We start from the raw sequence: 1153433 nt of genomic DNA, 5'->3' as shown, positions 1-1153433 counted from the left end.
TGTTGAAGGAGAAAGGATCACTGGGCTCTGGTACCTACAAAACCTATAATAGGACAGTGCAATCCAAACCCAAGTTCCCCCAGGAGGAGAGTTTGCGTTCAGCAGATCTTGGGTTTTACTAGCTGAGCTGGGGCTAGGCCAGCATTAAGTCCTTCACCTTGGCTCAGCTGGGGCTCAGGTAGCAGACGCGCCGAATCGCAATCTGTGCATGAGTTGCGGACATGCATCCTGCACAGATCACGTTCGCAACCCGAGCGTCCATTGTAATGCTGTATGTTTTCCTGGTTCAAGCTTCCTCACTGGGGCATAATTTTGAACCTAGATTTTCATGTGCCAGGTAACATCCCTAGCCGCAAAGAGCATGCAGAACCATGGGCATTTTGCCTGATGGAGCTGTGATTTTGTGATATTGTGCTCCCGAGTCCACTGGTTCCATCTAGGCCAGTACTGTCTACACTGGCTGTCAGCACCTCTCCAGAGCTGCAGACAGAGGGCCTCCAATATGACGACGCTGAATACTGAACCTGAGCCTCAGCCCTTCAAATTACAAGAAAGAAGATTCCAATGAAACATCAGGAAGAACTTTCTGACAGTAAGAGCTGTTCGACATCGGAATGGACTCCCTCGGGAGGTGGTGGGCTCTCCTTCCTTGGGGGTTTTTAAGCAGAGGTTGGGTGGTCATCTGTCATGGATGCTTTAGCTGAGATTCCGGCATTGCAGGGGGTTGGGCTGGATGACCCTCGGGTCCCTTCCACCTCTACAGTTCTATGATTCTATTATTCTTGTTGCTGAAAAGGAGTGCTTCCATCATGACACATTTGAATGTCCGGGGGAAAGAGGGGCAGCAATAGTAAGAAATTATTTTTCTCTCTGACTTGGCTCTTTCCACCAATCCCATGATGTCTTCACACAATAACATAAACATTATTCGTAGCATGTGCTCAAAGCTCTTGTGATACTGGCACCGAGTAAATACCTACCTATTTACCTAGGCATTGTCGAGGACTTAGGGCTAAATGGTGACTGATACCCTGGCTCAGTGGTTTTAGCTGCTCCTATTGTCCCAAATGAGCTCTTATTGTGTTTAACAGGATTGTATGTATTTTGTATCCTGCCCCACAATCCCTCAAGTTGAAGGGTGGATTAGGAGAATAAGATGTCTTAATGAGGTAAATAATTCACATCAATCGCAGTTGTAAGAACGTGAACACATGGCGCCTGCAACAAAAAGTTGCAGCATGCACAGATAAGGTAAAGGTAAAAGACTGCTGGGCGGTTAAGTCCAGTCAAAGGCAACTATGGGGTGTGGCGCTCCTCTCGCTTCAAGCCAAAGGAGCCAGTGTTTGTCCGCAGACAGCTTTCCGGGTCATGTGGCCAGCATGACTAAACCACTTCTGGTGCAACCGGACACCGTGACGGAAGCCAAAGCGCACAGAAATGCCATTTACCTTCCAGCCACAGCGGTACCTATTTATCTACTTGCACTGGTATGCTTTCAACCTGCTAGGTTGGCAGGAGCTGGGACAGAGCAAGAGAAGCTCACCCCGTTGTGGGGATTCGAACCTCTGACCTACTGATCAGCAAGCCCAAGAGGTTCAGTGATTTAGACCACAGCACCACCCCCTGGGTTCCAGTCTGCCAGCTGTACAGATTCGATATTCCATCATCACTGCCAACAGACTCCCAGCAGTCAGTACCCATGGAGCATGCTTATCCTCACTGGGGGAATGCCTCCCCACAGAAATGTCCAAGGTGCCTAACGAAGTGAATAAAACAGTATCAACAGGGAGGAACTAACTGCCAAGAAAATGTTCCAGAGCCCCACTCAGCAGAAAAATACAGGACGGTCCCCGAATGCAAGAGGGATAGCTTGCTACGTTTTTAAGTGAAGTAAATCACATTACCATTTAAAGAATCCAAAGCAACTCCTCCACCCTCACAACACGAACATTAAATTCAGAGTCTAAAATTAATTAACTGCACTACTATCAATCTTTGAAAACAAGGAAAGGTTCCGTAGTTCCTCCTCCCCGCCCCCCACTCCACAACCCACAACTGACACAAAGTTGAAAGATATGTAAAATAGGCACACAGATATGCCTATTTAATTGGCATCGTCTATACAGCCCTCCACTATTGAGGGCATAGAATCTAGCTTTGCTCCGTATAGAATTTTAATTATTTTAGTGCCCATGACATGCAACCCCTAGTTGTGACTTCCGACACATTTTGAAAACGTAGACAGCAAAAACACTCAGGAGAGAGGCAGGGTTCTAGTTAAGCTTTTTTATGAGGTAAATAGTCTGTAATAAGCCAGACTTGTGTTGAATCAGACAAAAAAGTCCATGTCCAACCCCAGATATTAGCCCCTCAACACGGAACTGCAAGCATGCAAAGCAGGTGCCTGTCATCTCCTGAGACTGATCACATGATGTGGTCAGCTTTTTTGCTGCATGCCCAAAACAGATTGCAGAATTCGTTTCCAATTCCAAAATCCACTCATGAGCGGTGTTTAAATCCATTTGGTACTTCCAAGTTGTTCTGCTTATCTAGAGCTGAAAACCATCACTTGTCACAGGCTGAGATAGTAATTTAAGACGAGTCCGGAAGCATCACTGATTGATTTCGGTGGAACTGCTTCTATGTTAACTGCGCTTAGGAAAACAGACAAAAGTGATATACCATCTGCCAGAGATAGAAAAGTCAAAGGTTGTAGGCTTTTCAGTAAGATGCATTGGTGTCAACATATCTTAAGAGCGCTCCAGCGTCCTCATGTCGTTGCCATGACAGTCTCTACCAATTAATAAGAACAATATATGATTATAGATGATCAGTTTGAGTGAATGTTAAGTCTGCAAACATCTAGAAGCACAAATTAAGCCAACAAGCCGGGGTGGGGAGAAGTTAGATCTGGGTCTGTTGATAGATCTCTGGGCGACTTGCAATAGACCGGTAAGGTTTTCTGTCTCCCAGTTGTTTAACAATAGCTGCAAAAAAGGACATCCCTAAATTACATGAAGAAAGGAAAAAAAGATGAGGTGTTGTGGAAGGACTCTGAGCTCTGTTCAGTTCTTGCACTCAGATTCCTGGTCCGTTGCTTGCTTTGGATGGAATTGTATGTCCCCTGAAGAAACAGGTTAACAGCGTTACCTCAGGTTAAGAACTTAATTCGTTTTGGAGGTCTGTTCTTAACCTGAAAATGTTCTTAACCTGAGGTACCACTTTAGCTAATGGGGCCTCCCGCTGCCGCCGCACAATTTCTGTTCTCATCCTGAAGCAAAGTTCTTAACCAGAGGTACTATTTCTGGGTTAGTGGAGTCTGTAACCTGAAGCGTCTGTAACCTGAGGTACCACTGTATAGCCTTATCCTCCACGAATTTCCCCTCTTCTACAGCCATCCAAGATGGTGGCGATCACTGCCTCATGTGCGAAAGAGTTCCATAGTTTAATGATGCACAGTGTGAAGAAATACTTTTTAAAAAGCTGTCCTGAATCTTCCGACATTCGTTGAATGTCCACGAGTACGAACATTACGAGGAAGAAAACCTTTCCTCCATCCGCTTTATAAACTTCTACGGTGTCGCCTCTAAGTCACTTTTTCTTGAAACTAAGCGCCCTCAAACACTGCAACCTTTCCCTCAGAGGGGGGTCTCTCTAAACCCGTTGATCATCTTTTCTCCCCTTTTCTGATGCATTTCCAATCTACAATCTCCGTTTTTTTGAAGCGCAGCAAAGGTTTTTACTGGGAAATCACTCGAGATATTTTATGGGAAGCAATTCGTTAACGGAATTGAATAATATAAAAGTAATAAAATAGAGTTCTTCAATTCTTTTGCATCAGGTTTCAAATTGTGGATTTAGGGGCAACCAAAGTTGAGCCACCAAGCTTAGAGTCAGTCTAGCCCTACTGCAGTCCTGCCATGTGCCTTGCACATAAATCTCCTTGGGTATCCAAAACAGCTTTTTGCCTCCTTAAATTTAGGAGCCCCTGGCACAGGAAAAGCCTGCTCTGTAGTTTGGAGCTGTCACAACAAAATTAGGCCAACAGCAGCTAATATAAAACTGAGAACTTGGCAGAAATCACATAGTCAGAGTGGCTGCAGAGGGAAGGGACATACTGTCAAGCATCCATCATCTTAAAAGCTACCTCCCTATATATCTCCCAGAGAGGCAAGCTATTTCTGGGTTTGTCTGTCTGTTTCCAAACCTCAGGCTCCCATTATCTCCTCCCCTCAAGTACTGCAATTCAATTCTTTTCCTCATTTCCTAGGTTGCTCAAACCATAGTTGCCCTTACATCCAACCAAGGAAAACAATGCTTTCCAGAAACTTGAGGTGTCCCACCAGACAGAGGACAGTCCTCTATTTTTGAAGGGCTGTCTGGTCCAAGACCAGTTAAAATACATTTAATATGCATCTACACACAAATATCAGCGCATACAAAGTTTATGCAAATGTGTAACATCTTTCCTTACTCTTTTTTTGGTGATGTGTTTTCTCTCTTTTTCTGGCTGTTAATAACTGACCGTGCTACATGAACCATGTAGTTTTCCCAGTATAGATATAACAGCAAACTGTGATTTGATCAAATCAGGAAGTGAGATGGGGAACCAGAATGTCTGAGTATGGGCATTCACTTCCCAATTTAGTTCCCAGCTCATAAGCCCAAAATGGGGTATAAATGTTTGGCTGCAACATGTGAACCAAGCTGCTGTGGGCTACCTGACCAATTTTCAGCACTATGCCCGACTTTACTGTAAACGATGCAGCCTTCTTAGAAAAGCTCTATGTCGACAGAGCTTGGGTTGCCATTTTCTAAAGCAGCTCTCAACTGCGGCGCCATTTTGATAATATTCTATTCTATTGTCATGCATTTGACACTTAACTTTCCTGAGCAGAGACAAGTTCCAGGGCACTGGCAGAATAATTTCCTCTGGGTGAGAGAGCTCTGAAGGTGTCTATGTACCAAATGTTCTATTTACAAATACAAGAACAGAGCGGGGGGGGGGGGGGACAGGCTCTAAACTCTTTATGTCTGCATGCCCTCTTGTGCCAAATACAAGCCACATAGTTTGCTCCCTAGCATACTGGGAATCTAGTGTGATGAAGGCTCTCTGAATTCCACAGAAAAGGAGGTAGAAATGCAAATGGTACAGAAACAGTACAGTCATACCTTGGGTTAAATATGCTTCAGGTTGAGCATTTTCAAGTTACGCTCTGCGGCCACCCGGAAGTAACAGAACGCGTTACTTCTGGGTTTCGGCGCACGCGCATGCGCGGATGCTCAAAATGACATCACACACATGCACGGAAGCGGCAAAACACGACCCGTGCAGATGCACAGTCGTGTGTTATGTTCTACTCAGGATGCGAACGGGACTCTGGAACAGATCCCGTTCGTATCCAGAGGTACCACTGTAATTTAGTGTCCCAGCTCTGCCTCTGCCCTAGTAATTCAGCAGGGCTTTCAGTGGGGCTGCCCCTTTCCTGGTGGATAGTACTGCTGTTGAGATACTCTCTGCACTTTCCAGAAACAACTGAAGGCATTTTCATTCTCAAAGGCTTTTCCAGCTAGATTGGGCCTCTGCCATTGGTGCCTATTTCATTATATTAAAAAAATAAGTATCGGCTGTCGGGGTTTTCTTTGTGGTTAACCGATTTCCGCCATTTTTATCGCACATCACCCTCAAAGGCTTGCGTAGAAGTGATGTGACAACAATAACAAAGGCAGCCCCACAGTGAAGATGAGGGCAGCTAGCCACCATCACACCAAAGCCCAGCATCAGTTCAGGTGAGATTTCGTTAACATCAAAGGTTTGTGCAGGTAATGGAATAAACCCACGGTTGGGGCTGTTTTAAACATGCCTCCCTTTATATGGTTTCTGTGCTCGCATTTGCTACTAAAAACAACAACATCCCCCTTTTGTTTTACAGCAATCCAACTCGTGTGCGTGCGCCCGGGACTTGGAATTCATCCTGCACTGTCTCGAAATGTCATCCTCTCCTTGTGGTTAACTCGCTTCAATTCATGAAACACTGGGCTGCCACGAGTAGTTATGCAGAGGAGCTCTGCTGCCTGCGTCGCGGACAGAAAAATTGTAAAGCAAGCGCTCCCAGGCACTGGAGCACTAACGTGTCCACCAAGAGGAAGCTGACCCATTTCCACAAATAGATATCTGCTGGCAGAAAAAGTAGCATTGTCTCCGAGAATCTGTCTTCGCGCTGCTTACTGAGTTGTGAAGCATAGGAGAAGGTTAGCTCCATCTCCCAAATTAAAGGCTGCGTGAACACGTCCCTCTCCACAGAAACAGGAGTGCTGCTTCTTTGTGAAAGTCACTGCATGGTTGAAGCAAAAGCCAAGAAGGGCAACGGCTCATTTTACTTACACGCCCACCCACAAACACCCACCCTAACGAGCACTCTCATTTAATGAATTGGGACGTGAGACTTAAAACACACACACAGGGAGAGTTTGTCTTTCTGAGAATCTCGCAGCCCAAGGTTTTGCAGGACACGTGTCATGCTTAGCACGTGGGGCCTGCAACAAAATGTTGCAGAAGGCAGTGTTCTTGTTCACTGTTCTAATCAGCCACGCCCGCCGCCCGGAAACTCCATTCCATTTCCATGTGCATCAACAGTCTCCAGCTTTCAGAGGCCACTGAGCATGCTCCGTCACCGTTGGCCTATTTTAGGGAGTCCCCGCAATGTTTCCCCGTGGAATATTTTTTACGTCTACAACCCTTAAGAGTTCCCCCAAATCTGTCAATGCCCTAATATGTATGTGGGTGGCGATGGTTCAGCTGCATAAGCAAAACCACTCACAAATGAGCATTGGAAATAGAGAGAATACACACTGCAAGACCAGTCAGGATTAAGACCACTGAGCCAATTTGTGGCAGAGAGACAAGATCAGAACCCAGGAGCTTCCCTTTTTATCTCTCAGCCTGCGACCTGTGGTTACAGGGCAGTATATAAATTTAAATTTTCCCCAAGCAAAATCCTAATCTCAAACCACTCTCTAAACTGCCCTTTGATCTTTGGATATACATTTAATAAGTAATAACAACAATAACAGCAAACTGCTTTCCCACTTGTATTGGGGTGGGGATAAAATATAAAATAAATTTATATATATACACACACACACACACACACACACACACACACACACATATATAAAATATTTATTGTTGAACCTTCTCCCATCCCCACCGCATGTGTTAAGTTAGTGCCGAGAAGTGATTCAAGCAGGGGAAAATAGAACACAGGGAAATACCGTATTTTTCCGCGTACAAGACACCCCCATGTATAAGATGCCCCTACTTTTGGGGGCCCCAAATTTTAAAAATGGTCATATGCACTATCCATGTATAAGACCCCCAGATTTTTAACCTTATTTTAAAGTAAAAAAAAACCCTAGTCTTATACACATAAAAGTACGGTAATTAAGCACCCCTTTCTCTCCCAATGCTCCTCCTTCACTCAAATTTGCAGCCTCCCAAAGCAGATAGCTCAGTCACTAGAGAATATGACTCTTAATCTCAGGGTTGTGCGTTTGAGCCCCACATTTTGCAAAAGATTCGCGCCCTGCAGGGGGTTGGACTAAATGACCTTTGAGGTCCCTTCCAACTCTGCAATTTTACGATTCTATTGCTTTTCAGTTAAGGAGACAGTTGTGCCTGTCTACCCTGAAACGTGTGGTTTATCCTTCAGCGTCGATTTTTTCTGAAATTGGCTGCAACCCCCCAACACACGTTCGTGAAAGAATGCTTGGGGGAACTGTAGGCAGTTCTTCCTGAAGGCTCTACAAGAAAGAGGAGCCGCAGGGAGGAATTCCACTGCTCCTCAGGAGGAGTTTTCCCCGTAACTTGTAGCAACGATCCGAACAGCTCTCCCTCCTTGCGCTAAATCTATATGAGCTTCATCCCACGGACAGCCAGTTGATTGCCAGCGTAAGCACTCCAAGTCCCACCCATGCAGAGAGGCCTGGAGCAAACAGCAGAAGTCAGAGTACAAGATTATGGTTGTCATGGTTTGTTTGTTTGCTTTTCCCTTCCTGGCAGGACTCCTGTACCTTTGACAGCTCTGAGCAATTCAGCACTTGAACTCTTTCCCACCCCCACCCCCTTCCCCCTGCACGGTAACACAAGAATGAGAAAGGCTTGTGCATGCATTTGAAATACCGTACGCACTTCTGGCCACCTCCAAAAGGATATTGTTGGGTTGGGGAAAGGTTCGCAAAAGAACCTTTCTGTTATCAGTCAGATGGGTTCGAGGAAAATTAAGGTCAGCTGAAGAAACATGGCAGGTCTTCTCCGGATAAATATCATACTATTTGGTTGGAACAATACCTCTGAGAGGTTATTTGTTCAGCCTTTTTTTAAGAAAAAGAGCAAGCTGTTATTTCAAGGTTCCTCATAAAGCATGGTTTCCAAACCCTTGATCATCTTGGTTGCCGTCCTCTGCACATGGTCCAGCTTGTGAACATCCTTCTTAAACTGAGGTGCCCAGAATTGGACACACTATTCCAGATGTGGTCAGACCAAGGCAGAATAGAGTGGGACCATTACTTCCCTTGATCTGCACTATATACATCTGTTGATGCAGCCGAGAATAGCGTTAGCCATCTTTGCTGCTGCATCACACTGCTGATTCATGTTTAGTTGAAATCTCCCTCCCCCTTTTTTTGTAATTTGGACCCACTGGTTTGGATACTACCCTCTGGTCCTATAGAAAAGAAATTTGCTCCACCCTCTTTGTGACAGCTATTAAATTGCATATATATCATATTGTATGTAAAAGAATAGGCTTCCCGAAAGCTGTTTACCATGAGAACTCTATTGAGCTTCCACTCTGAGGGGCAAAACACATCTGAATACCATAGATTGGTTACCAACAAGAGGTTAAAGTTCTGCTCATGTTGTTCTTGACAGGTCACTGTGCTGCTGTTCCGAACCAGCAAATATATTCTTATCAACCAACCAATCCTGGAATTAATACACAGGGGTTCTCTTTTTATGCCTGGGCCAACACTGAATAAACACTTCAAGTAGGAATTCTGGTATCAGATGTTGTTGTTGTTTAGTCGTTTAGTCGTGTCCGACTCTTCGTGACCCCATGGACCAGAGAACGCCAGGCACCTCTGTCCTCCACTGCCTCCCGCAGTTTGGTCAAACTCATGCTGGTAACCTCGAAAACACTATCCAACCATCTCGTCCTCTGCCGTCCCCTTCTCCTTGTGCCCTCCATCTTTCCCAACATCAGGGTCTTCTCCAGGGAGTCTTCTCTTCTCATGAGGTGGCCAAAGTACTGGAGCCTCAGCTTCACAATCTGTCCTTCCAGTGAGCACTCAGGGTTGATTTCCTTCAGTATGGACAGGTTTGATCTTCTTGCAGTCCATGGGACTCTCAAGAGTCTCCTCCAGCACCATAATTCAAAAGCATCAATTCTTCGGCGATCAGCCTTCTTTATGGTCCAGCTCTCACTTCCATACATCACTACTGGGAAAACCATAGCTTTAACTATACGAACCTTTGTTGGCAATGTGATGTCTCTACTTCTCAAGATGCTGTCTAGGCCTGTCATTGCCCTTCTCCCAAGAAGCAGGCGTCTTTTAATTTCGTGGCTGCTGTCACCATCTGCAGTGATCATTGAGCCCAAGAAAGTAAAATCTCTCACTACCTCCATTTCTTCCCCTTCTATTTGCCAGGAGGTGATGGGACCAGTGGCCATGATCTTCGTTTTTTTGATGTTGAGCTTCAGACCATATTTTGCGCTCTCCTCTTTCACCCTCATTAAAAGGTTCTTTAATTCCTCCTCACTTTCTGCCATCAAGGTAGTGTCATCTGCATATCTGAGGTTGTTGATATTTCTTCCGGCAATCTTAATTCCGGCTAGGGATTCATCCAGCCCAGCCTTTCGCATGATGAATTCTGCATATAAGTTAAATAAGCAGGGAGACAAAATACAGCCTTGTCGTACTCCTTTCCCAATTTTGAACCAATCAGTTGTTCCATATCCAGTTCTAACTGTAGCTTCTTGTCCCACATAGAGATTTCTCAGGAGACAGATGAGGTGATCTGGCACTCCCATTTCTTTAAGAACTTGCCATAGTTTGCCGTGGTCGATACAGTCAAAGGCTTTTGCATAGTCAATGAAGCAGAAGTAGGTGTCTTTCTGGAACTCTCTAGCTTTCTCCATAATCCAGCGCATGTTTGCAATTTGGTCTCTGGTTCCTCTGCCTCTTCTAAATCCAGCTTGCACTTCTGGGAGTTCTCGGTCCACATACTGCTTGAGCCTTCCTTGTAGAATTTTAAGCATAACCTTGCTAGCGTGTGAAATGAGTGCAATTGTGCGGTAGTTGGAGCATTCTTTGGCACTGCCGTTCTTTGGGATTGGGATGTAGACTGATCTTCTCCAATCTTCTGGCCACTGCTGAGTTTTCCAAACTTGCTGGCATATTGAGTGTAGCACCTTAACAGCATCATCTTTTAAAATTTTAAATAGTTCAGCTGGAATACCATCACTTCCACTGGCCTTGTTATTTGCAGTGCTTTCTAAGGCCCATTTGACTTCACTTTCCAGGATGTCTGGCTCAAGGTCAGCAACCACACTACCTGGGGTATACGAGACATCCATTTCTTTCTGGTATAATTCCTCTGTGTATTCTTGCCACCTCTTCTTGATGTCTTCTGCTTCTGTTAGGTCCTTTCCACTTTTCTCCTTTATTATGGAAATCTTTGTACGAAATGTTCCTTTCATATCTCCAATTTTCTTGAACAGATCTCTGGTTCTTCCCATTCTATTGCTTTCCTCTATTTCTTTGCATTGCTCGTTTAAGAAGGTCTTCTTGTCTCTCCTTGCTGTTCTTTGGAAATCTGCATTCAATTTCCTGTATCTTTCACCATCTCCCTCGCATTTTGCTTGCCTTCTCTCCCCCGCTATTTGTAAGGCCTCATTGGACAGCCACTTTGCTTTCTTGCATTTCCTTTTCATTGGGATGGTTTTCGTTGCTGCCTCCTGTATAATGTTACGAGCCTCCATCCATAGTTCTTCAGGCACTCTGTCCACCAAATCTAAATCCTTAAACCTGTTCCTCACTTCCACTGTGTATTCATAAGGGATTTTACTTAGATTGTATCTTACCGGCCCAGTGGTTTTTCCTACTTTCTTCAGTTTAAGCTTGAATTTTGCTATAAGAAGCTGATGATCTGAGCCACAGTCAGCTCCAGGTCTTGTTTTTGCTGACTGTATAGAGCTTCTCCATCTTTGGCTGCAGAGAATATAATCAATCTGATTTCGATGCTGCCCATCTGGTGATGTCCATGTGTAGAGTCGTCTCTTGTGTTGTTGGAAAAGCGTGTTTGTGATGACCAGCTTGTTCTCTTGACAGAACTCTATTAGCCTTTGCCCTGCTTCGTTTTGATCTCCAAGGCCAAACTTGCCAGTTGTTCCTTTTATCTCTTGACTCCCTACTTTAGCATTCCAATCCCCTATAATGAGAAGAACATCCTTCTTTGGTGTCACTTCTATAAGGTCTTGTAAGTCTTCATAGAATTGGTCAATTTCAGTTTCTTCAGCACACGTAGTTGGTGCATAAACTTGGATTACTGTGATGTTAAAAGGTCTGCCTTGGATTCGTATCGAGATCATTCTATCATTTTTGAGATTGCATCCCAGTACAGCTTTCGCCACTCTTTTGTTGACTATGAGGGCCACTCCATTTCTTTTGCGGGTTTCTTGCCCACAGTAGTAGATATGATGGTCATCCGAACTGAATTCACCCATTCCCATCCATTTTAGTTCACTGATGCCCAGGATGTCAATATTTATTCTTGCCATCTCATTTTTGACCACCTCCAACTTACCCAGGTTCATGGTTCTTACATTCCAGGTTCCTATGCAATATTTTTCTTTACAGCATTGGACTTTCCTTTCGCTTCCAGGCATATCCGCAACTGAGCGTCCTTTCGGCTTTGGCCCAGCCGCTTCATCAGCTCTGGATCTACTTGTACTTGCCCTCCGCTCTTCCCCAGTAGCATGTTGGACGCCTTCCGACCTGAGGGGCTCATCTTCCAGCGTCATAACTTTTGTATGCCTGTTGTCTTTGTCCATGGAGTTTTCTTGGCAGGGATACTGGAGTGGCTTGCCGTTTCCTCCTCCAGGTGGATCACGTTTGGTCAAAACTCTCCACTATGACCTGTCCATCTTGGGTGGCCCTGCACGGCATAGCTCATAGCTTCTCTGAGTTATTCAAGCCCCTTCGCCACGGCAAGGCAGTGATCCATGAAGGGGTGGTATCAGATACTTTCTGCCAATATTACACTTCCTGTTTAAATATAACAGGTCTCGAGGGATGGTTTCTTCTTCTGGACAAGTTCCCCATGACTGTGTTTTTAAAACCAAACTATATTATTTACTGCCTCTCAGATTGCTCCTATGCTAAATGATTCAGGACCTTCACTCTCCCAAATTCCCCAGCCAGTCTTCACCTAAACGCAGCACTCTAACTTAGCAGGCCCACGGCTTAAATTAATTTGATCCTTTGTAATCATGTACCGCGGGAAGGAACCAGATATTTGACATTACTCAGTTTCCGTTCCATTATTTAATTGCCTCGGACAGGTATGAGACCATAATTGCATCAACGGCCCAAGGGCTCTTGATTGATTTTCTCTCGCAATCCATAAGGGGTCTTTATTCTGAAGTTTTTTAGCTAGGACATACCAAAACCGAGAGGAAACCGGGAAACGGCAGTGGAAGAGGTGGCGGTCAGAGAAAGAGAGAAGGGGAAAGATTTGAGGCAAAAGTAACAAATACTAAATTATATAAGCAAGGGAACACAAACACCTTTGGGGCAGCTGAACTCTCAAGAACTATCAGGTTTAACTGATGTAAGCGCTAGGCAATAGTCCATTTCAAATGTGGGTGCATTTCAACTGATGTACAAATAAGAGTCTGGGCAAGAGAACAAATCTATAGGCAGCATCAGCAAGAGATGGTTGCGTTGCACATGAAAGTCTCTCAGACCAAAGCTGTCAAACCAGACCAACCAGCTCTCTGGGAGCATCTCCCTCTTGCTGTTGGTATGTGGCTGCTTGGACCTGGGAGCCTTGGTGAGGCAGGTGTGGCCCCAGAACCACAAGCTGTTCACCCCACATTCTTGACAATATAATCGGTATCCTAGGAAGGAACATGGTACAGGGCAGCTTCCTGAGTCAGAGAACTGGCTTGCCCACCTCAGTATTGTCTGACTGCAGCTCTCCAAGATTCTGGGCAGGTGTCTTTGCCTACCCCACCAGGAGACACTGTGCCACAGATGCTCTGCCACCAATCTAAGGCCGTCACACAGGTCTTCAAGGGCATTCTTGGCAGCAGCCCCTCAAGGCTTGAACTCCCCCTTTCCTGGAGATTGGCTGACACTTGTGCTTTGTGCAGAACTTGGTTTTTGTATTTGCACTGGCAACCTAGAATAGCATTAGCTTTGTTTGCTGCGGCATCACACTGCTGACTCGTGTTAAGCCTGCAATCTAAGAAAACCCCTAGATCCTTTTCACATGTACTGCTAGTAAGCCAGGCGTCCCCTGTCGTATATTTGTGCATCTGGTTCTTCCCGCCCAGTTGCAGAACCTTACATTTGTCCCTATTGAAATTCATTTTGTTAGCTGCTCAGAGCGGCTGGGGCAACCCCATCAGATGGGTGGGTTATAAATAATAAAATTATTATTAATAATATTATTAATATGGAATAGGATATTGCTATTTTCATTGGAGAAATATTGGAAGGTATGTACACCGAGAGAGAGACAGTGAGATCTTTGGAATTGGGAAATTTAAAACAAACAAGTAATGCACGTTTCTCTGTTCTTTATTTATCATTTCGAAACTTTTTTTTACATCCAGGATGGCCTTTGGCAGTTGTTTGGAAATCCCAATGGTCTAGCCCCGTTTCCTGCCTCCGCCCCCTGTTGCTCTTTCTGGCCTCATTAATTTATCCCAGCAAACATGCACATTGATTGTCAATACCTTAATGAAAACAGAAGGTTCTCTGGCCTACAGGGCTGGCAGGGAGGCAAGGAAGAGGGAAGTATATATTGTGCCTTAATGGCCACACGCATGGATCAGTTCCCACCCCCACCCCCAGGCAACAGCCACTTCCTTTCAAATAATGCTTCCATACCTCTGCTTTACTGCAATACATTGTGCCCCCTAAGTGAGCATTTACAAGTGGGGATCAATAGTACTAGTGGCCATCTTTCCACGCTCCTAACCCCCGAGACAGCAATCCTTCTTCGGAAAACCACATAGCCATGGTGGGCTATTACTGCAGACACATCAGTCAGCAACGTAATTGGCCAAAAAGATAAATATCTCAGCGGGTTTCCTTCCATACGCCTGTGCTTTACTCACTAAGGGTAAAGAATCTGTACCCTGCTTGACTAGAGCCAGCCAAGGAAAAGAGCTAGACAAGGTCACCCATAATATGGACAGATTCAGGCGGAAAGGCAAGAGGGCAAACTGAGGCAAGGTGGTGGTTTCTTGGCAAAGTGCCTTGTCTTGAATGCTCCAATAATACATTGATCATAGAACTTCAGAGTTGGAAGGGCCCACGAGGGGCTTCCAGTCGAACCCGCTGCAATGCGGGAAGCATTTGCCCAACGTGGAGCTCGGACCGTCGACCCCGAGTCTAAGAGTCTCATGCTCTACTGACTTAGCTATTCAAGCAGCAATGGACATGTTTCTGGGAACCACATGGGGTCTCAAACCGGAACAATCTGAGCCACCTCATGGATAGCAAGTCTATATATGTGTGACAAAACTGAACATGATGTAACAGTAGAAATAAATAAAAAATTGTCCAGTAGCACCTTAGAGATTAACTAAGTTTGTTCTGGGTATAAGCTGTCATGTGCATTGCACACTTCACGATAGTGTATACCTAGAACAAACTTAGCTGGTTTCTAAGTTGCTCCTCAACATCAAATAAACTTAGATCATGACCACTGGGCCCATCACCTCCTGGCAAATAGAAGGGGAAGAAATGGAGGCAGTGAGAGATTTTACTTTATTGGGCTTCATGATCACTGCAGATGGTGACAGCAGTCACAAAATTAAAAGACGCCTGCTTCTTGGGAGAAAAGCAATGACAAACCTAGACAACATCTTAAAAAGCAGAGACATCACCTTGCTGACAAAGGTCCATATAGTTAAAGCTATGGTTTTCCCGGTAGTGATGTATGGATGTGAGAGCTGGACCATAAAGAAGGCTGATTGCCGAAGAATTGATGCTGGAGGTGAATTATGGTGCTGGAGGAGACTCTTGAGAGTCCCATGGACTGCAAGAAGATCAAACCTATCCATTCTTAAGGAAATCAGCCCTGAGTGCTCACTGGAAGGACAGATCCTGAAGCTGAGGCTCCAATACTTTGGCCACCTCATGAGAAGAGAAGACTCCCTGGAAAAGACTCTGATGTTGGGAAAGATGGAGGGTACAAGGAGAAGGGGACGACAGAGGACGAGATGGTTGGACAGTGTTGTGAAAGCTACCAGCATGAGTTTGACCAAACTGCGGGAGGCAGTGGAAGACAGGAGTGCCTGGCGTGCTCTGGTCCATGGGGTCACGAAGAGTTGGACACGACTAAACAACAACAAAAGTTGCTACTGGACAATTTTTTACTTTTTAAATTTATTTCGACTGCATCAGACCAACACGGCTACCTACCTAAATCTAGAATGATGTAGCAGGTGAGTCACATCAATGGCGCACCACACATTCCAAGGTTATGAGGCTCACATAATTAGGAACCAGCTGAGGATCTGGAGAATTTCCTAACGTTGGAAGCTGCCTCATATTAAGTCAGACCACTGGTGCAGTTGCAAGGGGTGGGACTAGATGTCCCTTGTGGTCCCTTCCAACACTACAATGATTCTATTAGCCCAACTAGATCAATAATACCTATACTTACTAGCAGCAGTTCTGTGGGGTTCCTGGCAGGGTTCTCTCCAGGCCATACCTGAGATGCCACCACCTAAACCTAGGACCTTCTGCATGCAAATAATAATAATTTTATTTAATTTTATTATTCATGCCCACCCATCTGGCTCACCCATTGAGCTGTGGCTCTTTTCCTAAAAGTTATCAGATAGCTAGATAGCTAATAGATAGGCAGATAGGCAGACAGACATAGACAGACAGACAGATTTATTGTTTCAGTGAATTAGTTTAATTAACAAAATGTATACAGCACTTGAGTGCAATAAAACGTCTAAGCAGTTTGCTAGCAACATTAAAATTATCAGCAAACACCCTTAAAAATAATTAAAATTAGCAATAAAAAGATAAAAACACACAAACATCTATGTGTCTGGACAGGCTTTAGGTTTTAACTGTTTTTACGTATGTAATGCTTTTTAATTGCTTTTATATGTGTAATTGTTCTGCATAAAGGTTATGTTGTATTGTGAAATCACTTTCAGATGCTTCGTAGGGAATACGCTAAACAATTTTATTTTTAAAAAAATCAAGGACCAGATTAGCAGAGGCCCACGTTCGTTCTAGGACACGCACCAAACAGCAATGCAAAAACATATTTATATGAAATATAAAGCACATGGAAACTTCATTGCTTCATTTTCCTCACAAAATTTACTGCCACGCCATGATTAAAATGTTGTGGGGCCAGAAGGGGTTGGGGCAAGCCTGCAGTCTGCCACCCAGCCATATTTATTTTGATATGTCACGAAGAAGTGGGGAGATTATAGCTCTTCGCATCCTGCCTCTTGCCACACTTCAGAGAAATTCCAGGAAATGGCAACACCTGAGCCACTTACCTGCCACACCTAGCCAGCCACAAGAATGGCCACCGCAGCCATCTAAGATGCCAGCCATTGGGTGTGGCATTTGGACACCTCAAACTTCACTGGAAGTAGGACGGGAAAAGAAACTGGCCCAAATTGCCAGTTTGGAACCACACCCATGTTTTGTCCTCCCCCAGATCAAACTAAAGAACTTGGAAAGAGCAGGTGACCAGGTGTAACAGGAAGAGAGGGCTCCGATACATTGGAGATTTCAGCAAAATGCAACTTTTCATCACTTGTGCAGAAGAGCCTGTAACCTGCCAGAGTTTTCTTTTCTCTGGTACCCTCTGCATCTGAGGCTTTATCAAACCAACTGTAGTTTCTTAAGGGCACTGAGGAGAATTGTTAGGGAGCTCCTGTTCCCCCCACCAAGCTGCAGTTCTTAGAGTGGTTGAAATATTTGTCCCTTTTCCCAGGGAAATTTAGGAAATGAAACTCCATGGGTGAGTGGGTGGGTGGGAAACAGGGGTCTCCTAACAATGTTTGGTGCCCTTAACACACTACTGTTCCCAGGATCCTTTGGGAGGAGCAATGACAGCTTAAAATAATAATAATAATAATAATAATAATAATAATAATAATAATAATAATAATAATAATAATAATTTATACCCTGCCCATCTGGCTGGGCTTCCCCAGCCACTCTGAGTGGCTTCCAACACAATATTAAACTACAGTAATACATCAAACATTAAAAGCTTCCCTAAACAGGGCTGCCTTCAGATGTCTTCTAAAAGTCTGGTAGTTGTTGTTCTCTTTGACATCTGGTGGGAGGGCATTCCACAGGGCGGGTGCCACCACTGAGAAGGCCCTCTGCCTGGTTCCCTGTAACTTGGCTTCTCACAGTGAGGGAACTGCCAGAAGGCCCTCGGCACTGGACCTCAGTGTCTGGGCAGAATGATGGGGGTGGAGATGCTCCTTCAGGTATACTGGTAAAGCTCCTTCAGATACGCAGATAAAGTGGTATATATACAACTGCTTCAAATGTATAGCGCATAGGAGACCTGCCCTCCACAGTCGGTCACCTTATTGACTGGAAGTAACAGGAGGGTGAGGAAGAGAGGAACCGGGAGCTTCCTTTTCCTCCCACAAGGTTTGGTCGCCACTCACTTCAATCAGGCCAGAGCCCTTTTCCCATCATAATGTCTGGCAAAAGACGCCACGCACCAGTTTCCTCCCTGCCTCAGGCAGGCTGTGCATCAGATAAACGAAATCACAGGCTGCAATCGCACATGACAATCTGTCTGGAACATCTGGGGGTGCGGGGTTCTGGCTCTGTGCTGCGAGCTGGCCTAGATCTCTGGTGTCCAAGTGACCCGTAACTGGGTCATGAGTTGATCTGATGGGAATCACAGTGTTCCCACTGCTGTAGTTTTCTTTTTTTAAAAAAAGTGGGTCGGGGTGGTAGAAGATCTACACAGTAAAGCACTTCAATGGGTCCCATGTTTGAGGTTGGGCTTAAATGGTCTGAAGAGGCCCAATGTTATCACTCTTACCTGTGAAGGTAAGCAGGTTCTGAGCTGAGCCAGATCCTGGAAGGGAAAGTCCTTAGAAACACAGCAGTAAACACAAGTTGCTACCTCATTAAACAAATAAAAAAAGGTTGGCATTTGGATCCTATTCAGCCTTACCACTCTGTCTTTTGGGATCTAAAAGGGAAACAAGCATTGCCCTCTGTGGGATCAATGTCAAATTTCAAAAGGCCTTGTCTGATCAAAATCTAAGGAAGGTTCCAACCATAAGAACATCGAGTCATGGAAACACATCCCGGAAAGAAAGACTGTTGGGGAGAGAGTCATTTAGGGGACAAGCTAATGTTTAAGCTTGCTTTTGAGCAGAATATTCACATGCAATCAATATGCATTCCTACATTGCAGCGTATTCTGGGTTTGTTCCTTACCAAATCTTTTAGCAAAGTATCATGACCTCAATGCCAGATTTGTTTTTTTCCTAAAAGAGCTTTTACTGTGTTAACGTTTTGTGCATGTTTTTTAAAAAATAAAAATCCAAGACTCTGATTGAAATGTTTGGGTGAATTTCTATTGGGCACCTTCATCATTTTTAAAACAGAGAACTGCAACCAAACTCTGAACCACCTCTCCCCACAAGGGGGATGGTACACACAGAAACACACCACTTCTAAACTATTTTTAAAAACCACTACCATAGGACAAACCTTGGCTACAGGTCATCACGGTTATAGAAGAGAACGCTTACCACATGGCTTTGGGTTTGGACAACATGCTAAGCCAAAGCTTGGTTTATTGGCTGTGCCACACTGACCTAAAGAGCCTAGGAAGGAGCAAACGGGTGCAGTTGCCTCCTCAGGAGCCTGTGCATTCATGATACGCCATAGTATGGCTGAGCATGATGTGCCAACATGCCCTGTGATTTGAAATGGGGATTTCCAGGTTCTGAGCTCCCAAGCTTAGCTACAATGCTAAGTGTAGCAATAAAGAAGAAGAAAATGGTTAATAAAACACCTCACATACTAGGAGCTGTTCAATGAAAAGGAGTGGAACCTTTCGTATTTATATTTCTCATGTCCTTGGGGAAAGGAGGGAGCAGATGCCAGTTGCTGCTTCTTCAAGAACTCTCAGGATTGTTTGGGGGGAGATGCCTCACAGATTTTGACCTTGAACGCTGCTATCAGGTTCTTTCTCAAAACATGTTTACACTCTCAAAACACGTCTATTCTTTTTCTAAGAGGATGTCAACCTGCAGCCTGGGCACTTTGTATTTTTCTAAAAGCACAGCAGAAAAGAAAAGCAGAGAAAAGAGGGAGTCAGAAAGGTCTAACACCAAGGCACCTGCAGTGCTGAGCTACAAAATGAACAAGGAAGCTGCCACATACAGGACGCAGACCATTAGCTCACCTGGTTCTGCATTATCTATATATACTAGAAGTGGCTCTGTAGGGTCCCAGGCAGGGACTATTCCCAGCCCCTATTTGGAGAAGAACAGGCGATTGAATCTTCTGCATGCAAGGTCCTTGAGCTTCACTTTCTAACAAAAAAATAAACACTTGCTTTCTGCGATGTCTACTGGACAACCCTTTCAATACACGTTAAGAAGGTGGCATGTGAAAACATGCCAGCTTAAAACATGAAAGTAAAACTGGGCCTGCCCACCCCTGATTTGTAACAGTTGGCCTTGACACCAGACTTCTGGGTGGGGTCAAAATTGTAGAGTTTTTGGAGGGTTTCTTTTAGCTCCAAACTCAGAGTTTACTCTCCCACCAGCAATGGTATGACAGTCCTAATGGAACTGCTACACACTGCTTTTGCTACAGCAGACTTTTCAGCTTCAGTACAAACAGTGCGGATAAGAGGCACACATTTACATATGTGAAGGCTTTTGCAAAAGGCACTTAGGATGGACTACATAGAATACTGATGCTTATCTGAGCCATTGAAGTTCTTAACATCCGTACTCAGAGAAAGATCAGGTTTAGAAGGAAACCCAGGAAAGATGCTGAAGAAAGAATATGAAGATAGCTGTCTCAACTCTCAGCAAATGAAACCCATATCCAGGACTTATCACCAAATTGAACGCCAACACCAGCCACCTTTGGGTGTCTGAAGCTGGATGATTGGAAAACAGAGGCCTCCGTACCCAGGGGGTGGGGGGTGGGGAGAAAATGTTGGCTTGCAGCCAGAGAGTTCCTTCCCACACAGGCAGCCAAGAAGTGGGAGGAACTGTGCTCACACACATGAGCAGATTATAACAAAGCTCAGGGAATCTATTGTTCGCAGGGCAAGTTATTCCAACAGCGTACCCAAATGGAGAGCCGATTCACAAAACACTTTTCAGTGGGGAGAGCTCGATTTGCATTCCAGCCAGCTAGTAATGTGTCTGCACTACTGCTTCGCCATGCAGCAAACTGCAGGTTTTGCCATTCACAACATTTCACCAAGGAAAATGCGAGCTTGGGGCCAACTGCAGCATCTTAAAAGTGGCACAAACATGGCACACCTGTTTTACGTGCCACAGGGTACAAAAGCAGGCTTCAGACTTAAGTCACTTTTATACAAACGCAAGGGCTTGAACAAGGCCACAACAGCGCCACCCTTTTCATTTTTGCTGGCAAGCAAAATTTCTATTCGGTACAGGGTATACAGGCATAATTATGCACCCTTGTACATCCTGGTTAATTCCGAAAGAATGTTCCACACATACTTGAGGAGGCAGAATTTATAGAGCAGTCTGAAGATGATAATGATAATAAAATAATAATAATAATAATAATTATCATCATCATTATTTGCACCCCGCCCATCTGAGTGAGTTGCCCCAGATAGTCTGGGCAGCTTCCAACAAATGTAAAAGCATAATAAAACACCAAACATTAAACATTTCCCTATATATTTTTTAAATAGATATTTATTAAAGTTTCAAAAAAAATTTAAAAACAATACAAAACAACGATACAAACAAACACAAACAAAAAACAAGTATAATTTCATTCCCTTATTTTCTTATACCTGACTTCCCCGACTTCCTCATACCTCCCCTTTCTGTATTCCAATTTCTACTTATTAATTCAGCAAATCCTCTCCCTTATTTTCCATTTAGTTTTTAACCTTTCTTTTCTATTTACTTAAACCATTACCGCTGGAAACCAAATAATTTCTAAAGCAACGTCATTCTAACATTCACATTAAACATTTCCCTATACAGGACTGCTTTCAGATGTCTTCTAAAGGTTGTACAGTCATACTTTGGATCCCGAATGCCCTGGAACTCGGACGTTTTGACTCTCTAATGCCACAAAAGTGATTTGCAAACTGGTTTGCAAACGTTCTTTTGGAACTTGATAGTACCTGACCCCCACTATGAATACATATGGAATTAGCTTATCCCCCAGTCAGTCCATAGATCCCTTCTACTCAGTATTGTCTACAATAATGGGCAGTGGATCTCCAGGTAGGGATCCTTCTGGACCTACCTAGAGATGTTGGGGTTGAACTTTGAACTTTTCATATGCAAAACATGTGCCCAGACACTGAGCTATGGATATTCCATTGTTCTCAAGATGTCTCCCATTTAGGCGCTTACCAGAGTTTAAACTAAAGGTTGGTAAATAAATGAAGTAAAATACTCCTCCACGTTACGGCCATAATATGGATGATTCAGGATAGGGCACCTTTCCTGCAGCAGCAGCCAGCAACAGCCCAACAAGAGATTCAACCTATGAACAGACCATCGCTTTCTGCATTTTTACCTCTCCCAAAAGCCGCACATGCGCTTAGTGGAGGAAGTACCCAAAGAAAACTGCCTCAGCAGCAATTTGCCTTCCCCGTGCCAGACTTATTCGTCTCTCCCGTCTCTGTATTCCAAGGCAAAGGAATTCAAAGGAGCGAAATTGCCAAGTGATTTCTCAACCCCCAGAACCCTACAACATAAGGGAGGGTGGGGTGGGTGGCTTGATAGCCTAGAGGGGAAGCTTAGGCAAGTTACCACACATGTTTCTGTTGACGTCAGTGCTTCCCTGGAACCGGCAGCGAAGTGCCAGTGCTCCCAGCTTGGCAGAACAGGGGGAATTCAGAGGGCTTATGGATCCACCACAAGACTGCTTCTCTAGAGTCTCCTTATGAAGATGAGACGGACACTCGGGCCTTGTGCCAGGGGACCCATCCACTGGGAGGTTACGCCCCCTGCCTCTGAAGGAATAATATTTATTTTTACTTCATTCGCAAATCACTCCACCGGAGACATCCCAAAGCAACCAACATTTCAAAGCATCAAGGATAAAAAACATAATTTCAAGCCAGATCCAAACCGTGATAAAAATCTCCAGGAGAGATTGCCAACATGTAGGTGCCACCACACTAAAGGACCTGTTCTTACACTTCTTGATGAAATTTATATCTACAGGAGGTCCTCTCTCCTGCAGACCGCAGCAGTCAGTTATATAGAGAGGGAAAGGCAATTGGAGCAAGGAGACATTCAGCCTGGCCTCATCAATCAGCCAGAGAAGGACCAGCTACAAGGAGCTGGCTTCCTTTCTCCCTGCCAGAAATAACACTCAGCTCCAGCTGCCATTTGCCCTGGCATTGCAGAGCCAGAGGGAAGCATATTTGGGCGCCATCTACCAGCCGGGGAGCTATGGATTGCTGGACCGTGGCTGTGTCCAGTTTTGGGGTCTCAATCCCCACTATATTCTTATGTCACCTTGAGAATCATTCAGCTTGATTGAGTACTCACAGCTTGCAAAATTGTCTGGGAGATTAAGAGGCAATACCACACAAAGGGTCAATAAAGATTGGTCAATATTCAATGATTATCTCAAAATTTATATAGAAAACACAAATCTCCTGACAGATGTATAAATAAATCTAATGAACAGAGAAATTAGACAAGTGAAAAGGCGTAATTATTACAAAAGATAAACAAAATAAATAATATGAATTGCGCATAGATTTAATGAGTGACAAAATTACACAATGAGACTGGTTGGAAGTTAATAATCACGTGATAGGTAGAAGGGGTGGTGAAGGTGAGATATATGTTGTATGTTTTGTATGTAACATATGTATGTAACATATGTATTAAGTGTATATTGTTTTGTAATGTATTGAAATTTATAATAAAATTAAATTACCATTAAAAAAGAGAATCATTCAACTGAAAGGCAGGGTATGGATACTCAAAATTAGAACAAAACGTAGATTATGAGGACTGAGGGCTGAACTAGATTGCAAGAAGAATTTTATGGAGATCACAAGCCAGCACAGCAGCATCCAAATTCAATCATCAAGTCTTGCTGAGCTTGCGCAAAACCTCTATCTCCATCAGGGTGGAGGGCCCTGTGAATCCATTATTCAGGCACAGCCATACCGCACACACTTAAAACTGGTTTGATTGAAAGAGGCTTAGCACCGCTCATCCCAAAGTGGGACTGGAGAAACCTTTTTACCGCAATCTGTCAGAGGCGGCATGCCAACTAGTGCAGAGTCTGCAGTTTTTCTAAGACAGAACTCCTAGAGAACTGGAGAGTGCTGGGAACTGTAGTTTCCTCTTTGAGCTCTTTCTTTTTTTTTTAAGTAATATTTATTAAATTTTCCAATAAAAATATACAAGTACAAAACAACTACAATGAAAACAAACACAAACAAAAAACAACAAGTATAATTTCAAAACTTATTTTCTCAACCTTATTTCCCCGACTTCCTCATACCTCACCGTTTTGTATTCTAGTTTCATTATCCCATCAGCAACTCCATTCCCTTATTTCCCAAAGGTTTTTTACTAATTCCATTCCTTTTCTTACTCTAATGTCTCTGAAAACCAATATTTTTAAGTCCATGTCAATCTAACATTCTTTAATCTTGTAATATTTATTAAGATAGTCCTTAAATTTCTTCCAATCTTCTTCCACTGTCTCTTTCTCCTGGTCTCGGATTCTGCCCGTCATCTCTGCAAGTCCCATGTAGTCTGTCATCTTCATCTGCCATTCTTCCAAAGTGGGTAGATCTGATGTCTTCCAATACTTTGCGATAAGGATCCTTGCTGCTGTTGTGGCATACAAAAACAAAGTTCTGTCCTTCTTTAACACCACATGGCTGACCATACCCAGGAGAAAGGCCTCTGGTTTCTTCAGGAAAGTGTATTTAAACATCTTTTTCATTTCATTATATATCATTTCCCAGAAAGCCTTAATCCTTGGGCATGTCCACCAGAGGTGAAAGAATGAGCCTTCATTTTCTTTACACTTCCAACATTTGTTGTCTGACAAGTGGTAAATTTTTGCCAGCTTGACTGGGGTCATGTACCACCTATATATCATTTTCATAATATTTTCTCTCAAGGCGTTACACGCCGTAAATTTCATGCCGGTGGTCCACAACCTTTCCCAGTCAGCAAACATAATGTTATGACCAATATCTTGCGCCCACTTAATCATAACTGATTTAACTATTTCATCCTGCGTATTCCATTTCAACAGCAAGTTATACATTTTTGATAAATTTTTAGTATTGGATTCTAACAATTCTGTTTCCAATTTCGATTTCTCCACCTGGAAACCAATTTTCTTATCCATCTTATAAACCTCCATTATTTGATAATAGTGGAGCCAATCTCTCACTTTGTCCTTTAATTTCTCAAAACTCTGCAGTTTGAAGTTACTACCCTCCTGTTCTAAAATTTCCCAATATTTCGGCCATATACACTCCATATTGAGTTTTTTCACAGCTTTTGCCTCCATTGGCGAAAGCCACCTTGGAGTTTTACTCTCCAGTAGGTCTTTATATCTGATCCAAACATTGTACAATGCTTTCCTGACAATATGATTTTTAAAACCTTTATGAACCTTAACTTTGCCATACCACAAGTATGCATGCCACCCAAAAAAATTGTTGAAACCTTCCAGATCTAAAATGTCTGTGTTCTTAAGGAGCAGCCAATCCTTCAACCAGCAAAAAGCTGCTGATTCATAGTAAAGTTTCAAATCTGGCAGGGCAAATCCCCCCCTTTCCTTTGCATCAGTTAAAATCTTAAATTTTATTCTGGGCTTTTTGCCCTGCCAGATAAATTTAGAAATATCTCGCTGCCATCCCTTAAAACACTCCATCTTATCAACAATTTGCAATGTTTGAAACAAAAATAACATTCTAGGCAGTACATTCATCTTAATAGCTGCTATTCGACCAGACAAAGAAAGCTTCAAGTTTGACCAAATTTCTAAATCTTTTTTCACTTGGTTCCAACATTTCTCATAACTGTATTTAAATAAGTTCATATTTTTAGCTGTCATATTAATCCCCAAATATTTTACACTCTTAACTACTGTTAAACCTGTTTCATTCTGAAACCTCTCCTTCTCTCTTATTGTTAGATTTTTCTCTAATACCTTAGTCTTTGATTTATTTAATTTAAATCCTGCCACTCCTCTTTGAGCTCTTTCGCAGAACTACAACACGGTTGATTGGGCGGTACATAAAATGCCAAAAATAAACAAACTACCATTTCCTTTGACAGGTTAGCAGAGGGTAGTTTTAAATAGGTGCTTTAACGCCATCTTGTAGAAGTACTGCTATCAATTCCTACTGGCAGTGTTTAGTCAGCCAAGTCTCCCGGGTTTTGTTAGGTGTTCTTGCAAGTAACATTGGGAAGGGTTTAACAAACCAGCAGTGCCCAAATGCCAGTGGCTGTTAAGGACAGTAGCATTGTGGGTAATTGTTGACTCCTGTAAGAGACCTGCTACAGCAGAGGGCCATTCCTTTAGCATTGCATAATACAGTGTATTCTCCCATTTCCTGATCAGGAACTTTTTCCAGTAGAGGGGTCATATCTCCTTCTCAGCAATCTTCTGGGGGCCGCATGCCAGTGGTGGGTTGAACCAGAGGCAAAAGGAGGCAGGGCAATCGTGCGATTTCTACCTCTGTACAAGCAGTCCTGCCTTTGCCCGCCTGCACAAACCCACCTCTATCGTGGCAAGTAAAAAGCATAATCTGAGTTCAAGAACACATTCCAGCCAGGCAAAAAACACTTATGGAATCATAGAACTGTAGAGTAAAAAGGGACCCCAACGACCATCTAGTCCAACCCCCTGCAATGCAAGAATCTCAACTGAAGCATCCATGAAAAAACCTCCCATGAAGGAGAGTCCACCACCAGAGTCCGAGGGAATCTGTTCAACTGTCGAACAGTTATTACTGCCAGAAAGTTCTTCCTGATGTTTCTTGCAACTTGAAGCCATTGGTTCAGGGCCTACCCTCCTAACTTGAGGAGGGTGCAAAACACAACGGGTGAGGGGTTTGGCTTAGGAGGGCCTGTGGCCTAGAGTGAGTCCCAAGGGCCAGACAGAGAGGCCATATTTCCCTACTGAACAGGATTGTGATTATCCATCCCTTCCACTCCATCCCTCCTTTTTTTACCTCAAATATTCCAGCCACCTTCTCTTATCACACCTCAGTTCCCTCACAACTCCACTGCAAATTATCCACCTGCCCCATCACTCAAACACCAAGCGCATTCTCAGCTTCAGCATGAACACCACGCACTCATCTAATCCACGGTCAGACCTCCTCCCCAGTTTTCTGCCCTTATTTCTCAGTCATTTGCACCTGGACCGTCAGTTGTTCAGGAATCCCATTCTTACATGCCCAAAGGCCTATTAAATTATTCTGCCCAGTTTTGTTCTTGATTTCCATTGCCTTGATTCAAGGAGTTCCTTGGGATGCAATTGTGGTGTTATGCTCCTTCTTCAGTCAAAGTGTTTATGTAGAACTAACTTTTCCATTAAAAACCCTTATTTAAATTTTGTCTGGAGAGTATGGTTTGGATTAAATCCAAGTACATTAATCAGTGGTGTACTGGTAAATAATTGAAGCACAGGAACTCTTCATAACTATGGATTCCCTTAGGTTTTCAGCAAGATTGAAGGCAATAACATGTTTGAGGCAGGAGAGAAGGTCTTTTCAGCTCCAGAGGCCAAATCTGACAGGTGTATTACTACAAAGGTTGGCTACATGAATGTGAGAGAGAAAGTTTCTAGGCCACTTCTTGTCATCTTAGCCACAATATCCACTACTTATCAATTCACACAGCATTATTCTTAACAAAACTGAATTGCTTTTGAGAAGATGCCTTCTGAGCACACTTACCTATCTAAGCACACTTGTTTGGAAGTCAAGCCCCAATGAAATCAATAGCCTATTTCACATACAACACTAAGCCATGATTTAACATTGAAAGGAGGACCCACAGGAAATCTGGGCTGGCACGCTCCTCCATCCCTAGCATGGCTGTAAGAAGATTGGAAACTTCTACTTCTATTTTAAATTAAGCACTGTTTAGCGTTATGTCCAGACCCTAAACTGTGGTTAATCCAATCTACAGACAGAGAAACAAGCTAGCTTTGTAAAACATGTTTTGAAGCTGTCTTGTTTCCACTAAACATAGCAAAGTCTAACCACAGTTTGTCAGGGTTTGGACACTACAGCAAACTGCGGTTAGTCTGAAAAAGAACGGGAAGTTTCCAAATTCCTCCTTGGGGCAGCACTGGAGGAGCACAGCAAACACAAGGGCTTCTGTGGCTCATTCTCTTAATGATATCCCATAAGGCAGAGGTAACCAATGAGATACCCTCCGGACAGCGGTGGACTCTGGTGATATGGCACCCTCAGCGATGACAAAATTTGGTGCCCCCTCCCAATATTTATTATATTCATGCTCTCATCCCTCTTGCATTCTGTTCTGCAAATGCTCTCAAGTGAACTGGGTCATAGTTGCAGCAACTCAATCGCCCATCTGACCAAGGCCTCATGTTGAGTAAGGTAAAGATAAGGGGACCCCTGACCATTAGGTCTAGTCGTGGTCGACTCTGGGGTTGCAGTGCTCATCCCGCTTTATTGGCTGAGGGAACCGACGTACAGCTTCTGGGTCATGTGGCCAGCATGACTAAGCCGCTTCTGACGAACCAGAGCAGCACACGGAAACGCCGTTTACCTTCCCACCAGAGCGGTACCTATTTATCTACTTGCACTTTTGGTGTGCTTTCGAACTGCTAGGTTGGCAGGAGCAGGGACCGAGCAACGGAAGCTCACCCCGTCGTAGGGATTCGAACCGCCATCCTTCTGATCGGCAAGTCCTAGGCTCTGTGGTTTAACTCACAGCACCACCCGAATCCCCTAATGTTGAGTAGGTACCTGTGTAAATATAGGTGTTGTTGTTGTTGTTGTTTGGCAGTCCCTCAGCTCAGCACCCTGTGCAGGGGAGCATCCTACACCATTATAAATCCTGTGCCACTCCAGATGTCACTCATCAGCCCCAGCCAGCACGACCAATGTTCGACACAAAAGCAGTAGCACAAGCCTAACACAGCTGGTGAGACTTACTTCCAAATATAAAAGGTTAGACATCAGTCTGCTAAGATTAGAAGGGTATTTGCACATGCATTAACTATAGTGCTCAGTGCCCAATGCCCTGCATAACAAATTGAAAGGTTTGTTCAAGTGAGGACCCCAAAATCCACCTCTCATCCGACAATACCCATGGCTTTTCTGTTTGTATAAAGTCCAGATAGCATATGGCCAGACTGAGCGGCTGCCGCATCTCCATCAACTTCTCATTCCTTGGCTACTCTCAAAGTCTGAACACCTTTCAGAGATGATATGCTAAGTTTTATCTGAACCAAATTTGGCGGCTGCAGGCAAGGCGATAAGGAGGATAGTTTTTCACTTGGCAATCTGATGCGTGTAACATTACAAAGGCACGTGCGCACACACATTTCGTCCTACTGTCAGCATGCTAACCAAGTTCCCGTACTCTGCTAAGCCCTCGAGACAGAATGAGCTCAACATGTAGGCAGATATATAAAATAAGTATGAGATCACATCAGCTTTGTATCAGGGTTTAGCAGAAGTGACTCAGAATATTTATATGGATCCAATCACTGAAGAACAGCAAATTAAGCGCGCGCGCGCACACACACACACACACACACACACACACAAAACTACACATACACTAACCAATATTTTTGGCACAGATATTGCTCAGCGAGGGAGAAAATTGCAAAGACCTAAGAATCAGCATTTTCATCACCACCTTACAGATGAGGACTACTGTCATCGCTATCCCTGCTATGCTTTCTGTGGTGCTCAAACTATCAAACAGGAGAAAACTAAACATTAAAGGCTGAAGGGGAAAACTTTTTATTTCATTTCACTAAACACTGTTTAATTTAGAAACTCCACACAATCCATTTATTTAGCCTTATAATGGAGCAGGAGGGAGAATTACAACTTCCACTTCAGTGGCCCAGCTAGCGAACATATTGCAATGATGCATTAGTATCAGCAGCAAAACTGTTCTGCACTCAACCAGCCATAAAAGAAACTGGGTTTTTTTTAAAAAAACAATCAGATCCTCAATACAGTACATTTGGGACCTGGCATTTCAGCTACCATTGCCTGACCTGCCCTCATCCAGATCTCCTATGCATCCCTGTGACATCTTCGGTCCCAAAGCGCTTTTCTTACATGCTAATGAACTGAACCTGGCAAAAACCCTGGAGACAAGGGAGCTGTGTCTGTCTATTTGTTTGTTTGTTTTGCTGCAGATGGTGAAGCCTAGACAATAGGAGGCCAGAGCCTTCACTCCTGCCCAGGAGACTCTGTGGAGAAGCAAGAGCACATCATAGCCAAGCTTTCTGTTAGCACAGGAGCCAAGAAGCAGGAATTCCTAAATGACAGGCTGGTACCATGAACAGAACAGCTCGTGCTGCTGAGTACTGGGGGGGGGGGGGAGAGGGTCACAAGAGACGCAGGTAACACAATGACTGCACCTCTGTGCTAACTGAGCACAGACACCTGGTTCCATACTTATAACTATTTTTTCCTGAGCTATACTCTCCCAAAAAATATGCGTTGAAAAATGTGGGGTGGGGGGGTTTTCCTTAACCACCCAGACTGCTAGCATGGCTGGGCTGTTATTATGGGTTAACTTTAACCTACGTAGCGTGACTTCTCTTAAGCGAGTTGCAAGTCAAGAGGACAAGTGTCAGGTTGCAAGACAGGATCAACAGGCCTCAAACAAAGCCAAAATCCCACAGGTGGGTTCCCCCTTGGACTGATCTCTAAGCTTCTTGCTATTTCCAATTCAGAGAGAGATAAGTGGATTTAAAGAAAACTTACCATTCAGTCCATTAGGGATGCTCCGGTGGTGAAGTGGTGCAGAAAGGTCATCCATCGACCTCCGGATAGCTCCGGCCTTGTTCTCAACAGGCTTGTGATGGTGAAGATGGTGGTGATGGTCTGGGCTCCCTGCACTGCCAGTGCTGGAGGTACTGCTCCCATCTCCAACATCCCTGGTTCCAGAGCCCCCGTTCAGGTTGGTGAGGCTGGCTTGGCTGTCTATCGAACTCCGAGAGCCCGCTCCGTTCCTCTCCTCGTCCAACATCAGGACAATCTCCTTCAGCTCCATGTTCTCCCTCATGAGGGAGTCCTGCTTGGCTTCCAGCTCCTTCAGCTTCTGCTGGTACATCCCCACCTCCTTCCACATCACGCCGGCCGTGTGCCTCCCGAACCTCTGCCATTCCCTGGACAGCTTTTTCCCCTTCTGCCGGTCGTCGTCCAGGAAGCAGCAGAGCTCCCTCAGTTCATGGTTGTCGTCCTGGAGCTTCTGGTTCACTTCCTTCAGCCCCCTGATCTCGTGCAAGTGAATCTGGAGCCTCTGGTTCACGTCCTTGATCAAGTTGCCGTGTTCCACCATCAAGTTCATCTTTTCGCTCTCCAGTTTCTTCAGCCTCTTCACCAGCTCTTCCTTGCTGCACCTCAACATGTCCTCTTCCGTCACTTTGCTCAGGTCTTCCTTGGACCCTTCCACAGAATTCTTTGCCATGTTTGTACAGAGCCACTTCTACTTTTACTCCTTTAAGAAAACTGCCCTTCACAAAAATTAAATAAAATTGTTTTTAATTTTTTTTTTAATCCTTCAGGTCAAAATGTTTTTTTAATGCAACATCTTGGAGGGTTTCTTTTTTAAAAAAACAACAGCAACACAAACACACACAAAAACCCCCAGTTCACTATAATTCTTCAGGGAAGAGCACAAGGAAGAAGAGCAAATCCACTCATTTCTGAAAATCGCATTCTCCTGCCTACAACTCCCATGCCTTAAAATTCGACGCCAAAAAAATAATAAAAAAGCCACACAACCCAAATTAAAAAAGGATCAGCTCCGAAAGCTCTGTAGCTATTTTTTTTCTCTCCAAGTGAAGCAATCAACTTACCAGAGGTTAATCAAAACCACAGCAAGCCGCGCAGGAGCGGGGGGGGGGGGGCAGTTGTTGGCTTGTAGATCAACCTGCTTTAGGTCTTTGCCCGTTTCACTTGCTCCAACATCGCTGCCACCTCGATCCCCCGCTGCAAAATAGAACAAAAAAATCTTGCGCTAGGGGCACTGAGCGCGCACCCTCGGCGAGCCAGCCAGCAGCTTGGAGAGTTATAACAAAACGAAACAATAATGGTTAAAAATTGAGAAGCAGATCCCTTCGCCTTCGTTTTCTTCGCTTTCAGTTCCGAGGCAGGATGATGTCAGTCCCTTCTTCTGTCTCTCTCTCTCTCTTTTTTTTTTTGGGGGGGGGGGCGTCAAAACTGTATTTAAATTTCACGGCGAGAAGGTGATGGCGAGATGGGGCGGAGGGGAGAGCATTCCTGTAATGGAACAGGAGAGCCAGGGGGAGAGGGAGAAAGAGAGCTTGAAACGAGGCGCCGCCTCCTCGAGGGGAGGAGAAAAGGAGGTGGGAGGCTCCGGGAGGAGGAAAACCTGGAATGCTGCTGGAGAAGAAGCGAGAAATAGGAAAGCGAGTGTGGCGGAGATCGAGAGAAAAAGAGAGATCTGCAGCCGCGCAGACGCCCCTCTCCCCTTGCAGCGCCCTGCTCTCGGCAGCCGCCGAGCCCTGCACGGTTTTGCAGGCGGGCAGATGACGGAGCCAAGCTCCTCCCGCTGCCACGCGAAGGCCCAATCCAGAGGACCCTGGGCAAAGGCGGCTTCTCCTCCCTGCCCCTAAGTCCGTTCAGGTTGCCTTCCCTTTCCGCCCCGGGGTCAGGTTACCGGGGAGAAGCGGCGCTGCTGGCGCGCCGCAGCCAATGAGGCGGCGGCGAGGGCGCAGTTCGAAAGAGCCAGGTGCGCAAAAGGGAAAGGTAGACGCGCGGCGCGCCTCGCTTAAAGGGGCCGCGCGCGCCCCTCTCTCCCCCCCCCCCCACGCAGCAACCGGGAGCATCAGCAGACAAAAGGAGGCTTCCCGCCCCGCTCCTGATCCGTCTTCCTCTCTTATTCTTTTCTCCTAAAAGTCACCTCTAATCCGCGCCTTCGAACCCAGAGCAGGGAAAGGATCGCAGGCAACCGTGCGCAACGGAGCACAACTTGGGAAATCCTCGATTTGTTGTGGCCGCAGCCTCATTTTATTTTCTCATTTCGTGTTTATCGGCTCGGGAATTTCTTTGGTCTGTGCAAGCGGGGAAGATGGGGTGGGGGGCCTCCGTTTTGAGGACGACGGCGAATGGAACGGTTAAGTTTGTAGGGTGGGAATATTTCTGGGTTCAGATCGGGTGGGAGAAACAGCCGAGCAGGCAGAAATTGGGAGCAGTGTGCGGCTAAGTACCCGCGGACGACCATGGTGGGGGAGTTGTAACGTGAGGGAAAGGGGCGCGCACCCGCATCCCAGAGGATAAAAAAACACCCATCGCAGGGGTGTCGGAAATGTGTCTCCTTTCGTGGACTTTCATTCAACGTCAATCTCCCAAGCCAAGAAGCAAAGCCAATAGATGTTTTTATTTTAAAAAAATCACCCATAGATGTGTTCTGGAGCTTTTGTCTGGGTTTTTTTTTAGATTAAAATAAATTTCCTTACATATTTCCCTTTTTCTTCTAACCAGACCCAAGTAAAGGTTTAAATACAACAGGAAGGTACTGTGATCCTGCTGGGGTTCCTCCTTTAAAATAAATAGGCTTGGCCTGGCTGACATCCCACCCTATAAATTCTGTGCCTGATCTAACAGGTAAACAAGACAGAGAGGGAGATCAGCCAGCGTGAGCTGGAGGTACTCTACTATCTCCCTGGTAGAGTAGATACTTCCTATAAACATCACAGGTTCAATCCTAGGTTATAGTAAGCTTGTGACTTGAAAAGTTGAAATCTGGCCAGAGCTCAGTAGGGTATGTTAAGCAAACGATTATTGGCTTATAGGGGTCCTGGGAAAAGTAAGAAACAGCCCTGGTCTGCCTTACAGGGCCATTGTAAGGAGGGTGAATGTATATGAAATGCTTTGAACACTAGAAATGAGCTCGGTGTGACTCTAGTCAGCAAAACCTTTCTTACAGGAAGTAGGCAGCATTCTGCGTTGTCCCTGAATTGCTTGACCTTGGGCTGTTTTCAGAACATTTGCACAGCATGGTCACAAGATCTGTCGTTTTATAACCTCGGAGCTGGTGCATTGGCTAAGAATGTGAGATGTGAACCAGGAACCCCATAGCTGCAATTCTACTTCAGTAGCTCATTAAGGCAAGTCACTGTGTCTCAGTCCCTGCTGAGGACATTCGCTCTCACCTGCCTCAAGGGGTGTTGTAAAGGTTGCAAGGCAAAATTTAAATAAAACGAGAAAATGTGGCTTGCACAACACCTAGATCTTGGGGCACTTTATAAATTGTCGCTATATATTAGCTTTCTCCCAATCTAGGTACTGTGCAAAACATTGTTTTATTATCTTGCCTTCCAAGTATAACGTCTCCAAGGTAGATGTTGTTGCAGTTTTGCGATCTTAGCAACTTGTACGCTGCAATAAATACTATGCTGTCTTATTTGGGTGTTGGTCCCAGTCATATAAGAACCTTGTGTCAGGCTACCATCCCAAAACACAAAGACAGCAGCTGTCACTTGAGTGTAAGGAAGATTATCTTTGTTCAGGCTAACAGCGATAGAGGCTCAGCGGCAAGCACAAGGTCCAGAAGTCAAGATTCCAAGCTACTTGAGCAAAGCAAGAGGGTCATAACCAAATGGAAGCTATGAAGATGTCAGCTGACTCACCTCTCCCACCAAGCTTTTTAAAGACAAGGCGGGGCAAGCTCGCATACAATCTTCTCTTGCTCTACAGGCTGCAAGCACACACATGTGCTCAGTCTGGGCAGGCAGGTGCACCTGGTCAGACATGAAGGCAATGGCTGGATCTCGCCAGCAAGGCTGGGCCCTGCTCTGGGACAACTTGGTTCTCTTGTCATCTCTGATCAAACAGCTTATACAGGGGGTTCTGAGTCCTACAAAAATAAATGCAAATCCCATGAAGGGAGACAATGGTGGGATGGATGTACACACCACAGGCAACTCTGCCTCTGTCTTACCCAAAGAAGCCTCCACCCCGCCCCCCCCCCTTTCCCTTTGGATCATAAAATTGTAGAGTTGGAAGGGACCTCAAGGGTCAACTCGTCCAACCGCTTGCAATGCAGGAATCTCAACATCCCATTGGAAACCAGGACCTTACTTCTTCTTCTTTGGCAATCACTCGTAGCTGAGTGAGATTGTCTTCCATAAACACAGTTTTAACTATGAGTCCGTAAGTGACTGTGGAGGCCAGTTCTGGATCCACACGTCCTTCCACAGTGAGGACACTGGTTTCCGGATTAGAGTTGATCACGGTGTGGATTTGCCAAGCATGCCTTCCTCTTAGCACGTTTCTCCCTTGCATTCTGAGTTTGAGTGTCTTCAAAGCCCATGACACCTTTGGCAAAGGCTGTTCTCCAAATGGAGCGCTTGCAGGCCAGTGTTTCCCAATTGTTGGTGTTTATACTACATTTTTTAAAAATTGCCTTGAGAGAGTCTTTGAACCACTTTTGTTGACCACCAGCATTACGCTTTCCATTTTTAAGTTCAGAATAGAGTAGTTGCTTTGGAAGATGATAATCAGGCATCTGCACAACATGGCCAGTCCAACCATGTTGATGTTGAAGAACCATTGCTTCAACACTGGTGATCTTTGCTTCTTCCAGTACACTGGTATTAGTTCGCCTGTCTTCCCATGTGTAAAATTTTTTTCAGAGACACCATTGATGGAATCTTTCGAGGAGTTGGAGATGGCGTTTATAAGTGGCCCATGTTTCACAAGCACACAGTAAGGTTGGTCTTAATGCCACTAGTCAGAGTAAATTGGGGCACATCGCTAAAGCACAGCCTGGACACTATATGGCATGTTGGAGACAACAGAATGATTATGATTGTGATGCATGCTTATGATAAAATACATACATCCTGTTTCCACCTTTCTAAATCAGGGCTTATCTATTGTAGACAGCAAGCTAACAAAGCCAATTCCTGTCTCTGTCTCGCAGGAAATTGCATTTTTTTTAAAAAATAAAAATATTATGTGTGCTAATTTGTGACAGGGAAATAAGGGCTGTTAATAAACAATAGACCAAACACTCACATTTGGCCGGGGGACCTTCATCAAGCTCCAAATGAAAGGGATTTTTAATGTGCATGCCACACTAAGCTTTTTATGCCCATGTAATGCAGCATCAAAGCCTATCACATTCACTGCTCTGAAGAGGACAATTTTTCTCCCCTCTGTTAATCAGGGATAGGTTTACTGAGCAACACTTAATATGACAAGAACGGAAGAAAGCTCATAGGGCTAGATTTCCCCTTTAGCATGTTTCTTTGGAATTTATGGGAGTGAATTCAGCCATGATTGGTCTCTCTGTGGCAAGAGGCCGTATTCTGCGCATTTCATTTTATACAGAAATGAAGGATTACAATTAAATGAAATACCAAATTAAACATGCATACCAAAAAAGGGCACAATTTTGGGTCATTTCACTCACAATCCCTGGGGGATAGAACTATTGTTACTGCAGGATAGTAACATTTCCTTTTTAAATATTTGTTTTGTTTGTACCAGGATGCTGTCCTCAGGGTCTTATGATATACTCACTTGATGCTGAAGAGTTACTAAGAATTCCAAATGGCATATTTTACTGAAGGCACTGCTGTCATAATTTACGTACAATATAAATGTTTGCCACGTGGCTGAAAACAAATCTTTGTCCTCTACTACACCTTAATGTTTTTGTTAATTTTTTTAGCACTAGCTGTGCAGATTTGACTGTACCATAAATATTTCCTTTTTTATTTTATTTTTTACTTTAACCACCCTGGCAGCTAACAATAAATATAGAATCAATTCTTTACCCTACTCGTCTTCATTTGGCCTATCCTGTATCCCCAATAACTAGAGAAGGGGTTGGGATGTTATATTCTGATTTTATGCTGTGAACAACCCTGAGATCCTTGGGTATAGGTAAAGGTAAAGGGACCCCTGACCATTAGGTTCAGTCGTGACCGACTCTGGGGTTGTGGCGCTCATCACGCTTTATTGGCCGAGGGAGCTGGCGTACAGCTTCCAGGTCATGTGGCCAGCATGACTAAGCCGCTTCTGGCGAACCAGAGCAGCACACGGAAACACCGTTCACCTTCCCGCCGGAGTGGTACCTATTTATCTACTTGCACTTTGACGTGCTTATGAACTGCTAGGTTGGCAGGAGCAGGGACTGAGCAACGGGAGCTCACCCCGTCACGGGGATTCGAACCGCCAAACTTCTGATCGGCAAGTCCTAGGCTCTGTGGTTTAACCCACAGCGCCACCCGCATCCCATTGGGTATAATTTATTTAAATTAAATAAATAATAATAAAATAATAATAATTGGAATCACTTTAAGTACGGTATAAGGTAGATGTAAAAACATAACAAAACCAGGGACTTTCCATATAAGGTGTTTCCAAAAAGCAGGACAGTGTTTGTTCTGTGTTTGTTTCTGTGTTTTGCATAAGGCAAAGGAATTGCATAGTTGTAGCTGGTGGCAATGACAAAATCCTATTGCACCAGCACTATTATCTTTGAACATTAATGCCATTCTTTATGCGGCAGGCACAACAAAACATCAGTGCAACCTAATATTATCTTAATTTTTATTTCTATTTTTAATTCAGATATGGTTCATGGGATAGCAAGCTAACATTGGATTAATGAAGCCAAAGCTCGTGTCCCAGTTCTGCCACAACCTCAATGGAATTCTTTGTACATAATACTACACCGTGGTTTGGTGCTATGTTTAGCGCACAAAGTGGGACTAGCCCAACTGAGATTTAAGCTTGCGCACTCCTTCTTGCTCCTCCCAACCTACCAGAAGGAGGACTCCAGCAGCGTTCAGTTTCATTGTCACAGATTCTACATTCATCCTTTCATAAGAGTGGATGACCGTGGTTTAAAAGAAACTGATCAGTTTCAAAACAAGCCAGCTTTAAATCATGGCTTGTGAAACTAAGATGTTGAACTTATCATTTATTTTACAGTCATACCTCGGGTTGAAGTAGCTTCGGGTTAAGCATTTTCAGGCTGCATTCCACAGCGACCCGGAAGTAACAGAGTGTGTTACTTCCAGGTTTTGCCGCTTGCGCATGCGCAGATGCTCAAAATGATGTCGCGCACATGTGCAGAAGCGGCAAATCGCAACCCATATACGCGCAGATGCAGGTTGCGTTTGCTTCAGGATGTGAACAGGGCCCCGGAATGGATCCTGTTCACATCCAGAGGTACCACTGTATTTTATTTTTTGACCCAATCTCTTGTTGGTATGATATAAGTCAGAACTCTGTAAAAGTGCTGAACTTCTCCGGTGGGCTGTGCATGCAGCAGAAGGAGAAAGAATGAAAGAGCATGGAAGCTCAAGTCTCACTCAGGCTCACGCCACATGATGCCAAGCCATGGTTTAGTGTTACATGCAAACCATCCCTCATGACATCCCTCATTAAACTGAAAGCATTTAAAAGATGTAGGGCGTCACCCTTTCCATCTCTGACCTTGTGTCATTCAGTGGCAAAAGCTGAAGGGGGTTTGTGAACATGTTCACCTGATGGCGCTTATGAGCCTCCCTGTGATTGGGAACCCACAATCAGTGTTTTCCATTACAGGAAGGTTTGTAAGCCTGTTTAACTAAGCAGGTTTAGAAGCTCCCTTCAGACCTTGCCTGTGGGATGTGATCCATGAGAGGCAGTCAAGTACAACATTCCTAGTAATGCTAGAGAAGGCATGCAAGGGAATGTTTGGTCCAGCTAGTCAAAACTTCCTGTTCCTCCTGGCTTTGCATGTGAAAGAAGGTGGACGTGACCGAACCTGTCCAGGTAACAAAAGGATGAGTCATGCAGCACTCTCTTTTTTTTTTACTTCCTTCGTCGTTTGACTAGCTTTTAGCTAGGACTGCTCTGCTAGCTTTCAGCTAGGAGAAGCACTGGGATTATTCCCCCATATGGGGTAGATCCACATGTACATATTTATAACTAAATCTGCCTTCAGGGATCCAACTGTGAACTGATGTAAGTAAACTTCTTGTATTGACTTTGAATAAGATTGTGGTGTCTTTATTCTTTTAAGAGGGATTCAAGGGAACTTACCAGGGTTGTACAGAGACAGACTGAATTGTATAATAGTGAGAGGCTCAAACGAGCCTGCAACCAGCTATCTGCTGTGCATGTAAAAAGGGGAATGTAAACTCTGCTACGTAAAGGAACTTGCTAGTGCAAATTAGGAAGGATATTAATAAACAATATATCCTCTCCTGCCACCCTGAACATTCCCACATTGCCACTAAACACAGCAAGATCAAGGATGAAGGGCGCAGCACACACAGCCCCACGCCTCCTACATGTTTTCGGTTTAATAATGTCTAATAATGGAATCTGCCACCCTTTCATTTCCAATTCCCCATTTGTAAAACAGAGTAATATTGTAACCCACTGTTGTTGTGACAGCAAATGCAACAAAGGCCAAAAAGAAACATTTGCAAATCAAAAGTGCTATACGAGTAATCAGGACTAGCCTTGGTCATTACTGAAAACATTATTAACTGGTGCAATCAAATAAAATTAATTAAGGTTTCAACTGCATTTGTCCAAGACCCTTTGCAAAGGGAGCACAGAGCACTGAGGGCGTTGTTGCAAAGCATGTTTACATCCCTCTTGATTCAGGCTTTGTTGCTTTATTCAAAGAACAGATAGCTCATTATCTCCATTAAATAACCACAAAAGTGTCACCTCACTTACTAGAGCATTTATGGTGCGGCATCAATCACTTTAATAATTTGTGTTCATTGGTTAGTCAAGGCAATCAAAAGGTTTTTCAGCACGACCCCATTAACTCGGTCACATTGAGTTAAATAGGGCTTACTTCCCTGTAAGTGCGGATAGGATGGGAGCCTTACACTGCGCTCCTATGCATGTCTATGCAGAAATAAATCCCACTGAGTAAAATAGAATTTACTCCCCAATTAGTATCCGCTTTCCCTCATAGGGTAGAGATCAGATTGCATTTTGTATCCCTGTTCCTGAACCTCCTTTGGAACTGGTTAAACACACCCCTTAAAGCAAGCTGTATCGTCATCAGCAGAACAAATCCCAGCAAATATTTTTTTAGGTTTCAAGAATGATAATGTCAGCATTTAGAGTAATTGTGCGCACACACAATAAGACGAAAGCAACTGTGGAAAGCCTTTATAGGCTAAGAACTGGGGTTTTCTCAAAATAAAATAAAATAATGTATTAGCAGGTGTTTTTTAAACAATGTTTCACATCAATTAAGATTTAGAATTCCAAGCTGCACCTTAACAGGACCAAATTCTTACCAAAACATTCCCTCTGCAGGACCAAATGAGTATTGCAAACATGCAAACTCTTCCAAGATTAATGCTCTTAAGTTACCGGTATTTATCTGTTCAGTTATTTATTTATTTTATAGAGCAGGAAGATTGGTGGTGTTATATCCAGGCCTCTCTTCTCTATTTGATGGAGTGTGTCAGCTTCCAGACTCCACCGCTTTCAGCACACCAAAAACATGCTAAGCCCCACAGTCTCTTGTTCTTATATTTATTTATTTATCTATAATTTATTCATTATACAAAAAAAATTCCTTCCAGTAGCACCTTAAAGACCAACTAAGTCAGTTCTTGGTATGAGCTTTCGTGTGCATGCACACTTCTTCAGATACACAGCACCTTAAAGACCAACTAAGTCAGTTCTTGGTATGAGCACACGAAAGCTCATACCAAGAACTGACTTAGTTGGTCTTTAAGGTGCTACTGGAAGGATTTTTTTTTGTTTTGACTATGGCAGACCAACACGGCTACCTATCTGTAACCGGAACTATTCATTATACATTTATCATATTATATGTTGAAGAAAAATCACAGCACATTGGGTTTCATCCAGGCGCTAGATAAATTAGCTTCACGATGTAACGACACCTGTGCATTACGTACCTTCTTAATATTTGTAGTGTTACAATTTTTTTTAAAAAAAAGTTTATACCCTAAACCTGAAAAGGAAGAAGTGTGTGTGTTTAGTAATATTTTTTATTGAGGTTTTCAGTATTGCAATTGTCAGAGCTGCCCCTAGGTCCCAGCTCACAGAGGACCAACGCCAGGCTGTCGTTATGTACAAAAGTCTTTATTGAAGTTCAGTTTCCATTTCAAAGCCGCAGCGCGCAGCTCTACGTCTTAAACCCTAGACCGGCGAAGCTCCGTCTGAATCTCCTCCCCTCTGACACCAGTTTAAGATCCTAGCCCTGCTCCACCTCTTCCTCTCCTCTCTCCTCCTCTGGGTCCTCCTGCCCGCTGGGGCATTCACCATTCTGGACTCTTCTGACGCTGAGTCGCCTGACTCCTCCCCCTGCCTCCTGCGGGCTTTAGGACCTGGTTCCCAATCCTCGTTCTCTGCTGTCCCGCGCTCCTGTACATTTGAACTTGGCTTTCGCGCCAACCCCGTGATCCTCCTCCTGACCGTTACACTGCTTCTATCACTGCTTCCTTCCTCCTGGAAGCTGGCTGGACGTGACCTCCCCTCCATTGCCTGACTCTCCGATGTAGGCGTGGTCAACCCTGACTCATCTTCTCTCCCTGGTGGTGAATACGCTGGCCCCGATACCTGGGACTCCTCCCCCCCACTACGCTCTGGTGGGGAAGCTGGTCCTGATCTCCAACTGCTGCTCTGGGAGTCCCCGCTGGCCCCTTGTTTCTGGAGTGTCCCCCTTGGGGCCCCCCTTGCCCTGGCCACCGGCGCCCCCTTCTGTGAATCTTCCGATTCGCTGGAGAGGCTCATGGAATCTCTCGGGCTACTGTCATCTTCTCCTACGCTGCCCTCGGATTGCTCCCCCTCGCTCTCCATCTCCTCCCTTCCCTGTGCTCCCGCTCTTGAGTCCCTGACAGCAATAAAATATATAAAAAAGAAAACCACATACAAAGTAAGACAAAACAAACAAACAAATATCTCTTTAGTGATCACTATGTGATCACTTAGCTACGGCTAAGTAAGTTTGTCTTCCATAAACACGGTTTCAACAATGAGTCCCTAAGTAACTGTGGAGGCCAATTCTGGATCTGCACGTCCTTCCACAGTGAGGACATTGGTTTCCGGGCAGGAGTTGATCACAGTGTGGATTTGCCAAGCGTGCCTTCCTCCTAGCACGTTTCTCCCTTGTGTCCTGAGTTCAAGTGTCTTCAAAGCCATGACACCTTTGGTAAAGGCTGTTCTCAAATTGGAGCGCTTGCAGGCAAGTGTTTCCCAGTTGTCAGTGTTTTGTAGATTTGCCTTGAGTCAGTCGTTAAACCTCTTTTGTTGACCACCAGCATTACGCTTTCCATTTTTAAGTTCGGAATAGAGTAGTTGCTTTAGAAAACGATCATCAGACATCCGCACAACATGACCAGTCCAATGAAGCTGATGTTGAAGAATCATTGCTTGAACACTGGTGATCTTTGCTTCTTTCAGTACACTCATATTAGTTCGCCTGTCTTCCCAAGTGATGTGTAAAATTTTTTGGAGACACCGTTGATGGAATCTTTATGTCCAGCTGCAGACATACACCTAGATATCATTTAGATATTATCCTCTCTTTACCCACATAGAAATGTGTGAAACAGGAAACCAAGACGGTGCCCTGCTGATGGTTTGGACCATAAGTTCCATGAGCCTCTGCCAGCATGACCCAATGTCAAGCATGGAGAGAGCTGTCCTCTGCTGGGCACCTAGCTGACTACCCCTTAATCTCTAAAATTCAGGTCAATGGAGCAATATCCTGCTATGCCACTGCATCCAAACGCAGACTGTGATAACCACATTCCTAATCTAACCCAGACTCACTCGCTGGATCATCACCTTGTCATGGTGAGTGGGCTTGCACGTTCCTATGACTCTTGTGAGCAAAGCCATCAGGAGTCTCGTACTCCCAGCAGTCACCCAAGGCGGTAAGGTCAAAGGGGAGGAGCTAGACAAAGAATGATCCAAGACAGGCACCCCCAAACTCAGCCCCCAGATGTTTTGGGACTACAACTCCCATCATCCCTAGCTAACAGGACCAGTGGTCAGGGGTGATGGGAATTATAGTCCCAAAACATCTGGAGGGCTGAGTTTGGGGGTGCCTGATCCAAGAAGTCCTCAATGGCAGAACAGGCGGAAGACAACAAGCGGTATGTTACAACGGCTGTGAAGGCAGATGAAGGCTGCAGCCGATAAGAATCTACCGGTCATTGTGGTACTCATGCTATCAGAATAGAGCCTTACTGCAAAGACTGTGCATTGGTCACCGTGCACTGATCTCCGCACATAAAACACATTCACACACAGGTGTCTTCCACAAACCCATCCCAAATCCAAACCCCAAAAGTCCCATGGCAACCAGCAAATTGTAACGGGGGCAGGACCATAAAATCTGGACGCACCTGGTCATAAAAATGGGCAGTCATCCACATGGGCGGTGGATACAGATTCAGTCACTCTGACTCAAAGAATGAGGCAGTTGAACAGCTTGGCAGCTGTATCCATGACTGAGCAGCCCTATTTAGGATCCACTCTGCTAACCCCGAAAAGGGGGAGGGGCTAGAAAAGGTGCCCTAAACATAGCCTGTCTCCCCTTTCCTCTGACTGGATCACCACGGCCAGTGGAGTCACCACCCAGCGGTTGTAAACCCTCACTGTGATCAACTCCTGCCCGGAAACCTATGTCCCCCACTGTGGAAGGATGTGTGGATCCAGAATTGGCCTCCACAGTCACTTACAGACTCACTGTTAAAACCGTGTTCATGGAAGACAATCTTACTCAGCTATGAGTGATTGCCAAAGAAGAAGAAGAATCTACCCAGAAGAGATTGATACCATTGCTTCAAGCCTGATTAAACCAGTGGTGGAGAGGCTCAGGGTCCATGTGTAGCCCTCCAGGCCTCTCTACCAAGCTCTCAGTCTCTTCTAAGGACACCCTCCCTTTCTATGTGTTACCCCTCACTGGCCCTGCCAACGAGTACTTGAACTGTGATAATACGTCTTGCAGCCTGCTAAATCTTATGTGCACAGGAATATCAGAACGTAGATAGGTAATAATCAGTGTAGATGCAGCTAAGGTTAGATTGTTTATTGGTCCAAAATGTAAACATGAACGGGCATTTACATTTGGAGCAATACAGAACTCCTTATCACATGCTGATATTTGCTGCAAATAATTAAACTTTTGTACCTCCTTATGTCTTGTATTCAAGCTCTAGTGATCTGTGAACCATCCAGGGAATAGAAGCTTTGAGAATGCCAGCATATTGTCTGATGAGGAAACCAGACAGAGACAGTATGACAGGCGTGCATTCAAACCAAAACAGAACCAGCAGGTCTTCTTTTTAGGTCCTGCATCAAGTACTTTCCCGTATGAATGTATAAAATTACTCAGCTCTGCCTAAAATGATATAAGGCTAGTAGGCATAGCAATAAATTATTTTCATCCAATAGTGCTAAATGTCAGGAATGCATACAGAGCGCTGAAGAGCTCTGAGAAAGAACTGGATACTGTTCCACATAACGTTATGAAAAGAATCTCTATCCCCCCCGCCCCCGCCCCCCCAAAATCCCAATTCTTTACAAAGCAAGAAGAATACTTACTACAAAAACAGGCTATCACCAATGGCAACTCACAGGTGAAGCAATCCTACTAAGACAAATAACTCCAATGTGAAATGGTACTTACAGAAGATTATAGACAAATAGATAGATATAGATAGATAGATAGATGATAGATGATAGATGATAGATGATAGATGATAGATAGATAGATAGATAGATAGATAGATGATAGATAGATAGATAGATAGATAGATAGATAGATAGATAGATAGATAGATGATAGATAGATAGATAGATAGATAGATAGATAGAGATAGATAGATAGATAGATAGATATAGATAGATAGATAGATAGATAGATAGATAGATAGATGATAGATAGATAGATGATAGATAGATGATAGATAGATCCCCAAGCAGCACTACAATCTCTTCCTTTTTTTCCAGGGTTCATTGAATTGGTCATGTTGTGCGGATGCCTGATTAGCGTCTTCCAAAGAGACTACTCTATTCTGAATTTAACAATGGAAAGTGTAATGCTGGTGGTCAACAAAAGAGGTTTAAACACTGACAACTGGGAAACACTGGCCTGTGAGCGCTCCAGTTGGAAAACAGCCTTTACCAAAGGTGTCATGGGCTTTGAAGACACTTAAACTCAGTACAAAAGGGAGAAACATGCTTAGAGGAACCCTCACTGTGATCAACTCCCACCCGGAAACCTATGTCCCCACTATGGAAGGACATGTGGATCCAGAATTGGCCTCCACAGTCACTTACGGACTCACTGTTAAAACAGTGTTCATGGAAGACAATCTTACTCGGCTATGAGTGATCACCAAAGAAGAAGCCAGCATAAATATTGAGATCTGCAAGAAAGACTCTTCTCATGGTCTTACTACCAGGATAAGGCTTCATCCCCACCCCTGATGTAGTTGGGGAGTATAGCTCCAGGACTTGCTCTAGAGGGGGAAGAATGGCGCCATCTTCTGCAGCAGCAGCAGGGAGCCATCTTGCTCTGGGTGATAATGATGCTTTCAAGTTTTCTTATTGTTGTGCTAGTTGAGCATAAAGGAAGTCAAAGGAAAAATACTCTGGCAGAGCCTAGATACTTCTCTCCTTTGTATGGGTTCTTTCTTCACACAAGCAGTTTAAACAGTACCACTTCTTTATAAGAATGTGTGCATTTCTAATTAAAAGCTAAAGGTTGCATATTTTGTTAAAGCTCAAGGCTTTTTACAAGCTGAATTTATTCTGTAAGCATCTATTCTATGACTGCTGGTTGATCCTAAGAAACTAGGTATTATGTTATGTAGTGTTGCTTGAGGAAGAGTTTACGTCCAGGTGGCGTCGAAAGAACTTCACTTTAAATCAGTGCAACGCACTCATGGCTAAATTTATTTAAAACACCACATATTCATGTCTTCTTTAGACGTTGGCTCGCATCTTTTTGCTACTAACACACCAGACATCTGCTGCTGAGGGGAAACTGCACCTCTCAAGGGACCAGTGTAATGATGACATACGAGTCTTTCATTTCGAAGCTCCTGGTTCAAATCCAGGCAAACCTGGCAGTGACTGAATACTCTTATCATCTGACAGCTGTTAACTAGCCAAATGAAATGAGTTAGTGCTTTCAGTCCATGGGGGACAGATGTCGGCACCAGAATAACCTCTACCGACACCATGAGAAATTCAATTAGCAGGCTCATCCAGAGAGTGCACAAACCTGGCAAATGGTGGCATGTATTTTGCCTGACCTCTCTGCTGGAGTGGGGCTGCTCCCTGTTCATGTTTATGAATTGTTTCTATTTCAGGAGATAACTGCCCATAACAGAAAATTAAGGATGGAGTTGTGTTTCCTTTTCTGTGTGCAAAGGCAGAAATGCATCTCTAAACAAGCGTCAGTTGGCTATACATTCAGTTTCAAAACAATACAGTAGTACCTTGGGTTACATACGCTTCAGGTTACATATGCTTCAGGTTACAGACTCCTCTAACCCAGAAATAGTGCTTCAGGTTAAGAACTTTGCTTCAGGATAAGAACAGAAATCAGTGCGGCGGCAGCAGGAGGCCCCATTAGCTAAAGTGGTCTTCAGGTTAAGAACAGTTTCAGGTTAAGAACAGACCTCCGGAACGAATTAAGTACGCAAGGTACCACTGTATGGGAATTTGAGAAAAGGGGACTTGTGAATTATTCCATGAAGGCAGCAAAGAATGACAGTGGCTCTGCTCTGAAAAGAAAATGAGAGGCCCCCATGCAGCTGGACTCTGAATGTGCTGCTATGATTGTTGTTGTCCTTGTAATTTTCCCTCCTGGTTGTTGGGGTTTTCGTTTGTTGTTTGACCTGCAGTTGTCTTATTCCAATTATAGTTATGCGTGGTTTTTTTTATTGCTGATTGCAGTATTGTTAGCCACCTTGGAGGCCTTCAGGCAGAAAGATGGCCTGCATATTAAATGAACAAAATAAACACTGCTCCCCTGACCGGGCAAGCGAGAAAAGCCAGACTCTTCGAATGCATGCCAGGGCTGGTCAGTGCTGAGGCTTCAGTTCAGTTCAGTTGATTATCAGTTTCAATGCTGGACTCATAAAAAAGCTCTCTGGTCCTTGAGCCCTTGCAATCTATAGTAGCTCCGTAGGATAAACCTCAACTTCCCAGCCCTGGAGTCCCTGACAATATGACTGGTGGTCAAAACACAGCCATGTTTGAAACAAAAGCCCACTAGATGGAGCCCAAACAAATCCTCTCCACTCTTTTGAAGTCTTACTTTCTTCTCAGCGAAGGCAGAGCTTTCCTATGGTGAAATGTAGGTCAGGGGTATTCTTTTCTGGGCAGAGCACGCCACAGGAAATTAATACTAGGAATATTTGGACAGCTAATGAATATGTTAATTTCGCTTCAGTCTTTAGCCTCCCGCTTGTTAATTTATTGGCACAGCCAGCCTTTAAACCTGTCTTCTTTGGCCAGTGGATATCAATGTTTTCCTTTCCCCCTCCCACAACTTCCCGGCATATACCTCTGAATAATTGCTGAAAACAATGTCTCTGAGGGAGCATACAAGGTTTGATGGATGGTATTTAAGAGCTGGCTTGCCCTGTGCTGGATGAAAGCAATTCATGATATAAGGGCTGACATCAGATCTCTCACACGCACACAGCTGTGGAAGAGATATCTCCTATTTGTCACAAGAATAATGTCAAAGAGCTCAAAGGCAACTCTTAAATCACCAAGCGCTGGAAAACAAGGAGAGACAGCTAGGCCTTTCCACAGAAAGATCAAAGAGCCATGGAGACACAGTGGTCATTTATAGAGGGCCCCACTTTCATCCACTTTTGTGTGTGACTAACGTTATGATCTTTGTCCCTGAGGAGGAGTTCAAATGTGAAGCAGGATAAGTAGATCAAGTCAACAGGTTAGTCCAAATAGGGCAAGGTAGGTGAAATATAGTCCAAATGCTGGCATCACTGCACAAAGTGAAAGAGGTCTCTGGCTGAATCATTGGTGTAATCAGGTTTCGTAGGCTGGATAAGGCCTTTGATGACATTTTTTCTTGCAGATTGCACCATCTCTGAGTTAGGGAGCAGTTTGTTCCTCCATAGGATGCTGAAGACCTTTAATCTGGGAATAACCTGCTCAAATGGGACGTGGGTGGCGCTGTGGGTTAAACCACAGAGCCTAGGTCTTGCCGATCAGAAGGTCGGCGGTTCGAATCCCCGCAACGGGGTGAGCTCCCATTGCTCCCCCCTAGCTCCTGCCAACCTAGCAGTTCGAAAACATGTCAAAGTGCAAATAGATAAATAGGTACCGCTCCAGTGGGAAGGTAAACGGCGTTTCCGTGCGCTGCTCAGAAGCGGCTTAGTCATGCTGGCCACATGACCCGGAAGCTGTACGCCAACTCCCTCGGCCAATAAAACGAGATGAGCGCCACAACCCCAGAGTCGGTCACAACTGGACCTAATGGTCAGGGGTCCCTTTACCTTTACCTTAACCTGCTCAAATGTTCTTCCCTGCAAACCCCATTGATGTGGATGAATGCATTGCAAGAGCACAGCATATGGGGCTTGAGAAGAATAATTTCCCGGTGGACTGTGTCCATTGCTGTTTCCTTCCACTGTTTTTAGTTGCACTTGGATGTCGTCTGAAGGAAGCTGGGGCAGAGATGCAGAGAAGTGGTAGACAGAAAGGCCGCCAAATAGGTGGGAAGGTAAACTGCTTTGAGGTTTTGCAATCAAGCAGTGTATAAATTTTACGAAATAAAAAGACATAGTCCTGAGAATCAGACAGATAAGTTTCACTCAATGAAGGAACTAAGAGGGGATCTTGGAAATCAAGTCCAGCTGCCTGCTCAATGCAAAATATCCAATGGCAAATGAATACTCACCGTCTTCTTAAATTCACCCAGAAAGCCCAAAGCACACTAGCTGCTTATGCAGTTTGCACAACTTCTGGTGGGGTGCATGTCATGATTCTTCTGGGGTAGTTTGTCCACTTTTGGTCCCCACCCTGCACTCAGCTCTCACCTGTGGCTGCTAGCTGTCAGTATGTGACAGTGGCCACACTCCAGAATGCCTTCGACTGGACAGGTGAGGGTAGAGCCGCCAATGGATCTCAAATGCTCAATGAGTTAGGGACTTCCCCTGCAAGCTCCGGCAGATAGAGCGGAAGAGACCAGTAGTGGGTCCACTGGCCAAGAAGAGGGTTTCTGCACACGCTGTATGGAAGTGAGGAGCAGATGGGGATTGTCAACCTGGGAAGGTAGCCCATCCAGGAGAAGGAAAACCTCTTGCCTTGTGGGATAGCTTCAGGAGAAGAAAAGGCTAAGGCTTGGGTAGGCAAACCAAGGCCAGGGGGCCGGATCCGGCCCAACTGCCTTCTAAATCTGGCCTGCAGACGGTCCAGGAATCAGCGTGTTTTTACATGAGTAGAATGTGTCCTTTTATTTAAAATGCATTTCTGGGTTATTCGTGGGGCATAGGAATTCATTCATTATTATTTTCTTCAAAATATAGTCCACACCCCCCCCCCCGAGGGACAGTAGACCGGCCCCCTGCTGAAAAGGTTTGCTGACCCCTGGGCTAAGGAATAAGCCCTACACAAATCTGGAGTGGAGTCCTCTTGGAAACTGCTGCAGCCAAACTGGTGCCAAACGTAATTCTCTGCTTTCCTTTGGACCATATCAGCGAAGGTGAGTGGGGAGTCTTCTCATGTGGGCAGCCCAGGACCTCCATACACACAGCCCAGGCTTGTGCACTTAGGTGCTGCTAATGTGGCGGTTTGACTTCACACCCGGAGGCACACTCCATTGTCTCTTAAGACAGACAGATGCAAACCACTGCCACCGGGGCCAAACTCACCCTCTAAACTTTTGAAAGCTCTCCCCTCATGTTCTGCATGTAGCTGTCAGGAGAGCTGTATTGAATTCAACCAAGCTGCAAAATTAAGTACGGTGAATGACTTCTTCCCCAGTTAGCTCAATGAATACATCTGAAAAGTTCTTGTTATGCAATAGGTCTCATAAAGCATTTCCCCTCCTTCCCAGTGCACCTAACACTTAGTTTGTCCAGTGTTATAGATTTCCCATATTTCACCCACATGGAATTCCCACCATGGGACATTGTTCTAAGACAGTGATATAAATGATCACTGAATAAAAGTTTCACCAGGGAGGTTTCTAGATAGTTCTGTGCTTTATTTACTGCCAGGATATAAAGGTAAAGAGACCCCTGACCGCTAGGTCCAGTTGCGGATGACTCTGGGATTGCGGCTCTCATCTTGCTTTAGTGGCTGAGGGAGCCAGCGTACAGCTTCCAGGTCATGTGACCAGCATGACTAAGCTGCTTCTGGCAAACCAGAGCAGTGCATGGAAACGCTGTTTACCTTCCCGCTGGAGCGGTACCTATTTATCTACTTGCACTTTGACATGCGTTTGAACTGCTAGGTTGGCAGGAGCAGGGGCCGAGCAACAGGAGGTCACCCTATCGCAGGGATTCAAACCGCCAACCTTCAGATCGGCAAGCCCTAGGCTCTGTGGTTTAGACCACAGCATCACCCATGTCCCAGGACATGTGTATCAATAAAAGCTCAAGGCCAAGATGCTTAGCCAGCTGCTTCCTAACAGTTTCCAAAAACCTAAAACCTAAATTCAATATACCTTAGTGATGATGACATAGACTTATGGAGAGGTCTATGCCAGCAGTTGGATGTTTACTTTAGGCTGTCACTGCATCAGAAATTTTAAACCAGTTTCCAGAACCTCCAGGAAAGGAACATTCTTGGCAATGCATGCACACACTCCTTTGAAAACAGCTCTGAATGTCCAATAAAGCATCTTCTGCGGGAGGAGGGGTGGGAGTCCAAATCCACTCTGATGAATGATTCATAGTGGGATTCTTTGTAACTGCTCAGCACAGCTAAGCTACAAGGAAGCATTCCAAAATCTGTGAAGGACTCCATTTGGCTCCAGTGTACTCACAGATGCTGTGACAAAGATACAATCTGTTTAATGTCAGGGCTGATTCTGGTGGTACTTTTCTTGCAGATTACTGACGTTATTCCGATTGCTGTATTCAGAGGAAAGCTGTTTTTGCTGGTAACCTTCAGAATTCTGTAGGATGACTTTAGGAGCTGTCTGTGGAATAGCCACAGGTTATTACTTTTTACAGGTATACCAGTTCACGTGTACATCTACTTTCCAATGGGGGGGGGGTCGGAGCTTTACAATGTGGCCATGCAACCATTCTTCCCTCATTTCTCTGAGATTCTTAGGATTCAGCTATACAGCTGCAAATAAAACGTTTTAAGTGTGTTGTAAAGGGCATTATACAAAGGTGACACTAGATGGCGATGGTGAGCTTTGGAAAATTCAATATATTTTTCAAAACTTTTTTTTTAAAAAAACATTTTCACAACATTAGTCTGCAAAAAAAAAAACCACACACGAACTTCTAATTTTTAAAAATGGAACACTAGTGCTATCTGCACAGGTGTAGGATAACCTTAGCATTACTCTTTCATCTCCTTGCTGTTTTGGAGCCATTGTTGGGTCTATAACCCTCAAAGACAGTATTGGCTTTGCAGAGGTTAGAAGAATTTCAGGCAACCAAAACGGTGGTGGGCAATAATACTACTATGTGCCACAAGGCATCCTTGCCCCACAACCCCCCCCCCCGAGCTGGCCAGGTGCCCAGCCAAAAAGCACAGGGGGTAGTAGTGGAATGGTGACTGGTCTAAGAAGATTGACAGCAGGCAGGAGAAGAATGGGGAGGCAACACCAAGGACAAGTGGTTAGGGCAGGGGGAGCTACCTTGCCTGGCAGTACCTCTGATTGATTCTTTCATTGAGTTTCTGCAGTTCACCTCCTCTCCATCTCCTCTGAAGGAGACTCCCCTGCAACTGTGTCTGCTTCCTTAGAGCAGTAGTTCCTTGTGGGCTCTTTCCTTTGTCTGCTTGAGACGAACGGCTGCTCAAGAGCCAATTAGGAAGTGCTACTTGAAGAAGATAGACGCAGCTGCTGAGGAGGACAGATTGGAAAAGGCAGAAGAAGCTTATTCTGTTGTTCCCTGACCTGGTTGGCTGCTCTAAATAGAAGGAAGTGTCCCTTTTACTAAGAATTTGAAGAAGTCACAAGATGCCCAGTCACACACTCCATTTGTGGTCCCAGCATATGATTCTGAAGGCATATGAGGCCACCACCATGGTAAAAATAAGCAGCTCTAAGTCTGGTCAATGAAATAAATAAGAAAATAAACAAACTGTGATTTCAAGATTGGATTACTGCAAAGCACTCTAGCTGGGGCTTCCCTTGTTGTGCCTGACCTGGAAGCTGCAGTTAGTGCATGGTTGCTGGCAGGAGTGAGACCCCATGAACATGCCACACCTCTGGTCAGAGATCTTCACTGGTTGCAGATTTGTTACTAGGCCACTTAAGGTGTGTATAAAGTATTTAACGGCTTGGGACCAGTTTTCTTGTGGGATCAATTTATTTCACATGTGTTCCCTCAACCGCTTCAGTCTGTGGCCTTGCCAGAACAGATTGGCTTCCGGAAGTCAGCATCAACCATGGACCACTGTCTAACTCTTTATCACCTTGCCAGTAAATACACTGCACCAAGGCAAGGCCACCTGTTTGCCACTTTCATGGACCTGGAGGCCGCCTTTGATTCCATTCCTAGGCAAAGATTATGGTCCAAATTTGCCCATCTGGGAATTGATCCGCACCTCCTCTCCCTAATTATTTCCCTTTATTCAAACACCACAGCTCGCGTTCGAACTGATCCCAACGGCTCCCTTACCACTCCATTCCCAACGGCCAGGGGCGTCCGACAAGGTTGTCTCTTGGCTCCCTTACTGTTTAATCTTTATCTTCATGATGCTCTTTCCCCTTTGAAGCTAGCAACTAAGTATCCTCCTCACCTAGCAGGCCACCCCGTTGCTTCCCTTTTCTATGCAGATGATGCCGTCATCTTATCCAGAACAGCTGCGGACCTAGCAAATGCAGTTAATGCATTTATCGCCTATTGTAAGGCGGAAGCTCTTAATATTAATTATAAAAAATCGAAAGTCCTCCACTTCACTCGTTCCCGCAAACTCAAGCTGGAGCCGCTTAAGATCACAGGTGGCTACTTAGAAAAGGTAAAAGCCTTTAAATATCTAGGCTTAATATTTACTTATAATCTCTCCTGGACCACCCATCTACAATCTGCTTCTCTTGCTGCAACCACGACCTCTAATGCCATTGTCCGATTTTATCACCAGAAGGGCGGCAAACACCTTCCAGCAGCAATTCAAATATTTAATGCCAAAGTTGTCCCTAAATTATTATATGGCTGCGAAGTATGGACTACAGCAATATCAGGTAACTTGGATCGCCCACTTCACATGTTTCTGAGATCTCTTTCCGGCGTCCCGAGACGTGTCTCAGGTGCAGCCCTATGACTTGAGTTCATCCAGCCCTCAATTGTAAAACGAGCATGGAGTCGAGCCATTTCCTATAGCTCCCACCTACTAGCATCGGATGCTCGAATTAGAGGTGGTTTCTCCACTCTGATCTTAAGAGATATTCATAATTCTCCTTGGAAAACTACAATTAATCTCAAATTCCGCTCTCTTCTCAATTTGAACCGTAAAACTGTTTTTAACTTAGAGTGTATTAGCCCGGCGGCCCTACCTCCAATCAAAAAGAAGCTACAGCAACTTGACTTCTCTAACACAGCTTCCCATGCAAGAGGGCCGTGTTCAGGCTTAGCCCTAGCTATTCCACCCCCTGAAGGGATCCCTCTATACTGCTTCACAATTCCTTCGGAGGCCAAGCGAAGGGCCTTTACCTGTGCCCGTCTCAACTGTTTTCCTACAGCAGTTCTGTCGGGTCGTTACTCCAGAGTTTCCATCGCAAATAGAACATGCACCTGCAATGACACGGCTCTGGAGACTATGGAACATGTAATGCTCTTCTGTCCCAACTGGACAGATGAAAGATCTCGGTTTCTAACTCCTCTCGTGAACAAGCTTCATCTCCCAATCCAGCCTTGGATAGTGCCCCTTCTTCTGCAGGATTCTGACTGTTGGATTACCGAGATGACAGCTAATTTCCTGCTTAGTGTGATGAAGAGGAAAGCGGCACCAACTTCTTCTTTAATACCACAGATGTAGTCGATACGCCGCACAATCGAACCTGTTTTTGTACCCTCAGTCACTCGATGTTTTAAATCCCCCATTACTTTTGTTATCCCCATTTTTTCAAAGTATTCGCCCTGGACGACATCCACTTTTATCTCCCCACCCCCATTTTATGTTGTTATTTCTATGTATATTATGCTATGGCCACATGGCTAATGCAATAAAAAATCGATGATACTGTACTCACTCCATAGCTGTAAGAAATTGGTCTTCTCGTGTGGCAGCACTGATTTTGTTAAATAAATAAAATTAAGCAAACAGCGGGAGGCGCTGTGGTCTAAACCACTGAGCCTAGGGCTAGCCGATCAGAAGGTCAGTGGTTCGAATCCCCGCAACAGGGTGAGCTCCCGTTGCTCGGTCCCTGCTCCTGCCAACCTAGCAGTTCAAAAGTACGTCAAAGTGCAAGTAGATAAATAGGTACCGCTCTGGCGGGAAGGTAAATGGCGTTTCCGTGTGCTGCTCTGGTTCGCCAGAAGCAGCTTAGTCATGCTGGCCACATGACTCGGAAGCTGTACGCCAGCTCCCTCAGCCAATAAAGTGAGATGAGCACGGCAAACCCAGAGTTGTCCGCGACTGGACCTAGCGGTCAGGGGTCCCTTTACCTTTACATCTTATTAATCGGAGCTTTCCCCTGTAATGTGCTATGGCACATTTCACACACACAGGGAATAATACATGGATACAGCTATCTGAAATTCTGCAGAAGATAGGGGATTCACTCCTAGGGCAGCATAGGATGGAGTCATAGGAAAGCACAAATATTCTGTTCTAATAACTACTGCCTGCCCTTGTGTGTGTGTATATATATATATATATATATATATATATATATATATATATGCTTTCGTAGATTTTCACGGGTACAGGAATGCAGGTTTTGGTGTCCTCGGGTGTCTTCCCGTGTAAAAGTTGGGGTGTCTAGGCGACGTTTCGACGAGGTCTCACTCGTCATCTTCAGCCTGAAGATGACGAGTGAGACCTCGTCGAAACGTCGCCTAGACACCCCAACTTTTACACGGGAAGACACCCGAGGACACCAAAACCTGCATATATATATATATATATATATATATATATAAAATATTTATTAAAATTTTTAAATACAAATGCAAAAATAATAAACAATATAACATATATCATAACATAGTTTCATAACTTCTTTGGACTCCCTCACGTCTCCCGCTCCCACTTACATCAGTATAGATTTTTACCAGCAATTTATCATCTTGTTTGCGTTCTTATGTCCCGCTCTTTTAAGTATAATATAATAAATCTCCAAAAGTTTTATATTTTCCTCAATCTCACTTATCATCCTAATTCCATCTAATTTAGTGGTGCTCAATTATTTATGATCTAGCATCCTTCTTAACATTCAACCAAATTACAATATTTTTGTAAATAAATCTTAAATTTCTTCCAGTCTTCTTCAACCTTCTCCTCTCCCAGGTTGCCTGCCCTTGTATACAGACCTGTATGAACACTTAGATCATCAGGGAATATTCAACTTCTTTCCACCATACGTGAAGCAGTAATATTCAGTTGCATCAGGCTGAAGACTTCTTCTTTTTTTTTTGCCCAGGTTTTCCCAGCCCATAAGATAGTGCTTGAATCTCCTGAATTCCTGTTTTATTTGTTTTAATATATGTATAAATATATTACTGTTGCATTGGTTTTATGTTGATTTCCCCCCTAATTATATTCTTTGTCTCAGTATTATATAACCACTTAAGAGATTTTTAAAATATTGAACAATTTATAAATGCTTTTAAATAAATAAGGTGAGAAATGGCCCTCTTAGGCTCATTTTTAAGTCCTCCGCTTTGCAGAAAATGGAGAAAGCAGAAGAGTGGCTCACTTGTCCTTTTGCATTCTCCATTTTCATACAGTGAACAGCTTTTCCACTTGCAAAACAACTTTACTGAATCCATGAACAAGTGGGATAATCTTGGCTTAAGCCCATTTAGTCTCACCTTCTTCCAACAGGACTGAATCAGCTTTTCCAAATACTTTGTCTTAACAGGTTTGTGGACTCGGGTATTTGCTGGCTACAATAAAGTCGCTCACCTTTTTTGGAGAACTGTTGTCAAGCCAAAAAGCATGCACCGAATCCAAATTTTTCAAAGGCCTCTGTGTTTTTAATTGAGCCATAAGTGCAATTCCAGTTATGGCACTTTCCATCTATGGTTATATACTTTAGGGGAGGCTTTGTGCAGGTTTTGGCTTGTTTTTATTAGCCACATTTTTCATTTTGCAACGACTGAAATAGCTAAAAGGGGGCCATAATGGAAATGCCTGTTGTAACACGATTTGTTCCATGCCACTGTGGTTCTTAATGTCAAGACTCCCAGAAACATAAAAAATAGAGATGACAGACATATAATTCTACAAATTATTTAAGTTTTCTTGTTTTTTTTAAAAAAGTATATGGAAGCCACACTAGATTCACTACTGGCAGAGGAAACAAAAGAGAGACCAAAAGGCTTTGGAACAGCCTTCACCAACGTCGTACCATCTAGAAGTTTTGAACTAAAAACCCCATCAGCCCCAACTAGCACAAGAAGTGCAGCTGCAGCACAGATTCAATAAAGGAAGGAGATGGACCTGGTGCAACCTGCCTTCCAAAGCTTTTGACAGCTGCCCTAACACCGTCCCACCACCCACAAGTTGTTGTTTAGTCATTTAGTCATGTCTGACTCTTCGTGACCCCATGGACCAGAGCATGCCAGGCACTCCTGTCTTCCACTGCCTCCCACAGTTTGGTCAAGCTCATGCTGGTAGCTTCGGGACCACTGTCCAACCATCTCATCCTCTGTCATCCCCTTCTCCTTGTGCCCTCCATCTTTCCCAACATCAGGGTCTTTTCTAGGGAGTCTTCTCTTCTCATGAGGTGGCCATAGTATTGGAGCCTCAGCTTCACGATCTGTCCTTCTAGTGAGCACTCAGGGCTGATTTCCTTCAGAATGGATCGGTTTGACCTTCTTGCAGTCCATGGGACTCTCAAGAGTCTCTTCCAGCACCATAATTCAAAACCATCAATTCTTCGGTGATCAGCTTTCTTTATGGTCCAGCTCTCACTTCCATACATCACTACTGGGAAGACCATAACTTTAACTATACGGACCTTTGTTGGCAAGGTGATGTCTCTGCTTTTTAAGATGCTGCTGTTTGTAGAACGCCATAAAAGAAAAGTAGTTCCCAAAGGTGCACTCAGTAGGGCCTCAAATTTCAAGAGTGTTGTGTGCAACTCCAAAATCTGGTGCCCTTTGCCTCTTGCACTCCATGCTAAATCGTAGTTGTGGTGTCCCTGAGGCTCTGCGCCCAGTGCACCTGAACTGGTCGCACTCCCCTAAATCCACTTCTGGCACACTCTTCCATTGTCTCCCAAGACAAACAGATGCCAACCAGAACCAGAGGAGTCTTTTTCTGAAGGCCCTCCTCCAACAGCAGCAATTTAAGCAAGTACTTGCGTCACTTAAGGAGGGGGGGGGGGACACATGGGAAAAGGTCAAAGCTGTAGAAATTACAGCAGAAATTCCAGAATTTCAGAGTTCAAAGAACTGCCTGCAGAAAACTTCAGTTTGCTTTAGATTTCCTGAGTGGCTTGGCAAGAACACGCACGTGTCTTCAACTGGCCCTTGGTAGAGAAATAATCTGCTTGCTTAGGCATTATTATCCCTTCCCACATTCCACGAATGATTCCTGCACTGATTTGTTTAGGGATGTGCAGAGGGAAAGCACCAGAAAAAGAAGAAAAAATGACACAAAAGGGGCCAACTGAAGTTCAGGAAGGGGTTGGGATTTATATGCTACGATTTATTTATTTTATTTATTAAATCATTTCTATACCATTGCTCCTAAACAATATCGCAGTGCATTGGAACAATCACCCATTAAACTATACAATAAAAACATATTAGAATTAAATTAATTTCAAATCGCCCAACCATTGTGAAGTTTTTTTAATGGCCTGCATAATAAGCCAGGCAGAACAGAAAGGTTTTCAGCATAATATAATGTGCTATACTACAGCATATTTAAGCAGAGGTTGGGTGGGAATCTGTCATGGGTGCTTTAGCTGAGATTCCTGCATTGACCCTTTGGAGTCCCTTTCCAGCTCCACAATTCTATGGTTCTATGAATACGGTATGTAATAAGCACCTATGAACTGCCCTGCTGGATCAGGCCAATGGCCCATATACTAACAACATCCTTTTCTCACAATAGCCAACCAGATGCCCATGGGAAGTCTGCAAGCAGGACTTGAGTTCAAGAACCCTCTTCATGTATCTGTGGGGTTGTTATTTTTTTGTCTGTTTGTAAGTTGCTCTGGATTCCCCTGGGCAAGATAAGGTGACTGACAAATTCAATAATCAACAACAATAATTCACTCCTGCAGTTTCCAGAACTTGGAATTTAGAAGCATACTGCCTCAGACAGTGGAGACAGAGCATAGACCTTGTGGCTGGTAGGATAGCCCCATCATCTTGAATTTGTGCATCACGGTTTCTGGTGAGACCAAGAACAGCATATAATTTGGCATTCCTGCTGGGTTTAAGGAGGTGCAGATGGTTCCTCCGCACAGGGCGCCGAGCCAAGAGGACGCAAAATAATAACAAGAAGAAGACTTATATTTATACAGGTGCCTATTGAGAAGATATATTTTTTTTCAAAAAATTGTACCAAGAGCAGTTATTGTGAAAATCAGAACTATTTAGGAAAGGGGCGCCATATTTTGACGCCCTATAATCCCAGTCTGTCCCTGTTGCCCTATCTAATATATATAGAGAGAGTTCTTAAGGGGGGGGGGGGATACATTGGGGATGGGAGGATGCTTGGCTTGGTGCCCTTTATTCCAAGCCTGGTGCCTACTAGTGCCGAGGCTGCGGCCGGCCTTGGTCTCCTCCGCGCCGCTCGCTCCTCCAGGCACGTGTCTCCTTCTCCTTGGCGCTCCGCGAGCTCGGCGGGCGCCGCTCCAGCGACTATTTACCCGCCCCGAGCGGGGAGAAGGCGGCGCCTCCGCCCTCCTCCTCAGCTTCTTCTTTTTGGGTCTGAGGCGCTTCTGCGAGCGAAGGGGCGGCCGAGCGAGCCCTTTGCCCCCTCTGCCCTCGGCGCTGCGTCCGAGTCGTCCTCCGAGCGCGTTGAGGGCTCGTCCTCTCCCTTCCCTGCCCAACCCGAGAAGGCGGCTGCTGCCTCTCGCCTTCCCCGTCTCTCCCTCGGCTAAGGGGCCCTCAGGGCACGGCGGCGGGAGCTGCCGAAGCGCCAAGGCGCACCGCGACGCGCGCGCTTCGCCAGACCCTCGCAGCGCACGGCTGCGAGAGCCCGCGTGAGCCCTCACCGCCCGCCCGCCCGCCCGCCGAGGGCCATGGCCGGGCGCGAGCCCCGGAGCTGCCGCCGCCGCTTCCTCGCCGCCAGGAGCCCGCGCCTGTCCTGAGCGCAGCAGCGCCGAGGAAGGGAAGCATGGCGCGGGCTCCTCCGCTCCTCCTCGCGCTGCTCCACGCGCTGCCGGGGCTGCTGTGGGGCCACCCGCAGTGCCTGGACTTCAAGCCGCCCTTCAAGCCGCCGCGCCCGCTCCACTTCTGCGTGCAGTACTCGGACTTCGGCTGCTGCGACGCCGAGCGCGACGCTTCCCTGCTGGAGCGCTATTACCGAGTGGCCGAGAACTTCGACCAGGCCGCCTACGCCGCCTGCGCCAGCCACCTGCAGAACCTCTTGTGTCAGGTGAGCCCGGCGGGGCCACGCGGCCCGCCCCTTTCCTCCCACCCGCACCCCCCCCCCCAAGTCCTAGTGAGCGGGGCCTAGTGTGGGACCTGGGAGTCCAGGGTTCAAATCCGCACTCAGCCCTGAAGCTTTATTGGGTGACTTCGGGCCAATCGCTCCCTTTCAGCCTGACCTACCTCACAGGGATGTTGTGAGGATAAAATGGAGCAGGGGGAGAGAAGGATGTACTCCTTGCAGGGCAGCTGGGATATAAACGCAAGGAATAATGTGCCAAGCGTCGTCCCCTGTTATCACCTAGAGCAGTCACGCTGGGATAAATAAATGGACAGCGCTGCCCTGTCTTGTTGGCACTGCAGCCTAAGCTGCAGCTGGAGTCTTCCATTAGGGTTTCTCAAACTTGGGTCTCCAGCTGTATTTGGACTACAATTCCCACCATACCTGACTTTAGGCCATGCTGATGGGAGTTGCAGTCTATCCATGTCTGCAGGGTCAGTGGTTCCCCATCCGTAGAGTTGATGGACAAGGCAGCTTCCTATAATCCTTTCATCCACTGCCAGTCCACTGTAAGGGTATGCAAGGGCTGTCCTGCTTTGTGAAATAGCACTTCCATTAGATACTCTTCCTCACAAACAGATAGGCCCATCTTTCAACATTCTGCATATTTAGGTAGATGGGATAGATGCTCCACTTTCCCATATGTGTTTGCACCCAGTTCATCTTTATGAAGTATAACCTACACTCTGCTTTTACCCTAGAGGCGAATGTCAAAGTTATCTTCATTGCAACCAGCTGTGGTCCTCCTTACAGGATTTTGCTAGGCTGGTGAAGGACACACACAGATGATGCTGTTTCCCTACTGTTAGACATCATATCCCTCTCTGTCCATGCACCTTCTCCAACAAAGTGAATGATCTGAGGGTCTGTCTGCCCCCCCCCCCCGTGAGTTAGCCCTCCTTTCAAAATCTTCTAGGCAAAATAAGAAGCTCTTTGCAAAGTAAGAAGCTCTTTGCTCTTCATAATACCATGCAGCCTCCTTGTCTTGCTTGCAAAACTTGCTGGACCAAACACATGCTGGTAACATAGATTAATATCAGGACTCTGTGTGTTCTTAAGCCATGAGCTTTCCTCCAGCACCAGGTGCATTGGACAGGTCTCAATGAACGGGCTGTATAATTCTCATTTCTACAGGATATGCTTTGCCAAGCGATTCTCTTTGCTTGCTTTGTCCATTCTGTGCTCAGTCCATGTTCCAGGGGATGGTAACAACACCTGAAAACCCCAATACATGAAAGGCATTGCAGAGATTTGCTTGATTGTCAATACTTTTCTGAAGCTATTCCTGTACTCTTCCCATAGTAGAATGTGTACTAGGTAAGTGTCTGCCAAAAAGAGGAGAGAATACTGGCCTTGTATATTTTCATTCTATGAATCTTTTGGCAAAATGCCACGAGTGGACTTCAAATGTGTTAGCTTCTTTTCATATCTGCAACATGACAACTGGTATTGTCCTATTGAGTCACAGAGCTGCATAGTGGAAAGGGACCTAAAGGCTATTTAGAATCATAGAATTGTAGAGATGGAAGGGAGCCTGAGAATCATCTAGACCAATCCCCTAGAATGCAGGAATATGCAACTATCCCATCAAACTTGCAACCTTGGTGTTATCAGCACCATGCTTTAACCAACTGAGCTAATTGAACTCTTAGTTTATCCTAGGCAGGAACAAATGATTCAGAAGACATTGTTAAATGTTTATATTAATTCATCATATTTTATTATTTCGTAATGAAACAGGAGGAATTTTCTCCAAAGAAAACACAGGCATGTTGGCATATGATTCTGTGTTGGGCACTGGATCTCTCCCTCGTCATTTAGAGAAAGCTAACATGTTGTCTGCACTGGCCATGAAAGTTGCATAACTTAGGGCATTTCCAGGCTGTCACTAGTTTTAAGCGGTATTCAGATCACTGGCAAATTCAGGCCGTGCAATTTGTAGTTGTTTGGGAGGTCTTGCCCAACACATTCACTTCCCTAAAAGTTTGAACTGTTTGCGATAAGGAAAGTGATGGGAAAATGCATCAAGTGAGATAACCTTTACTTGATGCAATATCTAACCTTTCCAGAAATAAATAAGTATGCATGCTCACTAAATATCATTTAACCTCCCATCATAGGTTACGGCCATTGTTTTGTTCCTTATCTTGTGTGTCAAAAAACTGCATCGTCCACAGCTCTTAAATCCCATACACGCCACTTGTTTTTATGCTATAGCAGATGAATAATTTACAGGAATCCATTAGACTGATTTAGGCCCTGCTTCTCAGACACACAGATGGTAATTTTCCTCAAAATGTATTCATTAGTCACATTATTTTGACAAGTGTCTCTGTGTATGAAAGTGAATACTCCAAATTCCAGCTCTTCCTATATTTAGTTGTGGTTTATTATATGACATTGTTTCTCTTCCGGGAATAGAATGAAATGTTGATCGCATTGCCATATCTATTCCATCTGCAATAGCCGAAAGGAACAGTCTATCTGCACCGCTGGCAATAGCCCTCAAATAGACTGTCAAAGCCTTATGTTTTTGCACCTGTGATATTTTACGTTCCTGGAAAGATGGGGAAAATGAACCTCCTAAAGGGAGTTAAAGGGATTACACTGGTACAAAAAGATCTCTGACCCTCCTAGGTTGCAAGCTTATCTTGCTTTACTAAAGAGTAGAATCATAGAGTTGGAAGATACCCCGAGGATAATCTAGTCCAGGCATAGGCAAATTTGGCCCTCCAGATGTTTTGAGACTACAATTCCTATCATCCCTGACCACTGGTCCTGTTAGCTAGGGATTATGGGAGTTGTTGTCCCAAAACATCTGGAGGACCGAGTTTGCCTATGCCTGATTTAGTCCAACCCTGCTGCAATGCAGGAATCTCAGCCGAAGCATCCATGACAGATGACCAGCCAACCTCTGCCTAAAAACCTCCAAGGTAGGAGAGTCCACAACCTCCTGATGGAGCAAGTCCCAATGAACTCAGTGGAATGCACTAGATGTCATGGTTAATCCAGTAAATATCTCAGGGCACTGGTTCACATGTGCATGTTCGTCGCCTAGATTGATGACCTGCATGTCTGAATGCCACAGCTATAGAAGTTTCACATCATTTCAGCCATGTTGCTTTTTCAGTGGAGGCTGTTGATAAATTCATCTGTGAGTTTATTTTTTTATTTAAGACATTTATATGCCTCTTAATTGTTTGCGTTTCTAAGCAGCGTACGTAAGAACAACCCACAGAAAACTGGACAATAAAACAAATAAAGGTTTATAATAAAACTGAACGCTACCTTAAAATGCTTGCTGGAACAAGAAAGTCTTAGTCAAGTTCCTGAAGTTCAGCAAGTAAGGGTGCCTTTCTGATCTCAGTTGTGTACACGCATGTGTGGATCAGCCTTTTCTTAAAACAAGCTTGCACATTAAGGAAATAAACCCTTATCCATGGAAAATAATGTTAACATTTGTTACTGCTTACTGGTTATTTTTCCTTGATGCTTTCAACTGGTCCAGGGCAAAATCAGATACATCCTTATTTTATCCTTACAGAAACCAGCACCCACCTCCAAATGCCCTTAATTCCCAAGTGGGAGGGTAATACCTAAGTCATATTCAAAGTAGTTCCACTGAAATAAATGGGTCTACTCTAAATGTGACTAATGTTGACTATCACCCAGAGTAAAGATTTCATTTGTTACATAAAGTGTTGATGGCCATGAAACCTCTCCTGGGCTGCAGTCCTGAGCACAGTGAGTTCTTCCTACACTGGCTAAATAAAAAGTCCTACAATGCTCTTGTTCTGTTCCCATCCATTCATTGAGACTTATGGAATAACACGTTCTGATGGATTGATTTCTTATTCATGTTCATGACCCTTCAGCTCAGTTAATCTTGAGTGCAGGATTGCAGCCTTGGGAAGCAATCAAGGCATTGTCGAAGAGTGGCAAGGGATGGCAAGAAACACAGAAGGGTCTGCTTGATGAAAGCTTATTTATGATACACAGAGAAAAGGCTTTGATTTAAGGAATAAGTGCCAGAATGGAGAACATGTATTTATGTGCAAGCACGCTGAAATGAGGTCTATTGTTCTGCAAAGATGGGATGATTCAGAGAGAATTGTGTGTGGAGCTGTGTGTATCAGATGACTCAGCTACATTCCCCACTTCCTAACGTTCTTCTTTTCTAAAGGTCAAGTGGTGGAGAATGATGGTTACTAGCGGTAGAGTTTACTTAAGAGCTGGTAGGGACCCTGAGGGTCAACTTGTCCAACCCCCCCTGCAGTGTAGGAATCTCAACTAAAGCACTCACAGCAGATGGCCATTCAACCTCTGCTTAACTCTATAAAGGAAAGTCCAGCACCTTCTGAGGGAGTCCATTGTTGAACAGCTCTTACTGTCAGAAATTTTGAAAACAAATATATATGACAGAGGAACATTGTTGTTGTTTAGTCGTGTCCGACTCTTCGTGACCCCATGGACCAGAGCATGCCGGGCACTCCTGTCTTCCACTGCCTCCCGCAGTTTGGTCAAACTCATGCTGGTAGCTTCGAGAACACTGTTCAGCCATCTCGTCCTCTGTCGTCCCCTTCTCCTTGTGCCCTCAATCTTTCCCAACATCAGGGTCTTTTCCAGGGAGTCTTCTCTTCTCATGAGGTGGCCAAAGTATTGGAGTCTCAGCTTCACGATCTGTCCTTCCAGTGAGCACTCAGGGCTGATTTCCTTAAGAATGGATCGGTTTGTTCTTCTTGCAGTCCATGGGACTCTCAAGAGTCTCCTCCAGCACCATAATTCAAAAGCATCAATTCTTCGGGGATCAGCCTTCTTTATGGTCCAGCTCTCACTTCCATACATCACTACTGGGAAAACCATAACTTTAACTTTACGGACCTTTGTTGGCAGACAGAGGAACATGGGAGGCTGCTTTACATCAACATCTACATGTTGAGTTACATCTTACGCAGCTTTGTGTTTAACTCAGCATTGTTTTTGCTGACTTTGCATCAGGGTTTCAGGCAGGGAACCTTCCCAGCCCCACCTGGGGACCAAACTGATAGATGACATATTTCGGTTACAAATCCCAATGGATCCATTTCCCCCAATTTAATGAATTATGTAAAGGGAAGTACTGCAACTACATATTGGACCCAAATGGTATATATTCCACAAGCAGCCAGAATTTTATATTGGGGATGGGGTGGGGATCACTGTATACCGAAACATTTTGTTGCAGGATTCCTTTGTGCTCAACAAAATGCAACTTTCCCTGCATGCGTTATGTACCAATATGGTTAAACTATTAGCAAAGAAGACGGAGATTATTGTTTGGATTTCCCATAGTACTGTAGTTTGCAGATGGGGACTGATAGTAATAGTACTCATATAAAAAGAAATTACAGCAGTTTTCTAAGAAGTTTTGCTGGAGCTGCCAAGCTGATATCATAGATAAACAAATCACACTACAACAAGAGCAAGCAGTTCCTTGAATCCAGCTGGTTCGGTTAATTTCTTAAGGGAAAATAAAATCTGAGACAGATCACAGCTGCTTAAATGCATAGAACATTTTAGCCAACGAGGCGAACGTTTTACATCACAGTGAATCACATTTCCTAATCCTAATCACAGTGTGGGGTCTCTTGACCCATGTCGATCCAGGCAGCGGGGCTCTTAATTTATTTAAGTGAATCAAACCCTGTTAGTTCTATGAGTTGGGGTTTTTTAACTACTTTTTTTTTGTATGTAAGGGAATTTTACATCTTGTCCTCAGCTGGCCCAGCTGCATGTGAAATTCAGCCAACAATATGACTAAGAGCACCAAATTAAAGTCAGCAAACCAGATGCAATTCTTCAATTGGTTGATTGTAAGGACAGATGTTCCACAGCAGGCACTGCATGCATTTATTTTTTTTTACTTTAGGGTTCAGTATTCAGATGATGGCTTTGCAATTGTGAATACTTGAGTAAAGCAATTACTTCATCAAGGCAAAAAAAAAAGAAAAAGCATGTGATTTAATATTGTGTGCAAATTTCAGCATCTACCTTCTTTTAAAAAAGTTTTAAACTCTGTTGCCTGTTAGAATAGGCTTTAACTGATGTTGGAGATATCCAGTGAAAGCTCAGCAGGGCTTTTTATATTCAGAAATCAGTTTTTCAGAAGTTACTATTTCAGAATAGCTTCTTACAGCTTCTCAAGTGTAATGAAAACAGAATAAATGACTGAAAATAGGCAGGCAGATGTAAATTTGCATGCTGCATACAAATTGCAGAATTTCTGCTTTACGTAGTGAGGAATGTGCTATGTATAATAATAATAATAATAATAATAATAATAATAATAATAATAATAAATTTATACCCCGCTCATCTCTCAGTGTGTGTGTGCCCTGCTTTGCACACAGCACTAATCCAAACCATGGTTTAGCACAGACAAACCATAAGCTGTAACCAGCGACTAACTTACAGTCTATAGTTTGTCAAGGACAGCTAAACCATGAGTGCAAAACTACCGGGGAGGAAGGAAGTGGCCATTGTCTCCTCTCAGGAGTCTACACATTTGCTCATTTATGCTAAGCCATGGTTTGGTTTAGTGTTATGTGTGAACAAGGGCAGTGTGGTGTGTACGTGCAGCAGATACATCACCCCAGCTAAGAATGCTGGTTTTGAAAGTAATAGGACATATGCAATGCCTCTTACCTTGGTTCAGCTTGGCATGGTAATGCCTTGCATATTTTTTTAAGCTGTCTTCTTGAACCATGTCTGTAGGTCCTTTTTCTTTTGAGGATTTGCTGTTTGTGTTCCACACATACTCTAAAACATTACCCCTGGTGTAAGATCTAAGTTGCATTGTGGACTCAGGATCCTCTTAAGCAGGCTTCCTCAAACTTGGCCCTCTAGATGTTTTGAGACTACAATTCCCATCATCCCTGACCACTGGTCCTGCTAGCTAGGGATCATGGGAGTTGTAGGCCAAAAAACATCTAGAGGGTCGAGTTTGAGGAAGTCTGCTCTTAAGGTTGTTTTGTATCTTATAGTCCTGTCTTAAAGCAAAACCAACAAGGTTCCTGTGCAGACCTACCATTGGATCTGAATAAGTTCAGACAATACGTTATGCACATTCCTGGGTACCAGAAGCAAGAGTTTTCCTCTGGCTGCAAGGAGATCTTGTGGGAACTGGCAATTATCAAACTCCCCGGTGCAGACAGTTTGGAGTTGCTGGCTGAATTGCAACTGAATAAATAAGAGATTTAAGGACATGCTATCTTAGGTTTTTCCTCATAGGAGAAAGTGAAATCAATACAGCTGTTGCCTTAAAACCCAGATCAGCTCTGTCCTGAAACCAATTGCAAGAAAATACTAGATTATCCCCACATGGCATGGAGATATTCCACTGAATCTTGGTGTATGGTAAAGCAATCATTGAGTCAGTTTCTCTCTAAATGCCTTCTGTTTGTCTCTTTGTGGCGAGACAGATGACTAACATTCTCACATTTTGCTGTGTGCTAAACTCCCCAAGTTTCAGCTGCAGTTGCAGAAAAATAAAAGCAGCTTAATGCCCACATCTATATCTTTTTGCTTCTCAGTGCAGAAATATGAGTTGATGTGCAACAAGCCATTCTCTTCCTGAAGTTGCAGCACACTAATAAGACCTTTTGGTTCTTGTTCAACATACTAAAATGTTATAAAATCAACATAGCTGCAGCTTTAGAACATTTAAAGTATCTTGAACTTTGGGATCTTAACAATATTTAAATAACGGCTTTACTCGTGATCAGTAAACTGGTCTCCAGACATCCAAAGTGCAGAGCTAATCTTGACATATGAAGCTGTCCTGTACCATTTTGAATCATCTAACCCAGTATTATTTCCAGAAAACATCCCCAATAGCTTCAGGAGAGAAGCTTTAAATTGATGCCAATCAAAGCCCCCTCCCCCCCCCCCGGTGTCAATAGCAGCTTGCAGTGGGGAGCAATTTCCTTTGGGATCACACTGGGAGTGGCGGGGGGAGAGATAGTTAAAACCCCACTTTCCTATGGTTTTGATTGCTTCCCTGCATGGCTGTTAGTTGTGGGGGTGGGGACTCTAGACATGTTAAGGTTGGGTTTCCCCAAACTTGAGTCTGCAGCTGTTTTTGGACTACAGTTCCCATCATCCCTGACCACTGGTCCTGCTAGCTAGGGATGATGGGAATTGTAGTCCCAAAACAACTGGAGACACAAATTTGGGAAACCCTGTGTTAATGCATTCATGCATTTAATATCACATCTAGTTTGGCCTTTAGTGAGCCAAAGCAGAGTGTCCTATTTGGGCTAGTGATACAATGAATAGAAACAACTGACACGGGCTTCTCCCTTTACCTGCAGGAATGCTCCCCCTATGCTGCTCACCTATATGATGCTGAGGACCCTTCCACTCCAGAGAGAACTGTGCCAGGACTATGCAAAGATTACTGCGTACAAGTGTGGCAAACCTGCAGGGCCATGTTCCGTTACCTTACCCCAGATGAAGAGTTACTGTCCCTGGAAGACAACATGGCAAAGTTCTGTCGTTATTTGTCCCTCGACGACACCGACTACTGCTTCCCCCACCTCCTGGTCAATAACAATCTCAATCAAAACCTTGGGGTAGTGGTTGCTGATTCAGAAGGATGCCTACAGCTGTGCCTAGCTGAGGTTGCCAACGGGCTTAGGAATCCAGTGGCCATGGTGCATGCAAACGACGGAACGCACAGGTTCTTCATTGCTGAGCAAGTTGGCTTAGTCTGGACCTACCTCCCAGATCGGTCACGGCTTGAAAAACCATTTCTGAACATCAGTGAAGCTGTACTGACCTCACCTTGGGAAGGAGATGAGAGAGGTTTTCTAGGTATAGTCTTCCATCCTAAATTCAAATTTAATGGTAAAGTGTATGTCTACTATTCACTTGAAGTGCAGTATGAAGAGAGAATCCGAATCAGTGAGTTCAGAATTTCTCCTGATGACATGAACTCTGTGGACCATGGTTCTGAAAGGTATTGTATGCACCTTTATCTGTCACATTTATTTAAGATGCTGGAGGGCAAACATGCACATCTAAGGATTGTTGGCTGTGTATACATTAGCGGCTTAAAACACAGCAAGTGCTATCCCACCCCATCCCTGCGTGCTGTGTTTCAAGTCACATGTACATGTTGCTGTACATGCTAGGGAGGAAACAGGGATGTATTCACTCAATGTACAGTAAAGTGGTACCTCGGTTTAAGAACAGTCCAGTTTAAGAACAATTTGGTTTACAAACTCCGCAAAACCGGAAATAGTGTCCCGGTTTGAGAACTTTACCTTGGTCTAAGAACGGAATCTGAACGGTGGAAGGTCACCGGCGGTGGGAGGCCACATTAGGGAAAGCGTGCCTTGGTTTAAGAATGGTTTTGGTTTAAGAATGGACTTCCGGAATGGATTAAGTTCATAAACCGAGGTACCACCTAACATGTTTGGTTTCCCCAGTCCTGCAACCCCCCATAACTCCTATTCATGAAGCTGTCATCTGGGCATGAGCGATGGCTGTTTCAAATGTACACATCTCAGATTAACCGCAGTTTCCGTTTTCAAATCAGATGGAAACTGGTTACAGGGAAAATGCATTTACAAAGCAGTCGTTTTCAAGAAAATGCAGGCTAGATACGGATTTCAAGTGAACATGGCTTTGAACGCCAGTCGTGGGAGCACATTGGAGTTGGAGCAAATGGCAATGTGCACACAGTCTAATAGCAACACATTCTGTTACCTGCATCTTAGCATGCTTCCATTGCAGACAGAAAGCTGAAGTCTGATGCATGGGTAGACCAAGCCACTCAGAGTAGGGAAGTGCGAAAAAGTGTCATATAGACAAAATGCAGCTTGTGTCTTTGATGCTTCCTGGCTGCTTCTGGAATACACTGCTCCCCCAGTCTGAGGAAGCCCACAAACTTAAAAAGGTAAAATGGTTTTTCCGAAGATCCCTTCATTGGCCATCACCACAACTGAAGATGGGCATTGGCTAAGATTGACATGAGTCAGAGGGCCAAGAAAATGTAGTGGCTAAATAGATTCTACTCTACTAAACTCCATACTAGAGTCTGTAAATGAGTGTTCCCTCCTGAGAATTTTCATTTTCTGCAGCATGTGGTTCATCTGGCTTGGTTTCAGACATCTGGGCGTGTTTACTAAACTGTTCTGTGTCTACAGACACCTATGGCTCCAGTGCCTTTTGCTTTTGGCACGCAATGCTTTGGATAATGACTGTTTAGCTGCAGAAGAATTAGTACGGAGCGGCTCAGTGGCTTTGTCCTAGATCAGAGATAGGGAACCTGTGACCCTCCAGCTGTTCAACTGCTCTATCAGCCCCAGAAAGCATGGCCTGTGGTCAAGGGTGATGGGAACTGTAGTCCATCATCTGGAGGGCAACAGGCCACCCATCCCTGGTCAAGATGACTTTCATTCCCTTTATAGCCTTAAGATTGCATGAACAGTGCTTTAAGTGTTCTCAAGGGGCCGAAAAGTTTTGCAGAGCTGTCCATAGGAAATAATATTTAGAATTCAGATAAATCCCCTTCAGTTTTAGCCACCAGCTGAAAGATGTTCTTGTTGCGTTGCACATTGGCATGTATATATCCCTGTGCTTCTCATTTCCCTTCTTCACTGCACATTTGCACTGAAATTTGCTGCAATTCCCGCTTAGTTTGTGAAGAGCAAAGTTGCTGCTCAAAAGGCAGGGGTGATAGCATTGTGATGTATGTGTGAGAACTCAGGTATGTTTTATTCCCTCCCATGACTTTGCTGCCAGGACTCGAGCCCACTGTGGTGATTGACTCCAGTGACCTGGCGGCGTTAGGTCTGTTCTGTCTGTGCTTCATGACTCTGCCTGCCTGATGGAAGGGACTGCAAGGGAAGCCATCCACAACACCCAAGGGCGCCTCTTTTCACCAGTAGGACAGGACAGTTGACAATCTCTACTCTCCTAAAATCTTCCTGGTCTGGTTTGCTCACCAATATGAGATTCTCTTGTGCGTTTAGGGCTACCTTTGTCAGATGAAAATAGGGAGGCAAGCCCCCTCCTCCCGCTAGGGCTGCATGGTGAATATATTGGCTTGGGTGCTAAGATAAGTTAATAAAGTTCATGCAATGAAATATTCCCACAACGTATTTCCCCCTGTAACTACCTGAGCCCTGCAAAAGCCTCTTGGTTTGTAGGGTGGGGGCAGGGTTTTTATTTGGCCAGAACTAAGAAGTTCTGGCACTTCTTAGGTGGACGCCAATGCCATTCTAAGAGAATGAGCGAGGTGTTCATGGTGAGTTCCAGGACCTCTTTTTCTGGGAAAAATAGCACTGGTGGGGAGGTGTCTACCTGGGGGAGGTAAAGGTAAAAGGTGGCGCTGTGGTCTAAACCACTGAGCCTCTTGGGCTTGCCGGTCAGAAGGTCGGTGGTTCGATTCCCTGCGACAGGGTGAGCTCCTGTTGCTCTGTCCCAGCTCCTGCCAGCCTAGCAGTTCAAAAGCACACCACTGCAAGTAGATAAATAGGTACTGCTGCAGCAGGAAGGTAAATGGCACTTCCGTGTGCTCTGGTTTCTGTCACGATGTTCCATTAAGCCAGAAGTGGCTTAGTCATGCTGGCCACATGACCCGGAAAGCTGTCTGTGGACAAACACCGGCTTCCTCATCCTGAAAGCAAGATGAGTACCACAACCCCATAGTTGCCTTTAACTGGACTTAACCATCCAGGGGTCCTTTACCTTTACCTTTTTTTACCTGAGGGAGGTATGGAAGAGTTGCTCGTCAAGGTTGGAACTGCCAAAAATCAGGTGATTTCTGTAGTGGCAGAAAGGACATTTTCCTTTCTAGTGGATAGGGCAGTGGGACTTAAGAGCCTTATGCTCTTAAGGCCAAACACTAGGGCCCTCAGCAGAAAACAGGAGAAGTTGGATAATGGGGTCAGTTGGCCTGGAGCCAAGGTGTGGCATAGCTAGGTGAGTAGCAACAGACCAGGTTTCCTTAGGTTGAACAGGAAACAGCGATTCAAATGGCAAAGCTAGTTGTGCAAAGCAGGTTGATGCAAATAGATGTGCAACTGTGGCCGTTTATTAGCATGTCTTTGGAAAGCAAGTAGGAAAAGATAACGTCAGGTGGCCTTCATTTTGTTTTTCATTGAACTGTCTGGGCTCTTGGAACACAGGAGAACAGTTCCAGCTGGACTGCCTTTTGTTTGGTTGTACTTTGGGCGTCTCCAGACATTTAGCTCGACGTGAGGTCATCATGACAAAACAGCAGTGAGGAAGGGTGGAAAGCAACACCAGCCCACTTTAATCAGTGCAGGTAGAAGTGGGTCTTTAAGTGGATTTGTGCCTTGGCCAGCAAATATTTTTGTGTGTGTGTGTGTGTGTGCGTGCCTGTGGGTGGGTGGACAGAATGAGAGGGGACACGATAACAAAATATTAAGATGGCACATGGAATGGAGAAACTGGAGAGAGATAAGAACTCAGGGCCATCCAGTGAGGCTGACTGTTGGGAAGATTCAGAACAGAGAAAGGAAGCACTTCTTCAATCAGTGCATAGTTAAATTATGATTCTATGGATGGCTTTAAAAGAGGATTCGACAGTTTTCATGGAGGAGAAGGCTATCAGTAGCTACTACCCATGAGGACTGTGTTCATCCTCTGCTATCAGAGGCAGTTCGTCTCTTTTGAGTACTGGCTTTTGGGTACCATAAGCAAGGAGAGTATTGCTTAGGTCCGGATTGTGGGCTTCCAAGAATGCATCTGGTCAGCCACAGTTGAGAACAGGATATTGGACTAGATGGGCTTTTGGCCTGATCCAGCAAGATTCTTCTTATGTCCTTAAAGACCACAATGGTTGCTCTCACTCTCAATGTTAGCAGAAGTATTGTGTCCAGATCAAGGGAAGTAATAGTGCTGCTCTATTCTGCCTTGGTCAGACCACACCTGGAGTACTTTGTTTTAAGAAGGATATGAACAAGCTGGAATGTGTTCAGAGGAAGGTGACCAAGGGTCTGGAAACCAGGCCTTATGAGGAACTGTTGAAGGAACTGGGTATGTTTAGCCTGGAAAACAGGAGACTGAGAGGAGATATGATAGCTATTTTAAATATCACAAGGGCTGTCACAGGGAGAGGGAACAAGCTTGTTTTCTCCTGCTCTGAAGGGTAGGACACAAACCAGTGGGCTTCAAATTACAAGAAAGGAGATTCCAACTAAACAGAAGAACTTTCTGACAGTAAAAGCATTTCAGCAGTGGAACAGACTCACTCAGGAGGTTGTGGACTCTCCTTCCTTGGAGGTTTTTAAGCAGAGGTTGGATGGCCATCTGTAATGGATGCTTTAGTTGAGATTTCTGTATTGCAGGGGGTTGGAGGAGATGACCCTCAGGGATCTCTTACAACTCTACAATGCTATGACTCTAAGACCTGTTTCTAGTGCTAATTGAATGTGGTTATCTACCCCTTTTATGTATGTCCTTCAGATAGGAACTACAGGCTTATCCTGAAAGCATGGCTCACTGTGTGTTTTGCCTTTACTTTAAAATTCAGACAGCATTTCCTTCGGATTCCCTACTAAGCATTTATTCATCTTGCTCCATTATATATATAAAACCACTTCGGAGATTTGTGAGGCATATTGTATACAGTGTTGTATTCTTGCTAAGGCATCTCTGTGGTGTGTGTGTGTGTGTGCTGGTTCAACTCAAGAGCTGAAATGCTTTGAAGATGAAGAACGTCTGGGGGAAGGGTGGGAACAAAAGGATCTTGGCTTTATCTTCATAAATTCAAGTGTTAACACTTTGCCTCATGCAGTTTTGCTTTTGTGGTTTGTGGAATACAGTTTCCATACTTTTACGTTCTGCCTTAAAAAAAAAAGTAAACCTTTTTCATGGAACACAAATTGATTCATGAACTTAAGATGGGGAAAGTGGGAAACAGAAAGCAACCAAAATGGACAGATTCACCCATCCTTAACATATTAAATGAATCCAAGCCAATCTAACCAACAGTTATAATGCCTTACAAATGCTATACTCTGGTTTGAACAAAGTAAAAAAGAAAAAAAGCCACCTTCTTTTGATAGGATCTGTAAGGAATTGCGACGTTGTCAAGGATGGTCTGGCTGTGTCCTTCAGGTGCTCATGGACTCCAGCTCCAATCAGCTCCAGCCATCATGGTTGGTGGTCAAGGGTGATGTGAGTCGCTGTCCAACAGCAGCTGGAGAGTCAAGGTTCCCCAGTCCTGCTTTGTGTCTTCAGTCAAAGCAAAACCAAACACCTTTGCACTTTTTATTGACAAGTTCAAAAGATGAGTTGGACGGCACATATATGCATTCAGTTCATTAACATTTTATTCAGAGTTTCACACAGCCATGTGCCTATTTATTGATACATATTCATAGATATGTGGGACGCAGGTGGCGCTGTGGGTTAAACCACAGAGCCTAGGACTTGCCGATCAGAAGGTCGGTGGTTCAAATCCCCGTGACAGGGTGAGCTCCCGTTGCTCAGTCCCTGCTCCTGCCAACCTAGCAGCTCGAAAGCACATCAAAGTGCAAGTAGATAAATAGGTACTGCTCCTGCAGGAAGGTAAACGGCGTTTCCGTGTGCTGCTCTGGTTTGCCAGAAGCGGCTTAGTCATGCTGGCCACATGACTCGGAAGCTCCCTCGGCCAATAAAGCGAGATGAGTGCTGCAACCCTAGGTCCAGTCACAACTGGACCTAATGGTCAGGGGTCCCTTTACCATTACCTTATTCATAGATATGCAAAAAATACACACCCATTACAAAGTATCTTTTTATAATATGCTAAGATAAAACAGCTACTTAGTCTTGAAAAGAACAAAGTCAGAAAGAAGAAAAGACAAGAAAAAGAGAGACTCAAAAAAAGAGAAAGGGGAAAGAAGCGGGGGTGGGGGGACTACAGAAAGATAGAAAAGAGTAAAACGACTTTTGGCTCACTGTCTTGCAACTACATATAATATTCATTCCTTAAAATCCAACCATTATATCTTCTATAAACCAGTATTTTTTTCCAATCTTCAAATCCTGATATTACAAGTCCATTTTCTGTTTCACACACACACAAAAAGTCCATAACAAGTTTCCAATCCTTAACAAATGTCAACAGACTGCATTTTGTTGTAGCGTTCGTCTGTATTGCTAATGTTTTGCTGCTATGATTATTTCTCTCTCTTTTCTCTGCAGGGTAATTCTCGAGATAGATGAACCTGCTTCCAATCATAATGGAGGCGAGTTGTTGTTTGGAGATGATGGTTATCTTTACATCTTCACTGGAGATGGGGGAATGGCCGGTGATCCTTTTGGATTGTTTGGAAATGCTCAAAACAAGTAGGAGTCCGTCAGACATGATATTATTTGGGAATGGGGCAGGCAGGCAGCACTCTGTTGATTTTATGTAGAAGTCAGATTAGTTTCAGCAGTAGTGCATACTCTTATTGCTTTTCTTGTGCTCAGGTTGCATGCTGGGGCTACTCAGTGCAATAATGCAACCTTCCCCAACCTGATGCCCTCTGGATGGTCTGGACTACAACTCCTATCATCCCTGACCATTGGCTATGCAGACTGGGACTGATGGGACTTGTAGTCCAGAACATCCAGAGGGCATCAGCTTGGAGAAGGCTGGCATGATGGCATGCTCTTATGGAGCAGATTTTGTGTATTTTGTGATCTGACAAATTTCTGCCTAATTTGCCAACTTTTGTATAATTAGTGCAAAAAAAAAAGAAAGAGGTACCCTTGGTTCCAAATGCAAAAGGGCTAGCTCTTTGCCAGTATTTGTCACCAGCAACCTAATGTTGTACAGAGCATATTGTCCACCATAAGTTTCAGAGCTTTGAATATGGCACATTAAATATGACTGATTCAGGCACAAGTCTATTCCTCACCTGTAAGGAATCAGTATTTCAGCGTGGCAGCACCTGCCTTCCAGAACTCCTGCTAACTTTTTAAAATGTTTACAGTGCTTCTTCAGATAATCTACAAAAAGAGCCCATTCTTTTTAAAATTTATTTTCCTCTTGGTGTCTGATCTTCCCAGTCATTCTCGCCATTTTGGCATAGTCCATTAATTTCCTCATCCATCCTTCTTTCGATGGGGTTCTTCCTTCCTTCCAGCCCTGGGCATTTAACATTGCGTGGACAGGCGGAGCCCTCAGATCCCGCGCGGTCCCCCCATCATGTGGAATAATGACTCAAGACAACGTGCTATGGGATTAAATTGGCCACAACTTTATTAAATTTCAAATGTGGGTAGACCTTGGCTCAGGCATTGGGCATTCTCCCTCCCCAGTCCCCAGCCGGGGACCTAGGGAGCATCAGGGTTATCCAGTGTGTGTGAGGGGGATGGGCCGGCTCTGGAGAACATATGTTCAAGCAGAGATAGCCGCCCCCGTAACGCCGCCGCCGCAGGGGAGAACAATGACGACCTTTCGGCGTACGGTCAAAGCCTCCCTTCAGAAAACCCCTTTAACGGGGAACCCTGGTATCGCCGCCGCAAAGAGGAAGATGGACAAAAGGATTCCGCCCAGCAGCGCCCGCATACCTGTGAAGAAAAGTTAACCTGCAAAACCTGTGAGGAAAAATTAACCTGCAAAATAATACATTAACTGAGGGTGGGTAGGGTGGGAGAAGCTCGAGCCAAGTGAGAATTCCCAGGTAAGATCCTCCCTCCTTTGTGTGGGCAGGTAATCCCTCCCCTACCTGGCCTGATCTCCTTGGCAACTCTTCCCCCAGGTGGGATTGGACAACTGACTGAGGTAGGCGGAGACCTCCAGGTATCCCACCTGAGGGAAGGCAAAGCCAAGCCTATGCTGTTGGAGCCGCTCCAGATCTAGGGGCTACACGCGTCCACGCAAAGGGCGCCCCCCGTTTTAAGCGGGGAGCGGTCATTATCGCCGCTGTCATCACATACATAAATAGGACCTTTTTCTCTTTTGGAATTTCTTCTCCTCTTATGCCTAATAAAAAAAGCCTCTGGTTTTTTAATACAGGTTATTTTAAACATTTTTTAAGAATTCATTGTATATCATTTCCCAATATGATTTTGCTAATTTACAGGTCCACCACATATGGAAAAATGTACCTTCATTATTTTTACATTTCCAACACAAATTTGACATTTTTGGTACATTTTTGCAAGTCTTGTAGGAGTTAAATACCATCTATACATCATTTTCATATATTTCTCCTTTAGTGAACAGCATGCGGTAAATAAATCCTAAATCAACCTTCCATAACTTTCCCCATGCCCTAAATTGTATATTATGCCCCACATCTTTTGCCCAATGTATCATTACCGATTTCACTTCTTCATCTTTTGTCTCCCACTCCAACAACATTTTATATACTTTTGACAGAACCTTTTCATTACTTTCCAACAGACCTTTTTGTAATGGAGCAAATCAGTAAACAAATGTTTTATATTTTCTTCAGTTTCAACTGATTTTCCTCCTCTATCTTCCACTTTCTATAAGTTAACCAACCTCTTTCCATATTTAATTTTTTGACCGCTAACACTTCTAGTGGTGAAATCCACCATGGGGTCTTATTTTCCAGTAAATTCTTCTATTTGTCCCATATATGATATAATGATTTTCTTACAATATGATTCAAAAAGCTGAATTTGCTGTTTTCCAAAACTGAGCTTGCTTTTCTGGTAGCTTGATACCCACTTCAGTCAGCAGCCAAGGAAGATTTTAAAGAAATCATTAAAGCCACTAGTTTAAATATGTCACACGGATGACCGCAGAAGGGCATATCCTTGGGAAGCATTCTCAATAGCCCCTTTGAAATAAGATGGTCTTGCTCCAAGTTCTGGTGTGTGAATGTCCAGAATAAACAGTCTCAGCTTGGTAGTCTCACTAGAAAGCCCAGTGATGGCACAGGCAGTCCGCTGAGCAAAATGAATGTTGCCCTTTTGCCAGTCATTTCCCCAATTTTTAGGGTTTCTGCGAGGAAGAATGCATTCCAAACCACCTATTATTTACATAAGTAGAAGGGTTTAACAATATCTTCTCACCTGGTATGGCTTGTGAGGAAGAAAGACATGCATGCTTATTAATTCACCTTTCCAGTGAATTTAGTAGAAAACTTGGGTGAGTAGCAGAACACATTAAAATACATTCAGGAAGCACACAATTCAAATGGGATCAAAACAGACAAAAACACAGTCAGCTGAAAATACATTTGCACACATTACCCAGCCCATCTCAGAGACCAGCCATTGCTTAATGAAACGCTTAATTCATTTACCAAATCACTTCTGGTTATTTAATATGCCGTAGCACTTCCGTGCAAAATCTTCAAAAACATCTGTTTGAACTCCTAATAAAATTTATATGCGCTGTTAGCCTCCCTGCTTATGGAAACCTTGCTGCTGCGTTCATGTATTGCAATAATCTAATGGAAGGGGAAGTTTTAACAGAATGTTATTTTGGTGTTTTGCCCTTTGACAGGTCAACGCTGTTAGGCAAAGTTCTCCGGATCAATGTGGACAACAACGACCATGGGCCTCTTTACAGAATCCCACCGGACAATCCTTTCATTAACGAGCCGAAAGCCCGGCCAGAAGTCTATGCTTATGGGGCGAGGAATATGTGGCGCTGCTCTTTCGACAGAGGTGACCCCTACACAAAGGAAGGGAAAGGCCGGCTTTTCTGCGGCGACGTGGGGCAGAATAAATTCGAAGAAATCGACATAGTTGAGAAAGGGAAAAATTACGGCTGGAGAGCAAGAGAAGGGTTTAGCTGCTACGACAAAAAACTGTGCACCAATTCCTCATTAGGTGAGTATGGCTTCTGAGTAATTGAATTGGACAGTAAATTGCTTTGGTGATTTTGGCAATTTGGATTGCCCAATTGGAAGCACGCATTTTGGGCTCATGACTCATCAGGCTTCATGCAGCTAGATCACTAGCTATATATATATATTGGGAGGGATGCTCCTGGGACATCAAGAGGATGGATATGTCACAAACCTTTGGTATTATTATTATTTCAATTTATATACTGCCCTTTATCAAAAGATCCCAGGGCGGTGAACAACACTAAAAACACATTTTAGAACATCAATGTTAAAAACATAATAAAAAGCATACTGGCAGACAGCCTTATAATAAAATAGTCAGTATAATAACAGTCCTTTCCCCCACACTTTCACAGGCCTTAGACTAATTAATAGCCATAGACCTGGGTAAAGAGGAATGGTTTTGCCTGCCGCCTAAAGGCATGTAATGATCGTGCCAAGACAGTCTCATGGGGAGAGCAGTTCACAATCAGGGAGCCACCACAGGAAAGGCCGTTCGCTTGTTGCCACCCTTCAAACCTCTCTGGGATGGGAAACAGACAGAAGGAAACAAAGAGAAACATCGTTCTACCCATTGTTCTACCCAGACACTGAGGTCCAGCTCCAAGGGCCTTCTGGCGGTTCCCTCACTCCGAGAAGCCAAGTTACAGGGAACCAGGCAGAGGGCCTTCTCGGTAGTGACGTCCTCCCACCAGATGTCAAAGAGAACAACAACAACTACCAGACTTTTAGAAGACATCTTGTCAGGGAACTGACATCAGAGCGAGAGGCGGAGGCAGGGCTCCAGAGCGATGCCGGAGAGGGGACCAGCAGGGGGGAAGGAATTCAGCGCAACACCAGTAGAGAAGGGAGGGAGATGGAGGAATTGGAGACTGGTCTCCAAGACCCTGCATCAGAGACTAGTGGAGAGAGCGCTGGCACACCCCTGCCTTCCCCTTACTTGCGCAGACGAGTTCCGCGCAGGGAAAGTAGGAGGAGACTTAGCATCAAACAGCTCTTATGCTGGAAAAGGTTCAAGAAACGCCCACTGACAGATTCTGCAAGCGACTGACCGGCCACGGAGTGTGTGCTGTCAGCCAAGGCATGGTGACCCAGGCAGTCGGACACAACTAGCAGGCAACTTACGCACAAGTAACCCCTTACCACCATTACACATCTGAAGGCAGCCCTGTTTAGGAAAGCTTTTAATGTTTGATGTATTACGGTATTTTAATAATTTGTTGGAAGCCGCCCAGAATGGCTGGGGAAGCCCAGCCAGATGGGCGGGGTATAGTAATAAATTATTATTATTATTATAAGGGCGTCAGATGGCAAGCACAGGGACCAGGTCAGTTCTTATGGGAAGAGGCAGACCTTAAGGAATTGAGGCACTGAGCTGTTTAAGGCTTTATAGGTCAAAACCAAGCATTTATATTGGGCCTGGAAACTAACCGAAAGCCAGTGCAGTTGTGCCAGGATTGATGTTGATATGCTCAAACTGTCTTGTTCTGGTGAGCAATCTGGCCACTGGTAGGCTCTGTTCAGGCTTGAAGAGTCACAAGCCGCAGACCTAGCTTCAGACTTTCCAGTCACAATTTCAAGCCAGGAGGATAGGAACTGAATTGCAGAATGTGCTGAAGCAGGCTTGCTGCTCTTCAGATTATACAGCGAGTGAGAAGTGGAAAAGGAATCTGAGCTGCAGTTCCGTTTCTGCTGTTCCGCTTCTTAGCCAGCTATGTTGCTAATGATGCCCTAGTGTGCCAGATTTTCAGAGTGGTTGCATTAGGGACTCGACAAATATGTGGAAAAGACAAATTTAGCTTTGCTGTCCAGACTATTACTTAATGAAAATCCCACAGAGGCATACATGTTACCGGCTTCTGTGTTCTGTTTTTCCCCTAGGAAATGCATTTATTTATTTTTTACCATAAGGGATAAATATGCAGGAGTCCCAAGCCTAAACCTATGTATTTGGAAGTAAGCCTCGTTGATTTCACTGGAACTTGATTCCAGAATGCTTACAATCACAGTCTAGTTAGAGCAATAAAAACCTAGTTTCTAAACTCTTAATCCAATGCACAGATTAGTCATTCTGTTTGTTGTTTTTAAAAAGCTACCTTGTCCTTTATAAAATTCCATCACTGCTGCTTAGAAAACAAGCTAGCTTCTTAAATTTTGAGCCAGGTCAGTAGAGAAGGGTTGTGAAATCTAGACTTCAGATCAGTTGGCCAGCATGCAAGTCTAGACTTCAGACTAGAGTGTCATCTGAACTAAATTGGCTAACTGGATCTGAGCAAAAGGGATGAATGTCAGCACGGGTCTGTATCCCGATGACTGACACTCATAAGCAGTATTGCAGTTTGTTTCTCCTTTTAATTGTCATCAGATTGAAATAATAAATCAGATGATGCAATAAGTGAAGAAGCCATTATGAGCTCAGACATCATGTGCAATTAGGCTGGTATTCTTTCATCAGGTTATCCTCCCCTTCTTGTTGGAGGAAGCAGAATGATCCAACATGGTGCCCTTCCCCTGTGAAAAATTGTTTGTAGACGCTCCTGTGACTTATTTATGGAAGCCAAGAGGCCTGGGGCAGACTTCAAATTTGTGTGTGTATCAGTTTATAATACAGGGAACTCCCGGTTAGGATCGTCTGGACGCCACGTGATTGTGCACATGCGCATAGTGCTGAATCTGGAAGTAGACACCAAAATGTCATAAAGATGTCATGGAAAGTGGCGGGCTTACACATGCTCCGCTGATGCATGGGGGGAAGGGGTCTGGAACAGAAGTCCCACACAAAACAAGGATTGGCTGTAGTTCATAAATGTTGCTATGATGTATTATACATTCATAAAGGTTGCAGCAGAGCCTCAAAACCAGCTCCCACGCACTGCCTTAGAAATGTTTGTGGCTTGTGCCAGGACTGTAGCTCAGTGGCAAAGATCCCAGGTTCAGTCCCCTAGTGTCTGAAGATAAGGCTGGGACTTTTCTCTGCTTCCAGTCTGTGTATATTGAACTAGATGGACTTACTCTGATTCAGAATATGGCAGGTTCCTATGTTCCTGCTCATGCTAGGAACATCCAGAGCTACAATAAGCAGACAATGCAACATTAATTAGGGGGACTTTTAAGTGCTAAAATAAACTGGATTTTGAATTAAACCATGTTGTATTTGGGGAATAAAACCCTGATATATCTTCTGGAAGAGGAGCCCTGTAAATTCTGCTGTCTTTGGAAGAAGGTTCTGTAAAATATACCTTCTTGTTTCTACTCAGTGTTCGAAATGCCCATTGTTCTAGGCTCATTTTGTGACAGGGAATTTCATTATCGCGAGCTGTTTCTGAGCTCTGGGAACAGTACTGCGCCTAAGATTTCATATTTAAAACTGCAGATTGGATGGAAAGAGGACCTTTTTCTGCCTCCCCACTTCCAGCTACTTTCTGAAGACTGGAGAAAAGACCCTCTTAAGAATATTGGGGGGGTGGACAGGGGAAGGACTGTTGTTGTTGTTGTTTAGTCGTTTAGTCGTGTCCGACTCTTCGTGACCCCATGGACCAGAGAACGCCAGGCACCTCTGTCCTCCACTGCCTCCCGCAGTTTGGTCAAACTCATGCTGGTAACCTCGAAAACACTATCCAATCATCTCGTCCTCTGTCGCCCCCTTCTCCTTGTGCCCTCCATCTTTCCCAACATCAGGGTCTTTTCCAGGGAGTCTTCTCTTCTCATGAGGTGGCCAAAGTACTGGAGCCTCAGCTTCACAATCTGTCCTTCCAGTGAGCACTCAGGGCTGATTTCCTTCAGAATGGAGAGGTTTGATCTTCTTGCAGTCCATGGGACTCTCAAGAGTCTCCTCCAGCACCATAATTCAAAAAGGGGAAGGACTAGTCCATGTGAAAAATGAACATAATATTTTAGCTGCAGTTCCTTCATTTTCAGCTTTGTATTCTTGTTATGTTAAAAAAGTGAGCCTAGATATTCCATTGTTGTGCCCATAACCTAAGTTTAAGGTGCCATTGAGCTCCTAGCTTTCACATCTCAGTTTCTAACACTGTTTCTACTCTATGGGGGTCTAAAACAAAGCAAGCTATAGAATAAAAAACAGAATTCAGTGTAACGCTTTCCAGCATTCAGTGAACCGTGATATATGAATGATTATAAAATGGCCGATTTGCATCCTCCAGGCATGATAATTCTCTTTTCCCCACTCTGCAGATGATGTTCTCCCCATATATGCTTATCCACACAAAATGGGGAAGTCAGTGACAGGAGGCTATGTCTATCGGGGTTGTGAGTCTCCAAACTTGAATGGGGTGTACATATTTGGAGATTTTATGAGCGGGTAAGTGACAGGCAGAGCGGCCATTAGGTGAGCAACAAACAACTCCAGCTGGAGTCGGGGATGAGAGGATTTGTTAATTTCATATCTCCCAGTTTCCTCATTTTACCCCCATCTTAAATTCAGTTCTCTACATTTTGCAGCAATTTTATTTTACTTATATTTTTTAAAGAACATCCTCATGAAAATCCATCTGCATTTAATGTGAAATTCTCCTAATAAGCACATTTTAATGCACACTTTCCCTTAATATGTGCATTTTTTTGTAAACATTGTTGGCTGGAGAAATGCATTTGGAAATTCAGATCAGCATGAACTTTGAAGGATAACTCTGTTTTTGCTTTACATTATTGTTTCAGAAAGTGCCAATTATATATATCTTGTGGCTTTAAATGCATACTGAATGAAATTCCTCCTGTCAGAATTTTCAAGTATGAGATGCAAAAACCTATCGCGCTGTAAACACTGAACAATCTGCCAATGATTGCTTAGCGTTCAGCCACTAATACGTTATCACAACTGACTCGTGTATCCCATTAGCCTATTTCTTTATATTCGTACGAATGTTCAAGTCAATGAAGGTAACAGTAGGATTAGGGAAAACAAAAAAAATTCCTTCCAGTAGCACCTTAAAGACCAACTAAGTCAGTTCTTGGTATGAGCTTTCATGTGCATGCACACTTCTTCAGATACACTGAAACAGAAGTTTCCAAACCCTTCTATATAGTGAGAAGGTGGGGAGGGTTATTACTCAGAAGGGTGGTGGGAATGGGTGATAGGCAGATAGCTGTGATGAGCCTGTTGACGACTCTTAACGACTGCAATAGGTCTTACAGGAAAAAGCAAGGGGTGAAAAGGTGAAAAATGGCTTTGTCATGTATAATGAGATAAGAATCCAAGGTCTTTGTTCAGACCAGGTTTCTCCATGGTTTTAAGTTTGGTGATAAGTTGTAATTCAGCAGCTTCTCTTTCCAGTCTATTTCTGAAATTCCTTTGTAGTAAAACAGCTACTTTGAGATCTTGTATAGAATGTCCTGGGAGATTGAAGTGTTCTCCTACTGGTTTCTCTGTCTTGTGATTCCTGATGTCCGATTTATGTCCGTTTATTCTTTGGCGTAAGCTCTGGCCTGTTTGTCCAATATAGAGAGCTGAAGGACACTGTTGGCATTTGATGGCATACACAATGTTAGACGAATCTGAAGAATTCTGATTCTGAAGAAGTGTGCATGCATACGAAAGCTCATACCAAGAACTGACTTAGTTGGTCTTTAAGGTGCTACTGGAAGGAATTTTTTTTGTTTTGACTATGGCAGACCAACACGGCTACCTATCTGTAGTAGGATTAGGGGTTAATGTTGCTGTTCTATGTGTAAACATGCTTTGCATGCAGTCAAAATTATATTTAACTTAAGTCCAGAGGAATCTGAATATTTTGCCCTGCCATAAACGTTTTCAAAAAATTGTCTTTAGTTAAAATAGTGTTTGACAGCTTGATATATTCTCAGTGCTTAATACTTTGCTTCCAATTACAGGTGGCCTTTCTAGCCTTCATGGTTTTAAAGCTCACGAGTGTCCTGACTTTAATAGACCAGTTATATGCCAATGTTTAACTGGAGTTAGCAATATATATTCCATGGGTTTCATGTGCAAGTTCCCATGCCTTATGTGCTCCAAGGAATCCAACCTTTGCCTGTTTAAAAAAAAAAGGTATCTAGTCCTCATGATTAAGATGGCAATAGGGTTTAGGTACTGGAAATAAGGAGACAATTTAAAAGGTAAAAAAATTGTTATGTTCTTATCCTTGTAGAACAAAGACTGACCTTCAGCTATAGCTTGACACCTCCCCTGTTCAATATGCAAATGATGTTCATCATTCGCGGTCAGAGCTGCAAATTAATTTGGCTCAGGAGTGCACTTCAGCTGTGCCAAAAAGGCAGGCAGTCCTTATGTGCATCTTCAGTTCCCATTTGCTGTTGAAGGCACCCAGTATTCTGGAGAGAGGGAGGAAACACATTTAATCATCTTGATTGGAGCAGGCGTAAACAAAGTTCTCTCTCAAATTGTTTTATGCAAGTTAATAAGCACCTGCCCCACCCCGGGCTCCTCATTTGCTTTTTATCTTACAGGCGCCTCATGTCCTTGAGAGAGAATCGAGCAACTGGAGATTGGCAGTACAATGAAATATGCATGGGAACAGGGCAAACCTGCATGTTTCCTGGACTTATCAATAACTACTATCAGTATATCATCTCTTTTGCTGAAGACGAGGCCGGTAAGCACTAAATTGCTAAACAATATGTGTGGCTAACCCTCTCAGAGAGCCAGTGTGGTGTAGTGGTTAAGAGCGGTAGTCTCGTAATCTGGTGAACCGGGTTCACTTCCCCGCTCCTCCACATGCAGCTGCTGGGTGACCTTGGGCTAGTCACACTTCTCTGAAGTCTCTCAGCCCCACTCACCTCACAGAGTGTTTGTTGTGGGGGAGGAAGGGAAAGGAGAATGTTAGCTGCTTTGAGACTCCTTTGGGTAGTGATAAAGCGGGATATCAAATCCAAACTCTTCTTCTTCTCTTTGGGCAAACGTAATTCTTCATTCCTCGGTTGCCAGATTCTTTGCTCCAAAGCCTTCTTCCTCAGCCCACCTTAGGTCCGCTGCAACTCTGTGCTATTGATCCGTCAAGCTGTTATTCCCCCCACTCCATCGCCTTTCCCCTGGAAAACGTATTCACTGCTAAGACAGTTTGGCCACACACCATTATGATCTGGGCAGGGACCACAGCTGAGTTGCAGAGCACATGCTTTGTCCAGGTTTAGTCCTTACCTGTCATTCTCCAGGTAAGGCTTGGAAAGGTTCCTTCTGATACCCCTGGAGAGCTTCTGCCATGTCAGATGTTCTGTGCCAAGTCAGCTGCCTGTGCTTCTCCTCCATCCTGTTCATTTGGATGGTGTTTTCTTCTACAGTTCTTTTTGCAGGTTTCCCACCCACCCCAGGATGACATATTTTTTTCCCATTGGAGTAGTGACAGTGAAGTAGTAATCGCAGCAGAGGTTTCTCTACCCCACAACACGGTTGCTTGTATCTCTGGATCTCTCCCTCTGCCTCCTTTTCTTCAGTTGGAGGGGAAGAACTTCCCTGTCCTTTGGCCCCTGGGATGCCCTAAGTCATGAAAGTTCCATTTCGGCTCATCCTAGCTAGCGCCTGTTTCTATTCTCCATGAATCTATCTAATCATTGTGGGTTTTCTTTTTCTTTTCTTTTTTTAAAAAAGTCTATCAGCACATCTTGCAATAATGAATTCCATAAATTACTTGTGCATTTCATGAAGAAGCGTGATCCCAAATCAACCCTCAATCAGTTTCATTGGTTAAGGCTAACTCTTGAAAAAGATAAGCTTTCAGTTGTCGAAATTGGAAACTAATGATAATAGCCACCGTCGGAGTTTCTATATGACAAAACCCAGGGTGCTCAGTTATGTGGATGATTCCTTGGTCTATGGATTTGGAGACTTCAGGGACGAGAGGAAGGACCTTTGAGATAGTGACGCTCCCTTGGGCAGTTCTGTTGATTAGATCTGCAGCATGATTTGCTCAAGACGGGTTTATAAGAGAAAATTCATTTTACAATCCATAGCACATGCGGGCAAAAGCGTCACCCCGTCAGTGTTGAGCATTGTTGCTAAGCAGCAGCATCCACAATTTTGCAGTTTATGAGTTTTGGCCCCCAGCAATTGTAAACCAAAGTTTCTTGACGTCTGCAATTGTGACTTTTTGCCAAGATCCCTGAGCTATACTGAGGGCTGGTGGTGGTTCTGGACACTCAAATAGATGGCACTTGCTGCAAACAGAGATGATGGATAACAACTAGATGGACCATTCGTTTTAAAAAAGGGGGTTGCACTGAAATAGCCAATAAATGGATGTCGTTTTAAGGAATGAGAGTCTCAAGGTAGAGAGTTGGATCTTAGGAGCTGTATGAGGTATGCGATACAATAATAGACATGAAACCACCCGTTTGGTATCAGTTTGGAAGCAAAACAATGGGACGTGGATGCCTTGCCAATCAGAAGGATGACGGTTCGAATCCCCGTGACAGGGTGAGCTCCATTGCTCGGTCCCAGCTTCTGCCAACCTAGCAGTTCGAAAGCATGTCAAAGTGCAAGTAGATAAATAGGTACCGCTCCAGCGGGAAGGTACATGGCATTTCTGTGTGCTGCTCTGGTTCGCCATAAGTGGCTTAGTCATGCTGCCCACATGACCCGGAAGCTGTACGCCGGCTCCCTTGGCCAGTAAAGCGAGATGAGTGCTGCAACCCCAAAGTTGTCAACGACTGGACCTAATGGTCAGGGGTCCCTTTACCTTTACCTTTACCTATACCTGGAAGCAAAACAAGGCTATCTGAAAATAAGGTAGTAGTTTCAACATACATGAAGGGGAACTCCCTTGCTATGCTGAACTGAATAGGTTAAAAAAATCCAGTAAAGTGGAGCAGGGGGGCGGGTCTCACACTTCCCTCCCTTGGGACAGAATTCCACAGATATGAGGCCACCACCGAAAAGGTCTCTAGTTCCCAGATCACACCACAAGTCTTCATTTACTTAAATCGATTTGACGATCTGGAGAATGCATAAGAATCCCCCAATCATTGGTTTTGGAGTTTGCTGCTGACAAACTTCATTGTGCTACTTAGCTTTGTGATAGTAAAGCACTCGGTGGAGCCCCCAGGATACATGTGAAAGATTCATGCCTTCTTTTGTTTTTGTTTTTTTTTCCATGAAGGAGAACTTTATTTCATGTCAACTGGAGTCCCGAGTGCCACCGCTCCCAATGGTGTAGTTTACAAAATGGTTGACACGTCACGGTATGGCTCAGAAATGTTTATTCTCTGATATGAAGGAGAAAACTCAAGTCGTAGTGCTTCAATTTTTGTTCTGTAGTCTTTATTCTTCTCACAACCATTAACATTTCATTGGGGGATGAGGGGGAGGAGGGCTAGACTTCATTATAATAATCTCTTTTTTGTTTCCTATTTTTTTCAGGAGAGCACCGCCTGGGAAATGCCGCGTTGAGCCTCTACCAGTGAAAGTGAAAGGCAAGCTCACAAAGTTTGTTCCAAAGGAAAGTGAGTGCCGCATATATTTTATTTATGAATATTCACATTGGGGATTTCTGAGGGGCAAAGTTCTGGTTCGCACAAGAATTTTTAATGAACGCTTCTGGTTTCAGGGGGGTGGGGGCTGATGGAGGCTACAAGCCAAGAAACTGGATGCAGAGTTCAGAACATAAAACACAAAGAAATTCGATTTCATTCAAGCTTGTAGCTTCAAGTAGGAAGCAGGCATGGCTGCATGCAAGAAAACTGACTGTTAAAATGGCAAGTTGAGCTCCATTCTCACAAATAAAATTGGCTGCCTTGGCCCTCTTTGCTGGTGTTTGAATTTTGTTTGCTCATTCTGCATTTGTAGTGCAAACGAAACAATGAATGTCCTTCCAAAACTTCCTAGGGTGGGTTGCCGACGTTTTCATTTATTGCAAGCCTTCCAAGGTCAAAATCTCTTTCATTTGCAAAAAGTGATGCCTTTGCACTAAAATGTTTTATTTATATTTATATTTATTTATATTCACAATATAATTACCACTGAAAATTTTACAGCCATAATTTAAAACATACAGGAAGTTTTACTCTGAAGCTGCATCAAGCTTCTTGTGAGGTGCTAGTCTCAACAAGGCAAAAGGCGATTTATAGAAGAATTGCACAGGCATTTTCATGTTGTGGATAAAATACTCATCCATGTTATGACCGGTAAAAAGTTCTTCAGTCTACATATTCTGTAGCACGAAGCAGAAGTGGGTCTTTTCTCTTAGAGGAAACATCACTCTAATAGTTGTGAAAGTCATGTAAAAAATATGCTGCTCGAATCAAGGAGATTCCCATAGGCTCTTTGCAACTGTGGCATGAACACTGAACACCCTTTGAAGACTATTTCTTTAGATCTTGAGGTTGATGAATGGGGGGGAAATAGCAGGGAGAAAACAGCTCAGTCGCTTTTGGAACCTGTGATGGTAAAAGGAAATAGGTCTTCTTCCTGCTGCCTTTCTCATTAAGAACTGAAAAGGGAAAGGTTCGTTGTCGTCCCCTTGTGCAGAATGTGTCATGGGTTGCCCTTAGCAACTCTTCTCCCTTTATTCACATTCCAATTACGGAAGAGAATAGGCTCTGAATGCTCGATATTTTCAGCCACCAGTGGATGAGCGTATCTGGCATATTAGGCAAGCTGGCTCTCCCACAGGCTGTAACGAGCCAATCTGAAGTAGTAATGAAGGGTACAGCAAAAAGAAAAAGAAAGGAACAATGCGTTTGAGATGCTTTCTGAAGAGCGGGTAGATGGCAGGCGGTGTACTGAACCGGTTCACGATGAAATCTTGAGAGAGAAATATCCCAGCCCACAGAAACATGTGCCTGCATTTCCGCTTGCGGAGTTGGCGTAATAATGCCATCGCCACATCTTCCAAGGAAGCCATGTGGGTTTTATTGCGGCAAGCATGGCAGTTCAGTAAAGGGGAGAGGTTGCAGCCTAGCAAATACGACCCCATTAGAAGCTGGCTCCAGGCTCCATAGAACCGGTTGGGCCCCTGCTCCTGTGCCATTGCAGGCCACCCCAGCTCTCCTGCAGTGTTGTTCCACGCCTTTATCCAATAAGAACCCAATTTCTGTGAATGGGTGTAGGCTTTAAAGATCAGTACCAACACTTGGAATTGTGCTCGAAAACGTACCGGGAGGCAGTGAAGATCCTTTAGGACTGGTGTTATATTGTCCTGGCAGCCCCTGAATACATAAAATACCACAGAACACACAAAACCATGTAAAATTGGGATGAACGCTCAATATTCAGAAGATCTGGATCTTCTGGAGGGGTCCTGGGTCCTGAATCTTCCAGGCAACTCCTGGCTTGTTGCTAGCAGTGATGCAGGGTCTTCAGGGGTCTGTTTAAAATGCTGACCCACGTCTCTGTTTTTGCACTCTAGAGCTTATAATTAAAAAGCCAACACAGCGCCCTAAGCTAAGAGCCACGACTAGAGCTCCAACCAGGAGCAGAGCAACTGCAGGACCTCCTCGAGCGACAACTCCAGATTGGCTGGAGCAACTCTTGACCCTCATGAGAAACCAGAACAGAGTGCAGATGACGACGGCAGCACCGAGAACAAGAGCCCCAAAGCCCAGGAAGGGAGGAAGGGCCGGTGGAAGAAGAGGCCAGAGGAGGAGGAAGAAGCCCACCAGTGCTCCCCTGGAGCCACGGAATGGTGCAGTCCGGATAATGGACGGCAATGCGAAGGGGAAAGATCGGGGGAGGGTTGAGATTTTTATCAATGGAGAATGGGGCACCGTGTGCGACGACTTGTGGAACTCAAAGGCAGCCGCGGTCGTGTGCCGCCAGCTGGGCTTTGCCTTTGTGATCCGGGCAACTAAGAAAGCAGCGTTCGGGGAGGGTCACTCGCTTCCCATTCTCCTTGATGACGTCCAGTGCACAGGGCGTGAGAAGACACTCCTGGAATGCTCCCACGCAAACATTGGGAGGCACAATTGCTCCCACAAAGAAGACGCGGGAGTGATATGTAGTCACGAAGATGTTTTCGAGACTGAACAGTAGGGAGAATGGAATCACGGGATGGTACCAAGTCTTGTCCTGTCAAATAAACAAGCAAACCCACACCCTTAATGAGTAATTAACACACCTTGGTTTAGAAATCCTAATGACTAGATCCAGACTTCGGGCCCCATCCGCACTAGATGTTTAAATCAGTGTCGTAGCACTTTGGACATCATGGCTTCTTGCATAGAATCGTGGGGACTGAGTGCTGCAAGGAGACCTCTGTTCCTTACAGAGAGCTGCATTCCCCAGAACTCTCTGGGAACAGGGATTGCTCGTTAAAAACACTCTGCAAAATGTAGCTCTGCAAGATGAAAAGTGTTCTCCAATTGCTCTCGGCACCCTTAACACAGAAGGCTCTCCCCCCCCCTAAAAAAAGCTCAACAGTTTTGGCTGCCTCTACCCTAACAAAAATCTGACACCATATCCCTATCTCTTTCAGATTAGTGTTTATCATGGGGTGGGTGTTTCTAAGACATGAAAGTTTTTTTCCACACTATGTCATTGGCCTCAAAATGCCAGTCCACCTTTCCTTTGCATTCAGTCTGGATTACCCTTTTAGTGAAAAAATATGATAAATTTGGGGCAGGGGAGGGGGGAACTGATGCCAGAAAACTGAGCACTACCTGAACCACATGTTTACAGTATTAAGCCCCCATCTGGAAGCAGTTCTCTCTGACTTCACCTAATAGAGCTTCATATTCCCCAGCTATCAGTTTTCCATTCACTCTCCGCTTACATTTGCATAGAGTAGACTCATTGAAGTCAACGAGATTTAAGTTAGGCACCACCCATTGATTTCAACCGCTTAATCATGAATAAAGTCTGGATCTAGCCAATTATTTGTGTATACCAGATGTACAAAAGCAGTACACTGTCTCTAAACTGACCACATCTGTGGTCACTGAAAGCTTGCCATTTTACAAATGGGAGTAATATATAACTAGCCAGCATTCCAGTTACAGATAGGTAGCCGTGTTGGTCTGCCATAGTCAAAACAAAAAAATTCCTTCCAGTAGCACCTTAAAGACCAACTAAGTCAGTTCTTGGTATGAGCTTTCGTGTGCATGCACACTTCTTCTGTGTATCTGAAGAAGTGTGCATGCACATGAAAGCTCATACCAAGAACTGACTTAGTTGGTCTTTAAGGTGCTACTGGAAGGAATTTTTTTGTTTAGCCAGCATTCGTTTCCCTTTTTTATTTTTTAAAAGGTTTCCATTGTAAATAAGAGAACGATTGTGTTGGAAAGCTGGATTAAAAATAAGATCACGTGGCAAACATCTCATGGTGATTTAATATTATTCTTTGATGTAAGGATTTATATTCTGTGGTCCACATTTTACAAAGAAATAACTGAAACATTATGGAGAATATCCCACCCAAGCTCAGAAATTCTTAAGTGCTTAAAAGATACATGACTGTTAATGTGGATCCAAGGGCCTAGGTCTTATAACCCAAGGTAACTGATGGGAAACATTATAAACAGCAGGGTGGCGCTGTGGGTTAAACCACAGAGCCTAGGGCTTGTCAATTAGAAGGTCGGCGGTTCAAATCCCCACGACGGGTGAGCTCCCGTTGCTCAGTCCCTGCTCCTGCCAACCTAGCAGTTCGAAAGCACGTCAAAGTGCAAGTAGATAAATAGGTAAAGTAATAAATGGGAAGGTAAATGGCGTTTCCGTGCGCTGCTCTGGTTCGACAGAAGCAGCTTAGTCATGCTGGCCACATGACCCAGAAGCTGTACGCCGGCTCCCTCAGCCAATAAAGCAAGATAAGCGCTGCAACACCAGAGTCGTCCATGACTGGACCTAATGATCAGGGGACCCTTTACCTTTAGCTAATATGCAAGAAGCCATAGCATTGCTTCTGATGAACAGTTACACTTCACCAGCTGAGGTTTCCAGGTAGCTGGTATGAAGAAAATTGTATTCCTCTGTGTTTTTGTTTTCCTCTCTCAAAATTGCAATTCAGAAAATCTGGAGGTGGTCTTTTAATATTTACAATTGTCGCTTATTTTTTAAAAAGTGTGTGCCTGTTTAATTATTATTATTATTGGCCTTTGAAAAGTTGCCTACGCAATTTAAAGATTATCTCAACAGCTATGAGAAACTTTTCATATAAATGAAAGGTGGGACAATGTCTTATACACACTTACCTGAGAATAATGCCCACTGAAGTCATAAGGGACACGGGTGGTGCTGTGGGTTAAACCACAGAGCCTAGGACTTGCCGATCAGAAGGTCGGCGGTTCGAATCCCCATGACGGGGTGAGCTCCTGTTGCTCAGTCCCTGCTTCTGCCAACCTAGCAGTTCGGAAGCACACCAAAGTGCAAATAGATAAATAGGTACCGCTCCAGCGGGAAGGTAAACGGCGTTTCCGTGAGCTGCTCTGGTTCGCCAGAAGCAGCTTAGTCATGCTGGCCACATGACCTGGAAGCTGTACGCTGGCTCCCTTGGCCAATAAAGCGAGATGAGCGCCACAACCCCAGAGTTGGTCACGACTGGACCTAATGGTCAGGGGTCCCTTTACCTTTAGAAATGCATAGCAGGAGTTAGGAATCTTTTGGGGCCACGCCCCATGGGCCGACTTTAACAGCTGGACGGGACCACCCACCTGTCAGTCATCTGACAATGATGTGATGGGGTGATTGGCAAGTGGGTTCCACCACCCCACTGCCAAAGGTTGGCCTGTACTGGTGAGGGGAGATGGTGATCAAGCAAGATGGAGGTCCCTATTACTTCTGCTTTCTGCAGGGACTGCCTACCTGACCACCTCCCCCTCGGGTAGTTCTGTTATGGGGGGAAATGTGTGGTTTGGGGGGAAACAGCCTCACAAGAAAAATGGGGGAGGCCTAGCGCACCAGATTTGGCCCATGGACCAGACAGGATTGCAGCAGCACGCAATGTGACAACAGTTTTAATCATGCCTACTCCAAAGTGACTGCTATTGAAGGTGCTTCTATGTAAGAGAAATGGCAATTGCAGCACCAATAACTGGCGTTTATTGCATTTGCTGAGCATGTTTGTACGTAATCATAGCCAGGGCCCCAGATTTAGGCTTGATGAGGCCCTAAGCCACTGAAGGTAATGGGGCTCCTTATGGGGTCTAGCTGTCCTTTGTCAACAACAAATTGTTGCTGAATAGATGCTATATGGTAATTTATGGACCTAATAGGTATCTAAAGCCATTTGCACATAACAAATAGGAGCCCACAAAACACTGGTGCTATATGTAGGTTTTATTTTATTTGTTTTTTTATCTCATATTTTGGAAATGTACATCCAGTTTTTCCCCCTTTACATTTTTTGGGGGGCCCCAAGAGAGTGGGGCCCTAAGCTATAGCTTGTTTAGCTTATACGTAAATCCGGTACTGATCATAGCCACACATACCTTACTGGCCCAGTTCTGTTTAGCAAGTTGCTTAGCAGGCTTCCAGCTGTGCTGCTCTCTTTATAATTACCGGTATATATACCTGACTAATAATAAGAATAAGAATAAGAATAATTTATTATTTATACCCCGCCCATCTTGTTGGGTTTCCCCAGCCACTCTGGGCAGCTTCCAACAGAATATTAAAATACAATAACCTATTAAACATTAAAAGCTTCCCTAAGCAGGGCTGCCTTCAGATGCCTTCAGATGTCTGACTTCGCAAGTAATGCAACACCTTGATTCATAGGTGTGTCTACTGCAGCAACTGTCGTGCCCTCACCGTGCAAGAAACCATCTGGATGTGTTCTCTTCTCCTTTCAGATTTTGCATCCTCCAATTCCAGCAACCTGTTAATAAGTTAAAAACCTGTTTGAGCCCATCACATTCTGGTTGTTTTAGAAGTTGGTGCTTTTTAAATTGAGTGATGTAGCAGCAGAGGCACTGTGAGGCCTGGAAGCCCCTTGGCATGGGGGAGCTGGGCTGGGACAGTAATCAAATCTGGGGCAGCCTGACTTTCCCCCTGGTAAACCTGAATCCGTGCATCCCAAACACATTCAGTCTTTCATCCGATCATTTTTATTGCGCTGTTAACTAGAAAACTGAAAGACCACGAGTCTCAGGGAAGTAGGTAAAGAACCCACAAGACATGACTCAGTCTGAGAAAACCGTCAGGAAATCCAGACTAAGGACTGTCAAGGCCAATATGTTTTTAATGCATCATGCAGAGGAAGGAAACCAGGACGTCAAAACATCGAGTCAAGGCCAGGTTGGCCTAAAGCTTCACATTTCCTGGATTGTATAGACCCAGAAGTAATATGATTAAAGGTAATGATGTTTGTGCCATTTTCTGCTGCGTTGAATGTTGGGAGAAGAAGAAAAAAAGGCTTTATGCAAGGATCAAAATATTTTCCTTTCCTTTCCCAGGGTTGTAGAATTCCCCTCCCAATACGCAGTGTCTGAAAGGATCGTTTCCCCTATGTGGCAAAATGATGGCTCCCCTTCGGCTATGATTCAGGTGGACACTTCCTTTGCAGTGCACTTCTATACATTTCTACTCAAAAGCAAGTTGCACTGCGCTCAAGAGAACTTTTTTCGTCCTCTGTGTATTTAGTGTTGCAATCTTAAGACTGTGCACACACATAATTGAAACAAATCCTTGTACTAATTAGTAACAGAAAAGTTATTTTCTGAACCTTTTTGCAACTTGACAATATTATTTTTGAGGTGGGGGTGGACCAGAACATGACTTTCCCTTTCTGAAAGGAGCTCTGAGGCAATATGTGTCTAAATGCCTCCAGATCAGAAACCCTCCGTGAGGAAGGAGCAGCCTCTGGCTTGAGAAGAGTCATTAATTTGTCCTCAGAACCTGAACACCATTTGTTGGTTTGGAGCAATGGGACAAGGACACATTTGGAAAGACAGCCCTCCAGTGCCCCATTTCTGTGTCGGAACCTGCGTTCGACCGAGCTCCTCCGAGCTCCTTCAGAATTGCCTCCGATGTGATTAACGACCTGAGCCTCTGATAAGGTTCCAGGCACATTCCCCATTACGCAGAGTTTCAAAGCAGCATGCGGAAGGATGAGCTACATGGCTAAAGGGTTTTATTACTAAGCTACGCAGACAGAAAAGAAATACATCCTCTCTCTGAAAGCAGAGGGCAACTGAACACAAAGGAAAAGGAAACCAGTAAACATCACATCCGTCTCCCGTGAGACTTCCAACAGTCTGGAATGTGTGGAACGCAAAACAGAGTCTTGTGACTCCAAAGCACTGCACAGTGGCAAACAGAAACTAACATCCTGCTCATACATTATGGGCTGGCTGGAAGCAGGCGAGTGGTGGGAGGCACAAGCTGGTGAACTCCCAAAGGAAGGTAGCTCAGAGCCCAGGGAATGGTGGTGGGACGATGATGAGTGGTCAGAGGGCGCAGACCGGGAGAAGGTGATGTCAGAATGTGAAGAGGCAACAGGGTTTAGTGAGCAGGAAGAGGCTGGGGCAGAGAGCAGCCCAGAATCACAGGCAGAAGTGGAAGCTGGAGAAGGGAGGCCAAGAGGCAGAGTTGCTGAAGAAGCCAGGGAGTCTCCCCCTCCTGCTGCAACCAGCCTCCCTCTCCCCAGGTCTTCCAGAATCCAAAGAGGTATGAAGAGGGCCAAGCAGAGACAGGCAAGATGACACAGTCTCAGGTTGCTTGAGAAGGAACCAGAGGATGAGCCTTAGGGGGCTGTGGGAAGACAGGGACCTTCAGCCCCCACAACTGCTTCATAGGGGCAAGTTCCATTGGGAAGAGATGATGTGCTCACTAGGCCTGGTCTCCTGGGCTGTCTTTTTTTTTTTTGAAGAGAGTTAAATTCACTGAAGCTGTGCGAATTATTGCTGACCTGCTCCTGGCACCCACTCCTTAATGACCTCAATAATGTATTTTAAAGATCGGAGAAAGCATTGTCTCCCCGCCTCCTGTGAAATTCTACTAGCCTTTGCCTCACAGATAACCAGCACAGTGCCTGTCAGATGTTACTGGTCAACAACTCCTTGACCGCTGGCCATGGGAACTGGAGTCCAGCAACATTTGGCGAGTACCAGGTTGGCTACCCCTGATTTGGTTTTATAAATACAGTGGTACCTCAGGTTACAGACGCTTCAGGTTACAGACTCCGCTAACCCAGAAATAGTACCTCGGGTTAAGAACTTTGCTTCAGGATGAGAACAGAAATTGGGCGGCGGCGGCAGCAGTGGAAGACCCTATTAGCTAAAGTGGTACCTCACATTAAGAACAGTTTCAGGTTAAGAACGGACCTCCAGAACGAATTAAGTTCTTAACCTGAGGTACCACTGTAATGAGTGTGTTCAAGGTTCCTTTATTTCTTTAGTTAGTTAGTTAGTTAGTTAGTTAGTTAGTTAGTGAGAAGTTTCACCTCACCAAATATGTGAAAAGTATTGTTAACATCTGCCCAAACCCCACCTTCCTTCTCAAAGCATCTTTTCCTCCAGGGTTCCTTTATAAACATTTTCACTGAAACTATGAGATACTTCCATGTCGCTTTGAGACCCTAAAAAAATAAATAAATCCAGACAACCACTAGATGGCAAACCAGTATTACTGTGCTTAATGTCAGCCAAGCAATTCTGGAAACCTGTTGCTGCAAAAACCAACCAAGTTTCCTGCATAATATTAAAAGCTCAGGTCACAGGCATACCATGCATTTAGGGTGCACAGCTTCCCCCACAGAATCCTGGGAATTGTAGTTTGTTAAGGGTGCCTGGAATTGTAGTTTTGTGAGGGATAAACTATAGTCCCTGGGATTCTTTGGGAGAAGCCATGTGTTTTAAAGGTATGGTGTAGTTGTGACCTAACATTAGACTACCAAAAAAGTTTCGTGTTTACAGTTTTTCACACATTTCACATTTTGAAAGGATATGTTGTTCTTCTGAATAGCAAGTTCTTTGAGCAAAAGTCTCTGGATCCAGCCTGGTATATTGACTGCTTTCTCAGCTTATATATCAGTATTTTTCTCCATTTCATATAATTTCAACTACTTATTAAACCTCCTTTCAGCTTCCCTTCTTTTAAATCCACCACTTCTTTCAGATCCATTTTTTAATCTTTATTCTTTTCAGCTCCACTTCCTCAGTCTCACTCTTTCCTCAACTCAAATTCCACTTCTTTTCAAAATTTGCACATCAGTTCTTTCAAATCAACTTGCGCAAACTCTGTTTTCACTGCATTTCCGTGGCTGCCTTTCTTTTGAAAGCCTAACTTTGAGCCTCCATTTCCTTTTTATACCATTTACGCAATCGCCAAAAACGAATTACACCATCTCTTGCTCTCTGCACTCTTCTTGAAGCACTGAACCCTTTTCAAACCCTTTGAATACAATTTGTTGAAAACCTTGCGAAGTTCTTTATTTATGCTTCCACAGATTCTACATCTTTCGAACCCAGCGCTATCTTTTTTAGTCCGCTTAAATCTGCTAAGCCCAAAAATCAATGTACACAGCCTCATTTAGACTTTTATTACACTAAGAATCATTTATTATACTAAGTTCAATATACAATTCAATGCAACCCACGCTGCTTCTGAACTGAATGAGTGACTCGGTTCAAATATTTGGGGTTCATCCACACTTATCGCCCTTCTGTTTCCCTCCGCCCCTCAGAGAAAACACCCTTTAAAACTCCATTACAGCAAAACAGCAATTTGAATCAGAAAATCATAGAGTTGGCAGGGACCACAAGGGTCATCTAGTCCAACCCCCCTGCAGCGTAGGAATATTTTGGCCAACAAGGGGCTCAAACACACAACCCTGAGATTCAGAGTCTTGTGTTCTACTGCCTGAGCTATCCCAGCTCAGCTCAGATTCCACCCCCCCCCCCCGATTGTCATTTGTTCCAATCTATCACTAAAGAGTGGGTTTTTTCCCCTTGCAAAGGAGTGGGGGCAAGGAGGGAATTTCTCAGACCTTTGTCTAGAAAGCCAGGATGAAACAGAAAACCACTCCATTCCATGCTTTCTAAGCACTGAATGAATGAATCTTTATTTGCATCAGCCACCGGCCATAGCAGTAAAACAACCATACAATATACAAAGAATAAAGATTTAAAAAGTCAATTATATAGAATACATCTTAGGGTTTTGAATAGTCAAATAGTGGATCTTATTCTAATTGCCCCAGCTGAAAACCTTGCAACCCTTGCTGTCACCTGCTCATCTTGATCTGCCAAGAGAAAGGACACTGTGGCAGTAGTTGGGCAACCTGGAACGGACAATAAAAGAGGGGCGATAACCTCATTCCTCAAGTCTTTTTAGTGCAAGCCAAGAGGCCATGCACCACTGATTTGGTGCTGCCATCTCCCACAGGGACATAAGCGTTTTTCATGTGGGACTTGTTGGAATCCTCCCTCAAGTACAGCCAAAGGCAGTATATTCAATCTTGCAAGGGTAAAAGCACATCTATATTTTAGAATTGCATGGAAGAAGCATGGCCGAGTCCTCAGCTGTCCATCTGGGAATAGAAAGTAGTGCCAAGAGATTGCAGGACACACAAACCTGGAAATTGAAGGAAGAAACATTCAGAACCCCGTGGAGATTAGAAAGTGTTTTCAGAAATATTTCAAAAAATTATACACTCAAGGGCCACAGGATGAGGTTGAGATTAAACAATTTTTGGAAAAAAATGGACTTAAAAAACTGTCACAAGAAAATAGATCACTCCTGAACAGCAAAATAACACGACAAGAGATCGAACAAGCCATTCAGAACATGAAATTGGGCAAATCTCCAGGGCCAGACGGCCTGACCTCCAAGTATTATAAGACATTAAGAGATTATTTGATACAACCATTGATGGAGGTCAGTAATGAAATTATGGAGGGAAAGAAGGCACCGGAATCGTGGAAGGAAGCTTTCATCACATTGATACCAAAATCGGAAATTGAGAAGACACAACTCAAGAACTATCGTCCCATCTCCCTTTTAAATGTGGATTATAAAATATTTGCAGATATTTTGGCAAGCAGACTTAAAAGAGTTTTAAATGAAGTAATTCATAAAGACCAGGCAGGCTTTCTCCCAGGTAGACATATGTTTGCTAACACAAGGAACATCATTGACATTTTGGAACTTTTGCAAACAAACATAAATACAAAAGCAGTGTTAATTTTTATAGATGCGGAGAAGGCCTTTGATAATATTTCTTGGAAATTTATGAAGGGAAATTTAAAAGAAATGGGAGTGGGACGGGGTTTTGAGAATGGGATTGATGCAATATATTCAGAACAGAAGGCAAAACTGATAGTTAACAATGTGGTTACAGAAGAGTTTAAAATTGAAAAAGGTACACGACAAGGCTGCCCGATTTCCCCTCTGTTATTTATCTCGGTTCTGGAGGTGCTCTTGAATAGGATTAGAGGGGACCGGTTGGTGCAAGGGATTCAGGTCGGAGCGAAACAATATAAACTTAAAGCTTTTGCAGATGACCTAGTTTTGACTCTGCAGGAGCCAGAATCTAGTACAAAAAGAGTATTACAACTGATTCAAGACTTTGGTCGGGTGGCGGGATTTAAACTAAATAAACAGAAAACTAAGGTGTTGGGGGAAAACTTGACAGATACAGAGTCAGAACGGTTTCAGAGAGAAACAGAACTAACTGTGGTTAAAAAAGTAAAGTACCTAGGGGTAAATATAACAGCAAAAAATCTGAGTCTATTTAAGGATAACTATGAAAAATGTTGGTCTGAAATTAAGAGAGACTTGGACAGTTGGACAAAATTGAAGCTTTCTTTGTTAGGCCGAATTGCTGCTATTAAGATGAATGTATTGCCAAAGATGTTGTTTTTGTTTCAAACATTGTAAATTGTGGACAAGACGGAGTGTTTCCGGAAGTGGCAGAGAGATATTTCTAAATTTGTCTGGCAGGGCAAAAAGCCCAGAATTAAGTTTAAGATATTAACTGATGCGAAAGAAAGAGGGGGCTTTGCCCTGCCAGACTTAAAGCTGTACTATGAAGCCGCAGCTTTCTGCTGGCTAAAAGACTGGCTACTTCTCAAAGACACTGATGTACTGGATTTGGAAGGTTTTAACAACGCTTTTGGTTGGCATGCATACTTATGGTATGACAAAGTAAAGATCAATAAGGCCTTTAAGAACCATATTGTCAGGAAAGCAGTATTCAATGTCTGGACCGAATACAAAGACTTATTGGAAAATAAAACTCCAAGGTGGCTCTCGCCTCTGGAGGCTAAGGCCCGAAAAAGACCCAATATGGAGGCCAAATGGCCAAAGTATTGGGAAATACTAGAAAAAGATGGAGACAATTGGAAATTGCAGAGTTCGAGAAAATGAAGGATAAAGTGCGAGACTGGTTACATTACGCTCAGATTAAAGAAGTATTTAAAAATGACAAAAAGCTAGGGTTCCAGGTGGAGAAATCGAAGTTGGAAACAGAACTGTTAGAACCTAAGACTAAGGTACTTTCAAGAATGTATAACTTGCTGTTGAAATGGAACACACAAGACGAAATGGTTAAATCGGCCATCATAAAATGGGCACAGGATATTGGGCATAACATTATGTTTGAGGACTGGGAAAGGTTGTGGACCACTGGGCTGAACTTCACTGCATGTAATGCTCTGAAGGAAAATGTAATGAAAATGATATATAGATGGTACATGACCCCAGTTAAACTTGCCAAAATATACCATGTGTCTGATAATAAATGTTGGAAATGTAAAGGAAATGAAGGAACATTCTTTCACCTCTGGTGGACTTGCCCTAAAGTGAAGGCCTTCTGGGAAATGATATATAACGAGTTGAAAAAGGTATTTAAGTATACCTTCACTAAGAAAGCAGAGGCCTTCCTCCTGGGTATTGTCGGCCAGAAGGTGTTAAAGAAGGACCGAACATTCTTTATGTATGCAACAACGGCAGCAAGGATACTCATTGCCAAGAATTGGAAAACTCAAGATCTACCCACACTGGAAGAATGGCAGATGCAGCTGATAGACTATATGCAACTGGCGGAGATGACTGGCAGAATCCGAGACCTGGGAGAAGAAAGGATTGAAGAAGATTGGAAGAAATTTAAGATTTATTTACAAAAATATTGTAATCTGGTTGAATGTTAAGAAGGATGCTTGATCATAAATAATTGGCCACCACTAAATTAGATTGGAATCTGATGATAAGTGAGATCAAGGAAAATACAAACCTTTTGGAGAATTGTTAGACTATACTTAAATGAGTGGATATAAGATTGTAAACAAGATGATAATTTGCTTGGAAAAAGCTTCTCAACAATGTAAGTGGGAGCAGGAGACGTGAGGAAGTCTAAACAAGTTATGAAATTTTGTTATGATATAAGCAATGTTGTTTATTATTTATGCATTTTCTTTACAAAAAATCTTAATAAATATTTATAGGAAAAAAAAAAGATTGCAGGACAGTGGCATTTTCTTGGAAGCAAAGTAGAACAAGATATAATAATAAAAAATTATTTATATCCCGCCCTCCCCAGCCGAAGCAGGGCTCAGAGCGGCTAACAACAGTAAAAGTAAAAGTTTACATAAAATCACAATCAATTAATTAAAATACATTCTAAAATCAAATCATTCTAAAATCAATTCAGAATCAAATTAATGGCAACCATTGGCTAGAATTCTATGAGGATTACCAAGGAGGGGGTCAGACTGTGCCTTGGCCAAAGGCCTGGTGGAACAGCTCTGTCTTGCAGGCCCTGCGGAAAGATGTCAAGTCCCACAGGGCCCTAGCCTCTTGTGACAGAGCATTCCACCAGATCAGGGCCACAGCTGAAAAAGCCCTGGTTGAGGCCAGCCTGACCTCCCTGTGGCCCGGGACCTCCAAGATGTTTTGGTTTGAAGACCGTAAGGTCCTCCGTGGGGCATACCAGGAGAGGCAGTCCTGTAGGTACGAGGGTCCTAGGCTGTATAGGCCATATATATGCAAAACACATTGGCATAATCACACTGGTCCACTGTATTCAGTAGTAGAAACAATTTCTCTCAGTGTTAGGGAGACTCACAGGCTGCAAGAACAGTTTCCAAACTTTTTTAGTGCATTTGTGGCTAGCCTGAGCTCCTCCAGATGTTGTTGTGGACTCCGACTGCCATCAGCCCCGGCTGGCATGGCCAGTAGGCAGGGATGATGGGAGCCTGGAGTCCAAGAAGAATCAGGTGAGCCAAAGGGTGTCCATCCCTGATTTACTGGGAAAGGACTAGTCCGCTAGTGGCTTGGTCTCACTGCTTGCTCCCTTTTCTCAGATGGGAAACAGATGGATATTGTAAAACCTGGTTACAGCGTCCCATTTAACAAACCAGAATCACCAAATCACGTGGATGGGGGTTGGTTAACCGATTAAATTTTGCATAGGAGAAAAAATGGAGGAAATGAAACGCTTGCGCCATCTGTGCAACGCTCCATCTGTGCAAGCATTTTAGCTTGGCACATGGAGTACTCCTCCCTATTCTTGGGGTTCGCCCCAGACACCTGCAGAACCAAATTGGGGGCACCCATTTTCTTAAGTGCATGTCCTTGTGAAGGGCTTCTCCTGATGGAGCTTGTTAGGGGAATCCATGTTGAGAATTCCATTCCTCCCGAGCTGCAGGTATGTGTGTGGGATTGTTACATGTCACATGTCTGTTTACATTCCAGCACTGATTTTGGGAGTCTTGTGAGAGGAAATTGAGATACGCTGTTTCCGCTCTGTATTGCTTTTGCTTTTGCAGTTCTCTCTCCAAGGAAGAAGGGACGCGGGTGGCGCTGAGGGTTAAACCACAGAGCCTAGGACTTGCCGATCAGAAGGTCAGTGGTTTGAATCCCGTGACGGGGTGAGCTCCCGTTGCTCGGTCCCTGCTCCTGCCAACCTAGCAGTTCAAAAGCACGTCAAAGTGCAAATAGATAAATAGGTACCGCTGTGGCGGGAAGGTAAACAGTGTTTCCATGCGCTGCTCTGGTTCGCCAGAAGCGGCTTAGTCATCCTGGCCACATGACCCAGAAGCTGTACGCCCAATAAAGCGAGATGAGCTCCGCAACCCCAGAGTCGGTCACAACTGGACCTAATGGTCAGGGGTCCCTTTGCCTTTACCTCCGAGCAAGAGACAGAGAGGCCATGTTTTCTTTGTTCTGTTCTGTTTGATTTAATTTGCAATACATTAGGCTTAGATGTTACTCCTCATGGCTGAGGAGTTTTGAACTCTGCTCATCGTGTACTCATGTCTCTGGATATGGGCCACATCAGCGTGACAGGAGACCGGAGTGAAGAATGAATATATGAATTATATGAATACAAAAAAGTGCAAAAATGACTAGGAAGCTGGCTGCAGCTTGCAAAGTGCTCTGCAACAGTTATTGTGGTGTCTTACACTGTTTTGTTAGAGTTTTAGAGATGAGGGGGTCCAAGCAGATCATTGGCATCTACAAAGCTTTGTGCTCTTGGCAAGCACCAGCTCACTGATTGGCGGCACTTGCAAAGCCCCACACCTCTGATTTCAAACCATGTGAACCCATGATACTGCTTTACATAAAAGCATATTGTGAATGACTGGAGGGCAGCCTGACCCACAGGGGTTGGGGGGATGTCTGTTCTCGATACGATACAATAATCTTTATTGTCATTTCCAGGGTGTGCACTATCCTGCACTATCCCTGCAGCTTTCTTATGACACCTGATTTGATCCAAGGTGGGAAGAGTGCGCCCAGTTATTCTCTCCATGTATAAAGTGCACTTTTAAACACGTTCTAATAAGTATTTCCATCCCCGCCCATCTGACGGCGTGGCTTCAGCCGACACACCACACCATCCGATGGCATCAGTGTTCCTGTGTCCTGAATCTTAAAGCTCTGAGGCGGGACCAGCTGGAATTCAAACCGCTGCAGGAACTTGGCCATCACCACTTTAGCCTCCATCTGTTATAAGCAAACAAAACCAAAATAGAATAGTGAGCTCGGTGTGTTTAATTTTATTGCATTTTCATCCTGTCCTTCCAAGTGACTCTGTGTGACATTCATGGGGTCCCTTCACACGCCCTTCTCCCCAGCTTACCAGCTATACTGACTGCCACCACCTACTGAGAGCAGCAAGACTCCCCCCCCCCCTGCTCAAATTAGTGCTCAAATATATCTATACAGTGGTACCTTGGGTTAAGTACTTAATTCGTTCCGGAGGTCCATTCTTAACCTGAAACTGTTCTTAACCTGAAGCACCACTTTAGCTAATGGGGCCTCCTGCTGCCGCCAGAGCACGATTTCTGTTCTCATCCTGAAGCAAAGTTCTTCACCTGAAGAACTATTTCTGGGTTAGTGGAGTGTAACTTGAAGTGTATGTAACCTGGGGTACCACTGTATATTCTCTGGACACATGGGGTATGAGAACACTTGCCTTGGAATCCTTCTGGACCACAATACAGAGAGTTAAACCTGAAATCAGCATGCAACCGGCAGCCCCAATCCAGTATAGTGGTACCTTGGTTCTCAAACGCCTTGGTTCCCAAACGCCAAAAACCTGGAAGTAAGTGTTCTGGTTTTCAAATGTTTATTGGAAGTCAAACATCAAATGTGGCTGCCGGGTATTGTTTCCGTGGCGCCTGCACCAATCAGAAGCTGTGCCTTGGTTTTTGAACATTTTGGAAGTCAAACGGACTTCCAGAACTGATTAGGTTTGGTGCTTTTTTTTTTTTTTTGAGGCTTTTTCGGTTGATTTGTTTTTGTGCCTGTGTGGAACCCACTTCACCTACTGACTGATTGATTGAATGACTGCGGAAATGGATAAAAAAAACCCCCACCCCCTAAATCCAAACAGTAACTATCATCAGTGCAGGTAAGAAAAAATAATCATTTTTATTTCTATCATCTACAATACTGTCTTATTTATTTTATAGTTCAGTACATTGATTATTGCTTTCATTTTATGGATCAATGGTCTCATTAGTAAAATTCATGTTAAATTGCTGTTTTAGAGCTTGTTTTTAAAAGTCTGGAACAGATTAATCCATTTTGCATTACTTTCTATGGGAAAACGCACCTTGGTTTTGGAATGCTTTGGTTTTGGAATGGACTTCCAGAACGGATTAGGTTTGAGAACCAAGGTACTCTCTGCACTTCTGACAGGTGGGTACTTGTTGACCGTCTGATGTCATGTGATGCCTAACAATTCAACTTCAGAAAGGAAGGACCAGGAACACGCTCTAAGTACACTCTGAATTCTTTCTTTACAATGCCAGCTGGATTCCTTAATACCTTATATCTCTTTCCCCATCTCTGAGATTTTCAGGACAGTCTCTGTTAGTGGTTTCCCATGGCTCAGATGCAAAGCTTGTATCCAGTGTGCAGTCAGTGTTGTGGGCCCTACATCCTAAGCTGAGATCAGACATGCCTCCTCCTTCTCCTCCTTCTCAGTGGGTGTTTTAAGCAAGGTGTCCCATGTCGACTTACTGAATGTGTTTTTAACCTGTGATTTTTGTTTTGAACACTTGTGTTATTTTGATGGATTGATAGTTTTATTGTTGGTAGTGGAAAACCACTTTGTGACCATTTGTGGTGAAAAGCAGTGTACAGTGGTACCTCGGGTTACAAACACCTCGGGTTACAAACACTTCGGGTTACAGACTCCGCTAACCCGGAAGTAGTACCTCGGGTTAAGAACTTTACCTCAGGGTGAGAACAGAATTATGCAGCGGCAGCGCGGTGGCAGTGGGAGGTCCCTTTAGCTACAGTGGTACCTCAGGTTAAGAACGGTTTCAGGTTAAGAACGGACCTCCGGAACGAATTAAGTTCGTAACCAGAGGTAAAGGTAAAGGTAAAGGGTCCCCTGACCATTAGATCCAGTCATGACTGACTCTGGGGTTGCGGCACTCATCTCGCTTTATTGGCCAAGGCAGTTGGCGTACAGCTTCCGGGTCATGTGGCCAGCATGACTAAGCCGCTTCTGGCGAAACAGAGCAGCGCACGGAAACGCCGTTTACCTTCCCGCCGGAGCGGTACCTATTTATCTACTTGCACTTTGGTGTGCTTTCGAACTGCTAGGTTGGCGGGAGCTGGGACCGAGCAACGGGAGCTCACTCCGTCACAGGGATTCGAACCGCTGACCTTCTGATCGGCAAGTCCTAGGCTCAATGGTTTAACCCACAGCGCCACCCGCATCCCACTGTATAAATAAATTGGAAATAAGTTTTTTAAAAATGCATTTGAATTAAAGCTGTGGTTGCAAAGATTACTGAAAAAAATGGAGTGTGAATTTAGTGGAAATTCTACCTGATTCTAAGCGTTCTGGAGAACATGAAACCATGCCACTATTTTGTGACATTTTTGTTGATCCTAATAAAGGTATTGACCACTTTTACTTATGGACCAGCATGGCTATTGTTGCTTTTTAAAATGGCATTCTTCATATCGTCTCAACTTGAAAAAGCACTCACTTTCTGTGGAATCTTAACCCTACCATTTCTTGTTTTCATTTAACATTGTATACTTGTTATTGATGGTTTAAACATTAAATATCCCACATCTTTAGCACATAAGTGCTTGCAGGACCTTCTAAAAATAAAAAGCAAACCTAATATGGTTTGCTCAAATGCGGGGGGGGGGGGGATGGTAACTGCACAATTAACACGTCTGATTTGTCTCTGTTATCATTCCCCCAAAATTGCCAACTTTAGGTGTATAATCACCACAAGGTCGTCCTTATAACAAAACCTACCAATACCCAATTATGCGCTAAGACAATTTCCCACAAAGTAAGATGTCACTGTATTATTATTATTATTATTATTATTATTATTATTATTGCTTCCCACAACTGTAGCATGTTTAATTAATAATGTATTTTGCAACCCAAATTAAATGGGAGCCTTCCTAGAGCATATTTCAAGAGCTTCTTCAATTTACACAATTTTGTACCCAGTTTCTGGTGGCCTTGTTTTAAGAAATCCTTAGATCCCTACATTGCTCACACCCATTTCCCAGTATATTGCTATTTCCTCACTGGTTACACCCTGATTGCACAAATCCCAAACCACAGTGACTACGAAGTTCCTAGACTGAGTACATTGCTCCCAGAGCACATGCCAGATTGGGGAGACACCTCGCTCTTAAAAACTACGTGCAAGTCAGCCACCAGCCACTTGTTCAGACTTGAAAATGGTGAAAAGACAATTTTAAATCTGTGTAACCAAAATTCCTTGGTTGAAAGTGCACTCAGAGGTGACAGATATCACTGGTCAGGTGTCACCTTCAATTACCTTAACTGAGTACCTTTGAAGCCCCAAACCAAGGGGTTTTTGTTTGTTTTTTGGATTAAAAAAAAGTTATATTTTTGATTGTTGCAGCACATTTTATTCCAAGGACGTAATTCCTTTTTGGTTAACTTTTAAGGGGGTGCTAGCTTTGTAAGGGGTCAGGGCCAGAGGAAAGAGGTGGGTTGAGCAAGAGTTAGGACTCTCACAGTATTCTACGTTCCAGCCATGTTTCCGGATGCACCTTTGACACCCATTTTCATCCTCTATTTGGGCAAGCAAGATGCATGACCACAGTTCAGTGACCAATTCTAGCCAATCCAAAGCATTTGAGGGTGGTGAGTAGCAACGCCAGAGAGTGGTTTCACCTGGGTAGCCTTCAAGGGTTAGATAGAAGGGCTTGATGGGCTGCATTCAGCTCTTGGGCCTGAGGTCTAAGTAAGCCTTGAACTCACATGCTCCCTTCTCTTCTCCATCAGTTTGGAAGCTTCCCATTCTGATTTCCAATAACCACAGTTTAGCAGAAGAAGAGGGGATGCAATTCAAACAAAGGGACCTATCTTCTGCATCACTTGACCAGCGGACTGCTTTACTTACCAGTGCAAATATCTGCCCAATACAGGAACGAGGTCCCAGGGAAAATGGGAAATAGCAAAAGGACGGCCTAAACCATCACAAAAACAAGACAGACAATGATAAGATGGTTTTGAAAACACCAGAAAGGCTTCCTTCTAAGCAACAGCATATATTATAGCTGCTAATGAACATAGGAACACAGTAAGGTGCTTTATACAGAGTCAGATATTGGTCCATCTAGCTCAATATTGTCTACACTGGCTGGCAGCAGCTCTTCAGGGGTCAGGCAGGGAGTATTTCCCAGCCCTACATGGAAATACTGAGGACTAAACCTGGGCCTTGCTTTATGACTGAGCCTTCCCATTTAGGTGTTGTATTGAATAGCAGGTTGATAATAGTCATAGTCACTTCCTGATCTCTGCTTACGCCCAAAAAAGTTCTGTTGATTAATTTCTACAGATCAAGTTGCTGTTAAAAAGCACAGAAAGAAGCCAAGTCTGTTTTTATCCCTGGTCATGTAGCAACCCTAAATAAGTGAAATAATTTTCTGAATGTTGCCATTTACTGGAAACTCTTAAGTTTTTATCAGAAGTAAGGGGAAAGGTCTAAAAAGTCTGACATGTGGCAGAAAATGTTATAGTCTGCTGGTACAGTCGCAGGACAATTTGATGTTTGCTTATTCATTCCACATGCCAAATGGAAATCAATCCAGCAAATACAATCAATATTCACTGTTGCTTTCAGCCTGCAAGTGGTATGCAATCGATTATGATTGGTTCTCTGTGTGCATTGCATTTCCTTTGCACCGAAATGAATGGGATGGAATAACGTAATTAACAACGTGAAATTCCACCGCAGCAGAGAGCGAGGTGAATAATGTAAGTTGTTTAATCAGATGACAAACTGCAGCAGAATGGAGACAGCACTGCACACAACGAAAATGGATTGCAATAGAAATGGATGCCTTCTTACACCCCCTACACTTCCAAAACCTGTCCTAATGTCGTGTTTGGCATTCAAAAATTTCTGATATTTTCTTCAAGCCCTCTGAAAATCTTAAGAATTAGTAGTATGTCTCAATGACAGTCACCACGTATTTTTGAGGTCCAGTGCCGAGGCCCTTCTGGCGGTTCCCTCGCTGTGAGAAGCCAAGTTACAGGGAACCAGGCAGAGGGCCTTCTCGGTAGTGGCACCTGCCCTGTGGAACGCCCTCCCACCAGATGTCAAAAAGAACAATTACCAGACTTTTAGAAGACATCTGAAGGCAGCCCTGTTTAGGGAAGCTTTTAATGTTTAATAGACTATTGTATTTTAATATTCTGTTGGAAGCCACCCAGAGTGGCTGGGGAAACCCAGCCAGATGGGCAGGGTATAAATAAATTATTATTGTTGTTATTATTATTATTATTAGTTAGAACAAATAACAAAGGGACTCACCTTGGCTGGTCTTTGCTAAATCGCTCAGGATCAAAGACCAGCGCATCCTTGAAAAACCTTTCCATACGTCCCATGACATAGGTGCTGAACTGCCAAGGGAACAGAACAGTTTACATTTGTATATATGATTCTTCAAAAACATTGGTTGTTCAAAGTTAGAGGCAAATGCATACAGTATTTTAATTAAGTCCTGGTTCCTTTCTCCGATTAGTCCTGCACAGAACATGCATCGCCTTATTCCTAAAGGGCTCAAGGCAACTTAAAAGCATTTAATAATAACTATAAGTGATCACACTGAACAGCCCCACTAAGTACACATTTCCTAGCATACAATTATCAGTAAGTGTGTCTCTCCCGATCCGCTTTTTAATATTTCATTGCTTCGTTATAGCTTAATGTTGTTTTGTTAAACTATTGTGTTATTTTAGACATTAAAAGCTGCTTTGCCTGGTAAAGTGGGGTACATAACCAATCATTCTGTGATTAAAAGAAGAAGAAAAATTCTGCAACAATCCAAAAACCCAATACTGCAACCTGTATCAATTATGAAATGAATATTGTAATCCTATATGCCATATGTAATCTCCTCTACTTGACAGGGTAGGCAGGTATAGGATTGCGAGGTACGTTAATTTGCATGTCATCCTGCATTTCACATAATTTACAGCTTCCACAATTTAATTCAGCTTCTGCTAGTCATTCTAAGGAGGAGATTTGCACAACTTTTTTTTTTTAACTTAGTCATGCATGGTAGACTGGTTTTTGGGTGTAAAAATGATGTCAGTGGGGGGGAGCAGCTTAAAGTCACTCGGTGGCAGGAGGTTTCCCCCCAAAAAGCTAAACAACTTTGTGGGTGTCAGGAATTTTACTTTTAGAAATATGGCAATCCTAATGCATGGCCCTATTGAGCAATTATTACTATTCATTGCAGAGAGATGTAATCCCAGAGAGATGCAAGGAACCAAGAAATTATTCAGTACAGTCTTTGAGATATTACTATGTCTCTTGCCTAGGTTTGCCACAGTAAGGATAATAAACAACAACAACAACTTATTTATACTCCGCCCATCTGGCTGGGTTTCCCCAGCCACTCTGGGCTGCTTCCAACAAAATATTAAAAATACAACAAAACACCAGACATTAAAAACTTCCCTAAACAGGGCTGGCTTCAGATGTCTTCTAAAAGTCAGATAGTTGTTTATTTCCTTGACATCTGATGGGAGGGCATTCCACAGGGCGGGCGCCAATACTGAGAAGGGGAAGTTTGGTGTTGAATTCCAATGTGTTAGATAACAGCACATGGCGTTCAAACAAGACTCACCATTAAAGTGGTTTCTGCTGGAATTTTGATTCCTTCAACGACACATTCCTTTTCAGTCCAGCGGACAGTTCCTGGAGCCGGTGGATATAACCGCAGGGATTCTTTGAGAACCTAAGAGGGTGAAAAGGTAAAAAGAGCCATTTCTTTTCACCAACTAGTATGATTTGTTAAATGGTAGGGTTGGGTTTTCATCTGGAATTCTTCCCATAAAAAGTCAGTTCAGTCACAAGTTTATTGGGGCTATTTGAACTAATAATTTGTTCTCAGCCTTAATTCCCCTGTAAGTTTCCTACTTCGGATTTTTCCTGCAGAAGGGGAATAAAAAAAGAAATCTACAGCATAAGGCGACACATGCCTACTCAGAAGTACGTCTGAATGAACTGCTTTGGTAGCAATGGCAAACCATGGTTTAGTGTTACAATAATTATCTCTCTGGGTTTGACTGCTCCCTCTTTTCTTCAAACACATCCATGAGCAGTTAAAGTTTCACAAGATTAAACAGCACAGTCGTACCTTGGAAGTCAAACGAAATCCGTTCTGGAAGTCTGTTCTACTTCCAAAATGTTTGGAAACCAAAGTGTGACTTCTGATTGGCTGAAGGAAACTCCTGCAGCCAATCAGAAGCCGCGGAAGCCCCGTCGGATGTTCGGCTTCCAAAAGAATGTTCAAAAACCAGAACACTCACTCCTGGGTTTTGATCGGTTGGGAGCCAAAGCGTTCGAGAACTAGGCTGTTTGAAAACCACGGTACAACTGTATTTAGTGTTCTGACGATGCACTGAATTGTGGTTCATCTAAACCAGAAATGGAAGTTTCTGATGTTCTTGTTACCATACCAGAAGAGAGGGAAGGGAAAAGTGCAAGAACTCAGAGGGGAAGCTAGGCTTGCTCTCTGAGTGCTATGCTGTGGCCAAATGCAGCCCCTGTGTTCAGTGGGGCTGACTCCCAGATAAGCACTCATCAGGGATGCAAACCAAGATTGTTCATTTTGCAGACCCAGAAAAAGTGAGCCTCATCTACCGTTTCATTGTTGTAGGAGTATCCTACTAGCAGCAATAGTTTGTTATATAGTCCCCAGGAGAGACTGCCAGTTCTCCTAGCTCTTTAAAAACTGAAAATTAGAAAACAGGGCAAACACAGCAAAAACTGGCATGCTGTAAAAGGGAAAGGATTGCAGCCCCCCCCCCAATCAAAACAATGTTCTCTGAGTGCTCAGAAAATGCAATGGTAACAGAATATAGAACAGAACAGTTTATAGAATTTATGGTGGAACCTTGGTTCTTGAACGGCTTAGTTGATGAACAAATCGGCTCCTGAAGACCAAAAACCCGGAAGTAAGTGTTCTGGTTTTCAAATGTTTTTCGGAAGCTGAACATCCGACGCGGCCTCCGCTTGTGTGCAGGAAGCTCCTGCAGCCAATGAGAAGCCACGCCTTGGTTTTTAAACAGTTTGAGAGTCAAACGGACTTCCAGAATGGATTATGTTCGAGAAGCAAGGTACCACTGCATAAAGGAAGCATAACCTAATAAGAACTGTGTACAAGAAATGGGTAACAGAGGCATATTTATTCCATCATGCCCGAATGAAGGGACCACATAGTAATGTGCTGTAAGGAAGCGATAGTTAATGGAGTGCCCTCCCACCATCCCTAACCACTGGCTGGTGACCTGTAATCCATAACATCTGGAGAGTACCATCTTGGCTGCTCCTGCACTAAGGGATTTTCTGCTTGCACTAGTTGAACTTCCCTACTGCTACAGGGATGGACCAGGAAGAATTAAAGTCATTGCATATCCAGTGTTTGAACAGTTAAAAAGGTATCACACTTATTCTTCTGGAGGGTAAGATTTCTTTGCACAGTCAGAAATCCTTACGAGAAACTGAGATTTATTTTTTTTCTCACGGTGTTAATATTACAGCTAAAGAGCTTTGAGATATTCTTTGCTCTAAAACGAGGCCTCAAGTTTCATCTTAAAACCAATGTCTTACTCTTAATGGCTGGGCATGTAGGAGCTTTTCAGAGCATTCTCCAAGTGTACCTGTGATAAGTATTTAAGCTCTGCGAGATTTTCATAGGCAACATCTCTCTTCACCCCAACGACCTCGTCCACTTCAGCCTGAAGTCTTAAGAAGGAAATGCAGGAGAAATTTTACTCAAATGTACGTGGATTGTTTATTATGCTAAAAGGCAGACATCTACCTTTGAAAGTATCTGTATTTACCATATTTTTCGCTCTATAAGACGCACCAGACCATAAGATGCACCTAGTTTTGGGAGGAGGAAAACAAGAAAAAAAATATTCTGAATCCCAGAAGCCAGAGCAGCCTTCATCCTGCTGCCCTGAAGAGGCTTCGTAGACCTAAGCCAAAAGCTAGCGATCCCTCTTGCTGTTCTAGCTTCTGGGATAGCTGAACAGCCTTCATTCGCTCCATAAGACGCACACACATTTCCCCTTACTTTTTAGGAGGGAAAAAGTGTGTCTTATAGAGCGAAAAATACGGTACCTTCCTAGGAATAAGCAGCACCATAATTCACTCACACAGTCAAAATGCATATTGGTTTGGTTCGTCCAAAGATAATAAATAATTGCTCCCAAATCATAGCCAGTTTAGGTGCCCTGGGTGGTTATAATCCAGAACACAGTTCAACACATATAGAGAGAAGGGAGATGCAACCCGTATAATGGTTGGAGTGTTGGACTAAAACCTGGCAGACCAAGCTTCAGATCCTCACTCAGCCGTGAAGCTCACTAGGTGCTCATGGGCCAGTCACTCTCTCTCAGCCTAGCCTACCTCACAGGGCTGTTGTGAAGATAAAATGAGGAGGAAGAGAACTCTGTGCACCACCTTGAGCTCCTTTTCCTTTCTCCAGTTTCTGGATATAACATTAGACATACACAGAGCGCATAAAATTACTCAACGGGCCATCAATGGGTAGGAGGGACCTGCTAAAAAATAAAAACACATATAAACGAAGAATAAAAGGGAATGGTGAACTTCACCCACTTCTTCAATATGTCAGGTTGCCGTCCCAGTTCCAATATGGTAAAAGACAACAGGTTGGCAGTGGTCTCGTGACCTGCGGGACAGGAAATCTAATTACTTTACTATTACGATTTATTAAATTTCTATACCACCTTTCTTCTGAAGGTCACAGGTCAGTTTACAACCATACATACCATACAAAAATGTTTACAAAAATACATACCATAACGACAAAGAAAAACAATACCACCACTACAACCCAGTTTAAAAGGCCACAGATTGTTTAATTAGCCAAAGGTCTGGTTGAAGAGGGACACTTCAGCCTGGTGCCTGGAGATATATAATGAAGGCGCCAGTCGAACCTCCCTGGGAAGAGCATTCCACAAGTGGGGAGCCACCACAGAAAAGGCCTTGGTCTCATGTTGCCACCCTCCAGATCTCTCAAGGAGGAGGCCCATGAAGAAGGGCCTCAAAGGATGATCGCAGGGTCTGGGTCAATTCATAATTAAAGGATGGAAGGGAAAATGGAATATAGATCTACCAACCTGCAATGAAGAAAGTGACAAAATTGTCCAGGAGAATTTCAGCATCGCAGTCCCCTTCCTCAGCTGTCAAGACAGGAAACCAAGAGTGAGGCTGACCTCCCTGCCCAAAAGGAAGCCTCTATGACAGATGCCATCCAACCTCTGCTTAAAACCTCCCAAGAAGAGAGTCCACAACATCCCAAGGGAGACTCTTCCACTGTCAAACTCTTACTGTCAGAAACCTCTTATTGTCCTAGTTGCCCTCCTCTGCACAAGTTCCAGCTTGTCAACATCCTTCTTTAATTGTGGCACCCAGAACTGGACACAGTATTCCAGGTGTGGTCTGTCCAAGGCAGAATAGAGTGGTACTATTACTTCCCTTGATCTGGACTCTACACTTCTGTTGATGCAGCCTAAAATAGCATTCACTTTTTTTGCTGCTGCATCACACTGTTGACTCATGTTCAGCTCATGGTCCATCAAGATCCCTAGATCCTTTTCACATGTACTGCTAGCGAGCCACGTGTTCCCCATCCTATATTTGGTCCTTTCCAATTCTATGATTCCTTCAAAAGGAGTCTCCTACCCATGCATCATACTCAGTGTTGTGAGACTGTGGAACGAGAACTTAAAATTTACAGCATGTACCATCTTAAAAGAAAATGCAATGAAAATGATGTACCCATGTTACTTGCCACCTGTGAAATTGGCAAAAATGTTTAGGATGAGTAGTCAATTACGCAGGAAGTGTAAAGATAAGGATGGTGACTTTTACCACATGTGGTGGTCATGTGAGAAAACAAAATCGTTTTGGGAAATGATTTACAACAAAGTGAAAAAGATGTTTAAATATACCTTTCCCAAAAAGCCAGAAGCTTTTTTGCTGGGCTTGATGTGAGAGGAAATTGAAAAACTGGTTCGAGGGTTATTTATGTTTGCCCAAAAATGGAAAGTACAAGAATTGCCATTCATGGAGCAGTGGCAGATGACGATGCTGGAATATGCGTGTAATGGTTCTAGGGGTTGCTCGTGCGTAAATCGGCACCACACCTGGCTTGGTTACCTGGGTGAACTCTTTCTGTCCGGACAGCCACTCACCCGTGGCTGTCTCAATCGCTGGCAGAATCCATCAGTGGGTGTTTCTTGAACTTCTTCCAGCAAAGAAGCTCTTTTACGCCTAGTCTCCGCCTACTCTCCCTGCGCGGAAGCCTTCTGCGCAGGGAGGGTGTGGGCAGCAGAGGACCCGTGCTCTCCCCGCTGGTCTCCGGCAAGGAGTCATGGAGCCACCTCGCCGATTCCCCCATCTGCCCCCCTTCTCCACTGCTGCTACGCTGATTTCCTTCCCCAGAAGATGGGCTGCTTCTCTCCCTCCAGAGACGCTCTCCGGAATCCCTCTGGAGCCCTCCCTCTCCCTCTGGCTCAGATGGCAGTTCCCTGACAATGCGGAACTAGCAAAACTGACCTGCAGGATCCAAAACCAGAATGAAGCAAAATTCCAAAGAGATTGGAGTAAATTTATGGATTATATAAATAATAACTGTAGGAACCTGAAGACACTAGCAAGACTGAAATAAATCTTAAGGCGTGGACTGGGAAAATAAGAAGAGACTGCGGGAAGTAGATTGAAAAAGGAAAACTGGTTGGAGGGAGGGAGGGAAGTCATGGCTCAGCAGAGCGGCAGATAAGGAAATGAGTGGACGATGGATGAAATTTATTGTATTTATTTGTGTAAACCAGAAAATTAATAAAAAGCATATTAAAAAAGGAGTCTCCTACCTGCACTCTTCAGTATCTGAGTCAGAATATCCAATGGGATCTCCTCCCCATTCTGGATGGCTTTGCGTCTCTGTTCGATACACTGGCTGCCAAAACGGCGCAGCAGCAGCAGGCTCTCCTGAACCTCTTTCACTTCTTTCCTGTACTTTGGCAGATACTGGACAGATAACAGATACTATCATGAGGAGCAGAGCAGAGCAGAGCAAAACCAAGAACATATTACTGGACGGCGTAGCTGTCAACAAAAGCCACCTGCTAAGACAGAAGATAGCTGTGGCCCACTGGCGGTTCATGATCCCTTAGACAAGCATCCTTTGTGACCAGCAGGTGTTGAATGGTCCATTCCCACATATCAGAGATTGCTGATTGATCAGCATTAAAACAACTATGCAAAATCTATGCGGGTCCTGCAGTTGTAACAAGACAGTCTGGAAACAGGTAGGAAGAACAGGGCAAGCCCAAGCAAAAATGTTCAAGGCATATCTAGTGGCACAGGAATGCTGGGGTGCAAAAGAACTAAGTGATAACATCACTTGCCAGTTTCCCAAAAGGATTTCTCCGAGACTCTTGGAATGAGCTTGACAAGCAATAATGTATGTTTCAGAGAGGGTCAGAGTTCCACGAGAAATGCCTGCACTGACCTTAAATGATGGATTGCGTGACTGACCCAGTCCTTTCATGATCACGGACATCGCATGCGGAAAAGGCGTGCTCTCATCATGCAGGGTGTTCAGTTCAAGGCCAAAGGCTACCTGATAATGTGAAGAAAGGGGATCTAAAACATCTTTGCATTCTGCCATCCTCCTTTGCAATTCAAGCTTGATCTCTGTTTCTCAAGCCTTTTAAACACCAAAGAGGAGGAAATGTTTTGGTACATTATACCTGTGGGGTTCATCTTGTTTCAAGTTCACAAAAGTGTTACAGGAACATTAAAAAGCCCTTGGCTTCTTGGTCAGAAATACAACAGGCTGTGTATGCCTGTGTACATTTTGTTATATATTTACTTAACATATATATAGCCTGCCTTTCACCTGAAGGTCCTGGCACAGAAATATACAAAAATGAAACCACAATTAAACACTATTAAAGCCAGCCAACATGAATTCCATACAATTAAAACAGCAACAGCAATTAAAAAAATAGTTACAACACATTGTTATTATTCTAATGTCAGCTTTGCATGTCTTATGAAGCTGGGTGAAAGTTGAGCTGGTGAACTGCAGCATTCCTCTGGATACTTGACAGAAATTATTTCTTTGTGCTGTGGCTCTATTCAACAGACATGCAATGTAAGATTTCCTTTCCCTATGTGTTAGCCCAAAAGGGTGAGGGCTTCCCAAAACCCTTTTCTCCCATATTAAACTTGTCCTTTGTGCTGCCATTTGACTCAATTTGACTCAGAATGAGAGGCATCCCCTGCTCCTTAATGGAAACAGGAAATTCATCTGGTGAGTACCTTTGCAATGATGTCGAGCGTCACGCGTTTCAGCAGGCTCATCACATCCACTGCAGTTTCTCCATCGGCTTTTTCATCCAGCACCCTCATAAGCTCTTCTGTTTGCTCATTAAAGGGCCCCATCAAGCCCATCAGGTAACTGTAAAATTAATAAAAGCAAGAAAAGGCAGGACTTTGTGGTCAAACTGGAAGCTGTCTAAGGTGTGGAAATGAATATAAGAGCTAACTGGATCAGGCCCATGGCCCATGCAGTACAGCATTCCGTTCTCACAGTGGCCAAGCAAGCAAGACCCAAGCACAAGGTTATTCTCGCCTTCTGTGGCTTCCAGCAACACACAGAGAATTATTTCTGCCTCCAATATGGAGGTGAAACACAGCACAGCTACTTGGACTATAGCTTAGCATGAACGTGCTGGTTCTCAAGAGAGGAGATTGTGGCTACTTTGCTCCTCTACACATCTGGTCCTCCTGCTGCTGTGAGCTAAGCTGTGATTTGTCTTAGTTTATTGCCCAAACCGACACTCATGATTTGTCTTGCGCCAAACTGCAACCAAGGTTTGTCCTTGCCTTTTACCAGTGGCATAGCGTGGGGGTGCAGGGGGGCCGGCCGCACCGGGCGCAACATCTGGGGGGGGGGCGCGCTCGCACTCACAGCTCTCTGCCCCTACCTGGCTCACTCACTCTCTCTTACTGCAGTGCTGGCTGTGCGAATCCGATCCGAGCAGCCGGGTCGCCGCCCACTGTGGAGGGGGTGGGTGCCAAGCGTGCGGTGAGAGAGCGAGGGACTATCTGGGGGAGGGACAGTGCAGCGGCCGCCCAGCGCAGCGCTGAGCGCGGGAGAGAACCACGCCAGACCAGGCAGCAGCAAGAAGAAGCTGGCAGCGACAGCAGGTTAGGGGTTAGGGGGCGCAAATTACTTGCCTTGCCCCAGGTTAGGGGGCGCAAATTACTTGCCTTGCCCCGGGTCTGACAACCCACGCTACGCCACTGGGTTTTACACAGCCTATGGTTTGTCTGGAGGGAGACAAACCATGAATCCTGCTAACCCAAATCATGGATTAGCTCACAGCAGCAACAAGAGGAGAAGTAAAACAGTCACCATTGCCTCTCCAGAAGCCTGCACATTCATACATTCATGCTGTTTGGGTTAGTGCTATCTGCAAATTGAGCCATAAGCTCATTTAGAGATAGGTGGTTAGGTTATCAACATGAACCGAAATGCGCAGCATCACTTAAGAAAAGACATTCAGTTAATATCTACTTGCGACTGAAGGCCGGGTCCATAATTTTCCGCTGCTTGTGCCAGTGGTCATAATCACGATCAGTCACCAAGCCATTTCCTAAAAATCTGAAAAACGATGGAGAATTTTAATTACTATTTCAGGACCAGTTTTGAAATCATGTTCTGAACCACTGTAATAATGGAATACTGAATGGTATAGTTTATGTAAAATATGCAGGGATTTAAGTTATGCAAAATGAACCATGGAAAGAGAAGAAGGGAAGTCACTGATATTTTAAGATTGTTTAAATGAATATTCTAAAATGTAAAACAGAAAATTTCATTACAGGAGGGAGAAAACCCAAAATGCATAATAAAAGCAAGCACAAAAACATAACAATACCCCCCCAGCAACACATTTAAAAGGGTATTGGATGTTAATCAGCCCAAGACTGAGTTGAAGAAGAACTGACCTCTTCTCTAATTGACAGGGCTTCCAGAACTCCCTCCAGTGTCAGTTCCAGAAAGTGGCAATAGGATATTCTTGGGTCAATACCTTAGACTTTTGAGTTTATCTTGTCCCCTATGCTGCTCCAATATCTGTATGAAACCGCTTAGAAATGCCATCTGGCACTTGGGGGTCTGTTGTCACCAATTCATAGGTTCGACACCTCGATCGCACAGCATTTCCTGCACTTTTTATTTATTTGTTTATTTTAAAAAATGTGTATACTGCCCACTCATAGAAAATATCAAGGTGGTGTACAAAATAATCATTTAAAATGACAGGCTCATCTGGGGGGGGGGGGGAATGAGAGCTGAATAGACCTGTCCACATAAAGTAGGTCTCCCAAGAGTTAGCTGTAAGGATGACTGCCAAATCTCTGCTGTGAGGGTGGTCCATAGCCTGGACCTAAAAGGTAAAGGTAAAGGTACCCCTGACCATTAGGTCCAGTCGTGACCGACTCTGGGGTTGCGGTGCTCATCTCGCTTTATTGGCCGACTTTGGAGAACCAAAGCAGCGCATAGAAATGCCGTTTACCTTCCCGCCAGAGCGGTACCTATTTATCTATTTGCACTTTGACTTGCTTTTGAACTGCTAGTTTGGCAGGAGCAAGGACCGAGCAACGGGAGCTCACCCCGTCACGGGGATTCGAACCGCCAACCTTCTGATCGGCAAGTCCTAGGTTCTGTGGTTTAACCCACAGCGTCATCCACATCCTTTAGCCTGGGACTAGCAAAGCAAAATACTCAACTTCCAGCTGAAGCCAGTCAGCGCTCTGTTAAGATGGGGGGGCAATGAACAGTGCTCCTCAGGATATTCTCAGTGACTGGGCTGGGATATAAAGGCTCAGGCGGTCCTTAAGGAATCCTGAACCCAAGTTATTCAGTGCTATCCATTTCTGAATATAACAAAGCCTGAAGAAATTCACCTGCCTGGTGGCATTAAAGATCACAACCTTTTTCTGAATCAATGGAATTTTCTCATCCCACACGCCACATACCAGTACATCTTAGCTATGTACATCTTACCTACCGTACACCGAATAAATTAAAAAGACGTCCATATGAAACTGGATCCTTTGGGTATTGTGGTAACATCAGGAACTCCTAAAATTAAATCATTTCGTCAGTCCGTATTCACATATACCGTATTTTTCCATGTATAACATGCACCCACCCCATGTATAAGATGCCCCCTATTTTGGGGGACTCAAAATTAAGAATATGCACTATCCATGTATAACATGATCCCTTATTTTAAACTTCAAAAAATTAGGAAAAAATATAGTCTTATGCAGGAAAAATATGGTTATTCATGTGGTCACAATGAATACCCTCCTCTAAAATTGTGAAGAGGGAATAAGATATAGAGGGCTCCCTCCATCCCACCAGTGTTTAGAGTGTGGGATTTGGGGTATTTAAATTTGGGGCGGGCTGGGAGGTCTTTACCTTTCTGCCTTGAGAGGGTTCAATGTGTTCACCCAAAAAGTGGTGTCAGAGTATTTCCCCAAAAAAGTTTTAAATGCCTTTTTGTAAGACACATTCTGGAGGTCCGTGGAGAATCAACAAATGCTGTTTCAGAGAAACCTCAGATATGTATAACTGGGTGTGGGGGAAATTGTGGGAAGTTGATATAAAATTCACAGGTTGCATACTGTTAAGAGAGAATTACATGAAAATGATGTATATATGGTATGTCACACCAGTAAAAATGGCAAAGATGTTTAGGAAAGAAAATAACAGATGTTGGAGATGTAAGGAAAAGGAAGGAACATTTTATCATATGTGGTGGAAATGCAAATGCATTAAAATATAGGGAAATGATATACAATGAATTGAAAAAAATGTTTAAAATGAATTTTGTTAAACACCCTAAAGTCTTTTTGTTAGATATCTCAAATCAAGAGCTGCCAAAAGAAAAATGGACATTATTTATGTATGCTATAACAGCAGCAAGAATCTTGATTGCACAATATTGGAAGATGGAAGAAATACCATCAAAGAAACAATGTTAAGAAAAGCTGGTGAACTACGCAGAATTGGCTAAGCTAACAGATAAACTACGAGAGAAGGACAAAAAGGACTTCAAAAGAGTCTGGGAACCATTTACAGTTTTTTTGCAGAAACAACAGAATGGACTGGATTCACTGGCAGGATTTGAATAAACTCTCACAATTTCATTTGAGTAACAGATATTTCAAGGAAATGATAAGGGGTTTTATTTTTGTGTAGGAAAATCAGGATACAATAAATAAAACTAAATAACTCAGCAGAGGGTGAGTTGAGGGAAGTCCAGAGGAGGGGAGGGAGAATAATTGTAAATAACATTATGAATGAGATTTGTATCATTATTTGTTATAAAATTCAATAAATATTCCAAAAAGAGAGAGATATGTTTAACTGGGTGTGAGGCTGCCACTCAGACAAGATGGACTTAGCAGGGAAGTTTGCTATTAGAACGTCAAAGGGAAACCTACAGTTTACCCAGTAGTGGGTCCACTATACAGGCAAAAATGTACCTCTTTAACCAGGCCTTTGTCTGACTGACATTCAATGCCCTTTTAAAATGTGGGGTTGGTGGATTATTGGGTTGCTCTTGTTTTTATTTTGATGATGTATTGCAGGCATAGGCAAACTCCGGCCCTCCAGATGTTTGGGACTACAATTCCCATCATCCCATAAATAAATTATTATTATTATTATTATTATTATTATTATTATTATTATTATTATTATCATCATCATCATCTCTGACCACTGGTCCTGTTAGCTAGGGATGATGGGAACTGTAGTCCCAAACATCTGGAGGACCAGAGTTTGTCCATGCCTGAAGTATTGTGTTTTTATATCGTGATTTTATCCTGTGAACCTCCCTGAGACCTGCGGGCATATGGCATGATACAAATTTAATTATTATTAATAATAATAATTCTAAACATGTTTAATTGGTATTGAACTCAGGGAACTTTACTTCCTAAAAAGTGCACTGAGGAGCACAGCAATCACCGAGTAAAAATTTATGATTGCTTTTCATGGCAAATTTGAAAGCACCACAAGGCAATTGCTGTGAATTGAACTTTTTGTTATCGGTCTATTTATGAATGCAGGCTCTCTGAATGAATTATATCCCTCATATCCATCTCCTTCCATTTCCTTAGTAATTCTAATTCCTGCATCCCTGCTATATTTAATCCAAATGTACGGATCTCTTCTACTGGGAAAACAAATGGTTTGAACCATAGGGATTAAATCAAAGATGCTGGGAAGTGTGTGATTCAGCAGTCTTCCTGAGCTACTTGTAATGTGGCGAAGTTGGAGGGTGGGGATAATTTAGTCCTCTTATAGACCACTTAAAGGTAAAGGTAAAGAGACCACTGACCATTAGGTCCAGTCAAACGACTCTGAGGTTGTGGCGTTCACCTCGCTTTACTGGCCGAGGGATAGTATAGCTTCCAGGTCATGCAGTCAGCATGACTAAGCCGCTTCTGGTGAACCAGAGCAGCGCACGGAAACACAGTTCACCTTCCCACTGGAGTGGTACCTATTTCTCTACCGGTACTTGCACTTTGATGTGCTTTCAAACTACTAGGTTGGCAGAAGCTGGGACCGAGAAACGGGAGCTCACCCTGTTGCGGGGATTCAAACTGCCGACCTTCTGACTGGCAAGCCCTAGGCTCTGTGGTTTAGACCACAGTACCACCCGTGTCAATAGACCACTTACTATATATTTAAAAATGTACTCAAGTGGTTTGTAATAAGGAGTCAAAGACTCTAAAACAACAAAGAGTCAAGATCTCTATCAGTCATGGCTTCTCCCAAAGAATCCTGGGAGTTGTAGTTTGATCAATGTGCTGGGAGTTGTTAGGAGTTACCTACTGTCTTCGCAAAGCTACAACTCCTAGAGTTCCCTGGAAGAGGGATTGATACACTAAATACTGGAATTTTGAAAAATCACTTTCATTTTCATGCTCAGAGGGGAAAACCGCAAAATATACCTTTACTCCTTCAGGACTTAATACCAATACTACGACTCTGTGAAAGGCATTAAAACGCAAGATGGGTCCATATTCATTAGCCCTGTGAAGGAAGATATTTGAACAGTAGTAAAAAATGACGATACAATCAAGTTAATGACCATATTTATCTATCAAACAAGGTGTAAGAAATGCTGCTGCCATACTAAGCACATACAGTCATACCTCGGCTTAAATACGCTTGAGGTTGAGCGTTTCCAGGTTGCGTTCCGCGGCGACCCGGAAGTAACAGAACCGGTTACTTCCGGGTTTCACCACTCGCGCAGACGCTCAAAATTACGTCATGCGAATGCTCAGAAGTGGTGAATCGCAACCCGCGCACGTGCAGACGTGAGTTGCATTCTGCTCAGGATGTGAATGGGGTTCTAGAACAGATCCCGTTCGCATCCAGAGGTACCACTGTACTAGAACAAGAGACATCATATTTTTCTTTCTTTCTAAGGTCATTGCTGTGTAAAGACTTGAAAGGGAATTCCTGAACATGGGCTCGCTTTAAAAAAAAAAAAAAGCTGTATCTTTAGTGTCAGGGATATGAGAATATGTTCCCCAGCATATAGGGACAGCTGGAGTATATATAAGATATTCAAGAGAGAGATGAACTGCCCATAGTACTCCATTGCTCCTGTAACGTCCAGATGGGATGACTGCAATGTATTCTACAGGGAGATTCCCTTGAAGATGACTCAGAACCTTCAACTGGTCCAAAACACAGCGGCCAGATTATTTGCTGGGGTTTCCTTTAGAAGGCCTGTTCTAAAACAGCTGCATTGGCTGCTGGTTCCTTTATGAGCCCAACATCTGCTCACACTAGCCTTTAAAGCCCTAAATGACTTGTGCCTCAAATAACTGACAGACTGCCCCCTACACACCCCTTGAGGTGTTATGTTCAGCAGTGGAAATTCCACCTCCCTCAGAAGTTCAGAGGTGGCGGCGGCCCCAAAGAAGGCATTCCCTGTCGCAGATATTAAATATTGTGCAGTCTGAAGCGACTGGAAGCATAAGAACCGACTCCTTTGGAAATGAAACATTGCCGAGGCCCACGGAAATATTATTCGAACTTTTACTGGCAAAACTTTATTTACAACAGAATTAAAACATCAAAAACATCCATACAATGTCTTGTGCTGTGCAGCACAGGCTTGGCACCTTACAAAATATATAATGTTAAGCAATATTATCACTTGTCAGGGTCAGAGAGGGACTAACAGCCACCACCCTTTCCAAATGGCAAATTTGCAACTCAGTAGCTTCATCACATGATCAAAGGTTCACTCTCAGTACCCAGGCAAACAAAGCAAATTTCTACATTGGCTAATCAGCTTTCAACACCACAAACACAAAATTATATCACACCCAAGTATCTGCTTCTTCAGCGAGGCTAACATTTGGATTTTTCACACTTCTTCTGAACCGGATGAGAACTAGTTATCATATTATTTTATTATTGACGAAGTATGTACAATTAGTAGGTGCCACACAAAATTTCAAAAAGAACAGCTTCTGTCTGCAGACATGCATTTAAAGAGTTAAAAAAAAATCCAAGACACCATATAGACTGCTGGCAATGCAATTCATTATCTCATATTTTAAACTACTTGATTATTATTTTTTTACATACCATTGCAAGAAGAGCTGATGAGCACATTCATTATTTTTCAGCATTCCCCATAGCATTGGCAGGTGGCCCAAGAAAAAGCTGCAAAAAAATGGTAAAGGCAGAATTTAAGGCATGTAAGACACACACATACATGGAAGATGCAGTCAGGTGAAAAGGAGGACATGGATCCTGCCCCTTTAATCATTGTCAAGGCTGGCTCCACGGCCAGAAAAATGATGATGATGATGATATTTATTATTTATATCCTGCCCATCTGGCTGAGTTTCCCCAGCTACTCTGGGTGACTCACAATCAAGTGTTACAAACAATACAGCACTAAATATTTCAAACTTCCCTAAACAGGGCTGCCTTCAGATGTCTTCTAAAAGTCTGGTAGTTGATTTTCTCTTTAACATCTGGTCAAAGATGCCTGGTTCCCTGTAACTTGGTTTCTTGCAGCGAGGGAACCACCAGAAGGCCCTTGGCACTGGACCTCAGTGTATGGGCAGAACGATGGGGGTGGAGATGCTCCTTCAGGTATACTGGACCGAGGCCGTTTAGGGCTTTAAAGGTCAGCACCTACACTTTGAATTCTGCTTGGAAACGTACTGGGAGCCAATGCTGATCTCTCAGGACCAGTGTTATGTGGTTCCGACGGCCACTCAAAGTCACCAGTCTAGCTGCCACATTCTGAATTAATTGCAGTTTCCGAGTCACCTTCAAAGGTGGCCCCATGTAAAGTGCATTGCAGTAGTCCAAGCGGGAGATAAGGAGAGCGTGCACCACTCTGGCGAGACAGTCCACAGGCAGATAGGGTCTCAGCCTGTGTACCAGGTGGAGCTGGTAGACAGCTACCCTGGATACAGAATTGACCTGCACCTCCATGGACAGCTGTGAGTCCAAAATGACTTCCAAGGCTGCACAACTGGTCCTTCAGAGGCACAGTTACCCCATTCAGGACCAGGGAGTTGGAGTAAGGTAAAGGACCCCGACAGTTAAATCTAGTCTCAAACGACTCTGCGGTTGCAGCACTCATCTCGCTTTACTGGCCGAGGGAGCCGACGTTTGTCCACAGACAGTTTTTCCGGGTCATGTGGCCAGCATGACTAAGCCGCTTCTGGAGAACGAGAGCAGCGCACGGAAATGCCGTTTACCTTCCCGCCGGAGCGGTACCTATTTACCTACTTCCACTTGGACGTGCTTTTGAACTGCTAGGTTGGCGTGATTTGACATACAATACACAAATTCTGTCACCAGCCAATGACTCCTCTCCAGAGTCTTGCTAATTTTATGGGTGGAATGAGAACAGTACATAGACTATGGCAGTTCCTCCCGCCCCCCAATTATCTGCCAGCTGAACAGGGCAAACTTGTGGATCCCGTCTTGCAGAAGAGGCACGTCTGGAAAATTCCAGCGTGTTAAGAACCACTTACAACATCAAGACTCAGAAGAGTACCCAGCTGTTGGACTTGACTTTGATAGAGCTGCCTGTGGAAATCCCTTGCTACCCCCTGCCCAGACCACACCTAGACCTTTCCTTCTCTCAAATACTGGGGTTCACAGGAATTCTTCTTGGGGCAGCAAATAATTCCAAAGGGAGGGTAAAACACCAAGAGATGAGTAGGTGAGAGCCAGTGTGGTGTAGTGGCTAAGAGCGGTAGATTCGTAATCTGGGGAACCGGGTTCGCGTCTCCGCTCCTCCACATGCAGCTGCTGGGTGACCTTGGGCCAGTCACACTTCTCTGAAGTCTCTCAGCCCCACTCACCTCACAGAGTATTTGTTGTGGGGGAGGAAGGGAAAGGAGAATGTTAGCCGCTTTGAGACTTCTTCGGGTAGTGATAAAGCGGGATATCAAATCCAAACTCTTCTTCTTCTAGGGGAAAAAATGAGAATGTTGGCCTTGCCTCCCTGCCAAGCTTGGCAGTCCCTGATTTATCACCATTCTATGTCCCTTTAAATGTGTTTGTGGGAGGAGGGTTATTGGTTTGCCTTCTATTTTTAATGTGCATTTCATGCTCTCGTTTTGTATTTTTATGTTGTGAATCGCCCTGTGATCTTCAGATGAAGGGCACTATACCAATTTAATAATTAATAACAGCTATAGTAGTAATATCCCAAGGAGCTCAAAATGGCCTGCATGTTTTCTCTCTTCTCCATTTTAACCGCACGGCAACCCAGAGATGAAGGTTAGGCTGAGAGAGTGTGTGACTTGCCCAGTTCCACCTAGAGAGCTTCAGTCTAATACTCTAACCACTGCACCACACTGCCCACTGCCCAAGAAACAAAAGACAGTTGCCAGCTGTGGTGTCTATGCTCATTCTAACCCAGCTCTTGCTTCATATGTAAGGTTTAAAAACAATCTTGAGTTCTTATTAATATCTAGAAGTGTGGGTCTAACTGCAAGGGGCGTGGACAAATTGCCTGGACTTCCACAAGCTGGGAAGGAATTTTAGTTTTTCAGCATTCTGCAGGGTGTTTTGCTTTGGGGGTCTAGGACAGCCTTGGCCCCCCCTACCTGGTACATCAACAGTTGACTGCATTGCAAGATTGTCATAAACTCCTCTCTGCTGCAGTGTGGTCCCCTCCACAGTAGACTGTACTTGTATGGGGGGGGCGGGATTTAAAACATTATTTAAAGCTCCACATTGTTCATGCAATAAGATCTAAATCTGAAACAGCAGGAGTCTCTTGGCACAGCTCTTGCTTCTATCCCAGAAGTGAGATGTGGAATACTACCAGACTGCCACTAATTTCCGACACGATTCAAACACAGACTAACAAATGCAAGTTCCACAATTCAAGCTGATTTGCTGCTGCTGCTGTTGCGTAACAAACAAACAAATAAACAAACAAACCGGACGACTTTTTTTTTTAGTGTTCCTCGAAATTTATTTGCACAAAGTTTGCAAAAAGCTTGGACAACACCTGCTATTTATTGAGTATTCACTACAAACTGATTGCGGGGAGGTTGTAGATGTTGCAAACAATCCAGTCCATTTCCCACATGGCCTTCCTTATCGATGAAAAAAAACGGGGGGGTCTGATTTGGGGAGGGGGTTCTTTGAGCAAGTAGAACACCAAACCAACTTCAACTGTGCGACATGAATTTCCTCCAGCCTGGATCTTTTCCAAAAGCAAAGAAGCGAAAGGAAAATGAACTGGATAGCGCCTGACCAAGATGCGTCATAAACAGGTTGCTTGGAAGGAGTGGGGGAGGTTGAACCTCCAAATCCTAAACCCGCCACTTACGAGAGAGTAAACCCCATTGAAGTTTGCTTACTTTTGAGCAAACATAGGCATGCGCGGAAAGTCCCCCGGAACATAACAGGGGGCTTCTTTCTGCGTAAAAACGCCCGGATTGTACTGGGAAGAAACTACCCTCGGAAGCTTACTACCCTCCAGATATTTGGGGCTAAAAGTCACATTAACTCCAGCCAGCATCGGGGGTGGGGGGTGGGATCCAGGCCGCTGAATGCTGCTCTGTAGTTTATCCTGCTTTCCTGGATAGAATCGGGAAAGGAAACTTGCCGACGCTCCCGCTTCTTACCTCACCCTCGGGGCGCTGGGGATGTAATCGTATTTCATATGGATAGATTTTAGGTAGCAGCAGTAGAGGCCAAACGCCAGGAGGGACACGGCCAGCAAGAGGCGCAGCAAGCCCCAGATCACCTCCAGCGCCTCCATGGCGGCGGAGAGCTCAGCTTCGGCAGGAGCGAAGCCAACGTCCGCCTCTGTCAGGCAAGGAAAGGCCTTTAGGTTGGGAGGAGCCAGCGCGCAAAAAGCCGTTCCCTTTAAAGATACAGCCCGCGCGCAATTGCTAACTCAGCTGGAGAGGCACATTCCCAAGCATCCATAACGGTTTCCCCTAGGAAAGAAATAAAAACCCGGTCCGTTTTGTGCAAGTGGTGCTCACATCGGAATGAACTGGGACTGAGAGTCAATAATAATAATAATAATAATAATAATAATAATAATAATAATAATTAATACCCCGCCCATCTAGCTGGGTTCCCTAAACAGGGCTGCCTGGTGGGAGGGCGTTCCACAGGGCAGGTGCCAAGGTGGAAGGAAGGATGCGCATCCAGCCGCGCGCCCCAGGAAACTGCTGAATGGAGAATTCGGTCCTGCAATTCGTTTAGGATTTCCTCTCGTGATTTAGGGCGGCCTCTTTACGCAAACGCCCCTCCTGCTCCAGCGTGCGCCCTCCCACATCGAAAGGGCTCTTCTCCTTGCCAGAGCAAAAGAGGAGCGAGGGCATCAGGCGGCTGCTCTCGGAACTGCCCGGCTGCCATGGGGGCTCTAGCGGCGACCTGGAGCTTGCTGCACCCTCTGCTCGTGGCCCTCCTCGCTGTCTTTGTGTTTTATTGCTGCTACATCAAATCAGTCCACATGAAATACGACCACATCCCCGGCCCCCCCAGGGCGAGGTAAGTGACCGGCAGGAGGAGGTGCTCGGTGGGAGGAGAGAGGGCGCATTGTGGGGATGGGCTGCTTAGAGGAGTCCCCCAATTGGGATCCGTGGGCTTCCTTCAGGTGGTCTGCAGTTGTGTGGCTGCGTTAAAATGACCATACCGGTTTCTACCTGTGCTTTTAGGGCTCCTTTTTATTTCTCGTGTTGGGTCACAATTTCATTTCAAATTGCAATGCGATAAAATGAGCGGTAAAAAGAAGCAAGAAAAGTAGAATTGAAAGTTGCACAACTTCCAGAAACAGTGCGTTTAAATGGGCAGAAAATTAATATATAAAAAAACCCACCAATGAGTGTTTCCTAAACAATTTCCAATTTTCATGTTATTGGACATTGGCTGCTGTCAGTCCCAACCATCGTGGCAATGGTCAACAAGAGTGCCCTTATTTAGGGTTCCTCAGGTAGACAATTCCACTCTCCCCACCCCTCATTTTCCTCCTTTGCCAGCTGACACATCTGGCTACAGAACATGATGGGTTTTCATTAGGCTAGTTGTGTGTGTATTGGTTGAAAGGGGTCTATTTAGGTTGGCTTTCCCACCTCCAGGATTGTGGCCACATCCACACAATGCATTTAAAGCAATGTTCCTTTCCCTAAAGAATCATGGGAACTAGTTTGTTAAGGATTCTGGGAATTGCAGCTGTGCATTCCCAGAATTCTTTGGGGGAAGCCATGTGCTTTCAACATGTGCTCAACACATGGTGTGGACTGTGACCCTAACGTTAGGGCCGGCCCTGTTTCCCTGTCTACAGTCACTAGTGAAGCATAGTGATTTACGGTGTGAACTACAAGCTGGGAAGTTCTGGCGCCATACACTCTCATGGCGCCTTTGGGCCAGTCACTAGTCTGTCAGGCTCAGCCCCATTTTTGCAACAAAAAAATAAGAGTCCTGGCCTATCATACTGGTTTGTTGCAAGGATTACTGACACAGAACTTCTCCAGCCCATGCATGAATGACCCCAGCAATACACAGGAGGGGAAAAACCCCACCATTCCTCCTCCTCATGCTCTGTGTGCATGCAATTTTTAAAAATAGTTTAACTATTATTTTTAAAAATAGTTTTTATTGTTCAACATAACAATTTATCAAAAACATATCATCCTCATCCCCCCCTGCCCTGTGTGCATGCATTTTAAGTCTCTGATAGTTTCTCGGGATACATGTTCTTTTGTGGATGTTTTGATGGCCCCTGGTGATACATATCTTTACTGTGGCTTTCTCAGTGTGTATATAGCTTCCCTTGGGTCATTATGTTCCTTGTTATAAGACATGCATTGTATTGTGAAATTGGTTGTTGAGGTTGCATAGGAATTCCTGCTTACTTTGACCTTGGTGTTCGACTCCTGTAAGGAGCCCCGAAGGTTTTCATCAAGTCATGCTTGACTTATCTTAACGTTGCAGCTTTTTCTTCGGTCACCTGCCACTCGTTTGGGGAATGATTAAAAAGCAGGAAAATTATTACGATCTCTTTAAGCAGTGGTAAGTTATTTTGCGTATTCAGACAGCTCGAAACGAGAAGCTGTGCACTGCATTTACTAGACCAATGTAGTTAAGACTGCTGGCTGATTTATTTTTCCAGTCCCTCTTTTTAGTTTCCAATTTCCTGTTTGCTTTTGGGGGTGCTTTTAAAAGATGCACTAGAGTTGCTATTCAGGGTCCTCCCCTGAGCCTTTAGTTAAAAGCTAAACCTCTCATTAGTGCTTGCGGGTCTGCATCTTGGCTGTGCACAGATACGTAAGTACATGGTAAACCATATAAGACACCATGTAGCACACAGTCTGACAACTTACACGCTCAGGGGTGGACCACGGACTGTTCAGTTTTGCTGTCTGAGGTGAAAGGGGAAGGCATGAGCCCAATGTCCACATTCCCTTGTTGCCCCAGCCAAAGCCTCTCTTACTGGCATTGCACAACTGAGGCTCCTGGGTTCTTCCTAGAAGCCTCTGTTGCACAATCTCGCTAGAACCTGGAAGCCGCAGCAGCTGCTTCTCCTTTCTCCTCTGGTGGTGACGGCAGCAGGAGCGCATCCCTGGGCTCTTATTCAATGGTCACTTTTTGTCTTCATAGGGCTGAGGAATATGGACCAGTCCTGCGTTTAAATGCCTTTCACAAAGTTGCATTATTAGTATCAGCCCCTGAAGGAGTAAAGGTACGCTATGAAACATTATCTCTCCCAAGACTGAAAGTGAACATAATATAAAAAGAGAAACGGCAGGTGTGCAAAAGAGCAAATCAAATGCTATTTTGGGTATTGGAATTGTCCGTTCCTCACAAGCTTCAGTCAGGCTGTCCACTATTTTTTCAAAAAGGCAAAAAAAAAAAAAGTTTTTAAAGCACAGCACGAATATTTATGCATTCTTCCCTTTTAATTGTGTTTTCATTTTTTTAAGTAACATTTTTATCCAATTCAAAATTATTCTAGTGGTGGCTGGCTCTTTTGAGTGGAGTGGGGGGACATCAGCTAGTCAGAACTGTGTACAATTTCTGCTTTAAACTTGTAGAACAATCTACAAGTGCGTCTCCACAGGAGAGGAATAGGTATGTTTTGACTAAGTTCAGAGAAAGTGCTTCCAGTTTAGGCCCTCACTATCCTAAAAATAACTACAATATTTTGTATTTTAATTAAATGCAATCTTTTGCGATCACTCGTAAGATTGTCTTCCATAAACACGATTTTAACAATGAGTCCGTAAGTGACTGTGGAGGCCAATTCTGGATCCACACGTCCTTCCACAGCGGGGACATTGGGTTCCAGGTGGGAGTTGATTACGGTGAGGGTTTGCCAAGTGTGCCTTCCTCTTAGTGCGTTTCTCCCTTGCATCCTGAATTCAAGTGTCTTCAAAGCCCATGATACCTTTGGTAAAGGCTGTTCTCCAATCGGAGCGCTTGCAGGCAAGTGTTTCCCAATGCAATACAAGCAAATCCCCTATTTCCGCGGGGGTTGTGTTCCAGGTCAAAGTGTGCATTGGCCAAACACACAGAAGCCTGTCTCATTCTGTCCCCATTCCTCCCTCTTCCAGGTCCAAAAGGACCCATTCATAACGGTTGCATGCCAGTTGCCCATGCCTAAAATGGTTGCTACCTGTACAATACAATAATATTGCATGTAACCTAAATAGGAAGTGTATTCCTCTCTCTGAAATGGTAGTATCTGAGAAAACAATGCCATGCTGGCTGGCGCTAATGGGAACTGGAGTCCAACAAGCTCTGGAGAGCCATAGCTTGGCCATTTTAAAGCTAATCTAGATGGGATTGCATCAACCCTTTCCCAAACTGAAGCTAAACCAAAGGCTAGCATTCTTGACACTAATTGTTTGTTTTTTAAAATATCCCCTTGAAAAGCTTTATATCTTTTCCCATTGTTTTTTTGTCTGTGTGATAGTACTTTATATAACATTAAAGGTACGTACTGGAACACTGACTGAACAGATTTCATCTTAGGTGTACTTGACATCACCAGAATATCCAAAGGACCCCATGGTATACCGTGGTCTTCATGATATGTATGGCGTAAGGTAAGTAACATATGGGGTAAAGGTAAAGGGACCCCTGACCATTAGGTCCAGTCCTGACCAACTCTGGGGTTGCGGCACTCATCTCGCTTTATTGGCCGAGGGAGCCTGCGTGCAGCTTCCGGATCATGTGGCCAGCATGACTAAGCCGCTTCTGGTGAACCAGAGCAGCACACGGAAATGCCGTTTACCTTCCCGCCGGAGCAGTACTTATTTATCCACTTGCACTTTGACATGCTTTTGAACTGCTAGGTTGGAAGGAGCAGGGACCGAGCAACGGGAGCTCACCCCGTCGCGGGGATTTGAACTGCCGACCTTCTGATCAGCAAGTCCTAGGCTCTGTGGTTTAATCCACAGCGCCTTAGCATATGGGGTAAAACAATGCAATAATCAGGCAAGGCTATCTGTTTTCAAAAAGTGAGTCAAAGCTACTAGCACGAGGTTAACATGAAACACTCTTGCTTAATTCAGATACTGTATCAGGCTGCAATAAAAATTACTAGGAATTGGGAAGGCTAGCCAGCATGAGCCTGTGGCATGTTTATCATCCTCATACACACCTTGAATAGCTATCAGAACCAAGTTTAAAAAAAGACCCAGCAAAGGAAGAATGGGTACAAAAACTTATGGAATATGCAGAAATGGCAAAACTTACCGGAAGAATAAGAAATCAAGATAACAAACTTTTTATAAAAGAATGGAAATGGTTTATTGAATATTTACAGATAAATTGCAAACAAAGTCTTCGGCAGGTTTATTGCAATAACATGCAGTTTCATAAGAGTATGTATTTGAAGAAGATGAATGAATGAGCAAATTCAGTTACAGTGGTACCTCGGGTTACATACGCTTCAGGTTACAGACGCTTCAGGTTTCAGACTCCGCTAACCCAGAAATAGTACCTTGGGTTAAGAACTTTGCCCCAGGATGAGAACAGAAATCGTGCCGTCACGGCGCAGCGGCAGCAGGAGACCCCATTAGCTAAATTGGTGCTTCAGGTTAAGAACAGTTTCAAGTTAAGAACGGACCTCCGGAATGAATTAAGTACTTAACCCGAGGTACCACTGTAATTTGGATCTGCAGCAGATATCAAAAATTTAAGGAACCGCAGAAAGAGGGGGAAGGAAGTCAAGTTTTGAAATGTCGAAATGACTGTATCAGTGAAATGTATAAAAAAAAAGTTTTAAAAAAGAACCAAGTTAAACAAACAAACAAACAAACAACCCCATGGCCTTTAGAAGCAAACTAGAGCATTCCTAGAGGGGGAGAGGACCATGACCTCTGAACCAGGCATAAAATAATGCTATTTTTCTGTTGCTGCCTTTTTCAGATTTCTAGGGCAGGGCTTGTCAGCTGTTCCTGACTACAACCATTGGCACAACCAGAGGAGAATCATGGACCCGGCCTTCAAGCCAACGTGAGGCAAAAACAATTCTTTGAAATAGGCTGCCTGTTTCTCTTCAGGAGATTCCGTTGGCCTCAGTCTGTCTTGCTAAACGTACAGCCCATTCTGAACGGGTTTACTGTGAGAAGCAAATCTTCCCTTCGGTTCAGTGTTCCTTTGTTCCTTGTGACAATGTCCAGAGACTTTTTTTGTTACATCCTTGTAATTATGCTGATTGGGATCCAAACCCAGCGCAGGGTGGGCCAGTTCTGAGGGCGAAAGCAGCAGGTGGTCACGGTGGCACTCCAAAAACTGTGTTTGTTGACTTGTGTAAAATAAGGGTAGAATGTACTATGTGGATCAGGATTAATTTCATTCTAAAGTTGGTGTAACTGAAAGCCCCAGGGCTATCTATCGCAAGTGACTGTCAGGGGGAAAAACAGCCCCAATGCATGTTTTCCAGTGATAAATCATTTCAGTTGATGCTGTGTCATGCTAATGTGCAAGAGTTATAGCACAGTTTTATGAAAGAGCAGCCTCTTAGCCATAGCTGTCAACTTTTCCCTTTTCTTTTCCCTTTCCCTTTTCTTGCAAGGAATCCTATTCAGAATAAGGGAATTTCCCTTAAAAAATGGGAAACGTTGACAGCTATTCTCTTGGCAGGGTGGTTCCCTGGAACATTCTCCCCTCAAAAGCTTTATTTATTTCATTCCATTTACAAATTGTGTCCTAAGAAACATTTCAAAGCAAATTAACCATAAAAAAATTACAACAATTCAATGTATAAAAGCAGTTAAAACTCTTTTATACGGTAAAGCTATTTCATTATTAAGAACTGCACTGTGAGGGGGAAAATATCACATTAAAATGCCCTTTTAGCCCATATGGGCAGCACCGGTCTAATCCGTAACGGAATGGAGTTCCAAAATGTACACTGTAATAAAGTACCCTCTGTGTCCATGCCTCTATGTGTTGATAGTGCCGTCATAATTCTTCTGAAAGTGCTGAGGGCCCTCTAAACTCTTTAGACGTTATGGATTGTGCCGTTCTGTTTGCAGCCTTTGTGTCTCTGCTTGATCGTCTCTCTGTTTGTTTCCATGTATGAAGCTTGAACCCGGAAGGCTTGTCTCAGGACCACTGCACAGTCCCTGTCTGAAACACTTCTTAAAATTAAGTGACCATAATTCCCCATAATGCCAAACACAGATGGACTCATAGCTATAGTCTGGAAGCGAGAGGGCCAACCTAAACAAAGGTAGCACATTCTGCATGTACATGAGACTCCCTTGATAATTCAGGAATATATTACTTTGTTAACTGAGAAACAAATAAAACCAAGAAATGGCTTATTAAGTACCAGTGAGTTGCTAGGAACAATTAAATGCATTTCCTGCATTGCAGGGGGTTGACTAGATGACTCCAACTCTACAATTCCACAATTCTGTGAAATGTATTGAGCGCTGATTGGTGAAAAAGGAGGAGGGAATTGAGTTGCCTGAGCACCCCTCAGTTTATTATGTCTGGGGGAGATATTAGAGGTTCTCTTTCCCCCTGCTATATTGAGAAGTTTCAGGCAAGAGGAAAGAATTAGGATACAATTTCGCTTTCTGGCTTACCAGACCTTCTCTCCTTTCCCTGCCCCTAAACCTCTCAAGTGCTCAGATTTACTAGTATCAGTGTCAGGATCGTTAGCAATTAATTGCACGGTGTAGGATGGTTTCAGGACAATGGAGGAGTGTCATTTTTTTTTCCTTCCCACCCCCCTTGTGAAAAACTCTATGAGCTACAAATCAATGGCAGGGAAAAGGCTCAGTAATGTGTGTTTCGGTCAGGGCCGGATTTAGGTTTGATGAGGCCCTAAGCTACTGGAGGTAATGGGGCCCTTTATATGTCCAGCTGTCCTTTGTCAACAACAAATTGTCGCTGTTTTTTTGTGTTGAATATATGCGATATGGTAATTTATGGACCTAATAAGTATCCAAAGCCATTTGCAAATAACAAAATAGAAACCTACACAACACAAAACACTGTTGCTGTATGTAGGTTTTATTTTATTTGTTTTTTATCTTATATTTTGGAAATGTACATCTAGTTTTTTCCCCTTTAAATTTTTTTGGGGCCCCCAAGAGAGTGAGGTCCTAAGTTATAGCTTGTTTAACTTATACGTAAATTGGGCACTGCTCTCGATATATACACAGTGGTACCTCGGGTTACATACACTTCAGGTTACAGACTCCACTAACCCAGAAATAGTGTTTCAGGTTAAGAACTTTGCTTCAGGATGAGAACAGACATCGTGCTCTGGTGGCGCGGCAGCAGCAGGAGGCCCCATTAGCTAAAGTGGTGCTTCAGGTTAAGAATAGTTTCTGGTTAAGAACAGAACTCCAGAACAAATTAAGTACTTAACCCGAGGTACCACTGTATTCTCCTGCTCTGAAGGGTAAGACCTTAACCAATGGCTTTAAGTTACAAGAAAGACGATTCCAACTAAACATCAGGAAGAACTTTCTAACAGTAAGACCTGTTAATCAGTGGAACAGACTCCCTCGGGAGGTGGTGGACTCTCCTTCCTTGGGCGTTTTTAAGCAGAGTTTGGATGGCCATCTGTCATGGATGCTTTAGCTGAGATTCCTGCCTTGCAGGTGGTCGGACTAGATGGCCCTTTGGCCCCCTTCTATGGGTTCTATGGGAGGGTGGGAGGGCTAAGGGATATCCTTCTTCTCATTGCCTTCACCAGATCTGTTTTGTACAGAATGCACAGTGTGTTAACATGTGTGTGCTTGTACTCCTGAGTGTCATACGTGTGTATATGTGTGTAGGAAGGTATGTGGGTGTGCATACTTGGGGGAAACTTGTGCATGCATTTTGTTCACAATGGATGGCTCCAGCCTGCAATTATATTTTTGTTTCATTGACATTTGTATCACTTTTTTGATTGCCCAGTTACTTGATGGGGTTGATGGGAACTTTTAATGAAGTAGCAGAAGAGCTTATGGAGGTGTTGGAGAAAAAAGGCACTGGAGCAAATGGAGTGGATGTGATGAGCCTGCTGAGACGCGTGACGTTGGACATCATTGCAAAGGTACTCGCCGGATGAATTTCTCATTTCCATTAATGAGCAGGGGACGCCTCTTAACACAGATGCCAACACACTGGGCCACAGCCAAACACAAAGTGCAAAGCGTAAGTTTAATAAAGGAATGCAAGAGGAAAGGGCTGAGAATCCTTCGGATATCCTGGCCCCAGATTGTTTAGGTTATTAATGATCAAAACCTGAACTTTGGAGGCCCTCCTCTTAGCAAATGGAACCACCTGTCTCTTCTGCAAAATCAGGGAATGTAACGGCCTCAGTTGGCATGAAAGAGAACTGACAGCTCTAAGTAACACTCAGAACTTTGACAAATCTTCTATTTTTTCTTAATGTTCATCAGGTGGCTTTTGGCCTAGAATTGAAGAGCTTGCATGATGACCAGACTCCTTTCCCTCATGCTATACTTATGGTTACAAAAGGACTGAGCACTTCCCGCATTCCTTTTTTTGAGGTCAGTGCAGGCTTTTCTCAAACACTCTCCCTGTCCGATGCTGAAGTTATTGCCTCCCAAGCTAATTCAGAATGGGGGGGGGAGGGGGTAATGTGAAATTCTGAGATTGGACTTCTTTTGCAGGAGTGGTTGTAAGTTCCAGGAGTCTCAAAATGGGAACCGTGACATTGGGACCCTAGTATCTTGGACGATATCACTATGAAACCTTCCTTTTGCTTCTTAATTTTTCAGTTCACTTTTAATTTGTAAAGCCCCTTTCTATATTGCTATACACAAGGCAGTTTACAAGCTGAAAAGGCAACAAAATATTCAACAGAGATCACACACCATCTAACAAGCTGATTCAATACAAAGAAGTCATAATAAAAATAAGCAACTTATATCAAATAAAGTAATATTCAATAATCCCATAATAGTAAACAACGAAATTGAACACCAGCAAATAATAATTAACCAGAAATTCAATCTTAACACTTACAATAAATCATTACTAAACTATAATCAAGGCATCATTACTAAACTATAATGCAAGGCATCATGCATAAAATGCCAAAATACATACAAAACCATGTAATTTATTTTTCTATTAATGTAAATAAAATCCCTGAACTCTTCCTGTGCTGCGTTTATGTTTTATGCTGGCATTCTCATGACAATGCCTATTATTTGTGCAGTATTTGCCGTGGAACAGGAAAGTAGTTAAAGAGATTCAGGAAAGCGTAAGGTTGCTGCGAAATACTGGAAAGGAGTGCATTGACCAGAGGCAGAAGGCTATGAAGAATGGAGAAGAGATCCCATTGGATATTCTCACTCAGATACTGAAAATGCAAGGTAATATACACAATGTAAGATAGTCTTAAGCAGTTCCAATTATGAAATGCTCTGGGGTTGCTTTGCTGTAGCCCCTAGGGTATTGGGATCCAGATTTTTTTTGTTTGTTGTTTAGTCGTGTCCGACTTTTCATGACCCCATGGACAGGATCATGCCTGGCACTCCTGTCTTCCACTGCCTCCTGCAGTTTGGTCAAACTCATGCTGGTAGCTTCGAGACCACTATCCAACCATCTTGTCCTCTGTTGTCCCCTTCTCCTTGTGCCCTCCATCTTTCCCAACATCAGGGTCTTTTCCAGGGAGTCTTCTCTTCCCATGAGGTGGCCAAAGTATTGGAGCCTCAGCTTCAGGATCTGTCCTTCCAGTGAGCACTCAGGGCTGATTTCCTTCAGAATGGATAGGCTTGATCTTCGATATACTGGTTCTTAATAAGCAGCACTATTTATTGCATAATTCTGGTATTTCTGATGAGGTTGTTGTTGTTGTTTTAGGTGTGTTTTTTTGGTTCCTGTGACGTTTGCTTGACTATTGAGGTCACATCTCCCCATCTACATAATATCTATATTGTATTTTTGGAATGTCTTGGAATTTGCCCACCTTCAAAGAGGTGTCTCAACCTTGTGCTTTACTGTCTGTCTTGACAGATCAGGAAGGGAACTATGACGAAGAAAATTTGCTGGACAATTTTGTCAACTTCTTCTTTGCAGGTTGGTAGATGTTTTGATTTTTGAAATGAAATATACAATCACCCCCCCCCCATGGACCGAGGAGGTTCTGCAGGCAGAAATGGGCTTTTTACATGTCCAACCAATGTATATGCCCATTAGTTGCCTTTTCATCTGCGGTGTGGGCCCTCTATTTGTGGGCTGCGTTTTCAGACAGATCACACACAAAGCAGTTCATAAAACATTCACTTGGGTCCAATTGAACTAGCTGGATTATATTGAGCAGCTACTTTCCCTAGATGGGGGAACCTTCAGTCTACAGGCCAATATTGACACACCAAGTGGTCTAATTTGGCCTGTGCAGCCATTTTGCCCAGACAGCGCCCATCTCTCCATGAGTTGTCCTAACTAGTGACATAACCTGATGGCTGGGAGGACAGAGTTATTACATCCTGCATTGGTTGTGCACCTTGTTCCTAGCAAGGAACAGGATCATGCAGGCAAGGCAGCAGGGTTTAATCCCTGCTCATCAACTGATGAGCAGGAATCAAAACTCTTTGCATTTACTTGCTAAGTGAACATGTGCGCCCATGGTGGGAAGGGTCGTGGCCACAGCTGGAGAGCCACCCCCACGATCAATGCTGCAGCCTACCTTATTGCTTAAATGAAAAGCAGAGCTGTTTCAAAGAGTGCACTGAGCTCTTAAGAAAAGAGTAGCATTTTATTCCAACTACAACATAGCCAGAAGATAGCTGACTTGAGAGGTAAATAGCGAGGAACACTTCCACACCAAACTACTCAAGTTTCTGAAATTGTGATGTTTGGTTTTATTCTCCCTGCCCTAACTAATTAGATTCTCTATCCTGCAGGTCATGAAACCACTGCTAATCTGTTGTCATTCACCATAATGGAGTTGGGACGGCACCCTGAGATTGTTGCAAAGTAGGTAAACAGCCTTGTCCGCTTCGTCTCCTTTTCATTGTTTCCTTAATGTGTCTGTGATTATAGTTTTAGCAGATTGCAATGTCTTGTTTTTATTTTTTTTATTTTTTTAAAGGTTTCTGACTTGTGGGGCTGTGCAGAGGAGAATAGTTCACACCATGTTGTTGTTGTTGTTTTGTACATAGGAATAGTCCTGGCTATGTTTAAATACTTGTTCATATGGACACCTGGAATGTATGGACCAGGTCATGGTTATCGTCATCTGCAATTAATCACAGTAATACCTTTTCCCAGCCTCTATACATTACAGTCTTGAGAATGGCTATTGACTTTGCATCTGGGATTGCTTTGTTTTATCCATGCTAACTTTTATCCATATGAGCAAGTACCAAAAGATGGTTGGGACCATTTGTACAAAAATGACCCCTAAGACCTTGCATACTCAAAACAGTACAATCACCATCCCCAGCTACTCTGGGCTGCTTCCAGCAAAATATAAAAATAATATGTCAAACATTAAAAACTTCCCGATGCAGGGCTGCCTTCAGATGTCTTCTAAAAGTTGCGTAGTTCTTTATCTTTTAAAGCACAGTTACCATTTGCCCATCTGATTCCCGTGATTATATGAATGTTTATTGCCTCCAGATAGCTATTTTCCTTGTAAGAAAGGAACAGCTGCTGATAATATCAATTGCAAGAAAATATGAGTAGTCTCTTTTAAAAGATATAGCCGATATTATGCAGCAGTCCAGTTCATTTTTAGACTACTGTTATCTGTCTGTCTGTCTATCTGGCGACCATTCTTTCCCCAGTTAAACTCTTGCAAGCGGGGAGTGAAACGTATGTTTTTACTGAATCTGCTAAGGGCTCTTCCAAAATGATTCTACTACTCTACAAATGTAAGCCGTGTCTTCACCTTAAGTGTAGTCCCTTGGACCTCAGTCCATCAGTCCATTCACAGTGGAACCATTGACCATTTTGCCAATGTAAGGACAATAAATCCTGATCTTTTCAAATACAGAAATCTTACCTTTTAGCAGAAATGATCAGTGGTCATTATTTGACTAAAGATTTTCCTGTTTTTCCTTCTTAGGCTTCAGGAGGAAGTAGACAAGGTCATTGGAATGAACAGAGATGTTGTCTATGAAGATCTTGGGAATCTCAAATACTTATCACAGGTACAAGTGAATAACAAAGCCACAGATAACCTAGAGCTCTTCCGCATAGTCCTTGCTATGCCTTAGGGCAGCTGGAAAGAATAGCACATTGGTTTCCAAATGAAACTTAAAGCCTAGTTCTTGGTATCTTTCTAAGCAAAAGATATCTCAGATCCACCTAAACATTAGGAAGAACTTCCTGACAGTAAGAGCTGTTCGACAGTGGAATTTGCTGCCAAGGAGTGTGGTGGAGTCTCCTTCTTTGGAGGTCTTTAAGCAGAGGCTTGACAGCCATATGTCAGGAGTGCTCTGGTGGTGTTTCCTGCTTGGCAGGGGGTTGGACTCGATGGCCCTTGTGGTCTCTTCCAACTCTATGATTCTATGATTCTATGATATGGTAAGGAAGATGTTCCAGGATTCTTGCAGAGAAATCTTATATGAACTTGTAACTGTTGTGTGAAATCTAAGCAGCAATGTTAACACAATGTGATACCTCTTATTACTCAAAATTTTCAGCGTGGCTATGTGGGGCTTCCCTTGAGGCTAGCCTGGGAACTGGTGCAGAATTGAGCAGTTAGGTTGCTGAATGGAGTGGCCTATCACAAGCATGTTACACCTTTGTTCAAGGAGCTACACTGGTTGCCTATTTGCTACCAAGCCACATTCAAGGTGTGACTGAGATGGAAAGTTGAGGTACATATATTGTTCCACACCACTCCTAGCTTGGTTATCAGTGTGAGATTCCAAGGGTTGCAGGCGCTCTTTGACCCAGTGTCTATGTTTCCTTTTGGACAATGAGGCACAGCACAAACTGTGGCGTCATTATGATATATGGTTTATTTACACAAATATACAACCTGAGTCTACCATGGAGGGATTTCCAGCATTACATTCCAAGAGATTCTGGCTTCTGCCCTAGCCACAACATTGGATTCAAAATGGACATCAGCATGCTGATTTGACTCTCTCACCAGCACACTGCTTATGAACTCTGCTCCTTTACTCCTTACTGCCATTCTAAACTCTAACTTTCCCTAAAATACTGGCATTGTCTTTTAAACTACCGGTAAACCCTACATTGAGGGAGAGACCAAACCCACACACCTGGAAATGAGATTTGCCCTTTCATCCTTTGTGTCACCTAAATGGCCCATCCCCAGGCTAACACTCAAAAGGAAATTACCTGCTTTTACGCTTGGCTTAATTAAATGATTAACAAAGTCTAGCACATGGTTTAAATCACAGTTTCCCAAACTTGGGTCTCCAGCTGTTTTTGGATTACAACTCCCATCATCCCTTGCTAGCAGAACCAGTGGTTAGAGATGATGGAAACTGTAGTTCAAAAACAGCTGGAAACCCAAGTTTGGCAAACCCTGGTAAATACACACTGGGTCTGGACACCAGATAATTAAGAAAAATTGTTCCATAGTAGTCATCTGGTAATCCGTGTTAATTTTTGAATTTTTATTATTTTAAGTTTTGTGAACCACTTCCAAACAAAACAAAACAAAATGGCGGTCAACAAGTATGTCTTATAAATATATAAATCAATTTTCATCCTCTCAGGTTCTCAAAGAAGTCTTGCGGTTGTATCCGCCGGCTGCAGCCACTCTGCGCTTGTCGGGAAAGGAAAACGTCATTGAAGGAATCAGAATTCCAGAAAACACCTCCCTGATTGTGAGTCTGCTGAATGGATATAGCCATGAGTGGTTATCTCGAATGCAATGGACTTCAATACCAAACCTGTCTAATGGCATCACTGATACTTTCTCTGTATTAATAGAACAACACTGGTTGTTCCATTTTATTCTTAGGATATATGCATGTCATATCTCGGTAGAAAGGTGATGGTCAGACAACAACAGTTACGGGAGTACAGTGGTACCTTGGGTTACATACGCTTCAGGTTACATACACTTCAGGTTACAGACTCCGCTAACCCAGAAATAGTGCTTCAGGTTAAGAACTTTGCTTCAGGATAAGAACAGAAATCGTGCTCCGGCGGCAAGGCAGCAGCAGGAGGTCCCATTAGCTAAAGGGGTGCTTCAGGTTAAGAACAGTTTCAGGTTAAGAACGGACCTCCAGAACAAATTAAGTACTTAACCTGAGGTACCACTGTATTGCACTTGTTGGGTGTTGAACTGTAGTTACTGTGGTCTGCTGGAAAGCTTTGCCTGCAAGTTAGAGCATAGGGCTCTTAATCTCATAGTCATGGGTTTTAACCCCACATTGGGCAAAAGATTCCTACATCACAGTGGGTTTGGACTGGATGACCCTCATTGTCTCTCCCAACTCTATAATACTATGACGTTTCAAAGATCTCAGAAACCTGTTCCACAGTAACTCAGAGCAGGCCTTTCCCTGTGGCTACCCTTGTTTTGTGGAATAGCGTTCCTGTCGTGATACAACAAACACCCACTACCTGCACTTTCAGGAAACAATTGATGACATTTTTGCTCCGGTGGGCTTTCCCAGCTGCATGAATGGGTCTTTGCCAGGATTCAACAAAGATAAAACACATTCAGCAAATGCCATGGATGTGATTTGAGCAGTATGGGCTTGCGTAAAAGATGAATGCCTGGGGAAATATGTCTGGATGTAATGAAAGCATTGCAATCAGCTATGCATTTGCCTCTTTTTGAAGTGTGCCTCTCCTCTTTGCAGTTCTGCACCTATGTCATGGGACGTCTGGGGAAATTTTTCCATGATCCACTTGTCTTTGACCCTGACCGTTTTAACAGAGACCAGCCAAGGTGAATGTGCTATATTGTTTATTTTTACCATGGTGTGTTTACTACTAAGAAAACCAGATTTAAAGCAATGGTTTGTTGTTGGCTTACAAATCTTAATTTGTTTTAACTGCTTTGTTTTAACCCACTTTACATACTTACCAAGCTACAAAGGTTCAAGGCAAGAACAACTGGAAGACTAACCAAACCAAGGTTTGTTTGTCTGCAGAACAACTCATGATTTGTTAAACAAACCATGGCTTAGTATTATATGAGAGCTAGGCTAGCAGCAGCCAGCCCAGTCTTTGAGATCTGCAAGGAGGGCTTACTGATCACTGTACAGAAGCCTTACATCATGAACATTTCTGACATTTCCTACAAGGCCTCCTAAAACCCTAAGAATTAGCTTTTTTGGAGATTTTTTTGTTTGCTTTAATGTTATCTGCATTGCAAATTGCCCTGTGGGTTTGGCAAAGAGCCGTCTATTAATATATTCAATAAATGATAATGCATTTCATTGTAAATACTGGGATCCTGGTGAATGCTGGCATTTACTGGTAATTCTTAGGATTTTAGGAGGCCTGGTAGAAAATGTCAGAAATGTTCATGACCTAAGGCTTCTTTAAATGACCTGTACTTGTATGGCATGTGTGCATTTATTGACAGTACCTCATTGGCTTTAATATGTAGATTTAAATGTCAGATGTTTCTGACATCTCCATGAGTTTCACAATATCTTAAGAGATACCAGTTAGTGCAACTCTTATTAAAGTTGCAAAGTGAACAGATATAAAAAGTTGAGGTTTCTCTGAAGTCTTCAACAGCACCTAGATCTGGAGAACTTAGCACAAGGAACACTTTATAGCATACAAATAAGTATTTTTCTGTCCTAATCTCTGCAGACCAAGCTGCTATTAAAGACGCAGGAATCCCAACAACTACGCAGGACATGTCAACAAAACCACTTTAAGCCACTTTCTTTTTTTGTTATTATTATTATTTTAGGCATTACTATTGCTATTTCCCATTTTCCTTGGGTCCTCGTTCCTGTATCGGACAGAAATTTGCAATGGTAAGCAAGACAATTACTCTTAAAGGGGCATTTAAGGCATTTGATGCAATCTGTCCAGTGTCTGCAGCATAACAGAAATGGTAGGGTATGATAAAACAAGGGTTTATAGCAGCAGATTTTCTAACTGCACAGAGTTCAAGACATCCCAGGGACGGATCTATATTCATGGTTTTTAACGTTAAGGAAGGGGTATGCAATAATAATAATAATTTATTATTTATACCCCACCCATCTGGCTGGGTTTCCCCAGCCACTCTGGGTGGCTTCCAACAAAATATTAAAATACAATAGTCTATTAAACATTAAAAGCTTCCCTAAACAGGGCTGCCTTTATTTTTTTATTATTATTATTTTAAAGATATTTATTAAAGATTTTCTTAATACAATAAAAAAAGAAAAACAAAAAACATAACATATAATTTTACAATGACCATACTTTCTTCACTTCTTTGGACTTCCTCGCATCTCTCGTTCCTGCGTTCCAAATTATCGATCTTTACCCAGCAATTTATCACCTTGATTCAATTCTTATATTATAATTTTCCAATATTATCCCTAATTTTAGATAGTATAACCCCCAGCTTGTAAGCTTAATTTTAACATAATATTTATCCAAAATTTATCTTTTCTTATATTTTCATTTATCTTCATACTCCTTTTAACTAGCTTTTTTGGTGCCATATTGTTAATAATCTTACATCTTTCTTAACATTCATACAATTTACAATATTTTTGTAAGTAATCTTTGAATTTCTTCCAGTCCTCCTCCACAGCCTCTTCTCCCAGGTCTCGGATTCTGCCAGTCATTTCTGCTAACTCCATATAGTCTATCAGTTGCATCTGCCATTCTTCCAGCGTGGGCAAATCTTGGGTTTTCCAGTGCTTGGCGACAAGTATCCTTGCTGCTGTTGTTGCAAACTCTAAACAGGGCTGCCTTTAGACCACAGCACCACCCACATCCCTTTAAGGTTCATAATGTGTTATTTAAATGTGACAGCAGAGGGTGATGCAGAGCAACCAGCAACAGGGAGACAGCGTTTTGACAGGTGGGTGGGTGGGGACAAACAAGGTAAAAATACTTTAATGAAAAATGATTTTCCAGAACGACATATCTAATATTGTTCTAATAACGTTAAACAGGTCATTGTAGATCCAGCCCAGGATTGGTTTTCTGTGTGTTACAGCAGTCACTCGTGTGGAGTATCGGCACCTGCTTTTTCTGTTGCCTATGGCAGCCATTTTGTGCTGGCACCCACCAACCACACTATCAATATACTAGCTGGAGTACGTGCCCATTTTCTGCAGCTGGCGCTCTTATGTCCTCTTTGTCCATATGCTTAGTATCCACTCACCGTTTTGTTTTTGTAACAGATGGAAGCCAAAGTAGTCATGGCCAAATTTCTGCAGAGATTTGAATTCCAGCTGGTTCAGCCACAGAGCTTCAGGGTTCGGGATGCTGGCACCCTGAGGCCTTACGATGGTATAGACTGCAGACTGAAACTACGCCATCAGTATGACTGAATGTGCTACATAGAGAAATGCGTTTCAGAATTTCTGTGGGGACGCATTGAAAGTGTGTTTGTGTGTGTGAAATTACTTTTAATCTCGATATATACCGATAGCAAAAGGAAAAATAATAAAAGAGTTCTGAAATCTATAGGCTTTATTTCACCCAGGTCAAAGACCCAGTTTGGCGCCCACAAACCCATGTGCATTTCCATGCACACAGGCTGGGAGCCTCACTGCCAGGGGTCAGCAAACTTTTTCAGCAGGAGGCCGGTCCACTGTCGCTCAGACCTTGGGGGGGGTGTGTGGACTATTTTTTTGGGGGGGGGGAATGAACAAATTCCTATGCCCCACAAATAACCCAGAGATGCATTTTAAATAAAAGGACATATTCTACTCATGTAAAAACATGTTGATTCCCGGACTGTCCACGGGCTGGATTTAGAAGGCGATTGGGCCGGATCCGGCCCCCAGGCCTTAGTTTGCCTACCCATGCTCAATGCCATGCCTCTGGAGCCTTCACCCGGGGCAAAAAACCTGGCTTGCCCCCCCAATAGCTATGGCACTGACCTCCTCTTTGACATATATGAAGCAGCCACCATCACTTGTTTCAGATGTCTTGTAAAGATTTACCTTTTTGCCCACGCTTTCCTTTACCCATAAAAGTGGACTCTGTCTATGTGGTTTTTTGTTTTGTCTTGTTTTTATTTGCTGTTACTGGTTTTTATATATTGCTATTTTATTGGGGTTTAGGTAGTATTTTTGTTGGTTTGTTAATACTGTATACTGTATCGCATAGTGATTTTTAAAATGTTATGCAGTTACTTTTTATTAAATGAAAAATAAAGAAAATGAAAACAATGGATAACAGCATGGTGTTGGGTACTCTTTAAAAAGCAGTGAATGAAACGCAAAAGAAAGAAAGAAAGGCAACTGTGGAAACACCCAGATCTAGAATATTGGGCTGCATCCAACATTCTCTGTCCGCTAGCGCAAAGGGGCATTTGCAGTGCTGTGGAGGGCAGGGGAGGGCACTGGGAGAAATCAAGGGGTACATATGTCAGTGTTCTCCCTTCTCACAGTACTCAAACGTCTCCCTCTTCCATTCCTCAGCTGCCTTAGGTGAGAGAGATAAAAGATGTGCAGCCCTCAAATAGTTCATGGTAACTTCACGCAATGCATTTCACTTCTGGTGCCTTGTGTTGTCCTCAACATGAAGTTCCCCGATTCAATAAAGTAATTTAGAACAAATATTTCAAATGATAAGTGAATACCCATATTGGTACAACTTCCATCAACAGAACCTTCTTTAACTGAACAAGCTAAGTGACCGGTTCTTTCTTAGGATTCTATTCATCTTTGTTTGTTGTAGACATCCATCTGTCTCAAGAAGTCACTGAAGTGACCTCCCTGGGGTGCAGCCTTGGCAGTGTGTGCGGAGTTCCTGGGCTGCTCAGATGACCTCCCTCTTGGCCTCACTGATGTGGTCCAAAGGGAAGCAGAGCAATACGCTTAGCACCAGCTTGGCTGCAGGAGTTGCCAGGAAGGAGGTGTACAAGGTGCCACCCAACTGTCGTAAAGACTCCACTCTGGATTTGTGTTGGCTTTACTCCCTAGCCCTCTTCTCTCCTGAAGATATCCTGCAACACAGCAGAGGTTTGAGACCAGAGTTTTCCTTCTTCTAGATAGGCCACCTTCCCAGGTTGCCAAGCCCCATCTGCCCCTTATTTCCCTCTACAGCATGTGCAGAAACCACCTTCTTAACTGTTGGACCCACTGTTGGTCTCATCCTCTCGATCTGCCAGAGCTTCTCTTCACATGCAGGGGAAGTCCCTAACTCACCAAGGGTTTAAGGCCTATTGGCTACGCTCACCTGCTTAGCTGTCCAGTTTAAGCTGTTCTGGAGTGTGGTTGCTGTCACATGCTGACAGCTTCTAGAAGCCACAGGTGAGAGCCAGGTGGAGACCAAAGGTGGACAAACTACCTCAGAAGGAGCACAATGTGTCCCCCATCAGAGGTACTGTCCCTCCCTTAAAACACCATATACCCCCAATGCATCTTAAAAAGCAGAGACATCACCTTGCCGACAAAACTCCGTATAAGTTAAAGCTATGGTTTTCCCAGTAGTGATGTATGGAAGTGAGAGCTGGATCATAAAGAAGGCTGATTGCCGAAGAATTGATGCTTTTGAATTATGGTGCTGGAGGAGAAGTAAATCATACTTTATCCTGGAATCTGCAGTGAGTGCCCGGTGCTGCTCAGGAATTTGTAGAAATCAAAACATATTTTGATTTTTAAAATAGATAGTATAAATTGTGAGTTTGGGCCCTTCAGGCCCACTTTCCATAATAAACAGTAGATAAAAGTAACAACCATAGTAATACTGAACAAGTACGTCTGGGCTTAGCAATTCTACACTGTGACTTCCCATCTTTTTTTAAAGGCTGAGTCCTTTTTGCTATTACTTTCAGCTGTGTTAAAAGAAGACTTGAAAGGGAACACCATATTGAATCACGAGAGTTTTCTTCATCCGTGTTAGACAGCACACACCTATCTTTGTAGCTGTATTCTATTGCAAACTTAGGAGATGGGAAGAATTACTTTTATGCTCGACCTTTGAGCTGTATTGTTCTAATTCTCAATTACCATGATTGCCTTCCGTTGAGGTTGTATTGCACCTGGTTAATAATTTCTTAGTGACCCACCTTTGGACAGGAAAAGGGAATGAAGAAAACATAAGCGTTTTTATGGCATGGGGTAGTAACAGCCATCAACGTGCATTGCTTTAAATGAGGACTAGGCAATATCATGGAGGATAAGGTCATCAGTGGCTGCTAGCCATTATGGCTATGTCCTACTTTTACTGTTGGAAGCATTATGCCAGTTGCTGAGAGCCCTAGTTGGGAAGAGAGCTGTTGTGGTCAGATCCCATGGGCATCTGGTTGGCTCCTGCAAGACAGGATACTGGACTAGACATGGATACTCAGTCCTCATTGGCTTGGTTGACACATTTTTCAACTTCAGCTTTCTTTCTTTCTTGCTTTCTTTCTTTCTTTCTTTCTTTCTTTCTTTCCCCCCAGGGGGAAGAGGGTGGTGGTGCAGACTCCCCCCCCTTTAAAATTCTTCTTCTTCTAGCAGGGAAAGAAAGGGAGATTCCTGGTTGAGGATTTTCCCTCTTGCCTTGGGAGGTTGGGCTGGGGAGATAAGTTCTTTTGGACCTGCTCCCAAGCAAGGCGGGCACTCAGGGCTGCTCTCACCCTTTCCCCACTGTCCTCCACACTCCCCTCCTCCTCCTCAGTTGGGGCTACTGCACATGGGGAGGCAGGGAAGGTGACCTAGATGATCAGAGGTCTGGAAGCCAAGCCTTATGAGGAACGGTTGAAGGAGCTGGGTATGTTTAGCCTGGATAAGAGCAGACTGATAGGAGATACGATTGCCATCTTCAAATATCTCAAGGGCTGTCACATGGAAGAGGGGAAAAGCTTCTTTTCTCCTGCACTGAAGTAGGGTTGCCATGTCTTGAAGAGCAAGAAAGGGAACAGCCTGAGCTGCTGCCAGCCCGAGCTGGGGAAAGAGGCTCTGAGATTCTGACTCAACATTCAGAAAAACTTTGTGACAGTAAGAGCTGTTCGGCAGTGGAACAGTCTCCCTCCTTGGAGGTTTCTAAGCAGTGATTGGAGGGCCATCTGTCATGGATACTTTAGCTGAGATTCCTGCATTGAAGTGGGGTTCCTTCCTATTCTATGATTCTATGTTCCGACTGGGTGCTTTGGCATTGTACCAACTCCTAAAATTAAATCCTTTGGTCTTCCGAATGGACCATCATTTGGTCCTTCTGACTCAATCTGATTGCAGGGACTGTATGTTTAAGTAAAGGTTCCTCCTACTGCATCCCAGCCTGGCTCCTCCCAAACTCAAAAGGGATTTATTGCCAAAGCAACAACTCCAGGACTCCAATCTCCAAGGCAGAATCATTCAAACTTTGGAGGCTTGGCATTGCAGCTTTGTGGCTTGAGCTCCTGGCTGTCATGGATGCGCCAGAGGTGATCTGGGGCTTGCTGCGCATTTTGCTCGCGGTGGCCCTTCTGGCTTTTGGCCTTTATTGCTGCTACATAAAATCAATCCACATGAAGTATGATCATATCCCTGGCGCCCCAAGGGTGAGGTAAGAGGCTGGCGGGGTTGTGATACTTAATGGGATATGCCACAGGGAGGGGGCTGCTAATTCTCTTGGACCTCCGAATCGTAATGTACAAATGTGTGTCTTGTGTGTCTTGTGGACAGACTTTGACAGGAGGAGGGGGCAGGGTTGGCAGGGCATTCCTGCACAGGAGGAAGGAGGTGGTGGTGGGCTTTTTGCCTCAGGTGGCAGAACATCCTGACCCTGGTGTTCCTGGTTGTAGTATCTGGAATAATAATTTAAAAAATGAACAGGCATGCAAGTTTACGATGTCCCCTTTGTCGCAGTGGGATGGGTCATGGGCTGTTATTTCTGGGATGGGTAATGCATGTTCCTTGGAGATTGGTTTGAATGAATGAACTTTATTACAGTCACAGACCAGGATAAAAAACAACAACATATAAATAAAATATCAGTTAGGATTTTTTTAAACTGATAATAAGGACAAAGAAACAAGCATAGGATAAAACATCTGAATAAAATACAAGATTAAACATGGATAATGGATGGATAAAAACTGATAATTAAAACAGATAAGAACTAAAAACAAATAAAAACATGCAGTTAAAACAACTATAAGAGCGTAAGAACTAAAAGACTCGCAGTTAAAACAACTATAAGAGGCTGCAGAGTAGAAGCTTCTGAAATAGAGGACACTCAACATTAGAGTGCAAATATGGTTAAAACAGGCAATTAAAACAATGTACAACAATAAATTTAGAAACAATGTACAACAATAAACTATCCCGGGAGTTGACTCAGAGTCACCCATGGAACCGAGTTTGGGGATTTTCATGCCGGACTAATTTGAGTTGGGCGATGGTCTGCGCCTACAGATCTGTACACAGAATCTAGCGACCATCCAGGTCTTCTTCTTATCTTTCCTTAACAGCAAAAGGTCAAATTTTTGCTTTTGCGGGAGGTCAGCGAGCCCCGCCAGTAGGGGATCAATGAACTTACTGCGTGCCTCTTCGTAAAAGGGACATGTAAAGAACAAGTGTTCTGGACTTCCTGTCCCTCCCAATGGACAGGTGCAAAGTCTCTGGGCATAGGGGACTTTACTAAAGGCTCCATCCAGGACCGGTGAGGGAAGAGCCACTCTTCTGGTGAGTGTAAAGGCCCTTCTTGCATTTCTAGATATGAGAAAGAAGAGGTATGCTGCCTCAATTTCTCCAATTTTACAGTCGGGGCACCTTGCACAGTCCTGTTGTCTCTCTCTTTGCCTGACCGTGGCTTTTGCCTGGCCCAAGCCCAGGCTTAGAAGGGCTTGAGGGGCAAAACCCAGTTTCTAGAGGGTGTTCAGAACTGCTGTCTGCCAGCCTGACTGGAATTGATCACAGAGGATCAGTGGGGCTATTCCTCGAGGGGAGCAGATTCAGTGTCAGCCATTTGTAAATTGATGTTAATCAAATGCTAGCCTCCACTCTCATCATGCCCGTTTCCAATCACACCCATGCATTTGAGACACATCTGGGGACTTGGAGGAGAGCTCTAAGAAGTCTAGCTTGAACTTTCTCAAGGGGGGAGAAAGCAGAGGAAGGCGGACCCAAAAAGGAACCATACAGGAGCAGTGGCGTAGCGTGGGTTGTCAGCACCCGGGGCAAGGCAAGTAATTTGCGCCCCCTAACCCGTGGGTTTTAGCACTCGAGTGCGAGCGCGCCCCTCCCCCCAAGATGTTGCGCCCGGCCCCCCTGCACCCCCACGCTACGCCACTGCTTCAGGCCCCCCAATAAAACATTTGAGGGGGCCAGTCCCCCAGTTGATGGGCATTGCCAATGTAGTAAACAATGTAGGGCGGGGCTTACCTGCCTCCCCCCCCCAAATATCATACTGTATTCACGTTGGCACCCCTGATGAACTCAGCGGGGCTAACTTCTGCCCCGCAAGCCTTTGCACCTCCGCGTTTCCTTTCCGCTCTATATGTAAGAGAGTGAAGGTCAGGCTGGCAGCGCGAATAAGGGCCCCGCTGCTGAAGGCCTCGCCCGCCATGACCTCCACAGGCAGGGCAAGAAAGTGCCTTTTCCTTGGGGGGGGGGAGTCTTAAATTTCAAACCATTATTATTATTATTATTATTATTATTATTATTATTATGAATATCAAATGTGTGTGGTTTCTCCACCGACGACTCGCCACGTGCGAGGAGGAAGGTGGGCTCCCTTCACCTCCCCGTCTCCTTAAGGGAAAGGGAAAACGATGTGAGGAAAAGCGACGCAGGACAGTGAGCGAGGTTCTCCTCAGAGCCTTTTCCCGCCGCCCCCTCGCAAGACAGCCCTGAAACCGAGCGCAGAGTGAGGGGCGGGGCCCCCGGCGGAGTCTCGCTGCCCCCCAACGCCTCTCGAGGGGGCATGAGGGGCGCCATGTCAAGGGCACCCGCGGGCACAACGGCGGCTCCTGTCAGGGCACGAGGCGGGCGGGTGTCCCTCGCGCAGCGGCAGCCGCCGCCGGCTGGCCCCGCCTCACCCGGCGCCTCTCCCCCACTCACCCCATCCGCCCACCCATATCCCGCTCAGGAGGGGCCGGTGGGCTGCCGAGCGCCTCACTGCAGCAGCACCAGAGAGGGAAAGAAGTCCGCCTCCTGCCGCCGCCGCCTCTTCATCCCCAGCAGCAACTTCCTTGCCCAGCTCCCCGCCGCCGCCTCCTTCTTTCCCTGCTTTGCAGTAGCAGCAGCCACCGCCGCTCCTCCTCTCCTCCCGGGGACGATGCTCTGACTCCTCAGCGGCAGCTCCCGAGCCGTGTCCCCGCGGCACCTCTGCTCCGCCGGGCTCCCCTTCGCCGCCTGGCTCCTGCTGCACCACCTGGGGGCAGCGCCCATGGCTGGGGCTTCCTCCTTCCCGAGACATGCGGCTCTGCTACAGCCTGCGCTGTAGCGACTCCGGAGGCGGCGACTCCGGAGGCGGCGAGTGCGCCCCCCCAGATGTTGCGCCCGGTGCGGCCGGCACCCCCTGCACCCCCCACGCTACGCCACTGTACAGGAGTTGAGCCAAAGTTTTGGCCTTGTATAATTTTAGAGCTGCGGGGACGAAGAAGCCCCCTTGTGCTCTGAAGAATTTAAGAATACAATTTGCGGTTTTTTCTGCTGAGCTCCCGATGGAGTTTATGTGTAGTTTGTTGGTTCCTGAGGCCTGTACCACCATTCCTAGATACTTGTAGTTTGTTACTTGTTCTAATTTATGGCCTTGGAGTTCCCAGCTTCTAAGCTTTGGTTTTCCCCCAAAAGTGAGTATCTTGGTCTTTTGATAGTTGATTTTGAGACATTCAGTTTGACAGTATGCTGCGAGCTTTCTTAGTACTCTTTTGAGACCAATGAGGGTTCTAGATAGAATTACCGCATCATCAGCATATAGCAGGACCAAAATATGCCGATTTGCAAGCTTCGGCGGGTGGAGTTCTGAGTCATTGAGTGCAGATACTAAGTTACTTAGATAGAAATTAAATAGTAGAGGGGCCAATAGGCACCCTTGCCTGACTCCTTTGAAGGTTTTAATAGGGTCCGTTAGGTGTCCTAGGCGGCTGCACCTGACTCTAAGGGCTGTGTTTGCATGCAGTGCCTGAATTAAGAGCAGGAGCCTTCTATCTATATTGGTACCCTGTTGTCTGTCCCAGAGTTTGGTTCTGGAGACTGTATCAAAGGCTGCTTTTAGGTCAACGAAGGCAGCGTATAGTGAGGCCTGCTCTCCTGATTTGTATTTGCCGATGAGATGTTGTAGCGTTAGGCAGTGATCTGTCATGGACCTTCCAGGTCTGAAGCCCGCTTGTTCTATTGCAGGGATATCTTCATTCTCTAGCCATTCTGTAAACTTATTAAGGAGGTGCTTTGTGTAGAGTTTACGGATCACACTTAATAGGCTAATCCAGTGTTTCCCAACCGGTGTTCCGCGGCACACTAGTGTGCCGCGAGACGCCGCCTGGTGTGCCGTGGGAGGGAGGCGGGCGAGTCGGGCGGCGAGAGGCCGGGCGGCGGCGGCGAGCACACGGGGGCGGCGAGCTCCCTCCCTCCCACATCCCATCGCCGCTCGCTTCGGCCGGCTGCCCCATGCTCCGCGCTTGTGTCGGCAAGCCTTGCGCACCCGGGGGACGTCCCCACGAGAGCGCAAGGCTTGTGGGCGGCAGCTGGCAGCGCGGAGCACGGGGCGCCCTTCGGAGGACGCCCCGTGTTCCGCGCTGGTGTCGGCCAGCCTTGCGCACCGGGGGATCTCCCCCCAGGAGCGCAAGGCTTGCCGACTGCAGCCGGCAGCACGGAGCACGGGGCGCCCTTCGGAGGACGCCCCGTGTTCCGCGCTGGTGTCGGCCAGCCTTGCGCACCCGGGGGATCTCCCCCCAGGAGCGCAAGGCTTGCCGGCGGCAGCACGGAGCACGGGGCGCCCTTCGGAGGACGCCCCGTGTTCCACGCTGGTGTCGGCCAGCCTTGCGCACCCGGGGGATCTCCCCCCAGGAGCGCAAGGCTTGCCGGCGGCAGCACGGAGCAAGAGGCGCCCTTCGGAGGACGCCCCGTGTTCCACGCTGGTGTCGGCCAGCCTTGCGCACCCGGGGGATCTCCCCCCAGGAGCGCAAGGCTTGCCGGCGGCAGCCGGCAGCACGGAGCACGAGGCGCCCTTCGGAGGACGCCCCGTGTTCCACGCTGGTGTCGGCCAGCCTTGCGCACCCGGGGGATCTCCCCCCAGGAGCGCAAGGCTTGCCGACTGCAGCCGGCAGCACGGAGCACGGGGCGCCCTTCGGAGGACGCCCCGTGTTCCGCGCTGGTGTCGGCCAGCCTTGCGCACCCGGGGGATCTCCCCCTTCGGAGGACGCCCCGTGTTCCACGCTGGTGTCGGCCAGCCTTGCGCACCCGGAGGATCTCCCCCCAGGAGCGCAAGGCTTGCAGGCGGCAGCCGGCAGCACGGAGCACGGGGCGCCCTTCGGAGGACGCCCCGTGTTCCGCGCTGGTGTCGGCCAGCCTTGCGCACCCGGGGGATCTCCCCCCAGGAGCGTAAGGCTTGCGGGCGGCAGCTGGCAGCACGGAGCACGGGGCGCCCTTTGGAGGCCATTCCGTGCTCCGTGCTGGTGTTGGCAAGTCTTGCGCACCGGGGGATCTCCCCCCCCCCGGAGCGCAAGGCTTGCGGGCGGCAGCTGGCAGCGCGGGCGCCCTTCGGAGGACACCCCGTGCTCCGCGCTGGTGTTAGCCAGCCTTGCGCACCTGGGGGGCACGTGGGGCGCCCTGAAACAGAGGGTTCCCCATGCTGCGGACTGTAGCCTGCCGCCCGACGCACGGGACGCCCTGAAGCAGAGCGCCCCTCGCGCCAGGCAGACATGGGCCAGCCCCACAAGCTCTGGGGACAGCGGGGAGGCGCAGCACCGCCATCCCACTGTTCCCCGACCTGGTTTTGGGGGGGGGGGAAATAAAGGAAAAATACGGTACTTACTATTTCATAATAAAGTAATTATAAAATACTTTCTTTGTGTTTATTTGATGCCTATTAACGAGAGTTACTTTATATATAGTCAATATAGGCACAGAGTTAATTTTTTAAACATTTTCTAATGGTGGTGTGCCTCGAGATTTTTTTCATGAAACAAGTGTGCCTTTGCCCAAAAAAGGTTGGGAAACACTGGGCTAATCGGCCCATAATTCGCTGGGTCCCCTCTGTTGCCCTTTTTATAGATTGGAACTATTATGGCTGTTCCCCATTCCCTTGGGATGCTGCCAGTGTCATCTATGTAGGTGAAGAGGGTGGCTAAGAAAGGTGCCCACCAATCCGCCTGTGCTTTTATCATTTCTGGCGGAATGCCGTCTGAGTCTGGGGCTTTGGCCGTTTTCAGTTGGTTTATATATGATTTCACTTCAGTTACTGAAACAGGCGGCCATTTAGCCAGTTATTCTATATTATAATTCCGTAGTGGAGGTTCAGCGTCCTCGTACAAAGATTGGAAGAATGAGACCCACAGGCTAGGGGGAATTTGTGAGGTTAAGGGGGAAATAGCTTTATGGGTGCCAGAAGTTACCAGTATCCAGAATAGTGTCTGATCTTTTGCCGCACTAATTAATTCTAGCCAACATTTTCTGGTATAGGCATTCTTTTGGTGGAATATTAGGTCTTTATACTCTTTTTTTAGGGCACGGACAGCAAGATAGGCCTGATGTCTAACAGAATTTTCGGCTGTCAGGGCAGCTTTGTAAGCATTTTGCAGGGCTTTCTTTGCCTCAAAGCAGGTGTAATCAAACCAGGGTTTATTTGATGTTATTGGTTTAGCTGACCTTTTCTCTGTGGTATTAAAAAGATAGGGTTTTAATTGTTGGAGCAGGCTCTCATACTTGGAAACTGGGTCCTGAGGCCTAGGATTATTCCCAAAGTTAAAATGGTACGGAGTTTTTCAGAGGTTAGATTCAGTTTGGAATCAAGTGCAGGGGTCCATTTGACTCGGCAACCAGGTCGCTCTAATGTGGTGATCTCTGCAGGGTATACTGTTCTCAGGAAGGGTGACTCCTTTAATGGAGACACCTGGAGGTGAAAAGGGAAATGGTCCCGCTCTATGAATGGGAGCACTTTTAAATTCACTATTTTTGTTAGCAATTCGCTGTCCACCAACATATAATCAATTGTGCTGGATCTTATCCCAGACATGAATGTATATTCCCCGGGGGATGTCACCCCTGGTGCAACCATTTAGGATATGAAGACTTAGCTGCCTAGAGAGTTTGAGGAGGCAGGCTCCAGCAAAATTTGAATGTCGATCCTTTGACTGCCTTGGTAGTTGTAAAGCCTCCGGGCCAAAGTTGTCAGGGTACCCTATTTTTTGCCTGTATTTGGTTTCTAAACTGATGTCATCAGGACCTAACCTTGAGTTTAGGTCACCCACCAGCAGGACCTTTGCTCCCGGATAGTTTGTTATCACTAACCTAACGTAAGAGTCCAGTCTATTCCAGATGCCCTCCATATCGGGGTTTTTTTGCTTGTTGGGGGGATATAAGCATTGATAATTAGTAAACCGCAGTTTCCCCAGGATATGAGAAGGACCATTGCTAGGTGGTCTAGGGGGGACAGTTCATTACAGGTGGCGTTTAGGCAGAGTGAGATTAGGATGCATAATCCCCCCTTGAGCCTCCCTGGTCCTCTGCCTGCAACTGCTCCCACTGCATATGTATAGTATGTTTCCAATGATGGGTTTTCAGCCGCCCACGTCTCTTGGAGAGCGATGATGTTAAAGTTTTGATGCTAGAAGGGAATGTCTGTAGAGTGGGAGAGGCATCTGGACCAGCCTGCAACATTCCAGGAGATGATGTTTAGGGCAGCAGTTGATTCTTGGGTTTTTAGATTCCAGGCACTCATAGCTGTTTTCTGCTGCTGATTCCTCAGGTCCTTTGAATTTGGCTTGATTGAGCCGCAATGCGGAGGAATGGGGAAGCCTTTTGAGGGAAAGACTAACTTGGGGGGGTATTAATTTGACCTTATTTCATTCCTCTGTATGAATAGCTTCTAGGATTCCCAGGCAGTCCATGAAGATTGAGCCAATTCCCGGTGCTGGCACCACTAGTTCGACTTCTTGCGTTTTGGATTGGGCTATTGGAGGGGGTGCAGGAGAGCCTGTTTCTTCTGGAGACAGATATCGACAAGTTGTCCATTCCTCGTTGGTTAAAGGCTTTGATTTGCAATTGATGTGATTAAATTCCATGGGAGGAGGCGGGGCTAGAGGTGGCAGGGACTTCCTTATGGTCGAAAGTCTTTCAATTAGTGCATCCTGGGAAAGTAGGATCTGCTCGAGGTAGGGTGTTAGGAGCTGTTCATCCTTTGAGGAGAAATCCTTTTCTAGCTTATTTGGTGAGGGCAAGATTTTGTACAGCCTGCCAGATTGTTTAAGATTGCCAGCCTCTGGGTAGAGCAGCTTACCGTTTCCGGCGCTGTTGTGCTGGTTTTGGTTTTTGTTCTGGCTGGCCTATGTGCTCCTAGAAGTGGTAAAGGGTCTTCGATGTTTTCGAAGAAATGGTGCACAAGCAAGCCAGCCCTCAGGAAATTGTCTTTATTTGAAAGGGTCTGTTTAGTTGAGAGCCCGTCCTTAAAAGTCACTATAGCCCTATTTTGGGCCGTATCATGAGCGAGGAATTTTACCTTGATGATATTTTCTGCTGTCACGAGGCCCCTGGTGACTATTCCGATTTTTTTCGGGAATATTTACTTTTCTTTGAGCATATGATGGGTGTCCTCTATTTGTGGGAAGTATTGTGATTATTTAATGTTCGCTTCCAACAAGTCTGCGTTGTTTTATCTTGATCCTTTTTTGTTATATTAGGGCACACAGGATTTATTTGCAATGTCAAGAGAAGGGTTGGTTGCTTGGGAGCTGAAATTTCCTTTGGTTTTCCTATTTCCCCACCAGAGGGCGGTGTGTGATCTGCTGGGCCGTGGGGCTTTTCCTCAGACTGCTTTGTTGGCATGCATGAGTTTGTGATTTTCTTTTGGGTTGTAGCAGCAGAGTTCTTTGTTGTTATATTCTCCAGCATCTAAAAGAACTTCTGAAAATTCATTTTTTTAGTCTGGCAGGTCGGCGCTCCTTTTTGGCCTCTCAATTTGATGTTTTTGGTCTTCTTCATTTTTTGTGTTGAGCATTTTCTCTTTAAGGTCGGTTTCTTGGGAGCAACGGACCCTCCCTCCTGCACTGAATTGTTTCTGTTTGGTTTTTTTTGTAATCGAGTCGTCCCGGCTTAGTTTCACCTCCATTAGTCCTAGTCCCAGTTGTCATGTGAGGGAAAGCAACCTCATGGTTCTTAATCAATTCAGTTAGGGTGGTAAGCAGGTTCAAGCTTTCCGAAAGGAAATTTTTAATTGGCTCAAGTTCTTTGCTTATCTGTGTGAAATGAGTTTTGAGTAACTCTTCGAACATCCCTGGCAAGTAGAAGATAAGGTTGTCCGGGTACTGTACCCTTAAGCTGTTGGCCATTTGTCTGTCTCAGTCAGCTCAGTCGGGGAAGGGCACCTTAAATTCTCTCCTGATAGGGAGGTTAGGGGAGGCTCGTTTGACATGGCTTCTAGGTTTTCGAGGAATAGCTCCTGTTCTAAACTTGCTTCAGGTCCCTTTTTGGCTAGCTCAGCTTGTTTTAGTTCTGTTGCCAGGTCCACTCCCTCACCTCCGACGTTAGTTTTTTCCTCCCTTCCAGTCCCGGTGTGGTCAATAGACCACTTATGAGAATGGAGGTTTCCTGGATTATTTGCTTCATCAGCCTTGGGATGGAAGTAGGTTGAAATTTTGGCCTGTTTTTTCTTTGTGGGATTTGTTACAGGTTGTAAAGGTGAAATCCCCAGTTCTTTGCAACATCGTCTTGTAAGTACCATCTTCGTACTCAGAAATAAATGGGGCTATTTTATCCAACCCACAGCTTTATGGGCTTTTCAAGGGAGGTGGTTCAAAGTTGATTTAAGTAGCTTTAAAAGGGAGGGGAGGTTTAAAAGTCCACCTGACAGCTCCTGGAGTCTTTTACTGATAAAATTTGGCAGATATTTTCATAGGTTGAGCCTTTTTATCAGGGTAATTTGATCATTAGAGCTCCTACTCACGCAGCAGAGACTCAGTTGAGGCTTGATCCGGCGCCATCTTCCCCCCACCAATTGGTGTGTGAAAACACATAGGCACTCCTGAATTTATTTCAATGCAAAATACTGTATGATGTTCTTCATATGGTTTCATATCCTGTTTCTTTTTTTAAAAAAAAATGCAGCTTTTTTCTTGGACATGGGCCACTCATTTGGAAAATGGTTAAAAACCAGGAGCCATTAGGTGATCTCTTTCTGCAGTGGTAAGTTACTTTCAATTTTTCAGAGAGCTTGGTATAAGAGGCTATGTACAGCAACCTTTTTCAGCCGTGGGCCAGACTATATTTTGAAAAAAAATTATGAACGAATTCCTATGCCCCACAATTAACCCAGAGATGCATTTTAAATAAAAGCACACATTCTACTCATGTAAAAGCACGCTGATTCCCAGACCGTTCATGGGCTGGATTGAGAAGGCGAGTGGACTGCATCTGGCCCTGGGCCTTAGGTTGCCTACCCCTGGGCTATGAGCTTCAATGCAAATTCAGACCAACAATCTATGTAGCCAAGAACCTTTTCCCCAGCTGGGCATGTTAGGGGAAACATAAGTCACTACTTGCAGAATGGGAAAGTGAATAGGAAATGTCAGTGCTGTAGTCCCAGTTTGTGCAAAAAAAGGTTTTCCTAGAGTGCCCTATGGTTTGCCATAAAATTGGAAGGATGGGGAATTAAGAAAGGAATGTGAAGCCATCTACACAACTCTTATGTAGCACGAACCCAACCCAATATGTACATTTCCATTAACTCTCTTCAGTAAAAGGGAAGGTGGGGTATAAAATCTAGAAATCATCACCTATGTCCTTGAAAGTTTATTTTGCTTGTTAGTAATTTACAAGAGTTTCCTACAGCAAGGGCAAAGTTGAAAATTTCTACTTCCAGTCCATGAATGACTTCAGATATGAAATATTTTCCATATACAGTGGTACATCTGGATGCGAACGGGATCTGTTCCAGAGCCCCGTTCTCACCCAGAAGCAAACGCAACCCGCATCCGTGCATGCACAGGTCGTGATTCGCAACATTCCATATAACTTGCTGGTTGTTTATCTCTGGCAAGCGTTCCCTTTCCTTTTTAAATACTTTGGGTGACTTTCTCTTCATAGGGCTGAAGAATATGGACCAGTCGTGCGTTTTAATGTACTTCACAAAGCTGTGGTCTTAGTATTAAGCCCCGACGGAGTGAAGGTACTGTCACAATTCTACAACTTCAGAGGTGCAATAGTTTATCTAGGGCTTTTATTCCCTTTGAATGGTTACTGGAGATTCACTTGAATTTTGAGACCTATGGTTTATTTGTGCACATGTGTAGGCTGACCACAGGTGAGGAAGTTCCAAAGCGTAAGCTGCTCTGATAGACACTACATCACTGCTAGGCTTCTAATACCTTTGGCACTTCCAATCCCATTGCTCTCACTTTTTCCTTAGACCCTCTGAAATGGCCTTCCCCAGCTTTGTGTCCTCCAAATGTTTTGGACTACAGTTCCCATCAGCCCCAGCCAGCATGTCCTGAACATCTGGAAGACACCAAGGTCAAGCACAGAAAACTCGTCCAGGTCCCAACATAATCCATGATAAGGTCATGGAACAGCCTATAGTCACAGGGAGTTCAACAAGGTCATAAAGGAGGTGGTTGCCTTCCACCACCACCATTAGGCCTAAGGAACCAGAGACTTGTCTTGTTTCCAGCAACTGGAAGGCTCAAGAGGAAGGGCTTATCCATACTGGTCTTCTAACCACAGATGCTGGTCCTGAAGGAGTTCCAGGGATAGCTTCATCATGACAACTCTGGGTTCATGCATGTATACTATGTTATTGCTCTCGGACCTGGACCTTTTTTGGCACCGGGGTTCTCAAGGACAAGCAGTGGTGGTGACTCCACCTTCTTCTCTAACAGCCCTAGAGGTTCTTCAGCAGGTCCCAGATGGTCCCTCCAGTGGATCCTAAGGATTGGCTTCAGGGGACCCTGCCTGCTCCTCAAGGTCCTTGACCTGTGGGGTGTCTTGTTTGTCCTCTGTGGGTTCCGTGTCGGGTACCAGATCAAGCATGTCTCTAAGTTGCTTCCCCTACCATGTGGGGCTGAACCACCTGCCAAGCAAAGTCCTGTGCAAAAGATCCGCCAAATTTAAGCAAAGTATTCTGAAATAACTACCCTCAATTGGACCCCCTGTTTTTAAAGGCAGAAGGAAGGTACCCACCTGCCCCATCCTCAAATTTGAGCCCAGCACACTGATGTTAGAAATCAGTTCTCCTAAACTTAGCGCTTGATATTCTTAGTAATGAGATTAACCGAATTTCAAAAACTGACCAAAGGATTTAATTTTAGGAGTGCCTGTTGTCACCACAGTACCCCAAAGACCAAGAATATGAACGTACTTGTAATATATTTGGAGAAAGGTGAGTTAATATAAAAGTAAGTTATAATCAATAAGTATGACAAAATGACAGCCAATTTCCAGCAAATTTGTTAGGTTCTACTGGACAGATGTATAAATTTATGGAAGACAAAGATATGAATGGCTGTTGACCATGAGAGCTGTGTTCTTCCTCCGGTGTCTGAAGAAACACACCTCTGAACACCAGTTGCTAGAAGTCACAAATGGGGAGAGAGCTGCTGCATTCAGGTCATTCTTGCTGATTTTTCAGCAGTATTTGGTTGTGAAAACATAATATTGGACCAGTTGGGCCTTTAGTCTTATCCAGCACCATTCTTCTTATGCTCTTTTGAAATAAACGTATTTTATACATATATGGAATCAGTATAGTATAAGAACCAGAGTGCAACCCAGGTAATAATAATAATAATAATAATAATAATAATAATAATAATAATTCTGGCTGGATTTCCACAGTCACTCTGGGCAGCTCCCAACAGAATGTTAAAAACACAATAAAACATCAAAGATTAAAAACTTCCCTAAACAGGGCTGCCTTCAGATGTCTTCTAAAAGTCAGATAGTTGTTTATTTCCTTGACATCTAATGGGAGGGTGTTCCACAGGGCGGGCGCCACTGCCAAAAAGGCCCTCTGCCTGGTTCCCTGTAACATCACTTCTCACAGTGAGGGAACTGCCAGAAGGCCTTCGGCACTGGACCTCAGTGTCTGAGCTGAACAATAGGGGTGGAAATGCTCCTTCAGGCCCTTTGAGGCTTTCAAGGTCAGCACCAACACTTTGAATTCTGCTCGGACACATACTGGGAGTCAGTCTAGGTCTTTCAGGACTGATTGTTATGTGGTTTTGGTGGCCACTCCCAATCACCAGTCTAGTTGCCGCATTCTGGATTAATTGCAGTTTCCAGGTCATCTACAAAGGTAGCCCCACGTAGAGTGCATTGCAGTAGTCCAAGCGGGAGATAAGCAGAGCATGCACCACTCTGGTGAGACAGTCCGCAGGCAGGTAGGGTCTCAGCCTGTGTACCAGGTGGAGCTGGTAGACAGCTGCCCTGGATACAAAATTGACCTGCGCCTCCATGGAACAGCTGTGAGTCCAAAATGACTCCCAGGCTGTGCACTTGGTCCTTCAGGGGCACAATTACCCCATTCAGGACCAGGTAGTCCTCCACACATAACTAGCTTTTTTTCTTTCTTTTTTTTACGATGCCTCTCCTGGCTTAGAAGCCATGATTTTCTGTTGCTACTGTCCAAACTTTTCCATATAGGAAAGCCTTGAAAATTAAACTCTGTATTTCACAAGTGAAGTTTAAATTCCATTTCAGGGTTCCATATATACTGAATGATCCCCTGGACAGACACAAACACATTCATCCTAGATAGCTGTGGAGCATACAGTGCTAGGACCAGCATGCTGTCATCTGGCAGTGCAGACTGAAAAGAAGACTCTGGGTTACAAGCTCACAAGTTTGGAAGTGCTATTCATGCAGTAGACATGGGCACCCTGAAGAATGCCTATAGCCTTTTACCTAGTTAGCCATGGAAGTCTTCCTGAATACTCTATGCAATCCATAGCATAAGGAAGAAGAGTCCCAAAGCGGTTCAGAACAGAAATGGTTTATTAGGTACGCCAGTAAATCCACAATGTGGCTCAAAGGTTAACAGCCGGCAAATATTTATGCTCCAGTTTAAGGGTGGATACATAAACTTTCCCCCACCTGCCTGGCTTCTGGTAACCTGTGATTCCAGAGAGGTGACTTTTGCAGCTGGGTAAAAAGTGGGTGGAGAATCCACTGCCTCTTTCCTCCCCTGCAGACGGTGACTTTTAAAGGTGTTCCATGGAGACTGTTTGCAGACCTAGCTGCCCACTGTTCATAAGACCAGCCTCAATTTGTGACCCACTAAATTATATGTAGCCCAAGAGCTTTCTATGGGGGTCTGCCAGAGCCTTGATAAACTCCCTTTTCTTTTTGACTGCCTGGAGGCTGCATAAAGTAAGGATGTCTGGCACCTTGCATGTCAAAATCAGTGTTTGGGTGGGACGCATTTGGTTGCAGCCTTTCTCAAACGTGGGTCCCCAGATGTTGTTTTACTACAACCCCCATCATCCCTAGCTACCAGGACCAGTGGTCAGGGATGATGGGAGTTGTAGTACAACAACATCTGGGGACTCAAGATTGAGAAAGGCTGGGTTGTGCATGTCTGGCAAAGATGTGGACAGACTTGGACTTACAGTGGTACCTCGGTTTTCATGTGTCTCTGTTGCTGAACATTTCGGTTTTCGAACGCCGAAAACCCGGAAGTAAATGCTTCCGTTTTCAAACACGCTTTGGACGTCGAACAGCTTCCGCTGTGTGTATCTGTTGTTTTTCAGTTTCCTCTATTGAATTGGCAGACCGCCCTTTGCACCTTGGTTTTTGAACATTTTGGAAGTCAAACGGTCTTCCGGAACCGATTACCTTTGAAAACCGAGGTTCCACTGTATTTTGGATCCCTGTCTGGAGAACCATGAGGTTAGGAGGAATATTTAGCAATGAAAACTTAGTGGGTAGCATTTATTTAAAATGCCAAATTGTACCATATTAAGAAAAGGCAGACATGTGAAAATTAAAGAGGGGGAGTTGACAAAAGAAGAGTTTATGTTCACACATCTAAGGCTCAGTTCTGGTAATCCTTCAAAACAAGGTTTGAAATATTGGAAACATGCTGTTAGAATCATGTCCTCCCTTCTTTCTTCCTTCATGTACGCCAATCTCTTCCTTTTTCTGGTTTCTTCTAACCACTTTTTACCACGACTTCTGAATAAGGCAAACAACGACCAGAATTTATTCCAAAGCCTGGTTTTGCAAAACCAGTTTCAAACGCATTAGTGTGTATTTTGTCAAGTTCCAACATCATGGCAAACAAAGGTGGAAAACAAAAAATGAAGAAAGAACTCCATGGAAGTCTGTGGCACATTCCTGATTCTCCACACTAGATTAGAATATGACATCTGACATATGCATCTGACATATGACATATACAGGGTATAATGTTTTTCTCCATTTTCCGCAGATTTTTAGGGAATGGCTTAGTAAGTGACCTCAACCATGCCCGCTGGTACAAACAGCGGAGAATTATGGATGTGGCTTTCAGTCGAAGGTAAGGCAGAGAACATAGGCAGCTGCCTGATGCTATGACCAGTGGTCCATCTTGCTCAGCATTCATCTACAATGGCTTGCCACGGATCTCCAGTGCTTCAGATAGGAATCCTTCCCACCCTCCCAAGAGGAACCAGAGACTGAATTTGGGGCCTTCTTCATCTACTTTGTGCACAGAAGGTCCTGGATTCAGTCTCTCCAGGTAGGGCTGGAAAAGACTCCCTTGGGACTCAGCTACACAGCTGCAAAACACAGCTGTTCTAAATGTGTTGTGAAGTGCAATATACAAATGTGACGCTAGATGGCGAAAGTGAGCTATGCCAAATACAACGTATTTTTCAAAATGTTTTTAGAAATCACATTTTCACAGCGTTTTATTATATGTGTGTAGATTCTAGCACTGAGAGTCACTGCCATTCGGTGTAGACAGTGCTGAGCCATATGGACCAGAGGTATGACTGGATAAAATAGCTTCAAATGTTCCTATGGATTTTCTAAAAGAAATTCTTAATTAGAGGTGCAAGAAACTGCTCTGAAGGATTATTGTGCATGATCTTATATCTCATTAATATAAGAAATTCAGGTTAGGGACAGCCTCCCAGCACAAAAAAACTGGATTGTTGTTGGTGATGGTGGTGTGTTGGGAAAGTCCTAGATGTCTCATTCTGGCAAGCAGCAGCCACTGCCTTAATTGCAGCTCTGTGAACACTTTCCAAAGCTGCACAACTGTTAGACTTGTGAATTGATCTGCAGATTCATCAGCTTTTCTTTTTTTAAAAAAAATCAAACTGTATTATGAACAAATATAGCAAATTTAAATCCTTTTTCAGAGCAGCTTTCCTCTATTTGCTGTGAGTGTGTGTGTGTGTATCCATGGAATAAAAAAATGAGTTTAGTCCATGAAAGGCTCGACATATCGTGCTGTGCAGTTTCCAACCTCACTCTCCATCAGTGAAATATATTGGCAGAAAAAGAGAAGTATACCATGTAATAATTCCATGGGATGCCATTCTGCATGGTGAGTGTGAGGTGTAGCCTTAGCAAACCATCGCCAAGGCAGCAGGTTCCTTTGCATTGATATTAGTGCATGGATAGCCAACACACCTGGACATTGGAAGGCTGCCCGCCCCTCAAGTCTAATTGCACCAGGGTCACCACTGAGGGGTAACTCTTCCTTCCTCATCTGCAGTTGGCTTCAAAAACCTGGAATTGTTGCTTCAAGCCTACTGTATTTTTCGCTCTATAGGATGCACCAGATGATTGGACGCACCTAGTTTGGGGGGGAGGAAATAAGGGGGGGGATTCTGAATCCCAGAAGCCAGAACAGCAAGAGGGATCTGGCTTCTGGGATAGCCTCTTGCTGTTCTGGCTTCTGGGATAGCCGCTGGGATAGGTGGTCTAGCTTTGCGCAAATCCTCTGCAGGGCACGGGGAGCTTTCATCCTCTACTTTGGGATGAAGGCTGTGCAGCGCTATGTCTCGCTGTTCTGGCTTCTGGAACAGCCTGTGAAGCCTCCGCAGGGCAGCGTGGTGCCTTCATCCTGCTGCCCTGCGGAGGCTTTGCGCAGCTAAGCCAGAAGCTAGAGCAGCAAGACGGAGCGCTGCACAGCGCTCCCTCTCCCTGTTCTGGCTTCTGGCTTTGCCGCGCAGCATGCATTCGCTCCATAAGACGCACACACATTTCCCCTTACTTTTCAGAAGGGAAAAAGTGCGTGTTATAAAGTGAAAAATATAGTAATTGTTGCTGTTTGTGTGTGAGCGAGAGAGAGATTGCAGCTTGGTAGAAAAGGTTTGTCGTATGCTGAAGAAATATGCATTGACCCTGGCCTTTGAAACTTGAGATGTATATTTTAGGACCCACAATTATTATTGTGATTGTAGTTTGTTTTTGAATGTTTTTAATGGATGCTCAATTGTTGTGACCTGCCCTGGGACCTTCAGGTGAAGGGTGGATAAGTAGTAGTAATAATAATAATAATAATAATAATAATAATAATAATAATAATAATAATAAATTGTCAGAACATGCCTGGGAGAGCAAACGCTCTCTCTGGGCGTCTTCCTGATGAAGCGCAGCCCGGGATGTTCATAAATCTTCAGTCCTGGTGCGCATCAGTGACACATATCTTGAGATATGTGCACACTCAATCAGCAGAGTATAGCAGAAACGATGTGGAGCCTAGGTGTGTGCATTCCAAGTAATTTATTAAGCAATATATACAGGACAAAGCAATCATGGCATCCCCTCACATCTTCTCCAAGAGAGAGAGAGAAAAGTAAAGTACAAAAGTACAATACAGCGGAAGAGATAAGACTGACTTCCGTTCTCACACTTTCCAATAATAATAACAACAATAATAATTTGGACAGTTACCTCACTCGCTTGATGGGAACCTTCAACGACCAAGCCGACAAGCTTATGGAGCAGCTGGAGGGAAAAGCTGATGGAAAAACTGAAGTCGATATGCTGAGCCTGCTGAGTCGAGTGACCCTGGACATCATTGCAAAGGTACATGCTAGATTAATTTCCTGTTCTTGGACTCCAACTCCCATCATCCCTGATTTTGCTCTGCTGGCTGGGGCAAATGGGAGTTGGAGTCCAACAACATCGACCGGGCCACAGATTTCCCCATCTTTTTTAAATGTTATGGCTGCTGAGTTCAGCTCCACCACAGAGAATTCCTCTTTATTTCCCATTTTTCTTTTTATTGTTAAAGCACAGATCATGACAAAAAATTATCAGGTTTTGTCAAATTAAAGTACAATACTAACGTCATACAGATTATTATTAAACCCTTTGTAAATAAAATAACTTAAACTACTTACCAAACACATAACAACCGTTGTGTATTTTTGAAATTGCCATGTTCATCTTACCATAATTACAAAAAAACCAGACTAGTTCATGGTTCTTTTAATTTATTTTATTAATTCAAAATGTCTTACGTGCTCTTCATTGCAACAATCCCAGAACAAAGTACATAAGGAGTTTTAAAATATAACACACAAAACAAAACACAAAAATACACAATTGCCACATCCACACCGTACATTCTTGGGAACTGTAATTTGTTACGGATTCTAGGAATTCCAGCTACTCTCAGGACTCACTTGACAAAGGAAACCACTACTGTTACAGCAGTATAACAGTGTCTTAATTAAATTGTATGTGTAGTAACTGTGGTAATTTGAAGGAATTTCCTTGCAGGAGACATTGGGATAGGAGTTTGGAGAAAATCCCTGGAGAATGGTGTGAGGGAGTGGAAGGTGGCTAGCTGAGAGGGCTCCTCTAGCAGAAAACTAGTGTTTGTTGCAATTGCTACTTAATAAAACAACCATGTTAACTATGGTCTCAAGTTATTGAACCCAAAGATATTTGTGGACATGGCCAATCTTAACAAACAGTAAAACAATAGTTAAACAAACTTGCTCCGGCCTGAAAGCTCGATAAACACCCGAACAAACAAGCATAGTTGGTACTGAAAACTAATTAAGGTTGGCAGCAGCTGCACTGCAAAGAGGAGGGAGTTCCCTAACTGGGGTGCCACCACCGAGAAGGCCCTCTCAAGGGTTGCTGCATAACATGTTACAGACAGCTGCGGCACCGCTTTGTAAGCCCCCAAACGGGAACGGAAATGATTCATGCAAATGGCTCCCAAGGAAGAAGTTCAAGCAAGGTAGGGAACTGTATCCAATCAGTGGGCAGGATCCATAACTGTCAGTCACCTGACGTTTAGGGAAGTTTTTAAGGTTTGATGTTTTATTCTGTTTTTAATCTGTTGGGAGTCATCCAGAGTGGCTGGGGAAACTCAGCCAAATGGGCAGGGTTTAAATAATAATAATTTGTTGTTGTTGTCGTCATGTAAGTGGCAGCGCCCCCAAAGTCACAAGGGTGACTATAAAGCACTCTCACTGCACCAGCCACTCCTGTGCATTAACATGGCAACAGAAGGGTTTCTACAGCAGCTCCTTCCCAGACCCTCAGACTTTAGACCAACCTTCTCATTTTTCTGAATGTTATCAGGTGGCTTTTGGCTTAGAACTGAACACTGTCTATGATGACCAGACGCCTTTTCCACGTGCCATATACATGGCCCTACAAGGACTATCCAAATCCCACATTCCTTTTTTCGAGGTGAGTGCAGACATTTATTTATTTCCGTGTGAACTTGCCCTATGCAAAGATTTTGCTTGTAAAGCTTATTCAGGAGGGTCTCCAAAATCCTAGAATGTTCGTAACTGGGACTGTCTTGTCTTCAGAGAGCAGGGACGAGAATTTGGATTCAGACTATTCGTTGCCCGGGGAAGGAATTTTTAAGACTGGAGAGTAGGATGCTTGGTGGGTGATAATGTGATATTGAGCTCTCCTGTTGAGGGACTGGGCCAAGGGGCAGGGGGCTTTGCAAGCCTGTATATTCAGTGCAGCACCCCTTGTGAGGGGAGAGAGACTTTCTGTTCTTCATCAGGCAAGGACACTTCCACCTGCCATACCTCAACTAGCCTCTCCCAGACTTTGACTTTGAGAACAGCAGCTGGGAGGAGAGGAGTTCAGGGATATTTTTAAAAAATAGTTTTACAAGTTGTGCTTCTTTGTTTCTCAGTTTGATCCCTTTACATGGTTTTGTGGCATTTTATGCATTGTGATTTGCTGTTACTTCTGTTGATTATAGATTCCTAATTCTTTATTGTGGTCGAACTGTTTGATTATTATCTGCTGGTGTTTAATTTTACTGTTTACTATTAGATTCAGATGGATTGTTGAATGTTGCTTTGTTTGATGTAAGTTGTTTATTTTAAAGTTATTATGACTTTTATATTGGATCAGATGGTTACTATTAATATCTGATGTTTTATTATGCTTTTATGTATTGGAAGCCGCAAAGAGTGGCTTGGGCAACCCAGCTAGATGGGCGGGGTATAAATGAAATATTGTTGTTTTTGTTGGAGGGACAAGGATGTGGTGTGGCAGTGGTCCACAAATATTCCATCATTCTCACCAGGTGGCCAGTGCTTCTGGCAATTGGATGTGAGGTTTGTATTTGGCAGAGGTCAGCAACCTTATCTGAGGATGGGCCGGTCGACGCTACGTCCGTCGGATGGGCCGGAGCGTGTGTGCATGTGCACTCTTCCGAATCAGAGGAGCACCTGTGCACATGTGCACACTATTTCCTGCGCGCCTCCTACCCACATGTGCAGTGGAAATAGGGTGTGCGCATGCGCGTTTCTCCGTCCCGCACGCGTGCGCACACACTATTTCCAGCGCACATCTGGGTCAGAGGAGTGCCCGTGCACATGCGCACAGGCCCCATCAACCCAGATGTTGGTCCCCGCACTGCACCATGCCAGTAAGAGCAGGTGGCGGGGGCAGCAGGGGTCACCATGGGCCGGTTAGACAAGCCCTGTGGGCCGATACCGGCCCATGGGCCTTAGGTTGCTGACCCCTGGTATTTGGTGTTGGGAGGCAGAGACAGAATAGGGATCTTGCTGGTATACAATCCACCCCACAGCCCAACCATCTCCCTGACTGAGATGGCAAACACATTCACTGGTGCAGTATTGCAGATTCCAAGGACATTATTTCTGGGGCTCTGCGCATTTTGTGCAGCCATTTCGCTGCAGTCAGAATCAGAGGAGCCTGGAGTGTATAGAAATAGTGTATAGAACAGCCTATAATGTAGGGTTATGCATATTCTTGCTAACTAGCATGAGAAGGGTTTAAGTCCACAGAGCTGTATTGCTGATAGGCAGTGTTCAGACCATACAAATACTGTTGGTAGAGAGGACTCTGTGTGATGTCATTTCCTCTCCTCTCCTGGAGAGGAAGGAGCATATATTACTTCCTGCCCCCCCCTTCCACCATCACTGGATGCAGACATGTCTCTGCCTCTCTGCAGTTTAATATATATATATATATCCAATTTTTCTGAAATATTTTGACATAAATACAGTCCAATATTTTCCAACAAATAGATGCTTGTGAAGCTGGTTATACTGCTAAATATAAGTATTTTAGCTGCATAGCTGCCTTTGCTGTGAACCAATGCATGATTATAAAGCAAGTAAATCTTATTTTTAAACTTACTGTACAAATTGTTGCCTGATTCTTTCTTAAGTGGGGTAAGAAGGGGGAAGCCAGCTGACTTCATAGCTGGACTTGCTCAAAACAAGGTTTTACATTCTGATTCCTATGCTTTTCATTTTGCCGCCAAGGATGGGATTCTGAAACTCTGTTTAACCCACACACGTGGGTGCCTGGAGGGATAAATTGCAATCAATATATATCCTCTCCTACCCAAAGGAGTTTGAGCAGTATACAAATTCTGGGCTTCTTTTCAGCCAAGCCAGTCCTCAAGGAAGCTTGCAAAGAGAAAAACCAAATACCCCACTATTATTAAGCCAGCAAATATATAATGGGCAATTCAAACCTGTTGTCTGTTTTACAGTACATGCCATGGAACAGAAAAGAAGTGAAAAGTGTTCAGGAGAGCATAAGGCTGCTACGTCGTACTGGGAAGGAGTGTATTGAACAGAGGCGTAAGGACATGCAGGATGTAGAAGAGATCCCGTTGGATATTCTCACTCAGATACTGAAGGGTGCAGGTAGACTATGATCTTTTGTACTTACCACACATGACTGTCTCCATGTGGATCCCACAAGGTCATCTTTAGCCGCACAAAGTGGTTTACAGCCCTTCGTTTCAGCCGAACATGCTAGTTGCAAAAACATCTTAATTAGTCACTATTACTACTACTACTGTGGGACGCAGGTGGCGCTGGGGGTTAAACCACAGAGCCTAGGACTTGCCGATCAGAAGGTCAGCTGTTCGAATCCCTGCAATGGGATGAGCTCCCGTTGCTCGGTCCCTGCTCCTGCCAACCTAGCAGTTTGAAAGCATGTCAAAGTGCAAGTAGATAAATAGGTACCCCTCTGGTGGGAACGTAAACGGTGTTTCTGTGCGCTGCTCTGGTTTGCCAGAAGCGGTTTAGTCATGCTGGCCACATGACCCGGAAGCTGTACGCCGGTTCCCTCGGCCAATAAAGCGAGATGAGAGCCGCAACCCCAGAGTCGGCCACAACTGGACCTAATGGTCAGGGGTCCCTTTACCTTACTACTACAGTCATACCCCAGGGTAAATGTGCTTCAAGTTAAGTATTTTTGGGTTGCGCTCCACGGCGACCCAGAAGTAACGGAGCGTGTTACCTCTGTGTTTCGCCATGTGCGCATGCGCAGACAGTCAAAATGACGTCACGCGCATGTGCGAAAGAGGCGAAACACGACCCGCGCACGCGCAGGTTGTGTTCGCTTCAGGTTGCGAATGGGACTCCGGAACAGATCCCGTTCGCATCCTGAGGTACCACTGTACTACTAGTAACTGAGTATGCAGCCTTCTTTGGAATTTCCCTTAGACATTCCTAAGCAAAAGGGGGGTATTTTCTCCCCATCTGTACTGCAGCTAGTAGTACAAGAAGCAATGACGTTTAATTCTAAAGAACAGAGTTTGGCTTGCTTGTTAGGGAAACCACCATAAACAGATAACATCAAAATGTGTTGGAGAAGGTGATCATCTGGCTGCATAATGCAATAAGCTAACTTGGACTTAACTAGCTATGAAAAACCAGGTCCAATACCTTCCCGCCAAGTTCTTGCTATTGTTAGAACAGTTCAGAATTTACACTTCTGTCCAGAAAGTTATGTCAGATTTTGCTCTTTGTTTTCCATTACAGCACAGGAAGAGGGCTGCAATGATGAACTGATGTTGGACAATTTTGTCACCTTCTTCGTTGCAGGTTTGTAGGTCTTTTGTTCTTTAGATAGATCAGCCACCCAGAACAGACTTCTGGCGTGTTTAGCCAACACAGATAAAAATAGTATTGAGATTAATATCCACACACAGAATTTTTTGACGTGAATAATAATAATAACAATAATACCTATTTCTATCCAGGGTCCGTAGCTGTAGTGCCTGACAAGTTTGTAAGAAGCACCTTTGAAACTTTGCATTGCTTCCAACCTTGGCGAACTGCATTCATGTGTCGAGGGCTGTGCTGCTTTCAAATTCACCTCTCACTCAAGTTTAGCTTTTTACCAGATGGACTGAAAGTCGGTTTTATTAGCTGGTGGAGGAAGCTAACCAGCATTGGAGATGTGCTGGTGCAGAGATGCTTATCTAACCTCCAACCAGGTGAGTCGTTGCTGCTTACTGGGGGGGGGGGGTGAGGTGGCGACAAGGTCAGCAAGCTGCAAAAGCACCAGTGGAGCCAATATGGTCTCCTGTTGGTGGATTTGCACTGTGTTGCTCTGTCCAGTGCCTTGCCCCGTCTCTTCCAGGTAAGAAGCAACAGCTCACCTGCCAGGAGGTCAGGTAAACATCTTCACTCCACCACCCCTGAGCTGCACACACAGCAGCACGCTAAACTATCACTCGGATTCCACCAGGAGACACTGTTCCATCTCCAGAAATCAGCTTTTGGAAAAAGAAAATATATTTCCTAATCTCATATTTTGCTGCTTGTTTCTGTTGGAAATTAAATTTCTGCCATTATGCACGAGCCACGTTAATCAGGGCTTCTATCTTTTATCAGAAGACTAATTCCAATCTATAGTTTGATTCCTAACCACACTCTGTCATGTTCTGTGGTGTAGAGCCAGTGTGGTGTAGTGGGTAAGAGCGGTAGACTTGTAATCTGGTGAACCGGGTTCGCTTCCCCGCTCCTCCACATGCAGCTGCTGGGTGACCTTGGGGCTAGTCACACTTCTCTGAAGTCTCTCAGCCCCACTCACCTCACAGAGTGTTTGCTGTGGGGGAGGAAGGGAAAAGGAGATTGTTTTGCTTTGAGACTCCTTAGGGTAGTGATAAAGCAGGATATCAAATCCAAATTCTTCTTCTTCTTTATCCTGCAGGTCACGACACCACTACTACCCAGTTAAGTTTCACCATAATGGAGCTGTCACGAAACCCTGAGGTAGTTGCAAAGTAGGTGAACTGTTTGTCTCTCCACTTGTCCATGCTGGTAGTTTTAGGAAGTTGTAGCTTTTCACTTTTTAGAATATTTGAGACTTTGGAGGCCAGTTCACACAATTTTTCCATTCAGACTGCACATGAACAAATGTAATGTGAGGAAACCGTGGATATAGAGTTGTGGATGTAGAGGTGAAGTACTTAATATCTACTAAAAATCTGGGGATCTTGACAATATTGGCAAGTACCCAAGTTCAGATGCATAAGATGTGTGGGTAAAGATATGGTCCTAAGGCATAGCCATAAGGTGTTACATAGTCTATGTACGAATTTGTACGAATGCCCCATGTAGGCCAGCAGTTGCCAATGAAATCTTCTGATTTGTAGACTTCAGGCTGAAGTGGATGACGTCATTGGTGTGAAGAGAGACATCGCCTATGAAGATCTTGGGAAGCTCCAGTACTTATCTCAGGTACACTTGGAGAACAAATGCGATGAAAAATGGTATTTAAAAAAGAAAAGGAAGAAAGAGCAACGGCACAGGTAACCCAACGCTGCTCTCAACCCTTTTGGCTCAGCAGTCACTGGTGAGATTAAGGACTCCTTCTGACGATCTGCTTATTCAGCATTTATCCAGATTTGTCTGAACAAAGCTTATGGGGCAGTTCGGTTTTTATTGAGCATTCGTTCCAATTTGTTTACTGGGTGGTTCTGTGCCAGTGAGCATTCAAACTGAATTGCTTGCAGGGTGTATACCTGTCTTCCTGTTAATCATTCATTCCAGACTTTCAATACATTTGTCTGTAACTTTCCAAACCAGAGGTGAGTTCCTGGTCAAAGGCAACAAGCCCACAGCTGGGCTGTCACATGGCCTCCCTGAGGAGGAGGAGGAGCTTGAGGGTCAGTGCCCTGGAGGCTCTAACTTGCACTGACCTCTCTCCATCCTCAGCCTCCCATCCCATCCGTTTCTCCTTTCCTGCCCTGGCAACTGGCAGCAGAAGGAGCAGGGCAGTGTCAGGAAGCCAGCCCGCCACGGCACCCACCACCTGAGAGGTGCTGGAGCTATGCTCCGGCTGAAAAAAAACAAACCCTGGTTTGCAATGCAGATGAGCAACCCTGGCTGTGGTCGTGCAAAAGGCATTTCTTCCATTTCTCAAGAATTATAAGAGGCTTTTCTTACTGGTGGGGAACTAAGGCTAAGGGAAATATATTTGCTGAAAACCATCAAGCAGGTTTGAGCATGAGCTGGAGACAAAACTCAAAAGTGTTTGTTTTCCAGCTGAAAGCCCACCATTCCTATCTCTCAAATCACCGTGGCTGTTAAGTAAAGAAGTCCCTTTACCAGCATTGTGGAATTGTGGCTCAAGCTGTTGTTATTATCCCAGGTTTTCAAGGAAGCCTTGCGCTTATATTCCCCGGTTCCCACTGTTCCTCGCTGGACATTGAAGGAAACCGTCTTTGAAGGAGTCAGAATTCCAGCAAACACAAGTCTGATGGTGAGTCTGTCAAATGGACTGCAGTGAATGGTTCTCTCAAAATATTGGCCTTCAGCACCAAACCTCCCAGATCCCCTGATGACATGTCTGCGTTAGTTTTTGTTTAAGTAAATCTGGGGCAGCGTGATGTGCCATAGTTATGTGGTAAGAACGCAAGGAAGCTGCAGACATCTAGTAGAAGCAGTCACAAAATTTAGCATGCTCATAATCTCAGCTTGAACTCCTCCCCCCCCTTTATGCCTAAAAAAAAAGCAACTTCTAAGCCCTTACGATGGCAAAGATATGCTTAAAACTATGTGGTCCAGTGGAAATCACAGAAACCAGAGCGGGTGGCTGAGGTGACTAAGAATTCCAGGCGCCAGAAAGCAAGTTTAAGTCTGGGTGCTCTGGGTAGTCTTCTGTCCTTGCCCACATGCCTACCAAATCCAGAATTTTTTCGGTTGGCATTCGTCTGTCTCGAGAGTCAATGGAGTGCGCCTCGAGGGGTGAAGCCAAACCGCTGTGTTAGTAGCACCAAAATGGCGTCCCCGGGGCCAAAGCCAGGGCAGTGTGCATGGAGGTCCTGGGCTGCCCAGACAAGAAGACTCCCCTCTCAGCCTCACTGATGTGCTGCAAAGGATAGCAGAGAAATATGTTTAGCATCAGCTTAGCTGCAGGAGTTGCCGGAAGGAGGTGCACAAGAGAGACAGCGTGGTGTAGTGGTTAAGAGCGGCAGTCTTGTAATCTGGGGAACCAGGTTCGCGTCTCTGCTCCTCCACATGCAGCTGCTGGGTGACCTTGGCCAGTCACACTTCTCTGAAGTCTCTCAGCCCCACTCACCTCACAGAGTGTTTGTTGTGGGGGAGGAAGGGAAAGGAGATTGTTAACCGCTTTGAGACTCCTTAAAGGGAGTGAAAGGCGGGATATCAAATCCAATCTCTTCTTCTACAAGGCACCAGCCAACCGCCTTAGGGACTCCACTCCAGATTTGTGTAGGGTTTTAATCTTTAGCCTTTTCTTCTCCCTCAGATATCCCACAAGGCAGTGGAAGTTTAGGAGCAGAGTTTTCCTTCTCCTAGATGGGTTACCTTCCCAGGTTGACAAGCCGCATCTGCTCCTAACTTCCCTCTACAGCAGAAATTATTATATGTGGAATCAAACCAAATGATTATACAGTGATACCTCTGGTTATATACTTAATTCGTTCCGGAGGTCCGTTCTTAACCTGAAATTGTTCTTAACCTGAAGCACCACTTTAGCTAATGGGGCCTCCCGCTGCCGCCGCACAGTTTCTGTTCTCATCCTGAAGCAAAGTTCTTAACCCGAGATACTATTTCTGGGTTAGCGGAGTCTGTAACCTGAAGCGCCTGTAACCTGAAGCGTATGTAACCCGAAATACCACTGTAATGTATGTCGGCTACACCAGTAAGATGAAACAATAACTGGCTGTATTTCTTAGTTTCTGTTATGAAGTTTTCACTCCAGCATCCGTCTTGGAACCATTCCTAAAAAATAAAAATAACAGGCCTTAAGCATCTACATTACAAATTTTATAAAGAAACACTTTTGCCTTTGGGCCGCTAGGTGGCAACCACATAAACATATCTTTATAATAATAAATTTGGTCTCAAATCCTCACCAAACCTTTCGTTCCGAAAAGTAATATAAAAACCCCCACTCATTTTCAATAAGCTTGTTCTCAAACAAGATGCTTTTCCTTGATTGGGTATAATATGTTGACTAATAAATTATGGCACGTCCCATATTCTAAAAACAACAACCCTATTCAGATAGAAGATGTGAGGATTCTTTCCCCCAGTAAACAGGTGTTGACATATCAGCTGAAATCCAAAGAACAAGGATCATTTCTATATCCACATTGTCAACATACGTTTTCAACAAAATTAAAAGTATATTTATCAGATTCATTCCTAATTCGTAACTTGCGATTTCTTTAATGCATTCCACCACTGACCACCGGGCATTTTGGATTTTACGGTATTTTCAAAAAATATGTAAATGTTTTTACTTAATTAATTAATACACTGCCCCTCATCTAAAGATCACAGGGTGGTTTACAACATAAAAATACAAAATGAAAACACAAAATACATAAATAGTCTTGCATGTGGGTGCTTTAGTTTAGAGGTGCTCAGATGCCATTGGAGGATGGATGCAAGATCTAAGTAATTCTCTTTCAGATTCATAGATATCAGTGTTTTGTTTTATCTGCAAACATTTGCTTTCTGCTTTCTCCAACACACACCTGTGACTGTTTCAGCCATATGTCAAACAGCCTAACAGCACCATGAGTTCAATTTTATATTAGGGATTGAATTAAATTTAAAAACATTTCCAGCTAATGCTGATATAAATGTAGTAGATGTGACTTCAGGGCATGTGGAGGAACGGCCAGGAAGTGATAACATCATTTCATTAAATGAGGTTGTGATGTGCAGCTGCCTCTTGCTGTGAATGACAAATGTTTTTGCAGCTTGCTTTGCATTTACAAGTGCAAATGACTGTCTCCTCTCTTGCCAGTTTAGTCAATATGTCATGGGACGCATGAAAAGGTTTTTCAAAGACCCGTTTATCTTCAGTCCTGACCGGTTTAGCAAAGACCAAACAATGTAAGTTTCTGTTGCTGCATTTTTAGGGAAATTGTGCTAAACGTTCTTTCATTTGTTTGCTCTGGGCTGTATCCAACAGATGTATCCTGTCAGTTCAAGGAATTTCACTTTTTTGCAGTGGGACTAGGTTTAGTGGATGCACAGAGGGAGAAGAAGCAGGGAAAGCTGGTTGGTACAATTAGAAATCCTTGTTTTGAGAGGGCACAGTATTTAATGCTATGCTGGATACAACTCTCTAATACAATGCATATTGTCTAGTCAATGTTAGAAACTTGGTAAATGTTGACATTTACTGGTAATTCTTAGGATTTTAGGAGACAAGCTGGAAAATGTAAAAACAAATTGTAACATGAAGCTCATTTGAATGGCCTGTATGGATAACATATTAGGAATACAAATGACTTTGGAACATGCAGTTGAAGTGGCCAGTTGGCATTAAATTTACTCCTAAATTGAAAGGTATCTTTTGACATTTCCTCCTGGATATATTAATAGAGGATTACCAGCAAACGTCAATATTCACACAATTCTGATGCTATGATAACTTGGTTCCTAGAAGAAAAATTGACTGCTTTTATACTTTAATGGTAGCTTGGTCTGCAGAAATTAACATGTGGAGCTTTTCACAACATACCGTAGGTCTCTGTGTTAAGCTACTTTTGAGCACACAGGAGCCCAAGACGCTGCCTGGGCAAGACATATAATGTAGGAATACAAGTGAATAGTAAAGAAAACCTGCACAAGCGACGCTGACACAAAACCCCACACATACACTAAGTAGAATACAGTGGTACGTCGGGTTAAGAACTTAATTCGTTCTGGATGTCCGTTCTTAACCTAAAACTGTTCTTAACCTGAAGCACCACTTTAGCTAATGGGGCCTCCTGCTGTTGCCGTGCCACTGCTGCGCAATTTCTGTTCTCATCCTGAAGCAAAGTTCTTAACCCGAGGTACTATTTCTGGGTTAGCGGAGTCTGTAACCTGAAGCATCTGTAACCTGAAGCGTATGTAACCCGAGGTACCACTGTAGAAGCATTGCCACCTCACTCACCATCCCCCCTCCACCTCTTTCCCCCTTTTCTTCCTAATGTAACACTAATGTGTCAACAAATGAAACTGATCTGTAGAAAGTGTAACTTGAAGAAAGAGACATTGCACATACTTTTGTAAACCAAGACATCTTTAATAAAAAATGTGTTAAAAAAGGAAAAAGGGGGGGGGGGCGAAGAAATCGAAAAAGGAAGCTATAAAAATGATTACAGTGGTACCTCGGGATGCGAACGGGATCTGTTCTGGAGCCCTGTTCGCATCCTGAATAGAACGTAAGACGCGACGGCACGTCTGTGGGTCGCGTTTTGCCACTTCCGCGCGTGACGTCATTTTCGAGCGTCCGCGCATGCGCGAGCGGCGAAACCCGGAAGTAACGGGGCTCCATTACTTCTGGGTTGCCACGGAGCACAACCCGAAAGCGCTCAACCTGAAGCACATTCAACCCGAGGTATGACTGTGCCATTGTTGTACCGAAAGAGTGGATCAGGTACACTCCTAAGCAGGTGGAGTGAGTTCAAGGTTGCAACGGAGCCATTGCTAAGGAGTCTGTCTATGCAAAGCCATTTCAATAACTCTTATCTTGAGATTCCTGCATTGCCATTCTATGATTTTCTCTCTCTCTATTATTTTTTTAGACCATACTTTACCTACTTCCCATTTTCCCTTGGAGGTCATACCTGTATCGGGCAGCTATTTTCACAGGTAAGGCAGTGCCCATTAGGATTTCCAAGTCCCCTCTTAAGTGGCACCTGTCCTTTTAAAAAGCCCATCTTGGAGGTCTCTAAGCAGAGGTTAGATGGCCATCTGTCATGGATGCTTTAGCACTGCAGGGGGGCTGGACTAGATGACCCTCGGGGTCCCTTCCAACTCTACAATATTCTGTGATTCTACCTTGCTGCTCCAGGAGCCTGGGCAAAAGGACTGGTGGAACAGCAGGGTAGGGTATGTAATAGCTTCAGAGATTGTGCCCCATAGCCCAGCCTTTCCCAGCTGTGGGTTCCCCAATATTTTATTTATTTAAAATATATAGATCTCGCGGTCAGGCTCTGGGCCTCAGCACGGCAGAACTCAGGCTTCATTCAGAGTGAGGTTTAGGCCATGTTCACATCACACAATTAAAGTGCTATGATATCACTGTAAACATGAACGGCTTCCCTCAAAGAAACTATAATTAGTTAAGAGTTCCTTGCCAAGAGGACTTGATTGTTAGACTATAGTTCTTTGTTATAGTTCTGTAGACTATAGTTCTTTGTGAGGGCCATAAAGTTCTCAGCAGCAGAATGATGGTTGGAAATTATATATAGATTTTTTTTAAAAGTCTGTATCACTTATGGACCTGTAATTTTTATTTTTAGATGAGTCAAATAAAAACAAATCCAAACTATTAATTTTTTTCAGCGCTCTCGATTTCTTAGACCGCTAGATTTTTATTTCTTTATTTAATGGCTGAATCTAATCCTGTAGTTTGAACAAGCCTAGAATAAGCATTTGCACTTATCTGGAGATAGTGTTCAACTGTGTCAAAATGGCAAGAGCCAGTTTATCATTCATTCATTCATTCATTCATTCATTCATTCATTGTTTTTATCACAGATGGAGGCTAAAGTGGTGATGGCCAAATTTCTCCAGAGGTTTGAATTCCAGCTGGTCCCACCTCAGAGCTTTAAAATTATGGAGACAACATCGCTGAAGCCATTAGATGGCTTAGTATGCAGAATGAGACCACGGCGCCACCTTCGCTGTGAAGAGGATTAAATAATCAGCAGTAGGACATTGTCATTTGCAGCTTGAATTCCTACTGGAACCCGCTTAAAAGTTCCATTTCCCGGCGGGTTGGAGGAGGAGAGAGCTCATTTTGGAGTTGGGGCCATTTTGCAATCATAGTTGATGGGTTTTTTTAAAAATTATTTAATCATTTTTTCAATACAAACAACCACAAAAGACACTACAACAAATACCATAATAACAATAACACAATTTGACAGTTCAGATTTAAATACACTGATATACCTATGACTGCACCTTTTTAACAATATTTTCCCACCTCTCTCCCCTCCCCCCACTTCCCACCACTATCATAGTTGATTTGTGTTTACGTGTGTTTGCCTAAAGCAGGCTTCCTTAACCTTCGGCCCTCCAGATGTTTTGGACTACAATTCCCATCATCCCTGACCACTGGTGCTGTTAGCTAGGGATCATGGGAGTTGTAGGCCAAAACATCTGGAGGGCCGCAGGTTGGGGATGACTGCCCTAAAGGGTTATCCATTGGGGGCTTTGCGGTGTTTGTCATCATAATTGACTTGTACAGGTTTGCCTATTAAGAGGTCTATGATTGTAGGGAGATATTTGCGTGTCAATACCCCTCCCCCATAAGAAATAAAGACACAGGACACGTTGTTTAAGTTTTAATTGGGCATGAAAAGGCCACAACTTTATTGATTAGAGAATTGAAGGTATTGGCCTTAGGCATTGGCTCCTATCCACTACCCGGCATGGTTGAAGTACATCAACTAGGATCCCACGGGTGTCACCACTCGGGGGCGTGCCGGAGGCCCTTACCTTCCAAGGTTTCAGACAAGACAACGCCCCCCGGAGTCCTCTACCGGACTACCCCTTTTCTTGGGGAAGGTGAAGACGTACCTTCCCCCCCATCCATTTGCATAACAATTGAACCCCAGCCATGCCTAACCGCCACCCGAGCGGAGCTCGCCGCCAATACCTTCAAACCTGCAACCAACTCCTAATCCCTGATATAATGTCCTCCAACCAAATGTCGTTTCCAGCATCAGAAAGATGCACACCATCCCTTCTGTAGAGGGCCTCGTTGCTGAACTGAATGCTTGGGTGCCCTATGACGCACCCGCCCAGAGCTGCCACTCTACGTCCAACTGCCCGCTCTAAAACTTTCCTTGCCTTGTTGACCCCCACTGGGCTCACACAATCCTGCCATGTCCTCCTCTCAAGCAACGAGGACCATAAAATTGTGATGTTTGGATATGTCGCCACCAGCTCGGACAGATCGTCAAAAATGTTCCATCTCAAATCGATGGCTTTACGGTAAGCCAGATCATTTTCACCCAATTGAATCACTAGGGCATCGGGCGGCCCTTCGGCCGCAGCCCTCGCCATCACCGCTGGTTTGAATTCACTCCAGCGCATCCCTCTACGTGCTATCCAAACCAGTTCCACGTTGGCAGGTAATCTCAAGTTGCCACCCAGTCCAGCACTCATGGCACGATTCTTGGCCCAATGAACAATACTGTGGCCCACCAACCAAATGCGCACACACCTGGATTCTGAAAAGTAAATAGACAGGGGAACCAAGGTCAGGGGTAGCAGTCCTAGTCATACGTTGTTTCTGACATAAGCTTTGTACGCATTAGATTTCCACCTCCCCAATTCTTTTATCCTCTCAGTAGAAAGCCCCATGTGGTGGCCGCTCCAATACGGAAGGAGTGAGCTGCAAATTCGGATGCAGGTAAACCACATGCCGACAAAGCCGACCTCATCACCCTAGTGAATTGGTGCCTAGCCAGGCGGGATCCGTCCGCATGTATCAGAAACGGGCCGGGGCCTTTAGGCCGCAGGTAAAGAAAACGCCTCATGTCCCTAACCGGACAGGGGCCTTTACTGTGGGCTGCCGGCAGCCGTAGCAGGGTTGAGTTCCGCACCTGGGTTGAGTTCCGCACCTGGGTTGAGTTCTGCAGGGTTGAGTTCCGCACCTGGACAATGAGGGCGGACCCTGGGCGTGCCTGGCCTTAAGTATGCGAGGCCACGCCCCCTCCAGCCCGCCGATTGGCGGACGGGTGGAAAGCACGCCCAGGGATTCCCCCAGTTCTCGCGGGGGGGGGGGCAAAAGGCCAGCCCCCGCGCTTGGGGGGAGGGGCAAGACCGCAACCCCCTCTCCAATCCAAGGGTCAGAAATGGCTTTGTAAGACGTAAGGTAAGGTCCAGTACACAGCAGCAGTGAGAGAGGGCTGGGACGATGGGGTGTGTCCCGTGCTGATTAATAATAATAATAATAATAATAATAATAATAATAATAATAATAATATTTTTATTATTTATATGCCGCCTATCTGACTGGGTTGCCCCAGCCACCCTGAGCGGCTCCCAAGAAAATATTAAAAACACAATGCAACATCAACCATTAAAAACTTCCCTAAACAGGGCTGCCTTCAGATGTTTCCTAAAAGTCAAATAGTTGTTTGTCTGTTTGGCATCTGATGGGAGGGCGTTCTGCAGGTACGGTGCCACTGCCAAGAAGGCCCTCTGTCTGGTTCCCTGTAGCTTCACTTTTCGCAGTGAGGGAACCGCCAGAAGGACCTTGAAGTGGACCTCAGTGTCCGCGCTGAATGATGGCCAGCACCAGGACTTTGGATTGCGCTTGGAAATGTACTGGGAGCCAATGTAGATCCTTTAGGACCAGTGATTGGCTGAGGGTGAAGTGTGACAGAACAGGTGGGGGGCAGGAAAAGGGGGGGCGGAGGAATAGAGTTATAAACCACAAAATATCCAAGCACTGTTATGGAAAGCAAAACATGTAAGAATGTGTCATAATCAGCTTTTTACTATAATAATAAAGTTTTGTTTGTTCAAACCATGTCTCATATTTGGCCAAAGTATTCATGTCTATATGGTGGCAGCAAAATACCGATACGTAGTTAGAAGATGGATGAAGGTATTAAAGCCTAGAGCAGGCTTCCTCAACCTTGGCCCTCCAGATGTTTTTGGCCTACAAATCCCATGATCCCTAGCTAGCTGGACCAGTGCTTAGGGATTATGGGAATTGTAATCTCAAAGCATCTGGAGGGCCAACTTTGAGGAAGACTGGCCTAGAGCTTAGAACTCCATAAGGCAAATTGGAACCCAGGGCAGGAGATCAGAGAACCTTTACCAAGGAAAAGTGATTTTTGATTTAAAGTATCTTCTTACTCCTAAATGGTAGGCTTGGACAGGGGAGTGAACATCAGGCTTCCTGATGATAGTGGCGCCGTGCAATGCCACATCTAAAAATTGACAACGCATGTGGATTATTATTATTATTATTACAGTGGACGCTCGGGTTGCGAACATGATCCATGCAGAAGGCACGTTTGCAACCTGCAGCATTCGCAACCCGCAGTGCTGCGTCTGCGCATGCGAGGGTTGTGATTCGGCATTCTGCGCATGCGCAAAGCGCGATTTAGCACTTCTGCACATGTGCAGCCGCCGAAACCCGGAAGTAACCCGTTCCGGTACTTCCGGGTTTCAGCGGGTCCATAACCCAAAAAAACACAACCTGAAGCATCTTTAACCCAATGTATGACTGTATTAATGGGACGCAGGTGGCGCTGTGGGTTAAAGCCTCAGCACCTAGGACTTGCCGATCGAAAGGTCGGTGGTTCGAATCCCTGCGGCGGGGTGCGCTCCCGCTGCTCGGTCCCAGCGCCTGCCAACCTAGCAGTTCGAAAGCACCTCCGGGTGCAAGTAGATAAATAGGGACCGCTTACCAGCGGGAAGGTAAACGGCGTTTCCGTGTGCGGCTCTGGCTCGCCAGAGCAGCGATGTCACGCTGGCCACGTGACCCGGAAGTGTCTCCGGACAGCGCTGGCCCCTGGCCTCTTAAGTGAGATGGGCGCACAACCCCAGAGTCTGTCAAGACTGGCCCGTACGGGCAGGGGTACCTTTACCTTTACCTATGACTGTATTGCAAATTCATGTGGAAATGTTGAGAACTGAATCCCCCCAATTTTTTGTTTGTTTGTGATTTTCCAGATTTCTCACACAGAAATTTAAGGTCAGAATCATGGGGCAAGAAATATAATTATGGCATGCTAATCACAGTGGCTTTTACATTTTTATGCGCCTAACGGAACTCCTGGAACTTTCCACTGCAGATACTTTTACTGCTGAAGATACAATCTGCTCTCTCTCTTTGCCATGTGGCCAAAGCTTGCGAGAAACCTTTCTCAGTTTTCAGCTAGACCTCAGAAAGCATCCAGAAAAGCAGCCCAGACCACAGTTTAAGAATTTACCCTAGTGATTCCATGCTTCCGAACGCAACAGTTTCTTTCCGTGGTTAACTATACAGTGGTACCTCTGGTTATATACACTTCAGGTTACATACGCTTCAGGTTACAGACTCCGCTAACCCAGAAGTAGTACCTCAGGTTAAGAACTTTGCTTCAGGATGAGAACAAAAAATCACACGGTGGCAGCAGGAGGCCCCATTAGCTAAAGTGGTACTTCAGGTTAAGAACGGAACCCCGGAACGAATTAAGTACTTAACCTGAGGTACCACTGTATATTGTGAATGAATCATTCAGCTCCATTTTTCTTCTTCTGTGCACGTGCGGCTTGTCCTATGAAGGAAAGCACTAGCATATTGGGCTCTGCATTGGCAGGGTTTCATACAGGAGACATTCCCAGCCCGACGTAGAGACCCCTGGAATCGAACCCAGGAACCTGCATATAAGCAGATACTAAACTACTAAACCCAAATTCTGATGCCTGGCTAGGAAGTTAGCTTGGTTAGAGCGTGATGCTGTTAACGCCCAGGGATGAGGTTCGATCCCCCCGCCTATTCCTGTGTTGCAGCGGGGTTGGACTACATGATGCTCAGGGGTCCCTTCCAACTCTACCATTCTAGGAGAATCCCTCTGTTTTCTTCGCCTCCCGATTGGAGGAATGAGGCTCTCCAGGGGAGCTAGGCGGCGGCTTGCTGCAGCAGACACGCCTCTGGGGAGGAACCTGACCCGGTTTCCCACGCGGGGCAGAATCGAAACGCGGCACTGGACGCTCGCCTGTTCCGAGGTTGGGTCATGCGCTGCTGCCCGGGCTCCGCTCTGCCGGCGCCGTCCGGGGCGCTCCTCGCGCTCCTGGCCGCCCCTGCGCTGCTCGCTTTGGCCCTCCTTGTCTGGGGCCCTTGGCGGCTGCTGGAGTCCCCAATGCCCCCGAGCCTGATGCGGGAGCTGGAGCAGCGGGAGGCGGATCTGCGGCGCTTGGCTGCGTCCGCCCGGGCTGCTTGCGCCTTTTCTCCCGCCGCGGGCGCGTTGGGTTGCGCGGAGCTGAGCGGCGCGACGGGCGTGCGCTTGGTGGGCTCCGGGATCACCAAGCTGGTGCAGAGGGCTGTCCTGCCCCGCGGAGGAGGCCACGAGGTCGCCCTGAAGTCCGTGCACGCGGCCGGCCGCGACGTGAGCCGCTGCGCGCAACGCTACGCGCACCCGAGCGGCTGCTACCGCCTGGCCTCTTACAAGCTGCTCAAGGAGATGGTTCTGCTGCAGAGCTTGGAGCATCCCGGCGTCGTCAAGGCACGTAGCACCGGACTTGGGCAGGCAGGGGAAGGCCGACCTCATCGGGAACTCCGCAGGATTGAATAATCTGGGGGAGTAGTCCGGTGCGCGCCTTCGTGGTGCGATCCTATCTTGTTAGGATTGCAACCCGCATCGCAGGGGGTTGGACTAGTTGACCCTCGGGGTCCCTTCCAATTTATGATTCTATGCTATGAAGCTTCACTGAAATCAGTTTGCGCTGGGATTAAGGCTGCTTTCCTGTGCGCACTTTCCTGCGAGGAAGCCCCACCGAGCAGAATGGAAACTGCTTCTGAGGAAGCGTATAGTAGACTGTGGCAGGGGCCGGGCTTAACCCTACGTGGAAATCGTACTTTAAACTCCCCACCGCCGTAATATCACTTGTGGGGAGTGACCTGTGATAACTCACTGGGAAGGAAACGTCAGTCTGTGCATGCTTAACTTTACTGAGCTTTTCATTATTGATATTATTATTATCCACGTGGCCCAGGACTTGAACCGCCGCACTAAGAAATGTTATGGGGTTGGGTACTGTTCTGGCCTCAAACTTCACTGCACAATCGTTGGCATGTTTACTCGGACGCAATTGCCATTCTGTTCAATGGGGCTTACTTGCAAATTTACATGGCAGCAAATCTCAAATTTTGTGCATCTTACTTCCAAGGATTGTAGCTTGAATACATGTGTTCAATCATATTTTGCTGCAATGCGTTGCACTATTTCTGCATTTATTTCTGCAAATATTTCATTCATACACCACCTTTGTCTCCCAAGGGTCTCAATGTGCTGTACATGACTCTCCTCGACATTTCATGTCATCCTCACAACAATCCTATGAGGTAGGTTAGGTCAGTGTTTCCCAACCTTGGGTCCCCAGCTGTTTTTTTGGACTACAATTCCCATCAGCCCTACCTAGCAAGACCAGCGGTCATGGATGATGGGAAGTGTAGTCCGGAAACAGCTGGAGACCAAAGTTTGGGAAATACTGGGTTAGGCTAAGAGTTGGTGAACCGGCTCAAGATCACCCAGTGAGCTTCATGGCTTGAGTGGCAATTCAAACCCTGCTTCTCCCAGGTCCGAGTCCAACACTCTTTGACCATTACGCCTTTAAATTAATTGCAACTGGATCCTAAATAGTTTTATCTTATATAGAATGAAGCATATTTTAAAAATGTGTTTAATTAGAAGAAGTGTTTTTTTTTTTTTTTGCTTTCCTCTAAGCCAGGCATGGCCAAACTTGGCTCTCCAGCTGTCTTGGGACTACAACTCCCATCATCCCTAGCTAACAGGACCAGGGGTCAGGGATGATGGGAACTGTAGTCGCAAAGTGGCTGGAGGGCCAGGTTTAGCCACCACTGCTCTAAGCAAAAGCGATTGCGATCGCAGTCTAAGCTGATGTAATTCCAAGTATTTCTGCCGGCTGAGTTTTGGTGTTGTTAAGTAGTGTTTCTCCCATCAAAGCACCTATACTGGCTTCAGCTGCTGTTGAAGGGTGTGTTCTCTCTCTTAGGTGAGATAAGCCTGTGATAATTGCTTATGGAGGTTATGAAGACTATGTTGCCTCCTGTGATCTGCCGCTTCCCTTGTTCCTCCTTAGTGCTCCACTTCCTGGTTGTTTCTTCGCCAATTTGTACTTTATTAAAGAGGAACAAACCTTCCCATGAATTACTGTCTTGAAATGTCTAGACTTAGATTGCCTTTCTTCTGGGCCACTTTCCTATTTCTCCCGGGGTAAGTAGAAGGCAGATCTGGATCTGCAACAGATCTCTGTGTGCATTGGAGTAGATCACCAAAGCTACCTGTCTCCTAATAATTGAACAATAATGTTGTTCAACTGCACGCTTAATGGCTGCTCTTGGATTTGCAGGAGTTGACAGAGGGAAAATCCTTCTGAAACAGTGGTTCCCAAACCACCACCAACACCGCTTGAAAATTGGCGGACCTTTTAATGGGTTTTCTGCCTGTTATAATGACAACTGGTAATGCGTTTTGTTAGGTGCAGCATGATTTTGAATGGCATTTCCCACTATTTTTATTTTCTTGTGTTCCAATTCTGTAGAAAATCAAACACAACAAGAAATAATGAAATGCAATATGAGAAGTTAAAAGAAGCAATGGAAACACAATTAAAAATCAAGAGGAATATTTAATGTGCTGCACCCACCATTCGTAGCGGCTGCTGTTCTTCACAGACACACCATTGACCACACCACCAAATGACGCTCACCACACGTGGTCCATGGACCACAGTTTGGGAACACCTGTTTTATACTCTTCAAACCTTAGTACTAATAGCCAACTTATGGAACTCAGTTGGTGATGATCACTAGCTACAATCCTAAACCCATTTACCTGGGAATAAGCCCCACTGACTTGGTTAGGCTTGCAGCCTTAAATGCAGCCTTGGTTAGGCTTGCAGCCTTAAATGGCATTGTGTATTCCTCCACCCTCCACCCAAAGAGATATTTGCCTAAAAGAAAGGGTAGAGACAGCGAACCTCTGCAGGCTTGTGGGGAAATGGGAAATGTTTAATCACAAACATACCTTAGATAAATGAAGCTCTTAAATCTGCATCCTGTAAACTCTATCTTGGTTCAATGATTGTTAATGACCTGACAGAGCTCATTAGGGGGCGGGAAGGGAAAAGCCATAGAAAAGGTACCTCTCTGGAATTGAAATTACTCTTGGCTAGGTTAATGGTAAATAAACATCAATGGGAATGCACTGTTCTTTGGGCAGTATAAACATTCAACTTCAAAATGCAGACTAATTAATGTTATGGTTTCCTATCCGGTAGTATCAGCATGCCACAATCACATAGGAATATTCCCACTGTGGAATCTCTTAAGACCTGTTGAGGGTGTCCCTCCACCCCACTGCAAAGATCTGAATTCCCCAGTTCTGCAAAACACACACAGATCTTATCTTTCATCCAGCTGATTCCAGCATTTACATCTATAGTAACACAGCAATCTGTGCATATCCTCTTTTGACAGTTGCGTGGTCAGTGCTATGATCCTAGCTTAGTTCCTGAAATGAAGGTGGTCACCGTTTTGGAGTTGGGTGTTCCCCTGGAGATGATTCAACTTCTGCAGACCCCCTGGGAGGAGAGATTTAAAGTAAGAAAACAAAAACAAAGAGAGCTCATTTCACTCAAAGACCTTAGGACTCTGGCTGAGGGCAGATGGGACAGATACTGATCATCTTCTTCTCTGTTTGCTGATGAAAAGTCTTTTGAATAAACTTGCTCTGGTTTTGTTCTTTTTAAATTGCAATTCACCTATATCCCACATCACTGATGATGGTCTTAAAAAGTCTCAAATAGTTTGATAAAATGAACCTGGGAACGGCTGTTTGACCTTAAACTATAATCCAAAAAAATGACCTTCACCCAGGTTTGCTATAAAACCAACCCTCCCCTCACTGACCAGAGTAAAAGTGTCCTTTTACTCCTTATAGGAAGCTGCAGTGTGTGGACTATTTGTCCATTTAGCTTCAGTATTACCTACTCTGACTGGCAACATCTCTCCAGGATCTTGGGCAGAGACATTATACAGAATAAGGTGGGGGAAGAAGGAGAGGGGGAGAGGGGGTTGGGGTGGTAATATTTAATATGTTTGTGAGGTTTTATGCCAGTGTCACTTGAGTACGTTCTCTGTTCATTTATGTTATATGTATATGTATATGTATATACACACATACATAATAATAATAACAACAACAACAATAAATTTTATTTATACCCCGCCCTCCCCGACCAGAGCTGGGCTATAGGCGACTGATACCAATAAAATCACAGTAAAAACATAATTGGGGGGGGGCAATTTAAAATACAGGTTAAAATGCAGTTTAAAATGCAGCATCATTTTAAAAGTAGCAGATAGATCAAGACCATAAGGGGAGGGAAACATAAGGGTCAGACTGAGTCCAAACCAAAGGCCAGGCAGAACAGCTCTGCTTGTAGGCCCTGCAGAAAGATGTCAAGTCCCGCAGGGCCCTAGTCTCTTGTGACGGAGTGTTCCACCAAGTCGGGGCCAGTACTGAAAAGGCCCTGGCCCTAGTTGAGACCAATCTAACCCCTTGCAACCTGGGACCTCCAAAATGTTGTCATTTGTGGACCTTAAGGTCCTCCGCGGGGCATACCAGGAGAGGTATGCATACATCTTTCTTGGTAGTGAGAAAGGTTGGGGGGATGGGCGTGGTTGGATATCTTTAGTTGGCTGCAGTGTTTGTGGGGTCTGGTGTCATGACCATCAGGCCATCTGCGAAGAGCCCTGATTTATAGGTTTTGCCTTTTATTACCACTCCCTTGAAGTCAGGGGCTGCCCGGATTCAGATTGCTAGGGGTTCAAGGGCCAGGATGAATAGAAAGGAAGAATAGTGGGCACCTTTTGTGCCTCTTCGGATTGCTATGGTATTCGAGTCCATACCATTGACCCTACATTTTGCTGAAGCTTGGGAGTAAATTTGTTTAAGGGTTTGTAGGAGGTTGGGGCCAAATTCCATGTTGGTTAATACTGTTAAGAGGAATTCCCATTCTAAACAATCAAAGGCTTTAAGGGTGTCCAGGGACATAATCATCAGTGGGAGTTTGGTTGTTTTTGCTGTGTTCGATCAGGACTTAGTGATTTCCTGATGTGGCCAGGGAGATAAAGGTAAAGGGACCCCTGACCATTAGGTCCAGTCGTGACCGACTCTGGGGTTGCAGCACTCATCTCACTTTATTGCTCAAGGGAGCCGGCGTGCAGCTTCCAGGTCATGTGCCCAGCATGACGAAGCTGCTTCTGGCGAATCAGAGCAGCGCATGGAAATGCCGTTTACCTTCCCGCCAGAGTGGTACCTATTTATCTACTTGCACTTTGACGTCCTTCGAACTGCTAGGTTGGCAGGAGCAGGGAACGAGCAACGGGAGCTCACCCCGTCGCAGGGATTCAAACTGCCGACCTTCTGATTGGCAAGTCCTAGGCTCTGGGGTTTAACCCACAGCGCCACCCACGTCCCTAAGGAGATAGATTTTATGAAATAAATAATGTTAGCCATCCCTTTCCCATTTATTCGGATGCTCCCAACCAATAAAAGTGTATTCGCCTTCTCTTTCAGCTTTGTCTGGAGCTGGCTGAGCTGCTCCATTACTTGGCCAAGTCTCCTCTGGGTTCCCTGGCCCTCCTGGATTTCCAGCCCAGGCAGTTTGTCCTGGTGAATGGGGTCCTCAAAGTCGCAGACCTGGATGACGTGAGCACTGAGGAGTTGTCCTGCGAAGGGGATGGGGACTGCACCCTGGAATTCCCCACCAAAAGCTTCTCTCTCAGGTGTTCTGCGCAGGGGAAGTGTGAAGGAATAAATGAGAAAAGGAACCTCTTCAATGCTTACCGGTACCTGGGGTGATTTTATTTTATTTTTAAATGCCCCCCAAAACCAGCATCCTGAATTTCACAGTGGTGCTATGTTTTAATGATTGTGTGATTTGTGCCTTCTTTTTATTGAGAATCTACTTTGGACAATTCCTTTTTGGAGGCAAAAAGTTAGGGTTAATAGCATCTAATTGCATGTGTAATATAATTATTTAACCGCTAAAGCATGACTCGAACAAAAGAGCTGTATCCACATGTACCAAAGTTTCCATGTGCTCATCAAGGCATCCCCCAACTTCCCACCCAATTGCAAACAAATTTGTGTGGGGAACTCCTAGGGGACTTCACAACCTCTTTTCTCCCATGACTGCCTTTACCAGGAAGCAACATGCAGAGGTTGCATCAGGCAGAGGAGTCTAGAAATGCCACTTTCATTCATAAGAATGAGTGAGACAAAAGAGCATAAAAGGCTACACTCCCAATAAGGCCTGCTTCCGAGTTTAAAGTAGGTGGAGCTCAGCACACAAAGGAAGGCTTCGGAGCTCCATTCTTCTGGGACTGGATTTAACCAGGAATCAGTGCAAAGCAAAAAATTATACAGTGGTACCTTGGGTTACAGAGGCTTCAGGTTACAGACTCCGCTAACCCGGAAGTAGTACCTCGGGTTAAGAACTTTGCTTCAGGATGAGAACAGAAATCGTGCTCCGGCAGCAGCAGGAGGTCCCATTAGCTAAAGTGGTGCTTCAGGTTAAGAACAGTTTCAGGTTAAGAACGGACCTCCAGAATGAATTAAGTACTTAACCTGAGGTACCACTGTATGGTCATTTGTGGGTCATTTATTTTTCCATGAGAGGCAGAGGCTGAGCCCCAAACTACCCAACGCAGTGAATGACTGAGGCAGATTAAGATAAATGTACCAGTTACACTAAAGCCATCTATTGTAGTGCACAAATGTCCAGTAATAATAAATTAATAATTTTTATTTATACCCCGCCCTCCCCGGCCAGAGTCAGGCTCAGGGCTGCTCACACCAGTAAAATTACAATAAAAAACATAATAGGGGTGGGAGAAAGCAATTTAAAACACGGCTTAAAATACAATTTAAAATGCAGCCTCATTTTAATAGTAGGCCATAGATCATAACCATAAGGGGAGGGAAACATAAGGGTCAGACTGAGGCCCTGCGGAAAGATGTCAAGTCCCGCAGGGCCCTAGTCTCTTGTGACAGAGCGTTCCACCAAGTCGGGGCCAGTACTGAAAAGGCCCTGGCCCTAGTTGAGACCAATCTAACCCCTTGCGACTTGGGACCTCCAAAGTGTTGTCATTTGTGGACCTTAAGGTCCTCCGTGGGGCATACCAGGAGAGGTGGTCCTGTAGGTACGTGGGTCCTAGGCCGCAGTAATCAGGGTCTGGATGCTTCCCTCTGCTCAGGGACTCAAGGCTTTCCAAGCCAGCAGGCACCAGCTGCTGACCATCACTTGAGCACCAGCATTTGCAAAAACCACTTTTGGTAAGGAGTCGTGCTTGCATCTGCCCCACAAGTAACATCATACGTGATGTTGGTTGTTGGACAGATGGTGTCAGGGATTGGCTAGATGACAAGGAACGGTGGGAGGTACCAGCTAGGGAAGCCACAGAGGAGGAAGGCTCAGAGCCCAGGGGTTGTTGGTGGGACTCTAAGGAGAGGTCAAGGGGAGAAGCGGGAGAGGAATGGTTGAATGGTGAAGCGACAGGCTTTAGTGAGCATGGGGAGCCTGTGACAGGCAGCAGCTTAGACTCAGAGGCTGAAGGGGGGGGGGCAAAGAGGCTGCAGGAAAATCCCAGGAGATTGCCTGTCCTACTGCAACAAGCTCCCCTCCCAAGGACACACAGGGCGATGTGTAGGGCAAAACAGAGACTACAGGTACCCTGATGTCATTTGAGGCTGCTTGGGAAACCTAGAGGAAGTAGAAGACAGGGACAATCACTCCTGGCAACAGCTCTAGAGGAGCAAGTCCAGTCAGGAGGTATTGATGAGTTTCACGATGCCAAACTCTGCACCTCGTGTGCTGACCTGCCTCTGAGCCAGCTTTGATAGGTGGGCATGACTTGGCCAAAAACAGCCTCAAAGGCCACATGGGGAAGCCTATGTTGGCATGCACCCAAGGAAACGGGGGGGGGGGCAATTAGCAGGCCCCCAGCTGGCTCCAGCCCACCGGCCGCTGCGCCAGACGAACTCTGGTCCTTGGTCCAGCATAAATCTGCAGCCCAGGCTTTAGAAGACTGAGCACGCTATTCAGCACAGAAAACGCCGCGCAAACAGAAGTGGCACGAGAGGCTGTGTGAGCATATTTACAAGCAGGTTTATTCAGCGTAGATCAGGACAAAAGGAAACATGTCTGATCTCCTTTGTATCCAAAGCAAAACAGCAAAGCTATACACAAACGGAAATTCCCAGCATACTGTGCTGGAATGTAAACAGACATGGGACATGCAACAATTCCACACATCTGTCTGTCCCTTAAGGCGGAACGGAATTCTCAACAGCCTAGTGGACCTAATAGAAGTTCCCTATGCCTGCCATAGCACTTCCGTGTTACTACACTGTGTATCTGCCTCCATCTCCCCAGACAGGGTACAATTGGAAGAGGCTAATTTTGTCTAATGCTGCTGGAAGAGGTCATGTGCTAGTCAGAAGCTCCATATGGCCAGCACCTGAGAAAGAGTGTAAATCTGAAGAGCAGATTTCAGCAGATTCGAAAGGAAGGTGAACCTTAAGTCAAGGACTAAATTTGAACAGTTAGGCAACCTGATTCTGATCTGCCAGAGGCTAGTTCGTGTCCCACTACAGTAACCAGATGCAGGAGAGGATTGTGGTCCTGCACCTTCAATGGTTTCCATGCAAGCTGTATCTGCTGTAATTGCTTCTTCAGTGCAGCTATTATATTTGCAGGGGCCTCACCCTCTGCAATTATTAGAGGTACATCTGGCCAGCCTAGGAATTTTTTTGCTTGCTTTCAGATCATAAACCAAGCCTTCAACATTGGGAGACATGAGATTCAAAACGTGTAGGAATTTAACAACACATGACTCTTAATTGCCTTGTGCTGTAGAAATATGGAAGATCTTTGACACAGAATTTTAAGATTTTAAAATAGATGTATTTATCTGCAGGTATTTCTTCACTTATCTCCTGCCACATACTGCACCCTTCACTTTGCAACCCATTCTGAAGGATATCCTAAATGCCACAGGTACATTCTAATGGGAATTGGGGTTTTTTTTTTAAAAAAAAAGTTTTAAGTAAGAGCTGCTCTTAATCACCTTCCTTCTTTAAATCATTCCCCTCTCTCCTCTTCTGTAATTGTAGGTGATTTGCGATACGGAACAAATGAAACCCTGAGAGCTTTTCAGAGAGTTTTGCATTTATACAAGTCTGGACTTTATCTGCAGAAAAAGCCTTCTCAATTGAAAGGTACATTATTTCACACAATATACTCTTACGGGCTTTACATAATGGTTGGATCTCAGTGGGGGAACAGCAGTTCAGTGGGGTGCCAGCACAACTCACATTCCTTGCCTGTGGGGTGGGGTGGAGTCGCTTGGTGATTGGCATTGTCCTCTAAGAGAAGGACAGTATGTTCTGGGCTGCCTTTTTGTTGAGATGAGATTCACAGCTGATCTGCTAGGGAAGAGCACTAAGAAAGGCACCGTTTCCTGTTTCTCCTGCTGACTGCCAAATCCGAAATATCTCTCTTGTTTCCAGCTGCGTGCATAATTGTATCATCTTGTCTCTTCCCCTTTCCAAGACTACATTGCCTTAAAGGGCTTCCACAGCAGGGATACCGAGGACTACAAGTGCTGGCCATCCTTTCGCCACTTGGGGTGCATGCTCTCTGTTCACAACGAAGAGGAAGGTGCCGCCATTTGCAATTCCCATCCTCAGTGCCAACATTTCTTTATCACTCTGCAGACCACGTGGACAGGTGAGGGGAAGTGACATAATATTGCTAACAAGCGCCAATCATCTCCCCCCCATCCCCACCCCAACTCCTCCTTCTTTTTAAAAAAGAATAAAAAGAAAAACGCCGTAGTTATTCTAGAACACAGGATCCAGTAACCTGTTCTAGGTGACACGTTCAAGATTCACTTAAAATACAGGTAAGCGTCCTTGCAGTTCCCTTTAAGTTATCTGTTATACCTTCCTCGGTGTTCGTGCAGTTGTTTAAATTAAAGCTCTGCCAGTCAGTCCTCGTTGTTTTATTTATTTTCTAAATTTGCAGGCTGCTTTTCCGTGTGAATATGATGAAAGCAGCTCACAGCAGAACAGCAATGCTGTGCGGTGGATCATTACAGCAGCAATAAAATACTAAATAATTTAGAAACATAAAGGGGTGACTCTGCAGATAACTCCATGTTAAAGCTTATATTAGACTAATTTTTCCTTCTCGTACTTCCAATCCAGAGTTGCATCTCTTTCCATTTGTTGTCGTAATTATTTTTGATCTGGATTTTCATTGTTAAACAGCTTCTATATCTTCCAGCCAGTGACAGGGCGAAGTAATCTTGTCTGAATGCCTCGGGGGTATTTCAAGATGAAAGAGCACTGCTCTTTTAATTACAACAATGATATTTAGGATATTCTTTTTATCTACCTATATCCCCAGACCAACAAACTTTCCCAAATGCCCTGTAATTAGCACTGATTATAGCCTTTCATTGAAGGCAGCCAGTGGGTGCGTGTGCAACCAGGCAGATATATCTTATACCATCAATTATCCTGTTTTAGCTGACACTTCTGCAGCCATCTAAGCTATTACCCTTAATGTGAATAATGAAGGATGCAGATTGAAGCAAACTAGCCATTTCAGTTAAGGATAGAGGGGGGAACAGCTACTGTTTGCAAGTCTCCGAAGTGTGGAATGCCCCACTCCCAATTTTACGTGCCCCTACTTCTTGTTGTTGTTTAGTCATTTAGTCGTGTCCAACTCTTCATGACCCCATGGACCAGAGCACGCCAGGCACTCCTGTCTTCCACTGCCTCCCACAGTTTGGTCAAACTCATGCTGGTAGCTTCAAGAACACTGTCCAACCATCTCTCCCTCTGTTGTCCCCTTCTCCTTGTGCCCTCCATCTTTCCCAACATCAGGGTCTTTTCCAGGGAGTCTTTTCTTCTCATGAGGTGGCCAAAGTATTGGAGCCTCAGCTTCACGATCTGTCCTTCCAGTGAGCACTCAGGGCTGATTTCCTTAAGAATGGATCGGTTTGTTCTTCTTGCAGTCCATGGGACTCTCAAGAGTCTCCTCCAGCACCATAATTCAAAAGCATCAATTCTTCGGCAATGAATCTTCCCTACTAGCTCTTCCTTTTGGATCCCTCTCCATGCATACAGCACAAATAGCCATGGGCAAGGAGTTCGCACAATCAGGGCTTTGGATCTTATGGAAGTATTTGCATAGAATCAGAGTTGAATGGGACCGCAAGGGTCATCTAGTCCAACCCTCTGCAATGCAGGAATCTCGGCTCAAGCAATCCATGGCCACCCAACCTCTGCTTACAAACCTCCAAGAAAAGAGAGTCTACCACCTACCAAGAGAGACAATTCCATTTCTGAACAGCTGTTACTGTCTGAAAAATTTTCCAAATGTTTAGTTGGAATCTCCTTTCTTGTAATTTGAAGCCATTGGTTGGGGTTCTAGCCTCCAGAGCAGGAGGGGGGGGGGGAAGCTTGCTCCATCTTCCATGTTAAGATATTTACCTCTTTTCCAGGCTAAGCGTACCCAGCTCCTTCAACCATTCCTCATAAGGCCTGGTTTCCAGACCCTTGATCATCTTGGTTGCGCTCCTCTGCACACGTTCCATGCACATCCTTCCCTGCAGTTGTTCACCCTGTGCATGAACGCTAGGAGATGGAGAACACAGCACAGCCCTGCTCACCTGTTGGGTATTACCTGGGAGTGGAATACCTGAGTATATTGATTGATTCAATTTATATCCAGCCCTTCCTCCCCCAAGGAGCCCAAGGCAACCAATATATACAATTTAAAAGCAGAAATGGAGCCAAAAAAAAAAAAGGCATTCTAAAGCAAATCCACTATAAAAAAAATGCTTTCACCCAATGATCTTGAGGTTGCCAGTAACAGTATTCTTCAGCCACCAAATGCCTGGGAAAACAAGAATGTTTTCAAACTCCTCTTGAAAGTTAATAATGATAGAGACAGTGTATTTCATCATGGTGGGCATTCCACAACTAGGGAAACACCGCAGCGAAGTCTTTCAGCACCACCAAGAAGACCATGCCTGCTGAATGTAGGGTCTGAGATGGTTGGGCTTGCTGATCGGAAGGTCGGCAGTTCGAATCCCCGTGACGGGGTGAGCTCCCATTGTTCAGTCCCAGCTCCTGCCCACCTAGCAGTTCGAAAGCACGTCAAAGCACAAATAGATAAATAGGTACCGCTCCGGCATTTCCATGCGCTGCTCTGGTTTGCCAGAAGCAGCTTAGTTTAGTCATGCTGGCCACATGACCCAGAAGCTGTCTGCAGACAAACACCGACTCCCTTGGCCTATAGAGCGGGATGAGCGCCGCAACCCCAGAGTTGTCCACCCTGGACCTAATGGTCAGGGGTACCTTTACCTTTATATACCTTTATGTTAGTACTTATACCTTTAATTGGTCCCAATAGTTCACTGACAGCCAGTTCAGTGCTTTCAGAGCTATAGTCCTATCAGGGTGCCCCACTCAACAAGCTAACAGGTGCATTCTATGCTAACTATAGATAGCTGCCACTTTGAGATTTGTCACTGATGGTTGTGATCTATACAGTCAATATAGAGCACACTTTGGTGAGGACAGGTTCCAGTCACCATGGGAGAGGATTGCAGCGAATGCAACATGGACATTGGCTTGTAATAGTAGAGGCTGCGGGAGATGTTGCAGGAATTCCTTACATATTAGATTGGACATCATGTTTTCTCTTTCTGCAGTGCTTTTACATTTCCAGTGTTATCATTTTACCTCAGCCTGTGTTGCAACTTTTACAGATCTTGATTTGTTCTCCCACCCACCCCCACCCCCTCTCAAAATTATTTTCTCCTTCAGGTAGGCCACTTGCTTTGTTTCGAAGCAACTTGACCGAATTAATTCCAGGCGGCGACAGAGTGGTTTATGTTAAACGATCTGCAGCGTCAAAGACAAGCCTCTTACAAGGAGACTGGGAGAATATGGAGTTCTCAGACAAGGAATAATCACTGGGACTAACTTCATCCACTCAAGAGTTGATGATGTGCTTCAGTTCTGCTTCGCGATCTTTCTCTGGGACTTCTCAAGTTAATGGGTGGTGTTTGAATGATCAAAGCAAACCTTCCTTTTTCATAAGATGGAATAACCTGGACAAGTTGTTTACATGATCCCAGGCACAATGGTCAGAAATGTGCACAACTTGATTTAAAGCACCACTAAAGCCTTATAATGGATTGTCAGCAGCTGTGTCAGCCAAGCAGTAGTTGTTACCATGAAAATATCTTGTTGTGCCAGCTCTATGTGGTTGCATCAGTCCAGCTGGGAACAGGCATAGATGGAAGCAGGCTATTATGCACACAGTTCCTGTCCCAGATAACAGTTTTTGTTCCCAACCGACCTGCAAGTAGGTAAATCCGTCCTCATGGTCCCCTCTGAAATGCCTGATCAGCACTGTTAAGCTCTTTTAGGTTTCCTGGCTGCCATCTTCTTTTGGATGCAGGGATCATTGCAGACTCAGGGTGTGTCCAAGTGTCTTAAAGTTTATTAATAAGTATATAGGTCCACCTAGGCTCACACTCCCAGCAGCAAATTCTACTGTTTCACAACAGATCTCATTAGAGAAAGCTCAACTCCCAGTGCTTTCCAGAACTCAAAAGTCTGCAAAATTCTCCCTGTCTTCCTCTCCATCTGAAATTCCTAAATCTAGTGTGTCCTTTTTCGCGGACACACATATTCAGATCTAGATTACATCAAGGGTAGGTATGCCTTCTGCCAAGATGTCTGTACCCTGACATTCTTGACTAGTTATGAGCTATTGATCTCTTAATTTCCCTGACATGAAATGCTTGTCTTAAAGGAACATTACAGTAGCCTTTGTGACTCCATTAACTTCCCAACACCCCTTTCTTAAATACAACAATATATCTGACAAATGATCGTTTTACTATAGCCAGTAAAGAGGAAAGAAAAAGGGACATGTATTTCATTTTTGGATACAGAGTCTCTGCTGGTGGTTTTGGTTTGATGTACAGCTTTTATTTTTAAGTATCAACCTTGGAGGTTTTCTCAGTGTTACTTTCAGTGAAAGAAATCCTGCTGAGCAAAATGTTCAAACTAATTATGTATAAAAAGTGTGTTTTATATAAAGGGATTGCTTTTTTCTTCCCTCTGAAAACAGATTACAGTTCATTTTCTTTTTTAATGGTTATCATATCTTATGTTAAAAAGCTACTACGAAGTGTTAGCCAAAAGCCTATCCTCACAAGTTATTGGCTGACTTGCCATGATGTCATGGAATGTCCATAAACATTCTGACTTCTTAAGAAAGAAATCAGGTCTGTTTCACTTGTTAGTGTCTCAAGTCAGGGATTTGTACATACTATGTATCTACACACCAAGGATGGAATGAAGGTAGATCAGGATCATTTGGTAGAACACTAGTCTTAATTTCCCTTGGCTGGTGAAGAGCAGTCTAAAATGTGTCATGGCTGCCAGAGAGCCCCGCCCCGCCAGGTGGCCCAAATCCTTGACCTGTGTGAGTCTTCGCAGGAGGTAAGCAATAATTTTGGACTCTCTGAGCAGTTTAACAATGCCATCAACAAAATGAGTCTCTATCTTAAGTAATACTACTGAAAAATGAAGAAAACTCGGGGTAGCTGGAAAAGGATCATAAGCCCTATTCAGTTCTGGGACATGAAACAATTCCTATTCTCAGATTTCTTTAATTCTAAACCCGTCCCTTTTGCACAACGTTCTAGTAAAATAAAATTTTTAAAGCCTGAAGTGTATCCACTCCCTGCTGAAGTCAAAGGGACCTCCCTCTGAGTGAACAGAAATAGGCTTATACTGTAAGGAAAGCAATGTGCTTAGCTGTTGTCGGCATTGAAAGCAGCCTGAAATGTTTGTGGCCATATTACAGTGGTTGCTATGCTTTCACATGCAGAATGGTTCCTTGCAATACCTGCCAAGTGTAGCGGTGTCCATGTAGCCTTTGTAAGGTAGGTGAGACATCAAGATTCTTGCTTGGAATGAGGGGAAACTTGAACACATAGCCATCTTCTAACCGTCCCATTTTTCAGGCAAAAAGAACACTGGCAACATAGCATAAAAACACAATCAAACCATATGCGATAATGCCGGCAGCTTGTTTGGAGGTTCTAGCAGGGGAGCGCAGCTATCGTATACCCTTGACCAAAGAACGGTACACTCCTCCTATCTGGGATGGTCGTCCTCTTCCACTGAGCGCGCAGCTTCGGGAGGAACGCAGATGGAGCGGTGAGGGAGGAAGGGGACACCCACCTAGCCAGCCAGATCAGCCGAATCAACCCGGGCGATCAATGGGGTGACAGATGTCGCAGCCAGATCGCCCTCACATCCGATAATGCCGGCAATGAACTACTTCATGAGAGTTTAAAGCTAAATTATAATATTACTGGAGCACACACATACACACTACAAAATGCAGAGAACAGGAATATAATTATCCTCCACAACATGGTCCCACACCCAATAATATTGGCCTTGGAGCAATACTTATAAGTCATACAGAGTAGACCCATTGAAATCAATGGGCTTGAATGTTATGGCCAGCTTAAGACTTTAGCTTTCAGTGGGTCTAATGTAAGCAACGGGCTTGAGCCGCATTTCAACCATACATTTAAAGCACTATGACACAGCTTTAAACCATCATGGCTTCCCTCAGTGAATTCTGAGAGCTATAGTTTTATTAAGGGAGCTGAGTGTCGCAGAGCTACAGTTCCTAATGTGGTTTAACGATCAGTCCCTCTTCATAGAGGAATTGCATAAGGGAATCTGTGAGAGGGAATAGGGGGTCTCCTAGCAACCTAAAGCTCCCAGAATTCTGTGGGGGAAGCCATGACTGTGGTGCCATAGTGCTTAAATGTATGGTATGAATGTGGGCTTAGCTACAGATTTTAGCGTTTACATTGTTCTTTCAGAGCAGCGCAAGTATTTGGAGGTTTGGGGCTGAATATACACCTTACATGCCCCAATGTTCTCATCTCCACTCTGTGGTGGTGAGAATGTACAGGTGTTCTTACCCAAATGGGTGAAAAAAATCAGCTGGGGGTGATTTTGATAAGCAATAACAGCACCTGCTCAAACCTGCTTTCTCTTAGGCCCAAAATGAAACGAAACAACCCAGATGTTGTTGTTTAGTCATTTAGTCATGTCTGACTCTTTGTTACCCTATGGACCAGAGCACGCCAGGCACTCCTGTCTTCCACTGCCTTCCGCAGTTTGGTCAAACTTATGCTGGTAGCTTCAAGAACGCTGTCCAACCATCTTGTCCTCTGTCGTCCCCTTCTCCTTGTGCCCTCCATCTTTCCCAACATCAGGGTCTTTTCCAGGGAGTCTTCTCTTCTCATGAGGTGGCCAAAGTATTGGAGTCTCAGCTTCAGGATCTGTCATTCCAGTGAGCACTCAGGGCTGATTTCCTTCAGAATGGAGAGGTTTGATGATCTTGCAGTCCATGGGACTCTCAAGAGTCTCCTCCAGCACCATAATTCAAAAGCTTCCATTATTTGGCGATCAGCCTTCTTTATGGTCCAGCTCTCACTTCCATACATCCCTACTGGGAAAACCATAGCTTTAACTATACAGACCTTTGTTGGCAAGGTGATGTCTCTGCTTTAACCCAGATGTAGGTGGCAGTTACACAATTGTGCTGTTGCAATGTCTTAATTTGGAAACCCAGAGGCAACCCCATGTGACTTCATGGCTAAGGCAAACTTTGAACCAAGAACTTTGCAGCTCACAGTTAAGAAAGGCCCACCTACGCTCTTTTCACAGTGGCCAGCCACTTTTAACCCCAGATGCTGTGTTGACCTGTCCGCATGACTATAGGAGTAGGGAAAACTTTTTCAAGAAATTCCTCTGGAAAGTTCTTAAGATGGCATCCTGTGGAGTTACATAGCTATGAAGGTTTCAGCAATGCCTTGTTTGGACAGAGCGCTTAAATATTTGCCACTGTGCTGATGGCTAATGCAGCTGAGAGAACTTTTGTTGATAAGGCCTCATTAACACTCGGCCCGGGGGTCTTATCCCTTGCCATTGTTATGCAGTTGGCCTCAACTCAAATGCACAGCAGAAACCACTTTTCCTGGAGAAGAATCCATTAATGGCTATAGCCTATTTAGCACAAGGATGGTCCTTAGATGGAAGAGGAGAGATTCTACCAGGGCTCAGCGCCTTTTGGCCTTTGTGATTCTGGCTACTGCAGGTTATGAAGAGATAATGAATTATCTTCCACACCTTTCAGTCCTGGGAGATAAAAGAACAACAGGCTTATCAAAAGAAAAAGAGAAAATGGAAGGTCAGTTCCTGGCTTCTTATCAGTCAAACTGAGGAGATGAAGCCTAACCTAAGTCCTAAGCAAGTTTGTGAAGTAATATGTTCCACAGATTTCAGGAAATATTCCTCCATGTAAATATGTCCTGAAGGCCTCTGTTTTCAAAGCTCAGTTTTGTGGTTGTTTTGCATTCAAAGGTGAAACTTAACAATGTTTTCTAGACCTAACTTCATCATCACCACCACTTTTAATTTGTATATTGTCTTTCTATCTTACAATACTCAAGGCGGTTTACAAGCTGAAGAAACAAAGAGTGTACACCTTAAACAATCTAATGCAATACAAAAATGTAATAATAAAACATAGCTTTAAAATAAACAACCTACATGAAATCAAGTAACATTTAACAATCATTAGAATAATATAGAATAATAATATCAGCATATAAAAATTAAACAGAAATCCACTCTTAACAATTACAACAAACAATTTCTAAACTACAATCAACAAAACAACGGCAAGGCACAGTGCATAAAATCAAAATATCTATTAGCTATTTCTTTCTTTTTTTTAAGTAAGATGTGTTGGTGCATGAGAAAACTCTTACAACCATGTTAGGTTTTTCTTTCGGCCAACCAAAATGTCACAGAACAGCATTCAAGCTTTTGAGTCCTGTAGATTATTCATTAAAAAAAAAATCTATCCCTTTTCTCCTTCTCCCATCTTCTCTGTCCCATCTCTTTCCAACTTCTCCCCTACTCTGTTTTGCACAGCCTCTCATTGTTAAAACAGGGGAACAAACTTGTGGCCCTGTAGATAGATGTTGTGACTTCAAGTCCCATCAACTCCAGCTAGCATAGCCAATGGTCATGGGCATGATGGGATCTGCAGTCCACCAACATTGGGAGGGCTGCAGGTTCTCCGCCATTGTCTTAAAAACAACAGCCCCTAAAGAAAGACAGTGAAAAGGGTAATGGTGGTAACCAGTGGAGTGAGCCAGTTTATGTTGGGGTACCGGCAAGCTGTGGGTCCCACACTATCAAACTAATGGTGTAGGGAACATAGTTATTTTACGTATCACAATTAAGAAGCTAGTGGTGGTTTTGTCTTTTAAATAACCTTGTTGCTTGGCTCCAACATGACACAACGGCTGGAGTCAGTTTTCTCTCCATGCTATCAGCTTATCAGCTGTCCCAAGAGACACCTTTGGAGATGAGTTTAGCATGGTGTTTGGAAACCACAGGGGACCAGCTGCAATGGAAATCATGTGTGGCTGGAAGAACAGTATTTCTATACAAAGTGCATCTTTGGAAAGATGTTGCTAGTAGAAGAAAAAGAACTGAGGGCTTTTAGGCAGCGGGGGCGGGGGGACGACATGTTATTAAAACCAGTTTCCAAAAAAAAATTAGTTCCAGATTACAGCAACAGAGATAAAGCAACACCAGCAAACAAAATACTGTGTGCTCTAAAACCCACAGAACTCAAACGGACAAGAACAGATTAAAAAGTATTTACGCTCTGGGGTCACAGAGATAAGTAAAATCAAGGTATTTAGAGACTAGGTCCTCTATTACTGATTGATTGATTGATTGATTGATTGATTGTCCTGTTCAGCTTTACTGGAGAGTGTGGAGGATCAGCCAACCCCGAAACCAGGCTGCTGACCAATCTCATGAACACACAGCCACTAGCAGTGCCATTACATAATTTTGGACTCTGGATTTTTACAAACACACACACATCCTCTTTAGTCTTTCGATCAGGCGTGATGAACCTTAGGCCCTCCAGATGTTTCCCAATGCCAACTCCCATTGGCCCCAGCAAGCATGGCCAGTAGCAAGGAATGTTGGGAATTTGAGTTCAGCAACATCTGGAGGGCCAGAGGTTCCCCTCACCTGCTTCAGATGAGCATTACTGTACTTGCTTCGAAATGTGGCAAGCCAGGCTTCCTGCGCATTTTGCTGAATGGGTCCCAGGACCTCTGCCCAAGAGTTTTGGCCTCCTAGCAGTCACTCACTATTCTCCCCCTCCTCCACATCTCTTGGGAGTAGCTATGCCTGCACAGTTACCAAAGCTCAGTTGCTCAGTGCCAGCACTGCCATTCTGGGCCCCCAATCTCTACATAAGAGCCAGGCCTACCAGGTCAATTGACAAACTGGATACCGGGTCAACTGGCAATGAGACAGCTTCTGATTTGAGATTCAGTGGCTGGGGCCCAGTGGATCAGGGTGGAGCCCTAGGATAGACCCACTAGCACCTGGTAGATCAGGAGAAGAGCCAAACTGGCCTGGTGAAAACGGGAGCAGAGTGTAAAACAAAAGTTCTCATCTGAGCAGAGAATCACCACCACCCACAGTTCCGACTGCTCACTCTGAAATTGCACTTCTTTTCTTGGAGATGTTGAAAGGATGCTGGAACTCTTAAGGCCTGGTATAATGTTTGTTGGAAGCAAGCCTCCTTATTTCTTACCCGAAGTACTAGGTGCGCAGCTTGGGAGTCATTTTGGACTCACAGCTGTCCATGGAGGCACAGGTCAATTCTGTATCCAGGGCAGCTGTCCACCAACTCCACCTGGTACGCAGGCTGAAACCGTACCTGTCCATGGACTGTCTTGTCAGAGTGGTGCATGCTCTAGTTATCTCGCGCTTGGACTACTGCAATGCGCTCTACGTGGGGCTACCTTTGAAGGTGACCCGGAAACTACAACTAATCCAGAATGCGGCAGCTAGAGTGGTGACTGGGGGCGGCCACCGAGACCACATAACACTGGTCTTGAAAGACCTACATTGGCTCCCAGTACGTTTCTGAGCACAATTCAAAATGTTGGTGTTGACCTTTAAAGCCCTAAACGGCCTCGGTCCTGTATACCTGAAGGAGCGTCTCCACCCCCATTGTTCTGCCCGGACGCTGAGGTCCAGCGCTAAGGGCCTTCTGGCGGTTCCCTCATTGCGAGAAATGAGGTTACAGGGAAGCAGGCAGAGGGCCTTCTCAGTAGTGGCGCCTGCCCTGTGGAACGCCCTCCCATCAGATGTCAAAGCGATAAACAACTACCTGACATTCAGAAGATATCTTAAGGCAGCCCTGTTCAGGGAAGTTTTTGATGTGTGACATTTTAGTGTATTTTTGGTCTCTGTGGAAGCCGCCCAGAGTGGCTGGGGAAACCCAGCCAGATGGGCGGGGTACAAATAATAAATTATTATTATTATTATTATTATTATTATTATTATTATTATTACCTCTCTGGGTCCTGCACTGACAAAAAGTGAGCTTTAGTCCCCATGAAAGCACAATTAAGTACTTATTCCCAATAATGTATTCCCAATAATTCCATTACTAATGTCATATAATGTTCTTACGGAGCAATTCATGTGCCCCATTCTTTTCTACTCCTCCATGGCTGTGGCCCAGCTTCCTCCCACCCTTAGATAGGGCAACATTTTGGATTATAGTCTTAAATCTGCAGAACTCCCCCTCCTGCCCACTGTAAGGCAGTTAAAAATGACCCTAATTGCTTTTTCTTTCTCTTCACCCTCCCTTTTGCTTAGCGTGTAGTCAAGCTGGAGAGCTTGGAGAAACTTGTTCACCACTTTGAGATGTTTTGGTTGGTCCAAGAAAGTTATTACACTGCTGTGATTTAAAAGTCTGTACAAAATAATAATAATAATAACAAAATCAACTTTTACTTAGTGTTTAATAAAATAAAAAAATTGCTCCTGTCAAGTATACAGTGGTACCTCAGGTTACATATGCTTCAGGTTACATACGCTTCAGGTTACAGACTCCGCTAACCCAGAAATATTGCTTCAGGTTGAGAACTTTGCTTCAGGATGAGAACAGAAATCGTGCTCTGGCGGTGCGGCAGCAGCAGGAGGCCCCATTAGCTAAAGTGGTGCTTCAGGTTAAGAACAGTTTCAGGTTAAGAACAGATCTCTGGAAGGAATAAAGTACTTAACCTGAGGTACCACTGTACAAGCTTTTGAAGGTATTTCTACTCATTTCTTTCTCCCTTTCAGTACAGAAGTCAATGAAACATAATCACAACCCCACTCTCCCTTATGCTGCATTTGCCATGGTTATGCTATTCTAGTTTTCGTCCATCCTTTTTTAGATCTGTGCCTGCCTTTAACCAAAACCTGTAGTCTGGGACCCAATATCCCATATAACCATAATGTATAATCGTTTTCGATCTTTCCCCTCCCATCCTACTCTGAAGCCACTGAGCCAAACAATAAACAACAAAAATAAGTGATCGTTCCAATTAGTGTGACCTGCCTTAGGTCATCATGACCCAACAGTGAACAAGCAATGCATAAGCCAATTATTGCTCTGTGGGAGGACAGATGTAGTCACTTCGCATCTCTGAATCATCCAAACATCCCCTTTGATACCAGTTTCTTCGGGATGTTTTGATCTACTGCCAGAGCCCTCTCCAGGGGCACCATTTTAGGAGCTGAAACATGGCTGCTCTCCTCCCTGGTCCAAACTAGCTCTTCAGAACTTTCAACCTTTCTGGGGGTTAACAACTTTGGTGCTGGGTGTACAGTAGAAACTTTGAGGTCCTCCCTCCCTCCCACCCCCCCCCCCCGGGCAATGATGTTCAGACAGAGAAAACAAAGCTCCTTCCTTTTCTTCTTTGAAGATCAGAGAGAAAGTTTAGGAGCAGCCTGGAGATGGTTTATGGAGTTCAAAGTACAGTACCTAGTTATTAAAATGTGATTAAAGCTTTTCTGTCTCTTTAAATGCATAAATATGCAGATGAAAGGAGGCACGTGGTTTGGCAGGTAACAATCCTCTCTGTAGCCTCCCCCCCCCCAGCTTAATTATACCTTGTCAGAGCGGCTGCTTTCATAGCAATGAAAATGATTTAAGAGTTAGGGAAAAGCAGAGAAAGTGTGGTGTGGACTATGTCTTAGAAGGGGCTTTCTGCTGCCTTATAAACTGCCTGTCAGCCTGGCCTGGCCTGGCTGTGAATCTGCCCATAAAAGCTGGAGAGAAAGTGGATATGTTTTTCCAGCCATAGGCCTTGCATGCATCACGGGTAAAGTCTCTTTCTTCGGCCCCCACTCCCCAACCCCATCCGCTTACTAGAAATTATGCCACAAGGTATTTTGCCAAGGCAAGCTAACCTACTTCCTAGAACAAACTAATCATGGAATTGTAGAGTTGGAAGGGACTAAGAGGATCATGCTGGGAACACCACACTTTCCAAATGTACTGGATACGTGCAGGATTCATAAATTTAGGGGGGGGGGGCTACAGGCCATGCGGTCCAGCAATTTGGCTTGATGTAGGAAATCTAGATCTCAAGCATGCTCAACAAATATCTGTCCATACTCAGCGGTTCAGCTGTTGCTTAAAGACCCCCATTGTTCAACCACTCTTCCTAGAAAGATTTTCCTAATGTTCATAAGACTACAGCCTGCTGGATCAGAATACCAGTTGCTGCAAACACTAGAACTTGTGGACATCCAATGAATCTGAAAATATTGGAAGATTAAGGATAAAGGTAAAGGTAAAGGGACCATTAGGTCCAGTCGTGGCCGACTCTGGAGTTGCGACGCTCATCTCGCTTTATTGGCCGAGGGAGTCGGCCTACAGCTTCCGAGTCATGTGGCCAGCATGACTAAGCCGCTTCTGGCGAACCACAGCAGCACACGGAAACGTCGTTTACCTTCCTGCCGGAGCGGTACCTATTTATCTACTTGCACTTTAACGTGCTTTCAAACTGCTAGGTTGGCAGGAGCAGGGACCAAGTAACGGGAGCTCACCCCGTCGTGGGGATTTGAACCGCTGACCTTCTGATCGGCAAGTCCTAGGCTCTGTGGTTTAACCCACAGCGCCATCCGCATCCCTAAGATTAAGGATAGATGAAAGCAAATACTTCACACAGCGCACAGTTAAACTACAGAATTCACACTTGAGTTTCATCCATGCTGCACCAGAGAGATGGTTAATACCAGTAACCTCCCTCCCTGAAACCACGGCAGTTCGTGGATCAAAAGCTTTAGTTTGATTTTTCCCCCATCTATGATTGGTGTGGGACTCCTCCTTTTTGTGCGATAATACCAAGCTCGTTTCGTAACGTTGATTGATGTTACGCTAGGGAGTTGTCAAGGCATGCCTGAACTGACTTTTTTCAGAAATGGGGTTGAAAGAACAGAGGCAAATAATCAGGATAAGGGATGAAGATCTTAGCATTACCAAGCTTACTAAAAACCAACAAATTGCTGGGTCCAGATGGCATCCTTAAAAAAACCTCAGATCTGAAATTGCTGAAGTTCCTTGGACCCTTCAGTCTTCATCTAAGCTTCTTCACCAGATCCCTCTTCCAAGGAAATATTTGGAGGGTAGCAACAAGGGTCAGGATCAGCCCCAGTCAGCATGGTGATTAAGCCTGGATGAGGGGAGATAAGGTCCGGAAATACCTAGTGAACACCACGTTGGCTAACTTTGCCCTATGCTGTCCTATTTTTCTAGTTACAATGCAGCCTTGCATTGCTCCACAGTGACATCCAAGCAGGTGCAAGGCAAATATTGTGGCAATGAGAATGAAGGGTGGGACATGGTTGACAACATGCTCTGGTTATCTCCAGCTTGGATTACTATAACACACTCTATGTGAGGCTACCTTTGAAGGTGACTTGAAAACTACAACTAATCCAAAACGTGGCAGCTAGACTGGTGACTGGGAGTGACCACCGAGACCATATAACACCAGTCCTAAAGGATCTTCACTGGCTCCCAATGCATTTCCAAGCACAATTCAAAGTGTTGGTATGGATCTTTAAAGTCCTAAATGGCCTCAGCCCAGTGTATCTGAAGGGGTGTCTCCACCTCCATCATTCAGCCTGGACCCTGAGGTCCAGCTCCGAGGGTCTTCTGGTGGTTTCCTCCCTATGATAAGTAAAGTTACAGGGAACCAGGCAGAGGGCCTTCTCGGCAGTGGCACCGCCCCCTGTGGAATACCCTCCCATCAGATGTCAGGGAGATAATTACACAACTTTTAGAAAACATCTGAAGGCAGCCCTGTTCAGGGAAGTTTTTAATGTCTGACATTTTACTATTTTTTATATTTTGCTGTAAGCTGCCCAGAGTGGCTAGGGAAACCCAGCCAGATGGGTGGGGTATAAACAATAAAACAACAACAGCAACATTTTATTTTAGTTTCTTGGGATCATTGAACCATTCATCATTTATCATGAGGCTGGCAGCTTATTAGTTAATAAGGTGATGGGCTCTGTATAGATGTGTAAACTTAAACAAATGAAAAACTGCATCTGAGAAGGGATGGCCTCCTGTCTGCAAATGACATGTATCATTAACACTGCTTGAGGAGGGACTCTTTCTGACTGATTCGCTTTCCCCAAGATCAGTCTTTAGCTCTGCAGCTTGTGCACCAGTGATGTGATCAAACAGCATTATCTGGGACTAAATTAAAGTGCTGCACTGCCTTCATTAATCCAAATTAACTGGGTTTGATCAGCCTGTCACTGCTTAATTTGTGAGAGAGACTTGGGAATGTACAGCTGCCCGTAACATAGGCTACATTATTAAAAGAGGGCAAACACAAACCAATAATAATAATAATAATAATAATAATAATAATAACAATAATAATAATAATAATTTATTTATACCCTGCCCCTCTGGCCGGGTTTCCGCAGCCACTCTGGGCGTCTCCCAACGAAATATTAAAATACAATAGTTTGTTAAACATTAAAAGCTTCCCAAAACAGGGCTGCCTTCAGATGTCTTCTAAAAGTCAGATAGTTGCTGTTCTCTTTGACATCTGGTGGGAGGGCATTCCACAGGGTGGGTGCCACTACCGAGAAGGCCCTCTGCCTGGTTCCCTGTAACTTGGCTTCTCACAGTGAGGGATCCGCCAGAAGGCCCTCAGCGCTGGACTTCAGTGTCCGGGCAGAACGATGGGGGTGGAGATGCTCCTTCAGGTAACTAAAGGGTGAATGTCCTCCTCTGCATGTGGCGGGCTGGCGATGCTGGTTGTGGGACAGGCCAGGGGGAGTCATTGGTGTTCCTACCTGTTAAATAGTGGGTAGACATAGCAGACGACGCAGCGATTTCTCCTAAACAGCTCTTTATTTGTAAGCTGGAACAGAACTGAACAGCAAACAGCTCAGCCGGCCTGCTTTTATAGGCAGCCGGCTGTCAACACTGTAGCAACAACAACCCAGGGTTTCCCGCCTAAAGTAACTGACGTGGACCTGAGTGAAAACTATATACATGATACTCCTGGTGACCAGGGTGAGAACTTCAATACATAACACTACCTAAAGGGGTGATCCTACCTAAAGCCTGTGTGTGCATGTTACAGATAGGTAGCCGTGTTGGTCTGCCATAGTCAAAACAAAAAAATTCCTTCCAGTAGCACCTTAAAGACCAACTAAGTCAGTTCTTGGTATGAGCTTTCGTGTGCATGCACACTTCTTCAGATACACTGAAACAGAAGTTTCCAGACCCTTCTATATAGTGAGAAGGTGGGGAGGGGTATTACTCAGAAGGGTGGTGGGAATGGGTGATTGGCAGATAGCTGTGATGAGCCTGTTGACGACTCTTAACGACTGCAATAGGTCTTACAGGAAAAAGCAAGGGGTGAAAAGGTGAAAAATGGCTTTGTCATGTATAATGAGATAAGAATCCAAGGTCTTTGTTCAGACCAGGTCTCTCCATGGTTTTAAGTTTGGTGATAAGTTGCAATTCAGCAGCTTCTCTTTCCAGTCTATTTCTGAAATTCCTTTGTAGTAAAACAGCTACTTTGAGATCTTGTATAGAATGTCCTGGGAGATTGAAGTGTTCTCCTACTGGTTTCTCTGTCTTGTGATTCCTGATGTCCGATTTATGTCCGTTTATTCTTTGGCGTAAGGTCTGGCCTGTTTGTCCAATATAGAGAGCTGAAGGACACTGTTGGCATTTGATGGCATACACAATGTTAGACGATGAGCAATTAAAAAGCCATTTTTCACCTTTTCACCCCTTGCTTTTTCCTGTAAGACCTATTGCAGTCGTTAAGAGTCGTCAACAGGCTCATCACAGCTATCTGCCAATCACCCATTCCCACCACCCTTCTGAGTAATACCCCTCCCCACCTTCTCACTATATAGAAGGGTCTGGAAACTTCTGTTTCAGTGTATCTGAAGAAATGTGCATGCACACGAAAGCTCATACCAAGAACTGACTTAGTTGGTCTTTAAGGTGCTACTGGAAGGAATTTTTTTGTTTTGTGTGTGCATGGTTTGTGAACTGAATTTTCCTTGTAAACAAAGACCAGTTTATAATTGTGAAACCCAGCCAATGCTACGCTCCAAACAAACCATGCAAAACCTACCTACCTATTAATTTAATTCCATTTATACCCCACCTTTCTTCCAACATGGAACCCAAGGCTGCATACATTATTATTATACAGTCACCCATCCAGGGACTGACCTGATCCAGACCTGCTTAGCTTTGAAAAAGCAATGGTCTCGCATGCCTTCAGACCATACATTGCTACTTCTTTGACTATACAGGTTGCTGCTGTTTTTGCTCCAGTGTTCCAGTTTAAACTGATTTCAATGTGATCTGAAGCTTGCTTCCTTTCCCACTCACAAATGGGAGCTGTTTCCCCATGTTTTTATTTCACTTGGCAGAAATGCGTGCTAAGGAGTTACTGCTAATGAAATCGCTGATCCTTGAGCAGAGTAGAGATGATTTTGCTATCCACCACAAAAACAAGTGACAAAGCTTTACTGCAGAACAGTCTTTAAAAAGTTACAAATAAACGTTACAAAATACATATACACATTGCTCTTAAACAAACTAGCAATGCTGCCCAGTCTTCCTTTTAAGTACTTAATACAGTCCCAGAACCTTTCCTCTCTTTGGTCCCAGAGAGCAAAATCCTACTTGTTTATCATTGCAACTCAGGTTTCCAGGTTTCCATATATCTTATAAATGCAATGCAGCCTGCCTAGTTGCACCTAAGTTTCACCCAAAGTGTATGGGATGTGGATAAAATGAGTAATATGGGAAGTAGAATGCTTTTTTAAAAAAGCAACAAAATATAGACTCTCCCCCTCCATTACATGAGTTATTTTTATTTCAGATGCTGCAGCAAAGGAACATTGTTTCTGGCTCCCAGCTGCATGAGGACAGTTTTGGAGTGACACACTATGCTGAACAATAACAATAACAATAACAATAACAATAACAATAACAATAATAATAATAATAATAATAATAATAATAATAATAATTTTTTATTATCTATACCCTGCCCATCTGATTTCCCCAGCCACTGGGCAGTTTCCAACAAAATATAATAAACATACTGCTGAACATATGTAAAGTCTTGATTCATAGCCAATTGGTACATGATTTTGATTTATCCTTTTTCCATACTGTATCTTTTGTTATTCTGTAAAGAAAATAAAATTATATATATATTTTTATCTATATTAAGGGGAATGCTTATGCGAGAATAAATTTGTTAGTAATTCTAGAGGTGACAAGATTATTCACTGCTGCAAACAGACTAATCTGAGCATTCAAAGTGGTCCTGCATTTCTTCCAAGGAAGTTTCAAAACTGATTTTAGCTAATACAGTACGTAGTCTGGTTAGCCTTGCTGAGAAAAGAAGCTATTTCCTCTACTGCCACCTGGTGTATTTAGGGGGAACTTCCTCACCAGAAAATAAGAATGTACTGCACAGTGGTACCTCGGGTTACATACGCTTCAGATTACAGACTCCGCTAACCCAGAAATAGTACCTCGGGTTAAGAACTTTGCTTCAGGAGGAGAACAGAAATCGTGCAATGGTGGCACAGCGGCAGCAGGAGGCCCCATTAGCTAAAGTGGTGCTTCAGGTTAAGAACCATTTCAGGTTAAGAGCAGACCTCCAGAACGAATTAAGTACTTAACCCGAGGTACCACTGTAGTTTGTTTGTTTTGATGCAACACATTAAAGGGAGCAGTTTTGTTTTGTTTTCATTTTTTAAATGTGATTGAGCTTCTAAAGAAAACTTCAAGGATTTGGCAAAGGCTGCACAGTGTTCCATAATCTGCTGTGGTTTCAGTTCCAGGTTTTCATGTGAGGTAGCTTGTTCCCTATACAAACAGGGATGTAGCTCAATGATTAGGGTTGCTATACGTCCAGGATCTCAAAGGCAGAGTTGACATCAATTGAAAAATTGTGGCTTTTTGGCATTTTTAGGTTTTCCTTTAAAAAAAGTTCAACAACCTTTGGGGTGTCCTGGTTTTGAAATATGGGAACCCTATCAGTGATACAGAGACGCGGGTGGCGCTGTGGGTTAAACCACAGAGCCTGGGACTTGCTGATCAGAAGGTCGGCGGTTCAAATCCCTGCGACAGGGTGAGCTCCCGTTGTTCTGTCCCAGCTCCTGCCAACCTAGCAGTTTGAAAGCACGCCAAAAAAGTGCAAGTAGATAAATAGGTACTGCTCCGGCGGGAAGGTAAATGGTGTTTATGTGCGCTGCTCTGGTTCGCCAGAAGCGGCTTAGTCATGCTGGCCACATAAAGCGAGATGAGCGCCGCAACCCCAGAATCGGTCACAACTGGTCCTAATGGTCAGGGGTCCCTTTACCTTTACCTTTTTAGAAACGTCCTTGCTTAGATGAGTGTACCCAGATGCTTAGAAAGTTGAGGTAATTTTAATCTGCTTTAATATTTTAACTTTTGTACGTTTTAAAATTTGTTTTCAAATTTTTCTTGATTTTCATCTTTATGTAATCCGCTTTGAGGTGTTTGGTGTGTTTTTTTTTACAATCAAGCAATGTATAAATTTCATGAAATAAATGAATAAATAAATAAAAACTGGACCCTTTCATCCCCCCACTGTCACCTGTTATTTTGTTTTTTGTACTGCTTCAAATTTAAACGCTTTCCTGAGCCTAATGATAATTCCCTTTTGGACACAGGTGATCATTTTGACTGCTGGACAACTGGCACTTGCAGAAATGAATGTGCTATTAGGATGATGATGATTACAGTAACTTATCCCAATATTTTACAAACAGAAAAACCCCCGAATTAGATAGAAGGAATTCGGTGCCCTTTTTGGACCATCTTTGCGATATAAAATATTCATGTTTTTTTGCCACAGGATATGCAAATACTTGCCTTGAGGGAACAGGGTATTCCTACCAATAATTTAACACCACAAATTAACTGCTTCACTTTCCTGATGTATCTCCCCCCCCCCCCCCGTCTCCCCAGACTCAATTTGTTCCACAACCTCTGATACCCTACCAAGATCTATATTCCTGCGCATTTTGGGGAGACTCCTTGTGTATCCTGAAGCGTGATCTTTAATTATCCACATCACCATGCCATTCTGGAAATGTTATGCATGAGGGGAAAGGCAAGGCCTCTCTAGGAATAGGAATATTCATTTCATTGTAGGACAGTGTAATTATTCTTGCCATCAAAGGAGGGAGAGACTAATAAGAAGCTGGAGGGGTGATTCATCTCCCCTCCATTCCGTGGCTTCAAAGGCAACTTTTCAAAAGCATAATTAAACAGCTTGAGCGCTAAACCCGCCTTTTGGTTTTTAGTTTTTATTTTATATAAAAAAGCTAATTTCTTTCTAATAGGGAGACATAAAGTGGACGGTAATCTCCCAGCACAGCCATACATACTTTCCTGTAATGAGCTAATGGAACATAGCTTCAATCTCCTCTTAAAACTGCATCCACTTTCCTTTTGGCAAATCAGTGGTTGATTTGTTTGTGCGTTAATGATGTCTTCCTTTTAATTGCAGCAGTGGTTCAGACCACTGTCTTTGCACAGGACGGTTCATTACCGATGAAGAGGTTTGGCTTGAGAAGCGTGTAAATGAAAACTTACCCAGAACTGCAGCTGCAGTTTCATTTTGGGTCCTAACAGCTGTGCACTGATGCAACAAATGGCTGCTTCTAGCCAGCGATGCTTATTAGCACCCCTGTTGTAATAAAAGCCTTTCTAGGTGGTTTCTCGCAGGAGTGTGCAACAAAGGGCAGGAATTGTCAAAGGAGCACATAATCGCAACCCAAAAGCACTCAAACCAGTTTAAAACAGTTGAAATCATTCTCTATCTGCCTTGAAATGATTCAGTCATGAAGAGCTGTATTGAATGATCACATAAATCCATCACATGCGGTGCCAGATTTACATATAAGCTAAACAAGCTGTAGCTTTGGGCCCCACTTTCTTGGGGGCCCCCAAAAAAATTAAAGGGAAAAAAACCCTGGATGTACATTTCCAAAATATAAGATAAAAAACAAATAAAATAAAACCAACAGACAGCAACAGTGTTTTGTGTTGTGTAGGCTCCTATGATGTAAGTAATGGGCCCCGCCTGCTAGCCTGCTCCCTAAAATATCACTGGTTTGCTTATTTCTATATATAGGATGCCTACATTCTGCATGTGCAAATGGCTTTAGATACCCATTAGGTCCATAAATTACCATATAGCATATATTCAACACAAAACACATATATGCAACACAAGACAATTTGTTGTTGACAAAGGACAGCTGGACATATAAAGGGCCCCATTACCTTCAGTAGCTTAGGGCCTCATCAAACCTAAATCTGGCCCTAGTCAGATGGTGCCAGAAGTGCTGGATGAAGAATGTGACACTCCACTGGGCCAGCCCTACCATTAGGTCAAGTGCAGTAGCTGCCTTCAGCAGCAGATGCTGAGTGGCAGGAAGCGGAAGCAAAGTATCGGGAGGACAGAGCATGTGTTTCCCGTGGGTCCTGCCCTATACCCGCTATTGCCTACCAGCTGACACTGCCCTGTTGGCAGTGCTGAAGTAAGATCCAGCTGCTAGTTCTGTATGTGAAATGAAGGTGGCACCATCTTGTCCTTCACCTCAGGAGGCAACATACTGTATCTTGAGTGTCAACTCTGCAGGGAAACAACAGCTTGTAAAGTTCTCAGAATGGAAGAACCCCACTCCTCAATTGAATCAAAGTTATTCCAGAATAAGAACGGAGAGGAAATAGAGAGTCTGTGTTTGCCTTTATAAAGAAACAGCCTCTGGAAGAACACTGAGGGGATTTTGGGGGCTGAGACATTAAAGGGGTAGAGGCTTTGAAAAATATGAATGTTAACAGCTTTCTGGTTACTTTCAGGTGTGAAGTTCTTGGCTGCTTTTACTTGAAAATCTTTGGGGGTTTTTAAAAAAATGCTATGTTGTAGTTATATTTTGGGTCGGATTCAACTAAATACTGTAACTGTCCTAGCAGGAGCCAGGGCAAAATGGCTAGACCCATTTTGCTCCTGCTGCCACAGGAGGAGGGAGGAGGGGGAGGGAGATTGGGAGAATAGAAAGGGGGGTACTGTATCATCTTTGCTTCCCCACCGTAGCTCCTCAGGCTGCATCACAAACTGTTTTTGAGGGTTACCGATATTTTCAGACATAGTTTGTCATGTCGCAGAAGGGCAGATGGGCTGCTCTGCTACAAAAATAAAATAAAATCCACTGGGCATGCAGACTTATTCACGCAGTCCTCTGAACTGCGGCTTAGGCTTGCAAATGTAACAGTGCGCAGGGAGGGTAAATCAAATGAGTGCCTTTATGATGAAGCGCATGTCTTCTTCTCCTTACACGAGAGACTCATTATCCCAGTTAGACGTTTTCCTTCTGCAGTCAGAACTAGGCCAGCTAATTTTGATCGCGCTGCTATACCCTGCCTTTGGACAAAAAAGGCAGCTCTGGGGACCTGCGTGTTGAAGATGTGGAACACAAGCATACTTATATAGAATAAGAAGCAAAGGGATTCTTTAAAGCTCCGGCCTCAGTCAGTACTCTGCAGCAGAGGTCCTTGAAACATCACTCTAATATCAATTAGATTCTTCACCGTTGGGCCTTTGGGCACTCCAGAGAGAGAGAGAGAGAGAGAGAGAGAGAGAGAGAGAGAGAGATGAAGGAAGGGAAGGAGCTCTTCTTCCAATAGCCAGTAGAAGAAGAAGAAGAAGAGTTTGGATTTGATATCCTGCCTTTCACTCCCCTTCAGGAGTCTCCAAGCGGCTAACATTCTCCTTTCCCTTCCTCCCCCACAACAAACACTCTGTGAGGTGAGCAAGGCTGAGAGACTTCAGAGAAGTGTGACTGGCCCAAGGTCACCCAGCAGCTGCATGTGGAGGAGCGGAGATGCGAACCCGGTTCCCCAGATTACGAGACTACCGCTCTTAACCACTACACCACACTGGCTCTCCTAGTAGGCAACTAGGCAGCTCAGGACTAGCTCACTTCAGAGACCACCTTACCAGTCGTAGCTGGGTGCTGTGATCTTTGGGGAAGTTTCTCCTGCAAGTTCCAAAGAGTGCAGAAGCCCAGCTCCTCCAAATGTTCCTATTTTCCAGGGACAATCCTGGATATACAGAAGCTGTCCCAGTTTCTGATTTGATTCTGGAATGTCCCGCTTTTCCTCATCAGAGAAATGTTGGGGGGTACGGAGTTATGTCACCTATGACCCAAGGAGATGCAACCTTTAGAAGGCAGCCCTTCTAAAGGAAAGTTTTTCTTACATTTAATGTTTTATATACAGTATGTTGGAAACTGCCCAGAGTGGCTGAGGCAACCCAGTCAGATGAGCAACATATAATAAATTTTTAAAAATGTTGTTGTTGTTGTTGTTGTTGTTGTTGTTATGGAATAGGATGTCCCTGTTTTCATCAGAGAAATGCTGGAGGGTGTAGAAGCCTTATCTGCAGTAACTCAAAGCTCCAGCGCTCTCTGGCTTTTTTTTTATTTTTAAAGCACTGATTGCATGTGCCATCTAATTTAAACCCATATTGTGTATGAGTTCAGGGTTCGAATTCTGCATATTCCTAGATCAACTAGATGACCCTCAGGGTCTCTTCCATCTCTATGATTCTTTTACAGTGGTACCTTGGGTTACAGACACTTTAGGTTACAGACTCCGTTAACCCAGAAATAGTACCTCAGGTTAAGAACTTTGCTTCAGGATGAGAACAGAAATCGCATGACGGCGGTGCGGTGGCAGAGGGAGGCCCCATTAGCCTGGTACCTCAGGTTAAGAACAGTTTCAGGTTAAGAACGGACCTCCAGAACAAATTAAGTTCTTAACCTGAGGTACCACTGTACCATTTACTCAAGGGTGTTCAGTTTTGGAAAAAGAAAATAGAGGCAGTTACCTGCATAGTCCAACAGAGGGCAGTAACATATACTTGTGTGCACACAATAAATATACTAGACTTTTATAATAACCCTTAAGAAACAGAGAAGGGGGAAGATTGAGGATTTTTAAAACATATGGAAATCTGTAAGGATTGGCCTTACAGGTCTCAAGGCTATTTGTATAACTGCCTAGGGAGCTGGTGTCTGCTCCAGGGATGTACATGCTCCAAAAATAGAAATATAAAAAGCTCCCTTTTGCAGCACAAGAAAACTATTGGTCCATCTCTACCAGGCAGAGGCTCTCCAGGGTCTCAAATAGGATTATTTACTAGGCCTCTCTTGAGATGAGGCCTGTCCCTGCTAAAATACTGTGACTATTATTGTATGCTGTGGCAGTGGCTAGAACCCTGATTGCGAAAAATTGGGGGAAAAGAAATAATCCCAATATATAAGAATGGCAAGATAAATTATTTAGTTATGTTGAACTGGCAAGATTGACAGATGCGATCAGAGGTTATAGCAAACAAAAATTTCAAAAAGATTGGAAGAAATATAGTAATTACCAGAAAAAAAGCAATGCCCGCAAATTACTACTTGGACTTGTTTTAATTATCTTTTGCAAATGGATTTATGGTCAGAATAAAATATTTAAATAGAAATATAAAAAGAGTTAGTAAGAAGATAAAAGGAAGCTGATTATTATGGTTGATAACAGACCCGTGTAGAGGATGAAGGAAGTCATCAAAGAAAATGGATCTGAAATTTGGTTAAAATACAGTGGTACTTTGAGTTACATATGCTTCAGGTTACATGCGCTTCATGTTACAGACGCTTCAGGTTACAGACTCCGCTAACCCAGAAATAGTACCTTGGGTTAAGAACTTTGCTTCAGGATGAGAACAGAAATCGTGCAGCAGCAACGCAGCGGCAGCAGGAGGCCTCATTAGCTAAAGTGGTACCTCAGGTTAAGAACGGTTTCAGGTTAAGAACAGACCTCCAGAACGAATTAAGTAGTTAACCCGAGGTACCACTGTATACCGTCCATTAGAGAATTTGTTAGGTATGCTTTTATTTTTGTTATGGTTCTTTTTTGTTAATATTGTTATTTCTTTTCTGTTTTGCCTTTTTTCTATTTCTTTTTTCATTTTTATTTGATATAAAATGTATGTCTCTGTGTTATGTTTGTTTGTCTGCACATTAATTAAATAAATAAATAAATAAATAAATACCTTGACTATTTTGCTACTATTTTTTTCCCTGTTGGAGAGGTGCTGGGGCAAGCATTTTGGCTTGCTAGACAGAATTAATCTCCCCTCTCCTCCCCTTTCATGTGCTGTCCTGGGGGTTCTCCCATTACCCCCCTAAAGCCAGTTTCAAGGGCATGGGGCACATGGTGGGGGGAGACTATTGCACAAACAATAGTCCTTGCACAGGGTTTCTGCCAACAGAACCACGTAGTTGAATAGTCTCCTAAAGATTGTTTGGTCATACCTAGGGACGCAGGTGGCGCTGTGGGTTAAACCACAGAGCCTAGGACTTGCCAATCAGAAGGTCAGTGGTTCGAATCCCCGTGACAGGGTGAGTTCCCATCGCTCTGTCCCTGCTCGTGCCAACCTAGCAGTTCGAAAGCATGTCAAAGTGCAAGTAGATAAATAGGTACCGCTCTGGCAGGAAGGTAAACGGTGTTTCCGTGCACTGCTCTGGTTCACCAGAAGCGGCTTAGTCATGCTGGCCACATGACCCGGAAGCTGTACGCTGGCTCCCTCGGCCAATGAAGCGAGATGAGCGCCGCAACCCCAGAGTTGGTCACGACTGGACCTAATGGTCAGGGGTCCCCTTTACCCTTTTACCTAGGAGTGCCCCTGAGGAAGATGTCCAAAATGTGTTTTTCTCAATAAACAAAGTCCTGGAGAGCCAGTGTGGTGTAGTGGTTAAGAGTGGTAGTCTTGTAATCTGGTGAACCGGGTTCGATTCCCCGCTCCTCCACATGCAGCTGCTGGGTGACCTTGGGCCAGTCACACTTCTCTGAAGTCTCTCAGCCTCACTCACCTCACAGAGTGTTTGTTGTGGGGGAGGAAGAGAAAGGAGAATGTTAGCCACTTTGAGACTCCTTAGGGTGGTGAGAAAGCAGGATATCAAATCCAAACTCTCTCTCTCTCTCTGTGCCCCTAAAAACTTCACCACCACTCTTCTCCACATCCCGCAACCGCCCCTGCTGTGCTAATACTATTGTACTTATTTATTTACGTTTGTATACCGCTGACAAATTATCTCTGGCCGATGACACGTATAATGTAAAAGCCACAAAAGGTTTTTAAAGCAAGCAAAATGCCACAACCACAACTGCAACCATACATATATGCTAGCCGGGTTTACGGTTGAGCAACAATCTCTGGTGTTGGCTCCTGCCTGAGAGAGGATTTCTCCTTCTTGTGATCCGAGATGAGCATCTTCCCAGAGGTTTGAATTAGCCACAGTTGAGCATTACAAGGCAAAGCTAAGGGAGCCTTTGCTTGTGAGTCTCCATCAGACTCACAGTATAAATTTCTCTGGGTTGTATTAATGTAATTTTCATGTAACATCTCCCCTATCTGCTACACACACACACACACACACACACACACACACACACACACCTTTTTAGCAGCACTTAGGATAATGTGGAAGTTTTGTTATTGTACTGTAAGGTGAAAGTCAACACAAATATTAATCGCAGGCCCATTTAACAGATTTGCATTGAACCAAGCAGTCATCCAGCTTCATTCCTCCCTGACTCAAATGAAAAATGAATTAACACAACAAGAAAGGCCATTTAAAAGAAATGCTTTCAATCTTGACTCCCTATGGAATCAGCTGCTTGTTATCCTTTAATTGCGCTGTTGTTATTATTATTATTATTGCACCCACCTACCCACACAACTGATACAAGCGCATCATAGTGAGGCATCCATATAAGAAAACATGAGATCTGCCATGAAGACTTAGACAAATGGTCCATTCAGATCTGCATCTTGTCACTGAGGGATTAACTATGCTATTCTGTGCATGCTAATGGCCAATGGCATTCTTAAGGGAAAGCACTTACATTGTAGGAGAGAGGGTTTAAAAGTGAACTAGCAGTGGATGGTCCATGCGGTCACAAAGAGTTGGACACAACTAAACAACAACAAGCAGTGGATGGAGGGGATGCTGAATCCTTTCCCTGCCTTCTGTGTTTCCTCTCAAAATCTTCCTACTGGCTTTTCTCCTTCTTTTCCTGGAGAGCTTCAGACAGATGCTTTGCCCTCTAAATGTGGGTGCAGATTTATTTATTTATTTGCAGATTTATAAACTGCCCCACAACCAAAATCTACTGTACACAGAAAAGCAGCTTGCTTATGCTAGCTTTGTGGCAGGTGGATCACTGTTGCTTGCTGCCTTTAAATATAAAAGCTGAAAGTGAGATCTGTACTTGCTGGAGTCCAGAGGATGCACAGAAGAGCCTTGAAGGGGTATTGGAAGACACAAGATTTACCCACCCGGGAAGAATGGCAGATGAAGTTGATGGACTATATGGAACTGGCGGAAATGACTGGCAGAATCCGAGACCAGGGAGAAGAGTCGGTGGAAGAAGATTGGAAAAAGTTTAAAGACTATTTACAGAAATATTGTAAAATTAATGAATGTTAGAAAAATGTGGGAATGAAGTTATATGGCTTTCGTAGAAATGTTATAAGGAATTAAGTATAAATACATTATATTAGAGTATTAAAAGAAAAAATAAGGTTAGAATATGTTAAGATAATTATAGGATAGAAAACAGAGGAAGATGGAAAGGAATTGCTGAAACAATTAGCAGAAGTGGAATACGAAAAGGGAGGTGTGAGGAGGTCGTTGAAATAAGTGAATGAAGGATAGGATGCTGAAATTGTATGATGTGTTTTAAACTGTCTTTATTTTGTTGTGTTAGTCTAATGTGTTAGTGTTGTGTGGTGTTTTTGTATTGTATTGTATTGTCCATTTTGTTTTGTAGTGTTTAAATTGTTGGAAAATTAATAAATATTATTTTTTTAAAAAACAAAAAACAACAACAGAAGAGCCTTGAAGGGCTATGCGTGACTTCTAAGCTGCATCTTCCCAGGTTTGTTTACAGAGTGAAGCGCAGCAACAGCAGGAAGAATGGGAGGAAGGAAATTGCCTTAATATAAAGGAAACCCTGGCCTTCTAAAAAGATCAGCTCTTTGTATTCCTTTATTAGCAGGATGCCCCATTTCGAATCCCTCTTACCATTTGCTTTATTTCTGAGACAGACCATCTCAGAAAAGGTTTAATCTCAATATGGTGTGATGGTTAAAGTGTTGTCTTAAGACCCAGGAGACCAGGGTTCACATCTCTTCTCCCTCTTTAATCCCTGCTCAGTCTCGAAGATGCTCTTAAAAGAGGTAGACAGATTCATGGAGAGTAAGGCTGGCCTGGTCCAGAAGGCTCTCCTTATGCTCTCTGGATGATATTGGGCCAGTCATTTCTTTTAAATAATTTTTTATTAGTTTTTCGACATATCATTTTCAACAGTAATTAAACATACTTTAACACCAGTGTGTTAACACCAGTGTGTTTACTTTAACACCAGTGTGGTGTAGTGGTTAAGAGCGGTGGACTCGTAATCTGGTGAACCGGGTTCGCGTCTCCGCTCCTCCACATGCAGCTGCTGGGTGACCTTGGGCTAGTCACACTTCTTTGAAGTCTCTCAGCCCCACTCACCTCACAGAGTGTTTGTTGTGGGGGAGGAAGGGAAAGGAGAATGTTAGCCGCTTTGAGACTCCTTCAGGTAGTGATAAAGCAGGATATCAAATCCAAACTCTTCTTCTTCTACAACTTTCATATCTGTCAGGACTGCCTCTAGGTCCCAGCTCACAGAGGACCAACGCCCGGTTGATGTAATGTACAAAAGTCTTTATTGAAGTTTAGTTTCCATTTCAAACCCCAGAGCGCGCAGCCCTACGTCTTGACTCTAGATCGGCGAAGTCCCCTCTGAGTCACTATCCCTTCCGCACCAGTTCAAGATCCTAGCCCGGCTCCACCTCCTGCGCTGTTCCTTCCTCCTCTGGGTCCTTCTGCCCCCTGGGGTTTCCTCCTTCCTGGACTCTTCTGACGCTGACCCCCCTGAGTCTTGCCCTTCCTTCCGGCGGGCTTTAGGACCTGGCTCCCTATCCGGGCTCCCTGCTGTGCCGCTCGCCTGTACATTTGAACTTGGCGCGCGCGCCCAGCCGGTAACCTTCCTCCTGACCGTTTCCCCGCTCTCCGATGTGGGCGTGGTCAAACCTGACTCATCTCCTCTCGCTGGTGGTGAGAACACTGGTCCCGATTCCTGGGACTCCCCCTCCCTACTGCGCTCTGGTGGGGAAGCTGGTCCTGATTTCCAACTGCTGCTCAGGGAGTCCCCACTGGCCCCTTCCTCCTGGGGTTTTCCCCCTGGAGCCCCCCTTGCCCTGGCCATCGGCGCTCCCTTCTGTGAATCTTCCGATTCGCTGGAGAGGCTCGTGGAATGACTCTGGCCATTGTCACTGCCTCCACCCCACTCGGATTCCTGCTCCTCACTCTCCATTTGCTCCCCCTCCTGTGTCTCTGCTCCTGAACCCCTGACAATATCTTATACCATTTTTTTGACTTCCATCAATCACATCTGAAAATTTTCCAATCTATTCACTAAATATACATTTCTTACTTCCACAATTACATCTAACTCATAACTGATATCTCTATTCTTTCTCTACTTTGCCATGTTTCATCCATTTCTCCTTACAAAACTTCTTGTAGTCCTACTAGCGTAATTTGTTGATTACAGTTGCTCTTCAAATAATTCGTATATTTCTTCCAATCTTCTGTGAATCTCTGGTCCCGCAGGTTTTGAATCCTTCCTGTCATTTTATCTAATTCTGTGTAATCCATTAATTTTGTTTGCCATTCTTCTTTCGTCAGAATTTCTTCTTGCTCCTGGAGCTGGAAAGGGGTTCGTTTTACCTCCGGTTTGCTAGTAAAACTGAATTACTGTGTCGCGAAATGATGCAAAACTGAATTACTGTGCCGCGTAATGATGCATATCTAAAAAGTGTGCCACCAACATGACAAGTCTGGAAAGCTCTGCCCTAGAATGTTAGTACAGTGGTACCTCAGTTTTTGAGTGTCTCGGAAGCCGAATGTTTCGGTTTTTGAACACCGAAAACCCAGAAATAAATGCTTCCGTTTTTGAACAAGCTTCAGAAGTTGAATGGCTTCCGCTGTGTTTCCCCCCCCCCCCAATTTTCTCCACTGACTTTGCTGACTGCCCTTTGCATCTCGGTTGTTGAACATTTCAGAAGTAGAACGGTCTTCCGGAACAGATTGCATTCGACAACCAAGGTAAAGGTAAAGGGACCACTGACCATTAGGTCCAGTCGTGACTGACTCTGGAGTTGCGGCGCTCATCTCGCTTTACTGGCCGAGGGAGCCGGCGTACAGCTTCCGGGTCCTGTGGCCAGCATGACTAAGCCACTTCTGGCGAACCAGAGCAGTGCATGGAAATGCCTTTTACCTTCCCACTGGAGTGGTACCTATTTATCTACTTGCACTTTGACATGCTTTCGAACTGCTAGGTTGGCAGGAGCAGGGACCGAGCAACGGGAGCTCACCCCGTTGCGGGGATTTGAACCGCCAACCTTCTGATCAGCAAGTCCTAGGCTCTGTGGTTTAACCCACAGTGCCACTCGCGAGGTACCACTGTATAAAAACTCTGATGCAAGCCTGATATCTTGGGACTTGGAACTCTTGCAAGCAATGTTTCTTTCTTTCTTTCTTTCTTTCTTTCTTTCTTTCTTTCTTTCTTTCTTTCTTTCTTTCTTTCTTTCTTTTTTCTTTCTTTCTTTCTTTCTTTCTTTCTTTCTTCCTTCCTTCCTTCCTTCCTTCCTTCCTTCCTTCCTTCCTTCCTTCTTTCTCCAACTTTCAATCTAACTGGTAATATCTTCCAGGATGTGATCGTCAGCCCAATCCTCCCTGCCTCCTGTTGTCCCTCTAAAGGTTTAACAAAAGCAGGGACAGGAGACAGGCTCCGAGCAAAATAAGTAATAATAATAATGAGGACAGACTGTTTGGTGCCAATGGGGTAATGTGCAGGATAATTAAGAGGCATAGTGGCTTTCCAGGCTGTTAAGAGGCAGGTAGCCACTTCGCAACAGTGAGCTTGATTAATAATGCCCATTTGACCTTTTCCTCCATTGTGGGTTTTTACAGTTGCCATCAGTTAATTGTATTGAAAGCTCACTGCTGGGACCCCACATGAAATGGATTCTAAATTCATTCAGCTTTACTCAGGCTGTCACTTCATTAGAGACTGGGCAGTTTTAGGACTTTTTTTAAAGCAGAAATGTGGAGGGGGGATGGGTAAAGGCTTAGGTTAAATTAGCATTGGGTACCTTACAGGGTTTTATTATTCCTGTACATTAAAAAAACACAAAAAACCTTGTGATTATTGCAATTCAGTATCAACCCATTGAAGAATGTGGGGGGGGTGTTCTTTGTTATTTGGGAGCATAAAGCTAATTTGCTGAATAAATCTGCTTTTTTTTTTAAAAAAAAAAATGACAATAGCATGAAGTTCAGTGGGTTGTATATTGACTTGTTTGATTTGGTGCCCTAGATCATTGTTCTAATTCAGTGGACCACTGCTGCCTCCCCTGAGAGGAATTACTCCAAGGTGTGCTGTGTTCCTATTAGTAATACAAATTTTAATTTCTCAGCTTTGAGCCCATAATGCATGGGTGCTGCATCTTGCCTCCTTTCTATTACAGAATGGAAATCCTCACTCAATCATCAGCAATTAGCTCCTGAAACACTCATGGTCTATAGCCAACAGCTATGGCTTAAGACAGCTGAAAGCATAACACTGCCTTTCCTTAATTCCTCTAGGGAATCGCTTGCTCTTGAGCCCTTCATCAGTTAACCTTGCAGATCCAAGCCATCTTGGGAGGTTATTGATTCTTTTCCTGGCCTCAGCTCCCTGCCCACTCAGGCTGCTTTGCGGAACATTTGGGAAAGGTGAGCAAGACACCCTGCAGAGTTGCAGTGGGGGCTGGCATCTATAGGCAGGGCAGAAGGCAAGGGGCACCATCCTTGGTGGAGCCCAACGACATCCAGAGCCAGAGCCAATGATGTTGTTGTTGTTTAGTCATTTAGTCGTGTCCGACTCTTCGTGACCCCATGGACCAGAGCACGCCAGGCACTCCTGTCTTCCGCTGCCTCCCGCATTTTGGTCAAACTCATGTTTGTAGCTTTGAGAACACTGTCCAACCATCTTGTTCTCTGTCATCCCCTTCTCCTTGTGCCCTCCATCTTTCCCAACATTAGGGTCTTTTCCAGGGAGTCTTCTCTTCTCATGAGGTGGCCAAAGTATTGGAGTCTCAGCTTCAGGATCTGTCCTTCCAGTGAGCACTCAGGGATGATTTCCTTAAGAATGGATAGGTTTGATCTTCTTGCAGTCCATGGGACTCTCAAGAGTCTCCTCCAGCACCGTAATTCAAAAGCATCAATTCTTCGGCGATCAGCCTTCTTTATGGTCCAGCTCTCACTTCCATACATCACTACTGGGAAAACCATAGCTTTAACTATACGGACCTTTGTTGGCAAGGTGATGTCTCTGCTTTTTAAGATGCTGTCTAGGTTTGTCATTGGTTTTCTCCCAAGAAGCAGACGTCTTTTAATTTCGTGGCTGCTGTCACCAATGCTAGGATTAGTTGCCTTGAGCCAATGATAGGTTGAGGCAACTAATCCTAGCATTTCCCCCATGCTACTCGTTGCTGAGTTCTGCAAGAGCAACGCTGAGACCAAGGAGGAGGGTGCTGATGGGCAGTGCTGTACAAGTAAATGGGCAAGTGGGGGCTGACTGACCATAGATTGAGCTTGGTGGGGGCAGTGCCCCATTCGCCCCAATGGGCCAGTCTCAACTGCAGACCTTGTTCCCATTGGGAATTTGTGATCTTGCATGAAGCATCTGTTGGAGTGCCTGATGTTGTTGCTGTTTTGGGGTGAGGGACTGTAGCTGCCTCCGTGGAACCATCTCCTTGCTCAGCCAGGACTAAAAGATATTCACTGCTATATTCGCTGCTTACCATAACAGACATATTGCAGAATATGTCCATCCGGACAAGGAGGGCAGATAAATGGGACAATCTATCTGAAGGTGGTTAAATATTATACATCATAGCAGATGCACTAAAAACCCCTGGGCACTCATGACACTGATTAATTTTGAAGCCTTTGACTGCCTTGAATGGCCTCACCTGATGAGCCTGCTTGTGGACACGCTACTAAGTCCTATTTCTAAATTAAATAGCCCTATGAAGGCAGGGGTTTGGGTCAATTGTGTTCATTCTGACTCTTTTTTTCTCTGATGGGGCACAAAGCAGGGTTTTGCCATTGCCCCTATTTTATTTGTCGTCTCCCTTGAACCCATGTTATTTGCTATGTGCAACAGTCTGAAATATACTCGGAGTCGAGTGTGGATTTCATGCTCTTTATTCAGCTCATAGTAGTGAGGAATGAAATTCCCCCCCAAATATCTGCTTTATATACATTATTTACACAATGGGCTGCACGTGATTGGCTAATTTTGGGATTCTCCCATGGGCCAATCAGGTTGCGGATTCACTTCCACCTGGAGCTGGATTGGGTGGCTCCTGCGGACTATTCATACTGCTGCATTGTTCTAGGACCAATCAGACTGCTGCATTCTGAATCCTATTGTTCTAGGACCAATCAGACTGCTGCATTTTGCATCCTATTCAGCTCAGTACATAACACAGTCTGTTTTTACAATGTTATTTTTTATTTATTTTTTGGCAAGCAGCACACTAATAACAGAACAACATAATCTCAGTCTATCAAAAGCCTGGGGGGAAAGATACATCTTCCCCTGGTGCTGAAAGTGCCAGGCAGGCCTTGCTGGGGAGCACATTCCACAAATGGGGAGCCACTACTGAAACGTCCTGCTCCCTTGTTATTGCCAGCTAAGCCTCCTTCAGAGAGGGGACCAGGAGAAGGGTCTCAGGTGATGATCTAAGGGGACAGGTATGTTCATATAGGGAGAGGCGTTCCAGAAGATATTGGGGTCATGAGCTGTAAAGTACTGCATATGTCAAAACCAGCAGTGATCCAGCTGTGGTTATGGGGAACACACATGGTAGAAGCCTGGTGGACAAAGAAACAGAAAACAAAGAAAACACAATGGTTGTGTGAATTGTTCACTGATGGTTTTTAATTTGGGCCACCCACCACTGTGCCTTATGCTTAACGAAGTTCAAAAGAACAGGTCCTTGTCCCAATCCGTGGATCAGTTTTAATTGTATAAGGAAATCTGGCATACTAGTCCCTTGCTCAATGGATCTATTTTTGTTGTATGAAAGTCAAATAACATAGGTGAGCTTTCACTCAGCAGCAAACAATTAGCATCATTCAACTCATATGTGGGAGCAGCAGTTATAATCGCTAAAAAAAGCCTCGCTTCAATGGGAAAGTAAACTCCCCTTTTGAAGTCCAGCCTGCATTGATGCTTCTGTCTGTATGATGTAATTCCACATCAGACAGAACAATGAACCGTAGATAAATAAATAAATGCCCCCACACCTCTCAGCTGATTCACTTGTTCCTTTTCAAAAGAAAAACCCACTTCTAAGCCTTAGATCTTAGTTTATTTCGCAGCATATCAACCCACTTAGAAAAGCATGAAACATTTTATTTGTGATCCAGCCATATGACTGGTGAGATATAGCCATTCCTCGAGGTGGCTAGGATTTCTCCTGTTCCTTCCTTTGAACTGGCACAGTTAAACCCCGCACTACTGAATTGTTGTCATGGGGGCGGGGGTAGAGATGAAATATTATCTTCCCTTAAGCAGGAGACATCAGAGGAATGGATGCAAAATAGTCCCATGTCTTATTCTTAAGCTATGAGCTTGGTCCTGAAAAGCAAAACAGAGAATGTGCCCCCACCCCACCCTAGCCCCTCTAGCATATCTAATGCCCTGATTTTGCAGTAGCAAAACAACAGTCAGCTCCCTTTATGCTTCTGGTGGGATATTTGTTATGCTTTCAGATTCTTAAGACAACAGTTCAAAATTAAAGTGAGGGCACGATCCCCTAAGCACAGCCCCTACCCCAAGCAACCTTCCTTTTATGTTGGTGGATAGAAACAGTATTCAGCAAGTAAATGATATTTTTTCTCCATTTACAATCTTTCTAGTTCGTAGCAGGAAAGAGAATTTGCACCAGCTTGCCTTGTGTCTTTTTAGACTGGTAGCAAACTCAAGGGCATGGAAAGGAGGGATACAGGCGTTTAAACTGATGAATCAAATGTCACAGGAATGATCTATTGGATCAGACCAAATTTTGCACTTCTTGCAGGTCATTAAATACAGGCACCCCCCAAACCCCACTTACATGTGATCGACTCACGTGTGACTGTGATTCAAATCTGGAGGAGACCCTCCCTGGAGCCTGAAGAGGACATCATTGAGGGCAGAGCAAGCCCCAAAGAGACCAGAAGTGCAGCAGGGCTTTGTTTAGGTCGGGGCGAACGAAGGCGTCGTGACACCCGGGGCAGGGCGTCGCTACATAGGGCACATGTGCGGTGTTGCTACGTACGATGCATGCGCTGTACATAGCGCCACCACACATGTGCTGTACATAGCGGTTTGCCAGCAGTGCAGTGCTGTACGGACGGTGCCGGGATCCTTTGCTCGCAGCTGCAGCTGCGAACGGAGGATCCCCCACATGCGGCTGCTGCGGCACCTTCTTGTCACCCCCCCAGATGTGGAACCCGGGCGCACCCCCGCCCCCGTTCCCCCGTTGCGACGCCAATGGTTTAGGCTGCTCAGCTTCCCCACCCAGATTGCGGGGTAGTGCAGCAGCAGCTTTCCTGCATGTCCTTCAGCCTCCTGCCAGCCCCACAATTCTAGTTGTGGATATTTTTGGATACAGTATTATAGGTCTAGATTGGAGAGTGTGTTTAAAGGATGCATAGGCGCCGACTCCATGGGGCCTGAGGGGGCCCGAGCCCCCTCAAAAATTCGTTTGGGGGGGCTCCGCCCCCCAATAATTTAAGAGCGCAGGGGCAAAAATAGGCAAAAATCAGGCAAAAATAAGATCGGGCGGTCGGGCGGAGGGAAGGCGGAAGCTGCTGCTTTCCTGCATTCTGCCTCAGGGTCTTACTGCCCACCCGCTTCTGTTGCTGCGTTTGCTCAAACTCAACAAAGAGCAGGGAATCCCCTGCCCTCCTGGCAAGCAGAGGGTTAAGGAAAGGATCGAGTCCTTCCTTCTAATTCTTTCCTAGTCACACTGCGTGCAGGCTCCAGCCCACCACCTCCTCCTCTCCGTGCTCTAGGGATGCAGGTGGGAGAGAGAGAGAAAGGGCTGGCTTGGGGGGGGGACTTTTGCCTTCCTTTCCTCCCCCCACCCCGTTAAACTCCTCCCCTGCATTCTTAGCCAGCTGCTTCTCCGCACATCCCTCTTGTGCTTCTTGTCCCTTCTGTGTTTTTCCTTCCCTCCCCATTTAAAACGTGGTGACAAAGCATGGATCCACATGGATCCTCAGGATTTTTGCATTGGGTCACCCCAAATTCACCATCAGATCACATAGCATGTTCATGGCTACATCTTGCACCAAAAAAATCACGCACCCACTGTTGCCTAGGGTCACAGTGGTGCAAAAACGTGGTTACAAAGCACGGATCCACATGGATCCTCAGGATTTTTGCATTGGGTCACCCCAAATTCACCATCAGATCACATAGCATGTCCATGGCTACATCTTGCACCAAAAAAATCACGCACCCACTGTTGCCTAGGGTTACAGTGGTACAAAAACGTGGTTACAAAGCATGGATCCACATGGATCCTCAGGATTTTTGCATTGGGTCACCCCAAATTCACCATCAGATCACATAGCATGTCCATGGCTACATCTTGCACCAAAAAAATCACGCACCCACTGTTGCCTAGGGTCACAGTGGTGCAAAAACGTGGTTACAAAGCACGGATCCACATGGATCCTCAGGATTTTTGCATTGGGCTACTCCAAACTCACTGTCAGATATTAAAAATCTTTATAAAATAGAGAATTAAATACATACAGAATGTTAAATTTTCAGTTTCGAAATATTACTACTAGTTTAGTACTGTATTTCTATATTACTATAGTACTATATTAGTTATTTTCAAATACTTAAATATTTTTAGGGTGTAAGACCCAATTAAAGCCCGTTATTTACATACAGTATTACAGTATTTACATACAGTATTAGGCATACTGTATTAACTTTATTAACTGTATTAAAGCATTAACTTTAAGATATTATATTTATTTAATGAACCCTCAGCCTTATTCAAAGTAAGCTTAAATTAGCTATTTCACTTCTTAATCAAAGTGCTATTACTGTGCGACAGCAATATTTTATGTTTTATTCTTTTAATGATAATTTAGGATTTATTTAAATATCTTTTCAGTCTTTTCAGAGCTATATATTCACTGCTCTGTAATAGTCTATAAGCATAATTGTTACTGTAAATTAAATTAGCTTTTTACGAAAATACCGTGCGTGTTTTTGTTTTGTTTCTTTTTTCAAAGCCAAAAAGTGTTTCAGGCTTGTCGAGTTTCCCGGAGTGTGGAGTTATAGAGAGTCGAGTTTTCGGGGTTCTAATGTTGATCATATGACTCTAAAATACTTTTAAAAAACTTTAAAACTCACTAATTTTCATCTAAAATTTAGAAAACTTCCTGGGGCAGGACCCCGGTATGGGCCCCCCCAATATTTTTTATACGTCGGCGCCCCTGAAAGGATGATTAGAAGGTGTTCCCCACTTAAGCGATTTTCACGTATGCATGTGGGGCACCGCAACGTAACCACCATGTAAGTGGGGTGATGTAAGAATGAAAGGACTTTAAGAGGTAAGGGAAATGGGTGCTTTGCTTAGAGCAGAGCTTTCCAAACTTTGGTGACACACTTTTTAGACATGCATCATTAGTAAACCGGAGGTTAAACTAACCCCTTTCCAGCCCCAGGAGGAGCGTGGGGAGCGTCCATGCAACACACGGACACACTGCAGCCAACACACTGGAAAGTTCTGCTTAGAGAGCAAGCTATTTGGTGCACATGCTTTTACATATACAGTGGTACCTCGGGTTAAGAACTTAATTTGTTCCAGAGGTCCGTTCTTAACCTGAAATGGTTCTTAACATGAGGTGTGCTTTCGCTAATGGGGCTTCCTGCTGCCGCTGTGCCACTGGCATGCAATTTCCGTTCTTATCCTGGGGCAAAGTTCTTAACCTGAAGCAACCACTACCTGGTTAGCAGAGTTTGTAACCCGAAGCGTCTGTAACCTGAAGCTTCTGTAACCCGAGGTACCACTGTATTAACAACCGCCTAGGAATGGTATACTCTTGTTCTTTATATCTCTGAGCGCTCTTTATAGTAAAGTAAAGGTAAAGGGACCCCTGACCATTAGGTCCAGTCGTGACCAACTCTGGGGTTGCGGTGCTCATCTCACTTTATTGGCCGAGGGAGCCGGCGTACAGCTCCCGGGTCATGTGGCCAGCATGACTAAGCCGCTTCTGGCGGACCAGAGCAGCACACGGAAACGCTGTTTACCTTCCTGCCAGAGTGGTACCTATTTATCTACTTGCACTTTGACGTGCTTTTGAACTGCTAGGTTGGCAGGAGCTGGGACCGAGCAATGGGAGCTCACCCCATCGCGGGGATTCGAACCGCCGACCTTCTGATCAGCAAGCCCTAGGCTCAGTGGTTTAACTCACAGCGCCACCCAAGTCCCTTATAAGCTCATATAAATAGAAAAAGACCCAAGCACATGCCATCTTTTATTTCCCTCTCCACTTTCTTTTGATTTGCTATCTGGTCTAGCGACTCCCAGCAGAGCTAACATCTTCTTCTCCCTTGACCTGGGAAAGAAGTAGCAGTGGGGGGGGGCAGGGGAAGTGGGGGAGCAACTGAACTTGCATAAATCAGAAAGGATATATATATATATAAATATCATTTTAAGCATGTGGTGTTTCTGATTGGGCCAGATAGTGGCTCCTACAGAGCTGCACATTTGAGCGCATACTTCAATCAAACAGAAAATTACACACACCATAATCAGGCAAGACTTCATTAACAAAAGCAATCACTCTGGGTGCCCTCTGTTGGGAAAGATAAATGCAGGCTGAGCGAGAACAATTCATCCCTCGTTCTAGGTCAGTGAAGTACGATTACTCCCAGGCACAATATTACTCCAGCTTTCAAATGAGAGCCAAGGATGTGGTGAAGTCCATCAGTGGAAATCTTGCATCGAACTTGCATTAGTATAATTGCTTTATGCAGCTCTGTTACCTTAGGCAGAGCGGAAAGAAAGGACCACGTTATGGTATGTAATGATGATACTGCCGCTATACCCCTGGCTCCTTTTCTTTAAACCAGGAACCCCCCAGACTTTTACAAGAAAGGAAATTCCGACTATAAACATCAGGAAGAACTTGTTTCCTGTTTGGCAGTGGAACGGACTCCCTTGGGAAGTTGTGGACTCTCCTTCCTTGGAGGTTTTTAAGCAGAGGTTGGATAGCCACCCGTCATGGATGCTTTCGCTGAGATTCCTTCATTGCAGGGGGTTGGATGAGATTATAATAATAATAATTTATTATTTATACCCCGCCCATCTGGCTGGGTTTCCCCAGCCACTCTGGGCGGCTTCCAACAGAATATTAAAATAACAACAATCTATTAAACATTAAAAGCTTCCCTAAACAGGGCTGCCTTCAGATGTCTTCTAAAAGTCTGGTAGTTGTTTTTCTCTTTGACATCTGATGGGAGGGCATTCCACAGGGTGGGTGCCACCACCAAGAAGGCCTGGTTCCATGTAACCTCACTTCTCACAGTGAGGGAACCGCCAGAAGGCCCTCAGCACTGGACCTCAGTGTCCGGGCTGAATGATGGGGGTTGAGACGCTCCTTCAGTGGTACCTTCAGGTTACATATGCTTCAGGTTACAGACTCCGCTAACCCAGAAATAGTGCTTCAGGTTAAGAACTTTGCTTCAGGATGAGAACAAAAATTGTGCTCTGGCAGCGCGGCGGCAGCAGGAGGCCCCATTAGCTAAAGTGGTGCTTCAGGTTAAGAACAGTTTCAGGTTAAATACGGACCTCCGGAACGAATTAAGTACTTAACCCGAGGTACCACTGTACTGGACCGAGGCCGTTTAGGGCTTTAAAGGTCAGCACCAACACTTGGACACTTGGGGTCCCTTACAACACTATGACTCTATGATTCTTTGAAAGTTATGTCCACACATATTGAGACCTGTTTACCCCGTGCAGTGAAGGGTTTTGGAACGATATCCTATGTCTGGTGGGTCTTCTGCCATAAAGATGCCGCAATGACAATTTACTCATGAGTAGCCCGCTGACCTGGATGGCTTATCTGGACTGTTTGACAGTGTGTCTTCCACAGTCCCTGCCGCTTTGGAAGGTTCCATGTGAATCTCATTTTCAGCTGCAAGGTGGAGCTGGTAGCCTGAAGGTGGCTCTTCTCCATCACTTCATGTCACCAGTGTAGCCAATTTAGCAACAGACGGCATGCTTCTCTACACCACATTTAACTAGCTTAAGGGATCTGATGCCGCAAAATTCAGTGGTGATCACTGGCTTAGATAACTTTAAAGGGAAATCAAACTAATTCATGGAGCACTTGTTGCTGTATTTTTTTTAGCCAGGATAGCTAAATGGAACCTACATATTCAGAGGCAGAGTATTTCTGAATACTAGTTACTGGGGTTGGAGTTTGGCAATTGCCTCCATGTTCTGCTTGTATGCTTCCCAAAAATAATCTGCCTGGCCCTTAGCTGACAAGGTTTTCCCACACCTATGAACACTGAAGTGGGGGAGGGGGAGGAGAGAGACCTGCTTTCAGTTTCTCTCAAGTACATGAATATTAGTCACATGTTATGCAACAAGGAATGCCCTGGAAACAAGACCCAGTTACAAGCTTCTCCACATCATAATTATTTCAGTGGGCATTTGAGCCTGGATTCCCAGTGTAGTTCTTAAAAGCCTTTTTCATAAATATTCCATGGCCTTTTCGAGCCTGTAATGTGCCACAGTGACATTAAAGAGGAAGCTGTTCGAAGGGGAGGGATGTCAACAAATTTATCCACCAATAGCGTGCTCTTTTGGCACAAAAGCACATTCTTATCTTCACATCCCATAATGAGAAGGCAGAGCCAGAACTGGTTGCTGTGTAAACTCCTTGGGTACAGTTGAGAAGAAGAGAGAGAGAGAAAGAACTATTTCTCTTTGGCTAACATTTCTTCTACTTGCCCTGACGGAGGAACGAGTTCTGCATTGGTGCTATTACCGTATTTTTCCCTGCGGTTTTTTTCCCTGAGAAGCATTAAAGGAAACTTCTTTTCACATGATGTCAGACTGCGAAGGGATAGCTGTGGGTAAGTGCCAGAATTATATTTACCACACTGTCCTGAAGTCTAGTTCACAGCCTCGGCTTTCAAAGGAGGCGGAGGAGAAAAGCAGAACAATTCTAAGCCAAATGTTCAGTCCTGTCAGTTCAGGCACAGCAAGGCTGCAAACAGTCAGAGTGTTTTAGTCTGATTTCCCCCTCCAAAACCAGCCAGGTTCTTGCATAGTTGTTGTTGGACATTTGCTGCAGAGGTTATGTGGGGTTTTAAAAATGTTTTTCTTTGCTTGAAGCTTTGAATAATAGATCTATTAAGGTTCTTATCTGACGTATTTTTAAAAATCTAACTTTGTGCTTCTGGGGGAGGAATGCTATTAATAATTATATATGTATGAAAGGATATTGGGTGACAAACTGGTGAGAGCATGCAAAGTGACTAATTCTGTCAAAATGGCAGTGTCCAAATCTGTCCTTTAGAGCACTTGGAGAGGAATGTCTGGGAATGGGACCAGAAATAAGCATCCTCTTGTAACTTACTTGTGTCACTTCCTAACTGCAAAAGGGCGACAGAAACAGAGGTGGGAAGCAATAAATATTAATCCAATGTTGGGGCAGGAGACATAACTTCTCTTCAATTTCAAAACAAGCATAGCAAAGCTAAGCCCATTCCCTTGCCGCACTCCAGATCCAACAGTACAAGTTTTTATCCTTTTCCACGTAGCATAGTTTAAAGCCATCACGGAACCGTTTTGTTTTGTGGACATGTCATGGAGCAATGCCCACTTTTGGAATACCAATTTGGGAGGCTAAGGAAGAGCGACTTTTCCCAGGCCACCCTGGCAATTTCCTCCATGGCTTAGCAGAGATTTGAACCAAGACCTGCCAAACACTTTGGTCCCCTGCACCATGAATATCCTCCAACATTTCTCTGATGAAATTAGGGATGTCTCATTCCATAATGATCATTTTACTTTTTATACCCCACACATCTTACTGGGTTGCCCTGGCTACTCTGGGCAGCTTCCAACATATGTAAAAACATAATAAAACATTTAAAAAACCTTCCCTATACAGGATTGCCTTCAGAAGGCTTGGGGGTCAGATAACCCCATACCCTCCAACATGTCCCCAATGAAAATAGGGATGTCATAAGTAAAAGCAAAACATCTATGTCCCCTTCACAATCCTCAGCCATGGCTGAAGAGGGCTAGTTCTGAATGAACTGAAAGCAGAGTTCTCACAGCTAGTAACTACAGAGGTTTCAAAAACTACAACTTGTGCTTAAGGCAAGTGGTGTTGGGGCTTGGTTTTTTTGCCACCAGTTTTTTTATTTTGTAGGTAAATTGACCAAACAGTTTGATTTGCTTGTTTTTATGACTGTGTGCCTTAATATGGTATCTTGTCCACTGCTCTGCAAATGTAAACAAGATGATCAAGAGCTCTCTTTGCAAATAAATGTGTGGCTGCAGAAACTGACTTAATGTGAGAACAAGTTATTCTGTGCTCTGAACGTGTATTTCTGTATTGTAGAATCCACCTGGTTTCGTCTTATATGTATGGTGTCAGCAATCCTTTGCATTAGGAAGGAAGGGCGGAGAGGGGTATTTTTGCTTGCCTTATCAAAAAGCATGCTGTGCTGCTAGTAACCAGAGCAGGTTGCTTGGCCAGCAGAACAGGCCTCAGTTTTAGAATCTGGAAACGTGTTTGCTTGCTAAGCATAGTGAGTCATATCAAGGAAGTGGGAGAGGACAGGGACACGCGATTCAGATGACAGAGACAATATTTAAAGGTAAAGGTAAAGGTACCCCTGCCCGTACGGGCCAGTCTTGACAGACTCTGGGGTTGTGCGCCCATCTCACTTAAGAGGCCAGGGGCCAGCGCTGTCCGGAGACACTTCCGGGTCACGTGGCCAGCGTGACAAAGCTGCATCTGGCGAGCCAGAGCCGCACACGGAAACGCCGTTTACCTTCCCGCTGGTAAGCGGTCCCTATTTATCTACTTGCACCCGGAGGTGCTTTCGAACTGCTAGGTTGGCAGGCGCTGGGACCAAGCAGCGGGAGCGCACCCCGCCGCAGGGATTCGAACCGCCGACCTTTCGATCGGCAAGTCCTAGGTGCTGAGGCTTTAACCCACAGCGCCACCTGCGTCCCGAGACAATATTTAATGCACACCTAATATGAATGAATCTACAGTGATGGCTGTTCATTAAGTTATATTCCCCCGTTACAAAAGAAAATGGCTTTGAATGTAATTTCTTGCAGACAGAATGTGATATGACTGTTTTACTGCAGCATCACAATCTGGTTTAACCACTGACTATTCAGTTGATGCCAATCACATCTTGCTTCCTGGGGCCAATATCTTTGAGTGGGCCAATTTTCATCATGGTCATGACTGGACGAAAGGGTAAAATATTCTCTCCCTGTGTGCCACAGGTGCGAATCCCACCCACCATCCCCACACAGTGGCTATTTAAAATTTCAAAGTAAGTGTGCCAACTGTTTTCATGTGTTTACCGTTAATATCAAGTTTGACTGTCAGTATGGTGCTTCCCCTTCCTCTTCCTCTTTCCTTTGCACATGGAGGGAGGAAATCAGTAGCTTCCATTTGCAATCTGAAACAAACCACAGTTTGCTGTTCTATCTGAAAATGGTAAACTGCGGCTTGTGCAAACCATTGCTCACAAACCAGGATATTAATCCAAAACAAACACAGTAAAATCTGGAGGAGCTGAGTGCCGATATTTAAAGCATAGTCATTATTACATTCATATGTCACTGTGTGAGATGTACCAGTTCCTTGGAGCAAATGGGAATTCGGGTTTTCTGTAGATTGGTGTTTGCTCCGATTCAGCAGTAAAGAGCAGGTTTCTGCAGGGAAAGCAATGAGTGTGTGGCTGCTGTGAGTGCTGGAAGGAAGACTGCTCCTTGCTGCAAGACCCATTTCCACGTGGCCTAGGGAGCAGGGCCCACACTCGCATTGAACAACCAAAAGAGGCTCTGGGAGGCCAGAGGGACTTGCTGGAACAACTCCTGTGTTGGGGCAACTTGCTAAAATGTTTCAAAATGTTTTAAACAGTTTTAATTTTGGTTTCTCCGTTTTGCTTTTGTTGAGTTGGAGTTGGTTAAATGTTTAGCTTGGGTTGGCATTTCTTTTAATTTGGGTATAATTGTAAATTGTGTTTGTTGTTGGTGTTGTTAGTTTCTATTGACTTATTAGTTTACAGTGGTGCCTCGCTAGACGAAAAGAATTCGTTCCGCGATTCTCTTCGTCTAGCGTTTTTTTCGTCTTGCGAAGCAAGCCCATGGACAGCTTAGCGGATTAGCGCTACAGATGTCAAGCGGCTTCCAGCGATCAGCTGTTAAGCGGCTTATCAGCGGAACAGCTGATAAGCGGCTTAGCGGCTTAAGAAAAGGGCGGAAAAAAGCGGAAAAAACCCGCGGGGGGATGCAAGATTTTTTTCGTCTTGCGAAGCAAGCCCATAGGGAAATTCGTTTTGCGAAGCGCCTCCAAAACGGAAAACCCTTTCGTCTAGCGGGTTTTTCGTCTTGCGAGGCGTTCGTCTTGCGGGGCACCACTGTAGTCTGTATAAGATATTTTATTTTTTAATGTTTGATGTGTTATTATTAATTTTTTATAAGCTGTAAGCCACCCAGAGTGCCATGGGAAACCCAGTCAGATGGGTTGGATATAAATGATAAAATTATGATTATGATTATTTGTTTTTCTTGGGACAGACCTGTGCCTAGAAAGCGAGGGCAAAAGGTATGGATAAGCCTGTAGAATAAGCAGACACCATCATTTCTGTGCTGTGTGCTGCCTACACAAGTATGCAGTCTGGGAACAGCTGCATAATTGTTCTTGCTAGATTGGGTAGGAGGGAAATGAAGGCAGGATAGGGGGAGTTCTTCTGCCTATGACCTCCTCTTGAGTTACAGTAGCTAGATGTAAATTGGCCACAAGAAGCCTTAATTATACACAGCTCTTCAGATCTTAGCAGGCAACCTCACCAGTTTGAAAATGCTGGGCTTGTCCTCCTTCCTTTCAATGGAAAATTAAATGTGTTGGGGGATGAGATGACAAGAGCAGAAAATAAAGGGGGCAGAGAAGTGCATGCTGGGACTTAAAAAAACAAGCACCAGGGGGAGGCATATAATTATCATTAAATGCAATGCAAAAATTGTACCTAAATAATTTTAAAAACACATAAACAAAGTCACCAAATGCAAATCAGGAAACCAGTCGCGTTAAATATAGGGAATCCATGTGCTCAAAATGAATACTCTTAGCCAGTGCTTTTTTCCCCTAAAAAATGTTTAGGGGTACTGATTGATTGATTGTATTTCTATGCCCCTTTTCATTCAAATGAATCTCAAAGCGGCTTACAACCAATAAATAACCATAACATAATAAAACATAATAGCACATCGTGAATGCAGCATACATTGTATACAATAATTAACAGATTATCAATAAAACAGTTGCAGTAAAAAAATTATTTAGAAAAACTTAAGAAAACAGCAACTAAAAATAAGCTAAACCTCAGTTACAGCAAGTCACATGATTAACAAATCAATGAGGCATATAGAATCTATATAATATTAAAAACATTAACAAAATAGCAGCTAAAAATATAAGCCAAGCACTAAGTTCATTCACACAATCTCTGCACCCCCCATGACTCATACTCTCTCCCCTTTAAAACAAAATAAAACTATACAGCAAATCAACAAGACAATAAATTGAAATAATAAGAATTACATTTATACAAAAACTAAAGTAATCCCCAGCCCTAACAAATGTCCATCCCGCCCACAACAACGCACAAAACAAGAAAAACATTTAAAACACCATAGATCACGGGTCAGCAAACGTTTTCAGCAGGGGGCCGGTCCACTGTCCCTCAGACCTTGTGGGGGGCGGGAGTATTTTTTTTTGGGGGGGGAATGATGCAAGAGCCCTACAAGCCCCACTGGCTGCTTACCTGTGTCTTGCTAGCGGCAGGGGCTGGCGGCGGTGGAGGGACGATGAGCGGCACATGAAGGGGCTCCGGAGAGGGGCTGCTTAAAATGGCGGTCACTTGAGTGCTGCTGCTGCTGCTGCTGGCACCAACAAAGCCCAGCCCCCTTCCTCCTCTAGGCAGGGCGGGGAGAAGCCAGGAGGAGGGAGGGAGGAGGCGCTGCCAGCACCGCCGTGTGAGGGAGAGGGAAAGAATGTGCGTGCTTGCGATCCACGCGGCAAGTCCCAGACCGCCTACGGGCAGGATCCAGAAGGCAATTGGGCATGATTCGGCCCATGGGTCTTAGTTTGCCAACCCATGCCATAGATTAACAAGTATTTTAAACATTTAAAAACATTTTTGATGTGCTCAGAGTAAGTGTGGGCCCCACCCCCTAGGCCAGGTGGCAATAGGCCTTGAAGCAGGGAACAGCTTTCCCTCCACCTTGACCAGCTGTCCGTCTTCATTCAGCTGCTGCTTATGAATGTCAGGTTGCTGGAACATCATCAATCTGCCATTTAATTCAGAAAGAATCTGTGGCTGCCAACCTGGCTATTATTTCTGAGACCCGGCTGGATGAAGCTGAGAATCCTGAATCCACCCAGCTGGCTCCAGTCAGGTGTTTAGCTTTGAACCAGCCTATGGAGGAAATCAGGCCTGTGCACAAAAGATGTAGCATTTATTTTTATTTTTTTAATATTTTTATTAAGGATTTTCTTGTTTTACAGAAGTGTAGTGCCTCGTATTTTTTTCTTCTTCTTCTTCCATGTAACGTTTTTACAAATCCGTTTCATTTGTTGAGGCATTAGGGGGAGAAGAAAACAGAAAGAAAAAAGAAAGGGGGGGTGGGGAGAGGGAGGATGGATGGGGGTGGGGTCGGGTGGCGGTGTTTCTATTATGTTTAATGTATGTAGAGTTTGGTGTCAGCGTTGCTTGTGTTGTTCACTTGTGTTCCTTTGGTGGTGAGAGAGGTTGGGGTTGGCTTAGGGTGTGATTGTTTGCTTGCGATTGGCTGTGGTGATCTTTGTTTTCGTGTGTGAGTGAGGTGGGTGGGTGTTTTGAATCAGGTTAGCCATATTGATTTGTATGCTGTTGGTGGATTATTGTCATTGTCCTGTTGGGCTGTGTATGTGATAAAGGGGAGCCATACCGGGGTGAAGGCGTCTTCTTCTATTTGTCCCCGTGTCAGTTTCAGTTTATTAGTTAATTTTTCTAGTAGGGCTGTTTCCCATACTATTTGGTACCATTGGTCCATGCTTACTCCTGACAGGTCTCTCCAGTGTCTGGTTATGATGTTTCTGGTTGCTGAGAGCAGGTGGGTTATAAGTTCTTTGTGGTGTAAATGGGCATTGTTGTCTTGGAAGATGTTTAGTAGGGCCAATTCTGGGGTGATGTCTATTACTTGCTTAGTTATTTTACATATTTCTTGTATGGCTGTTGTCCAGAATAGTTGAATTTTGGGACACTCCCACCACATGTGGAGGTATGTGCCTGAGGAGGTGCACCCTCTCCAGCATTTTGGTGAGGTTCCTGGGTGTATTAGCGCTAGTTTCCTTGGTGTTAGGTACCACCTGTAGGTGAGGTTCAGTGTGAGTTCTTTTCTTTTTGTTGATATGGATTTAAAGGGGGGTTTAGACCACATTCTGGTCCATTGAGTGGGGTTAATCTCATAGCCTATGTCATTCTCCCATTGTTTTTTGATTGCGTCTAGGGGATTTGCGGGATTTTGGAGTAGTATTTTGTATATTGCGGATACCGTCCCTTTACCATTTCCCTTTGTTGTTAGGAGGAGGTTTTCGAAGGTTGTCAGGGGCCTAGTTGCTGCTGATTTTACTGTTGGGTTGTTTAAGAAGGCATGTAGTTGGTGTTGTGTTAACCAGGTCATTTGGGTGTCTTCTAGTTTGTCTTGTATTTCTTGTGTTGACAAGGGTTTGTTATTTTTATAAAAGTCTATTAGGCGATATAAGCCTTTGGTTCGCCAGGTTTTTGTCTGGAGGTTTTGTGCTGCATGGTAGAATAATGGGTGGTACGCCAGGGGGATTAGTGGGGATGGGGTTGGGGATAGTTTGCCTATTTGTGTTTTCCATGCTTTGAGCATGGTCTGTGTGTACCTGTTAAGTGTTGTGGGAATTTTCTTTAGTTTGTTTGGGAGGAGTGGGTATGTTGTGGTGCAGGTGTTTTCAATTGTGTCCCTCTCTAGGTGTACCCATTGTTTTGTCTCATCTTCTAGTATATATGGGATTATATGGCGTATTTGGTTGGCATTGTAATATGCTTCTATGTTGGGGATTCCCCATCCTCCTTCAGAGGTGGGGAGGTGCAGGTATTTGGGGCTTATTCTTGGTTTTTTATGTGAGAAGATGAAAGAGTGTAGTTTTCTCTGCCAACTGCGAAGTTGGGTTGAGGGGATCCAGATTGGGAGGGTTTGGAATAGGTAGGTTAGTTTTGGGAGTGTGATCATTTTGATCATGGCTATTTTGTCTGAGAGAGTGAAATTCGTGTTATTCCATCTCTTTAGGTCTTTGTTAATTTGTCGCCACAGGGGCTTGTAGTTGTGGAGGTACAGTTTATTGAGGTTTCTGGTTATTTGTACCCCTAGGTATCTGAACTTGGTGTGGCAAAGTTTTATTTTGGTGACCTTCGTGAGTTCTTTTTGGGTGTGAGGAGGGGTGTTGAAGCACATTGCTTCTGACTTTGTAAAATTTACCTGTAGGCCCGACACCATTGCAAATGTGTTGAGTTCTCTGATTAGGGAGGTTGCTGTGCTTATGGGGTCTGGTGTTGTGACCATTAGGTCATCTGCAAAGAGCCCTAATTTATAGGTTCTGCCTTTCCACTCCCTTGATGTCTGTGGCTGCTCGGATGCGGATTGCTAAGGGTTCCAGAGCCAGGATAAATAAGAAGGGAGACAGTGGGCATCCTTGTTTCGTGCCTCTTTGGATAGCTATAGTATTAGAATCCATATTGTTAGTTCTGCATTTTGCTGAGGCTTGGGAGTATATTTGTTTGAGGATTTGTAGGAAGTTGGGGCCAAATTTCATGTTAGTTAGTACTGCTAATATGTATTTCCACTCCAAGCAATCAAAGGCTTTGAGGATGTCTAGGGACATAATTGTCAACGGGAGTTTGGTTCCCTTGCTGTGTTCGATCAGGTTCAGTAGTTTCCTGATGGGGTCTGTTATATTGCGGCCAGGGACAAAACCAGTCTGGTCTGGGGCTATTAACTTGTGTAGGAAGATTTTTAGGCGGTTGGCCAAGATTGATGTGAATATCTTGTAGTCTTGGTTTATTAATGAGATTGGGCGGTGTGATTCTACTTTGAGGCTGTCTTTTAGTGGTTTTGGGATGGAGACTATTTTGGAGTGGGTCCAGGTTTTGGGGATGGGGGCCCCTTTTATGATGTCGTTGAATAGGCGGGTCATGTAGGGCATCAAGGGTTCTTTGAATTTCCTATAGAATTCTGCTGTGAAGCCATCTGGGCCTGGGGCTTTGTGTGGTTTCAGGTTTTTGAGGACCGCATCTATTTCCTCTGGGGTGATAGGGCTGTCCATGAATTCCTGTTCCTCATCAGTTAGGGTAGGCATGGTCAGTCCTGCTAGAAATGTTCTGATTTCCTTCTCTGGTGGGTTATGGGAGGTGTATAGGTTGGAGTAGAATTCTGCAAATTCTGAGGTTATTTCTTCGGGGGAGAATGTTATGTTGCCGTCTTTTTTGGTGATGCAGTGTATTCTTGTTTTGAGTGCTTTTTTCCTACATCTATTTGCTAGTAATCTGGAGTTTTTCCCTCCATATTCGTAGAAACTTTGTTTAGAGTATAGAATGTTGATCATTGTTTTGCTAATTTCTAGGGAGTCTAGTTCTCTCCTTTTTTGTTCTATAAGTTTGAGGAGTTTTTTAGATCCTGTTTGTAGCGTGATGAGAGGGCTGTGATGTCTTGTTCTATTTTGCTAATTTTTGAGGAGGTTTGTTTTTTAAGGAATGTTTTCTCTTTTATGCAAGCTCCTCTGGTGACCGCTTTCATTGCGTCCCATAGGAGGGGGGTTGTTATATTGTTTACATTGTTTTCCTTGAAGTAGTTTTGGAGGGTTTTTGTGAGGCTCTCTCTAATTTGTTTGTTTGTAGTTAGGATGGGACTGAAGGACCATGATGGGGTGGTTTGTGTTCCTTCTCCTATTTTAACGATGACTTCTACTGGGGCGTGATCTGTGATTTTAATGTTACCTATGTTTGTTGATTCCACTGAGGGGATCAGACCCTGTGTGAGTAGAATGCTGTCCAGTCTGGACACTGTATCATGGCGTCCTGATTGGAATGTATGGCTGATGTCTCCCGGGTTTTGCTCACCCCAAATGTCGTAGAGACCCCTGTTTTTTAGCATTTTTAGTAACTTGTAAGAGTTCCTAGTTGTTGGGGGTTTCCTTCGGAGGAAGGTTGCCCATGGGGTTGTGGGGTGGATATCTTTCAGGGATAAACCTTTCATATTTAGATTGAGGTCCCCTCCTAGGATTGCTTCCCCTTCAGAGAAGGAGAGGAATTTGTTTAGTGTCTTCTGGAAGAATTCTAATTGTTTCGTGTTTGGGGCATATATGGAGCCGATTGTCAGTTTGATTTTGCCATCTAGTGTCCCTTTAGCGAAAATGAATCTGCCTTTTTTGTCCTTGAGGACTGTTGTGGCAGTGAAGTTCAGGTCTCTACTGAGTATTATGGCTACACCACGAGCTTTCCCTGAGCCTTGTGCGACCCACTGTTGACCGAAGCGGGGGTCGCTCAGGAGTTTGCTGCCTTTGGGTGGGTTGTGTATTTCTTGTAGGAAGGTGATGTGTGGTTTCATGGTGTTTATGTATGAGGTGATGCGTTTTCTTTTGATGGGGTTTCCCAGCCCCCTCACATTTAATGTAATTGCTTTTAGGTTAGCCATCTTGCTTATCTATTATGTGGGGCGATTCCCTGCCAACCCGTTCGGGTTGTCTTGTGTCTCTCTCTTCGTGTTGTTTAAAGAACCAGTGGGGTTGCGCTGACCTAGGGTGTGGTGGGTGGGGGGCTAGTGGGAGTAGAGTGAGATTTGGGTTAAAGAGTAGGGGGTAAGTTGTAGGGAGTTTCCTATATGTAGTCATATAGGTGTTTGTTTGGGGTATTTTGGGCCATCTGGCATTTAGCCGGTTGGTCCTAGGTCTCAGCTGGTGTGGAAGGCCATGTTCAAGGACAGGCCATCCCCCCTGTTGTCTGCGATAGGGGGTGATCAGCGAGACAGTGTGAAGTGACTTTGTAATGTCGCTGTCAGGTATAAGGTTCGTAAGCAATGTTGCCAATGTTATAAGCAACATTGTTGGTGTGTTGGGGTGGGGATGTGGGTGCTGGTACGCTCTGGTGCCACCATATTGCTGGTTGGGTATCAGATTTTAGCCTGATTGTGGGTTGTGTTATTAAGGTTGGAGTTGTTTTTCCTTAGTATGGAGTATGAGGATGTTGAAGGTGTGGGTGATGGGGAATGTGGTTGAGGTCGTCTGGACTGGTGTTGGGGTGGGGGTTTCTGTGGGGGTGCGGGGCTGGGGGGGATGTTGATGGTGTTAACTAAATCTATGTTTTGGGGGGGGGGAGAGGGGGAAAGGGGGGGAGAAATCACCAGTCCTTCGGTTTGTGGGTTTTTTTTCCTGGTTGCTTCATTCAGCTGCAGTTGTTGTTGTTGTTGTTGTTGTTGTTGTTGTAGGGTTGTCCATCTGCGATGAATTGGTTTGGTTAATCTTGGTCTGGTTTCTTGTGTCGTATGGCCGGCGGGACGGTTCTGAGCGTTGTGCTTGCCTGTATTGGTTTGCGTTGTTCTGCCGCTTCTGTTGTTTCTTTTTGCTCTGTACCGTCGTCCAGTTGCTTGCTGTTGTTTCCTCGTGGTTGGGGCTGTCACTTGGTGGGTTTGTCGGTTGCCATTCCGGTGGGAGGTCGAGTTCAAGGTTCTTTAGTAGTTGCAGGGCCTCAGGTATGTTGGTAACCATGTGTTGTGTTGTATTGGTTGTTACAATGAGACGGAAGGGGAAGCCCCATCGGTATTTGATCCCTGCTTGTTGGAGACGCTGGGTGCATGGGCGCAGGCTTTTCCTCCGGTTTAGAGTATCCTGAGATAGGTCCTGTAGGGCCAGAATGGGGGTTTCTCCATATCGAAGGTTGGTTGAGTTTCTGAGGTTGTTCCATACCTCTTCCTTCTTTTTGTAGCGCGTGAAGCATACAATGATGTCTCTTGGGGGGGGCGCTGAGTTTTGGCATAGGTTTTAGGGCTCTGTGAGCCCTCTCCAAGTCATCTGCCTCAAGTTTCAGGCCTGGGATTGTGTTTTTCAGCCAGCGTATAATTAGGTCTGTTGGGCTTTTCTCCTCTGCTTTTTCAGGAAAGTTGCGGAAGCGGATGTTACAGCGTCTATTGCGATCTTCAAGGTCGGCTTGCTTAATTTTCATCTCTCTGTGTTCTGCTTCCATTTGGTTTACCAGTTCGTCCAGTTTCTTGTTCACACGTGCGTTCTCCTCCCGGTATTGCTCTATTATTTTTTCTTGCATTTGGTTTTTGTTCTCTAGAGCTTCCACTTTGGAGGTTAGATTGTTGATTAGTACCTGCATGGGAGCCATTGTGGCCTTCAGTGTTTCTTCTAATCTTGCTTCCATTTCCCTCAGATCTCGTTTCGTTATTGGGTGGTCATCATCTTGAAGGGGAGTGGCCATCTTAGCATTGTTTGCCATCTCCCTGGTTGGTGTCATCTCAGTCTCCCTGATAGTTTTGGTTTGAGGTTGGCTTGGCGTCCACTTGGGGTAGGGCGTGTGGTGGTTAGGAGTTGTGCCAGTGGTGATTCCTGGGTATTGTTGGGTTGTTGAGCTGATCAGGCTTTGTTGGCTGGTGGCTTTTACAGAGCGTTTGGATTAGGCGGTCATTTGTGTCACTTCTAGCCTGTGTTTTAAGAACTTCTCTTGGGTTTTCTGTAGTTGCCTCAGCGGTGCCACCAAGGCTGGGGGGGAGGGCAGGTAAGCAGAGGTGGGTAGACTAACGGACAGACAGTTCATATAAAGGGAGGGGGGTTAGCAGGTAGAGATGCAAGAGATTAGAGGGGTGGGGCCAGGGGGAATATGTGTTTAGGAGGGGGTTGTATATACCCAAAAGGGGTACTGGGGTCCAGTTAAGGTAGAAATTGGGGTTGGGAGTGCGCTTAGAAACAGAGACAGACAAATAGGCTATATGTAAAGGGTGGAGGGAGAAAAGGGAAGAAGAAGAAGAAGAAGAAAGAGAGAAGAAGGGGGGAGGCGGGGGGAGGGGAGATTGGAGTAAGAGAGAAGAGAGAGAGATAGACAAAAAGAGTTGAAAGAGAAGAGAGATGGTACAGTAATATCAGAGGTATTAGATTGCAGCAGTAGTTTTAGCTATAGTATGAGGGGGCAAATTATGATAGGGTGATATGAATGTGTGTATGTGTTTCCTTTAGGGGAAGGGGGGGATAGAGAGAGGGTGGAGGGAGAGAGAATGAGAGGAGGAGGGGGAAGGGTGGGGGAGGGAAGGAGAAGAAAAGAGAGGGGGAGAGGGGAGGAGGGAGGGAGGGTGAGCTGCTGCAATGGTATGGGGGAAAGTCTTATTTTAAAAGAGGGGGTGGGGGGAAAGGGCTCCCCTCTCAAAAACAAACTGACGGACAGGCTAAAAAAGGGGGGGGTTGATTTTAAAAAATAAAAGGGATAGAGAAAAAAAAATTGGGGATGGAAAATGAAAGGTGGGATAAGGGGAAAAAATGAGGAGGGGTGAAGAGAGAGGGGGGAGAGCAAAAAGGGAGAGAAAAATAAAAGGGGGGAGTTGAGGGGGAGAGTATCAGTAACAATAGCAGTGATCTAGAGGAAATTTTTGTTTTAAAAGAGAGTGGTGGTCGTAGCTGGGGGCGAAAGATTCCCCCCTCAAGAACAAGCCAACAAATAGACAAGAACGGGCTTTAAAAAGAGAGAGGGGAAAAATGTGTGGGTTTTTTTTAAAAAAATAAAATAAAAATAAAATAGATAATAATATTTCCTCCTAATTATTGTTATTATTTTTTATTTGTAAAAAAGTAATTAAAAATGTACAGGTAAAAGATAAAAATGAGAATTAAAGGTAAAAAAAAGGGGGGGTTGTCTTTAGATAGATAGATAGAGCTTTTTATTTAAAAAAGAAAATAAAAATGAGTAAAGTATAGGTAAAAGAGGATAGGTAAAAGAGAGTGGAAAGTCTGGGGCGAAGTGGCAGTCCCAGGAAATGGCCTGTGATGGTTCAGGGCTGTTTTCTGGGTACTGCCATTTTAATTCTTAAGAGGGGAGTTTGAGGTGAAAATAAAATGAGGTTTAAATTGAGGGTGTGTGTGTGTGGAAAAGTGTGTCTTTAAATAGTGTGTAGAAAAGATAGAAATAAAAATAAAGATTCAAATAAAGGGTGGCTGCAGCAGCAGTGGCCCCTCTTTTAAAAAGAAAAATGATAAAAGTAGGTATATGGGGGAGGGGAATAAAAAAGAATTTCTTTTTAAAAAAGGGGGAGAGGGGTAGGAAGGGGTTAAAAAAGGGTTTTGTTTGTTGGTTGTTGTTTTTTATAGAAAAAAGGAGAAAAGAAGGGGGTAGTTTCTTCCTTTCTGTGATCTCCTTTGTCATGCGGCTTTGCATGGAGGGGTAGGCTCCGGTCGGCTCAGCCACGTGTTTTTTCGCAGCGTCCTTTGCCTTCCCGTGTTCACCTACCTCCCCTCTTCCTTGTCGGCAAAGCTAGGGCTCCTCTTTCTTTCTTTCTTTCCTTCTTTCTTTCTTTCTTTCTTTCTTTCTTTCTTTCTTTTTTTCCCTTCTTCCTTCCCCCTTCTCTTTTTCTCCCTCTCTGCGTTAGCTCCACTGTCTTCCTGGATTTGGAGCTCCTCTCGGCTGTTGGGGGGGGGGGTCGGGTGCCTTTCCGGCTCAATCAAGGTCGTGGGGGGGTGTTTTGGCTCCCTTGAAAGACGCCCCGGGCACCCCCGATTCCTCTCCGTTGGCAGTGTTGGCAGCAGCAGACCTGGGAGCCCGGGAATCGGCCAGACAGAGCCTTTCACTCTGGCTGGCTTCAGGAGCTCTTTTCTGCTGCTGCAGCCGCCATGCTGCCTCGCTGCCTTTTTCAAAGATGTAGCATTTAGTATTTTCTCCCCTGGTCTCATGGAGCCATGATTCTCTCTGATAGGTGGTGTTTTGGAAGAAGTGTTTCCTCTGGTTTCTGAAGGAGGATCTTCACGGTCCAAGCTGTCCTTCAAATCTACTTGTTCATCGCCGAGAAGCTCTTCCAAATCACAACTCTGCTGCTTGAGGGTCAATATTCACTACTGGCTGTTCTTTCTTTTTTTTGGCCCTATCAGAATAGCGAAGGGTATTCAAAGTATCTTTGAAGTTCGAAGCTGCTGGGCTCACACATGCAAACATCAAGGTGTGGTTATTGCCTCCCAAGGAGTCTTGCAAAAGGCATGTTAACTTGCAGCCCCTATCATTGCCCTTATTGATTTCCTCCTCAAGAGCGCTGATGACATTCCCCAGGCATAGGAATGCTTCCTTGATGCTAATCCCTTCCCGCAGTCCGACTGCTTTGGTCTTGCTTTGCCTTTCTGAACCAGCAAGGTCTACGAAGTGCAGCTTGGAATGCAAAATGGCGTTTACTACTCCTCATTTTCTGCTCAATGGTCACGGTGAAGATGGTGCGGGAGCGTGATGACAGGGTGTTCATGGCCGTGGGGCAGCCACCGTAACCCCTGCTCCGGGCGCTGGGTGATTTCTTTAGCAGGATTCACCACGTACTCAGCCCCACAACCTTAATAAATAAAATAATAATAATAATAATAATAATAATAATAATGGGACGCAGGTGGCGCTGTGGGTTAAAGCCTCAGCGCCTAGGACTTGCCGATCGAAAGGTCGGCGGTTCGAATCCCTGCGGCGGGGTGCGCTCCCGCTGCTCGGTCCCAGCGCCTGCCAACCTAGCAGTTCGAAAGCACCTCCGGGTGCAAGTAGATAAATAGGGACCGCTTACCAGCGGGAAGGTAAACGGCGTTTCCGTGTGCGGCTCTGGCTCGCCAGATGCAGCTTGTCACGCTGGCCACGTGACCCGGAATTGTCTCCGGACAGCGCTGGCCCCTGGCCTCTTGAGTGAGATGGGCGCACAACCCCAGAGTCTGTCAAGACTGGCCCGTACGGGCAGGGGTACCTTTACCTTTACCTTTAATAATAATAATAATAATAATAATAATAAAATATATTATATATACCCCACCCATCTAGCTGGATTTCCCCAGCTACTCTCATCATCATCATCATCATCATCATCATCATCATTTTATTTGTATTCCGCCTTTCCACAGTTAAAACAATGCTCAAGGCAGTTTACAATATGAAAAGATTTACATAATTACAAACATAGCAAAGTAGTCATAAAAATAAATAAAACACATCAAAAACAACATAACCAAACCGAACAATTTCCACATAAAAATAAAGATACAAAATCAGCAACAGCAGATTAAAATCAGATTAAAAAATTAAAATAAAGATTAAAATCAGCAACAGCAGCAACTCCCAGTAAAACTTTTCCCCAAATACCCCAGTCCTCCTAGGCAGCAGCAGCTGTTAAGATCCTGTCAGGCCTCGCCCTAGGCCAGGCTTCCTCAACCTTGGCCCTCCAGATGTTTTGAGACTACAATTCCCATCATCCATGACCGCTGGTCCTGCTAGCTAGGGATCATGGGGGTTATAAGCCAAAAACATCTGGAGGGCCGAGGTTGAGGAAGCCTGCCCTAGGCCAGGTGGAGAGAGGCAGGAGCGGGGCTCTCAGGCACTCAAGCAGGCGAGTCTTCCTGGGTGGCAGCAGCAGTCCTTATGAGGCCCATCAGGCCCTGCCCTTGGCCAGGAGGAGGGAGGCAGGATGTCTCCCCTGGGATCTTCATAGATGCTGACTGAAGTTGTCTTTTGTGTTGGTGCCAAGAGGTCTAAGATGAGATGACCCTGGCTTCTTCCTTTGACATTTTATAATGTTATATTCAATTACTCCTCCAGGTACTCTCATTTTCCTACTCATATTGAAATACTGCCCCTCAACGAGGCCAAACTTAGTTTCACAAAATGTTTAGGTGTATGCGTCCCCCCAGAAAAAAACGCACTGCTCTTATCCATACAGCAGGCTTCACCAGCCTGGTATCTTCCAGGTGTTTGGGAACCATAACTCCCACCAACCCCAGCCAGCATGCCAAGGCTGCCAGAGAGAGAGAAAATACAGTCGTACTTGGGTTTTCGAACAGCTTTGTTCTCGAATGTTTTGGCTCCTGAACGCTGCAAACCCGGAAGCGACTGTTCCGGTTTGCTAACTATTTTTGGGAGCCAAACGTCCGATGGGGCTTCCGCGGCTTCTGATTGGCTGCAGGAGCAATTGGGGAGGTGCCTGTATTATTAACTCTTGTCGCTTTGCTCATGGAAGTGACCCAAACTGACTTACAACAGAAACACTAAAACCAAACACAACAAACATATCCTCTACCAATAGGTGCTCTATCAACGATCTGCAACAAGCCTTGAATATTACAAGGGACTGAAACTATCCAGGGTCTGTGATCTTCCCGAGTTTCCAAAACGGCACACAACTGCACACTCTGGCACTTTCGCAGGCAGGCAACTTAAAGAAAGCAGAGCAAGCGTAATGTGATCGTAGCTGCGTAAAGCGACCGGACAAAAACATGCTGCAGTGCTCTGAATCAGCTGTGAGCGAGAGGGAAATGCTGTGCTACTGGGCATATCTCAGATGTCCTCATTACCTCGATGAGGCACTGTGACAAGGTCAACCCACAGCAGACATGGATGCAGCTTGGTCTTTTAGCCCCAAGTCACTGACTCCAGTAATGAAAGTAGATTATATGGCTTTTTGAACTGCCCTAGAGTTGTACCAGTACTCTGAGCTGAGCGAGGCATGCGGATGAGAAGTTTGGCCGGCGATGCATTATGTTTCCCCTGCATTCTGTATGTATCCTGATTTTGGGATCATTTTCCCCAGCTGGTTTCCAATTGGTGATCCCACCCAGGGGTTCTGTGGCACATACCCATCAACTGTCCAGGAAATCCCCATTCCGGGGGCCATGTGCTCAAAAACACATGAGATCATGGCAGGATGCGTGTGTTGCATGAGATCGCAGCACCCAAAAATGTGTGGTTTGGGGCACCATGGTTTTGTACAGGTCACCTGACTCTCGCAGGTTCATATTTGGGCAAGCCATTTCCCTTCATATAATGCATTGTTGTATGTTGTTTCCCCTAATATGTTTATTTATTTATTTCATAACATTCATACACCGCTTGATTTATATTTTTAAAAAACAACACCACCTCAAAGCGGTTTACAAAAAAAGATAAAACAACAAAATCAAGAAAAAAATACAGCCCTACTTTAAAACAGAGAAAACTTAGAACACTAAAACAGATTGAAATTGCCTCAGCTTTTATATGCACATGTTAACATGTGTGGGTTTTTTGTACACATTCTTTGACTGGAGTTCACTGCACTGCAAAATGCAGCAAAACACGCCTTTTGCAGGACGGCTGCGTTTCGATTCGCTTATTGTTTCAGAAAATGTGAATTATGTAGCTTCTCCTTTAAATGCAAACTGAACTGAGCATCTTCCCCATCCGTATCTGTGGGTAAAGAGAACTCTAAAGTCCATTTCCCAAGAGACACCTGTACCAACAGATTTTAAGTGCAAAAGACATTTCCGTCTCTTTGAGAGGACTGGGGTTTGCTTTGGCTTCTTTCCACAGTAGCAATTATATCGACATACAGTACTTGCGCTATCCATTAGCAGAAAGTACATGGATGTTCCGCCATCCCTACATGTAGATAAAAGCAAAACACTTCAATTATCTAAGTCAGGGGTCTGCAACCTTTAAGACAAAAAGAGCCACTTGGACCCGTTTCCGAAGAAAAAACAACAACTGGGAGCCGCAAAACCATTGCGACATTTAAAACAAATATAACACTGCATACATTGTTTCTTAGCCCAATGTTATCCTCGTCATTATAAAAATAACTTTTTTGACACTTTTTAATTATTTTTTGTTTGACCCCTCAGAATTACTCCTCCTCATAGAAATAAACGTTATATTAACAAGTTACCTTTTTTTGAGTGTGTGTTCTTCACTCCCCTTCAAAACAGTAGCTGCAAATTGCAAAGCAATAGCAGCAAATCAGCCAGCAACAAAGACATGCTATATACCGTATTTTTCGCTCCATAGGACACACTTTTCCCCTCCAAAAATGAAGGGGAAATCTGTGTGCGTCCTATGGTGCGAATGCAGGCTTTCGCTGAAGCCTGGAGAGCAAGAGGCATAGGTGCGCACCGACCCCTCTCGCTCTCCAGGCTTCAGGAAGCTATCCGCAAGCCTTGCAAGCCCGGCGGGAGTTCCCACAGGCTCACAAGGCTTGCGGGCAGCAGCCTGCAGCCCCAGCGAGTGTCCGCAAGCCTTGCGCGCCTGGCGGGAGCTCCCGCCAGGCGCGCGAGGCTTGGGGCGGCAGCCTGTTGCCCGAAGCACAGGGAGCCCTCCGGAGGGCTCCCCGTGCTTCGGGCGAGTGTCTGCAAGCCTTGCGCGCCCGGCAGGAGCTCCCGTCGGGCGCGCGAGGCTTGGGGCGGCAGCCTGTTGCCCGAAGCACAGGGAGCCCTCCGGAGGGCTCCCCGTGCTTCGGGCGAGTGTCTGCAAGCCTTGCGCACCCTGCAGGAGCTCCCGTCGGGCGCGCGAGGCTTGGGGCGGCAGCCTGCCGCCCGAAGCACGCGGAGCCCTCCGGAGGGCTCCCCGTGCTTCGGGCGAGTGTCTGCAAGCCTTGCGCGCCTGGCAGGAGCTCCCGTCGGGCGCGCGAGGCTTGGGGCGGCAGCCTGCCGCCCGAAGCACAGGGAGCCCTCCGGAGGGCTCCCCGTGCTTCGGGCGAGTGTCTGCAAGCCTTGCGCGCCCGGCAGGAGCTCCTGTCGGGCGCGCGAGGCTTGGGGCGGCAGCCTGCCGCCCGAAGCACAGGGAGCCCTCCGGAGGGCTCCCCGTGCTTCGGGCGAGTGTCTGCAAGCCTTGCGCGCCCGGCAGGAGCTCCCGTCGGGCGCGCGAGGCTTGGGGCGGCAGCCTGTTGCCCGAAGCACAGGGAGCCCTCCGGAGGGCTCCCCGTGCTTCGGGCGAGTGTCTGCAAGCCTTGCGCACCCTGCAGGAGCTCCCGCCGGGAGCTGCTGCTGCTGGGAGCCCCCACAACCCCCGAAAGAGGACTCGCTCCAGAGATCCTGGCGGCTCCCAACCCGGGGTCGCTTCACCGCGCGGGGCAACAATGAGTGAAAGGAGGCGCACTAAAAACAATGGCTCACGGGGAAGGCGGGCGCGTGCCGCTCGGCCCTTGGGGAGCCTTCCTGCTGCCGCTGCCCTGCGCCCAACTCACGAGGAGAGTGGCGCTGCCTTCTGCTCTCCGCCGCCGCCTCACAGATGACAGCGACTGCACGGGAACAAAGGAAAATGCGCCTCCTCCCCTCGCCTCCACCCCGGAGCCGCGGCAAAGGCGTTAAAGAGCCGCATGCGGCTCCGGAGCCGCAGGTTGCCGACCCCTGATCTAAGTGCTTTCCCTAGTGTGTATTATTTCCCTTTTGTAAAGCAGTGGCACTCAGTCCCTATAGGGGCTTAGCTGATTTTGACGCATTCAGCATTTTGATTAGAAAACGTGCTCCCAGTGTAATCACCCTGATTCTTACTTACAGCCCCTTTGACTCCGGAATAAATCTGTGAAGTTGAGCAAAGGATCTTCCTTCCTGTCCTTCTCAAACCACCTGGTGCCCTAAAAATGCTGGAGACTACAGTTCCCATCAACTACTGGGACTGATGGGAGTTGTGGTCTGGAGGGCACCTTGTTGGCACTAGGCATGCTTACGGAATTCAGTCTTTGGGAACGTTGTTGTGAACTGAGCCAAGCTGCAGCCACACACAAACTATAGCTCCCAGGATTCTTTGGTGGAAGCCATGACTGTTTAAAGCAGAATCATAGTGCTTTAAATGTAGGATGTGAATGTGGCCTGCATTTCTCAGACTAAAGTGGGGATCAAAACTCAATGTGCAGATTTGAATTTTTTTATTTTTATTTTTATTTTTTTATTAAAGATTTTCTTGATTTACACAAGTGTGTGCAATGTCTCTCTCTTGTATTTTTACCCCCGCGTAACATTTTTACAAATCAGTTTAATTTGTTGAGACATTAGGAAGAAAAGGGGGAAAGGGGGGGAGATGGGTGGGGGTGGGGGTGGGGTCTTGTGGCGATGTTTCTGTTTTACTTACTGTATGTAGGGTTTGGTGTCAGCGTTGTTTGTGTAGTTTCTTTGCCGTTTACTTGTGTTCCTTTGCTGGTAAGAGAGGTTGGGGTTGGCCTAGGGTGTGGTTGTTCATTTGTGATTGGCTGTGGTGGTCATTGTTTTCATGTGTGAGTGGGGTGGGTGGGTTTTTTTGGATCAGGTTAGCTGGAACTTTTTATTTAGAGATAAAATTGTATTTAAAAACACATAATTGTGGATATTTTTTTTAAAAAAAGAATGCAGATCATTGCAGAAATGAGATTGAATGACATATGGGAAAGTGGCACGTACTGAAGTAAATCATTGTTCATCTGTACACGACACACATAAAGAGCCAAGAAAATGAATGATGAAGAGAACCTTTGCGTGGCATGTTGCTGAATGCTTGTTTGTGAATGGTGCCTTTTTCTTTCTTTCTTTTTTGCTGTGGTATTGATGAATTCAGATGTGACGAGATTAATATTGCTGGAGAGGGCCCTGCAGTTGAGCTACGGGAATGTCTCTACATTCATTTAATGGCCTTTTGCTGAGAAACGGAATTGCCTTTTCTAGCTCTGATGCAAGTAGAGCATAGATCTTAGGGCGGTTTACAACATAAAAACATAATAGAAAAAAAACACAAAATACATAATAAGGGCACCTGATGTTTAGCCCTATATTAAGCAAGATTTAAATGATTTGCAAATTTAATAAACCAGAGCCACCACCTATTGTTAGAAGAAAAGGTTGTACAGTGGTACCTCTGGTTAAGTACTTAATTCGTTCTGGAGGTCTGTTCTTAACCTGAAACTGTTCTTAACCTGAAGCACCACTTTAGCTAACGGGGCCTCCTGCTGCCGCCGCGCCACCAAAGCACGATTTCTGTTCGAATCCTGAAGCAAAGTTCTTAACCTGAAGCACTATTTCTGGGTTAGAGAAGTCTGTAACCTGAAGAGTCTGTAACCTGAAGTATATGTAACCTGAGGTACCACTGTATATAATGTTGACTTTTCATTTCTATTTTAGTAACACCACAGAGCCAAAATTATCTTAAAGAACTAGAAGGAGGTCTTTAATCTCACCTCTTACTGATTAAAATTTGCCATCATCAATAAGCAGTAGGTCCAGCTGAGCAGTTTAAGTTGATTAGTTGATTCCAAAGCTGTAGTTGATTTAATCTGCTCATCGAAGTGATTAACCCTTGCACCCCACAATAGCTTCATGAACATTATTCCAAGTCATACAAAGATCTTTTATTACAAGTCAAGGGACATGATAAACCTCATTCTCATTTTCAAAAAAGGACTGTCGGAAATTCTTAGCTCTCACCATGTTCCAGAGATGTTATCCATTTATTCACAGCAACATTTCAAATATGCTCAGTCTGGTCTATAGAGGTGACCCCCGTCCTCATAGGTCAATTCCTCTATGTGCTGCATATTAAACCATCATTTAGCACAACAGGGGAGGAAGTGTGAAGAAGCTGTTTGTATCAGCCTCCTAGGTTTAAAACAAAACTACAGGTTCTATATCTTGCATCAACCTCACCACTAGTAAGTACCTGTGTTACAGATGATTCATTGGATCCCAGTTTGACTATCATAAGCGAGGTGGCAGGATAGCAACTGAATACTATTAAAAGCATAGATCAGGCTTTCCCAAACCTCTGAGCTCATTGACCCTCTAATGAGCTTATCAAGCTATCATCAACCCCACCCAACCCAATTCTTGGGAATGTGAGTCAACAATCATCAATGTATAATCAACATTTCTCAAGCAACAATCCTTGGAGGTTTTCCAAAAGGCAGCTTGTTTTGATATCTTTGCATCTTTGGAAGAGAGAAAGAGGAGTGTTAGCATTATTCTTTGGCATAGTAGGAAGTAATTGTTCTAAAAAGCAAGATGCGCCCTTTATTTCCGAGGCACATAGTTCTCAGTTGAATTTTTTGTGTGATGCCTTATAAGCTTCTTTCCCTTCACCTGGCCCTTTTCAAAAACTCTCTTTTGACCCCTAGGTCTTTATTCATCTCCTGCACAGTCCCATCTACCCCACAGGGGAGGGGCACTACCAACCGCTTTGGCAAACAGATGTTTAATATATACTAAATCACTTCCTTCCCTTGCCACACCTCAGCAAATCCTGCGAATCAAAGGCAGTCCAAAGTGGTGCGTTAAATTAGCAGGAATTTGATGTGACAACAACCCCCTAGGCAGCAGGCCTGAAGATGATGAAAAGCAGGTAAGAGTCCCTGGCAAAAGAATGTGGATGTGTAGGAATAATATTATCCAAATGGGCTCACAAGCGATGCAAGAGAGTGCTCCTGCTGAGACACATGAATGAGAGCATGTCAGAAGTGTCCCCTTGCTGCACACAAAACATTTTCAAGAGCACCCCCGCGATCCATGGACGTTGCAAGCAACAATAGATCACAAAGCGCCTGGATTCGTGGAATGCACCCTACATCTGCGGCAGGAGGCCATTAGAGTAAAGTAAAGAAAAGAAAAAGATAGACGCCTCCTCCCCATAAGTAAAACATTTCCATGTTTCAGCCTGATTGAAGATTTTCAAGCCCTGGGTGCTCAAAGAGATAACGCTGCGGGAACTCTCTCTCTCTCTCTTAAAGGGGGGGAATCTTCACTCTGTCTGAGATCTTACGTTAGAACAAGGGAGCTTTTTGTCAGACCGAGATCTGAGCCGAGCTACTTGATAAATTAAATTACCCTGTCCTGAGAATGGAGAGGGAATATGGGGCTAGAATCTGCTGGAGCATTTTGCCATAGAAGACTGAGATGGTACGCTTTGTACCGGCTCTGCTGCTACTGTGGTTAAGTCAGATCCAGGCGAATGTGTTGGTCCTCTGAAATCACACCCAGAGGGGCGGTAAAAACAGTATTTATTAGGATGATAGGAACAGTAAAGCAGCACTCATTGGGATCATACTGTGTATAATGTTTGTAGTAAAGGTAAAGGGACGCCTGACCATTGGGTCCAGTCGTGGATGACTCTGGGGTTGCGGCGCTCATCTCGCTTTATTGGCCGAGGGAGCCGGCGTACAGCTTCCGGGTCATGTGGCCAGCATGAGTAAGCCGCTTCTGGCAAACCAGAGCAGCGCACAGAAACGCCGTTTACCTTCCAACCAGAGTGGTGCCTATTTATCTACTTGCACTTTGACGTGCTTTCGAACTTCTAGGTTGGCAGGAGCAGGGACCGAGCAACGGGAGCTCACCCTGTCGCAGGGATTCGAACCGCCGACCTTCTGATCACTAGATATAAGATGGGACAGAAAATAAATAAATAACAGGCTCTGAGCCAAGATTGGTCTGAATAGAGATATTGTTTTACTCTTCTTGTGAATTCTGCCTCATCTCCGTGGGTGTTTCTGCTGACTCTTTGGCTGTTAAATAGGTTGGGCGTTTGCTCTGGGCAAGTGGAGTAGGAGAGGATGGTAGGAGGAATGATCACATGAGACCTTTTGGCTGCATTGCCGCTGAGTTTAGGAGACACAACTGCAGTTGCATTTGATGGTCTTATGTAAACGTACAGTCAAACCTCGGTTCCCAAACACCTGCGTTTTGGAACGCTTTGGCTCCCGAATGCCGAAAACCCAGAAGTAAGTGTTCTGATTTTTGAACGTTTTTCGGAAGCCGAACGTCAGACACAGCTTCCACTTGAGTGCAGGAAGCTCCTGCAACCAATCAGAAGCCGCACCTCGGTTGTCGGAACATTCCGGAACGGGCTTTCAGAACAATACATTTTGACTATTAATGTAAAAATGTGGCTATGGACCCTTCGGCAGTGAAGGAGGGTGCCCGTGTAAAGAGAGCTTTAGCAAGAATAATCTTAAAATAAAACTGGTTAGCAAATAGGAAGGACAGGGTAGGAATCTGTTTAATGAATGTGGCAATTTATTTAATGAATGAATTTATTTAATGAATTACTTGTGATCATGGGTGAAATCCAACGATGTCCCTCCACCTGTGAAATAGACTCTGTTGGCAGTAACAGATTCCCTCAGCATCCCCAAGTTTGGCCCAGGAGAACAACCAGAGTCTATGCGCCTGAACCCCTCAAGGAACTGAAGCTACCACTCCCCATTGCAAGTACAATACAGGCAACCACAATGCCTTCAGGACCACTTCTCCCCATATAAACTGTCCTGGACTCTGTGTTCATCTTCTGAGGCCCTTCTTTGTGTGCCTCCTCCTTGAGAGGTCCAGAGGGTGGCAACATAAGAACAGGGCCTTTTCTGCAGTGGCTCCCTGTTTGTGAAATGCTCTCCCCAGGGAGGTTCGCCAGGCCAGGCACCTTCTTAATATACCTTTAGACACCAGGAGAAAATGTCCCTCTTTAACTAGGCCTTTGGCTGATTAATATTCTACAGCCTTTGTATTTTATTCTGTGAACTCTTTTCTTCTTTCTCCTCTTACAGTCATACCTCGGGTTGAATACGCTACGTGTTGAGCACGTTTGAGTTGCGCTCCGCAGCAACCCGGAAGTAACACAGCATGTTACTTCCGGGTTTCGCCGCTTGCGCATGCGCAGACGCTCAGAATGAAAAACAACAAAGATACATTTAAAAATGAAAATATACCCAAAAAAGCAATATATGACATTCCCATACATTCTTTTATAAATTGGTATAGTGTTATTGTCCTAGCGCTTATATAAATGCTAATGGCCTACTACATTTTGTATAAACTCATTCCAAATGTTATCGTATTTTCCCAACAGAATTTGCGCCTGTAAGCAGTGATCTCATATTGTCAGTCCATTGATTGAAGGCTTATCGTATCTTTAATTTTCCAATTCCTCAACATCAAATCTCTTGGCCACCATTAGCACATGGAAAATCCATTTCCGTTGTCCCGTTGATAACTTCCATACTGCAGATATATACAGTTCAATAAAATATTTTCCGCTGAAAGATTTAACCTTTTCTGCACAGTCATAGTTACACAGTCCAGCACTTTCTCCCCAAACCTGTTAAGTAAAGAACTCTGTACAGACATGTGTTTCAGAGAGACATTGTCCTTGCCACATCTCCAACACTGAGCTATCTTAGGTAACCCTTAGCTAATCCTGCCTCCACTCCATGGCTGTTTCTGCTGACTCATTTGCTATTAAATAGGTTGGACACATGCTTCCTGAATTTACGGCGGTTTGTCCATGCTCTAAACACATCATTATACATATCCATCCACTCCTATTTCATTTCAGCTTATCTCCAGAGAAGCCTGCCTCAAATTCACATAGACTTGAGTCTAAACAGGACTCTGTCTGAGTACTAATGTTTGCTTCTTCTTCTTTTTAAAAGGGAATCTTTTTGAGTTGCCAACATCAGAACTAATCCATCATGGGCAGTGGCCCATAATAATGAATAGAGGCAAGATCAGTACATCTGTCAATTCCAAGGGTTCCCCAAGTAAGCTCTTTTTGCTATTAATAGCAGACCAGCAAATACATTTGTGCACATATAGCTTTAACAATCAGGTTTGGAATATGATCTTCGGAAATATACAACTGTCAGGGGTTCAGAAGGAGAGACACAGGAGGGGGAGCAAATGGAGAGTGAGGAGGAGGAGTACGAGGGGGGCGCAGGCAGTGACAGTGGCCAGAGTTATTCCACAAGTCTCTCTAACGAATCGGAGGACTCACAGAAGGGAGCGCCGGTGGCCAGAGCGAGGGGGGCTCCAGGGGGGAAGCCCCAGGAGGAAGGGGCTAGCGGGGAGTCCCTGAGCAGCAGTTGGAAATCAGGACCAGCTTCTCCACCAGAGCGCAGTGGGGAGGAGGAGTCCCAGGAGTCGGGACCAGTGTCCTCACCACCAGAGGGAGGAGAGGAGTCAGGTTTGGCAACGCCCACATCAGGAAGCGGGGAAACGGTCAGAAGGAAAGTCACCGGCTGGGCGCGCGCGCCAAGTTCAAATGTACAGGAGCGGGGAGCCCGGGAAGGGAGCCAGGTCCTAAAGCCCGCCGGAGGGAGGGGCAAGGCTCAGGAGGTTCAGCGTCAGAGGAGTCCAGGAAGGAGGAAACCCCAGAGGGCAGAAGGACCCAGCGAAGGAAAGAACAGCGTAAGAGGTGGAGCCGGGCTAGAATCTTAAACTGGTGTGGGTGGAGCAGTGAGTCAGAGGGGACTTAGCCGGTCTAGTGTCAAGACGTGGGTCTGCGCGCCCAGAGCTTGGAAATGGAAACTAAACTTTAATAAAGACTTTTGTATATAACATCCACTGGGCGTTGGTCCTGTGTGAGCTGGGACCTAGCGGCAGTCCTGACAACAACAGTATATACTGGCACTATTTAATAACCCCACAGGGTATTTATTTATTTATTTATTTATTTATTTCATTCACTTATCAGAAAGCGCCCCAAAGTGAGCTCACAATGAAAAACATCAACAATAGATACATATATAAAAACAATTTAAAGTCCAATACAGATGAAGGGTTGCATAAAAAAAATCTCCAATTTAATTGGCGTATTGGAAAAGGAAGAACTTAAGATAGGCACCAAAACGATAATAGAGATGGTGCCAGTTTGATTTGTAATGGAAGGGAGTTCCAGTGGGTTTGTGCCACCATACTAAAGGCCCAATTCCTAAATTGAACAGAATGGACTTCCTGGTATGACGCTGTTTTCAGGAAGCCCTCTTCTGCAGTATGCAGTGATTGGCTACAAACCCGACAACTGTCCCAGAAAAAAACAGGACATCCCATTTTTTCCTGTGAGAGCATGGCAGCCATTTTGGACAGCTTGCTCTCACACAATTTTGGATTGAGATCTCACCCCAGAAAAACATTTCCCCTCCAGATCCATGATCTTCACACTGTGCCCTAAAATGTGCATTTTTGGCGTGCTGTTCCTGAAAAAGCACTTTTTCTAGGTCTGCGATCTTGCGTGTGTCATGTGACTCGCACGGGATTGTAGACCTGGAAGATGACATCCTGGATTTGGGCCGTGAAATATACTCAGAGTCAAGTGTGAATTTCATGCTCTTTATTCAGCTCATAGTAGCAATGAATGAAACTTTCCCCAAAATGTCTAGGAATATATACATGATTTACACAATGGGCCCTGTGTGATTGGCTAATTCCAGGCTGCTCCTGTAGGCTAATCAGGTTGTAGATTCACCTCCTCCAGAAGCCTGAATGGCTGCTCCTTTAGGCCAATCAGGTTGCTGATTCACTTCATCCAGGAGCCTGATTGGCTGCTCCTGCAGGCCAATCAGGTCGCTGATTCACTTCCACCTGGAGCTGGATTGGGTGGCTCCTGCAGACTAATCAGACTTCTGCATTCTGGATCCTATTGTTCTAGGATTCAGCTCAGTACATAACAGGTCGCCATTGTGTTGGACGGTATGTGGTTCAGGAGCAAGATGATATTTAGAGGGCCCATTGGTCAGATACATCATGGTGGCTCATGGCTCTTTATATCTCTCCATAGCTGGTACTTGTGTGCTTTATTCGGCCACTAGATGTCTCTGCATGTTACATGGAGCCTCAAATCGGGGTTAGGTGAGATCTCTGATGAACGATGGAGATCTAGATATGTGGCAAACAGCTGAATGCTTGTTCTTCATACTGTTGTTGCGTTTCAGCAAGCAATGTTTCGTTTCTCAGTTGCACGGGCATTCCGCATAGCAGTCTGTCAATTTATACCGAAGATGAGCCATTATTCATGGTTCATCCTCGTCTCTTTATGGTTTTTTAGCTCATCAAGCCATAACGTTCTGTAATGCAATACAAGTTATGAATGGATAAAACGTACAGTGGTATGTCTTTGTACACGGAAGCTTAATAGTAATGCTGCTGATTGTGGAAGCCAGACTGAGCTGTCTGAACATTCATGTGGAGTGAGCAGGAAAAAAATAGCTTTGAGCTGTGAGTGAATACGATAGGAAATATTTCTACTCATTATAGTCCTTCTCGACTATTAACTCAGCTACTAAAAGAGCTCATGTTTCGCTAACTGTATATTCTAAACCTATAATCCCACCAAGGGATCTGGTGACAACTGAGAAAAAACAACACCAACACCAAACCACAATTGTGAAATGAAAGTGGGTTCTTTATTTCACTAGTATATCCCAAGAGGGAAATAGAGTCCTCTAATTATGCTCATTTATTGTATTTAATTTTATGGGGAGGAGAACTCTCATTCGGTCTAATTTCCAAGCTCTGTCAGAGATGGGTTCAAAGGTCCACCAGGAACTTTATATCAGAACAGGCTTCGTACAAAAATGACAAGGGAAACACTATAATAAGGGCACATTTGGAGCAACTTGCCTAAATAGAGAGGCAGAGAAGTAATGAAGCAGATTTCTGTCATGTTTGAACTCAGTTCCTTCTCTGTGGAAGGTTGTGTGCCCACTGCTCCTTTAAAGCACATTTGAAACACATTCTTTTCCACAAAGAATTGTGGCCCTGCATTTTAGCCCTCACAGAATTATAATTCCCAGCAATGCTTAACAAACTAGTGCTCAGAATTCTCCAAGCCGTCCTTTTAAGTGGTTTCTGTGAAATGAGAGTGGTGTGGTTATCTTGTATATTTTTCACATTATTGTGCAATATCTGTTATCAGGTACCAACAGCATCAGTGTGTCTATGTGCGTAATCTCCATAATCAGGACCAGCAAGATATGGCAAGCATCAGGTCATCAGAGATGGCTGTGTCTCCAGTTTTGTGTTATGCCATGATGCCCCACAGCAGCCATTTTGTGTAATACCACGCCCCCCCCTCCCCGGGGCCACCATTTTATGACTGGCAGTGAAGTGTAGGTGGGTTCAGGCATGACCCACGACCGAGATTCAGGACTATTGGAACACCAGGAACAAGAATGACAAACAGGGGCAATTGGCTCAGTATATATAGCTTAAGCCAGCCCAGGCAAATCACACGCCGCCTGTGATAGGTCACCTTAATATTGCAATTAGCGAATCACAACACTGGCCCTAGCTCAGCAGGGATTGGCTGCCTGCCAGCAACTAACAATGTCATTGGAGGGTTTAAGAATTCTCTCAGTCTTTTGTGATGCAGGTGAAGTTCCTGAGCTCCAGGAGGCCTGAAGGCCTGGGACTGCACTGCATGTATGCAGCCATGCTTTGGCCTACAATGCCTGCATACATAACAGGAGGACCCAGCACTCTCCCAAAATTCAAAATGTGCCCACTAGTGCGAAATTTTTGGTGACTCCAGTGCGGTGTGTACACTACCAAAGTAATTGCAAATGGTCTTGCTATTCCATAAGTTTCCATTTTACGGAGATATAGCCCAATACACAAAGTATCTGTGGTTTTCAAACCTGGCTCTCATTGGTACACTTTGGAGCCTTTGCTAAAAACAAAGATCTGACAAGCTGGAAGCCAGTCCACCACTGATGTAGATGTCCAAAATAAAAACCCCATTCATATGTTACTAATGGTGGTGGTCTTCACATAATGAAAGAAATAGATGGCTGTCCTTTCTCTCTTCTCCACATGCACTTCAACAACATGTGAACTGGACTCTCAAATGTACAGAGAGCCCATTCATGTAATGTATCTCTCCCACCCCCCACCTTTTTGAGAATAAGACATCTCTTTAACAAATTGGGTATTTGCGCTGCACAAGCATCAAAGGGAAGATGTTCTTTGAAGTGAAAGGCATGTTGCCTTAAGTCTCAGTGAACTGACTGTGCACTGTCCCATTAAACAGTAAACCACTTCAAGCGGTATTAGGGTTGCCATACATCCACAATTTCCCAGACATAGCCAGGATTCGGCCATCGGAAACCGTGTCCGGGCGGGAATCACTGAGATGTCCAGGTTCAGGAGAATCTATACGTATGGCAAGCCACGTCGGAAGTGTAGATTTTGCCAAAAGCTCAACAACTTTTGTGTCGGATTTCCACCTTTCGAAATATGGCAACCCGAATATACATTTTGTTAAATTAATCCCAGTCTCCAGAACCCCACCACCACCATGTATTCCCATGAGCTATGAGAAATCCTGCTTCAGGCCTGTATTAGGGGCCGTGCCAGAAATCTGTCTAAAGGTAAAGGTAAAGGTACCCCTGCCCGTACGGGCCAGTCTTGACAGACTCTGGGGTTGTGCGCCCATCTCACTTAAGAGGCCAGGGGCCAGCGCTGTGCGGAGACACTTCCGGGTCACGTGGCCAGTGTGACATCGCTGCTCTGGCGAGCCAGAGCCGCACACGGAAACGCCGTTTACCTTCCCGCTGGTAAGCGGTCCCTATTTATCTACTTGCACCCGGAGGTGCTTTCGAACTGCTAGGTTGGCAGGCGCTGGGACCGAGCAGCGGGAGTGCACCCCGCCGCAGGGATTCGAACCGCCGTCCTTTCGATCGGCAAGTCCTAGGCGCTGAGGCTTTAACCCACAGCGCCACCTGCGTCCCCTGAAATCTGTCTAGAAGGCTGTTAATAAGCCTGTCATTTTACTACCAGCATCTGAGTAGTTTCTCAGCCAGTAGCCAAGGTTTGGCAGAGAACAAAGAGAGGAGCGATGTGTGTGTGTCTCATTCTCCCCCATGTGGGACTCACTGCCTTGCCAAAGGCCACAAAACGATGGCTGATTTAGAGGAAATGATGGTTGGGTTCAGTGCCTCCAAATAGCCATTTTCCTTGTAGAAATGCCAATCAACCACATCACATGGGAGGACCACTGCTCTGTTTCTCAACAGGACTGCATCACTTGTTCCTAACCTGGTCTCCAATTCATATGTATGCAACATTTGCACATGCAAAGGAAGTGCTCTGCCTCTGTTCTATGGCCTTTCCCTTTGCTTTAACATCTTGGCACCTACCAATGGGGTTCCGATATGGATCTTAACCCCCAACTTGCTGACTGCTCTTTTTAAAAATAATAATAATAATTGTATTTGTTTTTGCTTGTTCAATGTATTTTATTTTATTAGGCTTTCAAATTGTATTCAGCATCCACGGTTAATGCAGTTAATACTTTTTTTTATCTTAAACAAATCTGCTTCTAAAGCGTTTTGACAAGCAGAACTTTCAGAGAATTGTGAGGATGCCAAACATTTCAGATAGAATGTCTGGGAATGGCAACCTTCAATTAAAAGTCTGTGTTGGAGAGACATGCCCTAAGATGGATATAACAGAGGGATGCAGATTCCTGGTCACTTTGAAATAGCTACTGACCTAAATTGAGTTAGGAATCTGTTGTTGTTTTTTTAAAGAAATCTCACCAGAATGAGTCATGAAAATTCATATTGGTTTTCGTAAGGATTTCAGTTGTATTGTGATATTATTCAGGACATGTCCCTTTGTATCCTGACAGCGTCCTTTTAATCCCCTCTTTATAAGCCTGTTACAAGCTTCTGAGTATTACCAGACTGATTACAATTAGGAACATAGGATACTGCCCTATACTAATAGCTCAGTATTGTCCACACTGACTGGGAGCAGCTGGCCAGGGTTTTAGACTGAGGTCTCTCCCAATCCTGTCTAGAGGTTCCAAAGATTGAACCTTCTGCATGTGTGTGTGCACCTTCCTTTGCCCACTCCCAATTAACTTCCGTCTCCAGGACATTCCAGATAAACATCAGGAAGAACTTTCTGATGGTAAGAGCTGTTCAACAGTGGAACCGACTCCCTCGGAGGTTGTGGACTCTCCTTCACTGGAGGTTGTTACGCAGAGATTGGATGGCTATCTGTCATGGATGATAGATAGATAGATGATAGATGATTTATTACGGTCAAAGACCAGCTTGCACAACACAATAAAAACAGCATTCATAAAGATAAAATATACAATCAGAGCAGACTGCAGCAATAGTTCATGTGTCAAAATTGAGATATATACATACACCCGTACAACTGAGATTTGGGCTACCATAAAAATTTACCCTGTGGCGCCCCAAAGGGTGACTTCAGCATTTCCCTAGTAAGCTGTTGTATTCTAGAGGATGATCTGTGCCTACAAATCTGGGCACAGAATCTGGCTACCAGCTAGGTCTTCTTGTGATCTTTGCCTAAGAGGAGAGAATTAAGTTTAAAATTAAGTCTGAAAGATCAGCGAGCCTCTTCAGCAAAGGATCAATGGTGTCTCTACGAATCTCAACATGAAAAGGACATTTAAAAAATATATGTTTGGGGCTTCCTATTTCCCCTAATGGCAGGTGCAAAGTCTCTGTGCGTATGGGACTCTTCTATAGGAGCCTTCCAGAACCGGTGAGGGCAAGGCGGACCTTCTAGCAAGAGTGAAAGCCCTTCTTGCATTTCTGGATGCGAGGAAATAGAGATATGTTGCTGGAGCGATGGATGCTTTAGTTGGGATTCCTGCATTGCAGGGGGTTGGACTAGATGATCTAGGACTTGTGGAGTTCCCATTGTAACTGAAGCTCCACTTGCAGTATCAAATGTCACTTCAGGAGGAACCTTCCGACACACTCATTCTGAACCAGCTTTTCAGGGAACAGTTCAATGGGCTTTTATATGTGGGAAGCTAAGGTGAAAACCAGGGGCTTGGAAGCCCCAGAGCAAATGCCATAAGCTTCTTTGCACCTATCCCATGGATTTCTCTATATTTAAAAGCAAGAAGAAAAGGAATTTCTTTACAGAAGGACAAAATAATTCTTTGTGTGAACCTTCCCTTGACAAAACCCCTCTCCACATAGATAACGAAAGGTGTTGACCAGGATTTAATTTGCAGCTCTGCAAATTACTGTAAAGTAGGATAAAATGAAATTGGTCCCATTTCTGACATCCTTGTCATGCCAGACACTGTATATAAATTAGCAGTGTTCATTTCTTGATGCACATTACAGGTGTCTCTCAAGGAAGATGGATTCTATTTCATTTTCCTTTCATTAGCCCTCACAATAGCCGTGGCACCATTTTTCATCACTAGGACATTTCTGCAGTCTGGATGGCAGAAAAGGACATGAAAATATTGTTTTCCTGCTGCAGTGGGCACACAGCGCATGAGAATAACCCAGGTTTTCCTTTTAATGGCTGGTTACTATACATTAAAGATAGGGATATGCAAATAGTTCAGTAATGAAGGCCAGCTACATGGGCATCCTTTAAACCAGGAGTGGCAAACCTGTAGCCCTCCAGATAACAACAACAAGAACAACTTTATTTTTTATACCCTGCCCATCTGGCTGGGTTTACCCAGCCACTCTGGGCGGCTTCGAACTCATCTAAAAACATAATATAACAACAAACATTAAAAACTTCGTGATACAGGACTGCCTTCAGATGTCCTTCAAAAGTTGTGTAGCGCTTTTATCTCCTTTCCATCTGACAGGTGAGCGTTCCACAGGGCAGGTGCCACTACCGAGAAGTCCTTCTGCCTGGTTCCCTGTAACTTCACTTCTTGCAGTGAGGGAACCACCAGAAGGCCCTTGGAGCTGGACCTCAGTGTCTGGGCTGGACGATGGGGGTGATGCTCCTTCAGGTATACAGGGCTGAAGTCGTTTAGGGCTTTAACGGTCAGCACCAGCACTTTGAATTGTGCTCGGTAACGTACTGGAAGCCAAGGTAGATCCTTTAGGACTATACTTCCCATCATCCCTGGCAGCTGGCCACCCTGACTAAGGCTGATGGGAGTGGGAGTCCACAACAGCCAGCGATTTAGGCTGGTTTTCACAAGGCCACACACACCAGGAGGGCTGACATTTTGCAGTAAGTGAAGTCATACACTTTACCATCCAAACAAGCCCCACTGCACAAAGTTAATCCCAGAGTCTAAAGTCACCTAACCGTACAATTAGCTATAACATTTGTCCTTTAGGATTGCCAACTTTTCAACTGGCCACTGTGACTATGCCTTTAGAAGAGTAAGTCAGTGCAGTATTATTATTATTATTATTATTATTATTATTATTACTACTACTACTACTACTATTATTATTACTATTACTATAATATATTTGTATACTGCCCTATACCCATAGATATAAGTGGACAACCATACTTTTATTGATCAGTGGGCATACTTTTAATCTAGCCCTTCAAAAAAGTCGTAACTAAGCATAGCTACCCACTTTGAATGCAGCAATTCCCCCATCCTTGTACTGACCTTTCGCTTGTATGTAGTGAGAACAAGAGCAATACATAGAGGGATTCCAAAGGTGAAAACCCTGGCACTGGCGTTCATTGTTGGTGCCACTGGCTTTTACATCAAGGTGCCAGGATACACCATCACTGTGAACAGGTATGTAGTGTAAAATAAAAGACCCCATTGTGAAACTTCCCTCTGCACTGGTGAACATGATACCACTCTTTCAAAGTACCTCTCCTCAAATTACCAGCCCCACTATTATAGATTGTAGAGGCTTAATCACCCACCGTTATAGAGGGACAAAGCTTCCTTTCTTAAAGCTTTTTATCCACATGAAATGTTCTGACTCACATCACCTCATGAGGTTCTGATTGCTCAGGGGGAAAACCAGCCCACCGTCTTTCTCTCCTCCCTCACCCTGTTCTCATCTCTACTTTCAGCCAAAGGATATGCAAGGCATTACTCATTCCAGCTGACTCCATTTAGGCTGAAGTCACATCAGCTTAAGATTTACTCGGTGCTAATTTTGCTAAATGTGCCTTTACTGAAAGATCATAGAGATAATGCTCACATGGTCAGAATTAACCACAGAAACCCCCCACACTTAAAGCAGACATTTGCAGTTCATACTGGCAAACCTGAACATCTGCAACAGTTGTTGCTTGAGTTCCCTGCCCCACCTTGTGTTTTAGCTAAATTCACAGTTAGATTATGATTCACACACCCCCAAACTTCCCTTAGGGCATCAGGCTCATCCCCTACTGGATAACATGCAGTTGCACCAGGGCTGGCCCAAGGCATTTTGGCACCTGAGGCAAACCGCAACATGGCACCCACTGTCCCCACCAGGGAAGAAGGAGTGAGTGAAGATCTACATCAGGAACAAGGGGGCAATAAATATCTACATCCAGATCTGCTGCCCTTGTGGATCCTGCCACCCAAGGCAATCACCTCACCTTACCTCATGGGTGGGCCGGCCCAGAGTTGCACCTTGGTAAATGCCTCCCCTCTCCAGGAAGATTCAGAGCTCTTCTGAATGGGTTTATTGAAAGAGATCAATTGCCTGTACCTGAGGACACTTCAAAAATGTCACTGTTATAGTAGAATCTTCGAGTTGGAAGGGACCCCAAGAGTCATCTAGTCCAACCTCCTGCAAGACAGGAATCTCAACTAAAGCATCCATAACAGGTGACTATCCAACCTCTGCTTAAAAACCTCCAAGGAAGGAGAGTCCACAAACTCCTGAAGGAGACTGTTCCATTGTCAAAGAGCTCTTACTGTCAGAAAGTTCTTTCTGATGTTTATCTGGAATGTCCTGGAGACGGAAGTTATTTGGGAGTGGGCAAAGGAAGGTGCACACACACACATGCAGAAGGTTCAGTCTCTGGTCCAGGTCCTACCCTCCAGAGCAGGAGAAATCAGACTTGCTCCATCTTCCATTTGACAGCCCTTTAGATAATTGAAAGTGGCTATCATATCTCCTCTCAGTCTCACCTTATCCAGGCTAAGCATACCCAACTCCCACTACTGATTATCATCTTGGGCTTCCTCCACTACACACATTCCAGCATGTCAATATCCTTCTTAAATTGTGGGGACGCAAACTGGACACAGCACTCCAAGTGTGGGTCTGTGTCTGGCTCTGGGTGCCACAGGATATTGACAGGTAGGGTTCAGGTGGGATTCAGCCACATACTGTCAAATTCAGGTTGTGCAGTTAATGCTGAACTGGTGCTCTTGGACAACAAACCATTTCACTGCAAATCATACTTTTCACGATAAGAAAGTGATAGGGAAAATGCACTTGAAAGTGTGAGATGACGCCCGATGCACAATTGTGTAAGCTCCCCGCAAACAAATAGGAATGAATACTCCATAAATAGCCAACGTCATCTAAGGTCCCTGCAAACTTTGCGCGAACAAATCAGGATGAATGCTCACCAAACAGGTCATCCGGAAGCGACTTGCATCACCATTGCTGAAGAACTGCTGAAGAAGAAAAAGAAAAAGAAAATAAGGTGTAGGAGGAAGAAGGAATTTTAATTTAAATGCATTCAAAGATTTTACCGTTGTGGGTTTTTCCCCCTGGGTAAATAGAAAAATGAATGCAGCATTTCTGTGTTCCTGAAATATTAGGGGCCACATTATGGGTTTTGATCAGACTTGGTTATGCACGCAACTTTCTAAAAGATAAGCCTGATAATTAGATCTGGGAATCCAGCCTTTGCTCCTGTGATCACAGTTGAGCAACTTCCAACAAAATGCACATGAAACCTTCCAAAAAGCTCTTTCCGATAGCACACTGAGCACAGTCATTCCATTGCAACTGGCTGGCCCTCAAAAAATGATATAATTCCTCTTGCATTGTAAACATTACTTACACCCCCTCATGCTGGACGGAACACAGTTCCCTCTTGTAAAAAAAAATGGCAATGACTAAGATCTTACTCATCTGTTATAATAACTGGCCATTTTTGTGTGTAACCAGTTCGCTTTAATGGCCTAGTGATATAAACAATGTCAATGTAAGAGGAGGTAACGTGGAAGAATAACGTAGAAGCAACTTCTGTGGACGCAGAATATCCCTCCTGCTCGCAGTTGTTACTTCTGTGCTGTTCTATAGGTTCTCTCCCACAAAGACATGCTACTCACACAGACCACTTGCATGATTTACCTTGTTATAATGCACAGTAATGCTACTGCAATGTGCTTTATGTGGGGCTGCCCTTGAAGATAGTCTGGAGAACCGTAGGCTAGCACAAAGTGCCTTTGCTAGGTTCGTGAGTGAGGCAGCCCAATGGAATGTGCTGAAAAGTGTTGCACTGTCTGCTAGTGAGCTCCCAGGCAATTCAAGTTATTAGCACTTGTCCACAAAGCCCTAAGCAGCTTGACACCCAAGTACCTAAAAGAGCACCTCTCCTAGTATCTCTTTCCCCCATAAGGTTTTATTAAAGCTGCTTCTTAATACAATAAGATAAAAGAAGCTAATCTAAACAAAAAGCAGGGAATGCAAGAGAAGAGAAAACGCAGTCTCCTCTCTCCAAGGTTCACCATTGTTTCACAGAGAAAGTGGTAGACCTTCCCAGCTCTTCTCACTTGGGAGCTTTCCTTTCTACTCCCAGTCTTTCACCCTGGGAAGTCTTCTCTTCCCTGCTTCTCACTCAGGGTCCTTCCATCCCGGTGGGTGGTGCTGTGGGCTAAACCACCAAGCCTCTTGAGCTTGCCAATCAGAAGGTTGGTGGTTTGAAGCCCCACGACGGTGGTGAGCTCCCGTTGCTTTGTCCAGCTGCTGCCAACCTAGCAGTTCGAAAGCACACCAGTGCAAGTAGATGAATGTGGCGGGAAGCTAAACGGTGTTTCCATGTGCTCTGGTTTCCGTCACAGTGTTCTGTTGCTCCATATGCCGTTTAGTCATGCTGGCCACATGACCTGGAAAGCTGTCTGGACAAACACTGGCTCCCTCAGCCTGAAAGCGAGATGAGCGCCGCACCCCATAGTCACCTTTGACTAGACATAACCATCCAGGGGTCCTTTACCTTTACAATGTAATCCTTGGACCCCAATAATGGCCCAGAGGAAAGGAAAGGGAAAAAGGGAAAGGGAAATAAAACAAAAAGGACTTCAAATTTCTGTCTGTCAAGGACTTTACCCAGTATCAAACATCATGGGCCTTATGATCATCAGAGGATGCATTGTTGGTGTTGCTGCCACTGGTTTTGTGAAAGGGAAGATTTAACTCTTCCATGTGCACTGGTTCTTAATCCTGATCCACCCCCTAAAGCTACTGTTTACTCCTCCGAGGGAAAACATACAGTGAAATACTTAAAGGCCTGTCTACACAAAAAAGGTCTTCAAGAGATGTCTGAAAGTTAGAAGCAAGGATGCCTCTTGAATCTCTGCTGGAAGAGCACGCCTGACATCTGGGTTGGAGCCAGCTGGGTTTCTGATGCATGATGGAAAACTGACAGCACTCCTTTGGATGATCCCAGAGATCAATCTTGGATGTCAGGTATCCGGGACTCACATTTTTCAGGGCACCCTGAACCTGGGCTGGTAGGATATGGGCAGCCAGTGCTTGCCGTTTGATAATAAAGTCCTGGGATGACACAGGAAAAGTGGCATTGCAAAACTGTTCCCCCAAAAGCATTTATAAATTGACCCTCATCTGAGTAAGCAAGCAACAGCGTAACTTAATCCATTTGGAGTGTTAGGCACCTGCTACCTGCTGCTTTCGCTCTCTCTTTTTTTTAGTCACCTGGATGGTCTAAAGTGGCAGCTTTGGAAGGGTGGGAATGGAAAAACCTGACCTTGCTCATTTGTTTTCATACATCAAACTATATGCAAAGTCAAAACCACTGTTGCCTAAAAATAAAATTAAAACCCAAGGTGTGGCAGGTAACCCAGCCTGTGTTAACATGAGCTGGAATTCAGTTTTATGCTAGGCGTTGTAGAACACAAACATATTGGCTCAACGTTTTAGATGTCTGTGACAACCGAGGGTCTTCCCACATTGCAAATCTGTGTTGTGCTGTGTCCTGCTGGCGTTGGGGTGGTGGAAATGCTCTGCGGCAGGGGGGAATGGGGGTGGTTGAGGAGGGTCAGTTGGGGGTGTGGAGTGAGAATGTCTCTATTTTGTCTGAGGAATGTTGTAGAGTATGGTATAGATATGCCCAGGAATCAGTCCTTGGTGAGTGCTGGTGAGATCTGCGAAATCTAATGTACGCTGCATTGTACTCTGCTAAATGAGTATCTTTGAACGCCTGGAAAGGTTATGCCGTTTGAAGCTTTTAAGTTCAGGGAAAAGACAAGTAAGGTGGACACATGACAGAGGTGTATAAAATTGCACACAGGCTGTAGAAAAGAGAGTAGACAGAAAAACTCCTGCACAAGGCTAGATCTTGGAGTCATCAGGTGAAGATCAGGACAGACGAAAGGAAGCTAAGGTCACATCTATACCATTCATTTCAAGCACATTTAATGCACAGGACTCCCCCCGTCCCCGTCATGGAAATGTAGTTTAACCCTCACTGAGCTACAATTCCCAGCACACTGAGCAAACTACAGTTCCCAGGATTTTTTGGTGGGAAGCCATGTGCTTTAAATGTGCTTCAAATGCATGGTGTTGTTGTGTCCTAGCGCTTCACACTGTGCATTGCAAAACTATGTAATTCTCTACCCTAAGACATGGCCCCAGCCACCTAGTTAGGCAGCTTTGAAAGAGGATTAGGCAAACCATACCTATTTGCACTGATAGGCAAAGCTGTGCATCTTTCCAGTCAGTACCACAGCAGTTTCCAAAGTTTTCACGTAGGCGGGAGGCAGCCAACGAAACGTCCTTCAGCCTGCAAATTGGTTTACTGCAGGCCTGGAATGCGTAGGGGAACTCTCCCTTTCCAATGACCTTGGCATGGTAAGCCGCTTCTTACGACATCACCTTAATGCCATGGCTTAAAGGAGGCTCAGTTAATTTAGAGAAAGAGTGTGTGTGTGTTTTCAGCCCCACTATCATTGCAACCTTTACATAAGTATAAAGCAGGAAAACGAGCCGGTCATCTCTCATGCAAAGTTCTTTGAATACTGGGCACCCGCTGCCCCCAGCCTCTGAAGCGTTGGGGACGAACATGAAATCTATTCCAGAAGAGCCATTGCAGATGGATCACATTGGACCTTCTGACAGCTTGGCAGGTCTCTTCTTCTTTCTCTTAGTTATTCTGTATTGCATCTCTTCGTGGATTTGTTGCTAAGTCTGTTCATTTTGGGCTGGATGTTGGTTAAGGGGACTTTGGTCACTGGGCTAGGGATATTACATTGCAAGTTCATTTCCATTTCCTTGTTTCCACTGTTGGAATACAAAGTGGGAAAGAGAGAGAGGAAGGATCCATTCCAAGTTAATATTATGTACTGCAGGAATGCATTTCGGACCCCCTGCCCACCGCAATGCATGAAAATATTTTGTCAGAATGGGTCACCCGTGCAAATTAACCCAAGGATGATTTCATGAACTGGGACTATTTTGGACTTCCAATGTGGCACATAGGGTTATCCCCAAGATAGCTATGTGAACAAAAACTTTATTTGAAATCACTTGATATGCAAGCATCCAAAATAACCCTCCCCTTGGCAGCAAAATCATTACATCAGAAGAGCAGGCAGGGTGGGAAAGGGAATCAGAAAGAGGAGAGGCAGATATTTAGTAAAGTTGGTTTAATCTTTGCCATTGTGTTGAGGCGACAAAGCCGTTTCTCTTAAGTATTATCGTTTCAGAAGAAGGAACCCTTTTTTAGCTTGTACTGAAGGCAAGAAGAAGCTTTTCTGCTCCTTCAGGATAATTAGAAAAGCTGGACAGGTGGCTGTAGGGAAAAAAAGGCTGTAAATCCGAGCCAAGCTGTAATGGCATTAATGGCTTAATTCTGCCTAATAAGAAGGGTTTGCTTCAGCCACTGGCAGGGCTGTAAACAGCTGTACTTTCGAGTGGTAATGAGAAAAACAAAGCATTGGTTGTAGCTTTTTATTTTATTTTTAATGTGTCTCATTTCTGTTTATTGTATTAAGAGTGCAAAGCAAGAAACGCACGCGTGTGTGTGGTTTCAGCAGCTAGTGAAGGAAATCTAATCTAGAGTCTTAGCCTCATTGAAAGGCCATAAAGGCTGGGTTTCGTGCTGTGACTAATCCATGCAAATTAAATAGCTCCATTGTCTTTCCCCATAAACTTATACTTGGAAAGGTAAAGCCTGACGATGAATTCTATATATAGAAGCAGATTTAGGAGGAGATGTGCACATGTTATCTGGCTGCCTTGCTGTTGATATGTATGAAATGCTAGCCGGGCTGTCCTTTCAAATACTGAGGGGAGCTGACTCTGACATTATTATCTAGTGCTATTAATTTAGATTAATTCCCCCAAAGGTTTAGAGTGGGTGATATTTCTGTATCTCATTTATCCCACCGGGGCATCCGCTACTGAATGGCTATAGCCACGGCGGCTCTGCTCTCCATCCAAGTGGAATGTCTCTGAATACCAGCTGCTGAGAATCAGAAGCATAAAAGGTAAAGGCAAAAGGACCCTTTACCTTTTTACATTAATTGCTGTGACAATAGGATGTGCCTGAGTGAAAACTTCTTGGCAGGTTCAGGCCCAACCACCGTCTCTCAAACCAAGGAGATGCAAGGCATCCAGAGAGATCATAGAAATATGACTTCTATTGAGGGCTCAGCCGGACTTCCTTTTGCACTACACTTTCCAGGTTCCGTGTTCAAGCAGCGTTCTCTTTTTTTGATCTGGAAACTGTGCCTGGAATGTCTGGTGCAAAAGGAAGTCTGGACAAAGCCAGAGTCAGAGCCCAGAATCCCAGCCCTACCTGGAGATGCCAGGCATTGAATTTGGGACCTTCTGCATGCCAAGCAGGTGTTCTACCACTGACCTATGACCCTTCAGGGGATTCCGCACCAAGTCCTGAAAATTGCACGAATGCTTTTTGTGTGTGTATGTTGTGTGTCTCAAGGCCATGATGTATTTTGCTGCTGTGGAATTACATCTCCCTTACATGTCCCCAATAAAGGTAAAGGGATCCCTGACCATTAGGTCCAGTCGTGACCGACTCTGGGGTTGCGGCACTCATCTTGCTTTATTGGCCGAGGGAGTCGGCGTACAGCTTCCGGGTCATGTGACCAGCATGACTAAGCCGCTTCTGGCGAACCAGAGCAGCGCACAGAAACGCCGTTTACCTTCCCGCCGGAGCGGTACCTATTTATCTACTTGCACTTTGACTGCTTTCGAACTGCTAGGTTGGCAGGAGCAGGGACCGAGCAACAGGAACTCACCGCATCGCGGGGATTCGAACCGCCAACCTTCTGATCGGCAAGTCCTAGGCTCTGTGGTTTAACTCACAGCGCTACCCGTGTCCCACATGTCCCCAATACTGCCTGGTAAAAGAAATGCATGGCATGTTATACCCAACATTTCTCCAAACCTTGCAAGTGATGGCCAATGAACTGGAGTGGGAATGGTGGAAATGATGAGCAGAATGATTTCACAGGGCATGTTTCTTTTACAAGACATTACCAGGGAGGCGCGAAGGGGACATGTTGGTTGGCAGTAGCTGTTCGGTTGGGCCCTTGCACAGCCTGAAATTAGTGCTTGACTCTGAGATACACATAAAAATAAACATAGTCACTGATTTCCACTTTGCATTTGTTCTGCATTTGTTAAATATAAGGAGAAAAACTGAAATGATCGAAGAACAATGTTTCCAGGTCTGGGCTGTAATGGGATTTTCCAGAAAATCACGATTCCCAGAAGGTTTCCATTTGTTCTGTTTTTCAACATATGGCCAGGGCTAATTTTTAATAACAGTCACAGCTGTAAGCAGATCCTTAGCAGGCAGCGGGTTGGATATTACTGTGTGCGCATGTGTATATTGAATGCTATCAAATTCCTCTCAATGCTATCATCATCTAGCACATCAATATTTTCACCACCCATACTTCTAAACATTAGCCCTCAACAGTGCTATCTCTCAACATCCTTGCCAAGCAGTGATTATTATGAATATGCATAAATCTCTTTCCTCATGCATTATTCACAAGGCATTCAAATATTTTAAGAAGTAGGCCAACCCACTGTGAATGCGAAATACAGAGGGAGGGTGGCAAGTGCGGAAAACCAGCTTTTCAGAGGGGAGTTTATCTAAATCTACACCCCCTCTCTTCAGTGCAATAATTGCTCACATGAAAAGCATTGCCTGTTTCTTCCTCCTCTTCTTCTGCAAATGGACCTCTCTGATCCCTAGGATGCAGATCTTCCCAGTACAGGACTAATTTTTCACACACCGCGCTTTGGCTCTTTGAATATCAGTTGCTATGTTGTTTCTACAACAAGCAGTAATTGCAAAGGGTGAGATAAGCTACCTGAGTACAACCACTACCCTTGGTTATAACAGAGATGTGAGCTTGAATTGTCTTCCATTAATTGGCACCTTTGTGCCTAGAGTATTGTGCTCCAGGCATTCTACCAGTGCTAGAAAGTGTATGCATGTACATGGCTGCCAGTAGCTACCTGATTTCCCAATTCAACACAAATAATAAAGCAAAGCCATTTTCATTTGCCAGGGAAAAAAAGTTCAGCGACAACACAGCACAGTCCTAACCATGCCTACTCAGAAGTAAGTCCTAATTAAATCAATGGGGCTTACTTCGAGGTAAGTGGGGTTGTTGTTGTTTAGTCGTGTCTGACTCTTCGTGACCCCATGGACCAGAGCATGCAAGGCACTCCTGTCTTCCACTGCCTCCCGTAGTTTGGTCAAACTCATGCTGGTAGCTTCAAGAACACTGTCCAACCATCTCGTCCTCTGCCGTCCCCTTCTCCTTGTGCCCTCAATCTTTCCCAACATCAGGGTCTTTTCCAGGGAGTCGTCTCTTCTCATGAGGTGGCCAAAGTATTGGAGCCTCAGCTTCAGGATCTGCCCTTACAGTGAGCACTGTAGAGGTTTGATCTTCTTGCAGTCCATGGGACTCTCAAGAGTCTCCTCCAGCACCATAATTTAAAAGCATCAGTTCTTCTGCAATCAGCCTTCTGGGGTTAGGTTTGCAGCTTTAAAAACAATGGGACAGCCCTGGATTCCACCAGAACTTTATTTACCGTGAATATGGTAATTCAGATGAATGAAAATGAGCTTTCTTGTGACAATTACATTCTCCAGCTAATTGACTCCAAGAGATTGCCTGGGAATATATAGAGGGGGGGCGGGGGGAAGGAAAAGTCTGCTATTTCGCATTCTGCATTGTGAGATTATCTGGATCCTAAAATACGTTGGGGGCATTTGTGGAAACTTGATTCACAGGGTGCAGTGATCCAACGGAGGCATCTCAGTTTAAATGAAAGAATGCTGTCTTTGAAAATTAAACTTATCATAAATATCAGCATTAATTTGAGAGAAGGAATAGGGAGAGAATCCTGTTGACCTGGACACTTTTTCTGTGGTGTACTTATTTCTCTGAATGATTTATACCGTGGCATGGATTCTTTGGGTTAATCCACAGAGGCTGGCAGGAGGAAAGCCTGGCCTTAGGCAGGGAGTGGCATTTGGTTATATTTGACCCATTCCCAACATAGGGGAACTCCTACCAATTTATTATGAAATGTTTGAAATAAAAATAAAGCACAACTGCCCTTCATCGGACTGAAAACAGTTCACACATGATATGAATACATGTTTAATATTCTCCCTCAAACCAATACCACCCTTAAGAACAAAAGAAAAGGCAAGCCAAAAACATAAAATTGAGGAAGAGTGGAAGCCGTTCCCACTAAAATTCCATCTATTATTTTGTTTACTTATAATTAATTGTATGAACATGAAGAGAGATGTCTAACCCCCCTAAAAAAAAGAAAGACAGAATTATAGGCAAAAACAACAGCAAAGCCACTGATGGTTTTTTTATATTCAGAATATTGTAAATCCATAATCTATATTTGGGACTTATTTCCTGATCCTGTTACGCTGAACAAAGTTTTATCCATTTCCTCATAAATATGTTCTCTCTCTCTCTCCTTGTCTACTTCTCATATAATAAGCTGTTTTTGCCATTGTAGCAAATTCCCAGACCTTCTCCTACCATTCTCTGATAGGAGGCAAATACCCGCTTGCCTCCACGTTTTTCTTTTTTGCATATATTATCCCAGCAGCTGTTACCCATACAGGATGCTAACTCTCTATGCTCTCTCCTAAATTCCATCTAAAATTGTCATGCTGTTTTTTTTAATGGGCTTACTTTATCACACATTTTTCATTGCGCATGTTTATTTTTATAGCATTTGAAGGAACAGTTTCATTGTCTGCTTTAATCATGGGTGTTTGTATGTATTTTTGTCATTGGATTTTACACTTGTAAACTGCTTAGAATCCACTTTGGCAACTGAGTTGTATACTAGATAGATAGACAGATAGATAAATAGATAGATAGATGATAGATAGATAGATTAGATAGAGATAGATAGATAGATAGATGATAGATAGATATAGATAGATATAGATAGATAGATAGATAGATAGATAGATAGATAGATAGATATAGATAGATGATGATAGATAGATAGATAGATAGATAGATAGATAGATAGATAGATGATAGATATAGATAGATAGATGATAGATGATAGATAGATGATAGATAGATAGATAGATAGATAGATAGATGATAGATGATAGATAGATAGATAGATAGATAGATAGATAGATAGATATAGACAGATGATGATAGATAGATAGATAGATAGATAGATAGATGATAGATAGATAGATGATAGATAGATATAGATAGATAGATAGATGATAGATAGATAGATAGATAGATAGATGATAGATAGATAGATAGATAGATAGATAGATAGATGATAGATAGATAGATAGATAGATAGATAGATAGATAGATATAGATAGATAGATAGATAGATAGATAGATAGATAGATAGATAGATAGAGATAGATGATAGATAGATAGATGATAGATAGAGATAGATAGATAGATAGATAGATAGATAGATAGATAGATAGATATAGATAGATATAGATAGATAGATAGATAGATAGATGATAGATAGATAGATAGATAGATAGATAGATAGATGATAGATAGATAGATAGATAGATAGATAGATAGATAGATGATAGATAGATAGATATAGATGATAGATAGATAGATAGATAGATAGATAGATGATAGATAGATAGATAGATAGATGATAGATGATAGATATAGATAGATAGATAGATAGATAGATAGATAGATAGATGATAGATAGATAGATAGATGATAGATAGATATAGATAGATAGATGGCATGTGCAAAAATAGCATAGAATGCTGAATTGAATGTTTCTCCTTGGGGAGAAATTCTTCAGCTAGGATCTTAAACTAGGAAAGGATTGATCCTGGTTTGAGATCCTAGTTAGTAAACCACAATTAAATCACACTTTCCCATTTTGGATATAAAAAGGAGCCATGGCTTATTATAACGGAAATTGCTGCACTGAAATGAAGCACATAACCATCCTGGCTTGCTAAACAATGGTTTAGGAAGGTGTGAATGAGCTTTGGGTCACGTCCAACAGTGGGCGTTGCGTTCAATTAAACATTGTTATTGGTGGGGATGTATTCTTATAGACACTGCTACATCTAAATTAATTATTTTAATTTTAAGTGGGACTCTTAAGTACTGTTCTGATAGAACCCTAAGGTTCAATAGAAACAGTGCTGTGAACACGAGCCTAATGAACCATTAGCTAAATAGCCTCCAAGGTAGACCCCGGGAAACTGTGGTTACAGGACAATATGAGAGTGTGTCTCTATCCCTTTCCCCTTTTCCTATCACCCTATTGCCGTGAATGTAAATTATTGTAAGAAATCGAATAAATCTTAATTGTAAACTTGAAACTATTTTAATCCTCTGCCCCTGCACAACTGAGAACATGGTAGCTATTTCTGTTTCGGCATGAAAGTGGAAGCACTGGTTACATTCTTATCAGGAGAGAAATTGTAACCTGTGCAGCAAGCAGAACAAATCCACTGTTTATTTTGTGATGGGTGGTACAATTTAAAATAGCCCCCCCAACAATAGGTAACTTGACTGCATGATTTAGTGAAGGAAGAGCGGTTATCTTCACGATGTAACCTCAAAACACCCCCTCTGTGGTTTGAACACGCAACCACAATCCATGTATTGAACAGAATACGGTTCAAAGCAAAAATCAAGTAAAAATCAGGGTTGGTTTTTGGTTTCGGGTGGGCTATAATGACTTGCTTCCTGTTGAGATGCCAATGGGCACATTGCAAGGATGCCCCCAAATCAGCATCCATTATTTATGAGTCGGCAAGGCAAAATACAGTATTTTAAAAGATTAATGAAGCTCCCAGTTTGCACTAGAGTTTCGTGTTGCCGGGCAACAGTCCTGACGGCTGGTCATTTTGAGTTGGAGGAATACTTGTATAATCATATTGATGCCAAAGGGGCTCCGTTGTACCTTCTGCCACCAAACCCCATGGGAGGTGGGATCAGACAGCTTCCCTTGGCGACAGGCTCATGAAAAGGCCACACCAGGGAGTGCAGAACTTAAGCTGGAAAAGCAGGGGGGGGGGAGTACGACTCAGCCTCACCCATGGGATATGAACCAAAAAAAGAGAAGAGACAGTTGCGCCATTCCAGTGCAGGAAGTGTTTCTTGGGTGAGAGAGGAGGCCAAACACAAAGATAAAGCATGGTTTTGATTGTAGGTTTTGATTGTACTTTGTTGTTGTTGTTGTTTAGTCGTTTTAGTCATGTCCGACTCTTTGTGACCCCATGGACCAGAGCACGCCAGGCACTCCTGTCTTCCACTGCCTCCCGCAGTTTGGTCAAACTCATGTTAGTAGCTTTGAGAACACTGTCCAACCATCTCGTCCTCTGTCATCCCTTTCTCCTTGTGCCCTCCATCTTTCCCAACATCAGGGTCTTTTCCAGGGAGTCTTCTCTTCTCATGAGGTGGCCAAAGTATTGGAGCCTCAGCTTCAGGATCTGTCCTTCCAGTGAGCACTCAGGGCTGATTTCCTTCAGAATGGATAGGTTTGACCTTCTTGCAGTCCATGGGACTCTCAAGAGTCTTCTCCAGCACCATAATTCAAAAGCATCAATTCTTCGGCGATCAGCCTTCTTTATGGTCCTTCTTTATTGTACTTAAAGAAGTACAAAAACGATGCAGAGATCGATTAAAGGTGAACCTAGACAGTGCTCATATGAGCAACCTTTTCATTGCAGTTTGCATATCCTCTGTCATGGAAACCAGAAAGTGGTACTTAATTAAATGGATACACCAAAGTTGAGAAACCTTCTCGATGTCGTTCTCGTCATTCCTGGCCATTGGCCATTCTAGTTGCATTGGAGACCAGCAACATTTGGAGGTTCCCCACTTCTGACATGCCCCTTTATCTAAAGTGCCAGACCTACAGCACACAGACTTGTGTGTAAGATCCATAGGGCTGGCTCCAGAAAAACACGTGACCAAAACTGTTGCTTGGGGAGCATGGGTGTGGAATGAATGGAGTAATGGGCAATATATTGGGGGACGGGTTAATTCTGGGAGTCCCATTGAACACTTTTGATTATAGGTGCACAGAACTGGGAAGCACGTTTTCAGGGTTCAACTGAAGTTGCTAGAGAATGAGAAGAACGGGCCTGCGCTCGAATCTCTCTACCTTCCTTCTGTCTGTGCCCTTTGTAACACACACATGACACCACAGAAAGAATAACGGGTTATTTGGTTTATTAGCCGTTTCCTGCAAAGAAGTTTCTGTGTCATGGGGAAAGGCTAAGAGCCAAAAGGGCATTGCAGGATGTCAAAGTGCTTGTTCAGCGATGGAGACTCGTCCGCCAAGTCCACAAGCCCAACCAATCTGCTATTCCCCACCTGCCTGCCTTCTGTCTTACAAGCAGTGAGTGTGTGGCTATTCCTGCCATTAGCAGTGATGAGATTCTTTCAACCCTCTGGATAGTTTTCAGCTGGGTTATATGCCTGCTTTTCCTGCTCTTGTTATATTTGTGTATGTTCTAATTGTTGGTTTTAGCTGTTTGGGTGTGGGGTTCCTCCCCCCCTCCTTTGCTTCCTAAGTTGCCTTGAGTGCCTTGGGACTGGGTGATTGTTATTTTCTAAGCAGATCACTTTCTACTATCGGGTCTCCCCGAGTTTAGCTTCCAGCACCCCCAGTTAAAAGGATCTCAGGGGGGTCTCAGGACTGGGAAACACCTCTTCCTGAGACCTTGCAGAATCACTGCCAGTCAGAGAGGAGACAGTCCTAAACCAGAACAGCTATTGGACTGATTTAATATAAGACAGTGTGGTAAGGGTGCCAAGAGTGTTGGACTAGGACCAGGTGAGTTGTTGTTGTTTAGTCGTTTAGTTATGTCCGACTCTTCGTGACCCCATGGACCAGAGCACGCCAGGCATTCCTGTCTTCCACTGCCTCCCGCAGTTTGGTCAAACTCATGTTAGTAGCTTTGAGAACACTGTCCAACCATCTCGTCCTCTGTCGTCCTTCTCCTTCTGCCCTCAATCTTTCCCAACACCAGGGTCTTTTCCAGGGAGTCTTCTCTTCTCATGAGGTGGCCAAAGTATTGGAGCCTCAGCTTCAGGATCTGTCCTTCCAGTGAGCACTCAGGGCTGATTTCCTTCAGAATGGATACGTTTGATCTTCTTGCAGTCCATGGGACTCTCAAGAGTCTCCTCCAGCACCATAATTCAAAAGCATCAATTCTTTGGCGATCAGCCTTCTTTATGGTCCAGCTCTCACTTCCATACATCACTAAGAAAACCATAGCTTTAACTATATGGATTTTTGTCGGCAAAGTGATGTCTCTGCTTTTTAAGATGCTGTCTAGGTTTGTCATCGCTTTTCTCCCAAGAAGCAGGTGTCTTTTAATTTCGTGACTGCAGTGATCATGGAGCCCAAGAAGGTAAAATCTCTACCTGCCTCCATTTCTTTCCCTTCTATTTGCCAGGATGCGATGGGACCAGTGGCCATGATCTTAGTTTTATTGATGTTGAGCTTCAGACCATATTTTGAGCCCTCCTCTTTCACCCTCATTAAGAGGTCCTTTAATTCCTCCTCACTTTCTGCCATCAAAGTTTTGTCATCTAGGACCAGGGAGATCAGGGTTCAAATCCTTGTTCAGCCATTAAACTCATTGGGTGACCTTGGGCCAGTCACTCAATCTCAGCTTAATCTACTTTACAGGGTTGTTGTCGTTGGGAGGAGGAGACTATGCATGCCACCTTGAGCTCCTTAGAACAGTGTTTCCCAACCTTGGGCCTCCAGCTGTTTTTGGACTACAACTCCCATCATCCCTAGCTAGCAAGACCAGTGGTCAGGGATGATGGGAATTGTAGTTCAAAAACAGCTGGAGGCCCAAGGTTGGGAAACACTGCCTTAGAAGAAAGGCGGTATAAAAATGGAATAGAATAAATAAATGAAATAAAAGGCAGCTGGACTAGGATATCGAACGTCTCTGAATTTGTGCATTGCTGTTGAAACATGCTGGTGTACAATTTGCCCAATGAGACTTTGAATGCTCTTTCTGTTCTTTCTGAATCATAGCCTCTTAATTCCTATACATCACAATATTTCCCCATTGCCATAGTGACTGCTTGGTAGAAAGGCAAAAAACTTTGAGTTGTGGCAGGGTTTCAGCGCACCCAAGACCACCCCCCTCCCAAAGGCTGAAGCTTGGCTCCCATTATTTGTTTACATCATCAAGCTATTTATTGCTCCCATCACCTTCCTCAATGAGATCATTTAGTTAAGATGATGTTCTTTATTGGAGTAGCCTCAGCAAATTACAGAAGCATCTGTTTCTTTGGGGGAGGGGGGATTTCTCTTAGTTGCTGGAACAAAACTAGACAAAGAAAATTTTGTCACCCGAGGAAATAACCTTGCTTCAATAAACTGCATTTAATAATTATTATTATTTTGCATTATGGTTTTCCCTCTTCTCCCTTGTCCTTTTCTTAAAAACAACAACTCCACAGACAAATAATGAAGGTGATGTATGCAGCTAAATATACAGAAATGAGAAAACAATATTAACAGATAGCAGGAATGAAGCAATATGATGGTGCACGATCACACTGTTTTTCTTGTATTTATGAGTTTTGGCTGGCTTGATCACTGTGAATGTGTGGTCAGGGAGAAAACTAAAATGTTAATTTTCACCTGCAGGTGGTAGGATCTGAAACAAATTATCTGCAAGGGAGGGGGGGCATGTGAAACACAGCAGTTTGGGGTTTGAATGGACAAATAGAACAGGAGAACTGAGAGTTATAGCTGGACTAGGCAGAAACCGAAGGTGCAGACTTGCATATGTCTCTGGAAATCTATCTGCTGCCTTTTTCCCTTTCTTTTTAAAAAGCAAACTGGTTTATTGCAATAGGCTCTCCTCGTTTATATTTGCAAATGTAGCAAATACTTCAAAGGCACCGTAAGTCCCCAGTGTTTTCATCCTGAAGAAACTAAAGAACAATTAATTAATATATTATATAATAATAATTATTATTCATTATCATCATCACTGAGTCGTTAATCATCTCAGGGGAGCACGTGAAAAACAGCAGTTTGGGCTTTGAATGGACAGAGAAAGATAGAACAGAACTGAACTTGCATCTAGATTTAGTGGAAACTGAAGGTGCAGATTTCTGGGCTGTTTGTCTGCTTTCCTTATTTGAAAGGAAACTGGTTTATTCCAATAGGCTCTGCTCGTTTATATTGGTAAACCTAGCAAATGCTTTAAAGCAACTTTAAGTCTCCAGTGTTTTCATCCTAAAGAAATTATTATTATTATTGCACACAACACTTAAATAAATAATAATAATAATAATAATAATAATAATAATAATAATAATTCATTGTTGTCATCATTTATTTATTAGTAACTTTGTATACAAGAGGGACATGGGTGGCACTGTGGGTTAAACCACAGAGACTAGGACTTGCCGATCAGAAGGTCGGCGGTTCGAATCCCTGCAACGGGGTGAGCTCCCGTTGCTCGGTCCCAGCTCCTGCCAACCTAGCAGTTCGAAAGCAGTCAAAGTGCAAGTAGATAAATAGGTACCGCTCCAGCGGGAAGGTAAACGGCGGTTCTGTGTGCTGCTCTGGTTCGCCAGAAGCGGCTTAGTCATGCTGGCCACATGACCCGGAAGCTATACGCCGGTTCCCTCGGCCAATAAAGCGAGATGAGCGCCGCAACCCCAGAGTCGGTCACGACTGGACCTAATGGTCAGGGGCCCCTTTACCTTTAACTTTCTATACAACTGCCTTAAGGGTGATGTAGGTAAAGGTAGGGAGGAAAGACTGGGTGAAATCTGAATTGTTTCCCAAAGGGGTTCAGTTTTTGCAAGTGTTCCAAGTATTCACCACCCCCTCCCCCAAGGCCCAAAACAATTCAAGATGGCAACAGTGGCTGATCCCAGAATCAAGCCCAAGAATCCCTGGCAGGAAACTGATGTAATGCACATCATTTTCACAGAGGGGAAAGTGTCCTGGGGCAGGGGAAAGTACAGATGGAGCCAGAGCCCTACACAATCGAGACAAGCACAATGTTGCTAGCAGTCTACCTTGATCCTGCTCACAAGCATTCGGGCAGGCGTGCTCATACCTGCCAACGTCCCTCTTTGAATGCTTACAATGATGTCATTATACATAATTGCTCGGAAATAGCTGCTTGTATCCTCATCTTTGACTTTACCTGTTCCAAGGCTTCCTTTGAAGCGATAATCATTTTCATGCCTGACGGCTTCATATTATCTTCAGGCTTTTTTTTTTTTTGCTTCAGCGGCTGCTTGTTTTACGTGCCCTCCCACCTCCTCAACCTGGGTTCTTGGCATTTCTGCCACTGCCGTCTAGGAATTTAATGCACAGTCTCTGCTCTCTCACTCTCTCCCTCCCTCCCTCTGGTTTGCTTGCCGATTTGTATTTATAATGCTTGCATTCATACTTCTCTGGAATCAATTCCAAGGGATCACACCTTCCCGACACCTGTTTGCAGATGATTATCCGCACTTGTGAAACATAGATGAGCAGGATATTTTCGGTAAGCTTCCTAATTTGGCTGCAGCCAAAGAGACAAGCGAAAGGTAGATGAGCTTGTTCTGTCGCCCAACTCCACCTAATTGTATCTTTTCCCCACAACGTCACACACTGTGACAATTGCAAATTGCGACTCACATTGGCCCTTTGTAATCATATTTATTCCTCAGTCTTGGATGGCAGCCAAGGGAAATGTAAAGCAGCAGAACTGTGAAACATGCCATTCACTGGAGTCTTCTGATGGGTGACCTCTTTGATACCCAGTGGTTGGCGAGCTGGGATGAGTGTCAAATTGGCACCATCCCCTCGTCTGAAAAAAAGGGGGGGGGCTCTGCTTATTAAGCTGCTGATTTATGCTTCTGTTCATTGATGCACTGTTTGTTTGGTGCTAATTGTGTCGAGGCTAAGAAAACAATGGCCATTCTTCTGTGTTTGAAAATAGCATATGAAGGAACAAGAGACACTAGGAATGGGTCTGGGGCAGAAGTAAAATTCAGGTCATTGGGAGCCCTTACTGCTTGTTCCAGGCTCACACCAGTTTTGTGTGTGAGAAAGATGGAACGCCAGGAGAACACAGGAATAAACGACCCGCGTATTAGGGGTCAAATGAAAAGGAAATATGTCATACAGGGGTTTTGTGCAGTGTTTTTTAAAAAACCTGACTGAAGTTTAGTTCATTATTTAAAATGCCTCCTTACTAAGAATAACGCCCGCTGTGACAGAAGCGTTTGCAAATTCCCCACTGTCTCGCTACGTTAATTCTGCTACCACCACCCCAGTTTACAAAGCAAATCCCTGATTATGCAGCAAGCAATATCCCAAATAATGCAAATGTTTATTGTTAGCAAACACAAAAAGACAACTGTTCTTCTTTCTGCTTCAGTGGTTGTCAGGCAGATATCAGAAAGTCGGACACTTGCAGTATTCAGAATTGTCGTCATCATAGCAGAATTGTCGTCATAGACCTGAGAAGTTGTATACAGGCATACCTTGTTTTATTATGCTTGGCTTTATTGCACTTCACAGGTATTGCTCCTTACGAGGATGCGGGTGCAACTGCAGGCAGGCAGCCACTTCCAAGGGAAGGAAGCGCCCCACAAGTGACGCCCCTCTTCTGGCCATGGGAGAGCAGCTGGCTAGGGCTGGAGCTGGGTTTTCCCCCTCCTGCCCCTGCAGGCAGGGGGACCTGGCTTAATCGATGCAGGGTTTCCCAAACTGGGGTCTCCAGCTGTTTTGGGGCTGCAATTCCCATCATCCCTGACCACTGGTCCTGCTAGCTAGGGATGGAGACCCTGGACTACAGTGCAGTGTACACATAACTTTTATATGCACTAGGAAACAACAACAACAACATGTGATTTACTTTATTGCAATATTTGTTTTATTGTGGTGGTGTGGAACCGAACCCAAATATCTCCAAGGTCTGCCTGTATACCCTTCTCTGCCTTCTGCTCTGCCTACCTCCCAGTTTAACTAGGAAATTTTCCAGAACTAATTTCAGAATGGGAGCATATGCTGTTCACTGTAGTTTTCAGTTTGCGTCCTTTCCTCCACCCTCAGAGGTTCTCACCGGAAGGAGCATGTATAATGCAATCTGAACTGTGTCTACTCACAAGTAAGTCCTGTTGAATTCAGTGGGGTTAGGACAGCAGCCTTAGGTGCATCGCTAATAAACATCCAGACAAAAATGAATCCTGATAGGATTTCAGGAGCTGATTCTTTGTGTGTGTGTTGTTTTAATTAATGCACCTGTGTTTCCACGTGTAAGAAATCTGTATGGAAGATCATTGCATATATTTCTGGCAGCTCAACTATTACAGCCCATAATCGCCCCCTCATCTTACTTAATCAGAGATTTCCAGCTTGGAGGAGGGAGGATGGCCACCTCCTTGCAACCCATCACCATAGCTGGAACCAGATGAAAGGAAGAAAGTGAGGAATCCATGGAGTGTTTCAGGGCTCAAGCTGGGGGAATAGATTTGGCTTTGAGCCAAGTCATTTCTCTCTTATTCTTATTTCGGAAGCCACTCAGCTTATTTCCAAGCCAACCTGTCAGAAACCAGGGTTCAGACTCACTGGACCAAATCCGATGATTTTTTAAAAAGTGGACAAACGAAAACTTATATTAAGAAGCCTGAAACCGGGAGGGATGGAAGTCAATAGGTGTACAAAGGAACGATTTAAGTATTTAAAGATATAAAGAGATAAATGAGAAGACAAAGAATTGTAATGGGAAATGGTCGCTATTTTTCTGTTATGCTCAGAAATTTACTTAATTTCCTTTTTGTGTTTTTGTGTTATATGTAATGGTTGTAACTGTTTTTTCGTTTTTCGTTTTTCTTTTTGGTTATTTAAGCGAAAATCAATAAAAAGAATTTTTTTTTAAAAAGGGAAGGCAAATTAGGATGGGAGAAACTTTCTTAGTCATGTTTGAAATTTTTGTTAATTCTCTAGTAGAAGATGGAACGGCTTCATTTCATACTTTGAATCCAGGTTCCTTGATTGGAATTCGGTATCCGTAGGTGGAAAAGCTCATCATACCATTAAAATAAAAGAGCAAAAAGCAGTGTGGTGGTATATGCATGGATCACAAGAGCACATGCGGCTGAAGCTTTCTTTGTTGATGGTGACACAGCAGTCCCCACCGCTGAAACAAACTGCTGCTCAATTCCCGAACGCCTCTTTGGCAGCAAAACCAGCTGTGGGACCAACATGAAATGAAGCTTTGGCTTGTGTGCGCATATTGCTTGGATTTTGGCCAAATTTGAGAAGACAGAGCACCCCTTTGCCACATGTTAACCAACCTGGCTGCGCAAACAAAAGGCGGACAGAAATACATGAGAGGGTTAACTAATCCACATTAATTCACCCTGTGAATGCATCCTGATGTGCGGAAGACTAATCGTAAGCCATGCTTATAATTGCAAAGGTATAAAAGAAGATGGTGGGCTTTGTGGCACTGTTAATTGCAAATAAGTGAATCCTTAAGGTGGGGCGCTTCAGCGGCTGTACCAGCACAACCCTAGAAAAGATGGCATGATGCAAGGAGGACAGGTAGGTTTCCCCAGCTTCCCAGGCGGGTACAAAGTGGCACAAATATCTAGGGTTCAAATGCTAGTGAGGAGAGGGAACTCGGTAAAAAATTTCAGGTGAAAATGATTAAAATCAAGGAAGGCAAAAAGCTGCTTCACACTGAGCTATACCATTGATTCACTCAGCTCAGTACTGTATTGTTTACACCAAGGTGAGGAACTTTTTGTCAGTTTGCATTACTTAGTACAGTGGTACCTTGGGTTACGTTCTTAATTCGTTCTGGAGGTCCGTTCTGAACCTGAAACTGTTCTTAACCTGAAGCACCACTTTAGCTAATGGGGTCTCCCACTGCTGCACAATTTCTGTTCTCATCCTGAAGCAAAGTTCTTAACCCGAGGTACTATTTCTGGGTTAGCAGAGTCTGTAACCTGAAACGTATGTAACCCAAGGTACCACTGTACAGAAAGTATTGATCTGATGTGTAGAGATCTTTTCTATTCCAATTAATTCAAGAGGGTTCTGGAAGCTTCTCTGTGAAGGAAACAAGCAGAAGGTTCATGATGTTTGGGTTATTCCTTCAGAGAAGCTGATTACAGCTGGTTTAAGCTGGTTCTGTTATCTCTTCAGTCAAGGTCATGGTGACTATAAAAGTAGGGCCAGAAGGAGCCTGGGTTTCACTCACTTCCCTCCTTCCTTTCTTCCTTCCTTCCTTCCTTCCTTCCTTCCTTCCTTCCTTCCTTCCGGTGTGGTGTTCTGCAAACAGTATGCTTAGTGTTAAGGTTTTGTTTTATTTTATTATAAGTACCGTAATTGTAAGTTTAAGTTAAGTCTGCTGCAACTGCATTTCCTATGGACAGTGCCAATCCTGAACATATTGGATTTGTGACCATTATGCTCATTTGCCTTCAGTAGCAGTAAAGCTCTGCTGGATGAAATACAATTGCCTCAGGTCTATTTTTGGGGAATCCTGCAACGTGTTTAAGTTTTTACTCTGCTAACTATATGTCGGAGTTCTGCTCTGGATCATATTGAGTAGAATTCCATGACACTTTTTGCAACCCAAGGACTTCATTCCCTCATGGGCAAGCATCCAAGGCCCACATGCAATGAGTGGGCGGAGCCAGAGTCACATCTGTTCCCTTAAAAGCAAGCAGCATGGCCTTGGACACTGTCTCCATTCCATACCCAAAGTGTCATACATTGTGTCAGAACACTGGTCTCAAGTCTCCATTCTGAGTGTAGGTATGACCTGTATTCCATCAACATCAACTGCTCCATAAATTTCAACTTACCACAAATGCCCGACAGGAGGGAACCAGCAGTAAATCACCCTGAGCAAGTTGGAGTTAACTCTTTCCTAGCAAAAACAGGATCAGCACAGGACTGTTAGGCCTAAGGAGCACAGCAACTCATCTCCAGTAGGTCTTGCCCCCATGAAGCAGTTGCTGAGACCGAAGGCCCCTGTCTCCTGACAGTTGCTTAATTCACTCCACCCTAGGGCTTTCCCGAAGCAATCTGAGACTGTGTCTTCATGAAGTTAACTTCTCCTCCACCTGCCCTCTTCATCCCTCTCCTGATTCTGGGAGAGCAGCAGGGAGGGGAGCTTGTTGCAGCAGCAGGAGGAGACACTTGTGACTCTTCACCAGCCAGACCCATATCTGCCTCTTGGCCTCTCTCCTCTCCAGCCTCCGCTTCTGCCTATGATTCTGGATGTCTCTCTGCCACAGATTTCCTCAGCTTACTAAACCCTGTTACCTCTTCAGCTTCCGACACCTCCTCTTCCCAATCTTCTCCCTCTGACTACTCATCGTTCTCCCACCACCAGTCCCCTGGTGGCTCTGAGCCTTTTTCCCTTGGGAGTTCCCCATCTGGTTCCTCCCACCATTCCTCTGCATCCAACCAGTCCAAAGAGATGGCCCTTTCTTCACTTATACAACAGAATGTGCATTGCTTTGAGGGTGAGCCATGATGAAGGCAGCTAGCTCTACCCTTGTTGTAGGCAAAAGGTAAAGGACCTCTGGATGGTTAAGTTCAGTCAAAGGTGACTATGGGGTTGCGGTGCTCATCTTACTTTCAGGCCAAGGGAACCGGCGTTGGTCCACAGACAGCTTTCTGGGTCATGTGGCCAGCATGACCAAACAGCTTCTGGCACAACGGAACACCGTGCTGGAAACAAGAGTGCATGGAAATGCCATTTACCTTCCCGCTGCAGCGGTACCTATTTATCTACTTGCACTTTTGTGCTTTCGAACTGATAGGCTGGCAGGAGCTGGGACAGAGCAAGGGGAGCTCACCCCATCGTGGGGATTCAAACCGCCAACCTTCTGATCAGCAAGCCCAAGAGGCTCAGTGGTTTAGACCACAGCGCCACCCGTGTCTCTCACCCCTGTTGTGTACTATTCTAAGCTCTCTAGAGGGAAAATATATATATATAAATAATATTTAAATTGTGAATATGATGAAATGATGCTCAAATTATTTTTTAAAAAGTGCTCACACTGTTGCATTTCCTCACAGCTAAAAATATTGGTTTCTTTCCTTCTTGCTTTGACAGTGCCTCTGCTTCATTCGGTTCAGCTTGCTTTTTCTTTGCTTTAACCACAAGCCACGGAAATGTCGAACCAAAGTTGCCACATTAAATAATGCATAAATCCAAGCAATTATGGAGAAGAATCGTAAGCAGCAACTTTTAAATGCACATAGCAACGGATTTAAAAGGAAGAACATTCTTTTAGAGGCTGTACCTCAATTATAATCCACTACCGTACATGCAAGTCATAATGGATTTACTGTTGTTTCACAATTGCCTCGGCAAAAATTGCCTCAGCTGTGTCCATGGGAAGTTTTACCTGCAGGCAAAGAGAAGCGGAACAGCTAATAGCAGAAAGGAAGGCATCTCGTTGACACCAAGGGAATAGAAAGATAAGGCCTCAAGGTCCATTTACCTTGTCGTGTTTTCTGTGTGGCACAACAGCCGTGATTCATTTTGTGGTACAAGGCTGACATCATCCATTTCCCTGTGGTTGCTCTTGAGACATTCCTTAATCCTGTGACAATGTTGTGGGTTGCCTTGATGGATGTTTCTGCCCACAGAAAGAGTCTCAAATATTCTGATTTCTCCAGTGTAGCTGGGAGCAGTTTAGAAGTTCTCCAACATGCTTTGATGAAGTATCTGTACAATTCTTGTTAAGTGCTTGTACATTTCCAAGCACAATTCAAAGTCTTGGTGCTGACCTTTATAGCCCTAAATGGCCTCAGCCCAGTATACCTGAATGAGCATCTCCACCCCCATCATTCTGCCTGGACACTGAGGTCCAGTGCTGAGGGCCTTCTGGCGGTTCCCTCACAGTGAGAAGTGAGATTACAGGGAACCAAGCAGAGGGCCTTCTTGGTAGTGGCGCCCGCCCTGTGGAATGCCCTCCCACCAGATATCAAGGAAATAAACAACTATCTGACTTTTAGAAGACATCTGAAGGCAGCCCTGTTTAGGGAAGTTTTTAATGTTTGATGCTTTATCACTTTATTATTATTATTATTATTAACAATAATATTCTGTTGGGAGCCCCCCAGAGTGGCTGGGGAAACCCAGCCAGATGGGCAGGGTATAAATAATAAATTATTATTATATTATTATTATTACTAAGCAAAAACAGACATGCAAAAATCCGGATCTCTTTCTCAGGGGTGGGGAACCAATGGCTCTCCAGATGTTGTTGCACTCCCCAATGCCGATTGGCCCCAGCTAGCCAGACCAGTGGTCAGAGAAGATGGGAGATGCAATCCAAGAACATCAGGAGTGTTATAGGGTCCCCGTCCTTAGCCGATGTTCATTGACTATGGTTAGCCCTGGTGCATTGCAAGTAAACACAATTCTGAATTCTAAGTTTCCGTGAGAAAATAACCCTCATACTACAATACCAACGGTCCCTCATTCTTCAACACAAATGATAGCTTGCTCTTACCGGGTGGATAATTTACAGCATATAAATGTATCCACGCGGTATTATTTATTGGCACTGATTGCTAATTTAACCAAACGTGCAGCTGTTCCCCGGAGATGGCCCTATTTACCTTAATTGCATTGTGCCCTAATGAGAAAATTATTTTACAATAACCTCAGGAAGCTGCAAAGTGGCACACGCTGGCTAGTCATAACCCTTTATATTGAGCTTGCGGGGCCTGCTTGCCAGGTGGGCAGAGAAATCCTGTGCTCATATTAGTCATAGGGGTAGAGATATTGGGAACGCCAAAGTGTGATCAGCCCTAGAAGGGGATGGGGGGGGAAACACCCCACCAGCAGCAGAAGATATTAGCAAAGTGCTATAAAAACAACACGCACACCGTAAGAATCTCTGGAAACGCAGTCAGGGACTGTAATGGCACCCACTTGCTGCCCTCACACAGAGGGAAGCCTCTCTATTAAAAATGCCCAAAGTGGAGAACAACATTTAAAAAATGGATGCAATGAAAGAGAAACTGCAGAACCAGACAAAAAGAGCCAGATCTCCCCAAATATGGTGTTAACTGATGACTCCCCCCAAAGAATACTGGGAAGTGTAGTTTGTTAAGGGTGCTGGGGAAAGTAGTTCTATTAAGGTAAACTACATTTCCCAGGATTATTGGGGGGATAATGTGGTTTAAATGTATGGCATGTATACAGCCTAACTAAAATGAATACATATTCACACTGCTACATCTGGTTCCCTCACCTTCCTGTGTTGTCTCCGTGCTTGGTTTTAGACCAGGCATAGGCAAACTCAGCCCTCCAGATGTTTTGGGACTACAGTTCCCATCGTCCCTGACCATTGTTAGCTAGGGATGATGGGAGTTGTAGTCCCAAAACATCTGGAGGGCTGAGTTTGCCTATGCCTGTTTTAGACTATAAATTTCACAGGGTGGGGACCTGTTCTTTCATACTTTGGCGTCACGCCTGTTGATGGTGCCAGCTTCCGTATGCTTACTTGTCGCTGGTGAGACTCTTCCATAATTGTGGCACTGCCGCCATCAAATCCTTACTGTGCATTTTGAATGGGTGGCACTCAGAACAGCACCTCCTTGGCTGATCTCCGAGTCCAGCTACATGACTATTTACAAACCAAAGCAGGAGCAGCTTTGAGTTAACTTGCTGTCAAGAGTTCATAAAGAAGCCTGGCTTGAATACATTAAAATATATATTTTGCAGTTCCCACAGGTCCTCCCTTATTTACAGGAATGGTTGCATTTTATCAGATAGGCAGTGGAGCACCAGGTATGTGTAGATATATTGCCATATGCCTTTGTATCTAATTTGTTTCGGAGTAGCTATGGTAATAATGAAAGATATGAATCTAACTCGGAATGAATTACTTTGAAAACGCTGAATAACAGTACAGCTCATCTGAGGCACTTGATCTAGACAGATTGTTTTTAAGTTGAATGCTCAAGGAAATGCTTGCTGAACCTAGTTGTTTTTACTCTGAAGTAAGTCCAGTGTTCAAGTAAGTGTGGACAGGAGCGCAGCAATTTGACGTCCCCTTACTCAACTCTCTTTGAACTCAGTGGAACTAATTTCTGTGTAAACATGTGTAGGGCTGGGTGGGTTCGGTCTGTTTCTCATGCTGCTAAAGGCTAGCGATGAAATTTACGGCTAGGGATGGATGTGAAATTTCATTTAAAAGGAAACCTACCTAATTCAAAAGGCTGATTTTGATTCATTGAAAAGATAACACTATGGCATAGAACATATGATAACCCTTGCAACATACGAACGGATTGCTTTTAGATGCAGATCGTGTATGGATAAATAGAACAATATTTGGTATGCATTTATAAAAAATATAATGACTTGTTAATTATTTCATACTTCTCAAAATAATAATATTGCTCATATACCCATATTTCGTATTGTAGCACAGTTTTAGGCACTTTTTTGTATTTGTTTTTAATTTTGCATTTCCTTCACTTTATTTCTATACTGAAAAATTTCAAATATATATATATATATATATATATATATATATATATATATATATATATGAATATTTTAAAAACCCCATCCAATTCACACTGTCCAAAACACAATGCAAACTTAAACATGTGCATCCTTTGGCGTCTGAAGCTCTCCAAATTCTGGATTGCAGTTCTGCAATCAAGTAAGGTGTACAAAAATGCACGTACAAAAATGTGTGCATATAATGTATCTATAAATAAAAATAACATCCTTTGCAAAAATGCAGTACAGTGGTACCTCTGGTTACAGACTTAATTCGTTCCAGAGGTCCATTCTTAAGCTGAAACCATTCTTATCCTGAGGCGCACTTTCGCTAATGGGACCTCCCGCTGTGCGCGCACCTATGGCGCATGATTTCCATTCGTATCCTGGGGCAAAGTTTGCAACCAGGAGCAGCTACTTCTGGGTTAGCAGAGCTCATAATCTGAAGCGCTTGTAACCAGAAGCGTTCGTAACCAGAGGTACGACTGTATATTAAGGGAAACCAGCACTAAAATGCTGATAAATTTCCATGAGGACTTGAAAAAGAAAACTTGTTTGATTGTGGAGAACTAAAAGATCGAAAGGAGGAGAAATTGTGAGAAACTGAGATTGACAGATTAATCCATCTCCATTTGAGATTAGCCCAGCTCAAAAGGTAGTGATTCGTAATCAATTCTGGATTTGAGCTGCAAACTTCATAAAGTTTACTACTGTGTAGATAGGTCCATGTGGGACGCGGGTGGCGCTGTGGGTAAAAGCCTCAGTGCCTAGGACTTGCCGATTGAAAGGTCGGCGGTTCGAATCCCTGCGGCGGGGTGTGCTCCTGTTGCTCGGTCCCAGCGCCTGCCAACCTAGCAGTTCGAAAGCACCCCCGGGTGCAAGTAGATAAATAGGGACCGCTTACCAGCGGGAAGGTAAACGGCGTTTCCGTGTGCTGCGCTGGCTCGCCAGATGCAGCTTTGTCACACTGGCCACGTGACCCGGAAGTGTCTCCGGACAGTGCTGGCCCCCGGCCTCTTAAGTGAGATGGGCGCACAACCCTAGAGTCGGACACGACTGGCCCGTACGGGCAGGGGTACCTTTACCTTTACCCTTTAGATAGGTCCATAAGGCCTCCACTTCCTGCATGTCTTCCTCCCCACCCCTTACAAATGGACCTTGAGCTGCTTTGGAGGCCCTAGCAGGAAAGCATAGCTATCATAAACTGTAGTTTCTTTCTACCTTTCTACCTGGGACGCTCAAGCTCTTCAGGACGGAGTGAAGTGGGAAAGACTTGCCATGCCAACCAGTTCAACTGAATCGAACCTGGAAATCCATGTGATAACAGGTACCGTAGCCAAACAGTAGTTCTTGGATACAGTATATCTTCTCCCATTGAGCTAAGAGTAGCTTTTAGGGGGTGATTTATATTGGGGAAATAGCACACCGGGGAAGATTCATCCTGCACTGCAGTCCTGAGCCAATCCTCCCCAGCTCCTACTGCTTTTATCTTTTGGAATCCAGCCTGCCTTGAGGGACTTCTTTCCTTCTTGTGTCTCAGCCTGGCTTCCAACCTGGGTATGCATATAAATTTTCACAAACCGCATTTTCATCTAAAATATTGCAAGGCAGCACACAACTTTAAAAAAACCCAGTCAAAAACATACTTTAAAAACCAAGAATGTCAGATACATCCGTAAAAGCCAATGGGCAAGGAATCTCAGGTTTGAAAGGCCTGTCTGAATAATAGTTCCCAGAAGATGTCAAATGCGAGCGGGAGCAGCTCCTGCTGAACCTCTATTGGCAAGGAGTTCCACAGGACAGGACCTGCTACGCTGGTGAAGGCCAGATGAACTTCGGGGGCATGTGGGATCGCCACAAGTGCCCCCCATCACTGAGAATGCTTCAGTGCAGGGTTGGGGAGCCTGAAAACGTTCTTGGATTACTGCTGCCATCGTCCTTGACCACTGGTCATGCTGGCTGGGGCTGATGGGAGTTGGAGTCCAACAACATCTGGAGGGCCACAGATTCCACACACCTGCTTTAGTGGTCAGGTTGGGTGTTCTTTATAAGTCAGCAGGACCACCCCCCTCCTCCCCGTTGATTCTTTTAGTCTTCTCGATGGCTACGTCATGCGCCCTGCCCAGTGATATAATTGATTTGTTGTTGTTGTTTAGTCGTTTAGTCGTGTCCGAGTCTTTGTGACCCTATGGACCAGAGCACGCCAGGCACTTCTGTCTTCCACTGCCTCCTGCAGTTTGGCCAAACTCATGCTGGTAGCTTCGTGAACACTATCCAACCATCTCGTCCTCTGTCGTCCCCTTCTCCATCTTTCCCAGCATCAGGGTCTTTTCCAGGGAGTCTTCTCTTCTCATGAGGTGGCCAAAGTATTGGAGCCTCAGCTTCAGGATCTGTCCTTCCAGTGAGCACTCAGGGCTGATTTCCTTAAGAATGGATAGGTTTGATCTTCTTGCAGTCCATGGGACTCTCAAGAGTCTCCTCCAGCACCATAATTCAAAAGCATCAATTCTTCGGCGATCAGCCTTCTTTATGGTCCAGCTTTCACACTGATAATTTTAGCAGCTGCCAAAATTGGTGGGAGAATTGAATTTTAAAACAAAACACAAAACAACACCATACCTAAATGCAGGCATATGAGCCACCCAGACTTGTTTGATTTTTGGTTTCAAATGGATTTTGTTGCGGGAAACTTGTTATGAATGACATGATGAAGATGTTTGTTGCATTGACTTCCAGGTATTTAAGCATTTTAAAAGATGTAATTTGCACTTGCAGCTTCGTAACGGCGCACAATGGAACTCCTTGCTCTTGAACTAAAATTACATATTTGTCGCAATTTCGTGTTACAATGCCTGTGGGGGATCCCAGAGATATGAATTACCATGCTTTTGATGTGGAAATGCTAAAGTGTATCTTTTGATACGCAGTACATAGTAGTTTTGTTAATCAGTCATCTTGCAACAAGGTTAGGGATAATGAGGGAATATGGGGAACAGCACACTCTATATCCAAATGCTCTTAACACCGAATTATGAAGGGGGTGGGGTGGGAGAAAAAACCCCTTTGCCTTAAAATCAGAATCTATTATGCGCTCGCACTAAGCTATGGAGACAATTCTTAATCATATTGTACCAGACTTTGCAGAAGATCTTTGAATGGAGAGAGAGGGCCTGGGCATTGTTTGCATTCTGATCCTTCGCGCTGAAAAGGTTTTAAGCTATGACATTTAACCACTTATGTGTATACCTCAGAGGTTTCGACAAGACATGTTCATATTGCTCTATTCATAAGGCTTTCAACATACCATAGTTACAAAGCAGAGTTTCTCAGAATGGTTTTCCTCAGAGATACAGTGGTACCTCGGGTTAAGAACTTAATTCATTCTGGAGGTCCGTTCTGAACCTGAAACTGTTCTTAACCTGAGGTACCACTTTAGCTAATGGGGCCTCCCACTGCCGCTGCGCCACCCCCGTGCGATTTCTGTTCTCATCCTGAAGCAAAGTTCTTAACCTGAGGTACTATTTCTGGGTTAGCAGAGTCCGTAACCTGAAGCGCCTGTAACCTGAAGCGCCTGTAACCCAAGGTACCACTGTAATGTCACATTTTCTATAATTCCAAGGCATATGTTTACAGTCAGGTGGCTTCCAATTCTCTCTACCTCCTCACCCCCACTTAACTAATTTGGGCTTGTACAAATCTATCAGCTATGTCATTTACTGAACAATGGGTTACCCAAGGCTGTTTCAGTGATCTTTCCCTAGTTCTGAAAGATCCATTAAAGATGCTTTCAAATCTATCATACTGCTGTGCGCACTTGTGAGCAAATCATTTCTTCTTCTTCTTCTTCTTCTTCTTCTTCTTCTTCTTCTTCTTCTTCTTCTTCTTCTTTTCATTTTGTGCTTCACTAGCCTAACAAGATTGTAATGCATCAAGAAATTCATGCAATGCAATTATCCGACTGTTTCCCCTTTCTCTAGCCTTTGGTCCCTGAATATAATAGTATCATGGAACTGCATTCAGAGACTTAAACCTAAATCATCCTGGCCCAAACCATGGCACTGATTTGCACAATGCACAGAAGTTCTCCTCTATGGAAGATTTCTGAAATAATTGGCTAAATCCCCACCACTACACACACATTGGCCAATGGTATAAGCCTTTAAGTAAACACTGTTATTCCGTAGTTGTTGTTTTTAAGGTGGCCAGCTGAAAGTCCACAGGCCAAATTTGACCCCGGAGACAATTCTATCTGGTCTCTGGTGACCTTATCAAATTTGAATCAAGGTACAGTGAAAGAAAAAAGACTCGTGGAAAACAGAAAAAAAAGGTTTCAAAAGTTCTAAGCAATAGAGGTTCTCCCCATTTACAGTGCAATTCTTTACATTTCTACTTTGCCTCTCATTGAGTTCAATGTGATTTACTCCCCGGTAAGTGTGTAAAGGATTGCAACCTTAATGTCACCATTTCATTTTGCATGCAACTTCTCCTATATGAGTCTTTTTTTAACCTTTGGCTCTCAGATGTTCCAGGACTACAACTCCCATAATCTGGAGTCAGTTTAGCCAATGATCAGGGAAGATGGGCAGAGTAGCCCAGCAACATCTGAGGACCTGAAGAACAAATAAGTGTGCACACTTATTTGCACATAATACTATGTTGTGGTACATTTAATCCTATTAAATGCATTTATATCCCCACTTCCCCTGAGCTCAAAGTTGCCTATCCATTAATATACTTATCAGACGTGAATTTGTTAGCTTCTGCAAGGAAGTTGCATCATGTGCCTTCAAACCGCTCACTGGGCCCACATGAAAGCCAAACATTTGTGAGATACCACCCAGTTCTAGTTCCAAACCTGTTCTGGTGTACAGATTATTAGCCCTTGAGAATACAGGTCAGCTACATCTTCTCCTCCAGTCTGAGCTGATCCTGTGTTGCACCATTCTGCCTCTCCTACTTTTCAGAATATGATGGGAAAAGCCTGTTTATTAGCAAAACTGCTGTAAACCTGGAATTCTCCTGTGTTTGATCTCGGCAAGAGGGCATCTTTTACTAAAATGGTAATGTTTCTCGATGCAATGATTCATTAACCTCTCGCTGCAGTAGGATCTCCACTGGTACACACAGAAATTGTTTTGTCATCAAAATCAGACATGATAATGAGATTTTCATGGATTTATACAAAAAGTGTTTGACATCTTAATGAAGTATAGATTACACGTGCATTGACATCTCACCAAGAGTGCTGTAATTATATTAAATCTTACTCTACTTAGTGGGAAATTATCCTACTTAACCATTTTGCAAGCGATAGAAAAATATCACCCCAATTCAGCTCTAGCAGTTTTAAAAAGATTTGTGTACATCGTACCAGGATGTGAACAGGGATGTGTGTTCAGATGTGCATTCCATTGAAATAAATTAAGTGAAGGCATCCACGTTCAGAAGCACATTCAATTTGCACCTGTGGTTTCAGAGCCAGCCAGGAAGGCAGCTTTTGCACAGATACCTCCTTAGCTGCACTGGGGAGATATTTAAAACCAGAAGGCCAAAATGAGCAGCTTTGTTTTCCATTAAGAGATTGATGTAAAGGTAAAGGTAAAGGTACCCCTGCCCGTACGGGCCAGTCTTGACAGACTCTGGGGTTGTGCGCCCATCTCACTTAAGAGGCCAGGGGCCAGCGCTGTCCGGAGACACTTCCGGGTCACGTGGCCAGCGTGACATCGCTGCTCTGGCGAGCCAGAGCCGCACACGGAAACGCCGTTTACCTTCCCGCTGGTAAGCGGTCCCTATTTATCTACTTGCACCCGGAGGTGCTTTCGAACTGCTAGGTTGGCAGGCGCTGGGACCGAGCAGCGGGAGCGCACCCCGCCGCAGGGATTCGAACCGCCGACCTTTCGATCGGCAAGTCCTAGGCGCTGGACTTTAACCCACAGCGCCACCTGCGTCCCTTCAAGAGATTGATGACTGTATATTAAAAGCAACCGAAGAAATTACAGCCCCTAACATCCTTGCAGTATGTATCATTTTATAACTACCCTGTCATACTTTAGCTTTTGTCATCTATGGCCAGCATCCAAACCATGCCACTGAGCAAATCTGCAGAACTGTGAATTATGCGTTTTTGTTAAGATGACATTGCTTTGACAAAAAGTTGTATGAACGACTTTTATTGGATTGTCAAATGAACGCTGGGGAAATTGGGGAGCACTTGTTTGTTCTTGCAAGTACTGCAGTCTGCAAAGCTCAGAAAGCTGGACTGAATAAGCAGAGATTTAAAATACAGTAAATATCACATTCACTTGTACACTTTCTGTCCTAATCCTGAATATTTGTGCCAGCAAATCTTCCAGCATCTCTGGCATAATGTTTTAGCAGTGCCAAGGCAACATCTCATTTTGCAAAAACATCCTGGCACTGTTTCGTTGTAGCAGTTCACTCTAAAAACATATTTGCTGAAGTTAGGGTTGCAAGCTCTGGTGTGCGGGGTCAAGGAGCAGAGTCACTGCAAAGCTGAGAAGGGAAGCTGGGGGTCCAGGGGGTGGAGCTGGACCTAATAGGATGGGCTGTTGCTGGAGCACAACCTGGAGGGTCAGGGAAAAGCCAGTATGAGTGTGAGAGTTTATTGCAGGCGCAGGAGGAACTTTGACCCTCTCTTCTGCTATTAAAGCCACATATGACTATTGTTAATGCAGGCTGGAATGCACAAATAAATCTAATGCACATTGTCACCTATGTTTGTTTTGCATTCATGTTACAGATAAAGTGAAAGGCTCAAAACAGCTTATGGGTGAAAATGCTCAGAGTCTTGAGACGAAGGGTTTCACTTCCAGGGTAATCGCCACTGCCTCTCTGTTGTTGTCATGCTTGCGCAAGATGGAATTTCTTCTATAAATCAGCCAGCTGGTTTGTTTCCCAAATGACCTACCTTCCTCCTCTGAGAAACTAGGGTATTGCTTGCTTCCCTGCTTCACCAGGTGTCTTTCAGGACAAATAGTTCACAAACTGCCATAATAATAAAGTGATGATACATTTTTGAGCGCTTTGGACTTTTAGGAGTTGGAAGGCAAAGCTGTGAGCTCCTGAGAGGCATCACACTTCACTGTATTCATAGATTATTTCTGAGTAGCTATGGTTAAGATTGCATGTGCATTGCCCCTACATGTGCAACTGCTTTGGTTTTTGCCTAGTCGTAGTCTGTTTGTAACATAGGGAGGAACTTTTTATTATTATAAAGAAACCCAGACCTTATGCCAGTGCTTTTACATGAGATCTCAGTAGTCTCTGTAGTTGTATTTAGACATTTCCAAGAACAAATCTAGCCTGCTCCCGGTCTTGCATGTTTCCCCCTTCCCTCTCCAATGTAGCAGTGAGACAGGAAGTTTCCAGTTTAGACTAACAGTAGTTTAGCATGCCATCAAAGCCCTAAACTGTGGCTAATTTTAACTACAGCTAGTAAGAACAAGCTACCGTCATAACCTAAGGTTTGATGTTGGCATCTCTACTAACTGTAGTTAAGATTAATCACAGTTAGTCTGAGTTCAGATAAAATGGTTATAAAAAATAGAAGTGACTTCTTGCAAGTTTTCTGCACCCAAATTCTGTGTATGTCAGTAACAGCCCAAAAGCTATTTGAACAGAAACTAGTTTCCTACTAGCACAAATTATCCAGGGCATAATAGACTACAGATATATTATGTTTGTTAATCAGCTTCCTGTGCTACTACTGTATAGTCTTGTTTGGGAGTTCATATAACATGATGCCTATTGCATTAGGGAATCCCTGCACGGAGATTCCCTGCATAATTTAGAACTCTGCACAGTCAGGAGGATCCAGAGGAGGAGATTGACGGGGCCAAATGACCCTGCTCTTCCTTTTATGCAATAGGAATTGTGTGAGCTACAAGCACCTGAACAGGGCATGTTTTCATGGGAAATGTGAAGGAAGAAAAGCTGTTTCTGCATTTCACATATAAAGGCACAAGGGTTTTCTCACCCACAGTTATGTTTGATATTTTGGAGATCCTAATGAGGCTCTTGCTTTAAAGAAGAAATGCCGTACTTTGCTTACAGTTACAGATAGGTAGCCGTGTTGGTCTGCCATAGTCAAAACAAAAAAAAATTCCTTCCAGTAGCACCTTAAAGACCAACTAAGTCAGTTCTTGGTATGAGCTTTCGTGTGCATGCACACTTCTTCAGATACACTGAAACAGAAGTTTCCAGACCCTTCTATATAGTGAGAAGGTGGGGAGGGGTATTACTCAGAAGGGTGGTGGGAATGGGTGGTTGGCAGATAGCTGTGATGAGCCTGTTGACGACTCTTAACGACTGCAATAGGTCTTACAGGGAGAAGCAAGGGGTGAAAAGGTGAAAAATGGCTTTGTCATGTATAATGAGATAAGAATCCAAGGTCTTTGTTCAGGCCAGGTTTCTCCATGGTTTTAAGTTTGGTGATAAGTTGTAATTTGCTTGTACAGCTCCAAGTCTCTCATCTAAATTGAAGCAAGCATTCTTGGCTGCATCGTCTGTTTCATTAAAAACATTGCCTGAAGGCTGTAATCCAACCCTGGGACTAAGCTCAGTTTTAGGTCACTTATGCTGGCCTAAGTGCGTTGTTGATTCAGCACCACAGTGCCTTCCAAGTATGGTGACTGCACGGTATCTTCTGATGAGATAAAACTAAGACAAAGTCAGTAGTTCATTTTGTCATATACTAGAGACATGAGGACTCAAGCTGTACCCTCTGATGCAGAACCTTGACCTTGAACCTTAGGGACGTTGGCGCCCATTAAGTTACGCTAAAGGGACCCCTGACCATTAGGTCCAGTTGTGACCGACTCTGGGGTTGCGGCGCTCATCTTGCTTTATTGGCCGAGGGAGCCGGCGTACAGCTTCCGGGTCATGTGGCCAGCATGACTAAGCCGCTTCTAGCGAACCAGAGCAGCGCATGGAAACCCCTATTTATCTACTTGCACTTTGATGTGCTTTAAAACTGCTAGGTTGGCAGGAGCAGGGACCGAGCAACGGGAGCTCACCCCATCGCGGGGATTCGAACCACCAACCTGCTGATAAGCAAATCCTAGGCTCTGTGGTTTAACCCACAGCGCCACCTGTGTCCCGCCCATTAGTAAAAGGAAAAGGTTTAGCACGTGCTCAAAAGCTATCTTTCTTACGCCGTATGTTCCAGGACTGATATGTATCATTCAAAACAGGGCATGGCGTTTGCTGTGCCTAAGCTATATAGCTCATCTGAACTTCATAACAGAACCACACCTTTCTGCTTTACATTACTGTGGAATTAAACTTCCATCCTTTCGTTTCTCTGTCCACATTCTTTTGGACTAGAACCCGCACTCCACAGACCTGTTGTACATTGAAAGAGTAAAATAGCTTCACCGGTTTAACTACCACTCTTGCATCAAAAGGTGTGGTTCAAGTGTGTGTCCTGATATCGAATAAAGCTTAAGGCTGAGATGCAATACTGCACACACTTACCTGGGAGGAAGCCCCACTGAATTACATGGGTTTATTGCTGGATAAATGTACCACACATGTGCTTAAACTGTGTACACGTTGCTGGCTTAAAACGCTGTTATGTCATTCTTTTCCTTACTTCGGATAGCAGCTGGTAATAGGGGAAAGCACATTAAAAAGCAGTATTTTCTAAGAAATGACATGTTAGATACAGGACAGGTATGTATTATGGCTGATATGTACACCTCTTCGCAAACCACAAATGGGATCTCACTGGATGCAGAATAAACAGGCTTTTGCACACTGACCGAAGCTATGCAGCCCAATCTTATGCATACTGCTTAATTACCGGTAGGCTTATTGCAATTTTTTAGAGATCCTCTTTCCCCCTTTCCCCTTGTAATAGGCAGAATCAAACTTTGGAAGGGGAAAAAAACTCATCAGCAGTACTTTCATCTTTATCCATGGTACAATAAATAAATTGCAGCATTCTTTTCTAAGTGAATAGGCAGTTTTATATTGTCTTGCAAATAAATAACCGACTCCGTTTTTGCTCCCTTTTCTTCAGCCTCACGCCCCTCAGACCACTCCCCTCAGTAGCTGCAGATGTCATTCCCAATATCAACTAAGGCTGTTTGTTAGTCCTAGGCACGCCTACTCGGGAGTAAGGCCCATTGAACTCAGCAGGGCTAACTTGCAAATAAGCACACTTGAGGTTGGATTGTATATCTGCAACCCTAGACGCGTTTACTTTGGAGGAAGACTCACTGTCTCAGCTGAGGTTTACTTAAGAGTAAATACGCAAGTAATTGATCTCCACCGGCTGAATAGCGTTTTTAAAATCCATGCCAGCCAAGCACCCCTCAACTCCACCCATTCCTCAGATCTATTTGTTCGGCTCTTCCTTCGGCAAATCTCTTTCCTCCTTTCACTTTCCTTCCTAATGTACTTCGCTCGGCCCTTCGGCGCCTCCCCATCCTCTCGCCCCCTTCTTCGCTCCAGAGCCTCCCTCAAATGCCTGTATCTTGAAAGCGGGGTTGCAAATCACTCGCCCCGCGCGGCTGGCGGGGTCGAAGGGAGGAGCCGCTCGGCTGAGGCTGAGCTCGATCGGGCCAAGGAGGGCGCGGCCAAAAAATGGGCTGTTCCTATTTCCTATAAGGAGGCCAGGATTTCTTTGCCAGGGAAGTCCGTGTTGGAACCTACGTTTGCCGTTCTGGAAGTGCTACTCCTCGACGACATAAGAAGTGCGCGTGTGATGATGGTGCGAAAAGGCACTCTGCGCATGCTTGGGAGCGCGGTTTTCATTTTTCAGCGCGATTTCACGCCCAGCCGCCTCAGAGCAATTAGCGCAGGCTGCAAAGCTGAGTCTAATCCACACGCAGTCAGTACTCGTGGGATAATCGCGCGTCGTCCCTTGCTCTTGGCAGCCCAGGCTGGATCGTGACCCGTCTGCACAGCTGCGTAGGCTTCCCGGGTAATTCGTGGAAGCCGGGCCCGTTCACGCGAGCCCAAGACACGACACGTGTCTTGGGCTCGTGTGAACGGGCCTGGCTTCCCCCGCCCTTAATCCCTGAGATAGAAAGCTGCCAACCTATTACGACTCCCATCGTCGGTTTCATCCCCGGCGACTTTTACGGGGCAGAGGAAAAGAAAAACGGAGAAAACCTCCTTGCCCAGCCACGCATGCATTTCTCCCCACCAGCCTCCAAAAAACACCGCCTTTTGGCCATTACCGGCCTTACCAATGCCCCCCCCCCCCATAACCATTGTTTGGAGGGAAGCCCTCCTCCTCCTCCACGCGCGCTCGGGGCTCCCTTTCCTTCGGCGTCATTCCAGAGTGATGAATGGGTCGCACGAGCGAGGCAGCGTCTTCCTCTCCCCAGCGGCCCCATGGCATGCTCACCCCAAACACCACCTCCCCAAAGGATGCGACCCCAAACCACAACAGGGGCGCACCCCCCCAATCAATAAAAATACATAGCAAACAGGTTTTGCGCCTCCCCCCCCCCCCCAAAAAAAATCCTGGCTACGCCCTTGCCTCCAAAAAAAAAAAAAAAAAGAATTCCCCCGTCCACCTTTTATTTTAGGTGGTCCCAAATTTCGGAAAGCAGCGAGGAGGCTAAAAGCTCACTAGACTGGAGAGAGAAAAAGCGCGTTCTTAAATATATACATATTAAAATTTCAGAGGAAAGCCGGCCGCCTGCCCCATCCTCTCTCCCCTCGCAGTGGAGGAGGAGGAGGAGAAGCGGCGGCGGCCCAAGCCACGGTGGAGTGACTGCGTTGCCGTGGCAACCGGCGGAGGCAGGCGGGCAGGCCCCAGCCGCCTCGGCTTCTCCTCGGCGCGGGGTGTGTGTGTTGTGTATGTGTGGGCGAGCGAGCGAGCTAGAGGCAGGGAGCGGGAGAGGCGGCAGCGAGAGGCAGGGAGAGCGAGAGAGGAGCCGGGAGAAAAGGAGAAGGGAGGCCGGGGGCTGGGGGGCGACGACCCCTAAGTGGGGGGAAGACAAGGAGGGAGGAGGCGGCGGCTGAGCTGGCTTCAGGATGATGGAGGACGGCTTCTCCAGTTACAGCAGCCTCTATGACACCTCCTCGCTCCTGCAGTTCTGCAACGGTAAGAAGAACGGTGGAAAGGGGGGGGGGAGAGAAGTGGGGTTTCTCTCTCAGATGCACACACGCCCAAGGATTTTTTTTGGGGGGGGGGGTATGTGTGGCAAAGAAGCCCCCGCCGTCCTGGCTCCGGTATGTTGCCTTGCATGTAAAGTCCTGCTGCTGCTGCCTCCGCCGCCTACTTCTGGCCAAGTAAGGTGGATTGTGTGGGGCGAGAGGAAGACGCTGCCCAGGGGAGGAACCCACAAGCTACCCCACCAGCTTCCCAGTTATCCCAACCCGGGTGAAGCGCGGCGGGGCCTTTGCTCGGCTCGCCTATTTCCCCCCCCCCCTCCACGAAACGGGGGGACACGGGAAAAGAGGAAGGGAAGGAAGGACTTGGCTCCTCCAGAGCCACAACCCTGTTTTTGCTTGACAGCACAGCAGAGAAATAGTTTTCTGTTCTTGTGTGTGTGTGTGTGTGTGTGTGTATGCATGCATATATATATATATATATATATATATATCTTTGCATGCTTGGGAGAAAGCTCATGTCTGCTGTGCAGAACTCCCCCCCCCCCTTTCTGCTTTGCAGGAATGTGTAGACGTGTGTAGTGGAAGATGCAATACAGAGTTGGAAAAGAAAGTGAAAACTCCCCATGTTGTGTGTTTGGAAAGGGATTCGTTTCCGCTTCTTCTGGGGTTGACTTGTAGGGACCACCGCTTTGTGAACCGAAAGGCTTGTCTGGGGCGACCTCTTTTTTGGTTTTTTGCAGACCTTTTGGTTTTGAATGAGTGAGGGAAAAGCCTTCCAAAACCTCTGAGGAATGTGTATTTGCCAAACCATATTTTTCATATGAATCGTTGACGTTTTGTGTAATTCTGGTGATGGGTTCAGTTTGTTTCGAAGGCAGCACAGTGTGGAAGAGGTGTCATTCCTAGTGAGGCTTTTTCAAAGTACTGTAAACAGAAGTCAGCTTTGAGATGGAAGAATGCCTGTTTCTAAGTTCTGTAGATTTTGGCATGTTTCTTTGGGATTATGTTAAGTCAGCTAAATTTACAGTAAACTTTTGCAGTAAAAATTTACAAGGCAGGGAGAGTCACTTCCATTGGAGGAATTAATGTTCAGTAACTGGCTCTATATTATTTATGTGGATTGCCACTTAGACAACATCAGTGGGGTCATTATTTTTTAAAAAGTACTCATCCTAATAAAATATTCTTACATTGAAGGAAAGCCTCTCTGAACTCAGTGGCACTTGCTGCTGAATAGTCCTGGCACTGTTAATTGCAGAGAGCTCTGGACTTGTGACTTTAGAGTTTGTTTCTCTCCCCCCACCCTAAACCATGATCACTAAACAGCAGCAGGTATCTTATAACTCTTAGTAAAATGTAGGCAATTTTTTATTGCTATATATAATTGTGTGCCTGCTGTCTGGAAAGAAGATATGTGAAATACTGCATTTGTATAGTACATTATTAGATTCTGTATTTTTCTCAGTATTAGAAAACAGGAGAAGCAGATCTTCTAAGTCAGAGACAAAGGATGAGATTCCATAAATCAAGGTACAGGCAAGACAGCTCCCTGTATCAATAGCATGGAAGCCCTGTTGCAGAATAAAAATTCTGGAATACATCTCTGTAGATGTGCTTCATGAAGTCTGCTGTTTTCTAAAAACACATTAGCTAATTAGCATTTTTTGATGGATCATTCTCCATGCCTATGGTTTTCCTCTCTCGCAGAGAGCACAAATAGTCTGATTCATCCATGCCTTCCTCATGTGCGTTTGGTTACAACAGGATTAGCTTGTATGATAAGATGTTGCAGAACTGGACCCACAGGCCCTACCCTGAAGAGATTGGATGATAGTGGTACACAAGAGTCTGGTCCCTGACAAAACAAATCAGAGGTAATTTGTTACAGGGCTAGTTTAGAAGGAAAGTGGTTGACAGTCAGGTGGGAACTTTGGGAAGGTGTTCTAAGTATAGAGAATTGTGTGAAGGACAGTAGAAAGTTGTGAATGCAGAGTTAGGGATTATCCACAAAGCCTCTTGTCCCATTCCATCCCCGCCCTGGAAAATCACACTTTTGAGCAAACAGCAATTTGGGTTTTCTCCAGATTGATGTTTGTTCCGATATAGAGCAAAAGAGCAGGTTTTCCCTGGGAAAAATGTGGGGCAAAGGGGAAACTGCTCAGTGGGAGTGTGGACAAGCCCTTAGCTTCAGAGAGTTTTGTTATTTAGTATGAGGAAACAAGGGATGCTGGTGGCGCTGTGGGTTAAACCACAGAGCCTAGGACTTGCCGATCAGAAGGTCGATGGTTTGAATCCCCGCGACGGGGTGAGCTCCTGTTGATCGGTCCCTGCTTCTGCCAACCTAGCAGTTCGAAAGCACGTCAAAGTGCAAGTAGATAAATAGGTACCACTCCAGCGGGAAGGTAAACAGCGTTTCCGTGCGCTGCTCTGGTTCGCCAGAAGCAGTTTAGTCATGCTGGCCACATGACCTGGAAGCTGTATGCCGGCTCCCTCGGCCAATAAAGCAAGATGAGCGCTGCAACCCCAGAGTCGGTCACATCTGGACCTAATGGTCAGGGGACCCTTTACCTTTATGAGGAAACAAATCTGAGTGAAGCTTTTGCAGAGAATGATAACGTTTTTAGAAGCTGATGGAAAACAGCTGAAGGAGAATTCAGAAGGAAGTGAAGCTGAAGGCTTAGTTCAGACATCTCAGTTCAATAAACCATGGTTTATTGGACTAAGAACTATGGTAGCTTTGTGTCCAGGTCCCAGGCTTGTGATTTGTTTAAGCACAGCTTCCTGTAGTATCTGAACTAGGAAACTATGCATTAAGCACTACTTGTAAACCAGTATATGTGGGGTTATGTGGCAGGAAGAGGAAGGTCAATGAGTGGGTGCACAGGCTATAGTTTATCAGACAAAGTTCCTTATATCTGAACTGGTTGTCTGTGGATCAACAGTAGGACACAGAGAGATGTCAGCAAGTTTTTGTGTTGTGAACAAAAAAGGGAATATGCTTGAACAATTCAGACTGAGGGAAAGAAAGCCGTTAATACGTTTTGATTGAGGATATTTTAATAGCGAGAATTATGAGAAAATGGAGAGAAATTGGCTTTAAATCTTTAATGTTCAACAATAAATTTTCTTCCGTGTAGTGGGGTAATGTAATTGCATTCTTAGTATCATATGTGGCCTATCTTCATGAGGTGTTTCCCCTAACATCTCAGTCCTGTCTGGCAGGTTTACAAAATACTGTACTTCATTCTACAAACCGTCCAGGATGGCAAAGCAAGCCTTTGTTTGTTTGCATTGAGTTCTAAAACGAAGACTCTTGGGAGTGTGTGTATGTGTCAGGAGGCACAGTTTCCTACCCCCTCTGGGTTTTCTGTTGCTTTACAATTTTTCATTTGTCACTTAAGTAATCATTGTTCACTGTAGCTTTATAAGTAAGTTTATATGACACTACTGTGACTACTCAGCTCTCATATTTTGGGAGGGAGGGGGATAGGAAGACTTATTTTAAACCACACCAGCTTAATATTATGAATATTAGGGTGAATGTGGGTGATTCCTAATTGAATGTGCAGGTGAAAAATTACAAAGAGATTTATTGCAAAACAAAAATCCAAGTGGAAAATCAGATATATACTTTAGTCGCCAAATGGCTCCTTAAACAAGGGTTACAGTTGCCAAAGTGGAAGGCCTAGTTGCCATTTTTGGGCCAAATGGCTCAAAAGCCGTATTTTTCAATACAGTACTACTTTTTGGTTCCTCAGATCATTCTGATTGTGCAGATAAAATATATCGGATAGAATTTCTGCTCTCCCACCTTAAACTAGTAAATCTTGCGTTGTAAATAGACCATCCCTGTTCTTTTGAGAGAGGCACAGGAATGCTGCTGCACATGTATGTTTGCTTGCCTGCCTTCGCCTGAGAATGCAACAGGTCCTCTGTGTGTCAGCTTTACTTTATAGTACCAGTACTGTGCAGGTGCTTTGCTGATAGTGACAGAGTGTAGCACTGAATGTCAAGAATGCTGGCCAGAATTTCCACTGGTCATCAGTAATATGCTGTTCCGCTCATTGTGGAAGGAACAACTGGTTGGGTCTCCTTCAGTAAGAGGGCCCTCTCTTCTTTTGGTTGTGAGTCGAGGCCCCGTCCCCCGCTTTATGATGAAATAAGACACATGGACACAATCATTTTAGGTTAATGGGCTAAAAAAGGCCACAACTTTATTGGTTACAGAATTTGAGTGGTATTGGCTTAGGCATTGGATCTGAACCGACTATACTTGACTCCTGCCCACTCTGCAGGAAGTCACACAAGGGTTAACAACCTATAGGGGGAGCTTGTTGATGCAAATGGCCCTAGCCACCACCTGGGCTTCAGACAGGAACCACGACTACCAGATTCCTGTAAGATACCCTTCAAGGGGAGGAGTAGGTGATGGCCACAACCTCTCCTCCAACACACAACACATTTTCCAATGCCTAACTGCCAAACCTTACAAAGTTGTGACGATTTGCTACGAGGTAGGCGAAAAACCAAGTGGCTGGTGCCAATCTGCCAAGTGGAAGAACTTTCTACCAGGCCCTTTCAACATGCGACCAACTGAGGTCCATAGCAAGGTCAGGTGTTGAATGCACAAGAATAGAGGGAGGGAGGGAGATCTGTGTGTGCAGGAAACAAACAGGCTGAGCCACAGTGCCGCGCTTGCTTAAGAGCGGCAAACCATGCCCCCCCCCCAGCCAGCCATGTAGGCTGGCTGTGGGCATGATGCAGGCCAGGGACTCTCAGTGATGCAGGGGGCTTGTGTGCCAGCCATGCCCCCCTGCGAAGCGCGGGAAGCAAGACTCGCTCACAACCCCTCCCCTTGGGGAAGAGGAGAGACTTTGTCTTTTCAACCTGTGCACAATGGCATGGCTGTGGCAATGAGTGGAAAGCTGCTGGGTAATTTTTTTAAAGTATCAACATTTTGGATCTTGAGGAACTGTCTTCCTCTCTGTACAAGGCAAGAAGATCCAAGGTTCGGCATTCATTAAGGGATCATCCACACTTCCGCTTGCCCCAATGTTTCTGTCCAGGAAAACCTGCTGTTTACCGCTGAATCAGAGCAAAAGTCAATTTGTTTGGTGTTTACTCTGATTTACAGTGGTACCTCGGGTTACAAACACCTCATGTTACAATCACTTCGAGATACAGACTCCGCTAACCCGGAAGTAGTACCACGGGCAAAGAACTTTACCTCAGGATGAGAACAAAAATCGTGCGCCGGTGGTAGCGGGAGGCCCCATTCGCTAAAGTGGTACCTCAGGTTAAGAACGGTCTTAGGTTAAGAACGGATCTCCGGAACGAATTAAGTTCGTAACCAGTACAGTGGTACCTCGTGTTATGGACAGGATCCGTTCCGTAGGCCCGTCCGTAACGTGAAATGCCCGCAACTCGAAGCATTGTGTCTGCGCAGGCGTGTGACGCGATTTGGCACTTCTGCACATGCGCGATTTAGTGCTTCTGCGCATACACGAGCGGCGAAATGTGGAAGTAACCCTTTCCGGTACTTCCGGGTTACAGCGGGATGTAACGCAAAAAGACGCAACATGAAGCAGACGGAGCACGAGTTATGACTGTAGTTCTAAAGAGTAGGTTTTCTGGGGGAAAGCAATGGGACAAGTGTAAGTGTGGACGAGTCCCTAGTTACCTCAGTGTTTGCTTCTGATGGCTGTATTGAAATAGCAGTGTTAAGCGTGCTTCCAGATGGGAATTTAATTTGCAACTAGGCCGTTGAGATACTGCAACAGAATCAGCAAGGCTTTTTCCCCTTTTTACTTATCGGATTTTTCTTGCAAAAGGTCAGCTGAAGTTGGGGAATAATGGGCAGGCATTTTGATGCCAACAACATTGTATGAACACTGTGAAAAACTAGCGTGAGGAGCACTGATCCCACAGTAAACACCCATCTGGAAGCACTCTTGTGTGTTGGCGTGCATAAACAATGCAGAGCTGTACATGGGAAAGAGGAAAACTGGAGAGAGAAGTGAAGATAAGTTGGTTGTTGCTGTAGTCAAGCCGTGAAAATGAAGAACGTGAGCACAGAGGAGCATTACACCATTTTTTGTAATGACCTATATTTAGTTACTTATTAAAACATTTATGTGCTAGATTTTCTACCCTTCACCTGGAGTCAATCCATGTATTCTTTACATAGCAAATGGTAAAGAAATATGTTCTTAACCAGAGGAGATGAATACAATCACTGACCAGCAATGCCACATGCAACAAATTCAGAAGTTACCAGAGTCAAATGTATAACTGCAGTACATGTGACAGTGGAACATTGATTAAATACTAAAAAGTGTCCAGGAAACCCAAGTTTTCCAAACGCTCCAAAATAAATGCAACTCTGGAAAACGGATACGGTAGCAAGCAACGGTAGCAAGTACTTGAAGGCTTTTTTCTGGAATGACTCTTGTCAGGACTAGGCTGGAGATACTTGAATCTAGACCTGGAGCCTGTGGAGAAGCTGGAAGCAGCAGAAAACTGGAAACATCTGGAGTCTGAAGGTCAGCTAGCATTCCTCTGATGAACAAGTAAGGGCAGAAATCCACACTCCTAATATAGGAGATCTTCTCAATCCAGAGCTCTTGGTCTGCTTGCCAGGCACAGGGGCTGATGTTGCGCATTTTCTGTAGACTCTTTCTGTACTGGAAGAGATCTCAGGTTTGAGTGCACAGCCTCACTTAATTAGAACAGCCTCTAACCAAGAGGTATCTTGTTTAAGCTCCATAGTCCTTGACAGTCCTTGACACAATGAATGGCTGAACACATCGTTTATTTGATAAGGCAAAACCCTCATATGAAGATGCCCCATATGGAAGCAAGAAGTGTGGCCTGGGAACATGCCAGGTATATGCAGAATGGGGTCATGAAAGACAAGACCTGACTCTTGTTTCAAAATAGAAACCACGCAGAGGCAGAGGCACATTTAAACTATTGGAAAGGTTTTGGACACTTCCGGTACCAGGCCTGTGGGAGACATTCTGATATCACACCAGGCAAATACATTGGTAAAATTTTGCATTTTTCTGTTGACATTCCTATCCCTTTTCCAAAACATGAATGTTATATAGCCTAAGGGTTGTATTCAGCATAGCACTAAGAAGATGGTGCTGTCAGCGCAACCATTTCTGCTTGACCCAACAGAACAATCGTCCCTCTTCTGCCCCTGCCCGCTGTTTTGGGGGTTCTCCCTATCCTCCAGAGGAGATTTGGGGAGAAGGGGAAGTCCCCTTGTGCTACTGGGAATTGTCGTGATGGCTTCTCCTAGCATAACAGTTTAACTGAATGTAGCCCTAACAGCTTTTTCTTTAAAGTAACCATCCATCATCGACTATCAGGTTCCACATAGGCAAGTGTGTATGTGTTTAAAAAAGTCAGTTTGTCTTGTGAAAGATTAGATATTTAGATCATTTTGGACTTTGGCTTGGAGACATTTCCTAAAGCTAGTATAACTTAAAATTATTATATACTGCATAGTATATATTCAGTTAACTGCCAGCGTTGCTGAATTATTTAGCGCAGTGGGGATCCAGAAGCTTCTCTCAGCATATAAAGTGGAGTGGAAGACGTGTCTTTATTGTTGGCTGCCAAAAAACTTGTAATTCAGCTTTTTCAGCAAATGTTGGTTTTGATATGGGAGGGGAGGTCTACCGCCCAAGTTGACCAAACACAAGAAATATCTATTATCGTTGCCTGCTAGATTGTTGTCAGGCATTGCCAGGTTTCTTTTGTTTTTATATGGAAAGATTTCCTTAGTAGGAATCACAAACAGCATATTCTCTCTAAATGTTTACATTTTAGGGCCAAACTAGAGGCAATGCTAAATGCATCACTTGAATTTGCATATTTGGTTGTTTGCGAATTATTATTTTTTTACAGTTAGTAGCAGTTACAGGATATGGGATCATAGTGAAAATATTGACCTCTTTCTCCCCCATTGAAGTCTGAGGAATTCTTCAGTGTTGTGGTGGAAGAGGACAGGGATAACCAAACCAACCCTGTACACCACAACCCTGATAAAAATCATGTCCTCCCAAGGCTGCTATTAAGTATGAAAAACAAAAGCAAAAAACAAAGATGGAACTTCCAAGTGATGCATTTAGCGTTTGTCTGGTTTGGTCTTAAGAACAGAATTCCACATACACGATTAAACCAAAGTAAAGTACTTTAATAGACTTGTTGCTTATATGGGGTGTGTGTGCTAAAAGCAGGTGCTTAACTCTTCTCTTGAAACTCATAGAAAGATGCTTAAGTCTGGCTACATCACATGTGAGAATAATGCTGCATGGTGCCCTAATCTCTAAACTGTACAAGATTCCAGGCACTTACCCAGACTTACCCAGGCTCCGTGTTTCCTTTTGGAAATGACGCACAGCGGAGACCGTGGTATCCTTAATATACATGGTTTATTTACACATATATGCAATATACCGTATATATTTACAGAGAGAGAGAGACTTTGATAATATGTCGCCCTGAGCAAGGACAAAATCTAGCCCTCCTTTCTTATTTTCAAGTTCTCCTCCTCCTTCTTGCCTTATGTTTTGGACTCCATGGGCTTGTCGCCCTGTGCAGGGAAACCGCCTGCATTGCCCTAATTCTGGCATTGGCTGCAGCCTTGGATTCAATCAGAAATCAAACAGAAATCAGACTCTCTGGCTTTCCAGCTTGCTGCTTTTTGCATCTAGCTTCTTACACCCTTAACTCCCAGCTCTTCGTTTATCTTCCAATTAACTCTGAATTGAAGGAGCCCCAAACATTTGTAATCTCTCACAGAGCCCCCTTTCCTTAATGGCCCATCAGTTAGGTGATCCTCTGAACACAGGAAAGTAGCCTGGCTTAAATTGCCTTTAACATGCACTGGAATCAGAGATTTAGAGGGATTTGGCACCCTCAAACTCTTAACAACATTTTGTGTATTTATATACATGTGTGAGTGTGTTTTCACTTGTGAGTATATTTTGTATAGTTAACTAAAACCCTTATACAGAAAACCCCAATATTTGATGACATACAAATAATTAAATGTTGGGGAGTAGAGGAAACAAGCCCCCCACAGCTAGTGAAATTCATTCATGTCTGTTAAATACTGCAGAAGAAATGTATGTAATGAAGGAATGCTACTACTACTCTAACTCATTCCTACATATTGATTACATTGCATTTAGAGTTCACTGCAGGTTTTTAAGAACAAACATGCTTTTGAGTGCTGTAGGCTAATATCATGCATCAACATGTGTGGGAATTTAATACTTAAGCTATCCTTCCCTCAGAAAACTAGTAGGAAAAAGATAAGCATTTTAGTTATGAATAAAGCAACATTCAGAATTCTAAATTAAACCATTGGATCTTCACTAGGAAATCATACTTTTGGCTGCTATTCAAGGGGCTCTTTAAATATTAATTGTACTTCATTATGACGGTGGCGCTGTGGGTTAAAGCCTCAGCGCCTAGGACTTGCCGATCGAAAGGTCGGCGGTTCGAATCCCTGCGGCGGGGTGCGCTCCCGCTGCTCGGTCCCAGCGCCTGCCAACCTAGCAGTTCGAAAGCACCTCCGGGTGCAAGTAGATAAATAGGGACCGCTTACCAGCGGGAAGGTAAACGGCGTTTCCGTGTGCGGCTCTGGCTCGCCAGATGCAGCTTGTCACGCTGGCCACATGACCCGGAAGTGTCTCCGGACAGCGCTGGCCCCTGGCCTCTTAAGTGAGATGGGCGCACAACCCCAGAGTCTGTCAAGACTGGCCCGTACGGGCAGGGGTACCTTTACCTTTTTACCTTTATGACGGTAAGATATTTGTTACTTTCTAATTAAGTATGCCATGCTTCTGCCCCCTTCTCTTTTAAATAGTTTACAAAAAATCATATAAGCTCCACAGTTCACCATTTCTATAGATTTAAATTTAATAGGGTTTTGTAGTTCTATTTTGATGTAGTCGGTATTTCTTAAGAGTGTGGCATGGGTTACTCTCAGGAAAGGTATAAACTACCTTGCATGTCTTATTGGGAGAAGGCCTTTCAAGAGCCAGGGCTTAAGGTTCCCCAAAATGCAAGTTGTGCCACCTTGGGAGTAGGAGTAGGTGACAAATTATGCAGCAGCAGGATGTGTAGAAGCTGGTTGGAGGGGGAGAATTAGCATAGTGGTTTTAGATGCGGCATTCAGTTTCTGAGTTGAGAGTTGGGGCATCTGATTTTGAAATGTTTGGGAAACAGTGGGCCAGGTGATATATCTTAAGTTTGATGTTGGCTTATGCACAAAGGTGTGCATGTGTATGTATTGCTTTGCTTTTTGGAGGAATAAACAGCAGTGTCTATTCAGAACTACATTTTTGCAAGCGGAAGTAACTAAAATCGTAACTAAAATTGTGTGTGTGTGTGTGTGTGTGTGTGTGTGTGTGTGTGTGTTTGTACTCCTAACTGCTCTGTAGTCCTCCGAACACTGAAATACTTTCCTAAACAGTGGAATTCTTTGGCTCCCAAGGTGGCTTACAGCATTAGATGCGTATCTCAATATGACAAAAACCAAGCCCAGCAATTAAAAATAATACATTAAGCCTGCATTTCAATGAGGTCTTTTAACAAACAATTTAAAAGCTGTTAAAGGTTTGGTGGCATAAAAAGACATTTGCTGCCCATCTAAAACCATCAAAGACAGTGTTAGTTGATCTTTCCTTGAAAGAAACCTCTCTAGCTTGGGTGCTGCCATAAAAAAACCCCCACATATGTTTCTTGCCTAGTGGGCCTCTCTTGGCAGCAGAACACACAGCAGGGCTTCTTCTGATTTCCACAACTATTGGGCTGGTTCATATAAGAGGAGGTGGTCCTTCAAGTACCCAGGTCCTAAGCCATTTAGGGTTTCATAGCACCTTGAATTGGGCCTGGACCTAAACATGAAGCCCATGCAGATGGAAGAGGGTGGATGTAATGTGGTCTGAATAGTGAGCATCCAAAGACATTCTTCCCTTTTAAAGGCCTTCTTAATGTGTAAATGAGTAAAACCAGCCAAATAGCTGCTCTGTGTGGTGAAAAGCAGCTTCAAGAGAGGCTTAGAGCAGAGCCACAGTAGGGGTGTATGTGTGAACAGAACAAAATGTTTGGATCCAACCCTTTGTATCTATACTATTTATCACTTTCAGCAGTGTGAACTTTGGGTGAAACTAAGCATTATGAGATACACTGCACTACAGCTGAAAATGTCAGCCCTAAAGTAAACTCCCTTCTCTCTAGCATCAGGATAGTAACACTGGATTTCCCTTCCCCCGTGAGTAGAAGTCACTGATGTGAAATGGGCGGTTAAAACATATCTGCCTACTAACTGATTCCAGAAAGCTGCAGCAGCAACACTAAAGACCCGGAGGAGTGCATTTCATGAGCGCTTAAAAACAGGGGCTGCAGACAATATTAGGAGAGACCTCCCCTGCAGAAAAACACCAGGCACCCTTGTTTAGAGAACCATTTTGTCCACACAGTCCATTGTGCCTACTTTCAGTGGTAACTGTTGGCTTCAGTGAGTCGTGGTAGCAGCAGTGGGGAACCTATTGCCTTCTAGATGTTGATAGACTCCAGCTCTCATCAAATGCCAACTGTTCCGTAACCCTTGAGTCGTAGGATGATACTGAGTTTCCTACAAAAAGCCAGAGTTTCCACAGATGCCATAGTTCAGTCTCCTCTGTCTGCCTGTTATTGGGCCCGTGTAGCCATGAGACCCGTTTTTGAAATGAGGCATCTTGGAATACTGTAAATATTCCACAGGTTTAGCTACTGCAGATATTAGTTTCCCGATGGCTGCTCAAAAAGTTTTCTCACACTTGTGTTCTTTCTGCCTGCGCTGAACAGCACCGTATGCAGTTAAAATTTATCTTCCTGCTCAAGTAACAGTGGAAGATATTTCTTCTAAACTACCTTTCTTGGAAAGCCTTGATTTTATCTCCATTATATATAAGCTGGGCGTGCTTGTTGAGAGCACAGCCTTTGTTAGTATCACATTTCTGATACATCTTCATGCCCTGCTCAAGCGACAAGATGGCTTAAAATTGGAAGGTACTGTGGGGATGGAATAATCACCCTGTATTGTCCTGAAGAGAGTCATGCGGAATCTTTCCAGTGAGATCATGGATTAATTAGCAGGGAAAGAAAAGGAGCAGCATGATGAGCATTCCCATTTATACAGAACACTCTTTTGGGAACATATGGTCTTCAGCGATGAGCTAAATGTTAAGAGCGTGTGCTTTATGTCTGTGAAACAAAAGCCAGGAAATACTATTTTTTTAAAAATTGTCTAGGCAGTATTTAAATTGAAAAACTTTTTTTTTTTAATGAAGACATTCTACAGCTATTGACAGCTTATATGGTGTATCCAGAGATATCTGGCACACCTCTCTAGTGGGTTTTTAAATAAACATGTGTCATTCTCAAACATTATTTGAAGAATATTTCTTGCTATATTATTTATTGTTTACTAACTTATGAATTGCCTGCCACTTAGATCTCCCAAGGCAATTTACAGACATACATCATATGACTCTTATCGTTCAGGCTTCAGTCCCAGACATATGTGCCGTTGAACACAGTTGGAATTCATTCCAAGGAAATACATTGAATTCCTCCCAACTTTGCTTGGAAATTGTCTTCTGGGGCTCTTAAAAACCTTTCTCCGAAGGAGAGCTTGACTCTTTGTTGTTGTTTAGTCATTTAGTCGTGTCCGACTCTTCGTGACCCCATGGACCAGAGAACGCCAGGCACCTCTGTCCTCCACTGCCTCCCGCAGTTTGGTCAAACTCATGCTGGTAACCTCGAAAACACTATCCAACCATTTCGTCCTCTGTCGCCCCCTTCTCCTTGTGCCCTCCATCTTTCCCAACATCAGGGTCTTTTCCAGGGAGTCTTCTCTTCCCATGAGGTGGCGAAAGTATTAGAGTCTCAGCTTCAGGATCTGTCCTTCCAGTGAGCACTCAGGGCTGATTTCCTTCAGAATGGATCGGTTTGATCTTCTTGTAGTCCATGGGACTCTCAAGAGTCTTCTCCAGCACCATAATTCAAAAGCATCAATTCTTCGGCGATCAGCCTTCTTTATGGTCCAGCTCTCACTTCCATACATCACTACAGCTTGACTCTAGGACCCATTAATTTTTTAATTTTTTTTTAATTTTTAATTTAAAAAAATTAATTTAATTAATTTTTTTCCCATTTTGGATTATGATCAGAGGATGCTTCCCTACCCATCTGCCATATCTGATCCCCAAAACAACCCTCCTCTTTTCCTGGAGTGGTGTGTGCAAAAAGTGGGGAGGATGTTCTTTCCCCCTGAACATCCTAGTGACTCACTTGTAGCAGTGCAACAGTGTGTCTGGACTTGGTGGCTCATTGGAAACATAGTTCCCTCAAAGGTTCCTGCAGTAGAATAATAATAATAATAATAATAATAATAATAATAATAATAATAATAATAAAATTTATACCCCGCCCATATTTGGCTTCCAACCGAATATGAAAAACAGCATTAAACATTCAAAACTTCCATAAACAGGGCTGCCTTCAGATGTCTCTTAAAAGTAAGATAGTTTTTTATTTCCTTGACATCTGATGGGAGGGCGTTCCACAGGGCGGGTGGCACTACCGAGAAGGCCCTCTGCCTGGTTCCCTGTAACCTCACTTCTCACAGCAAGGGAACCGCCAGAAGACCATCAGCGCTGGACCTCAGTGTCCGGGCTGAACGATGGGGGTGGAGACGCTCCCAAAGTATAGTTCTTCGGGGGAGGATTCCTAATGCATGCAAATCTAGGAGGAACGATGCACAAAGGTGAAACTTATGAAGATAAGTACAAGAACAGAAGGGAGGAGAAGGGATAGCGTTAAAATGTATTGGACAGGACTCAGACATAACCTGTATTGCTGTCTCATTGTTTTCAGTAGCTGCTGTCTGGCTTCAGTTCTTATAATAAATTTATTTCTCATTGTAGACCTGCATTTGCGCTGAACCGCCCTTAAAAACGTTATATGTCTGCTGAGCCACCACCATAGCTTAACTTCACACTGGCACAACTTCTGTTCTGGGAATGAAAAATGTTGGATGTATGTGAGCTTCAGGCCCACCCAAATATTTAGTATAAAGGGTTGACCTAGCACAAAGTACCGCCCCCCCCCCCCCCGTGTTGTATTTTACCCCAGCCATTTTTGCAGAGGCTGTTGGTGTCAAGGAATTAGGGAAGGGGGCTAAATTGACAATACTGATGTATTTCATTTTGAAGTAAATTTTGAATCTAACCCATGCTTGTGTCTGTATTTTTGCTGTGTACAAGGAGAAGGCTGTGAAAGATGCATTAGGAAGAGTCAAGTGCATAGGGACCACTGTTGATGGAATTGCTGAAGTGGGGGGGGGGGCAAATTCCAGTCAAACTCATTGACTGGAACTATGTAAAGTCATATTGAATTTAGAAGGATGCTTGCTAAGTTGAGTTTGTTTTATGATGTTTTACATCCAGTCTGTGATGGGGTTGTCTGTCCAATATGCTAATTCTTGTTACTTCCAGCTGAGTTAAAGTACAAGCTTATTAGATCAGTGTAGACCTTATGTCTCTTCAAGGCATGCTTCATGTCTGTGGAATCTTATATGAATGCCAAAGTGCCTGTTAAATCTTAATTTTGGGATTAATACCTCATACAGCTATATTGCAAAATGATCTGCTGCTGAGCCCCATGGCGGTTTCTAAATGCAATTAGCTTTGGCTGAGGAATTTTCTTTTACTTCACATTTCAATCATTGGGGCCTGTTTTAGTATCAAACCCTGATGACTAACTGGTGGTCAGTAAGGTTGCTCCATAATCTTACTATAACTGTTCCTATATAAAAATAGCCATGTTTTAATGTTTTGTTTGCATTTGTATTGAGCTCTTGAACATGTACTGTGTTGACTTTTGACCAAGGTGAAAAATACCTTGCTGTAAAGTTTTTCATTTCATTTTGTCATTTCATGTCATGCCGTAGATTTCCTGCTTTTATACCTTAAAAGAAAGAGAAGTGATGCTGGATTGACTTCTTTGTTACAATCTAGTTCTCCTTTGAAAATAAAAGTTCTGCATAGCAAAGTACGATACAATGAACAAAACTCTGAAGGCTTCTAACAACTTGCTGCAATTGAATCCTAACATTGATAATAATGGGGAAATAGTTTGTATGGTTAGTAAAAGTTCTCAGATGACGATGTTTCCTTATACCTCATGACAAATTTCCAAAATAAAACCCCATCTTTCTTAAATATTCTTTTTAGATGACAGTGCCTCTGCCGCTAGCAGCATGGAGGTGACAGACCGCATTGCTTCACTGGAGCAACGTGTTCAGATGCAGGAAGATGACATCCAGCTGCTCAAGTCTGCTCTGGCAGATGTTGTTAGGCGCTTGAACATTACTGAGGAGCAACAGGCCATGCAGAACAAGAAAGGACCTACCAAAGGTATTGATTTCAAACACTCCCTCTCAAATCCATTTCTTACACCTGAGCAAATGTTGCAATAATTTTGATATTTTTCGGGCCAGTCAAGTATATTGAATCCTTGGAATTAACTGACAGCAGTTTGTGGTCTGAACTTTTCGTGGTATACAGTTGATCAAACTTGCAGTTTGATTTTGAAGTGTTTAGTCTATCTGAAGCATGCTCTGGCTAGGAAAGTGTTCCTTTTCCTAAGGTGCCCGACAGTGTCCTGCATGGTATATGAAGAAAGCTTGTTCAGCATTCCATATATGGAAAGACCTATGTATTTGAGGCTGCAACACTCTTGTAGGTTGACCACATCATTTTTCTTCTTTTCTGATGTCTCAGAAGGTGAGGCATGAAATACTGATAATCTAGTATATATCCTTGTACATGCTTTGAAAAATGAATTATTTTCTGGATGAGTCAGATCTATGAATGACAGTTCATTTAACAACATTTTATTAGGTAAACTGTTCATTATTACTTTCTGAGGAACATCTTTGGGAGAAGAAACAACTAAGGAGTAAACCTTACACAAATCTTGTACACCTCCTTCTGGCAACTTTTGCCGCTAAGCAGATGTATTGCTCTGCTTTCCTTTGGACCACAACAGCGAGGCCGAAAGGGGTATGTTGTTGTCTCCATACATACTGCCCAGGCTTGTGCCCCAGAGATTTTCAGTAGGAAAAGTCAGGCAGTTGCTTGAGAAATGAGCTGATGTCATGTACGAGGCTGGGACTGAAGGGGGCATGGCTGCTGCGTCCTTCTCATGCCATCCTGCCAGCCCTGAACCACTTTATGAGGCTGGGATGATCCAAGGACCGCATTGACAAGCCCAGGCTTCACCCTGCTAGGGCGGGTAGATGGCACAGTACAGCCCTGCTTGGTTCCAATCAGGGTGGTGCTCTGGCAGCAGTGAGGGTTGGGTTGGTGTGGTAGGCTTTGTTCACCCTCTGCTCCCCACCCGCCCTGGCGTGCATGTGCACCTGCCTGCCCCGGAATCTGGCAAACCATGCTATTCCACCTTCTAGAGCTAAGGTCTCCTGTGCAGCCCCCAGTGAAGACCCACTCCACCTCCTGCTTTCTGTGCACAGAGCATGTAGGATTACAGTTTAAAATTTAGGAAGCAATTTCTAAGGCTGCTGACTTGCACCCTGATTGTAGACTGAAATAATCCTTATTTCTCATAATGCGGGAGAAGTGTCATAGCCCAGTGGTAAAGGTTCTGCTTTGCATGCATAGGGTCCAAGGTTCAGTTGGCAGGTAGGGCTGGGAGAAACCTCTTGGCTGAAACCCTTGAGAGCTGCTGTCAGTTTCTGTAGACAGTACTGGGCTCGATAAACCAGTGTTCTGACTCAGTGTGGGCAGCTTCAACTATGAAGACACACAGAAACATTTGCAAACTCTTTATTTTTTTCATCAGACAGACTGTATACTTGTAATCCTCTATTTGATCATCTCTTTTTCTTTTTTTAACAGCAAGACCCCTTGTACAAACACTGCCTTTAAAGACTACTGTTAATAATGGAACTGTTCTACCAAAGAAACCCAGTGGCTCTCTACCTTCTCCATCAGGAACCAGAAAAGAAATTGTGTCACCAGCAGCAAAAAGGTATTCAATATCTATCTATCTGGTGTATGTATACTACTGCCTGCCTTCAGCATCTCAAACTGCTCCTCTGAGTATTTTTTGCTCTCTGGGTGAAACTTTCGAGATAAATTTCTAGATAATTAAGCCAAATTACAATTGGAAACCTTGTAGAAATATCTTCAACTTTATTCATGCTAGATTAATTAATCAGGATTAATGTTGTTGCAAGAATTCTAAAGGAGCGCATAATTAGGCTGTTATTTTCTTTCCTCTGTAATTTGAGGTTAAGAGCAGGAAATGTCTACTTAGGGATTTTGTAATTTATTCTGAAAATGAGTGCCTTTGTTTCTTTACCGAACCAACAAGAGTAGCAAATACGCTTGATAGGTAGCTCCTCCAGTAGTTTTCTTTCCACTGCCAAATTGTATAAAATTACGGTTCCTGTTCTTCCATTACTTTTATTTTCTGAAGTTTGCTTATTTTTATCCATGACAAGCAGTCAGCGAAGTCCCTCGAAAGCATAGTGAGATCAAAATCCCAATCCTTTCTTCCCACTGTTCACATGTGTAAGGGTACTTTTTCAAGACCCTTTTGCAATTTCCAAAAGCACATATACTAAATTGGCACGTTGCTTGACTAGCCTCTGCCCAATATTTTAATCTGGAAATGTATATATATTTTTAAATAATGAATGATTTCTTTGAGTGGCAAGTGACTGTAATGTTCTTTGGTTCTTGTGCCAAGCCACTTGGCAATGTGGTCGTGTTTTGAGCAGGGCTTCTTTTGGAATGACAGTAAGATATTCATAGATGAAGGATTCTCTGTGGTGGGGGGTGAGGTTAGGGTCTGGTATATTAACCAGAAAGTGAGCCTGCAATGTGCTGTAACAATTGCCCTGATGTAAAACGGGTGTGTGTGATTCACAGGATTCAAGTTTCTTGCCAGCAAAAAGGAACATGCATATGCATGTTGGTGCTTCCTTCTCTAATATGGCAGGAAATGGGAGGCAGATTCATAAGGCATGTTGTGTCTGTAAAAGCAGGTGTAGTGTTAACATACTGGACCCTCCCATCCAGTCTAACTTACCATGGGCAACGAAGTCAGATCGAAAACTCATCAGCGTAGTCATCGTGCACCTGCCATACTATGATAGATCATGTTGCAAAGTCCACGTGAGCATTGATACTCCACAAATGATGAAATAATTTTGGTAACTAATGCAGGCGCAGGCAATGCTTACACTTTCAAATCCACCTGAATCCATTAGGAGTGAGTCTCTCTGTAACCTTACCATCATCACTTGTTTGGTACATTTTTTTTCTGAGGCTCAGAACACTTTGTTAAAGAGGCAGATATAAGTGTATGCTAAGAACTTTAGAGATGCGGGTGGCACTGTGGGTTAAACCACAGAGCCTAGGACTTGCCGATCAGAAGGTCGGTGGTTCGAATCCCCGCGACGGAGTGAGCTCCCATTGCTCGGACCCTGCTCCTGCCAACCTAGCAGTTTGAAAGCACGTCAAAGTGCAAGTAGATAAATAGGTACCACTCTAGCGGGAAGCTAAACGGCGTTTCCATGCGCTTCACTGGTTCGCCAGAAGCGGCTTAGTCATGCTGGCCACATGACCCAGAAGCTGTACGCCGGCTCCCTTGGCCAATAAAGCGAGATGAGTGCCGCAACCCCAGAGTCGGTCACGACTGGACCTAATGGTCAGGGGTCCCTTTACTTTTACCTTAAGAACTTTAGTTTACAGTAGACTGTAAAATGGTGCCTTCCCATCAGCCCCAGCCAGGAAGAACACCAGTTAAGAAAGGTTGGTTTAGAGCAGGGGTCAGCAAACTTTTTCAGCAGGGGGCCGGTCCACTGTCCCTCAGACCATGGGGAGGCAGACTATATTTCTTTGGGGGGTATGAATGAATTCCTATGCCCCACAAATAACCCAGAGATACATTTTAAATAAAAGGGCACATTCTACTCATGTAAAAACATGCTGATTCCTGGACCGCCCGCGGGCCGGATTTAGAAAGCAGTTGAGCTGGATCTGGCCCCCGGGCCTTAGTTTGCCTACCCATGGTTTAGAGGAATGATAGTAGAATATACAAATGCAAAACATGCATTTCAGAAAACAACAACTTATTTTTAACTTCAGTTTTATTTATGAAGTTGTGTGTTAGCCAATACACTATTCATAATATTTTGTGTGCGCGCAGTGGGATAGGAAATAACTTCAAATGGTAATAGTAAAACAGAATTATTGACACTAACCTGGACAAATTCCTATCAATATCTATATCCATAAATAGCCTTTTTATATCTTAAATACAAAGATTGGAAGGAAGAGTATGTTCACCTTGCTCTGACTCTCTGAGCAACAGCAAATGTCGTTTCCTCCTAAAATCTCTTTAAGAGTCAGGGAAGCTTCAGAGACTGCAGATTCAGCCATGGGGTGCAGAGCCAAAGCTAACAGCAACTCCCTGCAGCTTGTACAGATGGTGAAATAAACAAATGCATCCACTTTGCACATTATAGGGCACACCAAGGGTAAATGCTCTGTGCCTGTTAATTTGTAATATATTACATGGTCCTCCAGAATTAAGACAGCCAAACGCCTTGTGAAAATGTCCTCCACAGTTGACGCTTTGCTATAGATTGTAACATTGAGAATACTTCCATGTTTTCAATCTTGTCTATCACAAGATTTGGAGATGAGCTCAGTGGTAGAGTACCTTGCTTTGAATACAAAAGGTTCCAGGTTCAGTTTTCCCCTGGGAAATACTTCTGGCTAAGGTGATGTTCACACAGAAATTTAAAGCGTATTTGTGCATATGTGCTTATTTTTTTGCATTGCTCACACAATGTTGTCCTCATCCAAGTGGCAACCTGTTCTTCTCCCCCCCCCCCCCAATTTAATGTGATAAAGGGGAGGGGAGTACATCATAAACTTGCATGCTACTCAATCGAAGCACATTGGGTGGCAAGCTTCTTCTTTTTTCATATGTGGTGACATTTTGCTGAGTGCCATCTGTCACCGCACCCCCTCCTTCCGCTGGCAAGGTGCTCCTTGGTTGGCTACTGTTGGTCCTGGCACACACTACTTATGCTTTTTAATCAGCTGTTTTGTACAAGTCTGGCACATATATGTGTCTCTGTGTGTAGGGACGCAGGTGGCGCTGTGGGTTAAAGCCTCAGTGCCTAGGACTTGCCGATCGAAAGGTCGGCGGTTCGAATCCCTGCGGCGGGGTGCGCTCCCGCTGCTCGGTCCCAGCGCCTGCCAACCTAGCAGTTCGAAAGCACCTCCGGGTGCAAGTAGATAAATAGGGACCGCTTTCTAGCGGGAAGGTAAACGGCGTTTCCGTGTGCGGCTCTGGCTCGCCAGAGCAGCGATGTCACGCTGGCCACGTGACCCGGAAGTGTCTCCGGACAGCGCTGGCCCCTGGCCTCTTGAGTGAGGTGGGCGCACAACCCCAGAGTCTGTCAAGACTGGCCCGTACGGGCAGGGGTACCTTTACCTTTACCTTACCTTTGTACAAGTCTGGCACATATATGTGTCTCTGTGTGTAGTAAAATATATATATAAACCTTGCATTAAAAACAGCACTGTACACAGGTCCGTGTGCTTGCCTACAATGGACCTCCGGTTTCTGGAATTCAGGGAGGGCGGAAGAGCAATACAGTGGTACCTCTGGTTGCGAATGGGATCCGTTCCAGAGCCCTGTTCGCAACATGAGCAGAACGCAGCCTGCGCGTGCGTGGGCCGCAATTCGCCGCTTCTGCTCATGTGTGTGACGTCTGCGCATCTGCGCATGCGCGAGCGGCAAAACGCAGAAGTAACCCTTTCTGGTACTTCCGGGTCACCGCGGGACGCAACCTGAAAAGATTTAACCTGAAGCAAACGTAACAAGAGGTATGACTGTAATTGAGAAGCAGGGACAACAGCACACCTTGCAAATGTATCCCATCAAGCGCACATTAAGGCAGAGTTCAGCTGAAAGCACTTGTGTGGTCAGGCACGCACAAAAGAGCACACAGAAAAATCAGATAGGTGCAACCCAAATGTGCGCTAACAGTCTGGGAGTGTTAATGTTCCAAAACCCTGGAGTGTGGCTGATAGTACTTGTGTATACTGCTGCTGATATAGTAGTAAATAATAGTGAGGTAAACGGATCAACGGTCTGACTGAGTACAAGGTCGCTTCTTATCACAGCTGATATCATATACTGTGTTTTCACTTCTGAATAATTTATCTGAATAGAGGAATGGGGAGTTGAGAAGTGCCCCATGGGTAATAATGAAACTTCCTGTCGTTCTTAAATTGTTGGCTCTAGGCAAGTGTTATTAACCTCGGCTTGAATCGGTGCGGTGCTTTCATTTAGTCACCTTAGGCAGCGCAAAGGTGACTTGGCTAGAAAACATCATTAAATCATCAGGGGGTGGGGGGAACCCTACAATATTTGGCATGCTCATGCATTCTATGTGCACGACAGTTTTTAAGTTTTGAGTTCTTATTCAAAGCTATCCTTACAGGATATAAATGTTTGCAATCACAACCGTGCTTAATTACTCTGGGAGCAAGTATGTAATGAGACAATGCTAAGCCTGTTTCCTTCTCTCTCTCTTGTGTGCTGTTTGCAGGAAATGTTTATTCTGTGCTCTTAAGCACTTGGGCGTCCCTTCCCTTGTTCCATAGTCTATTGTAGGGATAGCCAACATGGTGCTTCCCGGACATTCTTGGACTACAACTCCCACCTTCCCCAGCCAACATGGCCAGTATTCAGGGCTGATGGAAATTGTAGCCAACGACAACTGAGGGTCACTTGGCTGACCCACCTGTGGTCTATAACGGGAAATGAAATGATGCTAAACTGCAGAGTTAATTGCAAAGAGATTACATCTGTGGGCACGTTGGAAATATGAAAAACAGCTGTGGGTACCATTTCACAGAAGAAAAAGTGGGGATGCTCAGAACCACTAGCACCGCCACCCCAAAACAGACAAGGAAAAAACCCCTGCACCCACCCCAAGACAAATAAAGTGGAGCGGGGGGGATTAGGAGGGGCGGGAAGACTAAGATGTCTCTATTTAATACTTTAGCCTTCATTTTGTATTTCAGCCTCCTTTCAGGTTACTCAGAGTGGCATTTTAGTCTCTTAGCAATCTTGTGGGATAAGGTAACCTGAGAGATAGGGAGCTGATTAGGGTGAGCTTTGTTTGCTGCGTTAGGTTTGAATGTTTTGGGCTTGCACACAGGACATAGATTAGTAGAAGGAGAAAAAGCAGAATTTATGCATGTCACACAATCCAGCTTTAGTGTGGAAGTTGGGGTTGCAGGGCAGGTAACATAAAGTACATGCAGCCCCCTTTGCCAGCACCCTACACACCCCATGAGTTTGTTAACCCAGTTGCAGCAAAACATAAGACTGATCTTATTCTGGTTGCCCAAGTGTGAGGAAGAAAATTGAGGCTCCAACCTGGTGTCTTTATAGTATTCAAAATTATGAGTTTTGTGCTCTGTATCAGGAGTACGCGATTGCATGGGGCAGTCAGGCAGTCAGGTTGTGCAGTCTTGGGATGCCTGCTACTTTGATTGCATGTAGTTCAGGTTTCCTGAAGCATATGCATGCACGCTCTCTCTCTCTCTCTCTCTCTCTCTCTCTCTCACACACACACACACACACACACACCCTAACTAGTATAGCAGCCACTTCCACATGGTGCAGTCCCAAACGTACCCACCACATTCACACACACACATGCATGCACACTCTTCCATGGTTTGGGATCAAACTTTGGGGAAGCATCTGCCAGCTGCTGTGACAGGGAGGAATTTGGATGATTATACCCCTCTTCACTTATTTAGCGTGCAAAATGGGAGGGTGGGAGATGGAACATCATCCATGCCAACTTTTACAGATCCAGCAGGTAGGATACGTAGTTTGAGCCTTCAGCACCCCAAGAAATCACTAGGTGGGTCAAATCTGCCCCCATCAATACCCTCAAGAGTGTGGCATGTGGTTCTTAGAGGAAACTAACAGGCGTATTGCCTAAACTGGGCCAGGAAAGAAAAAGGGACAGCACTGATAACTAGAGTGATCTTAAGGAAATAATATAACTAAAGTATTCAACATAAATATGAAAGAAATTATTGTCTTCAAAGGAAACCCAAAATGTAAATAATTTCTTATGTGTTTATACGAGGGAAAAAATGTGTTGGTCCACAGAGGGTCAAACATAAAACCCCCAAAGTCATACAAATACAGCATTTGCCTCCCTCTTACTTGAATAATGCTAAATTCGAGGAGAGATGATGGTTTGTGTTCCTAGAAAACAGCACTGTCAACTGTTCCTTGATATGAACTATACTGATCATACAGAAATTTACTCAAGGTACGGCAGATTTTCTCTTGGTTACGAAATGTTCCTCTTTTTTTATAAAACAAACCATGTCCCTGTGTGCTGTTGATTCTTTAAAAACTTACTCCTGTGTATGGTTGTCCTCCTTTTCATCTCATTCCCCCTCCAGTGACCTGAATTCTATCTTTAGCTGGAATGATTGGAGAGTATTTGCTTCCTTTCTTCCCTGATGTACTGTGAAGATATTTTGAATGTCTGGCATTTCAAATAATTATACACCACCATTCATTATTTCTATGTCTGTCTGTGTGTATAACTTATCCTGTCCTCCTTGTCTCTCCCCCAACCCTTTACTGCTCTAGTATTGAGTTTCCTGTCTGTCCTCCATTGATTACTGCTGGCTGTATTCACCAGTTTTGTTGTTGTTGTTGTTTTTAACTTTTTAAACCAAAAGATCCTGAGATGTCTACATACAGAAAGCATTGCTTAATGTATTAAAGTGCTTTGCAAACTCTTTGTGGGGCTCTCAGAATCTTTTGCTCAAGGTGCTATGTTTATCGGTTAGCTTGAACAATCAAGATAGCTGAACAAGGAACTTGTTAAATGATTCAGTTCCTTAATTCTGCTTCACACAATATGCAGGATTGTATATTGATTGCATGAAAAATGTATACGTCTTGTATTTTAACTTTTTTTCATATGAATGTTCTCTGTCTGTACATTCTTATTTTTACTGCATTCACTTTTATTCTGCTTTGTTTATGCACTTCTCATTCATGGATTAAGCAGGTCTGTGAGTCTTCTCAATGCATGCAAACTGAAAAAAACTGCTCTAAGGTGAGGGAATTCTTACTAGTATTGTAATATGTCATTTTCGTTCGTCCATCTGTCTCCCATCATTCATAATGAAATTAGCAGTTTGCATTACCAGTAGTATGTATTTGTAGTAATAAGTAAAAGCTTGAGTAGTTAAAAGAAAGAAAAAGGAAGTTCCCATAACCAGCACTTTTCATATTACATTTTAAGGAGTATTAACTTTGTTTCCTCTGTTTCTGTACTAACATTTCTATACTAACGTTTCTTGCTTCTTGGTGAGGATTTCTTTCTGATCCGAATGCCTTTACATGCAAACATTTTATGTGCAATGAAACTGTGCTTGTTAACATAAGAATATAAGAATAACCTGCAGGATCAGCCAATGGCCCACCTAATCCACCATCCTGTTCTCACAATGGCCAACTCGATGCTTGGTGGGAAATCAGTGAGCAGAACATGATCCCAAGAGCACTCTTCCTTCCTGTGGTTTCCAGCAGCTGCTGTTTAGAAACATTGCTGTCTCCATTTGTGGAGGTAGAACAGCAGCCATCATGGCTGGTAGCCATTGATAGCCCTCTCCTACAGGAATTTGTGCTGCTGTTGGCTTTGAAGCCGCTTTGAATCTGTTTGCAGTTTTTCATCCAAGTCCTAGATGCAAATGTATGGGAGGTGTGCGGCCTAATCGGAAAACCCAAAGGTGCCATTGATGAGCTATCCGACAAGGGCAAAACCCAGGGAAGCTCTCTGACCAATTCTGTAAAGGTTTATCTAGTTTATATAATCTTTATTTATACCATACGTAAGGCCTTCTCAGGGACGCGGGTGGCACTGTGGGTTAAACCACAGAGCCTAGGACTTGCCTGTCAGAAGGTCGGCGGTTCGAATCCCCGCAACGGGGTGAGCTCCCGTTGCTCAGTCCCTGCTCCTGCCAACCTAGAAGTTCGAAAGCACCTCAAAGTGCAAGTAGATAAATAGGTACCGCTCTGGCGGGAAGGTAAATGGCGTTTCCATGCGCTGCTGTGGTTCGTCAGAAGCGGCTTAGTCATGCTGGCCACATGACCCGGAAGCTGTACGCCGGCTCCCTCGGCCAATAAAGCGAGATGAGCGCCGCAACCCCAGAGACAGCCACGACTGGACTTAACAGTCAGGGGTCCCTTTACTTTTACCTTTACCTTTAAGGCCTTCTCAGTTCATTTGTCTGGAAACTTTTGGGTACCCGAAGAGGAATTTGACTACTACCAATCAGTATTGTGAATCATTTTTGGAACTTCTCCCCATTTTCCAAACCAGTTTGCTAGAGGAAATAACCACTGTTCTCAAAACAGAAATCCAAAGTCCTACTGAGCTGTGATGAGTTTGTTGCATGGGTCACTGCATCGTGGTCTCAGTTGCCCTAATGAGAGCAATCGAAAGTGTTGATATATTTCAGCCAATTCACAATATGACTATGTTTCAGCGAAAAATATTGAACCATGACTGAAATATTTATGACCTTGAACTAAACCCAGTTAAATGACTTATGGCACAAAACATTTAACTTGAGTTTAGTTTCAGGTAAAAATACTTAGAAGCATAGAACCATATGTTATATGTTCTTACATAACATGCCTGTTGATGTTGTATCAGCATGACTAGGGATGTCACCAAAAATGGCAGAAGTGAGTGCCCCTGTTCCATTGATTGCAAGTAGGTTCCAGGTGAGCTTGATTCAGTCTTCCTGTCAAGTCAGTTCTGTTATTTTTACAGACTACCTGTTAATGAAAAAGGCAAATGACCTGTTAAGACATGAAACAAACTATGAAGGAAACCACTTCCCCCACCTCTATAACTTCCTTTCCTCAAAGAGCCAAGCAACATGTCTCTGGTGATGGGAAAGGTGATGATCAGTCCTCCAGATCGTTTGTGAAGCATACTTTCTGAAGGTCTGGAACTGTGATAACAGATCCCAGCACCCCCAGTGGGGAAATGATGCCATGTGTATCAGTTTCTGCTGGGGAGAAGACCCTCTACACACTCACACGGATTCTACATTTACCCCATGGAATTTTGGGATGCTTGTGCATCCCTGAAAAGGACTGAGACCAGGATGTGGTCCTATATTTGCATTTATGTTTATAAATTATTTTTACTCTTGTTAAAAGTTATGCATCCTGAAACAGTGAAATATAAACATCTGCATGTTTGCCCATGTTTCTTTCTTTTCTTCTTTTTTTTTTAAAGGATTAATAATTTCAGCTCACCATAGATTACTGTTGGGGGATTGTACTTCTGAAGAGCTTGACGTGTAGACTCAGACTAATGTATTATTTTTTATAATTGGGTATGCTTCCTTTTCTATTAGCACTGTCAAAAGAACCAACTCAGCTGAGCGTGTATCTCCTGGAGGCCGAAGGGAAAGCTATGGAGATTCCAAAATCAGCCGCAATCGAGCTGGATCCACAAGCAGTTCATCTAGTGGTAAAAAGAACAGTGAAAGGTAGGGAAGGAACTCTTGCTATATCCACTTGGCTCTTAAGGCTAGTCACAATGTTTGGTGGTGCTGCGGTTATTAAAATACTATTAAATCCCATGTGCATGGCACTTTACAGACTTGGCAAAAGCAAAAAGGCTGATCCCTTGTCACAAGAAAGTTGCAAACTACATGTTGAAAGTAGGAGGAGACAAAAATGTGGCATGGAATAAGTAGGGACAAATAGGGATGGGGGGAAATCTACTTTGGTTAGGATTTGCATTTCTCATATTTTTGTGATGTAGTTCTCCAGCTTAAAAGAAATGTATTTAAGGAACAAGTGTGCATAATAATATATTAGGGAAATAGCATGTAAAGTGCATTATATCAGGGGAGATTGCTTGCAAAAATGTCTGTGTCAGGGAAAATGGCAGAGAAAAATGGAGTACATTAGGAGAAATGTGCAATAAATGCTGATGAATTTTCATGAGGACTTTTTTTAAAAATTGCAAATGTGGAGATCTGGACTGGAAAAAAGCAGAAACTGAGAGAAAGAGAAACTGATAGATTTGTCCATTCCTAGTGAGAAATGAGGGGGTGGGGAAGGAATGGGAAGGGCAAGGATAACCAGCAGTGAACATAAACAAACGCAGAAGGATGCAGTGCGGTGGAGGAGCCTGAATGAGCAGCAGCATTTTGCAGCATGCATAGCCCTGCGCAAACAAGCTGGCACCCCACTCCTGCCATCCTTGCTAGTCTTCCCTCCATCTGCAGGGAGGGGAGAAAGCCTTGCCTTGAGGAAGGGGGAAAGGGTAGGAGCTGATAGAGGGTTCCAGTGAACCCAGGAAAGGCTTGGCAGGCTCCTTTGCTGGTGGCAGATGATGATCTCATAGCATCTTTTTTGTTGTTGATGCTTGTAGCCAAGCAACTATTCTTGTCAAATGCTTGCAAAACCAATTGAATTGTTTTCCCTGAAAGGACTCGATTGTTTTTCAGGGCAAGCACTTCGGTGCTTTCCCAACCCTAGTTACAGGCACCCAATCAGCAATCTTACGTGGTCTTTCATATTTAGTAGTGAACTTACTCCAGAGAAAATGTTTAGGCCACTGTTCTACAGCAAGAGGTGAAGTCAGATGCATCAGAGATAGTTTCTGAGGAGGGAGCTGGAGAAAGATAGAAGTGGTACCATGCAGCTGTGTAGAGCTGAGTTCTAGGCATTTGGAGGTGCAGGGGTTGAAATTTAATAATGTAAGAGAGCAGGATACGTCTTAGCAGTTGCAGGGTGGTCCAATTGGAGAAAGGAAAGTCCCAGCCATGGATATAAAAGCGAAACGGGCAGAATTGCAGGCTGGGAAGAGTCCATGAAGAACTTCAGTAATAACAACAAAGTGCTTGCGTTAGATGCAGAAGAGGATGGGAAGCCTTTGTTTGGGGTTGAGGAGAAGCGTCCCGTGGTCTCTGTGATGAGAAATGTGAATGATTTTGGCAGCAGAGTTTTGAATGGAAGAGAAATCACTAGGAAGTGACAAGGGAAGTCGAGAGAGAACTTCAGTTGTCAAGGCAAGGGAGCGCAAGATCATGAACCAGAGTTTTAGCTGAAATGATGGCGAGGAAGAAAAATATTTTTACAGTTTTGTGCACAGATGAGTAACATGACTTGGTATGATTTATAAGTTGTATTTGGGCATTCAGGGCCATGAGACTATAATCACACGAGGGAGGAGAGGAGGGCTGTGTAATTTGCCCTGCATGTGCCCGTCGCTCTTTTCTGTGAGCTGCAGACATGCTCCCCAGGGCTGAATTAGTGTTAGGGAGCGGAAAGGATGGAGGTTAAATTTGATTCAGTTCACATTTAAAGGTGAATGTACCTAATATGCACTTTCCAAATGAATATGTGAACCAAAACAGCCATTCATAAAAAAAATCTCTGAATTTTGCAGTGCTTTTCTCCAGCCAAGAAAGATGTCAAAAATACATGTAAGCTGTACATAGAAAAGCATATGTTCAGTAAAATAGCATGTATTGTATTTGTGAAAATTGCTATGAAAAGAAGTTTAGATTTGACAAAATTGCATACAAAAACGTGCATATTAGAAGAAATTCACACTAAAATGCTAGTGACATTTCATGATTTGTTTCTTTTCAATTGCACTGCAGTGGAAATGTTGAGGAGCAACGTTAACGACTGGGAAAATGAGAAACTGAGAGAAACTGAAATTGCCAGATTTTTCCATCCCTAGGGAGGGGCCAGTGTGGGACACTGGGGATGGACGGACATAGGACAAACATGTACAGCTCCATTCTCTTGCCTCATGCAGTTATAGTTGCATGATTCTGAATGGTGCAGGGGGGCGGCTGGGTACACTTTGCATGGAGGGCAAAGCTGGCCAGGGGCCCCTTCCGAGTCCTGCCTTAGTCATGCCAAGAATGCCCCATGCCTCCCAGCCATCCAGGGATTCCCACCCTGGGCCTCAGACAAGCTGTGCACGGGCCTGCCAGAATCAAAAACAAAGCCAGTATTTTGTCCCTGCTGAACTGAATGGATGGCAATTTTGTTTTAGTTGAGATGGATGGTCATGAAGGAGAGTGGGGCTTGGGAGGAAAGATGGGCATGCAAGTCTTGTTAAAAGGATGTTTCTTGATTATTTTCACAGCAAGCCTAAGGAACCAATGTTCAGTGCAGGTAATTGTTTTGCTTTCTTTATTCTTATGTAAATGGTGTTTTCACGATGATATAACCTTTTTCTAAACATGGTTTGAGCATTTGTAGCTAGCTAGGCTTTCTACTGAGTTAACTGGTCAACAGAACTGTCAACAGAAGTGATTAACAAATGGTAATTAGTAGTTTCACATTTTCTGGAAATGAACTTGATATACTGGTTTCATCAGGTAATACTTTACTTTAAATTTTATCTTTTTCAAGAAGCATGTGAAGTGTCCTTGATTCAGTAATTAATGATGAATTTTGGGGGTTAATTTGGGATTCAGAGTAGCATCAAACATTTACTTGTTGTGCCTCAGTTTTATTGATCCTCACTTGAGCATCTATTGGAGGGAAGGTGAAATACAAATGTAACACGTATATAAATCAAAAAGGTCTGCAGGTGTCGTTGTTTTTTGTAGGCAGGTTAATCCTCCCTTCCAATCCAGGCACACGGGAAAAAGCCTCATTTCCAGTTACACACCTACCACACTTGACGAGAAGCAGCACACAGCAATATTTCTGATTTGTGACCTCTCACCAACAAAACCAAAGCTCATAGGAGAAAATGGGGTTGGGGTGGAAAGGAAAGTGTTAGAGCATGTGAATACTTTCCTTGAATCAAGCAGAATCATTCCCTAAATCAATGACAATGCCTTTTTGTCTACTTCTTAGGAGCCAATATTCAGGAGGGCATACTTGTTAACATACTTCCCTGTGTTTTCTATCTATTCTGCTTTTAAAAAGAGGAGTACATGCTACTATTGTTGTATAGAAAGATTGGGCATTAAATGCATTCAACCTGTTGAGAGCAGCTACTAAGCCCCACACTAATGATCATTTTACTACATCCAACATGTGGTAAAATCTTCCTTACCTCTTGGCACAGTGAAGTAGATGTCTTTATATGAAGTCCTGATTATCTCAACTGTGAGCATCACATCTGCCATTGCAAACAGAATAAGCAATAATACCCACAGTCCTCCACTTTCAGCCTCTCTTGCAAGAATGGTTGCATGATGATGTGGTTCAGGCAAAGCATGATTTATTGTGATTCCTGAACCAGTACCATCCAAGAAACCATGTTTTGCAAGTGGCCTCCAGGCAAGAAGCATGGTTTGAAGCTGGTCGGCAAACTACAATTTGGGGAAAATATTCTGGGTTAAAAGAAAAATAGTTTGGGATATTCCTTCGTGTCCCCGTCCCCCCCAGCAACTATTTGGAATACCATCCTGATATTGTTCTGGATGGTGGGAGATGATGGAAACCGAGTAAACCCATGGCTGGTCTGTACATCTCAAACACAACTTGTCATTTGCAGTCTAAATTGCAGTTAGTGCAAACAGCAACATGTGAATCAATCTAGGGCCATCCTGTTCACTGGTTGTCTGTGGAAGATTCAGACCGCTTGCATGAACCAAAAATGGTATTCCCTGAACAGGACATCAAAGAGGACGGTTGGGGAGTCCATAGAGCAGGGATTTAGGTGAGCCTGACTGTTCTTGAATGCATCTTTATCTAGCCCTTCTATCTCTGTCTCTGTAACCACAAGGGAAGCGCCGTGTGACACATTGTAAAGGTAGGTAGGCCTCACTTCTGAAACCTCATAGCTCTCTAAGCAATCTTATTAACAGAGCCAAAGGAGTTTGTCTCCATTGAGGCAACATGTTTCTTCTACTGCTACATCGCTAAACAAGTTCGGTTTCTTCTGACCAAAGTTCTTGCAGGGCGCCTACTGGGTTGTAAGCCTTGTAGAATTTAATCCAAATGGATTTTCGCTTTGATTTTTAGTTGATCTGGTCAAATAAATGGCCAAGGAAAGAGACAAATGTTAGAGAGCTATATGGCAACACATGAATGTACCATTGTGTGATAATAGTTGCTTGGCACTTCAGCTGAGAAGCCATGTGATAGAGCCTGCACTATATAGTTTGTTTGGTTAGTCTCCTAATGTGTGCCTAAATAAGCATTTAGAGTGGCATTGCAGTGCTTGCTCACTTCCTTAATTGTCCCTGGTAAATCATAGACTTAACCTGAATTGCCAGCGAGCATACAGCAGTGGCTAACAGATATTTCAGTGCTGTTAACGTATTAGGTTGTCTCCAGTTATGTCCCTCTGCTTATGCAAAGACTGTTAGGTCCATTAGAGTCTTCTATGAATGGAAACAGGTGACAAGAAGCAATTTTTACTGATTTCCCCCCTTCTCTCTGCAGCTCCTTGCAAATCTGCACCATAGGGTTTGGGGTACTCCCCCAAACAGAGTGGGAGGTGGGCCACAGGCCAAAGGGGAAATTGGTGAAAATCACCTCCCTCCTCCTCCCATTCATGGAAGCTTCCATTGGAGCAAAGAGCCTTCTATGAGCAGAGGGATACGGTTGGATATATATGAATGCCAAATTAGGGTTATTGAATGTATGATATTGGAAGTGCTTGCTGATAATTAACATTTAAGCAAGTTTTAATCGATGCACAATTGTTTTCATTGTAGCTTGTGTAAACAGATTTGTGTTGCATTTGTACAAATGGTTTATTCCTAACTAACTCCTCATTAATCTGCATCTCCTAAATATTATGTGAGGCTAAGTTCTTAATCATGGTTGCTTCTATTCTCGTGGTTCATATTGTTCAACAAGCCGCATGTAACTAATTTTGCAGTCTCTCATGAAAGCAACTTGAGGCGTTGCTAGTTTCAACCTTTCTGCTCAGTTCTGTTTCCCAGCTGTTCCTGCAGTAGTATAAGAATACTGCAGGTGCTTTATCCAGCCTTGCTTTTAACAATTTAACAGTCTTTCACCTTTTTATATAGTGGCTTCACTTCCATTAGCCAGTATCTGCTCTTGCAGTCTGTTATTCTAAGACACTTGCCGTCTGTTGTTCTTTCTGTGACTTCGAATACTAAAGCAAAAAAGGCTACATAAATATTTTAAGTGATGGTGGGCATGCCACTGTCTGAATTAGCCTATCAGTATCTATGTCTGCTGCCACACACCTGTTATGAACGGGTGGTCTGGACAATAAGTTTGGGTAGATGTTTGCCTGGAAAGGATTATTAATCATTCCTGGCGTGTGACTGATAGCAAGGTTGTTTTGAGTTAACTGTGTGTTCTGTGGACAAGAGCTTAGTACCGTACCTTGGTATTCGACCAGCTTATTTCTCGAACGTTTTGGCTTCTGAATGACGCAAATCTGGAAGTGACTGTTCTGGTTTGCAAACTATTTTTGGAAGCCAAACGTCCAATGGGGCTTCCGATTGGCTGCAGGAGCTTCCTGCAGCCAATCAGAAGCCGCACTTTGGTTTCCAAACGTTTTGGAAGTTGAATGGACTTCCAGAACGGATTCCGTTCAACTTCCAAGGTATGACTGTACCCTGATTCTAAATGCTTGATACCCATAATGTGTAATGTAGTGATCTAGTGCTACAGTGATTGCTGCTTACCCATCTAAGCATTTACTTGCTTACATGGTAAATGTTAGGTTAGCACAGGTTCCCCAAAGGCAGCTGTCTCACAATGCCTGGATGCAATTAGTAGTTGTGTGCTTACGCTAATTGGATGCCTAACACATTTCAGAAGAACAATACGCTAGTAAGCATTAATTTAAAACCCACTCCTCACATTAGGTGGGTGCCATGCAAATGTAGCGCTGCCAGTGCCTGAGAACTTGGAAGCAGGGCATATACTACTCCTCCTTCCCAGTGCCAAGTCCCCCCCCCCCCAAATCTCCTGTTGGCACTAGGGAAGGAGTAGTCAAAGTGATGCCCTCCAGATCTTTTGGACAGCAATTCCCATTAGCCCCAGGAAGCACAGCCAGTAATAGTGTGTCATGGGAGTTGTAGTCCAAAACATATTGTGTTTAAAACCTGATGAAGATAACCGTGGTTCTTCTCACCTGGCTTCCTGATTAAGAGTGGAAGCCCAGGTGAGCAGAATCAGGGTTATCATGGTTTAGATGGGGGTTGAGGACCTCCTTGAATTCACAGCCTCCTGATTTGCTTTGGAGATTGGCAGCATTCCATCAGCATTGGACTTTAACATTGGCTACCCGCATTATTTTCTGATAAGTGATCTTTTGATGTGTGCTACATAGTCCATGTTTAAGGACAGGTGTGCTTTGTTTTGTTGTTGTAGGCCTAGAAATGTAGCTACCTGTAACTTTCCTGTAAGCTTGGGAACTGTCAAGTGTCCAGCTATTCACTGTGTACTTTGTTTTTCTATGTGCAGCTGTAAAGTACTGTAGCAACTTTTCATGCTTTGAAAGAATCTCTAGCAATATGCGCAAAGTACAGCTTTGTTAAGCTTGCAGTTATGTGTTCGCTTCAACGCGTTTTGTTGTTCTTCCTTAAAAAAAAGAGAAAAGAATTAGAAGGTGTCTAGTTAAGCTTCGGTTACATTCCATATGTGCATTGCGGGTTTTAAAAAAACACTAACCACTGCAACAACTGTTAAATTGTTATTGGCAAATAAGCTTACAACATGATATTGTTGTTCTGTGAATTCTGATTAAAACTACAATGACAACACATAAATTACCGGTATGTTTGTCTACTAAAACAAAGCCCTCCTCCTTTAAACACTGGCTCTTTTTTTTTTTTTTTAATGGTGTTTGAAAATCCTTAGCAATGCTTTTAGTAGACCTAAAATTCTCTCACTGATTTACATAATGTTATTGCTTCTGCCCTTCCATTTTCTCTATGCCCACGATTATTCCGTCTAGTAACTCTGCTGATGTCATTGACTCCAAAACTGCCCGATTTGGATGAGAACAAGGCTGGATCCCTTGATCTGCCGATGGAGCAGCAGGAGGCAGCAAGTTCTGAACCTCGAAAAGCTTCACCAGCTGTTCGCAAGAAACCTCCTTTGGCTTTGCCATTTCCTAAAAGTCCTAGTCAGACTATCATGACATTTCCTAGATCACCTAGCTTTTTAAGCCCCATGAAGTCCCCAAGTCAGTACTTCCAGATCTGTTATTAAAGTTCCTCTGGCTTCATACTTCACTTAAAGCACCGTCGACTAGAGCATTTCTGGTGTTCAGGGTGTTTACTTAATGTCAGCAGAGTTCAGATCTGTCATTCTTTTATGTTTCTCTTTCCTTTTTCTGTGCTGTCATTGTTGCTGCTTCTGTTTTAAAGCTTAGCCTTCTTCTTTCTTACATGTACTTCAGCGCAGATCTTTTACTAATTGCCTGTCCTCGTTGTGCTTCCTGTGTATCTCTAACAATATAAACCGAGTGCAAAGTTTGTCTTTACACTAAGATGCCGTGAATGTTAAAAATTGTAGATGCTGACACCCAGATGTGTAAATATCCAATAAAAATAAATAAAAGAATTTCATGTGGCATATTTTTTTTTTTGGTGTTAATTGTAATCTTTGGAGTATCTTCTTCAGTATTGTAAAGAGATTTAAAGCAGAAGGGGACTTGGTGTGTATAACTGATTATTTCAAATTTTGCTTGCCAGGGTGGGGTGGGGAACAGCATCCCCCCCCCCCAAATGTAACTTCAACGTGTCATTAGGCAACATATTAGTGGGCTGGGATAGAAGAATGTTGAAGTACATGACTAATGACTAATGGTGTATGTGTGTAATTCTTTCTGTCTTTTGACCTTTTTGTAGAGGAAGGATACGTTAAAATGTTTCTGCGTGGACGCCCTGTTACCATGTTCATGCCCAAAGATCAAGTGGAATCTTACAGTCTGGAAGCAAAAGCAGAACTACCAGCCAAGAGGCTAAAACTGGAATGGGTGTATCCTTTGCTTACGGCTGCATGTTAAACGTAGAAACTGCTCGTTTCTTGGGTTCGCTTGTGTGTTGTTGTTTTTTTGTAATGTATCTTGGAAGGTTATTAGACATAGCGGGCATCTGGGGGGTTTTTTGGGAAGCAATTACCATTTCACTTGTAAAACAATCAAATGAGTATTAATAATATGAAACTTCTGCTGCACATCTTTATCCCATTAAGCAGCTCCAGGAAGGCTTCAGCTGAATGTAGCCTGAAGGTTTATGTTTAAAACCAGTTAATTATCACACGGTTAAATTAGGCACATTGCAGAAAAGTAGGGCGCTATGGTTACTAATTATAATGTACTTAAACAGCTTTTCTCTTTTACTGGCATATCAAAGGGTATTTATATGTCTCTGCAGTTTTTAAGGAACAGAATTCTTAGAAAATACATCATGATTTTGAGCACATCCATTTAGGTTGTATAAATACCGTCATTGCTTGGTCATATGCTACACAGAAAGACAGTTTATGCTGGCTCTCTTTTTATTTACTCCTAGAATTATTTTTCAGATTCTTTCTTAAGCACACAAGTCACTGTTGGCCAGTCTTTTGAAGACAAATCAGAAGTACTGTATAGGGCCTCTGTCTGTCTATCAATTTATCCATCCAAAGTTCATCTTGGCCTTCAATAAGCAAGAAACCATGTGTGACAAAGCATGCTGCTGCATGATTTTAAATGTTAAATAGCATCATGTGCCAAATAGTACCATTTAACATATAGATTAATTCCCACGATTAGTTTAGATCTGCCCATGATTGGCACTGGTGGTTGGAGAATGAGATTCACTGCTTCTGTATTGTTGTAGCCTCCTTCAGTTGCATCATTTAAATAATTTCAAGGCAAATCTGTACAACAGACCGAATACAGGGGAAGGCAGGTGAACTGTACATTGCAGAAGTCCTAAAGGGGAGGTATACTCATCTTTGTTGTGGTTTGGGTGATAAGTCTATAGGTACACTGTGCTAGCATTTCCCGAGGGGGTGGGCTTATACCTTCTTGCTTTGTGGCTGTGGAGTTGTCCCCAATGAAGAACAGCAGCAGGATATTCCAGGTCTGAACTGCTTAAAGGTGAGGAGATCTGTTCACTGGGAAGGTCCCAGTCTCTTGTTTGAAATGGAGGTTGTCCCACCTGCAGGCTTGATGGGGGAGGGGGAATCCTGTTTCAAATGGCGAGCTCTCCTTCTGCCACTTGAAACCAAACCCACCTCAACCAACAGGGAAGGCTCCCAGACAGCATACCTGATGTTGTACATCATGTCTGCTGAGATAAAGCACAGAACATCTGAAAGGAAAGCCCATTGCTCCCCAAAAAAGAAATCTGTCTCCACCAGATTCACCAGGAAATGGAACAACGGTTAGTGAACTGCGTTCAGCATCTGGTACAAATAAACTAGCGCAGTCATAGAGCCTTACAGTATGGACCCAAATTACCACATCAAATGGCGCTTGCAATTTTTGAACGGCCGCTTGCAAACTATTATGATCTTAACTAAGATGTCAGCTATGGCTACAGGGGTCGGGACTGCCGTAGTAACCTGTACCTCCTTCCGACGGGCGAAACCGTGTATTTCATTGCGTCTGTTGTTGTGTTGTACAATGTTGAAGAGCAGCTGCAGCGGCATTACACCGCTCACAATGACGATGTCAAGTGGTAAGCTGTATAGGGCATTGATACCTTGGCAATAAAACAAGGTGGAAGAATTGAAACTATAGCGTGTCCCATTTCTCATAAAGCAGGGGTGGGCAGAAAGTAGATTGGGATCTACTGGCAGATCTCTAGGTGGTTTGCAGAAATCCGCAACAGTTTCTAACCCCTTAATAGTCTTAATAATGGCAGCAACTTAAAAGCCCTGCCCATCCAGTTAGATTGCTTGTGATAGGACTTGAGAGCTTGGTTCTGGTACGGATCACAAATTGCTGGGCTGGGCATTTGTTCAAAGGTCCCATATTCCTTAATTATTTGCGTATGGCCATCTCGCTGAAGCACCATTTTGCACCTGGCTCTGGCTGGTAGATTTTGGTGTTCCAGTAAAAACAGAGTAGCCTGAAGTTTGCCCACATCTTGTAAATACAGTCGTACCTTGGTTGACGAACGCCTTGGCACTCGTTTGGGCTTCTGAACGCCGCAAACCTGGAAGTGAGTGTTCTGGTTTGTGAACGTTCTTTGCAAGCCGAACGTCCGACGCAGCTTCTGCGGCTTCCGGTTGAGTGCAGGAAGCTCCTGCAGCCAATCAGAAGCCGCGCCTTGGTTGTCAAACGTTTTCAGAAGTCGAACAGGCTTCCAGAACAGATTCCCAAGGTACGACTATAATGTACAGCAACAGAGCCAAATTTTAGGGGGGGGGGGCAGACACAGCACCCTCATGGGCCTCCACCTGGTGATGCTGGTGATACTGGCACCTGCCTTGTCTTAATTTTCCAACAATGCAGTGCCTAGGTAGGAATGAGAGCACAAAAGTTAAGCCATTCATACTTCTTCCATTACTCATGGAACTGATGTTGTAATGAATGGGAGATTCCTGGCTAACAGCCCACAGTTGTAACTACTACCACCCTGGAGCTGGAGAGCAGGAAAGAATTACATTCTGGCTCCATGAGAAAGAAGACCTAGGATCACTATGAGGCTGCACTACTGCCTTCTATACAAATGATGGTGATGATGATGTTACAGATGTTGCAGAAGCATGGGGAGCCCCCCTTATCTTTTTAGTTTATAAGTCTGGTGCATGGCTTTTCCCCTTTCTTTTTCTTTGGGCCACTTTGGGAAACAGGCATCTGAAAAGCAGGACAACAATATAGGGTTGCAGCCAATTATTATTATTATTATTATTATTATTATTATTATTATTATTATTATTATTATTATTATTAATTTTATTTATTTTACCCCACCCATCTGATTGGATTGCCCCAGCCACTCTGGGCAGCTTCCAACAGATATAAAAACAACTAACTTTTACTCAGAACTAGACCCATTCAAATTAATGGCCACAACTCACTTAGGTCAATAATTTCAAAAGGGAGTTGAAAGCGACCCATAGTAAATAATACCCCACATCAGTTCTCATCACCAGCTTTGCATGATTACAAGAAATGGAACAAAGAGCACTGATGCAGGCATAAATCTAGTCCTCAATAGGTCGTGCATTTAGTGTTAATATTGATTTGGTTATTGCATGAGATTGCAGGTTGGGGACAGTGCAACTTTGAGCATTTGTCATGGGAATTAAATTATCAAATTTAAATAGTTTATGAAAAGCATGTGCAAAATACTGTAATTGTTTGCATCCTTCAGTGTCTTGCGATACTTGTCTTCACACATTAGACATGGCAAGGGCTGAAATGAGAATGTTTCCATATGCATTGCAATAAATGTTTGGGAAACCATCCAGTCCAGGGTGTTCAAAATTCTTTTAGCTTGCATTGTAAAACAGTGTTTGTAATATGAGATTTGACAAAGGTTTTTTCCCTCCCTCCTTCAGCCTAGCTGTCCATCCTGACAGGATCACCATAGCAACTGGTCAGGTTGCAGGAACATCTAAGGATGGGAAAGTAAGTCGGCCTATTGATCATGTTCAGAATTTTGCTTGTTAGAAATCTGTTGTTTTTATACCAACATACTAATGTGCTAATATATTAATACTAATAAGGAGCAGGTGTGTTAAAAGTAAACCTCCAGGATTATATGTTGAAAGGAACTAGAGCTCCAATGTAGTGGAAATGATAGAAGAAATGATGTTAGTAGGGATATATAAATGAGGATGAGTTTGGTTCCTAGTTCAGTTTCCTTTCCAATCTAAAGCCACTTCATTCTTGGGTGCTTTGTGCTTGAGTATGCATTGATTGTGAAGTTTTGATTTGGATTCTTCATACAACACGGTCTGCTGGATGCATGTATGTAAATCTGGGGCAGCTGGATGTTTATTTTGTGTCTGAAACCCAATTCCTGTTGCATATAGCAGTTTCTGGTGTCAATCAATATCATTCCTGAGAACTTGCCGCTTGAGAGCATGATGTGTCAAAATGAAGCCTTGAGTCAGATGTGGTGCTGTTTCACTTTGTTGGGCAATGTCTACCAGTTCTGTTGGTAAATGATTCACGGTAGTGACCTGGTCTTATTTTGAAGTGTTGTCTCAGTTTGAATGCCCTCCTTAAGGAAACACACTTTGCATTTTTTTCTTTAGCGCTCTGTTAAAACTTTCTCATTTGTCCCAGCATTTCAGATAATAATATTTTCGAGAACTGCTTTTGTTCCTCAATTTTATGCTATTCATACATTCATTCTGTTGCATTTTAAAAAATATTGCACCTGTGTTGTACAAATTGTTCTTTCACTTTAGTACAAACACTCTTCTGATGAAGGGTGGTTATTTATTCAGGCTGCCTCTGCACTTTTTAAACCAATAGGAAACTAGAAACTGCAAATAAGGCACCAGGAACTACTTCAGGATCATAAAATGTAAGGGCAGAATGAATGACATAAAAAAGCTGAATGCTTTGGAGAAAAGCATGAGCTTGATAGAGGAAATGAAATAAGAATACAAGGCCTTTCTAGCAATCCAGCTTCCTGTCTGTGTAGTGGGAAGCTTGCAAGGCTGTGGGAAACTTGCAAGCAGAACCCGAGTACAGTGGTACCTCGGGTTAAGTACTTAATTCGTTCCAGAGGTCCGTTCTTAACCTGAAACTGTTCTTAACCTGAAGCACCACTTTCGCTAATGGGGCCTCCTGCCACCGGAGCACGATTTCTCTGTTCTCATCCTGAAGCAAAGTTCTTAACCCGAGGTAATATTTCTGGGTTAGCGGCGTCTGTAACCTGAAGCGTATGTAACCCAAGGTACCACTGTACTTATAACTGTCAGGCATAAATGTCACCATTTGATGGTACTAAAATATAGAATCTCCTTTTCCATTAGCTTTCTAGTTATGATGGAAATTTGAGGCAGCATAGCCCCTGAATGCCAGTCACTGTGGGTGCAGCACCCAGAGAGAATCTTGCTGCCTGTCATTTCCCCATAGGCATCTGGTTGGCCACAGTAGGAAACAGAATGTTGCACTAGATATGCCTTTGTTCTAATCTAGCAGGGCTCTTCTTATGCCCTTGCTAAAAACACTAAAGCAAATATTACAGTTACCGTGGTTGTAATGGAAAGTGGGAAAGGATCTGTATGAAAGACTATCGACCTTAGCCATTTTCAATAAGAATATTTATTATTACTATTAAATACTTGAACTAGTAAGGTTCACTGGTTGCAGCTCTTTCTTTTTTTTATTGCTCATTAAAGACTGCAGATAATGGAAATGCAATTCTTATTTTCTTGTTTATTTCAACGTGTTAAACCTCAAGTATAAAGTGATTTCTTTAAATCTTCCAAAGGATTCTCCCTGCAGAGATCTTTATTGACAAAAAGACCAAGAACAATTCTGGCTAATCCTTTTAGTATTTATTCAGACTTTGCGTGAATAGATTTTCTTGCTTATAGACAGAACTGCCTCTCTGCAACTTGGGACTGCAATCATCAATAGGCAAATACTGTCTGTCAGTTGGCCATGGCTTTTGCTATTTTAAAGATTTGCAAAGATTGCTCTCTAGCGTTCTAACTCTGCATTGCAGACATTATATAATCCTGTCAAACTCCATTAGCTGTCATTGAAGGGAGCACCAAATGCAAGTTGGATAGGCTGTGCATTAGTTATAAATTGGAAGCGTTATAAGACCTGTCTGTTTCATCTGACTTTTAGAGGGCAGAGTGAAGCTGTCAGAAGGTTAAATCTTTTTGTAATGTATTGGACCATTTTGGAAGTTTTGTATGGTATTGTAGTTGAATCATACTCCTCACTTTCTGGGAACAGCAAGCATGCCCCTTGCCCCCAATAATTCCAGGATGGGATCTCAAAAATGCTTCACGTGTACATAGGGAATTGATCTTTCCAGATTTTTCCCGGTATGACCTGACATTTCCTAGACTAGTGTGCAGGTTGAACCACAGCTTTCTATTGGGTTTTGTGCCTCTCTGTATGCTGTGACACAGTTCTTGGCTAAAAAATGATCAAAACACATTCGAAAATTATATATTTTAAGAGAAAATTAGAAAGGAGTAGAAACAGAATGGAAGGAACTTACACTTGCAAAAGTGACATGGACTAGAAATAGATTAAAATGCCCATCTGCATATCAGTGTCTCAGTAACCCCGACAACCACACTATACGTTAGACCACTATTACTCCTATATTGCAGATGAGATGCAGTGGTTGAAAGAGAATTGGACCTTTTCTCCTGTATGTATGTGTTTCCATGAACGGAAGATGTTAAATATGGCTAAGAAGCATTTGCAGGTATTTTTACATACTCTGATTATACAGTGGTACCTCAGGTTAAGTACTTAATTCGTTCCGGAGGTCTGTACTTAACCTGAAACTGTTCTTAACCTGAAGCACCACTTTAGCTAATGGGGCCTCCTGCTGCCTCCGCGCCGCCAGAGCACGATTTCTGTTCTCATCCTGAAGCAAAGTTCTTAACCCGAGGTACTATTTCTGGGTTAGCGGTGTCTGTAACCTGAAGCGTATGTAACCTGAAGCGTATGTAACCCAAGGTACCACTGGATTCAGATTCCTGCCCCACCCCACCCCCAGATCTAACTGCAGCTGTTGCTTATTGTTTGTTCCATTTCTGCAGCAACTCCTGCCCCATGTCCGCATTTGGGACTCTGTTACTCTGAACACGCTGCATGTCATTGGGATGGGGTTCTTTGACCGGGCTGTCACTTGCATTGCATTTTCCAAATCGGTAAGTGATATCTCTTTATGTATTGTTGATGCGCTTTTTGCCGTATTTACAGTTCTCAAATCTGTTGTCATAACTCAATGGGACAGCTTCCTCTGTAAGCAAATGCTATTCACTTCTGTGTTAGGTTGTCCCCAGTGGAATGCACCAAATATTATTTTACTGGATTCTAGTTTTGCTGAGATAGTTTTGCTTCAGTGAAATCTTTTTCTTAGGCAAGAAGGGTTTAAACAAACAAACAAACAAAAAAGGAATTCCCAAACATTTTTACTTCTTCTACAAGTGGAATTTTGATTTGTTTGCTGCAGATCTGTCTGTCTGAATTTGTGACCAAGAAGTCTGCTCATTCCTCCCCTTTCTCCCCTTAAAGTTTAGAGCCAAATTAGTTGTAATAAAACAGCAGAGGGCCTTCTTGTGATGCCCTCCCATCAGATGTCAAAGAGATAACCAATTGCATGACTTTCTGAAGACATCTGAAGGCAGCCCTGTATTAATAAGTTTTTAATGCTTGATGTTTTGTTGTGTTTTTATGTTGGAAGCCACCCAGAGTAGCTGGGGCAACCCAGTCCGATGGGTTGGTTATAAATTTATTATTATTATTGTTGTTGTTGTTGTTGTTGTTGTTGTTGTTGTTGTATTTTTGCTAAACAATTTTTTGTATATTTTCCTCAAACCTGCCAATAACACATCTTCTGTGTGGATGATGCTGTTTTGGTTTCATAAGGACTGGCTCGTAGAGAACTGCCTTTCCAATTAGAATCTGTGGTGATATTAAATCACTTTTTGGTGCATTCCTCCAGTGAGATATTTCATGTTCTATTTCAGAATGGAGGGAGTAACCTTTGTTCAGTGGATGACTCCAACGACCATGTGCTTTCAGTGTGGGACTGGCAGAGAGAAGAAAAGCTAGCAGATGTCAAGGTATTTTGCAGTGAGATTGCTTTTATGCTACTTGAGACCCACCAGGTTTGTTCCCTCGCGCCTACCCCATTGGTGCCATATTCAGTGTAACATCTTGTAAGCATTGCTGCTAGCCTCCAGTGTGGTCCAGCAGCCTCCCCTTATGTTCTTATTTGGCCTATATCTATACAGATTAATGTATTGCAAGGCACTTAACATCCCTCAGCAGCATATGAACTGACTATTGATGCTCTTAATGTTGTCTGTGGGCATTTTGACATGTCTGGGTTTTTTTGCAAATGTTGAAATAATTTTTCCCTCCTTCTAGTGCTCTAACGAAGCCGTATTTGCCGCTGATTTTCACCCTACAGACACTAATATAATAGTTACTTGTGGGAAATCGCATCTTTATTTTTGGACGCTTGAAGGCAGTTCTCTCATTAAAAAGCAAGGCTTATTTGAGGTAACAAGTGCTTATGTTCATGGGGGTTACATATGGAAGTTACATAAAAGAAGCCTATAGCCAAAGAATGGGCTGGCTGGTTCAAATCAATGTATGAACTTCACCCGTCTTTCTCCCAGTGTTGTATCTCTGGTCTTGTTGTCCTCCTGGTGTCACCAGGTCACAGTGCTGAAGGAGAAGCTGCCCGTGGCAGGATTCATCCAACAGGGTGTAGACCAGGGTTTCCCAAACTTGGGTCTCCAGCTGTTTTTGGACTACAGTTCCCATCATCCCTGACCACTGGTCCTGCTAGCTCAGGATGATGGGAGTTGTAGTCCAAAAACAGCTGGAGACTCAAATATGAGTTGTTGCTCTCCGTTCTTGGGTAAAAGCATCACGTTACCTACTATTGCAAATATGACTCTGATTCATCACCCTTGCTCTTCCTTCTTCTAGTCAAAACTTGTATATCTTTCCAGCATCTTAGAATATTGGCTGTGATGTTATCTTTATGGTGCACAACCCAATATATACCCAAGATCTCCATAGAGCCAGTTACACAGGTCCAGTGATACTTTGTGGCTTGTGTTTCTCAAACAGCTGCAGACTGCTACCATTGCTGTATTGCAAACTCCCATATTTTTCCATCTGTAAGACGCCCCCTATTTTGGGGGACTCAGATTTAAGAAAATGGGGAGAAATGTATCCATGTATAAGACGCCCCCTAATTTTTGGCATTATTTTTTAGGGGGGAAACCTAGTCTTACACATGGAAAAATATGGTATTTGTCAAACTGAGAGTTCAAAAGCCACATGATTTTTAAAAGCGTTCAAAGAGAAATGCTGAAGATCCACTGGTCATTTGCATGACTTTGGGTCTACCTATAGTTGACTGTTGAGTCCAGGCCAAGCATGTGGAATGTGATTTCTTTCCCCCATATTTTTAGGGTCACAATCTGGAATGTCACTACAACAAAACCTTACATTCCACAACCAGGTATTTTAAATGCAGTTTTGATTTAAAGGGATTTCTTCAGAAAGGAAGATAGCTTTGAATCCATTATTGAACAGGTATATTATGGCATGGATAAGGCATATGTGCAATATATTCTATTTAATATACCTCAAGAATTTGTAAACATATGTTGATGTAATCTGTAAAACTTGCAATCTCTTGAGTGTTACTTATTTCTCTTGATTTTTATCTTGTGGTAAGCATGCAGTTTTGAAATTATCTAAATTGAATAAATAAAAATATATCATAAATATGTTATTCCCCTGTGATTATTATAAATATACCAAATCTCTTACCATACAGAAACAAGAAAAGCCAAAATTTGTTTTGTGTGTGACGTTTTCTGAAAACGGTGATGCGATTACTGGCGACTCAAGCGGAAATATCTTAGTATGGGGGAAAGGTAAGAAGAGTAAGCTTATAAAACAGTAAATGACTACGTATGACAGAGATTTAACAGTTATTTCTTCTGGATTTATGCAAGTGCTTATTTAATTTTCCCTGGAAATAAAGTGAAATAGAATTTATTCAGAATCAATTGGGGGAGGGGTATATTCTGTGAGCGCTATTGCCCCTGCAAAAAGTATGCTACTTCTTAGTAATGGAAGGTTTGAGTGGAGCGAAAAATGTTTCCCTTTCTGAGGGAGGGGAGGAAGCATTGCCCTGACTCGGAAGCCATCTTGTGAAGTGGTTCTGGCTACGTGGCCTAATAATTACATCATGCTGGCTATGGGTTTCCTGATTAGCTGGGATTATGTTGTCAGCCTTTTGATGGTGATTGGCAAAAATGGCATTAAAATACCTGCCAAGAGGGGGTAGTGAACAGGCATGAAAAAAACAAGATGTGCAAGGAGCATTTCAGTCCCCCAGAAGCAGAAAATAATCACCTGCAAAACATTTGACATGGTCCTAGATTGATAGCAGACACCTTGCATGTTTCAATCTTTACTACAAACATGGTTTAACAAATTAAACAGCTGATTAAGTTCTGTGGCTACATTTAAGAAATAAGCTCTAAGACTCACTGCAGCCACAAATATCTACTGGCCAACTTAAACCTGTTGGTTTAGACGAAAGGTATCTTTCAGTGCCCACAATATTACTTATTTACTTACGTTTCTGTGGTTTATATACGGCCGTTTGCACAAGCCCCTAGGTTGGTTTACAACCAAATAAGAAAATCTGTATTAAAATACATAAAGGATATAAAACATTACAGTTCTTAAAATGCATAGCATAACAACTTTAAATAGCAGCTAATCCAATTATCTAATCAGGTCTTTCCTCCTCCAGACACCCTCTGAAAAAGGTGTGTCTTAAGCAGCTGCCTTAAACTACATGGTGAGACCAGATGAACTTCAGTACGGAGGGAGTTTCATATGTGACAAAACAGGCTTGCCATAATAAATAAATAACTGAATCACCAAATAAGATATACTGCCTGGTTAATAATTTGTTTTCTTCCCATATCTAGGTACCAACAGAATAAGCTCTGCAGTTCAAGGAGCCCACGAAGGTGGCATTTTTGCACTTTGTATGTTGCGAGACGGAACGCTTGTGTCTGGAGGTGGAAAAGACAGAAAGCTAATATCTTGGAATGGGAATTACCAAAAACTTCACAAAACAGAGGTGATGTCATCAATCCTTCAAAAGCAACATCTTAGCATTTCCTGTTTGAGAAGAGAATTGTTTTGCAGCTCGAATCCTGAAAAAGCTTTTCCCCACCCTGTCCACTTTTAAAAGACATCACTGTTTCTCATGGCTAATGCCTATGTCCTCAGACTAAGAATGTGAATATCAGAAGGGTCATACAATGCATAGATTTTGAATACATAGATACAGATCCCAGACATTTGCCCAGCATAGTTCTCTACCTTGAAATACATTACATTGCTTGAATCATGAGAGGGTAAGGAAACAAGAAAACCCTTCAATGCAACCTCTCCTCCTTGTTAACCTCACCAAGTTGATACCTTTATTTTTCTCTGCCTGCCTTCACTAAACAGCCCTGGACTGTAACTAGTCTCACATACTTCCAATACTTGGTAGAGTGGTATGGTACTTGAGTAGAAAGAATAATAGAGCCCCAAACTATCCCCCCCAAAAAAATACCCAATTACGCTTTTACTGAATAGTTTCGTAGAATAAGAAATTAAGCAGGTTTTGAGCAAATGTTTTTAATCATAATCATAATCATAAGAGCAAATTGAAAAACCAGTTAGAGGAAAAAACTCACCCAACCTTGCGTATTCTGGACTGTTCTCTTAAATCAGCCGATATTTATCAGTTTGCACCCTTCCTGGTCATCTCCTGGTTTCTTTTTTCCATAGTTCCCAACTGTGCTTTCTTTTTAGTATTCCAGCTCTCTTACAGCATTTAAGCCCCTTTTCTCTCTTTTGCAGCTCTTCAGGTGTCTGACTCCACAACCTTCTGTCTACCCCATTTCCTAGCTTATCTTAATACAAGCTAGGCTGTGTACACACTCACCATTTTCATCAAAGATTCATAGGAACATGTATTATACTGAGCCCAGGCTATTGGGCTTACTTACCGACAGCAGATCTGCAGGGTTCCAGCCTGTCTGGAGATTCTGGGGATTGAACCCTAGGACCTCCTGTATGCAACGCTGATGCTCTACCGTGGAGCTACAGCCTTTCCCTGATTGCATCCAGCATGCACCAAACACTGGTTAGGGGAAGCAGTGTACACGCAACTTCCGCCGCCACCCATGCCTGTCCTGTTGTTTCTTACAGAATGCTGTGGTTTCCCCAACCTCAAACCAGCTTCGATCCAAATTGAGAAAAGGGGCAACCTGTCGTGTTTCAAGCTCATAATGTGTGTGTAGCTTTAGCCAGTCTGTATTATTTCAACCATGGGTCTCGCAACAGAGAACAAGGTGTAAAATAAAATAGTAATGACAGCAAAGCAGCAAAGCAGAATATTGGCCTGGGTGGGCAGCTCAGTGGGTAGAGCATGAGACTTAATCTCAGGGTCATAAACTCAAGCCCTGTCTTAGCAAAAGAATCAAGCCTTGCAGGGGGTTGGACTAGATGACCCTCATGCACCCTTCCAACTCTATGATTCTGTGAAGAGGAACAAGGAGCAGGAAGTGATGGCAAGCCCGCTGCTGTGCGACTCAAGTGTTCAGATGGATTACTGAATAAAAATGAAAACCACTACTTTTTTGCAACACTAGCACAAGACACTTCCCTTAATTGTCTCATTGGAGGAGGGAAATGGCCCTTACACAACAACAAATCGTGCAAAGAAAACAATATATATCTTTCGTAGAATTGTAGAACTGGAAGGTACCCCGAGGGTTATCCCTTGTGATGCAGGAATCTCAGCTAATGTATCCATGGCAGATAGCCATCCAACCTCTGCTTAAAAACCTCCAATGAGAGTCCCCCACCTTCTGAGGAAAGCACTGTAGAAAATGTACACTTGAGGGGGGAAACTGCATGCCAGCTTGATTAACCAATATGCTTTTGAATTTTGAAAATAGATTCCAGAGCAATTTGGGCCAATAAGAACAATAGCAGAAGGGAAAGGTGATGTTGTGTTAATCGGCACCACTCGAAATTTTGTTCTACAAGGTTCCCTCTCAGGAGACTTTTCTCCCATTACCCAGGTAAGTACTTTTTTGAGCCCATTCCTTCTTAAGACCAAAGTTTTTAAAAGACAAAATCATAGCATTCATTTTTTAAAAATCTGAATTATAAGAGGTTCCTTCATCTCTACTCTGGAGGACCTGAGAGCTTGCTGAATGCGTAATTGCTGCTGTCACATGACGTACGAAAGGGGAGGTGGACAGGACGCTGTCCCTCAAAGCTTACGAACTCCGTTTGGGTAGTAGAGAAGGAAAGGGGAGAGGAGAAGGGCAGTGGGGCAAATATCAATAAGCGAAGTTACATCCGCATAGGTTTCATTTCAGTTGCGGGTGAAAATCTAAGAGTTAAGCAAAGCTATTAATGAAAAAGAGGAACCAGAAGGGGGATTTGAAAAGAGGGAGAAGCATTCTATGTGCCCCCCCCCCATTATTACCAATAAAATGTTAGAGAAACTCACTGTGTTCTGTTGTTCATGTTCTGATGAAACATTGCTGTATTTATTAAGGGTCATACTGATGAGCTTTGGGGACTAACAGCCCATCCTTCCAAACCTCAGTTCTTCACTTGTGGGCAAGACAAACACATTACACTCTGGGATGCCATCAGTCACCGTCCGATCTGGAACAAAATCATAGAGGTATGATATCCTTTTTTCATAACCCCACCACCACCACCTTTAACAACCACAGTGGCAGTGTTCAGACATCAAGGTAAACTGTCGTTAACGGTTTACTCTGCACAAGCTGATCGTGCGCTTCACTTCTTCTATTTTGCTAGTACTGGAGAGCAACGTCTCAATTCCTGGTTTAGTTTAACCTCTGAAGCAGGGGTAGTGGATGCTTTAGCTTGGATGTAACAGGAAGTCAGAGCTTGGAGGAGAAGCAAACCATTAACAATGTCTTAGCATGGCAAGGATACAGTTTTGCCTACAAAACCTACAAATGGGGATTTATACTAGTCCTTGAATGAATAGGTAAAGGTAAAGGTACCCCTGCCCGTACGGGCCAGTCTTGACAGACTTTGGGGTTGTGCGCCCATCTCACTCAAGAGGCCAGGGGCCAGCGCTGTCTGGAGACACTTCCGGGTCACGTAGCCAGCATGACATCGCTGCTCTGGCGAGCCAGAGCCGCACACGGAAACGCCGTTTACCTTCCCGCTGGTAAGCGGTCCCTATTTACCTACTTGCACCCGGAGGTGCTTTCGAACTGCTAGGTTGGCAGGCGCTGGGACCGAGCAGCGGGAGCGCACCCCGCCGCAGGGATTCGAACCGCCGACCTTTCGATCGGCAAGTCCTAGGCGCTGAGGCTTTAACCCACAGCGCCACCTGCGTCCCCTTGAATGAATACTGATTGACAAAAACTAAATAAGACTCTGATCTAAACTTGTAGAAAAGGTACTCTGATATTAAGTGGAAATGGAATTAATGTTGTGGTATTGCTTAGGCTTGTCAGTTCCCATTTAAGAACTTACATCTTGCTTTTTGAACTTACTCTTCAGAATGCAGAATTATATTGGTTTTATACCAAGTTAATAGTCCTGACTTCCCCCAAAGAATCTTGAGAATGGTAGCTTGCTGATAATTCTCACAGTTGGCTTAGCAAAGGGAATCTGTAGCTGAGCTGCCCCCTCAGCGATGTCGCTCGGTGTCAGAAAGACTGGAACGAGGTGGCTCATTTGTTTCCCCCAGCAATAATGGCTTCTGCCCCTGTCTGCTTGCGTAGTCTACTTGACCGCTTGGAGCAACAGCCAAACGCAGTTCAAGCAAATATCACGTTACTGGCAGTGAGTCTGATGACACGGATGAGTTTTTATTTCAAGAATGGTATGCTTCAACTTGAGAGACTCTTAACATTTGAAATCCCATCTAGTGCAGCACTGTACAGGCATTCCACCAAGCTGGATATACCTGCTGAGCCTTGGTCGTTTCTGAAGTTACATTTCAGCCCGCTAGTGGTAAATTTCAGTTTGGCAAATCTCAGTTTATGCTGGTGAGGGTGACCTTCCATAGTCTGTGAGGAATCAACTGCTTTTGCAGATGAGAAATTATCTGGTCAATTATGGTTTGGTGCCTGGATGATAATAAATAGGTCTGCTCCAAAACTGATCTGTGTTGCATTGGGACAAAGGTGGGAATAATATTTCTGTTGTGAAATAATGGTGGTCATTAGGTATGGTGTTGTATCTCGTGCTCACTGAACAAGCTCATTCCTCACTGGGCTGTTTTGAGGGTGGGGGGTGCTCCTGAAGTTTGTTTGTTTTCCTCCTGAACATATTTTGCACTTCTGTAAACCTTGGGGTTCCTGCGCATCTGCTGATCATATATACTGTAAATATTAAGTGGGCGTGTTTTGGAGATAACCCAGCACATAAACACTGTCAGTACACTGATGGAACAGCAATATAACAGAATAAAAGCTCTCAACTCTCAAAGTGTTGGGGGGCAGAGCTGTGGACATAGCAAGGATTTTTGTTTGGGGACGCAGGACTTTGTTGGGGGGGCAGGACTTTTGTTTGGGGGGCAGGACCGACGTGTTTGGTCAGCTAGTTAAGTATTTCTATTGTTTGACTTGATCTTGGGGGGCACCTGGCCCCCCCTTGGCTACGCCCATGAGCAGAGCTGGTGAGCGTGTTCCTAGTCCCCGCCATGTAAGTCTGACAAGAGGGCAGTTGAAGTAACTGGGTTTAAACAGGCTTACAGATGGTGGCCGTACATTTTCAGAGTGGAAAAAAGCACACTGTAGTGAATGGACATAAAAACAAGCAGGAAGAGATTAATATTTATTAACTCTTATTTCCCATTCCTCTTGATTATCACTTGTATCTCTCAGGTTGAGTTCACCTCTTACTTTATAAGAATAAATGTGCATTGGCTGCTTTGTGAGCATGGTGCTGATGAAGGCAAATACAGTGGTACCTCGGGTTACATACGCTTCAGGTTACAGATTCCGCTAACCCAGAAATAGTGCTTCATGTTAAGAACTTTGCTTCATGATGAGAACAGAAATTGTGCTCTGGCGGCGCGGCAGCAGCGGGAGGCCCCATTAGCTAAAGTGGTACTTCAGGTTAAGAACAGTTTCAGGTTAAGGACGGACCTCCAGAACGAATTAAGTACTTAACCCGAGGTACCACTGTACTTAATTTGCTCTGAGCAGCAGAAGCCAATTTTGTGTGGCGGTTGGCCTGTTCTTTGTCAGGCATCACTTCACCTAAACATGAAAACTAGCACCTTCAGGAGCTACTGAGGTAGATTCCCATGTTCTCTCCCAAGCACCACTAGGGGTTCCCAAGGCCTGCAGAGGTGGCTTTGTCTTAGATCCCTCTTAAGTATATTTCTGAAACCCAGGCACCTCCACTGCGGTCTGCTTCCCAAGTCAGTCACTTTTTAAAAGAAGGAAGTGTTTCTTTTCTTAAATGGCAGATTTCCTGAAAGATGTTCTCATTTTTGAAAACAGTTCTACTACTATTATTATTACTATCACCAGTAATGACCATAATATTCTGGTCGCTTTATGCAAAAGTCTCTTAAGCGAATTAACAAAAGCAAAGCAATGAAATCAATTAAAATACACTACACTTTGTTGTTATTGCTAACAATTAGATCTCCCTCCTGCCCCTAACCTTCACCCAGGTTACAACAACGAAAACAGTGCAATTTAAAACAAACTAAAGCCATCCAACTATTAGCCAAGGGCTCTTCATCCCAATGTATTACATATATTGTGTATATTTCATATACACAGGCAGAGAGCCTTCTCGGTAGTGGCGCCCTCCCTGTGGAACACCCTCCCTTCAGTTATCAAGGAGATAAAGAATTACACAACTTTTAGAAGACATCATCATCATTATTATTGTTATTTATTTATTTATTTTTGTGTTTTTATTCATTTAGGTGATTTCTGTAGCGCTTAATATCTAAAAATATCTGTGTGGTGTACAGAAAACTAAAACAGTAACAGCAAAATAGTACAAAAATGCAAGTTGGTAATAAATAAATACGGCTAAATTCCTTCTTCTGACACACTTCCCCACTCAACATCTCTCAGTCTCCTGGCTCTCACCCTCAGGCTTCCCACCAGCTGCATTGCACACACCCAGTTTCAGGCTACAGCAGGTTGGAAATTTTGTGAATTTACCAGGGGCTCCCAAATTGGACTCTCCTCCACTCTCAGTTCTTTCTCTGGCCTCTGCACAGGTCTCCTCTTCCAGCTGCATATATATATATGAATGATGCCACATCTGTGTATTTCTTTATACATCTAAAATATCTTACATTATTCATTTCTCAGTGTGTATTAAACATCTACATTGTACAATAATAATATTTCTTTACACCACCATATTTCGGTTTTAAAAAATAGGTTAGGTTTTTGTTCAGACTCCCCATCCCAGAGGCAAAACAGCCTTTGGCATTTGACTTGGTAACGCTGAGTCTCAGCTTCTGAATATAGCAAGGGTACAGACCATGCCTGCTGTTGCATAAGCCCCACTCCTTTCAAAGAGGACTCACAGGTGAAGTGCCTAGTACAGTGAGCTCTTGGATACTTAACCATTCCAATATGCATTATTGTTACAGATTGCTATAAGTGTTGCTGTAAATATGCAATTTCTTTGAAACTTCGTAGGATCCAGCACAGTCTTCTGGTTTCCATCCTTCAGGGTCCGTGGTTGCAGTAGGAACCCTAACTGGAAGGTAAGAATAAGAAGAGCGGGGGCATTTGCATTGGGGGTAGTGGGCATTCGTAAACCCTGGATACGTATTCATATAACCCCTCATGCAGGCATGTGGTGAAACTTTTCAAAGGGGAACAGTGAGAGCCAGATGCGCCAGCTTGCGAGCCGGATGGGACAGTGTCGCATGTGTGAACACCACGCCTCTCTTGCTAAACCAGGCAAAAGCTTCCTGGGCTTTGGGAAGGAGCTGCCAGGCTTTAATATTGTAATACTCTAATTTACTGGGAACATTTAGGGGACTAGCTTAGTCCCCCTAATCCACTGACTGCACGCCAATGCCCTCATGGGGACAGCCTTCATAATTTTTCATCCAAAAAGTTCTCCTCTTCCTAATGTCCATCCACTACTTGAAGTGTTTTATTTCCTGGTGAAATATGCAAAGGATGGAGCAGAATGATTCAGAAACTGAGTTCCCATCGTCAAAGTCCACTTCCTGTCTGCCCCATCTCCCTGGCGTCTTTCTTTCCAAAGGATCACATAAAACCAGTGATGTGGGTTTTCTGGGAAAATTTCCCATACAAATTACCATAATTTGAAGAGGGTACTTTGCATGAGACGTTTGCGATGCTTTGAAGAATAATCTAGTATAGCATGCTTATGCTACATGTTTTTAGCAAGTAAGGCTAAAAATGTCAAGCTTCCCTAATATTGCATTTGGAAATTGACATACGTTCATTATATGAAGCACTGGAGACTTTTCAACCCCATAGGGTCTTAGTACAAGGTGCATTTGTAAAAGGCAAATATTCCACACCAGCAAAATATTTCCCATGTGTCAGATGATGTTAATCCTGACTGTCTCAAAGCAGTAATGAGCTACGGTTTAGTAACATTTGATAATATATTTTGATGCTATATATTTTGATGCTTAATATTTGTCACAAACAAAGCCTTCTCGCCTTTCATTGTTCAGTTTCTGGTCCCCACACAAAGCTACTGTTCGGAAATGGAGAATGGTTTGGTGGGGGCAGTGGGCTAAGGGGTGGCATGATCAAGGTTTATAAAAGATACACATGGTTTGCAGAAAGACAAGTTTTTCTTGCTTCTCATAATACTTGGAACTTGAGTTCGTTCAGTAAAATGTATCCACAATGGATTCAGGACAGGTAGGGTGCTTGCTTATCCCATCATCCCTATCTCTGCCCACTCTAGCCTTCCTGCATAATAATAATAATAATAATAATAATAATAATTATTATTATTATTATTATTATTATTATTATTATTATTATTATTATTATTTATACCCTGCCCATCTGGTTGGCTTCCCCAGCCACTCTGGGTGGCTTCCAACCAAATATTAAACTACAGTAATACATCAAACATTAAAAGCTTCCCTAAACAGGGCTGCCTTCAGATGTCTTCTAAAAGTTTGGTAGTTGTTCTCTTTGACATCTGGTGGGAGGGCATTCCACAGGGCAGGTGCCACTACCAAGAAGGCCTTTTGCCTGGTTCCCTGTAACTTGGCTTTTCGCAGTGAGAAAACCACCAGAAGGCCCTTGGCGCTGGACCTCAGTGTCCGGGTAGAATGATGGGGGTGGAGACGCTCCTTCAGATATACTGGACCGAGACCATTTAGGACTTTAAAGGTCAGCACCAACACTTTGAATTGTGCTCGGAAATGTACTGGGAGCCAATGTAGGTCTTTCAATGTATGGTCTCGGCGGCCGCTCCCAGTCACCAGTCTAGCTGCTGCATTCTGGATTAGTTGTAGTTTCTGGGTCACCTTCAAAGGTAGCCCCACGTAGAGTGCATTGCAGTAGTCCAAGCGAGAGATAACCAGAGCATGCACCACTCTGGTGAGGCAGTCTGCAGGCAGATAGGGTCTCAGCCTACGTACCAGATGGAGCTGGTAAACAGCTGCTCTGGACACAGAATTGACCTGTGCCTCCATGGACAGCTGTGAGTCCAAAATGACTCCCAGGCTGCGCACCTGGTCCTTCAGGGGCACAGTTATCCCATTCAGGACCAGGGAGTCCTCCACACCCGCCCGCATTGAGGGGAAAGTACTGAAAGGGGCTTCTGCTGTTCAGCTGAACATGCTTAAATGCCTCTCGTTCGTTGGAAATTGTGAATTAGATCAGAATCAGAGATGGACCCTTTGTCTTATCCAGCAGGGTTGTTGCTATGTTTCTTTGTACTGGGATCCCTGACTGCCCCACTTCACCCCCTTGCCGGTTCTATCTTATACTGCTTGTTGACTTTTCCTTCCACTGTTTTCAACAGGTGGTTTGTGTTTGACACCGAAACAAAGGATTTGGTCACCGTACATACAGACGGAAATGAGCAGCTCTCCACAATGCGTTACTCACCAGGTTTGGCATTCTTTGTTCAGCTGTTTGAACAAAAAAAGGGGGAGCACTGAATACTGTATAAAAAAGTGTTTGTCAATCCCTAAATATCACAGTCTTATATTTTCTGCTTTTCTGTCAGCGTATTTAATCACTGGAGATTAAAAGGTGCATAGCTTAATGATGGATTCATTTTTAAATCTTCTCTTTCTTGAATAGAAAAATTGAAGCCTACTTTGGGCCAGCTCAAGTGACCTGTGGTTCCCTTAATTTGCCAATTTACAGGAGCAGTTTTTAATATGGCAAAGGTGCCGTGAGTTGACCTTTTCAGTCAGCTCGGTTAATTTTAGTGTGGTGCCAGGATGCAGCTCATGCATTGTGTTTAAGAATACATTTGAAAAGCATGTGAATCGTGTACCGTGTCACAGTGTCGGTGTACAGAAAGAGAAATTTGTTTAAGACTTTAGGGGAAAGTATTCCATCTTGTTCTATATACCATGTTATTGTCACCAAAAGTATAAATTTATATTCTGCCTAATCGCCCTGACAGGATCCTTAACACAAAATATGAACTAAAACTCCCATGTGTAAAACAGATCAAAACCCCAATTAAATAAATTTCATGGCTAATATTAGCCAAAAAAAATGATAATCATAAAATGGTGGCATAGAACAAATTAATAATGTATTTAATGGGGTTTTTAAAAATTTGTGATCCACCTTGTAATTTTCTATGAAAGGCAGTATTAAAACACTTTAATTAATTGATTAATACATCAGTCACCTTAGCCCACAATTTGAAAGGCTTCCTGAAACAGCTTATATAGAGAATCCCACAACACAGATTCCGCCACAGAAGTCCTGCTTTTTATAGATACTGGTATAAAGGCCAGGCTGTGGCACCTGAAACAGGGCTTTCTCAAATTCTTTCTTTTAAGCCCATGTGGAGAGGTACATACGTGAAAGGGCAGCCTTGCCAGTATCCTGGTCCATGTATTCCCCCGCCCCATATCCTATAAAATTCATGCAAATTTATGTAAATTTCAAATGTTCTTATAAATGCTTGGTTGGGACTAGAAAGAGGACATTTCTGTGGCTGGGCCTAGGCTCTGAAATACCCTCCCAAGAGTGATATGTCATTCCTCTTCCAGGAGCTAGTGGAAACCTTATTTTAAGAAAGCTTTCGGCTTGTAGATATGTGTCTTACAATACTGGTTTTAACCAACCTCACCCAATCTGGTAGCCCAAAATATCCAGAGGCCACAACTCCCATCCAGCACAGCCAGTATGAGGCGATAGGAGCTGTAGTCCAAACTTCTTCACTTACTAATAATAACTTCTGATGCTGCTAATGCTGTATTGTTGATTTTCTGATGCTGCACGTAGTATTTTAAATATTTTGGTTGCTGATGTTTTAGATTATTAATCTTGTGTTATTAGACTTTTGTGAGGAAATGTAGGGTGCGGATGTTTTCAGTCGGGGATAGGAAACGTGGTCCTTCAGAGGTTCTGGGATTCCAGCTTGCAATTCTGACATCTTTAGGTCCACAGGTTTCCCATCAATGTTTTGAATAAATAAACAAGGAAGTAGTTTTGCATTTAATCTTATAACTGAAATTCCAGTCCGAGGGGCATTGCTTCTTCCTAATCAGTGTGATTTCAGCCTTATGGTAAAATATGTATTCTCTTTGTTTTGCAGATGGCAACTTCTTGGCAATAGGTTCTCATGACAATTGCATTTATATATACAGTGTTAATGACAATGGGAGGAAATACAGTAGAATTGGCAAATGCTCAGTAAGTGATCACATAATTGTTTAAAAATCATCTCCAGCCTTTCCCTTTTTTTCCTTTTTTTTTTTTTTTTGTAAAGTTGTTTAACATTCTCTTCGTGATTTAATTTAATATCCCTAAAGGTTCGGAAATGGCAACAACCCTTTCAAAACTTTTATAAAATAACTTTAACAAATAATATTCTGTAGACATACTGCTCATTCTCCAATGTTAAATATTTATGCAAGCATAATTATTTCCAAAACTTGCACAATATATTCTTGTGGAAGAGTATTGCGTGAGAAGTTTGGTAATATTGAAGACATCTTTTTAATATATATTTTTAAAACAACAACAACAACAACAACAAAAATACACCATCTGGAAATGGATTTTGCCCTACACCCAAGAGGTGGAAGAGAGTTGAGGAACACAGCATGGAAAAATTCTATCAAGGACCACACATTGGTCTGGATAGGAAACAGCAAAATACCTACAAAAGCCTAAGGCTAAAAAAAGGAGTGTGTGCAGCTCACATGCCATTCACACAGATAGAAAAATCAGTTCTGGATGACCTGCTTGCAACATAAAACTCCTGTCTGGAAGCATCCTTCGTTCTTTTAGCTGCAAGAGACTAGCCCACAGCTATCTCTCTGAGAGATGTGAACTGATCTCAATTCTGTTACAGTAAAATCACGAGCAACTGAGAGATTGAACCTTTGACACTTATTCAATATACCTAGTTTACAGTCAAGATGTCTACAAGGTGGATCTATATAACAGGCAAATAAACCTTTCTTTTACAGATAGGTAGCCGTGTTGGTCTGCCATAGTCAAAACAAAATAAAAAAATTCCTTCCAGTAGCACCTTAAAGACCAACTAAGTTAGTTCTTGGTATGAGCTTTCGTGTGCATGCACACTTCTTCAGCTCATACCTAGAACTAACTTAGTTGGTCTTTAAGGTGCTACTGGAAGGAAACCTTTTTTTGACATTGATAGAGGGTCTAGAAGCTCCTAGTTCCCCTGACAATTCCACCAGTGGAAGGATAGGTTGTTAGGGTTGTAAAAGGTAAAGGTAAAGGGACCCCTGACCATTAGGTCCAGTCGTGGCCGACTCTGGGGTTACGGTGCTCATCTTGCTTTATTGGCTGAGGGAGCCGTATCTAAATACTGATGCCTATTACCTTTTTGTGCTTTGATCTGTAGCCCAGATGACATTTGAGCCACTACATCCTCCCCTCTGGTTATATTCCATGTGAACTGAACTTTGGGAGACATGTGCCACTATTTTCTCCCAGCCCAAAGAGCACCTGGAATGTTGGACTGGAGCCTATGGTTCCAATATGGTGACCTGGGTTGCTACCAAACACAGGTCACCCACTGCTTTGAATGTAAACAAAGCTTCAGTGTGCCTTTCCATGCAGCTTTTTATATGTGCTCCAGTGTAATTCTATTAGGGGATGTTATGTCGCTGGAATTAATATAATGCATCTCTCTCTACAGGGTCATTCCAGCTTCATTACTCACTTGGACTGGTCTGTTAATTCTCAGTACCTTGTGTCTAATTCAGGGGACTATGAAATCCTATACTGTGAGTAACAAATAGTATTCTGCCCTTGGTACAGGGTTCATGCTTGGCTGCTAATAGATTCCTAATACAGTATGAATCACAAATCACTGCAGAGCAGACATTTGTTTTTGTCTCTTAAGTTTCTTTACTGTACAAGTTAATAATCGATGTCACCCCCCCCCTTTCTCTCTCTTGTGCTCCTCCCCTTATTTTATAGGGGTTCCGTCAGCTTGTAAACAAGTAGTAAGTGTTGAGACCACTAGAGATATAGAATGGGTTACTTACACCTGTACTTTAGGATTCCATGTTTTTGGTAAGTAAATAATAATAATAATAATAATAATAATAATAATAATAATAATAATGTTATTGTTTGTACCATGCACATCTGGGTTCCCTCAGCCACTCTGGGTGACTTCCAGCAAAATATTTAAAAATAATTAAATGTGAGACATTAAAAACTTCCTGATACAGAGCTGCCTTCAGATGTTTTCTAAAAGTTGTGTAATTCTTTATCTCCCTGACATCTGATGGGAGGGCATTCCACAGGGAGGGCGCCACTGCCGAGAAGGCCCTCTGCCTGGTTCATCCCAAACATTTCAGTAAAGAAGTTCTCACTCTTGTTTCAGGTGTGTGGCCAGAAGGTTCAGATGGCACAGATATCAATGCTGTCTGCCGCTCGCAGGGGAGGAAACTGTTATCGACCGGTGATGACTTTGGCAAAGTACACCTCTTCTCTTATCCATGTTCACAGTTTAGGGTAAGGTACCAGCCACGTTATCCTTGCAGTTGTAAAAAGGATTATTTTGTAAATAGCCATCAAGTAAAAGGATTGTACGGTGGTGCCTCGCAAGACGAAAAGAATCCGTTCCACGATTCTCTTCGTCTAGCGGTTTTTTCGTCTTGCAAAGCAAGCCCATTGACAGCTTAGCGGATTAGCGCTACAGCTGTCAAGCGGCTTCCAGCGATCAGCTGTTAAGCGGCTTATCAGCGGAACAGCTGATAAGCGGCTTAGCGGCTTAAGAAAAGGGCGAAAAAAAGTGAAAAAAAACCGCGGGGGGATGCAAGATTTTTTTCGTCTTGCGAAGCAACCCCATAGGGAAATTCGTTTTGCGAAGCGCCTCCAAAACGGAAAACTCTTTCGTCTAGCGGGTTTTTCGTCTTGCGAGGCGTTCGTCTTGCGGGGCACCACTGTAATTTGTTTTTCTTGATGTTATTGCTGCTAACCATTTTATTGGAGATTTGAGGGGAAAGTTAATCTATAACAAAACATATAATTATCATAATTAAAACTTTCTTGCAAGTTAACCTGAAGATTATTGACAAATTGTTTCTGATATACTGTATTTTTCCGTGTATTGGATGCCCCCATGTATGGGACGCCTCCTATTTTTGGGCACCCCAAATTAGGAAAATGGGGAAAATTGCCCTGACTTGTTGAAATTTGGGGGTGGGGGAGGATTGCCCAGAGGCTAACAGCCCCACACATCTAACAGGCCACCTATCAGCTGTTCCATCGCCGGCAACTGCTGAGCTTTGGGGGGGGGGCAGAGCTGAAATTTTTTTTGGGGGGGGAAGAGTGGTGAAGCTTTTTCTTCAATTACTTTTAGCACTTCTCGCCTTTCCTGCAAAGCCTCCATATAGTATTCTACTTGCCTCCTCCCACTCTGCCCGCCCTACAGCTGGGAGGGAGGCTGTTGGCAGTCCGTTTTTGCTGTGCGGTGTCTTCGCACGGCTCCATTTGTGCGCATGCGGTGCAACGTTACACAGGAGGAGCGCGGTGATTGAAGTAATATCCCCCCTCTGCGCCTTTAACATCAGTGAAACATTGCGCCTTACGCTCCTTCTGTGTAACGTTGCACTGCCGCACACAAATGGAGCCGCACAAAGATGCCACGCAGAAAAAACAGACCACACACGCATTCTCTGCCTGTAGGGCGGGCAGAGTGGGAGGAGGCAAGCAGACTGAGAATGCCCCACAGGGCATTGCTAGAGCAAGTTCCATATTTATTTATATATTTAATTGCTATATTCCGTGGATTAGACGACCCACGTTTTTAGACCTAAAAAATGGGGTTAGTAATAGTAATAATAATAATAATAATAATAATAATAATAATAATAATAATAATTTATTATTTATACCCCACCCATCTGGCTGAGTCTCCCCAGCCACTCTAGGCAGCTCCCAATCAAATGTTAAAAACAGTACAGCATTAAATATTAAAAACTTCCCTAAACAGGGCTGCCTTTCTTTTAAAGATAAGATAGCTGCTTATTTCCTTCACATCTGACGGGAGGGTGTTCCACAGGGCAGGTGCCACTACCAAGAAGGCCCTCTGTCTGGTTCCCTGTAACCTCACTTCTCGCAATGAGGGAACCGCCAGAAGGCCCCCTGAGCTGGATCTCAGCGTCCGGGCAGAATGATGGGGGTGGAGACGCTCCTTCAGGTATGCAGGGCCAAGGCCGTTTAGGGCTTTAAAGGTCAGCACCAACACTTTGAACTGTGCTCAGAAATGTACTGGGAGCCAATGCAGAAGACACCCTTGTCTTATAGACGGAAAAATACGGTACATGCCCCCCCAACCAACTAAGCCTAATAAGACATTATCGCTTCATGTGCCTGCTGCAAACAGCTGGATAAAATCTGTGAGCACCTTGTCAAAAACAGCATGGATTGCTGCCTGTACCGCCCCCAGTTAGACCACAAAAAATGAGTGTTGTCCAAAATGTCTTTGTTGGGAAGTGCAGTTAACAAACGCAGGACAAATAGCTTCCTCCCCCCCCCCCCCTCATATCGTGGTTTGATTGATTGAAGCAATGTGACATTACTTCTTTGTCACCAGGCATACAGCTATTGGTTACCGTAACTTCTTGTGTTGTCAGTGTTTACACTTCCATTGCTAATGACCCTCTCTTTTCACAATGTCTTCCAGGCTCCAAGTCACGTGTATGGTGGACACAGTAGTCATGTAACCAACGTCGATTTTCTATATGAAGATACTCATCTCATTTCCACAGGTGGAAAAGATACCAGTATTATGCAGTGGCGAGTCATTTAGAGTAAACCTTGTACGAACATACATGTGTAACCAAGGACTGGCTGTGAACCTAAGTTCTGTACGCACTGTATATGTAAGAGTTAACAAATGGTTGGCGTCTAGCCTAGTCACTGTGATTTTTAAGTTTCAAATCCTTACAAACCTCAGGAAAGCTAAGTTCTTGGCTGGCTGCCGTACTTATTTCAGTAATTCATAAAGTATCACTTAAAAAGAAAAAACAGCAACAGCAGCAACACATCATTACTGCTCTTTTTGTTGTACAACCTATGAAGCAGTACAAGTCTAAAATGAAGTATTGACTTGGATGCTTATGCAATATATATGAACAGAACTTTTCTATTAAATAGTCACAAAAAGCTTATTGTAATATTACATATATGTGCTTCACAGTTTCATTATTTATACTTTGTGCTGTCTAGCTGCGTAGTTAGAATATCTATAGTCGGAAAACTGATGGCATTCCCATAGATGGCAGCAGCAAAGAATTTGTATGGAAAGCTTAATCCAAGCTCAACAAAACAGAGTGAACACGCCACTCAGCGTGGCTGTTCCGTGGTTTGTCATATGAAATGAAACAGATGTTTCACTCAGCAGTACTTTCTGGGTTTTCTGGCTCCCATAGTAAAGAACTTGTTTAAATAATGTGAATGTTGGAATAGTCATTAACTTGCAATTTTTCCTGGCATAGCAAAATATTAAAAGTTCAAGGATACAATCTAGCAAAAATTGGTTAAGACTTGACTTCCATAGAAAAACTGGAATGGGGTTTACTTGTAATCGACTTGAGTCTTAACTGGTTTCAGTGGAATAAGCATTTGCTAGATTGTACCAAGATATTTTCTCTCTCTCTTTGAAATCAAGCAATTTTAACTTGAATATCTCAGCAGGGATTACAGCTTCAGATAATCTGTTTTCAAGGTGGAAGCTTTTCTCACATATATGTTCACAATTCCTTACTGAAAAATAACGAACCTATATGGCCACATCTCCGTTATTCAATTGATAGAGTGAACCCTAATCTGTATATTGATCAGCATGAATGCAACTACCTTATACACGTGTAAAAAAAATAAACAAATTAGCAATTCATAAGAAATAGTAAAGCATTCTAAGCTTTACTTGCCTGTTGCTTATGGATATTGTATATTCGTATTTTAAGGTCAAGTAGACAAAAATATAAAGGGATCCTTTGAAGCGTACCACTCACCTGCAGAGGAGAGATGGGGAAGTAAACACAAATAACTGCTAAGAAGACCAGCTGGACTGCACAAGCAACCCAAGTCTTCTCTTGGGGCTGCAGTGTTTTTAGGACTATCAACAAAGTAATGTGCAGGTCATGACATGTGTGTCCCAGGAGCCTTTGCAGTGTGGCAGAGGGTGCCTGACTTCAGATCATGTGCTGGTCATAGAGTTGGATCTGCAATGGAGGGTGTGACCACAGCATCCCTGAGAGATGCCTGTCCACCGTTTGCTTGGATACTTCCAGCGAAGGAGAGGCCACCCACCTCCTGAGGCCATAGTTCCACCCTTGAGCAACTCCTGCTGTTAGGAAATTTCTCCTAACGATCAGCCAAAATCCGCTTTCCCGCAATTTCCACCCGTCGGTTCTAGTCCTTTCCTCTGGCAAAGCAGAGAGCAAGCTTGCTCTATCTTCTGATGCAGCCATTTGGGACAGCAAAACATGGGGGGCTGCCCATCACCGCAGTGCATAAGTTCCACCATACGCCCCCCCCCCCCCGTGTGTTTTGCATGGACCAATATTTATAGTATGAAATAAGATTGTGTTTTGCAATGAAGTAAGGGAGGAGGTGGCATAAAATAGTTAAGAAGGCCTTATTCGTTTTGATTGTGACACAGACTGAAAAATTATTGTTTACATTGGGGAATGTATCTAAAGACTTTAAATGAGCAGTGTTGTTGTAAGCAGGTTCTGTAAAGCTCAATAGGAAAGTTTTTCTTTCTCTTACAAAGGATAGGAACATGTGAATTAATTGAGCTCTGAAGCACGGGTTGTTGAGAGTTACTTTGATGAAGATTTAATAAGTTTTTGAAGCTTTTTTATTACATCTTCAACCTGCTACACTGAAAGTGCAGGACACCAATAAACATCATGTATCAAGAAAAATTGTTCTGATTCGTTTATATCGCACGACTCAGCGTGGTTTAAATTCTGCATTGAAGCTGTGATATGCCGCAGCAACAGCAAGAACATTTCCTTTGTGTTTTCAATTACAAATTGGGATAAAATTTTCTGAAAATATCAATGTCAGATTTACCATCATGGATTATATTTTCAAATTCCTGTTCAATCCTTGATTTTGACAAGAAGCAAGTTTTTTTTGGGGGGGCGGGAATAATTTTTATTTGGTTTTACAAATCTGTTCATATTCACATTCATCCATAGTAAACAAACAAACAAACAAACAAACAAACATAAACCATTCACAAGAGTCTTCAGAATCTCAAGACTTCCCTTCTTCCCTCTGAGGGTTCTTTAAGTACCTTTTAAACTGCATATTATAAATCCATCCAGTTTACTGTCCTCCATTGTATCCAAAATCTATGTATCATTGCAAGAGTTATTTAAGACCTGCTAAAGAGTTCCAGTGTTTACAATGGTCTTTCAAATGTAATATAAATTTGTCCCAATCTTTATTGAAGTTTTGATCGTCCTGGTTTTTGGTTTTGCTGGTTAATCTTGCCATCTCTGCATAGTCCAATATTTTTGTCTGCCAATCCACCCTGGTAGGTTTCTTATCATCTTTCCAGCTCTGGGCAAGAAGCATTCTAGCAGCCATAGTAGCACACATAAACAGTTTTTTCAGCTCTTTCAGTATCTCTGCCCCTACAATTCCTAAAAAAAAAGCTTCTGGTTTTTTATAACAAAGGTTATTTTAAACATTTTCTTCAATTCATAATATATCATTTCCCATAATTTCTTTATCACTGTACAATTACACCACATATGATAAAAGGTCCCTTCCTTTTCCTTACATTTCCAACAAACATTTGAGCTTGTCCTATACATTTTTGCTAGTTTGGTCGAGGTTAAATGCCAGCGATACATCATTTCCATATAATTTTCTTTTAATGTATAGCACACTCTAAATTCCAAATCTTCTCTTCATAATTTTTCCCATGCTGTATAAACAAGTTTTTTAAAAAAAACAACAACAACCAGTTCTTCTAAAAACACAAACAATTCTCACATATTAAACACACACACATATATAAAACACATATACACTCCAGGTTTCCTACTGTAACCAGCACATAGTACTGGATACAGGAATATAACTGTATAAATATAACTTACATATTCATAAAAAATATGCTGCAGAATTACAGAGTATTTTTGGTCTTTAATTTTGCAAGCAGTTTTGCATATAATGACTTGGGCTTTTTAAAAACAAAACAACAATGCATGAGCGTAAGTGAATGCTCAATGCAGGAAGTACTGCAATGTGACCAAGGAAACAAAAACAGAAACAAACTCTCAGAAAAATGCTAGAAATGTTTGTTTTTAATGTGCATTTGGGAAAATGCAATTTTCTAAAGAAACCAGGCACATTAAAAATGCCTTTTGATAATACATTTTCCCTTGGCTTCTAAACGATAGTTACAGAGTATCTAGGCAAATCTCAGTCAGGAGTTGGAGAGTGCAGGCAACACCACCAAATGGGCACTCAAAAAATATCTCCAACTTGGCGCCATTAAAAGAACCTGGGTCTTCAGACAACCTTTGAGACCAGGTAACCTAGTTATTATCAGATGGCACTGGTCTTTTCCTTTAGTGTGTATGGTTTTGTTTGTTATACAGTGGTACCTTGGGTTACAAACACTTCAGGTTACAGACTCTGCTAACCCGGAAGTAGTACCTTGGGTTAAGAACTTTACCTCAGGATGAGAACAGAAATTGCATGCCAGCGGCGCGGCAGCAGCAGGAGGCCCATTAGCTAAAGTTGTACCTCAGGTAAAGAACAGTTTCAGGTTAAGAACGGACCTCCAGAACAAATTAAGCTCATAACCAGAGGTACCACTGTATTTCTTTTGCATTAATGTTTTGCTTCCAACTTGAGTCTCTCTTTTTATAAGGCAAAAGTGAGGTAAAGGTAAAGGTACCCCTGCCCGTACGGGCCAGTCTTGACAGACTCTGGGGTTGTGCGCCCATCTCACTCAAGAGGCCAGGGGCCACCGCTGTCCGGAGACACTTCCGGGTCACGTGGCCAGCGTGACATCGCTGCTCTGGCGAGCCAGAGCCGCACACGGAAACGCCGTTTACCTTCCCGCTGGTAAGCAGTCCCTATTTATCTACTTGCACCCGGAGGTGCTTTTGAACTGCTAGGTTGGCAGGCGCTGGGACCGAGCAGCGGGAGCGTACCCCGCCGCAGGGATTTGAACCGCCGACCTTTCGATCGGCAAGTCCTAGGCGCTGAGGCTTTAACCCACAGCGCCACCTGCGTCCCAAAAGTGAGGTACAAGCATTTAAATTAATAAAAGTGCAGTGACTTTCCTCCCAGGACTGAAAGCCCCCTCCCCAATATCCAGACTCAAGAGAGTGGTCATGAGAGCAGTGGTAGTCTTGGCACTGTGCCTAGTGAACTGCCAGGTGGAAACTTTTAATGTTCCAAATTTTGATTATTATTTTTTTTAAAAAGAAAGATTAAAAATATGAATTTCTCTGTTTCCTCGCAGCTTCTGTATTCCAGTATTATATTGGACCAGTTAGGCATTACTGGCATATTTCTGTATTATTTTAACAACCTTTTTATATAAAAAAAGAATCAACCCATTTCCAGAGGAGGAGTAATAGTGCTCAAGCATGCAGCAAAGTGGGCACAGGTCTGTTCCTTAAAGCTCTGTATCCAAGCACAATTTTTTTGTCGTGGAGTTTTCCCCACGGAAACCCACTCTTCAGCTAATCCAGAATGTGGCAGCAAGACTGGTGACTGGGAGTGGCTGCCGAGACCATATAACACTGGTCCTGAAAGACCTACATTGGCTCCCAGTACGTTTCCGAGCACAATTCAAAGTGTTGGTTCTCACCTTTAAAGCCCTAGATGGCCTCGGCCCAGTATACCTGAAGGAGCGTCTCCACCCCCATCGTTTTGTCCGGACACTGAGATCCAACGCCGAGGGCCTTCTTGCAGTTTCCTCACTGCAAGAGGTTGCAGGGGACCAGGCAGAGGGCCTTCTCGGTGGCAGCACCCTCCCATCAGATGTCAAGGAAATAGACAACTACCTGACTTTTAGAAGACATCTGAAGGCAGCCCTTTTTAGGGAAGTTTTTAATGTTCGAAGTTTTATTCTGTTTTTCAGGTTTTGTTGAAAGCTGCTCAAAGTGGTTGGGAAAACCCAGCCAGATAGGCAAGCTAGCCCAACAACCCCTCCACCCTGAAGTTAGGAATCGGAAATAACGGGGGTGGGATCATGTACAACATGGTTGCATATACCCGACAAGAAATATAATTGTTGGGAAATCCATATTCCATTGGAAATAGCCATTGCCTGCCTGAAAGTGTGAAGTCTTTAACAGTGAAGAGAATCTTCCCTCACTCGTAAGTTGGTTCTGTATTGCGTTATGTGGCTTCCCATCCTATCCTTCCTTTTAGGATTAGTTTCACCCTTACTGATGAGGGTAGCCTGTATCTGTTTGGCTTTTTTAAGGGAAAGGGCCATAACTCAATGGTGGAGAATTTGGTTGGCATGCAGAAGACCCAAGGTTCATAGAACTATAGGATTGGAAGGGAGCCTGAGTGTCATCTCGACTTACCCCCTGGAATACTGGAATGTCAGTTAATTGATTTTCCAAAACAAAGATAAATAAAACATATACTCTTACATTCAACATTTTTGTGTCTTCTTACTTACCATGCGCATTATTGCACCTGGACTTTCTTCCTTCCCTACATCGGCTTTCAAAATTAACATCCTCTCTTACAGATTCTTACTTACACTCTGTCCACATCACAATATTTATATTAACCCTGCTACAGTCTTTAAGCTTCTACAATTATTTCGTAGGTACTCAACAAATTTACTCTACTCCTCTTCAAACTTTGTTACTTTTTGGTTCTGAATCTTACAGGTCATTTTTGCCAATTCTACGTATTCAAACATTTTCGTCTGCCACTACATTAAAGTTGGGATTTCCTGGGTTTTCCATTTTTGAGCCACTAGGATCCTAGTGGCGGCCATGGCGTACATAGATAATTTATGGTCCTCTTTTCTTAATTCATCCCCTATTATCCTTAGCAAAAAAAAGCCTCTGGTTTCTTTGGGAAAGTGTATTAAAAAAGTTTTTTTCATTTCGTTATAAATCATGTCCCAGAATTTTTTAATTTTTTCACATGTCCACCACATGTGAAAAAATTCACTATCTTTTAATTTACACTTCCAACAAGCTTTGTTCCTCACTCTATACATTTTTAGTTACAGATAGGTAGCCGTGTTGAGTCTGCCATAGTCAAAACAAAAAAATTCCTTCCAGTAGCACCTTAAAGACCAACTAAGTTAGTTCTTGGTATGAGCTTTCGTGTGCATCTGAAGAAGTGTGCATGCACACGAAAGCTCATACCAAGAACTAACTTAGTTGGTCTTTGAGGTGCTACTGGAAGGAAATTTTTTTGTCTATACATTTTTGCTAGTTTAACCGGAGTGATATACCACCGGTACATCATTTTCATTAAATTTTCTTTTCAAGTAGAACACGCCGTAAACCTTGCACCTTCATCTGGAATGTCAGTTAAAGCACCCATGACAGATGGCCGTCCAACCTCTGCTTAAATACCTTCAAGGAAGGTTCAGTCCCTGGGAGACACCCTGGCTGCACTAAACAGTGCTGAGGTGGATAAGCCAGCAGAATGATCTGGCTTGGTATAAGGCAGTTTCCTGAGTTCCTTCATTATGGCAGCTTGTCTACTGGACAGTCAACAAGCATGTATGAGTAGAAAAGCCATTAACATTTCACCTTCTGAAAGAATTAGCAGTAGCAGCATGGATACGTTCAGTCCTGAGGAAACATTCCAGAAGCTTGGGAACAACGTCAAAATCTGCCGAATGACATTGCAGACTGGAAGTTGGCCAGTGGCTATGCAGATTCCTGCATGCGTTGACCTAGCAGCAAAGATAGGCACTAACTCTTGTCGACTTTTGGCAAGGATTTTTTTCTCTTCAGATTAGAATGTGCAGGACCACTCTCTTTTCTAAAGGAGCTGCAGGATTGCTTTCAAAAACATGCTTTTGATGCATGTAAGTTTTCTGAGAGGAGCATCTCTCATGGAACTGAACCTGTGTGTATGAGCAAAGTATGCCCCAAACACTCTACTCCACAAAAGTTAATGCTATAATAAACTCGCTGGTCTTTTAAGTTGCCACAGGGCTAATTGAAGTTTCCCAATCAGACTGTGGCTGGTGTCATACTCCTGCTGATACTTATTTTATTTGGATGTATTTACTGAAAAATATTAACCACCCTTCAACAAAAGATTCCGGGAGACATGCAAGAAAGACGTTCACAAAATATGGTGCGCCAAAGTGAATAAAAGGAATTCACGCAACATACGTGTTTATTTAAATCGAACAAACATTTAAATACTAGGGGCTCTGCTCTCACCCCACTTGCCATCATTAAACCGCTAGTACTTCCATAGACAGCATCTTAAAAAGCAGAGACATCACCTTGCCAACAAAGGTCCGTATAGTTCAAGCTATGCTTTTCCCAGTAGTGATGTATGGAAGTGAGAGCTGGACCATAAAGAAGGCTGATCACCAAAGAATTGATGCTTTTGAATTACGGTGCTGGAGGAGACTCTTGAGAGTCCCATGGACTGCAAGAAGATCAAACCTATCAATTCTTAAGGAAATCAGCCCTGAGTGCTCACTGGAAGGACAGATCCTGAAGCTGAGGCTCCAATACTTTGGACATCTCATAAGAAAAGAAGACTCCCTGGAAAAGACCCTGATGTTGGGTAAGATTGAGGGCACAAGGAGAAGGGGACAACAGAGGACGAGATGGTTGGATAGTGTTCTCGAAGCTACTAACATGAGTTTGACCAAACTGCGGGAGGCAGTGGAAGACAGGAGTGCCTGGCGTGCTCTGGTCCATGGGGTCACGAAGAGTCAGACACGACTAAACGACTAAACATCAACACTTCCCAATCGCACCCTATGCAACTATTGAGCTTCCCTTTTCTTTTTTCCAACTACATTTCTGAAGCCATTTTTCTGCAATTGTACCCATTTTCACCTTCAATCCCATATGCATGCCTCCTCCCTCGTTTTTGTGTTCCACCCTTGCATGGGCACCCCCCCCCCCGCTATTCTGCACCTTCCTCCTTCCATACGTTGTAACTGTTAAGCACTCTTTTCACCTTTTTACCAATTATGAAGCCGCCACACACCCCAATCCCTTGATGGCCTTTTGGACCCCTGCTTTCATCTTCACCCCCCATTTCCATGCCGCTGCCTCTCCTCTCATATTCTGCTGCTCTGCCCTTTTGCACACACAATCATTATTACGATCTCTGTTACTTGGAAGATGTAGAGAATCTAAAGAGCAAACCCGCCAGTTTGCTTGTTCAGTTGGAGATGGTTAAGTTCCGCTGATGGATGTTGTTCCATGCTCACCCAAATAGTTTGATGCTCCCCGAAGCATAATTCTCATTCAGAAATTGAGGCAGCCCTTGGCCAGCAGGGGTGAGATGCCTAAAATAGGAATCTCAATATAAAGAAAACCCATAGAGAAAGTTCTCCGATCCAGATATTTCCAAAGTGGCAAATTATGGACAGGATTCAACTAATGAGTCCCATTAGCAGTAGTCTTGCATATGGAAGGAGAGGAGGATAATTCCATCTGGATAGCTAAAATGCTTTCACTAATAAAGTAATAATAGTATTAATAGTAGTAGTAGTAATAATAATAATAAATTATTTATACCCCTCCCATCTGGCTGCCACTCTGGGCAGCTTCCAACAAAATATTAAAATACAGTGGGCTGCTAAACATTAAAAGCTTCCCTAAACAGGGCTGCCTTCAGATGTCTTCTAAAAGTCTGGTAGTCGTTCTTCTCTTTGACATCTGGTGGGAGGGCATTCCACAGGGCGGATGCCACTACCGAGAAGGCTCTCTGCCTGGTTCCCTGTAACTTGGTTTCTTGCAGTGAGGGAACCGCCAGAAGCTGGACCTTAGAGCTGGACTTCAGTGTCCGGGAGAACGATGGGGGTGGAGACGCTCCTTCAGATATCCTTCATGTAAAATGACCAGAAGAACATGACATTGATTTCCTCCTTTTGGCTGAAACTCCACAAACATGGAATGACTTCAGTGCATTGGCATATATGTATTATGATCGATCGATTGATTTTTTATGCATGCAAAGACTGACCGTGTACATAGCCTATGGATGATGCTGTAACTTCATCCTGGGGCAAGTGATGGTGGAAACGATATTTAACGCCAGCTGATAGTGGTACACACTTGTAAATCCTGAGTTGATTTGCCAAAGAGCGAAGAAGTGCCCAACTAATGCACCTACTGGCTACCTCCACTGAGCATTGACAAAGCAAAAGGAGGACTTAGTAATGTGGCAAGTAGGTTGTGATGCTCCACTGGCGCATTTTGTCATGTCCTCTCACCACCACACATACACAATGGGGACAAGAGAATTGCCTATCTGGTTCAGACTATGGTCCATTGAGTCTCGCATTCCTTTTCCAAAAAATGGCTGGCGTGAAGCCTTTTGGTACTCAAGAGCAGGGCATGAAGGTGACAAGTACAGTTGCTGTTTGTCTTCTGTATCTGCACAGCTAAGTCCCATTTAGCTATCATGGCTAAGAGCCAATAGGAATATAAGGCCAGTCGTAAATTCATGCTAATACAAGATGACATCGTTCCCTACGGTGGCATTTTCACTGCAAGGAAGAGGCACTTGTGGGATTCTCTGCCCCGGGTGCCAAAATAAATTGGCTGTCCTTGGGTAGCAAAAGTGACCTATTGCATGAGGTGGTGTGTGCTTTTATAATGTGTGAGTGGTGAATTTGGGCTCGGGCTTGGTAGTGGGAGGTGGAAATTTGCTCCTCCACCTCAGGTAGCAAAATGTCTTCAGCTGATGTTGCAATAAGACTCCAAGTCCAGCATCCAGTATTTTCACCTTAAGATGGCAATGGCTAACCTATGTCCCTCCCGATGTTGTCCAGCTCCTCCAGCTCCCATCAGCCCCAGCCAACATGGCCTGTCATGGGAGCTGGAGTCCAGGAACATCTGCAGGGCTACAGGATATCCACTCCTAGTTTAAAACAGGGAAAGGGAGGACCACTGTCTGAGACTTTGCGGAGTCTGAGAAGACAATGCAGCGGGACTACCAAGTTCTCAATCACCACCACTCAAGGCAACTGGAATTGCATTGCTCAATGCAGTGGCAGACCTTGTGTCATAGTCCTGTGCTGCTAGCCAAGGCAGAGCTCAGTGGAGGGAGAAGCCAGCCAACCAGCCAAGTCTCAAGGAGGGTACTTGCCTGGTGGCAGAGTCTGTACACAAGGTCGAGTCCAGTCCTAAGGTCATGAGTATCTCAGTAGTCAGACGATCCGGGGGGGGGGGGTCAAGACGATCCCGGGGGGGGTCAAGAAAGCCGAGGGTCCAAGGTCATAAGAAGCAAGAAGCAGTGAGATCTGGTCAGGAGCAATGAATGTTGTTTCCAGCAACCGACCGAGGCAGGAAACCCTGCTTAAGAAAGCTGGAGTCAACTGGTTCTCATCAGGAGCAAGAAGGCTGATCAGCAGCAGGTGGAGTGTCACTTCGCCTTCTGCTCCTTCAAGCTGCTACTCAGCAGGTGAAGCTGACTCCTGGCCCATGACCTTGGGGTCTCAAATTTCAGCAGTGCCCTGTGTGACACCAAAATTTATCACCTTTGCGACCGAACTGGTCACAGTCACCTAAATCTGCCTCTGTTCAGTGCCACAGGGATCACTGCTGACATTATCAGGCTTTTTTTGTTGGGAGTCATTCTGCAAAGAAACAGTAAAGATATTTGTACCTTTAAGAACTGTTTCTGTGAGCTTTGGGCAGATGGGGCACAGCTGGTCATGACTACGAAAGCAGGAAAAGTTGCAGTTTGGATTTGTCTGCAAGAAAAAATACCCACAAGCTTTGCTGTTTGTTGTTTTGTAATAAAGCCTTTTATTTAATTTGGTTTTACACTGGTCTCGTGGTGTCATAGCTTCTGTCATCTGCCACCAGAGGAAAAAAAACCCTCTAACATTTTTATTTTGGGCATCTCAACCACAATCCTCCTTCCCAAAATATCTCCTCCCTTTTCAGATAAGTGTGTTTAGGTGACAGGTGTGGCTGATCCATGACCCAGGAGGCACATGCAGTGCCCCCCGCAAGTCCAGAGAGAATGATAGTCAATGGAGAAGAATGAATGGACAATGGATGAATGAAGGAAAGAGTTTGGGTGCATGAGAGAATGGACGATGAGGATGAATGAGGAATGAAGGACAAGGAAGGGGACAAATGGGATGTTCCACCCATTTTTCACTTTGCCCCACCCACCATCACGTGGTGTGTTGTCTCCACCAGTTCTCCCCAAGGGACTGCAGCCTTCAACTCTGAAAACGCTGCCCACACATGAATTAGGACTTTAGGCTTTAATGGATAATAAACAGGGACCTTTGAGTGACCCAAGACAAGACAGTCAATAAGGAGGAGTGCCTACAATTGTCCTAGAAATTCTCTGTAATTCTCAGGATAATAGTTCTGGGCTAACAAGCCTGAATTAAGAACATCTATGAACTTTACTTAAACAAGCCTGTTTAAAAATCTGAAATGAGAGGGTTCCTGTCAATCAGCATTAGCACCTTTGTGATGTCAAAACAGAGCAAATGTGTTTTGGGAAAAGATATACTTTGGCATCCATCTCTTAGGAAGTTTCTGCAAGTGGGCATTTCGGAAACCACCCCAAGGTCCTCTTAACAGAGCAAATACTGGGTTGTCCAGATGGGAATGTGTCCCTTGAGCTGGAAAATGTCCCCCACCCCAGTCTGAGGGCCCAGGACAAAAATTACTCCAAGAAATTGGTTTGTGTTTGTTTTTGTCACTGGGGTGTTTTGTTCTTCTCTTGGCAATGTTAATGTATTGGAATAAAAAAGTATATTTTTCCCCAAACAGAAACTGATCCAGAGAAGCAGGCTTCTTCTGAGATATCCCTTGCTTGGTTTTGAGACCTTTCACTGCTCCTAGGACACTTCCAAACACCAGTTTATTGTGGCACAGGTCCTTCTGAAGCCTGCGAGTTCCCACCCTCTCCACCATCTCCATGATGTCACCCTCACCAAAGCGCCGCCCTGCATTACCCCCCTCCCCTTTAATCCGGATTAACTGCTTCCAGCTTTTATTATTATTATCGGATTTTCCTGAGAAACGGCAAATCCGGGTAAAATCGAAGGGCGGGGGGCGGCATGTGATGGCATTTTGATGAGGACGACGTCATACAGGCGCTGTGCAATACGTCCATGCGTTGCGCGGAGCAGAGTCCGCAATAAACTGCCCCGTTACACTGCAATATACGGTACATTGCTACCACCCCAAAAGGGTTTTTTTGGGGGGGGTGTTGTAAAAAATAAATAAATCTGGATTAGTGATCAAAAAGGAGCCCAAGCCCTTCCCCGTCTGCGCGTGAATTTCCAGATTAGGGTCATAGGCAGTGGCTTTCTGTTTTTTCCATTTCAAAAAATTGTTTTTTCCACCAAAAAGTCTAAATCGGGATAAAGGCGAGGAAGAGGGAAAGGGCTGCAATGTCGATGCCAAGGCGTCTGGTGCGCGCACGAGGAGCCCCCCCCCCCGTTCCCACCCCACCCCCAATATCCTGCAAGAATCCACGACCGCTCCGGGTACGGAGGCGCGCCTCGCTTCGTGGTGGCGCACGCGCGCTTCGCCGCGCCCGGGCATTGCATGGCCGCCTCGCGTGTGCGCTTTTCTTCCCCGCCCGCTCTGTGCGCGTGCCTGGACGGGCTCGCCAGGTCGGCGATGCTTCTGCGAGAGCCGTAGCGGCGGCAGGCAGGCAGGCAGACGGGCGGAAGTTTCTGTCAGCAGCAGCGGGCAGCCGAGCCCCGCGGGCTTTGTGCGCTTCCTCCTCCACCTCCTCGCCGTCGCCTCCCTCCCTCCCTCCCGCCCCACGCCCACCACCCTCGCCTCGCCACATCCCGGGAAAGCGGAGCGGGAGGAGGAGGATGGCCGGGCCCCTGGACCGCTTGCCCGGCGCCGTGGAGAAGCTCCCCGGCAGCTAGCGCCCTTGGCCGGCGGGGACGAAGATGCCATTGCGCGCCAGCCGCAGGCCGCCAGGAGCAGCAGCGGGGCGACTGAGCAGCGGATGCAGCGACGCCAAAGCCCGCCGGGCTCCCTCCTCCTCCTCCTTCTCCCGGGCGCCGCTCCTCCATTGAGCATCTGACAGTCCGCAGTAGCGCGAGACGCCGACGACGCTTTTGCAGCCGCCGCCGCCGCCGCGCTGCCGAGCCCGGGGCCCGGGCAAGAGCTTCCCGCTGCGCAGTGGGAGCTGGCGGGGAGACGCCGGCCAGAGGCGGCTGCGCAGAGCTCGACTGCGGGGAAAATGAGGTGAGTCAGCCGAGCTGCGGCTGCCCCGTCCTTCTTTCTCCTCCTCCTCCTCCTCCTGCTGCTGCTGCTGCGCGCCAAGCGCCCTCCTTCCCTCCCTCCCGGATGCTGCCGGGAGAAGGCGAAGGGAGAGAGGCGCGCTCAGGCAGGCAGGCAGGCAGGCAGGGACCCCTCACCTGGCAGCAACCGGGCAGGTGCAGGCAGCGCCTCGTGAGGAGAAGAACTGGCGGGCTTGGGGCAGAGACGCGCCCCGGCGCCGGGATAGGCTGGGCATGGGGTGCCTGCCTCGCTTCCTCGGGCCTAGCAGCTGCTTTCGTTCGAGCCCCAGCACCTACCTTCCTTCCTCCCCCCTCTCCATATCTAGGAGTGGAGGGGAGTTGTCTGTGCCCCTTAACCGCTGCTGCTCCGAGCAACCTTTATTAAAAATAACCCTTTGTGGCAGGTTTGCTGTGGCACAAGGATCAGCTTCCTAAGGGAGGACTTTTCCTCGACTGTCAGAATATATGCCTCAGTTGGGTGCCAGGAGATGATCTACTTTTGGGGTGTTTCGTTGTGACAGGCAAACATGGCTTTGCCTCTGGGATCTGCCACATATCCTGTTGATCTCTGTTCTGCTGTGGGAAGCTGGTTTCTGTGGATGAAGCTGCTGTGAAAGACACAAGAGTGAGCTAGACTCCAGCTGCCGCTGCCTCCCTCACAGTTGGCAACCCTAAAACTGAGATGATGGGATAATAACCAGGGCGGGAGCCTCTGAGCACATGCAGAGGGCCTTGTCCTCAGGACAGAGGCCTGATTCATGTGGTGCATGTCTTTCTGGCTTGCCCACTGCAGGAATTAGTGATGCCATAATTCGCCTAGTGTTGGACATTGCCTGAGCCGTGCTTGGAGTAGTCCCACTAATCTCAGTGGGTCTACTTTAAGCACGACTAAGTCTGGGTCCAACTTAAAGTCTGGAGGCAGCAGAGAGACATGTCTTGTTTCTTCAAACGATAGAGGTTTCACACTGTGTTGGAATCATAACCTGCCCTACAAAGTCGAGTCGGTTGTAGGTGGTAAGAACCAGCCACTTGGGCACCTGAGATTAAGGTGTGTGTGTGTGAGAGAGAGAGAGACGAGGGTGGCACACTTCCAGGTGCGATTCAGCATCAGTGCTTCTCTTGGAAATGTAAGCAGAGCTATTCTGGCAGTGTGCATCTCCATCTTTCCTCCATTGAAAAAAAAAAACCCTAAGTGTCACTGCGCCTCCCAGTCTTTCACCAGAATGGATCCCATGCTGGTGGGTGGTGTGTTTTAGACACGATTGGCTGTCATTCCTCCAGCCTTTTGACAGATTGCACGCTCTGCATCCTGGCAAGCGGTTGTGGGGTTTTGTTTTTACATCTCATTTCTGCCCCAGCCCTTGTTTCTGCTGTCATGTGCAGCTTCCGCGAATGTAACACAACGCCTTAATTTCTGTGCTGGAAAAAGCAGCAATTTGCTTCTAGGTGCCTGTGCTATGTACTCTTGAGTATCCCCAGGAAAAGGAAAAGCACTGGGGAAAAGTACTGTGTGTGTGTGTGTGTGTGTGTGTGTGTTGTGGCCTTTGTTGCTAAGTGTCCATGTCTCTGCATATGTATATAGATTGCCATCCTAGTCCGCAAATAAATTTGGTGCCTTTCCAAGTAACACGAGGTCTTCCACCGAGGTGTATGTGTGTGCATATAGGTGTGCTGGCTCTCCCAATTCATGCAGAGGGAGAGGGAATGGGCATCAGTATGCCAAATGACTACGTAGTGCATCATGTGGAGAAACACAGAGAAAGGTGCATAGCAACAGAGACGGAGGAAACGCGCAACTCCCCTCCATTGGCAAGAATGTGGGTGTGTTCATTCCTTCCGTTGCTGCAGCCTTGCATACCCTGTGCTTGGGTGTGTTTGTGTGTTCAGAGGTTTCTTGCTTTATCTCCGTGGTGTGATGTTTGTCTATGTCTTTTATTTGTTTACAGGCAATGTGTTTGGTAGGGGGGAAACCTTAATCTCTCCCCTCCCCTCCCCTCCCCTCCCCTCCCCTTTTTATAAAAACGTGTGTGTCGGATGGATCCTTGCCCAGTTGATACTCACTCCTTTCCTTGCCCCTTCCACCTCTGTATTCAGTTCTGCTTTCTGTGCCTGTAGGATGCAGATGTTGGCTAGGCATATATTTGCGGTATCTGCCTCTCTGCGTGTATTTTCTAAGGGAGACAAGGGGAATGGGAGTTCTCTAATAAACGCCTCTTGGTTTCTTCTGGGGATGCAGGAAACAAAAACACTCCTGGGATCTTCTTCCTTTATTACAGTGTGGCTGTCTTGGTGTAGTTAGACATACTGCAGCTTGTGTGGTGGGAACACACTCTCCCCCACCCCTTTTTTTTTGCCAGTGACTTTGGAAAAGATCCAGGAACAGAGTTCTGGCTGAGGCTACTGGTTTAGCAGTGCAGATTCTGTGCAGATGGTATAATTGCTCTTGTGTGCGTGGCATTTCATTATGTATATGACAACCAGTTGGGGAGAGATCAGAATAACTTGGGAAGGAAGGAGCCTATCTTTACGTGACCTTTGTCTCTCTGAGATCACTTCGTCTCCCAATTCAGAGGACCCCAATAACAGAACCACTCATATTTACAATGGCTGGGTCATGTTATGCTGAGATAATTATTCAATGTGAGAGAATTTTGCTTCTTCCTCTTAAAGGCAGGTAATTTATTAGGGAGGAATTGGGCATCCTGGAAAAAAAACGAGATTGTCTCCCAGTCTTTCACCAGGATAAATTGATAAAATGCTAGTGGGTGATGTTTTGGGGGTTGTTGCCCCCCCACCCATAATTGACTGTCATTACTTAAACCGATATGGCAGATTATGTCAGGGGTTATAAAAAGCTGCAGACAACACATCAAAATAGCTCACCACCAGCATGGCGCTGTGTGTGCCTGTGCACATTTTGTCTCCTGCTAATCCTTGACACTTCACATGCTATTTGGTGCGTTTCTCAACACTCCAGTTTTACCCATGCCTTTTAGGGTTGTCCTAGGGACGCAGGTGGCGCTGTGGGTTAAAGCCTCAGCGCCTAGGACTTGCCGATTGAAAGGTCGGCGGTTCAAATCCCTGCGGCGGGGTGCGCTCCCGCTGCTCGGTCCCAGTGCCTGCCAACCTAGCAGTTCGAAAGCACCTCCGGGTGCAAGTAGATAAATAGGGACCGCTTACCAGCGGGAAGGTAAACGGCGTTTCCGTGTGCGGCTCTGGCTCGCCAGAGCAGCGATGTCACGCTGGCCACGTGATCCGGAAGTGTCTCCGGACAGCGGTGGCCCCTGGCCTCTTGAGTGAGATGGGCGCACAACCCCAGAGTCTGTCAAGACTGGCCCGTACGGGCAGGGGTACCTTTACCTTTACCTTTTTAGGGGTGTGGTCAGTAGAACCCTGTGCTACAGTGAACTAAAAAACGACCAATCTTGATTGCAGCCAATTTAAGGATGTTTGTTTGTGCTCGGGACTTGAGGTCTCTTTCTGTTATACGCTGTCCTATTTAGTTAAACCATGTTTAAGCTCGGTTCAGACATCACATCAGAGATGTGGTTGAGGAACCTTAATTATGGATTCATGTGTTGTGTGAAATAGACAAACTATGGTTTGTGATTAACTGCAGAACCAGAATTGGAAACCATGGTTTGAAGCGGCTTTGGAAACCATGGTTTGTGCTAACTGGCCTGTTGTTATTTATGAATCGACCAAGCATAGCTCTTGCCGCTGTTTTCCCCCCAGAGCCTGTTGCACCTTGGAGAGCAGGACTGGACGTATGAAACAGAGTACAGAGACAGTTGAAAACCAAAGCCAGCAAGCTACTCTGAGCCATATTTTGCCTGCTGTGCACTTGAAAGCTTTGAAAGCATGGTTTGGGCTCTTTAGTATGGTTAGTGTGATAGCTCTATGGTATTAGGACTTCTATGCACAAGTATTTGGGGTGGAGGCTTAAAAAGCCACAAAAAAGAGATAGAAATAGCTGGCTTGTGCTCAACCATCATAGCCGCTTCCTAATGTCCAAACTGCACTGTTCGTCCTCTGTTGTCAAGGTCCATTGTGCCTGCCATAAAAAAGTGGTAGAACTTCAGGCAAGCCAGGTTATTCCACTTTTTCTGGTGGGTTCTGCACAAATGGATGTTTTGCACTGAAATTTCCTTGGGATCATTTCCCCTCCAGTTGTCTGCTTGTGAAACTTTAACCAAAACTTTGGGGCAGAGAGGGAGGGAAGTGGACATTGCACAACTAGATGTTCTATCAAATAAGTCGGCGATGTTATAAGCACAGTGAAGAAGAAAGATAATCGATGAGGGTGGGAAGCAAGCAAAATGAGGTGCCAAGTGGGAAGAAGCTTCTTGGGATGGGATTAGCTCTCTGCTGTGTACACACCACAAACAGTTCACTTCTAATCCGGAAGCACATCTCAAAAGTACACAGCCAGCTAACAGACCTTAACTTTCTCCAAATTGGAACAGGCTCAAAATAGTTCTGAGGTGGCTCAGGACTTCATGGCTGCCATGACTTTCCTAACATGCCATTGGCCCACACTGGACCTTGTTTTCACAACTGGGCAGGAAGAGGGTGATCCAAAAGTGGGGGAGGAGGTGTTGACACCAATCCCTTGCCATAGTCAGATGCTGAGATTTAGGCTTTCAGCACCTTTTCTCCTCTGCAGAGGCAGGGGACATGTTAGGATGGTCTGCCCTTGGAGGCTGATGGAGCTAATGGGTTTCCAATGGTTCTGGAGGATTTTCTGGCTGCTATCATGGGTGCTCCTGTTGAAGCTCTGGCTGACATCTGGAACATCCAAATGGCTAGGGCTGTTGACCCTGTGCCGGAGTGCCTGCTACCGCTTGGTCCTCTGGTATACTCCAGAATTTAGGAAACAAGATGGGAGACGGCTTGAACACGAGTGGAGGAAAACTGCAGTTGAACATTGGTGGGTTCTCATCAAGCAGTGGCAGTAAAGGCATCCAAGAAGGCACAAATTGGGGCTTATGCCCAGTTTATGTACAGAAACTGCTTTGATCACCCTGTAGGATGACCTGTATTGGAAAAGAGAGACAGGGGAAATGCATCCTTGTTCATTCTCCTTGATCTCTGAGCCCTTTATATCCAAATGCCATTTCCCCTGATGGGCTGTGCATATTTAGTGGAAATATTTTCTTTTTCTTTTAAATACTCTGCTTTTCTTATGGGCTAAAGTGCCATCAGTGTTCAAAACTCCCATCGTTCTAGGCACATTTTGCGACAGGGAATTTCTTTAGCATGAGCAGTTTCCGAGCTCTGTGCCTAAGATTTCAGATTTAAAACTGCAGAGTAGAAGGAAAGGAGGAGCTTTTTCCGCCTCCCCTCTTCCAGCTACTCTCTGAAGACAGGAGAAGAGACCCTCTTAGGAATATTAGGGGGTTGGGCAGGGGAAAGACGAGACCATGTGAAAAATGAACATAATATTTTAGCTGCAGTTCATTCATTTTCAGCTTTGTATTCTTGCTATAAAAAGCGCACCTAGACATTCAATTGTTGTACCCATAATCTAGGTTTAAGGTGCCATTCAGCTCCTAGCTTTCAGATTTCAGCTTCTAACACTGAGGGCCAGGTTATATATGGAAATGTAGTACATTGAAAGGTCCGCTGACTCTGAGTTAAAGCAATGAGTTTGCCTTATTGAACATTGGGATGCCTCCTGCACTTTTGCACGCTACCTGTTCTACCCTGGTGTGATCCCTGTCCCACGATTGACTTATTTCATAAGCAGTGCCTGCCCGGGTCAGATTAAGTCCCAACAGGTTGTTGCCTGTCCTCCTCCGCTGTTACAGAATGTCTTGTGCACATCATCCAGCCCACTGCTAATTTATTTACCTCTCTTCTTGAGCTGCAAGAGCTTTATACACCAAGGCGGTACAGTATTTGGGAAGGGAATGTCCTGCTCATTTAAATCTGCAGCCAAAGTGTTGCCCTGATCCTCCTGCCTACCAAACGTGGTAGGGCTGCAAATACCCAAGAATTTATGCAAGGTACTTCAAAGCAGTGGTGGTAGTAAATTAAACTGAAAGAAGAGAGAAGCAATGCATGAGCAAATATTGTTTACTGTAGCCAATCCAGAATTGACCAGATTGCAAATGTTCTTGATGCATTTGGCCAATTTAATTGGGCTTTTTTTGGGGGGGGCAGGGGACAGAGAGAGAATACCTCTTGGACATACGGTACATGCCTGCTTCTAGAAAGCATGCTTGCCACTACAGAGTTTAGTTCATTCTGATTTTTCTGTTGTATGCTGCAACAGCATCAAGAACAGACTGTAAACCTAATTCAGCTTGTAAAATATCAGAGAAATGGGGGTGTCTTTACATTTCAAGCCTGGTTTAGCTGAATTATGGAGCAATAGTTTGCAATCCTGTGGGGTTTACTCTCAGAGAGGTTAGCAAGAAACTTGAGTCTCATTAACTTTTGGTGGGCTAGTTTGCATTTGGGCCTTCATCTGACTTTGTAGAGCTTGAAAACATACAAGAACAGTCATAGACAAACTCGGCCCTCCAGATGTTTTGGGACTACAACTCCCATCATCCCTGACCACTTGTCCTGTTATCTAGGGATGATGGGGGTTGTAGTCCCAAAACATCTGGAGGGCTGAGTTTGCCTATGCCTGTACAAGAAGTATTAAATTGGTGCTGATGTAAGTCAGAGGAGACTGATGGATATGACAGCCTAGTTTATGTTACCTTTTCCCCATCACAAAACTCCTTCCATGTGCTTGATTGCATAACTACTTTCAATGCCAACACCATCAGCTGTCTTGATGAAGCCACTGGATTATCCTAGCTAGCTACCCACATGACACAAACATCCATATGGAGCATTATAATCTACCTTATACAGGCCATGACATTTATTCATCTAGCCCAGGACAGCATTGCCTGTTCTTACTGGCAGTGGCTTTCCAGGTTTTTGCAGACCAAAAGTCTTCCACATCACCAGTTACCTGCTTCCAGGAATTGAATTTGGGATGGTTTGCATTCAAAGCACGCACTCAGCTACTGAGTTATGGCCCCTCCTCCACTGATATGGCATAGGAGCCATGCATGACTTTGCAGCAGCAACTGTATTGCAGAAATATTGTGTGATTTGGGCCTGAGAAGGTTAAAGGTGCAATATTCGGTATTTACCCCTTTTACCTGGGAGGAGAACGTCAGATAATCTCGAAAGTCTTTACTTGATGATATGGGATCAATTGTGCACTTGGTTTTTATACCTGTAAACTGCTTAGAAGCCTGTTTTTGCATTAAGTGGCATGTAGCTCCAGGGTTATGGGAAGTCAAAGACCTGCTTCTATTTCTGCAGCAGGGTCCGTACCTCCAGCCCCCTAGAGCTACCCAATTAGCATGAAAGGGGAAATTGTTTAGCCTCTGAGAATATGTATCCTCACCCTTTATGCTGATTGGAGCCAATCAGAGCGAAAGGAGGTGAGTCGGCCACTGTGGATTGGCTCCTAGGGTCACTCTGCAGAAAGTGCATGGGAAGAAGTTTGAGGAGGAGTTGTTCTGCATGCTCCAAAGATAAGCTTGTAAGAACGTTGAAAATACAAGTTAATTTAAGTTTCAAGAGAATAGTGTGCAAGTTCTGTAACATACCACAGAATACCAAGGAGAATACAAAAGTCATGCCAAATAAAGATATTGGCACACTCCAAATCATTTGTCTGTGTACGTGCACAGAAAACAATAGATCTGAAATCAGTGCTGAGAACTGTATTGATTTTTGCAATGCATCCCTAATTATTGTCGAATAATCTTAGAAGACTGTAGAATCTTAGAAAGGTGTGCTGGGGAGGGATGACTATGGCTAGCAAGACAGGAGCCTACACTTCTGAATTTGTCATTACGCTACTGGTGGAATGTAAATTAATAATAATATGGAAGAAATGTTTACAAGCTGGGTATAGGTTAATCCTTCTGTGGCTGCCTTCTGATGCATAGTTAGGCACACCTGATTTTTCTCTAGTTGGCAGAATTTAAGGAAGCATTATTGGGCTTAGGGTTAACAGCCCCTCGATGCCTGTTTAATCAGCCTCATTTGTATTACATTTTCAAACTGGTTGCCCTGCAGAACTCAGTATTAAAATAATAGTCATCATCGTCATCAACTATTATAAAAGCTACCATTGAGGGGCAGCATCAAGCTTTTTTAAAAAAAAACCCACACCAAAAACCAATGGTTTTTACAGTGATAACACACAAGAAAGAGTACAAGCAAACAGCATAAGCAGATAAACAATTGCCTCCAAATTTAAAAGCATTGTGATAACAAGGTGGCTGTGTTTGGGTTGTGGAAAGCTGTTCACAGGAAGAAGATTATGCAGTTGATCCCAGAGACCTTGTAACTGACAGCAGGATCCTTCCCTTTGATCAGAACTGAGCTATAGAACTGAAAGCAGTAATGAAGTCAGCTAATGCTGTGGCATTAATACTAGAGATTAAAACACTGGCTTGGCTTTAGCACACAGGGATTTAATGAAAGCCAAGGGAATATTTCCCTTATGTTGCATTTAGACCTGCAGGAGAGCAGGTTTCAGCAGAGGACATCTTCTACAGCTGAGAGCTAGGAAAAGGAAACCATTTTTAAAAAATGTGGGTGTTGTCTTGTCAGTTTTTAACCGGGCACTGAGAAGCATTGAAGGACGCATTTATGTGCTGGGCAGCAGTACTGCAGATGCAATTCAGGGCAAGTAAGTGTAAACTTAAGGGGGGAAACCCACACTGGGGCAAAATGATGATAAAAATAAAGCCCCAAACCACAAAATACACTAATGGGCTTTAAATAGGCTTCAGTTTTCCAGGAAAGAGATATGGAAATCCCAGTGCAAAGTTCACTAAAAATATGAAATATGTACTGTGGCAGTGTAAACAGTCATTTCAATTTTAGCACTTCTTAAGAAACGGATTGGAAATCAGTAGAACACACATTTTAGAATTATTGCGTTATTATTATTGTGTTCATTATGTTCAATTGCCCTTACACCCTAGTAAATGTGTTTTAGGATTGCAGCCTTTTCATATAGAGTTGTACCTCGGAAGTCAATCCCCTTGTGAGTTGAATGTTTTGGCTCCTGAACGCCGCAAACATGGAAGTGAGTGTTCCGGTTTGCGAACGTTCTTTGGGACCCGAATGTCTGACGCGGGTTCCACAGCTTCTGATTGGCTGCAGGAGCTTGTGTTCGACTTCCGAGATATGACTGTGTATGACACTTTAGATCAGCCTTTCTCAGCCTTGGGTCCCTGTATGTTGTTGGACTACAACTCCCATCATCCCTAGCTAGCAGGGCCAGTGGTCTGGGATGATGGGAGTTGTAGTCCAACAACATCTGGCCCCCCAAAGTCGAGAAATACTGTTTTAGAGAGTACCAAAAGCAAAATGAAAATAACTGTTTAAAACGGTATGATACCGCTTTATATTTCTAGTGCGGATGGGACCTAACTGAACAGGCCAAAGTCCACTCCCTGCTTTAAGGGATGATGTGGGCTCCCTGTTACTGTAGTAATGATCAGAAATTTCCCCTCCCACCACTGATCTGATCAGTTAGAATCTAATGTTCCTTCTTTGAACAAAGGTTTGACGAGAATGGTAGGTTAGGCTTGAATTCCTTGTTGGATGATCAAAGGAACTGTGATCAAATTGGAACTCTATTCTACATATGTCACCTGCAGAACAGGGAATTTTTGATTACCGGTGCCCTAAATATGACATAATGCATTTGCTGAGAAGGCTCTTGCTGTTGCCTTCGAGCTTTAAGATGGAACATCTGTGAAAGGAAAAGCAACAGCAGAGCAATACAACAGATATACATTATGTGCTTGCTTGTGTCCGTGTGTACCTGGTGAGTTTTGTTGAATCAATAAGAATACAGAACGAGCACACCAAAGCCCGTAGGGACACGTTTTTAGCAAAGAAGCAATTCACTACAAATGAATGTGAACTGGAGTAGGGAAACTCGCTGGTAAATTGTGTTACCTTTGCTTAGAAAAATAAATGGCGATGAACACATTTGCTCCAGCTGTCCTATTCATTATCTTTATTTCATATACTGCTTGATTGTAAAAAGCCTCAAAGCCGTTTACAAAAGGAATAGAACAATAGAATTATCAGTAAAAACAGTTAAAAACAATATTGAGGGGGAATCAATATCACTGATAAACTAAAAACAAATCAAATTCCTGCATTTCAGGGGGTTAGGCTAGATGACCCCTTGGGGACCCCTTCCAAATCTGCAGTTCTGTAATTTCATGATTCTGAAACGCACACCAGCATTCTGCCCACTGGGGCAGGCTTGTCTAAACAAAATATGGTTTTGACATGCGTCAGAAAGGGTACAGTGAAATTGCCTGCCTGGTGTCAGACAGGGAGTTCCAAAATGTGAATGCCCGCCACGTTTGAAGACTGATTTCTTACAAATGCAGGATGAGAATTATGTGGCACTTGTAACAGTGCCCGTTCCTCAGATGAAAGCGGTTGAGTGTGTGCAGTGGCATAGCGTGGGTTGCCAGTGCCCGGGGCCTCCTGAAGGGGAGTGGGTGGGTTGGAGGGAAACGTAGTACGCATGCGCATTCAACTGCCTGAGAAGGCTCTTGCTGTTGTCTTTGAGCTTTAAGATGGAACATCTGTGGAAGGAAAAGCAACAGCAGAGCGATACAAGAGATATACATTATGCTCTTGCTTGTGTCAGTGTGTACCTGGTGAGTTTTGTTGAATCAATAAGAATGCAGAACGAGCACACCAAAGCCCATAGGGACACGTTTTTAGTAACGTTTTTAGTAACTTGTCTGGAGAGGTCACTTCCTGGTTCACATGGAGAAGCCGTTTTCAGCAGAGCCCAGCGCACAACTGTACACAACTTGTTGAGTCAGCACCAGGTGTTGAAATTTCGCACCCCTAACAATTTTGCAACCGCCCCTGTGGGCCCCTGCCCATGCCACGCCACTGAGTGGTTGTAGAAGGAGTAAGGCAATTCTGCAGGTAAACTGGTCCCAAGTTGTTCAGTGCTTTATCGTAATAGTAGTAGCTTGACCCAGTGCTAAATTTGCAACCAGTGCAGGTCTCTGAGCACAGGTGTTATATGCCGGCAAGGTCTCGCTCCTGTCAGCAATTGCACTGCAGTATTGTGGGCTAACTGCAGTTTCCGGGTCAAGCAGAAGGGAAGCCCCACATAGAACACATTGCAGCAGTTGAGGCTTGGCGTTATCTGCACCATGCTCTAACCAACTCAGCCATCCTCCATTGTGTACACACTGACCGGTGCCTCAGGTGGGTCTTTCCCAACCCTACCTGGCGATGGCAGGTATTGAACCTGGGGCCTTCTGTATGCAAAAGCACCTTCTCTTGCCACATGAGCTACAGCAGACAAAAGGAGTACGGGGCCAGAATTGTGAGAAGATAGGTCAGGCCCTGACTCAAATGGGAATAAATGGAAGCTCTGGTCAGATGCAGATTAGATTCCATCAATACGCACCTGTGGCTGCTTATGAAGGCATACTGGAAACTGCAGTTGATCCTGAAAATAGTAGCAAGGATGTTAAACAGTATTCACTGACAGATAACATGTCTCACTAGTCCTGAAAGGACTTCGCTGGCTACCAGTTTGTTTCCAGTTATAGTCCAGTTTATTATTATTACTGTTAATTTATTAATGGCCTTCTAAACCCCCACCTCAAGGTGATTTACACATAAGATAATTAAACACAGTTAAAAACACAAAAACAACAAATGCAATCTTTTTTAGAAACACTAACGGAAGTGGACACTTCTGGTAAAGACTCATTTATTCGCCTGGGACAGGGTTTCTCAAACTTGGGTCTCCATCTGATTTTGGACTACAACTCCCATCATCCCTAGCTAGCAGGATCCAGTGGTCAGAGATGATGGGAATTGTAGTCCAAAAACTGCATGAGGCCCAAGTTTGGGAAACGCTGAACTGGGGAAAACGTGCTGGAGCAAAGATGTCTTCACTTGTTTCTGGAAAGTGCAGATAATGAGAGCCTCAACAGGAATGATGTTCCATAGCACATGGGAAGCCACACTAAAAGCCCTGCTCCGAGCTGCTTCTGAGATCCTTGGAACTTGGCAAGCATAGGAGCCAACTCCTAGGGGGTGAGGGTTTCTTTGGACCCCCAATAAAATATTTTGATGGGCATTGCCATTCAGATGGTGTGCATGCACTGCATCATGTGACCTCTCAAGTGTTAGCACTAACCTGTGAAACCCCCAAAGTCTAGGACTGGCTTACCTGGAGGACCCACCCTGTTATTAAGATTTTGACCAGTGGCTTTGCTGAGGAATGATGTAAATCATGGGTAGGCAAACTAAGGCCCGGGGGCCGGATCCGGCCCAATCGCCTTCTAAATCCAGCCTCCAGACAGTCCAGGAATCAGCGTGTTTTTACATGAGTAGAATGTGTCCTTTTATTTAAAATGCATCTCTGGGTTATTTGTGGGGCATAGGAATTTGTTAATTCCCCCCTCCAATATAGTATGGCCCCCCACAAGGTCTGAGGGACAGTGGACCGGCTCCCTGCTGAGAAGGTTTGCTGACTCCTGATGTAAATAAGACAGAATGATGGCAGCCTAGAAGAAGAAAGCTTTGTTTTAAAAGCATTTTTTTTGTGGGTGGGTGTTTTTTTGTTTTTGTTTTTGCTGCATACTCCTGTCCACTTAAGAGGGCAATTCACTTGAACACACAAACACACACACACACACACACACACACACACACACACACACGCAAAGTTCTTCATTTCTCCTCAGGGCGGGGGCACCGTCTTCCCAGTTTTAAAAATACCAGTAGATCATATATTTCTAAACAGTTAGATTTTTTCACCCCATGAGCCAATGACAGTTTGTAGGGCTTTAAAGGGATGAGTTGTTTTAAAATATAAAAATAAATTCCCTATATGGAAAGTGGTTCCAGTCTTGGCTGCCTTTGCTGCGAAATATTTTGGCTTCCCAAGACAAAAAAAAAAGGGGGGTGGTGAAAGCCTCTTCAGTGTTTGTAGAGATCTGATGTCTATAGTTTTCCTAGGATGTCTTTCTACTTATGATCTGGCAACGGGATCTGAGGAGTCAAAAGCAGACACAGAGTTAAGCTGGAAACTCTGAGTGTCTCGCTTCTAACTTGAAAGTGTGTGTGTGTCGTACAAATTTCTGACGGAAATGTCACCTTAGAGACTCCTTTGCCTGAAAAGGCCACACGCATTCCAAGAGCAGCAAAAAAGTAGTTTTAGGGTTAACACTTGAAGTGCCTGTGCCGTTCTTAGCTGTAGGAGGCTGCCTAATAGCTAGAATGTTCGAAAATGAGACTTTGTGTATTGCTTTGAACTCCATATTGTGCACCAGACTGTACGATTGCATGGTAGCTCTACAGAAGTGTGGGCTATGATTTGGCAGTATCTCAGTTTCTCTCTCCCCACAACCGCCAGCCACCCCAGTGACTCACATGAATGAATAAAGCAAGGTTTACCCAGTTTCCATGTGGTTTTCTGGGTCTGCTGTTAAAGTACTGGATAATAAAGAACTGGACGGTGAATGTTTGTAACCTTCCAACATCCCCAAAGACGCAATTCCTCCGCTGTCTCCCGGGACACACGGGTGCCAACCAACAACGAATGATTATATTGCACGTAATATTATTTATGTGCCTCTTTTTTTTTAATTGTTGGGGCACAGTTGTGACAAAAGCAGGAGGGAGAAATATACAGGTTGTATTAAGCAGACCAAAATGCACATCCAGTTGGCACGTTTAAAAACCTAGGCAACCCAAAATGGCGGTGGAGCCTGTTAGCTATCAGCTGGGCACAGTTGATGTTTATGTATTAAGTCATCTTATTTCAGTGTCAACGTGTTTAAAAACCAGCAGAACAAAATATAGACAACATGAAGAAGGGTGGGTGTGGGCAGAGACACATACATGATCTTACATTTTCTCGGTATGTCACATTAGCAGTTTGTTTGCGGTGTTGTTCAAGGAGGGTGTGGAGTGCAATGTGCATTTTCATTTTGTTTCATTTCTCCATTCCCTTTTATTACTAGAACCAGCATTTGCTGATCAAGAATTTAGGATCCTTCCTCTTATTATCAGTACAGTGGTACCTCAGGTTACAGACGCTTCAGGTTACAGACTCCACTAACCCAGAAATAGTGCTTCAGGTTAAGAACTTTGCTTCAGGATAAAAACAGAAATTGTGCTCCGGCGGTGCGGCGATGGCAGCAGGAAGCCCCATTAGCTAAAGTGGTGCTTCAGGTTAAGAACAGTTTCAAATTAAGTACGGACCTCCGGAAAAGAACAGTTTCAAATTAAGTACGGACCTCCGGAACAAATTAAGAACTTAACCTGAGGTACCACTGTATCATTTAGTAATTTTGTATACCGCCCTTCGTCCGCAGACCTCGGGGCGGCTCACAATATAAAGCAGCCTTCTTAGCTGCTGCTACTGCTGTAGCGACCAATTTCTGCTTTGGATTAATGACCTGATATGGAGGACAGGGCGGGGATGACAGGACTGTTGACTGCGGCCCAGATTTTATTTATTGTCACGGTGTGTAATAAGGTGAAACCTGAGAAACAGTGCAGCATACTAATTGATACCAATAAATTAATCAAACTAATCAAAACATCCAGCATACTAATTGATTTTGAAGGATCTTCAAGTTTAATTTTGAGACCTCAGGAGAAATTATCCCATTACTTTCCATTCATCGTTAATTACCATGCAGGAATATAAAAATGATAGGAGGACAATGAGGTTTTGAGGCTTCACAGGAACACGGGAAGCTGAGTCGGCATCGATCCATCTAGCTGAGTATTGCCTACACTGACTGGCAGCAGCTTTCTGGGGTTTCAGAGAAGGGTCTGTCCCTGGAGGTGCCAGGGATTAATCTTCTGCAAACTTTGTGTGTGTACAGCATGTGCATTGCCACTGAGCTATGGCTTACAAATAAAATTATGTATGTATGTATGTATGTATGTATGTATGTATGTATGTAGTCATCCTTGTGTACCGATTAGACACAAAGGCTGCTAAAAATTACGTTAGGAAATCATTTTACTGATCTTTATTCATGTGGACAATATGGTGTTGCATTATCTGCACATGCTAGGGAGCACTTTAATAATAATTAATGACTATAAATTACAGTGGGACGCAGGTGGCGCTGTGGGTTAAAGCCTCAGCACCTAGGACTTGCCGATCGAAAGGTCGGCGGTTCGAATCCCTGCGGCGGGGTGTGCTCCCGCTGCTCGGTCCCAGCGCCTGCCAACCTAGCAGTTCGAAAGCACCTCCGGGTGCAAGTAGATAAATAGGGACTGCTTACCAGCGGGAAGGTAAACGGCGTTTCCGTGTGCGGCTCTGGCTCGCCAGAGCAGCGATGTCACGCTGGCCACGTGACCCGGAAGTGTCTCCGGACAGCGCTGGCCCCTGGCCTCTTAAGTGAGATGGGCGCACAACCCCAGAGTCTGTCAAGACTGGCCCGTACGGGCAGGGGTACCTTTACCTTTACCTATAAATTACAGTATTAACCTTCTGTAGGTTGGAGACTATGCTTGCTTTGGATGCAAGGCTCCTTTTGGCCTCACTGCAGAGACGTGGGGTTGAAATTTAAAATTTAAATGTTCCTTAGGATGTTCATGCAGCCAGGCTTTTCTTATATAGGAAAGGTCCTTTCTGCTCCAGCTATTCAAGAGACGGCGCAGATTAGTTGACAGGACCAAGACTGTCGCATTTATCTGTTTTGCGCTCACAAATACAGTCTTTTACATGGGGTGGGGGAATAGGCACTATAGTTCTGTGGTAAGAAGAGCTGAAATGAAGATTTGCCTCAGTGAATTTTGACAGCAAGAGCATTCTATGGGTGGATGTATATTTGGAAAGTATTTGACACTAAACTTGCAGTAGGAGTCAACATATGACAAACCTCATCTATGGCAATTAGTGTTTGACAATCTGGCCTCTGAATGCAACAAGGCCAACCTCCAGTAGTGTCTCTTTTTTTGTAGATGTTTTCTTATTTTTAGAACTTGTAGTTTATTTTTAGAACTAAGAACTGGTACATGAGATTGCTTTGTTCCTCCTCCCTCCCAGTCTATTTTCCTTTTGTGTCATGTCTTTTTAGATTATAATTTCGAGGGCAGAGGCTACCTTTTCTTTTAGTGATTTGTGACCTGATCTAGGAGCCTTTTCCAGCTGAGGGGTGGGATAAAATTTCTTAACCAACCAAACAGAACATCACCTGAATTTCTAGAGAACTAAGGGAATTTTTCACCTCCAAAGCATCAGCCTATGAACACATCTTGTAATTATTCGGGATTAGTCACTCCATGTGAGCAGATTTGGGGAACGCCTAATTTTGTAATCTTAGCTCTGGGGCATACCAGAAGGTTCTTGGTGCCAAGTCATTTGCTTCTCTTAGAACTGGCTTTCCAATTCCATTGGCTGAAGTAAAGTGCTAATTTTCTTTTATGCCTTTTGAGTTGGTCATACGCTCTGAGAAAACATATCTGAGCAGAAATAATGACTTCTGTGAAAAATGAAAAGGCTTAATGATGGACTTCCCTGTTCCTCGAAAGCCGGGATGGACAACCTGCCGCGTCCCAGGTCTGGTTGGACTCCGACTCTCATCAGCCCCATCCAGCTTGGGCAATGTTCAGGGATGATGGGAGTTGCAGTCCAACAACCCCTGGAGGGCTGCTGTTTAGCAAAATGCGCACAATTGTTATTCGATCTCAAGAGGACAGCCAATCTCAAGATTTCTTTGTTTGGGAGCCTTTGCAGTTAAAAAAAGAATGATATTCGTACTGTAGTGTAGACATGCACTTGGAAGACTTTAAATGGACATTAGCAGAAGGTGTGGCAAGAATCCTGGGTTGTGACTTCTGTTGGGCCAAATTTTGTCCCTAACGTGCTTCAGAGTAAATAAGCGAGGTATTGTTTTCAACCAGCTGTTACTTATTTGTTTGGAAGTACAGTGGTACCTCGGGTTACATACGCTTCAGGTTACAGACTCCGCTAACCCAGAAGTAGTACCTCGGGTTAAGAACTTTGCTTCAGGATGAGAACAGAATTTGAGCGGCAGCGGGAGACCCCATTAGCTAAAGTGGTGCTTCAGGTTAAGAACAGTTTCAGGTTAAGAACGGACCTCCAGAACGAATTAAGTACTTAACCCGAGGTACCACTGTATCCTGGAAATGTTGCTCTCGGTGCTCCCTCCTCCCTGCCCCTCTCTTATCTTACAATACATCGCCCTTTCTAATTGTCCTGTCATTCAAAATGGCTTCTCTCCCCCCCCCCCCCCCGGCCCTCCTGCCACTTGCACTAATGTCATGTTTTTTTAGTAGCAAGCCTTGCTCATGTTTCGGTGCAATTTCTCTTTTGTTCCCATGACCCCATGTTGTCTTCTGACCTAGAATGTTCCGCATTGCTCCTTGCTCGGCGGTTCAAGCATCGCCGCTAACACGCTTCGATTCCCGAGGCCTTCCAACCTCCCTCAGCCTTGCTCCTCTCAGCGTTATTTTCAAAACGTGGCTTCGTTGTTTTGACCTTTTTCTCAAGTCACGCCATCTCTTCTGCTTTGGCTGTATTCCACAATAATACCTTGACACGCTAAGAGCCAGAAGAAGCTCTAGCGACATTTGAAAATAGTGTGGCGGAGGTTTTGAGGTGGTGACATGGGAGCAAAAGTGTGTTGTTGAGCAACACTTCTATTTCTTCAAGTGTCTAGCTGCTTTAATGAGTGGGTTCAACTTCCCTGGTGCGAGGAAAGCAGGAACCTGGCTATTACCAAGGTGATACCATTGGTCCATCTAGTTTAGTACTGTCTACACTGACTGGCCGGGACGCGGGTGGCACTGTGGGTTAAACCACAGAGCCTAGGACTTGCTGATCAGGTCGGCGGTTCGAATCCCCGTGACGGGGTGAGCTCCTGTTTCTCGGTCCCTGCTCCTGCCCACCTAGCAGTTCGAAAGCACATCAAAGTACAAGTAGATAAATAGGTACCACACCGGCGGGAACGTAAACAGTGTTTCCGTGTGCTGCTCTGGTTCACCAGAAGCGGCTTAGTCATGCTGGCCACATGACCCGGAAGCTGTACGCCGGCTCCCTCGGCTAATAAAGTGAGATGAGCGTCGCAACCCCAGAGTCGGTCACGACTGGACCTAATGGTCAGGGGTCCCTTTACCTTTACCTTTTACACTGACTGGCAGCAGCAATGCAGGTTTTCAGGCAGGGGTATTTTCCAGCCTTCGCTGGAGATGGCAGGTGCTGAACCTGGGAACTTGTGCGTGTGAAACATGTGCTCTACCCCTGAGCTGCGAGGCTTTCTCACAGATAACGTTTTGCAACATTTTCATATCCAGCATGATCTAGCCTTGCCGGCATCTGTCTGTCTCAGGAGACAATGGAGGAGTGCGCCTTTGGGCAAGAAGTCAAACTGTTGGTAGGTGTGACTGTTGAGCCCGATGCAGGAGAGACATGTTTTGTTGCAGCTGGGCCAAGTGAAGTGGTCCAGTTCTTCTGATGCTCTGTGTCCTATTGATTAAAATCAGCAGGAGTTAAAATACGCTCAGTGTGGACTGCAGCGTGCCCTTAGTTTGCAGGGGGTGTAATGGGTGCAAACTGTTGAAACACCAGCACCACCTTCCACCCTGTCTTGCTTCTTCTTCTGTGAATAAATTCATTGTCCACATTTAGAATAAAATAAAAACTGTCCATCAAAATCAGATACGTTAACTGTCGTGCGTGCCAGGTTCTCTACGGATGGCCCTGATTGGGCTTGAATAATAAAGATATCAGCCTGTATTCTTGGAGTAATGCTGCATTAATCAGACTTGCTGGAATGATCACATGGTATTTTATCGCCTTTCCCTGCGAGCTGCTGCTTGTCAGCAGCTGGTTGAGCTGCAGGCTGCAGGCCAGTATCTGCAGCCTCCTTTCTCCCAGAAGCTTCCCAGCACACAGCTCTCAGTTATGTCTGCAGCTTGACCAACTAAATGTTTCTCCTGCGCCTTACGGAGGGGATTTTGCAGACCTCCGAGGCCTGTGCATTATTCTTTCCTGGGCCATGTATGCATTTGAAGAATTCAGGTAGGCTCTGCGTAACAGCACGACCGGCTCTTTTCTTTCTTTCTTTTTGTTCTTGCAGGAATTTTGCTGTGTAATGTCAGGCTGCTTGTACAGCCGCAAAAAGAAAAAAGGGCTTCTGAGTTGTAAAAGGGGGGCTTTTGCCTCCGTGTAAGAATCGTAGCCCTTCTCCAGTGCCTGGGAGGTGGGTGTGTCAAGGATGAGCTGCAGGTAAACAATAGCTAACTGCATGATGAAGTGCAGAGATGAGTAATAGCTTCTAATCTAATGCCTCGTTTGGATTTTTTTTTTAAATCGCTTTTGCAGCCTGAAACTGCCAAGTATAACCTAGAGTCATAAACATAAAAACATGCTCTTCTGCTGGGAAAAATGAAAAGTATTTTGTTGTTGCTGCTGTTTTTAGCTCATGGCAGATGCCTCTCTTCTGGTTTTTATTCATTTATTCTTAAAGGATAGTTAATTTTGTGTGGGCTGAAATATAGTTGCTTGGATGGAGCATGTATGGAATTAGGCTGGGAAGCTGTTGCTCAGTACATACTGTATGTCTGCTACTTGTGGTTTCGTAGCTGCAGTATTTCAGCAAAACCACTTGGTGAAAATAGAATGCTCTAGATATCAGTAGAGGTGTTGTATTTTTGGTGAGATTTTAGTAGGTGCAGAAAGATAATATTTTTTATTAGTGGTTTTAAATGCTGTGTTCTACATAATTCTTTTTTGAGAAATGGAAGGGGGGGAGGGCTTTGGTAAGTCGTTTCTAACTATTTTCCTTTGCAGCCCTGCAGATTTTTTAAAAATGCATATGAACACAGTGAATCCTAGGCTTGTTCTTACCTGCAACAAAACAATACAGGGATATGTTCAAATTTTCTGATCTTCATTGGCCTTTCACTTTGTGGTTGCAAATAAGAAGGAAGCTCACCCACTTTTTCTTCTTCTTCTTCTTCTTTCAAAGCTAATTGGTGAAGATCATGGTGGGGGTGGGTATCATTAGCCGCTGCTCTTGTTGTGCAGATGCCTTCATTATAATGTTATTTCAATAGTCACATACTGCAAAAAGCTAACTTGAACCTTATTTGCATGGGATTTGATTAACTGAAGACATCATCCGGCTGAATGAGAAGAGGGGGTTTGCTCCTCGCAGGCACTGGTGTTAAAAGCACTGTTTTCCTGCTAAAACACATTTTAATGTCAGGCATGTCATTTACAGATAGTGGTATCTGAAGAAGTGTGCATGCACACGAAAGCTCATACCAAGAACTGACTTACTTAGGCATGTCATTGTCACTGTCATGTTCGTGTTCATTTGGCTGAGGTGTCCCTGATAGCAAAAAGGATGATTAGCAGCATTTTGTTCTCGATTGGTCTTGAAAAGTAAGCGGTCGTTTTCTGCACAGTGCAGGGTGGGTGGGTGGGGGGAAATAAGAGAATTTGTGCTATTTTTGAAACATAGGATAATACTGTTTTGGGAGCAGGAGGAGGAGGAGGAGGAGGATTTTGGCAGAAGCCAGTGCAGTGCTGTGTTATAACTGCAGTTTGTAGCATTGTTAAGAAAATGCTTGCAAACCTTGAAGAGGCCAATTACTGTCACCAAGTTAAGCTGCAAAATGTAGACGAGGCAGCAAGCCTCACGTCCTTTTGTCTTAGTCATTCTGTGCAGATGGGAGAGCAAATGATGCAAAAGTGATTTTCTTAATGATTTTGCGATCAGGTTGTCACGCAGATACAAGGTTCGTTTTGATACGCCGACTTGCAAAGGGCATGGGGGCACACTGCTTTCCATTGACTGTTCATCTCAAAGGCATTTCACTCGAGGCAAGCTTGAACTTAGTAGCCTTGAAGTAACATGCATGTCATGCTTTTGGATTGTGGCTTTTGGGTTCCTTGCATTATCCTTTGTTAGGGAGGTTTCTTTTGGAAAACAGTGCCTACTTTTCCTAGTCACCGTGCTTGGCATGTAGAGCTGTTGCTATGGCACTCCCTGGATATAGCAGATTTGTTACTCAGGCGCACTGTTGATTCTGTTAACGTGGTGGAACTTCTTAAGCCACGCAGAATTCTTCACGCGGAATGGGAAGGTAACAGTAAATCTATCAAAGCAAGTGCAGATGGTTATGAAGGGAAATGTTTCTAGTCATTTCACATAAACAGCAACCCACTATGAAAAGCACATGAAAAACATGGAACAGCAGCCAACTATAGATTTTAACAACCATTGATGAACTAGGGGACTTCCAAATTATTAGCCTTTTACACCTGAGCTCCAAAGCCAAAACTCCATTAACTGGATTCTAACTGTTGAACTTTGAGGGGCAGGTACAAAACAGACCACATCAACCTTCCAACTGGCCTAGTTTGTATTCCTGCCGCCTCAAGCAACAGGGTAGTATCCAGTGCCAAACCTACTCGGGGTAGACCCATTGAAATTAATAGACATGGAACAGTTTCTTTCCTTTAGTTTTGGTGGGTCTTCTAACCTACTCAGAGTAGATCCATTGAAATTAATAGGGGATGGAGCTACGGGTCCCCTGTGAGGGAAGGTGAGTAGATGGCATGATAGAAGGGAATAAAATTATGCATTGTGTGAAGAAAGTAGATAGACAAAAAGTTTGTATTCAGTTAACTTCTACTCAGAGAAGACGCACCAAAACTAAAGGAAAGAAGCTGTCCACTAGATCTCTCCTGGACATCCAATGAAGAAGCTGAATGTTGGGAGATTCGGGACAGACAAAATAAAGTTACTTCTTCACGCAGCGCAAAGTCAAGCTTATGTTGCTCCCCAAGGAGCAATGGCCACCAAATTAGATTTCTTTATAAGAGGATTGGAGAAATTCATGGAGGAGAAGGCTTTCAATGGCTACTAAGCCTGGTGCGTTCTTTCGCTATTGGAGGTAGTATATTTCTGAACGCCAGTTGCTGAAAACAGCAGAAGGGAAGAGAGCAGTCGCACTCAGGTCCTGTTTGCAGGCTTCTCTTGGGCATCTGACTGAGAACAGCATGCTGGACTAGACAGGGCCTGATCCAGCAGGGCTCTTCTTCTTATGTTCCCTTCTCTGAAGTTCTTCCCATTTAGGGACGTTCTGATGTTTGTGACAGTTCTAAAGCATTCGCAAGGCAACAGAGCTGTCCCCTTTCCGACTATAACAATAGCAAGCTTGAGAATTTAAGGAGTTAAACTCGTTGGCGTTTGATGGTGTCAGCGAAGGAGAGATAGCAAAAAGTGTTTTAAAAATAAATGGTGTCTGGGGTTTTGCAGATGTGGGTGCTATTTTTGAACAGTGTTTGCTAGACAATATTGTCTCGGGCTCTGCCAGCCCACCATTGGCACTGCAGTTGGTGCAGTGCATAAAAAAACATTGTAGGGAATATTGAAAAACCGTGCCGTCTACAAGTTGGTAGAATGCAGTATAACGTTTTGAAACCTGTTCGAGCTGCAATCGGAATGTGGTTCATTCCCTCCTTACAAGTGTTACCTCTGGCACCTTCTATTATTGCAGTGTATTTTCCAATATTTCCAGCGCTTTCATTTTTCAGTATCATTATTACTATTGCAAATAAGGGCATGTCCCTGCTTGACAGCTTTTAGGCACACAAAATTAGCCGACCAATCATATATTTTCACCATTCGTCCTTAGGAAAAATTTTTTTGTGTAAGTGAAAGCAAGCGAAGCATTGCACAAGGAACAGAGTGAGTATTGCGCGGCATAGGAAACACTTGAGCTGTATGCTGTCAGCGCTTGATGCATCTAAGAAGGGGCCTTGCTCCTGCAGACTATGTGGATCGTTTGGCAAGATCAGGAGCTCATGCAGCATATATATGTGTGTGTGTATATTTGGCTTACATGACCTTATTCCTTTCTGGTAGGGTAGAGTATATCAAATTTTGTACCTTAGGAAAAGACAGTGCAGCCTCTTCCTTCCTGCCCAATGGCAACCCAGTATATTGTAAACTACCCTGAGATCCTTGGATGGAGGGTGGTATAGAAATTCAATCAATCAATCAATCAATCAATCAATCATACTGTTGTTGTTGGGCTGCATGCGGCTTCATGAGTTTCATAGGCAGGGACCGGCTGGATATTAGATTTCATAAGCTACCACATTTCATCTTGTTTTGTGAACATTTACTCTTTATTTTACTTTTGCCTTCAGTGGCTATGGAACTTGAATGCTCCAGCATATATCCAACCTTTTTCAAAATGGTGAAAAAGAAGTTGGAGCACCCCATTCCCTCCTTTACATTTTTTGTAAACCTTTTTTAAAAAAATATATTAAAAATGTCTTTTGCTAGTCCTTGGTAGTAGTTGATACCTCCTGATATGGAAAACCAGTATTAATGTGCCCATGTACACCTATTTGTAAAAAGTTGGGGTGAACAGCCAGACTCTCGCACAAAAGCCAGGCTATTCCCCATCTGCCAATTATGTTGTGAATAGATATTACTGTGTTTATATTCAAATGAGACATAGTCAAATGCCACATTAAGGATAAATATGACTAGGAGGCTTTGTGTTTTCTGGAGTTGCAGGGATGTTTTGAATGCAGAAAAATAGTCCTGGAAACACATAGGAATGTTGCTTTAGCAAGTTCATAAAATATATTCAGAATCTTGGACTGGAGGACCTTTGAAATCCTACTTTCTGTACATTGGAACCTTGGTTCTCGAACTTAATCTTTTTTTAATAATTTTTTTATTAAGAATTTAAACAAAACATATTATCTTAAAACATATCATCCTTTATTTTTTCCCCATTTCCCCCCTCCCTCCCATAAAACAACCCCCCCTCCCCACCCCCGCTGACTTCCCTCAGTTCCAATCTGGTTTCTCTATAATTGCAATTCTCTGCATGTTACAAATTTGTATAGATCCTTAATTTGTCTAGCTGTTTGTTATCAATAAAAAGTTTGTGCGTGTTTATTCAAAACCTGCCAAGGAGTCCAATTCACTTTGCTGCGTCTTTAAATACTGTGTAAAAGGTTCCCATTCATCTTTAAAGTCACAGTTATCCTTGGTCCGTAGTTTATGTGTCAATTTTGCCAATTCTACATAGTCCATCAATTTCTCTTGCCATAATTCTTTAGTCAGAGTTTCCTCAGTCTTCCATCCTTGTTCTTGAACTTAATCTGTTCCGGGAGTCCGTTCAACTCCTGAAATTGTTCAAAAACCAAGATGTGGCTTTCGATTGGCTGCAGGAGCTTCCTGTATTCAATCAGAAGCCGCGTAAGATGTTCAGCTTCCGAAAAACATTCACACACTGGAACATTTATTTCCGGGTTTGCAGTGTTCAGGAGCTGATTTGTTCGGGAGCCAAGCTGTTCGGGAACCAAGGTAGCACTGTATTGGGTACAGAGACTGATAGTTGTTGGTGAGTACAAAGTTTGAAAAAGTTACTGTGGAGCAGAACAATGAACTAGATTTCACACGACTGGAAGAAATTTAAAGACTTTGCAGAAACACTGTAAAATTAATGAATGTTAAAATGATGTTGGATTGAAAATAAGTGGTATTAGCAACAAAGCTATTAAGAATATGCAAAAATGAATTGATAATGGATGGAAATATAGAGTTGTAATATGTTAAGACATAGAGTTAAGATAAATGAAAGAGGGTAAGGATTTGCTGATTTGATTATGTAAATAGGAATACAAGAAGGGGAGGTGTGAGGAGGTCAAAGAAACAAGCAAATGAGTTTAAAGCTATGAAAAACAGATTTGTTTTTGAATTTTTTCCTATTTTCTTTTTGTCTTTTGTATGTTGTATTTTTATTTTTATTTTATTTTTTCATGTATTTTTGTATTCTTGTTTTTGTAAAAACTTAATAAATATCTTTTAAAAAAGAAAAGATTTCACACAACCTTTTGCACATGTGAGTAAACTGAGACTAAGCCATACATTAGAAGAACAAGGTAGAGACAAGGAGCACTTAAACAAGGCTGTGTACACATTACTATTTGCTATGGCTCCAGTGTACTCCTACCATATTGCAATCCATATGTATTCTGTAGTTTCTTGAGAAGCACTGCTATACTTTGATGTGCTTCCCCTCAAACCAGCTTCCATCTGATTTGGGAACATTCGAGACAGCTGTTGCGAATGCACAGGTAATGCACATGGAATGAAGACATCCCTGCCCTCCTATCTGTTGTGCACAACATAAGAAAGCGACTTTAAGCACAACAGCAGGAAACATATGATAGCCAGTGAATTTTCAGAGTTCACGGCAGAAATTCAGAGCATATTGAATGAATATAATACAAGTCAACTTGAACAAAGGGAACGCGTACAATACCAGTCACATCTAAAATCAAAGTTGTAATTAACTTTTTTCAGGTGACTATGCTTAGGAAGCAAATGTATTTTCGCACACAGCTTTTTGGGCATGCTAAAATTAGTAAGTTTTTAGTCCTTTTATTTCTAAGCAAAGCAAAGGAAGTGTATGTAGGCTTGCCACTAGTTCCTTGAAAAGGTGTATTATAAAACTAGAATCATGTAATTGTAGAGCTGGAAGGGACCCCAATGGTTTTCTAATCTAACCTCCTGCAGTGCCGGAATCTCAGCTAGATCGTATATGTCAGATGGCTATCCAACCTCTGCTTAAAAACCTCCAAGGAAGGAGAGTCCACCAATACATACCTACACACAACAACAACAACAACAACACCCTGCAAATACAACCTAAAATTAATGAAACAGCAGCATAAAACCATATAAAAACAGAAATTAAGGGAATTCAAACTCATAAAACAGGGTCTGATCTTATAGGTCAAGGAAATCCTGGGCAAAAAGGTGTGTTTGCATACAACATCTACAGCATGTTAATAGTGCAATAGAGATGATGATGATATTTTATTGCATTTTATTTGTACCCAGCTCATCTGTACCCTGCCCCAGCCACTCTGGGGTCTTAATGTCACACTCTTTGATAAGGCTTGCTGCCAAGTAAGCATGCATAGGATTGCAGCCTAGCAGAACTTTACTGAAATACCCCCTCCAAACAAGTATGTTAGTTTGGACTACTTTGGACTATGTTTCTAAAGAGAGAGACGAAAGAAAGAAAGGGCGTGAGAGATTTATTAAGCCATGTAGCATTAAGATGACATATTTTATTTTAGTTTTGTTTACCAAATGTAAGTCTTGTTGCACAAGATCAGTTTGGGGGAGGGGAGAGAAATCCCAGGATCTTTTTTTGGGGGGGGGGGAGGAATTTATGCAATTCATAATTTTCCAGAAAACTCACCAATGGAAACAAATAAGGTGAAATGAACAAATTTTAGAGTCCAAATAGTCAACTGTCATTTGATGCCCTTCTGCAAAATGAGGTACAGTGGATGTCTCTGGGACAAAAGGCCTGGGGGGGGGCTTTGGGGGGGGCTCTTCCTGGCAGGGAAGTATTTTCAGGCTGTGGACTACCTTGATTGACCTCACCTGGCCAGTGGTTCCTCCTAGACAGGAATGCTTCTTGCTTGGGCTGGGATCTTATCTGCTCATTCTTGCCTACAGATGGGGACAAGGTTTGACGTCCTTACTAGATTTGTGTTTGTGTTTCTCTCTCATATACCCAGAATGCCAATGTTTTTGAGCAGCTCCTAGGTCAGATTTGCCACTCTGTTATCCTGAGCTTCAATTCTGCGCACGGTTACGTTTATATAAATAGCTGGTCAAAATGTGTGTAGCTGTGTGAACGATGTCCTTGACTTAGCTGCTAAATCGTGTGTCTATAGGTGCCTTTGAAAAGCTCAGAGTTTGCTTTTTGCGAAACTCAGTATCTTATCTATATGTAAACATTGAAATCTGCAGGGTGTTTGAGGGTGTCTTCAGACTGTCTTTTGTTTGTGGGAGAGATCTGAGCACGTAGTGGATCTGTAGAATTGCTCAATTAAAGTGGATTAAAGCTCTTGGGTTGCCCTATCACAAAACATCCCCTTTTAAAAAAACACAGATTTTTATGCATTGAAAAGTGTGGAATGAGCAAGTGATTAATGGGAAGATGTGCAAACGCCTCATGAGCAAATCAAGACAAGTGCATGATGAGTGTTCATTGTTCTGTAAAGCTGCATGCGCCCTAGACATTTGAAGCACATTATTCCCCTCAAAGAATCCTGGGAACCCTAGGGGTGTGTTTTTTAGGTTGTTGGAAATTGTAGGTCTGTAAGGGATAAACTACAGGGACCAGGATACTTTGAATGTTCATCCCTGCAAATACATTGGGATGAATGCTCAGCAAAGACTAGACATAGTCTAACCACTGCAAAAGCATTGTGCAAGCAAATCGGAACAAATGCTGAATATACAGGTTGTCTGGAAGAGCCCGAAACAGCATGAAAGTTCGAAATGCTGCAGTGCTTGCAGGGGTCCCCTCCCCCTTGCCTACAATCTTGCTTTGCCCTTTTCCCCTCATCTCAGAGCACGTTAAGTGAATGGAAGTGAATGGCTATTTAGGACTTCTAAGTTTTAAGATCCATTTGCTGTTTCCCTTTCTGTCTTTCTGAATACAGGCGATGATTATAGTGGCGATCAAAGTAATGTGCATGCATTTGAAACAAGGCAAAGCCCGTGCCAAGGAAGGCCATTTCCAGTCCCTGAGAACAATCTAGTTTAAGTGGAGTGACATGCACACTGGTGAGCTCAGTGACCTTGTAACCAGGAATGGCTCAGGGCAACTGCATCTATGCATGCAAGCAAAGGCTTCGGAACTCTTGGGAGCACATACAAGCATGTACCAATTATGCCGAATGACAACAGCATCGCTGCTTGTGCCTTGGAAACAAAGGATGCAGCCACAGCGTTATCATGTTCCAGCCCAAGCAAGGCAGAACCTCTGAGTCTGGCCAAGGACTCAGACATTTACAACCGCAGGAAATGGGGACAAAGGGCAGCCTTGTTTGGAAGAAATCCAACATCTAGCCTGAGCAACACAGGTACTGAATAGCAAAGAAGGGAGGAAAAAAACCTTTCTTAGATTGGGAAAGGATATCGGTTCAAGCGCTAAGATGAGATTTCAAGGAACTAATTTGCAGTAATGCACTCATTGAATCAAATCTCAGCTGGCTTAAATCCAATAAAATTGATGGATTTTTAAGGCAGTTTCACTTCCTAAAGTGCCCTCCTGACCTGCTGCTTCAAATTCATCCATTTATTGTGAGCGCAATCAAAATCTTTGGTTGAATACTTGGCCTATTCCCAGAGCGGTGACCACACATTTATTTATTTAGTATCATTGTTCATTTGTTGTGCTTCTAGACCTGGCCTGTCTTTTTCAGCAGACCATTAGTCTTTCCAGCTACTGGGACATGGCCTGATCTGAGGCAGGTTGCAACAGCGGCACTCCCACTATAAAAATATTTAGTAAAGAGAAAGAATGAAAGGGAAAAAAAAGAAATGGGGTCCCCAAATGCATATTTGGGTTAAAGGTGTGAAAAAACTACTGTTCTAGACCATCCTTCATCTTGTAGGATCCCAGGACCCTGTAAGGATGAAAAGACTCATTGCTTCTCGGCCTTTTGGCTAAGATCAAGTGATGAAAAGACTCAAAACAAACATAAATGGATAATAATAATAATAATAATAACAATAATAACCACAACAGCTTTCTTATTTATACCCCCATCTCCAGTCACTTTTATTTATACCCCCATCTCCAGTCACTTTGGGTAAGATTAACTAACCACCCTAAAACCAGTTTTTTTTGTTTTGTGTGTGTGTGTGTGTGTCTACACACACACACACACACACACACACACACACATATATCCAAAACTCACTGCTAGATGTGGCTGCATTCACAAAACAAGTTATGGATGCTTGCAGCCCTGCTTAGACAATACGAAAGAACCTTGTCGAATTGTCTGGTTGGAGTCTAGAATGATGGGGAAACAATGTGACCGTCATTATGATTACATCATCCATGTGCAGAGGTCAGTAGGTCCCTGCCCTGAGGAGCTTACAAGCCTAAAACCCATGAAGCTTCCTTGCTTTTCCATCTGGGGAGACCCTGGTGCTGCTGAGTCTGCAAACTGCCATCCGAAAGAAGCAAAGCTAAGACCGTTGTAAAAATAGCAAAGATTCAAAAGTCTGATCCTGCTTTAAACTTGAATAAACAAACAGGTATATGTTAAATCTCTTTGTCTGAGAGGTTATTCCCAGGAGAAGATTGTAGTCAGCACCAGAGCCATTGGCTTGACAACAGTTGTTCAGGGTACTCTAATGTGAGGAGCAGAACGCCAAGCAGTGGTAATAGGCCATTCAGAAAGCCTTCCCAATTGTGTGGATGAGCCTTTGGCGAAGCGTGGCTTGTTCTTGCTTACTGGAGAGTTCATAATGTGATAAATCACAGCAGATGGGATTACTAGAATGTTTAACTACTGAAAGGCCACAGTGAGGGATAAATGTCTTTATTGTGACAGATGAGGCGTTTTGCCTTCATAAAAGCAAGCGAAATATGGACTGTTGTTTGGCGATTCCAACATCTGTGAGACAGCGTGGAGATTGCACATTGCACCATCTGTGTGACTGCACAAAGTGGTCGGCATTAGGCTGAGAGCTATAAGTGTGTGTATAGATATGCATCTACATATGCTCTGGAAAATTGTCTGCCTGCCTGTCTTCTGTGCATTTCTTGCCTGAATTGGGTGTCTCTGTGTGCAGAAACCTTTGACTTACATGGCTGGATTGTATACAAACGTTAGAGTCGTATCCAGCGCTCTGCACACTTTTTCCTCTGGCTGTGCTCACTTTCGGCTTAGGCCTTGCCCATCAGTGCTGTGTGGCCCCTGGAAGGTTGCCCATGAGGGAATCTGATCCTCTTCCTGAAAAAAGATTTGCAGCCCCCAGTGTACAGTGTTTAAAAAAGGTAAAGGTACCCCCAACTGTTAGGTCCAGTCGCAGATGACTCTGGGCTTGCATGCTCATCTCGCTCTATAGGCCGAGGGAGCCGGCGTTTGTCCGCAGACAGCTTCTGGGTCAAGTGGCCAGCATGACTAAGCCACTTCTGGTGAACCAGAGCAGCGCATGGAAACGCCGTTTACCTAAATAGCGGTACCTATTTATCCACTTGCACTTTGACGTGCTTTTGAACTGCTAGGTGAGCAGAAGCTGGGACCGAACAATGCGAGCTCACCCCATCGTGGGGATTCGAACTGCTGGCCTTCCGATCAACAAGCCCTAGGCTTTGTGGTTTAGACTACAGTGTTTAGCTGGCTGTGACTGCAGATAGCGCTTTATTTTATACTTTTTGTTATGTCTGCTGTATGCGCTGCTTTTTGCTGTCTCTTTTTTTGGAATTATCTGACTTCTAGATGGTTCTTTGCATTGGGTTTATATGTGAGCCACCTTGGACATTTGCCTGAGGGGAAAAGACAGAATATCGTTTTTTTTAAAAAAATGAAATAATTGAAGGCAATATGCAACCTTTACCTGTGCATTAAATGATTTGGCCTCAAGGCACACATCTACATAGTCTGCTAGTTGGTAATAAGGTAAAGTGTTGTGAGGAATACCTGCTCAGAGCCTTGGACTTTTAAATGGATCCGAAAGAAGAATGGCAAACAGTTCTTCTATTCACCATACAGAAGTCGGGGACATGGCAGGAATGAAGAACTAGGCCTCGCTTGTCAGTAGTTATGTGGCTGCCATCATCCTGTTTGTGTGCCGTTATTTTTATTTTATTTATTAAATGTGTATACTGCCCTTCACCCCTACATCTCAGGGTGATTCACAAAAACAAAAATACAATACAAAAAACACAAAATCCATAATAAAAATAAGAACAAAAACAACACATTTAAAAGGGTATATAGGATGTTAATCAATCAAAGGCCTGGTTAAAGAGGAATGTATATAGGATGTTAATCAATCAAAGGCCTGGTTAAAGAGGAATGTTTTTGCCTGGTGTATAATGGAGGAATCAGCCGGAACTCCCCGAGGAGAGCATTCTACAAATGGGTCGTTCCATATCAAGTGATCCAATTTTTTTACCTCATGCCATCCAGTTTTCTTAATATAGGATATAAATATATTACTATTTAAAGTTCAGGCTAGCTTTATATTCCAGAATTTGCCAGGCAGGATTGCCAGGCCATTCTTGGCCACTGCCTCTCGAGTCTATCTTTGCTGCCTTTTAAAAATTTGAATGCCCTTCCTCCCCTAGGTTTAGTCTCCCTGCAAATTTCAAACAAGTCCATTGCAAGGATATATTGCCTAGATAACATTTTGAATTTGGATATTAAAGTGAATTGACACACACGCTACGCAGAGCTACCTTTACCTATATCTCCAGGGGATGATTGTGGATTCGAAGAACATCATTCATGACAGTTTTGCACACAGATGGATTGCAGAGATCTTGCTTTAAAGATGGCGGGCTTGCTTGGTTAAGATTCCATCATGGCAAATATTTTTAGATGTTTTAATTGTGTGTTTGTCACTTTGGGAGGGTGGGTGGGATACAAATTTAATAAATAATAATCAAACGCTTTAAAAGAGGATTGGACAAATTTGGAGAGAATAAGACTATCGGTGACTGCTAGCCGTAAGGACTACAACTCTGCCTCCACAGTCAGAGACAATATATGCTTCTGAATACCAGTTGCCAGAAACCACATAGGTATCTAGATGGCCACTGTGAAAACAGCATGCTAGACTAGAGGGGTCATGTCAGGGACTGGGCAGAGGAGGAATGATGGAGACCTCCTCCCCAGCCTGACCCTTCCAGAGAAGAAGACAGTTACAGATAGGTAGCTGTGTTGGTCTGCCATAGTCGAAACAAAAAAAATTCCTTCCAGTAGCACCTTAAAGACCAACTAAGTTAGTTCTTGGTATGAGCTTTCGTGTGCATGCACACTTCTTCAGGTATCTGAAGAAGTGTGCATGCACACAAAAGCTCATACCAAGAACTAACTTAGTTGGTCTTTAAGGTGCTACTAGAGAAGAAGACAGTTCAGAATTACAACGGGGATTTGAGGGAGGTCACAGCTCAGAGGAAGACGAAGGGAGAAGTTGGGAAATAATGGGAGAGGAGAAGGCTGACACGTTATCACTAGAAAGCGTTCCAGAACCCAGTGAGCCTTAAAAGTGGGAGAGCAAAAGTATTCTGAAAGGCTGCATTTCTAAGCCTCTCTCTGTGAATATTGAATAAAAGACAGTTGGTAAGAACTTTCCCTTGTCTTATACCTTCCTGGCAACCTGCTGTGGAGCTCGATTCTTCTGCTGCCTGGCAGGTCATTGGTCTGATCCTGCACGTTCTTCTTATGTTCTTAATGGAAAGGGGGAAGCTTCTAACAAGTGAGGGAGATTCCTACTGTTTCTTGTCTTCTGCAAAAGGACAGTGCAAAGTGACATGATGGGACTGTTGTGCTGGAAATGGAGGAAGGTGCATTAAGCCAGAGAGAAGCAGTCATAATTGGCCATCAGTTGACTGGATTTGTAGATCCCTGGTGAACTGAGGAGGGTGGTGCTGTGGTCTAAACCACAGAGCCTAGGGCTTGCCGATCAGAAGGTTGGAAGTTCGAATCCGCGCAACGGGGTGAGCTCCTGTTGTTTGGTCCCAGCTCCTGCCCACCTAACAGTTCAAAAGCACATCAGGTACAAGTAAATACCGTATTTTTTGCACCATAACACTCACTTTTTTCCTCCTAGAAAGTAAGGGGAAATGTGTGTGCGTGTTATGGAGCGAATGCCTGCGGGTGGCGGGGGGGATCTGCTGCAGTCGTGAGCAGAGGATCCATGGTTCCCCTTCCTTCCCTCTTTTGTGGTTACAAAGCATGGATCCACATGGATCCTCAGGATTTTTGCATTGGGCTACTCCAAACTCACTGTCAGATCACATGTCTGTGGCCACAGCTGAACCACAAAAATCATATATCCACTATTTCGTTTAGAATATTTTTTTTCTTGTTTTCCTCCTCTAAAAACTATGTGCGTGTTATGGTCTGGTGCGTGTTATAGAGTGAAAAATACGGATAAATATCGCTCTGGTCGGAAGGTAAACAGTGTTTCTGTGCACTGCTGTGGTTCGCCAGAAGCGGCTTGGTCATGCTGGCCACATGACCCGGAAGCTGTCTGTGGACAAACGCCAGCTCCCTCGGCCTATAGAGCGAAATGAGCACGTAACCCCAGAGTCAGCCGCGACTGGACCTAATGGTCAGGGGTACCTCTACCTCTAAGCATGGGATACTGGCTAACCTGGACTTGCAAGGATGATGCACGCCTGAAATCTGAAAGATATTTTTGAGCATAAACTGCCTCCAGATTGTCATTAAAACCTCAAAAATACCTTTGTACCTCTTGATATCAAAATAAAAAAAATCCTTCCAGTATCACCTTAGAGACCAACTAAGTTCGTTATTGGTATGAGCTTCCATGTGCATGTACAAGTCATGGCTACCTACGTATAACCAGAACTACAGATATCAAAAGTCAGGGAATGTTGTTTCCCCTTCCCCCCTTTTCATAATATATTGCTATCATTTTTCTTTTTGTTATGTATAACTTTTGTTTATATTACTTATATACCTCCTCACGGCTGGTGGACCAAATTTGACAGGTGGGCAGGGCCTCCCATAGTCTGTCCACTGACATCATAGAGTTGTCTTCTCCTTTTCCTTCTGACCACTCATCATTGTCCCACCACCAGACCCCTGGCTCTGAGCCTTCCTTCCCTCGGGGTTCCCCAACTGCTCCCTCCCACCACTTCTCTGCATCCCGCCCAGTCCATGACATCCTGGTGGGCCAAATTTGGCCTAGCCATCAAAGGTTCCCCACCCCTGCGTTGGAACATGTTCGACTCTTTGCGTTTCATGGTGGAAGTGTTGTCAGGGGTGTCAGGGAAGGAGGAGGAGAGACACAAAGAGCGGAAAATTTAGGGGAGAGAGAGATGTGAATTTTTTTGAATAAAACTATTAATGAAAAGATTTTGGAAACCTTGCAGTAGGCCTCGGAGAACAAGACCTTATCTTAAGTTCACAGGTTGATTGTCACCTGGTTTAACTATATCTTGTCCATAGAATAAATTTCATAATGACCTAGATCAAACTGCATCTGCATATTTTATTATGCACCATGCCTTGCAGGCACACATAGCTTAAGTCTGACCCAGTAAATTTTGCTCTCTTCATGGGTGTAAGTTTGTTTTCCCTGCTCAACGAATATTAATGAGATTATATGTATTAATCAGAGGTATGTAAATTGCTCTTATATAAAAATGCACCCTTTCTTTCAGTTTGGGAATATATTAGGGAAGGGCTGCTTCGGGGTTTTTTTGTTTTTTTTAATCCACTAAGATATGCAAGAAAATTCACTAGAAAACAACATTTTTATCATGCAGGAGAGGAATGTCTGTATACGGAACTTAGTTCTGAACATTTCACTGACTTTCAAATAAAGGCCTGTGTTCTTTAAATCTTCCTTTACTTTTCAACAGGATTTGAAAAACAAGTTGACCTATTTTATTTCAAAATAAAATCAGCAATTTTATATCCTATTGGGGTGGGATTATATGTTAAAATACTTAACAAATTGATATTTCTGGTTAGGTTTGCCTAAGTCAGAAAACCTTTTAGCAGGTTCTGAGAACGTTAAAGGTGCGTACCTAATATCCATGAGCAGGCAGTTCCACAGGTTAACTGCCCCACTAAGAAACTAGCTTGTAGAGCATGAGACTCTTAATCACAGGGTCAAGGGTTCAGGCATCACATTGGGTAAAAAGAAGCACGCATTGCAGAGGGTTGGACTACTAGATTATACTTGTTGGCCCTTCCAATTTTACAAGTCTATGATTCTATGAAATGACACATGACACTTGTAACTTTTTTAAAAAAGTTTTTCTTTATACATTTCAAGTTTATACATTTCATTAGTTTTACAATCAATTTAACATTTCAAACTTTGACTTCCTTCCCTTCCCCTCTTTTTGCGGTTTCTGAAATTTATTTTTTAATATCTTCTGCATATCCAAATTCCATTTAATTCGCTCATTTAGTTATCTACTTTAAATATATACTCTTACGAAACTGCAGGTTATTACAATAATCCTGCCAATATTTTTATCTGTTTGCAATTTGTCTGTCCATATTCAGTAAACCATTGCCATTCTTTTATATAAAAAAGTTTGTTATCTTGATTTCTTATTCTTCTGGTAGGTTTCACCATTTCTGCATATTCCATAAGTTGTTTTTTTTTAATCCCTTCTTCCTTTTCAGGGACTTCTGCTTCTTTCCACTTTTGGGCAAGTAGCATTCTTGCTGCTGTAGTAGCATACATAAATAAATTTCTATACAATTTAGGTAGTTCTGTCCCTGTAAAAGGCACTTGTAAGATTGGCAGTTCTTTGGATCAAAAGGGTTGAGTTGGCAAAGTGATCCTTCAAGCAAACTGGTCCCAAGGTCTTAAAGGCTTTACTGTATATACTAATAGTAACTCCTTTAATTTGGCTGGGTAAAGAAGTCTTCTATCTGAGATAGACAGGACCAAAAGCAGGACTCTACAGCTCTTCTGCTTTAAATCGGTCCAGGATAGCCTGCCTTGTGTTACAGCTGTGTAGGATGACTCATCCTCTAATATGTGGGCCATTCTGCCATCCTAGTTAGGGAGAGACATAAATGCATGATGTAAGCATCTGACCATAATAGTCCTAACCTATAAAGAAGATTACCTGTGAGTATCAGCGACATGTGTTTATATTTGTAGGCATAGGTGGGGATCTCGCCACCCCACCCCCAACTCTCAAACTTCTCTCAGAATGATTCCTGGATATTGCTCAAATCAAACGTTGAAAAGCTGTGGAAGTCTCCACTCACTGTTTGAGAATGCTGCTACGAAGCACAACCAAACTGCTAGCAGATAATCTTTTGTGTGTGTTCCTAATCCAGCCGGCTATTTTTATCAGTTGTCTTCTGGGGTCCTTAAGAAACTAGTGCAGGAGGCTAGCCTCCTGACCCATGACTTAATTAACAAGCTATTTCCAGTCATTAGAGTGTGCAAATCATGTCTCTGCACCCTCCAGGCCACTGTTTTGATTTCCCAGTCCCCAGCCTCAGGAGCACCCAGCTTTTAAAGTATTTTGCTGAATCAGAGCCTTGTCCGGCATATGTATAAATCTGGCCAAGTAAGTGCTCTGCTAAATGGGACCTGATGGCTTAAATCAGGCTTGAATAGGACGTGATTTCTGATTACCTACTACAGAGTTGCCGGAGAATGCTAGCCTGATTGATGCTGCTGTTTATAAGAAGAGGAGATCACTGTGTATTTATGTGCTTGCTGGGTAGGCATAATTAAATATATCTAAGCCAAATGATGCACAAGACTCAAGTACCTTGGCACAGTGAGATGTCATGTTTTAAATGATCCGCGTTCAATGATTGCATTGAGCATTATCGTTCTCTGTTTTTCCTGTTTTTTACCGTTTTGGTCACTTACGATGAACTGAAAAGAAACATCTGTTGAAATTGCTGGCCAGGGCTTACGGAAAGACAAGCGACCTTGTCCTGTTGAGTTTATTTCAAGGTGAAAACTTGAATGCTCACTTTAAACCATTAATTTTATATTTACTGGTAGCAGCCTGGTTGGTGTTTGCCAGATTTTGGAAGCAACTGACCACTGTTACGACATTGTACCCAAAAGTGTGGCAGATTTCTTTAAATGAAAAACTTACAAATAAGCTAAAAGGGGCAAGGGGAAAAGAGAGGGAAAGCCACAAACAGATTCATTGAAGAATGGTACTGTTTTATTGCACACATAAACAAGAGAGTCGATAGAGGACTTCCTACAGCATGTAAAATCTTTTGGCTGGTGTGATTCCTGATATTGTAGTATTTTTCTTTTATTGTGTTGGACTCTTTCTTCTCCTTTGGTGTGCTATGTAACATGGCTTCATTCTGTGCTGCATCATTGTAACTAAGGGGGAGGCTTTCTTTTCTTGTATATGTACTGTTGATTCACCCATAAGAAGAAAAGCAATCAAAAATATATATATATTTTTAAAAAGGAAGTTGAACAGATAAATTGTGGCTGCAAGCTTATGCACACTTAGCTTGGAAGTAAGTTCTGCTGAACCCAACGAAACGTACTTGGAAACATAGAATTATAGAATAGGAAGGGACCTCAAGGGTTAACCAGTCCAACAACCTGCAATGCAGGAATCTCAGCCAGATCATACATGACAGATGGCCATCCAACCTCTACTTAGACACCTCCAAGGAAGAAGAGTCTACAACCTCCTGAGGGAGTCCATTTCCCGAACAACTCTTCCCGTCAGAAAGTTCTTCCTGATGTTTAGTCAGAATCTCCTTTCTTGAAACTTGAATCAGGTCCTAGCCTCTGGAGCAGGAGAAAACAAGGTTGCTCCTTGCTCCATGTGACATCCCTTTAGGTATTCAAAGATGGCTATCATATCTCCTCTTCTCTTTACTCAGGCTTTTGTTGTTGTTTAGTCATTTAGTCGTGTCCGACTCTTCATGACCCCATGTTGGTAGCTTCGAGAACACTGTCCAACCACCTCGTCCTCTGTCGTCTCCTTCTCCTTGTGCCCTCAATCTTTCCCAACATCAGGGTCTTTTCCAGGGAGTCTTCTCTTCTCATGAGGTGGCCAAAGTACTGGAGCCTCAGCTTCAGGATCTGTCCTTCCAGTGAGCACTCAGGGCTGATTTCCTTAAGAATGGATACGTTTGATCTTCTTGCAGTCCATGGGAGACTCCAGCACCATAATTCAAACATACTCAATTCGCTCAACTGTTCCTTCCCTAAGTAGACACATATAGAATTGATCTGTAAACCGCTGAACGTTGCATCTTACTGTGTGGGACAAATTCATCCAGTCCACAAATGCACAGCTTGCTGCTGTACATATAAGAACAGAAGGAGTCCTGCTGCCTCAGACCAAAAGCCTGTCTAGTCCAGCTTTCTGGTTCTCACAACAGCCAACTCTGGGAAGATCTGGGTGTGTCAACCACAGCCAAGCAATACTTAACAGATTGCTCCATCATTAGACCAGTATGTGATTTAGCATCTTTCCACAAATCATTCTAATGTGGCATTGGTATAGTGCCTGGAAAGAGATTCTGGGTCAACTGTTTCATCATGGGAATATCAGAATCCAAGCTGATGCGAAAAAACAAAGAAAATAAAAGCCCAAACCCAAATTAAAACAAATAAAACAAACCCCAGGTCAACCAAGAAAGATTGCTTTTGTCTGTTACTGAGTTCTGAATTGGCAGAAGACGGGGACTGGGTCTGAGCAAGGCCGTCTAGGTAAAAGATAAAACATCTGTGTGCTACTCTGTAGTTCTTGGTTGATGCCAATAAAGAGTTGTTTGCAACAGACTCCCTCTGGTGGCATGTTGGCCATGGACAGCAGTTATTTTTATTCATGTCAAAATTTCATCTCCCGCTTTTCACCATCTAGGTCTCAAAGTGGCTTACAGTGATTTTAAAGAATGTAAAATCATATATTGCAAAAAAAAAAAAACTCCAGAAATTTAAACAAAAAACATGGAGACCTGAAGAGCTTAGCTCAGTTGGCAGAGCATGAGACTCTTAACCCCAGGGTCATGGGACTTGACTGAGACAGCCTTGTAGTGGCAGGGAGTTCCGCAGCATTTCCATGACACCTGCATTGCTGCAATGGTGCGCAGGATCCTGACAAATTCTGCAGCCGGTCACAGCACATTCGGTACACATATAAACTAGGGATGGTGCAATAAATGAGCTGGAGCAGCTCGCAGATGCAGGAATGTGACACGGCTCTCTACAAGACTGAGCTAGGGTGTTATTTGTTAACGTTTTGTCAGTGCTGGTGCCCAGTTCTGAGGGGGAATGTTTAACTGGACAGTCCCAGGATTCCCAGCCACATATACATGGAGGTCTTAAAGATGCACACGCCCCAACGCATTTGTTACACACAAACACACTTACACAGTTCACTGTGGAAAAATACCAGTGTGACGCCCAGGTTACCCAACTTGGGAGGAGTGGGGCTTGAGGGTGCTATAAATCCAAGTCCTGGCTGATGTCCTGGCTTTCCATCCCTGCAGGATACTTTGGGGTGTGGTGGAGTAGGCATGCAAGTAGATTATAATAGGAGAGAGCAAGAGGCATACCTTCTATCCAATTTTAGTGTTTGCCGTGATCATGATTAGGCTAACAGGATAATAATAATAATAATAAATTTTATTTATATCCCGCCCTCCCCAGCCGAAGCCGGGCTCAGGGTGGCTAACAATAATCAAATAATCAAACAATCAAATAGTCACACATTCAAAATATTTCATTATAAAAATTAGTTAAAATCAAATTAATGGCAACCGATTAAGCAAGATTCTGTACAGGTTGCCAGAGGAGGGAGTCAGGCTGCGCCCTGACCAAAGGCCTGGTGGAACAACTCTGTCTTGCAGGCCCTGCGGAAAGATATCAGGTCCCGCAGGGCCCTAGTCTCTTGTGACAGAGCGTTCCACCAGATTGGAGCCGCAGCCGAGAAGGCCCTGGATCATCCAATGCTCACGATCACCAATTCATGGCCAAGGTCACTGCAATTTTCTTCAAAGAAACCATAAGGACATAATATGAGCCTGCTGGATCAGACCAATGGGCCAGGATATCGAAACCTTTCCAGCCCCCAGTCATTATCTAATCTAGTGGTAGCCAATGTGGTGTCTTCCACATGTTGTTGGGCTGTCGTTCTTATCAGCTCCAGTCTGAGGAAGCCCAAAGGTAATTGGGGTTGTGTGAAGCATCCTCCATGTACTCACCAAGTTTCAGGTGTGTCAGATGTTGGACCCTGTGCACAGAGAAACACCATTTGTGGCCTTCCAGAACAGGGTTCCTCAAAACTTCATTCTCCAGCTGTTTTGGGACTACAATTCCTAACCATCCTTACTTTGCACAGTCTGATTTCATATGGATCAAGGAGTTTTTAGCCTCTTCCACTTCTCTAAAAGGTCTGCAAGAAGCAGCCTTGCTTTTTAATTTGCTCTTTTTTAATGTGCAGTTCCCCATAAGCCAAGATGCAGCTGCCTTTCCGATTATATTCCAGAGATAGCTTTTGCTGGGATAAGCATGTGTAGAAATGGCTCTTTCATGCTTCAGATGCTGTTGTTTGTAGGAATAATATACAAAATTAGTCGGTGAGTCACAGCATCTCCAAACTGAACCTTGCACTCCAGAAACCAGTCCCTCTCAGCCTTGCAGCAAGATGATCTCGCAGGCGAATCGCTTAGGTTTCAAAAACCGTCCACCTAGTGAGTGATTTGCCCAGGGGTTTATTGGAGCCACAGTCATGTGACCAAAAAAAAAAGACTAAAGGCAGTTATAGAAGTTTCTGGGAATTGCAGGTGGGCAGAATGCTTTTGCGCTCATGCCAAGCTTGCAGACTTCCTGCAGACATCAGGTTGGCCATTGTGTGAACAGGTTGCTGGGCTAAATGGCCCATTGGTCTGATCCAGCAGGCTCATATTATGTCCTTATGGTTTCTTTGAAGAAAATTGCAGTGACCTTGGCCATGAATTGGTGATCGTGAGCATTGGATGATCCAGGACAGGTATTTTTAAAAAGTACTTCTTCACACAGTCCGTAGTTAAAACTCTGCAACTTGCTCCACAGGAGTGGAGGCAGTGATGGCCACCAAATTGGGAAGGCTTTCAAAGAGGATGAGACAAATTAATGGAGGATGCAGCTCATGATGGCTACTCCACCATTGACTGTTGGAGGCAGCAGAACTTCTGAATGCCAGTTTTTGGAAACTGCAGGAGAGGAGAGCCCTCTTGCCCTTGGGTTTTCCCACAGGAATCTGGTTGGCCACTGTAAAATGGGATGCTGGACTAGATGGGCTATTGGCCGGATCCAGCAGGCTCTTCTTGCATTCTTAATGCAAAATGGGGGCAATCATGAAATAGAAATAGAAATAGAAAACCACAACGGTGATAAATTTTGACCAGGATTCCGAACACATTAGATCCACGTATGCCAAAGTAGTTACTTATTAATGGATGAATGTGCTACCCCTTTGTTACTTGCGCTTTGAAGACAACATGGTGCATTTGGGTGGGTGTCATCCTGCTAAGATCATGCCCTGCTTTCTTGGCACAGCCAGGCTAGTGTCTGAACAGACCCTACACATATCTGTATATGTGCACGTTTGTCTAGATGAAGGGCCTGTTCAGATTCATATCTGTTCATATCTGAACAGGAGCTGTGTAGGTTGGGGTGGGGCCATTGGGCATGATCCAGCCCATCCCATGCTCCAGTTTGTGGGTTGTATCCAAAGCAGTACCAGGTGGCTGTTCCATCAGTGTAAGGATTTCAACTTGTGCAGCGTATTATTCTCCCCCTCTGCTCTCATCTGATATTCTCCCTAAGTCTGTTCTAGGGGTTCCCTTCTGGAGGAGACTTGGGGAGGAGGGAGGGAAGTCCTGTTACACAAGTGGAAATCCTTGCGAATACCACCCTGTATGCCATTTTGCCTGAAAACGCCCTTTGCTTCAAAGTTGGTGCTTCGTCCTGGGTTTAATTTCCTAGATGTGAGTGGAAATGTATAATTAAGAATACATTCCTGAAATGTTGTAGCTTGTAGAATGCTGACAGATTAATATTTCATAGCTGACTCCACTCATTTGGATCAGGGGAGGGGGGGAGAAATCTGTTATCTGGGGTTGTGTTTTTCTGGCGGAGAGTGGGGTTGGTTTAACAGCTGCAGCAGCTGCGAAATTGTGAATCAAAGGGGAAGCAGAAGCATGAGACCAGTGGCCTGATATTACAGAAATGAAATTTGGATGCATTCTGAAACTCAGAAGCAACAAAGGGATATATATGTGTTCACGCATTCTGCATGACTGACTAGCTGCAGATTCTTTACAGTGGTGCTGTTAAGGCTCTGTTAAATGAATTTCACGCTGGGCTTAACCAAACCTGGCAAAAGAGATTTGCAGTTAGCTTGCCCTAGCGGTGCCACTCCCCCAAGTGAAATGATGAAATCTGACATTAAGCAATTTCAAGCAGTGTTGGGAATTATTGAGTCCTGGGCCACTTTGCCAATAGTAAACGGACCATTTATGTTTATCTGTTTGTATAACCTTTTTCTGCCTCCTCACCCTGCTCCAAATGCATATTGAGGATCATATTGAGGGCCAAACTAGTTATAGAATTACAGCATTGTAGAGTTGGAAGGGACCCCTGAGGATCATCTAGTCCAGCCCCCTGCCATTGCATTGCTTAGGGCTGCAATTCAGAGGGAGAGTGCATGCTTCGAGTACAGGTGGTCCCAGGTTAAATCACAGGAATCCCCCAGATAATGTCCCTGGAAACTGCTGGCAGTCAGTATATAGACAGTACTGAACTAGATGGACCGATGTTCTTACTTGGAACAAAGCAGCTGCCTATATTCCTAACATACTGCACTATGGAGGACCTTTAATTGTGGCTTCTGTGGCTGCCTTCTCTTTCATTACTTGCATGTTGGGGTGTGTGCATCATGATGGACATTACCGCAGTTTGATCTCTGTGAGTTGACTCCTCCTTTGTCCATGTCACACGTAGGTGGGTGCACTGTTGTTGTCGTTTAGTCGTGTCCGACTCTTTGTGACTCAATGGACTAGAACACGCCAGGCGCTCCTGTCTTCCACTGCCTCCCGCAGCATGGTCAAACTCATGCTGGTAGCTTCGAGGACACTGTCCAACCATCTCATCCTCTGTCGTCCCCTTCTCCTTGTGCCCTCCATCTTACCCAACATCAGGGTCTTCTCCAGGGAGTCTTCTCTTCTCATGAGGTGGCCAAAGTATTGGAGCCTCCGCTTCACGAACTGTCCTTCCAGTGAGCACTCCATCCTTAAGAATGGATAGGTTTGATCTTCTTGCAGTCCATGGGACCCTCAAGAGTCTCCTCAGCACCATAATTCAAAAGCATCAATTCTTCGGCGATCTGCCTTCTTTATGGTCCAGCTCTCACTTCCATACATCACTACTGGGAAAACCATAGCTTTAACTACACGGACCTTTATTGGCAAGGTGATGTCTCTGCTTTTTGTTTATTGGGCAGAGGCAGAGCCTCCACAGGTGCTGAGCACCTGGACATATTGTTTCATGCACCTCAGGCCCTGAGCAGTGAGAGACTTCTGAGGTTTCAGTGATTACACCAGATTTAGTTTCCTTAGAATGGAGGTCATTGGAGACTTTGTTCACACTTCTGTATGAATTGAGCATAAGTTGGAAGGGCTCGCAACATCAACACTCCAACACAGGCATAGGCAAACTCGGCCCTCCAGATGTTTTGGGGCTACAACTCCCATCATCCCTGACCACTGGTCCTGTTAGCTAGGGATGGTGGGAGTTGTAGTCCCAAAACATCTGGAGGGCCGAGTTTGCCTATGCCTGCTCTAACAGATCTTGCTTCCCCATTAGGTTTACTGGGGAAACCCCCCTCCCCAAAGCTATGGGATTCAGCCCCCAGAGGAAGTCAAGCCTCTCTGTTCATCTTCTAGCCCAGTTATAAGCTTACCTACAAAACTAGCCCCCCCTAACCTATAGGCATCCCACCAGGTGAGGGGTGGGGAAATGTCTACCCCTTCTGGGGAGCTCCATCACTTAGTTGTTGCTATGGCAACATGGCCCTGCTGTTGAGGTTATGCGGAATGTGGTGCTTAGGCCATTAGCCTAACAAAGAACGTGGTCTGACCACTTCAGCGGCTTCTTCTGCTAGATTGCAAGCTTCATGGATACAGAAACACAGAATTGCTGCGTAAAATTGGCCTCTCTTTACCTCTGAAAATGACAGTGCCTGTCAAACTGGATCCAGGCATGTGCAGAGGCTTCGCTTTAACTTTCTGGAGAAGGTTTGCTCTCCTACCCTTTTCAATTCTAGCATTTTCAGCCACGGAACGAGAATTCAGCGCTGCGGAAAAGGTCATCTCCATCACTGCATTTCTCGTTCTGTCCTTTAGCCAGACAGTGTTAAAACTAAACCCACAGAATGTCTGACAGTGCAGACAAATGGGAGAAAACAGGCTCTGCAGATTAAGATAAGATACATAATTTTGCATGTGCAATGTTCAAGATGCTCAAGTCTCAAAAGTGGGTATGATGATCTACAATACAAGTCTCTTTATTTCCCTCCATCCTTCCCTGGTTGTTGGCTTGTGGTTCTGAAATATTTTAAGATAGTTCTGGTTGGAGTGGATGACCTTGGTCACATCCAGGCAACCTGTTAACTGAGTGTCCATCCAGATTCGTTTGTAGGAAGGTGATCATTGAGCATTACTTCCAATTTGTTTCTGGGAAGGTTAGATGGTGTGTTGCGTTGAAGCAGTCGTCACCCAACACTTTCCAGTGTGTTTTCGTGTCACTTTCCTTATCACAGAGTCCAGTTTTGGGTGGAAGAGCAGATTTGTTGCGCAAGGGCACCAAATCAACCTGTAAGTGGTTTCCGGCACGTGACTGAATTCCACCTGAAAATGGTGACAGTCTGGAACCACCCCAAAATAGAGCTCTTTCCTAGCACAACCTATAGATCACTGGGATTGAACCTGTAATGTGTACTGAGCTGACATTATTCTCGATGGAAGGAAACCTCATCGTTGTGACAAAAAGCATATATGCATGTGTTTTCATTTGCAAAAAGTGAAGTTACATGGAACCAGGCAGAGGGCCTTCTCGGCAATGGCACCCTCCCTGTGGAACGCTCTCCCATCAGATGTCAAGGAGATGATAAAGAACTACACAACTTTCAGAAGACATCTGAAGGCAGCCCCATATTGGGAAGTTTTAAATGTTTGACATTTTACTATGTTTTAATATGTGCTGTAAGTCACCCAGAATGGCTGGGGAAACCCAGCCAGATGGGCGGGGTATAAATAATACAATTGTTGTTGTTTCCTTTTTATATAATAGCTATACCCTGCTTTATCAGCAATACTGGATCCCAAAACATTTTATAATTAAATACATGGGTAAAATCATAACAAGAATATGTATAGACCCTGATGAATATATGCATTTCCATAGCATATTCTGGGATGAGAGGGTTTTTTGGGGGGTGGGGGCGTGTTGTTGCATAAATTTGTTTTCCTTGCTGTAGAAAAATTAATAGTGCCACCTTATGAAATTGTGTGCTAGCGGTGCTTTACTAGCATTTGTGTCCCAGTGCAATGTTTGACATCAGTTCCAATAGATGGTTTGCAAATTGTCCATAGGCGCCGACTCCATGGGGCCTGAGGGGGCCCAAGCCCCCTCAAAAATTCGTTTGGGGGGGCTCTGCCCCCCCAATAATTTAAGAAAATTATTAGTTATATTATGCTTTGTAAAATCACAAAATTATGTTGGTATTTTTTATTTTCCTTGTTTGACGATAGTTACCTTTTAAAATACATTCAGTAATGAGTTAAAACAAAGCCACTCCCGATCTAGAGAGGGGGTGGGGTTGCGGGCTCTCGACCCATCAACAATCTCGCGGGGCTGGCGTCAGCCCCGCGAGAAGCGGGGATTCCCCCTAGCTCATTAATATTCACCGCCCACGGCGGCAGCCAATCGGCTGCCGCAAAGGGCGGGCCCTCACAGGTTCACTTAAGGTCGGGGCAGCCCGGGGCTCGCCCCTTTCGTTCCCCCAGCAGCAGCGGTTTGGAGGTCTTGAGCCCCCCCAATATTTTTTATAAGTCGGTATGGGCCCCCGCCCCCCCAATATTTTTTATAAGTCGGCACCCCTGAAATTGTCTTAATCTTGGCTGCTTTTAAAGACTCTAAGCATGTTCAAAAAGTGCACAGTTATGGGACGGGTGGACACAAAAATGCGTAATGTTGCCTTGGGTGACAGGCAATACATGCCCACGTGGTCTGCAAATCATTCCCCAGCAGCCATTGGTAGAAATAAGGCCTGATGTCTGGAATGTCATCGAGGATTCTGATATACTAACATTTCAGCCTTGCAGCTACAGTGCTAGCATACAGTTCATATTCTGCGGCAGAAGTTAAAGGTTGATTTGCCCAGGATGAAATTCTCACATGAGACCTAGAGACGCTCTGTGGCCAAACTAGACATGTGCCTAAAGACATTGCAGGCAGATAGAATTATTGCTTTTCTTCAACTTCTCATCCAGGCGGGAAGGGGAGCCTGACTCTCATTCTGAAGGAAACGTCGGAATGGGAGGTTTAGCCCTTTTACTGCTGCACTGAGATTGGAATGGAGATCAGACCGCTCTTGTCAGGCTTCGGGGCAGCCAAGAATCAGATACAATGGTACCTCCAGTTACATACACTTCAGGTTACAGACTCCGCTAACCCAGAAGTAGTACCTCGGGTTAAGAACTTTGCTTCGGGATGAGAACAGAAATCGCACAGCGGTGGTGCAGTCGTGCTTCAGGTTAAGAACAGTTTCAGGTTAAGAACGGACCTCCAGAACGAATTAAGTTCTTAACCTGAGGTACCACTGTAAGCAAGAAGAGCTCTTACCAAATCTTTTTTCAGTATTCACAGCGAGAGGCTTAGAAAAGGTGCCTCTATTTCAGTAACAGCATTGCTCTGAGTAAAGTCCCATCCCCTCTCTCCTATTATACGTCATCCTTTCGTTGACTGATCTGTGCTTTCTGCCTCTGAGCTTTCTGTTCTCCTACTCTCAATGCCCGCTGGGTCCTGGGAGGGGAGGGTCAGGAATGCTTTCCAAAGACATTGAGTCTGTCAGCTGTCTCCCCCCTGGTGCTTCTTCTTCCTCCTGCCCCTCTCCCAATATTTCCCAGCTTCTCCCGTCTGCAGCCTCAGAACTGTGACCTTCTGCAAACCACTGTTCTAAATCTATACTGTCCTCTTTTCAGGAAGGTTCAGGATGGGGGTGGAATCTCCACCATTCCTCCTCAGTTCAGTCCTTAACGCGAACGCACAAGCACACACCAAAGCTTGGTGGTGGTAAGGGAAGCCCCCCTTGACACCAACAGGGACTTAACCCATTTTCCAGTCTCACTGTGACACTCAAAAAGACAAGGCTCCCTTTTCCACCCGCTGCCATCAGAGCAAATGTAGGGCTCACGTACCCCGGTAATAAGGAAAGAAAAAAACAAGATGTGCATAGTACAGGCATGGGTGAACTTCTCTGTGAGTGAGATGCAGATTTGAGGAACCAAGGGAAGGGTGGTTAAGGAAGATACGGGATGCAGACTTAGAACTGGGTATCTCGAAGGGAATGATGGGGAGTGGGAGCATAAAGGAATAAAGAAGCACAAGAAAAAACAAGATTACAGGTAAACCTCACCATTCATTTAAAGCACTTTGCTTCCCCCGGATAATCTCGAGAATTGTTGTTCATTAGAGGTGCTGTGAATTGTAGCTCTGTGAGGGGAGAACTACAGTTCCCAGGATTCTTGGGAATGTTCTTTAAATGCATGTTGTGGGTGTGCCCAGAGTCTAAGCTGTTTGGCACTGGCAGGAAACAGATAAGCCTGCAAGGGGGGGGGTAGTCTTCCTCTTCCTGTAGAGCTGCAAAAAAACCTTTAGAAAATCTGGAAAAGGGCTGCATTCATATAATCAAGGAGAGAGCCCATGTGTCCTCGCCTGTGGCAGAGAAATCTGTTATGGAGCTTTCGTGCTTGCAAACAGTTTAGCTGTTAACCGCGCATGAAAAATGTTTTCGTGCAAACTGGCTCCAGCTCTCTTTGTGTCGCCATGTAGTGATTTATGCCAGGATAAAGTGGCTGTAAAACTCTACTTAATTAAAGTGCCAGCATTTAACAGTCACAACACAGTGGCAGAAACGACAAGGTCGAGGGAGAGTTGATCTTTGCGACCCAGAGTTGTCCTTTTGCCAGGCAGTTAGAATGAAGGTCTTTGAAATGTGCTTCTCTTTCCTGCCCTAAAACATGTGGTTCTCTCTGCCTTTTTAAGTCTCTTTAAATGTGTGCATCCCATTCTTTCTCAAAAGCTTAAGGCAAGTCATACGCAGAAGCCTACATCATAAGGGAACACAGCAAGCATTATAGCTAGTCAGACCTTGAGCCCATCTGCCTCAATATAGTTGACATTGGCCAGAGAGTCTTATCAGTATCTGCAGAGACAGACTGCAGCTATGCCTTTATTGTGTGTTGTTGCTGCTGCTACTAGTGCTCTAACTTAAGTTGCAAAACGCATTGATTAAAATTAGTAAATCAAGTGGGAAATGGAATTAATATCGGGTGCAAAATGGCCCGAAAGGCAGTAGTTTCGTAAAATGTGCATCTACAGAACAAGCCATCTGCGAGTTTTTAAAAAAAGAAATCGGGGTTTCCGTAAGTACGTTGAATGCATAAAGGCCACAGCATGCAATGCCAGCGATGCTGTGATTGTTAGAGGCACTGACAGCCTCCCCTCCAGCTATTAACATTGTCTCCTTTCAACAACATAAATGTCAAAATGTCTGCTAGCCTAATTAGAGCAGTAGGTCAACCAGCGCTTTCTCTTGTGTAGCAACCTGGGCCGTTAGCTACATTAAAAAGGACCACCTTGGCTTAATCTTTATTTTCTCCATGTTTTGGTGTAGAAACTCAGCAGGATTATTTTCCCATATGACCTCATGGATTGTTATTATTAATTTATTTTAAATGCATTTGCATTCATATGTCTTTGCATGCAAAGTCACTGGCAGTTTCACAGGGGACAAATCTGCAAAAAGACAGTGGCTTTTTGTTACAAAATATGTGCAAGAATGAAAGGGTTTATCCTACATGGAAGCAATTTGCTCCCACAAAGGAAAAGGCATATTTCAAAATAGAAGGGTAACCAGTCTCCTGTTTTCCAGGCTAAATATACCCAGCTCCTTCAACCATTCTTCATAAGGCTTGGTTTCCAGACCCTTGGTCATCTTGGTCGCCCTCTTCTGCACATGTTCCAACATGTCAATGTCCTTCTTAAATTGTGGTGCCCAGGGTTTAACAATACTTGAAACAATAATACTTAAAAATATTTAACATACCGTATTTTTCTGTGTATAAAACAATGCTTTTTGCTTAAAAAAATAGGCAAAAATTGGATGTCGTCTTATACACGGATAGTGAATGCAGAGGGGGGACGTGTGATTAATGGCAGCAGCAAGCAGGAGATTGGCAGCGGCAATTGGGGGTGTGATTGGCTGTGGCTGCGGCGATTGGGCAGGCGATTGGCTGCTGCAGCAAGGGGGCGGGTGGGCTGTTGGTGGTGGTGAGTGGTCAGACAATTGGTGGTTGCGGCGAGGTGTGTGATCGCCAGTGGTGGGCAGGCGGGTGAGCGATTGGCAGAAATGACCTCCCCCCCCCCAAAAAAAAGCTAAACAACTTAATTTCTTAGTTTTGGCTCTAAAAAAATAGAGGTCATCTTATACATGGGGGCGGCTTATACACAAAAAAATACAGTAAGTAAAAATATCAAAAGCCTTTTGGAATGAAGGATGTTATGATTTAGTATGCTTACTTTATAGACTAAACCAGTTTCCCTAGCGAAGAGTGAAATTAGGTATGTCTTTAAAAACAAACAAAACTCCCTGCAATGTATTGGTGGCAAGTAATATTTCCATCATTCTTTTTTTGATGCTTATAGGTCAGATGAACTATGACTTTTTCTAATAAGACCTGGAGACAGAAACTGAAGTAACAGCCTTATGATTCCTCAGTGGTTCCTTTGCCTTGCTTCAGAGAGTCATAATGTTTTGGTGCTTGAGTACTGTCTGAGAGTCTTCCCTAGCTAGACGACAATTAGAGGTTCACTCTTTGCGCTGAAGTGGGCTAAAATGCACTTAACTGTGGTGCAAGGCAAGCTGGTTTTGTTTGCACGCTTCTCCGCTGTCCCACAAGAGTGTTCCGAAATGGAGCCATTTTCTGGTGAGGGTGGGTTAAGTAAATAACGACCGTCATCCGGGTGTAAGAAAACAGTGAACCCTAACCCACAATGGGCTGACATGGGCAAGTAAGGGAAAGAGGGAAACATTAAAGACGGAAGAGAAAAAGACCTGCAGCGAAAAGATAAATAAAAACGCTGATGTGTGTTAGGAAAGCCCCCCTTTTTCCATCTGCAATGCTCCATAACCCAATTCTGCTGTCTGTCATGGGACTGCAAACTGGATTTGGAAAAGGATCTTGGAGGTCAGTGTTTCATCTATTAAGCCGTTAACTGCCCAAAACTGTGTATGCAGCACATGACTGGCAGGAGGAATGGGTGTGGGCTTTCTTTGATTTTTTTATACTGTTTGTACTGCAGGGAGATGGTTTTGCTCAGACCAAAAGAGCAGGAGAACGTCTCTCAGATGATAACAAACCAATTATATTTGACACGTTCACTGCATGAGGTTGAACAGCAAATTAATTAGGGCTTCAGTTTGGGGTGAATTTCCAGGGGATGGGATGTTCCTCAGCTAATCGAATTCCCTTTTAGGTAAGATGGCAATGACTATGGTGATTTAATGCCTATGTGATTTCCGTCAATCTTCCTGAGGCCTGCTTCTGAGCAAGCAGGATAATCAAAGTTTGCCATTGGATGGTGCATTGCTGCTGACTGGGCCTCAAAAATGTCATTAGCTGAACTCAGAAAGCTGCTACGCACCCCGCCCCTGCTAGCAGAGGGGTTGTTTTTAAGCATTATCTTCAAAAGCTGAAATGCAGGCTGTAAGCTTTACTGATGGGGAGCAGGAAGTCTGTATCAACACCTGATTACCTTTGGAGTGTTCTTCCATCACAGCAGATGAATGCTTTCTAGTTTAGTTTCTGAAGGGAAGGTAGAACTCTGAATTGAAGCAATGGGGAGGCAGTGGGAATGGATGTTGTTGTTTAGTTGTGTCCGACTCTTTGTGACCCCATGGACCAGAGCATGCCAGGCACTCCTGTCTTCCACTGCCTCCCGCAGATTGGTCAAACTCATGTTGGTAGCTTCAAGAACACTGTCCAACCATCTCGTCCTCTGTCGTCCCCTTCTCCTTGTGCCCACAATCTCTCCCAACATCAGGGTCTTTTCCAGGGAGTCTTCTCTTCTCATGAGGTGGCCAAAGTATTGAAGCCTCAGCCTCAGGATCTGTCCTTCCACTGAGCACTCAGGGTTGATTTCCTTCAGAATGGAGAGGTTTGATCTTCTTGCAGTCCATGGGACTCTCAAGAGTCTCCTCCAGCACCATAATTCAAAAGCATGAATTCTTTGGCAATCAGCCTTCTTTATGGCTCCAGCTCTCACTTCCATACATTACTACTGGGAAAACCATAGCTTTAACTATACGGACCTTTGTCGGCAAGGTGGGAGGGGATGGTCAGCAATAATTCCCCAGCTCCACCTTGCCATCGAAATGGAAGCTCACCTGAGACCCCTTTTTCTGAATCTAGCCTTTTAGTTGCCCCTAGAAAAGGAAGCAGGAAGGTGCTGGCAAGCCGGTCAAAAGTTCATGTTGAGAACTCTGGCTGGTCAAATCCCCACTCAGGCATGAAGCTCACTGGGTGACCTTGGGCCAGTCACCATATCTCAGCCTAACCTACCTCACAGAGTTGTTGTGAGGATGAAATGGGGAGGTGAAGAACCATGGACACCATCTTGAGATCATTGGAAGATAAAGGTGGCATGTCAAAGAATCGTAGAGTTGGAGGAGACCCCAAGCTCGAAGTAATCCTTGAGATCCTACTTCATCCTAACTTTTTCATAAAGGTTAATGTACTTCAGCAGCTGTGAAAAGATTTATCTCATGGATCACTTTTTTGTATTTTAGTTTTAGTACTGGGATAACAAGAGTGAACTTCAGCTCTCTCAGAACTGCATGCTGTTTCATTTTGAGCTCTCAGAAACTACGGATGGGAGCAAAATAAAATAAAATAAAAGTCAAGCATTTTAAAGTATTATTGATTTTAGTGGAAGAGTTAAGTGAAGTCAGTGGTACTTAAAAGTACTTAAATCCTGAGTGGACCGTGCTTCTCCATTTGTATAAAGGCATCAAGCGTTTATAGGAAAACTAAGTGCTGTTGAGATGACCAATTAAAAATAAAAGTAGTGTTGTACCAAGGCATGTTAGAAAACATTATAAGCCTTATTTTCCAACATCTTATTTGCCTGTAATTCTAAACTATATCCGGACTCTTTTGCTCAGGTCTCTGCTTGCCAGCTATAGCCAACAAAAATCCTATCATTCTGTGTCTACAGAGTGTTTACAAGATGTCCTGGAGGAAGCATTTGGGTTGGTATTCAAAGCACAGCTTCAGGACTTATCTAACAAAGTATAATGTGGGACACCTATTTACCAAAGTATCAGGCGACTTCACAACAGTCAGCTGACCTGCAGAAGTGTAACAGACGGCTTTGGGTCTAGCCCAAGATATATAAATGAGCCCAAACTAAGGTGTTCTAACCAAACCACTGGGCTTAAACCTCCAACTGGAGCCAACTGCTTTCAAGGAAGATCATCTCAGTGGAAAGTTTCTCACAACTTAAGGATAATTCTTCACTTCAAACTAGTAGCATGAACAACAATCCATACGTTTCTGGTTCAAGATCAGCTGTCCTCTCTCTGCCCCTGTGATTGAAAGAGCCGATAGGAAGTCTGATTTTGTATTACGCGTCAACAGTGTTATTATAACACTTTAACTCAGTGGGTGCCTGAAAATGCTCTCTCAATAAATGGTGGTATTTATAATGAGCCCAGACCCCACGCTGAGCAGCAATGAAACAATTTATAGGCCATATGGAGAGCAATAATCTGCCACTTTCACGCACACAGCGAAGTCTCCCGAAGCAGTCAACTCACTGCACATCCACCGATTAGCCAACGCATAGCAAATGCCAAGTCACAGTTGCGGCACTATGTGGAAATGCATTTGACCTCTTCCAAAATGGCTAAAATATTTCGTTTAAAAGCATGAAAGGACTGGGGGGGGGGTGCTTGAGACATTCTACAACATATATAAAATAAACATTTCCATACGGCCCGTCTCAAGTCCAAGAACAAGACAGGTTTGTGACAGCAGCGGTGCAAGAAATGAGCCAGGCAGATTTTGGAAATTACAGTGAGAGAGAAAGCAGTAAGACTGGCCTCTGTGGAAGATAAAAAGGCCTGAGATGAAGGCAGTCCTTTTTCGTCTGTTTATCCCTGTATTCACCATTTTTGGGGAAGTGGGTGCAGATGGATCAAGCCAGGGTGTTGGCAGCATAGCTAGATCAAAAGGGGGGAAGTTTGGGCAGGATTTTGATAGGAAAAATTACAACACACAGTTGTAACACACACATCAGGCAGATAGTGGACCCCTTCAGACTGGTGATTTTTTTTTTTTTTTTTTTTTGCAGGCAACACGTCATGGCACAATAATAGTGCATTAAAGGTGAATTTATACTGGACTGTCTGCTTTATGAGTTGTCCATAGGGAAGCTCTTGTATTGTAGCACAACAAAAGCAGAACAACACTGCCGCCACCCCAAAAAAACTTTAGTAGACTAAGAAGTTACAAGATTTCAGCAGGAAGTTTATGGGGAATGCATTGTTGTTGGAAAGAAAGCAGTATGCCCACCTCAAAAGGTTTGTAGGTAAAAATAGTATTGAAAGCAGGATCTACTATATCTGCCCTGGTACTACAATGAGATCATCAGGTGGCAGCTGATAATGATCAGAATTCTTGAAGAACGTTTTAACTGACAGGCAGGGTGGCCACATAAACACTGCCACAAAAGATAAAGAGATTTGCATACAACCCACATATGTATACATGCAAATTTAAAAACAATTACTATAATTCCCTTACAAATACAACATGTCTCATCATAGAGGGGAAGACTGAAACTAGGTGACCTGTCCAGGTGCTAAGCGTCAAATGGCAACATCCAGACTATCATTATTCAGGAGCATACCAGAACTTTATGTGCAAGCAGCTGAAGTTGATTAAAGTGCTCTGTTCCCAGGGTGCAACAAATCCACTTATAAAGCCAGATGTTTTGTTGTTAGGATAGTGTTGGAGAAATGCAACACCAAAGAGAGGTAGTTTTGCTCTCCCTGACCTACAATTATATTTCGAAGCATCATGTTTATGCTGGTTGAAAGATTGGATTTTACTAAAGAACAGCCAGACCTCTTAGACCTCTCTAAGATGCCAGACCCTGGGATGATTAAACTGGATTGCTGTAGTGGTTACTGTGAGGTAAGGAATCAGGAACAGATACCCTATAGGAAGAGGTTAACCTCTTTCTAATATTACTAGTACCCCCAGAAGTTAAAGTAAAGTTATGCCTCTATTTCTGCTTTTAAAAAAAAGTTTTTTCCAAAAACGTGCTATATAAAAAGATGAAGAAATTTATCTTCCTGGTTATTTGAAAAAAAAACAACTGACATGTATTTAAAGGGGAAATAATATCATAAGTGCAGAACTACCATAAAAACCATAAAGTACAATTTAAGCACTAAATTTAGAATAATGGCAGAGCTATAGCTAGAGGCTGTTGCCATTTACCCCTAGGGAAGTCATCTGACTGTCTAACTGCAGTGCCGACCCAGCTGTGAAAACTGAAACTTTTGATATTTTTTCTCTTTTGATGTCAACTGCTTATTGCATTGTTAATAAACTTATTGCAGTGGACAAAAAAGTACCTCAGAGCCCAGCTTAAATACCAAGGAAGTTTTGATTTGGGAGTGGTGTGCCTCATTTAAAGTCAAGTGGGAGAAAATGCAAATGGCTGACTCTAGCAAGTTTTAACAAATTTATCGTGAGACAGTTTTCATGCCCCATCCTTAATGTTGGTACGCAACTGTTTGCAGTTTATTCAGCTTGTTCTCATGCTGGATCCAAGGGCTCCAGTAATCTGTATACATGCTGTCATGATTGTTTAAAGAAAAGGTTAAAAGAGCAAAACCTAAATAGCATATATTAATTAAAACAAACATTTTAAAGACAGGAGCTTATGTAAACCAGCCAACTATTTTCCACCCAAGCTGCAGTTGGTGCTTGTCAAATTCAGCCTTGGTTTGCAAACACCAAGGACCGTTCTCTGAATAGTCATCTTTTGTGTACATATTTCTTACAGAACAGTCTAATGATGTCATTGTCAGCTCATTGCTGCAGTTTTTTCTGTGTTGCCTTCCTGTTGGTTTCTTTTGGGGAAGGGAACCTGATTTGTGGCAGTTTTTTTGCAACAAAATACAATTGCACAAATACAATGCAAGCCTTTTAAGGGGTTGTTTGCTCTTTCCATGTAGGTTCACCCCATTTAAGGAATGTCATGGGCGGAGAGGGTTAGCAAATTGCAGTTACTCCAGTGTCAGTTTCTGTTCATGCCGGGGGAGTCAACAATTATTTAATTCCTACTTTTCATTCCATTAGTTATCTTCCTTTCTTTTTCTTAGTAGCATAGCACTACTTTATTATTTCTTAGAAAGTGAGACGCAGCCAGCAAGTAAATCCCGCCCCCTGCAGAACAGAAACTGACATTGGGACAATTGAGGGGCTTCAGTGTGAAAGTAACTTTGGAAGGGCCAACTGGAGTTTCTCGATTGATTCTCAAATGAAGAGACAGGTGATCATGGAGGAGCTTTCTGAACCACTGGGTCTAAAGCTAAGGGAAAGTACAGACTGTGATTTTAAGATCTGGCAGTGATTTAGGAAAGTCCCTTTCACCTCAAGCTACTCAGCTCAGTGAGACAGAACAAAAATATTTGCAGCTGTAAATTAGGTCATTTTTTACATTTCACTTCTCTTTAGCACAGTTCTAAGTGCAGCACTTCCCCCCACCCCACCCAATCTCTGCCTTGCAGATTTCAAGTATAACAACAGGAAGAGTTTATAAAGCTGCTATGCGGTAACTGAAAGGAGATAGAACATCTCCGGTTGCTGAAGAAGTAAACCTGAAAGGCCACCCACGGTTGAGAGGTCTGGATCCTAGTTTCAGTTTGCTGTGTGTGCCTGGTCTTGCTGTTTATCTATCAGAGTTTCCCACACTTAGGTTTCCAGCAGTTTTTGGACTACAATTCCCATCATCCCTCATCTTTGTAGCCCAGCACAGTCTTCTTTCACTGGCAGTGGCTCCCTGGCACCTTGGTGTAGAGCAGTGATGGCCAAACCTGGCCCTTCAGCAGATTTTGAACTACAACTCCCATCATCCCTAGCTAACAGTGGTCAGGGATGATGGGAATTGTAGTCCAAAAACAGCTGGAGGGCCAAGTTTGGCCATCACTGGTGTAGAGGTTCCTTTCACATCGCCTGCTCTCTGATTCTTCTAACTCAGTTGTGAAGAATCTGTTGCCCTCCAGGTGTTGCAGAACTACAACACCCACCATTCCTTGCCATTGGCCATGATCGCTGGGGCCGATGGGAGTTGTAGTACAGGAGCAGCTGGAGAGCTGAAGGATCCCCACACCTGTCCTAACTGGGTTGAACTTGGGACCTTCTTCATGCAACAGCTGAGCTATAGCCCCTAGTCCTGGGCCAAATATTTTGATCCTTGTCAAGTAAGTGGAAAGGTCCTGAAAGTTGTTTTCGCTATCTTATGGGGAATGGGAGAAATTTTAATATTTAAATGTGTTTTGGAGGGGAGAGGGTTATTAATTTGTTCTTGTTTTTATTCTATATTTTATGGGGAGGGTTTTTTAATATTGTGTCTTTAGGTTGTGAACCACCCTGAGGTCTATGGATGGAAGGCGGTACTGTATACAAATTTAATAAATAATAATAGTAATATTTTAGAGGGGTGTTCCCATATTAGAGGAAGTGTCGGAGGGTCTCACACTCTTTCCTTTGCCCACAAAGCAGTCTTGCTGCTGCTTTAGGAGTGGCAGCAAGGAAGCACCGTGGTAGCAGAATGGACCATTGGGAATACCTGGTACACCATGATGTAACATCATTCCTAGTGATGTTAAATTTTCGAGAATAATCTTTTGGTGGATATTCTCGAGAACAGTCTCGATTAATGAGAATATAAAGCATATTTGTTACCAATGAGCAATAGTGCTGAACTGCTTAGAGAAGCTCTGCCACTTTTGGAAGCTGCAGCAAAGCTGGGTTGTTGTTGTTTAAAGTGAAAGACTGTGCTACTGTGTGTCTGTGTATTTTTGGCCCAGCATAAATAGCATTCCCAGCGTGGATGCTATTTCTGGACCCTTACCTTGCGCCACAGATGGATGCAGTGAATGTTTTCACAAGTGCTCTCTCACGCACGGTAAAAGCATTATACAGTGGTACCTGGGGTTAAGAACTTAATTTGTTCTGGAGGTCCGTTCTGAACCTGAAACTGTTCTTAACCTGAGGTACCACTTTAGCTAATGGGGCCTCTCGTCGCCTCTGCGCAATTTCTGTTCTCATCCTGAAGCAAAGTTCTTAACCCGAGGTACTATTTCTGGGTTAGCAGAGTCAGTAACCAGAAGCGCCTGTAACCTGAAGCGTCTGTAACTCGAGGTACCACTGTACTGTCTGCATGTATGTGAACATTGTTCATGTGAGACAGGCAGGGTTCGTGTGAGACAGGGTTTGTTTTTTTTTAAATGGTACTTGATGCCAGTGGCATAGCGTGGGGGGTGCAGGGGGGGGGGCCGGCCGCACCGGGCACAACATCTGGGGGTTAGGGTTAGGGGGCACAAATCCACGGGTTAGGGGGCGCAAATCCACGGGTTAGGGGGCGCAAATTACTTGCCTTGCCCCGGGTGCTGACAACCCACGCTACGCCACTGCTTGATGCCTGAGCTTGGAAGCCCAAGCTATGACTCCTGAGAAGTAAGCAAGCCTTTTCAGTTTTGCCTTGCTTTCAAATGTTACTTGGTTTGGGGTGTGCTGCCCTTCCTCTTTGTTTCCTTGCTGTTTTCAGCTGGAACTTGCATTTGTCTTATGCTCACCCAGGGTGGGGGAATAAGGAGAAGGTGAACTCTCTTTACAACGCCTCCCTGGTAACTTGTGCTAGTGTGTGACATAAGGGGTTAATTCTGTTTTTGGTCCAGACTGATTGGCTGGAGGTTCGAGTCAGTTGGGATTCAGTAGTCGGTGACGAAGACATTTGGGATTTGACATTTGAAAGAATTGGAAAGTAAACTGGTTCCAGGGGGCGCCAGCTCCTGGGGGCCGAGCCCTTTCCAGGTCCCCTATATTTTGGGGGTAGGGGCCAGGGAAGCCCATGTTCCAAAACCACGGTGCTGAAGAATGGAGCCCAGCATGGTGTCAGAGCATCCTCCCATCAGTGGCAGTGCTAAGAGGAGGCGGAGGAGAAGCCCCCAGCCATTTAGGCATGTGGCTGCCACTTTTGGCTCCACCCCCAGCTCCTCCCAACATCCTGACATCACATACACAGTGTTGCCCCCCCCCCCCATTGCCTCCACAACCTGATGCCTCTGACTGGTTCTGATTGAGTTTCCCTCTTATGAAGACCTGATCTAAGAACGACAGTGCTCTCAGTTTATTATTATTATTATTATTATTAATAATAATAATAATAATAATAATAAATTTTATTTATACCCTGCCCTCCCCAGCCAAGACCGGGCTCAGGGCGGCTAACACCAGATATAAAACAATGGATTAAGATACAACTTAAAAACAAAATTAAAATACAACATTAAAATGCAGCCTCATTTCAATAAAAACGCAAATCAAAAACTTTGTGGGGATGAAAACGTCAAATCTTCACCAAGAATAATAATAATTTATTATTTATACCCCGCCCATCTGCTGGGTTTCCCCAGCCACTCTGGGTGGCTTCCAACAAAACACTAAAATACAATAACCTATTAAACATTAAAAGCTTCCCTAAACCAAGGCCAACTATTCAAACTGGTCCTACATGGGCCAGAAAAAATCCAGGGAAGTCCCCAAATAGGATTTGTCCTCCTGTCATACACTGTTTTGTTCTGTTTACCCTCTCTCCGAAGTATTATCAGTTTCCTTATTCTCTGGACTCCCGTCTGTTTTATCCTAGTCTTGGCTAACCACTTGCGCATAAGACAGCTGCAGGTTCCTGCTCAAAACGACAGGAAAACAGAGGTAGAGTCACACTTGTTTTAGCGCAATTCAAAAGTGTGGCCAACCCACCGTATGGATTTTCTGTTCTTTGCACATGCCATTCCATTGATCTGTTGAACACAGGAGTCTCTGGGTGGGCTTCATAATTATGACCTAGAGAGCAAGATTGGCAGGCATGGAGTGAGTGTGAAGTTTTTTTCCTGCAGCAATATAATAAATGTGGATTGCTCATCTTTCACCACACCGCTAGAGTGGCAGAAATGAAAGTATCAGAGCTTAACAGATAAATGGGAAACTGGAAAGGTGCGGGGGGGGGGGTAGTAGAATCATGGAATTATAGAGTTGGAAGGGACCCCAAGGGTTATCTAATCCAACCTCCTGCAGCGCTGGACTCTCAACTAACCCCTCTGACTGGGTTGATAAGGAATCAACTCAAATTTAACAACACACTCAAAGAGATGGTGTGTGTATGTATATATGCGCAAAAATAAGATGAGGGCTGGTTTGTTCCTCAGTTCTAAAAGATTTGGACTCTGTGTGAGTATGGCAGAATTCTGTGTGGATGCCCAGAAAACAAAGCTTAGACTGAAGAACGGTGCAGAATCCAGCTTCCTTGAAAATTTATGCATTCGGTTTTGCTTTTTTAAAAATAAAATTAAAAAAATCAGGTCTCTGGGTCTTATGACAGTGTTTGCATGTGCCCTGGCAGTGCCTGCTGAAATCTCAGCAGCTAGAAATTGGCTGACCCAAATTAACCAGTGGTTTCCTTGCCAGCATTGCTCCTTGTCCCTTCCCAAACCAGTACAAATTACTGCAGCTTGCACATATTGCAGATTCCAGCTTAATTTCTGTGACCCTACACATCTTGGAGAATGCTGGCAAGTGGTGTCCATATTGAGTTCCATTGACGGGTGCTTTTATTGGGGAACTTAAATATATATCCTCAACACTCCCAGTGAGGGTGGCAGTATTTGTGCCCTCGAATTTGGGCAATTTTGGTCTTTTTCCCCTCCACACTGGCCTTTCTGCTGAACAATAAATTTTGCTTATGAAAAAATATCAAGCCAAAAACGCAGAGTTGCTTCCTGCACACATACGCTCTCTATTTTGGTAAAGCTTCCTTTTCCTGTTTGGTTACAAGACCTAGTGTAAACTTTCAAGTTAAACTGCTCGGCTTACTTCATGTTCTGCTTTGTGTAACGTGGTGAAGTTACAAGGGCGACATGTTTTAATGCAACAGTTGTGCTGGACAGATCGCTAGTACTGTTCTCCCCAAAACATAATACCAAGTTATTTCTGTGATGGCAGCGAGGTAAGTACTTGGCAACTTTACTGAGAATGCATTGCACTGATTCACTGGAGAACATTAGTCCTGTTTTATATGAAGCATAGGGATTCATGTCTGGTAGAGAGTAAAAAGTGAGTGGGGTTCATTTGATGCAAAGGTGTTTGTGTGCAAATAATAACACACATGAGATTGAGATCTCCAGACAAAAAACTAATTTGTTGGAACAGCGGTAGAACTGATTCGTTTTATGTCTGCATTTGTGAATTTCAGTTGGAATCCATTACAGATATGATCTCTTCTACCTCAGTCTTTTTCAACACACAATGCAGGGCTGAATGGCCTTCTGTTTAAGTGTATATGTTTTCTCTAACTTCATTATCTCTTTTGCCAAATGCTGTTATTGCTTTGGATTTGGAAAATGCACAGAACTGTTAACGAACTTTACAAAGTTACAAACCATATAGCTTTCTGTTCTGCATTAAAAAACGCAATCAAAGTGGAAGGGACTAAACTTGCTGATCTGGTTAATCAAGTAAATTTACAAACCTTGAGAAGTGGCTTATTTCCATGTGAAAGTTTATTCTTGGCTCTGATCCACGAGCGAGTTTATTCATGACACTGATTTGAATTATCTGTCTACATCTTTTCAAGCAATATGCTTTAAGATGATTCTTCAGATCAATTTCAAATTGTGTGCGGCATAATTAAGAGTTGAAACTAAAGCAGTAAATTTGACTAAAAACTTCCTTAATTGGTTAGCGTACTGTAGGAAGGCTCTCTTTGACAGTAGCAGCTGGTGTTTCCAGCAGCTGCTGCAGTTACCCATTTGTTCACCTTCCCACGGACAGGGCCTGCCACCTTCTTGGATGTGGGCAGCAGAGAGGAACAAGGAAATTGCTGTTTACTGCAATTTCATTGTACCTTCTTCCTCTTGTTCCAATTGCACGGAGAAGCCAGGTGCTTTCTGAGGAAGGAGCATGGTGGTGCTAAGACCAGTTTTGAAGCAGGGCCACTTGACTGTTGGAATTGGTAGCTGCTACAGTCATCTGAGGGCTTCCCACCATAAGGAGTCTCCAGTTCTGGGCACCACAATTTAAGAAGGATATTGACAAGCTGGAACGTGTGCAGAGGAGGGTGACCGAGATGGATAAAGGGTGTGGAAACCAAGCCTTATGAGGAATGGTTGAGGGAGCTGGGTATGCTTAACCTGGTAAATAGTAGACTGAGAAGAGATATGATAGCCATCTTCAGATATCTCAAGGGCTGTCACATGGAAGAGGGAGCAAGCTTGTTTTCTCCTGCTGTGATTCACCAAACAGATTGTCCGGTGGAGCCCACAAAATCTGATGAAGGAATCATAGAATCGTAGAGTTGCAAGGGACCACAAGGGTCATCTAGTCCAACCCCCTGTAATGCAGGCATCTCGGCCAAAGCATCTAGGATGGCATCCAACCTCTGCTTAAAAACCTCCAATTTGAATGCATTGGTTTGGGCCCTGGTCTCTGTAGCAGGAGAAACAAAGCTTGCTCCATCCTCCCATGTTTTGGTTCACCACATTTCTGCATCAGTATGATTTATTTATTTATTTATTTAGAATTCCTCACGGAAATTCACCAGGATTTTAGTAGTCATTTATCCTGACATGAACAGTTTGTATGCAATTTTAGCTATTGTACAATTTTTTTTTTGCAAGCAGTTCCCCCTCACTGTAATGCATTTTTGTTTTCACCAAAATACACTTTTGAAAAAATTATTATTATTTATTAAATTTATGCGCTGTCCCCTAAAGTCTGCATTAAATTCGGAGAACTGCAAATTTTGAAGGACGGCTGTGTTTCAGCTTGCGTATTGTTTCGCCGAGTATTTTAAGAGACTTGAGTGAAGTAAAGTGTGAACTGAACCGAATTATTCCGCCTTCCTCAGGAAGAAAATTAAGGAAGTATGCCCTGAGAATACGAGGGCGGCACACGAAGATTCTCAAGGGTGCACTTGTGTGCAGTCGCTCAAAATGTCATAACGGTTGCGTTTCCATTTATATAACACTTCATGTAATTCTGATAGCAAGGGTTGTGAAGCTGATCATGGTTACCCCATAGGAGATGCTGGGAAGGAAATGGAGGCTGAGGAATTGTAATTTATGCAGGGTCAGTGAGTGTATGACGGAGGTGAAATCTGAACCCAGGGCCATTTGATTTATAGCTTAAGCTCACAAATAAACATTTCAGTACAGTGGTACCTCAGGTTAATTCGTTCCAGAGGTGCATACTTAACCTGAAACTGTTCTTAACCTGAAGCACCACTTTAGCTAATGGGGCGTCCTGCTGCTGCCATGCTGCCGGAGCCCAATTTCTGTTCTCATCCTGAAGCAAAGTTCTTAACCTAAAGCACTATTTCTGGGTTAGCGGAGTCTGTAACCTGAAGCGTATGTAACCTGAAGCGTATGTAACCTGAGGTACCACTGTAATGTTGTTTCAGTGGTAAGGGAGGCAGGGTGCATTTTTGGGTAAATTTGTGGTTTTACGTTTGATCTTACCTTCCTTTAGGATGATGATGATGATGATGATGATGATGATGATGATTATTATTTTGCTTTGTAGAGGAAATGTGAGATATTTCATGCATCTTGTGTTGGCATGTTGATTTTTTTTTTTTTTGCTGGTTTTCAGTTGTTTTTATAGTCTGTGTTTTGTTTTTGTCAAGTCACTTTGAGACTTCCATTTACTGTAAAAAGCGACTGACAAATGAAATAAATAATATAAATACTTGAAATAAACAAGATAACCAATGTGAATGGAAAAGGAGAGCTCTTTCCCTTTGTGCCCGTGGTAGCTGTGTGGGGTTGCTGCTGTTTGCCAGATGTTTTTATGCTTCCACATAAATTGTTCAATGGCAGAGGACGCAGGTATACTAGCAAATAAAATGTATTAAAAAAATACTGAGAGGTGGAAGATGGAAGGTGGTCTTTCTATTAAACTATTTCTTCTCCCCTTTCATACTCTCCTGCACAATGTCTCTGTTTTTCTGGCACCCTTCATGGGCCCAAGATTCATTGTTGTATTGCTTGGCTTTTTTTCTTTAAGTACTTCCAAATTTTCACTGTCTTCTGGTGGGATTCTGTTACATGCTGGCAAATTCAGGTTGCAACAAAAAAAGTTCCCCAAATGAATGGAGTTTTCCCAGTAAGAGAAGTCACATAGCAAAGGAAAATGCACACTTGCTTTGATACAATATCACCAAACCTCCTCACAAACTGGAATGAATATTCATTAAATAGCCAGTGTCCTCTAAACTCGCTTCAAACAGATTGCGGAATGCCTTCCTCAGGGAGGCTCACCTGGCACCTTCATTACATATGTAATAGGCACCAGGTGAAAACATTTCTCTCCAACCAGGCTGATAAACATTCTATGACTTATTAAGTGTGTTTGTGGGATTATTGGCTTATTTTTGTTTTATTATGCATTTTGTATTTTGTTTCTGTTGTGAACTGCCCTGGGACAAAGGGTTGTATACATTTTTATTTCATTTTAATAAAAAAAAAGAATAGCAGATCAGAATAAACAGGAAGTGCTCTTTCTGCTTCTTACCTGGGGAATACTTTTCAGTTTTTCCTCTCTCCTTTGCTTGCTGGCGGCCTGCTAAGATAATGAGAGTTTGTGTGCTGAATTAATCTCCTTTTACGCTTTCCCGAGGAAGGCCTGACGGGCACCAACACCAAGACCTTTGTGGCACCAGTTAAGGCTTTCCTCTTGTCTCACCCCCAGACATGGCTTCCTCTGTGCACAAAATGTCCAGCCCCTGTTGGAGGATTTGTAGTGCCAAATCACGATCCTGGATTTGCACGACGTCAGGGCGGGATAGAGGGAGCAAAGGAGAAAACGGGTTGCACAACGCCAGCGGCCATAGCATGGGAGTGAGAAGGCAGGGACACTCACTAGTGGTGGTTTGAAACCACAGAAGTTTGAGTAAAGCAGGAATGGGGGAAATGGTGGTTTTAAGCGAAGGCAGAAGTTTGAGTAAACTGCCTTCATGTTATTGGCATCTGTCTGTCTCAGGAGACAATGAAGAGGTGCACCTTTGGGGGGTGAAGTCAAACTGTTGGAGAATCTCAAGCTCTACCAACCGAGTTAAATTGTTGACTATACTTGTTAATAAGTGGAAACACGCTGCCCAGAAACATTTCGCCCTCTCCAAAGATGAGCATTATGTCAGGTACACTTAAAGAACCTCCTTGAATGTTCCCTACAAACGCAGCTGCTACTTTCATGAATATATATAATACATAGAGTCGTGCCTTGGTTATCAACCGCTTAGTTGCTGAACAAATCGGCTGCTGAACACCGCAAACCTGGAAATGAGTGTTCCGGTTTGCGAATGTTTTTCAGAAGCCAAACTTCTGAAGCGGCTTCTACTTGAGTGCAGGAAGCTCCTGCAGCCAAACAGAAGCCGCGCCTTAGTTTTCAAACGGTTTCGGGAGTCGAATGGACTCCCAGGACGGATTAAGGTCGAGAACCAAGGTTCCACTGTATGTCCATTTCACGTTCGATCTATTTGAGCAGTTTGTGGCAACAGACCTGTGGCCTCTTTGCGCTCTCTCACACGAACCTGTTAAGGGTAAGCAGAGCAGGGCGACCACATATGTCCTGTGCAAAATACCATGTCTTTTTTTAAAAAACAACAACAAATGGCTAAAACTGGTTGAGGTTTACTGTGGCTCTTTTTACTGGCCTTTTCAAGCGCAGGAGATGTGTCATAGGCCTGTGACTTCCTCTAGGCTTGGAAGAAACAACAAGAAGCGATGTGAAAATATGATGCTGTTATTTCGTCCACTCGCATTGGTTAACCGATAGAAAGTAGACCTGCTAGGTCTGGGTCCTCACTATATTGGTGCGGAAAGAACCCACATTTTCAGCTGCCTCCTCCTGAACTGCCGAATTTCCTGGTTATGCTTCATTGTGGATTGCCCAGGTTGTGATAAGTGAAGTCCTGTGGTCCAATGTGTGTTCGCCTTGGAAGTGAAGACACTTCACTGTTGCAGTTACGCAGTTTTCCATGCACCTGCTGACACCACTTGGGTGGCTGGAGTGAACCCAAATGTCAAACCATCCTAGCCTCTTCAGCACTGCAGAGCTGGCTGCACTGCCTTCATATATATCCCTCTCAGCTTTTAAAATGCCAGCACTATTTTCAGAAAGAAAGCAATATCAGCAACACAGGCAGTTTCTGTGGAGGACTTCCATGTTTCCCCACTTTGCCTTGTGGTATTTAAAGAACTACCGACCCTTTTAAAACGCAGAGATGTTCATGCTGCCGCCATAGTACTGTAGCGACTGCCTCTGGGTTTCTCAAACCCCATCATTCTGCCCGGACGCTGAGGTCCAACGCCGAGGGCCTTCTGGCGGTTCCCCCACTGTGAGAAGTGAAGTTACAGGGAACCAGACAGAGGGCCTTCTCGGTAGTGGCACCGACCTGTGGAACGCCCTCCCACCAGATGTCAAAGAAATAAACAACTATCCGGCTTTTAGAAGATACCTGAAGGCAGCCCTGTTTAGGGAAGCTTTTAATATTTGAGGAATCCTTGTTTTTTAATATTCTGCTGGAAGCAGCCCAGAGTGGCTGGGGAAACGCAGCCAGATGGGCAGGGTGTAAATTTTATATATATATCTGTGCACTCGTAACTCAAAGAAGGAGCTTCCCCTTGCAACGTGTGGGTAACGCTTGCCGTTCTTCCTCCCCGAACACCCACCCTTCAGATTCTAGCAAGGGTAGGGAGATGCACAAATACCTAGGGGACCTTAAAATGTAGTTAGCCACTCACTCAGAAACCTTGCACGTGCAGAAGGGCTGTGTCTCTTTGGCAGAGCACATGATTTGCATGCAAAATGTCACAGGTTCGATCCCCAGCTGGTGGGGCCGGGAAAATCCCCTGTCTAAAACCCTGGAGAGCTGTTGCCAATCAGTGTAGACAATACTGAGCTATATGGACCAATGGTATAAAGCAGCTTCCTCTGTTCCTGATTCCTATTTTTGGTGCTCTGTGGTTTGTTAAATCAGTCTCTTCTGTTCTGTACGTTAGGAAATAACACATCTTAAATATGAAGCCAGGAACAGGCTTTGACTTATTGTGAAAGTGCTCAGAGGCTGTGTGTCCAATGTGATGGCTAATATTAGCTGCAGCTACAACAGGTTTTCTAGGATCGTCAGCTGATTAAAAAATTTATCCTGCGCCCTTTTTTTACTGGTTGGTCACTCATTCGTGAACCAAGTAAAGTTGAATAAATGCACAGGTTACTAAAACTTCATTACAGGTGCTGTTATAAAACATTGAAGGAAATATATGATAACATTTCAATTAATAAACCAACGTTATTCCTTTTTTAGAGGGAAGGATAAGCTTTACAATCTTTTCCTCATTTATTCCCTGCTGTAAAGCCAAAATAGTCTCAGATAATAAATGAGCACACTAACTTGCATCACCACCATTTATTTATATTTGATTAAAAGGACCTTTCCTCTTTATTCTGCTACATGTATTTTTTAAAAAATAAATAAATAAATAAATAGAATTTTCAGTTATACATTTCCCCCGGTAAATTATCCACCAGTAAAATAGTACATTCATCAACTTCCCTTCTCCTTCTTTTAATTTTCTCATTATTACTCCATTTTCTATTCCAACCATCTAAACCCCCCCCTTTACATATTACTTCAATTTAGATTATACTGTTGCATTTACCTTAATCCTACTAGGATTTTCACTTGCTTGCAGTTATTTTCCAAGTATTCCACAAATATTTTCCATTCCTCTTTATAAACTCTGTCTTCTTGTTCTCTTACTCGGCTGGTTAGACCTGCTAACTCTGCATACTCCCAACATTTTAAGCTGCCATTCTGCCTTCTTTGGGACCTATCCCACCCTCCATTTTTGGGCTAACAAAATCCGAGCTACTGTAGTTGCGTACATAAATATTCTGCAACATGTTATTGGTGCAGTAATAGTGCATTAGTAGTTAATTTATATGCACAACTGTTAGGGATTTATTTTTTTATTATTTTGTTATTTATTATTTATTATTTTATTATTTCACCACAGTTATAGCCTGCTCCATTGTATTGAAAGCATTAAGATTAAAACATTGAAGACAGTTATGGTGAGAAATTTAGTGCAGCAATTTCTGGAACACCACAGATGTCCCCGTCCCTGTCTTTAGACCATTGGCCCATCTGGCCCCAGCATATATTCCACTGTGACTGGCAAGAGATTCTCCAGAGTGCCAAGGAGAGATCCACCTTTCCCAGTCCTACCTCCCAAGATCTTTGTCGCTGGAGGTGCCGGCATCTGAACCTGGGACCTTTTGCATTCAAAACAGCGCAGTACTGCTGAGCTACTGCCAAACGTGAGGTTATGGTCTTTGCATGATGGATTCTACTTTGGTCTTAATGATTTAGAGAATAAGAGGCACCACAGTCCCATCTCCTGCATCAGCTTGACTGGAAAGACTATGAGCTACAGCACTCTTCCACAGCTGCGACTCATTTATCACCAGATGTGCCAGCAGATGTATGGTCTCTGCTTAAACCAGCAACGCTACATCTCTTCCTCCTCAGTAATGCCAGGGACTACAAAAATGCATTGCATTGCATCATTGTGCTCCAAGAGTTTCCCTGCCTGTTCCTCAACATCATTGGGGTTCAGGAAACCCAGAACGTAATGATGTATAATGACACTGCAAAAAAAAACACCAGGCATCCCTGGCAGAAGGAGTCGGGCTGCTGTTTTGTTTTTTGCAGCAGTCCTATGTCTGTTGTAGCATCTCGTTCTGGCCTCTGGGTTGGAAGAGATTATTGTGCGCCAAGTGTTTCCATGTGTTCTTAGGGACTGCCTTAACCGTTCATTCCATCCCTCTCCATTAATCACACAGGACACTATAGTATCCCTATTGTTAGGATGCCGTGTTTGGGATTGTTCCAGTGGAAAACGTTACTGCAGCCATTGTTTTTGCCCATTTTGAAGCTTTGGGAGAGAAATGTGTTCTGAGTGAATATCCCATTTCTGTGAACCAAAGCCCTTGTCAGCGTTTACTAAAGATGCCGTAGGTTTTCCTGGTGCAATTGCCTAGGTTCCAACCTTGCATATAAAAGAAACAAAAGCTGAATATTATTTTGAACAGGTCAGATCAAGGGTCTATTTGGTCCAGAATCCTCTTTCCAACAGTGGTTATTTCAGTTTGGAGGGCCACCTGGACTAAGTTGGTGCAAGTGTTCATTCAGTGCTCGTGACAACGCTGATAATGTCATGCGCTTTGGGGGCGCTATGCCACCCAATGGGAGTATAATTACACACAAACAGGAAAGTCTGTAGCTCAGTGGTAGAGCATCTGCTTTGCCATCAAAACCTTTGTCTTAGGTTCAGTCCCCATCACCTCCAGGTTGGCTAGGAGAGACTCTGTCTGAACCCCTGGAGAGCCATTGCCAGTCAGTACAGAAAATATTCAGCTAGATAGGCAAATGACCTGACTACCACATTCCATGGCAGGATGCTACTACTGCTGAGTCCTTAAAGGGAGGACTTGCATGGAACTCACTAGCATCAATGCAAGTATGAAGGAGACTTTGAAACTGGGTTGTATGGCTTTGCATGGGACTTGACCAAGGCTTCCTGCAGAGATGAAATAGGAGAAGAAGGCACATCTTGCATTTTCAGAGTACTGATCCGATCTGAAACCATTCCTACCCTGAGCAAACCAAATAGGCATCTTCGTCTCCTGGGCGGAAAGTACAGTTTTGCAAATTTGAACCCAGGAACCCAGCTGGCAGATCCTCCACACAAATAAGCTTGCTCCTACCTTGAGAAATTAGTTGTTATTAACAAAAAAAAAATTGATAAGGATAAACGCATTGAGGAAGAGTTTGGATTTGATATCCCACTTTATCACTACCTGAAGGAGTCTCAAAGCGGCTAACATTCTCCTTTCCCTTCCCCCCCCACAACAAACACTCTGTGAGGTGAGTGAGGCTGAGAGACTTCAGAGAAGTGTGACTAGCCCACGGTTACCCAGCAGTTGCATGTGGAGGAGTGGAGACACGAACCCGGTTCACCAGATTACGAGTCCACCGCTCTTAATCACTACGCCACACATTCATATGTTGCACATTGAAGTTTATTTTTAAAAAGGAAGCTGGCCCACCTCGAACTATAGTTGGAAAGAGAATATTGATTGCTGAGTTTCAGTTCTACTAATATGCATGCCTGTCATTTCAGCTGAAGGGCGCAGTGTCTTCTCTTATAGACATATATTAGTTTTCAGCCTGACAAGGGGATTGTCCAGACCTCACCTTGAAACTAGTCAGGTTCAGCAGTTGTGCAAGCTAAGTGCATCTTATTTGGTACATGAGAATGCACACTTTGCCCTTCCTGGGTATATGTAATGAATGCTATTGCCTTTTTTCCCATCGAGTGTTGCAGGTCCAGCCTACCAAAACTGAATGGCAGGGATAAGTTTTTGAATTACACGTTCTTGATTATAGCCTTAGCAGCATTTACCAGGACGATGGTCAATTGCTCAGAAATCTTACTAATTTTATTTTTTTTATCTTCCTGATATAACACTGCAGCAGTATGAGAATTCTTCCGCTGTTCTGAACCAGTTCCAGAGGGAAGGGGATGATGGCTTCTGGTCTCAGCCTGTGGAAAATGCACGGCTGCCTGCGTATGGCTTGTGGAAGGGGTGTCTCCTGTGGGTTGCAGAGTAAATGCTGCTGATTTGCAGCAGCTGTGTTAGAAAGATAACGCTCCCCTGCCAAAAAGAGAAAAGGCACTTCTGTTGCAGTCGGGCTTTAGAAGCTCTCCCTGTGTAGCAATCCAGAGAACTCTTTTAACGTTATGCTTCCCCGATTGTGGAAGCAGCTCGGGTTATAAGCCCTTTAAAATGAGCTAGGCATTGTGCTGCTGCTGCTGCTCCTGTCTTTAGTGAAAGTATGAAACGGCCTAAGCAGATCATGCCGGCACAACTTAAAAGGTTTGCTGTGCTTGAGCTGCTTCCAGGGGCTTGCACAGGCCCACCCAATCTTCTGCTCTGATTATTTACTACAGCTTCCTAGCACAAAGTGGCCTGATTGGTGTATCATCACTTTGGTGGCATGGATAGCCAGTGAAAACCACATCTGCAGAGCCAGAACTCCACATTTCAGTGCGTCAGTTATATGGTTGGGTTGGTTCATTCCCATGCTGCCAGCCCTAATAAAGATACAAAAGGGAACCCTAATTCCAAATTGTGGGTTCTTCCAGACAACCTGCTTGTTTAGCATTCGTCTTAGTTTGCTTGCAAAACGTTACGCTAAGTTTGGTCTCTGTTGAGCATTTGTTCTGGTTTGCTTGCAGGGAGGTCATATGACAATTAGCATTCATCCTGAATTATACATCCTCCCATTAATCATTTTCCCACCCCATACTTTTCCATTCAATTCCCTGTCACTTCCTAACCTCAAAAAGTCTAGAGGGTTTTTTGGGATAGATCTATTGCCCCAGAGAGGGACACGGGTGGCGCTGTGGGTTAAACCACAGAGCCTAGGACTTGCCGATCAGAAGGTCAGCAGTTTGAATCCCTGCAACGGGGTGAGCTCCTGTTGCTCGGTCCCTGCTGCTGCCAACCTAGCAGTTCGAAAACACGTCAAAGTGCAAGTAGATAAATAGGTACCGCTCCAGCGGGAAGGTAAACGGCGTTTCCATGCGCTGCTCTGGTTTTGCCAGAAGCGGCTTAGTCATGCTGGCCACATGACCTGGAAGCTGTACGCTGGCTCCCTTGGCCAATAAAGCGAGATGAGCACCACAACTCCAGTCGGTCATGACTGGACCTAATGGTCAGGGGTCCCTTTACTTTTACCTTTATTATCCCAGAGTGCTATAATCCACTTTAATTTCACAAACCTACATATCCTGTACTGTATTCATTTTGGTCCCTCCCACAAAATACTGACATTGTGGAAGCAACCAAAGTGTTATGGTTATAGGTACCCAGGTGCGCTGGACATCCTGTACTTGGGTGGGGGCAGTTTTCAAGTGTGGAAATAGTAAACCTTAGCTTCTTGCATCAAGTTGTTTTTTTTAATCTCTCTGGGCTTCCCCCTGAAATTTTGGCCACATGGATGCCGTTGCTGTTGAGTATAAGCAATGAGGCCCTCTGAGATGCTCTGTTCAACCACCAGAAATCTTTCAGGACTGACCTGTGCCCACAACTGGTTGGTGCTGTAGTCTGTGTAATATAAGGCAATTAGGAGCATGAAGAAACTCTACTCCATACAATGTCTGTGTTGTTGTTGGTTATAGTTTGCATAGTGGGAATATTGTCATTTGTTACAAAAGCACCCCGTGTCTCATAATGCAGGTTACACTATGGATTGTAAAGCAGTGGTGTTTCACTGGGTCAGCTGCAAGCTGTGAAATGCTAAACCAGTCCTCTGTCTACTGCTTCAACACCCTATTACTGAGACACTTCTCTCGGACCAGCTCAGCTAGGAGGAAGTGGCCTGGATCATGGTGATGGTGGAAAATAGTGGGCTGGTGAATAGTCATGCCTAGGGAAGCAGCAAAAATTTGCTTCTGTGCAGTTGAATCTCTGAATTTTGCAATGCACTTCTCAAACCAAGTATTGTGTACAGAAATGCATCTGTGTGCATAAAAATGTATGTATTAGTGAAAATAACATACAGAAATTGTTGCCTTGCAAAAATGTGTATGTTAGACAAAATTGCATAGAAACACAGACACCCATACGTGAAATCTGCCGTAATATGCTCGTGAAGTTTCATGAGGACTTAAAAAATGCAGACTGCTGTGGAAATATGAAGAACTGAATCTAAGATTGGAAAAAGGAGAGACTACCAGGTTTGACATATTAACTCACCCATATACACACAACCTCTTGCTTACCATTTTGGAGTCATTCCCACCACACTTTTTAAATTTTATTAAAATGCAAAATCAAGCATACAACAAAATCATAACCAAAAACAGGTATGACATATCAAAGCAGACCACTTCTTTAAAAGTGTTGACTGCATCCACTTTCTAAATCATGGGTCTGCATCCACAACATCTAGATTGGTCCTAAGTTAGGGAGTGATATGCCAACAGCATGGTTCTGGGAAGATTTTGCAAAATAAATGACTCCTCCTTCACACTGAAAGGCAGCAGAATTGAAATGCTCTTTACAAAAGCTTGTTTTAGTGTTTATGAAACTGGCAAAAACACACTCATCCTGTCTGCTTTTGATGTCCTGCCCACACACTAATTTGGGTTGTGAAATTATTATTTTTAATGGAACATTAGCTGGTTTAATGCGCGCAAATGGGTTCTTATTGTTCCTTTGCATTCTACATTTAAATGCTTTATAATGGAATACTTCAAAACATAAATTATAAAGTTTGTAAAATATCACCATATCTCATGTCTGTGCTGCTTTGAATTTGCCAAAGACAACCAATATTAGAACATTACACAGGACCTTCGTAGAACTAAGATTCCAACAGATTTCCCTCACCATATTTAGAGGGGAGATATCAGGGAATTCCCCATATGGATCGCAAATATATATATATATGAATGCAATAAGGGTAGAGGACATTACATACTATCTGTTGATTTGCCCCCTGTATACAACGCCCAGAGGAAAATTTATATTGCCTATTCTTAATTGCCATCCAGGTCGATCCGCACAGGATCAGTTGAACTTCTCGCAGATAAATATCTATACATTACACACCAGGTAGCCCAATTTTCAATGGTAGCCAAGAAGCTCCGTTCTAGCTATGTGAATGCACTGCAGTGTTAAATTTTAATGTAAATTTCTTTTATGCTACAGGTTACGTTGTATGATTTTAGAAGTTTTCCTTTTATTCTCTGTCGTCCATTGTGTAGGCCTTTGGCTATCTACACTGAAATGGGCTGGTATTGATTTAGAACATTAGAACAAATAGCTGTTATGGGACTACAAAATATACCGTTGTTCTAGGGTGTTACTTCTGTAGTTTACTTAGCAGCCATAAAACTCTTCCCAGAATCTGTAAGAACCAGATTGGAGGCCCTTCTTGAAACTGAGGATTTTCTCCAACCCAGTAGAGTGACCCAGTACCAAGGACTTGAGCTGGAGATGTTATAATGGCCAGCATTGCTTCTACATGGCAGTTCCTGCAGAGAAACTGCAAGCAGCCCAGGCAAATTGAATGCCATTAGCAGAAGCCAATACAGCAGGACATTTAAAAACACACACATTTAAATGCACTAAATTGGGAAGATGAGCCCATGTCCTAGTGGAAACACATGTTTCTGCATGCATATGGCCACAGGTTCAATAACTACCGTCTCCAGTAAAATGATATTTGGTAGCATGCTGGACCCTGCATCTATCTGTCTGGGGTCTTGTTATTTCTCTGTCTCTCAGACTATAAGATGTGTCACGGATCCTATGCCTTCCATTGCCTTCTTTTGTTAATGCTTTCCATTTGCTTCCTTTGCAGTGAACAGAGTATTTGCCAAGCCCGGGCGTCAGTTATGGTCTACGACGATACCAGTAAGAAATGGGTGCCAATAAAGCCCGGCCAACAAGGCTTCAGCCGAATCAACATCTACCACAACACTGCCAGTAACACATTTAGAGTAGTCGGAGTTAAACTACAAGATCAGCAAGTGAGTAACTGCGGCTTCTTGCAATTTCCTGTCTGTATGTTTTAAAATAAAGACCAATAAGCAGGGCCTGTGGTTCTGTGCTTTAAAAAAACAACCCCCAAACCGATAGATAGATGATAGATATAGATGATAGATAGATAGATGATAGATAGATGATAGATAAATAGTCCTGCCTTGAAGCCTGTAGCCAGAATACATTATGTACGCTGAAAAAACCTATGAAAACAAAAAGGAAACTATTTTTTTCTGAAGGAGGAATGGATGATGAGTACTATCACAGAGTACCTACTCACTGGCTAACAGTGGGGTGGCGGACACATGATACATTTATTGCACATTCCTCCTACCGCCAAATCCTGGATTGCCCCTCCCAGAGCTACAATTCTCAGCACCTTTAAACTCTAGTTTCCATGATTATTGGGGGTCCAGAATATGCTTTAACTGTATGGTATGTATGCAGGCTGAGACTACATTGGATTTTTTATTTTAAAAAATGCCCAGATGGCTACACTGTGTGCTTTCCACTTATCTCTCAGCAGCTTGTGGTAAATAACACAGACTGTGTAACATTCCACGTCTCTGTCCCCTCTGAGGGTTTGGTGAGTGGCTGGAAAGAGCCCCCACCCCAAATCTTTCTATTTGTATAAGAGAGACGAAATCAGTATTTTAAAAGCCAGAGAAGTGTCTTCATCTGATTACAGTAGAATGAAGGGAGAGCTTTGGGGCTTTAAATTGAAACCGCTGAGTGTGTATTTTTAAATCTGCCGTTTCATTGGCTCCGACTACTTAAGCCCCCCGGTTCTGATAATCTTACATGTGTGATCTCATCGTAGTTCACGAGCTTTGTATATTTGCAGTGGCTCCCAATTTTTATTGTAGACTATATGACTCGAATGGGTGGATGCAATTTGCCACGGTCAATGTAATTACGGGCGAAGCGGAATAGGCGCCATTTTAATGAGGTTCTACTCAGAACATCCTGGTATTCGGAAATGAGGTTCACAACTAATAATAATAATAATAATAATAATAATAATAATAATAATATCATCTTTATTGTCATTGCCCCCTCTCAGGGACAACGAAATTACTTGGCTGCTCCATCCACCCAGATAGGGCACTCCACTTAAAATCAGAACAACTATAAAAACACTAATTAAAACAATATAATATAATACAGCAAGGAAGATTAGATGACTTCAAAGTCCAGGTTTCCCATTCAGGGCTGAGATCGCTCTACTACTACAAAGAGTGTGCCCCCCCCCCCAATGCAGGGAGCCTGTTCTGCATATTTATTTATTTGTTTGTTTCATAAAATTTATACACCGCTTGATTGTAGAAAAAAACTCAGAAGTAGTTTGCCAGCTCTCTGTACGTTAAGTTCCTGAGCAATACGGAACCTAAAGCATAGAACAGACTCCTCACTTCAGGCCTTCTGGAACCAGTACATGGGGTGTAGCTCAGGCCCAGAATAAGCAAGGAATGGTTAAGCAAAATCTGGGGGTGCTTCACAAGTGATTAAACTGACAAATAATTTTAGGGAGAGTTTTCTTTGTATTTATAATGCTTATCCTGTTAAATGCGTCTACTTATGACATTTTTAACATGTGTGCGTATCGCTTAAATATGAGTCAAATGCAGTTTTTTTATTCACGTTTAACTTTTACTTATTTATTAGATTTATATACCACCTTTTATCAAAAGATTTCAGGGCGGTTCACGAGATAAAAACACAAGATTAAAAACGCAAATAAATAGTTAAAACAAAAACAAGAAAAGAGTAGCCCCCTCCCTCTCAGAAACCCGTTTAAAAGGCGGAAGGATGTTCATCAGCCAGAGGCCCGGTTGAAGAGGAATTTTTTCTCCTGGTGCCTTAAAATGTATAATGAAGGCGGCAGCCGAACCTCCCTGAGGAGAGCATTCCCCAAATGGGGAGCCACTTCAGAAAAGGCCCGTTCTTGTGTTGCCTCTCGGGGCTCCACCAACCCCTCATGGAGGAGGCACATGGAAAAGGGCCTCAGAGGATGAATACAGAGTCTGGGCCAGTTTATATGGGGAGAGGTGGTGCTCGAGGCCCCTTTAAGCAATAACAAAAAAACCATTTACATGGGCAATAGCGTGGAGAGAGAAAACAGGCCCCCACTTCATGGAGGGTGGCTAGGCCGGGGCAACAGGGGTGTGATGAAGGAAATGGCAGCCCCACACATCACTCCCCCCCCCAATTAGAATTGTATGAGGGCCTTAATGTGCAATTAGAGTGCGAGATAAAACTAACTTTCATGATGTATTCTGTTGTCATTGTTGCTCTCATAAAAGCATGTGAGGTATTAATACGAGGAAGGGGGTGAGGAGACAGGCCCCTCCCCTGCAACTGCTTTTACGTAACACTGATGGAAGAGGTTTCTAAAAAGAAGAAGAAAGACCTTCCCCTCCTGCAGCAGTCGCTGATTTTCTCCCTTCCTTCCATTCTTTCTTGTCCCTTTAGTATTCATCTTCCCCACTTTATATTTCAGGTAGTGATCAATTATTCAATTGTGAAAGGACTAAAGTACAACCAGGCGACGCCAACATTCCATCAGTGGCGCGATGCGCGGCAGGTCTATGGGCTGAACTTTGCCAGCAAGGAGGAGGCGACCACGTTCTCAAACGCCATGCTGTTTGCCCTGAATATCATGAACTCTCTGCAAGATGGAGGTAAGGAAGACTGGCAGTCATCTGCCTCCCTTTTCATCTTCTTTCTTACCTGTCTGCCTTCTTGCCGTGACAGTGCTTTGCTGGACATATTTTTGTTTTTTTGCTGCGTTCTTAGCGCAGGATCTATTTTCCGCTCCAAATCAAGTAAAGGTAGAGAAGATGGGTGCCTTGGTTTTTAGAGTACATTTTAAAATGTGCATTCCGCCCCTTTCTGGGGCATGCTCTTGTAAGATTCTGGAAGTTTTCAGGGTGGCGCAGCTGTGGAAGTTGCGCACACTTCCGTTATGCAATTGTGGTGCAGTTTGCAGTGCTGGGAGTAAAGTCAGTCTCGCCATGTTGAATGGCAAAGCCAAGTGGCTGCTCTTTGCCAAACATAAAGGGGAAACTTCAGGCTGCCATTGAAACAATAACCAAGGAATTTACTCCTTTCACGGACAAAAGCAGGGCTGTGGGACAGTTATGGCAGCCAGCCAACCTCTTTCATGTTCTATTTCTCTTCGGGGTTCGTATGAAATGACTTTGACATGTGTGCTCCAGAGCTGTAAATCCATTGCACAAACTTTTATTACAATGTCTGACCACCCGAGATGGAGGTCCGTTTGTGGGGCAAAAAAAGAAAAACACTTCAGGAACACGACAAGGTTGCCCTATCTCTCCTTTGTTATTCATTTTGGTCCTGGAGGTGCTCTTGAACATGATTAGAGGGGACCGACCGGTGGAAGGAATTCAGGTCGGAGCGAAACAGTATAAACTCAAAGCTTTTGCAGATGACCTGGTTTTGACCCTACAGGAGCCAGAATCTAGTACGAAAAGGGTATTACAATTGATTCAGGAGTTTGGTCGGGTGGCGGGATTTAAACTTAACAAGCAGAAAACTAAGGTATGGGGGGGGGGAATTGACACCTTCAGAGTCAGAAAGGTTTCAGAAAGAGACAGAGTTAAACGTGGTTTCTAAGTTGGATAAAAAGATAGGATTCCAGGTGGAAAAATCGAAGTTGGAAACGGAATTGCTAGAACCTAAGACTAAGGTACTTTCAAGAATGTATAATTTGCTGTTAAAATGGAATACACAAGATGAAACGGTCAAATCGGCTATGATAAAATGGGCACAGGATATTGGGTACAATATCATGTTTGCTGACTGGGAAAGGTTATGGACCACCGGTCTGAAATTCACAGCATGTAATGTCTTGAAAGAAAATATTATGAAAATGATATATAGGTGGTACATGACCCCAGTCAAGCTTGCAAAAATATACCATTTGTCTGATAATAAATGTTGGAAATGTAAAGAAACTGAAGGAACGTTCTTTCACCTCTGGTGGACCTGCCCTAGAGTTAAGGCTTTCTGGGAAATGATATATAATGAATTGAAAAAGGTATTTAAGTATACCTTCCCTAAGAAACCAGAGGCCTTTCTTTTAGGCATCGTCAGCCAGAGGGTGTTAAAGAAGGACCGAACATTTTTTATGTATGCAACAACAGCAGCAAGGATACTAGTCGCCAAACACTGGAAAACCCAAGATTTGCCCACACTGGAAGAATGGCAGATGCAACTGATAGACTATATGGAGCTAGCAGAAATGACCGGCAGAATCCGAGACCTGGGAGAAGAGGCTGTGGAGGAGGACTGGAAGAAATTTAAGGACTACTTACAAAAATATTGTAAATTGTATGAGTGTTAAGAAAGATGCAAGATTATAAATAATTTGGCGCCATTAAATTAGTTGAAAGGAATATGAAGATAAGTGAAAATATAAGAAAAGTTAAATTTTGGATAAATATTATGTTAAAATTAAGCTTTTAAGGTTTGGGTAAAATTATCTAAAATTAGGGACACAATATTGGAAAATTATAAATAAGAATTGAAACAAGGTGATAAATTGCTGGGTAAAGTTTGATAAACTTGGAACGCAGGAACGAGAGACGCGAGGAAGTCCAATGAAGCGAAGAAAATATGATTATTGTAAAGTTATATGTTATTTTGTTTGTTTTTTCTATTGTATTAAGAAAATCTTTAATAAATATCTTATTAAAAAAGAAAAGAAAAACACTTCTGGGCAATAGAATTCTGCTGTCCCCAGTATAAGAGGCTATAAGATGACACACACACCCAGTTTTGCAGGGCTGATGTGCAGTTATATATGAACAGCACGGAAGACTTCACATCTTGGCTTAACCACTTCAGCTGCAGCCAAAAACAGCATCTTTGGACACTTGGAGTTGAAGAGATTCTTGCTGTGAACATGATCTTTAAGCTGTTCCATTTTTCCAATAAAAACTGCACATACCTCTGGCAGCTGTTTCATCCACAGGGGGGAAATACCTCCTGTGTGGAAAACTGCAACCTGGGCTGGCAGTTTTAGTTAGTAAAACAGTACAGAGGGAAAGTATAAAATGCCCTGTCCTTCATTGCTGCAAGGATATTTGCTGCAATTCTTTTTTTTTTAAATGCACACAACACTGGGAGATGCAGTAATGGTCCTTGTTACTTGAAAAGCTGAATGCAAGGTTTGGGTGACTCAGGTACTGCTGTGTGACTTCAGGTGCTGATTGTAGGGTGATTTATTTACAAAGGAGCAGTCTGATCATAATTAGTGTTGGGGAGAAATGTGATTAAGTTCATACCTTACTTAAGTAACGATTCCTAAAGCAATAGATAAATGAGTAGGCTGCCATCCTTTGAAATTTGCATTTTTCTGAATTTTGCAGTGCAGTTCTCTAGCCAAGCTATGCGCACAAGAATGCACATTTGTATATATGTAAATGTATATATTGGTGAAAGTAGCATACAAAAGTGCATGATATTAAGGAAAATGGCTTGCAAAAAAATACAGATATTGGGCAAAATAACATACATAAAATTGTATATTAGGAGAAATTCACATTAGGAGAATTTCAGTAAGGACTTTGAAAAAATGCAAAGGTGTGGAGAAATATGGAGAACTAAAATGAGGAGCAGCGAGCAACTGGAACTGACATCTCTAATCATAGTATTTATTGCTTAATTTATTTCGAGTTGCTTTCCAGGGTGCCTTGTTTGTCTTCTTTCTCATGACATTTCAGTAGTTAATTCTGAAAACTAAAATTGAGCTTGCTTGCTCTCTCTCTCTCTCTCTTTAGATACGTATCTTTGCTGGTATTCTGTGACTGCTTAACAGCATGAAAAATGCAAAACTTAGATAGATATTTAGCCTAAAAATTTTAAGCATGCTAATTTGGAAGCCAAGCCCCAATTAAATCAGTAGGACCCAGGTTGAAGTAAACTTGTTTAGGTCTGTAGCTTTATGAACCTCATGAAAGTTTATATGTTAAAGCCAAGGCTCAGGTTTCCCCAAGTCTATTTACACTTGGCTGCAAACATTGACCCGGCTGCCTCCCACAGTGGAAGAGCCTATGTACACTATGTGGCTTCTAGTAACATGACCCTGTAAGCCCCAAAGTCTTACATTCTGGACATCGGCATATGCTCTTAAATGCTATGTAGACTGTATTAAAAGTTCTGTATCATGTGCTCAGGTGATTGGCTGTGGGAGGTTTGTGCCACAGGCATAAGAAGACTGGTTTCCAGTTGAATGACAGAAGGTTAACTCAGGTAGCTGCAGTTAAGTTCCCACGTCTCCACCATAGGCTTCGGAGAGGATCCCATATCATATGTGCCAGCCACTTACAGTGCAATGCTGGCACACTGCCCATTCTGTCCTTGCAAGAACCCTACGAGATGGTAGATTTGAGAGGGATCGGCTGGTCCAAGCAGTGCCATATCTAACCATAGCTGATCTTGGTGCACATCATAGATATTGTGAGCCTGCTGTTGCCGTTGGTTTGAAGGACAGTCTCATTTTTTTAATGGGTAATCACAATATGCACAAACTCTTTAAATGTTCCTCTTCAAGCAGGCCTTTGCCTGATTGACATCCCACGCCCTTTTAAATGTGTTGTGTGAGGGGGAATTATTGGTTTGTTGTTCTTACTTTGTTATTCATTTTGTGGTTTTTATATTGTAATTTTGTGTTGTGAACCATCCTGAGATCTACAGATGAAGGGTGGTATACAAATTTAATCAATCAATCAAAATAACAGTGTTATAGAAATAGGGGGGGTCCCCCTAAACACTAGGAACAAATAAATACTAGGATTTTGATTGGGATATGGATTTAAAAAATTAACTGCAGAGCTGTGCCAGACAGGGAATTCCTGGGCTGCCTTATGCAAACCAGCCTGGCTGGCTGAGGGAAGAGCAGACTGTTGGCATTACAATAGAGAGCCATTGAGGGTCGGCAACAAGGCAACAAGGAACTTCTTGTCTCAGGTGTGACCAGAGACTGGAGATTTGGAAGGCTGCCAGGGTCACTGCTCTGGTGGAGAGCAAGGTCTTCTGGGAAGAAGGAGAATGAAGTAGGGGGGGAGATCCATCTTAGAGAGGGAGACAAAATGGTCTCCTGCACTGCTATGGACCATGCAGTAAGATCTGGACTTGCTCCATGCAAACTGAAGGTGTAAATAGGCGAATAAATCCTGTTTCTTAAAACACGACAGTTTCAGCCATGTCCTCTATTCTCCAAAGGGAGACAGACCCTGTGTGTGTGCCTGTGGCCCCATGTACTGTGGCCACAGCTTGGCAGAGAGAGAGGTCAGGTCTTTTGCAATGATGATGATGATATATATGATACAGTTACAGATAGGTAGCCGTGTTGGTCTGCCATAGTCAAAACAAAAAAAATTCCTTCCAGTAGCACCTTAAAGACCAACTAAGTTAGTTCTTGGTATGAGCTTTCGTGTGCATGCACACTTCTTCAGATACACATGCACAGATAGTGTGCATGCACAGATAGTGTGCATGCACACGAAAGCTCATACCAAGAACTAACTTAGTTGGTCTTTAAGGTGCTACTGGAAGGAATATATATATATATATATATATGCTTTCGTAGATTTTCACGGGTACAGGAATGCAGGTTTTGGTGTCCTCGGGTGTCTTCCCGTGTAAAAGTTGGGGTGTCTAGGCGACGTTTCGACGAGGTCTCACTCGTCATCTTCAGGCTGGTGCTTTCGGCTTCTTGTTACTGGAACAGAGCGGGATCTCAATGTTTGAGTTCCTATAAATACTGTAGAGGGGGTGTGGTGTCTAGCCTCCAATGTTCTGGGCAGAGAGGAAGTTCCCAGGCTAGTGTGCCTTTTCTTCTTTTGTTCCTTAATTACTTGAGAGATACCTTGAGTGATTTCTTGAGTGATATCCTGAGTACCACTTAGGTGGGTCATTAGGTGTGGATTAGTTGCTAAAGTCTTTGTGTCTTGACCTCTTGAACTTTGTGAAGAGTTTTCCTGAGAAGATGGCTGTATTGCACTTAGTTGTGCTTTGGCTTGGCTTCGTGTATAGGGGCGAGCTGTGGTTTTGTGGCTTGTGTCAGCCAGATCTGTGTAGGGATTGCAGGGGGGTGCAGCATCCGGAGGTGCCACCATGGATTGGCTACTGGATGGTGTCAGTAATTCATCTGTGGAGAGGGTCTGGGTTTGGGTCTGGTGTGGTTGATTGGTGTTGGCGTTCTGTGTGCCTCTGGATCTGGTGTCAGTTTTTGTGGGGAGGGCTAATTTCCAGATGTCTGGCAAGCGGGATGTGTCGTCACGCTTGTTCATGTTGTGAGGGTGTTTCTCTATCTCGATGGCTTCCATGATTATTCTCTTGTGGTGATGTTCCGTGTTAAAGAGCAATTTGGAATCTGCAAAATTAATTTCGTGTCCTGTTTCTTTCATGTGTTGGAAAAGAGAGGAAGTTTTTTCTTCTTTTTTGACGGCATTCTTGTGTTCTGCGATACGTGCATTTATTCGTCTGTTTGTTTGTCCAATGTACGTGGCTGGGCAGACTTTGCAGGGTATTTCATAGATCCCTTGGTTTTCCAACTGGATTTTATCCTTGGGGTTTCTGAGGATATTGGCTATTTTTTGGTTGGTGCAAAAGGCTGTTTTGATATTGTGTTTATGGAGGATTTTGCTAATTTTATCTGTAGTGCCCTTGATATAAGGAAGGAGGGCCATGCCATTGTTTTCTTCTGTGTCTTGGTTTTTGGGGGGTGTTTCCTTTTGGATTAGCTTCGTAATCCTGTTTTGCTGGTATCCATTGGCAATTAACACATTTGAGAGATTCTGTAACTCAGTTGTCAAGTGGTCTTTGTCAGCCAGGCGTTTGGTTCTGGAGATGAGAGTCTTGGCTACGGAGTTTATTTGTGCAGGGTGGTGGTGTGATTGTGCATGTAAGTAGCGGTTGGTGTGTGTTTTTTTCTGGTAGATAGTGTGTCCTAGGGAGCCATCAGGTTTTTTGTAGATTAGGACGTCAAGGAAGGGAAGTTGGTTGTTGGCTTCTATTTCCATAGTGAATTGTATTTTGGGGTGTAAGTTGTTGAGATGTGTGAGGAAGCTATCCAGTTTTTCCTTCCCGTGTGGCCAAATTACAAAGGTGTCGTCAACATATCTGAGCCAAAGTTTGGGTTTGTGTTCTGACTTGTCTAAAGCATTGGTTTCAAAGTGTTCCATGTACAGGTTTGCGATGACCCCGAATACAATCCCCCCGAATACATCTTGGACCTGACCAACCACTGCCTAACCAACACGTACTTCATCCACAATGGACAAAGATACAAACAGATAGAAGGAGCACCTATGGGATCACCCCTCTCACCGGTCATCGCAAACCTGTACATGGAACACTTTGAAACCAATGCTTTAGACAAGTCAGAACACAAACCCAAACTTTGGCTCAGATATGTTGACGACACCTTTGTAATTTGGCCACACGGGAAGGAAAAACTGGATAGCTTCCTCACACATCTCAACAACTTACACCCCAAAATACAATTCACTATGGAAATAGAAGCCAACAACCAACTTCCCTTCCTTGACGTCCTAATCTACAAAAAACCTGATGGCTCCCTAGGACACACTATCTACCAGAAAAAAACACACACCAACCGCTACTTACATGCACAATCACACCACCACCCTGCACAAATAAACTCCGTAGCCAAGACTCTCATCTCCAGAACCAAACGCCTGGCTGACAAAGACCACTTGACAACTGAGTTACAGAATCTCTCAAATGTGTTAATTGCCAATGGATACCAGCAAAACAGGATTACGAAGCTAATCCAAAAGGAAACACCCCCCAAAAACCAAGACACAGAAGAAAACAATGGCATGGCCCTCCTTCCTTATATCAAGGGCACTACAGATAAAATTAGCAAAATCCTCCATAAACACAATATCAAAACAGCCTTTTGCACCAACCAAAAAATAGCCAATATCCTCAGAAACCCCAAGGATAAAATCCAGTTGGAAAACCAAGGGATCTATGAAATACCCTGCAAAGTCTGCCCAGCCACGTACATTGGACAAACAAACAGACGAATAAATGCACGTATCGCAGAACACAAGAATGCCGTCAAAAAAGAAGAAAAAACTTCCTCTCTTTTCCAACACATGAAAGAAACAGGACACGAAATTAATTTTGCAGATTCCAAATTGCTCTTTAACACGGAACATCACCACAAGAGAATAATCATGGAAGCCATCGAGATAGAGAAACACCCTCACAACATGAACAAGCGTGACGACACATCCCGCTTGCCAGACATCTGGAAATTAGCCCTCCCCACAAAAACTGACACCAGATCCAGAGGCACACAGAACGCCAACACCAATCAACCACACCAGACCCAAACCCAGACCCTCTCCACAGATGAATTACTGACACCATCCAGTAGCCAATCCATGGTGGCACCTCCGGATGCTGCACCCCCCTGCAATCCCTACACAGATCTGGCTGACACAAGCCACAAAACCACAGCTCGCCCCTATACACGAAGCCAAGCCAAAGCACAACTAAGTGCAATACAGCCATCTTCTCAGGAAAACTCTTCACAAAGTTCAAGAGGTCAAGACACAAAGACTTTAGCAACTAATCCACACCTAATGACCCACCTAAGTGGTACTCAGGATATCACTCAAGAAATCACTCAAGGTATCTCTCAAGTAATTAAGGAACAAAAGAAGAAAAGGCACACTAGCCTGGGAACTTCCTCTCTGCCCAGAACATTGGAGGCTAGACACCACACCCCCTCTACAGTATTTATAGGAACTCAAACATTGAGATCCCGCTCTGTTCCAGTAACAAGAAGCCGAAAGCACCAGCCTGAAGATGACGAGTGAGACCTCGTCGAAACGTCGCCTAGACACCCCAACTTTTACACGGGAAGACACCCGAGGACACCAAAACCTGCATATATATATATATATATATATATATATATATATATATATATATATGAATGATACAATAATCTTTATTGTCATCGTCCCATACAGAACAACGAAATTGAAAAAATCTACATCAGACATTCAAAAACCTACAGCTATCCTAGCCTGATTAACCCCCTAAAAACTCTGATACCCCATAATTAAATACAATATACTCCCATAGAGACTACCTTACACTGCGTTTAAATCCAAAATCACATTTGGATAGAAACTGTTTCTCAGGCGGCTAGTCCTAGTCTTTATAACCCTGTACTGTACCTTCTTCCAGAAGGCAGAAGCTGAAAAAGATCATTTCCGGGGTGCACACTATCCTGCACTATCTCTGCAGCTTTCTTATGACCTGGAAGCATAGATTTGATCCAAGGTGGGAAGAGTGCACCCAGTTATTCTCTCTGCAGTCTTTACAACCCTAGACAGCATTGCTTTTTCCCTGACCGTGCAGCTCCCAAACCACACACACAGACTATAAGTTAATGCACTCTCAACAGTACAATGGTAAATTGCCATCCACAGGTCCTTTGAGAGATTATTTTTCTGGAGGATTCTCGGAAATATAACCTCTGCTGTGCTCTCTTCATCGGGTCTTTGCTGTTTTCTCTCCAGGTTAGGTCATCTCTTAACTCCATTCCCAGAAATTGAAACACTGAGATATGTTGTACAATGAAAACCATAATGTTTGTTTAACATCAATGATAGCAGCTAGTCAGACACAACACAGAGAGATTTGGTGCCTTAGCTACACCCCTGGGTCCAGGGTCACCAGCCATGACAGAGAAGGGATTTGAATTTTGGCTTCCAAGTCTGATACACCACATTGGACTCTTCATGAACTCCCCCAAACATGGAAGTTTATATAGTTAGGACTGTGAGCTTGGAAGTACCTGATTTGAATATCATCCCAGTTATGAACTCACCAGTTAGCATCCCACCGCTGTCTGAATTAGTTCCCACCATCTATATTTTTTTTTGGGGGGGGGGAGAGATATTCATTGTCTGACATACATTGTCATCATCACCGTTTCTATTTATTAGTCTCTTGCTACGTAAGGAGTCTCTAAATGATGTGATTTTTTACAAGATAGAGATAGATAATTTCACTTATAAAAAAGAAACTCTACCACGACTATTGCTTTCAAAATAATTATTGTCTTTTGAAAGGAGGAAGGCGCTTAACAGCTCTTTGTTCTCAAACCAGAGTGTATTTTCAGAGCGTTGTAAGCCTCTTTGTGAGGGCAGCGTGCCCTGAAAGGCAGGTTTAAGAATCTTTTTAATAAATAAACAAACTGCAGGCAAGTTATAATTTAGGAACAGACAATTTGCCCCCTAAAATTCTCTACAAGGAAAGTTTCCAGAAGCATAGCCGTGCTTGAGTCTGTTACAACAAAACCTAAAAGGGATCTAGTTGCATGTTAAAAGGTTTATTCTGGCATATTGCTTTTGTAGACAGTCCTCAACTGGCAGATGTAACAGCACAGAAACAAGCATGTCCACACAAACAGACACGTATTTATATGAGAGAAAAGCCATCTCAGAACTTGTAGTCCTCCTCCCATCATTACTGAATTTGAAGCCTAGGAAATGTAGTTTCTTAAGGGTGCTGGGAATTCTGGTTCTCTGATGGGTAATTCTGGCTCGTGGTATTGAGGTGAGGGTGGAGAAATTTGCTCAAAATGTGCCTAAAATGTATGGTCTGTGTGCACAGTCAAAGGTAAGACAAAGTTTCCACTTTGTTACGTTGAATGTGAATTCCAGATAGGAGTTTCATTACGGGTCCTTATTGTGATTCTCAAAACCAGTTCTTTTGAGTTAAATACAAAGTTCTTTCACAAATGCATAGACATACATTTCTCTCCCCCCCCCCCATTTTCCTAGAAAAGAGGGGTGAGTGCTGACTAAAAGAAATGGAAAGACAACCTACAAAGTAAGCCGTAATGTTGGCAATTCAACAGAACACTGGAGAAAAAGTAAACATATCAAATTGGTGTCTTGAGTTTCTTGGAATATTCTTGGGTGTCCTATTTTTAACATTGGTTTGTTTCATAAAACTGGCTTGTCCACCCATTAGGGTTAGGCATTTGTGAGGCCTACAGTAGTTCAGTCAAGTCTTTGGCATCATCACTCTGCCTGCTTACTTAACTCAAACACCCACTTGTATGACCTAAATTAATCAGTTGGGTGGACTGGGGTAGCGGGAGGAATTCTTAGCACTCGGCGTGCTTTCAATAGAGCCTGTTTGTTTTAACTGCAGAGGAACTTTTTGGAAACGGCGTGTGCTTAGGGTGACACGCCAGCCTTAAATTTAGAATGCTAAAAGAGGGCAGCGCTGCACAGTATTTTCAGTGACTGAAAACGTCTCTGTCAGTTTTTAGCTTTTTTAAATTACAGGCATCATAGGCTTACAATTTCTCCAAAATAATAGCCACGCAATGGGAATGCCTTAAATTAGTTTGTTGTGCCGTGGATATGCTATCTTTTTATTTTTATTTTCCACCTCAGAACAAAGTCTGTGTTTTGTTAGCTCGTGTCCAACATGAAACAATTTCGGCTGTTAAAATAAAGCTCGCCGTAAGTTAAAGCAACATAATCATTTTCCTCTGCTTGTGAGCTTCCCATTGCGACGTCTGGTTTGCCACTGTGAGAACAGGATGCTTGAGTAGATAACCCAGCTCTCATGATCCAGCAGAGCTCTTCTGATGTTCCTATCTAAGGGTCTTCTTGTTAGACAATTTTACTGGGTTTTCCTGCTGGCTTGTACTGAGGGCAGGGGGAGAGACTGTAATAATGCCCAGGGCTTGTTTTTCTTTCCCACAGAACACAGTGTAATGTTATGGCATTCAACCTGGAGGTCACAAAAATCCTAAGGAAAAGGCCCTGGTTTTTTTCCTTGTCACTATTTTGTGGGTGAAGGGGATTAAGACACATACTGTGAATTTTAAAGGTAAAGGGACCCCTGACTGTTAGGTCCAGTCGCGGATGACTCTGGAGTTTTGGCGCTCATCTCGCTCTACTGGCTGAGGGAACCGGGGTACAGCTTCCAGGTCGTGTGGCCAGCATGACTAAGCCACTTCTGGCGAATGAGAGCAGCGCACGGAAACGCCATTTACCTTCCCACCGGAGCGGTACCTATTTATCTACTTGCACTTTGACATGCTTTCAAACTGCTAGGTTGGCAGGAGCAGGGACCGAGCAACGGGAGCTCACCCCATCGCGGGGATTTGAACCACTGTCCTTCTGATCGGCAAGTCCTAGGCTCTGTGGTTTAACCCACAGCACCACCCGTGTCCCTACCATGAACTTAGGTTTGCACAATTAATGCAGATTGAAGTGGATTAGTGCTGCGAATCCACTTTTAAAAAATAAAATAAACAGACTTTTTGCAGTTAGGAAAGTGACAAGGAAATCCTTTTTTAAAAACTGCAGGTTGAAATAATGATTAATGGGTGGTGTGTAAACACCCCACGAGTAAATCAGAAAAGATTGTTCAGTAAAGACCAGATATAGTTTAAACCTTCTGTAAGCTCTGCAAAAGCAAATTAGGGTGAATGCTCAAGAAACACATTAAGTGGACAAACCCAGTATAAAGGAATGTTTTATGTAGGGTTGACAGTGGTCAAAACTCCAGGTAGTCTCTCAGTTTTTATTTGAGCTACAGTGATCTCGATCTCTCTGTATCAACCTGCAGCATTGTCCTAAATAGAACATCTTTTTGATGTGAATCTAGAAAACCCAAGACCGATTTCCAACCCCATGATATCACCGTTTCCTTTTTTTTTGCATTAACCATTCATTGAGAGGCATATGGAAATGTTACAATGCAGAGTGTGATCTAGAGACACCCTGTATTAGGCAGGCGTCAGGAGTTTGACTTAAGAATATAAGAGCCCTGCTCTATCACAACTTCTACAATTATAACAGCAATCGAAGTGAATTCCCTTTAATGGCACATATATACCAGTAACTGTATGAAAGTAGAGGGGATTTATTATTTTTTTGGCTCTGCCTTACTTATTTTTAATTGCAAACTTTCCACTTAATTTCTTAGAATTCAGAAGAGATCTGGGTGGAATTGACTAGACCAGAGTATCTTTTGGTCTAGTTAATTTCAGCCATAACACAAGCTGTGCTTATCAGTCGTGCTGGTTCCACTTTTGAAAGTCTTACTTTGGCTTTTCCTTGAAGTGCTAAGGCAGTCTGCAAAACAAGACGTGGTTAAACACAGGAAATAAACGTACGCACCACAGGCAAAGCCCGGCTATGCAACATTGCCTCCAAGTGTCTGAAAAGCTTTAATATTTGCACAGTATTTAGTGGCAGTTTGGATGCAATTAAGACAGGATGAAAGAGTAGTATTTCACGAAAAGATCAAAACACTTATTAGCTGATGTCAGGAGCCAAATGATCACACGCCAAGAAATTAGGGACATCAGAGGTTTTGTTTTTAAGCAAATGATTAATTCTGGCTTACTTTATTTATGATAGTTCTCTTTTTGGCAGTATTTACAAGTAGGCACCGTAACCAGTAATACTAGAGAATCGTGGCAGAAAATGAAATTTATATATATATTAAAAAGAGGGTAGCATGGAAGGGTACAGCACAAAAGGAAAGAGAAATAAGGAAACCGAGAAACACAGACTCACACAAAACCCAAGAGATACATGCAACAAAATGTTGCAGAATGTTAAAATATCAGGTTCAGCGTTCATCTTGCTGTGCTTAAATGTTTCTTGAATTTGAGTGGACAGATTCTCTTCCAGTTGTCTTTAGGGGTCTGCGGCAGGGAATATTTACTTATTTTTATTTCATAAAATTTATTATACCTCTTGATTGTAAGGAACCTTAAAGCAGTTTACAAAAAGACCAAAATAATAGTAATAATAATAATAATAATAATAATAATAATAATAATAATAGTAAAAACAATTAAAAGCAACTATTAAAATATTCAAAAAAGATAAAAATTGATAAACTGAAAACCAAATACAAGTCCACATTCTACATATCTGGGCAAGCGAGTCTAAACAAAAATGTTTTTAGCAGGTGCCAAGAAGAGTACAATGAAGAAGGTTCCTGCTTGGTATCAATAGGAAGGGAGTTCCAAAGTTTAGGTACTGGCACACTAAAAATATTACAATACAGAATGGGTATTATGGGACACCTGTAACGGATCCACAGATCAAATGTGGTCAAGTGGATATATATGGGGTTAAGGTGATCACAACACATAATCTAGAACAGGGGTCAGCAAACTTACCGCGCCTTGGGCCGGCGTCTCCAGCACTGATTTCACGGAGGGCGGGGGAGTGCGTGCCCATACGCATGCACACATGCTATTTCCGGCGTACTTCCAGGTTGGAGGAGCACCAGAAATAGCTTGTGCGCATGTGCACGGGCTTCCTCTGACCCGGATGTGCACCGGAAATAACGCTTGCGCATGCGCAAATAATGCTTGCACAAGCTATTTTCGGTGCTCCTCCGACCCGGAAGCGGGCAGCCGCACAGTGCAGCGCCGGTAAGAGCGGGTGGCAGGGGTCGCCGCAGGCCGGATAAATGAGTCCCTCGGGCCTTATCCGGCCCGCGGGCCTTAGTTTGGGGACCCCTGATCTAGAATGTTCACTGTTCCTGTTTAGAAATGCAAAAGGAAAATAATTGTCACTTTGAAGCACATTTTTTTAAAAATGTAATAGCTTTTAGGGAAGCTTCTTGAAGTTTTCTCCACACTGACAAAAACATTCTTCAGAAACCAAGGTTTTGTCCGTTTTTCTAAGAGAGAGGGAGAAAATTAAAAGGGCTTGAGTAAAGCCAGTGGAGAGAATAGATTAGTGTTGCCTTGAGATTGTCAGCATTGTGTGGGGGGATTTGATTGTATGCTGGAAATTTAGGTTTGTGGATTAAATAACTCTGGCACAACAAATATTTAAAAAATTGACTCTTCATGTTGGGAAATTGACAGAGGAAATGCACTAAAAGTGTAGGACAAGTGATTGATGGGAAGACTTCTACTGACCCAAATTTTGAAGACTGTGCATTAGTTAGGAGACTTTAAAGAACTCCACACAAATGAATCAGAATGAATGCTCCTTGTTCTATAATGTCCCCACAAACAGCTCAGCTGGTAGACCACAAGGCACTTAATTTCAGGGCTGTGGGTTCGAACCCCATGTCGGGCAAAAGTTCCCTGCATTTCAAGGGATTGGACTGGATGACCCCTGTGTTCCTTCCAACTCTATGATTCTCTGAAATTAGAATGAAGAACAGGCATTGTATAACCTCCATGCGTATTAAGGTTGTCAGCTCAGACATTCTCCCCAGAGGGCTGTGTAAGACAGACGGTTTCAAATGTCACTGAGAGGTCAAGGAGAACAAACAGGGACACACACACACACCTCTGTGCCAGCATAGGTTATAATACAGGGCGACCTAGGCAGCCTTATTCCCCACACCAGGCCTGAAATGGATCTAGAAAATCAGTCTCATCCAAGAGTGTTTGGAGTTGCACCTTAATATAATTCCATGTGTGACTCTCCATCACACCTTGCAACAGAAAGCTTGAAAGCTCCTTCTTTATAGTCAACTTTAGCCACTTACACACGGCCCAAAAGGGGGATATGTATATCCCCCCTCGCCAAAAAAGTTTGCATAGAATTAGCATATGCTGATTTAATTATTGTTGTTGTTTAGTCGATTAGTCGTGTCCGACTCTTCGTGACCCCATGGACCAGAGCATGCCAGGTACTCCAATCTTCCACTGCCTCCCTGAGTTTCATCAAATTGAAGTTTGATAACACTGTCCAACCATCTCGTCCTCTGTCATCCCCTTTTCCTTGTGCCCTCAATCTTACCCAACATCAGAGTTTTTTCTAGAGAATCTTCTCTTCTCATGAGGTGGCCAAAGTATTGGAGCCTCAGCTTCACAATCTGTCCTTCCAGTGAGCACTCAGGGCTGATTTCCTTAAGAATAGATGGGTCTGATCTTCTTGCACTCCATGGGACTCTCAAGTGTCTCCTTCGTGAATTTAGAAATAAATACTGTAATTTAAATAGAAACATGGCGCATCTTGCAATAATTGGGAAGACAGGTGTGTCTACTCAGCCTGTACTCCAGGTGTAAACTGTTGATGGGCAACTTCAAGGTCCAATTGCTCACCCTTAGAGTTCCTATCCCTGGAGAGGACAGCCCTTCAAATAGAGGAGGGTCCTCTGCAAAGCAGGGCAACATGGCCACCCTAAATTCAGTAGTCTTTCTCTCTTACTTTAGTAGCATATTCAGAAGGGGTGGCAAAACTGTCTTTTGGGTTCTAGTTCCTGAAACGCATTTGGAAGAGTCGCTCTTTCAAAGCATGTAGCACATTTGGGAATGAATGAATAGCAGGCCTCCCTGGCTGTTATCTGCAGTTTAATCTGATCTGCTGAGTTTCTGAGTTACATCTTTGGCTCAGCCTGTGGGAAGCTCGCTTGTGCATTCATCAGATGTGTAATTTCCTTCAGCCTAAGAGGGATTGTTCTCACTAATAGGCTTGATTTTCAAATCCACTTCAGTTTTATCTGGGCTTCCTATTGGCCTGATTTCAACAGCAGCACTTTGATAATCAATATCTTCTGTTGCTCTCTAGGAAGAGATGACTTCATTCCATTTAGGCACGAGAATGAGTCGAAAATAATAAATGATAATGCCCTCCCCCTTTTTACCCCCTTTTGGTTTACTTTCCTTTTGTCTCTGTGCCATGAATCAGTGGCTTTCTGCCCCTTACTTGTTCCTATAATTAAAATTTCCTGACTTTCGGTAGGTTGAATTAGTTCTTCTTACTGCTTCTGTAAGTTGACATGATACCTATCACTGTGCCCTGGTGGGGAGGGGAGAGAACCCCACTTTAAAACTAGGTTTCCCATAGTGGTTGGGGAGCAGGTTGTGACCATACACCCTGCAAACCAATTCTTTCTTTGCTAAAGAACTATAACAATCCAGGTTCTCAGAACAATCTGCTATTGAATGCTGAGTGGTAACACACCTGAATGCCAGAATTTGGTGCAAGCCATACATTATTCAGCTGCTAATGGCTTGATATGTTGTTGTTGTTGTTGTTTAAAAAGCATGAAAATTTGTACAATAATAGTTGTTCAGCTCAGCGGCATACATGTACAGTGGTACCTTGGGTTAAGTACTTAATTCATTCTGGAGGTCCGTACTTAACCTGAAACTGTTCTTAACCTGAAGCACCACTTTAGCTAATGGGGCCTGCTGCTGCTGCCACACTACCGGACCACGATTTCTGTTCTCAACCTGAAGCAAAGTTCTTAACCTGAAGCACTATTTCTGGGTTAGCGGAGTCTGTAACCTGAAGCATATGTAACCTGAAGCGTATGTAACCTGAAGTACCACTGTACAATGGCAAGTTATGTTGCTGAAATAGGACCTGGAATACGTTTAGCCAGTATTCAGTTGATGAAAGTTGTCTATTTTAGAATCTTAGGTGCCAGCAAGACAAACTGACCTGTCATGAAGGCATTTTTTGGCTATCATTTGACAACCCTGTTACTGACTTCTGCCAGGCTGGAACTTGTGACTCAGGAATGAAAAGCTTCCTGCCCTATTGCTCATCGGCACAAATCTGGCTAGTGCTATTGCTTTCGGCATGGTGGTGTGTGTGTTTGGTATAGCATGCACATTCGCAAAGACAGGGCCCATGTATATCTATTGCATCAATTAGGATGGAACAAATGAAGCAATTGTCCACCAAATAGGCAGAATTAAAACATGCTTAGCTCTCTCCTACTGAAAGCAATGGGATATGAACGTGTTTCATATTTTCCTGGATCTTGCCTGTTGTTTTTTTCCTAACTGCTGCTTTTATTCCATTCTAGCTAAAGCAATATTTACTTTACTGGCTGTTATGTTGATTGGGGATGCGTAAGCGGTACTTAATTAACTGTTTACATTAGTCTTAAAGCACATGATTTCCCCCCAAAGAATCCTTTGAACCTCGCGCAGTGCTACAGTTCCCAGGATCCTTTAGGGAAAGCTATGCACTATAAATGCCCTACTTACTACAGTGGAACAACTGCTTTGTGAAATGAACCCTCGGTATGTATAGCCTAGTGAATTTAATATAGAAACTTGTTTGTGCAGGTCTGTATTTTAAGATAGATAGATAGATAGATAGATAGATAGATAGATAGATGATAGATAGATAGATAGATAGATAGATAGATAGATAGATAGATAGATAGATGATAGATAGAGATAGATAGATAGATAGATAGATAGATAGATAGATAGATAGATAGATAGATAGATGATAGATAGAGATAGATAGATATAGATAGATAGATAGATAGATAGATAGATAGATAGATAGATGATAGATAGATAGATAGATAGATGATAGATAGAGATAGATAGATAGATAGATAGATAGATAGATAGATAGATAGATAGATAGAGATAGATAGATAGATAGATAGATAGATAGATAGATAGATAGATAGATATTCTGCACAGCAAGGCATAGAATATTTTTATCTCCTTTTTCCATTGGAATGACCGGGATGGCCGCAACAACAAATAAACTTTGAATTGAATTGTAACAGCCATGGCTTGGAGCTGTCGTTTGTTGAGGATGCTGAGAATTGTAGCAGACCCCTTTAAGCTCCTGCAATTCCCAGGCTCCGGCAATTGATTCCTCTACACAAAGAATTCTGGAAATACTGTATCTCTGTGAGCAAAAAAGGGGGTCTCCTAAAAACTCTCAGCACCCTTAGCAAACTACAGGCCCCAGAATTATTTGAGGTAAGCTGCGGCTGTTTATAGTGGTATCGTCACAGTGCTTTGAATGTATGATATGAACGTACCCATGGCAGGAATTGTTAGTTTGTGTCAGCATGTTTTCATGCAAAAACCAGGCGTTTTCAAAGCTCTAATGATGCGTTTCCTCATGCACTCTGATTGATTTTGGAAGAGTCTTCTTGACTCCGTGTGGATTTTATAATTTCCCTCTCTGCTGGTGAATTACACATAATATTACGCCAGAGAGAGACAGTTTTAATAATAAAACACTAATTGAAGAGTGGCTGCGATAGATTTCAGAATTTCTGCGCAGCCTCCCCTTCCAGCATCTGTTGATTTGGGACTCTTGTCTCCTTCTGCAGATTAATTGAGATTAATCTCATTAGAGAATTGGCCAGGGAAATAAGTGCCTGGGCAGAAGAGAGACCTTGGCAGCCAAAGCCAGGCTCTCAAGAATGTGCTACAGATTCCCAATTCTTGCTTCCAGATTTGGCAATCGTTTGATTCCTTATGGCTTCCCTGATCCGCCCTATAATAAAAAGCTAGTGTTTTCTTTTTTTAACTTTGAAAAGTTTAACAGTCCTTTTTTTTTTTGCAGGTAAAAAAAAAACCCCTACCACCACTTAATTGAAACTAGCTGTATATAATTACTGTTGTTGTTGTTGTTGTTGCTGCTGTTGTTGTTATTATTATTATTATTTGAAAAAGTTTGACACATGTTCTCCCCTCCCTAACCTAATTCCTCTTCTCAAAACAGGACCTCAGAACTCTGCAGTATTTCACATTGACAAGTGACATGTGATGCCGGTTGACGGGTCTCGAAGACCCATCTCCTGTTTCAGTCCCTTCAAACTCTGCCTAATCTAAGACATATATGGTTCAGGGAGGCATGTGTCTGTTTTCTCCTGCCCCCGCGGCTCTGATTGGAGGGCTTTTTAGGTCCAGAATATCCCAAGGAGTCTTTAGGGTTATTGGCTGTGTTTCAGGTTTACTCTTCTCTCTCTCCCCCCTCCCCCACCGTTTCGGAGGTGGTTGTTCCCCCCCCCCCTTACCCGAGGGATTTCCCTTGTTATGCTGCAGACTTGATTCTGTGGCCTCTCAGCTGCAAAGCCCCTCTTCCGGATGTGTCATTTGGATATAGTATCCCCTATGCCTAATGCAGGAATCAATCGGACGTCGTTGCTTAAACGACCCACGCTCTCCATGCCGCAACGCGGGAAGTAACTCAGTTCTCCTAACATGCCAGTCCGGCGGACTCGGCACGGTCATCTGAAAGGAGTGAGCTGGGCCACCATCAGCCTCAGCACTCGGTGTAAGTACAGCTTTATGTGGGTTGAAAACATTGCAAGTCATGCAAGCCCCCCCCCCCCCGTCAAAGCACTACGTTGGTGTGCGAAGGCTGCAACGACTCAGCACTTTTTGTGGGAGGGGGGGTGCTTCCTTGGGGAAATGACAATAATGAAATCTTGCTGTGGCAGTCCTCTTGGACTCCCCCATCCCCCCAAAAGAATTCTTACTTTATTCATAGCTAACAATGCTTTAGATTAGTGAGGTCCAAGCTAATGTCCCTGTCGCAGAATCGCCCTTGTACGATGAGAACCCTAATAATAAGCAACGCTTCACTTAAAAAAACATTTTTTGGGGAGGGGAGGGGGAGACCAGATTGGGTTTGATATTTATACCCTGCTTTTCAATTAAAACGGCACCCAGACCTGAAATAAGAGCAAATAATAATTGTTGGGTTATCGTGGATTACCTTCAGTATACATTTTGCTCAAGGTGCGATATGCATCTTCTTGGAAAATTCCCTGTGGGTTTTAGCAGATATGGAATGCAACTTAAAACAATTATGGAAAAAGGGGGGGGCAAGTAAGAAAACCAGGAAAGATGGGAAAGAGATGGACAGGGAGTAACTGAGATTTGGGGGCTGGATATTTGTGTACTCATAAACATGGTTACTGATGAGGGATACTCTAAAAATGACTTGCTCATTTTTAAAAACTACTTCATGTACAAAAGTGTTGGGAATATTGTAGGGAGCATAGAGTATCCGTATAAAGGTGCAATCCTTACATGGCAGTAAATCCCAGTGAAGTTGCTGTGGCTTGCTTCTGAGTAGGCATGCCTGGGATTGCAGTGTAAGTCACCTTATTGCGCAGATATTTTTCTTAGAAGCTTGCTAGGGTGAGACTTAAGCACTGAAGGGCTCCTTGCTCATGCTCTTGCAGAAATAAAGTACGGCAAACTCAGTGGAGTTGTTTCAGAGTTACAGCCCTGTGAAGCGGAGATGGCTTCTTGAGGCTAATTTGGATTGTAAATTATCCCCACCCCAATCCACAGAGGAGTAACAGGAGTAAAGCCTGAAGTAACCGTGACAGAGCTGTTTTCTCTTTGCCTGCTGCAAGCTCCTTGTTATGCGTGCCCTGCTTTAAAAAGAAAGAGATTCTCTCACCCCACCCCACTGCCCCATGGTGCAAGTCAGCTGACCCCTTTAGTAGTCTGCAGCTTTTCAGAATAGTCATGCCACGTGATAAACTTTATGGAGTGCCTGGTGGCCTGAATGAGTCCCACAGGGATTGGAAGGCACATTTGTCTAGTGTGCTGGTTTCATTCTCACCCCCACCTCCTGGAGTCTGTCGTTCTGTGTTGACCAAAATGCGGTAAGAGAAGGATGGAATGCATCAGACCTGGAGAAGAGAGCACACGTTTGATCTTAATAAGCTGCCTTTCCATGGGATGAGGGTGTTCGTTGGACACAAAGCAGACAAACAGGAAGTACTTCTTCACAGGGCACGTAGTTAAACTATGGAATTGGTCCCCACAAGATGTGGCTGTTGACACCAACTTGGATGGCTTTAAGAGGGAATTAGGCAAATCCATGGAGGGTTAGGCTCTCAATAGCTGTATACTAACACAGAGGTCCTCCTGCCAACCTAGCAGTTCGAAAGCTTATCAAAGTGCAAGTAGATAAATAGGTACCACTCCAGCGGGAAGGTAAACGGCGTTTCCGTGTGCTGCACTGGTTTGCCAGAAGCGGCTTAGTCATGCTGGCCACATGACCCAGAAGCTGTACGCTGGCTCCCTTAGCTAAAAAAGCAAGATGAGCTCCGCAACCCCAGAGTTGGCCACTACTGGACCTAATGGTCAGGGGTCCCTTTACCTTTACCACAGAGGTCAGGAGCCTTTGAATACCCATCTCCAGGGAGTGGGAGAAATAGCAGGAGAGGAACAACAATAACAACAACAATCTGCGTTTCAACCTAAGGTCCCAGGGCAGGTTACATCAATTAAAACACAATGTTGAAAACAGTTCAAAACAACCTACAATCACAGAAATCAGATGGGTCCTAAACATAATACATTGCTAGTATCGAAAGCCAGGTGTGTCTTTGGCATCCGCTGAAGGTACCCAGTGCACCTCTGTGGGGAGGGTGTTCTGCAGCTGAGGGGCTGCCACAGAGAAGGCCATCTCCTCAGCTAGCTAGCTAGCTACCTACCTACACACACACAGCCAGTTTCTGAGGGCAGTGGAGCAACCAATAGGGCCCCCTCTGCTGATATTAACTCCTGAGAAGGGTCTGTAGGGAAGGAGGCAATCTTTCAGATACTTTGGATACTCTCTGCACACTGCTCATGTATATATTAAGCCGTATAGCGATGGTCTGCATAAATAAACAGCATCAGCATCAGGTTGACCACCCCCGCAGCAAAGGCTCATCTGCTAAGGCAAATGGGGCACTTCCCTACCAATTCCATGCTACCCTCAGCCAGTCTCCACCTACCTGCCTTTCTACCTGCAACCAGTCTAGGGAGGGTGGCTTCCTCCTCTTCTGTCTCTCCATGTTGCCCTTGTAGAACTTAGCAGGGAGGACGATAGGTGGCAAAACTAGAATTAGTTGCCTCTGCCTGTTGTTGGCTGTGGCAACACCTGCTGTTGGTCTTTCTGCCTTCTCCCTTGACAGTAGCAGCAGCAGCAGCAGCAGTAGTAGCAGTAATAATAATAATAATAATAATAATAATAATAATAATAAATAATTTATTTGTATGCCACCCACTCTGGCCAGCTTCCAACAAATTACAGAACTACAGTAAAATATCAAACAGTGGGCACCAGCCCCACCAAACCACTGTGAGAAACCGGATACCTCACTACATGGACTCTTGGTCTGATGCAGCACAGCTCTTTTAATATTATGTTTAGTTTTAAACATGTAGTGTACAGTGGTACCTCAGGTTAAGAAATTAATTCGTTCTGGAGGTCCCTTCTTAACCTGAAACTGTTCTTAACCTGAGGTACCACTTTAGCTAATGGGGCCTCCCGCTGTTGCTGCGCCACCACCGCACAATTTCTGTTCTCATCATGAAGCAAAGTTCTTAACCCGAGGTACTATTTCTGGGTTAGCGGAGTCTGTAACCTGAAGCATCTGTAACCCGAGGTACCACTGTAGTAACTGAGAGCATGGGTTGTGAACTGGAATTCCTGGTTCAAACCTAATTTTACAGATAATCACACTAGGTGGCCGTCGTCAAGCCACGGTTCTTTTGCGCTTGCACCCTCTGCTCATCTGGGTCACAGTTAGAATACTTGGATCGTAAGGACCATAGGTCAGTGGCTTTGCATGCGGGTGGCGCTGTGGTCTAAACCACTGAGCCTCTTGGGCTTGCCAATCAGAAGGTCAGCGGTTCGAATCCCCATTGCTCTGTGCCAGCTCCTGCCAACCTAGCAGTTCGAAAGCACACTACTTTCTACTGCAGCGGGAAGGTAAACGGTGTTTCCGTGCGCTCTGGTTTCCGTCACGGTGTTCCATTGCGCCAGAAGTGGTTTAGTCATAATGGCCACATTACCTGGAAAGCTGTCTGTGGACAAACGCTGGCTCCCTCGGCCTGAAAGTGAAACGAGTGCCCAAATCCCATAGTCTCCTTTGACAGGACTTAAGCGTCCAGGGGTCCTTTGCCTTTTGCTTGCATGCGGATGATGCCAGGTTCAATCCTCGGTATCTCCAGGCAGGGTTGGGATAGTCTCCTGTCAGTTGGACAAATGTTGAAGTGAAGTGGGCTGCTTCTGACAGATGTGGGACTTTTCTGAACAGAAGCAGGAACTCTCCAAACGAGGGACCCCCAACGTGATTCAAGATGATTCAGATGCAAGAGAAAAACTGCAGACAGTGCGCCTGCACAAACTGAAACCTACGTTTACTAAACATAAAACATGGGCATTAATTTCCATCCATGCATTTAATTTCACATCTAATTTGACTTGGCCCTTTAAGGAGGCAGATATGGGAAACAAAAAGAACAAGGAGAAAGGGATATGGATGAGCAAGACTGAGAAATGTGACTTGTCTGTTGAGTAATTATTTGAAAGGCTGGGTGAAATGACTGCTTCCAAATACTTTGCACGTTAATTGGTCTCAAGCATATCGGACTTGACATGATTTCCTTTTATACTTTTTGTTGCAGTCAGCATTATTCAGAGGCCAACAACTGCATTAATTTAGTAAACAGTCTTTGTTTTGGGCAAATGCTTTGCTTCTTTATCTCATTCCTCTTGACTATTATCTGTACGCCTTAACAATACTCCTCCAAAAAGAGAAGAGAGTATTAGAATAGACTGAAAACATTCACCCAATTGTGTTCTCAAATCCAGTGACAGACGTAGCTTATCGGAGCAAACACAAGGCTCTATTATTAGCAAAAAAAAATATTAATTAACCCTCAGAGAAGGTAGAACTGAACAAGAAATTTCTTGGCTGGCATTTTCCTAAGTAGTTTGCCCCAACAGTTCACATGCTAAATTTAAAGACAGCATTGTGTCCCGTAGGGATTGGCTAATGTTTTGATACAGGCGGCCTTGCACTAAGTTTAACTCTCTTGTTATTGGCTTCTCACAGCCTCCGTTGGACAGAGGTGCCTGTGAGGAGAACTTGCATGACAAAATTTCACAAAATGGCAGTGTGATCTCAACTGAGCAGCTTGAAGTTCATAAGAATATAATGGGAAAGCAAACGCTTTTGTGCTGAGTAATGGCTAGCACCTTGTCTTCCGTAAAAGGCTGTATCAATTGCTTTAGAAGCAGTGTACAAATATATATATATATATATATATATATATATATATATATATATATATGCTTTCGTAGATTTTCACGGGTACAGGAATGCAGGTTTTGGTGTCCTCGGGTGTCTTCCCGTGTAAAAGTTGGGGTGTCTAGGCGACGTTTCGACGAGGTCTCACTCGTCATCTTCAGGCTGGTGCTTTCGGCTTCTTGTTACTGGAACAGAGCGGGATCTCAATGTTTGAGTTCCTATAAATACTGTAGAGGGGGTGTGGTGTCTAGCCTCCAATGTTCTGGGCAGAGAGGAAGTTCCCAGGCTAGTGTGCCTTTTCTTCTTTTGTTCCTTAATTACTTGAGAGATACCTTGAGTGATTTCTTGAGTGATATCCTGAGTACCACTTAGGTGGGTCATTAGGTGTGGATTAGTTGCTAAAGTCTTTGTGTCTTGACCTCTTGAACTTTGTGAAGAGTTTTCCTGAGAAGATGGCTGTATTGCACTTAGTTGTGCTTTGGCTTGGCTTCGTGTATAGGGGCGAGCTGTGGTTTTGTGGCTTGTGTCAGCCAGATCTGTGTAGGGATTGCAGGGGGGTGCAGCATCCGGAGGTGCCACCATGGATTGGCTACTGGATGGTGTCAGTAATTCATCTGTGGAGAGGGTCTGGGTTTGGGTCTGGTGTGGTTGATTGGTGTTGGCGTTCTGTGTGCCTCTGGATCTGGTGTCAGTTTTTGTGGAGAGGGCTAATTTCCAGATGTCTGGCAAGCGGGATGTGTCGTCACGCTTGTTCATGTTGTGAGGGTGTTTCTCTATCTCGATGGCTTCCATGATTATTCTCTTGTGGTGATGTTCCGTGTTAAAGAGCAATTTGGAATCTGCAAAATTAATTTCGTGTCCTGTTTCTTTCATGTGTTGGAAAAGAGAGGAAGTTTTTTCTTCTTTTTTGACGGCATTCTTGTGTTCTGCGATACGTGCATTTATTCGTCTGTTTGTTTGTCCAATGTACGTGGCTGGGCAGACTTTGCAGGGTATTTCATAGATCCCTTGGTTTTCCAACTGGATTTTATCCTTGGGGTTTCTGAGGATATTGGCTATTTTTTGGTTGGTGCAAAAGGCTGTTTTGATATTGTGTTTATGGAGGATTTTGCTAATTTTATCTGTAGTGCCCTTGATATAAGGAAGGAGGGCCATGCCATTGTTTTCTTCTGTGTCTTGGTTTTTGGGGGGTGTTTCCTTTTGGATTAGCTTCGTAATCCTGTTTTGCTGGTATCCATTGGCAATTAACACATTTGAGAGATTCTGTAACTCAGTTGTCAAGTGGTCTTTGTCAGCCAGGCGTTTGGTTCTGGAGATGAGAGTCTTGGCTACGGAGTTTATTTGTGCAGGGTGGTGGTGTGATTGTGCATGTAAGTAGCGGTTGGTGTGTGTTTTTTTCTGGTAGATAGTGTGTCCTAGGGAGCCATCAGGTTTTTTGTAGATTAGGACGTCAAGGAAGGGAAGTTGGTTGTTGGCTTCTATTTCCATAGTGAATTGTATTTTGGGGTGTAAGTTGTTGAGATGTGTGAGGAAGCTATCCAGTTTTTCCTTCCCGTGTGGCCAAATTACAAAGGTGTCGTCAACATATCTGAGCCAAAGTTTGGGTTTGTGTTCTGACTTGTCTAAAGCATTGGTTTCACAAACCCACTATCTACCAGAAAAAAACACACACCAACCGCTACTTACATGCACAATCACACCACCACCCTGCACAAATAAACTCCGTAGCCAAGACTCTCATCTCCAGAACCAAACGCCTGGCTGACAAAGACCACTTGACAACTGAGTTACAGAATCTCTCAAATGTGTTAATTGCCAATGGATACCAGCAAAACAGGATTACGAAGCTAATCCAAAAGGAAACACCTCCCAAAAACCAAGACACAGAAGAAAACAATGGCATGGCCCTCCTTCCTTATATCAAGGGCACTACAGATAAAATTAGCAAAATCCTCCATAAACACAATATCAAAACAGCCTTTTGCACCAACCAAAAAATAGCCAATATCCTCAGAAACCCCAAGGATAAAATCCAGTTGGAAAACCAAGGGATCTATGAAATACCCTGCAAAGTCTGCCCAGCCACGTACATTGGACAAACAAACAGACGAATAAATGCACGTATCGCAGAACACAAGAATGCCGTCAAAAAAGAAGAAAAAACTTCCTCTCTTTTCCAACACATGAAAGAAACAGGACACGAAATTAATTTTGCAGATTCCAAATTGCTCTTTAACACGGAACATCACCACAAGAGAATAATCATGGAAGCCATCGAGATAGAGAAACACCCTCACAACATGAACAAGCGTGACGACACATCCCGCTTGCCAGACATCTGGAAATTAGCCCTCTCCACAAAAACTGACACCAGATCCAGAGGCACACAGAACGCCAACACCAATCAACCACACCAGACCCAAACCCAGACCCTCTCCACAGATGAATTACTGACACCATCCAGTAGCCAATCCATGGTGGCACCTCCGGATGCTGCACCCCCCTGCAATCCCTACACAGATCTGGCTGACACAAGCCACAAAACCACAGCTCGCCCCTATACACGAAGCCAAGCCAAAGCACAACTAAGTGCAATACAGCCATCTTCTCAGGAAAACTCTTCACAAAGTTCAAGAGGTCAAGACACAAAGACTTTAGCAACTAATCCACACCTAATGACCCACCTAAGTGGTACTCAGGATATCACTCAAGAAATCACTCAAGGTATCTCTCAAGTAATTAAGGAACAAAAGAAGAAAAGGCACACTAGCCTGGGAACTTCCTCTCTGCCCAGAACATTGGAGGCTAGACACCACACCCCCTCTACAGTATTTATAGGAACTCAAACATTGAGATCCCGCTCTGTTCCAGTAACAAGAAGCCGAAAGCACCAGCCTGAAGATGACGAGTGAGACCTCGTCGAAACGTCGCCTAGACACCCCAACTTTTACACGGGAAGACACCCGAGGACACCAAAACCTGCATTCCTGTACCCGTGAAAATCTACGAAAGCATATATATATATATATATATAATTTTCCAGAGTGGCTGGGGCAACCCAGTCAGATGGGCAGAGTACTACTACTACTACTACTACTACTAATAATAATAATAATAATAATGGTTTTAGCGAGCATCTAAAACAATATTGACCAGTCTCTTATAATATAAAGAGAAGCCTGCCCAACTAAGTGGAAAAATGTATTGGGCAGTATGTTTATTTATTTTATTAAATTTATGTACCTGCTTCATCTGAGGATTGCAGGGTGGTTTGCAGAATAAAAATACATAAAATAGTAACAGGCAAAACAATACGCCCCTCCCATAGATTGTTTGAAAAGCCAGAGGCCTGGGAGAGGAGGGATGTTTTTGCCTGGCGCCTAAGAATACTGTATTTAATGAAGGTGCCAGGAGGGCTTCCCTGTGGAGAGCAATCCACAGTCAGGGAGGAACTGCAAAAAAGGCCTGCTCTTGTCTTTCCACCCTCTGGACCTCTTGTGGAGGAGGCACATGAAGAAGGGCCTCAGATGATGATTGCCTCAGAGGATGGGTACCGGTTCATATGGCGAGCCATTTAAGGCTTTATAGGTCAAAACCAGCACTTTGAATTGGGCCGAGAAACTAATTGGCAGCCAGTACAGTTGGGCCAGAATTAGTGTTGTATGCTCAAATTGCCTTGCCCTGGTACCCCGTTTGGTTAGTGCACAACAGAAACCTCCCTTCCCTGTGTGCCCCCTGTACCCTCCCCCAAACTGCTTCAGATGGTTGGGGGAATCCCCAGAAGAGGTTTAGTGGGTGTGGAAGAGGAGAGGGGGAAGAAAAGTTCTGTTGCTTAGCCAAAAGTCCTTGCAGTGATGGAACAAGTTAATGGAAAAACCCCTCTGCTTTCCAGTTCTGTTGTACCTCTATAGTACATTCAGAGGCAAGAGCAAACAGCTTGATTCAACATGAGACCTTTGTGGTTGTGTCAACATCAGCAAGTGAACTACCAGCACAACTGCACATATTTTTTATCGGAAAGGACCCATAAGATCATCCACCAATGGGTGAGACTACCATTTTCTCTAGTGACTGCCCCTGTACTGAAACTTCCAGCACAGAGATGAGTTGGACTAGGATCTGGGAGACCAGCGTTCTAATCTGCACTCAGCCATGAAGCTCATTGGGTGACCGTGAGCCATTCAACATCTCTTAGCCTAGCCTACCTCATAAGGTTGTTCTGAGGATAAAATGGGGAACGGGAAAATGAGGAATGCCACCTTGAGCTCCTTGGAGCGAAATGTGAGATATAAATCACATAAATAAACCTGATCAGGTATGGGGGAACCTTTGGCTCTCCAGATTTTGGACTCTGCCAGCATTCCCCATGGTCTGGGATGATTGAAGTTGCACCCTAACAACATCTGGAAAGCCACAAGATCCCTATCCCTGATCTGGACCAAAAAATCAGTAAAGATATTGACTCAGGTTAACAACCCTATAATACAAAGTGTTGGTGCTGACCTTGAAAGCGCTAAACGGCTTCAAAGTCCCAGTATACCTGAAGGAGCGTCTCCACCCCATCGTTCAGCCTGGACACTGAGGTGCAGCACTGAGGGCCTTCTGGCGGTTCCCTCCCTGCGAGAAGTGAGGTTACAGGGAACCAGGTAAAGGGTCTTCTCGGTAGTGGCGCCCACCCTGTGGAACGCCCTCCCATCAGATGTCAAAGAAATAAACAACTATCTAACGTTTAAAAGACATTTGAAGGCAGCCCTGTTTAGGGAAGTTTTTAATGACTGATGTTTTAATGTATTTTTAATCTTTTGTTGGAAGCCGCCCCGAGTGGCTGGGGAAACCCAGCCAGATGGGTGGGGTAATAATAATAATAATAATAATAATAATAATAATAATAATATTACTTCTCTTTAGTATAAATGGTTCAATTGGCAGGGGAGTGTTGCACTTCAGTGCATTTTATCTGCCACTTGATGTCTGCTTAAAACTTCTCTCAGCTAAACATCTGAACAGTGAGATTTATCAAAATCCATGTGTGCAAAAATGGCTTCGCGGTCAATTTTAGGTCAATCTGCGTTCCAGATTCCGATAAGTCGGTCAAAGAATCACCTGCTTGAAGCGCAGAGCTCAGCACTTCCTCCAATGCAATTCCTCAAAGATCAAAAGAACCTTGGGAGCGGTTGCTGTGTTTGAAGATTAGGCATTGCTCAAATGATATAAGACAGTTAATTATTTAGTTCCATAACTCTGTGGGTAATGTGATCTAAGGCCTTAATTTGAAGATTGTTTTAGGTTTCTTCATTTCCTCCCCTCCTGTCTGTGTCCCCCCCCCCCAATAGTAACCAGAAGGAAATGCTTTAATTTGTAAGGCAGATGAAATGAATAGAGGGGGGAAAGTAAGGCTCCTGGCCCAGTTTCTTCTTCTAAATTGCACAGAATATTTTCTTCTCCTCCTCTCTCCTTCCAATCTTCCTTTGAAATGACAGGTTTTAAAAAAATGAAATTCAGTGGAGTGGGTAGAAAAATACAGAGGAGTGAAAGAGGATGTAAGAAGCCTGGAGACTTTAAAAGACATTTTTAGGCCATCCTGTCACCCAGCAATTGACAAGACAGCTCTCCCTTTCCAAAGCCTCCTGACTTGACGACTGCAGTTTAGCAAGCAGACAGAAGCTCTCCCTTTCTCCCACAAGCCAATTGCTGTTTGCAGCCAGGTGACGGGGGCTGAATTTCAGGTCATTTGATAAGTAGGACAGTCAGCCATGTGTTGAGGTTCATCTTGGGTGATGGGTGGACGGAAGGAAGTGCGCAAAGTCAACACAACACAGATGCACTCAAAGAGTTCGGGCATTGAGTTGGGGGTCAACTTGCCTTGTGGCTTTGCCACTCTTTTGCTGACTTCCCCGCCCTGGGCCCTTCCCACGCCTGTTTAACGTGGTTGCTTGGGAACAACCAACACTCACTTCTTTTTTTATATATATATTTTTTATTAAGGATTTTCTTGTTTTACAGAAGTGTAGTGCCTAGTATTTTTTCTTCTTCTTCTTCCATGTAACGTTTTTACAAATCCGTTTCATTTGTTGAGGCATTAGGGGGAGAAGAAAACAGAAAGAAAAAAGAAAGGGGGGGTGGGGAGAGGGAGGATTCATGGGGGTGGGGTCGGGTGGCGGTGTTTCTATTATGTTTAATGTATGTAGAGTTTGGTGTCAGCGTTGCTTGTGTTGTTCACTTGTGTTCCTTTGGTGGTGAGAGAGGTTGGGGTTGGTTTAGGGTGTGATTGTTTGCTTGTGATTGGCTGTGGTGATCTTTGTTTTCATGTGTGAGTGAGGTGGGTGGGTGTTTTGGATCAGGTTAGCCATATTGATTTGTATGCTGTTGGTGGATTATTGTCATTGTCCTGTTGGGCTGTGTATGTGATAAAGGGGAGCCATACCGGGGTGAAGGCGTCTTCTTCTGTTTGTCCCCGTGTCAGTTTCAGTTTATTAGTTAATTTTTCTAGTAGGGCTGTTTCCCATACGATTTGGTACCATTGGTCCATGCTTACTCCTCTGAATGCCAAAAATCAACTTCGGGACTTAACTAAGGCAGCTGCTCGGTCCCCCTGCTAATGATGCACTGAAAGGGCAAGAGCAATTAAAGCAATCAGCACACCGCTTGTGAAGACTCCTTGTCGTCACTCGGTCTCAGCAGGTGCTGTTGAATGAGAAAGAAAGAGGGGATGCTGAGAGGAGGGAGGGGAAAGGGAGCTGGAGAAGTCTGAACGTTTGCTGCAACCTTTTCCAACTTTATCTTTCCCCCGTTAACTTCAACAGAATGTACATTGGGATTGCGCTGTCTGCACTGCAGCTTCAGCAACAACTGCTGTTCTCCCTTCCCTTCCCACCCCCCCATGTTGAGAATAAAAGAGATTTCCTTGTATTGGTGGCACACATACAGTGGTGCCCCGCAAGACGAATGCCTCGCAAGACGGAAAACTCGCTAGACGAAAGAGTTTTCCGTTTTGGAGGTGCTTCGCAAAACGAATTTCCTATGGGCTTGCTTCGCAAAACGAAAATGTCTTGCGAGTTCCTGCGGTTTTTTCCCCCTTCCCCCCCCTTTTCTAAGCCGCTAAGTCGCTTATCCGATAAGCCGCTAAAAGCCGCTAATAGTGCTAATCCGCTAATCCGTCAATGGGCTTGCTTCGCAAGACGAAAAAAACGCTAGACGAAGAGACTCGCAGAACGGATTCTTTTCGTCTTGCAAGGCACCACTGTACAAACAAATACTGCTTTCCTGTATCAGGCTGTCAAGCTATACAGTGGTACCTCGGGTTAAGTACTTAATTCGTTCCTGAGGTCCGTACCTAACCTGAAACTGTTCTTAACCTGAAGCACCACTTTAGCCAATGAGGCCTCCTGCTGCCGCCGTGCCGCCGGAGCACAATTTCTGTTCTCATCCTGAAGCAAAGTTCTTAACCTGAAGCACTATTTCGGGATTAGCGGAGTCTGTAACCTGAAGCGCATGTAACCTGAAGCGTATGTAACCCAAGGTACCACTGTATTGGGTCCAAGATGGGCACAACTAAAAAAACTATTTTGCGTTTTCATCTTGTATTTTTATGCTGTGAAGCACCCTGGACTCTATGGATGAAGGACAGTATACAAATTTAATTAAAATAAAATAAAATACAGCAATCTCACAGGTAGGGAATTATGAGGATAGGTTTCCCCCCTGATATTTTTGCCAATAGTTTTGAGACGTAATGCTTCCGAGCATTAAGGCGTCATTCTTCATTGAGAGATGTTGTTAAGATGGTGAATGGCTCCTTTCCCATTCCTCTCAAGACAGATTTAGATGTGCAGATCCCTCTCGCCTTAATCTCGTGGTTGGCACCCTATTAGCCTCTTAGTCCTGAAACTTAATTTAGGGCACAGGAAGGAGGCAGGTAGTGATAGTGGTAGTGGCAGCAGTGGATGCTCCCTAGAGCATCTTTTCTCACCAGAGAAGAGACTGGACCTTGTAGGGCAGGCATAGGCAAACTCAGCCCTCCAGATGTTTTGGGACTACAACCCCCATCATCCCTAGCTAACAGGACCAGTGGTCAGGGATGATGGGAATTGTAGTCTCAAAACATCTGGAGGGCAGAGTTTGCCTATGCCTGTTGTAGGGCTTTCTCCTTGGTGGAAACAAAATGCACAGCACCAGGGATTCCCAGTCCCATTCCCGACGGGAACAACGCTCTGCTAGGATTGTGTGTGTGAGTGGGAATGCCTGCGGTCACTTGCATCCCTCCTATGCTGCAAGATAACGTACTGGGTCCTTGGGGAAAGTGATGGGGGCAGCAGCAGCAGGAGGAGGCTGAGTGCTGGACCTTATTTTTACCGCAGTGCTTGTAAAATGCGAATCTCTGTTGTGATCTTTCAGCATTAAATTACTTCTGGGAGATTCAGCAGCGGTTTTCTGTAATCTCCCTCTGAATGCTTGGGAAAGGCTGTGTGTGGGTGTCATTCTGACGCACAGTGTTAACTACTCCTGTGCTTCCAGGCAGAAAAGGATGGGCAGAGCACCCTTTCAAAGGAAGCTCCAGCTATATTTGATCCCACCGGACAAATGCAAATAGGACTGCGGAAGGGAACATAGGGAGCTGTCCTCTATAGAGTCACACCATTGGTCAGTACTCTCCAGGCCTTCAGAGAGGGTTCTCTCCCAGCCCTACTTGGAAAGGCCAAGTTTCGAACCTGGGGCTTTCTGCATTCAAGACCCCTGAGCTACAGCCATCAGTAGACAAGTACATATCCTGTAATGTAGGAAATGGCAGCGAGTGCTTCTGAGTCAATCACACACATGGGAAGAGTCGTGTGCTTTGCAGAAGGTCTTCAGCTCCAGCCCACGGCGACTCTGTTTAAAAGGATCACATAGCAGGTGATTCCTTCACCTGATCAGGTAGCAGGTCAAAGACCTGCCAGAGACGAGGGAGAGCTGCTGCAAGTCAGAGGGGAACAGTACAGGGCTAGGTGGACAAGTTGTTTGAACTGATAAGAGGCCGATTCCTATGTACCTTCCAGCTGGTAAGAGATGGAGAGGGCAGCAAAATACCTAGGGAAGAGATTGTGCAGCTCCAGCATCGGCTCCCGGGGAGGCGGCTGTTGGCTAGCCATGGGAAGTTTCATTGGCATTCATGCAGACGCGCAATATTTGCGGTGATCCAGTGGCAGAGCCTTCAAGTTGTTTCCACCTCCACAGCAAAAACTAGAGGATACCCAAAGGAACTGTGGAGTGCTAGTTTTATTCTTCTTTTCTTTTTAAAAGAACTCTGCTCCAGACTATTTAAAGAAATATTTCAATATGATGAATCTGCAAGCGGGATTTGAACTATGAACAACAGTAATGATTAGAGATCATTGTATTATGGTTGTGATTTATATTAAAGATTGAGGATAGGGTGCTGCAATGAGATGAATTCAACACACACACACACACACACACACACACACACACACACACAAAAACACCCGATGGAAAATGGGATGGGAAGTCGATAAAGCAAAAGAAAAAAATATTTTGTATTGGAATTTTAAGTGAAATTTGTAGAAATTTAATATAATAAATTTTTGTATTGAAGAACTCTGCTCTTGAGATTTACAGCCCTGTAGTTTTGTACTGCAGCCCCTGTCAGGGAACTGCCATCGGCTCAGAGGCGAGAGATAGAGGGGGAGTTGCGTTACAGGGAGCCTCCGAAAATCTTGCAAAGCAGTTCCTCTTCCGGAGAGAAGGAAAGCCCCACCTCCAGTGGAGAAGAGGTGCAAGGACCAGAGAATGCTAGAAAGAGCCTTAACAAGCAAGCGGGAGAGGAGGGAGGCACACCCCTGCCCTTGCCCATCATGCGCAGTAGCTTGAGGCGCAGGGAGGGCTGAAAAGTCTGGGGGTGACGAAAGTTTTATGCTGGGGGAGGTACAAGAACAGACCATTCCCGGATTCTGCTAGCGATTGAGCCAGACATGAACTTATGACACTCTTCACTGTAAATAGTTTGCACCAAAATAAAGCCTGTAAAAGACAGGTTGGTGTCCTGCCTGGCTACTCTCGAGCAACCACAACAGCATCTGACAGGCCCCTTAAAAACCTATGCATTATTGTGGTCTTTTTGCATGCATAGCCACAGAGCGGTAGCCTTTTCCTCTCTGCTGATATTTGACCACTGCTGGTCTAAGGAGAGCCCTGGGGAATTTTGAAGGCTGCCGCTGCATCGGACTATTCTACTCCCTACGGTATTTATAGATGGCAGGCGGCCTGCCCACATTACCTCCGTGGCTGTCAGGTTTCCTCCCGTGCCATTTCAGCCATCTTCACTCTTGCCTTCGAGACGGTGTGTTGCATTAGAGAACCCTGCAAGCATCCCTGATAGGCCAGGAAGGCTGCCTCCGGTTAAATAATTAAAGGCCGAGGCCCAGTCGGCTGCTGTGCGGAGGGATCGATTACACCCCGTGTAACCTGGCCCACTGCGGGGTGCTAGAAATGCCCAGGGCCATGGAAGAGTTGCATTGGAGTTTGTCCTAAACAAAAGGCGCCGCCATACTATGGTTAACAGGGAATGGATTTGCCACTGTTTCTGCCTCTGTCAGTGTGACTGCATCCTCCTGTTCAGGATGTCTTGTAGGTGATGGAAAACTTCCACTTCTTCTCTCTTCTGTGCCTTGAGGGTCTTAAAGTGCTGCTGCTGCAGCAAAAGGGAAGAGTGAGAGGCATTGCAGATCCCTTCCTCTCTCTCTCTCTCCTGCCCCACTCCCAATTCTGTACCTTAGGGCAGTGTCAGGCTTTGAAATGAAAACTTCCCTTTTCGGAATCCCTCCCTGTTGGGAGATACTGTTTCCTGCCATAACGTTACCTCCGATTTCCCCCGTCTCTCTGTTTTCCGGTGGATGGTGGTTGAACTGCAGAGATGTTGAGATGAATTAATACCGGGAGGTGTGGGAGGAGTGAACTCAGCAAGTTCTGGGAATCCTGATTAAAATGAGAGTTGTTGGTTGTTGTTGTTTTTTTAAAAAAATAACCAGATTAAATTATTAACTCTAAAGCTCTGTATCCTTGATTGCCATATTTTGTTATATTTGCTGTGCATCTGCTGTTTTATTAACTGCTATTGTTACTGATGAGCTCCTACCGATTAACTCACTGTACGTCATATTTTTCAAATGCATCTTAAAATACGTGTTTTTCTTTATGCATCATTTAAAGCACAGAAGTGTTGGTGTGCGAATGTGTATAATAGAGCCTCAGCAGGTGTGTGTGTGTTTAATGAAAAACTGCTTTGCGATGCTGCTATTTTGAGAAGAGGCAAGGTGCTGTTCTTGTGCTTAACCCTTTTCCTGCTCACCATGTTTTGCTTAAATTCCACTTCCTGCTGCCTCCCCTTCCACTACAGAATTCTGGAATAATATTGACTCTTGTAAATATATGCCAGAAAGCCTGAGGTGTTTTTTTTTAGGGGGGGGGGGACAGTTTTGGGAATGGTTTTTAGCAGAAACCTGCCCTGCAAGGGTACAATTAACCATGTACACACTATTATTCCTCCGCTAAAGACTGCAACCTCTCAAGGCTACTTTTCATGTAAAAAAAAACCTGTTGCCAGAAATCAATCATGGAGATTAGGGATGGGCTACATCAGTGACTCTTAGACTGTGGTCCAGAACCTTAGTTGCCCCAAGAACATGATGAAAATAATAAGATAATGCTGAAGTCTTAGTTCTTCCTTGCAACTTTTAATCATTGCAAGCAGCCCAGTTTTTTGGTGTGCATTTTAAAAATGAAATGGAAGTACAAGTAAGATGAAGGAGAAATTCAGACAAAATCCACAACTGTAGTTGCGATCTACACCTGTGGAGGTGGCGCCAGATACAAAAGAGCACAGGGCTCCTGCGCCTTAACTAGTTCTGTAGAAGAAGGGATTTTCAGCAGGTCTAGATTTCCATGTTCGATCTCTAAATTTCTTGCTCGCCTCTCCTTTGGGTTTCGCCTTCTGTTTTGGATTTTTGGTTAGTGGTTGATATTGTTACTGTTATTCTCCCTCTCTTTTGCTCACTCACATATGGGGCTTCTGCACCTTTGATAGTGACTTCTTCTGAAATGTCCTGCTTTGTACAACTATTAAAGGTGCAAAAGCCCTGTTCTTCGTTCCTCCTCCTAGTGAATCTCCTGTTTGCATGATTACAAGCACAAAATAATGTTTCATTTCCCCTCTCATGGACTATTTGTTCTTTCCAAACAATCACCATGGAAGAGGATGCTGGGAAAGCTTATGAATTAAAACATAGAGGCAAATAGACACCGGGCCTTTGGCTAATTAAACAATCTATGGCTTTTTAAACTGTGCTTGGAGGGGGTGCTGTTTTTGTTTGTTATTATGGCGTGCATTTTTGTGTTTTAATATTGTAAATCGCCCTGCGATCTTTGGATGAAGTGCGGTACAGAAATCTAATAAATAATGATAATGATAACATACACATCTGTCCTGGCACTTTCTATAGCCTAGTATCCTCAGTACTGATGTAATTTCATTTTCATTATCTAAGATATCAGCTATTGTTAGGGTTTAAAAAAACCCCACAATTTTCCAAATTTAGAGAAGCTGGCAAGTTACCTTGTTGTTGTTGTTGTCGTTGTCGTTGTCGTTGTTGTCGTCATTGGTGTTTGATCTTAATTACTTTTCCCTGTTGCATGTTTTTTAATTTATTTATTTGTGGTTGCATTTCCCCTTTGCTTTCCTCTAAAGAACTCAAGGCAGTGTAACCCATTTCATTCCACCCCTGCATTTCTCACAACAGCCCTCTAAAGTAGACCAGGTAGAGAGACAGGATCTGGCCCAAGGCCACCCAGTGAAACTCATGGCTAAGTGGGTGTTTGAATCCAGGCCTTCCCCAGATCTCTTCTGAGACACTAACCAGTACACTGCACTGCCTCTCATGTGGCTCAAATTGCTTACAAAGACATTTGTTAATTGCTTGTCCTACAGAATCTCTCTTGTGGTGCTTTCTGGATGTGGTGATAATGTTAGGGCATGTTGAGTTTTTCAACTTTCAAATTCCAAAAAAGTTGGCTGCTAAAAAGTTGCCACCTGCCTTGCAATTTAAAAGATATTTTGCTTAGATTAATATAATCCAGTTGTGCTTGTGTGTGTATGTGTGTGTGTGCGTGTAAAATTGAATAGAAAGCAAGTACTGCCAAGTACTTGCAGTTGTGTTATATTTTAATACTATTTGGCATTTTCAGAAGGTAATGTTAAAATCGTTCAGTTTTCCGAAAGCAGTTTATTTGCTTCTTTGCCAAATGTAGACTTGCCATTCTAAATTTTGTTCAGTCACAAAAAATAATAGCAGATTCCCCCCCCCCCCAAAAAAACCACATCACTGGAGAAATTTGCAAAAAACAAACAAAAGTTTTCCCCCTTAAAATGGCATGCCCCAAACTGATGTGTGATACAGTACTTTGTTGGGAAAGTCAGGTTCTGTGTTAATGGTTGGAGTTGCCCTGGGTGAGCTTTCTCCCACCTCTGGGTCCCAGAAGTTGTTGGACCACAATTCTCATCATCCCTGACCATTTTCTGAGGACTCAAGTTTGGAGAAAGGTGCTGCAGATGAGGACATTTCTATGGTTTACTGACAGTTGCTGAATAAAGCCATCAGTTGTTACCTGAGCGAAGAGGCTTTGGAGTGGAACAGAGTTAGATTACACTTCTACAATGCTTTTCAAGTCAGTGTGATTACCATAGCCTCTCATAGCATCTTGGGGAGGCGGACAGGCATTCTTAAGAGGCAGGTGCAGACCTCACGGGGTAGCATTACACTGTTTTGTCCAGAAACGGGTCCCCTGATAATTTGATACTCACTTTGGTATTATTCTTACCAGTTATGGAGCTTCCCTGGCCTAAAGGACAACCAGCACTTAAGTTTTAACCCTTTGGGTTATAAATTGAAGACGGCATAGAGATGAAGTTGTGGGGCTAGTTATCCCCTCCTGTTACAGGGATGCAGGTGGCCTCAACTAGACATTGGACACTGAGTGTCATTGGTCCCATGCTTTGAACCCTCTTCCAGCAGAGATTCAGCAGGCATCTTTGTTTTGACTTTCAGGCATCTCTTGAAGACAACAGGCCTATGTAACTGTTTAGATTCTCTTGATTAGCCAGCCACCTTAATATTTATTTATTTATTACTGCATTTTAGATTTTGCTGTGTGCATTGTTGTTCCACCGCCATGTGATATCATATGAATTGGTGGTATATAAGTACTTTTTAAATAAAATAAAATAACCGTTCTCTTCTTCAAGCCAAATTTACAGAACACAGCACGGAAATATCATAATATATATTAAGATCCTGACCAAGAAACGATCACTATATGTAAAGCCTTATTATTGAAGAGGAAGAAGGCTGCATTCATTGGACAGAGGTGGATGGAATTGGGTGTGGCTGTGAGCCAAAAAGGTGATTCAAGATTTTGGAACATGTTCCATTCAGGTATACATGTTTCCAGGCTTGACCTGGAAGCCCAAATCCCTGCTGCTGTCATTTGGCTACAGTATTTTGAGGGCATCTTCCTACACCTGTGGAGGAAAGTTCCTTCTATAATACTAAGGAAAGACGCATCACACGCATCCCTCCCCAGATCACCCTGACATTATCCCTCCTGCACAGGTAACCCAGACCACCACTTGCAACAAGCACAGGAGAGGAAAGGGTAGGCCAAGTAAATTGGGTCTCACCAAGGTGACTTCTAAGTAGGGTTTCAACATCACAAACGTCATGATATAGTGACACAACTTTTCAAGTGGGTATTATTTTCTTTCCGCTGGTTTAAACGAGTTCTAAACATCCCCAGAGTTGCATTTCTTTCATATGTGATTTGGGGACTTGGGGGCAACGCGGTTACATTAATCTGTTTTTGCATGTCATTTGTAGTTAGCCCTTTATTTCTTCGCTTCAAGCTTCATTTCTACTCGGCGGGCCTTGCGTCCACCTTCCTTGGTGGGTATTTTAGAACCAGAGCACCACAAAGCAGCATTCTGCATCACAGTTCAAACAGGGGGTGTGCATAAAAGTAAAGGTAAAGGGACCCCTGACCATTAGGCCCAACTCTGGGGTTGCGGCGCTCATCTCGCTTTATTGGCCGAGGGAGCTGGTGTACAGCTTCCAGGTCATGTGGCCAGCATGACTATGCTGCTTCTGGTGAACCAGAGCAGCGCATGGAAACGCCATTTACCTTCCCGCCACAGCGGTACCTATTTACCTACTTACACTTTGACGTGCTTTTGAACTGCCAGGTTGGCAGGAGCAAGGACTGAGCAATGGGAGCTCACCCCGTCACGGGGATTCGAACCACCAACCTTCTGATCGGCAAGTCCTAGGCTCTGTGGTTTAACCCACAGTGCCACCCGCATCATGTGTTCATAGTGAACTGTTAATTCAGTTGCACTTTTGAGAAAAAGGCTTCCACTTTTTTTGGCTGTTCTCTTTGCCCTGTCTCTATGCGTGAGGAGTCAGAGCCTTTTCACAGTGATCTGAGAAGCCCAGAGTATTTTGATGGGTGTAATGAAGTTTCAACAGCTCTTTAATGTGGGGAAGGGGGTTTGCCGAGCATCTTGATGCTGCTTGGCTAGGTTCCAGCAACAGGTGGCAGGCTCATTAGCCTGTATTCTGCTACAGCATAATTGATCAGCTGCTAAATTACTTATGTCTGGCTCCGGGCACTTCATCTACCATAAGTAAACAGGTGATTCCCAGGTTATTCCAGTTTGACTCTTCCGTAAATCAGGAGAGACACTGTAACAGAGAAAGTTCGAGTCACTTAATACTTTTTCCTTTATTTAATCCCACCCTACTTCAAAGTGGCCCACGTGGTCATTGCCCCCCTCTTATTCTCACAACAACCCTGTGAGGGAGGGAGGTGGGACTGATACATACCTACTGACCCAAGGTCCTTCATTGAACCCCATGGTTGAGTGCAGGTTTGAACTCAAAGGTGTCGATCAAATTCTGACACATGAGAAGCCAAAGTCCTGGAGACCAAGTCCTGTGAGGAAAGGGTGAAAGAGGTGGGTATCTTTAGCCTGGAGAAGAGGCGATATGATAGCCATCTTAAAATATTTACAGGGCTGTCACATACAGAGGATGGAGCAAATTTGTTCCGAGTTGCTCCAGGGATGGGGGTGGGGTAGGGCCTGAGCCAGTAGATTCAACATAAAAGGAATGGGATTTCGACTAAAGGAAAGAACATCCTGATAGTATGAGCTGTACAACAGTGGAACAAACTGCCTTGGAAGGTGGTGAGCTCTTCTTTTCTAGAGGGTTTTAAGCAGAGGGGATGCTGTAATGATGGATTTCCTGCATCGACTGGGGTTGTTTTTATTCATTTATTCATTACATTTACATACCTCCTATCATCTGAGGACCACAGTCCAAGGGTTGGCCTTCTGGGTCATTTCCAGCTCTTTGATTCTGTGAAGGGAAAATAATGGAACAGTACAGAGTGCAGGGCCCCCCCCCCCATTTTTGGGGTCTACTCGGACACTGAGGTCCAGTGCCGAGGGCCTTCTGGCGGTTCCCTCACTGTGAGAAGCCAAGTTACAGGGAACCAGGGAGAGGGCCTTCTCAGTAGTGGCACCCGCCCTGTGGAACACCCTCCCACCAGATGTCAAAAAGAAAAATAACTACCAGACTTTCAGAAGACATCTGAAGGCAGCCCTGTTTAGGGAAGCTTATAATGTTTGATGAATTACTGTATTTTAATATTTTGTTGGGAGCTGCCCATAGTGGCTGGGGAAGCCCAGCCAGATGGGTGGGGTATAAATCATTATTATTATTATTATTATTATTATTATTATTATTATTATTATATATTCCTATTTGTACTCTTCCTATCCCCAGTCCCACTAAAGAGATCTGCATCCGTATCCATTACCAGATCACATTTGCTGCTGTCAGACCATGGTTTTTATCTAACTTGATATTCTCTGCAGCGACTGGCCACAGCTCTCCATTGCCCAAGTACTTGCAGTTATATTTATTATATTCTCTTTATTACTAATATTAATATATAATATAACTGCAAGTACTTGACAATCATTTTCTAAGCAATTTTATTTATTATCATTTTATTATTATGCAGTTATGTATCAATATTTATTTATTTTTTATTATTAAGCATTAGCTGACATTTTCAGAAGGGTAAAATTAAAATACTTTGGTTTTCCAAAAGCAGTTTATATGCCTCTTCATCAAACATAGACTTCAATGTTGTCCAATTATCCAATTACCAAAAAAAACCCAATAGCAGATTTGAATTCCTGACACCAAAAAACATATTTTTTAAGACCCTTCGCTGAAGAAATTTGCAAACATTACATTTCACCCCCTAAAATGACACGCCCTAACAGCATCTGATTTGCCCCCTACTCTTGGCCCAGTAAGTGGTACCCCCCCACACCCTGAAGGCTCTTTCCACATATGGTTCTTCTTACTTAGATCAGGACCACTGAGCTAACTTGGGGAACAGCTTCCAGCACCCCTCTCCTCAAATCGAGATGCACCTTGCTTCAAGAGAGGGGTTGCAGTGGACCTTCTGTGACAGGAGTTGATCTCTGAGGGAGGGCAATAATTTTCAGGTGTCACTCCTCCCTGCAGGTCTTTACTGCAAGAGGGCCTTGGCCCTTGTAATTTAAAGGATCTTTGGCAGGTGGGCTGGGAGGTGCTTGCTTGAGGATTCAAGTTGTCCAGGGGCGCCGACTTATAAAAAATATTGGGGGGCGGGGGCCCATACCGACTTATAAAAAATATTGGGGGGCCCCAAGACCTCCAAACCGCTGCTGCTGGGGGAACGAAAGGGGCGAGCCCCAGGCTGCCCCAACCTTAAGTGAACCTGTGAGGGCCCGCCCTTTGCGGCAGCCGATTGGCTACCGCCGTGGGCGGTGAATATTAATGAGCTAGGGGGAATCCCCGCTTCTCACGGGGCTGACGCCAGCCCCGCGAGATTGTTGATGGGTCGAGAGCCCGCAACCCCACCCCCTCTCTAGATCGGGAGTGGCTTTGTTTTAACTCATTACTGAATGTATTTTAAAAGGTAAGTATCGTCAAACAAGGAAAATAAAAAATACCAACATAATTTTGTGATTTTACAAAGCATAATATAACTAAAAATTTTCTTAAATTATTGGGGGGGCGGAGCCCCCCCAAACGAATTTTTGAGGGGGCTCGGGCCCCCTCAGGCCCCATGGAGTCGGCGCCTATGAAGTTGTCTCAGCCCTAGCTGAGTGCCTGCACATTTCCGTCCTCTGCCAACGTTTGAAAGCAGCTTGAAAAATATCGCTGAAATGTAGCCCTCAGCCCTGGTGGTTCGGGCTGGAAATCCCTAAGGGATTTCCTGCATGCCTCAGTGGGTCCCCATCAGCCCTTTGCAAAGAACATAAGGCCCATCTAGTCCAGCATCTTGTTCTCACAGTGGCCAACCAAATGCCTGTGGGAAGCCTGCAAGAGGGATCTGAGTTCAACAGCCTTCTGTCCTCCTGTGGTTTCCAGCATTCAATACTCCTCTTCTTTGGTGATCACTTGTAGCCAAGTAAGATTGTCTTCCATGAACACGGTCTTAAGAGTGAGTCTGTAGTGACTATGGAGGCCAGTTCTGGATCCACACGTCCTTCCAAGGTGGGGACATAGGTTTCCAGGCAGGTGTTGATCATGGTGAGGGCTTGCCAAGCGTGCCTTTCTCTTAGTGCGTTTCTCCCTTTCATCCTGAGTTCGAGCATCTTCAAAGTATGTGACACCAATGCTGGAGGCTATTCTCCAACTGGAGTGCTCACAGGCCAGTGTTTCCCAGTTGTCTGTGTTCATAATACATTTTTTTATATATATATTTGCCTTGAGAGAGTCTTTAAACCTCTTTTGTTGACCACCAGCATTACGCTTTCCATTTTTAACTGCCTCCTCCATTATGGTTAGAAACTGTGGAAAAGAAATAGCCTCCACGAATTTGTCTAATCTTTTAAAGCCATCTAGGTTGGCAGCCATCAGATTCATTGGATGTTCCCTTGTTCTCTGCCCACTTGTTTGCCGAAGCTCGCTCCAGCTCCCTCCCAGATCATTTTTCTGTCCTTATGGATAGTCTCACACTTTTATTAATAAGTGACGCAAAATCAGGGTATGTCAGAGGGAACAAATCAGTTTCCCAGAACCCTGGGAAACGAGAGAAGGGAATAAAAGGGGTTTTCAACAACAACAAAAGTTCAATCTAATTAGGAAAAAAAATTAAACTCCAAATAAAACAGCTGTGGTCAAGTATCAGAAGTGTTTCAGCACCAGAGGGTTTGGTTTACAAGTGACCTTGGGAGCTGCTAATAGTCTTGCTTCTCACTATGCTATCATTGGTTTGTCTTTGCCCAGTGGCGAGGTGGCTTTCGAGCAATGAGCCTGTTAGCCTTCTCCAGAGTCACTGGATAGAAGGCAGGAAGTAGCCACCAAAATGAAAGTAGCCTAGGTTCTCTGGACCGGGAGCGGGGGCGATGTTCTGGCTAATTGTCATCAACTGGAAAGGGGAGGCAAAACTTAATATAGTATGTTTCCGATATCGTTCCCAAAAATACACTGAAAGCTGAGTCATAGGATGCTTGTGCAAAATGCAGGGGGTTTGTTACAAAGCCAACACTTGGAGGTATTAGCAAAGCAATACATGAATGAATTGCTGCGAAGACTGAACTGCGGAAAATGGTATATCCTCGCAGAAATGTCCACCCACGTGGCGAAAGCTCTTGGCCAGTTCCCCAAACCTGTCACCTGTGACTGGTCATGTTGCAGCTCGAGAAGAAATCTTTAAAGGGGAGGTTCCAAAAAACCAATAGACCATATTGTGTGTTGTTATTTAGAGCAGATGAAATTTGTGTATATTTCTGTTTAGTTAGAAAGAGACCCGCCATTAGGTCTGGCACGCATGCATGCGGCTGGGCTCTGATGACTTTACAAAAATGAAGGGTGTGCGGAGGGATCTGAATGGAGAACTACCAGAGGGACATGGGAATCTCATAACCTCTGCGCAAATCACCTCCACCCAGGTGCCACCTTCTGCCCAACAGAGTTCTTAAGCAATTTTTCCTTTGGTATGTTTGCCCTTAAATATGTTTGCCTTAGAATCCAATGAAACTGAACAATGGAAGATTCAGGACAGATAACAAAACGTTCTTCTTCATGCAGCACATAGTTAAACTGTGGAACTCATTGCAGCAGGAGGCAGTGATGGCCACATAAAATTCATGGAGGATGAATACCAGAGGCTGGAAACCACAGGAGGGGAGAGTTCTGCTCTTGTGCTCATGTTCCACTTGCTGGTTTCCCACAGGTATCTAGTTGGCCACTGTGAGAACAGGATGCTGGGCTGGATATCCTATTGGACTGCTCCTCTTCTTACATTCTTAAATTGCTCAAGGAAGGCAATTTGGGGCAGAAAAAAAGTGGTGATGGTCCGGCTAAGTGCCCTCTCCTTCCTACATTGCTTCTCTGCTATAAATTATCTCCTCCTGATAATGCCATTGGGGCTCAGTTGCAACACACATTTATATGTGACGTGCCACCAGTGACTGCTCTGTCTCACGCAGGTCATGCGCATGAGAAATTGGGCTGCTGCTGAAAATAATTCCATGTTCTTTAATGTGTGCATGAGGTTTGGCAGAGCATAAATGCGAAGCCGAACTTCAGAAAACCGGAGCAGGGCAGCTCTCTGCAGCCGACCAATTGTTAAGAACTTTCTAATTAGCCAGTGTTTGCAAGCAATTTGTAGCACTTTGGTCTGCCATGACACGATCTGCATCACAATGCATTTTGTTTGGTTTTGTTTCCCTCTGTTATAAGGGGAAGGGCGTAGCTCACTGAGCACCTGCCTTTGCATGCAGAAGATCCCAAGTTAAGTTTCTGGCATGTCCCAAGTAGGGCTGGGAGAGACTCTTGCCTGAAATCCTTGAGAGGTATAGATGGGTATCCCTGTGCTCCAAGGGTCTTTGAAAACTGCATGACTCCATCATCACCAATCTCACAATCTTGCCAATCTCAATACAGTGGTACCTCAGGTTGAGTACTTAATTCATTCTGGAGGTCTGTTCTTAACCTGAAGCACCACTTTGATGGGACCTCCTGCTGCCGCTGCACCGCTGCTGCACGATTTCTATTCTCATCCTGAAGCAAAGTTCTTAACCCGAGATAATATTTCTGGGTTAGCAGAGTCTGTAACCTGAATCATATGTAACCTGAATCATATGTAACCCGAGGTACTACTGTATTGTCTTAGAACTAGCAAAACGCCTGTTGTCGTGCGATGTGCAGAGCATTTGTGGAGAGAAAGCCTGTATATTGCCACCATAGAAATATGGCTTTAATAATAATAATAATAATAATAATAATAATAATAATAATAATAATAATAATTTATTTATACCTCGCCCTCCCCAGCCAGAGCCGGGCTCAGGGCGGCTAACACTAGTAAATGGGGGTGGGGGTGCAATTTAAAATACAGGTTAAAAATACAATTTAAAATGCAGCCTCATTTTAATAATAGCCCATAGATCAAAACCATAAGGGAAGGGAAACATAAGGGTCAGACTGAGTCCAAACCAAAGGCCAGGCGGAACATCTCTGTCTTGCAGGCCCTGCGGAAAGATGTCAAGTCCCGCAGGGCTCTAGTCTCTTGTGACAGAGCGTTCCACCAAGTCGGGGCCAGTACTGAAAAGGCCCTGGCCCTAGCTCTTTACATTCTGAGTGTTCCGAGATCTCAGGAGTGGAAATAAACCTGCCTCCTGGCTTACCCAGCCTCTGCGGCATGGGCAGCTAGGGTTTGCTTTCTTTTTGTTCTGCCCTGTAACTCAGCCCGTTTAATTTCTCCATGGGATTCATTGGGAGCCATCAAGCCAGCTCCCCTCCTCCTGGAGCATCCTGTTTATCTGGGTTCCATTTCTTGATGTAAAGCTAAGGTGTGATAGACTCTTGGGTGTTAACATGGGATTCTAGGACTTTTCTTAGGCTCTAGAATATGTGTGTTTGGGGCAGGGGAAATGGCAGGCTTCACCCATGCAGTAGATGCATCCATTGGCACATCTTCAAAATATGGCTAAATGCATATTGTGATTTATTTATTTCTTTTTAGGTCCCTACGTGTGTAAAAAACACACCTATGTGTACAGGCAAGTGTAGTAGTGTACCAGCAAACAAGTGAATGTTTGTGGGGGAGCACGGAGACACAAACCCTCTCCCCGTGATGCCCCTCTCACATGTCCATTGAACACACAAGGTTTATGGAGAGAGGATGTTGGAATCCATTGCACAGCAAACAAAGAGGCACCAGGCTTTTAAAATACTGACTGGTAGCTGCTGGTTTTATGGACCTGTGTTTCTGGTTTTGAATTGCTGCTGAGGGGATGCACAAACCTGTAAATTTTGCTTTCTTTCAGTTTCACATTTTTCTAGCCTTAACTAAAGTTCTCCACTTTTCTTCATCAGCTTGCATTTAAAACACACACACACACAAGAACTCAGGAAATTTTGGCTGCAGTTTAGTGTTCATTTCTCTCACTGTGCACATTTTTCTATGACCTTCTAGCTAATGTAATGCATTTTGTCAGTTATGTTCACTAATACATGCGTTTTTGTGCACACTTGCCCCAAATACATGCATTATTTGTACACGTTATGTGGTTGGAGAACTTCATTGCAATATTTGGAGAAGTGATATGTTTTGGCTCACTTGCTTTTTCCGTAAGTGTGAATTAAGTAGGTTCATGTTAAAATGACGGGCCAAACTGAATTTCTCCTCCAATTCTTGGGAATACAAATAAATTGCAGGGGAAGTGATATGGAAGGAAGAATCAGTGGGTGATGGCACATGTAAAACACCTACCTTCCTTTCCCCAGACGCAAGTTTCCCCGTCTCTTCATTTGCCTTACAAGGGGAACATAAGATTGAGATTCTTATGTTTTCCTTTTGGAAGTTTGAGAGTGTTAGGCTGTTGATGATAATTGCTGCTGAGATTAATTACTGTATTCTTCGCTCCATAAGACGCACCTAGTTTTTAGAGGGGGAAAGCAAGAAAAAATATATTCTGCGCAGAGCATGTAAGCAGCTCTCGCCTTTCTTGCTTTAAAGCAAGCAAAGTGAGAGCCGCTTACACGGCTTCTGTCCTGCTTTGCGCAGCTCTCACTTTGCTTCCTCCCTCCTCGCTGTAAAGCAAGCAAAGCACCTGTCCCGGTGTCTCCTCCTCCTCTTCTTGCTCCAGCATAGCCTCACTTTACAGTGAGGCAGGAGGAGGCAAGCAAAGTGAGAGCTGTGCAAAGCAGGACAGAAGCCATGTCTGCTTGCTCCCGTCCGTCCCTCCTCCCGCTTCCCTGTGAAGCCAGCAGAGCAAGAGCGGTAGCTGCTCAGCGCCTCTTGCTCTGCTGGCATGGGAGCCATGGCTCCGGCTGCGGAGGCATCCCGCAGCTCGTGACTGCAGCGGTAGCCGAGGGATCCCTCTGCCGCCCAGTGCATTCACTCCATAAGACACACAGACATTTCCCCTTACTTTTTAGGAGGAAAAAAGTGTATCTTGTGGAGTGAAAAATACGGTAATAGTTCTGCATTAGGTCTCCCTTTATCACAGGTGTCTTACTCCATAATACTTACCTTTGTGCTGGCACCTGATAATGGCTGGTTCCTGTATGTCCTGCGTTGCCTTTCAAGTCATCAACAGAAAAAACAAAATCAAGGTCCATTGGCATTGACACTTCACTTTCTCATGTCTGGCCAATGAGTGCTGCTTCAATGGCCTTGAATAATCTCCTTCAGATACCATAGGACATATTCTTACCGCCTTTGCAATGATTACTGTGTTGTTTCATCTTCTAGGTCCAACAACCCAACGCCAGGTTCAAAATGGACCTTCTCCAGATGAAATGGAGGTTCAGAGACGGTAAGGAGCAAAAACAAATAATCTGCAAAGCACTGTAATTATTTTAAGCAAATACCAACTGTTGCTAATATAATTGAGCCTGTCAAAACACCAGGGCATTCTTTCAGAAACTGCGCTACTGTACAGGCCAGTTGTCGCTATGAAAAATGATGCAATAAATGGAATTGTTATCCCATCAAAGCGGGTGGTAATTTTAGCCTCTGCTTCTATGTTTGCATCCTGATCTATTAAAACTAATCAGGGTATTTGCAACCCGTGAGATTCCCTGTGTTGATAAAATATGTTTTGCCCACCAGGACTGTAGTACTCTGGGCTCCATCAGTTCTGTTCTGTACTATAAGACACTATAGGAAAGACACTTCAGCACGATCAAGATATGTGTGAGACAGATCTGCACTCCGATCACTGCTTTCGCTTTTATTTTTCTGAGAAGCCTCATCCCTTACCTCTTTATTATTTATTGATTAGATTTATAAACTGCGCTTCCTCCCAGAGGAGTCCAAGGTGGCAAACCCATGAAAAACAATGATTTTGAAATATTCAAAAAAATCATTCAAAATCCATTCTAAAACATTTTAAAAACATTTTCCGAACTGGTAATTTCGGGGTTGCCAGGAACAGTTTCTTTCAGTCATCAAACACCTGGGTAAAGAGGATTTTTTTTAAAAAAAGAAAAGAAAATCCTTCTGAGAGTCAGTAATGAAGGAGATGGATGCACCTCACCTGGGAGGGCATTCCACAAATGGGGAACTACCACTGAAAAGGCCCTGTCATGGGCCGTTGCCGGCTGGGAAGCCCCCAGAAGTGACACCAGCAACAAGGCCCTTAGTAGTGCATAGCACTGTTTCTACACAAAGTGGGGGTGGTCTCAGAGACCACATAGCATATATGCAACTTATAATGTGGATCTTCCAGTTTGAGCTTGTGACGATTATGATGGTACATTTGCTTAGGTGATGGGTGGCAGCAGGGTTAGTGAAGTTCCTTGCATGATCAGTTTGGCCCATCGCAAAGTGTGTTGGAGTGAATCAACAAAGCTGACGTCCATTCCTAAGCCATCTTCACAATGTTTTGCTCGGTTATGTTTGTGTGTTTATTTTCTTAAGCTTCTTAAGCAAGCTTAAGGTGCTGGGCCTCTAATTATCAAGAGGATCACATTATGTAGAGAACATCCTGCTGGCTACATCTACCTTAGTGATTATTTCAGACCATTGTGTATGGTTCCGTTTCCTGAAATGGCGTGTGATCCCCTTATTGGCTGCTCCCCAAGATCCCAAATGAAATACTTTATAAATCAAAATCAGGACCATTTAGAGGCATGGGTGGTTTTTCCCAGTTTTCATGCCATTTGTAACAATTAATTCTGCATTTTCTCAGTTACTGGACCTTCCAAAGTTCAGGACTGAAGCGACCATGGGATATTTCCAGAAACTCTTCTGAACTATCCTTGAGGGGAGATGTGTGCAAGTTACCAAGATATGTGGGCAAGGTATTCACATATCAGGGCAATGCTTGCATTCGCAGCAGCGTCTTTGACTTCACAAACCAGAGCATGTTGTAGACAAGTGCAATGACTGGACATCTGTCTCTCACTATTCCTATCACTTTTGGTGAAGAGATCGTGACTTCCATTCAACCAGATATTTCATCCAAATGAGGGACCTCTGGCTTCATGTTGGTCACCAAAACTGTGATAAGAAGCCACGCTGAAGATCCCACAGGGATTGGCCTGGTTAGAGTGGCACTTGCCACAACCAATCCTTTAAGATGGCCTCTCCAAGTGGCAGAGCTACTGCACTCAGCTGGTCCAGACAGGAGCAGGGTAGATGCCAGCTACTACCACTATGGACATCAGAGAATTCTGATGGAAAGGACTGGAAATTGCCAATGTTCATTTTTGCATCCCCTGTCCAGAACTTAAAACAATCCAGCAAATAAAATCAGTAGTCTCTGTTGTTGTTTTTAGCCCTCCAGTGATATGTAAATCAGAACCATAGAATTTTAGAGTTGGAAGGGACCCCGAGGGACATCTAGTCCAACCCCCTGCGATGCAGGAATCGTTTTGCCCAACAAGGTGCTTGAATCCACAACCCTGAGATTGAGAACCTCATGCTCTACCAACTGAGCTATCTTGATTATGTTTCTCCCACATTCGCCTTGTGTTTGCTTGCATTGAAGTAAATGGTGTGGAATAATTAATTGCATAAAATTCTGCCATGGCGGGCAGCGAGACTAATAACATTGGGGGGGGAGCAATGTCTGAATTAGATTTACAGTGCAGCCCTACGCATGTGTGTGGGACGCAGGTGGCGCTGTGGGTTAAAGCCTCAGTGCCTAGGACTTGCCGATCGCATGGTCGGCGGTTCGAATCCCTGCGGCGGGGTGCGCTCCCACTGCTCGGTCCCAGCGCCTGCCAACCTAGCAGTTCGAAAGCACCTCCGGGTGCAAGTAGATAAATAGGGACCGCTTACCAGCGGGAAGGTAAACGGCGTTTCCGTGTGCGGCTCTGGCTCGCCAGAGCAGCGATGTCACGCTGGCCACGTGACCCGGAAGTGTCTCCGGACAGCGCTGGCCCCTGGCCTCTTAAGTGAGATGGGCGCACAACCCCAGAGTCTGTCAAGACTGGCCCGTACGGGCAGGGGTACCTTTACCTTTACCTACGCATGTGTACTCAGAAGTAAGGCTTATTTCAGGTAAGTGTGTGTAGAAGGGGATGCAGTTCAGCAGGGCTTACTTCTGAGTAGCCATGCAAAGAATTGCTTTGTTAGTGCATTGCTCATATGTTAGCTCAAACAAGTGCGCTACCAAAGAGAGCACAAATTATAACTGCAAGCAGCAAATCTCCAAGGCAGTTTCGATCTAAAAGGCCCTCTGGTGGGAATTCCTCAAAACTACATGCTCCTTTAAAAGGCTGTGGTTCCATCGCATGAGAATGATGCTGGCATATCTGCTACTTTTCCAGCCCTGAAGCAAATAGTAAGGATGTGAAGGAAATAGTTCCTGAGGAATAGTCCTTTTTGGAGGGATGTGGGGGGGACGGGACCAAGCTATATATTTTTGCTATACCTGCACTACGGAAGCAGATATATGTTCCAAAAAAGGTGTTGCTTCCTATACCTGAGGCCCCTTATGGAGGAATATTTTGGGAAATATGATTAGGAAATGATTATATTTGGGGCTAAGATTATTTATTTATGGGGGAGAATTCGGAACCGGCGAGACCAGAGATTTACTGCGGACTGGAATAAATTTACAGAGTATATTAAGAATATTTGTGAAGGTCAATTAACGTTTGTAGGTTTTCAAGAAGCTCTGTGATAATAATGGAAAGAAATATTGTTTTATAATAATTGTTGATAGACTGAAGGAAGTCTGAAAGTGGAAAGATTAGAATTGGATGTATAATTCAAATGGAATGTTGTGGTGTTTTTTTATTGTTAAATTTGAAAAATTTATAAATAATTTTTTTTAAAAAAAAAGATTATTTATTTATGTTGCTGAAAGCCATTTCACACAGATAGTTAGCCATCACATTTTTGCCAACAACTGCTCTTGTATTTTCAGAGAAAAATCCAGAGAGAGTGATCATAGATAGGGACCTTGAATACAAGATCCTAACAAAGCAGTTTCTGGCTTCTGCAAGAGCATGGTAACACAGTGGACACTCGGATTGCGAACGTGATCCATGCGGGATGCAAATTCGCAACCCGCAGCAGCACGTCTGCGCACGTGTGGGTTGTGATTCGGCGCTTTCGCGCATGCACAAAATATGATTTAGTCTTCTGCGCATGTGCGACCGCCGAAACCCGGAAGTAACCCGTTCTGGTACTTCCAGGTTTCGGTGGTCCGCAGTCCAAAAAAACCCAGCCTGAAGCATCTGTAACCCAAAGTAGGACTGTAGTTTTCCTGTCCCTGAGGGGAGAAGGAAATGAAGTATAAATACTAGGTCCTTAGAAGTAGGGCTTAAGCAAACAACCACCCCCAGCTGCAATATGCTGTTGCTCTTGAGCCAGAAAGCCAAATGGCACTGCAGGTATTAAATCCTAATAGGTAACAATTTATCCCACAAAACCAGCCTTCACTAGGGATCTTAGGCCTATAATACCCAGTTCAGCAAAGGTTGAGCTTGCTGGCATGCCATTGAAATCCGATTGAAACCTGTTGAATTTAAAGCATGCTTCACTTACATCACGTTTCCATGTGGGGGAACTGTGAGTAGAAACAGCTTTCTACTTGTATATCCTACTAAGAGTAACAAAAGGGGCACCTACCTGGAGAGGAACCTTGTCAAAGACTGCCCTGCAGCCTGTTCCAGCTTGACTGTCCCCTCTCTGCCACAGGGCCATTCAGATTTCCCTGAGGGAAGGACCCGACTTTTTAAAAGGTAGATAAAATATTGTTCATTGCAGTTCTTTTTTAAAATGAAGTTTAGGGTTTCCGCTGAATAAATCCTCCTTGCGATGATTTGTATGCTTAGTGCTGGCTATAAATACCTTGTAGCCTTGTACCTGGCATTGCATGGAAAACATAAGAAAACAACAATAACAACAAAAATTCAATGCGGTTTTGAAAGGTTCAGTCCTCCATCTTGGTTCAAAATGGTGCCCAACCTACTCCTTGAAATCAGCCACCATCATGCAAAATTGGGTTACAGTCTATTAAAGGGTGTTCCACATATAGTAAACAGGCAAACAATATTCCAGAATACATAGTAGATTGTAATAAATGAACAGTGCCGCAAAAAAAGCTGTTTTGTGGGCACCATCCCTCCCCAAACAAACTATACCCAGCGCAAACAAAGCCCAAGTGTCTGGTCAAATGCACTTTAGGAACTAAGACTTGATTTGTTTTTCCTTCTTCCCTTTTGTTTTAGGCAAGTCATGGAGCAGCAGCAGCGCCAGGAATCTCTGGAAAGAAGAACCTCTACCACAGGCACGTATCCAGCTTTTGTAAGCAACGCAGGCCTTGCCTTTCCCCTGCTTGCCTCCTTTAACTTTCACCTGCTCCCTGGAAACGGTTTGGCCTGTTGAGTATTGCTGCAATTATCCTGTGGCTTGGAAACATTTCAGTCAGACACGGGAGGTACAAAGAGGGATGGCAACTGCGGCGCAAGTGCAGCTGACGTCGAAACTTAGCTCATTGTGCCCTGGGATTCGGTTGCTCCTCGTTTTTCTGCAAGGTGTTTTCACACCGCAGGATTAGAAACCGACTTCAGCTTAAATGGCATGGGATGCTAAGGGAAAGCCTAGAGTGGCTATATTCTGTTCCGTCTTCTATGTTATAGCAAACAGGCATGGCCCAGATGAAGGCCAGTGCTTTGTGGCGTGTTGATGTTTAACTGTCCTGGCTTTGTTTGAGCATCCTTAAAACCTATACCTGTACTAATCTTTATTAGGTTTTGGCTTTGTTTTGATTTGTTTTTGATTTAATTCCTCCTTCCCCCCGTCCCCAGTCTTTCTAACCATGGTGCCATCTGTCGTTCCTCAGTTCCAACCCATCTTATTCTTTCTCCCCCCCTTTCCTTTTCTGTTCTTTTTAGTTTCCACCCTTCAGATAAAAGTGTCTTCTTCCCCCTTCCACTGCCAGTCTCCTCCTCCTGACTACAGTAACTACAATGCTTCCACTTCCACGGGTTCTGTCCCGCCTCCACCTCCTTACGCCAAAGTTATCTCGTCGGCATCTTCTCCTCTCCCTGACCCTCTGGGCAGAGCCTCTTTCAAACCCCCTCAGGGGCCCAGGGAACCCCCTCTGCACAGCCACCGACATTCTGCCTCCGAGTTCTCTCCATCTCCAGCTTCCTCCATCCCTCCGGCCTGGCCAGGCTACAAGACTGTGACACGCAGCACCAAGCACATCTCTTTATCCCCGCCACCTGCCCCGGCTTCCCATTACCCCTTCGCCCCTCCTCAGCCCACCAGGCGTTCTTCTCTCTCCTATTCCCCTCAGCCTCCCTCCCCACCCGTGACCCTGACGCCCCCCGTACAAAAGGGTCTGTTCCTGCAGCCCCATATTCCAGTGGTCCTCCCTGCCCAAAACGGCAGGATGCGGGGGCCCACAGAGACCGTGGTCCAAGACACCTCCGCAAACGTACCTCAGCTAGGTCTGAACGGCCACTGCGACGGACATTTTGCCACGCAAATTCCTCCGAGCTCCTCTAGGACCCAGGTAAAGAGAACAGACGAGTCCTATTTCTCCTACTTGGAAGCAGTGCCTGTTTCGCACCTGCCTGTCATAGCCGACCCAGCGGGGTCTTACATCCAGGCTTTCCCCCGGCCCTCCCAACATTCGCCTCATTCTCCACACCAGCTCTATCCATCCATGTCACACTTTGTTCCTTATTACGCCGCTGTATCTGAGGTGAATTTGTCCAAGAGGAACCTTCCTTACATGACTTCATCAACCATTTCCCACTTCAGTAAGTACTTGGTTTGAAAGAATTGCATTTATTTATATTTAGGCGACACCTTTAGGTTTTAAGCAATAGGTTATAAGCCCAATTTTTTGACCAGGCTTTCAAGAGCATGCTTAAGTGCCTGTGGAAGGTGCAGGACAGAGGTGGCAAAAACCTGGAACTCTCTAGGTGTTGTTTGATTCTCATTGGGCCCAGTTAGCATGAGTCTGACCAAACTGCGGGAGGCAGTGGAAGACAGGAGTGCCTGGCGTGTTCTGGTCCATGGGGTCACGAAGAGTCGGACACGACTAAACAACTAAACAACAACAAGCATGATCTGCAGTCAGGAATTATGGGAATAGGGAGTCCCATCAACATCTGGAGGGTATAGGCTCCCCAATAAAGATGTTATATCCCAGAGAACTACATATATAACTAGTATAGTGTAGAACCTTTTTCAGGCCAGAGACTAAAAACTAAAATTTGCAAAAGAATTTTTTTTAAGCACATTCAGTGAGAGAACAGGGAGTGCTGAAGTAAGGGAGGCAGACCGCGCCCCCTCCCCAGTTAGCATATGTTAATTCAGTGGTTCTCGAAGTTTTTCCCCTGTGCCAGAATAAAAATTGGCTCACGCCACCCTTACTCTTTTATTGAAAGGAAATACATTAGAAAACAAAAAGGAGCAACTCCTAGCAGTGGCTGATTTAGAACACAGAACACAACTACTTTATAATGTAGCCATGGGGCATCCAGAAAGTAATAAGACAATGGAGCTACATAAAAACAGTTATCATTCTTGTACGCTTGATGCTCCTGCTTTCATTTTGAAAATATATCTATCCATATTCTGTAAATTAAAAATTGTTTTGATACTATACTACACTGAAATGTAGAAATGTTTCTTTGATTGGCCTTGAGTCTTTCTTCCGCAATTGCCACCCTCTCCTGCCACCACACCTTTTGAGAACCACTGTGTTAATGGATTGCCTGTACAGAAGTCTCGTAGGCTGAGGGAGGACTTTAGTGCAATGTGCCAGCAGAGAGCACAAGCCGTAATCAACAAAGTTTGCGGTTCAACTCTTAGCTTTGCTTGGAAGTAGCTAGGTGGCCTCAGGCAAGCCACCATCTGCATTATACAGCTAACAGTACTGACCTCCCTTACAAGGTTGGTGTAGGAATTACTGAGGTGACTGAGCATTTTGAACAGCCTAAAGCAATCTATAAATGCTACGTAGTGGCTCTGTTTAGCTTAGGGTCCTGGGTCTGCAGCAGCTCCTGTCATGTCACAGAAAAGGGCTACTGAGGGGAGGTGGGCAGTTTGGGTTGCAGAATTGGAAGGGAAGTCTTCTTTTCCTAGTGAGCAGCGAAGGCAAAGCACATCCGAAGCAGTGCTTTCATCTGTGGCGATGCTCTGTTTCAGTCCTGATGTGACTCTGTGCTTGTCATCTGAGGCACTTTCTTTATGTCCCCCCATCCCAGAGAGGTTTGGAGGGTGGCAACAAGAGAACAGGCCTTTTCTGTGGTGGCTCCCTGATTGTGGAATGCTCTCCCTATAGAGGCTCGCCTGGCACCATCATCACATGTCTTTGGGCACCAGGCAAAAACATTCCTCTTTATCCAGGCCTTTGGCTATTAAATAATCTATGGCCTGTGAAAGTGTGGGGGAGAGGGCTGTTATTATGATGACTATTTTATTATTAGGCTGTCTGTCAGTATGTTTCTTATTATGTTTTTTTATCATCATTGACGTTCTGTGATGTGTTTTTAATGTTGTACACCGCCCTGAGATTTTTTGATAAAGGGAGGTATATAAATTGAATAGATAATAATAATAATTCTCATAAAAGAAGCAACATGCTGCAAGGGGTATGCATAAGGTCGCTTCACAGGCAGCGTGGCTAAAAGGCTAGACTCATTTGGGGGGGGGATAAAGAGAGCAGGAGTTTTCATTTGGAGAATTCTGAAATCTGCCGAGTTGTAGATCTACGGTGCTTTTTCGTTGTGGGCTTGGATGGAAGACAACCCCAAATTAAGAGGAATATCAAACACTTTGGTGGTTTTAGAGGGCAATGTGATTTAAGTGACAGAAACAAAGCTGTAGACAGGTAAAAATTAACCCAATTGTATGATAAGGAATTCTAGGGGAGGGGGAGGCAGAGAATGCACACATCAGTGATGGGAGAGTCTCTTGCTGAGTAAAAGAACTTCCGAGAGCAAGGCTAGTCAGCGGCTGCATTTGAGACCCATGCTGGTTGTTCCATGACCAATTGATTGTCAAAGGTCAGCACAGAATTGTCTCTTCTCAGATGCAGCACCTGTTCATTTTATCATCATCACCATCATCATATTTATACCATGCCCACCTGGCTGGGTTTCCCCAGCCACTCTGGGTGGCTCCCAATAGAATATTAAAAACATGATAAAACATCAAATATTGGGAGGATGTTTCACAGGGCAGGTGCCACCACCGAGAAGGCCCTCTGCCTGGTTCCCTGTAGCTTCACTTCTCTCAGTGAGGGAACCCCCAGAAGGCCCTCGGAGCTGGACTTCAGTGTCCAGGATGAACAATGGGGGTGGAGACGTTCTTTCTTAATACAAGCCCTGAGGACTCAGACTATAGGCACAGAATGAGATTGTTTATGGGTTAGCACAAAAATGCATAGGGAAATGAAAGTAATCACCAGTGCTTTGCTTCTGGGGGGTGGAGGGAAGGTGCCGGTACTCTGGGTGGCTGCCCTGGGCACAAAATTTCCTAGGGGCCAGGGAAAACAATTACATGTAGAACCACTACATGTTTACCGGAAGGAACTTCATTAAGATCTTGCTCTATAGTTCTTACATGATGCCCGTTAAGTAAATGACCATACCTTTTTTCTGTACTCGCAGTACCTGACTGTGCATGCCTTCTTTTCTCCTTGGGTCCTACCGTCCAACATTCTGCCAGGACATGGGCTCACAGGCTTTGGGAAGGAGGCAGTGATTCTGTCAGAGCCTCGCGCTGCCTTCCCCAAACCTGGGGAGCATTTGCCCAGCTCAGGGAAGGAGGCATGATGCTCTGGGAGCACCTTCGAAAAGGCGCCAGTACTGCGTACCGATGCGTACTGCCAGAAAAAAAGCACTGGTAATCACAAGAAGAAGCTAAAGGGTGGGCTTTTATCTCCAAGCCATAATGCAGCACCCACCTCCCCCAGGTAATTCACGAGATGTAGACAGTATTAGCCACCCTGAGCCCAGCTTCGGCTGGGGAGGGCGGGATATAAATAAAATTTATTATTATTATTTATTTTTAGACACCTATAAATGAGTGTTTGCCCAAACTTTGGGAAACTTTGCCCAACCTTAACTTTTTAGTTCTTTGTATTTGTACACTATTCGTTTTAGCTGTGATTAGATAGATGATGATAGATAGATAGATAGATAGATAGATAGATAGATAGATGATAGATAGATAGATAGATAGATAGATAGATAGATAGATAGATATGATGGATAGATGATAGATAGATGATAGATAGATAGATAGATAGATAGATAGATAGATAGATAGATAGATGATTGATAGATAGATAGATAGATAGATATGATAGATAGATAGATAGATAGATAGATAGATAGATAGATAGATGATAGATAGATAGATATGATAGATAGATAGATGATAGATAGATAGATAGATAGATAGATAGATATAGATAATTTTGCTTTTATCTTGGGTTTCTAATCTAGTGTTTCATAAACTTTTACTGAATGCCCATTCTTAATTGGTTTATGTCACGGAACAGTCAAGGATTTTTTAATATATATATATATATATATATATATGCAGGTTTTGGTGTCCTCGGGTGTCTTCCCGTGTAAAAGTTGGGGTGTCTAGGCGACGTTTCGACGAGGTCTCACTCGTCATCTTCAGGCTGGTGCTTTCGGCTTCTTGTTACTGGAACAGAGCGGGATCTCAATGTTTGAGTTCCTATAAATACTGTAGAGGGGGTGTGGTGTCTAGCCTCCAATGTTCTGGGCAGAGAGGAAGTTCCCAGGCTAGTGTGCCTTTTCTTCTTTTGTTCCTTAATTACTTGAGAGATACCTTGAGTGATTTCTTGAGTGATATCCTGAGTACCACTTAGGTGGGTCATTAGGTGTGGATTAGTTGCTAAAGTCTTTGTGTCTTGACCTCTTGAACTTTGTGAAGAGTTTTCCTGAGAAGATGGCTGTATTGCACTTAGTTGTGCTTTGGCTTGGCTTCGTGTATAGGGGCGAGCTGTGGTTTTGTGGCTTGTGTCAGCCAGATCTGTGTAGGGATTGCAGGGGGGTGCAGCATCCGGAGGTGCCACCATGGATTGGCTACTGGATGGTGTCAGTAATTCATCTGTGGAGAGGGTCTGGGTTTGGGTCTGGTGTGGTTGATTGGTGTTGGCGTTCTGTGTGCCTCTGGATCTGGTGTCAGTTTTTGTGGGGAGGGCTAATTTCCAGATGTCTGGCAAGCGGGATGTGTCGTCACGCTTGTTCATGTTGTGAGGGTGTTTCTCTATCTCGATGGCTTCCATGATTATTCTCTTGTGGTGATGTTCCGTGTTAAAGAGCAATTTGGAATCTGCAAAATTAATTTCGTGTCCTGTTTCTTTCATGTGTTGGAAAAGAGAGGAAGTTTTTTCTTCTTTTTTGACGGCATTCTTGTGTTCTGCGATACGTGCATTTATTCGTCTGTTTGTTTGTCCAATGTACGTGGCTGGGCAGACTTTGCAGGGTATTTCATAGATCCGGTGCTGCACCCCCCTGCAATCCCTACACAGATCTGGCTGACACAAGCCACAAAACCACAGCTCGCCCCTATACACGAAGCCAAGCCAAAGCACAACTAAGTGCAATACAGCCATCTTCTCAGGAAAACTCTTCACAAAGTTCAAGAGGTCAAGACACAAAGACTTTAGCAACTAATCCACACCTAATGACCCACCTAAGTGGTACTCAGGATATCACTCAAGAAATCACTCAAGGTATCTCTCAAGTAATTAAGGAACAAAAGAAGAAAAGGCACACTAGCCTGGGAACTTCCTCTCTGCCCAGAACATTGGAGGCTAGACACCACCCCCCCTCTACAGTATTTATAGGAACTCAAACATTGAGATCCCGCTCTGTTCCAGTAACAAGAAGCCGAAAGCACCAGCCTGAAGATGACGAGTGAGACCTCGTCGAAACGTCGCCTAGACACCCCAACTTTTACACGGGAAGACACCCGAGGACACCAAAACCTGCAATATATATATATATATATATATATATATATATATATATATATATGAAGTGGTATACTTTTTAAAAATAAATAACATCTTTCTAAGTGTCCCAAACTGGTGGCTGGGAAGTAATTTTGATTTGCCAAAGATGACCGAACGGGTGAATGTTTACAAGTTTGGAATAATGTAAAGTTAAGTGTGATGCTGGGACATTTTTGCATATACGTTAGAACATAAAAATGTATTGACCTCAAATATCTGTCCAGTTGTGTCTTTTTTGCAGTGGCCAAGTTCAGTTTTGGCCCAGGGTGAAATGCAGAAGCCTCTCAAGGCTACAAATATCTAAACAAGAGAACAGGTTTAGCTGCCTATAAAATCTGTGGAATCTACTTTATTGGGAGAGTTTTGTGTGAATGTATCTTTCAGTGATTTATGTCTAGATCAAGGATTCCCAAACTATGGTCCGCAGGTGATGCGTATGTTGATTTGTTGTTGACGAGGGGAGTTGGGGCACATCCATCTCATTAAATATTCATATTCAATTTTTTAAATTATATTTTATTGCTTCTTTTATTTCGTATATTCTAATTTATTGTCATACCATTTGAATGACCCAAAGCATGGCAGATGCCTGGGATCTGAACCCTGGGGAAAGAGTTGCTGACTGGTGACTAAGGATGGGGAGAGAGAAGATCAGTGGTGTATTGGCCTAGGACATGGTGGGTTGAAGACCCCCTTACTATTTCTGCAGCAGGGTCCCTATCTCCAGCATCCTAGAACCACCCAATCAGCATGAAAGGGGGGCTTTTTAGCCATTGTATGTTCCAAAGCTAAGCGTTCGGAGCACTTAAAAGACAATGTGCTTCAGTTTTATGAGAATGGTGTGCAAGTTCTGTTTTACATATGATTGAAAACACAACTTAAGTCACTCTGAAAGAAGATATTGGAGTGGTCCAAATCATTTGTCCAAGAGATGTGTGGGTGAAGAGTAATAGACACATAGTGTAGTGTAGTGGTTAAGAGCGGTGGACCGGGTTCGCTTCCCTGCTTCTCCACATGCAGCTGCTGGGTGACCTTGGGCTAGTCACACTTCACTGAAGTCTCTCAGCCCCACTCACCTCACAGAGTGTTTGTTGTCGGGGAGGAAGGGAAAGGAGAATGTTAGCCGCTTTGAGACTCCTTAAAGGGAGTGAAAGGCAGGATATCAAGTCCAAACTCTAATAAATAATAATAGTAATAATAATAATAATAATAATAATAATAATAATAATAGCAAAGAAAATAGTAGCTTTAGATGAAAGACAACGCTTTCAAGATCTACACTGATTGTCGTGAGAAATCCCTGATTATTATATTGTATAATTATAAGATTATTGTAAGGGGGGGTGTCTTTGAGTGGGCTTTGGCTGTGACTATCTTGAAGGGCAGCTGCATTTGCCCCTGTAGAAGATCTGTGAATATTTGCTTGCTGAGGGCCCAAACTATTCCACAAGGGGCCTGATAGTGGCAGCAGCAGTGAGTTTTTGACATTTGGCGTATACTGTTTGCTGGGTGGATCATGGGAACCTGAGAAATTTGGTGTCTCCTGTCTACATTGACATGAGCAACGATTAAGGAAAGGGGGACAAGAAGTGTGCAGGGTGGAGCACCATGTGATTCCTGAATTATTGTTCTTTTATGTTCCAGGCCCCGTCCTTCCACCAGGCCACCCCTCGGCTGGGATACCCACTTCCTCTGGTGGTCCGCCTCCACCTCCTCCCCCGCCTCCTCCCCCTTCGGGCACTGTGCCACCCCCGCCGCCCCCGTTGCCAGCAGGCGGTGGAGGGTCCGGCACTGACGACGGGTCCGTGTCGGGACTAGCGGCAGCTTTGGCTGGTGCCAAACTAAGGAGAGTACAACGGGTAAGGAATGAGGGCTGCTGCTGCTGGTGGTGGCCGTGGTGCCATAGAGTTTAGGCCGGGAACCCAGTTTCAGATCCTAGCTCCACTGAAGCAAGTTGCTCACTGCCCCTCTCTCTCAGCTTTAGCCTTCCATCTAAGGGCAGATATTATAGGGGCACCCTCCCTCTTGCCAAGGCATGATCCCGTCACAAAATATGCAGCGCTCACTCCACCAGCACATACGCATGACACTAAATTCTTTGGTGTTCCAGATGGGTTGTTGTCATCCATCTGTCTCGAGAGACAGTGGAGTGCACCTCTGTGGGTGAAGTCAAACTACTGTGTTAGTGGCACCGAAGTGACCTCCCGGGGACGCAAGCCTGGGCAGTATGTCTGGAGGTCCTGGGCTGCCCAGATAACAAGATCTCCCTCTCAGCCTCGCTGATGTGGTCCAATGGAAAGCAGGGCAATGTGTTTAGTATCAGCTTGGCTGCAGGAGTTGCTGGAAAGCGGCATAAAAGGCTCCATTCAACTGTCTTATAGACTCCACTCTGGATTTGCCGATCAGAAGGTCGGTGGTTCGAATCCCCGCGACGGGGTGAGCTCCCATTGCTCGGTCCCTGCTCCTGCCAACCTAGCAGTTTGAAAGCACGTCAAAGTGCAAGTAGATAAATAGGTACCCTCTGGCGGGAAGGTAAACGGCGTTTCTGTGCGCTGCTCTGGTTCTCCAGAAGCGGCTTAGTCATGGCTGGCCACATGATCTGGAAGCTGTACGCTGGCTCTCTCGGCCAATAAAGCAAGATGAGCACTGCAACCCCAGAGTCGGCCATGACGGGACCTAATGGTGAGGGGTCCCTTTACCTTTTTAACTCCTGAGCCTTTTCTTCTCCTGAAGATGTCCCACCAGGCGGCAGAGGTTTAGAATCAGAGTTTTCTTTCTTCTGGCTGTGCTAACTTCCCAGTTTGGCAAGCCCTATCTGCCCCAAGATGGGTATTGCCCTTGTTAATACTTCACGGTGGAGTTTAGAACCCAGTCCTGGAGGAGTGTTAGCATGGACATCTTGTTCTGAGTGTATGAGGCTGCCTACCCAACTCAGCAAGCATAGCTCTGGATTAGATGGCTGGCCGCTCTCAAGTCACATGGTGTGTGTGCAGGCAATAGCACATTTAGGTTTTTCTGCCCCTGTGTCCCTCAGCAACTCCCAGGCCAATAGGCAAGCCCATTTTTAAAAGATAAACTCAGTACAGTGAATGCATGTGTGTCGTATTCACACTGCAGATTGCTGCTGTTCCATGGAAGTAATTTATGCTTCTCTCAGTAAGGCTTGTGTTCACGTGATGTGGTTACAACTAAGGTGCTTTTTGTTACTGAATTCAGTCGTCAGTCTCTATAAAATAGACACACATCATTGTATCATATCACTTCATAGGTGTTCATGTACACACCAGTGCAGCGAACAAATCTTCCTTTAAAAATAATAATGATAATAAGATAATATGAACATTTGTGTCCTGCAAACAACTAATTAGTAAAGCAACACACACACACACACAAAATTCACAGATGGCCTCCTATTATGTTTCAGCCACTAGTTGTCTTGACAGCGACAGCTGCCCTTAGTGCCTTGGATTTTTTTTGTCGCCTTTCTCTGCTTAGACAGCGAAATTGGACCCCCTTAGTGCCCAGATCTAAAATGCTGGTTTCTGTCTTAAAAGCCAGAGGATGCCTCAGGAGGTTCTAGTCCCAGTGGTGCTTCCAAGGGCGATGCCAATAGGACGAGTAGTGGTGGAGGCGGACTAATGGAAGAAATGAATAAACTACTGGCGAAAAGGTTGGTGGTTCTCACTCCTGCCTACAGTAATTGAGGGGTGGGATGTTGTGTATTATCTGTGAGTCACACTGCCTCTTATCTAATTCCCCCACCCCCAAACAGTTCCAAGAATCTTAGCGAGGAGGGAGAGGTAGATTTGGCCCACTATAGATCTCATTAACCTAGTTGCTAATCTCTAACTTAGGGAGACTAGGGCAACTGTCCTTGGAGGTTTTCAAGCCAAGGAGCTGCCCAAATTCCACAGCGGGGGCGGGGGATTAGAATATAGGTTGGGATCTACCAGTAGATCCCTGGGTGATCTGTAGTAGTAGTTTGGCAAGAGTTTATGACTCCTGGGTGCTTAACCATAGCAACAACAACACATCTTTTCCCAGCTCGGAGTTGGTGCTGAAGTGAAGAACGCTAACCAGGAGTGGGCTTTTGTGTGCAAATACTGTAAGAGACGCCGGTGGTGCTGTGGGTTAAACCACAGAGCCTAAGGACTTGCCGATTAGAAGGTCGGCGGTTCGAATCCCCGCAACGGGGTAAGCTCCCGTTGCTCGGTCCCTGCTCCTGTCAACCTAGCAGTTCGAAAACACATCAAAGTGCAAGTAGATAAATAGGTACCGCTCTGGCGGGAAGGTAAACGGCATTTCCGTGCGCTGCTCTGGTTCGCCAGAAGCGGCTTAGTCATGCTGGCCACATGACCCGGAAGCCGTACGCCGGTTCCCTCGGCCAATAAAGCGAGATGAGAGTCGCAACCCCAGAGTCGGTCATGACTGGACCTAATGGTCAGGCGTCCTTTTACCTTTACTTACTGTGAGGGTCAGCTCAATGCTGATCCTATAAACCAGCATCTAGGCTCAGAATTTGGCCAGGACCGTGTTCACACAGTGCATAGTTAATCTACGGCATGGTTTCCCAAACTTGGGTCTCCAGCTGTTTTTTGGACTACAACTCCCATCATCCCTAGCTAGCAGGACCAATGGTCAGGGATGGTGGGAATTGTAGTCTTAAAACAGCTGGAGACCCAAGTTTGGGATACCCTGCTCTGTAGGATTCGCTCCCAAATAATATGTGATGATGGCCAACAACTTGGGTGAATTGAAAGAGGATTGCAGCAGTTCAAGGAGAAGGTTTCCAGTCGCTACCAGCTACAATGTTCTACCTCCCCTCTTGAAAGGGATATGCCTCTGAAATCCATTCTCATCGGCATCTGGTTGGATGCTGAACTTGATCAGCAATTGACCTGACCCAGCAGAGCTCTCCTGGTGCTCTTTGTGTTCTTAATTCAACCATATGTCTTCTGCACTTAACTCTGGTTGGTAGATCTTGGGGTTCTAGTATAAACAACCACCAAAGTAACTCTGACAAGCCTTCCTAGTTCTGCTTTACTATTGCTTTCCACATTGCCTCTGGAAAAATAACTACAGTCGCCATGTTTAATAGGGATTACTTGTTGTCTAGTACAGATTCTCCTCTTCCTTCTGTGCACACACAACACACACACACATAAATTCAACTAAGTAAGGTAAGGGGGTGGGGGAGGAAAGAGCACGTATGAACTTGCTGGTTCTCTGAATTCTGTGGCCGGTGAATATTTATCCGAGGAACTAGTTTATAGTCTCTCCCTTCACTCTGTCCTAAGGAGGAAAGCAGCATCACAGTCGGACAAGCCAGCCGACAAAAAAGAAGAGGAAAGCCAAAACGTAAGTGGAACACCGCTTCACACTCTGGAGTTTGCAGAGTGAAAAATGTCTCCCAAACCAGCTGGTGTAAGAAGGCATTATTTTCCATTCCTCTGTGCATTTGTCGCTTGCAACCCCATTCCTTTTCTGCTGCGAGTTCGCTTTCTGCACAAAACGAAGTTTTCAATCTCACTGTCTGCTGCAGTCAAATGAAGCGATTTCAGCTGCCTAAGAGTGACTGGTCGCCGTGCAGAGGTCCTCTTTCCACACACGTTGACATCATGACTTGATGGCATGTCATCACTCTCAGGGACAGGTGGAGGGGGGTTAAGTAATTTTTGTGTAATTTACAAACATTGTTTTCAGCTCACTTTTAATATCGAGGGAACGTACATGAAATTGCTTTCTTTAAAAAAACAAAGGAAAACAGGCGTTGTATTAAAATTTGTAAGAGAGTGAGAATCTCTCAGTGTGTGGGTTTCGAAGTGAGCTGCAGCTTGGTCCAGGGAGATCAAATTAGGTGTGTCCACTTCAATTCGCCAGATCCCTCTGCGATCTCTGAGCTTGAGCTGCATAAACCAGCACTGAACTCGCACACGGACTGATTTGCCGAACAATGGTTTATGGCTTAATGTTTTGTTGAACACAGTCATACACACAAACATATATGGAGCCGTGTAAAACACTCCTATATTGCTTTCTATGTGAAGGGAATGAGACGGGTTCCTTTGGGGGAAATGCTCTGTAGTACAAAAGAAGTGAGGCCCAGTCCTGTTGTATTTTGCAGAGGGGAAGAAATATAGAATATATAATGGCCACTAGCCATTAATACAAATACAAACATTATTTCTGTAGCTGAGGCCATTGCAAAATACATAAAGCAGAATGAAAGTTAAAATAATTAGTAAAACAAGGCGTTCTTTTTCTCCCCCGAATAATTAAACTTATCCCCAGAAACCTTTCTTAAACTGACACTATAATAGCACAGCAGACCACTTTTTCAAAGGTGTAGAGGGATCTGTCCCCTAATAAAAAGTTAATCAGATACCCAACCAATCTGTCAACTGGGAAATTTAAATCCTTGAACAAGAATGCTCTTAGGTCCTTGTAGACTGGACAAACCAGCAAGTAGTGGGGCAAATCTTCAGGGACGTAACCTCCATGTGGGCAAACTCTTTGTAAGGAATCCTGCAGTAAGAAATCTTCAACTTTGTAAGGAATCTTCAACTATGGCAGAGTGCGTAGACTGGAAGGTCAGTGGTTCAAATCCCTGCAACGGAGTGAGCTCGCGTTGCTTGGTTCCAGCTCCTGCCAACCTAGCAGTTCAAAAGCATGCCAGTGCAAGTAGATAAATAGTTACCACTAGGGCAGGGAGGTAAACAGCGTTTCTGTGTGCTCTGGCTTCCATCACGATGTTCTGTTGCATCAGAAGCAGTTTAGTCATGCTGGCTACGTGACCTGGAAAGCTGTCTGTGGACAAACGCCTGAAGTGAGATGAGCGCCACAACCCCATAGTCGCCTTTGACTGGACTTAACCGTCCAGGGGTCCTTTACCTTTTATCTTTTTTCTACCTCCTTTGTCGGAGGCAGTATGCCTCTGAATACCTGTTGCTGGAAGTCGTAGCTGTGGAGAGTGTTGTTCTGCTGAGGTTCTGCTTAGGAGTTTCCCATGGGCATTTGAATGGCCACTGGCATGAGAAGATGCTGGACTTTGGTCTGAGTTCCAGCAGGACCTTGCTTATCTTCTACGTTCTTTTACAGAAAAAAGTTGCTCCTAACATAGCAGTCGCAGGAAAGTATGAGTTCTTCTGAAACGTTAATCCAAAGCTTTGTTTGCTTGTTTTCTAGGAGGAAGCTAGCACCTCTCCTTCCCCCGGTACGCGAGGCCCTGTTCAGCAGCAAAATTCCTCAGGTATTCTATTCCGTTACGCGCTTCTCTCCCTTTGAAAGCAGTCAGCAAGTAGGTCAGTGGTGGAGCCTGACTTCACCATCCTGGTACTGAACAAGCAGCCCATGGAGAGGACTGGGGGCTGCATAAAAACACAGAAGTTGCAGAAAGCCTAGAGGATTCTGGGTGGTCTCTCTGGGGGGGGGGGGGAGTCCCAGGTTCAATAGATAAATCTTTTTCTTTCTTTTTAAAATGTCAAGTGTTTTACTTCTCAGCCAGTCATGAATAGCAATTTAGCAACATTTTTTTTTGCAAATCATCACTGATGAACATCTTACAACTTGAAAGCGTCTTCTGAAAGATTCAATAAAAACATGCAGATTTATTTATTTTTCTTGCTCATTCTGGGGTAACATAATATTGATCTATGGAATCATTTGTATATCACAGGAACTTAAATACAGCCAATCTCCATCAATAGATAAATCTTGCTTTGTTTCCAGATGCAAGCTTAATGCTACAAACGAATTACTGGCATATCATTGCCCCAGCCACGCTGGGCAGCTTCCAACATATACAGAGACTTAATAAAACACTAAGCATTAAGAACTTCTCTATACAGGGCTGTTGTTTGTTTGTTGTTACAATAATGATGGGGAAGAGGGGGAAAGCACCACAAAGCCAAGCTCTCTCTTGTTCACTTTGCATGGGTTTCTTTTTTAAGCAGATGCTGGAAAGAAGCCTTGGGAGAGAAGCAACTCTGTGGAAAAACCTGTCACTGCGCTACTCTCTAGGTGAGCTGCGGAGTCTCCCTTTGTAGGTCCACCAGCATGCATTGGAATGTGTGCATGCTGCAGCTGCATGCGCTCATGTCATATCCTCTCTCACCATAGAAATCCATCAGTGGGGAGGAGTCCTGAACCAAAGAGCCCCATTCAGTTCCAACCATCCTTTAGGTATTGAAAAACTGCTCTGGCTCCTCTATCTTGTCTTTGCAAACTCACACAAATCCTTTCGTTCGTCAGCTAACTTCCTGCCTGCCTTCATGCAACTTGCCACTATGTCTGCTTCCCTGCCGTTGAGCAAACGTTGGTCTCGACGACTTTTGCATAGAGACAAAGCTCTCCCCCAAAATGTTACGGTGCTAGTTTGCACAATTCTGCAAAGCGTGCAAAGCTATACGTTATGTAGCCCTCTGACGATGCAGTACATTTTTTTGAGAGCCAAACGACGCATTACAGTGGTGCCTCGCAAGACGAAAAGAATCCGTTCCGCGACTCTCTTCATCTAGCGGTTTTTTCGTCTTGCGAAGCAAGCCCATTGACAGCTTAGCGGATTAGCGCTACAGCAGTCTAGCGGCTTCTAGCGATCAGCTGTTAAGCGGCTTAGTGGCTTAGGAAAAGGGGGGGAGCGGGGGAAAAACCACGGGGACTCGCAAGATTTTTTCGTCTTGCGAAGCAACCCCATAGGGAAATTTGTTTTGCAAAGCACCTCCAAAATGAAAAACCCTTTCGTCTAGCGGGTTTTCCATCTTGCGAGGCGTTCGTCTTGTGGGGCACCACTGTATATTGAATGCATAGTTTGGCACTGTGTGATGTTACAAGAAGAAGAAGAAGAGGAAGAAGAATAAAGCAAAACCTTAAATAGCAGCCCAGGGGTAGTAGTGGTCTGATCAGAATCAGGTTTGTGGAATGGTTTGTTTTAGCTCTGTCCTCCTGTGTCATCTTGCTGATGAAAATTCTGCCCCAATGCTGCAATTTGTCACAGGAGTGTGTGGAGCTGTCCTCACATGCTAGCCATAAAGGGGACTATAACACCACAAGCGGCGACTTCAATTCCTTGCCAAATAGCAGCTTCCAGGAGCAATTTTTGTTGGGATCATTTTATTTATTTGTTTATTCTACCATATGTTTTTCAAAGAGGCTTTCGTGGGGGGGGGGGGGGAATAGGAAACATATACTGTATTTTTCACTCTATAAGACACACCTAGTTTTTGGAAGAGGAAAACAAGAAAAAAATTTTCTGCAATCCTGCTTGCTGTCCTGGCTTATGGGATAGCCGTGCACAGCCTCTCCCGGGCAAGGGGAGCCTTTATTCCCTGCCCTGGAGAGGCTGCGCGCAGCTAAGGCTCCCCCAAGAGCCGCACTCCCTTTAAAGAGCATGCCTGCATTCGCTCCATAAGACACACACACACATTTCCCCTTACTTTTTAGGAGGGGAAAAGTGCGTCTTATAGAGCGAAAAATACGGTAATATACAAAATTTAAAATATAGAGTAATAGATTGTTAGTGCAAAATTCACGGTGCAAAGCCCTCATGAAATAAAGCTGTGTTAAGCTGGCTAGCATGGTGCTGCAAGAAGGAAAGGGTTTGGATGTAACACTAAGCCTGGTAGCCTGTGGTTTGTTTCCAGCTGCCGGAACAAAGGAGCAAAGTGCTTTGCTTCAGTCTTCAGGCAGTCTAATTTTCCTAAGCATGGCTTAGGGTGACTGTTACACCCAAGCATGGCCAGCATGTGGCTTTATGAGTATGTGGCTTCATCTTCGGGTGAAGGGCGCTATCCAAATTTCAATAATAATAATAATATCATCACATCCTGCAAAAACTGGCCACATAGTTTGGCCTTCCTTTTTGCACCTGGCAACTTGTAAAACCATTCTTCGTGCACTGCACAGTGTTGACCACATGAGGTCCTCCTGCCTCAAGCTCTGCAACAAGTAGTGCCCAAATGCTTAAGAAGTGGCTGTTGTGTGTAGATGACGGCGCTCTTTTGTGTTGGCACGTCAAGCCACGTATGACTGAAAAGCACTTTTATGGGAGGCGGAGGGAAACAAGGGCAGGAATGCCTTGGAGAGGAGAAAGTATTAAAACCACTTTCCAGGTTGTGTTTTCAAACGTGGCATGGTCAATCATTAACAGCAGTGAAAGGGCTCTGCTGTAAAGTAGTCATAGAAACTTATCTGGATTAGCATTACAGATTTTTTAAATAATAATAATAAAATCATCACGTAACCTGATGCATTTCAGCAAACTCCTCCCCCTTTTCCAGTGCGTTTTCCTCCTGGGAACGGACGTCTTTCGGGTGACGCACGGTGGATGCTTCTTAGCACTGCTTGCTTAGCAAGATCATGCTGGCTGCTGAGTGCTTTCCCGTGATGCAAGAGGGAGAGGTGGAGGGTCAAAGCAATTAACCCCTCATGAGCTCCTTCCACCTGCTTTTATGCACCTCTTTGTGCGAGGAAGAATGGCCAACATCATGGCCAGTGGCTTTAGAAAACGTTGAAGAATGTCCCTCTTTGTTTTATTTTGTTCCTCTCTTTTTCAAGGATGAAACCTGCAAGCAGCAGCAATGACGTGGCCATGGACACCTTAGATTTTGATCGTATGAAACAAGTGAGTTGGGAGTTTTGCACACAGAATAATAATAATAATAATTTATTATTTATCTGGCTGAGTTTCCCCAGCCACTCTGGGCAGCTCCCAATCGAGTGTTAAAAACAATACAGCATTAAATATTTAAAACTTCCCTAAACAGGGCTGCCTTCAGATGTCTTTGAAAGATAAGATAGCTACTTATTTCCTTCATATCTGAAGGGAGGGTGTTCCACACGGAGGGCGCCACTACCAAGAAGGCCCTCTGCCTGGTTCCCTGTAACCTCACTTCTCACAATGAGGGAGCCACCAGAAGGCCCTCGGCGCTGGCTCTGGATGCAGATAAGAGCAGTTTTCCATTTATTCTTTGGGTTACAGCTTCTTGCTGTAAATAAGAACATAGGAAGAAGCCTTGTTATACCAGGGCAGGCCCATTGCCCAGTACAGTGGTACCTCGGGTTTAAGAACATCCCTGTTTACAAACTATTCGGTTTACGAACTCCGCAAAACCGGAAGTAGTGTCTCGGTTTGCAAACTTTACCTCGGTCTAAGAATGGAAGCCGAACAGTGGAAGGGCACTGGTGACAGGAGGCCTCATTAGGGAAAGGGCGCCTCGGTTTAAGAACGGTTTCAGTTTAAGAACGGTCTTCCGAAACGGATTAAGTTCGTAAACCGAGGGAACTGTATTGGCAACAGTTCTGTGTAATCCTGGGCAGACATAGAACCTGCAGCCTTAGTCCAAAGTTTATGCCAGGTGCTATGCCAACACTTTCACCATAATAAACTATGGAAAACAAGTCCAAGTCCACACATGGCAGCTTCAAAGTCAGTGACTGATAAAAACAATTCTGCATCTCATGCAGGCGATCTCATGCAACATAGAAAAAGAAGGAGTTTAGATTTGATATCCCACTTTATCACTCCCCTTCAGGAGTCTCAAAGCGGCTTACATTCTCCTTTCCCTTCATCCCTCACAACAAACACTCTGTGAGGTGAGTGAGGCTGAGAGACTTCAGAGAAGTGTGACTGGCCCAAGGTCACCCAGCAGCTGCATGTGGAGGAGCGGGGAAGCAAACCCGGTTCACCAGATTACGAGTCCACCGCTCTTAACCACTACACCAGGCTGGCTCTCATAGGGACCAGTTAAGTGCTTTCTTAGGAGAAGTTCCATTTATACCAGTGCAAAGGACTTTTCTTTCTTTCTTTCTTTCTTTCTTTCTTTCTTTCTTTCTTTCTTTCTTTCTTTCTTTCTACATTTTAATTTATTATTATTTTTTGTCTTTCAAGGAAATATTGGAAGAAGTTGTAAAAGAATTACACAAAGTAAAAGAAGAGATAATCGATGGTAAGAAGCGAGGAGGGGTGGTTGGGCATGAAATGCATTTCTTGCTTTGGCCAAGGGTGGAATTGCTGTGTTGGAAGGTACCTCAAAGGTCATCTAACCCAGTGCAGGACGCCCATTGCTACAGCCTCCCTCATCCTCTGCTTACAAACTTGCCCATCACTTTCTGAGAGTCCACCTCCACCTGAGGTTGTCTGTTCCACTGCTGAACTGCTTGATCAGTAACCCAGGTGCATGAGCATTATAGAACTGTCAAATTGGAAGGGGACCCTGAGGATCATCTAGTCCAGGAGTCGGCAACCTAAGGCCCATGGGCCCCCTCCACCTGCTTGTTCAGCTCCCGTGCGCCATGCTGAACCAGCGCGGAGCAGGGACCGCCTTCCGTGACCCTGGGCAGCTTCCCATTGGCTGCAGGAAGCTCCTGCAACCAATGGGAAGCTATTCATGCCTCCTCCGCGCTGGAAGGAGTGTTGGCACATGTGTGTGTGCGCTCTGGCACACCGCGGCGTCTGCAGGACCGTGAACTGGCCCAAGCGACAAAAACTTTGCCGAGCCCTGATCTAGTCCAAGCCCTCGCAATGTAAGAATATTCAGCTTCCCCATACAGGGATCGAACCTGCCACCTTGGCGTTATCAGTACCACGCCCTAACCAACTGAGCTATCAAACTCTCTAGTGTGCTGAGATGCCTTTGCTTAAACATGGAGTGTATGTATAAGACACATTGATAATTTCTTTTATTGCATGACGCTCAAGCCAGTCCGTTCACCTTCCCGCATCCAGTCCTGGGAACTGGAAGTGCGGCTGAAAACACTGCAAATTACTTCTTAGGACAGGAATAGCCAACATGGTGACCTCTGGTTACTGTGGATGACAACTCCAACATCCCTGACCGCCAGCTGTGTTGGCTGAGGATGATGGGATTTGTGGTCCGTATCCAAAGGGCACCACATTGACTACCCCTGTATCTGCAATTCCTAGCCCAGTACCCACAAAGAAATATTATTCCCATGGAGAAGGAAATACGATTAAGTCTCCCCAGAGAGACACCTGGAATAGTCTTTTTTCTGCCACTCGGTCTGGAACGTTTGTGAATCCTGTGCCACAGAGAAAGGTCAGGAGAGCCTCATGTCTCATAAAAATCCAGTTTTGCGCCCATGTTTATATTTGCTCTCGCTGCCACATCAGCCCTGCCTTACACACACAACTGAACAGCTTTGCCTTGGCATCCTTCCAGGCCAACCCTTGCCGCTCGATATGTTGCTGAAGCCAGGGGTGGCTTACCTGCGACTCTCATCCCATCTGCTGTGAGCCAGATGTGGGCAGTCTATGATGCTGTTGGACTCCATCTCCCATCAGCCCCTGCCAGCCAGCCAGGACAGTGGTCAGAGGTGCTGGGAGTTTGTAGAGAATTGTAGAGTTCGAAGGGATATACCCCTAAGGGTCATCTAGTCCAGCCCCCCTGCAATGCAGAGCCGTGATCCGGCAACATCTGGAGGGGCCACAGGTAAGCCAGCCCTGAATCAAGCAGCGAGGGAAGGATGGTGTAGATACTGCCTTCATACATTTAAAGCATCACACACACACACCCAAAATGAATAGCTGGAACTGTAGTTTAAGGGTGCTGGGAATTGTAGCTCTGTTGGGGGTAAGCTACAGCTCCCAAGGTGCTTCAAGTGTATGGTGTGTGTGCACAGCTAGGATCTGTACCGTCCTTCTCTTGCTGCTGCTGTCGCCAACGCCTTTGTAATCTTAACCACTTCCCAAAATATAGTCAGTGGTCTTTAGCTTAGGTGTGAAGCTATGACAGTATAGTGCCTTGACCGTAAGCTCTGGCTTATTCCCTTTTTTTATTGTTTCCTCTTTTTTCAGCCATCAGGCAAGAGTTGAGTAGAATCAGCACGACATAATGGCCATGGAACCATCTAGAAGCCACATAGGATGTGAAAGGCAACTGGATCGTTTCCGAGCATCAAAAGACCATGCAAGATGGTGAAAGAGGACACCTGGCTCTGTCTTTTGTTCTTAAATCCTTTTTATTAGCAGACTCAGCAGACTTTGAGGCTTGCTGCTGCCTTGGATTTGCATCATTTAAAAAGAGAGAGAGAAGTCTTAAAATCTTAAAAAAAAGAAAATATTAAAATTTAAATTTCTGGATTTTTTAAAATTTCATCTGACAATGCACATCAGAGTTGGTCAGCCTTTTTTGTATTTTGTATTTGCTTATTTAAATGTATGACTTTTTTTTTAGTATATAGTAGGTAAGGAAACACGTGAACCATTCGCTTTTACTAGATGACTTCAGAGTAATTTTACTGGTAGACTGCAATGTAAATGAAGACCTTTTTTTTTTTTTTGCCAACAAAACCTTATTTGTGGCATCGCCTGAAGAGGCCGAACGATGCCCAGCTGTCAGACAGCAAGTCCCTGGTCTCAGAGCTATCACAATATTACAGCGGTACATCATTGCTTCACAGTATCTGTGTTCATATTGGTAATAAACTGTTCATTGTCGATGTGGCATTGCTTGGCTTTTCTTTCATCCCTCTGCAGCACACTTTGTGCTTCTTAGCAAAATCAGGGGTAACCGTACCCTGGAACTAATCTGGCTCTCCCAGAGCATTTTGTTTCTGGTCCCTGGTGGTGCTAGAAAAATGGGGTACAGTTGTTTACACTTTGATGTTGCGATGGCCCAAACTGACCATGCAAGGAACTTCACTAACCCTTCTGCCTCCCATCACCTAAGCAAAGTAATCATCACAAGCTCAAACTGGAAGATCCGCATATATAAATTGCATATATGCCGTGTGGTCTCTGAAACCACCCTCACCCCCACTTTCTGTAGAAACAGCCCTATGCACCACTAAGGGCCTTGTTGGTGGTGTCACCTCCGGGGGCTTCCCAAAAGGCAATGACCCGTGACGGGGCCTTTTCAGTGGTAGTTCCCCATTTGTGGAATGTTTCCCAAACTTGGGCCTCCAACTGTTTGTGGACTACAACTCCCATCGTCGCTAGTTGGCAGGACCGGTGGTCACAGATGATGGGAACTGTAGTCCAAAAAGAGCTAGAGTTTGGGAAACCCTGATCTAGTCCAACCCTCTGCAATGCAGGACTCTTTTGCCCAGCATGGGGCTCAAACCCACAACCCTGAGATTAAGAGCCTTATGCTCTACTGAGCTGTCCCCGCATGATGATCACAATGATCCCCAGGACTGCTGGAGTTTTTGTTATCCAGGGGAACGATCATATGATGCATGTTTGCAGGGTGGAATTAGGAATTATTTCCCCCTAATGCAGGCATCTTCAATCTTTTCCCATATATTTGCATGGTGGTAGCGCTCCCTGTTGCAACCCACCTTGGATCAGACTGTGACCCACTAGTGAGTCCTGGTTCTGCCACTGTTGTCCTTGGACCTGCTCCCCTAACTCTCCAGTCCTTTCCGGAGGGGCAGGCAGAGAACATGAGGTCTCTGAAGAGAAACATTTTGATCCTGATATTCTAGCATCTTCAGGGGCTGGCAGAAGAGCGGGAGACTTCTCAGCTGGACGGCTACTCTTGTGTGTCTGTCCAGAAGTCTCCCTGTTTGTTGTGAGAAGGAAGGTGTCTCACCTCTCCATTGAAACAACCCTGGAATATAGATGTTGAGCTCACAGATCCCACTGTACCTAACCATGTCTGATGAGCAATGTAGTTCAAAGCATCAGGAAACCAGGGTGAGCCAGGCTGTCAAACAGCCAAAGGTAAAGGGACCCCTGACCATTAGGTCCAGTCGCCGCCGACTCTGGGGTTGCGGCTCTCATCTTGCTTTATTGGCTGAGGGAGCCAGGGTACAGCTTCCGGGTCCTGTGGCCAGCATGACTAAGCTGCTTCTGGCAAACCAGAGCAGCGCACAGAAACGCCGTTTACCTTCCCGCCAGAGTGGTACCTATTTATCTACTTGCACTTTGACGTGCTTTCGAACTGCTAGGTTGGCAGGAGCAGGGACTGAGCAACGGGAGCTCACCCCGTCACGGGGATTCGAACCATCAACCTTCTGATCAGCAAGTCCTAGGCTCTGTGGTTCAACCCACAGTGCCACCTGCGTCCCTGTGTCAAACAGCCTAGTAGATAATCAAAGAAAAAGGTCTGTTATTTTTTTTTAAACTATATTATACATTTTCAGGTCTTCCCACTGGCTTCATTGTAATATTTCTTCATATCGAAGTTACAAAAACTCCTTGGGTGTCAGAAATATAACATCAGCTCTTGTGTGGTTACCGGGTAACGCTCTGTTCAGAGAACAGACTCGTTTATGTTTGTTTGGATGGGGGAAGTATACAGGGTGCAAAGGTCCATTAAGCTTATAAAGGGGGAAAGGGCAGAGTCCGCAGCTATCGAGAGTCTGATGCCAACTTGCATATTCTCTTCACCCTTGAATAAGGACCGATGGAGTCATCAAAAATGAAGTCCCAGAGAACTCGAACCCAAGACTGGTGCTGAGGCAGGGTGTCATAATATTCTGCTGCTATCTTCTTTACCTGCAAGAGCAAAAGAAAATTTTTACCCACTGTTCTTTTATCTGTGAAACATCTATCTTAGAATGCATTTGGACACGAGGTTTCTAATGCTGCTTTAAAGTGGCAGTACCTGCTGTGTTATGAAACTCTGGCCTTTGACCAAGAGCGCCGTGTCACCCTAAATTTCATTCACACCAGTGAGTGTGGTGTGACACAACAGCTGACACTCGTGGATGTGTTGCCACCCTTTATGCACGTGCGCACTTCTGTTCTCCCATGATCTACCCATTGAAATGACAGGAAAGAACTGCATACCAAAAAACACCCCACCCTTGAATTTTGACACATGCAAAGCGAACACAAAACTCCTGTGTTTTTCTGAGTTAGCAGGCTTGCAAGGTGCTCCCCCCCCCCCCCCCGGAAGCAGTTAACGTGGAAATGTGTGCTAAATTTCTGCAGTGGCTTTTACGTGGCATGACAGGTGATATAAAAATGTTTAAATTGCCGTGTAAGAAAACGTCCAGAAAAGGAATAGAGTGCTGTCTGAATGCAGGCTAATAGAATTTATGCCAAGAGTAAACCCAATGAACAAATGAAAGCGACCCAGATTACTTTTGAGAGCGAAGAGATTTTTCATGGTTCATACACCTTGGAATTCAAATCCCATTGCAGTCGTTCGAGGGGAGAAGGGAAGAGGGAAGGAAAAAGTCCTGTTGGATCCCTCATCCTTTGGCCTCGAGGAGCTAGCAGGGCTCTGAATGTGGCAGAGCCAGAATCTCCCTCACGCCATGGCAGCATTGCAACCTAACCTGAGCATTCATTTGACAGAACCGGGGCAGATGATTTAGATGATTAATTCTGTTTTCTAGACTGGGAATAGCCAGCTGGCAGCTTGAAGGCCTGTTGGGTGGCAGAAACCCTACCAGTTTTAAGATGTGCTAAGAAAAAAATAAAACGCTTTTTTAAAAAAGCTCCATTGTTTCTGTCTTTCCCAGTCCCAGCACAGATTTTTGACCTTCACTTGACAGCTTCCAAGTTAAAATGTAAGCCAAAGTTGCAGGAATCTGTGACTGTCCAGGTAGGACATAATGCAGCTTGCTGGATTTGTACTGTGTTTTCTTGCCGATCCGGAACGTGGGTGGCGCTGTGGGTTAAACCACAGAGCCTAGCACTTGCTGATCAGAAGGTCGGCAGTTTGAATCCCCGTAACGGGGTGAGCTCCTGTTGCTCGGTCCCTGCTTCTGCCAACCTAGCAGTTCGAAAGCAAGTCAAAGTGCAAGTAGATAAATAGGTACGGCTCCGGCGGGAAGGTAAACGGCGTTTCCGTGCGCTGCTCTGGTTCGCCAGAAGCAGCTTAGTCATGCTGGCCACATGACCCGGAAGCTGTATGCCAGCTCCCTCAGCCAATAAAGGAAGATGAGCACTGCAACCCCAGAGTCGGTCAGGACTAGACCTAATGGTCAGAGGTCCCTTTACCTTTACCTTCTTGCCGATCCAGACCTAGGACAGCCTGCCCCAGACTACAACTTCCATCAGTCCCATCTGCCATGGGCCTTGTCTTCCACACTCCCCCCGCCTTGTCCCATGCTTCATAGCAATGGAGCAAACATCTGCAGGAAGCCCAGTTGTTGTTCAGTTCAGTGCTAAGCCATGGGTTTTCCTGGAGGAAAGCAGCAGGGCAAACTGAAGTGTGCCTGAGCCCATGGCGGGTGAGTCAGAGAGGATGGGAGTTCTAGGCCAAAACATCTGGTGGGCACCAGGTTGAGAAAGGCTGCCCCACGTCTAACCGCAGTTGGGAGCAGTTGCACACCGCCTGCCAGCCCCATGGCTAATTCTGTGAGCAAGCAGACAGAAAGTGGGGAGAGCAGATCAGAAAGTCCCAGGTTTGATCCCCGGCTTCTCCAGGTAGGTGGTGGGAGAGTTCTCTGCCTGGAAACCTGGATAGCTGCTGCCAGTCAGTGTAGACAGCACCGGACAGACTAAGGCAAGCTCCCTGTTGCAGGCAGGTCCATGGGTCAGTCTAGCAATGGCTGCTGCCATTGGATTGGAACATCCCTTAGCAGAAGAAGCGTGCCTTCAAATAGAAGACGCAGTGGATGGTCACATACACTCCTAGATGCTTTCTGCATAAGCTTACATGTACTTTGATGCAATCCTAGAAATTTGGGGAACCTACGGAGGTCTCCAGCTCCCGTCAGCCCCAGCCGGTGTGACCACGGATGGGGGAGGATGAGGGGAGGTCCGCAGGTGCCCCATTCTGCACTGCTACACAAGTGTCAGTGTGATTCAGGATCCGTTCCGGTTTTGGATGGTTGGTTAGGAGTGAAATTAGGAGCAATGAATAGCGCAGAAACAGGGAGGGGGGTGTTTTATAGCAGGAAAGGTGTAGAGAACTCAAACTGGCTAGTGGGCTGGATCTTCCTTCCTGCCAAGTCCCTCACCTTGTGGGCCAACTTTGAAAGCTGGATAAGTCCCATCTACCTGCTCATCACCTGACACCGGGCGATAACTTCAAAGGAGAGAGCTCTGGGGCTGGCTTTCTGCATCCATCAGAGGACTGGCACAGAGAGCCTTCCCTTCTGAAGTCCATTGGTAAGACATTTGAAAACTATGGAGCGTCACAGAGGCAAAACCATGTACAACAATAACAAGAAGCTTCCGTTCCTTTTGTCACCTTAACAGTCAATGATATACATTTGCCACCCAATTACTGCATTTCATAAAATCACAGAATTGTAGAGTTGGAAGGAACCATGAGGGTCGACTAGTCCAGGCCCTGCAAAGCAGGAATCCTTTGCCCAATGTTGGGGTCAAAACCACAACCCTGAGGTTAAGAGTGTCATGCTCTATCAACGGAGCTATCTCAGTGCCCCATCAGGAACAAGCAGGAAGCAGACCATGCCAAGGAAACAGTGATACGGCTATTACTGGCTTCGAACAGGTTATAAAGCTTGTTCTGGAACTCTGCAATTAAGAAAAATCACTGGGCTGGCAGAATTCGACTTGTCTATCTACATTTGTGTGCAGCGACTGTCATTGCACAAGCCAGTTGGATTTGTCACTGCGGAAAGGCACTCATTTAATAAGTTACTTATTTGTCCCCAGGGCAATAACTTGCCTGAAAGTATGACAAGCCCTATTGTATTGCTTGAGGGGGTGGGGGGGAGCCGATCGCACCACATTCCACAAAGTAGCTGATAAGACTGGGCTCTGTTGGGAATATGTGCGCAGGAAAAGGGAAGGGGCCAGCTTCTGAGCTAAAGAATTGAACGCACAACTACAGTTTATATACCTGGATTTGTGTCTTTTTAAACAGACATCAGGGCGGGGGTGTGCGTGTCAACTGGGACCACGGCACATGGGGAAGACAGGTTACTTTTTTTATTTAAAAAAATTATTTCCTCCTGTATCGCGGTCCCAATGAAAATCCCCTTTCCCAAAGCAGCTTTTCTTGCAGATATTAGCTTTTGTGTCTAGGGAACCTAATGCAAGCCACAGAACTCCCTGCATGCCACAGAACTGGGTGTGTGCGTGTGTATGTCCAACTAAGTTAAGAATCAAAATCAGTCGTGCTCACATATTTGCATGAAGTCTATTTAATGAGTTGAACAAACGTTGGATCGGTAGCCCTTTTTTAACAAAAGCCAGCTACCTAAAAAAACCCCACCTTGCTGTGCTTATGGGGGAAGCATTGGTCACACTAAGGTCTGTGTTTGTTTTACCTTCCTGCCAGAGCAGTACCTATTTATCTACTTGCACTTTTTGCCGTGCTTTTGAACTGCTAGGTTGGCAGGAGCTGGGACTGAGCAATGGGAGCTCACCCCGTCATGGGGATTTGAACTGCCAATCGGCAAGTCCTAGGCCTATAATTCTCCTCACTGCCCTCAGATTCCTATGAAAGCATCTTTCCTAAGGCCTAGAAGGTATTATTTTCATCTAGAGTAGTGTTTCCCAAACTTAGTTCTCCAGATGGTTTTGGACTACAATTGCCCTGTATCGGGAAGTTTTTGATGTTTGAGGTTTTGCTATGTTTTTATATGTGCTGTAAGCCGCCCAAAGTGGCTGCTATCATCATCATCCCACCATCTTTGACCAATCGTTTTGCTAGCTAGGGAAGATGGGGGTTGTAGTCCAAAAACAGCTGGAGACCCAAGTTTGGGAAACGCTGATCTAGAGTATCATTGGTGCTTGGGGTTAAGCCAGCTACAAAATAGTGTCTGGCTAGCAATCTGCATTCACTTACTTTATGCTGTATATTTAAATACCATTATTCCCACTGCATCCCCCCAAGCAGCGATGACATTAAGGTGCAGGTATGAGCCGGGAGGCTCCCAAACAGAACAACGCTGGCTTATCGCATTTTGAAGTTAATGCATGCTACTGTCTAAATAGATGCCTTCCTACCAGGTCGTTAAGTCCGGAGTCTAAAATTACCTAACTGCTCCACCTCTAATTTCAGGATTCAGGACCCACTTTTCTTTCATAAGCTGCATATGTAAACTAGCTTCACAACCTTTGGCTTGTCCAGATGTTGCTGAACCACAACTCCCATCATCCCTTGCCACTGCCATGCTTGCTTGGGGCCGAAGGGTGTTGTATTTCAGCAACACCCAGAGAGGCAAACCTGTTTGCAAGGGTCAAAAACTCTAGAGCTTACCATTGGCAGCTTAGATCCAGGAACGCTGGGGAAATCATGGTGCTCCATATGATAGCCCACGTTAAAGGTGATCCAGTTGAGGGGTCCGTAGTAGGAATACGTTTCATAACCTTTCAGGAACATATAGTGTTCTGCTATGAAGTGCCCCGAAAAAGGGTGCAAGCCCATGCAAAGCAACGTCCCTGATATTAAATAAACAACAGGCTTCAAACCCCACAGGTAGTAGATGATCAAGTCGACAGAGAACTGGGCCAAAGCGTTAAGTATTTCCATCTCGGTAATTGTTTTGGGGTTGATGTAGAGTGGTCTCAAGGCATAGAAAAGGGGCTGGAAGACAAGCCAGATCATCTTCCGAAAGGGAGTGCAGAAGAACCAGCCCTCAAAGTCTGTGGGGATGTCCACATCCAACAAGTCTCCACCAAGGTATCGGTGGTGGTCTATGTGGTACTTCTTGAAGGAGGCCGAGTAGGGGAGTCCAATGGGCAAGTTGGCAAAGACGGCAAACCACCGGTTCCACTTGATTTGCTTGTTGCCAAAGGCCACGTTGTGGGAGATGTCGTGGATGGCCAGGGTCATGGAGTGGTTGATGCAGCCCCCAAAAGCATAGGCCCAGAAGAAGATCCACTTCCAAGAAAGGTCTCTCACAAGGTAGCAGGCCAGAAGCTGGGTGAACACCATCCCCGTCACTATCCATTTCAAGTAGGGATCTGGCCCCATGAGAGACTTGATGGCTGGGTACTTCGCTGAGGAGGGAAAAAAAACATTAGGACAAATGTAGCCCAAACTGCCTGGCATCCAATCGTGGAATTGTGGTGCCAACTAGACAAATCCCTCTGCCCCTAATATCCATCAGGCTACTTACCCAACATAAACCAGGCCTCCACGAAGGTCTGGCCCACCCATTAGGCAAGGTGAGGCGACTGCCTCAGGCAGTAGGATCCACAGAGGAGGCAGATCTGGCCTCCAAGGAATACATTGCCCGCTGCTGCCACCACAGTGGCAGCAATGGCTGTGGCGTATTCTTTGGAGGCTGGACTTCTTGTCTCCCCGGCAAACACCCCACCACCCTCCATTCTGCCAGTACAGCATCCTCACAGTGAATAGGAGCTGCTGGTCTCCTCCCACCCATAGGGAAGAAATGGTGGGGGCTGCCCTGCCTGGTGTGGTTCAGAACAGGCCTCTTTCCCCCCAAGCTTCTGGTGAATGGTGGCTAAACAATGTTTTCTTTTTTAAAAAATAGCTTTTATTTTGCTTAAACAGGTACATATAAATATAAACAACCAAAAATTACAAAGGGAAAATTCCTTAATAGTAATGAAAAAAACTACAAAAACTACAAAAAATATCGAAGTACACGACACAGAACATAAGCAACTATGGGAAATATAAAAGAAAAGGCGAAAAAAGGAAAGAAAAAAAGAAAAAGAAAAAAAGGAAGATGAGCCAAAGCAGGAAAGCTCATCAATTGTACACTTCTGTCAAGCTCACAACAGATCATTATTCTTATCAATTAACTCTATCTGCATTCCAAAGGAATCCCTCATCTTGGTATCAGGGAGCATTTCTCTATGTGGTATCATTCTAAACATAGCCAGATCTTTCTTGCTGAGCCCTTGTCCCCGAAATAATTATTTAAACATTCCCATTCTTCTTTCACCAACTTTTTAGGTTTATCTCTTATTGCATCTGTCAGCTTTGCGAGCTCCAAGTACTCGCACAATTTGACTACCCATTCCTCTTTAGTGGGTATATTTTTATCTTTCCAGTGTTTTGCCACTATAACCCTTGCTGCTGACGTTGCATACATAAATAGCCTAGTTTTGTTTTTGGGAATATTATCTGAAACCATTCGTAGTAAAAATTCTTCCGGTTTCTTGCTAAATGTAGTTTTTATCAATCTCTTTCTCTCTTCATAAATCATATTCCAAAATCTTTGTATCTCTAGACAGGACCACCACATATGGTAGTATGTTCCTATCTGTTCCTTACATCGCCAGCACTTGTTATTGTTTGATTTATTTATTTTTGCAAGTTTTACAGGGGTCAGGTACCACCTATAGTACATTTTCATAAGATTTTCCCTTATAAGGAAACAAGCCGTGAATTTTATATTTTTAGTCCATAATTCGTTCCAAATATTGGGTTTGATCGTGTGTCCCAGGTCCCTCTCCCATTTTACTGTAATTTCTTTTATATCTTCCTCCTTTCTTTGCCAATTCTAAAGTAGTTTGTACATTTTAGAAAGTGTCTTTTGATTATTATATAAAATATCATTCTCCAGATAGGATATTTTTTTGTCAAATCCTTTGGTTCTTTTATCCTTTTCAAGGGCAGCTTTTAATTGATAATACTCCAGCCAGGTTATTCCCTTCTGTTTCAATTCACTTAGGTCCTTTATTTTCGGATCACTACTTGTTTCCTCTACTAAATCCTTATATGTTAGCCAATCGCTGTTCATATTCATCCTGTGAACCGACATAGATTCCATTGGTGACAGCCACCATGGTGTTTTGGTTACTACTGATTTTTTACTCCTCTCCCATACTTCATATAATGCCCTCACAATATGATTTAAAAATCCTTTGTGGGATTTAACCTTGTCATAGCCATGCCACCCGTACACAATATCCCATCCCTCCAGATCAAGGACTTCCGTGTTTTTAATTAATATCCAGTCCAGCACGCTGCCTCAAAGTACAGTTTAAGGTCAGGGACCGCAAAGCCTCCTTTTTCCTTCAACTCTGTTAGTAGCTTCAATTTTATGCGTGGTTTTTCCCCTTGCCAAATAAATTTGGCAAGGTCTTTCTGCCAATCCTTAAAACACTTTATGCCTCTAATTATAGGTATTGTTTGGAACATAAAAATCATCTTTGGCAATACCATCATTTTAACTGTGGATATTCTCCCCCACAGGGACAAATTAAATTTTCCCCAAGTCTCTAATTCTTTGTTTATTTCCTTCCACTTCTTCTCATAATTGTCCTTATATAGGTTTATAGTCTTATTGGTGATCCAAACCCCCAAATAATTTACCTTATTGGCTACCTTTAAACCTGTTGTATTTTCCAGTTCCTCTTTTTCCAGCTTACGTAAATTTTTCGTTAATAATTTGGATTTTCTTTTATTCAGTTTGAACCCCGAGACCTTTCCAAATTCTTCCAATTATGCAAGTGTTTTTTGGATACTTTCCACTGGATTTTCAGTGGTTACAATTACATCATCGGCAAAGGCTTTAATTTTGTAGTATCGAGTTCCTAGGTTAATTCCTCTTATATTTTTATCCTTTCTTATTGCTATTAAAAGTGGTTCCAAGGTGGCAATAAAAAGAAGTGGGGTGAGAGGGCACCCCTGTCTTGTCCCCCTTTCGATGCTGAACTCTTCGGTGATCTCGTTATTTATTAGCAATTTTGCTTTTTTTGGTTATCATATATCGCCCTAATTCCATTAATTATTTTCTCCCCTATGTCCAGACCTTTGAAAGTTGCCAATAGGAAATTCCATGATACTCTATCAAAAGCTTTTTCTGCATCAACCAATAACATGGCGATCTTTTTACTTGGTTTCATTTCCACATATTCCAACAGATCAATTATTATTCTTGTATTGTCTTTTATATGTCTATCCGGTAAGAAGCCCGCCTGGTCTCTGCTGATTATTTTGTTTAAGGTCTTTTTTAATCTATTAGCCATCACCCCAGCATAGATTTTATAGTCTGTGTTCAACAGGGAGATTGGTCTATAATTTTTCATGTCTGTCAACTCCACTCCCTTTTTCGGAATTAGAGTGATCAGTGCTTCTTTCCATTGTTGTGGTATATCTTTCCCTCCCAGTATATTATTCATTATTCTTTGTAATGTAGGGAGCATTACTTCTTCCAGGTTCTTATAGTACATTAATGTGATTCCGTCAAGACCTGGCGATTTGCCACTCTTCATTTTTTTTATTACTTGTGCTATTTCATCTATTTCTATATTGGAGTTTAGGGCCTCACCTTCTTCTTTTTCAATTCTTGGTAATTTATTTTGTTGTAAATACTCTTCCATTTTATTAACCTCTAAATGTTCTTGTTTATACAAATCTTTATAAAAGTTTAGGATTTTTTTTTTTTTTTTTTACTGGGTCTGTTATTTCCTCCCCTTGGTCCAAAGATTTATTTATAACTTTTCTTGTTTGCTTTTCCTTTATCATCCATGCTAACAACTTACCGGGCTTATTGGCGGACTCAAAATACCTTTGTTTTGCCCATTTAATTTTATTTTCTACTTCCTTATTTAATATAATAGAGATATGGGATTGCAATATCTTTATTTTTTGTAATATTTCATGACTTTTTGGATTTTTGATCAACTCTTTTTCATTAATTCTTATCCATTTAGTTAGCTCTTGGATATTATTGTCTTTAATCTTCTTCAGCCTTGCCATTTGTTGTATTCCAAGACCCCTCATGTACGCTTTACTTGTGTCCCAAACTACATTTATATCTGTATTTTGTTTCCCATTTATCTCAAAAAATTCCGCTAACTTGATTTTTGCTTGCGTCACCCATTGGTCGTCTCTCCATATGGAGTAAGCAACGTTTTCAAACAGACAAGTGAATAGATGTTGACAGGATGGGATGAGAATGGGAGAATCCAGCAGCTCCTTTCCAGCTCCCCATCCCTTTGCAGCTCCCTGCATGGAAGGGGGACTGGTAGAAGAAGAATCCTGCAAGAATTAGAGACAGATGTGCAGCACAGTGGTGGGAATCAGAAAAGTTGTTGCCTGGACTCCCTCTAGTGGCATCCAATAATAGAGCAGTGGAGGAGAAAATCCCACATAGCCAAGAGGTCTCTGCACATTTCATTCTCAGCATCAAGCTAGCCCTTCTATTTTTTCAATAAGCCTCCCTCTAGCTGTTTTTCCTGTCTTTTTGGCTGCCAGGACTGAAATGACACCATTCTATTCAACTGCTGCCCCATCAAGTTCAGACCCTCCAAATCCCCTATTTTCCAGGGACATCTCTGATTTAGAGAAGCCATCCCAGTTTCTGATTTGACCCCGGAATGTCCCACTTTTCCTTAGGATGTCCCTGTTTTCATCAGAGAAATGTTGGAGGGTGTGGAGTTATCTGACTCCGAGCCATCTGAAGGGAAGTTTTTTTTTAATGTTTAATGTTTTATTATGTTTTTACATGTTTAATGTTTTATTATGTTTTTACATGGACAACCCAGTAAGATGTGTGGGGTATAAATAGCAAAATAATCATTACAGAATGGGACGTCCTTATTGTCATCGGAGAAATGTTGGAGGGTATGCAAGTTAACATTAGTGCTGCTTTCCCTGGTCTAGACCTTCTCACAGGGTATATTGGCACCCAGAGTGCAGTCCCAGCATTAAAAAAAAACACACACACAAAAAACACACATTTGTGGATTCTGAGTTACTGAAGTGAAACCTGAATTGCAGGCTGGCTACACATGCTGCAAATAAAATAATGGCCTACTTTGTCATAAGGCAGGTTCTTGTGTCCCATGGAGGTTCTGTACAGCCAGCATGTTTTTATCTGCTATAATCACCTGAGGTCCTTCTCTGTGTGCCCCATCCATGGGAGGACCAGAGGGTGGGAACATGAAAATGAGCCTTTTCAGTGGTGGTTCCCTGCTTGCAGAACACTCTCCCCAGAAAAACTGCTTGGTGCCATTGTTGCCTGCCTTCAGCTGCCAGGCAAAAACAAACCTATTTAGTCAGGTTTTGGGTTTCTAATTGAGAGGGTAATGGGACTTTGTGGTGTTCAATTGGGGTAAAGGTAAAGGTAAAGGGACCCCTGACCATTAGGTCCAGTCGTGACCGACTCTGGGGTTGCGGTGCTCATCTCGCTTTACTGGCCGAGGGAGCCGGCGTACAGCTTCTGGGTCATGTGGCCAGCATGTCTAAGCCGCTTCTGGCGAACCAGAGCAGTGCATGGAAACGCCGTTTACCTTCCCGCTGGAGTGGTACCTATTTATCTACTTGCACTTTGACGTGCTTTCGAACTGCTAGGTTGGCAGGAGCAGGAACCAAGCAACGGGAGCTCACCCCGTCACAGGGAATCGAACCGCCAACCTACTGATTGGCAAGTCCTAGGCTCTGTGGTTTAACCCACAGTGCCACCCGCGTCCCTTCAGTTGGGGTAGGTAGGACTTATTTACTTTAGATATGCTTCCAGAGGAGTATTTTAGTTTTCGCTCGTTGTTTTTTATACCTGATTTTAATGTCTTTTTTAGTTCCATTTTCAAGGTGTACGCTTCTTTGAGAGTAAAAACGTGACTAATAATTAACAGCAACAAGATACGGAGTCTTAGCCATGTGGCCTGCATGAGGGATGGGGGGTGAGTGGGAGAAATTGAAATCGCATGAGAACTGAAAAGCAGATCCCATCATCACCATGTGAACCTCGTTTACCATTTTGAACGGTGAACGCACACACTGCTGAAATGAATGTGAGTTTGTGCATCGTGCCCCAACCTCATTTTCCCTTTTTTAAAGAGCTGGATGAGTCGGTAAATCAGTTGCCATCCTTTCCCAGAAATCAAAAGCTGTATTGTTGCCAGCAACAATTTACAAAGCCTCCATTCTGGGTCTAAACAGTACCCAGTGCAAAAAATAGTATTGTCTGTTTCACTAATATTATTCACAAGTTGCCTCAATGTACTTGTGTAGCACAATTAACAAGCCTACATATATGATACCATACCATACCATACCATACCATACCATACCATACCATACCATACCATACCATACCATACCATACCATATAATATCTTTCTTGTCATTGTCCCATACAGAACAATGAAATGGAAAAATCTACATAAAACACTCAAAACCCCCTAAAAACTCTGAAACCCATTTTAAAATACAATATACTCCTATAGAGACTCCTTATACTGCGTTTAAACCTAATTAATTATAATAATTAATGCTAATTAATGATATGATAATATTAACGATATTAATTAATATTAATATGCTAATTAATGATAATATTAAATGTGATGATGATAATAATCCATTGTGGCAATATACTTGTTGCATCAAAGACATGCCTCTTGAGGAAAAGGTGATAGGGAAAATTCCTTCGATCGTCATTTGTTTTTGTTTTTTAAAAAGAAATGATTATTATTTCATTGCATTCCCTGTGATTTGAGTTGGCTTTACTTATCTCTCTTTACTTTGCTTGCTCACATGAGCCAATTACTCTTCAGGTGAGGCTTGCAAGCTTTAAAAGTAGTCGGCTGCATCCTGGGACAAAAGGAAAGGGGCAGAGTACCTGCAATAAATGTCTGATTCTTTCTTTTCCGTTCTTGCCTTTTGGCTCGTTGTGATTATAAAAGCATCAAAGTGTTAGTGCAGAGTGTGGCCACTGATCCTTCTGTTGAAATTGAGCAACCAGTGTCCGAGAGGCCGTGCCGTTAAACCTAACAAAATTAATTGCTTCACAACCTCTGATGCTGCATTTTTGCACACACAATTCAAATGGTAGTGAAATCTTTAGTCAAATGGAGTCCCTTAAGAGAACAGGTGAGGGACCTTTGGGGCTCGGCTCTGCCCACAATGATAGCAGGAGATCAATGGGGCCTGACAGCACCACACCCAAGCAGGGCTTGCTTGCACAGAACCCTTTGTGGTGCTTTAAAGTGGAAAATCTGCCTTGCCTTACACAGGTGGGGCAGCTGTGGGGAGGCTGGGGGAAGTGGCCATGCAGGCTAAATTTGAACATTCAGTTTGGCTGGAGATTTCCCATCCCTGCTTAAGAGAATAGTAGTTGGTTTTAATTATTCTTATTTCGAATGGTTTAAATCCTTCTTTTTGGAAGAAGCTTTGAGGTTGTTGTTGTTGTTTACAATGAAACCTTATATAAATTTACTCAAATCAAAGAGTCAAACTGATTATTAATAACAATTTATCTGACACATTCGAAATTTCAAAGGGTACAAGACAAGGCTGCCCCCTGTCTCCGCTTCTTTTCATAATGGTGTTGGAAGTAATTGCAAATAAGATAAGGAAAACATCTGAGATACGAGGAATTAGAATTGGGGTGAAAGAATTCAAACTGAAAGCATACGCTGATGACCTGGTAATATCAGTCGAGGACCCGATACAGAGTATTGACAAAGTTGTGGTACTTCTAGAGGAATTTGGGAAAGTAGCGGGCTTCAAGTTAAATAAAACTAAAACTAAAATGATGGTTGAGAATATGGGAGAAGATCTAAGGAGGCAGCTAGAACTCCAATCGGGAATCAAAGAAGCAAAAAAGATAAAATATCTAGGAGTGTGGCTAACAATGAGAAATATAAACTTAATGGCTGATAACTATACAAACACCTGGAAGGAAATCCAAAAAGAACTAGATACCTGGAATAGGATAAAACTCTCCTGGTCAGGCAGAATGGCTGCAATCAAGATGTGTATACTACCAAAACTTTTATTTTTATTCCAAAATGTCCCAGTGATTAGAGGAAGTGCAATATTTAAAAATTGGCAAAAAATTCTCTCTAAATTTATATGGCAAGGTAAAAGACCGAGAATTAGATTTAAACTGTTAACGGACAGAAAAGACAGAGGAGGATTCTCAGTCCCAAATCTGAGATTGTATTATGAAGCCTCGTGCCTTTGTTGGCTTAGAGAATGGGTCACTTTAAAAAATACAGATCTGCTAGACTTAGAAGGCTTCGATCTAAGATTTGGTTGGCATGCTTATCTCTGGCAGAATAAGGAAAAGGTGCATAAAGGCTTCTCAAACCACATCATCAGAGGAACACTGTTAGAAGCGTGGGGAAAAAATAAAAAACTACTGGAAAAAAATACCCCCTGGTGGCTATCCCCTATTGACATATTAACTACTAAAAAAAAAAACATGGAAGGTGAGAGATTGACCTATGAAGATCTCCTGGAAAAATCGGAAAGAGGATGGAAAATTAGATCTTACGAAGAGTTAAAAAGCAAATTAACAGGTTGGCTGCAGTATCATCAAATTAATGCCTTATGGAAGGAAGATAAAAAGATTGGAATGAATGAGAAAAAATCTAAGTTCCAGGTAGAGATAATAGAAAGTAAAACTAAACTGCTATCTAAAATGTATAATCAGCTATTAGAGTGGAACACCAAGGACGAAGAGGTTAAAGAGGTTATGGTAAAATGGGCAATAGACATTGGCTATAATTTGGATTTTGAAAAATGGACGAAGTTGTGGACTAAAGGAATGAAATTTACAGCCTGTACTGCCCTCAGAGAAAATATGGAAAAGATGATGTATCGTTGGTACATCACCCCTGTGAAATTGCAAAAAATGTATAAGACTGGCGACAAAAGGTGTTGGAAGTGTAAATCTAAAGAGGGAAGCTTCTACCACATTTGGTGGAAATGTGAAGAAGTTAAAAAAAAATGGGATTCCATCTACAACGAACTAAAGAAAATACTTAAATACACCTTTGTCAAAAAGCCCGAAGCCTTCCTTCTGGGAATGATCAGAGAGGAGATTAAGAAAGAAGATTATATAATGTTTCAATATGCAACTGTAGCTGCCAGGATTCTGTTAGCACAAAATTGGAAAACCCCAAATACCCCGACCGTTAAAGATTGGCAAATTAAATTATTTGAGTATATGGATTTGGCAAAAATGACGCAGAACATTAGACAGCAAAAAGGTACAAAGTTTATTGACGATTGGTCTAAATTCATAACATATATGGAAACAAATTCTAGAGATATAAAAATCACAGTAGGTTTAATATAACCCATGCGATGTGTTTACGTTAAAAAATGAAAAACTGCAGAATGGATTTAATATTCACATAACCCAAAACCGAGATGGAGGGAAGTCAATCGTTATTTATTGTTAATTAATGTTTGTTTTTTGGTTGGTTTAGGTGTTTTGTTTTGGTTGATGTTTTCTTTTTCTTTTTTTGTATGTGTTGGCTATTTTTCTTTTTCTCTCTCTGTTGTTGTTTGGTTATAGAAAATGAATTAAAAAAGAAGAGAAACCTTATATAAATTCAAATAAATAAATAAAATGCCAAGTTTTCCAAGCCTTGATTTACAAAGGACATGCATCAGCCTGATTCTGGGTTTTTTGTTTGTTCCTGACATTTCTGGTTCCCTCCCCCCCCCCCCATTTTTATTTTTTATTTTGCCCAAGTAATAATCATAAATAAGTAAGAATAAAAATGTGCACTCCACCACCGAGACCATTCCATTGCAACGATCCAACCTCCCAAAATTTCAACACCTCTTGCGAAGGTTTGACCCAGGGGTCAGCAACCCACAGCTCCGAAGCCGCCTGTGGCTCTTTTACACCTTTGCAAGAGCTCCGGGGCGGAGACTAGCGATACTAGCGAGGGGAGGAGGCTCCCAGTTTTTTTTCCTTCAGAAACGGGTCCAAGTGGCTCTTTTTATCTTAAAGGTTGCAGACCCCTGGTTTGACCCCTTTACGTTGTAACAGTTCCTTCCATATCTCCTCAAAATCATTTCTCTTGTGTATTCCCTCTCTTACCTCAACGGCACAGAAATAACTGGGTTAAAGCTGACCGAAAGTCCAAAGGTAGCATTATTGTCAATTTGCAACGGGGTGGAAGGTTTGCAAGCTATGAAGAACATGCTCACATATTTTATTGACAGCTGCATGAATTATGATCGCTAGGAAGTGGAAAGGGCAAGCAGAATATAAAATGGAAGAATGGTATAAAGAGGTGTGGGATATAGGCTTTTAATGATAAATTAACATGAGCCTGATTCTGTTTTGGTAAATGACGCGGAACATATTTTTTCAAAGACCGGCTCTTCAGAAATGTCTGGCATGTCTAAAATACAGTGGTACCTCGGGTTACATATGCTTTAGGTTATAGACACCTCAGGTTACAGACTCCACTAACCCAGAAATAGTGCTTCAGGTTAAGAACTTTGCTTCAGGATGAGAACAGAAATTGTGCTCTGGCGGTGCGGCAGCAGCAGGAGGCCCCATTAGCTAAAGTGGTGCTTCAGGTTAAGAACAGTTTCAGGTTAAGTACGGACCTCCGGAACGAATTAAGTACTTAACCCGAGGTACCATTGTATCTGTGTGTACTGCCCTCCCCCTTTTCTCCCACCTCTCCCCCCCCCCAATCTTATAATGCCTATGACAGCAACGTCTCACACCCAAAGCAGCTGACCTACAGGAAGGACTCTGTGAACTGAAAACAGAGACGTTATATGTAGCTTTGTTATCCATGAAACTTTCAATAACAACATTTTTTTATAATAATCATAAAAATATATCTGTAGATATGTGCATGCGCACATACATGCATGTGCGTCTCTGCAGTGTCAAGTGGTCCTGTTTAGCCTTCCAGCCAGCCATGCCCTACTCCAGGATACTCCATTAGATTCCTCCACCCACCTGGTTTTCCATTTTCCCCAGCCAGGCAATCGTCAGTCAGTCTTCCTTGGCCACTGAAAATGGCCAATACTCATTAGGCTGTTTGGAGTGTGCATTTCATTTCCAGCTGCCAGCTGCCTGTATCTAAGAGAATGAGGGAGGTGCATTGATTTGACATGCACCAGAACCAGGGGTGACCCCCCAAACCAGCTTGACGTAGTTTTTAGCACTTCCAAATGACCACTGTCGGGTGACATTTGATTGCAGGGGAGTTCATGATGCGAAATCCACCTGGGAGAAAACCACACTTAAGGCTCCTAATGTCAGCACTGCCTGGGCTCAGAGATATGTGCTAGCAGTTGTTGAGCCCAGCCTGTCTACTCTGACTGGCAGCCCCTCTCCAAGCCCTCACAGATAGGATGGATCTAGGAACTAATAGCTGGGGAAACACCAAGATTTACAGAGTTTAAGAGGGAAATGCTAAGAGGGATGCCCCCAAAACAGCCCAATGAGGACAGTGACCTTGGAATGCTAACTGCAGGTGGGACATGGAAATGGAACAGAGCATCTTGGAACTGAGTATGGCTGGCAGACTGGAACTCGGAGATAGTGCAAGATTACCTGATGCAATCAAACGATGGGTGCAGCCTTAAAGGACTCATTCCTCATTTTTTGTTTTTGTATGTTGCTTTGAGTTTTCTTTCATGGGGGAAAGCGACCAATAAATATAATAAGGTAAAGGTAAAGGGACCCCTGACCATTAGGTCCAGTCCTGATCGACTCTGGGGTTGCGGTGCTTTATCTTGCTTTATTGGCTGAGGGAGCCGGCATGCAGCTTCCAGGTCATGTGGCCAGCATAACTAAGCCGCTTCTGGCGAACCAGAGCAGCGCACGGAAATGCCATTTACCTTCCCGCCGGAGCGGTACCTATTTATCTACTTGCACTTTGACGTGCTTTTGAACTGCTAGGTTGGCAGGAGCAGGGACCGAGCAACGGGAGCTCAGGGGGATTCGAACCTCTGACCTTCTGATCAGCAAGTCCTAGGCTCTGTGGTTTAACCCACAGCGCCACCAGCGTTCCAATAAATATAATAAGCAATAATAATTGCTCATTATTTAAATTTCACCAGCAGATACACAGTCCATTACATAGGAGCCAACTTCTGGGGCTGTGCTGAATCATGTATTTGCTTATGTAGGGTGGAAGTGACCTGGGTCCCCCGAATTTTTTATTCAAGTTGGCACCCCGGATCTTGTATGTGGCAACTGAGAAGTAAGCCTCACTGAGTCCAGTGGGGCTTACTCCCAGGTAAGGATTGCAGTGCAATGTGAATTAGGATTATATCTTTAAATCACCGAGGGCTGGTTTGAACCCAAGTCACCCCATTTCTAAAACTAGTCCCCTAGATATGGATCACTGTACCATAAACATGCAAAAAAGAGTTGAAAATGCAAAACTGGCCCTCAGGTTAGGACACAGCAGAATAAAATGACCCCTGCCGGGGGCGGGGGGGGGGACGGATAACAAAGTGTGTTTTGCATAGTGTACCATGTTGCAATTACCCATGTCATGTTATGGGAATTGATAAAGGAAGGAAGGAAAGTATGGCAGAGGTTGGGCAATTTTTCACTGCACCCACAGGCTATAAGAAATAAAAAAAAGCTACATCTATTTAGCTATGGGTGTGGCTGGACAGGACTTTGAATAGCTACAGAACCTGACCTGAAGACTAAAGAAATCAGGTGCAGTGATCAGATTAGGTCTGTGGAGAGAGCTGGGGAGCTCTGAAGCAGTCCCTGCCTCCCATGATAATCTGACTCATCAGCCAACTGAACTGTGTACAGGGTTCTACTCCGACCTCCCTGGAGGAGGAAAGGTATGGGACACACATGCACACATGCACACATATACATATGTGCTCACAACAAGAACAAAAAAATGCCTCCATTCTTATTTCACAAGGAAAGTGTCTCTGAATGTTACCAGAACTATCTCTCAGTAATTGGAGAAGTGGTTTCAGAGGCAACATTTTGTGCTTTCCAGGAACATTTTCAAAAAGGAGCGCTGGCTGTCAGAAACTGGATGGGGAGACTATGGGGAAATAGGGGGTGAGGGGGTGCACCCCAACCTGGGAATTTCCTTCCTTCCTTAGCTTTCCATGACAAGCAAGAATTATCCAGGTGAGTCCCCCCCCCCGCCCGCCCATTGCGCACAAATGCATGAAGAGAAAAGGCTTCACCCGTGGGATTTCTGCTTGTCACACAGCAGCCCCTTTCCAGGGGGAAAGATTGCAACCTGAAGCGTGGCAGAGAGGGGGGGGGGGGAGAGAGAGACAGTTCGCTATGCTGTGTATTTCTGGATCTATAAGGAAATGCGAGAAAGAGAAGTGGAGAAGACGATGCAAACTGGACGTGACAGGAAACGCTGCCTGCCTAAGGCGTCGTCGGAGCCAGGATTTGCCCCCATCAAAGCCCTCCTTTCCGCGCCAGGACCCTGGAGCTGTTCGGGAAGCAACAGCTAGGAAAAGAGAACCCGCAAGCATGTGCAGAGTTCATTATCTTCACACACAGCCAGCCCTCCGAGCAACACACATGGGTGTAGCCAGGATTTATGTGGGGTGGTGGTGGGCAGAACCGACGTATCTGAGAAAAAGTTGTTATATATTTTTATTTATCTACTTTATTTGGAGGGGGCAGCTGCCCCCCCTGTCCCCGGCCACCCCCCACCCACCCTCCCCTGGGATTACAAGGCAAAGCGATTTTGACAGAGGGCCTGATCCTGGCGGAGAATCAACCCCTAACGCCGTCCGTTTTTAGGAGGAAAGAGGTCTGGAGCAAGAAAAACAGAGGGTGGTGCGTAAACGAGGCGGGCAGTGACCTCCCAGGGGGATCCCGAGGATGGCTCACCTAAGATCTCTTTCCTGCGCTGCGTGTGAGGCTGCTCCGTGTAAACCCACTCGAAATCCTCGCGGGTAACCCTGTTGCCCATAGCTGCTGCCGCTGCCGCCGCTGCACCTGCCTGCTCGACGGCCAAGCGCGGGGGCTTTTATCGCCTCGGTCCACCTGAGGGGCGGGGCCAAGTGGCGGCTCCGTCCCCTTCGCCAACTCGCCTGCCTCGTGGTGATGCGGGATAGAAGCGGCCGCGGACTGGAGCGCGCTCTCTGCGCATCAGGCGCGCCACGAGGAGGAAGCTTATGCGCCACAAGCGGATTTGGGAAGCCTTAAAAATAATAATAATAAAGGCTTTTCCACGATTTTCAGCTGGGAATGTGCTGCCAGAGGCGAGCTGGTATGCAATCTGCGGGCTCCCTGTAGCGCGCGCCTCCCTGAACTAGATCCAACCTTTATTGCAAGCTTGATGGGATTTGCGCACTGCGCGCGCATGGATAGGATGGATGGATTGATTTTCGGTTATATTTGCCCTGCTTTGAAGCATTTGCTTTTTGCATCTCGGTTGTCTCTGGATCTGGGGAATGTGCAGTAATGACGTTAGCTTTTGAGAAGCTCCCCGATGTGCATTGGTTAAAGGATCAGAGGCTACACGGGTGGGGGTGGGGGAGAGTATTGCAAGGAATCCTTTGTTTGAAGTGTTTAGGGGCCTTGCGAATGAGAAAGGTGGGGGAAGAACCAGACCTGCTGTGTTGTCTCGCCCATCTCTCCCCAGAAGTAATTAATTGATAATTAATTAATTTTTATACCCCACCCATCTGATGGGGTTTCCCCAGCTACTCTGGGCGGCTTTTAGCATATATAAAAACATTGTAAGGAGTGCCAAAGCATCATTTTGCTAGGCTTCTTCCATGATTTGAAAGCCATAAATGAAAAGAAACTTACATCAAGTAAAAAATGAATAAGGTAAGCTGAGTCTGGCATCAATTTTTATGTTCAATTAGGAATACGGAGAGCCAATTATGCAGTATAGAGACCTGGTTATACAATGTGGTAGAATAAATGTGTATGCAATGCCTCCCCCCCCCCCTACAGATGATAAAATGTCCCTGCTGGAATCTGGCAGCTGGTAAGGTTCAAAGTTTTTGACCTTTTAGTAGACAAGTCTGTTCACATTTTCCCAATAGATGAGCAGCTAAAGGACCACCAAAGGCACAAAGACTATCCCAAAATTATTTTAGATTTTAATTATTATACATTAATTCATTATATTTATTTTTACAATTCTATATTTACAATTCTAAAGTTTTGGAATGCCACTAAATAAAAGAACCTCCAACATGCATACATAGGCATGATTTAAATTAGTCCTCAACATGTATAAGAATCACTCAAGGAACATAAATTATCAGGACTAAAATGTTGTGAGACACTTGCCTTCTGAGTCATGTTGGATTGCGACAGGTTGTTGAAGATGAAAGCACTCTTTTCCTAAACGTTTTCAGGGGGTTCTTATGTTCACTTATACTCTCAGGTAAATGAGGCTAGTATTGCGATCTGTGCTGACTCTACCTGCCCTTGGCTCGTATTCTGCCTACCATAGGCTAACGTGTCCTTTGCCTTATGAGCCCCAGCTGCCACAGGGAAGTGTGGATGCAGCGTTTTCCTGTGGATCAAAGAATCACAGTATTGTATAGTTGGATGGGACCCCAATGGTCATCTAGTCCAGCCCCCCTTGCAATTCTGGAATCTCTACAAAAGCATCCATGATGGCCAGCCAACCTCTGCTTAAAGACCTTCAAGGAAGGAGAGTCCACAACCTCCTGAGGGAATCCGTTCCACTGTTGAATTGCTCTTACTGTCATAAAGTTCTTCCTGAGGTTTAGTTGGAATCTCCTTTCATGTAACTTGAATCCATTGGTTTGGGTCCTATCCTCCAGAGCAGCAGAAAATAAGGTTGCTTCATCCTCCATGGGACAGCCCTTGAGATATTCCATATCTCCTCTGAGTCTCCTCTTTTCCAGGCTAAACATCCTCAACCGTAGTGATACTGCCGTGTTTCGCTGTCATAGTGCTGACACAGCACTTCACATTTCATTTAGATCAAGGCTAGGGGCCCTCAGACCTGGGAGCCAACTGTGGCCTCCAGTCCTTGTTATCTGGCCCCCAGAACCATTCCCAGATGACACCCCCTTTCCCCAATCCATTCCCCTCACCAGCCATACTTCATACTCTCCTTGAAGGTCCTTGCCTGTCTGGAATGTGTCCTTGGACTCTTGCTTTTCCACATGGCAGATAGAGAGGGGTGTGTGTAGAAAGGGAGAGGGTGTTCTGCACAATGGGAAACTTTGCATCAATGGCTTCACTCACATGGGCCTCGGGCCCCACCCACAAATGGGCTGCAGAAGATTCCTTTCCCCTGATTCAGATGTTAAAAAGTGTGTTTAAACTGAACCTTGAGGCAACTGATTCAGTCACAGGAGCCAAACACTGATCTTCAGCACCAACTTCTTTGTGGAAGGGACCAGACGCATGGGTAGGCAAACTAAGTCCCGGGGGCCAAATCAAGACCAATCAGCTTTTAAATCCAGCCCGCGGACAGTCCAGGAATCAGCGTGTTTTTACATGAGTGGAATGTGTGCTTTTATTTAAAATGCATCTCTGGGTTATTTGTGGGGCATAGGAATTCATTCACCCCCCCCAAAAAATATATAGTCCGGTCCTCCAGAAGGTCTGGGGGACAGTGGACTGGCCCCCTGCTGAAAACGTTTGCTGACCCCTGGACCAGAGGATGCCCAGGTGGGTGCTACTCTGTCATAACTCTTGAGAGAAAGAAGGGGGTGGGGTGGGGTGGCAGTGGCGTAGCGTGGGGGTGCAGGGGGGCTGGCCGCACCAGGCGCAAAATCTGGGGGTTAGGGGGCGCAAATTACTTGCCTTGCCCCGGGTGCTGACAACCCACGCTACACCACTGGGGGGTGGGGATCCTGCAGACCTCAAGTTGTTGGACTCCAACTCCCATAAGCCTCAGTGGCACAGGATGGGGGTGGTGTCCAGCAGTATCTGAAGGGCCTCCCGTCGGCTGCCCCTGCTCTGAAAATATAACCACGGTTGGGTATATTGTAGGGTTGCCATACGTTTGGAATTTCCCGGACATAGCTGGGATTCGGCCATCGCAAAAAGTGGAATTCGCAGAAATGTCTGGGAAAAGCTCAACAACTTTTTTGTTGGGATTTTCACTTTTTGAAATACGGCAACCCTACCTTGTTGAAATAAATGCAATTCAGCAGAATCTGTAGGAGGAAACGTAATTCCATTTCATTTTCAATTTGCTGAACCGCTTGGCTCTGACCTCTGATTATGAATTAACAACATTCCCAAAGAAAATGTATGATTTCAGGATTACATGGGTAAGAGCGCCCACTACAGCAGCCATGGATTACAACAGGAGGCTATCCAGCGCAGACATTTCCTATGCTTTTGCATACACACAGAAGTACAGGATACAATTCCAAGGAAGGCTTTAGTCTTTTTGGATCTATCATTCCCTGAAATCTAAGAACAGCACTAGCAGTGAAGAAAGAAATATATGAAAGGGAATTGGCCAATATACGAAGTATTATTAACAGAGGAAGGAAATAAACTGAAACTAAAAAACTTCGAAGAAATTAGGGAACAGGTTGGTTACAATATCACCAACTTCACGAGGCATTTAAACTAGACAAAAGAAATGGTTTTGCGATGGAACCCTCCAGATTGGAAAAAGTGTTGATATTTTCACCCCTCCCATTGCAAGAATCTCCCGATCTGATGTTTTGAGAAAAGAGGGGGCAGAAACTGCTCTTCTACTCTTCCTCTCCTGCCTGCCTGACTCTGTGTGTGGAGACAGTCTTATCTATGTAGTGACTAGATTGCTGAGGGGGAGATGCAACATTCATGCAAGCCAGTAGTTCTTTAGTTTGTAGTGGCTATTAGAAATAAAAGGAGTTATGCTTCACAGCTAGCTAGAGAGGCAGTTGCCCACCTGCCTTCGAAACAATTCCACAGATTCTGTGCAGTAAGGAAATGTTATTCTGGATGCTGTGCACTGATAATGAGATGAAACTGGGAAATGCCTTTTCCCCTTTCCAACTCAGTTCTGCTGCCCAGTACACCCCCATACTGTGGCTATTATTTGTCACTTAATACAAAAATAGTATCTAGGCAACTTACAAGCAGAATAAAATACACACTGAAAAACATAGCAATTATCAGCATATCTGGAGAATATTCCCCATCTATTCAAGGGGCTCTACCAACAGTGTTTTTAGTTTGCAGCCTAGTTTGGAATGTTCTTGTTGTCCCAAACACAGTTTCAGGATTGCATGTGGATAAGTTCCTAACCTCCTTCTCTAGGCACGGAAGCCTGGTCCGGTCACTTACTCCATCTGTGCGCTGGCAACGTGGCTGTCAAATTCCAGGGAGAATTAGAAGTTGTTAGCATTAAATGCACTGGGACCTATGTATCTTAGTACAGGAATGATCAGAAGGTTTATCATAGTATACTGGTTAATATTTTGTGGGATAAGGCTATCAGTGGCTATTGGCCATAATGGTCACTCTCCAGTTGCTGGGAATCACAAATGGGGAGAATGCTGTTGCATTCATATAGTCATTGAAATGTACAGCTGGAAAGGACCCCAAGGGTCATCAAGTCCAACCCCCTGCAAGCAGGAATCACAGCCAGAGAATCTCTGACTGATGGCCATCCAACATGTTTAGACACCTCCAATGAAGCAGTCCACCACCTTCATATCCTGCTGAAGGCAGTTGATCGATTGGTTTGCATAAGATGCTGAATGAAATGGGCCTTTGGTCTGATCCAGGAGGGCTCTTACAAACCACCTGGCAGACTCCCAAGGAACTCCCTGAATCCTGACTCTGCCCTGAGACACCCCAAAGATTGATATTGCCCTTCACTTTGAACTGACATTTGCTTCAATGAATGCTTTGGAGAGATCAAAATCTGCTGCGATTTTCAAATGGTTGTTTCTTTAACCCCCCAACAAAGTCAAAGGATTGCTACAGGAGAATACAAAGAATGGCAAAGGAAGTTGAGCGTGGAAGTCGCGCCTTATTAACGATGTCTATTCTCTTTCATGACATCACCTTTCCTCGTACTTTATACACAGCAGCAGAACTATATTGTCTCAGCATCAGTTCTTTTTCTTCTGCCTATTGTGATGTTTTACAGCCTTCATGTTTTGCATCTCTTTTAGGGGGTAGTTCTCTAGTCCAGATGGATGGCAGGCTGCCTGCTCTTGAGAGGGTTATTCTCCCTCTCAAGGAGCGGGTACACAACTTCAGGGTACTTCTGGATCCTTGCTGTTGCTTGAGGCTCAGATGGCCTCAGTGCAGCAGAGTGCCTTCCATCAGTTTCAGATGGTGGCCCAGCTGTGCCCCCCCATTTGGACAAGGATAGTCCAACTTATGTTGTCTATCACTAAAGCATAGCACATTTCCCCTAATAATCCAATGACATTTAGTCAATTTGGTCACTCAGCATTCAGTGCTAAGCCTGCCCTGAACTATCCTAGTATCAGTGGGACTTCCTTTGCAAACAGACCAGAGGCTGTTTATTGAAATCCATTAGCCATCATTAACTATACATTTAGTTTGTTGTCTGACCTTGGCACGCTCCTGCATTTATAAGCTCACCTTCATTTCTCTAGCTAGCACAAGCTAAAAGTAAGCTGTGATGGCAGGACAAATCTCACTTCTCCATATCTAAGTTAACTGATGTTAATGCACAGCAGTCCACAACACTCAGTCTTCACAGCACACCTTCTGCCACAAAAATATTTTCCTAATTTAAATCATCCTCACCCTGACACATTTCATTTATAATTTGGAAGGAAGATTGAAAGACACATTTGAAAAGTATGCTTGTTTCCATGAGTTGTGTGTGCAATTTTTAAACAGGAAAATAAAGTATTTTAAAAGAAAGTCCCCCATGTTCACTGAGATTTTCTACAAGGTACACTAAGTAGTACCCCTGAAATGTTTTAAATGTTAGGAAACATTACTCTGAATCTCATGGGGAAAAATAGTTAAATATTCTAAAGTATGAATATATAACCTCAAAATACAGGACTTCCAACTCCCATCAGAGCCAGCCAGCAAGATCAGGGATGATGGGACTCGAGTCCAGCAGCAGCTGAAGGGTATTACATTATAAACTATAATAATAATAATAATAATAATAATAATAATAATAATAATAATAATATCTTTATTGTCATTGCCCCCTCTCGGGGACCACGAAATTACTTGGCTGCTCCATCCACCCAGGTAGGGCACTCCACACAAAATCAAAACAACAATAGAAACACTAGTTAAAACAATACAGTATAATACAGCAAGGAAGATTAGATGACTTTCAAAGTCCAGGCTTCCCATTCAGGGCCGAGATCGCTCTGGAGAAGAAGCTGTTCTTAGGACGGCTCGTTCTTGTTTTTATCGTCCTGAATCTCCGTCCCGACGGCAGGAGCTCGAAGAGACAGTGACCAGGATGCGATGGATCTTTTACTATGTCCAGTGCCTTCCTATGGCACCTTGTGGCATAAATCTGCTCTAAGGTGGAGAGTGGGCAGCCAACAATGCTCTCTGCTGCCTTAACAACTCTGCACAACCCCATCCTGTCCTGGGTAGTACAGCTTCCGTACCACACACATAAGCCATAAGTGAGCACGCTCTCAATGGCACAGTGATAGAAGGCAAGCAACAGTTTCTGCGGAAGATGGTTTTTCCTTAGAATTCTCAAAAAGTACAGTCTCTGCTGTGCCTTCTTCACAAGCCCCCTTATTACATTTTACACAACAGCACACATTAATTGAATTCATGCTAACATAACCATTAATATTGTAATCCAAATAAACACAAGTGGAGGAGGGAAAGCAACCATTTCTGCACCCAGTATTGAGTGCAAAGTTTATTTATTCAAAGCATTTACAACTTACCCTTCAACCAGAAAAGCTTCCTAGAGCAGTTTACAAATCAATGAAAACTACGCAGTCCATTTCCTCAGTTGCTGAATCCCAAAAAGCCAAGACGCAGAAAAGAAAAGCAATGGGAAGAAGAGGTTACACTCTTTAAGCACAATTTACTGGAGCACTTTTACAAGCACCACCGAAACCAGCCTCCGAATATTATATGCATTCGTCCTTCACCTTGTCCCAGGCGTCCGCCGTTTGCATAGGATCGCGAGGCACGTTGCCCTGAGCTGTAAAATCATGTTAGACAAGAGGCACCTCTCCAGAAATGCCGGCGGGGCAGCGGCAGCTCAGTTTCCAAAGGGAAAATAAAGGCAGCGACGTCTCTTCAGACGATGCGTCGAGCATCCAATTGCAAGCACGGCAACCAGTTCGCTTCCCAAAACGGAGCGATCGCGGCCAGCCAAATCTGGAGTCTCCCGGAGAGAGGAGCGGTGTCGTTTCAGCTGCTGGCGGTTTGGAGAGGCGACGAAGCCTCCGCGTCTCCGGGTGAGGAAGAGCTCCGCATCTTCTGGTCCTTTTCGGAGGGCCCTTAAGGGAGGCGGCGGCAGGATTCGGTGAAAACGCGATTCGGATTAGCAAAGCGAAGCGGCGAGAGGGAAGCCACGGCGAGGCGGCATTTTGCTCCCCTTGCCTCCAAGGTGGGGGAAATCTTCCGCCAGATGGAGAGGGCAGGAGGCAGTCTCCCCACCCTCCCGTTCCTCTTTTCAAAACTGCCCCCGGGATGGCGACACGTTCCCACCCGCCACGGACGCTCTGAGGGAACCGACCCCGACCCCTCAGAAAAGCCAGAGGCGCCGAAGTTGCCGCCGCCGCGCCAACCGGCCCAGCAAACCGGAACCAGCCAATGACAGTCTCGAGCAGCTCTCTCCAGAGAAGTGGGAGGGGCCGCAGAAAGCAACGGCCGACCCACCCGAGAGAAGCTTCGTCAGAAGCCAACGGCAAGCTGACTGGAACCCAAGAGGGAGATGATGGAGGAGGAGGAGCGGGTGGGTGGGCGTGGCCCCGCGGCCGAGCTCCTTCGCGATAGGCTGTGCGCCGAGAAGGGGGGAAGCGAGGGGCGGCGGAAGACCAACCGGCCTGTTTGGCCGTTGGTGAGTGAGGCGTGGTTTGGGTGGTGGGCGGAGCCCTGAGGTCGAGCTTCGCCCGGCGATTGGCCCCCCGGCCGCGAACGGGGGGCGTGTCCCGTCGGCAGCCGCGGCCTCCCCCGGGCCTGGATGGCGGGCGAGGGAGGCTCGGGGCGCCTGTCTCTCGCAGCGGCGGAAGTCTCGCGAGGCGGCGCGGGCGGGATTTGGCGGCGGCGGCGGAGGCTGCTGCCTGCTTGCTTCCCACCCTCCTCCCTCCCTCCCAGCGAGGAGCTGGTGTTTGTGTGGAAGGGGGAGGAGGCGGCCGCGGAGGAGGAGGAGAGGGAGAAGGAAGGCGAGCGAGAGGAGCCTGAGCCCCGCCGGCGTCGGGCGGACGAGCGGAGCCGAGGCCCGTCGCTAGGCTCGGGGCCGCCGCCGCTGCGCCCGCCGCCATGGCCTCGGGAGACACCTTGTACATCGCCACGGACGGCTCGGAGATGCCGGCCGAGATCGTGGAGCTGCACGAGATCGAGGTGGAGACCATCCCGGTGGAGACCATCGAGACCACCGTGGTGGGCGGCGAGGAGGAGGAGGAGGACGACGACGACGACGAGTGCTGCGAGGACTGCGGCCCTCACCACCCGCCCCACCGCCGGCACCACCACCACCACCATCACCACCACCCGCCCATGATCGCCCTGCAGCCGCTCGTCACCGACGGCGACCCCAGCGGAGGCGGCGTGGGCGCCGGGGGCGGCCAGCTCCACCTGCACCACCACCCGCACCACCAGGAGGTGATCCTGGTGCAGACCCGCGAGGAGGTGGTCGGCGGAGACGACTCGGACGGCTTGCGGGCAGACGACGGCTTCGAGGACCAGATCCTCATCCCCGTGCCGGCCCCGGCCGGAGAGGACGAGTACATCGAGCAGACTCTGGTCACCGTCGCGGCCGCGGGGAGCAAGGGCGGCTCGGGAGGGGGAGGCTCCTCTTCGGGCGGCGGCCGGGTGAAGAAAGGCGGCGGCGGCAGCGGGAAGAAGAGCAGCAAGAAGAGTTACCTGGCCGGGGGAGGAGGCGGTGGTGGCGGCGCGGCCGAAGGGGGCGGCGGCGGCAGGAAATGGGAGCAGAAGCAGGTGCAGATCAAGACCCTGGAGGGGGAGTTCTCGGTCACCATGTGGGCCTCGGGTAAGTGGAGCGGCCGTGCGGGGCTTGGCACCTTGCGCGGGGAGGCCCCCAGGGTCCGGGGAGCCCTTCTCCGGGGCCGGCGGGCACTTTCCCCCCGTTTTGTTTTGAAGGGAGGCCATGTTTGGATGTGTGTGATGGGCGCCGCCATGTTCATCTCGCCAGGGCAAGTATGGCGGCTTCCCCCGAAAAGATGGCGGGGTCTGCGCTTGCCTCTGCCTGATTGCCCGGCTCCCTCCGGCGGGGGGGAAAAGGGAAAGAAAGATGGCGGCGGCCCCGCCAAGATGGCGGCCGAGAGGAAGAGAGAGAGAGAGGAGGGGAGGCGAGGTGGCGCGCCTGCCTGCCTGTCCGCGCGCGCGCGCTCTCTTTCCTTCCCCTCCCCCCCATCTCCTCTCGTTCTCTGAGTGACTCCTGGACTAGGCCGCAATGGCGTAGTTTCTGCAGTAGGGGGAGGGAGGGAGGAGGAGGGAGGCGGTGCAGGCACGCGGCGGCGCGGGCCGAGCTCGCCGGCCCCTTCCCTCCCCTCTTCCAGCCTGCCTCCCTCTCCTCGAGCTGCCTCGTTTCCGTCCCCCCCCCCCCCGTGTAGCCTCCTTCCTTTCATTCTCTACCCCGTGACAGACTCGGGGCGACCTTTAAACGTTCCCTTTCCCCCTCAGCCTCCTCGCTGGGCTTTTCCACCTTCTTTCCTTCCCCCACAAGAAAACGGATAAGCCGTTTCCTTCCCTTCTCGCGCCCCGCCTCATGTCCGTTTCCTTTCCCCAACCAGCCGCCTCGACTTCGTAGCGCTTGTCTGACTGGTTCCTCCTCATTTATCTCCTTCCTCCCGGGATTTTGGCTAAGTCCCCCTCTCCTCCCCATAAAAACTCCCGAATAAATTCCGACAAGAGGTCTGTTCAGGAAGCGCGGCTTGCAGTTTTACTGCCAGTAAGTCGGGGAAGCGCCCTAGTTGCCGCCTCCTTCCAACACCAGAACCGAGCCACTTTTACACGAAACACGTTTCCCAAACTGAGCCTGTTTTCACGGTGCTTAAAAGTCTCTTTAGCTGACATCTAGCGGGGTTTTTAATAACTTGAGGGGTCTGAGGGAGGCCTAAAATTAGGCGCCTGGATCACTGACATCTGCTCTGAAGGAAGGAGGTGGATCCTCTCTGACCCTGGAAGCTGGATCTCTGGCAGAAGACCAGCAGAGAGAGTGACTTTTGACTTAAGAGGTGATGCCACCTCTTCTCATTACACAGCAGGTGTGTGAAATTGAAACTGCCTGCCTCCAGATCCAGGATATGTTGTTTTAAGGGAATTAAGCTCCGCAGTAAGCAGTGCTTGCGGTTCCTGCCTGTATATATGGGTTAATAGTAAAGGGTAGCAGCTGGAGGAAACTTCAGGGTTTTAGAGTTCTCAAATGCTTTTTTCAAGTTAAATAGTGTTAATGAATGGAGAACCTACTACCATTAATCCTTTATTTTTAAGTGTCCTAATCCATAGAATTGCAGAGTTGGAAGGGACTGTGAGGGTCATCTAGACCAACCTCCTGCATTGCAGGAATGTTTCACACAAGAGTCTCATGCTCTAATGAGTGAGCTATGCCAGGTTATACGCAAGTAATCCCTTGAAGTATAGCATAGAAACATAAAAATGGGTATGAATTTGGCTCCTAGTGTTTCACAATATATGCCTGCTTGGCTGATTAGAACACAGTTCATGCACATTTCAGTGTGTTAAGTGAAAGAAACATAAATATTTGCTGAATTAGCTTGAGTTTCTACCTTATTGCTGCATTGATAATACATAGTTTTAGAAAGTCCTGGTGTTAAAAGGGCAACTTTGTATATTATTAATAATAGCAGGACAACATAATCCCCAGGACAGAGTAATTGTTTTAATCATTAATAAAATAAACACTGCCAGCCAGGAGCACAATCCAGAATCTATGACTATACAGTTTACATAACATTTGTGCTGTACTAATTTTGTACATGATATTTTTTCATTGAGTAAATATATCATTACATTGCTTAGAGACCAGTGACAGATGTGTTTGGTGTGCTCTCTGTAAATCAGTGGTGTCAAAACTTCTTTCAAAGAGGGCCAGATTTTATGAAGGGCTATGTTTGTTGAGTTTTCTTAGGATTGAAGTTGTTGAGGGTTTTTAAGGATTTTATCCCAGGAAAAAAACTGCCACAGGGGCCGGATTAGGCTCCCAAAACAGACTTTGAACTACTAAACACAATCACTTAATTTAGAACTAAGGCTTGCAATTCTTAGGAAGCAACTCACATTAGATTATGTGGAACATCATAGCTCAATCCTGTGTGCTGTCTAAAAACTTTCCCAGAACAGATTTTATTCAGTGTTTTTAAAATTTCCAGTCCCTTTCACTATTGGTTATCTTGTCCTCTGGTACTTCAGAGAAACTGAGCCAGTGGCATTCTGTGACAATCTAAAATGATATTTTCATAGCAATATCACTTTATTGACCATGCTGATAATTTTTCAAGTAATTGAGTTTCATAAGTGGTTTACGGAATCTGATATGTTAAATGGATAATTTCTGCAGTGACATATCCATGCTTTCTTAGAAGCAAGTACTACTGATATAAATGGGGCTTACTTTCTAGTGCAGATTGTAGTCCTATATGCTTTGTGCTTATGTTAAGCAGCTTTATCAAATATTACATGATGCAGAAGCTATTGCCAGAGGTGCCGAAAGTCAAAGATCAATTAGCTGCATTGAGCTGTGGATTTTCAGGCATCTAGTAAGGTGTCTGAAGCAACTGATGTTGATGGCCTAAATGAACTCTGTTAGTTATGGGCTCATTTCTCTCTGTTTCTGAATCAAAATCAGTGCATTAATCCAGGCTTGTTTTGACCTTGTATAAATAATGCAATAGCCTTTTCTGCTGAAATGTAATATGTATATACACCCATTATTTTCTGTGGTGCTCTGAAGCCTTGATAGCTCTTGAAGTCCATCAGCCTGCTTATATAATTTAATTGAGTACCTGCCCTGTTTGATCACAATATTGTGCTTGCTCCTTTTAGGCACTTTACAGACCACTAGTTCAAGGTGTGCTTAACAGAAGTAGCATAATTGAATTCTCCATATATGCCATACACTCTTAACAGTGGGATATATCTGAAATAATATAGTATGATGATTAAACACAAAAAGGCTCAGATCAAACTTTTAACAGTTTGTACAAAGTTAGAAGAATTTTTCAGCCACCTCTTTACCTAGTATTATATCGTCTTTGTGCTATTATCCTCTTTTGGATTCTCCCAAGTTCTGAACAGGAGTGCTATGCATCCCTCAGTTTTGGGGCTGGCTACCCAGAATATTCCTTTAGCCTTGTTTAAGGGAAATTTAATGCCCTCCTGCAGAAATAATTCTTGTAGGAAAGTTTAACACTTCTACCAGTTCTGAATTTGAATGTTATTGAATAGGGTAGGATTTGAGGAGGATGTGTTCAGTTACAGTACTATACATTAAATGGCACTCCCTTTTAGATGCTCAAATAGTTGAACTGGTTAAACTTCATAAACTTCTCAGGTACCGTCTTCTGAAATCTTGAATGCATCTTTTTACATATCCTGTCTTTTATGATATGGAAACCAAGTTTTGGTAACCAGTTGAACTTGCTCCATAATTGCATTTATCTGAACTTGTGACAGTGGAGGTCAAAAACAGTTCTTAGGCATTCTCTTCCCCCCTTTTCATGCACGTGGAAAGCCTTAGAGTTTCTAGCATAATATCCTGAATTACTAAAAAAATTGTGTTAATACACCAAATACAGTACCATGTACTTGCTCTCAAGTGACTTTTAATTTTGAAGTTTCGGGTTGAGTAGAGTTGCTTCTTAAGCAGTTTAATAACTTGCAGCTTTCAAATTAAGGGAAGTCCTTCTGTTGTCCTTCTGGGTAATTAGTTACATTCCAGGGTCCCATTATAGCACAATGCTATTTCTCAAACCATTAAGAAATCCCTCTCAGTTAGTAAGCGGGAAACTATTGCATGGCTATTGCAGTGACCCTTGTCAGATAGCATCTTCTAAACTAGGGGTGGGTAGGTTGTGGCCCCGTATACTCTGTTGGACTCCATCTCCCATCATCCCTGACTATTGACCATATTCTCGGGACTGATGGGAGCTAGAGTCCAACAACTTACGGGGACCACAGGTTCCCCCAGTCCTATGTGCCATTCCTTTTTCACAAGCGTAGTACATCTATGCCACTTTCAATGCTCTTCTGAACTAGGCATTACTTCCACATATAAATCTAGATATCATTGAGAAGCATTTTAGCCTAGTTTCTCTCTCCCACCCCATTGTATAGTTTTCAGCAAACTGAAGCGATACAGGCGTATCTCATTAATAAGAATTCACTGCAGTAAGATCTAGGTCATAATGCCCAGAAGTAGAAATGTAAGTTTAGATCCTAGTTATTAGATATTCAGCATGTATCTGCATAATACAATGTCTTTAGCCACAACACCTGTGGCCACTGGCATCCTATCATGTTACGTTTAAGCCGCAAATCTTCCACTGATGCCCTTGACTATGCTTCTGAAACTTGACTGCATCCATCAGTTCTATTGGATTTTTTCTGCTCTGTTATCTTTGGGTTGCTCAAGCCAGTTTGGGGTGTTGTTATGTACAGAAGATAAATGAGCCAGATGTTCACCAGAACAGAGGCTATAATTCATTTGGTTTCCCAAATTGGGAAGTGGTCACTATGTGAACAGAATGCTGGACTGGATGGGTGTTTGGTCTGATCCAATAGTGTTCTTCGTAAATTCTTGCATTCCCCATGTTAGTGTCAGTAATCTGTTCTGCATGATAATATACACATATTATTGCTCAAACTGTGCACACAGCTTGCTTCTGCTAGGTTAGATGATCTGTCAAGTTAGGGTCCTAGAACCATACACTGTGAAACCTAAGAACAAAGCAACAGCAGCTCTTTAATCTCCATTCTTTGAAGGTATAATCATCCACCCTCAGATCCATTGAGGATTATTGAGGGTTCCTTTACCAGAGAGTATTCAACTCATCCAAGTCCAATAGTTCAGGATACTTGAAAACACTTTATATATATATATTTCTTTTTTTAAAAAAATCAGAATGTAAAATGATTTTCCCAGTTAACAGCAATGATTCATCCTAAGCACATAATTGGGGACATGAGCAAATAAGATTTATGGTGAAAGTTCAGAAGCACTGACATGCATGCAGACCAGCATTATATCCAATCTCATTTCATCGTCTTCTTTACTGTGCATTGCAATCTTACTTGCTGCTGGTTACCTTTGCTTCTTTCTCCCATGGCTCCTTCTAGTTGTCTGTCATGTTACTTAAATCCTTATACTTTAACCAGACATACCATCTCTATTCATAAACTCAGATCCACCTTTCTAGAGCATTGATCACATTTGAATGCCAGAAGTGTAAAAAAAAAAAAAGTTATATAGGAATTCTTGAGATTTTGACACTATTCAGGAGGATGGAATTCCTGAAAATCCTTCATTGAACTACTACTTGAAAATTATATTTAGAGCTAGTGGTGGCATTCACAAAGAACGAAAGAACTGTATAGGTCAGGGATCAGCAACCTTTTTCAGCTGTGGGCCAGTCCACCGACCTTCAGACCATGTGGTGGGCTGGACTATATTTTCTTTTGGGGGGGGGTGTGAAATGAACAAATTCCTATGCCCCACAAATAACCCAGAGATGCATTTTAAATAAAAGCACACATTCTACTCATGTAAAAACAGGCTGATTCATGGACCGTCCGTGGGCCGGATTGAGAAGGCGATTGGGCTGTATCTGGCCCCCGGGCCTTAGTTTGGTGTTTCACTAGGAAGAATTTTCAAGGGTGAGCTATTCTTGATACCTCTCCTTGTTAGCTTATGTAGAAACTAAAATAATGGGATCAATTCATGAATTTCCCCCTTTGCAGCAGACATTTGACAAATTAGCATATGGCTTGTTCATTTCTTACATGCAAATATTATTTTTGGATAGTGTTAGGGGTAGAGCTATTCACTATTCTTTCTTACAGGGAGTTTAAACTAGCCAATTTCTTCTTCAGTGGAGGCAGTAATTCTTGCATAGATCTGCCCTCCCACTTGCAAGGTTATTGTAATTAGCGTCCTATATCCTCTGAGTGGAGAGAGTTCCTATGTAGTTTCTGGTCCTTCCCATCTTGGTGCCTGGGTCTTTTCATTGCATTCCCCACCACCCACCCCTCTACCTAGCCAGGGTGGGTCATGAGGTGGGCTTTTGGCTGAATATGTGTTTTAAGTTTAAAGGAGGAGGCATTCAACACCATATCCATTCCGTGCACAGTTTCTGAGAGCCCTAGGAGAGGAAGAGGTTGCTCCTCTAGGAGAGCAATTGCTATTGGTAGTGATGGAGGGGAGCACCCAGATGGCCCGACAAACCTGTCAGGGTGGCTCTGCTAGGTTGGTGCTAACCCTCATAGGCAGGAAGGGCAGATCAAAATGGGTGTAAGCCAGCGGATCTTTAGGCTACCCCACCCTCTGATTCTGGATAGTGGATCTGTCCACCTGGGGCTACAGAAGTGGGTTAGCTAGTGCATAGTACAGGAGCTGCCATGCCACCTTCTGAGGGAAGGGTTCAAAAGGTGGAATAGGATCTACCACCCGCTGCACCATTTGAAAAGTTTGCAGTGCTTATCTAGCGCCCTTGTCTGGTCTTTGATAGCTGCAATAGCAGAAGGGACAGAGGCGTTGCTGGGCAGCTTTAACTAGCAGGCTTTCCTTCTCCCCAGATACCTTTGCAAGCCTTCGCTCATGTCAGCAGACATCAGGACCGAAAGCCTGATGCACACATTGACAAGATGTGAAGGCTTTTTGCCAGATTCTGATGCTTCCCCTGAAGAAGTGGGTGTCTACAGCAGCCACATCACAAATTAGTTTCGAGATACAGATGATCTGCCCAGCATTCAAGAGCAGGCACAAATATGTACTTGTTTGGACAGACCGTGTTATTTCAAAGACTCACAATAGCAGGCAGGGATCACAAGACCATGTTCACTGCTGCAGGAAGCACTGTACCTGCCGTGCAATCTCCATGATCAATCCTCCTGGCTCATTCAGTTCTCATTCATTTCCAAACCTGCACAGCAATTCTGGGATCCTTGGAGATGCTTGGAACTTCTTGTTGGTTCTCAGCTGCTCTTTGGCAAATGGAGCTGTCAAGGAAGTAGGACAGCAGAGAGGACGAAAAGGAGGCATTCTGGGTTGGGGGTGGCTACTGTGGATCTTTAGGATCCTCCCAATCCCCCATCACACCCTCTCACTGGAAGCAGTGGGAAGGAAAGGGTTTTAAAAGGACAAGCAGCCATTAAAGGCAAAATGGGGGGGGGGGGGAAATCACTTGCCCCTTTCTGTCCTGCCTGTAGGACAAAGGGGCTTCCTCCACCACAGTCTCTCTCTCTCCCTTTGCCCTTAGGATTGCTTTGTTTGTGCTGTGCTTTTGGTAGTTTAAAAAAGGAAGAAAATGAATTGATAATGAAATATAGAAACTGTCGAACACCTTATAACAAGCTATGGCAACAGATTTTGATTACCCAAAATGTTCAGTTAGCATATGTGCCCTGCCTGCTGTTCATATCTTTGTTGGGTTGTGGATTATTTTTCTAGCAAGGAATTGGCAGTTGAAGAATTTAGTTCTTTAGAATTAAAAATTCCGAATTCCTCTTCATTTAAGAGGGAATTCTTATTAAAAGAAAATGGAAGTTAATTGCCACCTTATTGATCATGCTGTTGCTAAATTAAGCTGAAGTTGGCAGAGTTGCCAGTGTATATATTTATAGTTACAACTCATCATACATTGAATTTAGCATTGTATTCATTTGAAATAGGAAATAATTGCATGTTCTATAAAGCTAGTGCTTAGTACTGGGGCGGAGGGCAGAGGGTTCCGTAAAGTACAGATTTGTAAGCAAATGACCATTTGCTAATGCATTTTATTATCTTTTTGACCCTGCATATGGAAATAGCTTGAGGGATGTTTGCTAGCGCTAAGGGTGGGGGAGGTTGTGCTAAGGTACAAGCCTAGCCAACGGTGGTGTCCTTCGAGGATGTTAAATCAAAATTCAGTTTGCTCTAATCATTTCAGATGACAAAAAAGACATTGACCATGAGACTGTGGTGGAAGAGCAGATCATTGGTGAGAACTCCCCTCCAGACTACTCTGAATACATGACAGGAAAGAAGCTACCACCTGGAGGAATACCTGGCATCGATCTTTCCGACCCTAAACAGCTGGCTGAATTTGCAAGGTAAGTGGTAAGAGAATTGTTTTTCTAGTAAAAACATTAATCCATTATTCTCATTCATAATTATCAGATACTGAGAAATGGTCTTTCTGGCATAAGAGTTCAGTCACTGAGATAGGAATTGTGAGTGTGAGGATACCCTTTATTGTGTAGCTTAAAGCCTCCCAGTTCATGCCACAGTGAGAGCAGGTCACGCTGGTGGGTTACCCCCTCAGGATCTTGATCTTACAGGCATTTTCTTTAGTCACCCTTGACCAGCTTCCATTACTCCGTGGTTTTTCATAGAGACTTTCGTAATTGCTGTGAAATTTCTTCAGAGTTCTCTCTCTGATTAGGTCATTCTGGAATAAATTGTCTGGCTTGCCTGCCATATTCCTAAAGTTTCCAGATTCCTGTTTCAAAGTCCATTCTCTATTCCATCTTGCCTCCAGCCTTCCCCCTCTGGGCTCCATATCCTTAAATGTGCAGAGATAGGACCAGTCTCTTCTCACTTCCTAACCCTGTTCCTTAGAGGTTTTATTCCCAGCCAAAATAACAGCTTCCCCTCCCTCACAGAAGTTGAACTATAAACTGTTTAGTTTCCTTGACAGTGGAATATTTCATGCCGTCACACCAGCTCAGCCAGTCAAGTTTGAGACTTTGCCATCACAATTGCAATACGATACAGTTGGTTTATGTCAGAAGAGTAATTTGTTAATACAAAGCAAATAAGAATATATTTCATTTTCACTGATCAATGCTGTTGTGCTTTTCTTTGCAAGAATGAAGCCAAGAAAAATCAAAGAAGATGATGCTCCAAGAACGATAGCCTGTCCTCATAAAGTGAGTAAAATATTATGATTGCTGATAGCCTGATAGTCAACAAAATGCTTTTTAACTTCAGAGTTCATGCTTATAAAGACTGCTTCTCTGTTCCTTTTAAAAATTAAAGTATGAGGAAAGTTGCATACATTTTGTATTGTATTAAAGTATTGTTTCTGCTGATGGGAAGTAGAAGGGCCATGGCAACTAAGAAAAAGGGAAAGCAGCTCATGTATTTAAAAAATAAAAAAAACTGAAAATGACTTGGTAAAAAATGTGAAGAGGCTGAATGTGTTTTAGTAGAGCACCTGGAAATTCTAGCTGTAATACAGTCCACTGATGGGCCTTCTTTGTATTCTCTCGAAGGGCTGCACAAAGATGTTCAGGGACAACTCTGCCATGCGGAAGCATCTGCACACTCACGGGCCTCGAGTACACGTCTGTGCGGAATGCGGCAAGGCCTTTGTGGAGAGCTCAAAACTAAAGCGGCACCAGCTAGTTCATACTGGAGAGAAGCCCTTTCAGGTAACTTTTTTTTTCCAAAATACTTTTGGTAGACATTTATGCTGCATGTAGAGATCATTCTGAGGCTCAAAAAACCCGAAGGTACCTGTTCTCAGATAAAATTAGGTAACACCAGTCAAAGGGCTGGAAATAATCTAAATGTGTGGACAGAGAATAATTCAAGCAACTGCCTAACAGGCATTTCACACTAAATCTTTTCCTATCCTGTCTTGTTGGGTCATTCATGATGCTATCTTTCCATAGTTACCAGGAGGTTTGAGATCAGGTCTTATAACAAGCAGCAGACTTTAATAGCTGCTAGGCAAAATATACCTAGCAAAATGTAATTACATTCTCTCTCTCTCTCTCTCTCTCTCTCTCTCTCTCTCTCTCTCTCTCTCACACACACACACACACACACACAGACACCCCAACCCCAAAAGCATTTCATTTGCTGGCTGCACACTTCATCATTGTCAGAGACTTAATTATTGGAGCACTTGCAAGCTGTTGATGTAGATGGAGTGCAATATATTGAGAACTGTTTCTCCCTTTCCCGACATGCTGCATTTTCCCACTACAGGCCAGGCCTCAGAGGTTATATAGGTGTGGGATGTCTTTCACTGATAAGTCATACTGTCTAGTTTGCCAGCTCAAGATGTACAAACTGGACAACATCATAAACAAATTGTATGTGTGTTTTTTCTCCTTGAGGTTTTTAGAATGTGCTTGTATGCAAACTTTTTTAATAGGAGCAATAAACAGAAATCTAGACAGTGGAGAAATTCTGTTCCTGTTGTGAAAGCTGGCGCTCTTAGAACTGTTGTTTTACCTCTCAGTAGTAGTAGTTTGCCATGGCTGTTATTCACTGTGCTTTATATAAAGCAATCAAGAATTGACTTTTGCCATGTTGTTGAAGACATGCCTCTTCATCAAATGTTCCTCAGCCTTTCGTTGGCAAAAATCGTGCAAGAAGGCTATGAATGAAGCCGTGCATAGAAACAAGTGCATAGAAACAAGATAGTGAATGCCAACTTTGATTTCAGTGGATAAAGTGATCATTGTCTTTATCCTCCAGAGACGTACTTTGCTTGTTATGCCTGCTGAACTGTTCAGATAACACAGGCATTGCACCATAGCATTTATAGGAAGGAATGGGTGAATTCTTCATGTCCATGGGATTCCTAAGTTCTTGGCTGGGAAGCCTGCCATTTGCAGTAATTTTTTTAGTGTAACGTTGCGGTTAATTGGTGTACATTTATAATGTATTTTCCTGGGGAAATGTGGATTAAAGAGTAAAGGTGGTGCTTGAAGGATACCAAGAACTGCTTATAGGCTTATGTAATGTTACCTGGACTACTACTTAACTGCTTTAGAAATGTAAAGCTTTTTCTTGAGATATCTTACTGCTAGTAAATTCATGTCACAAGGTATAGAATCATACTGTACTTTGTATGATTGTATGCATTGTAGAGTTGGAAGGGATCCTGAGGGTCATCTAGTCCTAGCTCCTTCAACCATTCCTCATAAGGCTTGGCTTCCAGACCCTTGATCATCTTAGTTGCCCTCCTCTGCACATGTTCCAGCTTGTCAACATCCTTCTTAAATAGTGTTGCTCAGAATTTGACACAGTACTCCAGGTGTGGACTAGCCAAGGCAGAATAGAGCAGTACTATTGATCTGGAGACTACACTTTGGTTGATGCAGCCTAGAATAGCATTAGCTTTTTTTGCTGCTGCATCACACAGTTGACTCATGTTAGGCTTGTCTACTAATAGTCCTAGATCTTTTTCACAGGTACTCCAGGCAAGCCAGGTGTCCACCATCCTATATCTGTACAGTTGGTTCTTCCTGCCTAAGTGTAAAACCTTACCTATGTCCCTATTGAAATTCACTGTTAGTTTGGGCTCAGTTTTCCAATCTGTTAAAGGTCTGATTGAATCACTATTCTGTCTTCAGTGGCATTGGCTACCCCTCCCAGTTTGGTGGCATCTGCAGATTTGATGAGCATCCCCTCAATTCCTTCACCCAAGTCATTTATAAAGAGGTCGGTTATGTCGGGCCCAGGACATAACCCTGTGGTGTCCCACTTGTTACGTTTTTCCAGGGTGACAGGAAACTATTAGTGATCACTCTTTGTATTCAGTCAGTCAACCAGCAACAAATATGATCCTGTGTATGGAAGTCCATGGGTTTGAGTTTCAGCTTCATTCTGAATATTGTATGTTTGTATTGCATTTTTAAAATGATTGCCCTCTGCCTTGTGACTACCATGAGAGACTGTATAGAAATGGTGACTAGAAAGTGCCAGCGTGCCATGAGCAAACTAATAATAGTTTCATGTTCACAGTATTTGAGGCAAAAATATTAGTCTTACTGAGACATGCTCCTAATGCCCTGTGTTTTCATTCAACAGTGCACGTTTGAAGGTTGTGGCAAACGCTTTTCACTGGACTTCAATTTGCGCACACATGTGCGAATTCATACTGGAGACAGGCCCTATGTGTGCCCTTTTGATGGCTGTAATAAGAAGTTCGCTCAGTCAACTAACCTGAAATCTCACATCTTAACACATGCTAAGGCCAAAAACAACCAGTGAAACTCTGCAAGAAGAAAGCTCTTGGACTCAAAGCATCTTACTTTACAGGAGAATGGTTGAAAATGAATAAGCCTCCCCTTTGTATATTGTTTCTAGGAAAGAATTTAAAAAAACAAACAAAAAAAGAACCCTACATGCCTAAAGGACTTGTTTTTGATAAAGTGGCAAAATAAACTTTAAGGGTGCATTGCTGCAATGCTCGATTTTGCTCTATAATTTGGGTTTCGAGAGTACGGTGTTTTTGTAAAGCGTGGCCCCACCTGGAGGAGGCAAGACAGTTCATGGACTTGCATCAAAGACAGTTCTTTCTACAACAGTGCTAAAATTGGACTTTTCACATTGTTATAAATATGAAGCTCACCTGTTGCTTACAATTTTTTAATTTTGTATTTTCCAAGTGTGCATATTGTACACTTTTTGGGGATATGCTTAGTAATGCTATGTGTGATTTTTTTCTGGAGGTTGATAACTTTGCTTGCAGTAGATTTTCTTTAAAAGAATGGGCAGTTACATGCATACTTCAAAAGTATTTTCCTGTAAAGAGAAAAAAAAGTTATATAGGTTTTGTTTGCTATCTTAATTTTTTTGGTTGTATTCTTTGATGTTAACACATTTTGTATAATTGTATCGTATAGCTGTAATGAAATCATGTAGTAACAAATATTAGATGTGATTTAATAGTGTTAATCAACTTAAACCCATTTTAGTCACTTTTTTTGGGAAAAATACTGCCAGATGCTGATGTTCCGTGTACTTTCTCTTTGCCTGTTCAGTTAAGGAAAGTGGTGCTCAGTTGTAGAATGTATTGTACAGGCACTGAGCTTTTAACAACACCTGATATGTACATCCCGTGTAATAGAGTGGGCAAAAAAATAAAACAGTGGTCCTGAAGAAAGAATATGGCAGAAAACAATCTGTAAGCACAGCCTATTTTTCTTCTGTTGTCCAGGACAAATTATAGTTCTTTAACGTCCCAGAAATTGGATGCTAAATAAAACTCAAGTTACCTTAACTACCCCCCTCCCCTGCATTCAATTAGATTTTTAATGTAAGTGGTGTATCTTCATCTTAGCACTAAACCCCCAACCTGAATAACACTAAGCAGTTGTGGAGATTTTGATCTCTCTGGATCATATGGAGCCTCCCATTGGGCGCTGCAGCTTTGACAGTGAAGTTTAGCTTTTGGTTTTTTTTACATTCAGCAAGTGGTGGAGCAGGACAACCTATAGACCTCTGCTGCCTTGGTCTGATAAGGTAAGGTGATGACAGCTGCACCCATTAGTGGGGTGATTCGTGCATGTGAATTGAAACACCAGAATGCTTGTCCTTGGCCGGGGGAGATGGTTCTTACCTTTGAGAATCTATAGAACAGTATAGTGCAGGTTGCATATTTTTTGTTGAACAGAGCTGTGTTGTATAGTTGCTGTCATTTTTCCTTCTTGGTGTCCAATAGCTGCCCTAAGTACCAAAACAGCAACAAGCTTAACTCGGATTCTGAGCCGAGAAAAGGGTGGCTTCTGCATCAGTGATGTGAATTTAAATGATACAACCTATTTTGTTTGACTCTGTAATGCTTTACTGTTGTACAATAATTCTGCATAACCTAATCAAGGGACAATGGCAAGAAGCTGTGCAGGGCACCCAAGCCCCACCCCTGATCAATGGAAATTTTAGTAGCTTTTGAGGGCACTCCCCATGCTCACAAGAATATGACGGGATTCATCCTGCACAAGGACTTCTCCTGGCACAGCAGAGTCCTCCCCCCCCCCCCCCCCGGCACGCTGCATGTTGGCTAAGGGCGCCGGGACACTGTTCAGGAGGGGGGCAGGCCAAGCCATCCGCTTAGCTCTACATTGAATTCCTCTACTTTCAACCTTAAGGGCTAGGAACTGAGGTCTAGAAATGAGTTTCTTGGCAAGCTGAAATCTGAACCCTGTACCGTGTGCTGCAACTTCTGTTTTACACTTCTGCAGAATTGTAGCAGCCTGTATTAAGAGATTTGTAGCAGCCGCTTAAGAGATTTTTAAAATATGAAGCGGTTTATAAATGCTTTTAAATAAACACAACCCTGGTTGTACAGAAACGTCATTGCTGCAATGAATCTGCAATTATTAACGAAGATCTAGCTTGCAACAGGACAGAGAATGGGTATATTGCTGCCAGTGTGCCCCCAGTGCCTGATTTTATATTCAAACTGGATGGGAAGTGGGAATACAATTTTCATGTGTCAGCGATGCAACTTCAAAATGTAAATCTCCTGGGCTTAAGTTCTTAATACGGGGAATGGGAACTAAGGTACCTGCTCAAGACTGAAGGTTTCCCATCTTGAAGCATCCCTTCTGCAATAGTTTTGCTAAGGAATGGGATCTTGTGTTTCTGGAGAAACTTGCCCACCAATTAAATGCATCTTGGGGCCATCTCAAGCCAAGCCTTAGTTTTGTTTCTGTCTTGGTATCATCTGTCTTAACTCTGCTTACACTAACGTAAGCCAGCATTGGTAGACAAGTGTTTCCGTTTATGGACTCAACCTAAAAAAATCCTTTTCTCTTTTACACTTTGCTGTGTAGCACTTGCAATTGTGTATTCCTCCCTAGAACCATATTTATGCCTAGCATAACATCAGGTTCTCTGTAAACAATGACAAATTCATGTACTACTTTCTGTACTGCATAGTTAACTGTACATGGTAACGCCATCTTATGTGTGAAAAGCAGCTTCTAAACTTGCTAAAGCTGATTAAATTTCAGTTTATTTTTTTAAAAGGGAAGCAAGAGGAAGATGAAGGTTAGTGTTCCTTTCTCACCGTCTTGGTGTGCTGGTGTTTTTGAAGAGTTGTGAAGATGAGTGCTCTTGTTGCAGATCTCTCCTAGAACTTAAGAGCGGGAGATGTTGATAGCTGTCCGCGCAGATGGGGAGCTGGTGGGAGTTTGGCGTCCCAACAATCTGCACAGCCACAGGTTTAGCCACCCCTGTGTGAGAGATGCAAGGATGCTACTTCATCATGGGACATGCCCCTTACAGGATGCATCTGAAGAATACATGCCGGTCCCACTTTCTGAACACAATGCGTTCCCAGGAAATTATTTGTTAGGCAAACGTTTGCATATAACGAGCTGATTATTTCCATTGTTTCCTGTGAACAAATCACAGATTAGGAATGTTCACAATCTGCCTCCCTCCCTGAAATGGCTGCCGCTGACCAGCAAAACAGAAATAAGTAAGGAAGTGGGCAAACTCTGGTTGTTTGGATATCTGAATCAGCTGTCTGTGTAGCAAGGTTTGGGTATGATTCTTGGTGTTCAGCTAGCAGATTTTGGATAACTAGTGTTCTGATAGCGGCACCTGCATGTATATTTAATTCGTAAAAAAGAATTTAGCTTCTGAATTCCAGCTTGGGCAATGTCCACTTGCATAAGTGGTACTTCCTCTCATCCTCCATGTGCCCTCTTGTCCTTGAGACAAGTTAAAGCCTTAGAAGCGTCTCCCAAACTTGGTTCTTGAGTTGTTTTTGGACTACAATTCCTATCATCCCTGACCACTAGTCCTAGCTAGGGATGATGGGAGTTGTAGTCCAGAGACAACTGGAGAACCAAGGTTGGGAGACGCTTCTAAGGCTTTAACTTCATCTTTAGAAATACCAAGCACCTTTTGCTGCATGTCTGAATCCTCATTTAAAAAAATACTGCCCAAGTGTAGCTGCAGAGTGTGCTGAACCTGAACAGGTATTTCAGTGTTGGGGAACCAGTAGATTCCCTGTGCTGGACTCTCAACTTCCATCAGCCCCACCAATATACCAAATTATGAGAGACTGGTAGGAGTTTTAGTCCTGCAACGTCTGGAGAACCTCAGGTTCCCCACCTTTGATGTAGCGTAACCCTGAGGCTGAAACGGCACCCTTTGGAGTTCAGCAGCTTTGCTCTTTCCTTCCCAGGACGTTGCCTTATTCTCTGGTTGCTGTTAATTTATAAAAAAAAAATACTACCATCTCCATAGGGTTTATAGGATAGCCTAACTATCAGTGTTGCTGGAGGAGACTCTTGAGAGTCCCATGGACTGCAAGAAGATCAAACCTATCCATTCTTAAGGAAATCAGCCCTGAGTGCTCACTGGAAGGACAGATCCAGAAGCTGAGGCTCCAATACTTTGGCCACGAGAAAGAAAGACTCCCTGGAAAAGACCCTGATGTTGGGAAAGATTGATGGTTGGACAGTGTTCTCAAAGCTACGAACATGCTCTGGTCCATGGGGTCACGAAGAGTCAGACACGACTAAATGACTAAACAACAACAACTATTAGTGTTATCAAAGAACCTGAATATTTGTCAGCAAACTAAACAGTCCTGCTATTGCTACTAGCACATGCATAGGCAAACTTGGCCCCCCAGATGTTCTGGGACTACAACTCCCATCATCCTTGGCTAACAGGACCAGTGGTCCCGAAACATCTGGAGGGCCGAGTTTGCCTATGCCTGTACTAGCATCTCACTTTTGGTATATATGACTGAACCTGACAGTCAGTGAGCTGGATGAGTTGTAGCAGCAAGTAGGCATTTTACTTGTGCTGTAGGAACAGGAATGGAATCTGCTAATCACAGTTGCTGGGTCTCCATTACCACCATTCATTGAAGACAATTCTAAGCTGCTCAGTTGGTGCCATTTTAGACATTGGAGGCAGGTCCCTATCATAACTGCTGTTCCCTTTGTAAGGTGGAACGGTCAAGCCCTCTTCCAGCATTGAGGGCAGGGTGGTTGGGCTTGCCGATCAGAAGGTCGGCGGTTTGAATCCCCGTGACGGGGTGAGCTCCTGTTGCTTTGTCCCTGCTCCTGCCAACCTAGCAGTTCGAAAGCATGTCAAAATGCAAGTCGATAAATAGGCACCGCTCTGGTTGGAAGGTAAACGGCATTTCCGTGCGCTGCTCTGGTTCACCAGAAGCGGCTTAGTCATGCTGGCCACATGACCCGGAAGCTGTATGCCGGCTCCCTCGGCCAATAAAGCGAGATGAGCGCTGCAACCCCAGACTGGACATAATGGTCAGGGGTCCCTTTACCTTTAAGAGCACATTTATCCCCCATGACTCCTTGCATGGTTACTGAAATTGTGGGCAGGAGATTATCCCTGAAAGCTAGCATTGTAAATCAGTTCTACATTACTGAAACAGCAGCTGCATTTGCCACAGTGACCAGAAAATTGCAAGTATGCTTTATGATTAATTTTGATATCTGAATTGAATTTTATATATGGTAAGTTCTGTGGCTATGGATCTTGAATGGTTTTAAAATATGATGCTAATGCACATTTTGTACCGTAAATGTGATGTAAACGGGTGTGGGGTTTGCAAAGGACTTTGCTTATTGCAACACAGTATTTCTTCATCACTCCATTCACTTGGGTCGTAAACTTGCATGAATGGATAGGGAGTTTGAGGCATGGAAGGGACACGCAACTCTCCTTCCATTTCTGGAATTGCAAGAAATAAGAGCCAAGGGTACAAAACTACAGCAGCTTCCAACAGGTAACCTCCTGCCTTTGAAAATAATAGCACTTCCCTATGAGAAAAGCACCACAATCGCTTCTTTCAAGTACTTACTGTTTCAACCAACTCCCAATTCTGATTTGCTTTGCGCAGGTTCCGAAGACCTTTTATCAGCAAGAAATGTCTTGCAACCTGTGGCTGGTTTGCAAAAATTGGGAGCTCTGCAAGAACCCTCAACAGATCTGTTGCCTGCATTGCACTGAGGTTGTCCCATAAAACATACAATCATTAGGTGATTGTCTTGCATTATCACGTGGGAGTGAAATATAGATGCACCTTTTGATGAAACTACAATATTATTTTAAAAAAAGATTTATTCATTCATTCTGCCTTTATGTACAACAGTTACAGAATACTGTACAAAAAAAGAGATAGTTGTCATTGCTTTGAATTGTTGTGCATTAACAGCTCGGATAGGTTTCACATTCAATTTGAGTGTCCTTGCCAAACAGGCAGCGAAACATTCGGTATACCTCCAAGGTATAGAAGCGATGAACCAGTTTTACAGGTTTCTCCAGCGTAACATTGGTTTAAAAATGCTGTTATCTAGGTAGGTATTTCATTAAAAGACCAGCCAGCCCTATTGCACCTCTGTCCCCAATAAAAAGGGTAAAATACCCACCATGGCCATCAGCTTGTGGGAGGTTCTTTATTATCAGTTGTGTTGTTTTATATCCCTTGCTTAAAGGTGGCTCCCACCACCACCACCCCCTGCCCAAAATTCCCTTCTCTAAATCTAAACCTTTTAGCACTTTATAGAGCATTGGCCTTCAGCAAATACATTGAGACCCTCAGCTGGGTTAGGCCTTGCTCTAAAGCCATTCACAGTAGTAGCAGCAACACTGCCATTTTCTTCTGGGCTTGCACGTTCTTGAGAGAAGAGCAGCAGAAAAATAACAAGGAGAAGAGCGAGCATATAAAGGAGGAAAGACATAAAAAGAAAAGGAATAGGTCTCACATTGAAGGTATGGCAAAGACAGAGTTTCTCAAAGTTGGGTCTCCGGTTGTTTTTGGACCACAATTCCCATCATCCCTGACCACTGGTCCTTGTGGCTACGGATGGGAGTTGTAGTCCAAAAGCAGCTGGGGACCCCAGGGTTAAGAGAACCATGGTTGGGGAAGAGCCATGGCTGAGTGGCAGAGCATCTGGTTGGCCAATCCCCAACATCACCAGGCAGGGCTGGGAAGGAGACTCTCGTCTGAAACCGTGGAGCTAGATGGAGCTAGATGGAGCAATCATCCGACTCGACATAATACAGCTTCCCAATCATGCTTTGGATATGAAGGGTTTTGAGGAAGACCCCCTTTCAATAAACCATGGTTAACACAAGTGACTCTTGACTAAGAAGTGTTTGCCAACAGGTTCTCTGCGTTGCCCTGTACGAAATAGAGACGTGAATATAACTCCTGCTCCCCCAGTTTTTCTAATTGGGTCAGATCTAGGAGTTATTTGCCTTGTGGAGCTTGGAATTCCTCTGGCTTTTGACCTTAGGAATTTCATGCTACCTTGCACATTGTTCTGCTCACATGGGAAGCGTTGAAAGTAAGGTTCACAAAAGGGGTCAAACCATTGCAAGAGGTGTTGAAATTTTGGGAGGTTGGATAGTTACAATGGAATGGTCTTGGGGGTGGGGTGCACATTTTTATTTTTATTTATTACTATTGAAAATAATAAAATAATAAATCAACTTAATAATAATAATAAAAGGTTCACAGAGAACACAACTTGGAAAGAGGAAGTATCCTGTAATTATTCCAAGCGAGTATTCCTGGCTTTCTTTTCCTAGCTTCAAATGTGTGGAAATTAGTCAAGGGCTATGCTTCCATTTCAATTTTACCTCTGTCCGTAGGATGTTTCTACACCAGAATTAAGAACACCTTTGAGGACTAGGAGGAAGGCTTGGGGACATGCCATGGGTCATGCAGGGCTTGTCTAAAACCACCTCCACAGGTGGCAACATTATGCCCCTAACAGAGCAATAGGACCTGTAACGTTCATATCTGGCCTCAATGAAGTATGGTAAAATTCTCCTTCACTTGGCAGGGTAAAAGAAGACAGGTTTACAGCTCTTGGTAGGCTCTTAATACTGGTGACTGGCCAACAGCAATGGCTCCAAAGCACGACTCCATGCATACCTCTTCAAAAGTATTTGGAGTTCAATGAGACTCATAGCCAGCTAAGAGGAGATAAGACTGCAGCCTAAGCCTCTTGTCTCTAAAGAAAAGTAAATCTCACTCTCACTGACCATCCAGCTAACTTGCATGGATTCTAACAAACGTTTGAGGTCAACAGAGCTAGAACAACATACATGCCAGTGTTGAACCGTATGACAAATGTCCTGTTTGTTCCTGCACGACAGAACTTCTCCTCCACAACCATTCCACAGGGTGGGGGGAACCCCAGAACAAACGTGGGAGCCCTGCGAGGGGAGAAGTTCTATGGCCCAAGCAGAAGCTGTGGTGCAAACGGGACAACGTTGTTGGGCATAGCTCTGCAGAATAGGCCAAAAAGTTGCCAGAGGCTCTCTTGATAAGCTTGCCTTCCAAACTGCACTGTAACAAGAGAGAGATGAGGAGCTACAAAGGTGCTATAGTGTCAATATGCACCTGCATCTTTCACACCTGCACTGGGAAGCTGCAGCCTTATAGATGTTGCTCATGTAAAAGTCCCATGGCCCTTGCTCACGCTGGCTGAGGTTAATGAAGCCCTGCTTTGCTCCCTCTCATTATAGTTAGGTATCCTTCAATGCTGTGCTGACACACATCCCAGTCTCAGGAATGACAACTTTCAGCTCTGCAGTTCACTTTCCTCACAACAATCAGCACTGTTAAGCTTTCTGGGATGCCTTGCATTATGCAGCAACTAGCAAGGTATGTAAGCTTTATCAGAAGTGCATAGGACTTTCCTGCGTTCCTGAATGATTTTTAGTGCAACCTGCAGTACATTAGGAAAAGGCAAATTGCAACCTTTGTTGCTTGTCTAAGTGCATATACATGCACACACTCACAGAGTCATCAGGCGCTTCCTGTCAAAAGTACAGCAAAACGGGGGAAGTGGGAGAACCCAGCAGGAACCCAGCTAAGAAACCTCATAACCAAGAGAAAAAGAAGGATGTTGATATGCTGTACTGAAAGGTTCACAGTATGTGGAATTTCCAATGACTAATGCATCAGCCTTGATAGCAAGAACAGTAAATGCTCAAGCATGTACCATTTACGGAATTTCTCATGGCAAGAAGAGTCAGGGACAGGGACCTGCAGGCCTTCAAATAGAGGTTTTCAAGCTTTTTGATTCCACTGCTCCCTTGACCAACTACATTTTTTTCTGGGGCACCCCTGTGGGACTCAGGAGCCCAGTTACGCCACCCCCTTGGCTGCAGAGCTGTGGCAGCCTCTCGTTCCTTTTCAAACAGCCTCCCTTGCAGAGTGTTCCCTCAGCCTCCTCGCCTCTCTCCCTGGAAGCCCTCTAGGCAGCCACTGCTGCTACCCCTAGTCTCTGAGCTTCCCCCCACCGCCCCAAAGAGAGGTGCCTCCTCAGACTGCCCCACAGGGGGCTGGGAAGCACCCCTTGGCCTGCCCCAGAGGCACCATCCGCTTGAGGAGCTTACAGCCAGGGCTGCAGCAACGAACATCTGTGCAAGCCTTTGGGAGGCAGAGACATGAGAGGGCAAGGGAGGAGGAATAGAAGGAAAGAGAGTCAGAGGCCAGTGTTGCCCATGGCACCCCTGACTTTCATTCAAGGCACCCCAGGGTGCCACGGCACACTGGTTGAAAACCACTGGTGTAGGGACACAGGTTCCCTGATTCTCAGTCACTGAGTATTGCTGGTGGGATTCTGCCTAACAAAGGGGTGATTAGGCAATGGCTTTAGCGCCACCTGAAGCCAGGTTTTCCAGCACATCTGGATTCCTCTCTCTTTTCGTGCTGTGAGGGCAGGGGATTAAAACTGCTTGGGTGAACATTAGGGTTGCCATAGGTCCGGAATTTCCCGGACATAGCTGGAATCAGAAGCAGTGTCCGGGTGGGAATCAGCTAAAATGTCCAGGAAAATCTGGACGTATGGCAACCCATGCCGGCAGTGTCATTTTTTTTATTTTTTGCAGATTTTCCTTAAAAATAGCTCCAAAAAGTCCACAACTTTGGGCAAAACTAAAAAAAAGCTGGACTTTCAGCTTTTGAAATATGGCAACATGTCCTGATCTTGACGAGGTTTCCTAATTCACTTAGCAATTCCTCTCTACATCTTCCCTCTCAAAATGGGAAGGTCAGAAATGGAGCCAGTGCACTGAGACATTCAGAGAGGGAGTTTTGTGTGCTTGCCCTTGCCCCCTCCCTCCGTTTTATCCCACATACTTTCAGGCAAATGCCTGAATAAGGCTCACATCTCTATTCAAGCACAAACACGTAAGGCAAAGAAAACCCATCCTGCTAGAATGTGCGCCAGTTGCCTTGCCATCCCAACATGCACGGCGCCATTGTCTGCAAGGGGAACCCACCAACATTCAACTGTGCAAGCATAACGTGCTGCACAGAATCAGGACCCCAGTGCTGCTCCCTGCCCCTTCTCCACCATTTATGCATGGAGAATGCTTGCATAGGGGCTTATATCAATATTGAATGGGAATAGGGTAGGCTGGGGGTCTTTTATGAGGTTTGTAGCAGCAGCTAGGCCATGTGCCAAATAATGAACTGCTGGAAGGTAGGATGAGGTCTATTATTTTTTTAAGACAATGTTTATATATATATATGTATATATATATATATATATATATATATATATATATGTATGTATATGTATATATATATATGTGTATGTGCTTTCGTAGATTTTCACGGGTACAGGAATGCAGGTTTTGGTGTCCTCGGGTGTCTTCCCGTGTAAAAGTTGGGGTGTCTAGGCGACGTTTCGACGAGGTCTCACTCGTCATCTTCAGGCTGGTGCACCATCTTCAGCACCAGCCTGAAGATGACGAGTGAGACCTCGTCGAAACGTCGCCTAGACACCCCAACTTTTACACGGGAAGACACCCGAGGACACCAAAACCTGCATATATGTGTATATATATATATATATATATATATATATATATATATATATAGCAAGTCCTCTTATTACCTGGATTTCTAGAATAGATCTGCTGCTTTCATAAAGGAGGTGAAATCCCAAGTCACAATAAAAGGATGCTTCATACAGACAGAAATTTACAGTTTGTACATCCAGATTTTTTTTAAAAAAAAAGAAAGGAAAAAATAAAATAAAAAGAAGATCACTTGCTTCCGTTTGGGAATCTAAAAGCTTGAAGGCTGCTGGATCGCCGGGCCAGCCTCACATCCACTTAGATCGCCTCGGATCTGGTTCTCTTCCGACCTCATGTACATGAGGAAGACAGTGACTGTGGCGAAAGTAGCAGCATTCACGGGGAAAGCTCGAAGCAGCGTGGAGGTGAGGCCTCTTGTGAACACCCTCAGGCCTTCGGCGTGGTAGCTTTTCCTGACACAGTCCAGAATGCCGTGGTAGCGCACAATCCCGCCCACTCCATCTGCTTGGAGGCGAGACTTGATCACGTCTACGGGGTACGTGGAGAGCCAGGAGACAATCCCAGACATGCCTCCCGCCAAGAGCAGTTTGGGGATGATGTAACTGTCCTCCGCCTCGCATCCCAAGTACCTGGTGAGGCAGTCGTATGTCAGGAAGTAGAAGCCAAAGCTGGGCGTCTCCCTCATGAACGTGGAGACCATCCCCCGGTTGATGCCTTTCAGCCCTTCCTTCCGGTAGATCTTGACCAAACAGTCCAGGGAGTTTTTGTAGTTCTTGGACTTCAGCTTATATTCGCCCGTCCCTTGCAGCTGCATCCGCGTCTTAGCCAGCTCCATGGGGCAGCAGATGACGCACTGGATGGCGCCGGCCGCGGAACCGGCAAGGAACTGGTTCATTGGAGTGTCCTTTCCGAGAGCACGGAGTGTGTTCCCTTGAACGCCGAACACAAGGGCGTTGATGAAGGTAAGTCCCATCATAGGTGACCCAATGCCTTTGTAAAGTCCAAGGGTCTAGGAGAGAGAAAACAGAAGGGAGAAATTGGCATTTGGTGAACCATCTTCACAATTCAAAATGTTGCTGCTGACCTTTAAAGCTCGCAATGGCTTCGGCCCAGTATACCTGAAGGTATACCCATCGTTCTGCCCGGACACTGAGATCCAGCTCCAAGGGCCTTCTGATGGTTCCCTCTCTGCAAGATGTGAGGTTACAGGGAACCAGGCAGAGGGCCCTCTCGGTCTTGGCGCCCGCCCTGTGGAATGTCCTCCCAGCAGATGTCAAGGAAATAAACAACTATCTGACTTTTAGAAGACATCTGAAGGCAGCCCAGTTTAGAGAAGTTTTTAATGTTTGATAGTTTATCACTTTATTGTTGTTGTTGATATTCTGTTAGGAGCTGCTCAGGGTGGCTGGGGGAACCCAGCCAGATGGGCAGGGTAGGTACCTAGGTAGGTAGGTAGGAAGGAAGGAATAAATAAATAAATAAGAAAGAAAGAAAGAAAGAAAGAAAGAAAGAAAGAAAGACCTGGCTAATATTAGCCAAGTCATTTTTATTCAGTTCTTTTTAACAACATCAGATTTAATACCGAATTCCAAAGTCAATTTCCTACATTTCCAGGTTGCATTATACGTATTTATTCCACAATACTTTCATTACTGTTATATTTTATTTTGCATCCACTGCTGAAAATTTAATCCTGCCTGTGATTCCATTTAATGCATAAAAATCATCACAGCCTTCAAAATGTTTCACCTGAAGGTTCCTGCAACCTTCTCTTCCGGTTAAGCAATAGGTTAGACTAGCATCACCCCAAGTGAGACCATTCATCTATCTAGTTCAGTGTTGCAAAAAGGCAAATGTAAAGGACCTCTGGACGGTTAACTTCAGTCAAAGGCGACTATGGGGTTGCGGCGTTCATCAGGCTGAGGGAGCCAGCGTTCGTCCACAGATAGCTTTCCGGGTTATGTGGCCAGCATGCCTAACCCTTTCTGATGCAACAGGAAACTGTGATGGAAACCAGAGCGCACGGAAACGCCATTTACCTTCCTGCTGCAGCAGTACCTATTTATCTACTTGCACTGGCGTGCTTTTGAACTGCTAGGTTGGCAGGAGCTGGGACAGAGCAATGGGAGCTCACCCCGTCATGGGAATCCGCATCTGCCAACCTTCTGATCGGCAAGCCCAAGAGGCTCAGTGGTTTGACGACAGCACCACCTGTGTCTACACTGTCTGGCAGAGGTATCAGACAGCAGCATTTCCCAGCCCTACCTGGAGACTGAACCTGGGAACTTCTGCATGCAGGGCAGAGGCTCTGTCGCTGGGCTATGACCCTGCCTCAGCTAACCAGTAAGAATTCAGAAATCTCAATCCTTTTGTCAACACGCCTTCCCTCAAGTTATTTCTCCCTGTGTCATGACAATGTTGTTTGAGTGGGTATGGATAGCAGCTGCAGCAAGAAAGCTTTAAGTTGAGTTGGAAATAGACATTTATTATAATCTGCCTCCTTTACTTCCTTACGGCATGCACACCCTTCAGTAGCTCAGTCAGCTAGAGCATGGTGCTCTTAATGCCATGGTTGCAGGTTTGATCCCCATATGGAACAGCTGAATATCCCCCCATTGCAAGGGATCAGATTAGATGATCCTCAAGATCCCTTCCAACTCTACAATTCTATGATGCCAACTTTAAAGACTTAGACCCTTCTGGGCAAGGGATGGAGACAGGCAAAATTGCCACAAACTTCTCTGAACCCACAATAACTCATAGGGTGTGGGTCAAAATATCCCACTGGGCTCATAGAAGGGCTTTTAAGCCAGCAAAGCTAATGAAAAAGAGGGTGCAATTTTTCAAAGAATCCCCATCTGCCTTCAGCCCTCAGCCACCACAAACCAGCTTGAGGGTTGGGGACCTCACAGTGTTTGAGCATCTGCTTTGCATGCAGAAGGCCTCAGGCTCAGTCCTCAGCATCCTCTGGCAGAGCTGCAAGAGAGCCCTCTCCCAAACCCTGGAGAGCTACTGCCAATCGGTGTAGACTATTCTAAACGAGATGGACCAATGGTCTAACTCGTTATAAAGGTGCTTTCTGTGTTCCCAAGTCCGTGCCCAGCCTCTGTTTAGTTATCTTTCCCCTTAATGTGAGGAGAAATCCCAGCCTTCAAAGGAACAGCACGCTTGAATGCTATCTTGAAACAAATCCCCACATCCTAAGGATGCTCACATCTTAAAAGGAGCTGCAACGTTTGGTGGGGTTTGTTTTATGGAAATCAAACTTCATGACCCCATTTCATATGGCACAGGGGCAAATATGTTGTGCTTAGACTCCATGAATAACATTAGTAAGCTCCTTCTGTCCCACTGAATTAGGTTCACTTTTCCTAAGTACTCCTTCGGAAATAGCTGCATTTAAAATCAGTACCTGGTAACTATATCTCAAACAGTTTTTCTGGGCTACAGTGGTACCTCGGGTTAAGAACTTAATTCGTTCTGGAGGTCCATTCTTAACCTGAAACTGTTCTTAACCTGAAGCACCACTTTAGCTAATGGGGCTTCCCACTGCTGCCACTGCACGATTTCTGTTCTCATCCTGAAGCAAAGTTCTTAACCCGAGGTACTATTTCTGGGTTAGTGGAGTCTGTAACCTGAAGTGCCTGTAAGCCGAGGTACCACTGTATTTGTCTTCCATCTATCATAAAGTTCTCAAAAACCGTACAGAATCGTACAACTGCGGCAACTGGTTGAGTACTTGTAAACGTATATTGGTGTGTGTACAGCTACGGAGGAGGCAGAAAGTTGATGACAGCAGCAACTGGCCATGTCTCCACCCCCACTGTTCTGCCCGGACACTGAGGTCCAGCTCCGAGGGCCTTCTGGAACTTTCCTCCCTGTGAGAAGTGAGGTTACAGGGAACCAGGCAAAGGGCCTTCTTGGTTGTGGCGCCCGCCCTGTGGAACGTCCTCTCAGCAGATGTCAAGGAAATAAACAACTATTTTACTTTTAAAAGACAACTGAAGGCGGCCCTGTTTAGGGAAGTTTTTAATGTTTGATGCAGTATTGTTTTTAATATTTGGTTGGAAGCTGCCCAGAGTGGCTGGGGAAACCCAGCCAGATGGGCGGGGTATAAATAATAAAGTATTATTATTATATGTCAAGTCATGACTAAGGAAGCGTCACATGGCTGCCCATGTGGCTCTTTGACCAACCAAGGAGCAGTCACATGATTAATGGCTAGCTGCGGATGGGGAAGCCCCTCTTCCGATCACGCTTCCATTAGCATTTGGAAGAAAAGTCCAGCATTGCGGCATGAGGAGTATTTATTGTGGCCAATTGGGGATCTTCCCTTACTGACCTGTAGAGCTATTTCGACACGTCCCTTAGGGAAGTTACTTAACTTTGGTTTCACTTCCCATTCAGTTATCAGCTGCTAGTTACATCTGGGCAGGAGCGAAGCAAGATTAAGTTGTGCCTTCGCACATCACGAGCCCCTTCGTAGGGAAAACTGGCACACCAGGAACATGACTAAGCTAAACCTCTTTCTGATCTGCAGGGAGCCAAATTCCAAGGCAACTGTTGCGGGTGTTGTGAGGAACTTCCCCTGCTTTAAAACAGGGGTAGAGGGGCATCTCTCAACCCAAGGGCCACAAAGCCCTGCTGGGCTACATTCTAGGGCCACATGCCAATCATGGGGGTGGGGGAAGAGGCAAAAGCGGGTGGAGGGCTGGTGAGGGGGTGTGGCCTGGGGAGAGTGCTGATGGCCACAGAAAGAGATCTGGAGGGCCATATATGGTACCTGGGTCTAAGATCTCTGCTTTTAAGAAAATCACCCACCTATAAGCAGCATTGTGGTCCTGATAAAAAGTTGCCCACAATCCTCACCACTAGTTTGCAGTGCCAATGTTGATTAGGGCCCCTAATCAGGTGCTATTTGTAGTTTAATTTCTTTAGTTTGGTGTTGCATTTATCCTTTTTTTCCTAATTTGTCCCTTTGTTTCTTAGAGTTACTTTTGGGTTTTTTTTCTCATGGGGGTCTGCTCAAACATATGCAAGTCTTCTCTGTTCCCCATTCCAAAGTGGAAGAGTCTAAGACTCATTCTCGGGGCAACGGCTCTAATAATTTGCTCCAGTGAGAGCAGAAAATATGCCAGTTATGGTGTGTGTGAGATGGCTAAAAACCAGTTAATGTGCCTGTACTTTACTTTTATAAGCCGAAACATTGAGCTAACTAGTTTCCACAGGAATCCATTTAGGCGAACTTCATTTTAACCGTAGTGATCAAACTACTGTCCGCCTTTCTACAAGATCCTTTTTATACAGCTATAAAAACAATAAAATCACAGTAGAGAAACAAAAGAATGAAAGAGATGGCACAATAAACAACTACTACTTAAAAAACACACAATTTTTTTTTTTTAAAAAGCAGACTTTAAAACAAACGGCATTAGCAGCAGGGGCAATTAAATCCTAATGGAACGTTAAAATTCTCACGAGATGCACTAAAATAAAATAGTCATCATTGTCCAATCAGTGATGTGACCAGACCCCACCCTAGGAGGCTGTTCCACTACTGAGAAGGACCTCCACAAGGACACTCTTGATGGTGAGGGAACCTTTTCAGGGTGGCTTAGATCTCGAATGGAGTTCTTGAGCCAAGTCATGTGGGGGAGGTGATCCTTGAGATATTCTTTGATAGTTTAGAACTTTAAAGAACAAAGAACAGCACCTTGAATGGAGCCTGGAAGCCATCTAGTGACCAGCGCCCTAGAAGAAGATCAGCTAACAAGAGCTGATGGAGCAACTTGGGTCATAACCCCTGACAACTACAGTCTATCCGAAATTTCTGAATCGTCTTCAAGGACAGCACATTGCAGTAATCTAACCTGGAGGTGAAGAGATCAGGAAAGACCTCAGGCTGATCTATTCCTCCAAGAAAAAGAGTCTATTTGGCATAGCAGATGAAGTTGGCCGAAGGCACTTTTGGCCTTCAGCTGTCATCTAGGCGCCCAAGGGTCAGATCTCTAATTAAAATTTGTAGTGTGAGAGCTGTAACTGGCTAGTTAATGCAAGATGTCAACCACAGATCATGTGGGAGGATCCAGTTGCAGCTCCTCTGCACAGCCACATTGCAAACTCCTCCCATAGGAACAATAAGAAGAGCCTGCTGCATCAGGCCAATGGCCCATCTAGTCCAGCATCCTGTTCTCACAGTGTCCAACCAGATGCCTGTGCTTCAGGCAGGACCCGAGCACAAAGGCACTCTCCCACACCTGTGGTTTCCAGAAACTGGTATTCTGGTCTAGGAATCCAAAGTGGCCTGGCGAATTCTGAAGTGACATGAAAGGTGACAGGAAAAGAGCCTTGCTGCTGCAGCAGCAGCTCCCGTGACACCCATGGTGAAAAGGAGCTCCTAGGCTTTATTCATGAAAGGCTCCTTCTCCCTTGAATACACTGCAAAACACGAGTGAAGAGCACAATCACTAAACAAGCTACTCACCGTCTCTTGCTTTATGATGGACTGAAAACAGTGCAAGGTCCCCCGGTAAAGTGGCTTCTCCACATTTTGAACTTGAAGGCGTACCTACAAAACGTAGTGAGAATTCGTTGGCACGGCAAACAAAATAAATGAAAATCAGCAGGCAGAAGTATGACAGCACCTTTGACTGGGCACACATAAGGTGCATCAATGTGCATCCAGTCCTGACACCACAGTGCCATAGCAGGCAATTTTAAAGATGGTCAGTATTTTGGGAGTCACTCAGTTTAGTGCTCAAGTCTGCATGAGATGGGAATGATTAATAGGGGATGGTGCTTGCCCCCTTACTTCAAACTATCTAAGGTTTCATTAGCACACATCATTATTCTCAGCTATGAAATAAGGCCAGCGAGAATCTACACAGTGGTCATGAATGGCCAAGTTTAAAGGATGTTAGCTGAGGTCCATAAACAGCTACTTGTCTGGTTGCCTATGATGAACGAGAATATTCTACAGGTGATCATGAATGGAGTTCATAGTTTTTCCTTTTAGACTACAGCTAACTAACAGATATGTGAAATATATCCACTTTTTATGAACCCTAAATCTTAAAGAAGCTGCCTGTATTTTAGACAATAGAGTCAGAAAATCCTGCTTGGAGGGACCTACAGGTTTTTTTTTAACCAATAATGCTTTTTTAAGCATTGTGGGGCAGTCTCTCTTTGCGGCCTGTTAAAACATTACCACGCAGATGCTCTAAGCTTCTTAAATTTTTGCCACAATGCAATTTCCTATACCATTCCCATTACATTATGCCAGTTTCCTTCTTTCAATACTGCTGAAGCTGAACCCTGGCATATAAAAACACTTAAATTTTGAATTGAAAACACACACTGAGAGTGAACCCCACAGACCAACCAAGTACCAATACCTAAAAATGCATCAAGACAGACATGGTTATAACATTTGTGTGTGGCAGGGGGGAATAAATAAATATATATATTAAAAATGGGAACCTCAATTTAAGGAGTGGCTGAAATCAGAATTCACAAGTTTTGTTCCACAAAGTACATATATAAAATCTTTTTTAAGCATGTAAAAAAGCACATAAAATCTTTTTAGTGCAGTCTAGGAAAATGAATGCAAAACAAAGTCAGGTTTTCTTTTAAAAGCTCGTATTCAAAATAAACCTTACATATTGCAAATCCCCACCCCCTCCACTTCAGAGCACAAGAAACATTTTTAAACTAAAAAGGAAAAAAAAAGAAAGAGGAAGGGAATAAACTACATATGGTTTCCTGGTATTTTTATTATTATTATTATTTTTGTTGTCTTTATAAAACTTGAACTAATCATACATGTTGGAAAAAATTAAGACCGAGAGAAACAGAAGGTTCACCTCGTCTATACTTACTAGGTAACTCTCCCGTGATGAGGCTTATCTGTCATCTACAACAAAGTAACACTTTTGCTGTTAATGAAGACAGCCCCTAGCTCAGAAAGTAAAGGCAGTTAAGCAACAAAGCAATTGTACACATTACATCAACAAACTGGGGGGGAGGAGGAGGAGCAGGAAAGGATTTGCCACTCGAAGAAGACCTGGATCAGGTTCAGCTCAGCATCTCTGATGTTTTTTGAATCTCCCCCACCAGGTTCCCACAAAACCCAGACATTGCTTTATCTGTGCAACTAGTGGAAAAAACAAGCTTCAGATAGGAAATTAAGCTTTGCTTTGGATCCCTCCCCAAGATGTATTTATGGTCTCAAAATGAAAATTTGCTTTAAAAGATAATTATTTAAAAAATAAAATGAAAGCTAAGAAATGTTTAGCCATCCAGGACTCACAAGGAAAGAGTTATAGGGCTTAATGCAGCGACACAAGATTTAGATCTGCATAAACTGCCTTTTTACAAGACCAGGTTATTATTACCTAGCAGATTAAAGTAAGTTAGTCTAATACTGCAATCCCATGCAGACTTTCTTGGGAACAAGTCTCCTGATGGGACTGACTTCCAATAAACATGGACAGGATATGAAACTGGTAACTGACAGCATGATTCTCTCTAATTGTCCACTTGGAAATAAGTCCTGTTAAGTTCGCTTACTCCCATGATTAGTGTGTATAGGATTGCAGCCTTAAAACAGAACCACCCCCCCTTTGCATTGTTAGTAATGTCATTGTACCTTCAACAACATGATAGCAAGTTAACTGAGGGATTTGTATACTGCCATCGTAATTAACTAATCCCCCATCCCTGAATACATTTGCTTTGCAAGTATGCTCAATAGAATGTGCTTCCAAGTAAATGCATTTCCTGGTCCCAAGATGTGGTCCAAGGGCACATGCTGCAGGCACCACTCTGAAGCTAAGCAGTTTGAGTCTGGTCAATGCCTGGATGGGAGACTGCCTAGGAATCCCATGGACACCACCTTGAGTTCCATGATGGAAGAAAGGTGGGATAGAAATATACTAAAATGAAAATAAAAATAAAAAATAGGTTTCAGTTCAGGGTGCCAGACTATGCCTTCACCCTCTCAGTTAAAACCAATCCCATTAAGTTAAAAAAAAAGTGAAGAAGATTAAGAAAACCAGACAGTCAGAGTTTTGGTCCTCATGTTTGGTTCTGCAAACATGTCCATAAAATGAAGGATCATAGTATTATCCCCTATGGGAAAAAATGGGATTCAACAGAAATTCAACGGAATCTAATGGAAACGGTTTCTCAAGCAAAGGATACACCATTGCATGAAATGACTGAATTTTACAGCTACAAACCAAAAGACTTCACATTTCATCCATAATTGTTGCACCTATTAAGTATGGGATATTTTAAGGTTATGAATGTTAATCGGCACATTTCCTCAGCCAGAAGATCCTCAAACCCTTGCTCCAACCCACACTCAAGCTGAAATTATTGGATTTACTTGATCCTGTGCATGGGTACTCAGAAGTAAGCCCTACAGCGTTCAATGAGCCTTGCTCTCAAGCAAGCGTGCAAATGACTAAAGCCCAGCTTAGACTCAGGAAATTCCAACCCATGGGCCAGTCCAAACCTGTTTTGAGATGCTATTTGATTGCTGTACAGGCAGAGATTTTAAGTGATATGCCTAATTGGATCTCATTTCCCACCCGCAATCGGCCACTTCTGTTTTGAGTTCAACCAATTAAATGTCAGCTTAATTGGGGGGGGGGGGCGAAGAGAAAAAGAAGAAGAAAAGTATTTCTTTGTGAGCGCACAATATTTCCCCAAGGGTGGGAGGAAGCATGTTAATTAGCAAGACTGTTTCATCATGTTGCAAACTGTCATCCGGGAAATATAATTAACAAATTTATGTTTACCCAAAGAGAGTAGGAAAACAAAAAATGTACCAAACAGCAATAATGCACCTTTAAGTGCAGTGCAAACCCCCCACCCGCTTTTTGCATTAGTCCTAAAAATCTGTATCTTCCATAAGCATTTTTGCTAGATCCTGCTCGATTGCAAAGTTAAAAAAAAGGGGGGGTCTGAAGACCCAATAATCAGAGGACTTAAGTCAAGAGGGACTATCAATTTGGAACTTTTTAATCTGCTGCTAATTTGGCTTCACTGTGGGATGTTTCAATGCTTTAGTATGTCGGAAAATCTAATTCAAGATCTCTATACCAGGATTTGGCCTATGAGGATTTTTATTTAATGGGTCCAAAACATCTGAATTCTAAAAAACAAAAATGCTTTCTACTCATAAGGGCTAGTGCTATCTTCAGCCTAAATGTTTATGATTAAGTAAGCCTGTGGAAAATCAACCCACCTTAACAGTATCGAATGGATGTCCTACCAACACGCCGGCAGCACCTGAAATGAAGAAGAAGGCATTATGAGACAATCTGGCATTGTACCACTATAACCCACCACAGAAGCAACTATTTGCAAAGCACAGAAGACTACAGAAGTCACATGGTTGCTGTCTATAGGACTCAGGTAGGAGGGATGCGGGTGGCGCTGTGGTCTAAACCACTGAGCCTCCTGGGCTCGCTGATCAGGTTGGCGGTTTGAATCCGCACGACAAAGTGAGCTCCTGTTGCTCGGTCCCAGCTCCTGCCAACCTAGCAGTTTGAAAGCACACCAGTGCAAGTAGATAAATAGGTACCGCTGTGGTGGGAAGGTAAATAGTGTTTCCATGCACTCTGGTTTCTGTCATGGTGTTCCGTTGCACCAGAAGTGGTTTAGTCATGCTGGCCACATGACCCGGAAAGCTGTCTGTGGACAAACGCTGGCTCCCTCGGCCTGAAAGCGAGATGAGCACCACATTCCATAGTTGCCTTTGACTGGACTTAACTGTCCAGGAGTCCTTTACCTTTACAGGACTCAGCCCTACCATATTTGTGGCTTCCCTCAAAGAATGCTGGGAAATTTAATTGATTAAGGGTGCTAAAGGTTGTTTGGAGATTCCTATTCCTCCCTAACAGAGCTACAATCCCAGAGTACAATCCCTGGGAAGCAGGACTGATTGCTAAACCAAAAACCCTGGAGAAGGATCCCAGAACAGATGAGTTCTCAAGACCAGTCCAAAGGTCGGTTTTGTAGGGATGACAACCACAATCTTGTTAGAAGGCAGTTCTCTAACTGAGGGTGGGGACACCACTGGGAAGGCTCCGTCTTTCGTGGCTGCCAACCTGACAGATGTTGTAGGCAGTCAAATGAGCAGAGCCTTCAAGGTGCATCTTAACACATGGGGAGATGGGGCAGGAAACTCCAAGCTCATCTTAAGACTGTATCCAATCAACTCATCCTATTCACCCAAAGACCTCTGCTTGTGCACCTCTTCTGACCCCCCCCCCCCAGGAGAAATTATGGGGAAAGGATATGGGTTGAGAAGAGGAGAGGAAGTTACATTGCAAAAGCAGAGGTCCTTGCACAAAACAGAAGAACTTCACTGGATGCAATTCCTAGACTCCAGCTCCCATCAGCCCCAGCCAGCATGGAAGATGACCAAGGATAATGGGAATGACAGTCCCACAATATCTAAAGGGAAACACATGTTAGCCACTGTATCTAAGGCCAAGTGCTAGTGCTCTAGTAAGATTGTGGTAAGCATGCAAAATTGCTGTAGGAAGTGATGGAAGTACTTAAAAAAAAACACACAACCCCACGTTTTTAAAGCAAGTATGGCTAGGGGGATTGATGATTTTCAGCCTACATATTTTTAAATATTATCTGCATAGTATCTTCAAAAATAAAGCAGGGTCAAAATGTCAACAGGCTCCTGTTAAGTTCTTCCTTTAGGGATCCAATTGAGTGCCGCTGTGTTAATCTTACTAAAACCGATTTGGCAAGGACTTAAAAATCACACGCAAAGTGGCATACTTAAAACTGCAGCAGATGAAGATATTAAGTACAGAGTGTTCTACATAACCCCCGAACTGTGCTTGCAGAGCGGGGGAGAGAGAAGAGGGAAGTCAACAATGGAAGGGAGAAGGAAAGCCTCAATAGGCTGAAACCAGCCAGCTACTCGCTGTTGTAACTTTCACTGGAGGAAGACGACATCTCCAGAGTCAGACCTGCATTGCTTCATCAAAATCAAGGCAAGGAGACACGCACTTTGTTTCTTCTTTCTCTCTCTTTTGCCCCTCAAAACATAGGATCTTGGCACATGAGCACCTGCCAAATTGTGTTTTTGCCCACAAGCGGCTATGCCATAATAAAGATGGTAGTCTTTAAGGCTTTATTAAGGAATAATCTTTATTATTCTTGCTGCAAGATCCTAATGCAGCTAAAATAAAAAAAGGAGTAAACTCATCCAGCACTATGAGGAAGCTAACTTTGAAATTGTAGGCTATATCCAAGCAAGTCATACTCAGAGTAGCCATATTCATTATCTTGAATGGGTTTATATTGGATACAAACTCGTGTGATTTTTTTGGGGGGGAGGACAGATTGGGTAAAGTGGTTGCCACCACTCCAGTGGTGCACACAATATGGACACCTCAAGCATTTCAAAGGGGCAGAAATAATAAGACTCGAAGCCCCACACTACAACAAACAGCGCCATCCTCTATGGGTGTAGCCAGGGGGGCAGCTGCCCCCTAAATAAATAAAATTCTTGACTAAAAGTAGAAATAACCAGAATATTTGAGTTACAGATAGGTAGCCGTGTTGGTCTGCCATAGTCAAAACAAAAAAAATTCCTTCCAGTAGCACCTTAAAGACCAACTAAGTCAGTTCTTGGTATGAGCTTTCGTGTGCATGTACACTTCTTCAGATACACTGAAACAGAAGTTTCCAGACCCTTCTATATAGTGAGAAGGTGGGGAGGGGTATTACTCAGAAGGGTGGTGGGAATGGGTGATTGGCAGATAGCTGTGATGAGCCTGTTGACGACTCTTAACGACTGCAATAGGTCTTACAGGAAGAAGCAAGGTGAAAAATGGCTTTAAGACCTTGGATTCTTATCTCATTATACATGACAAAGCCATTTTTCACCTTTTCACCCCTTGCTTCTTCCTGTAAGACCTATTGCAGTCGTTAAGAGTCGTCAACAGGCTCATCACAGCTATCTGCCAATCACCCATTCCCACCACCCTTCTGAGTAATACCCCTCCCCACCTTCTCACTATATAGAAGGGTCTGGAAACTTCTGTTTCAGTGTATCTGAAGAAGTGTGCATGCACACGAAAGCTCATACCAAGAACTGACTTAGTTGGTCTTTAAGGTGCTACTGGAAGGAATTTTTTTTGTTCAGAATATTTGAGGTCACTTGGATGGTGTTGTGGTGCGTTCTAGCAAAGATCCTGGCAGATTTTTCTGAGCATTTGAGGTCAAAAGAAAGGAATTGAAAACAACTGTTGTTGAGGCATTTCATTCGGTGTCTGCCAGACTGAGGGTGATGACAGGTGGGTGTCCTGTCCCCAACATAAATCCTGGCTACGCCCATGCCCCCCCCAATATGCTAGCAGAGAGGTGAGCAGCATCCCTTGGCAGAAGTCCATTTGTTTTCTTTTTGCTCTGTCCCCACCCAAGAGGAAGGAGGTTCTTGCTTGTCCTTCCAGCACAAGGCACTTCAGGAAATTGGTGCGCAGCCCCACCTTCCTACAAAAGACAGCCCTATAATAAGGGTTAGAGGGGTTAGGGGGAGGGGTCAGCTATGAGCCGCGGGGGCGCGCAGAAATACCTTCGCCCAGTTAAGGGAAAGGACCTTGCGCGAGACCACTCCCTCGGCCTCACAAAGCTCACATCTCACAGGGAAGGTTGATGGTGCGCGCTCAGTGGGAAGAGAGAACTGAACTCTGCGCGTGCTCAGAGAGGCACCCGCCACTTCAACAAGGATCACCTCGAGAACAGTAGAGATCCAAGACCCGGCCCAAATCAATCCCTGGCTCGGAGGCGAAAGTTTCGATAGGCGATGCCCAAGGAAACAAGGGAGGCTGGGCGTCTGAGCGCAGTTCCAGCCCTGTTCGAGGAGGAGGCAGGCAGACCCCCTCGGAGAGTTTCTGGCAGGAGGGAAAAGGGAAGCCGATTGCCGAGCGCTGACTCACCGGCTCTGCCTTTATGGGCACCGGTGCAGTGTCGGCGCCGAGAGGGACAATGGCCCCCTCGGGCCTCAGGGACAATGCGGGCAGCGGAGAGAGAGCTGGCGCCGGCGCGCCAAGGCAAGTCACCAATTTGAGGAGGGAGACAGGGGTGCAAGAAGAGGTAAGGAGGCACCCATCGCGCCAAGGCTTCCCGCGGTGCCTCTTTCTTCCCTTCCAAGCGTGCAGTGTGCCCCCACCCTCTCTCGGAGGCAGGCGGACGGGTAGGCAGCACATCCCCGCTGCAGTGCGCCAAGCAACGCGCGCACACACGAGGCTCTCCAAAGGCGCAGACACGGGCAGCCCAGCTGCTGTCTCTCTCTCTCGCCCCCGCCCCGGCTTCCTTACATAACTGGATCGCGCAAAGATAGATAACAATAGAGCAGCTCCGCTTCTCCTGGCAGCGCGGAATCGCCCGCCAGCGCTTACCTCCTACGCAGCCTGCGAGGAAATCCAGCGCCATGATCGCGGTCTCCAAAGCGCGCCTTCAAACCCCTTTGGTGCGCCTCGTCCCGCTCCTCTGGTTTCTAATGCACCTCCCGGCTCCGTGCGTAATTATTACGAATTCCTTTGGGGGCAGCTCGAGGAGGGAGGCGGCGGGATCGGCTCCCTCGGATCCAGTGAGTAGGAGGGGGGGGCGATCTGAGATCTAATGTCAGGTAGCGGTTGTTGCTTAATTCGTTTTCCCTTCGTCGCAGCTTCGCTTGTGCGCGCAGCAAGCCAGCAACCCGCCCGGTGCGCCTTCCGAGCCGGCACGATCCACCCTCGCCCGTTGCCAAATCCGATCTGGTCGCTTCTATTTCTGACGCCAGAGAGAGGAGGGGGAGACGGAGCCTTTTGGGGAAGCGGGCGCCGCCAATGAGACGCGCCTGGCCAGGCAACACCCTTTCAGGTCGGCCCTCCGCCCGGGCCTCTCATTGGCTGCGCGGCGAGGGAGGCTGCCGGGGATGAGAAGCCAGTGGTTAGGAAAGCAGCGCGGCGAGGGCGGGCCGGAGGACGCGGGCCAAGGCAGCTGGAGCTCCGCCCGCCAGACGCAGGAGGAGCACAAGCGGTGGCTTTGTGTCGGTGCGTTTTTGCGCGCGAGGCTGGCGCGGTGACGGCGCCTTTGGCGATGTGGCGGCGCGGGGAGGGAAAGCGGGAGACGGTTGCGCAGGCCGCCCTGGAGCAGCGGCTGGGTGGATCTCGCGCCCAGGGGAGAAGTGGGAGCAAGGAAGTCGCTTGCCTTACCGTCGAGGGGGCGCGGGGGGGGGGAGTTGGACAGAGGCCAGAGACTGAAGAGGACGGAAGTAGGAGCTGCCTGTTGGGTAGCGGGAAGCCCCCACTGAACTCCTTGGCATCTCCCTTGGTTCCGAGGATCGGATGCCAAAGATTACGGGCTGCGCGACAAGCCAGCCGATGGGGATGTTTCTGGGCAAGCGCGCAAGCTTCTGGGCAAGCCGTACCACCCCCGTCTCTCTGTTAACTCTCCAGAGGTATACTGTTTCTCGGCCTGTAGCAACCTGGTGCCCTCCAGCAGTTTCCGACTCCAGCTGCCTTTCTGGGGGTGATGGGAGTTGTAGTCCGAAGCTTACGGATGGCACCAGGTTGGCAAATACTGCTGCATCAAGAACACAAGGGCCCCGGGATTAAGGCGAATTTTCTTATGGGGGGGTCCTCATTATGGACCCATCAGCCATGCTTTTTCTCTTGTGCTCCCCCCCCCACGTATAATTGCATATTTACATAACCTAAATTCTGAAAATGATAAGAATAATAAAACCATGATCCTTGAATATAATTTATATTTTATTTTAAAAAGACATCTAATAGAATAGCTATATTATTAGTAGTAGTGGTATTATTTATGTGGCCCTTCTGGATTTTGTTGGACTACAAGACCCATCATCCCTGACCATTGGCCAATTGTGGCTGGGAATGACGGGATAGTTCAGCACCATCTGGAGGGTACCAGGTTTCCCATCCTTGTGACTTGGATGCTGCTGCCAAGAGACTCTTCCAAGAGAGTGGCTTAAGAGAACTGTTGAGAGTGTGTGAAAAGGTTCTTCATATCTTAATGGTTGCACTGAACACCTGCTTGCTAAAGGCATCTGTTGGGCTACTGTGAGAACAGGATGCTAGACTAGCAGGGCTGATCTTGCATTCCTATTGGAGTGAGGTGCCATCGGAGTATGATTCACATCTGCTTCCATGAACTTGGGCACTGTTTTTCTGTTTTGTGGGAGAAAGGCAAGCATCCCCCCCCCCCCCGCCATCAGTAGGGCACTCACAGTTAAACCACAACAGGGGTTTAATATACTGGCTGGAGCCTTACTATATTAACTGGAGTGCTTCTGAGGGAACTCTACATTGTAGAGTGTGTCATGTAATGATTAATTTTGACTTGGGATTTCTTTCCAGACTTTTTGCGCCTATTCGGCATTTACTTAGCCTCAGCAGAATGTTAGGTGCTGCAAAGAACACAAAAACTATGGTTTGGCCACAGAGGGGCAACTCCTGGATTTGCCATGGCAAGTTAACACACATTTTCCAAGTGTGCCCTTCCCACCACCATCAAGGAGTACAGTGGTACCTTGCGCTACATACGCTTCAGGTTACATACGCTTCAGGTTACAGACTCCGCTAACCCAGAAATAGTACCTTGGGTTAAGAACTTTGATTCAGGATGAGAACAGAAATCGTGCGGTGGCGGTGCAGCTGCAGCAGGAGGCCCCATTAGCTAAAGTGGTGCTTCTGGTTAAGAACAGTTTCAGGTTAAGAACAGACCTCCAGAATGAATTAAGTTCTTAACCCGAGGTACCACTGTATCTCTTAATCATGCCTTGTGTAACAAATGGAGGATAGCCATATAGTTAGCAGCTAGCCAAGCGACATTTTCCAAGGCAAAAATGCTTCGCTTTTCATGTGCCTGACCAGCTCCTTCCTCTATATGAGGGTTTCCCAAACTTTGGTCTCTAGCTGTTTTTGGACTACAACTCCCATCATCCCTAGCTAGCAAGACCAATGGTCAGGGATGATAGGAATTGTAGTCCCAAAACAGCTGGAGACCCAAGTTTGAGAAACTCTGTTCTATAGGCAGGAACAGCCAATTTCTGTATTCTTACATCTATTCTCCAAACAGTGGTCCAGGGCTCGGTTTATTTACTGCACAAGCTGGGTCAGGGGCATAAGAAAATTTGCCACCATTTCAAAGTGAATACTTCACCCTCAGGAAGCAGAGGCTCAGGTCCCAAATGATGCATGCATACTGAAAGCATAATGTGTTGTTGTTGTTGGTATTTACCCACCCTTTATCCTAAGGTCCCAGTGCAGGTTACAACATTAAAAGATAGTATTAAAAACAGCTTAAAACAATTGGCTGTCCCAGAAATCAGGTCAGTGGCGTAGCATGGGGGGTGCAGGGGGGGCTGGCTGCACCGGGCGCAACATCTGGGGGGGCGCTCGCCGCCTCCGGAGTCGCCGAAGAGCCTTGGGCGCAGGCTGTAGCAGAGCCCCATGTCTCGCGGAACCGACGAGCTGTGTGCGCGTCCGGGCTGAAGGCGTCCGGCAGGCAGCGGCTCTCAGCGCTCGCCGCGGTCCCGGCGCGTCAGGGCCGTGGAGGGCACGCCAGGCAGCCCCTCCTCACAGCCCCGCCGCTGCAGCTGCTGGGCCATGTTGCATTTTCCTTGCCTCTCTGCCCTCCTCCTCCGGGCAAGCGGCGTCGTTTGGGCGCCAGCGGCAACTCGCCTCAGATCACCTGACACGGACCCACCGCTGCCGCCGTGGCTACCTTACCATAAATACCCCAGCCCAGGCAGCAGCAAGAAGAAGCTGGCAGCGGCGGCAGGTTAGGGGTTAGGGGGCACAAATTACTTGCCTTGCCCCGGATGCTGACAACCCACACTACGCCGCTGAATCAGGTGCTTATATAAGGAGGCATATTTATTTTTCACCTGCCTCACTTTCCCTTACAAGTGACTTTCTATCCCTTGATTAAAATGCAACCAAATGATTTGCCATGCCTTAAACTTTGGTGGGGCTTGATTTGGCCCATCTTCTTCTATTGAACCATCCGTGATTTACAATGTCCCACTTGGACTGGACTACTGGCATCCTGGCCGTTTTGCTTTAAGGCAAATCAATGGCTGCTCTTGAGTTTTTATGGCTCTGCTCCTTTGGCCAAGACTGAGCATTCCAAAAACCATTCGTCATCTTCCGTCGTCTTAGAAGAAAACAACAACCCAAAGGAATCCTGTACATCTGAAAGGCATTTTCGCTGGCTTCCATATTTTGAACCACTGGAATGTTTTAAGCTTGTGGGCTCAGGGAACAAAACACACATGCACCCCTCTTTTATTATTATTACGAAGGTATCTAATCTTTAGTATCTGTTGAAAAACACACACTTAAAAAAAACCAAAAACCCTTGCAAACATTTTTTGCATTCCCCAAATCTTCCAGTAACTTCTAAACTTCAATAATATCCTGTGCTTTCACACAGAACTTTGGGCTTTTTTTCCCCCTCTGGCAAACCTTAAAGTGGGATTCTTATTGCTAAAGACTTCACTTCCTACTGTGTGCGCTTGCTTATTGACAGAGGATTGGTCCTTATTATCCATTAACTTTGTGACCCTAAACAGTTCCCACATATGTGATGCCAGTTATTGAAGTTAGAGATGATGACATGTCAGTCGTAAGTTGCCACCTGTGCTAAAAACTGATGACAAGCTTGGCTCTCCCTTTGATCTACAACTTCTGTATACTTTGCGACCATTAAGTGCTTATATTCTTCCTGGAGGCAACCATGGAGGCATTTGGGGTTTTTTAAAAAAGGATTTTCCTCATTACACTCTGGTTGCTTCTAAATGACCTGTTTATTGAACCTTTATCTTATTTTGTGGGTTGGGATGGGGGAGCCCTGTTGTCCTGGCCAGACAGGTTAGTTGAATCCAGCCCCTGTCTCCTAATTTCAGATACATATATCTTTCACAATGCTTGTAACTCGATGTTAGAAATTCAGATATATAAGCTAAATCGGCAAATGGCACCTTAAACTAGGTTAGGGTCGCCACAACAGAATGTCTAGGCACCTTTCCCCCAATAAAATTTATTGTTATTATTAGTAGAATAATAATAATAGAATCTTAGAGCTGGAGGATACCCTGAGGATCATCTAGTCCAACGCCCTTCAATGCAGGAATCTCAGCTAAAGCATCCATGACAAATGGCCATCCAAACTCTGCTTAAAAACCTCCAAGGAAGGAGAGCCCACCACCAGTGTGGTGTAGTGGTTAAGAGCTAAGTATGGAAACTGAGCACACTCTGTCCTTATATAAATTGTGACTCAGGCTCTACCCTAACTAGAGCCAGTGTGGTGTAGCGGTTAAGAGCGATGGTCTCATAATTTGGTGAACCGGGTTCGCTTCCCCGCTCCTCCACATGCAGCTGCTGGGTGACCTTAGGCTAGTCACACTTCTCTGAAGTCTCTCAGCCCCACTCACCTCACAGAGTGTTTGTTGTGGGGGAGGAAGGGAAAGGAGATTGTTAGCCGCTTTGAGACTCCTTCGCGTAGTGATAAAGCAAGTTATCAAATTCAAACTCTTCTTCCAAACCCTCCGAGGGAGACCATTCCACTGTTGAACAGCTCTTACTGTCAGAAAGTTTTTTTCCAAATATGTAGTCAGAATCTCCTTTCTTGTAACTTGAAGCCATTGGTTCAAGTCCTACCCTCTAGAGCAGGAGAATACAAGCTCGCTCCATCTTCCATGTGATAGCCCCTGGGATGTTTGAAGATGACTATCATATCTCCTCTCAGTCTCCTCTTTCCCCAGCTTTTCATTTCTATACCACTTTATATTTTAAAGAAAAAAGAATCAAAGCTGTTTACAAGCTAAAGCATCAAATGAAACAACAACAAAACAAATTCAAGCTTGAAGGAAAATATTTCAGATCCTTCTCTAAGGGACATTCTGCTTTCGCCATATTTATTTACTTACTTAATTTATATAGCTGCCCCATAGCAGAAATATTCTAGGAAGCCAGTGTGGTATAGTGGTTAGAATGTGGTTAGACTAGGACCTGGGATATCAGGGTTCAAATCCCCACTCAGTCATGAAGCTCACTGGTGACCTTAGAGTCAATCCTAGCCTCCTAAATTACCTGGTGGGTTTGGATCTGGTGTAACTTTACACCAGCTTAACCTAACACCAGTTTGTGCATAGGATTGCCCCTTAGGTCAATATTTAATGCTCCCATCTACAGAAAGATGAAGCACAGGGCTGTGGGATTGCGCCACTTGTTTGCTTCAAAAAAAATTATGCAAGAGAATTTAGTATAATCCCCTAATTATTTTTGGTGTTCAGGAAAGCCTCATGCTCTTGATGCTATTAGGATAACTCTTTGGCCTAGGCGATAATCTTTTACCTGAGAGCGAACCCTGTGGAACTCAATGGGACTGACAGATTGAGGTTGAATCCTGACAAGACAGAAGTACTGTTTTTGGGGGACAGGAGGCGGGTGGGTGTGGAGAACTCCCTGGTCCTGAATGGGGTAACCTGAAGGACCAGTTGCACAGCCTGGGAGTCATTCTGGATTCACAGCTGTCCATGGAGGTGCAGGTCAATTCTGTGTCCAGGGCAGCTGTCTACCAACTCCATCTGGTACTCAGGCTGAGACCCTACCTGCCCGCAGAATTTCTTGACAGAGTGGTGCATACTCTAGTTATCTCTTGCTTGGACTACTGCAATGCGCTCTATGTGGGGCTACCTTTGAAGGTGACTCGGAAACTACAACTAATCCAGAATGCGGCAGCTAGACTGGTGACTGGGAGTGGCTGCCGAGACCACATAACACCAGTCTTGAAAGACCTACATTGGCTCCCAGTACGTTTCCGAGCACAATTCAAAGTGTTGGTGCTGACCTTTAAAGCCCTACACGGCCTTGGTCCAGTATACCTGAAGGAGCATCTCCACCCCCATCGTTCTGCTTGGACACTGAGGTCCAGTGCTGAGGGCCTTCTGGCGGTTCCCTCACTGCGAGAAGCCAAGTTACAGGGAACGAGGCAGAGGGCCTTCTCGGTAGTGGCACCCACCCTGTGGAACGCCCTCCCACCAGATGTCAAAGAGAAAAACAACTACCAGACTTGTAGAAGGTATCTAAAGGCAGCCCTATTTAGGGAAGCTTTTAATGTTTAATAGGTTATTGTATTTTAATATTCTGTTGGAAGCTGCTCAGAGTGGCTGGGGAAACCCAGCCAGATGAGCAGGGTATAAATAATAAATTATTATTATTATTATTATTATTATTATTATTATTATTATTCTGAGTAGACACATAGAGCAGTGCGCTGCTATGATTTTTTTTCTTACAGTAGCCCCAGCATGCACATTGTTTGGTGACGATACCCTGTCCCTTGCATGCCTAGCCAGGTGATTCCACCCCCTTAACCACCCACCTTGACACGTGCCAAGTTCAAGCCCTGCCAGTTTGACACAGACATTTTAATGCCGCAATGGGCAAACAAAACCGTGACACGGCATCAGAGTTTTTGTTTGAGCTGGCTCTCCCCGTCAAGGTAGCTTGAGTGCAATGATTTGGACAGAATGCCAAGGGGTTCTGTCTGCCTAGCAATCTAAATCACCAGATGAGATAATAGTGAGAGAAGCAAAAATTTGGATTGTTTCGTTATGTTTCCTCCAAAAACAAAGGATGACAGGTGAGTTCACAGCTGGATAGGGCAACAGCTGGGTGTGACAGAGCAGTGGCGTTAATGCCACATTCTCAACTCTCATTCCTTGCACTGACCCGGCTGGGACTGAAGATGGGAGGAGAGAGGGAAATCAGCCAGAGCAGGGTTTTTCCAAAGGCACAAATTCCCTGCCAGCCAGCTTGCATAAAAAAAGTAACACCGAAACCAAGCAGGTAGGGCTGAGAGAGACTCCCTTTCTGAAACTCTGGAGAGCTGCTGCCAGCCAGTGTAGACAGCATGGAGCTAGGTGGACCCCCACTGTCAGATTCAGTATAAGGTAGTTCCCTATGAACACAAAATGTTCTTTGCCCCTCGCTTTTACCCTGTATCAGTGGCATTTTCTGCACGGGAATCAGTGGTTCATATTCACAACGCAGTGGCAAATCGTTTGGGAACTTGCCTTAGTTCAGGAATGAGCAGGTGCAAAACTAGGAGTACGTTGAACGTATTTACAAGGATGCAATGAAGCATTACCTGCCGAAGGACGAATGAGAAGAAGAGGTTGTTCCATGAAAAAAGAGTAAGGTGTTTTAATAGGGTCAGGGCGGTTAAGTATGGAAACTGAGCACACTCTGTCCTTATATAAATTGTGACTCAGGCCCTAACTAGAGCCAGTGTGGTGTAGCGGTTAAGAGCGGTAGACTCGTAATCTGGTGAACTGGGTTCGCGTCCCTGCTCCTCCACATGCAGCTGCTGGGTGACCTTGGGCTAGTCACACGTCTCTGAAGTCTCTCAGCCCCACTGACCTCACAGTGTGTTTGTTGTGGGGGAGGCAGGGAAAGGAGATTGTTGGCCGCTTTGAGACTCCTTAGAGTAGTGATAAAGCAGGATATCAAATCCAAATTCTTCTTCTTCTTCAACTAATGCAGCTAGAAACCCAAATGAAGTTGAGGGTGCAATAATTTTCATTCAACGCTTTCAGATTGGATTCTGCAACATTTCAGAATTCTGCAGCCTTTCAGAACTGATTCTGCAAGTGGCTATAGGTTGGTCAGGATATATTTTGTTTCAGGATCATGACACTTGAAACAGTACAGCTTAATGCCCAGAACAGGACAAACTGGCTCTGGGAGAGGGATACATAGAAGAAGCACATGTCTAATTCCAAATCCACAGAGCTTGCATGTATCAGTGGAAATACATAGGTAAATGCAGAAGAGCGCCTAATATTTGCCTGCTTAGCAGCTTTGGTAACACTATATACAAGAAGGTTTCATTTAGCCATTGATACTGAGAAGATTTGCATGGCCTCTGCCACATTCCATTCAAGAAGAGAAAAGAAACCTAATCTTTGGCTGCGTTGTGGCAAGATCCTTCAGAGCCCATTCAACAACTTTACTTATTAATGCTTTTGACTACAGCGAAGAAGCAGTAACCGAGGAAGCCTGAGTCATGCAAGCTGGTTCCTCGTACAGTGGTACCTCGGGTTAAGTACTTAATTTGTTCCAAAGGTCCGTACTTAGCTAATGGGGCCTCCTGCTGCTGCCACCGTGCTGCTGGAGCATGATTTCAGTTCTTATCCTGAAGCAAAGTTCTTAACCTGAAGCACTATTTCTGGGTTAGCGGAGTCCGTAACCTGAAGCATCTGTAACCTGAGGTACCACTGTACATGCTTCCTGTGGAATGTGCAAAGTGGGAACCTGCGGCTACCTCCCCCTGGTTTAGAAGCGTAGTTCCAAGTGCACGAGGGGCTGTGGGTATTGAATGTCTGGGACACAGGCAAAGTCCAGGCACTCCCAACCACGGCTGGACCAGCACTCATGAGCACTTTTGTCTTGAGGGATCAGAGCCCAGGTGCATGGGATGGAGCAGACAGCCACTGCCCACAACAGTGTTTTGCTACAGGGGGAAAGATGATCATGGGCATTGCTGCGAGAGTCCGAGACATGAGAAATAGCTGAGCATCCACGTCGCACTGCTGGGTGGTATCCAGCTCCCTCATTCCATCAGTGCAAGGATTTCTGATTGACTGCTTCAAGCCCAGACCATGTGCTCAGAAATATTTTTCTATATTTTGTAAACACAAGATTTTTACCTGTGTTCTTATTGCTGCTGCATGGAATAACACATGTATCTGACCTTTGGGGTTTGTAAGTAAAACATTTAAACTTGTTAATGGTGTGGTCTGTTCATTGTGAGAGGGGTAGAGAGGTGAAGCATTGTAAGCGGATTAAACAGGATATTTAAAAGGTCTCGCAGCCTGTGTTCCTCACACTTCACTGTGCTGCATGATTCTGTGATTTTGAACTCTGCTGAGGGCTCTCTCTTGCAGGAGAGTGTGTTTAGCCCCATGTTTTGGATATAGGGATCCAGCCAATTCTTTTATTAATTATCCCACACGGGATATCGATCTATATCAAGTTTTTCCCCCACACAGTATGAGCCAAAGTGATCAAGGCTATTCAGTGGGTCACAGGTGGAGAACAGGAACAAGCAAGGTACACTAGGCCAGAGGTGCCTTTATGATACACTGAGCAGATATGCCCCCAGATGGCTCTTTGGTCAGGACAGACATCTTCAGGCAGAAGAATTTTCAAAGGAATGCATCTCAGGAGGCACCTTCAACCAGACCTGGCAACCTCTGCAGCATCACAGGGACAAAGGGAGAAGCACTCTTGTTAATAAGCGACACACAATCGTTAAGTGTTAACCTGGGAAAACTACGGAATAAACACTTTTCCACACCATACCTTTAAAGCAGTGTTTCCCAACCTTGGGCCTCCAGCTGTTTTTGAACTACAACTCCCATAATCCCTAGCTAGCAGGACCAGTGATTAGGGGTGATGGAAACTGTAGTCTGAAAACAGCTGGAGATTCAAGGTTAGGAAACACTGCTTTAAAGCACAAGACTTCCCTGCACAATTTCTGGGAACTGTAGTTTACCCCCCCATGGCGCTTACTTTCCAGGAGCCTTAAGCTATAGTTCCCAGGATTCTTGGGGGAGGAAAGCCATGTGCTTCCAGGCTGTGGATGTTGACAAGCTTTAATAACTTTTACTGTTGATTTTACTGTTGAAATTGTGTTTAACTGAACCAGTTGGACCAATTATTTTTATTGATTATTTTAAATGGTGTTTAACTGAACCAGTTAGACCAATTATTTTTATTTTTATTTATTAAATATGTGTGCAGGTCTCAGGGCAATTATTTTTATTGATTATTTTAAATGGTGTTTAACTGAACCAGTTAGACCAATTATTTTTATTTTTATTTATTAAATATGTGTGCAGGTCTCAGGGCAGTTCACATCATAAAACTGCAATATAAAAACCACAAAAATACATAGTAAAAATAAGAACAACAACAAATCAATAATCCCCCCCAACTTCCACAACACATTTACAGTGAGGGGGGGGGGGAATGAATGAATGAATGAATGAATAAATAAAAAAATAAATAAATATTATTTGTATCCCGCTCTCCCCAGCCAAAGCCGGGCTCAGAGCAGCTAACATCATATAAATAAGACAATATGCATAATGCAATATACAAATAAAATAACATTCAACATTCATTAAAACAATATAGAATAATATTTAATATCAGCATTTCAAAATTAAACAGAAATCCACTCAACAGTTATAATATGTAATTTCTAAACTCCAATCAATAAAACAACAGCAAGCCACAGTGCACAACATAATACAATACAAAATGAGAAGCAGAGACTGGAGGGGGGGGGGCAAGGCAGGTGGAAGAAGGCCTTGCCTGATGGAGTCTCTCCCCTCACAGTTCTTCCTCCAGGAACAGCTTCCTTATGAAGAATCCTAGGGCCGGGGGTGGGGCAAGGCAAGTGGAAGAAGGCCTTGCCTGATGAAGTCTCTCCCCTCACCGTATTTGATCCCCTGCTAAATTTGCCCATTTGCCCTCTGACGAAGAAATGACTAGTCCATAATTTTAATGATAGGTTTATTGTAGCTGTGAGAGACAGAACAACAACAGGAAAACCCCCAGAAACCCAGAAGACAAAAGTCAGAGATTGATGTGCATTATAATGAGTGAAATAAGTAAAAAATGCAAAAGATGACTTAGTACTTGGTAGCAAAACCCTTGTTGGCAATTACAGAGGCCAGACGTTTCTTGTAGGTGGCCACCAGGTTTGCACACATCTCAGGAGGTATTTTGTCCCACTCTTCTTTGCAGATCCTCTCCAAGTCAGTAGGATTTCGAGGCTGATGTGTACAGTAAGTGGGCATTGGGTGTCCATCTGCCAAAGGCCGGGTTGAAGAGGAGCGTTTTTGCCTGGTGCCAAAAGGTGTCGGGTGAGGCTTCCTGGGGAGATCATTCCACAAGTGGGGCACCACTACAGAAAAGACCTGTTGCCACCCTCCAGACCCCTCATGGAGGAGGCACACAAAGAAGGGCCTCAGAAGATGATCTCAGGGTCCAGGTAGGTTCATATAGAAAGAGGTGGTCCTTGAGGTATTGCGGTTCTGAGCCATTTAAGGTCCGCATCAGTGAAAGTTGACTTCCTATGTTTATAAAACAGGCATACCAGAAGCCCTTATAACAGCAATCATCTCTGCCACCAAACAGCAATGATAAGCTATTCATTCGTGGAGGAAAAAATTAATTTAAGATTACCCATAGATTATATGGGAGGTAACAAATGGGGATAATCGAAGGAGAATTTAATTGGTTTGAAGAACGAGCTGTTGGGAAAATTAATGGGTGGTAAATGGAAGAGGATTTGGGATAATCTGGGATTATTGATTGTTTATTGAGTATTATGACATATTCTTAATGAATAAGCTAACCTAAACTGTTTATCTGTGGTGGCTTGGATAGGAAAATCACTTGGCTTGCATTCTACGACATTTAAATCCTGTGTACGAATATATGCATATAGCATATATTTAAAGCTTATGGAAATGTGTGTCTATGAACCCTTGTCCTAAATATTCTAATTTCCAGTGACAACCCCTTTTTTGAATGGTGGAAGGAGCAGTCAAAAGGTCTCGTGCTTCAGGCCTCGGGTGCATGTTTAGAACATACAAAAGTAAAGGCACCTTCTCAACCTGTCTATAGAGTCAGACTGTGGGCTGATTTTGCCCAATACTCTGACTGGCAGCCCCATTTCAATGTCTTAGGCAAAGTTTTTTCCAGGTGTTGCTAAATCCTTCAAACTACAGCTCTCAGGCACTGACCTTGGAACCTCATGCATTCAAACCATTTCCTGTACCGCTCAGCTCTCATGATGTGTTCCTGGATGAGGAGGGCCTGACTGCCTGTGACCACTTGGCCTGAGCAGCAAGGCTTGGCTGGCATCGTCGCTCCTTGCCAAGCCAAGAGATTTGTCCGGTGCGGCAGAGCAACTTTAACACCCCAATGTCCCAAGTGCAAATTGACTCCGGTCCAGTTGAACTGCAACGCTCTTTTGCCCTTGGTGATTTGGAGAGCAAAAGGCAGAAGGAGGGAGGGCCTTGTCCCGGCAGTGGTTCAGCCATGCCTTGTGGAGTTCTGCAGCATCGACTGGACTCCCGAGGCTGATTCAAAGTCCCAGCCTCCTCTTGCCGGCTCTCAGTTACATATGCCTTGAAGCCGGTGCTCCTAACTTCAGCCTATTGCTCATCCCCACTGCAGATCTATCCAGAAGGGCCTCTCCTTCCTGGAAAGACGGAGCCTGTCTGCTTTCCTGCACCAAGGCTGAAGCATTTTTAATCGGGACAAGCAAAGGCAGCTGGCTCCCCTCCGCGCAGATGGATTTCATCGCTGGAGCCATTGGAGGTAATAAATAAATAAACTACCCAGCAGCCCGCTGATGAAGAGAGACAGCTGTGTTTCCTTGCTGTTAACTTTCAGGCAGGTCCCCCACGCCGGAGGGAGAGGGCGAATGACCTTAAGAGCCCCCAAGGCGGAAGTTTTAGTGGACGCGAGTTCAGCGTGCGTAGGGGCACTTAGTGGAACTCAAAGCTGGCGGCGTCATTAATTCCAGGAACCATTGCAAATCGGATATTCTTTCCGTACGATTGCATATACGTGGTGAGCCCATAGAGAAAGGCGAAGACGAGGAATCAGTCGCAGCCGCAGGTGTGAATCAAAAGAGACTGATGGGGGAATTGAAGCAGAATCTCAAAGGGGCAGGAACTTAAACGTAGACTTGTGTTAATGTCTAGAGTGCCATCTTATGCATGAGGCCATTTGCGCAGAACCTGTATGACAGGTCCCTGCCCCTAGGGGCTTACAATCTAAACGAGATACACAAGGAAACAACAAAGGAGGTGGGAAATGAAAGCAAGGAACTAGGGCAGGGGAGACGACATGGTCATTTCAAATACATGTACTAGGGCAGGATGAAGGCTATGGAGTAGGATTGGGATCCCCAACATAGTGCCCATGAGCACCATGGCACTCTCTGATAGTCTCCTTGGTGCCAGCCAAGGTTGCTGCCCCTCCAGATATTTTAACCCTGTTTCTGTCTTTTGGGAGGGCTATTTAGTTGTGGGGGAATGCCTGTTTTGTGTTTTATTTGTTTTGGGTGTTTATAGGTGTTTTGCAATTTGGTGGGGGTTTTTTGGGGTGGAGTTTCTCAGCAACTCCAGATTTCTTCTGTGCAATGGGTATTTTGTGGTGCCCATGCCAGTTTCTTAGGTTTCCAAATGTGCCCTGGGACATATGGACTAGGGGGACGAAGGAGAAGCAATTCCAGAGAGAAAAGGAGAAGGGAAGCAAGGGAGCTGGTGATGGTGGGTCAAAGATGAGGAATTAGATTAGTTTACACTGGCGAACAGCAGCTGTCCAGGATTTCGGGCTGGATTTATTCCCACATCCACGTGGAGATGCTGGGAACTGAACCAGGGACCTTCTGCTTGACGCTATACCAGTGAGCTATAACTTTTCACAGATACACCATCTCATAATAGATTAAGGTTACCATACGTCCCAGTTTCCCAGGGACAGTCCCGGGATTTATAAACCAGCCCCCATACAAAATCCATGGAAGTTGAAAAGTGTCCCCGGATTCATTGAAAAATCTGGTAACCTTGCAATAGATGTCCCATGCATGCAAGTTGCAGGGACCCACAGTGCCAAAACATCATGCAGTGAGAACATCCCAGGGTTCCCTAAGGCGTGTTGCCCATTAGTCTCTTGTTTTGTCTCCTCCCACCCCAACTTTAACATCAGCTCCAAAGGAGGGCCCAGGCAACAACCGAAACCCCATAATTTCCGCGCACCCTTGGCAAAAGGCAAAGACCATCTGGTCAAGTCTGGCATGTGCACTCTGAAATGGGGCACGCCATTCCGAAGAAGGAAACCTGTAGATATTTGCTACACACCAGGTTTTACTGTGTTTAGTAATGCCACACAGATGTGCATTCAACAAACACATATTGCAGAGATTTGTTCTGGCTTGTCCTGGTGAAGTCTGGCTCTGATATAAGCAGTTTGGCAAGAGGCCAAGGCCTGATCTTGTTACTTGTAAGATTGCACAAGGCAAAAAAAAAGTGTTCGGTGACTGTGATTCTGAAACACTAGTGAAATGTGTGCGCGTCATTTTTACTAGAGAGGGTTAGATGAGCAAGGCATATGGCTGTAGACTGAGTGCGTTATTGATTTACCTGTGCCAGTTCCTGATCTAAATTTTGGCAGCTGCCCTTAGCTATTTGCTCCAGGTGGTTATTTCTGTCCATTGAGAGATTATGGATTTAGAGTTGATTGACACCCATGTCCTGAAGGGTCACACAGGGCGGTGCTCCTGGGATGGTGCCATTCAGAATACAGGAAGGGAATTAAGGGCACCTATTTGCATGACATGGCTTTCCCCGGCAGTAAAACCCCAGCAGTAAAAATAAAAACCCCAACCTAATGCTAAGTCTGAAAACAGCCTAACAGTTCTGCATTTAGATAGCAAGGATAGCAATTTTTTTTAAAAGGGAATTCAGGCAGAAATCTGGCAAACTGAAGTTAAGATTGGAAAAAACAAAAAAAAATCCTTCCAGTAGCACCTTAAAGACCAACTAAGTTAGTTCTTGGTATGAGCTTTCGTGTGCATGCACACTTCTTCAGATACCACTTCCTGAAGAAGTGTGCATGCACACGAAAGCTCATACCAAGAACTAACTTAGTTGGTCTTTAAGGTGCTATTGGAAGGATTTTGTTTTGTTTTGACTATGGCAGACCAACACGGCTACCTATCTGTAACTTAAGATTGGAAGAGACTGAGAAAGTGAGAGAAACCAAAATTGACACATCTCAGACCCTCCAAGTGTCGCTATTTTCCAGGGACAGTCCCGGATTCACACAAGCTGTCCTGGTTTCTGATTTGATCCTGGAATGTCCCACTTTTCTTTAGATCATGGGTAGGCAAACTAAGGCCCAGGGGCTGGATCCGGCCCAGTTGCCTTCTAAATCTGGCCCGCAGATGGTCCAGGAATCAGTGTGTATTTACGTGAGTAGAGTGTGTCCTTTTATTTAAAATGCATCTCTGGGTTATTTGTGGGGCATAGGAATTGGTTCATCCCCCCCCCAATATACTCCGGCCCCCCACAAGGTCTGAGGAACAGTGGACCGGCCCCCTACTGAAAAAGTTTGCTGACCCTGCTTTATGTCATCCCTATTTTCATCAGAGGAATGTTGGAGGGTATGCATAAGTTATGCAACCTCCGAGCCAAGGAGATAAGCAGCTATACAATCTTTGGATGGTTACCTGTCACAGGTGCTGAAGCTGAGTTTCCTGCATTGCAGGGGGCTCGACTAGATGATCCTTGGGGTCCCTTCCAACTCTACAAATCTACAATTCTTTGATTCTATGTGATCTGGCCCTCTTGTATTCAGGAAGCACTTGAAGATCTGGATGGTTTTTATTCTTATTCTTTCCTGTTTCCAGACATGGTATACAAGCCGATATCCCTAAGTTCCCAGATCCTAGGACTAGACGCAAGCCTTCACAGACTAACTCGCAGGGATGTTGTGATAATAATGAGATTAGGATATGAATTATAATACATCCCGAGCTTTTGATGAAGGTGTAAAGCCAGTCTTGGGTAATTAGAGAAGCTCTATGCATGAACATGCTCTTCCTTGTTGGGACACTGAACATAGTTTAAAGAATGGGAGGAGGCCCAATGAGTGTGAGAACCTCCTCTGTAACTTACTTTGTGTAATGATTAATGCACCTGCAGGCTTCCATCCAAATTGAGAAAAAAGAACAACCTAGCTGCGGTTTAAACCAGCAACTTGGGTGGAAGCTGGTTTTGGAGAAAACACATGCAAATGTGGTGCTTCATTGAAAAAAAAAGTGCAAGATACATACAGAGCGACATCAGACTGTGTCTAAAATAATGCGGCAACTCACTAGATACAGAATAAATAGGAGGGTGTACACAGTCAAAAAATTAAAAGACGCCTGCTTCTTGGGAGAAAAGCAATGACAAACCTAGATAGCTTCTTAAAAAGCAGAGACATCACCTTGCCAACAAAGTCTGTATAGTAAAAGCTATAGTTTTACCAGTAGTGATGTATGGAAGTGAGAGCTGGACCACAAAGAATGCTGATCGCCGAAGAATTGATGCTTTTGAATTATGGTGCTGGAGGAGACTCTTGAGAATCCTATGGACTGCAAGAAGATCAAACCTATCCATTCTTAAGGAAATCAGCCCTGAGTGCTCACTGGAAGGACAAATCCTGAAGCTGAGGCTCCAATACTTTGGCCACCTCATGAGAAGAGAAGACTCCCTGGAAAAGACCCTGATGTTGGGAAAGATTGAGGGCACAAGGAGAAGGGGACTACAGAGGACGAGATGGTTGGACAGTGTTCTCGAAGCTACGAACATGGGTTTGACCAAACTGCAGGAGGCAGTGGAGGACAGGAGTGCCTGGCGTGCTCTGGTCCATGGGGTCACGAAGAGTCGGACACGACTAAACGACTCAACAACAACAACAACAACAACAACAACAACAACAACAACAACACAGTCAAAGTAAGATTACTCAAATAGCAAATAATATTGACTGCACCACAGGCAGGGTAGGGGTGATTACATGACTCCACCCTAAACCAGACACATTTTTTGCTAAACGTTGTGATTTATTATAGATGAAATGTTTCTTGTACATTGGGGAGCACTAGAAACTAGTGAGAATCTGGTGCTGCCTGATAATCTGTTGGCCAATGTTACAAGAAAAAACTGCTCCTTTTCCCTTATGGGGTACCCAAGAGCCCGTATAGAGTCCTTTTGTAGGTTCTAATTTAGGTCACAGGCTCACCCAATTCATACACAAATGTGCCCTTAAGGCAAGATTTGTGAGCACAGAGACAATGGGGAGGCTTTTCCCATTATTTATTCTCCTTTTCCAATAATGCAGTGTGTTCTGTAATATGACATAGATGCAATAATAGGGAGATAGCGGTGGATTTAGGTACGGTAAAGGTAAAGGACCCCTGTATGGTTAAGTCCAGTCAAAGACGACCATGGGGTGCAGCGCTCATCTCACTTTCAGGCCGAGGGAGCCTGCGTTTGTCCACAGACAGCTTTTCAGGTCATATGGCCATAATCACTAAACCGCCTCTGGTGCAACGGGACACTGTGACAGAAGCCAGAGCGCACGGAAACGCCGTTTACCTTCCCACCGCAGCAGTACCTATTTTTCTACTTGCACTGGCATGCTTTCAAACTGCTAGGTTGGCAGGAGCTATGACAGAGCAACGGGAGCTCACCCTGTCCGAGGATTTACCGTATTTTTCGCACCATAGGGCGCACCGGACCATAGGGCACACCCAGTTTTTTGGGGGGGAAATAAAGGGGAAAAAATTATTTCCCCCCCAGGCGCGGGGCTGGGGCGGGGGAAGCTCAAGCTTCCCCCAACCCCAGCCCCCAAACAGGCAGCTCTCTGCAAGCCATGGGAGCGCTCCCGCTGCTTGCGGAGAGGTCCGCGAAGCCTGGGCGCGCTGATCTCAGCGCACGCAGGCTTCGGCATGCTGCCAACTCATGCAAGCAGCGGGAGCCCAGCGCTGGGCTCCCGCTGCTTGTGGAGAGGTGTGCGAAGCCTGGAGAGCGTGAGGGGTCGGTGCGCACCGACCCCTCTCACTCTCCAGGCTTCAGCGAAAGCCTGCATTCGCACCATAGGACGCACACACATTTCCCCTTCATTTTTGGAGGGGAAAAAGTGCGTCCTATGGTGCGAAAAATACGGTAAACCGCCAACCTTCTGATCTGCAAGCCCAAGAGGCTCAGTGGTTTAGACGCATCATTCCCCTTTATTAGCTGTTGTGTGGCACTTCCCCAGTGTTGCTGCATCATTGCCGTCAGGAGGGACATTCTTGCACTGTACCACAACAGACGTGGGGCAATAAAATAAAATACCCCACAACAAGTTGCAGGATTTTAGCAGGAAGTTACGGGGCTGGCACTGATGGGAAACAAAGCAGTATGCCCACCCTGAAACTTTTGCCGGTGGTGCAAACAACGTTGGTGACTGCCCTGCTTCTTGAGGCTTGAGACCTCTGCCCCAATATCACCTTGAGTTCAAATCATCATGGCACCATGAGTAATAGAGCCAAGTGGAGAGACCGGGACAGGAAATGAGGGAGAGGACCTCGCCTGTGCTCTCCCTACGGGTTACCCAGAGCAGACTGGCATGTGAGCCCACACAGAACTCAATAAAGATCTTAGTTCTAATCTAAAGCCTGCAAGTGCTTTGTCTTAGTGAAACAAACATGAATGCACAATGAACAGGACATCCAGAAGGGCCCCATGTAAGACTTGCTTCAGAGTAAACACGCTTAGGTTCATGCTGTAAATAGAATTCCTTCTGAGCAGTGGAGAAGTTTCATTCATTGGGGCTGAGGAAGGCCTGCCAGCCTCCCATTGTGCCTGTTTGTTTTGCTTCTCCAGCTGTGGCAGCAGCTTTCAACTTCCATCTCCCCAAGACTATTTTAGGCCCTAGACGCGTCTATAGGTTGCTATATCTGGAGTGTGGAAATCCCTGGAGAATGCTAAATCCATGTTTTTACTGCTGCTCTTGGAGCACTCGCAAAGGTCAGTTGGTGTCCAGAAGGGCTCTGTTGATGAGTCTGGCTTGGCAGATTATTCCTTTGCTTTGCCTCAGCATCAACAGTGTCACACTGGGACTGTGTTCTCTCTGTCCCTCTAAGAGCAAACGCAGTGCTGCTGCTGCGTCAACAGGGCTGGACCCGAAAGAAGGCCACTGTTAAGGGAAGAGAGAGGTAAGTATCAACACATTTGGATGAATCCCAAGATATGCAGAAGTAGGTAGGAAGCAGCCAAGGGGACAACTCCACCCCACAAACAGCCCAATGAGGATTGAGCATGTTCAGTGGTCACCTAGGAACAACTAGGGTGGAAGCAGGCGTTGCATTACTTTAGCAAAATCCTAATACCTTATAGTTCTGGCCCGTGGACTGGGTAGAGCCCTGAACAGCTTCAGGCACCTACCTTTGGTGACTCAATAATGTATGCAAAGTACCACAAAGCACATGAGTGCAGACTGTGCATTTGGAAGTGCAGGTTAATGTGAACTGCAAGCATTATGTTGCATGTCGCCCCAACCTCCGAGTGGTGGGAGATTCCAGGGGTTCCTGGTGTTCACCTTTTCTTTTTGGAAATGAGGCACAGTGGAGACTGTGGTGTCTTTATGATATATGGTTTATTTACACATAGATACAACCTGAGCCTACAGTGCAGGGGTTCACAGTATTAACGCCCCAAGAGAGTTTTGATTCTCTCATAGCTACAGCTTTAAATTCAAACAGAAATAAACCATAGTGCTCTGATTTTGTCTTCAGCTTGCTGTCTTTACTCTTAAACTCTGCCTCAAGCTTTGTCTTTATCTCAGAGCTGAAGTAGGGGCCCTACCCATTTGCCTCCTCTCCTTCGCTTTCTTAATGGCCTATTACCTTTCTTTTGTTCTCTCAATGGCCCATCTCCCAGGTGATCTCCTGAACATGGGAAGCTGGGTCCAGGAATTAGAAGTCTGGCATCCAGGTTAACTCCCCAAGCCTTGATTAAATACTAACACCTACTCGACCCAGGAATTTAGGGGAGGCCGGCACCCGCAAACTCATAACAATAAACCGGTTGTAGAGTAAAATGTGGGTACAGATGTTTGGATGAAAAGCAGCTTGCAAAAACCTAACCACATGAGAAGCATAACCACATCTGAGGTTTGTATTTACATTATAATTACGCTTATGGTCCTTCACAATTTTCTCAGATTGTGGTACAGCAACATTCTCTTCTCTGTAAGAACAGTAGTCAGTTTATTAACTTTGCTGCTTTCCACATAAACAAGCCTATTAGGAAAGCTGTTGTATTTTTGTTCAGCTTTTTTTGCCTTGTCAGTGCTGTAGTCTTCACTATATCAGAAGGCTATAATATGCAGCAAAATGTACAGGGAGAAATCAATAAATACCAGCCACAATTGCTATGCTCTGCCTCACCTGTCAGAGACAGTATGCTCCTGAATTGCTGGGAATCACACATAGAGAGTGTGTTATTGTCGTCAGGTCCTGCTCGCAGGCTTCATATAGGTTCATATAGGTTGGCCACTGTGAGAATGGGATGTTTTCACTAGACCTGCCTGATCCAGTAGTTGCAAAACTAAGTTTCTCTTTCCTGTAGCTCTTTTTCTAAAGCTCCCTCAATCTGCTCTTGAAGGTTGGGGGACTCACCTGGAACACATTTTGCTGGGTGTGTGTGTGTGTGTGTGTGTGGAGAGAAGAGAAATGAGAAACAGGGCCGGCCCACGCATGAGGCAAGGTGAGGCAACCACCTTAGGTGGCAGGACTGACAGAGGCAGCAGATCCCAGTGTAGATCTTTATTCCCCTCCCCCTTGTCCCTGATGTAATTTTCACTCACTCCTTCCCTGGCGGGGAGGCAGGTGCCATTTTGTGGTTCGCCTCAGGTGTAAAAATGTCTTGGGCCAGCCCTGACTGGAAGTCGAATTGTGCAAGTGAATGGATTTCAATTGCGCAATTGGGTAGACCATCACTGATGACCACCCATAATATTCCTCTTTTGTACAGTGATCGGTTTGGTTCCCTCCTCCTCCAAGTAAACATATATAATATTTCACATCCCGCTCCCTTTATTTATGTATAGTTCTCTTTAAATTGGTATGTATTTGAATCTTTGAATGTTCTATGTGGAAAGGCAATTTCCCACCAAACAACCACATAAACACCTTTGTATTCTTGTAAATATATATAGCGATAGCATTTGTTGCTAAGGAAGTACAAAGAATGTGTACTGTTACCATTCTTTATTTATGCCAATCAACCTTATCCCCTCCCTGACCCATTTCAATGCTATAAGCTATGAGCTTAGTAGACACAATTCTCAAAACCTGGCTATACCAGTTTATGGGTTGAAAGACTGCACACCAACACACCCTTTATTGTACTTGCAGTGTTTGTTGTACAACATGAAGCATGCATATTGTGGTGTGGTGGAGAGATCTGAGTGCCCAGGCCTTCATTCGGCAGCCTTCCCCAACCCGGTGCCCCCAGGTGTTTTGTACGATAATTCCCACCAGTCCCAGCCAGCATGGCCAGTGATCAGGGATGCTGACCTACAACCCCCAATTTCGGAGTATATTTTTTCTTTTGTTTTGGAGGTGGGGTAGAATTACAAGGGTGGACCATGTGCGGAATTGTTTGACAAGGTTAATGGTAAGGTTACCAGATTTTTTTCAATGAATCCGGGGATGCTTTTCAACTTCAATGGATTTTGTATGGGGACTGATTTGTAAATCCAGGGACTGTCCCTGGGAAACGGGGATGCCTGGTAAACTTAATTAATGGAGCAATTCTATACTTTGCAAGGTGCTACTTGCAAGTTCACATTAGCAGCTTAAAATGCCATGAGGTTATCTCCCCCATTGTGTTTTAAGTCACATCTGCACGGTCCCACCAGAGAGGGAGTGGAGATGTCTTCACCCAATGCACTTTTTGGTTCTCCCCCTTCAGCCCTGCCAGAACTCTTGTTCATGACGTTGCCATCTGTGCATATGTGCTCATTTTGCGCACGTGCAACGGCTGTCTCAAATGTACACACCTGGCTTAAGTGCAAAGCGAATGTGGCTTAAGTTTTCGGGTCTTACTGAAGTTGGTTCTCTGTGAGGTGAATGTATCGCTTCTGAAACAATTAAACTTACAGACTCAGGTAGGTAGCCATGTTGGTCTGACGCAGTCAAAATAAAGGGTAGTGCCCTTCAGCTCTCTATATTGGCCAAACAGGCCAAACCCTACGCCAAAGGATAAATGGACATAAATCCGATATAAGGAATCACAAGACAGACAAGCCAGTAGGAGAACACTTCAGTCTCCCAGGACATTCAGTACAGGCTCTCAAAGCAGCTGTCTTATTATAAAAGAATTTCAGAAATAGACTTGAAAGAGAAGTTGTTGAATTACAACTTATTACTATGGAGAGACCTGGTCTGAATAGAGACATTGGATTCTTGTCTCATTACATATGCTAAAGCTATTTTTGGTCATCTGCATGCTATCCCTTGCTTTTTCCTGTGGGACTAATTGCAGTTGTTAACAGTCGTCAACAAGTTTACCATATCCATTGAGTCAATCACCCATCTCCTACTACCCTTCTGAGAAAAACCCCACCCCACCCTCCCACTAAAAATAAGGGTCTGGTGACTTCTGTTTCAGTGTATCTGAAGAAGTATGCATTCACACAAAAGCTTATACCCAGAATAAGCTCAGTTGGTCTCTAAGGTGCACTTTTTAAATTTTTTAAATTTAATTTACAATTTAACTGTTTCAGGTGGCGTTAGTGCTGCAGTCGGATATCCATTGGACACAATCAAGGTATTTCAAAGTTTAGTTTTCTTAACTACAATCAAATCTCCCAAGTCACAAGGTAAAATGGAGAGAACTCTTCTCCACCCCGTTTCAGAGCTGAAAGCAGCTAGGATGAGTATGTGGGGCGGTTCTCACCACTGCAGTGGTTTCGCTACCTAACAGCTAATAAACTATGGTTTGCCAGGAGGAATTCCAGGACTCCTCCATATTCTGCTTCCCCAGCTTTTCCCAATCCTTTCACTATACTCTCAGGACCAAACTAGAAATTACATTGTGAGATCTGTAGGTGCCTCCAATCTTGTCCCTCTTTTGTGGAAGAGATTCAAGCACATACTATAAATTCAGTGTTAGAGGTATAGGTTGGTTCCTTGACATTCAGCTTTGTGCAATGGATTAAAGCATTCTGTCACCCTAATGCAATAAATTCACTTTTCATGCTAATTTGATGCCTTACCCACTTGCAAAATTACCAATGAAATGTTTCTTGTCCCCAAGATGAAATGAATGACGGATTGTCCCATTTAACAGGTGAGGATTCAGACTCAGACAAGTTATCGTGGAATATGGCACTGTATCAGAGACACATACAGAACTGAAAAAGTACGTATGGTAAAATTCCTGTTGATGAAGGGTAGATTTGCTTCATCATGTCTGCTTGACTTGGGGCGGATCCACACCATACATTTAAAACATATTTAATGCGCATTTAAAGCAAATGACTTCCTCCAAAGAAACCTGGGAGCTGTGGTTTGTTAAGGGTGCTGGGAATTGTAGGTTGATGTGGCAAACTACAGTTCTTAAGAGAAAAACCCAGTGTCTGTCCAACATTAAGGAATGGCTTCATTACAATGACTCTGGGACAGAGCTATTGTGGCCTAACACTGCATATTTCACACAGTTGTGTGAATGGCTGAATAACAGTTAATTGCAGACATGGGTTGGGTGGGAAATGAGGGGAGGGATTTTTAACACTTTGCTCTCTACAGCAGTCCTGAAGCAGATTGCTCCCCACACATCTATTTCAGCAAATGAGAGCTTTCCACCTGCTACCAATGCAGATAAGAGACTTTCAGTCCAATTCAGGGATGTAGCATGGGGGGAGGTCAAGAGGTTAAAAATCCGTTTCCCACACCAATGTTTCAATCTGGATTTGGTCTCCAATCCTGAATTCTAAAAACTCATTTGTGCAATTGCTAACTGCATCGAGGGTTAGGGTTTGGCCCTAAGGCTAAGGTTGGTTGTGTTTAAGAATACCTGTGAACAAGAACCTGATTCTGGGTGCATTGGGCCTCGTAAGCACCTAGAACAGAGCTGGGAATCCTGGTATCTTCCAGATGTTGCTGCACTACCACTCCCATCATGGCTGGAATTGATGGGATTTGGAGTCCAACAATATCTGAAGGGCCACAGGTTACATATCCCTGACCTAGAGGTTCCATAGAATCTTTTTTTTTAAAAAAAAGATATTTATTAAAGTTTCAAGAAAGATTACAAAAAAGTTACAATATAAGAAAAGAAGAGGAAAAAAGAAAAAATTACAAAATACAGAAAAGCAAGAAAAAAACACAGTTAAAATCAAATCAATCTTTTCATATCTTATCTTTCGTTTACTTATTTCCCTGACCTCCTCACACCTCCCTTTTTTGTATTCCAGTTCAGTTAGTTAAATCAGCAAATCCATACCCTCCTTATTTTTATCTTATTCCTCTACCTTAATGTATTATATCTTTACATTCTCATCTGATAACAATCCATTTTTACATACTCCTTTATAGCATTGCTGCTCGAACCACTTAACCTCATGCCAACATCATTCTAACATTCATTAATTTTACAGTGTTTATGTAGATAGTCTTTAAATTTCTTCCAATCTTCTTCCGAGGTTTCATAGAATCATAGAACTGTAGAGTTGGAAGGGACCATGAGGACCTAGTCCAGTGTTTCCCAAACTTGGGACTCCAGCTGATTTTGGACTACAGTTCCCATCATCCCTGATCACTGGTCCTGCTAGCCAGGGATGATGGGAGTTGTAGTCCAAAAACAGCTGGAGACCCAAGTTTGGGAAACTCTGATCTAGTCCAACCCGCTACAATACAGGAATCTTTCACCCAACGTGGGGTTTGAACCCACAACCCTCAGATTAAGAGAGTAATTCTCTACTGACAGAACTATCACCTTCTCCTTTTCCTCGATTAGTACCAAACCTGAAGACAAACTGTGAGGTGTCCTTTATTCTATTACAGTATAATTAATTTCCTTATTACTAGAAAGCCAAATAAAAAAAAAACCAGCTGCTGTGACTTTCATATTATGGAGACTTGGGAAGGTTAGGTAAGATTAGCTTGGCTAACACTTTCTTCCCACTTTTCTATGCAAACCAGGTGCTGGGCTTCTACCGAGGGGTGTCGATGACTGTCATAACTGCATCGTTTATTACATCGTTCTCTTTTGGCATCTACAAAAACATTCTTTATAACATCTGCAGATTTCGATATGGCTCTGCAGACAGAAAGCCGTCAAAGGCAGATGTGTCTTTTGCGGCAGCTGCTACTGGTGCAATCCGGGTAGGTTACGAGTGAAATAATGTTTTGTTTTGTTTTTAACTGCAAGGAATGAAAGTTTATGCACAAATCCAATCTGGTTGGGAGAAGGCCAAAGCCACACTATACACGTAAAGCTAGGGCTGCCATACATTATTGAGATTTCAAAGGCAGAATTGACGTCCGGCGGGAACGTCAAAGGCAGTGCTTTGTCCTAGATCAGGGGTCAGCAAACTTTTTCAGCAGGGGGCTGGTCCACTGTACCTCAGACCTTGTGGGGGGCCAGACTATATTTGGGGGGAAGATATAGTCCCAGAAATAACCCAGAGATGCATTTTAAATAAAAGCACACATTCCACTCATGTAAAAAACACCAGGCAGGCCCCACAAATAACCCAGAGATGCATTTCAAATAAAAGCACACATTCCACTCATGTAAAAAACACCAGGCAGGCCCCACAAATAACCCAGAGGTGCATTTTAAATAAAAGGGCACATTCTATTCATGTAAAAACATGCTGATTCCCAGACCATCCGTGGGCCGGATTTAGAAGGCGATTGGGCTGGATCCGGCCCCCGGGCCTTAGTTTGCCTACCCACGTCCTAGATCTTAGGCAAGTCAATCAATTAATTTTGGCGTTTTTCTTCGGGGATTTATTGAATGGGATGAGGATTTATTGAAATATAGACAGGTAGACTTTAATTAGAAATAATGAACTGTTGTGAAGTTGGTGGAAGTCCACAATAAGTGTGCTTCTTTTTTTTGAAATGTCTGAGTTTATTGAAGAATGAACTAATGTTGTTTAATGTATGCTCCCTTTTTTCTTTTCTTTCTTTTTCTTTTTAAGATTTAAATGTACTTACAAAAGATATTTATATCCCTTACTTCTTTCTTCCTTTCTGTAGATTCTGCTTTTATTCTTTTTTTTTTGCTTCTCTCTACATAAGCTTTTGTATTTTCTTTTTTTTAAAAAAGTTTGTGCATTTTGATTTATGTATATGTGCAATACAATCAATTTAAGAAAAAGGCAAGCTCAACAACTTCAATCCTAAAAAAATCTCAACAGCTTGTTCACAGCCCTCACACATGTTCACTTCATCAAATCTGGCCCTCTTTGAAAAAAGTTTGGGCACCCCATAATACATGAGTTTGGACCCTAGGCTCTGTATCTTCATGGTCTGGTTTGGGGATGTGTGGGTGATGAGCTTCTACAGGAAACATCTCTTTCTAGACCACTAATTCCTAATTACACCCTTCAGGTTGTGCTAATGTCACCTGCAGAGTTGGCCAAAGTGAGACTACAGATCCAGAAAGATCCCTTGGCTATTCCACCCCACGTCCTGATCTCCAAGCCTAAGTACCAAGGAGCTGTGCACTGCCTGCGGACTGTCGTGAAGGAGGAAGGTTTCAGGGGTCTATACAAGGGGTCTTTGGCTCTGATGTGGAGAGACTGCTGCTCATCTGTCGTCTATTTCCTCACCTACAATGTCCTGTGCGACTGGCTTACTCCAGCGGGCAAAGACAGAGCAGGTGTGTGCATTAAATGAGAAGGGCTTGTTTCAGGAGTTTTGAAAAACCTCTCTTCATAGCATCTTCCTTGGAGTCACCACAATTCTGCAACTTTCATATAGAGTGTTTGTTCCGGGCGCTGAGTTATGAGGGCTAGCGGCCATTGATAGCTGCCTGCTCCGTGAACTTGCCCAATGCTCTTTTAAATATTCTGTGGGAGAAAGCTCTTTATTTTGTCTGCCCTGAATCTCCCAGCCTATAGCTTCTTTGGATGTCCCCAAGTTCTAGTGTCAAGTCCTCTCTCTACCGTTCTGTAACCCCTTGGGGTTTGCATGCCTACAGCAAACAGGAGAAGCTGGATGTTGACATCTCCCTCTTGCACTTAGGTGCTGCTGCTGCTGTTTTGGCTACGTAAGCAGCGGCACTCAAACCGGAAAATAGATGGGAATGATTAGAACAGAGTATTATCATTGGCACAATTTGCTCCAGTTGTGTAATATGCTCGGAGCGCCTGTTATGAAATTCTATTTGAGCTTCTCTTGTGTAACTGGTTAACTCAGAGGCCGCGTCCTCTGATGTCATCCAAGAACTCTTCCTCTCCAACTTCCCCCTCGAATGCTTATTAACTGCAGTCATGCCGGCTAACTGCACCTTTTAAATGCATCGCTAAAGCCTATACAGCTCGGGTGTAGGGGCACCTTCTAAATGATGAAATGGATTTTATTTTTAGCTCTTCACTAATCCCAGAGGCATGATAGCCCATCTCATGCAACGTGTAGGGAAGGAGGAAGGGAGAGGAGAGGCCAGCGACCCTGGAAGCATTTTCACAGGTGCCTGGGCCGGGGTGGGGGGCCAGAGCATGACAAATGTCTCAAATATTTCAGGCACATTTTTACATCTTATTAAATGGGGAAATAATAAAGCTATAAGCGATCTCAGTCAATATTGCTGCAATGAGTTGAATCACAATCACAGGTGGACCTGACTTTAGGAAAAAGAAACTGAAGAATTAGCAATTGTTCAAAGCAAAAATACAGAACATGTTCAGAACATCAGTCAGCGTTCCTCTCCACACAAATAATCCCTGTGGGGCAGGGGGGGCGGAGTTCCATTCTCTCTGTGTTTCTCCCACAATTTATACAGTCTATCCAGGAGGTTAGCCTGAAGAAATAGGATAGCCTGTTCATGCAAATGGGTTTTTATTTTATAATATAAAGGTAGAATATTTGTGCTGACACATGGAACAGGAAGAGTGCACAGCTACAAACAGAGGGAGGAATTCAAGGTTGCACTGCTACAAATGATCAGTTTCTGTTTGCCTGGTGGAACAATCTCTCCTCTCCCTGTGTACTAGTCTAGGGGATCTCCAGAACAAGTGGTTTTTTTTTTGCGGGGGAGGCAGGGTGTGAGGAAGGAGTGGCAAGCCCCATTGTGCAAGGGAAAGTCATTGCGGATTCATTGTGTCCCACCCAAATTTCCTGCCTCATTGGGAAGCAGTGGCAGCTGATGCTTCTAGGAAAAATGGTTCTGGTACTCACTGTAACAACGTCATGCTAAGTGACACACTTTAAACCAGGGCTTTTCTTCTAGAAAGAAAAGGTGCCAGTTCTGTGTACCCTTGAGTATCCCCAGAAAAAAGCACCGGTAATAACAAACAAAATAATAACCCTGCCGCCCCAGTTTAAAAGGCCATAGATTGCTTTAGGTAAAGGGACCCCTGACCATTAGATCCAATCGTGACCAACTCTGGGGTTGCAGCGCTCATCTCGCTTTATTCGCCGAGGGAGCCGGCGTACAGCTTCCTGGTCATGTGGCCAGCATGACTAAGCCGCTTCTGGCGAACCAGAGCAGCGCACGGAAACGCTGTTTACCTTCCTGCCGGAGCGGTACCTATTTATCTACTTGCACTTTGATGTGCTTTTGAACTGCTAGGTTGGCAAGAGCAGGGACTGAGCAATGGGAGCTCACCCCATCAGGGGGATTCGAACCGCCGACCTTCTGATCGGCAAGCCCTAGTCTCTGTGGTTTAACCCACAGTGCCACACGCGTCCCACTCACGTTAATCAATGGGACTTGATTTTGAGTCTGGCTCTCACATAGAGATTCCCGTAAATGTTGTGTATGGATTGCACAACTGGCTGATTTAATCACGTAACCTGGTTTAACCAAGCCGTGCAGACCAAGGCTGTGTACACACCATACATTTAAAGCAATGCAGTTTGTAAAGGGTGGTGGGAATGGTAGCTCTGTGAGGGGTAAACTAGTTTCCAGGAAGCTCTGGGAGAAGCCATGTGCTTTAAATATATGGAGTGTAGTCAGCCTTCGATGTGGGAAAGCTGAAGGGATGTAAACGTATTTGGAACCTTTCAGCGGGCAGCTAGATGACCGCTCAATCAAATTTAATTAGGATTTGGAGAGAAAGGGAATCCACTTGTCCCAGATGCCGGAGAAGGGGGAAGCTTCAGAAAGCAGAGCCTCTTAAGAAAGGCCTGCCTGATGTTTCACAGAAGGTATGTCAAGAATCTTGTGCATGGACTACAGAGTGCAGGTCAAAGAGGCAGCAAGACATTTAATTCCAACAGGGGATATCTGCTCTCGAAGCTCATTAGTTCTGTGTGCTTAATTCCAATATGAGATACTTGCAAAGTATCTTCTTACAGTCTTCCTTCCATAGTTTAGAGCTGATTGGAAGCAACTGCCCTGCATAAATTAGGCCTCTCTCATGGCCATCAACCTCTCTGCCTATTACCTCACAGTAGTGCCTTATCATCTTATCTGCTGCTTGTGGGAACTAGCCTTAGGTAGGACTTGAGTTAGGATAAGGAACTTGGCCAGGGGCAGCAGAAAGTGGATTAGTCACTATTTAGCATCTGGTTCAAGCTGGTAGACCTTGAGATTCTGGGGGGTGAAAAGAGTAGACCTCACAAGACTTAAGTCTGCCCATTGCTGATCTGGAAGATAATAATACTACCACTACTTAAGAGGGCATAGCTAGCTAAGTTATACTCAAGAGTAGACCCATTGAAATTAGCATGTCTATTAGCAGCTGCAGTACCAAGGGCAAGCCAGGGAGTTTCTCCCACCCACAATTAGTTTTAATGCATCTATGTGGATTTTTTTGTTTGTAAGTTACTTTGGGTTGCCACAGGCAAGATAAAGCGGCTAAGAAATTTAGTAAGTGATAATAATAAATAAAAACTATTTCAAATGTCCAAAAAATAATAATCAACAAAACGCATGTCAACATTCTGCATTCTAATTAAAGAGCAATGCCCGTTTCTCCTCTGCAAACCTATCTCGCTGTCAGTTTAACGCTGCTTATAATTACGTTTTGCAGACTTATGGGCTGTGCTTCTTTCTGGAGGCTGCGCTGGAGTCCTGGCCTGGGGCACGGCCACCCCGATGGATGTCATCAAATCCCGGATGCAGGTGGATGGCGAGGGCCTGCGCAGATACTCTGGATTAGTACACTGCGTGCGGGACAGCGTAAGAGAAGAGGGGGTGAGAGTCCTCTTCAAAGGCCTCGGACTAAACTCCATCCGCGCTTTCCCTGCAAATATGATGGTGTTCTTTACTTACGAAGGTGTGCTCAGGCTAGGCGAACGCTGGATGAAATAAAGGGCACATTGCAGCCTTCACTAGCTGGTACCCTCTAGAGCAGGGCTGGGGAACCTTTGCCATCAAAGGGCCACGTACAAACAGGGGTGGGACAACAAATGCTAAATTCATCTTTGTACAGTAGGGTAGTTTCTGCACACAGTTGTGCACCCCTCTCTATCCTCCATCCGGGCATTCAAGGGGCATTATTATAATTGAAGGACACATTCCAGCCAGGCAAAAACACTCAAGGACCAGTGAGGGGTGTGGCCTAGGGAAAGGGGGTGTGACCAGAGAGGGGCGTGGTCTAGAAAGAGTCCCAAGGGCCAAACAGAGAGGTCTGGAGGGCCACAGTTGCCCCCTGTGCTGGAGGCTCCCCCATCCCTGCATCTGGAGGATACCAGGTTGCCGAAGGCTGCTTCAATGCAATATCATCTCTCCAAAGCAGTCTTTTCCTTTCGGAATACTCAACCGAATTTCTTTCCAGAAAGCCGTCTGTGCACTGAAAAATTATTGTTATTTATTCGATTTGCATTGCACTTGCTACATAGAGAGTCCCTAAGCAACTTACATACAGCATGACATATTCTCTGAAAAAAAGAACATCATATTGCAATAAAAATCATACAAAGACCCATGGAACAGACCCAGCAAAACAGCAGCAGCAGCAAAAAAAAAAAAGTCAGAAGCAAGACATATCATCGAGCAACATGAAAATCCTTCAGATTGCCTGGGAGAAGAGAGATTTTACTTTTCATCTGGTGTGGAAAGGATGCTGGCACCAGGCTTGGGAAGGAATTCCACAGATAGGAAGCCACAACTGAAAAGGCCCTGCCCTTGTTGTCACTTGCTGAACGTTCTTTGGAGGGGCGCTCTGAGGGCCCCAGATGAAGACCTGGGGGCCCAGGTAAGCCACATTGCACACATACGCTGTTCTGCTCACCTTTGCTTCTGACCCAACCCATCACTGGCCGCTGGCCCTTACAAGGTTGCTCAGAAAGGAATGTGGTCCTCCCGCTGAAAAAAGGTTCTCCATCCCTGATTTAATTCTGGGTTCATCTGTTTTCCATATCCAGACATGGACGCTTCATTTAGAAACAGATGCACATGACTATCGCTGCCTGAAGTTGCTTAAAGCTGAAAATTTGCAAGTGTAAAGACAGAAGGAAAAATGAACACAAACAGAGATCTGGATTTGCCAGTGATGGGCAATGGAAGAGTTTGATGTTCTAAACATTTCATTGACCCCAAATTACTCGTTACTGAACAAACAATAGAGCTGTTCACCAGAGATGCACGAAAAGCTCAAGGCCACCGGCAGAAACAAGACACCACATGTAACATTCCATGTCCAAGAATTGCTTTGCTGGAAAACTGCAGCTTGCAGTGGGGAGGCACATGTTGCATAAAAGGCTATTAATGGCCTTCCATTTACAACATGCTTTGCTTGACAAGGAAAAGTCGACACTTTTAATTCTGCTCTCCCATTTATGCCATTGCAATCTCATTCATTCCCAGACAAGTGCTTTTTTACAAGCTCTGCAAGGGGAACTGGCTTGTGTGAGCACTAAGGGAATTTGGAATGCTGGATTAGAGCATCATGGCATGCTCAGGCAATTGGAACTACCCTTAGGCAAACCTTTGCAAAAACCGTGCTAGGTGGTTCACATTAAATTATGTGAAACTGTCGTTCTCTACCCTGCTCTCCCCAATTTTCATGAGGGAAGCTGTATTTGTCTGCTGCAGGCGTGAGCTTTCGTGGACTAGAGTCCTGTATCATTAGATACAGGAAGTGTTATCTTAAATTGGCAGGTAGATATACATGGTGTGTGTGTGTGTGTGTGTGTGTGTGAGAGAGAGAGAGAGAGAGAGAGAGAGAGAGAGATTGTAAACAGTGAATTTAGAGTGTAATTTTATTGTGTTAAAGCTCAAATGTATTAAAATCTTACAATGACAATTCTTAAAGGAGTGCTGAGAACAACACTAGGAAACTAACCCACATTTTAGGGTAAAAACCCATTATTTTCTTTCAGTACACCGGTGATAGAACTGAATTTCTTGATTCAGCCATGTGATCTGGTTTCACTGCTCATTTCCTGTTGAGATTCCTTTCCTGTGCAGCAGTGGCTTTCAGGCTGTGCACTGGGAATTCCTGGAGCTACTCAGAAGGTCATGAAAAGTTTTTTTGATGAATAACAGCAAATAGGTTTCCTGAAAAAGACAGCAGGGGCACCGCTACCGAGCTTCCCTGATATGCACTGCTCCAGCTTTGGGGCCCCAGACCTTGCTGGGCTCAGACCCCATATACCCCCAGCTAGCCTGGCCAATGACCTGGGAACCTAAGGTTGTTTGAGGTCATGCTCTCAGTTCACAATGGGCAAAGATGTAGCCCAATTGTGCCCCTACCCTTGAACGGGTAGCTCATTGGAAAGTGTTTCCAGCAGTTTAATGAACCGCTGTACTATACAATTAGAAAGTGTACGGTCCTTAACAAGAACATGCAAGTCCATCTGGCCCATGAGTTTGCGTTGACCTGGGACTATTGCAAGAGCTAGCAAATATTGCTGCATATAGCGTCTGCTCCACAAACAGCTCACTACAAGTTTTGTTGTTCTGTATGGGACAATGACAATAAAGATTATCGTATCGTATTATCGTATTCTAAGTGTCCCCTAAGCAAATTTAAAGTGATTTCCACTAGCCTTTATTTATGTGCAACATCTGATAATATTTGCATCTTCTGAGTGTTCACACACAAAAATGCACAAGTCTATACACCAGGTGTAATAACGGCAAAAACAGCCTTTGTTCTGCAAGATCTCCCTGTTTTTATTGCGTATGGTTTCAGTTTGTACAGTTGCTATGCATGATTAATAAACAATTCCCTTTAGACCAGCATTCGTAAGCTGCTGTGCAAGATGTCTGAGAAGGGCTGGATTTACCGTCACCCTTCTTAGCGCTTTTCAAAAACAAACTTTGATTAGCTGCACCATTGTTAACAAAAACGAAACAAAAGACAAAAGCTCATGAAGCAGACACACCAACATGATCTGCTACGTGTGGCAGGTCACAATGCTCCAGTTGTAATTTCTCATCCACACTCACCTGTTGTGGCACCTCAGCCTTCAACTAGTTTGATTGTAACTAGCAAAGACATACTAGGTTGGCGCAGTGTGCTTTCAGTGCATGGTATACAGGTCCGATGCATATAACCCACACAGCAGATCTCTACTGATGCAGAGTTTCAATGAACTGTGGATTCATGCCGTATTTAATGCTCACTACTTAAAGAAGACAAAAATGGAAACAAGAAGCTTTGTTTCTGCTTGCATCACAAACCTGAGAACCTGTTGTGTAGGAAATACTCAATGAGGGTTATAGTTTGTGGACTAATTCATGCTGAAAGATTATATGAACAACAGAAAGAGAGAGACACACAAAGAGAGAGACAGAGAGAGAGAGCGCGAGAGAGATAACCAGCTCTTAATCTCAACAATATAAACACAGAAACAAAGATGTCCTTTGTCTTGCAGCCATTGCTGATGTCACAGCATTGCTTGGCGATTTTTAACTTCCCAGTTATCAGAAAGGTTTGGTTTTTTTGCCCGTTGTATACACTGTCTCTACTGTGATAATCTCTTAGCAGTCCATGCTGCCCCTGAGAAATAATAGCTATTATTATTAGTTTCCCTTGCTTTGCAGGGCAAAAACGAGCAACAATTTGCTTGCTGGGCTTGACAAAACCCCCAAAAGTCCAGTATAGACAACTTATAGATACTAGCCAGGTATCACTTGCAGAAAGACTCATCAACCAACTATCATATGTTCTTAGAACCACTGAAGTATAAGTGGCTGCCCAAATGAAACTTGCCAGGCTGTTAGAAACACAGAAGGTCTTTAGTTCACACACTACTCGCTTGTGGAGGGCAAGCGTGTTGAAAAGGGGCTCAGGGCTGCACCTTTAGCTATGAAATAAAAGTTTCTTCCTCCTGCTTCCACCATCACCACTGATTGTGTGCAGCAGAATGTCTGAAGGGGTGAGGCTGCCTGTGCAATTTGCAACCATGACTCCAAGTTGCACCGGGAGCCTCCACTCACAGGAAAGAGGTTCCTGCTGCAGAGATCATGCTGGTCAGAATGGTGAAGGCAGAAGGAGCAGCTTGACTTGGATGAGATGGTCCCAAGCTCCCTCACAACCGGCTTGTAACAAGTGGACAGCGCTTTTGATAAGGCCAAATTGCAAACATGTCCACTGTAACTAAACAACCGAAAAAGGAAAAGGCAAAGAGAAATGTATATTCTGGATGGAAGAGTTTAGTTTATCTTTGAAACAGGCACAGCTCCTAGATGTAAAAACATGCCTAACACAGCTCCCACGGTAGCAGAATCTGGCATTGCACCACCTTTGTAATCAGCGTTTTTCTTAATATTGCGTTCCGTGAAATAGGGTCCTCTTGTTGACAAAGCAACTCTTTTTCCAGGTGATCGGGTTATCTTGCTAACCCGTAATTAGTCAAATGAAGTCCTAGGCCAAGGTCTGTTTTTTCCAAACACAAACTACATATTCCCAAAGTCACTGGTGACAACGGAGGGCAACTTTGAAAGTAACTTGCTAGAAGCAGAGAGGTACGTTGTTAGGGAGAGGCGGCAGACGAGAGGCTAGGGCAACACCAATCAAGTGTGCTCTATGTGTACTGATAAATCAACATGCACTTCTGTAATTAGTAATCAAACGCCAGCTTCCGCGGAGTCATAAATTCCTTCACTATTTCATCGGTGATCTGCTTTCGCCTTTGCTGGTGAGCAGCGATCAAGGGCTGCAGTGTTTCAATCAACGCCTTCTTGAGTTCTCCTGTCAGCAGTGCTCCACTTGTATAGGCCTGCCAAGAGAATGCCAGGGTCATATCTGGTAACATCTGGGGAAAGAACCCTCCTGCAAGGAACAGCTGCTGGCAAGCAAAGCAATCTGTTTGTCTTAATTACATACATCATTCTCTCTGACATATCTCTCGAGCTGCCATAGAAAGGGAAATTTTTAGGCACAGGGGATCCTGGTTTAAGGCCTAGAGGTTTGAGCTGATGACTCAGTGAGGACTTTTTATTATTACTCCTAAGGGCACTTACTAAGGAACACTTTGCAGAGATTAGCTGCCTCTTACTTTAAGCTACTGCGTTGTGTTCAGAGCATAGAGGAAGAAGGATGGGGTTGCATTCAATGTAGCACAAAGGTGAATACTGTGTCAGTGTGAGCATTTCTTTGTGCGTGATGGAAAGTTCTCCTCTCCGCCCCCCATGCATGCCCCAAATCTCTTCCAGGTTTCTCCCCAACACTCTGGAGCAGATTTGGTGATGGTGTGCATGGAGGGAGGGCAGGATATCCATTTGCATTAGGGCTAATTCTTGCACTAGTACAAAACGTTGCATACCTTTTGTGGACTTTCCTACCCTTTTAAATCAGGAGTGAAGGATGGGTTCTGATGCCTCTACAATCCGCCATGATGAAAAGCCTGCAATTTTTCCCCTGGGTGATTTGTATACTGATTGTACATTCTTCTTTCATGGGAAATTTACAGAGCATAGAAGGAAGCGTCAACTCGCTGCCGACACAGCTAAATGGAGGCCCTAAAAATGTTTCAACTGCATGCACAAACAGGATCAAATAAGAGCAGAACATAATTGGGTCTTCCTGATCCTCAGCCTATGCCTAGCAACTGCAGTGAGTGCAGTCTGCCATCAAAGCTGGGTGAAGATGTGAAGTCTACCCTGAGTATGACTAACACAGGCTCTCTCCCACTGTGTAGGAATAATAGACATTCTCTGAGACAGATGATAGCTACTGCCTCTGCTACCATCGTTTTCAGAGTGCTTATGTGGCTTCCATTCTTTCAACCAAGCTCCACACACAACGAAGCCCGCACCCAGAACTTGCCAGTCAATTTGGACCCAGGAGAGGAAGATATAGAGGAGTGCCAGGAAGGGGGGATAAAATCTGTTGAGCTGCTATTGCAAAATCGTGATTGCCTATGTGCTTTTATCTGGGTAGTGAGGCATCTCACAGGGGGAGGGGGAGAGAGAGATAAGAATTACCTGCTTGATTTGTTCTAATTTGTCGTCATCTTCGAGGAAGAAGGTGAGGTACATGTACGACACATCCACATCACAGTTACCCCCATATTTCCGGTGCTCTTCCACTGTGTCTTTGCCACCAGAGAAGGCATGTTTATTGATCTGGAACAGAGATCCAAGGACTTCAGCAGGCTATCTCTGGTCTACAATCTGAGTTACTTTTAACTATATATAAAGAAATTCTGGAAAACCAGTCAGAAGGGATTATCATGGAGCAACTCCGAGAATCATAATGCTTGAAAAGTCCAGAGGGGTCATCAAGTCCATGTAGAGGTTGTCAACACATCATTCTTCATCTCACTCAAATAATCCAGGACATAGTATACCACCATGGCCTAGTTTATTATACCATGGCTGTTATGTGTTACTCCTGCTCAGAAGCTTAAGCATGGCTTGCTTAGCGCCAACAAATCTTGATGTGAAATTTTTTTTTGCTTTACAAACCTTGCTGTGTTTTAACTAGGATTTAACTGTGATCTCAGTACCCTGCCTTAACTATGGTTTATTTGAGCACCCTACCCTAGATGCTCACCAAACTACAAAGGACAAGCAGCTGGAAAACAAGCTAAACATTCAAGAAACAAGACATGGTTTTTTGATCATCTGTGGGACAACTTATGGTTAAGTGGCAGGCCAGAATGACTAAAAGTTTGTGTGTGTGTGTGCGCGCACACACAAACACACACACACGGGTTTATATAATGGTTTTTAGGGGGCTTTTATTTTGAGATTATTTTTTTCAATTTGTTGAATATAAACTTTTTGCAGGGTGTAATGAAAGCTAGGGAATAAATTAATACAATACAGTAAAATGAGTAAGCATATGGCATTATGCCAACGGGTATGTGTATGAACACACACACACACACACACACACACACACACACACACACACACGAGCCTCATAAGTACTGGAACTCTGCATAAGAGATTCATGCAACACACTGGATTCTCATGTCACAAAATAAGGGAAGCCCTACCTAATGCCAAAGCAAAACTTCTACCTCTATCCATTATTAAACAGCTGAATGATAAAAAAATTATTTGTCATGAGATGGCAATCTGAAACTGACTGGCAAGTTTGCTCTGGGAGGATATATCTGGCATTTGGGCAACAGCATGTGAAGTAACCTGAAGGTATTTCAGAAAAAAGCCAAGAAATCATGTTTTGTCCTCTTAAACCTTTGTTTTGTCTTGTTAAACCTTTGTTTTGTGCTTAGTTCTTTATCCATGTACCACACTGCAACACATCCAGTGCACTTCCCTGGCAAAGAGTCATGCCGGATCGCCTTCAGGGGTCTGCAGACTTCATGTTGGAACACACTAAATGAACCATGTTTCAAGAGGAGAGATGACTTGTCCATTCAGAGCCAGGCGGTCTGTGATTACAAACCACAGCAGCTTCAACACAGATTGATGCATTAAGCTTGGCTTGCCTAGCAACAGCCACCTTGTAGCAAGTGATTTCTGGTGCCTAGGACAAAACAAGTTCTGGTAGCTTGATTTACATCACAAGCTGTCAATCTTTTAAAAGCATGTATTTTATTTTTTTAAAAATAGTGACACCACCAGGTGAACATTGACGTCAGCCCCAGGCCTGTGCCAGATGAGCAAACAGGATGTTTAGTACATTAAATATTACATCTAGTTTATCTGAGAGTGCAAGGAGCTCACTGTGTGTGTGAGATCCAGCCAGCTTCAGAATATTGTTTAGCTTCAGATATTTGTTATGGTACAAACTGTGCAAGGAAACAAAGAAATTTGGTAAGCGGTTTGTAAAAGTAAGATGGTGCACTGGAACCCAGGTGTGATGAAAAATAATTGTATACACTGCCGACTTTTGTTTTCTTACCTTTGTTTTTATTTGCTTGGGTGTGTCAGTGAGAAAAATAGAGGAGTTGGGGTCACTAGAGCTCATTTTTGTTTGTGCACCTTGCAAGGCTGGAAAGAAGACAGAATGCAGCAACGCTGGCTTGGAAAAGCCGAGCCGAGGGGCCACGTCTCTCGTCATTCTGAAGTAGGGATCCTGGAAAACAACAAGCAGGAACAGGCTTGTGTGCGAAGCGGAAAACCAATGATTCACAGTTGTTTGCTGTGTGAGTTCAAGTGATGCAAAATACTACATAGCAAAGAGAAAGCCTCTTTCAGGATCTAAGGCACAACAGATAAGCTGAACCTGGTGAAGCTCTGAATTGATGATTTGCTGTTGGGAACAGAGAACAACATTTTGTTATTTGTTAAATCGTAAGAGGAGCCCCCTGGATAAGGCCAATGGCTCATCTAGTCCAGCCTCCTGTTTTCACAGTGGCTGAACGGTTTGCCTGTGGGAAACCAGCAAGCAGGGTTTGAGCACAAGAACATTTCGCCCTCCAATGGTTTCCACCAACTGATATAATAAATAACAACAACAACAATTTATTATTTATACCCCGCCCATCTGGCTGAGTTATCCCAGCCACTCTGGATGGCTTCCAACAGAATATTAAAATACAATACAGTGGTACCTCAGGTTAAGTACTTAATTCGTTCCGGAGGTCCGTGCTTAACCTGAAACTGTTCTTAACCTGAAGCACCACTTTAGCTAATGGGGCCTCCCGCTGCTGCCACACCACCGGAGCACGATTTCTGTTCTCATCCTGAAGCAAAGTTCTTAACCCAAGGTACTATTTCTGGGTTAGCGGCGTCTGTAACCTGAAGCGTATGGAACCCGAGGTACCACTGTAGTCTATTAAATATTAAAAGCTTCCCTAAACAGGGCTGCCTTCAGATGTCTTCTAAAAGTCTGGTAGTTTTTTCTCTCTTTGACATCTGGTGGGAGGGCGTTCCACAGGGCGGGTGCCACTACCGAGAAGGCCCTCTGCCTGGTTCCCTGTAACTTGGCTTCTTGCAGCGAGGGAACCACCAGAAGGCCCTCAGCACTAGACCTCAGTGTCTGGGCAGAATGATGGGGGTGGAGACGCTCCTTCAGGTATACTGGGCCGAGGCTGTTTAGGGCTTTAAAGGTCAGCACCAACACTTTGAATAGTGGTTAGAAGCATTGCTGTGTCCAACAGAGGCAGCAGAGCACAGCCATCATGGCTAGTAGCCATCAGTAATCCTATTCTCCATGAATTTGTATAATCCTCTTTTGAAGCCATCCCAATTCGTGGTCCTCATGACTGCCTGTGGGAGCAACTGTCACAGTTTAACTATGTGTTGTGTGAAGAAGTGTTTTTTTTAAGCATTACTGAACCTTGCAAGAGGAAAGGGAAGCATTCGTTCCATGGACTTCTTTAAGTTATCTTACAATCCAAAGCTAGGATGCAATTAAGAGATACGCAGAACTCATCGAGCTCCGGTAATTATACAGCTTTTTGGCCAGCGGCAATAGATTTAATGGAAGTGTTTTAAAAGATTTTAAAAAGAAGAGTTTCCTACCTGGTCAATTGCGCATGGGATCAGACACGGAATGTTGCTCTTGTTGTTGAAGATCTGTGGAAATGATGAGCTGAATGATGGAGCTGCTTGAATAGCAGGAAAACTGATTTTCCCTGGAAGGGAACAAATCACACACATTTGTGAGTTTGCTTTCAGCAGCAAGCTAATGGCTTTAGACTTCATTTTGTGAGTCGTTCTGAGGCAGCTGACAAAAGCGCACCTAGGACTGGAGTGCCAGCACCAGCTATTCCACAATTTTAACAAGGACAAAATTCTTTCCAGTATGTTTACTGATGGAATTTTAATCTTGTGCTCCCTTCAAGGGGTTCAGGATGATTGACAAGGTTTTCCACCCTCCATTTTATCACAACAACCTTGGTTAGGCTGAGAGTGACCCTGATGCTTTGATATAGTTGCTGAACAACTCCCACTGGATTTTTGCTTCTATTCATGAATTGCTAGAAACTTATTGGGAACTCACCTATACAGTCACTGTCTGTAAAACCGAAGATTCCTTTCACTTGGTTGAATGTCACATGCTTTTGGATTTTAACAATGTTCCTATAGAATCCTGGGCTCATCCTGAGAAAGAAGGGGAGTCAAAACTAAAAATTTAGACAAGGAAAATAATGCCTTCTGGAGAATATTCACAGGCCAGCACCACAATCTATTCTACCTTTTTTTTGTTTTGTTTACATACTTTATGCAGAACTACAGATACAAATTATTTGTACTTAAAGAACATTTACAAAGGAATATTTTTATTATTCCCCCGCCCCAAAAAGGTGTTGACAAAGATCACTATGACACTAAGATAGTACAGTCGTATCTTGCAAGTTGAACGGAATCCATTCCAGAAGTCCATTCGACTTCCAAAACCAAAGCACAGCTTCTGATTGGCAGCAAGAAGCTCCTGCAGCCAATCGAAAGTTGCGGAAGCCCCGCTAGACGTTCGGCTTCCAAAAATAGTTCGCAAACCAGAACAGTCACTTCCGGGTTTGCGGCGTTCGGGAGTTAAAACGTTCAGGAACTAAGCTGTTCGAAAATCAAGGTACAACTATAGTAAGTTATCTTTGCTCCGATTCAGTACTTTCTCAGCAGTCTTTTGTTTCCCCCCCAAGTAAAAATAATGCATAATTACTGCAATTGTCTTGGGATGCCCCTTTCAGACCAGGCTATTTGTAGGCTTGTCACCGTAAACCAAATAACGAACAGAACATAATTAAAAGATTTAATTATAAACAGAGCAATGGTCACCCTATGGAGGGCCATAGGCTAACTGCTCCTGGTTAAGATGTTTGTATGTAAGAAAGTATACCATGTTTCTCTGACCAAAAACGTATGGAAAAATATTCTAGCTCACTTTGAACTGCTGCCTAAAAGGAATATTTGAAAATGATAGGGACCAACTTTTGCAGTCAATGTGCTTCCAAGCCAAGAGAGAGAGAACACATGCAGTACACGTAAATCTTATTTGTGCAACGCCATCTGCTTCTATGATAGGAACCCAGGGAGCTGCCTGAGGATGATGGAGATGACTGGCCCGTCTTGCTTAGCCTTGTCTCTGGCAGTAGCTCTACAGCAGGGGTCAGCAAGCTTTTTCAGCAGGGGGCTGGTCCACTGTCCCTCAGACCTTGTGGGGGGCCGGATTATATTTTTTTTGGGGGGGGGGAGGGGGAAATGATGCAAGAGCATCACAAGCCCTGGTGGCTGCTTACCTGCCTTGCGAGTGGCAGGGGCAGGCGGCGGGGGGACGATGAGCGAAAGGGCTCCGGAAAGGGGCTGCTCAAAATGGCGGCTGCTCAAGCACTACTGCTGCTGGCACCAAGAAAGACCAGCCCCCTTCCTCCTCTAGGCAGGGCGGGGAGAAGCCAGGAGGAGGGAGGGAGGAGGTGCCGCTGCCATGTGAGGGAGGGAGGGAAAGAACGTGTGTGCTGGTGATCCATTCGACGATTCCTGGACTGTCTGCGGGCCAGATCCAAAAGGCAATTGGGCCTGATCCGGCCCGTGGACCTTAGTTTCCCTACCCATGTTCTATGGGATTTCAGGCAGCAGTCTTCCCCTGCTCTACCTGGAAACGCTGGGGATTTAGCGCTGCTTTACCACTGACCTATGGCCCTTCCCATATCTCAGGTGCTGTTTTACAGTGGGCCTCTGTAAATAAAGAATTTTTCATTTTCAGTCCCTCTCCCTGGCTACAATTAAGATGAAACCAAGAAAAGGCAGTGACTGCGGTGATTATGCTCTCCAACCAGACTAGTGTACTTAAAAAAGAAAAGGAAAAAAAAAGGAGTGGAGCCAGATTGACTCAAAAGTTTTACATTTTACAGTCCTCAGGTTTGCAATCCCTGGAATATTAAAACTCTACGGAAAACTACAGGCAGCTTCCTTGCTGGCCTGCCAAACAATCAAGCACAACTCAGTTGAAGATCTGGTTTCCTTTTGATAAATTCCTATTTCCTCTGAAGCTGAAATGACCTTGAGGGGTTGCAGAAGCACTGCGCCCCCTACTGGCACTTAATAGGATAACCATATGCATGCTATAAAACTCTGGGATTCTTTTTTAAGGCTCGAGGGCGTGATAAAGACACACTGGGTTAACTGGTGTTTAATGGAATCCAAAGAAAAATGTATTTACTTATTTAAATTTTAAAAACCGCTTAATCAAATCTCCCTCTACTACTACTACTACATCTGAAGGCAGCCCTGTTTAGGGAAGCTTTTAATGTTTGATGTATTACAGTATTTTAATATTTTTGGGAAGCCGCCCAGAGTGGCTGGGGAAGCCCAGCCAGATGGGCGGGGTATAAATAATAAAGTATTATTATTATTACTACTACATAAAACAATAAGAATTAGTAAAAACACAAATAAAATCAGTAAGATGTTTAAAATGAATGTAGGCGGTTTAATTATGTTTCTGGGAAGGCTTTCTGAAATAGGTTTTCAGCAGGTGCGTATGAGAATATACCAAGGTCTACATGCAGGGAGTTCCCAAGCACAGGTGCTGCCACATCGAGACAGACTCCTTGCAAATTGAACATTATACGTCATTTCTAAAAGTGCAAGTTCCGCAGATAGAAGTGATCAAATAGGCATTGCTATTTCCTTCTTTAGTAGGAGCATTACTTTTCAGTAATATTCCCTTTCTTCTTACTGAACAAAGCTTATTTTACATCTGAAGGCAGCCCTGTATAGGGAAGTTTTTAAATGTTTAATGCTTTATTATGCTTTCATATATGCTGGAAGCCGCCCAGAGTGTCTGGGGCAACCCAGTCAGATGGGTGGGGTACAATTATTATTATTATTATTATTATTAGAGAACCAGTGTGGTTAAGAGCGGCAGTCTCGTAATCTGGGGAACCAGGTTCGAGTCTCCGCTCCTCCACATGCAGCTGCTGGGTGACCTTGGGCCAGTCACACTTCTCTGAAGTCTCTCAGCCTCACTCACCTCACAGAGTGTTTGTTGTGGGGGAGGAAGGGAAAGGAGAATGTTAGCCGCTTTGAGACTCCTTAAAAGGGAGTGAAAGGCGGGATATCAAATCCAAACTCTTCTTCTTCTTCTATTATTATTATTATTATTATTATTATTATTATTATTATGTGTCATGCCTTGCCATGTACTGCATCTTGTTATCTTGGGCAAAATGGTTCATCTCCCCCTGCCACCCCAGCTAAATTTGATAGAAAGTTTGAGATCACAGAAAACAACAGAAGACTTTTGATCATGCAAAGTTTCAAAGAATACTTAGAAATGTACCCCAAATATTCCAGATCAGAAAAGATGAAGGTTTTATTTATGTCAAATCCGCAGGCTATAATGTCCTTGATGTTTTCTATAGCACACTGATAAGCCTTCTCAAGTGTCATATCCTTCCACAGGTACTTCTCATCATCAGTTATCTGTATGACTAGGGGAACATTAAATACTTCCTGTAACCACCTGGTTAAAAAAAAGAAGAAACAGATTTAGCTTTAGGGTGGGTTCTAGTTAAATCATTAGCCAACATGGTAATCTTTATACAATAGTGCAATCTGGGTTGAAATTAAATTTGTTCAGATTCCTTTGACAGACTTTACAGAATCGTTTTCTCAGCTGCAAAGACTCTCCTAAATCGATTTATTTTAAAGATGTGGTTATGCACACTATGGGTATGCAATGTCCACAATATTTGATTTGAACCTCAATTTGGCACTTTGGAAAACAACTAGCCTCAATCTAAGGTGCTTCAGAAGAGATCAAATCCATGCTGGGGAAAAGCGGCTTTGTTTCTATTCCATGTTGGAAAACAGCTATAATTTCCCCCCATTTGGCAGAAGTGGATGAAATTTGCAGGCAGAGTAGCTCCTCCAGACTGGATCAAGCCTGCCAAATTATCTGGATACTAAATGCTGCAATTGTGTCATGTAATCACAGAAATGGGTAAAGCGCATTTCCTTTCACTGCTACTTTGACGAAATCTTGGTTGTGCAAACAGCAAGAAAAATATTTTAAATCTGCATTCAAACAGAGGTGTCAAAGTTGAGAATCAGAGAGAAAGGAAGGGATTCACATTTGGCAGCTGTTTCATTGCCCAGCCTATTCATGAGTTACAGTAGCAATTGCAGCCCTATTTCTGCTTACAAAAGGTGCCTTTGCCGGGTTGTGTGTGTGTGTGTGTGTGTGTGTTTTTTTTGCAAACTCCCCCTAAATGCCCACCCCTGTGCATCATTCCATGGTCTTCAAGAGGACCCCCTCCCCAAAATCACCAGGTTCATTTGAATAGGCAAAAGGGGAAAGAAGAACTCATCCATAAATTTCCTTCCATTCATGGATCTGAGCCCCAATTCTTTGAATCACAGGTTCTTATTGTCTAGTGCTTTGTATGTTGTCTTAAATGAGTAGCAAATATATAATATGAAATGTTATATACTTCCAGAGTTACTTACTTTGTGAAAGTAAATGGGATAAGGTGACCAACATGCATTGCCTCCGCTGAGGGACCTCTGCCGGTGTATAGGTAGAATGGCTTCTTATTTTCATAGGCATCAAGAATTTGGTTCATATCTCTGGAGAAAAGTAAAGATACAGAGTTTGACCTTTTAAAAGATGAGCTTGACAAAATGAAAAAAGCATGAGAAGTGCCAAAGAAGGCAACATGTCATTTTTGTGACTACAATTTGTGTTTTAAGGAAAATATTGTAACTTAAATAGTGCAACTGGGGTTTGCATGCAGTGGAAATACACCCCAGCTATGCAATTTAAAGAATTATGCAAGACTCCTTTACCATTCACCCCACAAGAAAGATGGCTTTTGCTTTCTCTGGCAGAGATGTATGTGAAATAGTACATGGTACAACTGTACAAAGTGTGAAAGAGGCTGACAAACCAGCAATTAAACCTACTTACCTATGAGAAAAGAAGATTCCTCTGCGTAGGAAGTGGTGTGGTTTATGCCCAGTAACTCTTTCTATCCGGTTGATGAGGTCTTTATCAATTTTGCTGCTGCCAAATCGAACTGAAGACAACCAAAATGGGCAATAGATATTACTACTACTACTACTACTACTACTACTACTACTACTACTACTATTATTTAGTTGCTTGTTACACAAAAAGGTCTTCAAGTGACTTAAAGCATATTCGCATAGTACAGTACAGTCATAACTTGGGTTACAGATGCTTTGGGTTGTGTGTTTTCGGGCTGCGCACCGCGCCAAACCCAAAAGTACTTGGAATAGGTTACTTCCGGGTTTCAGCGCTTTGCGCATGTGCAGATTTGTAACCCGCGTGTGCGCAGACGTGGCGCTGCGGGTTGCGAATGTGCCTCCCGCAAGGATCACGTTTGCAACCCGAGCGTACACTGTATAGGTAAAAGTACAATATAAAATTATAGATACATTCAGCAGTGATATGCTGCTATCTAAATTACCATTGAATTAGCAATACAGCATAGCAACATGATCCCACCACTCCAAATAAAAACAAGGGAATTGTTAAATATTTTGGCTTACCATTACCCTTAAATGTCTACAAAAATGTACAAAACTACATCTACACTCTTCTTTAATCAGATTCCTGATGCCCTTTTCAAACTGAGCTACTTCATTCTCAGTAAAAGCCGTCAGAGTTATAGTGCAACCTTTAGAAAGTTTATTCAGAGGTAAGGGCCATCAGATTCAATGGTTCATATTCTCTAGTTAGTGTGCTTTTGACTGCTGCCCTAGAAGCACAAATCACCCTCTGAAATTTCTCATTATTTCATTCTTTCCTTAAGGCAATGCTGAACATAAGACTAGATTGATCAAGTCTGAGGAATATCTAGTTCAGCCTTCTGCTTCTGACTGTGGCTTGTGAGAAACCTCCAGGAAACCCACAAGAAGGGTTTGAAGACAAATGGTGTTAGGCAGCAATACTGCCTCTCAAAAACTGGAAATAGAAAGGGCCGCTTGAGCACAATGGAAAACTTGGTTAATCTGAGCACTTCATGACAAAAACGCAGCAGAAAGAGTATGTTATATTATAGATTTTTAAAATCTTTTAAAAATGGACAGAACATCACGTACCTATAAGTTTATCATAATCCACTCCCTTTGCATTGGATGTCTGTACTGTCCAAGGGTCTACAAAATCATTATCTTCTGTGTCTCCTGGACCATTACTGACTGGAGTGAAGTTTGTTGGAGGGGAACCTGGTTTATATTCCTCACCTGTCGCTGTTTTATAGCTCAGTTTTAATGAAAGTAACAACTTAACTGCTGTATCAATTTCATCCTGGGGTGAAAGAAGAAAACACACACAAGGCAGTGTTCAGGTTAGCAGCTACATTATACAGAATAGGAAATGTTCTATATGCATGAAATTGTGTGTGTGTTTTTTGTGTGTGTATATACATACATACATACATACATACATACATATATGAATGAGAGAATGAATAACAGGTTGAAGACGAAAGTGGATGGGGCAGAGAGATGAAGCAGCTGGCTCTCCAAACTCCATGTAAACAAACCAAATGACCTGCTTGTCTAACCTTGAGCAACGTCACTCAAGGTCTCCATTTCACTTTTCCACTTGCAAAACTAATACAAATATTTACTTACCTTGTAGGGGCTCTGTAGGACTTGAAAGAGTTCTTAAATGTGCAGAGAAGCTAATATTTCCTTTACAGACTTACCCTAACCACCCCTATCTGCTGCTATCAAATCCCACCTGAAAACTCAACTTTTCCACTGTTTCCCATTGGCTTAGCCCTTTGTTCAACACTCAACTGCATTCTTACCCATGTCTCTAACCTATCGCTAATCTAAAATGCCCTGAAAATACAACCAGGTAACTAATTAGCCTATCAAATACATTACTAAAACATGGGCCACAAACAACAAGTTTTATAAAAAAAACACACCAGGCACGTTCGTAGAAGGTGGGCTTATTAATGGACATTAGCCATGAGGAGTCAAATGAAACATCCTGATTCAGAGCTCTTACTGCTGGACATGTAGGGCTGGGGTGGAAACAGCATGGCAGGACTACTGCACTGTTATCCCAATATATCTGGATAAACACCATAGAAAATATGATCCTGGACTAGAGAGACCCTTTGTTGGATTCAGAAGGCAATTTTAAATGATTTTGGACTCAGACACAGGACACTCCCGCTGGCAAAAAGAGTAGGTGGGAAGAGAATATATTTTTGCCAAGCCCACCTTCCCCTTGCAGTCTGAAAAGTGTTCCAGAGGGTTGAAGGACCCCCTAGAACAGTATGGGGGTAATGCAGGAGGCAGAAGGGGGAAACTGAGGCAAAAAGCCTCTCCCCGTTTTCCTCTAGTAGGCATGCCCACTGGATCTCAATCCTTTCACCAACCAGAAGGAGCTCTTCTGCTTCTGGAAGGGACACTCTAGATCAATCCCTTATATATTAAAAGTCTCAACCAAGGAACTTAGAAATTACTGTTTTTGTGAGATAGCTACCTTTTTAAAAAACCAAACACCCCTCCTTTTTAAAGGAGCTTGTAGATGTAGAAATTCAGTTTTATTAAAAGGCTATCTATCTATCTGTCTGTCTGTCTGTCTGTCTGTCTGTCTGTCTGTCTGTCTATCTATCAACTAAAATTCTACTAAAATAAAATTCTAACTGGAAAACTAATATTGCTAAGAGTTCAGTTAATGAAATACAATTTTACCTTTGGTGCTTTCTCAGCTTTTAGCGATCTGACTTTTTCTCCTTGTGCAGTCACTTGTTCAAACAGTTCAAGAGGATTAAGAGAGCAAAAGTCACAATTCTGAAGGTCTGCCATTTTCAGGAGTGTGAAGGATCTTTTCTGTTTATAGTTTAAAGTGCAACTTGCAGCTTCTTTTTATCCAGAAACTTCAAAACAGCCTGGAGGAGTCTAGAAGATAAAAGACAATGTATGCTTTAATCTTTGGTAGCTAGTTTTATAAATGTTGCATAGGTCAAGCATTATTTTTATGTACAAACACACAAAATAGGATTCACGTTTTTCCAAACACATTTTTCCAAACACATTTGGTAGGCCCAACAGAGCTTTATTACCGGAAAACAAACCTCATTCCAAAATCAAAGTCAGAGGCTTTCCTGAAGCAATTAGGCATGGCATTTACAGAGATGCTTGCTCAAGCCAAGTCAGTTTACAAACGTGTTTGTCATCAAGGGCAAAGGTTCCTTAGCCTTCCTCCCATCTTTTTGATCTGATGCTACTTTGGGTATCATTTAGCACTTAAACAGCTCACTCCTATATGTGCATTATCATTCTGATGCTCTTCACCCTATGGTTCCAGAGTGGGCCACAACAATTTGTTGTTGTTGTTGTTTAGTCGTTTAGTCGTGTCCGACTCTTCGTGACCCCATGGACCAGAGAACGCCAGGCACCTCTGTCCTCCACTGCCTCCCGCAGTTTGCTCAAACTCATGCTGGTAACCTCGAAAACACTATCCAACCATCTCGTCCTCTGCCGTCCCCTTCTCCTTGTGCCCTCCATCTTTCCCAACATCAGGGTCTTCTCCAGGGAGTCTTCTCTTCTCATGAGGTGGCCAAAGTACTGGAGCCTCAGCTTCACAATCTGTCCTTCCAGTGAGCACTCAGGGTTGATTTCCTTCAGTATGGAGAGGTTTGATCTTCTTGCAGTCCATGGGACTCTCAAGAGTCTCCTCCAGCACCATAATTCAAAAGCATCAATTCTTCGGCGATCAGCCTTCTTTATGGTCCAGCTCTCACTTCCATACATCACTACTGGGAAAACCATAGCTTTAACTATACGAACCTTTGTTGGCAAGGTGATGTCTCTACTTCTCAAGATGCTGTCTAGGCCTGTCATTGCCCTTCTCCCAAGAAGCAGGCGTCTTTTAATTTCGTGGCTGCTGTCACCATCTGCAGTGATCATTGAGCCCAAGAAAGTAAAATCTCTCACTACCTCCATTTCTTCCCCTTCTATTTGCCAGGAGGTGATGGGACCAGTGGCCATGATCTTCGTTTTTTTGATGTTGAGCTTCAGACCATATTTTGCGCTCTCCTCTTTCACCCTCATTAAAAGGTTCTTTAATTCCTCCTCACTTTCTGCCATCAAGGTTGTGTCATCTGCATATCTGAGGTTGTTGATATTTCTTCCGGCAATCTTAATTCCGGCTAGGGATTCATCCAGCCCAGCCTTTCGCATGATGAATTCTGCATATAAGTTAAATAAGCAGGGAGACAAAATACAGCCTTGTCGTACTCCTTTCCCAATTTTGAACCAATCAGTTGTTCCATATCCAGTTCTAACTGTAGCTTCTTGTCCCACATAGAGATTTCTCAGGAGACAGATGAGGTGATCTGGCACTCCCATTTCTTTAAGAACTTGCCATAGTTTGCCGTGGTCGACACAGTCAAAAGCTTTTGCATAGTCAATGAAGCAGAAGTAGATGTCTTTCTGGAACTCTCTAGCTTTCTCCATAATCCAGCGCATGTTTGCAATTTGGTCTCTGGTTCCTCTGCCTCTTCTAAATCCAGCTTGCACTTCTGGGAGTTCTCGGTCCACATACTGCTTGAGCCTTCCTTGTAGAATTTGAAGCATAACCTTGCTAGCGTGTGAAATGAGTGCAATTGTGCGGTAGTTGGAGCATTCTTTGGCACTGCCCTTCTTTGGGATTGGGATGTAGACTGATCTTCTCCAATCCTCTGGCCACTGCTGAGTTTTCCAAACTTGCTGGCATATTGAGTGTAGCACCTTAACAGCATCATCTTTTAAAATTTTAAATAGTTCAGCTGGAATGCCATCACTTCCACTGGCCTTGTTATTTGCAGTGCTTTCTAAGGCCCATTTGACTTCACTTTCCAGGATGTCTGGCTCAAGGTCAGCAACCACACTACCTGGGGTATACGAGACATCCATTTCTTTCTGGTATAATTCCTCTGTGTATTCTTGCCACCTCTTCTTGATGTCTTCTGCTTCTGTTAGGTCCTTTCCACTTTTGTCCTTTATTGTGGAAATCTTTGTACGAAATGTTCCTTTCATATCTCCAATTTTCTTGAACAGATCTCTGGTTCTTCCCATTCTATTGCTTTCCTCTATTTCTTTGCATTGCTCGTTTAAGAAGGTCTTCTTGTCTCTCCTTGCTATTCTTTGGAAATCTGCATTCAATTTCCTGTATCTTTCACCATCTCCCTCACATTTTGCTTGCCTTCTCTCCCCCGCTATTTGTAAGGCCTCATTGGACAGCCACTTTGCTTTCTTGCATTTCCTTTTCATTGGGATGGTTTTCGTTGCTGCCTCCTGTATAATGTTACGAGCCTCCATCCATAGTTCTTCAGGCATTCTGTCCACCAAATCTAAATCCTTAAACCTGTTCCTCACTTCCACTGTGTATTCATAAGGGATTTGACTTAGATTGTATCTTACCGGCCCAGTGGTTTTTCCTACTTTCTTCAGTTTAAGCTTGAATTTTGCTATAAGAAGCTGATGATCTGAGCCACAGTCAGCTCCAGGTCTTGTTTTTGCTGACTGTATAGAGCTTCTCCATCTTTGGCTGCAGAGAATATAATCAATCTGATTTCGATGCTGCCCATCTGGTGATGTCCATGTGTAGAGTCGTCTCTTGTGTTGTTGGAAAAGCGTGTTTGTGATGACCAGCTTGTTCTCTTGACAGAACTCTATTAGCCTTTGCCCTGCTTCGTTTTGATCTCCAAGGCCAAACTTGCCAGTTGTTCCTTTTATCTCTTGACTCCCTACTTTAGCATTCCAATCCCCTATAATGAGAAGAACATCCTTCTTTGGTGTCACTTCTATAAGGTCTTGTAAGTCTTCATAGAATTGGTCAATTTCAGTTTCTTCAGCACAAGTAGTTGGTGCATAAACTTGGATTACTGTGATGTTAAAAGGTCTGCCTTGGATTCGTATCGAGATCATTCTATCATTTTTGAGATTGCATCCCAGTACAGCTTTCGCCACTCTTTTGTTGACTATGAGGGCCACTCCATTTCTTTTATGGGTTTCTTGCCCACAGTAGTAGATATGATGGTCATCCGAACTGAATTCACCCATTCCCGTCCATTTTAGTTCACTGATGCCCAGGATGTCAATATTTATTCTTGCCATCTCATTTTTGACCACCTCCAACTTACCCAGGTTCATGGTTCTTACATTCCAGGTTCCTATGCAATATTTTTCTTTACAGCATTGGACTTTCCTTTCGCTTCCAGGCATATCCGCAACTGAGCGTCCTTTCGGCTTTGGCCCAGCCGCTTCATCAGCTCTGGATCTACTTGTACTTGCCCTCCGCTCTTCCCCAGTAGCATGTTGGACGCCTTCCGACCTGAGGGGCTCATCTTCCAGCGTCATATCTTTTATATGCCTGTTGTCTTTGTCCATGGAGTTTTCTTGGCAGGGATACTGGAGTGGCTTGCCGGTTCCTCCTCCAGGTGGATCACGTTTGGTCAAAACTCTCCACTATGACCTGTTCATCTTGGGTGCCCTGCTCGGCATAGTTCATAGCTTCTCTGAGTTCTTCAAGCCCCTTCGCCACGGCAAGGCAGTGATCCATGAAGGGGCCACAACAATTTAAAGTACATTAAAAACAGTTTTAAAACTTAAAATTAATATATGTACTCACAAAAGGGTGGGTTTTGAAAAGATACATCTCAGGTGTCAAAGGCCGGGGTAAAGAGGTGTGCTTTCAGCATTCGCTCAAAGCTGTTTAATAAAGTTGCCAGGCTCTCCTCTGTGGGGAGGAAGTTTTGCAATTTAGGAGCTGCCATAGAGCAGGCATAGGCAATCTTCGGCCCTCCAGATGTTTTGGACTACAATTCCCATCATCCCTGACCACTGTTCCCGTTGGCTAGGGATCATGGGAGTTGTAGACCAAAACATCTGGAGGGCCGAAGGTTGTCTATGCCTGCCATAGAGAATGAATGCCTTCTCCTTGGTGCTGTAGCTGGGAATGAATGCCCTCAACAGGTGCTGTAGCTGGGAAAAGGCATGCCTAGCCACCGAGGCCACCTGAGCCTCCAGTGACAGCACCCCAAGGTGTGGACCTGCTTCTTCCAGGGGAGTGCAATGCCATCCAGGAAGGTTGTCTCCCCACCTCCTGTACATGAAAACTGGGGACACATATCACCTCTGTCTTTTCAGGATTCAACTTCAATTTCTTGGCCCCTATCCAGCACATTACTGCTTGCAAGCACCACTCTAACATTGCATCTGCCTCTCCAGATTCAGAAGAAGAGAAGAAGAGTTTGGATTTGATATCCCGCTTTATCACTACCCTAAGGAGTCTCAAAGCGGCTAACATTCTCCTTACCCTTCCTCCCCCACAACAAACACTCTGTGAGGTGAGTGGGGATGAGAGACTTCAAAGAAGTGTGACTGGCCCAAGGTTACCCAGCAGCTGCATGTGGAGGAGCGGGGACGCAAACCCGGTTCACCAGATTATGAGTCTACCATTCTTAACCACTACACCCCACTAGAACAGAGAGATAAGAGTTGGGTGTCATCCAAATATTGATGACGCTTCATTCCAATGGCAGTTGCCAAAGGCTTCCTATAGATGTTAAATAGCATGGGGAACAAGGTGGAACCCTGCGGGACCCCACAAAACAACTCTCATGGTGCTGAACAGTAGCTTCCCAAGCTACTTTCTGGAAACAGAAAGAGGAAAGAGGAACTGTTGAACCACAGTGCCCCCAATCTCCATATCCTAGAGATGCTCCAGAAGGACACCATGATCAACAATAGGACTCCAGAAGGACACCATGATCAACACCATGATCAATAGATCTAGATCAAGGGAAGTAATAGTGCCACTGTATTCTGCTCTGGTCAGACCTCACCTGGAGTACTGTGTCCAGTTCTGGGCACCACAGTTCAAGAAGGACACTGACAAACTAGAATGTGTCCAGAGGAGGGCAACCAAAATGGTCAAAGGCCTGGAAACGATGCCTTATGAGGAACGGCTAAGGGAGCTGGGCATGTTTAGCCTGGAGAAGAGGAGGTTAAGGGGTGATATGATAGCCATGTTCCAATATATAAAAGGATGTCACATAGAGGAGGGAGAAAGGTTGTTTTCGGCTGCTCCAGAGAAGCGGACACGGAGCAATGGATCCAAACTACAAGAAAGAAGATTCCACCTAAACATTAGGAAGAACTTCCTGACAGTAAGAGCTGTTCGACAGTGGAATTTGCTGCCAAGGAGTGTGGTGGAGTCTCCTTCTTTGGAGGTCTTTAAGCAGAGGCTTGACAACCATATGTCAGGAGTGCTCTGATGGTGTTTCCTGCTTGGCAGGGGGTTGGACTCGATGGCCCTTGTGGTCTCTTCCAACTCTCTGATTCTATGAATATTAAAAGCTGCAAGGGATCAAGGAGAATGAGCAGGTTCATACTCCTCTATCTCTCTCCTGACAAATGTCTTCAACCAAGATGGTTTCAGTGCCATGGTCAGGCATGAAACCAGAATGGAATAGACTTGGAAGTTAAGTCCCGCAATATTCATGGGGCTTACTTCCAAAGTGCTGTTGTAGCCTTCAAAAGGAAGCCACAAGTCCCAGTGTGTAAGCATATCCTTTCACAGGCTTGAATTTTCAGCAATTTCTCCACAATTCCTTAAATCCCAATACAGCAATATCCCTTTTCACTGCAATACTCCTCCATTTGCTTGATTGCATCTCAAATATCACTTCTGGAACAAACACACCATACAATGAATCGAACTAAAGCCAATCAGTGTTTTAACTTGCTGAGTAAACCATTATTCTTGGAACTTGACTTGGGAATATCTGCTTTAGATTTATTAATTACACTTCTGCCTAGCTCTGCCTAGCTCTGTGGCTATGTGTATCATTGCTACTTTTTCCTCAACACTTAAAAAACAACAGAGTTTCATAGTATGCTTTGAGAATTCTATTCCACTCATCTACATGCCCTTATTACGATGCCAAATGCTTTGCCTTAGTCAATTACGCTTAAGCAAAAAATTACATGTAATAACTCTTCCATCTCCACTTCTCCACTCAAAAAATCTATTCTCATGGGATCTAATTTCAGTCTCAATTTTTCTTAGAAATTTTCTGCCAATCATTTTTAATGCATTTTACTTATTCAACAAATAAGTGAAATGGCAAACTTATACAATGTCTGCTTTTGAAATGAGGAAAAGACAGGGTATATTTACAATTTTCAGCCTTCAGTTTGTTTTTCAGATGAGCTCCCCAAAACTGATGCAAACTCTGGTAAGCTCTATCACTATCATTTCCCAAAAACACAGACAAAATGCCACCAGCTTCTGGACACCCTATGCACATCCTGCGTCATGCCATGCTCCAGAGGACTGGGAGAACCCTCAGAACATTCACCTTAATACAACGTTGACAATAGCCTTATGGAAATTACAATGGTCACAGTCCTAAAAAGAACCAACCCCGGATTTACTTTGTAAATGCTGTTCTATAACACTGGGTAAATGTTTGCTTATTTATCGCCCTCACCCTGCCCAACTCAGAAGAAAATGGTAGCGATGCTGAGTGTACCTCAATTATGGATCACAACCCCGGCCAACAGATTTTCAAGAGCTACATCCCACCGAATGGCAAGATAGAGCACACAACTAAATTTGAAACATCATCAGACAATACTTAGTCAACCATTCCTTAAGAAACGTACAAGACCGGCAGTTCTTTACTCTCCCCAGGCAGGTTGTTCCATTCCTGAACTGCTCACACAAATGCAAACTTTAGACCCCAGAAGGCAGAAAGCCCATCAGTTAAGGAAGTATTAAAACCCCACAGGTGCTCACTTTCCCTGGCTCCTGCTTAAACAGGTCAGTATCCCTGCCTTCTCTGTACAGTGGTACCTTTGGTTATGTACTTAATTCATTCGAGAGGTCTGTTCTTACCTGAAACTGTTCTTAACCTGAAGCACCACTTTAGCTAATGGGGCCTCCCTGCTGCTGCTGCGCCGCTGGAGCACAATTTCTGTTCTCATCCTGAAGCAAAGTTCTTAACCTGAAGCACTATTTCTGTGTTAGCGGAGTCTGTAACCTGAAGCGTATGTAACCTGAAGTGTATGTAACCCGAGGTACCACTGTATAGCACAAGGGAACACTGCATTTTAATTGCCCTTTTAAGGTTATAATACAGGGGTCAGCAAACTTTTTTAGGAGGGGGCTGGTCCACTGTCCTTCAGACCTTGGGGGGGACTGGACCCACTGCCTCCTGAAAGCACCCCCCTCCCGAAAGGCCCCCCTGCCTATGCCACTCACACCGCAGCCACCCACCGACGCTGCCTTGGCATCGGCGGCATCGGCGTCCTCTGTCTCGGTGGGGCACAGAGCTCCACGCAGCTGTTACTTTCTTCCCGCTTGGCCGCTTCCTCCCGCTTGGCCACCTTAGCGGGAAGGAAGAGGCGGTACCCAAATGCCGCTGGACTGGGTGGTGGAGGCAGCCTCCGTGCTGCTGCCGCTTCCTTCCCGCTTGGCCGCGTCCTCCCGGTCAGACGCCTCAGCAGGAAGGAAGGGACGGCGCACAGAGGCGTCCACGGCTTCTGACTGGCTGCAGGAGCTTCCTGCAGCCAATCAGAAGCCATGCCACGGAGGTCAGTCTCCGTGCGGCAAGGCCTCTGTGCTGCGCCTGTTTAGAGCAGGGATTGACCGAGCGGGCGGCAGGGTCTGCAAGGTTCGCAGGCCAGATTAACGAGCTTGGTGGGCCGTATCCAGCCCGCGGGCCTTAGTTTGACAACCTCTGCTATAATATATAAGAAGATTTACATTAATGTTCTTTGCTCACTCCATTACAAAATCAATAAATATTAACGTGTCAAAGTGTACGATTAACAGTGTATTGTTAAATCACTAGCATAAGCAAAAATGCCCCAATCTTTCAGAATGAAGCAAGAGAGTACAGATTTTCAGGCAATGTACCCAGGAGCCCTGGAATTCCTTGGAAGCTTACCAGAGCCTCCTCAATCTGAAAATCAATAATGATTGTCAAGCTGTTCTGCAAGGCAGTTTCCCTCCCCGTTTCCACCACCTGCAATGTGCCATAAAGTGCATATTAGGAGTATTCTAGGGCATATTCTCAATTTGTGTGAGTCCATAAGCCCAGCTGTTATATGTGAACCCTAAGATAACTCCCCAAACCCTCTGCAAGACATAAGAGGTTCCATGGCAAATACGCAAGTTGTGTACAATATTCCTTATCAGGGAAATAGTTGTTGAAAAGCCTCCCAGAAGGTAGAAAATGTGAAAACCAGAGCAGTAACACACTCATGCAGATGGTCAGCCACAGTGCCCCTTCAAATGTTTGTTTGGAGGGCAGGGGGAGAGGTGACTGGGAGGCAACTTCAATCACTAACAAGGGTCTGTCAGAAAATAGCAAGCAGTTCAGCCTTCTTCCAAGTGTCTAAGTATACAGTGGAAGCTCGGGTTGCGAACATGATTCGTGTGGGATGCACATTCACAACCCGCAGTGTCTGCAATCCGCAGCAGCGCATCTGTGCATGTGGGGTGGTGATTCGGAACATCTGCGCATGCGCAAAGCGCAATTTAGTGCTTCCGCGACCCCCAAAACCCGGAAGTAACCTGTTCCGGTACTTCCGGGTTTTGGCGGTCCGCAACCCGAAAAAATGCGACCTGAAGCGTCTGTAACCCGAGGTATGATTGCACACAGCTCTCAATTTGGGCTCTTATTGTACACTCTGTGCTTTATCTTATTGGTCTGCTAACTGACTGCATTTTGGTGGGAGGTCTCTGCCCAAAAAATAATGTTTTGTGTTGCATTTTATTAATGCTTTAAATTATTATCTTGTGTTTTAATATTGCAGTTTACTCTGTGCCCTGTAAATGGTACCGGGAACATGTGCTGATGGGTAGCTATATAAATACAGCAATAAATAGTAATTAACTTTTTTTAAAAAATAGCTTGTAGCACTGTCTGGTGAATAGTAAGAAAGGCTTGGAACTATTAGCACTCAGTACTTTAAGTGTTCAAAGCACTTATATTACGTTATCTCAGTAGATCCATATTAACATATTCTGTGGAAGAGGCAAACTTTGAACCCAAGATTTTGGGGTTGACAGCTTAGTCTGCAAAGGCAGCTCTTTTTGACAGACATGATTGCTAGGTGCATGTTATTAATTCCTTCAATAATCATGGAAAGTCTGTATGACATATACATGCCTTAAAAAGACCTGTGCATGGAATGCTGCGAACCCTAATTGGGACAATGCTGATGACTCTCAGCCTGCTCAACTCACAAGTTCAGAGTCAGCCTTGTAAGTAATGCTATTTCTCAATTGGATTATCCCACTTTTTGGAATAGGGCCAGGAGAGACAACCGCCATGAGATGCCATGACAGACCAGTGATTCACTGGTTTCCTCTGAATTGCAGCAGCTTTCCAGGATCTCAGAAAGAAGTCTCTTTGCTAGCCTGGCTACAGGAGATGTGACCACTAGGGAGCATGGAGAGAGACTGTAGCTCATTAATCCAGGGCATGCTATGTAGGCAGAAAGTCCCAGTTTCAATACTCCACATTACCTTTAAAAGAGGGATCAAATAGCAGCTGACAGGAAAGATCTTCGCCAAAGACCCTGGGAAACTGCTGAGCTAGATGAACAAAAGTCTGACCTTGTGTAAGGAAGCTTCCTATGTTCTCCAAATCCACCTGCAACTCCTTCTGGCCCCTCTCCTGGGTGAACAGCTTTCTTAAATAAAATAAAAAAGCCCTTCTTAAAAGATGTAAGGGGACACCAAATCCAAATGTGGAATAATGGTTATGAATTGTGAAGCCTCTGGTATGAATTTTTCCTCTGCCAAGAGCTCACCAGGTGACCTTAGGCAAGCCTCTTTTATCTCTGTCTCAGTTCCCCCTCTGCCGTAGCAGAGGTATAATAACGATGACTTACCTTGCAGTGTTGGTGTAAGGATGATAGTACATGTGATATATAGTACATGTGAACTTCAAGCATGTAAAATGTTTTTAAAACACTGGCAAGGACTATACAAATGCCAAGTATCATCATATTCTGGTTACAGTGATCTAAGAAACTCAGTGCCCGGTCTCAGGGTGGACAAAAAGGTCACATACAATGTTTGCCATTAGGCAAAGAAAGTGGTGACAGTGGGAGTGGAAGCAGAGATCATGCCTCCTCAAGATGGTCCAGACACACAAGTCTTCTTTCCTTCAGAAAGGGACTCCAACCAAGCAATTCCCCTATGAGGTAATGCTACATTTGGGGCATGATAGAGGTATATAAGATTACACCTGGTGCAGAGGAAGTGGATAGGGAGACTGACTGACTGGTTGATTTCTCTCTGTCTCTCATAATAGCAGAATCTGAGGCCACTCAGTGAATGTTGGAAGATTCAGGACAATCAAAAATTATTTTTTTCCATAAAAAATATATAATGCTTGATTGCAGAAAAAACCTCAAAGCAGCTTGTACAAGAAAAACAAGACAATAACATTTTCACTAAAGATTCACAACCATAATTTAAAACACAGAGGAAGTTAAAACCACAATAGAATAGACCAAAACAAATTAAAATTCCTACAAACTTTCTAAACATCTGAGTAAAGGTAAAGGTACCCCCTGACTGTTAGATCCAGTCATGGACGACTCTGGGGTTGTATGCTCATCTCGCTATATAGGCGGAGGGAGCCAGCGTTTGTCCGCAGACAGCTTCCGGGTCATGTGGCCAGCATGACTAAGCCACTTCTGGTGAACCAGAGCAGTGCACGGAAACGCCATTTATCTTCCCACCGGAGCGGTACCTATTTGTCTACTTGCACTTTTATCTACTTGCACTTTCAAACTGTTAGGTTGGCAGGAGCTGGGACTAAGCAATGGGAGCTCACCCCGTCGCGTGGATTTGAACCGCCAACCTTGTGATCGGCAAGCCCAAGAGGCTCAGTGGTTTAGACCACAGCACCACCTGCGTCCCAAACATCTGAGTAGGCTTGCCTAAATAAGAAACATCTTCAGCAGGCACTGAAAATAATATAATGAAGACACCTGCCTGATATCAAAAGGCAGGGAGTTCAAAGATGTTGGTGCCGCCACACTAAATGACAGAGTTCTTACAGATGCAGTCCAGGTATTATGTGGCACCTGTAAAAGTGCCAATTCTGCTGATAGAAGTGGTTGAGTGGGCACATATGGGGTGAGGAGATCTTGTAGTCAGCTAAACAGATCCCAAGATGTTAAAGGCTTTATAGTATCTTTCCCACACAGGGAACACTGCTGAACTATGGCATTTTTTCCTACAAGTATAGCCAGTTCTACTTTTCTAGAAAAAAGAGACGCTGGAACTCACCACAAACGCCTCCCTTGTTCTCTTATAACAGCAATGGCACCTACCTGGGAGGTGCCAGAACTTAGTTCTGGTGAGTTCCAGCTGGAAAAAAGCCCTGTAATTAGTGATGAACAAGTATGGTACCCACTAAGGAAGAGCGGCAGTTTAAAATGCTTGAATATGCTGACTTGGCAGGTATAACGAATAGGATAAGAGAAAAGGATTATAAGTAGGATTGGAAAATGTTTATTGAATATTTTAGGATCCGGTATAAACAAGTAAATAACCTAGCAGGTCTTCAGTAAATCCCGCAGAATAGGAGCTAATACAAATCAACAGAGGAAGGAATTAGAAGATTAGAAATGTAGAATACGTGGTTTAATAGGAAAAATAAAGAAACCAGGAAAAGGGTGGAAGGGAAGTCACCAGGTATACAGCTGTAAGTCCAGATTGGTATGAAAGTTGTACAACTGGGGGGGTGGAGGGAAGGGGATGTAGGATGTGCTGTTTTTCTTTTCTGTTTCTGTATTAAAAATGTAAATATTTTTTTTAAAAAAGGAGACAAGGTGAGGCAACTGCCTCAGGCCACAGGATCCACAGGGGGAGCAGATCCAGATGTAGATCCCCCCCCCGCTTGCTCCTGATGTAGTTCTTCCCTCACCCCTTCTTCCCTGGTGGGGAGGCGTGTGTGTGTCGGCATTTGGGGAGGGCGGTGTGACTCAGGCAGGGCCGGGTTTAGGTTTGTTGAGGCCCTAGGTTGCATTTTAATATTTCAATATTTTAATGTTGTATTTAATGTTGTATTTTAATCTTGTTTTTAAGTTGTACTGTATTCATTCAACTTGTTTTTATTATTGCTTGTTGGCTGGGGAGGGTGGGGTATAAATAAAAATTATTATTATTATTATTATTAGGTTTGATGGGGCTTTTTATAAGTCCAGCTCTCAGACCTAACAGGTATCTAAAGCCATTTGAACATAACAAATAGGAGCCTACACAACCATAGCTGTCAACTTTCCCCTTTTCTTGCAAGGAATCCTATTCGGAATAAGGGAATTTCCCTTAAAAAGAGGGAAACGTTGACAGCTATGTACACAACACAAACCACTACTGCTGCATGTAGGTTTTATTTTATTTTATTAATCTTATATTTTGGAAATGTACATCCAGGGATTTTTTCCCCTTTAATTTTTTTTGGGGGGCCCCCAAGAGAGTGGGGCCCTGTCTTTTTTTTGGGGGGGGGAACTACATGAGAGGAGAAGAATGGGTCAGTTGGGCGACGGGTCGGACCCCCACGGTCTTCCCCCCCCCCCAGCTCCTCACCTGCCTCAGGAGACAGCCACTTCTCTAAGCGCCTCTGGAAGAAGCCGCGATTCCCCTTTGCATCAGCCAAGTGCGTCGCTCATCGCCGTCCGGGCGGAAAACACGCACCTGAGCCCGGAACCACCGGTGAAGAGGAGCGAGAGAGGACAGCTAGGCCCATGCCCAGAACTGCGGAAGGGAGGAGGCGAGGTCTTCGGTGAGAGCCGCTCCGTAAGCCGAAGGGGGCGAGCAAACAAACAAAAACACACAGAACGAAGGACGTCGGTGAAGGGGGTACCAGGGGGCCCCGGACCGTTCGACGCCGGGTCGAGTTTCCTGGGGGAACCGTTTCAGTGGGAGGCACCTGCCCACGCTGCGAAGCCGAGCGGCAAGCAGCGCGGAGGGAGGCTGCGTGAGGGCGGTGTTACCGTGAAAGGGGTCCCCCCGTGCATGGAAACCGGTCCTGGTCCCTTCTTGGCAGACATTGGCTGCAGGCAGTACCGGCGGAGCTGCTTCGCGTGGCACTCGGGCCGCTTTGAAGCGGGGGAAAGGAGGTTTTTTATGCAAAGTACGTGCTCAAAGCGCCCCTGTTTCACAACTCTTGTTACTGTAGCTAAGCTTAATATAGTTGTAGAAAGCCTTGCTGTATGGCTACCTTGTAATACAGTCGCCCAATCCCCTCCCCCAAAGTGTATGCATGTATATTTGTGTTTTGGGGGGTCTACTGGCAAACACAGGTTTTGATATAGATCTAACAATTCTGCTAGTTTTATACATTCCGGGGTGGGGTAGGTGAAAGGTATTTGCATGCCACACTCAAATTTTCCTTCTTCATGGTGGTGGCATATTGATAACAGAATTATCTACAGTCTTTAGGTAACAGGAAAACGTGCGCTTTGAAAGCTAAGCTTTCCACAACATTTTAGAGAATGTGCCAGTTCCACAGAAGTGCTTTTTTGACCCTTGGATGCTGCTTTTTTGCAGTTGTTTTTTTTTTTGAAGTGTCCCTGGCTTCCAACAGATACATATTTCTTGTCATAATTCAGTTTCATTCAGTGTTTATGTATGGAATTGTTAAGAGCTGCCCTTGAAAGGTTCAGCTGTAAAAAATAAGAATGTGCTTCAGCAGGGTGCTGCGCTAATTTTAGCAGCAGCACACTTATCTGTTCATAATTGATACATTATTAATGATAAGTTAAAAAACAAATGGTCACACATAGTCTTGAGCCCACTGCCAATTCATTAAGCAAAGAGACAATTAAATGCATCTGTTTATTTATTTATCCATCTGTTTTATTATTTTCCAGTGATGGTTGTTCCCTGCACTTGCTTTTTCAGAAAACCAAATGTTGTGGGGAGCACACGTACATTCCCTTGCTCGTTATGATACAGGTTTGCTGCTGAGAAAAGCCATTTGAACACTAAAGCTAGCTGGCTCTCTGATTCAGTACTTTCTCATTAAATGTTTGCAGTTTTCTTTTGAGTAAAAAATATTCAAATTACTGGAATTGTCTTGGGGTGGCCATGGTTATTTTCAGGCTGTTAATGTAAACTGGAATGTGTTAACTTAATTAAATATTTAATTATGAACATAGTTATGTGGAAAGTCACGAACCACCCTGGTTTGTAAGTATGAAAGTATTCTATGTCTCTTTGACTGAAAAAATGAGTTATTTAAAGTGAATTTCCTTAAATTTGTAGATTTTCATCGCAGAAGCTTTTCACTGTTTATGAAGATCTAAAGGGACAATTTAGAGAATTCTGTTGCAGCCGACTTGATGAACCCCTCACTTGTTGCTTACGAAGATTCAGACTCTGAGACAGAGGATAGGGAATCTGAAGATGCCACTGCCAGTGGAATAAATGTTACAAATTCTGCTATGACTGCTGCTCTGCCTTGTGATGGGACAGTCAAAATTTCTGATAGCACATTCCAACCTGTGGAATACATTGGCAGTTCAAGGAGTAACATGTTTCATGAAGATACTCTTCTCCGGCACCTAAAACCTAATAAAAACTATACGGCAACCACACTTCTTAAGAAATTACAGCCTGATACACCTAGACTATTTTCTGCAAATGAGAGTTACTCTCAGAAGAGGCCCTGCGATTACAGCGAAGTTACTATACAAGGGCTGAGACCATATATCCCTAAAAGACTGCGGCAGGAAAAATATCCACTTCTTTGTGAAGCTGAAGACAGTGGCCAGAGCACAAGTTGGGCAGCCAAACATGATACAGCAGGAGAACAGATGTCCTTTAATACTTCCCAATATATTATGCCATACATAGGTTCCAAGTATGGGATAACTGAAATTCCTAGGAACCTGGTATTTCAGATGTCTGATCACAGCGGTCCAGTTAATGTGGTCCAGTGGTGCCCTGTGCAGAAGTGGAGCCACATGTTGCTCTCTGCATCTATGGATAAAACTGTCAAGGTAATATGTTGCAGAGTGAATGTGTTTGTGTCTTTTTGATGGAAAATTAGCATTTATTCCCCATGGGAAAAGAGGTGGGAATCTAATCAATTTTAAAAGTCTCTAGTGTGTCCCTGTGAGCCTTTTTTCTGCAGAACTGGCAGATTCATGTAGAATTGTGTAGGCACCTGTCTGTTATGCAGTGCAGTCTGCATTTACTCTGACAGAGTTTATGTACTGATGGAAATTATGGACTGCTGAACTCTGACATTAGTTCTAGTAAGTCAGAGAGAAACTGTAGATGGAGCTGGTGCATTGTTCCTTTAAAAAACTAGAGGATTCCCCCCCCCCCCCTTTCTACCTTCTTAGTTGTGAGGAAATGGGAGCAGCAGAATTCTCAGTGCTCTTGCAGGAGACCAAGGAGATCTATATTTAGATTCAAAGGAATCTAAATATAGCACCTGTGACGCTGCTGATGTCAGCAGGCGCAGCATGGCACACTAAAGTCCCTCCTTGCCCTCTGATCTGGCCTCTGGTTGGCTATATGAGGGCGCCTTCAAATGCTTATTTCCCCAGGTATGGTAGTGGCTAATTGGCAGGTGGTAATGGTAGACAGGAACACCCACACAAGAGGAGCCAGTTTGTGTGTGTAGTAGACAGTGCCCCATTGGTTGCAAAAAATAAAAAATAAAAATCCAAAGCTGTCATTTGCTCTTTGAGACAGGGGGAATCCAGGTGCATGTGTTTCTAACTGCCACCTGCAAGGAAATAATAGGTTGAAGAGGCAAGGGTTTCTATGTCCCTGTACTGGTTCCCCCAAGTAAATTGGAGCCACTTGCTGTAATTGCACTGTTTACTGATAGGAAAGGACTGATGGATGAAAAAATGAAGGATAACCTCAGCTCTCCCAATAACATTTTGATATGTGCTGCAGGGAAACAAAAGGAGAAATGAAGGGAGTCCTATAAGGAGAAATCAACAGGTGATAATTTTAGGAATTTTCCATTACGGAATTTCCGGGTAATCAATTTTGTGGCTTAAATTACCTTGTCTGGCAACCTGGTGCAAGAGAGAGCATAAGCTGAAATAGCTAAGACTGCAATATATATTTTTAGGCAAGTGGAGTAGAGCCAGTGATGGGATCTTGAGGCTTCCCTGGAGTTTAGGTTTATCACTACTGATTAATACAAGAAAAAGAGCACAGGCATAGGATATGAATTTACATAAAGAGCCTGCTGTATTAAGCCAAAGACCCCTAATCAAACATTCAGTACTCACAGATAACCAGATGCCCACAGGCAGGACATGAGTGCAATAGTACACTCCCCACTTACGACTCTTAGCAGTTGGTATTCATAGACATACTATCTCTGATGCTGCCCGTAATGTACTGTATGGCTATCAAGGCAAGTAGCTGTTGATAACCTGATTCCATGTATTTGTCTAGTCCTCCTTTTAAGCCTTGCAAGCTGGTGGCCATTACTACATCTTGTGATAGCAAATTCCACGATTTAACTATGCACTGTGTGAAGAAGCTCTTCCTTTTGCCTGGTCTGAATTTGAATTTGTAGGGACATGATTCCCATGCGCTGCAGCTGTCATGCCTACTGTCAGACATCCAGCCCAGTAATGTCTGCTCTGATTTGGCAGCAACTCTCCAAAGTCTTAAGTTGACATCTTTTTCATACGGTTCATCTGTTCCATCTCTGATATCTGAGATCCTTTAATTATAAATGTCCTGGTTTAGTTCTTAACGTGCTGCATGCAAACCATCCTGAATTGCTCCCCATAACTGTTCCCTTTCCGCAGATCCCACTGTACAAAGTTGGCTAGAACAGTTGTTGTTCATTGCCCCCAACTGCAGCCAACGTTCCATTTGCTATTTCAGTGGCTTTTTCCAGACTCCATATCCTTGCACTGTACCCATAGAAGTAAGCATAAGCAGCTGTAACAACCCCTCCATCCACTTTTGTGTTGAAACAACTGAGCCTCAAATCCTAGAACAAAACGAATTATTAAAGAAGAAGAGGTGAGCCCCCCTGTGTCATACAAAATTTCTAATTTGCCTCTGAGTTTCTGAGACTTATTCCAAGACTTATAATTTTCCTAAAAACTTCTTTCTTTGAATGGATACAAATGACTACTCATGTCAGCCTTATAATTAAAGTTCTTAGACGTTTTTTAGGTTTGCTGTAATGACGCTTGCTTTGCATTATAAGGTTTTAGTGGAAAGCTTATGTGGTGTCCTCCTGCTGCTAATTCTAGCTCTTTACATCAGCGGGTGAATAATCTGTGTTTTGCTGTCCTTAATGCCTCATTTCTAGCTTTTGCAAAAGTACTTAGGTTGTCACAAAGGGATATATGTATGCACCACTTTTTCTTTGACTGACGTGAGACTTTGCTTTCTTGCACTGCTTTTCAATTAACTGGAGGAGATAATAGTGAGACTAGAAACCATGAGACCATCTACTTGGTATAAACACAGAAGCATTTATTTTACTGTATGGATTGGGTCCAGGCTACCTGAAGGACTGTGCCAGTATGGTGTAGTGGTTAGGAGCGATAGACTCGTAATCTGGTGACCCGGGTTCGATTCCCTGCTCCTCCACATTCAGCTGCTAGGTGACCTTGGGCTAGTCACACTTCTCTGAAGTCTCTCAGCCCCACTCACCTCACAGAGTGTTTGTTGTGGGGGAGGAAGGGAAAGGAGGTTGTTAGCCGCTTTGAGACTCCTTAGGGTAGTGATAAAGTAGGATATCAAATCCAATCTCTTCTTCTCTTATCTATGAGCCTGCCTGGGCTTTGAGATCTTCTGGGGAGACCTTTCTCTTGGCCCTACCACCTCACAAGCACATTTAGTCAGGATGCAAGATAGGGAGTTCTTGGTGGCTGCTGCCAGATTGTGGAACTCATTCTAGTATGAGGCTAAGCTGGCCTCCTCTTTGCTATACTTTTTGTCAGTAGGTAAATACTTTTTTGTTCCAACTAATTGGCTGTTGTGTCAGGGTCTACTGAGGGTGGATGTTCTACTTTGTGTGTGTGTAAAGCCATCAGGTCCAGTCATGACCAACTCTGGGGTTGTGGCGCTCATCTCGCTCTATAGGCCGAGAGAGCCGGCATTTGTCTGCAGTCAGCTTCTGGGTCATGTGGCCAGCATGACTAAGCCGCTTCTGGTGAACCAGAGCAGCGCACGGAAATGCCGTTTACCTTCACTTGCACTTGACATGCTTTCGGACTGCTAGGTTAGCAGGAGCTGGGACCGAGCAACGGGAGCTCACCCCGTCGCGGGGATTTGAACCACCAACCTTCTGATCGGCAAGTCCTAGGCTCTGTGGTTTAACCCACAGTGCCACCCGCATCCCCTCCTTGTGTGTATATGCGCTTATAAATGTTTAAATTCATTTGCTGAGTTTTTATGCCACTCTTCTGAGTTATGGTCCCCTGAGTTGGCTCCCATCAGTGACAGAGAGAGACAGGTTCTGCAGTCGAGCTTGCAAGCTAAACAGACAAGGCATGCAGGGGAAGAAGTATGGTTGTCTATGGCCAATGGTAATCGTATTAAGGTTCTGGAGCCCATTCAGGTGATTTTTACCTTTAAAAGCTGGTGGCCTGTTGGCAATATAGTTTTGATTTGGCAAAGTTGTTCACCGTGGTCTCTACAGTTCCCTCATAGCAGTTAGGCAGCACTGTCCAGCCCCTCTCTGAAATCGGAAGTGCAATGTCAGTGGCAGCAAAGTCATTCTCATTGTATCAAGGATGTGGCCACTTCTTGCATCACAACCTGTGGGCTACAAACATCCTAATCACAATTGCCCCAAAGTGCAATTTCTAGACAAGAAAGAGCTTAATAATTTGTCAAATGTACCAGGCAATGATTTGCAGCGACACTGTTTCATTTCAAAGCTGCATTAAAGTGCTCTCTTGAACTGGTCCTCAGCCTCCTCTTTTAAAATGCAGATTGGTAAGTTCAGATGAATAGAACATTCATTTTATTTTAGTGTGTTCCAAGGAGAGGCCGGCACTCACAATTAATCTCCTACTGAGGAGGCAGAGAATGGGAATTATTGGCTAAAACGAATAAGCTCAAGTGGCAACCAGTGTTTATGGTATTGTAGAGTTTAAAAAATCCGTAGTCAGTAGAGCTTTGAGTCCTATTGTATGCTAAACAGTCCTTGAGAGCTATTTCATTGTTTGGACGAATAATCACACGTATTTTTCTTTTTAGCTATTAGTTCCTGCCCTCTTCGGAGTTCTTTTCAGGCCAGTAGAGGGCACAGTTAGATTAAAGATGAACACTGCAAGAGCGGGATACCAACTGCAGTTAACTTCTCTGTTTGGTCATTCATTGCAGAAAGGATGCTTTGCAATACAGATAGTAGCAAACAGCTTAAGACAGAGTTTATAATTACCTCTAACCTCTTTTTTTGGGGGGGGGATGGTGCTCCCAATGTTAAACCTGCTCCCAATATTAAACTGTGCTTCATTTTACTTATTTATATTTAGAAAAGCATTTATAGACTGCCCCTCATACAGAACACCAGGGTACTGTACATCAAGATCCACAGAAAGCACGCAGAAGAATAATAAAAATGACTGGATAATCTAAATAGTTTAAACAGCTGAATAGGCCTGTTGGCCTTAAAAACCCCTCAATAAGTATGGTATCTGCGATATTAGTGTGCTGCTGAATTCTTCCCAAGGAGCAAGAATGCATGCCTTATCTCTGCTGGGAGAGTATTCCACAGTATGGGACCAGTGACACTAAGTGCCCAACCTCTAGTTAAAGCTACTTGGGCTTCTGATACCCAGGGAACAACGAGCAGTGCTGTTCCAGAGGATCTCAGTGATTGAGCTGGAATAGAAGGGCCCAGGTGGTCCTTGCGTTGTCTGGGACCCAAGTTGCTCAGGTATATTAATGCCAGAACCTTGAACCTGATGCTGTCACCCATCTGCCTTCATCAGCAGTCTGGGTGCTGCATTCTGCACTGGTTGGAGCTTCCAGGTCAGGTCCATGAGCACCTCCAGATAGCAAACATTGCAGTAGTCCATCCTTGTTATCATTACTTCATGGACCACAGTGCCCAGGCTTTCCTGATCCAGATACAACCATAGCTGGCATACCAAATGGAGCTGGTAGAAGGCACTACTAGCCACAGAGGTCACTTGCTTATCCAGGAGTACCCCCAAGCTATGTATCTGCTTTTTCAGAGGGTATGCAACTCCTTCCAGAACAGGCAGTTGGCTAGTTTTATGGACACGGGAACCACCTATCCACAAAGCCTTCATCTTCCAATAATTCAGTCCTGACTTGTTCACTAACCATAGTTTAAAACAGCTAAAACTTCCTCCAATATTAATGCAGATACTTCCAACCTCCTCCTTGCTGCTGCACCAGAGACAAGACAAGGGAGGGCTGAGGAGCCCAAGGCTCTCCTCTTCTTGATCATCTAATGCTAGATCATATTGTACCTCCTTGGGAATATGACTGAAGAGTAGTATAAAAATACTTACAATAAACAAACTTAGTGTTGCATCCAAAGCGGGCCATTACTTTCTTACCACTTTGGACAGCACTTTCAATCTGCCTGTTTGCAACATGGCAAAACAAAATCTTCACCCCCATCACTCAGCCCAGACACTGAGGGTCTTCTGCTGGGTCCCTCACTGCAAGAAGTGAAGTTGCAGGGAACCAGGCAGAGGGCCTTCTTGGTAGTGACTCCCTCCCTTTGGAACATGCTCCCTTTAGATGTCAAGGAAATAAAAAACTATCTGACTTTTAGAAGACATCTGAAGGCAGCCCTGTTTAGGGAAGTTTTTAAGGACTGATGTTTTTATTATGTTTGATGATGATGATGATGATAATAATTTATTACTTATAGCCCGCCCATCTGACTGGGTTTCCTCAGCCACTCTGGGCAGCTTCCAACAAGAAATTAAAAATACATTAAAACATCAGTCATTAAAAACTTCCCTAAACAGGGCTGCCTTCAGATGTCTTCTAAATGTCAGATAGTTTATTTCTTTGACATCTGAAGGGAGCATGTTCCACAGGGTGGGCGCCACTATCGAGAAGGCCCTCTGCCTGGTTCCCTGTAACTTTGCTTCTCGCAGTGAGGGAACCGCCAGAAGGCCCTCGGCACTGGACCTCAGTTGTATGATATGTTGTAAGCCTCCCAGAGTGGCTGGGGAAACCCAGCCAGATGGGCAGGGTATAAATAAAATAATAATGATTATCATCATCTTCGACTTACATTTTAAATATTTTCATTTCCAATGGATGGATTCCAAGGTGGTTGAGAAAATATCAGAGAACCCCATGAAAACAATAAGGCTGTCACACATGACACATTTGCTATCTTTCAGACTACCCTTTCTTTGAAGGGTTATTTTGATGATAAAAGGCCATTTATGCCGCACTAGACTCTTTGGAAGAATGAGATAAAAAAAAACATAATAAAGAAAACTAAAAACGAAATGAAATAAGACTAGATTTAAAATAAAAACTATTGTTACTATTTAATACTACTATCTTTGGCTTTGGCGATTATTTCTTCTGCTGGAGCACCGTTATCTTTTAAAGACATGGAAAAAGAGCATTTCTATATAAGTTTCTGGCTTTCATTTGCATTTTTTGGAAACGGACCCTGGGCTGTCAAGGAGTATGCAGGCTCTGTTTGGAAGGATTGTGTGCAGAGGGGGGGACGGGACCACACACTCTCCTCTCCATGAAATAATTTGACTGAATAACTGTGCTCCAAATGGGAGCTTTTTCCAAGAAGACCTCCCTCCCGTCACCACTCTAAGAAATTAAAGTGAGCCTCATGGTGAAAAAGTACACTCTTTTACTAATCAATTCTATTCCTGCTTTATAGCTCATTCCCTGCATCGCCACCACATTGTTCCCAATATTTCTTTTTTCATTAGAAAAGAGTTGGCCTGACGCTTTTTCAGAGCACATTCCCTTAGAAATCCCTAGGTTTTCTTGTTCTGTGTAAGCCAGTCTGAGGAGAAAGTACACGTGTGATTGAAATCTAGTAGTAAGCCATGATTTATGAATGAGCTACTTACTATAAAACACTTTGCACACCAAAAAAGTGCTAGGAAAGGGATGAATAATGCATGGATAGCTCCAGGGTTGCAGTTCTTTGTTTTACCATCCACCTTCTCCACCAGGAGGTGAGTCTCTTCAGCACCTTGGAGAGTTGACTATGAAGAATCTCTCGTCTCTTAAAAGAAGGCATACAACAGTTGGTCCATTTTATGGTGAAGAAAAGAAACCCTCTCCATTTTTAAAAATGCTGTGTGCAATCAAATGGTGAAACATGGCTCAGAAAAGCCTTCAGGGGAAAATAATAGGCTTACGAAGATGTGATGGGAGGAACATCACAGAGGAGAAATTGTTTCAAATCTGTGCATAATGAAAAGGACCAGCCTTTGACGGTACTGCTTTCCAGATTCTTGCAGGGTCTTCTTGCCTACATCTCAGCATCCTGTGGCTTACTGAGCTGCATCAAAACTTTCTACATGCCCCCTGCTTCATTCCTTCCCTATGGCTGCACTTGTCAACCATTCTCTTCTTGGGACCACAAGCTCACACCTGCTGGTCTTCTAGGGGTTTTTAGGAGGTCTGCATGGACTGCCACACCTATTTCAAACATGTCTTGAGTTCTGGTCAGTGTTTTCTCTCTTTTCCCTGGTCCTTTCTTGTATCTGCTTTTACTAAGCCCCTGTTATGTGCAAGCAACGGAAGCATGCCCAGTGGGCTGAGGCAAGGAAGATTTCCTCCCATTGCCTTCTGTAGCAACGCTGTTGGTCCTGATAGAATGATACCCTTGGGAAACTCCTAGGGTTGTCTAATAGGGTTGTCTAATAGCCTTGTGCAAGTTCCTTTCAAGTACTCCTCAGCAATGGGCTTTCCTTTCTTTTAGTTATCATTTTCAGAATGAATATTCCGTGCTGTTCTTGCAGTCACAGAGTGTGCAGGCTTTTAGCAGCAAAGAAAAACTAAGAGGAACAAGTCAAATTGGAATGCAGGAGTCAGAGAACCAGAGAAAACTGAATATTTTTGCAGATTAGCTTCTGAACATCTTGGGGAACTATTCCCATGCCTTCCTCCCTGCAAATAGGTACATTTTATCCTAGTTGTGCAGCTCTTGAGTGCAGTGATATATAGAATATTATTTATTGTATATATTACAGGGTTTTTTTTATATTGTCTGTCAAAAAACAAACCAACAAACCAAGGGTGGTTTACATAAAAAATAAACTGCAGAACATAATTTTTAAAGCACAATTATGCAAACTCAAAGAGTCCTGAAAATAGAAAAGCTAAAAGGCAGCAAGATATTAAGGCAAACAGAAACAAACACAGCTAAAACTATGGGTTGCATACCTAGATTCAGAACAACATCTTATGGCAGCCAGAGCTGTCATTCTCTGTGCTAAAAAACCCCCTTCCTTTGTGTTAGAGCATGACTTCATCTTGGGTGCCCTGCATCTTGAGAGAAAAGCAATGAAAAACCTAGACAGCATCTTAAAAAGCAGAGACATCACCTTGCCAACAAAGGTCTGTATAGTAAAAGCTATGGTTTTCCCAGTAGTGATGTATGGAAGTGAGAGCTGGACCATAAAGAAGGCGGATTGCCGAAGAATTGATGCTTTTGAATTATGGTGCTGGAGGAGACTCTTGAGAGTCCCACGGACTGCAAGAAGATCAAACCTGTCCATTCAGAAGGAAATCAGCCCTGATTGCTCACTGGAAGGACAGATCCGGAAGCTGAGGCTCCAATACTTTGGCCACCTCATGAGAAGAAAATACTCCCTGGAAAAGACCCTGATGTTGGGAAAGATGGAGGGCACAAGGAGAAGGGGACGACAGAGGATGAGATGGTTGGACAGTGTTCTCGAAGCTACCAGCATGAGTTTGACTAACATGCGGGAGGCAGTGGAAGACAGGAGTGCCTGGCGTGCTCTGGTCCATGGGGTCATGAAGAGTCGGACATGACTAAACGACTAAACAAATGACTTCATCATGGGTACCTACCTTGCAGAATGTTTCATTGTCTTTGATGGCAATCCATCCAAGTGCACATTGGTGAATGATCCCTAAACTCTTTTGACTGCCATGAATAAGTTCTCATCTCAACTTGAGATTACTTTCAGAAGAGATCCAAATGATCACAGACCGAGAATAAACAAACTCAGTTCACTCAAGGATGTGGAACAGAAGAAAAGTGGAAACTGCTTTTTCTTGGATGATTAAGTGAAAAGTTGATCATCAGTTTATAAAAACGAAAACCTTGCTATATGAAATGCAATCAGGTTTTAAAATATTGCTCATTCCGGAGGCAAAAATAGAATGTTACTGTCGTGTAACATCTACTGCCCAGAAGCAGTGTCACAAGTACCACTTTTGTGCCGGACAAGGCTATCTTTTGGATGTAATATTTCAAAGCTGAAGTTATCACACACATGCTTTTTTACAACAGAGATATTTTGGTTTGGATGTACCAAATGCTAACATGTTTCCAATTCTACGTCTTTCAGCCGTCTTCTGTACAAGATAGTAAACAAGAAGCCAAGATATTGAAAATTGGTATTTTAAAAGATCCTGACTTGCTGTAAATGAGGGTTTCATAAGTAAATGCCCATTCAGTCTTAAAAACAAAACAAAAAACACCTCTATGGGTTGAATCCAATCTGCCCAATGGGCAGAATTCCAACTATGGGAATCACAGACTATGCCTCAGGGCGCAAGCCTACTGAGCAGAGGCAGAGCCACATCCAAGAAGATAGGGCCTTGAGAGGGAAGAGAAGTGCTTTCAGTACCCCGGATAGCACACTGTGGAAGATGCTCTCAGGAGGAGAGATGTTGCCTCAGCAGAATGCAGAGGCCTCACGAAGTCTGACAGGATGCGAAGCTATAGGTGCTGTGAAAAAACTGCTGTCTGGTTCTGTAGTCATTGGCTCCTATGGCATGGGGGCTGCACTGAAACAGCGTCTTCTGAGTCTGTCAAAGCAATACCCCCTGGTATAGAAGCTGGGGATTGTTGCTTCCCTGAGTGGTGCTCTTCCCTGTCTGCATCTTCCTTCCAGGCTTGAAGGAGGGTTGAGGCTGGAGAACATGACTTCCCCCACAGCAGGAAAGGGGTTACTTTCAGCAAATTCCCCCTCTCCCCCCACCGTGGATACTTTGTGAGCTCTTATCCCTTGTGCTGTGCTTATATCCTTCCATTGAGAGTTCCTCACAGCTTTTCGTCATTTAGTGCTGCTGGCAAGAGCTGAGCAAGTTATTATAGGGCGATGACACGGCGTAAATAACAGGACATAGGAATTCGTCTAATTATCCCCTCCTGCCCCAATACCTAGGACAGTGGTACCTCGGGTTAAGTACTTAATTCGTTCCGGAGGTCTGTTCTTAACCTGAAACTGTTCTTAACCTGAAGCACCACTTTAGCTAATGGGGCCTCCCGCTGCTGCTGTGCCGCTGGAGCACGATTTCTGTTTTCATCCTGAAGCAAAGTTCTTAACCTGAGGTACTATTTCTGGGGTAGCAGAGCCTGTTACTACAAAAGCAAAGGGGAACAGGGAGGGGAAAGGAAAGCAAGAAGATTTGAGTACCAGAGCTGCTATATAACCTGAAGCTATATAACCTGAAGTGTCTGTAACCCAAGGTACCACTGTATTTTGAAATATTTTGTCAGCCAAAGGTTTGACTTGAAGCAGCTGCAATTTGGGTCCTTCCTTTCCTGAACCCTCTTATATAGCAGCTCTGGTACTCAAATCTTCTTGCTTTCCTTTCCCCTCCCGCTCCCCCTTTGTTTTTGTTGCATCTCCATCATACTGTTGGTCATTTTAAGCTGTGAACCACCTTGAATACTCTGCCAGAAAGACAGTATATAAACGTAGTAAACTGGTCGTATTGGGGCAAGAGAGAAGCTGGAGGTGGCAACCACAGGAGATTACATGCCTTGGTCTTACCCAGCTAACTAAGAACGTAAGAACACAAGAAGAGCCTGCTGGATTGGGCAGAGGCCCATTTAGTCCAGCATCCTGTTTGCACTGTGTCCAGCCAGATGCCTGCAGGAAACCATGGAGCAGAACATGAGCGCATGAGCACTCTTCCTCTTCTGTGGTTTCCAGCAACTGGTATTCAAACCTAGGATATTGCTAGCCCAATATGGATTGTTAAAGGTAAAGGTACCCCTGCCCGTACGGGCCAGTCTTGACAGACTCTAGGGTTGTGCGCTCATCTTACTCAAGAGGCCGGGGGCCAGCGCTGTCCGGAGACACTTCCGGGTCACGTGGCCAGTGTGACATCGCTGCTCTGGCGAGCCAGAGCTGCACACGGAAACGCCGTTTACCTTCCCGCCAGTAAGCGGTCCCTATTTATCTACTTGCACCCGGGGGTGCTTTCGAACTGCTAGGTTGGCAGGCGCTGGGACCGAGCAACGGGAGCGCACCTCGCCGTGGGGATTCGAACCGCCGACCTTTCGATCGGCAAGCCCTAGGCGCTGAGGCTTTTACCCACAGCGCCACCCGTGTCCCTCATTGGATTGTTACATAGCTATAATCACCCAGCGAAGTGTCATTTCTGAAACCAGATGCCTTGGGCTGCAATCATGTTCCCATTGAACTCCTGAGCAGACGCATATAAGATTGTGTTGTTAAGCTGCTGTTTTATTTGCCTAAAGCTTGTGCATCATCCCACTTGGAGAAGACGTAGCTGAATTTAGATTTACCAAATTGCCCTGTGAGGATACACATGTAGTATTATTTTTCCAGATTTATTTTTCTTGCATAATCTTTGGCAGTAAGTAGATTTCAGGCTGCTTAAGATGTTCCTTTGGTGCACATATTTTGTAGGTATTTTCAGAATTGACAGTTAGAAGCTTGGGAGGCAATGTTGTGTTGAAAACAATCAGCCGAACAAATTTTTTTCCCCATGGAGGTACCATTGAAATCAATAGGAGTGGCGTAGAAGCAACTCTCGGTCATATTTCTTATGAAGTGTTTTAAACATTTTGTTTCCAGGCATGCTGTTTCCAAGGAAACTGAAAGTAGTCCTTGCAAAGTGTAGTTCTATATTTTTTAGTGTCCCTCGGTGGAACAGATTTTTTTTGTAACATTATTTATCGTAGTACTGGGTATTAATGATCTTCCCTTAATTTTTTTTCCTTACCAAAAAAAGCTTGTAAGCTTGCATAATATCTAGCACCATCTGATTGTTACCCAGAAGATCAGCGGCCAGTTGAAAGAGGTTCCCACACCCATGTTATACTGTACAGAACATAGATTCGGTCCTTGGCATATCTAGGCCTGTCTTATTTGCGCTACGATATTTTAATTAGTTTTGAGACATCATTTCATGGAGGGTGTTCTGGCCAGAAATAGCATGCATAGCGTCAGTTTCCCACTGAGGATTCTGGGGCAAAGTCTTAGGTCCCAGTGAGAAAAGATGCTTTGTAACTATGTGCTTAAGCTGTGCTAGTAGCTTGCTAATGTGCTGTTTGAGAGTTGGGTCTTGCAAGACACTCATTGGAATGGACAACACGTTTTTTAGTTGTGTGGATCAGGGCAGTCCTGTAACAGCCCAACACAGGTAGCTGTTTTCGGCCTAAGCGAAAAGACCTTTGTGTTATGCTCAAAGGAACAATCCCTTCATTTCGGACTTTTTAAACCATGACCTGTATTCTTTCAGCTCTACCTCAGTTTTTGGCACTATAGTCCAATGGGGCCCCCTCTTCTTATGCAAAGCACTGAAAGTTTATTACACAGAAATTTAGAAAGCCTTTGCACATTACAGTGGTACCTCTGGTTACGTACTTAATTCATTCCAAAGGTCCGTTCTTAACCTGAAACTGTTCTTAACCTGAAGCACCACTTTAGCTAATGGGGGTCTCCCGCTGCTGCCGCGCTGCCACCGCGTGATTTCTGTTCTCATCCTGAAGCAAAGTTCTTAACCCGAGGTATTATTTCTGCGTTAGCGGAGTCTGTAACCTGAAGCGTATGTAACCCGAGGTATCACTGTATCTCTCTCTCTCTCTCTCTAATTGAAAGTTTTACAGTGAATTAAAGCAAAAAGAAAAAATCAAAAGGAAGGGGGGGGAGAAACAAAAGAAAACAGGATTACAGCAATAACAGAGTAACATTAAAATGTACCTAGGGCTATGTTATATATATGTAAACAGACGACTTATCTCCCTCATGTATACGTCAGTTCACTATTCACTATGGTTTCGTTAAATACTTTCCAAATATGATTAAATTGGTCCATACATAATCTTGGTCTGAAAGCCATCCATTCAAAGGTTGCAAGCGTCGTCACGTTGTCTGTCCATTGATCAAAGGAGGCCTTTTATTTTTATCCTTCCAATGTATCAATATCAATATTCTTGCAGATGGTAAGGCCAGGAGAATCCATTTACGTTGACCGATTTTCAAGCCCCATAAATTAGATATGTAGTTGAAAATGATGCTATCTTCTGAAATTTTTAATTCTTTCCCCACAATTGTATTAATACATCCTAGTATACTACTCCCCCGCCAAATAAATAAATGCTAACACCAAACACTGTATAAACATATGTTTCAAAGAAGCATTTTCCTTATTGCACTTTTGTTTCCTGACAACAAAATTGAGGGTCGGCCAGCGCATTATGCCAGCAAAGTAAAGGCTGGTGGAAACATTTGTCCCTGGTGGCAATGCAGAGGCTCTTCGCGTTGAACAAGAGATGTGTGCCATGAGCCAGACACTGTGCACATTAAGTGGTTCCCATGGGGAAGTTGCTTTCATTCCGTCTCTGAATCTTGGCATAAAGTAGAGCCTAATTTTAAGAAACGTAGCAGGAAAAAAGGTATCAAGTATTATGTGAGGTTGGAACAGCCATTTCCCAACGTACTTTATTGGCAGAGCATTTTTTTGTTTGTTAATTAGGTGACTTGATTGTATTACTTAGTTTCTTTTCTGCATGATCTGGCTTTTTGTTAAGTTGTGGGCGAACATATCAGACGACACAGCGATTCTTCCAAAGCAGCTCTTTATTTGTAAGCTGGAACAGAACTAAGCTGAGAGTCGAGTTGCCTTTTGGACACTCTGGGTACCAGTCTTTTGATGGTGCTCCAAGATACGATGGACAGGGCAGACCCGGTGTCGATCTCCATGTCATATGGAGCTCCTTCAATGAGCACTGTGACGTTCAGCTGGGGGGCGGAGCTTGCATGCCTTGTGTGTGGCTAGTTAATGCAAACTGAGAGGGGTTTTGAATGCTGGACGTCATGTTGTTGCACGTGCTGCTGCAAACTCTGCAGTGCAAAGCCAGGCCGGGGAGCCATCTTAAGTTGAGGCTGCATAGGCCTTGTGGTGCATGTGATTTAGATTCTATTCAGTTGAACTTCTGGTTACAAAGTTGGTTGGACAGTGTTTGACCAGCATGAGTTTGACCAGACTGCAGGAGGATAGGAAGACTGGAGTGCCTGGAACAGGTGAGGCTGCAGGTCCCTTATTTTGGCTGCTGGTCCCTTATTTTCAAGGCTGCTGGTCCCTTATTTTCAAATCTGTAAGTTGACAGCTATGATTAGATTTAAAGTTTTTCTCCCTCCTCTCTGCATATCCCCCAAAATGGGTCTGGAGAGTGGATCAGGGCAACCCCTGGAACGGCATGCAGTCCGAGGAGAGCAGGGAATTGTTCTGTCTGGTAAGCCAAAACGCCTGCCCTGCTGGAACAATCCCTGCAGTGTAACATTGCATTCTTCCCACCATTAAAATGAATGAGGATCTTCCCAAGTGGGCAAGAGGTCAGTGCACATAGTGATTTCTGAATTGGGTTGCTTGTCTAGAGAAAGCACTAAAGGGCCACTGCCTTGTAAAGAACATGGCTAATAAATAATAACAGGGTTTTTGAAGCTTGCCTTGGCAGAAGTGATGCATTGAAGCAGGATTCTTGTTTCTCCTGATGATCTTGCAGCATGATAACGGGCCGCTGCTTTTCTTTTAAAGGATTTTTCAATAATAATAATAATAATGCAGAGGATAAAATTGCGTCATGCACCCTTATAGTGAATCCAATTGTCTGGGTGTCTGTCCTTCCATATCCAGAACAGCACCATCCATGCACAAGAGGGAGGAATCCACATGCTTTGGGAAACCCAAAGAGGTAGAAGAACTTGTTAGGAAAAAAATAAATCTGGTAAGTTGGGAACCCAAAAACAGCCCAGTGAAGACTGAGCATGCTCAGTGGACATTAAACATTGACTGACTATTGTGGGGAAGGAAGGGAGTATGGAATGGAGTTCCCTGGAGGGGGACAAGACTGGCTGGAACTATGAACAGAAGAAGAAGAAGAGTTTGGATTTGATATCCTGCTTTATCACTACCCGAAGGAGTCTCAAAGCGGCTAACATTTTCCTTTCCCTTCCTCCCCCACAACAAACACTCTGTGAGGTGAGTGGGGCTGAGAGACTTCAGAGAAGTGTGACTGGCCCAAGGTCACCCAGCAGCTGCATGTGGAGGAGCCGAGACGCGAACCCGGTTCCCCAGATTACGAATCTACCGCTCTTAACCACTACACCACACTGGCTCTCAGGAGCACTCTATGCTGCAACATTTTGTTATAGGCCACATGTTGTATAGTCTTAGGTTTTCCAAGCATGGGGGAAATTTATATGGTGTACGAACCCTCGTGGCAAGGCAAAATCAGTCCACTTCTTCAGCGTGCAACTGTTCGGAATGGGGGTGTTTAAGATAGCAGCTTTCTTTTCCATGCTTAGGAGGACGTGCAGCAGATATAATAATGCATTCTGCACAGGCAAAATGGTATACAAATGCCAGATGGTGCTGACGTAAATGAAGCTAGTATAGAAATGCTTCTACAAAACCCACCGGTTTTTTTATACTTTACTTAAAAGGCTGACATTCTTTTACCTTTTGTGATCTGTCACTGCCGTTGTCAAGGCAATCTGAATCTTTGAGAAGCTTTGCTCTCCTTTTTCGGGTATTCTCTAGCTCACCTACCCTTGCCTGCGTTTCTGTAGTTTTTGTTATTGAAAATAAGTTCATCTTCCTAATTAATGTTTTGTTTGGCGTTAGCTGCACACACACACACACACACACACGGCAGCTCTGTTGTAAATGGTAGTTTGGGCTTGGAGTCAAAACACTTTGTGCCGAAAGCTGTCCAATGTGCTTAAAATTATTCCACAGTGTCAAATATGAATAAAACAAAATGTGCTTTGATAAAAATTTAAAATAAGCACATAAAATGGTGGATCCAGTCTAAGTTAGTTGACCTTAGTTCCGCTGAAGTGAGTGATCACTGAAGTCCCATTGATTCCAGTGGCAGCGAAACTGAACTGATGTGACGAAGGTGTGCAGGATAGGACTGACATGTACAGGGCACATGATGAAATGAGTATCCCAATATTAAAACCCAGCATTCCAGCCCCTGCCCTATAAGCAATGGGAGAAATGCCCTTGGGTAGCTTTGACAACTTTGACACAAGGAGTGAGCAGGTGGAGGTGTGAAGCTATTATGGTTTTTTTCCAGCTTCAGAATATTGCTGCCTCCTCTCCTCTCTAGAACCCATGAGTTGCTTTACTAGGTAGTGCAAGAGGTGGGATTTGCCCAATTTCTGTCATGGACTGGTTGGATGTAGAGGAAGCAACCGGGGGTCTGAGGAACCAGCTGGGGAACCACCAAGGGAAGAAGGCTCATAGCCAGGGCATTGGTGGTAGGATGATGATGCGTGGTCCAAGGGAGAAGAATAGGAAGCGGAGGTATTGGAAGCTGAAGAGGGAACAGGGCTTAATGAACCAGAAGAGTCCATGGCAGAGACCAATCCAGAATCAGAACTAGAAGCTTCGGCAGGAGAGGAGGATGAGGGAGGTCAAGAGGCAGAGAAGAGTCAGCCTGATAAAGAGGCACTCCCTCCTGCTGTGAAAAGGTCCCCTCCTCACTGGTTTCTCAAGACCAGGGGAGGCATGAAATGGGAGGAGCAAAGGCAGGCACAGTCTCAGATTGCTGGGGGGAAACCCTGGGGAGGAACGTGGGCAGCTGTGGAAGGTGGGAACCTTCAGTCTCTGCAACTGCTTCATAGGGGCAAGTGTTAAGTTGTGGGTGATCATATCAGACGACACAGCAATTCTTCAAACAGCTCTTGTTTATTGCGTGGCTATTCCCGCCCCCCCCCCCACAGGTGGAATAAATAAAGACACCGGACACAAGAATTTAGGTTAATGGGCGAAAATGGCCACAACTTTATTGATTACAGGTAAGAGGGGTATTGGCTTTAGGCATTGGCCCCTAAGAGACTATCCGGTCTAACCGGGAAGGGTTAAGCACCAACAGGGGGAGCCACCCGAGATGCATATCCCTGGGCGCTCCCCAAGGGGTTACCACTCGGGGGCGCGCTTTAGGCCCTAGCCTCCGTAGGTTTCGGACGAGGCGACGCCCCTCGGAGTCCTTTAACGAACTACCCTTCAAGCCTTGGGGGAGGTGATGGCAATCCTCCCCCCCAACCTCATTTGCATGACAATACCCCGGCCAATGCCTAACCGCCAAAACCAAGGAGTTGTGACGTTTTGCTACGAGGTAGGCGAAAAAACCAAGTGGCTTAAAATTTCAGCCAATTAGCCAAATGGAAAAACTCCTACCAGGCCCCTTGCGGCGACCAGCCGAAGCCCATAGCAAAGTCAAGGGCAAACCTAAAGGGCGGGTGGGTGGGAAAACTGCAGCTGCTGAAGCGGAGAAAAGGGGCGAGCCAGGGTCACTCCGACCTTAAGTGGCCTTAGATCGGCCCGCCCCCAACGCCAGCCGATTGGCTGATGCTGAGGAGAATGCTAATTAAGGGAATTCCCTGTTTCCCGCGAGGCTGGCGTCAGCCCCGCGGGAGTGTGGGTGGGGACGTGAGCCCACAACCCCTCCCCCTCCTGAGGGTCAGTTCGGTAGTGGCATTCACAGGCCAGAACAGAACTGAACTGAAGGGTTCAGCCAGCCTGCTTATATAGAGCTCCACTAGAACGCAACAGTAACCATTTTCTGTAACTATCCAGTCACTGAATGTCACTTTCAATCCCTTATTTGCATATGTGGACCTGAGTGAAAACTATCTGCAGTAACCCCCTGCTGTCCCAGGGTGAGAACTTCAGTACATAACAGCAAGACCAACTGAGGAAGAGTTGCTGTGCTCATTAGGCCTGGCATCCCTGTGCAGATCCTGTTTTTCTGCGTGATTTACTTCTAGCTCACTCCTGACAATTTCAATGAACACATGGGTGCAAGAAATCTGTAGATGCAAGAAATCTGCTGAAATTATGGTGGAAAAGGTGGTGGTGGGTTTGAATGAATCAAGCCCTGCTCCCCTTGCCACCCCATTTTAGGGGGAAAAAAATGTAAAGCAGTAGTTAATGGATCAGCTCTCTTTCTGGCTCCTCTGCCACTGGAGCACTGGTTCAATTTCTTTTTTGGGTAGGGATGCAGTGGCATTGCTATGTTTGCACAGCGCTGAAACGACCCTACTTTGCCGGAGAGATAGATAAACAACCATCAAAACAGATTGCCCCTGTTGGAATGTTTGTCCCCAAAGAATCCTACCTTTTCCAGCGTTTCTTGCCAATGAATAACAATTTCCATGCCCTGAAAATGCATAATTGTGTGAGCTGAATAGCCGTCGGAAGCAAAGTCTAGGTTTCTAACCATAATTGGTAGGTGAAGTCAGTTCCTCTGCTTTTAAGTGTTCCTTCGAATGACATTGTGCCATAATTGTATGCACGGGAGGGAGCCTGCTGGTGCCATTGCTGCCAGTTGGGATGTTAAAGGTGTGATGCCAAAGCCAGGTCCATTTTGTGTGCGTGGCCCTAACTGCTTCCTCTTTCAGCAAGTGGGTTTGATTGAAAATTGGAAGGTTAATTGCCACTTGGTTGACTTAGTGTATTGTGTAAAAATGCTGCCCAGTGAGTTACTGTACTAGAGCTGATGACGGCTAAATGCATGGCAAGCCAGCACAGCTTGCTGTCGTTTGTGTGTATGTGCAGCGTTCCCATGTGGTCGCTGGGTTGCCAACATTTGCTCATAATTTTCTCTGTTATACTTTCATTGAATAATAAGCAGGCAGCCCCCAAAAAGCTCCTAAGGCTCCAAGCTGTTTGTTTGTTTGTACTCTGTACCTTCCTGGCAGGTCATATATTAATGTTTCTGCTAGAGCTTTAGCAGTCAAATTGGATAATAACTGGTGCTGAGTCTTGTATCTTTGGGCTTGGGAGTCCTTGGGAGGCTTTTAAGGCTTGCTTCAAATATGAGGTGCACATTATGATCTTGGATCATAACTTGTGGCTGAGTAAGATTGTCTTCCACGAACACGGTCTTAATGGTGTGTCTGTAGGTGACTGTGGAGGCCAATTCTGGGTCCTCACATCCTACCACAGTGGGGACATCAGTTTCCAGGTGGGAGTTGATCACGGTGAGGGTTTGCCAAACGTGCCTTCCTCTTAGCACATTTCTCCCTTTCATCCTGAGTTCGTGTTTCTTCATGATGCCTTTGAAGTGCTCGCAGGCCAGTGTTTCCCAGTTGTCGGTGTTTATACAACATTTTTAAAGATTTGCCTTGATAGCGTCTTTAAACCTCTTTTGTTGTCCCACCAGCATTGTGCTTTCCATTCTTAAGTTGGGAATACAGTAGTTCCTTTGGAAGACGATAATCAGGCATCTGAACAACGTGGCCAGTCGAGCGAAGTTGATGTTGAAGAATCATTGCTTTGACACTGGTGATCTTTGCTTCTTCTAGTACACTGACCTTAGTTTGCCTGTCTTCCCAAGTGATATGTAAAAATTTTCAGAGTACCACCATATCCTTTGCACGTGCTCTTATAGAACTGGTCAGGCTGTTAGCAAATTCGTTTTCTTGTATTCGTGTAATGCTCAGTGATGAAGAAACTACCATTCTTTTGAAAATCATTCATAGTAACAAGTTGGTGATCGATAACCCTCCAGATACTCATGTAAAAATTACACCCAATTCTCCTAACCAAAATCCCGGCTTTCTACAGATTTTGACGGTGTAATGAATAACAAAGATGTATCACCTCAAAATATTTCAGTCTTTTTGCAGGAATGTCATAAGTGGAGCTAAAGCAGACTGAGATTCCCTGTTTGTGTCAAAAAAGCTTTTTTTTCTGAACAAAAGCTTGGAATCAATGAACTTTGGTACACTGTTCATTTGAGTAAGCCTTGGGTAAGTAGCCGTTTCGTCACACATTTAGCTTTCAAAGAGGTTGGTTATCTGGAAATTTTAGCTCACTGAAAATTTTAGCTCACATTCCTGGTTTTTTTGTTGGTTTTTTCAGGTAAGCAAGCATGCCTAATTTTCTAGAGCAAGAAAATACTTGATTACAGCTTTAATGATAGCTTAAGTAGTGTTTTCAGATGTTCAGGAATCAAGGTCTTACAGCAGATGAGCTGAATTATCCCTGTGACTGTTCATGATCACATTAATGTGCTTTAAATGTCACATTTGGAAATGCTGCCATATTGCTAGTTAATTAACAGTAATTACTGAAGACTGTACTTACGCTTTTGATGTTTCTTACCTACTGGGTTTCAGCAAATGTGCGTGCGTGTGTGTTTAAGTTTAACCCTTTCGCACAATTGCTGTGGTTCCATTGGCCGGGACTATTTGTTTGGTGGCAAAAATGCGCAAAGCTTGTGATAGGTAAAGAGAATTTTCTGCATAGAAGAGATGGGTCAGTATGAAGAGCTGAGTCAATATCTGTTTTATTTATGCACCATTTTTCAATATATATGATGCCCAAGGCAATTTATATCAAGCTTGACAGATATGTAGCAACAATACAAACATCAACAAGAAAATTAATAAATCCACAGTATGTATGGAACATTCCACCAAACAAATTAATAAAGCAAGTATATAAACACTGGAACACTGAATAATAGCAACCTGGTAAACAATGTACAACTATGTATGAGAGCAGTAAAGTCAATCAGATAACATCAGATCAATATAATTTACGTGCGTTTCAAAACTAGCAAATCATTTAGAAGCCTAAAACAAAATCAATCGAACACAATAATCACATCGTAATCAGGGTTCAAAATCAGTAGGGCGCCAGGCACATTTTGCAACTAATGATTCTCTGTTTCTGAGCACCTCTGGAGATGCCCCTTGTGACTTGTCTCCTTAGTGCTGCTGGGCCTCGGAGGTGATCAGAAAACTATCCGTGTTCCATGTGTAATCTCATCAAGCCCTTGCCCCTCCCCGGGGGGCAGGTTTAGTGCTGAGCACAAGTTTTAGCTAGGTACCAAAGCCAGCTAAAAAGGTTGACCACTGAGGGGGTGGGGTCATGCCTGCTGGACTCTCACAGCTCCTCTAGGATAGATGTCAGCTGAGAAGGCTGAGATCACAGGGGACTTTGGATTGAAAGCGTCCCCAGGTGATTGGCAGTCACAATCCGTTGGGTTACCTTGGGCTTGGCGGGTCTCGTGTTGTGTGCAGGCTTGACATAAGTTAGAAGAACGAAATCGATATTACGCATTACGGCTAGGTGATATATTGATATATCGTCCAAAACAGGTTAAGTCCATATTGTGATACCAGCTTCATAATTTTTGACCTGGTTATGTATTGCATATCATGATGTGTGGGTGGGTGTGTTTTGCAAAAATCAGAATGTGGGAAAAACTGTGAAGCCAGTCAATGCGTCTCTTGATTCTTGCAGTCCCTGTTAACTCTGCTGGTTCAGCAATCCCCTGCCAGCTGCAGGCTGCAGCAAATCACAAGAGCAGGCGCTGGCAAAAATCATGATGCAGGAAAAACTGTGAACCATCCTTATTTCAGATGTCATGATATATCAGTATATCGCGATGTTTAGCTGGGGGTGATGCATCACGGTGTTGGAACCAGATATCGCCCAGCCCAATTCCGCATGCAAAATAAATGCAGCAGGATGGTGTTCCCCCCAATATCTCACATGTCTGTGATGAGAAAACAGGGGCACTGGTTCCATCTTGATGTTTTCATGTTTCCCTTTTTACCTTCATAATGACATTCTCATAAAGGCATTTGGGAGAAAAAGAAAAGAAGTGGGTATGTAACTAAATAACTTGTAGAAGGTTGCATTCAAAGATGGATGCATGGGGAGATATCAAACATTAGTCATATTCTGACTTAGCTGGATATCACCCACAGCAATGAATCATGTTTAGCCAGAAGGAAGTAACAACTATAAGTAGACAGGGCATGCAATCCCTTGGTAAGAGACTGGAACATACTCATCAAATGTGCAAATAGGGCAGGGTCCCCTCCATATATCCTTCTTATTTATGCATTCATGGTGATTTGTGTTCATGATTATATTAGGGTAGTTAAACACAATCCTACTGTCAATACTATTTGTGCCTGCAAAAGTTTTGGAGTGGCCATACTGCTTCATTTCCAATCAGTGCTTGTGTGCCCTGTAGCTTCCTGCTGAAATCCTGTATTTTTTTATACCACAAATGTTCCATTGTGTGTGTGTCCCACTTTGTTGTGCTGTAGTACAAAAATGCCCCTTCAAATGGCACTAATGAAATAACACCAGATAAGCATCACAGAACAACTAATAAAGCGGAATGGAGATGGTCCAGTTTAAACCCATCACTAATGCACTATTTTTGCATCAGTGACAAGTTGCAGAATACACCTGCCAGCTCCCCACAGACAGGTCTGTGCTACCTGTCCTGCTTTCATACGTTTGATAGAATAATATCCATTTACTTGTCTTTCGTCTTTGATTTTGAGAAGTTGTTTTCTGCGTTATTTCTGGAAACCTTGCTTGGAAAATGTGTTTGCAGGTTCACTAAATCCCAATCTTATGTTTGATAAATAAGTGTACTGCTGGGGGAATTGCTGCTAAAAGACTTAGGAGGGAAGGAGCAGTAAAGGCATTTTTTCATCCAGTCTGCTTTGCTATGAAAGTAGCTCAGGAAGAACTTTCATAACAGGCAGGGGAACATGAATATATTCTATTTAACCCCCGAGTCTAATAGCCACCATAACCCTTAGGCTGCAGTCCTGCAAAAATTCATAGAGATTCCCAGAATTATTATATTAAACACCCGGGTACTTTATTTTTCTTTGTTTATTCCATCTCCTCTTGATAGCAGCCTGGGCTCCCTTTCCAAAGCATAGGTCAGGCCTTTTATTCTCCTATTCTTTTCTCTCTTCCCATGTTCTTATTGCCAGAGGCAAGCTCCCTTAATGACTATTCTGAAGCAGTGACTCCTGTCTCCCTTCCATTCTTGTTCCTTGGCTGCCTGTTCTTCCAGACTGCCAGACTCCCTGTGCAACATCCACAGTGTCAGTTTAATCACAGCACGCCAAAGCTGCAATAAACATCCTCAGAATTTTGCTGGGTCAGGGTAAAGCTCCAGTTCAGGGGTGGTGGATCTCCAGCTTGTGTGGTTTATTAGGCATACCAGGCCTTCCCATTTTGACTGCGAGGCCATTTCATGTATGACCTCAGGTGCAGGTCAGGTAAAAACCCGACTGGGCCAAAAGGGGGTTTGCAGGCACCACTGATCAGAAGATTGGTGATGCCTGCAAATCCCTAGGCAAAGCATTGAACAGGATAATGCTTTTGTTGGGAATCTGAGGCGAGATGACCACGCAGTGGAAGTTGTCCCTAGTTCCAGTCTCAAATTGCAGGGAGTTTAAGGTCCAAAGTAGTTTACTGCTGCAGAATGTTGTTGTTGTTTGGTTGTTTAGTCGTGTCCGACTCTTCATGACCCCATGGACCAGAGCACGCCAGGCACTCCTGTCTTCCACTGCCTCCCGCAGTTTGGTCAAACTCATGCTGGTAGCTTCGAGAACACTGTCCAACCATTTCGTCCGTTAGACCTCTGTAATACAGTTCTGGACGTTGATATATGCATATAGTTTGTAGGCTTTACAGATACAGATACAGATACAGATACTCAGAAAGTATTTCTGTTGCTCCAGCATTTCAAGATGTAACACAGACTTTGACTCACGGACAGACAGACAGACTGACTGACTATGAAGCTGACATACAGTGGTGCCCCGCAAGACGAATGCCTCGCTAAACGAAAAACCTGCAAGACGAAAGGGTTTTCCGATTTTTAGCGGCTTCGCAAGACGAATTTCCCTATGGGCTTGCTTCGCAATAGGGAAATCTTCGCATAGGGAAATCTCCGGGGACAGCGGGGAAGCGCAGCGCGCCTTCTCCTCTGTTCCCGGCCCTGTCCTAAGGCTTGCGGTGGGAGGTCCAGGAACAGAGGAAAAGGCGCGAAGGGCTTCTTCTCTGTTCCCGGGGCTTGCGGTGGGAGGAGGGTTTTTCCACCCCACCGCCGACATTCAGAACAGTATTCTGAATGTTGGCGGTGGGGAGGAAAGCCCTCCTCCCACCGCAAGCCTTCAGGACAGGTCCGGGAACAGAGGGGAAGGTGCGCAGCACTTCTCCTCTGTTCCCGGACCTGTCTTGAAGACTTGCGGTGGGAGGAAGGTTTTCCTCCCCACCGCCAACATTCAGAAGGCTGTTCTGAAGGCTGGCAGTGGGAAGAAAAGCCCTTCTCCCCCGCCAGCCTTCAGAAGAGTTCCCACCTAGGCTGCGGATAGCAGCCTGCTGCCCCGCGCGAGGGGCGCTCTTAAGCAGAGCGCCCCTCGTGCGGGGCAGCAGGCTGCTATCCGCAGCTTGGAGAGCCCTGCGGGGAAGTCCTGCAGGGCTCCCCAGGCTGCGAATGTCTGCCCCGCGCGAGGGGCGCTCTGCTTAAGAGCGCCCCTCGCGCGGGGCAGCAGGCTGCTATCCGCAGCTTGGAGAGCCCTCTGGACCTCTTCTGAAGGCGGGCGGGGGGCAAAAGTCTTTGCTCCCCCCCGCCTGCCTTCAAAAGCCGTCCAGGAGCATTTTAAAATCGCCCCGGGACAGCGGATTTAAAAGCCCCCGGGAAGGCAGGCAGGGGGGACAAAGACTTTTGCTTGAGTCCTGGACCTCTTCTGAAGGCTGGCGGGGGGCAAATGTCTTTGTCCCCCCTGCCTGCCTTCCCGGGGGCTTTTAAATCGAATTCCTCTGCTGTCCCGGGGCGATTTTGCTGCCGCCCGCCAGCATTTTAAGATCGCCCCGGACAGCGGAGAAGTCCTCCACTGTCCCGGGGTTTTTAAAATGCTGGGGGACGGCAGCAAAGCCTTCGCTGCCGCCTGCCAGCATTTTAAGATCGCCCCGGGACAGCGGAGAAGTCTCCGCTGTCCCGGGAAGGCAGGCGGGGGGGAACCAAAGACTTTTGCCCCTGCCGGCCTTCAGAAGAGGTCGGGGGACAGACTGTCCCCGGACCTGGTCTGAAGGCGGTTTCCATAGGAACGGATTGATTGATTTTCAATGCATTCCTATGGGAAACCGTGCTTCGCAAGACGAAAAACTCGCAAGACGAAAAGACTAGCAGAACGAATTAATTTCGTCTTGCGAGGCACCACTGTATCTTAATCACTTATATACTCAGCATATAGTCAGCCATTATTACCTTAGCAATGGGCTTGGCTGACTTTGCCCCTGCAGCTTATCTCATACATGGGGTGATTTGTGCCCATGAAAGAAATTAACCCCTTCCTTCATGTTCAGTTCCTCCAACAGCTCTGAGAGGGGCTTTGGCGTGAATTTGTACAGTTCTCAGCCATATAAGCTACTTGCTATCACCACATCTTGTGGCAGCATCCAGTAGGGGTGGAATCTGGTTGGCATTTCTTGTCCTTTTGTTCCAGGGTTTTGTATAATTTTCGCCAATTTGCCCTTCCTCCTGCTAAATGCCACCTTTCACCCTGCTGTGGAGGACTCCCCTGGACCCTCCCAAGCTCCCAGAGCAGATTTTTTGGGTGTGGGTGTGTGGCAGGGGATACAATGAGAGAGGGAAATTGTCAAAAAAGTGCTTTCCCCATGGGATCAAAAGCCCTTCCACGAGTGAGAGGGCCCCAGATACAACCCAGTCGGCTGAATGAAGAGTACTTTGCTTGGTCCACCTCCAATCTATTATCTACCCCAATCAATTCCATTTGGTTGACTGCCACATTCTAGTATTATGGGGGAAGGAGGAAGAAACCTACCCTTTCTGCACATGATGCGTAGGTTTATAAACCTTGATCATGTCTCAATCCCCTAATTATCTCCCTCCTCACCAACGAAGAAGCCCCAAACAGGCTCCCTCTTGAGCTCATTGACTCTTCAAAACAAACAGGTAATGCAGTAAGCCTCTGAATGCTAGAGACTTCGCAAGTGGGTCGAGTGCTATTGTGCTCAGGTTCTGCTTTTGGGCTTCCCACCAGCATTTGGTTGGCCAATGTGAGAACAGGATGCTGGGCTAGATAGACCATTGACATGATCCATCAGGTCCTTCTTATGATCTTAGGTCATTATAAGAGTTTGGATTTGGATTTGATATCCTGCTTTATCACTACCCTAAGGAGTCTCAAAGCGGCTAACAATCTCCTTTCCCTTCCTCCCACACAACAAACACTCTGTGAGGTGAGTGAGGCTGAGAGACTTCAAAGAAGTGTTATTAGCCCAAGGTCACCCAGCAGCTGCATGTGGAGGAGCGGAGATGCGAACCCGGTTCACCAGATTACGAGTCCACCGCTCTTAACCACTACACCACACTGGCTCTTATGGTTTATGTTTATTTATATGCTGCCTTTGTACAAAAAAAAAAAAAAAAGGCTGACAAAGGATGCAACACGCAAACTCAAGTCTAAAAGATACAAATAATAATAATAATCCCTAGCAATTTCAAAAAAATCTTTAAAACCAACCACATTCACGCTCCTCTTAAGCAGAGCTGGAAGTAATCAATGGGGCTGGCTGCTATAACCACTCACCTTGGGAGGCATAGGCTAATGCTGAATCTATAAGTGAACTGAAGTTTTCTGGAGTGATTGAGCTGAAGGGCACGGAGGAATAAAAAACTTCTAGCAAGGAGCACATTTGAGTTAAAATAAGGCAGCTGAGAAACACACTGTCTGGCACTCTACTTCCTATCTGGATTAATAGATGTTTAAAAAGAAAAAGCTGTGAAGAGGAAAGGAGTCTAGGAGGAGAGGGGAGTTCAGGAAGGAATATGTGCTCTATCACCCAGCAATTGCCTGCGCCTTTCATTTTCAAGGCAAGCTTGAAAGTTGTACACTGTGTGAGAATCATGAGGTGTGGGTGTGTTTAAGCATGCATGCATGCATTCTTAAATTTTAAAAGGAACATTGCAGTTAAATGACTTTGCGCAGAAATCTGAAAAGAGATTTTGCCACTGCAGTGCTAGGTGCTGTTTCGGTTCCAATTATGTCCCATCTTACGCCTTTCCCTGGCGAAAGCTCTAATGTATTCCCATTAAAAAAGGAAATGTCAAAATCCTCCTGCACTCCTTACCACAAAGAATACGGAGGACGTTTTTAGTGGAAGGCGAGAGGCTGGAAGTCAGAGTACCTTTAGCCCTAATGCAACTAGACGTGCTAGGCGTGAAAGTCGTTTTATAATCAGCTGTGTTTAATATGTAGAGAGCTGCCTTATCTTAAGTGGAAAAATACAATGACCTTTGAATATGTAAAGTAGCTATTTTTGAGAATAATCTTCCACGTTAAAGAAATCCCTCCAGAAGAAACAACTGAGATAATTTTAAGGTACTTGGAAATGAATGTCGTTTGGGTGAAGCAGCAGCCATCCAATACCTTTGGGTTGTGCTAAAAGCTTTGAATTAAAAGTAGCTTAGGTAAAGAGGTGAATGCTGGCAATCAACAGAAGCATTTAGAACAGAGGGCTGTATCCAACATTAGTCATACCTAACAAGTTCATTGATTTCATTGGCTCTGCTCTGAATATGACTTAAGGCTCATCCCCACTTCCTTTTGTGCCACACTTTCTAAACACAGGGATTTCTAGGTCTGTGTCTGAGCACTTTCTGCCTTCCTTCCTTTCTCTCTCTCTCCCTCTCTGACTGCTTTTCCTGGAAAAATCCATCTACCCTGACAGACAGGCGCTCTCCAAGGATCCAGGCAAGGATCTTTGGCAGCCCTGCTATCTCAGATCATTTAACTTGTTGGCCTTCAAGTTAGAGATGGATGAATCAAACCATTATATTCTGTCACTTTCACATGTGGTCACCCATAAGACCATTCTATCCCATTTCTCCATTAATCTGAAAATCTCTCCCCCTCTCTTAAAGCTAAAGGTAAAGGGACCCCTGACCATTAGGTCCAGTCGTGACCAACTCTGGGGTTGTGGCACTCATCTCGCTTTATTGGCCAAGGGAGCCGGCGTACACCTTCCGGGTCATGTGGCCAGCATGACTAAGCCGCTTCTGGCGAACCAGAGCAGCACACGGAAATGCCATTTACCTTTCCGCCGGAGCGGTACCTATTTATCTACTTGGACTTTGACATGCTTTCGAACTGCTAGGTTGGCAGGAGCAGGGACCAAGCAACGGGAGCTCACCCATTTGAACCGCCGACCTTCTGATCGGCAAGTCCTAGTCTCTGTGGTTTAACCCACAGCGCCACCCGCGTCGCTTTCCCCCTCTCTTAAGTCTACCCAAAAAACTGCATCTAAATATCATTTTTTTATTTATTTTATAGAATCATAGAGTTGGAAGAGACCACAAGGGCCATCGAGTCCAACCCCCTGCCAAGCAGGAAACACCATCAGAGCACTCCTGACATATGGTTGTCAAGCTTCTGCTTAAAGACCTCCAAAGAAGGAGACTCCACCACACTCCTTGGCAGCAAATTCCACTGTCGAACAGCTCTTACTGTCAGGAAGTTCTTCCTAATGTTTAGGTGGAATCTTCTTTCTTGTAGTTTGGATCCATTGCTCCGTGTCCGCTTCTCTGGAGCAGCCGAAAACAACCTTTCTCCCTCCTCTATGTGACATCCTTTTATATATTGGAACATGGCTATCATATCACCCCTTAACCTCCTCTTCTCCAGGCTAAACATGCCCAGCTCCCTTAGCCGTTCCTCATAAGGCATCGTTTCCAGGCCTTTGACCATTTTGGTTGCCCTCCTCTGGACACATCTCCTTTGGGAGATGTTTTTAAAAAACATCTCCCAAACTCCAGGTTTCTAAACCCATTTTGACACATTTTTTTTGAACTAAGCACTCTATTTGGAACATTGGGAAGTGTGAAAGCTGGGGAACCACTAAGTTCTGGTCTCTACATTTGCCTGGGAGGTGGAGATCAGGTCAGTTCATATTGGCATAAACAAAGATTCATCATGTGTCCCTACTTCAAGTGGGTTGCATCATGACCTAATGTGGATCACAGCCACGAAACGACAACAGTTTGTTCTTTGGTTTTGTTTTTAACGAGAAATATGAAGTGGTGGTTGTTGGAGGCCAAAGACAGAAGTCCTCCTGTACTTCTAAATATTTCGGTAGAAGAGGGAATTTCAGGAAGCAAAGCTTTTCTCACCTCACTGCATGACAAGCGAGATCTACCAAAATTCTATCTGACATGTAGCTATTAAAGGCGTAGGAGTCTTACTCCCCCCTCCCCACCTTATATTTGGTCCCTTTGAGAAAGAAGCAGGGAGATGGACTTGCATAGTTGCAAAGAGAGAGAGAGAGATAGAGAGATAGAGAGAGAGATAGAGATGGGTCTCATGTTGCAGCCTGTAGTTAAAGATGGGTCCCTGGTCTGAAAAGGGCAATTTAACTTGCAATGAAACCTTGTGCATGCAAAAAATCTACTGCTCTGCTACTAAGCTATGGTTTGCAGAGTGGGTGGGGGCTTGAATGCCTCTTCTAACAATGGCAACCTTCGCAAGAGAGAAAAAAGCCTGTCCCCTTGCTACCTCCTTTGGAGAGACCATTGTGATAGTATGCCTCCCAGTTTGCTTTGTTCCGATTGCGTGTGTTCACTGTAAAGAGAGAAAATCTGGGGTTGTCTACACAGTTGGAGCTTCCAGTAACAAAAAGGAAGCCACAATTCTCTACAGTTCCATCTGGTATGCAGGCTGAGACCCTACCTGCCCACAGACTGTCTTGCCAGAGTGGTGCATGCTCTAGTTATCTCCCGCTTGGACTACTGCAATGTGCTCTACATGGGGCTACCTTTGAAGGTGACCCAGAAACTGCAATTAATCCAGAATGTGGCAGCTAGACTGGTGACTGGGAGCGGCCGCCGAGACCATATAACACCAGTCTTGAAAGACCTACATTGGCTCCCAGCACGTTTCCGAGCACAATTCAAAGTGTTGGTGCTGACCTTTAAAGCCCTAAATGGCCTCAGCCCATTATACCTGAAGGAGCGTCTCCACCCCCATCATTCAGCTCGGACACTGAGGTCCAGCGCCGAGGGCCTTCTGGCGGTTCACCTCACCGCAAAAAGTGAAGCTACAGGGAACCAGGTAGAGGGCCTTCTCGGTAGTGGCACCCTCCCTGTGGAACGCCCTCCCATCAGATGTCAAGGAAATAAACAACTATCTGACTTTTAGAAGACATCTGAAGGCAGCCCTGTTTAGGGAAGTTTTTAATGTTTGATGTTTTGTTGTGTTTTTAATATTCTGTTGGGAGCCAGAGTGGCTGGGGAAACCCAGCCAGATTGGGAGGGGGGTATAGATAATAAATTATTATTATTATGGTGGCAGTGTCCATTTCGTCCCTTTACATCTCTGTGACGAAACTTCTAAATATACTGCAATCAAAACCAGAGTGACAACTTAGCACTCGGTTTAATAGGTGCTAATAAAGAGAGCAGTGGGATTCTGCCCCCTTGGTGCTTGCACTGCCATTAGGTTCTGATATCTGAAGATCCCTATTCTCAAGATCAGGACCCATCAACAGAATGGAATCTGAAAGCTTCTGCAGTGCCACGATCTCTTCCTGTTAGAGAATCAGATTCTGTGGCTTGATCTGTTGTGATTTTGGGACTGATGGGTTTTTCTGTTCTAATGAGGGTTGTTGAACTGGATTGATCCCTGACTCTTTATATGCAGTTTCTCTACATTTCCCCCCAAGCTATGAACTAGGAGAATCTCACCTTCTGGCATTTCCCTTAAGATAGTGATGCCTTACTGAGAAGGCAGGGCTGGAACATTCCCTGGCTGCTAAAGGCTACCATATTTTCAGCTGGGCAAAGGGCCATTGAGGGGGCGACTGCTTCGCCTTCTGCCAGTGTGACAACAATTGCAATTCTAGGTGATCTGATGAGTGATATTGGGTGATGGGGAGAAAGGGTGATTATCTCTTTCTCTTTCTCCATTAAGCTGCTCACAATTTTAGCATTAGTAGGATATAGTGTATCTATGAGATCCCAAATTAGCAATTGTTTAAACTATTTAATCACCCTAGAAACATTTTCCAACGAACATTAGAGACAGAAATATAAGTACCTTATTAATTGCAGGCAGTTTCCATTCCAGTCTTTAAATGGTGGTGGTGGTGGTGGTGGGGTTTTGAAACCCTCCATTATTAGCTTTACTTTTAAATCAAATTAAAAGTAATATAAACTGAATAAGAGCAGCAGAGGGATTATTTATTAAAGCGCCTTGTTCATTTTATGTATTAGCAGCTATTCCCTAAGGCTTGAATTACTTAGGGATGGAATAGTTTGTAGCCACTTGCAGCATAATGAAATAGAGCATTTAAATTCAGTGCAGAGCTTCCTTCATTGCACACAGAGTCCCGGGTTTTGCTTTAGTGACCTTGGTTTTTAATTTTCTTTCTTTCGTTTTCTCTCTCTCCCCACACCCCCAGTTGATGCTTATGCCTCTTGTCTTGCATCCTCTATTATAGTTAAGAGGATATGCTGTACTTCTTCACTGAATTGTCAGATTTGCTCATTGTTTGGGGGAAAAGGAAAGCAAGTTAGATATGGTTCAGCTTCCTTATTTAAGTTTAAATGAACTTGCCAGAGCAGGCTTTTCTTCTTCTTTTTTTAATCTGCTGAAAACACATGGGCCAGCCTTTCCTGACATTTCTCTTAAGGCAGTGTTGGGGGACACACTGACTAATATTGTTTTGCTGGGCTTACACAGCTTCCAAGCACGCTTGCGGAAATGTTAGCTCATCATAAACTTAGCAGAATTAAAGTTAATTATTTTGTGGTTCTGAAGCAATTGTTATCTTCTGGAAAAAGGATTCATAGAAGTGTCATAGCAAGCAAAGAAAATTGGGAAGAATTGCATATGACAACCCCATATTTTTCAGTGTATTTTTTTAAGAAAAGAGAACATGGAAAAAGCTACACCAAGGTAATTGTACCCCGAATGCAAACAATTTACCTAAAAACACACATGCAAGTTTTTTTTTTAAAAAAACATTTTATAGGTATGATCTTCTTATACTTCATAAATCGTTTAAACCAGTGTTTCCCAAACTTGGGTTTCCAGCTGTTTTTGGACTACAGTCCCCAGCATCCCTGACCACTGGTTTTGCTAGCTAGGGACAATGGGAGTGGTAGTCCAAAAACAGCTGGAGACCCAAGTTTGGGAAACACTGGTTTAAACCAATAAGCCATTCCAGCTGTTTCTGTGAGACTCAAAGGTCTTGCCCATCTTGACACTCTAGAGCAGGGGTAGCCAACGTAGTACCTTCTAGATAATTGTTGGACTATAGCTCACATCATCCCTGACTATTGGCCATTTTAGCTATGGTTGATGGGAGCTGGAGTCCAGCCACATCTGGAAGGCATTCTGTTGGATGCCGTGCTCTAGAACCTCTCAAAGCTTCATAGAAATTTGCCTTCCACAAGGTCAGACTATTATGTATTCTGAGCTCTCCAAGGTCTCCTATAACCTGCTACTTGAGCCTTTTATATTGGGAGCTAGGAGGGACTGAGTAAGGGGACTCAGGTGGTGCTGTGGTCTAAACCACTGAGCCTCTTGGTATTGCCTATCAGAAGGTCGGTGGTTCGAATCCCTGCAACGGGGTGAGCTCCCGTTGCTTGGTCCCAGCTCCTGCCAACCTAGCAGTTCAAAAGCACGCCCAAAAAGTGCAAGTAGGTAAATAGGTACCACTCCAGCGGGAAGGTAAAATGCCGTTTCCGTGCGCTGCTCTGGTCTCAGCGTTCTGTTGCGCCAGAAGTGGTTTAGTCATGCTGGCCACATGACCTGGAAAAACTGTCTGCGGACAAATGCCAGCTCCCTTGGCCTGTAAAGCGAGATGAGCACCGCAACCCCAAGTCGTCTGCGACTGGACTTAACTGTCAGGGGTCCTTTACCTTTAGGAGGGACTGAAACTACTTTTTATGCAGAGGAAAACCTGCTCCTTGATCTTAGGAACCATCATGCAAACATTAGTTTGTGGCATCTTAAGAAGTGTCTGAATGCATAGTGAACAAACAGCTTTTCAAAAGATGTAGAACAATTTGTTCCATAACTGTGAATGGTATTTTCCCCAGGCTACCACCATGTAAAATAATTGTTATTTTCACGATTTGACATATGGCACCTTGTATCAGGCCTTCACTTCACTGCCCTGCTAAGTCATCAATAAATCACCAGTTACATAGATTTGCTTCCTAAGTGGTAGGTGCCTGCCTTCCCGCCCCCCCCCCCAATTGTCCAATGCATGCATCTCTCAGAGGAATATTCTTGGCAAATATGATGGCTGGGGTATTGAATGTAAAATGAATGTCAATTTATGTTAAGCAGTCATGATAAATATATAGAACCTCCTGAGATGGCTCAGTTTGCAGTTGCTGCAGAAAAAAGCTGAATTGCGCATTTTCTGCAAGCAAATGTGGTGAACTGCCAAGAGGATTTGCTGTCTTAACAGTCTGTGTATAAGCTTCCTATTTTAAGGATTGTATTAGTAGTTCGGTTTGCTCTTTTAGCAGCCCAGAATGATTACTGTAATGACTTTTGTTTGAGTGGCAAGTTATTTATTGCAAGGAAGGAAGCAAGGGGGATATGGGGCAAGGGTCCACAAATCCACTAGCTGTGCTTATCATGGTGAGAGTTAATCACTCTCCACTGGCAAGTTGTGGGAGGAGCCACCGCCTTCCTCTCATTCATGGAGCTAGAGAGAGAGAAGATTCTCATCCTTGCAGCTGTACAGTGGTACCTCAGTTACAGATAGGTAGCCGTGTTGGTCTGCCATAGTCAAAACAAAAAAAATTCCTTCCAGTAGCACCTTAAAGACCAACTAAGTCAGTTCTTGGTATGAGCTTTCGTGTGCATGCACACTTCTTCAGATACACTGAAACAGAAGTTTCCAGACCCTTCTATATAGTGAGAAGGTGGGGTGGTACCTCAGGTTACATACGCTTCAGGTTACAAACCTGAAATACTACCTCGGGTTACGAAATTTGCTTCAGGATGAGAACAGAAATTGCGCAGCGGCGGGACGCCCCATTAGCTAAAGTGGTGCTTCAGGTTAAGAACAGTTTCAGGTTAAGAACTGACCTCCTGAATGAATTAAGTTCGTAACCAGAGGTACCACTGTATTGTCCTCCCTATGTTTTCCAAGTGCCTTGGAAACGCGGTGAGACCAGCCAAAACGTAGCCTTTTTCTTGAGCTCAGGAGCTGGAGACTGGTCATTCCAGAAGTTCTGTTGCTGTTAATCTGCAGGTATAGCACAACTGTGGGGATGATAAGCTCAGCAGAAGGGAGACAGACTTGTGGACTGTTTTCACAGGAGTGCATGTCTAGTTTCTCCAGGCAAATGCCCTCTCTGCCCCAGGTTTGAAAGAGGGATTTCAAAGCACGTTCTTTGCCAAGTTAGTGTGTCGTTGGGTGTAAGCCCCACAGAACCCGGTGAAATTTAATTCTGAGTAAACGTGTATTGGGTCAAGCTTCCTTAGAATTTCATTCAAAGGCGTTGTTCATCTTGTAGTGAGGTACCTTTCGCCACTGGAATTATAATGTTGGCTTTTTCAAAGTTCACCAGCTTCTTGCAAGGGTTTGGCTGCAGCTTCAGTTAGTCACTACTGTCCTATTCTTGTGAAGCAGCAACAAGTACCAATTTCTTGCTTGTTTCTAGAATAGCGGCTTCATTTTATTTAGTCCCTGGGCTTGTTGTTCCAGCAATGAAAATGGTGCCGTGCAGCTGGGGGACAGCACAGCAATTTGTTTTGGTGCCCTTAGCTGTAGGGCCGCAACTTGAGAAAAGGAAGCAGAGTGGCTTTGCCATTTCCAATTTTTGTGAGCTTCATTCTACCAGAGTTCCCACGCCCCGTATTCCAGCAGATCCTGCATGACTCCTGCTATAACTACCGCTATAGTGCTGTTGTTGAAATCTCTGTTTAGTGCACAGTGTTCTCCAGCTTGTAATGCCCAACTTTATTACCATTTGAGTTCCATTTCCCCGAAGTGCTTCTCTTCCTCAGAATGGTAAATGAGATTATTTTTACTTCAATAACATTGCAAAAACATGACCCTTATTTTCTGTTCCCTGTACAGAACCCCTGCCTGGTTATTTTTCATTTTGACCAATGCAGTCTTCTTCTCTCTGGTCTCCTAATGTCTCGCCGCTCAGGTCCATCTTGTGCTGTGCTGTCAAAATTATTCACTTGATTCTTTGCTCTGACCGTGTGGCATCCCCTTCTTAAATCCCTGAACTGCTTCCTGTCCACTGTTGGATCCTACTGAAGCTTCTTGTCTTTAACTTCAAAACTTTCCTTGGCTTTCCTCACCCATCCATTAGTTCTTGGACCTTATATCCCGATATAGATGACACTATTTCACTATTAATTATTTTGAGCTTGCACAATCTGCATTCAGTAGACTACGTGCCCAAAGTCAGCTTCCTTCCAAATGCATGCTTGGATGTTCCTCAGCGTTAACCCCTAATTTCCTTTTTTTTTTTTAAAAAAAAGATATTTATTAAAGTTTCAAAAAATTATATAAAAACAAAACAACAATACAAACAGACACAAACACAAACAAAAACAAGTATAATTTCAATCTCTTATTTTCTTGTACCTTACTTCCCCGACCTCCTCATACCTCCCCTTTCTGTATTCCAATTTCTAATTATTAATTCAGCAAATCCTCTCCCTTATTTTCCATTTAATTTTTAGCCTTTCTTTTCTTTTTACTTAATCATTACAGCTGAAAACCACTTAATTTCTAAACCAACGTCATTCTAACATTCATTAATTTTGCAATGTTTCCTAAGATAATCCTTAAATTTCTTCCAATCTTCTTCCGCCGTCTCTCTCCCCTGGTCTCGGATTCTGCCAGTCATTTCTGCCAGTCCCATATAGTCTATCGCCTTCATCTGCCATTCTTCCAAGGTGGGTAATTTCCATTGCAACGTTTTAGTACCACCAGTACATAAACGGTAACATTATGAAAAGGAAGAGAACTCATGGAAACCAAAGAAGCCTTTTCTGAATTCTCACTGATAACGGAATGATCACATTTTCTGAATTAGCATTTTTCGGAAGTGACATAGGCTCGGCTTAGAAAACTTAACATTTTAAGATATGGGCAAGACAGGGTGGTGTGGTAAGTGTAGGGTTCAGAGTACGTGGGCAGATAATGGGCACTAGAGGAGCAGGTAATGTGGGGCTCAGGTGATTTAGGTAAAGGTAAAGCTATGCCTGACTGTTAGGTCCAATCATGGACGACTCTGGGGTTGCGGTGCTCATCTCACTTTATTGGCCGAGGGAGCCAGCGTACAGCTTCCCTGTGGCAGGGTCTTCTGAGGGTGGATGTTCTACTTTGTGTGTGTGTAAAAGGTAAAGGTAAAGGTAACCCTGACCATCAGGTCCAGTCGTGGACGACTTTGGGGTTGTGGCGCTCATCTCGCTTTATAGGCCGAGGGAGCTGGCGTTTGCCCGCAGACAGCTTCTAGGTCATGTGGCCAGCATGACTAAGCCGCTTCTGGCAAACCAGAACAGCGCACGGAAACGCTGTTTACCTTCCTGATGGAGTGGTACCTATTTAACTACTTGCACTTTGACGTGCTTTCTGCTAGGTTGGCAGGAGCTGGGACTGAGCAATGGGAGCTTGCCCCATCGCGGGAATTCGAAGCGCTGACCTTCTGATCGGCAAGCCCAAGAGGCTTTGTGGTTTAGACCACAGCACCACCCGTGTCAGGTGATTTAGAAATTGGCAAATGTAAGATAACTTTGGTTCAGGGGGAGTAGTGACTGGTGTTTTTTGTATTTTTGGGGGGTTTTTTACGAAAAAGACTGAAACAGTCACCAGGGAAGAGTAAAATGGTCCTTTTACCTTTGTTGTGGTGGTTTAGTCGTTTAGTTGTGTCCGACTCTTCGTGACCCCATGGACCAGAGCACGCCAGGCACTTCTGTCTTCTACTGCCTCCCGCAGTTTGGTCAAACTCATGCTGGTAGCTTCGAGAACACTGCCCAACCATCTCATCCTCTGTTGTCCCCTTCTCCTTGTGCTCTCGATCTTTCCCAACATCAGGGTCTTTCCCAGGGAGTCTTCTCTTCTTATGAGGTGGCCAAAGTATTCGAGCCTCAGCTTCACGATCTGTCCTTCCAGGGCTCAGGGCTGATTTCCTTAAGAATGGATCGGTTTGATCTTCTTGCAGTCCATGGGACTCCTCCAGCACCATACAGTGGTGCCTCGCAAGACGAAATTAATTCGTTCCGCAAGTCTTTTCGTCTTGTGAGTTTTTCGTCTTGCGAAGCACGGTTTCCCATCGGAATGCATTAAAAATCAATTAATGCGTTCCTATGGAAACTGCCTTCAGACCAGGTCCGGGGACAGTCTGTCCCCCGACCTCTTCTGAAGGCCGACGGGGGGCGAAAGTCTTTGCTTCCCCCCCCCCGCCTGCCTTCCCGGGAGAGCGGAGAAACGCAGCACTGCGTTTCTCCGCTCTCCCGGGAAGGCAGGCAGGGGGGAGCAAAGACTTTTGCCCCCCGCCAGCCTTCAGAAGAGGTCCAGGACCTCTTCTGAAGGCGGGCGGGGGGCAAAAGTCTTTGCTCCCCCCCGCATGCCTTCAAAAGCCGTCTGGGGGCTTTTAAATCGCCTCGGGACATCGCGGGGCGATTTAAAAGCCCCCGGGAAGGCAGGCAGGGGGGACAAAGACTTTTGCCCCCCGCCCGCCTTCGGAAGAGGTCCTGGACCTCTTCTGAAGGCGGGTGGGGGGCAAAAGTCTTTGCTCCCCCCGCCTGCCTTCAAAAGCCGTCCGGGGGCTTTTAAATCGCCCCGGACAGTCCCGGGGCGATTTAAAAGCCCCCGGGAAGGCAGGCAGGGGGGGACAAAAACTTTTGCCCCCCGCCCGCCTTCAGAAGAGGTCCTGGACCTCTTCTGAAGGCTGGCGGGGGGCAAAAGTCTTTGTCCCCCCTGCCTGCCTTCCCGGGAGAGCGGAGAAACCGAAAGGCTTTGCTCCCCCCCCGCCTGCCTTCAAAAGCCATCCGGGATAGCGGGAAGCGCTTCCCTGCTATCCCGGACTGCATTTAAAATGCTGGCGGTGGGGAGCAAAGCCTTTCGGCCCCCGCCGGCCTTCCTGGACCTCTTCTGAAGGTCGGAGGGGGGGAAAGGCTTTGCTCCCCACCGCTAGCATTTAAAAGAGGTCCCCGGAGATTTCCCTATAGGCTTTCTTCTTGCGAAGCAAGCCCATAGGGAAATTCGTTTTGGGAAGCGCCTCCAAAACGGAAAACCCTTTCGTCTAGCGGGTTTTTCGTCTTGCGAGGCGTTCGTCTTGCGGGGCACCACTGTAATTCAAAAGCATCAATTCTTCGGCGATCAGCCTTCTTTATGGTCCAGCTCTCATTTCCATACATCAAGACTGGGAAAACCATACCTTTAACTATATGGACCTTTGTTGGCAAGGTGATGTCTCTGCTTTTAAGATGCTGTCTAGGTTTGTCATTGCTTTCCTCCCAAGAAGCAGGCGTCTTTTAATTTTGTGACTGCTGTCACCATCTGCAGTGATCATGGAGCCCAAGAAAGTAAAATCTCTCACTGCCTCCATTTCTTCCCCTTCTATTTGCCAGGAGTTGATGGGCCTAGTGGCCATGATCTTTGTTTTTTTTGATGTTGAGCTTCAGACCATATTTTGCGCTCTCCTCTTTCACCCTCATTCACTTTTTACCTTATCTGTTGCCAAATCAATTGGTTCATGCAGACAAATGGTGCTTTGCCGAATTGCCTTATGTGTGACAATTTGCACCAATGCTAACCTGTACCAGTGGATAAGATTTTGAAGTAGCAGCACTAAGCTTTAAAGAAGGCTCAGTTATAAATTCTGTTACGCACCAATGCATCCAATTTAGGTCAGGTTGGGAACTTTCCAACCTGGTGTCAAAGCTCAAACTTTGCTAGCCTAGACTTGCTGTTTAGTCATGCTATACAAGACAAGGCTGCTCATCCCTCTCCTTCCAGTATCCATGGGCGATTGCCTTCTGGGCTCATTTCAAATTTGTGATGATAACACCGGCATCCCCAAGAGATGGACTCAATCCTTATACAGTCTTTAAGATTGGCTAGGGATGCTTCCCCTTGATTTCCAACCAAGTCAGAACCTGTGTGACTTTCAGAAGAAGTACAAGGCTGAAAATGAATAATTAGGACAATCAGCACATTGTTAAGCTAAGGGTACCCTTCCAATTAAGTACATAAATTGCAGATGTTTTCATAGGTGTTGGTGGGTGGTGGTATTGTTTTGTTTGTTACTGTGTTATGCATTTTTTTGTTTTTATATTGTAAACCACCCTGTGACCCTCTGATGAAGGGGTGGTATAAAAATATAATAATGATAATGATGATGATGATGATGATGATGATGATAATAATAATAATAATAATAGTGCTTGGAGCACTTGGAGTTCTTCTTTGGCTGCAATATCCTTTTTTCAAAAACGCTTCCACCGCAAAATGATTCTGGACAAAGCCATACCTGCAGAGTAGATTTATTGTGTTTGGAATTACCTTGGTATTTCTTCTGAAAGCAATCCATTGCGCTTTGTTAACAGGTAACACAGCTTTCCGTTTGAGGAAGGCCAAACTTAACAAATACTTATATGTACCAGCTGAAACCTAATCTATATTAGAAATCTCTATATAAGATTTCAGTCTTTTCTCTGTAATGTTGCCCACTGCCTAGATGTCTGAAACGGGTTGCGGGGGGTGGGAATCACTGAAGCTGAATGTTCTGTGCTTCAGCTGAGACAAACAAATGTTATATATATGTGTGTGTGTGTATGTGGTGCCACTGATGCATTATGATGTGGTAATGATTTTTAGTGGCAGAAAGACTGCTGGCTCTGTACATTTGAAGTTGATTTGTGCTTTCAATTTAAGTTTGCTGAGAGATTTTTCTCTTTGTTGAGTTTCAGGTTAGGTTAAGACTGATGAATTATTAGATACTTTAGTTTCCCAGAACAGATGGCCAACAGCAAGCATTTTAAGTTTAATAGTTATATTAATTAAAGCTTCACTCCAAACACTGCAGTTGTCACATGAATCAGGAAGTATGGTTTGTCCTGTACTGGAGATCCTTATGAAATCCTTGTTTGTTTGGTATTTAGACTTAAAGATGTGGAGCCTTTTTGCTCGTGAAGTTTTATATGAATGAATTCCTTCCCTTTAAAGAGCAGCACAGCTCCATTTCGGGATTTGGAAAACAGCTTTATTCTGCTGAATTAAATTGGGCTTCCGAACAAGTGTGGTTCAGAGTTGTTTAATCAGTAAGCCACTTAGAGACCTGGGTGATCCTTGAACACTTGGAGGTTGGAGATGGGCTCAGTAGTTGCAGCCCCAACCACTCATTCCTTAGTCCGTTTACACCCAAATAAAATTTGAAGATTTTACTTCCTGATGCGTCAGCTTAAAAAGCAAGAGAAAAGAAAAGGAAAAAACCTAGGATTTTCTCTTGTCTCCTTCTGTTATTATGTATTAAATGTCAGGAGCTCATCCTACTCTTGAGTAGGACCCCGGCAGAGACACATGCCCGACTGGCATGTTCCCTCCCTCCTGGTTGATCGTTTGGGAGCTTCAAAAGATTTCTTCTGCCCGAACATCACAGCAACCGATGCCAACAGACATCGGCACACTTAGGGATCCACAGAGCTTGCGCATCATGCATAACAGACCTCAGCAACTCAGCATTTTGACTAATCTGCTTTATTTACATATAAACACACACACAGGGCTCCCTCTCTCTCTAGCATCAGACAGCAAAGAGAGTAAACAAAGGACAATAGTCCCACTTCACGGAACACAGTAACACAAACATTCTGTCTCCGTCACTTCCCACTCCATGGAGTCAAAACATATACCGTCATGTGAAAGACAACAATCCCATGACTGCAATCATGGAGCAGGGAATTCTAACATTAAACCCCTGATATCCATGCTTTATTGCTTGATGTAGTTCCCACATTTTCTTTCCGCAGGGTTTACTTTTCAGTCCAATACCGGCGATCTTGAAGTCTTGCCAAAACAAAAGTGTTGGGAATTGTGAAAAGCTTAAATTAAGTAAACCTAGAGCCTACAAATCTTGTTGGTGTAAAACCAAAGGTGGGAGAGCTGCTGTACTTTGGGATGGATGCACCCCAAGGGCACCCCTCCACATCCCACCCTTCCTCTGCTGCAGCTCACCTTGGGGGAAAAAGCATTCTGTTTGAGGTAACCGAAGGCTTTTCTCAAGCCTGAAGGCAGCCTAGGATGTGTTGGGCAGAGGGGAGAATTACATTCGGAGAGGGAAGGTTAACCTAATAGCTGTTGTAGGAGGTAACACTGTCTGTGTTTATCTGGATCGTATCCCTCCGTAGGTCTGCGTAGATAGATAGACAGATAGACAGACAGATAGATAAATAAACAAACACTTAAACAGATTAGAGATCGATAGACAGACAGATAGATAGATGGGAAGCTTCACCAAGAAATCAAGGTAAAAGTCAGATCCATTAGAATTAATTTGAGCCTTGAAAAGCTGAAAGAGGAAGTGGGAAAGAGTGTCACGCTTCCAGCTTTCTCCTTCAGCTTCATGTACTTTTCATGACCAAGGGGGCAGGGAGTGGAGAGAGCTTGAAGTCTTTGTGGGCACCAGGGGAAGACCTCAGGGGCACCATTGCACTCACGGGCACCGCCTTGGTGACCCCTGGACTACATTTAGGGGTGACTTATCCATTAAGCCCAGATTGGTTCAGCTGGGCAAAAAACTATGCAGAAAATAAACACCACAAGATTGTATTGTGAGCACTTCATTAAAAACGACAACTACTCTCTTTTCTGTATTCTTGCTTCCGCGGCAGCCTCACACTCGCTCCAGTGCTGGGAAAATAGGGAGATGTTTGTAACACCCCAATTCTCACAGCAAGGAAAAGCACCTGAGCTTGTTCTCTACCTTGCTACTGCACATTCCGGAAGGTTTCTCTCCTTGCGCCCCCACTGCCCACTTGCACTTGTTTATCTTGCCTAAATATCATTTAGCCTATCCTATAACAATTTAGGAATTTAGGAATTTATCATCTGCTTCTGCTTCATTGACTAGGCAAACGCCTTTGACTGTGTCGACCACAGCATACTATGGCAAGTTCTTAAAGAAATGGGAGTGCCTGATCACCTCATCTGTCTCCTGAGAAATCTCTATGTGGGACAAGAAGCTACAGTTAGAACTGGATATGGAACAACTGATTGGTTCAAAATTGGGAAAGGAGTACGGCAAGGCTGTATATTGTCTCCCTGCTTATTTAACTTATATGCAGAATTCAGAATGAAAAAGGCTGGGCTGGATGAATCCCAAACCGGAATTAAGATTGCCGGAAGAAATATCAACAACCTCAGATATGCAGATGACACAACCTTGATGGCAGAAAGTGAGGAGGAATTAAAGAACCTTTTAATGAGGGTGAAAGAGGTGAACGCAAAATATGGTCTGAAGCTCAACATCAAAAAAACGAAGATCATGGCCACTGGGCCCATCACCTCCTGGCAAATAGAAGGGGAAGAAATGGAGGCAGTGAGAGATTTTACTTTCTTGGGCTCCATGATCACTGCAGATGGTGACAGCAGTCACGAAATTAAAAGATGCCTGCTTCTTGGGAGAAAAGCAATGACAAACCTAGACAGCATCTAAAAAAGCAGAGACATCACCTTGCCAACAAAGGTCCATATAGTTAAAGCCATGGTTTCCCCAGTAGTGATGTATGGAAGTGAAAGCTGGACCATAAAGAAAGCTGATCGCCAAAGAACTGATGCTTTTGAATTATGGTGCTGGAGGAGACTCTTGAGAGTCCCATGGACTGCAAGAAGATCAAACCTATCCATTCTTACGGAAATCAGCCCTGAGCCCTGGAAGGACAGATCGTGAAGCTGAGGCTCCAAAACTTTGGCCACCTCATGAGAAGAGAAGACTCCCTGGGAAAGACCCTGATGTTGGGAAAGATGGAGGGCACAAGGAGAAGGGGACTACAGAGGACGAGATAGTTGGATAGTGTTCTCGAAGCTACCAGCATGAGTTTGACCAAACTGGGAGGCAGTGGAAGACAGAAGTGCCTGGCATGCTCTGGTCCATGGGGTCACGAACAGTCGGACAAGACTAAACGACTAAACAATGTAACAATTTAGAGTATAAGAGAATGTTTGCTGCTGTTGCTGCGCACTATGTTTACAGTAGTTTGTAGGGCATGAAATGGTGTCTGCATGGTACCCTAGTGTTTGTGTGCAAGCATGCAGATGATTTTACATAGATCGCCAACATGGTGCCCACAGGTGCACATGAACTCTCAGAGCTGCTTTCCTTCACCCCTGCAGGCTCCCCCCCTCCCTCCACTGAAGGAGGGCATCTTTAGCCAACAGACTTTCCTCCAAGCCTACTTGTGATATAGGAGACTATTTTGGGCAAGTTACAGTTGTGGTGTTCACAACAGTTTCTCAATTTCTCAGCTTATGCTCACAGGTCCCAAAAGGTTAGCAACATGAATCTGAGATTTCTAATCCCTGCAGTATAAATAAGGTTGCTTTCCTAAATTTCACTTGTTCAGAAGTTTTTGCTTCAAAGTTCTAGTTACCAAAGTCATACATTCCCATCTCAAGAATGAGCACCTTCAATATTTCCTTTAAACTGCTCTGTTGGAGTTTCTTTATTCGCTAACATTTTAGTATATTCAGTTTTGATCATAGAAATATCCCACTAACTTTTATTTTGTCTCTGGGCCATTGAATTATCCCACTATAATATCCTGTATGTGCTTTGCTTTTAACTGATTTGACCCATTTAATGTTCTTCACTGCATGGATAAAATTGAGTACATGGAGGTTTTTCCTTTTTCTTTTTTAAACTCTCTTAGCCTTTCGCAGCACACTGTGAGGGAAGCAACTTCTGAAATAACCTGCATTATTGTTGCCTTTAAAAAAAAGTACTGTTGAAAAATTAAACAACTGTTTGCAATTGCAAATGTTAACTGTTTCTTTTCCTGTAAAAATGATCATTCAGTTGGCAGCCTGAAATGCATATATTTTAAGCTGTTAACTTTATCCAATCTGGGTTTTCAGAGAATAAAAAGGCAAGCCAAGTTGTTTTTAAAACTAGCAAAAAACTAGTCTTGAATTATTATTTTTTATATGCAACTTTGGAATTCTAGGACGTATTGTATGATATGACAAGGTTTGTTCTATGGCTTGTCGGAGAGAGCTAAAACACAACCACTGGTCTGGACTACACACAAAGTCTACACACATGGCTTAGCTCAGTGCAGCAATAAAGTGACAGAAGATCTCTCCAGGAGCTCAAACATTTGCTTGTTGCCACTGTGCCATGGGCTGGCTAAGTGTTACTTGTGAACAAGGACATTGTGTAGATGAAAACAGTGTATGCAGGCAAGTATTGCAGGCACTTCCAACTCACAAGAATGTGATCTGCTCCTAGTATAAAAGAAAAGGCAGTGATCTAACTATTGTCATTGGAGGGAGGATGAGCGTGCCTTTTTGTCGGGGGGGGGGGTGCCAAGAGTTGAGCTTTTTTTTAGGGGGGAGTACCCTGAGTTTTTGATCTTTTTGGAGTGGAAATCCTTAAGTTGATGAGCTTTTTTTTTGGGGGGGGGGTCCCTTAGGTTGTTGAGCTTTTATGGAGCGGGGATGACAACAAAACAATCTCCTGAAAGTACAGCGCTGACAATGGCACACAGTGCTAAGGCCAACATTGCTTCCGCTTGCCACCTTGACCTGCGCTCAATGCTACTGCACAGCCGGTGGAAGAAACTAGGGGCTGGCAACATTACTTGCCGACGAACAACCGCGATCAACCAAGATCACCCGGCAATCTACAGTACCTGTCGATTGCGGTCGACCAGTTGGACATGTCTGCAGTAGAGTATACAGTGGTACCTTGGGTTACATACGCTTCAGGTTACATACACTTCAGGTTACAGACTCTGCTAACCTCGGGTTAAGAACTTTGCTTCAGGATGAGAACAGAAATCGTTCTCCGGCAGTGCGGCAGCAGCAGGAGGCCCCATTAGCTAAAGTGGTGCTTCAGGTTAAGAACAATTTCAGGTTAAGAACGGACCTCTGGAACGAATTAAGTACTGTATAGTGAATCATATCCTATCCTAGGCTTTCTGTCTCCTTCCTTATCATGTATATTTTTTCAGACCTGCAGCCACACAAAAGTCCACAGATGTGCCCTCACGCTTCTCCTTCCAGGTGAGCAAGATGCATTTTCAGGGTTTCCAGCCAGGAAAAAGGGCACAACGCAGAGGCCAGTGGCCTGGGGAGTGAGGGCCAAAGAGTGGGAGCTGGATGGTCATGTTTGAATTCAGACATGAGGCTCCCTACCCTTTGCCTGCCATGAGCTGGCTATCATAAAAGTTTTTGCTAAGGCACTGCACTTAAAACCTGTCCCCAGGTGGTAGATTTCACTGAGATTTGTTGCATGTGCCTCACTCAGCAGCCACAGATAATTTTCTGTTGCCGACAGTTATTAAAGCGCTCGCATCCTGCATTCCAGTTCCGCAAGGTGGCTACCACTATTATTAAAACTACAAATCTAGAAACAATAAAAAATTCAAAACGGCAACTAACATGATTTGATCAGCCGCACCAAAAACCCCCATCAGGATTTTTTTTTTAAAAAAAGACTTTAAAATGCTTTCCTTGTGATCAGACACATTTGTTGGTTTACAGCTGATATGTGGAGAAGGAATTGAAGTTTGTTTGAATTAGCTTACGGAAAGTCAGGCATGACGGACGGCTGAGCCAGACCAGAGTCTGGTGAAGCAGTTCCTCCTGAAATTCCACCAGAGTGCCCGGGCATCTCTCTGATTGGCTACAAAGTCAGCTCGTCACAGAAGGGGGAGGAGCAGCACCTTGGGAGGGAGAATAAAAGGAGCAGTTTCTGAGGGAGAGAGTTAGAGAGGGCTAAGGTTCAGGTTATGAGATAGGGCTTGATTTAAGAGGAGAGATGGGGCTGGATTTGAGAAGATGGATAGGACTTGTTTTGAGATGGGAGTTAAGGAGTGAGGTAGGGAGTAGGGAGTAGGATAGGATCTGACTGAGGGAGAACTGGTTCTGAGTTCAGTTAAACATCCAAACATTCATAGCGAGAGGACAGAGACTTGCAGCTTAGATAGGGAGACTGGGTTCAGGGTCTGGGAAACGTAGACAGACAGGAGGGTCCCCTGGGTCTGTTTTGGAATACCTCAGGAGTGAGATTGTTAAGTGAGTGGGTAACTGGGGGAAAGTGCCCCTCGCTCATGAACCAGGGTAATAAATCTGTGAAGGAAGCTGTGCTGCAATAAAGATATTTAACGGAGCCACCTGTCATAGCTAAGTAACAGAAACTGATTTAAGCATCTTACCAACTGATTAATAGTGACTGGAGTTTAAGAAGAGCTGTGCCTATACTAGTGTATTTAAGCCCGTGACATCTTTTTTGCCCACTTCTAGTAATAACTAGAATAAGTTCTCTTTGCCCACTTCTAGTAATAAACTAGAATAAGTTCTCTTTGTTGAAAACACTTTTCTTGTTTGTTTGATCAACTCCTGCCTGGGACTCTAAATCATAAAAATTTCCCTCACACAAGCCCCTCCACCCACTAGACATCCCGTAGTAAATTTGCAAAACTTCCTATTAATTGGTGGACAATGAGGATTGTGCGCTGTATTTAATAGGGGGCAGTTAGTGGGGCAAATCTGCCGCATTATTAATTGGTGATAGGTGGTTGGATCCGCTACATCAGGCACCCTTTGGTTTTAAATAGAATATGAGCTTGCAGGTGCTGGAAATACAAATGGAAAGCAGCAGGGCTGGGTGGGGGGGGGAGGGACAAGTGACGGCAATCTCTGATCTGTCTCAACAGACTAGAACACATTCATTAATTGCCTATATATCCTGCCTTTCCTCCAAGGAGCTCAAGGTAGTGTACATGGTTCTCTCACATTTTATCCTCACTGCAGCCTTCTGCGGTAGGCTGTGCGGAGCCCAAGGTAGTTCTTCCCCCGCCCCAGAGGATCTTTATTGAATTTTTAGTTACATACTGTACATACACATACATTATATTTCACATTTGTTCTTGCTCTCCTGAGCTGACTTCCCACCTTCCTTCTTCTGGCTTTTTTGTGTCCTCTTTAACTTTTCGCATTGTCTTTGTCCATTTTCCACAAGATTGTTCTTCTTTATTTTTTTCCATTAAATGTCCGTAAACAAATAAATCTTTCTCTATATACAAATTCTTGCTGTCTGTCTATATTCATTTACAAATATTGTTCAATAATAATCCTAATATACATTTTTAATTCATTTTGATATTATTATCCAGTAAATTTCTTGTATTTTCCCGTTATGAGATATTATTTTAATTCTACTGGTTTCCTTATTTCACACCATCTTCTCTATATATAACATAAATTTTTCCCATTCTTTTTGATATGTTTCATCCCCCTGATGTCAAATTTTTGCTGTTATTTGGCTATTTCTGCATACAGTGGTGCCCCGCAAGACGAACGCCTCGCAAGACGGAAAACCCGCTAGACGAAAGGGTTTTCTGTTTTGGAGGCGCTTCGCAAAACGAATTTCCCTATGGGCTTCCTTCGCAAGACGAAAGCCCATAGGGAAATCTCCGGGACTGCGGGAAAGCGCAGCGCTTCTTCCCCACTGTCCTCGGACGTCCTCCGAAGGCTGGCGGTGGGGCGGAGAGCCCTCCTCCCCCCGCCAGGCTTTGGAAGGCTCCTCCGAAGGCTGGCGATGGGGCAGAGAGCCCTCCCCCCCGCCAGGCTTCGGAAGGCTCCTCCGAAGGCTGGCGATGGGGCGGAGAGCCCTCCTCCCCCCGCCAGGCTTCGGAAGGCTCCTCCGAAGGCTGGCGATGGGGCAGAGAGCCCTCCTCTCTGCCCTCGCGCTGTGCGCCTTCCCCTCTGTTCCCGTACCTGTGCTGAAGGCTTGCGGTGGGGAGAAAATCCCTTCTCCGCACCGCCAGCCTGGCAAGCGGTCTCCATAGGAACGCATTAATTGATTTTTAATTCATTCCTATGGGAAACTGTGCTTCGCAAGACGAAAAACTCGCAAGAAGAAAAAACTTGCGGAACGAATTAATTTCGTCTTGCGAGGCACCACTGTACTCCTTAACCCTAATAGAAGAATGGTATTACAAGGTTACAAGAGCCCAAGGTAGTTCAGTGAGCTTCATGTCTGAATAAGATTTTGAACCCGGGTCTTCCCATTCCTGTTGCTGATGCCATAACTACTGCACCAGTTTCATATCAAGATACAGTCTTGCATGTGTTTCAGCCTGTGCCAGTCATTATCCGACTCCTATTTAGCACAGGAACCTCTGGTGTGGTTTCTTGGCAAGTGTGAATCTTGTTTAGACTCTGACCCTGAGCACGGCGCTGGCCTCCTGACGTCCCCTTGCCGATCAGCAGATTACCCTTCTGTGTATCTTTTGCTACATACCCTTTATCTTTATAATTGGCTTCTGAAGGGTCTGTTTCATCTAATCTCTTTGACAATCGCAAACACCATTGATTACCTTTAAGTCTGAAGAAAAAGAGAACTTGCCTTTTATTGCTCAGTTGCCTCTGAGGCCAACACAGGGCAAGCTCTTTTAAGAGTATGGAGTAAATATACTGGTGTCAGACCAATTACGGTAAATGAGACTTCTGCAACCTGGGGCCCTCCAGATGCCCCAGCCAGCCTGGCCAACATTCAGGGGTGATGGGAGTTGTAGTCTAACAATATCTGGAGGGCACCAGGTTGTGGGTGGGCAGTTTAAAGCCTTGTCTGTTGGGGCCCAGAGACAAACAGTGTTGTGAAAGCCAGTCAGCTCGACCAGCATCTGCTCTGCATGCGGAAGGTTCAGTCCTCGGCATCTCCAAGTAGAGCCAGAAACCCTGGGGAGCCACTGCCAGTCAGTGCAGACCGTACTGAGCTAGTTGTACCAGTGGCCTGACTCTGTATAAGGTAACTGTTGGGAAACTGTGTACGTCCAGCTTCTCACACAAGTCAATTAAGGTTTTGCAGACATCCAGAAGGTCACGTCTTCCTGGTGATAACAGAGACATGGAGACAGCTCCCTGATTGGTCAAGCTCTCTCAAGGGAGTGATAATTAATGGCCTACTAACTGGAATGTGTTGGTTCGTAGTTCAGAGTTCAGTAGTTCAGATGTTCTGTGTCAGTGTAGGAGTTCTGAATCGTGTATGAGAGAGCTAGCTAAAGATCTGTGTTCTGTTCCTGTAAATAGTCCACTGTATATAATAAACACCTAACTACAAGTTCCTGGTTCCTGCTTTGTCTATCCTGTCTGCAGCCAAGTTGCCAATTGCTTCTGTGGATTCTGCGTGTATAGTGGTGCCCCGCAAGACGAATGCCTCGCTAAACGAAAAACCCGCAAGACGAAAGGGTTTTCCGATTTTTAGCGGCTTCGCAAGACGAATTTCCCTATGGGCTTGCTTCGCAAGACGAAAGCCCATAGGCAAATTTCGGGGACAGCGGGGAAGCGCAGCGCGCCTTCTCCTCTGTTCCCGGACCTGTCCTAAGGCTTGCGGTGGGAGGTCCGGGAACAGAGGACAAGGCGCGAAGGGCTTCTCCTCTGTTCCCGGGGCTTGCGGTGGGAGGAGGGTTTTTCCTCCCCACCGCCAACATTCAGAACAGCATTCTGAATGTTGGCGGTGGGGAGGAAAGCCCTCCTCCTACCGCAAGCCTTCAGGACAGGTCCGGGAACAGAGGGGAAGGTGCGCAGCGCTTCTCCTCTGTTCCTGGACCTGTCTTGAAGACTTGCGGTGGGAGGAAGGTTTTCCTCCCCACCGCCAACATTCAGAAGGCTGTTCTGAAGGCTGGCGGTGGGAAGAAAAGCCCTTCTCCCCCGCCAGCCTTCAGAAGAGTTCCCACCTAGGCTGCGGATAGCAGCCTGCTGCCCTGCACGAGGGGCGCTCTTAAGCAGAGCGCCCCTCACGCGGGGCAGACGTTCGCCGCTTGGGGAGCCCTGCAGGGGAAGTCCTGCAAGGCTCCCCAAGCTGCGAATGTCTGCCCTCGTGCGGGGCAGCAGGCTGCTATCTGCAGCTTGGAGAGCCCTGCAGGGCTCCCCAAGCTGCGAATGTCTGCCCCGCGCGAGGGGCGCTCTGCTTAAGAGCGCCCCTCGCGCGGGGCAGCAGGCTGCTATCCGCAGCTTGGAGAGCCCTCTGGACCTCTTCTGAAGGCGGGCGGGGGGCAAAAGTCTTTGCTTCCCCCCGCCTGCCTTCAAAAGCCGTCCGGGAGCATTTTAAAATCGCGCTGCGTTTCTCCGCTCTCCCAGGAAGGCAGGCAGGGGGGAGCAGACACTTTTGCCCCCTGCCGGCCTTCAGAAGAGGTCCAGGACCTCTTCTGAAGGCGGGCGGGGGGCAAAAGTCTTTGCTCCCCCCCGCCTGCCTTCAAAAGCCATCCGGGACAGCGGAGAAACGAGCTGCGTTTCTCCGCTCTCCCGGAAAGGCAGGCAGGGGGGAGCAAAGGCAGGCAGGAGGGAGCGCTGCCGCCCGCCAGCATTTTAAGATCGCCCCGGACAGCGGAGAAGTCTCCGCTGTCCCGGGAAGGCAGGCGGGGGGGGGAAGCAAAGACTTTCGCCCCCCCGCCGGCCTTCAGAAGAGGTCGGGGGACAGACTGTCCCCGGACCTGGTCTGAAGGCGGTTTCCATAGGAATGCATTGATTGATTTTCAATGCATTCCTATGGGAAACTGTGCTTCGCAAGACGAAAAACTCGCAAGACGAAAAGACTTGCGGAACGAATTAATTTCGTCTTGCGAGGCACCACTCTACTCTGCTAGGTCTGGCTAAGGTCCTGCAACTAGTCGGAAAGTTGCGAAACACCAAATAGGTTTTGCCAATAGTAACTTCTTATGCTCCTATGAAATTATATCTTCCTCCTGTGTCAGCAGCACCGACTAACTGGCTTCAAAAAAGAGAGGAAGGCAGCTGAGTGAAGAGGAGAGGTTTGGTGTGCAGAGAGAGCTATCAGAGCAGACAGATGATTCATAAGCAGGATTGGGCCTTCTGACGGATAGTGGAGCCCATCCCTTGGCAGAGGAGAAGCGATTAGGTCTTGAGGAGTGAGAAAATGAGCATGGTCTGAACGAATCTTATGTGCTCTGTAGAGAATATCTCATGCAGTCTTGGTATCTCATTAGAAAAAATACCTGCTTACAAGTTGGGGTGCTGGGTGTGAAATACTGAACTTTGTGACTTTCTTATATGGTCAGTCTTTAATAGGATATTTGTTTGTCTACTTTGAAAGAACAGAGAAGAGTGTGCAGTACAGCCTCCCCCCTCTCTTACACACACACACACACACACACACACACACACAAATACACTTCTTGCGAAAATTGCCTTTTTATAGTTAATCGTTTAAGTACACCAAATATCTTCTAAGTAATTTACAGCCTGTCTTTTCAACTTTACTCAACCGTCAGCTCTCTCAAAAACTCCCCTTTTCCAGATTCCACCTGGGTATGATTTACTCTTTATTAGTCTAGTAAAATGTGACAGGATCATCAAGTCTTTCTGAAGAGTTATTTCCAACAGCATTTTTTAACACTTCTCCGCAAATAGGGCAAAATAAACTATATTGACAGCCTTGACTTGCCTTGAATCTATTCTCAAAGACTTTGCAATACCTGATTGCTCAATATAGCATCTTTTTGAAGGTACAGAAATAGAGCAAAGGCCCATCAGTTGCCATGTCAAAGAATGATTTTTGTGCCCTAAGAAAGAATTAAGTTGCACCATGGGGAGCCCAAATTGAAGTTGTGTTGATTCATTGAGACAGCATGCAGTCAGGGTCTGGTTCATGCAGTTTCCTGCTCAGCACATACCCTCTTAGCATTCCCCAGAGATGTGCATGTGTGATAAAAAATAAGGCATGATTCAGACATTCAGAGATTTGATGGGGACTAACTTCTATGGTTATTTGCCAACCCCCCAAGCTACTGGATCACAGAAAATTACTCTTGGCCAATACACTTTGGTGTTTGGATTATATGATATGTTTGTCCATGACAGCCTCTCCCAACCCTATGCTGAGTGTTGTGTATGTGCCACAGAAGTTCAGTCAATCGCTTAAGTTCACCACAGGAAACAACTGTGTAGCAGAGATAGCTTTTACTTAGCATACACACACACTATAGACGCACACTACAGTTGCTGCAAGAAGTCTTCACTCTCTGAGCCCAGAGAGGGTTCCAGCTTATAAAATTCTTGCTGGGACAAAGTCTACACAGCAAGCACAAAACCCAGTTGCTAACAAAGTCCTGCAACTGCTAAAATTCTCTCAATCCAGAAATCTTGCAGGTTGTACAACTTTTCTCAGATAAGCTCTTCTCAAAGTCTTCCACACTTTCACAAGATTGTTCCAACAATCTCCACATCTCCAAAAGATTCTCCTGTACTTCCCAAAAATGGATGCTGTAACTTGAGCCTTGTCTACCCAATGCTACATGCTAGTTTGCCCAGCAACTCAGATAAGACAGTCACAAGACACTTGTAGTTATACTTTTCTTAACGCCCCATTCCTTTCAGATGTTTTAGACTACAACTCCCACCATCCCAGCCAGCAAGCTGGTGTAGACTGGTTCTCCCCAATTCAGGAATTTGAACACTAATTTATTAGGTATGCTAACTCTGATAGTAAGCTTAAGGTGACCTGAAAAACCAATTGTACTACGCAGCTTGAAAGCTAAATAGCCAAAAAGTGATCAAAAACCAAGTAGAAGATAGTAATCCTGCATGTTAATCCAACATTTTTATTGCCATGGGATATTAGCATTACGCTCTTAATACAAAACAGTAAATCAACATAATGTCTCGTAAAGAGAGCCATTAGCATGTTAGCTGGGTGTTACTGTTCTGATAAACTTTAAAGATATATTTGTTATTAAAATGTGCTAAAAATAATGACTATAAAGCTGATAACTTTTGATTAATGGGATATCTTGATTATCCTGAAACCCAAAGTATAATTACAAGTTGTAATTCCCACCGTCTTTCAAATGTTGTGGAAATTAAATGTCTTATTATTTCCAACCTTTATTACAATGATTTGTTATTGTTGTCTTATATGAACTAGCCAGAGAGGGGGAACCTGTGGCTCTACAGATTTTCCCATCAACCACAGCCAAAATGGCCAATGGTCAATGGACTTTCCATACCTCTAAGGAGGGATGGATCAGTCTATTTGTGCTCTGTGTCACTTTTGCATGTGTTGATTCGTAATTCTCTTCCATACCCTTTCCACATTCATTTGCAGTTTATCAAAAATATGTATGAAGGTTTTCAAAGTATTTCTTATCAAAATTAAAATAGGCATTTCTAAATGTATTTTATCGAAGCAAGCATTTCTAAATGTATTTTATCTCAAAGTATGCATTTTAAAACATATTCCTGCTGTTTGTTGAGCTGAGAACTACACTGCAACATTTGCTGAAGTGCGATATCCGACGGGCAGCACTGTTGTGATCTGTGCACCATTGTGAAATGTGCAGATCAAGTCAGTTCTTATTGAAGTTTGCAAAGGTCTGTTTCCTCCAGCCTTCCTATATGCTTCCGATAGCAATTCACTTCATGAGAGCCTGTCTTAACTCTTGAACACTGTGGTTTGCAAACCATCACTTGGATTCAGACCTACGCAGACTGATTGTGACCATCTGATTTTCACTAAAGTAAAGCTAGGCTGAGATTTAAACCAAACAGATATGTGGTTTAGGAGCAAGGGGCACCCTGTAAATAAAAGATGTCCTCTAAAAACTCTGCTGGGTTCACCGATAGCCATATATACGGTATATAAAACTAATGCCTTGCTATGTGTGAATATGTAGAATCTTACTTCCAATTTCACTCCACAGAGTCACCGTCATAATTCCATAGCAAAGTTATTTAATAGGAAGGGCATCAGGCAACTACTAAAGCTGCATTCCTTTTCTAGAGATGGAATATAAAGTATAGATGGCTGATAGGTGATAAGATTGTTTCTTGAACTAGCCAAGGATGATAAATGTGGCAACAGAAATCTTTCATGATCAGTTCCAGCGTTTTCAGGAAATTTTCAGGAAATTGTGCCTGCCACACACTAATTTATTGCCTTTAATATAGTTTCAGAATTCAAGGTTCTCTCCTTTTTACTTTAAATCCAGTCTTGCAAGCTAGTCTGGATGAGATGTTTGGAGCACTTAACCTGTCCAAATGTGAAATACAAGTTTAAACTGCTGTTTCCCAAGGAAGAAGACAAGGTGCTTAGAGGCCTGAGGCCAATTATTTGGATTCCTTTGACTCTTGCCCCTTGTGCTCTTCAGAACTTACATGGAGGGCACCATATTGGTGAACCCTGCTCTGCACTGGTTCTGGATGATGGGCTGCTTCCTGAAGTGCGGAAGGAAATGTTATTTCATCCATATTCTGAAATATTTGAATAATTGCAGGTTGGTCTCAAATTAGCCACTCCCTCTTTAATATATAAATTTTTTTTAAAAAAAAAGCAAGGTGAATAAGTTGGCTGTGGTGTGACTGCTTAATGAATTCCAGTGTGAGACTTCCTGGAACATGCCAGCTGGGCTTTAGGGAAGGTGTCAGTACAGAGACAGCATTGCTTTACCTCTTTGGCGATCTGCATCTAGAGATGGACAGAGGGCATGTAACCGTGTGCAATCTTTTCAATCTCAGCATTTGACATGCTTTGCCACCTAATCCTTCTGAACTGTGTGGGATTGATGGGAAATGGGGACGCCACTAATAATATACTACCTGGGATCCTAACTAGTGCTCCATGGATGAAGGACTCCTTTTGTACACGAAGGAACTTGGAGTCCAGTGGAGGCACTTTTCACTGACACACCCTTCCCCATGCAGACCCCCACATTGCCCCTCAGTATCCTCAAGACCCTGGAACAGATTTCAAGGGGGCAAAGGGGGAAGGGGAGAGGGGTGAAAAATGCCCCTCCTTCTGCTAGTCTGGTTTGTGGAATTACACCCATGGGATGCAGCCACTAGTGGAACCTTAGTTAGGATCTAAGCCATAGTTCTGTCAAAATGTGCATCCGTGTGTCACAGTGTGTATGTTCTCATGTATTTCTTTTTATATTTATATGCCACCTTTGCAACAAGGAGGCCAAGGTGGCGTACATAGTTCTCCTCCCCATTTTATCCTCACAACAACCCAGTGAGGTAGGTTTGGCTAAGAGACAGCGAATGGTCCAGGGTCACCCAGTGAGCTTTGTTGCTGAGCGGGGATTGGAACCCTGGTCCCTTCGGGTCTTAGCCCAGCACTCAAACCACTGCACCCCACTTGCGCTCCCTTGTGTTTGGGTGCAGGCAAACACAGGGCTGCACAAAAGGCTCTTTCATGAATATTGCTGAATATGTATGTTGTTGTTGTTTAGTCGTGTCCGACTCTTTGTGACCCCATGGACCAGAGCACGCCAGGCACTCCTGTCTTCCACTGCCTCCCGCAGTTTGGTCAAATTTGTGTTAGTATCTTCAAGAACACTGTCCAACCATCTCATCCTCTGTCGTCCCCTTCTCCTTGTGCCCTCCATCTTTCCCAACATCAGGGTCTTTTCCAGGGAGTCTTCTCTTCTCATGAGGTGGCCAAAGTATTGGAGCCTCAGCTTCAGGATCTGTCCTTCCAGTGAGCACTCAGGGCTGATTTCCTTCAGAATGGATAGGTTTGATCTTCTTGCAGTCCATGGGACTCTCAAGAGTCTCCTCCAGCACCATAATTCAAAACTGAATAAGAGCTGTTCGACAGTGGAGTTGTCTCCCTTGGGAGGTTGTGGACGCTCTTTCCTTGGAGGTTTCTAAGCAGAGGCTGGAAGGCCATATGTCATGCATACTTTAGCTGAGATTTTCTGTATTGCAGGGGGTTGGATGAGATGACCCGGGGGTCTCTTACAACTCTACAATGCTATGACTCTAAGACCTGTTTCTAGTGCTAATTGAATGTGGTTATCTACCCCTTTTATGTATGCCCTCCAGATAGGAACTACATCTAGCTTTGTCATCCTCATATGTTTTGTGGAGTTGTAGCCCGGGAGAGGATCTTCTCTGTATAGAATTTCCTCCTCAAAGAGACTCATCCGGCACATTCATTCCTGTATTGCAGGGGGTTGGACCAGATGGCCCTTGCTGTCCCTTCCAAATCTATGATTTTGTTGCTATTGTTGTTGATAGTCTTCCTTCTGCAGATTAGCCCCCTGCCCTCCTGGTTGCCAGATATTCTATGGCTCTGAATAACGTTCCATCTTGAATGGTGTGCGGAGGCCATTTCCCACTTCCCGTTATAAACACAGCTAATCACACTCAGGCAATTGAAAAATTGCAAGGGGCAACGACTGAAAATTATAAACTTGCTGTGGAAGCTAGTCAAAAAGCAGAACAGGCGAACAAAAAGGTTGATGAGATTAGGGGGGAAGTAAGGCCTCTGAAAAGACAGGTAGGGGAACAACAAGCCTATCTGTCATTGGTTGAATTGAAAAGTAAGGAAAATAATCTCAGATTAAGGGCTATCCCAGAACTGGAGGAAGGAAATCTACAGGGATTTTTAACACTTTTGTTCTCCAAATTCTGGGGGATTGAGGAAGATAAGGATTTTAAGATTGTGACTGCCTTTAGACTGGGAAAATTGATAAAGAAGGACAAGTCCAGAGACTGTTTGGTTATTCTGAGATCGAGAGAGGAAAGAGATAAGATACTAGGCCTACATTTTAAAAAATCTTTGGAGATAGAAGGTAAAAAGGCTGAAATTTACAGAGACATTCCTAAACACCTTTTGGATCTTAGGACCACTTATACAGATTTGACCAAACTGTTGAGATACAACACAATCCCTTATAGGTGGGAGTTTCCGCAAGGACTATCATTTACCTACAAAGGAAGGAAAGTAAGAATTAAAACACCGGAGGACCAACAGAAGTTCCTACACGACCACGAGGAGGACCTCCAGAAAGGAGCTGCAGCTTCTTGGCCTCCACCACCACTGGGACCATCTCCAAAGCCTACACCGTCTGGATCTGGACCAGCATTACCACCTCCGGGATCGGAGGGAAACCTAGACACCCCATTGTAGACCCACCAATTAGACCAGGATGTCGCTGCAGCTTCTTAGTTGGAATATAAATGGCGGAAATTCTCCGGAAAAAAGAAGAAAAGTATTTCACATTTTGAAAAAAGAACAATTGGACATTATTTGCCTGCAAGAAACGCATGTGACAAGGCTCCACAGAAAAGTGCTAATTAATAAAAGACTAGGCCAAGAATTTATCTCTTCGGACAAAGTGAAGAAAAGAGGAGTGGTGATATATGCAAAGGAGAGCCTGTCACCGAAATTCTTATTTAAAGATGAACACGGCAGAATTTTGGCGATTGAAATTCAGACACAAGGAGAAAAATTTTTGATACTAGGAATATACGCCCCAAATGAAGGAAAATCGGAATTTTTCAGGAAGCTGCATGAGATTATGCTGGATTACTTAGACTACAACAACATCATCATGATGGGTGATATGAATGGGGTTGTGTCTGTAAATATGGATAAGTCGCAAAGTGCTAACATAACGAAAGATGGCAGACTACCTAAAACTTTTTTTGAAATGACTGACAATGTGGATTTAATTGACATATGGAGGGTTAAGAACCCCCTAGGAAAAGAAGGGACTTTCTTTTCTGAAGCTCATCTGACATGGACACGAATCGACCAAATATGGATAACTAGAGGACTGGCACCCAAGACTAGAAAGGTGGAAATCTGCCCAAAAACCTGCTCCGACCATAATGCTTTGAAAATGGAATTGAGATTAAATACAACCGGATCCTTCAGATGGAAAATGAATGACACCTTATTAAGGGACGAGAAGATTGTTAAGAAGGCCCAAAAAACTTTAAAGGACTATTTTGAGATAAATTTAAATACCACTGTGGAAAAAAGAACAATCTGGGACGCAAGTAAAGCAGTCATGAGAGGGTTTCTAATACAACAAAATACGATCAAGAAAAAACTCTGGAATGAAAAGAAGGAGAAGATATTGGAAAAAATAAGAGATGGAGAGAAAAAACTAAGATCCAGGCCTAAGTCGAAGGAGGTGCTGAGAGAAGTGAAATTTTTCCAAGCACAATATTTGAAACTGATAAATCAAGAAGTGGAATGGAAAATTAAACAAATGAAACAAAGATCTTTTGAATCAGCAAATAAGTGTGGGAAACTGCTAGCATGGCAGTTGAAAAAGAGACAAAAACTTAATACTGTTACAAATCTAGAGATTGAAGGGAGAATGGTTCAGAAACCCGAGGAAATTAGAAAGTGCTTCCAGAGATATTTCAAAGAACTTTATTCACAAGGGCCACAGAAAGATTCGGAGGTGGACCAATTTCTCAAAACCAATGGATTACAGAAAATACCTCAGGAAATGAGAACAATCCTGAATAGTAATATCACACAGCAAGAAATTGAAAGTGCCATTCAGAACCTCCAATTAGGCAAATCTCCAGGCCCGGATGGACTTACCTCCAAATACTATAAGGTTCTGAAAGACTATTTGATACAACCTTTGTTGGAGGTCTGTAACCAGATTATGGAGGGGAGGAAGGCACCAGAAACGTGGAAAGAAGCCTTCATCACATTGATACCCAAACTAGAAACTGAGAAGACCCAGCTTAAGAACTACCGCCCCATCTCACTCCTAAATGTGGATTACAAAATTTTTGCAGACATTTTGGCAAGTAGGTTTAAAAAAGTGCTTAATGAAGTGATCCATAAGGACCAGGCAGGCTTTCTCCCTGGTAGGCATTTGTTTGACAACACAAGAAACATCATCGACATTTTGGAACTTTTACAAACAAAGCTTAACACTAGAGCGGTGTTAATCTTTATCGATGCGGAGAAAGCCTTCGACAACATTTCTTGGATGTTTATGAAGAAAAATTTGGAAGGGATGGGAGTGGGGCGGGGGTTTGAAAATGGAATAGAAGCAATATATTCAGAACAAAAAGCTAAATTGATAGTAAACAATGTGGTGACAGAGGAGTTTAAAATTGAAAAAGGGACACGACAGGGGTGCCCTCTATCCCCTCTATTGTTTATTTCAGTTCTGGAGGTGCTATTGAACATGATTAGAAAGGACCGGTTGGTACAGGGAATTGAGGTCGGAGTGAAACAATACAAATTGAAAGCATTTGCAGATGACCTGGTATTAACATTACAGGAGCCAGTCTCTAGTACTAAAAGAGTGCTAGAATTAATTTCTGACTTTGGTCGGGTGGCGGGATTCAAGTTGAACAAGCAAAACCTAAGGTTTTATCAAAAAATTTGACAACTGCAGAAATAGATGAGTTCCTGAAAGAAACAGAATTAAATGTGGTTAAAAAAGTAAAATACCTAGGGGTGTATCTGACCTCCAAAAATTTGAATTTGTTTAAAGACAACTACGAGAAATGTTGGTCAGAAATCAAAAGAGATTTGGAAACGTGGTCAAGATTGAAACTTTCCTTGTTGGGCCAAATAGCAGCTATAAAGATGAATGTATTGCCAAAAATGTTATTTTTGTTTCAGACCCTACAGATTGTGGACAAGGTGGAATGCTTTGGAAGGTGGCAGAAGGATATCACTAAGTTTGTTTGGCAGGGCAAAAAGCCCAGAATAAAGTTTAAGATATTAACTGATGCGAAAGAAAGAGGGGGATTTGCCCTGCCAGACTTGAGGTTATATTATGAATCCGCAGCCTTCTGCTGGTTGAAAGATTGGATCTTATTGGAAAACACTGATGTCCTAGATCTGGAAGGGTTTGACAACGCTTTTGGGTGACATGCATATTTGTGGTATGACAAGGTTAAAGTGCACAAACTGTTTAAAAACCACATTGTCAGGAGAGCAATTTTAATGGTCTGGACAAAATATAAAGACTTATTGGAGAGTAAGACTCCGAGGTGGCTCTCACCGGTGGAGGCCAAGGCACGTAAGAGACCTAATATGGAAGCCAATTGGCCTAAATATGAGGAAATTATTGAAAAGATTGGAGACAATTGGAGGTTGCAGAGCTTGGAAAAACTAAAAAACAAGGTGCGAGATTGGTTGCATTATGCACAAATTCAAGAGGTCTTTAAAGTAGACAAGAAGGTTGGATTCCAGGTGGAAAAATCGAAACTAGAGACAGAACTGTTAGAACCAAAAAGTAAACTACTTTCGAGAATGTATAACCTGCTGCTTAAATGGAATACTCAGGATGAGACAGTCAAATCCGCCATGATAAAGTGGGCGCAGGATTTGGGGCATAACATTATGTTTGAAGACTGGGAAAGGTTATGGAACACCGGAATGAAATTTACGGCATGTAGTGCCTTGAAGGAAAACATTATGAAAATGATATACCGGTGGTACATGACCCCAGTCAAGCTTGCTAAGATATATCACCTGTCTGATAATAAATGCTGGAAATGTAAAGAGGCGGAAGGGACATTCTTTCACCTCTGGTGGACCTGCCCGAAAGTGAAGGCCTTTTGGGAAATGATTCATAATGAACTAAAAAAGGTACTTAGATTTACCTTACCCAAGAAACCAGAGGCCTTCCTCCTGGGCATGGTGGACCAGAGAGTGCTTAAGAAGGACAGAACTTTTTTTATGTACGCTACTACAGCAGCAAGGATCCTGATTGCAAAACATTGGAAGACACAAGATTTACCCACACTGGAGGAATGGCACAAGCAGTTGATGGACTACATGGAACTGGCCGAAATGACTGGCAGAATCCGAGACTTGGGAGAAGAAACAATTGAGGAGGACTGGAAAAAATTTAAAGACTATTTGGAAAAATATTATAAGTTGTATGAATGTTAAAAAACGCACCTTTTAGGAAATTCTAGCTTCAGTAATGTTAAATTAAAGAAATGGAAATTAAGGTACAAGAAGTCAGAGATAGAATAATGAAACAACTTTATTGTGTTAAAATGAAAACGTACATGATTTGGGTCATAATATATTTGAAATTGGGTAACATGATAAAATGGAAGATACAATAAGTATTGAAACAAGTTAACAAATTGCAGATGTTATGTATCACAGAGAATGCAGGGTTGGGAGGACGCGGGGAAGTCCAGTAGATTTGGAAAAAAGAACAAGAAAATTTGTAACTTTCTTTTTCTACTTTTATAATATGCTCTTTATTCTTTTTTCTGTATTTCATAAAACTAATAAAAAATATTATAAAAAAAATAAATAAACACAGCTAATGTGGCTCCTTCACCTCCGAGCAGTTTCTTCATTTTATGTGTTTGCATTCCATTAGGATGCAAAAGTGTTGCTTCCTAATGATACTCTCAAAGAGTTCTTAAAGTGACCGATCAGAAGCTACTGCTATTCCCTGTTGGCCCTAGCTGCAGTTGGTCGGCTCATCTTTTTAAAAGTTCATTGTATTTTCCTTTTAGGTTTGGGATGCTGTGGATCGGGGCCGTTGCTTGAAAACATACCTTTGCCACACCTGTGCCGTTCGAGCTGCCCAGTGGACCCCCTGTGGGAGAGGTGTTCTCAGCGGAGGGTTTGATTCTATGCTTCATTTAACCGATATTGAAACAGGTAAATATTAATATAGGCATGTGTTTTGGCTTGCATGTGAAATAATATTTTCATACTACATGGGACATTGTGGGGCTTAAAATGTTATTTTAAAAGGTATTCAGGTCCTTAGAAAGTTTAGTTAATTTTAGTCAGTTTTAGTATTTTAACTTTTGTATGTTTTAAAGTAGAGTCACCAACCTTTCTTGATTTTTTTATGAATGAATAAGTAAAACACGGGAAAAAGGGCCAAACTACACATGGCAGTAGTAAATGCATATTTGCATCTAAGATGCAGCTTTTAAAAAATGCAAATAGAATCAGCTTTTTATTGGCTGGGTGGGGGGCAAGGTGAAATGTTAATTAATTGGATCAGAACAGTTTTGAAAGGGAAATTTCACCATTTTCTTCAGTGCTTCGTTCCAAAGAAATCCACTCCTCTGAAGCTAGCTGCATTGGGTGGTAATTTCCCTTAAGCACTAGTGAGTGTCCTCTGCCTTCAGAGCAAATTCCAGCTTCAGAAGACAAATTTTCTTTGAGACATTAGCAAGAGAGGAAATAGTTAAATTCCCTCTCCACATGCTTTGATTCTTTTAATTATCAGGCCCCCACCCCACCTCAGCTGCTGCAATCTGCATTTTTTTCCTAACACCCCCCCCCCCCTTTTGGATGCTAAGACACATTTACTGCTGTGTCTAGTTTGGCCCTAAGTTGTACTGAAATCAATAGGTCTTGCTTCCAAACAAGACTGTTAAGGACGGCCATTTAAGCGTTTAATTACTTCATCAATCTGTTTTTCTAGGAGGCCTTTTCTAACTTTCTGTTGTTTGTTTGTTTAGTTACTTCCAGTGGTTTTTAAACTAATTCCTCCCATGCAAGCTTGGCTGTTACATTAATGCTGGAGTTGCTCTGTCCCAACTCCTAGCAGTTCAAAAGCACGCCTGTGCGCAAGTAGATAAATAGGTACCACTGTGGCGGGAAGGTTTCCGTTTGCTCAGGTTTCTGTCACGGTGTTCCCATTGCACCATAAGTGGTTTAGTCATGCTGGCCACATGACCTGGTAAGCTGTCTGTGGACAAACGCCGGCTCCCTTGACCTGAAAGTGAGATGAGTGCCGCACCCCATAGTTGCCTTTGACTCGACTTAACCGCCCAGGGGTCCTCTACCTTTTTAATGCTGGAGTGCAGGAGCATGGTGGCAATTCAAACTAAAGGATGGCTAGTAAGCCATGTTAATATTATGTGGCTCCCTCATAGTACCTTTATATTACAGGGCTGTGTGTAGATGTTTGAATTTTAAAAAGGGTAGGAATTTCTCTTGATTTCTTTTAGAAACCAGCCATGAAACGAGCCAAAATGAAGATTGCCTGAACATAATTTTTCAGCGTATGCAGTGATAATCAATTCCTTCAGTTTTGTTATGGCATGTGTTTTTAATACTTGCAGCTCCAAGGGCACACCATACTCCGAATATAAAATCCATTAAAACGTACGTTGGAGTATTCACATTTCTGGGTTAATCAAGCTTTCATATTACCACTTACGAGTTTTATGGATCCGCTTTGCTTGTAGTTCAGTGGGAGAGCGAGTAATGTACCGAAACTTTCTTTTCAGACAAGCCCATTTCTGCATTGTGTCTTTGGGTCATTTTCCTTCTCGCAACCGCATTTCTCTGGTATTTTCTTTCTCGCCGTCATTATAGCGCAACGCCAATTGTAACTGAAGCTAATGGACTGAGTTCCCCGTGCTCAGAGCAGTGTACCCGGTGGCTTCTGTTGTTAGTGGATGCTGGAGACAAAAGTAAGAAATTGGCAGCTGCTTTTCTAAGCTGTATGGCCTTTATCTGCGCGTAAAGCATCAAGTGTCATACAAATTTGTTTTTGTACATGCCCTTCAGGAAGCACAGTGCACTTTATTATGTAAGATATGAAGTCAATTTAAGGCTGTTGTTACGTGAATTAACAAGCAAATTGGCACATCTGGAGAATTAGTTCCTTGGGTGGGCTCTAGGCAGATTTTTGAGCCATCATCATCATCAATATTGTTGTTGTTATTGTTGTTGTTGTTGTTATTAATATTTGCACCCCACCCATCTGACTGGGTTGCCCCAGACACTCTGAGTGGTTTCCAGCATATACAAAAACATAATAAAACATTAAAAGCTTCCTGATACAGGACTGATACTTCCTAATAATAATAATAATAATAATAATAATAATAATAATAATTTTTTATTTATATCCCGCCCTCCCCAGCCGAAGCCGGGCTCAGATACAGGACGGATGAGATGTGTGCATGGGTATTCCTATCTAAAGGTTGTAAAGATAGGCCAATAATAATAATAGAATCATTGAATTATAGAGCTGGAAGGGACCCTGAGGATTATCTAGTCCAACCCCCTGCAATGCTGGAATATGCAGCTGTCCCACACGGGGATCGAACCTGCAACCTTGGTGCTATCAGCACCATGCTCTAATCAACTGAGCTATCCCTTCTGACTAAAGAGAATAAAGACTTATTTGCTGCTGCCCTAAAGGGTGGGATTAGATCTAATGGGTTTAAGTTACGGGAGGGCAGATTTCAGTTGAACATTAGGAGACGCTTGTTAATGGTAAAAGCAGTTTGTCAGTGGAAGCAATAACTTGGGGTGGTGGCCAGGGAGGTCTTGAAGCAGGGCAGCCATCTCATGGGGCTGCTCTAGGTTTGGATTTTATGCATAGAAGAGGAAGTTGGACAAGCTTGCCTACAAGGCTCTATCAAACTATTATCATCCTGCCTGGAAAGGGACAACTATAGCATAGTGGTAGATCACATAAAGTAGATGCACCATAAAGAAGGCTGATCGCCGAAGAATTGATGCTTTTGAATTATGGTGCTGGAGGAGACTCTTGAGAGTCCCATGGACTGCAAGAAGATCAAACCTCTCCATACTGAAGGAAATCAGCCCTGAGTGCTCACTGGAAGGACAGATCCTGAAGCTGAGGCTCCAATACTTTGGCCACCTCATGAGAAGAGAAGACTCCCTGGAAAAGACCCTGATGTTGGGAAAGATGGAGGGCACAAGGAGAAGGGGACGACAGAGGGAGAGATGGTTGGACAGTGTTCTCGAATCTACAAACATGAGTCTGACCAAACTGTGGGAGGCAGTGGAAGACAGGAGTGCCTGGCGTGCTCTGGTCCATGGGGTCACGAAGAGTCGGACACGACTAAACAACAACAACAGATCACATGCACTGCATGCAAAATGCTCCGGGTTCAACCCCAGACAACTCCAGATAAGGCAGGGAACGACTTCTGCCTGAAACCTTGGAAGAGTTGCTGCCAGTCAGTGTTGACAATACTGAGCTAGGTAGACCAACTGACTGATTTGATCTAGGGCAGCTTTCTAAATCACTGGGTAAGTAAGACTGCTCCGAGGTTCTGTAAGATAGGCAGGTGAGAATAAGTGGTGCTCGGAATAAACCCCGCCTGAAGAAGCAGCTTTCAACGTCATATTAAAATGTTTATATTTAAACAGGCATTTCAATTCATTGGCTTTTGACTGAATTTTATAAGATGCTTCTGTTTTATATAGCTTGGCAATTTTTCAGTGTATTATCATGCATCTGTTATGTCTGTGTGTGTGTAAGAGAGAAAGACACACACACACACAGAGAAGCAGGTTCAAACAACACAGCCAGTTTACTCTGAACACCTCCCCTTTTCCTTTCTTGTTTATTGTTACTCTGCATTTCTCACCGATACGTCAGTAGCGCTTTCAGTAAAAGGAAAAATCGGAACAAAAACAACCCAGCTTGTTACTGGAATCCAAATTGGGTGCATTCTCACTTGAAAAACATGAAGCCAGCTGTACAGATTAGAGCAGCGTTATTTCACTGAACCGTTCATTCACCTCTCTCCACTGCTCTCCACCAGCGCGGAGCTTATTTCAGCGTTTGATTAACTTCGCTTAGATGTCTTCCATCCACAGCTTCATGAGCAAACTTTCCTCTCTTAATTACTTTTTCCACGCAGGCTTGGAGGAATTGTTCCTTGCTCAGGCCTCCACGGCACTTAAGGCCCATGGACTGATGGAGTCCTTCTCCCTCTTCTGCCACTTGTGTGGAGAAGGTTGAAGTGCCTCCTTTGCTTGGAACCCTCCTGTGCTTTCTGGCGACAAGTAAGGTCATACTGTACAGGGCTGGCATCAAGGGCCACAAGGGTGTGGTTGGGCATCTGCTGAGGGCCATGCCTTGTGGTGTGGTGGGAGCACTGACAAGAACCCTCTGAACCATTTCCTCTTCCACCATTTCCTTCTCTTCTTCTTCTTCTTCCTTTTCACCCTTGCAACCTGCTTGATTGTGGGAAGGAGGCGGAGGAGGCGATGCCATTGACTGCTTGCCTATTGGTTCCCTGCCTGGCAAGCAAGCCAAGTGGTGATTGATTGATTATTTATTTATTTATTTATTTAATAGAGTTGGAAGGGACCCCAAGTGTCCTCTATCCTCCAGAGCAGGAGAAAACAAGCTTGTTCCATCTTCCATTGACAACCTTTTATATATTGGAAGTTTGCTATCGTATTTTGTTGCAGTCTCCTCTTTTCCAGGCTAAACACACCCAACCATTCCCCAGTTGGGGCAACTGGCTAAAATGTCGTAAACGGTTCTAATTTTGGTTCCTCTGTTTCATTTTTGTTGGGTTGGTGTTGGTTAAATGTTTGGTTGGCGTTGGAAGTTACTTTAATTTGGGTATAACTGTAAATGGTATTATTATTGTTATTATTGTTGTCATTGGTTTTTATTGATTTATTGGTTGGTTTGTTTGTTGCTTGTATAGGATACCTTGTTTTTAAATGTTTGATGATTTGTTGTGTTTTATATTTTGTAAGCCACCCAGACTGGCTGGGGAAACTCAGCCTGATGGACGGGATATAAATTAAATTATTATTGTTGTTATTTAGTCCAACCCCTTGCAATGCAGGAATCTCAACTAATGCACCCATGGCAGCAGTGGCGGACTTTGCGAGCCTCAAACTTCAGCGTCGCCCTGTGTGACACCAAAATCCGGCATCCCTCTGCCTCTCTTGCTCCATTCTAAATGATAGTTGCGGCATCCCCTGCGGCAACCCTGCAGCTCAAAGGCACGATGCGACCTGAGTAGTCCTATTCCCCTAAAACTGCCTCTGATGACAGATGGGCATCCAACCTCTGCTTAAAAACTTTCGATGAAGTACAGTGGTACCTCTAGTTGCGAACACGATCTGTTCTGGGGTGCCTTTCGCAACCCGAAAAGTCTGCAACTAGAGCGGCACTTCTGCGCAAGCGCGGAGCGTGATAGAGCATTTCTGCGCATTCGCGAAGCGCACAGAAGCGTTCTGTGCATGTGCGCACACAGAGAAACCTGGAAGTATAGACCTCCAGGTTTGCCGCTTTCGCAACCCGAAAAGCCGCAACATGAAGCAAACGCAACAAGAGGTATGACAGTAGAGTCCACCAGCTTCCCAGGAAGCCCATTCCACTGTTGAACAGCTCTCACTGCCAGAAAGTTCCTCCTGGTTTTTAGTCGGAAACTCCTGTCCTGTAACTTGAAGCCATTGGTTCAGATCCTGCCCTCCAGAGCAGGAGAAAACAAGCTAGCTCCATCCTTCACGTGACACCCTTTTAGATATTTGAAGCAATCCTTTGCACGAAGCCTAGGTTCCGCTGTCCCAGCATGCAATATATTATTATTTAGTCATTTTTGAGCATGTTGGTAACTCCTGCTGGTCACTGAAGCTCAGCAAAACCCGGCATGCTAATGTAGTTTTGAAATTTATGTTTATGTGTTGTGGCATTTGCATAACAGCAAACATTTTTAATTAAACTGCCGTCTCTTTGTCACAAAGGAAACAATGCCGTTGCACCTGCAGATTGCTGGGGTGGGGGGGGAATCTTGTTATTTGGAATCAAAGACTTGTAGGGTTGGAAGGGATCCTTTGGGTCATGTAGCCCAACCCCCTGCGATGCAGGAATCTCAGCTAGCGCATCCATGACATCTGTCCACCCAACCATGACAGATGGTCATTTGCCTGCCATGAATGCAGTGTTCTGATTATCGCAACTGAACTGCCACTCTGGGATGATTTAAAAGCACTTTCCTTGGTGCACTGCAGATTGCCTAACATTACATTACATTAGAGTTCATGAATTAAATATAAATGCATGCCCGTCTTAGATTTGTTGGGTCTAGATATAAGAGGGAAATGTACATTACTTAAAGGTAAATGTAAAGGACCCCTCACCATTAGGTCCAGTCGCGGACGACTCTGGGGTTGCGGCGCTCATCTCGCTTTACTGGCCGAGGGAGCCGGCATTTGTCCGCAGACAGTTTTTCCGGGTCATGTGGCCAGCATGACTAAGCCGCTTCTGGCGAAACCAGAGCAGTGCACAGAAATGCCGTTTACCTTCTGGCTGGAGCAGTACCTGTTTATCTACTTGCACTTTGACTTGCTTTCGAACTGCTAGGTTGGCAGAAGCAGGGACCGAGCAACAGGAGCTCACCCCGTCACGGGGATTCAAACTGCTGACCTTCTGATCAGCAAGTCCTAGGCTCTGTGGTTTAATCCACAGCGCCACCCACTTACTTACTAGGTTACTTAGAGCTTGCTTTATGACTTTGCTTTGTTTCTCCCCATTTGTATCCTGCTTCAAGTACTGCTTTAAAACAGAGAATGCCCAGATAAGTAAATTAATCCAAAATCTGAAGAAGCCCTGTAGTTTTAATGGTGTTCAAGGTGTAGATAGAGATTTTCTTATGTGTCCAATAATTAGGATTAAAAGCGGAGCCATCCATATCACTTCTACTTCTAGAGGGCAAAGCCATATTTCTTTTCCTTCAGTGGCCCGGGGAAGGGAACATGTGGCCCTCCAGATGTTGTTGGACTAAAGCTCCCACTATCCCTGACCATTATCCCATTATCTCTGGGGCTGATGGGAGTTGTAGTTCAACAACATATGGAGAGCCATGGGTTCCCCACCTGAGCATTAAGGCACAGGGCAGCAGAACCTTCTCTATGGTTTCCCTAGCGAATTCTGTTCAGCCACTTCATTTTTTAAAAAAATAAGATGGTATTAAAACTTCTGGAGCCGGTGCATGCAAAGTGCGTTTTAAACTATTGAGTTATGGCTGCTCACCATAATTTAAATGATGATTTTAATGTGTTCACTGTTAAGTTGTGGGTGAACATCACAGACGACACAGCAGTTCTTCAAACAGCTCTTGTTTATTCACAGGCCCAGAACAGAACTGGGCTGACGTGTTCAGTCAACCTGCTTATATAGAGCTCAGCTACAAAGCAACAGTAGCAACTTTCTATAACTATCCAATCACTGAGCGTCACTTTCAATTCCTTTTTTGCATATGTGGACCTGAGTGAAAACTATCTACAGTATCCCCCTGCTGGCCCAGGGTGAGAACTTCAGTACATAACATTAACAAATGGGGACTACAGCAAACTTTTGCAGTTTGTAATGCCACTGTTCAGGATTTCAACCTATCTGTTCCATTTCCTCCACCCTGTTTCTCCCCTCCCCTCAAAACAGTCAGCATTCTGTGGAAACTAAGCTCAGGTCCTCACTTCGGCTGTTTTGGGCTTCTTCCCCTCCTGCTGGGTTATTGTTTTTTAATACGTTTGTATTTCTGCAAATTTTCAAGTCCCCCCCAGACCTGCCTCTTGTGCATGGATGATACTGTTTGGACAAGGCAGTAATAAGAATTTGCAAGGTGGCCTCTATTATTATTAAAATACTTTCTGTCACTGCACATCACAGGAAACACTACTTAGCCTACATTGGAAATCGGTTGTGTTCCATTGTTTCTGTAATTCTGGGAAGAACTATACCTTTGGGAAGAAAAGGGATTTTTATTGTGTAAAATGTGAAGAAATGTGATGGTAGTTACTCAAGCAGCCCGCATCTGGAGAAAAGCTATAAATCATCAACTAGAACATTAGGTGCACGTTAAAAGTTTAAACAGTTTTTAATAATGTAGACAGATCTGCTGTGGAGTTGCCAACATATAAATGAGACCAGGACCTGACTTTATACTAAGTAATTTTACAAAGAGTAGGGGCGGGGAAACTGTCATGAAAGGGCAGGGCTCTGAGGAAGGGGAAGAGGATCCCAGGAAGGGGTGTAGTCATGATTGGTATACACCAGGACAGCTGAAGATGGGGAAGGGGAGGTGGGGACTTAGGACAGGGGTCAGTAAACCTTTTCAGCAGGGGGCCAGTCCACTGCCCCTCAGACCTTGTGGGGGGCCGGACAATATTTTGAAAAAACAACAACGAACAAATTCCTATGCCCCACAAATAACCCAGAGATGCTTTTTAAATAAAAGGACACATTCTACTCATGTAAAAACATGCTGATTCCTGGACCATGTGCAGGTCGGATTGAGAAGGCGATTGGGCCGAATCCGGCCCTTGGGCCTTAGTTTGCCTACCCATGACTTAGGAGGTACTTAGCAGGCATCAGAGGACATTGAAGGGGCAGATGACAGTTCATGAGAGCAGGGGGACACATCTCCAGAACCAGAGGTACCCCCTCTCTGTGAACATGACAAACTCTGAGGCTCTGTGAACAACGAGAAGTGCTCTTAAGAGAGTGAGACAGGTGAGAGAACACATCCCAGCTTACTAGCTGAGCAGGTGAAGATCAAGGGACTCCTTGGGTCAAATGCTTCATGTGGGGAGAGAGACACAGCTGCTCAGCTGGAGCAAGCTCAGGTGTGTCAAATAAGATTGGGAGGAGTAAAAAGAGAAGCAAGGCAGAGACTCTGGGTCTGCTCAACTTTCACCATTGATGGACCACAGCGTGGCTGTTTTGGGAGCTGCACCAGGTTGCGATTTCAGAACTGCTTTTCCAACAATTTTTTTCTTGGAGATTCTAGTCTGTTTTGGTGGAATATTGAGGTTTGGTGGTTGTTCGAGATGTGATTACTGCAGAATAAAATGGTGCGATCTTATGGGTGCTTCCTTAACTACCCGAGGAATCCTCAGGCATGTTAAGAAAAGACAGGGAAGAGTATTCTTGGGAAGCGTTCGCTCGTTGCCACAAGTTGGGAAACACTTCTTACACCCCCCTTCCCTCCACAGGCATAGATTTATAGAAAAACAAGGTTTTCTTATGCATAACGCAACCCCCTGTGTGTTATTCATCAGGATGTAAAAGGGAATGGAAATTGTGAAAATGCATTTGGTTTCACACCTTGGAGTGAACTGTTTATTAACATCATTAATTTGATAAGTATAATGGCAATGAACAGGAGATAAAATTCAAATCCTTGTAGCTGAATTTCCTGTGGCATTAATTTACGGCCCTGGAAAGGTTGTTTACAAAGACGATTGGTATTAAGCCACAGGATTCTGTGAAGATTACCACATACAATTAAATTTAGAAAAGAGTGTCTCCATGGGAACAGCCAGTGCCTTACTTGAGAGGATATGCAAATCCTTATTTGCTTTGAGAGTAGAATTCTGTCTCCCTCCCCTATCCTAAATCAGCAACAAAATATATTTTAATCTATTGAGGTTTTGCCAACAAAATGCATTGCGTGTTGTGCTGTTTTCTCAAAGCCCAAACAGTTGGAGAAAAGGCGACCGGGGCATTCATTCTAATGAGAGGGCTTTTCTGACTCTTGTTGGAGACATTGCTGAGATGCGTTCAGTGGTTTGCTTCATGATCATTTGTATAATTCACCCAATTTAATCATTCCAACTGGGCAGCATTTTCCCGAACTGCATTAACGCAATGGATGGCAGACTTAAACCAATAATTTTCAAACTTGGGTTTCCAGCTGTTTCTGGACTACAATTCCCATGATCCCTGACCTCTGGTCCTGCTAGCTAGGGATGATGGGAATCATAGTCCAAAAACAGCTGGACACCCAAGTTTGGCAAACTGGACTAAAGTATTGCCCAAGGGCAACATGAACTGCTAAACCACCGTCTATGTTACACTTCCTTTGTTTCATTTGAATGCGTTCTGGTGAAAGGACAAGTAGAAATTCAGAGCTGATCATTTGTCTAATGCAGCCTTGGCCAACCTGATGCATAGCTGTCAACTTACAGATTTGAAAATAAGGGACCAGCAGCCTCGAAAATAAGGGCTCAGCAGCCAAAATAAGGGATCAACAATTACTTTGATAAAATACATATTTTGTTGCGTGCAAATGGCTTAAGATACCTATTAGGTCCATAAATTACCATATAGCATATATTCAGCACAAAAAAACAGCAACAATTTGTTGTTGACAAAGGACAGCTGGACATAGAAAGGGCCCCATTACCTTCAGTAGCTTATTTAAGGGACATCATCAATAAGGGACAGCAGTGGGACATGGCACTGGGATAAGGGACTGTCCCACCAAATAAGGGACGCTTGACAGCTATGACCTGATGCCCTGTAGTTGCTTTGAACTACAGCTCTGATCAGCCCCAGTTAGCAAAGGCTGACTTATTCCCAACTCCCATCAAACATAAAGCTCCTGTTTTTTCCATGCTCATTCTCCTTTATCTCTGCTGAGCGGCGCTGCTCTGTTCTGCTCCCCTTTACTTTGCATGCTTTTTGCTGCAGTATCTCTTGCCGCGCATGCTGCCTCTCTAGCTGCCAAATCTTTTCCAGTTTGAGAATTCTTCTACATAAAGGAACAGAACTAAGTTCTGCTGCTTTCCTACTTCCTCTCCCTCCCCACTCAGTTCTTCCAGGCTAATGACTTTTTTTGAGAGATAAATTCTCCAGGGTGTCCCATTACAGATTATCTCATTTTCATATTAAACTGCATTTTTGTTGCTGCTGCTGCTAGGGAAATGATCCTACCCACCCTACCAAAGTATCCTCATAACTGCAGTTTTGTATGCAATGCAGATGCACGTGCCACAACTGCTCATTGGATGGTGGCTGTGATATCATCAAAGGAAAGGGATACATTTTCTCACCCTATACCTCTGCTAATTTCATTTAATTTTTAATTTTTCACATTATTTCTTTATTCAAAAAAACTCCAGTAATTGGGCCACAACTCCGTGGTAGAGCATCTGCTTCGCATGCAGAAAGTCCCAGGTTCAGTTCTAGACAAAGCTTGGAGAAGACCCTTAATTAAAATCCTGGACAAAACGATGATTGCTTAAATAGACTAACCTCAAAATATGTCTAGTTGTATGGTTTATAAGCATTCGTTGTCTTGTTCTTCAGTTTAAAAAGGATTACCGCAGCAATTTCTAATAGATTTCATGTTACAGGGCAACAGAACAGCATAAAGTTAACAGAGTCTGTTTTGTGGAGAAAATGAGGATATAAATGTTCAAAAAAGAAGAAGAAGCAAAATTCAGAGCTAAAATGACTGGAAACAAGCTCTAAGTTTGGTGCCAGGCGAGCCTGATTGGGGAGAGAATTCCAGGACCAGAGTACCATAGCTGAGAAGACCCCATCCTCTGTTACCACCTGCCTCAGTTCTAGTGGTAGTTGTGACCTAGGGAAGGGCATTTGAAGATGGTCTTGATGTGCCAGCAGGTTTGTGCAGGGAAAGGTAGTCCTTGAGAATCTGGACCCCAACTTTTTTAGGGCCTTCTGTTTTAAGATCAAGTGGGTTTACAAATGGATCCATTTGTTCTATTGTCTGGGGCCAGTCATTACCCTAGCTGTTGTATTTTGAACCGTCTGTTCATCCCAGACAAAGTCAGCCCCAAGTTCAACATCTGTGCAGTCGAAAACAACCACATATGTCTTCCCTCCATTTCCCTCATCTTCCTCTGTTTCCCTTGAATTTCAGATTGTAAGCTCCTTGGGACAGGGACCTGCCTTGTATTCACTAAAACTGCATGCATCCCAATGGTTAATGCAGTTACTGGGGTAATTCTCCATGAGTCAACTGAGACGACTCATTCCCCACAATGCATCTGCTCTCTTATCTGTGTTATTGGGCAGATTTGGCAAGTAACTGTATAAAAGGGCTCAAGTTACAGCATATTGTGAGGAATATTGTGAGGTAGGAGATCACAGGAAATGTTGCAGGCTATCTGTTGGAATTCTGGATTCAAGCAAAGACTTTTTGAAAATATGGTCTGTGAAAGAAGTCTGGAAATTACCAGAACTCAGAGAACTCTATCAGTTGCAGGACTTTGCAAGCAACTGAACTAAGGATTTGGTTATGAACTTCAACAGAGCAAGGACTTTGAAGCAAAGGACCCTCTCTGGGATCAGAGAAAGAAGACTACTTGTAATTTCTGATGGCATACAGGAAAAAGTCAACGAATTTTCATTGAGCACTACTACCACGTATAGTTCTGAAATAAAATTGTGAAACTGTAAATCCTTACTTCCAAAAAAAGTAACCCCCATTCTTCTTTTCTGTCACCGTTTTAGGAGCACAGACTTTTAGCAGTGGGACTGACTTTCGAATTAGCACCTTGAAGTTTCACCCTCTTGATCCGAATGTTTGTATCTGTGGAGGATTCAGTCCAGAAGTCAAGGCCTGGGATATCAGGTCTTCCAAGGTAAAAATAAAATTGAGTAAAAAAATTACTTGTATTTGCTTTTGATAAGCATCCCAGGAAGGGAAGATGCATGTGGATAGGTAATGATGCTGTTCTGGAATGGATAATTGTCATTTTCCGTTGAGGCAGCATGGGAACACAATTTTATCATTCTTGCTGTCTCTCAAAAAGGTAAACAGTCAACTGCAATCTTTGATGTGCTCTCCCTGTAAAACAAATTAAAAAGAATAAAGAAAATATGAACATATCTAAAAAGTTTATTTTACATTTAGTTTTAAATATCATTTCACTTCTCTGGTAAGTCCAGGAGTTGTCTGCTATTAAAGAATACATATTCACTAGGAGACATCAGTTTGTAAATAAGCGCTTGACTGCTATAATAATCAACTGTGAGGTTTTCAAAACTATCTCTGTTTTGTCTGTTCACTTGTAAGAATCTTTTTCATTTTATAAGCTCTGCTCTACTAATAACTATGTCTGGATCTGACAGCAGGCAATTTTGATTTAAACCACCACCTGGGCTCCCTATGCATGCTTCCCTGGGAGCAAGTTCTATTGAACCTATTGGAGCTTACTTGTGAGTAGGCATGCATGGGATTGTTCTGCTAGGATTCCTCTTGCCTGGGAGCAGACTTCCTTGAACACAATGGGACTTACTTACAAGTCATAGCTGTCAACTTTTCCCTTTTTAAAAAGGGAAATTCCCTTATTCTGAATAGGATTCCTCGCAAGAAAAGGGAAAAGCTGACAGCTATGTTACAAGTAAATGCGCATAGGATTGCACTATTAGGATGTGGCTCAAATTTCTGCTCAGTCACGGAATATATAATGCACAAATATCAGAAAATACAGGAATTGTGCTTCTGAGAGAGACGAGGCTAATTAATTATTAACTTTGCAAATTGAGTTGTATGATAAATATAGCCGACTGCATTTTTTAAAAAACTGACTTAATTAAGAAATAATGGTAATATCTCATTGTGGTGCAAGGCAGCAATCAAATTCCCAGGATTGCAGACCAAGACTGTTGGTTTGTTATGGCAAAGGCAATTGATTAAGTAATGTAAGGTCTCTTGTGCTTTTCTATCCATAGATAGACTGTGAAAAAACCGAAAGCTTGTCTGCATATTTTGAAATTTCAGTCAGCCCTGCTTAAATCCACAATGCGTCTCTTGGAGCTGCTGTATGTGTTTTCATTGGAAGTCTCAAAACCATTCTCATACAACTTCAGAGTTTGTTCTGTATTATCAGTATAGTTCTTTACTGGCTTTAAAACCCTTTTGTTCAAAGCCTTTTCATTCAGTGGTCTTAATGGTATTTTTTATTAAGCCCTCTTGCATCCAACTATCCGCACTAATTTTATCTTGGCTTCCACCTTCTGCACAAAGATCCATTTAAAGCTGGAATGCTTTGTGATCTCCTGCCACCCTTGGGGCCAAAGTAAATGTGATGTCAGAAAGTTCATGCATTTAAGGATGAATATGGGAAAAGTGAGGCGCTGGTGGTTAAGCTTAGCTTTCAACAGCAAAATAGGTGTGTGGATGAGGAGCACAGATTTCACCCACTCCTTTTGCCTGTCGTTTACCAACCCATAGTCCCTCTTTTCAGTTCCTGTTCTGCCAAGCGGTCATATCAGAGTGGGTTTGACCGTGGTAGTTGACCTCCATTGGGACAGTGCTGGATTAAACCTAGTGGAGGCACCTAGGCAGTTGAAATATTTGGGGCAATGGGCATCTCATAGATTATCTCCTAATATGCCTTTGATTTTAAGCTTCTACATGGCTACTCGTAAATATTCTAGGATCTGGAGGGAACTCGTGACACATTAACAAAGCTTAATAATAATAATAATAATAATAATAATAATAATAATAATAATAATAATTTATTATTTATACCCTGCCCATCTGGCTGGGTTTCCCCAGCCACTCGGGGCAGCTTCGAACAAAGTATTAAAATAAAGTAGTAAAGTAGTAAAATACATATCTGGAGGTTTTTTATACATGGACACTAGTGGAATAGCATTGAACTAAGAAAGCTAGGTTGTAGTTTTGTTCCAAGATCAAAGCAATATTATTTTGATCCATTGTCATGGGGCCCCTAAAAGACGTGGGTCCCATAGACTGGTGCCTACTGTTCGTATTTGGTAATCCGGCACTACACTGGGATTTGGAAGGAAGGGGGAAAGCAGATGGAGACAGAGCCAATGTCAGTCAGTGCCAATGATAAGTGGAACTAGAGCTAATCACCGACAGATCTATGATTCCTGTATTACAGGGTGTCTCTTCCAACTCGACAATTCTGTGATTCTTTGACCACACTGAGAAGGAAGGTGAAGGAAGCTGATAGCCAGGGTCACCCCTGGGTTGGTTTACAAGTTAAGAAGGCAGCCAAGTGGAGGCTGACCAAGGGGCTGCCTGAGATTGGCGGTTCAGTCCCCACTCGCCCTAATAGACGAGACTCCACTGGTGGTTCAGTAAAAAAAAAAAAAAAAAAAAGCATCTCTGTGTAGGGATCAACGAATTTGTCCATTTCAGTTATATTACGTTCCTCGTTTTCCCAGTCTTAAATCTGGTTTTCACATTTCTGCAGCAATTTGCTGTTTTATTTTATAGCATGAAAAATCACCAACATTTTAGTGTGAATTTCACCTAATAAAGCACATTGTTTTTGCCTGCAGTTTTGACTAATGCGCAGATGTTACACATGCCATTTGCCCCAGTGTAATGCGTTTTGTATTTTATTTTCACCGATATATGCACACTTACTCCAAGATTGGTAAATGTTGTTTGGTTGGATAGTGTGAATTTTGAAGGATGTGTTTTGGTTAGTGCATTAGTTTGAGAAGTGCAAATTGGGTTGTTCCTCATTAAAATGCAGACAAAATCGAACTTTTCCGTCATCGCTGTGTGCATTTGTAGGTATTATTATTAGCTGGGGCTGATTGGAGTTGTACTCTGTAGGGCACCAGGTTCATGAAGGCTGCTCTAGCAGATTAAGAGTTGTTGACACTTTATTATTAAATCCATTGTATACATTGGTACAGTTTTGAGATTCATCTCTTTTTCCCCCTACTGGTTGTGTGTGTGTGTGTGTGTGTGCGTGTGTGTGTGCTGCTCTCTTCACTGGTTGGCTGCAAGCCTCCATTTTGGCCTAATAACACTTTTATATATAAAAAAAGTTGTAGGCAAGTTCCTGTTAAAGAATCCAACCAACTTTTTACACTAGTTTACCTTTAGTGTCTTTGACTGGTCATAAATCATTGGGGAGTAATTTCCAGTTTAGGGTAGTTCAGTATGGATCTATTTTCTTCCATTTTCCATCTTTATATCAAGATTGTTTGTGCAAAGCGGCAAGCACAATTTCCTCTTTTTCCATTCTTGTATCCTTATGGTCACATATGAGATAAGGAGGGGAGATGTTCTGTCTGGCGTATCATAATTTTGTCTCCAGTGTGCTCAATTTATCCTTAAGTTGGAAAGAGTGGGCTAGGGACTCACTTCCCAGTTGCCTTGTCATTGTGATGCATGCAAACTGCCTATCCGTAAAGCGCATGTATTTCAGGCAGTGCTTTCTTCTCAGTTCATTCTTAAGATCCATGGCATTTATTCCCTCTTATATACTTGCTGCAGCTTCGATCTTATTTTGCCTTAAATTGCACTTCTAAGTCTTTCCACTTGTCATTCAGCTGAGAAGAGCAGCTGATGTGGGCGAGGCAGTTTCCCCCAACCCTCTTCCTCTCTAATTATGGCACATGCATTGGTTATCTTTGCCAGGCCTTGGCAAAACCCATTCGCTTTATGCTAGGATCCCGCAAGAGTCATTAGCCATAGGTGTCAGTTTCATGACAATTGTCAGGTGGCAATGGTGGTTGCTCGTGAGTAACCAGGCAGGACTCTGACTTGTCTTTTACAGGTTTTATTTTGGTGCAAAACTATTTACAGTGCAGAACCACAAGTTCATGTCTGCCTCAGTCGCTAGCAGAATCCGGGAGTGGTCCTTTTTGGGTCCTCCCCCAACATAAGAAGTTAGTCACCCCAGCCGTTTCCTTCCTTCTTTGCGTTTTACCCCTCTGTGCAAGGTGGGCGACGGAAGAGGTGTGTTTCCCTCCTGGCCGGCTTGGCAAGGAGTGGTGCTGAGGCTCCCAGCAGCATCCTCTAGCCCTTTCCCCTCCTTTCCCCTGGAAGTGTGGCTTTCCCCACCCTCAGACTGACGAGGTGCGGCGCTGGGGCTCCCAGCAGCATTCTCTGGTCCCTCTCCCTCTTCCCCACTGGAGTTGTGGCTTTCCCCACCACAGGAAGAGGAACTGCTTCGCAAGATTTTTGGAGGTTCCCTGTGTCCCAACGGCCCCTCTGCCTCCCTTCCCTGTTCTGATGGCAGTCCCCTGACAACAATCTTGGCTTTTGTTTTTTTCAGACAATTAAGCGCGTTTCAAATCCATGTGAAGATAAGCTTGAAAATAAGTGGGAAGTCCAGAAGCCACAGGGTGGTTGAGTTAGCCTAGTGGGGTTGGAGAGCTGAAAATAATGCCACCATATCTGGCAACCAATGTGCCCCTTGGATTTGGATAGTACATGGGCTGATGAGTCTAAAAAGCTCAGGGCACAATTTTCCATGTCCCTCTAGTGGCTATGCTGACTCATTAACAGAAGTAAATGTATCCTCCATGCAGGAAAGCAAGCAGTAATACCATAATTCAGGGACACATTGAATCCAGACAAAAAAACACTAAAGGTGGGGGGTGGCGCTGTGGGTTAAAAAACAGAGCCTAGGACTTGCCGATCAGAAGGTTGGCGGTTCGAATCCCCACGACGGGGTGAGCTCCCGTTGCTCGGTCCCTGCTCCTGCCAACCTAGCAGTTCAAAAGCATGTCAAAGTGCAAGTAGATAAATAGGTACCGCTCCGGCGGGAAGGTAAACGGCGTTTCCATGTGCTGCTCTGGTTCGCCAGAAGCGGCTTAGTCATGTTGGCCACATGACCTGGAAGCTGTCTGCGGACAAACGCCGGCTCCCTTGGCCAATAAAGCGAGATGAGCGCCGCAACCCCAGAGTCGGCCATGACTGGACCTAATGGTCAGGGGTCCCTTTACCTTTACCTTATGATCAAGGTAGAAGCATAACCTATGGAGGGTCCCAGGAGCCCGGCTTCTGACATTTGCCCCCTGGGCCTGAGGCTCCCTACCTTTGTGGCAGGTCACCTTTTAAACCATACTTCCCCCTCCCTTCCCTCAGTTTGCTGGTGGTGAACCATGTTTTCACAGTGAACTTCCGAAGCATTCCAGAGTTGTATTGTGCCAGCTAAAAATACCAAGATCACAGATATTGGAGAAGTCTTGGGGATTCTGTTTTTACGGCTTGATATACCCATTGCCAGATATTTAACCCTGTTGAAACCCCGGAAAGTGGTTCTATATGAAATGCATGTAAATTGAGTTCTCTGCATACCAAGCTTGCATTCATAGGAGAATTCAGCAGCTATGAAAACCAACCGAGAGATTCTACTGCCTGTATAAGAGATGGTGGCAGATAAAGAACACTTTCATTGCTTTCTTTTCTACAGCAAAGCTTCTTGAGGGTGTACTTATCTTTTTGAAAAAAAGAGAGTTAAACATTTGAATGCCCCCCCCTTTTTTTTGCTCGTCACCAAGAACCGTTTCAGTTTATCAGAGTGGGCTTTATCACAACTGAAATCTGTATTAAATCTACTTGGGGATTCGTAAAAGATACCTGGTGAAATTATGCACAAGGATGTGGCTGAAACTGCACCAGAGACTATTATTGCTTCAGATGGAAGAGACATTCCTGCCTTGTGGCAACAATGTGGCTTATGGCACTGGAAGCACCTGTCTTTCCTACCTGCAGAGCACTTTAAGAGCCAGCCTGGCTACTGGAAAGAGTGTTGTTGTTTAGTCGTTTACTTGTGTCCGACTCTTCGTGACCCCATGGACCAGAGCATGCCAGACACTCCTGTCTTCCACAGTTTAGTCAAACTCATGCTGGTAGCTTTGAGAACACTGTCCAACCATCTCGTCCTCTGTCGTCCCCTTCTCTTTGTGGCTTCAATCTTTCACAACATCAGGGTCTTTTCCAGGGAGTCTTCTCTTCTTATGAGATGGCCCAAGTATTGGAGCCTCAGCTTCAGGATCTGTCCTTCCAGTGAGCACTCAGGACTGATTTCCTTAAGAATGGATAGGTTTGATCTTCTTGCAGTCCATGGGACTCTCAAGAGTCTCCTCCAGCACCGTAATTCAAAAGCATCAATTCTTTGGCGATCAGCCTTCTTTATGGTCCAGCTCTCACTTCCATACATCACTACTGGGAAAACCATAGCTTTAACTATACAGACCTTTCTTGGCAAGGCGATGTCTCTGCTTTTTAAGATGCTGTCTAGGTTTGTCATTGCTTTTCTCCCAAGAAGCAGGCACCTTTTAATACTATTTATTCATTGCCTGCAAATCGCCCTAAGGTCACAGGGCGGGTCACAACATTAAAACACAATATTAAAAACAATTAAAAACAGCTTACGACCACAAAAACAGGCAGGCCCTAAAAACATGCACCTCAAGTGGCAAAAGCCAGGGTAAAGAGGTGCATCTTCAGCATTTTCTGAAAGCTGTACAATGAAGGTGCCGGAGGATCTCTGTATAACCCCTGGACTACCTGCAGCTTCCAAACTGTCTCCAAAGGCAGCCCCATCTTACGCTCTTTGTGGTAGTCCATGGAGCCTTTAAGTTACCAAGGCATGTGGCTAGACTGTCACTGTCTAGGGGTGCAGTCAGTGGATAAACCTCTACGGATAGAAGGTCCTTTATGCCTTTTGAAACTCAAGAGACAAAGACAAGTGCAACACCACTCCCTTGTTGGAAACTGGCCCCCTCGGGAAAGGCTGGCTCCTCTTCCCAGGCACTCGGGGCCTGTTGCCGATGATCTACCCTGGCTGGTTTCCAGACAGACCAGGGAGGTCTTGAGTAAGCGACACCTCCCTCCTGAGAGGTGCACACTCCCTTCCCCCTTGCGTAGCAGCAGGAGAAAGAAAACAGTCTGAAAAAGTAGTCTATTTCATTCTACTTTATTCCTGGACTGTACACTGCACAAAAACACGACTTCTCTCTCAGAAGCCTCCGAGCAACTGACTAACTCCTCCTGTACAGGAACAACAGGAAGGTCTCATGTTACACTGAGAACACAACTCTGAGAAGAGCTTGGAACTTCCTGTCCCACACTCAGACACATCATGTGATGTAAACATCGAGCTGCTTGTTTGCAGCTGCTGGACACTCATATTACAACATCCCTAACTGTGCACCTTATCTTGCATGGAAAGTACAGTCCCTTCTGGAGCTGATTGAAACAGCTCCCTGGACAGCTGATCAACAGAGCCGCCACCTTGTGAATATTCTGTTTCAGTTTCTTGCCCCATATTCACTTGACTATTGCTGTGACCCCTCCTGGACAGAGCTACCCTTGTAGCAGTTATCAGTATATTTGGTTCACATTACTGCAATACCCGCTATGTGGGGCTGCCTTTGAGGATTGCCCATTAGAGCTGCACGCTTATTAACAGAGACCAGACATGGAGATCATATTCCATCAGGTCTTGTGACTATACATAGGCTTCCAGCTCATTTCCAAGCAAAATTCAAGGGACTGGTTTTAACTTAAAGAGCCCTATATAACATGGGACCAAAGTATTTGAATGATTGGCTTTAGACCTCCATTAGCCTGTAATTTTGAGATCAGCCACTGAGGCCTTGTTCTCGGTTCCTCTGCCATCTATGGTAAGGGGGGTGGTGTTTGGAGACAGGGCCTTTTCAGCTGTGGCACCCACTTCTCAAATTCCCTCCCCAGAGATCACCTGGCATGATCTTTGTTTTCTTTTCAGCTCCCAGTGGAAAGCCTTGTTCTTTGCCCAGGCCTTTTAGCTTGTGTGACTTATTTTTACGCTGGTGTTTTGTTCTGCTGCACTCTGCTCTGAACCTACTTTTCTATATTTACTGTTATATTCTTTCTATCAGTTAATTTGTAAGACTTGCCGAGACCTTTGGCTGAAGGGCAGCGAATAAATATTACAAACAAGAACATAAATATGGGTGAGAGAGAGAGAATGAACAGAAGCGAAGTGCTCTGCATATCCCTGTGAAAGCCTATGGGGCAACTTCAAACTGTTGTGTGGTCAGTTGGTGCTTTATAGTCCAGCTACTCCTTGCTCATGCAATGAGTCCAAAGCTGCAGAAATGTGGAGTCCAGATTTGTTGCATTCATTTCTGGAGTTCACAACTGCAAATCGAAGGAGGCAGTACATCAGTACAGAAACGGCTTTTGACTCACAGTATTAAAAGTGGACGAGTCTAGTTGCTTCCTTGAAGTAAGCCTTCAGCTTCGAACTCTCTTTAAGTAAGGAAAAAATCCAGCATAATACTGGGTTGTTGTTTTTTTGTTAACATCCGACACTATTGTGCCTCTATCTGAAAGCCGTTTGTGATTGTCCGGGAATATTGAGCTTCAGTAAGCAGGCTTTCGAAAACCTGTTTGTATGTGTGAAATAAACCTGCTCATATAAAGAAGCAAAAACCCCCCACCAACAACACATTTTCCTCTTCTACCAAATGGATGAGCTTACTGAAGTATGCCAGGATTTTAAAAGTGCAGAGTTTAAATAACAGTATTTTCTTTCAGAAACCTACCAGAGCACAAATTCGGTGAAGTATCTTAGCACTAAAGCAATGTTTTCCAACATTCTTAGTTTGCTGTTTCTTGTAGGCCTGGTAGCCTTGTTTTCAAGCTTAGATTTGGAGATATGAACAGCCAACTACGGGCCTGAGGAAGCCCTGGATCTCCAAGCACACAGCCAGGCTTCCTGGAAGGAGAGGAAGTGCCTCTGTTGCTGTGGTGATGGATCCACACTTCCCTGCCATTTTGTTCTTCCTCTTGACTCTCCTCAGCTTTAATTCTACTGCCAAGATGACTGAGGCATTGTCGTTGTTCCAGCAGGCTTTGGCATGCATCTCGGTGGGTTCTGAGTACAGCCATTTGCAGAATTGTGAGCCCAGATCACGTTGCAAGTGGCTAATTCCTGAAATGGATATTATATGTTTTTGAAGTTGGTGTGTTCAATACTGCAAGTATAACGTGGCCCAGTTTAGGTGAGAACAATGTGTTCCCATGCAGTTCCCATCTTGTTTAGGTGGTTTTGTTCTGTGTCTGAACCATGACACAGAGGTAGGTAGGTGGATTACAAACCATCTGAAGATGTTTAAGGTTCCTTGGGAAAGATCTGGAGGTCACTAGTGCAGAGCACATCGTTTGCATTCAGGTCCAATCCCTGGAATCTCCAGGCAGGTCTAGGAAAGACCATCTAAAACCCATTCCCAATTGGGGAATAGACGCTACGGGGCTAGACACACTGAGCTGTGTTTGGACTACGACTCACATCATCCCTGATCACCAGTCCTGCAAGCAGGGGATGATGGGAGTTGTAGTCCAACAACAGCTAGGGGCCCAAGAGTGATGAGAAACACTGGACTTATGGAATGGCTCAGGGATAACAGGGATGGGTCACCTGTGGCCTTCCAGATTTTGCTGGACTACAACTCCCATCATCCCTGCTGGTTGAGGCTGAAGGGGGCTGGAGTCCAACCATATCTGTAGGGCAGCATACTCCTCATCCCTTTGATTGATAGAAAAGTAGTTTCATACATTCCTGTGATCAGGATCCACCTCCCCAATGGGGCCAAAATTCAACCGAGGTGACAAAAATCAAGTGAGCACAAATAGAAAGGCAACTTGCTGTCTAGTTTCTTCCTACCTCTCTATGTTTCTTTTTTAAAAAAATTTCACAGCTCTTTTGTCTTGATGATGCAGTGTTAAGCATCTTCGAAACAAGAGGGGGAAAGATCCATGCGGCATTCCTCGGGTGCAAGTGCAACATATTTACATCCGGAGGCACATTCTGCAGGGCTTTCAAGTAAACACTGGGTTTATGAGTGCCCTAATTACGTATTTTGTTTCGTTTTGGTTTTGGAGCATCTTAATCAGAGATTAAAATGCAAATGCTTAGTCTGAGACTCCCAGCCACAGTTTTCTCTCTTCTTCTCCCTTTGCTTTCATGTCCCCCGTCTGCAACTAATTAGCTTCTGTCCCTCTGCCTGCCTGTCTAGCGCTCTCTGCACTTTTGTGCTTTCCTCCCTTCTGATCTTTCCAACTGTCAATATTAACTCCTTTCCCTTCCAAAGGGTCTTGTTGCCAGGCAACCGTTTCCTGTACTGCGTGCTTGTCGGAGCGCCCCTCCCTCTCCCACTAAAAGCCCACGCGTTCCTTGTGCAACTTTAAATAATTCAGAAATGTTGCTGCAGATTTTCCGATTGCAAGCTCTTCCCTCCCTCCCTGCCGGCCACCCCTAACCAAAATTTTCATTCTCCGGGCAGTTGCTGCTAGCGGTGGAGACCTTTTTAAAAATATGTAAACTGTTATTTATTTTGACAGTCATTTTCCCAGCCAGTAGCTTACAAGTTCTCTTCTGGTAATGCTCCTTGACTTTCCCAGGGAGTTACCCATGTGTGATCATTTCTTTGCAGAAATAAAAATCAATTTACTATAAGCATGCAGATACTGAAAAAGAAGAAGTTTTAATTGCTTTGCATGCCATGCGTGATCCCTTGGAAGTTGTGGTGGAATGCAGTTGTCTCATTTTAATAGTATCCTGATTGAGAACCAGTATTGTTCTATTTTTTTTTTATAATATTTTTATTAAGTTTATGAAGTACAGAAAAAAAGAATAGAAGACAGATATAAGAAATAAAATAAAAAAAGTTACAATTTTCCATGTTCTTTTTTTCCAACAAGTCTAGTGGACTTCCCCGCATCCTCCAAACCCTGCATTCTCTGTGATACAGAACATCAGCAATTTGTTAACTTGTTTCAATACTTATTGTATCCTTCATTTTATCATGTTACCTAATTTCAAAGATGTTGTAACCCAAATCTTATACATTTTCGTTTAAACACAATAAAGTTATTTCATTATTCTACCTCTGACTTCTTGTGCCTTAATTTCCATTTCATTAATTTACAATTGCTGAAGCTAGAGTTTCCTAGAGAGTGCATTTTTTAACATTCGTACAGCTTATAATGTTTTTTCAAATAGTCCTTAAATTTTTTCCAGTCCTCCTCAATTGTTTCTTCTCCCAAATCTCGGATTCTGCCAGTCATTTCGGCCAGTTCCATATAGTCCATCAACTGCGTGTGCCATTCCTCCAGCGTGGGTAGATCTTGTGTCTTCCAATGCTTTGCAATCAGGATCCTTGCTGCTGTAGTGGCATACATAAAAAAAAGTTCTATCTTTCTTAAACACTCTCTGGTCCACCATGCCCAGAAGAAAGGCCTCCGGTTTCTTAGGTAAGGTAAATCTAAGTACCTTTTTTAGTTCATTATGAATCATCTCCCAAAAGGCCTTCACTTTCGGGCAAGTCCACCAGAGGTGAAAGAATGTCCCTTCCGCCTCTTTACATTTCCAACATTTATTGTCAGACAGGTGATATATCTTAGCAAGCTTGACTGGGGTCATGTACCACCGGTATACCATTTTCATAATGTTTTCCTTCAAGGCACTACATGCCGTAAATTTCATTCCGGTGTTCCATAACCTTTCCCAGTCTTCAAACATAATGTTATGCCCCAAATCCTGCGCCCATTTTATCATGGCGGATTTGACTGTCTCATCCTGAGTATTCCATTTAAGCAGCAAGTTATACATTCTCGAAAGTAGTTTATTTTTTGGCTCTAACAGTTCTGTCTCTAGTTTCGATTTTTCCACCTGGAATCCAACCTTCTTGTCCACTTTAAAAACCTCCTGAATTTGTGCATAGTGCAACCAATCTCGCACCTTGTTTTTTAGTTTTTCCAAGCTCTGCAACCTCCAATTGTCTCCAATTTTTTCAATTATTTCCCAATATTTAGGCCAGTAGGCCTCCATGTTAAATCTCTTACGTGCCTTGGCCTCCACCGGTGAGAGCCACCTCGGAGTCTTACTCTCCAATAAGTCTTTATATTTTGTCCAGACCATCCAAATTGCTCTTCTGACAATGTGGTTTTTAAACAATTTGTGCACTTTAACCTTGTCATACCACAAATATGCATGCCACCCAAAAGCATTGTCAAACCCTTCCAGATCTAGGACATCAGTGTTCTCCAATAAGATCCAATCTTTCAACCAGCAGAAGGCTGCAGATTCATAATATAACCTCAAGTCTGGCAGGGCAAATCCCCCTCTTTCTTTCGCATCAGTTAATATTTTAAACTTTATTCGGGGCTTTTTGCCCTGCCAAACAAACTTGGAAATATCCTTCTGCCACTTTCCAAAACATTCCACCTTGTCCACGATCTGTAGGGCCTGAAACAGAAATAACATTTTCGGCAATACATTCATCTTTATAGCTGCTATTCGGCCCAACAAGGAAAGTTTCAATCTTGACCATGTTTCCAAATCTCTTTTGATTTCTGACCAGCATTTCTCGTAATTATCTTTAAACAAATTCAAATTTTTGGAGGTCAGATACACCCCTAGGTATTTTACTTTTTTAACCACATTTAGTTTTGTTTCTTTCAGGAACTCATCTGTTTCTGTAGTTGTCAAATTTTTTGCTAGAACCTTAGTTTTTTGCTTGTTCAGCTTAAATCCCGCCACCCGACCAAAGTCAGAAATTAGTTCTAACACTCTTTTAGTACTAGAGACTGGCTCCTGTAATGTTAATACCAAGTCATCTGCAAATGCTTTCAATTTATATTGTTTCACTCCGACCTCAATTCCCTGTACCAACCGGTCCTTTCTAATCATGTTCAATAGCACCTCCAGAACTGAAATAAACAGTAGGGGGGATAGGGGGCACCCCTGCCGAGTCCCTTTTTCAATTTTAAACTCCTCTGTCACCACATTGTTTACTATCAATTTGGCTTTTTGTTCTGAATATATTGCTTCTATTCCACTTTCAAACCCCCGCCCCACTCCCATCCCTTCCAGATTTTTCTTCATAAACATCCAAGAGATATTGTCAAAGGCTTTCTCCACATCAATAAAGATTAAAACCGCTCTAGTGTTAAGATTTGTTTGTAGAAGTTCCAAAATGTCAATAATGTTTCTTGTGTTATCAAACAAATGCCTACCGGGGAGAAAGCCGGCCTGGTCCTTATGTATCACTTCATTAAGTACTTTTTTAAACCTACTTGCCAAAATATCCGCAAAATTTTTATAATCCACATTTAGGAGTGAGATGGGGCGGTAGTTCTTAAGCTGGGTCTTTTCAGTTTCTAGTTTAGGTATCAATGTGATGAAAGCTTCTTTCCACGTTTCCGGTGCCTTCCTCCCCTCCATAATCTGGTTGCAGACCTCCAACAGAGGTTGTATCAAATAGTCTTTCAAAACCTTATAATATTTGGAGGTAAGTCCATCAGGGCCTGGAGATTTGCCTAATTGAAGGTTCTGAATGGCACTTTCAATTTCTTGCTGTGTGATATTACTATTCAGGGTTGTTCTCATTTCCTGAGGTATTTTTTGTAATCCATTAGTTTTAAGGAATTGATCCACCTCCGAATCTTTCTGCGGCCCTTGTAAATAAAGTTCTTTGAAATATCTCTGGAAGCACTTTCTAATTTCCTCGGGTTTCTGAACCATTCTCCCTTCAATCTCTAGATTTGTAACTGTATTAAGTTTTTGTCTCTTTTTCAACTGCCATGCTAGCAGTTTCCCACACTTGTTTGCTGATTCAAAAGATCTTTGTTTCATTTGTTTAATTTTCCATTCCACCTCTTGATTTATCAATTTCAAATATTGTGCTTGGAAAAATTTCACTTCTCTCAGCACTTCCTTCGACTTGGGCCTAGATCTTAATTTTTTCTCTCCATCTCTTATTTTTTCCAATATCTTCTCCTTCTTTTCATTCCAGAACTTTTTCTTAATCGTGTTTTGTTGTATTAGAAACCCTCTCATGACTGCTTTACTTGCGTCCCAGATTGTTCTTTTTTCCACAGTGGTATTTAAGTTTATCTCAAAATAGTCCTTTAAAGTTTTTTGGGCCTTCTTAACAATCTTCTCATCCCTTAGTAAGGTGTCATTCATTTTCCATCTAAAGGATCCGGTTGTGTTTAGTCTCAGTTCCACTTTCAGGGCATTATGGTCGGAGCAGGTTTTTGGGCAGATTTCCACCTTTCTAGTCTTGGGAGAACCAGTATTGTTCTAGTACCGTAACTATGGGTTACACCAACTGTATCTCTTCCAAAAGCAGCATAGATTTCTCAGCTTTCTATACATTTAGAGCCTATGACTTCCCTCAAAGAATCATGGGAACTAGTTACTTAAGGCTATTGGGCACTGTAGGAATCATTGGGGCAAAGTCATGTGCTTTAAATGTGTAGCATATCTGCAGCCTTAACCCTGAGAGATGACAGTGTTTTGGTATGTGTGCAGAGATTAGAGAGCATGCTAAAAATGTAAAAGCCAGTGTGGTCCCACCTCCATCTTGAGTTCTTCCCCTGAACTTGAATGGACTTTCTCCCTCCTCTTCTTGTGGCCCACTAATGTTTTGCATTAAAATACCTTCTTCTGCTTGCAAAGACAATATGTCTTGAGAAGCCACCGGAACAACGGTTGTTTTATGGTTTTTAATCTTTTTTTTTTAACCACAGGTAATAAAAGTTTACAAAGCCGCGGTACAGCAAACCTTAGATATCATGTTCCTCCCTGAAGGGAAAGAATTTCTTACCAGCACTGATGCAGTAAGCCAAGATTCAGCTGACCGTACCATCATTGCCTGGGATTTCCACACAGCTGCAAAGATCTCCAATCAAATCTACCATGTGAGACTTTTATTTACTTTTTTATTTACTTCTACGATGGCTCAATCACTATTCCGTTAAAAAGGAAAAAAGCCCACAGCAGTTTTTCTCTGGAAACCGCTGAAACAAATTTGCTTCCCGCCAGTCAAAAGCACACTGAAGATTCTTCCTCAGAGCTAGGAGGTGGGAAGATGGACTGTTTGGGATGGGATTGCAGTCCCTTGGAAGGAGCAGGTCCATAGCTTGGGGGTAGTCTTGGATCCCAGTATTGTTGCTGAAGGTTCAGGTGACCTTGGTGGCTAGAAGAACCAATTGACAAGTACGGCTGGTTTGCCAAAGTTGGACAGAGATCACTTGGCCACTGCACTCCTTGCTCTGCTAATTTCTAGACTGTGCAATACACTCTCTGTGGGGCCGGCCTTGGAAGGCAACTCAGAAACTGGTCCAGAATTTTTTTAAACAGCTGCACTGGTTGCCTGTTCGTTTCTGAGCCCAATTCAAGGGCTTCAAAACCCTAAACGACTCAGGCCCAAAATATATGAAAGACTCCCTCCTTCGCTACAGACCTTCTTGGGTATTAAGATCAGCAGAGGGTGCGGCGGCTCTTAGTAGTTTCACCGCTCTCAGGTATTGTGAGTGTTTTTACAGAGAGGATGGATGCCCCGGGGACAGGGCCTTTTCCGTGGCAGCCCCAAAGTTGTAGAATTCCTTCCCCACAGAAATGCATCTGGTACTTCCATTGTGAAGTTTCCTTTGTATGCTAAAGGTGCCTTTCTTTACCCTGGCCTTTGACCCTTGTGAAAGATACATAAATATTAGGATTGATCCTATTCTTGAGGTTGTAATATATTTTAAACTGTTTTTAATACTGTACTCTGGGACCTTATGGGAAAGGACAGGCAAGAAATCGAATAATTGTTATTAGTACAGTGGTACCTCGGGTTACATACACTTCAGGTTACATACGCTTCAGGTTACAGACTCTGCCAACCCAGAAATATTACCTCAGGTTAAGAACTTTGCTTCAGGATGAGAGCAGAATTTGTGCTCCGGTGGCACAGCAGCAGCGGGAGGCCCCATTAGCTAAAGTGATGCTTCAGGTTAAGTATAGTTTCAGGTTAAGAACGGACCTCCGGAGCGAATTAAGTACTTAACCCAAGGTACCACTGTATTGGCATTATTACTATTTTGTCCTTCATGCAACAGGACTTTGTTTCATTTTGCTGCAATCTGTAGGTGCAGGGCTCAGGAGAAACAGCAGGGCACCCTTCATTATTTTGCATGGATACTTGGAAGTAGACCTCATTAGGTTCAGTGGGATTTGCTCCCAAGTTCTTGTCATAGCACTACAATATTAATTTCTTCAAGGTGTTATTATCCTTGAATTGATAGCTTTACATCTTGAGTTCTGGATCAGCAAGCTGCCTGAAAAATGGCACCTTGCCCGGGAGTCTGCCATGGCGGAGGATTGTGACTCCAAACTATTGTTTGTGTATCTTGCTAGCTTCAGATTGTTAGGTCCAGGTCTTAGCAATGATAACAATAATCACCTTCCCACTTTCCACAGTGCCAAGTAAACTTCCCAACTCTTGTCAGCCTGGAAAGAGCCCAGTTTCTCAACAGCATCTTGGAGCCTTATTAGGTTACCGTATTTTTCGCTCTATAAGACGCACCAGACCACAAGACGCACCTAGTTTTTGGAGGAGGAAAACAAGAGAAAAAAAATATTCTGAATCTCAGAAGCCAGAACAGCAAGAGGGATCGCTGCGCAGTGAAAACAGCAATCCCTCTTGCTGTTTTGGCTTCTGTGATAGCTGCGCAGCCTGCATTCGCTCCATAAGACGCACACACATTTCCCCTTACTTTTTAGGAGGGAAAAAGTGAGTCTTATAGAGCAAAAAAGACGGTAATTAAGTCTGTCTGTGCAGCACCTGGTCTAAATTGTTTTTGATTCCATTTTGCTACACACTGATCACATTTACAATGGAAGGTTGCAACTGACACTACAGCCCAGCATTTCTGTACTCAAGCCGTTTTCTACATTGTTTTATTTTATTTTTGTACGAAGCACATTTTAGACAATAATTATGCTTCTTTAACAGCCCTTAATTTACTCTTTGATTATAAATGTCAAACGATCCAGAGAACTATTCATGCATTTGTTTCAAGTATATTTATATTCCATTTACTATGCATGCTCATCAGGGAGTGAACCCCCATTGAACACAGTGGGACTTGCTTCTGAAGTAAATATGCATGGTGGCGCACCGTTAGAAATGTCAACCTGGGCTGATTAGTGATGTAGCAAAGAGCTGATTCACGCATGCATGCTAATCTCTTGATTATTTAGTCCTTGATTCCTCTCACTCCGTGGGCTTGGATCCAGACAGCTCTCTGCCTGGCCGCAACCATTATTTTATGGTTGGCGTAGGATTGGAACTCGGGAACATCAGACATATCGCTCTGTCCACAAGTCCCCATTGGTTCTCTAGTACATTCTTGGGTTCCAACCGTATTCCTTGTAGCTGTCAAATCATGAAACATATTATTCATCACACAGCTCAGTTTTGGGGAGAGGATGCAGAAGTTCAGTCTTCTATTCACAGGAAGGAGGAGCTGTGGGTCAGTGTTAGAGCACGTGATTTGCAGGTAGATGGTCCTAGGTTCAGTCCCTGGCAAGACGTGTTAAAGGGAATTAGGTAGCAGGTGGCAGGAAATACCTCTAACTGAGACTCTATAGTGCTATTTCCATTTAGAGTACCACGCAGTGAAAGCAGCAATCCCTCTTGCTGTTCTGGCTTCTGGGATAGCTGCGCAGCCTGCATTCGCTCCATAAGACGCACACACATTTCCCCTTACTTTTTAGGAAGGAAAAAGTGAGTCTTATAGAGCAAAAAATATGGTTGTCTGTACTGGGCTGGTTGGGCAAATATTTATTTATAATAAATTTTATTTTTCAGTTTTTCAAAAATATTTTGACAAAAATACAGATCCAATATTTTCCAACAAATATGTTTATTTTGACTCCCCCCCCCACTCCTTTTGTGGTTTCTTATATTTTTAAAATTTGTAACACTGCATTTCCTTCATTATTCCAATTATTAATTACTCCCTAGTTTTCCTTTAGCATTAATTTTAACTGTCTGGTTTAAGTTAAGCCTGCTAACAAACTTACATGTGTACGGTAACATTTCAAATAATCCACAAATTTCCCCCAGTCTTTGATGAAGTTTTTTGGACAAATATTTATTTATTAAATTTGTATGCCTCCCTATACCTGTAGATTTCAGGGCATAATAGTCTGATAAAAGGTAGGTCCCTATGTTCCTCCTAGGAAGAAATCCTCCTTATACTAAATATCTCTAAAGCCGATTCATAACTTTCCTTTGGTGTGTAGGGTCTACACACAGTGGGACACAGGAGCAAGCTTCAGGCTTGCATGGCTATCGCTATTGCGTTTAAAATTCACCTGTGAATCAGGGACTCAGGCACCTCCACTAAAAATGAGAGGACAAGGATCATAGGCGTTGTGTAGCCATATGCACCCTGGGAGTGTTGTGTTATGTCTGTTGTTCCATCAGGGCAGACATTTCTGCTTGTCAGGCAAAATGATTGCCCTTCTCCTCTCCCCACGTCGTGTTATGGGGGGTTCTCCCAATCTCTGCAGGGCTATTTTTTTTTGGGGGGGGGGTGCACGTGGGGACAGGAGGGGGAAAGCTTCCTGTTGCAAAGGTGGAAGTCAGGCTTCCACAGATGGGAATCATTAGCTGAATCCACAGGAACGTACTCCTAGGGATCAAGGTCCCTTCACTTCCCCCATAAAATATTTGAGGAGGCAATGCCTTTCAAAGTTGATGGGCATTGTCATTCAAATGGTGTGTGTGTCTTGTGATCGATTATGGAGTTGATTCAAGATGGCGCCTCTGGCTGAATCCCGCCCTCTGCGGTAGCTCTGGGGTCATTCCTTTGCACCTCTGTGGGATGAAACGTGAACCTGCTCTCAGATTTCAGCCTTGGGCTTTTGGCACAGATAGGGAAGCTGTGGCCATTGGCCTAGTATCAAATTCCAAGCATTTAGTCTGGCTCCTCCCACTTTGGTGTTGCTCTGGCAACTGCTGGCTGTGACCCCACCCACTATTCTCAGGTGCCCCTAACACAGGCTTCCTCAAACTCGGCCCTCCAGATGTTTTGAGACTAGCTAGGGATCATGGGAGTTTCTTGCAACTTCCTGAAGAATGAAGCTGGCTGCTTTTAGAACTGCCATCTTGTGCAGTGTAATGAATTTGCACCATTTTTAAAAGCCGTTTTCTACATAAATCCATCCGTTTCACATATAGCAGGAAGTCTGCGGAAACTCAAGTCTCTTTTGAAAACATAAAGAATCAGGGTCAGTTTGCATCCATTTATCTCTGAAAAGAACAATTCTGTCCTCGCGGAGAGATGGAGTGGATGATTTAATAGAACTTGCCCATTCCCAACTTTCCGTGATTGCCTTTGTCCGGATTTGCAGATGCACAATTCAGTGCATAAATTGTGATAGTAGGTTAGTCATTTGCACTTCAAAAGCAACGCGCTTCAGTGAATAAGAAACTGCAGAGCACTCAGTTCTGATGTTTTCAGAAGCTTAAACAAAATGATTTCCTTGGGAGTTAAAAAGGAGAGTGTTATTGAATGGGGCAGTTTACTGCGCTCTCTGGAGCTAGCGCGAAATTGAGGGTTGGTTTGGGGTTTTTTTTGGTAAACAATTACCCAAAAAAATGCCTTTAGTTTCATAAATTTCCATCTCTAATCTTTCTGATGGAAGGCTGCGTGCACTCCCAATACACTGAAAAGTCAATTTCCACTTTCATCGAGGGTAAACACCATTCATTGAGCCAAAACAGCTTCTATAGTTTGCCTTTCTTTCTCTCTTTTCTAAAACAGCTTACTTTTGCATCTGAGCCTCTTGTCCATTCTACACTGGAACAAATCCTATATATAGGATAAGGCTGTCAATGGCTACCAGCCATGATTTCCAGATAGATAGATGATATATATGGATTATTTTATTGATACACCAGAAGAAGTGGTTAATTCAATTGAAACACCAAGTGTCTGAGTTCAGATCGTTTAAGAGCTGGTATGGTAAAAACCTCAGACAAAAACAGTTCAGGTATTACATATGGAAGGAATGGCTTAGATTAAAAGCAGTGAATCTCTTTCACTGTTGCGGCTTCCTAAAAACTGGCTCCAGGGAGAAATCTGTGGGAAATAAGCGATGCTCATGTTGGTGGCCATATTTTAACTATGTGCTGTGTGAAGAAGTTACTCCTTAGACTTCTGCAAATGTCACAATACTTCTAGGTTGCTGATACCTCCCTCTTGTGCATAGGAGTCAACTCCTAGGAGCCAACCCCACCCATAAAATATTTGAGGAAGTTGATGGGCATTGCCATTCAAATGGTGTGCATGTGCCACATCATGTGATTGATTATGCTGGGGGGGGGGGCTTACTTGCCCCTCCCCCAATATTTAATTCAAGTTAACACCCCTGCTCATGTGTAGGGGGGCTGATCATCAGTCACAGCCTGAGCATCACAATGAGAAGGAGTGAAAATTAATGAGGAGGTCACGGAAGATCTGCAAAATATATTGAAAAGCATTGAAAGTACAGTGGTACCTTGGGTTACATACGCTTCAGGTTACAAATGCTTCAGGTTACAGACTCCACTAACCCAGAAATAGTGCTTCGGGTTAAGAACTTTGCTTCAGGATGAGAACAGAAATCGCACGGCATCAGCAGGAGGCCCCATTAGCTAAAGTGGTGCTTCAGGTTAAGAACAGTTTCAGGTTAAGTACAGACCTCTGGAACGAATTAAGTACTTAACCCGATGTACCACTGCACTCAGTTGAGGTTCTGCCCCTCCAGCAGTTGCCTGCCCCCCAAAACAAATCCTGCCCACGCCCATGGTCCTCCATGGTCATATGGATTTCCTTCCTCCACACTCCTGTTGGATAAATGCAGAACAATTTCCACCAGATTAGCACCTGGAAAGATCTGCATTTTGTCCTTACGCACTATCACATGGAGAAATTGGGAAAGATGGTCACAAAAGTTGATGTCACGTTCCGCCGTGAGCAAGTGGTCAAAGGAAACGAGGCTGGCGCTGGGATGTCCTGAAAGGGCTGCTTCAGTCCTGTTTTGCAGGAGCGCAACTTTCTTTTAAGAAGCACTTCTTATTTCCTCCACCAACATTTGCTGCTTTCGTTGTTAAAAGGGAATAATTTGCAACACGTGTCCCGTCTCCCTGAAGCAACACGATCGTCAGTCGTCCAAATTACTCCGATACGGCTGTGCAGCAAAGCGAGCAGAGCAAATTGTATGCAGGGTTGATTTTTGCTGCTGCTGCTGCTGCTAAATCACATCATAGAAATGATTTCTGATTGTTCCGACACATGTGGGATTTCTTTGTGCGTTTTCGTAGCATCAACTAAATAAATACTGTGCGGTTCATTTCTAACGTAAATTTATTACTTGTTGTAGGGTTGGATCAAATTCCTCAACTCAGTTTGTAGGTGGTGAAATCAGGGGTTGGGGGATTTTGCTCCAGCAAATACCCAGAAATTTGTCTTCTTATTTTCTGTTCAAAACTCTATTGCTTGTTCATACAGGTAGATGAAGGAAGCAGTGGGGAGGAGTAGGGCGCAGATACTACTGTCAACAATATGTAAATTGGTTTGGATCCACATTTGCACCCAGGTTTTCCACTGTGTTGGTGCATTTCTCCAACAGTTCAGCTGGGGGAAAGGGCAGAAAAGAAAACCCTCAGAGAGTTTGTCAGAAAATCATTTTCAGGTTTCCTTTTTCCATTTAGCTCTGCTCACGTTTATATAGTAGCCGTCGCCATGCAAAGCATTCCACAGAAGACAGGCCCCTGCCCTGAGGAGCTTACAATAGAAAATTAGATGCAGGTGAAACAGAAGAAGGGCTGGGGAAGATTCCTGCATTGCTGGGGGTTGGACTAGATGGCCCTTGTGGTCTCTTCCAACTCTATGATTCTGTGATTCTATGATTCTAGATGACCCTCGGGATCCCTTTCAACTCTGCAATATCACGATTCTATGATTATGTGGTTTGTTCTGCTCAGGCTTGATTATAGGCCTGGTACAATGTTGAGACTAGAACTTGGAGCCAAGGCTTTATCCTTCTGCCGTTCTTCCCAATTCTCCACACAGGAACGTTACACCTGCCCCAGTTTTGCACCGCATCCTAAGGAGCCTGCCTTCGTTGCTCAGACAAATGGCAACTACCTGGCCTTGTTCTCTAGCCTGCGGCCCTACAGAATGAACAAAAAGAAGATATACGAAGGGCACAAGGTATCCTCCCCTCTCTGCAAACTCGTAATAGATCTTGCCCTTTTAAATGCCTGCTTATGCTTCTGATTTACAGCGGGGATAAAAATTAATCGACTTCAACCCTGTTCTCTATATTTTAGTTAATTTAGAACTAAACTGAGGAGCGAGTAGAGCTTAAAATACCTGCAAGTGTTATTAGTTGCTAATAGCCTTGTCACGTATAAACCGGCTGCCGCTAACAATGTAAAGTCCTTAATGAGGCTGTCTTAATAAACACCTAGGGAAGCAATTAGGCCATTATGGTAAAAACTGACATGTTTATTACACTATGAAATTTCGGGAGGTTATAGATCATATCCCATTTCCTTAATTAACATCTTGATTTATTTAACCTCTTTCGATTCCGGATTCTTGCAGGTTGAAGGATTTGCGATAGGCTGCGAGTTTTCCCCCGACGGAATGCTGCTCGTCACGGGGAGTTCGGAGGGCAAAGTGTTTTTCTACAACTATCGCACGGCTCGGATCATTCGCACGCTGTCCGCGCAAAGCCAGGCCTGCGTGTGTGCAACTTTCCATCCAGTCCTTCCGTCGCTCCTTGCTACATGTGGCTGGGACGGAGTCATCAAGATCTGGCAATGATAATATCAGTGATCTTAAAAATCAACTATATATATATATATATGTCCTGTGTTTTGAAGTTTGCTTCCAAATTTACTCTAGAGCAGGGTTTCCCAAACCTGGGTTTCTAGCTGTTTTTGGACTACAATTCCCATCATCCCTGACCATCGGTCCTGATAGCTAGGGATCATGGGAGTTGTAGTCCCAAAACAGCTAGCGACCCAAGTTTGCGAAACCCTACTCTAGAATGCTGCTGGCTCAACCATACAGGTGCCCAACTTGCTTAGCTCGGTTTTTTTTTCATACTTTGCCTGGAGCTGTGATACTTTAGGGCAGTGGAGCACAGCCTCTCTGGATCCATAAACTCATCCCCAGTGCCCTCTACCCTACCCTACAAAGTGCATTGTTCAGAATAGTGGTTTGCATGGCCTGTTAAGGGAGATATTAACACAATGAAATTCGAAGCAGGAGCAATGAATTGCATGTTTATTCAAAACCCTATTAAATCGATTTAATTCTACAAAATTGGTGAACTTGGATCTAATAGCGCCAGCTTTTCAAAGTCTGATAGTAACTGAAACCTCCAGCACCCCCCTTGATGCTCACTGAGCTGTGGTTTTCTTGCAGAATACTACTAAATCTGTACTTGTGACTAGTTTCCACCCTCTTGCTGCTATAGTTAATGAGGGAAAGAGCTTCCAAAATGAATGAGTGGCTAGCCTGCAGCCCCAAGTCTATACAGTCTAGCTGCCGTGACTCACTACAGAATGCACAAAACCTGTGACTAGAAGTGATTAAGAAAGGTTCAGAGTCGGTTAGGTCCCACTGGGAGCATCGAAATGTGACCCTCTTTAAACTTGGTTGAATCTACACTTTAGCCTTTAAACCTTTTCTGTCCTAGAGACTAGAGGTTATTTTCTTTCTTTCTCCTGCTTAGCTAAAGCTGAACTTCAGCCCTTTTCTCTTTAAAACAGTTCCAGCCCTTTACCAGTACATGATTTGGCCTTGCAGGAGTTTCCCTGTTTTGAGTCCTTGGCTAAGTCATGCTAACGGGCTCAGCACTGTGGCCGATGCAACCACAGAGACTTTTCTGGCACAGGTTACGGTCATTAAGGATCTTGTGGGGAGTTCTACTTACAAATTGTGTTTGGGGCCTGTATGATTTGGATGCGAGTCGCTTCCATATGAGCAGAAGTTTCTACAGAGGAGCTGCACTTTTAAGACTGTAGCTTTCATATAAGACAGAGATTGTCATAGCAGAGCTGGCAGTAGAAAGGAAAATGGAATCAGTATTTTAAGTTCGTGATCCCTGTTTCCATGCCACTGATGTTCAATACTGGATAGGCTTCTTGCCCTAAAATGCAGTTATGTTTATGTATTTAACAAGTCTCAGCCAGTATGTTTTCATTCTGTGTGCTGAGCATCAGTGTTCTGTGCATTGTGGAAAATGTGTCTTCAGCTGTGGCATTTCTCCAGGGTCGAGACATGGCTTTATTATATTATTATTATTATTATTATTATTATTATTATTATTATTATTATTATTATTATTCCCCTCCCACCATCTGCCTGGGAGCGGAACTTTCATTGATCTGCCATAGATGGCGGGTAAGAACTCAGCCATTTGTACCACACACCTTTCATGCCAGACAAAAAGCGCTTGTATACATTTATTCTGTGTAAATAAGAGTGCATAGTTTTATGCTGTGCTGAGGTGAAAATTGTTAAATGTTGAAATGTATAAAGGAATCGATGAAGATACTATAAAATGTCAAATAAAAACTTTTTTTTTTTAAGAAAATGGCAAAGAAGGTAAGCTAGGGCAATCCTTGCTTACTTGTTTGTTTCCTGTGCTCATATTCATTGGCAAACCAATTTACTCTTGTTTTGTTTTTTGCATTGACTGGGTGTGTTTATTGATCAGGTTTTTTTCTGGGCACAGCTGTGATGAAAGTTATTGACACAATAGCATTTTACTTCTTTACATTTTGTAGGACATGGACTTCCATTGAACAGAGGTTACGTTAAGGACATGGCTGACTCGGGGTGTGTCTTTCTTTCTTTCTTTCTTTCTTTCTTTCTTTCTTTCTTTCTTTCTTTCTTTCTTTCTTTCTTTCTTTCTTTCTTTGATGTTATGTTATTTTCCTGTCACACGCTTCCAAAAAGCTATCGGAGCCGCTTACAGTATATCGTAAAAACACTTAGCAGCGATAAAACGTATAAAAGCAATAAGTAAAGCGCAACAGAACCCAAGTCTAAAACAGTACAAGTCTAAAACAGTAGAGAAGCAACTTAAGAGAAACAACCAACACAATTAAAAAGCAAGTACTACCTTCTCTGCCCACCTACAAAAAAGTTTTCTGAAACAGGAAAGGAAAACCCTTGCAGTTTTCCTAAATATTAGATTAGAAATAACCTGACAGAGGGAATTCTGCTTAAAACATGAGTAGGCAAATGAATGAGGATAAGACTTTCAGTGGCTACCAGACACGATACATATCCTGTACCTCCACTGTCCAAGGCAGAATGCTTCTGAATATCAGTTGCTGGATTTTGCAGTTGGTCCTGCTTGCAAGCTTCCCATCTGTGGAGAGCCAGTGTGGTGTAGTGGTTAAGAGCGGTAGACTCGTAATCTGGGGAACCGGGTTCGCGTCTCCGCTCCTCCACATACAGCTGCTGGTTGACCTTGGGCTAGTCACACCTCTTTGAAGTCTCTCAGTCCCACTCACCTCACAGAGTGTTTGTTGTGGGGGAGGAAGGGAAAGGAGATTGTTAGCTGCTTTGAGACTCCTTAAAGGTAAAGGGACCCCTGACCATTAGGTCCAGTCATGACCGACTCTGGGGTTGCGGCGCTCATCTCGCTTTATTGGCCGAGGGAGCCAGTGTACAGCTTCCGGGTCATGTGGCCAACATGACTAAGCCGCTTCTGCCGAACCAGAGCAGCACACGGAAACACCGTTTACCTTCCCGCCGGAGCGGTACCTATTTATCTACTTGCACTTTGATGTGCTTTCAAACTGCTAGGTTGGCAGGAGCAGGGCCCGAGCAACGGGAGCTCACCCCATTGCGGGGATTCGAACCGCCGACCTTCTGCTTGGCAAGTCCTAGGCTCTGTGGTTTAACCCACAGCACCACCCGTGTCCCTTGAGACTCCTTAGGCTAGTGATAATGCAGGATATCAAATCCAAACTACTCTTCTTCTTCATCTGGTTGGCCACTGAAAAACTTTTGTGGAGTCAGGTCCATGCTGGTTTTGACCTTTAAAGTCCTATGCAGCCTAGGACCCTTGTACTTACGGGACCACCTCTCCTGGTATGTCCCTGCAGCAGAACCCAGCACCCTTAATATCTGTACCATCATGGCAGATTGCTGGAGAAGAGACCTGCTGGCCTGCTCTATGCTGTACTACAGCACCACCCTTGCAAATGGTCAGAGGAGGTACTACAAATCATCAGGAATCAGTAGATTATAGTCTGGCACTGCTTTGACTCTTCAGTCTGATTGGGGCGTTTCTTAGACATAGAATGAGTCCAGTCTGCTGTCCCTGGCTTGTCTCCCCACCTCCCTTCCTTCAGATCCGTCAGCGGGAAACAGAAGGGACGATTTCAGAAAGAAATCGATCTGATCCGTTGGGTATTTCACTGACGAGAACCGAGCGCCTAAGCTTTCCTCCCAGGTCTTCCTCCTGTTCAGTTTTGTCTCGGAGACTCTTGTTTCTCCACTGCGAGGCTTTGAATTAATTTGGTACCTTTTGTATTTGAGCGTTTTCAGGTTGGCAAAGTTTGAAAAGCACATGAGTAGCTATTTTGGCCCACCTGCGGGTTTGCAGAGTGGCAGTGTAGGTACAATCTTCATTTTAAAGCCTCATTTTCTGAATAGGTCTGCTGCTGAGCTAGGAGTGTGGGCCTGGTGAGCATGACAGACCATGTCACTTACATCTCATAATAGGACTTGAAGTTAGGGGGATCTAACAGTTGGGCTTGAGGCGGGAGGTAAGAATTCCTGAGGATTTACGCCTCCCTTTCTGTACTCATCCCTGTCAATTTTCTCTTAGCCAACCTTCTTCAGCCTTGAGTCCCCAATAGCTCTCCATCCCCAGCTGGCTTAGCCAATAACAAAGGTTGATGGGATCTGTGGTCCAACAGCATCTTTGGAACCAAGGCTGAGGAATGCCGTAGTAAGCAATATTAATTTTCTTAATGAAGTTATCGTTTATCCGGTCCCTCCTACGTTGTTTCAGCCATGGACACCCTCTGTGTCATTCTTCCCATTATCAGCAAATACAGAATTATAGAGTTGGAAGCGAGCCCAAGGGCCATCTAGTCCAACCCCCTGCAATGCAGGAATTTCAACTGAAGCCTCCATGACAGCTGTCCATCCAACCTCTGCTTCAAAACCCCCAATGAAGGACAGTCCACCACTTCCTGAGGGAATCTGTTCCACCATCAAAACAGCTCTTACCACCAGAAAGTTCTTCCTGATGTTTAGTCGGAGTATCCTTTCCTTTAACTTGGTTCAAGTCCTACCCTCTGCAGCAGCAGAAGAGTAGCTTTCTCCATCTTGCATGTGACAGCCCTTTAGATACAAGATGGCTATCACATCTCTCTCATCTCTTTTAAGAGTGAGTGGTTATCGGCAGTTGTCAGGGACTGGGCAGAGGAGGAATGGTGGAGACCTCCTCCCCAGCCTGACTCTTCCAGAGAAGAAGAAGACAATTCAGAATTACAACAGGGGTTTGAGGGAGATCACAGTTCAGAGGCAGATGAGGGGAAAAGCTGGGAAATAATGGGAGAGAAGGAAGAAGAAGCACCAAAGGGAGGACAGCTGACGGACATTCCAGAAAGCATTCCAGACCCCCCTCCAATAACCCAATGAGCATTGAAAGTAGGAGAGCAGAGACCTCAGAGGCCGAGGACACATCTCAGCACCTGTAGTGATGACACATAATAGGAGGGGATGAAGACTCACTTGGAGCAACACCATTACTCCCAGAGGCTGCGTTTCTAAGCCTCTCTCTGTGAATATTGAATAAAAAGCATTGGTAAGAACTTTCCTTGTATTATCTGTTCCTGGCAACCTACCATGGCGGGCTGGATCCTCTGACGCCTGACAGACCTTTCCTGTGGCCCATGAATGCAGTCCTTTTGCAAAATAGTGAAATGTTCAGTGTTTCAAAAATGGATAGGCGTCCCATTGTTGGTTGTGGCTTTATACCAGAACGGAACCTGAGATCTCATGTACACACGTGCACTCCACCAATAGCCCAAGGGGCATTGCTCAAATGAATGGTGTATCTCCCCCTGTGTATGCCCCCACCCCCAAAGCTCCAGGGGGTTGAGGGGACCCTCCAGAGACACGGCGGGGAAGATTGCTCCATTGTGCAAGAAGCAATCCCCGTGTTAATGGAATGATCTCAATGCTGCGCTGAATACAACCCAAGATCCCTCGCTTTCTGTGATGCAGTTGCCAAACTGGTCTTTTTGAGTCACATGAAGCAGAATGAGCTTGCAATCTTGTTCTACTGGAACATGTTGCTTCTCTCCTGTGGGCACCATTTTCATTTCTGCTGCAACATTCTCTTGAGAGGAGCATGTTGTGGGATTTCAATCACTAGTGTTTGCAAAGCATTTTGAGAGCGTCTACTGGAAGGCAACAAAGGCAAGTAAAGTATCATTATTTATTAATTCATCTTATGAAGCAATAATTGACTACTTTCTCGGGATTCAAATACTTAATAGAGTTCACATTTTGACCTTTCAATAGCTCAGGTTTTTTTTATTATTAAAAAAACGCGGCTACAGTACAATGTCCTTAAAAATTGAAATAATTGCTAGGTACTTAAATTACAAAACAGGATATTTTAATGGCAGCCTGTAGATGACTCTCACCATTGAAGCACCACTAATACCCAATGCCTGGAGTTATAGAGGAATTGAAAGCAATGATTACACTGGAGCTTCACATAATAGACATTATGACTAAGAGTCTTCGATAGCCTTAGCCTCTCTGTTTTTTTGTGTCTAGTTCCTTTTAAAAGTTGTCCAATTAGGTGACCATCCACACTTCTTGTGGTCACAATTTCCACAGTATAGCTTACACATTGTTTAAGGAAGTGTTTCCTTCCATGTGGAATTGGAGAAGGCCAACATATGTATAAAAATACCTTGCTATTCAAGCTCTCACTTGAGTTTTTTTTCTTTTTTCTTTCATTATAAAAGTTTCTTGAATAGGTGGCGACTTTCATTATTTTCCTGTATTGCTTTTACATTTTTTGTGTGCTGCTGTACACTGCCCTGATGCTTTGTGAGAAGCCAGAATATAAATAGAGAGATGAGAAATACTTCGATAGACACTTTGATAGAGAGAGATACTTGGGGTTGGGAAAGAGATGATGATGATTTTATTTATACAGTGGTACCTCTGGTTGCGAACGGGATCCGTTCTGGAGGCCCGTTCGCAACATGAAAAAACCGCAACCCGCAGAGGCGTGTCTGCGCACACGCAGGTTGTGATTTGCCGCTTCTGTGCATGTGTGTGACATCATTTTGCGCATCTGCGCATGCGCGAGCGGCGAAACCCGGAAGTAACCCTTTCCGGTACTTCCAGGTCACCGCGGGACGTATCCTGAAAGAATGTAACATGAAACGGATGTAACATGAGGTATGACTGTTTGCTGCCCACCTGACTGCGTTGTCTTAGTCACTCTTGGCAGTTCCCAACAAAATATTAAAAAGGCAATAAGGCATCAACCATTAAAAACTTTCCTGAACAGGGCTGCCTTCAGATGTCTTCAAAAGTCAAATAGTAGCTTATCTGTTTGACATCTGATGGGAGGGTGTTTCACAGGGTGGGCATCACTACTGAAGATCCTCTGCCTGGTTCACTGTAGCTTTACATCTCACAGTGAGGGAACTGCCAGAAGGCCCTTGGAGCAGGACCTCAGTATCTGGGCTGGACATTGGAGGTGAAGATGCTCCTTCAAATGTACATGGCTGAAGCCATTTAGGGCTTTAAAGGTCAGCACCAACACTTTGAATTGTGCTCGGAAATGTACTGTATGTGACAACGGCCGCCTGGATATTGTTAGCCCAACATTGGAAAGAAGAAGAAGTCCCCACCAAAGGAGATTGGCAAACTAAGCTAATGGAGTATGCTGAAATGGCTAAATTAACTGGGAAACGTAGAAATCAAGATGACAACAAATATATAAAAGAATGGGAAATGTTTATTGCACATTGACAAAAGCAATGTACACAAGTTAATACATTAGCAGGATTTAAAAAACAACAACAACAAACTCGTAAAATTATAGACAGTGTACAAAAATTGTAAGCAATCAGAGATAAAGACTATTGACATGCATGAATGAAAATATTATAAAGGAACCAGGAGAGGCGGGGGGGAGGGAAGCCAGGGGATTCAAGTAATCCCATACTGTGGATTCAATTCTGATTTTGTATATAGTTCTAAATGTTTTATGGCTTTTTTTAAAGAAATGTTTTTGTTTTTGTGAAAATTAATAAAAATAATATACAATAATAATAATAATAATGTTCCCCAGGCAATAGCTTATTTACCATTGCAACATTCTTGGCAACATCGACAGCCACAGAACCTGAAGCTATTCATGACAGCTTAATGTTGGAAGGTTCAGAACAGGCAAAAGACAGTATATATTCACACAACATGCAGTTAAACTGGAATCGGCTGCCGCAGGAAGTGGCAAATGTGACTCACCTGCATGGCTTATCCTCCATGGCTACTGGCCATGATGGCTATGTGCTACCTCCAGTCTCAGAGATGGCATGACTTTGAACACCAGTTTCTGGGATACGCAGCTGGGGCAGGTGCTGCCACGCTCAGATCTGCTTATGGGCTTTTCATGGGCTTCTGGTTGACCACTGGGAAAGCAGGATGCTCCCCTAAATGAGCCTTGGGTTTGATACAGTAGACCAGGCATAGGCAAACTCAGCCCTCCAGATGTTTTGAGACTACAGTTCCCATCATCCCTGACCACTGGTCCTGTTAGCTAAGGATGATGGGAGTTGTAGTCCCAAAACATCTGGAGGGCTGAGTTTGCCTATGCCTGCAGTAGACCAAGGTTGTTCCTCCAGCGACTCCTGGACTGCAACTTGAATCTGCCCAGACCATGCTGGCTGGGGCTGATGGGAGTCGTAGTCCCAGTAACACCTGGAAAGTACTACATTGACTTTTGCCTGATCTAACATCCTACCAGGAAGGGGCAGGACCAGCAATAAGGATTGGAGCCTCTCAGTTTGTCCTGAGCTCTTGCTGAGATAAAAGCACCCTACTGAGCCCCTTTTCCCAGCTCCTGGTCGTGGTTGGCAAGGCAGTTATTTCATTCAGCTACTGGACTGGTCCAGATTCACAATGTTTGTAGGAGACCTAGAAATTTCAGTCACTCTCTTGTTAGAATGCAGTCTTGGTACTTAAGGAGTGCAGCAGAAGATCTCAGGATTATTAGTGAATGCTCATCTTCTCGCAAGATGTATTTTTTGAATCATCTGTTCAAGTTTTGGTAAACACTTGCTTTCTATTTGTAGTGCTTGCAGCCTAGAAGTGTGCCTTGTTTACTGAAACAGCAGGTGTTAATGACACCATCGCAGCAGCAGCAGCAGCAGCAGCAGCAGCAGCAGCAGCAGCAGCAGCAGCAGCAATACAGCTTTCCTTCTCTTCCCTTCCCCCAGCCTCAAAGCCCTTCAAGATAGTAAGCGCTTTCAGGTTCCCTTTAATAAAAGGAGAGTCTCGTCAAGGACAAACAGGCATGAAAACAAACAGATTGGCTAACCTGGCACCTAAGCAAGGATGCGAGTTTTTAATTATCGGTGCTAGTCACAGCTCCAACCAAAGTGTCATCTTTGGCTTTCAGCGCACCAGTCTGATGCAACAGGAAGAAAGTGTCCACATTTTTTTTTTAAAAAAACAAAACCATCAAATGCAATTAGGGTGTGCATGTGGCATGGGTGCGAAGGATGTCCGATTCTAGGCTCGATTATTGACTCGATGAATGTCTTCATCAGCAGCGGTTTCAGTCTCTGAGACCATGTCTGGGTGCATCAAGAGTGAATGCACACATGAATGTTCATTACTCAGCTACTGTAGCATCAAGATCAAACAACACAGCCAGGCTTTGATATCACCTTGTTATCCCTCCAGGATAGTTCTTCCAAGCCTACTGCCCTCCAAATGCTTTAGACGTAACGTCTGTCAATCCTAACCAATAAGAAAACAAGATGAGCCTTGCCTGATCAGGCTAATGGCCCATCTACCTGTAGCTGGACTATAAAGAAGGCTGATTGCCGAATAATTGATGCTTTTGAATTATGGACTGCAAGAAGATCAAACCTATCCATTCTTAAGGAAGTCAGCCCTGAGTGCTCACTGGAAGGACAGATCCTGAAGCTGAGGCTCCAATACTTTGGCGACCTCATGAGAACAGAAGACTCCCTGGAGAAGACCCTGATGTTGGGAAAGATGGAGGGCACAAGGAGAAGGGGAGGACAGAGGCCGAGATGGTTGGATAGTGTTCTCCAAGCTACCAGCATGAGTTTGACCAAACTGCGGGAGGCAGTGGAAGACAGGAGTGCCTGGCGTGCTCCAGTCCATGGGGTCACGAAGAGTCGGACACAACTAAATGACTAAACAACAACAGCAACACCTGTAGTCCAGTATGCTTTTCTCACAGTGACCAACCAGATGCCTGTAGGAAGCCAGTAAGCAGGACTGGAGCCCTCTGTCCACCTGTGATTCCCAGAATTCAGAGGCATATGGTGGAACATAGCCATCATGATGAATAGCCGTTGATAGCCTCATCCTCCAGGAATGGTCTAATCCTCATTTAAAGCCATCCCAATATAAATACTGCCCGTTTCAATGGTCAAGGATGATGGGCACTGTAGTCCAAAATATCTGTAGGGCAGCAGGTTCAGGAATCCCACTCTAACCCAACATCAGTGGAAGCAGTGTGCATGTTCAGATGTAAAAGTTCAGTATATTACCTTCAGGAGACACGTGAAGGCGACCCTGTATAGGGAAGTTTTTTTAAGGTTTTACTATGTATATGCTGGAAGCCACCCAGAGTGGCTGGGGCAACCCAGTCAGATGGGCGGGATACAAACAAACATGCTGGTGTAAGTCAGTCATCAAATATTGAGATGTGGAGTAATAAACATATCTGCTAAGGAAGCCAGCACAGGTGAGTAGTCCTCATTATCAAACTTTCACAGCACAGCCAAATGACTCCATCTCTCTGGGATATTTCCCTGTGCTTAAAATTCATGGGCTACTCTTAGAAGTATACAAAGATATATTTGATTAAGGTGATAAAGTCAGCCAAGCCAATTGCTATGGCATGTCAGCTGGTTGGTTAGTCAGTGAGTCTGTCCACGAGTCCGAGTCTGTGTTACGTCTTGAATTGCTGGAGCAACAGAAATACTGTGTTTGTATATATCTGTATCTGTATCCGCAAAGCCTACAAGTTGTATGTATATATAAGCATCCAGAACTGTGTTACTGAAGCCTAATCTTCTACAGCAGTCAACTATTTTGGACCTTTACAAAAATTCATAGGCTACAGTGCACAATCTGGAGTGGGAGAAGCTGCCCGTGAGCCATAGATTCAGTGTGTTTTGCTTACAATTTGAGTGGCTGGGGCAGGGGGAAGGCTGCAGCAGCTGTTGCAATGCATGGTTTCACTTCAGATCATTACACCTCTTCACCTATGGCTTTGTCCCCCAGCAGAAAGCCATATCTTCAGAGAGAGATTCTTCCAATTAGCCTAGCTCAGTCTTGGGGCAATTTACTTTTCTAGTTCCAATGGCAAACCACGTCATTTTGAGCAAAGGCAAATGCCGTCCTCAGAGAAGGCATTGTTCCGTGATATTCCTTCCCCTGCTCCCTCCATCCAAAGGTTTGTGCTTGCACAAAGAGACAAAGGCAAACTGGTGTTTGTGTTGCTAAAAGCTTTCTCTCCCAGAGACATGCCTTGAACGCGATTTGAAGATCAGGGCAACATAATAAATGTTTTGACCCGAACATCTTCTTACAGTGAGGCTGTGTGCCAGCTCCCATTATCATGCCCTGGAACATGTCAGTGGGAAACAACAGACACTAAAAAAAACCCTACATAATCAGGCAGGTTCGGAACAATAACTTGCAAGATCTTAGCTAAGGGAGCAATTATTTTTGGCCCCGAATGCACACTTCAAAGCAGACCAAGTGGATCAGCTAAAGGGGGAAACGGAAGAGGAATCTATGGCGTACCATGGTGAGGGATTAGGCTGGGATGGAGCACAGTCGGCTAAAACTAAGGCTGGCACCTGGTTGCATATATATTGTGGTGACTTAATTTAGGGATTAAATCAGCGTAAATTTGCATACATCCCGTAGCTTTGATGAAAAAGATGCTTAGCTGCTCTGAAGTACTCCTCACTGATTCCAGTGGTACCCATTTATTCAGGGATACATTTTGTTGTTCAACGATTTCCCAAATATTACTTGGTTTAGTTCGTCCAGCCTTCGAGGTGTTGCCGGAATCTGTCAGCTGCACCAGCACGGTCGGCAATGATCTGAGTTGCTGTTCAACAACATCTGGTGAAAAGCACTGTTTCCCCATTCTTGGATTAGTTGGTTAAACACTGCAGCCCGGGTTAAACCAGTTTTGATACCAGCCATGATAGCTGTGCACCTTCTCCAGTAGTGGAGGCAGCATGCCTCTAATGAATATGAGTTGCTGGGAATGCTTACTGCGCTCAGGTCCTGCTTGTGTGCTTCATATAGGCATTTGGTTGACTGTTGCACAAACAGAATACTGGGCTAGATCAGCTTTGGTCTGATGCAGCGAAGTCTTCGTAAGAGAAATGATGATAATATATTAAAAGGCTGCAAGGCTTCTTGTGAGAGCATTCACTTGTCCCTTTTATTTACCGGAAAGCATGCATGCACCATCCAGTAAAAGGTAAAGGTAAAGGACCCCTGGATTGTGGTGGTTGTTGTTGTTTAGTTGTTTAGTCGTGTCCGACTCTTCATGACCCCATGGACCAGAGCACGCCAGGCACTCCTGTCTTCCACTGCCTCCCGCAGTTTGGTCAAACTCATGCTGGTAGCTTCAAGAACACTGTCCAACCATCTCGTCCTCTGTCGTCCCCTTCTCCTTGTGCCCTCCATCTTTCCCAACATCAGGATCTTTTCCAGGGAGTCTTCTCTTCTCATGAGGTTGCCAAAGTATTGGAACCTCAGCTTCAGGATCTGTCCTTCCAGTGAGCACTCAGGGCTGATTTCCTTCAGAATGGAGAGATTTGATCTTCTTGCAGTCCATGGGACTCTCAAGAGTCTCCTCCAGCACCATAATTCAAAAGCATCAATTCTTTGGCGATCAGCCTTCTTTGTGGTCCAGCTCTCACTTCCATACATCACTACTGGGAAAACCATAGCTTTAACTATATGGACCTTGTTGGCATGGTGATGTCTCTGCTTTTTAAGATGCCTGGATGGTTAAGTCCAATCAAAGGTGACTATGGGGTGCAGAGCTCATCTCTCAGGCTGATGGAGTCAGCTTTTGTCCACAGACAGCTTTCCAGGTCATGACTAAACCACTTCTGGTGCGACAAAACACCATGACGGAAACCAGAGCACACAGAAATGCCATTTACCTTCCTTCCACAGCAGCACTTATTTATCTGCTTCCACTGGCGTTCTTTCAATCTGCTAGATTGGCAGGAGCTGGGACTGAGCAACAGGAGCTCACCCCATCATGGGGATTCGAACCACTGACCTTCTGATCAGCAAGCCCAAGAGGCTCAGTGGTTTAGACCACAGCTCCACCCTCATCCCTACCATCCAGTACAGCATGCTGGAAGAGAAGAGTGCCTTAAAAGTTAGTATGAGATCTAACTCTTTCTCTGATGCCAGCCAGCTCTAAAAGTAGGGAAGGATTGAAACCTCCACTCACATCAACTCTGAGCCTTTCGAACTGGTTAGCATCCCTGCATGTTAGAATGCCTCTCTCCACCCATCTCAGTCTGGCTGGATAGGGAGACCCTGTGTGTGATATTGCAGTTCTTTCAATGTGATCATCTGGACCTATGCGTGTTCATCCACATGGGTCTCCTGAGTCCTGTAAAACGAATTTGCTTCCTGCTTCGTTTGATTATTCTTTTGCTCGCCCTCCCATGGAAATTTCAGCAGCAGAATTGTTTGCTGTAATTATGAGGAGGTGGGGGAGAGAGTTGAGAGATATACCGTATTTTTCGCTCCATAAGACGCATCAGACCACAAGACGCACCTAGTTTTTGGAGGAGGAAAACAAGAAAATAATATTCTGAATCTTAGATGCCAGAACAGCAAGAGGGATCGCTGCGCAATGAAAGAAGCTGTTCTGGCTTCTGTGATAGCTGTGCAGCCTGCATTCGCTCCATAAGACGCACACACATTTCCCCTTACTTTTTAGGAGGGAAAAAGTGAGTCTTATACAGCAAAAAATACGGTAATCCTGTGGAATGGGGGGTGTAGGCTGGAGAGATGCAGCTTCTTGCTCAGAAGCAGCAAGCAAGTATGCGTAGTTGCGGCATCTCACTTCTATAATCTCCGATTTCTGCTTCACTGACACTTACCTGTGCCTCGTAGCTAGCAACAAAATCCCCAAAATACATCTTCATTTAGTACAATAGGTTGCATGCCATACATTTATCACCACAGTGTGAGATTTCAGGGGTGAATACCCAGGGTCCATGTTACGACTGGAAAGGAGGCACAGCAGAGACTGTGGTGTTTTTATGATATATAGTTTTATTTACACATATATACAACCTTAGTCTATATGGAGAGAGGGCAGAGCATTCGCATCCCCAGAGGGTCCGTTCCTGCCCTTGCTGAAGCCTCAGATTCCTGGAGTCCCCAAACATCATGTCTGACCTTCTCTGTAGTATAAAACAGACTTTGTTCACCCCGTCCTCCAGCTTGCAAAAGGGACACTTATTCCTGCTCACTTACCTCATTGCCCACTGCAATTCTGACATCTTCCCTCTCCCAACTCTGGTATTTTATTTTATTTTTTGCTAATTGGCTAAAGCTCAGAACAGGGTGTCTCCCGTCTGTGTCCGACAGAGAGTCTTTTGCCCTGTCAATGGTTTTCATTGATGGGTTAGTGACCAGCCATCGTGTTCTTTCGTCCGTACCAACCCGGCCTGGCTCTTTAGCATCAGTTGAGCTCGGGGATTTCTGTGTTTAGTCAAACCTTGATTACTCCTAACTCTCACTGAATCCAAGCGTGACTTGCACCCACATACTCTGGCACCCAGAACCTATATCAATATGTATGCACATATAAACTGCATGGGTTGCAGAGATACCTTGCACACCAGTGGCCTGGGAAGCGGCTTCAAACACAGGGAAGTGGCTTTTCAGCATGAGCCACATGACTGCTGGAGTCAGAAATCAGTGGTGCCAGTTGTTTTTCAAATATGGATGTCTCAGCTTTGAAAGGGCTGTAGCTCAATGGCGGAGCACCTGCTTTGCATGCAGAAGGTCTCAGGTTCAACCCCCCGCATTCTCCAGGTAGAGCTGGGAAGGACTCTCTGTCTGAAATCCTGAAGAGCTGCTGCTAGGCAGTTTAGACCAGTGGTTCCCAACCTTTTTTTGGCCATGCATCTCTAAGCATCTCTAAAATCCTGATGCCCCCCCCAGTGACATATAATTCTTACTATTAAAAAATCCTAATCATGTGGAGGAAGCCTAAAAGGCCATTAACGTGGTCTAAACAAGCTTAGAAATTGTTGTTGTTGTTGTTTAGTCGTTTAGTCGTGTCCGACTCTTCGTGACCCCATGGACCAGAGCATGCCAGGCACTCCTGTCTTCCACTGCCTCCCACAGTTTGGTCAAACTCATGTTTGTAGCTTCAAGAACACTGCCAAACCATCTCGTCCTCTGCCGTCCCCTTCTCCTTGTGCCCTCCATCTTTCCCAACATCAGGGTCTTTTCCAGGGAGTCTTCTCTTCTCATGAGGTGTCCAAGTACTGGAGCCTCAGCATCAGGATCTGTCCTTCCAGTGAGTACTCAGGGCTGATTTCCTTCAGAATGGATAGGTTTGATCTTCTTGCAGTCCATGGGGCTCTCAAGAGTCTCCTCCAGACCATAATTCAAAAGCATAAATTCTTCGGTGATCAGCCTTCTTTATGGTAGCTTAGAAATAGCCCCCCTTAAATTGCCCCTCTATGGGGGGGGGAGTGTCCCATGTTGGGAACCACGGGTTTAGACAATGCACGCACCAGTGATCTGACTTGGCATATGTTCTGTGCTGGGCGTGGGGGTGATCCGAGAACCGCGGTCCAGGTGCAGTCCAGAATCCTTGGGTTCTGCTAGGAGTCAGTCGGACAGGGTCAAGGCAGGACACGAGGCAGGAAACCAGGCAAGGATCTCAGGCAGGGTCTGGCATACAGCAATGTTGCTCCCGCAACTTGGGGCAGGGTCCAACAGCTTTTTGTCTTTGTCGGGGTAGCGGCTAGTCCTGATCCTCCGGTGACTCACCTCCCTGTTTCGCCCAAAGGCAAGCACTCCTCCTGCAAGTACTCAGGTCTCTCCTCCTCTCAGACCTTAGTCTCTGCAGCTTGGGAGACGTTGGTGGGTTACTAGACCCAGGGGCCACCTCAGCCTCCCCTGACCCAACCAGTAGTGGAGCAGCTGTAAGTGATGGCCCAGGTGAAGGCAACGAGGTAATCCCCGCATCTGGAGCCAGGGCAGGCTCAGACCCCTGACTCGGCCCAGCTGGTGTTTGTTGCAGGGGAACCTGTGCAGACTGGGACTCTTCAGGATCAGGCCCCAGACTGGCAAAGGATCTAGTGCAGACTGAGACTCCTCTGGTTCCGAGCCCGGGCCCGAGTCCCAGGCCATCACATGTTCATTGCAATATATCAAACAATTCATTACTGTTATTATTATTATTTATTAAATTGGTATAGCACCCTTCCCTTGAAGATCTCAGACTACATAGAGACTAGGACTCTTCTTCTTTGGAGGTTTTAAAGCAGAGCTTGGGCAGCCACCTGTTATGGAGGCTTTTGTTAAGATTCCTGCATTGCAGCGAGCTGGACCAGATGACACTTGGGGTACCTTCCAATTACATAATTCTATGATAGCCACCTTCAAATATCTCAAGGGCTCTCGCATGGAAGATGGAGCTTTTCTTCTCTTCTGCTGCTCCAGTGAGTAGGACTTGAACTAATGGCTTCAAGTTACAGGAAAGGAGATTCGGACTTAACATCAGGAAGAACTTTCTGATGGTAAGAGCTGTTTCAGGGTGGAAAGGACTCCCTCTGATGGACTCTCTTTCACTGGAGGCTTTTAAGCAGAGGTTGGATGGCCACCTGTCATGGATGCTTTAGCTGAGATCCTTGCACGGCATAGGGTTCGACTAGATCTTTGGGGATCCTTCCAGGGGATTCTATGATTCTTTTGAGCTAGATGGTCCAGTGGTCCGGCTGAATACATGGCAGCTTCCTAAGTTCCTAGGTTGCTATGAAATATCAGTCCCTTCGAGCCATGAACATAGGAACCTTCCTTATAGAGAGTCGGATTTCTATTTGTTGACTATCTCCCTTTCTCCAGCATCCTGGGAGAGATCTTTCCCAGCCCTGCAGCCTGTGATTAATTGGGGGTTACAAGCACCATCCCTCTGGAACTTTTAAGCATGCAAAGCACACACTCTGAGTTAGGGACTATTTCGCTCATTTCCATGCATTTATTCAAGGCTGAGGAATTTTCAAGTCTCCAAGTGTTCGCTCTTGAGCTCTGAACATTTTTTTTGGAAGCCAACCAATTTTAAAAAAATGCACCAGGTTTCAGACTGGTTTCAAACTGGCCAAGCAGCAACCCTTGGGTTTAATTATAGAGGCCCTTGGATCCTTGCCTGTTTTCCTCATTGCTTTGGCTCCAGGTTGGCCCTCTTACTGATTCCATGCAAGTCAGTGGCTCCAATGGGTTTTAAATTCCAGCCATGCATGAGACGTGAAATGGTTGCTCTGGGTTTTGGATCTATGTGGAGTGCTTTCTGTGTTGCTATGAAACACCCTGTGGGGAAGATAAAACGATGCAGACAACTATTGATGCTGGAAACCGAGGAGAGTAATTAATGGAGGACCTGCTGCTGTTTCTATTTTTAGACCACAGAGCTGTTGTGAGCATTAAGCTAGGCTTTACTTGCGACAAGTGCGCGCACACACATCCCGTCATCTTAGTTTCTAATTTACATCTGCTGTAGGTACAAGTCAGAGGTGTGCAGTCAGCGGTCTGGGGGGACTAGGCTATTCCCCTAAATGTTCCCTGGCACCTCTTCCCCAAAGCCCAGGAAGCTTTTGCCTGGCTTAGGGAGGGACGTGCAATGCTCCAATGCGGGGGGTCAGCAAACTCTTTCAGCAGGGGGCCAGTCCACTGCCCCTCAGACTTTGTTGGGGGCTGGACTATATATTTTTTTTTGGGGGGGGAGAACAAATTCCTATACCCCACAAATAACCCAGAGATGCATTTTAAATAAAAGCACACACATTCCACTCATGTTAAAACACCAGGCAGGCCCCACAAATAACCCAGAAATGCATTTTAAATAAAATAAATAAAATAAAAAACACACTGATTCCTAGACTGTCCGTGGGCTGGAATGAGAAGGTGATTGGGTCGGACCTGGCCCCCGGACCTTAGTTTGCTTACCCATGCTCCAATGGGTCCAAGAACTCTCTTGCTACCTTTCTAAAGCCCTCCCCTCTTTGGGAAGGAGGCAGAAGGGCTGCAGCATCCTTTCAGGGGCCTGGCCCCTCCTTCCCAAAGCCCAGGAAGCTTCTACCCACCTTAGAGAGTGAGGCGTGGTGCTCACCTGTGTGCATGAACTCACTCCTAGTGAAAACAACAAATGAAAGTGCATTGCTTTAGGGCGCTTTGTTTACGAAAATGTGTACATTTGTGAAAACCGCATACAAAAATGCGTCTTGGAAGAAAACCACACTAAGAACATGGATGGTTTTAATTGCATACCGCTTAGGAAATGTGGAGGAAACGAGAAATGGAAAGAACCAAAATTGGCAGGTTTTTCCATCCCCACTGGAGGGTGATGTCGATACAATGGTACCTCGGGTTAAGTACTTAATTCGTTCCGGACGTCCGTACTTAACCTGAAACTGTTCTTAACCTGAAGCACCACTTTAGCTAATGGGGCCTCCTGCTGCCGCTGTGCCACCGCTGCACGATTTCTGTTCTCATCCTGAAGCAAAGTTCTTAACCTGAAGCACTATTTCTGGGTTAGCAGAGTCTGTAACCTGAAGCGTATGTAACCTGAAGCGTATGTAACCCAAGGTACCACTGTAGTAGTGAAGGATGTTACCCGGCTTGTAAACTGCCTTGGCATTTTTTAATGATGGGACTTAAAAAAATACATGTTTTGAATAAAAATAAATAAATAAACGGAACACCTGAAAGCCGAATTCAGTTTAGCTCAAAGTTCGAGTCCATAGAAGCTGGTTTCCCCTTATGTGAATGCATCCTTTATCATTTTGTTCCTTTATAAAGCACCTAAGGCAGGCACCCCCAACCTCTGGCCCTCCAGATGTTTTGGACTACAATTCCTATCATCCCTGACCACTGGTCCTGTTAGCTAGGGATCATGGGAGTTGTAGGCCAAAACATCTGGAGGGCCGCAGGTTGGGGATGCCTGACCTAAGGTATTCTAGGGACTGTAGGAAAAGAATGAAGAACAACTTAGTCCCTGGCTGTGGATTTGCAAGCTGAAACCAAACTAGACATGATGTAAATAGCCTTCCAATGACACTGGAGTGAGTCACAGTAGGGCCGGCCCACCAGCCCTCTCCATTTGACCCACATGGGTGGTTTAGGCAAGCCATTCCCACTTGTTCTAATCTTGACTGAAACTGAAATACTTTATTGTCACTTGTACAACTTGTATACAGTGAGATTACACGAGCACCCCCCACACAGCTCCCTTAGTCTTAATTCCCCTCGTTTACCGACACACACACACCAAACCTGAAAGTCAGTTGCCCTGTTATTATCTTTTCATTCAGCGGCCAAATAGCCCATGGGTAGGAGCTGTTCTATGCCCTGTTGGTGCGACTAATCATGCTTCTATATCTCCTGTCCGAGGGCAGGAGATCAAGAAAGTGCCAGCCATGGTGTGAATCATCCCTGAGAATTTTCCTCACTCTCCTGAGGCAGCATTCTTCCACTATTTCATCCAGCGGATTCACGGGACAGCCCATAATATCTTGTGCTGTATTCACCACCCTCTGTAGGCACTTCCTATCAGTAGATGTCAAACCAGCATACCACACTGTGATGCAGTATGAAAGGACACTTTCTATGGTGGACCATGTATATGACATTGGATGTGGGGCAGGTAAAGACAGGGCTTGGCTGGTGTGGGGGACTCCCTGGTCCTGAATGGGGTAACTGTGCGCAGGTGCGCAGCCTGGGAGTCATTTTGGACTCACAGCTGTCCATGGAGGCGCAGGTCAATTCTGTGTCCAGAGCAGCTGTTTATCAGCTCCATCTGGTACGCAGGCTGAGACCCTACTTGCCCTCGGACTGTCTCACCAGAGTGGTGCATGCTCTAGTTATCTCTCACTTGGACTACTGCAATTCGTTCTATGTGGGGCTACCTTTGAAGGTGACCCGGAAAGTACAACTAATCCAGAATGCGGCAGCTAGACTGGTGACTGGGGGCGGCCGCCGAGACCACATAACACTGGTCTTGAAAGACCTACATTGGCTCCCAGTACGTTTCCGAGCACAATTCAAAGTGTTGGTGTTGACCTTTAAAGCCCTAAACGGCCTCGGCCCACTATACCTGAAGGAGCGTCTCCACCCCCATCATTCTGCCCAGACGCTGAGGTCCAGCGCTGAGGGGCTTCTGGCGGTTCCCACATTGTGAGAAGCAAAGCTACAGGTAGTGGCGTACCCCCTGTGGAACGCCCTCCCATCATATGTCAAAGCGATAAACAACTACCTGACATTCAGAAGACATCTTAAGGCAGCCCTGTTCAGGGAAGTTTTTGATGTGTGACATTTTAGTGTATTTTTGGTCTCTGTGGAAGCCGCCCAGAGTGGCTGGGGAAACCCAGCCAGATGGGCGGGGTACAAATAATAAATTATTATTATTATTATTATTATTATTATTATTATTATTATTGGCTGAAAGGTGTTTTGCAGGTGCAGAGTGCTGTGCCCTAACCCTTGCTTGGTGCTTGGGAGGTGCTGAGCTCAGGGTCTGCAAAGCTCATTGCTCGGTGCTCAGCAGCTAGCTGATTGGGCAGTTCCCATGCACCTGACAACTAGCTGGCTGATGGGGGTTGGGGGAGTACTGCTCAAGGGACTTTGACAGGTGCCAGTCACTTGTTATTATCATGACATTTTGACATGTGGGTTGTCCAACTCACCATTCAAATGTGGCCAGTGGTAGTGGTGGTGGTGGGGAGATAAGGATCTGACCCACAAGGCGAAAAAAATTCCCTTCATTTGGACCAGGTTTAAATTCCTATTCAATCGATTCCCTTGAACAGCAGACTATTTTTCAGCCTAGCCTACCTCCCAGGGTTATTGTGAGTAGAAAATGAGGCCGCTCTCTGCATGTCCTTGGGGAAAGGGCCTGATAGAAAGGCACCAAATTACCGCACTCTATTTCTGATATTCCAGCATCCAGGCAAATCAGGCACTGCAAAGCTCTGAGATTTTACAGAAGTAAAAAGAAAAAGAAAAAAGATAAGAAGCTCCCATAAAGGGAGAAGGGAATCCAAAGCAGTTCAGCTCAGCGGTCATGGAATGTTGACTGGGAGGTGGAAATGGAATGGAGTTTCCTGGAAGCGGGTACGACTGTCAGACAGGAATGCTGGATAGGAGCACTCCACATTTTAACACAACGGTTGTCAACCTTATTGGAACAGTGGGCACATTTCAAAACTTCGGAGAGGATTGGGAACACCAGTCTCAAAGTAGCTGCTATGGGGTTGGGGTTGGCATAATGCAAAATGGCTGCCAGAGGAGTACAGCATAACACAAATTTAGAATTAGACAGACTACCACTCTGACATACTTATGTCTCTCTCTCTCTCTCTCTCTCTCTCTCTCTCTCTCTCTCTCTCTCTCACACACACACACACACACACACACACACACACACACACACAATGTCTAACAGCAACAGGGAACATTCCTCAGTATCAGGAAAAATACACAAACTGGCTACACCAAACTCTCATTTCACAGAGATAGCTTAGTACCTGCATATTTTGTTCCAATGCTTTCATTCTAGGAGGACTAGAGACTATTATTATTATTATTATTATTATTATTATTATTATTATTATTATAAAAGAAAGCTCAGAGTCTGGTGCATAGTAATATCAAGGATTTCAGTTTGTTGCAAGTCCCTCAATAAGATATTGATGGGAAATAGAAGCCCTTTAAAGAACATTTCAAAACAAACTCTGGCAGCGCTAGCCATGTTTAAAAGATGAAATCTTGAAAAGCGAAGCTTTTGGAAGCAGCCTTTCATCGTGCAAAGACAGGCCACATTCTATATCACACTCCTTTAATTTTTCATGCTGCCTTCATCTTTCTAAAAGAAGGCCGCTTCTTGTTGTCAATCCGTGTTGCCAGCCTGCCAAGGGAAACCTGTCAACCGCATGGATGCTTTCTGAGTAGAAACCAAGGAAGTAAATGGGAAAACCCGCAAGGCATTCTGCCTGCACTAAGTGAGGACATGATGGAAAGCCTACAGCGATCCATCCGTCCTGTTCACCACCCCTGGCAGCAATGTACAAACGGTCATCATCTGAAGGCAACCTGCAAAATGTACGTGGAAATGCTTTTATCTTCCCCGGCATCAACGCAGTTGTGACATTGACTGTTCCATTAAGTGATACTGCCCCAAACTCTAACTATCTTTTGTAAACTCATGCTAGTAAGTTGTTTCAGTACAAGTAATTACCATGCCTCACCTCTTTCCAGTTCTTATGAGCAGTAGTGTAGGGTCAAATTCAGATGTGCAGGGTCCCTTCTTGACAGTCACTGCCATGCCCCTTTCTCAGATTTTATACTATCTAAGATTACATAAGAATACGAATTAGGAGTGCATTGCAACCATCAATGCAGCCCACTTCGTGTTGCCTTTCAGCTTGATCTACTCTCTTCTGTGCACATAGAAACATAGCATCCCATAATTGCAGAGCTGGAAGGGACACTGAGGGTCATCTAGTCCAACCCCCTGCAATGCAGGAATCCCAATTAAAGCATCCGTGAGAGATGGCCATCCAGCCTCTGCTCAAAAACCTCCAAGGAAGGAGAGTCCACCATCTTCCGAGTGAGTCTGCTCAGCTCTTACTATCAGAAAGTTACATACATAGGCAAATGACTTGGAGTGCTCTAATATCTTATTTCAGAGTTTTTTCCATGAACTCCCAATGTACGTAACAGAACTTGTACACCATCCTCTTGAAACTGAAGCATCTTGTGTTTTCACTGTTCCTAAATGCTTAGCTTTGGAGCATACAGAACAAGTCCTTCTTGGAGGTCTTCCTGCATGACCTCTCCAGAATTACCCTAGGAGGCAATCCTCAGTGACTTGTCAGTGTTTGTAAAAATAAAAAAAAAGGAAAGGGTTCTGACCTCCCTTTGTCTCCTCAGCCTGGTCCTCGGACCCTTGTTGGCATAAAAGAGTCCACAAGAAAAGTGTCCTTGCAGAGTTTTATGCTTAAAAGTCTTTGTGCAAAAGCGACTGACATACAAAAACTACCAGCTTCCACTAACCAACCGACCCAACTAGCATTTCTCTCTCTATATATACAACCCGGTGCAGACCGCTGACTCATGCTGACACAGCTTTTTAAGCATTAAAGAAACAGCGGCCATTTTAGCTGTGGCATGACTGACTGATTGGCTGTGCTTGGCTTTTAGTGCAGGCTTCCTCAACCTGGGCCCTCCAGATGTTTTGAGACTACAATTCCCATCAACCACTGACTACTGGTCCTGCTAGCTAGGGATCATGCGAGTTGTAGGCCAAAAAACATCTGGAGGGCCGAGGTTGAGGAAGCCTGTTTTAGTGGCTAACCCCCCCCCTTCATGCTGATTGGGCAGCTGTAGGTTGATGGAGAAAGTAACCCTGTTGCAGAAATCATAATGGGCCTTTGACGAAATCCACCATCAAATAACATCAAGGCATTAGGCAGTATTCAACTCCCCCCCCCAGAGAAGACCCACTGAAATTAATGCAGCTAAGTAATAATAATAATAATAATAATAATAATAATAATAATAATTTATTATTTGTACCCCGCCCATCTGGCTGGGTTTCCCCAGCCACTCTGGGCGGCTTCCACAGAAACCAAAAATATACTAAAATATCACACATTAAAAACTTCCCTGAACAGGGCTGCCTTAAGATGTCTTCTGAATGTCAGGTAGTTGTTTATCGCTTTGACATCTGATGGGAGGGCGTTCCACAGGGCGGGCGCCACTACCGAGAAGGCCCTCTGCCTGGTTCCCTGTAGCTTTGCTTCTTGCAATGAGGGAACCGCCAGAAGGCCCTCGGCGCTGGACCTCAGCGTCTGGGCAGAACGATGGGGGTGGAGACGCTCCTTCAGGTATACTGGGCCGAGGCCGTTTAGGGCTTTAAAGGTCAACACCAGAACTTTGAATTGTGCTCGGAAACGTACTGGGAGCCAATGTAGGTCTTTCAAGAACAGTGTTATGTGGTCTCGGCATAGTTAGTCATAGTCATTTATTTTAATGGGTCTACTCTGAGTTAGTGGAATACAACTTAATATATAATGTCAGGCGTAAAGGGACAGCATGTGACATGCTGTATTTGAATTAATTTGCTTGAATTTAACGCTTGATAATGGGTCAGAAAATCTTCCTCTTTCCCAGACTTAATGATCCTCCAAGTGTAATCTTGTGTGCAATATGGGCAGGTTTTCTTTTTTGTGAGGATGGAGTCACTATGCAAGCTGCTGATCAGATGGCCTAGGAAACTGGAGAGAAAACTTGGCATGTATGGGTGATGTATAGCTAACCTTTTGGAGACCATGAAAAGTATATTAATCTCACAGAAGTTCATTTCCCCCACCCACTTCCAATCAGATGCGTCTTAACTTCTTTGAAACTTGTTTTTTGGCATGAAATAACTTACTGTGCCGAATGACTGCTCAGAGCCCGCTGGTGGCTTGGGAATTGCAGCCAATCTGAAGATTTATTGATCTGGGAATAAAATATTGACCTAGACAAACTCAAAGTTAATTCTAATCTGTCAGGTTCTTTAAGCAGGAGGCTTTCAAAGGCAAAAAGGGCAGTTACAAACCGAATCGTAGGGAATATTGGATAAAATCCTTGGCTTGATGGAACTGCAAGTCTAGTCAAACTGTCCTCAGGAGGCTGTGCTCCTGGATTTGGCTGGTACAGGATTGATGCCGTAGGAGAAGCTGTAGCTGGAGAATCTTCGAGGTGATGTGGGCACATAACCAAAGCACATTTTAAGTTCAGAGTAGCAAATTTTATATATCCTAAAGTTGTGCAAAATGGGGCCTTCCACGTCCGTCCTTCCAGCATGAGACTGTACATACAAGGTAGATGCTCATCTGCTTTCCATTTTTTCTCCCCCAGTCCTTTTGGATTGTCCTGTCCATCTTGCACAGTGAATTCTACAGCGGTACCTCGGGTTAAGAACTTAATTCGTTCCCAAGGTCTGTTCTTAACCTGAAACTGTTCTTAACCTGAGGTACCACCTTAGCTAATAGGGCCTCCTGCTGCCGCCGCACGATTTCTGTTCTCATCCTGAAGCAAAGTTCTTAACCCGAGGTACTATTTCTGGGTTAGCAGAGTCTGTAACCTGAAGCGTCTGTAACCCGAGGTACCACTTTATTTGGAGACAAAGGCAGACTTTTTTTCACTCTTTCCACACTGCCAGAACTGGGCCTATCTCTAGGCAGAGTAAGATGAATTTTTCTGGCAACAGAAGCTAGTACGGGGCAGGCAGCGAGCAGAAGTGAGGTATTGGAAGACAGGGGGTTTTTTTGTCCCCCTAAGCTACCTTCTCCTATGCTGGAGGATGGTATCCCACTGCTGGTGTTGACCAAAGATACAGCTGCCAGTCTGGTTAGCTTTGGTGCACTGAATTGGATTGGGGAGGGGGAGAGGAGGACATGCTGTCTTTCACTTTAGGCAACAGCATAGGCCACACTATCTGTCTAGCCCACTATAGTCTGCTCTGATTTCCTCGGCTTTTTTGAACACGTGAAGCCAGAGATTGAACCTAGGACTTTGTGCGTGCAAAACATGTGTTCTCTGGTGAAGTTACATGCCCTCCCTGAAGACCAGCCAAGCACAGAAAGTCTTGTTTCAAAGTGTGAAGTGCTTCTTCTTGAAACAGACTAAGAGACAGTGGTGCATAAAATGTGCTATTGACCTAATTTATTTAGCTTATGATAACCTTATTGTGTTGGAGCCAGAACACATAGGCTGCCCTAGGATTGACCAGGCCGTAAAGAGGTAGGTGGACCAGTGGTCAGATGTAATTCGGGAAGAGCAAATGTTTCAATTCAGATTTCTCATTTGTCCAACATTAAGCTGAGGTCTCCACATTTCCTCATCACTTTGCAACTTTTTAAAAACTCAGCATTTAAGTGCAAATTTCTCTTATTCGCTTCCCCCCCCAAGCCACTTTCCCATATATAATGCATTTTCGTATGCTGTTTTCACTAATACAGTTGTACCTTGGAAGTCGAACGGAATCTGTTCCGGAAGTCCGTTCAACTTCCAAAACATTTGGACACTAAAGTGTGGCTTCTGATTGGCTGCAGGAAGCTCCTGCAGCCAATCAGAAGCCGCGGAAGCCCCATCAGACGTTCGGCTTCCAACAATAGTTCGCAAATCCGGAAAAGTCACTTCCGGGTTTGTGGCGTTCGGGAGTCAAAACGTTTGAGAACTAAGCTGTTCAAAAACCAAGGTATGACTGTATATGCACTGCACACTTTACCATAGTATTTGCATTTTTCTACACATTACTTGGCTGGAGAACAGGTAATACAAAATTCAGAGACGTGCAAATTTCTTGGGATGGCTGTTTTCAGTTCACATCTTGTTCCAGAACTTGAATAAAATATGGGGGGGGGCAGTTAATCCCCACCCTACATAATTGATTGCTTGATGGGACACACCCAGACCATTTGAATGGCATTGCCCATCTACTTTGGAGGGGCCCAATTTTATGGGGTAAGGCAAAGGGACTTTAGCCCTAGGAGCTGGCTCCTATGTTCCGGAAAATGTGAATTAGGTCGGTTCACCTTTAAATGCAAATGGAATTGTCTCCCCCATACCTAGTTGTGACTCCTCTTAACTGCTCATCTTGATCTGAATCTTTGGGCAGAACCAAAGACAGAATGGGGGAGTCCATAGGGATAATGAATCAAACTCCTCCTCCATCGCTAGATGCAGTATTTGCAACTTCACATGACTATAAACATTACATCGGTACCAAATTGACCCTGCTGAACACAATACTCATTAACAGCATTCTCTTAGAACATCTTTTAATGACCAAAAAATAAAAAATCAAATAAAAAAAAATCAAAACATTTCCACTGGTGTCTTTTATTAAGTAATGCAAAATACAGTACTAATTATGACACTCCATGCATTTGAAACAATATAAATGCAAGCCTACAGAAAAATAAGTGACAAAGAAACCCTCAATTAATTTTGAGGTAGTGTACAGGGCAGAAAAGTAGAAACACAATGGGACAGACCAACCAAAATATCTGTATCATTTTGTGCATTTGTCCCCCCCCCAAATTGTTCTTACTCCGAAATACATCTGTATTAAAGAACTTAGTGGGTCATTTTTGTTTCCATTGCATTTTTAAAAATATACTTCTTTATAACATCACCATTCTTGTACATCCTGCACCACACACAACCCAAACTTTTAAAGAACCATATAGATTAATTGAAGAGGGAGACAACCATGATTTGTCCTTGTGATAAGGATTCTCTCTTTCTCTTGTCCCCCCTCCGCCCTCCTCTCTTTTTAAACCCTTCTCCTCCAAGAATTCAGGCACATGTGGCCTCATGCACAAAAAATAAATAAGAAACCTACTTGAAGGGGACAAAAAGGTGTCACTCGAAGCGCTTGAGAGTACTAAGGACAGTCTAATAAATACTGATTTGTTTATAAAAATATCTCAGGATATAAAAGTGGGCAAAGGGTTGGTATCCAAGATGGAAAAGTCATCGTGTGAAAAGTGCCGCGTAATGTTTTTTTTTTTCCTTTTTAAATAATCAGATTTGGGTTTCCCCCATCCCTTTAAAACAGTACTATTGTGAATATGAATATATATTTTGTAATACTGTTGCTCAGAAGCCTACCGTATGCTAGAAGTATCAAATGTCACCTTTTGTCATTGTGATGTTTGTCTCCTTATTGCAACTTTGGAAGATGTTTAATTGAGGAGGGTTCCGTACAATTGTGCTTTCGTGAGGCTGTCCTTCCGACTCAAGCCTGTACTTCCAGTCCGTTGAAACTGCTGCTGCTTGCTATGGAGGCTTGAATGGCTTCCTTGCTCAATGGAAGACTGGTGGATCTCTGAAGCCTCCATAGAACTCTGGTTGAGGGACTCAGCTGAGCTGTTTGGACTGACGTCAACGTATTCTCTTTTCAACACCGGGCTTCCGTCAATGCTTTTACTACTGCACACCTGGACTGTGATCCTTTCGTTCATTTTGTCTCTCGGCTCTTTCGTTTTGTAAGAGGAGGACAGCTTGTCCTGTTTGCAGCTAGTGCTGATGTCAATGTTCAGGCCACTGTCGGTCCTCAGGAAGCAAGAATCCACAAGCCTGCTCTGACAGATGTCGTCTCCCTCTGAGAAGCTATCGCCTTTGTAACTGGCGTAAATGGGACTCGACCGGCTGTCGGCTTTCTTGATGGGGCTTCTGTAGTACTGCTCCGAGAAACTGCAGGGCGAAAGCCTGCCACTGTTCCTGTAAGAATACGCACCGATATCCTCAACGCTCAGCTGCCTCCAACGTCCCGGGAGGTCCTCTTCGGACAAGTTGGTGTTCCTGCACTCACTGTGCATCTTCTGCGATGCTAAAGCTTGTTGGGTAGTTATGGCCGAGAAATGATAAGGCTCACTTGCATAAGGCGACATAGTCCTAGTGAAGGTCGGGGAGTTGTTGTCGTCAGCCAGCTCCATGTGCTGGATGGACTTAGACTTTGCAAACCTTGGGCTCCCCTGGTGGTCATAACCTGAAGATGGCTTTCTTTCAAACATCTCATCCCGGCTGCTCAGGTAGATTGCTTGCTGAGAGGCGGTCAGCGTGCTAGCCTGGGCATTCTCCTTCTCCTCAGACGTCACGCTGAAGCTGGAGTAGGAGCTAGAAGTTGGCAGAGAGGTAACGTATTCTGGGAAAGCTTCGTGGGAGAAGCTGGAATGGAAGCCATCTTCTTCGACGGTGCTGTCCGTGGAATTCTGGGACCTCAGGAACCCAACATCTTTGACTTGCATGTCAACACTCTGCCTCCTCTCCCTGCGTCTTTCATCAGGGCAGTAAAGAGCTGTATCGCTGCAGTAGATGTCGGACTTGTATTGAGGCCTTTGGGCAAGCTTTCCGACAGAGTCCTGGAAGGCGAGATCTCTGTTCGATGAGCTTGACAAGTGTGAAGAAAGGCTGTTGGGGTCAGGCTTTTCCAGGACCTTAGCAATGACGCAAGTCGGTATGTTGTCTGCAAAGGATGTATGACACAGAGGTACTGAGAGGCTGCATCCGTGCTTCTCCAGGTGGATGCTGACACGTTCCTGAAATTCAGATGGCAGCTGTAATAAACAGGAGGTGGGAGGAGAAAGCTGGGTGAAATGTGGTCAAATCAGGAGCTCACTAAGGCAGCAATAGCCAGCATGGCGCTGTTCAGATGTGGAGTAGAATTCCCATCATCTCTGACCATTGGTCATGCTATCTGGGGCTAATGGGAGTTGTAGTCCACAACATATGGAGGACACCAGGTTGGCGACTACTGTCTTAAGGCATCGTTTGTGACCCAGAAGCCCTAGCTACTGAAGGCCACAAATCTGACTTCTTTTTTTAAGGAAGGATGGAAACAATATAGTTGCATTCATCAGCTAAATATTAATTCAGGCACACAAACATGGTTAATTGCACTGCCTAGTTAAGGATTTTAGCTGCTTGCTGAATTATTATCAGTAATTTGCAATATTTTAACATATCTGCCCTCCCTTGCTTCCCCTCTTCTGAACTCATACACTCTGCTGAGCCTTCACTGTTGAACACAGAAATGCACTTGCAAATTGTCAACCCAGAATTGCAAGCTTCTGTTTTCACTTGTTTTCGTTGTGAATGTAAAGCTTGTAGCTCTCATGCTTTGGAACAATACCCCAAGGACACAATTGCACTCAATTTTTTATAAGTGTCGGACTCAGCAATGGCCCCGACTACGGTGTGGGGAGGGAGGCAGGGAGGATAAGCACTCACATTGCTTGTGGGTTTATGGCGTTACTGTAATGGATTTTGTGGCATCCCTGCACAACAAAATGCCGAAAGTAGCTTTCAGGGAAAGGGTTTGTTGCCATGACAAATATTTGCAAGAGAGGCAGCAGGCTTTACTTTTTTAAACTGAAGTGTTTTGCAGGAGCAATGCACTGATCTTAATTTGAGTTTTAGGAAAGCACTCATCTTGCCAGGAAGCCACTGCTAGTGTTAAGGCACCAAATTCATTGCAGGGTGTGTGTTAAACTACACACTGGCTTTTCTCTCTCTCTAGTAAAACAGGTGTCGGTACTCACCATGAAGTTGTTACAGTATGTGCCATACTTTTTAACAACAACAAAAAGAGGTGTCATTACTGTGTACTATTGAGTACCCCCTGAAAAAAAAGCACTGACTACACATTAGTTTAACACTAAAGTGTGTGTGTGTTAAATCACACAATTGTGCTGGTTGCCCTTGAGTAGAAAATCTTTCTTTCACAACAGCCAGTGTGGGTTCCCAGTCGAGATTCAGATATTGGTAAATGTGAGGTGAGAGTTTAACCATTTTCTACCAAATGCAACCCTGAGATGGGGGGGGGGGCACCAGCTATTTTCATGGAGGGGGGGAGTTCTCAATGGGTGCTTTGCTCCCTATGCAAATAATAAATGTGAGGTGCCTGATCCAGTTTCAGACTGCAGCAGGAGACCAAGAGTTGATGCCACCATTAGCACAAAGCTGTTGTCAGGATCCTGATCCATAACAGCCCCCCCCCCCATGCACAATCCTATTCAGTGACGTATCTATAGGGTAGGGCAGGTGCAATGGACCCCACCTTTGAAGGTAGTGGTGGGCTTGTGGCTACAAGACTGCCCTAGCCTTCTGCTGCCTTCTCCTCTTGTTCAGTTCCTTCCTCTGGACCAGAGCTTTCTAAACTTTCCATGTTGGGGACACACTTTTTAGTCATGCATCATTTCGCAAGACAGTAACTCAGTTTTCCTAGCAAACAGGAGGTTAAACTAACCCCTTTCCAGTCCTGGGAAGGGGCATGGGGAGCGTTCGCACGACACACCTACACACCGCAGCTGACACACTCACGTGTTGCGACACACAGTTCGGAAAGCCCTGCTCTGGACCCTGAACTCCTGACTCCTGGACCTGTGGTTGCTATTAAGCCTGTATCACTGCTAGCTTGAATGAAGACCTTACTCTGAAGCAAGGGCTGCTGTGTTCTGGGATGGAAGCCTGACAATAAGTACCGTATTTTCCCCTCTATAACACACAGATTTTTTCTCCTAAAAAGGAAGGGGAAATGTCTGTGCGTGTTATAGAGCGAATGTGTGGTCCCTGGAGCCGAAAAATCAGGCAAAAATCAAATCGCCAGGCAAAAATCAAATCGCGGCGCTTCACGGAGAAGGGAAAACTGAAAAGAGGAAGCGGCTGCTTTCCTGCATTCTGCCTCAGGGTCTTACTGCCCACCCTCCTCTGTTTCGTTGCTGTGTTTGCTGAAACGGAACAAAGAGCAGGGAAAGCCCCTCCCCTCCAGGCAAGCTCCGGTGCTGCTGGGGGAGAGGGAGAGAGAGGGGGGAAGGGAGAGAGAGGGGGGAGGGAGAGAGAGAGGGGGGAGGGAGGGAGAGAGAGAGAGGGAGGGAGAGAGAGAGAGAGAGAGAGAGAGAGAGAGAGAGAGAGCGCGATGGCTGGCTGGCTTGGGTGGGGGAAAACTTTTGCCTTTCTTTTCTCCAACCCGTTAAATCCCTCTCCTGCATTCTTAGCCAGCTGCTTCTCTGCACACCCCTCTAATGTCCCTTCTTTGTTTTTCCTTTGCTCCCCACTTAAAATGTGGTTACAAAGCATAGATCCACATGGATCCTCAGGATCTTTGCATTGGGTCACCCCAAATTCACCATCAGATCACATAGCATGTCCATGGCTACAGCCTGCCCCCCCAAAATCACGCACCCACTGTTGCCTGGAGCTGCAATGGTGCAAAAACGTGGTTAAAAAGCATGGATCCACATGGATCCTCAGGATCTTTGCATTGGGTCACCCCAAATTCACCATCAGATCACATAGCATGTCCATGGCTACAGCCTGCACCAAAAAAATCACGTACCCACTGTTGCCTGGGGCTGCAATGGTGCAAAAACGTGGTTACAAAGCATGGATCCACAGGGATTCTCAGGATCTTTGCATTGGGTCACCCCAAATTCACCATCAGATCACATAGCATGTCCATGGCTACAGCCTGCACCAAAAAAATCACGCACCCACTGTTGCCTGGGGCTGCAATGGTGCAAAAACGTGGTTACAAAGCATGGATCCACAGGGATTCTCAGGATCTTTGCATTGGGTCACCCCAAATTCACCATCAGATCACATGTCTGTGGCCACAGCATGAAGCCCAAAAATGATACATCCACTGTTTCATTCAGAATGTTTTTCCCCTTGTTTTCCTCCTCTAAAAACAATGTGCGTGTTATGGTCAGGTGCGTGTTATAGAGCGAAAAATACGGTACATTAGAACTGTACATGCTACATCAGACTTAAGGTCCATGGAATTCAGCACTGTGCCTCTAAACAGCCAACTAAACAGCACCAGGAAGTTCACAAGAAAAATCATGATTACTATGGCCATCCTATTCAGGGAGAGAATGTTGGGTGGGGTTGAACTTAATTTCTTTTGGTCCAACAAGCATCACTGGGCTTGTTGGACCCTCTTCAGTCTTCCAGTTTGGCCTTGCAGTCCTTGAGTTATGAAAATACTTCCTTTACTTCCACCCTATCCTTGCTACCTTGCCACTCAATAATTCCAATCCCAGGAATCCTCTTCCAATAATAATAATAATAATAATAATAATAATAATAATAATAATAATAATAATTTATTTGTACCCCGCCCATCTGGCTGGGTCTCCCCAGCCAATGTCACACATTAAAAACTTCTCTGAACAGGGCTGCCTTCAGATGTCTTCTAAATGTCAGGTAGTTGTTTATCTCTTTGACATCTGATGGAAGGGCGTTCCACAGGGCGGCGCCACTACAGAGAAGGCCCTCTGCCTGGTTCCCTGTAGCTTTGCTTCTCGCAATGAGGGAATCACCAGAAGGCCCTCGGCACTGGACCTCAGCGTCCGGGCAGAACGATGGGGGTGGAGACACTCCTTCAGGTATACTAGGCTGAGGCCATTTAGGGCTTTAAAGGTCAACACCAACACTTTGAATTGTGCTCAGAAACGTACTGGGAGCCAATGCAGACGTCTCAGGACTGGTGTTATGTGGTCCCAGCGGCTGCCCCCAGTTACCAGTCTAGCTGCCACATTCTGGATTAGTTGTAGTTTCCGGGTCACCTTGAAAGGTAGCCCCATGTAGAGCACATTGCAGGAGTCCAAGCGGGAGATAACTAGAGCATGCACCACTCTGGTGAGACAGTCAGCGGGCAGGTAGGGTCTCAGCCTGTGTACCAGATGTATGCAGGACTTTTAATGAGTGGTACACCATATCCCGTGGACTGCGGTTCATATGTTACCCTCCACTGATACTGCGGTTGCCTTGCCATTCTTTGCCCCTGCCCACCCTCTCCCTTCCATTGCCATTGAGGCGTAGAAGCAAGTCGCAGCAGCAGCTGCTTGAGTGATTTTCAGAGATGCGTTTAGTTTACATTACCTCGGAAAGCTTATGCGCCCTGTCGTAATTCTTGCTACACTGGAGCAGCTGAGCAGCTAAGTTGCAATCCTTCCTATAGAGCTCCTGTAAAAATAAAAATAAAAATGATATGGAAACAGAGATATAAACATTGAACAGCCTGATTCCTACAGCCGGCAATGAAATGTATGTATCTATAGATGTAACACCCCATGTATTAGGAAAGACACTTATGGGCAATGTAGTTCAATATAGTGCACATGGAATGGTATAAAACTATTTTCAGGAACCTTGTGGTCTGAGGATGCATTAGAGTCCAGAGAGCTTCACTGGACTGCTGTGTGTGCTTTCGGGCTTCCCCATTTTAACCTGGCAACTGACAGACACATCCTTCCTTGTCCATGTGGACGGGAACAAACAAGGATGACATCAAGGGGTTTATTGTCATCATGACCAAGTGCAATGGTTGCCATGGCTATCTAGTAGCCTTGTTTATTTTCGTGATTCGATGCAGTGTTGTAAAACATGCCAGCCGCCCACTATTACCATGCACAGCAATTTCCGTTTCCAAAACGAGAACGGAAAACAAAACACTATGCATTACTTTGCTACAACACTACTCAACTTATCTGATAAAAAAACAACAACACCACACAAAACAAAACAATTTGTTGTCTCCAGAGGCTCCTATTTTCCTCCTTTAATGCTTTGTTTGGGGGAAAATGAAAGCCACACTGGTTGAAGGTCATTTGGGCACACACAAGTCTGCTATCACAGAAAATAGGGGCAAACTGGGTTCATGACCACTTTCCTTTTCTCTTCTGGACCAGAAGAGGCTGGTCTGTGGCAGTGCTACAGAATCCAGCGGCTTACAAAGATGGCACTGGTGCCCGAACCTCACTAACACTCTGCAGCAAAGCAGCAAGGATGCTGCTGTTGGGAGGGTGGTTCCATGACACCGTCCCAACATGCTGGTGATTCCCCTTATGGACAGCTCTCTCAAAATTATGAATAGGTGACAATATGGAAATGAGATAGGCTCCCATGGTAACAGGTAGTCTATAGTCTCAGCATCTATTTGGCTGGCATGACCACCCAAACCCCTATCTCAGGGGCAGCCAACGAGGTGCCCTCCACATGCTTTGGACTACAACTCCCACGTCAGTCCCAGCCAGCCAGCATGGCTAGTGGTCAGGAATGATGCTGTTATCTCTTCTTTACTCTCCATTGCCCATCTGAATACTTTGTTAAATAAATTCCAGGCACTGAATTCCAGATCTTCAGGGGCCCTAGTTGGGGGTTGAAAGAATATGTGACGGAGGGAATAGAAAAAATGAGGGGTGATCTAGCTATCAATCAATTCTGGTCATGAGGACTATATAGAGTGCTGTTGCATGCAAGTCTTGCTTGTGGGCTTCCCATGGCCACTGTGAGGACAGGCTGATGGAGTAAATAGGTCTTTTGGCTGATCCAGTTCAGTTTTTCTTCTTTATTTTGCTTTTGTGTTTTAGACTCCAGTTCCCACCGTCCCTGACCACTGGCCATGTTGGTTGGGGCTGATGGGACTTTAAGTCCAACAACATCTGGAGGGCACAGGATTGGGGAATGCTGTGTTAACTTCAGGAAGTTCATGGCAGGAAAGTTTCCTATCTCATCCTGTCCCAGGTGGTGGTGGTGCGGTGAAAGAGGGAAAAAGGGATGGGAGACTTTTCTTCCATTTTGTTCCTTAATTTAACTTACTTTTAGGACCCAGAGAGAATACAGGAGAAGCCTCAAGGACTGAACATGTTCCACGTGCCCCTCAAAGGGCAGACTGATGCTGTTTACTTCAACCAGTATAGCTGCTGGCAATCTTTCTTGAGTAACAATGAGAAGAATGATTTTGAATCGAATGAGCACATGCTTTCTGGCCTGAAGAACTGCTCTTTATCACTTCCATCTTTCAGCTTGATTCACACTTGCAATTAGAATTGTGATTGAAAATTCAGCTTGGGGACAATGGAGAGACTACCCCTCCCCCCGCTTGTTACTAAAAACCTACTCCTTACATGGTATCCAACATAGCCAGGAGTGTTTTGTTTCAGTGAGGCTAACTGTGCTAATCACTGCCAGTTTGCATAAATTCAATTGCCATCCCTGTGTAGCCCGGGTGTGTATGGGTGAGGCAAGCAGCTAGCAATGGTGCAACCCAGGGGTGCCAATTTGAATAAAATATGGGGGGAGCAGGTAAGTCCTGCCCTGCATAATCAATCACAAGATGCAGTGTACACACACCAGTTGAACGGCAATGCCCATGAACTTTGAGGGAGGACTGGCCCCCTCAAACATTTTATTGGGCCCCCTGAAGGGACTTTGACCTTCTAGGAGTTGGCTCCTATGGTGAGACCACCATGCTTCGACTGGAGAATGCAGCTGGGGGTCTTCTAGGTGTCTCCACTGTGTGGTCAGTGATAGGACCACAAAAAAATATTGTACAGGGAGGGAACACACCCAGAAGAGATCAGATGCATTTCTGGGGTGGGTAAGACTTATCCCACTTGTTATATTTCCACAAGAGAAATAACAGTACAGTATATTGATTTTTTTTTTTGGGGGGGGGAATATGTTTAGATCCTATAGTAAAGATTTTCCCTGAAGCAAGTCCTCTTGATCCATCCTTAGCACTTAGCACTATTTCCAATTTATGGCTCAGTTTTTTAATTTGCTTATGCAAAGTGACCACAAGGATCCAACAAAAGAGGTAGAGGGTTGAGAGAGGTGTGTTATATGTTGGGGAGGGCCACCTCCTCCTCTGATGCCACCTATGTGTCTGGAATTTTCTCATGGATAAAAGATTTTTGGCAGCAACTGACTGGGGATGGGGTGGGTGGGGGAGAAGTAACACCTAAATTAGTCCTGGATTAGTTCTGGTGATTTTCACTGCCCCATCACACACACACAAAACAAACAGAACAGGGAAGGGGGACTTGCGGACCTCCCTAGGTTGCTGTATTCCATCTCCCAGAAGCCTCAGCTAGCATGACCAACGGTTAGGGATTTAATTAATGAATTTATGAATCACTTCCTGCGAAGCGATTTTCAAAGCAATTTTCATGATAGACAATAAGGGCGATAAAAGCTTTGACAATGAAGCATATGTAAAATAATTTCATATATATATATATATATATATATATATATATATATATATATATATATGAAATTATTTTATATATGCTTCATTGTCAAAGCTTTTATATGAGATGATGAGTTTGGAGTCCAACAACACCTGGAGAGCCACATGTTATCCACCCCTGAACTAATAGAGAAAACTTCTTAAAGCAGCCACACTGATACAGGTACGTGGGATAGTTGAATCTGAGTAGTTAATCCAGTAGTTAATCCAGCAACCCACAATCTCAGATAACATATATTTCCATACTTGATCATGACAAATAGCCACTATTCAAAGTACTTACATTATCTTCTGACAATTTATCAATTGTCACCTTGGCTTCTATCAGATGGTTATTGAGGGCTATTATTTCGTGGCTTAAAGCTCTTTTTTCTTCTTCGTAATGTTGACCCTGCGTACAAAGACAATTCAATCAACGTCTTTCCCCTCACAACACGAGCTGTCAAATGCTGTTTCCCCAAGCTAAAGAGCAATTGTATGAAATGCCATTTCCACCCCCTTCTGAATATTTCTTTTCCTCTGCTGTGTTCTCTTCCTTACTAAGCAGCATATGATGGAGAACTGAAAGCACACTCGTTTTGCTTTTTAAAATAATGGAACCTTGACATGGGGCATTTTCACACATCGGTTCACTCTGATTCCAAAGTTGGACATGTGGAATTGGTCTGCAATTCATAGGTAGAACCTTCATTGACAAGAAAGTATACAGGCGGCGCTCAATTTATGCTAGGTTGCCTTTTTGGGGATAGCGCATAATGCCAAAATTGTGTATTGTCAAAACACATTGGGTTGAATGGCGGGTGGAGTTGCCAAAATCTTTCCCCGCGGATGCCTGTCCCCTTTCTATTTTTTGGGGAAATATTTTTTGCCAAGTATGTAAAGCTAAATGTGCACAAGTTAAATGCATGTAAGTTGCAACTGTACCTAATTTTTCTCCCGTTCATGGCAGACACATTACAAGCCATTATTTCAGCCTCTGATCCAAAGTTCAGTTTTATGTTCCTACAGGAAACTTGTCTACTCCGTGGAAGTTCCTAAACCACCAGAGTAAAATGCGAGTTGACCTGCACAGCTGGATTAAATATATCCCAAGGTTCTCAGTCTATGAAACAGGTGGAAGCTGAGCCACATGACTGCTGAATGACATGAGACAGCCCTTGATTGGACTGTACCATTTCAGGCTGCAGGTAAGGGAACTGCATGTTTGGGTGATCGTATGGTCTAACCCGCAAAGGGTTCCAGACAAGCCTTCTCCTAACACCCTAATTGTCTATGTCTAGAATTAGATGATGATGATGATGATGATGATGATGATGATGATGATAATGATAATGATGATGATGATGATAATAATAATAATAATAATAATAATAATAATAATAATAATAATAATTTATTATTCATACCCTGCCCATCTGGCTGGGCTTCACCAGCCACTCTGGGTGGCTTCCAACAAAATATTAAGAGACAGTAGTCTGTTAAACATTAAAAGCTTCCCTAAAGAGGGCTGCCTTCAGATGTCTTCTAAAAGTCTGGTAGTTATTCTACCAGAATAGGAAAGGCATTGGTAGAGGCAATAGATGGACTCCCAGCATTAGCCTGACCCAGTCAGCCATTGGCACTGTAAAAAGAGACTGAATTTGCTAAGCTGAAATTTTGATAGCATAGAATAGTTAACAAACTGGTAATTTAGTAAATAACACCTGGCTTGGTGACCACCTCTTATCAGTACATGCCATTGGGATGATCCTCAGGATGAAGAATATTCAAGCCCATTGCTTAAAGCTCCCTTTCGAATCAGTTGTCTCCCAGTCAAATAATCCATTTACACACTTCTTTTTTTAAGTGTGCAAGAGTTATTGTGAAAATAGGCTGGACTGGTTCTCTAGAGTCAGCCATTTGCTAAGTCTGGGAGCCTGCAAAGACCAAATTAGGTTATCCATTCCGCACATTTGCTTTCAATATGGATGGCTTGTTTGCTGAAACGTGCTAATTCTGCAAAGCAGGGTATTCATCTGAAGTGTCTTGGGATCTGAAATATCTATTCTGTCTGCTGACACACAGATCTATATGCTCCATAATTCTCCAGAGGACATTTTCAGATTTGGGGGTGGAAGAGAAAGAAATAGAAATTGAGGGAAGAGGCACATGCAAAATTCAGCAAGGTTATAGTTCGAATATGAAAAAAGAAGAAGGGTGCATATTTAAGGCAATTTGCTGTGACTTTCTTTTGCATACATTACAATCTCTATATTAGCATTAGAAGCAAATGCTCCACCCTTTCTTTTACCACCCCATTCTCTTTATTGCTTCATTACTCAAAGATGCACCAAGGATACCATCCGTAAAGCAAAAGAAATATAAGGAACTATACATTAAAAAGATAAACACAATAATGGAAACAAAATTCACAATCTGTTAAAACAAAAACTGGCTTGCAATGTTCGCAGCACACCCAATGATCCATGTCGATTTCTGTTCTCTCGTACTGTACTGCACCAGTAGCCAATTTTTCCAAGCGTCCCACCTGCTTTCTTTAAAGGAAAAGGAACTGATGCTAGTGCAAGTCTAGATAGTACAATTACTCTTCAGCATAGAAGTCCATTGAGGACAGGGGCTGAGGTCTCCATTCTGCACTGCGTTTCACATTATGGAGAGTTTTTTTTTTAAAGAAGAAGAAAAAGCCTAAATCCTCTAGGTGAGGAAACACTTTTGTTATCTCGCTAAAGAAGAATCCCCAATTGGAAGGCACACCATAATTGAAAGCCTGCTTCCCCAAGGCCGCACTGTAGGCAGAGCATTTAATTATGTAGGGCAATTTTAACCTATCTATGCCGTCCAAACTCAGAAAAAGACTTTCTCATTTCCATCTGCATGAGAGCGTCATTTTTGCAGTTGTTTCTTTCCTAACTTCCTTTCCCATTTTTTAACCTACCCCCCCCTCAACTCTCCACATGTACTTATATTCCTACGGGCGACAACTCTGGTCTCCTCAGGGAAACGTTCCTTAAACTTTGTGAGCTCTGTGGAATTTGTAGTAATATTTACTCTTGATTAAGTATATCGGCAGTTTTATCTGAAATTCACCGGTGTCCTGTCTCCCTAGCATCCATCTGAGATAAGCATGGCTGAAGATGTGCTTTTATGTAATTGATTTATTCCATTCTTGTTGTGCCTTTCCTCCCTCTCCAAGGAGACCAAGGTAGCACACGTGTTCCCCTGACCCCTGCATTTTTATCCCAACAGCCCTGTCAGATAAGTTAGTCTGAGAGATAGTAACCAGCTCAAGAGCACCCAGTGAGCTTCATGACTGAGCAGGGACATGAACCTGGCTTCTCCCACTCCTGGTCCATCACTCAGACCACTATACCATACTAGTTCTTTCCTACATGGCATAAAAGGAGAAGCCATGAATATACTGTGGGTGGTATTCATAGAATCAAGGAATTGTAGAGTTGGAAGGGACCACAATGGTCATCTAGTCCAATTCCCTGCAATGCAGGAACCTCAGCTAAAGCATCCATGACAAATGGCCATCCAACCTCTGCTTAATAACCTCCAAGGAAGTGTTGGGATGTTCCGTTCCACCTTAAGGAACATGCATGATTGTTGTGTGTCACATGCCTGTTTACACTCCAGCACAGCTTGCTGGGAACTTCCGTTTGTTCCTTGCTTTGGACACGAAGGAGATCAAACATGTTTCCTTTTGTCCTGTTGTATGCTGAATAAACTGCTTGTAAATATGGTCACACAGCCTCTCCTGCCACTTCTGTTGCGCAGTGTTTACTCTGCTGAGTAGCGTGCCCTAGCTTCTGAAGCTCGGGTCGCAGATTCATGGTGCACCAAGGACTGGAGTTCGCCCGGCACACCAGCCCGTGGGCTGGAGCCAGGTGGGGGCCTGCCAATTGCCCCCGTTTTGATTGCATGCCAACGGGAAGGAGAGCCCACCACCTCCCGAGGGAGTCCGTTTGACTGTCAAACTGCTCTTGCCTCCATAAAGGTTTCTCCTGGTGTTTAGTCAGAATCTCCTTTCTTGTAACTTAAAGCCATTGGTTCAAGTTCTACCCTCTGGAGCAGGAGAAAACAAGCTTGCTCCATCTTCTATGCGACAGCCCTTGAGATATTTGAAGATGGCAATCATATCTCCTCTCAGTCTCCTCTTATTCAATGCCATTCTATTCGGAACAGGTCCGCTGAAGTTACTGGACATGACCGAATTAGGTTCATTTATTTCAGTGGGCCTCCTCTGACTAGGGTTTAGTTGAATATACAACCCTCTGGTTAGAAGCCCTGCTTTTGGTGGACATTTGGAGTCGAGGCACTTATTATTATTACTACATATCTATCCTAACATTGGGGACGTGGGTGGCGCTGTGGGTTAAACCACAGAGCCTAGGACTTGCCGATCAGAAGGTCGGCAGTTCAAATCCCTGCAATGGGGTGAGCTCCCGTTGCTCGGTCCCTGCTCCTGCCCACTAGCAGTTCGAAAGCACGTCAAAGTGAAAGTAGATAAAAAGGTACCGCTCTGGCGGGAAGGTAAACGGCGTTTCCGTGAGCTGCTCTGGTTCGCCAGAAGCGGCTTAGTCATGCTGGCCACATGACCCAGAAGCCATACGCCGGCTCCCTCGGCCAATAAAGCGAGATGAGCACCGCAACCCCAGAGTTGGTCAGGGGTCCCTTTACCTTTACCTAACATTCTTCCATGGGGATTAACTCCCATTTTAGCTTCACAACAACCTCACCTCTGCATTTAACTTACCCAACAGGGTTGCTGAGAGGATAAAATGCTGGAGGGAGAACTATGTTTGCCATCTTGAGCATCCTCGGAGTAAAGTTAGGGCATGGATGTGATAAATAAATAAAACCATTGCCCTTTAGCAAACAACTGAGTTTGCCAAAAACCGATCGCCTCTTCAGTCTTCACTTGCGACAGTAACATTTTCACTGCCGCATGCTGACTAGTCCTATTCTTTCTTTGAAGAAGCTTTCTTGCTTTGAGAAGTTCAGGGCCCCACTCCCTCCAATATTTACTATTAAAATGAAACATGAAAGATTAGGTGTGATAAGCAAACCAGAGTATGCACCAGTCTTCTCCCAAACGTCTTGTATCAATATGACACAGCCCTTCCATCATCACTTTCTGTATCGCTGATAACTGACAGCGTGGGGAATTATTTGTACTGTGGGCCCTGAACAAATATCAAGGTTAATTATCCACGTGTGTGGAACACAGGGCTATGATATAAAGGAGATTATTAAAATCGGAAAGTGGCAAACTGCTCACACTAAGCAGCTCCTGGGTGATTTCAAAGCACGTCAGAGAGTGATTTCTGCTTCCTTCCCACCTACCCGCCCACAGACTGAATTAGCTTTGTCCTGATCAACAGAAGGGGGACACTTATGGCCATGACAGGTCATGTTGCTCCAAACAAATTCATAGTATATGGATCATAAAACCCGTGATGTTAGTTCGGCTTGATATCTTGCACACACACAAAAAAGGAGACCCGGCCTTGTTTCCAGCAGAGCAATTCCAAAGGGAGAAGGCAAAAGCATAGGAGTGTAATTGGCAGGTTATTAGCTCTGAGCAGACCAGCTCAGAATTCACTCCGCCTATAAAGAAGCCGTCTCAGAGTGAGCAAACAGTGGTTTCTAATGCTCCCCTGGATGTTAATTTTTGAGAGGTTATAAGATCCGGAAGCCACAAGTGAGTGCATGCAACAGATATAAAGTGGGAATGTGTATGTTAATGAGAGCTGAGGAACTGACCAAGATAAGAAGAAGAAGAAGAAATTGGGTTTAGTGGCTTGTTCTTGGAACATAGAGGTAACTTGGACTTGGGGGAGAAATTCAGTTTGGCTCATGTATAAGCACACATCTGCCTAATCTGTGCTTCCTGAAACAATACATGAACTGATACACAGCTAGACTTTGAAATCTGCACTTTTCTGAATTTTGTAAATTCATTATTTTATTTTAGTATTTCATCTATAACCCACATTTTTTCTCTAAGGTGGCATACATGACTCTCCCCCACCTTATTTAATCCCCTGCCGACTGGGGATATGAACCCTACACTCTCAGGTCCTGGTCCAACACTAACCGGTATGCCACATTGGCTCAAATTTAGTTCTTGGCAATGTAGCTCTCCAACCAAAAATGTGCATGGCAATCCATATGTTAAAGGAAAGTATGGGTGGAAATGCCTTTACTAATTTGAATGCAAACCCGCCAATTATATGCAATCCCTGAAACAATAGGCAAACTGTAACACAGCTATGCTAATAAATTCACACTTCCCTGAATTTTTGTACTTTAGTTCTCCAACCAAAAATATGCAGAAAAACCCACACAGCTGGGGAAACTGTGTATAAAAGTGCCTACAGTGGTGAAAGTAGATACAAAAAATGCATTATATTATAAATAATGTGCATATTAGGCAAAATGGGATTTTAAATGTACACTTTAGTGTGCTGACAAATTTTTACAATGACTTTTTTGTTTTATTTTAAGCAAACTGACATGGAAATATGGCAAACTTGGGCTGCCATAGTTCAAAAAGTGAAAATCGGGACACAAAAGTTGTTGAGCTATTTTTCAGGGAATTTGTCAGAAAAACAACAACAATGCTTCCGATGTGGGCTGCCATACGCCCGGACGCCATTTCCGGCAGGCAAATCCCAGCATACATCTGGGATGTATGGCCACCCTAGGCAAACTGAACTTAAGATGGGAAAAATAAGAACCAGGAGAAATGAAAATACATTCCTGGTCAGAGCCCTCATATGAGGATGACGTGTGCTGCACCACTAGCACCACACTACACAGGTACTTACCACGAGGAAAGGCCATGGCATAAGGACCCAGGTTCAATTCCTGGCATATCAAGGTTGGAAAAGACCCCTCAACCTAGAGAGCCGCTGCCAGACAATTCTGAGCTGGATGGTCCAATGGTCTGACTCAGGAGAAGGCAGCTTCCTCTGTTGTTATGATATACAGTGGTACCTCGGGTTAAGAACTTAATTTGTTCTGGAGGTCCGTTCTTAACCTGAAACTGTTCTTAACCTGAAGCACCACTTTAGCTAATGGGACCGCCCACTGCCGCCATGCCACCAGAGCACAATTTCTGTTCTCATCCTGAAGCAAAGTTTTTAACCCGAGGTATTATTTTTGGGTTAGTGGAGTCTGTAACCTGCAGCGTATGTAACCTGAAGCGTATGTAACCTGAGGTACCACTGTACATGAATCACAGAATTGCAGAAATCTGATTGCATTCCCATCTATTTTGCATGCATTACAATGTGGAGAGTATTTGGTAGTTCGATAGGATGGATTGCATCCTGTTTGTTAAAATGCCCCTAACAGTGGTAGATTGGCCGGCTAAACGGAGAGTTTGAACCTTGTGGAATAAAGATTTTGTTCCATTTGCTCATGCTGTTTAGAGACATCCTCATAAATATTTGCATAGCTTCCGTAAAATAATTGAAGATTGCTGAACAAATCCTAATCATGTTAATTTCTGTTAGCAAACACAGCAAAGCAACAAAAGCAATGTTTTCACTTTGTAGCTCTGATCTGGAATTGCTAATGTTTAGGTGTCTGTTAAGGTGCTAGAACAAGCTAAGATTTATGACACAGAATTATAAACCCAGTCACTCATATTTCCGTTTTCATCCTCTCACCTCACCCACAAAGCTTACAGGTGGTCTTAGGAACACAATTCTCTCTCTCTCTCTCTCTCTCTCTCTCTCTCTCTCTCTCTCTCTCACACACACACACACACACAGAGCTGCTGCCATACTGTCTATAATATGGGGAAAATAACAATGACCTACCTTTCCAGTTTTTTTGCAAGGGTTGCAGAGAAAATGCACGGGAAGCTCTTAAATTGAACACCTACTATATAGCAAAGCACATAGCCTCCACTTTGGCAATCAGTATTGTACAAGATCAGCAATTCAATGATGTCACTCCCAAGAACATTCTGATTTTGTCTCTGGCGAAATTATATTTTGAGACTACTAAGTACAGTAAAAGCATTCTCTCTAAGCCAAAATCCCAGAGACATCTAAAACCATTCAGAGCTTTTGCCATTACGGTTAGCTCAACACCAGTTATAACTGGGAATCCTATGGAACTCAGACAGAATCTGCTTATTAAAGCTGTACACTTAGAGACTTATGCCAACAGGTTTGGCTAAGAAAGGTAATATAATACAAGGCACTAACTTCTCTCTATTTTTTATATGCATTCCTTTAAAAGGCATATCCCACATGACAGTTGAACCTTGTGTAATTTGTATTTCTCCTTTACCTAAACTTATGATTACCCATGGAGTTTTATTTGCCTGTTGTCTTTGTCCATGGAGTTTCCTTGGCAGGGATACTGGAGTGGCTTGCTGGTTCCTGCTCCAGGTGGATCACATTTATTCTAAACTCTCCACTATGACCTGTCCATCTTGGGTGGCCCTACACGGCATAGCTCATAGCTTCACTGAGTTGTTCAAGTCCCTTCACCATGACAAGGCAGAGATTTATGAAGGAGCTGGACCATAAAGAAGGCTCATTGCCGAAGAATTAATGCTTTTGAATTATGGTGCTGGAGGAGACTCTTGAGAGTCCCATGGACTGCAAGAAGAACAAACCGATCCATTCTGAAGGAAATCAGCCCTGAGTGCTCACTGGAAGGACAGATCCTGAAGCTGAGGCTCCAATACTTTGGCCACCTCATGAGAAGAGAAGACTCCCTGGAAAAGACCCTGATGTTGGGAAAGATGGAGAGCACAAGGAGAAGGGGACGACAGAGGACGAGATGGTTGGACAGTGTTCTCGAAACTACCAACATGAATTTGACGAAACTGCAGGAGGCAGTGGAAGACAGGAGTGCCTGGCGTGCTCTGGTCCATGGGGTCACAAGAGTCAGACATGACTTCTTTTTTTTTTAAAAAAGATATTTTTTAGTTTCCCAACAATTTAAACACTACAAAAGAAAAAAAATTAAACAATACAATACAATACAATACAAAAACAAAAACACTGTATAACACTAACACATTAAACTAACAAAACAAAACAAAAACAATTTAAGACACATCAAACAATTTCAATATCTTATCTTTCATTCACTTGTTTCAACGACCTCCTCACACCTCCCTTTTTGTATTCCACTTCTGTAAATTGTTTCAGCAATTCCTTTCCATCTTCCACTGTTTTCTGTCCTGTAATTATCTTAACATATTCTAACCTTATTTTTCCCTTTAATACACTAATAGTCTATTTGTACTTAGTTCCTTATAACATTTCTACTAAAGCCATATAACTTCATTCCAACCTTTTTCTAACAAAAAACAAAAAAAAGAGTCAGACATGACTAAACGACTAAACAACAACAACATGATTACCCAAGTGATTTAAGCATCCTCCAGGCTACTTGGATAAATGGGGTCATGGTGTTCTGGCCTTTTCTCTTTATGCTAATGGAAAGATACCATGAAAGACATTCTGAAGCTTGCAAATTGCTTCCACTGAAGCACTTAAGTGAGGAAGACTCATAACCTTCACAAGTCAGCTTCTTGCTTTGAAGAAGACAGGAACCCTGGCACAGTCTCTGAAACCGGAAGAGCTGCGAAAGTTAAAATTGTACAAAAGACAAACACAAGTTTTGAGGATCCATTCATCTCCTGTAATCACCTAGGTAGGGATGAATGAATCTGACAATTTCAGTTTCTTCCAGTCTCGCATTCCCCCAATTTTGAATTCGGTTTGCCACATTTCCTTAATCAGCTTGCAATTTATTTTTTTAAGTCCTCAAGAAAATTTGTCAGCCTTCCACAGTTTATTTCTCCTAATATACACATTTATGTATGGAATTTTGCCGAATATAAACATTTGGGCAAGCTATTTTCCCTAATATAATTAATCTTTGCTTGTCATTTTCAAAAAAAATATGTACTATATTTTAAAGCATGCTTCCCCCTATTACAAACATTTTGGGTTGGAAAACTTCCTGGAATGGAGAGAGAAAACATGTAGTGTTTGGCAATAGCTAAACTAAATAAGTGAACTATCCATGCCATCCAAAATTACCCTCAATATTCAATTCAGAGCAAAAACGTTTTTTTTTAATATTGTGTTTTGATTGTTGCAACCCACTGAAGGGTGGGCAAATAAATATATAAATAACTTGGAAGAAAGTCATAGACTTGTCGAGCTGTAGAGTCTGAAGGGACCCGCAAAGGACATCTAGCCCAACCCCACTGCAACACAAGTCCCGCAGAGGGAGATGAGACTCGCCCTTGTGCATCTTAATGGGGAAAGTGTGTTGTAAGCTTAAACAACACAGAGATAGTTTGTAAATTAACAGCAGCTATAGACCTCATAAGCAGAAGTAGCGCTTTTACACTTGGGAGGATAACACTCTAATCTATTGTAGTCCAGTTGATTATAGCAGCTAAAATAGCCTCTTTGATGAATAGCGGTTATTTTTGTGTTTTTAATTCTATAGAAGGAAGCTCTATTTTCAGTTTGACAAAATGATGGAGAGCCCTAGATTTGCTGCACGACTGCTTTGCTGATTGCTCAAAGCTGGCAATTTTGTTGCAATCTCAGCTTTTAACGGTGATGGGTTAATAGAAAGCTGATAGCTCACAGGGAGATTATAACAGCAATGTAAAAACAGGTCGCTTTTCTCTTTTGTAAAGCAAGAGGGCTCATCCCCTATTTTAAGGATTGCCCCGGATTTTAAGCCTTCTGCTGTTACAGAATAGCATCCCCATAGAACATTTTTGCTTCCCTTCATTTCTACATGCTCATTGGCTTATTCTATTCACCATTATTAGTTCTTTGGATGATTTATAGACTACCCTTTACACGAGCCACGGGGTGGTCAAATAAGATAAAAAGAGCCCATCAAATAACACAATCCTTAAAATGCACAACAACTTGTAACCGCTCACTAAATACCAGTTTACAAATAACAGCAGCTAACCAATTTATCAAAAAAGAGTCCATCTCAGACATTTGCCTAAAACTGTAAAGAGAAGGGACGCGGGTGGCACTGTGGGTTAAACCACAGAGCCTAGGACTTGCTGATCAGAAGGTCAGCGGTTCGAATCCCCACAACAGGGTGAGCTCCCGTTGCTCGGTCCCTGCTCCTGCCAACCTAGCAGTTTGAAAGCACGTCAAAGTGCAAGTAGATAAATAGGTACCACTCCGGCGGGAAGGTAAACGGCGTTTCCGTGCGCTGCTCTGGTTAGCCAGAAGCGGCTTAGTCATGCTGGCCACATAACCCGGAACCTATACGCCAGCTCCCTCAGCCGATAAAGTGAGATGAGCACCGCTACCCCAGAGTCAGCCATGACTGGACCTAATGGTCAGGGGTCCCTTTACCTTTTATAAAGAGAAGAGGCCAGATGCACCGTTGCAGGTTTTAAATCAGAGATTGGATGGCCATTTGTCATGGACGCCTTAGTTGAGATTCCTGTCTTGCAGTGGGTTGGACTAGATGGCCCTTGGGGTTCCTTAGAGGAAATCCTACAATTCTACTATCATCCAGGGACTCAAAGGCTCCATGGTCTTCAATATAAACTTCACATGACCTCCAGAAAAAGAAAATATCCATGCTGGCATTTTGCGTTTGGAAAAGGCAGTAATCCAAATAGCAGCTGAAGATTCCTTGTCATCTTCAGTCGTCTTTGCACAGCTATGATCTCGGCTGATCAAGAGATACCAGGAACCTGTGCTTCTTATTAGCATAACAATGCACATTCCTTGAGAATTACACCCTTGTCCAACTCAGTCTTTAAAAGATATGCATGTCTTGTGATTTTTAAATTGCTTCTTTTTATACGAATTGATTAAAGGCTACTTTCTCTAAGGAAGGCCTGACATGACTTTCAGAGACTGGAATCAAAGACCACTGTGGGCTCAGCTGCACCTTATGCTAAGTGCGTGGTTTGTAGCTTTGCCTCCTAATTATTTTTCGCTTCTAGACACGTGAGGGGTGGTGGTTTGTTGCTGCTGCAGGAGTCACAGCATGCGATGAGGGGACATAAGAACATGAGAGGAGCCAAAGGCCTGTCTAGTTCAGTGCTCTCTTCTCCCAGTGGCCAGTCACCTGCCCCTGGGAAGCCCCACAAGCTGTACCTGAGCACAGCAACATCCTCTTCACCTGTGAGTCTCAGCAACTGGGGTCCAAAGGCAGAATCAGTGCTGGATTTATGTATAAACTAAACAAGCTATAGCTTAGGGCCCTACTCTCTTGGCCTCCCCCCCAAAAAAAAAATTAAAGGAAAACAAAAACTGGATGTACATTTCCAAAATATAAGATAAAAAACAAATAAAATAAAACCGACATACAGCAACAGTGTTTTGTGTTGTGTAGGCTCCTATGATGTAAGTCATGGGCCCCGCCTGCTAGCCTGCTCCCTAAAATATCACTGGTTTGCTCATTTCTATATATAGGGTGCCTACATTCTGCACGGACTGCAGGTTGCATGGCAACATGTAGCATGCAACTGCGGACTGCAGTGCAGCACAGTTGAATGTAGGTCAAGCTGTTGTACCTGTTATCTAATGTTAAAATACATATTTTTGTTACATGCAAATGGTTTTAGATACTTGTTAGGTTTACCATATAGCATATATTCAACACACACACAAAAAAACAGCAGCAATTTGTTGTTGAATCTGGCCCTGGGTATAATACTTCTAGCTGTGGAGGTAGCACATAGCTACTGGGTCTAGTAGCTACTGATAACCTTACCCTCCATAAATGTGATCAATCTAATCCTGTTTAAAAGTCATCCAAGTTAGTCACCATAAGTCTCACTTGCGGAAACAAATTCCTTAGTTTAACTAGGTGCTGTGTGCACCTTTTTGTCTGTCCCGAATCTCCCAGAGTTCAGCTTCATTGGGTGGCCTCAGTTGGTAGAACATGAGTTTCTTAATCTCAGAGTCATGGGTTCAAGCCCCATGTTGGGTACAAGATTCCCGCATCGCCGAGGGTTGGACTAGATGACCCTCGTGGTCCCTTCCAACTCTACAATTCTACGATGCTATGATTTCCACGATGCCTATTGGTTGCCCTTTTCCGGACTTTGTAGGATAATGCTTCAGCTTACTGTGTGATTGCTTGTAATTCCATTACATTTTAACAGAAACTTAAAATAATACACAGCCTGACATTGATAAATAAAAAGAAAATTTATCTTTTTTCATAGCAATTAATACTATTCTGTATTGTACTTGTGTAGCATTTCAATAACATTTGTAGACACGGAGAAAGGCAAATTTAATTTTCATTATGTATTTTTGCATTTGACAATATTATTTAAGATCACATGAGAACTCTAAGATATTATCTGACAGCAAAAGCACTGTGCGCCTCTGAACAAACCTTTATCTCCCCCTTTTATATTGGCACAAGAAAAAAGAAATGGTTTCTTGAAGTTTGATGCATGACAGGTTAAGTAACTTTGGGGAATTCTGCTGGGTAAGCTAAACTCTATCTGGAACCAAATTTTGGAAACTCTCTTGTGATGTATTTATCATGGCCATCATTAGACCTTTGAAAGTTGTCTCTACCATTCCTATAAGAAGGAAGAAGACAGAATTTCATCCCTAGCCAGCTCCCCCATTCCTGCTATATGCGGTCTGCAGCCAGAAGAATATTAGCGTTTGAGCATTTTTCAGGATGTCAATATGTAGGCATCTGATCATTTGAAGTGGATATTCACTGTGGGAGAATGACAGGGGAAAGTCATCAGACGGCAACTTTTTTTTTGATTGCCAGCTGTTATTGCAGATGAGCTCTTTGTACAATTTCTAGAGGAGGAGAGAACAAAATAACACAAGGAAGAAGTAAATGCAACGGTCTTGAACTGTTGCTCACCAGTGGACCCAGAATATCCTTATATGGGGGTTGCAGACCAATTAGAAAGTGTTTTTCCTGACAGCTCTTTAGAGCTGACAGAAGCTGAAAAGGGCACCAGTATTATAAGTTCCATGCTTTTGTCAGTTACCTGCTTTTACAGCCCTTTTCCTAATTTTACAACCGAATGATTCGAGGTGCTGTGGGCACACTTGAAATTTTGAGAAAGTGCCCCAGGTGCCAGCCACAAACTGGTTGTCATGGGGGGCATGGCATAACCCCAAATGGCAGCTATTGAGGTGTGGCACAACACAAAATGGTTGCCACATCTGGAATCGTAGAATTGCAGAGTTGGAAGGGACACCAAGGGACATCTAGGCCAACCCCGGCAATGCAGGGATCGCAGCTAAAGCGTGAAGCTTGTTCAGGGTAGGAGATGCAGGAACGCAAACAGGAACGCAAACAGGAATGGAGCAGGAAGAACGAACTTGTGAGTTGAGGACCCGCCACCCGCTTAGAGATAAATAAGACACAGGGACACATGAATTTAAGGTTCATGGGCTAAAGAAGGTCACAACTTTATTGGTTACAGTATGTGAATGGTATTGGCTTTAGGCACTGGATCAAACAATCTATACATGACTCCACCCCGCTCAGCGGGGAGTCATCTGAAGGTTAACAACTAGTGGGAGGAGCTTGTTGATGCAAATATAGCTGAAGCTTCTCCTGATGTCACCGGGGGTCGTGCCATGGCCCTAGCGACCAGCAGGGCATCGGACAGGATCCACAACCGCCGGATTCCTTTACAGTGGTGCCCCTCAAGACGAACGCCTCGCAAGACGGAAAACCCGCTAGACGAAAGGGTTTTCCGTTTTGGAGGCGCTTCGCAAAACGAATTTCCCTATGGGCTTCCTTCGCAAAACAAAAGCCCATAGGGAAATCTCCGGGACAGCGGGGAAGCGCAGCGCGTCTTCCCCACTGTCCTCGGACCTCCTCCGAAGGCTGGCGGTGGGGCGGAGAGACCTCCTCCCCCCGCCAGCCTTTGAAAGGCTGCTCCGAAGGCTGGCGGTGGGGCGGAGAGACCTCCTCCCCCCACCAGACTTCGGAAGGCTGCTTCGAAGGCTGGCGGTGGGGTGGAGAGACCACCTCTCCCCGCCAAGCTTCGGAAGGCTACTCCGAAGGCTGGCGGTGGGGCGGAGAGACCTTCTCCCTGCGCCAGCCTTCGGATGGCTGTCCTGAAGACTTGCGGTGGGAGGAGGGTTTTCCTTCCCACCTCCAACATTCAGAATGCTGTACTGAATGTTGGCGGTGGGGAGGAAAAACCCTCCTCCCACCGCAAGCCCCGGGAACAGAGGAGAAGCGCTGTGTGCCTTCCCCTCTGTTCCCGTACCTGTTCTGAAGCCTTGCGGTGGGGAGAAAAGCCCTTCTCCGCACCGCCAGCCTGGCAAGCGGTCTCCATAGGAACGCATTAATTGATTTTTAATGCATTCCTATGGGAAACTGTGCTTCGCAAGACGAAAAACTCGCAAGAAGAAAAAACTTGCGGAATGAATTAATTTCGTCTTGTGAGGCACCACTGTAACGGATTACCCAACAAGGGGAGGGGTAGGTGATGGCCACACCTGCCCTCCAACACAAGACACATATTCCAATGCCTAACCACCAATACCCAAAAATTTATGACGGTTTGCTATGAGGTAGGTGAAAAACAAAGAGGCTGGCTCCAGTTTGCCAAATGGGTAAAAATACCTACCAGAATAAAATCGGCCAAAGCCAGAGGGAAAAAACTGCCAGGAGATGTAATAGCCATGTTTAATTCATTGGAGATAAGAAATGAAATTTTGAAACAGAACTACGTTAAAAGGCTATATATTGAAGGAAACCCAATTATTATTTATAAAGAGATTCCTTCGAGATTTCTTCGAAGGAGGGACCCATATAAAAAATTAACAAATCAATTGAAGAAAAATGGGATCTTGTATAGATGGGAGTTTCCAGAAGGTATTTCATTTTATTTCAAGGAAAAAAAATTTAAACTGTCTACCATTTCAGAACTTCAAAAATTTGCAAGGAGATACGAGAAGGACCTGGGGAGAATGATGGGGGAGGAGGAGGTGGAGAACCAGCAGGGGGAAGAAAGTGGGGGGAGTGAAGAAGAAGAAAGAGAGGAGAGCTTAATAGGAGAAAGAGAAGAACTAGAGAAAGGAGACAAAGAACAGTAGATTGTGTATAGGCCTGATAAGTTAATTAATATTACATAACAGATGGCATTAAAAATAATAAACTGGAATGTGAATGGGCTGAATAATAAAAATAAAAGGAACCAGACTACGCATGTACTATTGAAAAAGAACTGTGATTTAATATGTCTCCAAGAGACGCATATAATAAATAAGCATAAGAGATTATTAAGTAATAAGAGACTGGGACTAGATTTTGTGACATCAGATAGGGTGAAGAAAAGAGGGGTGGTAATTTATATAAAGGAAAAATATGATCCACAATTATTGTATAAAGATGATCAAGGGAGAGTAGTCATAGTTCAGATGGTGTTTCAGGGAGAAAAAATAATTGTTGTGGGAATATATGCTCCAAATGATAAAAAATCCGCCTTCTACTCTGAATTAGGAGACAAATTGATGGAATGGATGGACCAAAAAATGATATTAATGGGTGACTTCAATGGGGTGGCGTCTCCAAGCCTAGATAAGCCAACAAAAAAACAAGAGAAGAAGGAAGGTAAATTACCGCGATCTTTTTTTGATATGGTAAATAACCTGGGATTAATTGATGCGTGGAGACTCAAAAACCCCACTATAAAACAATATACTTTCTTCTCAAACCCAAACCAGAGTTGGGGGAGAATAGATAGCATTTGGATTTTGAAGGAACTGACTCAGAATTTAATTAAATCGGAAATTCTTCCACGAACTATATCCGATCATAATGCGGTTTCCATTGAGTTAAAAGGTAAGGATATTAAAACAGTTAGATGGAGAATGAATGAAACTCTATTTAATGACCAGAAGATTGTAAACAAGGCAATAGAGACAATAGAAGATTATTTCAAATGGAATCTAAACGGAGAAACTGCTATAGAGACAGTGTGGGACGCAGGAAAGGCAGTTATGAGGGGCTTTCTAATACAGAAAAATAGCCAAGTAAGAAAAGAAAAAGAGACAAAGAAGGAACAGATCCTAACACAGATTATGGAAAATGAAAGAAAGTTAACTATCAACCCCAGTGAGGAGACCGCAAAGCAGAATATAAAGATACTACAAGCTAAATTTTCTACAATAATTGACCAAGAGGTAGAATGGAAAATCAAAATGATGAATCAGAGGACGTTTGAATCTGCAAATAAGATAGGCAAATATTTGGCGTGGCAAATAAGAGAAAGAAGAAAACAAAATACGATCAGTAAGATAAGGGAAGGAGAAAGGATTGTGGAAGAACCAAAAGAAATAAGAAAGATATTCCAAAAATATTATAAGGATTTATATAAAAGAGGAAAGGAAACAAAACAAGAAATAGACTATTTTTTGCAAGAACATCACCTAAAACAAATTTCAAAAGAAGAAAAAGAGATATTAGACCAGACAATTACCCAAGAAGAGATAAAGAAGGTTATTAAAAAGATGAAAAGTGGGAAAGTGCCAGGGCCAGATGGCCTTTCGGCCAAATATTACAAAACACTAAGTAATCAAATATCCCCAGTGTTAGGAGAAGTGATGAACAATATATTAAAGGAAGGAAGGATCCCGAATACCTGGAAGGAAGCATATATCACCTTGATTCCTAAAAAAGATGCAGATACCTTGGAAGTGAAAAACTATAGGCCAATTTCATTATTAAATAATGATTACAAGCTATTTGCAGATATAATGGCAGAAAGATTAAAAAAGGTTCTGAACAATAAAATACATAAAGATCAAACGGGCTTCCTCCCAGGGAGACATTTAAGGGAAAATGTAAGGAACCTGATAGATATTATTGAATATTTGGATATGAGTATAGATAGACAATCGGCCTTGGTATTTATAGACGCTGAAAGGCGTTTGATAATATCTCGTGGGATTTCCTGAAGAAAAGTCTGGAAATGATGGGAATGGGAGAGAAATTTAGAAAAGGCATAGAAGCAATATATAAGGAACAGAAGGCAAAATTGGTAATAAACAACACCACAACAGAATATTTCAGCATATATAAAGGAACTATCTGAAGAAGTGTGCATGCACACGAAAGCTCATACCAAGAACTGACTTAGTTGGTCTTTAAGGTGCAACTGGAAGGAATTTTTTTATAAAGGAACTAGACAGGGCTGCCCCCTGTCTCCTTTATTGTTCATAATAGTATTAGAAATACTGAATCAGAGACTGAGGGGGGCAACAGAAGTTAAAGGAGTCAAGGTAGGAAAGAGGGAATATAAAATCAAGGCCTTTGCAGATGACATCGTATTAACCTTAGAAGACCCAAAAAATAGCGTAAAAGAAGCTTTACAAAAAATCGACGAATTTGGAGCCGTGGCAGGACTTAAGGCAAACAAAACAAAACAAAACCAAAATGTTGGTTAAAAATCTAACAAAGGAAGAAACGATAGATCTAGAACGAAGGACCGAAATTGCGGTAGCTAAGAAAGTGAAATATCTCGGAATATGGGTCACAGCTAAGAATATAAACTTATATAAGGATAATTATGATGTCACCTGGAGGACTATAAAGAAAGACTTGGAAATTTGGGGGAGGATGAAACTCTCCTTTTTGGGGAGGATAGCTGTTGTTAAAATGAACATTCTGCCTAGAATGCTATTTTTATTTCAAACTATCCCCATACTTAAAGGCCTAAAACAATGTAAAGAGTGGCAGAGAGCCTTGGCGAAGTATATTTGGCAGGGGAAAAGGCCACGGATAAAAATGAAAATTTTGATAGACAAAAAAGAAAGAGGGGGCTTTTCTCTCCCGGACCTAAGTCTATACTATGAAGCGGCTTGTATACTCTGGGTAAAAGATTGGATAAAATTGGAGAATGGAGACCTACTGGACCTGGAAGGTTTTAATAACTGGTACGGATGGCATTCGTACCTTTGGTATGGGAAAGTGAAGGTCCACAAGAGTTTTTTAAATCATATTTTTAGGGGACCAATATACCATGCATGGGAAAGGAATAAAAACCTCCTTGAAAGAAAGACTCCATGGTGGATTTCACCAATAGAGGTCTTAACGGTCAAGAAAACAAATATGGAGGAGAAAAATGCCACCTATGAAGAAATGTTAAGAAAAACAGACCAAGGGCCCAAACTCAGACCTTATGAAGAGATAAAAAGCTTATTCACTGGTTGGTTACAATACCACCAGGTGAATGATCTGTTAAAAGAGGATAAGAAGAAGTTGGGTTTTGATGATAAAAAATCAAAATTTAACATAGAAGTAGTAGAAGGTAAAAACAAAACCCTATCCAGAATCTATGATATACTACTAGAGTGGTATACAAAGGACGAGGAGGTGAAGGAGGCAATGATTAAATGGGCAATTGACTTTGGCTATAATATTGATTTCGAAAGGTGGTTGGAAGTGTGGAATTGTAACATAAAGTTTACAGCATGTATGGTATTGAGAGAAAATATTTGGAAGATGTTATATAGGTGGTACCACACCCCTGTGAAATTGGCCAAAATGTATAGATTAAAGGATAAGAAATGCTGGAAGTGTGGTGAGGTGGAGGGTGACCTATATCATCTATGGTGGACATGTAAAAAGGTGAAAGGCTTTTGGGAATCAATTTATAATGAGCTTAAAAAAATACTTAAGTACACTTTCCCCAAAAGACCTGAAGCCTTCTTGCTGGGAATGACGGGTAAAGAAATCAAAAAGGAAGATAAGACGATATTCCTCTATGCCACCACAGCAGCGAGAATTATGTTGGCACAATACTGGAAAGTGGAAACCATCCCCAGCATAAATGACTGGCAGATTAAAATGGTAAATTATGCTGAGCTTGATAAACTAACAGGTAAAATAAGAGATCAAGATGAACAGAAATTTCTGAAAAATTGGAGTAAATACTGGAACTATATTGGAATAAATGTTTAATGTGAACTGGCGGGGTTAGAACAATACTACCAGCGAGTGAATCTAGGATTATAGATTAAAAATCAAATACGTAATGGAAGTAGATATTCGATACGTACCAAAAGGATGGAAGGAAGTTTAGGCTGTGTCTTTTTTTTTCTTTTTTTTCTTTTTTTCTTCTTTCTTTCTTTGTATGATGTAGCCAAACTATTTTCTTTGTATAGTTGGATAAAGGAAAAAGTTGGCTTGTATATCTTTGTTGTATTGACCCTTGTTCTGTAATTTTTTCTGTATTTCTTTTTCTTTTTTATATGTATGTTTTGTGTATAACTTTAATAAAAATGTATTCGGAAAAAAAAACCTACCAGGCCCCCTGGCCAACCAGGGCAACCAACCTGAGTCCATAGCAAGGTCAGACGCATAAGTATGACCTAAAGGGAGGGTGGGAGGGTGAACCGATGACGAAGTGGCGTAGTATGAGAAGATGGAGCTGCCAAGGCTGCTTGAATGTGGCTAAACCCCGCCCACAAGCCAGCCCTATTGGTTGGCCTATGGGTGTGGCACGGCAGCCAGGTAAGCTGACGCCGGGGTCCGAAGACACCCCCCTGCCGACGTGGGAGCCAGATCCCGCTCACAACTCCTCCCCTCTGTTAGGAGGAGAGGCTTTGTGGGTTTTTGAGGGGATATTTTACTGAGACCTTTTGTGGGTGCTACAGCAGGCACCAATGGGTGCACTGGCACTTCTAGGCACTCCTGCCTTATAAGGTGACATGAGATATATCATCAAGCGACAACTATGCTCCTTATCTCTCTGTTGTGGAGATCTTCTGATGGGGCACCTCTGGTGGTTCCTCATGCCCCTGACGTTTGGTTCACATTCACTAGAGACTGAGCCTTTAGGGTGGCAGGCCCTGCCCCATGGAACTCCCTCTGAGTAGAAGTTCAGCAGGAGCCAGAGGTGACACGCCCCGTTTCGCCACCTGAAGCAAAATGGGAAGGTGACGCCCTGGTACTACAGCCTCCCATACCCGAGCTGCAAGATCTCACTGGACGCCACTGCTGTTGCCACTGCTTCTCTGATAGCGGTGGAGGCGGTGGAGAAGAAGAAGAGTTTGGATTTGATATCCCGCTTTATCACTACCCAAAGGAGTCTCAAATCGGCTAACATTCTCCTTTCCCTTCCTCCCCTACAGCAAACACTCTGTGTAGTGAGTGAGGCTGAGAGACTTCAGAGAAGTGTGACAATCCCAAGGTCACCCAGCAGCTGCATGTGGAGAAGCAGGGAAGCAAACCCAGTTCACCAGATTACGAGTCTACCACTCTTAACCACTACACCACACTGGTTGAGTGCCTGCAGGGCTGCTGCCTCTCCAGGTTCTGCTGCCTGAGGCAAATGCCTCAGCTCACCTCATGGGTGGGCCGACCCTGACTGGAACTAAGACTGCTTTCTTTCAGGTGTCTACTGCAAACGGTATTGTTTGGACAGGCCTTTGCAATATTGTTTTCTGTTTTTAACAAAACTGCATTCATTCATGAGGTTTTTATTTTAAAAAGCAGTGTTAATATGGATGTGCTTGCTGATTTCATTATAACATTGTATGCTGTATACCACCTTGTTATACTTTTATGAAAAGCAAGAATTATAAGAGGCAAACAAACAATCTACAATACTGCACACAAAACAGGTCATCCTATTTTCTGATTTCAGTTTTGCTTTTTCCGCGTTCTCTCGCTGCCAGGGTCCTGAAGATATGCATCCCGTTTTTCAGCATCTATTCCTCATGCTAATTCCACCTTGGCTCTCAGGAAGACATTTAGGGATCTCATCAAGGGTAATTAGCAATGCATTCTATTTATTCTGTAGCATACCAGCTATTTGCTTAAAGAGCTTTGCTGTTTTGCTGTAGCTGCCAGAGCCCAAGACATGTAGCCTGTGGAGACAATTTCTGGGCACAGAAGATGCTATAATACACACTTTTCTTTTTGCAAGGGTCAGGGAAAACAAGTTGTTGATCTGTATTCAATCTACCTCAGGGCATTTATCTATTATAGGAATCTGTTTCCTGACAGGAGCAAAAAAACAGATGAAAAGGAAGCAGAGAGAAGCTCTTGGACAGAGTTCCAAAGCAGATTCTCTTCCTTAAACCCAAGTGAAGATATTAAAGCAGGAGTGGGGAATTCTTTTCAGTCCAGGGGCCCCAGTCCCTTCCAGACCACCTTCGGGGGGAGGGCATAGGCCAACAGTGGGCAGGACCACAGGTAAAAGCTGTAGATGTGACTCAAATCTTTCTAAAGCAGGCTACTTTCTTCACATTGACACATCCTTCTCTATCCTCTATCCAGGGAAGCAGTAGGCATGATGAGATTTCAAAGACATAGTCTAGCCAGGCAAAACCATTCAAGGACAGCCTGCTAGGGAGATGGCCAAGGAAGAACACCAAAACCCAGATAGAGAGGCCAGGAGGGATGTGTTTCATGTTACAGAAATGTCATGCTACCAACCCACCACAACTGCTATCTGCTGGGCTTCACAGTAAATTGGAAGTCCCCACCTATTGGGACACGGAGGTGGTGCTGTGGGTAAAACCTCAGCGCCTAGGACTTGCCGATCGTATGCTCGGTGGTTCGAATCCCTGCGGCGGGGTGAGCTCCCGTCATTCGATCCCAGCTCCTGCCCACCTACAGTTTGAAAGCACTCTTAAGTGCAAGTAGATAAATAGGAACCACTTTATAGCGGGAAGGTAAACGGCGTTTCCATGTGCTGCGCTGGTGCTGGCTCGCCAGCTGCAGCTTTGTCACGCTGGCCACGTGACCCGGAAGTGTCTTCGGACGGCACCGGTTTACGGCCTCTTAAGTGAGATGAGCACGCAACCCCAGAGTCGGACACGACTGGCCTGTACGGGCAGGGGTTCCTTTACCTTTACCTTTACCTTTACCTTTACCTTTACCTTTACCTTTACCTTTACCTTTACCTTTACCTTTACCTATTGGTTCAGGAGCCACAGAAAATCTGGACACAAAAGTTGAGCTTTTTTTGGTTTTGACATTGAACTTTTAAAAAATGTTTTGGAGCTATTTTTAAGGAAGTTTGCCAAAACCTAGACTTCCAACAGGAGTTGGCCATACATCTGGATTTTCCCAGACGTTTCACTGATTTCTGCCAAGACACTGATTCAGACTGCTTTATTCTGGCTAGGTCCAGAATACCATAGGTGAGAGCCCTCTAGATGGTTGAAGATGGCAATCTTATTAACTCTTCTCCAGGCAAAATAGACCCAGATTCTTCCATCTCTCCCCATAGGACTTGCTCTTCAGGTCCCTCACCCCCTTTGTCTCCTCCTTCTAGGCATGTTCCAGTTTGTCAGTATCCTTCTTAAACTGCTGTGCAGTGGACACAGGACAGGTGAGGAATGACCACAGCATAGTGGAGTGGTACTATTACTTCTCATGATATCTGGACCCTAAACTATGCCAGAATCATAGGTTTTGGGTTCTGGAAACCTTGATTTCTTGAGTAAACACAAGGGGTTCCAGCAGATCCAGGACATCACACTACATAGGCTCAAGTGCCTCTTGGGTTGATGCGCATGGTGTAGTGGTTAGAGCGTCAGACTAGGACCTGGGAGACCAAGGTTCAAATCTCCACTCAGCCATGAAGCTCATTGGGTGACTTGGGATACAGTGTCTCAGCCTCACCTACCTCACAGGGGTTTTGTGAAGATAAGATGGATTGGGAAGAAGCATGTATGCTGCCTTGAGGTCCTTGTAATAAAAGAGGGCTGTAAATAGAAACATATAAAATGTGATCTGATCACTCAACTGCAGGCTTTAGCATAAGCTTGGCGCAAATACATCAATACACAAGATTGTCCTGGTAATGTTTTGAGAGGAAAAGAAAGAAGGAATGACTGTATTTTGTCTGGGGAAAACATGAGTGTATGCAATAACATACACTGAAGGCAGCTCTGTTTAGGGAAGTTTTTAATGTTTTATTGCTTTTTAAAAATTATTATTAATATTCTGTTGGGAGTCGCCCAGAGTGGCTGGGGAAACCCAACCAGATGAGCGGGGTATAAATACAAATATTACTACTACTACTGCTGCTGCTGCTGCTACTACTACTACTACTACATGAATTGATCTGGTCAAACTTAGGGAGTTTTAACCCCCATTTATTTTGATTTTTCTTATGAAATTCTGTCAGAATGTATAATACTTGGGGCCACATCCATTCTTGTTAAATGAAGCACATATCACATTCTTTTTGTTATACATTACAGGAACACTCCACAATAACAAGCCCCCAACCCTGCCTTCATCAGACAAATTTAAACTGCAAGCTGAACATAAAAAAGTGCTCTGCTCTGTATACAGCACTATTGTGAAAGTGGTATCTGATGTTTCTTTTGACATTTTGTAGGCAAGGGCAAACCCCCCCCCCCAATCCAGCAACTTGAGTTGGGCGAAAGAAAAGCTCCAGACTAACTGATATTTGAGTCAATGGAAACTGGGTTGCCTTTAGGATATATGGTTTCATTTACATATATATGCAACCTGAGCATAGGATGGAGAGGCTCACTGCATGGACACCCTAACAGATCTTGCCTCCTCCTCAGGGTTCTGAGACACCCCAAGCCACAGCAGAGCAAAACATGTGTGTGTCTCCAGCGTCCAGCATCACTCCAAATCACTCACACAAAACTCTGGCTTTTGTTCTCCTACCTTACAAAGGGATGTTGCTTCCAACTAGGTTACCCCATTTGTCTCTGCGGCAACAGGGCAACCTCTATAATGTAAACAGAAGTACTCAACTGGCTGGCTAAACTGAGTGTCTTGGGCTTGCCGATTGGAAGGTCAGTGGTTTGAATCCGCACAATGGGGTGAGCTCCTGTTGCTCTGTCCCAGCTCCTGCCAACCTAGCAGTTTGAAAGCATACCAGTTTAAGTAGATAAATAGGTACCATTGCAGCAGGAAGGTAAACGGTATTCCCATGCGCTCTGGTTTCCGTCATGGTGTTCCGTGGCGCCACAAGCGGTTTAGTGGTGCTGGCCACATGACCTGTCTGTGGACAAACGCCGGCTCCCTCAGCCTGAAAGCGAGATGAGCGCCACAACCCCATAGTCGCCTTCGACTGGACTTCACCGTCCAGGGGTTCTTTACCTTTACCTTTTTACCTATTACCTTAACAAGGGTATTGGTTTGGCTGCTTTCCTTTTATAAATTCCACCCTACATGGGATATCAGGGGTTCAAAGGGCACTCATTGGGTATCATCAGGGTTTTATTTCAGTTAGTGTGTGGGACGTAGTGATTTGAATGGTGCCTATGCATAAACACCAACCATCACACACATTTATTAAGCGTGCACAAAGGACTTGCACAAGCGGATGTGTGGATGATGTGCATAGTCTAGATATAACACAAAGCAAGCTGGGGAGTGAGAGTAGGAAGGGATGTTGCCGTCATGTCCCGCCTGGGGGTTTCACAAAAGCATCTAGTTGGCCAGTTGTGGAGGAAGATGCTAGACTAGATGAATCTTTGGTCTGATCCACCAAGGTGATGCAAGATGCTACACTAACACTTCTTTTATTTGGCGATCACTTGTAGCCGAGTAAGATTGTCTTCCATAAACACAGTTTTAACAATGAGTCCGTAGGTGACTGTGGAGGCCAATTCTGGATCCACACGTCCTTACAAGGTGGGGACATAGGTTTCCGTTGATCATGGTGTGGATTTGCCAAGTGTGCCTTCCTCTTAGCACATTTCTCCCTTGCATCCTGAGTTTGAGTGTCTTCAAAGCCCATGACACCTTTGGTAAAGGCTGTTCTCCAACTGGAGCACTCGCAGGCCAGTGTTTCCCAGCTAGCAGGAGGACGAAAGAACAACACCCCCCACCTCCCTCCCCCAGTTGCAAGATGTCTGTGGCAAAAGTTACATATAAACAAACTGTGAAAAAGACTCTAGGTACTGGCCTGTGGAGATAAAAGATGTACTTCCCCCTGTTTATTTGTTTGTTTTGTAGCACAAGCACACCTTTAATAAAAATCTTACCTACACTTCATCAAAAAAATTCCAGGGCAGTGTGCAAGCGTATGAATAAAATCTATTCACAAAAGGTAAAGGTAAAGGGACCCCTGACCATTAGGGCCAGTCGTGACCGACTCTGGGGTTGCAGTGCTCATCTCACTTTATTGGCCGAGGGAGCCGGCATACAGCTTCCGGGTCATGTGGCCAGCATGATTAAGCTGCTTCTGGTGAACCAGAGCAGTGCACGGAAACGCTGTTTACTTTCCCGCCGGAGCGGTACCTATTTATCTACTTGCACTTTGACGTGCTTTTGAACTGCTAGGTTGGCAGGAGCAGGGACTGAGCAACGGGAGCTCACCCCGTCGTGGGGATTCGAACCACTGACCTTCTGATCAGCAAGTCCTAGGCTCTGTGGTTTAACCCACAGCGCCACCCATGTCCCAAAGGCCTATCTAGTCCAATAACCGAGCAACATACAGACGGACAATTAAAAAACAACCAGTAGGTTCTTATTACAATCTACACAATTCCCAGTTTGTTGTGCTAATCCGTGCAACTTCACTTTAGGCTCAGCCAGCTGTGTTAGGCCAATGGTCCATCTGGCTGAGTATTGCCTACACTGACTGGCAGCAACTCTCCAAAATTACAGAGAGGAAGTCTCTCCCAAAGCTACCTGGATATGACAGAGATTGAACCATTGAGTTACAGCCTTTGGCATAACAATCCATGATCTCAAGCCCTTTCCCAACGTCGTCATGGATATACAGAACCCATTTTATCTGAGCTTTTACTGATCAAAGCATTTTTGATGCCCACCAGCTACATGGTTAGTTTAGGGGCTCTATTGGGTAATCAGCCTATAGCAATTTTTGCCTGTGCAGCAACTAAGGTTTTCTGTTGTTTTTATTATTCATAATTTCTGCAGAGCTTTCCTGTGGACTATTTCTGTATCTCATTAGTCCTCCTAATCAGGGGTGCCATTTCAGTAGGAAGAGGAGAAGCATTCAGCAATGTCCAAGGAGCAGCTTGTAGATGCTTTCAAGGTTAAATTGCGAAAAACTGCAGCAATCTATTTTAGGAGCATCCGTTTTCCCCATACCTCATAGGAAATCAATAAAGAAGACAGAAATTTGGTTTAGAACAGATTGGCTTGCAATGCCACTTCCGACATCAGGAGGAGGATGTTTTGCGGTTCTCACGACCCATTCACACTCTCGCGGGGCTGACTACAGCCCCGCGAGAACAGGGGAATCCCGGGATAATTAGTATGCATTATTCATCGCGCCAGCCAATCGGCTGGCGGCGGGGGCGGGGCGAATAAGGGGCATTTAAGGTCGGGATAGCCCATACTCGCCCCTTTCTTTCCTTCCAGCAGCTGCAGTTTCCCTCCCTCCCTCCCTTTAGGTTCTAAGCTGGACTTTGCTATGGGCCTCGGCTGGTCGCTGCAAGGGGCCTGGTAGGAATTTTTCCATTTGGCTAATTGGCTATATTTTGGAAGCCACTTGGTTTTTTCGCCTACCTCGTAGCAAACGTCACAACTTCTTGGTTTTGGCGGTTAGGCATTGGCAGGGGTATTGTTATGCAAATGAGATGGGGGGAGGAACGCCATCACCTCCCCCAAAATGCCGAAGGGTAGTTCGTTAAAGGACTCCGGGGACGTCGCCTCGTCCGAAACCTACGGAGGCTAGGGCCTAAAGTGCGCTCCCGAGCGGTAACCCCTCGGGGACTGCCCAGGGATGTGCATCTCGGGGGCTCCCCCTGTTGGTGCTTAACCCTTCCCGGTTATACCGGTTAGTCTGATAGGGTCAATGCCTAAAGCCAATACCGCTCTTACCTGTAATCAATAAAGTTGTGGCCATTTTTCTCCCATTAACCTAAATTCCGTGTCCTGTGTCTTTATTTATTCCATTCAGTGGGAGGGGGTGGGAATAGACACGCAATTGGATTTTGGGTGCATGAAGAGTCTCAGCAATTGTAGCCTGGCTCTGGAACATTTTCCTCTGGGGAGACCTGCCTGGTGTCCTTGTTCTTTGGCTCTCTAGACTCTTCTATTACTACATTCACACCCCAATTTCCCTCAAATTAGCTCAAGGTGGCAGACACAGTTCTCTTCCCTCTGCATTTTACCCTCACGATAGTTCCCAGGTTGGTTTAACAGTGAATTGCTCTTCACAGGGAACTCTGGGAATTGTAGCTCTGTGAGGAGAACTAGGGTCTCCAAACAACTTTCTCAGCACCTCTTGTAAATAACAGCTCCCATAATTTGGGGGGCGGGGCGGAAGAAGCCATGATTGTTTAAAGGACTAGTGTTAGGTTGTGGGTGAACATATCAGACGACACAGCGATTCTTCAAACAGCTCTTGTTTATTCAGAGGCCAGAACAGAAGTGACTGAAGGGCTCAGTCAGCCTGCTTATATAGAGCTCCAGTACAATGTTACTGTAGCAACTTTCTAAAACTATCCAATCACTGAACGTCACTTTCGATCCTTCATTTGCATAACTATCTACAGTATCCCCCTGCTGGCCCAGGGTGAGAACTTCAGTACATAACAACTACAGCCTTGCTTTAGATGTGTGGTGCAAATGCGGCTTAAATCAGGGATGGGAAATCTGTGCCCTTCTTGATGCTACTGAACTACTACTCCTTCATACCCTCCATCACTTTGAAGTCAAAATATATGGCACCATCTTCCTGGATGCCATGTTCCCATTTTTTATTGCAATTTTATGCCATGGTTCCCCCCCAAAAGCGCTTTTATGTGGGCATGGTGCCCCCAAAAGTGCATTTTGGGGTGTCGCACGAGATCGCAGACCAGGGAAAAAGTTTTTTTGGGAGGGAAACCACGCCATAAAATCATGCAAGATCACAGCAACCAAGATGGCTGCTGTCCTCTCACCATAACAAATGGGACGTCCCTGTTTTTCCGGGACACCCATCAGGTATAATCCCTGCATCCCTGAACCTTGACTATGCTGGCTAAGGCTCATGGAAGCTGGAGTTTAATAGCATCTCTGGAAGGCCATCCCTGCTTTAAAGCACATTGTGAAGATTCATGATCATACCATAAAGTTATTTGCTGTAAATAAGCATAACAAAATGTTTTTAGATTTGCACCCAGATTCACAGCTCACACCTGCTTTTGAACAGAATTGGAAGTGCATATAAATTCTCCATGCAAAGCCTTCATGTAAATTCCTCACCCCAAACAGCTTTTGGTATAAGGAGTGCCTGGAGTACTGAAGTCTATCTTATATGTAAATCGGTCTCTGTGGTCTTATAAAAATAATAACAAAATCTTCATTATTCTTTTCAAAGAGCTTCAATCCAGATGATGATATTTAAGTTTTTAAGATTTAGGTGCCCCCACCCCAATCATGTGGAGCTCTCTAGGATACAGAGAAAAATAACTTCATAAACATTTTTTACTACCCAAGAGAGAGAGAAATTCATTAATATAAATTGCTCCATTCCGTTCTTCTCTCCCCAATCCTCTTAATTTGAATCATGTTTTTAAAGCCAATGTGTCAAATAAATGAAACCTCTTTAACCCAAGCGTAATAACTATATTAAATAACTTATATTGAAAAAATGTAAGTGTTAAAGTGGGGTTTGTGTGTGGAATTATGGAAATTGCAATCCTGGGAAAGAAAGGAAGAAACAGATTTGGCTTCCGAAACCTCTTTAATAGGTTACTCAAGTTCCTTTTGCCTCTGTTCGGTTTCCCCAGAGTAGTCTGTGATCCCAGCTGCTCGTAATAATTGTTCCATGATGGTTAATGGTTAGTTAACACAGAGAAGAAGACCAATAATTCATCTCCTTCAGAGGTGCAGAACACACAGTGATATACATCCTTATATAAGACAGGAGACTGCCAACATTTTTGGGGGGGCCATAAGGACATTTGTAAACAGGGGAAACTATTGTGGGCGCCTCCCCTCCTTTTCTATTGGCTGCAATGGAATGCTTTTTTCAAGCCAAATTTCAACAGGGACAGAGGTCCAAATGGGCACTAGGGAATGACTTGGTGGGCAGATGCGAAGACAGCACATTGGCAACTTCTGACGTAGGCCATGAAATTGCTACTGAGGAATCTGCGTGTGGCTGCCCTGTGTGGCAAATCACTGAATTGCTCTCTTGGTAGTGAAGGATCTCCTAGACTGAGTCTGCCCACCCAGGCTGAACACTGGATCCTTCTAGGTAGGTTGATGAATGTAAACTTCTGCACGAAGCAGAATTCTGGAGAAGGTAGATCTTGGTTTGACCTGGTTGAGGAAATTCTTACACACCACCAAGTCCTCTTAATTGACTTTGCTGCCGCATATGCTCCAACACTTCACAAAAAGGAATCAGGGCATTTCTTGCCCAATCACGCCGCCAATGCCAATGTTTGCCAGCTTGCACGCCACCCACAATCACGCCAACAACGCTTCCCGACTCGCACCCCCACCACACAACTACGCCGGCTATGCTTGCCCGCTCGCACCCACACCCACATAACAACCACAAGCCACTCCCTTGCTCACCACCTCACCGGCTCGTGCATGTGCGTGCCCGCCAGTGTGCGCCACTCTGAACTGCCACCCACCCGCACATAACCAGCAGTCCCCCCACTCACTGCTACACATGCATGAGGAAGGCCGCAGCGATGTACTTCTGGAAGCAGCACTGTACTTCAGGAAACTGAACCCTCCTTGCACGTCTGTGGCAGGTGGTGACCAGCTGGACAGGAAGCAAAGTGTGTGGAACCAAGAGAGAGCGAAATCAAAACACATGTGTATTTCGGTTCCGTACTCTTTTTGTCCCCCTTAACTGAACTCCTGGGGCATCCTGAGATGGAATCAGAAGCCGGGTCAGCTTCTGTAATTCTGGGATGTCCTGGTAAAAATAGGAGAGTTGGAGGGGCTGCTGTCCTGCTAGTGGGCTTCCCAGAGGCATCTGGTTTGTCACTGTAGGAAATGGGTTATTGGACTAGATAGGCCTTTGGGACGTGGGTGGCACTGTGGGTTAAAACACAGAGCCTAGGACTTGCAGATCAGAAGGTTGGCAGTTCGAATCCCGTGACTGGGTGAGCTCCTGTTGCTTGGTCCCTGCTCCTGCCAACCTAGCAGTTCGAAAGCATGTCAAAGTGCAAGTAGATAAATAGGTACCGCTCCAGCGGGAAGGTAAACGGCGTTTCCGTGTGCTGCTCTGGTTCGCCAGAAGTGGCTTAGTCATGCTGGCCACATGACCCGGCTCCCTTGGCCAATAAAGTGAGATGAGCGCCACAACCCCCAGAGTCGGTCACGACTGGACCTAATGATCAGGGGTCCCTTTACCTTTAGGCCTTTGGTTTGATCCAGCAGGGCCCTTTGTATGTTCTTATGCCATGTTGTCAGAAGCTTAGGGAGCTTCTTTATTTGGGCTATTGGTCCATCTAAGACCTTCTGCATGCAAATCATGTGATCGGCCACTGAGCCACAGCCCTTCCCTTCTCCTAAGACCATTCAACAGTCAAGGATCCAAGTAATTACAGAGTCGTGTACCTTCTCCATCTGCCTCACGCCATGCTAAATGAAATTGTTTTGGCTTGTTTTTAAGCCGGCATGAAGGCGGTTTCTAAGGACGGGTCTTGGCTTAGAAAGAACAAAGAGGCATTTGCCTGACAGCTGAGGCAAATGAGCTGCCCGCGTTTCATCTTTGTTTCAAGGCTGGTTCAATGTGCAGGTCGTGTTCATGCCTCATTAGCGAACGAGTGCAACTCGCAGAGGCCGTTTCAACTGTTCCTTTGTGCAGCTGTGATGGAGGAAGATGCTTTCAAACATTTCGGGGCAGGGGGAGAGGTTGGGGGCGGGACAGCGCAGGGGGAATGTAAAGCAATACAGAACAAATGAGGTTGAGTGACAGGAAAATGAGAACAAAATGAAGCAAGCTCTAATGAGCCTTGGTGGTGGAGAGGCATTGTCAATGAACTGTCCGTTTTTCTGAAAATGTATTGGAAGTTGTTGAATGAGGGAATGGGGATTTTGCCAGCCCCCAAATCTAGCATTTATTGTGAACCACACTACTTGAACTCACTTTAAAAATCCATTTAAAGGATTGCTAAGCTTTGTCTCTTAAACTGCTAATAAATTAAGGAAGGCCAAATCTATGTGCAGGAATCTGGAAACAAAGGCACTCTCATTGTGTAATAAGACCCTGGTGCCTTCAAATTATTTATTTGATGCATTTATCCCTCAATTTATAAACTGCTTATCAACCAAAAGTTACCAAAGTGATGCACACTAAAATCAAATAAGGTACAATATGAGATACAAAGGCTCACAAACTCAGTAAACCAAAGGTGACAAAACCATTTCTGAAGTTGTGTGATTGTGGTTACATATGTATGTGAGACACCATATTCTCTTCTCATCTACTGAATCATGGGGCAGAAGTTATAGGCAGATGCTTTAGAAGGTCTTTTGGGTCCCCTATCTGATAAAATTCACTTGCTTTGAAACCACTAATGGTACAGGAGCCATGTCCTCATTTGCATCTGGTCGCCCTACCAGACTGGTGTCCTTTGAACACCAATGGCAACAGGATTAGTGATTCTCTGTTTTATGAATCAGATTCTTCTTCTATTGTTACAGCTGCTGGTGGACCTTCCCTTTCTAAGGCAGCTTGCTAGCTAATGAGTCCAGGGTGGTCAGCTGCTGCTGCATCTATAGGAGCTAATGGCCTGGTGATGGTCTCCTGATAGCTGAGGACCTCTTTGTCTCTTGGAATAAGGGATCCATCACAGCTCACAGAAGCTGACAACCCTCCAACCAAGGGGAGGTGACAGGTGTTTGTGCATTTGAGAAATAGTAGTTGGCAGTTTGGAAGAGGTAATGAGAGAGAGGCTCTGTCTGTTTCAAATTAGCTGGACCTTGGAGGTGCTGCTGGGGGCAAATGCTGCCCATGTTGCCCTCTAAGGTATCTTCTGCCTTGTAGGAAAGCCTGCTTGCTTCCAATTATGTTCTGCTTATACATTTGTAAACAAGACAGCAACTTAGCCTGTAACTAAGCCCCGAAGCACATGTGACTGAAATAGCTGTATAATGTTTCCTTGCTTGCCCCTTGCCGTCAGTTCTCACCATCCTTGGTTTCCCCTGTATCTATTTTTAGAATATAACCTCCTTGGCAGGAACATAAGGAACTGCCTTATACGGAGTCAAGCCATTGCTCCATCTCTTGCTTAGGGCTGACGACAACGACAAGCAGTGGCTTTCCAAGGTTTCAGGTGAAGGTCTCTCCAAGCCTTACCTGGAGAAGGATCCTGAGACCTTCAGCACACAAGGCAGATACTGTGCCACTGAGCTATTGTCCTTCTCACTGATCCTAGGGTTTCAGATGAGTGGTCTTTCTCAGCCCAGCTGGAGTTGCCTGAGACAGAACCTAAGATTTTCTGCATACAACATGTGTGTGATTCTTTTGTACCCTGCAAAGCAGACTTCCTCAAACTCGGCCCTCCAGATGTTTTGAGACTACAATTCCCATTATTCCTGATCACTGGTCCTGCTGGCCAGGGATCATGAGAGTTGTAGGCCAAAAACATCTGGAGGGCTGAGTTTGAGGAAGCCTGCTGTAAAGTACTATCAATATTATTGTTATGATATGCCTGGTGCCTTCATTATATACTTTTAGGTGCCAGGTGAACATTCGGCATCCAACCAGGCCTTTGGCTGATTAATATTCTACAGCCTTTTAAATGAGTCTGTGGGAAGGGGGGTTATTGCTTTGTTTTTAATTATTTGCTTGTTTTATGCTGTATTTTATTCTTTTTGCCCTGAGATGGTATATAAATATTATTATTATTGTTGTTGTTGTTGTTGTTACAGTGGAACCTCGATTTTTGAACATAATCCGTTCTGGAAGACTGTTTGACTTCTGAAATGTTCAAAAACTAAGGAGCAATAGGCGGTTGGCAAAGTCCATTGAGAAAAAAGAAAAACACACAGCAGAAGCCGTTCGACTTCTGAGGTGCGTTCGAAAATGGAAGCAATTAACTCTGGGTTTTTGGCATTCAGCTTCCAAAATGTTTGGCTTCTGAGATGCTCGAAAACCGAGGTTCCACTGTATTATTATTACTACTACAAAGCTGCCATAAGTGAACAACAACAGCAGCAGCAGCAGCAGCAGCAGCAGCAACAACGTGTTAATAATTACTATTACAAAGCTTCTTTAAGTGTCTAGTTCCTTTCATCCAAAGGAAATTATGAGTGCACCCCAGCATGTCTACTCAGAAGTAAGACCCACTGACTCCAATGCTCCTGACTCCCAGGTAAGTATGTGTAGAGTATTGTATGGTTCAGCTGTCAATGGAAATTCTTACAGCATGGGAAGCATTTAACAATTCTGTCTACCGGATAGCAGTCTTTGAATAGAGTATTTGCTTCCCTCCCTTCATATGGCTGCCCTTTGCCTTCCCATGATTTAGGCACTGATGTACACTATTATTATTATTACTACCATGACTAACACTTTAACACATATACATTGTCAACAGCAATGTATTACTAAAATTGCGAGCCATTTGCCCCTGTTATTTCTTTGCTCCAAGACCTGATATTTAACACTTAGATTCCATCACTGCACCAAATAACAATGATAACAATAATTTAGATACCATTACCTCCTTCACCCCAGCTACTCCCTCCCATTATTCTGGCAAATAGGGCCAATAATTGAACATTAACTCCAATACGAGGGTTGCTCCAGAAAATAAGTAGAGCTGCTTCTCTTAGAAGTCGGAGGCAGCTTGGGATGTTTGCAAGCCTAACCATCCATCATGGGAAGATGCCTTGCACTGAGCCAGACCGTTGGTCCAACAGCTGGTGCTGCCTCAATACAGCTGCACACTTCCATCACTGGTCTCCATGCGGACCAGGACGTGACTTCTCCAGACAATGGAATGGCTGCAATCTCCTGTGTGATGTGGATGCCGTTAGACAGTTGAATGTGCATGTGCACTCTTATCTGTTTCCCTCCCTCCAGCTCATTCTGCGTGGCCCTGGGTGCTGGCAACCCATGATATGCTGGGGGTCACAGGTGGGGAGAGTGCTGTTGTGCTAAAGTTTTTATTGAGGGCTTCCCATGGCATGTGGTTGGCCACTATGAGAATAATAATAAGAAGAGTTTGGATTTGATATCCCGCCTTATCACTACCCGAAGGAGTCTCAAAGCGGCTAACATTCTCCTTTCCCTTCCTCCCCCACAACAAACACTCTGTGAGGTGAGTGGGGCTGAGAGACCTCAGAGAAATGTGACTAGCCCAAGGTCACCCAGCAGCAGCATGTGGAGGAGCAGAGACGTGAACCCGGTTCCCCAGATTATGGACCTACCGCTCTTAACCACTACACCACACTGGCTCTGATGAGATCAGGACCTTGGACTAGATGGGACTTTGGCCAGATGCAGCAGGACATTTCTTATGTTCTCCATGCCATCTTGTAGCCTTATTGGAGTTCACCGATTGGGTCTGCGTTGCTCCGGGACAGGAGGAAGGAAGTCAAAATGACACCGAGGTTGGTTCAAAGAAAGAGTTTATTCGGCTCTCCGGATAGCAGAAGGCACTTGCGTGGTTAGTCCACAGCAAGTACAAAGAAATGACAGGTTTCATGCAGTTTATATATCCTCCAGGCACCCTCTCACTCCTCCCCTAGGAGCCCAACCACGTCAGCGTACGTACACAGGTTGACATCACATATGTTCCTGCTCTGGTGAAGGAATGGGTTTCCAAAACCCAAAAACTGACTGTGCAGGCAGTTTTTAAACTGCACCAAAATCCCCATTTCTCCTTAGCTAAAATGCATAAACTTTAGCCGTTGAGCAAATGCAAAACAAGAACACAGCTCTCTCCCTTATCAGTTTGACGGCACGACTGGCCTTGACTTTACCAGTAGAACAGACACAGACATATCTTATGTTCTGACCACAAATGACGGGGAGACCCAAGTCTGGGACTAACGCCAGAGCATGTTCTCGGAAGTAGTGACCTTTTGCTCCAAGATAGGAGTAGGAACAGGAATATCCTTTTATGGTCAGAAGTACAGGAAGGAAGATCCCTTTATGGTTGAGAGTACCAGTGTAGCCTTATTGGAGTTCACCGATTGGGTCTGCGTTGCTCCGGGACAGGAGGAAGGAAGTCAAAATGACACCAAGGTTGGTTCAAAGAAAGAGTTTATTCTGCTCTCCGGATAGCAGAAGGCACTTGCGTGGTTAGTCCACAGCAAGTACAAAGAAATGGCAGGTTTCATGCAGTTTATATATCTTCCAGGCACCCTCTCACTCCTCCCCTAGGAGCCCAACCACGTCAGTGTACGTACACAGGTTGACATCACATATGTTCCTGCCCCATGGACTATTTTAAAAGGGTATCAGAAACCTTTAAAAGGGTATCAGAAACTTTCCTGGACCATAAAGCTATCAACGGCTATGGTGATTAATGGCATAAGTGGCAAGATAAGCTGATTTCATCTCCCCACCCCACCCCTCTGCCTTATCTCCCCAAGTACATGGGGATAGACAGATTTGCACTTTATAATGGGTTAAACTATGCTGTTCAGATTTTTAAAATATATATAATAATAAAGGTCCCTTACCAGAACTGCAAGAGGCTGTGAATTTGCAGGGTAGTGGTATAAATTGGTTACATGTTAAGCAAATTCCCCTCTTTATTAGGGAACCAAAGATACGGGCAAGAGATACACACTCTCTGAAAATATTTGAAACTTTTATTTCATTTTGGGACTCTGAAAATGGTCTCACCTCCATTTTAAATTTTATAATCCCCACAGTTCTCCCCATTTGAGAATTCATGAGCAGTCTGGGAAATGGACCTTGGAATGGAAATCCATCCCTCAAAATGGGCAAAAATTGGTCCATCTAAATCCTTTATCTTGGAGTCTGCTAATGTACATGAAAATTCATTAAAAGCACTTCATAGGTGGTTTCTGATTCTGGCCCGCTTGAATCATATCTCAAAGTCCCCTCCTTTGCTGAAGAGGGTAAAATTCCAGAGGAACCTGCCATCATATAGCACAAGGGTGGAAGTTATAGCACAAGGGTGGAAGGATCCTGTCATCATATCCCACGACAAACTGTCTCCATGAGGCTTTGTAAATTGCAACTTCTGAAAGAGGTCACTGGAGTTTACAGCAAAGTGGTGGCTCTTTGTAACCAATTTGTCATAAGAAACACTGGGTCATCAGATCCCTTTTATCTGGAAATGCTTATGATTTGTGATTTCCTCTGCTTTATATTTTATGTTATGGATTCCTGCACTACTCTTTCTTGGTGGTTAGCACGAGTGTTTATATCCCTGCCCATCTTTTCTCAAGTTTACAAATAACTGAAAAACAAAACCCAGCTGCTCTCCTTTTCTCCTATGAGAGAAGAGATGCAAGGCTGTGTTCAAGGAGGCAGTAACTGATCTCTAAATCTGAAATCAACCAGAATATGGAGAATGCAGTTTAGGTAATCAGCCCTGCCTCAAATCCCTGTTGTCTTTTGTTTACTGTGGAAACGAGCCTGGTAAGACCTTGATCCTCACTTAAGCCTGTGTGCAAAAGCCAGCGCTGATGTGGAGGTTTTGCAGATAAGCTTCTGCTTGGGGAAGACTGCTTGTCGACGGCTATATAGTTAATCTCAGAACAAGCATGCATATTTAACTCTTCTTAATGTGAACTTGCCTTGATGCTAAATGATTATTTGGAACATTAAACCAAAAGGGGAAGATTTTGGAATAGCTCTGCAGCTATAATGCCCTAACCTGGCCCTCAGTGATAGCTGATTCCAATTGGAACCGGTAGGGTGGAAGGCAGGGTGACCAAGCCTAGATGGAGCCAAAGCTAACAACAAGCCAAGCCAACTAATTCCGGTTTTGTCCCCATCCTCCTCTGATTCCCACAAAGGCAACCCTAAGGAAGAGGAAGCCAACTGCCCTGGAATAAAGGTAAAGGTAAAGGTACCCCTGCCCGTACGGGTCAGTCTTGCCAGACTCTGGGGTTGTGCACCCATCTCACTCAAGAGGCCAGGGGCCAGCGCTGTCCGAAGACACTTCCGGGTCACGTGGCCAGCGTGACATCGCTGCTCTGGCGAGCCAGAGCTGCACACGGAAACGCCGTTTACCTTCCCGCCAGTAAGCGGTCCCTATTTATCTACTTGCACCCGAGGGTGCTTTCGAACTGCTAGGTTGGCAGGCGCTGGGACCGAGCAACGGGAGCGCACCCCGCCGCGGGGATTGGAATGGCTATATGTAAAAAGGTAGGCAAGTGGGGGCTAGCTGAGTGCAGCCTGAGGTTGGAGGATCAGTGCCCCTTTTGCCTGAATGGACCAGCTTCCATTGCTGACCACCTTCAGCAAGCTGAAACACTGAAGGGAGGGCACATATAGTGTCCATCCCACTTACTGTCATTGGTACACATGCTCCCTGCTTCTCTCTGGCACTGCTTTCTCATAAGGAGCCAAGGAAATTGGCTTGTGTTGGGTCAGGTCATTAGGTCTAGCCTAGGATTGTCTCCTCTAACTGGGATGAGTGCTCCAATATCTCAGGTGGAGGTATTTGCAACCCTTACCCTGGAGACCCACATCATGCAAAGCACCATGCCATTCCACTGCAGTCCTTTTCTCAGTGCTTTCTACTGAGGAGATGCTGGAGTGAGGTCAGGAAGCATCATTCCCTGCTCCTGGACAACTGGTGCTCAGTGGCCTGCTGCCTCCGAACTTAGAGCTTGCCAAATTAGGTTTTGGATGTAGATCATCTCAAGCATCCCTAGTTGGAGGGAGATGCTTGGGGAGTGGGATGTGAGCCTATTCATGATGGAGGAATCACAGTCTAGTTTGAGTATTAATTTGGCCAGTGGAGAATACACTGAGGCTGAGATTTTGGACATGAAGTTTCTTAGGGCACCTAATGAAGTTTCCAAGGCATTTGCCCCTGTAGCAGCATCTCGAGAATCAGGGAGGGAGAGAACGAGAGAAGGTGGAACCCTTCCGTGCTCTCTCCATCGCTGCTGCAACAATGATGATAATGATGCAAGTGGACGTGGCGACTTTTGAAGGGAGGAGGCATTGGGAAGTTATGAGGTTGGGGGAGGGATCCAGATCCGAGCATGCTCATTGACTTCTTCCTGCATTTACAGCAAGGTTAGGGTGGCGCTGTGGTCTAAACCACTGAGCCTCTTGGGCTTGCCTATCAGAAGGTTGGTGGTTCAAATCCCCGTGACGGGGTGAGCTCCCATTGCTCTGTCCCAGCTCCCGCCAACGTAGCAGTTCGAAAGCATGCCAAAAAGTGCAAGTAGATAAATAGGTACCACTCTGGTGGGAAGGTAAACGGCGTTTCCGTATGCTGCTCTGGTTTGCCCGAAGCAGCTTAGTTATGTTGGCCACATGACCCGGAAAAACTCTCTGCAGACAAACGCCGGCTCCCTTGGCCTGTAAAGCGAGATGAGCACCGCAACCCCAGAGTCGTCTGAGACTGGACTTAACTGTCAGGGGTTTTTTACCTTTACCTTTTAGGGCGAACTGTATGTCAGTGTGCCATAAACTGCAATATAATACCTGTGCATTGATGCCACCAGAAGCATGCTCAGAGGCCCCAACTTCTGGAAAAGACTGTGGGGCCCCGATGCAACATCTTGACTTCATGTGCATGATGTCACAAGGATCCAGGGGATGGAGCTGAACATGGCAGTAACACAGGCCCAGCAACCGGGGGACCCCATTCTTCCTGCTGTGCAAGGGAAAGATGGGAGAAGACACCCCTGGTCAAGGGCGGCAGCAGCAGCAGCAGGAGAAGCCACTGGCCACCAAAACTGTGCTGAGCCCAGCTCCATGTTCACTTCCCTCCACCCTGTGAAAAATGGAGGGCCCTGGCCCCTTCAAAGAAACATTGGGAGACCACAAAGTGCCTCAGCTCCTAGGCGTTGGTGCCTATGAGCATGGTAGAGACTGAAGTAGACTTGAATTGAAATTAACTAAGCTCCTTTTAGTTAAAGCCATGGTTTTCCCAGTAGTGATGTATGGAAGTGAGAGCTGGACCATAAAGAAGGCTGGTCGCCGAAGAATTGATGCTTTTGAATTATGGTGCTGGAGGAGACTCTTGAGAGTCCCATGGACTGCAAGAAGATCAAACGTATCCATTCTGAAGGAAATCAGCCCTGAGTGCTCACTGGAAGGACAGATCCTGAAGCTGAGACTCTAATACTTTGGCCACCTCATGAGAAGAGAAGACTCCCTGGAAAAGACCCTGTTGGGAAAGATGGAGGGCACAAGGAGAAGGGGACGACAGAGGATGAGATGGTTGGATAGTGTTCTTGAAGCTAATAACATGAGTCTGACCAAACTGTGGGAAGCAGTGGAAGACAGGAGTGCCTGGTGTTCATGGAGTCACAAAGAGTTGGACACGACTAAACGACTAAACAACAACAACAAAGCTCCTTTTCAAGTTTCGAGGGAGTGAGGAAGCTTGGACTGCTGAGCCTAATTCCAGACTAGGGGTGGCTGTTTTGGATTACAACTTCCCTCCTCCATAACCATTGACTGGCGAAAATTGTAGTTCAAAACATCTGGAAGGCACCAGATTTTGGGCAGCAGCCCTATACACTGACTTTTCTGCAGTTAGGAATGAAAATGGCGGGGGGGGGGAGTTAAGGGAGGGCCCAAAAGATTAAAATGAGCAAACTCACAGCTTCCAGGTGCTCTTATTGCGCTGGTGCACTATGACTCCCCCCTTTTTATCTCATACGGAGCCTGCTTGGGATGACATAATTTTTTTGTATCAAAGACAGCATTTACAAGTTCCTTTTCCTGGCGAATTTCAGCTAAATAGCCAGCGAAGAAAGCAGCTCTGCTAATGTTTGAAGCAAAGCTCTTAGATCCAGCATTAAAGGTGTCAAGACAAATGAGTTTACTTGAAACCCAAAGCAAAAGTGGAGAGAGCCGCTCCCTAAACGAAAACTCATTGTTTCCTGTTTCTGCACTAGAAGGAAGCAGGGAGGGAAAGAAAAAGAGAGACTGCACAACACCCAAGGGCCACATTGTGCTTCTGATTATAATATGAGGCAGAAATCATTCCACTGCTGCAACCGCCGAGCCCAGTCTAATCTCCAGCTTTTGGTGGGGAAGGGGGGGTGGAATGGCAAATGAAACCAACCAATAAGAAGTGGATATCTTTGAAACCCTGTTCGTTTTGTATTTCTCCATTATCTGTTCTATGCTTGTTCCATCTCCCTAGTGCTACTTAGAAAGCTGGTTGTTAGTTTCAGGGATAGTGGGCATGTATCTGCCTGCAACAACAATAACAACAACAACAACAGCAATCTATTACAGTGGTACCTCGGGTTACATACGCTTCAGGTTACAGACTCTGCTAACCCAGAAATAGCGCTTTAGGTTAAGAACTTTGCTTCAGGATGAGAACAGAAATTGTGCTCTGGCGGCACGGCGGCAGCAGGAGGCCCCATTAGCTAAAGTGGTGCTTCAGGTTAAGAACAGTTTCAGGTTAAGAATGGACCTCCGGAACGAATTAAGTACTTAACCCGAGGTACCTTTGTATTTGTACCCTGCCCATCTGATTGAGTTGCCCCAGTCACTCTGGGCAGCTATAGCATGTTTGTGGGGTATGATCAGGTATGATGGCAGGATTGGGAATATAAGAACTTGAGAAGCTGCCTAACATCAATTTACAAATGGCTGACATTGAATCTGCTCCCCTGAGGAATAGCCCCACTGATCCTCTGCGACCAGTTCCAGTCAGGCTGGCTGACAGCAGTTCTGAACACCCTTCAGAAACTGGGTTTTGCCCCTCAAGCCCTTCTAAGTCTGGGGTTGTGCCAGGCAAAAGCTACAGTCAGGCAGAGAATCATAGACACCGAGAGAAAACAGGACTATTCAAGGTGCCCTGATTATAAAATTGGAGAAATTGAAAGAGAGATAGCTGCACCAGTGGCATATCTCTGCTTTCTCGTATCTAAAAATGCTAGAAGGGCCTTTACACTCACCAGAAGCTCGGCTCTGCCCTCGCTGGTCCTGGAAGGAGCCTTAAAAAAGTCCCATATGCTCAGAGACTTTGCGCCTGTTCATTGGGGGAGATAGGAAGCCCAGAGCACTTGTTCTTTAGATGTCCCTTTTATGAAGAGGCATGTAGTACGACCATTGATCCCTTACTGGTGAGGCTTGCTGACCTCCCGGAAAAGCAAAAATGCAACCTTTTCCTGTTAGGCAAAGATCATAAGGCGACCCGGATGGTTGCCAGATTCCGTGTACAGATCTGTAGGCGCAGACTATGCCCCAACTCAAACTAGTTCATGAAGAAAATCCCCGAACACGGTTCCATGGGTGACTCTGGGTCATATCTTTGCGGTAACTTATCTTAAAGTTTTAAGACTCGCCATCGGCCAGAAGCAAAGCATGTGCCTTGCATGCACAGGGTCCTGAGTTCAATTCCCGGTATGCCCACTTGAAAAGAACCAAGAGAGCAAAATCTCTGCATTGGCTGCTGTTCGTCAGAATTGACAACACTGGGGAATGTATGTGGGGAGTCATTTATATGCCAGGTCACCACCCAAAGATCTAAGGCAGATTCTTCAGTATGCGTTCAGGCGATCCAAGTTATCCACAGCATTGGGCTTCCATTGTGGAATCTTCCATATATTTCCTCCTCCTTCCCCAGTACCTGCATTCTGTTCCATTCTGCTTTTGATATTCCATCCCATGCCCGTCTCACTGTACTGTGCTACGTTTAAAGCAGGACTGGGAAGCCACCTAAGTTTATAGGCAATGCCACAGGAAGCAAATATTTATCATTAGCTCCGTCAACTAAGGAACGGTCTCTTTCATCCTGCTGGCAGGGAGAGAAAATATTGCCGCTCAGCTGATTTCACACATCTCTTAATTAGGCTACTTAATCAGAGTGCTTTTTGATCTGAGCTTTATTGTTCCGCTCTGCAATCTAGGGGGGATTTGTTGGGCTAAGATTGAACCTATGGAAACCCAGCTGTATTTGCTTTGAGGCTAATAAAAAGGGGATGATCCTTAAAAAATAAATCCCTACCCGTAAAAATTATTCCCATAGGTGCTGCCTCACAACTACAGCGGATTACATAATTCAGATCTATTCAAACTGTTTAACTCTTTGTTCACTGTGTTGGGAGAGAGGCGCTTTTTTGTTGTTGTTCTACATGTTGTTTCCTATCATGGTGAAACTAGATGTTTCTGAAAACACACAGGGTCTGCTACCCAGACAGCACCCCCATGGTAATTCCCCACAAAGAGTAATGTTTCTCTTTCTCTTCACTGGTTCTCCCAGCAGCCAATGAAGTGGTGAGAGATGGGGAAAGGCATAAATTGATGAGATGGAAAGTATAAAGAACAGGGCAACTAAAATAATAATAATAATAATAATAATAATAATAATAATAATAATAATAATAATAATATTTTTTTATTTATACCCCGCCCTCCCCAGCCAAGGCCGGGCTCAGAGCAGCTTACAAGCAATAATAAAAACAAGATGAATGATTACAACTTAAAAACAAAAATAAAATACATTAAAATAATGGAACATTAAAATGTAGCCTCATCGCAGGAGGAGAACGAAAAGAAAGGAAAAAAAGAGAGGGAGCGAATCAAATTGGCTCCAAGCCAAAGGCCAGGCGGAACAACTCTGTCTTACAGGCCCTGCGGAAAGAAATCAGATCCTGCAGGGCCCTGGTCTCATGAGGCAGAGCGTTCCACCAGGCCGGAGCCAGAGTTGAAAAGGCCCTGGCTCTGGTTGAAGCCAATCTAACTTCCTTAGGGCCTGGGACCACTAGGGTGTTGTTATTTATGGACCTTGAGGCTCTCCGTGGGGCATACCAGGAGAGGCGGTCCCGTAGGTACGAGGGTCCTAGGCTGTGAAGGGCTTTAAAGGTCAAAAGCAGCACCCTAAATCTGACCCTGACCTCCACCGGGAGCCAGTGCAGCTTGAAAAGCACTGGGTGAATATGATCCCATGGCAGAGACCCCGTGAGGAGCCTCGCTGCAGCATTCTGTACCCGCTGGAGTTTCTGGGACAGCTTCAAGGGCAGCCCCGTGTAGAGCGAATTACAGTAGTCAAGCCTGGAGATGACCGTCGCATGGATCACTGTGGCCAGGTCGGGGCGGGAAAGGTAAGGGACCAACTGCTTGATGCGGCGAAGGTGGAAAAATGTCGCCTTGGCTGTTGCTGTAACTTGCCAATATTGTAAAATGATCAGTTTCGGGGGCTAGAGCACCCCCACTACAGAGAACAGTGACAACAATTGGAGCTTCTAAAATTATGCTCGGGGCGAAGGCAGTGGATGAAAGGAATGCTTTTCCTCCCTTGCTGATCATTCTAGAGCAGGGTTTCCTAAACTTGGGTTCCAGCTGTTATTGGACTACAATTCCCATCATCCCCGACCACCAGTCCTGCTAGCTAGGAATGATGGGAGTTGTAGTCCAAAAACAGTTGGAGATCCAAGTTTGGGAAATCCTGTTCTAGAGCCTGCAGTCATCCAGTCAAACTGAAGACTGGAAGATTCGGACCAGACAAAAGGCTGTACTTCTTTGTACAGTGCATAGCTAAACTACGAAATTCTTGAAAACAAGATGTGGCAATGGACCAATAGAACCCAGAAGCATCTGGATCATCATGGTTGGAGACAAACTATTGGGTGGAGCAGGCATTTGAATAGGCATTTGCTCTGATCCTGCAGGGTTTTTTTTTAAAAAAAATTATCTAAGCACTTCCAAAAACGTTTACCCCTGCTGCAGGAGCTATGGTGAGCAGTCCATTTGTGACTTCTATAGAATGCCCAAAATGAGAATGACAATACTCTAGGTTGTTTCAAAGGGCTTTCTGGGGCAGGCGGAAATATTTAGCTCCAATTTTGGCCCAGCACTAATTAAGTCATATCCTAAGATTATACTTTTAAATGGGCAGAGCTGTTTATATTGTTTGCTTGGATGCAATAATGAATGCACTTTGCATTTTGTCTGTTATTAGCTCATTATGCATCCTGCCTGTGCCAAATTATAATTCCAATGCTTGTGATTAGTGGCTGTATTCTATATTTTTCTTGCATTGTCTGCTCTCTAGTTCATCAGGCTTCCCTTTTCTAAGTGTCACACTGAAAATCTTATTCAGCAACTTCTCCGGCTTCTGAGATAACCAGCAGGCATGGCACACAGTGTTTCAAAGATATCTTTGCCAGTAAATGGCTGTAAATGTTGCTGTCTTAAGAATGATATCAACCCTATTGAAATGGGACTTTATGCCCCTTGCCACACTTTTTCATGTTTTCAGTACTTTGGAGAAATTGTGGCATACACACAATGAGGGGGAGAAAATTGATCCAGTGTGTATTTAAAGGCAAACCTACTCAATTCACTCTTTCTGAAAGAACAGGTGAACGTAAACACTGCCATCTTTCAAAATTTGCCCTTCTCTGAATTAAACAGAAAAGTGATATGCTCAACAAACAAACAAACCTGGGTAAAACAAACAAATAAAAATGCTTGGCTAATAAAATGTGGGCATATAGTAGTCGTTGGAGGATGAGTAACTTTGAGGCCTTAAGCAGACCTTAGTGCAGGGGTCAGCAACCCGCGGCTCCGGAGCCGCATGTGGCTCTTTTACACCTTTGCCGCGGCTCCGGGGTGGATACTAGTGAGGGGAGGAGGCGCATTGTGTGCCCCGACACTCCCCACTGTTTTAAATGTCGCAATGGTTTTGCGGCTCCCAGTTGTTTTTTTCTTTGGTCCAAGTGGCTCTTTTTGTCTTAAAGGTTGCAGACCCCTGCCTTAGTGAAACATGGTAGATCCTTTAGGGAGAGACAGAAAAACACAACTCTCTCAATGCTAAAGTAAAGAATGGCATATTTTTGTGCAGTCCAATGAACCTTTTGTGTACTCTGAGAGAAGCATCTGTTTGACCTAAGTTAAGCGCAGGGGAATGTGTGCAAGGTTTATCTGAGTTTTAGGCACATAAGTGGGGTTAATGCAGTGATGCACTTATACCTTGGTGCATGGCAGTGAAGTCTACCAGCTAATCTTTTGCTCGCCTAAGTGATATGTCCCACTGGAATTCCATCCCAGAACAGAAATCTGAAGAGAGGCTGCAAAACTATCACACCCCAATTAATTGGAATGAGCTTAATTAGGATCTCTGCTTTTCTGGCAAATCTCCCAGGGAACCCGGACTAATGAGAATGGATGCTGGTTGACTACTGATTAACTAGAAGAAGGTTAGCATGTGTTTAGCTTAATGAGCCTGGATTGGCCAGCATCTCTGTTCTAATGTGCACCTTGGAACCCAGGGTGTCTGGCCCTAGTTTAACAGTTCTGCGGTGCAAGGCAGCCTCACTGATCTGAATAGTCCAGGAGACATTAAAACGGACCAATAAAATGGGGAGACATTAGTCAGTGGTGCTAAAGCACACACTTTGCAGGCTGAAACAATCTACAAGCAAAGTTTCTCTGACTACAATGGCTTGAAACAAAAAAAATTCCTTCCAGTAGCACCTTAAAGACCAACTAAGTCAGTTCTTGGTATGAGCTTTCGTGTGCATGCACACTTCTTCAGATACACTGAAACAGAAGTTTCCAGACCCTTCTATATAGTGAGAAGGTGGGGAGGGATATTACTCAGAAGGGTGGTGGGAATGGGTGATTGGCAGATAGCTGTGATGAGCCTGTTGACGACTCTTAACGACTGCAATAGGTCTTACAGGAAGACCTATTGTAAGACCTATTGCAGTCGTTAAGAGTCGTCAACAGGCTCATCACAGCTATCTGCCAATCACCCATTCCCACCAGCCTTCTGAGTAATACCCCTCTCCACCTTCTCACTATATAGAAGGGTCTGGAAACTTCTGTTTCAGTGTATCTGAAGAAGTGTGCATGCACACGAAAGCTCATACCAAGAACTGACTTAGTTGGTCTTTAAGGTGCTACTGGAAGGAATTTTTTTTGTTTTGACTATGGCAAACCAACACGGCTACCTATCTGTAACTGGTACAATGGCTTGGTTTCTGCTTCCATTTCTACTCCTACACATCCATTTCCCTACCTACCCAGGTCTGGTCACTGCATTTGGGTCTACACAAGTAGGAATATGAGGTGGTGGAATCAATTGTGCTATTTTAGGCTGCAGGTGGAGAATGTTGTTTTGAATGTTCCCCATGTAAAACAAATCCCTGTAAGAAAAACGAAGTCTTGCTAGCATATCAGAGAACGAGATTCTTGCTTAGCATATTCCTCCCTGTGCTAGCTTTCTGCTTGCATGGAATTCACCCCCAGGAGCTGTCAAAAATGTGGCATCTGCTCCCCTGTAGTCCTACCTCACAAACACAGAGAAGCATATGTATGTTACCTTGAGTTCTACAAGAGAAATGCAGGCTATAAAGGCAATAACTAAAATAAAGTGTATCATTAAGATGCTTGATATTCTTTTAGACTTGCCATATTTGGAGTGCTGTAGATTTTTTTTAATGCTTTCTAGCAAAACTTTATTTTTACAGGTACATAAGCAGGATCGCTATAGGTTAGCGAAAGTGAACTCAAGACTCCAAATTCATCATCTTAGCAATGAAGATGAGCCTGCAAAGGCTTCCAAAGGCTTCTTTTCTCTTTAATTTGGCACATACTTAAAGGCTGGTGCTGTTGCGTTGTAAAGTGCCTTGCAATCCCTTGCATGAAAGCACAGTAACAATGTAGTCTGAATGATTGATGGCGGCTGTTAAAACACCAGTCCAATGTTACCGTTTGCAATTCCAAACGCTGGCATCATCTATAAAGTTGTCCAGCAGGCCTGCTTAGGATCATATAGAATAATCCTGGATTTTACAGTGCTACGACCAACCATGGTAATTAGGGGAATTAGGATAGGCTCTGCCTCTTCCCTTAGGAAGAAAGAGTTTCACTGGAATAGAAGAAGCTGCCTTGTACCAGGACAGAATAGATCTTCCTCTAACCAGAACCAGTGCCAGCTGCTGGCAGCAAAATGTGTTCTCCCTAACAGAGAGCATGTGTTGCGGTGGGGGCCAGCAGGCTACCCCACTGTTGCTGGGCAGATCCGTTTGGATGTCCACAGGCAGTGATTGGCTAATTTGAGTCTCAGGGGAACTTCGATGTTGCCAACTTAGAGGTGGGGTCAAAGGGCCTGCAAGACGGAGTTGTTCTGCCAGGCCTTTGGTCAGGGCTCAGCCTGACTCCCCTTCTCTTTTTGTATAAGAACAAGTATGAAAGAGGCCTCCCAGCATTCTCACAGGCCCATAGAAGAACAGCCTAAACAGTTGGGCCTGATGAGCATTTACTGTTCCCAACCCCAATCCTGCGGAAAGCCATCTAATTAGATTTTAATTTGATCCTGACTTGTTTTTAGGAGGTAATTTAATTATTGCCTGATTTTATAGCAATGTTACATATTTGTAGTTAGCTGCCCTAAGCCTAGTTCAGCTGGGGAGGGCAGGATGCAAACAAAACTTTATTATTATTATTATTATTATTATTAGTAGTAGTAGTAGTAGTAGTATCCGTTTAGACACCATCTCGCCAACATTTCACATTAGGAAATATTAGGATATTGGGATGTGGAGGTACAAGGATTTCATATCCCCAAATCTCCATTTTATTTACTACAGTTCATGGGCGTCACTTCAGCTAATATTCCCCACCCCTGTCGAGAAATCTGTTCCCATTTTTAGCAATCCGCTCAGTTAAGTTCTGCCAAAGCTCTATGCAGTTTGAGTCAAGTCTGATCTCTTGTTTAATAATGCATCAAAAATAGATATCTTGCCATCACAGCCCAGAGCTAGCCAAAGAACACGGGGAAAGAAAAAGAACTTGCAGATATAACCGGAAAGCGCTACACCAGGAGGCGGCAAAATATGGCTTTTTGTAGCATGCTATGTTCAAAAACAACTTTTCACACATCAGAGAGCCAGCAACATCTCAGCATTAAATTTTCCATGCCATATTTTCTGCTGGTCAGTGGGAACTCTTTTTATCTAAGGATATAATTCTCTTGGGACAAATAGTTATTTACAGACGGAGTATTCCTAAAAGTGAAAGTTATGGGCCAGGGGTTGGCAATGTACCAGCAGCAGGCATCAATAGCACCTGCAATGGCTTCAGTAAATATCCGCTCAAAAATGCACAATGCACGAGAGTTTGCTCCTCATGCTCAGTTCCTGTTTACACTGGTTTCTCCTACACTGAACACACCCACACTCACTCACTCACACCCCTTAAACATGTTGACCTTTTATTGGATGCCTGGACTGAACACCCAGTCTTACTTCCATTTCTGGACAGATGATGTAGCCTTATTAGACTTTACTGACTGGTGGGCTCTGCGTTGCTCCCAGACAGGAGGAAGGAAGTCAAATGACACCGAGGGTTGATTCAGAGAAAGAGTTCTTTATTTTTGCTCTCCAGAGCAGCAGAAAGGCACTTGCGTGGTCAGTCCACAGCAAGTCCAAAGAAATGAGAAATTTTATGCAATATATACCGGTATATCCTCTAGGTACCCTCTCCCCCTTCCCCAGGAATCCAGCCACGTCAGCTTATACACGCAGGTTGACATCACAGATGTTCCTGCTCCGGTACTCTTAACCATAAAAGGGTTTTCCTTCCTGTACTCCTGACCATAAAAGGGTTTTCCTTCCTGTACTCCTGACCATAAAAGGGTATTCCTATGCTCTTATCTTGGAGCAAGAGGTCACCCAGACTAGGTCTGTGTGTCAGAGTGTGGTCAGATAAGACCTAGACGTGCCATCCTTACTCCACTGGAACAGCCAAGGTCATGCATTTCTGTGACTGATAAAGGAGAGAGCTTTGTTTATACAGCTGTGTTCTTGTTATGCATTTGCTCAACAGCTCAAGTTAATGCATTTTAGAAATGCTCCCTTGGAGAAAGAAGAAAAGGGGGGGGGGTTGGGGTCCTGTTTCAAACTGACTGCACAGAAACCCATTCCTTCAATGAGAGATGCAAAAGAGCTTCTCTGTGAGTGAGTGCAGCAGTAGCTGTCTCCATTACTGATGGAGGAAGCACATTTCTTTGAATGCCAGCAAAACGACAGCAGGCGTAACAAAGAGTGCTATGAGATCAAACCAAAGTTCCATCTGGTTCCTCACATTGACAAGCCAGATGATTCCAGTAGGCTTAGAAGCATGAATGCAACAGTTTCCCCACACTGCTCCCCCCCCCCCGCAGCAACTGATATTCAACCACATCCTATCTCTGCATCTCTTGTTCTTGTAAAACTCTTTTTTCATTTCCCCTCTCCTCCAGGATGGACAAACGAAGCCTTCAAATGTCAACAAATCTCAGCATGTTATTTTGTTTACAAAGTGCCTAAGGTGTATTACGAGCGTGCATACAATTCTATCCCACGTAAGTAACCCACCATCTAGATGCATCTATTGTAACATTGACACTTGCATGTGACATAGAAGCAAAGTGGATTCATTGCTTTGAAAAAAAGATCCATGCCCACAAGCTGGTGGGAGAAAAATGAATTGCTTGCCCCACCCTATGATTTGTCATTTTCATTCCCAGTACCCAAACATACTCACCCTGTCTTTTTCATTTTTGCACCAATCATTGCTCAAATTAAGTGTATGTGGTATCTATCTATCTCTATCTATCTCTATCTATCTCTATCTCTATCTCTATCTCTATCTCTATCTCTATCTCTATCTCTATCTATCTATCATCTATCTATCTATCTATCTATCTATCATCTATCTCTATCTATCTCTATCTCTATCTCTATCTATCTATCTATCATCTATCTATCTATCTATCTATCTATCTATCTATCTATCTATCATCCATCTATTCCAAATTGCTCTTTAACACGGAACATCACCACAAGAGAATAATCATGGAAGCCATCGAGATAGAGAAACACCCTCACAACATGAACAAGCGTGACGACACATCCCGCTTGCCAGACATCTGGAAATTAGCCCTCCCCACAAAAACTGACACCAGATCCAGAGGCACACAGAACGCCAACACCAATCAACCACACCAGACCCAAACCCAGACCCTCTCCACAGATGAATTACTGACACCATCCAGTAGCCAATCCATGGTGGCACCTCCGGATGCCGCACCCCCCTGCAATCCCTACACAGATCTGGCTGACACAAGCCACAAAACCACAGCTCGCCCCTATACACGAAGCCAAGCCAAAGCACAACTAAGTGCAATACAGCCATCTTCTCAGGAAAACTCTTCACAAAGTTCAAGAGGTCAAGACACAAAGACTTTAGCAACTAATCCACACCTAATGACCCACCTAAGTGGTACTCAGGATATCACTCAAGAAATCACTCAAGGTATCTCTCAAGTAATTAAGGAACAAAAGAAGAAAAGGCACACTAGCCTGGGAACTTCCTCTCTGCCCAGAACATTGGAGGCTAGACACCACACCCCCTCTACAGTATTTATAGGAACTCAAACATTGAGATCCCGCTCTGTTCCAGTAACAAGAAGCCGAAAGCACCAGCCTGAAGATGACGAGTGAGACCTCGTCGAAACGTCGCCTAGACACCCCAACTTTTACACGGGAAGACACCCGAGGACACCAAAACCTGCATCTATCTATATCTATCTATCTATCATCTATCTATCTATCTATCTATCTATCTATCTATCTATCTATCTATCTATCTATCTATCTATCTCTATCTATCATCTATCTATCTATCTATCTATCTATCTATCTATCTATCTATCTATCTATCTATCTATCATCATCTATCTATCTATCTATCTATCTATCTATCTATCTATCATCTATCTATCTATCTATCATCATCATCATCTCTCTCTCTCTTTCTCTTTCTCTCTCTCTCTCCCTCTCATCAGATCAGATTCAGGGGAGATTACTTGCTTGCTCAGTGACATAGTTTCATAATGGCATTGCTACTGCCATACCCATTTCTTTGACGGCACATCTCAGATTCATTCATGCAATCACTGTTCAACCTGCTTTTCCATCTGTGTAGAACTGCCTTTAGGGTGTGCTTCTAGCTTTCTAACATTTGGATTGACAGCAGACAGCAAGATCTCTCTCCCCCCCTCCCCAATTTGCTAGCAAGATGGCCAGTAGGTTAGATAGTGGAAAGCACCAGAACTGTCTGTTCAGCACCTCCTGTAGGGACAGCGTCCAGAATGATCGTCATAATCATCTAATGTACAGTTTGGCTCTGGTCCAGCTACACCTACATTGAATTGGAATTGTCAGTGGTGCTCAGTTATTTGAAGAGCTGGAGCTATCAGGTTTGGGGCTGCAAATAGGCAGATGCCTGAGTTCCATGCAACCTTATTGATAGAGATGTTTAAAGAGCATAATTTCCTCTCTTCGTTTTTGGAGACATTAAAGCCACAAGTAATTGAGTTTGAGACACTTCATTGAAGAGGTTGGCAATGGCTCAAATGCTCTTTGTTTCTGTTATAATGGCACTAAATCAGCACTAAACAGAGTTAATTATAGAAAATGTGTATGAGGATAAAATGTCACCAGCAGAAACAGCTGGTATATCTACCTCCCATTCTACTTTCACATCGTGTTATAGCTCTTCTTTTCCTCCCTTTTCTGAGTTTAGATGTCTTGTATTTCATTTCTTCTGACAACGTAGGGGGAATAATAATTAAAAAAAACGAAAGAAATTAGGGAGTGTAGACAAAGGTGGATGAAAGAAGAAGAGTTTGGATTTGATATCCCACTTTATCACTACCCGAAGTAGTCTCAAAGCGGCTAACATTCTCCTTTCCCTTCCTCCCCCACAACAAACACTCTGTGAGGTGAGTGGGGCCAAGAGACTTCAAAGAAGTGTGACTAGCCCAAGGTCACTCAGCAGCTGCAGGTGGAGGAGCGGAGACGTGAACCCAGTTCCCCAGATTATGAGTCTACTGCTCTTAACCACTACACCACACTAGCATGACAGCATGACTTTGATTAAAATCTAATTTTAAGAAATAGCCAATGTTTTCACCACATAAAACAACAACGGAAAACCCCAGCTTATGACAAACAATCTTTTTTAATTGCGCAAGAAGACGGGAGGGTAACAATGCCAATAATCCTGCCCTGATAGGCTTGTTGCTCAGATCCAGCACACAACTCTTAAATTCAAGAATGAACTTGTTACTGATAGACACACACACACACATACTGTGCCCAGTTCTTAGCACCTCATTTTAAGCAGGACATTTACAAGTGGGAATGTGTCCAGAGGATGGTAACCAGGATGGTGAAGGGTTTTGGAAATCAAATCCTGTGAGGCCCAGTTGAAAGAGTATGTTTAGCATGGAGAGGAGAAGGTTAAGCACAGATATGCTAGCAGTCTTCATGCAGAAGGTAGGGCAGGCTTGTTCTCTATTGGTCCGAAGGATGCATGCTAGAATCCAGGGGAATATAGTTTTCGTGGTTCCAGACATCAATAAGCCTGCATGACAACAACCAGATTCAGGAACCATGGGAAATATAATTTCTTTGGACCCTGATGACTTCAGCATGCTCACAGAATCATATCCTAAGGACATCAGGAACCACTTCACAAAGTTACTGACACCACTGATGCTCTGTATCCTTGTGGTTCAATGATCCCGTTAAAAAATCATATATTCTTAGCATGGCTTCTTCAAGGATCAGTCCTGCTTACTGAGGCTACTTGGGCCTAAAAAGAGTATTGCTTGGACAGCAGAAATGGTAGCTAACCCCTCCCCCCAAAGGAAAAGTTGCAGCATTTGGGACTTACTAGTTTAAAGAATTTGAATTATGGTGCTGGAGGAGACTCTTGAGAGATGATCAAACCTCTCCATTCTTAAGGAAATCAGCCCTGAGTGCTCACTGGAAGGACAGATCGTGAAGCTGAGGCTCCAATACTTTGGCCACCTCATGAGAAGAGAAGACTCCCTGGAAAAGACCCTGATGTTGGGAAAGATGGAGGGCACAAGGAGAAGGAGACGATAGAGGTCGAGATGGTTGGACAGTGTTTTTGAGGCTGCCAGCATGAGTTTGACCAAACTGCGGGAGGCAGTGGAAGACAGAAGTGCCTGGCATGCTCTGGTCCATGGGGTCATGAAGAGTTGGACACGACTAAACGACTAAACAACAACAACAGTTTAAAGAATGATAGAGATGACAAAGTAGAAGTTTATAAAATTATGCAAGACATAGGGAAAGTCCAGAATTCCAAAAAGTCTTTCTCCTTCTCTCACAGCACTACAACTTGTGGCAATGAAACTGAACGTTGGATGATTCAGCACAGTTTTTTGTTTTGTTTTAGTACTTCTGCCTGCAGTACATAGTTAAACTATGGAACTCAGTCCCACAGGAGATAATGACAGCCTCCAACTTTGGATAGATTTAAAAGATGATTGGACAAATTCATGAGGATAATGCTATCAGTGGCCACTGGCCTCAATGGCTTGGCTTTGCCTCAGAAGGAATGCTTCTGAACACCCATTGCTGTAGACCACGGGAGAGGGAATGGCATTTGCGACTGTGTAGCTGTTAGCTGGTTTCATAGCAAAGAGCCATCTTTTTAAAATATGATGCCAATTTTATGCTGTGTTTGTTCTCAATGGTTATGTGCAGCTAAGGGGATGTCTGTGCACTTGAATGTGAACACACGCACAAAGCCAGAACCCACCCCTCCAATCCCCTGAAGCTACATCTCTGGAACAGACAAACATTATTTAATAATGTGCAAGAAGAAAAAGAAAAAATAACTTTGAACAGCAGAGTTCCAACAAGTATTTTACAAACAGAGAATACTGAACCGTGTATCCTACCACACAGGGAGACACCACAGACACCTGCAGCTCAACATAATCTGTGGCTATCTGGGTATGTCAACATGCTCTGATGATGTTTCCTGCTTGGCAGGAGGTTGGACTCGATGGCCCTTGTGGTCTCTTCCAACTCTATGATTCTATAAAGAGGCACCCTGCTTAAATGGGGAACACATATTACTTCTCCTATTTCTGCTCATTCTGCTGAGGGGAGTCTTAGACTTCTTTCCCTAAGTCCTAACCTGACAGCACCATCCCTGCCATTATATGAATGAGGACAGCTTGTGATGCAACTCATATTTCCCATTCCACCCAAAGTCTAAGCCATGGCATGGTGAACGGGAAGGCGATCAAGCAATGGTATGTGCCAGTTGGATCATGCAGAGTCATTGATGTTTGTTCTCTGGGTGAAATTGTGCATCTATTGCACAGCATGCATGAATAACATGGCACAGCACTGTAAAGCAGGAGATGGTGTATAACAATGCATTATACAAGATATTTCTAGCTGGAGGGAAAAGATGGAACTAATTCATGGTTAATTCCCTTGAGTCCCTAATGTGATCTTCGGAGATGAGATTGCATTGACAGTAACTTGTACAAGGGAAAGGGCTGCTTCCCCCAAATGCAGCAAATAATTAAATCGATAAGTAACTAGAGGTGAACTAATAACAATGCTGACAGTAGATGTCATAACATTACGGATTCTATTTGCTCCAAATACTGTTGTAGGAGCGTGGAGGGCCCAATTATAAAAAATCCATATCCATGCAAGCCGTCTAGCCACACAAACAGCAATACTCATATCTTGATTAATGTCATGCCTTCCTCTAGGCCTCCCAAGCTCTAGACTGTCTTATCTAAGCAGGGAGATATCCCTCACCCACCCTTCTAGGCTGAGAAAATGAAAAAGATTTAAGGAAAGATTGGCAATGTCTTAGGAGCCAGAGACACATTCCACATGAATGGGTCCACGAGAGCTCTGATTCCTCTTGAGAGGGGGGTCATTTGAGTGAAAGTGTGGGGTGGGGAGGTGCTTAACTCTCCCTCTGCCAGGAAGAAGCATTTTGCCTGGTGGAAGCAGGAGCCGCCATGCTAGTTCCCTAGCAACAGCACTGCTACACCTTAGTGGGAGCAAAAGGAGGAAGGGTGATGCTGCGAGGAGCTTGGTTCTGTGTGGCACAGGTGGTGCTGAGTCTCTTGGGCTTGCTGATCGGAAGGTCAGCGGTTCGAATTCCCATGACAGTGTGAGCTCCCATTGCTTTGTCCCAGCTCCTGCCAACCTAGCAGTTTGAAAGCACACCAGTGCAAGTAGATAAATAGGTACCGCTGTGGCGGGAAGGTAAATGGCCTTTCAGTGCACTCTGGTTTCTGTCACGGTGTTCCATCATGCCAGAAGTGGTTTTAGTCCTGCTGGCCATGTGACCCGGAAAGCTGTCTGTGGACAAATGCCGGCTCCCTTGGCTTGAAAGGGAGATGAGCGCTGCAACCCCATAGTTGCCTTTGACTGGACGTAACCATCCAGGGGTCCTTTACCTTTTTTTACCTTTCTGTGTGGCTACACTGGTGGAGGAATTTGACTCCCCTCTCCCTCTTAGTAAGTCACAGGGACACAACCACCATGGAAGCTAGGCCACATTCATACCATACATTTAAATCACTACGATACCACTTTAAACAGTCATGACTTCCCCCAAAGAATCCTGGGAGCTGTAGATTGTTAAGGGGTTCTGGGAGTTGCTGGGAGACGCCTTCCTCCCCTCACAGAGCTACAATTTCCAGAGTTGAAGAGGGATTAGTAGTTAAAGCACTCTGGAAATTGTAGCTTTGTGCAGGGAACATAGGTCTCATCACTGCTAACAAACTACAGCTCTCAGAATTCTTAGGGGGAAGCCATGGCTGTTTAGGTATCATAGTGATTTAAACATACGGTCTGAATATGGCCCTAGTGTTGTGGCTTCTTGCTGCCAGCTGAGCCATTTCTGCTGCTGGGTATTTATGCTCTCCAAATCGCACTGACTCTGAACCTTCTCTTTCCCATGATATCAAACCCAGTGGTGTCGCAACGGGGGAGATTGTGGGGGGCAGTACACCCCTGGTTCCATGTCTGCGGGGGTAACAATAAGTCACCCCATGGGGGCTTGCGGCGGCACGAGCCGCCATCGTGCTGCTGCAGCTGCCTTTGGAGGGTCCTCTGTTCGCGGCTGAAGCCGTGAGCGAAGGATCCTGGTGCTGGCACTACGTAGTGATGCCCGCCCCGGGTGTCACAATGCCTTCCTCCGCCCCTGATCAAACTTGAATGTGATTCATATTGTCTGAGTCTTTTGTAAGCTGCTTTGAGTGCCTCTCAGAGCACTAAAGCAGGATATAAGTATTCTCTAAGGCTAATAATAATGAACCTAGGTAGAGCAACTGTATGAGGATTCAAGAGAGAGATTCCAACCCAAAAGTGAGGCTAGGAAGAGCCTCCCTTCCATTCACATTAGGATCCGAGCCTCCAGGGGCGTAGCGTGGGTTGTCAGCACCCGGGGCAAGGCAAGTAATTTGCTCCCCCTAACCGAGGTAGGGTCAGAGAGCTGCGAATGCGAGCGTGCCCCCCAGATGTTGCACCCGGTGCAGCCGGCCCCCCCTGCACCCCCACGCTACGCCACTGCGAGCCTCTGAGGATTAAATTTAGTATATTTTAAAATTTAGTATATTTTAAAGTTTTTCAAAGAAGTTTGTTCTTTTAGTGGCTTTGTCTGGAATCATCATCTGGCTTTCCATTTACTGAAGCATTTGCTTCTCTTTGCCCAAGCAAGCGAAACAAAAAAAGAAATAAAAGCTAAACAATTAATTGGCCACTTGTTCATTGCAGCCAGATTGACATTGCCCAAACACTGGAGAGACGCACAATGTGTTCCATTGGCCTACAGGTGTGATATTTAGCCCTCATGGAAATAGTGACTCAAAATGATATTTCTTCAATGTATTTAAAAAATCAAATAAATTTGTTCTGACTTGGCACTCACTTGTTTTTTATATTAGCAGTAAACATCCACCATACTATTATGCTAGAATTTGGAATGTATGGCACTGTATTGTTTTTTTTACAATACATAAAACATAAAACAACTTGGGTCCATAGACTCAATTTTTTTTTATTTACATTGTCACTGTTGTTTTAATTTCATTTTCGTATTATTCCCTTGTATTCATTGATGCATATTTGTACATACCTTCACACTGATTTGAAGCCATTTTGTGTCCTTCCTAAAAGAGGTTCCTGGGAGGCCGGAGGGACATTGCAGGAACAACTCTTGGGTTGGGGCAACTGCCTAAAATGTTTTAAAATGCTTTAAATGCTTTTGGTTCCTCTGTTTTGTCTTTGTCGGGTTGATATTGGCTATATGGTTAATGAATTGGAATGAAGGATTGCTAGAAATGCTGTCTTAAAAAAAATAAGGGTGCAGTGAAGGGAAGGCTAGGGGAAGTCGTGTTATGTATGTTATTGTATGTTATGTTTTAGTATGTTATGTTATGTCATTGTATGTTATGTTATGTTTTTATTTTGTTATATTTGTGAAAATGAATAAAAAATATTTTTTTTAAAAAAGATATTGGCTATATGGTTAGTCGGGGTTGGCGGTTACAGCTATAACTATAAAGTGTTTATTATTGTTGTTGTTATTGGTTTCTGTAGATTTCTTGGTTTGCTTAATGCTAGTATAGGATATTTTGTTTTTTAATGTTTGATGCTTTGTTGTATTTTTATATATGCTATAATATAATATAATAATAATAATAATAATATATATATATATATATATATATATATATATATATGCTTTCGTAGATTTTCACGGGTACAGGAATGCAGGTTTTGGTGTCCTCGGGTGTCTTCCCGTGTAAAAGTTGGGGTGTCTAGGCGACGTTTCGACGAGGTCTCACTCGTCATCTTCAGGCTGGTGCTTTCGGCTTCTTGTTACTGGAACAGAGCGGGATCTCAATGTTTGAGTTCCTATAAATACTGTAGAGGGGGTGTGGTGTCTAGCTTCCAATGTTCTGGGCAGAGAGGAAGTTCCCAGGCTAGTGTGCCTTTTCTTCTTTTGTTCCTTAATTACTTGAGAGATACCTTGAGTATCACTCAAGAAATCACTCAAGGTATCTCTCAAGTAATTAAGGAACAAAAGAAGAAAAGGCACACTAGCCTGGGAACTTCCTCTCTGCCCAGAACATTGGAAGCTAGACACCACACCCCCTCTACAGTATTTATAGGAACTCAAACATTGAGATCCCGCTCTGTTCCAGTAACAAGAAGCCGAAAGCACCAGCCTGAAGATGACGAGTGAGACCTCGTCGAAACGTCGCCTAGACACCCCAACTTTTACACGGGAAGACACCCGAGGACACCAAAACCTGCATATATATATATATATATATATATATATATATATATATATATATATGCTATAATTTTATATAAGCCACCCAGAGTTGCTGGGGAAACACAGCAAAATTGGCGGGATATAAATTTAAAAATATATTATTGTTTTATGAGGAATGGCAGAGATTCAGTTCATTTTTAAAGGTGAACCTACCTAATTTGCCCTTTCAGGTAAAAACATGTGAAACGAAGTGCAACTATCTTTTGACATTCATACTTCTCTGAATTTTGCAATGGAGTTCTCCAGCACAAAACTGCACATACTTGGGTAAAGTGTGCATAAAAATGCATATATAGCTAAAAATAACATCAAAAAGGTGATATAGATAGATAGATAGATAGATAGATAGATAGATAGATAGATATGGGGAAATTGTTTTGCAGAAATGGGTGCATTAGAAAAAATTGCATACAAAAATGGGCATATTAGGAGAAATTCAGCATTAAAATGCTGATGAATTTTCGTGAGGACTTCTTTAAAAAAATAATAATTCACAAACTGTTGGGGAAATGAACTTAAGATAGAAATAATGAGAAACTTGGAGAAACCCAAACCGACAGATTCACCCAAGTCATACTAATGAATCCTATATACAGTGGTGCCTCGCAAGACGAAATTAATCCGTTCCGCGATTCTCTTCGTCTAGCAGTTTTTTCGTCTTGCGAAGCAAGCCCATTGACAGCTTAGCGGATTAGTGCTAGAGCTGTCAAGCGGCTTCCAGCGATCAGCTGTTAAGCAGCTTATCAGCGGAACAGCTGATAAGCGGCTTAGGAAAAGGGCGAAAAAAGCAAAAAAAAAACCGCCGGGGGACGCATGATTTTTTCGTCTTGTGAAGCAACCCCATAGGGAAATTCGTTTTGCGAAGCGCCTCCAAAACGGAAAACCCTTTCGTCTAGCGGGTTTTTCGTCTTGCGAGGCGTTCGTCTTGCGGGGCACCACTGTACCGATATACCCAAATATATGGATACCGCCCGCTTGCTGCCTGCTTATGTGCAGGGCTTTTAGCTAGGTGACCACGCAGATGTCTGTTTTGACCTATTTCCTGGCCATGGTTTGTCCTCTATTTATGCTGCAGGGTACAAAATTCCTGGGGGCCAACCTGCCTATGGCAACCTAGAATTCTCCAGGGCAGGCTCGCAAAAACTTTACCTCTGGGACAGGTAATTAAACAGCAATGTTTTGTTGACGTTTTCTCTTATAACTTTCTGCCGCTGCTTGTGTTTTTTAATCCCTCTCTTCCCCTGCTAGCCATTTCCCAGCCGATAAGATAAAAGATGCAGCATTTTGGAAATTAGGGACCCGACAGCAGCTCTATTTGACTGCATGCACCATAGATTTCATGGCAGCACTTTGCAGGATAATTAATACCAGTGCATGATATGTGCTGGCAAGAATGTTACTTCACAGAAAAAAAGGGGGCAGCTTCATTAATCTCTGCGATCACAATGGGCAGCACCAGTGCCATGTTTTGTCCACTCTTGCGAAAGACACCCTCCACGCAGTGGTGGCTGGTGCCCAGAGGGACTGGCGATGCGTGAGGGGGTGGCACAGGGCCCAGCAGTAACTGGAATCAGAGCCAACTCATACTACTTTTGCCCCCAGCCTCCTCCCTGCTGCACTGTTTTCATGAGGACTTTTAAAGAGAGAATTTGCAAACTGATGTGGAAAAAAATTAAATCCTTCCAGTAGCACCTTAGAGACCAACTAAGTTTGTTATTGGTACGAGCTTTCATGTGCATGCACACTTCTTCAGATACACTGAAACAGAAGTCACCAGACCCTTATATATAGTGAGAGGGGACTTCTGGGGTGGTGCCTTCGGCAATGGCTGCCTCCCTCTGAACTGGAGGGACCAGCTCCGCACGAAACAGGTCGGATCCGCTACGGCGAAGCGCGGACCCTCTCAAAAATCACAGGCAGATGAAGCCTGTGACCATGGGACTCGGCGGGCACCTTTAGCGCCCCCCAACCTGCTAAGGAACCCACCAACGGGCTCCGAAGTGAAGAGGGGGAAGTGGCACAGTGCTGAGAGTCATTGGCTATTTCCGTGGAGCGAAGCCGCATAGCTGTTACCGGAGAGCGCTGCCTTTTTCCTGGAACAATTGGGACTTTAAAACAACAACCCATGAGTAGTACGGAAATTGGATTCTTTAAATATTTTTAAATTCGGCACTGATCGGGGAAGGTCCAAACAGGAAGTCAGCCTCTCCTTTCTGTAAATATTCTAAAGCAAAGAACCTCCAACTAAGGTCGTGGAGAGCTTTATTTTTTGCAAAAGATTTTAATTCTACTGATTGAGACTACAAGAAAATTTATTTGGAAGCAGGGGAACCTGCGGGAGAAGAACTAAATTTAAAAATTGATGTGCCACCCCCGAACCCGGGAGAGAGCCGGTTGATGAGCAATTGAACAATTTGACAGCTGTCAAGTTAGCTGTCAAGATACAAAAAGAGGACTTTGTCTCTGCTGCTTATATTGGTTACAAGTTTATGTTTTAAAAGAAGGAAGGACTGATACAATTTAACATATGGAACTTTTGGTTTTGTGCTGAAAGGAGTAAAAAGAAACTTAAATCCCCCTAGAGGGAGTCTTGGGACACTGCATTAAGAACCAGCTGAGAAATTGTTTTTTGACCTTGATATGCTTAGGAATGGCAGTTGGTAAGGAAATCCAGTCTGAACTGAACAGGACTTTCTTTCTCTTGGGAAAGCTGCAAGGTCAAATAGGTGTTTTGACTACAAATGTTACAACTTTGGGCACAAGAGCTAGTACTAGCAAGGAACTTAGAATCATAGAAGAGTTGGAAGAGACCACAAGGGCCATCGAGTCCAACCCCCTGCCAAGCAGGAAACAAACTTGATAAGAACTTGGTACAGGAATTCTACTTAACTGAACAAACAGAGAAAATTGAGAAGGAGAATAATGTTGCCTTTGAAGAGAAAAAAGGGGGGGACTCAACCCTGCAGATGCAAAAGGTGAGCCGCAACTTGAGGCCTGACATGATGGGAAGAAACAAATTTCTGAAGATGGAAGCCTGGCCTGAATTGGAAAATGAAAGATGGAGAGACCTCCTCATCTGGAGATCCTATGACCCTTGGATTATAAATTTGATTCAGCTGGAAGTTGGAGCTATGGGGACATTTGGAATTCAAAGGAGAATGAAACAAGATGTGGAATACCCCATAGGCCTTATCTTCAAGTACGTAGGCCTGGCTGGAAGAAACGTGGATGCTGCAGGGCGGGAGTCTCCCCGAGATTTGGTCTTGAATATTAAAGACTATCAAAAAGACTGGCAGAGGAGCAATGAGAGAGATTTAAGAGCCTCGGACATAAGATTACCAGGTTGATGGTCTTATTTTGAGATTTGTTGGGGACTGAAACCGGGAAGGGGGATGGGTGGAGCGAAAAATGGGATTTAAAGTGTACATAATATAAGTTGCTTTTTTTTTTTTTTGTATTTCTTTTAGGAGAATTGGAAATTCGTGGAAGGGAACTTTCTTTCGACCTTAGGGAAATGTTTTAGGAATAAGTATCGTTATATAGATTTGGATGAGAGTTAAGTTTGGATAAAGTAAAAAGTGGTTTTCAAAAATATGGTAAAATCAAGGTTTTTGTTGATAAGATGTTTGAGAAAGGAATTGGATAAGGATTTGCTGAACCAACAATTTGAATTGGAATACAAAAAAGGGAGGTATGAGGAGGTCTGGGAAATAAGTTAATGAAAAATAAGTAACGGAAATTTTATGTGTTTTTAATCATTTTTATTTTTGTATGTATGTTATTTTTTCTTTTTTTCTTATTTTTGTATGTATGTTATTTTTACTTTTTTCCTTTTTGATTTTTATTGTATTATCATTGGAAACTTTAATAAATATTCTTGAAAAAAATTATATATATATACAGTGAGAGGGTGGGGAGGGGTATTACTCAGAAGGGTGGTGGGAACGGGTGATTGGCTGATCGGTGTGGTAAACCAGTTGAGGACTGTTAACAACTGCACTTGGTCTTACAGGAAAAAGCAAGGGGTGAGATGGCTAAAAATAGCTATATCATGTATAATGAGATAATAATCCAATGTCTCTATTCAGACCAGGTCTCTCCATGGCTTTAAGTTTCGTAATAAGTTGCAATTCAGCAACTTCTCTTTCCAGTCTGTTTCTGAAATTCTTTGGTAATAAGACAGCTACTTTGAGATCTTGTATAGAATGTCCTGGGAGATTGATGTAAAAATGATCTTAACTTGGAAAAATGAGAAACTGAAACAGACAGATTCAGCCATCCATTCTGAAGTTCAACAGGGAGCATTATTATAATTAATTAAATTTGTATAGTCAACGATCACAGGGTGGTTTGTGACATAAAAACACAAAACTGGAGCACAGAATGCATAATGAAACAAAAAATAAACTAGGAATCTCTCCCCCCCCCCTGCAAACACATTTAAAGGCCCCAAAATATGAGAAAAGGCCTGGCGCCTAAAGATACGCAATGGATGTGCCAGGCGAGCCTTCCTGAGGAGAGCATTGCACAAATGAGGAGCCACAGCAGAAGAGGCCCATTCTTGTGTTGCTCCCCTCAAGTCCTCTTGTGGAGGACGCACACAAAGGAGGGCCTCAGATGTTGATCACAGGGTCCAGGTTGGTTCATATGGGGAGAGGCGGTCCTTGAGGTGTTAAAGGTAAAGGTAAAGGACCCCTGACAGTTAAGTCCAGTCATTTCGCTTTACTGGCCGAGGGAGCTGATGTTTGTCCGCAGACAGTTTTTCCGGGTCATGTGGCCAGCATGACTTAAGCCGCTTCTGGCGATACCAGAGCAACACACGGAAATGTTGTTTACCTTCCCGCCGGAGTGGTACCTATTTATCTACTTGCACTTTGACGTGTTTTCGAACTGCTAGGATGGCTTGAGCTGGGAACAAGCAACAGGAGCTCACCCTGTCATGGGGATTCGAACTGCTGACCTTCCGATCGGCAAGCCCTAGGCTCAGTGGTTTAGACCACAGCTTCACCCGCGTCCCCCTTGAGGTGTTAAATGAGCCATTTAAGACTTTATAAGTCAACACCAGTTCTTCATCATCAAACCATGAAGATTGCAGAGAGGTTGCATACAGATATTTTCTGGAGGGCTGACTGAAGAGGCCCAGGGTGCACTAGATCTGAAGTCAGCCCCACTGCCATTACATGATTATATCAGGCCTGAGCTAAACCTGATCACTGTGCCAGCTCCAGGTTGTTACAGCCCATGTAGTTTGCCCTCCTATGTGTGTCATCATACTGGGTTCATAAGGAAAGGGTTAACTAATTGTAAAATGACTAACCAATGGGAACCCAAGGGGCAGAGTTAACTGTGTATAAGGTTTAAGCACAGAGGTTTTTTTTTAGAAGAGTTAAAGAGTTAGAGTGGTTGAAAAGACGGTCTGGAGTTAGACGAGAGAGGGAAGATAAGTCTGTGGGTTGGGCTAGTCTGGTGTAAGAGAGGGAGAAAATTTGTTAAGAGGAGTCAGTCAAACAGTTGATATAATCAGTCAGAAGGTATTAGGAAGGTATAGGCCAGTAAAGAAACTAAAGTTAAGATGTTGTTGTTGTTGTTTAGTCATTTAGTTGTGTCCGACTCTTTGTGACCCCATGGACCAGAGCATGCCAGGCAGCCCTGTCCTCCACTGCCTCCCGCAGTTTGGTCAAACTCATGTTAGTAGCTTCGAGAACACTGTCCAACCATCTCGTCCTCTGTCGTCCCCTTCTCCTTGTGCCCTCCATCTTTCCCAACATCAGGGTCTTTTCCAGGCAGTCTTCTCTTCTCATGAGGTGGCCAAAGTATTGGAGCCTCAGCTTCAGGATCTATCCTTCCAGTGAGCACTCAGGGCTGATTTCCTGAAGAATGGATAGGTTTGATCTTCTTGCAGTCCATGGGACTCTCAAGAGTCTCCTCCAGCACCATAATTCAAAAGCATCAATTCTTCGGCAATCAGCCTTCTTGATGGTCCAGCTCTCACTTCCATACATCACTACTGGGAAAACTATAGCTTTAACTATATGGACCTTTGTTGGCAAAGTTAAGATACTGGCAGGGATATTATCTGAGAAACCATAAACTTCTTAATGTTTGTAAAATAAACTTGGTTTTTTTGGTTCACTTTTAACAACTGACTGGACTCAGGGTTTTACCAGAGAGTAACTGGTTGGTGGCAGCGGGGAGGCGAGCACAGTGGTGGCACAGGGATCAGTAGACCGTTAAATGTCCGGGGACCCTGTGTGATCGTCACACAGCCATTTACCTGCCCTTCTACCCAGACCAGCGTGAATTGGAGGGCTCCCGATGCAGCTGCCCTGTTAAGCCTTGTTACTCCCTGGTGAACATTTGGATCTCAAAGAACTGGTCCATGTTTGTTTCCCCAAGTGCCTTGGCATCTCTGCCCATGATCCTGTAGATTCTGATTGCATTTGAAATCTATGTCTTATCTGGGATTTTAGCAATAGTTTCACTCCTGGGAGGAGGAAAGTTGGCCAGACTTTTGCAGTGTCAAGCTGGCAGACCTCATGCATTTTTGTTCTTTTATAAAGGGCGACGACTTTGAAGATGACTTTGAGCAGTTGAAGTGATTTAAAGCATCTCGCTTACTATTTCTTTTCTGAGAACAGCTTTTTTTTTTTGTATGCCCTGTGAAAGTTAAGCGCGGATGACCTAAATATAGGCTCTATAGAGGAGTTGCAACCCAAAAGACAATCAAAGTTTAGAGTCAGCCTGACAAGCTCATTTTTCTAGGCATTTGGTGATGATAGCCCTGAATTTTCTGATAACATCCAAAGTAAAGTCAATAATTTGAAGTGGGACTCAGGGATACTTTGCCCTTAGTGGAGAATATTCTAGATTAAATTTCTCCCCATCCCAAAGCATTTTTTGAATAGCTTTTCTTCCTTAAAAGATTGGGGTTTCTTTTCTCTGATGGACGTAGATGATGACCACAATATGTGATTTCATATTTGAGTGGAACTACACATTATAACAGGCTGGCATGGGGTCATTTTTTACTTTCAGGAGAATTTTAAAAACATTCTGGTGTGCACAGGCATTGATTGATCTTGGGCATGGCAGATGTGAAATGAATAACTGTGGGGGATGTGTTTGCATTTAAAAGTTTTCAAATGCTCTAAATACTTTTAGATGGTTTTAAAATGTTTTTACTTCATTTGAAATTGTAACATTAACCTTATAAGAACACAAGAAAGGCCCACCTAAATAAATAAATTGTTGTATGTCTTTGTTTCTCAATTTGATCCTTTTACATGGCTTTGTATGTATTGTGGTATTTTATGCGTTGTGACTACAGTTATTTTTATTGATCCTAGTTTAGTAATTATTTACAGTATTATAATTGTTAAGAGTGAATTTCTGTATAATTATTACTTGTTTGTTTAATTATTAATCGCTTGTGTTAAATATGTATTCTGTAGTTGACCTCCTTTGTAATGCTTTATTTCAAAATATTTAAGGTAATATTTTAGTTTTCTGTTAATTACGTTGCTTTGACTGTATATTCTATATATATATTTATGTATATATTTGACTTTCTTCAGATTGTTTTATTGATGTTTTATTGAAGTTTTAATATTCTGTAAACCTCTTTGAGATTTTTCTTAAAAATATAAATTGGTATAGAAATAAATAAATAAAATAATATAATAATAATATTAATACTAATAATAAATACTTGCTGATGTTCTGAGAGTTAATTCTATTGTGTATTGTTATATTCTAATAGATTATTGAATATTACTTTATTTGATATAAGTCGTTCCAGTTTAAAGTAATGTTTTATTATGACTTTTTGCATTGGATCAGATTATTGCAAGGTATGCGTTCTCTGTTGTATACTTTGTTGTTGTAAACTGCCTTGCTTATAGTAATATAATAATAATAATAATAATAATAATAATAATAATAATAATAATAATAATAATAATAATTATTAATTATATCCAGCCCTCCCCGGCCAAGGCGGCTAACAAGCAATAATAAAAACAAGTTGAATGAATACAACTTAAAAACAAAATTAAAATACAACATTAAAATATTGAAACATTAAAATATTAAAATGTAGCCTCATCTCAGGAGGAGAAAGGAAAAGAAAAAAGAAAGAGGGGGAGGGAATCAAATTGGCCCCAAGCCAAAGGCCAGGTGGAACAACTTTGTCTTACAGGCCCTCCGGAAAGAAATCAGATCCTGCAGGGCCCTGGTCTCATGAGACAGAGCGTTGCACCAGGCTGGAGCCAGTGTTGAGAAGGCCCTGGCTCTGGTTGAAGCCAATCTAACTTCCTTAACACCCAGGACCACTAGGGTGTTGCTATTTATGGACCTTGAGGCTCTCCGTGGGGCATACCAAGAGAGGCGGTCCCGTAGGTACGAGGGTCCTAGCCCGTGAAGGGCTTTAAAGGTCAAAACCAGCACCTTAAATCTTACCCTGTACTCCACCAGGAGCCAGTGCAGCTGGAAAAGCACTGGGTGAATATGCTCCCATGGCAGAGACCCCGTGAGGAGCCTCGCTGCAGCATTCTGCCCCCGCTGGAGTTTCTGGGACAGCTTCAAGGGCAGCTCCACGTAGAGCGAATTACAGTAGTCAAGCCTGGAGGTGACCGTTGCATGGATCACTGTGGCCAGAAAGGTGAAAGGTGGCATACAAATTAAAAGTGAAATGAAAGTGGGGGGGGGATCCTGTTTTTGAAGTTGCCAGCCAGATGCCTGTGGGAAATCCTCAATTCCCCTTCATATGTTTGGAGAGAAAATTCTCTCCTCTGATGGCTTGGAGGCAGGCAAGTGCAGAGTTCCGATGTGCATGGACAACAACTCCTATCATTATCAACCATTGGTCAAGCTGACTGGGGCTGATGGGAGATGTAGTCAAAAACATCTAGACAACACCAAGTTCAGTGCTCTTTTTTCCCCAGTCGGAACTCAATTCTGACACCTCTCAAGTGGGTGCCATTGCCATTATAAGAGAACAAGGGAGGTGCTCATGGTGAGTTCCAGCACCTATTTTTCTAGAAAAACAGAACTCCCTCAGTTGATATAAAGAAAACACGCATTCCAATTTCCTGATCTGGAATTTAAATGTGTGGCCATTTTGCGGGCAGAGATGTACCAAAATTTGATTCAGTTGGCTGTAGAAAGTTGCATTGTGCTGAAACCTGCCCTCCAGTTTCTTGACAGCGCCCTGCCCAGCCCAATCTGGCTCTTGTCTTATTATCCATAGACCCAAAATCAAACGATAATCTAAAATGCAGAGATAATAAGATTAAGATTTTTAGCTCCATTAGCAATACCCTTCTATTGGAAACAATTTATTGAAATTCCCAGTGAAATCTGATTAAATAATATTTGGAATGTGACTGTATCAGAACGCCTCACTTGCCACAAGAGAACAATTAAAGATACTTCAAGGAGGGATACTTGGGGTGAGATTGGCTCCTTTCTTTACCTTTATAAATAAAACAGAAAATTCTGCTGTTCCACCCTCAACACAATAATCTTTAAAAAAGATAATTTGAATTGATAAATGCATAAATAAATCTATTGGTTGTGTTCTTTGTACTGAATATGAGACTTTATAAGAATGTACCACTGGGCAAGTTACTGTTATTGTATGTTGTTATTGAGGGGCGGGGAAGAGAATTAACCTGAGTTAATTTAGGCTTTGGTAGAATACCGTGCACATCGCTAATAAAAAAGAACTCTGCCTATGAGAATTTCACTGCCATTTCCCCTCCCCTTTGATAATTTTTGAATGTATTTTTTCCCTCTCATTAATTGATGGAGAATGGTTGGCAGGGAATGCCGCTAGCATTTGGTAATTCTTCTTTGCAGCAGAATTTGATCAGTCCCAGGACATTTTGAGGTGAAGTATGTCTATTGATGGGAAGAGAGCTTAAAAACAAACTCATAAGAATAGTTTATGCCTGTTATATGTGGGTAGAGGTTGTGCCATAAAACATTGCGTAATAGAACCCTCAAGGGATTTGTCACAAAGATAAACCTGTCACGCCCTTGGACAAGGTAATTCAAGATGCTGTTATTAAGCCTCAGAAACAGAATGCAGAACATGGAGAAAGTGAGTGATGTATAAAATTCCTATGGCAGCCAGGATGTTCAACATTAATCTATAGGAAAGAACAATCCGCTCAACATCTAATACTAAGATGGTGGCTGAGCGGAACATTGGAAAGACAAATTCCTCAAAGGGCCCAAGCAACCTCTGTAAAACTTAAGAACTGTAACCAGCACGGCTTTGAAAATCAGTGGATTTTGAAATCATAATCATCATTGTTAGCACGATAAATCTCAAATATTTTAAAATGCATTCCTTCATGGAAGTCACACAAGGAACATTCATTCACAGTTAGATCAAAGGCAGTCTCCAACCCTTATCATTAACACGAGTGAACGCCCCATTCAAATATAGTGAGCCATCTAATACGTTCTCCTAATGGCATGATTGCCGTTGCTGCCACAGTTTCTTCCATGCCAAGCAGAGGATGCCTTAAAAGCTCTCTTGCCCTGTGTTGCTGTTAAGTTGTGTTAGCAATTAGATAGGGCAAGGGGCTTGGGAAGCCATTTTCTATCTGAACGCCACATTCCCTTTTAGGCAGCATTCTGGAGGCCACACGCCAGTGGTGGGTGGGCCTTGAGGTGATAGTAGGCAGAGAAACAAATGTTAATTTCTGCATTATACAGTGGTCATGTGTCAGGGACTGGCTGGATTAGGAGGAATAGTAGGAGCCTCTGCCTGGGAGCCCCCCTCCAGGAGGACAAGAAAGATGAGGAAGAAGAAGAAGAGTTTGGATTTGATATCCCACTTTATTACTACCTGAAGGAGTCTCAAAGCGGCTAACATTCTCCTGTCCCTTCCTCCCCCACAACAAACACTCTGTGAGGTGAGTGGGGATGAGACTTCAGAGAAGTGTGACTAGCCCAAGGTCACCCAGCAGCTGCATGTGGAGGAGTGGAGATGTGAACCCGGTTCCCCAGATTACAAGTCTACCGCTCTTAACCAATACACCACACTGGCTGTCACAGGACTTGTGGTGGTGGGACAGTGGGGAGGAGGCTGGGGAAGGGACGAGCTGGGAGGTGCTGGAAGCAATCAAGGCGGGTCTGAAGAAGTAGGCCCTTCCAGAACAGTGGCTGGAGGCTGGATGACTCGATGTGAGCACAGACACAGACAGGGAGGAATCAGAGGGTACATCTGCCATCCTGCAGCGGGACAGTCTCAGTCCTGCTGGATCTCCTTCTTTCACACCCTGCTCCAGGGGAGTCCTGCATGGTGCAGAGCAAAGGCCCAGACAGGCCCAGAGGAGGAGCTCACCCCTATGTCACGGTCTCCGTCTGTTGGAGAGGGCTCCAGAGTTGAGAGGCCAGAGGAGAAAGGTGGGACTGGTGGTCAGTTTCCAGCAAACTTCTCAAGCTGAAGGAGTCAAGCCAGGGAGACCCCACTGTGTTTAATTTTTTGGTGAATGAAAGTCAATTGCATGCCAAGCCCCAAGCTTTTTCCTGACCTGCAGAGAACCAGCATTTCCCTGCCAGCCTCATGACATCATGTTTCTAGATCTACTCACAAATTCTTCTCTGTCCTCCTTCCAGACAAGCAAGAAGCGCTCGCTGCCAGAGCTCAAAGGACAAGTTCCACTCAGGTAAAAACACTGAAGGAAGGTACAAAGCAGAGCTGGTGAGGAGTGTGGCTCAGGAACCCTCCTGTTACCTGGGGAGAGTCTGAAGGACCAGTTAGAGTGGTCTACGGGGTCATATTTGGCCCCCAGGCTTGAGGTCCTGCATCCCTGAGATATGGGTGTGGGCCTGACAGAGATACAGAGGTTCCTACTATGGCCCCACATTTACACTATACCTTTAAAACCTCTTTTCAACTTTAAGGAAGTTCAAACTCCTAAACTAAAAGGATGAATGGCATGGTGGCCTCCTTAGATGGTCCCAATTAGAGTTGTTTTGATAAAAATCTCAAGGTTCTCCTTCGCACCAGCTGGAGATCTCACACAATGGAGTGAAGGGTCTACTGTTTTGTATGATCCTGTTTGACGGCATGGCAGGGGATGCAGTTATGTCAGGCATCTAAATTTGGCGATGCCTTGTGACAAATTAGCAAGAATCATTTCTCGAGGGGAGGGGGCATTTTCATTAAACAGCAACACTCTGAAGTCTCTTCCTTGAACTTCGACCCATTTTATAGGTGTCTTGTGCTTTATAATTCTGCAGGATAAGTCACTGCTGTTCCCATGCGGAAGCGGGCAACCTTGAGTAAAAGATAGTCCCTTGTTTAAGGGTATGCAGTAAATTTTATTGCAGAGCAAGGAGTCTGAACCTTGGGGTCTGAGATTTCTTTTCAAAACCCTCACTCAGCCTCCCCCAATCTGGTGCTTCCCAGATGTTGCTGGACCACAGCCCCTATCTGCTCCTGCCAGCATGACCAATGGCCAGGGATGATGGGTATTATAGTTGCAAGTACTTGGAAGGCAACGGGTAGAGATGGGGAAGGGAAGCCTGATTCTCTTCACATTGAAAGGCTCACCTATGTCAGTCACACTTACTGAAACAATATATGAAGCAAAACACAGCCAATCCTTTAAAGTTCACACTTCCGCAAATCTTGGAGCTGGGCAAAAGTGTCAAGCCACTTTGTTTGTTTCAAGATAGATATTGCAAGAGATGGAGGACCATGTGGATTGATTCGGAGTTTCAATGTCTCTAGGTGTGCCGGATTGATTTTGCATATGTCTGTTGTGATCCATTCCTGTGATGGTTCTAGGCCAAAGGACAATATATCAACCCCCCTACCCCCCTAAATAAAGAATAATAAAATAGCAGGTTGTAGCACTGGCAAAAAAAAAAAAAAGTTGAGTTGGGAGTTAGATGTAGATATTGACTCTTGCGGACGCAGGTGGCGCTGTGGGTTAAAGCCTCAGCGCCTAGGACATGCTGATCGAAAGGTCGGCGGTTCGAATCCCTGCGGCGGGGTGCGCTCCCGCTGCTCGGTCCCAGCGCCTGCCAACCTAGCAGTTCGAAAGCACCTCCGGGTGCAAGTAGATAAATAGGGACCGCTTACCAGCGGGAAGGTAAACGGCGTTTCCGTGTGCGGCTCTGGCTCGCCAGAGCAGCGATGTCACGCTGGCCACGTGACCCAGAAGTGTCTCCGGACAGCGCTGGCCCCTGGCCTCTTAAGTGAGATGGGCGCACAACCCCAGAGTCTGTCAAGACTGGCCCGTATGGGCAGGGGTACCTTTACCTTTACCTATTGACTCTTGCCTCCCCACTCTGTACCCCAGCAGAATTCCCAAAGCTTAGGTAAAGGGACCCCTGACCATTAGGTCCAGTCGCAGATGACTCTGGAGTTGCGGCGCTCATCTCGCTTTATTGGCCGAGGGAGCCGGCATATAGCTTCTGGGTCATGTGGCCAGCATGACTAAGCCGCTTCTGGCGAACCAGAGCAGCACACGGAAATGCCGTTTATCTTCCCGCCAGAGCGGTATCTATTTATCTACTTGCACTTTGTGCTTTCGAACTGCTAGGTTGGCAGGAGCTTATTCTTCATTAAATCTGAAGCCAGAGCCTGAAAGGAAGGATATTGCTCTGTTGACTAGGTAAGGACAAGAAGCCCCAATGTTTATACCAGGCCTAGCCAAACTTACACACCCCTTTTCAGCTTGAAAAAGGCTCAGTGATATAAGAAGACAAGCCAATGGCCCACAGAACTAACGCAGTCAATAATATATGACGACAGACCATCTTTGCCATTTCTGCTATCCCTAAAACGAAACCCAGGTCATTTCTTCTTTGCTGGCTCTTTCCCTTCCCTGAACACTTGAATGCCAAGGCTGGAGTCCAACATCTGGACCACAACTCTCATTGCAGGCTATCCATTCCTGCCCTACAGTGATACGGTTAGGATCACACTGTCAAAGCTTAAATGTAAGTTTCTTCAGTGCCAGCTCTCTGTCACGATGTTATGCACTTGAAGAATCATAAAGATATATAGAATAGTAATATAAGAACCCCCTGTACTTACCATCCTGTACAATTTGTCTTCTAGGTCTTGATTAATTCTTTGTAAGGCTAGGTAATTGTTTTGTATCCTAAAACAAAGATGAAATCATATAATTAACATACCTCTGCACACTCAGCACCACACTGTTTAACGTCAATTTTTGCATAAGAGATTGCAATTTACTTCCCCCACTAATGCTTCTTAGCTTATTTGATCCTTGCTTTCTGCCGCTTAGCAAAGCCTTTTTGATTAACGGAAAGCTAAGATTTGCAGACTTCAAAATCCCACCCAGTCTTTGAGAGAACTGATTTGTAACAAGGTGCTTTGAGGTTTCAATCCTGGCTCTTGAGGCAGGGCCACAGCTCAGTGGTGGAGCATCCACTTTGCATGCAGCCTGGGTTCAATCCCTCACTTCTCCAGGCAGGGCTGGGAACATTCTCTGTCTGAAACCATGGAGAGCAGATCCTAGACAGTGTAGAAAATACTAAGCTAGACAGACCAATTGCCTGACTTAGTGAAAGGCTGCTTCCTAAGGTTATGGGTCTATTGACACATAAATCATTCTGGAGGGTTTTTTTTTTGGGGGGGGGTGTAAAATTCAGATGCCATTTCTCATAAACTTGCCATGGTGCCAACACAAAACGGCTGCCATGGACAACAAAAATGTACAATTATTGTATAATTTCATCTTGTCTTTATCTACCTTAAATAAAGAGTTGTTTTTTTAAAAAAGAAATTATACAATTGAATATAAATATAGATGGGAAACGGCTATGTATAGTGAATACTTATCTACTTTAAAAAAAATTCACCTATGATCTTTTTCTTTTACCTCTTTATTTTTTCTTTGTTCTTTTGTTCTTTTTTTCTGATACCTTATCTTTCATTTCACTCCTTTATTGTGAATAGCATTTTATAGAGATATAAATAACTGTAAATATGAAAAGAGACAAAGTATTCTCTAATTTTTTTCCTTGGTTATATGTATTTTCTTTTGTTGTAAATATGTATGTTTTCTAATTTGTACTTAATAAAAATTATTTTAAAATTTTTTAAAAATGTACAATTATTCTGTACCGGTGAGTACTCTTACAATTTTTTTTTATAGGTATACATCTAATATGTTTTCAGTTTACCCCTCTCATGCCAATGCAGAGACTGATGCAGAGCTAGTCCTGCCATTAGGCAAAGTGAAGCCACAGCTAATTATTAGTTATTTGATTAATTGATATTGTATTTTTGCTTCCAGGGAGCAGGAGAGATTATTGTGGGATTTTCTGCTTCAGGTGCCACAATAATTTGGCTGGGTTTGGCTACTATGCACCTTTATTTTGGTGTGTGTGTGTGTGTGTGTGTGTGTGTATTTACTGCTTTGCTTCAGGCCCTGAGTGAATGTGCCACGTAGATGCTGGGAAACAGACACATTATAGATATACATTGGTAAATGGGAGAGCCAGCTGGGGTATAGTTAGGCTAGTTAGCGTCTCTTCACCCAACCTACCAAACAGGCTTCTTGTGGGGGTGAAGCAGTGAAAGAACTGTGTATTATGCCGAGAGCTCCTTGGAGCGAAGGTGAGATAAAAAAATGGACTCCATGATATTTCACCCATCGTAGCTCTCTGCTGAGTATATAAACCCAGATTTGCTTTTTTTTTAATGAAATGTTCCTGAGGAAACAAAAGAGAGGTTGAAACACACTGATAGTAGTGCCCTGGTGCATGTCACAGCTAAAAATTGGCCTCTGTTTCTTTAATGCTCAAAGAACTGAATCAGCACGAGTCAGCAGCCTACAATGACTCATACAACCTTTCACCAAATTGTACCTGTATATATAGAGTGGTCAGTGCTAGTGTTTGGTGTGGGTTGGTTGGATGGTAGAAAGATGGTTGCGTTTGGTGTGTAAAAACTGTTGGTCGTGGTTGGAGAAGAAGACTTTTTAAGAATAAAAGCAGCAATACTGTGCAAGAATACTCTTTTTCAAGTGACTCTTTTGTGCCAACTAAGGACTAGGCAAAGGAGTAAATAGGTGCTGGTTTTGACCTTTAAAGCCCTTCACGGCCTAGGACCCTCGTACCTACGGGACCACCTCTCCTGGTATGCCCCATGGAGAGCCTCAAGGTCCATAAATAGCAACACCCTAGAGGTCCCAGGCCCTAAGGAAGTTAGATTGGCTTCAACCAGAGCCAGGGCCTTTTCAACTCTGGCTCTGGACTGGTGAAACACTCTGCCTCATGAGACCAGGGCCCTGCAGGATCTGATTTCTTTCCGCAGGGCCTGTAAGACAGAGTTGTTCCACCTGGCCTTTGGCTTGGAGTCAATTTGATTCCTTCCCCTCTTTCTTTTTTCCTTTCTCCTCTTGTGATGAGGCTCCATTTTAATGTTTCAATGTTTCAATGTTGTATTTTAATCTTGTTTTTCAGTTGTATTCATTCAACTTGTTTTTATTATTGCTTGTTAGCTTCTCTGAGTCCGCCCTTGGCTGGGGAGGGCGGGGTATAAATAATTTATTATTATTATTATTATTATTATTATTATTATTATCATTATTATTAGGTCAGAACCTTTCGTTTTTCAAACACTGACATGGCATTGGCGAAATCCACCTTTTTGAAGCATTTTCATATCATTTAGCTTCGCCAAGTCAAAATTGTGTGCTGGGACCTTTTCTGAGAACAGTTTCAGTCCTCTGCAAAACCTGGCCCCTTTTTGTGATGAGGTAACAATGTTCTCAGCATAACTCCATGCTGACAACCTTTCAGAATGAGGATTGCCCAGTTGGCAATTACGAGAGGAAAACATCTTTCCATCATATTTCAAAGAAATCATCCTAATGGAATATATTTGGATTAAATGTGCGGTATTTTGAATGCTACAAGATGAGATCTACAACCAGAGCCTAGACCCAGCATTCCACTGAAAAGATACAGCACGGCAAATCTTATGATCAGTTCCCATTGCTCATCACTGTGAAGTTCATTTTCTGGTAACATGGCAAAAATGGTCTCTTAGAAGACAGCAGGGGATTGTAAAATGTGTCCTCTCTTGAAGTACTGAGCCCCCAAAGGAGTCTTACTGAGACGATGCAGAACGCAGGTGGAAGCCTAAGAAATGTTGCCCATGGTGAAGTTATTGTGAGGGAAAGGAAACTCTTGCAAGTGAAATCCCCTGAAAGCCCGTGTGAGACAGGGCTGGTGCTTGGTCTTTGCTCAGAACTGAGTTTTGACTTCAGAGTTTCACTTCTATTCTGATTCCAAAGCAAAAAATAAATCAAAACCAACCACACCCTCTGCTAGAGATCCTAGAGGGAATTCAAACCTTGCAAAAGCTGCTGCCGACCAGATCTGCACCTCCCAGATGAATGCGCAGATCAGAACATGACTAGCCGCATTGGATTTTTCCACTTCCCCAAATGTTGCAATGCAGTTCTATATATACAGCAATAGATTTCAAGGCAAAATATGCTACAAAATGTGTAACTGGATGTGGATTTTTTTGTTAGGACCTCTTTTAAATTGCAGATTTAAAAGCAGAAACGAAACAGAATGAACAAAGGCAAAAGTGACATGGGCCAGAAAGAGACGGATCTGTCCATCTTATCCACTTTTGAAAATGGACAGAAGATCTGCCAAGGAAGATAGAAACCATCTTCTGGGCAAAAGAGGCCTTGCTGCAGTGGTTTTTTGCTTGCTACGCCTGAGCTGTACAATATCCATCCATGGGCTGCATATTAAGCACATTTCCTTCCAGAATTCCACACATCTTCAGCATTCACCTACTGTTTGTTGTTCTACTCTTCTGCTGCTCACTTTTTTGGTGTTCTATTGGATTGTTCTAAACTTGTTTTCCTGTCTGTCTGTATTCATTTGACAGTCAACTGCTTTTAAACTATTGGGGGAAGGTTGAATAAAAAGATTGTGATTAGATGAATAACTGAAAGGGTTTATCCACAGAACCTTTTCCACCACTGGTCTTGAGCATTATTCACAACACAGCGACCTCTGAAAACATTACTGATAGTAGTCACTAATAATTTGGAGACTCAATGTATGATTATGGGGATCCTCATAATAAGCCACTCTTGATGGGACAGAATATGCTACATGGAGGCTATTTTCCTTCGTCTTGGTAAATGTTGGTAGTTACTGGTCAATGAGCAAAATTAAAGTGTGATATTTATTGGCGTGTCTTAAAATGAGCCAGTAGGGCTGCAGTGCTCTGTTAAGTAACTTGAGAATCAGCTCCATGAAGTTAAATGGGGCTTATTTTTGAGCAGACATATATATGATTGTGCTGCTAATCTAAAAAATGGGTCAAAGACTCACTTTTGCTCTTTGCCCATGGGCCATGTTGAAGGTCCAAAAGAGGATTAAATACGGCCATTTACTGAAGGAAGGCTTAGAAATTTGCCAGTTAATGTTAGCATTTCCTGATGGCCTCCTTCAGCATTTCCAGCAGATTGCAACATTTCCCAAATTACCTAAAGTGAAATATGACATTTCTTTTGAGGAAAGGTCAGTGAATTCAACAACTAACCGTCTCAGCTTTTCAGTCACTTTTTCAAGTTCTTCCTGAGCACGTCTGAGTTCTACTTCAAGATATTGGCGTGTAGAATCAAATTCTGTTTCAAGCATTTCCAGTTTGTGAGTTGTGTAGGAGAGACGCTTGCGAAGTTCCCCCTTCTGTTCCTGCAACGTGCTGGAAAGACAAAAGATTTGCATCTGATTAACAGCTTGACGGAGGTCCTAGTGACAGAAGTGGTCACAGTCTTCGTAAATTATACTACTTTAATGTAATATAATGAATCATAGTTCTTAATTGTTCACATTCAGCACTGCTGTCATTATAGCTGTCCTGTGGATCAAGATTACAGGCTTGCTGCTATATGACATTTGGAAAATGTAAATCACCGCCAACGTTTGTTTTTGGAATTCGTTCAGGAACATAAAAAACTGACTTATTCCAAGTCAGAATGTTGGCCTAAGCAGCTCAGAACTGTCTATTTTAGATTGGCAGTGGCTCTCCATTGTGTCAGCCACAATTATTTATCATTTTATCCATTTGTTTATTTATTCAATTCATCCCCACTTTCTCTCAAAGGAGCCCAGGATGGAAAACACACAAGAAGTAAAATGACCAAAACATTTAAAAAACAATTCCTGTACATATGCAGATCGGTAAAGATCTTCACTTTAAAAGTATTGTTGAAAGATAAAGGTCTTCAGTAGGAATCAAAATGGCAACAGAGATGGTACCTGTCTAACATTGAACAGGAGAGAATTCAGAAGGGTACAACACTGAAAGCCTATTCCTGTGCAGAAAGGAATTTCTGATAAAATGGTATCTGCAGGAGGCTCTTTTTCTCAGAACGCACTGATCATTTGGCTATATCCTGAGTATAGGAGTCTTTTTCCAGTGTGGTTAAAAGGTAAAGGGACCCCTGACCATTAGGTCCAGTCGTGGCAGATTCTGGGGTTGCGGCGCTCATCTTGCTTTGTTGGCTGAGGGTGGCGGCGTACAGCTGGTCATGTGGCCAGCATGACTAAGCCGCTTCTGGCGAACCAGAGCAGCACACGGAAACGCCGTTTACCTTCCCACCAGGGCGGTACCTATTTATCTACTTGCACTTTGACGTGCTTTCGAACTGCTAGGTTGGCAGGAGCAGGGACCGAGCAACAGGAGCTCACCCCGTCGCGGGGATTCAAACCGTCAACCTTCTGATCGGCAAGTCCTAGGCTCAGTGGTTTAACCCACAGTGCCACCTGCGTCCCTCCAGTCTGGTTACTTGATAGGAAATGACAGTGCATGTATCTGGGACGTTTTGCACACAAAACGCAAGGGGCTGGATAAAACTGAACCCTTCTTTTCGTGGAAAGAGATATTCCATAAATGGAAAGCTCTTTGATGACAAGGAGACTCCCACCAACAGAAAGGGGAGCGGGCAGGTGATTTTTACTGATTCTCCCTCCCCACTGTGCTAACCTAGGCCCAAAAAACCATCAACTTCAGCAAACTTTAGTGAACAGCAGCCATGAAGGCCTAAAAATGAATCAAAAGGATGGAAACAATAAATGAATTCTAGGTCCCTTTGTGCAGGCTGCTTTTTGCTAGCTCTCAGTTACAGTCAGATGAGACACTGGCTTCTTAAGTGGTAAGTACGTGTATGATAAGGTTAAAAAAATAATTATACCTAATAACATGCTAAAGAAAGGGTGCTCTATCTAGGTCTCAGGACTCTTGCCATAGGCCACACGCCTCCTTGGCCACACCCCTTCTCAGTCCTATTTCATATCCTTCTCCAGTGTTTTCCAGGTAGAGAGCAGCGTGGAAGTGTGTGTAGAAGCTGGCCTATGGCACAAAGGTAAAATTGATATTTTCTGCCCTGCCCACTTTTGTCTCTAGCCCTGCCCAACCACCACTAGCATGGGGCTCCTAGAAAGTTGCCCAGAAGGAAATACTGCCATTGGTCTGAAATAAAAAGGTTCACCACCCCTGTGATAAAAAGGACAACAACAACAGTGTCACAATGAAAGTGGGATTATAAAGACGGCTGGATTGTTTTTAAGAAAATACTCAAAGGTGCCAAAGTGACGTTGAATTTAACAATGAAATGCTTGAAAAGGAATACTTTCCCCTAGTTAGAGAGGAAAACCCACAATCTACAGCTTACATGAGCTATAGTTTAAATTTATATCCCACCATTGCTCCCAAAGAAGTCTAGGATGGCAAACACACACGCAGTAAAAAACAGTTACAGATAGGTAACTGCCATAGTCTGCCATAGTCAAAACAATTTTTTCCCCCCCCTTCCAGTAGCACCTTAAAGACCAACTAAGTTAGTTCTTGGTATGAGCTTACAGTGTATCTGAAGAAGAGTGCATGCACACGAAAGCTCATACCAAGAACTAACTTAGTTGGTCTTTAAGGTGCTACTGGAAGGAAAAAAATTTTTTTGTTTTGACTATGGCAGACCAACACGGCTACCTATCTGTAACTGGAACTATGGAAGGCACCACATTGAGCCGCATGAAATGGAAGTCCATCAATGAGTGTATCTGAAGAAGTGTGCATGCACACGAAAGCTCATACCAAGAACTAACTTAGTTGGTCTTTAAGGTGCTACTGGAAGGAATTTTTGTTTTGTTTTGTTTTGGCAGTAAAAAACAGTTACTTATTCATATGCAGACTGGGAAAGATCCCTACTTTGAAAGACTTGTTGAAAGTGGAAGGTCTTCAGTAAGATTAAGGATTGATGTTTTTATTATGTTTTTAGATATGTTGTAAGCTGCCCAGAGTGGCTGGGGAAACCCAGCCAGATGGGCAGGGTATAAATAATAAAATTATTATTATTGTTGTTGTTGTTGTTGTTGTTAGGCACCAAAAAGACAACAGAGATGGTACTTCTCTAATGTTTAATGGGAGGGAATTCTGATGTGCACTGTAGGTGCCATGACACTAAAATGGTTTCTTTTCTTCCACACGGATCATTTGAACAAATGGTCCTTTCTCTCCCTTTCCTCCTGTGAGGAGGGTTTGGGCATTTTAACATGATGCACAGAAAGCTGAACCTCAGGTACTGAGGGGTCACAGCGCAGTTGTATGCTCACTTGCAGTTGCTTTCTTGGCCGATGCTCTGCACCCCAGTCATAGGATCGCAGACAGGGAAAGAGCCCTGCCTAAGCGTCAGTGCCAGTCAGGTAAGAACCTGGATATGTCTGAAATCGGGCACATATTCAAATGGGAGCAAAGAGGCCTAGGACTGAAGGGGTACACAAATAACTTCCCCCACTCTGTATAGCTCAATATACGTACAACCATGTGGAAGAAATGTAGTGCAGATGCACAATGATGTTCATGAACAGGACAGCACTTTCCCAATCACTTTTTTTAAAAAAAAAATGAAATAATTTTCTCATATTTCCCATCTTAAGTTCAATACATTTCCACATTAGGTTGCAAATCACCAGCAATTCTGGGAGAATTTTTAATATATATTTCCCCCCATTATACACACATTTTTGCAAAACAATTTCCTGTTGTTGTTGTTGTTGTTAGACATCTGAAGGCAGCCCTGTTTAGGGAAGCGTTTAATGGACTTTTGTATTTTAATACAGTGGTACCTCGGGTCAACTACTTAATTCGTTCCGGAGGTCCGTACTTAACCTGAAACTGTTCTTAACCTGAAGCACCACTTTAGCTAATGGAGCCTCCCGCTGCCGCCAGAGCCCGATTTCTGTTCTCATCCTAAAGCAAAGTTCTTAACCTGAAGCACTATTTCTGGGTTAGCAGAGTCTGTAACCTGAGGCGTATGTAACCTGAAGCGTATGTAACCCAAGGTACCACTGTATTCTGCTGAAAGCCTCCCAGAGTGGCTGGGGAAACCCAGCCAGATGGGCAGGGTATAAATAAATAAATAAATAAATAAATAAATAAATAAATAACATTTATTACCTGCCCATCGCCCTAAGGTCTCAGGGCAGGTTACAACAATTGAAACACAACATTAATATTAGAACACAACGTTAACAACAGTTTTAGACAACTTAAAATTACAGAGATAAGGTGGGTCCTGGAAACATGCACCGAAAGTGTCAAAAGCCAGGGCAAAGAACTCACGAAAAACTATATAAGGAAGGTGCTAGAATGCACCTTTGTGGGAAGAAGTGTGTTCCACAACTTAGGAGCTGCCACAGGAATGGCACTCTCCTGAGCCCCCCCTTCCTGAGCTTCTGAGGGCAGTGGAGCAACCAAGACAGCTCCCTCCGCTGATCTTAGCTCTCAGTAGGATGTGTAGGGAAGGAGAAGGGTCTGTTTGGGGACTGTGTAATATTGGGCCTTAAACACTAATGCGAGTGCCTTGAATTGAGCCTGGAAATGAACTGGCAACCAGTAAAAACGCTACTAATGCACCATTGCATTTTATTTTCCCTAATACATGCATTCACACAAACGTTTTACCATGGTATATGCATTTTTGTAGACCTCTCTTGGCTGAAGAATGGCATTGCAAAATTCGGAGAACTGCAAATTTTGAAGGATGGCTGTTTCAAGAGGAGTGAATTCGGTGAGATCTGAGATCTGGTGGCCAGTATAAAGCACCTTCCTGTGTTCCTATAGCAGGGAATGGGCAAACGGGTTCTTGTTTCTTTGAGCAAAAAAGGGACAGCGTTTAGCTAAGGCTGCTAAGTTTTCCGCCAGCTCCCATAGCAGCTTCTCCTGGAAACATTTGGAGCTGAAAATGCTTATCTCCGTGCCCATTTCTGATTGGGGCAGACTTCCACCAGGGTCAGCTTCCTGCATGTAGAATTTGGCCGCAAGTCATAACTAATGAGAATAGCAGTTTGACCTCCTGGTTTCCTCAACTCCAGCTGCTATTAAAGACACAAGAGCAGGTCAGGGTGAGCTCTTCCACCCCGCTGCCCCCTGGCCAGCTGACAATGCTACAGCCAGTTTGCTTCTAATAGGTAATTTGGTTAAGTAAAGCAGAGATGAAATGAAGTCAAGTGCATATAAAAGAATACACAGAACTATTGTTGGACTGTATTTGCACACGTGTTTTTTTTATAGATTTCTTTGCTGCTCTTTTTTTTTTTTTAAAAAAGAGCTTCAGAAAATGCATTTCAAAAAAAATCTTAACATTAATAGCAAATGGCTCAAAGCGAAAAGATTCCTCCCGTCTAAATCCTGAAAAGAATGCATAGCAACACAGAGTTAATGATCAAGGGTTGGCTTTCTGCAGGTAACGTTCCTCTTGAGCATAGAGCAGGCATCCCCAAACTCGGTCCTCCAGCTGTTTTGGGACTACAACTCCCATCATCCCTAGGACCAGTGGTCAGGGATGATGGGAATTGTAGTTCCAAGACAGCTGGAGGGCTGAGTTTGGGGGTGCCTGGCATAGAGGATCTACAGCTTGGTCTCCTCCCACTTCACAAGAGACTTCTAAGAACATAAGTACCTAAGAAGAGCCTGCTGGATCAGGCCAATGGCCCATCTAGTCCAGCATCCTGTTCTCACAGTGGCCAACCAGATCCCTGTGGGAAATGCCCAAGCAGGGCTCAAGCACAAGAGCACTCTCCCCTCTTGTGGTCTCCAGCATCTTGTATTTCAGAAGAAACTGTGGAGGCTAGTGGCTAGTAGCCATCGATAGCCTTGTTCCCCAGGAGTTTGACCACTCCTCTGTTATATATTCAGTGGTCAGCATTTCCTTGAGCTTGAGTCTGGACTAAGGATTCTGAGCCCCTGTGTTCTGATTCGATACATGATATCCAATCACAGAACATTTCAGGATGTGGGCCACTGCCATTGGCCCTTAAACTCTTGAGTTATGATTCACAGCTTGGGAATTTAGACAGCCAATTCACGTTGAGAGTGGGAGTGGCCCAGGCCTTCAGAAATGTATATAAGTAGTTCCTTTGCCCCTGTTGTCCAGTTCTGTTAGTTCAAATAAAGGTTCTTGCTGTTAGCTCCGTGTCTTGCTTCGTGGAAACATACCTACACTTCAAGAACCATCCCAGCTTGTGGCCACCATTGCGTCCTGTGGGAATGACTTCCTTTTATCTGACCTAAATCTTCTAATATTCAGCTTCACAGTATGTCCACAAGTCGTAGTGTTACGAGAGAGGGAGAAAAGCCCCTCTTCAGCCACAGTTTTGATGCCATGCATAATTTTGTGTTCTATCATGTCAAACTTGCTCGCAAGCTTTCCTCACAGTGGAGAAACACCATCCCCTTGGCTTTACTTTTCTGAACCTAAAAATACTTCCCCTAGACATTAGGTTGGCCACTGAGAACAAGATTCTGGGCTAGGTGGCCTTGTGTGCCTTCATGGCATGGAAAGGAGTCATGTTCCCCCAGCAATAAAACATTGTGAGAAGAAAGCCTGGAGTGCTACAGGCTTCTAAACAGAGAGAACGCCATTGCTAACCTGACCTGGAGTCTTCATAATGCATTGCTAGTTTTTATTAACAAGATATCTGGTTTGCTGAAGAGACAGTTCTGAGGGTTATATATCTGGGGGAGGTGAAGCTGCATGCTGGAGGAAGATAAATTACTCTGTTCAGACCAAGACATACAGGGGAGGTGCTGCCAAATTCAACAATGACTAAGGGAATCTAAAGTAGGCTGGACACGTAAGGAAGCTGGGATTGTCAAACATCAGCCTTCTGAGCCTCTGTAGTGTGGATTTCACTTCAAATTATACTAGATGATGCAGGCTGCCTAATTCTGGTAATCTGATAGGAAAAGGAAGAGAGTGGCATCATCATCATCATCATCATCATCATCATCATCATTCTTATTTGGATTTCTTACTCGTCCTTCACCATAAGGTCCCAGGATGGATAAAAACAATACAATATTACACCCAAATTATTCCCTTCCTCAGTAACTCTCTAACCTTTTTGCCCTGCTGGAGTATTGTATTTCCGAAAGACCAATTTCAGTACATAAAAACAGAAATTCTCTTTCTCAGTGAAATGCTCAGATGCCTTTGATGTGTGCATACAAACTTCCTTGCTCCCACCAAAAATAAAACTTTTGTATGTTCATGTCTGAGCCTAAGAAGAACAATAACAATAAAACACAATGTTAAAACCAGTTAAAGCATTTTACGTTCAGAAAAATAAGGCATATCTCTTGCCATAGACATACAAAAGTAAGGCGCCATCATGCTCTGCGGTTTGTGAGTTGCGGGGGAAAGGTAGGGGGTGGGTCAGGCAGTGCAAGAATAGACAAGGGGTGCATGTGGTGCAAAGGGAGGTGGGTTTGGTTGAATCTGGGGGAAGGGCAAAGAGTGGCAACAGTCATCTATATATGTACAGACATATATAGGCAAGGGTAAAGATGTGCCTTCTCAGAATATGATGGGAGCTATACAATGAAGGAGTGCATGTTGAACTTTCCTCCATCCCATTTTCTGATTTTGAATTGTACCTTTAAAGCTTTTACCAGAAAACGAAAACTAGATAGACACATAGACACATGTTGAACGGCCACAGCTTTCAACACTGATGACGAGCACCAGAAACAGGGAGCGTGTCATCCTCCTCCTCACCTGCCCAAAGAAACGAATTATTGCATAAGTTCCATGAGAATGGAATCCTAGAAGGAACCAAGGAGCTATTCTGTGGCTACTTTTTCCGCACAGAGAACCAAATTTCTGGGAGGCAGAGATTAAAGGTAAACACTTTAAAAAAAAGCAGACAGCTAAAAAGAATAAAGCAAGCTATCCAACCAACCTCTGGCTATGAAGAGATGGCTTGAGTCCAACAGCAGTGATATTGAGAAGTGCTTATTTTCAATGCTACGGTTCCTAACTGACCGGGTGGGGTAAGACTGCTCCCACACTTTTAATCACTTTTAAGAGACTCTGATTCCTTTTCTAGAGCGACAAATACCCAGAGTGGTTTAACAATCAATCCCTTTCCCCAGGAAACTCTGCGAGTTATTATTTATTATGACGTATTACCTTTATATCTCTTCCTTCCTCCGTGGGACTTGAGGTGCTATACGTAATTCCCCTCCTCCCCATTGTATTCTCATGACAACCCTGTGAAGTAGGTTAGGCTGAGAGGCAGTGACAGATCCAGGGTCATCCATTGAGCTTCACAGCTGAGTAGTAGGTCGATCCCTGGTCTCCCAGGTCACAGTCCAGCACTCTAACCACTAGGCCACAATGGCTGTCCCACAGAATTGCAACTGTGAAGGGAATGGGGGTTTCTCTAGGCACCCAGAATTCTTCTAGGGAAGCCGGGACTAAAGTGCTACCATAGTTGCTTTAAATGTATGGTGTGAATGTGGCCATGATCTCAATATTGCCCTGCTTGGAAGCAGGGAGGAAGACAAAGCTAGAATGAGCTGGATTTGGTTCCATCTACTGCTAGGCCTCCTGCTTCCATCATCCTACTAATCTCACTGAGCACCAGCCACAACTACATGGAGGGTGTCTTTCGCAAGAGCAACCCAAACATGGAGCTGCTGCTGTCCATTGTGATCTTGCAGATTAATGAAGCAACATTTTCTATGAAGCAATGTTCTTGCCAACACATATCGTGTGCTGGTATTAATTACTGCAATGTGCTGCCATGAAATCTGTGGCGAGTACATTCAAGCGGAGCTGTTGTCGGGTCCCTAATTTCCAAAACGCTGCATCTTTTATCTGAGCGGCTGGCAAATGGCTGGCAGGGGAAGAGAGGAGTTTTAAAAAAACAAAAAAACAAGCAACAGCAGAAAGTTATAAGAGAAAACATCAACTTGACAAAACATCGCTGTTTAATTACCTGTCCCAGAGGGTAGGTGAAGATTTTGCGAGCCTGCCCTGGAGAATTCTAGGTTGCCATAGGCAGGTTGGCACCCAGGAATTTCGTACCCTGCAGTATGAATAGAGGACAAACCATGGCTAGGAAATGGGTCAAAACAGACATCTGCGTGGTCACCTAGCTAAAAGCCCTGCACATAAGCAGGCAGCAAGCGGGTGGTATCCATATATTTGGATATATCGGCATATAGGATTTGCTAGTATGTCTTGGATTAGGGATGGGTGAATCTGTCCATTTGGGTTTCTCCCAGTTTCTCATTCTTCTTATCTTAAGTTCATTTCTCCACCTTTCCCCGTCATTTTGCAAAGTTTTATTTTTTTAGAAGTCCTCCCGAAAATTCACCAGCATTTTAATGCTGAATTTCTCCCGATACGCTCATTTTTGTATGCAGTTTTGCCTCATGCACACTTTTTTTTTTGCAAAGCAATGCATTTTTATTTGTTCATTCTTACCTATATATATGCAGTTTCCTGCACACTTTACAAGAAGACACATCACTTAGAGAACTGAATTGAAAAATTCGGATATGCGAATTCTGAAGGCTGGCTATGTTTTTGCTCACAAATTGCACCAGATATTGCAAATTTAGGTAGGTTTACATTTAGGTTGAATTTCTCTCCCATCCCTAGCTTGGATACATACAAGATGCAAAATTAGCATGTGATTTATTCAAGCATTTTAACTTCCAACAAGATCTGCTGTCTATATCACAAAGCAGAAGTTCACAGTGCAATCCTACGCATGCCTTCTTTGATGTAAGATTCATTGAGTCCTCAGGCAAGTGTGTTTGGGATTGCAGCCTGAAGGCCTCATGCAGTTTGGAGAGCATCTCTCCTCCTCAGTCCTCTCTCCCCCCACCCCCAGCAATTAGGCTAAGAAAGAAGGTCTCATCTCAAAATACATACAGCATTTCTTCCTAAGCCTAATCGCTACGCAGGGTGGGGATTTGTGGGGGTATTTGTGTGTGGCAGTAGAGAAGGACCTCACACCAAATTATGCCTTCAATGCAGCAAATAGACTTGAAATCCCATTGATTTGAACAGACCATTCCTCACACATACCCATCATTATGGGGTGGACGAGGGTGATTTTTGGAGCTGGTGGTGGTGGCAGGTGGTGGATTCCACTGTATAGGATTACAGTGTTAGGGTTAAGATAAGGGATGGGCTTATGCAACCTTTGAGCTTCTGGTGGACATCTCCCCCACCTGCCAATAATCAACCAGAGGGGTTGCAATGGGTCACTGGGATACCTCTAGGTACAGCCTGGTTTGTTTCTTTTTGAAGTCCTTTCACATGATCCACAAGAAAGCAGGCTGGTCCTGTTACTTAAGGTCCTTGGTTGGTTAGCTGGGTCCTGAAATTCTCTTATTCCCAAAATTAGGACCTTTGGGTTGGATTCAGACAATTGTTTTCTAGTACCTAATGTTTTGTCTTGCATGTTACTCATAGGAACCAAGTAAAACTAGGTTTCCGAATCTGTTCAATACATGATGGACACTACAGATAATACTGACTCTTTTTGCCTTTGGGTCAGATTCTTCCCAGGCCCTCATTGAATGCCTTAATCTTAAATGTGCATATATGTAAACAAATGAATGTGTGAAACTGAGTGATGGCTGTATTTTATTTATATATACCGATTTTTCCTTCCTCACTGGGATGGTGTAAGGCCTGCCAAGAGAGCATCAAGGCAAACACACTGGTGTACTGCAACCTGGTGCCCTCCAGGCATCAGCGGGGGCTGATGGGAGTTGTAGTCCAAAACCATCTGGAGGGCACCATGTTGGCAAAGGCTGATGCACCGTGTCCACTGCTTCAAAGCTTTGGGGAAGGCATCCTCAAAACCTGGGAAAATCGAATTCTGCATATATCACCGACTGAGCACATCCAGCAGCAGTGGCAGAACAAGAGCTGTGAAATGTTTAAGCAGAGGAAAAAGAAGAAGAAAACGAAGGCACAATGGGGACCAAACCCTGAAGAAGCAAAATATATATTAAGGCAGAGCTAAAGCAGGTTGGAAACCTAACAGAACACCAACAGGTAAGCAGACATGTAACAGGAAGTACTGTATGAAAACCACAGCAGCCCAGCATCAACATCAAGCACTAGTCCTAGGGCTGAAGGCAATTTAACCATCTCTCTTTGGTGCAGCTCGTTGTATTTCCACTAAAACCCTTCTGCACTGGTGAGGAAAACAGATCCCCCTTATTTTTAATATATATATATATATATATATATATATATATATTTGCTTTCGTAGATTTTCACGGGTACAGGAATGCAGGTTTTGGTGTCCTCGGGTGTCTTCCCGTGTAAAAGTTGGGGTGTCTAGGCGACGTTTCGACGAGGTCTCACTCGTCATCTTCAGGCTGGTGCTTTCGGCTTCTTGTTACTGGAACAGAGCGGGATCTCAATGTTTGAGTTCCTATAAATACTGTAGAGGGGGTGTGGTGTCTAGCCTCCAATGTTCTGGGCAGAGAGGAAGTTCCCAGGCTAGTGTGCCTTTTCTTCTTTTGTTCCTTAATTACTTGAGAGATACCTTGAGTGATTTCTTGAGTGATATCCTGAGTACCACTTAGGTGGGTCATTAGGTGTGGATTAGTTGCTAAAGTCTTTGTGTCTTGACCTCTTGAACTTTGTGAAGAGTTTTCCTGAGAAGATGGCTGTATTGCACTTAGTTGTGCTTTGGCTTGGCTTCGTGTATAGGGGCGAGCTGTGGTTTTGTGGCTTGTGTCAGCCAGATCTGTGTAGGGATTGCAGGGGGGTGCAGCATCCGGAGGTGCCACCATGGATTGGCTACTGGATGGTGTCAGTAATTCATCTGTGGAGAGGGTCTGGGTTTGGGTCTGGTGTGGTTGATTGGTGTTGGCGTTCTGTGTGCCTCTGGATCTGGTGTCAGTTTTTGTGGAGAGGGCTAATTTCCAGATGTCTGGCAAGCGGGATGTGTCGTCACGCTTGTTCATGTTGTGAGGGTGTTTCTCTATCTCGATGGCTTCCATGATTATTCTCTTGTGGTGATGTTCCGTGTTAAAGAGCAATTTGGAATCTGCAAAATCACCTAATGACCCACCTAAGTGGTACTCAGGATATCACTCAAGAAATCACTCAAGGTATCTCTCAAGTAATTAAGGAACAAAAGAAGAAAAGGCACACTAGCCTGGGAACTTCCTCTCTGCCCAGAACATTGGAGGCTAGACACCACACCCCCTCTACAGTATTTATAGGAACTCAAACATTGAGATCCCGCTCTGTTCCAGTAACAAGAAGCCGAAAGCACCAGCCTGAAGATGACGAGTGAGACCTCGTCGAAACGTCGCCTAGACACCCCAACTTTTACACGGGAAGACACCCGAGGACACCAAAACCTGCATATATATATATATATATATATATATCCACATTTTTCTTCTTTATGGTTGACATTTGTATCCCACCTAACGGCTTTGCAAAAGCAAACAGAAGCAAACAAACAAAACAAGAACAAAACATAATCTGGGGCAGGCTGGGGTGTTTAAAGAACGGATACCATTCTATTGCTAAAGGTTAAAGCAAAAACAACACCAGTATAATAAAGAAAACCCACAAGCAATTGGTGGATAGCACAACCGTACGTGTTAAACACTAGGTGGCACTAGACTTAGTTGCATGGGGGGCACGAAGAGTCAAGAGTTTTCCTGTTCCTCTCCTGCTCATGCTGGAGAAAGGCAGCAAACTTCCTGTCTGGCTCCCTGACCCGTGTGCCCTCTAAGCCAGGGGTCAGCAAACTTTTTCAGCAGGGGGCCAGTCCACTGTCCCTCAGACCTTGTGGGGGGGCCAGACTATATTTTTTTTGGGGGGGAGAAAGAATGAATTCCTATGCCCCACAAAAGACAAAGAGATGCATTTTAAATAAAAGCACACAATCTACTCATGTAAAAACATGCTGATTCCTGCACCATCCGTGGGCCAGATTTAGAAGGCGATTGGGCCGGATCCAGGCCTTAGTTTGCCTACCCATGCTCTAAGCCTTCCATGATAGTCACCATGTTTCCCCATCAAAACACAGTGGATGGGATTTGCCTGACAGACCCCATCAACACAACCTGTGCAACAGGAATTCCCCCCGCGTGCCCCCCGCACCCCTGAAATTGGCTCGAGGGAGGGTGTTGGGCGGACTCCCACAAAAGTGCATGGGGGGTGTCATTCTGTCTAGCAAACTTACACATGCAGAGGGAATATTTGTAATGGCGTGATGCTGAATTCCACCTTCTGAGACTGAAATAATATTTACATGACAAATAAACTAAATATCTGTGCACTGGGGGGAAAAGTGACTTTCACTACTTCCCCAAAGATCGTAAGAGTGGTGGGCCTGCTAAGTTTCGCTGTGGGGTGGGGTGTTCCAACATTCAGGCACCATTGCTGCGGAGAAGGTACTGCACCATAGGCCAGCCAACCTTGGTTCATTATAGTGGACTGGAGAAGAAGAGGACCAGTCTCCTGCACCTTTCATAGTTTTGCGGAAGAGGAAATGTGAACAAGTGTAGCTTCCATGCAAATTGCATTGCAACCATGTTTAGCAATCTAGTTAGTTTGCATGGCAAGCTACACCTGCTGGTGTTCCCTCTTCTACATAACTATGAAAGATACAAGAATCTGGTTTAATTTTTCACCTGGCTACCCTAAAATTATCACCTTGCCAACAAAGGTCCATATAGTTAAAGCTATGGTTTTCCCAGTAGTGATGTATGGAAGTGAGAGCTGGACCATAAAGAAGGCTGATCACCGAAGAATTGATGCTTTTGAATTATGGTGCTGGAGGAGACTCTGGAGAGTCCCATGGACTGCAAGAAGATCAAACCTATCCATTCTTAAGGAAATCAGCCCCGAGTGCTCACTGGAAGGACAGATCGTGAAGCTGAGACTCCAGTACTTTGGCCCCCTCATGAAAAGAGAAAACTCCCTGGAAAAGACCCTAATGTTGGGAAAGATGGAGGGCACAAGGAGAAGGGGACGACAGAAGACGAGATGGTTGAACAGTGTTCTCGGAGCTATGAACATGAGTTTGACCAAACTGCGGGAGGCAGTGGAAGACAGGAGTGCCTGGCGTGCTCTGGTCCATGGGGTCACGAAGAGGCAGACACGACTAAACGACAACAACAACCCTAAAATTCAGGTCATGCTCGTGCTTGGGGCACAGTCCCACTAATGGCCTTTGCACATGAGGAAGCATTTATTAAAAGAAGCATTCCTTGAACTACCATGTGGGAAGCCATCCAATCATGTGGAGTCCCACCTCAAGTCCAGGGCTGTTCCAAGACATTTTGCTGCCTGAGGCAGCCCAGCATATGCTGTCCAGAGACTGCTCCTTCCTCCAGCCTAGATGTGCAGCCATTCTACTCATCTAATGCCCCCCAAAAGGATCTGGGGGAAGGACTGAGCCCTGCTGATCACTTTGCTGCTGCAGCCAAATTCTGTTTAAATATTGTTTGCATCCACAGAATAACAGAGGTAGCACAGGTGCCCAAGTAATCTCTGATGAAGGACCCTACGTCATGTTGTCCACAGGCCTCTGACAAGCCCAAAAGCAGGACATAAATTCCACACAGAATATATTGTTTTGTTTTATCTCGCTTGTTTGATAAACTCAGAGACTGTGAAAAGTAATGAGGATTAACATCGGAATGATTTATGGGAACTATCGTGAAAATTATGAAAGCAGTAGAAGTATGAGATGATCAGACCCCCCCCCCCCGACCTCAGAACATGGGAAGATACCTAAATTTAAAAAATGGTATAATATTTGGACTGTTTGATTATTGAATAATATGTATAATTTGGAATATTTAATATGGTTTGATTGAATTGTTAAAGTGGAAAATTTAATAAATAGTATTAAAAAAAAAAGACAATCCCCAAAGTAATATCCTTCCCATGTGGTTGTTCCTCAGTAACTTCTATCCACTGAGCTTCTATATACAAGAAAATAAGAAGAGGCTTGCTCAGTGAAGCCAAAGGACCATCTAGCCCAGGATCCTGTACTGTCAACCACATGCCTGTGGGAAAACTACAAGCAGAACCTGAGTGCAACAGTGCTATCACAACTACAACCTGGAGCAACTGGTAACCAACAGTGAAGGCTGAGAATAGTCCTAACAGTCACTGAGAGCCTTCTCCTCCCTTAATTTGTCTAATCCTCTTTTAAAGCCACCCAGCTTGGTGACCATCACCAGCGAATTCTATGGTTTAACTATGTACGGTATGAGAAAGTCCTTCCTTTTGTTTGTCCTGGATCTTCCAAAATTCGCCTTCATTGGATAACCCCAAATTATAGTATTATGGGAGAGGGAGAAATACTTGAAGGTTCCACATCTAGCAAACTAAGGCTAAATAAGACCAAGCTGGTCATCATTCATATGTACCAATCAGCAGGTCTTCTCCTATCACTTGCCATTTAGCTAATGGTTGGCTGTTCTGCAGCCAGGAAATTTTATTTCTATTATGCCTAGTTAATCAGTATACAATACAATAAGGAGCAGCTAATCAGTAGGTGCTTGTACATGCTTCTGAAATGAGCACTTTGAAAGTACACATCAGTGTTAAAACCAGACTGAGTCTTGCAAAGGTAACCATGGCTTAGCTAATTTACCAGTTTCCAGAAGCATAAAAACAGCAGCAGCCTCCATAAATTCATCATACCATGCTCAATTCATTTAATTTTTTAAAATAGAGATGATACTTCAGAATGGCTCCAGAGCACACATAACCAGCACAGTACAGAGAAGATGGGCTAGGTGGGGATACAGGAGGAAGGCATAGACTTCCTGTTGACTACAACTATCTGGCATGTTTTCACCACCATAAACTGGAAAACAGGGTGCTGATGACTCAAGAACTAAAGCTTGGGTGCTAACTGCTAAGGCAGTGCATGCCTCCAGATCCAATCCAGGACACCTCAGTGAGCAGAGGGTTCAGTCTTGCTCAGTTTGGCTGTATACACATGGGTGTTCTGCAGGGAACATGAAAATGAAGCCAAAGTGCAACAACGGGCTATTTGAAAGCCCTCTTGCAAAGCACCTTGTACTGCTCTATATAGAGGTTGCTGCCTACTTCTCCTTTTTTTCCCTCCACCAGCCATTGCCCCACCTTTTGACACACCCAGATTATGCTGAGCTGCAGGTGTCTGTGGTGTCTCTCTGTGTGGGAGGATACATGATTCAATATTCCCTAAATGTAAAGTACTTGTTGGAACTCTGCTGTTCAAAATTCTTTTTCTTTTTTCTCTAGCTCATTATTAAATTATGTCTGTCTATTCCAGAGATGTAGCTTCGGGGGATTTTTGGGTGTGGGTGGGGGGGGGATTGTTCTGGCTTTGTGCATGTTTTCACATGCAGGTGCACAGACAACCCCTAAGCTGCACATAACCATTGAGAACAAAAGCAGCATAAAATTGGCATCCTATTTTAGAAATATGGCACTTTGCAATGGAATCAGCTAACAGCTACACAGTCCTAAATGACTGCAACTGTTAGCAAATTCCATTGCAAAAAGAACAAGAAGACACAATTGCCTAGAAAATGCCCAGAAAAGGCATTTAGTACAGACAAATTACTGAGCAGGTAAGCAATAATAATCTTGAAATATCTGCAGCTACCAAAGGCAAAATGTAACTTAATAACGGGGATGAATAAACAAAGCAATTTATTATAAAGCCAAGATCCTTTTCTCAGTCTGGCTTTAGAAGACAAGGCTGCAATTTTAAAAGGCCTCGCATTGAGTTCCGTGAGTGCCAGACAGTTTTGACTCTTAATGGAAAACGAATAGTGAGAGGCAACTCACTTATGTGAAATATTCACAAGCAATGTGTCTCTAATGTGTTGGGTTTGGGGGCTGGGTTTATCTGCTCAGTGCCTTCCTCTGTCTTGATCACCTGTGTGTGTGTGCAGGACTGCTTGTGGGATCACCAACTAGCAGGGATTACATGGAGTGATCAACTGTATAATGTAGCCCCTCCATATTAAATATTCCCTGTATGAGTTCCATCAGGGATGGAGACCCTTTATTGCCACCTGTTTGCTTGCTGGTTCATGCACAGAAACCAGATGAATCTTAGTTCAGCATTGAAAACAGGGCCAAATCCACTCTGTAAATCACTTTAAACATTCATGGCGTCCCCCAAAGGATTATGGGAAGTGTATTTTGTTAAGGGTGCTGAGAGTTGTTAGGAGGTCTGTCTTCCCCTCGCAGAGCTACAATTCTCTGAGGGGTCTAATTCACAATCCCTTTTCAGGACTCTTGAAATTATAGCTCTGGGAGAGGGATAACAACTCTCAGTACTCAATGAGGACGTGGAGCAGAAGCAGTGGTAGAGTGTGGCCTGAGGAAAGTCTTCAGGGTGGATACAGGCCTTAGAGGCCATGTTTGACCTCTGAGCCTGAGATTCCTCACCCCCTTTCAAGCATTATAGCAACTCCAGTACAGGATGGAAAGCCTCCTACCCCTAATGAGGAAATTGGATATGCAACTTGACAATCACCTGACATCACAATGACATAAGGAGATGGGCTGAGTTCTGTCATGGAGTTGGCCATGCAGCCATTCCAGACATACCTCTACCTGCGCTGTATGATGTCAGATGTGGGGGACTGGTAGGCATAGTTTGGGGGAAACAGCCTTGCAAGCCGAATTGGGACCCAGATTTGGCCCATAGGCCAGTGGTTCCCAACCCCTGCTTGCTTTATAGATCACCCAAAGTTTCTTTATGCCTCTCTTCTGCATCTCAGTGGTACTGGTGACATGCTTTGCTAAACGAGACTTTAAATAATTGCTTCTAAGTGAACCAATGCTGAGAGATGCACTATGCTGTAATAAATGTGGCATATATATATATATATATTATCCACCCAAAGGGATTAAATAACTTCCTGTCAGAGATAATCAGTGTCAGTTGTACCCACACTAATCCAATTCAAAAGTGTAAGGCTGAGAGATAATGAGCAATTACATGACTTATTTATTTGCCTGGCATATTAGAAATATGAAAACGAAGCTACCAACGTTGCGAAATTACACTGGAAATGGTTTCATCTCTAGCAAAAGTGGATTTGGAGGGGGGAAGAATCTGACACAATCCAGAATTAATTCTCATCTGGAAGAAGGTCGTTTCCTTGAAAAGCCAACTGGGTGGAGGAATTGCAGTTTGACGAGAACCCTGTTTAGAAACCAGCACTTGCTGAATCAGTGTAGGCACCTATTTCTATATGAGCAATATTTTTATTTTGTCTTTAGTATGAAGCTGGTGAGATTTCCCGTAGGGAAAGGGCTTCCTTCTATAAATAGACCTGCAAGTGCTGAATATACTGTATTTCAGATTAGAAATAAGGGAGCTTTTTTATTACACTGTGGCACGATAATGCAATTTGTCTTCCCCACTTCCCTCCCCTCCTCAACCTCATTATTGATTCACTTTTAGTATTTTTCTATGCTGCAAAGCATGCTTGGGATTTTCTCAACCCACCCTGCTGCAGATAAGATAACCAAGGGAAGTTCCAGAGTCAAGCGAGGCCTTGATCAATGCGATGGCCGTGTGACATTTTGCTGTGACACCCATAATAGGGTAGTTCATCATCTTTGGGGTTGTTCCTGGGCCACATGTGCACAGCCCCCGTGTGTGGTCAGCAGGGCAGTCATTTATGCATTGCCAAGGAAGGGAAATTAGCTAGCATAAAACAAGGCGGAAATCTGCATCAAATTTACATCTGATTATTTGTATATATGCATGCACATTTAGAAATAATGCCTGGGGGGAGGGGGGGAGTACACCATTTGTTTTGTTGGTTAAAACTTATCTTTTTCTCTGTTGGGTTGGCACCCTTAACCCTACTGGATTCCTACCAATCCAAATGGAAAGCTACACTGCATGAAAAGCTAAGAGGCTCAATGTTTTTCCCCACAGGCCCTGATAGCTGTAGGTTATGAGAAAGCTAGAGCAATAGTCCGCCAACGAATTTGGGATGTGGAACTGCAATGCCACGTGAGCGAGATGAATAAACACCCAGCAATAAAAGATAATGGGTGAGGATTTACCCCAGCAAATTATTTGTCAAAATTACAAATACAGTGGTAGCTTGGGTTAAGTACGTAATTCGTTAAGGAGGTCCGTTCTTAACCTGAAGCACGACTTTAGCTAATGGGGCCTGCTGCTGCTGCCACGCTGCTGGAGCACGATTTCTGTTCTCATCCTGAAGCAAAGTTCTTAACCCGAGGTAATATTTCTGGGTTAGCAGAGTCTGTAACCTGAAGCATATGTAACCCGAGGTACCACTGTACCTAAATACAGATGGTCATTTACCCTCGCAAGATTCAATGTGCTGCCATCTGCCTTATTGCAGGGCAGATTTGAGGGTAAACTATACACAGAACGAGTCTGCCCCTGCGACTTGATGGAGGTAGAAACTGTCTCTCATGCCTTGTTATGCTGCCATTTCTACAGGGATATACACTCGGTATTTATTACCCCTGCTATGCAAAAATCTCCAAATGAATCCGAACTTCAATGTCTAAAATCCCTGGTAGAGGACAAGGATCCTGAGATCACATTAAGGGTAGCCAAATTCTGTGCAATTGCCATAAAACTTAGGGAACAAGCTGTGCTATCATAATGATTAATGCCTTAAAGGTTAATTTTAGGTTATATTTTAGTGACTAAGTTTTAATTTATATATATTTTTAAACTGTTGCTATATCTGTATTGCCCCTGTTATACCTAATTGCAAATTCAAATGTATCCCTATCGTGTTTTATGACTTCCTTGATATTGTATGTGGGCTGGAACTGGTCTGTGACCAAAATAATAAATTCATTCATTCATTTGCTTTGTATGCAGAAGGTCTCAGGTTCAGTCCCTGGCACTTCCAGGTGAGGCTGGGAGAGAAGCTTAACCTTCTGAAGTGGCTCCACACTAGTAGAATGCTCTCCCCAGGGAAGAAGAAGAAGAGTTTGGATTTGATATCCCACTTTATCACTACCCAAAGGAGTCTCCAAGCGGCTAACATTCTCCTTTCCCTTCCTCTCCCACAACAAACACTCTGTGAGGTGAGTGAGGCTGAGAGACTTCAGAGAAGTGTGACTGGCCCAAGGTCACCCAGCAGCTGCATGTGGAGGAGCAGAGACACGAACCCGGTTCCCCAGATTACAAGTCCTAGGCTCTGTGGTTTAACCCACAGCACCACCTGTGTCCCTGTCAGTTTGCCTACCCATGTTCCAATTTAAACCATCCGTAGTCTTCTAAACTGTGGGAAGGAGGGGAGATTATTGTCTTTGTTTGTTACTCTGCCTTTTTGTGCTTTTATATTGTAAAAAGCCCTGTGACCCTCTGATGAAGGGTGATATAGAAATTTAACAAATCATCATAAATAAAACTGTAGTTCCTATTAAACCCATTGATCCCCAGCAAGCAGGGCTGGCTGACAGTGTCCCCTGTTTGATGCCCTGGACAGAGGTTACCAGTCAGTGTGGACGATACTGAGCAACATGGACCAAGGGTCTGAGTTGGTGTAAGGTAGCCTCCTGGATTCCTATTTGAATAGAAATACCATAAATATCAACATATGCCATGGATTGGCTGAATGCAGAGTAATAGGGGGAGGCACCAGCTGGGGAAACCTCCAGGAAACCCCATCTTCCTTCTGTAATGGCAACACTGAGGCTAAGGAGGTGGAAGGTGACAGCCAGGACCACCCCTTCAACTGGATGCAAGCAAGAAGGTTGACGGGTGAGGGTTCATAGAATCATAGAATTGTAAAGGGACCCTGAGGATCATCTAGTCCAGCCACCCCCAAACTTGGTCCTCCAGATGTTTTGGGACTACAGTTCCCATCACCCCTGACCACTGGTCCTGTTAGCTAGGGATGATGGGAGTTGTAGTCCCAAAACATCTGGAGTGCCGACTTTGGGGATGCCAGATCTAGTCCAACTCCTGCAAGTATGCAGCTGTCCCATAGAGAGATCAAACCTGCAACCTTGGTGTTCTCAGCACTACACTATAACCAACCAATCTATCCAGGCTGTTAGTGAAGCTCAGACTGAGGTTGGTGGGGCAGCACCCAAGCTAGCTGTCAAGGGGTTGTCAGGAGAATGCAGGTCATCTACAAGTCAGGAAAAGGGGCTTGAGATGCTTCCTCTCTGAGCCTGTCTGGCTTTTTGCTCAGCAATGTGCAGGACTCTTCATGTTCTGGGGTTAGTGGAGGAGGAGAGCTGGTTGGAACGGAACTGTCCAGTTGCTGAGCAATAAAAGCACCTTCTGCCTCCTCTCTGTCAGAGTCTGTACTCACATTGAGACTCAGCATCCTGCCCTGTCCCGGAATGTCTTCCTTCTTCTGCCCACCACCCATCCCTGTGTTCTAGAACCTCCTGCTTCTAGCACTTCCCAGCTTGTCTCTTCTGCAAACCCATCCCCCTGTATCCCACCACCACTGTCCTGGGTCTAAGTCTTCTTCCTCTGTGTCATCCCTGGGGTGGGCAGTGCCAACCACTCCTCCTCATCCAGCCAGTCCCTGACACGAGCCCTAGCAGACCAGTCTCCACTGCAGTTAGGTGATTCTGGACTTAATAGTCTCATTCCAAACACACACATTGGTCTAACTCTGTATAAGGCTTATGTTCCTAGCAATTATAAATGCCAACTCAAGAGACTCTCCTAGAGCTGCCTTGGCACCCTTAAAGTTCAGTTGTTGCCTTGGAGTAAAGCCGAAAATCTGTGTTCAGTTAAACATGCAGAATGCATTCATTTCCCCCCTCCAGGGATTATATCTACCCACTTCCTCTGAGTACTGAATGCGGAAGCCGACGGCTCCTTTTATGACTGGGATAGGTTCCTAGAGTTGCTTTTGTTGCAAGGGTGTATTTTTGGAATAATATTCAAAGGGGGAGTGGAAGCAATGTAAGAAGGAAAGACAAAGGAGAGGGAACAAATACCACCAGTGTGAACAACAAGCCCTGAATATGGGTAGAAGCCAAGGCAACTCAAGGCATTCAGTAACCAAGGCGTTGACTTGGCTTAGATGTTTCTCCTCTACAGATGTGGTTTCCTTTTTTTATTATTAAAAAAAGTAACAAATAGTAATTAAGCATTACAGAGCTAAACAGAGAGAAAAAGAGTGTGGTGTTCAAGTCTTTTCAGTAACAGTGAGTATATCACTTTGGGTGGTCTCCAACTGACATGTTCCATCAGCACCAGGATTTATCCTCGGGCAACAGAATTTACCCCCTCCTGCCTCTGTGTCCCTTCTAAATCTGTTCTAGGGGTTCCTCCAACCCACCCCGTGAACATATATGGGGAGGGTTCAGGGCATGTGTGTGTGTGTGTGTTGTGTTTGTGGGAGGAGAGTTCCATTGCTTAAGTGTAAATCCTTACACCTGGGGTAGCTCAGTTGGTAGAGAATGAGACTCTTAATCTCAGGGTTGTGGGTTCAAGCCCCACACTGGGCAAAAGATTCCTGCCTTGCCGGGGGGTTGGACTAGATGATCATGGGCAGGGCTTCCCCCCCAACCAGCACTCCCTGAAACTCATTTCTGGCACCTCTCAGGTGGTCACCATTGCCATTATAAGAGAACAAGGGAGGCAATCATGGTGAGTTCAGGCACCTCTTTTTCTATCACTGATCCTCATGGTCTCTTCCAATTCTACAATTCCATGATGCTATGATGGAATGCATTGGTTGGGTGCTGCCATTTGTACTCAAAGTGCTTTCCGTATTCAAAACATGCCACATGTGTTACCTAGCTGCAGTCCTTATATTGATCCTGCAAGGAAGTCAGTATTACTATTCTTCCTCACATCTCCCACCCCATCTCCTTACTGCTCCTTCAACTCACCTGGCCCCCTCACCTGGCCTTCAACTCCGCATCCCTGTCTACCCACCTTACCACCCCATTCTCAAGCTCCTTCCTGCCTACATTTCTGGGGCTTAAATTGCTATGGGGCTCTTTGCAACCAGCAATGAGGTCTGGGTAACCACTGTTATCTTCTTCAATGGGTTTGTTCCACAGCAGATTGTCACAGCTTTACTACATCTGTACTACTGACTCTCAAACTTTGGAATTGTTGAAATATATAATAATAATAATAATAATAATAATAATAATAATAATAGTAATAATAATAATAATAATAATAGAATTGTGTCCTGTGACTAGACAAATTTAAGCAATGTGGACTAAAGTAACTTCTGGGGCCCCTCTGGGATTAGGGGCCCTGAAATTTAAGCTTCATTAGTTTCATAGTAGATCTGCCCTGGTCTACAGTTGGTTCCAAACTCCCCCATTCTCCACTCCTATTCCCAGCAGTGATGTATGGAAGTGAGAGCTGGACCATAAAGAAGGCTGATTGCTGAAGAATTGATGCTTTTGAATTATGGTGCTGGAGGAGACTCTTGAGAGTCCCATGGACTGCAAGAAGATCAAACCTATCCATTCTGAAGGAAATCAGCCCTGAGTACTCACTGGAAGGACAGATCCTGAAGCTGAGGCTCCAATACTTTGGCCACCTCATGAGAAGAGAAGACTCCCTGGAAAAGACCCTAATGCTGGGAAAGACTGAGGGCACAAGGAGAAGGGGATGACAGAGGATGAGATGGTTGGACAGTGTTCTCGAAGCTACCAGAATGAGTTTGACCAAACTGCGGGAGGCAGTAGAAGACAGGAGTGCCTGGCATGCTCTGGTCCATGGGGTCACGAAGAGTCGGACACAACTAAATGACTAAGCAACAACAACATTCCCTCACAGCTTGTCCCAGTTCCAAGGTTCTGCTTCTGCTGCTGTTCTGAGATGAGAAAGGAGTGAAAAGGAAAACGTCTTTCTCCCCTTTGCCTCATTCTCCACCATCAACAAAAGAAAAAGCTTCTGTCGGGTGAAGGGGAGAAATAGTTTCTCCTCTTCATTCCCATCTACTCCACGAGCATCCTTTTTACATGTCTAAAGAGTTGGCCGAGGTGTCATAGGAACAACTGATCAGTGATGCCTCTAGAAGAAGGGCTAAGGCTTTCTCCTCTCACCTGGCTGGAAGCCACACCATCCCAGAGGTAGGAGAACAAAAGGCTAGTAGCTAGTCTGGGTTAGGTGCTGAGATCTAGAAAAACACAGAGGCTGGACTTGCTCTCTGTGTTGAGTCCTAAGCTATGGCTTTGAGAGCCTCCCTGGAAACGCAGTGAAGGAGCAAGATTTGTTAATGCTCTGAGCCCTGCTATCTTCTGATCAGCTTGTATATACTTGTGTGCGTAAATAAAATCATTTATCAAAAAGATACCATGGTTTTCTGTGACCTTCATTCCAAGGAAACTGAACCTAAGGTATATGTCTCTCACTGTTCAGAGATTGGAGTGTGTGTAACAAATGTATTTTTTTAGATTAGACTTATTTTGTCACATAACACAGAAAAATGCCCCTAGGTGACTTACAATTTAGAAAAAAACAATAATACAAGAGATATAAAACTTTTAAAACAGAGTCACGACAATGATAAACCCACCACAAACTCTGAAATATTCAAGCTGTTTCCCCTGCAGTTACCATTGGCCACTAAAACTTTTTGAAATCTAAAATGCCTTGGTGAGAACGAAAGCCTTAAAGCTGCACCACAAAATTCAAAGAAGTGTGTGTTCTGAAAGCTATCCGCCTTCTGATCTTATGCAATAGTCCAGGTGGTACGAATTAGGCAGCTTCCTTTAAAAATGCAGATGGAACAAAATTCTCCTCCATCTGGGCCACCTGATAGATAGTAGGAGATGGAGGAGATGGTGGTTCATGTCACATTTTAAGGCAAACTTACAGTACTAATTTGCACTTCCAAAGACAATTTGCAAACTGACGCACAGCCTTCCTTTTAAAGTCACGCTTCTCTGAATTTTACAATGCCGAAACAATGTGTAAAAAGGAAGACTATGGTGCTGGAAAGGGTGAACAAAAATGCATGTATCTGTGAAAATAAAATTGCACAATATTACTATATTCATTATACCTCTTCTCATCCTCTGCAATGATCCGGAAATCTTGAGTTTTTCGTGTGTGTGTGTGTGTGTGTGTGTGTGTGTAGAATGATGGTCAACCTCAATAAATATTTGGAGGCAATTTTGCAAAGTAGCCTTTTTTTCTGTGTGTGTACATGTGGTGGGGGTTGGGGAAGAAAAATCTCAGAAAGCTTTTCAGAGAAATGTTTTGGTTCGGCTTGGAAAGATCCCCTCGGTTGCTACTGCAGCGTTCTGTCCAGTTATCTAATGCAATACCATAGCTTTGCCAAGAAATTAATCAAACGGAAGTGCCCCAGTCCATCAGAAATTCTGAAAACCTGTTTCTTGCATGTCCTTGACATTTGTCAAAGGGTATGACATGCAAATACTCTTAGCAAACGTTGGTTATTCTTTTTAGTTTTTAAAATTTTATTTTAAAAGATGCCGTCTGAAAAAGAAAGAAAAAATCTCACCAGGTGTGAGCAATCACTGTACAATTAATTCCATTATGAACTAACTGAATTATCTTCCCTTCCATCTTTTAAGCCCACTGTTGTTGAACATGTCACATTTAATAATTAAAACCCCCTGTAAATTCAGTTGAGGTTTAAAGCCACCTGGCTAAGTCCCGTCAGCTGCTCCTTTGTGCTTTCTGCTCAAATTCAAAGACGGGTTTGCAGCAAAAGAGAAGCATCAATCCTTTTTCTTTCTCATGCATATAAAATCTGGCGGGTGTGGAGGCTTTGATGTACATTATATATATAAAAAACTTAAAATGACTATATTAGAGCAACATTTAAATTTAAATGTATTTAAATTTAATGCAATGACACACAGCCTTCCCACATTTGATAGAGAGCTTCTCGGAAAGTTCTGTCTGCTTACAGAAAAGACGGAGTGAGTTAAAGGCAGAGTTTCTATTGCAATCTGCAAAGTGGCATCATGCTGTTGGTTTTCTCTCTTTTTTTGAGTTTTATTTGTTTATTAACGTTCTTATGTTACATCAGTAAACATTATCCTATTACATCACAAGGCTTATTATAATATAATTTTCAGCATGTATGCAAAGTTTATATACAAAGTTTATATGCCTAAAGGAAAGAAACAAGGACAAAAAACTATTCCAAAATCATATATGTACCAACACTTTGGACTTCCTGTCTATCCTATTGTATATTCCTTTTTTACAAATGAATGTACTCTTATTATTGTATATTTCTTTACATTTTATCTAATACATTCCTATATCAATATGTACTCTTGGTCTTATTTCTCAGCTCAGTCTCTCTCCACCGTCAAACGAATGCTAGCATAGATAGCGAACCTTTACTGTATTTTTGAACATATATCTTATATCCATCCCACTTTCCCATAAAATTTTGTTTTGAATTGCCTCTCAGGCTATTTGCCAACTGCGCCATTTCAGCAAATTCTTGTAGCATGTTTGGCATCAGGCTGATAGTTTTCAGCTACCTGATGGCTTCAGGGGAAACAACTGTTTGTCCCAGGATGCAGAGTCTCAGTCCTGGTGCCGAATGTGGCTCTCTAGGTCTTCTTCTTGGGACTTTCCCTAGTTCACATCCCTTACTGACCTTGCTTCACAATCCTGGCTGGGATGTCAAGCCCTGCTAGCTGCTTTAAGACTTTAGATGACTCAAAGCTGTGGCTGAGACAAGGCCTCCCCAAATTCAGCTAGTAGGGTCCACTGAGAGCTCTCCAGGGTCCTGCTTTTTGCCTGGTCTTGGACATTATCTGACAGAGGCTCTGGTACTCAGTGCCAGTATCCCCTGTGGTCTCCAAGCAACGGGAGAAAGAGGACAACTGATATCCCTGCTCTCCTTTCCAACTGAATATGGACATACACAGAGGGGCACTGCTGCAGTGAAGCCTTCTCTAGCAACTATTGGTGGTGTGTTTACTAGTAATGATTCAGAGTCCAAGAGAAATTCAGCATCTGCTCTTCCTTTCAAAATACGGGGTTGGAATCAAAGGTTGAATGAGATGGAGGAAGCTCTTTCACCCAAATACCTCCTGTATCCCCTGAAAAATCTCTCTGGAGAGCTGCAGATCTTCTTGAATGGTGTGGACTTTGTTATGGGGAACAGCTGGGAGAAGAGCAATTGGCCAAAGTCAGGTAGAAGAACTTTGAGAGAGTAGGACTCCACTAATGCAATATTCCTCTGCCTGACTTTGGGTAGTTCCTCCATATCACTGCTACCTCTGACACAGCCCACACCATTCAGGAGGGGTGTGTGTGCAGGGAGTGCTGGGGGGGAGGAGCTGCAAGTGGCCTACTGTTTCTGCAGCCATGGAATTCAACACTCCTCAAAACACTGTCAAAGACATGTTGGCGAAGAAGACAGAAAATCAAAATGGTGGTAAAAATAGAACAGCAAAACTAAGCAAGCAACATTTAGCTATACAGTGGTACTTCAGGTTAAGTACTTAATTCGTTCCGGAGGTCCATACTTAACCTGAAACTGTTCTTATCCTGAAGCACCACTTTAGCTAATGGGGCCTCCTGCTGCTGCCACGCTGCCGGAGCACAATTTCTCTTCTCATCCTGAAGCAAAGTTCTTAACCTGAAGCACTATTTCTGGGTTAGCGGAGTCTGTAACCTGAAGCATATGTAACCCGAGGTACCACTGTACTGTAATGCACCCCCACACCCTGGGGTGTTATGGTTCCCTCTATGATAGAGGGCACTATGTTGGTTAACGCTGGTGTAGACCAGGTCTATGTGCATTTCAGTTCATACTGGCAGACTGTGTGTGTGTGTGTGTGTGTGTGTGTGTGTTAACGTATGGGTCTGAGCATCTGATAGCGTCTAAAGTAGCTCTGTACTAACTACCCACATCCTTCAGCAATTCCCGGTTCTTTTTTGTTTTTTCCTCAATAGGAATATCTGAATTGTTTCCACAGATGTCACAGAACAGGGTATTTTGCTATCTTTCAAAGGGTGAAACAAAACAGAGGACATTAATCCTGAGCAGTGCTTTGCAGCTAATGCACTTGTCTCAGAGAATCATCTGGTGGTAGATTGAGAGATGAGAGGGAGGAAATTGAAAGATTAAAAGTTGGGAGAATAAAATGGAAAATAACAATTAACGAAGTTGCTGGCTGATTATAAGCTGCAGACATTACTGGCTTAAAATGTGCATTTCAAAGATTTAAAGAAATGTTATGTGTATTACTGATAAAGCAATCTTCAACAGTTCAGATTTAATATATATTAATTCCCAAGGATTAAAATATTGATAGAATTTATCCTTTCCATCCCTTTAATCTTCAATTTATTGTTCTTTCTCATATATATATATATATACATATATACATACACACACACACACACACACACACACACACACACACACATATATGGCTGCCATCTGCCAAGAAAGTTCTCCCTGAGCTGCTGTCAGCTTGGTTACTGTTATCTTAGCATATGCTTTCCTCTCAGAGAGCTGGGTGGTAATCTAAGAAAGGAACTCATAGGCTGAAAAACCATCTGAGTTATTGCTGTGATTTTCTAAACACAGACAGAGCTGATGATACTACCGCATTGGCAATTTCACTGCATAGTCTCCCGCTGGTCTCCTTTTTATTCATTCTGACCAGACAGGTTAAATAAGAATGAAAACGGAAACCTAAATGTATGGTAAATTGGAATCTTTCAGAGTTACGGAGTAAACTTTATAGAACCAGTGGTCTAGGGTGGAGTGCATGAAATGGTGCAGGGTGGAGTGGCCCTGATCAGTGTCCTAGTCAGATAGCCAACCATGCCCTCTTACAGAATCCTCCTTTCATTCCTCCACCTCTTCTGTACCCCTATCCAAAAACCACTCAAAACTGTGGTCACCAAGTCTCTCTTTGGACCGTTTTAGCTGTCCCTCACCCTTTACATTCCCTCTCCAATGTGCAAAACTGTTCTCTATCCAGAGCATAAAACTGATCAAATTCCATGTATGTTGAGTCCTCTTATAGTTGTTACTTAACGTTCCAATTGTAGGATTGCTTTTGATTCAATATTCTGGGATCCCCAACCTGATTCAATATTCTGGGATCCTCAATATTTTCAGTTCCAAGGAATATCTAGTTTATAAACATGTAAACGTGTCTTTTCCTGAACAAGCAGCCACTTGTTTTAGTATTTTCCATGAATTTCATGGAAACTCGGCTTTTGTCAGAAGTTCACAATTCAAATTACTGAGTTCCCTTACTCGAGAGCAGTCATGGAAACAAGCCCTGAAGGAGGGGGATCTCTTACAATGTTTATCCAGAGATCATGAGGGAATTGTGGGAAAGTCAGTGCCTGTATTTACTGCAAAGAAACTTGGGAGTGAAGCATTAATATGAGTGAGAACTCACTGGTTTTAGAGACCCCCAGCACTCTGCATGTTTGACCACGCTCACACTTTGCAAAGTGTGTGTGTTGTAGGAGGGAATCTATAGCCCTCCAGATGTTGTTAGATTAAAGCTCACATAATCCCCAACATGCCACAGAATGGAAGATGGCAGGATCCCCAAGGATGTGCTCTATGGGGAGGTGACTTCAGGCACCAGGCCCCTTGGCAGACCAACTCTGTGTTACAAAGATGTCTACAAATCTGACACAAAGGCTGGCCACATCAACCCCACCATGTGGGAATCCCTTGCAGATGACATTCAGTCAGGTTGTGCCTCGACAGCAGTGACCGGAGGAGGAATGACCGCTGGGAGGAATGCAGGGAGAAGAAACACCCTGTTGCATCTGCAGCAGCACAACCAGATGTGTAACATCTGTCCCAGCTGCAACAAAACATGTCTCTCCTACATTGGTCTCTACAGCCACAGCAAGCGCTGCAACCTCCCAACACTTTGACTTCACCTCCAAAAGCACATTCCTCCATTGCATTCCAAGACAGATGGATGCCATCTTGCTGACTGGAGCTGTTGAAGTCCAACAACATTTGGGTGACCTCAAGCTCCCCATCCCTGATCCAAAGTCTTTGTGAAACACCTCTAGGCATCTCTTTTTAGCAGGCCTCGATGAACCTGCATGCTACTGTGTTAAGTTGTCTTGGAGAAAGGATGTCTTGTCGCCAACTGATGGAATCATAGCACTTTCATTGCTGCTAATAGCTGTTAGGCGCATGTAGTGCTTGAGAGGAATCAGCCTCTGTGTCTAACAAGACTGATATAGTACCTGTGCTCCTTTAATGTGCCCCTTAAGTGCATTAGGAGCATGTAAATGTTGGAGAAACTAAATGAGCCAAGCTCAAATACCCATCGCAGAGAACGCACTATGAATGCAAGTGAGCTACTGACACTATGTCATCTGCCATCGTCCCAAGCTGAGGCTGCGAAACGCTGAATATTCAGAACCATGGGCTTCTTTCCTGTTTAAGAGACCCACACAGAGGCACACACCCCATTCTTCAACCATGGAAGCATCCAGTTATGGTTAGTTGCTTTATAAGGGACACCTGTAGCTTCCAACAGCATCGAACCATGTTCAGAGCAGCATCAGCAGTAGCAGTTTGCTAATTTAGTTAACAGAGCTTCCAAGATTCCACTTCTGCACATTGTAGAACATAGGAAGCTTCCTTAGGACAAGCTGAACTATGAGATCATCTGGCCCTGTATTGTCCAATCGGACTTAGAATGGCTTGTTCAGAGTCTTAGGCAGAGGTTCTTCCCATTACCTGCTCTCTGCCCATAGCAGGGGTGCCATCTCACCCTCAGGATTGTGGGGGCCCATCACCATAACACATCATATTCACATGCCTGCACAGGTGATGTCACATCCACTATGTGCAGGAATGTGCATGTGATGTCGTATGTCCGTGTTGTGATGGCCAACATCAGCTCCTCTTCCCCCTCTTCTCCCCAGTGATTGAGGCACCCTTTTCTGCTGGGAGGGGTTCGGGCTCTGAGGCAGAGAGACTCTGACTGCGCATCCATACCCCCCTCCCTAGAAAAGGGTGCCCTGCTCGCTGGTTGTGGAGGGCAGAGCTGAACTGTTTCTATCTCAGAGGCAGTGCTGCCACCGCCTGCTGGCCTTGCTCATTGACTGGGGTGCCCGGCTCCCATGATTATATTATTGTGGGTGCCCAAGCACCCACGACCCCTGGACTTGGCTCCTATGCCCCGTAGTAACAAGAGATTTCAGGGGGCAAAAAGCATGTGGGCAAAAGCATGTTCTCTCCTCTACATCAACAGGAAGGAAGAATTATTGCAATATGAAGGGTACCTAGTTATCGAGTATGGCATTTCTTTTGCTATAAACTATATTGTGTTTCACGGGACGCGGGTGGTGCTGTGGGTTAAACCACAGAGCCTAGGACTTGCTGATCGGAAGGTCAGCGGTTTGAATCCCCGCAACGGGGTGAGTTCCTGTTGCTCGGTCCCTGCTCCTGCCAACCTAGCAGTTCAAAAGCACGTCAAAGTGCAAGTAGATAAATAGGTACTGCTCCGGGGGGAAGGTAAACGTGTTTCCGTGAGCTGCTCTGGTTCGTCAGAAGCGGCTTAGTCATGCTGGCCACATGACCCGGAAGCTGTACGCCAGCTCCCTCGGTCAATAAAGCGAGATGAGCGCCGCAACCCCAGAATCGGTCACAACTGGACCTAATGGTCAGGGGTCCCTTTACCTTTACTATATTGTATTTCAGTAACATAAGAACATGAGAAGAGTCTGCTTGGATGAGGTCAATGGTTCATCTAGTCCAGCATCCTGGTCTCACAGTGCCCAACCAGATGCTAGAAGGAAATCCTCAAGAAGCAGCCTATCATGAGAGCCTTCTCCTGCCCTGTGGTTTGCAGCAACTGGTATTCAGTAGCTATGTGAAGAAGTACTTCCTCTTATCTCTCCTGAATAGTCCAGAACTTTTCCTCTTGCTCTCACAGTGTTATGAAAGTGAAAGTGTAACATCTCTCAGTCTGCTTTCTCCATGTCAAGCTTAATTTTGATAACCCACTGCTGCCATGTTCACAGTTGTGCATGGAGATGTCAAGAACTCAACCCAAGACCTACTCAGGGTGTCAGTGCGTCCTATTTTACAGAGCACAATCTCTGTGTGAAGATTTCTCAGAGGACAGATCTCTATTTGTAGGAGCCCTCTATGTGAAAAGCTGTCCGATCTTGGTTCGGTTTAAATATAAAGGACCACAAGGGAGAGCAGAAGCCTTGAAGCTGCCCATTGACCACTAAGTAGTAGTTGAATAGCAGATAGAGCAGGCACACAACCCACTTACTCACAGTCTCCCCCATTATGGCAGAATGCACCACAGTTCTTTTTAAATGATAGTAATGATTTCCAAATTTCCATCTATGCATATACATTAGCATATGCAAATACAAATGCTAAGCAAATCTATGCCCCATATTTTGTTATCTATTGCTGGTAGTTACAGACAGGGGAGGAATTTGTTTCAGCTTGCATGTACAGTGGTGCCTCACAAGACGAAATTATTCCGTTCCGCGAGTCTCTTCGTCCTGCGTTTTTTTCGTCTTGCGAAGCACCCCTATTAGCAGCTTAGCGGATTAGCGCCATTAGCGGTTTAGAAAAAGGGGGGGGAGGGAAAAAACTCGCAAGACTCGCAAGACGTTTTCGTCTTGCGAAGCGCCTCGAAAAACGGAAAACCCTTTCGTCTAGCGAGTTTTTCATCTTGCGAGGCATTCGTCTTGTGGGGCACCACTGTAAAGCCAAATCTATCCCATCTGCACTTTCCAGAACAACATGAGAAGCAAAAGACAGCCATCCTTCAAAATTTGCACTGATCGGAGGTTTGCCATGTGTGTCTCAGGGAAAAGTGTGCATATAAAAAAATTAATGAAAAAAACATACAAAAATGCATTATATTAGGAGAAATTGTGTGTGTGTGTGTGTGTGTGTGTGTGTGTGCCAAAACTGCAAACGAAAATGTATGCAGCAGAAATCCACACTAAATTGCTTTCGAATTTTCATGAATTTCAACTGCTCCAACCTGGTGTTGCTGTCTCTTTTGTTGCTTGCTAGAAATTCTCAGAGTTTGGTCTGAGGCTCTGTCCGCTACTGAGTCTGGTGAGTATTTGTCCTACATGGTATCATTCATTGACCGCTGGTCTTATGAACTGGAGAGCCTTGCTGGTTATTGACTACTTTTTTATTTTTAGACTGATCTTTGACCCTTAATAGGACATGGAGCATATTCTTGGCAGTGCTCACACCTCATGGCAATTTTTAAATAGAGGTTGGTAGTAAAACTCCTGCAGTGCCAAGCTCTTGTTATTGACATCACTCAGACAATAAGAACATCACAATTATATTCCTTTGAGGCAATGTGCACAAAATACTTCTCACTGCTCAAGCGACAGGAGTTTTTGTGGAAAGAAATGGAACCGTTCAGACTCTGTGATGCAACGAAAGAGTAGGACAAGCATTTAGCATTTTAAACTGGTAGTTTCTGAAGCCACTGCACTTTGTTGTTGTTAAGTCATTTAGTCGTGTCCGACTCTTCATGAACCCATGGACCAGAGCATGCCAGGCACTCCTGTCTTCCACTGCCTCCCACAGTTTGGTCAAACTCATGCTGGTAGCTTTGAGAACACTGTCCAACCATCTCGTCCTCTGTCATCCCCTTCTCCTTGTGCCCTCCATCTTTCCCAGCATCAGGGTCTTTTCCAGGGAATCTTCTCTTCTCATGAGGTGGCGAAAGTATTGGAGCCTCAGCTTCAGGATCTGTCCTCCCAGTGAGCACTCAGGGCTGATTTCCTTCAGAATGGATAGGTTTGATCTTCTTGCAGTCCATGGGACTCTCAAGAGTCTCCTCCAGCACCACAGTTCAAAAGCATTCAATTCTTTGGTGATCAGCCTTCTTTATGGTCCAGCTCTCACTTCCATACATCACTACTGGGAAAACCATAGCTTTAACTATACGGACCTTTGTCAGCAACACTGCACTTTAGATCTGCATATTTTTAGTGATGCAGAGTACTGTTCTGTGCTGCTTTACTCTCTGTTGGTGAAATCTTTATGCTGAAATCTGTACGCTGATTTTATTGTTTTGTGGTTTATAGACTTTACTATTTTGATTGCTGTAAGTCCCCCAGAGCTTATGCTAATCAACTTCACCATTATGGATGGTGGCTGACAAAATCCATTTCAAGGAAGACTGATTGAAAATGCTCAAAAATGTTAAGTCACGATTAAATAAATAAATAAATAAATAAATAAATAAATAAATATAAACAATATGTCTGGTGTGTTGAAGATTAACATTGTATGCTTGGGGCACTTCTCCTAAAAACAGATATGCAGGCTGAAATTTCCGATTTGTTAGTTTTCAAATTAGTTCAGTTCCTAGCATTAGTCTGCATTGCTTCCTGTCCCTTTAAAGGCAATGAGGCCTTTTAAATTTATCTGTTTTTTTCTCTGCAGAAGCGCATATGTGCATGTCCTTTTTTTAAAAGAAAAAGAAAAAAAAAAACCTTCAAAAAGTGTTCTGGATAAGGAGAAAAATGGCACCCTTGTGCATGGTTCTATATTTAAAGCCAGCCTGCTATGCTCAACTGGTTCCCTATAGAACTCCTTAACTGGGTGCTTATCAGAAGATGCTATTCAAAGCATGGGATGCTATTGTGCAGAGTTAGAAGCTGGAGTTGGGTGGACCAAGCTTAATTTTGCAACACCAAGTGCAATGAGGCATTGCTTTTCCCCTTCTTTGTATGTGGAAATCATCCATAATTGCTTGGAACACACTGGTTTTCTTCACAGTACTTTTAGGTGCACACCTAAGTGATGATGATGATGATTATTATTATTAACATACCATTAAAATCCAAGAAGGTAGACACACATTTGCCACATATGCATCATAGAAGTATATTTTTCAGAAAACCTGGTTTGGCTACAGCTCCCTTGTGATCATATACTCCACATGTACTAATGAACTTGAATGGCTTTAAAAAGTGTTTAGACTAATTCAAGGGATACTAAAGGTATCAATGACTGCTGGTCCTTATGGCTATGTATCACCTCTGGTATCAAAGCTGCTATACATCTAAGAAAGCCAGTGTGGTGTAACAGCAAGAGTGTTGGGCTCCGACCTGGAAGACCTGGGTTCGAATCTCCACTTAACCACATGAAGTGCACTGGGCAGCTTTGGGCCAGTCATTGACTAACCCACCTCACAGAGTTACTGTGGGGATTAAAAGAGCAGAGGAAGAACCCTGTACACCACCTAGGGCTCCTTTTAGGAAAAGGTGGAATTTAAATTCAACAAATAATGATAATAACAATCCGAAACACCAGTGGCTGGGAAACACAAGTGGGGAAAGTACTATTTGTTGGGATACTGCCAGGGAGACGGAGGCATCAGGCAGGCCTCCACGTTGTCTCCGGACGATCTCCGGTCTTCCGTTGGAACAACATCAGTCAATTAGCAACACGAGCCTCCAATACATTCCAAGACTCATGCTCGCTCTTTTTGCAGAGTTTCCACAACGGAAGATTCAGACACGAGAGCATATTTACAGCTTTATTCAACGTAGATCAGAACAAAGGAAAAACATGACTGCTTGCATCCGTGTCCAGGAAAACAGCCACAACAAAAGCTATATACAAAACGGAAGTTCCCAGCGAGAACAGTGCTGGGAGTAAACAGGCATGTGACACACAACAATCATGCCTGACTCTTTTAAGGTGGAATGGAACTATATCCTAACATCCTCCTCCTTTCCGTGTAACCTGTACAGTGGTGCCTCGCAAGACGAAAATAATCCGTTCCACAAGTCTCTTCGTCTGTAGTACACTGTAGTGCCTGTGGTTCAACCCAATTGCAACCTCTGTACATCAATCTTAAGTTGTTCTCTGTTAACAACCTTAGACAACAGATCAGCAGGAATTTCATTTCCTGGCATGTAGGACACCTGAATGAGTCCTTTCTGAATACACTCTCTTGCACAGTGTAACTTAATCTGCAAGTACCTGGTTCTCAGGTCTTCTTTGTGGGCTTCTCATAGGCATCTGGTTGGCCTAGATTCCCTGGTTTTGCCGGACTCTCTTACGTTGATACTGTTTGCAGCTGTAAACATGTGGCTTTCACTGCCTAAGCAAAAGCTCATGGGTAGTCAATGCTTCCATATTAAAAACTAAAGCAAAGCTGCAGTTATGTATTCTAGAACAGGAATGGGGGACCTGTGTCGCTCAAGGTGCAGTTGGACTATAATTCCCACCATCCCTGGCTATTGTCTATGCTGGCTAGTGCTGGTGGGAGTTGAAGTCCAACAGGAACTGAAGGCCTACAGGTTGCCCATGCTTGTTCTATAGGATGGGATTCACCTAGAGAGCCCCATCAATGGAAGCCCTGCATTAGGACTGCATGCGCAATGTGGCCTCCCCCATCTGTTGCTCCTGTAAATGGCTCTGGGAAGGTTTGGGAGAATCGTGCACAGAGGGAAAAGACGGGAGATCATTCCATTTGTTGTTTTCAGCTAGATCTACTATTTTCTGTGTGTGTACATGGGCAAAAACTACTACTACTACTTTATTATTTGTACCCCGCCCATCTGGCTGGGTCTCCCCAGCCACTCTGGGTGGCTTCCAACAATGATTCAAAATACATTAAAATGTCACACATTAAAAACTTCCCTGAACAGGGCTGCCTTCAGATGTCTTCTAAATGTCAGGTAGTTGTTTATCTCTTTGACATTTGATGGGAGGGCGTTCCACAGGGTGGGCGCCACTACCGAGAAGGCCCTCTGCCTGGTTCCCTGTAGCTTTGCTTCTCACAGTGAGGGAGCTGCCAGAAGGCCCTCGGTGTTGGACCTCAGCATCTGGGCAGAACTATGGGGGTGGAAACGCTCCTTCAGGTATACTGGGCCAAGCACTCCAATATATTCTAACCACACACCCCCACGACCACAGACAACCACACCACTGATTCCTAGCACAAAGGTAACCCATGCTCACTGAAGGACAAAACTAGTTTACAAGCCACTGAACTGGCTCACAGTTTTTGTCCCACAAGGTTTGGGATTTTATTTCTGCTCGGAAGATATGCGAAAGAATATTCACACAAAGGAGCACATCAGCCCCTCATAAAATTGGTTCTTTTTGCAGGAGGTGGTGGAGGCAAGACTGGATAAGTTATCATTAGGTGCAGACAGTTTTGACATTCTGGAAAGATGGATGACAGGTGCCTGAGTTTTGATTCCAGCTACTCCACTGACATGTAGTTTTGAAACTATAGTGTCAGCTTCCTACAATGGAATAATTAACGCAGGCTTAATGCAACAAAGGCATTGCCCATTAAAGCCACTGCTAGCAATTAACTTGACAGTTTTACTCTAAGCACTCGTTGCAAGAGCTCTTCTCATGTCCTCACCCTGAAGCCATTCAGCGATTATATGTCTGATTAAGATGGGTGGGGATGGAATAGCTGTTTGGGAGAACCCAACGGGAATAGCCTTGGACAGCATCAAAAGAGTTATCAAATAAGAAAATGTTCAGTCAATGCCAACTTGGTGAAGACTGCATCAGGGCAAATAACAGGAGGCTGAGCTAATTGGGCAGAGAAACTTCAAGGGAGGAAGAAAAGAAAGGTATGGCATTTGTCAGGTTCTTTAATCTAGACCTGTGCACGGTGCTGTATACATATAGGGAAAAGCCGTAGCTCAGTGGTAGAGCATTTGCTTTGTATGCAGAAGGTCCCGGGTTCAATTCTTGGTATCTTAAGGTAGGACTGAGAATGGGCCCTGTCTGAAACCATAGTTTAGCCCAGTTGGTTAGAGTGTGGTGCTGATATTGCCAAGGTTGCAGGTTCAATCCCTGTATGGAACAACTGCATATTCCTGCATTACAGAGGGTTGGACTGGACGATTCTCAGGGTCCTTCCAACTCTACAACTCTACAAGCCTATGTTTATGCAATGTTCCAAATACCAAGGGGAGTCTACACAAGTATACCTGAAGGAGCATCTCCACCCCCATCGTTCTACCCAGACACTGCGGTCCAGCGCCAAGGGCCTTCTGGCGGTTCCCTCACTGCAAGAAGCCAAGTTACAGGGAACCAGGCAGAGGGCCTTCTTGGTAGTGGCACCTGCCCTGTGGAACACCCTCCCACCAGATGTCAAAGAGAAGAACAAGTACCAGATTTTTAGAAGACATCTGAAGGCAGCCCTGTTTAGGGAAGCTTTTAATGTTTGATGCATTACTGTATTTTAATATTGTGTTGGAAGCCGCCCAGAGTGGCTGGGGAAACCCAGCCAGATGGGCAGCAAGCAAGCAAGCAAGCAAGCAAGCAAGCAAGCAAACAAACAAACAAACAAACAAATTATTATTATTATTATTATTATTATTATTATTATTATTATTATTATTATTATTTTGTACTCCCCGCTGCAGACATTCAGGCCCCAATATATGGAGAGGAGTAGGGATAGACCATAAGGTATGTTGGAGTGTTTGGGGGCCAACAGACTTGTACTCACTGCCTCCCTCATGTGGTCTGAATGGTGTCTAGGTGTGCATATGACAACAGGGCTGAAGTTCCTTTGTGTCAATGTCTCCCTATCAACAATTTCAGAGTCCCATAGAACATGGTCTGCAGTGTTCTTCCTTGCCAAACGGTGAGCAGTGGTTTGGTTACTAGGAACACAAGAAGATGCCTGATTCTGAATAGGTCCATTGACATGCCCTCCAACATTCCTCAGAAAGTTAGGACTTTCTATAGGTCCAACTTGTTTATTATTGTCTATTCTCACCGGCAGGGACTTGCTAGTGTTTCAGGTAGGAGATTTCTGCAGCCCTACCTGGAGACACCATGGACTGAACTTTGGAGATCTGAAGGCAGCTCTGTATCAGAAAGCTTCTAATGTCTTAGGTATCGTGTGTTGGAAGCCGTTAAGAGTGTCTGGGGCAACACAGTCAGAAGGCCAGGGTACAAGCAATGAATTATTGATATTGTTATTGTTATTGTTATTGTTATTAACCTTCTGCATGCAAGGCAGATGTTGTAAAGCTGAGCTCTGGTTTTGAGCTATGCTCACTGAATTGAATTTGAATATAAATGTTAAAAACATGTTTTTATTTAAAGGAATGACTTCAAACGATGCACTTAACTCACTCATGAAATAATGCATATTTCAAGAGCTGAAGTAGCAGAAGTTAAAGTGGTGTTCACAATGATGTGCTGTGATTCCAGGGGTGCCATTATACCCCACAAAGCTTGTTGCATATACTTTCTTGTGTTCTGTCATTTTAAGCATCCTTACAGCTAAATCTTGTGGATTCAGAACACACCACGACACAGAGCCATGTGGATTCCAGTTCTCCTAGAAGGTGCAGGCACAAATCCATTCATGCTTAGTTCTTCGGAATCATGTCATGGCTTTTCCTAATTGACTGTAGCACAAAGGAATTGCTGTATGCATCTCTATCATGTCCCAGCTTATGCTCTATTTAATGATAAAATAACCCCAATATTCTAATGTTTCCCCATAGAGCAGTTGCTCCAGACCCTCTGGTCATTGTGGTCATCCCCTTTCCTCACCTTTTCCAACTCTCCAATATCCCCCCCCACTTACACATATTGACCATAATTGCAGTATTCCAAGCTGCCCGTTATTCACTAGAGAATTCATCTGACTTGCTAATTAGTTACATTGCTGCTTAATTGTTCTAAGACAATATTAAGGTCTTATTGGCTTTTTCAAAAGGCTGTTTTCACATTCTACGAGTATCTTGGGCTTACAGTTGCCAGGATACAATGCAGCAACTCACATATTTCTTTTTAAACTTCCCACAATGCAGTGGGTGAAAAGGTCTGCACAGACAACTACTGAATTGGTTGCTATACAAGCCCCGGTCATCTGCTGTGCACTTTGCAAGCTGATTATCAGCTGACCAGGGCTTGCAAAGCACTATGTATGATTTTCTTTTAAAAATATATATTTTTAATTAGTTTTCCAATATGTACCATGTATGATTTTCATGGGGGCCTGCATAGCCAGAGATTCCACTCTCTGCCACATGCAGAGCTCCCTGCCCCAAGAGGAAAGAGTAATTTGTCTTCCGTGTTCCACTAGTGACTTAAGTCATTTAAAGGAGCCATTGATTCTATACAACTAAATTCATTTACTGTTCGCTCTGGCTACCTGGGTCCCAAATGTTCTTTTTTTTGTCCTCTGTTGTTGTTCAATGATGAGGTGATCATTATTAGTAAGTAAAATTTTATTTATACCCTGCCCTCCCCAGCCAAGACCGGGCTCAAATATCAAATACATTAAACCATAATCAAACAATTGATTAAAATACAGCTTAAAAATTAGAATCAAGATAAAATTAAATGACTGCCCATGAATTACAACCATAGGGGTCAGGAACCTCAAGTATTCATCAGGGCCAGCTATCCATGTTGGTTCCACATGAGCCAATAAAAGGGCCAAAGAGGAAACTTACAGGGTCCCATAGAGGGGGGTCAAACTGGGCCCGAACTGAAGGCCAGGTGGAACAGCTCCATCTTGCAGGCCCTGCGGAAGGATGTCAAGTCCTGCAGGGCCCTGGTCTCCTGCGATAGTGTGTGCCACCAGGCTGGGGCCACAGCCAAAAAGGCCTTGGCTCTGGTTGAGGCCATTTTAACCTCTTTGAGGCCCGGGACCTCCAAGATATTATTATTTGTGGATCGTAAGGTCCTCCGCAGGGCATACTAGGAGAGGCGGTCCCGTAAGTACGAGGGTCCTAGGCTGTACAGTGGTACCTTGGGTTACATACGCTTCAGGTTACAGACTCTGCTAACCCTGAAATAGTGCTTCAGGTTAAGAACTTTGATTCAGGATGAGAACAGAAATCGTGCTCCGGCGGCGCGGCAGCAGCAGGAGGCCCCATTAGCTAAAGTGGTGCTTCAGGTTAAGAACAGTTTCAGATTAAGAACGGACCTTAACCCGTACTTTACCCGAGGTACCACTGTATAGGGCTTTAAAGGTTAAAACCAGCACCTTTAACCTCACCCTGTACTCCACCGGGAGCCAGTATAGCACTGGGTGAATGTGGTCCTGCAGCAAGGACCCCGTAAGGAGCCTCGCAGCAGCATTCTGCACCCGCTGGAGTTTCTGGGTCAGCTTCAAGGGCAGCCCCGCATAGAGCGAGTTACAATAATCAAGCCTGGAGGTGACCGTCGCATGGATCACTGCGGCTAGATTAGGGCGAGAAAGGTAAAGGACCAGCATGACGAAGGTGGAAAAATGCCACCTTTGCTGTAACTGCAACCTCTGCCTCCATAGAGAGGGAAGTGTCAAGGTTACACCCAAACTCCTGATGGAAGGCGCTGGCAGTGATTGAGCCCTCACAAGAGATGGGAGTTGGCCCCCCAAACCCATGTCGTCCTGATCCAGCCAGAGGACCTCTGTCTTTGAAGGATTTAACTTCAACTGGCTCCCACACAGCCATCCAACCACAACTTCCAAGCATCTGGTCAGTGTGTCTGGGGCCGAGTCAGGATGGCTGCCCATCAACATATAAAACTGGGTGTCATCAGCATATTGATGACAACCCAGCCCAAAATTCCAGACAAGCTGGGCAAGGGGGCGCATAAAAATGTTAAGAAGAATCGGTGAGAGGATTGCGCCCTGCGGTACTCCACACAACAAGGGGTGCTGTGACGACAACTCCTCCCCTAGCGCCTCCCCACTTCTTTTTTATATTTTGTTAACCAACTCCTTTGGTGAGGAATCTAAATCGGTGTGTAAAAAATATGAGTCTAGGTCAATAGAACCTAAGGCGAGTCATGCTATCCTGGCACATGAAACAGAAAATGCTACAAGCACGTCCCCACCCACTCCGTCCCTGGCAGCAAAAGTATGAACAGTAATAAACAACAATAACAACAAATGAAATAAGTAGCATTTTGCTGCCCTTTCATGACAACCCAAATTAGCTGCCTGAGGCAGGTTCCCCATTCTGCCTAACGGCAGGACCAGCTTTGCATTTTCTTGTACACTGGAAATCCCCCCCCCCCAAAAAAAATCTGCATTTGCTTTGAACTTCCTTAAAGGATAGAAACTTAGAATATAATTATGTCAGACAGGCAGATGGAGGATTTTAAGGGCAACAATTTGGATCTTCAGCTTGGTAAACCTGCTTGTGCTGTTCTTGAAGAAAGCCTTTCATTCTGAGGCAGAGGTGCACATCCTGTGGCCCTCCAGATGTTATTGGACTCCAACTTCCATCAGCCCTGGCCAGTTTGGCCAGTAGTCAGAGATGATGGGAGCTGCAATCCAGCAACAACCAAGGGGCCAAAGGTCTTCATCCCCATTTTGAAGGCATGACAACATAGTGTTGATTGGGGGAGCCAAATTAACTTCTGGGTAGGTGAGCTGTTTATCACTCAGGGACTGCAGCAATGTGATGTTCTGCACTGATGAAACAGGAATCAGATCAGTCAGCAAAGGCAGAGCTAGCCTGGTGCCTGAAATCATCTTCGACAACTGATTGAGGCAGTTCATGCCAATGGAAATTGAGTAAGCTAATTGGTTTTGATTCCCACAGCCACAGGCCTCTATGGGTCAGTGTGCACAGTCCTATCAAATAAATGGTGATTTGTCCTCACCCTGAACAGCTGATGTGTATGAATGTACCTTATTTGAAAGGTTTCCCGATGGCCAGGCATGCAGAACCCCGCTTGAGCACAGGAAAGGTAGTAGCTAGAATCTGCCAACTTTCTCAGCTGTAAAGTTCCTTGAAACTGCACAAAGATCAGAAAACACTTCTGATATCTCTCTCTCTCTCTCTCTCTCTGAGCATAATCATAGCCATTGTGTACACAAGACAGGTACATTTTTTTGCACTTGGTATATGTGCTAAAGGTGTACATGATGGCTGGTTTGCAGATGAAATAATTTTTGGTCTAAAGGTAAAGGGGCCCCTGACCATTAGGTCCAGTCGTGACCGACTCTGGGGTTGCAGTGCTCATCTCGCTTTACAGGCCGAGGGAGCTGGTGTATAGCTTCCGGGTCATGTGGCCAGCATGACTAAGCATGGCAAACCAGAGCAGTGCACGGAAACGCCATTTACCTTCCCGCCAGAGTGGTACCTATTTATCTACTTGCACTTTGACGTGCTTTTGAACTGCTAGGTGGGCAGGAGCTGGGACCGAACAACGGGAGCTCACCCCGTCACGGGGATTTGAACTGCCGACCTTCCGATCGGCAAGCCCTAGGCTCTGTGGTTTAACCCACAGCGCCACCCGCATCCCTAATTTTTGGTCTACAAAAGTGCTAAAAATCCTCTCCAAATCTATCGCCTCAATATTATCTTGAGATATGGGTCACTCACTTGCTGAACCACTGCAAAATGAAATTAGCCTTGGATTATTGACCCTGTATTAGTGGAGCTTAATTTCTTCCATGATATGTGAAGACCTTGTTGGTTTCAACATTCCATGGGTCATTCCTTTATAATGAATTCCTGCTCTAGCTTGAGGCATTGACTTGCTGAGCAGCATTAGAAGTTAGATCACCATTCTCAGCTTTCCACAACCGGCATGTTGCTGTAAGAGTTTTCTCTCCTGGTCAGTACTGAACTAATCAGTACTGAACCTGAAAATCAGTTAAATTGGTGCCTGAAATAGAAAGATCACTTAGGCAGAAACGGCCGGAGTATTTCCTATCCCTTATTTGAAATTAGCATTTAAAAATACATTCACCTAACTAAAGTGAAGTGTCATAGTTTAGTGGAAGAATGTGTGCTTGATATGCAGGAAATCCCAGAGTCAATTCCTGATACCACATTCACTGGCAGTGTGGTATAGTGGTAAGAGTACTAGACTAGGCCTGGGGAGACCTGAGCTCAAGTCTGTTATGATATGAGTACTACGCAGCTGCGAACAAGCAGTTCGATGTTTACGTCACATGATGGGTCTAAGCGTGGGACAGGATGTTCCAGGCGATTCTCTGGGTTATGTACTCTGTGTAACATGAGACCTTCCTGTTGTTTGTGTCCAGGAGGACTGAATCAGTTGCTCGGACGATTCTGAGTGAGCAGACATGCTTTTGTACAGTCAGGAATAAAGTAGAGATGAAATAGACTACTTTCTGACTGTTTTCTTTCTCCTGCTGCTATGCAAGGGGGAAGGGGGTGTGCACCTTTCATCAGGGAGGTGTCGCCTATTCAGATCTCCCTGGTCTGCCAGAATGCAAGCCAGGGTAGGTCACCAGAGACAGGCCCCGACAAGCCTGGGAAGAGGAGCCAGCCTTTCCCAAGGGAGCCAGTTTCCAACAAAGTCCATCTTTGCTGTGACTCCTGCAAGACCTGCTCTATTTCCACCTGGCCTAGGAGGGCTGACTCCAGGTATGAACCTTGCACCTTAGCTGTGAGCAGTGGTGGAGCTTCATGCTCCGGCACCGGGGGGTGGAGAGCAGGTGGGGGCGGGCTGGCGTGCGTCCTGGGGTGTGGTGCACCACCCGCAGGGGCATGACACACGTCCCGGGCGTGTGGCACGCCACCTGCATGGGCGGGGTGCCCAGCATGGGGCAACCACAATGGCACCCTACTGGGATCGCGCTGCTGGGGGCGGTGCACTCCCCCCGCACTCCTCTTCCTCCACCAGTGGCTGTGAGTCCTGCAGGAATTGCTGCTTGGGATGCCTAGAGAGACTACTGTATTGAGGTGGGGCAATGTTTAAGAGTTTGTCTTGGGGTTAAGATTTAATTTTGGAGATGCTTAATTTTTGCTGTTATCGATGGATTGCATTTATATTCCACCTTCTCCCTCCAAGAATGTTGAGGTGGTGTACATGGTACACCTTCTTTTCATTCAGTGTGGTGTAGTGGTTAAGAGCAGTGGACTCACAATCTGGTGAACTGGGTTCGATTCCCCGCTCCTCCACATGCAGCTGCTGGGTGACCTTGGGCTAGTCACACTTCTCTGAAGTCTCTCAGCCCCACTCACCTCACAGAGTCTTGTGGGGGAAGAAGGGAAAGGAGATTGTTAGCTGCTTTGAGATTCCTTAGGTAGTGATAAAGCGGGATATCAAATCCAAATTATTCTTCTTCTTCTTCTTCTTCTTCTTCTTCTTCTTCTTCTTCTTCTTCTTCTTCTTCCAACCCCTGTAACCACCCTGCGAGGTAGGTTAGGCTGAGAGGCCGCAACTGGCTTAGTGAGCTTCATAGCTGAGCGAGGATTTGATCCCTGGTCTTGCAGGTTCGAATCTGACACTCTGACCACTTTACCACCACTGGGTCTCTAAACAGTAAAGTTTTAGATAGAAGTGCAGCACATCCAACAACAGATGGGCCTATGGGCCTGCTCAGCAGTGCCAGATTTAGGGCACAGCCAAGCAAGGGGGCCCAACATTGTGAAGATCCATAACTGAGAAGATCCATTTGGGGGCACCAAGTTTTGGCCTTGCACAGGGTGCCATATTATGGAAGAAGACTAAAGTCCGCTCCTGCTACTCAGTCTGCTGTCCAGGTGTTGGTGGACTACCTCCTCTTCTCCTCCACTTGTATGCCCCCTAAATCTCCCTAGTCATCCCCTTGACCCCCTGGAGCAGATTTGGGCAGGGTGTGGGGGAGGAAGAAGTCCAATTGCACATGTGGAAATCCTTCAGCTGATGGGACTTGTTAGCCGAACCTGTCCAGAAATAATAACTCTCAACATCCCAACCGTTGATTGTGGTGGCTGATGGGGGTTTGAGTCCAAGGACACCTGGAAGCGGCACTGGCTCTCAATATCTGCTTTGGCAAGCAGCACAGATGCTTTAAATGGTAATAATAATCCTTGTGTTGTCGTTTTGCCAGCCTGGGAAAATGGCAGAAGGTGGTGTGTAAACCAGACCGCTTATGACACCCTGGGAGCAGACAAGCCACCGCCAGGCTCACCACCATAGCATGCTGATTTCAGATTACTTCTGCGTGGGTTCGTTTAAGTATATGTCTTGTTCATTTTAGATTAGCTGAGTGGAATGATCACCGATGGCCCGCTATGAGGACTTGTCATTCGAGGAAAATGTTGGCAAAGTCATCCGGGAACAGGGGACAGCGCTGTGACTCATCCAGAGAGGATCTTGTGTATGCAGCAGGCACAACATTTTAATGACGAGAAGCAGGAAGCAGGGGCAGCCCGTGGAATCGCAAAGGATTTTGAGTCACAGGTGACAGGTCCCCCCTGCCTTAATTACTACAGTCTCACAGCTTACAGGGGAATGCAAGCTGGAAAAGGCTGTCAGGCCTCCAGTATTCTGCCATTGTTTTTGTTTCCTAAACCTCTTGAAGAAGGATTGGCAGCATCTGAGACGGCAGCAATGTATTCCTAGGATCTCCTCCATGGTGTGTGTGTGTTTTAAAGGCCAAAGCTGGGCCACAAAGCAATTGCTTTGCATGCAGAAGGTCCCAGATTCAACTCCCAGCATCTTCAAGGTAGGACTGGGATAGACTCCTTGTCTGCAATCCTAGAGACCTGCTACCAGACAGTGTAGACAATACTGGGCTAGATAGACCAACGTTCTGACTCTGTATGAGGCAGCGTCCTGTGATCCTGTGTTGGCATCTGTCTGTCTTGGGAGACAATGGAAGAGTGCTCCTTCTGGGGTAAAGTCATACTGCTGGAGAGTTACAGCGCCTGCTGTGGCTGTAGAGACCGATTCAGGAGAGACATGTTTTTTTGCAGCTGGGCAGATGAAGGCATTCTCCCTGTAGACCACGTCCTTGGGGATACTGCCATCTTCCATTCTGTGGACATGACTAAGCCAGTGTAGACGTCGCTGAGACAGGAGTGTGAATGTGCTGGGAATGTGGGCTTGGGAGAGCACACCTTTGAGACTCTGTCCTGCCATGTGATGTTTCTGTGTAGATCCTATTAGACCAAGGGTGCAGAACCTAGGGATCAAATGCAACTCTCCAGGTCCATCTTGGTCAGACTCTACTTACTTGACACTCCTGTGACGTTAACACATGAGAGTGCTGAAGCTGGTAAAATGCGGTCTTGACTATGCTACCACTCAGTGGATTTGTAACTGGCTGACTGTCCGAACCCAAAGGGTGCTCATCAATGGTTCCTCTTCATCCTGGAGAAGAGTGACTAGTGGGGTGCCACAGGGTTCTGTCTTGGGCCCGGTCTTATTCAACATCTTTATCAACAGGGAGAAATGTAAAGTATTGCACTTGGGCAAAAAAAAATGAGAGGCACAAATACAAGATGGGTGACACCTGGCTTGAGAGCAGTACATGTGAAAAGGATCTAGGAGTCTTGGTTGACCACAAACTTGACATGAGCCAACAGTGTGACGCGGCAGCTAAAAAAGCCAATGCAATTCTGGGCTGCATCAAAAGGAGTATAGCATCTAGATTAAGGGAAGTAATAGTGCCACTGTATTCTGCTCTGGTCAGACCTCACCTGGAGTACTGTGTCCAGTTCTGGGCACCACAGTTCAAGAAGGACACTGACAAACTGGAACGTGTCCAGAGGAGGGCAACCAAAATGGTCAAAGGCCTGGAAACGATGCCTTATGAGGGACGGCTAAGGGAGCTGGGCATGTTTAGCCTGGAGAAGAGGAGGTTAAGGGGTGATATGATAGCCATGTTCAAATATATAAAAGGATGTCACATAGAGGAGGGAGAAAGGTTGTTTTCTGCTGCTCCAGAGAAGCGGACACGGAGCAATGGATCCAAACTACAAGAAAGAAGATTCCACCTAAACATTAGGAAGAACTTCCTGACAGTAAGAGCTGTTCGACAGTGGAATTTGCTGCCAAGGAGTGTGGTGGAGTCTCCTTCTTTGGAGGTCTTTAAGCAGAGGCTTGACAACCATATGTCAGGAGTGCTCTGGTGGTGTTTCCTGCTTGGCAGGGGGTTGGACTCGATGGCCCTTGTGGTCTCTTCCAACTCTATGATTCTATGATTCTATGAGGTGAAATAGTTAAACAAGTTACCCAATCAGAACCCAGGGGGGTGGAGTCGTAGGGACCATAAAATCAGCTCTGGGAGGGGTGAAGGAGGAGTTTGTTGGGAGCTGGGTGGTTGGTTGGAGTGGGAGTGAATTGGGATAGAGTCAGTGGGTAGGTTGAGTTAGTGTAGCGAAATAAGCTGAGTCAGGAACAGTTAGGGGCTAGGAAGACAAGTAAATACCTGAGAGGTGGTTTAGTGAGTGAGAGCAGGTAGCGGAAGTTATAGGTCTGGATAGGCACCCCATGACTGTAATTGACCAATACCGTTTGTGAAACCACACGCTTGTTAAACTGCAATAAATGAACAGAAGTTTATGTTCCAATTTAACCCTGACTGGACTCAGTATTGTACCAGGTAGGGCCTGGGTGGTGGCAGTGAGAAATAAAGTGGTGGCACAGGGATCAATAGACGGTGAAACGTCCGGGGACCCTGTGTGATCGCCACAACCCCCTCCATAAGTCAACTTCTCAATAGCCTTGCTCCATGCCTTCATTGGATGCTTTTTCCTCCGTAAAATGTCCTTGAACTGTGATCATGCTTCTTGCTTGCCTGAATGGAGAGTGGCATGTCTCTGTAGGCAGGAAGCCCTGGGTTTTTTGTACGGCTGGAATGTAGCCTACTTCAGAAAGGGAGGAGCCATATCAGTCGCTCTGCCCCACTTTTGCCTTTGGCTCAGCCAACTACCAGCATGCAGCCCCACCTCCAGGTTGCCTATGATGGCAGTGCTGGGAAAGATTTCACCCCCCTGGGCATTGAAATGGTTGCTCCCAGAAAAAGAGACTGTAAGCCCCTATCCATAGGGTTAAGTGAGTAATTGAGTTTGCTGCCCGTCCTTGCAGTGGCCTTTTAATTGTGGCTTGTCAGCACAATTTGCAGGCTTCGAGTAATTGCGGAGCTATTTTCTTCCCGAGAGATTATTTTTATATGCATACGCTCTAATTTCGGTTTCCAAATTGGGAAGCTCTAAGAATGGAAGTACTCATCTTCCCCCCCCCCCCAAGATGCACAATTCAAAAAAAGGGAAAGAGGATAGGGTGGGTGGGTGGGGAGAGAGAGTGAATGGGCAAGACTTGAGGAAAAAAAGGACGTAGGGCTGTGCCAATACACTCGCAGCCAATTAGCAGGAGTGAAGCGGCACTCTGCTTCAGTAAACAGAGAAAGCAGGCTTGGAAAGGGAGCGCCGCAAGGGAGAAGATGCTCCCTGGAGTCTGTACATTGTTACTGGCTCTGTTGCAAGTGCCACATAATATGCATTTGGCATCTGTAAGAAATCAATCTTTCAGGGCGTTGGCAGCTAGACTTTGGAACTCCCTGCCTATTGATATCAGGCACTCACCTTCACTGTATCTGCTCAAAGCTTTTGGTTTGCTTGTTTAAGCAGGCCTATCCAGATACATAAAATTGACGAGTATTTAAGTCTGCAAATTTACTTTATAATGTATATTTTAAAACTGTTGGTTTTATTTTGGGGGGCAGAGGGGGGAAAGCAGGCTAACCTGTTTTTAACATTGATTCCCACCCCCCAGTAATTTTAATGCATATTTTATGTAACACACTTAGAAGTTTTGATGATTAAGCACTATGATGTTAAATGAAATTGTGAATATTTCCCCCCTGTCCTAGAATGCTACATGGTTATGCCAACCTGGGAAATTACTATGGCTAAAGAGTCCCACATAAAAGACTGGGGGTTAATTATAGAATTGTAGAGTTGGAAGGGACCGTGAGGGTCATCCAGTCCAACCCACTGCAATACAGGAATCTTTTGCCCATTGCTTTTTTTGTCTGGGGGACGCGGGTGGCACTGTGGGTTAAACCACAGAGCTTAGGACTTGCCGATCAGAAGGTCGGCGGTTCGAAGGTTGGTGGGGTGAGCTCCCATTGCTCCCTGCTCCTGCCAACCTAGCAGTTTGAAAGCACGTCAAAGTGCAAGTAGATAAATAGGTACCACTCCAGTGGGAAGGTAAACAGCGTTTCTGGTTCGCCAGAAGCGGCTTAGTCCTGCTGGCCACATGACCCGGAAGCTGTACGCCGGCTCCCTCGGCCGATAAAGCGAGATGAGCACTGCAACCCCAGAGTTAGTCACGACTGGACCTAATAGTCATGGGTCCCTTTACCTTTTTACTCAAAGGTACGCAGTCCCTGCACCTTTTTTGTCCTACCAGAAAGTCACCAATTAAAAGTGTAGCACTTACTGTAACAACATCATAGTGAGTACAACCACCTTTATTTCTATAAGAAAAGCACTGCTTTTGCCCAAGGTGGGGTTTGAACCCACAACCCTGAGATTAAAATTCTCATGCTGGGCTATGTCAGAGCACTGTGGCTGGAGCTCTCCTACTCTCAGTGGTCAAACAGGAGAAGCAATGGGATTGCAACCACCACCTTTCCTGTGGATGAAACTTGTGGTATGCCCTTTGCCCTTACCCCCGCCCTCAAAAATAATAGATTCAACACACATTTACAACATCAGGGCCAGCCCAAGACAGTTTGGCACCTGAGGCGAACCACAAAATGGTGGCCTTCTCTCCAGGGAAGAAGGAGCGAGTGAAGATCTACATCAGGAACAAGGGGGGGGGGATGAAATAAAGATATACATTGGGAACTGGGGTTGGAGGAGAGACCACCAGCAGCTCCTATTCACCAAGAGGCTGTTGTAGATAGAGGTGGCATGGGAGGCCGGGGTCAGCTGAGGCAGTGACAAATCTGGCCTGCAAGGAGCACAACAACAGCTGTTGTTGTTGTTGTTACTGCAGCAGGGGCAGAGGGTGATGTGTTCCTTGGAGGCTGGATCTGCTGCCCCATAGATCCTGTCGCTTGAGGCAGTCACCTCACTTTGCCTCATAGGTGCACTGTCCTGCACACCATGGGTAGGCAAACTAAGGCCTGGGGGCCGGATCTGGCCCAATAGCCTTCTCAATCCGGCCCGTGGAACGTCTGGGAACCAGTGTGTTTTTACATGAGTAGAATGTGTGCTTTTATTTAAAATGCATCTCTGTTTATTTGTGGGGCATAGGAATTCGTTCATTCCCCCCCCCCCCCGGCATATAGTCCGGTCCCCACTACAAGGTCTGAGGGACAGTAGACTGGTCCCCTGCTGAAAAAGTTTGCTGACCCCTGCTGCACACCATACATTTAAAGCACTACCCTTCATAGAGTTACAATTCTGGGAGTTCTGGATTTACGTATAAGCTAAACAACCTATAGCACCCCCTGGGTGTACATTTCCAAAATATAAGGTAAAAAAACAAAATAAAACCTACATACAGCAACAATGTTGTGTGTTGTGTAGGCTCCTATTATGTAAGTAATGGGCCCCGCCTTATGGCCTGCTCCCTAAAATATCACTGGTTGCTCATTTCCATATAGCATATATTCAACACAAAAAACAGCAGCAATTTCTTGTTGCCAAAGGACAGCTGGACATATAAAGGGCCCCATTAGCTCCAGTAGCTTAAGGCCTCATCAAACCTAAACCCGGCCCTGCTCAGAGTAGTCCAACAATCAACCTCTCTTCCAAGGGAGCTCTGAGAATTGTAGCTCTGTGAGGGGTCCAGGGGGGGTCTCCTCACAGCTCTCACCACGTTGAACAAACTACAGCTCCCACAATTTGGGGGAAGGCGGGACTGATTAAAGCGGCGTCATTGGTGCTTTAAATGGATAGTGTAAAATGTGGCCTTGATCCTTGCCCAATTTGTAACAGACATAGTCGCAGTGGCTGGAACAAAATGAAACTCTTCAGACTTGTTCTTTTTACTGTTGCCAAGAGGTGTAATGTTGCTGCGTTTATAATACTGAGTATTTATTTTATTTTTTTGCATGCTGTTGTATTTACCATATGTTGCTGTTTTGTTATTGCTGTTATTATGAAATGATTCTTGCAACTGTTAGTTTTTACAGTTATGATATACAGTGGTACCTCGGGTTAAGTACTTAATTCGTTCTGGAGGTCTGTTCTTAACCTGAAACTGTTCTTAACCTGAAGCACTACTTTAGCTAATAGGGCCTCCCGCTGCCACTGCACCACCGTTGCACGATTTCTGTTCTCATCCTGAAGCAAAGTTCTTAACCCGAGGTACTATTTCTGGGTTAGCAGAGTCTGTAACCTGAAGTGTATGTAACCTGAAGCGTATGTAACCTGAGGTACCACTGTATTCCACCCAAGGCAGTTAGCTCAGTTGGTTAGTGTGTGGTGCTGATAACACCAAGGTCATTGGTTCAATTCCAGGCACGCATTCCTGCTTTGCAGCAAGTTGAACTAGATGATCCTAAGGGTCCCTTCCAACTCTACAGTTCTATGATTCTCGTTGCCGTAAGTCACTTCTTAGGCAAAAGGTGGCATACAAATAAAGTAGTTGTGCTGACGAAATAAAGCTGCTTGAGCAGTAAGTGGCAATCGCCCAGGGAGTCTCTGTTTCCTGTTACTGGTATGAGAGCATTGTCTTTAACCTTTGCATTCTCCTGCTCTATTCATGCAAGTAGCAAAGTCCCATTTAATGTTGGCAAAACAGGTTGCCCTGATACAGCAGGTGGCTCAGTCTAAGCCAGGCATAGGCAAACTTGGCCCTCCAGATGTTTTGGACTACAGTTCCCATCATCCCTGACCACTGGTCCCATTAGCTAGGGATCATGGGAGTTGTAGTTCCAAAACTTCTGGAGGACCGAGTTTGCCTATGCCTGGTCTAAGCGATAACTTGTCAGGTACAAAAAGTCTTAGAGTGGCTAGATTGATGGAAGCAATACGAGTCATGTGGAGATGTTTGTGGATCTTGTAAATAATAATAATAAAGCTGCTAACAAGAAGTTGATAAATACGGTATGTCCCTGGCCTGCAAATACCAAAGATTCATGGAGAACATTCATACCTCCCCTTTCTCCTAACTTCCCAGGAGCTGTATAACTCAAACTATCTATACATCATCCAGGGTTCACCCACACGGTATCCTTCAGGTATTGTTGGACTACAACGTCCCTCATCCTTGGCTACTGGCCATACTGACTGGGGCTGATGGGAACCGGAGTCCAACAGCACCGGGAGAGCACCCCCCATTCATATGCCATAAAAACAGCTATAGGTGCCAGAGGCTGAGCCTGTGTGCTTATACATGCTGTGGCATGAAATTGCCTCCTGAGAAAATTTAAAGAGGCCTAGAGAATTTCAATTTCAAAAATGAACCTAAGAAGACTTCTTCTTTTAAGTCTGGAATGTGCTTTTTTAAAAAATAAAATAAAAAATAGTAACAATATATGACAGAAAGTAGAAGAAAGCCGACATTGAGTTAGTTTTGTATATTCTAGCCAATGATGGAAATGAAATTATGGACTTCAGAAATACAAAAAAGAAAAAAAGTGATATGCTATTCAATGCTATGCATGTCTACCTAGAAGCCATTCCCACTGGGTTCAACAAGGCTTGTTTCCCAGTAAGGTGGTCTGGGGTTGCACCAAACCGGTCTTTCAAACTTACCCACTTGAGGTGGAAAGCAGAAAAGAAAAAGAAAAGAAAAAACCTAATTTCAAAGGCAACGAGATACGTGTGTGAGATAAACTTTCACTTTGTGTTTTGACAGCTAAGGGAAACGCTTTCAAATTCTGGTCTGGAGAAAACGTAATTGGCTTCACTTGTTAGTCTTCAAAGCACTTTGATGGTAACATGGCCTGCTGCAATGAAGAGGGCTCACATGCACACAGAATGGCTTATGGATTGCAGCTCAGGTCTCTGAAGTTGAGCATGGAGTGGGGTTTAACTTAACAAGCTATCAGAGGCAGCAGAAACCTATGGTAATAAAAGTGATATTGATTGGAGGGAAACAGAAGACTGTTCCGAGGCTGTATTTCTTAACTTGGGCTGCTGACAAAAATATAAGGGGGGGCATGTGGACAGTACCAAACAAAGAAAATGTTGTGGTGGGTTATTTCTGGTTCTAGGATATTCCACCCCGTCTCTCTCTCACACACACATTTCACTGGAGTATTGCTGAGTCACCCAGATACTTCAAGGCATTGGTATACTTAGATGATGCAATTCAGGTCTGGTTCCAGCACACAGCACTCTTAGAGGCATTGTGGGAAATTAAAAATGGCCACCATTTGGTGCCTATGGGAGCATTGCGGAAACTGCCACCAGCAGGTAAGTTTACTAGAAGTAACTGACATAGAAGTGGACTCACTAGAGGATATTTTATGACTTCCCCACTCAATGAGGAGCCAGTCCTGACTTAATTAGGTGAAGTCCTGATTTAATTGTGGCCTCTCCACCAATTTAGCTGCCCTCAGGGTAGCTTGACTTCAGGGGATAAGCAAGGATTCATTGGAGCTTTGGAGACCATGTCAAGCTCAAAAGCCCTAGGATTAGGATGGGCAATCTGTGGGCCTCCCAGGTGCAGCTAGACTGCAACACACATCATTTTTGGCCAGGCTTGATGTGGCTGATGGGAGCTGGAATCCAACAACATCTGGGGGGTCACAGGTTCCCCACCTCTGGCGCAGAAATTCTAAACCTGCTGCTGCCTGCATTGCAATGCAGTGACTTCTCAAGAAAATAAAAAGAGTTTGCTGGATTTGACCAACAGCCTATCTGGACCAGCATCCTGCTCTCATAGTGGCTGACCAGAAGCCCACAAGCAAGACCTGAGTGCAGCTGCACCTTCTGAACTTGTGATTCCCAGCACCTGACATTCAGAGGTTTACTGCCATTGAAAGCCTTCCCACAACACAAGACAACTCTCTACGAAGAGAGAGCGAGTCTTGAAGCACACACTTGCTTTACCAGCTAAGGTGACTTTCCAAATAGCTGGCCCTTGCTCGCTTCAGTGGCAGCTGTCACAAACTGGCACTTACATAGGTTTAGTATTTCCTGCCGGTGCCTAATGTTATCGTTCTGATCTACAATATACTTGTGCAAAGGTTAATGATTCTTACATCCATCCTCCTTGTGCGAGACATTTGGCAGTAAAAACCTCTGACACCAATTGGCTGAGCTGGTCTAGTAGCTCCGAATGTTCAGTTGCTCAAGGAGCAAAGCAGTCTGCATAGCAAGGGGGGAAGAGAAATGGTCATTTGGGATTGTGTTAAAACCCAGGGCAATATGGCACCTTGTGCGATACCAAATTTGATGCCGCCAACCCTCATGCCGGCTTCCCAAAGCCGGCTAAGGGAGGTGCTGGGCTTTGGGAAGGAGGTGTAAGGGCTCTGGCAGGGGCCTAGAGCCCTCCCTTCTCATTCCCAAATCTGGGCAAGCATTAACTAAGTTTTGGGAAGAGGCGGGAGGACTCTAGGATCCTTCCAGATCCCTCATGCCGCCTTCCCAAAGCAAGCGCTTACTAGGCCTTGAGAAGGAGGCAGACTTATGGTCTCTGTGTGTGGTTTGGGAGCTGCACGGCCAGGGAAAAAACAATGCTGTTCAGGGTTGTAAAGACTACGGAGAGAATAATTGGGTGCACTCTTCCCACCTTGGATCAAATCTATGTTTCCAGGTGCCATAAGAAAGCTGCAGAGATAGCACAAAATAGTGTGCACGCCGGAAATGATCTCTTTCAGCTTCTGCCTTCTGGAAGAAGGTACAGGGTTATAAAGACTAGGACTAGCCACCTAAGAAACAATTTTTATCCAAATGCGATTTTGGTTTTAAACGCAGTGTAAGGAGTCTCTAGGGACGTGTGTGCCGCTGTGGTCTAAACCACTGAGCCTTATGGGCTTGCCAATCAGAAGGTTGGCGGTTCGAATCCCCGTGACGGGGTGAGCTCCCGTTGCTTGGTCCCAGCTCCTGCCAACCTAGCAGTTCGAAAGCACGTCAAAGTGCAAGTAGATAAATAGGTATCGCTCTGGTGGGAAGATAAACGGCATTTCAGTGCGCTGCTCTGGTTTGCCAGAAGCAGCTATTTCATGCTGGCCACATGACCCAGAAGCTGTACGCCGGCTCCCTCAGCCAATAAAGCGAGATGAGCACCACAACCCCAGAGTCGGTCGCGCCTGGACCTAATGGTCAGGGGTCCCTTTACCTTTACCTAAGGAGTCTATATTGTATTTTAAAGTGGGGTATCAGAGTTTTTAGGGGGCTAACCAGGTTGGGATAGCAGGCTTGTTAGTTTTTGAATGTCTTATGTAGATTTTTCAATTTCGTTGTTCTGTATGGGACAGTGACAATAAAGATTATTGTATTGTATTGTATTGTATTGGAAGGTGCCCCCTCGGGTCAGCACCCTGTGAGGGGGATCCTGTTACACTGCCCTAAATGTGCCTTTGTAAAACTTCACACAGGAGCAGGCTGACTCGGAAGAGGTCCTGGGACTTAGTCTAGAACAGTGTTTCCCAACCTTGTGCCTCCAGATGTTTTTGGCCTACAACTCCCATCATCCCTGACCACTGGTCTTGCTAGCTAGGGATGATGGGAGTTGTAGGCCAAAAACATCTGGAGGCACAAGGTTGGGAAACACTGGTCTAGAAACTGGTGCACTGTAAGTCTAAGTGAGGGTGGGTTAAGGCAGATAGTTCTGCCTGCTGGAAGGACTTGCTGGAGCTCGTCTTTTGGTCTCCCTAACTCTGTGATTCTATCATGACACACAGCTACACATTCAATATTTCTAGTATTATCTATTGAATTTGTACTCTCCCCTTCAAGCCAAAGGTTCCCAGATGTAAGCAAGTGATAATATTTATCTTCTGGCTGTGAGGAGTTTTCACTTGCTGACTTCTGCAAATTGAGAGGCTGTTAGAAGTACAAGAGCAGATCAGGCTGTGCTGCAGATTCCCTCTGCGAACCCCCCCCCAAACCCCCATCACTTGGCACCATAACAGAAATTTGCCCATGATGGCTAAACCAAAAATTAAATATCACACTAGTTAACAGTGCCAGCATTCCGAGCCAATGCATAATGTAATGCTGAAGCCCTTAGAGGCTGACCATCTCCCCCCCCCCCCCAAAAAAAATACAGCTTCATCCAGCTTTGTTTTGTAGGAGCACTAGGTAATTAAATTGCAGCTGGTTTTTATTTATTGTAAATGCCTCGTCTGACTTGGCTAGGAAAACAAAGTGTCTGTACCTCTGGATTATCCATCTGTATGGCTGCATTCTGCTTCTTAAAACTGGTCTGTTATTGCAGATCCGAACATTAAATATTTAGAGGCCTAGAAATTCTTGCATTTGTTATACTTTGGGCTGGGTTTTGGAGGGTGGAACAGGCATGGTTCAATAGATGCTTGAGAAGCTTCTCTCTCTCTCCCCCCCCCACCCTTTCCATATTTTAAGTCCCAGGCAGGCATCAAAGAATAGGATGTTCATCCATTCCTTTGTGGGCCATACTCACTTGGGTGGATAGGCTTGATTTTAATGCAGCCATCCAAAGCGTTGTTGCAGATCAAAGTAAGCAAGAAAATTTCCAGGAATAAATATGTATAGGGTACAAGGCAGGAAAAACCCAGCTGCCTTCTCACTTCAGCAGTTAAGGGCCTTGTTAGAGTGAAACATAATGTATGCCTCAGACTGTACTTTCATTGCACTCAAAGGACTATGTTTTTGGGTTTTGTTGCACTTGTTTGTAGACACGGTTTGGGGCTGTACGCTTTCGAGTCAGCTGTAATTAGTGGTGTGTGTGTGTGTGTGTGTGTGTGTGAGTTATTTATTTATTTATTTATTTATTATAAAGCATCGTCAATGCAAACATATACAGCCAACCTACATAAATGCAGGTCCTTTTTTAAAAAGAAAAAGTTTGTGATTAGTTTAGCCTCACTCCTAAGCTCCGAGAATGCACACTCAGTCTTGTGAACACAACTCCGCAGCCTGGCAAGTCTCTAATAATTAGGCACAGTCTGCTTCAGCAGGTATTCTGGCAGCTGGGGAGGAAAACAGCACACTGGCTTTTCAACAAGCAGTTTCCCCTGTACTCGTGGCTAATTTCTGAGGATTTCCCAATTCTCTCCCCACCAAAGTTATCGTTAGGGCTGCAGTTCAAAAGGATCAGGTGTGACACAGGAGGTCTGACCACTTCTTCCACCAACAAGCAGAATTGCTGCACAGAGATGTACATGCCTCTGTGTCTGTTCATAGAATCTTCTTACACCAGTTTCTGAGTTTCGCCCACACACTGCTGATTTCATTCGTTCTTTCTCCTCTAACACCATTGGACAAAAGCAAATGAAAATGAGAAGAATCCCAGTTTTCAAAATGAGGGAGCTCAGCAGACCCCTGTGATGTCATTTGCTTAAAGAATTTAGCTTTTTTTTTTTTAATTCCAGTATGAGCTGACCTGATCCCTGCCTTCTGAACTAATGTGCTGATTTTTCTTCTCTCTGAATTTCACAACACAGTTATTGGCTTCAAAACATAACAAACATGCATTTTAAATGCATCAAATAAAAACATTTTTTTTCTTTTATCAATTTCATAACGTTTATATATCTCGTGGTTTGCTTTTTAAAAAACTCAAAGCTGTTTACAAGTAAGTGAAACGATGAAATTATCAATAAAGACAATTGTAAACAACTGATTTTAAACAATAAAAATAATTAAAAACCTGATTAAAACACATGCCAATATTCTACATATCTAGGTAGGCTTGCCAGAAGAAAACCTAATTAAAACACTAAGCTAAAAACCTGATTAAAACACATGCCAATATTCTACATATCTAGGTAGGTTTGCTGGAAGAAAAATGTTTGTAGCTGGTTCTGAAAAGAGTACTAGGAGCTGTCTGATGTCAAAAGGCAGGGAGTTTCAAAGTATGTGGGCTAGCAAAATAAAATATCAATTTCCTACAAATGTGGAACTCAGAGAAGTATCACGATTGAGAAGGCTGGGGGCAGAAGCCACACCTTCAGAGAACCTTGCAAATACCAATTGTATGGGAGATTTCTACAAGAGGGGAGCTCCAAAAACTAGCACTGCCAGTATCTACTTTCCCTGAAGATGCCACCCAGAAACAGTGCATGACTTTTTTTATAAAAAAAATGTTTTTATTAAAGTGTTTTTAGTGTTACAAAACAAACAGGGAAAGGTATACATCTATTGTCTCCACTTTCAATTCATATTCTTTTTCAGTTTGTTTATATTTAGTGAGAGATGCTTTTGTCATAGACATCTTGGGGTTGGCTTCCATCAGAGTGTGGGGGGGCAATCCCTTGGCTGCAGGACTGTTTGAGTTCACAGTGGCTTCCAGGGAATTGCTGGAGCAACAGCTATTGCTAGGAATGCCTTGTGTGTTCTACAGGGATCTGTCCAGGGTCCTGAACTACTGCAAACTAGCCTGCTCTGCAGCTGTTGGCAGCACCACTGCAGGTTCCCAGCCTGAAAGCCAACCTTGGTAGATTTGGGGGTTTAGCCTTCCAAATATGCATTTTGGACCAAACTCAAGACTTATCAGAGTCTGCTGTTGGTTTAAAAGTGTTTCAAGACTGGGAATTTCTAGGAAGGTTGCCAAACTGAGTGCAGACATTGAACCATAATGAATGTCCTACTTCAGAGAAGGGCTTGAACAATCCACAGGTAGGGTGCCAACACTTGACATAAAAAATTATAGCACCTGGGAGGTACCAAGTTTGTTGATGGAGCCAGGGGAAAGAGACTATGATTTCTGGCAGAACCAAGACAAGAATCTGGTGCAAAATCTGCCTAATTACCAGAGCTATATCTTTTGGACTCCAGTTCCCACCAGCCTTGGTCATTGGGTCCATGTTGGCTGGGGCTGGTGGAAGTTGTAGTTCAAAGTACCTGAAGGACACCAGGTTGGGAAAGGATGAAGCCAACGATTATTGGTTATTGGTAGGAAAGAGATATCAAAGCAGAAGAAAATAACAACTTGAATTTCAGATTCAAGTGTGCTATAAACATTTATGAAGTCTCGTATTTGGTTCAAGCTCCAAGGGCTGATAGAACTTAAATATATATCATGTGGTCAATACTGAAGCTAGCATTCCAATCTAATATGGACAGCGGTGTGCATGTTTTATTTTAAGAAATAAACCAAGAGATACAAAACAGCTTTGGTGGTAGATTGCATAATAATAATAATAATAATAATAATAATAATAATAATAATAATAATTTAAATTATTATAATAATAAATTTAAATTAATAATAAATTTATAATTTATAAAATTAAATTAAATTATTTAATAAAATAAATTCTGTTGGTGGAAAATCATGCAAAATGTAACAGTAATCCATTAACTTCATTTTTCTATAAGTATGGCTGTACCCCTGTGTACAAAAATATTCTTTGCGTTTGTATTCAAATAACTTTCACTTGGAGTAGACTCATTGAAATTAATGGCCATGGCTAACTTGGGTCTGTTCATTTCCATGGGTCTACTCTGAATAAAAGTTGCATGAATACATCCCATGATATCCACAAATATAATATTTTTATCTGTGCAATAAATGATCTTACTCTAATGCTGTACATTGTCTGATATATTGAATAAAGCCTGTATACCATTGGTATCTGGTCAGAGTATTATCTTTTTATTTTATTTAAGACATTTTTATACCACTTAATTATTCAATGTACAATGGAGGCTAGTTCATTAGGGCAAATGAGGCTGTGCCACACCAACCTCAGTCTGTCTCCTGCCAGCCCCTGACCTGCCAACCTTCTAATTTCAATCAATCCAAGGAACTGCCCTGCGTGTCTGCTTCCTCCTCCTTTGTCTCAATGTTGCCCCTTATAGAACTCATCAGGGAGGAGGATGGGAACAAATTTAGAACAGGTTGGCTCCATCCATCATTTGCTCTGGCTCCACTCACTATTTGGGCTCCCTACTTTCTGCCCCACACATCCCAACAGACACCAGCCACCCTTGCCTGAGTGGTGTAAATAAAAGCAATCCACAATAAATGGGCCAATAAAACAACAGAAATGTATCATAAAATCCTATTTCATGCTGCAGAGTCAGCAAGAGCCCAAGTTTGCCATTGAAGCCTATTTGCATCATATATATGCACAAATCTATTTACCGGTAAGTATTCTTAGGCAAGACACTGGCTTTTACACACTTCCGAATAAGTGCTACTCAACCTCTGCTGAGAAACTATTGTCCTTCCTATTCTTCACACAATGATGAGTCACTTCTATGTCTATTTTAGAATGACAAATGGAATACTTCTGACTGACTCTCTACCATACAACAAGCCCATGGTATCATCTGACTCTTAATAGCAAACAATCTTGTTTTGCATGAAGTATGTACCAAGGACTACTGGACTGACTTCAGTCTTGCATACCTGAGCAACTGCTACAATAGATACCAAACACAAGAAATGAACTTTGATTCCAGCATGCATTGGTGATATTCTAACACCTTGTAACTTCAAAAATCCCTTCCTGGTTTTTTAAACGTCTAAAGATAAATCATCACATTGTGAATCTAGAATGATTTGTAATATATCTTTTATTTTCCTGCAGTTTTGCCCTGCTTTTTCTGGATAAAATTTCCCCTACATTCCACAATCTCTCCTTGGGTGTAATGAAGTTCTGGCTTCAACCTTATTGACTCTGCTCCTTAAATAATATTTTTCAGAGCGCTGAATGGTTAAGCTAGGAAGTAATTGTCACTTGTTTGAAATACGGAATGTATTTGCCATCGTGGCAATTTCACCTCCTGTTTTGCCTTATTAATCTGGTAGATTTAACTACTGGGGTACAAATATCCCAGGAAAGTGATCAGACAATAGTTGTACTCTGAGTGTAGCACCAATGTGAAATTTAATTAGTCTAGTTCAGTTCCTTCATGATGAAAGTCATGCCTAAGCGCCTCAGATATTTTGACTCGAATAGATCATCCCACCCATCTCTATTATCTATACAGCACCTTTAGATTTTTATCCATCATTTGGACTGGCAGCAGAAATCCACCAGAAGCAGGGAGAAGAATGGCATATCCTAGCCCTGGTTCCCCCAACATGTTTTGGATTCCCACCATTCTTTACCCTAACCTCTGACCTTGGCCTTGGACAATTTCTCCTTACTTGGAATCTCCTAGTCTCTAGGCTCATCTAGACTTCCTTTTGTGCAGCGCTTTCCAGATACAGGTCCACGCTTTAAAACTGTGCGTCCGAATGGGTTTTCTTTGTCTCCAGTGCTTTCTCCATGGAAAACCTGGTTGCTGTTTGCTCTGATTCAGTGGTAAAACACAGGTTTTCTGAAGAATGGCAGATGAAGATGATGGATTATATGGAACTTGCCGAACTGACTGGGAGACTCCAAGACCAGAGAGATGAGGCTGTGGAAGAAGACTGGAAGAAGTTTAAAGAATATTTGAAAAAATATGTTAATATTTAAATCTTGGAATAGCTTTGGAAGTGGATATAGGCTGTAGGGTTGGAAGTAGAAGATAGTGTATTTTAAAATAGTATTATCTATAAGTAATAAAATGTGAAGATTTTTATGGTTAAAGGTTAAAGCAAGTGTGATAAAAAAATGGTTAGAAATTATGATATATGTAACTGCTAAAGATGAGGTAAAATGAAAATCAGATGGGGGGATTTGGGGAAGCCCACCTAACAATGTTTAGAAAAAATAAGGACAAGACAAGAATTTGTTTGTATTGTTTGTTTTTCTGTTTGTGTTGTTTATTTGTGTTATAAAATGAATTTTTTTTTAAAAAAAAACAAACAAACACAGGTTTTCCTGGGGAATGCGCTGTAGTAGTGGTGGTGGTGGTAGTGATTGAGAAACTGCTTGGAAACACGGAACAGAGGTAAGTTTGGATGAGCCCTGTGTTAATGCAAAGGAAAATGGAAGGAAGCACTTTAAAAAATAAACTGATGCAGCATAAAATGTCAAGCTTCATTTAAGTCAATGTTATTCTTTCTACTGTACTATCAGTGCACACAGAACTTGATATTGTTGTTTGTAACATAGGACATCAGTCAATGAAATAGTTGTGTGCACACAAGGATTAGTGTTAGGAAAACAAGACTTCTCCCCCTCTCCTCCCACCATGTGCCCCCACACTGTTCCCACATCTGCACCAGAGGGTTGGGGGGAACCCCCAGAATGGATTTAGGGGGCATACAGGGAAAGCTGAGAATATTCCATTGTGAAAGGAGAAATCCTTGTGCTGACAGCACTGTAGCCTTAGTGTTATGTTGAATACAACCCATAATAAGCAAAAGGTAAGTCCCAACTCCAAGAAATCTACAGCCTAAACCAGCCTTTGCCAACCTGATGCCCTCCAGATGGAATTACACTCCAACAAACGTAAAGTGAAGCAAAAATGTTTAATTCCCCATATATACTCATAGGGCCTGAACTGACAGTGATGGATCAGGAATGAGAACTTGGGGTCACTAGGATAACTTGACGAAGATGTTGACCCAGTGTGTGGCAGTTGTGAAAAAAGGCAAAATCCATCATTAGGGAAGGAATTGAAACGAAAACTGCTAATATCATAATCTATGGTGGGACTGCATTTGGGATATTGTCTACAGCTCTGGTGACCTCGCCTCGAAAAGGATATTGCGGAGTTGGAAAAGGGTCAGAAAACCACAGCCAACATGATCAAGAGGGTGTCATGGCTCCCCTATGGTGAAAGCTTGCAGTGCTTGTGACTCTTTATAATTATGCATGGCATGGAGAAAGCAGATAGAGAAAGGTTTTTCTCCCTCTGCCGTGACATTAGAACTTGTGGACATCATCCCGGACCACTGGTTATGCTGCCACTGGCTGATGGGAGCTGAGAGTCCAAAACTACCTATCGAGGGCACCAACTTGGTGAATTCAGTCCATCCTAAACTAAAACAAAGTAAAATTTTTGTATGGCAAGGGGCTCATCACCCCCCTGAGTTTGTGGCATAAACCAGATTTAAAATGTAAAGCTTTTTTTTTTAAGAAATAGTTATGAATAACTAAAACACCCAAGACGGTAAGGAATAAGAAAATGTGGTACTGACAAAGAAAATATCAAGACTTCCTCTTTGTGGTGCTGCACAGTTCTTCTACCTGTACCAATCTTTGATGGCATATAATCATTCTCCTGACCCACTCTCCAGCAAAGAGAATATGATATACAGGATTACATCACAGTATTGAAGCACTGCTTCTTGCTGAGAAGGTTTGATGTGAAGAAGAATTCTGACCCAGCAGTTGTTCTGGCTGCCATGGAAGCAGACAATAGAACCCTGCCCCTTTCACTGGGCGAGTGCTGAGATCACACATTTTGCTTCTTTAGAAGAACCAAGCCCATATGACTCAGGCTGAATCCATCCCTGAGCGCATTTCTCTGGGAGTGAGTCCTACTAAATTCAACATTACTAGAGTTTCCTGAATAGACATACCTAGGATGATGCTGTTTGGGCTTTTGCAAACTTTGCTCACTTTTTAGACTATTTGCTACTTGCTCGTTCATTTGCACTGTTTGTTCATCTTATTCTCTGAATTGCCTTCACTTTCTCACAGCAACATCATGGCATAACAACATCTGATTGGCTACGTAGTTTTTGCAAAATCAAATCATTCAGTGCAGGACCCCAGATTCAGTGGGATCACTCTTGCAACTAATCCAGGAAGGAAAGTAGAAGCCAAGTGAAACAAGGGTGAATGTTGAAGACTGGAAAAGAGATGAATCTCAGTATCCATGGGACTTACTTCTGAGTAGACAGGTTTATGAATGTGCTGTAAAACTGCTACAGTAAACCTCAACATTGAAACCAAAGAATCAGATCTCTACTATTTAGTGTTCCCATCTGGCTTCTCCCGTCTCCACATCTTTACAAAGATCTGTCTTGGAGTTCATGGTCCATCATGTATCTTTCAGTTTTCTACAGTGGGAACGCCTTTCCAGTATTACTACCTTTTAGTAAATATAAATGGAGAGGTAGAGTTTAAATGAAGCCCTGTTAATGAACCCTTAACAACCCACTCACATCAGCATGCACTCTCTCTGCTTTCCTTTTAAAGCTGGGAATCTGTATAGATGTCGCTGAAAACTCTCTCAGGACGAGAGGAAATTATCTCAATTTTTACTTCTGATGATTTTGTGGGTAGCTGAAATATAGGAGGGACAGTCAATGTGGAGTCCTCCAGAAGTTGTTGTTGAACTATGGCTCCCACAATCTCTGGTTGAGCTGATTGGAATTTTAGTCCTGCAGCTTCTGAAGGCCACCATGTTGGCAAACCTCCTGAGCTACAGGAGGATGATGTGATTCACACAGGTGGTTGTGATGTATATGTAAAGGATATTGTGCAAATATCAGCGTAATTACAGTAAACTAGTATGCGACAGCATGTATTATGTTAAATGTGTAGGTAAGTATATCAGGTAAATTAAAATAAGTGTTAGGCTGAGGTGATAGCATTGAGAGGGAGTAGTAGAGAGGGTTTGGAAGATTGTGGCAGGGTTAGTGAGATCATAGAATCATATCGTTGGAAGGTACGACAAGAATCATATCTAGTTCTGTGGTTCCTGATTAGCTAGTACTGCGGACCCCCTGTTTTTCAAAAGCCAAGCCATGGACCCCTTACTTTTGAAAATGTTGTTGTCTCTATGGTAGTTTTTTGTTATGTGAATGGTGTCACAGTCCCCTTGGGTGGATTATGTGGACCCACTGGGGTCTGAGGACCAACAATTGGGGACCACAATTCAAGTCCAATCCCCTGCAATGCAGGAATCTTTCCACCAACATGTTGCTCAAACCCGCGGCCCTGAGATTAAGAGTCTCATGCTCTACCAACTATCCCATCAATATGGAGGATTGTGGGGCTCTCAGGCCCACCACCAGTGGTAAGGTGGATGTTGACTCTGAGTAGTGTGCCCAGGCACCATTCGTGAGGAACTCACTGATGTCACTCTTGATTATTAGGAGGTCCATTTCTACCGAAGGAAGTCCAAGATGAACCTGTCCCTCTGGAGTGGCGAGTCATGGCTGCACTCAGTATGAGGCCAACCAACACCTCCATGTTCAGGATGCTTCCACCTGCCAACACCCTTAGCTTCATGCTGTGATGGCCTGGGAATCTGATTCAGAGGCTGAACCTGAGGAATCCCAGCCTGCACAGGAGTCCTCGCCTCCAGGGCCGGCTGAGCCGGGGCAGGGGTTTGAATCTGAAAGGCCCTCACCTGTGCTGGATCCTCAGGAGCAGACACCAGCTGAATCCGCTCTGGCTCTGGAGGTGATGGAGGACCCATTGCCTGCAGGTGCTCCTCTCCCAGCCCTGTCAGGGGAAGGTGAGGTTGCCTCTGGATCCAGTAACTCTCCAGCCTCTCCTGAGCTGCAGAGGCTCAGGGCAGAGAGGTGGAGGGAACTAAGTTCTCTCAGGAGGAGTGCTCGCCTTAAGGCCAGGGGAGGCGAATCACCTGTGGGCCGGGACCGCCCCAGGCCTCAGAGGAGATAAAGGCCAGTCAGCCCAGTCCCAGGTGGCGGGAGCAACATCGTTGGAAACCTGTTCCTGCCAGCACCCGGACCTGCTCGTCTGGAGTTCATGATCACGCCCGGCTCCTTGCCTTGGACCCCGCTTCACCCTTGATGGACAGCCTCCAGACCCTTGACCCAGGACCAGACTCAGACCACGCCACACAGTACCCCCTCCCGAACCAGCACACATGCCTTCCTTGTGCGGTGGCCTGAGCACTGAAAGCTCATCCAGGCCAAGAGGATCTTGCTGAGGCTTCCTCAGCATCTTTGTGGTAGCCTCTCCCTCCTGCCTGATGGGCTTGGCTGGCTGCCCCAGCTGGGGAGGCTGGGGTAACTGCTAGTGGATGGGCCGTGGCATGGCCAGAGCATTCTGAATATGAAGGCACTGCTCATTGCTCATCTCGGACTTCCTCGAGTGGAAATGGACCTCCTGATTATGAAGAATGATGTGGGTGAGTGTTATAAATGAAAATGCGTTGCTTAAAACAATAAATTAGAAGAGCACCACGCAACCCAGATGTGATAACTCCAGGTTGTGCTCGTGTTGGGACAGCACCAGAGGCAAAGAAACCCAAGTATCTATATACAAAACTGCCTTTTAAGCCAAGATGGCAAAAATAAAGAGAGAGCTGGTTGCATATCTAGAAGCAGGATGCTCTTTCAGATTTTCAGGAGACAGAGAAGCCTGTTCCCACCTCCAGCAAGGTTTTGAAAGCCCAGCTCTTGCATACACTCAAGATGAAATGGCCCCAAAAGGGGAAAAAAACAAAGCATATTTTTAGGGAGTGTATTGCATTTACTTATGAGTTTATTGCCTCATAAAACTACAGTGGTACCTCGGGTTAAGAACTTAATTTGTTCTGGAGGTCCGTTCTTAACCTGAAGCTGTTCTTAACCTGAGGTACCACTTTAGCTAATGGGGCCTCCCGCTGCTGCACGATTTCTGTTCTCATCCTGAAGCAAAGTTCTTAACCCGAGGTACTATTTCTGGGTTAGCGGAGTCTGTAACCTGAAGTGTCTGTAACCCGAGGTACCACTGTACAGCTGTTTGCACCGGATGTCAGACAGCCTGTTTTCTGCAGGAAAGGGGACCTGTGTGCCTTTGGCATGCATGCGGAGTATATCAGTCCACTTTATTACTTTAAGAACAGATTGCAATTGTCTCCTTCTTGCTGCCATGATGCAACCCTGATGTATTGCTGTTGTGGTTTGGTTTTTTGTTTAAAAAATTGTTTTATCATGTAGTATATATTTCCACGTTGTGTCCTGCTCTAGGATTGAGTTTAATGATGAGTAGAAGATGCCTGGGATGCAGGTGGCGCTGTGGGTTAAAGCCTCAGTGCCTAGGACTTGCCGATCGAAAGGTCGGCGGTTCGAATCCCTGCAGCGGGGTGCGCTCCCGCTGCTCGGTCCCAGCGCCTGCCAACCTAGCAGTTCGAAAGCACCTCCGGGTGCAAGTAGATAAATAGGGACCGCTTACCAGCGGGAAGGTAAACGGCGTTTCCGTGTGCGGCTCTGGCTCGCCAGAGCAGCGATGTCACGCTGGCCACGTGACCCGGAAGTGTCTCCGGACAGCGCTGGCCCCTGGCCTTTTAAGTGAGATGGGCGCACAACCCCAGAGTCTGTCAAGACTGGCCCGTACGGGCAGGGGTACCTTTACCTTTACCTTTAGAAGATGCCTAAATAAATGAAAATGTAGAAGCAGTCAGTTTAACAGAAAAAGAGGTACCTTTGACTAGTTAAAGCAGCAGTAGCCAACAAGGTGCTCTCTAGTCATGGTTGGACTACAACTCCCAGCATTCATAGCTATTGGCTATGTTGGCTGGGGCTTGGAATCTGTGCTGGCTGCTCCTGAAATCAGTGTTTGAAGTTCTGGGGCTATGAAGCCTGCTTAGCTTTCTGTGGTGCTGCTTTGCCCCAGAATACCTTCTGTTATGATATTATTGCTTTGTTTGGGGGAAACACATTTTCTTTCAACCCCACTTTCCTATTTGCGAAAGGGACAGATCAGTGATCATATCTTACGGTATGTGATTGCAGAAAAATGTACAGCTATGAAAATTTTGGGCCCTTCTTGAGCTAATGCCCAACAGAGTCTGGGGGGGGGGGGGAGTTGCATGACAAAATCATTGAGCTGTGGCAGAAGCAAGAATTAACTTACATTGAATTCACAATTCGGTGGCTTTTCTGGCTGAATAATGAGGACTGGAGCATAATTCTGTTGACAATATTTCCCTTCGCTTGAAAAGGCCCGGCCAACCCATCTCTTCCCATTCCTTCAACCTCTTCAGTCGAGGGAGCTCCGAATATTGCCAGACCACTGACTCCCATCATCCCTGAGCATTGGTGATGCTGGCTGGGGCTGGTGGGAGTTGGAATCCAACAACATAGCAGGTTGCAGGTTATCCAACCCTGTTCTGTATGGTATGGAAATATTGAAAGGAAGTGTAACATCTTCCGCAGTTAGGCATGCCTAGAGGCAATATCCTATACGTGGGATTTGATTCAGTGCTGTTTGTTTCCTGACTGGTGGAATTTGATAACTAGAAGGCAACATGCACGACAACGGGTGAATAATGCAATCCTTCCCCAAAATGGTGCCACCCAGATGTTGTTGGACTACAGCTCCCATCATCCTCAACCATTGGCAATGCTGGTTGGAGCTGAAGGGCCACAGGTTGCCTTAAATCAATGGAGGACACAGAGGAGGACCCTTCACTCAAAGCAGTAGCAAAGCTCTTCACTGGAAGGAAAGTAAATACTTTTGGACTACACAGACTCTTCCCATCACCATGTATTTGTAGACCACTAATGAACCATAACGAATCTCCAGGCTAGTCCCTGATGGCCATGAGGCCAAGCAGTAATGAATGAGAAATGAAATAAAGCTACCAGTGTCAAGGGTGTGTTCAGAAGCAGTGTCTTCATGAATACTAATCCTGCCTGCACTTCCCCAGCTAAGATCCAGCTAAAGGAACCCATTCAGTTTTCCTCTTTTCCCCGTTTGTGTTCATCTACCTTTTCATCAGAATCTACAGAGCTTTGCAACTTTCTGACACTTTTTAATAACTTTGTGGCTGCCCTTTTGACATCAACGAGTTTGAAAGCTGTATTCTGTTGGTTCTACCGATGGCAATGGCTCACTGGAAACTGTAGGAAACCCCAGATCTTTAAACAGAAATGGAGAACCTGCTGGACTCCAAATCCCATCAGCCCCAGCCAGCACTGCGAATGGCCAGGAATGATAGGTACCATAGTCCAACAATAGTTGGAGAGCCACAGGTTCTCCATCCCTGGCTCAGAAAACATTTGGATGGTAATATAAACCTTGTCAAAACACAGGGAGGATGTAACAGAGCTCCAAATCCCACTGTATTGCATACAATCCAAATCCTATGCATATTTACTTTGAAGAAAGTCCCATGGACTTCAGTGAAGCTTATTTCCAAGTGTGGACAAGATCATTCACACTTAATTGTGTGCTGTACAAAAACAAGTCGTAATTGGTTCAATAAGAAATCTATGGCTTTTCCTTCCTTCCTTTCTTTTTTAATGCCTTGCAACGACATACAGAAACGAAACCTCCCAAGCAACACTCAAAACATGAGCTCGGAAACTTGCACATTTTCCAAATGCCATCTCCCCTTTGATTGAAAGCAAGGGGTCGATGCTAAGAAGAAACTTCTACAGGCAGACAACATTTTGAACACAGAAGAAATGACTCAAAACAAAACCCCAGCTAGAAAATAAATGTAAAAAAAAAAAACAAAAAAAAAAACCATTTACACTGAAACAAACAACAGGCAATTGGATGCTTTGATGCAAAGTTGGTTCCCACCCGGCCCCTCAACTGACAGCTCTCTCTTCCTCTTCCTTCCCTGTGAATTATTTGATCTGGCTTGTTCTCCCTGAGCAGAGTTAGCATGCTCTGGCAAGAGACCTAAGTGGTGGCCACTGCGTTTGTTTAATCGACTGTATCGCCTCCTATTTTATCTGGCAATGGAAACATAGCATTGTGCAGACAGAGGTTCCTTCTGAAATAGACATCTTTGCAAAAGGCTCTCAACAACCACCCACCACCACCACTGCCAGTTTCCTCCAGACCCCTGAGATTTCCCAAACCTGGCAACTGAATCTACTTCCAGATAGCCAAAGCACCCCAAATAAAGAAATGGATGGTCTTCAATCAGTATAAGACCCAGCAGATCGCCTGCCTTATAATGAGCAGTGCAGGAGGGCGGGTGGGAAGGGAGGGGAGGGGAAGAAGAAAGAAAGAAAGAAAGAAAGAAAGAAAGAAAGAAAGAAAGAAAGAAGGGGAGACCCCCAAACTGGTTGACTTACCTTATTTTCTCCATCTCTGCCGCAGAGGCCTACAAGAAATCAAACAAACAAGGTGCAAATGAATGGAAAGGGAGCAGCAGCGTTCACTCGGCAGATTTATGCATAGTTCAGGCTATCCCAAAAGGCTGGCTGGCAGGCTTGGCTGGCTGCTGCCGCTGGCTCCCGTCTACCGAGCCCCGGCCAGACCCGGACCCCAGATCTGCATGGGAGCAGCAGGGGTGCACGTTGACTGGTGAACTCCCGAAGAACGCAGCAGCAGCAGCGGCGGAGGCAGCAGCAGCAGCAGCGAACACGCTGCAGAAAGGCTGGCGAGCTCCCCAGGAGACATGGGCAACACGGAATGACTCAGTTTGTAGCGCCCAGGCGAAGAAGGCAGAGGAGGAGGAGGAAGGTGGAAGGAGAACCAGTAACAGGTTACTGTGCCGAGCGGGTTCCGCAGGAGAGAAAGTTGAAATCGAGGGGTGGCCCCGTCCAACAGGAGCCGAGGGAGGGAGGGAGGCAGGCAGGCAGGCGCGCACCAACGTGGCACATAGACGCTGCCACGATCTCCAGTTTCTCTCCTCCCTCGGCCTCTCCCCCCCAAACCCCCCACACCACCTTGGAGTTTTTAATTCATCACGTTTCCCCGAGATCTCGGCAGATGGAGCGCGCGCACGCAGCTCGAGCGAGAGTTTTAGGGATCGCGTTAGGGTTGGGTTTTTTTGTGTGTGTCCCCCACCCACCCTGTAATTCATGGTCTTAATTCATCTCTCTAGCATTCCGCCTTGCCCTTTAAGATTCACGCCGGGGTCCCTTTGATCCGCACCGGCAAGAGGGTGGGGGGAAAGTTTCAGGCGGACTCCTTTTTTTAACCCCTGCTCCGCCAGACCCGGCCAAGGAAGGCAGCCCTCTCCAACAACGCTTGACTCTTTGGGAGCCTGCTTAACCATTTGCTTCCTGAGATCTGCCCAGATGAAGCCACCGGGATGGTGCGGGGGGAGGACGGATTCTGTTGCAGCTTTTACCATACTAGTATGTCCTTCCTTCCTTCCTTCCTTCCTTCCTTCCTTCCTTCCTTCCATCATCTATCTATCATCTATCTATCCATCTATTTATCTATATCTATCTATCTATCTATCTATCTATCTATCTATCTATCTATCTATCTATCTATCTATCTATCATCTATCTATCTATCATCTATCTATCTATCCCTGCATCGTTTCATTTCTTTTGAATTCTTTCCCCTTTCAATGTATGCCATGCAACCATTTTATTCACCCTCGACACAAATATCGCCAAGATTTTGAGCTGTCAGGCTTCTTTTGGCTCCGCCTGCCCTTCACACACATCTAGAGTGGGTGGGCGGGCTTTTCTGCTTTCCCCCTTCCATCCCAGTTTTTTGTGAATTAGAGGATGAAAGCGCCAGGGCGAGTCTGGGAACCCGACATTTCAAAAGTATATTCCCATCCTTTTTTTAGTCCCAGAAGACCAGAAGACCTGTCGTTTCAAAGCCTCTTGTTTTAGATAGTCCTAAAGCACATTTCTCCCCTACCAAACATAAAAGTTAAAAAAGAAACTGGGAATTGCTGTTTAAAGGTGCTAGGAATTGTAGCTCTGTGAGGGGGGGGAACTACAGTTCCCAGAATTCTGGGCGGGGTGTGTGCTTTAGATGTATGGTATGTACTTAGCCTGTGCAACAGATGGTGGTTAGGTAAGAAAAGGAAAAACGAGGCATGATCAGAACAGCAAAAATGAAAATATACACTGAAATATCAGTGGCGTTTGTGTTCTTCAATTGCCAACAGATCCCTATTTCTCCCCCCCCCCCCGCGTCCTTCCTGGTTTTTTCTCTGGCCCAGTCACTTATGATCTCATGATGTGGAAGTCCTTTCCTCACGTCCATTGTTGCCTTGGCAATGCCTTGCAAAATGCATCGAGAGGCAAGCCGAGCCCATTGATTGAACGGTTCCCCCACACCAATTCATTAACATACAATATTGCAGCGCACAAGATGAGACGACTTTTCTGAACGCCACCCTGCTGGTTCCGATCCTGGGAGTCCTAAATGCCAGATGATAATCGCCAGTGTCCACTCTATGCAAGTGGAACCTCCCAAAATGGATGGGCTGGTGCACTGGGGGAAAGAGGGTGTCCTTCTGTGCTCCACAAAACAACCCTTCTGTGCTGATGATGCAGTGCAACCCTGAATTCTCATCCTTTCACGAATGTAGAAGACAGAATCACGGCCCCACTCTGCACTAGCAAACGCCTTTCCTAAGCTGCTATGTGGAGCTAAAAGGAGGAGGGCAATGAGGAAGGGGAAGAGCTTATAAGGACATGGCACTCCGCTATGTGCTTCATGCTGGGCGCATAGTTAGAGTATGGAACAGGCTCCCACAGGAGGCAATGCTGTCCACCAACTTGGGTGGCTTTAAGAGAGGATTAGATAAGAGAAATTAATGGAGGATAAAGCTCTCAATGGCTAACAGCCATGATAGCTATGTTCTACCTCCACATTCAGAGGCCGTAATGCTTCTAAATACCTGTACCAGTTGCTGGAAACTGGGGGAGACGAAGAAGAAGAAGAGTTTGGATTTGATATCCTGCTTTATCACTCCCCTTAAGGAGTCTCCAAGTGGCTAACATTCTCCTTTCCCTTCCTCCCCCACAACAAACGCTCTGTGAGGTGAGTGGGGCTGAGAGACTTCAGAGAAGTGTGACTAGCCAAGGTCACCCAGCAGCTGCATGTGGAGGAGCGGGGACGCGAACCCGGTTCCCCAGATTACGAGTCTACCACTCATAACCACTACACCACACTGGAGGAAGTGATCTAAGTCAGTGTTTCCCAAATTTGGGTCTCAAGCTGTTTCCCATCACCCCTTACCACACTGGTCCTGATAACTGCGTGGACAGGCAGAGTCCCTTCAACCGCAGGCGACCCCCGAGCTGAATATTCCTTCTGTTGTATTGGCAGGGCAGTCCTTTCCCCCTACCTGGCCGATCTCCTGGCAACACCCTCCCAGGCAGCATTGGGGGATTGGGTGAGGTAGGCGGAGACCTCCAGGTATCCAGCCTGGGGAGAGCGAAGCCAGCCTGTACTATCAGGAGCACTGTGTGCGCTCATGCAAAAGGCACCCCCCATTTGATGTGAGGAGCGGTGATTAGGGATGATAGGGGTTGTAGTCCGAAAACAGCTGGAGAGCCAAGTTTGGGAAACACAGCTCTAGATGTTGTAGTCCAAATCCCAGGATCTGGAGGGCCACAGGTTCCCCATCCCAGTCAGTTCCAGGCTGGTGCTGGAGCAACATGAGTAGCTTCTTAGTGAGTCTGGTATCTGGCTTGTTTTTCCTAAGCTAGCTCCATGGGTATGCACCTTGTCATACCTGACTAGAATGTACCTCCTTGGTCTCAAGGCAGTTGTCCAGAACAGGAGAACCAAGCTGGCAACATGACCAGGAGATTTCGCAAGTTTCTGCTGCACTGGCATACATGGTTGGTGAGTTGCATTTATCATGTTATGCTCTGGCTGGGATGCCAGTTGCTGGACCACAACAGCCTGACTAGAGTGGTCCAGGCAATGGTAACCTCAAGACTTGATGACTGTCATGCATTTTAGGTGGGTCTGCCCTCACAAATTATCTGGAAGCTGCAGGTAATACAGAATGCCATGGCCAAACTGCTCACAGGAACAGGTTACTGGAACCCTGCTACTCTGCTGTTGAGAGAAAGCTAGGCTACTGGGCCAGGTTCAAGTTACTTGAATTAATTCACAAAGCTCTAAATCAGTGTTTCCCAACCGGTGTTCCGCAGCACACTAGTGTGCCGCGAGAAGTTGCCGGGTGTGCCGTGGGAGGGAGGCGGGCGAGTCGGGCTGCTTTAGCCCCGTGCGTGCTCTCCCAGCTGGAGAGGTGACGCGTGCCTATGGAGGCTCCTGCCATAGGCGCGCGTCACCTCTCCAGCGGGGAGAGGGTCGCGGGGGGCTGCTTTAGCACGCACGGGGCTAAAGCAGCCCCCCCGCGACCCTCTCCCCGCTGGAGAGGTGACGCGCGCCTATGGCAGGAGCCTCCATAGGCGCGCGTCACCTCTCCAGCTGGGAGAGCACGCACGGGGCTAAAGCAGCCCCCCGCGACCCTCTCCCCGCTGGAGAGGTGACTCGCGCCTATGGCAGGAGCCTCCATAGGCGCGCGTCACCTCTCCAGCTGGGAGAGCACGCACGGGGCTAAAGCAGCCCCCCGCGACCCTCTCCCCGCTGGAGAGGTGACGCGCGCCTATGGCAGGAGCCTCCATAGGCGCGCGTCACCTCTCCAGCTGGGAGAGCACGCACGGGGCTAAAGCAGCCCCCCGCGACCCTCTCCCCGCTGGAGAGGTGACGCGCGCCTATGGCAGGAGCCTCCATAGGCGCGCGTCACCTCTCCAGCTGGGAGAGCACGCACGGGGCTAAAGCAGCCCCCCACGACCCTCTCCCGGCTGGAGAGGTGACGCGCGCCTATGGCAGGAGCCTCCATAGGCGCGCGTCACCTCTCCAGCTGGGAGAGCACGCACGGGGCTAAAGCGCGACCGTCTCCCGGCTGGAGACGCGGGGCTGGGGCGGGGGAAGCCCGAGCTTCCCCCTCCCCCAGAACGGGACCCAGAGCTCTGGGAGCTTGCGGGGCTGGGGGAGGAGGAAGCCCTCCGCCAGCCTCCAAACCATGTCGGGAGACAGCGGGTGGGCGCGCTACGCCTCTCCCGCTGTCTCCCGAGTTTGCGGGGCTGGCGACGGGGAGGAGCAGGCTTCTCCCCCCGCCAGCCTTCTAGCCAAGTCGGGGGACAGCGGGAAGGGCGCGCTACGCCTCTCCCGCTGTCGCCCGAGTTTGCGGGGCTGGCGACGGGGAAAAGCAGGCTTCTCCCCCCCCCGCCAGCCTTCTAACCAAGTCGGGGGACAGCGGGATGGCGGCGTTCCTTCGGAGGACGCCCCGTGCTCCGCGCTGGTGTTGGCCAGCCTTGCGCACCCGGGGGATCTCCCCCCAGGAGCGCAAGGCTTGCGGGCGGCGCAGAGCACGGGGCGCCCTTCGGAGGATGCCCCGTGCTCCGCGCTCGTGTTGGCAAGCCTTGCGCACCCGTGGGGGCGCGTGGGGCGCCCTGAAACAGAGGGTTCCCCATGCTGCGGACTGTAGCCTGCCGCCCGATGCGCGGGGCGCCCTGAAGCAGAGCGCCCCTCGCGCCAGGCAGACATGGGCCAGCCCCACAAGCTCGGGGGACAGCGGGGAGGCGCAGCACCACCATCCCACTGTTCCCCGACCTGGTTTTGGGGGGGGGAAATAAAGGAAAAAAAATTTTCCTTTATTTCCCCCCCCCCCCAAAAAAGTAGGTGCGTCCTATGGGACAGAGCGTCCTAAAAATACGGTACTTACTATTTCATAATAAAGTAATTATAAAATACCGGTACTTTCTTTGTGTTTATTTGATGCCTATTAAAGAGAGTTACTTTATATATAGTCAATATAGGCACAGAGTTAATTTTTTTAACATTTTCTAATGGTGGTGTGCCTCGAGATTTTTTTCATGAAACAAGTGTGCCTTTGCCCAAAAAAGGTTGGGAAACACTGCTCTAAATAACTTGGGCCCAAAGTAAATTAAGGACCTTTTCATCCCTTATGTTCCATTTAAGTCAACTGAGATCCTCTGATAGAGCACTTCTGGTGATTCCTGCATGTCCCTGAGGTTCAGTTCGCTTTCATGTGGCAGGTCCCGTGCCAAACAGGTAGAAGTTTGGCAGGAACTTCAGATTCCTAGACCATAGAATTGTAGAGTTTCCTCCTTCCCTCCAGACCTCTTTTGAAAACTTTTTTTTTCAGATAGGCCTTTTGCAACATGATCTTTTTTCCTTTTAACCAATCTGTTTTTATTGATGTTCTTAATTCTTTTAATGGGTGCTTTGTATGTTGTATGCCAACCTTGATATACTTTATGAAAGTGTGGATTATAAATATTTCACTAAAAATAAAATAAAATAAAGGTGTGTCACAAGTTGTGCAGGCATTTTCTAGCGTGTTGCTCTATAGATTTTGGAGTAGGCAGCTGTTAACGCCATGTCATCTTGCTTTATCATACAGCAGTACAGATGATAGGTGTTAAAAAGCCATCTCCAAATGCATACTTACAAATTGCTGCAATGGGTTTCCCATACAGGCAGGGAGGGAAAGGCTTTTAGTGTTGTGCTAACATTCCAAAAGCCTTTTATGTTTCATTCGGCTTTAGCTTTTGCAAAGTTCTCTGCATCAATTTTTTATTGTGTTCAGATGCATTGTTCCATAAGTAAGCCTACTCTAGTAGTACAGAAGGTTAGAAGCAAAGTTGTTTGTGAACAAAAGTTACTGGGGAGCGTGTGTGAGAGAGAGAGAGGGAGAGAGAGAGAGAGAGAAAGAGATTTTGTAAAAGCATTGGTGATGTCAAGTAGATACCCTTTTCTGGGTAGATATTCTTTTAAAGGACTCAGACAAGAACTTTGATTGAACCAACAGCATCGATGGAGGAGAACACTGAGCTTTGCAATTGTGTAATAGTCGTGTAGTAGCACCTTTTAATGGATTGACTGTAAGAGTTTGAAAGCTTCTGAGATCACCAGCTATTTCCCATGCAGAAATAAGTAAAGGGACTGAGTTTACTCATACAACCAGTCCCTTGGTGTACTCTCTATAAATACCCAGCACTTATATCTCAATGCATTAGATGAATCTATCCTTAGTTCCAGTTTCTCATCGTTGGCTATTAAATGAGAGCCTGCATGATGTCATGAGTAGCGTTGCACGATAGCTGCTTTCCAACGTCATAATATACCACCAGCTAAACTTTGTGATATGGCAGTATATTATGATGTCAGAAAGGGAGGAAGGAGGAAGCTGCCAGCCATGGAGACAATGAGCATCACTGTGCACAGCTTCTGCCACTTCCTGTCAAGGCCAAGAGGGCGGCGCTGCTCTAGACGGAGTACATCAGCCAGGGCACCACATACCAGGGCACTGTGGAGCTGCCTGCCCCAGCATCTTGCCTCCTCCTCCAGCACCTGGCACATGGAGGAAGGAACCCTGGCCCCACGAGGCATGGGGCGAAGCTACTTCCTCCTCCAGTGCCCCATGCACAGAGGAATGAGCCCCTAGGGTGAAATTGTTCTCAGGTGTGCTGTTTTGGAGGTGGGTGACACATATGGGGTGCTGATTGGCAGAGGGCAGCACAGATCCCATGCATGCATGCATCACCCACCTCTAGTCCTCCTGTTTAAAGCAGTTGGCCTGAAACTGAGAGGTGAAATACTGCCAGGTCTAAATTGCATAATAATAATAATAATAATAATAATAATAATAATAATAATAATATAATTTATTTATACACCACCCATCTGGCTGGGTTTCCACAGCCATTCTGGGCAACTCCCAACGGAATATTAATAATAATAGACATCTAACTTAAAAAACTTTCCTAAACAGGGTTGCCTTCAGATGTCTTCTAAAAGTCAGATAGTTGCTTATTTCCTTAACATCTGAAGGGAGGGTGTTCCACAGGGTGGGTGCCACCACCGAGAAGGCCCTCTGCCTGGTTCCCTGTAACCTCATTTTTCGCAGTGAGGGAACCACCAGAAGGCCCTCGGAGCTGGACCTCAGTGTCTGGGCTGAACGATGGGGGTGGAGATGCTCCTTCAGGTATACTGGACCAAGGCCATTTAGGGCTTTAAAGGTCAGCACCAACACTTTGATTTGTGCTCGGAAATGTACTGGGAGCCATTGCAATCGAGCCCTCAAACTGATCCTGGATGATGCATCGATACACCACCCAGGCCTAGTCATGAAGATAAAATGGAGAGCCAGGGATTGTGAACACCACCCTGAGCTCTTTGGAGAAAAGGTGGGACATAAATGAAGTAATAAATAATAATAAATAATAAAGCTGGCAGCTGAGAACTTCTGGCCCTCAAGCTGTTGCTGAATTCTACCAGCCCCAGTGTAGCATCTGGGGTGCCAGACAAGTATTAAGGAGGCCTGGGTTCAAAATTTCAGCTAGCCATGTCACTCGCTAGGTGACCTTTGGCCAATCTCTCACAACCTTACAAGGTTGTTGTGAGTATAGCAACATAGGAAGCTGCCTTGTACTGAATCAGATCTTGGGTCCATCTTAATCAGTATTGTCTACACTGACAGACAGTAGCTCTCCATCATTTCAGACAAGGGGCCTCTCCCAGACCTACCTGGAGATGCCGGGGATCAAACTTGTGACTTTCTGCATGCAAGGCAAGTGCTCTGTCCCTGAGCTATGGCCCTTCTCCAGATAAAACCACTGAATTGAGACAAGAGGAAGAGAGTGGTCCTCCCCCCTTCCTTTCCTTCTTGCTAGGCTTGTATTTTGAAAATATCAATCCATGATGACCTTTGATTAGAATGGCTTCTACTTAAAATACGCAGAGGTTTAAATAAAGACGGGACAGTACTACATACCGCTCTCTGTGTTTGTAGTTCACCTTGGGGGGGGGGAAGCTTAACTTAGCATGACCTCACAAGGAACAATGATCTAAGAATAACATGGACTGAGAAAGTACCAGAAACCAGGAGAGTGTGAAATGAAATACCCGAAGGACTGTGCCTCTCTCTCTCTCTCTCTCTCTCTCTCTCTTGGGCGAGTGTACTGCTCTTTTTGGTATATACCATACCTTGCTTAATAACTCGTGTGGGTGGGTGTTGAAACATAGCACAGAGAAACAGTTCGCTGGGATGTTTATAATTACACCAAGCAATTTAGGCACAGAGGTTGCTGTTCAGGAAATCGGGGCAATAAGTGGCTATTAAATCACAGCAGTATTGGGGATATTATTAAACTTCTGTGGGCATCCTTTCAAAAGCCCTTAGCTGATGGGATCTTTGTGATTTGACCTCCTAGGCACTCCATCTTGACTCTGGCAAAAGAGCTGTCTGTTTTTGAGAAACTGGGCAGATTGGTAGTTATTGAACCAGTGGGACTTAACAAAGCTGATGATCAGCGGTCTGGAAACCAAGCCTTATGAGGAAAGTTTGAAGGAGCTAGGTATGTTTAGCCTGGAAAAGAGGAGACGGAGAGGAGATACAATAGCCATCTTCAAATAGCTTAAGGGCTGTCACATGGAAGAGGGAACAAGTTTGTTTTTTCCTGCTCTGGAAGGTAGTACTTAAACCAATAGCTTCAAGTTTCAAGAAAGGAGATTCCGGCTAAACATCAGGAATATCTTTCTGACAATAAGAGCTGTTTGACAGTGGAACGGTCTCTCTTGGGAGGTTGTGGACTCTCCTTCTCTTATGTACTGAGCTGAATCCTAGAACAATAGGATCCAGAATGCAGCAGTCTGATTGGTCCTCAGGAGCCACCCAATCCATCTCCAGGTGAAAGTGAATCAGCGACCTAATTGGCCTGCAGGAGCAGTCAATCAGGCTCCTGGAGGAGGTGAATCTGCAACCTGATTGGCCTACAGGAGCAGCCCAGAATTAGCCAATCACGCGGGGCCCATTGTGTAAATAATGTATATTACACACAGCTAGACATTTTGGGGAAAGTTTCATTCATTGCTACTATGAGCTGAATAAATAAATTCGCACTCAACTCTGAGTATATTTCACCTTCCTTGGAGGTTTTTAAGCAGAGGTTGGATGGCCATCTGCTATGGATGCTTTAGCTGAGATTCCTGCATTGCAGAGGGTTGGACTGGATGACCCTTGGCGTCCCTTCCAACTTTTACAATTCTATGATGGAAAAAGCAGGTGGGTTTTATTGGTATATGTAGATCCCAACTTTCCTCCAAGGTAGCATGCATGGTTTTCTCCTCATCTTATTCTCAGAACAGCCCTGTGAGGTTGAGTAGACATAAGCCATTCATATCACACATTTAAAACACTATGACACCACTTTAAACAGTCATGGCTTCCCCCACAAAATCATGGGAGCTACAGCTTGTTATGCATGCTGAGGGTTGCCAGGAGACTCTGTTCTCACAGAACTACGATTTACTTAATGGTGTAACAGTCAATCCCTATTCCCAGGGAACTCTGGGAATTGTAAGGAATAGGGTTGAGCAGAGCTTTGGCTGAGATCTAGAACTTGTTTTCATATCAAAGCTCAGTAAGTGAAATAACAAGGATGGTGGAAAAGGCACTGGCTTTTGTACAGACTGCTATTCCTTCAAAGCTGACTGTTGTCAACATCCCCCACTCTTCCCCAGTCAAGGTCATAGTCCCCAAGGCTGGTTAAGTTATTTTGTTCCACAAATACCTCACCCTCGTAGTAAAAAAATACAACAATAAACAATGAAATAACTAGTGATTTCCTGCTCTTTCTTAATACCCAGCACTAGTTGCTTGAGGCAGCTACTTCATTCTGCTTAATGCATACCTGCCAAGAGCCCCGGAAAAACTGGACATTCTATTTTTTCATGAAGATCTCAGCTGCCATTTTGGGTGCCACAATATTGCATGCTCAGGGCCACGCTCTAGACCCAAAAAGCATTTGGGGGTGCTCTAGAGCGTGGTGTTTGTCACATGATTCACCCAGAAGCACTTCCCATCTCGGTCTAGGATCCGAAAAAGTTGGATGGTATGCTAATGATAGGGCCGGACCGGTTTCTTGATAAGCAATGCATAGGATTAAGATGTTAAATTGCAATGAGTAGAATGAGTACTGTACTGCATATTTAATAATATCTTGAGCTTTGACTAGCAATAGATCCAAGCTCCTTGTATTATAACAAATAGGAGCTAATAGGGTTGGGTAGGGTAGAAAGCTGCTGTCTATATGACAAAGCAGGTAAAAAAAAGTCAATAATACATTAATACAAAAGAAATGTGGAGCAGCACTCAGAATCATTTTGGTCTGATCCAACAAGGCAATTATTATGTTCTTTAGGACCCCTGAGGTCCCCCCTCTCTCAACCCCTCCCCCATATATTGAATTAAATGAATGTGTCAATATCTTTGAAATAGGAGGGTTAATGTTATCCGATTCCTTGAATATATCTATATCTCTAAGTCTGCCTGCCTGTCTACCTACCGGTATCTCAGTCAGTAGAGCATGAGACTCTTAATCTTAGAGTTATGGGTTCAAGACCCAGGTTGGGCAAAAGATTCCTGCATTGCAGAGGGTTGGACTAGATGACCCTCGTAGCCCCTTCTAACTCTACAATTCTATACATCTATCTATCATCTGCACACATTTCCCCTGAATGTTCTCTCAGCTCTCCAAATGTTCGTTTTCGATCTTTTCCAAGCTGTGGGTTTGTGTGTTGCCTGGAAGAAACAGGCTCTGTTTAGCTTATTATTGAAAGAGGGGCGTCCTACACGGCTCCTCTACACACACGAAAGGCTGAAGTGGAGCCTGTACTGGACTGGGATGCTATTTTAATAGCCGAAAGGTCGCCAGAAGTCTCCCCGTGGTCCCTCGATACCCTCTCTTGCGCTGTGCATTAGCATTCCTCTCCACAGGTCCCTTTCTACTAGTTTGAAAGAGTCGGCTCTCAACTCCTACACAAAATGTGGAGTTGTTAGGATTTGCAGAGGAGACATTAAATCAGCCTCTGGAGATTCCTTTGTCAAAAGGAAGCCATATTTATTAAAAGTGCAGTTGGCTCTTCACATGTGTCATATTCCCTCCCGCTCCCCTTGGCCTTTCCCCTCCTTCCGGCACATCCGCCCCCTGCCCAGGGTGGGGGAAAAGCCCTCTGAAGGAACATCCAGTGCATATTATCTAGTGGCTCGTGCTTGTCATTCTGTCCTGTGTGATACTATTTTTAGAAAGGGCTTTTCATCCAATTGCCGTTCAGTAGACTAGTTGTCAAGGCAAACACCGAGAAGGTGGTTGAGGTTGAATTTGTCAATGATTCAGCAGTGCGGGCTGTTGTTAGCAAGCCAGGCTCGCCTCTCTGATAATAATGTGCGCTCTGGCGTTTCTGAGAGCCGGTGTGATGTTGCAGGTAGTGTGTTTGGCTCTGAAAGTGAAGGGCCTGGCGGGCTCTAATAACTCCCCAGGGATGAAGCTTACATCTTAGCGGTCCCTGGACCGATAACAATGCATAGCATCTGTAGCAATGCTTTAGAGCACTTAGAGCAAGGATGGGCATGGGGTTTTTGGACTATGACATACCCTCCAACATTTCTCTGAAAATAGGGAGATATTATTCTATACCGTCCAACATTTCTCCAATGAAAATACAGACATCCCCTCCAACGTTTCTCTGATGAACATAGGGACATCCTATTCCATACCCTCCAACATTTCTCCAATGAAATAGGGGTGTCCTAAGGAAAAGGGGGACATTCTGGGATAAAATCAGAAATTGGGACAGCTTCTGTAAATCCAGGACTGTCGCTAGAAAATAGGGACACCTGGAAGGTCTGTTATGACTCCCACCACACCAAGGCAGCATGGCCAATAGTCAAGGATCATGGGAGTTGCAGTCCAAAACATCTGGAAGGCTAAAGGGTCCCCACTAAGGGGTTAATACTGTAAATTTCAGTTTTTCATAGCCCTCCCCCCAATCTTGAGTTCTTCACATTTCCACACCCCTTTGCATTCCCCCCCACATTGTTCATTAAAATTGTTCAGCATTTTATTGCGATTTTCTCCTAATAGACACTTCTTTTTTTTGCAAACCAGCATCCTGTAAGGTAAGGGACGCGGGTGTGGGTTAAACCACAGAGCCTAGGGCTTGCCGATCAGAAGGTCGGCGGTTCGAATCCCCACAACAGGATGAGCTCCCGTTGCTCGGTCCCTGCTCCTGCCAACCTAGCAGTTTGAAAGCACGTCAAAGTGCAAGAAGATAAATAGGTATCGCTCCGGCAGGAAGGTAAACGGCGTTTCTGTGCGCTGCTCTGGTTCACCAGAAGTGGCTTAGTCATGCTGGCCACATGACCCGGAACCTGAACACTGGCTCCCTCGGCCAATAAAGCGAGATGAGCTTGGCAATTCCAGAGTCGGCCACGACTGGACCTAATGGTCAGGGGTCCCTTTACCTTTACCTATCCTGTAACATAATGCACTTTCACATGATTTTCAGCAGTATATGCATTTTTATGCACACTTTGCCCTACTATAAGCATTTTGTACACATCACTTGGTATGTTTCAGAAGATGGCTGTGCTTCCATTTACAGTTTTAGGGAAGCTTGAATTAGGTAGGATCGCCTTGAAATGCAAGCAGAAGCAAATTTGTTTGCCATCCCTATTCCCCAACGTGCCCCAGTAGACATTTCTGAGACAGATGGACCAATAGCCTGATTTTGTATTATGCAGCTTATGACAATCAAGTCATAAGCTGGACTAGGTTATCATCTGTAGTGCGTTGTACAAGGGACTGCCTTTCAAGAACATTCAGAAACTCCTGTGTCATAGAATCATAGAGATGGACGGTATCCCAATTCAGGAATCTCAGCTAAAGAATCCTAGACAGATAGCCAACCACCCTCTGTTTAAAAACATCTAATGAAGTTTTCCATCACTTTCTGACGTACTCCGCTCCACTATTGCAACAGCTCCTACCGTAAGAAAGCTCCTCCTAAAGTTTAGTTGGAATTTCCTTTCTTGTAATTTGAACCCATTGTTTTGGGTCCAACCTTCTGCAGCAGCCCTTTGGGTATCTGAATCTGGCTATGATATCACCTGTCAGCCTTCTCTTCTCCAGGTTAAACATACCCAACTCCCTCAACTGCAGATGGAACTATTAAGAAGGAGTCACTGAAATGAACACATCTGCAGTTAATTTACAGAATACAAAGTGAAATACAAAGTGGTGGGTTTGTTTGAGAAGGTCCAAAATGAACCGGGACCAGGACGATGGTGTCTGAGGGACCATCTTCGCCTGTATGGACTTGCCTATGCACAAAGATCACCATTACAGGCCTGCTAATCCCACCTACAGGGTTCAGTATTTTAAATATGTCTAGCTCACTTTTTAGAGCAAGGCCCTCACAAAATGGCATCCATAAAAACATATACAGTGGTACCTCGGGTTAAGTACTTAATTAGTTCTGGAGGTCCGTTCTTAACCTGAAACTGTTCTTAACCTGAAGCACCACTTTAGCTAATGGGGCCTCCTGCTGCTGCCATGCTGTCGGAGCACGATTTCTCTTCTCATCCTGAAGCAAAGTTCTTAACCCGAGGTAAATTTATGGGTTAGCGGAGTCTGTAACCTGAAGCGTATGTAACAATACTATATCTATCTATCTATCTATCTATCTATCTATCTATCTATCTATATCTATCTATCTATCTATCTATCTATCTATCTATCTATCTATCTATCATCTATCTATCTATCTATCATCTATCTATCATCTATCTATCTATCTATCTATCTATCTATCTATCTATCTATCATCTATCTATCTATCTATCTATCTATCTATCTATCTATCTATCATCTATCTATCTATCTATCTATCTATCATCTATATCTATAGAATCAGAAACTTTCAAAAAACATTGAAACAATATATCTCCCAATTATATAAAAAATCAGTAGCACAAAATATTATTATGATATACACTTTCTTATTTAAAAAAAAAATGAGAGGCACAAATACAAGATGGATGACACCTGGCTTGAGAGCAGTACATGTGAAAAGGATCTAGGAGTCTTGGTTGACCACAAACCTGATATGAGCCAACAGTGTGACGCGGCAGCTAAAAAAGCCAATGCAATTCTGGGCTGCATCAATAGGAGTATAGCATCTAGATCAAGGGAAGTAATAGTGCCACTGTATTCTGCTCTGGTCAGACCTCACCTGGAGTACTGTGTCCAGTTCTGGGCACCACAGTTCAAGAAGGACACTGACAAACTGGAACGTGTCCAGAGGAGGGCAACCAAAATGGTCAAAGGCCTGGAAACGATGCCTTATGAGGAACGGCTAAGGGAGCTGGGCATGTTTAGCCTGGAGAAGAGGAGGTTAAGGGGTGATATGATAGCCATGTTCAAATATATAAAAGGATGTCACATAGAGGAGGGAGAAAGGTTGTTTTCTGCTGCTCCAGAGAAGCGGACACGGAGCAATGGATCCAAACTACAAGAAAGAAGATTCCACCTAAACATTAGGAAGAACTTCCTGACAGTAAGAGCTGTTCGACAGTGGAATTTGCTGCCAAGGAGTGTGGTGGAGTCTCCTTCTTTGGAGGTCTTTAAGCAGAGGCTTGACAACCATATGTCAGGAGTGCTCTGATGGTGTTTCCTGCTTGGCAGGGGGTTGGACTCGATGGCTCTTGTGGTCTCTTCCAACTCTATGATTCTATGATTCTTGCTTCTGGCATTGTCAGATTGGTATTCCACTGATCATATCTATACTATTATATGCAACAATACTGATTAGACTAAGGTGCCCACTGTTAAAAGACAGAGACTGTAAGGCACAAACCAAGAATTCTTACATGGGCTACGATCATATTCCTGGGAACTGAGAAAGAAGCAAGCACCGACTGTGAAACATCAACACAATTACAAATTGCTGGGTTTTCAAATGTGAACATGGAACTGAGCAATTAAGCAAATTATAGACATTTGAGGCCAAGAAAAAGCATCCATTGACTACCTCCCAGCCCCCACCCCATGGAAGCCATAGTTACCAGTAAAGGATGGTAACTGTGGAATAAAGCCAGAAAACAGAGACATCACCAGAAAGAGTTACGTTAAATTCAGAAGATCTGGGTTTAACTCTATCCCTTCCCATAGTTAGAAAACCAAGATGGTCAGGACACATTCAACACAGTCAATCAAAGGCATGTAACAAAATGAATTTCAATATGGGCAAATGTAAGCTTCTACACTTCTGCAGGAAGAACCAGCTGAACAAATATAAGATGGGGGACACCTGGCTTACTAGTAGTACATGTGAAAAGGATCTTGGGGTCTTAGGAGACCCCAAGCTTAAGAAGAGTCAACAGTGTGAGAAGCTGCAAATATATATATATATATATATATTTGCTTTCGTAGATTTTCACGGGTACAGGAATGCAGGTTTTGGTGTCCTCGGGTGTCTTCCCGTGTAAAAGTTGGGGTGTCTAGGCGACGTTTCGACGAGGTCTCACTCGTCATCTTCAAAACCTGCATATATATATATATATATATATATATGGGTTTTGGTGTCCTCGGGTGTCTTCCCGTGTAAAAGTTGGGGTGTCTAGGCGACGTTTCGACGAGGTCTCACTCATCATCTTCAGGCTGGTGCTTTCGGCTTCTTGTTACTGGAACAGAGCGGGATCTCAATGTTTGAGTTCCTATAAATACTGTAGAGGGGGTGTGGTGTCTAGCCTCCAATGTTCTGGGCAGAGAGGAAGTTCCCAGGCTAGTGTGCCTTTTCTTCTTTTGTTCCTTAATTACTTGAGAGATACCTTGAGTGATTTCTTGAGTGATATCCTGAGTACCACTTAGGTGGGTCATTAGGTGTGGATTAGTTGCTAAAGTCTTTGTGTCTTGACCTCTTGAACTTTGTGAAGAGTTTTCCTGAGAAGATGGCTGTATTGCACTGAAGATGACGAGTGAGACCTCGTCGAAACGTCGCCTAGACACCCCAACTTTTACACGGGAAGACACCCGAGGACACCAAAACCTGCATTCCTGTACCCGTGAAAATCTACGAAAGCATATATATATATATATATATATATATATATATATATATAAATATAAATATGCTATTCCAGCCTGCATCAACAGAAGTATAGCGTCCAGATCAAGGAACTAACAGTACCACTCTATTCGGCCTTGGTCAGACAACACCTGGAGAGCAGAGGAGGGTGACCAAGATTATCCAGGGCTGGAAATCAAGCCTTATGAGGAACAGTTGAGGGAGCTGGGTATGTTTTGTTTGGGGAGGAAGAGACTGAGAGGAGATATGATAGCCACCTTCAAATATCTCAAGGGCAGTCACCTGGAAGATGGAGCATGCTCATTTTCTCCTGCTCTGGAGAGTAGGACCATAACAAACAGATTCAAGTTACAGGAAAGGAATTTCTGACTCAACATCAGGAAGAACTTTCTGGCAGTAAGAGCTGTTCAACAATGAAATGGTCTCACTTGGGAGTTTGTGGGCTCTCCTTCCTTGTCCATCTGTCATGGATGCTTTAGTTGAGATTCCTGCATTGCAGGTATCCCTTCCAACTCTACAATTCTATGATTCATTTGGGAAATCACAATTATTTTTAAGGCAGGGATGAGGAGCCTTTTTCAGCCAGAGGGCACATTCCCTTTGGAGCAGTCTTCCAGGGGGGCACATACCAGAGGCGGCTGGGGCAGGAGGCACAACTGGGAGGAGCAACAAATGTAAAGGCTTTGTATGGTAGGCTAGTTTCAACCCTTTCGATCCTCTGTCCAGTTTTGGATTGAGCATCATCAGGTGTCAACGACACATTCCAGAAAGAAAAAACCACTCAGCAAAGGTGTGAATGGTTAGACTGTTGAACTATAATCGGGGAGACCACAGTTTGAATCCCTGTCCAGCCATGAAGCTCACTGAATGGCATTGGGCCAGTCGCAGTCTCTCAGCCTAGCCAACCTCACAGGGCTGTTGTGAAGACAAAATGGTGAGGAAAAAACCATGTATACCACCCTGAGGTTTTTTGTAGCAGTTCGAAAGCACATCATAGTGCAAGTAGATAAATAAGTACCGCTCCGGCATTTCCGTGCGCTGCTCTGGTTCACCAGAAGCGGCTTAGTCATGCTGGCCACATGACCTGGCTCCCTCGGCCAATAAAGTGAGATGAGCGCTGCAACCCCAGAGTCGGACATGACTGGACCTAATGATCAGGGATCCCTTTACCTTTACCTTGTGCTGTGTTTCTAAGCACAGGTCTGGACTTCAAAGCTATGTGTCCAAGCAGTTTTGATTTATTTGTTGTTGTTCCAGTGCTTTCCCCAGGAAAATCTATGTTTTGCCATTGAACCGGAACAAAAGCATTCAAGTTTTCTGTGGATTGTCATTTGCTCCAATTCAGGGTGGGAGAGACCACTCTGACACAGAGCTTTGAAGCACAGACCTGTGGTCCTGGGTTCTGGCTCCACCTATCCTTGAGCTCTCTGCTTTCCGCCCCTCCAGTCCCAATGGCGTCCAACCCATCATGAGGTCTGGAAAACTGGGGAGGCTGTAGCATACATGTCAAAGTGATAGAATGCAGACCTGGAGGTTATTTGGATCTGGGACGTCATGTCTGTCTCCTCCACCTCCTCTGTAAAAGCTTCTTAGCAGGAATTTTGCAAACCTCCCGTTTAAGCCCAGCAGCGAGAACCATTTGTTTGCTTAGAGATTATTGAGGGTCCCTGAAGAGTGAGGTTGACCAATATTGAATTTGTTAATGCAGATAAAACAACTTGCAAGACGATGGTTTCTAATAATACCAAGGTGTTGCTTTAAAGATTAATTAAACTCTAACATATTGAGCCAGCCTAGTAGACTCGTGAATAAATTCCCGGTGACATACTGGGTTTTGTTTGCTCCCAGGGTTTGTTGGAGCTTGATGCATGGCAGAAATGGCAAACTTCTGCTGATTATGCTCCCGTCTTGTTTGCTACGGCTCTCGCATTCCAAAGCAGTTGCTGCGTCCCGGCGGACTCTTGATTCAATAGGCTTAATTACAAAGTTGAAAAATTGAGTCATGCGCACAGGTCAAATTAGAATGTACTTAATATCCCTCCAAAGGAGAATTTGGACCAGTTTATCTACAGGGCTCCCAACTCCTGGGAAAATGAAAGCACAATCCAGATCAATAATGCTATTAAGGGCTGAATTAGAAATGAGTTCAAACAGGAATCGCAAGGTGATCATGTTGGACCACATGCTAGTTTGAATGGAAAGAGCTACAGTAAAATAGACTTCGTGACACCAATGTATGGACTACTTAGGAACATAGGACGAGGCCTTATATGGAGTCAGACCATTGGCCCACCTAACTTAGTATTGGCTACACTGACTGGCAGCAGCTCTCCAGGGTTACAGGGAGGGGGTTTCTCCCAGCCCTGCCAGGAGATGCCAGGGACCTTTTGCCTGCAAAATCCAGGCTGTGCCACCAAATTATCATATTTCCCAACACCTCACAGGGTATGTTAAGCTTAAGTATGTGCATAATTTCTCATCTCCTTTCCCCCCACCCTAAAACTAACTCTAACTCTTTTCTTGACATTCTCCGTTATTTATTTGTGGCTCTCATCAGACGCCATCACTTCACAACTCTGAAGATCCAGACTCATCAGTTGAAAAGCATCAACTTGAGAGTACAATACAGTGACACTGGATTTGTATAATGATGACACTGAGGCAATTCTACTGTAAAAGGATCTGTACCATTAAACTCAAGAAACATATTCCTTGCAAAGGGAGAAGGGGGAGAGACCCCCCCAACCTGTGCTTTCTAAGGCTGCTAGACAACAATTTTTGATGCAAGATAATGTGTGCAGCATGGGAAGATTTGCACAACTGAGGCAACAGTTTCCTAGCAACCATAGATCCTCTACGAATCCTTTCACTGATAACCATTAAAATGTATGTTAAATAGCATTAGGCACTGAAAAAAGAGAGAAAAGAAATGGAATCATGAGGAGATTCACGACTTACAAAGACTGGGAACTGTTTAAGCAGTGCAGTGTTCAAGTTTTTGATGTGAAATATATCCATGCCCCAAAATAATGATGCCTCTCTCAAAATAGTTATCACTATTTTTCTTATTACATTTATTACCTGCACTTCATCAGCAGGTCCCAGAATGGGTTGCAGCAATTTGAAATTGCAACCAACCCTAAATTAGGCTGCCATTTAGTAGTGGGTCCTAACGCGGGTGGCGCTGTGGGTTAAACCACAGAGCCTAGGACTTGCAGATCAGAAGGCCAGCAGTTCGAATCCCCGTGATGGGGTGAGCTCCTGTTGCTCGGTCCCTGCTCCTGCCAATCTAGCAGTTCGGAAGCACGAAGTGCAAGTAGAAAAATAGGTACTGCTCCGGGGGGAAGGTAAACGGCGTTTCTGTGCGCTGCTCTGGTTCGCCAGAAGCGGCTTAGTCACACTGGCCACATGACCCGGAAGCTGTACGCCGGCTCCCTCGGCCAATAAAGTGAGATGAGCACCGCAATCCCAGAGTTGGCCACGACTGGACCTAATGGTCAGGGGTCCCTTTACCTTTACCTAACCTACCAGTTGAAGATCAATGTCATAGAGGACCAGGGATGTGCATTCTGCTTCCCTCCCAGACCGATGCTTTGAAATAGCCAGGTAGAAAGACCTATGTTCTCATTTACAAGAGAGGCCAATGAAAGTCTTGATCCTGGCTCAGAGGAGAACTTTGGAGACAACAACACCTGGCCTCAAAGTGAGCTCTACAAGGTCTGAATTTCTTCTCCATCTCAGATCAAAATCTGAGCTACAGAAGAATCCCTGTCTTCTATGCCAGCTTTCTCTAACCCAGTTCCCCTCCAGATGTTTTGTACTGCAACTCCCCACTAGCCTCACCAGTGTTGGGGAAGCTTGCACCACACTCTTCCTTTCCTTAACTTGGTGACAATGGGAGCAGCAGCAAGCCACATGGGGAGGAAAAGAGAGGGGAGATTTTTCTTTCTCCTTCTTCTACCAACTGCCCATTGCACTGATTCTACTTTGCAACAGGGCATGGGGAACATTGGGAGATGTCATTCCCACAAAGGCTTCACAATTGTATTATACTTTTAATTAAGAATGATGAGGAAGTTTGTCTAGGCCACCTGCAGTAACAAACTTCAGGATCTCAAAATTGCAATTGCAGCAGTCTTTGGGAGAACTACATCTCCCATGAGTCACTGGGATCCGATGCCTGGCACATTGCTAATCAGCCAATACACCAGAGCATCTGAGAAAGGAGTGAAGAAGTGGGGCGAAACCCTTTCCCTGGGGAGAAAGGGTGGTAGGCTGGCAGGGACCACCTCTGGAGATGGGTAGTTTTCCTGAACTCCTTGAATTGGCTCAGATTCAGAAAATTTATCTGAGTTCTTCACACCCCCCCAAAAGGGATAATTAACAAGGTAATCTGAAATGTGTTTTAGAGAGTTCACACATCCCCAATTCTTATTGGATAAACAGCTTCACATAATTAAATAGTTTAAGTTTGGGTGAGGTCAGCCTATATTCCCCCCCCCCCCAAGGTCTATCTAGCCATTCCCTTCATGGGGCAAGTTTTTAATATTCTAGGAAGTGGGACCAGCGTTTCCTCCTGCTGCCCATGTTATTCAACCCAAAGACCTTCAGCATACAGATCAGGTGAGCGTTTCATGTGTCTTGAATAATATGCTAAAATTGCTTTCACTTTTGGGGATCTGTTTCTTTCAGCGACACCTAAGCCACTGCCCATATGCTGAGCCACACAGCTGAGAGAGGTCATCCTTCCATCCTTCTGGATGCCATATGGTGGCAATTGAGAAGACTCAAACAGAAGGATGAAACTTAAGCAGGGTGCTTTAGAGAAGTCTCGGGATATTGAGCAAAAAGGCTCTTCATATTATGAGATCATGTATCAGGTGATGTATTCTTCCCACGCTTATGAGTTAATTATGAAAAAAAGCAATCAATATCACACCAGTGTTTTTCAACGGTTGTTTTTTTAACCAAATACCAGACAATACAAAACAATGAATGCCTGTGAATGGATCTCCACGCCCCATCTCTTTAAAGTTTGGTAAAAAGAGGCAACAAAAGAGGGAATTCACCAAATGCCAAACCCAAACATGAAGCTTTCAAGCATTACCCATTTTAACTGAAACAAAAAAAATTCCTTCCAGATACTTCTTCAGATACACTGAAACAGAAGTTACTAGACCCTTCTATATAGTGAGAAGGTGGGGAGGGGTATTACTCAGAAGGGTGGTGGGAATGGGTGATTGGCAGATAGCTGTGAGGAGCCTGTTGACGACTCTTAACGACTGCAATAGGTCTTACAGGAAAAAGCAAGGGGTGAGAAGGTGAAAAATGGCTTTGTCATGTATAATGAGATAAGAATCCAATGTCTTTGTTCAGACCAGGTCTCTCCATGGTTTTAAGTTTGGTAATAAGTTGCAATTCAGCAGCTTCTCTTTCCAGTCTATTTCTGAAATTCCTTTGTAGTGTATCTGAAGAAGTGTGCATGCACACGAAAGCTCATACCAAGAACTAACTTAGTTGGTCTTTAAGGTGCTACTGGAAGGAATTTTTTTTGTTTTGACTATGGCAGACCAACATGGCTACCTATCTGTAACTGGAACCATTTTAACTGGTACCTCCTGAACTCCTGGCTGACAGACAAATAGCTACTTTCCGCATAGTTGATCAAGTAGCAACCCATATGGCGGAGAACTGTCCCAACGTTGGCATTGTTGCACCTTAGCTGAATGGGGCTGGAGCGAGCCAGGGTAGCAGAGAAGTCAAAGATACAGGGGTGTACTAAGGAAGACAACCCAGTGCTCTCACCTGGGCAGCCCCAACTTCACATCCCTATCTGCCCCCTGCACCCCGGCCCTGCAACACAGGCTGCTACTGAACCTGCTGTGATATGTATCCCTACATTTATCCCTATTATTATTATTATTATTATTATTATTATTATTATTAACCCACCCTAAGGTGGGCAATATTCAAAATAATTCAAAGCAGCCTACAATAGGTTTCAGTCTCTGTCAAACGGGGGGTGGGGGGTATTTTTATATATATATATATATATATATATATATATATATATATATATATATTGCTGAATTTTGTACAGCTGTGGAAATACCAAACTGGTTAGTCTAACTATAATGAGAACAGAGACCCACTGAAAATAATGAAAACATGACTAACTTAGACCCATAATTTTTAATAGTCCTACTTAGAGTAAAAAACTACTCGGAGACAGCTCAATATGACAGATATGATTGTGGGTCAAAGGAAATGGGCAGAGAGATGTTTCTGGCTGATGGGCAACAATGGCTCTCTCATACCAACTCTCGCAAAAATTATTGCTTGTCTGTTGCCCTTATCTAAAGGCAAACTCCTGGGAATGATCAGAAATGGTCTTTTAAAATAAAATTGATAGGCACCAGTGCTTCATTTCCCCCGATATTCCCCATGACATATAGGAGCAGAGATAGCACGGTGTCTCGATAAGGCCAAAGAGCGAAAGTCAGTGAGATGAATTATCGGCTGCTAACAGTTACACTGCTTGACAAGGGAGAAAACTTATAATGCAGAGTCATGGCATTTCCACTGGGAAGGTTAGAATAGATGTAAAATCAATATGCTGTTATCTGTTTCTCGTTGTACTTTTTTTGGACAGGCAACAATAACCTGAAATGGGGTTAACTATCCTTGCTAACTATCATGATGTCTGAGGGATGGGGTAAGAAGATGTGGGGAATATTTGTATTCAAAAAATTGGCTATTAATGGGCTGGCTGGGGATAGAAAATAGGCCTCCTAAAAAAAAACATGGAAGGGGGAGGGGGTTATATCAGGATTTTGTTTTTGTGAGGCGTTGGAATGTATAGTGCCCCATTTGCACTATACATTTTAAACTGTATCAGAGAATCATAGAATGGTATAGTTGAAAGGGACCCTGAGGGTCATCTAGTCCAACCCCCTGCAATGCAGGAATCTTTTGCCCAATGAGAGGCTCAACCCACAACCGTGAGATTAAGAGTCTCATGCTCTACTGACTGAGCTATTCTGCCCACCCCCCCATATGCATGACTCCCCGCAAAGAATCATGGGAACTGCAATTTGTTAGGGGCTGATGAGAAGGCTATTAGGCTTTCTGGGGAAGGGGGAGGGTCAGTGGATGCTGGTCGTGGAAGGGGGACTGGTGCTTTTGAGCTCGAAATACAGTATGGTTTCATACCCTCCAACACGTTGTGGTGAAAAAGTGGACACGTGTTTTCTGCAGCCGTGCTCCTGCATGAGTCATATGATGCACGCAAGATCACGGTCCCCCAAAATGCACCTTTTCCAGGGCCATTCTTTTGCCACACCCCAAAATGTGCATTTTTGGGGTGCCGTGCTCATGGGTGAAAAAACGGGATGCCCCAATTTTAACAGGACAGTTGAGAGGTATGTGGTTTTATTCTGTAGATTTTTTGTGTTCTGAATCAAGCACACACACCCTCTCCCCCCTTCCTATATCTATCTATCTATCTATCTATCTATCTATCTATCTATCTATCATCTATCTATCATCTATCTATCTATCACCTATCTATGATCTCTCTATCTCTCTGTCTCTCTATGTCTCTATCTCTCTATCTATCATCTATCCATATCATCTATATTTATCTATATCAATCTATTATCTCTATCTATCTCTATCTATCTATCTATCTATCTATCTATCTATCTATCTATCTATCATCTATCTATCTATCTTCTATCTATCTATCAATCATCTATCATCTATCTATCTATCTATCATCAATCTATCTATCATCTATCTATCTATATCTATCTATCAATCATCTATCTATATCTATCATCTATCTATCTATCTATCTATCTATCTATCTATCTATCTATCTATCTATCTATATCTATCTATCTATCTATCTATCTATCTATCTATCATCTATCTATCTATCTATCTATCATCTATCTATCTATCATCTATCTATCTATCATCTATCTATCTTTCTATATCTATCTATCTATCATCTCTATCTATCTATCTATCTATCTATCATCTATCATCTATCTATCTATCTATCTATCTATCTATCTATCTATCTCTATCATCTATCTATCATCTATCTATATTTATCTATCTATCTATCTATCTATCTATCTATCTATCTATCTATCATCTATCTATCTATCTATCTATCTATCATCTATCATCTATCTATATCTATCTATCTATATCTATCTATCTATCTATCTATCTATCTATCATCTATCTATCTATCTATCTATCTATCTATATCTATCTATCATCTATCTATCATCTATCTATCTATCTATCTATCTATATCTATCATCTATCTAATCTATCTAATCTAATGCATTGCGGCGAAATGGGAGGCAGGCCCTCTGCTTGAACCAACGTTCTCCAGAGCCAGCCCAATCCCCACACAGTTTGGCTAACCCTGATGTTCTCCAGATCCCTAGATGGGGGCTGGGAGGGATAAACACCCAATGCCTAAGCCAAGGTCTCCCTACATCTGAAAGTTTAATAAAGTTGTGTCCAATTTTAATCCCATAACACGTAGTCGTGAGTCATTATTCCTCCCGGGGGTCACCTGGGATTGGGGTTTCTCCGCCTGGCCACGCAAAGAAGAGCATGCCAACAAATGATGGCTGCTTGGGGGAGCTCACACTAGAATGACAGAAACTAACAAAATATGAGGAAGTGTTGTTTATTTTGCAGCAGAACTCTGAGGCTCAGGCATGGCAGAAGTGCTGTTGCATTCAAGTCCTGCTTATTGGGCTTCTCACTGGCCACTTTGAGAACCCTGTGTGCTTCAGAGAAGGTTATCCCCCAGTCTCAACTGGAGATGGCAACCTGGAACCTTCTGCATGCAAAACAGATGCCCTACCACTGAACTGGGGCCCTCCCCCAATGTGAGGCTGGCACCTTCCTAGCCAGATTCGACTGGGTGGGCAGCCCCTGTTATGCTCACTCACAGAGAGAAGCTATTTGTATCTTGTCTCTGTTCAGAACAGAAGTGAGGGAAGGAATCCAGTTCTGGCATCCAATGAAATGTAGGCATGTTTAAGGGGGCATGTTCCAGGTAGGAGATGCTGAGCCAGTGCAAACAGGAACTGAACAGGAAGAACAACTGGGCTCTTGTGAGCTGTGGATTTTGGAGGGGATGTTTATGGAGACCTTTTGTCAATGCTATAGGAGATAAAGGCACACAGGTAGTTATACTCACCATATTATTATAGTAAGCAAGAGGAGACACAAGTACAGTGGACGCTCGGGTTGCGAACATGATCCGTGCGGGATGCACATTCGCAACCCGCAGTGGCATGCGCAAAGCACGATCTAGCGTTTCTGCGCATGTGCGACCACCAAAACCCAGAAGTAACCCATTCCGGTACTTCCGGGTTTTGGCGCGTCCGTAACCTGAAAAAAACGCAACCTGAAGTGTCTGTAACCTGAGGTATGACTGTAAACACTTGGCCATTGCCCAAAGCCCTCACTCCAATATCATATGTGGAATTGGGGTAGGCTTTATTTCTGAAGCAGGGGAGGGGGAATTCTATTTGCAAATGTTTTCCCCTCATTGTCCCTTCCCTTTGATGAATGCTTGTGAGCATTCTCTCTCATGCAGAGCAGGTCTTGCTGCCTATAGCTGTGCTTTTTCTTCTCCTCAATCACCACACACCACTTTGCAGGCTGCTCTCTAGCTTCCTGGCTGCCTGTGACTGTGATTCAGAGCACTCGCCTCCTGAAATAGGATTTGTCTCGAACATTGTGTGAGTTGCTCCACAGATCGCTCTTCTCTGCAAGGAACGCTGAATTCAACCGGCTAGCGGCTGCAGACCTGTGATGCGCATAAGAACAGCTTGAAGAAAACTCTTGGATAATTTCCACCCAGATTATTTTTTAATGCTAGATATATTTATGGAGAGGCTATTCAAGGGGCAGCTTTTAAGTCCACTTGTAAGACTGTGCTAGAGACATGGAGGGGAAACTGTGCTGTGAGAAAACCACCCAAACACACAGAGTAAGCAAAACTAGTCCCAAAGCATTCCCATATAGGCTTTTTGAGACTCCAGCACCCCGAAATTTGAGATTCAAGAATGATGTCACATGGCCTAGTGATGCCCCAAAGTGATGGAGGAGTTTGGATTTGATATCCTGCTTTATCACTACCCTAAGGAGTCTCAAAATGGCTAACAATCTCCTTTCCCTTCCTCCCCCACAACAAACACTCTGTGAGGTGAGTGAGGCTGAGAGACTTCAGAGAAGTGTGACTAGCCCAAGATCACCCAGCAGCTGCATGTGGAGGAGCAGGGAAGCGAACCCGGTTCACCAGATCACGAGACCACCACTCTTAACCACTACACCACACTGGCTCTCATGGTATGAGGTGGGCCTGGTGATGTCACAGAGCTGTCATCCCAGCAATAAAGGGGTGGAGTCTAGCAATAAGAAGGGGAAGCCAAAGGTGTGAGGTCCCCCTGAAATGGAAGGTGGGAATAGATATTGAAAATGACTTTGAGGAGGCAACGTAACTGGTGTCATGCCTCCATGAGTCCTTGCAGGAGGCACCAATGGCAATAAACAAGGTCAAGCTGGAGGGCATGCCTCCATTCTCAATGTACAGAGATAAAGTACAAAGAGAAGCATGAGAGGTGATTTGATAGCCATCTTCAGATATCTGAAGGGCTATCACATGGGAGATGGAACAAGCTTGTTTCCTCCTGCTCCAGGACCTGAACCAATGGATTCTGTCTAAACATCAAGGAGAACCTTTTGACAGTAAGAGTGGTTTGACTAGGGTTGCCATTTTTCAAAAAGTAAAAACCAGGACAGAAGTTGTTGAGCTTTTTTTAGACAAACCCCCCACAAACCCCCCAAATGCCAGACGTATGGCAGCCCTATGTTTGACAGGTGGAATCTCCTTCATTGGATGGTCATCTGTCATGAATGCTTCAGCTGAGATTCCTGCATTGCAGAGGGGTGAACTAGATGACCCTCAGGACCCCTTCCAACTCTTCAGTTCTATCATTCTGTCATTCTTGGGTGGCAGTCTGTGGTTGCCACAGCACAGCAGTCATGCAAACACTATGCAAAAGGATAGCTGGGCTCATGATGATGGCCACATGTAATCTACCTACTCTTCAAGACTTGCTATTGAATGAGCTGATTTTTTAGATTATGTCAACACCTCAACAAGTATGAGGCTTCTGAAGCTGAAGCAGCCCTGACAACGTCAATGGGAGAAGATGGATTTTGTGAAGTCTTGGCAGTCTTCAACAATTTGGGGGTGCCAGCATCCTCTTTGTCCATTCACTCTCTTTTTTTATATATCTTCGATGCATGGATCTCTTTTGCTCTGTGAACAAGCCTTTTGCAGGCGTGTTAGGGACAAAACTGTGCATTACGCACAAAGGCCTGAGGGAATAAATATATTTTCCAGAGCATTGGAAGCACATGACTGTCAGGCCCTTTCCGATTTCCAAGAATTAATTAATTAATTAATTAATTAATTAATTATTAATTAATTAATTAATTAATTAATTAATTGCCGCCATCCCCTTCAGGTAGGCTGATCCCTAGTTGTTGAGAACTTTGCTAGTCTGGGAGTCATTTTGGAGTCACAGGTCAAATCTGTGTCCAGGGCAGCTGTTTACCAGCTCCATCTGGTACGCAGGCTGAGACCCTAACTGCAGACTGCCTTTCCAGAGTGGTGCATGCTCTGGTTATCTCCCGCTTGGACTACTGCAATGTGCTCTACGTGGGGCTACCTTTGAAGGTGACCCGGAAACTGCAATTAATCCAGAATGTGGCAGCTAGACTGGTGACTGGGAGCAGCTGCCGAGACAATATAACACTGGTCTTGAAAGACCTACATTGGCTCCCAGTACGTTTCCAAGCACAATTCAAAGCGTTGGTGCTGACCTTTAAAGCCCTAAACGGCCTCGGTCCAGTATATCTGAAGGAGTGTCTCCACCCCCATCGTTCAGCTCAGACACTGAGGTCCAGTTCCGAGGGCCTTCTGGCGGCTCCCTCACTGTGAGAAGCCAAGTTACAGGGAACCAGGCAGAGGGCCTTCTCAGTAGTGGCACCCACCCTGTGGAACGCCCTCCCACCAGATGTCAAAGAGAACAACAACTACCAGACTTTTAGAAGACATCTGAAGGCAGCCCTGCTTAGGGAAGCTTTTAATGTTTAACAGATCACTGTATTTTAATATTTTGTTGGAAGCCGCCCAGAGTGGCTGGGGAAGCCCAGCCAGATGGGCGGGGTATAAATAAATTATTATTATTATTATTATTATTATTATTATTATTATTATTATTATTATTATTATTATTATTATTATTATCATGATCCCATGATGCACAGCAGAGAAAGAGAGAGTGAGTGCAAATTTGCACACTGCCACATCATTGCCAGCTGCACGCTTCATCAGTGGCGTCAGTCCCTGACAGTTATCTCTCCCTGCCACCCAGGAAGTAACCTGAAACTTGTCCTCATCTGCATCCATTGCTGAGCACTGTAAGGTCCCTGGGTTGTGGGTCATGACCCAGTCTTGCTCAAAATTACCCCCTGAAGCCTCTATTGGCACAGAGAGGGAAGCTTCTAATTGGAGCCTTCTCCCCGGAGCTAATAGCAGTTTCAGCAAGAGAGAAGCTATTTTGATGTGATCACAATGTACAGGGAAAGTATTGACCCCTCTCCTCCCAGTACTCACTGTCTATTACAGTGGTACCTCCGGTTACAGACACTTCAGGTTACAGACTCCATTTACCCAGAAATAGTACCTCAGGTTAAAAACTTTACCTCAGGATGAGAACAGAAATTGCGCCACGGCAGCAGCTGGAGGCCCCATTAGCTAAAGTGGTACCTCAGGTTAAGAACAGTTTCAGGTTAAGAACGGACCTCCAGAACATGTTAAGTTCTTAACCCGAGGTACCACTGTAATTATTATTATTATTATTATTATTATTATTATTATTATTATTATAACATGCACATTAGATACTTGCATGCATTTAACATCATGTGTAGTTTGGTGTTTGGTGCTCTTGAGATGTGCAAATTGTAGTGTCAGCACAACCCATGGTACATGCAGACTCCCTCCACAGTGCAGAGATGGGTTGCTGGGGAGGACAGAGTCGCAATGCTAGCTTTCCAGCAGGTGTGTCACTGTTGCTGTCCAGGAAGTGGGTGGGTGAGACAGCAGGGATGTCAGCAGAATGCATCTGACCAATCTGAAGCTCTATTTGGCTTTTGAAAGGGAACTGCAATAGCAGGGACCCTTGTGTTGTAAGACTTATTATGTGAGGACCTACCACCCCATCCCTTTCAGAATTTTTCTTTGAGGAGGGGGTGGTAAATGAAGGACTAATTTAATGAGGGGTTGTTGGATGTCTGATTCTTCTGATACTTTTGGTTTCATATTAATTCCAGACCTATATGTTCCAGAACGTCCCAGGTTATATCACTGAGTTCTCTACAGTCTGTGCCCATCCCAGTATAGATCCCCATTGCTGCATCCTCCCATTTAGCCTGGTTTGCCTGAGGCACCTAGGTCAATGGAAAGGGAACTGTAACTGTCACAATACCCAGATGATTCAGATATACATGATCAGGAGCATGCACCTTCATGCAAATTTTGAAACAGGACTGAATATCATGATGGAAAAGTTAGAGCCTTAGCTGCACATACCACAGAAAACACAGAATTATAAAACTGGCAACGTGGAGGCCATCTACTCCCTGCTCAATGTAGAATTTACTTAGCAGGATGCAACCACATCATACCAACCAGTCCTCAATCAGATGTTTTGGACTATAACTCCCATCAGCCATAGGTAGCATGGCCAATGGTCAAGAACGGTCAAGGACGATTGGTTATGCTGGCTAGGGCTGATGGGAGTTGCAGTCCAAAACATCTGGAGAACACCAGGTTGGTGAGGACTGAGGGTATTCTATTTTGTAGATCCAGTTACAGATAGGTAGCCGTGTTGGTCTGCCATAGTCAAAACAAAAAAAAATCCTTCCAGTAGCACCTTAAAGACCAACTAAGTTAGTTTTTGGTATGAGCTTTCGTGTGCATCTGAAGAAGTGTGCATGCACACGAAAGCTCATACCAAGAACTAACTTAGTTGGTCTTTAAGGTGCTACTGGAAGGAATTTTTTTTTGTTTGACTATTTTGTAGATGCTACGTTGAGCAGGAAGCTGGAGTAGATGGTCCCAGCATGGCCAATGGTCAAGGATGGTTAAGGATAGTCAATGGTCCCAGCTTTATAAGTCTCTGTTTCTACAGTATATTAAACTAAGGCTATAAACTTCTTCATCAAAGAGATTAAATGTGAAAACATGTGCACAGACATGAAAGGCACACACATTCCTTTGTGGGTGCTTATTGCCCAAGTATCTTCAGCAAAGGAAACGTGAGCACCTCCCAAGGTAGACTGTTCCATTTTTGAATAGCTCTTACTATTAGCAAGCTTCTCTTAAGTTTTAGCTTGTTTCCATACAATTTTCATCAATTGGTTCTTGTCCTATCATCTGAACAACAGAGAACAAGTCTGTGAAGGTGCAGTGCAAAATTAATCCGAGAATGGTTCTCAGGAGGCCATGATGTAAATCCATCTCTTTGACAAAGTGCTGAAAATGCTAGAATTGTTCGCAAACTCTGAAAGGTTCCATTCATTTTGGATCCCAGAATAATGAAGTAAATATGAAAGTATATCTATTTGTTATTACATTTCCCTTGAAATCCATCAGCAGTTCCACTCCTGTTGCACCTGCAATATTTGATACATGCATACAGAAACAGAGCAAGATCTTAAACCCAGCCATGAGAGATACAGCACGTTGGCTGAAAATAATGTATATAAGTGGAAAGTGATTATTTAAAATCCATCCTTATGGGCGGATTATGGGAGGCACGCTTTTCATGAAAGAAAACCAGAGTGCTGAGCAGAAGAAGGGAATAAGCTAATGCAAACAAATGTGATCTTTCACAAGTACGCTCTGTCTTCCTTTTTCTATAATTAACTGTTCTTTTAGTTTGCAAGAGACTCGTTTTGCTAATCTAAAAGGGTAATTGCTTTTTACCCAAGCAATGTAGGTTTCAATCGCCACAATCTTGCACCCTCCCTCCTGCATGTATGGAAAGCATGGAGCTTATTGCAAAAAAAAGGTAGTAGGAACTTGCTTGTCCCAGGGAGTTAGGACTGTGTCAGGGGCAGCATTCTAGAACAGTTAAGGAGCCAGGCACCCAGGGCCAGGCTCTAAGAGCAATTGGGATAATAGCTCAGTGATTAGAGCATCTGCTCTGCACACAGGAGCTCCCAGGTTAAATCCCCAGCATCTTCTGTTAGAGCTCGGAAAATCCAAGATCAGAGAACAAGCCAGAAGACCCTCTGAAGTGTGGGTAGACTTTGTTGCTCAAGCACAGTTCCTCTAAGACAGAAAGCTCTCTTATACTCCTCCCTGTCTTGTAGGAGCCAATGACCATTCTGGGTGGAGTCAGTATGGAAAGTTATTCCCTGAGAAGCTGCAAGGCTCATCATATGTGGTAGTGCTCAACAGTTCCTGGCATCAGCACATGGAATATAAAGGGGCATGAGGAAGAATGAGCTGTGAGTGATCCTGATGGGGTAACTGTGCCCCTGAAGACCTGGTGCGCAACCTGGGAGTCATTTTGGACTCACAGCTGTCCATGGAGGTGCAGGTTAATTCTGTGTCCACCTGGTACGCAGGTTGAGACCCTAACTGCCTGCAGACTGTCTTGCCAGAGTGGTGCATGCTCTAGTTATCTCCCACTTGGACTACTGCAATGCACTCTACGTAGGACTACCTTTGAAGGTGATTCGGAAACTGCAATTAATCCTGAGTGCGGCAGCTAGACTGGTGACTGGGAGTAGCCACCGAGACCATATAACACCGGTCGTGAAAGGTCTTCATTGGCTCCCAGTATGTTTCCGAGCACAATTCAAAGTGTTGGTGCTGACCTTTAAAGCCCTTAGTGGCCTTGGTCCTGTATACCTGAAGGAGCATCTCCACGCCCATCATCCAGCCTGGACACTGAGGTCCAGCTCCGAGGGCCTTCTCTAGTGGTTCCCTCGCTGCAAGAAGTGAGGTTGCAGGCAACCAGGCAGAGGGCCTTCCCGTAAGTGGCGCCTGCTCTGTGGAATGCCCTCCAAGCAGATGTCAAGGCAATAAACAACTATTTTACTTTTAAAACACACCTGAAGGCGGCCCTGTTTAAGGAAGTTTTTAATGTCTGATGATGTATTGTTTTTGATATTTGGTTGGAAGCCACCCAGAGTGGCTGGGGAGACTCAGTCAGATAGCGGGGTATAAATAATAAATTATTATTATTATTACTAAGTGAGGTGCATAAGGGTTTCAGCTTGATGTAATTTTCATCCTTACGTCAAAGCACCCCTAGTATAGCTGTACAGCCAGCACAATACCACTCTGACAGTAGAGTCATATCCAAGTTAGTAAACCAAGGTTAAGTCAAAGTTACCCCTGTTTGGGTATAAATGGGAAACTGTGGTTTAAACAAACCACTCTAGAAGTGCCCAAGTAGGAGAAGAGGAGAGATGGCTGGAGGGGTGGGATGGGGGGAAGGAAAGCAAACAGGCCTCTCTCTGTCCTCATTGGTAGAATGAAGCACCACTGATGAGGGAGGGCTCACCATACTTTCTCTTGACTTGATAACCATGGTTTATTAAGCTAATATTGCTACCTCTGAGCTCAGTCTATGTGCGAATAAACAGAGACGAATCTGACATCATCCCAGGAAGGTCTATAGGTCAGGGATACAGCAGAGAGTTCCTTGTTCATCTCCAGGTGGAACTGGGAATGTCCCATGCCTGAAATCCTGGAGAGCCACTTTTAGTGAGTGTAGATGATAACTGAATTAGATGGACCAAAGGTCCCACTTGTTATAATGTTGCTTCCTATGTCCTTAAGTTCAGTACATTCAGAAAGTTGTGTTACAACATTTCAGTCTCCCCAAACACTTTGCTGCAGACCTCCAAGTCGCCGTAAGTTCAACAACAACAACAAGACTTTAGAGGGGCGCTCCTGTGAGAAACTGCTGAACTTGAATTTATTAGCAAATGTTATTCCGTTGAATCTGGGCTCAAGTGAGGAAGATAGCAATATAATCTTATCACCCATGACTGCTGTTGTGAATGAGTCATTCCATTCATATCGTTTATGCATTTGGCCAATGCATATAAATGAGGTGTAACTATTGCATGCCCTTTGCATTTCGTGGCCCTTTCTCTTGCTCCACTTTCGACAAACTTTTATATCTCTGCACATAAGAATTGCGTCCAGACTTCGGGTGCAACCCTAGCTCCTTGATGTTGTTGCCTGGGGAGGTTAGAAAACCAAAGAGGCTCCTGTCCACCAGCCAGCCTCCACTGCCATGGTAGCCCACCATGCAAGGGGGAGGGGGGATTCACCATGCTGGAGGTCCCATGGCAGGTATAAAGTTACTACTGACTATTTTACCACTTGTGATAGCCAGCAGAAAGCCCGAAAATTGGGAATTTGGGAGTCGGGTGATGGAGGCTTTGGCTCTGCTGCATCCAAAATCTGGCATATCCCATAAGGGGCAGGGATTTGTATCTGTCACTATGTTCCATGATTCCTCAGCCTCACTTAAGCTTTTGTAGTTGGAGTCAGTCAGTCCCCCCAGGTCAGGTGGGAAAGGGCTGCAGGACAGGGAGCAGGTCTTCCAAGACTCATAGCCATAATCCCTTGTTGTGAAATTGATTCAAGATACTTTATGGGAATATTTCATACACACCCACACACCAAATGAAGATAGCACAGCTTATGCCACAATAAATTTGATAGGCTTTAAAATGCCACAGGACTCTTTCCTGGCTGCTTTGCTCCAATATCTGGAGTCATGCATGCAAGATGGGTTTCAGTGCATCATGCAAGAAGGACCTGGGATCCCTTGCACCCTTGACAAGGAGCTGCAATGATGCCCCCACCCCGCCAATTAAAAACAATATACATTTACTGCAATAGTCACATTATAAATTACTACATTTTATGTGACCCAAGTACTCAAATGTTCAGAGTGAGGGCGAGGCAAGGTGGAAGGGCAAAAACATTCACACACCTTTGTGCCGTGGCACAGGAATAATAATAATAATAATAATAATAATAATAATAAACCATTTATTTATACTCCGCCCTCCGCAGCCAGAGCCGGGCTCAGGGCGGCTAACACCAGTAAAATTACAGTAAAATCATAATGGGGGAAAACTCCAGTTTAAAATACAGATTAAAATGCAATTTAAAATGCAGCCTCGTTTTAAAAGTAGCCCATAAATCAAAACCGTAAGGGGAGGGAAAAACATAAGGGTCAGACTGAGTCCAAACCAAAGGCCAGGCAGAACAGCTCTGTCTTGCAGGCCCTGTGAAAAGATGTCAAGTCCTGCAGGGCCCTAGTCTCTTGTGACAGAGCATTCCACCAGATCAGGGCCACAGCCAAAAAAGCCCTGGCCCTAGTTGAGACCAATCTAACCGCCTTGCGACTTGGGACCTCCAAAATGTTGTCATTTGTGGAGCTTAAGGTCCTCCGCAGGGCATACCAGGAGAGGCAGTTCCGTAGGTATGAGGGTCCTAGGCCAGATAGGGCTTTAAAAGTCAAAAGCAGCACCTTAAACCTGACCCTGTACTCCACCGGGAGCCAGTGCAGTTGGTAAAGCACTGGATGAATGTGGTCCCGCGGCAAGGAAGGATGGATAGCTTCTCCTGCGTTAGATCTCGCTGTGGCAGCACTGGTGCGGCACCAGAAACATATGTGTCATATACTCCATCATGTGATAGGTGATTTTTGCACATCACCGCCCCCTGGGTCTGCATCTCCAGAGGGTGCCAGTTTTCACAAATGCTGAAAACTCCTCCAATCACATGGGAACTCTGCTTCTATGTCTCTGAACCATTGTCACAACTGAGCTCGTGCAGGTTATGTAAGGTTGCCTGAAATTGAAATGTTTGGCAGGACTATGTGTTATTAGTTATATTATGAAACACCAAATGCAATACAGCCATTGCAAAGTTGAGCTTCCTGCATAGTAGCATTAGCCTGAGTTTATTGAAGACCTTGGGAATCTAAGCTTCAGGCAAGCTGCTAAGACCTTTTTATTTTGTCAGGCTTGTAGTGTGGGTTAAAGTTCTGTCTCCTGGTTTTTATCGCTGAGTTGTTTTATCACGCTCTTGGTTTTACTGTACGAAATTGATTTTAGAAATATGAACTGTTTTCAGTGCAGCTTGAAGACTTTTCCTGCATGTTTGTTTGTGAACTGTTTTATCGCATACTCATTTATTTTACTTGTTTTCTTTAATAAACCGCTTCTAGTTTATTTTGGAATACACATGGTTCAAAATTGTCACAGTGCCCACAATATGGATTGCATTATTAAATTCTACATAGTAATCACCATTATTAGAATCAAAGAAGAGAACATTTAATATCTATTTTGGAAAGTGGTTTGTCTATCTGTCCCTGTTCTCCTTAGGTTCCACTGCCTCTCAAGATATTGTCACCAAACTCAGCTGAAGGATTCCTGATGTGAAGAACAACAACATCAAATCAATACATTTTGGAACTCTAGTTTTTCATTTCCCAACACTTTTTGAGAAATGAAATTCCCACGGGGAGCTCCAGGAAGGGGCCAAGTTGGAATTCTTGACCAAAAAGAAGAGGATCTACATTACTGAAGACATTGTGCGAATAAGTCCAGAAGTTCAGGGGCTGTAATTCCGAAGGAAACCCGCATTTATCTATTCACAAAATACTGAAGCACAGAGAATGGATTCAGCACAGAGAACTGAGGCAGAAAATGATCAGGGAGGGAATTTAGTCCAAACTGAACATTCAGCAACCCCATGAAATCGCCCGTGAGAGAAAGAAGGTCGCTGCTGGACTTGTAACATGGCAGAGAGGGACTTAGTGGTTAAAGTTAATACGCAGGATGCAGCTGCCTCTCAGCTGCTGCCCATCCCAGATGTATGCTATAGAGCTCACAGCCCCACAAATTCTAATGGCAGCCCTCTGAACTGTGAGGAGGGGTCAGCTTTGTTCTTTTTTTTTTTTTTGCAGGACCATCCACTTGCTATTCAGGGTGCTGACCTGTAATGGAGCATAGAGCTTTCCAGACGGAATTGCCTTCCGTCCAGAACCTTGCCTTTAGGCCATCTTTGACATGGCCAAGGACACCTTGCAAAATTGCAGCAGCATGGATGCCTGGTGCTTTTATTAAATGACTGCATTTATAAACGTGAACAGGGAGAGAGGAGATGTTACACACAGGTCTTCTGCCCTCTCATGCTGCAGACTACAAACACACACACACACACACACACACACACACACACACACACACACCTTTCTTTCTTTTTTTGAAAAATCTATAAGGCTTCTCTTGACTTCAAAGTGACTTAACATTTTTCTTCCCCTAAGGGCTCAGCTTGAGGTCATCAGTTTGTGAATGGGCCAGGATTATGCAGCCAGGAAGCCAGTTTGCTCGTGCCTCCCCTGGGTTAAGTTCTTAAGGTCTCACTTTAGCACCAGCTGGTGGGAGGCAGGGGCAAGGGGAGGAAGCTGGCAATTGCATACATTATTTCAAAAGTGAATTTTTAAAAGGGGAGTGTGAAGGTTTTCTCTCATGTTAACTGGCACCCCAGGGGGGGAAGTAGCATGTGGATGATACTATGCAAGTGAAACTGTTTTTGCTGAGTCCAGAAAGTGAACCCTACATATACAAGGTGTCGTCTGAACACTGGAAGCTGCCTTATACTAAGGTAGACTGCCAGTCCAAAGAGCTTTTTACACAAATAGGTGTAGAGGTGGATTTATCTTCACTTATATTGCCTGAATTTCTTTACACTGAGATGCCAAGGACTGAAATTAGGAAATTAGGATTTTGTGCATGTAAAGTCTGTGTATACGCACTTCCTCCACCCTTGCTGGCTCCCAGCACTCAGGAAAGGAGGATTTGAACCCATAGCTTCACAAGCACAAACCAAACTGAACTACTGCGCAAGACAAGAGAGGAATTTGCTGAGGATTTTCTTTCCCTCGCCCTTCTGCAAAAAGAGGGGCAGTTTGCCAAATGCACTCCAAATATTGTCAACCAGTGTACATTTGTGTGCCGCCATTTTGCTCCTCAGAATGCCCCAGGTATGATGCTAAATCCGCGGCATTGTGGAAAACGGCAAAATGGCAGCCAGATCAACAGATGCCACTGCTGTTACTTTCAACAACAACAGAGTGTGGTGAAACTCTTAAGAAAAAAGAAGATGCTCTGCTATTGCTGATAGTGAGCTCTGCCCTTATGCCCTATTTTTGGCTTAGCTGCAGAACCTAGAAAGCTACCTTCCAGCAAGTCAGGCCATGGGTCCATCTAGCTCTGTATTGTCTACACTGAATGGCAGTGACCCCTCCAGGTTTTCAGGCAGGGGTCTTTCCCAAGTGATACTTGGATCAAACCTGTGACCTACTGGAGACCCTCCAAGTGTTCCTATTTTACAGGGATGGTCCCAGATTTTCAGAAGCCGTCCTTGTTTCTGATTTGATCCCGGATTGTCCCACTTTTCCCTAGGACACCTGCATCATCATCATCATCATCATCACCATCATAATTTATTTGTACCCCACCCATCTGACTGGGTTTCCCCAGCCACTCTGGGCGGCTCCCAACAGAATATTAAAAACACAATAAAACATCAGACATTAAAAACTTCCCTAAACAGGGCTGCCTTCAGATGTCTTCTAAAAGTCAGATAGTTGTTTATTTCCTTGACATCTGATGAGAGGGCATTCCACAGGGAGGGCGCTACCACCGAGAAGGCCCTCTGCCTGGTTCCCTGTAACCGCTTCTCACAGTGAGGGAACTGCGAGAAGGCCTTCGGAGCTGGACCTCAGTGTCCGGGCTGAATGATGGGGGTGGCCCCTTCAGGTATATTCAAAGAATTGTTGGAGGGTATGGAGTTATGTGACCCCCAAGTCAAGGAGATAGGTAACTATACAACCTTTAGAAGACATCTGAAGGCAGCCCTGTATAGGGAAGATTTTGTAATGTTTTAAAAAATGTTTTTATATATGCTGAAAGCCCAGAGTGATGATGATGATAGAATACAATGTCCCTATTTTCATTGGAGAAATGTTGGAGGGTATGCTACTGGAGATGCTTCACCACTGAACTACAGCCCCCTCCCCCAAACCCATGAGAAACATGCCAAATAAAGTGGTTTTGGGTTGGCTCACCAAGCTTGAACTTCGAGGCAAGGAGGCAGATTTCCTAGCAGGCATCCCATCCCTTTGCAAAATGATGGTTTCTCCCGGCAGAACAGGCCTGACTTCACATGAAATCCCATCGCCGTATCTCTCATGGGGAGGGCCTGTATCCAAAGACAAGGACTTCTCCAGCTTGCGCAACCGCGCTCTAGCCACCAGGTCATCGCTCCTCAAGCTCTCCAGGTCAGTCTCTGGGTGTGACTTCCGGGCCACAGCATCGGCTTTCCAGCCTTCGGAGGTCTTCTTCTTCATCCGCAAGTCATCCAGGCTTCTGCCACCCGAGCCCAGGCTACTCTTCAGCTTGGCGGCCCGGAAAGCTCTCAGGCTCACAGGGTCGAGCACCCGGAACGTGACCTCGTTCAGGAACTGTGAGAACTTGAGCTTAGCTTCGATCTTCTCTTCCACGACAGATAAGGAGCTTGAGGACCCTTGGCTCAGCGCGCTGAGGTCAGAGGCCGACGAGCTGCTTCTCTTCTGCACCTTCCGCCTCTGCTGCTTCTGGCTGGTGTTCCCTGCTTTGGCTGGGTAGAGTGAAGCGTGCTCCAGACCATGAATGTTTTCACCCCATTTCTGGTTGTGTTTCAATCGATGGGATTGATAACCTTCATCCTTATTTCTGCTTTTAACAAAGCTTTTAGCCTCTGACCTTCCGCCACTTTGGAGCTCAAAGCTCTCCTCGCTGGAGCTGCAGGGTTTGGAATAGTTCGCCATACCCAACATGCTCAAATGTCTGCTGTCTAGGTTGCTTCCAGCTTCAGAGGCACGGAGATAGGCAGCAGCACCGCAACATGGTCGTTCTTCAGCCATCCCCCTAGGCCCTTCTGGCTTGTGGAGTCTCCCGTGTGCCCCACTCTCCGCCTTGATGTGTGTTGGAGATCCTTTGGACAACAGCTCCATGGGATCTTTTCTTTTACGTATCAGAATGTTAACCTATTGCCAGCAAAATGGCATCTCCCTCTTCTTCTTCATCAATGCAAAAGGGCTGTTTCCTTGGCAAAATACACCCCTGGTCCAGCTGCCACAGTTCACATTCCCTAGTCACACATACCCACCAAAATTAGATCAATAGCAAATTTGCATCATTTTAATTAGTTGTACCAATCAACTAAATCCATAGTACATGCAATCTCCCACCTCCTGCCCCGGTCCCCGCTGCTGAGAAACGTGGGTTTCCATCGATCAAGACAAGCATTTGATATATTCCTGCCTGTTGAACTGTGAACTCATCTACATTGATGTGAATCAATTCACACTAAGTAAGCTCTGGGGCAGTAACATTGCAGGGCTTTTTTTTTTTTAAAGTCCGATACTAAAGAAGGTCATATGATGGTATGAAATGCCCGGTTCTTTGTTAATGCACTCTGCTCTGTTATAAAACACACACACAAATCTATGAGGACCCATCAGGCCATGGAATAAGATGTTTAGGGAGATGATCTGGTTCCCCTCCCCCACTGCATCAGCGTCCATGCACAGAGGATTCCCCTTCAATGTATATGCAATGGGGGAGATGCAAAGACACTGTTACCCATAATATTATGTGGAATGGGAGGTCACATCCATCCAGTCAGTCCATCCTCTCCACCCAATGTTCTGGTGCTCTCGGGAAGACGTAACTTGCACTGAGTGGAGGAAGAGGTCTGATGACATGGGAAGCCCACAAAGACCTCACGTTCTCTCTAATATTCTGCTGTGTTGACTTTGTGTTTTCTCATCCCATGGGATCTACTGATCTTATGGGAGTCTTCCATATGTGGACACTGAACCGTGGGTGGGGCTTCGTTTTGCCTTTAGTTTCTGTGCGTTATTTATCATTTTTGTTGAAAATGTTGAGAATTATCATTATATTCACTGAAAGGATTCTTATTGCATTGGTTTAGAAACTCAAATGATGATCAGCTGTGAGTCGAACCAAAATTGCCCTTCCTGGACAGGGATAACCTGCTCACATCTTGTAAAAGTAAAAAGCAAACTCTGTGGCACAATATTACCTACAGATCCAAAACTCTTGAGAATTGCCAGTCAATGTCAACACCTGCTGATTTTATATGTATATGAGAACAGGTGGTATCCAACAGCTATGAATCCCTAATCAGTCAATTCACCTATCTCATTTACCACTTTTCTTGAAATTACAGTTTGATCTTTATGTTGTTGAATTGCCTTTCTTTCCCACCCCTCACTGATGACTTCCTGGTGTTGCCTGTAACATGGTCAGGGTTCCTTTCCTTTCCAAAGACTATCACACAGAAGAAGAAGCTGAAATGCTGTACAACTCCACAGGGGTCTGGGGAAGGTCACCACTCTGCATCAAAACGGTCTTGTGAAGGTTCTTTGGAATTTCTTACAAACTGCGTGGCCCAGGATCCCTTGCGACACAACGAGAGTGAAGGTATCTCCCTTGGCAAATCAGCATTCCACCTGCAAAGCTGGGCACCTTGGAGGACTAAGAATGATGCATTCTGAGGCCCTTATTGGGAATACATTGCCAGCTTGATCACGGAGGGTATATAAAGAATTTGGGCAAAGGTTAATTGAAGCTTATTTAGGTGCCAAATGACATTTGAGAGAGCTTTTCTGAACACCTCCAGGTCTGAGCAAAGGCAGAACCAGACTGAAGGAACCCACCACCACCAAGATTAATTGATTCAGTGGGATGACTCTGCAAACCATAGATCAAAGAGTTTCAAATGGGCACCCCTGTACTGTGAAAAGAAATTAAGACTTTTGTGCTTGGGAGGTAGGGGCAAAGATTTGTCCTTTTCCTTTGAACTGGGCTTACGTTTAATTTTTTTTTAAAGGGCTTTGTTTTCCTGGGAATAGTATCACGAGCAAATGAAATCTCCTGTAGCAAAAGGAGGAGAACTGCTGCCAAGGTTGTTATGACAACTGGAAGTTTCCTAAAGAAGAGCTCTGAAAGATGTTTTCGTTTTGTGGCAAGAACTGTTAAGCACCGCCTGCAGTTACCCTGTAAAAAAATATTTCCCCCCCTGGTCCTGCAAAAGTGCTGGTGGCAGCATTTGCAGGTTAAAGCAATCAGCACCCTGCTCCTATGAATTTTGAAGAGACGATACCCATAGCTGTCACTTCAGCTCACGGGGCACCTGTCAGCTGGGCCTGTCACATGCGTAGTTTTAATCTCATTTGGCCATTATTTTTTACTAGCAAAAGATTGGTCACTGTTATGATGTGTGTGGTGTAGTTGCAGAAAGGGTTGGTGTACTGCAAGATGCTGCATTGCCCTTGTCAATTTATTTATATATACTGCATTTTCCACAGTAAATCTGATCTCAGAGTGGTTCAGAATCAAAATCTCAATACAGCAACATAATGGCAATACATAAGGGGACTGCAACAGAACAATGAAATATTAATAATCAATAGCTGCTCATTTGTTTAACATGCATAAACATTTAACCAAGCATAGAGCTTACTGATATGTCAAGTCAAAATACCTATGAAGCAACTCCTTTAGGCAGGCTTCTTGGGCTGGAGGGTGGAGCAAAAAAGAAAAGAAAAGAAAAAAGCTAACAGTAAATGACTCCTGTACAGTTAAGTCCAGTCAAAGTTGACTATGGGGTGGTGGCGCTCATCTTGCTTTCAGGCCCAGGGAATCAGGGTTTGTTCACAGACAGCTTTCTGGGTCATGTGACCAGCATGAATAAACTGCTTCTGGCACAACAGAACACTGTGACGAGTGCCAGAGTGCATGGGAATGCCGTTTAGCTCCCTGCTGCAGCGGTACCTATTTATCTACTTGCACAGGTGTGCTTTCGAACTGCTAGGTTGGCAGAAGTTGGGACAGGGCACAGGAGCTCACCCTGACGTGCAGATTCGAACTGCTACCTTCCGATCAGCAAGCCCAAGAAGCTCAGTAGTTTAGACCACAGAGCCAGCCTCTGTGAGGGTGGAGCAACACAGATGAAACCAACCATCCTCTGATGGCAACCAGAGAGTCTCTCTCCCATCACAGTTCTGGAAATAGCTCCCTTATGAGGGTTCTCATCCCTCACAGAAGCTCCCTTTCAGATGTTCCTAGGGCTGGAGGGGAGGGCAGTGTCAGGGACCGGCTGAATGAGGAACAGTGGTGGGCCATAAGGAGAAGCTTCATTCATTTCATAGTAGATCCCCAAGGAGGACATAGAAGAAGAAGACATGGACGTCAGATCATGGGGGTGCAACACTGGGGAGCAGTCTGGGGAAGGGCTGAGCTAGAAGCAGGAGAACTGAACCATCAATGAGAGTCTGAAGGAGGAGGATCTTCCAGGACAGGGCTGGAGGCTGGGAGTCTGAATGTCAGCACAGACTAAGACAGAGAGGGGTCAGAGATTGACCCTTCTACCCAGCAGCTGGACCGTCCCAGTCCTGGTGGCGCTCCTCCCCATCTGACACCGCACTCAAGAAGAGTCCTGTACAGACAGGTCCAGAGGAGGAGCCCACCCCCTCGGCGCAGTTTCCATCTGCTTGGAAGGGATCCAGATTGAGAGGCTAGACAGGGAAGGGTGGGGACAGTGGTCACTTTCAGGAACGCCTTGTCAGGGGTGCGTGCTGGAGCCAGGCCCTGTGACAGGTAAGGCCTCGCAGGACTGGGGCCTTCCTCGGTTTGGCCTTGGAAGGGCAAGGCGCGGCCGCACAGGTGAGACTTGACAGAAGACTTGTAGCACCTGGTGGCAAGGGCTGGGAGGGGTATATAATACCAGCATTTCCCTCTGACTCTTTGCCATGACAACACACTACCCACCTATCTGTGCTTCGGCTTCCTGATTCCTGGTTTCTCGACTCTTGGACCCTTGACTTCCTGACTCCTGGTTTCCTGACCCTCGGACTTTTGGCTTCCTGACTCCTGGTTTCCTGATTTGTGGACTCTTGGCTTCCTGACCCAGGACTGCTGTTTCCTGCTTCCTGACCTCTACCCCAGTCCAGACGTACCAAGCCGGGATTCCGACTGCCCGTAACCCGGACCGTGACACGCCTTAAGCTAAATGAGACGAGACAGAGGAACGCTGCTATGCCACTGCTTTCTGTGAACAAAAGCTAATTGCATTTCATGCCTCACATTCTTTCCTGTCCTAAGGATGACCTGTGCACACCTGACAGCTCCTTGACAGGCAGGGCAGGTGGAAAAAGCCACCCGCTGGTGGCCAATGCAGAGTCTCTCACCTCCAGGGGCAGTGGGTCCTGGTTTGCCGCCTGTGGCTAAATGGGAAAGTGATGCCCTGCCACCAGCAAAGCCTCCCATACCTGGGTTGCATGGCGATGCCCATGAAGTGGCAGCAAGGTCTCATGAGATCTCATGGAGGGAGAGATTTTGCAGGCTTCTGCTGCCTGAGGTGGCTGCCTCAGCCCACCTCACAGGCTCACCCCTTTCTCCATATTGCTAATTCCAGTAAAACAGAAAGGTCCCTTCCATGGCCGCCATTTTGTAACTGGCACCTCCAGCATTCAAAATTCACACTGTGCCAACTAGTCCAAAAAGGTGGGTGACCACTGTTTTAGCAGAGGTTCAGACTATGGGGATCCAAAGTTCAGCCCAAAAATCTGTCTCCCAGGGGTGGGGTGGGGGTGGGAAATTGGAAATGAAAGAGAACTGTGCTGCTCTTCCGATTGGCCACTATGGTGGGAAAGTGAGTGGAAATAATGTACCTAATTAAATACAGTTAAATATGGCAAAGAGAAGTAAAGTGCTGTTGGAGAAAATAAAAATTGTTGAAATAAGGCCCAAGACTCCAGAAGCTGAACTGAGAGGGCTGGAAATGGCTCTACTGCTAAATAGGGAAATCATCTAGACTAGGATTAGCTAGATTATTTCCATTTGGAAATTATGGTTTATTGTTCACACTCTTTTAAAATTACCTTTTGCTTCTAAAAATATATATATATCCATAAAAACCATGATTGTACTGCTTGTAGGAAAAATGAATTTAATTCTGGTTTTAACTACTTTTATCAATTTAATTCCTATATTTATATAGGAATTATATAGTAAGTTTTCAACTTTTTCAGATCCAGGGCCCACCTGCAATCCAAACAAGCATTTGGGAGCCATTTTATTAATGCTTTACCACACATTCGTTATGCTGGCAATATTACTGTTGCAACTCACCTTAGGTGAGCCTACAATACAGCAGTGGGTTCTTTCCCACTAGTTGAAGACCAATGGTCTAAGCAGTTTATTTGAAAACCTGTTAGTCTTCCCATCGCCCGTTTCCTTACCACAGTACCCAGAGAGTTGGCTGGGCCAGGAATCAAGTTCCAGAGGTTAGAGGGCAGATATTCACTTGGTGGTAGCAGTGAAGACCAAAGTAGGAGGGGCTGGGTTAGCAGGTTTGCTAGCCTCCCCTCTTATGGGGCAGGCTACTGTCTTAGACAGATATGATTCATCAAGGTGGATCGCTCAGTTGGTTAAAGTGTGGTGCTAATAACACCAAGATTGCAGGGTCAGGATAGCTGCATATTCCTGCATTGCAGAGGGTTGGACTAGAGGATTCTCAGGGTCCTTCCAACTCTGTGATTCTATGATTTGAAATACTGCTATCAGGAAATACTTTCCAATTGAAGTGTATTTTACATTGAAGACAGATTGATGTCTGCTAAATGAAGAATCAGCTATTAAACATTCTCATCATTTTTGGATCTCTTACACTGAACAGAGTTGCTTTGTTGGGTGGTTCTTTCCCCTCCTAGTGTTACTGTTCTTCTCAAGCAGAAGGAGCTCATGGGGTGGAGAGGAACTGTTACGCTAGCTTCCTGGCAGGTGGGCCATGGTTGCTCACTGGGAAAGAGAGTGGTGAGGTCAGTGCAGTGCAAACACACTGGCAGGAACACTGGATTGGCTCCTCCAGCGTGTTTGTTCTATGCTGGCCTCCACATTGCCTCACACTTTCCCTTTGTGGTTAGCAACAGTAATCCATCTGCCAGGAAGCTAGCCTATGGTTCTGCCCCAGCCAGTGAGCTGCTTCTGTTTTTGTGTTATATATGGGAGAACTGGGGTTGCAATTGTAACTTATCCAAGGGAGGCGATGATTAAGATCCTGTCTCCCAAACCATGATGCTGTCAACTAGGCTAAATGGCTCTTGTTAATATTGAATGGTGAGGGGTGGGTGGGTTGACTGGATGAATGAACGCTTGGAATAGTGAAATCGTCGCTTCAAATATCTGCCGAGTGATTCTACAGAAATAGCAGAAAGAGAGCCAATTAGAATGAAACTGGCTCTGCTTGCAGATAGCCAAGATGGGAGGGTTCGCCAGGCTATCAAAGGCAGCATGGGAGTCCCCAATAGGCAAGAGTAATTCCACATGCCAATGGGAATGTCACATTGACGGGAAGAGGCATTCAAAAGGCAAGCTGAACATCGCGGTGTTGCTTTTCCCCTGTAGCTTTTGGCTTGGCTCTCCTCCTTGAGTCACTTGCAGCCAGTTGGACTTCTGATTGTTCTCCTGAGTGGGGTAAAAATGTCAGAGCTCACTGTACGAGAGCATGTTGGAAATAAATAGCAACCATGGGGGAAATGGTAGGTAAATGTCATTTTTGATTACTTGATTGTCTTGAGAAAGAAAGAAAGAAATGCATGGAGGGAAAATAACACTTGACAAGCTTCTGAAAAGAAGTGATGTGGAATTTGCTTCAAGACTCCCTCTAGCACAAGCAGTCGTCCACAAAGCAGTGAAGCACAGTTTAAGCACGGGGCAAAGTGTTTTGAGCAAAGGACCATGGCATTCAGGCTGTCCACCAATCCTAAGAACCAATAAATAAGACTGCAATATGCAAACATAGTGCTGTTCCACTAATCTGTGGTGTGACCACATTTGGAATATTGTGTAAAGTTCTGGTTGCCTCACCTCAGAAAGGATATTGCAGAGTTAGAAAAGGGCAGCCAAAATGATCAAGAGCAATTCTTCTGCAGTGTTTCAGACTTTCAAGTTTGCAAGGCAAGTAAGAGGTGGCACGGTCCATAAAATTATGCATGACATAAAGGAAGAGGATACAGAAATGTTGTTCTCCCTCTCTCATAACACTAGATATTGTGGGCACACAATGAAGCTGAATGTTGGAAGATTCAGGATAGAAAAAAGAAAGGACTTCTTAATGTAGCCCATCGTTAAACTGTGGAACCACAGAACTTGCAGCGATGACTACCAACTTGTTGTTGTTGTTTAGTCGTGTCTGACTCTTCGTGACCCCCTGGACCAGAGCACGCCAGGTACTCCTGTCTTCCACTGCCTCCCGCAGTTTGGTCAAACTCATGCTGGTAGCTTCGAGAACACTGTCCAACCATCTCATCCTCTGTCGTCCCCTTCTCCTTGTGCTCTCCATCTTTCCCCAAATCAAGGTCTTTTCCAGGGAGTCTTCTCTTCTCATGAGGTGGCCAAAGTATTGGAGCCTCAGCTTCAGGATCTGTCCTTCCAGTGAGCACTCAGGGCTGATTTCCTTCAGAATGGAGAGGTTTGATCTTCTTGCAGTCCATGGGACTCTCAAGAGTCTCCTCCAGCACCATAATTCAAAAGCATGAATTCTTTGGCAATCAGCCTTCTTTATGGCTCCAGCTCTCACTTCCATACATCACTACTGGGGAAACCATAGCTTTAACTATACGGACCTTTGCTGGCAAGGTGATGACTACCAACTTGGATGGCTCTAAAAGAGGATTAGGCAAATTCATGGAGCATTAAAGCTATCAGTGGCTACTAGCCATGATGGCTATACTCTGCCTCCACTGTCAGAGGCAGTAATGCTTCCGAGTACCAGGGCTGAAAACTGCAGGAGGGCAGATTGCCTTTCTACCCTGGTCTTGCTTGAGGGTTTCCACAGGCATCTGGCTGGCCACTCGAGGAACAGGATGCAGGACCAGTGGTGTAGCATGGGTTGCCAGAGCCTGGGGCTGTGTGGAAGGGTGGGTGGGAAGGGAACAGAGTATACATGCACATTCAACTGCCTAATGGCATCTGCATCACCCAGAAGATCATAGCGGCAGAGATAAGAAAAGAAGAAACATAAAAAATTCCTTCCAGTAGCACCTTAAAGACCAACTAAGTTAGTTCTTGGTATGAGCTTTCGTGTGCATCTGAAGAAGTGTGCATGCACACGAAAGCTCATACCAAGAACTAACTTAGTTGGTCTTTAAGGTGCTACTGGAAGGAATTTTTTTTGTTTTGACTATGGCAGACCAACACGGCTACCTATCTGTAACAAGAAAAGAAGAGTTGTTCCATTGTCTGGAGAGGTCACTTCACAAGGAGAAGCTGTTTTCAATGGAGTCCAGTGATGGAAGTGCGCAGCTGTATTGAGGCAGCACTGGGTGTTGAAATTTTGCACCCCTAACCATTTTGTGCCTGGGGCAACCGCTCCTGTGGGCTCCCCCCCCCCGCTACGCCATTGTGGAGGATTAGATGGGCTTCACCCAGCAAGGCTCTCTTATATTCTTAAATGGACCACAAGTCGGTGTAGCTGTTTGAGAACTATTTATGAATTTTGGAAAACACTGAGATTTACATGATGCCTACCTTATTCTGTTTTCTGCTCCAGGCAAAGTCCTTGTTATTATTTTGTGAGCCTTTTATTATATAATTTTAAACACACTGACAGTTTTATGCTGCTTTGTGATCTTCTGGCCTTTTAGTTTGCTATGTTTTGCTTATACTTACATTTTAATTGCTTTATTCTTTTTTTTGTAAACCACCCTGGGAATATGGCATAAAAATACCTAGAATGGATAAATAAGAAAAAACAGTTTGGCAAAATATTTCATCTCACTGGTCCCAGTTAGTTCAATGTACCGGTTAAGTTACTGAATTGAAGCTTCCAAAAAGCCTTTAGAGCAGGCCTAGGCAAACTCAGCCCTCCAGATGTTTTGGGACTACAACTCCCATCATCCCTAGCTAACAGGACCAGTGGTCAGGGATGATGGGAGTTGTAGTCCCAAAACATTTGGAGGGCTGAATTTGCCTATGCCTGCTTTAGAGGCAGCCCTACAAGAATCTTCTTCTAGTTGGGAGTTAGCATTGCTTTATCTTTGCCAAAGGTTCTGTGGCCACATGTGCACACCCCATGCAACAAATCATAGCAGTGGAAGGCAATCAAAGGTCTGACTTTTCCACACTGCCTTAATTATAGTAATATGAGCCCAAATTGCAGGTTCTGGGGAAACAGGAGGCCTGGCTTGCTTATTCACTCTGCAGCATGCAGATGCTGGGGTTGAATGCTGTCCTCAATTTCCTGTGACTACCCCAGTCATTGCCTCTGTAGTGTGTGCCATTTGCAGTATAGGAAGTATAGTATATGGATGGAAACACACACACAGAGAGAAAAAAAATCAGGGTTAGGTTACATTATCTTCTTCCATGTTCAAGCACCTTTTCACAAGCATTGGTGCTGGCTTCAATTGCCCGGGAGCACTTGCCAGTTTCTATCAGCAAAATGGAAAGGAAAAGGTCAATTTGTGAAGATTCAGCTCCTAATGAATGTTATAGGAAAGAAGAGAATGAGCAATGCTAACTAGAGCGACTGAGTGGCGATGTCAGGTGGAATGGTGGAATTGACATCACCTGAGTGGATATTTCAGGATGGGATGGTGCCATTGACATGAGCTCTACTTCTGCTTTACAAAACTGCTCTTCTCCTGCTTTGTGTGTGTGTGTAGGGGGGCATGGTACTGTCATTTTCCTGTGCCTGCCAGCAGCAACATACATCATCATGGCCCAGTGGAAAGTGTCAGAATGCAGGGTGGCTGTCTGTCACCTTCATTTGGTACAGCGGTGGAGACCCTACCTGCCTGCGCACTGTCTCACCAAAGTGGTACATGTGCTAGTTATCTCCTGCTTGGACTATTGCAAGGTGCTCTACATGGGGGTACCTTTGAGGGTGACTCGGAAACTACAACTAATCCAGAATGTGGCAGCTAGACTGGTGACTGGGTGTGGCCACTGGAACCATATAACACCGGTCCTAAAGGATCTACACTGGCTCCCAGTACATTTCTGTGCACAAGTGTTGGTGCTGACCTTTAAAGCCCTAAACGGCCTCAGCCCTGTATACCTAAAGTAGTATCTCCACCCCCATCATTCAGCCCAGACACCGAGGTCCAGCTCTGAGGGCCTTCTGGCAGTTCCTTCAAGATACAGGGAACCAGGTAGAGGGCCTTCCTGGCAGTGGCGCCCTTGTTGATGAAAGCCTTCCCATCAGATGTCAAGGCGATAAATAACTATAAAACTTTTAGAAGACATCTGAAGGCAACCCTGTATAGGGAAGTTTTTTATCTTTGAAGTTTTGTTATGTTTTTATATCTGTTTTATATCTGGCTGGGGCAACCCAGTTAGATGGGTGGGATGCAATTATTATTATTATTATTATTATTATTATTATTATTATTATTATTATTATTATTATCTGCATACAAGGCAGATGTTCTGTCACTGAGCTGCAACCCTTCCCCTAACATTTGTCTATCAGGACTGAAATCTGCACAGGCCTGACTCTTTGAGCCATGTGTTCAAAGAATCTATATTTTTTTAAAAAAAACAACATGATTGACCCTGTGAATGAAGCTAATTTAATAATGAATAACACAGCTTAGGAGCTGTGGAGGCACCCGGCACCGATTCCAAGCACAGAATGCTAAAAGGCTCACTAAACAATAAATAAACTAAATGATTAAACCCTGTCAGGAAACAGTGATGGAAGATGCTTTCATATGGTGGAACTGAATCTCAAGTGAGCGCCACATTTTGGGGACTAGTTGTTACCTTGCCTGAAGCAGAAGAAAGTAACTAAGTTTTTGATGTGGATAAATTTTCACGGATCTTCAAAAACAGCCTTTTTTTCTAAAAGGAGAAGAAGAAGATAGGTCTGAGTGAAAAACAAATTCTGGTTGCTTAACAAACATAGCACACCTTTCCCATACCTCTTTCACCCAGGGAATTTCAATGCATCGTTGTTTGCTGATGCATAAACACTATTTGCCTCACACTTTTTCTCACATCAAGGTATTCCCACTTCACATGACCAAATTCTAAGGATTGAAGGAATCTGCGTAGACTCTTTACACGTCTCTGACTCTCTGCAACATCGTCATAACTGCCACTTGCAAGGATCCACATTTTGACCATGCCACCACAGTGGTTTCTGGTGCCCCTTGGAACTAGCAGGTATGTCTGAATTTCCCAGACATACTCGGAATACTGCACTTGGAAGCAGAGCTGTAGCTAGGTGATCTTGCTCCCCTGGCAGAACCATCCAGATTGCGCCCCCTAGCCACGGACAAGAAGAAGAAGAGTTGGATTTGATATCCCGCTGTATCACTACCCTAAGGAGTCTCAAAGCGGCTAACATTCTCCTTTCCCTTCCTCCCCCACAAGAAACACTCTGTGAGGTGAGTGGGGCTGAGAGACTTCAAAGAAGTTTGACTGGCCCAAAGTCACCCAGCAGCTGCATGTGGAGGAGCGGGGAAGCGAACCCGGTTCCCCAGATTACGAGACTACCGCTCTTAACCACTACACCACACTGGCTTTCTCAAATTAGCTCTTCTTTCCACCTCTCCTCCAACCACCCCCCTTCCACCCATTCAATTCACTCTCCATTTAAAACCATTTCTTATGAGGCAATAATCAATATTTATATTTACGGACATATTTTTAGTCGATTTTGTGCCTCCCCATTGCCTCTGCCTGATGCAGGGTCCCACCTAACCACTCACTAGCTACGGCCATCCTTAGAAGCAGTACTCAGGAGAAAATTGGGGAAATGTCTGGGAAAATCTGGATGCATGGCAATCCATGTTGGCAGTGTCGATTTTGTGATTTTGGAAAAAACAGCAACAGCTTTTCAAAATATGGCAACCCTATGAATCATACAACTGAGGAGTTGGAAGGGACCCTCTGCACATAGCTGTCAACTTTTCCCTTTTCTTGCAAGGAATCCTATTCGGAATAAGGAAATTTCCCTTAAGAAAGGGAAACGTTGACAGCTATGCCTCTGCAATGCAGGAATCACAGCTAAATCCTCATCCTCTTTCCTGATTCAAAGGCAACGTTGAAGCCAGGGAAGAGGAAGCTGACAACAATAATTTTTTTACTGGCACTCCGCCCATCTGACATTATAAAACATCACACAGTCAAAAGCTTCCCTATACAGGGCGGCAGCCGCAGCACCCCTCAGACTTGGGGTCAAACTGTGGGGGCAAACTGAGGTTGGTGTGGTATTTTCTCATTCACCCAGATAGAACAGCCTCTGCTGCTACCTTGTGCTATCAAAAGGGAGTTGATCATGGGTTTATTGTTAGACTTTCAAGGTTGCTTTGCCACTATTCCAGACTGTACACCAGTTCCAATCAGTTCACCGACTCACAGTCAGCTAGGTCCTCCTCCGAATAGAGCCACTGAAATTAATGTATCTTCAGTTAATTGTGTCCATTAAGTTCAGTTGGTCTACTCCGAGAAGGGCTAGCACTGAATGCCACACCCTTGACAGGATACAACTAATGAATCCTATCAGTTAAAGTGCAGTGCAAGGACTCCCATTTGCATAATGAAGCTCCCCCCTGTGGGATGTGAAACACAAGAGCAGTCAAGTACAACATTCCTAGAGTGAACATGTTTACACATGGGGAGGAATGTTTGTCCAGCCAGCAGGTAAACATCCTGTTTCCTTCTGGGCTGGGACAGACTTCCTCTGCATGTGACTAGAGGTGGGTGTGGCCTCACCTGTGCAGGTAATGACAAAAGCACAGGGCAGGGCAACCATCTCTCTCTCTGTGACTACATAATAATAATAATAATAATAATAATAATTTTTATTTATATCCCGCCCTCCCCAGCCGAAGCCGGGCTCAGGGCGGCTAACAACACTAAAACAGTACATTATAAAACATTATAAAAATGAATTAAAATCAAAATTAATGGCAACCATAAACTAAAGTCTTGTAAAGATTGCCAAAGGAGGGAGTCAGGCTGCGCCCTGACCAAAGGCCAGGTGGAACAGCTCTGTCTTGCAGGCCCTGCGGAAAGATGTCAAGTCCTGCAGGGCCCTTGTCTCTTGTGACAGAGCGTTCCACCAGGTTGGAGCCGCAGCCGAAAAAGCCCTGGCTCTAGTTGAGGCCAGCCTAACCTCTCTGTGGCTTGGGACCTTCAAGGTGTTTTTATTTGAAGACCGTAAGTTCCTCTGTGGGGCATACCAGGAGAGGCGGTCCCGTAGGTACGAGGGCCCTAGGCCGTACATGCATCGAAGAAGCAACATTGGCTTAGCCAAAGATGCTCTCTTGGCTTCAAGCCAAGAGAGGACAAAGGGACTGTCTCCTTATGAGATAGTTTCCAGGTGTATGTTACTTTTCTAAGCTAAGTCTGCCTTCTGGGATCCAATTGTGAGCAGAATGTGAGTAAACTCTTTTTATACTTTTATAGAAGACTGTGTTGTGCCTTATCTTTTATGAGGGAATAAAGGGGAAAATACCAGAACACCACCAGTGACCCAAATTGGGGGTGGAGGAATGCCGCCCACGTCATGGGGATTCCTGGCCGCATCATGCCCTCAGCCGACCAATCGATTTGACGTATCTCATAGGGCTCCCCCTACTGGTGGTTTACCCTTAGTGTGACTCCCTGCATATGGGCAGGAGTCGGGATATAGTCTGGCTTCACCCAACGCCTAAGCCAAACTGCTCACATCAGTAGCCAATAAAGTTGTGGCCTATTTTCGTCCTGTAACCTAAATTATCCGTGTCTCTGTGGATTTATTATATAAGGGAACTACGGGGCCTGGGGCCTTGTCATGCAATACCACCAGGGCTGAATGAATTTCTATTTTCAAGACATAGATGGTGCTGAGATGCCTTCATGATTTCAAATATGGCTGATTAGTCCCGGCCTGATCGCCACACTTTTCTTCACTCCAGTAAGGTTGTTGGTTGGAGCCCTTGAAATATCTATTTCATGGGCTTGTTACTTGCTTGATTATCTCGTATATGTTCTTAAATGTCTGCAGCTACACTTTAATCAATTAACCAAACCAGGAAATCCATGCAAGCTTGCAGCCAGGAGTGGATCTACTATAAATGAATGAAGCTTCTGCTTATGGCCTCTAATTCCAGAGGAGGTCCAGAAGCAAATTTAGTCCACATTGCTTTTTTTTAAAAATGGATCTAGGAGACCCAATCTGAGTCACGTTGGTTTGAGGCAAACTGATTATTTTTTTATTGTATTGTCAGGCTTGGGGGGATTCTATCCTCCATCAAGGATTAAAGAAGAAGCAAGAACGTTCATAATTATGGTTTTATTCAGCTCTCGTGGTGCAAGACAAATAATCCAGTCCTTCACTCCATAGTGACGTTGCTCACTGTGAGCTCCCCCTACTTATTTCCCCAGCCCTTTGAGCCCTTTGCTCTTGAATTCTAAGTGAGCGGCGAGTACACAGGGATGGCGGGGCTTTTATGCTTTCCAAGGATGTCTCTACTGGCAATTCTCCCCCTCTCCCTCCTTCATAGAATCATAGAGTTGGAAGAGACCACAAGGGCCATTGAGTCCAACCCCCTGCCAAGCAGGAAACACCAGCAGAGCACTCCTGACATATGGTTGTCAAGCCTCTGCTTAAAGACCTCCAAAGACCTCCAAAGACCTCCTTCTCCCAACACCTCCTCATAACTTGGCAGCTCTGAGTTCTGCTGCAATTCAAGCCTGTTTCCCTCTTCTCTTGAAACTACTGGAGGGGGGGCGATCCTCCCCACTCCCCCTCCTCTGATGGAAGCAAAGGGGGGGGGATTCCCAGCCTTCCCCTTCAGTCTCTGACATGTATCTATTTCAGGCTTCCTCAAACTCGGCCCTCCAGGTGTTTTTGGCCTACACAACTCCCATGATATCTAGCTAGCAGGACCAGTGGTCAGGGATGATGGCAATTGTAGTCTCAAAACATCTGGAGGGCCGAGTTTGAGGAAGCCTGATCTATTTCAACAATCCCAAATTTTGAGAGTCAGTAGCATTGATGTTGTAAAGGTGTGGTCATCTGTTGTGCATCAACCCCATTTAAGAAGATAACAGATAACTACCCAGATCTCATTGCTGGTTGCAAAACAGACCCGCCCAACCCCAACAGTTCAAGCTTCAGGTGGCTTAAAATGTAGTTCTGCCACTGCTTGCTTCCCCCCAAAATACTGATCAGTTGGAAGTCAGAGGTGCATTATATTTCTACGTTTGTTATATTTTATGTGTATTTGTGTCAGTAGCTCAAATGCAACTCTCACCTGCGGTTTTAGTATCTGACTGGTATATATGCTGAGAATATACACATGCATGTCTAAGTAGCAAATCACATGGTTGAAGCACAAAGCACACCCCCATAGATGAAGAAGCACCATCGCATATAGAGGCTGTTGTGCTGTTATCACACTGCCTCCTTGCTTAAATGTCATATTTCAAGACTTATAGACCTGAAAAGAACTGGGAAAAGAGTTACTGTCCCTAAATGAGGTGTCCCCTTCTCATTCCATCATCATGCCCCCGTAACAGCTGTTTGAATATTCCACAGAACAACAACAACAAAAATCTTCGGCAACCTTGCAAATCAAGTTGTGCTTATGTAGTTGCACGGTTATTTTATACAGTAAACCGCCCCGTGATCCTCCAATGAAGGATGGTATATAAATTTAATAAGTAAATAAAATTAATGTCATCTCTGCATCAATCACAACAAACGTTGGGGGAAGCTGTCAGCGACGAGAGACTAATGCCTTGCGTAATTTAAGCAAACAATCCGCTATGGAAATGTTCCTCAAATGTTTAATCCAAATAGCTGAACTTTGTTTTTATCATGCAATTGCCAGCTCTCTAATTAATAAATTGGAGAGGGATGTCTGCCTGTGATTTCCCCCCACAATTCACCTCCCCCGTCAAAAAATGACAGGGCTGGTTTCACTCTTGACAGCTCATAGTGCGTTCGCAATACACATCCCTTTTAAGATGAGATGGAATGGGTTTGCTTCATGGCATGCATTATGCAAATGAACGAAGGACAACTCAATTTTCTCCCCCCACCCCACCCCGCACACACAAACCTTACCCTGACACTCAGTTATAAATCATTACACCATTTAGTTTCCTCTCGCCATGGCTGTAGCAAGCCATGCCCTCCTAATTTGCCGTCTTTTGTACCATAATGCATTAAAAAGCTTCCTTTATTTCGGAGGCAGCAACCTCCGCCGAATGCAGCGATTGAGCATGTTAAATCACATTAAGGCAGGGCAATTCAGATGTCGTATTGCAGCGCCACAGTTCCCACACGGAAGACTTACCCCCCTCCTCCTACCTGTAAGATTTCTAACCCAAAGGCATGCTGTGTATTAAATGGGGTGGGGTGGGGGGTGGGGGATGAACGATACTCACTTGAGAAGGTTTGCTTAGGCTATGCTCTTCTTTCCCACTGCCTGAAACAACAGTGCTGGAAAAACAAGTAGCTTATTGGATCCATGCAGCTTGAGCAGTTCCCACTGATATATATACAGTATATATTCTATCACATTGGGTAGTTTGATGCTCTAGTGGAGAATCTTCTTCTCCTGTCTATGGCAACCTGCATAGCAAAACTCAACAAATGGTTACTAAAGGTTGCTCGCTTAAAATAAATAAATAAATCTGGCAGTGCTTCCCAGTGATGTAGCAAACTTTAACAGCATCAAGGAATCAATGAGACCCATTTCATTTATGTCCAACTGGTTTTGCTTGTTCCATCAGACACACCAGGATGGTGTGAATGGAGGGGTTAGGTCAAGTAGGGATCTGTGCAGTCTGCCAAAAAATCTGTCGTTCTTTCCTCACAGGGTCTTTCTAATGGCTACTGAGGAGAGCCTAGAATCTGGAAGGAGGCAAGTTTTTTATTGCCCCTGATTTGGACTTGTATTCCCCAGTTCAGGTTTTCATACCCTCCAGCATTTCTCAGATGAAAATAGAGACATTTCTCTTTCCCTCACCAACTGACCCTCCTCAACCCCCTTGCCCATGTTTTGTCTCCCACCCACAGAACATTTCCTATCACAAGAAGTGAGGGTGCTATCAGCACTAGGAAAAGGTAAAGGACCCTGAATAGTTAAATAGTCTCTGAATAGTCAAAGGCGACTATGGGGTTGTGGCGCTCATCTTGCTTTTAGGCCAAGGGAGCTGGTGTTTGTCCACAGACAGTTTTCATGGTCATGTGGTCAGCATGACTAAACAGCTTCTGGTGCAACAGGACACTGTGATGGAAACCAAAGTGCACAGAAATGCCGTTTACCTTCCTGCCACAGCGGTACCTATTTATCTACTTGCACTGGTGTGCTTTCGAACTGCTAGGTTGGCAGGAGTTGGGACAGGGCAACGGGAGCTCACTCCATCGCAGGGATTTGAACTGCCAACCTTCTGATCAGCAAGCCCAAGAGGCTCAGTGGTTTAGACCACTGTGCCACCCTCATCCCTACTATTTCCACTACACCAACAGGACACAGTACACACGCTCTCCACCATCCTGATTGTATTTTATTTTATCCTGTTTGTATTTTATTTTATTTTTTGCTAGATTTGGTGGAGAAACACACACTGATAAATAAATTTTATAAAAGGGCCAGATTGGACATGGACACACAAAGTATTGCTTTATTTTTTGAAAATTAAGATTCCTTGCACTCGACTTCCCTCCTAGGGTGGCCCGGCCCTCTGTCTGCACCTAGAGCTGGCACCTGATGCAAGGCTGGGTCTCTGTGGCTGCAGTCTCTCCTTCTCCTTGCCTGCTCTCCGGCAGCCACTACAAACTGCCCAAGGGAGGAAGGTGGCAGCGGCAGCCACTGAGAGGCTATGGAGAGGCAACGGGGTGCTTCCTTGCAGCCTCCACAACCACCTCTCAAGACAAGCAGTGGCTCATCCAGTACATTTCCAAGCACAATTCAAAGTGTTGGTGCTGACCTTTAAAGCCCTAAATGGCCTCGGTCCTGTTTACCTGAAGGAGAGTCTCCACCCCCATCGTTCAGCCCGGACACTGAGATCCAGCGCCGAGGGCCTTCTGGTGGTTCCCTCATTGCGAGAAGTGAGGTTACAGGGAACCAGACAGAGGGCCTTCTCTCATCCCCCCCCCCCCCGGTTTTTTGACTTCCTTCGGCTTTTCTGCCAATCATTCAAATTTAATTTCTTTAAATACACATTTCCAAATTTTGTTATTGCCTTTATACCTTCCCCCTCTTATATTTTACTTTTTTTGCAATATTTCTTATTTTATCACAGAGCTTCTCTAAATGCCACTAACGTTATTTCGTTATCACTTATACATTCCCAATAATCTGTTAATTTTCCCCAGTCCTCAATGATTTTTTGATCTCGTTGATATCTAATCTTCCCAGTCAGTTTATCAAGTTCTGCATAGTCCATCAGCTTCGTTCTCCATTCCTCCAACGTTGGTAATTGTTCTTGTTTCCATTTCTGAGCCAGTAATATTCTTGCCGCTGTTACTGCATATTGGAAGATTTTATGGTCCTTTCTATTTATTTCATTACCTACAATTCCTAAGAGAAAAGCCTCTGGTTTCTTAACAAATGTATATTTCAACATTTTTTTTCAATTCATTATATATCAACTCCCAGAAGCTTTTCACTTTCTTACATTCTTACAGAGGGCCTTCTCGGTAGTGGCGCCCACCCTATGGAACACCCTCTCTTCAGATGTGAAGGAAATAAGCAGCTATCCTATCTTTAAAAGACATCTGAAGGCATCAGGGAAGTTTTTAATATTTAATGCTGTATTGTTTTAAGACTCAATTGGAAGCCACCCAGAGTGATTCCACCCAAAGATTCCACCTAAAGAAGATTCCACCTAAACATTAGGAAGAATTTCCTGACAGTAAGAGCTGTTCGACAGTGGAATTTGCTGCCAAGGTCGCTAAGAACTGGAAAACTCAAGATCTACCCACACTGGAAGAATGGCAGATGCAACTGATAGACTATATGGAACTGGCCGAGATGACCGGCAGAATCCGAGACCTGGGAGAAGAGAGGATTGAAGAAGACTGGAAGAAATTCAAGATTTATTTACAAAAATACTGCAATTTGGTTGAATGTTAAGAAGGATGCTAGATCAAAATAACTGTCCACCACTAAATTAGATTTGAATTCGATGATAAGTGAGATTAAGGAAAATATAAACCTTTTGGAGAACTGCTAGATTGTACTTAAATGAGCAGATATAAGATCGTAAATAAGATGATAATTTGCTTGAAAAAATTTTTTAACGATGTAAGTGGGAGCGGGAGACGTGAGGGAGTCCAAAGAAGTGATGAAATTATGTTATGATATAAGTAATGTTGTTTATTATTTATGCATTTGTATTCAAAATTTTTAATAAATATTTATATATATAAAAAAAGGAATTTGCTGCCAAGGAGTGTGGTGGAGTCTCCTTCTTTGGAGGTCTTTAAGCAGAGGCTTGACAACCATATGTCAGGAGTGCTCTGATGGTGTTTCCTGCTTGGCAGGGGGTTGGACTCGATGGCCCTTGTGGTCTCTTCCAACTCTATGATTCTATGATTCTATGAGTGGCTGGGGAAACTCAGCCAGATGGGCAGGGTATAAATAGAGGACATGAGGTAAGGGATGCTAGAGGACATCAGCTAAGGGATGTCTGCCCTAATTATTTATAGATATAGAGCACCTCCAGAAAACCAGTGGAGCAGCAGAATAACAACTATTACCCTCATGCCTTGCTTGTGGACTTCCCAGAGGTATCTGGTTCGCCACTACAGGAAACAGGATGCTGAAACTTTGGCCTGATATGATGGCACTCTTCTTACATTTGTGAAAAAGAAGAAAAGGAAGCAGAGGGGGAAAACGAGCAAGGCTTTTGCACACCTGAAATAAAAAGAGATTGAAAGCTGAAGCAGGCCGGGCCTTTAGGAATGAGGGGAGGGGGTTTACAACATGCCATGATAAATGGTGCTATTAAGTTCCTTCGACAAAGGTGTTCATAATAAAAACATCTGGACAAAATCTCTCCAAATGAGAGCCATATTATTATGGCAGCTTGTGAGCTCCTTCTCAGATATAATCAATTCCATTCCTTCCTTCCATTTATCATTCCATGCACATAGCCGCCTATCACCACATCAGTCACACTCAGATCCCAGCTGCCTGGCTACTGCACACCTACACACAAACCTTCCTACACTTCCCATTCATTTCACATTATATTGGGCTCTGAATGACTCGTTGAAAACCACACGATGCACAACAGGCTGGTGGCATTTTATTATTGGGATTTCTTTTTTTACTGCCCTATTCTCTATGCTCCCACCTATGCACACTGGGGGAATTATAATATAAATAAAAAACTTTATTTTTTTTAAAAAAATCTGTGTTCCATTTCTGAACTAAGGCTGCAATCCTAAACTAATTTTCTTTTTCTGGATAATTTTATTGTTTATTTAACACAATTGTTACAAAATATAAGCAAAATGTTACAAATACATACATACATACATACAAATTTCAAATAAGCACATATATATGAAAAAAGGAACAAAAGAAGAAAAGAAAAAAAGAAAAAAGAGAGAAAATAAAGAGAGAAAAAGAAGAAATGTTGGAAGAATTTCTTTCAATGTTTATTCTACAGATATCTCAATATGAAAGTAATAATAAAATTTCATTGATTGACTTCCATCACTTACACTGCACTTCCTATATATATTTAAAGCAAGTTTGTATCTGTTATTCCGTATTTTTCCCATACGATCCCACACAATCACACACAATCAATAAGTTTTCTAGATCTCTCATAAATCTATTCTAAACACAACCAATACCTTACATTTAATCCTTGTCTACATAGATAATCATTTAAGCATTTCCATTGTTAAACTAATTTTCTTGGCGTGTGGATCAGCTCTGCATAGGGGGCCAACTATTATCCATTTCCCGGAGTTACTCCTTTCAACGCACCCACTAATTTTAAATTAGGAGGCAGGAACCATCAGGAGGGCTCCTTTCTTGAACTGATCACAACTTTCTGTTCATTTTGTCTTGGGATAACCAAAGGTGCTTCCAAACTGTTGCTATTTTGCAGGTAGGATTCAGTTGCAAATTCTGGTTTCTCAATTAAAGTGATTTTTGTGATCTTGTGCAACAGATTCACCCCTCCCTCCCTCCCTCTCCTAAAGGCCTTTCTGTGTAAAGAAAGTGAGGGGGAAATGCACTGGAAACACAACATATCAATTCACGATGTCATATAGCCCACTTGCAAAACAAAGAAAAAATGAATGAATACTCAATAATCATCCATTATCATATGTTGTTGTTTCAAGAGACTATGGAGCGCGCCTCCAGGGGGGTGAAATCAAACCTCTGTATTAGCAGCACCAAAGTGACCTGGGCACAAGCCTGGGTAGTCCTGGGCTTCCCAGATGACAAAACCCTCCTATCTGTCAGGAGTTTGGCCTACACTTGAGTAGGACCCTGGCAGAGACACATGCCCGACTGGCATGTTCCTCCCCCCCGGTTGATCGTCCGGGAGTTTCATAAGAGCTTTCTTCAGCCCGAACATCACAGCGACCGATACCAACTGACACCGGCACACTTAGGGATCCGCAGAGTTTGCGCAGTTGCGTAACAGACCTCAGCAACTCAGCATTTTGGCTAATCTACTTTATTTACATATATACACACATGGAGCACTGCAACATGGCTCCCTCTCTCTCTAGCATCAGACAGCAAAGAGAGAAAGAACAAAGGACAATAGTCCCACTTCACAGAACACAGTAACACAAACATCCTGTCTCTGTCACTTCCCACTCTGTCATGTGATAGACAAAAATCCCATGACTGCAGTCATGGAGCAGGAATCCTAACACTCTCAGCCTCACTGATATGGTCCAAAGGAAAGCAGAGCAGTGTGTTTGGCACCAGCTTGGCTGCAGGAGTTACTGGAAGGAGGCGTACAAGGTGCCATCCACCTGTCTTAGGGACTCCACTTTGGATTTCTGTAGGCTTTACTCCTTAGGCTTTTTTTCTCCCAAAGGTATCCCACAAGGCAGCAGAAGTTTAGGATCAGAGTTTTCATTCTTCTAGGTCGTTTCCCTTCCCAGGTTGATAAGCCCCATCTGCTCCTCCCCTCTGCTACTCATGCAGAAACTGTCTTCTTGGCCTCATCTGCTCAATCTGTCAGATCCTGTCATTGCATGCAAGGGAAGTTCCCAACTCACCAATGGTTTGAGAACCATTGGCTAGCTTTGACTGGCCGGCATTCTCATATAAACACCCCCCCAATCAGATGAATGCTCAATAAACCTGTTGACTGGAAGTTGTTGTTGTTGTTTAGTCGTTTAGTTGTGTCCGACTCTTCGTGACCCCATGGACCAGAGCACACCAGGCACTCCTGTCTTCCACTGCCTCCCACAGTTTGGTCAAACTCATGTTCGTAGCTTCAAGAACACTGTCCAACCATCTCATCCTCTGTCATCCCCTTCTCCTTGTGCCCTCCATCTTGACTGGAAGTAGGAATAGGCAAATCTGTCAATTTTGGCTTCTCTCTGCTCCTTATTTTTCCAATCTCACGTTCAGCACCCCACATTTCCAAATTAGTCCGAAAGTTTTATTTTTTAAAAGAAAATTTCATAAGCATTTTAGTACAAATTTCTCCAAATGGAGACACATTACTGTATGCCATTTCCCAAACACACATCATTTTGCAAAGCTATTCCCTCTAATACAATGCATTTTTGTAAGCTGTTTTCCCAAATGTATACATTTCTGAGCATATTATTTGGTTGGAGAACTGCACTGCAAAATTCAGAGAAGTGCGAGTTGTGAAGAATTGCTGTGTTTTAGTTCACGTATTTGTGAAGCTGTGAGGTAGGTGGGTTTGCCTTTAAACATGAACTGAATTGAATTTCTTCCCCATCCCAGTCTGGACATGGCCCTCAGATTCCCAGAGCTGTGACATCTCTCTAGTGTGAATGCAGAGCGAAGCACCAGTTCTTGTGTGTAAATTGGCACCTTATATAACCAGAACAGTGTGCTACCTTGCCTGCTGCTCCTTTCCTTTCTCTTGCAAGAGCTTCCTTTGTGACAGAGAAAATGTGCTTTTCTGACAGAATCCATAGCTGCCCTTCTGCACTATGATTAGAAAGCAGATCAGCTCTCCAAAGTCGTAGCTAGATCCCAAATGAATGCCTGGCTGATGTTCTAACAAGAGAACTTGCTGCCATCAGATAACTCATTGGCACAGGACTCTGTCCCTATTTGATATTTAAGCCAAAGGGAACCTTAGCAAGCTACCAGAAGGCTTCTCAGGTTATAGATTATGATCACCCCCCACACAGACATATACATATCCCTGAGTGATGGGACACACAGGACAGTGTTTCCATTTGCAGTAGAAAGTGCCAAAGGCTGGTGGTATCTTTTTAAGGCTGCAGTAGAAAGTGCCAAAGGCTGGTGGTATCTGTTTCTTTCCCAACTTACAGCCTAAGCAGATATCATGGAGGTGGAGAAGCAAGCACACAGGCAAGCAGTGCTAGATTCACGACAACATCACTCCCAAAGCAATAGTGTGCAGCACTCTTGGAAACTGGAGCCCCAGTCTGTTTTGCTCCAGGAATAATTATTTATTACATCCCGTGTTTTCTATGAGGAGCCTTCAGGTTTCTTCCTCCCTCTTTATCCTCACAACAACCCTGTGAGGTAGGTTGGGCTGAGACACTGTGGCTGGACCAAGGTCACCGGCGGAGTAGGGATCTGAACCTTCATTTTAGTCCAATGGTCTCTATATTCAGACTAAGGGCCAAACGAAGCATTGCATCAGCAGAGGCTGGCCCATTAGGGTGAATGAGCCACTGCCCTACCAATCTCAGCTGGCTCCCACCTGCCTGTCTCCTTGCAAACAACCAATCAGGTGCTGACTCTGCTTCTCATGTACTGTTGATCTCCCTGCCTCCTACCCTTCCAGTCTCAGTGGACATCAACCACCACCAATGGACACCAATCACCAATTTTTTTACTTCCAGAGGCAGGTTCATTTCAACAAATGGGACACTGACCCACCAGCCACAGTGTGGTGTAGTGGTTAAGAGCGGTAGTCTCGTAATCTGGGGAACCGGGTTCGCGTCTCTGCTCCTCCACATGCAGCTGCTGGGTGACCTTGGGCCAGTCACACTTCTCTGAAGTCTCTCAGCCCCACTCACCTCACAGAGTGTTTGTTGTGGGGGAGGAAGGGAAAGGAGAATGTTAGCCGCTTGGAGACTCCTTAAAGGGAGTGAAAGGCGGGATATCAAATCCAAACTCCTCCTCCTCCTCCTCCTCCTCCTCCTCCTCCTCCTCCTCTTCTTCTGGCTTCTCGTCCTTAGTCTTAGTGTTGCCCCTTGTTGCATTGAGAAGGGAGGAGGATGGGGACAAAAACAAAATTAGTTGACTCTGCCTATCATCAGCTCTGCTTCCACCAGTCTGGTCTCCCAATGAGCACTGCCGCCACTGACCACAAGTTCTTTCATGTAGGTCCTACATGTAGGAATCTTCAGAGACTGAATTCCCACTTCCTGGCAAAATGGGTGGGAGGAGCCTATCTGAGAGTGGGTGGGGCTGTGTCTGCATTGCCTCCTAATACACCAGAGGGGAAGTTTCCAGGTTGTGGCTGGCAGCCCTGAGTTTTCACCCCCTAAAAAAATATTGGTGCTCTATTTTTCATCATGGTCAATATCACCATGTCTTTCACATCAAAGTCTATCACATCAGGCTTGGGGTGGAGCTATAAATAAAAACACAGTAGCTGCATAACTCCCTGACCTGGAAATGTCTAGTTAATAAGATACAGGCACATATGTGTGACCTGTCCCATTATATTGCTTTCCTCTTTCAGATTTCATTAAAGTCCCTGGGCTTGAAAGTCCAAAAATGCCAGACCTCTTCCAGCCTGCAGGCAGCAGGTTTTAAAGCCCGCTTACAAACAGAGCAATGCATTGCTCAAATGTGACAACTTCCTTAACACCTCCAAAATTGAGGGCACCTCTAAGGTGATGTTGAGAAAAATGACGCAAGTTTCAGCTTTCTCCTCTTCCCTGCACTCTTGAGCCCTTACCCTTGGAAGCAGATGGTCTGTCCCTGATGCCAAATGCTGTAAGGCCTCCAGTTCCTTCCCAAGCAATCTGAGTCTCCATCGTCTTGCCTGCCTCTGCTTTGCCATCTTCATACACCTGAGGGTTCTGGAATACCACTGGAAGGTGAGCTGTCTGTCGCAGGAGACAGCCTAGTTTCCTCATCTCTGTCTCTTGGCCTTCCCTCCTCTCCAGCCTCCACTTCTGCCACTGATTCTGGACTGCTCTCTGCCACAGCCTCTTCCTGCTCACTAAACCCTGTTACCTCTTCAGCTTCCAACACCTCCTCTTCCCAGTCTGTTACCTCTTCTTCCTCTGACCATTCAATGACGTCCCACCACCAATCCCCTGGCTCTGAATCATCTTCCCTGGGGGATTCCCCTGGGGGTTGCCCAGTTGGTGCCTCCCACAAACTCTTCTGCATCCAGTCAGGCCATGACACAAGAGTATCATGAGTAACACAAAAGGGGAGATTGCTGTGGCACTAATGCCACCTGGATGATTGGTTGAATTTCTCTTAAAAATTCCAGCTCAGCTTTTTTCGGGTCATATATACCATATACAATACATTTCCCACCACATATACTTACAGAGATCTCAGTTCTCTCAGCTCTGGTCCTTATATATCCAAAATGGCACCACCTGCACATTTCAGGGAGGCATCAAGAGACTTGGGGGAACCCCTAAGTTTTGCATTTATTTTACATTTATATCCCACTTTTCTTCCATCGTGGAATCCATGGTGGCAAGCATGTGGTATAATTAAGTGCCTCCGGACTCTTTTCTTCTCTAATCTCTGATATTCAACAGTGGTGTTCTTTACATGAAAGCGTTCACATTGCTTTGATCTGTGATCCATAATAATGGCAATACAATATTCCTAACTCTCCTCTCAATATCAGAATTACACTTTGATCGCATTATGGCGAATCTATGGGGCAGAGCGCTCATATTCAGCAGCTGACGCAGTCATCGGGGTCATGCATTTTTGCGTTTACATATAATGTAGCCGTATCAAAGATGTGCTGAGAGTGAGCAGCAATGGTCAGAAGACTACTGAAAACAGTCCCATAGGTTCAGCGGCGGGTGCTGACGCACAGGAAATATCAGCTGGCCCAGTTATTTTACTTTAGGCTATAAGGGATATAATTAGCAGTTGCTAGGGAGAAAGAACATAATTAAGCTCTTTGACAGGCTTAGTTTAAGGAATTGATGATCATGAGTGAGGTTGGGGAATATTTCCAAAAATCTGATGCCGAGCCTGCCAAAGAAAGTTATTATTCATCATTTATATTGCTTTTTTAGTGTGCGCTGTGCTTTACAATGAAAATTGCATTAGCTTTCACAATGAAACGGTGAGGTGGCCCATGCCAACAATTATTTTGATTGAACAGATATGGGGCTACTGCTAAGAGATATTAGCTAGTGATTCCATAACTGGGTAGCTATTTCAGCCAAGATCAAAGTCCATCATTTGATATTATATGGGCTCTCAGGAACACTGTTTCCTCATGTGGCAAGCCACCTCACTACAACTTCTAGGTGAATAACCTTCTGGATTGACTCCATCAAGACTGGCCATTGGCTCCTCATGGACAAGAAGAAGCATTAGAGATGTTCCTCTCTGAGTGGAAACTGAACCAGGCTTTGGCTTGTGTTTTCCTTGGTCCTGAATCTTTTCTGGTCCCGCTTTGCTTCTGAAGGAGCATCTCCACCTCTATCCAGCACCGGACACTGAGGTCCAGTGCTGAGGGCCTCCCATCAGATGTCAAGGAAATAAACAACTATCTCACTTTTTGAAGGCAGCCCTGTTTAGGGAAGTTTTTAATGTTTGAAGTTTTATTCTGTTTTTAGTGTTCTGTTGAGAGCCACCCAGAGTGGCTGGGGAATCCTAGCCAGATGTATTATTATTATTATTATTATTATTATTATTATTATTATTATTATTATTATTTTCCTGTCTACTCTTTGGTGTAGGCTCCTGGCTTACTTCAGACGGCTGTCTGCTTACATTGCCTTGACATTGGTTTTCAAAGGCACAAGGAAAGTAAGGTGAAGATTGATCCGGTTGCTCATTTCAGACCTGACTGCCAAGACTCAGCCCCCTAACATGTCAAGTTGATAAGGAGATAGAGCTCCTGGAAACAGTATTTTCTTCCTTAGTGAAGAATCTCAGCTCACATCTGTGACTGACTGATGGGACAAACTCAGTTGCCTGACATTGTCTCAGAGAAAGTTAAGCTGCACTCTGTCCAACTTTCCCGCTGTAAGCAGGAACATCGAAAGCTGCCTTATAATTAGTCAGATATTACTGTCTACACCAGATGTTCCCAAATTTATCTGGCCTACCGCCCCCTTTTCAGAAAAAAAATTACTCAGTGCCCCCTGAAAATCTACCTTCTTTAAGCGAACAAACAGAAAGATGCAGCAACAAATTTGCATTCTTTCATGTATTTATATTTCTATCTATAACCTGCTGGAAAGCTTAATTCTGGTGGTTAACAAAAGAGGTTTAAAGACTGTCTCAAGGCAAATCTTTAAAAATGTAGTATAAACACTGACAACTGGGAAACACTGGCCTGCGAGTGCTCCAGTTGGAGAACAGCTTTTACCAAAGGAGTCATGGGCTTTGAAGACACTCAAACTCAGGACGCACAGGAGAAATGTGCTAAGAGGAAGGCACGCTTGGCAAAACCACACCGTGATCAACTCCTGCCCGGAACCTAATGTCCCCACTGTGGAAGGATGTGTGGATCCAGAATTGGCCTCCATGTTGACTTACGGACTCATTGTTAAAACCGTGTTTACGGAAGACAATCTTACTCGGCTACGAATGATCGCCAAAGAAGAAGAAAGATGCGGGAATGCGGGGTGTGTCCCACTGCTGGCATGTGACTCCCAGAAGATTGACCAAAAGGGAATGTGGTCCTTAACTTCTTCAGTTCTTCATGATAGATCAGACGTTCCTAGCCTGGTGCACTTCAGATGTTGTTGGACTCCAATTCCCATCATTTCTGACCATTGATCATACTTGCTGGGGCAACATCTGGAGGCTGACAGGTTGGGAAAGGTTACCTGAAGGAGCGTCTCCACCCCCATTGTCCAGCCTGAAAACTGAGGTCCAGCTCCAAAGGCCTTCTGGCAGTGCCTTCACTGCGAGAAGCGAAGTTACAGGGAACCAGGCAGAGGGCCTTCTCGGTAGTGGTGTCCGCCCTGTGGAACGCCCTCCCATCAGATGTCAAGGAAATAAACAACTATCTGACTTTTAGAAGACCTCTGAAGGCAGCCCTGTTCAGGGAAGTTTTTAATGTTTGATCTTTTATTGTGTTTTTAATATTCTGTTGGGAGCTGCCCAGAGTGGCTGGGGAAACCCAGCCGGATGAACGGGGTTTAAATATATTATGGTTATGGTTATGGTTATGATTCCGATGCACTGATTGACCATGGCTCTCTGAATTTTCTGACAGGAGTCTTTCTCCCACCTGTACATGACAGGGATTGAACCTGACAATGTTTGCATGGCAGCCCAAAGCTATATTGGATTTGCAGGTGCTTTAGAAAAGCAGTGACTATCAATTTAACTGTGACTTCTTGTAAACTTAAGTTAGGATGGAGGGATTGTTGGTATGGAAGAAGCTCTTTGGGAAAAGGAGAAGATGGAAGCACTTGTGTCTGTGCGGTAGATTCTAGGATATTGGAGCTGGAATCTAACACCCCCATGATGAGGGGGGTTGTTTGATTGTGTTCCTGGGAGGGCTCACAAGCCCATTTAAGAAGCAGGCTCAAATTCAAAAATGGCGAATTTACCATCTCCCTTACAGTCTGATCCCTCTTCTCCTTCTGACCGCTCATCGTTGTCCCACCACCAACCCCCTGGCTCTGAGTCTCCTTCCCCTGGGGGTTCCCCAGCTGCTGCCTCCCCCAGTCCATGACAGACACACACTTAGACTCCCCGCAATACTCTAGATGCCTTTCTTTTTTGTCTTGAGAAAACCTCTCTTTCAGGTGACGGAACCTATAAGAGCTATTCGCTTCAAAACCTTAGCGTTCAATCCTAGCTGGCTTAGTCTCAGTGGATTCAATCCTAGCTGAAAGTTTCTTCTAATTTTAGACAACCTGAAGCTTCCCTCCTTCCCCCCAGGGTTCCCAACCTCTCCTCAGTCTTGTTATATTATTATTTTTTCCCAGATTAGGTAGAGCTCCACGAGAGGCGTATGGCACATGTATCTCCTTTAATGCCATAGACGTCTCTTGCAATATGGAGCTTATGGAAGCTTACTAGGGTTCAGCCTCCCATCATCAGCTATTTTTCATTTCTCACCACTCCCAGACAGACATCCTGCAGTTGCTGACTGAGCGTACTCAGTCCTTGTTGGGCAGTTTTGAGGGGGTCTCTTCTCCCTCCTTTAGAGTATTCCTCCTTTTTTTGTTTTTCTGCAAACTTAAGGGTTCCTTCCTCTTATGTACAGAGGGCACCATTTTTAGCCATTTTTAGCTACAGAAGCAACAGCACTGAAAGTTGGAAACAGAAGGGGCCATGATTGGCTTCCTGGCAATGTTCCTCCAATTTTCAGACAGGTCAGACATGCCTTGTAACTGAAATATCTCCTTTTCAATCAAATAATCTCCCTGTCGATGCATGTTATAACTCACCACTCCTGCTTTCATCTGGACTCTGCAAATGAAAAATAACATAGTACTGTAAAGCTTTTATTTGGAGTACAAAAGAATGAAAATAATTTCTATTCCTGCTGACATAAAGTCAAACTGCTCTGTGAATAAAAGCACAGTTGCTGATCAAAAGCTTTTGATTTACTGCTGCCATAAAATAAGCTTCGCCAAGGAGAGCATCTTTGTGGTTGCCCCATGCATTCCAATGGGAAACCTGCTGCCAAAGTTTTGTGTGTGTCACACACACCACACACACACACACACACACAGAGAGAGAGAGAGAGAGAGAGAGAGATATCCTCTAAGTATCCCTATTTTCCAGGGTCGTCCCTGATTTAGAGAAGCCATCCCAGTTTCTGATTTCATCCCGAATGTCCCGCTTTTCCTTAGGATGTCCCTGTTTTCATTGGAGAAATGTTGGAGGCCGTGGAGTTATCCAACCCCTTGGCCATCTGAAGGTTATCCTGTATAGGAAAGGTTTTTTTAATTTTTTAAAAAATATTTTATATATGTTGGAAGCTGCCCAGCGTGGCTGGGGCAACCCAATAATTTATGCACCTCACCGCACCTTTAGAATTCACATTTCCTTCGTCATTGAAAGAAGGCCTACCCAGGGCCAGACCAAGAGATTCTACTGTCTGAGATGGACAAGATGGCGCCCCTCAGTTCCACATACAGAGGTCCACCAGGCAGGCATTTGAATCATAGGCCACATCCTCAAAATACACACACAGAGCAGCATGGTGGTATCTGAAGAAGTGTGCATGCACATGAAAAGCTTATACCAAGAACAAAGTTAGTTGGTCTCTAAGTTGCTACTGGACAATTCTTTTATATATATATATATTTACACACACAGACACAGACACACTCACTCACTCACTCACTCACTCACTCTAAAAGCAGCACGGAGCCAACCCTTTCATGAAAAGCAGTCGGTTCCCAAAAGCCTATTGGAATAAGCAAGTATACACCTGCCAGTGGAAGTGTTGCTAGCAAAGCCCACCCTATCTCATGGATAAACCAAAAACAACATGAGACAATGAGTGGAAAATGAGTCCTTCTGTATTTTATTTCTGCACAGAAATAGTAGTTTCAGTGGGAATAATTTCCACAAAGAACTGGACCCAGAATAAAGGGTTCCATACCATTTTATGCAGAGATTCCAATAAGTTTAAGTTTCATATCCAATCACAACACTCATTTCCCCTTACCCCATTTCCTTATAAGGCACTTAACCCTGTGATTACTCTAAGTTTACTACAGTGGGAAGCATGCGTACTAGATGCCAGTTTAGACAAAGAAGCCTCCTCGTGGCCTGCTAGAATTTTATTGCAGGATTAGATTTCACCTCAATATTGTATTTCATTCCAGTTACCGAGCATAGTCCGACCACAATCCAAACATGCTCAGTACGTTCAACCTTTTTCTCTGTATTTCATTACTACAGAAGAACAGCAAGGAGGGAGCCAGTCTAGCTTCTCTAGGGAAGGAGTTCCAAAATCTTGGAGCAACCACCAAGAAGGCCCTCTTCCACGTCCCCACTAAGCATGCCTGTGGGGCCTAGTGAAGAGCCTCCCCTGAAGATCTTGAAGCCCGGGCTAGGTTCGTATGAGGGAATATAGTCTGTCATTGCACAAACTGAAAATAGGGTCTGTTATGTACTGAAGTTCTCACCCTGGGCCAGCAGGGGGATACTGCAGATAGTTTTCACTCAGGTCCACATATGCAAAAAAGGAATTAAAAGTGACGTTCAGTGATTGGATAGTTACAGAAAGTTGTTACTGTTGTTTTGTAGTTGAGCTCTATATAAGCAGGTTGGCTGAACCCTTCAGCCCAGTTCTGTTCTGGGCCTGTGAATAAACAAGAGCTGTTTGAAGAATCGCTGTGTCGTCTGATATGTTCACCCACAACTTAACAGGGACCTGTTTTTAGGAGCATAGGAAGCTGTCGTACTGAGTCAGACCATTGACCCATCTAGTTCTGTATTGTCTACACTGATTGGTAGCAGCTCTCCAGGGTTCCAAGCACGAGTCTCTCCAGGTCCTACCCAGAGGTGCTGGGGATCAAACCTTCAAGCTAAGCAGTCGCTCTACCACTAAGCGACGTGACTTCTTAGAGCTCAGTTCCCCTCTTGCTTGAGCTTCTGTGGAGAATTGGGTTCAAGGAGAGGGATTAGGACTTCTCCCCTGCGCACACTTGCAAAATAGCTCTTTTAAATAATAGTGTCAGATGCAAAATCTCAGCCTGCAGCTGGTAGGTGGAATGATGCATTGAGCACATGGAAGCCAGATTACATATATATTTTAAAAACACATTCCTGCATGTTTCTGAGCATGCATATTTAAGGCATCGTTCCAATGCCTCCTGGTAACTAAGCAGGTAAATATAAAGAGCAAAAACAAACCTTTAGCAATTTTCCAACAGAAAACTGGGGGCGGTGGGTGGAGGGAGCGAGAAGACTACCAAGAGTTTAACGTCATGATTGTTCAGTCCCCCCACGGGATTTCAGTTACAGGACTCCCATTGATTCTAATGGGAGCCATGTTGCTAAAAACACTGCGCAAGATTTGTGAAAATGTCTCAAGTAGAAAATTAGATAATTCCGTACCTTCCCCCCCCCCCCCCAGCCCACACAAACCTGTGCCTCCATCCATTCCTGCAGCAGATCTTGGGAGGGAGAGAGTAAGAATATGTGTTCACAGAACAGTTAGTGAGGAGCAAATCTTTAATGTCCTTTGAGCAAATCCGAAGCAGGGCTTTTTCTTAATTTCTATTCATTTATTGCATTTCTCTTCTGCCTTTCTTCCAAGGAGCCCACAGCATGACGCAGTTCACCCCTCCCTTCCCAACACACACTTTAAGCTCCACACAACCTAGGATGACCGGCTGCAAAAGTGGACAGCACTCCTGCACCTTTGATGTTTGTGAAGAAAAGTGAATTTCACAGGTGTCCTGTGTCGTACAGCAGGTGTATTTTGCACAACTTTTTTTAAGGCCTGCCCTCTTTTCCTCCTGGCTACAGCAACCTTGCAAGGTAGGTTGCATTCAGATTTAGCTACTATTTGAAGAACTCCCCAGTGAGCTTCGAGACTGAGTGTGGCATTGAACCCATGTCTCTTCACTCATAGTCCAACCATTATGTACAACCTTCCCCAGCAGGATTGAATTCTGCTCTTGGTCAGAGGTGGGAGGAGGTGACATAACATCTCCTTCTTCCTCCTCCCACACGTATGTTTAATTGGGGTTTGTACAACCCCAGTTTAAGATTAGCCCCACCCCCAAATTGATTCAGGGCTTAATCTAAGATGGGTGTTGTTATGTACTGAGGTTCTCACCCTGGGCCAGCAGGGGGATACTGTAGATAGTTTTCACTCAGGTCCACATATGCAAATAAGGGATTGAAAGTGATGTTTAGTGATTGGATAGTTACAGAAAGTGGTTACTGTTGCGTTGTAGTGGAGCTCTATATAAGCAGGCTGGCTGAACTCTTCAGTTCTGTTCTGTTCTGGCCTGTGAATAAACAAGAGGTGTTTGAAGAATCGCTGTGTCATCTGATATGTTCACCCACAACTTAACAGGTGTTCCCCAGGTCAGCTCAGTTTGGGTCTAGGGGCTGGGGGATATGTGCCAGTCTACTATGAATCCATTGTTTCGAGACCTACCCTCCGGAGCAGGAGGAAACAAGCTTGCTCCCTCCTCCATATGACAGCCCTTGAGATATTTGAAGATGGCTATCCAGTAGCGTAGCGTGGGTTGTCAGCACCCGGGGCAAGGCAAGTAATTTGCGCCCCCTAACCCATGGATTTGCGCCCCCTAACCCTAACCCCCAGATGTTGCGCCCGGTGCGGCCGGCCCCCCTGCACCCCCACGCTACGCCACTGTGGCTATCATATCTCCTCTCTATCTCCTCCTTTCCAGGTTAAACATACCCAATTCCCTCTGTTGGAAAACGCCCTAGGGTGCCCCTGCAGCCCCTGAACTCTGAGCATCCTCCGCTATGCGCAGCTCTGGAAAAGGCATTTCCCTTCTTCTACAGTGCACTCCAGCGACATATATCAAATGATATATGCACACTAATCTTCTAGCATAACACAGCAAGAAGCGTGAGACATCGCAGAGCTAATCTACATATTTATTTACCTACATATTTATTTACACACTATCTACAGACAAAGGAGTCATGGTGTCCACTCTCTCTCCAGCTCCTGTTAGGATTCATTCCCCGTGTTGCAGTCATGGGATTGTTTTTATCACATGACGGCGTATGTTTTCATTCCACATTGTGGGAAGTGACGGAGACAGGATGTGTACATTACTGTGTTTCCATGATGTAGGACATTTGTCCTGCTGTTCTTTCTCTTTCCTGTCTGATGCTGAGGAGGATGGAGCTGAGTCAAGATGCTCCGAGTATTTAAACGTAGTTTAGCCAATAAGCTGACTACCTATACTCTGCTGATCCTGAAGTCTGCTGATGCCTCTTGGTATCAGTCGCTGTGATTTTTGGACTGGAGAAAGCTTTTGAAGCTCCTGAACAGCCAAGAGGGAGAGAACATGCAGTTGGGCATGCGTCTCTGCTGGATTCCTACTCATGTGTAGGACCTCCTGACAGCTATTTGTATATTGTTTCTGCTTACATGGATTATATATATATTTACTCAAGAAGATGTACAATACATATGTATATGTATATGTATATGTTATGCGAGATATGCTATATGAAATGTGTCATATGATATAAGAGATTGTTAATAAAGCAAAAAAAAAAAAAAAAGTGGGGGAAGAGAACTAAATGTTTGTATAAGAATATGCAGAAATGATGGGAAAATCAAAAGAACCAGGGAAGGGGAAGAAGGGAAGTCATAAATGATTGTTTTATTATAAAGTAAGATACAAATGAGAGAAATATTTATCTCAATGTGGATGTGGTTCTGGAAACTGTAATAATGAAAAATAAAAATAAAAATAATTTATTCAGAAAGTACCATATTGGCCCGAATATAAGCCGCACCCAAAGATAAGCCGCACTTTTAAAATTCAAGGGGGGGGGGAGAGGGGGAAAACAACACCCAAATATAAACCGCTACCTTAAAATTCCGCAGGCACTCACACCCGTTCTGTTTTACCACAAGTCTGTTACAGCAGCGATATCGTAAAAACCAATTTTTGTAAGGTCACGAATTTAAGCCACACTTTAAATTTTCACGGTTGGAATTTGGGGGAGGGGGGGAAGTGCGGCTTATTTTCAGGCCAATACGGTAGTAGCATGGAAGCTCTTGGTGCATTGTAACTGTGACTTTAATTGTAACTGTAGCCCATGAAAACTAATGCCGTAATAAATTTGACTGTTTTAAAGGTGCCACAAGACTCTGCTGGTTTTGGCTGCAAGGAATTAACATTCTTCCCACTCTAGAAATAAGAGCTTCGTGGCTGTTGTAAAGTTCAGGGCATTTATTGTGGTCTAAGAATGAGGCTCTTTTATTTGATGCAGGCTAATAAGTCAAGATGTCACGGGACGATGTCATTTTGATGAGGTTTTTGCTTCATTCTGTTTTGCTTTTGTTGTAACAGGCTAAACCATTTAGTCTTCTGGAACGTGCAGGATACAGGACCGCAGCTTTCCATGCAACTTCCACACATTATTGGGAAATGACAATGCACCATCTAGTGGGCAGCATATTGAGACTCTCTTTAAGGGAGGAGATATTATTGTTGGTGCTGTTTTATATCTGCAGCTCGTCTCTCCGCTCGTAGGGAAGGTTTGCACAGACGGCACTCTCTGTTCCTTGGCAGCGATGCTAACAAAGCCTAGCTGAGCTATAAGCAAGAGGCCTCGGCTGGCTCAAGTGCCATCGTTTTCTAATGAACAAGGACTAAATCAGCTTTGCTTGATAGGGCACAATCAGAGGCATGCAGTGTTTCTATATATGAGGCTTAAACAGTGGCGTACCGTGGGTGGTCAGCAAGGCAAGTAATTTGCACCCTCTAACCCATGGATTTGTACCCCCTAACCTAACCCCCAGATGTTGCGCCCGGTGCGGCTGGGCCCCCCTGCACCCCCCACGCTACGCCACTGGGCTTAAAGAATTCCCCTCACATGCAATAGCCCAATGCAGGTGGTGGACATAAATTGCCTGAGCTTGGCAGAACCATGGTAGCAGGTCCTGCCTCTCCAGGCAGAGATTAAAGCACTGATTCAACTAAACTAGGCATGGCCAAACTTGGCCCTCCAGACGTTTTGGGACTACAACTCCCATCATCCCTGACCACTGGTCCTGTTAGCTAGGGATGATGGGAGTTGTAGTCCCAAAACATCTGGAGGGCCAAGTTTGGCCATGCCTGAACTAAACAGTTATGTCTTTGGCAGCCAGCACACTGAGTCCTGCAAGTTCAATGGGGCATGCTCTCTTCCTCTCCCCGTGTGACCCCCGAGCACCCCCAGAACAGCGCATGGAGGAAGGAGAGGGGGAAATTGTTCCATCTGGCAAGCAGAAAGGCTTGCCCTGATGGAATAAACATGCAACACTTAATATACAAGCGTATGCATGTAGGTTCTAGGTAAAGGACCCCTGGACAGTTCAGTCCAGTCAAAGGTGACTATGGGGTTGCGGTGCTCATCTCGCTTCAGGCCAAGGGAACCGGCATTTGTCCACAGACAACTTTCCAGGTCATGTGGCCAGCATGACTAAACTGCTACTGGCGCAACGGAACACCGTGACTGAAGCCAGAGCGTACGGAAACGCCGTTCACCTTCCCGCCACAGCGATACCTATTTATCAACAGTGGTACCTCGGGTTAAGAACTTAATTTGTTCTTGAGGTCCTTTCTTAACCTGAAACTGTTCTTAACCTGAGGTACCACTTTAGATAATGGGGCCTCCTGCTGCTGCAGCGCCACCGGAGCATGATTTCTGTTCTCATCCCAAAGCAAATTTCTTAACCTAAGGTACTATTTCTGGGTTAGCGGAGTCTGTAACCTGAAGCGTCTGTAACCTGAAGCGTCTGTAACCCAAGGCACCACTGTATTCGCATTGGTATACTTTTGAACTGCTTGCCAGATGGCGCAAATTACTTGCCTTGCCCCGGGTGCTGACAACCCACTCTACGCCACTGGTTCCAACCAGCGAGCCAGCCAGCCATGTCCTTTTCCAGGACACACCATTTTATGCTCTCCCTATTAGAACTATTGGATCCCTCAACAAACTACAGCTCCCAGAATTCTTTCGGGGAAGTCATGTCTGCTTAAATTTCTATCATTGCGCTTTAAATGTATGGTGTAAATGTGGCCTTTTAAGATGAGCTAAGTGAAAGTGGCTATGGTAAAACAGAGAAGCCCTTTTGAAATCATTGCCTTATGTTGTTGCTTGTCTCCAGCTCATAGATATTCATCTATGCGGGATGAAGATACAGCTGGGGAAGGAAGGGGGCATTGGAGGAGCCCAGCATTCTGTTTCCTGTGTGCTGTTTGCCTGACAATGAAGTCCCAGCGATGTTGGGACGCTGTTCTCCAAAACTGTGCCGCTGAAAGGGAAATAGCGGCATTCTGTGATTAAAATCGCTATCAAATCTACAAGCTGTCTTCCTTCCAAATGTTTATTCAGGAGACGTTTTCAATGCAGCTGGGAATCTGATTATTCACTGATGAGCAAGACAGTCTGTGCACTGAAACTCTCTCACATGCACCTATGATTGACAGATTCAGCTCCAGCTCTTACTGAATACCCACTGCTGTTAAAACCGAATGTAGCGACGAACTGCATGTAAAGTCAGTTTGTGACAGGGACTTGTAGACCAGAGCAGAGATGGGGAACCTCAGACCCAGGGCCAGATGTGGCCCTCCAGACTTCTCTATATGGCCCTCTGAACTCTCTCCAGGTCACACATCCCTCCGCGGTCCTGGTTCACATCTTCCATCAGGGTTTTTGCCTGCTAGAATGGGTCCTTGAACTGTGACCAGAGTTAGCTGAGGTGGATCTACACAGGAAAAAAGCTCTATAAATAAGTCAGAATTTAAATTGTTATAACAAAAGGGGGAAAACCTGTACAAAAATTGCATAGATTTTTATTTTTTGCTCTCTGACGCCATCTGGTTTTGCATGTTAATAACACATTCAAAGAGAAGACTCCCTGGAAAAGACCCTGATGTTGGGAAAGATGGAGGGCACAAGGAGAAGGGGACGACAGAGGACGGGATGGTTGGACAGTGTTCTCGAAGCTACCAGCATGAGTTTGACCAAGCTGCGGGAGGCAGTGGAAGACAGGAGTGCCTGGCGTGCTCTGGTCCATGGCGTCACGAAGAGTCGGACACAACTAAAAGACTAAACAACAACAACAACACATTCAAAACATTGTTTATTGACTAATGTAACTGAGTCCCTGGATGTGTGATTGCAAAGCCTACTGGACAAGGGTAAAATGCACACGTGTTCCTCTTGAATCGGATTTGCGGATGAATCCTAGTTCAGCCACTGACACTGATCAGACCTGGAATTTGAATTTCACACACAGCTCCACTCACGCCTTTGTTGTGCAAAAGAAGCAGCAAACATATGTGCAAGCTGAGCATGCCTTTGAAACTTTACAGGGCAGTGGTAAGGTGAATGCTGAGAGGGATACTTTCCCCACTGCATAGCAACTTTGGGCACTGGACCCATCACACAACCCAGTTCCATATCCTATGTGGAGGAGAGTATGGATTTATTGTCATAACCTCCAGAATGCAGAGATCCCATGCAGTTCATTGGGGCTGGCAGGGGGAAAGGCAGGGAAGCCAACAGAAGATGGAAATGGAGCCAAGGAAAAGCAAAGCTAGCTTAGTACAGTTTTGACCCCGTCCTCCCCGCTTGTTCTCTTCCTCATCTTTAGACTCACTTCACTTAGTCTAAAATAACCTACGTAAATTATTGTTGCCTGATCTGCTTGCTTTCTAGTCTTTGCTTACTGGTTGGATAATTCCCCGTCTCTCCTAGAAATGCTGAGAAAGGATGAAAATATGAATTGTATTCCTTCTTTTATTAAGTTTGATAGCCCACCCATCTAGAAACCCACTATGCTTTTTAACTTGTAGCCCAGTGTTTTGTAACCAGTATTTGTCAAAAATTGGTTCCCTGATAGTCCACTGTTTTCACCAGCTTTATTCCTATCTCTGAAAGAGTAAAGGAAGATTTTTAAGGGGATTCCGAGGAAGGAACTTGGTGAAGCTCCATTGCCCGTATGCACATCTATTACAGTTTCTGTAGCTTGGACTTCCAGCTACAGTCAACTTTAAGAATACAATGTATTTGTATTCAGGATAGTGTGCTTAATTATTATTATTTTAAGGCAAACAATTCATTATTTGCAAAGTGTTGAACAAGGCGACCATAAATGATGGTGGAAGGAGAGTCACTAATTAGACACCAGAGTATTGTGCTTTTAATGACACTGTGCACTACCGACTAGCTAGGAATAATTCAGACCTTTAAGCAGCAGGCAAGGACAAGCCTGAATTCTGATGGTGCATTTTAATATGGAATGTAAAAACGGCAGGCAGTATATCTGAAACTAATGGGATCCTTGGTTTTCCTAGCATATAAATGGAATATCAGATCAGATCCACGTGTCTTGTACTCCATTACAGAAAATACTGCTTTTCAGACTCTCCCTTCAGAAATCTAATAGGAATAATGCATTTTGGTTGTTACCAAAGCAAAAGTGAAAACAAAAGAAAGGCGCTCTGTTGACCTAGCCTCAAAGCATATAAGGCCACCCACCCCATTGAAGCTAAACAAGTGCCTGCCTAGATCTCCCAGGATTCACTTTAGATTCCATTATTGAAAAAAGGTAGGATATAAATCTATGGGGGGGGGGGGAATAAAAAATGGAGAATCAATATATACCACACCTAAAGATGATAGAATGCTATATAATGATTCCTCTCTGCTTCCAGCTGTGATTTCCCCATAGCTCCCCAGAACATATCCAGCACCTGTTTAAAGATAAACATCTCACCCTTGAAATATTACAGTGCAATATTTTGCCATATATTCATCAAAACATTTCCACTCCTTTTTTAATTTTTGATCCGACTGATTTCTTATTATTGCTCAAAAAAATATATATGTAAGAGTTACATATACCAGAGGCCTTTAGTCTTTATCAACTTCTGGAGATAAGATGCGGGACACAAACTTGAGGCAGAATTGCCATTTGATTTCCAGCGGGAACACTAACCACTTTCCTCGCAATAACTTCTTCTTTTTATCAAGGCACTCAAAGATTAAAACGTCTTTGAGAGTCGAGATAAAAACATTATTGCGAGATGAGCAGTTAGCTCTGCACACCTGGAAATGAAATGGTTTGCGGAGCTCAAATACCGAAAACCCCGGAGAAATGCCGTAATAAGACAACAGGCGGGTTCAGCTGACATCTCTCCAGCATCTTGGAAATGACTCATTCAGTGCAATCGCCTTGCCTCATAACTTGCATCAGAGACAGGCGGCTCGATCCTATGACAAAATGGCGGCGCCTGTAGTCAATATCCTGTGCTCATTCAGGGCCAAACTGGACATGATGATTGTCACTTCATTTGACATTTGAGTAGCTGATTTAACTTAAACAAATTCCCAGCATGGAGCGAGGGAACCTGGTCAGAACCATGGCATGGGGGTCAAGGGGGTGATTTCCTAGCAATCCCTTTGGCCTGGTCCAACACTTGTTGTTGTTGTTGTTGTTTAGCCGTTTAGTCGTGTCCGACTCTTCGTGACCCCATGGACCAGAGCACGCCAGGCACTCCTGTCTTCCACTGCCTCCCGCAGTCTGGCCAGACTCATGTTTGTAGCTTCGAGAACACTGAAGAAGAAGAAGAAGAGTTTGGATTTGATATCCCGCCTTTCACTCCCCTTCAGGAGTCTCAAAGCGGCTAACAACCTCCTTTCCCTTCCTCCCCCACAACAAACACTCTGTGAGGTGAGTGGGGCTGAGAGACTTCACAGAAGTGTGACTGGCCCAAGGTCACCCAGCAGCTGCATGTGGAGGAGCGGAGGCACGAACCCGGTTCCCCAGATTATGTGACTGCCGCTCTTAACCACTACACCACACTGTCCAACCATCCCGTCCTCTGTCGTCCCCTTCTCCTTGTGCCCTCCATCTTTCCCAACATCAGCGTCGTTTCCAGAGAGTCTTCTCTTCTCATGAGGTGGCCAAAGTATTGGAGCCTCAGCTTCAGGATCTATCCTTCCAGTGAGCACTCAGGGCTGATTTCCTTAAGAATGGATCGGTTTGATCTTCTTGCAGTCCATGGGACTCTCAAGAGTTTCCTCCAGCACCATAATTCAAAAGCATCAATTCTTCAGCGATCAGCCTTCTTTATGGTCCAGCTCTCTACCTGGTGCAAAAATTCTGCACCTAACCTGTAGGTAGGGTTGAACTAATGCCAGCACATAAGCAGCTCAGGGCTGCAATACCTCAAGGACCGACTCTCCCCATATGAACCTCCCCAGACCCTGAGATCATCTTCCGAGGCCCTTCTTCATGTGCCTCCTCCTCGAGACGTCCGGAGGATGGCAACACAAGAACGGGCCCTCTCTGCAGTGGCTCCCCATCTGTGAAATGCTCTCCCCAGGGAAGTTTGCCTGGCGACTTCACTAGACACCTTTCGGCACTAGGCAGAAATGTTCCTTTTTAACCAGGCCTTTGGCTGACCTGATTTACATCTAACACCCTTTTAGAACGTGGCTCTTTTGGGTTTTTTTTAAATGGGTTATTTTTTTTCATTTGATTTTATATGTTGTGGTTTTGTTTGTGAACCTCCCTGAGACCTCTGGGTATGGGGCGGTGTATGAATTGAATAAATAATACTGTAATAATAATAATATTAATAACACAGGGACTTAACAGTTGGCACTGGCTGCCCATATGCTACCAAACCAAATTCAATGTTCTTGCATTAATTTGCAAGGCCCTTAACGAGTTGGGTCCAGGATATCTTAAGGATTGCCTGATCCATTATATCCCTGGCTGATCACTGAGATCTTCAGGGGAGTCTCTGTTAGTGGTCACCCATGGCTCAGATACATGGCAATCACCAATGGCTCAGATATCAGGGGTAGGCAACCTAAGGCCCGTGGGCCGGATTCGGCCCAATCGCCTTCTCAATCTGGCCCACAGACGGTCTGGGAATCAGCGTGTTTTTACATGAGTAGAATGTGTCCTTTTATTTAAAATGCATCTCTAGATTATTTGTGGGACATAGGAATGCGTTCATATTTTTTTAAAAAATATAGACCGGCCCACCACATGGTCTGAAAAAGATTGCTGATCCCTGGCTTATATCTATGTATATAACCCATGCTTTCAGTAATGTGGGCCTGATTATGCAAAATTCCCTCTCGGCTAAGATTAGACCCAAAAAAAGTCATTTATTTTTCAACTGGCATTTTAAGGAAGTTTTCTGTTTCTATGATGATTTTTATTAGTTTTTACACAAAAAAATGACATTATTCAATTCACTTTTAATATGGTAATTTCTTACATTTTGACTTCCTATCCTTACGTCTGTGATGTAGCTGTTGTATTCCTTTATCTGTTGCCATAACTGCCATTTATTTTCTATTTTATTGTAACATATATTGCAATCATTTATTTATTCTCCTTCCCTTGCCTATTATTCAAATCCTGCTCACGATTTCATTTGGCTACAGTTTTTTCTCAAATAGTCCGAAAAGAACTTCCACTCTTCAACAGAGTTCTCATCTTTTTGATCTCTTACTTTTGCCATCAACTTTGCCATCATTCCATAGTCCATTAACTATAAAATCCATTCTTCTTTTATGATTAATTTTAATTAATCTTATCCATTGTATGCTTTTTATAATCTTTATGTATGCCATTTAGACACCTGGGTAATTAAGCAGCATTTAAATACCATGGGGGGGAAACACCTTCAAAGAATATTTATGTTCCTTAGGGCTAACAATTTAATATAAAATCAGTATTGAGGGAAAAGAGAGATCAGGATCTGACCAGCTGAGTTTAAGAATCATACAAAATAAAGAAATAGTGGTGACAATCCAGACAGACACACACACACACACACAAAAGTTGTGGTGCTTTTCTTCTTCTTCTTCTTTTTTGCAAAGCCTCGTTGCCAGTGTTAAGTTGTGGGTGAACATATCAGACGACACAGCGATTCTTCAAACAGCTCTTGTTTATTCACAGGCCAGGACAGAACTGAACTGAAGGGTTCAGTCAGCCTGCTTATATAGAGCTCCAGTACAATGTAACTGTAACAATTTTCTAAAACTATCCAATCACTGAACGTCACTTTCGATCCCTTATTTGCATTAACTATCTACAGTATCCCCCTGCTGGCCCAGGGTGAGAACTTCAGTAGAGTACTTTTTTTTTTTTTTTGCAAAGCTGTTGAGCTTTGCGAGTAACTCAAAATCTTTATGAGCTTTGAGCTTTTTTAAAGGAAATTTGCCAAAATCTACACTGGGATGCCATGTCGATTTATGCCCAGGCACTGTTTCTGATGACCAAATGCCGGCTATGTCTGAGAAATTGCCCTACAGTGCCTCTAATTACTGTTTATTCTTTGATTGCATATCCTTTGGCTGTGTGCTGGCAAAGAAGAACAGGGATGCTCCCTACTCCATTCACTGAACTATTTTAACCTTTCTTCTAGAAGTGTAAAAAGTCACCAGCATAGTTGCAGATTTCATTATGAACACCACCACCAAATATGCCTTGGTTTTTTATTTACACTTTGGGTTGCTTTTTCCCTAGCCAAAATTAATTAACATTTTCATTGCATAATAATTAGGCTATCAATCTGAACAATCTGAACTCCCTCCAACAGCTATTGGGTAACCTCAATCAGTTACATACGCTTGTTTGTCTTCGAACCTTGCTTTGAATTTTGCAGATCAATATAGCCTCTGAGCAGCCTTGTAATTTAAAATTGCTCTGGATTCACCTAAAGTGCAAATTCTCTTACCTTTATCTCATTCTCCGCTCATGTCTGCAGTTGGGCGTGAGCCATACAATTAATTTCATGTCATGTCATATCATATAAAATCCTTCAGGTGGCATTCTGCTGTATGTTTAAAAAAACAGTGGTGGTTTTTTTTTGGGGGGGGATGCTATTTTAATCTGTCTATAGAAGACAAGAGGAAAGAAACCTTGCATCCACATGCAGATGCAATTAAGAATGTAAGGAGGGTCCTCCTGGGTAAGGCCATGAAGGCATCTAGTCAATTATTCTGTTCTCACAGTGTCCAGAAACTTGCAAGCAGAACCTGAGTACAGTGGTACCTCGGGTTAAGAACTTAATTTGTTCTGGAGGTCCGTACTTAACCTGAAACTGTTCTTAACCTGAAGCACCACTTTAGCTAATGGGGCCTCCTGCTGCTGCTGCGCCGCTGGAGCCCGATTTCTGTTCTTATCCTGAAGCAAAGTTCTTAACCTGGAGCACCTTTTTTGGCTTAGTGGAGTGTGTAACCTGAAGCGTATGTAACCCGAGGAACCATTGTACACTCGAATTCTTAATACCTGAAATGACGAGCAACTGGTATTCAGAGGCAGGGACAGATTTAGGTTTGATGAGGCCCTAAGCTACTGAAGGTTACGGGGCCCTTTATATGTCCAGCTGCCCTTGTTCAACAACAACAAAAATTGTGTTGAATATATGCTATATGGTAATTTATGGACCTAATAGGTATCTAAAGCCTTTTGCACATGTTGCCATGCAACCAGTCCATGCAGAATGTAGGCACCCTATATACAGAAATGAGCAAACCAGTGATATTTTAGGGAGCAGGCTAGCAGGTGGGGCCCATTACTTACTGTCAGAAGCTCAGCCTACACTCGAGTAGGACCCTGGTAGAGACACATGCCCAACTGGCATGTTCCCTCCTTCCTGGTCGATCGTTTGGGAGCCTCAAAAGCTTTCATCTGCGCAAACATCACAGTGACCCATGCCAACAGACATCGTCACACTTAGGGATCCACAGAGTCTTCGCATCATGCGTAACAGACCTCAGCAACTCAGCATTTTGGCTAATCTACTTTATTTACATATAAACACACACGGAGCACTGCAACATGGCTCCCTCGCTCTCTAGCATCAAACAGCAAAGAGAAAGAACAAAGGACAATAGTCCCACTTCACAGAACACAGTAACACAAACATCCTGTCTCCGTAACTTCCCACTCTGTGGAGTCAAAACATACACTGTCATGTGATAGACAACAATCCCATGACTGCAATCATGGAGCAGGAATTCTAACACTTACATCACAGGAGCCTAGATAACACAAAACACTCTTGCTGTATGTAGGTTTTATTTTATTTGTTTTTTATATTATATTATATTTTGGAAACGTACATCCAGCTTTTTTTGTTCCTTTAATTTTTTTGGAGCCCTCCAAGAGAGTGGGGCCCTAAGCTATCGCTTGTTTAGCTTATACATAAATCTGGCACTGAATCAGAGGGAAACTGCCTCTAACAGTGAAGGCAGTCTCTCACCATTGTGGCTTGTAGACATTGGTGGTGACCATCACTAGTTCTTGTGGACATGAATCCACTTAGCTGTGCTTCACGTGAAGAAGATACTGATTTCGTCTGTATTGAACCTTCTGACATTCAGCTTCGTTGGATGTCCCTGAGTTCTAGTCTTATGGGAAATTGAGGAAAAGTTTCTCTACCCACTTTCCGAGATTCTTTTTTTATATAGAATAATTTTTATTAGTTTTCAATTACAACAATCCAATAATAGCCTCGTTATAACAACCTCAAATTAGTAGCACTGATCATTGAGATGCCAAATTATACAATTTAGGTGCCCCAGCCCCACCCCGTGTGATAGAACTGATGGTTCAATGAATTTCTTTGTTTCTGCATTCCAAAAATCTTATAAACTTCAATTACGCTCAGGTCAAAATACCAATCCCTTATATCGTAACTGCAGTTTTAATGCCTTCCATTCATATTGACACATTAAATGATTTATACACCTACAGGTGAAGCATTCAAACTCTCTCCTTCCTGTGTGTGGCAATTATACTGTCCGTAGTGTTTTCGCCATCTTCACCTTCCGATATTCAAATGGGTCAACCTCAGCATTTTATGCACCCTTGATTGGACCTGGCTCCTGAAGTGAAGGGAGCCATGCTCAAAGGGATCTCTGATGTGCCCCCTCCTGGGTCATTGAACCAACCTGGTGGGCTTTCCTGGCAGCAAGGGTGCTACCATTTTAATACATCATCATCATCATCATCATCATCATCATCATTATTATCATCATCATCATCATCATCATCATCATCTATTAAATTTCTATACTACCCTTCATCAGAAGATCACAGGGGAGTTTACAATATAAAAACACAAAAATACATACCGTAATAACAAACAAAAACAATAGCCTCCCCCATAATAGTACTACTACTAATAATTTATTAAATGACCTGGGGTGTCGCTGCATTGCAAGCCCTGGGTGAAATTAAAATGGCAGCTCCCAGCCCCAGCTCCTCAGCACAAACAATGGTTTATAGGAAAGACACGAGGGCATCAACGTCAGTTTTTGGCCCATGTGGGGTGCTGTAGCCCCAGAAGCTATCATCTCTCACTTCCCTAAAGCAGCGTTTTCAACACTCAAGCCGCCAAGCCCGATAGACCTTCATGTTGGCACTGGACATTACCATGGGACTTTTTTAGCAAATTAGATGACTGCTTCATCTGTCTTTTAATCTGGCACCATTTTTTATGGCATTCAGATATCAGCTGAAAACAGTCAAAGGAAGAAAGAGGCAGCAGACATATCAACCAAAGCTGGGGAGTGGGGAGGCAGTTGCTTCCAGAAAGCAGTCCAGCAACAGCTGTGGACCTGCTTCTTTCGGGAAAAGTTCAACAAGGCCAAATCAATATTCATTGCCTGGCCAAGTTCATTACCCGGGTCTTTCTTTAGCTGAATTAGTAGACTGCAGACTTTTGAGGGTTTTAAAGTCTGTTTTTATTTCTGTCTTATTTTTACCACCTCTTTGGAGTGCTGTGAAACCAACCAAGTTAAGCAGGATGAATTAATATCCCAGAACTGGCAGCAAACACAGAAAGCATAAGCCAGGAAAATAACTAAGAACTCAGAATTTGCAAGGAGGCAATGATTTTGCTATTCCTGTCAACAAATGTTTGACAACCTTTGCATTACTATTTAATTGCAAAGCTTCAGCTGTGCGTGGCTAAACGTTCCATCCCCTTGTTCATGTATTCAAGCGAAAGACATAATATTTTAGAGTAAGGATACCATATCGTACGGTGCTGTATTGTTTAGTAAGCATTTGATGGCAGAGTTTGGCATGTGTTTACTTTCGCAACGCAGAGAATCATGACTATTTTCTGAGATATGTGGTTCGATTTGGGCTGAATTTTGTTGTGTGTGTATATATTAGTACAAAAATGGACATTCCTCTACTTGCAGCAAAAATGTACCCAAAAGATTCCCCAAATGTCAACCTCCCTCACTGCCGCCCCATCGCTGGCACCACACGTCTCTTACCTGTGTTGTGCATATCAAGTCACAGTATTCTGCTAGCAGAGAACAGTGACAAAGTTCCTGTTGACAGAGATGTGATGGATTTTGAAATAATAATAATAATAATAATAATAATAATAATAATAATAATAATATTTATACCCCACCTATCTGGCTGGGTTTCCCCAGTCACTCCCACAGAATAGTAAAAACATGATAAAATATCAAACATTAAAAACTTCCCTATACAGGACTGCCATCAGATGTCTTCTAAATAATAATAATTTATAATAATAACATCATCATCATCATTATTGACAAAGCAAATTTCAAGGAGAATCAGGATGGTTCTGCATGGGCAAAATAAAAGCAGTATTTCGAAGGAGATGCAGGGGTTGGGGAGCTTTGATAGTATTAGGAAAATATCTCAAGGAGGGGTGTTCTTAACCTGAAACTGCTCTTAACCTGAGGTACCACTTTAGCTAATGGGGCCTCCTGCTGCTGCTGCTCAATTTCTGTTCTCATCCTGAGGTAAAAATTTTAACCCGAGGTACTACTTTCGGGTTAGCGGAGTCTGTAACCCGAAGTGTTTGTAATCCAAGGTGTTTGTAACCCGAGGTACCACTGCATACCTTTGACCCTTAAAGCTAATAAGAAACTTGCCACCAGGAAGTAGGAAATGAATTGGTTTATTACACGGAAATGGAAAAAAAGATAAGGGCATACGGGTGCTGCTTTAGACAGTAAAGTTGCAAATAGTTATTCAGTACATACATTCTATAGAGTAAATCAGTTTCCAGCTGCCCCAAAGCAATGTGCCACAATACTAAGCTTAAAATAAAGGGGGGGAGGGGGGTATATATGACCTTGGAGCAAGCAGAACAACCAGATGTGTGTTCTGCAGGCGTTAAACTCTCCCCTTCAAAATCCTATGTCAGCAAGGCAACAGAGATCTCTCTCCTGAACCTTTGACTCTTAACTAATGTCTGTGGAGAAGCCAGGGGTTTTCCTTAGTGAGTGGATTACAGAACAAGTTCTTTGAACTGCTGTTTCTCCCTTCTAATGTACTTTTGTGTGTTTATAAGATAGGTTCGAAGTGAAGAGGACATGACCTTCATTTTGGAAAGACCACATCTTTATCTCTGTAGTTCCTGAATCATAAATTTGCCTTTAAAAAAACCTTCAGTGTCTGTTTGGAGTCTAGTTCCTGCTTGCTGGAGGATGTTAAAGAGTAGATAGACCTCCCTGGCAAATACAAGGATTGGTGTGCTCTGATCTTTTCTGCAACTATTAGGGTCAAGACGTTAACATTTTGTCTCAGGTCACAGATAGGGTCACAGATAATTCATAAGGAGAATTCTTTATATTAAACCTTTTGCCAGCTGTACTGGTGCCATGATCCATAGACATAGACCTGGTAAAAAAAGGGCAGACTAACGCCCATCGTTACAGGGCTTGTAGGTGTCCACCCATTGTATGCCTCCTTTCCATAGTTCAAACCATGTTCAAGGTGGCTTACAACATGAAAAAAACACCCTAATCACAAACATAATAAAAGTTGTAAACAATAAATAAAACATCAAAAGTACACAACCACATTAAACAATTTCCACCTAAATCCTAATAAAATCTAAAATAAAGATACAAAAATTAACATCAATAATAATAATAATAATAATAATTTATAAATTATAAATTTATTAATATTCGGCTTTCAGCAGAATATTAAAATACAATTATTCATCTAGTATTAAAAGCTTCCCTAAGCAGATGTCTTCTAAAAGTCTGATAGTTGTTTATTTCTTTGACATCTGATGGGAGGGCGTTCCACAGGGCAGGCGCCACTACCGAGAAGGCCCTCTGCCTGGTTACAATAACAGCAACAACCCCCCTTAAACAATACCCTAGCCTCAGAGTCTGTTCAGCAGTCTCAGCTTTTGTAGGTGGAGTCAGTCCGGGCCCTACCATCCCAGACCAGGTGGGGAAAAGCCTACAAGGCAGGGGAGAGGTATTCCAGGATGCACTGCCAAGATGGTCTCTCGTCTCTTCAGAAGCCTCAGTTTTTGTAGCTGGAGTCAGTCTGGGACCCACCCTCTCAGGCAGGGGATGGAAAGGCCTACAGGGCAGGGACCGGCAGGTCTTCCAGGTCCATACACTGAGTTGAATTTTGCCTAAAGCAGGGATGGAGAAACCTGTTACTGATGTTGTTGATGTACAACTCCTCTGTGGCCATTGCTGGTCCAACAATATATGGAGGGCCAGAGGCTGCCCATTCCTGAGCTGAACCAAAGACAGAAGAAAAGGTCGCTTAATAGGCAAGCCATGCCACTAAGTATGTCAACGCTAGTTTGGATTACCTTGCCACTGTGGCTTCAAATACAGCCTGGTGAACAGAAATCAAATTAAACAGAAATGAAGCAGATGTCGTTTCCGCAACTCAGTTCCTCTTTTGGGTATTGAAAGCGTATGGTAGGGACAGGTAGAGAGCTACCTTACTCACAGAGGGCAATGCCATCAGTGACTTCTAGCCACAATGGTTATTGTTCTGTCTTCACTGTCAAAGGCACTATGCCTCTGAATACCAATTGCTGGCAATCACAAGTGATAGGCCCTGTGTGGGATCCAGCAGGACTCTTATGATGCATGACGCACACGCACCCTCTCTGCCAAATTGACCTCCATTATGTTCCTCTTTTGGTTAATAATTGCTGTTCCCTTTTTAGCCACTCAGGACCTAGAGTTTTCTGGTGACCGCTCCTAAAGGTGGACCTTTTGTGATGTCGAGAATCATTTTAAACTCATGCATCTTAAAATTGCAGCCATTATCCTAATAAAGATTGCAATATGAAATCTGATGCAGCGGTGCCTAAAGCAGGGGAACATATTGGAATAAATCAGTGTTTCTTGGAAGGTCTTTTTGCTTCCTTTGTCAATGGTGATGTTCTCCCCGCCCCCGCCCCCCATTATGCTGAGCAAATGCCTGAACCATGAATGAGTTTGTAGTCATCATGCCCAGTTATCATACTTTCTGTAATGATCTTGCTTTGTAGCAATCCATTAAAATAATTGCAATTATTCTATAATCAGATGAGAAGTATCCCTTGGAGACAGAGTGTGTCTTTTTTCCCCTTCAAAAGTCACACTGATGTGCAAATTAAAGGGCATACATAGGATCCAGTTCTAACAAGCATGAAACCAAATGAGTACACAAACACTCAACAAGATGAAGAAGGTTTGAATCAAATTAGCCCAAATTAGCCCAATGAGATAATCAGCTGTGAATGGTGCCTCTGGGACTGGTAGGGTGGAAGTCATGGAGGTCAACAGTAGGGGGAGCCAGAGCAAATTACAGCCAGAGCCAACTGATTCTACTTTGGCTCCATCCATCTCCCTGCTGAGTTCCACAGGAACAAAATGGAGACTAAGCAAGAAGAAGCTGACTGATCATGTCACCCCCTGCCTGGACTGGGTGAAAGAAAGAAGGCAGATAGGGGCTGGCTGAGTGCAGAGTGGGGTTGGTGGGAGCCCCACCTCCTTCATTTTAATAGACCAACCTTCACAGGATATAAACAGCATCCTGTGGTGGCTGGTGCCCATTGGAACTGGTAGGGTGTAATGCACAGAGGCCAAAAGTAGGTGGAGCCAGAGAAAACAATGGGGAAAACTGAGACTAAGGAGTAAAAGGTAAAGGGACCCCTGACCATTAGGTCCAGTCGTGACCGACTCTGGGGTTGCGGCGCTCATCTTGCTTTATTGGCCGAGGGAGCCGGCGTACAGCTTCCGGGTCATGTGGCCAGCATGACTAAGCCGCTTCTGGCAAATCAGAGCAGCGCACAGAAACGCCGTTTACCTTCCCGCCGGAGCGGTACCTATTTATCTACTTGCACTTTGAGGTGCTTTCAAACTGCTAGGTTGGCAGGAGCAGGGACCGAGCAACAGGAGCTCACCCCATCACGGGGATTCGAACCACCGACCTTCTGATCGGCAAGTCCTAGGCTCTGTGGTTTAACCCACAGAGCCACCTGCATCCTGAGACTAAGGAGTAAGCTCTACACAAATCCAGAGGGGAGTCGTTAAGATGGTTGGATGGTGCCTTGCACGCCTCCTTCCGACAACTCCAAATGTATTGCTCTGCTTTCCTTTGGACCACATCAGTGAAGATGGGGAGGGGGGCGTATCTTGTTGTCTGGGCCGTCCAGGACCTCCATACAAACTACCCAGGCTTGCGCCCTGGGGAGGTTACTTCAGTGCTGCTAACACAGCAGTTTGACTTTACACCTGAAGGCCCCCTCTGTTGTCTCTTGAGACAGACAGATGCCAACAACTCTCCACTTACCTGTCAATATCTTATTGCAAACATCCTGATAACCATCTTTATCATTTCTTCTTGTGAATGTAACGTCCCATGCCAATCTTGCTTCGGTTGGGTTTTAGCTTTTATGTGTATGTCTCATGAAGTTCTATTTTGTTGTTTGGGTTATACAGATAAAACAACAAAAATACTATATAAGAATTCAGAATGGATTTTGGTTTCACATGGAGTATTGTGATAACCATCCCAACAACAGAAAAGATTTTGAACTATGGAACATACACACTTCAAGACTAAGTAGTTGGTTTTTTGCGTAAGATCACACAGGGCAAATTTTGGAGCAGGGAGTATGCGGTCTGGTTTATCCCTGCTCTTGCCTGCAGGGGAAATATGTAATCTGTCACTGTGACTAGACCCAGAACATTGCTTTAATCATCAAGGGAGGCAGAAGCTTCCATTCACCCAAAGTTCAAAACTCTTAATGCACGCTGGAGAAGAAAATACATGAATTCATTGCAGTCTGCCCCTTAGGCTTCTGCCTGAAGCTGACAATATAGAGCAGAATGATGGCGCATTGTTTAAAAAAGCCACAGGAGCTCTTGCTTCTGTTTGTGCTTTAAATGAACCAAAAAGGGAAAGGATGACAGTTATTTCAAACTTTGATAAACTACTTTTCCTCCAAGGAACTGTAGGCATACGTCACCTTTCAGCCACATAATAGATAGATAGATAAATTTATTGTCATTGTCCGTATATACACAGTATACACAACAACGAAAATCAAACACCCGAGACCGGATTCACATACACATTCGCACGTATCTCCAACACTCTCATCCTATGCAGACATAATCTATTAGAACATAACATAATCCAGAATATAACATAACCTATTTGAAGCATAGCATAACCTAAAACCTATCTCATTCCTTACTACTCACTGCTTGCTATTTCTTACAACTGGCCCTGAGATCATTATTTAGTGCAATCAGAGCTCTTGGATAGAAACTATTCAGAAGGCGTGTGGTTCATGTTTTCATTGTCCTGTATCTTCTGCCCGAAGGCAACAGTTCAAAGAGGTTGTGAGCAGGATGGGTGGGATCTCTCAGGATATTGTGTGACTTCTTCAAGCTGCGAGACGTGAAGATCTCATCCAGGGTTGGTAGTTGGAGCCCAATAACATTCTGGGCAATTTTAATTATTCTCTGTAAAGCTTTTTTATCCATTTCAGAGCTGCTCCCATACCACGATAATATACTATAGGTTAAGACACTCTCAATGGTACTGTGATAATAGGACAGAAGTAGGTGCTGAGATAGATTCAATCCCCTGAGCATTCTCAGGAAATACAACCTCCCCTGCACCTTCCTCACAACCATATTAATATTTGCAGTCCATGAGAGGTCCTCAGAAATGTAAATGCCCAGGTATTTAAAACTACCAACCCTCTCCACCTCCTCGCCATTTATGTGCAATGGTAAAAATACACTTTTCTTTCTCCTAAAATCAATTATGAGTTCTTTGGTTTTTTTGGTGTTAAGCATAAGATTATTTTCTTTACACCATTGAATTAACCCCTGTACTTCTTTCCTATAAGCAGCCTCATCATTCTCACTAATGAGCCCCACCACTGTTGTATCATCCGCAAATTTGATGATTGTGTTGGACTTATGCAGTGGGGTGCAATCAAATGTGTACAGGGAATAGAGAAAGGGGCTTAACACACACCCCTGAGGGGCTCCTGTGCTTAATACTAGAGTAGAAGAATAGTAAGGTCCCATTCTCACTGTCTGCGGCCTATCGGTCAGGAAATTCCTTACCCACAAACAGATCTTCTGATGTATACCCAAATTGGTCATTTTAAGGAATAACCTGTCTGGTAGAATTGTATTAAAGGCAGAACTGTAGTCCACAAACAACAGCCTTGCGTAGGTTCCCTGTCGTTCTAGATGGCTCAGTACAGTATGGACAGCGATGGAAATAGCATCATCAGTAGATCTATTTCTTCTGTATGCAAACTGGAACGGGTCTAGAGTGGATGGAAGACCAGCCTTGATATAATCTAGCACCAATCTCTCAAAGCATTTCATAACGACAGATGTTAGGGCTATTGGTCTGTAGTCATTGAGAGATACCACCACTGACTGTTTAGGGACTGGCACTATAATCGATGTCTTCAGGCAGGTAGGGACAGAATGGTAGTTTGGGTTGAATGTTCATTTAACAGAGCCTTTTCCAAACTGGTGCCTTTCAGATGCTTAGGTTTCCAAGTCCCAGCAGCCCCAGCCAGCATTGCCAATGCTTAGGGATGATAGGAGTTGTAGTTAGGAAAGTGAGAGAAACAGATAATTCAAGCACATATAATTCAATTACAAAATTTATATCAAAAATTATAAAAATACAAAAAAAAAGAAAATTACGGTACACAAACACACGAAAATACAAATTTTGGTGATTTCATTCATAATCCCTGGGGGGGGAGGGGAATACTGTTATAATTATTGAAGTTGGAGGGTGCTAAATTCTTATTATTCTAAAATATTTGCTTTATTATTATTATTATTATTTTAAAAATCAGGGTGCTCAAGCTATAGACCGGGGAAAATTTGATTTTGTTGGCATTTTAATGAAGAACTATGCAATACAGTCATACCTCAGGTTGAAATAGCTTTGGGATAAGTATTTTTGGGTTGTGCACTGTGGCGACCCAGAAGTAACAGAGCGCGTTACTTCCGGGTTTCGCCGCTCGCGCATGTCAAAATGACATCACACGCATGCGCGGAAGTGGCGAATCGCAACCCACACACGCACAGATGTATATTTTTGCCTGGCACTCCTTGTCATTGAATTGGAGCAAACAGCAATCTGCAGAAAACACCTGAATTGCCATTTGTTCCAATTCAGTTGAAGAGTGTGTTTTCCTGCAGAAAACAGTGGGGCAACCCCCCCCCCCAACACTTGAAAACAAACCTTTAAAGCATGAACCTAAGATTGCACTGTTATGCACTTAACAGTGGCTGGATTATGCCTCATGGTTGTTTTTGTTTTTAAAGTATTCCCCAGAATCTGCAATGCTATGTACCTTAACCAGATTCACCTATATGTGCATGAGAGTAAAAATGCACAGGATTAAGCGAAAGGTAAACTTTAAATATTGGCAGCAAAACCTGCAGCTGTTGAAATAGGCAGGAAACGATGGCAGCTCTTTCAGAAACTCAAAGGATGCGACTTCCATTGATGTCTTTGAGGTCACGTTCCCAAGCTTCAAATAAAGTCTTTCCACTGACCACGAAAGCAGGCTGTTGATTCTCCTTTATTGTAAAATGCACATATACAGTTATTTCCCTTGTTGTGCTCCGCACTGCTTTGATTCCTAGTTTATCAGCTAAACAGCACTTAGGTGCTAATTGGTGCTGATAAAACGCCATGTCCGGAGAGCTCGCTGGGGTTGTTAGCGATCAGCCTTGATTGATAACAGCTGAGCAACCCTGCTGGACCCGGAGCCCTATGCAACAAAACACTCCAATTAATCATCCGAGATCCCAGTCCTCTGAGCACATAACCTCACAAATTTAGCTGCAGGTTGATATGTACACGCTTTAAAATAACTGCATCTTCCCATCTAAAAAAGAAAAATCAGAAAGGAAAACGAACACCCCCCATTTTCATTGCATGTCACTGAGCACAATTCTCCACCCAGTTCAACTCAAGCATAAACAATGCTTCTGCTGGAGTTATAATGGTGTTCCATTGTTTCTGAAGGTCACGTCACATCCTTTTTCTGTTGTCTCCCACCGCTGTGAAAACCAAGGGCGAACATCTTCCATATAAGTGGATGTCGTTAGATGTCTCCATCTGTCCTCCCTATTATCAGGCTCACAGCTTGCCGTTCGTTGTGCTTGTTAGCATACAGCCAGATGTTTCTGATCTGTTCGCCGATGGGCTTGTACGTTCTTTGAAGCCAATAACACGCCCCCATGTGCATTACCTGTCCCTCATGATCTCTGAGTGGATCTGCTATGTCCACCTGGGCAGGATGTGTCCCAGATAGTGCTGTGCCAAAAAAAATGTCCCCGCTTGGTCCTTCTCATTCTCCATCACTTGATGAAAAAAAGACACTGCACACCTGAAGATTATCAAAAGGGAGATCAGGGCTGCGGCAAGCTTTTTGTTGCACCTACCTCACTTTCAAAGGTGGCCAAGGGATGTCTGCCACTGTCTTTTCCTTCATTCAGCAAATCATATTCCCAATGGTCTGCATTGTGTAGTGTTTCTCAGTGCTTGTGCTTCTTGACAATACCATGACATCCTCGGGTGGGCTATCCTGGGAACACCAGAAGGTGCAGAGGTTGCCTGCCATGTACCTGACACCTATTCCTTTCTTCTTTTTAAGTGAAGTCTTTTTGTTGCTGCTGCTGCTGCAGAAATAAGGGTGGAAATATTTATTTTAAATATGAAAGGAAAGACTTTGTTGTTGTGATCATTCATCACCATATAAAATTTATATACCGCTTGAGTGTAATAATAAAGCCTCTACAAACAAAATTAGAATAAGGAATCTGATTGCACACTTGTTGTATGTAACATGTGAACACAGTTTCATGGTGGGCAGGTAAATGAGCATGAATACCAAGGAAAGGAAGCAGATGAGCCCAAGGATTAGCAGTGAGCCATCTTGCTGGGGTGATGGACCTCAATCAAAGCCCAATGATGTTGATCTTGGACCCTGGCCCTGACTCTGGCAAACTTAGTTGCTTTATTTTCTTAGTGTACTTTCCTTCTTTTAAGTGTATCTTATACATGACATATATTTATACATGCTAGTAAAAAAGAAAAAAAGGCAAAGGACCCCCGGACAGTTAAATCCAGTCAAAGGCAACTATGGAGTTGTGCCTCTCATCTCGCTTTCAGACCAAGGGAGCCAGCATCTGTCCACAGACAGCTTTCCGGGTCATGTGGCCAGCATGACTAAACTGCTTCTGGTGCAACAGAACACTATGACAGAAACCAGAGCACACGGAAATGCTGTTTAGCTTCCTGCTGCAGCGGTACCTATTTATCTACTCGCACTGGTGTGCTTTCGAACTGCTAGGTTGGCAGGAGCTGGGACAGAGCAATGGGAGCTCACTCTTTCAAAGGGATCCGAACCACCAACCTTCTGATCGGCAAGCTCAAGAGTCTCAGTGGTTTAGACCACAGCGCTACCCACATCCCTATGCTTTAGTAAACTGCTGCAAAAAGTCTGGGGGAAGAAATTATAGTACAGGAAGTTGCTTTATACTGAGTCACACCATTGGTCCATCTGTCAGCAGCTCTCCAAGGTTTCAGACAAGAGTCAGTCCCTGCTCAGCACGCCAGGGATTGAACTTGGGACCTTCTGCATACAAAGCAGATGCTCTACCACTGAGCTACAGCCCAGCTCAGTCGAGTCTGAGCACTGGGTGAAAGATTCCTGCATTGCAGAGGGTTGTGCTAGCTGATCCTTATGGTCCCTTCCAACTCTACAATTCTATGATTGCCTTCTTCCATTTGAGCACAATTTTCTGGTGCAGTTCCAGAGGGGGTGGAAATGTAATGGGTATATATGAGCATGTTAAATATTCAGGTTTGAAAATAGGCTGTCTTTTTAATTGGACTCTAGTTAAGGTAATTAAAAATGATCAACATTATTTAGAAGAGCAAATGAACGTACACACTGTCAAGCCATTTTACAGGGCAATGGAAGCCACTGGAGTAGACATATATTACCAAGGAGACATACGGGAGGCAATGCAGTCAACCAATGTACATTGTAAAGAAATTAAGGACTGACATTGGCTGAATTATTCAGCCAATGTCAGTCCTTATTTTCAACTTTGCCTATCCTGATTCAATTCTGTGTGTGATGTTGCCTTTTCAGCTCATGAATTTTTTCTGAAACAAATCTAGCCTTCGGGGGCATTTAGCAAGTCAATGTTTGATCACAGTGATGCTATATAATCTTGTCTGTCCATAGCATAAAGGAAAGCAGATTACTCTTAAGAAAACGAGGGCCTTGGCCAAAGTTGTCAATAACTTTTATGAATCTGTCTTTGTGATAGTAAGACCAAACCCATCACAATATCAAAATAATATTTACAAAATATTTTAATGAACTGGATGCACAGTTGGGTCCAAGATTCATGGGTGGTGAAAACAGGGAGGCCATTTCGCCAAATATTCTCAAGAGCACAAAGGAAATTCTCTAACACAGGCACCCCCAAGCTCAGCCCTCCAGATGTTTTGGGATTACAACTCCCATCATCCCTGACCACTGGTCCTGTTAGCTAGGAAAGATGGGAGTTATAGTCCCAAAACATCTGGAGGGCCGAGTTTGGGGATGCCTGCTCTAACAGCTTAGGAGGAGCTTGGAAATGTTTTTTTAAAAAAACAAAAACAAAACCCAGAAAGGCCTCTTTTTAGAAATTTTGACTTGGTCCTAGGAAGTACAGTCATACCTCAGGTTAAAGTTGCTTCAGGTTGAGCGTTTTCGGGTCGCACTCCACGGCGACCCGGAAGTAAAGGAACGTGTTACTTCCAGGTTTTGCTGCTCGCGCATGCACAGATGCTCAAAATGACGTCATGCGCAGAAGCGGCAAATCGCGACCCGTGCACACACAGACGCAGGTTGCGTTCGCTTCAGGATGCGAACGGGGCTTCAGAACGGATCCCGTTTGTATCCAGAGGTACCACTGTAGTATGAAGGACACTTGCTGCAATTATCTGGGGCAAAGGAAACACACTTTGAATTATGCTGGTAGGAAAATTGCCTCCAACTTCAGAAAATCTTCTTTCTGGTGTGCAAACCCATACGGCGACTGAAGCACCAGTCCGGGGAATTCTTCCTGCACAGACAAATGGCTCGGAGAGCAGAGAGATAATGGTGTGATGCCCAGAATAAGTGCCTGCCTTTCTTACTCCTCACCACAGGTGGATGAATAATGAAAACTCTGTGGACAGGTAATCCATATAAAAGCTGACAGGTGGACAAAAACACCTTGATGAAGCCATTCAAATAAAATTATGTCAGCCAGTTTGAATGAAGGCCCCTGGGAATTGGAAAAAAATATATAAGCACACACACCCATCTGCTTTGATAGGGAACTTTGGAAGAAGCATCTTCACAGATGCTGACAGGCATGTTTTGTTCTTTATGCTCATTTTTTATTCCTATTTTTAAAATACAATTTCAATATCCAAAACCAACATGAGCAATAACAAATAGGTTAGTTATGGCTTGTTGCTATTTGTCACATCATTATAATGAACATGTATAATGGACATGAGGTGAGTCTATAAACCTCTATACCTGTATTATGTTTTTATTTTTACAATGAAAGGAGCCCCCTTGACAATTTCCCTACATTTATTGGGATTTTACTAACTCTGAACTTCCTACTAAGCTATGCTTCTTGAAGTCAAGATTTAGCTAAGCAGTAGCACAAGGTTTAGCTCTGTTTCTTGGGAGATCAAAGGGCAGAAAATGTTTAAAATTAAGGACAGATTTAGTCACTGTGAAATTATCTAAATGTGACATTGTTCGCACCTGCTATGGTAAGCATTTCACAGGAGCAGAACCCTTGTGGTGGACTTCTTATAAACTCTGGTGTAAGAATGGGTGGTGGGATGCGGGTGGCACTGTGGGTTAAACCACAGAGCCTAGGATTTCCCGATCAGAAGGTCGGCGGTTCGAATCCCCGCAACAGGGTGAGCTCCCATTGCTCGGTCCCTGCTCCTGCCCACCTAGCAGTTCAAAAGCACGTCAAAGTGCAAGTAGATAAATAGGTACCGCTCCGGCGGGAAGGTAAACGGCGTTTCCATGTTCTGCTCTGGTTTGCCAGAAGCACCTTAGTCATGCTGGCCACATGACCCAGAAGCTGTCTGCAGACAAACGCCGGCTCCCTCGGCCTATAGAGCGAGATGAGCGCGCAACCCGAGAGTCGTCCACAACTGGACCTAATGGTCAGGGGTCCCTTTACCTTTAAGAATGGGTGAAAAGTTATTTAGTGAGAACCTCTGGGCATTTTCCAGAGGGTTTGGGATAGGCAAAGCCATCCTGACTTACCTTTTATCCCCTACCACTGCTGCTAATTTTGCAGTGGTAGTAGAAATCAAGCTGTTCCACTGGCTACCAACCCCACTTTCCATCATAATTTTGTCCCTGGTATATCAGCGGAAAGCATGACTAAACCATTAGCTAAAGTGATGCTTCAGGTTAAGAACAGTTTCAGGTTAAGAACGGACCTCCGGAACGATTTAAGTACTTAACCTGAGGTACCACTGTATAGTTATCTTAACAGATCCACCCTCAAACCTAAAACGATTAAGCATATAGAATAACAACGCTTGCAGAGGGAGATCAACAAGGGAAACCCTCTCCCGCCATTTTGGGATTCATTGAAGGTGTCAGGAAATAAGTAGACTAGTGTGACCTATATGAATTGTACTTAGACCTCCCAAAAGCTTTTGATAAAGTCTATTAGACTTGACTGCTGTGTGAAATATAGTAATCATAGGAGAGAGGTCAGATTGATAAATCATATTTCTGCTTCCTGTTATCTAGCCAGTTAACATTCACTTAACATTATAGCCACTGTGCATGTGTTAGATATGGAGCAATGGTGTGTTGAGTCTGCTTTTTACAGCCACTACATGTTGTCTGTAGTTGTGTCAAGAGAGCACAACGTATCAGCTCATGCTTGTGTGTGAGAACTTGCCCAATATGGCTGTGATCTTGCCCCAAATTGGCGTTGGTGCCAGTGGTGTTTCTCCTCTGCTGGTGGAGGCAGAGGGGCAGACAGGGTACTCATGGGTGTGCCACCTGAGGGCTTCTGTTCCATGAAGAAGACCTCACCTGCCACATGGCTGTGCCAGCTCTGGGCCTGAGGTCTCTCCATCCCTGCCTTGAAGCTGGCCAGCGATGAGTATTATTCAGTTCACGGGCAATCAGAGTCTGGATCCAGAGATGAGTTGCCTTTGTAAGGGAAGGAGGTACATATCTTGAAGTTTATGGCACAACAACTGCTAGGCCGCATTACGTGCCCATGGAAGGTAAACAGCAGAAAGTGTGTCTTCCCAATCTGTGCCTGAGTTAAGGAAGTTTATTAAGTCATTACTCATAGCAGATCCCTGCAATGTAATAAAACTTGTGGCTAATCCCATAACTATTTTGCATCTTCATTCCGAGATGTGTTGGGTAATCAGCGACTAATGCCTTTTATCGTGGCGTATTAAAAAAATGTTTCCAGTTAATTGTGTTTCTGTATTGCATATTTACGCAGGTTTAATAAATTAATCTCAAGCTAACAAAGTTCAAGATAATGAATAAATGTCAATTAAATTGCTTGGTGTTCTGAATTGAGAAACAGAAGATAATGCAATTATTTTCCTTTCTTTCATCAGCAGCTTCATTTTTCAGTTCTCGGCTGTTCACCCTCGCCCCCTCCACTAATTGTTTTGTGAGTGCTAGGGATGTGAAGGAATTATTGCATTGTTTTGTTTTTAGTACTACAGTCATATCTCGGGTTACAGCCGCTTCAGGGTTGCATTTTTTCGGGTTGCGGACTGCCGAAATCCAGAAGTACCTGAACAAGGTTACTTCCGGGTTTCAGCGGTCGTGCATGGGCAGAAGCACTAAATTGCACTTTGCGCATGTGCAGAAGCACCTAATCGCAACCCACGCGTGTGCAGATGCGGGTTGGGAATGCTGCGAGTTGCGAACGTGCATCCCGCATGGATCACATTTGCAACCCAAGCATCCACTGTAAATATATGATGCCTTACCAAGGAGACTAGAGCTGCTATTCTATTTATACTTGCTTGGGAGGAAGCCTCACTGACTGTAGCTTTCAGTGCTTTCTATGCCAAAAGCCACAGGCTCATTCAAAACTCTGGAGAGCTGCTGACGGCCAGCGCAGACAACACAGCACAAGATACATAGACTAAGCTTGGTCATTTGATTGCCCTTTTTACCCATTGCTGTTTTTTTACTTGTATATATTGCTTGTTTTTTCACCAGTAGTGATGTATGGAAGTGAGAGCTGGACCATAAAGAAGGTTGATCACCAAAGAATTAATGCTTTTGAATTATGGTGCTGGAGGAGACTCTTGAGAGTCCCATGGACTGCAAGAAGATCAAACCTCTCCATTCTGAAGGAAATCAGCCCTGAGGGCTCACTGGAAGGAAAGATCGTGAAGCTGAGGCTCCAGTACTTTGGCCACCTCATGAGAAGAGAAGACTCCCTGGAAATGACCCTGATGTTGGGAAGGATGGAGGGCACAAGGAGAAGGAGACAAAAGAGGACAAGATGGTTGGACAGTGTTCTCGATGCTATGAACATGAGTTTGACCAAACTGCAGGAGGCAGTGGAAGACAGGAGTGCCTGGTGTGCTCTGGTCCATGGGGTCACAAAGAGTCGGACACGACTAAATGATTAAACAACAACAATTGCTTGTTTTATGTTGCTATGGCCATTGGCTAATGCGAATAAAGTTTATCTTATCTTATCTACATAGACTAAGGCTGCAATCCTGAAACTTCTTATCTGGGTGTAAGCCCCATTAATTCAATATCAACGACTTCCGAGTAGACGTGATTAGGATTGCTGCCTTTTCTACATTGCAAGGACATTGTGTTGTCCAAACCACACCCAAGGTTGTGACTTACTTTTGAGTAAGCTTACATAGACTAAGGCTGCAGTCATAAACTCACCTGGGAGTAAGACTGATTGCTTCACCAGACTTATCTCCGAGTAAACAAGGAGTTAATCTACACTGGTAAGTTATAACGTTAAAGTGTATTATAAAACCGTGACACCAGAGGGCGCTGTAGAGCAGTGGTCTGTCGCAAATAGGAAATTGCATTGGGGGCTATATTTTTTTAATAGCTTTTTAAAAATAGTGTTTTCCAGATTAGTGTAGATCCAGCCATGGTTAGGAATGTGCACATGCCATATACAATAGCTATCCACAGGGGGGCTATATGTGCAAAGGCTCATTTGGGAGTAAGGCTCACTGAATTCAATGGAGCACCTCTGAGTAGGCCTGGCTAGGATTGAGACAGATGGAGAATCTGCCTCTAGAGCCAATGTAAAAGGAAAACATGGCAACATTATTTATGTAAAGACCTGCCATTGGGGGAAAAGGCAGATTGAATTATGTTTTGTTGTGCAGAGTGCAGAAACAAGGAAGCTTTTCTTTAATTAAAACACATATGGACAAAATCGACACCTTTTTGCATTCCTAACCATAAGTACAAGGGCTGCCAAATCTCAGGTGTATGGCACTCCTGTTCTTATTGGTTGATGTGGCAGCAAAGGAGCGATAAATTGCCTGCAACAAAAAACTCCTGCAAGAGATTTCCGAAGGCAGAAGGCAGCAGTGAGGTCATGAATGCTGATGAACTGAATGCTGCCCCAGTCGATTCCTTATGGAAGAGAATTAAAAGCAGGCTTATAGAGATTACTGTACAGGCAGCTATGGATTATCTGTCTAATATGCATCTCGTTTCATGATGCCAAGTTATAGAAGTTAACTCTGTTCTGGAGCCATATTTATATGGCTAGACATTCTGTGCACTTTGCACTCTCTGATGCTAGGCACTGCAATCAACATATCCAAACAAGAGGCCATCAATAGCCTTCTTCAGGTATCCACTATGTATATAGGCTAAACATTCAGGGGAAAAGATATGAGGATGAGCACTCTAGCTGTTCCAATCACTTTCTAGGATTTGGAGGACAAATCCTTGGTTTATAAAAATGTGTGCATTGTCTCCTTTTTTCAGGTTGTAATATCTTTTCTATAGATGAGTTATATTTGATAGGAGACATTAGTGTTGTGTACAGTATAAGGTTGGGGAAGAAGAGAGGGGGTAGTGTGGTGAAACATATTCTTTTATATGTGGTACCCACAATATACAAAATACTGCTCCAAAATCCCACAGTCCTCAATTTCTTGTAGGGGAATCGGAGCAGCTGCAATGGTGGAGCTATGATGGTCGTCCTGCCTTCATCTTCTGTGTGTACTGAATCTGGCAATACAGTGCCTAAAGAGGTCTTACTTTCATCAGCTGAAGATGCTATACAGAAGGGAGTGAGGAACTGGATCCAACCAGTGGACTGGATTCTTATCTCAATCCCTTGCATCCTCAGTGTCACAGTGTGACAGGTAAGTAGGAATTCCCATCTGTCAATCACATAGTAGTAGTAGTAATTTATTATTTATACCCTGCCCATCTGGCTGGGTTTCCCCAGCCACTCTGGGCAGCTTCCAACAAAATATTAAAATACAGTGGTCTGTTAAACACTAAAAGCTTCCCTAAACAGGGCTGCCTTCAGATGTCTTCTAAAAGTCTGGTAGTTGTTCTTCTCTTTGACATCTGGTGGGAGGGTGTTCCATAGGGTGGGCGCCACTACCGAGAAGGCCCTCTGCCTGGTTCCCTGCAACTTGGCTTCTCACAGTGAGGGAACCGCCAGAAGGCCCTCGGAGCCGGACCTCCGTGTCCGGGCTGAATGATGAGGGTGGAGACGCTCCTTCAGGTTAACATCACAATAACATCAGCAGACCCTCCAAGCGGCCCTATTTTCCAGGAGCAGTCCTGGATTTACAGAAGCCACCCTGGTTTCTTATTTATTCATGGAATGTCCCGCTTTTCCTTAGGACATCCCTATTTCCATCAGAGAAATGTTGGAGGGTATGGAGTTATGCATCCTCTGAGCCAAGGAGATGAACCTATCAGGACCCTGAGATAATCTGCTGAGGTCCTCCTTCATGTGCCTCCTCCTTGAGAGGTCCAGAGGGTGGCAACACAAGAACGGGGCCTTCTCTGCAGTGGCTCCCCGCCTGTGGAATGCTCTCTCCAGGGAAATTTGCCTGGCACCTTCCTTTTTAACCAGGCCTTTGGTTGACATGATGGACATCCTATACCCTTTTAAAATGTGACTCCTCTTTTTTTGGGGGGGGGTATTATTGGGTTAGGGACGCAGGTGGCGCTGTGGGTAAAAGCCTCAGCGCCTAGGGCTTGCCGATCGAAAGGTCGGCGGTTTGAATCCCCGCGGCGGGGTGCGCTCCCGTCATTCGGTCCCAGCGCCTGCCAACCTAGCAGTTCGAAAGCACCCCCGGGTGCAAGTAGATAAATAGGGACCGCTTACCAGCGGGAAGGTAAACGGCGTTTCTGTGTGCGGCTCTAGCTCTGGCTCTGGCTCTGGCCAGAGCAGCGATGTCACGCTGGCCACATGACCCGGAAGTGTCTCCGGACAGCGCTGGCCCCCGGCCTCTTGAGTGAGATGGGCGCACCAACCCCAGAGTCTGGCAAGACTGGCCCGTACGGGCAGGGGTACCTTTACCTTTACCTATTATTGGGTTATTGTTCTTATTTTGATTTTATGTATTGTGACCTTTCTGTGAGCCACCCTGAGACCTCCGGGTATAGGGCGATATATAAATTCAAAGAAGAAGAAGAAGAAGAAGAAGAAGAAGAAGAAGAAGAAGAAGAAGAAGAAGAAATTGCACAACTATTAGAAGGCACTCAAAGGGAGCCATTTTTACCTGGCAGGGGAGATACCATGATCACAAAGGGAGCCATTTTTTAGTGTTTAAAAGGTGGCATATAAAGGATAAAATTGTGATGATGATGATAGAATAGGACGTCCCTATTTTCATTGGAGAAATTTTGGAGCATATGCATTAGGCTACCCAGTTTTGCAGGGCACTCTACCCAGAAGCTCCAACAATCAGCTGATCATCTGAGCTCCTGGGCATTGTGCTATGCAAACCCCAAAGATCTGCAGACTGTTGATGCTTGCAAAACTCTGCGCACAGAACATTGCATGTGCCTCTGATTGGCAAGTGTTCCCATAACTGTGTTCTCCAGCAGAGGGAAGTGGCTGGAGGATTCAGGAGGAATGGCTGGAGTGTGTGTGTTTGTGTCCCCACTGCTCCCAGGGGCCATTGCTTCCTTCTGCCTAATGGTAGGGCTGTCCCTGTGTTTCTGCATCCATTTGTATTCTCTCTCTGCTTAAGAAGTAGGTCATTTTTCAGATGGCTATTTGACAATCGAAGCTGCTTGAGTAGTGTTATGCCACAGTGAGATTATGTACTTTGATAACTTAAAGATAAGCTTGAAATCTCTTTTGTCAAATGGCCAGAAAGGGGAGGGGAAAGATAGAGAGTGGAGCAGGTTCGACAAAAGAGGCCTCCAGGCCAATTTAAGGAGTCTGAAAAGAGCGATTTGAAGATAATAAGAAGCTACTGGCTATTTACACTATACAGTAACTGCAGTGTATTACACTCTCTTAAGATCATCCCTGGAAGTTGTTCTGTGGAAAACTCTATTATTGTGAGGCTTTTTCGTTTTTATTAAGAGAGAACAGGAAACTGTAGTACCAAGTGCGTTATACAGATTGAAGATTACAGAGGCACAGAAGAAGAAAATATATGTTATCTGCGCCACTGTTTCGATTGACAAAAATAAATGGAATCAAAGCTCCATCAGCAACATTGGTTATCTTAAATGAAGGCAGTAGTTAAATGGTCCATCTATACTCATTAAAAACACCACCGCTTTGATAAGCTTTTGTTGTGCCTGTTCAGAGGAATTTTCAGGATCCTCCAGACATTTTGTGTGTGTGTGTGTGTGTGTGTGTGTGTGTTGGGCCGAAGGTGGGAAAACTGGCCTGATGCAGTGATGCAACAGAAGTCTGTAATGTCCTGGCTCAGAATACGAATTTGCCTAGCTTGTATTCCTTGCATGCACTGTGAATTGAATGACGTGTCCCTGAGAAGTTCTGCCACTGAAAATGAGAGTTTGCAGATGCACAGAATCCATTTGCAGTTTAAGAGCTGTTGTCAATGCTACGCGCAGAGCAGACCCACTGAAATTAGTGGGCCTGATTAACTTGTGTAGCTTGTCAATTACTCTCCAATTAATAGACCCATTTATGCACCTGTAGACCCTCATTTTACTGGAATGAGACACAGTATTCCAAATGTGGCTATGCCTAAAGAAGGCGTGGCTAATCTGTCCCTTCCAGATGTTGCTGAACTACAACTCTCATCACCCCTAGCCAACATGGTCAATAAACAGCAATGATTGTTATTATAGTTCAGCAACCTCTGGAGGGCATCAGGTTAGCATCTGCAAGAAAAGGTGTACTTGTGGGGCAGGTACAATTTCACGAAACCTTTCACTCATATGCTGGGGAGTTTATCAAATCCCTTTCTATCAGCGTTTCTCAAACTGGGATTCCAGCTGTTCTCAGACTACAACTCTCATCATCCCTGACCACTGGTCCTGCTAGGATGGTGGGAGTTGTGGTCCAGCAACAGCTGGGGACCCAAGATTGAGAAACTGTTATCTAGCTCATCTCCAGTGGGGAAGAAAATCATTGAACACCCCAATGCTCATTTGCTCTTTTCCCCCACAGCAGTGCCTGGTCTCTTCTTTGGAAGGTGAGGTTTTTGGAAGCTAGAGAGCCCATCACATACAAGCATGAGCAAGATCTCCCACTGAAGTGAGAATGAAAGCCAAATGTAACTGAACACTGGAGGACCTTTTGGCTGGTTTTTGACAGCTGTGCTATTTTGTCTTGTGGGACCCATCCAATTTGGATAGCTTTGAAAGATAGGTTCATGGAAAAGTATATTGATGGCTATTATGTTCTGCCTCCACTGTCAAGACTAGGGCTGGACGATATCAGCTTTCCAACATCTCAGTTATATCACCAGCCAAGCACTGCGGTCTGGTGATATACCACAACGTCGAAAAAGCAAGCAGCAACAGCTGGGAAAAGATAGACATTACATTTTACAAGGACAGGAAGGGAAACCATGGGCAGAATAATCGTCACACACAGGAGGAATAAGGATATAGTTTGAAACACTTCACCTGTAGCTTTATAAATCATTTAATGTGTCAAGTCGAATGGATGTTGTTAAAATTGCAGTTGTTGTATAAGGGATTGTTATTTTGAATGGAATATAATTGAGATGAATAAGATGATGGAATGCAGAAACAAAGCAAATCATCAATTCTAGCACGCGGGAGGCCACCTAAATTATATAATTTGGCATCTGAATGATTGGAATTAGTAATTGTATTATAATTTGGCATTGTTATAATGAGGCTACCATTGGATTATTGTAACTGAAAACTAATCAAAATTATTGTAAAAAAATAAAAGTTGAAAAAACAAGCTGCATTGGTCTCAGCCTGTGTGGCGCCAGGTGAAACTGCCACAGCTCTCACCACAGGAGCCGAGGTGGTTTCACCCCAGCGCTTCACGGGCTGGGACAACGCAGCTTGTTTGCGCAGCTCAGCTGGGGTGCGGGAAGGCTCTGCATCTCCAGATGAGCTTAAGCTTCTCCCGCCCCCCAGCTAAGCAAGCCCCATGCCTCCTTGGCTTCCACGCCAGGCATTGGGGTTCATTCAGCTGGGGGTGGCGTGGGGAGCAGGAGCAGTTTAAAGAAGCCAAGGGAGGACTAAGGTGTATCAGCTCAGTGATATAGCTTCCTCTTTCCTCTGCAGTATGAAGTATGATGGCGGTTTTGCCCGGCAGTATATCGCAGGTGAAACCGCTGCTGCTCCTGAGTCCCTCTGCTACCAGTGGCCTGATGTTGAAAGCAGTGTTGGTTGTGATGCATGCAGAGGGTTGCAAGGCCAGTTGGCTAGCCCCAGCTGGGTTGTCTCTTTCCAGCCATCCGGCTGCGTAGATCCATCGGCCTCTGCTCTGATGTAAATCATCGACCCAGGCTTCAAAGCCAGGGCACACTATATCAGTGGAGCAAACTGCACACACAGAATAGGCGTGAGGCTTGTGGAAGCATACTACAACTACAGATTTATTATTAATAAATCAGGACAAAGAAACATGTCGTCTCTCTCTTTGTCTTCTCAGAGAGACAGAGAAAAGGAAACGCTATACACACAACGGAAGTTCTCAGCAGATGGTGCTGTTATTTAAACAGACATGTGACATGCAACATTTCCATGTCTGCAACTAAAGGTGGAATGGAATTTTCCAACAGGTTGCAGAGGGACTTAGGAGTGGTGGCAGTTTCACCTGCGATACACCACCAGGTGAAGCTGCCATCGCGGTCTCTCAATCATACCAGTCCTGGTGTCAGGGACTGGACTGAGGAGGAATGGTGGGAGCCCCCCCTTTTTTTCCTGAACCTTCCCAAGGGCAAGAGGACAGTATTGATTGAGAAGAGTGGTTTGCAGAAGGGCATAGTCCAGAGGGGAAAAGCTGGGAAATACTGGGTGAGGAATAGCTAGAAGAAGAAAGGCCAAGAGAGAGACAGCTGGCAGATTCAGTGTCATTGGACAGCATTCCTGGCACACCCCATCGCCTAATACTAAAAGGGCTTGGAAAGTGTTAGAACAGAAAGTGCAACAAGTGTTAGAACAGAAAGTGCAAGAAGCTCAGACTACCCGATGTAGGGGTGACGTAGATTAATGGGGACGGAGGGGGTAAACCTTTACTGGGAGCAACGCCATTTTTTGAGATATATGCATACCTTTGTCTCTTGCTTTGGTCATTCAAAAACTTATCTGGTAAGAACACTCCTTTCATTTGATCTGCTTATTTACTGCCACCAGGGGAGGGATCTGATTCCTTGAAGTCTGACACCTGGGCAATGTATCGATACCTCGCTCAGGCCTAGTCAAGACAGTAAACCTCTGAATAATACCAGTTTCTGGATTTCACCAAGTGGTCTCTGGGTGGCCACAATGAATAAAGGAAGCTTGACTAGATGGGATTGACTGAACCATCAGGACTTTCCTTACCTCCTTAGACTTTGCATTCAGCAGAGCTAGGCATGAGCATCAGAGCTCTGCTACATGGGAAAGGACAATGACTTGTTAAGGCAATAACAACTGTGAGCAAATCTTAATGGGTGATACATTGGAAGTGGTCCAATAGTTTTGCGTTAAAGGTGCCATTAGTTCATTTGGATCTGCTTGTGAAGATAAATAGATAGTAGGGGAACAGTTATACTCTCACTCTTTTAAATTGCTGACAGTAATCTGCTCTTATGAGGTATTAAAACGTAGCTCTTTGGCTGCAGTCTTCAAACTCCTCTCTAGTATTATTGTCTAATAGTCATTTATTATTTAGGTTTTAGGAGACTTTTTATTAATGTTCCCACCATAGGTAGGAAGCTCAAAGTGGACTGCCCTTTTTAAACAAAGAATCTTTATTAAAATGCAAGCTGCTGGAAAAAAAAGGGATGGGTGAATCTGTCCATTTTGGTTTCTTATCAGTTTCTCCTTTTGCCCCCCCCCCATCGTAAGTTCTGTTCTCCACATTTCTACATCAGGGAAGTGCGAATTTTGATCGGTGTCTGTGTTTCGGTGCAGAGAGTTTTTCAAGCTCTTTTTCTTCAAAATGCAAAGTGGTGTTTCGAGCAGAATGTCTCTCCAGCTATATGTGTGGGTGTCCAATCTGGCTTTCTCTTAACTTTACTGCTGCCTGCTACAGCTCATCAGGGCTTGGTGAGGAGAGAGAGAGAGAGAGAGAAAAATACTCGGAGTCGAGAGTGGATTTCATGCTCTTTATTCAGCTCATAGTGGTGAAGTTGTGGAAGTTCCCCCACAATATCTGCTTTATATACACTATTTACACAATGGGCTGCACGTGATTGGCTAATTCCAGGATTCTCCTGTAGGCCAATCAGATTGTGGATTCACTTCCACCTGGAGCTGGATTGGGTGGCTCCTGCGGACCAATCCTACTGCTGCATTGTTCTAGGACCAATCAGACTGCTGCATTCTGAATCCTATTGTTCTAGGACCAATCAGACTGCTGCATTTTGGATCCTATTATTCTAGGACCAATCAGACTGCTGCATTTTGGATCCTATTATTCTAGGACCAATCAGACTACTGCATTTTGGATCCTATTCAACTCAGTATATAACAGAGAGAGAGACTCACATCTCTGCTCCACCCAGTTTTGCCTCTGGCCCTGCCAACGTCTGCCTCTGGCCTCACGCAGCACTAGCATGCGGCTCTCTGGAGAGGAAATGCGGATCTTGGGATGAAAAGGGGTTCCCCAGCCCTGTTGTAACATTTAATCGAGAGTCCTTGAGTACTTCATTTCCAGTGGCATCCCTGCTGCCCCAGCCCTGTGCCAAGATGGCAAGATGAAACGGGTATATGTATGAAAAGATTAAATGAGTCCCCCTAAGATTCCGATCTGGCACAACCTTTCTTCTAAATCCACGTGCATTAAACATGAATGAATTTTTTCTCCCCCCCGGAACTCAATATTTGACCACTTTTAAGCTTCAAACAATTAAGAAGGAAGCCAGATGGCAATGTAAAACTCACCAGCAGATTTTGTTTGTGTCTGGTGGCATGGCCCCAGGACTCAAATACATTGGCAGGCAATAATATAGTTTATCAAAGATTATGCAGATTATGACCTCTCTGTGGATTCCGTAAATATTCTCTTGCACAGCTTGATCTGGAATTCATCCCTTTGGAAAGAAAGGGGAGGATGGTTGCATTTTTATTGATGAGGGAGGAATGAAAACTGTTTTAATAAGAAGGGGGGGAAAGCAACATACAAAAGTATAGCAGATTATAGAGGGTTGGGAAGAAACAAAGCTACAGAACAATCCCAACCCAGTATTCTGGATTTGGGGTAGGTGAATTTGGGGTAGGATGAGATGTCCCTGGGCCTAGCTCTGCTGGCTAAACCAGCCTCCCACCTGCTGGCACCTATGAAGTGGTGTGAGCATCACTGTTGATGTGACACTCTCGCATCCACCCACCATTTATGTGTGTGAGTGCCAAATGGGTCTCCAAATGGTCTCCAAATGGCCGCTCTGGAGGTGGGGAAGGGCTGAGCTGGTCTGGATTCTGTTGGCTCCTGAGGTGGTCCTGCTGCCATCATGCAACAAGCATTTGGTCCAATCCGAACCACCCTGCTCCACCTTCCATGGCAGAAGGAAGATTAGGCCTGTGCTATTGGCATTGCTCAGGAATTGCAAGAAAGCAAAGAGCCAGTGTTGTTTTGAATTCTAGTGGTTAAAATCAGTGTAATTTTGACAGTCAGTCAGTTTTATTGCACATAGCCAAAGGCTGTCGCAATGTACACAGAATCATTCAACAATTAAAAGAAAATACGCTGGATTGAAACAAAAAACTTAAAACATTTGTATTATCAAGACATTACCTACTCTAAACAGAGCTATAAAAGCACCTTAATATACAGGTTAAGACATTAAACAATAAAATTTATATGCTAAAATCATCACATGGCTACTAATATATTAAAAAATAATGTTAATTAAGACAATGTGCAATTATATTCGGAGTTTGGTGATAAAGATAGAATATAGCTTGATGTAGATAGGGTCAAATAAATTCATCTCCTTTGCAGTTGGTGGCTATGTTGGCTATATAATTTGTTCTAATTTTCCTGGCGGCAGTTGCAAAGAGTGCTACATGCCAGGTCACATACTTATCTGTGTCTGCGAGGAGATATAAAATCAAGTTAAGTCTGTCATCTCAATTCAAAGCAATGTTCGATTGTATTCAACCATACAAGAAAACCTGCTCCTTGATCTCAGGAACCATCCTGCAAAATTTGGATACAATCTCTTAGGGGGAGTCCAAATAAACAACTTTGCAACATACCGTATTTTTCGCTCTATAGGACGCACTTTCCCCCCTCCAAAAATGAAGGGGAAATGTGTGTGCATCCTATGGAGCGAATGCAGGCTTTCGCTGAAGCCTGGAGAGCGAGAGGGGTCGGTGCGCACTGACCCCTCTCGCTCTCCAGGCTTCAGGCAGCTATCTGCAAGCCTTCAGAGCGCAGTGGGAGTTCCCGCTGGGCTCCGAAGGCTTGCGGATAGCAGCCTGTTCTGGGGGCTGGAGTCGGGGGAAGCTTGAGCTTCCCCCGCCCCAGCCCCATGGCTGGGGGGGGGGGAAATGTTCTTTCTTTATTCCCCCCCCTAAAAATTAGGTGCGCCCTATGGTCTGGTGCGCCCTATGGAGTGAAAAATACAGTATATACGGTTAATAAAAGAAACACTCTGCTTATGCTTCTAAATGTTTATCTAAGAGCAGATCCTGGGGAAGGATCACTTTTTAAAAAAAAAATGACATTGAAATGATGTGTTTGTTATTCTTAATTTTAAAAACAAAAGTTGACTTTACAATACATTTAATCTCTAGATTTCTTTTTGGAACTGTATGTGGTTTAACTCTGTACATTTTGGAAGCAATCAGGCAAGTGTCAGTACTCCAAAAGCCACATATCAATGAATATTGTGGGTGATTGATGGTGGAAGAAATAGTTGGTGGAATATGCTGATATCTACGTATATAGTTGCATCATTTCCCCAGTGACTTTTATGTTTTTGGCAACACTGATAATGCAAACAGTTTGTTTGAAAAAGCATTGCCTCCCAAACCTGTTGAAGCAGAAGCAAATTATGAGTTTTATAATAGTGCTCTCATTAAAACATGACATCTCGCTTCTCAGGTATGTGATGGAACTGGGTTATATTGCATTGTAACTGCTAATTACCGTCCCTGAATATGTCAAAATCGAAAATAAAGATCTTTTCAGAAGGCAATGTGGCAGTGAAGTATAGTGGATAAATTTAAAACCTTGGGGTCCCATTCCTCCCACCACCAGCACTGAGATGCTAAATGCATATCTCAGGTCCTCCTGATATAGCTGAACTGTTGCTCCCATTGTCCCTAACCATTGGCAGGTGGGCAGAATCCTGCCTGCAGGCTTCCCACAGCTATCTGGTTGGCTGCTATGTGAACAGGATACTGGACTAGATGGGCTGTTGGTCTCATCCAGCAGGCTCTTATGTTCATAGCTCTAGCAATTTCCATTGGGGTGAGACTTGCCACTAACATGTCTCAGTAGAGGGCTGTAGAATTCTCTGTTTAGAGAAAGCTTCAAGTGGTGTTGGAGCTGCATCAAACAGTCTATCAGAATATTTGTAAGTTGCTGCAATGGGAATAATGCTACATCATGGCAATGGCCCGGTTTGTACATTACGCTAACCATGGTTTAGTGGGAATGTGGCGTGTGCAGGCTCCAGGAGAGGAGATCGCAGTCACTTTGTTCCTTCCTAGCCAATCTGTTGCTGTGCTATGCTGCTCTGAACTAAACCATGGCTCGGCTTAGTGCATCATTCCAACCAAGCTCATGGTTTAGCTTCCCCCAGACAAACCATTGGATGTAACCAAGGGTTTGTCCTACGGTTTACTGCTCATGGTTTGTCTTGGAGAGCGAAACCATGAGCCCAGTTTGGATGACATGCTAAGTCAAGTCATAGCTTAAGGCACAGCAGCAGTATGGCGAAGGAGAGACAAAGCAGCAGAGATTTCTTCTTCAGGAATTATCATGCTTGTGCAGTCACACTAAGCCATAGTTCAGCATGCTGTGTGGACCAGTGTCATTCCCAGGAGCACTGCTGAGGGTAGATATCGCTACTCCCACAGGCCTGCAAAACTGGGACATTAGCAAAGAAGAGGAGGCTAAGGGGTGATAGCCATGTTCAAATATATAAAAGGATGTCACATAGAGGAGGGAGAAAGGTTGTCTTCTGCTGCTCCAGAGAAGCGGACACGGAGCAATGGATCCAAACTACAAGAAAGAAGATTCCACCTAAACATTAGGAAGAACTTCCTGACAGTAAGAGCTGTTCGACAGTGGAATTTGCTGCCAAGGAGTGTGGTGGAGTCTCCTTCTTTGGAGGTCTTTAAGCAGAGGCTTGACAACCATATGTCAGGAGTGCTCTGATGGTGTTTCCTGCTTGGCAGGGGGTTGGACTCGATGGCCCTTGTGGTCTCTTCCAACTCTATGATTCTATGATTCTATGATTCAATCACCACAGGATACCTCATGCAGTCTCTACGCACCTGCCCGTTATGAGTGAGTGTCTTCTTCACAATGGCAAACAGTTGGCCGTCTTGTCTACGCGAGATGCCTGTACGTAAAGGTGGTTGCTTGAGTTTAAAGTTTGGAGCTGAAAGAAACAAGAGTAGAGTACCACTGTGAGGGGAGAGAGGGAGGGATAATTGAAGAAGCCTTCCCACAGGGAGTAAATAATTAAAATGCTAATAGACCTAACGAGACTCAAAGATGTTTGTTCAAACATCTCCCCAGGGTAGGTGGACATGATAATGGAATTGTATCTTGCTGCTATTTCTCCACAGCAACAATATCTCTTAGAAATACTTTGCGCATCATGCTAAGAGGGAAGGACGGTGTCATGTGACGCAAATGACAGAGACTCTGTACAGATCCTGAGATCATGCAGCAATGATTGTGGGTTCCTGTGTAACAGAAAACTAATCTGTCTAATGGCATCTCCAGGCATCCTCCATGTATTACTGCATTCATAAGGGAATTTCTGGCCTGGGTAGAAGTCTGTGTTGCTAAGGGGAAGCAGGTGGCCTGCTTGCTTCTCTTCATCAATACCACTCTACAGTTCAGTGGAAGCTGATCCATTTGAAGGAATGGGACCCTGTTCCACTAATCAAACCTTGTTCTGTCTGCCCTCAGCCAGCTCCCATCTGCCTGCCTCCAGTCCACCAAGTGGCACTGGCTGTCCCCTTCCTCCTCCGTAGACTCAGTCTCAGTTGGCCTCAGCAGGGAAGAGGATGGGGGACAAAAGTAGAATTAGTTGGTCCTGTCTGTCATTGGGTGTCAGGCTTCGAGGAATCAGCTTCCTTCCTCTCTGGCAGTAAAACAAAGATCAAATGAAAGGAGCTTCTTACCAGTTAGAATCTTTAATAATCACAGTGAGAGAACAAAGAACCTGTTTCCCAGAAATGGCGGTGCTCCCAATTAAGGCTTAGACCCCCTCCATCCCTATTAATGTATGTCACCCCTACGTCTTGTAATCTGAGCTTGTACCCTCTGTGCTTTCTGTTCTGAGACTTTCTGAGCTCTTCTCGACCTTGGGGAGAGCGGAGGGATGCTGCCCAACGACTGTGAATCTGCTAACCCTCTCTCTTCCGATGTTTCTTCTCCTAGGTGTTCCCCATCCGGTATTTCTCAGCTTCTGCCTTCTGAACTATGCCCTTCTGCAAACCACTGTTCCAAGTCTATATTGTCCTCCTGCTCTTGACAAGATTCAGGAGCAGGAGCAGGGGGAGGGGGTGGCTCCCACCATTCCTCCTCAGCACGGTCCCTGACATCGTGTTTGTCCACCTACTGCTGGACCCAGTGCCTTCCATACATCAATGAGAACCAGTCACTGATGGCTGTTGCAGATCTGAGGACAAACGGGTGGGCTACATAGAGCTTCTGGTAAGAGGATTCTGACCAGGCTTGGTGCTATGTCCTGAAGGGTATTGGAGTAGTGTGTCAACTCCCCCAGGGTCCCCTTGCCTACCCTTACCTTTCTTGGTTTATGCTGGTTTTGTGAAACAACTCAGGAGAAGAAGAATCTCACATTTCCCCAATGATTGCTTGTGGCTTCCAAGGGTGATCCCAGGACTTGAGGAGGTGCCGAGTCCTGTTATGGCCATGATGCCAATTCCTTTGCCTGGTTGGCAGGAGTGGCTCTGGCACTCCTGCTGGAAACTCAGTTGACAGCTCCTCTCCCACCCTTGCAGAAGCCTTCCCTAACATTGGTCCTTAGGTGGTGGTGGACAACCTTGGCTTCCCATAAGCATCTGGCTGGTATGACAGATCACTTGCCTAGGGCCACACTGGCGCCGTACATTTAAATCACTGTGATACTATTTTAAACACTCACGGCTTTCCCCCAAAGAATTCTGGGAGCAGTAGTTTGTTAACGATGCTGAGAGTTACCATTCCCTTCACAGAGCTCACAATTTTCAGAGTTCCATGTGAAGAGGGAATGATCGTTGGAGCTGCTCTGAGAAATGTAGATCTGGAAGGGAAATAGGGGTCTCCTAACAACTCTCCTTACAAGCCAGTGTGGTGTAGTGGTTAAGAGCGGTAGACTCGTAATCTGGTGAACCGGGTTCCTGTCTCTGCTCCTCCACATGCAGCTGCTGGGTGACCTTGGGCCAGTCACACTTCTCTGAAGTCTCTCAGCCTCACTCACCTCACAGAGTGTTTGTTGTGGGGGAGGAAGGGAAAGGAGAATGTTAGCCGCTTTGAGACTCCTTCGGGTAGTGATAAAGCGGGATATCAAATCCAAACTCCTCCTCCTCCTCCTCCTCCTCCTCCTCCTCCTCCTCCTCCTCTTCTTCTTCTTCTTCTTCTTCTTCTTCTTCTTCTTCTTCTTCTTCTCCTCCTCCTCCTCCTCCTCCTCCTCCTTCTTCTTCGTCTTCCTCTTCGTCTTCTTCTTCTTCTCCCAGCACACTTCTACAGCCAGCAGCATAGCATGGGTTGCTGGGGTCCAGGGCACTGTGGGGGCATGACGGGGGGCAGGACACTGATGGTGAACATAGCCTGTCGCACCAGCCCAGCCCTAAACATCAATGTCACTGGAGCAATCAAGCCAAAGTGGTGTGATGGGTTGCCCATGTCACAGCGAATGCCACTTTGACTGAGATTGCGTGCCTTAATTTTGACGAAGGTGAAAGTAAAAACAGGTGGCAAGGAGGGTGCCTGTCACCTGAGGTGAAAAGAACAAAAAAAAACTGGCACTGGGAAACTATCGGCTCAGCCCATGTTCCTTCATATTCTCTTTGCTTTCCTAAACCTGTGTCTCAAGTAGAAAAGGGACGGCACTCTTCGGACATCCCTGCTATCTCACTGCAAGGGTCGCTGCCTCTTCTCTCTCTCCCTTTTAAAATTTTTATTTATACATTTCAGATATATACATTTCACTGCTTTTACAATCATTTTGACATTTTAAAACTTGACTTCCTTCATCTTCTTTCTGCAGTTCCTTAAATTTATTTTTAATGTCTTCTGCATATGCAACTTAACTTACTCATTTATTTATCTTCTTTAAATATATACTCTTATGTAACTGCAGGTTATTATAATAATTCTGCCAGTGTTTTTATCAATTTACAATTTATCTGTAAATAACTCTAATCCTAACTCATTCTTTTATAAAAAAAAGTTTGTTATCTTGATTTCTTATTGTTTTGGTAAGTTTTGCCATTTCTGCATATTCCATAAGTTTTTGTATCCATTCTTCCTTTGCTGGGACTTCTTTCCATTTTTGGGCAAGTAACATTCCTGCCACTGTAGCCGCATACATGAATATGTTTCTATACAATTTAGGTAGCTATGGCCCTATAATTCCCAAGAGAAAGGCTTCTGGTGTGTGGTGTTTTTTTTACAAACGTTATTTTAAAACATCTTTTTCATTTCATTGTATATCATTTCCCAGTAAGTCTTAAGCTTACTACAAGACCACCTGAAAGGACTGATTCCTCAGCTGGGCTGAATGTTTGCTGTGAGAGATTGACAATATTGTTGATCATGTTGTTTGGATTGGTAGCCTGTGGGTTGGAAAGGTTAGAGAGTTTTTTGTTTTTTTCAGTAACTCCAGTTGAGAGTGGTAAATGGTTTGTCTTTCCTTGTGGAACTCTTAACAAGCTGGGTGATTCCTTGTAGAGTTGTCCAGTACAGAAAGTTCCTCCTTTATTTGCTTCTGTTTAGAGTACAGAACACTGATCAGATGTTTGAGCAGCTTCTTGGAGAAAGTGTGGCATAGTTTCTTTGGATATTCAGTAGGATAGGTGGGTTGTAGAGGGTTCTTAATTATAAGATCCTTAGGTATAATGTCCAGGTTCTTGCAGTTAGTCTGTACCTGTGCAAGTCTCTTTGTGAGGCTGATGGACTTCCATTTCATGCAGCTCAGTGTGGTGCCTTGTATGATTCTAGATTCAGGTAAGTAGCCATGTTAGTCTGACGCAGTCGGAATAAATAAATAAATAATAAAAAATTGTCCAGTAACACGTTAGAGACCAACTAAGTTTGTTCTGGGTATAAGCTTTTGTGCAAACAAACTTAGTTGGTCTCTAGTTGGTCTTACTTAGTTGGTCTCTAAGGTGCTACTGGACAATTGTTTTATTTTTTTATTTACAAGACCACCACATATTGAAATACTTCATTGTCACTTGTACAACTTGTATACAGTGAGATTACACAAGCACCTCCCATTCAGCTCTCTTGTTGTTGTTTAGTTGTTTAGTCGTGTCCGACTCTTCGTGTCCCCATGGACCAGAGCACGCCAGGCACTCCTGTCTTCCACTGCCTCCCACAGCTTGGTCAAACTCATGCTGGTAGCTTCGAGAACACTGTCCAACCATCTCATCCTCTGTCGTCCCCTTCTCCTTGTGCCCTCCATCTTTCCCAACATCAGGGTCTCTTAGTCAAGTTCTCTTAGTCAAAATTAATTCCCCTCATTTACTGACGCACACCCACCAAACCAGCCTAACAGCCCACGGATAGAAGCTGTTCTTTACCCTGTTGGTGCGACTAATTTGCCATCAATTTGATTTTAATTAATTTTTATAATGAAATGTTTTTAGAATGTTGGATTATTTTATTGTTGTTAGCCACCCTGAGCCCGGCTTCGGCTGGGGAGGGCAGGATTTAAATAAAATTTATTATTATTATTATACTATTAATCATGCTTCTATATCTTCTGGCCGAGGGCAGGAGATCAAGAAAGTGCCGGCCAGAGTGTGAATCATCCCTGAGAATTTTCCTCACTCTCCCGAGGCAACGTTCTTCCGCTATTTCACCCAGCGGATTCACGGGACAGTCCATTATATCTTGTGCTGTATTCACCACATATGATAAAAAGAACCTTCTTTCTTTTTTACATTTCCAATTATTACATTATTTGATTTAGATTTATACATTTTTGCCAGTTTACTTCGGTGTTAGATACCATCAATGCTGCCTCTTCTCTCACTTGCCTCCGGCTTGCCTCCCTTGCCGGCCTGTGTAGGAGTGCCTGGTTGTGCGCCTGGGACCATGGCACCCCTGCCCTCCCAGCTCCCAGAATCCTTTGGGGAAAACCATTGCTGTTTAAATGTGTGGTGTGAATGTAGCCCTAACAGGCCTCTTGTCTGGTTCAGCAGGCTGACTACAACTCACATAATTTCCAGTCAGGATGCCTACAAGTTCAGAAATGTTGGAAGTCATAGCCCAACGACATCTACAGACCATGCACGGGGAGCAGCCCATGTAAATAACTCCTGCGGTGTTTTGCATTAGAGCACCCAGCTTATCTGTTTTTATTGCTGAGTGCCAGGCAGTGTGTTTTATTTGGGAGAAGCCTAGCTATCTTTAGCCTGTGTCAGTAAACATGAATAATCTGCATGGAAATCTTTGTGCAATTTCTGTTGCTGCTCCATTAGGTTAGCTGGCAGGGTATCAAATTTACGCATCACACCCAATTTCTCGAGGGTGGTGGAGGATATGAATTTATTACTCATAATTAATTGCATTGCTTTTCTCATGTGTGGTTCATAAGGTGTGTAGCGGCCTCTGCTGGTGAAAATTCAAAGTAATAAAACAGCTTGCAAATCATAGCCGAGAGCACTTTAACGGGCTATAGGTCTTTTTCAGTCTCTCTCACAGACACATTCCACCCATCCCAGGTGATACAAAAGAAATTCATGTTTTGGAATGTGTGTGGAGATGTGGTTTATTGAGTTTCCACACACTCTCTGTATAAACTGCCAGACATAAGCAAACTGCGAGAAGAGATATTATTATAATGAGAGCACTATTATAAAACTCATAATTTGCTTCTGCTTCAACAGGTTTGGGAGGCAATGCTTTTTCAAACAAACTGTTTGCATTATCAGTGTTGCCAAAAACATAAAAGTCACTGGGGAAATGATGCAACTATATACGTAGATATCAACATATTCCACCGACTATTTCTTCCACCATCAATCACCCACAATATTCATTGATATGTGGCTTTTGGAGTACTGACACTTGCCTGATTGCTTCCAAAATGGCAAAAGATTCCCTGAAACAACCCCCAAATCCGTTTGTTTGTTTGTTTGTTTGCTTGCTTTCCTTAGTTTAGCATTTTATAGTACAGGTAAAAGAAAATTTCATACAGAATTTTTTTCAAGATGGGAAGACCCTGTGCAGGAGATTTAATTGTGACGAAGACTGATTTGTAAATTGTCAGTGCTACTACAATTACTTCAGATATGAGATAACTTGATCATGTGACAGAGGGTCAAATCCAATGTTAGCCCTACTCAGAGTAGACCCCACCTCCACCTTGTCAGATCAAGAGTTTGGGTTGCTCAGTCCCTGGTGTTGTAGTGATATCGGTTTTTTAATTACCTTCTTATGGTTATTGTACTATTCTACTTGGAGTGCTTCTTCTCCTTAAACCGATTTGAGCTCAAATCTGTTTGTGGGGGAATGTGCTATAAAACACACTGACGATGTAATACTTCAAGAGATTATGTATCTTTTTGTGTTTATTGCGTTTCTGAATTGTCTATATAAGCTGGCTTGTCATAAGGTGACAGAAAAGGCATTTGCTGTTGTGCTTAGTGTCTATGTTATCTATCGTTAATGTGCTGCACTATTCTCTATTTATAATAAAAAAATAAGAAATGTAAGAAAAAATTGGCATTGAGGGGGAGGAAGGATCCCTGTCTAAGGTCCTGGAGGGCAGCTGCCGGTCAGTCTAGATATTACTGAGTTAGATGGCCCAGTTGTCTGACTCTGGGACAGGGGGCTTCCATGTTCCTTAGGAGAAGGGAGGGGATAGCAAGGGAATGTGACCCATTGCTGGGTACATGGTTATTTTGAGGTGCACTCTGGTAGCATCCCATCCAGTGAGGCTTCACAAAATGGCAGAGCCACCAGCAAATCCACACCCAAGCTGTGTGAGGTGTAGCAGAAGGTGGGAGCATAAGTGCCAACTCTACGGGGACCAGACCCCTTCGGGTCTCCCACAAAATATTTGGGGGCTGCCCCCTCAATTGACCGTATGAAGCTGTCTCAGCCTCCTTCTCCACTGTAGCTGCATGAAGAAGAAGAAGAAGAAGAAGAAGAGGAAGAAGAAGAAGAAGAAGAAGAAGAAGAAGAAGAAGAAGAAGAAGAAGAAGAAGAATAGTAGTAGTAGTAGTAGTAGTAGTAGTAGTAGTAGTAGTAGTAGTAGTAGTTTGGATTTGATATCCCGCCTTTCACTACCCTTAAGGAGTCTCAAAGCAGCTCACAATCTCCTTTCCCTTCCTCCCCCATAACAAACAGTCTGTGAGGTGAGTGAGGCTGAGAGACTTCAGAGAAGTGTGACTGGCCCAAGGTCACCCAGCAGCTGCATGTGGAGGAGCGGAGATGTAAACCCAGTTCACCAGATTACGAGTCCACTGCTCTTAACCACTAAACCACACTGGCTCAGTTAACACAGTTAACACACCTCATCATCCACCCACCTCCCTCTCTCCCTTCCCATCTCTCCTCCGGTGGCCTCAGTCTGGATCCAGTGCCCCATGAGTCCCCACACCATGGAGGGTGTTATGTATGCAGGCATTGTAGACTGAAGCCAGACTGCATGAATGCAATACAGTCCCCGGCCTTCAGGCCTCCTGGAGTTCAAGAGCTTCATCTGCATCACAAAAGACAGAGAAGATTCTTAAACCCTCCAATGACATTGCTAGTAGCTGGTAGGCAGCCAATCCCTGCTGAGCTAGGGCCAGTGTTGTGATTCGCTACTTGCAGCCTTAAGGTGACCTATCACAGGCCAGCTTAAGGTATATCTACTGGGCCAAGTGCCCCTGTTTGTCATTCTTGTTCTTCTTGTTCCTGATGTTCCAATAAATCCTTTTTTGAGCTGAATCTTGGGTCTTGGGTCATGCCTGAACCCACCTACACTTCAGAGGGGACTTAGTCACTGCCTGCTGACATCTGGACAGGGAAAGAAGGGGGTAGCGCATGGGCTGGACCTGCCATCATCTCCCGGCGAGCTCCTCTCAGCGCTGGCACCAGCCCAGGCAGATCTGCCTACCGTGCCCGGAAACCAGCTGCCTGAGCTTCAGAATGGCCGGGCAAGGGAGGAAGGTGGCAAAGCCTCTGCTGGGCTGCTAGGCCTCACTCTGGGCTGTGCTTGCTTGGTTTTAGCCCCCCTCCCGTCTTCCACTGGGTGGGTGGAGAGGATGATTTTGCCCAATACAGTGGTACCTCGATCCTCAAACACCTTGGTACTCAAACAACGTGGAACCCAAACACTGCAAACCCAGAAGGAAGTGTTCCGGTTTGCAAACCTTTTTTGGAAGCTGAACGTGCTCCGTTTTTAGTGTTACGCTTCTGATCTGAGTGCCACACTTCCGTTTTGAGTGTTACACTGAGGTCTGTCTGTTTTTGCTATTTGTTTTGCATTTTTGTGGCTTTTGTTTTGTTTTGTGAATATGTGGAACCCAGTTGAGCTACTGATTGATTGATTGTGTGACTGCAGTACATTGTTTAGTGCTTTCATGGATCAATGGTCTCGTTAGATAGTAAAATTCATGTAAATTTGCTGTTTCAGGGTTGTTGTTGTTTTAAAAGAAGTCTGGAACGGATTAATCCATTTTGCATTTCTTTCTATGGGAAAGCATGCCTTGGTTTTGGAATGCTTTGTTTTAGGAACAGACTTCCAGAACGGATTAAGTTTGAGAACCAAGGTGCCACTGTACCTGTCTTATCTCCAGGCCAGTACAACAACTAGGTCTGGATTGCACTCCATGTTGTTGTGCAATGGTAGTGAGACCAGCTGTCCCCTCCTCACCCTCAGAGTGAACCATCACATATTTACATGTACAAATATGCAGTAAACTTTGAGCAAAGGGTGTTTAGTGAGATAAGAGAATTAACAGAGTTAACGCAGAATGAACATCCAGAAATACCGCTGCCAAGGTTAAATGTATGCAAGCTATGAAGGATATACTCACAAATTTGTTGACAGCGGCAAGAGTTATCATAGCCAGGAATTGGGGAAAAAAGCAAGGTGGATATCAAATAGGTGAATGGTAGAAAGACGTGTGGCATATAACAATTAATGATAAATTAACATGTGCTATTAAAATAAGAAGGGGGAAATGGAAGAGAAATGATTTTGAGGAAATATGGATAATATTTGTGGAATTCGTATCGCTAAAACAGAAAGGAGTCAAACCATCTTGAGAAGTGTTACGTTTTTTGGAAAGTTGGATAATAATTATGGTAAACAGGTGCAGTGCACATTCTTATTTGTATTATTACTTTATTTTAAAAACAACAACATTTTCTTTAAGGAATGCACCATCTCAGGGGCAGAGTGTGGTTGGCTTGCTCCATTACCATTGAAGGTGAGGATTAAGGGGTGTTGCCAAAAGCTTCATGGGAGAGGTGCTTATGAAAGAGAAGCCTCACTCCATAATTTTATGTGTGAAGCATCCAAGTACCAGCTTCTGCCCAGAGCACAGAAGCAACACGACACACAGACCCCCATAGGCTTATTAGATGCAGGAGATCCACATTCAGCAGGAAAGTCTAGATGAGACCAATTTGTGTAGGAAAAAGCTGGTTGGGGTAGAAGGACATGACAGAGGTGGCTAAAATACAGCGTGGTCTGGGGAAAGTGGCCGGGGAGGGATTTTCCTTCCTCTCTCATAATACAAGAAGTCAGGGCCATCTATTGAATCTGAATGTCGGAAGATTCAGGACAGACAAAACAAGGTACTTCTGCAGACAGTGTATAGTTAGACTATGGAATTTGCTTCCACAAGGTACAGTGGCACCTCGGGTTGAGAACTTAATTTGTTCTGGAGGTCCGTTCTTCACCTGAAACTGTTCTTTTTTTTTTATAAGATATTTATTAAAGTTTTTTTAAAAAAATACAAAAAGAAAAATCAAGAAAAACATCCTTTTAAACAAGAAAAGCTAAAATACAGAAAAGAAAAAAGATTAATCAAAAGGAAAAAACAAAGAATAGAAATCCATTAGGCAAAAAGAAGAATAAAAAAAGATACAGCAAATCTTTCCTTTCATTGGCTTATTTCCGTGACCTCCTCACACCTCCCTTTTTTTGTATTCTAATTCAATTATCCATTTCAGCAAATCCTTTCCCTCTTTTCAAATTTTTGTCCTGAAAATTTATCTTGGTATTAATATAAGTTTAATTTCCCTCCTTTCAGCAATTAACAGTCTATTTTTCTTAAATCTTTGTTACATTTCTGCTAAAATCACATAAATTCATTCCAACATCATTCTAACATTCATTAATCTTACATTAACCTGAAACTGTTCTTAACCTGAAGCACCACTTTAGCTAATGGGGCCTCCCACTGCCGCGCGATTTCTGTTCTCATCCTGAGGCAAAGTTCTTAACTTGAGGTACTATTTCTGGGTTAGCGGAGTCTGTAACCTGAAGTGTCTGTAACCCGAGGTACCACTGTATAGTAATGGCCACTGGCGGAGCTTCTTGCTCCGGCACTGGGGGGCGGAGAGCAGGCGGGGGCGGGGCTGGCGCACGTCCTGGGGGTGTGGCATGCTGTCCCCAAGGGCGTGGTGTGCGTCCCGGGGGCGCTGCCTGTAGAGGCATGGCACGCTGCCTGCGGGGGCGTGGTGCCCAGTGCGGGTGGGCGGGGGAGCTGCCATGGCACCCAGTTTAAGTGACTTGATTCCAGAAGCAAATAAGAATGCTATTGAAATGACAGCTTCCAAATACTTGACATATCCCTTGATCTCAACCCTATCAGATTTGTCATGAATGAATTTGTCATCCATTTTGTTGTTATGGTTAGCATCATTCACAGGTTCTTATGTTCTCATGACCAACTATCCATTTATTCCAAAGTTCTCCTTGGAATATCATCAGAATAACCATTTAGTTGTTAGCACCCATCTGTCTCAGGAGACAATGGAGGAGTGCGCCTTTCGGGGGGTGAAGTCAAACCACTGGAGAGTTACAGCTGTATTGTAGAGACCAATACGGGAGAGACAAGTTTTGTTTCAGCTGGGGCAGATGAAGGCGTCCAGTTGTGCTGGACATCTTCATTTTCCCTAGCTGCAACAAAGCATGTCTTAGTATCCGACAGGAACAAGAAAGAGAGACTAATTGGTTAAATGGTGGAAACACCAGAGGAAACATTGAATAACCACTTTAATTTCACAGTAAATTAGTTTTATTCCTATTAAGAGGTTCTTTGTGCTTGCTTTCCTTAAGTGTTTGCCTTTTGAACATGATGTTTGAGGAATATTGCAGTGTTTAGATTTGCAGAAGCCACGGTTTAAAGCCACACTTCCCTTTCCTTCCTTGATGGGAAATTGATTATAACTTCCGCACAGTCCTGCAGCTTTCTAGAAAAGTGATGCAACAGGCTGACAGTCACCTATTCCAGAACTAAATAATTGCACTTACTGTAAGGGTAGGCATGATGCAGCAGAGTAAACCATGATTTAGAATGGCAGGAAGGCCAAGTTGACCCCTCTTTGCTGCTGTTTGTTTCCACTCTCTCCTGAATGATAAAAAGAGCAAATAAGCTCAAAGATGCTTTTGTGCAAAATGTCATTTGGCCACAAGGAAGACCATTGAGGTCAATAGGTCTTGAAGTTAGTTGTGACTGCGGGTGAAGTAACACTTGAAGGTCCTGTGTGAGTGTCTGGAGGCGGTTGGAGCATGGATGGCGGCTAACAGATTGAGGTTGAATCCTGACAAGACAGAAGTACTGTTTTGGGGGGACAGGAGATGGGCAGGTGTTGAGGACTCCCTGGTCCTGAATGGGGTAACTGTGCCCCTGAAGGACCAGGTGTGCAGCCTGGGAGTCATTCTGGACTCACAGCTGTCCACGGAGGCACAGGTCAATTCTGTGTCCAGGGCAGCTGTTTATCAGCTCCATCTGGTACGCAGGCTGAGACCCTACCTGCCCACAGACTGTCTCGCCAGAGTGGTGCATGCTCTAGTTATCTCTCGCTTGGACCACTGCAATGCGCTCTATGTGGGGCTACCTTTGAAGGTGACCCGGAAATGACAACTAATCCAGAATGCAGCAGCTAGACTGGTGTCTGGGAGCGGCCACCAAGACCATATAACATTGGTCTTGAAAGACCTATACTGGCTCCCAGTACGTTTCCGAGCACAATTCAAAGTGTTGGTGCTGACCTTTAAAGCCCTAAACGGCCTCAGTCCAGTATACCTGAAGGAATGTCTCCACCTCCATAGTTCTGCCCAGACACTGAGGTCCAGCGCCAAGGGCCTTCTGGCGGTTCCCTCGCTGCGATAAGCCAAGTTACAGGGAACCAGGCAGAGGGCCTTCTCAGTAGTGGCACCCACCCTGTGGAACGCCCTCCCACAGGTGTCAAAGAGAAAAATAACTACCAAACTTTTAGAAGACATCTGAAGGGAGCCCTGTTTAGGGAAGCTTTTAATGTTTAATAGGTTACTGTATTTTAGTGTTTTGTTGGAAGCCGCCCAGAGTGGCTGGGGAAACCCAGCCAGATGGGTGGAGTATAAATAAATTATTATTATTATTATTAAGCATACTTTAAAGGTCCCTTTGCACCTTTATCCCCCCAACTCCCAATTTCATTGCTTGCAAATAGGGCAGGGAAATCAGCTGGGCCATTTCAGTCCCATCCCCACAATGCCTTTTTCATTTCCCTATATGTTGTCTGCTGATCCTTGTTTGCTAATTCCAACTCCAAAGATGCAATAGTAATATAACATGGTGACAGGGTCCTATACAACTCACTTAGCTTCCTCTTGATCGATGGGAAGAGAGGATTGTTTCTAAGGAGATAATGTGGAGCAAAATGCCCCATGCCAGAATACAACACATTCCCAAATTTGGCTTATGGTGACTAGGGAAGTTTAGTTCTTAACATTTCCACATTCATTTGTGATTTTGTTTGGTTTTGCCTAGTACACACAGTTTTGCAAAGCAAGCCCCTCTTCTTTGTTATTTACATGTTTGCACAAATGTTTATACACACTTTCCCCTATTGTATACCCCTTGTACAAATTTCTTGGCTGCAAAATTGCATTGCAGAATTCGGAGAAGTGCAAATTTTGAAGGATAGCTGTCTTTCAATTTGCGTTTTAGTTTTGAAAGTGCAAGTTAAATAAGGTCACTTTTAAACTGAATTGAGTTTTTAACACTCAAGTTCAACATGACCCATATGCTGCCAAAATCTCCTTTTTAAAATGGAATTCAGGTTCTCAGTGAGGTGGATGAAAGAGAGGTCTAATCCAGGGGTAGGAAACCTGTGGCGCTCCATATGTTGTTGGACTCCAAGTCCCATCAGCCCCATTCATCATGGCCAATGATCAGGGATAATGGGAGTTGTAGTCCTGCAACATCTGGAGAGTCAAAGAGCCCCCATCTCTGATCCAATGGGACAGTGACATGGTTCCTAAACTTTATCTGGGGGGGGGGGGGAACCTGTCCTGCTGTCCTGCCTTTGACTGAGCCAACTCTGAAGTAATGCTCACATAAATAGCCATGATATATTCTCATGCTGCCTGAATCCAATTATTGCAATCTTATGGCTATTCTTGAGTCAATTGGATAAATACAGTTATGCCTTCACTCATACCCAATCATAGTATTTGAATTTTGTCCAGTATTGCGGTTAAGCTAAATAATTGTGCCCTTTTGAGGCTCAGCTAAGCACTCTACTTAGAATAAACAAGATTACACACATACACACACAAAAAAACCCCTTCTCTTATTTTTATAGTTTCCCAGGCACAAGGAGACAAGTGTTTCCATAGAAACAATTGGAGATAATATAATTTGAAAATAATGAATACTCTACAACAACAGTGAACAATAATTTTTATATTAGAAACTCCAACAGTGGGGTACAAGTATGAATTGAGCACCCAACCAGGGAGCTTTAGACAGTGCATCTAGTTATTAAGGTTCTCAGCCTTATTGATTTCCATTAATTGTAAGCTCCCAATTCCCCTGTAACCACACAAACCCATCGTGAACACTGCAAACGAGGTCAAGTTGAAACAAATTCCTCTGACCGAAAGATGTCATTGGAGACCAAGTCAAATGGCTTTTTAAAACGTACAGCCACACTTGGGTTATGCTTTGGCGGGGCTGGCCCTATCATTAGTGAATGATATGAATGAGTGAATCAGATGCCTCAGGCGGCAGATGTTACGGGGCAGGGAGCAGACAGGTCTTTCTGAGCCACACAGTTCACTCTGTGCCAGAACACAGAGACAGTGTGTTGTAACGATTAGAGTTTTGAGTTAGGACCTAAGAAACCAGGGTTCAAATCCTTATTCAGCCACAAATCTCAGGATAGCCCTCAGCTTAACCTACCTCACAGGGTTGTTGTGACGATAGCATGTGGACAGGAAGAACCATGTGTGCCACTTTTAGCTCCTTAAAAGAAAGGTGGGCTAGAAATGTACAAATAAATTGAGCTGGCCTACTGCTCTCCCTTTATAGTTCAAGCTATGGTTTTCCCAGTAGTGATGTATGGAAGTGGGAGCTGGACCATAAAGAAGGCTGATCGCCGAAGAAGTGATGCTTTTGAATTATGGTGCTGGAGGAGACTCTTGAGAGTCCCATGGACTGCAAGAAGATCAAACCTATCCATTCTGAAGGAAATCAGCCCTGAGTGCTCACTGGAAGGACAGATCCTGAAGCTGAGGCTCCAATATTTGGCCACCTCAAGAGAAGAGAAGACTTCCTGGAAAAGACCCTGATGTTGGGAAAGATTGAGGGCACAAGGGGGAGGGGACGACAGAGGACGAGATGGTTGAATAGTGTTGTCAAAGCTACCAGCATGAGTTTGACCAAACTGTGGGAGGCAGTGGAAGACAGGAGTGCCTGGAGTGCTCTGGTCCATGGGGTCATGAAGAGTTGGACACGACTAAACGACTAAACAACAACAACAACAACACTGCTCTCCCTGTGTTACTATGTAGTTGTGCCTTACCATCACCCACTGAGTTTTAGGCTGATGTGATACTAATAATGCCGTTGCCAAAACATTGCTAGAGAAATGGGGATAGGGTAGTTTCTCCCTTGCCCCCAGGCAAGCAGCTAATGACACACCAGGAAAATAAACCTGCACTCATTTGCATTTTATCTGCAGTTGGGATGCTCTTTGAGACGTGTGACATTTCTGCTTATGCATTTTGTTCAGCTTTCCCAGCTCTCACCTGCATGGATACAGAATTAATGTGACATCAAGGCAGAAGAGATTTGTTCACGGAAATAAATTAACAGCCCCGAAGTCCTAACTTATTTATTAGAAGCCTGCAATTGCTCATCAGGTTCCTTGACGGGGCTAATTTATTCCATTCTCTTCTTCCAAAGCAGTCTTTTCATATACGAGCGATCACACTTTACTGCCAGTGGACTAACAGGGGGAACTGATAAATATGCAGAAAGTAAAGTAGCACAGCTCACAGGCATGAGAATCTTGTAAATCACACCGGAATGACTCTTCTTGTTTGTTTGACACCATCTATTTACGCAGCGATATATATATATATATATATATATATATTCTTTTTTTAAAATGTTATCCTTGATTTGTCTGGTTCTGAAAGGCCTCTGAGATAATAGCGGATTTTCATATAGTTGTTGATTCAGCTTACAAGTAGCCCCTGCTGTGTGCACAGTGCCAGCCAGGGGCTGCATACTTGCTGAGAGATGAAGAATAGCAATACTATTAGTAGCATTCTGACTAATGTTCCCCTTGACAATCTATCAGCTCTTTGGCAGGATGAAACGAGAGAGAGAGAGAGAGAGAGAGAGAGAGAGAGAGAGAGAGAGAGAGAGTTGCGTGGGGACATAATCCAGCCACACTAGGCAACATCTTGAACATCTGGCTCATTTTATTCCAATATATATTATTGCAAAATAACAGAAATGAAAATGAAACAACAGCTCACATTGACAATAAGAATAATTCATCAATCCAGTTGGCATCCGTCTGTCTCAGGAGACAGTTTCACTCTGATCAACTTCAGTCAGCACAAGGGATGAGAAGATTTCTGAGTTCTGAGAAAGTTCGCTTTCCATGATAAATGGGTTGCTCTAGGATGCTGAAGACCTGCAGAGTCCTACAGAAGGAGACTCTGAACAAGGGCATTGTACATACATGGGGTTGGTCGGCATCCATCTGTCTTGAAAGACAATAGAGGAGTGTGCCATTGGGCATGAAGTCAAACTGTTGGAAGGTTGCAGCACCTGCTGGTGCTGTAGAGACTGTTTCAGGTGAGACATGTTTTGTTGCAGTTGGGACAGATGAAGGCATCCGGTTGGGTTGCTGCAGATGCACCATGGCATTTCTTCTCTCTGCGCTCCTCCCAGATGTCATTCCTCCTCTGGTCACTGCTATTCATGCACGACCTGACTGATTGTCTCCAGGCACTGCTGTCACCTGCAAGGGATTCCTACAGGACAGAGTTAATGTTGTTAACTTTCATGTCAAGCTGGCAGACATCTTTGTAACACAGAGTTGGTCTGTCAATGGCCCTGGTGTCAGAGGCCAGCTCCCCATAGAGCACATCCCTGGGCAATATCCTGCCAATATGACAATGTTGGTTCTCAGCAGGAGGAATCTTCTATAGGTCCGACTTCAGCAAAGGTTCCACCATATCAACCTCTAGTGGTAGCCATGCCCTCCACTTCAAGCAGTTCTCTGCTATCTGCCTGATTGACAAGGGAGGCCCCATGAGCATATGGATTGGAACATCTGCTTATAATGCACATAAATATTTTTTGCCTTCTTCAAAGCAAAGATAATGGTGCATATGAAAGGTTCAGCAGATGATCTCAGGTAACAAGAAAGCAGATGCTGATCATGGAAAGGGAGCAGGAGAGGGAAACAAATGTCAGGTGAGAGACTGAACTGCCACAATTTGTTTCATCATAGCTCTGCAGCTCTGTAAGGAGTAGGAAGGGAAGGTGACAAGACCAAAATAGATGAAAGTGGAAACTTCAAAGCTTAGACAACAGTGACTTAAAAGCTAGTTAATTGCAAGCAGAAACACACTGCAGAAAGGAGAGTTGCTAGAAGATCCCATTGCCCTCCTAGAAGTACATACAGCGTGGCTTAACAGTCAATCCCTCTTTACAGGGCACTCTGGGAACTGTAGCCCTGTGGGGGGAATACAGGTCTCCTACCAAGTCTTAGCACCCTTAACAAACTACAGTTCCCAGGATTCTTTGGGGGAAGGCAAGATTGTTTAAAGGGGCACCATAGTGCTTTAAATGCATGGTGCAGGTATGGGCAATATTCTATTGGCTACAACTGCAAATGGCTACATCTGTCTCAACTCCTGCCTTCCTCTCTCCCTGTGCTCCCCTTGCTGCAGTCTTGGCAAACATTCCCACTGCTAACACTGTATAGAAAAACATGCCCGGGGTGTCTTTATGGTGTAGTTACAGCATGTTTCCTGCTACCTTTTTGCTATCAAAATCAGCATGGCTTCAGGGAGGTCTACTGCAAAAGGACCTTAATACACACCTTGGTGCTAGAGAGACGTCACCTTGCCCCCCAGTCCTTCAAATTGCGTGACACATTCATTTTGCTTTCCTAACTCATGAGAGACCATTGCACAGCACTTGACATGAGGAAAACCTGAGTCACCCTGTTAAATCAGTTTCCTGCAATCATGCGGGAAAATGTTAATCGAAGAACACTGTCACTCTAATTCTCTAAAGGAAGCAACAGGCTTATTGAGAAAGGTTTTGAGTCTATTGAACGTTTTCTGTCACTTTTTGTCAAATCAATACTGTCTCTGACGGTGAAGTAAGTGTTGTACGTATTGGGCTTCTTCGACGTGTTATCTTTACTCAACCAACACAGGTTTTCTTCGGAAGGAAAGCCTAATGGCTTTTCAAATCATGCAGCATGTAGTCTTTGCTGTAGGAGGATAGATCCATCACGGACTATCAGCTGTCATAGCGAAATTGAACCTTCTTTAAGACAGGGGGTGGAATCTGGGACCCTCCAGGCATTCTTTACCCATCAAAAACCCAGCTCAGAGATGTACACTTTGTTAAGAGTGAAATTGTGGAACACGGGAGTGCCAGAGCATTGCACAACAGAGGCAGGGGATGGGCAGGAATGACACAACAAGGACCATAGGGCTGCCTGAAGTCAGCAAGACTTTCTCAAGACTCCTCTCCCCCACTCCTGTGAAAACAAGGAAGTGCAAGCCAGCATATATTTCTAAATAAATGTGTGTTGTTGTTGTTTTCCAAAAGACATCTACTTGTAATGTCCATTCCATCTTTTTCTTCAAAGACAGATAGTGGAAGGTCAAATACCTGAGTTTATGGTGTGCCCCCCCTTCCCCACCCTTATCAGTACACATGAGGCAATATTTATATGAATAAACAAACAAATCACCTCCAATGGCCTTCTGGTGGTTCCCTCACTGCAAGAAGTGAGGTTGCAGGGAACCAAGCAGAGGGCCTTCTCGGCAGTGGTGTCCTCCCTGTGAAACGCCCTCCCAGCAGATGCCAAGGAGATAAAGAGCTACACAGTTTTCAGAAGACACCTGAAGGCAGCCGTGTACCAGGAAGTTTTTAATGATTGACATTTTATTATGTTTTTATATGTGCTGGAAGCTGCCCACAGTGGCTGGGGAAACCCAGCCAGATGGGCGGGGTATAAATAATAAAATTATTATTGTTTGCTGTAGAGGAAGCCACCAAGTGCAATTCAATTGCTCAAGTCAAGTCAGCTTCTCAAGATATAATGAAGGGAGGGACCAGGCAGCCTCAGGCATCAAAATGTCTTGAGCTGGTCCTGATGGAGTGTGAGTGGGTACCATATTCCCCTCGCCCCATATCTTAGACAGCCAAATGTAATGAGCTGGTTCTGCTGGGATGAATGTCTCCTTCAGGACTTGCTTATGGGTTTTGCAGAACCATCCAGTCAACCTACCATTGTAAACAGGATGTGGGACCACGTGGACCTTTGACCTGTTTCACTAGGACTCCTCTTATGTTCTTTCCAGTCAAATTTACTCAGTTTAAGCAAGCAGAAACGGAAGACAGAGATGTGTACAGGGAGAGAGAAGAAATGGGGAGAAGACATCTTTTTGAAGTGTTGTAACGCAAATAGTTGACAACTGGGCCCACACTATTGTGCTTTCCGCAGCTTTAAGAGTTGCCATTCCATAGTCTGGTCTTTTGCATCTTTTACAGTGTACTAGTATGTTGCTATGGTTACACAATTGTTCCCCCCTTTGCAATAACTCAGAAACCACAGTATTTGCTCTCATCTAGACAGATGCACAAACAACCTTGTATATTACTCTCCATGACCTGTTTAACCTATTTCATACCCTTTAATATTTCTCTGATGAAAATAGGAACATCCTATTCCATAATAATGACAATATTAATTTTATTATTTATGCCCTGCCCATCTCACTAGGTTGCCCTAGCCTCTCTGGGGGGCTTCCAACATATATAAAAGCATAATAAAACAATAAACACTTTTTTCAAAAAAAAAAAACTCCTCCCATGGTTGGCCACACTGAGAACAAGATCCTGAAATAGATGGGCCCTTGACCTAATTCAGCAGGCACTTTGTATTGTCCTTGTGTTCAATTTCAGGACTCAATTCTCCTGAACTGTGTGCTCAGACTACCCAAAATTTCCTCTCTTTCTCTTTCTTATTCCAAGCCTTATTTTACCTGGTTGCATTATGAGGCAGACAGATGGCTATTTAGGGGTAGAATTCCCATGACAGAATTCTTTGCCTCATCTCTTTTCTTCATTCCACGACTCAATTGCCTTTATTACAAGAACCAAGATGATTACTTACGGTGTCCTGCAGAGGGATTGTTTTCCCCCTCTCTCCTCCCTGTCCTGCTCCTTTGCTGCTACCAGTATTTTTTATTTAATTATTATTCTTTACTGCTGTTCTGCAGGGCCTCTCTCTGTCAGCCTGTTATGCTTTGCGATGTTAAAATTAAGAATACCATTCCGAGAGCTTTAATGAACAAGGAACCTGAATACCTTAGACACTGGGGTGCGTGCATGTGAAGCTTCTCATCATGTACAGATCTTTGGTGCAATTACTCTCACGCCAGGTTTTTATAGATGGCCCCATTTATTAACATCGAGTCAGAGAAAGATGGATGAAGTAATAGCACCCATTGTCCAACAACTGCTGCATATTAACCAGCCCATAACTATAAATCCAAGGGAAGAATTCACTTCTGGACTCACAGCGCTCTAAGGAGTACAAACCTTTATGACTGCAACCAGTGATGCTACAAGGATAGGGCTTTGGGGCAGGAGCCCAGAAACCCATCAGCAGTATGAACTTCAACCTAAACACAAGAGGGTTGCCTCACCACATTAGGAAGTAATGGGAATTACCATCAAAAGAACCTTTCCCTTCCCTTTTGATTTGTTCAGTTTCGTATCTATAATTACCGGATGGTACTCTTTCCAGTAGTGATGTATGGAAGTGAGAGCTGGACCATAAAGAAGACTGATCCCCAAAGAATTGATGCTTTTGAATTATGGTGCTGGAGGAGACTCTTGAGACTCCCATGGACTGCAAGAAGATCAAACCGATCCATTCTGAAGGAAATCAGCCCTGAGTGCTCACTGGAAGGACAGATCTTGAAGCTGCGGCTCCAATCCTTTGGCCACCTCATGAGAAGAGAAGACTCCCTGGAAAAGACCCTGATGTTGGGAAAGATGGAGGGCACAAGGAGAAGGGGACGACAGAGGACGAGATGGTTGGACAGTGTTCTCAAAGCTACCAGCATGAGTTTGACCAAACTGCGGGAGGCAGTGAAAGACAGGAGTGCCTGGCGTGCTCTGGTCCATGGGGTCACAAAGAGTCGGACATGACTAAACAACAAGAAGAACACTTGACTGAAACATTTGCATGTCATGCTAAGCCAAACCATAGTTTTGTTCAGTTTTGAGATGCACAGGTCCGTGATTTGTAGGCACAGAACCAAATGGTTGGTTTTTCTTCCCCTTCCCTTTTTTGTTTTTTGTCTCACCCCTTTCCCTGGGGAAACCTGCTGTTTACCACTGGATCAGAACAAACCTCAAACCACTGAAAACCTAACTGGCTCTTTCTCCAACTCAGTGGTGCACAGCAAGTTCCCCTGGGGAAAGCAGCGGGTCAAAAGAAATCCCCACTCATACCCATGCCTATAAATCACAAACCTGTGCCTAGAAGTTGCAGCACATACAAAAGTGAGGATGTGCCCAGCTAAAACCTGGATTTGAATGATATGCTAAGCCAAGCAGTGTGTTGGTTCAGCTCAGATCAAAACAGCACCCAAATGACTAGGAAGGAGTGAGCATGATCTCCTCCCCAGGAGTCTGCAAACTTATGGCCTGGGGCAACCCAGTCAGATGGGTTAGGTACAAATAAATAGTAGTAGTAGTAGTAATAATAATAATAATAATAATAAGCAAATTAGTACATTTCAGTCCATGTCACTTTCATATGTGGTCTATTCTATCTTTCTGCATTCATCTGCAAGGGAGATTGTTAAAAATGGTCTTCCTTCTTATTCTGGTGGGTGTCTCTCTAAGTGAAACATCAGCATTAATTTCACTAAAATTATCTGTGGGATGACTTGCTCTCCTCTTGCAGCACAGCAGCCCAGGTACGCCTTTATGTATGAATGAACTGGGTCATGATCACAGTCATCGTTGCAGCAAACTGATTTATTATCTCCACAACGCAGGTGCGGAGGCGGGCTGTTGAGCTTGATAATGACATGCCTAAGAGGACTCAGACCATCACTGCAGTGAGATTTAACCCAGGGATTTCTTGAGTCACAGCTCACAGGTTTAACAATGTCGGTGGGGACAGGACAAAAAGATTGAGAGGTCTTCCTTGCAAACACACACAAACACACACACACACTGCTTAAATGTCTTTAAGAATGCTGGTGGCCACTCAGCTGAAGGAGACTTGATGCTGAGGCTCACAGATTACAGTGGGGAAATGTATCACCACGGAGTGGAAAAACAGTAAAAGCTGTAGGAGGAGACTGGAATTTATGGACAAGTGAGGTATCATAAATAAATACTCTCCCCAAGTAGTGAATGGCCAAACAGAGAGAAAGGGGAAGTGGGAGCAGCAAATAAGCAGGTGATGATAAAAGGGGTTCATTGTCGAAAGTGGCCATTTACATTGGCCAGAAAAGCCAGAGAGCCAATCTCTCCTTTGTTAGCCTCTTTTTCACAGCAGTCTGCAAGGATGATTGAAAAAGGCCAGACTGGCAGGGGGGCCTTTAGCTCTCTGCATGCCATAGATTAGGGCTGGCAACTGGAGTTTCCATTCGGGCTGCTGCCATTGACTCAACATCCGTCAAATCCTCCTGCCCAGCTCCTTGGCACAGTGATTTGTTGACTGTGATTTGTTGATTTGCTGTATAAAATTCAGCAATCAAACTGAGAATAATGTGCCATTGGGAAAAGAAGGATGTCAGGACAGCAGGACGCATCTGGAATGTTGCCACTGTGTAGCGCTCTGTGTTATTCCCTCGTCATTGAAACTGGGAGCATATTCTGCATGCTGTGGAGTTGGGGCTAAACTAGATGTGGTACTAAACTAGATGTGCTATTCATTCCATCTGAAATGATGTTCTAAAAGCAAATTGCAGGTGCAGTGGGCTTGATCAGGATCTTGACGTGTGGGGGCTAGGGGGCTATAACCAATAGCAGCTCAGTCACTTGTACTTACAGTGGTACCTCTGGTTACGTACTTAATTCATTCCGGAGGTCCATTCTTAACCTGAAACTGTTCTTACCCTGAAGCACCACTTTAGCTAATGGGGCCTCCTGCTGCTGCCGTGCCGCTGCTGCATGATTTCTGTTCTCATCCTGAAGCCAAGTTCTTAACCAGAGGTACTATTTCTGGGTTAGTGGAGTCTGTAACCTGAAGCGTATGTAACCCAAGGTACCACTGTACTGGGAAAGAGAGGGGGAGGCAGTGGGATGTTGGCAGAACTGCCTCTGTTACAACAGCTACACAAATCATTCTTTTAGTGTGGCATCACCCTTACTGTGGAACATCCTGCCTATTAACATCCCTGCCTGTTGAGACTACCTTGGCTGTGAGTCCTGGAAGACCTGTTCCCTGCCTTGTGTGGTGTAGTGGTTGAGAGCGGTAGTCTCGTAATCTGGGGAACCGGGTTCGCGTCTCCGCTCCTCCACCTGCAGCTGCTGGGTGACCTTGGGCCAGTCACACTTCCTTGAAGTCTCTCAGCCCCACTCACCTCACAGAGTGTTTGTTGTGGGGGAGGAAGGGAAAGGAGAATGTTAGCCGCTTTGAGACTCCTTAAAGGGAGTGAAAGGTGGGATATCAAATCCAAACTCTTCTTCTTCTTCTTCTTGCTGTCCTTTTTCCACCTGGTTGGGAGGGCGGAGCCTGGACTGACTCCAGCTACAAAAGCTGAGGCTCCTGAACAGAGGAGCGGATCTACTATGAAACTAATGAAGCTCAAACTTCAGGGCTCCTAATCCCGGAGGAGCCCCAGAAGCGACTTCAGTCCACATTGCTTTACAATTTTGGGTCTGGTAGACCCAATTTGAGTCAGGCGATTCACGTTGAATTTTTTTTTGGGGGGGGGGGGTTATATATTTCAACAAGTTTGAGAGTCAGTTGCACAGAAATTGTGAAGAGGTGGTGATCTGTCATGGAACAACCCCATTGAAGAAGATAACAGTGGTTATCTAGACCTCATTGCTGATTGTGAAGGGGCTCCCATGGCAGTACCAAAAATTTAGGTCTGCCACTGACTGAACAGACATTTGGGGTGTTATTTGGGGACTTTTGTTGGGGGAGTTCTGTTGATATGCAGTGTCCCGTGCACAGCGGAAGGATGAGGAGTACGTGCACATACTCTATATTGCTTTATTTACACTTCAAAGCTGGTAGATTACAGAAAAACATCTTGCCTCTGCCGGAGCAGAGAAAAGCATCCTCTCTCCTCTAAAGCACGGAGAGAACAACACACTGAACTGCAAAGAACAGTGAAAAAAGGAAACCAGTGTACGTCACATCCAGTCTCCTTTCCCGTGAGAAAACCCAACAGCATTTGACTGTGGAATGTAAACATTGTCTTGTGACAAGCACTTCGCTGCTCAGTGAAGGAAGCAGAAACCAACATCCTCCCCCATTCTGTGAACATCACTGGGCAGCGTGTTCGTACAATATCAGTACAAACCCAACTTCTGCACATAGGTACAGTGTTGATCCCTTGATACAATCTTGGACAATACATCAGCAGGAATTTCATTACCTGGCATATAGGACACAGTTACGAGTCCCTTCTGAATACGTTCCCTAGCATGTTGCAACTTCAATTGCAAGTGCTTCGTGCTTTGCTTACAACCTTCAGAATTCAGCAAAGCCAAACATGCTTTGTTGTCCTGGTAAACCTGGATTGGACATTTGACAGGAATTTTCATGTCTTTGCACAATTGTAACAACCATTCACAATCTTTAAGTGAATAAGACAGTGCATTCAGTTCAGCTTCACAAGTACTTAAGCTAACTGTTGTTTGCTTCTTGTATGACCAATCAAATAGACCCTGATTGTACATGTAGCAAACTCCAGATGTACTTTTCCTGTCTGTAGTGTCACTTCCAAAACTTGCATCTGCAAATATCTCAAGACCACCAGACTTCTGATTGTTAAATCTCAGTCTGTAATGCATAGTGCCTTTCAAATACCGCGCTATGCGTTTCAGAGCTTTCCAATCCTTAACAGTAGGATTGTTGACTTGTCTGCTTAGCAAATTACAGCTAACAGCAATGTCTGGTCTTGAACATCTGGCAATGAAGTTTAGCTTGCCTAGCACACTTCTGTACAGTGTAGTGTCAGAAAATGCTTCTTCAGTGTCATCTACCTGATAACCTGTTATCATCGGTGTGTCCACAGGGTTAGCATCCATCAGGTTTAGTTTGCTTAACACATCAGCAATTTTCCGTGACTGGTGTACTAGAATGTTACCATCTTGATCTCTCTCTATTTCCAGAGATAGGTAGTTGTTTACCTCACCAAGATCTTTCATGTCATCCTTCCAAAAGAATAAAAGATCATCAACATAAAACAAACAATACAGTTTCTTTTGCCCCTCTTCTTTGACAAAAACACATGGATCAGCTTTCCCTTGCTTAAAACCTAGAGAAAACAATACTTCAGTGAGTTTTGTGTGCCAACACCGTGCACTTTGTTTGAGACCATAAAGGGACTTTTTCAGAGCACAAACAAATCCCTGTTTTACCTGTACGCCATCAGGTGGAAGCATATAAAGTGATTCATCTAGAGATCCGTACAGAAAAGCTGTATTCACATCATGGTGACTAATGTGTAGATTCTCCTCTGCAGCTAGCTTGAGCATAAGCCTAATGCTCTCATACCTCACGGTGGGTGAGTAGGTCTCGTGATAGTCTTCACCTGGTACCTGTGCAAAACCTCTGGCTACCAATCTGGCTTTGTGTCTGACTATCTTGCCATTTTGATCTGTCTTCGCTTTGAAGACCCATTTGCTTCCAAGCAGTTTCATTCCTGGAACTACTGGAACAAGGTCCCATGTTTTGTTCCTTTCCAAGGAATCAAGCTCAGCCTTCATGGCATTTAACCATGGCTCAGCTTCCTTTGAATCCAAATCCTGGATTTCTTGGAAACTTGAAGGTTCAAATACCTTCTTGGAGCTTTTAACAGCTGTTACTGCTATCTTAGCAAACTCATCAGCAAATCTCTTTGGAGGTCTGCCTTTTGTGGCTCTCTGTGACCTACGAATTAGCCTTAAGTCTTCAATACTCTCCTCTTCCTTCTTAGGAGAAAAGTGACCTATTGTGAACAATGGTTCCTCTAATTCTTGATCAGAGCTTTCAGAGGGTCGCATAGAGGCTTTCGCACTCTTGAAATCCTCTGAATCACCCGATTCAGTTTCAGACTCAGAATCAGAACCTTCATCAGTGGGTGTGGGTTGTTGCGGTTGCTTTTGACTATCCTCAGTCTCATCACTGTCATCAGGATAACATTGGAAAATTCCCACATTCTCCCCCCACTTGGCATTGTACTCAACACTTCTTGTGAGCTTAATTGTCTTAGAGTCAGTCATCATTATTCTGTAAGACCCTTTCTGATAACCTAGAAAGATACCATGCAATCCACGCTTGTCTAACTTGGAGCTTTGTGGTGAGTGAACCCACATGTCAGAACCAAAAATTTTCATGTCTTTGATGTATGGCTTCTTGCCAAACATCTTCTCATAGGGGGTACAACCAATCGCTGAAGATAACCTGCGATTATAACTGTAAACAAAACACGAGAGAGCTTCGGCCCAATAACTCTCTGGAAGATTGGCATCATGCAGCAAGGTTTTTAACCCTTGAAGCAATGTCTGATTTGCTCGTTCCGCAAGTCCATTCTGCCATGGCGAGCGAGGACTAGACAAATCGTGTTGAATTCCTTTCTCAGTCAGAAAAGCTTCAAACTGCTGAGAAGTGAATTCTCCCCCGCGATCAGTGAAAAGAATTTTTATCTTCTTACCATGCACATTTTCCAACCAAGCACAGAATTCCTTGAACCTAGGAAAAGCCTCTGATTTCTGCTTGAGATTGTACACATAAATATACATGGAAAATGCATCAATGAGAACCATGAAGTACCTGTTTCCACCCAAAGAGGGCGCTAGTGGTCCAACCAAATCAGCATGAACAACCTGGTATGGTTCTGTAGCTTGCCTACTAGACACCTTACCTTTCGCAGCCATTTTCACTTTGTTTGCTGCGCATGCCTTGCACTTCATGTGGTACCTGCAGGGTTTAATAGTCATACCTTCAACCAAGGCAGGCATTTTAGATACTGCCTCAAAATGCAAATGACCAAATTTTCGATGAAAATCGTGAATACATTCTGCATGCAAACTTTTGTTAGAACCTGCAATGCAACAAGTGTCATCCTGCACAACATCATCAAAATACAAAACATACAAACGATCAACATATTCAGCATGCAATACATAATCATTTTTCTTTGTGATGATGCACCTTTTGTTCTTAAAGGAAACGTCAATTTTCCGCTCATTCAGCTGTCCAACGCTGAGCAGATTATGCTTGGCATCTGGCACATAAAGCACATCCTGTATCGATAAGTCCAAACTGTGAAGAACAACAGTTCCGTAGCCTTTACTGGGGATTGTGTGGTCATCCGCCTGGTGAATCGCACCTTCCTGCGGTGTAAAAGATACGAACAGTCGCTTATCGTTGCACATGTGATGGGTCGCCGCTGAATCAACAATGAAGAAAGATCTAGACGTCTTCTGGACCTCTGCAACTTTTGGAGTGAAGCGTGAGACCATTGCCTTGTGCTGCGTTGTCCTGGACACCAGACCTTTGCCTTTGCCTCGGCCTTTTCCACGCGATGAGCTTTCGCTGCGCTGCTCTGTCTTGGCCCTGGGATTTCTGCATTCCCTCTTCATATGGCCTAGACGTCCACACGAGTAGCATTTCACTGCCTTCAAAGCTTTGGCGCCATCTGGTGGTTCCACTGCACTATGGGATGACGTCTGTGAAGTCTCCCCCTTGCCCATGCAGCTAGCACCCCGGCGGTCTGCTTCATTCAGAATCACGGCAGTAACATAGTCCACTGTCAGCTGAGCAGTTGGCTGTACAGCAATCTGAGTCACAACAGACTCCCAACCTGAACCGAAAGATTGTAGTATCATGAAGGAATACACAGCCTCTGGAAAGTTGAGTCCTCTCTGTTGCAGCTCATGTCTCAGATTCTGCATCTCCATCAGATGTATACGCACATCTCCACCTTCAGCAAGAGCCATATTATGCAGCTTGTTAAAGTAAAACATAGTGGATCCAGCTTCTGTCCTCAAGTGAGCCTCTCTCAAAGCGTCCCAAATTTGTCTGGCTGAGGTCTTATCATGCAACAGACAGAGCTCTTCTGGGGATACTATCAATGTAAGAGTTCCCCTTGCTTTGGAATCTTTAGCTTCCCATGCATCTGTAACTGGAGCTGGGGGGGTGTCTGTAATAACTTCAAACAGACCCTCTTTCCACAGAATAGCCTCTGCATAGAGAACCCAGTCCGCATAGTTTTTCTTATTGAGCTTAGGAATCCCACAAGCATCCTGAAGGGCCATCATGACTCTGGCATTAGCCTTCTGCGTCATCTTTGCTGCTTTAAATCATGCTGCGTGACTGCTGCAGCTGCTTTATTCCAACAGCGCTTTTAAAAGTTACTTTCGATTTCCCCAGCATAGGAGCTTGTTCCTTTGAGCCCGGCAAAACGGCCTTAAAAGTCCAAAGTCCAGCCATAAAGCCATTAATTAGAAGCTGGCAGGCTGCCCGGAGCAGTAGCACATACCTCATCAATCATCTTGACGCGCAGAGCAGATTCCGTTCCGATCTGTCCCTCTGCATTCCGATCCTTTGCCGGCACTCCGATTCGACTTCTGGGCCCATAACCATTATTTTGTTGATATGCAGTGTCCCGTGCACAGCGGAAGGATGAGGAGTACGTGCACATACTCTATATTGCTTTATTTACACTTCAAAGCTGGTAGATTACAGAAAAACATCTTGCCTCTGCCGGAGCAGAGAAAAGCATCCTCTCTCCTCTAAAGCACGGAGAGAACAACACACTGAACTGCAAAGAACAGTGAAAAAAGGAAACCAGTGTACATCACATCCAGTCTCCTTTCCCGTGAGAAAACCCAACAGCATTTGACTGTGGAATGTAAACATTGTCTTGTGACAAGCACTTCGCTGCTCAGTGAAGGAAGAAGAAACCAACTGCTGCTGTTGCTCTTGGTTTTTTGTATCTTTATTTTAGATCCTGAGGTAACATGTGGAAATTATTCAGTTTGGTTGTGTATTTTTTAATATTTTGTTTCTTGTTTATGACTACCTTTGTTAAGAATTTTTTCATGTTGTAAGCCTCCTTTAGCATGCTTTGAACTGTGGAAAGGTGGCATACAGATAAAATTATGTATGTATGTATGTATGTATGTATGTATGTATGTATGTTATGTACTGTATGTATATATCAAGAAGGCCCATTCACTATTATCTTTTTTTTTTGCACCTGCTAAAAACATTTGGCAAGCTTACCCCAATACATAGAAGGTTGATATATGTTTTAATCAAGTTTTTAGCTTATTGTTGATTTAAATTATTTCTGAATGTCTTAAATAGTTTTTTAAACAATTTTACTGATATTTTCTTTGTTGTTGTTGTTTGTAAACAACTTTGAGGGTTATTTTTTTTTTTAGAATCAAGAGGTATATAAATTTTATGAAATAAAATTAAAATAAATAAACTTTTCTTGTGTCATCTGCCATTTATTTCCCAGAATTCCCTGGGAAGACCAACAGAACCTGATATTGGTTTACCAGTTTTGTGTATATGTGCTCTACATTGGTAGTTCCTTCTCTCTCCCTTCACAGCATGCTGGGCACACTCAGTTGAAATACACTTCCTATGCGTCTCCAATTCCTTGCTTCCCTTTTCATATCCTTTTCCAGCTTCTGAACAGAGAGCAAGAGAGAGAGATTCATTTGGCGAGTCTGTGAATATTTCTGACAGCCTTGTGAAATGTGGTTGCCTGAAGTTACCATTGTGAAGGAAAAGATAATTGAGACATAAGAAGGTCTCTTCCAAGAAACAGAATCACAGCTTCCAGCTATAATGAATCAGAATTGATGGCGAGGAGCTATTTCTGCTCAGACGGCTTTTTCTTTGCAAAAAAGAAGAATAAGAGAGAGAGAGAGAGAACCACAATGAGAACAATATTAGTCCTCTGTGCTCAATATTGCATAAAGACAATGTCTTTGCTCACATGTAATGCTAAACCAAATCATGGCTTAGCAAGACCATGCAAGTGTTTCCCAGAGAGAAAACCCCTGGTCCTTCTCTTTTCTCCCAGTCCTGCTGGTGAGGCACCACCCAGAGCTAAGTTGTGGTTTGGCTTATGTACAAACCCAAGGTCATGGTTTATTTCCCCCAAATGAAGCCACAAGAACAAAACTTAGTTACAGCTCTCTCTCTCTCTCTCTCTCTCTCTCTCGAGAGAGAGAGAGAGAGAGAGAGAAAGAAACCATGAGCCCAATTTCACACATTATGCCAAGCCCCACAAAAAAGAGCTTTTGCTGTTGCTTTTGGCTGTCACTGCAAGTGGTAGCAACAACCGCGTTGGCAGCCTGGCAGCCATTTTGGAACCTCCACAATTCCTCAGACCTGGTGGTGTTTTGGGGCACGGTAAGATAGAAACAGCAGCCAGCAGGAAATAAAATGGCGGAAGACAGCTGGATAATATTTTGCAGTGTTCTTTTACTGGGGTGGAGGGTACGAGAAAAAGAACAATCACAGAATATTTTCCCCCTCAGCAATAACATTGAAAAGGGGGGCGGGGCGGGATTCTGTGGATGCATAAGCCATGAGGGTAAATAGAGTTTAAAACAACAGGACTTGTGCAGTTTAAGAATGATTTGCTAAGCGTCTGTTGACCAGCAAGTTGCCTTTTTTAAAAAAATATTATCCATACAACTAATAGGAAAAAATGGAAGCAAAGAACTCTCAGCAGGAAGTGATATATTGGGAAAATGCTTGGCACATTTCCTTTACCTCTCAGTATATTTGTGCTCCGTCTAATTAAATGTGCTGAGGTTCAAGGGGTGTGCGTGAGAGAGGGATAAATATAACTGAATCAAAACTAGCTTTCATCAAGCACCTTCTAATTCTGATGGGAAGGCATCTATAACCAGGGTTGTCTAGGCATGACTACATCAGCATGGGGGAACCTATGCCACTCTAGAAAATAATGGAACTACAGTTCCCATCAGCCCCTGCCATCATGGCAAAACGTTTTGGAATGATGGGAACTGTAATCCAGCAATATATGGGAGGCTACAGGTTCTCCATCCCAGAAATAAAGGTTGACTCCAACAGTGCTGTGTTGAATGATCCCATTGTGGTGTAGCGTCTCCACCCCCATCGTTCAGCCTGGACACTGAGGTCCAGCTTCAAGGGCCTTCTGGCAGTTCCCTCACTGCGAGAAAGCAGGTTACAAGGAACCAGACAGAGGGCCTTTTCGGTAGTGGCGCCCGCCCTGTGGAATGCCCTCCCATCAGATATCAAGGAAATAAACAACTGACTTTTAGAAGACATCTGAAGGCAGCCCTGTTTAGGGAAGCTTTTAATGTTTGATGTTTTTTTCGTTTTTCTAATATTCTGTTGGGAGCCACCCAGAGTGGCTGGGGAGGCCTGGCCAGATGGGTGGGGTACAAGTAATAAATCATCATCATCATCATCATCATCATCAATGGATGGTAACTCCTCTTCACGAACCTGGGTTGGGCTAAAAGTACTGCTGCTTTGTCAATAAAGCTGGTGCTGTACTATTTAGAAATGTTTTAGATTTCCCCTAGCAATTCAGTACACTCTTCCTACCAGCTTTTCTCGGTTATTGGTCTTAAATCTCACTCAGCGTCTTTCTTTCAAAATACGATGCCGCGTATGAATTGCAGACCCTCAATTTTTTATATCCTGCTGGCTGTGACAGATGATTGCCACTCCATGAGGAACCCATGAAGTTTAATTGAGCAGCAAATGATTTAAATGAAGAATATGTAGGATTATGGGTGGTTTTGTTTTACCGTATCTAAGACAATAACCTTTGCAAAATGCAAGAGAACAGTGATTGTGCTCACTGGGGGAAGGTCTCAATAGCCTGGCAATATAATAGCACCACACTTCAGTATGCGGTGCCAAAGAAGTTTTGATTTATGCTGTCATTAGTTACCAATTTCCTGAACCTCTTTCCCCACAGCTGCATCATCTAATGAATTATGTTCTCAATTTCCCCCCTGATATGTAATATCATGCTATTTAATTTAATTGCCATAGATTGGACTCTATAGTACTTTTACCTGGTCTCATTAAAGTCAATGAAAAACCTCCCATTGATTTCCATGCTATCTGGAGCTGGTGCTCAACGTGTTGCAAAAAGAAAAGAAAAGAAAAGAAAAATACAATAAAGCAGATGATACAATGCATTCCCCCTACATAATGTTTGGCTAGAAATGGAAGGCAACAGGTAATAAAACACCTTCCCTTAGCTATTGAAACATTTGTTAAGAGCACTGCACATTGTGTTCAGTGTCTGAACTGATGGGAGCAAGAAAGAAATCTCCCAAAAGACATAAGTATGAGAAATGCCCTTTCCCATTTCCACACTAGATTATAAAAATAAGAAAAGGTGACTATATGAGGTAGAGTCGCTGTTATTCAAATAAGTTTAACAATGGACTAAGAATTACTAGCTAATAAGAATGAAGATTAAGTTTTTTAAAACATGCACTCGCTGCAGCTACAACTATTGCCCTCCAAAAACTTTGCTAATACAGTGGTACCTCGGGTTAAGTACTTAATTCGTTCCGGAGGTCCGTTCTTAACCTGAAATTGTTCTTAACCTGAAGCACCATTTTAACTAATGGGGCCTCCTGCTGCCGCCTGAGCCCGATTTCTGTTCTTAACCTGAAGCACTGTTTCTGGGTTAGCATAGTCTGTAACCTGAAGCGTATGTAACCTGAAGTGTATGTAACCCGAGGTACCACTGTAGATTTGAAATTAATGTGCAAAGTTGCACACCGCTCATCATAAGCCCCAAAGCAGAACTATGCACGAGATTTTGTAGTTGCTTTCATGTCATGTCATGTCATAGGGAATTATGTGGGTTGCTTTTAGATAAGTGTGGGATATGTGTATCCAATAGTTTTCATCCACATTGGAGTTTTCCAAAAGGATCCCATGGTTTTGGGAATGACCACGTGTTGGAGGTCATCTTTTCTGTACAACATTTTTGGCACTAAGGATTTTTCATTTATGGGTAGCTAACCTTTTCTTTGGTGAAAGGATGTGCACACATACTCTCACTCAACACACATACAGCACACCCCACACTCTGCACACATGCACACATTCAGACAACAAGCCTGGAGTTCCACAGAATAGCCACTCCTGGTTCAATCCAACATGTCACTTTTATGGTCTTATGTGGCTTGGCCCAGATGACCATCATGGTCCCTTCCAACTCTACAATTCTATCATTCTATGATCTCAAATGCTGGACCAAATCCTTGAGTCCCCATGTTAGATCTGAGAGATGGGTTTGCACATACAAGATACATGCAAATGTTTGAATTGCAGTCAAACATAACTTTGCATAAGTGCTAATTTGTGCACGAAGGGGTTAAGATAATAAAGTTGTGTTCTGAGACTCAGGTCACGCTTCCTCTTTCTCCACTGAGGAGCAAGCGAAGCCTTCTCTTCCTGCTCCCTCTCTCTGTACCATGTAAACTACAAGGGAGGACATGTTTAAGCTTTTATCCAAGCTTGGAGCAAGTGTTTTAAGTTATCTTTCTGTATTTTCTACACAAGTATTCTGCCTGTGTTCTCCTTGCTGCTGCTTGGATAAATGCATGAACCTGACCTTCAGAATATTCTGTAAGTAAATAATTTAAAACTTACTTAACAGTGTGTGGTCTGTTCATTGCAAGTGGGGGAACAAGAGAAGAGCATGGTTTGAACATGGACTAAACTGAAAAAAGGGTCTATATTTCTAACGCTATACTGTTGCTTGACTTTTATGAGTTTAAATTCTGCTACTGGGGGCTCTCTCCTGCTGAAGAGTGAGTTTAGCCCCATGCTTTGAATCCAGATACCCAGCCAATTTTTTTTTAATCACCACTCTATAAGTGCCTAGTTTGTTTGTTTATTTGTTTGTTTGCTTGCTTGCTTGCTTGCTTGCTTGCTTGCTTGCTAGTACAGTGGTACCTCGGGTTACATATGCTTCAGGTTACATACGCTTCAGGTTACAGACTCCGCTAACCCAGAAATAGTGCTTCAGGTTAAGAACTTTGCTTCAGGATAAGAGCAGAAATCATGCTCTGGTGGCGCGGCAACAGTGGGAGGCCCCATTAGCTAAAGTGGTGCTTCAGGTTAAGAACAGTTTCAAGTTAAGAACAGACCTCCGGAACGAATTAAGTACTTAACCTGAGGTACCACTGTAGTCAAATAAACATCCCTAATTGGAAAAAAAAACTGGAGATGGAATAGGCTACCCACACAAAAGAATAAAAAAAATAGTGTCAGATTTGTCAGGATGGAAAGTTAGCTGGCTCCAGTAGCATGATAAATTGTGGCTGGACTGTGAAGCACAGAGAATTATACGGGGCCCCACTTGGCTGGGGACATGCAGAATGATACCTCTTCTTTTTCAGTGAAAAAGGAATGAAGGATGCCAGCCAAGAGCACATTGTTGATACGATGCAATCTGCCATTGGGAGACTCATTGCCATCCCTGTCTTATTTGTCTCTGCCATAAATTTTAGTGACTGTGCTAGCCAATTCTTTTCTCAGCTGACAACAGCTTTTCAAGGGAATCTGAGCTGGGTGGGAGAGATATGCTAGGCCTGGAGATGAGGGTGGAGGGATCATATGAGTGACAAATACCAGCAAAATTCAAAACAAAAAAATTCCTTCCAGTAGCACCTTAAAGACCAACTAAGTTAGTTCTTGGTATGAGCTTTCGTGTGCATGCACACTTCTTCAGATACACTTCTTCAGATTCTTCAGGTATCTGAAGAAGTGTGCATGCACACGAAAGCTCATACCAAGAACTAACTTAGTTGGTCTTTAAGGTGCTACTGGAAGGAATTTTTTTGTTTTGACTATGGCAGACCAACACGGCTACCTATCTGTAACCAGCAAAATTGCAACAGGAAAGCCATGCCCTTTTTTATTCGTACGTCTGTGCAGTCTGCCAAAAAAACGGAAAGAGTTCTTGTTTTTAAGTGAAAAGAGGGATTTGAAGGAACACAGCAAAATTCATTTTTCATTTGCCTTCCCGCACTAGACTCTGTCACTTTAAGAACATTGTGCTCTGTTGCTCTCCAGCCTGGGCTGGGAAGCCTTAAACTTAGCAAAGTACGGTGAAATAAGATTTGGTGGGGACTCCTCTACCTGTTTGTTACTACTTTTTATGTAAAGACTAATACCACTTCAACCATCAGCTTTGCAAAAGGCTGAGGTCTTTTTTCAAAGGGGGGGGGCAAGAGACCATACATAATGAAGTGATAAATTTTGTATGTGTGGCAGCCAAATTTTTTTTTGGGGGGGGGATGTTCAGAAGCTGTTAATGAGTTGCATTGATCTCTCCTACCTGCTTGCCTGCCCTCCCACCCAATCGATGCACATACACACGTAACTCCAGGCACAGAGAAATCTGGGTTTTGCAACCAACCTGGGCCAATGAGTGTGACTCACATTCCAGATCCTTGGAAGAATAAGTTGCCAATTGTCCGCCACCAGTGCCCAGATTATGCCAAGCCACTTCGTTTCTTTTGATTGTGGAACAGCCTGACTCATAAGACATTCTCCTGCCTAGTGATCTCTGTCAGCAGGCAATTTCTTTTTCATCAAACCACCAGATGAAACACTGCATTCCTTTCTCCTCCTCCTCCTCCTCCTCCTCCTCCTCCTCCTCCTTCTTTTCAGGCACTTATGTTTGATATTTTCCTCAAAAAACCTATTTCGAATTCCAGTGCAGAAGAATCTAAGGAGACCAGATTGCTTTCTTCTGTTTACAGTTAAACATAATTAACATTCATGTCCCCAACCCCAATCAAATGTATACCGTCCTGTGCGGATAATGAAGTGACTGAGCATATGCTAGCCAGCCATCAGTAGATGATAGCAAAAAATACGGTACAATGCATTCAAAAAAGAGAGAGACTTTGTTAAAAGAGAGAGAGACTTTGTTAAATCTGCTGGTAATTTACAAAGCTTGTGTGCCCTTGCTATTTATATAGCAGGTATATAGCAGATGTTGTTGGACTCCAACTCCCAACAGCCCCAGCCAACATGGACAGTTGTTGGGAATGATGAAGGCTGTAGCCAGGAATATCTGGAGGGCCACAGGTTTCCTGTCCCTGATTTATAGCAACCTGGAAGAACAGCCACACATTTTACAGTTCTTGCTGCATGGTATACTTTGCCATTTGTTGGGAAACGTTGATGCAGTGAAATGAAATGACGTACACCTAGTAAAAGAAATAAGAGTTTCCATAAACCAAACAGGAATCTGATTATTGAAGGGTGGTTTTTCTTTTTTGTTTTTGAAAAAGAAAGAAAGAAAGAAAGAAAGAAAGAAAGAAAGAAAGAAAGAAAGAAAGAAAGACTCCCAGAATGATTACGATAAGCAATAATTTTTGTTTTTGTTTTAAAAGTTAGTTAATGGCAAGTTGAGTGAGGTTAATAAGGGAACCATTTTTTTAAAAGTGTTATTATTAGTGCACTCCTACATGTCTTTGCCAGAAGCAAAAGTTCTGGTTGATCCCCAACGTCAGTCATATATAGAGTAGATCCATTGGATTCCATTGAGTCTGAGTAAGATTAACATTGGCTATCAGTGGGAGGGGGAAAACACCGAGGTGGGTGGGAAGGAAAATGCTGCTCCTCACACCTCTCCTCCTGACTGCTGTGTGCTGGTAGGGCTTTGGATATGGTGGTCACACACACACACACACACACACACACACACACAGAGTAGGTATGATGGATTTCCTCCTAATAATTATTTTTAATTTAATAATTATTACATATTGAAAATAAAAAAGACAAACCAAACACATACACACACACCCTTTTACCCAACCTGAAGACATCGTTCAGATCAAAATAATAATAATAATAATAATAATAATAATAATAATAATAATAATAATTTTTTATTTATACCCCGCCCTCCCCAGCCAAGGCCGGGCTCAGGGCGGCTAACAAGCAATAATAAAAACAAGTTGAATGATTACAACTTAAAACAAAATTAAAATACAACATTAAAATATTGAAACATTAAAATATTAAAATGCCTCATTAAAATGCCTCATCGCAGGAGGAGAAGGAAAAGAAAAAAGAGAGGAAGGGAGGGAATCAAATTGGCTCCAAGCCAAAGGCCAGGCGGAACAACTCTGTCTTACAGGCCCTGCGGAAAGAAATCAGATCCTGCAGGGCCCTGGTCTCATGAGGCAGAGTGTTCCACCAGGCTGGAGCCAGAGTTGAAAAGGCCCTGACTCTGGTTGAAGCTAATCTAACTTCCTTAGGGCCCTGGACCACTAGGGCATTGCTATTTATGGACCTTGAGGCTCTCCGTGGGGCATACCAGGAGAGGCGGTCCCGTAGGTACGAGGGTCCTAGGCCGTGAAGGGTTTTAAAGGTCAAAACCAGCACCTTAAATCTGACCCTGTACTCCACTGGGAGCCAGTGCAGCTGGAAAAGCACTGGGTGAATATGCTCCCATGGCAGAGACCCCCGTGAGGAGCCTCACTGCAGCATTTTGCACCCGCTGGAGTTTCTGGGACAGCTTCAAGGGCAGCCCCGCGTAGAGCAAATTACAGTAGTCAAGTCAATAACAACAGTGAAGTTCATATAATCACTGAAGTGGAGAAAATACAGACAAAAAAATGTTGATGTCAATATGAAATAAGATGTAAACGCACATAACACAACCACATATTACAGAATGTGGCAATTACAGTTTGTCCTGTAGAATTTTTGTTCATGCGCTGGATGAATGGCCGCCAGTCCATCATAAAAGTCTCTCATGGTTTTGGGGTTACCCCACCCCCTCCAGCGACATGAAACTTTAGAGTCAGTTTTTCAGAAAATGCTACACCCCAATTACATTATACTATTTTTGTACATTTAACCCCTTGGATTATTTCCAGCTTGTAGCTATCAATGTTTTTGCAGCATTTGAGAGCCCTCCTTCTCAACTGGCCCTTAGTTTCAGGCTCAAAGTCCTGCCCTGATATGACTGCAGCCTTAGAGTCTTTCAAAAGTGCTGCCGCTTTTGAGGAAGTGCTTACGTTAATATTAACAAAAAAACATTTGCACAAATCTATCGGAGAAGACCAGGTATACAGTATAGACTGGCAAGAAAACAGTAATAAATCTTGTGAGACTGTTTCTTCCCTTTTAACAGCTTTTTTTCAGAGTCCCACAGCTGTTGTTTGGCTGTGTTTGTCAGTGATGGCCATTTCATTGAGTCATGCACTTTTAGTACCTGGGATGGTTTATTGGCCTTCTAAAACTTACTTTATGGTCCAAGTCAGTGATAATAATAGAAAAGTTGTGGAAACGGAAGATAGGGTAGTCCACAGCGAAATGTCCTATGTCCTACTTTATACTTATCCTTTGTTTGTTTGTTTATTTGTTTGTTTTATATATGTTATTGATTTTTTAACATATCATTTTCAACAATTAATAAACACACTTTTATATCTTATACTTTTTTTTTACTTCCATCAATCACATCTGAAAATTTTCCAACCTTTTCACTTAATTTACATTTCTTACTTTCACTATTACATTTAAATATCATAACTAATGTCTCTCTTCTTTCTCTTCTTTGCAATATTTCATATATTTCTTCTTACAAAAGTTCTTGTAGTCCTACTAGCATCATTTGTTGATTACAGTCGCTCTTCAAATAGTTCGTATATTTCTTCCAATATTCTGTGAATCTCTGATCCCACAGGTTTCGAATCCTTCCTATCATTTTATCCAATTCTTGCCACTGTTGTTGCGTATAAGAACAATTTAACATCCTGTCTATTAATATCCTCATTTATAATACCCAGTAAAAATGCTTCTGGTTTTTAAAAAAATGTATATTTCAACATCTTTTTCATCTCATTATATATCATTTCCCAGAAGTTTTTTACTTTCTTACATTCCCATATACTTGTCCATTGTTTGAAGAGCTGTCAGAGGACAGTCCTTTATCTGAAGGAATCTCTTCCTTGAAGAACTACCTGGTCCAAGTCATAAGAATATAAGAAGAACATGCTGCATGAGACCACAATATCACACAAAACAACATATCATGTATGTTTCAGAGCACAATTCAAAGTTTTGGTCCTGACCTTTAAAGCGCTAAACGGCCTTGGTCCTGTATATCTGAAGGAGCATCTCCACCCCCATCATTCAGCCGGACGCTGAGATCCAGCGCCGAGGGCCTTCTGTGGTTCCCACATTGCGAGAAGTGAGGTTACAGGGAACCAGACAGAAGGCCTTCTCGGTAGTGGCGCCCGCCCTGTGGAACACCCTCCCTTCAGATGTCAAGGAAATAAGCCGCTATCTTATCTTTAAAAGACATCTGAAGGCAGCCCTGTTTAGGGAAGTTTTTAATATTTAATGCTGTATTTTTTTAACACTCGATTGGGAGCCGCCCAGAGTGGCTGGGGAAACTCAGCCAGATGGGTGAAGTATAAATAACAAATTATTATTATTATTATTATTATTATTATTATTATCACCATCATTTATACTATAAAGTCATGACTGAAGTAATCCTAGAGGGAATGCTATCTGTTAAAGTAAAGGTAAAGGGACCCCTGACCATTAGGTCCAGTCGTGACCGACTGGGGTTGCGGCGCTCATCTTGCTTTATTGGCCGAGGGAGCCGGCGTACATCTTCTGGGTCATGTGGCCAGCAGGACTAAGCTGCTTCTGGCAAACCAGAGCAGTGCATGGAAATGCCGTTTACCTTCCCGCCGGAGCAGTACCTATTTATCTACTTGCACTTTGACGTGCTTTCGAACTGCTAGGTTGGCAGGGACCGAACAATGGGAGCACACCCCGTTGCGGGGATTCGAACTGCCGACCTTCTGATTGGCAAGTCCTAGGCTCTGTGGTTTAACCCACAGTGCCAGCTGAGTCCCCAATGCTACCCATTAAACTGCACCTAAAAATAGCTCCATGGTGGTTCTGCTACATGTTGGGACTTTAAATCAAGGTGGGGGACTTTTGGCCGAGGACCTCTCTATCAGGCCCTTGGGATGCTCCACGGCTCAGGCCCCCTTGCAGGATCACACCCCTCACTCGCAGTGCTCTGCACCCTCCTCAAGTGCATTGCAGAGGGTTGGAATAGATGACCCTCGAAGTCCCTTCAAATCCTACGATTCTGTGACACTAAGATTCTAGGGACTTTTCCCTGGCTGGAACATGTCCTTGACCTGGGATCATGCCTCTTGCTTCCCTGATGGAGGATGGAGGTCTGGTGTGGGGGCAGAAGACTCTGACTTCTGCTTGGCTGGAATGTTAGCCTATCATACAAAAGTAAGAGTGAAACTTTTTGCCTCTTGCTCACTCAGCGCTGGCGTGCGGCCCCTGGAAGGCTGCCCATGAGGGAATGTGGCCCTTAGGCAGAAAAGTATTCCCTGTCGGGATCTCCGCTCGGCCAAGCAGATAAAGCTCATCTTCCGGAATCGCCTCCTGATGATAATTAACGACCTGTGCCTTTGATGAGGCCTCAGGCATATTCCCATCCAGTGGAGAATCAAAGCAGCATGAGGAAGTGATGAGATAGTATGAGCTACATGGCTAAAGCAGCATCTTAAAAAGTAGAGACATCACCTTGCCAACAAAGGTCCGTATAGTAAAAGTTATGGTTTTCCCAGTAGTGATGTATGGAAGTGAGAGCTGGACCATAAAGAAGGCTGATCACCGAAGAATTGGTGCTTTTGAATTATGGTGCTGGAGGAGACTCTTGAGAGTCCCATGGACTGCAAGAAGATCAAACCTATCCATTCTGAAGGAAATCAGCCCTGAGTGCTCACTGGAAGGACAGATCCTGAAGCTGAGGTGCCAATACTTTGGCCACCTCATGAGAAGAGAAGACTCCCTGGAAAAGACCCTGATGTTGGGAAAGATGGAGGGCACAAGGAGAAGGGGACGACAGAGGACGAGATGGTTGGATAGTGTTGTCAAAGCATGAGTTTGACCAAACTGCGGGAGGCAGTGGAAGACAGAAGTGCCTGGCGTGCTCTGGTCCATGGGGTCACGAAGAGTCGGACACGACTAAACGACTAAACAACAACATGGCTAAAGAGTTTTATTTCTCGCTACACAGACAGCAAAGAAAAATACATCCTCTCTCTATGAAAGCAGAGGAACAAAGGAACAAAGGAACAGAGGAAAAACACTAACGTCACATCCGTCTCCTGTCTCCCCTGAGACTTCCAACAGCCTGGAATGTCTCTGGAATGTAAACAGAGCCTTGTGACTCTAAGCAGCTGTACAGTGGCAAAACAGAAACTAACATTCCCCACCCCTGCACAGCCTGGACATTTTCCTCACCCCGACTGGCAAGTTCCATTGGGGGCTGTTGGATTGGATAGCTGGCTCTGGAAGGCAGCCGGCAGCCACAGTGATTAAGCTGAGCATCGATTCCGGTTGTGGACTTGGTTTTAATTGTACTAGTCCTGGCAACATTTATTTCGTTTTCCCACACTTTAGGAAAAAAGAGCTAAAAAGTAACCTAAATAAGTAAACAGGCCACTAATCCCTCTTGAGTCAATGTTGAGTAAGTGAGTAAATGAGATGCAATTTTGCCATCCATTGACTTTGCCTTTTAAAGCTCAATGGCAGTGAAAATCAAGCCAAGACATTTATGCATCGCTCTGCCCTGGGCTCTCTTTAGAGACAGGCTGAAACTTCAAAAGTGGCGGTTTTCAGTCAATATTGGGGAGAGCTAAACTGGCTTCTCTCGATCATGTTTCCCGGGGGGTTAACTGGAAGAAATTGTAGACATGAGGCAAAACTCACCAAAGCTCTCCTTGCCTCTTCACTGGTGGCTGCCATTTTGCTTTCCTCAGAATACCCCTCCGAAAGACACCAGGAATGTCATGACAAGCATCTGTCCAAAGGAGCCTTCTGGGAAAAACGACATAATGTAGCTCCGTCAGGGTTAAAATACAGCTCCTAGAATTCATTGGAAGAGGTGTGTGTTTTAAATGGATGGTGTGTATAATAATAATAATAATAATAATAATAATAATAATAATAATAATTTATACCCCACCCATCTGGCTGGGTTTTCCCAGACACTCTGGGTGGCTTCCAACAAAATATTAAAATACAGTAGTCCGTCAACCATTAAAAGCTTCCCTAAACAAGGCTGCCTTCAGATGCCTTCTAAAAGTATGGTATGTTAAGCATAATTGATTAAAGTATAATTGATTTAATTGACACTGAAATGGTGAACACTGAAAAATTCCACCCCATCCCTATTTCATGGTTTCTTTCAAAGTCTGTGAAAGTTGGGGGCATTCTGGGGTGGGTCTTTTTCCTTTGTTTTGCCAGTGCCTGCACTGCTCGCTCCTTGACTAGTGATCAATTCACAGCAGTCTTCAGTTCAATTTACACAGAACTTCAATTCCCATGAATTTTTAGGGTGCAGAGTGTGAACTGTTAGGATATTTCTGTTCCACCTTAAAAGGGAGCAGGATGTTTGTGTCACAGCCTGCGTATTTCCTGTTCACAGGATGTTTCTGTTGTGTCTTTGCTTTCGTTTCTCTCTGTGTGCCTGAACATGCAAGCAGGCAGTCATGTTTTTTCCTTTGTTCTGACCAACACTGAATAAACTTCTAAATAATGCTCTCCTGCATGCATCTTTCGCTGTGCGAATTCTGCTGATAGAGCGTGCATCAGCTCTGGAATGTGTCAAGCTATTTTCTGGAGCTCGTGTCGCTAATTGCTGATACTGTATCTACGGGAGATCGGTGGATCGTCCGGAGGCGACGTGGGAGCCATGATGGGCTTTATCTCCCTGGCAGTATCCCAACATGAACATCTGGTGTGTATGCAGCCAGATAGCTCAGTTGGTAGAGCATGAGACTCTTAATCTCAGGGTTGTGGGTTTGAGCCCCACGTTGGGTGAAAGATTCCTATATTGCAGGGGGTTGGACTAGATGACCCTCGTGGTCCCTTCCAACTGTACAAGTCTGTGATTCTGAATGGATCTGAGGGCAAGTTCCCCCATTCCTACTGTGTACTCCAACTGATAGCGACCCTCCAGGATCATTAGACTCATTCGTTACTGTAATACAGTCATACCTCGGGTTACAGACGCTTCAAGTTGCGTTTTTTCGGATTGTGGACTGCCGAAACCCGGAAGTACTGGAACAGGTTACTTCCGGGTTTCGGCGGTCGCGCATGCACAGAAGCACTAAGTTGCACTTTGCACATGCGCAGAAGTGCCAAATCGCAACCCATGCATGTGCAGATGCGCAGACACGGGTTGTGAACGCTGCGGGTTGCGAACGTGCATCCCGCACAGATCACGTTCGCAACCCGAGCATCCACTGTATCTTTCTTCACATGAAAGTGTCCAAAATAGAATATGCACCGTACAAACATTTTAAATCAAGTACTCAAATTGGAAGCTTTGCAATGAGGGATGAAGCTGGCGTCTTCTGCATGCAGAGCTGATGCCTCACCACTGAAGTATAAATCTTTCATAAATGTACATGAAACATGACGCAGATATGGAGTTCTTTTTTACCTTTGCTTTTTAAGAAAAAAATTCTGTTCTTCCGCAACAAGACGAGACTGGTTTCTTAGAGTGCCACTGGAGATGTTTCTCTTATCCTTTGCATTGTCTGTTGCAAGGATGGGAACCATCCTGGGGCCTTCCAAATGCTGTTGACCACAACTCCCACAAACCCCGGCCCTTGGCGACACACTGGCTGGGGCTGATGGGATTTGGAGTCCAACCACACCTGGAGGACCACGGTCTCTCCTTCTGTGCTTTCCTGTTTTGCAGTATCTGAGCCTCTGCAGAAGAACGTCATCACCACTGCAGGGAAGGGCAGGGAAGGCAGGTTTGAAAAAGTAATAAATCTATGGATCAATATGATGGCAGGGTGGGAGCTCAACCTTTGTTGGATATGATGTTCTGCACACCTTCCTCAGCAACGTGTACTGTGATGTGTTTCAGTTTTGTAAACCCGAGAGGAATATAGGCTGTTGGCATCCTCTTGCAAAATTCTTTTGCCTTAGGCAACTCTTGCTGGGCTTTAGATGCTGCATTGCGGGAGAAATACGTGACTCAAATGTTATCTATAGCCAGGGCTGGTCATTTGTATTCACATATTTGAGTGTGGGAGGGAGAAATGTCTTTGCTTCTTTCTTTTTTTTCCCCTTCTCCCTAGGCAGGCTAATTCAATATTTTCATCCAACTGGCGTTGGCTTTCACTGCCAGCCTTAGACGGTGTGTTATTATTTTTGCTTCCGGTGTAGTGGCTGAATTGAGATGACACTGATGACTGCTTGGTCCACTTGTCTCAGGGGCTGCAGGAGTGGCGCATCCCATTTTGCTGCCAGAGGTGAAATAGGAAGGTGCTGCCCGGCCCCTGCCAAAGCTTCCCTTGCCTGGGTTGTGTGGCAGTGTCTGTTAAGTGGTGGCAGCAGGTTCTGGTGAGATCTTGAGGTGGAGGACTCTCCTTCCTTGGAGGTTTTTAAGCAAAGGTTCGATCGCCATCTGTTATGGATGCTTTAGATGAAATTCCTGCATTGCAGCAGGGTTGGACTGGATGACCCTCAAGGCCTCTTCCAACTCTACAGTTCTATGATTCTACGATACAAAAATGCATGCACTATGTGAAAGCGTGCATAAATGTGTATATTAGTGAAAATAATACACATAAATGTATGGTACAGTGGACGCATGGGTTGCAAATGTGATCTGTGCGCAGGCAGGTTTGCAAGCCGCAGCGTTCATGACCTGTGCATCTGTGCATGCGTGGGTCACAATCCGGACTTCTGCGCATGCGCAAAGCGCAACTCAGCGTGCATGCATATGCGCCAAAACCTGGAAGTAACCCGTTCCAGTACTTCCGGGTTTGGCGCAGTGCACAACCCGAAATCACGCAACCCGAAGTGTAACCTGAGGTATGACTGCATTGGGGTGATTGCTTGGAAATATGTATATCAGGGGATATTGAACAGTAACACGTGTGCTAGCAGAAATAATGCATTAAAATGCTGGCAAATTTTCATGAAGACTTTAAAAAAGAACCCCACCCTGCTGTGAAAATGTGGAGAAGTGAATTCCAGACTGGAGAAATGAAAAATTGAGAGACACTGAAAGTGACAGATTTGCCCATCCCTAATCTGGTTTCTCTATCCTTGATCACTTTTAAAGGCTAAAACAGGATTAAATGCAAGCGCTTAAGCTTAAATTATTTGTGAACCATAGCCAGGAAATGAATGACACATTCTTTTTATTTTATCTTAATTTTTGCAAGCAAAAATGTTATAGGGCTAAATGATACCATTTAGAATGAGACAGTGAGACCCGGCACATCCCTGACTGCTCCAGAACATGAAATGAGATGAAGCCATTAAAAGCAATCACCAGCCTTTTGTGTCATTTGTCCTTCAATTCCTGTCTTGCTCTGTGCTCATACCAAAGTAGCTGTGCCTCATTTTTCAACTGGCAACATGAACTGCCCTCTTTATATTAATTGGTCGAATTCTAATGGCTAAATTCAACAAGGTATGGGTGGATGGATCCGGGACGTGCAAAACTTTGCACATAATTTTATTTTGCACCATTAATGTGCATGGTGCTTTATAAAGTACATACAACAAAGCACGATCTGCTGGGGAACTTCCACGTGGCAGCTTATCGTGGACTAAGGCTGCATTCAGCTGCACGAGTTTCCCTGGTTATAATGCAAGTGCTTCTGCCTCGATTTCCGAAGTTCCTTTGACACCGTAACACCTTATTGAGTTATGGAACTGTGGCTGCTTAATCAATATACCACCATTTTCAATGACAAGAAATAACTGTATGACAGTATACTGACCCTAGTTTCAACCTCTCTTCTCAGCTCACCCTCTGGCTGCTCCCCAACCTCATAGCTGGGCTCTTGTCAACTAAAGCACTGTACTGTTATGTCTGCGAACGGAAGTGAACCTCTGTAACCTCCGCTTTTTGTTCTCTCTCTCCGAGAGAGAAAGATGTGTGAGTGAAGTGTTGCTTGCACTGCTGTTATGTTCTTTATTTTAATTTGCTGTAAATAATAACATTCTCAATGCCACATTCCTGGACAGCCTCGCTTCTGCTCTCTTTTGTTTACTTTGCATGCACATGTTGGATGATGTGTGTTGCGGAGTGTCCTGTTACCGGAGCAGGAAGATCCAATATTGGTGATTGATTGACAGATGGCCATCCAACCTCTGCTTAAAAACCTCCAAAGAAGTAGAGTCCACCACCTCCTGAGGGAGACCGCTCCACAGCTGAACAGCTCTTACCGTAGGAAAGTTCTTCGTGAGGTTGAACTGGAATCTCCTTTCTTGTAACTTGAAGCCATTAAAGTCGTACCCTCCAGAGCAGGAGAGAAAGAGCTTGCCCCATCTTCCATGGGACAGCCCTTGAAATATTTGAAGATGGCTATCATATCAGTATGCAGATGATACCCAGCTCTACCTCTCTTTTAAATCAGAACCAGTGAAGGCAGTGAAGATCCTGTGTGAGTGTCTGGAAGCGGTTGGAGGATGGATGGCGGCTAACAGATTGAGGTTGAATCCTGACAAGACAGAAGTACTGTTTTGGGGGGACAGGAGGCGGGCAGGTGTGGAGGATTCCCTGGTCCTGAATGGGGTAACTGTGCCCCTGAAGGACCAGGTGCGCAGCCTGGGAGTCATTTTGGACTCACAGCTGTCCATGGAGGCACTGGTCAAATCTGTATCCAGGGCAGCTGTTTACCAGCTCCATCTGGTACGTAGACTGAGACCCTATCTGCCTGCAGACTGTCTTGCCAGAGTGGTACATGCTCTGGTTATCTCCCGCTTGGACTACTGCAATGCGCTCTACGTGGGGCTACCTTTGAAGGTGACCCGGAAACTACAACTAATCCAGAATGCAGCAGCTAGACTGGTGACTGGGAGCAGCTGCTGAGACCATATAACACCAGTCTTGAAAGACCTACATTGGCTCCCAGTACGTTTCCGAGCACAATTCAAAGTGTTGGTGCTGACCTTTAAAGCCCTAAACGGCCTCGGTCCAGTATATCTGAAGGAGCGTCTCCTCCCCCATCGTTCTGCCCGGACACTGAGGTCCAGCTCCGAGGGTCTTCTGGCAGTTCCCTCACCACGAGAGGCCAAGTTACAGGGAACCAGGCAGAGGGCCTTCTCAGTAGTGGCACCCGCCCTGTGGAACGCCCTCCCATCAGATGTCAAAGCGATAAACACCTACCTGACATTCAGAAGACATCTGAAGTGTATCTTTCATCTTTGTTGGAAGCTGCCCAGAGTGGCTGGGGAAACCCAGCCAGATGGGTGGGGTACAAATAATAAATTATTATTGTTGTTGTTGTTGTTGTTGTTGTTGTTATTATTATTATTATTATTATTATTATTATTATTATTATTATTATATCTCATCTCAAGCTCCTCTTTTCCAGGCAAAACATACCCAGCTCCTTCAAATGCTCCTCATAAAGCTTGGTTTCCAGACCCTTGACCATCTTGGTTGCCCTCCTCTGCACACGTTCCAGCTTGTCAATATCCTTCTTAAATTGTGGTGCCCAGAATTGGACATGGGATTCCAGGTGTGGTCTCACCAACCTGGCTCCCTCAACTGTTCCCCATAAGTCTTCCTCATAAATCTGCTTTATTATGGCTGTGTTTGCTGCCCTGGGCTCTGTCCAGGGGGAAAGCAGGATATAAATTGAATAAATAGCATTATTAATAAATCATCCCTGACAGCAATGGCCATATTGTTGCCTTCTTACAACAACTTGAGGGCACCAGCTTGAAGAAAGTTGGTCTAGGTCTTGGAGGAGTTTGAGAATACGCAGTTCCTGTTTGGCACTCTCAGGCCTCTTTTCTTTTGATGATCAGAGCTGCTAAGATTTCCTATCAGAGATGTAGTCGCTCGCTGAAATGGGAAGAAGCTTCCGCAAGATGAAAGTGGGCAGTGCTGGTACTCAGAGTCCTCATTTCAAAAGCCTCCTTGGTAGAGACTTCAGAAATCCTGCTTTTAATTTCTTATTGAATCTTCACTGCTCAGAGGAGAGAACCGCGAGACAAAGCGGGGAGAAATCTCACCTGCTTCAGGATGAAAAGGAAAAACCAAGTATGGATCTTCATGCCTCCGCTATTTATAAATGTCCATTCAGCCACCTCCTTTAACAGGCAGCAAAAATTGAGCTTGCCCCCTGGGTTTCTGCAGGATAGCAGTAGAATTGCTTTGCTGAATGGAGAGTGGCTTTGAACAGCCTCCCATAATTACTGCTTTAGGTTTCCATTAGGTTCTCAGCATCCCAATGAAGGGTGAGCAGCTGATAGGGTGGGCTATACATTTCTCCCCCCCATAACAGATCAATAAAATTAATAAATACAGATGTGGATGAGACACCAAACCATGATCCTAGATCTCCACCCCCTGTTACCAGGTTCTTTCAGACAAAATATTTAAGTCTAGACCTTGGAACTGCATGAACAGAGTTGGCCCATCAAGGAGTTTGAGACAAGCAGGTCACCCGTGAAAACATCTCATCTCATGCCTTCTGAAGGGTGAAGATACCTTCTCTGAATTAGGATGGATTTCAATTCCATCTGCTGCGGCCGACTTTAAATCCCACCAGCAATCTTCAAGTTCGCAAACTGTGCAAGCCTCCATAGATTTTATATGAAATGCTTCAGATTTCAAGCCAAATTAGCATCCCCTGCAAGTGTCCCAGAAAAAACACAGAACATGCAAGAGACACAAAGGCCATTTTCAGGCTCTGTGATCTCATGCAAGTTCTTGCACAGCACCCCAAAGCGTGCAGTTTTAGGGGTCGTGATTTCGCGCGGGCCACGTGGCTCACTCAGGATCATGGATGGGAAGACTAACGTCCTGGTTTTTGGACTCAATATGTTGGAGGGTGTGAAACAGCGTTATCTGGTTTTCAACATCACGATATATCACCAGCTAAGCATTGTGATATACTGATATATCACAATGTCTGATATAAGGATGGAGCTATGTATTGGCTTGCTTCACTCCCACCCACCCACATTGTGATTTTTGCATAGCACACACAGACACATATATCATGATTCACGATATATTGCCAGGTCAAAAATTATGAAACATATATCGTGATAAGGACTTCAAGCCAGTTTTGGACAATATATCGCCCAGCCCAAACACAAATCATGATTTGTGATATATTGCCAGGTCAAAAATTATGAAACAGATATGATGAGAAGGACTTCAAACTGGTTATGGATGATAGATTGATATACAGTATCTCCCAGCCCTGATGTGTACCTAGGCATGCTATTACCTACAGTGCAGGTAATGGCCAGCAGCCTAGATTGCTATCTCCCCCACCCCTCACCGCTCATGTTTGTCTGGTAGGTGGAGCCAGCCACCTGTCAGTCAATTGACACTAGGTGACTTTCCCCTGGTCAGGTGTCTTGCAGAGCACTTTGAAATGGGCTTCTCAAGAACCAACAATCAGCTGAAGTCCCTTTCAAGGTGATCTGAAACAAGCTTCTCAAGACCTGAGAATCAGCAGGTTCTCTACCCCTGCTAGTGTTCGTTAAAACAACGGGGTGTTTTACAGGATATACAATTTTTACAGCCCCACACCTGCCGCCCTGGGAATTTGTTTGAAGGGTGGGGTGGCAATTTCGAACAAAATATAAAATATTGCAGTGAGTCCTATTGTTCCCATCTGAATCAGAAAAAAATCAGCTTGCTAGTAAGTTCCACATCATCGCTCTCCTTGCTCAGCTTTCTGATTCCTCCTCCAAAAACCTCTTCCTTCAGGGAAAATGTCACCCATAAGAAAAATTAAGCTTTGAGTGAAAACATCTACTTTGAAGGCTTGGTTCAACAGGGGAGGAAAAGAAGATCCTGAATTATTACACCCACTTACTGTGCTAATTAAATATTGCTAGGTGCTATATCGTCTTGATCTACTTCAAGGCACTGACAAGGACATGTTGCTTTGTGGATGTGGGTGCCATCACTGAATATAAGAAGGGGGGGGCGTGGAGAGAGAGAGAGAGAGAGAGAGAGAGAGAGAGAGAGAGAGAGAGACAGGTTTCAAACAGGCAAGAATTTAAGGACTTGCCAATGCTAATCTCCCACTTGAGAGGCTGATTACAAAAATGTTTTGAGATGACAGCACGGTAGCCCTCCCTGTGGGAGAAACGGCTGCAACTGAGAACTCTATAATGAAGGTATAATTATGCTATACTTATGCAGAAGTTTAATGGTGCTAAGACAAGCATAATTATAACGTGCATTAACCCCAAGCTTTGAAAAATGCTTGGAAGTGTATTCCACGAAGGTGAAAGATGACAGGAAGCTTTTGTTACTGCTGGGCCAATGTTCTTCCTATTGGTACAACAGAGTTGCAACTTCCTAGCCTCAAAAGGCTATTCAAGGAATGCTAATGAGCGTATAAGGGAAAGGGTCAGAATGAACTAAGCCTATAGCAAATTTAGTGCTAAGAACTTAGGCCTTCTGAGGAAGACGAGTCACCCCTGCAGGTAAATGCTTAGGTTTTTAAAGCTCCTCCTTTATTGTATAATATTTTCCAACGTTTGCTGAAAATACCCTTAGCTACAGACAGGACTCATGCATGAGCCAAAGAAAGGGCAAAAGACGTCACAAATCCAAGGATAAGGCCAAGGAAGAGTTAACGGCTAAAGAGAAGTGAGAGGCTTAATAACACCATCTCTATCCAGAGGGGACCTGAAATGTAAATGAGCAGCTCTCTCATCTTCTCCCTAGAATAAGAAGCAGGGACTTAGGCAGCTAATTCATTATCACTTTATTTCTGCATGCAAATGAACCCATCGTTCCCTTTGCATAACCCAAGGTAGTCACAGGGGATCACAGGGGAAGAATGCAGAAGAACAAAAAATAAAAATAAAAAAAATGAGATGTGTGTGTGTGCGCGCAGGGAAGGGTGTGACTCTCTACCATCGTTTTAAAAGGAACTTGAGTTTTCTCTACTGCTTCAACTTGTTGCTTGCCTCTTAGATCGTTTTTTTGCTGTCTTTCTTCCCTGAACCACCCTTTGTTTGCCATAAAGAAGGAGGCCCCCCTCACTGAAACACACCTGATATCTCAGGAGAGCTCCTTCGCCATTGCTTTAGCCCATGCACCTGCGGCAGTACATCAAGTAGTCGAATCATACCACTGCAGACCAGGAATACACCCCAGAGGCCATCCAGTCCAACCCGCTTCCCCTCTTTGACACCATTTAACCATCAATCGAATAGTGGGTATGGGGAGCTGAAAATAAGTCTCCTGGTGTATATTTTGCCATAGAAACCTTGGTTTGATCAGAATCAAGTACACACTTCCACAGTTAACACTAAATACATTACTTCCGGTAAATGAGCCACCATAGGCGCTAGAAGGCTGTGAAAATTTGTGTCCTGGGCTTTATAGACTCACCTACCCATGTACTAGGGATGCGGGTGGCACTGTGGGTTAAACCACAGAGCCTAGGGCTTGCCGATCAGAAGGTCGCGGTTCGAATCCCCGCGACGGGGTGAGCTCCCGTTGCTCGGTCCCTGAAGAAGAAGAGAAGAGTTTGGATTTGATATCCCGCCTTTCACTCCCTTTAAGGAGTCTCAAAGCGGCTAACATTCTCCTTTCCCTTCCTCCCCCACAACAAACACTCTGTGAGGTGAGTGGGGCTGAGAGACTTCAGAGAAGTGTGACTGGCCCAAGGTCCCCCAGCAGCTGCATGTGGAGGAGCGGAGACGCGAACCCGGTTCCCCAGATTACGAGACTACCGCTCTTAACCACTACACCACACTGGCTCTCCTGCTCCTGCCAACCTAGCAATTCGAAAGCATGTCAAAGTGCAAGTAGAAAAATAGGTACCGCTCCAGCGGGAAGGTAAACGGCGTTTCCATACGCTGCTCTGGTTCGCCAGAAGTGGCTTAGTCATGCTGGCCACATGACCCGGAAGCTGTACGCTGGCTCCCTCAGCCAATAAAGCAAGAAGAGCTCCGCAACCCCAGAGTCAGCCACGACTGGACCTAATGGTCAGGGGTCCCTTTACCTTTACTATCTGAAACCAAAGGGGCACATTGGTTGCTAGATGTGAATTTGTAGGGACAAGTGTGGTGTTGTGGTCTAAACCACTGAGGATAGTAATAATACATTTAATTAATTAATAACATAATTATAGCATCCTTTATAGATGTCCTTTCAGCATCTACTTTGAAAGCTCTAAGGAAGGAAAGTTCACCACTTTCCTGGGCCACATGCCAATGAATGTGAATTTTCCCTTTCTACAATAGCTGTGTGTCCACAGTGCCCCAGCAAGGCACTGTTTTTTGCTCTGGTGCCCTGCACTTAGCCATCTGTGCCTGCAATCTGCCTTTATACATTCTCTACAATGCCCCTGAGGCTGCACCATTCTAAGAAATTGTGGGAGGTGTAAAATACAGATTAAGAACAAAAAAAAGAAAAAAAGAAATTGTGGGAAATTTAAAGAGGGCACTATGAAGAATTTTAAAAGGTGTCCTGTCTAAACCTGGAGCCAGCAAACTCACTGTGCTTACATGAATACTGAGCAGTCTCTCCATCTCAAAACAGCTCTGCAGATCGTTTGACAGAAGAACTTCTGTGTGATAATTTAGGACTTCAAGATTTCAAGAAGTCAAAATGACTGTAACTGATTGGAGAACTGGGTCCAAGCTAGCAAAATGAATTTCAGTAGGGACAAATGTAAGGTTCTGCATTTAGGCAGGAAGAACCAGATGTACAAATATGAGATGGGGGACACCTAGCTTACTAGCAGTACATGTGAAAAGGATCTAGGGGACTTAGTGGACCACAAGCTTAACACAAGTCAACAGTGTGATGCAGCATCAAAAAAGGCTAATTCTATTCTAGGCTGCATCAACAGAAATATAATGTCCAGATCAAGGGAAGTTATAGTACCATTCTATTCCACATTGGTCAGACCACACCTGGAATCCTGTGTCTAATTCTGGGCACCACAATTTAAGAAGGATATTGACAAGCTGGAACGTGTGCAGAGGAGGCAACCAAGATGGTCAAGGGTCTGGAAACCAAGCCTTATGAGGAGCATTTGAAGGAGCTGGGTATGTTTAGTCTGGAGAAGTGGGGACTGAGATACAATAGCCATCATCAAATATCTTGGGGGTTGTCACATGGAAGAGGGAACAAGCTTGTTTTCTTCTGCTCTGGAGGGTAGGACTTGAACCAATGGCTTCGAGTTACAAAAAAGGAGATTCTGACTAAACATGTGGAAAAGCTTTCTGACAGAAAGAGCTCTTTGACAGTGGAACAGGTTCCCTTGGGAGGATGTGGACGCTCCTTTGAAGTTTTGAAGCAGAGGTTGGATGGCCATCTGTCATGGATGCTTTAGCTGGGATTTCTGCATTGCAAGGGGTAGGACTAGATGACCCTCAGGGTCACTTCCAAAGCTACAATTCCAGGATTTGGTCCACAGGTCTGAGGTTCCCCATACTTCTTCAGTGGACTCTTTGTTGGGTGTCTTCTCATTGCTGCCAGCTTGGGAAGTGGCACTGAGGGCAGAGAGGGAATCACAAGGAATCAGGACAAGAGTAATGGAGGATCAAGCATGGCAGCTGGCCACACTTGGCCACCAGAAAAGGCCTTCTAATAGCCAGCCTATTTGGTACTCCCTGAATCAATATGTAAACCAAAATGCAACCATCCCCAAAATTCATACACCTTTGAATTTTGTGTTCCATTTCTTTAACCAAGAAATGTGTACAAAATGTGGGGGGGGGGGGGGCGGACAGAATTGAATGTATTAATGCAGCGGTTCTCAACCTGTGGGTCCCCAGATGTTGTTGGACTACAACTCCCATCATCCCTGAGCTGTGGCCTTGCTAGCTAGGGGTGATGGGAGTTGTAGTTCAACAACATCTGGGGACCCACAGGTTGAGAAAGGCTGTACAGTGGTACCTCGGGTTAAGAACTTAATTCGTTCTGGAGGTCTGTTCTTAACCTGAAACTGTTCTTAACCTGAAGTACCGCTTTAGCTAATGGGGCCTCCCGCTGCCAATTTCTGTTCTCACCCTGAAACAAAGTTCTTAACCCAAGGTAATATTTCTGGGTTAGCGGAGTCTGTAACCTGAAGCATATGTAACCCGAGGTACCACTGTATTAATGGGTGTGGAAAAATAATTATAATACAGAAAATTACTTGCAAAAATGTATGTGCTTTGTCAAATTGAGAAGCCCTCTCATCTTTTGCAGGGTTGTGCAAACTGGTGCAGCCACTTCAGGAAATGGAATCCAAGGGGCAGGGGCGGAGAAAGGGGGGTGCAGTGGGGGCGGGTCTCCCTGGGTGTCACCACTATGGGGGGTGACAAAATGCTGGGCGGCACTCACCGCAGGGCCTTCAGTGCGCCCGAGTCACGCATCTCTCCTAGGAGTGACCTGGTGCCTTGGGCACCCACAGGCTCTGCACTGCCCCAAATGCTCCTCCCGCTGCCTCTGTCCCCACACAGCTGTAGGGCAGCTGGCTGAGTGGGAGGAGGCAGGCAGACTCCTTAGAGGCCCCATGGAGTGTCCTCACCTCACCCTGTGGGCGGCTGGCCCAACCCCTGGGCGTAGGACACACGCACCGCCCCAGGTGCCCGATCGGCTTGCTCCGCCGCTGCCATGGGGTGCTTCCATTGGCACACATTCCCCACCACTGCAGCCAGGGAAGCGAGGAGAAATGGTTGCAGCAGCTTCTGGTGAGATCTCTTGAGAGCCCAGTGAAATCATGCAGTTGCCTCTGGAAGCCTCACACAACCTTCCCTAGACCCCGAAATAGAAACGTTGAAGCTGGGTGGGGAGTGCATGGCCCACTCACAGCGTGGGACCTTCCTGATTTCACCTCAGGCCATGAAACAGGATGGTCCACCCTGATCTTGTTTCAGATCATCACATGTAGCCTTACTGCCTGAATCCAGCCACAGGACAGTCACTGCACCATGCTAAACCATTCCTAATCCACTGAGGCGTTTACTGAGAAGTGTGAAGATTTTGCTGCATCCCTAATGAACCAAGGAGCGCAGTCGAATAAGCCATTGCAGCTCGGCTAAGGCATTAAAAAGTGTGAAACTAATATGGCCCTTAATTAGTTCTCAAATACATTTGCATATTGCATCTCCATCTGGAGAGCACTAGGAAAATTCAGTCCAAGGTTTAATGAATTCCACTACAGTCCAAGGCATGTCTACCCAGAGGCAAGTGAGGGGGCTTATTCACTAGTAATTGGTATATAAGACTGCAGCCTTCCAGAGTAATCCTACCATCCATTTATGCTGGGACCCCTGACCATTAGGGTCCAGTCATGGACGACTCTGGGGTTGCGGTGCTCATCTCACTTTACTGGCCGTGGGAGCCGGCATTCAGCTTCCGGGTCATGTGGCCAGCATGACTAGGCCATTTCTGATGAACCAGAGCAGCGAACGGAAACACTGTTTACCTTCCCGCCAGAGCGGCACCTATTTATCTACTTGCAATGTGTGCTTTCAAACTGCTAGGTTGGCAGGAGCCGGTACCGAGCAACGGGCACTCACTCAGTCGCGGGGATTCAAACCGCTGACCTTCTGATCGGCAAACCCTAGGCTCTGTTTAACCCACAGCGCCACCTGCGTCCCATCTTATGCTGGGGTAACCCAACCAAAATATGAGGTAGTTAGCTATGCCAATCCCACAGCTGGCATAGGGTAGCCCCACTTCCATCAGCATGTCTGTGAAGTGAAGGAGTCTTGGACATGGTGTATCTATGTCACCCCTATGCCTTGTAATCTGAGTTTGTTGCTGCTGTGCTCTCTGTTCTAACACTCTCAGGGGTCTCCTCGTCTTCGGTGACAGAGGCATTGGAATACTGTACAAAGACACTGAATCTGTTAACTGTCTTTCTTCTGGTGTTTCTTCTTTTAGCTGTTCCTCACCCAGTATTTCCCAGCTTTCCCCCTCTGAACTATGCCCCTCTACAAACCACTCTTCTAAATCTATACTGTCCTCCTGCTCTAGGGAAGGGTCAGGGTTGGGGGGGGGGCTCCCACCATTCCTCCTCAGTGCAGCCCCCCCCCCCTCAGCACAGTCCCTGACACTTGGCAAGCATCGGCCTGAGCAGAAAGCACAGGGTACACAAATAGTTATGCTAGTCTGGAGCTGGCACAGCATTTGTGGAACACCCTCCCATCAGATGTCAAGGAAATAAACAACTGTCTGACTTTTAGAAGACAGCCCTGAAGGCAGCCCTGTATCGGGAAAATGTCTGACGTTTTAGTATATTTTGATATACAGTGGTGCCTCGCAAGACAAAATTAATCCGTTCCGTGAGGCTCTTCGTATAGCGGTTTTTTCGTCTTGCGAAGCAAGCCCATTGACAGCTTAGCGGATTAGCGCTATTAGCAGTTTAGCGGCTTTTAGCGGCTTATCAGCTTAGCGGATCAGCTGATAAGCGGCTCAGCTGCTTAGAAAAAGGGGGGGGACCCGCAGGAACTCGCAAGACATTGCGAAGCAAGCCCATAGGGAAATTCACTTTGCGAAGCGCCTCCAAAACAGAAAACCCTTTCGTCTAGCGGGTTTTCCGTCTTGCGAGGCGTTTGTCTTGCGGGGCAGCACTGTATGCTGTGAGCTGCCCAGATAGGTGGGGTAGGGTATTAATAATAAAAATATTATTATTATTATTATTATTATTATTATTATTATTATTATTGTTATTGGGCCCATATCAGCCCTGATGCCCTCACATGACTGGAAACAAGGATGTCAGCAAAGGCACCAAGCAGACCTTGCTGGGGAGAGCATTCCACAGACAGGGACCTGCAGATGAAAAGGCCAGAATAGACTTCTAGGAAGAAATCATGGCAGACTAGATATCAGCTGCTGGCACTCCTGTCAGCAGAGATAATTATGCACTCTTCTGTGTGTGGAATAAGGATTAAGATGCAATTGTGATAGAGGGCTTCGTATTATACACATGTATAGTTTTTTTCCCTTCCTTTTTAATTTTTCTCTTGGTTTGCTTCTTATCTCCCTTCGTTAGATGAGTTCGGTTTTTACTGTATCTTTTGTGGAAAAATCTCCATAAAAATTAATTTTTAAAAAAGAAATAATATACAGCTCTGCTCATTAAACATGACAAGTCAGAACTCTGAGCAGCCGTTTGCTTTTGATCAGCTGCCAACTTCCTCCTTGGCCCGTCCTTTCGTTAAATGAAATCTGACAGTAACTATTTTAACGCATGCCTTAGAAACACAGGGTAAGTGGGAAATGTCCTTGTCTCTTGTTCCCTTGTCGTAGTGATTCAGTTGCTCGCATTAATGTCAAGGTCTTCAGAGAGCCACTGGAAAGCACTCAGGAATGTACGGGGAAGATATTGGCCGGATCCATTTGCTACCTGCAGTTCTGAACTAAAAGCAAATGGTTTTACAACGTTTGTGTGGAGGGCAGAGGGTGGTGCATATTAAAGTAAAATGCCATTGATTCATTTCTTGATTTTAAGTGACCATTTGATATGTCGAAACTGGAAAAAATGGACTTTTGAAAGAAGCAAGAACCTCGGCTATTTAAGGCTTGGACGTGAGCATTTCCCCACAGTTAAGCACATGGTTTGTGTTTTTTCTAGAAAAGGGATATAAAAGCATAAACAGTACTTCATGCAAGCTGTCTCTGGATCCCTATTAGTATTCTGCTAATCACTAGAATAATTTCTATGTTAGTGTGACTAACAAAACACACACACACCCTTAAAAAGGAGTTAATGTATCACTATTTGTAGATAATCTGTTCTCTCCCACCTAACTAATCGGCCCTTTGTATCCCCGCATGGAAAGAATAAAGAACTGATGTAATTGGGATGACTGGCAAGCAAGATGACACCTTTAACACCGGGTAAAATAGGAATGGGCTAAACCCAAAGTTCCAATGCGTGTGACAGGTCTGAGTCAGACATCATGGGAGCATTTGCTGTCAGAAGCTCTAATTTCACTGATTGCGGAGGCAGGATGCAATGCTTGTGTGTACTATGAAAGCACTGGGGCAGAGGGGAACAATGGCTATCTTCAAATACCAGATGAGCTATTACTTAGAATGAGACAAAGACTTGTTCTTTGCTGCTCCAGATGGCAAGTCTAGATCTCAGGGGCAGAGGCTACAGGAGGGAAGATTTTTTGGTTAAGCCAAGGGTAGCCAAAGTGGTCCTCTTCAGATGTTCTTGGACTGCAGGTCTATCTCCCTGAGCATTGGCCATACTGTTTTTTGAGGGGTTTTTAAAAGTTTTATTTATTTATTAACGTTATTGTGTTACATCGGTAAACATTATCTTATTACATCACAAGGCTTGTTGTTGCTTAGTCGTTTAGCCGTGTCTGACTCTTCGTGACCCCATGGACCAGAGCACGCCAGGCACTCCTATATTCCACTGCCTCCTGTAGTTTGGTCAAACTCATGTTAGTAGCTTCAAGAACACTGTCCCACCATCTCATCGTCTGTCGTCCCCTTCTCCTTGTGCCCTCAGTCTTTCCCAACATCAGGGTCTTTTCCAGGGAGTCTTCTCTTCTCATGAGGTGGCCAAAGTATTGGAGCCTCAGCTTCAGGATCTGTCCTTCCAGTGAGCATTCGGGGCTGATTTCCTTCAGAATGGATCGGTTTGATCTTCTTGCAGTCCATGGGACTCTCAAGAGTCTTATTATAATATAATTTTCAGCATGTATACAAAGTTTATATACATAAAGAAAAGAAACAAGGACAAAAAACTATTCCAAAATCATATATGCACCAACACTTGGGACTTCCTGTCTATCCAGTTGTATATTCCTTTTTTACAAATGAAAGTACTCTTATTATTGTATATTTCTTTACATTTTATCTAATACCTTCCTATATCAATATGTACCCTTGGTCTTATTTCTCAACTCAGTCTCTCTCCAACGTCAATCGAATGCTAGCATAGATAGCGAATCTTTACTGTATTTTTGAACATATATCTTATATCTATCCCACTTTTCCATAAATTTTTGTTTTGAATTGCCTCTAAGGCTATTTGTCAACTGCGCCATTTCAGCAAATTATTGTAGCTTGTTATGCCAATCCATTATTGTTGGGACTTCTTCTTCCTTCCACCCCTTTGCCACCAAAGTCCGAGCTGCAGCCGTTGCATATAAAAATACCTCCCTAAAGGCAACAATACTTCACAGAAAGAGCATTGGCCATACTGGCTGGGGCTGATGGGAATTGGAGTCCAACAACTTCTGGTGGGCACCACCTTGGCTTAAACACAGAAGAAACTTCTTCATGGAAAGGACACTTCACCAATGGAACCAGTTAGAAGGATAGCAGACTCTCCTTCACTGGAGGCATTCAAGCAATGGCTGGACAGCCAACTATTAGGAATAATCTAAGTCTAGTTTTCCTGCATTGAGTAGTGGGTTGGACAAGTTGGACTTCAAGGCCTCCTCCTCAACTTATTTTGATACAAAGTGGTTTCCTGACACCCAATCTGACCCTCTACCTGGGAATAGCAATGGACAAATCTTGTCCATTTCAGTTTAATTCACGTCCTTAATTTTTAGGTCTTCAGTTCAGTGCCCACATCAGTTGTGTGTGTGTGTAAAACAAGTCCACATGACAATTGTGCAGCATTTTAGTGCCAATCTTGCCAAATGTACACATCCAATATACCCATTTTGGCAAAGCAATTCCCCCTTATAATTCTAACATACGCATTCTTATACACACTTTACTCTGGTATATACATTTTTGTACATGTTACTTAACTGGAGAACTGCATTGCAGAATTCAGAGTGGTGCAGGTTAAATCCCAGTCCCCTGTTAAAGGGGATCAATGATTAAACCATTATGGGAATTGTAGCTCTGTGGTGGGGATAGGGGGTCTCCTAATAGCCCTCAGTGCCCTTAATTAATGACAGCTCCCAGAATTCTTTGGGGGAAGCTGTGACTGTTTAAAGTGGTATCATATTACTTTGCATGGATGGTGTGAATGAAGCAAATGGGGACAAAACTAGAATTAATTGGCGGCATCTCTCATTGCCTCTGGCTGCACCTATGGTTGGTGTCTGTGCCTCCTGCGCTCCCATTTCCAGTGGGACCAGACAATGGTGTCCTAGTTGCTATTAAACTTTTTTTAAAAAAAACAAAACAAAACCAGCAGATCTGAGCATGGGATCTGCTGCTGTCACATCTTCTTGTGCCCTTAGTAGCTGATTGTTTTCTGTGGCCAAGAGGAAATAGCTTCAGGCTGAAAAGGAAAGACTTAGTTTAAACATCAGGAAGACTTTGCTAACAAGAACAATAGTTAGGAAATGAAGTCAGGCTTCTGGAAAGAAACTCCAGGTTGGAGGAGGAAGGTGCAAACTGCTTTTATCTACTTTTGGGGTAGAGAGAGGGGGATGTCACTGAAAGAGAGAGATGAAACTTCACCCCCATCTCCAATACCCATTCAGGTTGTGTCCCCATGAATGGGAATTTGTTAAAAGGGGTTTTGAAATGAATAATGATCTAACTAGCCAACATCTCACACAAGGAAAGGTTGGTGGCATTAATTTGGATTTCTCTGAACAGTTTTGGTTCAATATCTTCTCTCTCATGCACACACACACACACACACACACACACACACACCAAGTAACTTCCTCACAGAGTACAAGATAAACAAAACAACATAATTAATCTATTTTTCCTCTCCAGCATTGCTGCAAAGACAGTAAGAGGGCATGTGTTGTACTCCTTTTATTTTGAAACACTCAAGGCTGCTCAGCTTCAGTGCCATTTAATTAAAGGTTGTTTAATTATCCAAAATAAAATAAAGTTGGTTGCCTCAAGAGCGGAAATGTCAAGCAGTCACACTGCAATGCAAAGTGAATAGTCTAGCCTGCCATTCACATTTGGGTAGTCCTCATCAATCGCAAAGGTATTTATACTTTTATTCTATTTTGAGGCAGAAGACAATGTTTCCTGTTCAGGTGCTATGCCAAAGGGCAGGGTGATCCATATAAAGCTCAGTTTTCAAGCCCATTTTTCCTTCAAGGAATTCACAGTTGTGGTATGTCAAGGGTGTTGGGACTGTGGCTCTCCACGTTTAGGGCATCAAAAATCCTATTGAACTCAGTGGGACTTACTTCTCAATGGACATTTATTTACCCAGCAGTGCAAACCTATAATGTCTACTCAGAAGTAACCCTCATTAACCCAATGGGGCCTGCAAATCCTACCTTTCTTTCTTTTTTTCTTTTTTCTTTTTTTTTTTTTGGTAGAGCAGAAGTTTTGGTAGAGCAGAAACTGAGACTGCAATGTTGTTTATTTGAGTGTTTAGATCCTAGCTAGTTAATTAATTGAACATTGAGAAACTCCTAATGTGATTTTTCTGTACCTCACAAATGAGGAACATGGGGCCCTCCAGCTATTCTTAAACTCCAATTCTCATCAGCCCCAAGCAAGCATGGCCAATGGCCAGGGATGATGGGAGCTGAAGTCCAACATATGGAGGGCCACAGGTTGCACATCCCTGCCTGTAGACCATGTATGAAAAACTACCAGATGGGGTGCAACCTTGGAGAAATCAACTATGAGTCATAGGCTTATATTCACCTACATTTCCAAGCTGGTTCTGAACTACCGTACATCTTTCATCTGCTTCAATGCCCGCTTTGTTGTTGTTGTTTAGTCATTTAGTCGTGTCCGACTCTTCATGACCCCATGGACCAGAGCACGCCAGGCACTCCTGTCTTCCGCTGCCTCCCGCAGTTTGGTCAAACTCATGCTGGTAGCTTTGTGAACAGTATCCAGCCATCTCGTCCTCTGACGTCCCCTTCTCTTTGTGCCCTCAATCTTTCACAACATCAGGGCCTTTTCCAGGGAGTCTTCTCTTCTCATGAGGTGGCCAAAGTACTGGAGTCTCAGCTTCAGGATCTGTCCTTCCAGTGAGCACTCAGGGCTGATTTCCTTCAGAATGGATAGGTTTGATCTTCTTGCAGTCCATGGGACTTTCAAGAGTCGCCTCCAGCACCATAATTCAAAAGCATCAATTCTTCGGTGATATTACCGGTACTATTTTTTCTCATATTGAACCTTTTGTTTCCGAATCTCCATTTTGCATTGTCGACATGGTTTGCCTGTGGTGTTATGGTCGACGTACAAATATATCTGCAACTCCATCTGAACTCATAGCCAAATATATCAAAGCTGTTTTAGAAGCATGGTTGGTGTCAGACACCTACCACGGAGGGAAGTGACAGCTTAGCTCCCATTACAATGGCAGTGTTTCAATTGTTGTTTTAGTTAAGATCTCTCCATTGCATGACAGAAAAAGCTGCTCCAAACCAACGGTTTGCTCCCTCTTGGCAATGCATTGCTATAGTAACCAAACAATTAGGGTCAGCCCTACCTCAGCCTCTTCTGTTGTCACTAAATCAGTGTGGGGCGGAAAGCACCACCAGTGAGAGAATGCACATTTCTGTTACTATTTGCTGGACACTGCGATAAATAAAAGAAGCATCTCCTACACGTCATTTCAGTCATCCTTTAAAAAAAAAAAATACAAGAAAGCTCAATACACTGTACTTTGTGTCGTTTAGTCATGTCCGACTCTTCGTGACCCCATGGACCAGAGCACGCCAGGCACTCCTGTCTTCAGTTTTCTTGGCAGGGATACTGGAGTGGCATACCGTCAATAGCAAACTCAGGTGACTGAGTGCCTTTCCATTTGGGGCCACCCCAAAAAAGAGCAGTGGCCTGGCTTCTGCCTATTTGTGGAACCCTCCAAGTACAAAGAAGTCTTCTGCAAGTTTGTAAATAAATGTGAAATGATATGGCCTGGCAAAGGATGCTTCCACCAGATGGGGCTTCAATACAGTGGTACTTCAGATTAAGAACTTAATTCATTCTGGAGATCTTTTCTTAACCTGAGGTACCACTTTAGCTAATGGGGCCTCCCGCTGCTGACACCGCGTGATTTCTGTTCTCATCCTGAAGCAAAGTTCTTAACCCAAGGTACTATTTCTGGGTTAGTGGAGTCTGTAACCTGAAGCGTCTGTAACCTGAGGTACCACTGTACTGTAAATGGGTCATGGAGATATTACAAACAAGCCATTGGCAACTGGATTAAATGGGGAGAGGGGTTATGGGCTGGCATATTGATGTCCATGGTTTAAAAATTTGTGTGACCAATTCCAGAGGGGCCATCCTGTTAAACTGCAATAGATTGTAATGGAACTGTTTTGAAGTCACTTCAGCACCAGATTGGTGTGGGGGTTAGGATCGCCTCCCCTCCCCCAACCGCCCAGCTCTGTCCTGTATTTTGCCAGAACAAAGGCGGCAATCCTAGGAGGGATATTAAGTTGAAATAAACAACAGTCAAAATGTAGACCCACAAGTAAACTTTAAAAAAAAGGCACATAGGCTCTGCTGGTCCCCGATAAGTGAACACCGGGCAGGCAGCGCGCCCTCCCCAGGCAGCTCCGCCACGCGCTGCCAAAGCGAGCAGATCCGCGATAAGGCTGGAGCAAACTCCCTCTGCCCGCTCTTCGCGGGTGCCAAGGGCTGGAACCTCCCCGGGGCTCGGGCAGTGCGGACAGCCGCAGCCGCAGCCGCTGCAGCGCTTTAGCTTCGCGAAGAGGAAGGTGGGCTTTTCTCGCTAGCGCCACCTCCTGGCCAAGTTAAGCGAGCGCGCCCCTTTCCTGCGCACCCTGCGCGCCTCCAAGAACCGGAGCTATCTCTACTCCCCGCAAGCTATCCTTTCTGCCCCCAACCCCGGCGGTGTGTGTCGATTGGCCAGCTTGGAAGCAACAGGCGGAGAACAAAGGAGAGGGGCGCGTGCACGTGTCGTGCGGAGTCAAACTAGGGGATGCACCCCCCAAAAAACACCCCACCCTAAACCCATCCCCACCAACCCCCGGCGCCCCGTCCCTAGGCGGCTTATCTAATTCCACTGCGACCCCTTCGCCTCGGGATCCCCCATTTCTCTCCTTTCCTCACGTGCAGGTAATATTGGATTCCCCGCGAGGTGGCGGCGTGCACGTGAGAATGCGCCCATTCCCTCCGCCTCATTCCCCAGAACGTAAGAGGCTTGCCCAAGCTTGGGAGGGGGTGGGAAGGGTCCTTTCTCCGCAAGAAGAGCCCTCCCCGCTCCTCCTGCTGCGGAAGACGCGCGGGTGGACCTCCCTCCTTTCCCTTCCTGGAAAAAGAAAGAAAGAAGGGAGTCTCTAGCGGGAGACGCTGCGCATCTGTTTGCGGATGGGACAGCTGTCGTGAGCCGAGCCAGCCGAGGCGCGCGTCGCCTTCGTCTCCTCCCCTGTGGCGTGGGGCATGACCCCCTTCCCCAGGCGCGTTTTTTGGAGATGGGGTTCAAGGCTGCCAAATTCATCTGTTACTTCTTGTGGCCGCTTGCTAGCATCCCTCTTGCCCAAGGTAAGGAGATCCCGGTGGGAACGGGATGTTTTACCATGCTCACGGCGACGATCCTCTGCGTCCGGCGCAAGGCTGTGCATGCTTACTCGCGAGTAAACGAATCCCTCTCGCGTTTGCGTGGCGCGCCCAAGGCAGGGCGCATCAAGTGGGGTCCACACTCTGTCCCTTGCGAGTCCTTTGTTTTTGTGTTCGTTGCTCGTGTTTCTGTCTCCCTTGGAGCAGGTCTTGTGGCTCTCAAGAGTTTTGTTCTCTCTTCCGCTCAATTGGGATGCGGAGCGAGAGAGCCAATTGTGTATCCATGCCATTGCTTGTAGATCCAAAAACTGGCCGCCGTTCAGCGTACTATCTCTCTCGCACCCATCTCTATTAATAACCCCGTTTTCGATATTTAGTAAAACAGTTCTTACAAACTCATTTGAAAATGAACGCCCACTTTTCCATCTGCCGTTTTCTTCCATGTCGGGGGGCGGGCGGGGTAGGTTGCCTCCCCTATAGAGGTAGCAGCTGTAAAGACTGCAAACTTTCTCCCAATCCTCAGTATTATTTTTAAACAAAGCTTTTAATGCCCCTGTAAAGCTTTCCTGTTGTAAATATCTTCCAACTATTGGAGGGGGAGAGTGTCGTTTCTGTCTCCTGTCCGGTCTCCCTCAGTCCCTCAGTTTAGAGAATCATAGAAACCCTTCTTAGCTTTTCAAATGTGCTAGCAGTTTTATTACTGCACCACTACAGAAAGTTATTTGCATTCTCCATCTGATGCAATTTGCTCCTGGTTTAAGGTCATTGGTGGTTAAGTGTGTTTGAGAAAGTGTCAGCTGATAAGATCCAGCTTGTGTAATAACATGTTTCAGTGTGAGCTACTTTGCACAGAAATTTCACACATTGTATTTGTTTTAAGGGCATGATCCGTTCGGAGATAAACTCCAGTTCCATTTATTTAAGCGGAGCAGTTGTAACTGCATGCTTAATTCTGCCGGTGAAACTTAAAAACTGAACTTTCAGTGCTTCTAGGGACTGCAGTGATATAATGGGACTTCTGAGTAGACATGAATAGGATTGTGCTGCCAATGTTCTGATGTTGGTATGCCTGTTCATTTTTGCAAAAGATGAAAGGGGGGGGATAGGGTAGTACAATGCCCAGTTCTATTAAATGTTTCATGCATCAGTTAACTTCCGAATTCATTGTGTTTGTGGTCAGCCTATGTGATCATTGTTCTCCTAAGCAGAAGAATGAGCTCAAATGTAACTTTGTCCTTAAATGCATCAAATATTTTCCAGAAGAAACTTTGGTTCATGGTCCAGATCTACGTATGATTTTACAATCACATTTTTAAAATATATTGCAGTGTCAAGATCTGGTATAGTATTTTCCACTGTCTTATAGCTCGTAGGATAGAGTTCCACTGAGTTCAACAAGATTGAATGCCAGATAAGTGTATATAATGTGACTGTGGCCTTTGAGTGCAGTCTAGGGTATATTTACCCAGATGCAAGCTCCACTCACTGTGTTCAGCAAGCCTTGATCCCAGCAAGTGTGCACAGGATTTTAGATTTTAGTTCCGAGTAAACATGCACAGATTCTGGCAGCAAAGCTTGATTTTATTTTGTCTTACTTAGGTGATACATTTCACAACACTATTAACGTAATGAGCTTCAATTAACCTTTGCATTTCTTTGCGGTTTAACCAAATTAGTTTTTTCTCAATCAAGCATCATTGTTGGACACATTTGGTGTTTATGTTGTGGGCTATTTGGATGTCATCTTGGAGCCAGGAGCTGCTTTTGCAAGAGTAGCTATTAATTAACATTTGCTCCTAAATGCACTTCTTTAGGAGTAAGCTCCCTTGAAGTCTGTGGGACTTCTTTCGAAGCAAAAGTTTCAAGGAGAATAATATATCCAAGGGCATGAATATGAAATGATAATGGATTAGTAGTCACAGATGGGTTCTTTTATACAACTTGAAACTGGCATCACTTGTGTTGGAAATTCTGCGCTACGGTTTTTCTTTTTAAAAATATGCATCAAATTATATGCTTTTGCTGTTTTCTTATTTGTCACCCTGGCCTTTTGAGGGAGGAAGTTCAGGATAGAAATTTAATGAACAAAAACATTATTGTACCAGGGGCAATTATAATACTATTTAGAAGTTTGTATTGTGTTTTGTTTTCAGCTCTGAGGCTTGTCACAAGTAGTAGCTGCAACAAAATGTTACACTATGAAGTACGACTTCTCTGAATTCCAACCACTCAAAATCCCATCCCCAGTTTCCTCCCCTCCCGCCCTACTAAGCATGCTCAGACCTCATTACACTGCTGAGGTGTTTTCCTCCCTGCCCCCCTCCCCTAAAGATGCCTTGTGTTCTTGCAAACCTTGGGGTTTCCCAGGCCTGCTGACATCTCCCTCCTGTGCATGGATTGTACTGTTTTGGCTATATAAGCATCCACACTCAGGGTCTGAGTCTGATTTAGAAGGAAATAGTTTCAAACTTAGAAAACAGATATAGGTTCTAAAGCTATGCGTATGTTTTCGTCAACAGCTGTGCTGCTAATGAAATATTTGCATGGGTAACATTGTCATTTTAAAGTGGGGTCTAAGATCAAAATGACCAGACAACAGCAAAGGTTGCTAGGTTTATCGAGGGTGCAATGAGATTAAGGGCCACCATCTGAACGATAATCTTGGCCATTTGATTGCCCTTTTTACCCATTGCTGTCTTTTTTATTTGTATATATTTTATTTGTATATATTGCTTGTTTTATGTTGCTATGGCCATTGGCTAATGCGAATAAAGTTTATCTTATCAAAGTGGGGTCTTCACTCTAAAACAGAATGAGGAGCTCTTTTCAGAAGCACTTCTGCAATATTATGTTGTGAATCTTACTATTTTAGGTGTCGAATGTAAGCCTGGTTGTCATCCTGTAAATGGATATTGTGAAGTTTCAAGTGAATGCAGGTAAATTAAGATTTTTATGCCCAAGCTAGAGAGCGCTTGTTTCAGTTAATCGTGCTTTTGAACTCTGTTCTGTTTTCAACTAACAGGAGCATATTTGTGTGCAAAATGTAATTCAGTAACCAATGCTTTAATTAATAACCATGCCATCATTTTACCCACACCTGATTTAGATTTCTTACGGCCTGTGCAACACTTAAAAAGCATACCAATGCTAATTATGAGGTAGAAGGTTACCCAGCACAATAAAACAACAGTAATGGTTTAATTAGTTAATTTATTATCTTTGCATAACACTTCACACATCCAGAGGCACCCAAAAGTGTTTTGCAATTATGCAATGCAAAATATGAAATGCATTTGTTAAAAAAAAAACCAATTAAACAATCCAGATATGAAGCACTAAAAGTGTTTGTCCCCGGAAAAAAAGTTCTCTAAAAAGCATCACAGGATATCCTGAAGAACTCTGCTGGATCTGCATCCAGTTCTCACAGTGTTCAACATATGCCACAATGGGAAGCCCACAAACAGAAGCAGAGAGCAGCCTAGGATTCGCAGCAACTGTTGTTCCGAGGCATATTGCCTCCATAAAGGATGAACGCCAATAGCCATTGATAGTAACAGTCCTAAAAAAAAAACCCTTTCTTTGCAGAGAAAAGAAAAAGCATGTTATTTTAAATTGGGTTTCTATGTGTGATGCTCAGATGCGAGACACAAATGATTTTGAAATCCCGTTATCTCCAAGCATATGTGCTTAGAAACTTGTCCCCTCTTGTAATAATAATAATAATAATAATAATAATAATAATAATAATAATAATAAATTTTTATTTATACACCGCCCTTCCCGGTTCAGAAAACCAGGCTCAGGGCGGCTAATGACAAATTTAAAACACTTAATTGATGCAACAAAAAACAGCATAAAATACAGTATAAAACGTGAATAACAATAAATTCAGAATTCAAGAATCAATTTAGGGGGGAAATCCATCCAATAAACATTAGATGATCACCAGGGCTAGCTGGCTAAATTAGTCCTATTTGGGCCAGTGAGGAAACCAGGGGAGAATTAGCTGTGGGATCCCAGAGTGGGTAATCTTCATAAAAAGGGGAGAGGGACGGAAGGAAGGGGAATAAAAGATCAGGCTAAGTTCAGATTGAAAGCCAGGCAGAATAGCTCTGTCTTACAGGCCCTGCCGAAGTACCATATTTTTCGCCCTATAGGACGCACTTTTTCCCCTCCAAAAATGAAGGGGAAATCTGTCCGACCCCTCTCGCTCTCCAGGCTTCAGCAAGCTATCAGCAAGCCTGGGGAGCCCGCGGGAGTTCCCACAGGCTCCCTAGGCTGTGGATAGTAGCCTGCCACCCGGCGCACAGTGTGCCCTGAAGCAGAGTGCCCCGCGCGCCGGGCAGACATCCGCAGCATGGGGAGCCCTGAAGCAGAGCGCCCCGTGCGCCGGGCAGACATCCGCAGCCTGGGGAGCCCTGCGGGAGTTCCCGCAGGACTCCCTAGGCTGCGGATAGCAGCTTGCTGCACTGAGCGCGGGGCGCGCTGAAGCAGAGCACCCCGCACTTCGGGCAGACATCGGCCAGCCCCACAAGCTCGGGGGACAGCGGGGAGGCACAGCGCCGCCATCCCGCTGTTCCCCGACCTGGTTTTTGGGGGGAAATAAAGGAAAACATTTTTTTCCTTTCTTTCCCCCCCAAAAAAACTAGGTGCGTCCTATGGGACGAAAAATACGGTAAGTTAAATTCTGCAGGGCCCTGGTCTCATGAGACAGAGCATTCCACCAGGTTGGAGCCATCACTGAGATGGCCCTGGTGGAGGATGATCTGACTTCCTTAGGGCCTGGGACCTCTAAACTATGATTATTCATGGACCTTAAGGTCCTCTGCAGGGCATACCAGGAGAGGCAGTCCCGTAAATACATGTAGGTGTGCATGTAGCTGCACTATGTGTATAGGATTCCATTAGATGAATAGTCCATGAGTGGTCAAATCAAGTCATCTTATTTTTGGAAGCTCATCTGTTACACTTTCCAAACTCTTAACTGTATTTGCAAAGGAGGTGTTATCCCGGCTTGATATCTTAGAATTAAGAGTTAGAAGGGACCATGAGGATCATCAAGTCCAGGCATAGACAAACTTGGCCCTCCAGATGTTTTGGGACCACAGCTCCCATCATCCCTGACCAGTGGTCCTGTTAGCTAGGGATGATGGGAGTTGTAGTCCCAAAACATCTGGAGGGCCAAGTTTGCCTATGCCTGATGAAGTCCAACCCCCTGCAATGCAAGAATATGAAGCTGTCCCATATGAGGATCCAGTGGCGTAGCGTGGGTTGTCAGCACCCGGGGCAAGGCAAGTAATTTGCGCCCCCTAACCCGCGGATTTGCGCCCCCTAACCCCCAGATGTTGCGCCCGGTGCGGCCGGGCCCCCCTGCACCCCCCATGCTACGCCACTGTGAGGCTCAAACCTGCAACCTTGGGAGTTATCAGCACCAAGCTCTAGCCAGCTGAGCTATCCAGGCTTGTTTGACTGTCTTTTCTTTAGGTGTCAGCCTGGTTGGCAGGGCCCTCTCTGTGACCAGTGCATCCCTTTCCCTGGCTGCCTGCACGGGACCTGCGCCAAGCCGTGGCAATGCATGTGCGAAGAAGGATGGATCGGCAGCCTCTGTGACACAGGTTTGCAAACCTCTTTTGCTTCCTCTGCCCAAGATCCAGATGGATCTATCCATACGGTTACAGCACCACCTGGTGTTACAGATAGGCAGTTACTTTAATAGCATTGTGTCTCCCTCCTTTTTGCAATGAAGGCACCTTGGAGTTGCAGCTATTCAGATGAGCAGATCCTTAGGGTTGCCATGTGTCCTCTTTATCCAGGACATGTCCTCTTTTTCAGGGGTGAAATTTGTGTCCGGGTGTATTTTTTCAATTTGCCAAAATGTCTCTGGCCATAATTTCTGGATGAGACATAGACTTAACTGGCGACTGAAGACTTGCTTTCCTATTCTCTTCTCCTCCTCTCAGCAATATATCACAGCTCCTATAGCCTACATATAGTAGGGGTATTTAAAACAAGAGTCATCATAGCATCCTCTTTTTGGCTCTTCAGAATATGGCAACTCTCAAAGTTCTACTTAAGGCCAAACTATATGTCAAATGGGAAAACTTGTATATAGTTTTAATCTTAGAAGTACCAATGTCCTCCTGACACAGGGAGGGAACTAAAGCAGGAGATTTGAGGTTATTCTAATTCCTCATTGCTTCTCAAAAAGCTGAAAATCCCACAGTGTGTCCATTTCAAAACAGATGCAAACCGATGTAAGTGGTCTCAGTAATGGGGGTGCATCCACATCTGCCCACTGACTTCATTACGTCTTTCATCATTCACCTGACACATGTGCCTGTGAATAACATAATTAAGTTGGGAATAACATAATTAAGGGGAAGGTTTTCACATGTATCTTGAGTGACCACATCTTCTCTGTTGGATGGCAGGATCCAGAGTGAATTGAGATTGAAAATGGCATGTTGAGGATGAGCAAGAAGAATTCCAGATTGAGGGAAAACTGCTTGTTTTGTGCTACAAACGGATTTGTGTGCATGCACCCCAAGATTCATATGTTCATAAACATACAGTGCAATTGTATACCTGTCTGCTTGGGTATAAGTCCCATTGAGTGGGATTCACTCCTAGGTAAATGGACATAGGATTGCAGTAATCATACGAAAATAACATTGATTTTTTTTGTATTATTAATATAGATGTTCATCCCTGCTCTTCAAAACCTTGTACAAATAACTCAACCACTTGTATTGAAACTGGCGATGGAGGATATATTTGTTTGTGTGCTCAAGGATATATTGGGGAAAACTGCCGTGTGAAAAAGGGCCCTTGTATAGTGAACGGGTAAATATGGATAAAAACTTGTGAATGTCTTACTGCTGTCTTTTATTAGGCTGACATGCATTTGTGCACAGGCAATGTCGGATTTACGTATAAGCTAAACAAGCTATAGCTTAGGACCCACTCTCTTGGAGCCCCCCCAAAAAAATTAAAGAAAAAAACCCCTGGATGTACATTTCCAAAATATAAGATAAAAAACAAATAAAATAAAACCTACATACAGCAGCAGTGTTTTGTGCTGTGTAGGCCCCGCCTGCTAGCCTGCTCCCTAAAATATCACTGTTTTGCTCATTTCTATATACTGTATAGGGTGCCTACATTCTGCATGTGCAAATGGCTTTAGATACCTATTAGGTCCATAAGTTACCATTTGTTGTTGACAAAGGACACCTGGACATATAAAGGGCCCCATTACCTTCAGTAGCTTAGGACCTCATCAAACCTAAACCCAGCCCTGCATACAGGGGAGGGGTCCCCAACCTTTCAGGGCACACTTGGAAACTGTCATCGGCACCACAAAGTGCCCATTTCTCAGAAGAGAAACTGGCCATGCCCAGACCACCACCTTGCAAGCAGGCAAACATACCGCAAAACAAGCAGAGCAGACCACAACAACCATCTCCACCAAAAGAAAAAAGTGCCAAAATGCTCTCAGATAAAGAAGGATTAGGAGTGTGTGTTGTTGCTCACATGCACCCATGTTGAGGAGTCCAGGCATAGGGCATCATGGTGCCAGCCAGGTTTGTTTCTTCACATGCCTCTACCATTCACCCATCAAGCAGGTAGCATCTAATTCCTGCAACAAGAGGAGCATGTGAGTGAAGAAGAGCAAAGCTACCTTCCCCTCCCACTGTCCGTCTCTCTTAGGACATGTCTCCCCAACTCTGCTCATTCCTGGCTTTGGAGATATAATAATAATGATTTCTTACACTCTGCCCATCTGACTGGGTTGCCCCTGCCATTCTGGGTGGCCTTCCAACAAAAATACAGGAAACAACAACATCAAACATTAAAAGCTTCCCTGTGCAGGGTTGCATTCAGATGCCTTCTAAACGTCAAGTAGTTGTTTATCTCCTCGACATCTGATGGGAGGGTGTTCCACAGGGCGGGTGCCACTACCAAGAAGGCCTTCTGCCTGGTTCCCTGTAATTTCACTCCTTGTAATCAGGGAACCTCCAGAAGGCCCTCAGAGCTGGACCTCAGTGTCCAAGCTGAATGATGGGGGTGGAGACGCTCCTTCAGGTAACAGGTATATAAATGGGGGCGGAGCTATTTCATTCCACAGAAGGGAAAATACCATTTCTGGTTTTTTCATGGACTTCCCCTTCTGCCTTTGTTGTTTTGAACTCCAGTTCTCCCTGCCAGAATGGAGGGACCTGCGTGGACAACAATGGATTTGCTCCTCACGCCTCCTGCCTGTGCCTTCCTGGCTTCACTGGAATCTTTTGCGAAATCGATACGGACGACTGCGAGTCGAACCCCTGTGAAAACGGAGGGACGTGCACTGATATCGGGAGGGGCTTCCGCTGCATCTGCCCCTCTGGTTACGGAGGTGTGTTGTGTGGCAGTCCCATCACGATCTGCACGAGTGGCCCGTGCAAAAATGGTGGGACGTGTCGCCAACGCCCTGGCGGGAGCTTTGAATGCATTTGCAAACCACCCTTTGCCGGGGTCACCTGTGCTTCTTCCAGCAGAAACACAAGCGTCGGTGCAGAGGCTAAACACAGGCCAAATCACCACCCGCACCCAAAAGCTCACCACAAACCTGTTCACCCCCAAGAGCCAGACGTCTTGACCATAAAAGAGACGATCGAAAACAGGCAGCATCTTCTCAGTAAGAGTCAGGTGATCTGCTTCCTGGCCCTCGGCTTGCTGACGTGTCTTGTTGTGCTGGGTACAACCGGGATTATTTTCTTCTCCAGATTTGAAATGTGGCTAGCAAATGCCAGGTACAGTCACCTGGTACGCAAGGAGAGGGATTGCTTCCTCAAGGCCAATGAAGGCGAGAACCTTTCGGTGAATATCATCTTCCCAGAGAAGATCAAACTGACTAATGAATAGGGACGAATGATACTGTCGTCTGGGCTGTGCCCAAAGTCTTATATTTCGCAATGTGTGCTCTTGACGTTTTCTTTCCTTTTTTCTCGGCTTTGGGACCGGTTGACAGACAAGAAATTGACTGTGTTTTTGTCACCTAAAGAAATTTCCCATTCCCATTATAGTATGATTTCCCACCTACATGCGCACACAGAATCATATGTGGTGAACCCATGAATCTTTATTTCCTTTAAAAATAAACAAAAGGCTGGTGATACTTTGTGGAAAATAAGAGAACTGATGTTATTGTGCTGTGTATAGCATGTCTGGCCATCGTGCTACTTCTGAGTCATTTTCCAGTGCTTATTTTCTAATAAAGGATATTTAAGGGCTATATTGATTTATCTGTTTTCAAGGGTCTTTGCTGTGCTTCATTGACACTGATGCAGGCTTTTAACTTTGATCTGGTTCAGGCTGGTGGTCTCTTTCAGGAGCAGAGAATTTCAGATGCTGGGGCCTAACAGGACCCCCAGGCCTCTCTTATGTGGCCTTTGGGGCTCTTCCAGGCCATATCTCAGGGACCCTGAGGATCATCTAGTCCAACCCCCTGCAATGCAGGAATATTCAGCTGTCCCATACGGGAATCGAACCTGCAACTTTGACATTAATAGCACCACACTCTAACCAACAGAGCTTGGAATTGTGGTCCCAACAACAACTGGAAGGTGCCACGGCTACGCCTAGTCCAGGCGCATGAAAGAGAGATACCACTTTGAGTTTGGCACGAAGGCACGCAAAAACCCACCTGCCATTTTTAAGTTGTTTTATTTGGAAGAATGTTTAAGCAGACAGGAAGGGGAAAGGTCCACAAAAGAACATCACACTTTGTGTCTATCCTGTTGCAGTCACTTAGCAGGTTTCTTCGTGCGTAATGTAGCAGCACTGATGGTCTGACAGATGTCAGGGAACAAGGGCTGTTGGTTGGTTGGTTGGCAGCCATCCATCTTTTAAGGGCTCTTGACACACACGTGGGCTCTGACTGACAGGTAGCTCTTACACAGCCACATCAGTCCAGGAAGGGAGCGTAACACATTTTTGAAGTGAGGAGATGGGCCGTTGCAGTTAGCTACTCCTGCGGAAGGTCTCCCCCTGCTTCCCAAATAGATGGAACTCCTTACTCTGTTTGTGTATTGAAAGGGGGACATGACCTCCCTGCCTGGGCAGGATGGAGGAACAAAACAAACAGGTTGCCACAAGGTGGGACTGCATTAGAAGTTTGTTGCTTTGTCATTCGGAGAAAAGGTGAGTAAGAGGAGGGCAGATTAAAGGTATCCCTGACCATGAGGTCCAGTCGCTCTATAGGCCAAGGGAGCCGACGTTTATCCGCAGACAGCTTCTGGGTCATGTGGCCAGCAAGACCAAGTCACTTCTGGTGAACCAGAGCAGCGCACGGAAATGCCGTTTACCTTCCTACTGGAGTGGTACCTATTTATCTACTTGCACTTGATGTGCTTTCAAACTGCTAGGTGGGCAGGAGCTGGGACCAAACAACGGGAGCTCACCCCGTCACGGGAATTTGAACCGCCGACCTTCTGATCGGCAAGCCCTAGGCTCTGTGGTTTAACCCACAGCGCCGCCCGCGTCCCTGAGGGCAGATTAGATGTGTATAAAATCATTCATGGTGCAGAGACTGCCGGTCATGGGGGACTTGGCAGGAAATTAAAATTTTAACATTCCAGCCCTGGCAAACCTGGAAGGCAAAGCTGGTGAGAAGACCTGGGGAAGACTGGCTTCACTCAGGTGTGCTGACAATCCATTCAGGCCAACTGCACTCGGAAGCAGCTGGACAGTTTGCCATCAGACATCTCACCTGCCCTCTCTGCATGTTTTGGCACTACCTGAAGTTAAGTGGGCAGTGCATGTTCATGACCTTGCTATGAAACTAATCGACAGCTGTATTTGGGGCCCGGGAGGAATTTGCCCACAGACCAATTGGGCCGAGCAGGTGGTTGTCCTGATCCACCAGCCCAAAGGTTGGCTCGTGGGAGTGGTTTGGTGCAGGTATACCAAAGAAGGAAGTTAAAGATACCAGAGTGATCAGTCCTAGTGTTTTACTATAAGAAAGCGTAAGCTTACAGTAAACGAGCCTGCTGGGCCTCGCTGCCATTGCAGGCACAGGACGAACGCTGCAACAATAAGAGGTCACCATGGCTCATCCGCCCCCAAGCAAATGTTGATATAGCCATCATGCACAAAGCAGAATATGTCAGTTTGCCCAGAACCTCACCTGGCCAGTGAGGCCATAGGTGGCAGTCATCCAAAGCTTCTCCCTTCTCTGAGCCTAATGCCCAGCATCCCAAGTTCCACAGATAAGTGCAGCATCAAAGCAAGCCAATTAGCACATATCAAAGCAAGGAAACATATATGTGTTCATCCTTGCAACAACGGCCAATTATTTGGGGCGTTATCTTGACTACAAAGATGGTGCTTGCAGGTCTTCCAGAACATTTCAATTGGGTTCAACAAAAGGGCATTTTACCTACCTCATAGCAACTGTAACACCTTGCTGGAGGAAAAAGGCTCTGGGTTGGATCCTTAGTCTAAACTAGGGTGGTGGGAGCAAATCCAACACTCACTTTCAGGATTAAGTATTGTGGTACCCCAGGAAAGGGGTCCAGGGGAAGGTTTCTCTCTGAATACCCAGATGGGAGCTAACGGGCCACAGAACTCCCCCAAAGGCATCCTGGAAGGATCGTTCCATTTGATGTGCATCTGGGATTGACCTTGATGTAGTAATCAGCTGGCAAACAGGCTGGTTGATTCAGGATGCATACCCAGTGCCTAAGCCAAAAACTACTTACTGTACATCTGTAATCAATAAAGTTGTGGCCATTTTGATCCCAAGATGTTGTCATGTCATTTTTCTGCTTCCTGAGCCCCAAGCCCTCATTAGAAAATCTGGAGATAGAACAGTTCAATAAGTGGTTTTAGAGGCAGAGAAAATTTCTCTTAGGATTCTCTAAGTACCATGTATCTCTGGATTTAACCTTCCCCCTCCCCCCCAAAAAATGTGGGACAGCAGATTTATCTGATGAAGGATGTCTGGACAAGCGGGAGCTAATAGGCACACAAGGGGTAGGTCAAAGTTTGGCAAACCCCTAGATACATTCATGAAGGATACAGCTATTAACACCTTCTAGCTATAATGTCTCTGAATGCCAGTTGCTGAGAATTACACATGGGGAAAGTGATGTTTCACTGAGGTCCTGTGTCTAGACTCCTGGGAGAACAGGATGCTGGAGAAGATGGGCCGTTGAAGAAGAAGAAGAGTTTGGATTTGATATCCCGCTTTATCACTACCCTAAGAAGTCTCCAAGTGGCTAACATTCTCTTTTCCCTTCCTCCCCCACAACAAACACTCTGTGAGGTGAGTGAGGCTGAGAGACTTCAAAGAAGTGTGACTAGAGGTCACCCAGCAGCCGCATGTGGAGGAGCGGGGAATTGAACCCGGTTCACCAGATTACGAGTCCACCGCTCTTAACCACTACACCACACTGGCTCTCAACACATTGGCCTGATCTAGCATGCTCTGCTTATGCTTTCACATGCTTAAAGGGCTTTTTGTGCATTTAGTAGTTATAATATATGCAGAAACCCTGTGGAATGTCAGAATTATGATTCCCCCCATATTGCAGATGGGGTGGTGGGGAGAGAGAAGACTGAAGCTGAGAGGCAGTGGCTTGTCTAAGAGTACCTAGTAAGTTTTATAGGTGAAGTGAGATGATTGAAGTGGGCATCGTCATGACTCATAGCCTAGTCCCTTGGCTGCACCAGCCTTCAACCTTCAGGAAATGAGACAACAGTTGTTGTACACATGGACAGTACCTTCATAAGCATCTGTTAAAAGGCTTCATCTTCCATGAAAATGTCATGCAAGATGCAACACCGGCACTCAACAAGCCAGAGTGCTCAAAAGCCTCTTTTGACTGATTCTTCTGGAAACAAACTGATTGATTCTTCTGGAAACAATTCTTCTGGAAGATCACAGGAATCAGGTTTCTGTTCGTACAGGCCACTGCTGTGTGGAGTGCCTATGTTGTATTTGGGGTAGGACAACGCAGGTGGTGCTGTGGTCTAAACCACTGAGCTTCTTGGGCTTGCTGATCAGAAGGTCGGCGGTTTGAATCAACACGATGGAGTGAGTTCCTGTTGCTCTGTTCCAGCTCCTGCCAACTTAGCAGTTTGAAAGCACAGCAGTGCAAGTAGATAAATAGATACCACTGCGATGGGAAGGTAAATGGTGTTTCCGCACACTCTGGCATGCGTCATGGTGTTCTGTTGCACCAGAAGTGGTTTAGTCTGCTGTCCACATGACCCAGGAAGCTGTCTGTGGACAAATGCTGGCTCCCTTGGCCTAAAGCGAGATGAGCGCTGCACCCCATAGTTGCCTTTCACAGGACTTAACTGTCCAGGGGTCCTTTACCTTTTACCTTGGCCTTATATTGGAGCATTGGCCTGTTAAGACATAAGAAGGACCCTATATTCACAGTGGCCACATAGAATAAGGTTACCAGATTTTTTCAGCCAGTGTGGTGTAGTGGTTAAGAGCGGTAGACTTGTAATCTGGTGAACAGGGTTCGCATCTCCGCTTCTCCACATGCAGCTGCTGGGTGACCTTGGGCCAGTCACACATCTCTGAAGTCTCTCAGCCCCACTCACCTCACAGAGTATTTGTTGTGGGAGAGGAAGGGAAAGGAGAATGTTAGCTGCTTTGAGACTCCTGAAGGGGAGTGAAAGGCAGGATATCAAATCCAAACTCTTCTTTTTCTTCTTCAATGAATCTGGGGACACTTTTCAGCTTTCTACTAAACTGATGGATTTTGTCAGGGGACTGATTTGTAAATCTGGAGACTGTCCCTGGAAAACAGGGATATCTGGTAACCTTAACCTAGAAACCTGTGGGAAATCTCCAAGCAGGATCTGAATGCAAGAGGAGCTCTTCTGAGGTGTCTGGCAACTGGTATTAAGAAACCTCCAACCATGAAGGCAGAGTATAGCCTTCACAGCTAGCAACAGAGCCATGAACAGCTGAACTCCAAGGACCAGAATCTATCCAGTTTGCTGCTTAGTGAGATTTGAATATGGAGTGCCAAGTTTGATGGAACGATTGCAAAGCAGGGTTGGCCAACATGGTGAACCTCCATGTTCCAATCTTCTGTGACTATTGCCCCAATATCAGGAGGACATCGCATGGGCAAACCATGTTTTTTTACACTTCATGCCGTTCCAGTTGCCTGAGTGTGAGAGAAGGGCTGCAATCTCAGATCTGGCCTCTGTTGCTGCATCCTCTGCTGGCCCAGCAAGCCTTCCATCCATGCATTATGAGGGAAAGCCTGAGGAGGGGAGTTGTTAAAGTAAAGGTAAAGGGACCCCTGACCATTAGGTCCAGTCATGACCAACTCTGGGGTTGCGGTGCTCATCTCGCTTTATTGGCCGAGGGAGCTGGCGCACAGCTTCGGGGTCATGTGGCCAGCATGACTAAGCCGCTTCTGGCGAACCAGAGCAATGCACGGAAACGCCGTTTACCTTCTGCCGGAGCAGTACCTATTTATCTACTTGCACTTTGATGTGCTTTTGAACTGCTAGGTGGGCAAGAGCAGGGACCGAGCAACGGGAGCTCACCCCGTCGCGGGGATTCGAACTGCTGACCTTCTGATCAGCAAGTCCTAGGCTCTGTGGTTTAACCCGCAGTGCCGAATTGTAGTTCTGTGAGGGGATCAAGGGTCTCCTAACATCTCTCAACATCCTCACCAAACTGCAGCCCCCAGGATTCTATGGGGGAAGCCATGACTGCCTAAAGTGATCTGAAGCAACTTTCAAGGTATAGTGCAGATGTGGCCTTGCGATGCGATGGCAGAGATGACTCGCCCAGCAAGTTCTTCTGGGTGCTACGAATGGGATGATCCATGGGGAAATTTAACAGGTGCTTTAAGTTAAGAGTGGAACAAGCAGTTAAGTTATCGGTCCATCCTGCAACAAGCACATCTATTATATTAGAAATGCCATTCCGCTCCTGACTCTTCAGCCTTGTTTTCACTTCTGTGAAAAGAAGTCCATTGGTTAACATCCAACCTTTAGAGAATTGCCTTTTCATGCAAACTCTTAACCACTAATGCCCACTGGATGGCAGCATTTGAACATGTAATTTATGAGTAGCCTATCAAAGCACCTCGCAGCTAAAACCAACTCCATCATTTCTGCCATATTAATAAAGAAACACAGAGCCTTTCCATATTTTGATAAGTTTAGTATAGTTTAGTTGTTTAATTTAGTTTCGTTTTTGAAGTGGAGATATGGAATTTTTAACACTACAAATACTAAATTATATTGCATTTCCCCCTAGGACTCAAAATGGCAATATTTTGTTTCTGAGAAAATTGATTCTTCCCTTTGATAGTATCAGTTCTAAAAGTGAAAATGCCTATATGGAATTTTATTCTGCTTATATTACTGGAGTCTATGCAAAAAAAAAAAAAGAGTTCTTTGTTCAGTCACAGTGGCAGACACTTGCTTTGCATGCAGAAGGTCCCAGGGTTCTTTTTGGGGGTGGGGTGGGGGCTAGATTCAATGTGACTTGCTTCACTTACTTCAAACTGAGGTAAGTCAGTCTACAATGATGGTGGCTTTCAGGTAGGGGTCTCTTCAAGTCCTAACGGGAAACTCTGGAGATGGAAGCTGGCACCTTCTGCATGCCAAACAGATGTTCTGCCTATTTTTTAAAAAAGAGAAGCTTTGGGATGGGGGCAGACCTGAAAAAGTAGCAAACCCCAGCAAAATTACCTTGCATCTCCAGCAAGATCTCCCTTTCATCATTTGAATCCATTGGTTCGGGTCCTACCCTCCAGAGAAGCAAAAAACAAGCTTGCTCCATCTTCCATGAGACAGCCCTTAAGATATTTGAAGATGGCTATTATATTAGCTCTCAGTCTTCTGTGCTCCTTGAAGACGGTGCAAAGCCAGACATTTGCAAAATATGGTTTGAAGCTCAACATCAAAAAAGTGAAGATCATGGCCATTGGTCCCATCACCTCCTGGCAAATAGAAGGGGAAGAAATGGAGGCAGTGAGAGATTTTACTTTCTTGGGCTCCATGATCACTGCAGATGGTGACAGCAGCCGCGAAATTAAAAGACGCCTGCTTCTTGGGAGAAAAGCGATGACAAACCTAGACAGCATCTTAAAAAGCAGAGACATCACCTTGCCAACAAAAGTCCATATAATTAAGGCCATGGTTTTCCCAGTAGTTATGTATGGAAGTGAGAGCTGGACCATAAAGAAGGCTGATGGCCGAAGAATTGATGCTTTTGAATTATGGTGCTGGAGGAGATTCTTGAGAGTCCCATGGACTGCAAGAAGATCAAACCTATCCATTCTGAAGGAAATCAGCCCTGAGTGCTCACTGGAAGGACAGATCGTGAAGCTGAGGCTCCAATACTTTGGCCACCTCATGAGAAGAAAAGACTCCCTGGAAAAGACCCTGATGTTGGGAAAGATGGAGGGCACAAGGAGAAGGGGACGACAGAGGACGAGATGGTTAGACAGTGTTCTTGAAGCTACCAGCATGAGTTTGACCAAACTGCGGGAGGCAGTGGAAGACAGGAGTGCCTGGCATGCTCTGGTCCATGGGGTCACGAAGAGTCGGACACAACTAAACGACTAAACAACAGCAACAATAGCCTTGGGAGAAAGTTAAGAGGATTGTTCTGTCTCAGCAACCCATTTGCTTTGCCAGTTTCTGGCTGCTTCAGCTCTTGGTCAAATAAATGCATGACTGAGATGGGGCTGTTCATGCAAACTTGCCTCGTGCATTTGACTTTTCAGCCTCCAGAAGTGCAAGGCCAGCACCCCTTTTGCATCCTCATTTCCCCTGCTGAGTTGGGAGCTTGGGAGTATTGCAGTCACCATAGCAACAACCTATCTCAGCAGCAAGATTTCCAAACAAAACTCATCTGAACTTTCTCCTGTTTCGTTTAGCATAAAATTGCATTGGAATTGGCTGCCCTCCAGCAGAGTGAGTTCTCTCATTTTCTAATGAAACAAAACAGTGCCTTGGCACTCTCTCGCTCTCTTTCTCTCTCTGGATAAGGCATCCTTCCTATTGTAGATGAAGTTAAATGTGTTCAACAGGAAAGGCACTGCAATAAAAATGATCTATGCTCACGATGACTTGAATATTGCAGAGCAAGAACCTTTTAAAAAGTCTGTATGTTATTTTTGTTTTTAAAACCATGGTAACCTGCTTTCCCTGCAGCACCTCTGTTAGAAACAAATAAGGCCCACGAGCTAACAGATCTACACTGGTTTTACTCATGGCTTTAAAAACAGCCTGGGCTATAGATGTTTTGGTTGACCTCTGCACACTCTCGCCAGTCCAGTACATGTAGTAGACTCTGGGGTTGAGTTCATTTCGATGCTAAGTAACTGTACTACTGTATTGCTTGGGTGCACACAGTATCTGTGCAAGGGAGGAGGACTGTGGTGGGGCAAACAGGAATAAACTGATTGTGTCCCTGGGTCCCTCCTCCAGTGACTGCCTTGGCTACCCAACAGATCCAGTGGTTATGAGTCCCCAATGTTCTGGTGGCGCTGTGGTCTAAACCACTGAGCCTCTTGGGATTGCTGATTAGAAGGTGGCAGTTCAAATCTCCACAACGGGGTGAGCTCCTGTTGCTCTGTCCCAGCTCCTGCCAACCTAGCAGTTCAAAAGCACGCCAGTGCAAGTAGACAAATAGGTACCGCTGCAGTAGGAAGGTAAACGGTGTTTCCATGCACTCTGGTTTCCATCATGGTGTTCTGTTGCTCCAGAAGCAGTTTAGTCATGCTGGCCACAAGACCCAGAAAGCTGTCTGTGGACAAACGCCAGCTCCCTCGGCCTGAAAGCGAGATGAGCGCCACAACCCCATAGTCACCTTTGACTGGACTTAACCATCCAGGGTCCTTTACCTTTTTACTGCTCTGGGGCAACCAACATGATCAAGGGGGGTGGAGCGACTCCCCAGTGTGGAAAGGTTGCAGCATTTGGTACTCCTTAGTTAGGAGAAAAGGAGAGTAAAATGTAACATGGAAGCAGTGACCATAGAGAAAATGACATGGAAGAAGTCTATAAAGTTGGAGAAAGTGGGTGAAGGAAATTTGTGACCCTTTATCACAGCACTAGAGCATGGACAGAAACCACATTCTTGACAATTGCTTCCCTGTATTAGTCTTATCTGCCCAATTCGCCAGAGCCTGTCTTCACATGCAGGGGAATTCCCTAACTTGCTGAGGTTTTGAGAACCATCGGCTCCTCTCACCTGGTTTCACTGGCCAGTCAAAGCAGTTTCCTGGGTGTGGCCACTGTTGCATGCTGACAGCTTCTGGTAACTACAATTGAGAGCTGAGTGCAGGGTTGGAACCAAAGGTGGAAAAACTGCCCCAGAAGGAGGACAATGCATTCTCCATCAGAGGTACTACCCCTCCTCTTGCACCCTAAACACTTAAAGCCTAATTAGCCATCCACAAATAGAAAGGCTCCCTCAATTTGAAGAAGTTGGGATCCAGGAGAGGAGACTCCTCCCACTTGAGGGCAACCTTCCCTGGGCAACTGCTTGTGTCAACTCTCTGGCTCCTCTGCTGAAGCCTCTAGACCAGCTGTTGAAGGGACAAAGAGGGAAGAGGAGAATTTACCCCCTTCTGTCATTGAGACCATTGCTACACCTACAAGTTTCCCACCAGTGGACCTTAGTCTGGATGCACTGAACATGGTGACCTTCTGGAATGCCTACCTGAAATTTCCTGGCAATTCTGGTCTTTGCTGAAGGGGAATCGTCAGGCGGCAGAGGAACAAACCCCCATGGCAGGTTGCCAGGAATGGACAAGACAAGGAAAAGTCTTACTGCCTGCTTTTTATTCAATATTAACAGAGAGTAAATGCAGCCTCTTGGAATAATGGTGTTGCCCTGAGTGAGTCTCCACCCCCTCTGTCTCTCCCACTTCCTCATGCGTCATCGCTACAGGTGTAGAAAAGTGCCCTCTGCCTTTGAGCTCTTTGCTCTCCTACTTTCAATGCTCGCTGGGTTCTGGGTGGTGGTGGTGGTCTGGAATGCTTTCTAAAGACACCAAGTTCATCAGCTTCTTCTTCCTCCTCCTCTCCCATTATTCCCAGCTTTCCCCCTCATCTGCCTCTGAGCTGTGATCTCCTTCAAACCCCCGTTGTAATTCTGAACTGTCTTCTTCTTCTCTGGAAGTGTCAGGCTGGGGAGGCGGTCTCCACCATTCCTCCTCTGCCTAGTCGCTGACAGGTATTAGAAGAGTATTCCTGGTTAACTCCATGACTTTGGCTTATCACTGGGATCTGTCTTGTTCTCTTGTGCTGTTCAAGATCTTTATGGCACTGCTGAGTTGGCACGAGAACGTAAGAACTTGCAAACAGTCTTTCTAGATCCAACCAAAGGCCTATCTTGTCCAACATCCTGTCCTCACAGAGGCCAACTAGATGCCTATTGGCAGAACCTGAGTGCAACAATGCTCTCCCCGCATGTGATAGGTCCTCTGGGAATGAATGCTTCTCTCATCAGCTAATCTCAAGAAGTGCTGAAATGATTATTCGGTTTCGAAGAAATGTTTCTCGGCTTTCCCCAGCTTCATGCATATAGATAGGCATGTTGTGCCGTGAACCTCGAGGAGAAGGTGATGTCCCGAGATCTCTGAAATGTTAGCTGCGTGCTGAGCAGCCATCCTTTCAATGCCACAGAGGAGCACATAGAATCATAAGAATTGTAGAGTTGGAAGGGACCACGAGGGTCATCTTGTTCAACCTCTGCAATGCAGGAATCTCAACTAGATCATACATATAGAATCTGTCTTGTAAGATCCTAGGCCAGGCATAAGCAAACTCTGCCCTCCAGATGTTTTGGAATACAACTCCTATCATCCCTAGCTAACAAGCCCAGTGGTCAGGGATGATGGGAATTGTAGTCTCAAAACATATGGAGGGCTGAGTTTGCCTATGGCTGTCCTAAGCTATGGGGATAGGTGGATCCCAGCTGCTTAAGGGTTATTTAACTCAAGGTGAACTTGATCAATATCCAGTCTTTTATTGTCATGGCAAAGCAGATAATTCCTGCAGAGAAAAGCTGTAAAAATCAATTTCAGTTCTCCAGAATGCCTCTTTTTAAAAGAACCAGCCACATACATTCTGCCATTCCAGAGTCAAAATCTATGTCTAGAATGCCCATAAATAATATCCAATTCTCCCTCTTCCTTCAACCCAGGTACCAAGACTGCACTTTTCTACAGATCACAAATCTTCTGCTATAAATTTTAAAGGCCAACAAATGTGTTTGAGAATTTTTAAGCTCTTCATGCCATCTGGCATCTTTCAGCTTTCACTGTCCCCCCTCCCCCCTCCAAACTAATGGAAAACATTAAGCTTGGACCTTGTTGTATCTTTTTTGCTACACAGCACAGAAAGGGGGTGGGAGCTTCTCATGCCCAGAGTTTCTTCTTGGGGATGTTTTGAAAATTATGTAACTTTTGCAGCACTATAACACCTCTGCAATTCTCAAAACACTTTCCATTTTGACATGTCTAGTGAAATGTCACTTGTTTTCATTTTTTAAAAAAGCTTTCTTATCTTCCACTCGCTACAAATAACAAAGTGAAAATGAAGCTTTGGTCAATTCCTGGAAATGGGTGTCAACGGCCACCATTACATTGCTTTGCTGATGAGAGATACACACTCCCTGCTCCTCATGCTCCCATCCTGATCAGAGTGTGGGGGACCTTTGCAAAATAAGAGCTGGGTCCCTGGCCGAGCCCAGTGTGTATTTTTCCTTTTTGCAGCTGAAATGAGAAGAGAGTTTGGAGAAAGCTGCATACAACTTCCCACAACAGAGAAGGGGATTGGACCAAATGACCATTGGGAATCCTTCCAACCATGCAATTCTATGATTCTGTGATTCATAGACCCCTGTCCTTCCTTGAGCTATTACCTTGGCCATCATGGTGGCCTTTGCACTTCAAATGCCCTTCCTAGTTGAGGCTACAAAAGAGAAGAGGACAATGAACCATGTCACACCTGTTATGGTTGCCTACGGATGCCTTTCTGCATTCTCCCTAAGCTGTGATTTGGCTTGGGAAAAGACATGATGGAATCAGAAATGAAGGCTGTGATGTTCTAGCAAGTGATATCCAAGGTCTCAGTGGCTACTTGCCATGATGGTTTTGCGCTGCCTCTACAGTTGTAAGGCTGTAACGCTTCTGAATACCAGTTTGTTGGTTTCCCACAGGCTGGCCACTGTGAGAGCAGGATGCTGGACTCGGTGGGCCATTGGCCTTACCCAGCAGGATCTTTTCTATTCTGATGTTGCCTGCTCCCTGCTCCATCAAGCTGGAGATGCCTAGAACTGAACTTGGGGCTTCATTATGGTGCTATGGTCCCTCCCTGACACATTTCAAGAAAGAAGTACTAAGAACTGGAGGTGGCATTGGAGCTGCAGTTGCTGTATTGGCCTGTAAAGGTAAAGAGACCCCTGACCATTAGGTCCAGTTGTGACCGACTCTGGAGTTGTGGCACTCATCTCACTTTACTGGCCTAGGGAGCCGGCATCCAGCTTCCGGGTCATGTGGCCAGCATGACTAAGCTGCTTCTGACAAACTAGAGCAGCACACAGAAACACCGTTTACCTTCCCGCCTGAGCGGTACCTATTTATCTACTTGCACATTGACGTGCTTTCGAACTGCTAGGTTGGCAGGAGCAGGGACTGAACAATGGGAGCTCACCCCATCACAGGGATTCGAACCGCAACCTTCTGATCAGCAAGCCCTAGGCTTTGTGGTTTAACCCACAGCGCCACCCACATCCTGTACAGCTTACCAATGTACAGAGAAACGTAGTTCTCCAGCTGTTGTTGGACTACAACTCCCATCATCCCTGACTACTGATCTTGCTAACTAGGGATGATGGGAGTTGTAATCTAACAACAGCCTGGGGACCCAAGTTTGGGAAACACTGGGTTCCACAGATGTCGGGAGATTATGGCCTAACACAACCCCTGTGCGCTTCGCAAATACCAGCTTTCTTGAATCTGCACTCTCTCTGACAGCACCTGACCTCCAATTACTGTAAATACTTGCAGCAAATCCTATTGGCAGCTAAAAAATTCAGTTAGATATCAAAGCTCAAGAGCTAATGGTTTCTACTAAGGCTGTGATCCTGCATGGTCATACTTGGGAGTACAGTGGTACCTCGGGTTACATACGCTTCAGGTTACATATGCTTCAGGTTACAGACTCCGCTAACCCAGAAATAGTGCTTCAGGTTAAGAACTTTGGTTCAGGATGAGAACAGAAATTGTGCTCCAGCGTTGCGGTAGCTGCAGGAGGCCCCATTAGCTAAAGTGGTGCTTCAGGTTAAGAACAGTTTCAGGTTAAGAACGGACCTCCGGAACGAATTAAGTACTTAACCCGAGGCACCACTGTAACTCCCATTGAAAACAATGAGTCTTCCTTCTGATTCCAAATGTGCATGTTTAGGATCAGACTGCACATTATTTAATACAGAGGACAGGATAGGAAAACAGAGTTGTTTTATCTCCCTCAAGAGTATCTTGTAATGACCCACAGGGGTTGAAACTTTCCCCCCTGTTCCCACTCTGCCGTTTTATCCAAGCACTTAATAGATTATGTAAGCCCTTATTCCTTGATACTCTGTTTGTGATCCCCCTGAGGATTTCCGACTTGCACTGGAAATCTGGAGTGCCTTGTAACACTTTCTTCTGTTTCAGAACCCACAGGAGATGCAGAATTTCTCTGTCTCCAGTGATGGAGTTTGGTATTTTAATGGACTTTTTCTGCTACATGAGGCTGTAGTCAAAGTAAACATTGACATAGCTGAAAATAGACAGACATATCACTTGCAATTCTGTAAAAGTGGCTCTCTCTTTTTCCGGCAGATATCCACAGGAGAATATTGAGCTGTGCTAGGCATTTGTCACCTTATCATGTCTCTCAACCAGGGACCCACAGCCATTATGTCACAATCCCACAGATGGTAAATGTAAGGTTCAAGGGTGTGCTAAGCATCAATGTTTATGACTTCTGGGACATTCCTCCAGCCATGCTACATCTGGACTCTATAATGACTTACTTCCCCCAAACGGTTCGGCCTCCCATTTACCTCTCTTGAATGGTTTATCGATGTCATTACATTTCTTAGCAAGGTTTTCTACTCCCTAGCATGTGGGTTCTTGACAATTATGAATACAACTGCACATGGGTAAGATGATTTGCAGGAGTTTGAACTTTGCCAAGAGAGAAACCAGAAGGCTGAGGATACTTTCACAATCAGCGCCAGCAAATCAGCCGGTGTAATGTGATATTAAGCAGGTTTATTCAGTAGGGCGCCCCTTGAATTTAATGGGACTGACTCCCTGGTGTCCTTGGGGTTAGAGCCATAGGGAGGGATTCAACATAGTGCTTAAGGAGATTGCTGCATCAGTGAAAGCATTTCGGCTTGCCAGATGGCGTTATCTGCCCTCTCCTCTTCCCATGTGCTGTTCTGGGGGTTCTCCTGACATCCCTCTGAATCAAATTCCTAGTGTGTGTGTGTGGGGGGGGGAGTTCCACAGGAATACATGGGGTAAGGAGAAGGGGAAGAAAGCCCTGCTGCCCTAGCAAAAGTCCTTCTGTGAGCTTCCACTAGCAGAACACAGTCGAATCCGGCACATAGATATTTTGAGAATGTCAGAACAATGCAACGTATCAGGTTTTAGATATTTGGTTTGGACCCAGGTAAACTGGTATGGATCCTGAGATTGCTTGAGTGGAGGTCTCACCAGATTCTCCCACTGGAAGAAAGGGGGAAAGGAAATTCCATTTATAGTACATCAAAATCAGTTGGGGAGACCTTATTGAGAGACTGTCCTCCTCTGACTGCGACCTTGTGGCTCCTCCCCCCCCAAAAAAAACGTTTGAGAAGGTTGGTGGACATTACAGGACAGTGGAGAGGAGGCACTGGACTCC

At 44.3% G+C, this 1153433-nt stretch overlaps 16 protein-coding genes and 8 long non-coding RNA genes across 75 annotated transcripts in view; 12 read left to right on the top strand and 12 right to left on the bottom strand.

The window, feature by feature from the left end:
* Positions 1–32397, bottom strand: part of CCDC85C (coiled-coil domain containing 85C) — a 180357-nt gene extending 147960 nt beyond the window's left edge. For 4 of the 6 annotated variants that reach the window (XM_083737067.1, XM_083737071.1, XM_083737069.1 and 1 more), the window contains exon 1: positions 30500–32397. In XM_083737067.1, the coding sequence (XP_083593193.1) occupies positions 30500–31205 (706 nt within the window). In that variant the 5' untranslated portion in view covers positions 31206–32397. The remainder of the gene's footprint in view (positions 1–30499) is intronic. The other 2 variants (XM_083737070.1, XM_083737068.1) reach the window with 2 other exon arrangements.
* A 26364-nt stretch (positions 32398–58761) lies between these two features.
* HHIPL1 (HHIP like 1) lies at positions 58762–91792 on the top strand. Of its 2 annotated transcripts, XM_083733129.1 has the most exons (11): positions 58762–59192; positions 59252–59677; positions 68083–68729; positions 74936–75079; positions 78204–78532; positions 82747–82873; positions 84997–85142; positions 87642–87723; positions 87902–87984; positions 89889–91461; positions 91694–91792. In XM_083733129.1, exons 2-10 carry the CDS (start codon positions 59417–59419, stop codon positions 90509–90511), a joined length of 2442 nt encoding a protein of 813 aa, XP_083589255.1. In that variant the 5' UTR covers positions 58762–59192; positions 59252–59416; the 3' UTR covers positions 90512–91461; positions 91694–91792. The 2 variants fall into 2 exon arrangements, with proteins under 2 accessions (XP_083589255.1, XP_083589254.1); XM_083733128.1 differs by having other exon boundaries at positions 58762–59677.
* A 6145-nt stretch (positions 91793–97937) lies between these two features.
* LOC310842975 (cholesterol 24-hydroxylase-like) lies at positions 97938–128864 on the bottom strand. The gene is made up of 16 exons (XM_083735350.1): positions 128662–128864; positions 125135–125212; positions 123478–123559; positions 120516–120589; positions 119018–119104; positions 117757–117895; positions 116942–117052; positions 116301–116457; positions 114546–114608; positions 114022–114094; positions 113055–113139; positions 111017–111127; positions 109696–109784; positions 108280–108346; positions 102366–104359; positions 97938–98986 (listed from the first exon to the last, which is right to left on the bottom strand). The coding sequence occupies exons 1-15, from the start codon at positions 128796–128798 to the stop codon at positions 104192–104194; spliced, it is 1521 nt and encodes a 506-aa protein (XP_083591476.1). The 5' UTR covers positions 128799–128864; the 3' UTR covers positions 97938–98986; positions 102366–104191.
* A 351-nt stretch (positions 128865–129215) lies between these two features.
* LOC310843054 (cholesterol 24-hydroxylase-like) lies at positions 129216–147780 on the top strand. The gene is made up of 15 exons (XM_083735476.1): positions 129216–129541; positions 130985–131062; positions 131651–131732; positions 133025–133098; positions 134426–134512; positions 137423–137561; positions 137911–138021; positions 138696–138852; positions 139496–139558; positions 140386–140458; positions 141552–141636; positions 143182–143292; positions 144280–144368; positions 145350–145416; positions 146788–147780. The coding sequence occupies exons 1-15, from the start codon at positions 129405–129407 to the stop codon at positions 146935–146937; spliced, it is 1503 nt and encodes a 500-aa protein (XP_083591602.1). The 5' UTR covers positions 129216–129404; the 3' UTR covers positions 146938–147780.
* A 549-nt stretch (positions 147781–148329) lies between these two features.
* On the top strand, positions 148330–184905 carry LOC310843006 (cholesterol 24-hydroxylase-like). 2 transcript variants are annotated; one of them, XM_083735402.1, is made up of 16 exons: positions 148330–148522; positions 160789–160866; positions 161767–161848; positions 162987–163057; positions 166106–166192; positions 168561–168699; positions 170215–170325; positions 172634–172790; positions 173916–173978; positions 175093–175165; positions 175538–175622; positions 176536–176646; positions 179167–179255; positions 180941–181007; positions 181899–182639; positions 184227–184661. In XM_083735402.1, the coding sequence occupies exons 1-15, from the start codon at positions 148380–148382 to the stop codon at positions 182058–182060; spliced, it is 1518 nt and encodes a 505-aa protein (XP_083591528.1). In that variant the 5' UTR covers positions 148330–148379; the 3' UTR covers positions 182061–182639; positions 184227–184661. The 2 variants fall into 2 exon arrangements, with proteins under 2 accessions (XP_083591528.1, XP_083591529.1); XM_083735403.1 differs by lacking the exon at positions 148330–148522 and adding an exon at positions 150900–151087 and having other exon boundaries at positions 181899–182655; positions 184242–184905.
* Positions 184906–186932: 2027 nt separating this feature from the next.
* Positions 186933–201313, top strand: LOC310843226 (extracellular tyrosine-protein kinase PKDCC-like). Its single transcript, XM_083736159.1, has 7 exons — positions 186933–187597; positions 190594–190716; positions 192698–192969; positions 196102–196181; positions 196298–196402; positions 196737–196913; positions 200027–201313. The coding sequence occupies exons 1-7, from the start codon at positions 187109–187111 to the stop codon at positions 200170–200172; spliced, it is 1392 nt and encodes a 463-aa protein (XP_083592285.1). The 5' UTR covers positions 186933–187108; the 3' UTR covers positions 200173–201313.
* Positions 201314–237859: 36546 nt separating this feature from the next.
* Positions 237860–375603, top strand: EML1 (EMAP like 1). Of its 7 annotated transcripts, none has more exons than XM_083732912.1 (24): positions 237892–238112; positions 327409–327591; positions 329092–329224; positions 336342–336389; positions 338710–338844; positions 341472–341500; positions 343071–343097; positions 347131–347260; positions 348802–348951; positions 350783–350852; positions 353975–354085; positions 354908–355003; positions 355311–355445; positions 356743–356842; positions 357914–358068; positions 359945–360070; positions 360556–360687; positions 364673–364740; positions 367008–367096; positions 368772–368869; positions 370350–370437; positions 370634–370729; positions 371046–371176; positions 373353–375603. In XM_083732912.1, the coding sequence occupies exons 1-24, from the start codon at positions 238082–238084 to the stop codon at positions 373476–373478; spliced, it is 2487 nt and encodes an 828-aa protein (XP_083589038.1). In that variant the 5' UTR covers positions 237892–238081; the 3' UTR covers positions 373479–375603. The 7 variants fall into 7 exon arrangements, with proteins under 7 accessions (XP_083589042.1, XP_083589041.1, XP_083589038.1 ...); XM_083732910.1 differs by lacking the exon at positions 237892–238112 and adding an exon at positions 311790–312095; XM_083732915.1 differs by lacking the exon at positions 336342–336389 and having other exon boundaries at positions 237879–238112.
* LOC310844929 lies at positions 291195–311604 on the bottom strand. The gene is made up of 4 exons (XR_014564387.1): positions 311563–311604; positions 309509–309638; positions 292623–292781; positions 291195–291319 (listed from the first exon to the last, which is right to left on the bottom strand). It is a non-coding gene; the product is annotated as an uncharacterized lncRNA (long non-coding RNA).
* Positions 375604–377432: 1829 nt separating the features above from the next.
* Positions 377433–378118, top strand: LOC310845082. The gene is made up of 2 exons (XR_014564445.1): positions 377433–377584; positions 377954–378118. It is a non-coding gene; the product is annotated as an uncharacterized lncRNA (long non-coding RNA).
* An 8265-nt stretch (positions 378119–386383) lies between these two features.
* EVL (Enah/Vasp-like) lies at positions 386384–537974 on the top strand. Of its 27 annotated transcripts, none has more exons than XM_083733429.1 (15): positions 386384–387087; positions 460880–461048; positions 463562–463742; positions 511795–511858; positions 516732–516790; positions 517398–518273; positions 525167–525381; positions 527077–527192; positions 528820–528880; positions 530708–530771; positions 531472–531541; positions 531641–531703; positions 534074–534140; positions 535407–535464; positions 537333–537974. In XM_083733429.1, the coding sequence occupies exons 1-15, from the start codon at positions 387083–387085 to the stop codon at positions 537368–537370; spliced, it is 2106 nt and encodes a 701-aa protein (XP_083589555.1). In that variant the 5' UTR covers positions 386384–387082; the 3' UTR covers positions 537371–537974. The 27 variants fall into 27 exon arrangements, with proteins under 27 accessions (XP_083589555.1, XP_083589544.1, XP_083589531.1 ...); XM_083733424.1 differs by lacking the exon at positions 386384–387087 and adding an exon at positions 406017–406233 and having other exon boundaries at positions 528823–528880; positions 531475–531541; XM_083733423.1 differs by lacking the exon at positions 386384–387087 and adding an exon at positions 406017–406233 and having other exon boundaries at positions 528823–528880.
* Positions 498060–516721, bottom strand: LOC310844673. Of its 5 annotated transcripts, none has more exons than XR_014564233.1 (5): positions 516130–516721; positions 510811–510852; positions 504317–504380; positions 503847–503955; positions 498060–498891 (listed from the first exon to the last, which is right to left on the bottom strand). It is a non-coding gene; the product is annotated as an uncharacterized lncRNA (long non-coding RNA). The 5 variants fall into 5 exon arrangements; XR_014564234.1 differs by lacking the exon at positions 498060–498891 and adding an exon at positions 503329–503705 and having other exon boundaries at positions 510811–510975; XR_014564236.1 differs by lacking the exon at positions 498060–498891 and adding an exon at positions 503329–503705 and having other exon boundaries at positions 516130–516719.
* DEGS2 (delta 4-desaturase, sphingolipid 2) lies at positions 537478–559022 on the bottom strand. Of its 2 annotated transcripts, XM_083737621.1 has the most exons (4): positions 558893–559022; positions 544615–545357; positions 539540–539978; positions 537478–539184 (listed from the first exon to the last, which is right to left on the bottom strand). In XM_083737621.1, exons 1-3 carry the CDS (start codon positions 558972–558974, stop codon positions 539832–539834), a joined length of 972 nt encoding a protein of 323 aa, XP_083593747.1. In that variant the 5' UTR covers positions 558975–559022; the 3' UTR covers positions 537478–539184; positions 539540–539831. The 2 variants fall into 2 exon arrangements, with proteins under 2 accessions (XP_083593747.1, XP_083593748.1); XM_083737622.1 differs by lacking the exons at positions 537478–539184; positions 558893–559022 and adding an exon at positions 556607–556685 and having other exon boundaries at positions 539354–539978.
* Positions 559023–565789: 6767 nt separating this feature from the next.
* Positions 565790–582434, top strand: YY1 (YY1 transcription factor). 2 transcript variants are annotated; one of them, XM_083735134.1, is made up of 5 exons: positions 565790–568148; positions 576295–576445; positions 577204–577264; positions 577610–577768; positions 580164–582434. In XM_083735134.1, exons 1-5 carry the CDS (start codon positions 567419–567421, stop codon positions 580344–580346), a joined length of 1284 nt encoding a protein of 427 aa, XP_083591260.1. In that variant the 5' UTR covers positions 565790–567418; the 3' UTR covers positions 580347–582434. The 2 variants fall into 2 exon arrangements, with proteins under 2 accessions (XP_083591260.1, XP_083591259.1); XM_083735133.1 differs by having other exon boundaries at positions 567078–568148; positions 576283–576445.
* Positions 582435–586175: 3741 nt separating this feature from the next.
* Positions 586176–605787, bottom strand: SLC25A29 (solute carrier family 25 member 29). Its single transcript, XM_083737663.1, has 5 exons — positions 605357–605787; positions 601171–601214; positions 597403–597486; positions 590972–591927; positions 586176–590627 (listed from the first exon to the last, which is right to left on the bottom strand). The coding sequence occupies exons 1-4, from the start codon at positions 605388–605390 to the stop codon at positions 591169–591171; spliced, it is 921 nt and encodes a 306-aa protein (XP_083593789.1). The 5' UTR covers positions 605391–605787; the 3' UTR covers positions 586176–590627; positions 590972–591168.
* A 72-nt stretch (positions 605788–605859) lies between these two features.
* On the top strand, positions 605860–644038 carry SLC25A47 (solute carrier family 25 member 47). Of its 3 annotated transcripts, XR_014563922.1 has the most exons (9): positions 605877–605992; positions 616793–617039; positions 618233–618376; positions 628391–628434; positions 628957–629028; positions 630810–630992; positions 632229–632499; positions 635816–637902; positions 642851–644038. XR_014563922.1 is itself a non-coding variant. In XM_083737873.1 (8 exons), the coding sequence occupies exons 3-8, from the start codon at positions 618349–618351 to the stop codon at positions 636094–636096; spliced, it is 879 nt and encodes a 292-aa protein (XP_083593999.1). In that variant the 5' UTR covers positions 605860–605992; positions 616793–617039; positions 618233–618348; the 3' UTR covers positions 636097–638973. The 3 variants fall into 3 exon arrangements, 2 of the variants coding, with proteins under 2 accessions (XP_083593999.1, XP_083594000.1); XM_083737873.1 differs by lacking the exon at positions 642851–644038 and having other exon boundaries at positions 605860–605992; positions 635816–638973; XM_083737874.1 differs by lacking the exons at positions 605877–605992; positions 616793–617039; positions 618233–618376; positions 642851–644038 and adding an exon at positions 624606–624815 and having other exon boundaries at positions 635816–638973.
* WARS1 (tryptophanyl-tRNA synthetase 1) lies at positions 638880–667061 on the bottom strand. 4 transcript variants are annotated; one of them, XM_083736053.1, is made up of 12 exons: positions 666698–666995; positions 665396–665476; positions 653782–653988; positions 652165–652372; positions 651008–651116; positions 650548–650667; positions 649379–649561; positions 646100–646200; positions 645619–645731; positions 644054–644227; positions 642163–642303; positions 638880–640955 (listed from the first exon to the last, which is right to left on the bottom strand). In XM_083736053.1, exons 3-12 carry the CDS (start codon positions 653893–653895, stop codon positions 640797–640799), a joined length of 1422 nt encoding a protein of 473 aa, XP_083592179.1. In that variant the 5' UTR covers positions 653896–653988; positions 665396–665476; positions 666698–666995; the 3' UTR covers positions 638880–640796. The 4 variants fall into 4 exon arrangements, with proteins under 4 accessions (XP_083592179.1, XP_083592178.1, XP_083592181.1 ...); XM_083736052.1 differs by lacking the exon at positions 665396–665476 and having other exon boundaries at positions 666698–667061; XM_083736055.1 differs by lacking the exons at positions 665396–665476; positions 666698–666995 and adding an exon at positions 663707–663780.
* Positions 667062–667134: 73 nt separating this feature from the next.
* On the top strand, positions 667135–768062 carry WDR25 (WD repeat domain 25). Of its 2 annotated transcripts, none has more exons than XM_083735762.1 (7): positions 667135–667244; positions 668378–669114; positions 730859–731006; positions 743365–743495; positions 758171–758341; positions 765536–765676; positions 766073–768062. In XM_083735762.1, exons 2-7 carry the CDS (start codon positions 668455–668457, stop codon positions 766292–766294), a joined length of 1473 nt encoding a protein of 490 aa, XP_083591888.1. In that variant the 5' UTR covers positions 667135–667244; positions 668378–668454; the 3' UTR covers positions 766295–768062. The 2 variants fall into 2 exon arrangements, with proteins under 2 accessions (XP_083591888.1, XP_083591887.1); XM_083735761.1 differs by lacking the exon at positions 667135–667244 and adding an exon at positions 667268–667367 and having other exon boundaries at positions 766073–766870.
* On the bottom strand, positions 749921–751797 carry LOC310844897. Its single transcript, XR_014564376.1, has 2 exons — positions 750785–751797; positions 749921–750346 (listed from the first exon to the last, which is right to left on the bottom strand). It is a non-coding gene; the product is annotated as an uncharacterized lncRNA (long non-coding RNA).
* A 25249-nt stretch (positions 768063–793311) lies between the features above and the next one.
* On the bottom strand, positions 793312–990436 carry BEGAIN (brain enriched guanylate kinase associated). The gene is made up of 8 exons (XM_083739082.1): positions 989681–990436; positions 950780–950808; positions 889165–889254; positions 880424–880585; positions 875912–875978; positions 802918–803025; positions 799481–799564; positions 793312–795153 (listed from the first exon to the last, which is right to left on the bottom strand). Exons 1-8 carry the CDS (start codon positions 990428–990430, stop codon positions 793780–793782), a joined length of 2664 nt encoding a protein of 887 aa, XP_083595208.1. The 5' UTR covers positions 990431–990436; the 3' UTR covers positions 793312–793779.
* Positions 942621–944151, bottom strand: LOC310828722. The gene is made up of 2 exons (XR_014557090.1): positions 943979–944151; positions 942621–942800 (listed from the first exon to the last, which is right to left on the bottom strand). It is a non-coding gene; the product is annotated as an uncharacterized lncRNA (long non-coding RNA).
* Positions 944161–944742, top strand: LOC310832639. Its single transcript, XR_014558345.1, has 2 exons — positions 944161–944313; positions 944484–944742. It is a non-coding gene; the product is annotated as an uncharacterized lncRNA (long non-coding RNA).
* A 70142-nt stretch (positions 990437–1060578) lies between the features above and the next one.
* On the bottom strand, positions 1060579–1061770 carry LOC310839897. Its single transcript, XR_014561700.1, has 3 exons — positions 1061724–1061770; positions 1061233–1061310; positions 1060579–1060787 (listed from the first exon to the last, which is right to left on the bottom strand). It is a non-coding gene; the product is annotated as an uncharacterized lncRNA (long non-coding RNA).
* Positions 1061771–1062696: 926 nt separating this feature from the next.
* Positions 1062697–1066169, bottom strand: LOC310839894. Its single transcript, XR_014561698.1, has 3 exons — positions 1066054–1066169; positions 1065173–1065299; positions 1062697–1062883 (listed from the first exon to the last, which is right to left on the bottom strand). It is a non-coding gene; the product is annotated as an uncharacterized lncRNA (long non-coding RNA).
* Positions 1066170–1129138: 62969 nt separating this feature from the next.
* Positions 1129139–1138764, top strand: DLK1 (delta like non-canonical Notch ligand 1). The gene is made up of 5 exons (XM_083737333.1): positions 1129139–1129478; positions 1132366–1132429; positions 1134978–1135108; positions 1136192–1136336; positions 1137686–1138764. Exons 1-5 carry the CDS (start codon positions 1129409–1129411, stop codon positions 1138392–1138394), a joined length of 1119 nt encoding a protein of 372 aa, XP_083593459.1. The 5' UTR covers positions 1129139–1129408; the 3' UTR covers positions 1138395–1138764.
* The last annotated feature ends 14669 nt before the right edge of the window (positions 1138765–1153433 follow it).

The sequence above is a fragment of the Podarcis gaigeae genome, assembly GCF_964106915.1.
Source record: "Podarcis gaigeae genome assembly, chromosome: 1".
In the NCBI taxonomy this organism is placed as follows: domain Eukaryota; kingdom Metazoa; phylum Chordata; class Lepidosauria; order Squamata; family Lacertidae; genus Podarcis; species Podarcis gaigeae.
The sequence above is the reverse complement of the archived record's forward strand: the minus strand, read 5'-3'. Positions and strand labels throughout refer to the sequence as shown.

Coding starts and splice junctions, on each gene's coding strand:
- HHIPL1 (XM_083733129.1), top strand. CDS start 59,417: ATGGCGCGGGCTCCTCCGCTCCTCCTCGCGCTGCTCCACGCGCTGCCG. Junction 82,874..84,996: donor TTTGGAGATTTTATGAGCGG/GTAAGTGACAGG, acceptor TTTATCTTACAG/GCGCCTCATGTCCTTGAGAG. Junction 85,143..87,641: donor TTTTGCTGAAGACGAGGCCG/GTAAGCACTAAA, acceptor TTTTCCATGAAG/GAGAACTTTATTTCATGTCA.
- LOC310842975 (XM_083735350.1), bottom strand. CDS start 128,798: ATGGAGGCGCTGGAGGTGATCTGGGGCTTGCTGCGCCTCTTGCTGGCC. Junction 119,105..120,515: donor TTTAATTTATTCGGTGTACG/GTAGGTAAGATG, acceptor ATCGTTTTTCAG/ATTTTTAGGAAATGGCTTGG. Junction 114,095..114,545: donor TGTCACTTTCTTCATTGCAG/GTTGGTAGATCT, acceptor CCTGTCCCGCAG/GTCACGAGACCACTGCCAAC.
- LOC310843054 (XM_083735476.1), top strand. CDS start 129,405: ATGGGGGCTCTAGCGGCGACCTGGAGCTTGCTGCACCCTCTGCTCGTG. Junction 144,369..145,349: donor TTTAACAGAGACCAGCCAAG/GTGAATGTGCTA, acceptor TTATTATTTTAG/GCATTACTATTGCTATTTCC. Junction 145,417..146,787: donor TCGGACAGAAATTTGCAATG/GTAAGCAAGACA, acceptor TTTTTGTAACAG/ATGGAAGCCAAAGTAGTCAT.
- LOC310843006 (XM_083735402.1), top strand. CDS start 148,380: ATGACCTCCCTCTTGGCCTCACTGATGTGGTCCAAAGGGAAGCAGAGC. Junction 163,058..166,105: donor TGTAATATATTTGGAGAAAG/GTGAGTTAATAT, acceptor CATTTTCCGCAG/ATTTTTAGGGAATGGCTTAG. Junction 179,256..180,940: donor TTTAGCAAAGACCAAACAAT/GTAAGTTTCTGT, acceptor TTATTTTTTTAG/ACCATACTTTACCTACTTCC.
- LOC310843226 (XM_083736159.1), top strand. CDS start 187,109: ATGCGCTGCTGCCCGGGCTCCGCTCTGCCGGCGCCGTCCGGGGCGCTC. Junction 190,717..192,697: donor CCTGGGAGGAGAGATTTAAA/GTAAGAAAACAA, acceptor CTTCTCTTTCAG/CTTTGTCTGGAGCTGGCTGA. Junction 192,970..196,101: donor AACCTCTTCAATGCTTACCG/GTACCTGGGGTG, acceptor ATTTATCTGCAG/GTATTTCTTCACTTATCTCC.
- EML1 (XM_083732910.1), top strand. CDS start 312,026: ATGATGGAGGACGGCTTCTCCAGTTACAGCAGCCTCTATGACACCTCC. Junction 338,845..341,471: donor GGTAAAAAGAACAGTGAAAG/GTAGGGAAGGAA, acceptor TTATTTTCACAG/CAAGCCTAAGGAACCAATGT. Junction 343,098..347,130: donor CCGTGTGACACATTGTAAAG/GTAGGTAGGCCT, acceptor ACCTTTTTGTAG/AGGAAGGATACGTTAAAATG.
- EVL (XM_083733427.1), top strand. CDS start 437,234: ATGGGACTGCAAACTGGATTTGGAAAAGGATCTTGGAG. Junction 461,049..463,561: donor TTAAACTACAAGATCAGCAA/GTGAGTAACTGC, acceptor TTTATATTTCAG/GTAGTGATCAATTATTCAAT. Junction 530,772..531,471: donor TCAGCAGCAAAATTCCTCAG/GTATTCTATTCC, acceptor TTCTTTTTTAAG/CAGATGCTGGAAAGAAGCCT.
- DEGS2 (XM_083737621.1), bottom strand. CDS start 558,974: ATGGGCAACAGGGTTACCCGCGAGGATTTCGAGTGGGTTTACACGGAG. Junction 545,358..558,892: donor GCGCAGGAAAGAGATCTTAG/GTGAGCCATCCT, acceptor TTCCCTCCTCAG/CGAAGTACCCAGCCATCAAG. Junction 539,979..544,614: donor CTGGATCTAAGCTGCCAATG/GTAAGCTCTAGA, acceptor TTGCTCTTGCAG/GTAAAGAAGATAGCAGCAGA.
- YY1 (XM_083735133.1), top strand. CDS start 567,419: ATGGCCTCGGGAGACACCTTGTACATCGCCACGGACGGCTCGGAGATG. Junction 576,446..577,203: donor CAGCTGGCTGAATTTGCAAG/GTAAGTGGTAAG, acceptor TTTCTTTGCAAG/AATGAAGCCAAGAAAAATCA. Junction 577,265..577,609: donor CGATAGCCTGTCCTCATAAA/GTGAGTAAAATA, acceptor ATTCTCTCGAAG/GGCTGCACAAAGATGTTCAG.
- SLC25A29 (XM_083737663.1), bottom strand. CDS start 605,390: ATGGCGCTGGATTTCCTCGCAGGCTGCGTAGGAG. Junction 597,487..601,170: donor ATCCATTCGATACTGTTAAG/GTGGGTTGATTT, acceptor TACGTTTTGTAG/GTACGCCTTCAAGTTCAAAA. Junction 591,928..597,402: donor CCATCATAAAGCAAGAGACG/GTGAGTAGCTTG, acceptor TCTCTCTCCTAG/ACCCTTGGACTTTACAAAGG.
- SLC25A47 (XM_083737873.1), top strand. CDS start 618,349: ATGGATTTCATCGCTGGAGCCATTGGAG. Junction 628,435..628,956: donor ATCCATTGGACACAATCAAG/GTATTTCAAAGT, acceptor CCCATTTAACAG/GTGAGGATTCAGACTCAGAC. Junction 629,029..630,809: donor ACACATACAGAACTGAAAAA/GTACGTATGGTA, acceptor TATGCAAACCAG/GTGCTGGGCTTCTACCGAGG.
- WARS1 (XM_083736052.1), bottom strand. CDS start 653,895: ATGGCAGACCTTCAGAATTGTGACTTTTGCTCTCTTAATCCTCTTGAA. Junction 649,562..650,547: donor ATCCCATTTACTTTCACAAA/GTAAGTAACTCT, acceptor TTTTTTAACCAG/GTGGTTACAGGAAGTATTTA. Junction 640,956..642,162: donor AATTAGAACAAATCAAGCAG/GTAATTCTTATC, acceptor TTCTCTTGGCAG/GCCTATACAAGTGGAGCACT.
- WDR25 (XM_083735762.1), top strand. CDS start 668,455: ATGAACCCCTCACTTGTTGCTTACGAAGATTCAGACTCTGAGACAGAG. Junction 731,007..743,364: donor TTTAACCGATATTGAAACAG/GTAAATATTAAT, acceptor TCACCGTTTTAG/GAGCACAGACTTTTAGCAGT. Junction 765,677..766,072: donor AGATATACGAAGGGCACAAG/GTATCCTCCCCT, acceptor GGATTCTTGCAG/GTTGAAGGATTTGCGATAGG.
- BEGAIN (XM_083739082.1), bottom strand. CDS start 990,430: ATGTTGGGTATGGCGAACTATTCCAAACCCTGCAGCTCCAGCGAGGAG. Junction 875,979..880,423: donor GTGACTGAAAAGCTGAGACG/GTTAGTTGTTGA, acceptor TCTTTGTTTTAG/GATACAAAACAATTACCTAG. Junction 795,154..799,480: donor GGGCGCATAAGCTTTCCGAG/GTAATGTAAACT, acceptor TGTTTATTACAG/CTGCCATCTGAATTTCAGGA.
- DLK1 (XM_083737333.1), top strand. CDS start 1,129,409: ATGGGGTTCAAGGCTGCCAAATTCATCTGTTACTTCTTGTGGCCGCTT. Junction 1,129,479..1,132,365: donor TAGCATCCCTCTTGCCCAAG/GTAAGGAGATCC, acceptor TTACTATTTTAG/GTGTCGAATGTAAGCCTGGT. Junction 1,132,430..1,134,977: donor GAAGTTTCAAGTGAATGCAG/GTAAATTAAGAT, acceptor TCTTTTCTTTAG/GTGTCAGCCTGGTTGGCAGG.